Genomic DNA, 1,024,416 nt, shown 5'->3' with positions numbered 1-1,024,416 from the left:
GCACTTTATCCACTGAGCCAAACCAGCCAGGGTCCCATTTGCTCTTAGTAAGGTTGGCTGGACCTGAGGAAGGGTGGCTCTAGGAAAATAAATCTAGTGTGTTTTTCTTTTCCTTCTTCAATGAGTACATTATGCATCTGCTATGTGCCAGGTGCTTCTTAGGAGAAAGAGATATATATATAATAATAAAAGCGTAATATGCTAAGTAGAATGGACAGCTGAACGACCTTCCGGACATCATTACAGACGTCCTTCTGGATGAAGCCATTGCGGCGGGGGCTGAGGCAGAGGTGGTTAGGGGCGATAAGGCAGGCAGGCGAGCAGTTAGGGGCAATCAGGCAGACAGGCAGAATGGTTAGGGGGAAATCAGGCAGGCCAGCAGTTAGGGGAGATCAGGCAGGCACGCAAGCCGTTAGGAGCCAGTGGTACCAGATTGCGAGAGGGTGCAGGCTGGGCAGAGGGACCCCCCCCCCCTCCTGTGCAAGAATTTCATGCACCAGGCCTCTAGTCTTCAATAAAGAGCAAAGCCAGACAGGGGCTCTGCTTCCCTGGAGGGTAGGACTGAGGGTAGGCCTGAGATGACCCAGAAAATCAGACACAGGCTCTGCTCCCCTCTAGGGTAGAACTGTGGTTTGCAATTGTATAATCATTTAACTTAATGATTATACAATTGCAAACCGCAGAAATGCTCTGAAGGAAATGAATGCCTCTAGGAGAGTGTACAACAAAGGAGCCTGATCTAACTTGGGAGCTGAGGAAAGACTTTCTACCAGAATAGGTGCCAAAACTGAGATCTGAGGGCTGAATGAAGAGTATGGCTACAGAGCTAACAGAGTGCGCGAAACACCAGGGGCTGGAGGAGCCTATGTTATACCCTAGTGGCAACTTCTCTCTCAGCATCTGGCAAGTTTGACACAAACACAGATTTACAGTTGACTCCACCTGTTCCTATTTGTGATATCAGGGTACCTCAATTAATGAAAGAAAATTTAAAATGTGGGTTCATGAGGTCACCTACTTTCCTGAGGACACAAATGATTACTTTTTTATTGTATTTTAGCTGATACATACCTAGAGGTTGAATAAACATTTTGCAGTAAAATTAAGTCAAATTTTACCAAGTTGTAGCTTTCTGTGGTATGATATTGAGGATCATGTTATGTAACTCACAATAAGGAAAATACATAATTTAAAGCAAGTTTTCTTTGTTTTGTGTTTTGTTTTGATTTTGAGAGAGATTTATTGTTCCACTTATTTATGTATTCATTGGTTGATTCTTGTATGTGCCCTGACCAATGATTAAACCCACAACCTTGACATATTGGAACAGCACTCTAATCAACTGAACTAACCAGCCAGGGCTAACGAAATTTTGTTTTAGCTTTTCCTATAAATGGCTTGATGGCTCACCATTCACTTGAAATAATCCTACAAAATCATGCAAATCAAGAGGTTGATGTCTTCGTGTTCACTTTAAGGACTCTTGTGAAACTGCCCAGGCCATCAAGGGTATGCATATTCAAAAAGCCACCAAATATCTGAAGGATGTCCCTTTGCAGAGCAATGTGTGCCATTTGGTCATTACAATGGTGGAGTTGGTAGGTGTGCCCAGGCAAAAACTTGGGGCTGGACACAGGGTCAGAGGCCCAAAAAGAGAGCTGAATTTTTACTGCACATGCTTAAAAGTGCAGAGAGTAATGCTGAATTTAAGGGCTTAGATGTAGATTCTCTGGTCATTGAGCACATCTTGGTGAACAAAACCCCCAAGAAATGGTGCAGAATTTACAAAGCTAATGGGCTGATTAACCCCCACATAAGCTCTCCCTGCCACATGGAGGTGATCCTATTGAAAAAGAGCAGATGGTTCCTAAACCAGAAGAGGAGGCGGCACAGAAGAAAAAGATACCCCAGAAGAAATTGAAGAAACAAAAACTAATGGCATGGGAATAAATTCAGCATAAAATAAATGCAAATGAAAGTTTAAAAAATTATTTTAAATGAACTCTCTGTAGAGAATAATTATATGAAATTTGCATAAACTGCAAGAACCAAGATAGATGTTTTTGTATCTGTGTCTGTAATTATTAGTTAAACATGACACCTTAAAACGTATCTACTAAATAGAATTAAATGTTTATTCTAGACATAAATATTTTGCTTGGGTTTTACAAATTCTAGCAATATATTATTAACTGTAAAATAAAAAGTGAAGAAAACATAGATCAAATTTTGTAATTGTTCTTTAGAAACATTTTTTCATGCACAAAAACTTATTTCATGTAAAGGCTGGTACACAGAAGCATTTTTAACACTTGTTCAAAGTTTCAGTATCACATCAGGCCATATTTTTAAATTCATAGGATTTGAGGGGAAACCTTTTTTTTTAAAATATATTTTATTGGTTTTTTACAGAGAGGAAGGGAGAGAGATAGAGAGTTAGAAACATCAATGAGAGAGAAACATCGACCAGCTGCCTCCTGCACATCTCCTACTGGGGATGTGTCCGCAACCCAGGTACATGCCCTTGACCGGAATCGAACCCAGGACCCTTCAGTCCGCAGGTCGACGCTCTATCCACTGAGCCAAACCAGTTTCGGCGAGGGGAAACCTTTTAAAAAGTCATTCATAACCACCATCTAGCTATTTTTTATTTATTTGAAAATATATTTTTATTGGTTTCAGAGAGGAAGAGAGAGATAGAAACATCAGTGATGAGGGAGAATTATTAATTGACTGCCTGCCTCCTGCAGGCACAAAACGGGATGAGCCCACAATCTGGGCATGTGCCCTGACTGGGAATTGAACCGTAACCTCCTGGTTACGCTCAACCACTGAAGCATGCAAGCCACCATCCAGCTTTAAAACACTACCATTACTCAAAAAAGTTCCCTCTTAAATTTATGTTTTCCTTTTGAAACAACCATAGCCTGAAAAGAAAATTATATGTAAATGACTACTATAAAATGTTTGTTGTTGATTAGGCAAGCCCATCAATCTCAAAAATCCAATTTCAAAAATAAATGACATCCAATCTACACTCCCTCCTCTGCCCCCAGGCAACCACTGATCTACTTTTTGTTCCTTTATAGAAGTTTTTGTCCTAGTTAAATTCAATTAAGCCAGAGAAAAATATGGAAGAAATTGCATATACTGTAGTTTAACATGTCCATGGCACATAATAAGAGCTCAATAAATGGAGTCTCTGGCACATACCATGTATATTGCCTTCTGAATGTATTGTAGTTAGTTTTTAATATTTCTTTCCTTCTTGGACCAGTGTGCAAAATAATATATCTTCAAGACTTATAAAGAAGAGAAATACGATCCAATTCTATCCTTTCAGTTGCTTTGTTTAAATCTTCTTGAATGTTTTCATTGTCAATGAGAGCCTTCTGTAATTGTCATCTCATCTATTGTCTCTTTCTGGAGGTATAAATACCACCACTTTATAAAGCAGGAAAGCCCTGAAGTTATCTCTCTTCAAGTTTGCATGAGCCCATTTGGGTTTAATATTACAACAACAAACAAAAGTAGTTTCATTTCATCATGTAAAGGTCCTTATTTCTCTTTTCTTTTTTAAAAAATTATCTTTATTGTTGAAAGTATTAAAGATGTCCCTCTTTTTTTCCGCATTGACCCCTTCTAGCCCACACCCACCCTATGTCTTTCCCTTTCTTTCTTTCTTTCTTTCTTTCTTTCTTTCTTTCTTTCTTTCTTTCTCTCTCTCTCTCTCTCTCTCTCTCTCTCTCTCTCTCTCTCTTTCTCCCTCCCTCCCTCCCTCCCTCCCTCTCTTTCTTTCTTTCTTTCTTTCTTTCTTTTTTTCTTATTTTGTTTATTTCTCTTTTCTTTTTTTAAAATTAAATCTTTATTGTTCAGATTACATTTGTTCCTCTTCCCCCCCCCAACTCCCCTCCTCCCAGTTCCCGCCCCACCCTCCGCCCTCACTCCCCACCCACTGTCCTCATCCATAGGTGCACGATTTTTGTCCAGTCTCTTCCCGCATCTCCCACTCCCCTTTCCCCCCCCAAGAACAGTCAGTCCATTTCCTTTATATGTCCCTGATTCATTATAATCACCAGTTCATTCTGTACATCAGATTATTTATTCACTTGATTCTTAGATTCACTTGTTGATAGATGCATGTTTGTTGTTCATAATTTGTATCTTTACCTTTTTCTTCTTCTTCCTCTTCTTAAAGGATACCTTTCAGCAGTTCTTATAATACTGGTTTAGTGGTGATGAACTCCCCCAGCTTTTCCTTACCTGTGAAGCTCTTTATCTGACCTTCAATTCTGAATGATAGCTTTGCTGGATAAAGTAATCTTGGTTGTAGGTTCTTGGTATTCATCACTTTGAATATTTCTTGCCATTCCCTTCTGGCCTGCAAAGTTTCTGTTGAGAAATCAGCTGACAGTCGTATGGGTATTCCCTTGTAGGTAATTGAATCTCTTTCTCTTGCTGCTTTTAAGATTCTCTCTTTGTCTTTTGCTCTTGGCATTTTAATGATGATGTGTCTTGGTGTGGTCCTCTTTGGATTCCTTTTGTTTGGGGTTCTCTGTGCTTCTTGGACCTGTAAGTCCATTTCTTTCACCAGGTGGGGGAAGTTTTCTGCCATTATTTCTTCAAATAGGTTTTCAATATCTTGCTGTCTCTCATCTTCTGGTACCCCTATAATTCTGATGTTGGTGCGTTTGAAACTGTCCCAGAGGCTCCTTACACTATCTTCGTATTTTCGGATTCTTTTTTCATTTTGCTTTTCTGGTTGGGTGTTTTTTGCTTCTTCACATTTCAAATCTTTGACTTGATTCTTGCGCTCCTCTGGTCTGCTGTTGGGTGTCTGTATAATATTCCTTATTTCAGTCAGTGTATGCTTAATTTCTAGTTGGTTCTTTATCACAACATCAAGGGTCTCATTAGATTTCTTGAGGCTCTCATCAAGTTTATCGGCAGTTTCTAGCAAATTATTGAAAGCCCTCAAAAGTGCGTTTTTTAGCTCTATATCCTCCATTTCTGTCATGTTTTTTTGTCTCCGAATTTTTTATGCTTTCTTGGTGCACCCCCTTGTGGTCTTTGTGCACAGTCTTGTTGTAGTTAAGCCTTAATTGTTGTTGGCAATACTAGGGGTGAATTGACTTCCAGGCTAACTGGCTATGAGAGTCAGCTGTGTCTGCAGTGGGAGAACCTCTGTGCTGAATCTCTAGGCTGGTGATAATCTAGCCTTTGCCTGAGGCTATCTGGCAAATGCTTCTGTGCAGGGCTTGGGTGGGGCAGGTCTCAGGGGATCTACAGGGCGGGCGGGGCGAGCAGTTATGGCTGCTCTCAGTTCTGTCCCCAGCGGCTCTGCAACTGCTGCAAACCTTGGAGAGAAAGCTGCCTTCCCGCTTCTCCCGTTTGAGTCTGGGTCCCTAGAGACTCGCCTGGATCTGGAGCTCAGAGTCTGAAACTCCCTCCCGATTGAAACCAACAACCGCGCCCCCCTCCGCCGGCCCACTCCACATGCACTCCGCACCTTAGTATTTCACCTCCGCAATGCGCCTCCTCTGAGTCTCGGTATAGATTTCTCTTTACTTCTAGTTGTAGAATCTCTCCTCAGCCAGCATTCCTGTGGTTCTGGGTGATGTCTGTTCTGTCTTTTAGTTGTATTTTGAATTGGTTGTTCGAGGCGGCAAACTCCAGCGTTAACCTATGCCACCATCTTGGTTCCTCTCTCTATTTCTCTTTTCTTGGTAATTTTTTTCCGAGTGTAAGAATTTGAAGTTCAGTATTTTTGAGATTGGATTTTTAGAGTGATCGCATTTCCAATTCAAAAGAAAACATTTTATCTAGTCATTTACACATAATTACTTTTTTCTGGGTTATGGATATTTCAAAAGAAACAAATGTGAATATTAGAATTTGTTATCTAATTATGGTATAGTACAAATTTTGAAAAGATGAGCTAGTATGGAACATTCACAATTAACACATGTTCAGGAATTTACTCTGCATCTTTTATAGACTTAGCATATTCCAAAACTATGAGACTATGAACTTGAGGACCCTATTATTGTCTGAAATGAATTAGCTATGGAAACAGGAAAACCATAACTTTAATCTGAAATGTTCTTTATTTTATAGATTTAAAAGCATTGGGGAGTCATAAAAATTTATCCAGGATACTAATTTACTATTTCATTGTAAAGCAATCCAAATAATTTAAATATGAATCACAATTAACAATGAAAAATATTCAGGTAAACTGAGCAAATTTTGTGCTCAAAACCAAAGGAACTTCTTTCTGTCAATGGAGGGAAGTATGCAAGAGAGGAGAGAGTGAGCAGGTGAGGAATCTGATGATAACATTTGAGTCCTAGAGTCCATCCACGTTTAAGCCATCTTGATTTCTAATATTCTCAGATATTGAGCCAACACATTTTCTAAGCTAACTTGGTTAGATTCCTGTTGCATGCACAAGCTGTCCTGATATAAGTATCTTCTAGTTTCTTTTTTAAAAATTATTATGAAATTTTCAAGCACACAAAAGAACATACCTAATGGACACAATAAATGAGCATCAGGGCACTCACATAAGCAGAACATCACAAAGACCATTGGAGTCCCCTGTGTGCTTTTTCCTGGGTTCATCTCTCACCCAGCCCCAAGAAGACCCACTATTTTGATTATCTATTTAATCATTTTTTGCTTTTCATTATAACTTTGTGCATGTGTGTGTGTGTGTGTGTGTGTGTGTGTAGCTAAATTGTGTTCCCCCAAAACTCATTGGTTGAAGTACTAATGCCCGACCCCCCACACCCCCAGTACCTCAGAATATGATTGTATTTGGAGATAGGGTCTTTAAAGAGATAATTAAGTTAAAATGAGGTCATTAGGGTGGGCCTTAACTTCAATATTACTGGTGTCCTTATATAAGAGGAAATTTGGACACACACATGCACACAGGTAAGGACATGTAAAGATATAGGGAGAAGGCAGCCATCCACAAGGAGAAGGGCCTCAAAAGAACCCATTTCTGCCCTGACAGGTTTAGCTCAGTGGATAGAGCATCAGCCTGTGGACTCAAGGGTCCCAGGTTCAAATCCAGTCAAGGGCATGTACCTTGGTTGCGGGCACATCCCCAGTAGGAGGTCTACAGGAGGCAACTGATTGATGTTTCTCTCTCATTGATGTTTCTAACTATCTTCCTTCCTCTCTGTAAAAAATCAATAAAATATATAATATATTTTTTAAAAATAACCCATTTCTTCTCATACATTGATCTTGGACTTCTAGCCTCCAGAATTATAAGAAAATACATTCCTGCTGTTTAATCCACCCAATCTATGGTACTTTGTTATGGCAGTCCTAGCAAATTAATATAGTATCCTTCACAGTATGTTGTTTAATTTTATTTGTTCTTGAACTTTGAATAAATAGGTTCATACTCCAAGTAGTCTGTGACTTGTTTTTTCACACAATGTCCTGTTTCTAAGATCCACCCATATCGATGTTCACTCTTTTATTGCTGTATAGAACATAATTCTTTGAACATGCCACTTTTAAAAAATCCATTTACCTATTAATGAACAATTAGAGTGTTTACATGATTTTTTGTTTGTTAGTTTTTGTTTCTTCTCTCAGAAACAGTGCTGCTATACAGAATTTTATACTGGTTTCTTTCTGCTCATGCAAACTCAACTTTGCCAGATAGAGCCAAAGTGTTTTTTTAAATTGTTTCCAGTTATACTCCCACCAAGTGTTTTTAAAATTGTTTCCAGTACACCAGCGTTCCTGCTGTTCCAAATCCTCTTCAACATTTGGTATTTCAGATGTGTTAATTTTTGCCAATCTGGAAAATAGGTAATGGTATCTGATTGGTTTTAGTTGGCATTTTTTCTAATTATTAAGGAAATGTTTCATCTTTTTTCTATTTTATTAATTACTTGTATATCCTCTTCCGTGAAATGTCATTTATATTTTGCTCTTTTACATATTAGACGAGCATTCTCCTCTTATTTGCTACTCTTTATATTGAGTTGTCTTTTTCTTATTGACATATTCTTATATATATTCCCAATACTAATCCTTTGTGACTTACATGAATTGCACAAATATGTTCTCAGTTTGTTACCTGTCTTTTCACTTTCTTTATGGTGTATTTGTTAACAAAAATTTTTAACCTTAATATAGTAAAATATGTAAATATTTTTCTTCATTATTAACACATATTGTCTCTTACTTAAGAAAATTTTCCCTACCCCAGAACATTCCCAAGTTGTGTGTGTGTGTTTTTAAATTTAAAGACAATTTTTAGAGCAGTTTTAAGTTTACAGCAAAATTGAGAGGGAAGTATAGAGATTTCCCACATATACCCTGCCCCCACATATGCAAAGCCTCCCCCACCATCATCATACCCTACCAGAGTGATGCATTTGTTATAACTGATGAATTTACATTGACATGTCATTAATACCCAAAGTCCATAGTTTACATTAGGTTTCACTCTTCGTGTTGTACATTCTATGGGTTTAGTCAAATATATAATGACATATAGCCATCATTATAATATCATAGAGTATTTTCATTGCCCTAAAAATCCTCTGTGCTCCACCTATTAATCTCCCCCTGCCCTTCAAGTTGTGTGTCTTTTAAAATCTTTGAACCACTTGTTAAAGTACTTCACAGTTTTTGACTCTGAAAATGGTATCTTTATAGTTGCTTTTGTTTCTGTAAATAGTATCTTTAAAAAATATATTGAATATTTATTATTCATGGGTTTCTTAATCTTATGTTATATTTCATAACTTTATTAATTCAGTAATCTGTAGATTTTTTTTAAAATATTTTTTTATTGATTTTATAGAGAGAGAGGAAGGGAGAGGGAGAGAGAAAGAGAAACATTGATGTGAGAGTGAAACATCCATTGGCTGCCTCCTGCATGTCCCCTGGGATTGAGCTGCAACCTGGGCATGTGCCCTGACTGGGAATTGAACTGGTTGCACAGGAAGATGCCCAACCAACTGAGCCACACAAGCCAGGGCTATAGATTTATTATTATTATTATTATTATTATTATTTTGCTTTTCTATGTAAACAATTATATCATTTTCAAATAAACAACTTATTTTTTTCCTTTCCAATCTCAGTAACTTTTATTTCTTTTTCATTTCATTTCACTCTTACTCTTCTGGTTAGAATTTCTGTATAATGCTAAATATGATTGATGCTGGTGGTAGACTTAAGATTTTGCCATTACAAAAAAATATTTGTGCTGGGTTGGTATGGTTTAATGGTTGAGCATCAATTTATGAACTACTAGGAGGTCATGGTTTGATTCCTGATCAGAACACATGCCCAGGTTACAGGCTCCATCCCCCACAGTGTGGGGTGGGCAGGAGGCAGTCGATCAATGATTCTCTCTCATCATGGATGTTTCTTTCTCTCTCTCCCTCATTCTTCCTCTCTGAAATCAATAAAAATATATATTTAAAAAAAAAAAAAAGCAAAACCAACTCATTTAACTCATCAACTTCTCCTCTAAACCTTTAAAAAAGAAAAAAAGCCCTAGCCAGTTTGGTTCAGTGGATAGTGTATAGGCCCACAGACTAAAGGGTCCTGGGTTCAATTCTGGTCAAGGGCATGTACCTCAGTTCTCTCGTACATCGAAGTTTCTCTCACTCTGTCTCTCCCCCTCACTTCCACTCTCTCTAAAAATCAATAGGGAAAAAATCCTTGGGTGAAGATTAAAAAAAACACACACAAAACTAAAGACAACATCTTTAAAAGATATATATTTGCTGTAGATATTTTGTAGTTATCTTTTTACAGGTTAAGGAAAACTGAGACTTATGAGAATTTTTGTTGTGTGTGTATTAAATCTTATCAAATACTTTTTCTGAACCTATTGAATTGATCGTATGATTGTTTTCTCCTTTAATCTATAAATGTCATTGAGTACACTAAAATTTTTTTCTACTATTAGGCCAATCTTACATTTTTTGTATAAACCCAACCTGGTTATGATGACAGTGTATAATTTAGTTTACCATATTGTCAGGATTCTTGTATTGATGTTTATGAATGTAATTCGCATGGAAGTTTCTCTTCTTGTATATTCCTTATTTTGTTTTGATACCAGGGTTATATTAAGTTTAAATTATGATGTGGAAATTTTTCTTTGTTTTTTTTTATTCTCTGGGGGGATTTATGTAAAATTGACATTATTTGCTCACTGAACATTTTAATGCAGTGGTTCTCAACCTTCCTAATGCCACAACCCTTTAATACAGTTCCTCATGTTGTGGTGACCCCCAACCATAAAATTATTTTTGTTGCTACTTCATAACTGTAATTTTGCTACTGTTATGAATCATAATGTAAATATCTGATATGCAGGATGTATTTTCATTGTTCGCGACCCACAGGTTGAGAACCGCTGTTTTAATGTATGTATCTTTATCTTGCCTATAACCTTCAGAGTAGTAAAGTGTAGAAAGAGATATATGAGGAATGACATTTGCAAAGTTGAAGAATAAATCAAGGTGGAAATAATTAGTGTTAACAACTCAGTCTTCCTACAGTATTCACAACATGCAACTCCCAAGAGAGAAAAGAGAAACCAATTACCAATTATGAGACTCTTCTCTAAGCCTAATGCCTCCTTGATGAGCATTCTGTAGACAGGAATGACAGAAAAGAAAAGCTTTGAACTTCCGTTGAAAGAAAGAAAATCCTTATTTACAGAAGACAAATTGCAGCTGATTGCTACCTTTCTCCAGACATCCATCCAGCTCCTCTCCTTTGCCATCAGGTAGTACATACTGGAGTGCACTGCTGTTTCTTAAAACCATGTGTTGCCATAGACACTGGCCCAATTCTCAAATCCCCTTCATTTCACACATTTCCGTCACAAAAGGAGTACTGATTGAGTTCAAACTCAATCCAAAAAAATGCATGCATAAAGAGAAACAAAATTAGAATCTGGCTGAGATTCTTCCTTTTCCAAACCCTCACCTCCAGACTCTTTTCTTAGTTAATGGAAGGAGCAGCTTGCTTAATGGCAAAAAAATACACCTCACTACTCCTTCTAAACTCACTCAATAATCCTTCAAGTAAAACTAAGATGAAAAAGTAAAGGCCACACGAAAATTCCGTTTTGTCACAAACTTCTTACTTAATTTGACAAGAGAAAAATTCTGAGATGTCCTAAGTTAAATTATGGTGACAGAGACACGGATATTTAACCAGTTAATAGCTGTGGGGCAACTAACAGTAGACCACTCACCTTTCTGAATGAATGTTACAGCTTTGAATGAACTTCTGTAGCCACCACAAACGCCTCTGCATCCTGCATATGCGTGAACTTTCAGGACTGTTGCCTATAACCAGCAAACGTAGTAAATATTTCTCACTTACAGACTGGGTGTCTATCATAGGATATCCCTGCCCTCACTTTTTCCCACCTTCCTCATCAGTAGCCAATGTAAAGTCTTTTAAAACAACTTACATCTTTCTTCCCCGAAACATAATGTGTAAAAGCTCCTGTCAGCTTGGGAAAGTGGGCCACGGATATGGTTGTCTTTTTTACCTAGCACTACTGCTGGCGGTACAGACTACATGCCTCCAGAACCTGGTCTTTTTTGGGTAGAATGTGGATCAATAAACCCTTTCTTTAAGAAAAGCTTTCGGTCATGGAAGTTTTTCGTTTAAACTATCACATTACCTGCCATTTGTTATACTGGATATCATTATTAATAGTTTCACCTTATATTAATGTTGCATTTCATAGATTAGAACCACTGTTCTTATGTGTTATTTCTAAGTTATTTCTATCTAGTGATAAAGACAAGATAGGTATCACTCCTACTTTACAAATTGGGAATCAGGCTCAGAAAAGTCATGCATTTCCCAATGGGAATAAGTCTCTCTGTCTTCTAATATTCATTTAGTTAAATCTACTTTAAAAGACTATTAAAATTATCCAGAACTTGATTAGGATTTATTACTTCATTGATAACTAGGCCTTGCCTAGCAAAAAATTAGATTCTTAGAAAATAAAAGCATCTTTATGCTATTTTAAATAATTCTTTTTTTTTCCTTTTGGCTACAGAAGCAAAATAAGAAAAATATCTTGAAACTGCCTGTCTTTGCCAATGGTAAGGTTGATTCTATTTTAATATTGTGCTGTTATTTGAAACTTTTGTAATCTGTTGGGTCAGTTTCGGTACTGCCTGTTATGGACTGAATTGTATTCCTTCCAAGTCACATGTTGAAGCCCTAATGCCCCCCCCACCCCACCCCACCACCACCACCACCTTGGAATGCGACTATATTTGGAAGCAGGGACTTTGAAGAGGTGAGTAGTTAAAATGAGGCTGTCAGGGTGGACCCTAACACAGTGTGACTGGTGTCCTTATAAGGAAAGGAAACTTGGACACACAGAGGGACACCAGGGATGTGTGCACACAGGAAAGAGACCATATGCAGACACAATGAGGATATGCTATCTGCAAGCCAAGGAGAGAGGCATCAAGGGAAACCAAACCTGCTGACACCTTGAGCTCGAACTTCTAGCCTCCAGAACTGTGAGAAATTGAATTTCTGTTGTGGTAGCCCTCGCAAAGTATTACATTGGCCTAAAAACATGGGATCTGAGGAGGAGGAAGGATCCATCATCAATGAGAAGTATCCTTGGGCTCCTTTAGTTACTCAAGTCACAACTTGGAATTTTCAAAAAGGAGTCTCCCATAAACTAAATAAATAGAGATTAGCATTTAACTATAAATACCCGAAGGATCATTTCATAAATAGCATCCTCTATTTTGGAAAAATAGCTCCAAATGAACTGCTCATTATCAAACACTTGACTGAACCTCATTATGCAGAAGCCTTTGCAAGTTAACAATGAGTTATGAACAGCTCTATCTTCTTTTTCTGGGCCTTTCTCCAAAAAGAATTATTTAATTTGGAATTAATTTTTGTATCCAATTAAATGTTTAATACAGAGGGCTTTTTTTGAAACTGCACATTCACAAGAAAAAAATATATTTAAGATTTTATCTTTTTATTTTATTTTATTTATTTATTTATTTTTTTAAATATATTTTATTGATTTTTTACAGAGAGGAAGGGAGAGGGATAGAGTGTTAGAAACATCGATGAGAGAGGAACATTGATCAGCTGCCTCCTGCACACTCCCTACTGGGGATGTGCCCGCAACCAAGGTTCATGCCCTTGATTGGAATCGAACCTGAGACCCTTCAGTCCGCAGGCCGACGCTCTATCCACTGAGCCAAACCAGTCAGGGCGAGCCTTTGGCTTCTGTGATATAACTTGCTTCCAGTTTTCCTTCTACATCTTTTTTTTTTTTTAATGTATTTTTATTGATTTCTTAGAGGAAGGGAGAGAGAGAGAGAGAGATAAAAGCATCAATGATGAGAGAGAATCATTGATGGGCTGCCTCCTGCATGCCCCGGACACCCCTTGGGGATTGAACCCCCAACCTGGGCCTGGGCCTGTGCCAGTGGGCCCACAGTGGGTCTAACCATGCCCTCTTTTAACTCCAGACTATCAGATAAGTTTCAATAACTCTGAACTCAAAAGGTTAGGGGCCTTAGTGCCAGGATTTTTGGGTTGCAAGCAACAAGACAACTGATTCTGGCCAATCTAAGCAAAACACAAAATAAAACAAGCTAGGACTTAGTGGAAAGGTATCAAGTAGGCCTGAATTGTAAAACCAATATATGGAAGTTTGTTTCCACAGTTATAGCACCCTTCAAAGCTGCAGATTTCCCCCCAGATCAAAGCAGTAGAATATGCCAGGAAGGAAATCACCTAAGCTCAGTAATGCCCAGAGAAATGGCTATGCACATGATGTATTAGAGAAAGCACTAGAGCAATCTGAATTTATTTATTTATTTAGTTTAAAAAATATGTTCATTGATTTCAGAAAGGAAGGGAGAGGGAGAAAGAGATAGAAACATCAATGATGAAAGAGAATCATTGATCAGTTGCCTCCTGCATGCTTCCTACTGGGGATCAAACCCACAACCCAAGCATGTGCCCTGACCACGGAATTGAACTGTGACCTCCTGGTTCATAGGTCAACGCTCAACCACTGAACCACACCAGCCGCAAAGGTAAAATGGAAATGGTAAGTATAGAAAGTAGATTATAATTCACCAGTCTCCTGATCAGTTTTCTGCTTATTCACTTATTTATTCCTTAATTATTTATCAAGCGTCTACTCTGTGCCAGGTATGGAGCTGGGTGCTAGGTGCTGGGGATAGGGACAATCCCTGCCCATGTGGAATCAGCACAGCCTAGTGTTAGCTTAACTTAGAAGAAAATATATAGCTTGACTGGTCAAATATTTCAAATATCCAAGTCAAAAAACTTTGCCAACGTCCACAGGAGAGTCCAAAAGAATTCTTATTTCACATTTGGGAATTAATATACAGTATTTATTTCTCTTTTTCCTACCTTTTACTCACATGCCCATTTCCCCTAATTTCATTTCTTTCTCTTTAAAATAAGATGGAGAAATTAGGGAGTCTTCAAACATTTGGATATGGGTCTGTTATTCTCAAGTTATAGTGAGTAATTCTTTCAAGGAATTACTACATTGGCATTCTCCATGGAAAAAGGCAGCTTGAAAGACCATATTTGTGCTCATGGTTTTGTGGGTTTTTTCCCCTTGATATATGTCAGCTGTTAAATGCCCATGTGGTTCAAAAAGAAGTATCAGGAAGCTTCTGAAGCTCTTTGCAGCAGCATCTACAAGCAAAATCAGCAGTTTGTAGGCCTCCTTCTCCCTTCCCTGTGCCCCCTGCTCCTCTTGACTGCCCACAGGTGAAGCTGCTGCCAGGGAGCACAACCAGGAGGGCAGAGTTGCCCCTTCCATGGTCTCATTTGCATCCCCAGCACTGAGCACTGGCTGGCAGAGTTGGCACTCAGTAAGTATTTGCTACGTGAATGAATAAACAAAAAAGGTTCTTAGAAAAAAGGAGAGGAATTTAATCCCCCTGCCTTTCTGATCAGATTATTTTTACAGCTCCTTTGATGGGTTGACTCAGAATTGCATTTGAAATGCTAAAGATCCCAACGCCCAATAAAAAGCAGACAAGGACTTTGGGTGTCCAGAGACCTCAGTTTTCTGAGAAGTAGCACCAGGTGCTTCTAGGATTACATTGAAAGCCTATTTGGCCAGTGCTCTGATTTAATTACAAATTCTTCTTGATTATGGGCTACCTCTTGATTTACATAAGACAATTTGAATTTCAGACATGTATACTTAGCAGTTATTTTTTTGGATAATTTTTGGTACTTCAGACATTTTACTAATTAAGAGAGGTTTCTGCATATAATAAGCTTAAAGGAGGTTTTCCTATATCGGTGATAGCAAGGGAATTTCATCTCTTGCCAATTTTAATTGACTGATTTGCCTGAAGTGTCAGATTGAGGATTGAGCCCAGCCCTGAACCCTGTAGGGAAGGCTACTGTTAGGGACAGAGATAGAATATTGAGGACCAGCTATAATTATAAGAAATATTAATCATGCTCTGTTAACCATGTTTTGCTCTGAATAAAGAAAGCACATTCTTTATTAAAGAAAGCAACCTGGCTGGGAGTTGCACGTGGGACCTGGGTGAAACCTGGGAGTTCACCTGGAAATGAGGCCCATCCTCTACATCCAGGAGCTGCCTATTATCATGGGAAGATTAACAACCTTGTTGCAGGAAGCAGAAGCACCAGCTCTTTGAAAAAACCCAGTCCTTTGCATACCCCTAGGTCAGTGGTTCTCAACCTGTGGGTCGCGACCCCTTTGGGGGTCAAATGACCCTTTCACAGGGGTCGCCTAAGACCATCAGAAAACACATATATAATTATCTATTGTTTACAGTAGCAAAATTACAGTTATGAAGTAGCAACTAAAATAATTTTATGGTTGGGGGTCACCACAACATGAGGAACTGTATTAAAGGTTTGAGGCATTAGGAAGGTTGAGAACCACTGCCCTAGGTCTTTGCAAACCCCCAGCCCGCATTACCTGTAAACTGCCTATTTTGCATACCCATTCTTATCCCTTTTGCCTATTTCCCCATGTAATCTTCTTCCTTCTACCCAATATAAACAGTTGGTTCATAGCAGAGGGCAGAGCAGATTTTTGTGGATGACCTGCAGCTCTCCCATAATGCTGGCAGTATTGGAATAAATGCTCATATATGATTCAACCCTCTCTGCTTAATTAGCTGAAGTAGTGCCGGCAGCCTGGACCCATTGGTTGTCTGGTCACATTGATCACAGAAATCAGGTTGGTGGGAAGTGACAAACCTTATACACTTGGAGGTTCAGAAAACAACTGTTTATTCTGCACTGGTGCTGGCTCCAGAGGCTGAGCACCATGTCCAGGTTCTGACCTTCTTTTATACATGACTAGAGGCCCAGTGCACGGATTTGTGCACCGGTGGGGTCCCTTGGCCTGGCCCGTGCCCTCTCACAATCCAGGACCCCTTGGGGGATGTTGGAGAGCTGGTTTTGGCCCGATGTCCACAGGCCAGGCCAAGGGACCCCACCGGTGCACAAATCTGTACACCAGGCCTCTAGTATGCATATAAGATCTTTGGTTAATATCTTTCCACTCTCCTTCCTCCCCTCTTCCCTCTGAGATTCATCAGCCTCTTCCATGTTTCTATGCCTGTCCATTGAGCGTCTGTCCCCTGGTGAACATTACACATCATAGCTACCGGCCGGTCGGCCAGTCTGCTAGTCACTTAGGCTTTTATATATATAGATTAGATAAGCTTCTGGGTATTTAGGAATCTTTCCAAACATGTGGCAGCCAGGGTGTTTGGCTGATGCAAGAAGCAGGTGAGATTACAGAATCCAAGGGCGTGGTTATGGTGGAGCAAGTAAGGGGAGGGTTATCTGCTCTCGGCTTGCCTTCTCAACACTACCATGTTTGTTTATCAATGTCTTCCTCATCTGACAGAGGCAGGGGGCAGCACATGTTCCATATAATTTCCATTTTTGTTCTTTGGATGAAAAGGGGACACATGCTAACCTGACAAGCTCAAGAGAGGCCTGCATGGTGGTCTTGCAAACTCAAGAGACCTAACATAACCACAAAGGATGGTCTGAAATTAAACCGTTTAATTAAAAAGCAGTTTATAGTGGGTAGTCATGTCCTAGGCCAGTGATGGCGAATCTTTTGAGCTCGGCATGCCAGCATTTTGAAAAACCCTAACTTAACTCTGGTGCCGTGTCACATATAGAAATTTTTTGATATTTGCACCATAGTAAAACAAAGACTTATATTTTTGATATTTTATTTTATATATTTAAATGCCATTTAACAAAGAAAAATCAACCAAAAAAATGAGTTCGCGTGTCACCTCTGACGCGCATGTCATAGGTTTGCCATTACTGTCCTGGGCCAGTACCTTCCCTGACAAAGATCAACTTTGATCTTTACTGAGCCTATTGTCTTTTTGCATCTAAGATAAGTACCTGTGGAATGTCAGGGTAACTGGTAACTTCCCTTTTTCTGGACCCCTCAGAGCACAATAATTGGCGCCACAAATTCCCTCATTGTTATTGTTATTTTGTTAATTGTTGACTGTCAACTAACCTGTACCCACCTATGTAAAAGAAGCAGATGTCTATCATTTTACTTTTTTTCCTTTTTCTTTAGTATTTATCATTTTACTTTTTATCCAATCCCAGAGGCTCCCCCCCCCCCCCCCCATCCTGCCCGCTTTGCTTTCTCCCACCTCCCTCATCTATCACCAATGGATTTCATGAAACTCACTTCCCTCTCCACCTTTAGTGGTAATTTATAAAACTAGGTGAAAAGCCACCATTTTCTGGAGCATTACCCCAATACCTTGAGATTCTGCTTCCCAGCAATTGTCCACAAATTGGCTCAAACAAACTCACAAAAATTCTTTACAGCTTTGAATGTTTTCATATGTTAACAGTTCTATAAGCTATAATGCAAGACCAGAAGTACCTCTTCTGTGACTAGAGATTAAATGCAACCAAGGTCTGCAAACCAGAGGAATGATTATAAATACATCAACGTTGTTTCATTTTGAAAGGGAGTCATTTGTAATCTTGATGGCAAATGACCTGAAATGAAATTATAGAAGGAGTTCAGTTCCTTGCTGGAGAGATGAAGACCTAAATGAATTCAGAGTTGTGAAGTCCAAGAAGTCACTGATGAGTCTGTTGAACCAAAAAAAAAAAAAAGGTTATAAACTTGGTGGGGATAAAAAAAAAGCCCAGGAAGTGGTGCCCACAGTTTAGACATCAGCTGTATGTCCTTGGCAGTGCAGCCTCTTTCTCTGGACTGTGTCCTCATCACTAAGATATGGATAATGATAATACTTGTTCTGCAGGTGATAAGTATATATTTAAAAAGGGCCTGTCACAGAGAACAAGTCAAACAATAGACTTTTCCTTTGACCACAGAAGTGTAAATTGCTGGGTTTCTTTGAAAACAGTTCTTAAAACTAGTTTAACATGTTTGTTTCAGACATGCCTCTGGGGACGTTTCTATTCTAAAAGATCAGTGAGTGTGTCAGCTACTGATTGCTTTCGAATATTTGAATAAAGCAACACAACTCCCATGCAATGGCTGGCACGCATTTCATCTGGCAACCGGATGTATCCTGGGTTAAGATAAGTTACCCAATAATCTGAATCTACTTGTTGTTATCCTGTAGACATGCTACAAGCTGCCCATTGATGCCCGCACTGGCCAGGTAAATCAACTTTACCACCTCTAGCTGCCATAGGAGTAGAGAACACAGAGCAGAAGAAATTATTCAGAATAGATGAATAACTCAGAATAGACGTATGACTCTGGATTCAGGGAAAGACGGTGTTCTCAGAACTCTTTCACACGACTCCTACCATTTTGGCTGCTCTTAGAAACAGATCTCTTTAAGTGAAGTTGCTTTTTTAATCCAATTTAGGCTTAGACTTATCCCCGGAGAAGTCTTAGCTAGGAGAACCATGCAAACATTGTTTATTGAGTTGAACTGTTTTTTCTAGCTTCCTTTTGAATTTCAAAGATGAAAATCCAGGTAGAAAATGATCACTATCAAAATGGTATATCTACAAAGAGATTTCATCTGTATTTATTCGCCTGCAGAAAAGCAGTCTAACTACCTGCCTCTGACTCACAGGGAGAGAGAGAGTGGACAGCAGGTGAAACTTTTATCATTTGTCCAGAGTTTTAAAATATAAAAAAATTCCAGCTGGGCCCCAAAGGTCAAAGCTGCTTTAAAAAAATCCATTTGGGTACAGGAAGATCTAAAAGACAGAATAGGCCTGTTGTGTTTTGAGTTATTTAGACAACTTAAAAAAGATTTATTATGGAGGAAGTAAAAAGAAAACACACACACACACACACACACACACACACACGGCTGATTGATGAGAAATGATGTACATGTTCACATGTTCATCCGGGAAAAGAAAGTTACCTACAAATGTGAGATTTAAAAATTTCAAGAATCGTGTGATAGCCTTAGCAGGCTTGGGAGGCAGTAGAGTTCAGTGGTTGCAAAGTTGGACTCTCTAGGTTAACAGACCTGGGTGCCAATCCTAGCAACCTCCCAGCCTCGCAGAAGGTAGTTCACTCTCTGTCTCAGGTTCACCATCTGCAAATCTGTGACTGGAGATGAAAGGGTGAGGACTACGCCCTCCATCTTGCCCTGTGTCCTCCATTTTTGAGCAGCCATGTGCTCAGCGGGGCTTCTTCCCGGAAGCCCAAGCCTCTGCTAGCCACACCCAGGATTTCTTTAAACTAACCAATGACAGTCAAGGGAAGTGCGAGCCATGGAGCTGATCACATCCTGTGTAAGGAGACACCGACTTGCCCCTGGCCAATCGGCAGGGCCCACAGTCCTCTCTCCTTCCCTTACTATAAAACCTCTCTCCCGAGCTCTCTCGCTCTCTCTGCCACTTGGCTTACCGTTGCATCGGTGAATGTGGTCGGGGAGCCGAACTAGTTCGAATAAAAGACTCTCTGCTTTTGCATTGGACTCGGCTGGGCATAACAGGAGACACTGTTGCTGTGAGAATTGACACACTAATTGTAAAGTGCTAGATATGGGGCTTGGTACAAAAAAGAGGGGTCAGTTATCTTAGCTTTGGTTATTTTTAAAATTCAGAGGCTGGTGCCATTGACAGGAAACCCAGAGCATCAACACTTCCAAGGTGGTTCCTGCATTGGAGGTGGGGGAGGGTGTCATCCTCCTATTGAAAAATACCTTTTTTTTTTGCCCTAGCCAGTTTGGCTAAAGAGCCCTCAGCCTGCAGACTGAAGGGTCCCGGGTTTGGTTCCGGTCAGGGGCACATGCCTGGGTTTCGGGCTCAATCCCCAGTGCGGGGCACACGGGAGGCAGCCAATCAGTGATTTCTTCTCATCGTTGATGTTTCTGTCTTTCTCTCCTTCTCCCTTCCTCTCTGAAATAAATAAAAATATATTTAAAAAAAAAGAAAAGTTCCTTTTTATCACAGGAACTTCAAGGTAATGTTTTAGGAATACAGGTTTTGTTTTATTATTCTTACACTGTATAAGTTACATATGGCCTTATATGTATCTTTTATAACTTTTCAAAAGTAGCTCCTTTCTTCATGTACTAGACTTTAATACATTAATTACTTTAATAGTGATACATATACTCAGACACCCATGGTTCATATTTATTTTTTATAAATGAAATTAATGACAAAGTCAAATAATACTTTATCTGATCTGTTTGATAGTGAAGCCTTTTTATTTTTCTTGATAGCCAGAAGAGACTAATATTTGTCTCTTGTTTTTGTCATATCTGTCTTTCTGTGTTCAAATTTAACTGGGTAAATTTTAACTATCCATATCAGTCTAACCTAAAAGACAATGATCAGATTGGGAGAAAGCATTTCCTCAAGTACTTATGTTGCAAAGGGTTATGTCATCAAGAGGCACCAAAGACCTCTGGAGCAATGAATTAACATCCTTGGTGTATGGTGATAGCTGCAAAACTTTATAAATTGGGTAAAAAACCTTGAATTAGCTCAGCCGGTGTGGCTCAGTGGTTGAGCGTCGACCTATGAACCAGAAGGTCACGGTTAGATTCCGGGTCAGGGCACATGCCCGGGTTTCTGGCTCTATCTCCAGTAGGGGGCATGCAGAAGGCAGACGATCAATGATTTTCTCTCATCATTGATGTTTCTAACTCTCTCTCCCTCTTCCTTCCTCTCTGAAATCAATAAAAAAATATATTTTAAAAAAATCCTTGAACTATACACTTACAATGGATGAATTTTTATGATGTAAAATACATCTCCATAAAACTGTAAAAAACAAACAAACCCTGATATATAAAGAGCCATCAAACAATTGGGGGGCGGAAACCCCAACAACTCACTAGCAAAATGTGAAAGTGATATAAGCAGAAAGTTCACAGAAAAACGTGTGTGGATGGCCAGTAACAAAAAAGTAAGTTCCGTTTCTTTTTTTTTTTTTTTTTTTTTAAATATATTTTATTGATTTTTTACAGAGAGGAAGGGAGAGAGAGATAGAGAGTTAGAAACATCGATGAGAGAGAAACATCGATCAGCTGCCTCCTGCACATCTCCTACTGGGGATGTGCCCGCAACCCAGGTACATGCCCTTGACCGGAATCGAACCTGGGACCTTTCAGTCCGCAGGCCGACGCTCTATCCACTGAGCCAAACCGGTTTCGGCAAGTAAGCTCCGTTTCACCAGCAATTAGAAAATTGCACTTTAAAGTACCAACAAGAGCATTTTTTCATCTGTCATTTGGAAAATATTTTATATTTTAATTCAAATTGTATGAATTATTTGAACAGGTAGTACTTTTAAAGGGTCCAAAGATAAAAATGAAAAAGGCTCTAAAAATATACAGGGAAAGGTCCCTCTCTACCTGTCTTTTTCAGATCTCTAGTTTCCTCCCCCCAGTGCAGCCAATGTTATCAGTATCTGCTGTAATTTTCCAGAGACTTTCAATGCACACACAGGAAACGTGTATAGTTACCACCACCACTTTAGCACAGATGGCCACGCACTGCATAACTTCTCTGCATATAGTGGTGTTCTCTTCCGCCTTCCAAAGCTCCCCTATGAGTCCCGAAGGGGCCTACTCATTATTAATATTTTTTAAATATATTTTTTATTGATTTCAGAGAGGAAGGGAGGTGTAGAAACATCAATGATGAGAGAATCATCGATCAGCTGCCTCCTGCACACCTCCTATTGAGGATGTGCCCGCAACCAAGGTACATGCCCTTGACCGGAATCGAACCTGGGACCTTTCAGTCTGCAGGCCGACACTCTGTCCACTGAGCCAAACCAGCTAGGGCTCATATTTTCTATAGCTGACATACTACAGTTTATTTTAATACTTCCTTATCCGTGGAAATATTTTTCATTGTGCAGACATACCACAGTCTATTTTAATGTTTCCTTATCAGTGGAAATATTTTGTCAGGATTTTTCCATTAACACTGCACTGTACATACATCACTTAACATATGTGTGAGTACATCTGTGTAGTAGATTCCTAGATGTAGTTTTGATAAATACAGCAAAACTTCTAAAGGTTGATTGCTTATAGGGTCAGTGAGGGTTCAGGGAAATGGGTAGCTCATACACTGTTTTGGGGAGCACTCTTGCTATATATCAAAATTTTAAAAATGCATATCTTTGACTCAGAAATTGTGTTTCTAAGAATCTCCCCTACAGAAATCCTTACAAATGAACTTAAAATGATATGTTCCAGCATTGTTTTAAATGAGAAAACATTTAAAATGTTTGGTTGTTGTACTGTTGGACAGTTTTTTTTTGTTTTTTTTTTTTTCAATAATAATTTTTATTTCTTAAAGTATTACAAAGAGTATTACATATGTCTCCTTTTTCCCCCCCATGACATTCCCCCGGCCCCTACCCCCCGCCCGCCCCCCGTGTCTTGTGTCCATTGGTTAATCTTATATGCATGCATATAAGTCCTTCAGTTGGTCTCTTAATCCCCCCCCAACCCTCCCCAGGCTCCCCATTGTAGTTTAACATTCTGTTCAATGTTGCTCTGCTTCTGTATCTACCCCTGTTCATCAGTCCATACTGGTCCCCTTTATTTGTCCCAACCTCACTGGAGTAGTCTCAACCTCACCAGGGCCGTCTGAGCCTCACCAGGGCCGTTTCAACCTCACCTGGGTCGTCCCTACCTCACAGGGGCCGTTTCAACCTGACTGGGGTTGTCGCTACCACGCCGGGGCTGTTTCAACCTGACCGGTGTTGTCCCTACCACACCGGGGCCGTTTCGACCTGACTGGGGTCGTCCCTACCTCACGGGGGCCGTTTCAACCTGACCGGGGTTGTCCCTACCACGCCGGGGCCGTTTCGACCTGACTGGGGTCGCTGTTGGACAGTTTTTATAATGAGCACATAGTCACATATCTTCTGTAATAATAATTTTTTAAAATATTTTATTGGTTTTTTACAGAGAGGAAGGGAGAGGGATAGAGAGTTAGAAACATCGATTAGAGAGAAACATGAATCAGCTGCCTCCTGCACACTCCCCACTGGGGATGTGTCCGCAACCAAGGTACATGCCCTTGACCGGAATTGAACCTGGGACCCTTCAGTCCACAGGACGACGCTCTATCCACTAAGCCAAACCGGTTAGGGCTGTAATAATAATTTTTAAAAAGACAGCCTTAATTTGTGTGGCTCAGTTGGTGGGGCATTGTCCCTTGCACCAAAGGGTTGTGGGTTTGATTCCCAGTTGGGGTGTGTACTGTTACATCAGTGTTTCTCTCTCTCTCTTTCCCTCTCCTTTTAAAATCAATGACGATATATCCTTGGGTGAGGATTTAAAAAAATGACATTTGTAAGTACCAATAAAAATGCTAATAAAAGGTATCAACTACAAGACTTTTTCTTTCTTTCCTACATTTTTTTATTAATCATGAAAAATTTCAAGTATACATAAGCACAGAAAGTAATATAACAGACACCCAAAAACCCACCATTCAAAGTTAACAGATGTTAACATTTTGCCAAATTTGCTTCAGATTTTGCTTTTGAAAAGAAACAAAATGTTACTGCTATAGTTATAGCTCTGTGCTGTACACCCTCGGGTGGAAATTTTCTTAACGCTATGTATCATTTACAATCCTTTAGAATATAAATAAGGTGCCCTTTGATGACTTAAGAGACAAAAGGTTAAAACGTTAAAAAGTTAAGCTTAGGCCCAGCTGCCATGGCTCAGTGGTTGAGCATAGACCTATGAGCCAGAAGGTCATGGTTAGATTCCCTGGGCAGGGCACATGCCAGGGTTGCTGGCTCAATCCCCAATGGGAGGCATGCAGGAGGCAGCCTATCAATGATTCTCTCTCATCATTGATGTTTCTCTCTTTCTCTCTCCCTCTCCCTTCCTCTCTGAAATCAATAAAATATATATATATACCAGTATATAGATAGATATAGATATAGATATAGATATAGACATATGCAGATGGAAATATTGGTACTTAAAAGATCCAGTTCTATGGTTTCTCTTTGAAATCATCTCTTTGAAACAACAAAACTGGATGTTGCCAGTGTTTAAATTTCTTCTCCATAGGTCATAGTGAAGAGCACAAGTTTAGAATTCAGACCATGATTTAGTTTCAATTTGCTGCATACTAGCAGTTTGACTTTGGTAAAAATTAAAAATTTCCCTCAGCCTCAGTTTGTTTATCTGTAAACTGGAGGAAATAATATCACCTTCCTTACAGGGCTGTGATGAGAGAATGTTTATATGGCTCTTAGCACAGTCCCTGGCACATGTCAACTGCACAGTAAATGTTAGCTACTCACTCATTATTTTTCCTCTCCAAAAGTACCCAAGCACCACTGTACTTCAGGCAGAGGTTTGGGGGGAAGGGGGAAAAAATGGCCCTGTCCCTGTGGAGCTTACAGTCTGGCTTTTATTATTTTGAGTGAGGTAGACAGTGTGGAAAGGACGTTTGATTAAGTGGAGGTAAAAGCCATGTTGGAAAAATTACTGACCAAAAAATTCAAATAAGAGACTTGAAAAATTAACAGATGTTATTCTATGGTTATTTTCAATGCTTGGAAATGTCTGGTATGGATGCAGAGTCTTAATCTTCTGGAAAGCCTCCCATATCAAATATCATTTTTGTTATTGTGACAACTGAATGCAGTTGGTGGGTTTGGCAGTGACACCTGAGGGAACCTGTGCACAGCACCACAGAGCCAGGGCCAGGGACGTACACCACCCCATGCCCTGCCCTGTGTACTTTCTACCCCACTCTGCTCACGTTACAGCCTGGCCTAGGAGACCTTCAATGAGGCTGTGTCTGTATTTCATTTTCTGTTTTGACTTAGAAACCAACTTACAAAAACATGATGATGAGGTAATTCTCTCCCCCTGTCCCCGCCCCCCCTCATGTCAGTTTTACTTCAGAGTGATAGATGGAGATTTCCAAAACATTTGTATTTCTTGCTCATAAATATTGGAGGCATTTTATGACTGATCTGAGTAGCATGAAGCCCTTTGCTTCCTGGCCTCTAACACATACATCTTTGTACATGTTTCCCCAAATTGATTATAAAGGAAAGTATGGAGTGAAAGAATTAATGACACATCACTTACTCTCTGGAGTAAAGTAATTCTGTGGAGCAGAGAAGCAGCTCCCTGGCCTTCTCTGCCTTCTCTGAGCTGTACTCTACTGTGTGATGAAGGTGACTTCTGGTGACATGACAACTGTAAGGCCCAGGGCTTCCTGACTCAGCGTTTAGGAAAGATTAACTGGAAAATTCCACTACTAGAAATTTATCTTTAAAATTCTTTAAGATAATTAAAAAGTAATAAGTACAATTATTACCAATAACTGTATTAATGATTATGTTAATTATTAATATTGGCATTAAAATATAACTTATAATTAATTACAAATTGTTCATAATGCTCTTAATAGTGATAGGGATGCAACACAATCCAGCTAGAAAGATGTTCATTGCAGTGCTGTCTATAATAAAAAGTGGAAACCCCCTAAGTACACAACAACACAAGATTCAGAAAGGAAATAGTGGTAAATCCATAAAGTGTAATAATCTGCAGCTGTTAAAAAATTAAAGACATGGAAAGAGGTTCAAGGCATGTAAGACAGCACACTGCAAAGCAGTAGGCATAGTACAATGCCATTTTAATAAAAAAAATTTCTCCATGTTAGGTGGATAGGCATAAGAAATGACTGGAAGGATATGTAGAGTGGGTCCCTGTGGGTTGTGTGATAATGTGTAATTTGGATTTCTTTCCTTTTTTGTTCTTGTTGTTAATCCTCACCTGAGAATATTTTTCCATTGATTTTGAGAGAGAGTAGAAGGGAGGGGGAAAGACAGAGAGAAGCATCGATGTGAGAGACACATCAATTGATTGCCTCCCACATATGCCCCGGATCGAGCCTGCAACTGAGGTATGTGCCCCCTGAATCGAATCCAGAACCCTTCAGTCCACGGGCTGATGCTCTATCCACTTAGCCCCACTGGCTATGGCTGGATTTCTTTCCTTTTAAATTCTGTATACTCTACAAATAACTAGTGGAAGTCATTGTTGATAACTATTATGGACTGAACTGTGGCCCAACATATGTTGAAATTCTAAGTCTCAGTATACCTCAGAATGAGATAGGGATCTTTAAAGATAGTTAAGTTAAAATGAAGTTGTTAGGGTTAAGCTTTTATCCCATATGGCTAGTGTCCTTGTAAAAAGAGGAAACTTGCCTGGCCAATGTGGCTCAGTGGTTGAGTGTCAACCAATGAACCAGGTGGTCACGGTTCGGTTCTCAGTCATGTCACATGCCTGAGTTGTGGGCTCAATACCCAATAGGGGGACTGCAGGAGGCAGTCGGTCAATGATTCTCTCTCATCATTGATATTTCTATCTCTCTCTCCCTCTCCCTTCTCTCTGAAATCAATGAAAATATATTTTTAAAATTTTTAAATGAGATAAAAAGACAAAACTTGGACACAGACATGTACAGAGGGAAGACCATGTGATGACAGAGGGAGTAGACGGCCATGTACAAGCCAAGGAGAAAGGCCTTAGAAGAAAATGACACTGCTGATACCCTGATCTTGGACTTAGAGCTTCCAGGACTGTGAGAAAATAAATTTATGTTGTTTAAGCCACCTGACCTGTGCTGTTTTGTTATAACAGCCCTAACAAAGTGACCAGTGACCTAGTACCCAACCCCCAACAATCTTGCCCCTCTTACTCCTCTCTAATAGAACCCCAATTTGGTGTAGGTGTCCACCTTCCTCTGTGAGAAATGGCCCTATTCATGCCCATGCAAACAGAGATAGGTCCATTCCAGGTACGCCAGTTATTGCACATGTGACTCAGTTCTGGCCAATCAGAAGTGAAAATCCTGGAGGCTTTTCAAGATTTCCTAGATGGTGAGACACACCCTAAGGCAGTGGTTCGCAACCTTCCTAATGCCGTGACCCTTTAATACAGTTCCTCATGTTGTGGTGACCCCCAACCATAAAACTATTTTCGTTGCTACTTCCTAACTGTTATTTTGCTACTGTGAACAATATGTAATTATATATGTGTTTTCCGATGGTCTTAGGCGACCCCTGTGAAAGGGTCGTTTGACCCCCAAAGGGGTCGCGACCCACAGGTTGAGAACCGCTGCCCTAAGGCACAATTCCCTGTTTGGTTTATATTTTGATGGATATTGTTATATCTGCAATGATAACTGGAACTGTGGCAACCATCTTGGGATTGTGAGAGAAGCCCGAGGTGCAACCCTGCCTTGCTAAAGATAGACAAGCAGAAAAACAGAAAGAATATGGATCCTTAATAATGCCTTTTAACTCCCAAAGAAATCATCCTGGAGTCAAGCACCTCTACACTTGTTTAATAAGAACACAGTTTATTTTTAAGCCAGTTGAAGTTTGGTTTTATCTTACTTGCAGCCAAACGCATCCTAATCAGAACAATTGAAACCTAGAACAAAATATATTAGAGCAAAATAGGTTCTATAAACCTTTGGATGCCTTTAGGCCCGTACCTACAGCATCAACTCCTACATCTAACAGACTGATCCAACATAAAATAGCTTTTGTTTGGCTACAGCCCAAGGCCCGAGTGAAGGACTCATTTTGTTTAGAATATTGACACCCATAGAGTAGACATTTAAATGCCTCCTCTTTCACGTTCCCATGTCACTGAATAGAGTGAGCACACATGGCCAAGGACTGTGTTGCATAGCAACCTCAAAAGATTAACTGGAACAGCAGCCATATCCCAGCCAGCTAAAATTTAGAGTCCATAAAATGCACAGCCCAGGACTCTGGTCTGGTGGGAAGCTGGGGGGACTATGAAGCATAAGGAATTAAGTCCTGCCTGCAAAATGATTTTGTTCATGGTAAGTTAAGACAGAGACTGAAAACTCCAAGATAAATAAAGGCCATATATGGGAAGTAGGAAGGCTAGGCCATATATGAGTACAGGGTTTGCTTTCAGTGTAGGAGGTGGGGAAGAAACCAGAAAGTCAAGATTGTTTCCTGGTCCCACATATTTACAAACCACTTGCTATGTTGAGTCCTTTACTACATTCAGGTCCCTTTTGCTAATTTCATCCTGTGTAGATGGGGTAGTCATTGCTAATGACCTCATCTACTATTGTTCCCCAGTCTCTCTGTGCACTTTCTCTGATTTGTTTTTCTTCATAACGCGTATCCCTACACTGACATGAATCTCTCAGAGGAGTCTCTCTCTCTCTCTCTCTCTCTCTCTCTCTCTCTCTCAGCAGCACTGTGCAAGTCAACCAATAATGTGGACTCTAGGAGTCTTTGGACGTTAACTGAAAAGTTTTTCACTCTCTTGCTGGGAATAGATTTTAAAAAGTTACTTTTTACATAGGCATAAAGATAGACATATATCCTAAAGTGTTCATTACAGCACTGCAGTGTAGGAAAACTAGAAAACAACAGAAATGTCCCTTGATAAGTGAGTCATAACCTAATTTATAATACATCTATATTATGGAATTCTATGTATCAGTTACTGTGTAATTAATATTAATAATAGCGGTTAAGAGCTATTGAATGATCTACATTTTATCATTTATTTACCCTAAAAACCCTCTGAGGTGTGAGATTTTATTATTCCTACTTCACAGATAAGTGAACTGAGATAAATAGTCGTTAAGTGACTTGGCCCAGGTCAGACAATGAGGAAGGGGCAGAATTAGAATTCATAACCTAACTGTTGCTAGCACACAGACGTTCAGCCACTCTTCCATACTGTCTGCCAGGACTTAGGATTAAAAAGACTCTTAAGAATTTTATTAGCTGAAAATAAAAGCAAAATGGGTCTAGAATGAATCTGTTCACAAACAAAGTTGTTGGTAAGTATTTGTGATTTGTATATTAGCAGTGCTTACTTCTGAGGAGGGGGGAGTGGAGAAGGTAGTGTAAACGTTCATATTTACTCTATATTCTTAAAAAGGTTGGATTTTTTCATAACAATAATATATGTATTATCCAAGTGATTAAAAGACAAGTTGTGCAACAACTAAAGCTACCACTAGAGGGCTCAACAGCTGCTTACCACGCTCTCCCCCTAGAGTTGGTGCCGAGAGAGCTGTCCAGGTGCTGAAGTGTGTAGGGTAAGTAGCTCACTGGAGGGAAACATACTGGAGGGAACCTAGAAAACCGCTTGGAGCTTCCCCTGCCAAGCCTTGTAGATGAGAATCATTTGAAGTCCAGGACTGGGCTGAATTCTTTCATCCTCTCTGTTATTCCAGAACGAATCAGCTCTAGAATGTCAGGGAAAAGTAGGCAAGTGGTAGTATTTCATTATGCTTCTCACCCAAGAAAAGAGGTAACATTTTGCCATTAGGAATCTTTTTATTTTAATATATTTTATTGGTTTTTTATAGAGAGGAAGGGAGAGGGATAGAGAGTTAGAAACATCAATGAGAGAGAAACATCGATCAGCTGCCTCCTGCACGCTCCCCACTGGGGATGTGCCCGCAACTAAGGTACATGCCCTTGACCGGAATTGAACCTGGGACCCTTCGGTCCGCAGGCTGACGCTCTATCCACTGAGCCAAATCGGTCATGGTGGCATTAGGAATCTTGATGATATTGGCAACTTGGAAACTTGGGGTAGAAGCTCCAGCTAACAATAGAGAGGGAATTTCTGCCTTATTTTCAAATAATTGGGAGAGAATATGGCCTAGGAAAAGAAAATACTTTTTTTAAAAAAAGATTTTATTGCCTTGAATTAACTTAAAGAACCCAAACCTTAAACTCCTTTGTAACATAGTCTGTAAATAATGCCCAGGATCCTCACTTTACTATTTTATAAGAGATTGTAAGTGCAAATGTGGAAATAAGAACTTTGTAAAAATGAAACTGTCTACAGTGTTCAAAGTTGGTTAAGGATTAAAGAAATAAGTATGGATGCGTACCGTTACTGAGAGTTCAAATGGTCACAACCCTTTAGAGGACAATTTGGCAGAATCTATCAAAGTATCAATGACTTTCTTTTTGGTTCAATAATTCCACTTTAGGAATTTGACTTAGAGAGATACTAATAAATATATATATATATTGACCTTTGAAATTGTCTTTATTTCTGAACATTCCTTTACAGCCATCCACCCCAGGATTGACTCCCACACATGCAGCTGGAGGCCAAATACCTCTCCCCGTCCCCAAGCAAGTCAGATTCACGTTTCTGATTGTAGGACACTTTGCCTTTGAGGTCCCATGAACTCCCCAATTTTTGCCCCTGCAATCCTGTACCTGGGCTGGGTCCCTCCCTTTCCCCATTCACACTGAGCATGAACCTGAAACGTGGGTGCCCCCTGCATAATGCACCCCGGTCCGAGGTTTCAGCTTCCAAAGGCCCAGAAAGAAGCCTTTTCTGGGTGCACCCAGTGATCAGGGTCACTACAGGGGCACAGCACGGGCTCCATGTCATGAAAATGCCAGCTCATAATACTTCCTATGTCTAAGATGCTTGGTGACAAGACGGATGGTTCTGGGCTGTCCTAACTCCTTCAGTACTCCCGTGAGCTTAGCCCGGATCAGGGCAAGTCTCTCCTGGTTGACAGTCCCTTGGGTCCTGGGACACTCCAGGGGGACGGGGTACAGCTCGACCTCTAAACGGTGCAGCCCGGCTGTGTGGCACAGCAGCTTCTCCACGGTGGACACGGGGAAGTTGTTCACACAGATGGAGAACACCCTGAGCTGGTGGCAGCGGCTCAGGACAGGCAGGATGGCCTCGACTTGGGAGTCCGCCATCCCACAGTTATCCAGACCCAGGTCCTGGAGGGTGGGTGCCACTGCCTCCAGCAGAGCTCGGAGGGCCTCACTGAAATCCGCAAGGCTGAGGCCATATAGATATAGGATCTTCAGCTGCCTGATGTTCGGGCACTGGAACAGGTGTGTCAGGTCTGAATGCGTCAGTTGCTGGCAATATGTTAAGCAGAGTTGGTCCAAGGGAGTCTGCAGGCACCTGAGCATCTCATCCAGGCGGCCTCGGAGGAAGGAGGGAGAATGTATGTGGAGCTCCCGGAGGTGCTGCAGCCCGAGCATCTGAGAGACGACTCGGGAAAAGGACCGCTGCTCCTCCTGCTCCTGCCTTTCCCCCTCCTGCTCCTCTTCCTCCTCGCACTCCTCTCTCTCCTGCTCCTGCTCTTCCCTCTCCAACTCCTCTTCCTCCCTCAACTCCTGCTCCTCTTCCTGTTGTTCTTCTTCCTCCCCCTCCTTCTCCTGCTCTTCATCCCCTTCCTCCTCATCTTCCTCAGCCAACTCTCCCAGGAGGAGTTTCTGCAGGTTACTCATCTGACCCAGGTAGAGAGCAAATGTCCCTAGGATGGTCAGGTCCCAGGTGCAGTTCACATTCACCTCCTGGATGCAGTCCAGCTGCACCCTATCTAGGACCCTCCTGACCCTCTGGAAGGGCACCCCAGAAATCCTCAGTGCCTTGCAGCACAGGTGTAGCAACCCTTCCCTCTGCTGGGCCCATTGGATGATGTGCATGGAAAATTTATCCTGGTCCCTTTCATTGAAGTTAAGGTCTAGGAACACCTCCAAGGGAGCCAGGGGATGCTCCATGTTGGGGCTGGAGCTGTGCACAGTCACTGGTCCTGTCGGTGAGCAATTCTTGGTGCTGACTCCAAGCCACATATCCCAGAAGTTGGCACCCGTGTTCCTTAAATCCAGCACCCGCAGTTTGCACCTCCTGGGCCGAACCTCCTGGGCAAGCAGAACATCAAGCGCATCAAACACGGCTTTTAAGCCCACGGCCCTGGTTGAGGCATGATCAGGGGACGCTGCATCAGGACCCCCAGAGAGAGGACAGTGAAGGGCCAGGCTTGGGCCCATACCTTCAGTAGCTGGGGGGCGGCGTCGACCACGGTAGGCCATTACGAACAGGTATGGGAAGAGCTCAGCGGGCAGGTACTCCAGAGCTGCGATGGCCGAGGCCTGGTCCCTCAGCAGGCGCTTTGCTGCCAGCTCCAGGAGTGTGTGTGGCGTCCGGATCCTCATCTTCAAGGTGCTCAGAAAGGAATCCTGCAGAAACGTCTGCTGTGACTGGGTTGGCTGGGGCTCAGATCTCAGACCTGGTGGAGAACCATGGCACTGACTGCAGAGCTGGAGCACTCTGAACCTCTCCCCTGGGGCCTGAGGTTTTTATACACCTTCTCAAATGCTAACATCCAATCAGAGTCCCTGATCTAAACCTCATAATCTTAATGGGCTTTATGTGTTTCTCCCTATTAACTGATTGACCCAGATATCCGTTTAGGAAAGAGAAAGTTAGGGCGGGGGCAAGGTTGAAGACTGGTTCATTGATTCCTTCCAAAGGCACTCACTGAGGTGGACGGATGGCCCATAGTTATCCTACTTGGTGTGAGAGAGTGAAGGGTGTAATGTGTTCCTGACATTAGAAAGGAAAAAAATACACCACCTGAGAGCATGGTTGCTGGGATCTTTGGCCACATTAGAGTAATCCAAGTTATCCACAGCTAAAACAGGCGGGAAGACAATGGTGGCATCCCCAAGAAAAAAGAAATGTGTCCATGCATCTAGTTGTCACTTAGGTTTTATGTCAGGTGACACAGCAGACCATGAGCTCCTTCAGGGAACAAGCGGTGGTTGTTTGAGGATGTGGGGGGCCCCTCAGACACCAAGGCTTCTCTGAGGAGGGTCAGGACAGAATCACCATGAGAAGCAGGCTCAGGGCTGGGCAGTGTGGGGCTGAGCCATCCTAATGGAACCCTGTGAATGACCAAGGGCCATGTAACAGATGGGTGTTTTTCCTTGGAGGAAGAGAGATGGAAAGACTCTTCTCTGGGTGAATTTAGGATTTAAAAGGAGACAAGCCAAAACCGGTTTGGCTCAGTGGATAGAGCATCGGCCTGCGGACTGAAAGGTCCCAGGTTCGATTCCAGTCAAGGGCATGTACCTTGGTTGTGGGCACATCCCCAGTGGGAGATGTGCAGGAGGCAGCTGATCTATGTTTCTAACTCTCTATCTCTCTCCCTTCCTCTCTGTAAAAAGTCAATAAAATATATTTTTAAAAAAATAAAAAAAAATAAAAGGAGACAAGCTGGAGGGCAGATAGTGCCATCCTAGAGGGCAAAGGGAGGAATTCCATTTTCTGTCCCTCCCAGGAGGAAAAGGGTGGGTCTCCTCTGGGAAAGATGAGATTAGCTCAGCAACTGGGTGGAGAAGATTAAATCTAAGAATGTAGCCGAAACCGGTTTGGCTCAGTGGATAGAGCGTCGGCCTGCAGACTGAAAGGTCCCAGGTTCGATTCCGGTCAAGGCCATGTGCCTGGGTTGTGGGCACATTCCCAGTGGGAGATGTGCAGGAGGCAGCTGATCGATGTTTCTCTCTCATTGATGTTTCTAACTCTCTATCTCTCTCCCTTCCTCTCTGTAAAAAATCAATAAAATATATTTAAAAAAAAAGAATGTGATTAGAGGGAAAGAGGCCAGGCCTGGGAGTTAGACATTTTCAAGCCCGAGAGGCACTGAAGGCAGATGCATGGGCTATTTTGGGATCTTGGAGCCCGGGAGAGAAATAAACATGGGCCCATCACAGGTAACCCTGTCACATCACGGCAGCTGCCATGAGGTGCCGTTTATCTGAGGGTCGGGGTTCTTCCACAGAGAACCCTTCCCAGGTAGCAAGTGCCTTCCCTCACTACATAGTGTCTCCATGGCCTCTTTTCTGCCCTCATGGCACCCCTTCACTTCACCACACCCGCAATGATCGCCCTTATGACCATCGGCCCTCAGGTCGCCTCTTCAGTAAGCCTGTCCCCCCAATATCACTCTGTTCTGTATTTGTCTGACAGCCTGTTGTCTGCTGGACCAGAGGATCTTTGAAGCCAGGGAGCAATCACGGCTCCTTAGATCTCCCAAAGACACCCCTGAGCACCCAGTGTGTGTGTGCCAGGCTCTGACTCTGGGGAACTCTGAGTCACGTAGAGAAGACAACGCCACTGAACAGACTCTGGAGTGGTGAGTGGAGGCCCCTGGTGAGTGCTGAAGTCTAGAGCCAGTGGTGTCCTGGAAAGGGACAGCACAAGCCCAGGCTGCCTCCACGAGGAATCATGGAATTTGTCTACAGTACAAATTCACCACAACCACACACATGTGGGCCCATGAGCCAAATGCACTGTAGACCCAGATGTGCCCAGTGACCCCTGAGCTGGGCTTCTGCTGGAGTTTCCTGCTGTGACCGGGTTGGCCGGGGCTCAGATCTCAGACCTGGTGGAGAACCACGGCACTGACTGCACAGCTGGAGGACTCTCAGTATGTGATATATTTTATTTCAATCATGCAGACATTATGTACCACTGCTCGTTGAGGTGAAAAACTGGAACCAACCTAAATATTATTGGCAGTAGGTGGGTTAAGTTGTAGTTCAACAATTAATATGCAGACAGTTAGAAGGTTGATTTATATGAATAGGCAAGGAAAGAAATCCGTACCATTTTGTTGGATTAAAAAGCACAGGGTAAAGAAATTTACATATGTTTGGGTAGAAGAACCTAGGAGGCCATACACTGAAATATTAATGGGAGGCTTTATTTAGAGACTGGGATGTAATGGGAAAGGTGAGGGGCCTTCCTCTTGCTGTTTGATACACATTTGTATTATTATTCATACATGCAATGATCATGTGCCACTCTATGCCTTTAAAAAGATAAAAAGGAATTGTGTAAACTGAAAAATGGAGCTAAGATGTATTACTATTCCCTGCGTCTGCATCCTTTAAAAATTTTTATTCTTTTCTGTTATATAATTAATGGCACTAGGAAATTTGATTTTCTTTAAGTTTTTCCCTTTTGGTCCCCAGCAAAGGACATTATGATAAGCCCTTGTAACAAGTGAGATGGATATTACCCTAGACATTTCTCACTAAGAATCAAATCACAAAAGTTCCTTGGCAACTCAATAGATCAGCTCGTATGTTCATTCTCACTAAGGCTTCTTGGCTGTGAGGTCTCAGGTGGTGCTCTGCGGAATCCACCGATCTGAGAAATCATGGATTGGGTCTGTGCTAATTTATGAGTCATTTAAAAATTTCCTTATGCCAAGTTCAATTAATGTTGATTAAAGTCTTGACTTTATGGGGGGAGTGAAGTTTTGGGAAGTGAGAAAAAATCCTGAGCCAGACATACAATGGATCCTTTGTAGAGTCTAAATTAAACGGTGAATATTGCAACAGATTATTTAAAAAATGACCCAAGATTTATCAATGTTTGCAGACACTAAAACTGCAGGGTAATTCCTCTGATGTGTCAGTATATGTGTGTGTGAGCAGGTGAATCCCAAAGCTGCAATCCCATAACAGGTCACACCCCCTTTTACATGTGGGGAATTAGAAGTTTTCTAATAAGATGTTAATATGCTTAAACTGTCTTTCTGTGCAGTCCGTTCAGAATCACATTTGCAACATTGACATTTTTAAAAAGTTAAAATAGAGCAAAAACCTGGGCCTTCACATCCAGGGACTGGTAGTCCAACTTTTAACATTTCTTTATCTTTACATTTTGTATGTTCAGTAAATAGAGCATATTGTTATGCAAACCTCTTTGGCTGCTTCAAATTGCTATTTAAACTGAAATGTAACAAATCATAGGACTAGAAAATGTTAATGAGCCAAGCAGCATTCTATTCTGGAATGCCAGTGGGGAGAGGAGAATCAGGATTCTGTTATTTATCTCTTCCAATCAGTAAAATTCTGTTGGGCCTATCTCAAAACAAGAAAAAATGAAAGAAAAAAAATATATATACATACATTATATATATATATATATATATATATATATATATATATATACACATATATATATTTCTTTGTCCACTGGAGAGGTGAATCTGCAGTGGTTTTTGTGCCTTCTGGATGAGACTATTTCCCCTTTCCCAGATGTGCTTTCAGAACAAAATGATAATGATAATAGTTCTCTTTTATTGGAGCACATACTGTGTGCCAAGTAGTTTTATCTCATTTAATCCTCACTACAATCTCAGATAAATTTTATTTAAGAGATAGAATCTTTCTCCCTGTTGAAGATGTGAAAACTGAGGATTAATTTATCCAAAACTAGCCAGAACCGGTTTGGCTCAGTGGATAGAGCGTCAGCCTGCGGACTCAAGGGTCCTGGGTTCGATTCCTGTCAAGGGCATGTACCTTGGTTGCGGGCACATCCCCAGTGGGGGGTGTGCAGGAGGCAGCTGATCAATGTTTCTCTCTCATTGATGTTTCTGGCTCTCTATCCCTCTCCCTTCCTCTCTGTGAAAAATCAATAAAATATATTTTTAAAAATTAAAAAAAAATTTATCCAAAATTATACACCTGGTAACTAGCTTATTTAAGCAATTCAGATTTATTGAATGTCCAGAATCTATATCTTCCTTTCAGTCACTTTAGAATAAAAAAGGCTTACATAAGTTTTTCCTAGTTGATACTGTGTGTTGGGAGATAAGTTACATATTGATGAGGCATTGTGCGAACAAAGGAGCATTAAGAACAGACTTAAATCTGATACAAAGACAGAACAAGGCAGTGTGAACTACCAAAGAGGCAGGCTAGGTAGGTTGAAGGCCAAGGAACTTTAGAGGGAAGTGTCTTAGTCCGCTCAGGTTGGTATAATAAAATTCAGAAGATTGGGTAGCTTAAACAGCACATTTTTTTTCTCTCACACACACTTTCTTCATTATGTCTCTTCCTTGGCTGGGCTGAATTCTCATATTGACTTAATGTATTCTATTTCAACCAACAGACATAAAAATGGTTCTAAATATGCATGTTCACATAATCACACTTTTCTGCACACAGAATCTCTTTCAAGTCTAAGTTTTCATCTATGTCACTTGATTGAAGAATTTTAATCTACATTAATACATTTTGTTTCTTGATTATTATCTTCCATTAGCGTGATACAAGAGGGACAAAGGAAGTGATCTAGAATCAGGGTTTGAGGCTTTGCGGGAGCAGAGGTACAGGGAAATGACCTACTCAATGAGTAATGCTTATTGCGACACTGCTATATGTTGGGCACAATCTAGAGACTGGAGCACAGAAGACAAGTGACACCATATTGGTCTTCAAGAAGTCTACTATCAATGGAGAGGGAACAGATGAGAACAGAGTAATTCCTACGTGATATGCTATTATATGGCAGATACAATAGATAGAGGTGGCCTGGCAAGGGCAGTGGAGTATAGGCTTGAGACATGACATGTCTCTGCCATTTTCTAGCTTTGTGACCTTGAACAGGAGAGCAAGTTTATCCCACTTCCTATCTGAAATATGGGAATGATCACACCTATTATGCACGGTTATGGTATTGATACTGCAGTGTCTGATGCATGGCAGGTGCTCAGTAAGTTGCAATTATTTTTATGTTCGTTACAATGATAGCATTTGTGATGATAGGAGTAGCAGTGAATTCTGACCAAGGTTGGGCGCGGGGGAAGCTTGCTAAGGGAGGTAGTTCTAGAGTTAGTTCTGCACCTGCAAACCATCTGTCAGGAATGTCAGGGAGGAAGCTCTGCACTAAGAAAGTGTTTAATGAGTCGACCTCAAAAAGCCCGTTCACGTGTAAATTTTTATGAATGTTAGCTCAGAGAATTCTCCAGCTGGCAAGGACCTTTCGAGAAGAGTGCTTGATAAACACTCTAGACAATGTCGAATGGACTGACGAAGCTAAATTGGTCCTCAATGTGCAGGAATAAGGCACTCCTTCCCCCTTTTTATACAGATAGTATAGTATATGAGCTTCTACCACTTTCTAGGATTTCTATAACCCAGAAGATCTACGGTTTTGTTTTCTTAGATTAGTATATTTATACCTTCTGTAGAGGGGCATCCATTTTCAATTGTATTTGATTTTAAACGTCTTGAAACATTGAAATAAAAGATATATGATAGGTGTGTGGCCGGTGGGGCCCAATGGTTGAGCGTCGAACTGTGCACATTCCTGGGTTGTGGGCTTAATCCCCAGTTGGGGGCTTACAGGAGGCAGCCAATCAATGAGTCTCTCTCATCCTTAATCAGCTGCCTTCTTCTCCCTTCCTCTCTGGAATCAATAAGTAAATATATATTTAAAAAAAGATATATGATAGATGCTTAACAATCTAATATAGGCTTAGCAAACACTAAAAAATAATCTGCACTAATAACAATAACCCCCTTTCCCAAAACATTTCTTATTTTAGTAACTATAAAAAGTGAAAATGTAATACTATGCCTTCTGGATGTCAAATATCAGATTTTTCCCTTTTTTAAGCAAAAAAAAAAAAAAAATCAGACGTTTCCAAACAGGTTGAGTCTCCCAAAGGCAAGCCCTCCAGCCATGCAGGGAATTGCTCAGTGATTCTCGGGCATCTGGACTCCTGGGAACAAATATGGCCCTCATACAATCTTCCATTTCCTACTCAATTCTAATCCCTACAGAGGCAGGCCTGTTGGAATGTTTTTCTTTGGCCTTGAATTTCTCGAGGTAATGTGCATTAAAGTGAAAAGTCGATATCTGTAGTTCAAGGGCAAAAGAGACCATAAGGTACCGAGAAAATTAGAGTTCTGCAACCCAAGAAGGCTGCTGTGTTGTGCTGGCATATCAGGCCACAGCAGTGGAGTAAGCCAATTCTTGAGGCGAAAGCCACAGGGAGGGAATTAAAGCATCACCAAAGCTCTTACTCAGCACACGCTGTTATTCATGCAGAAGCCAGGATACCAGTAAGACTCAGCGTGCTGACTTTGCATCCGCCTACAATTCATATTATGAATAGAGAAATCCTTGAAATGGCTAACTCCTGAGGGATGAAACACCCAGATTAGTTTGGGTGAGCACACTCCGATATGATTTTTGCTGTGGGCATGGAAAGGTGACTTACCCAACCAAGGACACAGCTGGGATTGAGGTAAATACTTTCATTTGCAAATTGTACACTAGCTGTGGAGCCCTCCAGAGCACTGGGGCTGGAGGCAAGTGCCTTCTGGCTGTACCTTCAAGCCAAGGGTTGACCTTCTCTCTCTCCCCCTCAGTTTACTTACCTGTAAAATGGGGGAGTAACTTGAGGGGATGGGGAATGTTTGCTTTGTAGGTGATGTGGGGGATTAAATGACAAAATGTATAATGATGTGCTTAGAAGCCCTAATGCTTCCTGAGTACTCAATAAATGTCCGTAGTAATGATGATAGTACCTCCTGGTATCTTGTTTCCATTGGAAACAGTAAGCATTACCAGTTGCTCTTAAGCAACTAGACATTGCCCCTCGGATCTAAACTTCTAAAAAGAAAGCTAAATATATAGAGAAAATTTAAAAACTTACTTAGGAAGCAGAACAGGAAATTCTCATTAGAATTCTGTAAAAAGTAATCAATATTACTCTGGGATTTTAAAATCAGGATGTAACTTAGGATTTTTTTGCTAATTGTGGATACATTGAAATGTTTTGTGACAGTCACCATGCTAAGGACTTTCCTGAAATATTTCAATTAACTTTCAAAAGAACCATGTGATCCTGGCTGGGTGGCTCGGTGGGTTGGAGTGTCGTGCCATATACCAAAAGTTGTGGGTTCAACTTCCAGTCAGAGCACATACCTAGGTTTTGGGTTTGATCCCCAGAGAGGGCGTGTCTGGAAGGCAACTGATCGATGCTTCTCTGTCATATACACTTTTTTCCTCTCTCTCTCCCTTTCTTTCTCAAATCAATAAAAACATATCCTTGGGTGCGGATTAAAAAACAACAACATGTGAAATATATTATCCCTATTTCACAGATTAAGAAACAGCCTTTGAGGACTGATAGTTAATACACTAGTTATCTATTGCTGTATAAGAAATTATTCCAAAACTTTGTGTCTTAAAACAATAAACATTTTGTTGAGGCAGGCCTTTGGTGCAAAAGTAAAAAAAAACACACAACCAAAATAAATAATATTTTAAAAATCAAAGACCATGATGAACAAAATACCAAAATTTTAAATAAACACCGAATCAGTATTACAGGTTTTCCCTTTGCCTCAGGTTCCTATTTGGCTCTCCATGGCATTACTAGTGCTCCTGTCTTGTTTGTCTCCGAATCTTTCACTAACTCTTAATCCCAAACTCGTCTGTTTATCTCCATCCCCAAAACCACTATACTAGTGCAAGCTATCTTCTTTCACTTGTGCTGTTGACATAGTCTCCCTTCCCCATCCTCCCACGTCCTACCCTAACCCCCAATATCCTCCCCCTGTACTCTGGGTTTCCCAGGAAGCTGACTCTGAGACGGTGATTTGCATGGAAGTTTGTTGGTGTGTGCTTGGGATCCATAGAGAGGGGGAGTGAGGAAAGCAGGATTGGGCATATGGAGAAGTTAAACTGATGCAGGCACTACCTTTGTTGATCCCACTGAAAGTTCTGGAGTTATCCTGAATCGCTGTGGCAAGGAACTAGGCCTGCTTCTCTTCCACACACACGTAGACTTAAAAAAAATTATTATTATTATTTATTTTTTTCAATTAGAGTTGACATCCAATATTATATTTGTTTCAGGTGCACAGCATAGTGGTAGACATTTATATAATTTATGAGGTGATCTCCCCATATGTCTAGTACCCACCTGGCACCATACACAGTTATTGCAATATTATTGACTGTAATCCCTAAGCTGTACTTTATATCCCCATGACTATTTGTAGCTACCAATTTGGGCTTCTTCCCCCCTTCACCTTTTTTATCCACTGTGACTACTTGTAACTACCAATTTGTGCTTCTTCATCCCTTCATATTTTTTTATCCAGCCCCCCAAACCCTCTCCATTTGGCATGAAGACTTGTCATTGAATGCCAACTGCCCTCAGGGAGGCCTAAGACCTTAGGCTAAGCAGCTCTCTTCAGCCAAAGTGAATCAATTCTCAGAGAGGGATTGGCTGAGTGGCCAGTCACCGCTGCCAGCAGAAGCCAGGGGATTCAGCCCTTCAGTCTTGAAGGCGGGCAGTATCTGGATGGCTTGTCACAGCATCTATGACATGCTCTGTCTACCCCCTCCTCCGGGGCCCTCCCTTCAGCTCTTGGAAAAGCTGAATTGCCCACCCTGAGCCAGGATTCTATCATTCTTGGCCTGGAATTCTCTCCCTACTCTGCCTGTTGCCTTCCCAACTCCTACTCATTTTTCAGCCTAGATAACCTTCCTCCCAGAGCACTTGCATGATTCCCTATTGCTTTTGCTTCATATCAAAGCATCACAAAACTCAGTGGCTTAAAACAACAAGCGCTGATCATTTATCAGAATTATGTGGGTTAGCGGAATGGTTCTTCTGGTCTTGCCTGGGCTCACTCATGCGGCAGCAGTCAGGTGGCAGGTTGACCTGGGGCTGGGCTCAGCTGGGATGGTGGGTCTTTTGCTCTCCACATGGTTTTCATCCCAGCCTTTTCACAATAAGGTGGTTTCAGGGTTCCAAGAGGGTGAGAATGGAAGTCGAAGGTGTCTTGATGCCTACACTGTTGAACAAGCATAATACCACTTCTGCCACATTCTACTGGTCAAAGCCAGTCACAAGGGCAGCTCAGATTCAAAGGGCAAGAAAATAAATTCTGCCTCTTGTTGGGAAGTGCTATGTGACTCTGTGGCCATATTTAATCAGACCAACCTAAACTAAGTACCCATGCTAATCTCTCCCATCATGCCCTGCTTTTTCTTTGTAGTTCTCATTATGATTATCTTCATTTGTGTTTTTTTTATTTTTTTATCCACTATATTGTGAGCTCTGAAAGCGTGGATACCCTGCCAGTGTTTCTTCACTTATCCTACCCCAGTGCCTCACAAGTTGGTGCTCAATAAATATTGGTTGAATAGATGGATGCAAGTTCTGTTTCAGATATGGATATCTAATATTCTATGACTAATATGGATTTTGATAGCCCAGAGTTATTACCAAAACAGCCTGAACATCAGTAAAAATGGGTCTAATTCTATATATCTCAAAGTAGTGGTTTTCAAGGTATTGTTCCTGAATCAGCAGCATAAGCAACACCTAGAAACTAGTTAAAAATGCAAATTCTTAGGTCCCACCTAAGACCTACTGGATCAGAAACTTTGGGGGCTTGGCTGAGAAATCTGTCTTATCAAACTCTCCAAGGGATCCTAATGAACATGAAAGTTTGAGAACCATTGTTCCAAAGTATATTCCTTGGAACACTAGCTTCATGGGATTTAAATGAGTGTTAAAGGACAAAAGGATTCCATAGACCAATATCTGGGACACATCTAGTTAAATACAGATGAGTTTCTATACTGCTGGACCTTATTTGCTCAGAACCTTTAAATTGCTAATTTGCATTGGGAATCTCTGAGAGAGGTTTATGGTACCCACTTCCTCTTCTGTAGCATCTCCTGGGACTAGCGTTCCATGGAATGCACTTTAACTCTTGGGGAGGCGCTGCTCTAAATTAGAAGCAGAGCAGTGTTATGTTATTTCCAAACTAAATCAGAGTTTTCTGTTATTATAACCAACTTGCAGACAAGGAAATCAAGGCTCAGAGAGGGCAAGAGCTTGCCCAAGGTCATATAGATAATGGGTGTGAAAATAGAATCTTAAACTCATATAAGATACATGGGTACAAAACATTGATTTTCTGGGATGTAGGCATGCAGAATTTTTCCGTCTGGCTTCTTGAAGAGTATCAGTAAGTTCTTGGGGTTCAGGACACTTTCAATGGCACCGAGCCCCTCAGGGAGCCAGTCAGCTGGAGCTGCTGCTGTTTCTTCCCACATAGTGAGTGTACTCAGACACTTGGGCTGCCGCCACTGCCGATATTCCTCACCTTAAACAAGAAAGGCCAGCCCCCATCTATAATTGGATGCCAGTCGGTGGATGTTCCAATATCACTTTCGTCTCCTGCATGGCCCTCACCTGGTGCATCTGCATTGCTGGTTTCACAACAGGAGAAGAGCTAATAAATCACATCTTTCCACCTGCTATTGGTGCTGTTCTGCCTTTTTGTTTTCCAAGCAGAAGCAATTACTGTATAATGACTCCAAAACCCTGCCCACCAAACAAAGTCACAAATATAAGCTTCCAGAAAAAACACCAACAAAACACCTATCAATGAGAAATGGTTATTAGCAAAGAAGAAAATATAAAGTTATGATCTGAAGTCTGAATATTTTGCTTATTACAGTTATATCTCTCTTTTTTACTATTAACTATTTCACTACATTGCTATGATGTTACAGCAGCAGTCTTTCATTTTGTGCCCACAATTTAACAAAAGCTGTGTAAATGCTTTATATATTATACTCATTGAGTTCTCACAACTGCACGGTGAGGTGGTATTATTATCTCCATTTTACTGGTGAGGAAACTGAAGCTTAGCAAGTTTCTCCTGCATCAAAGCCAGCCAGCCTGTTTCACCACTCCACCATGCTATACATAGCAATGGCAAGAGTAGAAATGGTTTCAATGTCCCTTAAACACTTGTCTGGTTTTTCTTTTTGGCATGCAAAATCTTAAGTTGATGGACTATTACGATCCAGACCACTGAATTACTTTTAAGAAATACCTTTCCTTCCCCCAATCCATTAATTTCAGGGGGCAGCACGGTGTTTTGGTGAGCAGTAATGGCCTTGGTGTGAGAAATGCCCAGGTTTGGGGAGAGTTACTTTGTGGGATATGGTGTCTCATCTTGCAAATTAGGAATACTACCTCCCACCTCCCAGGATTGTGGTGAGTGCTGAGTGAGGAAATAATGTACGTAAAGCTCTTGTCCCAGTGCCTCACACAGCAAGTGTTCAATGAGTGGTGGCCAGTTCTATTACAGTTAAGTGAGTCCTCCAAGTTTAGCTCAAGGGTTCTCCCATGTTTAATCGTCCCCATCCTGGATTCCGTAGCTGCATCTTCATTTATTATTCCTACTTTCAAAGACTGTTTAAGACGGAAGCCCTCAATCAATCTCTATACAAGCAGGTTGGTTATGAATTTATTGGAGAGGTCAGAGGTCATAATTCTAGTCCCAGCCATGTAGAACTAGGCAATTCCCATGCCTCAGTCTCTTTATTTGTCAATGGGGATAAAATCAGCACTCTGTTCCTCAAATAGTTGTCAGGAGGATGATAAATCCAACAAATGAAAAGCTAAAATGTGCTACCAGCAGTCATTAGTGTCAACTTCTAGTGGGTTGTAAATGACACAAAGACTCTGTTCTATCGCAGGGAATCGTCTCAGTCCATAATGAAACCCAGGGACAGCATAAAGCCTTATTTGTTTATCTTTGGATCTTCCTCTGTGGCGGCCACTGTGAGAGGGTCAGTTATCCTGCCTTCTGTTTCCTCTAATGAACGCCCTGTGGTACAATTACTTACGTAAGGTCACAGGTCAAAAGGCACATCTTGAAGGCGCAGGTGAACCAGAAACCTCATTGTGTCCTCTGGTTGACTTCTGACATGGAAGTGCTTCAGTCCCTTGAGGTGAAGGTGCTGGCAAGGGTGACTTTTATTTATGCATTTTCTCAACTCCATAGATCGAGACAAAGAAGAACCATGGAGATACTGCAAATATCAACACATTGCAATTATTGTTGATAACCTGGGAAAGGTTTCCAGTGCCTAAGAGCAGAGGTTCGTTTGTCTTTTTATGCTTTAATGGGAAGAAATGTGTTCTTTAATCTTCATCCCCACTGGAGACTAGACCTGCTCCCCATCCCCTGCCTTAAGTGTTTTGCAGTGTTTGCTGTGACAGACCGCCAGCTGCGGATTGACAAAGTGGATTGAATGGCCAGAACTACTTGAGCACTGCTTTTGACAATTAAAATGGGAACACCTAAGCATAGCCCACTTTGAGGAGGTTGGTACAAGTGTATATCCTGTGGCAGCACCCTCTGCAGGGGCAGTTGCTTATTGAAGGCTGGGATAGACAGACATTCTGGAGCTGTCTCAAACGCGTAGGATGGGGAGAGTCTCAGTCGTCCTGTGGTTGGTCAGGAGCTTGGACTTGGGAGGCAGATGACTCAGAGTCTGACCTTACTGGCCCTGTGAGTTTGGGCAAGTCATCTCACCTCTCTGAGCTTCCTTTTCTCTTATAGTGTGGCTGGGACGGTAGCTATTTCAGAGGACTGTTCTGAAGGTTAAATGAAATTAAGCCTGCAAAGCACTTGGACTAGTGTCTGATAGGCAGTGAGCACTCAGTGGATATCAGTTATTGCTACTGACGCATGTAAATTGCTCAACATGAGTATGTATATTAATGGTGGTTCTGTTCCCATTATTATTGTGATTTGGAACTTGAGTCAGCCCTACTTGTGCCCCCTGGTCTCACAGACCCTTACCCAGTGGGAGTGGCTCCATCACTTCTGGCTCAGAGGCTACCTCTGCACAAAACTCAGATATGACTTCCTAGGGCAGAGGGTGGAGACCATTCCCAGTATTTGAAACAGACTCCAAACTGTCCTCACCCATCTCAGTCTTTTCCCAAGACTAGTGTAACCCTCTTTCTCACCTTCTCAACAACCATGCATCAACTGCCTCCAAACCAGCATGCAAATCAGGAAGTCCCTCAGGTAAAGTTCATTCTTCCTCCTTCTGAAGCATGTAATTGATTGGCTACGAGAGCTTAGTCACACATAGCAGGTGTCCTCTCTAGATCTTGGTAAGTGTTTGGATCAAAAATGAATGATGGGCTCTCAATGCTGGCTACACATTAGATTTGTCTGGTGGAGGGCTTTTAGAACACACGAACACTGTTGGTGATTAAATCTGTTAGTGGGGTGGTCTTGGATATATATGTAGCTAACACTTTTGAGTATTTACTTTGTGCCAGGCACTGTGCTGAGAACTTTCTCTGAATTATCTCATGGAATTCTCATCACAACCACAAGAGGTGTTATCCCTGTCTACTGAGTGATTAAATAAGCTGCCCAGGCTCACCTGGCTGAGTTAGAGGTAGACCTCATGGAACTTGGGGGTCTCTTGGTCTCCAAAGCCACAATCTCCTAAATACCTAGCTATTTGTTCCCAAAATCTGTTTCAAGAATGACTCAATAGTCCTAGCCGAATTGGCTCAGTGGATAGAGCATCAGCCTGCGGACTGAAGGGCCCCAGGCTCAATTCCAGTCAAGGGCACATGCCCAGGCGGGCTTGATCCCCAGTAGGGGACATGCAGAAGGCAGCCAATCAATGACTCTCATCATTGATGTTTCTATCTCTCTCCCTTCTCCCTTCCTCTCTGAAATCAGTAAAGATATATTTAAAAAATATATATATATATATATTAAAAGAATGACTTAATATTTGAGCTTCTCTAATATTCTCACACACATGTTGGAAAGAGCCTCCAGGGCCATGGGTATTAATGGGTGCCTGATTTCAACTGTAAGGTTAGAGGAGGAGGTGGTGTTGAGGCGATACCCACCATTTTTACACCTCCACCCACACTTCATCTGCAATCATTGCAAGGTGAGGCAAGTGTTAGTCATGTTCCTGGAGATCCAGGACACACTGGGCATTTATTCTAATCAGAAGCAATTAAAGAATTACCCCTTATGGTGTATTTCCATGCTCAAAGAAGAAGGGTTTTGGGCTTTTCATCTCTTGTCCTATATTAAAAATTATCTATGGGTTTAGTCCATAATTAGTTTTACTATATTTAAGTGTGTTGATTTTTAATGGCTTTGAGTATTAACGAGGGTTATAAAAATAACCCAGGATCGTATAAACCCATTGTCATATGTTGATGTGACAAGACACAATTATATTTACACACACTTACACATGCTTGCTCACAACTTACACACAGAATGAAGAAACTTAGAAGTTTGTTATATTTTAAAGTAGTGCAGTAAGCCTCATTTTGGTTTCAGAATTAGTAAATATTAATTTACTCATACATCCATTCATTCTGGTTTGGATAAGTAGAATTAGAAACAGATATGCTTTGGTCTAACCCTTTGAACCATTCAAAAATAAAAGGGACTGCTTTGTGGTACAAGTGAGCCCTCTCTCACAGAGAGGATCTAAGCAAAGGCTTATCTGGCTCTGGGAAGGGGAAGCTACCTCAGAATTTTCTTCTATTCAATGTTGTGCTAAAACCTAATGTTGCAGGTGCATTGAGAGGGTGAACATCACTAGAACCCTCACTTTCAAGTGCGTCTGTGAGGGAGGCAAACCTACTTTTATCTTAGTTTCTTTCAATTTCTTTTTGGATCTAGCCAGTTATACATCCAACTAGTGCTAATTGTTATAATTATCACTTTGTTTCCTGAAACCAATAACCAATTAATTTAATCGAATATAGATGATAGAACATCACATGGCTTTTTTGTTACATGGATTAAAGATATTCTTCTGATTTTCATAAGGAAAGTTTCTTAATAGCAAATTAGCTACTCTTAGAGTTTCCACTCTTGAGCTGAAAATCATATAATAAAAGATTTATTTCTCAATTTTTCAACATATATTTATTATATCATGAGAATGGGGTCAACATAACAGAAATAGTCCTATTCCTGATGGAACTGGGGCGTACAGGTGAGTGGAAAGCATTGAGACCATGAATCAAACAGTTATTCCATTGTAGTTATGATAATGTTAGTGTAGATAGGTAGATATTAATAAAGGAAGTGAGCAAAGGGAGTCAGACATTAAGAAGCCTAACCTACTAGGAAGCTACAGCTTCACACACTTCCCGGGGGATTGCAACATTGCCCTGCCAAGGGGATTAAGACTCCTCCCTCTCCCATGTAGAAAGAAAGGGCCAGCTTTTCAATCTCCCCAGAGAACTGCCAGCCTCGCCTGGGTTATTGGGGAAAGGAGGAGGGGAAATTCCTCTGTTGGGTGTATGCCCAGTAGAAGCTAATATGGCAAGAGGGAGGTGTTTCTACTATGAGGCATGTGTAATGGAAACTAAGATGGCGACCATAGGAGCTCCGCCATCTAGCCTGAGAAAAGGATCAGATTGGGTAAGGGATAGAAAACCCTGGAAGATCTAAGAGATAGATTGGTTAGGGGAAGGACCCATCAGAAGCTCGTGTAAGATTGAGAAGTTAACTGGTTAGTTTGAAAGGATGTCTGATCCTTCCCAAGCCCAAGATAATATAATCAGCCCAACAAAGGGTCTCTCTCTCTCTCTCTTCCTCTCTCTCTCTCTCTCTCTCTCTTGACCCCCCCCCCCCTCCGCCCCCATGCCCTTGCCCCATTCATTGGCATGTTCTCTCTCCATAGCAGCCATGTGGCCCTAGCAGCTGCCTGGTGCCTGTGGCTCCAAGGGCAGGCCTGGGCACAGCACCTGCTGGAGTGCAGCTGAGAACAGAGATTAAGGTAGCCTGATGGGGACAAAGACTGGACTGGACTAAGCTTTCATATGGACTGAACCAATGGCAGGAAATTTCTGGATCTTGACCTTTGTTCTTGGCCTGAAGAAGACAAGCTTGGACTTCTTCCACAGTGGGACAAAGCTGAATCTAGGACAGTCCTTTGATTTTGCTTCTGCAATTAATCTTACCACTATACCTTAAATGGGTTCCCAGAATGCTTTCCTTGCAACTCCATGAAAGAACCTCATTTCCACTGGCAACATCAAGAGCCACGAAAGAGAAGTGCAGGAGGAAATGAGATTTGCTAGTACAGACACCTAACAGAGGGCTTGAGAGAGCTTCTGCAGGAAATGCCACACCGAGCTGAGGCTGAAGTTAAATAGAAATTAACCCGGTAGAGTGGTGGGAGAGGAGGGTGTTATGCAGCAGAAATGGCAAGGAGCTCATTTCTTGGAAAGTTGCAATAGTTCCCCCTGTGGATTTTCTATTAACATTAGTCTGAATTCCTGAGGCCTCAAAGGCCCTCGAATTCCATTTCACCAATTATTTGCCTTAAGGATCTAGGAAATTACCCTTTCTCTACCTGTTTGTACTTTACAGAACATGATCCAGGGCAAGCCCAAGTGCTGTGGATATTGTAGTCAAAGATATGACCCTCTTCCCTCTTCATCCCGAAACACCTGCTAGAAAAAAATCCATATTGAACAGCATATGTTCAATATGTCCTGAGAAGGGCATAGGCCACTCTAAGCAACATCTGACATGCATCATGCTCCAATAAACTTTATTTTTGAACAAGGTCACAGAAGAATGAATTTTGATCTTTACTCACAGTATAACTTTGCTCTTAAAGAGAAATCCAACATTTAAAAATTCATGCATCCCTTTCTGATTTTAGAACTGTTTTGCTTTTAAATGTGTCTTGGCACCCAGCTTTTTATGTGTTCTGAAACTTTACAAAGAACAGTTTTTGCAAGTCACAATGGTAGCTGGGAAACTTGGGAAGTGGAAACAGTATACAGCCCTGACAACTGAATTTACTGTATATTATGAAGAAGATGATATTAGCTGGCCTCCATTTATTAACCCTTTGTATGCCGTAAGCATCTATAGACGCAAGCGAGATAAAAGCGTCTTTGGACGCATGGCAGTAAACTGGTCAAGCATTTACTATGGGCCCAGGACAGTCACGGGAAATTTTCATGCAATTTCTCATTGAATTCTCTCAAGTTATCTATGAGGCAAGTACTACTAATCACCCCCATTATTTTTTCTAATGAGTAAATAGGTGTAGAAGGGATACCAGAGGGGAGTGTACCTCATTTCCCCCCACTGCTAGTGGGAGTGGGGTTCTTGGGGGAACCACTGGAATAAGTATTCTGGAGGCCCCCAGAGGAGGATGAGACATGGTAGAAAGCTTCATTTTCATAGAATTGCACCCCTGGGTTTCCAAAGTCCCATTTCCCTTAGTCGAGTCATAGTTGAAGTGGAGCTGGGGCTTTTATAGAGCCAGTGCCCAGAGTTTCCACTTCACGTTGGAGCAGAGTCCAATCCGGCAGCAGGTCAGTTGCAGTCCATTAATCCATTGCGTGTGGGGTCCACATGGCTGTGGGCCACATGGGAGAATGCAAGGAAGCAGGAGCAAAGGGGCCCTAAAACCAGGAGTTCAGCACAATAGGCCAAGAGAGCCAACTCCTTTGCGTAGACGATTATATATTCCCAAATGTTCACACCCTTGTGGTGGCCGCACCCCTTCTGGGCAATGAACTCTGTTCCCAGGTGGGACTGACAAGCACCTTCCCAACTTTATGGGGCATGCATCTATCTTCCCTTTGTTGGGTCCCTCCCCCAGTGTTTTGCAGGGAATGTGCCTATACTGTCTGGCCTCCCTTTTTTTCCTTTCCCATTAATAACTAGCTGATTATAACCGTAACAGAAGGGTTAAGTAAATTGCCCAAGACCATATAGCTCATAAATGGAGGAACTGGGACTTGACTCCATTATTGTGTGACCACAAAGCCCAAGTGCAATTCTTTATTATGGTTGCCTCATGTCTTGGAAACTGCATGGTAGAAGCACTGGGTATCAGATCTATAGACAGATTCAAACTCAGTAATTGTACTTAACGGTTCCAGCCGTAACAACCAACACAAATGTAACCTCCTCTCATTGTCACTCACAATCTCCCTCTAACAAATAAAGATTTAAAGACCCTTTGAATGAATGAATCACGTCAAGATTACTACTACTAGATCTGGTGAAGAAATGGATACATAGTCATAGTCCTTAGTCATCTAGCAGAGGTGATAATGTATGCCCCAGATTACTCTCCCTCAGGCAGGTATGATGAGTACTGCCTTCGGGGTTGGGGAATAAATGCTACTTAAACATCATCAGCCTTGGCCTCTCATTTACATAACAATTATCACCACTCCTGTGTGGCTGCAGCTCTTCAATCTGAATATAATTTCCTCTGTTTCTCTCTTTTCAAACCTCCTTGTGTTCCTTGCTCTAGAAAAAGGTCATAAACATTCATGCATACAATGGGCTATTATTTAGTCATGGAAAAGGAAGAGGGAGATGTGCACTGATATGGAAATTGCCCACAATACACACAACGTTAGCTGAATAAAATCAAATAGCAGAAAAGTATGTCTATTAGGGTTTTCTGGGCTGCAAGTGGCAGACAACCATGGGGAATAACTTCACTGAAAAGCCAAGCTTACTATGGGTTTAGCATCAGAATCTTCAGCAATGGAGTTAAGGACCTGAATGTTCTCAGGGCCAAGATTCTCTGCCTCTTATCTCTGCTTTTCAGTGTTTGCAACTTTTCTATGAGAGTGAGTCATGGAAGCCACCATCTCTGTTATTACATTTTCAGAGCTCCTGGAATAGAAAACAGAGCTCCAGTTGAAAATTTTAGGAAAGGATTCTGATTGGCCTGGCTGTGGTCATGTGTAGCCTTTGGGGTAACCGATGTGGCCAAGGAGAGAAGGCAAGGTGACAACTTCTGAAGCCTGAAGGGCAGGTCTAAAGCCAGAAGGAGGAGATAAGGTACTAGTATATTATAGACAGCCACCATAATTGGGCCTTGTTTTTGTTAAAATATACATTCAAAATATCCAAGGGAATATAACATACCAGGCTGCTGAAAGTGATTGGTTGTCTCTGAGGGAAGATTTTCACTTTTTCTTGGATGCTTGAATTTTATTTTACAACCCACTCCTCTTGTTTTTGTAAGCTAAACCTTTTTTAAAAAAGATTTTTATTAAAAGGTTAAGTAGAAAAAGGTCCTAAACTAGTAAGCTCTTTGTTTGTTCTACTGATAATGTGTCTCATTAATCAAACCCAGGAACAATCATTCTAAAGCTGTGGCCAATTTGGTACATATTTTTTATCATTTAAAATAACTTGTTTTCTTTCATTATTCTCCTCCAAGCAAGTTAATTTCTTTTCATTTAATTGTGTAGTTAAGTCTGTGGTTTTGGAAAAAGAACCTCTGTTTCTCAGACCTGATTCAAAGCTTGTTTCAAGAAATGGATGAATTTTTGGCAACATAAGGTATGAAGCTTTGCACTGTCTCTCAGAATTGCTTAGTGGTGGAACTTCACCTGAGCCACTTTTGTAGGCGGTAGGATATATACCTAAGCTTGGGAAGAAAACCAGCACCCTCTCCTGCTTTCCCACGTCCCATTCTATCTTTATCTAGCATTGGCTCCTGTCCCCAGACAGGCTGATTAATGGGCCCATCACTTATATCTTCCCAGTACTACCACAGATTTCATCCTTCAAATTACATTAACGATTCTCCTATTATTAAAAAATGGCTCATATTTATGGAGTACTCAGGGAGCATTGAGACATTTATCTCAGTGATTTTTCACAGATGTAGCCTAAAGCTGGTATTTTGTGGATCTTGGCTCCTTGGTTAAGTTGGGTAAATAAGTCCATTTTGGTCCCAGGAAACATTTCCAGGTGGCTTATTACCCTTTTTCTCAAAACAGGAACCCACCCTTTGGGCAGGGTGGCTTATTACCCCTTTTCTCAAAACAGGAACCCACTCTTTGTCTCCTGCCCAGAGAGATTGCAGGCTGTACAGATAATAGATGAATGCAGGCATTCTCAGCAGCTTCCAGTGCATCAAAAGTATATGAAGTTTTTGATTGGAACCTCAGGGCATACAGTCCCTATTGATTGAAGCTCCAGCTCTTTTTCATCTTGTTCCTTTGTTCCTCAGAAGTGCCAATAAAACTTTATTTACAAAACAAGCAGCCAGCTATGGGCTGTGTGGGTTGCTGATTTGTTTTCCAAAACTTTCATATTAAGATATGATTTACCTTGATTACTGAGATTTTGGTTCCTCCTTAAATTTGCATTGAAGGCTAGTTTAACCTTAGTCCTGGCTATTTTGCATGGAGTTTCATTAGATTCATTGTAAATTCCTGACAATGTTACATGGAAATGTCACTCTTTTCCTTAACATAATCAGCATTTTGGGCACAGAAGCCACCATTCCTTGTGTGATCTAAGGACTTTACCTGCATAGTTTTAGTTTATCCTTATCGCAGCCACATTAAGAAGAAATTGTGAACTACCCTTATTTTCTAGGTAAAGAACTGTCTGAAGATACACAGCTATTAAGTGCCAAACTTTTGCCACTGGAGGGAAACTGAAAAAAAGGTTGGTTTTGCTATGCTAATGATATTTCAAACATCTTTCATGTTTCAGCACCCTCTTCCCAATTTTATTTTTCTTTCACGTAATGAATCCCATTATTAGCTCACTTAAAAGTTTTGCTAGATGCGTCAAGAGATTTTGTACTTTAAAATAATAATTTAAAGAATTATTTTATAAAGTGAGCTTTTGAAATATCAATTGTCAACATAGTAATAAAGCATAATTTCCTTTTAAATGAATCATACATTTAATTTGTGTGATTTTATTTAGGTTATTATTTGGGTAGATTAAAAAAATTTCAATAAAAAAATAAAATATAAAATATGGGAAAAAAAAAGTTTTGCTAGGTCCTTTCAGCATCTGCCTGGATGGAAATGCAAATGGATTCAAGGTAAGAACTTTTCAGAGGTTTCTAGAATAGCTTAACTCTCTATAATGCCCTTAGCTTTTTAGAAGGAAAACATGGTGATATTAGAATGTAACTGCTTTAGTAGCCAGAAGCACAAGTCTAAAAGAGCCAGGATCTGGGTGAGGCCTATTCAAGCCTGCAGTTTTGAAGGTTTTTAAAACCTGCATCTGTAGTTTTTCCTCTCCATGAGGGCTTCCAAGGGGCTTTTTCCATCTGGAAGTTGTTCTTGAAAAATTGGCCTGGTAAAAAGTCCCTTTAATTTTACAGCTTTTAGCATAATTTAAAATATGCTAATGAACTACCTTTAAATAGCCACAACAGGGAATTAGAAGGAAGAGGAGGCCTTAGGGATGGGCAGTATCTCATGGAAAATACCACATAGACACAGCTCAGGCTCAGGGCTGAACATGGCCATCTGCCACATCTTTCCAGGAGCAGAGTAAGGAATCCCCAATGACTGCAACAATATCTACTCATGAAATTGATGTAATTTTAGGTTGTATGAACATTTAATCAACATTTTAGCAAGCCCATGAAAGACTTGTGTGCCTTGAGATTACAGATTTACAGAAAACTGTAAGTGGGGAATTGATAAATGTTTAGTTGTAAATATCTGCAAAACAGAATATTAAGTTTTTTCATATTTACAAACATTTCATTCCATTTGAAAACAATTGGTTGAATTTTCTTCTCACAAAAATTATTATTACTTGTTAATCCTTACCTGAGGATATTTTTTCCATTGATTTATAGAGAGAGTGGAAAGGAGGGGGAGAGACAGAGAGAGAGGCACACACATCAATTGGTTGTCTCCCATAGGCCCTGACTGATGTGCCTAGAATTGAACCTGCTTAATAATTATGGACAAATCATAGCCAAAAGTGAATAAAATGAATTAGTTAAATAATGAAAAGTGATGTTAAAAAACGTTCAGAAATTTCCATAGAAAAAGAGGTATTCCGATGATGCTGGATTTTGAAACGCTTGCTGTGATGCTTAATGCTACAAAGGTCTTAAAACATCCCTGGCAAACAGAATTCATTTAGTTAAGCCAATAGGTTGGCTTCATAAGTGTCAGGTGATTATTTCTTGGGGCGGGGGTGTTTGTGGGTAGTTATTGGGGCCTTTTTACTTTTATAGCAGACTATTGATGTTTCTCTTGAACTAAAATCTAGCCTGAGACATGTACAAATGACTTAATGCCTAAGAAGAACAGATAATTGTGAGTTGTTTAGAGATTTTGTTCCTCATCTAACTGTATTTTTTTCCATGGCCAATGACTGTTTTGGGTTACTAAGACATTGGGTTCTAATTGCCAAATGTGATGACTCCCATACACTGTCTTCATCATATATCTCTCATCTGACTTCAAAGCACAATGAGATAGTCACCTTCTAGATATCTCTGTCATGAGGTTCCTGGCACCTTCAAATGTATAACGACCCAACTGAACCCATAAGTTGTTCATAAATTTTCCATAAACCTGTGCCTCCCCCCTGTATTTCCAGTATTAGTTAATGCCACATTATCCATCCAGTCACCCAAATCAGACTCCTAGGAGCAGTCTTGGCTCCTCCCTCATGTCCCACATCCAATCACTCACCAAGTCCAGTTAATTTTGCTTTGTTGATTTTGGAGTCAGACTGACTGATGTTGGAGGAGGTGATTGAGAGGACAGTGACTGCCAGTTACCTAGGAGCTAGACCTGGGAACTGGGGGATCCTCACTCCCTTGCCTGTCCTTGGAATGTATGTTCTGCCATGGGCATTTTCTTGGGAGAATCAGGCCTCTATGTAAACGTTTTAGATTCTGGTGGGCTAGTGCGGAGATCTACAAGGCTTTTGGCCACCCAAGACAAGCCTTGTATGTAAGTTCCCTTGCTTAGTAAGTCTGCCACCTACCAATCTGCAGGGGCCTGCCTCTCTCTTCAGTCCCTCCCTGTAAGGGGGCCAGGGTTTGAACCCTGGGTTTGAATCTCAGTCCTGCAACTTTCTAGCTGTGTGGTCTTGTTGAATTATTTTACTTCCCTGTGCATCATTGTCTTTATTGGTAAAATAGAAATAATAATAGTATCTTAAAGGGTGATTGTGAGGAATAAGTGAGGTAATAAATACAAAATGCTTAGAACAGGGCCTACCACATAGTATGGGCTATATAAATATTTTTCTTTGCAAGTGCTGAATTAAGAATGAATGCAAAATATCCATAATGAAAAAAAAAACATGAAAAAAGAAAAAAAAGAGACAAATAGTTGCTGCTGTCTATTTTATGACCTTGCAACATTGTACAACAAAAATAGTTGTTTTCAACCAGCGCTCAGTTACAGGGCCACTTGGCTATCATGTCAACCCACTGGGCAGGTTTATAAGGTTTAACATGGCTGTCTACTCTCCTCTCTGCAGACCAGCTTGCTTGGCAAATATGAGTCCTAGAGCTCATTTCTTGATGACTTTAGCATCATGGTTTTGGGTGCCATAGTTCTGATTTAGGTCACCACAGTCTACAACAGTGATGGTGAACCTATGACACGTGTGTCAGAGGTGACACGTGAACGCATTTTTTTGGTTGATTTTTTTTTGTTAAATGGCATTTAAATATATAAAATAAATATCAAAAATATAAGTGTTTGTTTTACTATAGTTGAAAATATCAAAAAATTTCTATATGTGACACGGCACCAGAGTTAAGTTAGGGTTTTTCAAAATGCTGGCACGCCGAGCTCAAAAGGTTCGCCATCACTGGTCTACAAGCTCACCCAGGATCCACTGGCTGACTTATTCTTATGGCCCAGTCTCAAATACTGTGGACTCACCCAGGGGCAGCTGTCCACCAGATATCCAATCTCTTCTAGCTGCTTGCTGGTCTGGGCCAAACACAGGATAACGCAGGAAAGTTGGATGTGGTAGGCAAACTTTAAGACATTTCCTTGGGAAGCATTTTCTGAACCTCAGGGAAAAGGTTGGCTGTCCTTCCTGTGTGCTCCTACAGTTCCAGAGCTTTGTCCCTTTATAAGAGGTATTGTAATGCCTGTTTTTCTTGTCTCTCTCTCTTACTGTTCTGGGCAGACCTTGAGGGCAAAGGCTCTGAACCTATAGGACAACACAGAGTAGATGCTCAGTAAGTATTTGTTGAGTGAATGAATGAATAAATATGTGAGAAAAAATATCTGCCATAAAAGTGTGTGCTTCCTCTGACTTGCTGGAGAAGGGATTGCCATGATAGAGGAAGATGTAAAAAACAAAGTAAAACAAACGAACAAAAAAACACGAACAAAAAACCTGAAGCCATATAACAGGTTTAATAAAACATGGCATGTTTTATAATCTTTTGTTCTCAAAGGTGAGAACCTGCAGTGGCTACTTGCAAGCATTTTGAGACACACACACACACAAAGTTAGAGAATGTTGGCTCTGGAAGAGATCTTAAGATCCTTTAGTTCAGCTTTATAATTTTCAGATGAGAAAACTAAGTCCTAGAGAGGGTAAAGATGACTTACATCACTAAAATTTCTAATCCTTGTTCTACTACATAAAGTTGTTTTCTATTTAAAGTGATTATTCTTAATTTTTTCAAGAACCCAATGTGAAAGAAATCTGTTGAGAACCATAGATCTTCCCTCTGGGAGGAAATGTACATAGGCAAGAAATTGTCACCGGGAAGTACAAGGATTCTTGTTTAGAATCCATGGATCAAAGGTTAAGAGAATGGGTGGCCAAGACATAGATTTAAATACATTTTCAGCTGGGTATGTTACCTGACTTTTCTGAAAGATAGTAAACATGGAGTTTCTGTGAATGTAGTTGAGAAAATGTAAGTGCTACACAGAGGAAGGTACTCAATAAACACGGTCACATTTCAAAAGATAAGGGATTTTAGGACTTGTCAAAGAACTCTTGGACCAGGCTTCAGTATATAACAAGCCTTTTCAGCCCAGGCTGTCTAGGATGTACATGGGATACTAAACACAGCAAGTGTAGCCTGGGTTTCTCCGGGGAGCATCCGGGTCAACAAAATGCGTGCCTATTTGTTGGTGACTGAGAGAAAGAAGAGGGTGAGCGCAGAGATCTCTGGGACCATGAATCTGTGAAAACCCTTAAATACCAGGAAGGCTTAAGGAACAGGGCATTTGGGCTGGAATAGAAAGGCATCCTCCTCTTTCAGCACCCACTTCCTTCATTTAATATGTGAATTTCCATCAGGGCACGAAAAAGGAGTCATCCCTAGTCACTGTGCTGATTCCTTGCTTCTGCTCACCCAGACATCCCAAGGCTAAATTTGCTCCATTTGTCTGAGTTTCCCAGCAGGAGATATTCCTATCTGGCCACTGACATTGCTGGAAGCAGACGCATCAGGAACGGAAGGAAATGACTGCTCTAGGCCTGCGAATGGACTCTCAGTGAGAGACAAATCTGGAGACACCTATGACATTTCGACCCCCTGGCTAATATAAAACGGTAGCCGCTGGGGCTCCAGACTTGTTGGGTGGGAACCACGTGTCCAACTGCTCCTGCGCCTCACCGTGTGTGTGTGTGTGTGTGTGTGTGTGTGTGTGTGTGTATGAATGAACTCAGACACTACCTTTCTTCCTTAAATGGGAAGACACACACATTGCAGGGCATAGAGGAGACGCTCAATGAATGATGGTAACGATGATGATGATATGTTTTTTCTTGCTCCCTTCCTTCATCTTCTATTCTCTCCTTTCCTTGGGGGTACAAGCAAGTAAAAAAGTCTTATGAAATCCCTTCACCCATCCCAAAGAAGATGAAGCTAAGGGGAGGGTGCGGGGGTATGGAAACCTCGACCCCCAACTCCAAAGCTTACATTGAAAGATAGTTGCAGCCTCTCCACCAAGTGCCATCCCTGCCCCTGTCGCCGAGGCCACCTGACTAGTCCAGGAGTGGCTGGCAGCCTTTGGAAGCGGTGTCAGGGGCAGAAGACGGGGACCAGCTGCTTCCAGACAGCGGCCTCCAGGGAGAAGGCGCTTCCCCGACCCCCGCCGCGCGCACCACGCCCGGGCCGAGCTCCCCGCGGCCCCCCGCGGAGGCGCCGCGTCCCCGCCCGTCCCCCCTCGCCCCCCCCGCCCCTCCCGCGCCCCGGGAATGCTGGGAATGTGAGTCAGGGCCGCGGCGGGAGAGAGCGCCGCGCGCCGGCGGTGGCCCCGCGGAGCGCAGTTCAGCGCCGCGCGAGCGCGCGTGTCGGGACTGCGGTGGGTGCCGCCCCCTCGGCCGCCAGCCCCGCCCGGCCCCGCGCGGGCCCCGGCCCTCGGAGCGCACCCTCCCCGCCGCCTCCCTCCCTCCAGCCGGCTCCTCCTCCTCCTCCACCTCCCGCTCCTGCTCGCTCGCACTCTAGCGCCGGCTCCGGCTCCTCCCGGCCGCCCGGGGCCGAGGCGACGTGAGGTTGTACAAATCCATGTGGGGCGGCCCCGGGCGAGCATCCGAAAGGTGAGACGTCGACGCCCGGCCGGGCCGCTGGGCGCCGGCTCCCTCCGGGCGCCCGTGCCCGGGCATCTCTCGTGCCGGGCGCCCCTCACTCGTGGGGAGCTGCAATGCGTTATCGGGGGGAGCCGAGGGGTGCACCGCCCGCCGCGGCCGGGGCTCTCCGGGGCGGGGGAGAGGATGGGGCGGCCTACAGGCGGGCTTGCCTTCCCGGAGGAGCCCCCGGGCTGGAACAAGTGCACGGCTTCCCCGGCGCGCTCGTCCCGGCGGCCGGGCACCTCCCGCAGTCCCTCCCGGCGGCCGCCCTCCCTTCCATCGCCTTTCTCTCTCCAGCTCCCACTCTTCCCCCCTCTGGCTTCCAGGGGTGGGGTGTTCGCGGGCCAGGGTCTCGGGAAACCTCCAGCAGAACAAAGTAGGGAAAGGTGCAGCTCCAGCCCCGGGGGGTGGGGTCCCAGGCTGCCTCCCTGGACTCCGAGGGGAGCGTGTTTAAAAAAAAAAAAAATCCGTGTCATGGAAAACGAGCTGGATTAATTGGGGAAGGGGAGGGAGTGGTGGTGTATGAAAACGAATACAATGTGACATTAACCCGAACGACATTCCTTCCCTCCCCGTCACCTTCTCGGGATTATAACAGAAAAGGGGTACTCAGAGGGTTGTGCCTATTTTTTCTTCTTCTTTAAATTACTGTCCAAGCCTTGGAAAGATCATTTTAGGACAGTGAAGATTACGGGTGCGTTGGTGCGCTCGTAAACTCTCGGGTTGGCCCTGTCTTATTTATTTTGTACTTAAGGGTCTCTGTTCTCCTCCCCAGAGAGGGAGAGTCCGCTCTGGGTGAGCGGATCGATTTTAGGCGGCTACCTGCCTCTGCGAGATGAAAGACCATTTACTCCCGGAGCGGTGAATTGTCAGCGCCCCGCGTGACTGACAGCCACACCTGCCATTTATGTGGGCAGAACAGGGACCGTGGAACCCCAAGAGCCAATCAATGCTCGGGAGAGGAGGGCCGTTCCCACTTGTCATGGCTAGTTTCCTGGTTGGCTTTTTAAAATCAGTGGTTTTACTTAACCATTGGTTTCCACCAGGTATGGGGTGCCAGCTGTGACAGGCAGACAAGCGGGAAGAAAACTCTTCCAAATGGGCTTAGAAGCAAGTATATTTGACTTGTGTTTGTTTCTTACATCCCTTTTATAAGTTGTAGTAGTTGGGGATGCTCAGGCCATTGATTTAAAAAGGAAAAGGAAATGGGTCTGTGTAAAGAATGAAATGGGGGTGGGGGAATGGTGTTGGGGGTTAGGCTTTTCCTCCTTTATAAGAGACACCGTATACCGTTGAGCTGCCTTGGAAAGGGTGTGGCACTTTGTCGCCGATGGTCTCTTGTCCTTGTAAAGTCGCATTGTCTCTCAGCCTACAGCATTGGGCTCTTGGCGCTGATGGGTGAATTTATGAGATATTTTTGAAGCAGACAAGCATGCTTTATTAGGATTACCACGAATAGAAGGGATTCTTTTAGTTTTTGACAGTGTGCCTCAACTTCTGGAAGTGAGGGCTGGCTTCTTCACTTCCAGTTTGGATGTCAGTTTGGAGGTGGCCGTGGGGTCAAGCCAGATCCTTTCTGGAGAGTAGAAGAGTTTGCCTTTGAGGTGAGTTTGCTTCTGAAGTGAGCCATCTTGTCCGTCTGCTTCTGTGCTTTAACAAAAGCCTTGCACAGTTTGGAGGGGTGGTGTGTGGATAAGGATGGAAACGCGGCTTTCACTAGCAAGACTTTCATGGGTGGATGGATTGTGGGTGGAAGGACCAAATCCTCCTTAATTTTCTGTTAGTGAAAAGCTTATTTTTCAACATTTGTCTGCCTGAATTCAGTAGAAAAATTACTGGTTGATCCAGAGAGCTGTCACCTCATAGAAGCTGTACCTGGATGTGAACACTGACCTGTGCATTCAGCATTTCATGAGATTATGAGCCAGAGTTCACTGCTTAGGACAGTCTTCATGTAGGAGCCGGGTTGGTCAAGGTAGTGTTATTACTATTATCATTATTATTGATATTTCATGTGCTAGCACTTTGCTGAGTACTTTATATGCATTATTTTTTTAAAATCTGGCAGAACCTCTATGAGGTAGCTACTATTATTATCCCCAAATTATAGACAGAAGAGACTAAAATAATTAAGTATCTTGATACAGCTAAGTGTGAAAGTGAGAATTTGAGCCCAGGTTTCTTTGACCCAGAGTCGATGACCTTGGTGATGGCCTTGAATTCAAATTTTGGTAGTGTGATCTGCATGTGTCCAGTCTGAAGTGTAAGCTGTCTCAGCATACATATGGCCTATTCTGTTAAGAGCCCACTGCGATGTCGATGGCTTTGTATTGTCCTCTTTGCCTTGCCACTTTGAAGGCTGTTGCTTCCAATAAATAGGCAAATTTAGTAACTTTGTGATTTATATACTTCTAGTATGTCAGCTTTGGCCCAATGGAAATTTGGTTCCCAAGTTAATAATGACTTAAAACAGTGATGGCGAACCTTTTGAGCTCGGCGTGTCTGCATTTTGAAAAACCCTAACTTAACTCTGGTGCCGTGTCACATATAGAAGTTTTTTGATATTTGCAACCATAGTAAAACAGAGACGTATATTTTTGATATTTATTTTATATATTTAAATGCCATTTAACAAAGAAAAATCAACCAAAACAATGAGTTCGCGTGTCACCTCTGACACATGTGTCATAGGTTCGCCATCACTGACTTAAAAGAAGGTGAAACAAAACAAAATCCACTCTTCCTTTTTACTTGATACCTTAAATTTCCAATTGGAATTTAAAAAAATATATTTCTTATTGTTGATAGTATTACAGATATCTCCCATTTCCTCTTTCTCCTCCACCATTGGAATTTTTAATAGGTCTTGGTCGAATACATGCTCTTAACATCATTCAGCTGGCTCTTTTTTCACTAAGGGATTGGAATTTTATTTTATTTTTCACTTACAAAGAGACTGGTTTTCATTAGTGATTGAATATAATTTTATTTAAAATTATTTTATTAAAATAATATGGCCATCTTGTTTTACTATGTTGGAAAAGTCACAAAACTTAAGCCTTATCAATGTCTTCCTACTGGTGAAAATCAGTGGTTATGGTTTGCCAAAACAGGTATCTTGAAAAATGTATTTCGATGAATGCTGTTGGGGTCCACAAATTCACCTCAACAGATAGTCTTTGACTTTGATGGGGCTGACTTTGTACAATCTACTAGGGCATCCTTTCACCCCTTTTATCAGCTAAGAAGTTAACATTTTGGCTGTCTATAGGAGAGACCTACTTGGCTAACCAACAGTTTAGCTTTAGCAATGTTTATATTACTCCTTGATACTTTATTGTGATTTTCCTTATTTTTGAAAGCTAGTAGAACAAATGGAATGCAAAAAAGCACTGATATTAATGATAATGTAGTCTCATAAATTTAAATCAGTTGATCCAAAGATAGAAATCACTGCGTGTACCAAAAAGAGATTCTTCAGCCTGTTCTTTCTTATGTGAAGAAAAAAATGAATGAATATGTAAGAAGTGCTAAAATATATCAAATGGTAAAGTATATATTAGTCAACTTTGGGGGCAGAACAAAACTCCCTGACTTACAGCAACAGGTCTATTTATTCTCACACTCGTGTGTCTTTAGGTTGAGTATGATTTGGCTGACCGAGGCTGGATTCCTTGGGGTGGCTCTGCTGTAGGCTGTGGGCTGGTTCCCGTCTGCTCCACTGGTGTTCTAGGCTGAAGGGATAGCAGCTACTTGGGGCATGCTCTTCTTAGTGCAGATCACTGGATTCAAGTGGCAAGCCAAATTGCCAAGCAAATGTCATTTCCATTAGCAACCTTTTTGGTTATAGCAAGTCACATGGGGAAGCCCCAATATCCATAGGTAAAAGTGGATTCTGCCCATAGTAGAGAAGGAATATTTGATGAACTATAATCTGAACTCCCACAAAAAGCATGGTGTTATTAGAGAATTTTATAATTTTTTCTTCTCATTCTTGGGGAGTACAGTTTTTATCTCCTCAGTCCTCTAGCTTTATGACATATGAACCTAATGTTTAACTTTTGCATTTCAGAAACATACCATGTTTGATTCTAGAGGACTGACTGTAAAAACAGGTATAAGTATGTATAAGAATTTCTTAAATTATCCCAAGAAGTTTTTATCTGATGTGGGTCCTGGCACCATGGGACCTCTTATTGGGAGTGTCAGGAAAGACTTCGTGGATGAAATGGCATTTTCCTGGACCTTGAAGCAAGGATAGTGTTGGATATACAGTTAGAGGGGTGGATATAAATAGACATGGAAGGAGGATATCTGGATATACTAAGTTATTCCGTTTGGCTAGGGGTAAGGTAGGTGAATAATAACAACAACAATAATAATGATAGCAGCAATTATAGTTGAACTTTTTTATAAAATATTTCTTTATTGATTTCAGAGAGGAAGGGAGAGGGAGAGAGATACAGAAACATCAATGATGAGAGAGAATCATTGATTGGCTACCTCCTGTATGTCCCTACCAGGATTGAGCCTGCAACCTGGGCATGTGCCCTGACCGGGAATTGAACTGAGACCTCCTGGTTCATAGGTTGATGCCCAACCACTGAGTCACGCTGGTCAAGCTATAGTTTAACTTTTATTGAACAGTTAACTATGTGTGAGGTTACTGTGCTTAACACTTTACATAAAATATCAAATTTAACATCGCTGATTGGCTATTCAACATTTATTCTGTTCTAACTAAAAGAACCCCAGCTTTGTTTGAGATGGGAATATGTCTACCTCCCTTTCCTAGACTGCCTTAGGGCCTGGAGTGGCTCAGATCTTATAGTAATGCAAGTGGGTGTTGTTGGATTGGGGCTTTCCTGAAAGCTTAGTGAGGACACACTTGGCTGGTATATGCCCCAACAGCTTTTGGCCCCTTTCTGCTTATTGCTATTGGGAACATAGGTGCAATGCCTGGAGGGGCAGCAGCCGACTACAACAATAAGATGAAACCATATATTAAGAATGAGAAAACTGGAACCGTGAAGGATCTTGGTCTCGATGACATTGTTGAGCCATAGCACCAGCCTAAACTGCCTTCTCCTGTACTTACTGCATAAAACAAATTCCTTACTTATAAACTACCAGTTGTTATTTGTAGTCAAACACAATCCTTACTGATACATACCTTCTCAAGAGCCTCTCAAAGTAGATGTTCTCAAACTTATTTTACCAGTGAGAACGTAAAAACTCAGATTAAGGAGCTATCACAAGATCTAGTATTCATTGCTATGTCTTTTTCCTTTTTAATCCTCACCCAAGAACAAGAGAGAGAGAGAGAGAGAGAGAGAGAGAGAGAGAGAGAAGAGAGAATCATCCTGCTTTTGGCTAGACAGGATAAATACCACAATGGAGATGATGTTCCCAAAATAGGCTGGGTTAAGACTGAGGAGACACCTGGATTCCAGGTTGAAAAGTTTGAGTGTTATTTCATGGGCTAGCAAGTATAAGGTAATTTGAAAATTATGGAGACTGGAGGTTGGGAGACCATTGAACTTAAGTACGTGGTACCCAATGCTTTAGTGTGAATGAAGGTGGAGGAAAAGCTGGGTATAAAGCAAAGCTGGGACTATAAGGAAATGGAATTGAGTGAACACATATCATAGTTGGCTGTTAACCTGTAATCTGAGAACAAAAATGAAAGACTCCTGAAGATTAGTATTAACTTTTACTAATGGCTTCACATTTGCCAGGAAGTAGGGAATGGGTAATACAGGGAATTGCTAATAGGATGTGAATCGTTATTTAGTGCAGTAGGGTGGGGACTATTTATCATCCACACCATGTATTGAACCCTTGATAAACCCCTATGACATGATTTTGGTCTAGGTCTGACTCCTTTGTGCCAGTTCAAGGTAGCTGAGATGAAAGGTAAAGCCAGAGGGTGGTGCAATGGAACAACACATTGTGTCAGTGGACTTATTTCTACATCTGCTAAACATTGTGGAGCTTTCTTGGGGGTGAGATGGGGTCACTTTAACTTCCTGTTTTTCCCCCCCTGTTCTCTCTACTTTTTTAATCTGTAAAATAAAGGATTTGGTTTACATTTGTGGTTTTTCAAATGTTTTTCAGCTGTAGACACTTTTTTGTTCCCTAAATGAAAGCTTATCCGGACCCTCAGTATATTTATAGAAAAAAGCAGAGTTGCTCTGGAAATTCAGGGTACAGGTTTATGTTGTCTGAGGTATCTTTATGTTGAGGCCACTGTTCTAAAATGATCCGACACAGCCTCCCAGGTCCAGGATTATGTGAACCTTAGAGCTGTCCAGATGTTTTATTAGAACATTCTCTGGGACAAATCCCTTTATTATTCCACAGCTTTTTGTGTTTTAGTATCATCGGTGGTAGAGACTGTTGATGTTCCCGCAGCCGCTTTTCCTCTCTTTCCAGGCATATGTTGGAAGTGACTTGTGTCACTTCTAGGCTAGAACACTTAATTTTCAGAGTGAGACCACCCAGCACTCCTTTCTACTGCATGATGGTCGAGGAAGCACCTGTTGAAATAGAGTCTCCATCTGCCTGGGTCTCTGAGTCACTAAATGAGCAAAGCTTTCAGTCAACTGACATTGGACTTATAACGTGACCGAGAAATAATCCCTCGTTGTTTGAATTCATCAACATTCTATGATTTTTTATGTAGCACTTTTCTTTAGGTTATCTTTACTGATAGATAATCTTTTAGCATATCTGCTAAACTGTATTTAACTTACTTTTGAAGTGTCTTTGGATCAACCTGAAGCCAAGCCAATTTGTCCTTACTCTGTGCTTAGAAAAGAAGAAGGCAGGCATCTACAATAGCTGTCCATGCAGGTTTTTGTACTGATAGAGTCTCCGAATTGGAATAGTTGTGCTTGATAACATTAGTTTTTCATGTTGTAGAAGTCTGAAGATACATGATGGAGTGCATCTTGCTTTTCTTTTTATTTATTTGCTTGATTTTAGAGAGAGTGAGGAAGGGAGAAGGAGGGAGGGAGGAAAAGAGAGAGAGAGAGAGAGAGAGAGAGAGAGAGATATTTGTTGTTTACTTATTATGTATTCATTGCTTCTTGAATGTACCCTGACTGGGGATTGAACCCACAACCTTGGCATATCGGGATGACATCCTAACCAGCTGAGCTACCTAACCAGGGCACATCTTGCTTTTCTTTTTAAGAAAAGTCTTTAATGCCCTGTCGCCTTTTTAGGTAATAGAACCTCAGTGGCTTGGGGAAGAGTAATGATGAATAGATACCATAATAATGGCTACTATTGATTTAATACTTACTTATTGATCTGTGAAATATTTATTGAGCATCTGAGAGGCACTGAGATATAGAAGTGAATTACAGATAGTTCCTCTTTTGTAGCTTATACTCTAGTTGGGGATCCTGGATAGGTTTGCTCTGTATTCTGTGAAGGATACCATTTATTGAGTATACTATATGCTAGGTGCTTTATGCCCCTTATTTCATACTTTCCATAGAGGTAGGTGTATTATTCAAATTTTATAGATGAGGAAACTAAAGCTCAAAGAATTTGATAGGCTGTATGAAGACAAGAGCTTTTGCCTTTTGCTGAATCCCCAGTGTCTAGAAGAGTGTTTGACACATAATAGCTGCTTAATAAATATTTGTTGAATGAATGAACAGAACAATGTGCTCAAAGTTAATGCTATGGCAGAGCCAGGATTGGAGTCCTAACTGACTCTCAAGTCTGCTAAATTATTGTTGGACATAGTAGGCGCAGTGTGTGACCCTATGATTACAACAGAAGCAACAGCTGAGCCCTACCAGTGTCAATGACAAACCCACCAAGAAGATCCAGGCTGTCTCTCTTTCACAACTAGGGCCTACTCCTCTGTGTGATTTACACTCAAAGCCACTACCTCACTGACTTAATTGCTGATATAATTGGTTAACCTTTTCTTGGGAAAGTTCAAGTTCTACCCTAGTGGATTTTCTTATCCCTGTTTTCCAGGGCTGTGCCTCAAATTCTGCTTTTAACCTTTGGACATTTCTTCTCCACTTGCATCTTGCAGATTTGTTGCTTTGAAGTTCCAAGTTCCAGGAAATCTCTAGTTGCTGGCACCTACTGGGCACTTAACAAAATTAAAAGAGAGCAAGAGAGGGAGAGAGAGAGAGAAAGAGACAGCAATTTCAGGAAGGAGCTAAGTGATGACTTTTTCCTAGAAGTCAACAGTGAGATTGCTGTTCCAGCGGGTGAGGAGTATGGATTGGGTCAGAGGGCATCTCTGGGATATGCCTGTAGCAGGAAGGCCAGTGGCAGTGTTTATAGATGCCTTATACCAGAAACTTGACTTTGTCATGGTTGGTTCTTCACATTTTACATTTTGCTCACTTAATTATCTTGTATCGTGTGGTATGTTTGGGGTTGTCTGATAGTGTTCCTTCTTTTTTTCCTGCCTTACAGCTTTCTACCCCTAAAGGCAGTTGTCATTCTGTGATTTGAGTATGAATGAATTGCAGGCAGCAAAGTGCACTCCCCATAAATGTATTAAAAGCAAACTATTAATTCAAGGCAACTTCCTAGTGGCTTAGAAGACAACTTGAATGGGAATTGAATAATGTGACTGTTTTTTTCGGAATACTCTCAGATCCTTATGCAAACTGTGAGAGACTTTCCACTAGAACAGTATGGCTAATTATAGCAAACAAGAGCAGGGGTTTATATAAGAAATTGAATCTAGTCATGCACTGTAGTTACTAGTTGTAAGGTAGTGGATTTTTCTAAAACAAGGTGGGTGTGGTAGGGGTGGGAAGTTCATCTTCTGTGGGCTGAAAGGTGATTGAAGGTGGGTTTGGGGTCTGGGAACTGCTTGGGGGTTGGGGAATTCTGCTCTGAAAGTAGAAGGTTGAATGGCTTTGGAAGATGTGAAGTTGGGCTGGTATCATGATCCTTGGTTATTTTCTCGGTGACACAAGATGGCTTTCTTGAGCCTTGTTTAAGGCAGATTAGTCACACTGCCTTCCTGCCAGCCAGCTTCAAGCTAATATCCCCTGGAGGAGCAAGACTGTGGTTCAAAGGGCAGGATGCTAGGGGAGCAGTGTTCCTGACTCCTTTTTACATTGGGCTCTTGATGTGTTTTCTTTCTGGTGATGTGTGTTTTTTCTTGCATTTAAAGTAAAATTTCCTCCTACCCCTTCTTTGTTTCTCACTTTGGTTCATTAACTATCTTATTCCTGAAACGTCTTCACGGGAAGAAGTAGAAGGGAGGGTAGTGAATGAGATGAGCTTGGCCATTCTTACGAGCTTGTTGAAAATAGGTTCTGTATGACACTGGGTACAAAGACAAGTGAGTTTCAGTGACTGCTGTTCATCAGGCTTGTGAGCATGGAGCAGTTAGCCAGGATACACAAGGGAAAATTTCCCCTTTTTTGTTAAGTCTGAGAAAGAACTGTCTTTTCATACACAGACTTTGAATACATTGGTAGGGGCCACCTTGAATTCAGCAACATGAATAGTTGCTTAGAATAACTTCAGAGCAGATTCTTTTGGATATAGAGATATGAGCACTGATCTGTGAGTCAAGAGACCGAAGTTCCATTTCTGGCTTTGCCACTAGCTTTCTCCTTATTTGGGGGATCTTTGTTCCTTGATATGTTTCAAAATCATCTGGCCCTTTCCCAGATATAAAATTATATACATATATATATATATATATTTAAATTTATATATATGTTGATTTTTAGAGAGGAAGGGAGAGGGAGAGAGAGATAGAAACATCAATGACGAGAAAGAATCACTGGTTGGCTGCCTTCTGCATGCCCCCCATTGGGGACCAAGCCCCAAACCCGGGCATGTGGCCCTGACTGGAATCGAACTATGACCTCCTGGTTCATATGTTGATGCTCAACCACTGAGCCATGCTGTCTGGGCTAAAATGATATATTTTTACAACAGTTTTTCTCATGCAAAGGATCAACTAAGTATCATTTTATTAGCTATTTTATCCTGGAAAATAAGAATGTCTGGTGTGCTTTCATCATGGATTTTACTGACAAAGAGTTAAGCCATTATATCATATATTTTACAGTATGTATGTGTGATTGCTTCATGCCAGCCCTCTGCAACTATAAACAGAACAGGTGAATCTGGAAGGTTCGGGATTGTAGCCAGACAAATCAGAAGGCTGCTGTAATGGGAGCTCTTGTAGGGGAGCACCCAGGTTATCATGGAAAACTTAGGAGATTAATGCGTAAAGGATGAAAGAAAGCTTCTTAAAGAAGGTGAGGTGGAACACTAAGTGGAGTTAGCTGGGGTGAGCTTGGTTTTGATGGTGCAGATAACACAAGGAGTGCTCTAGGTCCAAAGGTGAGCAAGAGAATAGGAGATTTGGGGTTTGGGAAGGAGAAAGGAGACTAATGGAACTGGAGATTAGCTTGAGGGATGGTGAGAGAAGCCAGAGAGAGTGACAAGCATGAAGATCCTGTGATCCATTAAGGAGATGATGTTCAAGCTTAACCATCGAGGGATTTCATGGCAATGACTACCTGCTTTTGGTATTTGTAGGAGCATGGGGTTTGAGACTGGGGCAAGAGAGTGGCAGGATGACCTGGAAAACAATAGAAAGATTATGAATATGGCCTTGGGAATCCTAGCAGTGCCCATTCTAATTTCATTGACCAAACACAATTTATTTAGCTTTAATAACTTTAAAAGACCATTTTCCAAGTGAAGATGCCCCTGATAAAAGATCTGTAGCAGAACTCCACACTGGTTGTTGGTTTTGAGAATCTCTGAATGTCATCTGAGGCCCAGTTTTTTTTCCTGAATTTTGAGTAGAGCACAGAGAGTGTGGATGTTGTTTGTGGTTAATGGATGTAATTAAACTGACTTTGTTAGACTAATAGAATTGGAAATACTTGGAGTAATTCATAGTGTATACCTTCTGAAAGTGGTGTGAGAAAGTTCATGAATGGAAATGGTTTAATAATTCCCTGAAATGTGCAAGATTGGGAGTTATGTACTGGAACTGTATTCAATACCCCATGCATATTAGCTGCCTCTGACTCTACTTTTGTATGACTTATACCACTTTTCTGATGTTAGTTCGTACATGGTTACATTGCCTTTCATATGTTAATCTTGACTTCTGTGCTTTAGCTTGTGAGCCAATGTTTTGAGCTACTATGTCATAGTCTTACTTGCTAACATGTAGTTTTGTTTCATTAGCGTCACCATTTTTGTATATCAGAGTTTGTGTAATCATTTGAATATTTCTTGAATCTTGTGATTATTTTATAAAAAGTAAGTGGAAAAGGGGAAAATGCAGGCAGTGATATTGGGAGTAGTATGAGCCTCATATATGTAATGTAAATGTAATTGAGGCAAAGATGGAAACCATTAGACATGCCCAATATGGGCATGCTTTAGGCTTCAGATGGCCATCTGTAAATAGTTGTGAGGGATAAGAACAGAGTTAAATGCTATGGAGGTAAGCAATGTTGGATAAAAGCTTTGGGGATTATGATAAAGGGCAATATATAATCTAGGATTTTGTCATTCATTTGTTTTGGGGAACAGAGCTTTCCTTTTTAACGAGTAAGTGTAGTCAACTTTAAAAAACCACATATTTAGAAAGGTCTTTTCTATAAAAGTAAGGAATAGAATTTAGATTTCTCACTAGTCTTACTTAGGAGAGTCTACCAGAATCAGTAACCTATTCCTTTGGTTTGCTAATTGGCATAGGTGATCATTGTGCTAACAAAATTCTCTCTGTATTTTGGCAAACAAGTAAAGAGAAACCAAAGCACATAAAATGGTCCTTTACAAAGGATACACCTGAATGGATTTTTATGATTCCATGGTTTCATTTGGTGTTCTGTGGAACAGGAAAAGAATGAATGCATCTTAGTCCTCATCATAAGCCTTGGTGATGCTACGATGGTAGATTCAGAACCAAAGAGAAAGAAGGATAAGAATTAAGTGTTGCATACAATTAATTCCGCAGGTCAGGAGGATATGGTGGTGGTCTGTTTGCCTTGGAGGATCTTGTTGATATAGGGGAGCTGTCTAATGTCCTTTATGGGCTCAACCCACTTCTAAGGCAAGGATTGAGTTGGATGCAAAATTCCAATTCTGTCTTTTAAAAAAAAAAATATTTTATTGATTTTTTTACAGAGAGGAAGGGAGAGGAATAGAGATTTAGAAACATCGATGAGAGAGAAACATCGATCAGCTGCCTCCTGCACACCCCCTACTGGGGATGTGCCCACAACCAAGGTACATGCCGTTGACTGGGATCGAACCTGGGACCCTTCATTCTGCAGGCCGACGCTCTATCCACTGAGCCAAACCTGTTAGGGCTCCAGTTCCTTTTGATCCCCGTTGTGGTTAGATGGTGAATGTTAAATCATAGGAGATATTAATCATGTAGAAGATGGTAAACAATAGCCCTTGAAGTGGAGAGACATAGTTTAGCTTTTATCAAAAAGGCAGATAACTATTGGACCAGAAATTCAAGAAACTCAGTAAGTGACTACGGTGTTTCAGGTATTGTGCTAAGCACATCAAGAATTATCTCATTTAATCTTAACAATAACTCCATGATCCAGATATTATTTCTCAAGATGAGGAAATTAACATTTAGAGAAGTTAAGAAACTTGCCTGTGTCTTGGTTTAGTTTTCCCAGAAGCAGGCCCTGAGATAGGAGTTCTAGTGCAAGTAATTACATGGGATTTACAGGGAACAATAGTAGGTGAACAGCATGTGAGACAGAGAGGAGAAGGCAGCCAGTGGATGGGACATTATTCAGTAAATTATTGCAGTCATGACTAGAGGTGAATTTCACAAGGAAACTCTGGATGTAGCATAAAACACCTGCCTTAGGATGACCTCACATGAAGGATGAAGAAGCAGCTCCTGTCAGTTGTTTTCTAAAAAATTTATTTATTTTTTATTACGGTAAGATTTATGTAACATCATATTTACCAGTTTAATTATTTTATTTAATTATTGTATTTATTTATTTATTTATTTACTTACTTACTTGCTTTCAGTGAAAAGAAGGGGGAGGGAGAGAGAGAGAGACAGAAACATAAATGATGAGAGAGAATCATTGATCGGCTACCTCCTGCATGTTCCCTACTGGGGATTGAGCCTGCAACCTGGGCATCTGCCCTGACTGGGAATTGAACCCTAAATTCCTGGTTCATGGGTTGATGCTCAACCACTGAGCCATACAGACCAGGCCCAGTTTAACTGTTTTAAGTGTACAGTTCTGTGGTAATAAGTACATTCCCAATGTGGTGCAACCATTACCACTCTACATCTCCAAAATTTTTGCATCACCCCAAACTGAAGCTCTGTACCCTTTAAACAATGACTCCCCAATCCCTCCTGCCCCCAGCCCTTGGCAACCACTATTTTACTTTCTCTCTTTATGAATTTGCTATATTTTAGGTACCTCATAGAAGTGGAATCATACAGTATCTGTTCTTTTATGTCTGGTTTAATTCACTTAGCATAATATTTTCAAGGTTCATCCATGATGTAGCATGAATTAGAATTTCATTTTTTTGTTTGTTTTTTTGTTAACCCTCACCCAGGGATATTTTTTCTATATATATCGAGAAAGAGAGAGAGAGAGAGAGAGAGAGAGAGAGAGAGGAAGGGAGGGAGGGAAGGGAGAGATAGAGATAGAGATAGAGATAGAGATAGAGGTAGAGATAGAGATAGGGGTGAGAGAGAGTTCATTGTGAGAGAGACACTTTGGTTGGTTCCCTCCTGTACTTGCCCCAACTGGGGCCAGGGATCGAACCTGCAACTCAGGTATGTGCCCTTGACTGGGAATCAAACCCAAAATCCTTTGGTGGGTTAGGCTGACACTCTACCACTGAGCAACATCAGCCAGGGCGAATTTCATTTCTTTTTAAGGATGAATAATATTCCATTGTATTTCTTTACCACATTTTGTTTATCCAATAATCTGCCGCTTAACATTTGGTTTGTTTCTACCTTTTGACTGTTGTCAACAATGCTTCTGTGAACATTGGTATATAATTATATCTGTCAGTTGTTCTTTATCCCATGGCACCATGGCGCTTTTTTTTTTTTGTCAGCCAGTTTGTGCTTTATTGATGCTCAGGTCTTGACCGCGTACTTCTGCGGGGGGGTATAGCCATTCCTTCTGCTGCTGCTTCTTGGTCTTCAGGTTTTCTTCATGCTTGTTGAGCCGGTGGCGCATGGCGCGTGTTTTCTTGGGCCGCAGATCCAGGGGCTTGTACTTCTTGCCCTTGTAGAATTTCCTGAGGTTCTCTTTCTGAGTCTGGTTAATGAAGGTAAGAACACGGGCGATAGACTTGCGAACAACTCGGATCTTAGAAAGCTTGGAAGCTGTGCCGCTTGTCACTTTGGCTACAGGCAGCTGGGACAGCTCCACCTTCAAGTCGTCCCAGCTGTTTGAGCAGCTCCCCCTTCTTGCCTCGAAAGTCCCGAGCCTTAATTTTGGCCATGGCTGAACAACCCGCTGCCGCCTGCTCAGAGAGAGAGAGGTATTCCCTGGCACTTTCATCTTGCCTCCTGCAAGAGCAGAGTAGTTTTTCAAGATTCAAAAGAAGTCCTCAGCAGCGATGCTGATATCTGCAGTGCGAAATCCTTTGGGGGAACTTTACTAGTAAAATGTTTAAGTCAGAGGGACATTAGTAGGGCACTTAACAGCATCTGCGCACAAGGGCCTTCCCCAAGTAAATGGAGAAATTGGTATTTGAGTCTTGGACTCAAAGCCCATGCTTTCCACTGCTCTACACTGAGCTGCCTTTAATTACAGGTGTTATAGCAGCCGGATGCCAGCATGAATGGGACATGGTTATTGCCTTCAGGGACCTCTCAGGGTTGGATCTGCTCAAGGGGAGACAGTGGCATCACTTGGTGCAATCTGGAATTCATGGAGCCATTATAAGACGGCACCACAGGTGTATGGGTCCCCTTTTCTCCTAACAATCTGTGGTGAGGCATGCTTGGGCCAGGCACCACTGGACTCTTTATGGGGCTGTGCTCCAGGACAGGCACTCACCCATGCACTGATGGTTGAGGCATGAGTTCCAGCCTGCACGCATTGTTGCTTCCTGGCCTTCACTTGAGCTGTTTGCACGACTATGTTATCAGCAGGATTTATCCTCCTTTGAGCCTTTCCAACGATTGCCTTCATCTTGATGTCCAAGCATGAGGAACAGCAGTTTGTTAGGAAAGAAATCAGGGACTAGGAATGATAAAGAAAATGTACATTTGGAGACAGTCAAAATGGTTGGTTATGTGTTTTTTTTTGTTTGAAAAGATATCATTTACAAGTGATTTGCATTTACCTAGAGACCTAACATGAGGTATTTTGTCCCTGAAAGGATGACATAGATTGGTATTCTGGCAAAGGAGGAAAGAAATGTGATAAATCAGTGAGAAACTGCTGCCCTATATTATTACCTAAATGCTGAATATTTCGTTTTAGTGCCACATCCATGCGAGCTGGGTGTATTAGTCAGATATTGCTAGGTTAGGCTGAGGTATCCTTCAAATCTCAATGGCTATCTATCTCATGGCTGTGTAAGGTTCTTCTCTATTTTGTCTTGATTCTGGGACTCAGGCAGGAAGAGGAGTCCCTTTCTTGGATGGGCCATTCTCATGGTAGAGAAGAAAAAATCCCCACAGTGGTTTACTCATAAGATAGCTCTTATCATGTCTGTTTGGATATGGCATGCCACTTCAGTCCATGTTACATTTGACAGAACATGGCCAAGCCTGATGCCAGTGGGGCAGGAAGGGTTCTCCTCCTGTGGGAGGGAGACTGTAGGGAATGAGACAACGAGAGAGGACAGTGAATATATTGAATAAATGATGCCATTTATTGCACTGGCGAAAGTTTTACTCTCATGTGCAAAGTGCTTAGCAAACTTTTAAACCAGGTAACCTTTTCAGACCCAGTGCAACATGTTTAATTTTGTTATTCTTTTACTCATAAGGAAAAACATATTGTACTTAAGAGTCTAGTTGCCTTCCTGGGATCCATGTAAAATCAACCACATAGCTAGTATTAGTTTTCTTGAAAGACAGTATCAATCAATTGTACTGTCTTTCAAGAACTGATCGAGATTGAAGGGAACATTAGGGCTCAGAATGGAATGGCTTTTCATAGTCATGTGAAATTAGTGACAATATTAACAGGTGTTTGTAGTTAATATTGATGGTGATGAGGGTTGCTGTACTGAGTTATTTATTTATTTTATTTTATTTTATTTTTTTTTATTAGTTTATTTTTTATTTTTTTATTTTTATTTTTTCGCTTAAAGTATTACAAAGGGTATTACATAAGTGTCCGTTTTCTGAGTTATTTATTTACTAAGCCTTAAGCACAGTGCTAAACTCTTAGGCTTTCTCTGATTTAATCACAACTCACCTTATTTTTGTGCAGTACCCATTGTTATTCCCGAGACCATTGTTACTAACTGAGGTACTTACCAGACCGGGAGAGGTTTGTTAACTTTCTCAGATGATAAATGTGAGATTCAGGACTCAAACCCAGTGTATGTTTAATCACTTAACCAGGGTTTCTCCAAGTTGGATGAGGCCCCTTTTAAAGAAGATAATTTCTTGTAGAACCCCAGGGTTGACTTAAGTTATTGCTATTTTAATGAGTACTTTTAATTATTAAACATAAAGTTAGTGAGGTTCTTTATTTTTTTAAACTCCTACAGTTTGTTTGTTTGTTTTTGGTTAACCCTCTGAGGATATTCTTTCCATTGATTTTTTTTTAGAGAGAGTGAAGGGAGTGAGGGGGAGAGAGAAAGATAGATAGATAGATAGTGATGTGAGAGACACATCGATTGGTTGCCTCCTGCAAGTGGCCAGGGATTGAACTGATGTATGTGCCCTTGATTGGGGGAATTGAACCTGTGAGTCTTTGGTTTTTGGGCCCACATTCTAACCACTGGGCCATGTGGGCCAGGGCTCCTACCGCTTAAAAAATTTATTTATTGATTCTAAGAGGAAGAGAGAGAGAGAGAAACATATACTTGCTGCTCTATTCATTTATGCATTCATTGGTTGATTCTTGTATGTGCCCTGACCAGGGATCGAACATGCAACCTTGGCACATCAGGATTATGCTCCAACCAACTGAACTACCCGGCCAGGCACTCCTACACCTACACAAAACCTAAATCAATTTAGAAATTAAGTACACTTAATGCTACTAATTCAAATTAATAACATTAATTTAGCCACATTAACTAAATTGCTACTTGTAAGTGGAATATGATGCCAACTATTCTAGGCGGGTTCTTTGGCAGTCAACTGGTCTATCCTGCTGTGTGCTGGGTGATGACTCAATTCTCTCATCATATTTACCATATTCAACTTCTGTGAAACTTTTACTAGTATTCATGCTGAGGAGCTTGATAGTTTTACCTTTCATTTGGTGAGAACACATTATTTAGACTCCCAAGTTCATTTTTCTCCCTTTCTCATTGACCCATAGTGATTCTTTAGGGTATGGTTTATTGTCCAAATTCAGTGGGCCTGGCTGTGGTGATGATCTTGAATATCCTTACATTATTTTTTCTCAGATTATTGAAATAAAAACAACCTTAAGTTCTCATGATATTTGTAAATTCTCTAGTCTACATGACTATGTGTCTCCTGTTTTTTTCAGTTCTTGCCCAGGTTGAAAAACAATTTTCTCTCTCTAGTACTCCTCTTTCTTTCATAGGCCTCTCTCCATCTGAGACCACACCCTGCACTCCCAGAAAAGCTCTAATCTATTTCCAGTGATCACATACCCGGCAGCCTTGCACAGTGGCTAGAGTTGCTCATGTAAACCTGAATAAGGGGGTTATGGCTCCCTTTAGAAATGGAGGGATTTGGGTCTCTGGAAGGTTGGAAACCATATTACTGATTCATTCTCTAGAAATATTTGTTGAGTAGATTTGAATAATGTCCCATAATTTCTCTTCTAATACATTCTTGTCGTACTTAAACTTACTCTTATCAGTACACTGATTAAAAGACTTAACTCAGTTACTTGATGACTTAATGCAGTTATTAACTCTCATTCCCTGTGATTTCAGTTTTTAGTGGGGTTTCTGAGTACTATTCCGCACCCCGAACATGGCCCTTGGTAAAGGCTAATATGATTCTTCCATGGTGATCAGTCATTTTTAAGAGACCCCAGAAGTAGGATATAACATTTATTTATTTTTTATCATCTTTCCAGAATATATAGCTAAATGCTTGTCTCTGAAATTTGCACATTTAAGCCATTTCCCATTCCTTGATATTGATTGTGGTCTTTTTTTCCCCTTTGGAATTGCTTATAATCTTTGCTAAAAATTTCCCTTGAGTATATGATTATGAATATATATATATTATATTCTGAATATATTATGAATATATATGTATATATATATATACACACATATATATATATTCTTTTTTAGTAAAAGGTTATTTAAATGTAATCCTTACATGTTGATTTTAAATGTAGAAAAATTATGTAATTGGGTTTTTAGGAACAAGAGGTTGTTATTGTCCTACCTTTCTATCATTTTCTCTGAAACATCTGTTAGTTGACAGATTGAGGATTATTTGTGTAAGACCCAATAATTCTTGAATTTTTTTTGTAAGTACACTATAACTAAAAGCTTTGCCAACTGACATTTTACATTTGCAGATTAAAGGAAATTCACAGAAATTCACAAATAAAAAAACCTTATTTATTTGTTCAGTGAATCAAGTTTAATTTGTTATACTTAGGAAACTTTATGAGATAATGAGTAATATTGTAATCAGCATTTTATATCAATCATAATATTTTATAATTTGATTTAGCATCTCAAATTATTTTTTATTCTTACTGTTTATTGTTTGAGGTTTTGCTATATGTATTTTTAACTTGTGTTTAGCTATGTATTAGATAGTGGTCTGTCCCTTTAACAGATATTTTTAGGTGTTTTAGAATTTAAATTTAATCCTTTAGAATAAATTGTTAGAGTTTGAAATAAAGTAATGAAAGTAGCTAATGGAAAGTGCAGTTAACTAATACTTGGATATACAGAGTCCTTACCTTGTAGTATGGAATATATAGTCAGCCTCTTTACTCAAGCACCTTACTATAAAATATGTAATCATGCTAGATCTGCACATGGAAAACAGTAATTATAAAACGAGTTTGGAGGATCTAAAGGAGAGAGTAGTGATGTGTGGATGAGTGTGTTTCAGTTGCAGACAGCTTCTTGGAGAATGATGGGAAAGCATTTAAAAAATCCCTGTTGTATCAAGCTGGACATTTTTTATTTTGTTTCCCTGATTCATATCATTGTAGCATTTAAAGAAGAAATGGCTTATTATTGGGACTTTCAATATCTATCGATGCATAATGTTGTAATCTGCAGATGATGTGAAGATGTCCATTTTTCCTTTCCATTTAAAAAATGGTTGATGTCTTGAGCATTTTGAATAATAGGCTAACTTTGACTCAGGAGTATCAGACAAGGCAAATTAGTGGACTGAGAGAATTGGAAGACAATTTTGAGATTCAAAGTCACTGTGCCCTATTCTGGTAGTGTTGGAATGATCAAAGTTAGCTTTTATTGAACATTAGCTGTGTACTGGGCATTGTGCTAATTACTTTTCTTCTATCATTTTATTTAATCTTTCCCAAATCACTGTGAAAAGTATTGCTAGTATCTCCATTTTACAGATGAAAAAAATGGGGATTGGAGAAGTGAAGTAATTTGCTCAAGGCAACAAGTCAAAAAAGTAGAGATATGACTTTAACCAGATCTGATTTTGAGCTCCCCTCTTTCATTTTATAAAAATGTATGTCTCTGGCTACCATTACAAAATTGTTGCATTAATTGCCATGGGAGTGATTTCAGTGATAGGATGAAAGTGTCATAATATTAAGTATGTTTTTTCAAATATTCAAAATCTCTTATGTACCTCCGATGTACCCTTAGATCTGGGCAGGGGGAGCCCCTGCCAGGGCCTCAGACTTTAGAGGCTGAGTCTAGAAGGCCTCATTTGACTGCATGGGGCAGTGGTCGGCAAACTGCGGCTCGCGAGCCACATGCGGCTCTTTGGCCCCTTGAGTGTGGCTCTTCCACAAAATACCGACTTCTGCGCATGGGCCACGAAGTTTCAATCGCACTGTATGTGCGCGCCCGCACGTGGTATTTTGTGGAAGAGCCACACTCAAGGGGCCAAAGAGCCGCATATGTCTCGCGAGCCGTAGTTTGCCAACCACTGGCATGGGGCCAAGTGGAGGTGCCCACCTGAAACCTGTGCCTGGCATTCCAGGGTCCACTCTGGGTACCCACAGGCCTGGGACTTCCCTGCCTAAATGACCCTGAGTTGTCTTCCAGGGTCTGCTTGGGCTTCTTTACCAGGTCTGTTCTCCGGAGGACAATCCATGCTACAGTGGGCATACCCATAAGCCTAGAATGGCTGAGGGGTACCTATTTGTGAAAGTATGGATCAGATGCCAGCAAACTACTGCCTGGGGGCTGAATCCATGCCTGTTTTTTAAAATAAAGTTTTATTGTAACCCAGCCACATTTGTTTGGTTACAAATTGTATGGCTGCGTTTGTGCTGAAATGGCAGAGTTGAGTAGTTGTGACAGAGACCGAATGGCCCACAAAGCCTAAAATATTTACTGTCTGGTCTTTTATAGAAAAAGTTTGCTGGCCCCTGCTGCAGATGGAGCTAGCCTGGTGTGCAGGCTGCAGAAACCACATGTTGAGCCAGGGGTGGGGAGAGAAAGATGTTGGCTGGGGCAGGCCTGCCTCTTACTACCATGTTTTGTCCAGAACTATAAAGAGCCCAAGAATTCTAAGTTCAAAATTCAAACCTCAACATCCACATCTTTGTATTTTTCAAGGTGGAAGGATAGAATGTATTTTGTTTACCAGTTTGTTAGTTTGATTATAACTTTAAAATGTACAGACATGTGGTATCTGTGCCTCCATTTGTATTCTTGCCTGGGCCTCATAAATGTTAGAATTAATGTTAAGCCCTGACTATGCAGTGTATGAGTTAAAGGAGGAGGGAAAAGAGATCTCAACAAATGAGCACACAAATTAATATGGAGTTATAAAGTGTGCTAGAGCTTTTGGGTCATATATGGATTTCTATTAAAAAACAACAACCAGTTTTATTTGTCTAAATTAAACCAAATATGCTGGAACCTGCCTTCCCTCTTAGCTGGAAGTCCAGGTCTTTTCACTAGGGCTTCTTCTCACCTCTCTCCACCTCTCCCTGTCTCCTCCCTTGACCCTCTACCCTGAGATTATGCTGCTCCTAAGTAAGGAGGATCAACCAGTCCGCCACATGATTGCATTTTTCTGCCACAAGGTGTCACTGTTGAGGCTGGTCTTCCTCAGACTGAAAGATGCTAGTGCCCTTCATAGTCACTATTGTACGGTCTCTCAGTGGCCAGGCTCAGCCACAGGTGTGCCAAGCGTGGTGTAGCAGATACCATCAATGCCCCATTCACATCTCTGTATGGAAACACGAGAGCTTTATCTTGGCCTCCTGCAGCCCAGGCTGGAGGTGCCAGGGAGCGGCCCTCTGCCAGTGATGAATGGAGGTATAACTATGAGGCAGGTTTTAACACTATCTCTCAGAGCTCCTCCAGCAGGACTGAGTCCAGTTGAACACAATAGAAACCTTCTTAAAAGATATCCTAGATGGACTTTTTTTACTTCCTTGTCTTAGTGCCAAATTCTCCTCTTAGTACTTCCTGGGATTACCTTCAAAATGGACCACCTTCACCTAAACCAGTGATGGCGAACCTTTTGAGCTCGGTGTGTCAGCATTTTGAAAAACCCTAACTTAACTCTGTTGCCGTGTCACATATAGAAATTTTTTGATATTTGCAACGATAGTAAAACAAAGACTTATATTTTTGATATTTATTTTATATATTTAAATGCCATTTAACAAAGAAAAAACAACCAAAAAAATGAGTTCGCGTGTCACCTCTGACACGCGTGTCACCTCTGACACGCGTGTCATAGGTTCGCCATCACTGACCTAAACACTCATCTAGCGTCTGCTTGTGGGGAACCCTGCTAGGACACATGGTCCTCCTTATGAGTTACAGCCCGTGCACACGTTGTGCCTATTGCACAGCATGGTGGGCCTCTATTAGCTTCCTGCCTCACTCACATGCTCTGTACATACAAGCTTCTCTGAGGCACCTAGGATACTTGTCTTGAGTCCCAGTCACCAGCCTGGACTTCCTCTTATTTTGAAGTATTTACTTTGTTTCTGGAAACTTTAGTCTTATTAGCAACCATATTCATCTCCTCCCACAGATCTCACCGTGAACCCTGGGCATCGTGACTGGGTGTCAGTGTTCCCTCCCTGAAGGCTCCAGAATCCTTTGTGCATATCAATTCCTCTCCTTCATGGCTTTCCATTTTTCAAACCAAAGATCTGAGGAAAGGCAGCCTTGATCAGGTTACAATAGATTTTCTTACACCTTCACCAGAGGACGCAGGCTACCTGGTCACCCCTTTGTCGTCTAAATCAGAGAACCACTCTGAAGACCCTTGTAGGGCAGATGAAGTCAGATTCTCTTATTAAAAAAAATACATTCATGCCATGAAAAAAGGCATTATGCTTTGAAAGAACATAGCTGAGATGTGATAGACCTTGGAGGTGTACTGTTGATGCTGTGATCTAAACCAGCGGTCGGCAGCCGGTGGTCCGTTTAGATTCTAAAGGATGACTGGAATCAGCCCTGCAGAGAGAAGGCTTTGGGACAGGAAGTGACTGGATGCATCTGAGCAACAGAAAGAAAACCTGGGCTGAGTCAGTGAAGGAGAGAGTGGCAGGAGAGGGGCTGGAACTGTTGGCCAGATCTTGTAGGGCCTCTGGCCATGGGAAGGAGTTTGATCTTTGTCCATAGAGCACTGGGAAGTACTAGACAGTTTTAAGTGGGTAAGGGGAGATATTTTGTGATCAGAATTGTTACCTTACAATAGTTTTGTTGATGTGTGAGGAATAGAGGAGGATGATTAGAGGAGTGACCATGCTTTAGGAGGGTAAGGGATAGCTTAAGGAAGTCATGCCAGTGCAATTGGGTAGTGATAAGTAGAAGCAGAAAACAAGGGAACAGGTTGAGAAGTTTGGAGGTAGAATTGGTAGGATTTGGTAATGGACTTGAAGTGGGTGGTGAGGAGAATGAATTCTTATCTAAGTTCTTTTATAAGGGTAGAAGTAGTAAAATTAAATGCCTAAAGGAGCAAGTATGAGAAAGTGAGACTGAATGTAAGGTAACAGGAGAGGAGGGGACTGGAGGGTTCATGTTCTCTCTTGAAGGGGCAACTGCCGGTTGGCTCTCACCAGTCTTTGCCAGGTAGGGAAGTAGGCCTGACATTGTCAGGTTTTCAGGAGCTAGAATCTGGATTTTAATGTGAGATGTCCGTATCTATGTTGGCAACTACAGTGGGGCCTTGACTTACGAGTTTAATTCGTTCTGAGACTGAGCTCGTTAAGGAGCTCATTAAGGAGCTCCTTAACTCAAATTACTCTATCAACTCAATGCAAAAAATCAGCCGAGAGACAGCTGGTATCTCAAAAAACTCGTTAGTCGGGACACTTGTAAGTCAAGGCCCCACTGTATATCAAAATTCTAAAGAGCACTGGGCTAGTCCGATACAACACATCTGGTGGCAGCATCTGGCTTCTACTCAGCCAGTTCTTACTTGAGATCTGTTCAGCACCATGTCTTCTCTGGGAATGGTTTTAGAATTAACTGGAGTCTGTTACACAAAACTTTTAAAAAAAGTTAAGGATGCCAGTAAGGAAAAAAAAAAGAGAGAATATTTTAAGTTGATCTAAATCTTGGGAGATACTGATGATCTCAGCTCACATGGCCTGTCAGCAGGGCTCAGGTGATGGACTGAGACTGAGATATGTGGAAATAAACTTAACCTAATTTAGAGCACATAGCAGGAAATGTTTTTGTCTTAAAATAGACTATTCCAGACCATGATAGTCTGAGGTGCCTGAGGTAGAGAGGAATCAAGTCTCTCTCTACCTTCTTTCCCTCTGAGCTTACAGTTTGAGTTCTTAAGCCATTTAAGAGAGTGAGTGGATGCGTGTATGTTTTATTTATGAATCCATATTCAATTAGAGGAAGTATTCTTATAGGTTCATAAAACCGTCTTTGATTTTATTTTGTTTTGTCGCTTTAAATGGAACTTATTCTTGGACTTGGAATTTTATTCATGAGGTGCTTTTAAAGGGAAAGGTGTTGCGCAAATTAATTTCTTTGAGGTCATTCTCAGCAGCACATTTCTGTTTCTGTGTACAGGTTGGTCTTACTAATGACTTATCCTTCTTAGGACTGTACATCACAAATACATAAGAAAGCAGGTGTTTTTAAGAGTTTACAAGAATGCCCAATGATTGAGCTTATCTTGGCTTCATAATAATATTTAAAACAGTATGATCTTAACTGCTACCTAATGTCCTGCAATGTGTTTATAGGTGGGAAAAGCTCAGAAATGGTTTTCTTGAAGTCAGTAATAGGAAATAGAAGGCATTATTGCATTATTGATTGCTGAATAAAGTTGATCTTTTTGCTGTGTCTCAGGGATTCATTTTACAGAACTAAAAAAAAAATGTCAGGATAGACGAGAATTAGAAGACGACAACCAAAAAAGCCTGGGTGTCAAAACAAGTGCCTAAAACTATAGCAGGCAACTAAACACAGCTGGGGCAGGGGGAGGGGCTGTGGGTTACTCAGTAGAACAAGTAGGAATCATGAGATTTGGGACACGACAGCCATGGGGACTCACCTTTGGCTTACCATGACAACTGGCCTTTTAATTTTTCATCTTTTTATTGATTTCAGAGAGGATTGGAGAGGGAGAGAGACATAGAAACATCAATGATGAGAGAGAATCATTGATTGGCTGCCTCCTGCATGACCCCCACTGGAGATCAAGCCTACAACCTGGACATGTGCCCTGACTGGGAATCGAATTGCGACCTCTTGGTTCATAGGTCGACGCTCAACCACTGAGCCACGCCAATGGGACATCAACTGGCCTTTACCCCATCTGTGAAAACCACATCAACTCTTTGTGCTTTACAGGTGAAATTGTTCTGGTAAACAATCCCCCACTCTTTGTAAATTTGGTAGAAGAGACTACCTCTAATAAGTAAAGTGTTGGGCCTAGGTTGCTAATTATAATTTACTGTTAAGAAGCACATGTATAGTGGTGAAGAAGTTATTCTGTTACCATTTTAATGTTCTCATGAGTTAATTCTTATTTGATTTGCTAAATTCTGTGGAATTGTCCATAATACCTCTTGTCTGGTGGGATGTTGGAGTAAGCAACATCAACCTGTTTCCTCATCTCTTAGACACACAGATTGCCGATGACTCACTTGTGTTCCTTTTGACGTTCTGGCTTCCATATGGGGTGTTTGAAAAATAAATACAAAATTATATTTATTTCTTGTCCTAGTAAGGCTAAATTCCAACCAGTCATCATTTTGGTCTTCTCTATTTCTCTGTTAGAGCTCAATTCTGATTCTTTTTTGTCAATTTTTTGTCAATTTTATGTCCCTGTCTTTAAAGCAATGCCCAGTTCCTGTAATTACCTTCCCTTCAAACCATGTAAGATTTGTGATGAAGAAAACTCTGATAAAGTCTGTCCTCATGGTTAAACTTCCCATAGGCAGGACCTGTGTCTGTCTCAGCCACTTTATCCTCAGCATTCAATACTGGGAATTAAGCTAATGCTTAAAAAATGTTAATTAAATAAATAAGTTCGAATGGTTAGGGAAAAGTTTTCAGGTATTTGAAGGGAAAAGAGTTCTTTTCTCAAATAAATTTGGAAAAAGCTACATTGTATACTCAATTTTGGAATAGTCACAGTACACATTAGTGCCTTGAAGTCTTGGTGTACAAACAAATCCCCATTAGCCTTGTTTACCTGAACATTGGCCACACTATTGCAGAAGCACTGGCCCAAAGCAGAGCTGGTTAGCACAGTATTGGTATTCCTGATTAAGGTGTATTTACTGAACATACAGAGCTGTGGTCATGATTTGGGTAATTTAGGGATTTTTAGTAGCCTCAAAAGAAGCTGGTGGCTTCCAAGATATATTGAGAGTAAAGAGTAAAGGCAGTGAAGGAAAAATAGCCAACAGTAAGGGTGTAAGTGTAAATTATTTCAACATTTCTTGGGGGAATTTTGATAGTGGGTATTAAGAACCTTTAAATTTCTATCTTATAATTCTACCCCTAGACCTTTATCCTAGGGAAGTAATAAGAGATGTATATAGAGTTTTATCAATCAGAATATTAATTATGATATTTCCATTAAAAATAACCTGTGTTCAATAATAGGTGATTGGTCAAAAAATGATTAGATAACCTTTCAATGAAACATTAAGTGACTATTTCAGTTCTTTGCTGTGTAACAACAACAACAAAAAACCCTTATCATTGGCTATTTTTGAACAAGGGAAAGAAGAACAAACAAAGCCCAAAGTTACTAAAGGCAGAAAATAACAAAGTTCAGAGCAGAAATACATGAAATAGAGAATAAAAAGACAATAGAAAAATCTTTATATACTGCTAGAGGCCCAGTGCACAAAATCATGCACGGGTGGGGTCCCTTGGCCTGGCCAGCAATCCAGGTGATCAGGGCTGTGGGAGGTTGGCAGGCCTGGGGGAGGGATTGTGGGAGGTTGGCCAGCCTCAGGAGGTTGGCTGTGGGAGTGCACTGATCACCAGGGAGCAGCTCCTGTGTTGAGCATCTGCCCCCTGGTGGTCAGTGCACATCATAACAACTGGTTGACCATTTGGTTGATCAGTCGTTTGGTCGCTTACCTTTTATATATATAGATAGAAAATTTAGAACATGCAAGTAAACAAAAGGAAAAAATGAAAGCCACTTGGATTCCCACCACTGTTAACATTTTAATGTGTGTTGTTTCAATCTTCTGTTAGTGTGTGTGCATGTGTCTTACAAAAGTTTGAGTAAACCATAGAAATGTTTTGTAGTCTGTTCTTTGCCCCCCCCCCCCATTATGGCATGAACATCTTTTCATCTCATTAAATATTCATGTAATGATCACATTATTTCACCGTTTGTCTCACATCATTTATGTAAACTGAATTCCAATGGTTAGAACTATTGATTTATTCTTAAAAAAAACCAAAACAGGTTATTTCTGCAAAAATCTTAGATATAAAATGATTTTTGTTTATTATCAAGTAAAACATAATTAAGCTCTGAGCAATATAAACATTTGAAACTAAGTTCTTTAGTTAGAGACAGGCATATAATTCTTTGTAGGGAATTTTTAGGGAAAGCAGAAGCAATTATGGAAAATATTTCTTCATATGATACGTAGGACTTTTTCGGGTACAAGTCACAGATACCCCAACTAGAACTGAATGTAGAAATTTTATGGGTGAATATATCAGTTACCTGTTTAACCAGTAATGTTGCAAAACAGCCGACCACAAAACATCAGTGACATACTAAGAAGCATTTGTTTAGTCCATGAGTGTATGGAGTTGAGTGGCTATTAGCTGGACTTGCTCCTGCATCTGTAGTCAGTTGCTGGTTGGCTAGGCACCTCTGCTGATCTTAGCTGGGCTTGCTCAGATGTCTTGGGGCTGGCTATTGTCTAGGACACACTGTCCTGCTTTATGTTTTTATTTTCTATCAGGCTAGACTGGGCATGTTCTAATTCCTATGGCAGAAGAAAACGAGCAAGAGAGTAAATATACAAGTGCTATTTCAGGCCTCCACTTCTTCACATTTGTTATCTACTTATTGACCAAAGCAAGTCATGCAACAGAACCCAGGGTCAGATTGTGAGGGCACTGCCAAGGGGACAGATACAGGAATTGGGGCCATTAATGCAGTCAGTCTGCCTGGCATATGTAACTAAAATGGCTAGGGATGGATATAGTTTCAATGACTGATATCAAGTGATGTCACCTGGCCTGAGTTCACACTATTAAAAGTTTGGCTCTGACTTTTTTTGCCTTAGCTTCAGTCTCAGGGAAGCCCTTTTTACATGGTAGTACTCAGAAGTTCCATCTTCAAAGCAAGTAATTCCAGCTGAAAAAGAGCTTATTTTTCCTAATTGTTTCATCTAAAATGATGGTATGGAGTCTTTTGGACCAATGTGGGCCACATGTCCATCTTAAACCAGTGGCCATGTTTGGGTGATGGACTATGATGAGTGGCCAGGCCTGGTTCATATTCTCACTCCAACCCTATTCAGGGTGGAGTAGAGGGAATCAGCCTTATATAACTTAATGACTGTGTGAGTAGAGGGTTGGGGACAATTTCTCTAAGGAAAATAGAGACAGTGTTACCAGAAAGTGGGGGTGGAGGAGGAATAAATGATAAGCAGGTAAAAATAAAAGGTGCCCTGTATAATACAATTAATGTATTTATTGACACTACCAACAAAAATTATTGCTAGGCACCAAACTAGGTGGTTTATAAACATCATCTTTTTCTTAGGATACTATGAGTTAGATGAAATTACCCATATTTTATTGATTGGAGAAAGGAAACTCATAACAGTTAAATAATTTGCCTAAGGTCACTCAGCTAGTCAGTTGTTGGAGAGTTGAACCTCACTTTGGCCCTTTCCAGAATCTGTGCTCTTACTATTCTATAGCTGAAGAAAAGTATACCAAACACACCCTGAGAGAAAGAGCAGGAGGCCGTGATGCTTCCTGTTAAGGCCATCTGGATGCCAGCACTGACTGGACAATCACAGTTTGTAGCCCTGGCTGCGTAAAATCTGTACCAAAGTACTTTAGTTATGGTGACACGGAGCTTCTACTACTTTTCTCTAGGGGTTATGGAACCAAGGACTCTAACATGGTGCACTGTTCTGTGCCATTTCTGTACAGGTGTGGAATGGTTAATATGAATATTTAGATGAGCAGAAATGCAAAAGAAGTCCCCAAACCCCCAAAGGCCAGTCTGAAAGATGTACGTGAACCGGGAAAGAGACAGGGCTGTCATCTCTGATGATAGCACTAAGATCTGGCGATATGTAGGGAGCCACCTATATTAGTTGAGCAACCTCTTTTTCCAAGATGGCCGATAGGTTCTAAATCATATATCGATGCCAGTTGATTGATGGTAAACCATCTAGAGTGCTGTATTGAGAACAGTTCTGAACCTAATGGAAAAGAGGACTGTGATGGATTAGTGATGTCTGTAGTGGGTATAAGAGTGGAGGTAACAACATGATTGACTATTATTTGACATCTTAGGAAGCAACAGCTTCTCAGAGTCACTGTCAAGCCATTTGTGTAGAGGGGTCATGTCCCCAGGACAGGGGATTTTATAACTCAGGTCTCTGTGATGAAATATCCTATGGTCAATTTTCTGGAGGTCCTAACTGTCACTTAACACAACCCAAAATGCAGAGCTTCATTTTCCTAAGGAAAAATTAGTGTTTTTTTGTGCTGAGAAATTTTGACCTTGCTTGGGAGCAGGATGGGGAGAATTTACAAAATGTTTAGATGTAGTAAGTAAGATTTTGGGGTCCCTTTTCTTTTTAAATGAACATGGGTCTATCTATCTGTTTATCTACCTACCTACCTACCTACCTACCTACCTATTGTTCATCTATCATTAGCACCATTGATATCTATCTATTTTAATAGAGTTTATTTTTTAGAGTGGTTTAAGGTTCACAGCAAAATAGAACAGAGTTCCCATTGAGCTCTTGCCTCGACATATACACAGTCTCCCGGTTGTCAATCCTGCACCAGAGTGGTACATTTATTACAAACAGTGAACCTACATTAATACATCATAATCATCCAAAGCCCATATTTTACATTAGGGCTCACTCTTGGTGTTGTACATTCTATAGGTTTAGACAAATGTATAAAGAAATGTATCCACCATGATGGTATCAAACAGGGTAGTTTCACTGCCTTAGAAATCCTCTGTGTTCCACCTATTCATCCCTCTCCCAGCAACCACTGATCCTAACCCATAGCAACTACTGATTCTTTCACTGTCTCCATATTTTTTCCTTTTCTAGTATGTCTTTTGGTGGAATCATACATTATGTAGCCTTTTCATATTGCCTTCTTTCACTTAGTAATATACATTTAAATTTCCTCCATGTCTTTTCATGATTTGATAGCTCATTTCTCTTTAGCATTGAATAATATTCCATTATCTGAATGTATCACAGTTTATTTATGTATTCACCTACTGGAAGACATCTTGGTTGTCTGTATATTTAAAAACATAATGAAATTATAATGACATTTCTAAAGAAGTTTGTTTTTGATGATCCTTTTTCTCATTTTTCAGATCTCTGATTGGAGTAATTTTCTGGTACAGACTATGAGCGGAATGCAGTGAAAAATCTGGCCAACAGTGAACATTTTGGCTTTATCCTCAACTTAGTATAGCATTTCTTCTCTTTAGTCGCACCTCATAATAGAAGAAAAATGTATGGAAGTGCAAGAACAATCACCAATCTGGAAGGGAGCCCTTCCAGATCTCCTCGTTTGCCAAGGTCTCCTCGTTTGGGCCACCGAAGAACAAGTAGTGGGGGAGGTGGAGGAGCGGGCAAGACTCTGTCCATGGAGAATATCCAGTCCCTTAATGCAGCCTATGCTACGTCTGGACCCATGTATCTGAGTGATCATGAAGGGGTGGCTTCGACAACTTACCCAAAGGGCACCATGACTCTGGGAAGGGCCACAAATAGAGCTGTATATGGAGGTCGCGTCACAGCCATGGGGAGTAGTCCCAATATTGCTTCTGCTGGACTTTCCCACACAGATGTCCTTTCTTACACAGATCAACATATAGGTCTGACCAGCTCATCCCATCATCACCACCACCAGGTCCCCTCCATGTTGAGGCAGGTAAGGGACAGCACAATGTTAGACCTTCAAGCCCAGCTCAAGGAACTGCAGAGAGAGAATGAACTCCTTCGGAAAGAGCTAGACATCAAGGACAGCAAGTTGGGGTCTTCCATGAACAGTATCAAGACCTTCTGGAGTCCCGAGCTCAAGAAGGAGAGAGTTTTGAGGAAAGAAGAAGCAGCCCGGATGTCTGTCCTCAAGGAGCAGATGAGGGTTTCCCATGAAGAAAATCAGGTAGGTTATGGCTCATCTCAGTGTTTTGCTTTGCAGAAGAAAGTTCGGCATTATCAAACGAGCTCCGACTTAATATGTGTTTGACTTGGAGACTACAAGAGGGCATAGGAAATATGAGATTCAGCTTGTGACCTCCTTATTTTCCAATGACCTTTTCACACTGTTGTGGAAGAGGGAGGATCAGTTTTCATTGTCTAACTTTGAGACTTGGTTAATTTTGTTTTCTTTTTCAGCAGTTACAACAGCAACTCAGATGTACTTCCTTTGAATAGAAGAGGAAAGTGTTAATTTTTGCAAGAGTAGACATTTAAAAAATATTTGTATTGATTTCAGAGAGGAAGGGAGAAGGAGAGAGAGTTAGAAACATCAATGATGAGAGAGAATCATTGATTGGCTGCCTTCTGCATGCTCCCCACTGGGTATTGAACCCGCTACCTGGGCATGTGTCCTGACGCTCAACCACTGAACCACTCTGGCAGGGCAAGAGTAGACACTTTAATAGCAACATTTAGAGGACCACATCTGACCAGTGAATTTATTTTTTTTTGAAGTATCAGCACTAGAATGAGTGGAGTTTGTTTTCTAAATATCGAACTGAACAAAATTAGATAAGTGGTGTTGGGTAGAATGGGCTTGATATGTTAGAGAAACACAACACATTTTTGCCCCATCCATTCAATATTAACCACATACTATGTGCAAGCCACCTTCAGACTTCTCTTTGATCCCTCTTCCATGTCATAGCAAGATTAGTTTTCCCAGCATCTACCTGCACTTATGCCATTCCCCTGCTTTAAAGCCCTCCATAATTATTCATTCCCTCCAGAATGAAGTCTACTTCTGTGGCTGAGCCCTCCATTGGAAAGCCTGACTAGCCTTTCCAGGATTATCTCATACCACCTCCCTCCACATCTCCTAGGCTACCAGAACCACCACGTGGTAATACCTGTACATATTCAGGGTTTCCCACCTCCATAACTTTGCTCTTTCCATTATCTTATACTGGAGGACGTCACAACACCTCCTCTCCCTACCTCTTCCCTTTTAATTCAAGCCAGTCTTGATTTTCATATCCTACCTGTTCTGTGAGGCTCATTTATATGATGCTATTTTCATAAGGGTTTTGGAATCAGACTCACCTTTTCTTAGTAGTGAGATAAGTGCTAAGAGATGTGGAATAGGTGATGCTATGCCATTTGGCTAAAAAAGTTTCCAGATATTTGAGATAATTTAAATTTGGCTAAACTCGTGATTCTCCGATGAGTGATCTTTATGTTGGCTTAAGGTAGTGCTCTGCCTTTCTTAGGGTCATTGTGGACCCTCCTGTCTGTTTCCCTGGCTTCCAGCCTGTGGAGTCCAAGTACCCATAGAAGCATTTCTAATCTGTCGGAGAATCTGCTGTTCGTTCTGAGTGTGGAAAGCAATCATCTTATCCCTTTGGTTATCTGACAGTCTGCTAGTTTTCAGATGTGCAAATGTGATTTTCAGTTGGAACAGAAAGCCTGTCCTTTACTCCTAATTCAAATTAATGCTCTTCACTGTTATTTATATTTTTTTCTGACTTTGCTAGTTCATGCAAATCCTGTGAACCTGTTCCAGCTGTGAGTGTTTCCCAGTCCGATGCTGGTTTATTTCCTTATTTAGTTGTTTTGGGAAATGGTTACAGAAGTTTAGGAATAATGCATGTAGTGGCAAAATTGAAAGCTGATATCTAAACTTCTATTTTATGCTTTAATCATTAAATGTTTGTGAGCATAGATTTCCCACCTACACACGTATATTTATTTATCAATTGCATGATGTGCTACTATGTTAATATATTGTCTTCTATGACATTCACAAAAATTAAGTATGGAAAAGGCAAAGTAAAATAAATAGTATATTGAGGTAAATTTTAATGACACAAAGAAACATTTGACTCCTAGTAAAAACATTTAAAAAATATATTTTATTGATTTCAGAGAGGGAGGGAGAGATAAAGACATCACTGATGAGAGAGAACCATTGATTGGCTGCCTCCTGCACACCCCGTACTAGGGATCGAGCCCACAGCCCAGGCATGTGCCTGACCAGGAATTGAACCATGACCTCCTGGTTCATAGGTCAACACTAAACCACTGAACCACACCAGCCGGGCAGTAAAAAACACATAAACCCCTTGTTCATTTCATGATGGTTAGTTCAGTTTAAACTAGGTGATGTTCATAATTCTGTTTAACTATCCCACGTTACCCTAAGCTGGAAACAAGTGAAGGGTTGAGGCTGTTCCCATTACCCCTTCCTTGTTCTGGAACCTATATGATCAGAGGCTACCTTGGGTGCTGTGGGTGAGATAGGACTGTGTAACATAGACCCAGTGAAAGCCCCAGTATTAATCTGTATATTAAATATAAGTATAATATAATAATTATTTTTTAGGTTAAATATAAAAGGAGGAAGAAACATGGAGAGTTTGAAAAGTCAATTTACTTGCAATATGAGGTAGTATTACAAAGTAAAGAATATTAAGATTGCCAAAAAGCAAGTTACTTAAAAAAACATTGATGTGCCCCTCCTTCCCCTCTTGGGAAGTCTGTCAGGATCCCTTTTAGGGGTATATGAGTACCTATTGGTCACGATAGGGTAGATCCTGATGCAATAACAATCAAGCTTCAAATCTCAGTGGCTTAACACATCAGAGATTTATTTTGTATTCACCTGAAGTATGAAGCAGGTCAAGTAGCTCTCCTCCAGGCAGTGACTCCAGATCCAGGCTTTCTGCATCTTGGTACACGGTTACAGGAGAGCGAGAGCGCCTGGAAATGGCATATTGGCTTCTCAATTCCTTGGATTGGAAGAGACACAATTGCAAGGGGCTGGGAGGTGTTGTCCTCTCCTCTTTCCAGGAAGGAGAGTTAGATATGAAGGAGCACTAGAAATTTCTACCAGTGGGATTTTTATGTTTGTCAAAAAGTAGAGCTAGATGAAATAAAGTTTGGGGAACAATGCAGACTGCTGCTGCTGCTGCTGTTTCTATTATTACTGCTGCTGCTACCAGCAGACATCTGTTGGGGGCCATTATGTGTTAGGCATTGTGCTTAGAGCTTTGTGTACCTTATTTTATTTAGTATTTGCATCAGTCATCTGAGGTAGGTGCTAGACTTTGTCTCATTTTACAGATGAAAAATAAATGTAGAGAGAATAAGCAGTTTGCCCAAGTTCATACAGCTGATAATTGGCAGAGCTGCAATTTTAAGCTTTGGTTTATTTCGCGTCAACGTCTAAATCGTAACTTTATGTTCACTACCTTCCTATAGAATCACTGGCCAGTAAGTAGAATCTTGCTATAATAGGAAAATCATACTTCATATAGATTAGATGTAAAAAAATGACTACAGACTGTCCCTGACTTATGATGTTTCAACTCATGTTTTTTGACTGTATGATGGTGCAAAAGCAATATGTATTCAGTAGAAGGTGTACTTAGAATTTTGATCTTTTCTTGGGCTACCAGTATGTGGGATCATGCTCTGCTGTGATGCTGGGCAGTGGCGGTGAGCTACAGCTCACAGTCAGCCCTGCAGTCGTAACTGATACTCTACTGTGCGCTCCTGTGTTTGGTGCTTTTGCTCAGCTGTAGGCTATTGTAAGTGTTCTGAGCATGTTTAAGGTAGGCTGTGCTAAGCTATGATGTTCGGTAGGTTAGGTATATGAGATGCATGTTCAGATTGTGATATTTTCAACTTATGACGGGTTTATCAGGATGTAACCCTAGTGTAAGTTGAGGAGCACCTGTAGTTTTGATAGAATGATTAAGAATGTGATTTAGTTTACTTAGTACTTTCATTCTTAATTAGGACTTTGTTTTTCCTAGAAATGGTTTTTGTTCTGCTTAGAATTTCTACCATTTACTATCACTTACTATAATTTCCCTTTAGAGGAAAAGACATGGATACAGTTTCTGCGTGGGAGAAAAGAATGTAAAAGAGAAGGGGACATGTGATTATGTTTGTTTTTTTTAAATCTGTAACAATCAAACAGTTCTACCAGAGGGTATTTGGATAATTGGAACTTTAGTAACTGAAATTCAGATGACCTAAGACAATGTGAATTGCACTATGTGAATAGAAATGGGAGGCAGGTCCATTACTGAGTGAAGGTGAGAAAGCTAGAATGCTCATGTTTATGGTATTAATAGTTCTGTGAATTTAATACTCATTAGCATAGACCTTTTATCTTTATGCACAGTGTTGTTGAGGGTTCCCACTCATCAGTTCTTTCGCAGTAGATTTTGAAGTCGTGGTGGTTCTTTCCAAGGGAGCTGAACCCAACTCCAGATCTAAGGGAGGATGTTGCATGCCCTTCCTGTGTTACAAGAAACACTGGACTGTTTGAAACCTTGGAGCCAGTGGTAGGTGGCTGTGACAAAATTTCTCCTGTGCCAAGGGATGATGCTACTCAGGTTTCTGGATGGATATTATGCCCCAGAGCCCCTCCACCCCTAGGCTTTCTCCAAGGCCCTACTTCTCAGTCACACAGAGCTGCACGAGTAGAAATGCATTTGTGACTACTAAGAGTTACAGTACTGGCATTTGGAATCTGGCTTGTTTGTATGAACCAGATTGCATGGATGCAGAGTTATCCCTATGCTTTCTGCTTCATGATGTTCTTTCCTGAATGGAAGAAGCATGGGGTGGTATATTATGACAGCTAATTCTTTGGAATGGAATGAACACACAGTCCATGCTCTCAGTATCACACCAGTAGGTTGATTTGGAGAGCAGTGAGGAGAAAAAATTTAGAATGGCTGTTTGGCTGCCGCTTGAAACAGCCCCTTAATATTTTAATGGCCTGTGTGGGGTTGGGGGTGGAAGAATGCAACTACATGGGTGTAAAGGGACCCAATTTTCTTTAAAAGGTTATATGGTTGTTTTTTTCTTGACAGCTCCATTCTATTTACCTGTTTGATGGAGATCAGAGAGAGAAAACATGGTAGAGAATAAATTTACAGAAAGTTGTAGGGACTTATATCTTACAGCTTGGCGCATATAACTTACTGACTTTTCAGATTCTTGGATATTTTATGCAATTATTAGTTTTGTATTTTTAATGGATTATTTTTTTCCAAATTAGGTGTACCTAAAACAATATTTAAACATTTCCCTAAGTTGTGCATGGCTAGCCAAGGATCTGCATGAATATAAATAGCACCACACACTGGGAGATTGTACTAGATTTAATATTTATCCGTCTCATGTGTGCAGAAGTGGGACAAGGTCATTGGGAAACGTAACCTAAGAAGTGTAAGTAAGCCCGTCTGGGGAATGCTACGGCTTTTAAGCAATGGTTATGTGATAATTTCTATTTCTGGCTTAACACAATAGGAAATAATCTACTCTAAATCAATATTAATATGGGGTTTTGAGCTACTTGCAATATATGACTTGATTCTCATTCTGAGTGTGTAACTTAAAAAGGTCAAGCTAGATCACATTTCTGTATTTCCTTTATTATTAGTTTCTCTCTTATTTGTATAATTGCAGGGTCATTTCAATAGGGGTCATTCAATTCTGTTTTAAAATACTTATTTCATTGTGAGTGTCCAGATATGAAGAGTTGTACCAATTGGAAGTGGGTGGTAGAATCCATTCTCTCTCCTGTTGAGAAGGTGGTGAGGCAGCTGTCTTGTGAAGGGCCAGTTGACAGTTAAATGCCACTGCAAGTCACCTTGAGCACTGAACGTTTGTGAAACCAAGGGCTCTGCCCTTGAGTGTCAGGTCCGCTCAGGTTTGTAGGTAGGACTTAAACAAATTCACTGCTCAAACAGACCTATCTTATCCCTGTGCCTTCTTCCAGGCTCCATTCCTTCCACTACTCTGTCTGAGATCCATGCATCCCTCAAAGCCAGTATTTCCAAAGTGTGTCTGGGGAAATAGCATTTTCCAAAGAGGATTCTCTGGTCAAATAAACCTGAGATGTAATAGGCCAGATAGTCCTGTCCTAAGGACTATGCTAAGGACAAAATCATAATGCGTATATTACGGGTTAAATTGTATCTCCCCAGAAAGATATGTTGGATTCTTAATCTCCATTAACTCAGAATGTGACTTTATTTAGAGATGGGGTCTTTACAGAGGTAACCAAGTAAAAGTGAGGTCATTAGGGTGGGCCCTAATTCAGGGGAATTTAGACACAGACATAGACATGCACAGAGGGAAGAGTATACAGAGACAGGTTGAAGACAGTCATCTGCACACCAAGAGAGGGGCCTGGAACAGAGCCTTCCCTCATAGTCCTCAGAAGGAATCAACCCTGCTGACTTCTTGATCTCTAACTTCTAGCCTCTAGAACTGAGACAATAAATTTCTGTTGTTTAAGCCACCCAGTTTGTGGCACTTTATTATGGCAAAACTAATACAACATATCAGCATGTGAAATGCTCTGACTCTTGCAGTTAAAAATGTTTATTAAATTTTTTTAAGCCAGTAATTTCCCAAACTTACTTGACTATGAAATGTTATCTTAAGCAGTAATGCTGTGTAACTTGCCATCCCAAAACTAATTGGCTAAAAAAGACAAGCATTTATCTCTCCCTCACATATTTGCCAGTTGGCTGCAACTTAGCTGGGTAGGTCTGGACTCAGGGCACCAGGCTCTAGTCTGTAAGTTGGTTTCGGTTATGACAATGTCTTCTCACAGCAGCAGCTACTTAAGGTTTCATATTCTCATGGTGGATCGAAGACATCAGGTGTCCAACCAAACCCCACAAACATATTTAAAGCCTTTGTTTGCATCATATCCACTAACATTCTGTTGCCTAAAGCATGTTACATGACCAAGGCCAAAGTTAGTGAGGTCAGCGAAATCTACTCCCTGCCAAAGCAGAGAGGGGGTGAAATAATCAAGTGTGTGGCAAATAAAACTCAAATAAAACCATTTTGGGAAATGGAGATTCTGGGAAAGCTTTTGTTTTCTTGATAAAAGGAATGTCACCGGCAATGCTTCCTTCTCCTTCTTCCTTTCTTGAGTGCCGATGTGATGTTTGCAGCTGTGTCATCTGTATAGTAACCATGGAAGACCGAGATGAGCACAGATACATGTGCCCTGCTATCTCTGAGCAGTGCACCAGCACCTGGAGTGCCTGCCACCAGACTTCTAGTCACGTGAGAAAATAAACCCCTAATTGTTTAAGTCACTGTTGGTTGGATATTCTGTTACTTGCAGCTCAATACCTTCCTAACTGATAAAACATAGAAAACCATTAATTGACAAGTGTTACTAATAATAGTTACTGGTCATAAAACAGGTGCATTTCAGGAGGTGAAATGAGATCTTAAAGGACTTTACACATCAGAATGAAGAAATCTACTTACTAATTATATTAAGCAATATTCCAAAGTAGTGACACAAATGCTAACCAAAGCCCGAATAAGAAAAAAGGAATTTATTAGTTTCTGTAATTAAATTGCCGGAAGGCTTAGGTGTGGAGCTTGGGGTTGACTAAAACCAGGGCCTCAAACTGTAGCAGGATTATGGGTCTCCCCATTGCTTCATCTCTAGTTCTCGGTGTCTGCCTCTATGTGCAAGCCTCATTTTCTCCTTCATGTGGTGGACTGTCTTGGCTGCCAGTACCACAATGGAAGGGTTAAGGGATCCCTATGTCTTCACTTCCTGCTTGGATAATTTATGGAAGGATTTGGTCCTGCCTGTGTTATATCCTGCCTCCAGACTTGGTGAGTGCATGTGGTAGGGATGGGGACAGGTGTGTGAAGAGGGATTACTGTGACTGGTGACCCTTATTAGAACAGCAGGCCTTGGGAGAGGAGCAGTTTTCAAAGTTACTGAGATGAGGGGTGAAGGGATACTCTGGGACAAACACAGATGTCCGCTGCACTGGCTTGAGCTGTGCTTGGTCACTGTCTTTCTCCAAACAGTTTAAGGGCTTGTAAGCCCTATCAAGAGACCTGAGAAGTTAAGAAGTCAATCGTATGTCATATCTGTGTATATGTTTTCATTTAAACTCTGGTGTGAAATGTGTGTGTCTTATGTGTATTTTTCCCAATGTTACATAGGCACATGGATTTGGAACTGGATAATATGAACTAATTTAGCACCATAACATAACTTGGAATGTTGAATCTTAGAAGGAGCAAAAAAAGTGTCCATCTTCCTCATCTTGACATAGTCTTCTTCAGCTTTTCAGAGAATTGTAGCTTTTGTCTACCTTTCCAGAAAGGTGGAAAAACTTTGGTCCAGATTTAGGCAGTGATCTACTTAGACTAAAACCACAATTGTAATGCCTTTCATGGGGAGGTAAAAACTTCCTTTGGTTCTGAAGATAGATGAGATGGCACTGAGCCAACAGTTGATTTCTTTGTTTGCCAGAGTGTAGGAGAATGATTTGAAGTGAACTATACGTCTTTGTCACAGATGTCAGCTGGTTTTTGCTTCAGTAATCTCTTGCAGTCAGCCCTAGGATCAGCCATGTGCATTGTATTAGTAGCCTTAGAGATTTTTATTCCCAGGTTTTCTTACGAAAGACTTGGCTAATGGGAGGAAAATAAACATTCTTGTACGTTGGACCTTGGGAGAGCTAAATGACTTCCATGTTCCATTTTCTCTCTGGATCACTTTATTTTGGCTATGGAAGAGCAACAGCTCACAACCAAAGAAAACATTGTGGAATATTTCAGTGAGGTTTTAGACTCACTTGTGCCAAAGACACTTATTGAAACAGAGCTCCAGGAGGGGAAGGCAGAGGGAGTGGTCACCCCCAAAGCATTCACTGCCTGATACAATTCCCTACAGACAACATCCTCAGAGGATTTTAAGAAGCAAGTCTATGTTGACAGGAGAAAGAGTAACAGAGTGATTTTATCGCCAGAGCAGATGGGGTGGGTTCTGAACCTGGCCTCTTCTGGCCAGAGTGCAATTTCGGTTTCTATAATTAGTTGCAGGTGGAGCTCTTGTGTTGTTGTTTTGGAGTCCACTGACATCTGTGTGCAAATTCCCACCATCCCCAGTTGGCATTTGGACTCAATAAGTGGTTTGGCTTTGCAGGAATATAGAAAATTGTAAATCTATTTTACACACACACACACACACACACACACACACACAGACACACACACACAGCTGCTGCAAAGGTCAGGTTCGGAAAGCTGTGGAAAGCATTTTAAGAAGTTTGGGAAGTAGGCTTTAGGCAGAATGTGGGCATGCAGCCAAGAGCTGGGGCAGCCTGACAAACAGAATTCTGGCACGTGCCATTCCCCCCCCCCCCCCCCCCCCCCCCCGCCCCGTTTCTTTGAGAAGCCAGCATTTGATTGTATCTTGGAAGCGATATGCAGCCATTTTGTTTTTTAGCAGGAATATTCTGTAGAGAAGTAAAGACTGAGCAGCTACTTTATATCTTACAAACCCATAGTTGCGCTTGTACAGTCTAGTTTGACTGCAGGTATATTGGTCAAATTAACTTAGTGATTCTCAATTAGTGGGACAATTTTGCCTATCAAGAAACATTTGGCAATGTCTGGACACATTTTTGTTTTTTTGAAACTGGGTGGGATATGCTACTGGCATCTCCTGGGTGGAAACCAGGGATGCTGCAAACATCCTACAATGAATAATAGGACAGAGTGTCAGTAGGTACAAGGCTGAGGAGTTTTGAGTTAATAGGATGATTACTGTATCTTCATTTTTCTTGATAGTTTGCCTGTACTCAATTCTTTCACTTTGTAAAGTGATAATCAAAATGTATGTATGGTGGGTTGAGGGGCTGGGATTTCAAAAGATGGGAGAGGGGTTGGGAGGGATGGGTGAAAAAGGTGAAGGAATTAAGAAGTACAAATTGGTAGTTACAGAATAGTCACAGGGATATAAAATACAGCATAGGGAATACAGTCAATATTATTGTAATAACTATGTATGGTCAGATGGGTACTAGATTTGTCAGGGTGATCACTACATAAGTTATATAAATGTCCAATCACTGGATTATACACCTAAAACTAATATAACATTGGATGCCAACTGTAATTGAAAAATAAAAAAATTATTAAAAATGTATACATTTATTAAAAAATAATGACATAAAAGATAAAACCTATTTCATGATTTTAAGGAAAGGAATTAATTGTGAATGACTTTAAAAAAAACCCAAAACCTTGACTTGGACTATCACACATGAATCTTCATACACCTTGAATTCTTTTAGAAGTAGACATTTGGTAAATAGAGATCAGTCTTACAAGGAAATGAACAACCCTTTAAGGAAATGAAAACTGTTTATGAACCTATTATTTCTTTATACTGTCATTTATTTTTTATGGTGTGTTTTTTTGGTCCATGCTTGACATTGATCTTGAAAGGGGAGGAGAATAAACATTTTATTTTTTATTTATTGAATTTGTTGGGGTGACATTGGTTAATAAAATTATTTAGGTTTTAGGTGTACAGTTTTATAAGACATCATCTGTATATTGTATTATGTGTTCAACACCTCAAGTGTCCTTCCATCACCATTTGTCTCCCTAACTCCCTTTCCTTCTGGTAATCACCATACTGTTGTCTGTGTCTATGAAGTTTTTTTTCTCTTTTCTTTTTCTTAAAGAGAATAAGCATTTTTGAGCCCCTACTATGTGCCTGGAATTTACTAGTTGCTTTCTGTGTGTGAGAGCACAACAGCCTTGCAAGACACGTGCCATCACTGTTTATCGATGAGAAACAAGTCAGAGATTAAGTGGCCTGCCTGAGGTCTCACCGTTAGGTATAGTTGGATTTGAATCTAGGTATGCTTAGCCCCAAAATTGTGTTCTTTTCACTGTTTTGAAGGGAACACACAGATTTACTTGAAAACCAGAGAGTTTGGTGCTGAAATGGAAGGCCTGGTATAGAGTGGAAGTCACAGTGCTGCCCTACAATATCTTCAGGAGAGGCACGCAGAAAGGGTGGGAAGCAAGAATGAGGAAGGAAGCACATTGCTGGGCGCAGCAGAGGAGAGCGGGGCAAGCAGGAAGGAGCAAATGCATTCTTGTCAAGCAAATGAGCAGAGGAGAATGCCAAATGAACACTCCTATCTTGGAAACCTGTCCAGAAGGACAGGAGAAGCAACTTCATGACTGACTGGAAAATTAAAACCACAGCAGAGAAATGAGAGAGATTATTGCTCAGGATGCTTCATTAAAGATCCAGCAGATTCTTTAGGTAGTCATGACTTTGATAAATTCACTGGATTCACAGAGCAGAGCTTTAAGGATGGGGAAGCTCTTTATTATGGATTATTGGACTTTATTGAAGATGATCTCATTAATTCAGTTAGAATTCTTTCTGACTTTGCCTACAACCACAGGAACTTCAGGGCACATAAATTGCCTCCTGGCCTAAGAGTCCCTCAACTGGCACCTCTCAGCTTCCTCTTCAGGTGGCTTCTGACCTCACTGGGTGGTCACACCCATTCAGGATTTGTCTTTTGGGTTGTTCCAAATCTTGTGTCTCAAAGTCAGATCTTCCCGTCTTGGGTGCCAGCATTCCTGATATCCTTCTCTCCCATCAACTTCCCTATGAAACCTCTTTGTCCTCTTTGAGAATCCAACTCATTCATTTACTAATCCATTCAATTACTTTTTGTTTGAGAGAGAATATAGTAACTGCAAGTAGTAAAAACCCATTCAAGCATGTTGAAGGAAAAGAAGGGATTTACTAGGAACATATAAGACTTCCTCTCAGACCTTAAGGGTAGGTAGGGTAGGTGTTTTAGGGGGTTAGAATAAAATCATTTGGAAAATAATAATTATGACAAAATCAGTCTCTCACTCTGTTTTCTCTCTTGCTATGTGTTTTATGTGGCTTGTGAAAAAGTGGCCACTCAAGGAAAGCATGTGTCTTTTCTATTCAAGTGCTCATTGGAGTCTGCCTAGAGTTGCTCTCTTTCAGTTTCAAATTCAGAGAACCAAGAATCTGATTGGCCAGCTTGAATCCCAGGTCTGTTCTAGGTCCAGTTAGCTGTGGCCAAGAGAGTCATGGGATCCATTTCCCACCCCTCCAACCCCCACAGCAGAGCTATGGAAAGAGACTCTGAAAAAGAGGCATGATGGGTAGAATCTCTAGCAATAGAGCTTGTGGGTAGGTGGGTAGGAGGAAAGGGCAGCAATTGCTAGGAAACATGTTTGTGTAACACATAATTGGGAGCTTGCCTTATTTCAGTTATTAGGAAGACCAAGATCAATCAAAGAAAGTTAGCTACTCTCACCTGTCTATACCTAGGTATTTCAACAGCAACTTCAGGAGCCTTCGGGAATGTCTTGATTTTCACACCCACCTTGTCAACCCCTACCACTGATTGTGCCCAATGGAGAAATTCTGGAAGTGGTATTCACTAACACCAGGATTAATTCATGCTGTCTTATCTTAGTGGCTCTCTTATATGTCAGATTGCATCCTCCATAGACGTCTTAAAATCTCCACTTTTTATAAACTCCCTTAGACTTGGTTCTCCATGATGGATGATATTATGATGCTAGTTAGGATTTGCTACTTTTAGAACTAGGCATGTTTCTGAAATATTCATATAAAATTTATAGAAGATCCCAAGGAATACTGAAACCAGTAGAAATAACTAAATATACGAGTTACAAAGTTGAACAATGCACATAATGACCAATTAGAAATTGCTCAAATTTTTAAATGCAGCAAGTAATAAATGAAATGTGGTTTATCAGATTTTAAAAATTTCACCCTGTGGTTTTTAATTTTGGGGATCATGTGCTCTTTGAGCATATGAAAACTTTGTCATTTTCCCTAAAAAAGTGTGCATAACTGAATTGTAACTTCACTTCCTTACCCGTGCTCTGAATCCCAAGGGCATCTAAGAATATTTAGGTGTTGCATTAATATTGCATGTGTATTAGGCATAAGTAGTTCCTAGTACTTAATGAAATGAATGAGCTTTTGGTAATGTGAGACATGTCTTCAGCTCACTACTATTCAATTTATGCTGAGAAGTAGGGGACATGTGCCAGGATTTTGGGGATAGTTAAAAGGTGTGTACATCAGTACGGTGAAAACTTATAGATAGACTGCACCACATTCACTAAATGTATTCAAGTAGAAATTACTAGAGGTGGTAGATTCTAGTTCACCCGCCGGAATAGGTTACCTTAAAAGAGTTTGCATAGTGTTGGGTGTCATAGTAAGGTACATGTTTAAATATTTTCATTAGGGATTTCTAGTTCATCATGTTTGTCTTGGGGCCCTTAAATTCCCAATTCACCTCTGTTAATTCTATTTTACTTCTTTGTAATTGCAAATAAAATCGAACACTGTAAATTAAATTATGCTGTAGGCATTTGTGATAGAGCAAGGAACAAAAGATTTTGGGTTACATGGGTACCTGCTGTGTTCCTATTTATATGCTAAGGGCTGAAGAAGACTTTGAAGAGTTGTCCCCTTACTGTCTAGTGAAAATCATTAGAGACCCATTTCTTTTATCTACTAGTATATAGAATGTGAATAAGGAACACAGCAGTGATAGACCTAGTTTTTGATGGACAATTGACTCTACCTTGGAACTTTACGTGAGCATGAAGTTTGAGCTTGCCAAATTTACTTACCTTTCTGAGAGTAGCCCTTGATGTGAGCTTTCTTTTCTGTAGAAACCTAGCCAGGGTCCAGGAGAGTGGATACAGCATCATCCCAGGACCAGCCAGGGTAGGGCTTCTGGAAGGGATTGAGGAAGGCTGGGGCTCCTGACTTTCTCAGGCAAGCATATGAGACTGTCCCATTGAGCACACCCATGTCACTAAAGTATGTTTCCTTGATAAGAATAAAAATGATCAGTATAGCCCAGTGGTCAGCAAACTCTAGTCAACAGAGCCAAATATCAACAGTACAACGATTGAAATTTCTTTTGAGAGCCAAATTTTTTAAACTTAAACTATATAGGTAGGTACATTGTTATTAACTTAATTACGGTACTCCTAAGCTGGCATTTGCTAAAAAACGTCCTCAATCTGATTGAGGTATGTTCGCTGAGGTCGACCCCTTCCAACTCTCCCATCCACACTCGTCTTGTATACTTGTTTTGTCTGTCTCCTTTCCGAAAACCGACTTCTGCGCAGGGGCCATGAAGTTTCAATCGCACTGTACATGCACGCCCGCATGTGGTATTTTGTGGAAGAGCCACACTCAAGGGGCCAAAGAGCCGCATGTGGCTCGCGAGCCGTGGTTTGCCGACCACTGGTATAGCCCATAAAAAACTTCCTACATGTACTCTAAGTGAAATAATGATGACCCTGTGAAGTAGATACTGTTAATTATATCACTATTTTATATGTGAGCAAGGCAATGCTAGAGGGGAAGTCACTTGTCCAAGGTTACACAAGGTTACAGTTAGCAAGTGGCAGAGCTGGGGTTGAGCCCATGCAGAGATAGTCCTCAAAGTCAGGGTTAACTCTAGTAGAGAGAGAGAGGAGAAGGAGAAATTGGCCCATGAAGATCATTTTTGTTGAGAGAGAGAGAGAGAGAGAGAGAGAGAGAGAGAGAGAGAGGAGGTCATCTTCAAACTGTCATTGCTGGATACACAAGTATTTTTGTGATATGCCATGGAGGTACCATATCACAATCTTGAGAACAGTTTCTCCTTATTGTCTTGTTCTCTCTCCTTTACAGCGTCCTTGGAATTAGAATATTCTGCTCTTGAAACCAAATTTAGATGAACTTCTTGGGGGTGGCTAGGAGAGTTTTCTCCACTGAAGTATAGACCCCCTTAGCTGAATCCAAGCCAGTTCATGTTGATTTGCAGATGGCTGCTCTGGAAAACTTGGGGCCATAGCTAGGAAAAGGGGAAGACTCACATTACATTTTCTGGTAGGCTGCATTAAAATATTTTCTGTGGCATAAGGTGGAAACTGTAAATTTTTGTATCTCTATAGGGAGTAATAGAGGAAAAAAGTGATGGTGACTTTCCAGTAAATATTATTATCTGATCCCTCAGGAAAGACAAACTTTCCAGTTGCCCAAAGAAGATCACATGGCCTCCAGTTCTAGTTAGACTGATCCATCCAGCCAAAATCCTGAGGACTCAGAAGAAGTGATTTATTGATTAATTGATTTGTGTAGACTTGGGCCTCTTTTGCTCATCTGTGCCTACTGAATTCATCTGCTGCATCAGCTCTGTCTAGCTAAAACTCTTATAAATGACACTTTAGTAGTTTATATCAAAAGAATGGTCTCCCAAATCAAGTTCTCTAACTCAAATACCTCCACTGGCCTTTAGATGTATCTCCCAATTTCCAATGGAGACATCACTGGTGCTCCCCAAGGGGTTCAAACAAGGTAATGACTGAATGGCTGAAATGGATTAAGTCAACAAACATTGAACCTGTGTGTGCTGAGGGTATGGTAATAGACAAAAATTACTGCCTTTGTGGAGCTTCCATTTTAGTGTGGGGAAACGAAAGAAGTCAAAGGATTTGAGCTTGGACCACTGGGGAGACTCAGGAAGGGAGAGAGATCAGGAGTCTGGTTCTTTGATCATGTTTTGTTGCAAAGCCTCACTGATCCAGGTGGTGAAGCAAAGTCGGGTTTGGTGGAATGGGCTTTCTCATGGCCTCTGCCAGGGCATTATTATGGACTGGAGAGGGTGGATATTAGGCTGCAGTGGGTTGGAAGTGGTAATGTTGAGTTTTATACTCTTCCTGCAAGGAGCTTAGCTTGAAAGAGTGGCAACTGGAGGGGGATGTGGAGTTTGAGGAAATATCCTTTCACTAATGTGTGACATACTTGACCACATTTTTAACTTGTAGGGAATGGGCTGGTAGAGAGAGGGGCTATTGGTGGAAAAAAGTCACAGAGAAAGAAGATAAGGTCAGCCTTGGGGATGGGGTAAGGTTTCTCTTCCTCAGATCCAGGGAGGAGGTAGTTAGAAAAGGTCCAGATAGAGACCTTACTAGCTGTGTAGTGAAAGAAGTACCTTTTAACCTAAGGAGACTGGTTTATAAAAAAGAGAAAGCCACAGACTAGGAATTAACGTAGGCTTGAATTCGATGCCAAACAGGATGTGATTTTGGCCAAATTACCTCTTTCCCCTGGACCTCAGTTTTTCCTGCCGCATCGCTGAATAAAATGGTCTCAAAGGTGTATGTTGGCTGAAACATGCCACACTTCTAAGCTACTTGAATTTTTTTAGGAAATACAGAGTGCCCTGATGGTGCAACCTGTCAGTGTTATGCGACTCGCGAGTGCGATTTGATGGGGGCATGGGGCTACGATGGGGCAGGTGTGGTTGCAGCAGGCCAAGGTCAACATGTTGGCAGTTCAGTTTGATGTGTTGGTGGTTTCATTCACGTGTTGCTGATGGGGTGCGTTGCTTGCTGTGGGATGACACAGTTAGCCTGTTATTCTGTTTGGTTGAGACAGGAGCCACCAGCATATCCCAGGAGAAATTTTACAAGTAAAGGCTAATTTTACTTTTGCTGTTGATGGCATTTCTCAGCTGTACTAATTAGCATCCTGATAGAAATACTGTAGAAATATACTCCATGCTCCCAAGAGTACAGAGGGGAAAAGAGATTCTTAAGTAATCCAAGAAGGGCTTTTACCTGTGGATCACAGAGCTACAGCGCTTCCTTAGTCATGGCTTTCTTATGACTAAGATGCTCTGGCTTAAATAGGAATTCTGTGCTTGCTTTACGTTTTTTTTTCAGACTATTCTATTCCCTGTTTGATGTCAATTGCAGATAAAAATTATTTTAGAAAGGAAGATGATAGTTATGCATTGAATGTTGTGTCAGTTTTTTAAGGTATTTTGTAAGTTTGGGAATTATGTCTTGCTTTCTCCCTTAGTTCCTTAATATCTGGCTATTCTTCCATCCATCCATCTATCCATCTATCCACTTATTAAAAATTATATCCCTGAATAATAGCAGTTGTTGGTAAATAACTGAAATGAAACACACAAGTATGTATAAAGCCAAGGCCTCTTGGCCTTTATGAGGCCAGGAGGACTAGAGCTAATTCTCATTCTGCCACAGGTTGGCTGTGTGACCTTGGGAATGAGTTAGCATGTGAAAACCTGGATTTCTGAATTTTCGTAAACACCAGCCAGATGGTAGCCCTGAACCCAGTGAGCTGGAGCTAAGCAGCTGTTGCTTGCCTTAAGACCTCCTGTTGGATATTTTGTGGGATGTTGTCTCTCTGGGGTGCTCTACTTCACCCCTTGGTTGACAATGTTCATTCTTAGTTTGAAGATTAAAAAAAAGGTGAACAATTTCAAATTCCAGATGTTAGAAAAATATGTGCATCTCGTGGCCCCAAAGTCTTGGGTGAGAATCCTGACTCTACCTGTGGGAGGGGGCTGTGGTGTCACCTTAATCATTCTCTTGACCTCAAGGAATTTATGAGCCACTTACACAGGATTGGAAATGGAAAAGGACCTCCTTTTGGATATTTGGGGAAAGGGAAATGCATAAGGCATATTGGTTAATTCTTGAAAGTCAAAAACAATTGACATGATTATGGATGATGCTGGAAGTATGGTACTGGCCTGGAGTAAAAGAGATCATGTTTCACGGATAAATGGAACAAAAGGGATGAGAGAACTTTTTAAAATTCACCTTAGATTAAGGTGCCGGGCATCTGATGCTAAGAAGGCAGATGCTGAGGTCCTTTTAGGGCATTTGGAGGAGAAGAGATCCTTTGTTTGATTTTTCTAATGACTTGGATTTCTACAGCCGCTCATGGTTCTTGAACTTCTTGGGAAAAGTACTGGCAAACAGAGAAATTATGTTTATGATGAAATCAGCATCCCAGACCCCCATTTCCTAAGGCCACTGTTAATTTCAATAGTATTTAGCTTCATCCCAGCAGCTGGCTTGGATTTTACATTGGGAGAGATATGACAAGGGGAGGGGTGTGTATGCATGTGTGTGTAGATCCAGTGCTATAATTAGAGCAGGATAACCATTGCAACAGATTGATGGTTATTTGGTTTGCGGAGAAATGGCTTTCATTTCCCTGAGTGTTTCATTTTCTTGGTATTCTTCAAGTCTGCATTATCACTCAGATGATTAATAGGGAGTTCAATACATCAGAGGACACTTTATGATGAGTATTATTCTTTGAGATAACATAGCTTATTGCACGCATTTACCATCAGAAAACAATATGAATTTGTTAGGAATTTGGGTGGGGTTCTGGTGTTTGAAAGCTAGTGCTCTTTCTTCCTCTCTTCAGTGTCTGACCAAGGCGGGTGTACACCTGATGTCCAGCAGTCAAAGGGAGACAGAATATGACTTTATTAATCTTTGAGGATGAGCTCAGTCTCCCTCCATGCAGGGAGTTTTGATTAGGGACAAACTTGCTATTCCCTCCCCACCAGATCCCAAGATGACCATCCTGCTGCATGCTGACCCCATGTAGCCACCATGCTCCGGGGGACAGCAGAGTTAGCAAGAGGCTCTGGTGTGCTTACCATGTGGATACCCAGAGTGAAAGGGTAAAGAGAGTGGGCAGGGCCCACTCCTGTAAGGCAGGGAAAGGCCCTGCCTGCCTTACTGGTCCCAGGGCTGGGAAGTTGGGAGGATGGCAGAGCTGCTTGAGACGAGCAGTGTTTCCAAGAATGGTCATCTTGGAAGAGTAAGAAAAAGATGGGAGGCTCAGGGCCAGCTTGCCCAACTGTTGGGGCTGGCTGAGAGAGGATGGGGGACATTGTGTTCCTTTTGCGTTCTAGAGACTGTGTCCACTAGCATGACACCTTCCAGTCAATGTCCTGATCACTGGCCAATCAGATTAGGCCCTTCTTTTTTGAGGTAGGGCCAATAAAGACTGTCAGAGGAGGTGCACATCTAGGGTACTGGGTTATATCTTGATATCCAACCCCCTCATAAGAAATTGTGGGATAAGATTTGTCACCAATTTCCAAACATAAAGATAAATGCTGCTAATGTGTCTATCAGTTTTTCCCCTTAGGCACTGTGATATTCCCGATTTTATAATTAACCCTTTATCAATAGCTAGATAGATGTTGGAATAAAATAATAGTAAAGCTAACATTTATTGAGCGGCTATATATTAAGCTTACATATTGATTCGTTTACTCCTCAAAATAACACTGTAAGGTAGGTGTCATTTCTGTTCCCATTTTACAGATGAGAAAATGGATGTTTACAGCTGGCAAATTGTGGAATCAGGATACCTACCTTGGTGGTCAAGTTCAAAAATGCATGTACAATTCTGTCTCTCAAAGAGGTGGGGAAGAGATACTGAACAAGGGGCTGGCCTAGGGTTGGGAGCCCAGCATGTAGTTTAGAGTCTGGCTTGGCTGTGCCACCCACCTGTTGTGTGACTGACAGCACATTGATAAATTCCTCACTTTGAGCCTTAGTTTCCTGATCTGTAAAGTGGGGATGTGATTTCTGTTCAAGGTTTTTGGGCCCACTGTGTGACCCACTGCCTTAGTTTCCTGAGGCTGCATCAAAAGTAACATTAACTTGGTAGCTTAAAAGAACAGAAATTTATTCTCTCATGTAGTGGAAGCTAGAAGTCTGCAATCAAAGTGTCTGCAGGGTTGGGTCCTTCTAAAGCAGCAGTCCTCAACCTGTGGGTCACGATCCCTTTGGGGGTCGAACGACCCTTTCACAGGGGTCGCTTAAGATCATCAGAAAACACATATATAATTACGTATTGTTTTTGTGATTAATCACTATGCTTTAATTATGTTCAATTTGTAGCAATGAAAATACATCCTGCATATCAGATATTTATATTAAGATTCATAACAGAAGCAAAATTACAGTTATGAAGTAGCAACAAAAATAATTTTATGGTTGGGGGTCACCACAACATGAGGAACTGCATTAAAGGGTCGCGGCATTAGGAAGGTTGAGAACCACTGTTCTAGAGGCTGTGAGGGAGAATACATTCCATGCCGTTCTGCTGGCTTCTGGTGGCTGGCTGCCAGCAACCCTTAGCATTCCTTGGCTTGCAGATGCATCACTCCAATATCTGCCTCTGTTTCATATCACAGTCTCCCTCTGCCTCTCTCCTATGGGGAAACTTGTCATCTCGAGATCTTTATTTACATTTGCAAAGACTCTTTTTCCAGATAAGGTCACATTTACAGATTCAGGGAGTTTGGATTTAGACATATCTTTTTTGAGGCCACTATTCAACCCACTACACTCACCCTCGAGCTTTTTTAATGCTGCAATATGAAAATGAACACAGACATTGGAAAAGAAAAGATTAAAGCTAGGTAGTAGGCAGTTTGGCATAATGGCTAAAAACATAGAATCTGGAGCCAGAGCCCTGGTTTCAAGCATTGGCTCTGCTACTATCAGCCCTGTGACCTTGAAAAAGTCACTGAGTGTCTCTGGGCCTCAGTCTTCTACTCTGTAAAATGGAGCTGATAATAATAACATTACAGGATGATTAAATGAATGACTGTGTAAAGTGCTTAGAATAATGTTAGTGTTAGCTGCTATTATTGTTGCTGTTGTAACTTCACTTAGAAGTTAAGTTCATGCATATGATCTTGATAGAGAAATTAATTCTATGAAGGATGCATTTAAAATATGGCAAGAAACAGCCCACAAATATGCTATTTTTCCACCATATTTTAAATTAGCGTGTCTAAATGTGTCTGAAATGTGAGGATTATACTTTGCAGCATGTTAAAACAATTTTTGGCTTAATCTTTTCAGACATTAAATAAACTGAAAACCGAGTGAGGCTGTGCTCATGTTGGAAGAGGCGGGTGAGCAGATGGGAGGTGGCTGGGGGAGCATTTTGATGTGCTCATGGAGGAGGCGTTAATATTTCAACATCTTTCTCATTATTTACAGATAATTTTTATGAGAGATTTTTAGAGATGCTCAGTTTTCCCTTTTAAAGAACCAGCTCTTAGTTTCATCGATCTTTTCTATTGCTTTTCTATTTCAATCATTTCTTTTCTGATCTTTATCATTTCCTTTCTTCTACTTTGTGTTTTTTTTTTCTTCTAGTTCCTTTGGGTATAAATTTAGGTTGTTTATTTAGGATTTTTCCAGCTTCTTAATTAGGTCTGTATAGCTACAACCTTTCCTCTTAAAACTGCTTTTGCTGCATCTTATAATTTTTATAAGATTGTGTTTTCATTTTCATTTGTGTTAAAGTAGTTTTTGATTTCCTTTTTGATTTTTTCTTTGATCAATTGATTATTTAGAAGCATGTTGTCTAATCTTCACGTATTTGTGGTTTTGTCCAGGTTTTTTTTTTCTGTAGTTGATTTCTAGTTTATGCCATTGTGGTCAGAAAATATGCTTGATATGATTTCAGTGTTCTTGATTTATTTAGGCTTGTTTTTTGACCTAATATGTGATCTACCCTGAAAAATGTTCCATGTGCATTTGAGAAAAATGCGTAATCTGCAGTTTTGAGGTGAAATGTTCTAAAGATGTCAAACTGCTCTAATGTGGCATTTAAGGCCATTATTTCTTCCTTAATTTTCTGTCTGGATGATCTATCCATTGAGGTAAATGGAGTATTAAAGTGCACAACTATTATAATATCACTGTTAATTTCTGCTTTTATGTCCATTTATATTTGCTTTATATATTTGGGTACTCCTCTATGTTGGGTGCATAGTTAGTTACAGCTGAAATACCCGCTTTTTACATCGACTTCTTTAAAATTATGTAATGTCCTCCTTTGTGTCTTTTTATATTTTTTGTTTTACAGTCTATTTTGTCTGATAGGAGTTTTGCTATGCCAGCTTTCTTTTTGTTTCTGCTTGCATAGACTATCTTTTTTTATCCCTTTGCTTTTAGTCTGTGTGTCTTTTGACCTAAAGTAAGTCTCTTGTAAGCCATAGATATATATGGGTCATGTTTTTATTTTTATTTTTTTTGTCCATTCTACCACCCTTTGTCTTTTGATTGGAGCTTTTAGGCCACTAACATTTTTTTAGACAATTAAATTTATTGGGGTGACATTGGTCAACATGAGCATTTAGGTTTCAGTTGTGGGTTTCTATGTTGCAAGATCTGTGTCTCAAATCTCCCTCTGCCTCTCTCCTATGGGGACACTTGTTATCTTGAGATCTTTATTTACATCTGCAAAAACTCTTTTTCCAGATAAGGTCACATTTACAGGTTCAGGGTTGCATCATGTGCCCACCACCCAAAGTAAAATCTTCTCCTGTCTAGCCCATTTACATTTGAAATAATTTTTGATAGTATGTGCTTATTACTATTACTATTTTGTTAATTGTTTTTTGGTGGTGGTTGTTCTCTATTCCTTACTTCTCTTGACCTTTTTTCTTTTGATTTGTTGGTTTTCATTGAATTTCTTTCTATTCATTTTTTGTGTGTATTTTTTTTAATTGACTTTAGAGAGAGAGAGAATGGGAGAGGGAAAGAGAGAGAGAGAAACATCAGTGTGAGAGAGAAACATTGGTCAGTATGCACCTTGACCGGGGATCAAACCTGCAACCTGGATATGTGCCCTGACTGGGAATCACACCCGTGACCCTTTGATGTGTTGGATGACGCTCCTACCAGCTGAGCCACACAGGCCAGGGCTTGTGTATTTTTAAAAAATATATATATTTTGTTGGTTTTTACAGAGAGGAAGGGAGAGGAATAGAGAGTTAGGAACATCAATGAGAGAGAAACATTCATCAGCTGCCTCTTGCACAACCCTTGACCGGAATCAAACCCGGGGCCCTTTAGTCCACAGGCTGATGCTCTATCCACAGAGCCAAATCAGTTAGGACAGGGCTTGTGTATTTTTTATGTGTTTTTGTTTTATGGTTACCATGAGATTCATATCTATCTGTCTATTATCTATCTATCTATCTATCTATCTATCATCTATAATAGTCTACTTTAAGTTGATAGGCATTTCAGTTCAATCACATTCTAAAGTACTAAATCTTATTCCCTCCTCCAGTCTTTGTTTTTGATGTTATGTTTTATATCTTTTTGTTTTGTGTATCCTCTGATTATTTATAGTAGTTATAATTAACTTTGATACTATTGTTTTTTAAACTTCATATTAGCTTTTTAAGTGGTTGATTCACTATGATTACTGCATATTTATCTTTACCAGTGAGATTATTTTTCTTTCTTGTATTTTATTATTTCTGGTTATGACCTTTTTGTCATAAAGAAGACCTTTTAACACTTCTTGTAAGCTGGTTCAGTGGTTGTGGATTACTTTAGTTTTTGCTTATCTGGGAAGTTCTTTCTCCTCCTATTCTGAATGATAAGTTTGTCAGATATAGTATTCTAGGTTGTAGATTCCTTTCTTTCAGTACTTTAAGTATTTTCTGCTACTCCCTCTGGCCTCCAAAGTTTCTTCTAAGAAACCAGCTGATATCCTATGGGGTTTCCCTTGTATGTGACTTGTTTCATTCTTGCTGAATTTAAGGTTGCCTCTTTATCCTTAACTTTTGCCATTTTAATTACAATATGTCTTGATGCGAGTCTTTTGGGTTTATCTTGTTTGGGATTCTGTGTGCTTCCTGGACCAGGATGTCTGTTTCCTTCCCCAGATTAGGAAAGTTTTCAGCCAGTATTTCTAAAAATATTCTTTTCACCCCTTTCTCTCTTTCTTTGCCTTCTGAAATTTTTATAATCTGTTCTCCTGTATTAACTAATACAGTCAAACCTCGTTTCTTGAATGTCTCCCCTCTCAAACAAGTTGGTTCTCAACTAAGTTGTTTACAGAAAAATTGTCTTGGTTGTCAAACTTCGGTTTTCGACCTGACTGCCCTTTCATCCTGATACCTCAGTATGACAAAAGGCATCTCTCAGGCAACAAAGGAGAGAATGCTTTTGTTGTTGGTGAAATGGACGATTAGTATAATTTTAAAACATAAAGAGGCCATCAAGAGTGCTAATGTTGCTACGGGTGTCAAAGTACTCAGAAACAGTGATCACAGGCAATTGAAGAGATAGAAAAACAGTTGTTGATTTGGATAAATGCAAGGAAGGTAGTGGTGACAGCATTTTGGAGGCAGTGATACGTGAAAATGCTACATGCTGACCTGAAAGATAACCCTAGAATGAGTGCTGAAAGTGATTTGTTTAAGGCTAAAAGGGTGTGGTTCAATAAGTTTAAGAAAGGAATTGTTTATTTATAGACTAAACAGTATATTAAACATGTACCTTATAGAGAAAAGGTTAAAACAGGGAATCATTATTAGGTCTGGAATGGATTAATTCAATTTACATTACTTCTAATGGGAAAAATGATTTGGTTTTTTAACAAATCACTTTTTGAACAGCCTTTTGGAATGAATTAAGTTCAAGAACCGAGGTTCCACTGTGTGCTGTTGATTCCATGTAATGTATTATTCATTCACTTATTGTATTGTTCATCTTTGATTGGTTGTTAATTACATTTGCATCTCTTTGTTGAAGTGCTCTCTGAGTTCCCATATTCTACTCTGAAGTTTGTTGAGTATCTTTATGACTCTTTCTTTGAATTCTTTGTCAGGCGAATTACTTAGGGTTTTTCTGTTGCGTTTTTTCTTGTTCTTTATTGGGGCATATTCTTCTGTCTGCCCATTCTGTTGATCTTCTGTCTTTGTTCCTATGAGTTGGATGGGACAGTTAACTCTCTCAGTCTTGAAAAAGTGGTCTCTGTGTAGACTGTGTGTTGAATAGTTTTGGCTGGCTGGTTGTAGTTGGGGCAGGTGCGTGCAGTGCCTGGTATGTTGCCTGGCTTGAAGGAGTGGGTTCCAGGTGAGGCATTCTGGTGTATGCATACTTCCTTGCCTTTCTAACCCAGGGGGGACTGCCTGGTGTATACAGGGCTGCTTGATGTGTTCTTGGCATGCCCTGTTGCTTTAACTGTCTGTTGTCAGAGGAGGTTCTGGGCAGGGCTGCTTTGCATCTCAATGTCCCACCAGCTCCACCCCCTCTCTGGGTGGCACAGTCTTGCATGCCTGTACACCTGCTCTCTACTGGTTCTGCACCCTCTTTGGCAGTGCAGCTTCTCACTTGCTCAACTGGACCCCAATCACTCAGTAGGGTAGCCCTGTGTGTGTGCGCCCTGTTGCTTTAATTGTCCGCCATCAGAGTGGGATCTTGGGGGTGGGGGTGGGGCGGCTGCTCTATGAGCCTGCATCTTTACATCCTGCCAACTTGACCCTTTCTCCAGGTGGGGCAGTGTTGTGTGCGTACTCAGTAGCACTTTGCTAGTTCTGTGCCCTCTCCTTACAGGACAGCACTATGTGCGCACAGCAGCACACCACTCACTCCACACGGGCAGCCCTCTGTGTAGGTACCATGGCATTTTGCTAGCTCCACACTCTCTTCAGGCCGGGCAGCTCCACGTGAATACACAGTAGCACTTTACTATCTCCACACTTTGTCTGCACTGAGTAGCTCTGTAGGCGGGGACCACAGTGTTTTGCTGGCTTCACACTGTCCAGCCAGGGAAGCCCCACATGTGTGGGCAGCCCAGTGGGTTCCGGAAGCAGCAATCTGCCTTACCCGCTGAATCATTCTCTGGGTGGCAGGGTCTCTTATATGCATGCTATGGAGCCCTTCTGTTTCTGTTGGATCTAGCTCCCGGCAGCGTGGCTGGAGACATGCTATAGTGCCCTGCAGGTTGGCCAGAGAACCTGGATGGAGCTTCCACCTGCTATCCACATGCAAGGGAAATATGAACAGTGGTGCTTACCAGTTCCTTCTGTCCTGGGTTGTTCCCTCAGCTTCTGGAAAGCTCTTGTGGTTCTCTAACCTTCTTTATGAGGTCTCTCTCTCTCTCTCTCTCTCATTTGTTGTGCAGAGCTGTTTAATTAGTGTACAGTTGTTTTCTCAGGAGCAATTGCTCTAAATATAGATATACATTAGATGTGTTCTTGGGAGGAAGTGAGCTTAGCATTCACCTACTCCTCCATCTTAGACCCGCCCCCAGAATTGGGATTTTAAAAACTCCCCGTGGCCCTGGACAGTGTGGCTTAGTTGCTTGGGCACTCTTGCACTAAAAGGATTATTGGTCAGGGCACATGCCCAGGTGGCAGACTTGATTCCCAGTGGTGGTGGTGTGGGGAGGGGGTGTGTGTGGGAGGCAGCCATCAATGTTTTGCTCTTGCTTTGATGTTTTACTCTTGCATTGATGTTTCTCTCTCTCTCTCTCTCTAGAAATCAATAAATTTTTTTAAAGCTCCCCATGTGACTCTAATTTGTAGCCAGGGTGGGAACTACTGCTCTCATCTTGTAAGAAATGTCCACTTTTGAACCCCCATCTAGAACTAGTGAATCAGAACCTGCATTCTAACAAAATCCCCAGTTGACGAGTATGCACAGATGCAGAATGAAGTGTGACAAACTCTGGTTTTTGCATTGATTCACCCAACGTTGGACAAAAATATAGATTTCTGAGTCTTGGAAATTCTATTTAGATATATAGATTCAGAAGGTCCAGCATGGGGCCCAGAAATTACCATTCTTAAGAAATATCCTGTGTAATTCTGAAACAGTTTATTCAAGACCAGATTTAATAACACATTCTCAACAATGTCTGCATGGAATGTGAGAAAGATATGGACGTGGACTTGGACTGAAAATGATTTTGGCCTGATGAAGTCTAGGGCCTCTCCTGAGAATCCATCTGCAGAATTCGAATACTTTTTGATCTTCTAAGCTTTAACTAAAACTTGGGAAAAGGGCAGTGTTCACACTAGGAATACTAATAGTCTATTAAATTTTAGGGTTGGTGAGTGATTGGGGGTAGCAAGATTAGTGGTCTGTGTTCCTCTGGAATAGGTTTTATTGGCTCCTGAGAACAATTGTTTTATGTGGCTCATAATAATAAAAAGACACTTATCCCATCTGTCTCAATTTTCCAGATGGCCTTCAGGAAAATTTCCGAGCAGAAATCACATTTATTCAGTTCAAGAACCCACCGGGAAGATGATATAGTCTTGGAAAAAGCCAAATTCTCATTGACTTTGAACTTAGTGTTTGTCTAACTATTGTCTTTCCAGGTTTTAAAAATTTTTGTTAATTTTTTCTTTGCATGATTCCTTTGGATCTCTGTGACTTCTAATCTGTCCCCATGTCTGTGTAACTAACAATGTTAAGCAGTAATTTGATAATGACTTTTTTTTTGAAAACAATGCATACTCTTTAAAAATGCATTTAATGTGGATTTAGTTTGATTTTTCTCCTCCCCCTTTCCTATAAGTACAATAATATTGTTCTACTCGGGGAAAGTTTTGAGTGTGTTTTATGTGCATCACGCTCTCCAAGGCACTGCGGGGTATGAGCAAGACTGGCTACAACATTTTGGTGGCTCAGTACAAAATGAAAATGCAGGACCCTTGTTCAGAAATTATTGATGATAGACATTAAGCCAATCATGGTGCTCTGCTTAGCCTGGGGCTCTATGAAGCTACACAGCTCACAACTGTGAAGGCAGCCTGGGTGTGAGATACTGGGATGGCCAGTGAGGAGTCACAGTTTCATGGAGAGGGTGAAATTAACTCTCCCTTGGCCCCTTTTTGCATCTCCTCTCTGGTCTGGCTCCACCCATTGGGAGAGGAGATAGAGTGTTTAGAAGCCCACATTATTTTGGTGAGATGGGCATAGTCACCCACATATAACAAGCAAAACCACATACTGCTTTTGGAGGTTTAAATGGGTACCTGTTTCCTGGGATGAAATTGGTAATATGCATCAAGACTTAAAAATATTCTTTTCTCTGATGCAGTAATTCCTCTTCTAGGAATTATGTGCACACGAAGTAAAAAGATGTTCATCATAGTTATTCTATTTAGAGTGTTGACAAAACATGGAAACTAACCTAAATGTCCAATAGTGGAGGATATCCCTATTATCTTAATATGATGAAATACCATCCAGACATTTAAACACAGAATAAATAATCATTGATATTTTGCTTTAGTCAACCTTCAGTCCATAGGCCGTTGCTCTATTCACTGAGCCAAACCAGCTAGGACATTTCTTTAGTCAACCTTGATAATAGTCAGGCTTAGGTAATTTGTGGACCTTGACTTTGCTCAGGGCCACTGCCCCAGTCTGGGCCCATCCATTTCTTTCACATTTTTCACCAAGGCAAAGATTGGGGAAAACCTAAAGAGCCAATTTAAAGGATTAGCTAAATGAATTATGGCACATTTCTGCTATGGAATATACTGCATCCATTTGCATAATAAGGTGGGCTTTGATATGTGGAAGAATGTTGATGAGAGAAATATTGATTAGGTTACAGTACAGTAATTTAGGTTGAAAAATATTTGTGCATGTGAGTATGTATTTATATTGCAGGGATGGGTGAATATTGGAACTGATGTTGAGGGATTTGAGTTCAAGTCAACTATTCCTCGGCTGTCTCATTTGATGTTAATTCAGAGCCTCAGTTTCTTCATTGGAGCAATTTAATCACTTCACAAGATGCCTAGACTGAACTGATGCTTTGCTTGCAAAAAAACACTCTGTGTTTTATACCTCCTGGTTGAATGGACCTAATGAAAAATTATTTGGCCTTTTGTGATATACACATTTTAGCGGAGCTAGAGAAGTTCACAGGTTGTTTCCACAGGTTTGTTTATATTGGACAACCTTGGGACTTTCCTGCTTCCCTCTTTTCAGGTAAGTGAAAGGCGAGGGGAAGAAAGTAAACGAAAAGAGGATTCAAGGGAAGGGCAGCTGATAAACATTGCTTCACAGTATGGTTTTTGAGGTATTATTAGCAAAATCATCCATTAGGGTTTTTTTAAAAATATAATTTGTTGGTGGAAAATAGTAATTGGCTTTTAGGAGAGAGGTCTTAATGTTGCTGGATTGTAGGAAAATTAAATGTTTTAAATAACTGTAGCATGTAGTGTTTTTCTTCATTTTAATTCATAACAGGGAAGTAAAATCCTTGCTTCTGAAAAAAAATCGAGACAAAGTGTTTTACCTAAATTACTATAATGTTCGTAAATAGGATCTGAAGCAATGGGGTTTGTTTACATTATTTTTTTCTGATAGACTATTACCATACTTCAGATATTTATAACTATGCTATTGGCTTTAGTTTGTTTTTTGGCATGTACTAGAAATTTAAAAAATTGTGGAGAATTTCAAACATGCAGAAGCGTAAACAGAAAATAGTGTAATTCCTCCCTGTGTTCCCATCATCTTTCCCAATCCATCAACCTGTGGCCACTCCTATGCCATCCACACCCCACCCACCTCCTCCTCTATTATTTTTTAAAAATATATATTTTATTGATTTTTTTACAGAGTGGAAGGGAGAGGGACAGAGAGTCAGAAACATCAATGAGAGAGAAACATCGATCAGCTGCCTCCTGCACGCCCCGCACTGGGAATGTGCCCGAAACCAAGGTACATGCCCCTGACTGGAACCGAACCTGGGACCTTTCAGTCCGCAGGTCGACGCTCTATCCACTGAGCCATAGAGCCAAACCGGTTACGGCTCCTCCTCTATTATTTTGATGCAGAGCCAAGACAGCCTATCAGTTCATCTGTAAATATTTTAGTCTCTATCTCTAAAAGGTAAGGACCTTTAAGAAGTTCTAAGTGTAATAATATTATCTCATGCATTGAAAAATTAGCTATACTTTAAAAATATTATCAGCTATTCAGGCAGTGTTCAAATTTCCCATTGTCTCATAAGTGCAATAGTTTTTGTTTTTGTTTTATAACAATTTTTTTGAATCAGGATTTAAATAAGAACCACACATTGTGATTGGCTGGCGTTTTTAAAATTTCATCGATTTTTTTCCTCCCCATTTGCTATTTAGTTATTGAAGAGACCAGATAATTTGTCCTGTAGAACTTCCCGCAGCCTGGATTTCGTTGAATATGTTCCTGCGGAGTTTAAAATGTTGTTTTGTTCTTTGTGTTTCCTGGAAATTAGTAGCTGAATCCAGGAGAAAGGATTATAATCAGGCTCTTTTATTTATTTTTTGGCCTCGTGTGCTAAATTTTGGAAAATTAAGGCTTAAGGCAGTTCTCTTTTAGGGGAATAATGTATATTACTTAGAATGAAAAACGTGCTTAGGACTTGTTATAAAAAGTAAGTGTATCTATAAAATCTTGTCATGTGAAAAATTGTGCAGAGCTCTTTATTTGTAATCACAAAGAAAGGATATGAGAAGGTCCTAATTCGTTAGGTTTTAGTTTTTTAAGCCATACATACAGAATGTGATGAAATATACTTACTGGCGTAACTGTGGTTTCCAGCTTGGTTCCTCTCCTGAGATTATCACTATGGTGAAGTGACTGAATTTCAAAGGAATTCTGACTGCTTTATCATATCTAGATTGCATCCTTGTGTTCCTCTCTGCATGCCTAATAAACCAGAACTCTGGCAAGGTTTGCCTTCTTCCAGGCCCTGGGAGTTGGCTTTGATTTAAGCTCATTTTCTATTGAAGAGGAGCTCATGGGCTCTAATGGTTTTTGGATTGTAGCATTTATTATAACCACTGTGGAGTGGTTGGTTGGTCACCCACGTATCTAAGACATTGAAAAATGCAATTAATTTAAGCATATGGCCCAGTTAAGCATGATGTCTGAGCCCTTATAAAAGGTAATCGTTGTTGGCAAGTATTTTCTTTGTCTGTGGATTGCTGGTGTACTTTGTTGGTGAGACCTCATTTATTAACTGCGTGGCCACTTGACGTGGCCGTGATGTACGTGGGAAACACTGTGGGATAGAAAGTCAAGGCATTTAAATTCTAAACCTAGCTCTGCTGAAGAGAGCTGCAAAAATTAGCAAATAAAAACACAGGATGCTGAGTTAAATTTGAATTTCAGATAAACAAGGGATAATTCTTTATTAGAAATATGTCCCAAATATTACGTGTGACATGCTTATAATAAAAAATTATTTGTTTACCTGAAATTCAAATTTTCTTGTATGTCCTGTAGTTTATCTGGCAACCCTACTCTACGGGAGCTAATTTTGTGATTTTTGGTTAGTTACTTCACCTCTTTCAGTGTCAATCCTCATCTGTAAAATGAGGGAATTGGAGTAGGATCTCTAAAACCTCTCATATTCCTTTTATAATAATTTGTCCAAAAATACTCTCAGGTAAGTGTACAAATGCAGATACATAGGGGTATTCTTTATTGCTTTTTTTTTTTTTTTTGACTTGCAAAAGATTGGAAGAAACCTGTGGTAGAGATGGTGTTATTTCCAACACTTGGTTTCTTCCCATATTCTGTAGTAAAAGAATTCTTAATTTATGGTGGGCACATGGCTGCCTGGAGTAAAGACTACATTTCCAGCCTTCTTTGTGACAAAGTATGACCGTGTCACTAAGTTGTAAGTGTAGGTAGCTTGTCCAGCTTCTGGGAAGTCCACTTAGAGGGAGGGGCATGCCTTTCTCTTCTTTCCCCCTCTTTGTTGGCTGGAATATGGACATTGTAGTTAGGGTGTGAGCAGCCGTCTTGGACCATGAAGGGACCTTGGAATGAGGATGTGCCTGGTGGAATAATAAGAGGGTAGGGACAAGGGTGTCTGCTATTATAGGGTACAGAACAGCCCTGTACTATCTACTTCCACACTTTTGTAAAGAAAGGCACTGTTATCTGAGCACAACGAGATCTTATCCTAAATAATACAGTAACTAAATATGTCAGGGAGAGACCGGCCAACATAGTTAGGGGATAGCCATAAAATGCAATATTGGGAAGCCTTCAGTATGATAAAGAAGACATTATTAATTCCATCTCTATGTATCAGTATGAAATATTTGCATAATTTTATAAGTGAAAAAAGCAAGCTACAGAACAGAGTGTATGTTACTATTTGTGTAAAGAAAGGGGCTGTAGGATTACATGCATGTATATAGACTGTCTCTGAAAGAATAGACAAGACCCTGGTAACAGCCATTGTCAAGCACTGAGGAACTGAGAATCCAGACTGGGAGGAAGACATTTTAATCTTTTCTTTCTGTTGTATTTTAAAGCCAAAGCCAATAAAAAACTTAAAATAAATACTATGTTTATAAAGTTCTGACATGCTTGCTGAAGCTCTCTAGAACACTGTGTACAAGCATTGTTTTTTGTGCCGTGGAGGACCTAAAGATAAGGTGAATTGAGTCCTTTGTCTTCTAGGAACTTGTGCTCCAACAGGAGCCTAAAGAATTGATTGATTGCCAGTCAGCACTTTAAGGTAGAAAGTGGCTAAGTTTGAAAGTAGAGAAAGAAGAAAGGAAGGGCTGTGGGAGATAAGAAAAGCGGAGGGGAGTGACTTTTCACAATGGAAGGTAGAAAGTTGTCCCTGTTCCTAGAATTGGAGACAGTTGTAATTGCTGCGACCCCCTTCTCCATTCTCCAGTGGGCCAAACAAAGGAAAGGGAGACATTAAAAAACCTTTCATTTTTTTTTTTTTTTGCTTGCAGAAGCAATACAATTCAAACTTGAATTTCGAAAAATTCAAACTTGAAAGAAATATCTAACATAAAAAATGGAAATCCCATCACTCTACTAGTATGTTAACTATCATTAAATACAGAGTATATTCCTTTATATTTTTCCTATGCATATATTAACAATATATTTTTAAAGTTGATTTTACAGAGAGGTAGAGAGCGAGAGAGCGAGAGAGCGAGAAAGAGAGAGAGGCATGGATCTGTTGTTCCACTTATTTGTGCATTCATTGGTTGATTGTTGATTTGTATGTGCCCTGATGGGGGCGGCGAACCCAAAACCTTGGTGTATTGGAATGATCCTCTAACCAAGTGAGCTAACTGGCCAGGCAAACCACCTCATTTTTAAAAACAATTATCAAATATTTTATTGAGTGGACAGACTATAACTGGTTTGTTTTTAGTTTTTCAGTATTATAAATAATTGCCCAACACAGAGCAAGTGTTCCTGAAGAATGAACTACTAGGAGGGTATATGTAGGTAAAATGATATAAATATGTAAAATTTTAATAGCTATTGCCAAGTTGCCCACCATAAATGCTTGTGCACATTTCCACTCCCATCAACAGTGAGTATGAATTCCTCTTTAACCACACATTTTCCAATTCTGAGCTTTTTATCAGTAGTATAAGCAAAAAATATGAAGTCTCATTTCAGTTTGCATTTCTTGAGTTCTTTGTCAGCATCTTAGTGTAGCACACTCTGGAGTTCCTCTTTGGTAGCTGTTTGTTCATGTGAAAGGAGATCTCAGCCCACTGGTGAAAAGTATTCTTTCCCAAACGTCTCATTCAAAATACAGCAGTTTCCATTTGAATACTTTCTTAAACCACAAAAAAACTCCAGTTTCCCTTTTAATAATTGAAGACCAAATCCAAAGACAACTTGACGAACTTAAAGTTTGAAATAAAGTACGTTAAGACCTCAGTATTTTGCTTTTTATATCTTAGAGTCAGAAAATTTTAAAATAACAGCTTTAATGAGATATAATTCACCTATTTAAAATATACAATTCCATAATTTCTAGTATATTCAGAGAGTTGAGCAACCATTACCACAATCACCTTTAGAACATTTTACTACCTGAAAAAAGAAACTCCAGTTGATGGCTCACTAAACTTTGTACTGTGATACTTTTGCAGCCTTCACAGAGGTGTATGGCAGTGTAGCTGATGGTTTGCTGATCCTGGCTTTCAGTCAACTGGCCCATGTTTGATTTGGGAAAATAATTAAAGGAGAAAGTTTTTTTGGTTAGAAAGTTTTTTTTTCAATTCATTCGTTCATTTATTCCATGAATATATTAAAATCCCACTATATGCCAGAAACTGTCTTAACTATTAGAGATATACAGGTGAAAAAGACAGACTTAATCCTTGGTTTCAAGAGTTAATAGTCTAGCACAGTGATGGCGAACCTATGACATGCATGTCAGAGGTGACACGCGAACTCATTTTTTTGGTTGATTTTTCTTTGTTAAAAGGCATTTAAATATATAAAATAAATATCAAAAATATAAATCTTTGTTTTACTATGGTTGCAAATATCAAAAAAATTTCTATATGTGACACGGCACCAGAGTTAAGTTAGGGTTTTTCAAAATGCCGACACGCCGAGCTCAAAAGGTTCGCCATCACTGGTCTAGCATGATATAACCTAACTAGATAGTTATACAAACAATGGATTGTGATAAGTGTCATGGAAAGAGCACATCATGGGGCGTCATAACCGAGGCTTCACCCATGAACAGAAAGGCTTCCTTGATGGATTGACATTTTAGCTGTATTATGAAGGATGACTAGGGGAGGGTGGAAGTACAGAACATTCCAGGCAAAGGGAATGGCAGGTGTGAAGACCTTCAAGGCGGAAGTGGCAAGTAGAAGCAACTGGGAAAGAATTGTGGACAAGAATGAGCTGAAGAGAGACTAGTTTCAGATGAGATTATGGAGGTGGGTGGTTCCTATGTCAGGCAAGACTTCCTGGGCTGTGGCACCTTGTCTGGACTTTTTGCCTGCCACAGCGAGTGGCCAGTGAGGAGAATGGAAAAGGCTAGATAGCTGGGATTGTTCACTGAGATGCTTTGATCATAACCACCACCATCTTTATGGGAAGACATTTCCTACTGTACCTTGTCTAAAAGTCCTTAGTGCAAGTGATACTTTAAGATAAATACCCAAGGATTTTTTCCCCCTCTCTTTACTGGTTTGGAAAGCTAGTTAAGTTCCCCCATTCTGATGGTTTGTCCTGAAAGAGGACTTTATGCTGTGGTGAATCCTAGTACAATGGTCAAAGAAGAGAGGTAGAAAGAAGTTGATGAGTGTCAGTACCTTTGGGTGAAATGCATCTGAGTAAGGGAGTCGATGTGAATCCTTTTCATCTCCCCAGAGAAACAAGAATTTTTGAGTCACTGTGCACATGCCCACTACTTTATTTTCAAATTGTCCTATTATAACCCTCATGAAGATAGATACTTTTGTTGGTAGCAGATATCACGATGAAATAATTATTCCATGAAGTTACCTTGGTTCAGGATGGAGAGCCAAAGATGTGAGATATTTCCATAACCAGGGTCCAAAAATATTGTAAAAGAAATAAAACTGTTGTGGTGGCATTAAATGTTATACGGCATACATACATGCATACATAACTTTGCTTGGATAAACCCACTTGCGTCTTGACAATTTTATATTTGAAATATTTTTAAAAATTCAAAGACTAGTTTGTTTCTTTGAAGTGCCTCTTCACCTTTATCTAGCAGAGGATAGTATCTTTGTTATTTTTCTCACTACAGGATTATAATATGTTTACTTGAATACATTGCACAGCATGTCATCTACTATACTGTGCATTGTACACAGTAGGCAACTGGTAAGTATTTTATTTGACTTAAAATTCAATAGTATCCACGGAATGGAAAAATTATCTTTCATCAGATAATAGTTTGGGATAGTATGATGCCCAGGGGACAGAGAAGGTTATTTTTAGAAATTTCCTAAAGCCCATAGGCCTATTTTAATTTGGCAAATAAAAAAATAGTATCTGATTGCAGGCACATTTTTCTCCCCCCTCTGGAGAGATGTTCTACACAAATCTCATTAGTAACCCATTTCTGTACGTGGTTGTCTTGTCAGTACACTCGCCCTTGTATGAAACCTTAATTTCTGCCTCTATAGTTGAAGTTCATTTCCTTTATTCCTTTCCTAAGTGATAACGGAAAATATAGGGTCATCGTTCAGCTGTCATAATTTACCTACTTACTTGAATTGATAATACTCACCTTAAACAGTAGACATGGCATGGTATTTAGAATCAGTGCTGCAGTCTTCTCCCTGTTCTCCACTTCCCATTCCTTTACTCTTTCTCTTTCTCAGTCTCCTGATTCCTAAAATGGGAATGATGATACCACTAGTTGGTATGAGAGTTTTCTCATGGTCAATGATTGGCGAACTCTAAAGTTCTAGATAGAAGTTAATCACTGACATTATTTTGTTCTTATCTCTTCACTGGTGAGGGGGGTGTAGTCAGTGGTGCACATTGAAAACTGTGACCAGGAAACATAGGTGGAGTGATACTGTGACCTCCTCAGACCAGAGGCCAGTCGGCAACTCTCCTGTTCCTTCTGGCAATCTTCAGTGGAGAATAATTTGCAATGCTGGAATCTGGGAATCCAAATTAGCTTTTATTTTTGGAATGTCTCCTATGTATGAGATTGAAAGGTGTTGTGGTCTGAATGCTTCACTTAGCTTCTCATTTTAACCCTTCACCATCCTTTCAGACGAGTGCAAGAGCCGTCATCCTGTTTAACTGATGATGACAGTAAAGCTCAGGCTGACATAGCGTGACTCACATTTAGAAACGGAAGCAGGTGCTCTAAGTTCAGTGGTTTTCCTTCAGAGCATTCTGTTCACAGCTCTATTAGCCTATCAGAGTCCAACCTTAAATGGGCGGTCTCTCTCCTCTTACCTGGGAGGAATCCTTATGAATAGTGCTTCCTGTTAATCCAGGATGTGACCTAGACCCAAAGCAGTAGATTACATCCAATGGCAGAAATCAATAATCAATCATGAGACTTCCCCACTAAACTAGTGTTGGCTTTACAATCCTTCCGAACCCAAAGCACCAGGCAACCAGCCACAACCATTTGCTGTCCTGTGTTGCTTTTCACTGTTAATGTAGTTTATAACATTCTCATTACTCAATCACTTAGGGGTAGGGGGAAATGACCTGGAGTTAGTTTAGTTTGAAAAGCAAGCTACGAGAAGAAAGTCATGAAATTCTATTTTTGTTGTAGGGATAAGTACATCGTTAGAAACCCATTGTTGAGTTAGTTGTCATTATTTTCCTTGAAACTCAGCGGGAGGATTTCCAAGAATTTGAGTGATAGATCTTTTGTGGAAGGTAAAATACACTTGATGGAAAAGCTAATTAGTAAATAGTTACTAATCAGGGCATTTTTATCCTGTTTGAGAGAGGTTTTTGAGAAAAGGATTATTTTTTTTTTAATTGTAAGACTACTTTATTCCATTTCTGAGTTCAACATGGTCATTTATTTTCTTGACTGTCATTGGTTTGAATGCAAAAAGGCATTATTAACTGAGATGATTTTTCATTGTTAAAATTTCAGCCCTATTTTAGGCTTCCTTTCAGAGTCAGCTGTACATTTAACCAGTAAAATTTAGCAACCTTTGTGAAGCTGGATTTTTAGAGCTGTTGTTATTTGTTCACTTCCTGTTCTTGGCCTCCTTATGGATGGGTCTCACCCTCTTAGGTCAGGGTGTGACAGATTCCTGTACGTTTCTTGAATGCTCTGAATAACCTCTATGGGTTCTCAGTGTGGGCTTCCTGATTTCTGGGATTTCCTTCCAAGCAACAGAATCATAGGGTAGACGGAGTGAGATAATGGGACCAGACAATGACATGATGATTTATTGCCTCTGCTGACGCTAGCCGATGTCAGCTGGAGAAGCAACAGGTCAGCTTTCTTGAGAACACAGGCTCCACCTAATGTCTGGTCTTCCTTGCTTGGCACAACCCCTGAGGTGGCACTAACAAGACCATGTGTGGACCACACCTGCCATTGTAGGTGGGATGTTTTCATTTCATGTGGAGGTGGCTTTTCTCATTCTCATGCCATTGTCATGGAGTGGGGTGACCCTGTCAGGGAACTGAATCTTATGTAGGTAGCTCTGGAGATAATAGCACTACTCAGTCAACTTCCTTCTGTGTGTCTTACTCTTGTGGTTAAACAATACAGCTCATTCCACGGTGAGACCTGCTTTTTCTTTACATTTTTCTCTCTTTCTCCTTGAATTATGACTCTCACCTCCAGGTCTGGCTGACTAGCAGGATTTCTCCTGCATTTATTAACTTAACTCCTTGGTGTATTTTCCTCCTCCCATGCAATACTTTCCCCCTGTGATCAATACTTTCCACCTAACAGCTGTTACTTAACTGGCATATATTTTTTGCTTTTCCCATTTAGTTAGAGTGTCATCAGTCTAGAGCAGGGGTGGGCAAACTTTTTGACTCGAGGGCCACAATGGGTTCTTAAACTGGACCGGAGGGCCGGAACAAAAGCATGGATGGAGTGTTTGTGTGAACTAATATAAATTCAAAGTAAACATCATTACATAAAAGGGTACGGTCTTTTTTTTTTTTTAGTTTTATTCATTTCAAACGGGCTGGATCCGGCCCGCGAGCCATAGTTTGCCCACGGCTGGTCTAGAAAGTGGGCTAGTACTTGTTCCTCTTTTAAAAACCCCCACATTATATAATATGTGCACTATAATTTTTGTACCCTTTGTTTTCTAATACTATGAATGTTTTACTGTTCCATGATTTTCATAAATTTCTCTTCCTCCTTAGACTCTGGAAATGTAATTAGTGCTGATTTTAAAGGCTTATACATTTATTTCTTGTGTTTTTATTCAGTTTCTAAATTTTTTTGGGGGGTTCCACCTATTAGCAAGGTATTGGGTGAGGTGCTGTTGGGATTAAAAAATGAATGAATGGACAGGGGAGATGAAATATGTACATAATAGCCATACAGAGTGGGAAGTGATACAGACCAAAAGTACAATGAGGGTGGAACACTGTGAGCATGTACACTAAGGAAAGGAATCATGTAAGGCCTTCTGGAGGAGGTAACATTAAAATAGCCACAGGAAGGCTAGACTTTAAGCTCCATAAGGCCAGGATCTGTGGATTCTCTTGGATACCATTGTATGCTCAGGGCTGAGAATAGTCATAGCCCACAGTTTGTGCTCCATAAATACTTATTATGAAAATGATTAGTTGGGATTTGGATATGTAAATATGACACTAGAAAAGTGTAAAGGAAAGGAGTGATCACATGGAGGAATAGAATGGAAAATGAAAACAGGAATCATCTGTGAGAATCATATCTGTCTACAAATGGATAAGAAAATATTCATCTGTTAATTCCAGCTTTTCCTACACACCAAATTATTCTTGCCACAGGCAGAGAGCCTTTGTTGAAAATGAGAGCTAGAGATAGGAGTGTGGGACTTGCTCTGTTTCCTTATCCAATCCCACCTTTTTAGCGTTGATATCTGGATCATACATTTCTTAGGAGGACACTTTTGGAAAAGAAAGAGGTGATATAAGGGCAATAATATTCTTCCTTGAAATGGAATTTGATTAGCCTCTCCTCTGTTCAGGCGATGAAAATAGCCATACTAGAGAGGTTATAAAATCTCCTTGTCATTCTCCATGGCCTGGACGCAATGGTGTTGTCATGGCGAACGAACATTATCCCGAACCTGCCTGACCTAATCCCAGGTTTCACAGACGCAAAATTGCAGGCTCTGAAGAGTCAAATAAACAAGTGAGGAACAGCAGGGAGGCCCATTTTATTGGCGTGTTCATTTTAAAGGATTTTGAAAATCACTTTGCATTGCACAGGTTAAAGAGAAACCAAGAACACCTATGGTGTGATGAGAATCTTTGAGGCTTAGGCAAAATTCGATGAAGGTCAAACTGTTGAATTTTATAAAAGATTGTGTGTGTGTGTATGTGTGTGTGTGTATGGGGCTCTATAGTAATAATAGCAAATTGTTAAATACGTTCAAAGAAAATGTAAAGGATTTTAATTCATGGCATTTTTGCATTTTCAAGTTGATTTGCTATTCCTTAATGTCTGCATTCTATTTATAATTTAGCTAAAATTTGAACATAATTTCAATATAAGTATTAAATTCTTATAGATTAGCAACATTCCTACAAATGCCATTTCACTAAAACACATTTTTGGCACATTTTTAATCTACACTAATAAAAGACAAACACGCAAATTGACTGTACCTTAGCTATGCCTTAAGCCACGCCCACCAGCCAATCAGAGCGACTATATGCAAATTAACCCAACCAAGATGACGGCCAGCAGCCACGGAGCTGGAGCAAGCAGGAGGCTTGGTTGCTCCAATGATGGAGGAAGCCAGCTTCCTGCCTGCAGCGGCTGGCTCTGCTGGGGTCCAACCCCAGCAGGTCCAGGGGTCCCCAAAGGTGTGGACGGAGTCGTCGAAGAAGGAAAGGCATGGGGTCAGCGTTCAGTTCATCAGCATAGCGAGGTTCTCCCTCCAGGATCTCCAGCGAAGTTCTGGTTAGGAACTCCAACCAAGTTCTGGTCAGGATCTCCAACCAAGTTCTGATGCCATGTTCTCTCGCTAGGTTCTCCAGGTTCTCCAGCCAGGTTCAGTCACCAGGTTCTTTAGCCAGTTCTATCCAGGTTCTTTTGCCATGTTCTGTCTAGGTTCTCCAGTGAAGTTCTGTAGCCAGGTTCTGTCCAGGATATTTTGCCATGTTCTCTGGCTAGGTTCTGGTTAGGATCTCACAAGGATCTGATGTTTATTGTCTTGTTACATCCATATTTATACCAGCCGATTTTAATCCTGTCAATTTCTATTACAAAGGTTAGGGCGTTTCTTATCTCCATTCCAGGGAGTAAAGATTATGTAGCTTAACTACCTGCCTGGCACTAATTAAGGGGTTGTATCCCCTCCCTAACCTCAGGGAATGATTTCCACCTGGGGAAACAACCTTTCTCGGAGAGGTGACTTTGGTTAAAACACATAGCGCCAAGAAGGGGAGCAAACATATTAAGAACAGTATGCCATATACGCCAGGTCCCTTGAAACAGCAAGGATGGACCGGCTCCCGGCATGACTCTAAGCTCCACTTAAAGCAACAAAGTTTCAATTATAGAAGATAAATAAACCCCAGACACTTGCATTTAGCCGGCCGTAGCTGCTGGGGTCCAATCCCAGCGGGTCCAGGGGTCCCCAAAGGTGTGGACGGAGTCGGCGAAGAAGGAATGACACGAAGACAGCCTTCAGTTGATCAGCAGCCTAGTCAGGACCTCTAGCCAGGATCTCCAGCCAAAGTTCTGGTCGGAGTTCTGGCTAGGAACTGATCAGGATCTGATGTTTATTGTCTTGTTACATTCGTATTTATACCAGCCGATTTTAATCCTGTCAATTTCTATTACAAAGGGTAGGGCGTTTCTTATCTCCATTCCAGGGAGTAAAGATTATGTAGCTTAACTACCCGCCTGGTACTTAATTAAGGTGTTGTATCCCCTCCCTAACCTCAGGGAAAGATCCCCACCTGGGGAAACAACCTTTCTCGGAGAGGTGACCTTGGTTAAAACACATGGCGCTAAAGAGAGCAAACATATTAAGAACAATATGCTATATATGCCAGGTCCCTTGAAACATATGCTGTGCAGATGTTTCTTTCCTGCAGCGACTGTGTCAAGCAGCAAGGATGGACCGGCTCCCGGCACGTAGCCACGGAGCTGGAGCCTTGGGTTGACCCTGGCGATGGAGGAAGCCAAGCCCTGGTCGGCTCTGAGCTCCACTCCAGGCTACAAAGTTTCAATTATGGAAGGTAAATAAATCCCAGAAAAAAAAAAAAAAAAGGAGAGGCTGGGAGCTTCTGTCGCTGGAGAGTCTTGGCCAGCCTGAAAATGGCCCTCAGCCCCTCACCCAGACTGGCCAGGCACCCCAGTGGGGACCCCCCACCCTAAAGGGGGTGTGGCCAGTCTGAAAACAGCCATCAGCCCCTCACCCAGGCTAGGCAAACCTTTCTGGGGTGGGTGTCCCCACTGGGGGGGCTTTACCAGCCTGCAAACAGCCATCAGCCCCTCACCCAGGCTGGCCAGGCACCCCAGTGGGGACCCCCACCCTGAAGGGGTGTGACCAGCTGCAAAAAGCCATAAGCCCCTCACCCAGGCTGGCCAGGCACCACAGTGTCACCCCAGTGGGGACCCCCACCCTGAAGGGCAAACTAACCGGCCCCCACCCATGCACCAGGCCTCTATCCTATATAATAAAAGGGTAATATGCAAACTGACCCTAACAGCAGAATGACTGGGAATGACTGGTCACTATGACACACACTGACCACCAGGGGGAAGACGCTCAATGAAGGTGCTGCCTCCTGGTGGTCAGTGCACTTCCACAGGGGGAGCTCTGCTCAGCCACAAGCAAGGCTGACGGCTGCCAGTACAGCGGCGATGGTGGGAGCCTCTCCGGCCTCCTCAGCAGCACTAAGGATGTCAGACCGCAGCTTAGGCCTGCTCCCCGCTGGCAAGTGGACATTCTCCCAGGGCTCCCGGGCTGCCAGAGGGATGTCTGATTGCCAGCTTAGGCCCAATCACCTGGGGAGCGGGCCTAAGCCAGCAGGTGGTCATCCCCTGAGGGGTCCCAGACTGCGAGAGGGCACAGGCCGGGCTGAGGGACCGCCCCCCCCCCCCCCCCCCCCCCCGCCCCGAGTGCACAAATTTTTGTGCACCGGGCCTCTAGTAGTATATATTTGTACATTTTTAACATGGCTCACTTCTGGTTGTTTGTAGTTAAGCCTTATCTCCTTGGCTTAACTATAAGTCCTAATTGTTAACTTCTAGACTGAGCCACTGTCTGATCCAGTTCTAGCCCCTAAATGTGCCTACAATAATGGCTGGCCCATCATAATTCTTCAAAAATTATGGGATGAAATGAAAGCAAAACATGCCATTTCTTTTGTTGCTACATTTATAAATCAAGGTAGGAAAGTCGTGGTAGATGCTATTTCTACCCAACGACTGTTACTCACTTTCTTTCTTAGTAACAGAAACTGATTTTGTTTGGATCAGCTGTAAATCCAGTCCCAGAAGATGAAACATGATTGATATAAACTGGTCAAGGTAATCCCATTTTCTTTTATAGATTTTTAATTTCCCAGCAACCCTTGTAGTTAGGGGTGATCATGTACCATGTAACCCATGGACCACTAAGTCATGAGAGGAAATGGCTAGAGGTAGGCTTCTGGGAAAGTCGATGCCTCTCCCTCCCCCATTTCCTTGTACTTTGACCACGGAAATGATGCCTGGAGCTGAAGTGGCCATTCTGTTATGTGATACAAATACGAAGAATGAAGGAAGAGTCAAAGAATCTGGTCTTGGATGGCATCATTAAGTGGCACAACTGATGTCAGCAACCACCTAACTCCAGACTTCTTATTTTGTAAGGAAAACCTAAGACCTGTTGGTTGTGACCCTGCATTTGGATTGCCGTTGCTGTTGAATTGAAGTGGAGATGGTCAATAAGCACAATGAGATGATAGGAAGAGATTCCCTTTTTTTTCCTCTTTAAAGAAATAAAATTCCTCTTGAACAACGTCGGAATAAAAGCTTGTTTTAAGTGCGAGAGTCACGGAATTTTCCTTGGCAGAGTCAAATCAAATAATGTAAAACTTCCAGTGCTTGAGAAGTGTTTCCTTATTAATCAATTGTGTGAAGCTTTTCTGATTTTCTGTCTTTTTTTAGCCTGGGGGAATGAGGCTGAGCAACAGAAAGAAATTGACACACATGGAAGTGTTTTTCTTCTGCTACTTTCCCAGTTTTTAGGTAGTCTCAGAGGGATTGTAGGTGTAAATTGCCCTAGTTTGATAGTCAATTATAATTTAAAATAATTTTGAATTGTTTAACAGACAGATTATAAGTAATTTTCACATACTGAAATGGAACAAAATAATTAGCTTCTGTTTCCCATGTGTGTAATATTTCAAGAATAAATTTACAACTTGTAGCAGTTTAAACTTTAGCTCCATTTGTGAAGTTTACATTTTTAGTCACATCTCACTGGATATCAAAAGTGATGGGCTGGTGGATTAATTTCCTTATAAAAACATACTTATATTTTTTAACTGCAGTTGGTTAATTGTTTATATTAAGAACACGAAGACACACTCTCCATATGCATGTATTCAGGCTTTAACCATTTATTTGTTCATTCATACTACACTGATTTTCTGAAAGGTAATTAACCTTGAAAACTTGGGTACAAATAGAGCCAAAAGAGCAGAAGACTAACGGGAAAGCTAAAGAGGGTTTGGTAGGTGGAGAACTCCTCACCAATGAGCTGTGTAGCTGAGGTTTTGTTTCTCTTCCTCTCTGGGATCAGAAGAGACGGGGACAGCTTGCAAATCTGTGTGCGAATCTGAGATGAGAGGGAAACTCATATTGACCATCAGTAAAAATATGCTTTAGAATCAGACAAACCTGGATTCCAGTCCTAGCTCTCGCACTTATTAGTGGTGGGACTTCAGGTCAGCTGCCCAAGCAGACCCCCAGTTTTCTCATCAGTAAAGTGAGGGCTATAATGTTGCTTCCGTGTGGGGCTGCTGTGAAGAATACATGAGATAATGCATGTGATGCACTTAGTACAGGAGTTCCTCAATTATGGAGAAGTTTGTCTTCCCAGGGAGACATATGGCAATGTCTAAAGACATTTTTGATCGACACACCTGGTTTGTTACTGTCAGAGAGTGGGTAGAGGCCAGGGATGCTGCCACATATCCTATGATGCGCAGAACAACCCCTACAACCGTTATTTGGCCCCAAATGTTAACAGTACTGGGGGTGAGAAACCCTGACTTAGTTCAATGCCTGACCGGGAGCAAAGGCTACACAAATGTAAGTTCTTGTCATCGTTGTTGTTGTTGTCGTGGTCATCGTCATCGTCATCATCATCAATTGTTCACACAACAATGTTCAATTGGTTGCCAGTTCTTTTTTCCCCCTTGAGCATGTGTCTTGCTCTCTTCCCTTCCTTACCTTGTAGGTGAATTTATCTCTGTACCACAAACCTGCGTTTTTGTCCCAGCCTTTTTAAATACTTCCCCGAATCTTTTCTGATATGCACATTCACATCAGACTAAGATTTCTTAACCATTTATCTCCTGTCCTTACTTTACTCCCATTGTTGAGTAAGTGCAGTGGGTAAGAATATATGTTTTAGAATCAGCCTGCTTGGGTTGAAATCTAAGCACCACAATCTGCTGGACATGTGTAGTAGGCAGATTAATTTCTGTGTCTCAGTTTTCTTTTCTGTAAAATGGGGATTATGTTGTATTTTCTTTTTAAAAAAATATATTTTTTACAGAGAGGAAGGGAGAGGGATAGAGAGGTAGAAATATCGATGAGAGAGAAACATCAATCAGCTGCCTCCTGCACACCTCCTACTGGGGATGTGCCCGCACCCAAGGTACATGCCCTTGACCAGAATCGAACCTGGAACCTTTCAGCCCGCAGGCCGTCGCTCTAGTCACTGAGCCAAACCGGTTAGGGCTATGTTGTATTTTCTTATAGGGTTGTTATGAGCATTACATGAAATGAGCTATTGAAAGCTGTTGATTCGATGCCTAGCACACGGAAGGTGCTCAGTATACTAGTATATTATTGCATGAGTAGATAGAAGCTGCACCAGGTTGTTTTGCTTTTTCATCTCTATGTGGTTGGAATTTAGTTTAAAGACTTGAGAGGTGAGCTATCTTGATCAGTTATAAGGAGCACAAAAAGGTCTCTACTGAGTAATCAGGTAGTTTGAGTAATACTGTATCTCTCCAATACAATACAGTAGCCAGGAGCCACATGTGGCTGTTGAGCATTTGAAATGTGGGCTGTCCGAATTGAGATGTGTTTTAAAGTATGATGTACACACGGAATTTAAAAGACTGAGTACAAAAAAAATTGTAAAGTATCTCAGAAGTTTTTAATATTTATTGGGTTACATGAAATGTATTATCAAAATTAATTTTACTTGTTTGATTTTACATTTTTTAAACGTGGCTACTAGAAAATGTAAAAATTACAGAGATAGCTTGGATTTTCTTTCCATTGGGCTGTGCAGGGCTAACCTAAGAGGCAAGGCTTCTCTAATGGAAGTGTTCTTCCAGAATCAGAGCTCCTTGTTGCAGTGGACATGCCCATCGCTGTTACTGGCACACTCTTGGCATAGCCGTGACTAGGCAGGCATGGCAGCCTGTTTTTGAGCCCAATTCGTCTGGCTTACTTGGTGAAGTTCTAAACTGGGGACATGTGGATGATATTGAGCTCTTTGGAAGTTGGAATCATATGGAAGAAATGTGTTCCGTCAGTACAAATCTAGAGTACATTTGGAGAATAGTTTCAGGTGTCTGCCTTTCCCCCCTGAAATAGAAGGTAGTGACCTTTTGGGAGAATTGCCGTTTTCTGCTGCTTTTGTGATCTATCCAGTATCCAGTGATTCATGATAAACATGTGAGGTTTACACACACACACACACACACACACACACACACACACACAATCTCTTTCTACTTAATTGACTACATTTGGGGGTAATCTCGTTTTGTAGGTTGGATGCTCCAATGCATTTTAAAGACTGGTTGGAGTCAATGTGTACTGCACAATCCAAAGATGCTCGTGTGGTTGTTTTTAATACAATATGTTCTCCCATTTGATATCTTTTTTGGGGCCCAAGGTGTGAAGTTGTTTATTCTATTTAAAGATGAAAGAATATGGTAGCTGTTTGCATAATATTGTTCTGCAGGTGTTGATCTCTTAATTTACATTTGAAAGTTTCTACATGGCACTTAAGAATTTAGTTTTCAGGTTAAAAATTGACAAGTGAGGTGATAACCTATTATAAATAAGTATCTGAATATGGAAAGTTATGGCAGCAATATCAAGATTATCAAATTATAAACATAAACTTCATAGAGTCCAAAAAGTTTGTCTTAAGATAGTCTCTGGTATTTCTTTCTGCATTAAAGACATTCTGGAAAAATACAGACACATTAATCAAACAACAAAAGGATTATACTTTTCCATTTAGTGGTCATCATTGTTTATGTTTTGATGCATTCCTTTCTGCTCTTTTTTCTGTGCATATTTCCTGTCACAGAAGTGGGATCATGTTTTGCTCATTTGGCGACTGAGACCAATACTGTCATACCACTCTAATAGGAGAAACTAGATAGTAATTAGTTCATTTGCAGTTCAGCATCTTAAAAGATTTGATGATGGAGGGGGTGGGGAACAGGGTGCTGTGGAGCACTGAAGAACCCTTATAACCATATGTGCATCTTACCCCTGAACAAGTAAACCTATAGGAAGCCAGTTGATCTACTGCCTCCTGAATTAAATTTTAACAGCAGCCTCCTGTTTATGGTGACTTCTTTATTTACTACACCTTTGTGCCATTTTGGTTCTACTAGAATCCCCCTACTCTGCCCCACTCTTACATCTAGCCCAGGGTAAAAGAGGGACTTTCTTCTTTCACATCATTTCTTTTCTGGGAGCCAGTGAGATTCTCTATCAAATAGTAGGATCCCGCTCAGTCTCACCCATTGGGAGGGATGGTTTCCATTTGTAATATGGCTGTTACCCTATCAGAGCTTCAGGACTTTGGCAGTGAATACCATATAATCTGCTTCTTTTGTGGGAAATAAGAGAAGTTTGAAAAGTTGTGGGTATTTTCTGAGCATATTGGTTTGGTTTATCTATTAGTTTATCTATTGCTACATAACAGATTTTCCCCAAACTTAGTGGCTTTAAAGAATATTTATTTTCTCATAGTTTCTGTGGGTCAGGAATATGGGAGCAGCTTAGCTGATTCCTCTGGCTTAGGGTCTCTAATAAGTTGCAATCAATGTGCCAGCTGGGGCTGCAGTGTCATCTGAAGACTTGACTGGGGGAGGATCTGTTTCCAAGCTCACCCATGAGTTATTGGCAGGATCCTGTTCCTTGCAGGCTTGGGACTGAGGGCCTTAGTTCCTCATGGACTGTTGTTGGAGGCTGTCCTCAGTTCCTTGCCACTTGGGCTTCTCCATAGTTCAGTTCATACATGGCAGCTGGCTTCCCTCAGAGTGAATGTGTAAGAGAGAGCAAAAAAGAGAGGGTGCTAACAAGGCAGAAGTTACCATCTTTAATAGTCTAATTTCAGAATTGACATCCCATCCCTTTTACTGTATTTTATTCAATAGAAGCAAGTTGCTAGGTCCAGCCCACACTCAAGGTAGAGAGGTGAGAGACCTGGGTTGGGGAGAGGATTACACAAGGGCATGCATATTAGGAGGTGGGGATCATTGGGAACCATTTTAAAGGCTGCCTATTACAGCTTCCTCCGTGGTTCTCTCCCAACTGGTATTCCCATAGGATTCAGTATTTCCTCATTGTTATTAGTGGATTGCCTTCGTATAATAGCCTGTAAAACCAAGGAGGGCAGGAACCATGTCTGTCTTGTCCACAGCTGTGTCCCAAGGCTTAAATCTGTGACATAAAGTAATGTTCAGTGCATATTTGTTGCAAAGTTCTTCCTACTGGGTTTCTTGGACCCCACTCTGTTTGCCTGACTCCAACCAAGGACCCTTGACCTTAGACCTAATTCTTGCCTCTTTTCACCCCATTAGACTCCATATTTTGGGAGCCTCTTTGGCACCAGAGTTCACTTCCTCTTGCCTCCATTCTCTCTTTTCTGCCCCTTGCCCACACTTAGCTCTGCCTCCAGGGTACTGGCCTCCTAATTCCAAGAAGAGTGTTTGAAGTCTCTTTCCCAGAGGGAAAAATTTGGGTGAGAGATGACTACGTAACTTCCTTGTTATGGGCAGATATGACCTGGTAACCTTGGGAGCATCCTGGGTGCTCCGCAAGTACAAGGAAGAACATACAGGGGTGCCTGGTTTCATCCATTCCAGAAAAGGTAAAACATGAAGGTACCCTTCCCGAACACTGAATGGATGCTCAGTTAGATTTGGGGAGACACCAGTTTTTCACACTCAGTGGTAAATATTTCCCTCCTGCCTCCTGCCCCACAGAAGCCTTTTAGGATGGCATGTAATAGGGGTACTAATAACAGGGGCTGTGGACTTAGACTGCTTAGCTCTACCATATTGCAGTTTCATGACTTAACCTCTCTCGGTTTCTTCGTCTGTAAAATGGAGGTAATGATGGAACCCACTTTTAAGGTTACGGAGAGGAATAAATGAAGTGGCATACCCAAAGCCCTTCACACATGGCCTGGCATACAGTAAGCACTTAATAAGAATTAGCTGTATGTATTGCTTGAAAACAGATACTGGATGACCTCTCTTCATGGAGGTGGGAATGCAAGGTGTGAACTTGACAGAGGAAGTGATTATAAAAAAACAAACTGGGCAACTCTGCTTTAGATCAGGTGTTAGCACACTAGGACCTGAGGGCCAGGTCAGTTCCACTCCTGTTTTTGGATAACCCATGAGCAAGAATGCATTTTCATTTTTAAATGGTTGAAAAAATCCAAATAATAATATTTCAGAGCACACAAAAAACAAATGTTCATGTTCATAAATAAAGTTTATAAAATAAATTAAAAAAATAAAATTTAGAAATACAGTTATTTATTTACAAATAAAATTAAGTTTATATAATAACTTTCGTCTTTTTCGTGCTACAGGGATAGAATTGGGTAGTTGGGACAGAGACTATCTGGTCAGCGAAGACTACAATATGTACTATCTAGCCCTTTAAATGAGTTTGCTGACCCTTACTTTTTAGACCAGTGATTTTCAACCGGTGTGCCACAAGAATTTTTAAAACATGCATTACCTGACTACTTAGTCAGGGGCACTGACCTCTTTTCTCTTAGGTTGTCAAATAAAAAAAATGGCAATAGCCAGCACAACAATAGCAGTCTGGTATGCTTGAATTGAAGTTATACCTACTTTTTTTTGTTAGATGGGCAAAAAATAGAACATATTTTTTGGTGTGCCACAGAGTTTTAGTAATTAGTTTATTTGTGCCATGAAATGAAAAAAGATGAAATCGCTACTTTATACCAAGATGCGGCTGTCTATTTCCAGCGTAAAGTGGGGGAGGGGCGGGGATGATGAGAGAGGGAAGCAAAAAGCTCTTCAGCCAGTCCTCTGCTTTCCTGATATGGTGAGGCCCCACATTATTTACATCCTATATTTAAATTTAGAAAGTAACATATCCGGAGGTTGAATAGTCTAAATGACTTTCAAATTCCCTTATCTTTTCTTTTTTTAGTTTATAGAAATTAACTCTGCATAAAAAGAGCAAGTTACTGAATTTACTCTTTTTGAAATAACACCAATATTATTGTGATGTATAGATTGGTTAATAGCCTGGCTTTCATTTAACTTTATGGGATCATTGTGATTAAATATATTAGTTAAATTTCCATTAAAATTAAGCTGAAAATGCTGATGAAATGCTGGCCTGATGCATAAAATAGACTTAAAATCCATGAAATTACCTCAGTGGTTATCATCTCAAATAATTTGGAAGACAATTACTGGCACAAAGTCAATTTTAAAACCACAATAAAATGAACCACTAAAAGGAATTTATATTCCATATTTGTCAAAAGTGCTATGCAAGTTACTAATTAGAATTGTCATAATATTAATAGCTGACTTGATATAAATTAGAATTTCATTTTTAGTTGATGAGTAACACTGATTTCTCCCTTGTATACATTTGTTTTTCTTCATATTAATCTATCACACCAGAGTTGCTAACATGTGGTCAGTTGCTAACATGTGGGATGTAGATTTGAGGCTAATAGCTCAGGGTATGAAGTCTAACAGATTATAGCTAGGCTCTAGCTGCTGTTCTGCTCTGTGACCTTGCTCCAGTTTTCTTAGCCTAAGTGTTCTTATCTACACAAAGTGTTCATTAATAGAACCTGTATCACCAAGCTGTTGTGAGGATTGAGAAAAAACACATGTGAAATGCTTGGTAATAGTGCCTGGAATATAGTGAGAGCTATATTGACTGTTAAATATATTGTTATGACATAATTAGCAATCTTATTTAATGTTGATAATGTGAATCAATGTAATTTAGATGTCCTGCCGTCAGTGGGGATGTGAGAATATTATGGGCCCCATCTGTTTGGAGTCAGGCTACAGCTTGTCGCTTACACAGTTCTCAGAATTTGAAAGCATGGAATACCCCCTAACCACAGAACTCTTCAGCTCATTTCCTTGGTGTTACTCCTCTTACCCATCAAAAGCATCAAATTCATATTCTTCTCATTTGGTGTATCTTGCCAAAGCCCCATAGGCTCATACAAATTCCTCCCCAGGGCAAAGGCTGGCACACAGCACGGGAGACCCAACGGTCAGATGGCATGGAACCTCCTTAGTGCCTTTCCAGTTTTCTCAAGCCATAGCATGTATGGGAAATGGTAATGTTTCCACGCCAGTCTAGAGTGAGCAGATGAAGTTGCCCATGGCTAGAGATGCCTGGCTCTGGAGGTGGTGTGGGAACCAATGACTTCTCAGCACACTGGTGACCCATTTTTGGCTGTGCCATGGCATATGGTTAAACAGCTCCATCTCTGAGCAGAGTCTGGGTGCAGTGGTAGAATATCAGGCTATCAAAAGAAGCAAAGTTTACCTGCCTGGGAAGGGCATCTTTGTAGGTGGTAGCAATTGCACCTGAGCCCTTGGTGGGTAGGGTGGAGGTGAGAATGTGCTCTGTTATTGAAGATTAACCCTCCATATATGCCTGCTGAGATTTCTAGTGCCTTGCACATGGCCTTGCTATTTGTGTGTGTGTGTGTATGTAGTTATATGTAGTACGGAAATAAATAAAGATCATCTAAATGAGAACAAGCTGATGCTATTTATTCAGAGCTTGCTTTATATAACAAGGAAGGCAGCCACCATCACTTGCATTTGAGAGAGACTCTTAGAGGTAGTGGGAAAGCTCTACAGTGAAAAAAGGGGAGCCTCCAGTTATATATGGTTTGTTTGGGGGATGTTGTCATGGGGAAGCTATAGGCAGGCTAACTAGAAGCAAGGCATCTGATGTGATTGGTTTTGGGGAGAATATTTGGCCTCTTCTGGTTGATCCTGAGTTAGAAGCAGGGACAAAGAATAGGGAAGCTTACAGTAATTGACCAAATCCTGACTGTTGAAGGCTAGCTGCAACAAAGTTTGGTCATAGTTCTATTGGCCATGTACGTTTGCATAATCAGTCTTTCAGTCCTCTCTTTTCATCATTATTTTGCTTGTGAGTGGTTGACCAATTCAGGAAAGGCCAGAAATCCAGACATTCACCTGTATCCCCTTGTCTCCATAGTCAAGTGTATTGCAAGATCTTCTTGACTTTTTTGTTGTATTATCATGACAGTCATTTGTCCACTATACCAAAAATGAGAACAATTAATAGTTTCTATAAGTTGTGTCAGAAGCAGGGACACCAACTGTTCAACCCAAGCCAAGAGAACAAATTCTACAAGCCATGAGGATTAACTGTAGAAAGCCAAGTAACTGTTTCTTTAAGGCAATGTTTAGCTTCTTCTACCTTTCTGTTTCATTGATCTAAACACAGCAAGCAGTATTAGCAATGTCACAGACACTACCATGACTAGCCAACCAGAAATAGAGCAATGCAATGATCCATCACTGTTTTTGCTAATGAATTGAGACTGAATTCATCTAGGGCAGAATTATTTTTAATAACTTTTGCCAGAGTTAGTTATTAATTTCTTGCAGATGTTTCTCTTTGTAACATTGGGAACATTGCTCTGACTATTTGCATAAACAGTGAGTCAATCATTTCCCCAGGTAGAGTGCCTGAATAATCAAGGGTGGCCTCATTTTGGAGCTCATGCCCAAGCTTGGTGAATTATAGAATTAAGAGTGTCTGTGCACGGGCAGGTCTTGGGATGTTATCCCTAAAATGCATGAGATACTAGTTTGAGGCAAATACAATCAGGCATTTCAGCCACAAAATGAGTTGTATCCAGTATGTGCTCATGCAGATATAGGACGAAAGGAGTTGTTTATAACATGAGATCAGAACCAAAGCCTCACATTAGCTCAGTTGAATATTTGAATCTTTAAGAGTCTCTTTCAGGTGGTAAACATTTTGACCATTATTCTAGGAAATTTGTTGAATTCAAATTTGAAATTACCTAGGATGTGAACAACAGATTGTAGCAATTAGATCTTTTTTTCTGGGAGAGAGGGTCACTAGCGAAGTCACAGATTAATTTATTTAAGGTCATTTGGCCACATAGATGTGAGTGGAAGTGCCATTGACTGTAATTCCCTATAGTCTCATTTGGTAAGAACGGAATAGCCCGCAGGACTGTGGTATTCTGCTTCTCTAATTGTGAAAGGTGAGCCCAGGAACAAACTCTTTGGAGTTTCACCGCTTTATTTATTGTTAAGAGTACTTGGTAATGTCTCTTACAACAAGGTTCAAGAAGATTTTCTCTGCTGTTTCTTCCAGTTGACAAATATCCACAAGATCATGAAGAAGCTGTTTGGGAAGATGTAGGAAGGGGGCCTTAACTTGTTGGTGATAGGGCTGGGCATAGTACATGAGTCCTTTGCAATAGTATGCCATGTCTATGTGAGCAGGACCGAATCTAGTATTTGAAATGAAATCCCAAAACATATGGACTTTTCAATTACTCATTCATGGGAGAATAACTAATGTGTCCCCAAGGGAGTGGACCACATGGTCCTTAGGGTTAGTAGTAGTAGCTTTGGCCAAGATTACAGAACTGCTGTTAGACCTGCACCTTCTTTAACTGCTGAATGTTGTTGAAAGTTATTTTTCAGCTTATCCTGAGAATCTTTTATAGTTTCATCATTTCTCAGCATGATAGAATTATGGTCCAACCTATTTTTAAAAATGTTTTTAAAATTGATTTTAGAAAGAGAGGGAGAGGGAGAAACATCAATGATGAAAGAGAATCATCGATTGGCTGCCTCCTGCACACCCCCTACTGGGGATTGAGTCCACAACCTGGGCATGTGCTCTAGCCAGGAATTGAACCATGACCTCCTGGTTCAGGGGTAGACGCTCAACCATTGAACCATACTGGCTGATCAGTCCAATCTATTTTTTTAATATATTTTATTGATTTTTCACAGAGAGGAAGGGAGAGGGATAGAGAGTTAGAAACATCGATGAGAGAGAAACATCGATCAGCTGCCTCCTGCACACCCCCTACTGGGGATGTGCCCGCAACCAAGGTACATGCCCTTAGCCGGAATCGAACCCGGGACCTTTCAGTCCACAGACCGACACTCTATCCACTGAGCCAAACCAGTTAGGGCAGTCCAATCTATTTTTATTGGAAATGTTTTTGGTATGACTTTAAGAAAAATTTTACCCTACGTTTCAGGATTCCAAGAAACATGTGTACAAGTTGATAAAAGTCTAAAACCTGGTCATATGCACTCAAAAGAATTGTAAACTGATCTACGAATAGTTTCTGGTCTTTTATAGACTTAGGAAAACTGTTTTGTATAGTTCTTCATTTAGCTCAGGCCCAAGGTTTAAATTCTATACTTGCCTGAATACTAGAGTCATGGCATGCAGGATGGATCTTTAGATACAACTGGCATCTTAGGGTCCTAAGAGAGTCATTGGGAAATGAATAAGGGAAGAGGAATTGACAAAAGTGCAGAAGGAGAGAGAATAGAAGGATAAGGGGAAAGAGGGAGAGCTGAATGTAGAGAGACAACTGGAGGATAAAGGGGGTGAGGATTTACTAGGGCAATGAGTCTAGTTTGTTGTTGCTTAAGATTGTTAAACTGTTTATCAGCTTTGATCACAGAATCTTTTAGTGAAACAAGTTTTGAATCAGAATTTTGTTTGGAAATTTTGCCCCCAAAGTGCTGTCCATTGCGCCTGAGAAATCTCTACCCCCTTTACCCTCCTCCCCCCATAATACTTTATCTCTCAAACAATTTTAGGTCAAACTATCTCTAGAGCAGTGGTTCTCAACCCTCCTAATGCCGCGACCCTTTAATACAGTTCCTCATGTTGTGGTGACCCTCAACCATAAAATTATTTTTGTTGCTACTTCATAACTGTAATTTTGCTGCTGTTATGAATCGTAATGTAAATATCTGATATGCAGGATGTATTTTCATTGTTACAAATTGAACATAATTAAAGCATAGTGATTAATCACAAAAACAATCTGTAATTATATATGTGTTTTCCGATGGTCTTACGCAACTCCTGCGAAAGGGTCGTTCGACCCCCAAAGGGGTCGCGACCCACAGGTTGAAAACCACTGCTCTAGAGGAATGTAGCCCTGGTGGAGTTAGTAGAAATAGGTACAATTAGGATTTTATGAGAGTACGTATATGCAGCAGTTTTTTTCCTGGAGGAGGAGAGGAATTAGACTTCCGATGACCCCACAAGAACTGGTGAAAGTGACACTTGTGCTTGGACCCTCAACCTGACAGTTGGCTGCTTTCAAACATGGACCTGACAATCTTTGCCCTCCTTGCAGGAAGAACAGAGAGAATGCTCCTTCTGTATTAAAACCAAACTCTCAGGTCAAAAAATAGAAGTGGAAGGAGAACCTTATCCAGTTTAATTGGTGACCCACAGAAAATCCTGTCCAAATGGACAGTGGTCGTGTGAGAACCACAAAATCACTAATCTGTGCAACTAGCTCAAGCAACAGGCTCATAGGGCCTATTGCCCGTGTTCTACCCTGGGATTCTTTTTATGGCAACGCTTTTGGGTAGCACAACCCAAAAACAGAAGGACAAGAGCAGAGAGGGATGAAAAGGAAGTCCGAATTCCTCTAAACAAATGGGAACCAATAGAAAAACATGGGTACTACCAACCAGAGGATAAACATCCATGGAACCCAATGCAGAGAATGGTGGTCCGACCCCATGCTGACACAGACTTGACGAGCCATGAGCACCAGGCACAAGGGGCCTCCTTGGGCAAGACACCTGGGATCAGTAAACATTTTCTGCAAGGGGCCAGATAATAAATATTTTAGGCATTGCAGGCCAGACAGTCTTTGTTGCAACTGCTTGAAAGCAGACACAGATACCATGTAAATATATAGAAGTGGCTGTGTTTCAACAAAACCTTATTTATGGGCACTGGAATTTGAATTTTATATAATTTTCACATGTCAGGAAATATCATTCTTCTCATTTTTTCCAAGCATTTAAAAATGTAAAAACTCTTTTTTAGCTTGTGGCCATACAAAAACGTGTGATGGGTTGGATTGGCTCTGGAGCCATAGTTTGCCAATCCCTGCTCTAGTAGGGACAGATAACACATACTTACATGAGTATAATAGAACAATAGCAGCAATAAAAATAGTAGCAGCTGATGGTTGACTAAACATTTAGGTCAAAGTATTGGATTCAGATATTGTTATAAGCACTTCCTGTAAATTGTCTCAATTAGTTTCTTGATAACATGAAGTAGGTACCATTGTTATGCCCATTGCTCAGATGAGGAAACAGAGGCTCTGAGAAGAGCTCCGTGAGTAGTGGAATCCTGGCTGTCTTCTCCAGAGTTCCTGGCTGCATTAAGTTCTTTTAGCCACCAAGACACAGCATCATAAGCACTTGAAGTAGCCAGGGGCTCACTCTGTGAAGAAGAATGCAGATAGCACCAGGCGTCTGCCCTGGCATTTCAGCACCTTGTGCCCTGATCCCAACAGAAGGTCATGGCTTATATCTTATTTTTATCTTGCTTAAACTTTTAGCAGTTTAAAAATGACAATTATATGTACTCTTCTGGATACAAAGGCAATACAACACAAGCTGATTATGAAAAATTGGGGAAATGTAGAAAAGCTGAGAAAATAGAATCTTCTGCATCTTACCATCCAGAATTAATCCCTGTTAGTGTTTAGGAGTATATCCTACCTGTCTCTCTCTCACACTAGTATTTTATGTACTTTTAAGTTGAGATATAATTTACATACAATATGATTCACCCATTTAAAGTGTATAATTCAGTGGTTTTTGGTATATTACATTATTTTAAAAAATAACGATAAATATATATAATATAAAATTTGCCATTTTAACCACTTTTAAATGTACCATTCAATGGTGATAATTATATTCACAATGTCATGTAGCATCCATGTTGTAGCGTGTATCAGATGGACATATTGCTTTGTGGCCAACTTTTTAATTTAACAGCATATTGTGAAAATGTTCTCAGTTGGCCAGGGTCTAGATCTAGACAGTGGTGGTGGGCCAAGTTTTATAAACCACATCAAGGAGTTTGGATTCGTTCTGTAGGCAATGAAGGAATAGCAAAAAATTTTTCTTTCCTGTTTTATGTGGAAGAATGACATGAAATTTCTGTTTTAGAAAGAGCACCCTAACACAGTTATGACAGAGGCCGAGGAAAGGGTAATTTTGGGAGCTCTAGTCCTCAAACTTGAGTAAACATTAAAGTTTCCCTTGATGTTTATAAAAAATGCCTTTTCCGTGGCCTCACCTCAGGGGTCCTCCCTCACTGGTCTTGGGGAAGGCCAACGCATCTGCAGTCTAAAGTTGTGTCCTGATTGATTCTTATGCAGATAGCTCCTGGACTTCATTTTGAGAAATACTGGACTAAAGGTTGGAAGATTAATTTGATTTTTAAAATTGCATTGATAGATAAAATGCTTTTTCTGTTTAAAGTGAAGCACAAGTCACTCTCTAGTTGTACTTAAAAAACAACAACAACAAAGAAAATGGACACCCTGGGACATATTTTGGCAGGAAGAAGCACATGATGTTGTGTAACAGCCTAAAGACTGCTCCTCTCACTGCATAAGTTCCCTTTCCCCCTAATTCAGTCCTGTACACCTTGCTTGTACCAACTTGGGTCTCCAGCTACCTTGGATAAGAAGCCTGCTATACCTTCCCTCCTATGTCCCATGGTGTCTGGGGCCAGAGCCAGCAGTCATGAGTACTTGATTAATTGATTTGAAAGCAGGGGCTTAAATCCTAAGGCTGAAGTATCGTCTGCTTATTTTTTTTTTTAATGCTGTGGATGGCTTCTTCAAATTGAAATTCAGCAAATCTATTTTTGTTTTTAAATTATGGCCATTTTTATTCATCAGGAGTTTATTCCTGAGGTTTGATTACACATTTAATCTTTCTTATGCTAGTCTTTTCTATTCCGCTCTATTGTTAGTCTGTTCTTTAATGTCTTGCCATCCATAGATTCAATTCTTTATTTGCCTCTGTCTCATAAAAGGCTTATGAAGAAATGATGTTCATTAGACTGCCACATAGATTGACTACTGCTTGTTTCTGCATGTGACTGTCCTCAAAACGAATTGTAGTCATCCTGTTTACCTCTCTCAAAGGAGGCCTGGCTATGAGGCGACAACATCGTCTATTAGACATTTGCTGGGCAGATTTTCAAGAAACCTAGAAAGCTCGAAAACTTCCAGAGAGGCTATGCTATGAGTAAGGGGAGCTCTCTCCCAGCTGTTGGACAGAGCTTCCAGAGCAGGGTTCCTCTGCTCCAATGGGACAAGCATTCTCGTGGGCTGAGGATGGCATCTGTCAGAAAGCGCCCACTCTCACCCCCTTGCAGATGTGAATAACTAATTGTCCCTTCTGAATAGACTCATATGTAATTGTTCCTGCATTTTCATAGAGAAACAAAAGGGGAGGGTGGGGGTCAGGGGGAGAGATCAACCAAAGGACTTATATGCATGTATATAGGCCTAACCAATGGACACAGAAAATAGGGGGGTGAGGGCATGAGTGAGGGGGATGGGGGGTAAGTGGGGATAAGGACACATATGTAGTAACTTAATCAATAAAGAAATTTTAAAAAAAGTAATCTAAGGCACACGAGATGCTCACAATACAGGGAGCAGGTTCAGAGTGGACTCAAAGAGACTCTCCACCCATCACTGAAATCACTAATTCAGAGTGCTCCAAGGTGTGACTGGCTTAACGCTGGTCTCTCTTTCATTCCTCAAGAGGGTATTGAGCCCATCTGTAGGGGTGGTGGCTGCTTTTCTTGAGATATTGGGTTCTGGACCCTGGGAAAAGCAGCATCTTGGAATGGAAGGTTTGAGAAGCCCTGGTTTCTCTCCTCGCTACTTCTCTCTCTGTCTCTCCCCACTTCTCCCTCAACGTGCTGTATGAGGCGGGAGTATCTTTCTTATTTTGGTCTTTATTTTCCAAATCTATGAAACAGGAAGTTGGACTAGATAGTCTCCAAGGAACTTAGCATCCCTAACACTCAAAATTCCTCCATGATTTCCTGGCAGCTTGGTCTATGGACCTTTCTTCCTGTTTGGGTCGATCAGTGAGTGTCCTTCCTTTCATCTGGCATGACATAAAGTGTCTAGTCTTTATCTTGTCTTATTGGGAATGCTCCTGAATCCTCCACACAGAGGATTGGCTGGGCTTTAAAGTTCTGCCTGCATCCATAGACATCTATCACCTTCCTCCTGCAGAAGTGGTGTGTGTAACTGAAACAGCTTTTTCGGGAGAACCTTTAATTCCTGAGTGTGAGTCATGCGTTGCAGCCAGCATCTCAGGAGCAGTACTGAGGATAACAAGGAAGTTGTGCTGTCATTTCAGGTCTCTGTGTTTCCTGGGTTGTACCCTGCACCCACGCTCCTCATCTAAATATGCTTTTCTCTTAAGGGAAAATGCAGAAAACCGACCCTGTGCGTGTGATCCCCCGTCCCTATAGCAACATATACCATCTCTACTACTTGGGTTGGTTAAACTCCACTCTGATGGTACTGGTTCACTTTTTCTCCTTTTTTAATTGAATTTTTTGTGTGACATTGGTTAATAAAATTGTATAAGTTTTAGGTGTACCATTCTATAATATATCATCTCTATATTGTACTGTGTGTTCGCCACCCCAAGTCAAGTCTCCTCCCATCACCATTTATCCCCCCTTTACCCTCTTCTACTTTCCCCATCCTCCCCCTTTCCCTCTGGTAATCACCATACTGTTGTCTGAGTCTATGATATGAGGTTTTTTTTTCCCCCTTCTTAATCCTTTCACCCTTTTCAGCCTAGTTCACTTTTTAAAAAAATTATCTTTATTGTTGAAATTATTACAGATGTCCTTTTCCCACTGGGCCCTTAGAGCCCCCACCTACCCCCATCCCCATCCCCACCCAGGCCATCACCACACTATTGTCTGTATTCATGGGTTATGCATACATGCATATAAATTCTTTGGTTAATCTCTACACACCCACCCACCGACCTCCAGCGTCCCTCTGAGATTTGACAGTCTGTTCCGTAATTCTATGCCTCTGGATTTATTTTGTTCATCAGTTTACTTTGTTGTTTAGATTCCACATATGAGTGATATCATGTGATATTTGCCAGGGAAACAAAGGAGAAAATAAACAAATGGGACTACATCAAAATAAAAAGCTTCTGCACAGCAAAAGAAACCATCAGCAAGATGAAAAGGGAGCCCACTTTATGGGAGAACATATTTACTTGCCTAGTTCACTTCTTGATGTTCTTGTGAGTATGCCATGGTCCGATGGTCTCATCTCCAAGCCAGACTTAGTGTGTTTGTTTTTATAATTGGGTTGCTTTCAATTTCTTATTCCTCTCAATTAAGTTCCTCTTAAAACAGAATCTTACCTTCAACATTCTGAGTTCTGCTGGTTTCTGTTGGAAACCTTGTGCTAATCTACACCACTTTTTCACTTTAGAAACTTTCTTTCCTTATTTCTTACTGTTCTAAATAAAATATGCTATTGGCTTGTTCTGTTTTCAGTGATGTGTCTTAAATATCAAGGATCCAATACGTCCCTTATTTCTCTTGTGGGCTGTTTTTGCCTGGTAGGACCTCCTTTGAGATGGCATCATCTTTTCTTCCAGGTGTTTAATGTCAGCCTTGGATATCCATGCAGCCCAGGACACCTCCATGCCATAAATTTGCCTTCAGTTCACCAGCTCACCCCGTTGTCCTTCTTCATCTTCTTTACTTTGTCCTGGTGCAGCAGCTGCCTTGCTGGTCTTTTCCTGCCTGCTTTTTGTCAGCAGAATCCACTCCACACTTTATAGCATGGCTCATAAGACTTTTCACGGCCAGCCTCTAGTCTTCTTCTTTAGCCTCTTTCCATTTCTTTCACAGCTCAGTCATCTACCTCTCATCTGACTACCTCCACATGCAAGGATCTTTGCTATCTCTGCTTACATTTGCATGATTATCCCAAGCCTTCATGCCTGTTTCCCTCTTTTCTGGCTGTCATCCCCTTATTCATCCTTTAATACCCAACTCTCACATTATACTTCACTCTGGATTGAGTTCCTTCCACCTAGGAGGTCCCATTACACGTTATTTTTAGCCCTGGTGAGCATGTATTTTACCTTGTACCATCATTCCTTGTTTCTGTCTTTCCTTCCCATTAAACTACATGCACCTTGAGGGCAAGAGCTCACCTACATTTTTTTTTTTTTTTTATGCAGGGCCCCATGCCTGTCACAGAACTTGGAGAAGTGTCAGGGGCTATTAGGAAGAGTTTTTGTTACCAGAGAGGGTGGGGTTCAAATGCTGACACACCACTTACCAGCTGTGTGGCCCTGAGCAAGTCACTTTATCTTTAAAAGCCTTGATTACCTGATCTATGAGATGGGAATACGAGTATGTACAGTGGAACCTGAACAACATGGCTTTGCACTGTGCCGGTCCACTTACACGTGGATTTTTTTCAATAAATATGCAGTTGGCACTCCATATCCCTGAGTTTCTCATCTGTGGATTCAAGCAACAGATATGTGTTTGGGGATTCATGATGTGGATGGCTGACTGTAGGCATTTTCTATGCCATTTTAGGCATTTTATGAGGGATTTGAGCATCTGTCGATTTTGATATCTGCAGGGGGTCCTTAAATCAATCCCTCTCGAATACTGGGGGACAAATGTAGTTAAGTTTTTGGGGAGTCAGAAGTTATACACAGGCCATAGACAGTTGGCTCAATTGATTAGAGTGTTGTCCCAATACAAGAAGATTGTGGGTTCGATCCTATTCAGGGCACTTACAAGGAACAACCAACGAATGCATAAATAAGTGGAACAACAAACTGATCTCTCTCTCTCTCTCTCTCTCTCTCTCTCTCCAATTATAAAATGTTATACACAGATTTTTGACTGCACAGGGGTCCATGCTCCTGACCCCCGCATTGTTCAGGGGCACCTGTGCTTTGCACGTTGGTTATAAGGATTAGAGACAACAGCACAGAGGTTTAGAGAGTGTCTGTGCAGGCAGCTCACAGTGCTTATTGTGTGAATGACCAAATGGTGCTGCTCTGTGATTATTTTCTCTGATATCCTTATTCTCCTAGGTTTTTCATTTTTCTTTTAAATTTTTTTTTTCTGATCTCAATTCTGAGTGGTGTATTCTTGGCATGGGTAAGCAGGTTCATTTGTGGGAGGGTGACAAGAACTGGAGAAAGAAAAAAAGGAAATTGAGAAAGTGTCTTCATTTGGACAGCGACGATCCAATTTTAACTTGACTGTTGTTCTGTGATAGACTCCCCAGTCTGGTTAGATTCACGAGGCATGATGATAATATGGTGGGTTTTTTAGCAAACATGCCTGAATTTGTACATATATACATCTTTGTAAATCCATGCACATGTGCACACATGTTGAAGTATGTTTCTTGTCAAGGTGTCACTTTAGATCATCCACCCATCCCAGTAATTTTATTGCTCAGCATTCTCTTTCAGGTCTTCTTGCAGACCTGCATTTTCTTTAGAATCTCCTCAATGATAGTAATGAACCAGCATTAATAAAACACTAATAATCGTAACATGCAGGTATTGAATCCTTACAAGGAGTCCGGCAGCATATTAATTGCTTTACATTTAATGTGGACTTATATGGATTTAATATGCATTTACATGGATTTTCTCATTTCACCATCATAACAAGCTCATGGGGCAGGCACTATCATTCCATGTTATAGATGAGGATAACAAGTCTCAGAAAGGCTAAGGATTTGCCAACATCTGCAGTCACTAAGTGTCAGAGTTGAGATGTGAACCCAGGAGCCTGGCTTTAGTTCTCACGGCTTAAGCCACCAGCCCAAGTGGCCGTCTACTGCACATTTTTGGATGTAGTTCCCTTTTGTAAAGCGAATTATGTTTGGCCAAGTGGGTGATAATTGTATTGTTACTTGCACTGAGTGTGCTTTTGCCCTATTAACTCGTTTTTACACTTCATTGTAGACCTAAAAAAAATCTAGATAATGCCAATTTAAATGTATCACAGTGCCTCTTTTACCGTATGCTAATAACTATTTGGAAGTTTAATATAACATGCATGGGAAGTGAAAACAACAGGAACGATGGCAGTTATTCTATTTCATGTGGCTTGAAAATAAAATCCTCACCTAAGAGGAAAGAGCGGAGAGTGGGACTAGAGCTGGGTTATTCGCTTTAGAAATATTGTTTCATTTAATGAAGAACCAGTGCCACAGTCTTTTTGTTCTTATGTTCTGGATGAGGAACTTGAGGACTAGTGAGGTTCAAGGTCACTCCAGCAGTAAACTAGTTTTCTGGATCTAAAACTCAGATCTGCACCACCGGATGACATGTCAGCCCATGGGGAGAACAAGGATGTATTACTTTGTAATCAGGACTCGTTTTCCCCTTTTGTCTGCTCAGCCAGCATGGGGCTTGTCTTTAATCCATTATTTGCAGAATTAGGGCAGAAGAAGTCTTACGGAGGAGGAAGTGTTATATGCTGGCGTAGCTGATGGCAGGCGGTTGTCTCAGAATGGAAACAGGCACACCTGGAGTAGGGACTGTAAACGAAAGGGGCTCTGGGAAGTGATTTCCTTGGTGGTTGCAATATTTATTCATAATTGACAAAATCACATTCTGGGACAGGATCTATTTGATCCTTTAGATCATTCATTACAGTTTAACAATGGAATATGAAATCAGACTTTTTGAAATGACCCTTGATCTTTAGTTAGCAGAAATGTTTTCTGCCTGGTCAAAGTGGTGAGGCGGCCGGAGGCCAGAGGCTGCCGTGGGCCTGTGCGTATTTCCTGTGGACACACACGGTAGCAGATCAGCCAAGCGGCCAGGACTCCATCCTGGGTGCTCACACCGAACAGGCATCGGTTCCAGTTTCAGTGGGCCTGGACATATACTGGCTGTGCAGATGGGAAATGCAGCTCTGGAGTCAGGCTGTTTGGGTTGGAATTTCAGCCCACTCCTAACCGGTGAGGTAACCTGGTGAAGTTCCTTCACTTCTCGAAGCACATCCGCTCAAATAGGAATAGTAATGGCCTCTGCTCTGTGGGAGGGGACTTGTGAGGTCTTTGGGAAACACAGACAGAGTCTGGCTTCAACAAGCCCATAGTACAGGCTAAGTGGGTAAATCTGGAGCTGTGCTCACTGGGATGGGGCAGCATTGCCAAAGGCCTAGCAGGCTGTTGACTTTATTTACTTATTTATTTTTTATTTACTTAATTGGGATGATATTGGTGAACAAAACCATACAGGTTTCAAGTGTGCAACTCAACAAACATCATCCGCACACTGCATCATGCGCTCACTGTCCCAAGTAAAGTCTCTCTCTGTCCCTCTTTATCCCCCCTTTGCCCTCTTCAACCTCCCCCAACCCTCTTTTCCCTCTGGCTATCACCACACTATTATCTGTACCTATGTATCTTCAGAGAGTACACACAGATGGCCAATAGACATAGGAAAAGATGCTCAACATCACTAATCACCAGAGAATTCACCTCATCCTGTCAGAATGGCTATCACTCATTGACTTACATAGGGGAATGTTTCATACAGGCACATGGGCCATCCTGTTTTCATACTGTTGGTGAGTTAAGAATGTTTTTTTCTTATTTTTGTAAATATGTTTTTATTGATTTTTTTAGAGGAAGAGGAAGGGAAAGGGAGAGAGAGAGAGAGAGAGAGAGAGAGAGAGAAACATCCATGAGAAAGAAACATCAACATGGATTGGCTGCCTCCTGCACGCCCCCCTGCTGGGGATCGAGCCTGCAACCCGGGCATGTGCTCTGATGAGGAATTTAACTGAACAGGCGACCTCTTGGTATATGTCAGTGCTCAACCACTGTATCACACTGCCTGGAGTTTAAAAAAAAATTCTTTTTCATTGATTTCAGAGAGGAAGGGAGAGGAAGAAAGAGATAGAAACATCAATGATGGGAGAGAATCATTGATTGGCTGCCTCCTGCACACCCCACACTGGGGATGGAGCCCGAAACACGGGCATGTGCCCTGATCAGGAATTGAACTAGTGACCTCCTGGTTCATAGGTCAACACTCAACCACTGAGCCATGCGGGCTGGGCAGCCGGGCAGTTTTTTCCTTTTTAAATGTATAGTTTGAGGCTGTTGTCACACTGCAATTGAAGACAGAGTTGAGAGGTTGCGACAGAGAACATGTGGCTTGCAAAGCCTAAAATGTTTATATGTGGCCATTTACGGAAAAGTTTCCTGAGCCCTGATTTAGTGCCCAAGACAGACATGGGCTTGAGCTCCAGCTCTACCGTTTACTAGCCGTGTGATCTGGGGCAAGTGGCTTTTCCTCTCTCAGTCTATTTGAGGGTTAAATATGTTATTTTTAAAAGACAACCTCCAGCCTGGCCCATGTGGCTGAGTAGTTGAGTATTGACCTATGAACCAGGAGGTCATGGTTCGATTTCTGGTCAGAGCACCTGCCCGGGTTACAGGCTCTATCCCCAGTGTGGGGTGTGCAGGAGACACCTCATCAATGGTTCTCTCTCATCATGGATGTTTCTACTTCTCTCTCCCTTTCCCTTCCTCTCTCTGAAATCAATAAATACACACACACACACACACATATATATATAATTTTTTTTTTTTTTTAAAAGGACAATCTCCAGACAATCCCAAATGTGACTATTAGTGATTTGGAGGTTCCCGACTGCTTTGAATCTCTGGTGCTCCCATTAAAAATACTCTGTTACTGATTGTACAAAGCAGCCATTGTCTTTTCACAACCAGTTTGGATTTGATTCTTTGAGAGGTGGGAAACAGCGGGAGCTGATGGCCTTGGTTTCCAGCCCAGCTGACTGTGCTGGGCTGCCTGGCTGTCTGATTCACTGGGCTTCTGAACAGCCTCACTAATTGGGTGTAATCAAGATGCTCCTGAGGAACTTCAGAAACTGAATGGTCCTGTCCAGTCTGATTCATCGGCTCCCCTTGGGTAGCACAGTGCTGGAGCCGACAGAGCCATGGAGGTGCTCAGCAGTGTGCGCGTGGTTCCAAAGGTTTTAGGTTATTTTGGATTCAATGGACTTGTTTTTTGTTTATCTGAGAGGGAATTAGGAACCAGGCTGTACCCTGAGACTGGGTCACAGGTGCATGGGAATTCACAGCAGACATTTCCGTAGTTCAGGGGTGGGCAAACTTTTTGACTTGAGGGCCACAATGGGTTCTTAAACTGGACTGGAGGGCGGGAACAAAAGCATGGATGGAGTGTTTGTGTGAACTAATATAAATTCAAAGTAAACATCATTACATAAAAGGGTAGGGTCTTTTTTTTTTTTTTTTTTTTTAGTTTTATTCATTTCAAACGGGCTGGATCCGGCCCGAGGGCCGTAGTTTGCCCACGGCTGCCCTAGTTGGTAGAAAATTTGTTGGGATAGTCATTTGACTCATTGTCTGGCAGGTTTAGATTTGTTTATGTTGAAAAATGGAATAATAGTTCCTTCTTCTTCCTAGAACTATAAGGTGTCTACTTGTGCTAACAAATGATGAGCTCTTTTATCATTCAGCAACTACATATGACATGCTTTAGAACAATGTTTTCTTCCTTCTCTTCCTTCACAATGATTTGTGATTAAAAAAAAAAAAGGATAATTCTTGGAACTTAGTCTATTTGCATGTCCTTGGCTTTCTTAAGGGGTGAGTAGTTGCATAAGAAAATAAACACCTTCCAGTCATTGCCATTTGATGGTACTTAAGGGCCTATTTGTCTCAACCTTGCATATTGTTTCATTTATCTGTTTTCTAAGCCAAGGATTTGTTTGCTAATTCTACTCTACAGGTGCCAGAGGCTGCTCAGGGCAGGGCTATATTAAGTCCTGAAGTAAATTAGCCTTCAGTAAATTCAATGTAGAAGCTCTTAATTTGGAGGAACATATTCATCACTGAATAAATAACTCTTGTAGAAATAAGGCCTACTGTATGCTTGAAATAAATTTTTAAGAACTCGTATAATTTAAGAAAATGAAGACAAAATATTCAATTAAAAAATGGGCAATGGATCTAAATAGACACTTCTCCAAAGTGGACATACAGATGGCAAAGAGACATATGAAAACATGCTCAAAGTTACTAATCATCAGAGAGATGCAAATTAAAATGACAATGAACTATCATCTTGCACCTATCAGAATGGCTACCATCAACAAATTAACAAATTACAAGTGCTGGGGAGAATGTGGAGAAAAGGGAACCCTAGTACATTCCAAAACACTAATCAGAAAGAATGCATGCACCCCTATGTTCATAGCAGCATTATTTACAGTTGCTAAGATATGGAAACAGCCCAAGTGTCCATCTGTAGATGAGTGAATAAAAAAGATGTGATGCATTTACACAATGGAATACTATGCTGCTGTAAAAAAGAAGAATCTCTTACCCTTTGAGACAGCAGGAAGGGACCTGGAGAGTATTATGCTAAGCGAAATAAGCCAGTCAGAGAAAGACGAGTATCACATGATCTCACTCATATGTGGAATCTAATGAACAAAATAAACTGTTGAATGAAATAGATCCAGAGGCATAGAAACATGGAACAGACTGACGAATCTCAGAAGGAAGGTGGATATGGGTGGGATTGGTGGAGAGAGATTACCCAAAGAACTTGTATGCATATATGCATAACTCAAGGACACAGACCACAGTGTGAGGGCCTGGGGGGTAGGGATTTGGTGGAGGGGGTCAATGTGGAAAGAAAGGGGACAGCAGTAATACTTTCAGTAATAAAGATAAACTTTAAAAAACACGTATCTCTTGGACACTCACCATGTTTGGAATTCAGGCGTAGGTTGGGAAAGGTGGGGTGATCCGAAGAACTCAGGAAGTCCTTGCTCTGATGTCAGGCAAGTTTATTACAGAGAGTTAGGACAACTATATATAAAATAATTAGAGAATTTTATATTGATATACATGTGTGTTTCTCAAGATCGACACTGTTGACACGTTGGTCAGGGCAATTCCTTGTTGTTGGGCTGCTCTGTGCACTGGAAGAGGTTTAGCAGCATCCTCAGCCTTTACCTACCAGGTGCCAGTAGCACCCTTTTCCTAGTCATGACAATCAAGAATGTCTCCAGGCATTGCCAATGTCCCCTGGATTGCAAAATCACCTCTTGTTGAGAACCACCGATGTAGATTATAATCTAAGTACCAAAAGAACGTGTCAGGAGCCACTGGTGCCCAACGGAGGAGCCATGTGGGGAGGGCTGTGAGGCTCTGCAAATGGTTGCCAGTCCTCACTGTTTGTGGAGGGAATAAGTGTTTGCACATTTACGTACTGTGTGTGTGTGGGGGGGGGGAGGGGGGACTACAAATGTATGTAAAACTGTTACTGAACTCAAAGTAGCTTTTCGCTATTTTTTTGCATTTTCTCATTCAGAAGATCCTACAAATGCAAGTGATGATGTTTAAGTGCCTGAACTGGCTTTGAGTGTGGGCACTGGAGTCAGACTGCCTAGTACCCACCACTTAATTAGTTATCTGACTTTGGGTCAGATAGCCTCTCTATGTCTCAATTATTTCCATCTGTAAAATAAGAATAATATTGCACTTAACTTAGCATCATTGTGAGGATTCAATGAAATACTGCATATATAGTTCCCAGTATGGTGAGTGAGATAGAGTAAGCATTTAATAGACAGTATTACTATTTCTTTAGGAGGTTATGCAGTTTTTTGATCCTCAGATTGTAGAAACCATTAGTTTAGATTTTAAGTGCTATGAGACCAGAATGAGGGAGAGGGATGGGAGAGCCTCCTTGGGAAGGTTTCATGAAAGAGATCGAATTGAGGGAGCTAGATTGGTTGTGGCTCTATATTTGCATACCACTCAGTATCTAGTTTCTTAGGCTACGGGGCCAAAGGAGGTAAGAAAGCAGGTCCAAGGGTTTTCAACTTTTGGAGACCAAATGAACATGAGTGTGGTGGGTAGACCATAAGGCAGTGATAGCGAACCTTTTGAGCTCGGCATGTCAGCATTTTGAAAAACCCCAACTTAACTCTGATGCCGTGTCACATATGGAAATTTTTTGATATTTGCAACCATAGTAGAACAAAGACTTATATTTTTGATATTTATTTTATATATTTAAATGCCATTTAACAAAGAAAAATCAACCAAAAAAATGAGTTCGTGTGTCACCTCTGACACACGTGTCATAGGTTCACCATCACTGCTGTAAGGTATACTCCAGGATTCCCACTTCCTGGATTCATGCCTTTGTGTGGTCCTCTGTCCTTGAATCTGTGACTTGCTTCTAACTAAAAAGACAGCGGAAGAGATGGTGTGTATGTAATTGCTTGTCCATGATTAGGTTGCAAAGAGATGCTTATTCTTGGTAGCTTCAAGGAAGAACGCTGCAATTTTGTTAGATACCCACGGAAAGGGCTATGTGGCAAGGAGCCTAGGGTAGACTCCAATCAACAGCCAGTAGGTAATTGGACTCCAATCACTCTGGCAGTCTGCAATGAAGTGAATGATGCCAATAATCACAGGAGCTAAGAAATGGGAGCAGTGGAGTCTTCTCCAGCTGAGCTTCAGATGAGAACCCAGCCCTGGCTAACCCGTTGAGCACAGCCTTGCAGAAGAACGAGCTTAGTCATACTTGGGCTCCTGACCCACAGAGACTATGAGATAAATGTGTGTTGTTTGAAGCTGCTGAATTTGTGCTAATATTGTTTTGTAGCAATTGACAACTAATACAGTGAGTGTGATATAGAGACACATGACTAGGAGGTTTCACAAGACAAAGGCACTTTCAACTCAGCATGTCCGAGTATGAACTTGCTACTGTCCCCCAATCTTATCCTGTGTCTTTATCTTAGGGAATGTTTCTGGTATCCCAACTCCATCACAACCAAACCACAAAATTTGAGGCCATCATTGACTCCTTTTTTCTTCTTCATAATCCCTATCCATATTGGTCCCAAATTCCTATTGATTTTTTCATTCTCCCATCTTTACCTTAGTTTAGGTTTCAATAGTTCTATCCTGAACAAATGCAATAGTCTCTTGACTTACCACCTTCTTACCTCCAGTCTAAAGTTCTTTCTAATCCGTTGTCTAATCTCTTGATTTTTCTTTTTAATGTCAATCTAGGTATATAATCCTCCTGATAATGAAGCATTGAATGGCTTTCCATTCCCTTCAGGATAACATATAGCATGCAAAACCCTATCTCTGATAACCTCTCCAAACTTCCTTCCACTTCTTTCCTTTGTCATTTCTGAAACTTTCCTCCCCCAGGCTGAGTTCCTAGAATCACTGGGATATACCCCATTATGGGTAGTATTAATTGACTTACTGTCCAAAATTTTCTAGCAGATTGTGAGTTTCTTAAGGGCAGGGACTATGTCTAGTTCCCTAAAGTATCTCCAGCTCCTCTTGATGAGCCAGGCTCATAGTAGGGTAATGTTTGTTGCATGCATACATGCACACACACATGTATGCATGCATGAATGAATACATGTGCTGGAGCTACATCTGTGCACGCGTTCTCCAGGCACTCTGCCACCTCCTTTAACAAACCTCACCAAAATAGTTCTTCTGACTTTCTGGGTGTGAACCTCCTTCCTCTTCACATTTGTCACTTCAAGCGTGATTCTGCAGAATTTGGAAGAGAACTTGTAATGAGCTGCCTAGTTTTCTGGGTTCTTAGCTTTCTCTCTTTCTCTCTCAATCGTTTTCTTTCTTTCTCTCTCAATATCTCTCTCTCTCTCTCTTCCTCCCACCCTCCCTCCCTCTCTGCGTCATTGTTTTCAAGGGTATGGTTTTATAAGTAAATTTTTTTTACAAAGAGAGCTGTTTTCTTTGCTGATGTCATTGCAAGTTATGTTATCTCACATATCAAAGAGAAAGGAATAATATGAGGTGTCTTATTTTGCATCCCTTTGTAGTTCTGCTTTATTTTCCTTCCCAGAATTCTGCCAGTTGTTTGACAAGGGCAGTCATTTGGCCTGTTACAATAACCCCTAGTTTTACCTTTTACTGGGAAAGTTTTTTTCTCTCTTTTAGAATGAGTGATTTAAAGAATTGCTCTGTTTCTTCAGCTGTTAAGTGGGGATATCAATACCTACATTATAGGATTGCCCTATGGAAAGAATCAGGCAGAGAGAGCACAGACTGTGTACCAGACACTGTGCGAGAGAGGTATGGTCCTTGCCCTCAGAAGACCTGGATACAGAGTACAGAGAGTCAGGGGCATGGTGGTACTTTCCATCATTGAATAGTATCATGTTTTTTCTTTTTTCCCTTTGCCTCTCCCACTTCTCCTCCCAGGGCAGGCTCTGGAAGTAGGCAAACCTGAAATTCAATTCTGGCTATGCCCTTTCCTAGCCAGGTGACCTTGGGTTTGAACTCTCTAAGCCTCTGTAGCTTCATTTGTAAAATGGACATAATAATACCCACCTTACAGGGTTGTTGAGAGCATTGAATAAGAGAAATCAGGTGAAGCACTTGGCATTGAACCTGGCTGCCTAAGTTCACCATACATATCAGATGCTACTTTAACAGCTTTGAGAATCAGGATATTTTTGCCCCTTTGGGCTCTTTCAGATTGGTTCCTTTCCTATTGAGGCCTGTTTCTATCCTACCCATCTTTATTTGGCTTCAGTCTCTTCCCACCTTTCAACAAGTAGCACTCTCTTTCAGGCCCACTTTGAGCAATGGGCCCATACATTGCCCTTCATTTCTTTAACACATCTCCTTCTCTACACCATATGGTGTCTCCACCATGGGCTCTGGCATTTCACAATATATAGTATGTCCTTTTCTTATCCAAGTGCCTTTGATTTTTCTCCACGCTGAAATTTCCCAGGTCTGATTTGTCAACTTTGAAATTAAAAGTAAGAGTCAATGGACTAAAGATACAGTAGGTCCCCAAGGAGTCTTTAGGGCATGGCCTTTGTGCCAACTGTGTAAACTCTGCAGAGGCCTTTATGACTCCTTGCTGGCTCCTGGAGAGTGAGGTTGTGGGTTTCAGGAAGGCCAGTTCTTGCTGTAGTTGACAATAAGCACTTGTGGAGGTGAAGCAAAACAAGTTGGCTGTGGGAAATTGTAATTCTGTCCTTCTGTAGTAATAACACACAGGGGCATTTTGTAATAAGAAAGAAGAAATTAACCCCTTTTTTCCATACCTACCCCTGACCCTAGCAGTACTGACATTGCTTTGTCCCCCGGGCTGGTGTATTGCACTTTGTGCTAATAGACATTCTATGCAGCAAGCATCATGCTATGGAGTTTGCTCTGAGGCTGATAAAGTGTGGCTGGGAAATGTAGCTTAGCTTTTAAAAGGGCATGAATTTTAAGTTCACATCTGGTAATTATAGAGCTAGTGTTTGTCTTTCTCTTACAGATTGGGTAATTAATTGTATATGGGGGGTTTGGCAGGTAAGTGGGTGTGTGCCCTCATGTGTACCCAAATGGTCTACTTATTCATATGATGCCATCTCCATTTTGGAGCCTTAGGTGTTGGTGAGATGAGCAGAGGGTAATTTACCACCAGATCAAGCTCTAATTTCATTGTCACCATTTTGGTGTGTATATACCAGGCCTACTCTATTTGTGTCATTTAGAACTCTAGAACAAACTGTTCTGTAAATATTACTTTAAAAATAATGCAGCACCACCACCTTCTGCTAAATTAAACTAAAGGCTTTGCTTTAGAGAGCTATTTTCTTCTGTTAATATTTTAAAAGCTGAATCCCGGATTTTCTAAAGGCTTAAATCAAGTAGTATCTTGTGTTACTCAACTCTTTCTTACTTTTGCCTTTTTTTTTTTTTTTTTTTTTTTTTTTTGCTTTTGGTGGTATTTCGAAAAGTGGCAGGAAAAAATATCCTGTTTTTGGTTTGCTGATATAATTCAGAGCCCTGTAGATAACTATTGAAACATAGTTGTTTTTTTTTTTTAAACACACTTTTATTTTGAAATTTTACTTATTGATTGATTTTAGAGAGAGAGGAAAGGAGAAAGAAACATCGATTTGTTGTTCCACTTGTTTATACATTCACTGGTTGATTCTTGTATGTGCCCTGACTGGAGATTGAACCTGCAACCTTGGTATATCAGGACGATGCTCTAAACAACTAAGTTACCCATCCAGGGTAAAAAAATAAATAGTGTTAATCATCAAATATTGGTCAAGAAAATGTAATAGATTGAATGGATTTAGGGCTGCTAAAGGGCAGTAGTGGCAAACAAGGCATACAGGCAGTATGGGGCATATTTCATTTAACTTGCACAGGATATTAAAGAATATTAAGCCCGCTGAAACCGGTTTGGCTCAGTGGATAGAGCGTCGGCCTGTGGACTGAAGGGTCCCAGGTTCGATTCTGGTCAAGGGCATGTACCTGGGTTGCGGGCACATCCCCAGTGGGAGATGAGCAGGAGGCAGCTGATCGATGTTTCTAACTCTCTATCTCTCTCCCTTCCTCTCTGTAAAAAATCAATAAAATATATTTAAAAAAAAGAATATTAAGCCAATGTATAAAACCTGGAGACTTTGCATAAAAATATTGCTTTCTTTTTTTTTTTTGGCCTCCCTTGAAAAGCTGAAGCTCTGACATCTGGACAGGGCACACACTTTGCAGTCCCCACAACTCCCTATTTCTCTCTAAAGGTGAGGGTAGTTGCTATGCTGCCCGTTGAGTCTGATGATATTGGAGTCCCAGAGTCTCATGCCTGGCCGGCTTCTCTCCTGTGCTTCCCCCTTCAGTGTGGGGTGAGTGTTTCACTTTATAATCCTTGGCAGGAGGAAGGGTGCCCAAGTGCCCTGGATTCTAGACTCGGCTCTGCTACCCTCTGAGGCTCATCCTCGTTGGTAGACTGATCCTTGGGATTTTGTGATGGAGAATTAGGAGAAAAGAAGTTGAGGAGGAAGACTAAAGAGACCGGAGGAGAATCGAAGGGTAGAAGGAATTTCTGGGGAAGAGAAGTTTCTTGAAGAGTCAAGCCTGGGAGCACCTGGAGTATTTGAGAGCAGCAGTTGGATTTTAAATAAAACACAGAATTTTGTGTCCACTTCATAGTGCTCAAGAAACACAAATGAGGATGTGAGTTATTGTGAAATTGCTGGACTGTGTTTGAATCAGTCTGGGTTGAATCAGGAGACAGAAGCTACACCAATTATTTTAACAGAGATAATTTAATATTAAAAATTATCAACTTGGCCCTGCCATGGGTTTGGTTCCTGGTCAAGGGCACAATAGTATCTGGGTTGCAGGTTGGATCCCTGGCCCTGACTAGGGCTCGTGTGAGAGGCAACCACTTTATGTGTCTCTTTCACATTGAAGTTTCTCTCTCTCTCCCCCTCCCTCCCTCTCTTCCATTCTCTCTAAAAAGCAATGGAAAAAATATCCTTGGGTAAGGATTAACAACAACAAAAAAATCAACTTGATAATGAAGAACTGAAAAGGCATTAAAAAAACACACTAATGTATCATGGAAGTAGCAACTACAGGAAGCATTTCACACCTAGTATTGGGCTTATTAAAATTTAGAAGCTTGGAAGAGTGCGGCTGAACTCACATTTCCAAGATGATGGCTGGTGCTGAGGCCTGTGAGCTCAACCCAGAACTCTGAGAGGTGGTACCACCTGGCTGCTGTCCTGGTTAGTCTTGGAGTCTCTGAGCTCAGGTGAGGGGAAGGAAGCTGGGACCTGGACTTGAGGAGGAGACAGGCTGGGACTGTGGTCTCTGAGGGGACATAAAGGGGCTGGTCCCAAAAAGACTGTATATTGGATTCAGCAGCTGCAACAGGAAAGAAATGCCGCTATGGGAAGAAGCATGGCTGGGCTACGGCCACAGGAGCAGGAAGCCAATAGGAAGGAAAAGTTCCCACCTCCCTTCTTGTGATCTCTAGGTTTCCAGCGTGTACAACACTAGTTTCCAATGTGATCTTTTTATAATATACCCCAAAGTTACTGTATTGTATGAGTGGATTTTGTCCTTTAGTGAAGAGGTTGACAAACTACAACCTGTGTGCCATATATGCTTGTCTGTTTTTATGAATTAAGTTTTATTGTAATATAGCCATGCCCATTTGTTTACCAGAAAATATGTGCAGACTTCTTCTATAAGGTACATTTCAGTTTTTCTTCAGTTTTGATATTAAAACAGAAGACTAGGACACAGAAGTTTAGAAAAATTAACTCTCACACTATGAAAACCAAACACACAAGACAGATCTTTATTTGAAAAAAATAAAGGCATTGTCTGAATGTGAGTGCATACCAGGAACCTTGGCTTTCTGGGAGAATGGGCAACTATGGGAAATTGTTTTGACTTGCTGATAAAACCAGAATAATGCCATGTTTCTTGAACAGATGATAGCTGTTTTTAACAGAATCTTTCCAAATAGGGCATTCCACTAGAGCAGCAATTTTCAACCGGTGTGCCATAAGGATTTTTAAAACATGTAATACCTGACTATTTAGTGAGGGGGAACTGACCTCTTTTCCCTTAGATTGTCAAGTAAAAAAATGACAACAGCCAACACAACAATAGCATCCAGTGTGAATGAATCAAAGTTATACCTATTTTATTTGGTCAGATCGCAGAATTTTAGGAATTAGTTTATGTGTGCCATGAGATAACCACTGTACTAGGTTGAAAACCACTGTACTAGAGGCATCTGCAGTAGAGCAGGAGAATGTTGAGTTTGGAGTCAGACTCCGGCTGGCCTGGTCCCACCACATCCATTCCTTAGTTGTGTTTTGCTCAATAAGCCACTGCTACTTTTATGGGTGATGTTTGGCTGAATGCTTGCTCTTCCGGATACACTGTAAGCTCCATGAGGCGTGGGCTGTGCTTGCTTTTTTTTTTTTTTTTTTTACTGTTAACGTCATTAAGGGCTGGCATAAAGTAGATGTTCAATACAAGTTGTTGACTAGATGATTGAACAGAATACATTAAGGCAAACCTGTATTCAAACTTCATTGTTTTGGGAGAATGTAAACTGGATCCTCGTAGTGTGACTTGGTGCTGTAAGTGGCCTTGTTGAGGATGAGCGTGCACATTGGAAAGTGGTACCTTAGTGTTTCATTGACATATCCCATAATGATTCCATTGACACATCAAGCAAAGATTGGTTGTACTCTCCTGTTTTTTTATTTCGTGTAACAGGCACTGTGCTTAGAATTGGGAATACACGGACCTGTCATGACAATACCTAACAGAAAAGTAGAAGATTAAGTGTAATGACCTTTGGCACCTAGCAGGCTCTCAGTCATTGTTGAGTGAATGACCCATCTCACCAGGGCATCATGGAATGAACTGATGTGCCATTACTGGAAATGCTCCAGTTCTGATTTATTTAAAAAAAGTTAAATTTATTGGGGTAACATTGGCCAGTAACATCATGTAAGTTTCAGGTGTATCACTTTATAGAACAACAATGAGTGTCCACCACCCAAAGTCTAGTCTCCTTCCGTTCATGTATTAGACCACCTTCACCCTCTTCATTTTCCTCCCACCCTCCTTCTCCCTGGTAACCACCATAGTGTTGTGTCTATGAGTTTGTTTGTTGCTTTTTTGTTTTATTTTTGCTTCGGGTCAGTGGTGTGATGGGGTGGCTTAATAAAAGGAAAAAAAAAACCTACTGAGGGGATAACTTAAATCCATTTTCATAGTAAATGCATTGTATTTGGTGTCAGGATCTATCTTTTATTAAAGGATAGTATTTTCTTCTTGTCACTTCCTGAGGTTTTGGTGTGAACGGGTGAGGTAGGGAGTGGAGTGGGGAACAGCTCCTGGCTCTCCATTCTGAGCTATGGTGCAGGCATTTATTGGAGGCAGACACTTGGTTACAGTGATTGTGAGCTTTGTACTCAACACATCATACAAAGGCCTGTTGCTGTCAGGCTCTCTCAGTGTGCTAATGGGGAGGGTGGAAAAGAGGAGGAGGGAGAGAGAAAGGAGAGGGGGAGAGACAGGGGGCGGGGGAAGGGGAGGATGAGGCAAGGGAAGGGCTCTTGTCTGTACAGTAGAACCTCGATTGTGCTCTAGTGCTTAAGTGGACAGCTTAATCCAGGTCAGCAATTTTGAACCTTTTTTACCTCATGGCACACATAAACTACTAAAAATTCTGCGGCACACCAAAAAATATATTTTTTGCCAATCTGACAAAAAAAAATGGTGTAATTTTGATTCATTCACACTGGAAGGCTGTTGTGTTGGCTGTTGTCATTTTTTTATTTGACAATCTAAGGGAAAAGAGGTCAGTGCCCCTGACTAAATAGTCAGGTATCGCATGTTGTTAAAATTCTTGCAGCATGCTGGTTGAAAATCGCTGACCTAGGTTATTAGACATTCTGAGAGGCCTTGGGTCCTTTCCTTATGTTTGTTTTCTTTGCTTTTTCTTTTTTCCGCTTTATCCTGGAGATATGAGCAATGAAATCATATTTATTTTACAAATGTAAAAGGATATTTTGTTTTAGGTGATATTTGAAATATCCATCTGCCTGTCTCTGCCTGTTTATTCTGATAAGTCCTAGTAACACAAGTGTAGCTGGGTTAGGAGCCAGAGATCAGACAGTGTATTCTCTGGGGGAAAAAGAATGTTAAATTTCTACAGATAAGGGTATTGAAATAAGTAATCCTTTCTTTGTTGTTATTAAATTCTTCAGTGTGGCATTATATTGTGGCTTTGGAATGCAAACAACAGAATTTGCAAAGCTAACGAGGACAAGACTTGTGGAGGAAGGAAATTTATAATTAAAAAACCCAACTTTACAATAAGGAGCAATAATTTAATTTAGACAACTTGTCTTGTGGCCTAATGTTTGCTGTTTATTTACTCAGTGAGCATTTCTGCTGCACTTCCTGGACACCAGCCACTTTTGGTCTTTGATGAGCTTAACGTCTTTTGGGGGAGAAAGTCAACTTACCTAAAAAGTAAAATTCTATCATTTGACAATTATTTATCTGGTGCTTATTATGTTTCGGGCACTGGGGACACAGTGATGAGCTGGGTGAAGTCCCTGCCCCTGCCCTCATGGAATTTACAGCCTAGTGGGGAAACGTTGGCTGTGGAGTTTCTAAGTAACAGTCTGGTGTGTGTGTGTGTGTGTGTGTGTGTGTGTGTGTGTGAGAGAGAGAGAGAGAGAGAGAGAGAGAGAGAGAGAGAGAGAAGAGAGAGAGAGAGGGGGAGAGAGAGAAGGGGGTGGGGGAGAGGTCTCTAAAGGCTGCACCAAGGGAAGATCAGGCAAAGACAGGCTGAAGGGCTTGAACTTCGTCAGTGTAAACACCCCCTTTCTTAGAGAATTCATTTGTCCTTGCTGAGCTAAAAGAGAATACTCATGAGAGAACATTTCTCAGATTCTACGTGAGTTCTCTCTATTCCACGCTGTTCAGTTTTGCATTCCATTTTATCCTCTCTCTTCAGTTGAGGACTGTTCTAATGAAGGTGGGGTTTAGAATCCATGGGTGTGTCATTGCTCCCTTCTTGGCAGTACCTGGTGCATTCCTTGCAGGTGCGGAGCATGGGCTCCCCTCCCTCCCAGGGGGTAGGTCCCCTGCTTCATCTTCATCTCTGTGTCCGTGATGGTGTTTGTCCCAGCCTGGTGGCGTGTGTGTTGAACGGTACAGAAGGGCACACTCATGGATTTGCCATGGGTCCTTTGGAAGTTTGCAGTTATGAAATACATTTTAAAATGGAAACTGACACATGCTTAGCACAGTAGCTGGCATAGGGAAAGTGTCTAGTGCAGCGATTTCCAACCGGCGTGCCCCAAGGATTTTTAAAACATGCAATACCTGACCATTTAGTCAGGGGCACTGACCTCTTTTCCCTTAGATTGTCAAATTGAAAAATGACAACAGCCAGCACAACAATAGCCATCCGGTGTGAATGAATCAAAATTGTACCTATTTTTTTCCAGATCATCAAAAAGTATATTTATTGGTGTGCTGCAGAATTTTAGTAATTAGTTTCTGTGTGCCATGAGAGGAAAAAGTTTGAAACTCAATTGTCTAGTGAATGGTAGTGAAAAGCAGCATCACTAGGGATATTTTTTATTATGGATTCCAATGCTGAAACTCTATGCCATTCCTGTTTAAAGTCTTAACACTTCATACATTGCTTAGTGAATGAAGAGAAATGATACTGGCTTTTGTGATTACAGCATTTCATTGCATGAATTTGTTCTCACTTCTGTGATGTCAGTAAGCAGTATTTTTGGTTTAAAGGTCAGGGTAAGAAAGGGCTTCTGAAGCATTTTTCAAAAGGTCTGGGACATTTGAGGCACAGTATCTGCCAGGCTGCCCGAGCTTAGGCTGCCTGGAGGAGAGATGCGTTTTGAGAAGCTGGAGTTCTGTTACTCCTCACGTGGAGGAGAAGCTGGGCGGCAGGGTGGGCGCGGCAGATCTGCAGGATGCAGTGACAAGGGAGCAGCTCCAAGAGCATCGGTAATGCAACCACATCCTGGCTTCCCTTTGCCTCCCTGCCTCCCAGCCAGCCTGGGGGAGTGTCTGCCCTGCTGGGCAGCAGGGGCTACAGGAGGCACCTTTACTAGCCTCCCCGGATGTCTTGTCCCTGAGATCACAAACCTCTTGCACATGGTCTAGGGATGTGTGATGCCTTGCTTAGGAAACAGAAACAAGTGAACAGGAAGTTCGCCTTCTATTTTCAGAAATCACAACTATATAGAAGCCAAGGGGTTGCAATTAAGGGTGTTTCCTTAGTGGAGCAATGACCTGGAGGCTGAACAAATGATTCAGGATTGCTAATAGGATTAGGGAACCTTCTCAGGCATGCCCAGTGGGATGATGCTTGGTTATAGGTAACTTGGTGGTCTGAGAATGAGATTCATCTACCTTGTTCTTTATATATATATATATTTAAATCCCCACTCAAGGATATATTTTTTGGGGGGGGTCGGGGGAATGAGGGAGAGAGAGAGAGAAAAAAAAAGAGAAAGAGAGACATCGATGTGAGAGAGACACATCTATTGGTTGCCTCCCTCCTGTGTCCCAACCATGGCCAGGGATCAGACCTGCAACCGAGGTACGTGCCCTTGACCAGGAATGAAATGCACAACCCTCCGGTCTGCAGGCTGACACTCTAACCACCGAGAAACACCAGCCAGGACTACCTTGTTCTTTTCTTTTAGCTTTTTTTCCTAAGAGGCTGATGAGCTCATGCCACAAGCCCTCACAGATGGTCACTCTTATGTGTGGTGGGTGTTGAAAATGGGAACAGATAAACTTTTCTTCCTAACAGGTAGCTCTCTCTTCTCATGCTAACAGGAAGCTGGGCCCTTTGAGATTCATTCATCTATCACAACCTCTGCTTTTTCAAAATGGAAGCATTGGCTCCCAGGGGCTCGGGCCGGCACATTCTGTTTTTAATTGGCAGAAATATCCCCTAACCCAACCGTGATACATTGTGCCTGTTCCCAGAATGACTTTCATTATCGGTTCCCAGAGAGCCATGCCAGCCTAGACCAGTTCACCTTAGAACAGCCTTTGTAAGATGTGAGAGGCTGGGGGCAGGGGGATGAGGGGTGGAAAGGGCGGAGGGGGGGGGCGGGGCGCGGGGAGGTAGGAAGGAGAAGGTCTCCAATAATAGATCTTTTCCTTTTAAAATAACCATGACCTATTATATTAAGTATTAATTGCAGATTTGTTTCAGTTTTTAAATAACATTCAGTTCTTTAAAGATTTATTTGGCCTCATCTAAGCTCAATTAAATAAAATTTAAAACAAGGAAAGAGCAACTAACTTCTGGGTGTGATTCAGTGTGTTAAATTAGTTTCGGGATTTTTACCCCCCAGAAATGGGACATTTATTTTGAGGTCTTATATACTATTTTTTTTTCCCTGTTGAAGACTTTGCACAGAAGTAGAACAGTTCTATCTTGAGAGGAGGTATGTCTACATTAAAGTTTTCTTGTTGGCGGCAGTAAGTTTTACCTTTTGCATCATCTAGAGATAGGAGAAGCTAATATAAATAAATCTGGCTCATGGTTGAGGCTAAGCTATAAAGGAAGCTGTCTGTTGAGTATTTGGAATGCCTGCTTTAGGATTTAAAAAATATCCCTTGGTTGTCTTCTGGACATGAATTTGGTGCCACCTTGTGGGCAGTTGTCAGACTATTATGCATGCCATTAAGAGGAAACTTTCCCCAAGGCGATTAAAATGCTCAAAACATATCCTTGGTAAATTAGTTAGATTAAATAAACCCCCAAACCTCAATAATTCTCCCACTAGGTTTGTGTAGCCTTATCTTAGAGGCAATATGGCTACCTAATTTCAGGAAATACTTCATTCTTCCTAAGGGATTTTGATACCCTGCTGAGGTACCAGTGCTTTATTACCTGCGGAAAAATTTTTCTGGGTATCGGTGTTATTTTATTAAGTTTTGTGTTTTCAACATATGTTAGCATGTTTTAATTTCTTTCATTTTGAGCTAAACATTAGGTGTCTATCAATATATATCTTCTTAGTGATAATATTTAATGTCCTTAGTAGAGAAAACATAGTAAAGTCAAAACAGATTGCCCCAAATAGAATATTGGACATTTACAGGTATGAGAAAGCCTTGTTAATGTATTTGAAATAAAACTTAGATATTTACCAAGTGGTAGGATTAATATACTTTTGATTAACAAGAGAATGCATAACATGGGTTCTGTAATGCTATTTTACAAAAGGATGCTACTTTTTACCAAAATCCTTCAGCAGATTCAAAGGTATTGGGGATATGATTCTGGACCCACTTCATCATTCTCACGACAGCCCTCTGAGGCATGCAGGACTGACATTGTTGATCCTCATTTTGCCCACAGAGAAGATAGCCACAAAGACCTGGGTGGCTTGCCCTAGCTCAGTGGTTGGCAAATTGCGGCTCACGAGCCACATGCGGCTCTGTGGCCCCTTGAATGTGGCTCTTCCACAAAATACCACGTGCGGGCGCGCATGTACAGTGCGATTGAAACTTCGTGGCCCATGCGCAGAAGTGGGTATTTTGTGGAAGAGCCACATTCAAGGGGCCACAGAGCCGCATGTGGCTCACGAGCCAAAGTTTGCCGACCACTGCCCTAGCTCACAAGGCCTGGCAGTGGCAGGGCAGGATTAGAACCTGTCTCCAGGTCAGCTGGTCTGCTGCTTGTGGCATAAGCTGTCCTCATTGTTTACATTCTGAAGAGTGCCAAATGCAAGAAATAAACTTGTAGGCTGATTCAAGTTTTGGAGATTCAGGCTGTTGGAGTTAGAGGAGAGGAGAGAGAGAATGCATTTCTTCTGTTAGACAATGGCCTTAGGACACGTCTCCTTGATCTTTCTAAAAGGGAAATTGGACCCTGTTTTCCCCTGGTTAAAGCTTTTAAAAGGCGGATCCCTTTGCCTACCTGACAAAGTCCAGACTCTGTTCATTGACTCTCGGCTCCTTTATGACCCACCTTCCTGGCTTCTCCTGACAACCACACCTCCCTCCAGCGTCCCACACATTCCTTCTCTTGCTCCCCTCCTTTGTTCTAGCTGCCCCACCATCCCCACTCATTTCGTAGACCACTCTTTCGCCTCACTTTCCCCCCGATGAATCCAAAGCATTCCATAGGGCTCAGCCCAAGCTTACTTCCTCCAAAATCTTTCCCTCAACCTCCCCTCTCCTCCTCTAGTCTGGTTAAGATGTGCCACCTCCATAGACTCTCATAATGCTGTTTGACAATCTGTTGAAATGTTTATTTTCCGAATTAAACTGTGATATCCTTAAGAGAAAGTTCTGCATATTATTTACCTTTGTGTTATTAGAATTGAGCACAAAATCTGACCCATATTATCTCACCACAGAAGGTAAGGACAGAATTGAGGTCAGGCTGCTGAAATCAGGGCATCATTGGTGGGACCCGGGCACTCAAGGTTTCCAAACCTTCTCTCTGCCTCAGCTGGCCGCTGTTCCTCTTGGCACGGGGCACCATTCTCAGTTCCTTATCTCACCTCTCTGCAACTTTCAGTCCTATTTCCCTCTCTGGCTGCCTTCTTTTGTCCACGTGCAGATGTGGCTCACTCCACATGGTTGGCAGCCTCAGGGGAAAGGGCTCCTCAGGAGAATGGATTTTAGGAAGGACTTTGGCCCTGCTTGTGTCATATACCCATCCCTGGAACAGTCACTATGGCCTGGCACTTTGTACATGTTGAGTCAATAGTCCCTGTAGCATTTCTCACTGTGTTCTTTATTTCTTGCAGGTGCCAATTACAAGCCTCTTCATTCACTGCCCTTCATTTCATGTGTCAGAAGTGGCACAAGACAAGGGCCGACCCTGGGAATATCCCTTGAGACTGGGATAGACAGTTCTATCAGGACAGTCCTAGGTGGTGGGTCTACCTCCTCACCTCTCCTGCACCCTCCCTGCCTGTCAGCCCCCTTAGGATTTTAGTTTGCGCAGAGAGGGGGTTCAGAAAGCTCCTAGTTGCAGAGATCACATTCCCCAAACCCCTGACCCTCTTTGAAAAGAGGCACACATTAGCTGGAGCAGGTAGAATGATTAGTTCTCCAACTATTGAAGATTATTGCATACATACAGGAAGTATACAAAACCAGCGTGTACAGCTGAACAAATCTATATAGCATACATGTGACCATCATCCAGGTCAAGAATCAGAAGCCTAGAAGCCCCTGCATTCTTTATCCCACTCACAACCCCACTCTTCCCTGCACAGCCAATCACTCCCCTGGCTTCATGGTAATCTCTTTGCTTATTTTTTTTAAAAAATATATTTTATTGATTTTTTACAGAGAGGAAGGGAGAGGGATAGAGAGTTAGAAACATCGATGAGAGAGAAACATCGATCAGCTGCCTCCTGCACATCCCCTACCGGGGATGTGCCCACAACCCAGGTACATGCCCTTGACCGGAATCGAACCCGGGACCTTTCAGTCAACAGGCCGATGCTCTATCCACTGAGCCAAACCGGTTTCGGCGGTAATCTCTTTGCTTTACTCTTGTACCACCTGAGTATGCATCCTTAAACACCAGAGTTAATTTTCCCATTTTCTGGACTTTATGCAAATGGAATAATCTAGTATATTCTTTTGTGTCTGGTTTCTTTCATTCAGCATTGGGTTTGAGAGTTATCCCTTTTGTTGATTGTAGCCATGGTTTCTTCGTTTTTGGCACCATGTGTTACTCTTTTATATAAATACTAGAGGCCTGGTGCATGAAATTCGTGCGGGGAGGGGGGGGGCGTCCCTCAGCCCAGCCTGCAACCTCTCCAATCCAGGACCCCTCGGGGGATGTCAGACTGCCAGTTTAGGCCTGATCCCACACCGGCAGTCAGTGGCTCCTAACCGCTCACCTGCCTGATTGCCCCTAACCCCTCTGCCTGCCAGCCTGATTGCCCCCCAACTGCCAGCCTGATCACCCTCAACTGCACCCCCCTGCCGGCCTGATCACCCCCAAATGTCCCCCCTGCCAGCCTGATTGGGGTTGGGGGACTGATTGGGGGCAGGGCTGGCCATGGGGAGGGGCTGTGGTTGGTGGGCCAGCTAGCCACACCCCCAAATGGGGTGGGGGGTGCCAATCAGGGGCCAGCAGCTTGTGGGAGGAGCCATGGGTGGTTGGCCGGCCAGCCCTGCCCCTGATCTGGGCTAAGGCTGGGCAGGGGGAGGGGCTACAGGAGATTGGCTGGCAGGTCCTTACCCCTATTGGGGTGAGCGGATCAGGGGCGGGGCCAGCCTGGGGAGGGGCTGCAGGAGGTTGGCTGCCCAGCCCTGCTCCCTATTGGGGTGGGGGGTGCGATCAGGGGCAGGCAGCCGCAGGGAGGGGCTGTGGGCCTATTGTGATGGGGCAGGCTGATCATGTGGGGCTGGTGAGGGGGGGTGGGGAGGAGGGGGGGAGGGGGTGCAGGAGGTTGACTGCCCAGCCCTGCCCCCTATTAGGTTGGGGGGTGCGATCAGGGGCAGGCAGCGGTAGGGAGGGGCTGTGGGCCTATTGTGATGGGGCAGGCTGATTGAGGTGGGGCTGGTGGGGGGTGGGGGGGAAGGGAGGGGGTGTTTGGCCGGCCAGCCCACTTTTTTTTTTTTTTTTTTTTTTGGCAACTTCTCGAACTTTTACTTGTGGTGCCTATGCTATGTCTCAAAAATACCTTCTCCCCTGCCCAGGACAGTGTTGGGGAGGGGGCAGCAAAAAATAGAAGATGTCCCTCCCTATTGCACATGGGCCCTATATACAGGCCCACCTGGCCCAGGACGGTGGGATGCTTGGCACATTCTCGGATCCCTGCTCAGGGCCTGAAGGGGTGACTGGTGGCAGCACACGTGAAAGGGGACCTCTGGGTGGCCACTCTGGTCCTGGCTACTGGTCCTGGCACTCCCTGGTCCTCGGTTCCTTCCTGGTCCTACCTACAGCCCCGGTCCCCCTACCTGGCTCAGCCTCCCGTCTCCATCCTGGCCTCAGATGGCCCCCTTGGCTCCTGGGGGCTCTGTCCTCCCCTCCCAGCCTGGAGGTCCCAAGGGAAGGTTATGGCTTCTCAGAGCTCCCCAGCAGCCCCGTCACTCATGTTCACATAGGGGAAGGGGTGGGTGTGGCAGAAGCAGTTGTATAAATGCCGGTGTAGGGGCAAGTCCTCTGGGGTCACTTGGACAGTTTGCTGATGAAGACGCGGATCAGGGCTGTGTTCTCCTCCCTGAGGCGCTTGTTGTCAGCCCGGAGGTTGGACAGGCCCTCAGCTCCTCTCCCAGCCTTGCACTCCAGGGCCCTGCGCTCAAATCTCGCCAGCTCCAGGAGGGCCAGCCTCTGTAAAACGCTCCTGCCTCCGCGTGGCGTGCTCTAGCTCCACCTTGAGCTGCGCCAGCTGCAGCGTGGTCTGGGTCAGGGCCTCATGAAGTCTCTCCTTCTCAACGCGCAGCTTTGCATAGAGCTTCCTGAAGCCTCCCCAGGGCTCTTCCGATTCAGGCTGGGGGTCTGGGTTTAGGTCTTGCTGCCTCTGGAGGGGAAGGGCTGGATTCTGGGCTGATGTCAGCTGGCTTAGCTTCCTCCCCCTGTCCTCTCCTTGCCAACTCTGCGGTGCTCCCTGGAGGCCTGTGGTCCCTGTCCCTGCCCATCAGGTGCCTCTACTCTCTGGGCAAGGCCATCAGAATTCTCAACCCCACGGACTGGGGGCTGCCAGGAAGGGTCCAGGCTCTGTGTGGCCTGCTCTTGATCGGGATGGGAGAGTCCGATCAGGGGCAGGCCAGCAGCAGGGAGGGGCTGCGAGCCCCAACCCTGATCAGCCAGTTTGCTGGCTACAGTGGGCTTCATCGGGACCGGCCCAATCAGGGCCATCTTCTGAGGGCTTGTGTCTCCACTGGCTCCGGCCTCAGCAGCCCAGCGCCACGGTCGCGGGGCTGGGGCCAGATCCCCCTGCGGGGTTGTTCTCTCCAGCTCTGGGCTGTGCCTGTGTGTTGTTCTCTCAGGCTGGGGGGGCCGAGCCTGGCCCCTCCTCCTGAGCTGGTCGTGACCATTATGGCATCCTGACCTAATCTGCATATTACTTCTCTCTCTCTCTCTCTCTCTCTCTCTTCTCTCTCTCTCTATATATATACTAGAGGCCCAGTGCACAAAAATCTGTGCACTGGGGGGGGGGGGGGGGGGGAGGGTGGGTCCCTCAGCCCGGCCTGTGCCCTCTCACAGTCTGGGACCCCTCGGGAGATAATGACCTGCTGGCTTAGGCCTGCTCCTGGGTGGCAGAGGGCAGGCCCAATCCCTAGGTGCAGCCCCTGGTCGGGCTCAGAGCAGGGCTGATTGGGGAGTTGGGGCGCCGCCCCCTGTCATGCACAGAGCAGAGCGGATTGGGAGGTTTCGATGCCACCCTCAGACACTCAGGGTAGGGCTGATTGGGGAGTTGGGCACCACCCCCTATCACACTCAAGGCAGGGTCGATGGGGAGGTTGCGGTGCCACCCCCTGTGACGCACAGAGCAGGGCCCATCAAGGGGTTGGGGAGCTCCCCCCTGTGATGCACAGAGCAGGGCCCATCAGGGGGTTGAGGAGCTCCCCCCTGTCACTCACAGAGTAGGACCGATAGGGGAGTTAGGGCACCGCCCCTGTCACACACACAGCAGGGCCGATGGGGAGGTTATGGCTCTACCCCGGTCACACACAAAGCAGGGCCCGTGGGGGGGGTGGGGTTGGGGCGCCACACCCTGTCACACACAGAGCCGCAGGGCAATCAGGGGGTTTGGGCTCTGCCCCCTGTCACGCTGATCCGGTGCCAGGAGGCCTCGTGGCTCTGCTGATCCCGGTGCTGGGAGGCATATTACCCTTTTACTATATAGGATAGAGGCCTGGGGACCGGCTGGTTTGCCCTGAAGGGTGTTCTGGATCAGGGTGGGGGTCCCCACTGGGGTGCCTGGCCAGTCTGGGTGAGGGGCTGAAGGCTGCTTTCAGGCTGGCGGTTGTTGACTGAAGCTCCCAACCACTCCTTTTTTTCTTTTTCTTTTCTTTTTTTTAATTCTGGGCCAGCTTTAGCTCTGGCTCTAGCTCTGAGGCTTCCGCTGCTATAATCCAAACAATGTATAACTCTAGCTCTGAGATCCCAGCTGGCTGAACACTTTTTTCTGGGGTTTTGTTTAGCTTCTATATTTGCAACATAGTTTCTTAGAGTTGTAGCTCAGAGGCCGGCAAGTCAGGCGGGGAACGTTGCAGTCTGCAGTCACTGAAGCAAGCAAGCCTCATGTTCGCTTCCAGCTGCCTGGCTGCCGGCCGCCATCTTGGCTGACAGTTAATTTGCATAAGGATATGCTGATTAGCCAATGGGAAGGGTAGTGGTCGTACCCTAATTACCATGTTTCTCTTTTATTAGTGTAGATATATATATATATATATATATATATATATATACACACACACACACACACACACACACACACACCATCATTTCATCATTTAGTTTTCCATTCTACTGTTGATAGACATTTGGGTTGTTTCTAGCTTTGGGCTATTATGAGTGATACTCCTGTGAGCTCTCTCATTCTTGTCTCTTGGTGTACCTGGGTGCACTTCAGCTGGGTGTACACTTAGGAGTGGAAGTACCTGGGCATGGGGTAGGTGTGTCTTCACTATTAGTCCATATGCCAGTTTCCCAAAACAGGTGACCAATATACCAGCAGTGTTTTCTTTCTCTGCCTCTTCTAATCCCCACTTTTGGTAGCATTGCAGGAACAAAAGATGTATAATAATCACAATGGTTACTTACTGAGTGCTTACTCTGTCTGAGAACCTGTGCGACGTGCTTTATAAGTAGTATATCAAATCTTGCTCGAAACAACTGTGGAGACAGGTTCAATTGCTTTCCAGATGCGGACCCTGAGGATAGAGAGAGGTTAGGTAACTTACTCAGGGTCACATAACCAGCGTGTGCTAGAGCCAGGACCTAAACCTGGGTCTGAGCTCCTTGACTCCCAAACCTGTGCTCTTACCTCTTTGTGGAGAGGCTGGGTTTACCTGGTCGGCAGAGCGAGGGAACTGTGGTTTGGCACAGTGAGCAGGTGCCTTCCTGCTGCCGATGTGGGTCAGGCCAGTTGGCAGCCATTCGTTTAAAGAAAGATTCTTTTTTCCTGAAGGAAAGAAACCTGGAAAAAATGGGTTATCTGGGAGCTTGAAGCATCTCTTTAGTCGTTTTGGTTCATGCCCCGTTAAGGTCAGGCTTAGCTGGTCCTTGTGCTGAGCCTTTGCCTCAAGCATTCATCCATTCAAAGTGTCCCTGACTATGCCTGGACTATAGTATCTCCCGTGCCCCCATTAAAATTCTGAGGTTATAGAATATCCTTCTGTTTTTCTAATAGGAAATCAAAGTAATGAATGATCACTGGGTCAGTGTTTGGCTTTCCTATTTAAGCTTTTTTATTAGTGACACAGCTGAAATCTTAAACATATAGAGTAATGATGTCAGATCAACCTTTTCCATGGCCTCAGCACTGTTTACATTGATCTTTTCTTCCTCTTCAGCCACCCACCACAGAAGCTTTCTTAATGGCTAGCTGGCACTTCTACATTCACTACCCCCCCCCCCCCCCCCCCCCCCCCCGCCCATCAGTCGCCCTTATTACAGCCAATGGGATCTTTAAAAAAGGCCTTTTTAAAATGTCTGCATATACCAGTGGTTCTCAACCTTGGCTGCACATTAGAATCACCTGGGAATCTTTTTAAAATCCTGATTTCTGGGCCTCATCCTTTGGAAATTCTGTTTCTTTATTACTAATATTGTGGCCTCACCCCACAAAAAGAAACAGAATTTCTGGAGGATGAGGCCCAGAAGTCAGGATTTTAAAAAGGTTCCCAGGTGATTCTAATGTGCAGCCAAGGTTGAGAACCACTGGCATATACATCTTCTCACCAAGGCCCTGTGTGATTGCCCCCAGCTGCCCTTCCCTGGCCTCATGCTACTGTCCCCTTATCTCTGTGTTCCAATGGCAATAATCAATAAACACTTTTCCGTGTACAAGGCGCTATTCTAATAAACCCATTTTATTCAAAGTACTAAAGGCCTGGTGCACAAAAATTTATGCACCCCGGGGGGGTCCCTCAGCCCAGCCTGTGCCCTCTTGCAGTTGTGGGACCCCTTGGGGGATGTCCACCTGCTGGCATAGGCCCGCTCCCCGGGGGATTGGGCCTAAGATGGCAATCAGACATCCCTCTGGCAGCCCGGCAGCCCTCCGGGGATGTCCACTTGCCAGCGGGGAGCAGGCCTAAGCTGCGATCTGACATCCTTAGTGCTGCTGAGGAGGCAGGAGAGGCTCCCACCACCACCGCTGTACTGGCAGCCATCAGCCTGTCTTGTGGCTGAGCAGAGCTCCTCCCATGTGAGAGCGCCCTGACCACCAGAGGGCAGCTCCTGCATTGAGCATCTGCCCCCTGATGGTCAGTGTGTGTCCTAGTGACCAGTCATTTCCAGTCGTTCTGCTGTTAGGGTCAATTTGCATATTACCCTTTTATTATATAGGATTATTCCTATTTTAAATAGGAAGCAAAGAGAGGTCAAGTAACTTGCTCAGGGCCACACAGCTAGTAAATGCCAGGCAGAGCTGAGATTCAAGCCCAGCTTCCCTGGCTCCCAGAGTCCAGGCTTTTCCCACCTGCACTAGGAGGACTTCTCAGACTTCTCTGCGTACCTTTAACACACCCTACTCCTCTCCCCAGGGATTTTGCACTTGGTGTTCCTTCTGTCTGGGATGCTCTTCTCTCACCTTTTTTGTGTTCAATTAGCATTTCTTCCCCCTCAGAGCCAGCTTCAATGTACTTGCTTGAACTACCTACCAGCTGAAATAGATACTTCTGTTACTTAAAAAAAAAAAGTTCTTGTGGATTGTTTTGCTTTTCCTTGTAGACTGTAAGCTGTATGGGGGCAGGCCCGCCCACCCTATTTATTTCCTGGTCTTCCATGCTTGGCACACAGCTGCATACCTCATGTGTTTGCTATTTTGGTGAATGAATGAATGGAAGCATGGCTCACAGTGGAGTACACATGCAGAGCTTTTTTTCCTATTCCCAGATATAGCTTTCAAGTAAGCCCTAACTTAAATGAATTCAGCTTCTAATTATTGTTTAAATGGCTTTTTTGGTTGGCTGCCCAATTGATCTGGATTTTTAATATGTAATTTTAGTTCTCAATCTGTTTTCTGTGAGCCATTGCCTTCTAATTTACAAAGCTCCATTAGCGTAGGCCAGTGATGGCGAACCTTTTGAGCTCGGCGTGTCAGCATTTTGAAAAACCCTAACTTAACTCTGGTGCCGTGTCACATATAGAAATTTTTTTGATATTTGCAACCATAGTAAAACAAAGATTTATATTTTTGATATTTATTTTATATATTTAAATATCATTTAACAAAGAAAAAACAACCAAAAAAATGAGTTTGCGTGTCACCTCTGACACGCGTGTCATAGGTTCGCCATCACTGGTTAGGCAGTGGCTCTCAACCTTGGCTGCACATTAGAATCACCTGGGAATCTTTTTTTAAAATCCTGATTTCTGGGCCTCATCCTCCGGAAATTCTGTTTCTTTTTATGGGGTGGGGCCACAATATTAGTAACAAAGAAACAGAATTTCCGGAGGATGAGGCCCAGAAATCAGGATTTAAAAAAGATTCCCAGGTGATTCTAATGTGCAGCCAAGGTTGAGAACCACTGGCTTAAGGTGTCTTGCCCATGGTATTGCATTTCATCTTATGGTTTATGGGACATCAATAATGCTTGGGCATCCTAGCTGGTTTGGCTCAGTGGATAGAGCGTTGGCCTGCAGACTGAAGGGTCCCGGGTTTGATTCCGGTCAAGGGCACATGCCCCCTAATCAATGATTCTCTCTCATCATTGATGTTTCTAACTCTCTCTCCCTCTCCCTTCCTCTCTGAAATCAGTAAAATATTTATATTTTAAAAAATAATGCTTAGGCAAAAATTTTTTTGTCTATATACAGTGTATGCCGGAGTGGCCGCCTATCAGAATATTCCCCCACTTTTCTTAATTACAACTTTCTCATTTGATTAAAAAACAACACGTTGTTAGTCAGGTATCTGTGAAATCATGGAAAAATTGTGTCTGACATCTCTGTGTCCCATAGGAGCCCTTTATATGCTAACTTGAGAGCAGGTGGGATCCTGTGATGAAATGACCTTTGAGTTGGTTCTTTAATTGTGAGCATGTTAAATAGTCTTTTTACATTGTCTATTTGAACAGAGAATCTACCACCTTTTAGAAGCCACCCTTCAAAAAATATATACATTTTTATATTCCAATCCTTAAACTTTACCTTACTTTCAATTTTTTTTTTTTTATGAGAGATTTTTGGGGTCAACTTTATTATCAGTATCAATCAGCTTTTCAACTTTTCAAATGTTGTCAGGTATACTAATAAGTAAGTTCATCAGACATGGTCTTTCCCTAGACTCTCAGTAACAAAATAGGTTTTTAAATGTTGTATTTCTTAAGGATTCTAACTTACTATCACATGTTTAGAGACATAAAGAAGTCAGGAGTTTTAGTTACAAATATAGACACCCAAACCAAATCAGCCTAAGATCGTGGTCGGCGAACTGCGGCTCTCGAGCCACATGTGGCTCTTTGGCCCCTTGAGTGTGGCTCTTCCTAAGCCTTAGGAGTACCCTAATTAAGTTAATAACAATGTACCTATATAGTTTAAGTTTAAAAAATTTGGCTCTCAAAAGAAATTTCAATCGTTGTACTGTTGATATTTGGCTCTATTGACTAATGAGTTTGCTGACCACTGGCCTAGGATAAATGGGAATTTATTGTTCTACTATAGCTGGGACGAATAGAATGAAAGCTAAATGGCAGGATGGGGTCACCAGGGCTAAAACTGTGGTCTCATGGCTTCAGGACTTTCTCTGTGCCTTCATTGGTCTGTGCTGCTCCTGGCCTGTGGTATCATTCTCCAGCCCTTGCCTTGTCTCTCTTCATTCATGCCCTTCTTCCCTCTGCCTGTTGGCTTTCTTTAGTCACCCTGCAGACACGGCCTCCTCCGTGTGGCTGGAGAAGATAGTCCCCAGATGCTCGATGCCTCTTCTCACACCTGGCTTCTGTGGTGCACTGGGAGGATGTTTGTACTTCTCTTCTCCGATATCATCGGATTGATTTTTAGGGAAGGACTTTGACCCTGCTTGGCCCATATCCCGGCCCCCTGAATAGTCTCTGTCTAGCCAGGAATCAGGGAGGGGGAAGGGGTTGTAAATGACCAATAGCCCCAGCTGAGCCAGGAGGAGGGAACATGAGTTAGCCAAAGGGGAACAGTTGCTAGAAGAAGGGGAACAAGAACATTTGAGGGAATAATGAAACATGGCTCCCATACCCCACTGGATGGTTGCACTTGAGATTAAATAAGCATGTATTGAGAGATTCCTATGTCAGGCACTATACTATACTACACCCTAGGTATTCAAAGCAAATAACAAGATTACAAAGCAAGTTAAATGGGCATAAATTACAGTGGGAGGGAATGGGTTAAATGTAAGGAAAAGCCTCCTGAAGGTGACTGGAGTTATATTTTGGAGTGCGTTTAATCTTTAGAATTTTCTGTTTTGTTGTGTTTTGATGAATTGGCACTTCCCTGGGATGATTTGAATATTATAGATATTGCAAATCAATTTCCTAAAAGGTGAATATAGATTTTAAAATTCTATTTATTGAAAAAATTTCTTTTCTTCTGATGAAAAAAATATATATTCATTTGGAAGAGATAAAGTATAAAGAAGAAAACAAAAAATAATTCTAATAGCCAGAGGTAGCCTCTTGGTTAGTTAGCATTTTGGAGTATATCTTTATAGCCTTTATATGCATATATGTAAAGGTAAAATAATTTATATAATTATTATATTTAGACAGATTGGTTTAATACTGTTTATATAGTTTTGAATCTGGCTTTTTATTTAGCGTTTTATCATGGACATTTTCCCTTGCAAAGAAATACACGTTAGAGGTAGAATTTTTATATTCTCTGCTTCATAGTCGACCATTCCTCCAGCATCACACATTAAGTTGTTTGCTAAACTTTATTAACATGGGAAATGCAAAGAATGAACTGTCTGCCTTTTGGATGGTTTCCTTGGGCTCCATTCCTAGGAGATCAAAGGGAAGACACACATTTAAGCCTCTAGATCCAGATGGCCGCTCTGCCCTTTGAGAGGTCATTTCGGTTTACATTTTTACCAGCAATAGAGGAGAAAGAGCATAAGAATTTAACGAACCATCTCTGACAATTTGCTCAGGTGTCCAGTGAACTGATTTTTTCTTATCTATGAGGGGCTACTATGTGTGAACCTGTTATGGGTTGGCTCAACGAGATAGACCACCGACTCAGAATTTAAATTTGAAAGCCGTTTATTAAGCTGGCCAGCTGACCACAGCCCGTACCTTCCCCCTCTGGGAAGCCTCGCGGCATGTGGCAAAGAGCAAGTGTGCATTATGATTTTTATAACAAAACAGTGTTACCTTAGAAGCTCACAGAAAGTTCATAAGCACAAAGTGGGGGTAAACAGAGTCACACCTGGCTGGTCTAAGACAATCTAGCAATTTTTCTTCCATGGTTCCTAACCCTGCAACTCCCCTCCATTCATCAGTCCCTCCTCCCAGCACATACACAATCCTCATATCCTGGCAACACAATCCTTCTCCATACGTCAGTCCCCCCTCCCAGCACATTCTGTAACATTCTGTAACCCTTCCATGGCGCAGTCCCTCACCCTAGCACATTCCCTACTGGTCTTATGCCCGAATCAAATCTTTGATTCAGCGCCCTCCTCTACGTTATGAAATTGAGGAGGCATTTGGCAATGTAGGGGTCAAGCCGCCGGGGAAGAGTCTGGCATTTGATGGTGAAGAATTGGCCAGGGTCTCGGCCACTGACATAGAGTTTTAGTTCCTATGTCTTTCTCCTTCCCATTGGTCAGTTCACCAGGCAAGAGGCATGAGGAGGACGGGGTTACAATTTCCAGTGCCTCTTTCCTGCGACTTTGATGGCAGTTGGAGTGCTCAGCACCACCTGGTAGGGTCCATCGCATCTAGGTTCCAGGCTGCCAGGGTCGTGACGTTTCACCCAGACGAGGTCACCCGGAGAGAAGGCAGGCTGCGTTGGACTGGTTCTCAGTGCGTCCTCCTCCGGTAGGGCTCTCACCACCCGTTGTGCTGACGTGGCGCTGCTCTGCAAAGCCTGTAAGGACTTAAGCAAACTTTGGGTAGACGGCTGGGCAATTTCTTCCTCCCTTAGGCAGGGAAGAAGAGGTGGCGGCCTACCAAACATAATTTCAAAAGGGGTGAGTCCTTTTATATACAGGGTGCACCTAGCTCTGAGGAGGGCAAAAGGAAGGAGACTTACCCAGTTTTTGCCAGTCTCTAATTTTAACTTAGTTAATGTTTTCTTTAAGATCCAATTTATTCTCTCTATCTGTATGCAATTTAACTCTTAGGGACTTAACTATGGATTGTAACATTGGCGATAAACGCCAGGCCATCGTCGGACCCCATGTATAGTGGCAGGCTAAACCAGGGGACAATTTTAGTGAGGAGTTTTCTAATTATTACCTGTGCTGTCTCTGCCTTGGTTGGGTATGCCTCAGGCCAGCCAGAGAAGGTATCAATGAAAACCAGCAAGTATTTACACCCTCCTTGTCCTCCTGGTATCTCGGTGAAGTTCACTTCCCAGTGTTCTCCGGGGTTCTGACCTCGGATTCGCTGTCCCAGCGCGGCCACAACAGGGGCCCTTGGTTCACCTGGGCACACACTTGGCATCTTCTAGCCAACTCTTGAGATATTTTCTGGAGGGATGTAAAATTATCTTCCCAGTAGTTCTGATAGCTTCATTCCCCTCAGGTGGGTGCTCTGGTGGGTCTGGAAAGCGATGGTCTGCCCCAGGGCTTCTGGCATTATAGGCCTCCCATCTGGCAGAATTAGCCATCCAGCCTCTCCTTCCCGGGCCCTTAGTTTCTCAGCTAGCCTCTGCTCCTCTGGCAGATGAGTAGGCTTCTCTGGGAGCCTTTGTGCTGGCAGGGCTATGAGAACTTCTAGGGGCCCTACTGGTCTTTTAGTCAATTCCTTGGCCCCTATATGGCTGCCAGGTGGTTAAGTATCTCAGGAGCTTTTTTCTTTCCTCCTGAGGTCAGGAGACTTCTTTAAGGTGGCTTTCGTGTCCTCCTGTAAGGGCAGTGCGAGGAGATATATCCCTGTAGTCCCTGGGTAGGACTGGCAGGGCCAGTGCCGGGGCGCTTACCAGGGCTTCTTAGATCTTTCCTGGCTCCTCCTCATGTGCCCCCCGCTACCGGGTACCTTCCTCTATGAAGCTGCTCCGGTAGTCCGTGTAGAGAGTCTCATCCGGATCCTGCAGGGCTGGTCCACAAGGTCCTCACGGAGGGAAGTGAGGGTAGTCAGTGTCTCCTCGCAGTCAGGCAAAGGGGCCTCTGCCTTCTTGTCAGGGAGGAGTGTGGCAGGGCTCAAGGCAGCTGTTTTCAGGAAGCTGAAATGTTTATTCTTTTTCTCTTTCTCTACCAGAGGGCCTGAGTGAGTGCTATGAGTTCCACAAGGAAGTCCACCTTTTGGCCCCCCACTGTCAGGGTCATTCTGGGCTCCTGGGGGCCAGCCAAGCCCCCCGACAACCCCAATCCACCTCCTCCACCAGCATGGGAGGGAGTCGGTTCCCCCGCACGTTCAGGGCACTCCCTTTTCCAATGTCCTTCCTTTCTGCAAAATGCACATTGATTTTTCCCAAGCCTAGGTTGGACTCCTTTTCTTCCGCGAGGCTTTTCTTTGCCCTTGTTGTCTCTCCGGCCCCTTGGGCCTTTTTCCTCGTTTAGGGCCAGGAGGACCTTGGCCATCTGGGTGTTTAAACCTGCTGTTGGGTCCTCCTGATTGTCAAAAACCTTCTGGGCCACCTCAACCAACTTAGAGATTGATTTCCCCTCAAAGCCTTTTAACTTTTGTCATTTTTTCCTAATATTTGGGGCCGACTGGGAAACAAATGCAACATTGACAGCCCTTCGACTTTCCAGGGCATCAGGGTTAGGCCCCTGGACTGTCTCTGTCACCTTAGAGAGGTTTGTGGGTCTCCAAGCAGCAGCTCGGATGCCCCCTAATAGAGTCTGGCAATACCGATCGAGAGCCTCCTTTCCCCTGTCACTATAGGGGTTCCAGTTTGGTTGCCTGGAGGGAAACACAGCCTTCAATCTGTCTTTTATTTATTCTTTCAGAATGGACTAAAGGAGCTTTATTTCCCTACAGGGTCTTATATGTCACAGGACCTCACAGGGTCTGTAATTCCTGTAACAGAGGGCTAGTATTCACCACTTTATTAACCCCCCTGTTCTAGACAGGCCTTCCCCAGTTTCCTACAGTTGAGGTTTTGTGCCACCCCTGACATGGGCATGGTCACACAGGTCTGTAAGACAGTATACAGGTTGCTAACTGTCAACTGTCTCTCAATAGAGACCAAAATTTAATGGGTATTCTTCTTTGCCCACCTGGGCAACTGCCCTCTCGGCAGCTAGACACCTTTTACTTTTTGGGTTCATTCCACATAGCCTTTTTCCAGGACAGTTTACACATAGGCCAGTTTTTTCTAGCCACAAATACAGCTTGTCCAATTTTCTTAAAATGTATTCTGGCACAGGAGAAAGTTGTTTTGCTGTACATAGGTAGCTTAATCCCTATACAACTGGGCTTGGACCTCTGCCTAGCAAATTGCAGTCTATAAGTTCAATGTGCAGCCTCCGGTCCTCCTAACCCAACGATTTTTCGGCCAGTCTCTGAGTCAGACTTCTCCTCTCTTGGAGAATTTCAAAGTCCCGATGGCTCCCAGGTCTAGGGAGAGTGCCCTTCTCTGTTTATTAGTTACAGGGCCCTGCTTTCCTTGTCTTCCCACCAGTCCCCTTTATGGCAGAACAGTGACCAGGCCTCTTTGAAGGGAATGTACTGGAAGGGGATATCAGCCCCTCCTCTTCCAGCAGCAACAGGTACTAAACCCTTTCAGTACATTTGCAAGCAGGGAACTTTTACTAACTCTATCTGCAGCTTTCATAGATCTCAGGCTTGCTGCTCTATTCCTGGGGCTGTAGGAAGGCTAGTACCAGTCACTGGCTTACGGCTTAACTGCTGTAGCCTGCAAGCCAAAAGCCCAAGTACTTTCTCGCTGCTACTGCTGCTGCTTCTTCTTTTTTTTCTTTTTTTAGGGCCACTGCAGGCAGCTCAGGCATCCAGCCTCCCTTCTTTGTTCATTCACTCCCCAATCTGGTCTGGAGCTGGGAATAGCGCCTCGGTCTGCCTTGCTTCCCCAGAGGGCTGCCTGTCTAGCCCCAGATCTAGAGGGCCGGCCTGCCGTAGGAACTGCAGGACTGGCAGATGTCGCAAGGTCCTGGAGGTTCTCCCCCTCTCTCCCTGAAGGACCGGGGGAGCTTTTCCCTTCTGGGGCCCGGCCAAAAGAATTGTCTGTCTCTGTCCCAATTTTTCCTCGGGAGGCAAGCCCTCATTTACCGGGGTTTCTTGGACAATATGTCAACCTAAACTTGAATATAAGGAATTTGATTAGGATGCCCCGGGCGGCCGTGTATGACGTAATGGACCCGGTAGGCAGTGGTCAGATCAAAAGACCCTGCATCCGGCCACCCTTCCTGGAAAGTGGGCCACTCCCATTCACAGAATCGCTGTAAATCAAAAGCATTAATATTATAACCTTTAAATTTACCCTAGAACTTCAGTTTAATACAGTAAATTACAACCTAGGTAAGAGCAGCTGATAGACAGAAATCTTTATTAACTAAGTGGGCTGATTCTCCTTAACAGTGAACAAAAGACTCTGAGAAAAATAATTCTCGCAGCTGCCAAGAGACTTTGCAGACTGCCAAGGGGCCAGCCCAAACGTTCAGCCAAGCGTATCAACAGAAAGCAGGATAAATCAAAGTAGCTCTTACTTTACACAGACCAGTAATGATTTACACTTTCTTAATAGACCAGCCCAGGCTGGAGCTGTATCCAGTCTCTCTTCTCTGTAGTAATTTGGCCAGTCCCACACAAACAAACTTTGCCCCGACCCCATGATTATCGGTGGCGAGAGACAGACAAGGGAAGGGGTGACCTGTTTTCACAGATCCTCACGCAGGTGCCCGCCTGGCCGCGTCCCTTGGGAGCTTAGATTCGTCGTAGCTAAGGTGCACCCGTATAAACCCCGGGCCTGGTCACCTCCACATGGGGGTGAGTCACCGTTATGCCATATGACGAATCGCGGAACCGCAGGTTGGGGCCCACTCGGACTCCGTAACCGAAGTCGTGGAGCCACATAAAGGAGAGGAGAGGGCAGGCCCCCTCCCTCCACATTCACACACTTTCACCAGACATTCACTCAGAGTTTAAACAATCCACCCAATTCCTAACAATTTCCTGATTCCTGAGGGAGCTCTATAGCTTCCAGGGAGGTGATCAAGCTCCCCTTCCACTCACCCGGAGTGGGCCTGACTGATAGGGGGTCGACAAAGATGACTGACCCTATCCCATTTGACAAAGACAAAGACAACAAATAACAAAGACAAAATAAATCAGCCAAATGCAACCTAAGGTTGCCCGGAACCTGCAGCTTGCTCCTTGGAGTCCTGAAAATTTTCGAAACACATTGCAGCAGGGTATACACAGAAGCAGACAACTTCTTGACAACAAATACCAAGACAAACAAATACCAGACAGACAAACCCAGTGCAGCCTACAGCCGCACGAACCAGGGACCCCGGCCACCGTCGTGGCCGCGGGTCAGGACCAGGAGTACCGCTGCGTCCAGCCCTCCGTATAGGTCCTTCCGTGGGACGTCCCAATTCCTGTTTAACGACCGGTCCTTACCTCTCTCGAGAGTCCAGGTGGCTTGGTTTCCGAATTGAAAGTTTTGGGTGGACTGGAGGCCTCCTTGGTAATCGTTCTCCACAGGTGTGGGGTATCTCGCTGAGTGCCCGGCGACAACTGGGGGAGAGCCTCCTGCCTTGAATAGGGGGTCCCTCTCCTCCCTTCCGGGGGAGAGCCTCCTGCCCTAAACAAGGGGTCCCTCTCACCCCTGCTGGGGGAGAGCCCTCTGCCTTAAATAGGGGGTCCCTCTCACCCCTGCTGGGGGAGAGCCCTCTGCCTTAAATAGGGGGTCCCTCTCACCCCTGCCGGGGGAGAGCCTCCAGCCCTAAGTAAGGGGTCCCTCTCCTCCCTGCCGGGTATCTCGCTGCGGGCCTCCAAATGTTATGGGTTGGCTCAACGAGATAGACCACCGACTCAGAATTTAAATTTGAAAGCCGTTTATTAAGCTGGCCAGCTGACCACAGCCCGTACCTTCCCCCTCTGGGAAGCCTCGCGGCATGTGGCAAAGAGCAAGTGTGCATTATGATTTTTATAACAAAACAGTGTTACCTTAGAAGCTCACAGAAAGTTCATAAGCACAAAGTGGGGGTAAACAGAGTCACACCTGGCTGGTCTAAGACAATCTAGCAATTTTTCTTCCATGGTTCCTAACCCTGCAACTCCCCTCCATTCATCAGTCCCTCCTCCCAGCACATACACAATCCTCATATCCTGGCAACACAATCCTTCTCCATACGTCAGTCCCCCCTCCCAGCACATTCTGTAACATTCTGTAACCCTTCCATGGCGCAGTCCCTCACCCTAGCACAAACCAAGTGGGACCACGTGTTGGATACTGGAAAAGGATCTGGAAGCATGGACTAAAAATTTTAACTTTTCAGTGAGAAATGAATATATAGCTTTCTCCAAAGGATTCATTTCTTGGGTCAAAAGTACCATATTCTTATGATTAAGGCCAAGTAAATGGAAAATGCAATGTCCATATTGTTGTTTTTTTTCTCCTCATTTCTTTTCCTTCTCTCTCTCTCTCTCTCTCTCTCTCTCTCCCTCTCTCTCAAAATAAAAGAGGCTCTCTAGCCGAAACCGGTTTGGCTCAGTGGATGGAGCGTCAGCCTGCGGACTGAAGGGTCCCGGGTTCGATTCCGGTCAAGGGCATGTACCTGGGTTGCGGGCACATCCCCAGTGGGAGATGTGCAGGAGGCAGCTGATCGATGTTTCTCTCTCATCGATGTTTCTAGCTCTCTATCTCTCTCCCTTCTTCTCTGTAAAAAATCAATAAAATATATTTAAAAAAAAAGAGGCTCTCTAATTATCCTCTTGGTTATGATTCCTAGGAGGGCAATTATACTTTTAAAAGGTGTCTTAGTCCGTTCAGGCTGCTATAACAGAATACCATAGACTGATTATTTACACTTGGAGTGCGGGTGAATTTCCCGCCAAAATATAAGATGGCTCTGTCTTTTGGTTTTGTTCCATCCACCAAAAGGGTGGATTACAAACAAATATTTGGTAATACGCAGTTACAATCGGCCCGAGTTTACACGTTTCCCGCACTCCACCGCAAATCTATATGAACCGAGTTAAAGACGGCTCCCGCGGAGTACGCGCAATTCACGCGAGCCGACTTAACTCGTTTCCCGCACTCCAAGTGTTTATAAACAATAGAAATTTATTTCTCACAGTTATTGAGGCTAGAAGTCCGAGATCTGGGTGTCAACTTGGTCACATTCCAGTGCCTGCTGTCTTCCAGGTTGCTGATGGCCATTCTCCTATTGTAGCCTCACAGGGCAAAGAGAGCAAGAGAGCTCTCTGGGGTCTCTTTTATCAGGGCACTAATCCCATTAATGAGTGGCCCACCCTCATGGCCTAATCACCTCCCAACGCCCTAATTACCTCCTCTGAAGTGAGAAAATATACTTGAAAGTACTTGGAAAACTAGAAAGGACTGTATTTAGCATCTAATCAAAATTTGTCTGAAGTTATTTCTTAGTAACCAGTCCATTAGTGAGACTGTGCCTCTGGGCTGTGCTTATCAACTTTGTTTTATCTTCTCCCTTAGGAGAGATAGGAAGGCTAGAGGGAGCAGGAGTTGGGTATTTCCCTTTCCTCAGTTAGTTAGGTTTCCTTTGAGGGAAGACCTGTTAAGAACAGAAAGCTCTGGGAGTGTTGCTAAATGACTACTTTCCCTAGCCCCCTGAGGGAAGAACCAAGGAATTTTCCCTCATCTTCACTGTAGGAACCTGGTAGGGCTCCTGGAGGTAAAATTCATGATTGTCTTGGAGCTTGCCAACCCTGGGTTCCCCTGGGGTTTTTATGATGTTGTTTCATAAAAAATTAAGGAATAAAATAGCATATTTTTCTTGCTCTGTTCCTATCAGCTTATAGATTGGACATAGGAAGAGGGTTAGCAAGCATTTAAGGAATCTGTTTAGAATAATAATAATAGATGGCAGCATAAGAATAACTGTCTTGTGGTTACAACCAGATGTGTGTAACACGTGTGTGTGGTTTGAAGGAAAAGGGGAGTAGATGAAAAGAACAAGTCACCCAACTCTGGTTCCTTTGTGGTAAGCCAGCTCGTAAAATGGATGATATTTTGTAAAACAAACAATTGTGAACTGTGTCCACTTCAGAATATGGTGGATCTTCAAAATCTATCAGAAACTAGAAAGTCATAGAAGTCATTGGCTTATTTTACTATCAGACAGTTATTTAAGCAGACATTGCCTTGGAAGGCCCTTTGAACTGTTTTTAAAAAGTACCACTGCTGAATGATTTTAATTGTTGAACCTTTTCTATAACTGAATTTTTTTTCCTAATTTATGTAAGGTTAAAGAGTAAAAGATGAAGTTAGGTTGAAGAGTAAAAGAAAAGTTAAGAAATTCTTAACCTTGCCCCCCAAACAGAATTTGTACTTTAGTTTGTTTACAGCAAAATATTTTAAATGTCAGAAGTCTACTTCCCATGTTGTAATTTGCAAAAAGATTTTACTCTTAATTATTTTCAGGATCCACAAGTGTCCTTTATTGGAAAATAAAAGAAGGTGACCACAGGTTGTGAGGCACAGTGGGAAGAAATAGGAAACTACCTAAGTTTCTGTGTCCATGAGCTTGTCCATTGTTCTGCTCTTCCACCACTTTTACTTGAATTACTTTTAAGATGTGGCTGCATCCTTCCAGAAGGTAGCTCTTAAGAGAAGATGCTTCTATACTTTTCCAAACACCAAAGCTAGACTTCCTTCTCTCTCTTTTCACAAAGTCTATAGTTCTTTTCTGAATTCAGTGTCAGGTGGTGATGAAGAGTTCAGCTTCTGAGATCAGAGTCACTGGATTCCAGTCTAACTGTTGCTCTTTATGTGACCGTAGGGATGTGTGACCTTGGGTGAGTACTTGACCTGTCTCTACCTCAGTTACATTGTCTATGAAACAGAAATAATAATATTGCCTCCCTCTTTGAGTTGTTGGCAGGACGAAATGAGGGAAACCATGCCCGGAACTCACTGTAAGGAGTTTGTAAATGTTAGTTGATACTATTATTATGTTACTATCTGTCTTTGACACTTCTCTCTTCTGCTCTTTTCTCACTTCCCTGCCTTTGCATAAATTATTCTGAAAATTCCCATTTGCACGTTCTTTTCTAATATGGGTGTAATTTCATTTAACACACACACACACACACACACACACACACACACACTCATACACACACATTTATTTACTGAGTACCTATTCTGTGGAAGGTACTCTGGTAGATACTGAGGATGAGAGTTCATGGAATTTGCTCTAGTGAGAAAAACATGGGAGATAATGAGTCAGTTGTGAAAGTAAAGAAAGATCAAGGTGCTGTGGAGTTGTACAGCCTGGGCACAAACCCAGCCTGTGAGGTCATGGAAGTTTCTGCAACAAGGGAACATTCAGCTGAGACTGGAAGCATGAATAGAGCTTTCAAGGATGAACCAAATTCCATCTTTTCCTTGGAGCTCTTCCTGGTCACATTTATTCTTTTACACCCTTGATTTAAATTGCTGGAGCACTTTATTTCTGCCTCAAATATAGCATGTGCAAATGCCTATTTATTTTATAAATATGTGGGTATGCCACTGAGTTGCAAACACCTTGAAGAGGAAGACTAGATCTTACTGATCTTTTAATGGTCATAGCTTCCTGCATACTATAACCCTGTTCAAGTCGGCCTTCAGTTACTTTCTGAAATAAACCACATTGTGCTTTGAGGAGGGTAGATCCTGCAAAGGAATTCTTCCTCATGCCTGGCTCATTTGGGCCTGAGGTTCCTCTTTGCCTTGCTATAACTCAGTTATCATATGCAAACTGGAAGGATTGAATTAGGGTCTTTCTGGTTAGGGTTTCTGTGATTCCCTTGAGAGAATCTGGTGGGAGGTAAGTGGTGCATGGACGGCAGCATGAATGGGTGCTTATAGGAGTGATATGTAAATATGGGTCCATTATCTTTCAGTGGTCTTCTAAGGGGATGTTTTTGACTAGATCAAGTTGAAACTGTTCAGCAGGTGGAGTTAGGCAGCAGCACCCACTTTGTAAGCTCATATGCCTCCTAGGCATCATGGAACATTTCTGAGAAAGAATTTGATCTCTTACGATAGGTAGAATCTAGACATGTGTAGCCCAAGTTTGATGGACTGAGGATTCTCAAAGAAAGCCAGATTTCAGAGATAATGATTCATTCATTCATCTCATTTCATTTCCTCTCTGGCAGCATGGCATTTAGGTTCAGATCCAGAGATGCGACCCTTGAGGAAAAAAAATTATTGCGACTGAGGAGAGCTCAGAGACCAAAGGAGCAGAGGTCTGGTGCCTAACTATGGCTTCATGGAGTCTCTAGCCTGCTGTTTTCTGAGAATGAGAGGGCCGTGGTATAAAGAAAGAGGAATGAGTCACTAGAGGCCCATCAGTTGTGCTGTGGGAACCTCCTTTTGAACAACTTGGCCATGTGGGGCCTCAGGAGCTCTCCTTTTGGACAGAAAGGGCCAAGAGCTGCAGAAGTTGGTGACCTTGAGAAGGTCACAGTGGTAGAGAGAAAATCTGAAATCTGGATCTATTCCCACTCTCACTCCTGGGTGTTCAGGATGAGCATATAATTGAAGGTAGTTCTGGAGAACAGTTCCAGAGAAGGAGCTATTGGACAAGAATGCCATTTCTTGCCCTGTGTTTTGTTTTAGTGTGACCAGTTTATCGCAATATGGTTGATTGGGTTGACACTGTTAGCTACCTCAAGAAAAAATAGTTAGGGGTTCACTGGAACAGAAATTAAAGCATTATCGGGATCTAAGTCTGCTGCTCTCTTGGGCACTTCTATGGCTTTCCTGCTCTGTTCTGCCCACTTCACCTCTATCTTCCAAAGCCTTCTCTTTGCTTCCTTAGAACTGAGGCTTCCCTGGGGCTTTGGTTCGCCAAGTCCCCATACCTTCCTGAGGAATTCTTGGTAACTCTGCTTCCTCTAGTGCAGTGGTTCTCAACCTTCTGGCCCTTTAAATACAGTTCCTCATGTTGTGACCCAACCATAAAATTATTTTCGTTGCTACTTCATAACTGTAATGTTGCTACTGTTATGAATCATCATGTGACTATCTGATATGCAGGATGGTCTTAGGCGACCGCGTGAAAGGGTCGTTTGACCTCCAAAGGGGTCGCGACCCACAGGTTGAGAACCACTGCTTTAGTGAATGGCTTATGCTCTCAGTTTCCAATTATAATTTTCTCAGGAAGGTATCTGATGGCCCCATCAAACTGAGTGAGAACATCCTTGGTCCATTTCACTACTGGAATGGGGAGAGCCAGGAGCAGGGCCGTGTGACGTGGAGCTTGGGTGTGGATAGACAGAATTGCTTGGAATAGGCCATGACCAGAGCAACTCACAATGGACACCTCTAGTTCATAATCATTCATTTCACTTCACTTCACTTCATTTCATTTCATTTCATTTCATTTCATTTCATTTCATTATTTCATTTCATTTCATTTCATTTCCTCTCTGGCAGCATAGCATTTGGGTTTAAGAGCTTGACTCAAATCTTGGCTGTGACCTTGAGCAAGTGACTTCCTCTCTTTGAGCGTTACTTTTCTCATCTGTAAAAAGGTGATGCTAATCGTACTTACTTCATAACGTTGTTTAGAAGAAGATGTGAGAAAATGCATATAAAGAGTTTAGCATAGGGCTCAGTGCAGAGTAAGCACTTTGTAAATGTTAGTTATTTCTATATGCAGTCTATAAGTCATTAATACATAGGGCATGTAGTCTAAGAAGGAAATAACTTTCATAGGCCACTCAGAGCACTAGTGGTGATACATTTACAATGTATAGAAGATATCTTATAATTAGTAAGTTAATTCATTGAACAAATATTTATTGTCCATCTGCTAGGTGTGGCATTATGGTCAGCACTGAGTGTATAGTTTTAAGCAATTAGTCAAGTCCCTGCCTTCATGGAGCTCACATTATAGTTAGAAGGTAGACACACACTATAGATAGATAGATAGATAGATAGATAGATAGATAGATAGATAGACAGACAGACAAGGTCTGGTGATGCTGTGTGCTAGGAGGGAAAAAAGCAGGTCAAGGGACTAGAGAATGCCAGGGTGTATGTGGGGGGCTTAATTTAGTTGGAGTAGACCAGGATGGCCTCCGTAAGGAATTCAATTTGAGAAGAGAAGTAAACCAAATAGCATCTGGTGGAAGAGCATTTCAGGCAGAGGGAAGAGCAAAGGCAACAGCCCTGAGGCAGGTATACGCTTGGTATGCCAAGAAACAGTAAGGAGGCTGGGGTCACTGGAGCCTTAATGAGTGAAGGTGAGAAGAGTGGATAATGAAGTCTTAGAGGTAGCCAGGGGCTGGGGGTGATTTAACATTTTAAAAAATGTATATTTTTATTGATTTCAGAGAGAGGAAGGGAGAGGGAGAGAGAGATAGAAACATCAATGATGAGAGAGAATTATTAATTAACTGCCTCCTGCATACCCCACACCCGGCATGTGCCCTGACCAGGACTGGAACTGTGACCTCCTGGTTCATAGCTCAATGCTCAACCACTGAGTCATGCCTTCTGGGCTGATTTTAAATTTTAACCTTCCTACGGGTTCAATTATATTTTGTGCCTTTGGCGCATCTGGGCTTTTCAGATCCGCATGAACTCCTAACTTTTTAGTGACCAAGGGCAGCGAGCAGATGCCCATTTTGAAGCAGATGGACTTGGTGAGATACATGGGAGCTCATTAGAGTTTTAAACTATTTGTGGACTCTTGGCTTTTGAAGCTGCTTAGGATTTCTCCGTACTGGGATAGGGAGAGTCATTGGCGGGGGGGAGGGGGGCGTCCTGATAAATTTAAAGCAAGTTCCCTCTGTCATCACTATCACAGAGCTTCTTCCTTAGTCATCCTTTAATCCTGTCTCTGTGCCTGACCTCTTTCTCCAGGATTGAAATAGCCCAGCATGCTGTATCCAGTGTGGTTATTGTTTGGGGACAGGAACTGTGCTGAGTGACTCACCACAAGTAAGAGGTGAACTACTTAGCTAAACCTCACCTCCACTGCTGCTGAGGATAGCAGGCCCACAGAATATGCTGACAGAGGTGCCTGGAAACAAGAGGGAAAAGTAGGTATTTCTATCAGCAGAATCTTGGGAGTGCTTCAAAATGGGTGTGACACTTGAGCTCTGATATTTCAGGGTTCTTTGATTCAAAACATGTGTTTCCAAAATGGTTTTAACTTCCTGCAAGTGAAGGAGACTGTGGCTCTTGCTGCAGTGGGACGGGCTGCCCTTAGGTATCGGTTTATGCTGATGGGTAGCAGGGATGGGCCATTTACTGGACATTTATGGCTCGCTTTTTTGTATATACAACATTGCTTTAGACATCTTGAGTATAAATTCTCTACTGTTGGGTAGTAAACCAGCTCAAAACTTGGAGACTAAAAACAACTATTTTATTTGTTCATAGTTCTGAGGGTGATTAGTTTTGCCTGGGCTTGGCTGGGATCAGCTGGGTGGTTCTGTTGCTGATCTCTTTAAGGGTCAGTCATTCATCAGGCTGCTGTCATCTGGTGAATGCAGTGATTCTGTTGGGTTAAGATGGCCTTTTTTTTTTTTTTTTTTTTTTGTCTTGGTGGTTGGTGTTGACTTTTGGCTAGGTCTCTCTTCTCATGATCTCTTATCCTCAAGTAGGGTAGCCTGAACTTTTAACATCAAGAGAGCTAAAGTGGGAGCTCCAAGTTTGAGTTCCTCTCTTCTTTTGTGATTCTTTCCCTGGCCTCAGGCAGTTTCTTCACACACATATGATGATTAATAGCTCAAGGGGGACCTTGCGCACCTCTCTTCCCTGTGAACTCTAGTTGACTTGATATTTCCAGATTTCTCTAAAATCAGAGAGACCAAAAGTCTTTTCTTGAGATGAGATGGTCCTCATTGTGCTGCAGTCTGGACACTGTCTCCAGGCACTAGGCTGAGCCAGTTATAGTGCTCACCTCATTGGATTCCCATCTCAGGGATTACTGTTCTTGAAACCATTGTTTCATATATGCTGCCCAGTTTTTGAGTTGTTTCAGGCAAGAAAGTTATTCCATCTCTGTAACTCCATCTTGGCTGGGGATAGTATTCTCAAGAGAATATACATGGAAGATGTAAGGCATCTTGAGCCCTAGGCTTGGAATTCACATACATCACCTCTGAATTTTATTAGTTAAAACAAGGCCAAGGGCAGCCCAGACTCAAGGGGTGGAGAAGTAGAGTGGACTTCTTGATGGGAGGAGTGATAAAGTTACATTGCAAAGGGGCATGAGAATAGGGATGGGAGGAATAATTGAAGTACTGTTTTCAAACACTGCCCCACTGTGTGTGGACAGATAGGGTTACTTATAAGGTGAGAGCTATCATTTGCTAGTCTGCTGCTATCAACCAAGTCCTTTACACATAGCTCATCTAATCCTAATAACATTGTGAAGTGTTGTGAACTTTGTAACATTAGTCACATATGGAACAAGTGTAACATTGCAAAGATCATTTTCCAGATGAGGAAACCGCCACTCCTTAAAAGATAAGTGATTTGCCTAAGGTTTTACCTGGTATTGTACGACTTCCATGCCTGTGCTTTGAATCCACTCTTACACTTGCAACTTTTCTGTGTCCTTAAGTGTTAGGTGTAGTTCTTACAAACATTAAAAACAATGCAAGCAGATGATTTCTGTCCTTTTAGGTGGTAAGTTTATTCCATTTACATTTATTATAATTACTGATGTGTTTGGATGCATTTCTATTGTTTTATTTTGCGCTTCCAATTTACCCTGCCTTTTAGAGGTCTGTTTCCTCTTTTGTTTGCATTTTTTTATTTATTTATTTTTTTAATTGCTTAAAGCATTACAAAGGGTATTACATATGTGTCCTTTTTCCCCCCCCCACCCTTGACAAGCCCCTGCCCTCCCTTACCCCCCAGTGTCTTATGTCCATTAGTTATGGTTATATGGATGCATACAAGTCCTTCGGTTGAACTCTTGCTCCCCTCCCTCCTGTCCCCCAACCCTCCCTGGCCTTACCACTGAAGTCCAACAATCGGTTTGAGGCAGCTCTGCCACTGTATTTATTATTGTTCAAAAGTTTGTAATGGTCTTAATTATCCATGAAAGAATGAGATCATGTGGTATTTTTCCTTCATTGACTGGCTTGTTTCACTTAGCATAATGCTCTCCAGTTCCATCCATGCTGTTGCAAATGGTAAGAGTTCCTTCTTTTTAACAGCAGCATAGTATTCCATCGTGTGGATGTACCACAGTTTTCTAATCCATTCATCTACTGATGGGCACTTAGGCTGTTTCCAGATCTTAGCTATGGTGAATTGTGCTGCTATGAACATCTGGGTGCATATATCCTTTCTGATTGGTGTTTCTGGTTTCTTGGGATATATTCCTAGAAGTGGGATCACAGGGTCAAATGGGAGTTCCATTTCCAATTTTTTGAGGAACCTCCATACTGCCTTCCATAGTGGCTGCACCAGTCTGCATTCCCACCAGCAGTGCACAAGTGTTCCTTTTTCTCCACATCCTCTCCAGCACTTGTCGTTTGTTGATTTGTTGATGATGGCCATTCTGACAGGTGTGAGATGGTCCCTCATTGTTGTTTTGATTTGCATCTCTCGGATGATTAGTGACTTTGAGCATGTTTTCATATGTCTCTTGGCTTTCTGAATGTCCTCTTTTGAAAGGTGTCTATTTAGATCCTTTGCCCATTTTTTGATTGGATTGTTTATCTTCTTTTTGTTAAGTTGTATGAGTTCCCTATAAATTTTGGAGATTAAGCCCTTATCAGATATGACGTTGGCAAATATGTTTTCCCACGAGGTGGGTTTTCTTGTTGTTTTGTTGATGGTTTCTTTTGCTGTGCAGAAGCTTTTTATTTTGATGTAGTCCCATTTGTTCATTTTCTCTTTAGTTTCAACTGCCCTAGGAGCTGTATCAGTGAAGAAATTGTTTTGGCATATGTCTGAGATTTTGTTGCCTTTGTATTCTTCTAGAATTTTTATGGTTTCCTGTCGTACATTTAAGTCCTTTATCCATTTTGAGTTTATTCTTGTGTATGGTGTAAGTTGGTGGTCTAGTTTCATTTTCTTGCATATGTCTGTCCAATTTTCCCAACACCATTTATTGAAGAGACTATCTTGACTCCATTGTATGTTCATGCCTCCTTTGTCAAAAATTAATTGAGCATATTGGTTCGGGCTAATTTCTGGACTCTCTATTCTATTCCACTGATCTATATGTCTGTTCTTGTGCCAGTACCAGGCAGTTTTGAGAACAGTGGCTTTGTAATACAGCTTGATATCTGGCATTGAGATCCCACCTACTTTGTTCTTTCTCAGGATCGTTGCAGCTATTCGGGGTCTTTTTTTATTCCAGATGAATTTTTGGAGAGTTCGTTCTAGATCTTTGAAGAAGGCCATTGGTATTTTAATGGGAAGTGCGTTGAATGTATAGATTGCTTTGGGTAGTATGGACATTTTAATGATGTTGATTCTACCAATCCAAGAACATGGTATGTTCTTCCATCTGTTTATGTCTTCCTCTATCTCTTTTTTCAATGTCCTGTAGTTTTCTGAGTAGAGGTCTTTAACCTCTTTAGTTAAGTTTATTCCTAGGTATCTTAATTTTTTTGGTGCGATGATAAATGGGATTGTTTTTCTGATCTCCCTTTCTGAAAGTTCACTATTGGTGTATAGAAATGCCTCAGATTTCTTGGGGTTAATTTTGTATCCTGCTACATTGCCAAATTCATGTATTAAGTCTAGTAGCTTTTTGATGGAGTCTCTAGGGTTTTGTATGTATAATATCATGTCATCTGCAAATAAGGACAGTTTTACTTCCTCTTTTCCAATTTGGATGCCTTTTATTTCTTCTTCTTGCCTAATTGCAATGGCTAATACTTCCAGTACTATGTTGAACAGGAGTGGTGAGAGTGGGCATCCCTGTCTTGTTCCTGTTCTTAGGGGAAATGGTGTTAGTTTTTGTCCATTGAGTATGATGTTGGCTGTGGGCCTGTCATATATGGCTTTTATTATGTTGAGGTATGATCCTTCTATTCCCACCTTTCTGAGAGTTTTTATCAAAAATGGGTGTTGGATTTTGTCGAATGCTTTTTCTGCATCAATTGATATGACCATGTGGTTTTTTTCTTTCAATTTGTTTATGTGATGTATCACATTTATTGATTTACGGATGTTGTACCATCCTTGCATCTCTGGGATAAATCCTACTTGGTAATGGTGTATGATCCTTCTGATGTACTGCTGGATCCGATTTGCTAAGATTTTGTTGAGGATTTTGGCATCTATGTTCATGAGGGATATTGGCCTGTAATTCTCTTTCATTGTGATGTCTTTACCTGGTTTTGGTATTAGGGTGATGCTGGCTTCATAGAATGAGCTTGGAAGCGTTCCTTCCTCTTGAATTTTTTGTAGTAGTCTGAGGAGGGTAGGTTTTAGTTCTTCCTTGAATGTTTGGTAGAACTCCCCTGTGAAGCCGTCTGTCCCTGGGCTTTTGTTTGCTGGAAGCTTTCTGATGACTGCTTCAATTTCTTCCATAGTTATTGGCCTATTGAGGTTTTTAGATTCTTCCTGATTGAGTTTTGGAATGTTGTATTTTTCTAGGAATTTGTCCATTTCCTCCAGGTTGTCTAGTTTGTTGGAGTAGAGTTGCCCGTAGTATTGTTTAACAATCATTTGTATTTCTGTGGGGTCTGTTGTTATTTCGCCTCTATCATTTCTGATTTGGTTTATTTGGGACCTCTCTCTTTGCTTCTTGGTGAGCCTGGCGAGGGGTTTGTCAATCTTGTTTATCCTTTCAAAGAACCAGCTCTTGGTTTCATTGATTTTCTGTATTGTTTTTTTGGTCTCTATTTCATTGATTTCTGCTCTAATCTTTATTATCTCCTTCCTTCTGCTCACTCTGGGATTTTCTTGTTGCTCTCTTTCTAATTCTTTGAGTTGTAGAGTTAGATGATTGACTACCATTTTTTCTTGTTTTTTGAGATAGGCCTGTAGAGCTATAAACTTTCCTCTCAGGACTGCTTTCATTGTGTCCCAGAGGTTTTGGATTGTTGTGTTTTCATTGTCATTAGTGTCCAGGATGTTTTTAATTTCTTCTTTGATGTCATCGGTAACCCACTCAATATTTAATAACATGCTATTCAGCTTCCAAGTGTTTGAGTATTTTGGGTTGTTTTTATTGTAGTTTATTTCTAACATTATGCCATCGTGGTCTGCGAAGAAGCTTTTTATGATTTCAATCTTCTTGAATTTGTGGAGACTTTGCTTGTGACCCAATATGTGGTCTATTTTTGAATATGTCCCATGAGCACCTGAGAGGAATGTATATTCCGCAGCTGTGGGGTGAAGTGTTCTGAAGATGTCAATTAAGTCCATCTGATCTAGTGAGTCATTTAGGATTGCTGTTTCTTTGCTGAGTTTTTGTCTAGCGGATTTATCCAGTGATGTCAGTGGTGTATTAAAGTCCCCTACTATGATTGTATTGTTGTCGATCTCTCCCCTGATATCTTCCAGAAGTTTTCTTATGTATGTGGGTGCTCCTGCATTGGGTGCATATATGTTTACTAGGGTTATATCTTCTTGTTGTATTGATCCCTTTAGTATTATGAAGTGGCCTTCCTTATCTCTGGTTATGGCCTTCACTTTGAGATGTATTTTGTCAGATATAAGTATTGCTACCCCAGCTTTCTTTTCCTTTCCATTTGCGTGAAAGATATTTTTCCATCCCTTCACTTTCAGTCTGTGTGAGTCCCTTCTAATGAGGTGGGTCTCTTGTAGACAGCAGATGTATGGGTCATGTTTTTTTATCCATTCAGCCACTCGATGTCTTTTGGTTGGAGCATTTAGTCCATTTACATTTAAAGTTATTATTGAAAGGTACTTGTTTGTAGCCATTTCTTTTTGTGTGTGTGTGTGTGGCTGTTTTCTTTCTGAGCTTGATATTTCTTCTTTTTACACCAGTCCCTTTAGCATTTCTTGCATGGCTGGCTTGGTGGTGATAAACTCCCTTAGCCCTTTTTTGTCTGTGAAGCTTCTTATTTCCCCTTCAATTTTGAATGATAGCCTTGCTGGATAGAGTATTCTTGGATTCAGTCCTTTGCTTTGCATCACTTTGTAGATTTCCGTCCATTCTTTTCTGGCCTGATGTGTTTCTGTTGAGAAATCATTTGATAATCTAATGGGAGCTCCCTTGTATGTTACTTTCCGTCTCTCTCTTGCAGCCTGTAAGATTCTCTCTTTATCCTGAACATTTTTTTTTTTAATATATTTTATTGATTTTTTACAGAGAGGAAGGGAGAGAGATAGAGAGTTAGAAACATTGATGAGAGAGAAACATCGATCAGCTGCCTCACACACATCTCCTACTGGGGATGTGCCCGCAACCAAGGTACATGCCCTTCACCGGAATCGAACCTGGGACCTTTCAGTCCGCAGGCCGACGCTCTATCCACTGAGCCAAACCGGTTTTGGCTATCCTGAACATTTGCCATGGTAATTATGATGTGTCTTGGTGTGGGTCTTTTCAGGTTCACCTTGTTTGGGACTCTCTGGGCTTGTGTGACTTTTTTCTTCCCCACCTCAGGGAAGTTTTCTGATATTATTTCTTCGAATAGGTTTTCTAGTCCATGTTCATCTTTCTGTTGTTCTGGCACCCCTATTATTCGTATGTTGTTTCGTTTCATGTTGTCCCAAAGCTCCCTTAGGCTCTCCTCCTGTCTTTTAATTTTTTTCTCCATTTGCCGTACAGTTTGAGTGTGTTTTGCTTCCTTGTCTTCTAATTCACTAATTCGGTCCTCCGCTTCTCCCAGTCTACTGTTGATACTTTCAATGGAGTTTTTTATTGAAGCTATGTCGCTCTTCATTTCTTCTTGGGACTTACTTAAGTTGTTGATTTTTTCATCTGTTTCTTCTAGCTTCTTGCATAAGTAGTTGAGTTTTTCATCTGTTTCTTCTTGCTTCTTGAACATCTGGTGCATGTACTCTAGGAACCTTATTCTGAATTCTTTTTCCGTCATGTTGCATATCTCTGTCTCACTTAGCTGCTTTTCTGGCGAGTCCTCCTTTTCTTTCCTTTGGGGGTTTCTTTGCCTACCCATGTTTGATCTCGCTGACATATGTAGATGTTGAGATGTTCAGTGGCTGCTCCCTGGGTGGCAGGGGCTCCTTGGGTGTGTGGTTGCTGCTCAGACGGTTGCGGTAGCAGCTGCTTTCCAGTTGGCAGCAGCTCATCTGGTGGGTGTTGTTCACAGCTGTGTTGGCTCTTCTGGCTGGTGGGGGGAGGCTTCATGTACAGCTGCTGTTCCACAGACAGAGGGTGTGCTGATCAGGAGGCTGTGGTGATCAGGAGGCTGCGGTGATCAGGGGGCTGCTGTTGCTTGGATCTGCTGCGTTGATTTAAAGGCACAAAATACAACAGAGCAAGGCACAACGTACCAGGCACCTGGAGTAGAGGGTGTGAGAGCCTTCACACACACTTACATCCTCATGACCCATCAGTTCTGCTGCTTTTCACCCATTCACTTCTGCATGTTGGATTACAACTGATTAATCACCAACTCGGGACCAGCGCTCCAGCTCCTCCGACGGCTCTGGAGAAAGCCCGCCGCACGCGCACGCACACTCGCGTTCTCCTTTTGTTTGCATTTTAAAAAATTCTCTTTTCCTACATATTTGAAAATTATATTTCTACTCTCATCCTATTATCTTTAAAATGTAACATGTACACTAGAATTAAAGTCTATAGTTAACCTTTTTATATTCTGTTTCCTCAAAAATAAAATTCCATGAAGAATTTGGAACATTTTAACACCAACCATTTGCCCCTTATCTTACCTGTTTTTCTTTTTACATCTCCCTGGGGATATGGTAGTATTGTATTTTCCTATATTCTTTGAAATTATGCACGGCCATGTGACTGGCTTTCATCAGTGAAGTATGAGAAACAGAAAGCTTAAAGAGCCAGTGTGCAGTTCACCATGTGACCTGTAGCAATTGTTGAAGAAGGTTTTGAGATGAGGTTGTTGAGCGGCTATAGACTCCCAGCTAACCCCTGAAGGATATTTACCATGAGGGAGAAATAAACATTTATTGTTTGAAGCCTCAGAGATTTCGGGATTATTGCCATAGCATAAGGTGATTTCCTGACAGATAATCTCTTGACCCCCCCAAATTATCTATCATCGTTAATATTATTTTATACTCGTGTCAAGTCTTCCTTCTAGGTTTTTCTGTTTTCTTGAAGAACATATTCCAGAAGTTCCTTAATGTTAGTGATGTGCTGTTAAATATATAACAGCTGGTCCCCTGAGGGCAAAAAAACTCCCCTGATTTTTAGTGTTTGCTCATTTCTACAGTATAAAAACTCCCACCATGGCCGACTTCAAGTTACTAACATGTTGTCAATTGATTCTCAAAATTTCTTGAAATTTGGCTCTTATCCAGCCAGTACTATTTCAAGTGGTAAACTCTGTTTTTGTCTGAAGACATCTCTATTTCATCCCCATTACTGGCAGTTTAACTGGGAGTAAAATTCTAAGGTTGAGAGCTACTTTCGCAACTTTTTTTTTTTTTACCACTTTTAAACTATTGTTGCTCTCTTGAGAAGTCTATGGTCATCTTACATTATTCTTTTGCTCTTTCTCCTTGGTTGCTTCTAAAATCTTTTCTTTGTGTTGAGCATTCTGTAGTTTTACTTTGCTATGTTTGGGTGTGAATTTAATTTTACTTACCCTCTTGGAAAGATTTTGCTCCTCTCAATATTTAATGATAATAGAATTTTTTTTTTAATTCAATTTTTCTTAGAAGAGTGTTTGACCTCTGGGATTCTATGTGGTGTGGGTTAAGAGACTCCTCCTCCAGAACATTTGTGTATTTGTTTTTGTCAAGTATCACCTTGGGATCATTTTTTTTTTTATTTTTTTTATTTTTTTATTTTTTTTATTTTTTATTTTTCGCTTACAGTATTACAAAGGGTATTACATAAGTGTCCTTTTTTCCCCCCCGCCCTTGACAAACCCCTACCCTCCCTTACCCCCCAGTGTCTTATGTCCATTAGTTATGCTTATATGCATGCATACAAGTCCTTCGGTTGAACTCTTACTCCCCTCCCTCCTGCCCCCCAACTCTCTCTGGCCTTCCCACTGCAGTTTGACAATCAGTTTGAGGCAGCTCTGCCTCTGTATCTATTATTGTTCAAAAGTTTGTAATGGTCTTTATTATCCATGAATGAGTGAGATCATGTGGTATTTTTCCTTCATTGACTGGCTTGTTTCACTTAGCATAATGCTCTCCAGTTCCATCCATGATGTTGCAAATGGTAGGAGTTCCTTCTTTTTAACAGCAGCATAGTATTCCATCGTGTAGATGTACCACAGTTTTCTAATCCATTCATCTACTGATGGGCACTTAGGCTGTTTCCAGATCTTAGCTATGGTGAATTGTGCTGCTATGAACATCTGGTTACATATATCCTTTCATTTTTATATTTAATTTTATTCTCTATTTGGGTGTTCCAAGACTTTCAGGGACTGTAAAATGAACCCCAAATTCACATGAAGGTAAATCCTTGGAGAAATTAGTTTCATCTTGCCCAGATCTCAGAGTTCAGGCTATTGCCTCGACCTTCATGGCGGGTTCAGGATAACTTGCAGGAGGGCTGACGACACAATGAATACACTATACAAGAAATATGAATTTTGAAGGCATTGGGGGGGCCGGGTGGAAACCTCTTTTGTGAAGAGGCACCAAGAGACTGGGTCCCATCTGCTTTTTATTCACTTTGAGTACACATTTGCTCTTTAGCAATGCATGCAGGCAGATCAAAGGTAACGTTTGGTAAACAATGTAAGGATTATTAGGTCAGGAAATCGCAATCACAGCAGGAGCAAACTTGGGCTGATACTCAGCCCTGCTGGAATCCAGGTCCATTGGCCTTCCAGGGTCTCTTTTGCCCTTTCATGCAAATGCTTGTCATGCTTGGGCCTCGGCAGGCCATCATCTTCCTGTGCTGGTGCTCACCATCTCACTGATCCAGTTTTATGGAAGACTCTCAGCCTCTCCCCCTCCCCTGCCTTCCAGATTACCTTCCCCCGCCCCTGCCTGACTCCTTGACAGCCAAATCCTCAGCAAGTCTCACCAATCTGATTTTCAGTTTCCCTCTTTGCTTTGGCCCTTGAAGACCTCTCCTACATTCTTGTATGCTCATCTATGCATACAAAGTGATATTTTTGTATTTTCTCTAGCTTTTCCAGGTGTTTATAGCTATCTGTTCTGCCATATTGCTAAAAACAGAAGTGCAGGGTACACTCTAGGCCCCCACTATCCTTTTTCCCTTGGATTTTTTTTTTTAAATATATTTTATTGATTTTTTACAGAGAGGAAGGGAGAGAGATAGAGAGTTAGAAACATCGATGAGAGAGAAACATCGATCAGCTGCCTCCTGCACATCTCCCACTGGGGATGTGCCCGCAACCCAGGTACATGCCCTTGACCGGAATCGAACCCGGGACCCCTCAGTCCGCAGGCCGACGCTCTATCCACTGAGCCAAACCGGTTTCGGCTTCCCTTGGATTTTTTCGGTAGCTTCCTCCCTGCCTCTAATCTCCCATCCTTTCAGGCTATCTTCCAGTTCTAAAATACTCCCCTCTTCCCCAAACTTCTATTTATTTATTTATTTATTTATTTATTTATGATTAAGAGAAAGAGAGAGAGAGAAACATTGATTTATTGTTCCACTTGCTTGATTCTGGTATGTGCCCTGACCAGGGACTGAACCTGCAACTGCAGCCTTGGCATATCAGGATAACACTCTAACCAACTGAGCTACCTGGCCAGGACTATACATGTACCCTTTTTAATAGTAAAAAACATTCTTGTATACCCTTAAGAATGTTTGTGACAACTGTGGTGAAATAAAATCTTATTCTCTAAAAATACCTCTCAAATATCTTACTTCCTTCAGATCTTTGCTTAAATATCATGACAATGAAGAAGCATGAGACTACCTGTCCACCCTATCTAAAATTAGCACCCTTTTACCATGTTCATGTTTTATTTATTTATGTACTAGTAATACCGTTTCATTATATGCTATACTTTTATTTGCTTATTGATTGTCTCCCCTTATGAGACTTTAAGTCCCACAAAATCAAATTCTCTGTCTCTTTTGCTCATTATTATAGCCTCAATCCTGGTATTGTGCCTGGCTCATAATAGATGTTCAATAGATACTTTTGGTATAAATGAATAAAAAAAAGAAAAGTTATGTCTTACTTTTCAGGTAATTTTATTTTTTACCATTAAAATGAAAATGAAGAAATTTTAACTTTTTATAAAACTCACAGACCTTTGAGAATGCATTGGTAAGCCCAGCAACATGCAGTACGCAACACTTCATTTATACTACTTTCTGCTTTATGAAGTTTGAACCTTTTCTATGGCATTTGGGCCCTTCACTGGTGAGCATTGCCTATCACCTTTGTAGCTGCCTCCTGCCATTCTTGATGCTCATATATGCCTACCAAGCTCTCTAATCTTTTCCTATCCAACATGCCTTGATTTCTTTACACTTCTACATCTTTGCTTATACCTGTCACCTTACCTAGAACACCTTCCCTTTTTGCTCCTGGGAAATTCTCCTTTGTTCCACGCTCCACTCAGAGATCACATCCTTTGTGGATTCCTTATGCTCACACCGGGCTGATGCTGCCTCCTCTGCACGGCCTCAGCACTGTGTATACGCTCCCTTTGCTCACAGTCCTTTCCATGGTGGTTACTGGTCTCCACGTTTATCACTTTCTCTTGACTAAGAGCTTCTCAAGGCCAAGGAAAATGTGTCCTGCTTTCTCTGTCCTTGGATCCCCAATGCCTTAGCATAGTGCTTAGCACACTGAATGAATGCTCAGTAAAGTGATTTGAATGAACGTCGCCTGGGGGTGATTGTGGCAGAAATGAACGATGAGCTTATACTCTAACTCTCTGAGTGGACTCAAATGAAGGAAGAATTCTTTGTAGCATAACAGTTGTGAGATAGAGGGCTTGGTGGAAGAGTTTGTCATATCCTTACAAAAAACTTCTTTCCAGAAAAAAAAGCTTTCTATCTGATGAAAAGTAAGTGTTATCTTGCTTAGAGTTCATTGAATAAGTTGTTAAATAATATTTAAAGATATTTTCCAGCATAATGGTGTTTTTCACTATTAATGCTAATTATAACATTAAGAGAAGTTGCTTATTCAATTCATAGACTGTACTAAGCTATATATAAAAATATATACATATATAAATTTACATATGTACATATATTTAAATTTGCTCATCACTACAACTGTATCATCCTCATTTTACAATAGAAGAAATTGCAGGCAAATAACTTTGCAGAGTTGAAACAGTATAGACATAAATAATAGTAGAAACAGTTCTTGCTTGAGGCCGGAACTCAGGCTCTTAACCTTTCTTCCACACTGGATTTCAACTAAATTTAAGTTACTCCTATAATAATAGAGTTTTCTTTGCCCCTTTAAAAGGTGATTTCAAAGCTTATTTAGAGAAATAAGTGAGGAGTCTTTTTGCAGACACTGCAAACTATGAACTCATTCTGTGTTTTTTTCCACCTTAAAAAACCATAAAGCCTACAATTCTTTCCACTCTTATTTCCTTTGCATTTTTAAACTAAAGAAATGAAACATTCAGAGATACAGCAAAATGTTAACTTGCAAGCCCTTATCTCCATTGGTTTCATAAACTTTTCCTAGTCCACAGGCAAGGATGCAAATAATGATGAGAGGGATAGTCATGCATTTTAAATAGTGTACAGATGAATGGATTCAAGCTGCCATTGGCCTCCCTGTAACTTGCTGAGGGCTCTGGTATGTTGAAATTTATGTAACCCAGGACTAATAGTTCATCTTATTTAGAAAAATGGCAGTAGGACCTGGAGTTCGTAAGGTATTACATTAGAGCTTGCTTCAATTTAAATTCTTCTTCCATTCAATAATGCTTTTGTTCCGGGCCCCGCAGTGTCTGCACCGTTAGATACTTTCTTTATATCCCTGTTGGACTTGATAGGTTAGCTCTGTTCCAGACTCAAATTGGAAAGCCATTTTTTCTTCTTTCCCAACTTTAAAAGTCTCCAATGAATTATTAAACAAAATAAATATTCAGGGATGAGAAAAGCACTTTGCAAGGCCTTGTTTAAACATATTTTTTGCTGTCCTTCTGGAGAAAATTCTATTCTCTTTCACTGGTTTAAGATTTGAAAAAGAATCTTAAAGCATCTGAAATATATGTTTATGCTCATAAATGCATACTTGGGTTTCTGAGTCTTTGCTAAGGAAAACTTTTGTTATTGATAATACACACAAAAATATCCAGATAAAATAAAAATAATCTCAAATTGATATTATTCAAGAGTAGCATCGAGAGATCTTATTTCTCAGTGATATAACATATTCTTTCCGTGATACTATCTTTATTTTTTTTTGCTTTGGCTTACCCAATGATAGCATGGGTATTCTGTGACTTACCATTATCTTTTTCATGTTCGTAAGTGACCCCTTCATTCTTGACATTTATCCAACATATTTTTTTGGGGGCAAATATCCTGTAAACCCTTTTCAATGTCTTTAAGCTCTCAGGTGGAAAAATGCTAAATCTTTCAAAAGTCCCTAAAGGTGTTCTTTTTAAAAAAAAATTTTTTTTGTTGATTTCAGAGAGGACAGAAGAGGAAGAGAGAGAGAAATATCAATGACGAGAGAGAATCATTGATCGGCTGCCTCCTGCACACCCCCTACTGGGGATCGAGCCTGCAACCTGGGCATGTGCCCTTGACTGTAATCGAACCTGGGACCCTTCATTCTGCAGGCCGACGCTTTATCCACTGAGCCAAACCGGCTAGGGCTAAAGATGCTCTTTAAGAAGTGCTTTCTGAGAGGGGAGTTACCTCATGCTGGTTGGAATTAAGCATGGGCTCCAGCTCCTGAAGGCTTGCAGCCATGGGCACACTGGGTGTGGTTGCAGCAGCTGCACCGTTGGAGGTACTCGGTGGAAGGGATGTGTCTGGGCCCAAGATGTTTGACTCCAGTGCAGAATCTGGCTCGTGGCAGCTGTTGCACATGCTTTGATGCTAATGATGTGGTAACAGGATTCTCCTGCAGTCCCGTGACAAATCAGACTGGTGCATGGGGCTGGGAGGGAAAGAGCAGTGACTTGGGCTTTATAACTAGCCATGTGCCATCTCCACTGTGACTTCAGGTGAAGAGTGGTCCCCTCTTTGGGCCCCTTATTAAAAAGAAGCAAAGGTGATTACCCTTCTGATCTTTTTCTTCACTTATGTTTAGTGATTTTATTGTTAAATACTTGCTGACTCTTTAGAATGAATATACCAGCTTGTAGCAAAACCCAGGCCATTCTTTCAAAGTATTTTATTTGCTATGGAAAAGCTAGCATCAGAAGTGGCCAAGCCAAAAAGTTCTTCTGGGTTAAAGGTTTTATTTGTACATGACACAGTCCAACGTAATCTTACGTTCCCCCACTCTACTTTCATCTCTTTCCATTGCATTTTGGGAAGGTTTGTCTAGTAATAACAGCAGCTTTTTAAAATGATAGGTTAATGTTGGCTGGAATGGTGCTTGCTTAGTATCTGATGTGTGCTTCCTGTTTAACCTGATCACAGTTTTGTGAGATGCATATATTATTAGCAGCTTCAAAAAGAGCTAGGAACTCTAGAGAATAGAAATACCTGTTAGTGTCAACACAGCCTACCCAAGCCTGGGGTCCCTGAAGCTGGCAAGTGATCAGGTTGACCCCATAGCTAGTGAGTCATCCAGTTGGCGCTCGGCACAAGGCTGTTTAGCATCGAAGACAGGGTTCTAATTGGACGTATTATTCTCAGTCAGATCTGTAGAACTCTCATTATTAATGATCTGACATTAATTTGAAATTTTCCAAGTTCTCTTAACTAATCATGTCTGTTACTGGTCAGAAGCTTGAACTGGCATGGTTATGTCTCTACCATCAAGATCACCCGAGTCTTGTATATATTGCCCTGTAGGAATTCCTTGCCCTGAATAAACATAACCGTAGCAATATTATATCATTCACACTTTGATTCAAAACCAAACCATCTTTAACTATAGCAGTAATGGTAGTAGATTCTTCTTGGGGTCTCAGTCCACCTTTAAACAAATCTTCCCTTTGTAGTATCTCCAGATGTGCAGGGTCAGCTGATGGATTCACGGTGGACGCCTGGCCCACGCCAGGACAATTCCAGATTCTGTCCTGGTTACTTCCAGCTCAAGACCAGGTCATAAGCTTCTGGCAGCCATTCTTGCTGTGTCCAGCTTCCTTCTTTTCCTGGGTTTTGTTTTCTGCTTTGATTCAGGGAGAGACTGATGTTTTCCCATACATTGCCTCCTTTAGCTTAAGTTAGGCTCAGTTGGTTTTTGTTGCTTGCAACTCAAAGAATCTTAACTAATCTAGCAGTGATGAGTTTATGGCAGGCGCCTCAGTCCATTTAGGATGCTATCACAATATACCATCCCCTCGTGCTGTGGTTATGTTTATTCAGGGTGATGGTGTATTGTTAGCATCCTAAATGGACTGAGATACTTGCCATAAGCTTTCTCCCCTTCCCACCTGCCATAAACTAAAAAGTAATTAATTCATTTTTTAGAGATTGAGTGGATGAGGGAGAGAGATGTTTCATCTCAGATTCTTATTGCTCCAAACTGGAAATACCCAGGACAGAATCTGGAATTGTCCTGGCGTGGGCCAGGCATCCACTGGGAATTCATCAGCTTACCCTGTCCATCTAGACACTTCAAAGGGAAGAAGATTTGTTTTTATTGATTTCAGAGAGGAAAGGAGAGGGAGAGAGAGATAGAAACATCAATGATGAGAGAGAATCATTGATTGGTTGCCGGGGACCAAGCCTGTGACCAGGCATGTGCCCTTGACTGGAATCAAGCCTGGGACCCTTCAATCCGCAGGCCGACGCTCTATCCACTGAGCCAAAACAGCTAGGGCAGAGCCCTCAAGAAGAATCTACTACCATTGCTGTTATAAAGATTGTTTTGAATCAAAAATTGTTTTGTAAAAGAAGTTTTATCTCAGACTATCCTTATGGTTTTCTTATAAACAAACAAAACAAAATTATTTTTCACAGTTTTGGAGTCTGGGAAATCCCAAATCAAGGTGCTGGCAGATTCGGTGTCTGCTAAAGGTCGACTTCCTGGTGAGAGGGGTATTTTCTCACTGTGTCTTCACATGGAGGAAGGGGCAAGGGAGTTCTCTGGGGCCCCTTTTATTAGGGCACCAATCTCTTTCATGACCTAATCACCCCTTAAAAGCCCAGCCTACAACTACCATCACATTGGGGGTTAAGTTTCAACATATGAATTTGGGGGAGATATAAATATTCAGTCTATAGCAGTATGCATTCAAAAATTATTCTTGGAAAAATATTTGAATGAAAAGGGGAAATAGAAAGGAAGGCATTCATAATGCTCCTACCTCCCATCATTTTTAATACCTTTATTGAGATATAACTCATGTATAATAAAATTTACCGTTAACAAAGTACTATTCAGCAATTTTTAGTATATTCAGAGAGTTGTACAACCATTTAAAATATTTCTATCACTTCCTCCCAAAGCCCCATCTGCTTTAACACTCATTTACCATTCCCCAGACCCCCAACAATTATCATTTTAGTGTATTGTTTTTCTAGTTTATTTGTATTCCTTTCCTTTCCTATGGTATGTTGGACATATTTTTGTTGGTGGGGTATGCTATATTTCTCCCTTCTTCTCCTTCTTCTTCCTCTTCTTCCTCTTCTTCTTCTTCTTCTTCTTCTTCTTCTTCTTCTTCTTCTTCTTCTTCTTCTTCTTCTTCTTCTTCTTTTTCTTCTTCTCCTCCTCCTCCTCCTCCTCCTCCTCCTCCTCCTCCTCCTCCTCCTCCTCCTTCTTCTTCTTCTTCTTCTTCTTCTTCTTCTTCTTCTTCTTTTCTCTCTCTCTCTCTCTCTCTCTCTCTCTCTCTCTCTCTCTCTTCACACACACACACAGACACACACATACACACACACACATTAAAGACCATAACCATTGTTTGGATATAGTAATAGGTATCTATTCTTCACACCAGAGAAATAAATAATGGTATAGGCCTTTGATTCTAGTTTATTAATAAAATGGAAAACCGGAGAGTTTGAGTGATTAGGTATCTTAGGAACCAATATGGTCATGTTTTCACTATACATTATTCAAGTTATAATTTATAAGAGAAGTTTCATCTCAGACTATTTCATGGTTTTCTCAGTCACTTAAATTCCATTGGGAACACAGACATACTTACAGAAATGGTATCTGAAAGTAGGAATGAATAAAACAGTTGAACATAAACCCTAGTACTGACATTTCAGACGACTTTTTAGAGTTTCCCTCAGACTGCCTTTTTTTTTTTTTCTATTGATTGATTTTTTTTAGAGAGAGTGTGGAGGGGAGGAGAGAGAGAGAGACATTGATTTGTTGTTCCACTTATTTATGCATTCATTGGTTGATTCTTGTATGTGCCCTGACCAGGGATCGAACCCATAACCTTGGTATATTGGAATGACGCTTTAATCATTTTACCTGGCTAGGGTTCCCTCAAACTATTCTTTAAATAATGATAACATTCAATAACAGAATGCAAATTTAGGTATTAGGTATCCCTTAAAAATAAACAGCATATATGTTAACATATAATTTACAATAATATATTTTATATGTAATAAAATTTATTTATTTATATTTAACCTGTTAAGATTTCATTTTTGACTTGGAGAGGAAATATCATACATGTCTGTCAGATAGCGCACAGCTCAGTAATGGTTGAACGAGTGAACAAATGACCCTCTGACTAGTTTATCTAACAGTGTCTTGTATTGAGGGGTACTACTCATAGTTTACCCAGATTTTCTTAACCACATAAACCAACTTTCAGTGTGCTCGTTAGGACTATACTTTACTATAGTACTATTTTCATTCCCCACCTTTCAATTACCAAATAATCATTTCTTAAAGTGGTAGTAAGTCTGAAGCTTTTAAAAAAGTTTTTTAAAATTATATTGACATACAATATTATCTTAGTTTCAGGTGTACAATATAGTGATTCGACATATATGTATCTTATGAAGTGACTACCACAATAAGTCTGTTAACCATTTGTCATTGTAAACAGTTATTATGGTCTTATTAACTATATTCCCTATGCCCGAGTAATTCCAGAGTAATTATTGCGGTGTAATTCCCTATATTACACCCCCTGACTTATTTCATAACTGGAAATTTGTACTTCTTAATCCACTTTCCTTTTTATGCCCATCCCCCTACTCTCCTCCCATCTGGCAACCATCACTTTGTTCTTTGTGTATATCAGTTTGTTTCTGTTTCGTTTTGTTTGTTCCTTTGTTATTGTTTTTTTTAGTATATTTTTTAGATTCCATGTAAGTTTAATCATATGGTATTTGTCTTTCTCTGTCCAACTTATTTCACTTAACATAATACTGTCTCTAGGTCAACTCATGTCACAAATGGCAAGATTTCATTCATTCCTTTTTTATGGTCAAGTAATAGTCCAGTATCTTATTTACTACAGTACTATACTTTATAATATCTTCTTTATCCATTCATCTATTGATGGACATCTAGGTTGCTTCCATATGTTGGCTATTGTAAACAATGCTGCAATGAACATAGGGGTACACTAATCTTTTTGAATTAGTGTTGTTTGTATTCAAGTAAATATCAGAAGTGGAATTGTTTGGTTGTATTGTAGTTCTCTTTTTAATTTTTTAAGGCATTTTTATACTGTTTTCCATAGTGGCTACAGTAGTTTACAATCCCACCAACAGTGCACAAGGGTTCCTTTTCATCCTTGCCAATACTTGTTATTGGTTGGCTTTTTGATAACAGCCATTCTGACTGGTGTGAGCTGGTATCTCAGTGTAATTTTGATTTCCATTTCCCTGATGATCAGTGATGCTGGGCATCTTTTCATTTGTATGTTGGCCATCTGTTTGTCTTCTTTGGAGAAATGTCTATTTAGGTCCTCTGCCCATTTTTTAAATTGGATTGTTTGGTGTGTTTTTTTTATGTTGAGTTGTATGAATATATTTGTAGATTAACTCCATATTAGTTATATAATTTACGAATATTTTCTGCCATTTAGTAGGTTGCCTTTTTGTTTTGTTGATGGTTTTCTTTACTGTGCAAAAGCATTTTTGTTTGATGTAGTCCCAGTTGTTTATTTTTGCTCTTGTTGCCTTTGCCTGAGGAGACATATCCCCCCATAATATTGCTAAGACTAATGTCAAAGAGTTTACTGCCTATGCTTGCTTCTAGGAATTTTATGGTTTCAGATCTTACATTTAAGCGTTTTATTCATTTTGTTTACTTTTGTATATGGTGTAAGAAAGTGGTCTAGTTTCATTTTTTTTTGCTTGTATCTGTCCAGTTTTCCCAACACTATTTATTGAAGAGACCATCTTTTCTCCATTGTATATTCTTTCCTCCTTTCTTGTAGATTAATTGACCATATAACTGTGTTTTTATTTCTGGGCTCTCTATTCTGTTCCATTGACTTATGGGTCTGTTTTGATTTCTATAGCTTTGTAGTATAGTTTGAAATCAGGGAGCATGATACCTCCAACTTTGTTCTTTTTTCTCAAGATTGCTTTAGCTATTCAGATGGTTCAATATAAATTTTAGGATTATTTGTTGTAGTTATGTGAAACATTCCATTGGTACCTTGATAAGGATTGCACTGAATCTGTAGTGAAACTTTTTTTGAAATCTAGAGAAGTGCTTCTTAAACCTTCGTGTGCCTACCTGGTGGGCCATCTTGTTAAAATGCAGGTTGTGATTCTGCAGGTCTGAGGTGGACCTGAATTCTACCTTTCTTATAAGATCCCAGGTGATACTGATGCTGCTGGCCCAATGACCACGCTCTGAGTAGAATGGAGGTTATTCCTCCTTCCCAGGGGAGGAGTGATCCATCAAGCAGAGAGAGGCAGGAGAGTACTTAGGGAAAAAACTTGTTATGAAAACTTTGAATGGCAAGGCTTAGAGTTTGGTTAAGGAAACCATGTAGATAGAACAAGGGAAAATTTGCAGTTCAATGCCTGCCATCTAGTTATTCGAAGTGATACTAGTTTAGGTAAAACCTCTTACCTGTATTAAAAATACTTAGATTAGTCCTAACCGGTTTGGCTCAGTGGGTAGAGTGTCGGTCTGCGGACTGAAGGGTCCCAGGTTCGATTCCAGTCAAGGGCATGTTCCTTGGTTGTGGGCATATCCCCAGTAAGGGGTATGCAGGAGGCAGCTGATCGATGTTTCTCTCTTGTCGATGTTTCTAACTCTCTATCCCTCTCCCTTCCTCTCTGTAAAAAATCAATAAAATATGTTAATAAAAAAATACTTAGGTTAGCCGTAGCTGGTTTGTATCAGTGGATAGAGTGTCATTGGACTGTGGACTAAAGGGTCCCAGGTTCGATTCCAGTCAAGGGCACATACCTGGGTTCCAGGCTAGATCCCCAGTTGAGGGCATGCCGGAGGCAGCCAACCAATTATTCTCTCTCATCATTGATATTTCTCTCTCTCTCTTTCCCTCTCCCTTTCCTCTCTGAAATCAATAAAAATATATTAAAAAAAGAAAAAAATACTTAGATTAGCTCAGTGGTTGAAGGTCGACCTGTGAACCAGGAGGTCAACGTTCAATTCTGTCAGGGCACATGCCCAGGTTGCGGGCTCTATCCCAGGTAGGGGGTGTGCAGGAGGCAGCCGATCAATGATTCTCATATTGATGTTTCTATTTCTCTTTCCTGCTCTCTTCCTTTCTGTAATCAATAAAATATATTTAAAAAATACTTAGATTATTAGCAGCTTTGTGTAATGAACATGTTGGAGAGGGAAGAGGAAGTGATAGGGAAGGAAACTGCAGTAAAGATTTTAAAATCCCATGCCGAAACCGGTTTGGCTCAGTGGATAGAGCGTCGGCCTGCGGACTGAAAGGTCCCGGGTTCGATTCCGGTCAAGGGCATGTACCTGGGTTGCGGGCACATCCCCGGTGGGGGATGTGCAGGAGGCAGCTGATCGATGTCTCTCTCGTCGATGTTTCTAACTCTCTATCTCTCTTCCTTCCTCTCTGTAAAAAATCAATAAAATATATTTAAAAAAAAAAAAGATTTTAAAATCCCATTTAAAGATTTGTTAAGCAACTCAAATAAAGGAACTTGTTTTCTAGCAACTGCTTGTGATTATTAATAATGTAAAAGTTCCAACTTTAACCATAATTTCTATGGTTACATGTTTTGGGTTGCTTCTCTGAACATACTTAAAAATATCAATACTTCTGAATTTTTTTTTTAACCTGAACCTGGTTGAGCAGAGTCAATGGCAGGTGATGCTACTATCCTTTAGTTGTTTATGTATTACTGACTAATAGTAGGGAAAGAACCCTGATCTTCAAAACAGAAATGTTTGGTATTCCAGCAGCCCCTTGTAGAGTTATTTACAGACCAGTTAATGGGAAATCAATTTTATTTGTCTTTGAGTTTGTCTTAAAACAACTGTTTCTTGTTTTCCCTTATTTAAAAAATGCCAAAGTGCTTAGCATTTAGTTTCCCACCATTACACTTATTTGATGATCAAAAATTTATGTTAATTTGGTTTTTATGCTTAAACGGGAGAAAAAAAATCTAATTGCAGGCCTCTGGCCACCACCTCTGTCTCAATAGTGGTGATTATGGTGGACATTTATTGAGCACTTGTATGTGCCAGGACGCTGGGTTTTGTGCTTTATGGGAACTTGTTCACTTACTTAAGCATCTCATGTGGTCTTTGTGTGAACCCTGTAAATTAGTTATGATTATTATCTCCTGTTTAAGGATGAATATTTTGACGCTCGGAGTACTTAAGTAGTTTGTCCAAGGTGACGCAGACTGTCACAGGTAGATGTAGGACTCAAAACCCAGCTCTACACCACTGTTCTTGGAATCCCTGAGAAGTTTAGTGATTTCCCCCAGATCACATAATTGGTTAGTAGCAAAGTTGGACTTAGAAGGTAAATCTTTAACTCTCAGCTCAGCACCACATTCTGATACTGTGCCACCTAATGGTATTGGTCTGTAATGAAAACCAGAACTCCTTGCTTATGAAAGCAGCTGCCAAGAGGGCTTTCCCATGGATGCTGTTCCCAGTGTTATGAATCTTGGCACAGTGTCACATGTTATCAACCTAAGTGGGTTCCACAGTTATCTCTGACAGCATGTCTGCCCGAGGAACTCAGGGTCCCCGCATTTTGGTGCTTTTAAGAATCACCCAGTGTCCTTATTCTATCCTGAAGGAGAACGCCCAGGACCATATGTCCAAATATTAATTTTTTATACTTTTCTCAGTAGAGCAACTCTTCCACAGCACACGGAGCCATATGTTTTCCGCCAACGTCTGCTGTTCGTCTTTTCACACACATGAAGGTTTGGAGCCACGAGGAGTTCTGTGCATCCTGCCTACAGGATTACGGAAAAAGGGATCAGAGAACCTGCCCTTAAAATTTGATTAGAGACAAACTGGGAAATGACAAATAGGAAAATAAAGTCACAGAAGAAGTAGAGCAGGCCAAGTTGTCTGCAGAGAGATTCCGTTTTCTTTGAAAGAGTTATGTTAAGCCCTTGCTTGAGAAGCCGTATGGATTTATTAAAAAAAAGTTCAAGACTTTTGGGTATAAGCCAATTCATATTTTTATATAGCTCAGAGTCGGTTTTCATAGCAATGAAACCGTAAACTGCTTTATAGTACAAAACTTTATCATTTCTTTGTTTTTTCCTCATAGTGTGGAAAAGAGCTTAAGGTCACAGATATTTTTTTCCCCAAATCTGCCAGGAACTCATATTTTCCATATTTGGGGATAAGACACAGTAGATTCTAAACATCTGGCTAGTCCCTATTTAAATAATTGTGTGTTCCATGTACATCATATGAATATATATATATATATTCATTCTATTTACCTTTCTGTGCTATAGATATTCTGAAATCTGGATTAGATTCTGACTCCAGTAGCAATTGTAGGTCACCCTACTAAACACTGGCCAAGGCAAAGGATATTCCCCCTCCTCTTTCAGATAAACTCAAGTGTGGCTTAGTTTCTTTTATTTTCATGGTTCTCCTTTTCTTGAGCTTTTAAGAGTTGTGCAAAATGAAGTTCTTAGAATTGGCTGGAGGAAACCTCAATTTTAGACACTGGCCCGTATCAGCTAATGATGTGATTGCAGTCCAATCCCTTAAGCCTGCCCTATTTATCCCCTTGTGGAGTGGACGTAGTGCTGGCAGCTTTGGAGCAGTGTTGTCAGCCAAGTGACCTGGTGGATGTGAGGCATTTTTAGTTTTGGAGGACAGAACGGGGCAGAGTAATCTGAGGTCAAGGACACACTCCCCCTCCCCACCATTTCCTCACCCCCAACCTAACAGCAAAGCAAAGAGGAACGGAAACCCATTCTCCCTCACATTGTTCCCCTGTGCCAACTGACTGGCAAGACAATTTCCCCTTTGGTCCTTTCATCTTCCTGCCCATATTGTACTCTCTATTGAATACCCACTATGTGCTAGATTTGGGGGTATAATCCAATTTTGGCCCAGAACCTGAGAAGCTCACTTTCTCTTTCTTTCTCCTGGAGATTACTTTTTTTTGTAAGCACAACAATGCTTTGAAAGATATATTTGCTTCTATCTGCCTGTTGCATACTGGGAGGGCCTACCAGAAAATGTAGCCTACCATAATACCAGAAAGAGAAGTCATTGTAACCTCCTTTACTGTCTGAGACTTGGAATCAGTTGGACAGACTAATCTTTCCAGCTCCCATTTTGTTTACCTGTGTTTAAAGGGCAGACCAATGATTTTAAACCATTTTTCTTCTGTGGACTGGAGATGAGGCTAGTCTGTACTCTCCAGGGCAGAGTTCAAAGCATGTGATTAAGTGTGGAGGGCAAAGGTTAAAAAGAGCTGGTTAAAGGCTGGGTATCCTGATAAATGTGACACATTCTCTTTGTTCTTCTAGTGGACTGACTGGAAGGAGCAGCCTCTATGCCCATTGTCACACCTGCTTTGCTTCCCTCTGTGATGTCCTCAGTGGCAGGCCATGGAGAAAGGGGTTTACTTTCTGAGCTTTGATTCTTCGAGAGTCACTGGAGATGATCCCAGAATCGGGGTGGGGAGTAAAAAGCTTTCTGAATACTCATCCAACCACTGCCTCACTTTTGTACTTGAGGAGAATTTTTTGCCACCTGTCTCACCTGTGCCACAAGTGCTGACTTGACAGCAGTTTGACCTGGGACACAGGTACGAGGTCGGATCATGTGCCGATGTCCTTCCTGATGTAGGTGGACATTGGAAGGGCTTCTGTTTTTAGTTGTGCAGTGGAATAGAAGCCATAGAAGGAGTGGTCGAGGCTTTGGGAAGTTGAGACTGTGGTGATGACTGGGAGATTCCAAGAGATGGCCCTAGAATCCAGTCTTGCAGGTTGCTGGTTTGTAGGTAGGTACCTGATGTAGGTAACAAGCTGAAATGAATGCTCTTGATTATTGATCCAGTGGGGTTTGGGTGCCTGCCGTAAGAGAAATGTGCTTTCACAGTTGAGAAGGGGAGTGATTCAGCCCAAAGGAACTGAATAATCTGGGAAGGGGGAATTGAAAACGGTGTATCATTTTTCTTAATTTTTGACTCTCAGAAAAGGTCTTCGGCTTTGCAAGAGATTTCCCTTTATTGTTTATGATCTTTAGAGGTAGTTTTTATTGAGTTTGTGTTCTAATAGCTAGTTCTAATTAGCTAACAGTCTAATTCCAAGGACTTAGAAAGGAGGTCTCAATAAATTGTCCCTGTCCTTGTTGTGTCCCATGCTACTTAACTATTGGACAGGACCCAGTGATGTATAAGCGAAACAATTTAGGTTATTGCTCGTTCTGTCTCTAACATGACTGCCATTTCCTAAGTCATTAAAGTAGAGAGCCACCCCCTTTTTGTCTACTCTCAGGGTTTTTGTAATACACACCAGGATGGAGCCCAGGACCCCAGAAGCGGAGATGTTGGCTTTGGCAGTATTTGTGTGTTTTTGCACCTGACATTTAACCTGTGTGATCTGATTTTCTCATTTGTGAAATGATGTCAACATGTGAATCTTTAAGGTCTTTTTGAGCTTTAAGAGTTCTGATTCTGTGTCCTCAGCACATCAGGTGGGTTATGTCTTTCAGAATGTGGGTTTCTGTTGCTGTTGTCACAGCAGCATATTCTACCCTATCCTGACTGATACAGTATAAGTGATTACTCTGTACTTCCTAGAGCTTTATATGTACTATATTAGCTAATTCAATTCTCACAACAACTCTTTGTGGTAGGAATTATCACGGATATACACTTCATTTATACATTTCCACTGAAATTCCTAGAGCACAGGGGTCAAGTACTCACTTTCTCATCCATGTGCCACAGTGCCTCACAGGGTACTGATGGGGAATAAACAACTGGTACGTATTTCATGATGGCCTTTATGAATTATTTTTAAAAAATATAATACACCACTTCCCTGCCCAGGTGGCTCAGTTGATTGGAGTGTCACCCCATACACCAAAAGGTTGTGGGTTTGATTCCTGATCAGGGCACAAGACTGGGTAGGAGGTTCAATCTCCGATTGGGGTGCATACAGGAGGCAACTGATTGATGTTTCTCTTTCTCTCTTTCTCCCCTCCTCTCTCCCTAAAAATCAATAAACATATCCTTGTGTGAGGCATATATAAAGTATAAAATTAAGTAGTTTTTTAGTATATTCACAAAGTTATATAACCATCAGTACAATAAAGTTTAGAACATCATCACCCCAAAAAGGAAACCCTATACACTTTAGTAGTAACTCCTTATCTCCTCCCTATCCAGGCCCTGGCAACCACTAATTCATTTTCTGTCTCTATATATTTGCCTATTCTGAACATTTACTATCAATGGAATCATGCAATAACTGGTTTCTTTCACTTAGCACATTTTCATCTATGTTATAACATGTATCATTATTTCATTCTTCCAAGGGGTTCTCTTCTCACATTGGCAATGATTTTGTTTCTCTGGTGTTCTCCCTGTAATTTCGGTTAAAAGGGTGACCTGGAATTAGGTGTGGGTGCTTCTGGAGTATTGTGCTTTTCTCCATGGTAATACACCCAAGACGCACTGTATCAGGGAGATTTAGGAAAAGAAAAGGTGGAATAAACCTCACTTTAAAAAAATCACATTTATCAAGCATCAGTGCTATAGATTGTGTGTAGCTTATGGGTCTTTGCTGTAAGAAGAAATTGTTTTTCTTTTTCTTTTTTTTCTCTGTGAAGGTACTTTATGTTGATTAAGTTCTTTCTGTTAAATATCCTTTGCTTGCACTGGACTTTTCTTTGTGTTGATTTCTTGCTTCATTTTTTTTTTTTTTCATTTCCCATGCTGTTCAGTTGCTGGATGCCAGAAGAACCAAGGTTTGTCCACTCTTTGCAGCTCGCTTGTTTTACTCTGCACAGCCTCACCTCCCCATGTGTTTGAGTGTCTGTCTCCGTCTGCCTTTGTTCCCTTTGCTTGCAGATGCAGTAATCCTGTTCACTAAACCTGTTCACAGCTTTATTTGTAAAAATAAAGTCCTTGTTTGTGTCTACTTGTAGTGGATGCTATTATTTTCATTTTTAAGTGGACATGCATTTATCATGGAAAATAATGGATAGTAGAATAAAGAACCCCTTAGGAAACAAGGAATACTGAGTCTGGAGCACTGTGGGCATAAAGAAGGTGTGTTGTGAGTTTCCCTCTAACCCTTCCCACTTCCTAAATTAAAACCGTAGACTGCAATTTCCCTCGTGACTGACACTGATCTACTGTTTCTGTGTATGTGTGCATTTCTTTTCTCCTAAGACATTGAGAAAGCCTCATTGAATTAACTCCCCCTCTCCATGTGCTGTCCCATGCTTCTGAAGTCACCCCGGAGGACTTCACGCTGGCCCCATGGACCTCATGATTAACATTCCATCTTCATGGTGCGGGACCAGCACAGAGCCCTTGGCGTGGCCATTGACTTTTCTCCTTCTGTCTCCTCTCCTGCCCCGTCTTTCCATCACAGCACCTGCAGTTGACAATCCAGGCCCTTCAGGATGAGCTGCGAACCCAGAGAGACCTCAACCACCTCCTGCAGCAAGAGAGCGGCAACCGCGGCGCCGAGCACTTCACCATCGAGCTGACGGAGGAGAACTTCCGGCGGCTGCAAGCGGAGCATGACCGGCAGGCTAAGGAGCTGTTCCTATTGAGGAAGACCTTGGAGGAAATGGAGCTGAGGATCGAAACGCAGAAACAGACCCTCAATGCCCGAGACGAGTCCATTAAAAAGCTGCTGGAGATGTTACAAAGTAAAGGTTTGCCGTCCAAAAGTCTGGAGGAAGACAATGAAAGGACGCGGCGGGTGGCGGAGGCCGAGTCTCAGGTCAGCCACTTGGAGGTGATTTTAGACCAGAAAGAGAAGGAAAACATACATCTGAGAGAGGTAAGAACATCATCCCCTTTATTGTCCCAAAGTCATATTTTAGGAGTTAAGGTTTGTTATCAAGTTGTTTTCACAGGTTGGAAGACATCTACGGCCTTAAAATTCCCTTGGTCACCTGTTTTATAACCTTCCTGTCTGCTTATCACCTTCAAGCTGGAATTTTGCATTAGTTTGTTTTCTCTGCTCACCACACATATGTTCCATTATTATTTAATACGAATTCAGGGTCCAGGCGTGTGTAGCACGTGTCAGCTCTAAGGTGGTTTACGGCTGCTTTCCCACAGATGGTCGTTGTTTCGGGGCCTTTGCACAGTACTGTTTAAGTTTTAGATGTTTACCAAAAATCATCGCTCTAGAGGAGCAAAATGAATAGGTGATTAGCAAAACAATAAACCTAACTATTTTTTTTTATAGCTGAACTGAGGGCAGAATTTTCAGAAAGCATATGGATAGTTCTGGAAAGCATGGTACAACGTGCGGAGCACTTTTGAACGTTTAGATTGAAGATAATCTTTGTTGTTTGTCCTTGCATTCATCCAGGACTGAGTGTTCCATGTTTTCTATGTGTTTTGCACTTAGTGGGTTAAATCCTTCAAAGTCTTTCAGAAGCAGCCTCTCCTGCCGGTCACCACCATTGAATGTGGGGATGCTCATGTATCTGAGAATATGTGGCTGGGTGGAGCTTAGATACAAGGCGGGTGACAGCCAAGGCTTGACATTTTTACAGCAGTTCTTTGCCACTATGATGGGTTTGCATTGCGAAAGGACCATGTAAGCAACTTGCTGTGGGAGACACAGACCTCACAGAAAATAGTAGCCAGTAAAATGGCATGAAGTAAATTTTCAAATTATGCTACAGCAACAGATAAAAATTCCAAAAGATATTTGCTTCTAGGCCAAACTAGATTTCCTGGCATTCTATACCTGCTCAGATGGGCAGCCCTTCCCATGAGTCACTCGTTTCATTGTTCAGAAAAAATGGCTTTCATGTTGGGACTTACTAATACAGAAGCTCCCAGGGGTTTTCTCTGATATAGATTGTATTTGTGTAGACCATTTGAACAGAATTTTGTGTTCTCAGACTTAATGTCCTCAGTGTTCATTCTCTCTTGTTTTGTTTTTATGAGACCTTAGCAATATGCTTAGGAAACCACATGGCTTGGGTTCACATTGAGATGCTTAAAAAGGTTTTTTGTTGGAACTGGTCTTCCTGTTCATATTCCAAGAAGGTTGGTTGTGGTGAGCAGACTTCTAAGATGGCCCCAGTGATCCCGAATGCCCTTGTGTAATACCCTCCCCTTGAGTATAAATTGAACCCAGTGACTTGTTTCTAAACAGCGGAGAATGCCAAAGGTAATGGGATGCCAATGACACTTCCATGATTAAGTTACATAAGACTGTTACTTCCATCTTGTTAACAGACTCTATTGCCTTCTATCATGTGGGAGATGTCCTTGTGGTAAGGAACCAGGGGCAGCCTTCAGCCAATACCCAGTGAGGAACTGAGACTCTCACTACAAAGTCACAAAGAACTGAAAACTGCCAACAACCACTTAGTGAGCTTGGAAGTGGATCCTTCCCCAGTTGAGCCTTCAGATGAGATGGGAGGCTGTGGGCTGACACCTGGACTAGAGCTTTGTGAGAAACTGTGAAGCAGAGTACCCAGCTAAGCTGTGCCTGGTTTCCTGATCCACAGAAACTGCGAGATAATAAATATGTGTTGTTTTAAGCTGCTGAATTTTGGGGGTAATAGTTATATAGCAATAGGTAGCTGATACAGTGGATTAGAAGCTCGTCTCTTCCTGCCTTACTCCATAGACTTTCCATATAGTTTACAAAAGAGAAGCAAGAATCATTGGCATGTTATCACTTGCATATAGAGTGACTGTGGATTTTGAATTTTGGGTGTGTCATCTCAAAATTCTGGTTGGTAGATTGCTGTACTTGAAAAACACAGATGCTTTGCTTTCGGTGCCAAGGGGTCATGGTGCATGTACAGCAAGCCTGTGGTGCCAGAGAAACCCCCATCTGCAGCATTGACCTTCACTGTATGTTGGAATCTTGGGGTCAGGATAAGAGTCACTCTTATTCTGTTATCAGATTCTGCTCATTGGTGGCACTTAATAGATGGTCCCTTGATTCTCTTGTGTGGTTGCTTCCATTTAAATAAATCTAAGCTAAACTTAGTTTGTGTTTTATGAGGTTAGTTGGTCCTCACAATGGTCATATATGGATATAGATCATGTTTAGAGCCTTAAACACCAGTCTGAGAGTTCACAGAAAATGTAGCCCAACACATCCAACTAGTTTCCTTGAGTATCAGACCAGGCAGTGGGTAGTCCTTATTTTGACTCATAAAAAAGGGAGAATGTGGAAAACATATATCTCTATAAAAATTTCATTTTAGAGGCAGCTGATCAAATGATTCTCTCTCATCATCGATGTTTCTTTCTCTCACTCTCCCTTTCTCTCTAAAATCAATAAAAAAATTAAATTTTTAAAAATTTTAAACTTCAACTCAACAAACAAAACTTGGAGGCCTGAAAAGACTCTTCCCCAGAGAAGACTTGTACTTTCTTGTAAGAGCCCTATGTTTTATTTTCTGGAATTTTGTGAGCCTGCTTTTAAACCATTGATAACTGAAATTGGTCATGGTGGGAGTATTTACACCATGGAAATTGGTAAAATGCTACCTGTACTCTCCCCACCTGCCCCATTCCTGCAAGCCCATTTACCAACACATCTCTAAATAAATGCCATTAAATGTTTGTCCATGATACAGCAAGAAGAGGCAAGTTAAATAGTGTCAGAATTTCGAATGCATTAACCACATGATTCATCAAAAGTTTCAAAACTGTCTAGATTGATGCTCATGTGTCAGGCATTATAAAGAATGATTTATGTGATTCACATGTAATTCTCACAGCCACCTCATTCATTCATTCATTCATCCATCCATCCATCCATCCATCCATCCAGTGAATACGTATTTGAGGATGTGTTTTGGGATAGAGCAATGATAAATGATAACGTTTGACTACATGTTGCTTGTATTCTATTGGGGTCAACTAGTGTACAAATACCTATTTAACAGTTAAACAGAGAAGTATCATGAGGAAAAGAAGAGGATGAAGAACTAGTGACTCGGGTGGGGCCAACTTCATATTGGTGGTCAGGGAAGGCCTCTTGGAGGGAGTCTCATTGTGAACTGAGATCTGAGTGACAAAAAGGAACTTGCTGTGGGAGACACAGACCTCACAAAAAATAGTAGGCAGTAAAATGGCATGAAGTAAATAAGGCTCTCAGCAGACAGCTGCATTCATATTGGAAGACCCACACCTAAGAGCTAGCTGCTATTGTTTTGACCATTTTTACCTGGGGAAACTGAGGGACAAGTGATGTTAAGAAGCTTGCCCATAACTAACAAGTGGTTATGCTGGTATTCGAATCAGGCTGACATCAGAGTCTTAGCTACTGGACCATTTCATTATACCTATTTTCTAGAAAAATCTTTCTCTAAGAGAAAACAGACTGCAGGGCCAAATAAACTTGGGAAAATGCTGGATTCATAGAGTTTACTGCAAATATGCATCAGTCATTTCCAAGGAGGGGACTATGGAAGGCAGAACTTCTCACACTTATCTTATTTGACTTGCTTTTCTCTGTTGCACTGGTGTTCTTTGTGAAACACCTTGGAAAAGTGCTATGCTAGAAAATAAAAATTGTGCTCTTAATTTGTGACCTGCAAAATATGTAATAATATACAAAGAGTTGTTTCCCATGGCCAAATAACAGTGATTTTCTCCATTAGTTGTTCCAGAAGGTAGTTTATTGTAAGCTGTTTCTATATCTCTACTGAGTTTTAGAGTGTTCTTCTGTTAGGGAGTTTCTTTATTTTTGGTTGAAAAATGTGGCTGACTGCTTTTGATATTAAACCAGTAAGAGTAACTCAGCTGAATAAAGAAGTTGCCTGACCTCAGTTAATTTAAATGAATCTAAAATAGGATTTAAAATATACTTGCAGTTTTAAGTTCAGTGTGTTCCTGATTTCTTTTTCACTTTGCACAGTTCGACTCTGTTGGGGCTAGATGGCGTAATGCTCGGGAATAGAGATCTAGTGGTTTTATGATTCATTTTTAGGCAAAGGTGTTGGACCTCGTATAAACCCCATCTCCTGGAGTACTGGCCTCGTGCAGCCTATTGTTTCAGGAGATTTCGAGTTGGCAGGAGTTGCATACGGGAGAGTCAGATTGCTTTAGTGTCTTGTGTTTCGGTGGTCTGGAAAAGGCTGAGGGTGAAACCACTTCTGTGCCTGGCAGGAAACAACAACAGAAAGATTATGATCTCAACTTATTTGGAAGACCAAGATGATTGCCCAAGAACTACAACGGATGTGCTAATGTGAGCTGAAGTGTTGGCTGAAATGCAGCATTACTCACTGGTGTTGTCTGATGCTTTTGCATCCAGGTTGATTTGATCAGACATTGTTTGATGTAGTAATAGTTTACCTTGTTCTCTAGCTTTTTCTGTGGAGAACATATTGTTCCATGTAAAGGTTTTAGTAATCAAGGACCCAAAATACTACTGATCTCATTAAAGAAAAAGTGGGTTTATGTACCAGGATCCTCCTATCTCCACTCTCCTTAATGTATTCTTGGCTGGTCCTCAGAGGAGAATCAGGAGTCTTTGGATGCATTGCCCTGTAAGATGTTTGAAAGGGAGGGATATATGCTCTGCTGCCATGCATAGGAGATGCCTGTGGATCTCCTATGTTCATCCCCTCCAGCGAGGGCAGAAGACCTGTCAAGTCATCAGTGGTCACAATTGCTATTAACCCGGCCCAAGGTGTGTTGGACAGCACTGGGCACATGTTGAACGTCCATGTGTAGGATGCTTGTTCGGGGACTCAGGTGGGCAATAGAGAAACAGCTCACACTTAGTGCAGCTTATTCTGTGCCAGGGTACTGTACTAAGTACATATTGCCATTGTCATTCTCACATGCAAATAAGGAAACTGAGGCACAAAGAGGTACGTAATTGTTCCCAGTTATACACAGCAAGTGCTGGAACCAAGACCAGAACCTGGGAAGTCTATCTCCAGAGAATACACTCGACACACTGCACGCTACCGCTTCTCAGGGTGGTGTGCCCAGTGGACCTCGAGTGGCACTTCAGTGCTCTGCAGCTTAGAGTAGGAGAGCTGAAGACAGCTGGACCTCAAAGGCAGGAAGGATTTCAGCGCACATGGGTGATGGGGAAGTGTGATTGGAAAAGCGATGGCTGAGCCAAGCTTGTGTGGGGGCAGGGGGTGTGATGGGTTTGGGGCACAGTGAGTTTGGAGCAGCTGAAATTCCACCTGTCAGGAGAAAAAGGAGATAAAGGTGAGCAGGTAGTTTGGGGTCAGGTCACTGAGGGCTCTGACCCTGGGGCCCAGGGGGTTGGCCTTTATTAGGTAGGCTCTGGCAGCCTGTGAAGGAATTTCCCCTGGACAATGGCATGATCAGAAAAGAGTGTCAGTGCTAATTGCTAGTGGATTGGCTAGGAAGGGACTAAACTGCAGTGATGGCGAACCTATGACACTCATTTTTTTGTTGTTGATTTTTCTTTGTTAAATGGCATTTAAACATATTAAATAAATATCAAAAATATAAGTCTTTGTTTTACTATGGTTGCAAATATCAATAAATTTCTATATGTGACACGGCACCAGAGTTAAGGTTTTTCAAAATGCTCACACACTGAGCTCAAAAGGTTCGCCATCACTGGACTAAAGGCATAGAGAGAGTTTAGAAGGATACTGTGGTTGTTCAGGTGACCAAGACTCTGAATCTGGGTGGTGGCCACAGAAGTTGAGGGGAAAGGTCAAGTCCAGGACCTTGACAGCTCAGGACCTGAGTGCTGGGAGCTGCAAGGAGCAGACTGTTGTGGGCCCAGATGTTGGCTGATGGCAGAGCAGTGGGCAGGTGAGTCACCAGCAGGAGGTGCTGGGATTGAGGAGCGTCTTTGGATGTGCTGAGCTGGATGAAATACTGGTGGAGCTGTCCAGCCAGGCCGAGAGTATGGCTGAGGAAATGATTATAAAGTTCTGCACAAGTGCATACGGTGTTTCTGGTGTTTCTGACTATAGGTCACTTGTTTGTTGTTTACACACACACCACCAATTTGTGACCACCAAGCTCCCATCTCGTGTGACCCTTCTAAAGGCTGCCTTGTCACTTACGAGTATTCCTTCTGTTATTTAGGAGGAGACTGAGGAGTGGCATACGAGAATCTCCTTCATGCCTCTTTCTGAGTAACATTTAATTTTGAATATGATATGTCTTTTGAGATTACATTGAATTTTCATTGACTGATGCCAATGTGGTACAGATTCCCTTTGTTCTCACCGAGTTCCACTTTCTCCAAGCGCTCTGTGCAGGGTGGATGCCAATGAAGCATCTCAACAGAAACGTGCTCTCTAGACCTCGATGAACCACAGGTCCAAAAGCAGGATTTCACAGCCTTTCCTCTCGCATTCCTGAAGACATAAGGAATGCTTTCATTTGTGTTTAGCATCATTTGCCTTATCTTTAAATTTTAATGCATTCTTTAAAGTTTGAACACTTTGCTAATTTGAAATGGTTCGGGTTTTACCCTTTATTGACTTTAATGAGTGCAGTTGGTTGCCTTTTACAGCTCACAGAGGCTGGTGGAATCCCAGGGAGCCATTAGGCACAAAGCCTTTTGGAACCTGCTGAGAAAGAGAAAGCGGAGGGCAGAGGCAGGTGGGGAGACTGGCGGGGGTTATGCTGGGAGAGACTGATTACTGTCCTCATTGCCCTGTCCCGCTGCTCTGCCTGGAGGGTGCGACTTCTCTTTGAAAAATATTCTTTTGTTAACCTGACCTAATTTATTACCATCATCTTTGGTAAAAAGTGCACCACAAATGAAACCTCAGTGGAGAAAAGTCCCGCAGCAGCAGTACTGTGGGTTCTTCAGTGTTTCACAAGCTGCAGCCACAGCCACTGAGATGGGCTCAGTTATGTCAGGACCTGGTGGGAACATTAATTAATACTTGACGTATGGAGGGGGCTTTATATGTTACAGGACACATTCCATTTTCATGATTTCCTCTGACGCTGCCTCTAACCTGTGAGGGGAATTAAGCAGTGATGACATGTAACACTGATTGGCACTCAGAAACATCACTGATGATCAGTTTCCTGGGAGTGCCATTAAATCTTCCAGTTCTCCGTGGTGGGAGGTGGTTTCCTGCCTTTCAGATGAGGAGGCTGAGGCCCAGAAGGGTGATGTGTCTGATCCAGGTTCTCAGAGTGGGTAGTCTGAGCTCAAATTTGGGTCTGCTGGTTCCAGGCACTTGTTCCTAACCGCTCCTTGATACTGCCAGGGGTTTCTATATTTTATTTTTAGCAGGAGAAAAAACAAGCACATTGAATAGACATACTAGTATATGTATGGGGATTTCCCACACCTGAGAAAGTCAGAGGTCCTACATGCAGGTGAGGTTCAGAGGTATGCAAGGCACTCGGCTAGGGATGAGGTAAGGTGCCTGCGTCCCTCAAAGGGTCATTGCAGGATGATAAGAGCAGATGTTTAATAAATAGAAGTTTGCCCTGTCATTTTGGTGAGTCAAAAAGAGGTACCTGATAATCTCCCATTACAGGCCAAGCCCCTAATTCAGGTTCTTCTGGGTAGTCAAGGAATGAGCAAGTTTCTCTTGAGCCTAAAACTAAAATCGCCTTTAGCTCAAGATAATCTGCAGATACTTGATACGGAGTAGACCAGAGACCAGAATTATGGTCTTCTGACTTCTTGCTCAGGGTTATTTTCTCTCTAAGTATGAAAAGGCTCCATTTTTTCCTTTTTCTTTTTTTCTTGTCGCATCTCTTCAGGGCCTGTAACTGGCAGTGAAAAGGTCATACAGTGCCATTGGGGCTAAGTCTTCTCAGCCCACCTGTGGCTGGTGAAAATGCACGTAGCAGTACTGCATGTTCGCGCCCCCCCGCCCCCGCCCCCCACATAAATTCCTAGGGAGTAAATGAATCTTTGTGAGCAGAGAATAAGGAAAAGTGAGTGGTGCTTAGAGTTGTGCCTTTTGCATTTCATCAGTTCAAAGTCAGCCTTTTCCATTTTTTCCCTTCATCTTTACCTCATTGCCTAAGAGAAGTGCTTTGCCTCCCCAAACTGAGTTTCCTTCTTATCTAGTTTTTAAAAAATATGTTTTTATTGATTTCTGAGAGGAAGGGAGAGGGAGAGATAGAAACATCAATGATGAGAGAGACTCACTGATTGGCTGCATGCCCTCTCACTAGGGATTGAGCCTGCACCCCAGGCATGTGCCCTGACCAGGAATCGAACCATGACTTCCTGGTTCATAGGTTGACGCTCAACCACTGAGCCACGCCAGTTGGGCCTTTTAGTTTAGTTTTTGATGCGTATTTTCAGTTTCTGTGTTGTGAGACATTAAAATTGTATTTAAAACCTACTGCCAGGAGCCTCATTTCATTTCTCTTCCAACTGGCTAAAATTTGCTAAAGCAAACTCTACTTTTCTATCCACCATGGCTTGGATGTGAAAGAAGAATTTTATTTGTGTTTTCAGTTTGGGATATAGGTTAAAGGATATCTTCATTGTTTTGAGTAGTATTAAATAGGGCAATGTAAATGGCTGCTGGGTGATTCCTTGGTGTGGCTTATGGTTACAGCAGTTGGATATAAAGTTGTTGGATATAAAGCAGTTGGATATATGAACTCTTTTAAAAAATATATTTCTTTATTGATTTCAGAGAGGAAGGAAGAGGAAAAGAGAAATAGAAACATCAATGATGAGAGAGAATCATTGATCGGCTGCCTCCTGCACGCCCCCTACTGGGGATTGAGCCCACAACTCAGGCATGTGCGCTTGGCTGGAATTGTTCCTGGGACCCTTCAGTCCCCAGACCGACGCTCATCCACTGAGCCAAACTGGCTAGGGCTGAACCCTTCTTTTTTAAGGAAAAACATAATTATACTATATGAGTAGTTTGTAGAAAAAGTAAAAAGAAAAATGAATGATACTTTAGAGTGAACATTATAGAGATTTCCTATTCATTTAGATCAGTGATTTTCAACCTTTTTCCTCTCATGGCACACATAAACTAATAATTACTAAAATTCTGCAGCACACCAAAAAATATATAGATTTATTCACACCAGATGGCTATTGTTGTGTTGTGGTTGTCATTTTTTACTTGCTAATCTAAGGGAAAAGATCTCAGTGCTCCTGACTAAATAGCCAGGTATTGCATGTTTTAAAAATTCTTGTGGCACACCGGTTGAAAATCACTGCTTTAGATGAAGACTTGGCAAAATGAGACCCTCTGGGCCAAATATGGCTCACCATGGTTTTTTAAATTTTATTTATGTACTTACATATTTTTTTATGGCCTGTGTTTTAAATGGTTACACTTGAAATGGTTTCGTAAGACCTAATATAATGTCCTCTATTTTGCCTCGTGTCCCTCAAAGATTTACTTCATTGGCCCTTTAAGATTGAGTGGCAACTCCTGATTTAGTTGATAAGTAAGTGTTTTTTTTAAAAAATATGTTTTTATTGATTTCAGAAAGAGGGAAAGGGAAAGGGATATAGAGATAGAAACAATGATGAGAGAAAAATATTGATCGGCTAACTCCTGCATCCCCTCAGGGGGGATTGAGCCCACAACCCAGGCATGTGTCCCAGCTGGAAATTGAACCAGTGGCCTCTTAGTTTATGGGTCAGTGCTCAACCAGTGAGCCACCCTGGCCGGGCAAGTAAGTGGTTTTTTGAATCAAGATGTTTGGTTAGAAGCTTATGTGCAATTAGTTATACTTAGAGTATCAAGTCTTGCTACTTCTGTGTGTAGCTTTTGAGTTAGTTTTTTTTTTAATGAAGAGGCAATATTTTTTCTGTCATTTCTACCCATTTTTCTTTAATAGTATTAGACCCATGATTTCATCTCCAGAGCCATAGCACATTGAGTAGTGCCCCTTATCACAGAAGTCTGCAGCACTTTCAGGAGTGGTAGGTTATTGGGGAAAAACCCACATGGATTAAAAAGGGACTGTATGTGTGAAGCCTTTACAAACTTGTAATGTAGCAGAGGAACGGAGATTGCATTAACACTCCAAAAGATTTAGGAATCCTGACAAATAAAATAGACTTCCAACTCCTCCAACTCCTTTTTAAAAAATTTTTAATGCCCATGTTTGTTGGTACTTTCCAGGCCTGCACAATTAGTGTTTAAAAAATTGGTGGCTGCTTTGGAGGAAATGACCTGAAAAAGGAACTTGTGTACCGTATATACAAATCCTGTGAAGAAGTCTTTACGGATAGTAATTGTGGGTGTGCCATAGAATCGCTAGGCTTCCCTATGGAAAGCGTTCTAATCAAGTAAAGCCAGGGCCTGACTACTAAGAAAGTCCTCTCACCACCCACCACCCCCTTTTAACCCCCCAAGTGGTCAGATCTCGTCTGGTGCCATGCACCTGGGTTGCCAGCTGTGTGAGTGTTGTTAGTATTGGGGGAAGACCCAGCATGCCACTGGGATTTTGCTTCCTTGGTTGTGCCCCAGAGTTTCTCAATCTGACACTGCCTACATTTGGGTCAGGATACTTCCGTGTTTTGGGGGCTGTCCTGTGCCTTGTAGGATGTTGAGCAGCATTAGGGGCCTCTACTCACTAGAAGCAAGTCGCACCTTTTTCCTTCTCCCGCTTGTGACAACCAAACATGTCTCTAGACCAGCCGTGGGCAAACTACAGCCTGCGGGCCGGATCCGGCCCACTTGAAATGAATAAAACTAAAAAAAAAAAAAAAAAAAGACCGTACCCTTTTATGTAATGATGTTTACTTTGAATTTATATTAGTTCACACAAACACTCCATCCATGCTTTTGTTCCGGCCCTCCGGTCCAGTTTAAGAACCCATTGTGGCCCTCGAGTCAAAAAGTTTGCCCACCCCTGATCTAGACATTGCATAATATCCCCTGGGGGACAAAGTCGCCAGGCTGTGAGCTGCTGGTGTCGAGCGATTGGCACATCTTTCTGTGACTGTGGCAAAGGCAGCGATTCCCAGCCCCACTTGCTGGAAGCTCTGTTTTACTGAGGAAGGGCGCCCGGAGCCTGATACTTCTTGACCCAAAGACTGACTACAGGAGATTGAACCAGGAGACAGATGTGCTGAGGAGAGGTGGGGCTTTGAGCCTAAAAAGAAAACAGAAGTAGGAGCCTGGCTGATGTGGCTCAGTGCTTGAGGGTAGACCTATGAACCAGGAGGTCAGGGTTGTATAACGGGTCAAGGCACAGGTCTGGTGTGGGCTTGATCCCCAGTAGGGGGTGTGCAGGAGGCAGCTGATCAATGATTCTCATCATTGATGTTTCACTCTCCCTCTCCCTCTCCCTCTCCCTCTCCCTTATTCTCTGAAATCAATAATCTCTCTCTCTCTCTCTCTCTCTCTCTCTCTCTCTCTCTATATATATATATATATAAAACAGAAGTGGGGAGAATGTGTGTGTGTGTCTGTATGTGTGTGTACAGGAGAAAGTGAGGGAGAGACAGAGAGATGAGGTGGGATTGATAGAGATTGAGAGAGAAGCTGCCTTTACCCCTCCCTTACTCATTCCCTCTTAGAAAATTTAAGTCTAGGAATGAGGAAAGCCCTGGAAAAGAAATCTAAGGGAGGGGTTAGGGCAGTGATGACAAACCTATGTCACCTCTGACATGTGAACTCATATTTTTGGTTGATTTTTCTTTGTTAAATGGCATTTAAATATATTAAATAAATATCAAAAATATAAGTCTTTGTTTTACTATGGTTGCAAATATCAAAACATTTCTATATGTGACACGGCACCAGAGTTAAGTTAGGGTTTTTCAAAATGCTGACACGCCGAGCTCAAAAGGTTCGCCATCACAGGGGGTAGTATTTTGATCTGAGATACCACTTGTCAAGGTTGAGATTTTGTGAAAATAAAAGACTTGATTCTCAGGAGTATTTATGGAGGTCATAATTATGGATCCAAGAAGACACATAAACTTCACTTTTTGACTACTGGACTCTCGCTATTAATCGGCAGTTTTTTAAAACATATTTTATTGATTTTTACAGAGAGGAAGGGAGAGGGATAGAGAGTTAGAAACATCGATCAGCTGCCTCCTGCACACTCCCCACTGGGGATGTGCCCGTAACCAAGGTACATGCCCTTGACCGGAATCGAACCTGGGACCCTTGAGTCCACAGGCCAACGCTCTATCCACTGAGCCAAACTGGTTAGGGCTTAATCGTCAGTTTTATTTTACAATAAATGTTGTCCCTGCTTTTCCAAAATGGCCTTTGAGTCTCCCTTTCTGTTTTTTAAATAAACATTTCTCTACGTGGACTGCTACACTATGCCCCACCCCCAACCTTCAGAATAATTTTGGAGTGTGGTGGTTTTATCATGTGGAAATGTAGTACAGATGTTCAGAATTACCTTTGCTTTCTCCCCTTTAAAACATCATGACCACACATGCTTTGCTTTAAGTACTATTAACTATTTTTATTATTACTATTAAAAAATCTTGCCTCAGGCAGAGTCCCACTAACTCTCAAGTAAAGGCAAATATTTGTGTGTATAAATAGCAGCAAGTATTTATGCATATCACACTGAAAAATCTGAACTCACATTTGGCTTTTTATGCAACCGAAACCTTTGTTTTTTGACCCACTTAACCAAGTCCTCTAGTTTTAGCCTCTTTTCCTGACTCTTAAACTTTAAGTTTAGGCTATAGGATTCTGTTCACTATTCTTTCCCTTACCCCAAATGTTCTCTAGACTCGAGTTTTTCTCTTTATCCTGCATATATTTTCCAACTCAGCCTGATCACCTACTGAAATTTGATGGCAGGATATGAACTGCCAGCATGAATTGGTGCATGTTTTTAAAAGGTATTAATAGAGGAAAGTGCTCTTCTCTCAGAGAGTCCACAGATGTGTGGCCGAGTTTGCATTCTTCTAGTGCCACACACTGGGGCCCATGGTCCTATATTCAGGAAGTCTTATCAACACTCAGCATACCCCCCACTCAGAACCCTATTGATGGAGATTAGCTACCACTGTAACCTTCATTTCTGAGGGGTTTATTAGTGCTACTCTCTTCTTATATTTCTTGGCCAGACTTAAACATTCTTCTAAATAGTTGCTAACTCCCTCCGCCCCCCGCCCCAATCTCTTTCAACTTAATCAGTTGATCCTGGAATCAAGAGCTCCCTAGCCACCGGTGCGCATGTTTCCGTGTGCTGTAAACAATCCTGGCTCAGACCAACAAGCTTCTTTAAAGCATTGCCTTTTCCATCCACATCCAAATAGGAATGCATTGCAAGGTGGTTTTCTTTTAAAGGGCAGGGGAGGTCTTTGTTATCCTGGCAGAGTTCGGATAAGAAGGAAGAGGCAAAACCTGATTGCACCTTAGCCAGTAGAAATAACACTTCATGTAGATATTCCACTGGACCTTCATGATAGCCAGTGGTGTTCCTGCCAGAGGTCTCTGTTGTACTGCCTTTATGATGCATGTCAGGTTTTAGACTATTTTAAGGGCTCAATTTTTGCTTTAAAAGGCAGACTAACACGCTGTGTGATATTGGATCCTTGTTCCACACTGGAAACTTGATACACCTTACAAACCTGCCAGGTGCTAACCTCAGTAGGTATCCTTAGGTTGCCGTGTGAGCAAATGTTACAGGTATAGGGGTTGTGGGAGTTTAGTGGGGACTTGAGGATGCTTATGCTGCATGGAGACTTCTGACACGTGATGACACAGGATTCTCCGGAGGACATGCAATCTTTTGGAAGAACTCATTATCTTTCTCCCCCTTCTCTGGGCTGAGGTTATCTTTGCATGCTTTGCTCTGTTGCTTTCCAGACGCAAATGTGCTGCTTGCATAGAGGACTCAAGGAGAATGGTCCAAAATGACCACATTTCCTGAAATCACAGCAGCCTCCCAAGCAATCTGTGTGGCCAGGATTGTCTGAGGGTTATCACAGGAATAGAGGAAGGTTCATGGATTCTCGTCTTGGGAGGTCCTGGCAGGGTGCTGTCTTTAGCATAAATCATCATCGTCCTCACCACTGCTGTTGAAATGGCAGGCGCTGGTGTAGGTACAGAACTTAGTGCTGTCCTCAGATACTCCTACGAGCAACCCTGTGAGGTGTAGGTGCTGACATTGACCCATTACTAAATCAGAGTGGCTCAGTAACTTGCCTAAGACCACACAGGGCACTTGCCCTCAGAAATGAGAACCCTTGTATCATCTACTGATCTGTAGAAAGTCGAAATAACTTCTAGCCGCTTTTCCCCCACCCAGTCCCTCTCCTCTCTGATTTGTTTTCTTTGAATCTTTTCTTTTCTATTTAGGTTTCTCATCTGGTTTATATTATACTTTATTTAAAATCTTTTTCTTTCTCCTAATATGTTCTTTTTTTCTTTTTTATTTCGAACCTCAATTATTTTCTTCCCCTGATGTTTTCATCTGCATTGTTTAAGGGGTTAATTGTTTTTGTTGTTATATTCCAAGAGCAGTTCTGAGGTTTTGCAAGAGACCTAAGAATGCTAGTGAAATTTATAGGAGACTTCTGGCCTAATATAATTTTGATCAGCAGTTTTCTTTGCTTCCTACAAAACCTTTTCATTCACCTGCATGAGCTTATTCTTTGTTCTCAAATGAAATGACCTATGCAAAGCACTTTGCACAGGGCCTGGCTCAACAAATATCATTGATGTTTCTTTGAAGAAAGTTGAGGAAGGGATAAACAATAGTTACCTTCACATCAGTTGGTCTCCTTGTAAAGCAAGTCCACGTTCCTTTTACAAACCACTGATCTCTTCAGAATCAAACCTCACCTGGCGGCATTGTACAGATCACTTGTTGGGGCACAGATATTTGTACTGAGTTATGCAAACTCAAGAGTGACCTTCTCTTCACCATCCCAGTTTCACTCTAATTTCTTCAGAATGTTATTAAATATTTTCATCTCCCTTTGTTATAGATGAAAAAAGTGGGTCACAGGGAAGTAGATTACCCTGCCCAAAGCCTTCTAGGGAGTCACAGTGACCTCAGGGCCTGTGCTCCTAACCATCAGGCTATATTACCTCCTTTGTGTATGGGAGAGGGCTGAGGTGGGGTCTAGTGCAGCATCTGGGGTCATGAGGGCTTTTCATGGGGCAGTTACAACCTATACTCGGTCTACAACCATCTCCTATGCTGGTCTCCTTAGTTCTGTACCTATCAATTAGTTTTGGAGTCTAGGAGACCATTTGTGAGGTGGAATTGAGTGATGACAGTGGGAACAGACTGGGAAAGGAATAGAAGAGGATGCCTTGGAATAGGAACCACATTACATGGCAGCTAAGCATGTAAAGGGTGAGGAGGAGGACGCTTTCAGAAAGAAGCTGGAGTGTTCAGCTTGGAGGAGGGGGATGGGGCCATTGATAATGCCTATGATAGTTATGGAGGAGGCAGGACTTGTGGAGGAAAAGATGAATTTAACATTTGAAAATACAGGTTTGTATTTCAGGGCAGAAAACTGGGCTAGAGGTGGAGGTTTGGGAACTGTTTGTAAAGGTAAGGTTTAGAGCTCCCCAAAGGGAGGAGGCCCAAAGCTAGAGCTGGGGTTTATCTGTGTTTAGGACAAAGAATGGGCAAGGGAAGCAGTTAAAAAAAACTGACAAGGAAATATCCAGAGAGGAGGGAGACCCCAGAGAGCTGAGTGTTCAAGGGCATGAAAGTTCATTCATTCATTCATTCATTCACTCAGTCATTTTATGGAGAGCCTTCAAACCTAACCTGCGTTTTGAGGGGGACATTGAGATGACAGAGACCCTGTTTTGGGGGCTCCATTAAGGTGGGGCCTTTGGGCTGGGAGGAGGAGAAGTCCATTGTTAGATAAGATAGGAAAGACAGAAAGATGTGTATAGCCTGGGGGTCTGGTACATTAGCACATATGATGTTTTTTCTTAGACCCTCCTAAAAGCCATCCAATTCTAACCAAACCTTAATTTGCTACCCAAATTATATTCAAATGTGTTCTTCCTAAAGCCTGTGCTATAATCAAACAAGATGACATTTGAAGATTCTCTTAATGCTGTAATGCATGGTTATTTCAGTGAAAAACATTAAAATTGAACTAGTGTTTTTGGTATTATGAACATTAAAGATTCAAATAAATGGCTGGTTTCTTTACTGAGTTGTAGGAACTGAGTGGATGCTGGGTATGAGCCCTGCAATTTCCCAGCATGATGTTGATGGTGGGCAGCAGTGGCCAATGCTGAATAATAAAAGATGGTTTCATGTGATCCTTATCAACCGGGTAAATGTCTGAGCTGCCAGAACAGGAAATTATAAAATTTGTATCTAAAAATAATCTTATCCTTTGCCTTTTCCATTGCGACCTTCTGGGTGAAGAAACAAAGACCGTCTAGGAACGCAGGCAGTGTGTGAAACCCTTCTTTGTGATCAGCTGATTTGATTTTCTCAGAATAAAGGCAAAATATAGGTGAGGAAATGAAACTTTATCATGCTCTAGCCATCAGTTGCATGACATCAAATTTTCTATTGGGCTTTTAGGAGAAGAGAGCTACTTTTGACCCCAGTGCAAGTTTGCAAAATTGCAGCAGCTTTGGAAGAAGTTTAAAGGAACTTGGGACCTCCAACATGGGGTTTCTTTACTGCATCACTGTTGACATTCTGGGCAGGATACATGTTTGGTCGGGTTGGGAGCCTGCCCTGGGAGTTGTAGGATGTTTAGCAACATCACTGACCTCCACCTACAACATCCAGTAGCTTCACCACCAGTAGTGTGGCAATCAAAAATGTCTCCACACATTGCCAGATGTCCCCAGGGGGCAAAACTGTCCCTATTTGAGAACCACTGGTCAAAAGCTTTACTGCTCAGAGTGTGGGCCAACAACCAGCAGGTCTTCTGTATCTTCGGGGGCTTGTTAGAAGTGCAGCACCTCAGGCTCCACCCCGGCCTCCGGAACCAGAATCTGCACTGTATCAAGACCTGCAGGAAACCTGTGGGCACATGAAGGCTAGAGAAGTGCTCACCTAAAGCTCTGCCCAGGGCCGTGTGCTGCAGCTGAAGGGCAAGAGCTTGGAAGCCAAACAGGGCTTCCCACTGATAGCTGTGTGACCTCGGCAAGTTGTTCAACCTCTCTGAGGCTCATTCTCCTTCTCTATAAAATGGGACCAAGAAAACCTTCTGTGATGTGAGATTAAAAAGGGGGAATTCCAGCTGAAGCAGCAAAAAGGACACCTGGCCCCGATTAGACTCTCCAGTGGGCTGGGTTGCTTTCCTCTCGTTGGAAAGCTGTTTTACTTGGCCCCGCTGCACTCACAGTTACTTGTAGTGATGATATAAGAGGTCGAGGAAAAACAATGTGTCTGAGTCAGGGCTCTGCAGTACAGAGGGCCATAAAAAATCTGCTTGTTTACGAATTTTTATTTTTGAATTATCTACTTTCTTCGAGCTGTGGCTCCTGTGGTCTGGCCTTCCCATTGCTTGGGAAACTGGGATCCTGTTTCTGGAAAACCCATTATCCTGGGCCTTGTGAACTGTTAATGGCCTCATTTAGAGGCCAGATTCTAAAGGTGGGGAGGGTGAAATTGATGGCAGCTAAATGTAAAAGTATTTAAGGAAGACGTCCACGCTGGTAAACTTTATTCCTGTGCTATGGCAAGTGGATATTGAAATAGGGCAATTATTTGATGACTATTGATAACATTTTCGAGTATGCAAGATAAGGATACATATTTTTGCCTTGGAATAAACCGATTTTTCCAGGATTCCAAAATTCCCCCCTTTTCTCTTTCTCCCACTATGACATTGCCTTCATATAAAATACATATTTTTAAATTTCTCATTCTGACATATCAAGAATAGCTGTTCTCATGGCTTTGGGCCAGTAATCTAACCTGACATAGACAATTCTCTCTCTCTCTCTCTCTTTGCAAAATTCATTTAAAAAATAGTGTCTAAAATAGGTCCATGCAATCACACACTCATACAAGCAATATATGAACCTGACTTTTGGAGACAATATTTAGGCAAATCACAGGTAGTTTACCCGAGGTGTTGTGATGTGATGGCTTGAAGATGAAGGGACATTGTCCAGACCAATGTTCAGGTGTAGGCTGGGCACTGCAAACCTCTGGGGCACCTTGTGTATCGTGGACATCATGGGTTTGTATATATGTTATGACAGTTTGTTAGAATTTGGCAGCACAGTCCCTTGTTCTAACAAAATCACTATATAGCAAGTTTTCTGGCAGATGGAGGTAAAGTGACTTGAAGAAGGGACTTCCTTTTCTAATTTGCACAAGGACACCATGTCGGCTAGTTGTAGCCCCACCATCTTTCTTTTCTTTGGGAGCTTCTACGCTAGTATGCAAAACAGTACTGATCATTATCCTTGAAGTCAGAATGTGGCTGAGAGCCATAGAAAAGTACAATTTGTTTAATTTCCATTTGATGAATATGAAAAAAATCCTGCATAAAAGGGGTGTCTGTGAATATCACTTTCATCTTGAAACTATTGCTGATGGTTGTGTGTATGTTGCCATCTTTCCCAAGCGAAGGAGAAATAATTTAAGAAGTTGAAGAGGTTTACCAACAGTAAGTCCAGCAGGCGCTAGTTAGGGTATGCTGGAGAAACCCATTGGCTTAGATTGGTTGAAGATCAGCTGATGTGAAGGAAGGCGAGTAACACAGTGGTTGTGCTGGGGAGATGGGGACAATGATACCCATTTCATACATGAGACTACATCTCGTGTACATTCTTCTTTAGGACTTTGCTTCCTGGATTGGAGGGCTCTTCACATAACTGCATTGTTGGTCATGTGACACACAACTTTGTCATATGTCATACCCTGGGTTGACACATTTTACACATGTTATAGTTATTCCACTTTACCTCCATTCCATTCTAGAGATAGTCTGCAGTTTCCATGGACTTGCACCTGAAGAGTCACTGAGGGGGGGAATGGCTGTTTCAACTCAGCCTGTTTACACGTGGCAGCATTGGTGACACAGATGACAGGTGCTCTTCTAGGTGGCAGAGCAGGAGGGACAGAAGGCAGTTACTGACAGGACCAGGCCTGGAAATCTGCTTTATCTTCCCAGTGGTAAAATTTTGGGGTTGTTTTTCTTGGATTTGGATGTGCCCAAATTGGTCATTTTCACTGGTTTGCAAAGAAGGATCTCACCTATATATATATTTTTCTGTGTGGTGATGTCATTTTTATGCTGTTCAGTGCTAGGGTTCTCAACTACAAGCCTGAAGTTATAAGATGCGGGGAAAAAATTTGTTTTTAATAGGAGTTAAAGTTATGAAATTTTCAAATAATGTGTTAAAATGGAATTATGTGATTATAATATAATGATGATCGAAATAATAGGTTCAAAATTAGATAGCTTATGTAATAGAAAGCTTAGTTTGGATCCATGATCTCACTTATTTCTCATATAATTTCCCGAGGAAGGTTCTGTTATCTTTATCTTATAGATGTAGAAACTGAGGCTCAGAGAGGTGAATTTTATACTTCTGGGAAGTGGAAGGAATGGGATTTGAACACAAGTCTGACTAACAGATTTCCACTTAAGACAAGGGTTTATGCATAACCACATCTCTGGGCACTGTCCACAGAGATATGTGAAATGTCACTGTTTTGTGTAGGATGATCGACTGTCCCAGTTGCCTGGCAGTAAGGAGTTCCAGGACATAGGACTTTCAGTTTAAAAACTGGAAAAGTGCTGGGCAAATCGGAAGGAGTTGGCCACCCAACTGCTGCATGCTGTGCTAGGGATAAGGTGAGGAAGGATAAGGTAGGAACCACTGGCTGGATTGCTTCATTCTCCTTACTATTGTTGTGTGTATTCCGGAGAGTTTGGATGAGTTTGTGGTTTTTCCAGTAAACTTTTTCAGGATATAAAGAAAAGGTGTGAGGAAAGTACAGGGCGGGTCTTCTAGGCAGCTCATCAGGCAGGATCCTCTGGGTCTTTCTAGAAGCAGGTGAAGTTACCAATAAGTGCATAAATAGCCCGCCATGATGGTCGGAACATACTTATTTGGCCACGTTGGTTGCATTTCAGCCAGATGTCTCAGGCCTGTTTTTCTCTAAGTTGATGGATTTTAGTAATTCGGTGCTGGTGGGGAAGCGGGTAGGAAGTTCCTACTCTCACATGACCCCACCCTGAATATGGACTGTTTCCCTCCATTATAGGAGTTGAGAAATTAAAATTTAATATTGAAGGGCCATCCACACTATTGCGCTAGAGAAAACAGCAATACATATGCTTATTTTAAAATGGAAATTTGCTACTTGGACGTGTCTAATCCCTGGAGGAAATTCTTTAGTTTTGATTATCTCATGTTGGAAGAACTGCCTGTGGGCCTGGCAGTTGTACAAGGGGAACTTTATTTGATTACTTTTTTGTAATAATGAGAATGATTTGTCTTTAAAAATAAAAAGCATTCTTTTTAAGGTGCTCTTGTGTACTCTTTGGAAACGTAGAGATTTATTTTTTCAAATCAATTGCCTATCTGGTCACACGTTTTTGTTTTTTTTCTGGGGGGGCGGGTGGTCTATGTTTTCCTTCTCAAACAGTTTGGGTGTGGGGAGGAGATCTCTGTGCCTCTTCAGGACATCTGCTGTTTGTTGTTGTAGCTGACTTTGGAATGCTATCCTTGGAACGGCTTCCAACGTGGACTGTCCATTCAGTGCCTCGTCAGCTGAGGGTGTGGGAGAAAGGAGCTTTCCTCAGAAGACAACTCCCCAAGTACCAGAGCCTTGCTCTTTACATGTCAACACGTGCAAAAATGATTAACCACTTTGAGGAAAATCTTTATAAATTACAGCCTTTTGAATACTTCCTGGCTTTCTTACTCAGAGTGTGTTCTGAGCAGATTGGAATTGTTTCTTCATAGCTCAGGTCCAAGATTAGAAGTGTCTGTTTTTCTTTCCAGTGACCGGGTGGGTGCCTTTGGATGGTCTTGGGAAAATAAGCTTAGTTGCCTCTCTCCTTAGTAGTCTCAGATTTCTCCTCTAATGCCCACCTTTGGTGTTTTTTTTGTGTGTGTGTGTTTGGCTCCCCCTCTCCCCCCATAATGCTAGAGCTCACCTATCACTGTTGACATATTGGTGTCTCTAGTATTTCTCTCACATTTCAGCATTTTACTGCTAATTCACCATAGATTGGGCATCAGATTGCCAAACTTGTCAGGATTGTGTAAAGTACTGAGGGTCTGAGCAGACTCATCTTTGAATAAATTGAATGTGTCTTAATGTGTAGAACTTGGGTCATCTACATGTATGTTGAGATGCCTCCTTTGGTGAAGTCGGGCTTGTGAAGGACTAGAGATCAGGACCAGGAGGGATCTCCTGCCTCAGAATGTTGCCTTCGCTTCTTCTTAAGTCGAGATGGTGCTGGGAACTCTCCATTCTTTCCAGATACCCTTTCTTACATCTGAACATGTAACATAATTTTATTTAATCTGATTGGATCTTGTATTTTTATAATGTTAGCCAAAGGACTAGTATTTATTATATTTCCTTTCTTTTCCCCCTAATGATAGATTCTAAAATTTTAAAAATCTTTTATTATTTACCCTCCTGACCATGTCTTTAACCTCAACCAAGCCGTGTGCAACTAGAAAATAGGAATGTCATCACATTAAGTAACCATATTTGGAGAAGCCACATAGCAGGTTAAAATTCCTATTCCTTGATAGAGGAGGATGTCAGCTGAGCATAGTGTGGAAAGGTCTGGGAGAAGGCAGGGGAAGAATAAGAACTTTGAAAGCAATATGTTTCCCTCAGCCTGTTTTATTAGACCGTGACTGTAAAGCTGTATCAAACCCCCAGCCAGTCTGTTCTGGTCTCTGAAGGTTTGACTGAAATTTGGAAGTAATTAGACTTGCTTTGGATTAAGTGGGAAAGGCAAGTCATGTACACCAGTTAGGGTTAATATAATATGACCAGTTTCTTAATTGGGTGTTACAAACTGAAAATTCTATATTATCCTGGCCTACTGAAAATTTCTCATACTTTTACTTTCTATGAGTGTGTAGGGGGCTGGAACAAATATATATATTAGAAACATTTTATATTGCATTTGTGAGTCAATTAAAAGCTGATTGAATAGACTAAAATAAAAATCACTTTGAATCTTGTAAATTATATAATCTGAGAGTGAAAGGCTCTTTATATTCTTTCGGGCTCTTCTACCTAAATGGGCATAAAATGAACGGAAATGGGCTAGTATTGTTGTATTTCTCTTCTTGCTACTGTGCGCTTCTTCTGAAAATGCCTTCCTTGATCCGTCTCCATGTGGGTGGTAAGAGGATAGTTCTGTTTTAGAAGACTCAGCTTGTGCCATGAGACAGCTAAGGTGATAACTTCTGTAGCAAAATGGGAGACCAAAGAAGGGTCAATCTTTGGAATGTTAATTTGTTACAGGGAATTAGATTTTATTCCCAAGAGGAGGTCTTCCTTAAGTGAGGGTATTCATATTGGGGTCAAATTGGTACCAAAATTTGTGTAAATAATGAGAGACAAGTTAGTAAGTTTAGATTGAATGTTCATCTTGCAAATGAAATTAAATGGTATGAAATAAGTTTTCAAATCTTACATTTGACAAAACGTAGGTAAGAAGTAGAACTATGTGCTACTCTTTAAAAAGAATAAAGAATGAAACTCAGATATCAGTTTTCACTTGGCCGAAATGTTTCCAGTAAGTTGACAGCTAGCATGCCACTCAGTGTTTGGCCTTCGCACTACCATTTTTTAAAAAGTGTCATTTGCCAGAAATATCCTTGAGAGCGTCTTCAGGTTTCCCAGTAGCTTCTTTAAACTGTTGTTATTCAGACAATTTTCTTTTGAGTTTTCTATCCTGCCATCATCCTTGTTAATCCTCCCAATTCACTTGTTGATGGCTCTGAGATTCAGTGATTCCCCACCATTGGAGAGGTATTTTATGAGATACAGTAGACCTTGGTGAGCAGAGAAGACTTTATCCTAGAGCTTTAGGAAGCCACTAAAGGGTTTTGTGAAAAAGTGAGACATACCCAAAAAGGCGTTCTGCAGTTGGCCTGAAGTTGAACAAGAAAGTGACAGTAAGAAAGCTGTCCCTAAGGAAGAATGATCTGGAGTGTGCTGTGGGATGGACTGGACAGGGGTGAAAGGAGGTGAAGAGGTCAGAGGGGGAGAGGCAGAGCACATTGGTTAATGTGCAGGCTCTGGGGTCTGATGGCCGGAGCCAAAAGCTGGGGCTGCCGTCTTCGCTTGGCAGAGCTTGGCCCCCACGCTGGCCCGGCTCACCCAGCTCCAGGGCGACCACAGAGGGCTGCCTGGGGTTGCAGCCAGGCCTCTGGGAGCCACTGTAAGTTGTCATTCTGGGGTGGGACACGGAGGTGAAGTTCTCCTGTTTTTTGTTTCACGTGGTGCAGAAATTAAGGGCCCTTGGCGACATCTCATTCAATCTCCTTTTACCTTATTTGGTAAGCTTCTCACTAAACTTTTATGGAAGGTCTGTTATTCTCATCTGCTTCCCATAAGAAAGTGTTTGGCAGTGGCAGAGAGTCCTAGGACTTACGGGAGAGGAGCAGTTTCCTGAGGGTCCCCCACAGCATTCACATAGAGCTGTTTTCCCCAGTCACAGACCAAACAGACGGATGAACCAGATTTGCCTTCTCTCTGGAGAAGACTGGGAGGCATGGTTGGACGGGGAGATGAGGACTGGAGCAGAGCAGTGCCTATGGAAGTAAGACTCTGCTTGCGAGAAACCCCAGCTAGCACAATGGGAAGAGGAGTCTGTCCTGGAAGGGCGGCTGTGGAATCAGGATGCCGCTGGCCTCCGGGAAGGCTGGAGATGGGGACCCCAGGGCTGCCAGAATGTTCCAGCCCCTCTGAGTACAGGCTTGACCTGTGGGGCACCTCAGTTCACGTGATGCAATCAGCCAACCCAAAGCTCTTGAATTTACCTTTCATAGGTCCATCTGGAGTCTGGGGGAGGGCCTAGCTTAGGTCAGTTTTCATCCTTGCTCCAGCCAGGCCTGGCTTGCAGGGAATGACCACATGGAACAAATATTCCTTCTGGGCCCTCTGTTCCATGACCCCATAGGGAAGGGACTCTGCCTGATTGTTGATCGAATGGTTTATCATGCCATGTCATGTCATGTCATATCATGTCATATAGCATAAATGCATAATGTAAATCTATAAATAGAATATACTAAGCAGTATCTAGGACATTATATAAAAAATTACTCTAAAACCCAATTCCCTCCCCCTATAGGTGTTGCATCTTAGCTACTCTGATATAATGCTTATTATAATGAAACTCGTTGGGCTCTGCTCTGTGTTTCATAGTATCAGCTATTTACATATGAGAGAGGAAGGGAAAAACCTAATTTTATATGATACTTATGGAATGCAGTTTTTTTTTTTTTTTTAGAAGAAGGGGGAATCAATCAATAAAATTGCAGTGAACATGCATCTACCAAGAATTAAAATTCACAGTGTGTGTAAGATTATATTTGACATAATCATGATTTATAGAATAAAATATAGTTTAAGGTCCTAAACAGCCACCTGGAAAATGAATGAGGTGCAATTTTCACAACATTGATAAATATTGTGGGTAAAATGAAAATAAATCAAAGTTCAGGATGTACTACATAGAGTTTCTGGTGCTTTCTGTGATATTCAGCTTCTCTATCTTGAGGATCATGTGAATCAAGAGACAATAAAAAGATATGTCACTAGTTAATTGAGGGCCAGCAAACGATAGTCCCCAGGCCAAGTCTAGCTGGTTACTTGTTTAGTTAGATAAAGTTTTATTGGGGGACTGGCACAAACATTCGTTTGCATATTGTATCTGGCTGCTTTCATGTTATAACAGCAGAGTTGAGCAGTTGCAACAGAGACCACATGGCCTGCAAAGCTGAAAGTGCATGTTACCTGTCTCTTTATGGAAAAAAATGTGCCGACCCCTGGTCTGGTAGATCATCTGAGGCAGTGCTGAGGGATTCTATGAGGCAGGCCATGGGGTGAGACCCAGCAGGGCGAGCTGAGGCACCTGAGCCCCTAGTCCTGTATCATGCAGAGCATTTTGGCTGCCTTATTTGCTCTGCTGGGCTTCTGGATATGACTTGAAAGAAGGAAGAAAGGATTGTGCTCTTTGAGAAGTACTGTCAAAGCTGCTGATCTGATGCAGAGGGTCTCGCTGCGACGTCTCATTATGCATCTTCATTGTGAGCCGAAGTGGTGGTTACCTTGACAGGATGTCTCCAACTTAAAGAAAAATCCTCAGTGTGAATTTGAAAGCTGAGATGGACCTCTGCGATTACTGACTTGCTGGAGATTGCTTTTAGGTCTCTGGCAGCCCATTTTCTCTCTTTGTAGGCAAAGATGCTAAATTTCTTTCCGTGGTGCAATCAAATTAAAAAAAAGAAGATATGACTAGAGTTGCTGAAGGGGAGAAGTTCATATTCACAAGATAATGGCTGAAAATCTGCCAAATTGCTCTAATTTTTAAAAATCAATACATTAATTTGGCCTTGAACTGATGCCATGGGCAATGGCCTCTTACTTACCTAATTTCCTCAAGTGTTTTGATTTTTGTAACTTGAGTGAAAATCTAAATGTGAGTTGCAAGAGTAACCCAGGGTGGGAAGTAAAGCCTTGGGATTGGGGAGATAAGGGTGAGGCTGTTCAGGTTAAGTCACCTAAACTGCAGGTGGTTGCCAAGCTTGCTATGCTTGATGAAGACTTTGAACCGTGATGCATTAAGGTATTTAATATGCCAAAAGCATTGCAAGGTCTTATTAATTTTTGTGGGCAGAAACTTGGGACTCATGTTTGCAAATGAATTTTCAGGGTGTAAGATCAGGGAGGATGGGTTTTATTATTGGAACAAGCACACTTTATACATATAAATGCTGTGACTAGAAGGTCACTGCGAAGGGAAAACCTAGAAGGGGTGGGTAGCACTTGCTTCATTCTAGAGGTTTTACTTATATTTTCTCATTTAATCCTCATAGTGTCCCTGTGAGATGGATAATTATTATCCCTATTATACAGAGAAGGAAACTGGTTAATGAAGCACTTCAAAAGGTCATAACCATTAAGTACTTAAGTATATTGACCCATTTTTTTCCAAAGGGGATGTGGTTGGAGTTGCAAAGCAAGTGGGTACCTGGAAGAGACCCTCTGCACCCTGCCCCCTTTCACATGAGGGAAGAGAGAATTAGATATGGTCTTCTCAGCTCCAGAAATCTCCCAAGATAATTCAGGAGGAATCTAGAGCAGTGGGGGAACTGAGCTTGCACCCGGGGAGACGAGAAGATGCACATTCACCTGACCTCGTGAGTGAAGTGGTGGTAGCTGAGGACAGCCATAGAGGACCTAAGCTCCCGTGTGGTATGGGAACAGCAGCAGAGAGGTCCTGAGTCCTCAAGGGGAGCTGTGGCAGATGCTGAGAGGGTTGAAAGATTGGGGAGACCTGGATGGGCAGCAGAAAGACTTGGTGGATCTTGTTGGAGCCCATGGTGGGGCTATTGTCATCAGTAGTTGATGCCAGAAGTCAACATGCAAACCAGGTGGCACCAGCTACTCTGACATGACACCACCTGTAGATGGCAGGCACGCCCCAGAGTTGCTTTCCCAGTGTCAGGAAGTCAGGGGTAGATGAGAAATGGGGAAAGAAAAGAATCTGAAAAGACTAATGGTCTTTTAAATAACTAGTGATGACTGAGTTACTTTTAATTGCAAGGTTAAGTCACCTGTACCTTTAATCTCCAGTAGGGGTTGGAATTAGGAATTCGTAGGCTACATTGATATTCATTTATAGAGACAGAGCATTATACAGGGTGGGCAAAAGTAGGTTTACAGTTGTGAGTACACAAAACACAGTTTATTCTTATATTATTATTTATTAATTATTGTATTATTTTTCATATGAACAACTGTAAACCTACTTTTCCCTACCTGGTATATTTGGACATCAAATATAAGATTATATTGTTCACATTGTCTATTCTTTTTTAGATGGCAAATTTTATGTTTGGTATATTTTACCACAATAAGACAAACCAACTATAGACATAGTGTGATTTCAACAATGAAAATAATAGATATAGAAGGAGATAAGAATGATTATTATTATATGATAAGATGGATGATAGACTCTTTTCTATTGCTTTTCTATATTTTACCAGTTTTCCATAATAAGCACATGATAGTTTAATTTATACAGGATATTTTTGGGGGGATTTCATGGAAATATTTTTATTTTTTTTATTGATTAAGGTATTACATATGTTGTCTATTGACAATTGCTTTGACTATTTTTAAAAAAAAATATATTTTATTGATTTTTTTACAGAGAGGAAGGGAGAGAGACAGAGAGTCAGAAACATCGATGAGAGAGAAACATCGATCAGCTGCCTCCTGCACACCCCCCACTGGGGATGTGCCCGCAACCCAGGTACATGCCCTTGCCGGAATCGAACCCGGGACCCTTCAGTCTGCAGGCCGATGCTCTATCCACTGAGCCAAACCGGTTTCGGCTGCTTTGACTATTTTTAACCAGAGGCAGCTAAATTAATTGTGCTTGCAATTTTTTCATGTTAGTGACTAAGGTACACTTTTTGAATATTTAACAGGTGTTGGGAATCATGTATATTATTTCACTTAATTTGATATATATAATTATTTAATATTTTTATATGTATTTTATTGATTTCAGAGAGGAAGAGAAAGGGAGAAAGATAGAAACAACGACGATGAGAGAGAATCATTGATTGGCTGCCTCCTGCACGCCCTCTACTGGGGATGGAGCCCACAACCTGGGCATGTGCCCTGATGGGGAATCGAACCGTGAACCCCTGGTTCATAGGTCAATGCTCAACAACTGAGCCACACCAGCTGGGCAATTATTTAATAGTTTAAGGCTGGTACCATTATTAATCCACACGTCACAGTTGAGGAAACTGAGGCTCAGGGAAATTGGCTTACCTGGTAAATGAATGAGGCTGGAGTTATGGACTTAATATCCATTTTGGGTTCTCAGGACCTGGCATGGAGCCTGACACATAATAACAGCACAGTAAATACTGGAATGAATCAATGACTGCTCAGTTGTGTGGCAGCATGAGCTGACTACTTGGTATGTTGGGAACCCTGTTCTGAGCAAGGTAAGGAAAGAAAAATAACCCAGGGCTGAGCCTCCTCTCAGTGGATTAGCTGTCTCTAGTGTGCTGTGCATCGAACTCAGAGCCAAGCCTTTGAAAACAATTGTGGTTCCTGTCAGAAAATCCTCAGAAAGCAAAAGAGTTTTAGAAGTAAAAAAGTGTTGTGTGGTTTAGGGACTCCTGAGGAAAGTTAACTTTTGGGCTGAGTATAGTGGGAGTTGGGGGCGTGTGGGAGGGACCAGTAAGTCTTTCAGATCAGTTCTTGCCTCTTAGAGTCACTTTACAACACCCCGTCATGTTGCTGGAATCCAGGAGCAGCCTAAGAGATAGCCTTCCAGGGCAGATGTAAAGAAATCACAGCCAGCTCTCTGGTACAAAGCAGTGCCAATTTCAAACTTGGACACCAGCCTTCTCCTAACCCACCCAGTCTCACTGACAATACTTTTGTCTCACTGATAATACTTTCCACTCTGTACTTGGGTCTCTGTTAATCTGATTAAAACACCAATCCTATATGTACGTGTTAAATCTCTTATTATCGCTTTGAGACTTGGGGTCCTAATTAAGAACCTCCCCCTTTTCTTTTCTTTTTTTAAAAAAAAAATATTTTTACTGATTTCAGAGAGAAAGGGAGAGGTAAGAGGAAGAGAGATAGATGAAACATCGATGATGAGAGAGAATCATCAATTGGCTGCCTCTTGCACGCCCTACACTGGAGATCAAGCCCGAAACCCAGGCATGTGCCCTGACCGGGAATCGAATTGTGACCTCCTGGTTCATAGGTTGATGCTCAACCTCTGAGCCACGCTGGTCGGGCTTCCTCCCTTTCTTTTCCTATCAGAAGTACAAGTCCTTTGGAAACTTATGGCTTTAGAGTTTTGGGAATCTTTACAATTTGCATCTCGAATATGAGAGCCGGTTCTTCACATTCAAGTCTAAATGTGTGTGCAGACAGTTGAGCCTTTCAGTGGCTGTGCATTCTGACCTGGTCCACACAAGAGGGGTCTGCACACCTACGGTCACTCTCAAGACTCCCTTTTAGAACTGAGGGATAAGAAATCAGAGATTTGATGTAAATTGGGACAACCGCGGTAGGAAAAAAACTTGTCACTATAAATGAGTCTTAACCTTTGATTCTTATAATACTTCTTCTGGAATCTCGCCTTTGGAGATAATTCTTACAATAGAAAGAGTTTTGTGCCCAAAGAAACTGAGAACAATTTCCCCCCATTTTAAAATAAGGGAAAACTTAAGTTGTTTTTTTTTAAAAAAATAAGAGAACATTCTTTTAAATAGGAGAAAACTTAAAAAATATCCAAATATAGAAAGTAGCAGTGACAGAATATTATATAACCATCAAAATGATTTTAAAAGTAACAAGGTAACTTTATTACTTGCATTTATTTCTTTATTCTTCATTGAAGTTACCATTATCCTATTTTTCAGTCTTAAGAGAAGGGAGTGGGCTATGGAGCCAGCTCAGGAGATGCAGAGGACAGGTAACAGGACACTTTGGCTCTGGCCGTCCATCCCTAGCGGATGGGGAGCCTGAGGCCACTTAGCCGTCACCACCTGAACTCAGTTCCCCGAAAGGAACTGTGTCGCTGGTGCATCATAGGTTCCTCGGGATGTGCATAAACACAGCACAATGAAAGTGTATTTTAGTTTTTCAGGATAATTTGTAGCAATACCTTTGGAAGCTGCTTTTGTAATTCCATTGTTATTATCCTGTGTATTGTCCTATGTAGTTGAGGTAGGTAGGGGAGGTACATAAGACCCGCCTTTCTTCAAGCTTATCATTTTAGCCCATCCTTCTTTGATTTTTTATTTGCATAATCACTATTAGGTATTGTGGTTGTCCCTTCGGCTTACACTCAAATGGGACATGTATGGGAGTCACCAGAAATAACTTTCACACACGTAAGTAGTGTTTCTGCGAAAATTTAAGTTTAAAGTTAGCACAGTTTATAGAGGTGAACTATCACCCATGTTGATATGTACATTAAGATCAATTTGTAGCCAGATTTAAAAAATAATAACCATCGGAACTTGAAAGAGGAGTATTATTTTTAGTTTTAAGTCTATTTAATCTAAGTGCAATAGGATGTTCTTCTAGTTTACAGGCACAATAGAATTTTAATGCCAGAGAAGAGGGACAAAGGACAGTGTCCTCAGGTCACCTCCACTCGCCCTCAGTTACAAAGACAGACCTGCAATGGGCTTGAGGGGCTTCGGGCAGTCCTGGGAACCAGGGAAAGTTACTTACACTGCTGGAGACCTCCTGGGTAAGTGTGGAGGGAGGAGCTGGAGTAGATCCGCATTGCCTAAAAAATTGATTTGAGAAGCTCCAGTGGTCTGTGAGGTGTTCAGAGGCATCCACACGTAAAGAGTTGGCGCTGATCAAATACATGTGAGAAATGCCGCACCCCCCTTTGGAGATTCCCAACGTGTGTGAGCATATTCTAGGTCGTGAGACGTTCTGTAGCAAAGACCTATTTTCCACAGTGTTTCACCCAGCATGTCTTCAGTGTATTTGATGACAGAATACTGTTAGCAAGGAACGTATTTTTGGGAAACACTGAACTAAGTTTTTTCCAAATCCAAGATCCTGGGGTTTTAAACATACCATCCAAATGTTGCTTAGCACCATTACAGCCACCCGATTTTCCCCACTAGATGGCACCCTTGAATGAGATTTACTTTTCATTTTTGATTGGTTTCTCTTCGGACATTTTTGGAGCTTGCGTTTCCCATGCACTGGGAGAGTGCAGATCAGTCATTAAATGGATTCTAAGGCCATTCTAGTAATGTCTTACAAGCCATTTAAAAATAAAACAGTTGTGTCGACTATAGGCATAAATATCAGCCAAGATTGAAATAGCATATTAATTTTTTTCTCACAAGAGCTAACTTTTTAAAAAAACACACTACCAATATTTGAACAATACCAGTATATCTTCTTTTAAAAAAATGTTTTTACATGAAGCTTTAGCCAGACAAAATTTAATTAGACATTTGGGTTGTTCTATTGATCAACCTGAAACGTGGAGCTGTGAGACTTTGAGACTCTGGTGGTCCTTGGAGACCCTCTTTACTTTCTGTGATGGGTGAGCAGTGTCCTCAGCCATCCGTGTGTGGATGATTTTGTCAGGGGACTGAACTACTGTTACATTCAGGTGGCGTGCACCTTCAGAAGGTCTCGCTTTCCAGCAGGCTGTGTAAAGTGGTCTCTTAAAGTCTCCTTCATGTTCCAGTAAACTTTTGATTGGCCCTTTATTAAAAATAATTTGCTATTACGCACTCAGATTTTGCTGTTCTGTAGGCTAGTCCGTCTGTCCTTCACTGGGTCTCACTGTTGTGAGCTTAAGCACTTTAGCACCCCCTCACCTCCTGCCTGGAGTTCATGGAATTTCACACGTTGGTTTAAGTGTGCCCAGGAGTTTTGGAAAATAAAGGCAACTGTACTTAGGAATAGTCATACTTCGAGCTTGTTCAACTGAAGGATGTTTACCTATTAGAAATGTGTGCCTTTTTAATGATGGAAAGGGAGCTTTTAAAAATATAACGAGAAGGCTTCCTGAACAGCTTCCTGAATTACCTGAAATATGTGTGTATGCGTGTCGGTCTGTCTGTGTGTGTGTGAGGGGGTTGGGGGTGGGGAGGAGGGAGGATAAGAAGCCAAACTCTGCGACTAGTGTCTCATCTTGCTCTTTCAATGCTAGTTTTTGAAGGTAAAGATCTTTGTAAGGCCTCTTAAATCTTATTCCAGTAAAGATGCTTTATGAACCTCAAATAGCGCCCTACGGGCATTAAAATTCTCAGACTTCCTACAGGTAGGTTGTCTGAGTTGTGATTTTCTTAGCATGACTATCAGATCTGCTGCTATCTGTTGTTTTAATTGTTGTGTGTGTGTGTTTTCTTTTAGCTTTTTCTTCCATAATGTTCAGCATGGCATGGGGCCTAGTTTTTAGTTCACCGTGGGGTGCTGGGTTTTTAGCATAGTAGAGTGTAAAACAATTGGTGTTAGAATATCTGTTTGAGAATTTTGATGTAAATTTTGTGAGTGTGGTTTAATGATGGAAATGTCAGGTAAGACAGATAATCATTATCATGGTTAATATGTATTAAGCACTTATTTTTCCAAGCATTTTACATGTATTAGCTCATTTAATCTCCACAGCTGCCTGTTGGGATAGATGCTATTTTTTTCTTTTTCTTTCAAACCATATGCAAAAGTTTATTTAGAAAGTCACAGACGTAGAAGAAGTGAGCTGCAGAAGAAATGGCTTCAGGAAACAAGTTTCAGAGGGAAAGGGAGGGCCCTTGAAGCTTAGGAGAAAGAGCAAGGTAAAGGGGACACACCTACAGGGAAGAAGAGGGGGATAGGAAAGGCGTGGGCGTGCTCCCAAGAGGAAGAGCTCCATAGATGCTATTTCTATGGCATTTTCAGATGAACACACTTAGTGTTAGAAGGATTAATGTTAAGTAATGTCACACAGAGGCCCAGCAAAGACCACAGATCCAGTCTTTCATGACTTATGTTTTATCACCACATGAATGATAGGAAATATTCCATCCTAAATGTTTTGTGGAGCATGCATATGAATCTGTGTAACATTGAGTCAGGCTACGCCAAGAGGCCATAAGGTAGCAAGAAATCTCCTGATAGTGAGAACTCAACTGCCAATTTTGCTCTCAGCTCTAGACACCAAGATTTCTTGGCCCAATGGCTTCATATTCAAATCTGTTTGGCCGTATTTCTCAAAACACTGAGTTACTATACTTTGCATTAACAGTGGTTGGCTTTGTCTTTTATGCAGAAAGCCCCTCCAGGCCTCTGTAATGTGCTAAAAAAGATCTTGTCTAAAACTCATGAAAATAAATAACATAAAACTGTTCTGAATAAATTTGAGTTAAGTGAAAGGAACCCTTTTCTGTGTGTGCATATTGCACACATACAGTTGTGTGCGCCTGTGAACACATGTTCTGTCGTTGGGCCCAGGACCAACATCCTCCATAGTGGGGGACATCTCAGAATTTCCATTATAAATTATTATTGGGGTTTATAACTAATACTGTAAAAAACTCAGCTCCGCCTGGAATTGACTTTATTGTGTTCTAAAGATTAGTTATTGCAAGGAACCATGTAGATGAAAACATATTTTTGCCTTAGCATTTGGGGCTGGTGCACATGTTTGCGTAATTGTTGAAAAGGGTAGGAGGGCTGTCGGAAATAGTTCAGGGACCTCAAAGATTTAAGTGGCAAAGAATAACACATCAGTTGGATTTTGGATGCCTGATGGGCAAATGCAGTTTGTTCTTTAGATTGCATGTCAATTATAAACAGGAAGTCCACATAGTTTATCATTGAATTTTGTGACTCCCTTTTTAAAAAGAAGTTAATTGGTAAAATGAAAAATTATTAGACAGAGGCACATAGGTTTATTTTTACTATTAAGACCAATATGCAACTGAAAAGTCATCTCTTCTGAAAAGCCTGTAGCATTTGACCCAGCGATCCCACTTCTGGGACTATGTCCTAAGTATCCTGAAACACCATCAGAAAGGAAATATGTACCCCTATGTTCATAGCAGTGTTATTTACAATAGCTAAGATCTGGAAACATCCCAAGTGCCCATCAGTAGATGAGTGGATAAAAAAGGTGTGGTACATTTACACCATGGAATACTATGCAACAGTAAAAAAGACCTCTTACCCTTTGGGAGGGACCTCGAGATTATTATGCTAAGCGAAATAAGCCAGTTAGAGAAAGACAAATATCATATGATCTTGCTTATATGTGAAATCTAGTGAACAAAATAAACTGACAGACAGAATAGATCCAGAGACATGGAAGCGTGCAACAGACTGATGATTCTCAGAGGGAAGGCAGGGGCGGGGTGGGGAGTGGGGAGAAGGGGGGGAAGGGAAGAGATTAATAAAAAAACTTACATGCATATATGCATAACCCATGGACACTGACAATAATGCAGTAAAGACCTGGGAGAGGGGGTCAAAGGGTAAAAAAAGGGGACACCTGTAATACTTTCAACAATAAACATAAATTAAAAAAATAAAATATAGTGAGTACTTTTAGTCAGCATGCTAAGCATTACATGGCTTTCCTCATTTACTCCACTGAACATCTTCATTTTACAGATGAAGAAGCCAAAGATCAGAGAGAAGTAAACCTACCTCAGGTTACAGAGTAGGAGCTGGTAGAAGAGCTGATCGATTCTGGGCTGCAAGAGCCTACTGTCTGCAGTGGATGTGTGCAGAGTTCCTGATACCTAGTTTGCATTGACATTCCTTTGGTCCAGTTGTGCTCAGCTCTGGGTCTCATTAGAACAATTTGAGGAGCTTTGAATCTAATGAACAAGATAAACTGATGAACAAAATAGATCCAGAGACATAGAAGTATGGAACAGACTGTCCAATCTCAGAGGGAAGGTGGGGTTGGGAGGGAAGAGATCAACCAAAGGACTTGTGTGCATATATGCATAATCCATGGACACAGACAATAGGGTGATGGAGGCCTGGGGTGGGGGTGGGGGGCAGGGGCAGGCTATAAGGGGTCAATGGGAGAAAAAAGGGAACATATGTAATACTTTCAACAATAAAGATTAAAAAAAAAGATTTAAAGGACAAAAAAAAAAAATGCAAACAGCAAGTCCCTCCCCAGATCAATAACCTGGAAATGAGGCCCAAGTTATTCTCCTAGGCAGAGAAACTGGCTGAGAACCCCTTTTCCTCAACCCCCTTCCCCACATTACTTCTGATTAGCTTTAATAGTTGTAAGGTCAATTATTTCTGAAGTAAAAGCTTAATTAATTAATAATCCACTCATTTAAAATTTGTGCCAGTTTGTATGGGCTGGGCCAAAGTTTACCTTTGCAAAGGATTTGCTAAGCAAATTAATATATTACACAGGAGCATAAGGGAAATGTTTATCCTACTAAAGAGCACAAATAGCTTTCAGCCTTCATAGAAAGCTGTATTCATTTAAACAAACTGATAGGTGAATTTGTTTGGAGGTCATTCTCACATCCATTAAATAAGCTCATTAAGTACTGTTAATCCACAACATTTTATTAGCCTGCTTGATTTCACGCTTTTAAAAATTGTTTCTAAGAAAAATATTCTATAACTAGGGGCCCAGTGCACAAATTTGTGCACCTTGAAAGGAACTGTGGGCTGTGAGGCTGCAGTAGGCACAGGGGCAGGTCTCGGCCCATCCTCCGCACCTTTGCCCGGCCCTTCCCACTGTGACCCTCCCTCCCCCGTCCCTGTCTGCTGGCAGCCCCGCTCCCGTTGCCACCGCTCACACACACTGAAGGCACGGAGCTATTGGGACCTGTGCCAGCAGTGGCTGCTGCCCTGATCACCCCTCAGGAGCGGGGGAGGTGGAGAAGCCCTCAGGGGTGATCAGGGCCGACAGCCGCTGCTTGCATCTGCTGATGGCGCTGAGCAATCTGGACTGGCACCGGGCACTGGCTGTGGGTGCAAGTGGGCCTAGCACTGGGTGCAAACAGCAGCTCCAGTGCCAGCAGTGGGTGCGAGCAGGGTTGGCACCGGCAGCAGGTACGAGCGCCCGGTGGGACCGTGGTGCACGGGAGCAAAGAATTTTCAGTAATCACCAGAGGCTCGCCCTGATGGCAGCAACCGGCACCCCACCTTGGTCTGGTGCCCCCACTCACCTGCTCTTCCATCCCACCACAGCTGACTCCTGCCATGTTCTGCACACGACCTGTGGTGGCCAGTGCACGTCACAGCGACCGGTTGTTCTGGTTGTTCCGCCATTCAGTCTGTTTGCATGTTCGCCTTTTATTATATAGGATTCTAAGTTTTGATGCAGTCAACTTGGGTTCTCCTTACCTTTAGTTGAGGTTCTTGCCGTTGTGATGTGCTGTGAGTCTTCCTAAGTCATTTTATGGGTGCTTTGGCCCCATGAGATTTCAAATATCTTAAAAGCAAGGATCTGGTCTCTTACTTATTTTAGTATCCATGTCCAGTTTTGGTGCTCTGTGCCTTGTAGGTGCTCTATGAATGGCTGCTTTTGACCAGGCAGTGCCCGCTTGGGCAAAACAAAACTTCAGTTGAGGAAAATGCAGATGGCATTCAGCCTGCGGCATTAGGAGGCTGGGCATACTCATATGTGTTGTTTAGGACCATGGGTTGGCTCATGCCTGAGCGACACCCGTTGTTAAACAGTTGAATTTTATTCCTTGGAAGATGTAAGAATTTTACTCATTGGAAGATGTAAGAGCTCTTGCTGTGCAAATGATATGTCCTTAATGTGTGTTGGGTCACAAAATAGAGAAGAAAGAGAGAGACTGTACCTGGTCTACTGCTGCCAGTTTTGTGCCTTTAAGAAAGGCAAACTGGTGAAGTAGTTAAGAGCCAAGATTCTGACATCAGTGGGCTTGGATTCAATAAATGGTTCTGTCTGGCCTTAGATAAGACACTTATCTTCTCAGAGTAATTCTTCATCTTTAAAAGGAGGTATTGTGAGGATTAAATGAGTTAACTTGTAAACATGATTGGGATAGTGGATGGCCAATTGTAAACCTCAATATAGGTTACCTTTTACTATTGCTATAAAATGGAACTAATGAGTTTAGATCAGTGATTATTAACAGGGGATGATTTTACCTCCAGAGGACATTTGGCAGTGACGGGAGACAATTTTGGTTGTCACAGTGTGGTGTGACAACCAAACTTACCCACTGGCGATTAGCGGGTAAGAGGCCAAGAGGGATGCTGCTAAACGTTACACAAAGCACAGGACAGCCCGCAGAACAAATAACTATTTGGTCTCCAATGTCAGTGTGTCAAGGTTGAGAAGCCCTAGGTTAGCCTAATAAGCATATGTAAGTGAAGATAAATTAGCCAAGAAATATTTTGTTTATTTTATTGAATGTTTAAATATTAAATTGCTCTAGTATATCGGGGGAAGACAAGTCATGAGGATAAGTATTTTACCTGGGAATTGACTTACTGTGATGATTGGGGAAGAAGTGTCACTCTGGGAGAGGCAAAGGAAGCTGGCTTTTAGGAAACAGTCCAGCTACAGTGATGGCGAACCTTTTGAGCTTGGCGTGTCAGCATTTTGAAAAACCCTAACTTAACTCTGGTGCCGTGTCACATATAGAAATTTTTTGATATTTGCAACCATAGTAAAACAAAGACTTATATTTTTGATATTTATTTAATATATTTAAATGCCATTTAACAAAGAAAAATCAACCAAAAAAATGAGTTCGAGTGTCACCTCTGACACGTGTGTCATAGGTTCGCCATCACTGAGCTAGGACATAAGAGTTGGTGGGACATGCCTGAGAAAGCCATGGGGCTGCTGTTTGGGGATTAAGTTGCTAAAAGCATGTTCTCACCACTTCTGAAGCTACTTTATAAAGAAGCATTTAGGTAGTGGAGGGACTTTTGTTGCTTTTAAAAATAAAACTAAAGGTGTGTGTTCATCAACACAAAAAATAGAGGTCTGGAAAACTGTTAGAGTGTGTATTAAGTTAAAGTTATTTGGAAATAACCTCCAATCCACAGCTAGTGAGCGGTACATCGGCTGCTATGCTAACGTACACTGGGTCCCTTCTGTATTGCTCAATATGAGCAAGCTTGAGCACTGGAGAAGGCGTAGTGGTACTTTTCATAGTGAGTTGAATTCAGGTTTTGCCCTGTACTTTGCTATAAAAACAACTGGTTTTGAAGACTAGTGTTAAAGTGATCTCCAGTGCCCTCAAATGTGAGCAGAACTCACAAGATATTAAATATACATGCATTTAATTTATTATATAGATATTTAAAACGTGACAATATTCTTTAGCATAGAATCCAACCTCCTTGTCCTGGCATCCCAGGCACTTCACAATTAGATCCCAGCCTGTGTGTTGAGCCTTGTCTCCCACCATATTCCTCACCCACACTGTGTTCTCCTTAGACTAGAGTGATGGCAATATGCAGTCAGCTTTAGAGGAAGTTTTTCTGTCTTTAGTAAGAGCTTGTCTCGCTCCCAGATATATCGCCTGGCACAGAATAGGTACATGTCATGATTGTATAATAGTAGCTCTCCTCATTGAGCACGTACACATGTACCAGGCACGATGCCTCCCCATCTTTGTGCCTTTATTCCTTCCTCACACAGGAAGGTTTTTCTTCTTCTCCTTTAAATATGTTTTTGCTGATTTTAGAGAGAGAGGAAAGGAGAGGGATAGAGACATAGAAATACCAATGAGAGAGAAACATCAACTGGCTGCCTCCTTCACGCCCCCCATTGGGGACCAAGCCCACAACTTGGGCATGTGCCCTGACTGGACTAGATCTGGTGACCACTTAGTTCATAGGTCATGGCTCAACCATGGAGCCATACCGGCTGGGTTATTCTTCTCTTTTTAAAAATCTACCTTAAAACCTCCTTCATGAGATCTCTTTTTCCTTCTTCAACCCCCAATCCTCTCAAAATGAATCCTTTCCTCCTCAGGAACCCAAAGGTCTGTGTTCTTTGGTTTGCCTTTTATTAGAGCTGGTCACAGCAGTACCCTTGCTGCTGTCTTGTACAAAGCTCAAGATAAGGAGCCATGACTGTACATCCTTCCAGCTGCCCCGGGGCCTTTGCACACAGCAAGTACCTAAAAGTCCTGATTGAATGACTTAGTAGATCTTCCCCTTGTCTTCAACTTGAGGTTCTGTTAACTATCATGCTATTTACTTTGAAATGAGTCTAAGGAGATTAAGTCTAAGTGAGGGTGGGTGCTGTGTCTAATTCTATTTAGCAGCTCTTTATCTAGAGTAGCACAAAGGGCATGCCTAACTGGCAAATAATTGGTGCCTTGACTGCTGTTAGGAGGCTAATGCTTCTTTGTATGTATTGTTTGTTGTGTGAAAGACAATCGATGACCCTCAAAGCATCTATTCAGTGAGTGATGTAAAAATAAATGTCTGAACATATGAATTCAATATTGATGTCAGCATTTAACTCATTAAAATCTGTTGTTTTTTTAAAGCATCTATTCAATGAACCTAATCAGGAAGATAGATGGAGTTAGTCTCTGCATTAGTCAGACAGCAAGTGTGGCACTGATTTATATACTAAATCTTAATAGTACAAAAAGGTAAAATTGAGGGCAAAGCGATTCCTCTAGAAATGGAAGTAGCCTGGATAAAGATAAGTGGGAAAAGGTATGTGTGTCACAAGGCCTTTCAGGTTAACTTAGAGGTGTGGTGCCCTTAGATTACTAAAATCTACCACTGAGCATACATTATCTGCTCTTTGCTTGATGCCATATACTGCTGGGAGAGTAAGACCAGTTTCTATATGGCCGCTGCCCTTTAGGGCTTTATGCTCTAGTGCAGGGATTGGGGAACCTTTTTTCTGCGAGGGCCATTGGATATTTATAACATCATTTGCTTAATATAAATTTATGTCGCTATGAAAAAAAGCATGATAGAAGCTTTCGGGCCTTTTCATCTCTTGCAGTTATTCAATTCTGCCATTGTAGCATGATAGAAGCAGCCATAGACAATACATAAAGCATGACTCTGTTCAAATAAAACTATCTTTACAAAACTGGCAGCAGGGTTTAATGTGTGTCATAGTTTGTTGACCTCTGCTCTAGAGTGTGGCTGAGTGTGTATGAATGTGGTATGTGTATAAAACCAGTGTTGGAGTGTGTGCTTTTCACTGCAACATTATAGAAACGCTAATGGGGAGAGAAAGCCGGGCCAGAGTCACAGGGGAGGGAGCTTGATGAAGGAGAACCATCTGTCTCTGTGATCACAGAGTTTATTCATAAAACTTTGTAGAAGTTTTATTCATCCCACTTTTCTACCAAGAAAGTTGTTTGTAAAGTCATTCACTCATTTATTCTACAAGTATTTGCTAAGTGGTCATTATACACAAATGTTCATTCTAGCTTTTTCAAGTATCATAATTAGACATGTTTTTCATATTTTAATGACTTGACTTTGCACATTTAGCATTTCTGAAATTGGGATGTGTCTCACACTTGATGGTATAATTATTTCACGATTTTTCTTTCTCTTCGGATATAAATTAAGATGTGCCTTACAATCAATGGTGGCTTAGAGTCTGTTTTAGTACCGCCTTACATATTTTCTAGAACAGTGCCATTTACTTTAGATATTTCAGTTTTTACATGTATATTTGCTAGACAGAAAGATTTTGAGAACATTTTAAATAAAGATTCAAGTGCTTTAAAAAAAACAACCCCAAAAAACCCAACTAGCACTGTAAGTCCTGACAGAGATTAGTTACTTTACATGTCTCAGTTAATGTTCTGTTAAATAAACTTCTCATGTCAAGCATGGCTTTTTCTGTGCTCTTTGATACTTTTGGCTTGTTTCACAGATTTTCTTCATAAAGATAAATTATGGACAAAAATGCCATTTTGTGGCCCAGTGAGGAACCTGGCCATAGCCCTCTGTGTCTATTACCTATAATTTTCCCTTTGTTAGAAGCACAGAATTTGAGAACAGGTGTTGGAATATTTGTGTTTTCCCCCAGTTTATCTCATTTTCATTTCATTGCTCTCAGATTTTCTAAAACTATGAAGTTCTTTATGCAGGACTGGCCTAATTAGGAGAGCTTGGGAAGGTTTGTAGAAGGTTTAATGTTCCCTCTCTTTCCTGTCTATATAAATCAATTAAAATGGGCTATGAAGAAACTCACACTCAAGTCGTGTGCAACCCCAGCTTTCATTGCTATGTGCTTGTTTTCTGCATTCAGGGAGGAGGTTCCGCTGAACTGTAGTTATGATTTACAGTAGCCAGAGATACATTTCAACCGGTCCCGTGATATATAGGAATCCGACATAATATAGAAACATTATTTATGCTTCTGATCAGAAGGGGAACGCTGTTTCTTACACTGTGCTTATGGTTTAGGCATTGTGAATAGTAAGCACATCTGTCTTTGTGATTAGTATAAAGAATCAGAAAAATGAAGAATTCAGATTAGTATTTCACAACTGACATCTCTAGATATTTTTAAGTTAATGCTTCTAAGTAAGAAGAGTAAATACTCCTCACTGTGTGTAATACTGGGCTCCTTTTGGCATGACTTTGTTCATTTGTTCTCTTTAAAGTTATGGTTTGAATGCTGAGTCTTGAAATAATCTCAACATAGTCTTTTCCTCTTGTGTATTTTAGAGAAGGTCTTCCGTGTAAGAACGTGGTTAAATATTAATTGCCGATTGATCATTAGAGAGCGATAAACTGTGATTCTTATACCACATGGAGAATTTTACAATGTGGTATTTGTGGTATTTTGTGTGTATGTATCCCCAAGCATTTCAAACCATAGTTTTACTTAATGGCATTCTTTTTATAGGGCATGCAACCCGAGATGTAGGAAAGGGCAAGCCAGAAGTTGCAATTCATTCAAAGATTTCTTCTTGGAATAACACTGGAAAAATAAATCTTATTTTATTTTTTCCCCCTGACATCTTAAATTGTAATTTTTCCCTCGCTTTACCTTAAGGTATTTAAGTGAAAAGTGTGACATTTTAGACAAGGAACCTGAGGCAGGATGCCCCTACCATTTCGGGGCCAGTGCAAGCGCTAATGGAGACCCACAGACCAAGTATCTAAATGAGCTAGAGGGCTGCGTGAGCCAGTTCTGCCTGCCTTCTCTCCTGGGGTTGCAGCTAGCGTCTGGAGGCTGCAGGAGCCTCACTCTCTCTAGTGCCAGCCCTGTGGTCTCCTGGTTCTGCTGGAGCAGGGCAGGGTGAGAGCTGGCCCAGGCCCCAGACCTCTGAGCCCCCAATCCAAAATGGGAATGACCTGCCCAGCTCCCTAGAGAGGTGGGTTTGGCAGACTCTCCACTTATAGGCCATCCTTGTTTGACCCGGGCCTTCCAGAGGGTTCTAAGTGCCTCTAGGTCCACATCCTCTGAGCTGGGGGGAGGGAGGAAGGGAGCAGAGTTATGGGGGAGTCTGATATACCTAGACACCCCTTTAGTCCTTGGTGAGGGCAGAGGCTGTGTTCATCTTCTCCATGAGCTCAGCACCCTCTGCCCTGAGGGCAGTTCAGCTAAGGACTCCCCCCCACATTGGCTCAGGTGATTACCAAATAAAAACAAAACTACCTTAAAGACTGAAAGTAAAAAAAATTTCATTTTGAGGTTTGTCATGTGTGTGGCCCAGGGCAAGGGCCCCTCGGGTCTAGGTCTGAGAGGTTGAGGGGCTTGGACATTATGCAACTATTTGTGCAGGCATGGTGATATCTTCTTCAGAAACTATAAACTTGTGCCATCTGCATTGTAATTTACAAACATACTTGCTTCTGATAATATGCAAGAAGAGGAAGGAAATGAAAAGGCAGAACTCATTTAAGTAAGGTATTATTCACATTATCGTTTTCCCATCTTAAGTTTCTTTCTTTCTTTCCCATCTTAAGTTCCTTAAGTGTAAGGAACCCTTAAAACTCACATGCACGTCGTGACTTTGAAAGAAAGAAAAGCTATCAAAACATTCTCCTGTGAGAAATTTTCCATTTCTTAGGGAATTCAGGTGTGTGAATCACTTCCTTCTGTCCCATCATAGGAAAAAAGAAAGCAACATGACTTTCTAGTTCAGCCGAGGAGGCCGGATTGGCATTTTCCAGGAAAGACTGCTTATCATGGAGCAAAGCTCTCTTCTTAAATGGATTTCTGCATAGGTCTTACAGCAACAGTTTGCAGATGTGGACAGCATTCCCAGGAAAAGATTTTTACAGTGACTGACATCCCCAAAACCTTCCCAGAAAAAGGAAAATGTGTCCTTTCTTAATTTCACTATGCGTTTTCCCTGATCAAAAGGCCGATTTATCTGGGGTGGCACCTGAAAAATAAATTTTTTAACAAGGTTGCTTCACAGTAAAGATGAAAGTACAAGCAACTAGTAGACAGGCCAACTGGAAGGGCTCGAGCGTGGAGGATTTTATATTTTTTCTTGCAATAAACACATGTGGAGTCCAGGAAGGGTGATGCTGTTATCCGGCGGCGTGTTGGAGATCCTCACTGAGGCTGGAAAAGTACCAGGCAGTGAAGTGGAAGATGCTGCTTTAGGTGCCGGCAGGTATTTTGTGGGTGCGGGAGTCTGATGATGGGAATAAAACCTTCGATCTTGTTGGTCTGAAGCATCTGTGAGAGGAAAGTGGGCAGAAGGGCTTAGGCCGGGAAGTTGGGTTTGTGTTTGCCTCTGATACTGCCCCTGGATTTCCTTTGAGAGGTCAGCGGAAGATCTGCCCCGAGAGCTGGTTCCCCTCCCTGGAGGCTGCATATGTCCACTCGCCTTGATGTTTTTCCCAACATGTGTATTGGTTGTTATTCTAACACCTATAACATGTCTATTTTTGCACTGATTGTAGGAATTACACTCATGTACATGTCTTGCTTTACCCCTGAGCTGTGAGCTTTTTAGGCCATTTGTTTTTCTCTCTATTTCCAACAGAACCAGTGAAGGTTCAGAAGGAGTTGTCTTCGAGTTGCCTGGAGTTAGTTGTCATTTGGTTGCATGGACCAGGAAAAGCAAAGTCTCCTCAGTGGAAAGATCAGAACAGCTTCCGTATTTTTACAACTGAGGGTCCAAAATGCATCAAATAATAAATAGGCCCAGCACCTGAGAAACTGTGAGCAAAAACTTGGCTTTTAGCAGCATGGGATCCAAAACAACTCCCCAATCACGTCATTTTCACAGAGGAGGCAAATTCTTAAAAAAAACAACAAAATTTGAGAAAGCCTTCTTCTACAGAGAAGTCACTGTCCTTTAGAAGGAAAACTATTGAGTGGAATCCACTCCCGAAGAGCATGTGCTGTTCCCAGGGAAACGGTCTGCTCAGCAGATGGCCTTCACATTTGGGGCCTTGATAGTCTCAGGCTTGGAAACTATCATCCTGAATTGGAGAGGAAGAAAAGTATGTGCCCTTCAAGTGGAGATGGTTTTTCAAGTGAAACTTGAAAAAGAAAAGTGAGCAGTGTTCTCTGAAGATCTGAATTTATACGCAGCCCTCTGCTGCGTGGATTTGTGCTAAACAGGGATGTTTTTTAGTGAGGAGATAGGAAGTGAGCTTAGATGATCAGGAAAGATTTCTATAAGCATAAATCCCACTTCAGATTCCCTTATACAGTGTTCTCTCTGCCTGGACCACTTTTCCTTCAGCTGCCTTCAACCAACGAACATTGGCATGTCCTTCCTAGCCCAGATCCACGGAGGGCCTTCCTTGAATTTCCAGATCCAGTTTGGTTCTCCTCTTTAAACAACCACATACCATCCTGTAGCGGGGATTGTAAACTGGTATGCCTATAGGAGCCACGTGTGTGATGTGGAGAATGAAATGGGCTGTTGATAGTAAAACCTTCTGTGATGGTGGACGTGGTCTCTATTGCCTGGTCCATTAAGAGCACTTAGTGTGGCTAGTGCAACTAAGGACCTGCACTTTTCATTAATTAAAACTTAAATAGTCACATGTGCCTAGTGGGTACTCTTTTCGATAGCACAGGTCTGTGGGACAAACAGCAGCATAAACGTGATGACAGGTGGTTGAACTGTGGCTCAGTGTCAGGGAGACAGAGGCAGTGAAGAGGACTGTGGAACCAGAAACCATTTGTGCTAGCCGAAAGGCAAAGCTGCTAGTCATTTTTAAAAAAAGAGCAGCAGAAATTCCTTTATTTATAGTGACATTTTCTTATTTAAAAAAATAACAGCAACTGTTTAAACTGCTTGGTCAGACTTGACCCATATGCAGTCCACTTTGTGACTTATATTTTGACTTAGCATGGTTAAGTATCACTGTTACAATTCTTGGTGTAATTGTTTGTTTAATTCTGTCCTCCTCTCCCCCCTAAGGATGTGGCTATTCTAATCCCTGAAACCTGTGATTATGTTAAATTACATGGCAAAAAAATCTTGCAGGTGTAATTAAATTAAGGAACTTGAGATGGGGCGATTACCCTAGATCAGTGGTTCTCAACCTTCCTAATGCCGCGACCCTTTCATACAGTTCCTCATGTTGTGGTGACCCCCAACCATAAAATTATTTTCATTGCTACTTCATAACTGTAATTTTGCTACTGTTATGAATCGTAATGTAAATATCTGATATGCAGGATATATTTTCATTGTTACATATTGAACATAATTAAAGCATAGTGATTAATCACAAGAACAATATGTAATTATATATGTGTTTTCCGATGGTCTTAGGCGACCCCTGTGAAAGGGTCGTTTGACCCCCCAAAGGGGTCGAGACCCACAGGTTGGCGACCCACAGGTTGAGAACCACTGCCCTAGATGATCTGGGTGATCCCAATGTAATCACAGGGGTTCTCATGAGTGAAAGGGGGAGGCAGGAGAGTCATAGAGCAGATATGGCGATGGAAGGAGATGTCAGAGTAATGCGATTGCTGGCTTTGGCAGTGAATGTGCCCGCAAGCCAAGGAATTCGGGCAGCCTGTAGAAGCAGGAAAAATCAAAGGAAAGGATTTTGATTTTCCCAGGAGCCTCCAGAATATGGTCCTGCTGACACCTTGCTTATAATCTGAGTGATCCATTTTGGACTTTTTTGCCTCTAGAAGTATAAGGTAGGAGAGTTGTGTAATTTTAAGCCATTAAGTTAGTGGTCATTTGTAACAGCAGCAGTGGGAAATTACTACCCTGATGAATGAAATGAATTCTTTTTACAAATGGTCACTTTATTTTCTACACCAAAAAATTGTAACATGTGATCTAAGTGAATTAAATTATTTAGTAATGTTAACCGAGCACCTACTATGTGGAGGACACTGTTCTAGACACCGAGTATTCAATGATGAATAAACCCCATCAAAATCCCTGTCCTCGGAGAGCTGTGTTCCATGGCAGACATTAAACAAGCATTTAGTCACACATGTGATGTTAGAAATCGAAGTGCATATGCATAGTCCAAAGAGGTGCTCAAGGAGGGCTTTCCTGTGGAAGTGATTTTTGGATTGAGTTACAAATGCTGAGTGGGAATTAGTGGAGAAAGAGAGGTGATGGGAGAGCATTCCCAGTAGCAGGAACAGCATGTTTGAGGGCCTAGGGCAGAAGTCTCTGGTGTCCTCGAGGAACTAAAGAATTCTGATATGCGTAGAAGGAAAGGTGCACGAAAGAGCCAGTGTAGGACTTTGGTGCCAACACAGTGGAAACCAAGGAGAGGTTTTAAGCTGCAAAGTAATCAGGGACTGTAGTAATGTAATAAGTATAATTTTTCTATGATGTGGAGAAAGGACTGAGGTGAGGTGAGAATAAATAAGAAGTAGAGTGAATATACATCATCCATACTGGGGAATTTCTGCGAATGAAAGAGGGTGGTAATACTTACTGGGACAACATTAACTGGGACTCTCCTAAGCAAACTGGACACTAGGAGGTTATTGTATTTCTAAGGTGAGCATGAATAGTAGTAGCCTGAACCACATGGTGGCCATGAAGAAGGCTCTTTGAGAATTTCATTAGAGGCACGGATGACTTCCCCCCACTTTGGCTTTATACACACACACACACACATACACACACACACGTAGCCCTGTGCACGAATCCATGCACTAGTAGGTTGCTGCCACCTTCATGTAGCTCCCCCCCACCCCCCCATAGCTTGCTGCCCTGCCCCCTCCCGTAGTTCTCTGCAGCCCGCTTGTACCTCGCTGGCCCACTGTCCTACTGATTCGTGATCTAGTCGTGACGCGCTTGGTCATTACGCTTCAGGGCGCAACGGCTAATTAGCATATTTCTCTCTCTCTCTCTCTCTCTCTCTCTATATATATATATATATATATAAAAGCCTAAGCGACTGGCCGACCATTTGACCATCTGACCGGTAGCTATGACATGCACTGACCACCAGGGGGCAAATGATCAATAGGAGCAGAAACCACAGGCATGGAAACATGGAAAAGACTGGTGAATCTTAGAGGGAAGGGGGGAGGGAGGAGGGTGGGAAGAGATTAACCAAAGATCTTATATGCATACTTGAGGCCTGGTGCATTAGTTTGTGCACTGGTGGCGTCTCTCGGCCTGGCCTATGCCCTCTCGCAATCTGGGACCCCTTGGGGAATGTCAGAGAGCCATTTTCAGCCCACTGCCCTCAGTCCAGGCTGAGGGACCCTACTAGTGCATGAATCCATGCACCTGGCCTCTAGTATCAGAATAAAGCCTGTAGATAAATGATTTCAAATAGGTCCAGTTACTTTGTACATTGGCCTCTGCAAAAAGGCTTGACGATTTCCACCACACCTCTCTCCTTTGTCCTGCTGCCATAGGACCCACCATCTTACCTCTGAAGAGATATCAGGTACAAGCAGGTGTCATAAGTGGCAACAAAGGTCATGTCATGGAACTCAACACCCTGTTTTGTCTGGGTTTGAGCTGTGATTTCTTCAGCCTCTGCTTATGTATTCATGGTCATTTCCATTGATATTAGAGAGCATTGAGGACAGTTTGCTGGTTTTTAGAAGTGATTTCCAATAGAGGGTGCTGGATTAGAATCTCTTGTAGGGCCTCAGCTGGGATCATCCCCCCACTTCTGCCTAGTGCCTAATTATGGGGAAAGAGTGAGAATATGTGCAGTGAAACATGTGATCTCTCTCACTTCCTTTCCTACCATTTTGTGTGGACCTCAAGAAAATTTTCGGACTTGGCACCTGGTATTGCTGTTACTATGTCTATGCCTAAATTTTGCATTCTCACAGGGATACTCTTGTTCCTGTACAGGGTGCACCTTTATTCATTTACTGCCTGTTAACTGTGATGCAAGACCAAACTCTGATGGGCTGTCTTTGGGGTTCTCACATGGTCCTGCTTTAATAGCCTTACTCTTCCCTATACTTCCAAGGGCGTTTTCCACTTTCATCACATTTTACAGCTTTCCCCATGTGCCCTGAGCTGGGTCTATTTTTGGAACTTGGTATTTGCTGTGCTTCTACCTGGGATTCCCTTCCATTCTCACAGGTCGTCTCAATACGGATTTCCCCAGTATGATGGTCTGTTTCCCTCTGTGTTCAGTATATTTGTTTTTCTGTTATGACACTCATCAGCTCATGCTTCATTGAATTAGGAATGCAAATTTTGTTGAGTAAGTATCATAACTGAGTTTTTATTTGCATTTTTAAATGTAGAGCAATTTTAACGGAAATTTTCTCCCTTTCCTTATTTGTCCTCAATTATGGTATAGTTTTTTTTTTTTTAAAGACGTACTAAGATTTATTTATTTTTAAATTTTTTTCCACAGTTTAGCTAGGCCCTCTTACTTTTTTTTAATTACGTAGGTTTTGCTGTGTAGTTTTTAGTATATTTCATATGGCCTTTGGTTATGTCAAAGTTTGACAGTGTTGCCATGAAGTAATTGTTGAATTTATTTTTGAGTGTCTTTACTTCATATCCTCAGGGCTTCTCATAAGCTTTCCTTTTAGGGAAGGCTTTCAAAAGTGTGTGGTTTGGTGTCCACGAATTCCTGGAAGTTCTGCATGGCTGGAAAATGATTCATACGGTAACTATCTAGGGCTGGATTTGCAAATCCTATGGTAAAATCTTGCAGGCATCACGGGCCATCAATCATGACCCTGCTGGAAGTAAATAAAAGAGATTAGTGTCCCCTCCAATCTTCTCCTCTGTGGCTTGGACATAGTGGGCGTTTTTTGAGCAATGGTTATCAAAGCGTGGTTCTCGGCCAAGCAGCCTCAGCATCGCATGAGACCTTGTTCGAAATCCGAAGTTTCAGGGCCCATCCCAGACCTACTGAATCACAAACGCTGAGGTTGGCCCAGCAACATACCTTTGAACAAGTCCTCCAGGTGATTTTGTTTCACAGTAAAGCTTGGTAGCCACTGTGTCAGAAGACGGGGGCGGGGGGGGGGGGGGGATATACTATTTACAATTGCCCCGCCTCCTGCATACACGTGATATGTAAGATCTGGAATAAACCTTGGTTTTCTTTTAGCTCCTTTTCTGAGCTTTCTCTAAGAAGGTCATCATCCTGGGATTGTATTAATTTATTGGTTGTTAATCTGAAAATGACAACCTCAATGCTGTTTTCTATTAGGAAGGCAGCTGGTAGAGCAGCGGTTCTCAACCTGTGGGTCGCGACCCCTTTGGCGGTCGAACGACCCTTTCACAGGGGTCGCCTAAGACCATCCTGCATATCAGATAATTACATTACGATTCATAACAGTAGCAAAATTACAGTTATGAAGCAGCAACGAAAATAATTTTATGGTTGGGTCACAACACGAGGAACTGTATTTAAAGGGCCAGAAGGTTGAGAACCACTGTGGTAGAGGCTCAGGTGTTTGAACACATGGTTATACATGGTTGCGTGTGACATTAATTCGTTTTCTCACGCCTCCAACCCTGACTGGAAGAGGACGGTTTGGAGGAAGATTCATTCTCCTTCTGTCGTGGACAACATTGCAGCAGCAGCATTGCAGCTGGCCGAAGGTTTTGGGCCTTGACACTGTTTAGGGCTTCAGTACACTAGAAGAAGAACCCTGCTGTGCTGAGAAGCAGGCAGAGGCTCCGGGAGAGACGACACTGATTTATGGTCCTCTAGCTGATTAGTGGCTGAGCTGGGACACACCCACGGCCCTTTGCAAAGTCTCTGCCCTTAACCACCACTGCATACTGCTCACCAGTGTCACTGGGCCATGAGACAGCACCAAGTGATTGCTGTTCACTGGGGCTCGCTGCAGTCAGGGGATCCATGCCCCCAAAGCCCTTACACTTGTGCCTCCTCTTCCTCTTCAAAGTATAAACTTCCAGTAAAAAAAAAAAAAAGAATGCCTTCCAGAAAAACCTTTGAAAAACTACTAAAGATAGCAAAGGGAGCTGGCGATATTATTTATGGTTCTCAGGAAATTTGGAGTAAAAAGAAACAAAACAAGATACAGTAAAATAGTGAGTATATTTATATTTATTTATATGTATGCCACCAAACCTTTAAAGATTGCTATAGGGTTGCCAGCTTTTAATTTTTCCAAATTAGAAAATTAAAAAACCCCCACAGCTATCATCAACTAACTACCTTCATCATTTTCAATCTCAGACTTTTTCTCTTCTCAACATTCAGTCTCTGGGTGATCTCATCCATTTTATGGCCTCAGATACCATCTGTTTATTGATGATTCTTAAATTTATATCTTTGGCCTCAACCTCACCTTTGAATTTTAGAATCATCTGTTCAATCGCTATTCCACCTCTCTGTTTTTATGTCTAATAGCCATTGCAAATGAAATGAATCCAACAATCCAACTAGATTCTTACTCTCCCCTCCCCCCATTCCCTTGGCCTTTTTTTTTTTTTTTTTTTTTTTTTTTTTTTTTAAGTGTTTCCTATCTGATGCTCACGGCAAAAATCTTACTGTTATCTTTTGGCCTCTTTTTCTCTCCCATCTCACATCCAATTCATGAGCAAATCCTGTTGGTTCTATTTTCAGCATATACCTGGAATTCAACCCCTTCTTACCACCTCAGCTGTCACTTTAGGCCTAGCCTAAAGCACCATGATCATCTCTCATCTGAATCATTCAATAACCTCCCTATTGCTCTCCATGGTTCTTGCCTCCTATAGCCTGTTTCCCAAATGATCCTTTTAAAAAATGTTTTATTGGTTTCAGAGAGAGGAAGGGAGAGGGAGAGAGAGAGTTAGCAACATCAATGACGAGAGATAATCATTGATTGGCTGCCTTCTGCATGCCCCCTACTGGGGATGGAGCCCACAACCTGAGCATGTGCCCTGACCTTGAATCGAACTGTGACTTCCTGGTTCATGGGTTGATGCTTAACTACTGAGCCACACTGGCTGGGTTCCAGAATGATCCTTTTAAAAGTTGAGGCCATGTCTCTCGTCTGGTCAAAATTCTCCTGTGGCTCCCATCTCTTTTGGAATAAAAGCCAGCGTCCTTCACCGGTAAGAAATAATGTGGATATCATATCATCATCTGATAGAGTGTGATGACGAGGCATTTCACCTCTGTGGTATTCCTCCCAAAACCCATAACCCTAGGCTAAACATGAGGAAAACCTCAGAGAATCCATACTGATGGTCCGTCTACAAAATACCTGGTCAGTACTCTTTAAAACTGCAGGGGCGTGACAAATAAGTAAGGACTGGGAAACTGTCCCATAGCAGAAGAGACTAAGACGACGCACGTGTCTTAATTCATTGGTATCCTGGATTGGGTCCTGGAACAGAAAAAGACATTAGTGGGAAAACTGGTCAAAGCTAAATAAAGTCTGGAGTTTAATGAATACTCTTGCACTGATGTTATTTTCTTAGTTTTGATAAGTGCACCACAGTTGTGTAAGATGTTGAATAATTGGGGAAACGGGCTGAGAGATCTACTCTCTGAGCCATCTCTATAACTTTTAAAAATCTAAAACTATTCAAAAACACAATCTTATCTTAAAAAAGCGTAAGTTTTTAGAGTGGCCTACCAGGCACTACGTGGTCGGGTTCTGATAAATGCTCTAACCTTTTCTTCTACAATTCACTTGCTTCAGCCACACTGAGCTCTCTCTGGGACATGCCACCTTTGTTTTTGTGTCTGGGCCTTTGTGCTTGCTATGCCTTATGCCTGGAGTGCTCTTTCTTCATTGCACGGCTATCTCCTTCACCTCACCTCCTTCAAATATTTGCTCCAATGTACACTAAGGGAGAAAGTTTCATTAGTCCTTTCCCTTCCCCTTCCCCTCTGTTACCCTACCCTGCTTTATTATTATTATTATTATTATTATTAATTATTTGTATATGTGTGTGTTTATTGTCTTTCTCCCTCCGCTACAAAGTAAGCTCCATGAAGCAGGAAAATGTTTTGTTTACTCCATAGCCACAGAATAATGCCTGGCATAGAGAGAGAACTTATAATACACATTTGTTGAATGAATGAATAAGTTTAATAAAAATTTAGAGTGAACATCCGATTTCAGAAGGAGCAGTAGTGCTTTAAATGGAATTGGTTTAGCTTTATGAAAAATTCATTAAATTGAACATTTTGGTTTGTTTGCTGTGGACTAATGAAAACTTGATGGCGGATTGGCACTAGTCTGCTGATGGGTTTTAGAGCCATTGTGCTGGGTCATTCTTCCTTCAAAGGGAAGTGGTATTTTAGTTCTTTTAAATTCATGCAACCCAGTACATTAGCCACTAGTCACATGTGGCCGTTTATATTGAAATTAATTAAAGTGAAATAAAAATAAAAACAAAACAGTTCCTCTATTGGACAGGCCATATTTCTTGGGCCTGATAGCCACGTGTGGCTGGTAATTACCATAGTGGACAATGCAGCCAGAAACATTCCCATCGTCACAAAATGTGGTATTAGCAGCACAGCTTTAGATGACAAATCTGTTTTAATGCCTTCAGGTAATAAAACTAAAATGATAATAGTAGCAACTATAATTTATTGGCTTTTGCTATGTGGCAGACATTGTGCTGTCTGCTTTCTAAGTGTTCTCTCAATCTTCAGATCCCTGAGGGAGGCACTATTTTTATTTTTTAGACTAGAGGCCCAGCGCACGAAATCATGCGCGAGTAGGGTCCCTAGGCCTAGCCTGTGATCAGGGCCATGTCCTATGCCCCGTGACGCCCTGCAATGCCCCACTCTGCGATGCTTGCTACCGCCCTGGGCCGCCCTGTGATAGTGGCTTCTGCCGCCCTGCGACACTCCATGAAGCTCCACGCCCCGGGACACTCCACAATGCTCTGTGAAGTTCCCCACCCTGCCACTGCTCCGCAAAGCTCCATGATGCTCACTGCTGCCGCGATGCTTGCCGCTGCCACCCCGCCACTGCTCTGCGAAGCACCCCGGCCCTGCGACTGCTCTGCGAAGCTCCCCCACCCTGCGACTGCTCTGCGAAGCTCCCCTGCCCCGCAACGCTCCGCGAAGCTCGCTGCTGCCCCATCATGCTCCCTGCCACTCACCACTGGACGCTCACTTCTGCTCACAGCCTGGGGCCACTCAACAGTCCCGAGTCCCGTTCTGCCGTCACCCCCTCTCATGATGACCAGTCGTTTGTTCGTCCTGGTCATCATGTGCCGGAAGCCGGTCCATCCTTGCTGCTTGACACAGTCGTTGCAGGAAAGAAACATCTACACAGCATATGATTCAATGGACCTGGCATATATAGCATACTGTTTTTAATATGTTTGCTCCCTTTAGCGCCATGTGTTTTAACCAAGGTCACCTCTCCGAGAAAGGTTGTTTCCCCAGGTGGGGATCTTTCCCTGAGGTTAGGGAGGGGATACAACCCCTTAATTAAGTGCCAGGCGGGTAGTTAAGCTACATGGTCTTTACTCCCTGGAATGGAGATGAGAAACACCTTAACCCTTGTAATAGAAATTGACAGGATTAAAATTGGCTGGTATAAGTACGGATGTAATAAGACAATAAACGTCAGATCCTCATCAGTTCCTAACCAGAACTCCGACCAGAACTTTGGCTGGAGATCCTGGCTATAGGTCCTGACTAGGCTGCTGATCAACTGAAGGCTGTCTTCGTGTCATTCCTTCTTTGCCGACTCTGTCCACACCTTTGGGGACCCCTGGACCTGCTGGGATTGGATCCCAGCAATCATGGACACTGGCTTTTTATATATATAGATATGGGATTTGAAGGTCAAGGAGAGTAAGTTTCCCAAGGCCACAGGTGGTAATTCAGGTTTCAAACTCAAGACTGCTGCCAACGTGAGGCCTGTGCACATTGCATTTCAGAGAAGCAGCATGCACAACCATGAGGGATTACTCCATCTCAGTGTGTCTTTGGACACATCTCTCATTGTCAGGTGGCAGCACTGCCAAGATATGTTTGTTTCTTTCCCTTCATTCCAATTTCGTCAATAAACTCCAGTTTTCCTCTGCAGGGTAAATTTTCTCCCTAAAAGCTTCCTCCCCATTCGGGTTTTGCAAGTGTCTGTCCCATGTGCTTTCTGGTTCCCCAGTGTAGGTATTGGTCACAGCCCCACTCACTCCTGATGGGCAGGGGCTCTCCTCGTGATGTGTAATAGCGATGGCAGTCACTTCTTGGCCTGGCCATTCCACTTTCAGTTTTTTGTTTGGGTTGCTGGGTGAGCACGTTATCCCTGCTTGTGCCCCACTGGCATTGTGACTGTTGCACAGGGTGAAGTCACAAACATCGATACAGCCAATGATTGCACGTTGCTCTTCTGGAGACCAATGGAGTATGGGAGGATGTTTTCTGAAATGTTTAAAAGGAAGGCAATTCTAGATTGTTAGGAGAAAACCCTCTGAGTGAGACCCTTGTTTGGTTTGGGAGACTATCCCAGAACTAGTCTTTTTAATTTCATGTATCTAATCTAAGTCAGAGAAGATTTTTGTTTCTTATTATTTTGTTGTTGTTAATCCTCACCAGAGGATATTTTCCTATTGATTTTTAGAGAGAATGGAAGGGGTGGGAGGGGGAGAGAGAGATGTGAGAGAGACACATTGATTGGTTGCAGGTGTTCCAACAGGGCTGAGGATCAAGCCCTTGACCGGAATCAAACCAGGGACCCTTTAGTTTTTGGGCCTACATTCTATCCATTGAGCCAAATCAGCTAGGGCCTTATTTAGGGTTGTTTTACTTTACAGTTAAGAAATATATCTTGATCTTATGTTTTATAAAATTTTATTTTAGTGTAAATTGTGTAATGTTTATTTTGTGTGACTAAAGGGCATTTTTAGAGGCAACTGAAGAGATGATTTATTTAGAATGATTTTCTTTTCTTACTTAAACATTCTATGAGGGAAATGGTCTGATAGGCAGTAACTAGACCATGTGCCTGCTACTGAAGTCACTGTTGACAATTTGAATAATATTTTCCTTGAAGAGAACAGCTAATGTTAGTGATTGATTGCTAAAATTCAGCCTGTCAGGCCTGACCTGTTTCTATGTGGCTAAAAAAGATGGAGAAATATGTTTAGTGCAGATAAATGTGTCATAACTGTAACCCTTACATAATCAACCTCTTTAATTTCCAATGCATTGACAGTCATGTCACGGACTCTCACGGAATTCTGATTGGAATGTTCATGTACAAGGCAGCCAGTTGGGAATGCTGCACCAAGTGCACAGCTGGTTGGGGGAATGCTACAAGGCTGGTGGTTTTGAGCTAGGTCTTGGGTAACGGGTTGGTTTTTTACTGGAAGGGATGAGTCGGTGGGTGAAGGACTCAGGAAATCTGTTCAATGATTGAAGTGTGAGGGACAGGTCTTGAAAGTTAGGGCAGGAACAGCTTTGAACACTGAGTGAAATAAACTTTTTGTAATACTGAAGGAGCCACTCAAGGTATTAGAGCACCATGCTTTAGAGAACCTAATTTGAATTCAGATTAGGAGCTGAGGTATGTATATAGTATGATGCTTAAAGGCGCAAGCCCTGGAATCAGACTGTCCTGCTTTGAATTCCAAGTAACTTAAATATGCTTAAGCCTCAGTTTCTACATTTATAAAAAGGGGGGTAATAATAGTTCCTACCTCTTAGGGTTGTTGTTAGTATTAAAAGAAGATAAACAAAGCACATGTCATGCTGCTTTGCCCTTAGTAAGCACCTGACACATGTTGTTATCTTAATTTTGTTATGATCACTTGGCTGTAATAAAAGCTATTATAATAATCTATATGAGAAGTAGCACATGTCCTGGAGATGCAGGGAGAAATGGCAGATAACATTTGAATGCCATTGGTACTATTTTAATTTTATGACACAATCTTTAGTTTGCCTTTTTTTCCTACTTTACAATGAAATGTTTAAAAACCACAAATATTAATACTTTTTAGTTCTATAATGAAGATTTTTTTGACATACATAACTATGACATAAGTAATTTATAGTGAGAATAGACAGAAAATACCTCAACATAATAAATGGGTTTTTATGATAAATGGATGCTGGGTTTTGTCAAATAAATTTTTTTGCATTTATTTATATGGCCATATGGTTTTTATCCTTCATTTTGTTTATGTGGTGTATCACATTAATTAATTTGTGGAAATTGAACTAACCTTGTATCCCAGGAATGAATTGCACTTGATCATGGTATATAATCTCTTTAAAGTATTACTGAATTTGGTTTGTTAAGATTTTGCTGAGGATTTTTGCATCTATGTTCAATAGGGTTTTTGGCCTATAATTTTCTTTTCTTTCTTTTTTAAAATTTTTTTATAATGATGTTGTCTGCTTTTAGAATCAAAGTAATACAGGTCTTGTAAAATGAGCTTGGGAGTTTTCCCTCCTCTTGAATTTTTTGGAATGCTTTGAGAAGGATAGGTGTTAATTATTCTTTGAATGTTTGGTAAAATTCGCCTGTGATGACAATCAAGTCCTTATTCAGCCTTAAAAAGTAAGGAAGATATGACAACCTTCTATATCAATAGACCTTGAAGACATTATGCTAAATGAAATTAGCCAATCACTAAAGGACAAATACCATATGATTCTGCTTATATGAGGTACCTAGAATAGTCCAATTTACACAGATGAACAAGAATGGTAGCTGCCATGGGTTAGGGGTGTAAGAGTATGGTGTGTTATTGTTTAATGAGTATGGAATTTCAATTTGGGAAAATAAAAAAAATTCCGGAGATGGATGGTGGTGATGGTTGCACAACATTGTGAATGTACTTAATGCCACTGAACCATACACTTAAAAATGCTTAAGATGGTAAACTTTATGCTATGCATGTTTTGCTGCAAGTAAAAATACAAAGACAAAACCCCGCAAACAATGGAAGAAATGTTTACACTACACTCATATAATTCCCACTCAAATATAGAAATAGGACACTTCTTGTCCCCAACAGACCCCTCATGCCCCACCCTATTAGTTATGCTCCCTTAAGGTGACCATGATTCTGTCAATCCTTGAAATTCATATAAATGGATTTACATTGTATATACTCTTATGTTTGTCTTTTTCTCTCATGTATATGAAATTCTTCCATGTTGCTATGCATATTAGCAGTTGTGTTTTATTGTGTAACTAGAGGCCCAGTGCACAAAATTCGTGCATGGTGGGGTGTGTGTCCCTCAGGCTAGCCTTCACCATCTCCAATCTGGGACCCCCTTGGGGGATGTCCGACTGCCGGTTTAGGCCCGATCCCTGTAAGATTGGGCCTAAATCTGCAGTCGGACATCCCTCTCACAATTCGGGACTGCTGGCTGCCAACCACTCGCCTGCCTGCCTGCCTGATTGCCCCTAACCGCTTCTGCCTGCCAGCCTGATCACCCCCTAACCACTCCTTTGCCAGCCTAATAGCCCCCAACTGCCCTCCCATTGCCTGGCCGGTCGCTCCCAACTGTCCTGCCCTTGTAGGCCTGGTCCCCCCAACTGCCCTACCCTGCCAGCCCAGTTTCCCCCAATTGCCCTCCCCTGCTGGCCCGATCGCCCCCAACTGCCCTCCCCTGCTGGCCCGGTTGCCCCAACTGCCTTCTCCTGCTGGCCTGGTTGCCCCCAACTGCCTTCCCCTGCCAGCTTGGTCACCCCTAACTGCCCTCCCCTGCAGGCCTGGTTGCCCCCAACTGCCTTCCCCTGCCAGCCTGGTCACCCCTAACTGCCCTCCCCTGCAGGCCTGGTCACCTCCAACTGCCCTCCCCTGCTGACCTGGTCGCCCCCAACTGCCCTCCCCTGCCAGCCTGGTTGACCCTAACTGCCCTCCCCTGCTAGCCTGATTGCCCACAACTGCCCTCCCCTGCTGGCCATCTTGTGCCCACATGGGGGCGGACATTTTGTGTGAGGGTGTGATGGTCAATTTGCATATTACCCCTATTATATAGGATATTGCACTGCTTGAGTATACTTGTCTATCTTCATCTGCTGTTCATGACATTTAGGTTGTTTTCAGTGTCTGTTGATTGTAAGCAAAGCTTCTGTGAACAGAAGCTTTTGGTGGACATCTTCACTCATTTCACTTGGGTGGATTCCTGGATCACAGGGTAGTTTAGTAGATATCGCCAAATAGTGTTCCAAAGTGGTTGTACTAATTTACCCTTACACTCAATTATAAGAGTGTTCCAATTGAGCTGCCTCCTCACCAACTCTTGGTGTTGTCGGGGCCTCAGGAAATAGTAAAAAAGCACAAAAAAGCAATTGCATGAGGCATCATTCTCATTTTTCATAAAGCTATTGCATGGGGAGGCAGGTTTGCTTGATCTGAGGAGGGCCGGTTCTGGCCAGAGCCCTGCGGGTTGAGCCCTGCAAGTTGGGAATGACTAGCTGTCTGCCTGGTTATTGATGGGGTGGAAGTATCAGTAGGATGACACCCCATTTTTCTTCAGATCATAGAGCTTCATTTCCCTTGATGTTTACTGTTTGCTGATGTAGTGTCCAGCCGGTGGCCACCAGGGACACACTTGTTGTACCTGTTGTACTTGCTGCAGTGAGAGTGAACATGCCCCATGGTGAAACTTGAGGAGTCACAGAGAGAGGGCGTTGGAGCACAATCTCTTATGGGATTTGGACTTGGGATAGCTGATTCAGGGAAGAGGGTTTTGCTCTAGACTGGAGCCATGGAAAGTGGCTGTAATTAATTCTGTGATCGAATAGCTAAATATCTTACCTATAGGGAGGGTAGACTAGAGCAAAGATAAAGTCGTCATTGGTAAGGAAGCAGCAGTCACTGGTATTAGCCAAGGGAAAGGGTTGCTTGGTATTTTGTTGGTGGCACAGGGATTTTATGGTTGTCTCTGCTTAGGTGGAATTATGAGGCGGCCTTGTTTTGTCTCACTTTATCATGGTCTCAGTGTAACCTTGTCTGAAGTTGGTGTTCTGTGAGGTCATTTATGTCAAACGTGGTCTAGCTATGAGTGCCAGGCCAGCTCCCGGATGTCAGGAAATACCGCCCCCTCCATTATTAGCATGCTGACAGTTTCAGCTTCCTCTTGGAGCAGAGAGAGGAGGTGTGAAGACAGGGGGACCAAATCTTATGATAGAAATTTTCAAAAGAAATTTTTTGAAGAGAGAGATTTTCTAAAGAACCCAGGTAGAGGAGGAAGGATGATGAGAGGTTGGGAGAATGTGAAAGATGATGGTGTTCATGAGAAAGGGTTTGCCTGAGGAGAGTAACATTGTTAACAGGATAAACAATGGCCAGGCAGGGAAAATAAAAGGGCGGTGGGTAGAGAGGGGAGGCAGGTCCTATCCCACCAGAGAGGAGGTGATGACAGGAAATACATGCTGAGTGAGAGTTCATTCCTTGGGTGACCTGTGGGCCATTGCCTGGTGGCCATGTATAGCCCTTAGCATGTGCCTGGCTCCTGGTGGGCGCACAGAGCCTCTTATTTTTGTTCGTATCTCTGGGTCTCCCAGGGGGTAGAAGAGAATGACAAGTGAGGGTGTTCCACACTGTTCATTTGTAGAACAGGTGTGTGAATGTGGAGTAGAAAAGGGCTTGTAGCCTTGGGTATACTTGCATATTAAAACCTGTGTGTGGTTGTGTGGATGTGTGTATTTTGAGAGAGCCTGGACCCACCTGGTCCATCTTCACATGGTGTCTCTGCCCAGCAACCACACACTAATTTCAAAGTAGCTCAAAGGTCTGTGTTAAGTTTCTCAAATACCATGAAGCAGGATAAATATACTATGACAGTACTTCCTTATAATAACCAACAGGTACACTCCTCACCTGCTTTGTGTTTCTCTCACCTTGCCATCCCCATTCCACTGCCATCAAAAACCCTTCAACCCCACCCGAGCCATACCTCTAAGAATTTCTGATACTTTTCATCTTTCTTGTTTCCTCTTTATTCTGGATTTGGACATTTGAGTGCTTTTTTTTCTTTTGGTTATAAATAGTGCTGCCTTAGATATCCTTTTACATAAATGCTAAGATCCTTGTATAAATAAATTCATTGGGTGAATTCCAAGCAGTAGGATTGGTGGGCCGGTCAATTAACATTTTGCCACATGACCGTATAAATGACAGTGCTGTTCAGACACTCTTCGATGACATCTGAGAGGGCTTGCTTCTCCACACTCTGGCCAGCCTTGGCTATGCTAAGCCTGAGCCTGTTTGCTGATCTGAATCCAAAAATAAGCTTATGCTTATGTGCAACTCTGTATGTACATATGTACATATTACTTAGTAAATCTAATTGACATAGTGGACATACAACAACTTTAAATCTGCGTATCACTTTCTTGTTCTTCATGTTCTAAGTGGCTACAGATATCTCTTTACATATTGATGTAACCTTATCTAAAAGTATAACAAGAGAGACATGGGTGTAATAACATGCATTTTTGGCAGCTTTTCACCATCAGAGATGATGTATTGTAGAATATTTTAAGAATTGTATTTGGTGGAGAGAAAATTGCAAATACATTTTCACATAGAAATGGTCACTCGGGGAGTAAGGACCCTTTGGTAAAGTGTCCACCCTCTGGCTGACCACCAGTGCTGGGACATGATTAGTTACTACGGAGAGGTGCCAACGCAAAGCTTCAGCAGCTCAGGTGCAGGTGCCAAGAAGCAGTGAATTGAAAAAGGGGGAGAGTTACAGAAATTGCAGGGCTAAAATGTCCCCAGAAATATGGTTATCCTGCCAAGTCAGCTACTGGTTGTCATTTCTCAGCTATTTTTCTTTGGTACCCTTGAGTTTGTTGTTCCCTCTATTAATTTGTCCCCTCTCTATTTGACAAACGTGGTTGCCATTTCCTTGTGTATGTTGCCTTCAATTTGTATGCCGTCTTGGTTTTGGGGAAAATGTTTTTCCAGCTAAGAGACATGATTCATTTGGTGTGTGGAATGGGGACAGTGGTTAACAGGGCCCACCGTAGTGCTGACAGCCTCGCACTCCCAGCAAAGGAATCTCCTCAAATGGGACCATTCATATTGACCTATTTGGGTGCTCTATTTCTGGTCTCCAAAATGCTCATTTTAGGCACACAGATTCCTTTGAAAAATTCATTGAAGAATGAAGAGGTGAGGACAGTCCAGATTCCACAGAGCCCTGTTTGTTGACAGCCATGGATGGCTGCCCTGTGTTTGGGAGGGAGCTGGTTAAATTCCCTTTCCTGAGCTTGGTCTGTGGTGGTGCAGTGTGTCTTCATTCCTGGCATGGCAGAAGGCACCCAGCTGGGAGATGGCTGCTTATTGGGAGGACTTGAGAGAGAGAGAGAGAGAGAGGAAAAATACGGTGGTCTCAATCAGAAGCCAACTTGTTCTGGGAACTGGTTGTTCCCAAGACGGAGGAAAGGTTTGGGCATTGCCCGAAGCTCGGTCAGACTTGAATGAGTCTGTATAGGGGTCTTTTGTGTGTTTTTTCCATCTTGACATGTCATGACCAGGAGGCTTTTGTATGGTTACTTGAACCATAGAAATAATGTGACTGTGATGTATTTTGCATCTAGCAATAGCAGCTTTTAATTAATTAACTAACTAATTAATTAATTAATCCATTCAGCCATTCATTTATTTAATATTTGTTGAGTCTTTACTATGGGTGAGGTGTAGAGAACTCATTGCTGAAGATCAGTGTGGTGTCTGTCTTCTAACCTTCTGTTCTAGGGGAGCAAAAAACTAGATAAGTAGTTAAAAGTGTTGTGATGGTTCAGAAAGCAGAGGATGGCATATGGGGAGAGTCATAAAAAAAGCACCTGCCCTAGCCAGTTTGGCTCAGTGGGTAGAGCATCAGCCTGCGGACTGAAGGGTCCCAGGTTCGATTCCAGTCAAAGGCACATACAATGGTTGCAGGCTCCTCCCCAGCCCAGGGAGCATGCAGGAGGCAACCAACCCAAGTGTTTCTCTCACATCAGTGTTTCTCTCTGTCTTTCCCTATCTCTTCCACTCTCCCTAAATATGAATAGAAAAATATCCTCAGGTGAAGAAACAAACAAACAAAAAACACACACAAAAAACACACACCTAACATTATTTTAAACAGTCAGGCAAGGCCTTCCCAAGCAAGTGATGTTGTAGCTGATAACAGGGAGGATCTGCAGTTGGCCAGTGGATGGTAGAGGGATCAGGTAGTGCTGCTGGTGGTGGTATATTTGTGCCCATCGTGTTCCATGCAGAGTGGCATCATCTGCAAAAAGTCAGGAAAAGAGAAAAAAGTGGTATGGTTGATGCTAAAAGAACTCAGGTCCCTGGGTTCAAATGTACATTGTGGACATTTCTCACAAATATGAAAACAGAGAATATAATCTATGACCATAACCTGCTATGCCTTTTCAATAGACCAGGATACCTTTTGTATTATCTGCCATTCTCAGCACTTAATTTTTATTCAGCACCCTCAATATCTTTTACCGTCTGGAATCCCATGATGGATTGTTAGTAACATTGTCTTTGATTACTAAAAACATTTTAATGCTCTTGACAGTAAATGACAGTAAAATGGCACCCCTCCTTATACCAGTGAGTGAATTATCTAAGCTTCTTCCATGATTCGTTTTAACTTCTTATGTCAGAAGATGCCAGAGTTTCTCATTGTACCGTTTTATAGATTGTTTTAGGGATTTTGAAATGCTCCTTAGATTTTGTGTAAAAATGGCAGATACTTCCATGGAGGTAGGTAGCATGCCTTTGGGCAAGACCTATATGCTTCTTGGGGTTTGTTTATTTTGTTTGTTGTTGTTGTTGTTAATCCTCACCTGAGGATATTTTTTTCCATTGATTTTTAGAGAGGGAGGGAAGGAGGAAGGGAGAGAGAGAGAGAGAGAGAGAGAGAGAGAGAAGAGAGAGAGAAGAGAGACACTTTGGTTGCCTCCCATGTACGCCTCTACTGGGACTGGGGAATGAACCTGCAATCCAGGCACGTGCCTTTGACTTCGAATTGAACCCGAGATTCTTTGGTCCGAGGGCCAATGCTGTACTACTGAGCAACACCAGCCAGGGCTATTGCCCTTATTTTTTTTTCTTTTGTAGGAGGTTGCGAAGCAGCTGAGCAGATCTCTATGTAAAACACTCACTGTCCTCCAGAGTTGTCTTTTCCATGAGCTGATAATTTTTTTGTTGGGCTCTGAAATGACATCCCTTGACTTCTATAACCAAAGCCAGTAGAATAACATTGCTTAAATTCACTTTCCAGTTTTGCAGGAGTGGGTGGCTTCTGTGTTATTGAAATGTACTTGCTAATGATTAGTCAGCACCTAATGTCATTCTGACAAAAGTTAGAGAACAAAAGAGAATCTTAGTTACAGCTGCCAAATCATCAAATTAAATTATGGAATTTGAAATTCCTTTCTTCACTGTGTGTCTCTAACATATTTGTTTATGTGTACGACTTTAACAGGTTGCTTCATCTAACATAGTATTAGAGTATTACATATACTTAATTCATAAATACATGTAGATATTAAGAGTGCATACTCAATTTTTATTGATAAGAGTCCTGATAGAAAACGTTTATAGCATGTTGTTATAGTAGACATTCATTTTTGTTTTTCCTTGCTCTTAGCATCATAGTATTCTTTCTATATTAACTTGGAGTGCGGGAAACGAGTTAAGTCGGCTCACGTGAATTGCGCGTACTCCGCGGGAGCCGTCTTTAACTCGGTTCATATAGATTTGCGGTGGAGTGCGGGAAACGTGTAAACTCGGGCCGATTGTAACTGCGTATTACCAAATATTTGTTTGTAATCCACCCTTTTGGTGGATGGAACAAAACCAAAAGACAGAGCCATCTTATATTTTGGCGGGAAATTCACCCGCACTCCAAGTGTCAAGTGGAGGGAATTATTTACCTTAGGAGTCTTAGTAGGAAGCAGAACTTGACTCCCTCAAAGAAATGGAAAATATCAGATGCTTACTTTCCAAGTTCCCATGCAACCATCCCTCCAGCAGGTGATCTTGACTTGGCCAATCAGATGCAGTAGTTCTGGAATTTGAGGAGGCACTGGCGACACGATCTATGGCAGTGGTGCAACCTAAAGCATCCAGGCTCTAGGGCCAATTACAGTGGACAGTGTGCTGTGGTCAGTGCAATGGTGATGGTTGGGACATTCATGTCAGGTTCAGTGTTGTTGGTGCTTTGGGTTGTGATCTTAGTTGTGAGGCATCCCAGCTTGGTTTTCCATCCGTCACAGTGATCCTAACATTTTGATACATGTCCACCTCAGTCAGTCAATATCTGGCTTGCAACCCAAATCTCACTTCTCTACATTGTAGACAGTGTCTCCAAACCCATTTGTCCATGCAACCTGTTTTTCATAGCACATTTCATGGAATTCCTATGTTGGAAAATGCAGAATGGCATGATGTAGCGAGACCTGGGGAGAGTGCTAATTGTGGAAATGACCATGATTAGAAAGTCCCCATGTGTGTCTGCAGCTAGTCTTCTCTGCAGAGAGTTGCATAATCCCAACCAAGGTATTGCAGGAAGTGAGTAAGCAATCACTAGCACCTGCACATTGAGGCCAGGCTCAGTGTTGTTCCTTGTGCCATTTCCTGCTTCTATTTGTTATCCTATCTAATAAAAGAGAAACATGGTAATTAGCGTATGACCGCTACCCTTCCCATTGGCTAATCAGGGTGATATGCAAATTAACTGCCAGCCAAGATGGCGGCTGGCAGCCAGGCAGCTGGAAGTGAACATGAGGCTTGCTTGCTTCAGTGAAGGAGGACTCCAACGTTCCCAGCCTGCCTTGCCGGCCTCTGAGCTGGCAGTTTGAAACATTGTAACAAATATAGAAGCTAAACAAAACCCCAGAAACCAGCTTTCAGCCGGCCGGGATCTCAGAGCTGGAGATGATACAGTGTTTCAATTATAGAACCGAAACAAACCAGATACCTGCTTTCAGCAGCAGAGGCCTTGGCCCAGAATAAAAAAAGAAAAGATAAAAAAGGAGCGGTTGGGAGCTTCAGTCACCCACCAGCCTGAAAACAGCCCTCAGCCCCTCACCCAGACTGTCCAGGCACCCCAGTGGGGACCTCCACCCTGATCCAGGACACCCTTCAGGGCAAACCAGCCAGCCCCTAACCATGCACCAGGCCTCTATCCTATATAGTAAAAGGGTAATATGCCTCCCAGCACCGGGATCAGCGGAGCTGCAAGGCCTCCCGGCACCAGGATCAGCATGACAGAGGGCAATGCCCAAACCCCCTGATCGCCCTGCGGCTCTGTGTGTGACAGGGGGCGGGGCCACAATCTCCCTATCCGCCCTGCTCTGTTCGTGACAGGGGAAGGCGCCCCAACCCCCTGATCAGCCCTGCTCTGTGCCTGATAGGGGGGAGCTCCCCAACCCCCTGATCGCCCTGCGGCTCTGTGTGTGAAAGGGTGCGGCACCCCAACCCCCTCTCCCCCAACGGACCCTGCTCTGTGTGTGACAGGGTAGAGCCATAACCTCCCCATCGGCCCTGCCCTGAGTGTGAGAGTGGCGGCACCCCAACCCCCTGATTGGCCCTGCTCTGTGGGTGATAGAGGGCGGCGCCCCAACCCCCTGATCCGCCCTGCTCTGTGTGTGACAGGTGGCGGTGCCCCAACTCCCCTATCGGCCCTACTCTGTGCGTGACAGGGGCGAGCTCCCCAACCCCCTGATGGGCCCTGTTCTGTGCGTGACAGGGGGGAGCTCCCCAACCCCCCTGATGGGCCCTGCTCTGTGCGTGACAGGGGGAGCTCCCCAACCCCCTGATCGACCCTGCTCTGTGTGTGACAGGGTACGGAGCCCCAACCCCCCTGATGGGCCCTGCTCTGTGCGTGACAGGGGGCAGTGCCCCAACCCCCTGATTGGCCCTGCTCTGTGCGTGACAGGGAGTGGCGCCGCAATCTTCCCATCGACCCTGCCTTGAGTGTGACAGGGGGTGGTGCTCCAACCCCCCAATCGGCCCTACCCTGAGCATGACTGAGGGTAGCATCGAAACCTCCCAATCCACCCTGCTCTGTGCATGACAGGGGGCGGTGCCCCAACTCCCCAATCGGCCCTGCTCTGAGCCGGACCAGGGGCTGCACCTAGGGATTGGGCCTGCCCTCTGCCACCCAGGAGCAGGCCTAAGCCAGCAGGTCGTTATCTCCCAAGGGGTCCCAGACTGCGAGAGGGCACAGGCCGGGCTGAGGGACACCCCCCCTACACAAATTTTTGTGCACCGGGCCTCTAGTATTAATAATAAATAATCATAATAGTCAACCAATTTTTTATGCTTTTACCATGTCAGGCACTTTCTATTTTAATCCTCATAACAGCTCTGTGTGGGCAATGTTATCCTTATTTTTCAGTTGCCAAAATAGAGGCACAAAATGGTAAAATAAATTGCCCAAGACTACCAGCATTAAAGCTGTGATTTGAACCTGGAGCCCACACTCTTTGACCACTAAGCTATTTAAGTGTTTCAAATCAGGGAGCACAAACTCTTTTAACTCCTTGTTCTCAAGGCATCATGGTCTTTCTGGCTGGTTCTCTAAGTCCAACACTATTTCTTGCTGCAATTGAGCTTTGCTGCCCTTTGGTTCCAGCCTAAGGTCACTTCTGTAAAGAGACCGTTTCTGACCTTTCATGTTCATAGCACCTATTTTTCTATCAAAGCACTCTTCATGGTTTGGAATGGTACATTTACTTATGTGGCTATCTGGTGTACGTGTGAAGCTTTGGGAACCTCAGGGTCCATGTGTGTTTTGTTCACCACTGTACACCAAGTCCCCACACAGTGCCTGACCCATAGAAATGCCCTAAATATCAGTAAATAAATAAATGGGTCCATGTACTAGAGGTTAGGCCAGTGTTCCTCAACCTTTTTTATTATTGCCCCACCTAAGAAGAAAAATTTAAGTTCACCCTAATGGGAGAAATTAAATGGTAGGCAAGAAGATTTTATTGGGTAGGTTGGGCTTTGAAGGACCACAAACCTTTGTAGTATCTAAGGTTTTCTCATCATATCAGAACCATTTTCCCCCCTTGGTGGTGATACCGTCCCTGTTGAGAATGCAAAGTTTGAACTGTTGGCTTTTTAGTTCCAACTTCTGTAAAATAGAGCTAGGAACGTTTAATTCATAGGGTTGCTGTGAGATGAAAGCATCGTTATGTAGTCCTTGTATTGTAGATACTTATGTGGGTCTGAGGTATCCTCTATTAAATGTTAATTTAATATCAGGGATGACTTCATTTGGTCAAATAATTTTCATGTTGATGTTAACAGTCTTTATAACATGCAAATCTGAACAATGAGCTATAAATGAAATATCATTTTCTGAGAAGGCACAGAGGATTATCCAAGATTCCTTTTTTAATGGAGACCTCTTGCTCTGACAGTTTACTTAGCTTAATTCAGTTTTGAATCTTCAGTTGTGGAATTTCCCAAGGAATGCCTGATAGTGTAACTTAAGCTCAAGGTAAAAGCCCACACCCACAGAGTGGATGCATCTCTATAGATTCCCTGGACAGTAATTAAATTATGTAAAAATCACTTAGCCTTATTATATATGCATTCTCCAGGCTTAAAAATCCTCATAACAGCTCTGTGACTTTGAGTCACAAATATTAAAATGTACTATTTTTGGCATATTTCCTTCTTTTCAATTAGATAAGTTCAACAAATTATTTTTCCTGTGGATAATAACTTTTATTAAAGGAAACACCACAATTGCATATCTCCATGGCAACTGACTAGAATCCCTTACCAAGTTCTCTTCTTAGGTGTCTGATTTATCAGCCTGCAGGCAGTTCCCTCGCACAAAAGAAAGCTATTGTCAGTTAGTTAGGAGGAAGACATAAGATCAGGAACTTACTCTTTAATTTACTACAGTATGTGTTTACATTTGTCCCGCTGATAATATTGGGAAAATGTCTGCTGATTGTAAAAGTACTCTTAAAGTGAGTGCTTGGGATTTATTTGTGTTTAAAGTATATGTTTTTAATGCTGTAGTATGTTGTCCAGAGTGAAGTAAAAAGGGAACCATATTCCCTTCAACTCAGTGCTGCTCTGTCTGAAGGGGCCTAAATGCCATTCTTTTATTAAAATGTCAGTTGTATTTTTCATCTTCAGCTTTCTTGAGAATTCTCTGACATCTGGAACTGGTGGGTGTGTGTAGGATAAAAAGGAGGAGGACAATACATGGGATTATTGACACCCATCAGTTACAGTGGACCTGGGCCCTTAGACAAACCCTCCTTTTATCTCTACCTGTGAGAGGATTTTGGGCCTCCGGCACCAGAAGACCCAACGGTCTTCCTTCTGAGACCCTTTGAAAGTTTATTTGTTCACATTTTTAACGAATATTTACTGAGTGCTGCTTATTTACTGCACACTCTGCAAGGAATTGGACATAGAGCAGTGGATTGGCAGGTATTCTACGCCTTCAGGGGGTTGACCATCTAAAAGACACCTCAAAGGAAATTTCCAGAATGAGGAGCGAAACCAAGGAGAAGTGCACTATCTATGAGGGGACCACACCTAGTCTGGGAAGTGAAGCCAGGCATCTTAGAGACATGAATAGAGCCCAGAAGCAGGCCAGGCGGAAGGAAGTGCACTAGGAGGGACGCCCAGCAGGGGTGAAGATTGGAGGCTGGGAAAAGTGTGAGTGATGGTCTCCAGCAGGAGCCAAACTCAGTTGAGCTCTGAGGCTAGGGAGAGGGGGAGAGCTATGGTGTGAAAGGCGGCTGGGCAGAAAGGCAGCAGGCCGCCAATGCTACCTTAAGGTGCTTGAATTTGACCCACTGGGCAGTGGGGAGCCTTTGAAGGGTTTCATCAGAGGAACAGAGTAGTCAGTTTTGACCCCATGGCTACTCCAAGGAAAGTGGATGGAGGGTGAGAGTGGACTTGGGGGCTCAACTCCATCACCATGTTCCCATTTCTGAGCCTGAACTCCTAAATGGCCACCCTACAATTTTCTAGCCTGCCTATTCTGACCCTGGGCTCCCCTGGCAACTTCAGTTTTGCAGAGGGGCCCATTGTTGTTTTTCACATCCAAGTTCTTTTTTTTAATCTAATGAATGTGCCCATTAACTGTAGAGCAGCCCCTCACTCCATATCAGTAGCCTGGCTATACTTTCTTATACCTCATACTTTCTCTCCTGCTATAGAACTTAAAATCTCCTACTGTTTGGTATGGGCATCTCTTGTTTCTAATGAGGCAGTAGCTGTCCTTTGTCTCTGAGTCAACTTCTGCAAAGTTATCAGCTCTGGCCACAGTCTAGGGACAAGAAAGATTTCAAGTATGAAGAACAGCACAAATATCCCCCTTCCTCAGGTGTTGGTTGCTCTTCCTTGTTAACTGCTCTGAGCACTGGGGATTTATAGCATCTTAGCACAGTTTGTTGTTACATCTAAAAAAAATATATAGAAAAGCATTGCTTTAAAACTACAATTTAAGACAAGTATGGATAAAATGAGGAGGTGTCCTGAATTCCCGACCTGTTGACTGAAACAGAGCTTGGTAGAATTAACTTTATTTAAATTGTGGGCAAAAAATCTCGTTTTAAAATATTGATTCAGAATCTCTCTATGAATTTTGGAATTGCTGTCTTTTCAGACAGAAAGAAGGAACTTAGTATTCCTGCCAACATTTGTGGCAGTCCCTCTGACATCTTTATGATTTGATAGAATGAATCATGGAAATTCTACGCTGCTCAGTCATGTCCCAGAAGAGAGTGATTGGAAAGTCTGCCTGAAGATGTGTCAGTTTATTCCCACATGGTCTGGATCTGATAAACCCTTATGCATTTGGGGGATGAAATTACCACAATTGACTTTGCTGTGTTGTCTACTAGTTTGCATGCCTGCAAAATGGAAGCAGTTTACACTTAGTAAAAACGCCATCTATGAGACAGTAAAATACAATTATGTGTGCAAGCCCTTTAGTTCTTCATCTCCATGCCATCTGGCAGAGGCTCACAGTGATTGAGGATCTGAGTGTTCTGGAAACGCCAAACTAGAAGCCTAGCCACCCAGGGTTTTCCCTGCCTTGAAATAAATGCTTATTGTGTCAAGGAGCCCTTTAGGCTTTCAAGATATCATGGTGTGGACAAGACAGATATGTTTCCAATCTCAGGGTGCCTGGGTTGGGGTGGATGCTTTTATTTGCTGTTTACCAAGTAACTGAACCCCATAAAAATAATTTCCAAAAGCATTTTTTTCCTTTGAGAAAATTTACCTTCTCCCAACCCTATGTTCCAATTTCTAAATGTAAATGAAAGGTAGATGTAATCTTTACCATCCTTTTAAGCCCATGAGATGGAATACTCTAATGCCATCTATAATAATAAAAGCGAATTAGACCAGATGTCCTTCCAGACGTACTTCCAGATAACCTTCTGGATGAAGCCAGGGCTGCGAGGGAAGCCCGGGTCCCAGGTGCCAGAGGCAAACTGGTGCTGGCAGCCAGGGGAAGGAAAGCCTACTGTTGCATGAATTTCGTGCATCGGGCCTCTAGTTATATATAATGTTTTTGAAGGTAGTTAGTGGGAGATACCTCAGGACATAATGCTAAGTGAAAAAGACAGAATATAATATTAGTATATAATTCAGTTTTATTTTATGAATAACTATAGAAATATGAACAGATTATGAATAGTTTGAAAAATAAATACATAGATAAGAGGCAGGTAGAAGTATAGGAAAATGTTCATAGTTATGTGTGGTAGAGACATAGTAATTTCTTTTTTTTCTAAACTACTCTATATTTTTTCTATTTTAAAAAATAACATGTTAATTTTATAATCAGGGAAAGAATCCCTAGTCTTGAGTTCCCATGAAATAGACATTTTATTGTCATAGAGATGCCAGCACCAAACATCTCGAGGCTTTCTTGCAACCATAGAACAGCAGTTGATGATAATTCTACCTGCTATTTCTCATCTTATAAATGCTTTCTTTCCCTCCTTCATTTTGCTTATATCCATCAAGTTTTTTTGATTGTTTAATTGAATTATTATTGGTATATGAGAGAAATTATTATATTTAAGGTATAGACGGACTTATCTAGCAGCCTAGGAGGACACTTAGATATGTTGAAAGTGGTGAAGTTAAATAAAGACATGCATGATATGAAAATCCATTTGGGGAGTCTTTGGAGGAAAAGAATACTACCCATGAATGAGAGGAAACGGACTGCTAGAGGGTTCAGGCATACCACTCAGTGATAAGCTGGGACCTCAAGAGGAGTTCTGAGTCTAGTGTGTGTGTGTGTGTGTGTGTGTGTGTACGCGCGCACGCATGTGGGCATATGTGAAAGTACACATATACATGTGTGTGTTACAAGGTCTACACACACACACACGGGGGGGCAAAAGTAGGTTTACAGTTGGGAGTAGGTGAAACAGTTTGTTCTTGTACTATTATTTATTAATTATTGTATTATTTTCCATACAAAGAACTGTAAACCCACTTTGAGCCACCCTGTACGTGCTATAAGTTTTTTTGGTAATTTTTAAAAAATGAGTGTAGATGCTGTTATAATGGATATGAAATTCATTCATTCATTAGCATCGTCATCGGTGTATCCTAAAAGTATAGTGACCATCCTGAGGTTCTTCTTAACATTGCTAATGATGATAACACATCTAATATTTCTTGGGTGTTTAGTATCTATCAGACTCTATGCTAAGCTCTTCATTGTATGTCAGTTTATGAAATGTTTTGTCTTAGGAAAGGTCTCTTCATCCTTGGAAAGCTGGGGACTTCTAGTTGAGAACATCTGGTATAAATTCTAAGAACCAAAAGCTTTGGAGGCAGTAGAGTGTATCATGGTTAAAATCCTGAACCTCGGTGTCAGAGACTTGGGTTCCAACACTGATCTCTTTCCTTCTTTATGACTCTGAGAAAATTATTTAGTGTTTCTTGTTCTTGTGCCCCATTTATAAAACAGAAATTACGGTTACAAGAAAAAATATGGTTACAAGGCAAATTCCGTAACAGTGTGTGACAAGTCGAGAGCTCAGCAATGATCCCTGTTCCCGAATGAGCTTGTAGTCACAGGTTAAGTCAAAAGAACAGCAGTGAGTGGCAGTTGCTGTAAGAAGCCCCACGTGTGATTTTGCAGAATTGAATCACCTGGCTGGGAAAAAAAGGAGATAAAATTTGTTTTAAGATTTAAAAATTTTCAAGACAAAATTTGACAAGAAAGGAGATACAATTTAAGAAATAAACTAAATAGAGTTCGGCAAAGAAGTTGGGTTGCCACCATGTATATTACCAGCTAGAGATTCTCCATACCCCTGAGATTTGCTGCCCCGTGCTCTCTTTTGGGAACACAAGTGGATTTGTTTTCTTAATTGGGTGTGTCCTCTGTCTTAGTCTTGCTCCTGGCATCTGATGCATCTGGCCTGTGACCTAATGGCAGTTTTGGTGGCCATGCCCTCAGCTGGCAAGGCTGTTGTTCTTTTAATGCCTTTAAATAGTTTGTTTGAACCACAGCCCTTGGATACAAAGAATCAACATTATAAAAGATAATGGGTCTTGATGATGTGGGCTATTAGGCAGTTAGCTGGTCTTGATGATGTGGGCTATTAGGCAGTTAGGGTCTTGGCACCGGACAAGAGTTTGGACAGACGTTCATCAGATCCTAGAGTATTTGGGGTCCTGTCAGAATGCAATGTACTCCAGTGACTCAAATTATAAGAAGATACTTGCCTTTTCTAAGAGAACACTCTGGAGTTGGGGACAATTTGGAGATGGGCTTCATGGGGAAACTTTCTGTAGCAATCCTATGTATTATCACACACAATTATGAATAAAATAAAATATTTGGTGTCTGAGGCTGGGAAAATCATCTGAGGGCAGACAAAACCTGGTTACTATATTCCCTGCTAATTCCTTTGATGAAGGAGATGTTGATGCGTGGGTGGCAGATACTAAGGATTGGGTTTGAGTGGTTTTGTTTTGTTTTGTTTTTATTCAAAGAAATGGCGATTCTACATGGGACAAGCAGTTATGTTAAGAAAGGGCAGAGTTTTATGGGGTGTTAAAAGGGTTTATGTGAAAATACTTTTGAAGAAACAGAATTCAATCTGAATCCAACTTTGTGGCTTCATAATGAGACACACACACACTCCATTCTTCAAAAAAAAAACTTTCATGCTGAGCATCAGTGACTCTGTTGGGGTCACTGCTATGTCTTTATTAATGTGACAGGAAGATTTTTCAATGCTTTTTAAATATGCATCTAATTAAATGTATATATCACATTAAAATTTTCAGGGAAACTAATTTGAAATATTTGTGCATGTGTCTCTTTTTATTTTATTTATTGGTGAGAGAGAGAGAGAAAGAGAGAGAGAGAGAGAGAGAAAGAGAAGGACTGACTCATGGATTCATTGTTCTACTTGTTTATGCATTCATTGGTTGCTTCTTGTATGTGCTGTGACCTGGGATTGAACCCCAACCTTCGGACCATTGGGACGATGCTCTAACCAGCTGAGTTACCCAGCTAGGGCTTGTGTATGTCTCTTAATAAAAGTGAGAACTTAAATAGAGATAGCAGAGTAAAAGTAAAATAAAATCATGCATCCAGTCCACAAATATGTTTTTGAGTGCCTACTCTATGCCTGGCTCATGTTGGGAGATAGGGTACAGTGGTGTGAGCAAGGCAGCACCCCCCAACCCTCACCCCATCCTCATGGAACTTAGAGCTATTTGATTAATACATTCAATGTTGTATTGTGTTTCCCCAAGGCAATAAAAATACCTCCCACTGGATAATCTACATACAATTATTGTTTGGGTTAGTCTATGAGCTTATTATGGTATAACATTTACTTAGCACTTCCAGATCTCATTGTAAATAAGTATTATAATTCCTGTTTCCAAGGTTTCAGTTTATCTTTTGTGTTTGTGGTTTTAATATACCTCTTTTTGGGAGAATAGTGAACAAATAATGGGATGACTCAGGGGGTGCTCAATCCCTGATCTGTCATAAGCACAATATAGGTAGGGGAACTCGCCTTTTCATCGGATCTGGAACATGTGCAGTTGACATTTTGTTGAGTTATTAAAAAGGCTTGATGCAGATTTTAAAGAAAGTACTGTAAAATTATATATAATTAGACAGAATACCATAGCTTGGTCATTGGGTTTTGCTCAAGTAAGGAATAATTCTCCCTTTTGTCCTAATTAGGATGGGTAGGACTTAATTGTACTCCTTTTCAGCCAAAGGTCAGGAACTACAAAAGTGACCAGGAAAATCTGTCTTCCTCCAGCTTCCACAGCTCTTAGAGTTACTTTAGCGTAAGAGGCTGTCAGGCCTCTGTTCTTCTCTCAGGAACTCTGATAAGCGGGTAACGGGCAGAAATGTTTTCCTTCAAAGGTTGAGGTTTCAGCTAAACAAAGAAACTTCTACAGTGTCTTCCAGTAAATATGAGCCCAGGTGCAATACCATTTTGTCTTTTGCTCAAGAGCTGGCTTAACTTGAAGACCCAAGATTCTTTGGACCTAGGACATGTGATTTCAATGTCAGGGTTGTGGAATGCAGTTTATTTTTCTAAAGCAGTTAATATCATAGGCTTTGTTGTTTCTTTATTATTTTTTAAATATATTTTTATTGATTTCAGAGAGGAAGGGAGAGGGAGAGAGATAGAAACATCAGTGATGAGAGAGAATCGTTGACTGGCTGCCTCCTGCATGCCCCTTACTGGGATTGAGCCCATAACCCGGCATGTGCCCTTGACCAGAATCGAACCTGGGACCTTTCAGTCTGCAGGCCGATACTCTATCCACTGAGCCAAACCGGCTAGGGCTTGGCTGTCTCTTAAGAGCTTGAGTTTTGGGACTCAGAAGTCTGCATTATGGTTACCAACTGTCTTTTGCTCTAGATCACAGTGAAATTTCAAATGAATTCCTCAATTAGGACATTTCAGGAGGGTTTATACAGACACAAAATCATAATCAGATTTTGCAATTTTAATTTTCCTTTACCTCTTTATAAGCGTATTTAATGTGTTTTGGATAATTAAGAGAAATAAAGATGAATAAAATTTAGGTTTACAATTTTCCCAAGAAGAGCAAACTGACCCAAAATGATTGCATCTCATGTTTTGAAAGTAAAAAAAAGAATATGAGTGTTTTCAGATAAATCAAATGATAAGCTTCCAGGTAACAAACGTCCATGAGAGAAGCCTGTACATGTTAGAGACGGGCCACTGAAGGAGTGATCATTCTCTGCTTGGTACATGGTAGGTAGTTTGCTGGATTTAATTCTGGAGGGACCCAGCAAAGATTTCAAAAGGAGAATTGAGCTGGATGTAAGGGAGAAGGCAGTGAAAATGACTGAGGCAAGAAGGGAAAACTAGAGCGTTAGGCAAGGAGGAATGAGGCAGCCAGATGAATGGTGGGTGCTCTGACAGGCCTAGCGTCCTGTCTGTGGGCTGCTGAACACAGTGAGGTGACATGAGTAATGCATTTAGCACAGTGCCTGGTACACAGTAAGTGCCCATTACACGGTACCTTGAAAATAAAAGCTGCTTCCAGGGGTGTGCTGGTAAATGGGAAGACAAGAGCAGTTCTCCCGAATCGGTATAAGCTGGTTCTGGCACATCCCCGACTGCTTCCCGTTTGTGCTGCTCGAGGTCTTCGCAGTCCCTCTGAGATATCTGCAGGATGTTCTAGTCACCATCGCCAAAGCAGCAGGAAGTTAGCTTAGTCAATAAAACATAAATGGTGTTAGTGTGCGGTACGTTATTGGAAGTGATTGCTTGGCTCTGGGACATGAATTTTGCTTGGGAGAATTTCTAGACTCACATCTTTGGCCAAGAGCTACTCGGAGTCATAGGCATGAGGGTAAGCATGCTTTCGGCTGGGTGAGGGTGGCACTGGTGGTAGCAGCTGACTAATGCGAGTTACTTGTTTGAGCTGGGAGGAAAGTTAGAGCTGGGAGGAAAGATATTTTTGTTAGCAAAATGATAGTATTTTTTAGGGCCCCCCCTCCCCATATGAGAGTTTGAGTAGGCAAAATGTGTGGGAAAGAATTTCAGAGAGCAGTCCACAGTTCTGTGTAATGGAGAACCTGCTTTTGGTGGGGATCTTGTGCGGGAAGAAAAATAAGATGAGGAAGCCCTGTTTCTAGCTGCTCACCTGAAGTGCTGGCCTTGGTGCTGAGTGACGCACACTGATTATGTTCTTCATCTCTCACAGTCACCTTGAGAGATAGACACTCAAATCTACTCAGCTGCTCAAGCTGGAAACAGGAATCATCCGTAATTGTTCCTCTCACCCACCACATCCTATTTATAATCAGGTTCTGATGATTATACCTACAGTTATATTTCAGAAACATTTGACTCCTCTCCATGTCCCTAATTAATTCTCTGGTCTAGACCACCATCATCCTTGACTTCTTATCTTGTGGCCCTGAGTTTCTCCTTCATCCATTCTCTACATGGCAGCCAGAGTGATGCTGTTCAAAGTACATGTCATATCATGTAATCTCCTGCTAGAACACCTTCAATGGCTCTCATGTTTAGAGTGGAATCCAAACTTCTTCCCATGATCTAACCTTATTTACCATTCTTCTTGCTTTCTAAGCTCCAGAACACTGCTCTGTCAGTTTTTCAAACATCCAATATTTTCCTTTGCCTTTGACTAAAATCTAGTTTCCTCTGCTTCCCCTCCCCATTGGGTTCCCTTGACCTCTTCCTTGAGGTCTACATTTAAATGCCACTTACTAAGAGATGACTTTACTGAGTAGAATCTAAGTTGGACCTCCCCCTTCCCTGATATTCTCTGTTTCAGCACCCTAATTTCTCCATAGTATTCCCTATTTCATTTTATATTTGCTTCCTTGTTTTCAGTTGCCTCATCCACTAGATCACGGGTGGGTAACCATGTCTCTATTGTTTACCACGGTTTCTTCAGTCTCAGGCACAGTGCTTGTCACGTAGTAGATGCTCAATAAATACCTATTGATGAATAAAGAAACTGAATCATAGTCCAAAGTCACTTGGGTTTTATGCTGTTGCCTCTTCTATCTAGTGAGCATGTAAGTTCATTCCCATTCCCTCTCCCACCTTCCACCTTCTGTTGTACAGTGAGCTGATAGCACTGAGATTATGAGGTTGGCCTTCATAGTTCTAGATCTAGTCCCAGGGTGACCCCCTGATTTTAGCCAACATTCATTTGCTGATAATCCTAAAATCTGGGTCTCCACAGCACTCTTACTTTACCTCTAGTCTATATAACGAATGCAAACTGCGCATCTTTTGACTGAGTGCCAGGTGCCTCAACCATAGTGTGTACAAAATTTAATTAATCAAATTTCCTGTTTTCCTTTCTGTGTTTCTCATCTCAGCAAATAGCATTTTCATCTACTCAGTTGCTCAAGTCAGAAACCTGTGCATCCTCCTTGGAGGATTTTCCTTATTTCCAGGTCAGTCACCAAAACCTATGAGTTTGATCCTTTGTGTACCCTCTGACTCAGGGCTCTTCTTTCTCTACCTGCCATCTCTGCCTTAGCTCAGGCTACTGTCTTCTTTGACCTGTGACTGCAGCAGCCTCCTCACCCGGCTCCCTGCTTCCAGTGAGGTCAGATCCCGTATGTCCCAAGCTATCTCTATAGAATGTACATCTGATCATGTCATAACCTTCTTGAATCCTTACATAGCCTCCCCATGACTATCGAGAGGAAGTTCAACTCCCTTAGCACATTATGAATGCCAGGGAAGAACATTGTATGAACTTACAGACAAGTTGTAGGGGACTTGTAGTCTGAGGACATGAAGAGCAAGACCTGATGCATCGCTTGCTCAAGGTCACTGGGAAAGCAGAACCTGGGCTTCCTCTGGGTTCAGTGCTTGCTGCTGTGTATTCACAGAGGGCAACACTCCCTGTTTCTTGTCATGTTTCTTTTTATTTATCTCTTCTCTGGTCTCTTTTTTAGTGATATTTTAAAATTTTTATGCACACACTTGTGTGTTGTGTGTACATGTTTATTTCTATTAGTTTCTACAGTGTGTGATTGTAATTAGATGTGTTCCAAAGGCAGCCTGGCCTCTAGGTATTGATCAGTGTTTCTACATACATGTTTCAGACCCCTAGTACCTGAAGTCAGGACTCAAGCATGTCCTCACTGTAGTCTTGTGAACCCAAGCACCAAGAATTTTCTGAAAAATTTGCAAGTGTCTAGTTAGTCCTTTTGCTCACTGTTCCTGGCACCACCATTGTCAATAACAGCAACAAACACTTGCTGAGCCAATGGTGAATTGCAAAACATTAGTGGATTGTGAAAATCAGCTGATTGGGTCATGACCAACATGTTTTAAATGAAAAACATTAGGCTATAATGGAGTGGAATAGAAATAGCAGAGTTTCTCATATTTATTTAGTAAGTAGAGGAATTTATTTCCATTACATCAATTTTTATGGGCTGCTGTTGCCACCAGTACCCCACTCCCCTATTCTTCATGGGTTCACAACTCGATTGCATTTCCAAGCTGCTTTTTCATTTTGGCCATATGACTAAGTTCTGGCCAATGGAATGTGAGCAAAAGTGAATACTCTACTTCCAGGCATGGCCTCTAAAAACCTTGACTGGACTTGTCACTTACATTGTTTGCTGTAATCCGAGATCTATTTTAAAGTGTATTTAAGAAAATGTCCATCAGAAAGTTTAGATGCGTTTGTATTATTACACTTAATTCTCTTAACCCTGCAAAGCAAGTACTATTTCCATTCCAATTCCATAGATACTAAATTGAGACACAGAGAGGTTAAGTTACTTGCTCAAGATCACAGAGCTAGAAATTAGTGGAGCCAGGATCTGATTCCAGGATGTTGGTCTGCAGAGCCCAGGCTCTCTCTCCATGGTGACAGTCTCTCATGATGATGCCTGTCTCAGGCACAGGTATAGCCAATACCTGGGGCTTTGCTCACCCTGAGGTGGTTGCGACTCAGTTTTCAGTTATCTCTTTTTATTGTTTTGAATCTGTTTTTTAAACATGGTCTCTGCAGACACTGAAAATACTGTTGTGAAACATGACTCAGAGTCTTCCAAGTGTCATGTTGAGGATTAGCAGTGTTATTCCAGGGATTCTAGTGGGAGTCTGGCCGCCCCAAATCCCACCACTGTTTTGGAAAGGACAAAGGGGGGGTATGGTCCCATTTATAGGAGAGGAGGGTAATTTCTGACATATGGCTCATGATTTACTATCTTGAAGAAACTTTTATCTGTGGCTCAGCAGCTAGGCCTTGTCAAGCCAAAGATGATGAAAGTGTTTATGAGGAATGGACTTGCCAGTTCAATTATTATTTCAAGGGAATGGCCAACAGGAGAATTATGCCATTATAGTTTTTAGAAGCTAAACTCTGATCGTGTCTTTATGGACAACTTGATTGCTTTTAGAGCAGTTTGTTCGATTTCCCTTATATCTTCTCAATAACTCATCTCAATAAGTTTTGATCTTTGATATGTTAAAAAAGAAAGAAAGAAAGGAAGAAAGGAAGAAAGGAAGAAAGAGAGAAAGAGAGAAAGAAAGAAAGAAAGAAAGAAAGAAAGAAAGAAAGAAAGAAAGAAAGAAAAGGAAGGAAGAAAAGGAAGGAAGAAAAGGAAGGAAGGAAGAGGGTCCTCTGTTCTGTCACTCAGCAGTGAGTGTAGAGGGGAACTGCCTGACTATGGATGCAGTTGCCTGGACTCCATTGAAGATGGGCTGTATTTTTAATATACTTAAAATTTACCTTTTCTGAGACCCAAAAGACATGGTGGGTATTGCCTTGTATGTTTTCTCAAGATCTCTGTGAGGAGGAAGTGGGGCAGTTTTCTCACTTGTCTAACAAGATTATGGTGTGAAACTTCCATTGTGTGGCCCAGCCGATGAGCCATACCCATCTCTGACACCCGCCCCCATTGTCTGCCCACACCCACCGAAGTCACCATTTCCCTAGTGCAGTGGCTTGTCAAAGGGGGCAGGACAGTAGATGTGGCCCTCTCCAGGCACAGGTGGTAACTGGATTGTCTGTGGAGGATTTAGAAACAAGCTGCATAAAAATGGGCACGCTTTTATTCAAAATGCTCTGGCTTTTCTAAACAATACCAGTAATAAAATTCTCCCCATGGGCTGGATCACTCTTACTGCTCCCCCTGGCCCTTCACCCACTGTTGCCCTGCTGATCAAGCCCAAATCAAGGACCAGATTGTTATGATTTCATGTTAAGTGCATACAGCAGATTTCCCCACAGCATGTATAGTATGGTCCCGCATATACACACCCATATTTGCACCCTCCAACCCCCTGCATATACACGTGTGCACACAGTCATGGAGAAAAGGGCTGGAAAGCATGTTATGCCAGACTGTTGATAGCAGTTATGTCTGATAGAGGGATTACAGGTAAATTTCACATTTTTACAAGCACTGTTTCAAAAACAAACACATAAAAAAACATGACCACCATTTTCAGTGGTGGCTCCTATGACCAACATTTTTTATAAAACATATGTCTCCTCCACCCAAAGCTGCATACCAACTTCTGTCTCTGTAGCCATACCTTGCAGTGGGACATGTGGGTGCCCATGTCAGGTGTCAGTTCAAGGCCAGCCTCCTCTGCTCCAAGGCTGGGTGGCCTCAGTGAGCTCCTTAATCTCCAGATTCCCATTTTAAAATGGGAACCATGGTTACCTCATGAGGATTAGACATGCAGCATAGCAATGCCCTTCAGCAGTTGGGTGGGGCCTGGCCTAGTGGAGGGGTTCAGTAAACAGCAGCTGTTGTCAGTGTGGCCCCCCCTCCCCTTGCTCACGGCCTCCTCTGCAGCCCCTGTTTGGTCAGTGTTGGAACAGCTCCCCATGGTCTGCCTGCGCTGAGCTCCCCAGCCTTCAGGTTGCTGCCTGACTCATCTTCACTGAGCGTATTTCTGGTTTTGTGGTTCCTGAAGCACATAAACTAAGCTCAAGCGACTCAGTCCAGCACTTAAAGCTCCTGAGAATTGGCCGCCCCTTTACCTGCACTGCACCCCGACATTTATCTCTGTCCTGGGGTAAATCCCGTTACTCGTTCACTGTGCTGATCTGAAAAAAATGGATCAAATAACGTTGCATTCCCCTGGGGCTTTTGTTGAGGTCAGGAAAAGTGGTGTCTATGACAGTGCTATAAAGTGTAAAGTGCAGTCCACACCTGTGTTGCTGTTAGTATGCTGTGTATTAGATTCCTAGGGCTATTGTAACACATTATCACAGACTTGGGAGCTTAAAAGAACAGAAGTTTATTCTCTCCCAGTTCTGGGGGTCAGAAGTCTGAAATAAAGGCATGAGCAGGACTGCACTCCCTCCGGGGACCTCAAGGGCGACTTTGTTTTTTGCTTCTTTCAGCTTCTGGTGGCTCCAGGCATTCTTGGCTTCGGTGGCACTCCCTCCTGTCTCTGCCAGCATCTCCATGTCACCTTCTCTGTGTGTCTGTCTTCCCCTCTCCTGACTGTCTCTCCTTCTGCCTTTCTCTTACAAGAACACTTTACATTGTATTTAAGATACAGCTGAATTATCCAGGATGATGTCACCTCAACATCCTTAATTCAATTACATCTGCAAGAACCCTTCCCTTTTCTTTTATATATTTTCTTTTATATATTTTATTGATTTCAGAGAGGAAAGAAGAGGGATAGAGAGATGGAAACATCAGTGATTAGAGAGAATCATTGATCAGCTGTCTCTTGCACACCCCTACTGGGGATTGAGCCCGAAACCTGGGCATATGCCCTTGATTGGAATCAAACCCCGGGACCCTTCAGTCTGAAGGCTGACGCTCTATCCACTGAACCAAACCGGCTAGGGCCCCTTTTCCACATAAGGTAACCCTTGCAGTTTCTGATGAGATATACCTTTTTTGGGGGGATGAGCACCATTTAACCTACAACATGTTATGTATTTTGAAAATTATTCTTTCATTCTTCAAACAAATATTTTGAGTGCCTACTGTTTTGGGGGGTATTTGCTATGTGCTAGAATTACCAAGACATCAATCCCCAAGACAGATACTTCCCTTGTTGTAGGGACCTTATGGGCCTGGTAGACACTAGGCAATGAATACTTTGACCAGAACTGATGGCTACCTTGTTGGGTGATCTTCTCAAGCTAATTAAGTTCCCCAAATCTCAGTTTATTGGTTTACATAATTGGCATCAAGGTCATAGCTCTAATTCACAAGAAAATTATGAAGATCATATAAGACCATAGGTGAGGAATTGACTTTGCTCATGCTGTCCTTCTGAGGCCCAGAGTCCGGGTTTTGACTCCTAGATTCACATTCTGACTGCACCCTCACAAGGTTTTGAGAGCTTGGGCAAGTGACTTACCCTCTCTGAGTGTCAGTTTCCTAAGCTACAAGATGGGGATAATAATAGTACCTCATGGGCTCTTGTTGCATTTAACTTGAGCTCATGCATGAGCAGTTTAACGAAAAGACAAGTCTGTGTAAATTTTTATGATTAATTCATGTTCCCTTTAGGCAATTTAGAAAGTGTAGATTCCTAAAAAAGAAACATGAAAATCACTCATGATCTTGCTTGTAACTAATCTCTGGTAGCATTTTGACATATATTCTTTCAGTCATGTTTTTTCCATATAGTGTATAATTTTTTTTATTAAAACTGTTTTGTAAACACCTCTTTTAATTGTGAAAACTTCCATACATTAGTAAATTTTCTACCCCAAAATCATTAATATAAACTGTGAATTCATCATGTACCAGTTTTGTAAATGAAGCAAACAATTATACACAGAGAAGAATCAAAATGGGGAAGTTTTATAAGCAGAGACAGTTCAACGGATGCCCCTTCCCTTAGGGACCCTTCTGTTGGGAGGTGGCTGCTGGCCTTGGCTGTACTACTTAGTGGGGAGACCTTAGAGAAAGGTTTAGGGTCTGCCTGTATCACAGTCTCTAGAGCTTTCTTACTGCCCACTGGGCCATTGCTGAAGCCAATGAGTCACCTCTTCAGGCTCAGCTTCATCCCAAGTAAGACCCCATGGCCCCTTTCATTGAAGGGAATGCACCTGATTCAGGTAACACAGTATCAAGTCCACCTTGAAGTGATTTCCACTCCTGGCTCGCCCTAAGCCTGAACCCCATGTAACAGAAAGGCATGGTCTCTTGCATCCAGAGAGGCCTTAGTTCAAATCGTCTCAGCTGCTCACTAGCTCCTTGACTTGTGCAAAAGTTCATGAATTCTCTGATCCTCAGTTTTCTCAGTTGTTAGATGGGGATAACAGTGTGCCCTCAAGCATTAGTATAAGGGATAACATTGCCTTAAGTCTCCTGGAACAACATTGAGTAGACATAAATGGATAGAAGATAAGTGAGATTATGTGTAGCATCTCACATAATTTGTTAGTTTGTTTGTTTATTTAGGCATATTATTTCATGCTTACCATGTGCCAGGCCCTGTTCCAAATATTAACTCATTTAAAAATATATTTTTATTGATTTCAGAGAGGAAGGGAGAGGGAGAGAGAGATAGAAACATCAATGATGAGAGAGAATCATTGATCGGCTGCCTTTTGCATGGCCTTCCCCCCTCTCTCCCACCCCCAACCCCCTTATTGGGGATCGAGCCTGCAACCCAGTCATGTGCCTTGACTGGGAATCAAACCATGACCTCCTGGTTCTTAGTTCAACACTGCTGATTCATAGGTCAATACTCAACCACTGAACCACGTTGGTTGGGCAATATTAACCTCATTTTAAACACAGAAGGAGTTTAAGGAAGTCAACCAGGCTTAGTGAGTGGGGGTGAGTGTCAATAGTGGGCAGGCACTGTGGAATATGTTAGGGATTGAATGCCACATCCTGCCTCCCCCTCCCAGGGCCCCCATGGAAAATGTACACATAGTTATGCATTCATAATATTGGAAAGAGCTAGGTAATAATGACTAAGCACACAGGCTAGAGATTAAATCTGAACTGTATTATCTTAGGCCAGTTAGTTCCTCAGTTTCCTTGTCTGAAATGGAGAGAATTGGGAAGATTGAAGGACACAGAAAGTCTATACTTTAGCATAGTACCTGGTGCATGGAAACTACTCTAAAATGTTGGCTATTGTTATCAGCATTCTAATGGAAATAAAGGCAAAGAGTAGGAGGACAAGGGAGGGGTGTGTGTGTGTGTGTGTGTGTAGCCCCCTGCAGCAGATGGGATTTGATTTGACTTGGGCCTTTGAGAGACTGCAGTGAATGAAAGGAGGCAGTAGAACGGATGGCCTGGGGACTGTGTTGGGCAAGTGTGGATGGATGAGCATGACTGAAATGGAGGAGGGGCATTTGGGGAAGTTAGTGTTGGGGAAAGATTGGAGGGTGATATGAAGCTTCTTCTTAGGAAATGGTTTCTGCCTTTGGTTTGAGACCATTATGTGAACTTATTTCATCTGTCTATCTATTCATCCATCCATCCATCCATTTCACCTCACTGGGCCTTAATCCCCTCATCTGTAAAATGAGGATTGTGTGAGAGGGCCCACGAAGAGGACCTAAACTGGCTCAGGCATAGAGAGGCAGTTGGCAGTGGATGCTAGGTGCTCTTGTTTCAGCCGTGTGCTGGAGGGTGTGCCCTGTGCTGCACGGCTAGATAGCAACTCAGAGCTGTCCTCAGGTCTAGTACCTGGCTTCAGATTCCCCTGCTCTTGCTCCTGGACTGGGACCTGGGGTTTAGGTTCCTTGTGATAAGTGGAGATAAGATTGGTGCTTGCCTCCCAAGTTTAGGGTGAGAATTAGATGAAATATTTCATGTCAAGTACTTAGCACAATGTTTAAGACATGGCCAGACTTCCACGAATGGTCAGGTGAGTGTTATTATTAAATTCTGTGTAATGAAAAAAAAGCAGACCAGATGGAGGAGAGTTAGAGGGAGCATATTTCTGAGTCAAGGAGAGAACTTTCCCAACTCACAGCATTGCTTTGTAGAGGTGTGACCCTCCAGATCTGAAGTTGTTCAAGCTTCAGCTCAGTGCCCCACGTCAGCGATATGAAAGACTTTCTGCTGTGAGTGAGGCACTGCACCAGCTCATTCCCATGAGCTGCTCTCCACTTCTGTGAGCCCTCACTGTTTTACACTCTGAGGTTTCACTGCAGATGGTAAAGAGAGCAAAAGAAAGACCGTGCCCTTTTCTGTAAAAATGTCACCACATTGCCACAGAGTGTTTGTTCCCTCATGGTCAAAAGTGTGGTGTGTCTTCAGCCAGGGAGTCATCTGTGTGGGCGCCACCCTCTGCTCCTGTGATGTGCAGCCATCTGGGCTGTGGGGGTGTGCAGGGAACAGACTGATTCATATGCCACCCCCTGCTGGCATCTCCAAAGTGGGCCCTCTGGCTGGAGCTGTGACGTTGCTGGGCCCTTTCTTTCCCACACCTTCTCCAAGGCTTTGAGAGAGAAAGGGTCGTGAGGAAAAGGGTGTAAAGATCCAGAAACATGGAATGATGGTTGGGTGGCCCTGAGGGCAACTGGACAGAAAACCAGTGACTTTCTTCAACGTGGTTTTAGAATCTGGAACTAGAAGTATGACCCCCATGATGATGGTTCTCAAATGGTTTTCTGAGGACCCTGGGATTCCCATGAGGTACCTCAGGGGTGTCTGCAGTGGCCTGAGTGAAGGCGTCTCAAAGCCTTTCTTCCCCTTCCCTCCCTTAGCAGATCCACTTTTTCCCACTTCTTTGTTCCCTGTCCCTGGAACACTCTCCCCACAGTGTCCGCATGGCCAGTGTCTGCTCATTGTTCAGGCCTTGGCTGAATGTCAGACTCTCTGGGAGGCCTTCCCCAAATGCTAGATTAAAGTTAAGGGGCTAAGTGAAATAAGTCAGAGAAAGACAAACACCGTATGATTTCACTTATATGTGGGATCTAGAGAAACAAACAAATGAACAAATAAAACAAAACAGAAACAGACTCACAGATATAGAGAAAAACTGAGGGTTGCCAGAGAGGAGGGGATGATGAAAATTTCTTCCCTATGTAAAGGGGAATAAGAAGTACAAATCCCCAATGATAAAAAAAGAAGTTGCAGGGTTGTAATGTGCAGATAGGGAAAATAGTCAATATTTTTGTAATAACCTTGTATGGTGACAGATGGTTACTAGACTTATTGTGGTGGTCACATTTTAAGGAATATAAATGTCAAATCACTAAAAAAATAAAGTGAAGGGGATGATAACAGGAAAAAATAAAGTACCTTAATTGATATTGCAGTTCAGAACTAGACAATTAGAAATTTAACCACATGTCAGTAGGCTGGCCTTATCCTTCCCCCATTATCTCCGTCTCAGTATTCAGCATCCACAGCATTTATCATCTGTATACGTTTGTAATTTTTAATTTCTTTCTTTACATATTTCTGATGCCCTTCCTACCAGACAGGGACCAATCTGTTTTATTTCCTGCCTATCTAAAGGAGCTATCACACTGTCTGCAGCATAGATGATCAATTAGTTTTATCAAGTAAGTGTGTGTGTGTGTGTGTGTGTGTGTGTGTGTGTGTGAGAGAGAGAGAGAGAGAGAGAGAAAGAGAGAGAGAGAGAGAGAGATGTAGGCTTTTGTTTGGGAACAAAACAAACGTATACTGCTAAAATAAAAGTTTTAAACTCACTTATCTAGAATAAGAAAAATGGAATCCAACCTGTACCACTCCATGACTGTTTAGACCAAACCAGGAGTTCTGTGCACAACCTCTGAACCATGAGCTCCAGCAGATGCAAATTTTGCCTGGCTCAGGCCCCCTGTCACCCCATCACTGGGCAGGTAAGCCCATCTTCCAGTAGCTGTGGGTGCTGTTGCCAATGACTCACACTTGTGATCTTTACTGGAGGCGTGCCTTTGGGTAGCTGGAGATGCCAAACTTCCCCCTCCCCCTCAGAAGTGCCAGGGCCCCCCCCAGGTGGTGCCTGACTGGAGCAGGGGCACAGAAGTCAGGCTCCCTTGACTCAGTGGGACAGACTCCACAGCACAGCTTACTTCCTAGAGCTTTCTGCAGGCTCGGGCTCAGGTTCAGTCTCCTATACAACAACACCCTTGCTTAACTTCTCTGCATTAAAGCCCTGTCTCAGACTCTGCTTCTCAGGAATCTGACCTAAGTCATAGAGGTGGACTAAAGTGGCCTGGATGCCACTGAGGTAGCTGGCACCGTGCCATATAAGACCGTGGCCAGAGCTGGACTCGAATAAGAAAGATTTTGGACCAGGAAGTTGTCACCAGAGGAGAGAAACCTGATTTGTTCTTTTGTCCTTGAATGAGTAGAACAAAGGTCAGTGTATAGAAACGTCAGGGCATGTATTTGCTTCAGTGTAGAAAGCTGTCTAACAGCATAGTCCAAAGGTTAGTGAAAGATTAACCAACCTATGAAAGTTTTCTATGACTACCGTAACCAATGACCACACGTTTAGCAGCTTAGAACAACACATTTATTAGCTCACAGGCCAGAAGTCCTGGTATAGCACTGCTAATTGTTTCCTTTGCTTTGAGTCTCCTGAGGCCAGAATCAAGGTGCTGTTAGGGCTGTGTTCCTTTCGAGAGACTTGAGATCAATCTGCTTCCAAGCTCACCTAGGTTATTGGTTGAATCCAGTTCCTTGAATTTGTAGGACTGAGATCCCCATTACCTCTAACCCCTAGCGGCCTCCTCTGGACCTTGCCCATGACCCCTACATCTCAGAACCAGTAGTGGCACAGCAGTTCTTTTCATGCTTAGGATCTCTCTGACTCCCCATCTGCCGCATCTCCCTGCTGCCTCCAGTCAGAGAAAGTTCTGAGCTTTTAGAGAGCTGATGGGAATAGAGAAATGGAAGATTGAATCAAAGGAGAAATAAGGAAATGACTATATAACAAAAGAGACCAATAGGGATATCGGTGTCAATTTCAAATATCCAATCAAAGCCAAGTGCTGAAAATGGGCAGTGGAGTATGGTGGCTGGGAGCAGAGACCTTGGAACCAGACTGCTTGGGATAATTCTCAGCAGTGCAATGCAGTGGACTGGGCAAGTCACTAACTTCTCTATGCCTCTGTTTCTGTGAGTGAAAAATGGTGATGATATTAATACGTGCCTAAGCTGGTTAATGTGAGGATTAAATATTTTAATATTTATAAAGTGCTTAGAAGAGTGCTAAGTACAACATAGCAGTGTATAACTAACTATTAGCTATTATCATCCTTCAGAACAGACTCCTTTCATTCAAAAGTGATAAACTTTTAGGCCTATAAATACAATGTTATTTGTACTGTGCCATTCAATTAATCAGTACTTATTGAGTTCTTATGCTTGGCAGGTACTATATTGGTTACTGGGAATATAACAGACATACAGAGTCCCTATGCTCATGAAGTTTGCCATTCACTGATAAACATGGACTTGAGTCATTAATTTTATAAATAATTGAAAAATTACCATCATAGTCAATGACATGAAGGAGTGTACACAATGCTATGAGTGTATATGAGTGTGTGGCATGTAGATTAGTCTGGAGGGTCAGCTAATAGCCTTTTTGTGACATATTTGTAATCTATTGCTTCATAACCTGTTACCACAAATACTTAGTGGCTTAAAATAACTTATTATCTTATAGATTCTGTGGGTCAGGAAAGAAGGAGTCATTTACCTGGATGGCTTTGGCCCAGAGTCCCTCATGAGGTGCAGTCACACTGCTGGGCAGAGCTGCAAGCACCTGGAGGCTTGGCTGGGTCTGGTAGATCCACTTCCATGATGGCTCATTCACTTTGCTGTTCCTAGGAGGCCCCAGTTTCATGCCATTAGGCCTCTTAATATGGCAGCGTGAGTGTCCTCATGATGGGCAGCTGGCTTCCCCTAGAGCATGTAATCCAAGAATGTGATCAAGAAGGAAGCCATAATGTCTTTTATGACCAAGTCTCAGACGTCACACATTTCACTTCAACCATATTCTATTTATTAGAAGTAAGTTACTAAGTGCAGGCCACGGTAAAGGAGAAGCTATTTAGGCTTCACCTTATAATGGGAATGTCAGAGGATCTGTGGACATAGCTCAACTACTGCATTAGGAACTGGTGTTTTTTTTCCCATGACTAGGATGAGTATTGAAGGTAGTCTAGACCAGGCTTGATAACTGTTTGTCTAAAAGGCCATATGCGAGGCCATATGGTCTCTGTCAAAGTATTCAACTCTGCCATGGTAGCATGGAAGCAACCATAGACAATAAGTAAGTGAATGGGCAAGCAGTATTTCAATAAAAGTTTATTTACTGAAACAGATGGTAGGCTGGATCTGGCCCATGAGCTATGGTTTGCTGACCTCTATAGACAAAAGAGAATAAAAGGGTAGAGGATTATTCCAAACAGAAGAAACAGATACTTCTAGAAAAGATTAGAATTCTTGTGAATTTAAGAGTATAAAGATACCTAAAACAGGGTTTTCCCATGTCTAGGAGTTTTATTGTAACATGGTTTGTAATGGAAAAAAGAAGAGTAGGAAGCACTTATTTACATAGACAAATTCTAAAATCATAAATATTTTTGAGGTCAAAACCAAAATGCAAAAGCTTAGTGCAATATGGATAGCTGACAGTTATGTAAATGAAAAAACAATGCACTCTATTGTTAGAGTTATACCACTTACAAGGACATACATATGTAAAAAGCACAAAACACGCAGGAGAAAGACACCAACGTTAAGAGGATAGTCTCTGAAAGAATGGCAGTGAAAAAAGTTGTTGAACTTCAACACTTTCTGTTAAGTTTATGTGTGTGTTTTTTTTTAAATTAAATTGTGGTAAAACACACATTCAACATAAAATTTGCCATCTTAACCATTTTTAAGTGTGCAGTTCAATAATCTTAAGTATATTCACATTGCTTTGCAACCAATCTCTAGAACTTTTTCCATCTAGCAAATAACAACTTGCTATTTCTCCCCTAAACATCAGTCCCTGGCAATGACCATTCTACTTTCTGTTTCTATGAGTTTGATGACTCAATATACCTCAGTTAAGTAAGATTATACAGGTACACTATGTGATTTGTGACTGCTTTATATCACTAAGCATAATGCCCTCAAGGTGCATTCATATTGTAGCAGATGGTAGAATGTCCTTCCTTTTTAAGGCTAATATTCTATTGCATTTATATACCACATTTTGTTTATCCGTCCATCTGTCCATAGACATTTCACTTGCTGCCATCTTATGGCTATTGTGTTAACACTATGAATATGGGTGTACAAATCTTAAAGAATTTTGATAAAAGAAATGATCAGTTAAATCTGTGGAAATATAGCAGCATGAGTTTCTTCTCTTCTTCCATTTTCCCACAGCACATTCTAGTCAAACGTTCACTCATACTATCTACCAAAATTGCTAGTCAAGGCTACTAATGAGGTTACTAATAACCCGCATGTTGCCAAGTCCTGTGGTTAATCCTTCGGCCTCATTCTATTAACCTCTCTGCAGCAATTGCTTAGGTGGTCACTCGTGTATCCTAGACTCATTATCTTCACTCTTGAGTTCCATGATGCTACAGTCCTGGTCCTCCTCATACCTCACTGGCGATTCCTTCTCAGCTTCCTTTGCTGCTTCCTCCTCACTTCTCCTACCCCTAATGTTGGATTGCCCCTGAGCTCAGTCCTCTGACTTCTCTCTATGCTCAGTCCCTAGTTGATCTTATCTAGGCTCTCTGCTTTAAGTGCTATCTATTCACTCAGATTTGCAATTGTAGCGCTTCTCCCTTCAAATGAAGATTCATGTATTCAACCTCCTACTCAACACCTCCACTTCGATGCTTAATAGCATCACAAACTTCACACATGCAAAACCAAACTCTTGGTTTCCATAACTCCCACTTCTCCTCCCCAGTCTTCCCTGTCTTTGTATTCCACCTCCATTCTTCCTGTTTGGAATAGACTCCTGGAAGTCTAGAAGTCTTTACTTTTCTCTTTCTGTAGTCTGCAGGCAATCTGTCAGGAAGTCAGGTCAGCCTCACCTTCAACAGGTATCCAAACTCTAACTCCTCTCATAGCCTCCACTGTCATCCTGGTCCAACATTCTATCATTGGGGTTATTCCAATAGCTTCTTCCTAGTCCCCATAGTTCTGCCCTTACCACCTTCCCAATTCTTCCTCCAGCCAACACCAGACCACATTGCAATTCAGCAGCTGGAATAACCATTTAAGAAAGTGTATCATATCATGGTATTTTTGGCTTCATTTTGTTTTGTTTTGCTCACAGCCTTCTAATGGCTTCCCAGTTTTCTCAGGGTGAAACCAGTATTCTTACAATGGACTCCAAGTGTAGGACCCCTCTTTCCATTATTCCCCACCCCTGAACTTCTCTGACTTATTTTCCCATCCCTTATGCAGCTCTAGCCAGACACTTAAGCATTTGCTGTTCCTTCTGCCTGGAATATCTGCACAACTGTTTCCCTCATTTCCTTGGCTCAAATGTCACTTTCCTATGAAGCTTTCCCCAATCACCCTATTTAAAAATTGCAATTTATTCCAACCTCCCAACATGTTCTGTTCCACCTTTCTGACTTATTTTCCTTTATAACACTATGACAAACTGGTTTGGTCTCCTTTTTATTTTTATTTTTATTTTTTAAAAATATATTTTATTGGTTTTTCACAGAGAGGAAGGGAGAGGGATAGAGTTAGAAACATCGATGAGAGAGAAACATCGATCAGCTGCCTCCTGCACACTCCCTACTGGGGATGTGCCCGCAATCAAGGTACATGCCCTTGACCAGAATCAAACCTGGGACCCTTCAGTCCACAGGCCGACGCTCTATCCACTGAGCCAAACCAGTCAGGGCTGGTCTTCTTTTTAAAATTATTGTGCCTTTCTTCCATTGGAATTTGAAATGAAACCCCATGAAGGCTGGGATATTTGTCTATTTGGTTCACAGCTGTATCTCCTATACCCCCTGCATTAAATTATTATTTGAATATGTGAATCCACCATATCTTAAAATTGATGTGAATTAATGTTTGGGATTATAGTATTACATTCTCGTTGGTTTCTCCAGTTGGTTTTGTTCCTTAATGGTGGCAGTTTTAAAATATGTCTTCACATTGTTTGGTACTCTTCCCTGGAATTTGTGCAGGCTCATGACTGCTTTAACCAGCAGAGCATTGTGGAAGTGATGCTATGGGACTTCTGAGGTTAGGTCATAAAAGGCCATGCAGTCTCTGGCTTATTTGCTGGAACATTAACTTTTGGAATCTGTACACTCAAAGAGATTGGATTATCCTGAGACAGCCATGCCATGAGAAAGCCCAGGCCACAGGGAGAGCCATATTTGGATTGACAATTCCAGCAAATTCAAGCCTTCAAGACATTTTCCATCCAAGGCACCAGGCAAATGAGTGAAGAAACCATCTTGGAAATGGACCCACCCGCCCTCGCTCTTCCAGCCTCCTGACATCATGCTGTAGAGATAAGCTTTTCCTACCTTGTCCTTTGTGAATTCCTGATGCAGAATTCATGAGCATAGTAAAGTGGAGGTGGTTTGACACCACTAAGTTTAGGGTGGTTTGTTACACAGTGGCAGATTACCAGAAAAGTAATTTGGAAAGGCCAGAGTTAAGTTTTGATTACTATTATTTTTTTTGGTCTATTGAAGAAATGTATGGGTGGGCAAAGTAGATTTGTAGTTATGATTACACAAGTGTATTCTTGTGTTATTATTTATTGTTTTATCTATTACAACTATAAATCTACTATTTGTCCTCCTCTGTATGGTGCATGAAACATTATTCTGCCAGGCTCATCTTAGGAGCTAGTGTCCATCCACATGAACTCATTAGACTCCAGATGCTCATTAATGCCAAGAAATGTCATCCTGATGAACCACTGGAGATTTCATGCTCAGAATTCTGGGTTCTTGGTATATTTCCATGCTGATCACCTGGAGGAGCTGGCATTTTTAGACCAGTTAAGGCCAAACTAGTCATGAAATTATAGGAAAACTAGAGGCCCAGTGCATGAAATTCGTGCACGGGTAGGGTCTCTAGGCCTGGCCGGCGATCAGGGCTGATCTTTGGGGTGACTGGCGGGGCAACTGGGGGTCCCCCCTGCGGGCACCCGCCTTGGCTGGCCTGGCGCCACCCATTCACCGCCCCCTCCCCCCTCCTCCCTACCTCCCCCTTGCTGCTGCTTCTGGTCTGGGCCTGCAGGCTGGGGGCAGCTCCTGCATTGAGCATCTGCCCCCTGGTGGTCAGTGCGCATCATAGCGACCAGTCGGTCCGCCCATTGTTCCGGCCTTCGGTAGATTTGCATATTAGGCTTTTATTATATAGGATATATAAGCTGGGGATCAGTGTTACAGTGAGATATTAAATTTTGTGATGCTGCCAATTTACTTCTTTTAATTTTGCTCTGTTTTTAAAACTGAGAATGGATGTGACTAAAAATACCAGGCAAAAATCAGCATTTCAGAGGCAGCTGCCTATTCAGTCTGGATGTTCTCAGATCTGGAAGGGTGATTAGCAACCCACTCATAAAGCTCCTTATCCTACAGATCAGAGAGGGCTGTGTGTGCCCAAGGTCTCAGTCTGGAACTGTGACTCCTGATTCCCAATCCTCTATTCAGTGCTTTTTCCTCTCAATAAGTGGTTTTTAGCCTGCAGTCTGGTTTAATGACAGAACTTCTCAAGTGCTGGACCAGGCCCTGTGGACCAACTGAAAGTGTATACACCGTGTTGTCTGTGTGTGCTTTGTGCCCATCACTGCAGCGAATCTACACCTCCCATCTGATTCTTACAGAGATCCGTGACTCAGAAAACCATAATTACCACCACTCTTGATGATTTCATACTGTCACTTAAAAACTACCACAATCATTGAAATCTTGGACACCCCCCCATACCTATACCAGATGCCCTGGTGAAACTCTTTAGTTGTTTAAGTTCAGTGCATAGTGGGCCCATCTTTCAGATGGTTAGGGATAGTTGGAGCACCAACTATCTTACTGTCTCTTTAGAAAAATTTGGCCAGTACTCACACATTACAATCAGTTGGTGATTCAAAAGCAACACACAATGGAGGGCTAATTAGGCATTATGTCTCCTTGTAGCTATTGCAGTAGTTAAGGGAGAGAGAGCTGGGATCTCCACAGATACATTCTGTATACGCAGAGGCTAACTGATTAGGAGTTTATTTTTCATGTACACCACCATCCAATGTGGGTGCTCGGCACCCTTTTCAGATGGCATTTCAGGAACCCAGGCTCCTTTATCTTGGGGTCCTGCCAGGTTCTTGGGTCTTGAAGTCCTTTACTTTTAGCCAGCAGACAGGGAAATGGGTGAGTTGAAGATAGGCTAGGACAAGCATGTCAAACTTGTGGCTGCGGGCTACAGGCCTCGTTTAAACAAACCTGCGAGCTGCCAGTTTGACATGCTTGTGCTAGGAGATATTTATGGAAGTTGAGTTTCTCATTTCTACCCACATTCCACTGGCCAGAAGTAAGTCACAGAACTCATCTCCAAACAAGGATGGTGGTGATGAGGTTTCCTACCAACCACTTTACACCAACGATTTTCAACCAGTGTGCCATAAGAATATTTAAGACATACAATACCTGACTATTTAGTCAGGGGGCACTGAACTCTTTTCCCTTAGATTTATCAAATGAAAAAATGACAACAGCCAACACAACAATAGTCTTCCAGTGTAAATGAATCAAAATTATACCTATATAATTTTGTACCGCAGCATTTTGGTAGGTAGTTTATGTGTGGCATGAGATGGAAAAGGTTGAACATTGCTCCTCTACATTAATGAAGGAGAGCAGCTTCATTAGTGGACAACTGGTCCTCGTGGCTCCAGTCAGAGTGAGCATTTTAAGGTTTCCAAATCTCAGAGATGAATGTTTAGGGCTAATGCCTGAGGTGGGACTTTCAGATAGTCCATGAAGTCTGCGTGTAGATTACAATCGTCACTTACCTGACATCTTCGGAATTAAGGTGATCCTCAGAAACCATGAAGTCAGGACTGATCAAAGTAGTGTAGTTAAGAAAGGGAAACAATAATTCATCAGCAATTGGAGATGTTATTTTCTTTGTTATGGAGTGACACAGAGGGTAAGGGCCCAATCTGGATTCTGAGCTGGTTTATATTACAGCAGAACTTGTGTAATTATAGTGAAGAGAACTCTGTTTCCATTTTTGTAAAACTATTTCTACAAGTTTAGCTTTGTTAGTGCATATTTTCCCTTAAAAATGTTTTTATGCTTGGCAGAAATTATAACAGCACATGCTTTTACCTTATGGGTTTTATTTGTTGTGGTGCTTTGTTGCTTCTTGGTTATTTTTATTTGTTTTATGAAAGCTTAACCTCTCTTTTAAAATTATCTTACGATTTTTATTTTGAAACTAGGATTGGCTATGATATGAAATTGTCCTGATTTTCATTTTCATCTTTCTTTGTTAAAATGCTTTTGATGCCACATGGTATTGTTACCATTGTAATTAGGTAATTATTAATCATAGGAAATGGGCAAAAGGGAGGCCCAGGCATACCATCTGGGCAGCTTTACCAGGAAGCTGCAACTTCACACTCTTGAGGGAAACACTGGTCTATTCCCCGAAAATCACTGGGGGAAAGGTGTCCAACAAAGGGGAGATGAGTGCATTCACTCTAAGGTTGGGGAGATGTAGGGATGGTGCCTGTTAATTGAAGCTGGAACAGAGATAATCGGCCAAGGGGGTGGGGCCACTGCAAGCCCAAGGAAATTTGGGAATGCGTAATCCCCCAGATGAAGGAGTTTTCTCTTTTGGTGTTCTTGTTCGTCTGGCTTTGCTCCTGTCTGTGTTCCCTTCATGGCCATGTGGTCCTGCAAACTTCACATGCAACGGGCTGATGGACTGCAGTGGGAACCACAAGCTAAGCTAGCTTGATGCTGGATTGGACCATGCAAACAAGAAACAGCAACTCTGGACAACAGCTTTAATCCCAGCTCTGCTGAAGGCAAAACAGGACCTTTTCCTTGGTGGGATGGAGGGGAAATGGGACCTTGGAAACGCAGGGATATAATTTAATGCAAATAAATGCCACTCATTCTCCCACGTGAATTTCAGAAAATTCCTTTTCTCATGACACTGCAAGAAGTCCACCTCTGCTGTCAACTGGTGCAGACATGGAGAGCTCCCCACCCATAACAGTATCAGAATCGGTGACCTGTGAAATATATTTCTTCTCCCACTGACAATGGAACAATTCTGACAAGTGACTTAACTTTCCATTTTCTCATCAATGAGATTTTATTGGTCCAGTGATCTCTCCAGTTATCTTGAAATTAATGTTTAGGGCTAAGTAGATTTTTATGGACCATGTGATTTACTCAGCGGTGTGCTGGAAACTGGATTGTGCTAGCCTATGATGACTGAATAGTGGAAACTTGTTTTAACAACCTATATTACAAATTAAATATCCCAAATCACAATTAAAGAACTTGTATTAAGAACTCACATTTTCCTAATTTTTGTTATATTTTACTATTTTCTATGCTCTTGAGGTTCTTCTATCCATCGTGTCCATACAGTGGAAATACTATACAGTGGGGTGTTATTGCACCCCTCTTCCCAATTCTGCACTCAGTGACACCACTTAGGTAGCTTGAAGTTGGCCTGGTGGGTGCTGTTTGTTAAAGGTTTACCAGCAGCCCACAGGACTCACAACACAGATCATACTCCTCAACGGTAGTATTGAGGCTTGAAGGAGACAAGTAGAACCAGGGACACTGTAGATGCACAATGAAGGACAGCAGCTTTTCGGGTCATTCCTTCAGAAAATCTCTGCCATCACCATGGAGCCTACAAATGGTCAGTGATGTCAGATCATGGCAGTCCAGGGACTTCCAAAGGACACAGAATCTTCACTCCATCATAAAGTGGATTCAGTGATACTTGACTCCCTCCCTTTTAGGGATATGTTAGAGGGAAAAAATGTCCTAACTGATGTCTGACCATTTTGAATCATTAAGAAGTACAAATTCTATTCCAATTCTTCTTAAATTAGAGGTTGAGAAACAGTTCTGCACAGGTTTGCTGGTTTGTGCTAGTGATGACTTTGAGAAGAAAATATGCTCCCTTCCTTGCCCCCATGGCTACTTCCGAGCTGCAGCTGTGGTTCCTCAGTGCTGGGCCCTGGACATGTGCACGATGGTGCATGACCAGGTTTTCTTGGGCTGCTGGCAAATAAGAACAAGGAAATAGGATGTTATCTTATCATGGGAAGGACTGTCTTTTATTGTGGGATTCTGTTCTTCTGACAATTTTTATGTCAATATATTCTTCCTTTATGAAGTGACAATGATAATAGATGGTAGTGGTGCAGGTAGATTTAATTTTAATGTCCGTACTTGGAAAAAGCTGGAAATTATGTTGATTTTCTTTCTTCAATGTCCAAGTTTTGTGTGTGTTGTTGTTGCTGTTTCTTTCTTTTTTCTTTCTTTTTTTAATGTTTGTGGATCAATGGAATATAAAAGCCTAAAACTATTCCATGTTGACTTTAAATGAGTTTTCTGGAAGCAAATAATACTTTTGGAATTAGTCCATATGTGACTTACAAGTCAAATGATTCTTTTAAAAACTATATTTTATTGATTTTTTTACAGAGAGGAAAGGAAAGGGATAGAGAGTTAGAAACATCGATGAGAGAGAAACATTGATCAGCTGCCTCCTGCACACCCCCTACTGGGGATGTGCCCGCAACCAAGGTACATGCCCTTGACCGGAATCGAACCTGGGACCCTTCAATCTGCATGCCGACGCTCTATTCACTGAGCCAAACCAGTTAGGGCAAGTCAAATGATTCTTAATGGAATTACTTCATAGGTAACTTGTATCAGCAGCATAGACATGTGCGAGCACTTTTGTTTACTCCTGTCATTGGCTACTCTCATAAAACTGTTAATAATTATTACTAAGAAAATCAAAGCATGAACAAAACAACCTTGTTCATTTCTTCTCCTCTGCCAAGACAATCTTTTAGTCTTAATAGAACTGTTCTTTTGAGAAGAGGCATGGAAAAAGCAAGCCTTCAAGCTTAAAATTGCAATTATATTGTTTGCTTTTATCTAAAGAAATAGCCATCATATTCCAGAAGTTCTTGAGTCTACATCTGGCTTTAACCATTTGCCTCCCCACTAACACTGTTGATATTAATGCCAATTTTAATTTCTTGGCATCACACGCGCATAAACATATCACACACACACACACACACACACACACACACACACGTGATTTTGAACAAGGACTGAAACTGTAAATTAGGAAGGAAGAGATTCACAGGATTTCATCAGATCAATTCACTCCAAAAAGTGACATAGTTGTCCTGAAAAGGTTTTAAATTGCTCATTTCAAACTTACCTCAGTAGCTAAATGCCATGCGTGCAACAGATTTGCAACCACGTTAGTCATTTTCTTTCCTCCGTTTTTCTTGCTGTGTTTGTATTGGGAGCACAGAGCAATGTAATTTAGTAAATTATGATTTGATGGCTGGGCAACAGCCCCAGTGTTGAACAGTATTTGGACTATAATTACTTGCTGGCTTTGTCACAGTTGACATTAATTATTGATGGAAGTTTCAGAAATAGCGCATGTGCCAGGAGCCTTTCACCGGAACTCCGGCTCCAAGCAGGAGGGATGCTAAGGAGGGTGGGGGGATTGGCACCTGTGGCTTGTTTATGTCTGTGCATAGCAAACCTGCACCCGGTGGGCTGTGTGGCACCTGTGTAAAGGCCATGGTGTAACAGGAGGATGAACCGTCAGGCTTATTTCTATCGTGTTCCTCCCCAGGAATTGCACCGGAGAAGCCAACTTCAGCCGGAGCCAGCCAAGACGAAGGCTCTCCAGACTGTCATTGAGATGAAGGTAGGAGCTGTTCACATTTGTCAGAAGAAGCGGTGGCTCTGGAGTTTGTTCTAACTTGATGGGTGCCTAGCAAACATGTGAAATGAATGTTGTGTTTTTCTCTAGGCTCCCTGATAAGTGCTTTTATTCTGGGTCTTTTGCCTTCCTGGGTACATTTAATTCCTCGGCCCTTTAAGATTCCTTTTCTGAGCAAAAGAAGAAAGGGCTCAAGTATCCCTTGGCTGAGAGGAGCAGAAAGGAGCTGGTTCCTTTCCAGAGCATTGCTGATGCTTTTCCCCGTAAGGGATGTTTTGTGTGTGCTTTAAAAGTAAATTTCTAACCCTGGAAAAAAATATTTTCCCCTCCCACTCACATTGCAATGAAAAGACACCTTGACAAACTAAGATTTGGCTTTATATACAACGGAGTCATTAAATAATTTAAATGATGCTGTTAGTAAAATTTGCTTATCAAAGAATAATACTTTTTTTTTTTTTTTTGCTTATCAAAGAAAATACTCCAGTATTTTCTCCTAACCAAGCTTGGAGGTAATACTTTTTAAAATCCTCTCCAGGTATCCTCTTTAGCGGTGGAAGCATAGAAATATGCTATTTAAAAGGATCAAAGATACTCCTGGATGGATTCAGGGCATTTAAAGAATAATGATGTAAATGATGGTGGCCAAATCACGATTTATGATTAAGAAATAGATCTAGATGAAAACCAATTGCTTTGTCAGTATCTAGAAACTTGAAGTCTTGTTACTTCCAGTTTTTGCCAGAGGAAAACATAGTATTTATCTTAAGAATAAGTAATTCTTGATTTAAATTGCTCCATGACAACATCCCAACAACAATGTCTGCAATTTAGTAATTTTACACTTGAGTTTAACACTCAAGGGTTTGCTGTCACCATCAGCCTGCAAGAGAATCATGAAGTTTGCTAATAGGATAATGATTTCTCTGTCTTTCTTATAGCACATGATTTTGAATTGTCTGCCAAAAATTCCCATGTCCTAGGGAAAAATAAATTAACATGAACCATTGAGTTCTTGGCATGTACAATTTTGTTTTGTTTTTTTTTCCTCCAGTCAATGACAGTGTCTTTATCCAAGTAGATTTTTGCGGAAATAATGTAGAACATTTGCTTTTAAACTATACGTCTCCCGAAGGTTACATGAGTCAAGGTACTCATAATGCATTTGCAGCAAATTGGTTTGAAAAATATAATCAAAGGGACCAGCTGCCAGTAAGATTAAAAATAATTGCTAATTTTGGCTTATCAATTCATTTTGAATTTATGTAATTTTAACTTATTTTGAAATGAAACTTATTCTACAACTGAGGGAGATTGGTTCATAACTGAGATTTCATCCTCACTTCACATTAGAACCAAACTTGAAACTTTGATAAGGAAAAAAAAATAAAGGAAGAAAGAAAAAAAAAGAAAGAAAAGACAAATAATTAATTTTAAAGATTTTTAAAAATATATATTTTATTGATTTTTTTACAGAGAGGAAGGAAGAGAGATAGAGAGTTAGAAACATCGATGAGAAACATAGATCAGCTGCCTCCTGCACACCTCCTACTGGGGATGTGCCCGCAACCTAGGTTCATGCCTTTGACTGGAATTGAACCTGGGACCTTTCAGTCCACAGGCCGACACTCTATCCACTAAACCAAACTGGTTAGGGCTTAAAGATTTTATTTTACTGCAAAAAGTCATTCAGTCCCTTTTCTACCCACCTCCACACCTATATCCGCACAATTAGTAATGGGAAAGAGGGTACATAAAAAATCTATTTCTAAAGTATTGTGTGTTTTTTTAAAATAAAAGAACAAATCTGTCCCAAAACTATTTGGAGAAGCCAGGAATGACATCTCTTACAGTGCTGTGGGCATTTTCCTAGTAGAGGTCACTACAGAGACAATTAGTACTTATTTGTGACTTTAATAAATAGGAAATCTGTTTGATTCTAGCTTACTGTTTTTAACATCATATGTTTTGTTAGAAAACAAAAAAATAATAAATAAAAACACTTGTTTAGGCTATCTATGTGGGTAGGCATAAAAACATGATTTTTTAAGAGCAAATTTATATCCATATATTATCAGTAAATTGAGTCTGGAGTTTTTCTCTGATGATGCCAATGCTCCTGATTTGTAGAACACATTTTAAGGACAATGATGGTCAATGTATTTGTCAAGGGAATCGGGCCTGGAGTGTTTCTGTTGTCTTTTGGATGCCTGCTTATTTACAAAGTATAGCCTTCTGTTTTGTCAGTGGAGAAGTCTGAGTCCCATTAGCATTTACTCAACATGCATAAATTGAATTATGGAGGCAGCTGGTAGAGGGTCATTTCCTCAGCCATGTGTGTAGCTTGTGATAGAGGCTGTGATCTCATCTGATTTTTTTTTATTACATCCCTTTTAAATTGGAGGGAATATTGGAAACCAATACTTTATAAACTATAGGGTTGACTATCAAATAGATCTGACCCTTAATCCTGGTGGGTGGAATTTGAGACCCTATTGTGTTTTAACTTAAACACCTTTGGGTAAACATGGGTGTCATATATAGCGCCTTGGCAAAATCTGGAGTTACAGGGAGCTTTCCAAGAGTACGTTGATCAGTAGTTTCAGGGAGGTGGCGTGAAGTAAGGGCTTAGAAGTTATTCCTACTTATCCCTTGCTACTTAGTGAATCTGAGGGAGACTTTCTGACTTCTCATCTTCACCACCCTTATACTTTGCGCCAACTCTAGAAAGGTATTTACTGTGAAAATCTGTGAAGTCAAGCACTTTGGAACCACAATCTCATACGTGTAGTGACTCTCTCTGTGCCCCTCGCACTTGTAGAGTTGTGAAGGTCTCTCTCGGTGGGGCACACCATGGGGAGGGCCATCGGTAGCCATCACATCTATTACCGGCCAGCTGAGCCTACGGAGGGTCGCCTGAATGAAAATGAAGGGAAGCAGAATGAATTGAAGTTATTTGTGATTTATCTTCTTGCAGGGAGCTCCAAGTTTTAATTTTGGTCCCGATTTGGTCTGGCAGGTATGTTCCTGGTTTGCACTGTTAGAACACTGTGTGTGTTTCTCCGAAAAATTATTTTCCTGTGGATGTTGCAGTGCTTTTCTCTTTCTTGCTTTTGTGTCTAAATTTTTTTTTTTACTAAGATCCTCTTTTCTGCTCTTATGGAGAACTGTCAATAAAAAGGGCAGCTAAAAGGCTTTTTACCTTCTTTTTTCTTTTGTTAATGCTAAGTCTTTTGAAATAATTGTTTTTAATCTATTTTTATTGTAATTTTGACATAGAATAAACATGATGTCCAAAAATTTCACTTTCTTGGGTTCATCCCTAAAACTGTATCCAGTGTTATTCTTCCTTCCTTTTTTTTAAAAAAAGGGAAATGAATTACAGTAATGACAGTACTTGTCAGATAATCTCAAAATTTTTTTCTTTGTTACTCAGAACTTTTAGATGAATGAAAATCTAATTCAAAATGGCTTAAGCCAAAAGGAAATTTATTGGCCCATATCAATGGAAAAAAACCCCACAACACAAAACAGCAGAAGTATTGCTTCCAGCACAGCTTGATCCAGGGGCTCAAGAGATATTGACAGATCTCATTTTCTCTCATTCCATCTCTTGTTTTGGCTTCCTTCATGTGAGCTCTATTTTCAGACAACCTCTTCGCCTGTCTGAACAAGGTGACTGCAGCAGCTCCAACAGTCACAGAGGGAAGGAACAGGAAGAAAGCTGTGTTTAAAAAAATTGCAGAAAACCCAATCAACCCCAGAATAATAATTACTGAGATAGGGCATAGAATCATAGAACCTCACTCACACTTAGCAACGCAGGCTGAAAAGAAAATGCATGGAGTTCCCTAGGTTCTCCTTTGCTTGTGAATTAAATGGCACTCATTCATCAAGTAAAACAAGTTTTATCCTAGCACTGACAACAGCAGAATTTATCAAATGGGACATATACTAGTGATGTCATGGTTTTAGTGAAAGTTGCAGAAAATACACTTGATCTGGTGAACTTGTTCTTAAAGTGGATTAAGAGGCTGGAGGCATATTGTCTCCATGTGACAAGGTCTCTGTGGCAATTGAAGTGAGGATTGTGGGTGTTTAGCTTTCCAGTCACATGACCAACCAGGGCACATGTGTGTCATACATGGTTCTTCTTTAGCAAAATTGTCCCCTCCATGCTCTCTATGGGAACTGCGCTGTAAGCAATTCAAGACTGAGTTTGACTGAATTGTCCTAGTTTTGCTGTTGATAAAAAAGTGTGACTTGCAGTCAGATGCTAAACTCCAGTGGTAAGGTTGATTTTTGTTATCAAAACTAAAAATCAAGCCTTGTCTTGGTGCTCAGGCATGGAGCCTACTCTTCCCCATGTGGTTGAGCTGACCTGCAGTTGGATTAAGTTTCCCCTAAAAGACATCTTAGTGCTTCATCAAATTCAGCCATTTCAGTTCTGCCAGGCACAGAAGGTGCTGGAGCATGGAGAAGGCAAGAGCTACCACTTGCCAACCTCCCCCAAGGTCACACAAGCTAGGAAGGGAGAGATTTCAAATCCAAACCTAGGCCATTGAATGCATCCCAGTTTCCAGTGTGAACTTAATTCCAGTCTTAGGATCTAATCAGGAAAACTATCTAACGGCTGAAGTATTTTTATTTATTTTTTGTTTGTTTAGGTGTATATTTCATCTGTCTTTTGAACTTGTTACTTGTTTGAGTCTAAACAAAACTCAGAATAATTTCTTCTCCCAGGATGATGTGTTCATATAACATTTGTGTCAAGCCTAGTTTTTCTAGTCAAGCCATTACATGGCCTTTAGGATTGAAATTTTGCCTGGCTCCTTTTGTGGCTATTAAGAAAAGTAACAACAATAACAACCACCAGTGACAGCCTGCAGCTCGAACACCACTGGCCACACAGGCGCAGGGTACCTGACATATAAAAACTCGTGCATAGGCATAATTAGCCCCATTTCCCAGATGAGAAAGCCATGGTTGAATGGAGATAAGCAACCTTCCCAAGGTTCTATAGCTAGTCGGTTGGCAGTTGAAATTTGAACACAGGTTTCTCCTCCAAAGTTCTCACACTCTCTAATCCTCCAGTCTGCTTTTAATGAAAATGGCCCATACATTCAACCATGTTTTTCCTTTTTTTATAATTCTTTATTGTTGAAAGTATTACATATGCTCTCCTTTTTCCACCCATTGACCCCCTCAAGTCTGCCCTCTCCCCCCTCTCCTCCCTTACACCAGGCCTTTAGCACCCTGTTGTCTGTGTCCATGGATTATGCATAATGCATACAAGGTTTATGGTTGATTATCTTCCACCCACCCACCCACCCTCCCTGCCTTCCCTCTGAGATTTTGCATTCTGTTCTATGCTTCCGTGTCTCTGGATCCACTCCCATCATCAGTTTATTTTGTTACTTAGATTCCACATATACGTGTGATCATGTGGTACTTGTCTTTCTCTGACTGACTTATTTCACTTAGCATGATACTCTCCAGGTCCCTCCATGCTGTCTCAAAGGGTAAGATATTCTTTTTTACTGCTGCATAGTATTCCATGGTATAAATATACCACACCTTTTTTTATCCACTCATCTACTGATGGCTATTTGGGCTGTTTCCAGATCTTAGCTATTGTAGATTGTGCTGCTATGAACATAGGGGTGTATATATTCTTTCTGATTGGTGCTTTGGTTTCTTAGGGTATATTCCTAGAAGTGGGATCACTGGGTCAAATGACAGTTCTGTATTTAATTTTTTGAGGAAACTCAATACTGTTTTTCATAATGGTTGCACCAGTCTGCATTCCCACCAGCAGTGTACTAGGGTTCTCTTTACTCCACATCCTCGCCAGCTCTTGTCATTTTTTGATTTGTTGATGGTAGCCATTCTGATAGGTGTGAGGTGATATCTCATTGTCATTTTAATCTGCATCTCTCTGATGATCATTGACTTCGAGGGTTTTTTCATATGTCTCTTGGCCATCTGTATGTTCTCTTTGGAGAAGTGTCTATTTAGGTCCTTTACCCATTCAACTATTTTTTCTTTTGACACTTACTTTGAAAATTATGAACTGAGGTTTGCATCAATGAACAGGTTGAGGCAGCTCATGAGAATTGGAGAGGTCTATTTGGTATTTTTGGAAAGGTCCAGTGTTGTATTTTGTGCCATAAGTCAAGATTCACCCTTTTTATACATGTGTTATCAGCTTTCCAAATAGGCTCTAAATATGTGCCCTACAGCCAATACGTGCCCTGTTTTCCCCGCCTGACTTTCAAGTCTTGCCCTGAAATCTTTATAATAGTGTGGAGCATAATTCATTCAAACTTGGAAAGCCTTGTGTTTTTGGTGTGCACTATCCATTTACAGTACCAAAAATTATCCTTTAGCTTATTTTTCTTTGTCGTTGAGAAATTTCTTCATCTTCTCATCTTTCAACTTAAAAAAACTTTTTCTTATTTAACTATTTTTTTTAAATAAGGGGGAAATGTGGGTTTGAAGTGATAGCCAGAAAAAGCAAAATGTCAAGTTTAATGGTAGCTCTGTATGATATATAGTTGTCATTTAGAGGCAAGGAAGATTTTTTAAAAATGAGACTTATTTTCTTCTTTGCCCAAATGCTCCTTATGATGTGTTTGATTCTAAATGAGTTGCCAGTTGATTATTTCTGCAATAAACAGGTTTAGTTGGTATGAATTCAACTCCTGAGGTTGAGTCACAAACAGGAGTGTTTATCGAGTATCTATTTTGTGCCCAGCACCATGGGGAGCCTTTGACAAAAATTGAGTGATCAGTCTTTAAGGTGCTTCTGGAAGGAAATGCATAAACCAGTGTCCAAATAGAGACCTAAAAATGGCAAAATGGGATGCAGGGGCTAGAGGATGTCAAATGAGAGAGGGACAGGGCCTACTTCTTGGAGGAGGTAGTACCTGAAGGCCTTGAAAGATTGACATGATCTTGATTAAGTGGAGAGAGATAGTTTATTAATAGTGGGAAGTAGATGAGCAAAGGCAAAGGGGCTGAAAAGTATGAAGAGTGTCTTGGGAAGAGCAAGTCATTCAATTTGGTTGACAGAAGACTTTTTCAGTTTTAAAACAGCAGAAGATTAAATTAAACCATAAGAGAGTTAGAGAAAAGAAATAATAAAGATATTCAATTGTCTATTGATGGGCACTTAGGTTGCTTCCATATCTTGGCTATCCTATATAATAAAAGGCTAATATGCAAATCAACCAAACTGCGGAATGACTGATTGGTCATTGACCACCAGGGGGCAGATGCTCAATGCAGGAGCTGCCCCCTGGTGATCAGTGTGCTCCCAAGGGGGAGCGCTGCTCAGCCAGAGCTGGGCTCATGGCTGGCGAGTGCAGCAGCGGTGGCGGGAGCTTCTCCCACCTCCACAGCAGTCAGACATCCCCCGAGAGCTCCCGGACTGCAAGAAGGCACAGGCCCAGCTGAGGGACCCCCCGAGTGCATGATTTTCATGAACTGGGCTTCTAGTTGTAAATAATGCTGCAATGAACATAGAGTTACATGTATCTTTTTGAATTAGTGTCTTGGATTTCTTCAGATAAATACCCAGAAGTGAAATTCCTGAGTGATAGGGTTGTTCTATTTTTAATTTTGTAAGGAAGCTCCATACTGTTTTCCACAGTGGCTGCACCAATTTACATTCCCACCAACAGTGCACGAGGGTGCCCTTTTCTCCACATCCTCACCAACACTTGCTGTTTGTTGATTTATTGATGGTAGCCATTCTGACAGGTGTGAGTTGATATCTCATTGTGGTTTTTTAAATATTTTATTGAGTTTTTACAGAGAGGAAGGGAGAGAGATAGAGAGAAACATCGATAAGAGAGAAACATCGATCAGCCGCCTCCTGCACATCTCCCACTGGGAATGTGCCCACAACCAAGGTACATGCCCTTGACCGGAATCGAACCCGGGACCCTTCAGTCCGCAGGCCGACGCTCTATCCCAGGGGTTCTCAAACTATGGCCCACGGGCCACATGAAAATACAAATATTGTATTTGTTCCCGTTTTGTTTTTTTACTTCAAAATAAGATATGTGCAGTGTGCATAGGAATTTGTTCATAGTTTTTTTTAAAACTATAGTCCGGCCCTCCAACGGTCTGAGGGACAGTGAACTGGCCCCCTGTTTAAAAAGTTTGAGGACCCCTGCTCTATCCACTGAGCCAAACCAGTTTCGGCTCATTGTGGTTTTCATTTGCATTTCTCTGATGATTAGTGATGTTGAGCATCTTTTCATATGCCTGCTGGCTATCTGTAAGTCTTCTTTGGAGAAGTCTATTCAGGTCTGCCCATTTTAAAATTGGATTGTTTTTTTAATAATATGTTATATGAGTTCTTTATAAATTTTGGATATTAGCCCCTTATTTGATGTATCTTTGGTAAATATTTTCTTTCTTCCAGTAGGTTGTCTTTTTGTTTTGTTGATGAGGTACATATATACTATGGAATATTACCTGAACTCAAAAAAGAATGAAATCTTACCATTTGCAACAGTATGGCTAGACCTAGGGTTATTGTACGTGAAGTAATTCGGGCAGAAAAAGACAAATATCATATGAAGTTACTTATGTGTGTAATCTAAAGAACAAAATAAATGAACAGACAACAGAAACAGACTCATAGATACAAAAAACCAACTCAGGGTTGCCAGAGGGGAGAGAGAGGCTTCAGGGGCCTGAGTGAAAAAGGTGAAGGGATTAAGAAGAACCAATCGACAGTTACAAAATAGTCCTGAGGAGGTAAGTACAGCATAGGGAATATAGGCAATGCTAATGTAATACCTATGTGTGGTGCCAGGTGGGTAATGACTTATTGGGGGATAACTTCATGAATTGTATAGATGTCCAACCACTATGCTGCACACCTGAAACTATTATAAAATAATATTGAATGTCAACTGTAATTACAATATTCAAAACAAGAAGTAAAGATAAAAGGTGAAATTCATGAAATAAAAACCAAACATATACTAGAGGAGAACCCCTAAACCAAATGCTGCTTCTTTTAAGAGATTAAAAATGCGAATTCTTGTTATAATTGAAAAAACAGAGATGGCACAAGTAACCATTGTCAGGATTGAAAGGGGGGGCATTGCTATCAATCTTATTGACATTAAAAATAGGAAAGGATTTTATTGACAACATTATGATCATAGAGTTAAAATTTTAGAAAAATTATTTTTAAAACAACTTGTTAAAATTGCATGTGAAGAAATAGAATATCTGAGTAGTTACATTTATTAAAAATGATCCTAGAATTAAAAATCTTACCAACAACAAAACGCTTCATAATTCAGAAAGAAAATCAAACAAAATAATGCAGGCCCAGATGACTTTTTTAGTGAATTTTGCTAAACATCTGAAGAAAAAAAATGACATCAATCATGCAGAAACTATTCTAGAGAATTTAAAAAGGGGAGCATTTCCCATCTTATTTATGAGGCCAATACAACCTTGATATTAATATCCAACAAAGCCATTTCAAGAAAGGAGATGTATAAGCAATCTCTTTAAAACCTGATATAAAATATCCTGGTGAACTGAATCCAATGACAATTAAATCACATGACTAAATTGTGCTTATTTCAGGAATACAAGGACTACCTTTTGTATATCAATTAACGTTATTTACCAAATATCAAATGTTGTTTAATGGGATAAAGGAGCAAAATTAATATAATCTCATATTTGAGCTCCTACCAGACATTAAAAAAAAAAATCTCAATAAAGGCAGAGAAAGCATTTGGTAAGTGAAACATCCATCCATGCCCAAAAAAAAAAAAAAAAAAAAAAAAATCCAAAACACAAAAACAACCCCAAAAGTTTTAGCAAACAGATCAGAAGGGGATTTTCCTAATCTAATAAGAGGTAGCTACAAGAAAGCTACAGAAAACATATTTAACTATTAAATGTTGAAAGCTTTCCTTATGACATAAGATCAAGACAAGAATGACTATTGCTCTCACTTCTATTGAACAATAGTCTGGATATCCATGGTATAAGAATTAGAAAGGAAGAAATAAAACCACCTTTATTTACAGGCACCATAATTTGTGTGTAAGAAGTCTCAATGAATCCATGTATAAACTATTAGATTAATAAATGAACTTAGCCAGGTAGATTGTCAGTATTTTAAAATGAATCATATTTCTACATATCAGTAACAATTACAAAATGAAATTTAGAAAACAGTATTATTTCTGATGGTATTAAAAAAGACCTAAAATATCTAGGAGCAAATCTAACAATGGTTGTTCAAGATCTCATTTAAAAAGAAGATACACAACATAATTATATACAGACTAACCAAAATCTTGAAACAAATGAAATAGCTATTAACAGTTGAGTGGATAAATAATGGATATTCATGCAGTGAGATGCTATATGGCAATGAGAAGGACCAAGCATGTAATAACATAATTGAATGCCCTCAAAACAGTGTTGAAAGAAACCAGATAAGAACATATACAACATGATTCTGTTTACATGTGTTTCAAAAGTAGGCAGAAGTAATCCGTGGTTAGATGTGTGGGTAGTGGTTATTCTGGAGGAAGAAGGCACATGTGGAGGTTGAGGGGGCATGAAAGAAGCTTCTTGGTACAAGTGACATTCTGTTCCATGATCTGGTCTTCATGTGCCCAGGTGTAGTCACTTTGTCATAACTCATCATGCTGGGAATCTGTGACATGGCTGCCTTCTTATATGTAATACTAGAGGCCTGGTGCACGAAATTTGTGCATGGGTAGAGTCCCTAGGCCGGGCCGGCGGTCAGGGCCAATCGGGGCCTTCCGGCTACTGGCTGGGGCCTCCCTTCCTCAGCTGCTGGCTGCCAGCTGGTGCCTTCCTTCGCTCCACGCAGCCCCCTGGCGGTCAGCACATGTCCTAGCTAGTGATCAGTCTCCGGGTTGAACTCCTGCAGGGACAATTTGCATATTAGGCATATATATATATATATATATATATATATATATATGTATGTATGTATATATATGTATATGTGTATATATATACACACTTTAATTTAAAACTTCACTTAAAAATAAAGGAACAATGAAAGGCAAATAATCCTATTAAAATTGGGCAAATAATCTGAATAGACATGTCTCCAAAAAAGACATACAAATGGCCTGTAAGAACAGGAAAAGATGTCCAACAAGATTTATAATTAGGGAAATGCAAATCAAAACCACAGTTAGATACAAGTTATCCTCTACTAGGATGGCTAAAGTAAGAAATACAACAAATGTTGGGGAAGATGTGGAAAACCTCATATTGATGGTGGGAATGTGAAATGGTTCAGTCCATTTTGGAAAACTATCTGGCCATTCCTCAAAATGTTAAACATAGAGGTACCATGTGACGCAGCAGTTCTACTCTTAGGTGTACACCTTAACTGCATTGTAAACAAAAACCTATACACAAATGCTCCATTATAGCCACAAAGCCAAAACAACTCAAATGTCCATTATCTTGAATGAAAAATAAAAATATGTTATATCCATACAGTGGATTACTCAACAATAAAAAGAAATGAGGTACCTATCCTTGCTACAGCATGGATAGACCTTAAAAACATTATGTTAAGCGAAAAAAGCCAGTTGCAAAAGGCCACATGTTATACGTTTCCATTTGTATGAAATGTCTAATATTGTCATATCCATGGAGATAGAAAGTAGATTAGTGGTTTCTAGAAACTAGGGAGAGGGGAGGAAAAATAATGACTGGATACAGGGGTTTTGAGTGATGAAAATATTCTGGAACTAGACAGTGGTGATGGTTGCACAGGCCACTGAATGATATACTTTAAAAGGGTGAATTTTATGGTATGCGTATTATATATCAATAAAGTTGTAAAAATAAAGATATTACAAAGGAAAAGATCAATAACTTTGATTACTTACAAAGTAAAACATAAAAATAGAGCTATGAAATAACCAACTAAGAGATGTATATCTAAAGTTTATAGTAGTTAGAGACTTATTATTCTTGATATATAAAGAAGATATATTTATATAGGAATGATTAGGGATTATTATTCAGGAACAACAACAATAAGTTGATTAGAAGAAAAACCATTTTTCAAAAAGCTTTAAGACGCACAATTTCTTCTATTCTTGTTTTCTTTTGCTGAACTGAGAAGGCTCCAGAAGGGAGAAGGTTAGGTTATTCGTGAAAATTAGAATTGGTTTACTGCTTCTCTGAGCACCAGCCTTCCTATCTGTGAAATGGGACCATGATGCAGTGCCAGCTTGCACAGGGCTGTGGTGGGGATTAAAGTGGAGTTAGACATGGGAAAACCCTGGCACATAGTAGATGCGCAAGGAATCCTTTTCTTCTCCATCCCTTCCCTTTCAGCCTGGAAATTGAGTTTTCCCTGTAAAAAAGAGGTGGTACATTTGAGCAAGGACCACCAGAGAGAAGGAATTTCACAAACTTACTTCAGGCAGCCTTAGCTCTGAATACACACACAGTTTGCTTGTGGAAAGACTTTAAAAGCATCTTTGAAAGGGGAAAGCAGTGGAAAAAAATATAGCAGCCCCCAGTGGGCCCAGGGACTAAGCTTTCTGGCTGTTGGGCTTTTGGCAAGTCACTTGTCCCCGCTGGCTCTCACTGTTCTCATTTGGCATATGAAGGATTGGACTTGGTGTCCTACTTTCACATTTTTTCCAAGTCTGGAGGCTCGGTGACTGGCTATTTGGATTCTCAAAGGACCTGCCTGGGGTGTCTGAATTGACATCACATTCTTGCAAACTTGAAATCTTTGCTTTGTTTGCTCCATCTTGGCCAGCCTTGCTCCGGCCTGCAGCCCCTGCCCTCCCCTTGCTGGTGCTCAGGTTCCCAGCCTATTGTTTATTTAGGGATTGCAATTTCCTCATTGGCATGCGCCCTCGCCAGCAGGGTTTAGAAGTCTACCACAGGCCTCATGTGAACTTCCCCTTTCAAGGCTCAGTAATGACAGTGTGCCGGCCGTCACATGCCTCATCCCTAAGGCATGGTCCAGTTTCCACATCCATCAGGCCGCACTGGTGACTTGGGGTGGCCTGAATTCCTCTGCCGCCTGTTGCTTTTTTCCATGAGACAAACTGGTGGAACATAGAAGGACTTGTGGTATGTTTTAGAAATCCGAAGAATGAAGCCCCAAACCAGGGCTGTTGGGGGCTTTGGGGCAGTGGGTTCAAAGGAGTGGGAAGAGCAAGTTCAGATTGCTGGACGGCCAGGAAGGAGAGCTTCCTCACCCAGCCTTTTCCTAAAGAGCATTGGAAGAGAAAGAGTGGTCAGGTGACCATCTTTTTAGGACTCCCTAAAATAGCAAAGTAGTCTTCCCCGGAACCTCTGGGAAGTCAAACCCTCACTGTATCCCGATGAAGGTGGACGGTGATGTCCATCCGGCCTGAGGGAGGGTGGGCTGTGAACACTGAGGGCTGCTGTCACCTGGAAGCAGTTTCTGAAACTTCTTCCTCCCTTTCCTCTCGCCCCAGGCTCTGCACTATTTTCTTTGCACCTTTCTCTGTGACCTTTAAGGGTAAAGGTGCTGGGTGGAAGAAAGGACCCAAACACCCCAGCTTGTAGGTGCGCACCTTCTCGGGAGCCAGGCTCTCTGAGGTTGGCCTGGGGACAGATGGCAAAGTCCCAGTGTGTGGCCTCCTCTCTCCTGTTCAAGGCAAGGCTTTGTGGAGGGAACCATTCCAGATTATTAAAGGTGTTAAAAAAGGGTTAAAGAAGACAACTTAGGTGATACCAACACCTTTTATTTAATGTTTCACAAAGCAGACAGTCTCCCATTTAGACAACTGCAAAATGGGACCAAAGGCAGGAAGCTTTTATAGGATAAAGAACAAGGAAGAAAAATTGAAAATACCTTATTGGCTGGGGCCACATAGTCACCGTGTTTGGGGTGAGAAGGAACAAGGAGATGAGTGGCACCTTGGGATGGTAACTGGCTACTCTGCCTGGTTCTGGGCCAGTGCAGCATTCACAGGGGCTGGATGGGAGTTTCGGTTTGCTGGTGTGTCACCCTGGGCAGGAGCAGCTCCATCTTGGGCCTAGAAAGTTATTTCAGCAAAGGGAAAACCTTGGGCAACTTATTTCCCTTCTGTAGATGTCCTGATCCTAAAATGGGTAAAATTAGTACTTAATTCATAGGGTTCGAGGGAAGCTTAATGAGATTTTTCTAGCCTAGTGCTTGCATAAGTTATCAATACCCATTAGCTGTTGTTTTAACTGCATTTTTAAGACCAGAATGAAGAAACATTGTTTGCTTCTGTCCCATGCTATTCCTTTTTACATATTCAGATAGTGCATATATGTTTATATATTTAACTCCAACAGCAGGGAAAACATGTATAAAAAGTAAATTTGTGTGTGTGTGTGTGTGTGTGTGTGTGTGTGTGTGTGTTTCCCAACCTGAGGAACTTACAGACAAATACAGATTTTTGTGTCACCCTCTCCTCTCCTGCAATGGAATATTTTGGAGTGGGACCAAATCATCGCTAGCTTTTACTCCCTAGATGACTCTGACCCACCTGGTCCACAGCCGGGCACTGGCATTAGCGTGGCTCACAGGCACCTGGAGAGGGAAATGAGTGTGGGTTAGTCAGTGCTCCCTTCCATGCTCTGGGATGTAGAAAGCTTGCAGTGTTTGTTGAAGCAGCTTTCTGTGAAGAGCTGCTAGTCAGCTGAGAGGCACAGGTGCAGCTATCTGGCTTGTTAAACTATTCAAGTACTTCTCTGGTTACCCCAGAGCACCTCCTCACCAGAGTCCTTACCCTGGGACTCCCCCAACCCAGCAACTAAAGAGTTAAATCCCGGCTCCAGCAGGCCCTTCCCAGACCTGGTTCCAGGGCTCCAGGTGGTGTCTGTTCCCTGGGTTCCTGCCCTGTGCTGTACTGATTGTTGAAAGACTCAGCAATCTCCTCCCACTCTGTGGTATTTAACACACTGGGGTTCAGTTTCCAATAACAATAACAAAACTCCATTGAAACAGCCCTCATGTCACCAATGATACCCTAATTTTTTTCTTAGCCTTTAATCTCTCCAAACTTTTACTTTGACTTCTCTGCCTTCTTGAAATGTCACTCTCTTATTTTCTGTGACTTTTACATGATTTCCATTATTTTTTACCCCTCTGCTGAAGACTGGTTACCATTCAGCCTCGCCTTCTTTTCATTTCTAACTCCTCTGCAACACAAAGTGATCTATATTTTTTAATCAGCCTTGCCTTCTTCCCCCTCCTTGCTATATACTCTAATCTTGTTCTCTTATTCTTTCAATTTATATTTATTAAATAATATGTGCTGGACATCATGCTACATGCCCTTGAATGTGTGTGTATTGTTACTTCTGGCTGGAAAGAACTCATCTTCTCTATTATAACCTTACTAGAGGCCTGATGCACGAAATTCGTGCAAGAGTAGGCCTTCTTTCCCCCGGCTACTGGCACTGGCTTCCCTCTGGCACCCAGGACCCGGGCTTCCCTCTGGCTGCCAGCAGGCACCCAGGACCCAGCTTCATCGGGAAGGTTGTCTGGAAGGACATCCAGTCTAATTAGCATATTACGCTTTTATTATTATAGGTTCTTATCCATCTCCAAACCCCACAACAAGCTTCTGTACTTTCTCTAGATTTCTTGACTCAGCTATGGCGGTCTTAACCCATTTTTGACATCTCTATCTGTAGCCTTACAGAATATTATATCTAATTATATTTTGGTGTTATCTTTCACACTATCACTTGCATGTTATAATCTTTGGTTTAAAATGGCCAAAACACTGCTATTGTGTTTTGGTATTCTGGGAAGTGGATGATTCAGATGTAGCTGTATCTAGGTATTCAAATGATGTTATAAGGGCCCAATAATTCAGGCAGATTCTTATTCATGAATGAAAGAAGCTTACAACCAGCCACAGGCCTGTGTTTTCCTTATCATTTGTAATCTCAGCAAAGGAGAAGTATAACCTCAGAAAAGGAGAGGCCCTGGGATTCATGTCAGTCTCTTATTGGCCCGGTGGCATCATGGGTGCATTCCTGGATCAGTCACCATGTCCCGAGGGTCCACGGAACTTGCCACAGGGCATAGTCATACATCAGAACCCCATGAAAACCACAGGGAATTGGGGGAATGTGGTCCCCCAAAGGAAAAGCAGCTGAGCAGACTGACAAAGAAGTAATAGATATATTTTAACACAGGAAATAGGAAGGAAGGTAATCCTTATAGAGTACCTACTGTGTGTTCACTAAGATTCTGGAAGGTTTAAGTGGCACTCACTAAGTTCTCATAAGGTTTAAATGGCACTCACTAAGGTTAGCAAGGTTAGGGACATGCTCGCGGTGTTACACAGGGGGGACTAAGACGAGTCGCTGTGGTATTCTACATGTGTACCCCACAGAACTGGCCAATGGGCTTATGATAACAATGGTGGCCCTTCACTCTCCAGGAGGAGGCTCCGCAGTAGGCACTTTTCATGCGTTATATTTCACTTGTCACTTTATTAACGTGCCCTTGAGCGTGGTCCTCGTTCTGAGAGGCACAGTCTTTTTCCCTAAGATGTAAATGCCTGAACCAGGATTTGCATCCAGGTTTGTGACTCTCCAAGGGTCTGCTGGATTGTCACCTCGAGCTCTTTTTGTTAGACTTGAGTCCATTGGCAACAACAAGAAATGTGCTCACGGAGACCAAAACCTCAGAGGTCACATAGTGTCCAGCAAGAACCACTAGAGACACATCTCCTGACCGTGGGTCATTAGTAATGTGCATAGAAACAGCCCGACAGGAAGGACATTCCCGGGGCATGGGCTTCCTGAGAATGAGTCAGCAGTAGGAAAATGAGACCATGAAAAGAAACACCAAAGCACCCGAATGGCTTTTAATTTGAAATAGTCTATCCTGAAGCTGCGCGCGTGTGTATGTTTTGCTATGAGGAATTAGATGCCATCTGAACAATCAAACACAAAAGCACCACAACAAAAAAACGGCATGTCCCCTGTCATCTTCTAATGTAGGTCATCATCTCTTTACAGTTTAATAAGGCCCAAGAAGACACGTTTTTTTATTTTTCTGTTTTTTTCTCTTAACATGGCTTATGCCCAAGACGACTTTTTTTCCCCTGCAGTGCTTCCCTTGGCCTCACATAACCGCGGTGAATCCCACACAGTAAATCCTTCCAAAGGAAGGGCATTACTCAGAGAGCCTAAGACCAAGGGCTGTTCAGTTATGTTTGCAGCTCCAAGTAGATGATTTCTAAAGCTTAAGCCTTCAAGAACCTCTGTGGTATCCAGTAATAATAGTCTAGAATTTTATTCTAAATAAAGTGTAATATAATTATGTAGGGACGTTTCCTGAACATTAGATCACGTCTTCTTCTTTAAACCAAATTGGCCCTAAGTCTGTTGATCGACGTCCGTAGACCGATATGTGATCACAGTGAGCTCCATTGCTTTGTAAAAACTGCCTGTGTTTTCTTTCTTGGCCTGATATTAAAGTGAAACCAGTAATTCTTACTGTATTTGGAAGGAAAGTACAATGTGACACTCAGCAATAACGTAATTGTTACTTTTTGTGACTAAATGATGTTGCTTTTTGGATGTTCCCCCTACTCACCATTTCAGTGTTCACAGTTCCTTGTGAAGAGTTGAAATCCGTTTCTTGCTGTTTAAGGGGAACGTAATGGTTGACACACATGAAAAGGCCAGTAAAGACATCCTGACCGGCAAAGATGCTCCAGAAAGTTTGCTCCCAGGACTTCTGTACCCTCATGCCAAGGTGGATAGCTCTTGAGATTAGGTTCAGACTTTTCTAAATATACTTGGGCAGTAAAGTGGCCCTGGTCTCTTCTGCTTTGGTCAGTCTTGTCCCTTGGATGTGCTGGAACCCTGCAGTCATTTAGAATGCCACGCTCACCCTCAGACCTTGTGAAAATGCAGATTTATTTTCAGTAGTTCTTTGTGGAGGCCTGATACTCTGCATTTCTAAAAACCTCTCAGCTGGTGTCAATGGCGCTGGTCTGTGGACCACACTTTGAGTAACAGGGATCTAGACTGTATTCCGTGTTAGAGAGAGAAGGATGCCATGAATCTTGTCGAGATCTCACACACCTGGCAAAGTGATGGGTACCCAGTAGATTCTCAATCTGTATTTGTTGAAAGAGAGAACTCCCTGTGCTTAAGTTTACTATCGACTATAGCAGACATGTCCTAGAAAAATACAGAGATGATTTTTGACAGAAAGATAAAGCAGAGAGTAACTTACTTCAGCCTTCCCGCCTGACTTCCATGCTCATTGCTCTAGTTCCTGTGCTCATGGGCTGGTGCTAATATTCATGGCTGGCTAAAGAATCCGCAAGTTGGGCCCACTGGGTAGTTTATTACTAGGGGTTCAATTCCAGTAGTTTACTTATTAGTTTTCCATCAAATACCTAGTTTTTAGTTTTGGAATGATAGATGTCAAATCATCTTGGGTGTGAATCTTTAAGTAGGAGTTAAGGTCTGCAATTATATATCAAATTTTTACAAGTATATTTTATGACTATGTGGGAAGAAATTATTTGAAAGAGACACTCCATTCAGATATTTTTTTTCTAACTAGTGGGGAGTGAGGCAAACACATTTTTTTTCTCCTTAATCTTTGTTTCCCACAGTTTTACAGTCTTTAGCCATGAAATAGTGTACAAGCAAAACAACTTCATGGTTGTCCTATTGCAAGACTACGAAGAATGCCACCTGAGACAGGAAGGGAAGTGCTGCGTTCCAGGAGCAGAGCAGTCTGTTCTCTCACTGCTGGGGCTCAGCATAGGCACTCAGTGAACCACCTTTGAGTGACAGATGCTGACAAGGTGATTTGCATATTTAAAACCCCAATTATTTTAAATTGGGTGTAATCATGGCACGTTTTCCCTTGAGGAATCCAAATTATTGTTTTGATTCTTCACTTTCTTATATAACCATGAGCTTAATGTGATCATTAAAGTCCTAATTTCTTCACCAAGAATTGACTCCTATAGGAGTAACAATTGGGAAAAAGGAATAATTGGCAGTAGTAGTTCCAGAACCAGCAGTACTTCCAGAGCTAATGTGCATTGGGAATGCCCAACAGGCATTTCCACGGCAGTTGACCCTGGGAGCCCCTTTTCACAGAGCGTTTGGATCCCGTGGTCGGAAAGCTGTTCTGTGTTTTATTTCACTTTCCCCATTTCTAAGGAAGGCCCACAATTCTCTGCCTCGAGAGCTTGCTTATTTGTGAAACATAATCTAGATGAGTATTTGAAAATCACTACATAATATATAATTTAAAAATATCAGTTACAAATAATATTTGAAGATGTTCAGATGAAGAAATCTCTGGTAATTGGGAGTAAAATGTTGCTCTATCTTTTAAATGTTACTTTTCAGGATGTTATAGCCTATGTCTTTATTTAATTTTCTCTCTCTATTCTACATCAGTGAGGGGGTTATTGAACACTGAAAGCCTGGTGCACAAATTCATGCATGGGTGGGTGGAGTCCAGCTGTAGGGAGGGGCTGAGGGCGGTTGGCCGGCTGGCCCCACCCGTTGGTTGAACTCCTGGTTGAACTGCCCATCGAACTCCCTGTGTAGGGGACAATTGCATATTAGCCTTTTATTACATAGGATGTGCGTTTGGTATCTATTCTGAAAGATAGGATCCATCCATTTGCCACATTGAGCCATCAGGACTTGTGAAGTAGTTTCAACCTTTCATAGCCCTACTCAAATATAAATATGTTTCTAGTCATTTATCTAGTTTTAGAAATTTTTAAAAAAGAAAAACATTCTTCTCCGTGAGTTTCTCAAAGTGAGTCACTTGAGACACTGACATTTCACGTGCTTTTGTTTTTTGTCTTCCTCTGGTTCAGAATTTTGACCATCTTCTTGGGCACAGTCAATACACTATCTAATGTATCTATGTATGTTGTACCTGTTCTCTCTAGATCTTGATAATATTTTTCTACCTCCTTTTCTATATGCTCATGATTTCAGGTGTGAGTTCTGCTGCCCTTGAAATTGACTTCTTATGTAAGAACATAAATATTTATCAGGACAGAAAAAAAATAGACCCTTATTCAAGTAACTTCCTCAGTACCCACCCCCCTCCCTCTCCTCTTCCTTCTGTTTTGGGACACCTAAGTTTAAAGGGAAAAAGAAGTTCGTAGGAAAAAGGAAAGTTGTTGGTTAATTTTAAAAAATTAGTAAAAGTTAATGTGATTCACCATTTGATGAAATTTTAGTTCAGATGTTTATAGGCCAAGAGGGTTTTCTGTGTTAAGATATTTTCTATCTTAACTCAGCTGATCTTTCTTTAGCAGTATGCAGTTTTTTAAAGTCCAGTGGAAGCTCCTTCTAACCCATTTAGAAATAGGCAGTTCTGGTCATTACTAACTAAAGCATCAAGTATTGACTGGAAAGCTGAAGGGGTCTTCTTTGCTTGTCTACGTGATTGAAACCTGAACTTCTACCAAGCGCTATCCAAAAAGTAAGGTATAAGATGTGAGGACTACAAAGTGTATCATAGTACACATACACACAAACACACACTCCACATTTATACACGTATATATGTACATACATACATACATATGAAAATGGTCGGTCACTTTAGACTTGGGTCTGAATTTCTAGGAGATTTTATATAGGAAAAGCAGAAATGCTGGCCCTGCCTTTCACACTTAACTTACAGTAACTCATAAACATTCTACTTAGATATTTGTACATCTCATCAATAGTCAACTTACATCTCAATAAAGGGAAGAAATCTATATCATATTGATATATATCATTTCTGTGTTTTAAAGTAAAAATAAAATAAGGCTTTCAAGATGTTAATGGCTATATCTGGGGGATGTGATTATGGACAGTTGTAATTATCAATAGCTTTTAAGTTTTCTATAATGACATGTCTCAATTTTATAGTCAAAACATTGAGGTAAAATGACTCGTTTATTTAAGAACATTCTTGTAAACTTTTAGAGATTCTTTTTTAATAGCCTTTTTCTTATTGCTGCTCTTTTTATATGTGGAGTTCTCATGTCTCAGAGCTCCAAGTGAGTCACGAAGGATGACTCCCTACCTCTGTCAGCTTGGGCTGGCATAACAAAATGACCACAGACTGGTGGCTTAAAAACATAATGTTTTAAAAATAATTTTTTATTTTTCAATTGCAGTTGATGTACATATATTATACTAGAGGCCCAATGCACGAAATTCGTGCAAGAGTAGGCCTTCCTTCCCCTGGCTGCTGGCACCAGCTTCCCTCTGGCATGTGGGACCCGGGCTTCCCTCTGGCCCTGGCTTCATCTGGAAGAATGACCGGAATGACATCCAGTCTAATTAGCATATTACCTTTTTTTTAATTATAGATTAGTTTCAGGTATACAACCCAGTGATTAGATATTTATATAACTTACAAAGTGACAACTCTGATAAATCTAGCTTCCATCTGACACCATACATAGTTATTACACTATTATTGATTATATGATTAATCTTGATTGTAGGTCCTTGCTTTTCATCACTTGAATATCTTGTGCCAATTCCTTCTGGCCTAAGAAGTTTCTGTTGAGAAATCAACTGACAGTCTTGTGGGAGATCCCTTGCACGCAACCAACTGCTCTTCTCTTGCTGCTTTTATGATTTTCTCTTTGTCTTTAACCTTTGCCATTTATTTTATTTATTTATTTATTTTTGTTAATCCTCACCTGCCATAGGAGAATACTTTCTTTTAAAAAAAAACAACTTTTCTACTGTGTCTTCTCCTGAGGGCATTAATCCCATCATAAGGGCCCCATTCTAATGACCCCATCTAACTTTGACTACCTTCCAAAGGCTTCATTTCCAAATACCATCATATTACTAGTTAGGGCTTTAACATATGAATTTTGGAGGCACACAAATGTTCAGTCCACAAGACTCCGTTCACTCAAACTGGAAGTACACTAGACTTCCAGAAATTGCATCTAAAATAAAAAAGCCTGGCAGGCTATATGTAAAAACATTAATGATGTTAGAGGGGATTTTCTCCATTTTCAATGAGTTTAAAGTGTATTATTTTTGTAACTGGAAAAAAAATCAGTAAATATGGTTTAAAGGAAATGGAATACTGTGGACTGTACCATCCTTAATAGTCTTGCAAATTTCAGAATCTCTTTATTTTTTCTTCTTGGATTTTTTAATTGTTTTTTAGAATTAATAAAAGTGTTTCTCCAGCATTTCGAGCACTTGGATCTTGGCACATAGACAGTGGAGCTCAATAAGTCTCTCTTGCAGATCCTTGTTTTTCTTTTAACTATGATGACAATGTTAACAACAATAATTATTATATTTCTACAGGAGACATGTTTCGGGCATATAATATATGGAAATAAAATAGAAAATAGTCACAAAGTCAGGATGGACATATTTGTTGCTGAGTCCTTTTAATGAATTAGTTATGAATTGAATAGTTTATTCATTGCCTTTATTTTGGAACTCTTAATTTTTTACATTCTAAAAGAATTGTTACAAAATGAGTTGGTGATTTGTTTTTAATTGATACTCAGTTATAAATGTATATAAGCTCCTGGAATCTGTACAATTAAATGGCAGGTAGATGGTGATTGTGGGAAAACTTAAAGTGAAATTTTCCACATGTTTCATTTACAAGATTGACTTGAGTCTAATAATGAAGTTTGAGGGATGATTTTTTCCCCCACATAAGAGCTTTCTTTTCTCTACTTTCTAATGCTTCATTTCTTATTATGCTCTACGTTGTGTACAGAGTTTGTCATTTCCTTTAAAAAATTCTCTATGTTTATTTTTCTCAATCCCACATTCTCGGTTTGTTTGTTTTTGTATTTTTACTGTAAATCAATTGGTTAGAAATACCCTTCAAAGTAGTAATGTTTTTGCGATGTTAGGAGCTGACAGCTTGCCAAATAAATCATGACGTTGTGATATATTATTTCCAGTTACTATAAAATTTTTAATATTTAGTGTATCAGTCATACTAAGTCAAGTTTCAGTTATTTAATTTCACTTATGTCTGCATTTTAGATGAGAATCCTTTTTCCCATTAGTAGATTTTAATTTCCTTTTCTCTCACAGTCAAATTCCAAGCATGCCTTATAAAACCAGCCACAGAATATACTCACGAACACACCATTTTTATGTTTACAAGTAGACTTAAGGATATACAGTGGTAAACTATATCTTGAATTAAAAATGTGTCCACTTTAAATGATATTTTCACTTTTATTACTATTGCTTTGGTAATTTGATTCCCAGATATTAGGCAAACGTATCTAGGTAGCCCTGTATTCTATTGAGACATGATCTTTATTAGGAGCTTAACAAATCTCATAAACGTTCCTTAGAAGTGAAAAAAAATGTTCTGAATTCATGGCTATGTCTACATCATGGTTAATGTATTACTACCAAAATTCCCATCTGAAATTCTGTTTTGATAACACTGAAAAACAATTCTTTCCTTCTCTTTTCTTTTTTTTTTTAAATTTCACAAACAGGACACAAAAATTGCTTCATTGGAGCGAAACATAAGGGATCTTGAGGATGAGATCCAGATGTTAAAAGCCAATGGTGTGCTGAACACTGAGGACCGTGAAGAAGAGATCAAACAAATAGAGGTTTACAAAAGTCACTCCAAGTTCATGAAAACCAAGGTATGGTCCAGAGTTACAAACTTTTATACTCTTAGTGTGACTTACATTCTTTTCCCAAATACATAACCTGCTTTATATGATATCATGAAATATATGGACAAGAAAGAGGAATGCAAAAATTTTAATTCAGATGCATAGATTCCAAAAAGAAATCCGGGAAAACCTTCGGTAGAATTTCTACCTACAAAGGGGTTCAGGATTTTCTAATGAGTTCCTTTGTTGTTGCTCTGTCTTGGGAATTAAAATTACCTTGTAATAGTCCTCTTACTTCCAAATTTTCTGAGTTTTCATAAGTTTTGAAAACTATTTTAAAAAGTTTCTCTCATTGCCACATTTTGAGTCCATCCCTAGAAGATGATTCTCAAAAGGCAATCTTAGAAGTTAATTTAACTGATTTGAATGATGTGAGGACATTTTAGTTTTAGTATAGTGTTTAAGACAAAAGTTGACTTTGAGTCCCAATGCTGCTATTTGTACAAATTATTCAGCTTCTCTAAGCCCCAGTTTCCTCATCCGTGAAATAGGGATAAGAAAAAGAAAAATGCCTCTATCATTTGTTTTTTTGATGATCCCAAGAGATTATGCATTTAAAGCCCTTAGTCCTTGGTCTGATCCCTACAAATGTCAGGCATTGTTGTTGACAGTGGTTATTATTATTGTTGTTACCTGTTGCTATGGAATATTTATGTATTATTTTAGTAACATGTTTCATTAAGTTATTTCATATTACTAGTTTTGAAGAATTTGTCTTACATTTTTCAAAATTGAACTGGGCTACAAATGGACCATGCACCTGAATATCTATTATTTTTACATACATAATAATTGAATATATGAATAGTCCAATAGGTCTAATAAGACTTTGAAGTGCTTTTATCTATTGCTGTCTTAAAATCATCTTGTTTCTGACAATAATAACCGCACCAATAAAAAATTATTAGTAAATAATCCTGTTCTTGATCTAGATTTTACTCTTTTTATTGCCTTATAAAATGTAGCAGATTTAAGAATAATGCATATTGATGTGAGAAAGCAGTGGGAGTAGGGAGAGAAAGTATTTAAATGATAATTGATTTTTTATTAGTTGTGAAATAAATGCATGCTCATTGCAGATCATTTGCAAATTATAGAGAGGAAATAATAATATCTAGCATCTGCTTCACCCCATACGTATATGTGTGTACATATGTGTGCTTTTTCGAAGAGAAAAAACAAAAACTGTACTGCCAACTTTCCATCTGTAAGTTGACATTGAGATTATGAATAAAAATTTGGATCAAGGATTGGAGATATGAGAAGGAGAATGTCCAGTGGGTTTGAATCTAACCCAGGGGTGGGCAAACTTTTTGACTCGAGGGCCACAATGGGTTCTTAAACTGGACCGGAGGGCCGGAACAAAAGCATGGATGGAGTGTTTGTGTGAACTAATATAAATTCAAAGTAAACATCATTACATAAAAGGGTATGGTCTTTTTTTTTTTAGTTTTATTCATTTCAAATGGGCCGGATCCGGCCCGAGGGCCATAGTTTGCCCACGGCTGATCTAACCCCTTCCTTTCAGGGACCACCACAAAATGCAGAATAGGTTTTCCTGCTCAGCCCTGCCTTCTGGTTTCATTTTTGCAGTCCTTCCCTCTCAGAGCATTCATTAAGCTGAGGTGCAGCAAGCACAGTTGTAGCGTGGCCTGCAGATGATGACCAAATTTCTCTGGGAATGAAGACCAGAGGCACAGATCTGAGGTTTGGGGGAAACTATTGTTTCAGCTTAAACCTTTCCTCCCTTCCCTGTCATTGCATGGTGAGAGATAGTGCAAGCCTCTTCTTAACGGAAACTGCCATGAAATTTGTAAACTTCACTCACACCATGGACTCCTGTCCAGGTAAAATAAAGCATTTACATGGTCTTCAGCAAATAAGTCATGACTGTTACTGGCCTGCACTTGTCTGAGAGACTTACTTTGAAGGGTTGGTTCCCAGTGTGGTCAGGCCAGAAGAATGATTGCGGGGAGTTATGGAGTAGGGTGGGAAGAGTGCAGGCTGAGGGCAAAGGCAGACTGGGAAGGCTCTAGCCTGCCCTTGCTAGCGGCAGGGCTTTGCGGAGTGACTTATGTCACCCAGCCACACTTTCCTCTTCTATAAGAGGGGGGCAACACCACCCACTGTAGAGGTTGTCCGAAAGGATGAAATGAAATAAGATAGTGTAAGTTCTTGTCTCAAAAAAAAAAAAGCTGTTGACTTTTAATCCACTGCCTGGTATTTCTCCAGCAAAATAGTTTATTGGGGAACAACAAAGAATTGCAATTCGGGACATGTGGTCTAATGGTAAATCACACACACACATAGAGAAACAAAAGAGAGTTTTGTGGACTTGGGAGGGGCTGTTGTAAACGAAGAGTCCACTGGAGAAACTGCAAGTTCGAAGTACAGTGACTTTTCAGTGCTGAGCTATGGCAACCTCCCATTGGCTGAGCTGTTCCAGGGCCAGGAGGAGTCTTTCCTTCCTCCTGCTCAAACTTCATACCATTACTTCAATTACTTGTTTTTCTTACTTCTACTTTGATTCCTTACTTAAGCCTAGGAATGGCCTAGCAGTTCTGTTAAGACATAGCTATTGCTAAACATTTAGTCCTGGGTGCTTGTGTCTTATGCTTTTGGGATCCCTTAGGTTGTGTGTACTGATTCCAGTGGCTAAACCATTTATCATGGAATTTGTGAAATTGGATAGGCATGGGCTGATAGCCTCTAAAATTGGATCACTAGCATATTATATGGTTCATTGTTGCCTATTTGAATAATTCTTTACAAAGTTTACTTGACTATATTGCTTGTCAAATCATCACAGATATGTGAGGAGTTAATTTTTGCAATAGTTGGTTACACACATTGATCGAACAATTCAGCATCACCATTGGGGGTCTCTTGAACTCTTTAATTTTGCAGAGTTGTATGGATGGATAAAGCTGTCATTGGTGGAATCTGAATATTGCAGTCCCCATCTTGTTAAGCATTGTTTTTAGCACATGGCACTGAGCTAGCCACTGAGGCCCACTAAAAATAGTGCATATTCAAAATATTTTCCGTCCATTCATATTGACCACTTAGTAAAGAAATATACTCAAAACACTACCCTGGATGCTCTAGCTGCTTTGGCTCAGTGGATAGAGCATCAGCCTGCGACTGAAGGGTCCCAGGTTCAATTCTGGTCAAGGGCACATGCCCGGGTTGCGGGCTCGATCCCCAGTAGGGGGTGTGCAAGAGTCAGCCAATCAGTGATTTTCTCTCATCATTGATGTTTCTATCTCTTTCTCCCTCTTCCTTCCTCTCGGAAATAAATAAAAATATAAAACTAACAAACAAACAAAACAACACTACCCTGAAGATTTGATGGGAGGGGAATTCACTTTTGGCTAGAGCAATGCAGGTTGTTAAGGTTTAGAGGTGGTAGTATTTTTTTTGTCTAAATAAAACAGCAATGAAGAACGCAGACTTAAATCAATGTTAGAGAAAACCTAGAAGGATAAGTGAAAATATCATCCCACCCCCAATTCACACAGATAGGGAAGTAGGAAGAACTCAAATCTATGTGAAATGACAGATTTTCCAAAACAGGAAAGAAATATTAAATTATAAATCCTAGAGGCTCTGAAACTCACGTGGGAAATAGAGAAGTAATTGTTAAAGTTACTGGGTTTACTGAGGCAGTGATAGAAATGGAAATCACAAAAGGACGTTGGATCCCAACTAACAAAAAATGATAGATTTGAGGCTAGGAGTGTTGACTTTACAACTTTTGTTTTAATGTTTTATAAAGACTCAAAGAGTCATGGTAGAACATTTCAGACATCTTTATGGGATGCTGCATAAGGAGGGGACTCACACTCTTTGGAAACCAAACTTAAAATTGCAGTTAAATATTGTGCCTTCTTATTGCTGCTTGTAATGAATATGTGGAAAGCTTTAAAGATGGTCCAGAAAGTTTCTCCCTAACCAGGGACTTTTGGAGAGGCAACTAGAATAACCACTGTGTGCAAGACTAGATTAGAGGTGCTGATTGCCCTGAGTATTCCTTTTCTTTTTTTAATTAAATATATTTCTTTATTGTTTTCAGAGAGGAAGGAAGAAGGAGAGAGAGATAGAAACATCAATGATGAGACAGAATCATTGATCGGCTGCCTCCTGCACGCCCCCTACTGGGGATCGAGCCTGCAACCCAGGCATGTGCCCTTGGCTGGAATCGAACCTGGGACCCTTCAGTCCGCAGGATGATACTCTATCCACTGAGCCAAGCCAGCTAGGACCTGAGTATTTCTTTACCAGATGTCAAAGCATGTTTTATCATGCTTGCTTCTAAGTTTACTATTTTTTATTTTTTTGTTAATCCTCACCAGGGGATATTTTTTTCCATTGATTTTTGTTTGTTGTTTAAGAGGGAGTGAAAGGGAGGGAGAGAGGGCAGACAGAGAAAGAGGGAGAGGAAGAGAGAGAGAGATATGTGTGTGTGTGAGAGAGAGAGAGAGAGAGAGAGAGAGATATGTGAGAGAGACACATCAATTGGTTGCCTCCTGCACTTGCCCCAACCAGGGCTGGGGATCAAATCTGCAACCAGGCACGTGCCCTTGACCAGCATAGAATCTACAACTCTTCAGTGAGTGGGCGGAGGCTCTAACTATTGAGCAACAACAGCCAGGGCAGGAGTTTTCTATTTTTTAAATAACAATGATGAGATAAATTCAACCTAATTATGAAAAAACATCCCCTAATATTGTTCACATATCCATGTTCTCATTTGCTGATATTTTTGAAATACTATTTAACTGGAAATTGTTTTTATGATTCCCTGTTGATAAAATTGACTCAGCATTTGATTCTTTTTCATTAACAGAGCAGGATCTCAAATCCGTCTCCATTTCAATCTGTAATGATTTGCTCCAAATAGATAATAAAGGCAGCTACCAATAATTGTTATATACAAACTCATTTTTAGATATAGAAGTATATTGAAGATACTTTTTCAGTGAAATTTGACATAGAAACAATGTTCCAATGTTGTGTATGAAAAGGAATTTCTTCTTGCACTAATTATTAATATGAGTCAAGCATGTAAGCTGGAGGGAAAGGAAGTATTTTAATAGCCACGTGAAAGCGCGCGCACCTCTTTTTTGATGTTGAACAGATCCTGGGACTGGTAGGGACCCTTGAAAGCTCGGTGATTAAATTAAGCAGCACTGAAGACCTAAATTGCTTTTGTTAATGTGATGTCATAGAAAAACTATGATCGTAACGTTTCTGGAAAGCTGGAAGGTGAATTGCAAAAACGTAAAAGCAGATCTCAGAAACTCATCTGTGAAAGGCAGAGGGCTGCTGGCCATAGTCTTGGGTGGAGATTGTGACGTCTTGCAAGCCCTTCGGCACTTGCACATGATCCCTGAGTACCGAGGCTCTGGGAGACCTGCTGGCTGCACCACTCTCCCTGTTGGAAACTTCAATTTCTACACCTTCTCCACCCCCAGCCCCGACTCCCCCCTGTCCCAACAGGCCTCCCTAGAGAGCTTAGAGCAGTGGTTCTCAACCTTGGCTGCACATTAGAATCACCTGGGAATCTTTTTAAAATCCTGATTTCTGGATTTCTCAGAGGATGAGGCCCAGAAATCAGGATTTAAAAAAGAGGATTTTAAAAAAGATTCCCAGGTGATTCTAATGTGCAGCCAAGGTTGAGAACCACTGGCTTAGAGGGATCAGACTGTGAGAGCAGAACTAAGAGGCTGTGAAAAGCATGAATTACTTTCAGGAGCACTGTTAAGCCTTTGACAGTGGAATGTAACATACATAAATGTTTTCCTGGCAGGGGAAGAGTGATGGCATCCCTTGTTCTGTACAAGGCTTTGTTCCTCATCTAACACATTTCTCGCCCACCGATCCCAGTGCTTCTATGTTAGCTGCTCCCTCTGCTTTCAGAGTTCACCCAAGACGCCAGTCTGTTGTGTTCGACCCCCCCTTTATTTGGAATTTGTAACCCATTTTCTTACTAATCTCTGACGGATTACAATCCTCATAACCCAAACTGCATGATAACACGCATATCACTTGCTACACACGAGGGCCATATCTGCAGTGACAAAGACGCTGTTTTCCTCCGCAGAGTCCTTTTTCCAGGGTGTTGGTTGTGTCACAGACATAACCGGTGGAAGAACTTTCAGACGAGATGAAGTGTGCCTGATGTCCACATGGACTTCATGCAAAGCGTGGATGTAATTCCGATTGGCTTTTCTTGCCATCACCCAGACAGCCTTCCCCCGCCTCAGTTCTCATGTATGTTCAATTGCATCACTTTCCATTTTTATTGAGTTTATGGCTATAAAAGAAGCCAAAGGCATATTTTTATGGAAGAATATGTTTTTTTTTACCCCATAACTATATTCCCTCTAGAAAGTCTTTTTCTGTTATTGTCTGCATATAATATTTATTTAAAATTCATCTCATGTCAGTGATAGTCTGAAAGCTATTTAAAGCAACTGCGTATTTAATATTTATAGACTGAAAGAGTTTCATCATTATCAGTCTGTTTTTATTGAATAAAGTAGGTGTATGTAGAACCTCCCATCTTCTTTCTTTCTATTACCAAAATACCATTTTGTCGATCAAGTTAATTTCATTCAAATTTCTCTCTCAATACCCCACTCTCACAGTGGATTTCTACTCCGGTATTTGTAGCAGTTAGCACAGATTGGATTTTTCACTAGAAGCATCATCTTTGCATAGGCATGTAGAGTTGAAAGTTTTGTTTTTAGCATTATTTCCAGATAAATAAGTTTCGTATGTGGAATTAACTAGATTCTGTGCTGTCAGGTTAACTGCCTGTGATTTGTAGCCAAATCCCCTGAGAAGACTGCTGATCACAACAGATGTTTTTTCTTTTGTAATTTTAGGTAATCCTAATCTTGATTTCTCCTCTACTTACACTCCATTGTGTGTGTGTGTGTGCGTGAGAGAGAGAGAGAGAGAGAGAGAGAGAGAGAGAGGGAATTTCTTACTCTATTCCAGATAAAAATAATCGACTCACATGATTAGATTATGACAATAATAATGTAGTTCATGGATTGTACATACCTGAGCCGTGCCACCACCTGCTTACACATGCAGAGTATGTTGATAATGAATCACGATTCTCTCCCAGTGAACGTTCAGGCAAAACCAGAACCATTCTCAAGACTACCTTTCAGCCGGCCACTACCAAACCTTTTGATATGGCAACAAAGATGCAACCTATTTGCCCCCTGATCAGTCTGACTTCTCCTGAGGATGGAATCTCCTTCCATATAAATCCTTCTAGTAAATTGTGCAACCTGAGCACTTCTGAAGATGTTTTCACTTCTTTTTTTAAGCATCTCACTCTGGTTCATGCTCAGCAGTTATTGTCAGTAGCTTGGCCCTTGTTTATGCCAGTTTCAGTTGCTGAAAACAACAAAAATTGCTGGATGAAATGCATTTTAGAACGTATTTCCCTCGAAGAGGTCCACAGGGAAAAAGGGGGGCATCTGTAATACTTTCAACAATAAAGATAAATTTAAAACAAACAGAAAATAAAATAAAAATGTACATGTGAACTGTCAAGTTAGAAAGAATCTCAAGGGCCCAAACTTAAGCCAAAGCAGGGAGCTGGAGTGATCAATCGAGCACTGGTTAAATCTTCTTGTTAGTCTTTGCTAGGCAAGTGAACTTGAGCTTTGATTTTCACAGTCACAGGGACATTTAAGAAAAGAGACAGAAGCCTGAGCCTGCTCAAGATGAAGAGTCAAATAGGGATTCTGCTGCCACACCACATAAGGCTGGGATCCCGGAAAGCATCACCCTTCGGTGTGAGGATTAACTACAAATAACCTCCCAATTCTACTCTCCTCTCACTCAGACTGGAGACTACAGGGAAAAGTATATATTTTAAAACTTTGAGCCAAGTGGAAGACAAAAAAAAGATCTCTGAGAATCTATACCCACAGCTGGATCTTGCACGGATGTGCAGTGTGAGGTGATCCGGAATCTTCAAGTAGAGGATGTGGTTTAAAGGGGTCCTTGGTTGGTAGGGCCTCAGGTATTGGCAGAGGCAACTGCTCTGGAAGGCTTCATGCTAAATTAGCCTGCAAAGTATTTCTGTAGATAAAGTTACAAAAAAATGAAGGCACAATATTATTTTTTTAATTAGAAAATCTGCAAGAAAGCAAGCCACCATGAATCAGTAGAAAAAACAGACAGCAGATCCAGGTGGCAAGAACTTTAGGACTTGGATTTTTAAGACAAATGCTATGACATAAATGTGATTAATATGTTTAAATAAATAAAAGAAGGTATTTGAATACAAATAAAAGTTGAGAGAATATAAAAATATCAAGAAAATTTAGCCCAACCAGTGTTGCTCAGTGGTTGAGCCTCGACCTTTGAACCAGGAGGTCATGGTGTGATTCCCAGTCAGGGCACATGCCTGAGTTGTGGGCTCAAACCCCAGTGGGGGGTAATCAGGAGGCAGCTAATCAATGATTCTTTCATTGATGTTTCTGTCTCTCTACCTCTCCCCTCCCCTCTGAAATCAATAAAATATATATTTAAAAAATAAATTAAAATACCAAGCAAATTTAAAGAGAACTTCTAGAAATGGGAAAATAAAAATGCAAATTTCAAAGCTCAATGAATAAATATAAAGTCATCACAGAGGAGGGTCACAGAAGAAGAGAGACTTAACAAACTAGAAAATAGAGCAGAATAAATTAAGTAAAAAGATGCAATACATGAAAGATAAGTTAAGATACATAGAAAAAGAAGGTCAATTATAACTATAATCAGAGTTCAAGAAAGAACGATGTAGTAGATCACTATTCATATTTGAAGAAATAAAAGCTGATACTTTTCCAAAACTGATGACAGGTACCAGTCCACAATCAGGAGGCTCAAAGTACCCCAAAAGGAGAAATAGGAAGAAACCTATCCATTTGTATCAAATAAAGCCATAAAAGGCAAAGAAAAAGTCATAAAAGCAGTTAGAATACTTGTCCAAAAGAGATATACCAGTATGAATGGCTAATAAGTATGTGAAAATATGCTTAGTGTCATTAGTTATTAGAGAAATGCAAGTCAAAACCATAATGAGATACCACTTTATACCCTTCATAATGGCTGTAATTAAAAAGACAGACAATAACAAATTCTGGTAAGAGTATGAAAAAGTTAGAGCCTACATATATTGCTGGTGGTAATGGGAAATGCTACAGTCACTTAGGCAAATGATTTAGAATTTCTTCAAAATGCTAAACATACAGTTGCCACATGTCCTCACAATTCTACACCTAAATATATACCCAAGAGAAATGAAAACTTGTCCACACAGGGTTGTGCATGAATATTTGTAGTGGCATTATTCATAATAGCCAAAATATAGAAACAGCATGAGTGCCCATCAACTGGTGAATTGATAGAATGTGCTATATTCATATTCGGGAATATTATTCAGCAATAAAAAGGATGAATCTTGAAATATTGTGCTACATGAAAGAAGCCAGTCACAAAGTACATATATTGTGTGATTCCATTTATACAAAATACCCAGAATAGGCCAATCTATAGAGACAGAAAGTAGATTACTAGTATTTTTTGCCTACAGCTGGGGGTAGAGGGTGGGGAATGGAGAGGGACAGCTAATGGTTTTAGGCTTTAATTTTGAGATGATGAAAGGTTTTATTTTGAGAGGATTCACGTGTACAACCATGATGATGATGGGAAATACTAAAAACCATCAATAGTACACGTTAGTTAGGTGAATTTTATGGTATATAAATTATATTTCAATAAAACTATAAAAACTGCAGCTAATGACAGATTCCATAACCTTTAAAGGAAGGGATTTGTAGACATTAAGACAAAGAAACCATTTCTAGATCTAAAAATTGGTAGAACTATAAGGAAGAACTTATGATTTCATCATTAAATAGGTGTTTTAACTCACCTTTAAGTGATTAACAGATGAGGCAGATTCAAAGATCGAAATATGGAAGACTGAAACTACTCATCCATCTCCCTTCCTTCCTCTCTCTCAAATCAGTAAACACATCCTTGGGTGAAGATTAAAAAAACAAAACAAAACACTTATCAAAGTTGTAATAAAATGGAACTTTCTGAAACCTAAGAGGGCCTATAAAAAGCTAAAACAAACATGAACATTCATGGTGAAACATTGAAATTCTTCCCTTTACGATCATGAACAAGAGAAAGGAATTATCATTTCCACCAGCTTCTCTGTCTTTCTTTGCCCACTGTGTGTTTGGTATGGCTTCCTCGGAGCACAGCGGTTGGAGGATAGCTGACTTCTAGCATGGTGGCTGGCTGCCAGCAGGAGGAGGCTGAAGCTGCCATTCCTTCTGCAGGCAGAAATGTAGAACGCTGGTGACATAAGATTGGCAAAGCTGTGGAGTGATGAACACGCCGTGCCTGTGACTATGAATATTAATGTAACTGCTTTGGAAAACATTTGTTTGTCTAGTGAAGTGGAAGATGTGTATACTATGTGGTCTAGCAATTTAACTTTTAGATTATTTTTACTATGTGTACCAGGTGATATGTAGAAGAATGTTCAGAATAGCACTTTTTTAAAAAAAAATACTTTTATTGATTTCAGAGATGAAGGGAGAGGGAGAGAGAGATAGAAACATCAATGATGAGAGAGAATCATTGATCGGCTGCCTCCTGCAGTTCCCCCACTGGGGTTTGAGCTTGGAACCTGGGCATGTGCCCAGACCTAGAATGAAACCGTGACCTCTTGGTTCATAGATCGACACTGAGCCTCATTGGCCAGGTCAGAATAGCACTTTAATAGGAAAAAAACCAACAACACCTGGAAACAAACCCAGATGTCTATCAGCAGCAGAATGGACAAATAAACTGCGGTGAAGTTTTACAATGGAATACTGTTCTTCAAAGAAAACAAACAAATTGCTTGTACAATAACACAATTTAATCTCCAGGACATAAGATTGAGTAGAAAAAAAGCCTAATGCTTAAAAAATATCCCACAAAACATACACTGCAAACAAAGTTAAAAACCTAAATAGTATTCAAAACTAAATGGTATATATCATTTACAGATGGAAAAAATACATGGTGAACCTAAAAGACAAGCAAGAAAATGATCAGCATAAAATTTAGAGTGGGAATTATTTCTGAAGGGGAAAGAACGAGATAGAAATGTGCTGGAGCACAGATAATTCTAACTATCTTTTTTGGTGAATTGAATGATGGATATTACTTGTGTTATTTTCCCTTATACTTTATATATATTTTATTTCTTTTGTATTTTCTCAGTATTTAATATAAGCAAAAGAAACACCCCCAATACTTATTTTTTTGGGACAGGGGGTGAGAATTCTCTTTTGTCAAATAATGCCCTTGAATGATCATTTCCACTGTGGAATAGTAGAGAAGGTCCAAGTTATGTCTTAGGTTAAGTTTTATGTCTTAGGTTTTTTTTCTTACCTTTATTAGCTCCCTGTTTATCCCTCTGAGGATCTTGGTGAATTGTCTTTGGTTTCATAGATGAATAGTAGGTTTGGCCTGGAAGCCTTCTTTCCACTGTGAACCTTTGTTCTCAGTGGGGTGGAAGGTGGACGGACGTCTGCTGACCTTACCTTTCTGGCTTTCTACACTCTCCGCCACATTTGCAGAGCCACCCCAGAACCCAAGTCTGTGTGACTCCCAGGAGCATCTTTTTCATCAAACGTATAGCCTGCATTGTTAGAATAATAATCACTGACTGTGAAAAAGAAAAAGAAACAAGTCATTTAAAGAACACACACACACACGGACTGTAAGAGAAATCAGTAGTTTTCAAATAGAGAGTAGTATTTGTGGCTTCTAATTTCTTGCAATTTTGTTGTTTTACAGATTGATCAGCTAAAGCAGGAACTTTCAAAGAAGGAATCAGAACTTCTTGCCTTACAAACAAAGCTTGAAACCCTTAGCAATCAAAATTCAGATTGCAAGCAACACATTGAAGTGCTTAAAGAGTCGCTTACTGCCAAAGAACAGCGGGCTGCCATTCTTCAAACCGAGGTAAGGCACTGTCTCAGAATTCTGGGCAGCAGATGCTGAGTTGATAGAAAATGTTCTACCTGAACAGCTTTCTTTAGAAGATTCCTTATCCAAACCCTTGGGGCAAGAGGTGTTTTGGATTTCGGATATTTGGGTGGATTTTGGAAAGGGAAGACCTACTGCATGTATTATAGATTGTGTAACATTCCCAGTGAGGTTGCTGGGAGTGTTGTACAAACACATGGATATTTCTGCAGAAAAAAAGTCCTCACCCTAAAGTGGATAAAAAGAGACTATATAAGTAACCCTCTGCCAGTTTGCATCAGGTTGTGTCAGTAAAGGGAGTTTGCTTCACACTTGGATTTTTTTTCTTTCATTTTTTCAGCTTTGCAGATTTGGGAACCACAGATAAATGATTGGATCTGGAATGGTTTTATTTTTATCAAAAATCATTTTAAAAAGTCTGAATGTCATTTACCTTCCTTTGTTGTGTATTTATATAGGTCCCCCTCCTGGCACCTATGATTCCAAAGGTTTCTTACTTCCCAAAGAGTATCCTTAATTTTCAGTATTCTTTCACCCATTGAAGAAAGCTGGTATTACACAAATTGCTTAAAGGAACACTTGGTTTGTTATTTCTTATTTACACTTGGAAAACAAACAAACATGTTACTATCCTATTTCCTTGCTTCTCCCCATTGGATTATATTTTGGGGATGGCGAAGGAATGCAGGACACAAGCTACTTATTGTGCAAATAAAACAGTTGGCAGAAAATAAATTATCCGTGTGGGCAGCAGCGAAGGATGCGGTGAATGCCTGATATCCGTGTAGAGGCAGCGTATGATGTGATCACTTTGGGAGAAGGCAGCCTAACTGAGATGTGTGTTCCCTCTTGTGCTCTTGAACCATGTCTTCGAATTTTTACATTTTTGGGCCTGTGGGGAGATTTGGTCTTTCCTTAGGAGGTCGTGGGGCCATTCAGTAGGTCTGTGCCCTCAGTGGAGGTGCAGGCCAGTGTTCAGAGGAGACAGGAAACAGGTTCCACATTGGATAAGTCTTGGCGTGGATCCGACTTAGTCCCTATGCACTTCACATTGGCTAAATTGCTGTTATTTGATTGATTCCAACCAAACACTTATTTTCGCTTGAATGATGTAGATATTCCATACGTAAGAAACATAATTTTCAGTTGGATGTGGCTTCATTCTGAATGTGGAAGCATGGATATCTTCTTTTTTTAAGGAAAAATTTTAAACTATGCCATAAATTGGCCTGAATCTGCTTTGAAGAGGAGCAGTGAGAAGCATCTACCACTGTGCTATCAAATACTGGAGCCACTAGCCCAGTGGTCGGCAAACTGCGGCTCGCGAGCCACATGCAGCTCTTTGGCCCCTTGAGTGTGGCCACGACGTTTCAATCGCACTGGACGTGCGCGCCTGCACGTGGTATTTTGTGGAAGAGCCACACTCAAGGGGCCGCAGTTTGCCGACCACTGCACTAGCCACCCATGTCTTAAAATTTAAATGAGTAAAAGTTAGTAACATTTAAAATGCAGTTCCTGGGTAAAGGGGGCCAAATACATGGTGACAGAAGATGATTTGACTTTGGGTGGTGGCTACAAAATGCTATATATACAGATCATGTATCATAGAAACCTATATATTCTTGAAACCTATATGATCCTATTAAATAAATATCACCCCAATAAATTTAATAAAAAGTAAAGAAAATTAAATTCTGTAAAATTTAAAATGTAGTTCCTTAGTCACACTAGCCACATTTCAAGTATTTAATGGTCAACTCTGGCTAATGACTGCTGTATTGGCTAGCACAGTGCTAGAACATTTCTAGTATCTAGAATAGGAGTTGAAAACTATGGCTTGTGGACAAATCCCACCCTCAGCCTATTTTTGGAAGTAATGTTTTGCTAGGACACAGCCATACTCATTTACTAGTATCTATGTGTTGTGTTTGGCTATAACTGCAGAATTGAGTAGCTGCAGAGATTGTATAGGCCGCGAAGCTAAAAATATTTACTCTTTGGCCCTTTACAGAAGAAATTTGCCAATTCTCGGCATTGTGATTTTGTGGGAAAAGGGCCGAGTGGGGATTGGGATGCCTGAGTTGACCTCTCTCTAGCAGTCTTACTCTGAACAGGGCCAGATAGTTTGCTGACCCTTGTTCTGGAACACAAGGTTTCCTTCACACTCGTTATTCACAAATCAACTGATTGTACCCACAGTTGTGTGAGGTTGGCAATAATGCCAGCATCTATACTAGTATCTATAAAAGCCTAAGTGACGGTTACAACAGGTCGACCGGTCTCTATGACGTGTACTGACCACCAGGAGGCAGATGCTCAACGCATGAGCTGCCCCCTGGTGGTCAGTGTGCTCCCACAGCCAAATTCCCACGGCCAGGCCAGCCAACCTCCCATGGTCCCTCCCCCGCAGCCAGCTGGCCCTGATCGGCCCTGATCGTGGCTGGGTGAGATGTCCCCTACTGGCCCTGATCACCGGCCAGGCCGAGGGACTTCCCCCCACCCCCCACTCGTGCATGACTTCGTGCACCGGGCCTCTAGTTACTAATAAAGGTAGTGTGATTGTGTTGCCGTGTGTTGGGTAGGAGGAGAATTGAGAAGCAAGGCAGTCCCTTGAGGAATTGCCCAAATAGGCAGTCTGCTTCTTGATGGTTTCTCTCCAAGAGGAAGGAATGAGAAAAGTCAGCCCTGAAAGGCTACTTCCTTTCTCTTACTCCTTTGCACTGAGGAGAGCTGTATCCCCAGCCCATATCCCTTTTCTTATCCTCTCCTCAGTGTTTCCCTCTTGAGTGAATGTAGTCAAATTAGACCTATGTATATTTCATGAAAAAGACAGTGGTGACATTATGTGGATAGCTTCCATCCCACGTTCAATAATTAAAATGACCCAATAAAAAAGATAGTTCTTTGAAGTAGAAAAATTATTCTCCATGTGCAGGGAAAGTGAGGTGATTTTCTCGTCTTCTGCTTTGAAGTTTGGAGTGTGTGATTAATGATTTTATCAGCTGGAGACATCAGAGGAATTTTCTTTTTGCCCTTTTTTTTCTTTTAAGATCTCTGTAAATAAAAATGGAGACAGTTACCCAGTGATGTCCATCTCTTAGGGGAAGCAGTTTCAGTTAAAATTTGCTCTATTGGTTGGATCATAGGCAAAGGATTTTTGGCAACAGGGTGAAATATATTAAAGTGATTTTCCCACCTCTAAAGAGTCTCCCTACCTTAGTCGATGAGTATTCAGTAGATACGTTATGATTCATTATGCCCATATGACAGATCAGGGCTCGTCCTTGCAGAAGGTTACGTGTGATAGCTCCTTCCAGTTTGATTCCTGAGTTACTCCTTAAAAGCTTTTGCCAAAACAGAAGAGGGCTCTTTCTAGAATTAGAAGACATTTGCTGGTTTCTCTGGAAAAATCTATGCTATCAACTGGTTTTAGCTACTCTTTTAGAATATGGTGTACATGACAGATGTCACTGGTTTAACAGTTCATCTCTGCCAGGAAGATCCTTACTATGAGAATTTTTGTTTGGGAGGTGGCAGGATGAAGAGTGGGACAAGGGTGGGAGGCAAGCTGTCTGGGTTTGAGGCTGTGTGGCTTGGCTCTTGGGTTGGTTGTTTTAACTTGCATAAATGCCCAGATGCTCTTTGACATGTGAGCAATAAATCAATGGAATAATAATTATGCACACAGAGGGATACACCACATAGCTCTTAACATAACATTTTACTTTTTAAAATAGCTTCAAAGGACCCTAAAGCCAAGTTTCTTATTTTGCTACTTTCCTGGATGCTTTTTATGTACCAACTTATCCCCATCCTCCAACACATTAATTACATGGCAATAGAGATAATAAACTAGTTTTCTTTAGCACCTCGGTTTTTCTGGATTTCAACACATAATTACTTGCCTGGTGGTGTGGCTCAGTGGTTGAGTGTTGACCCATGAACCAAGAGCTCACTGGTGTGATTCCTGGCCAGGGCACAACCTGGGTTGCTGGCTTGATCCCCAATAGGGGGATTGCAGGAGGCAGCCCATCTATGATGTTTCTCTCTCATCAGTGTTTCTGTCTCTCGATCTCTCTCCTTTCCCCTGTCTCTCAAATCATAAAAAAATATTTTTAAAAATAATTACCAACATATCCAGAAATTTAGAAGAGAGGCCTAGATATTATTCTATGGTCTGAAGTGAAATGTTGTGTGAAGAACACAGCATTTAGAAGTGGGAGGTGTGTGGACATACTTCATCCTTCCCATTGGATAACTGCGACGTGGATAAGACTTGAACTTCTCTGAGCTTACATGACTTGATCTATAAAATGTTAGTCTTTGTGTCAGCCTGGTGCATCTGTGTGAAAAGTGCTTTAACTCTGGTAAGAGGTTTTAGCTATAAATTGTGTTGATTATCATCATTGCTGCTATTATTTTTATGGTATCTCACGGGTGTTTGGGGAATGCTCCCGCTCACTTCTCTTTCATCATCCATTCTGTGTGTTCTGCCTTTGTGGGTCTCCTTTGAGATTTTGGTGTCCACAGATACAGAACTCAGATTTTTACATTTCAATGAAGTCACTTTTTAATGAAGTTACTATAAAAGTGCCATCTATTTGTTCTAGACCCAAATTAAGAGGTTTCTTTGGGCTTTCCAGCAACTACATGTTTCCCCAGCCCAGCATGTTTTGTAACAACCAGATGTGACAACTCCTTTGCATCTTTTCTGGAAGATGTGTTATATGACAGTGGTGCGATGCTTGCTTTTATACTCACTGCTATTTCAAATAGGTCAGGGAAGAGATCTACTTGAGAGCCTGTTAATGGAGACAGAATATAAGGGTTTTGTGTTCTTGAAGACAAGGTACAACACATGCAGGTTAGGTTAGTGGCAGCTCCATAACAAGGGTCCATAGCATTTTTGTTTTTGTTTTTTAAATGAAATATATATATATAGAAATCTATCATGCAATTTATAGGCTTATTCCCTAGAAACATTCACCTCAGCACATACACACTCATATTCACATGCAATAATGAATGTAATTTCAGGCAGTTGATAGATGCCCTGAAGCACTTCTGAGAATTTCACATGAAAAATTCCTGCCCTATAGATTTCATGCAACACATAGTTTCTGAATGACTACTGTGTACGAACTATGGTTTCAGCCCTCATCCACCCAACATTCTATTGGGTATATGAATGTGTCATAGATAACTGAATTATAGTACCATAAATGCTCAGGAATTCCTGGTTATTAATAATTTCACACAATATCTTAATTATATGTTACCTTCCTTGTTTTGTTTAAAAGTGGATAAGCAAAAGAAGGAGAGGGAATACAAAGAAATAAATGTTCAGCTCCTTTGAAAACTAAAGTATGCAAGCTGTATGAAATATCCATTCATATCGCTCATACTGGAAGGTTCACATTGCTAAGAGGGTTACTCTGATACTCTTTCTGTGTTTTGATTAAAGCCAATTTATTTTGAGTCCACACTCAAGCAACTTGGCTCTCTTTGAGAGAGGGGATGCTGTTTATGGGGTTACAGACACTCTGCTGGCTTGATTATTTCAGAAGTTACCTCATCTACTCAGAAATGCTTCAGTAGGCTGTACTTCAGAAAGACCCTTCTATCATTGTCTAAATGAGGGAGGTTTTACTTGATAATATTTTATTGAGCATTGGATAAGGTTGGACCCATAATCTCAGGAGCTATTGGTCTTAGACTTTTAAATTTAATTGTATTGCCCAAATGTCTACCAAGTGTCTTGTGGCTGCCATTCTGAGTTCCGGTAACTATGGCTAAGTGTGTCCCATGCAATACTTTATTTTACCCTTGACTTTCAACTTGTGAAGTTGGTATTGTTGACCCATTTATTTTTAAGATGAGAAAATAGAGGTTCAGAGAGGATGTGTAACTTGCTCAACGTTACACAATGATAAGTGACAGGGCCTCAGCTCTCAATTCCTGAACTCATAACCCTATATCTAGGCCTTCCATGAGTCCCTTTGTGTCAAGGGACTGACATACATTATCACATTTAGTGTTCATGGCAAAGTTTATTGTAAGTTTTATAATTATGTCTTAATAGGTGACTTCATTGGGATTGCAAGAATGCTTAGTAAACTGGCTATGAAGAGAGAGAAGAATGAATAACTCGGGGGTTTAACTCCTCATAGTAGCATATGGCTGTAATAACAATAACACTGTGGCCATAATATTGAAGGATATTGGCCAAACTCGAGATGGTAACGCTTTTCATGAAGTCTAGAATCCTAGTACATTAAGAAGAATTCATTGTGTAACATTTAATTTTTATTTCTTTAAAGATGTTATGATTATGTACATTTACTTATATTCACACATACATGCACACTTTGTAAAAAAAAGTAAAAGGATGGAAAACAGTATCTTTCTGTGTTTTCTGTTTATGTTGGAGACTCAGGTGATCTTTAAATTGTCTATGATACAGATATTATACATTTGTAATGAAAAAAATTATTAAGTGCCTTTTTAACAGAAGTGGTGATGGCCATTTCTTCAGAGAGGTTGTGCAGGTGCTAGCAGAGGAGGAGGTGACAGCGATGTTTGGTCTCTGAGTCACGCATGATTCAGTGTCATAACACAACCAGAGAGCAGACTTGAGCTGTCAGTTTTCAAGCTGGATCATAAAAGCCAAGCTTTTTTTTGGAAAATATATTTTATTGATTTTTTTAGAGAAAGGAAGGGAGAGGGATAGAGAGCTAGAAACATCGATGAGAGAGAAACATCGATCAGCTGCCTCCTGCACAACCCCCTAACTGGGGATATGCCCGCAACCAAAGTACATGCCCTTGACTGGAATCGAACCTGGGACCCTTCAGTCCGCAGGCTGATGCTCTATCCACTGAGCCAAACCGGTTAGGGCAAAAGCCAAGCTTTTGACAATGAAAATGTTGTTGTTTCATGGAGAAGACAGATTTCCTGAGTCCTTGTTTCTTGGTTTGCTCATCTTGAGATGAGCCCTCCTTCTCACTTTATGGTGAGGCCAGACTCCTGGGCATAAAGGTTACCGTGCCAAGGAGTCTGAATGCTTTGTGGCCCCGTGGGACTGTGGGGCCGGCTACATTCACACAGGGCTTTGCAAACTATTCCAGATACTAAGGAACACCTCTCTTCTGAATTCACATGTTTTGAGCAAGAGGGTTTTTTAATGAACAAAACCAATATTTGCCACATACGTAGGGTGGATTTCCCCGGAGTGCTCCTTTCCTTTCTCTGTCATTTCAGTTTCCCTTTTTACCTCCTGCCGTGGTTGCCTAGCAAGCAGAAAAGCCCTTTTTAATCCCTTCAGCCCAGCCTTCAAAGAATATTATGTCAAACGTGCTTTCTGAGATAGACTTTTGTTTAATGCTCTTCATAATCACGGCATTTAACAGTGAGGTGCTTTTTAAGAGTGTCGGTAGCATCCGACACAACCGACTTTGAAGACGGTCAAATCACCAGTTACCGCATCATCAGGGTGTGCTGTCTCCCTTTCAAGACTTGCAAGGAATGCCTTTAAAATTAATACATTAAGGGACTTGCTGGGAAAAAAAAATAGACCAAACAACATCCTGTTGTCACTTGTATTTTTCCATTCTAATCCCGTCGCTGGCTTCACATTTAAAAATGTTTTTATTTGACCAGGAAAGGCATCATTTGCAATTTTTATTGATAACCCTCTTAGCTGCAAGAAAAAGACATAAACCTGCAAGCTGTAACTATCACGGTGGCCACAATTGGGAGGTCTGCAAAATGGTTTATTACCAGTAGAAAAAAAAGCCTTGGGAACCACAGTCGTTATAGGGGTCACCACCTCTGCTACGTGCATTCCCCTTTTTCCCTTTTTCATTTTGAGGGTATGTACGGTGGCAGTGCCAAACTACACACTTTCCCCTCCCCTAACGTCTGTGGGCTTTGTTTTGATTCTCTCTTTATTAATGATGTGAAAACTTTGGGGTCACATAAAAATGAGCCAGGGTCAGGCGTTGTGGGCCCCAGCATGCTAAAAATGTCCTTATATCCAGCTAGCGAAGACATTGTTTAAAGGGGCCACATTCTCCTTCCTGAAATTTTTAGCTGTTTTGCAGATTTTAGATATCTGGGTGAACTTTGTACGGCAGCCTCATGCTCTGGCTTTCTTAAGGTAAAACCTGAAAGACTTCTGGTGGAGGAATTCAGCTGTGTTGTGCTTGCTGGCTGCGGGTCCATGCGATGCTTTGTCTATTAAAGGATGAGGCAGGTAGCTACGGACATGAGCCTGTTCCACAGGCCAAGCATCTAGTCCTTTTGTTGTTGTTATTGTTGTTCAGGCTTTCAGAGAATGCCTTATTTAACACCTTGTTATATAAAATTGCTTTTGACTTCATAAACACAGGTGTTCAGTTTGAGTCTTAATGAACTGTGAAATAGGTAGACGTCTAAAAGGAAATCCTATAAATTGTGAACATGGCTGTCAGCACACTAAATGGATTAGGAAAATTCATTGTCTGCCCTGTAACTGAACACCAATGTGATGCGTGGACAAGAATTAGTCCTGAAAAGTCAATAAAATGCGGGGGAAAAGTTGAGCCTAGGAGATGCTGATTGTGTGGGTCCCCTTCACCCCCCTCACCACCACAAATGAAGACTGGTGCAGAGGCCTCGGAGATCAGAATGGCTATTCAGAAGACAGCCAAGAAGAAATACATATGAGCAGACAACACAGAATTTATAGAGTAAAACCACAAACACCTTATTTTCCATTGTACTAAAATAATGATATTTTACAGTACTCATTTTGTATGTAATTTTGCTTTCAATTTTATATTGTTACTGTAGCTCAAATCTCATTATAAGTGTTCCAACAAAAATCCCTTTTTAATCAAAAACTTTCCAATCCTTAGCCTATTGTCAATTTATTTTGAGCAACTTATTTTTCTAGTGAAACAGAAGAATTTGGCCCTTCTTTTTGAGCTCCATGGGATGTTATTTGACCTGTGTGGCTAAACATGTAATGAAGACAACGGAATCTTTTTAAATCCCGTCATATCTGCACCCATGTGTTGGTGTGTAGAGATGGATCCAGAGTCCTTTATATTTTTTGGTGGAAAATAAATAGGCCATTGGTATTTTTATTTGGTTTTACTTCTGTTTGAAAAAGGCATTTTCTGTACTGTATTCAGCTATTACTGGAAGTGACAGTATCCAATTAGCAAATGGTCCGTGAGAAACTACATGTCCACTGGTTAGTGTTGCTCACTGGTGAATGGTTTGCAGGAAAAGCAAGGATGTATATCTGTCATATCTGTGGGAAGCTGAATTTCCACTTTAAAAAGGAGATGACAGAATTTAGAAGGAGGGAATTCCAACAAAACTCTCCTTGACCCCTGAGCTCACATTCTTTCTTTTTTGGGGGGTGAGGCTATGAATTTTATGGAAAACAGGATTTATTAAGTACTTCCATTCATTTTTTTTCCTTCTGGGGGGCACCATTTGGAAATAGCCAGTTTACACTGTGATTATGTTCTCCTGACACTGGACCCACATTTGTAACACTTGCCCCCGCTCGTCTGGAAAAAGGCTCACATTCGCTGTGGTTGGGTTTCTTTATGTGCTTGTTTACATACCAAACCAAAGTCTGAAGAGTGAAGTTAAATTGCAGGGCTTCTGCAAGAATCCTCTACCCATTTCCAGTGGACTTTATTCTTTTTAAAATTAAACACAGATATTTATTCCATACAGACATATAGTTTCCTTCTCTTGTTTTATTAGGGGAAAAGAGAGGGAGAATACAACTTGAGGTCATAAGTTGTGTGGATGAAGATCATTTTAACCCTACAAGTTTGTTTTCATTGCAAGCGTGTCTATATTGAAGTATGGGGAATTTTTCTTGCATTTTTTAAAATTATTTTTATTTTATTATTTCATTTTCAAATGTAGGTGATTTCTTAAATTCTTATGATTATAACAGAATGATGTTTGGCCTCTGCAATACTACTTGGAAGTTGCTAATTTGAAACTGGGCAGATTGCAAGTTGTGCCATTAAGATCTGGCGAACCCCCTCTGGCTGCTCTTTTGGATGCTGTAAAGGCAGAGCAAAATGCTTGTCTAGAAGTGCTAGGGACTGCCAGAGTGCTAGACCTCAGGATTTGTCAACTCTTCAACCTCAATCACACCCAAGGTCAAAAAGAACATTTGCAGAAAGATGTACATGAATTTTACAGATGTAATTTGTAAACATGTGATCATATTTGCACTGTGTGTGTGTGTGTGTGTGTGTGTGTGTGTGTGTGAAGAATGAAAGAAACAGAGCACTAAGATATGGAAATTAGGTATGCAGCATTATTTTGGTAACCTTGTTTGTTACTATATACCAGTGATGGCGAACCTTTTGAGCTCGACGTGTCAGCATTTTGAAAAACCCTAACTTAACTCTGGTGCCGTGTCACATATAGAAATTTTTTGATATTTGCAACCATAGTAAAACAAAGACTTATATTTTTGATATTTTATATATTTAAATGCCATTTAACAAAGAAAAATCAACCAAAAAAATGAGTTCGCGTGTCACCTCTGACACGCGTGTCATAGGTTCGCCATCACTGCTATATACTGTGTGTTAGGCATGGTTCTAGGGGCCAGGAATATAGAGGTAAACAAGAGATAAACATTGCCAACATTCTCATCCATAATATGATTATTGAAAAATGTTTAAGGATTCTTTGTAGTTCTTTTTGTCCTTGAGTATCCACTGGGATTGATTCATGAAGGATTCAATCTAGTGGACTGTTGGTTGCTTGACAGAGCAACCCCACAAAGACCTTGGGTATATAACCATGCCTCTGAGCGAGGGTATGTAAGTACCTAACCAAAGGACAACTTATTTTAATGCTTGGCGCTCTTTTCATTTATAAATCCTTAAAGTTTCAAGCACAACTTTCTTCGATAAACTGTCTCTGATATTATGGGTGATTATGGCCTCACTGGGGTTTTCTGTATTGTACTACACCTGAGTATTTATTTTAACCCTTTATTAACCTAGTATTTATATCGAAGGAAAACATCATCACAATATAAGCTTCATAAAGAAAATGACATTTTGGCATTTTCACTGGGGTATATGATCTCTGAGAGCAGTGCCTAGCATAATATAGGAACTCCAAAAATATCTATTGGATCTATTGTTGCTCTCCTGTATCACTAGAGGTGTAGTGAGAGAATTAGATGAGATATTGCATCATGGTAGCAATAGAAATATCCGGTCTTAGGCGATACTTTAATACTAGTATTTGGAGAAAACATGGATTAACTCCTTTATAACTTAGGTCTGGGGAAAACTTTTCTACTATGAATCAACATCTGGTACCAATAATGTATAAGATTGATAAATTTGTTGTCATAAAATAAAGCATTTTTGCATGGCAAAAATTATAGGCAGAGTAAAAGACAGATAACTTGGGTGATATATTTATAAGTTATGCTGCAAATAAAGGGTTCTTGCCCCAATATATAGTTGTTAAACAAAGGGCCAACAACCCTATGGAATAATATGCCTGATATATAGGTAGCATACAGAAAAATAAATGCAAAGGTGCTTAATTTATAATACTCAACCTAACACATGATAAGAGAAGTGCATATTAAAACTATACTGAAAAATAATTTTCACTTATTAGATTGTCAAAAATCCAAATATTTGAAATGTATTCTATTTATTGGTAAGACTGTGGAGAAAACTAGCCCTCTAATAACAATGCTGGTAGGAATGCAAAATGGTGTATCCCCTTTCAGAAGAGAATTTGGCAACATCTGGCAAGTTACACATGTTTACCTTTGACTCAGCAATCCCCATTCTAGAAATAGATCCCAAAGATACAGCAAAAACACAGAATATCCAAGACTGTTCATTGCAACCCTATCTGTAATAGTAAAAGACTGGAAACATCCAAGATGGTTACCAGGAAGGGTCTGATTGAACAAATCACTGTGATCCACAAAATGGATTAATATGTAGTGGTGTGAAAGATGAAGAATATCTCTATATACCGATATGGTGTGACTTCCAGAATATATTCTTAAGTGAAAAAAAGTAGGAGGTGGTGGAAGTGTATAGGATATGCAACCTAAGAGATTTGCATGTGTGTGTGTGTGTGTGTGCGTGTATTATATATATATATATAAATATATACATATTTGTTTATATTTTTAAAAAAATTGATGGACAAAGATGTTACTTGTTTTGCAGTAAAATGAGTAGACATGGAGAGAACCTAGGCGTTGAATATTTTGTTTTGTAGATTTGACTTTGGAACCACATAAATGTTTTGCATAATTATAAAGTAAAATTAAATCCAAAAAGGCAATTGCTAAAAAGTTAAAGGGAAAATTAACCTATCTGTATATCTGAGTGGTGGTATAACCACACAGAGAGGTTCTATTCCAAGTGACTTTAAAACTCATTACTTTGAGTGTACAATTCTATTGTGATATAATCCAGAACAAAAAAAAATCTGCAAAGAATCTGAAAATATTTTCAGTATTTATATTATTGGTTATAGTGTGAGCATTATTATTCTAAGGCATAATAGAAGAGTGTGTGTGAAGAGTGGGATAAAACAAATGAGTGTTTCTGTTGTTGTCAGTAAGAGCTTGGATTTTCAGAGCTTGGGAGAAAGGAAATACAGATGTATGATTGCTGAAGTTAAGTAAAATTACTGTAGTCTTAGGAACAAATAAAAAATTTGCCCACTGGACAAAGAATTTGAGTATCAACAACACATAAAATATGCTTATAATTAATATACAACCTTTTTTGTAGATACTAGGGAATCAACACATTATTTGTAGACTGATAAATAAGGGAAAGAAATGAGTAATCATTGTAACTCTTTTACATAAATTGTATCCCAGGGTAGTCAAAGAGTTGACAAAGAGAAGATTCTCTTTATAGAAGTATTGCAGCTAACAAATGAAGAAAGAATACTAGACTCTCACCATTTTGTAACTCTGGGGATAGAGCTATATCAGTGGGGATAGAGCTATATCAGTGGCTATTACATGCCTCCTGATAGATGCACACTCTGTTGCCGGAAAACCAAACCAGAATCTTAACAGAAATACAGAAGATAAAGAGAAAATTGGCAAACAACTCCAAAGGTTGCAGCGAGCAAGCTCCCTACCATGGGATACTCTTACAGTACAGATGACCCCATTTTTTTTCTTCTTTTTAAACAACAAAAGTTTTCAAGGAAAAAGAGAGAGAGATAGAGAGGGAAACTGAAGATTAAAACTTAAGAGACATATTAACCAATCACAATGCATGAATCTTATTTGGATCCTGATCCAAATAAGCAAATAGTAAAATTGTGAGCCAGCTGGGGAAATTTGAAGGTTGGACTGATGACAGTAAGGAATCGTTGGTAAATTTTTCTAAGGTGTGATGGATTTTTTTCTTTAGTACAGAGTCCTTATCTTTTAAAGATGCATACTAAAATATTTACAGATGAAATTATGTAATATCTTGGATTTGATTTAAAATAATTAGGGAGCTAGCTGGAGGGAGTGTGATTGGGGTCCTAGAAAAGGCACGAGTAGCCAGGGTGGATAATTGTTGAAGAAGGGGAATGAGTACATGAAGATGTATTATATTATTTTCTGTACTTTTATATGTGTTTGATATTTACACAAGAAAGCATTAAACACAAAATAAAAATAAAACGACTCAGTGGCTTGCATGGATTCTTTGAAATTCTTTATCAGTGACATGGATGTGCCACAAGATGTCTCCCACCTACCTTTGGAATTTATGTCTTCATTTTTACAGATGCTGTTGTTGCCAAATTATTTGAATCTTGATGGCGACCCTGAAGATGATTTCAGGCCTTTCATCGAGCCAGCTAACTTACACTTTTCAGAAGGCAAAAGTGCTTTTTTAAGTTTCTGTAGCCTTTGTTTTTATGGAGGGGGTGGGCGCAATTTGGATATAAATGACCTAGGAGAAAGCATTGGGAAATCCGATAGGGAAACTGAATCAGTTGGGCTTTTTATGTTGAAGCTTTTGGAAATCTTTTTTCAATCTAGTCAGTCACTGTAAGGCTTTGCAGCTGGCTGATGTCAGGGACCTGCTGATGATTCATTCCATTTAGGCAGGGTCAGTTCACAGCAACTTCCCTGGAAATGGCTTGGGCTGCCAGGCGCAGACATTGGCCACATGATTTTGGCTTGACATCATTTCTTTTACCCACATTGGTTGGTATCAGTCATCGGAGTATCTAATTTCCATTTTACTCTCCGTCTAGAGATTCAGAAAAACCTTATTTTGCCTGCTTGGATTCTTCTATTAATCTTACTATCGGTGTTTTCTGATTAGTAAAACGTAAGTTTGACTCAAGGAATCCTAAATATTTACCTGACATATTTTAGAAAGAGAAAAGTATATAAAAGATGAAATACAGGTAGTAAAATCTTGTTAATTTTATTACTTCTCCATGCTAATTTTTTTGAGGCCTCTTAAATGCTATAAAAGGTGAAGCATATTCGATGTGGACTTGTTAGAATGTGTCAGTGTGTACTTTGTAAATTGAGTTCATTTAAATCCAAGGCTAGAAGAACTAAGCCAGGTTTCTCTAGAAAGTGAATTTCAAAGCAATGCCACATATTGGATGAAATACAATAGAACTAAGATCATTATCAAAATGTCTTAATGTACTGTAGAGTGTATTTGCAAACATAAAAAAGAAAGGTATGCCCATTAAATTATGTGAGATTTGAGGGAGAATTAAGACATGGCCGATTTGAAAATAATTTTGTTCAGGTGTAGAACTTGAATAGATACATTTTTGGCAAGCTTATTTCCAATTATTTCTTTGAATATGTATTTTTGTTCATTTCTCCACATATCTTTAAGTCCTGGTAGACATTTATTTGTGTTCATAATCCCAGGATGACGTGGCCTCCATCACGTTTTCTGCTCTCTCTCAGCATAGTCGTTAACATTGAGTTTCCAGAATTGTTCTCTAACTTGGCTGTACGTTTCTTGAGGCAGAGCCATCTTGTCTTCTATTTTTCCTGCTTCTGCATTGTCTAGTGTTGCTCAGTTTACTCTCTTTAGCTGTTGTAGGTGTGGGTTTAGGTCAGGGGTGGAGAACCTTTTTCCTGCCAAGGGCCATTTGGACATTTATAACATCATTCAGGTGCCATACAAAATTATCAGCTTAATAATGAGCCTGCTATATTTGGTCCAACATTTAATTAACTCACCACTAATGCCTTGGCAGGGCCAGACCTAATGATTTTGTGGGCCTTATACAGCATGCAGGCTGGATGTTCCCCACTCCTGGTTTATATCAAAGAATCTTTCTTCTTTGTTATTGGGGTGACATTGGTTAGTAAAATAATGTAAGATTCAGGTGTATAATTCTATAACACTTCATCTATCTACTGTGGTGTGTGCTCACCACCCCAAGTCAGGTCTCCTTCCATCATCATTTATCTTCTGGGAATGTTTCAGAGCCCAGGAAGGAGCCCCATTGACTGACCACTATGGGAAAGTGAATGTAGTTCTGCACTTATTTTCATTTCATAATACTTTGCTATGATGCCAGTCTTTTAGAGATAAATTATTACACAAAACCTTATTCTGGCCATTGCATTATCTACAGGATGAAATTTGTAATTCAACTTAGGAGCATTTCTAAAGCTCACAGTTCTTATGTATCTCTTTTGGCAAACTAATACTTTATTACTGAGTAGAGGCTCAGTGCACCGGTGGGGTCCCTTGGCCTGGCCTGTACCCTCTCGCAATTCGGGACCCCTTGGGGGACGTCAGAGAGCCGGTTTTGGCCCGATCCCCATAGGCCAGGCCGAGGGTCCCCACCTGTGCACGAATCCGTGCACCAGGCCTCTAGTATGCATATAAGATCTTTGGTTAATCTCTTCCTTCCCTTCCCTCTCCCCCCTTCTTTCTGAGATTCATCAGTCTGTTCCATGTTTCCATGCCTGTGGTTTCCACTCCTGCATTGAGTGTCTGCCCCCTGGTGATCAGTGAGTGTTGTAGCTACCGGCTGGTCCACTTAGTCACTTAGGCTTTTATATATATAGATGGTTATCATAAATGAAGTGTTGTTTTCCCCCTCTTAGGTACTTGCAAGTGAAAAAATTAGTGGAATGAAGTTACTAATGGCATTAATGCAATTTGACACATTTTGCCAACAGGAAGTCTTATATATCACTAGCTGACACAGTGGTGTCGTATCATGTTTATTAAACATTTACCACATGCCAAGCCCATTTGTGATGTCAAATTATCCTCATTTGAGTCCTATGAGGTCGGTAATACCTGATTTTGATGGGCTTTCTTATTTTACAAAACTTGTATATGTGCAAAGTGGCATAGTTAAAATAGACTTTTATTTATTTTTAAATTTTAAAGTAATGCAAGAATATATTTGTATTGTCGATTTTTATAAAATTCTTAGAATAATTTTTTTTTAAATGTAGAACAAATTTCTCTTTTATCTTCCTGAACACACTGAAGTTATGTCCCCTCTCCAGGGGTAACCACCCTTGCCATTTGGGGGTGTGTCCTTTCATATCATTTTCTGTGTGTTTATATACTTTACACATAGTATTAAGTGGGCATTTTCCAAACATAAATGAGATCTTATTGGGTATGAAAAACAATAACTTCCTTTTTTCAATTACGGTTTCTTAGAGATTCTTCTATGTTGGTCCACACAGAACTGCATCACTGTCCACAGCTGCTGCTCACTCCACTCACCTGCTTTCAGTCAATCATTCTTCTGTAGATGAACAGTTAAGTTGTTTCCAATGTTTCTATTACAAACTTGGGTTTTTGTTTGTTTGTTAATCCTCACCCAAGGATATTTTCCCATTGGCTTTTTAGAGAGAGTAGAAGGGAGGGAGGGAGGGGGAGAGACAGAGAGAAACATCGATGTGAGAGACACATGGTTTGGTTGCTTCCCTCATGCACCCCGACCAGGGCCTGGAATCGAGCCTGCAACCCAGATACATGCCCTTGACTGGAATCAAATCCGGGACCCTTCAGTCTGCAGGCCAACGCTCCATTGAGTCAGTGATTCCCAAAGTGGGCGCTATTGCCCCCTGGTGGGCGCTGCAGAGATCCAGGGGGGTGGTGATGGCCACAGGTGCATTTGTTTTAACTTTTTTTGTATTACTTTTCTATTCTGAGTTCAAGAAATAGTTTCATAATTTCAAACTTCAATGTTTCTAATTTACACCTTTCTTTACTATATTTTACAAAAAAGGTAGAAACATTAATACATATATCTTTCTGTTTAATTGCTATTAAAATTTAAAAAAAATTAATTTCCAGGGGGCGCTGAGTAATATTTTTTCTGGAAAGGGGGCGGTAGGCCAAATAAGTTTGGGAACCACTGCATTGAGTTAACCAGCTAGGGCTATTACAGACTGGTCTTAAAGATCTGGGCTGTGTTACTGTGTGGCCTTCACCTATTTGGGTAAAACTAAAGTAGTCTTGGTTAAGTCCTGTGTCATTTGGCTGCTGTGGAGTGTGTCAGCCCTGGGGCTGGCTGAGCTGCAGGTGAGCCCGTGCGGCTGTGTGGGTTGCAGGCCAGGCACACGTGGCAGTAATTTTCCCCCGTTTCTGTTGCTGCAGGGAGGAATGAGAACTGCAGGGGAGGGTGAGCCTCGAGCGTTGTGGTCTCCCCTAGAAAAACTTGAAGTAAACTACCCTGTTTACATTAACACCTAGTAAAAGAAAATCTGAATGTTCCTAAAATAATCTTCTAAAGAGACAGCTTTAATGAGAATTTCTGAGTGAAATTTAAGAGTTTTAATTAAACATGCAGAGGATAAACAGTATCTTCAAAGTTCAGCCTTAAGAAGCAATAACTATTTTTTGAGAAGGAAAAGTATATAAATACACTGACTGCCTGAGCTTGTGATCTTTGCAAGTTGGAGCATTTGTGTTTTTGAAAATTATTTGCCCAGCTGGTGTGGGTCAGTGGTTGAGCATCGACCTATGAACCAGGAGGTCATGGTTCGATTCCCAGTGGGGGCACATGCCTGAATTGAGGGCTTGATCCCAGTGTGGGGTGTGCAAGAAGCAGCTGATCATTGTACTTTCTCATCATTGATGTTTCTCTCTCTCTCTCTCTCTCTCTCTCCCCCTTCCTCTCTGAAATCAATAAAAGTATATTTTTAAAAATGAATTAAAAAACCCCAAAGTTACTTAGGTCATAAGGGCATAATTTGTATGCTTTCTATAGGTGGGTTCACGGGAGGCATGGGTATCTCTGAAATAATACCCTTGGCTTTAGGGAAAGCCATTTGTACTTGCTGAAAATCAGCAGTGTTATAATTGTCCTTAACATGTCATAACTGTATGGTTCACTAATACTCTCAAGAGTAGGACAGGAAGACTGGATGTAAATGGTTAACCTTTCTGTTCCAGGAAGATGGAAGGCTGGGAAAGCAGCGTGTGTGGGCTACACTCTTTAAAAACCTTGTTTTAGTAAATTGTGATTAGCAATCCTGCAAAATAGATGGTGCTAACCTATTTTACAGATGAGAAAACTGAGGTCTCAAGAAGTAAAGTAAATATCTGAAAGATGTAGCTAACAAGTGGTAGTGCAGGATTTCAACCCCAGTCTGGCCTGTCCTCGCTGCTCCTTCAGCTATGTTTGTTTGTTTGTTTTGTTGTCATAATAGTATGGTAGGAGCCTCCTCAATGAAAAACTTGAAATTACATGACCTATGCATGGGGCTGTGGAAGGGAACAATTTAATGCATGGAAAATTCTAGCCTCATTTTTGTTTGTTTTCCTTTTTGAATTTATTAGAACTTTTACTACCAGGAACTAAAACAACCTTCCTTCCTTATGGTAGATAAAGTATCATGATTTATATTATTAAACTAGAGGCTTGGTGTACGAAATTTGTGCATGGGTAGGGTCTGTAGTCTTGGCTGGTGATCAGGGCCAATCGGGGCCTTCCGGCTGTTGGCCGTGGCCTTCCTTCATTCCGCGCCGCCCCTTGGTAATCAGCGCATGTCATAGCAAGCGATGGGTCTCCCAGTCGAACTCCTCTGGGGACAATTTGCATATATTAGGCTTTTATATATATAGATTCACTGGCCAACTGTGCTCTTAAACAGACTTTAACAATTCTGAAGGTTAATTCTTAAGGTTATCAGAGGTCTGGGCAAGCACAATGGTGGATTTTCACCTAAGCAGTCTGCTGACCCCTGCTCTTCAGTACAGCTCCCAGATGTGGAGGATTTGGATGAAATAGTTGCTAAGAGTTTTGCACATGGAAAACTCCTCAAGTCTGCAGAACTCCTTCCAGCATATGATACTAAGGTCATTCTCCCAGGAGCCACTGTGAATGTTCCCTCCATCACTGCCACGTGCTCCAGGACTGCTTCCTCTTCCTGCCCCGATTCTTTACATACATAGTTACAAAATTACGACCAAGGTGAAAACATTTTCACCCCCCCCAATATTTCTATTTTGGGTTCTAATTTCAACGCTGCAATTTCTGTCCTTCCTTCCTCTTTCCCTCCCTCCTACCATCTCTATTCCTTCCTTCTTTCCTTTTGATGTCCTTTCCAGAAGAAACTAAATAATCAAGTTCTCCTCTCTTTCCACTCAGCTTGTAGCTTGCTTCCCCCAAATTGCCTCCACTGAACCTCAATGTAACCTGTGGTTCACATATGAATGTGACAAGGTCCAGGCAGATTTCTTAACTCAGAGAAGTCGGCTGAGTGGAGACGGTTGTAATTGGAGAACAGACACTCAATCTAAGGCTGATTCTTGCCCTCAGGAACTAGGGGTCCAGTGTGGCCAGATATTCTGACTTTAAGAGAAGCAAGAAATCTAGACCTTTTTTTTGAGGGGGGTGGGGTGGGGAGAAACCTCTATTTTTCTAATGCTGGAAACTAATTAAACATTATTTTGCAATAGTGTGCAGCCAAACAAAAGATATTCAAAAGACATCTGTTAGATATCACTTGGAATCTCTTTGTAAACTAAAGAAAAAAATTGAGCTTTCTTATTGTGAAGGTAATTGCTCAGCTCCCTCCATACTTTCCTACCTTTCAGCTAAAGCAGTCTTCTCTTGTACTTTTCTTTCCCACAGATATTATCCCTAGATCCCTAGGAGGCAGTGGGGTATTCTGCTTAAAATCAAGGCTTGAGTATCAGCCAAATCTGTGTTAAATAATAGCTCCATTGCATAATAATTCTGTTACCTTGGATGGGTCATTGCAGCTGTGTGAGTCACCAATAAAAGGGACTACTAATGATCTGTCTTTAAATGCTTTATGACACAACAAATATTTATTGAGTGCCAACTATGTAGCAGGCACTGGGTTAAGTATTGGGAATGCCACAGTTAATAAAAGCAGACATGGCTTTAGCATTTCTGGAGTTCATTATCCAGTAGAAGAGAAAGTTATTAATCAAATAAACTCATAATATAATTACAATGAAAAAAGTAGGTTAGGTCTAACCGGTTTGGCTCAGTGGATAGAGCAGATCGTTGGCCTGCGGACTGAAAGGTCCCAGGTTCGATTCCGGTCAAGGGCATGTGCCTTGATTGCGGACACATCCCCAGTAGGGAGTGTGCAGGAGGCAGCTGATTGATATTTCTCTCATCGATGTTTCTAACTCTCTATCCCTCTCCCTTCCTTTCTGTAAAAAATCAATAAAATATATTTTTTAAAAAAAGTAGGTTAGGTGCTCTGCCCAAACCAAAAAAGCTTCTAGGCTTGGTTTCCTGAAGGAAGAGATACAAGATCTGAGATCTGAAAGATGAGTGTGAGTAAACCCCATGAGAAAAAGATGGAATAGCATTTCTGGCCAAAAGGTCCAGTGTATGCTTTCTTTCCAAGGTAGTGAAAGCACACTGATATTACGCACCCTGACTAAATCACAATCTGAATCCAGGGCAATTTTACATGGTCCCATTCTGATAAATACTGCCTTCTCATAGAGAAACATAGACGTGCTATTTCTGCTCTGTAGCTCTCTATCAGGATTCCTTTGTCAAGTGCAGTAGTCATTATATCAGACTAGAGGCCCAATGCACAACATTCGTGCTCTAGGGGTGGGAGGGAGGTCCCTCAGCCTGGCCTGCACCCTTTTGCAGTCCGGAAGCCCTCGGGAGATGTCCAACAGACATCCTTAGCGCTGCCGCAGAAGTGGGCCATTGCACTCGCCAGCTGTCAGCCAGGCTTGTGGCTGAGTGGTGCTCCCCCTGTGGAAACGCACTACCAGGGGGCAGCTCCTCCATGGAGCCTTTGCCCCCTGGTGGTCAGTGCACGTCATAGTGACTGGTCGTTCCACCTTTAGTTTGATTGATTTGCATATTACCCTTTTATTATATAGATCAGTGGTTCTCAACCTTCCTAATGCTGCAACCCTTTAATACAGTTCCTCATGTTGTGGTGACCCCCAACCATAAAATTATTTTCGTTGCTACTTCATAACTGTAATTTTGCTACTGTTATGAATCGTAATGTAAATATCTGATATGCAGGATGTATTTTCATTGTTACAAATTTAAATAATTAAAGCATAGTGATTAATCACAAAAACAATATGTAATTATATATGTGTTTTCTGATGGTCTTAGGCGACCCCTGTGAAAGGGTCATTCGACCCCCAAAGGGGTCGCGACTCATAGGTTGAGAACCGCTGGTATAGATGGTGTAGTCTAGGTCAGCAGTCGTCAACTGGTGGTTCACGGTGGTTCGCGGATCACTGGTGGTCTGTGAGGTCTGAAAGGCTGGTGACCGCTGGTCTAGGTTATGCTGAGGTAACAACCTCAATATTTTAATGGTTTAAAGTAGAGGTCAACAACTATGACCCATAGGCCAGATCATGCTACTGCCTGCTTTTGTAAGTAAATTTTTATTGGAGTACAGCCATGCCAATTCATTTACATAGCGTCTAGGGCTGCTTTCCTACTACAATGGCAGAATTGATTAGTTGTGACAGAGACTATACAGCCCGCAAAGCCAAAACTATTTACTTCCTGGCTCTTTACCAAAAACTTTGCAATCCCTTCTTAACAGTATGGTAGGAGCCTCCTCAATGAAAAACTCGAAGTTACATGACCTTTGCATGGGGCTATGGAAGGGAACACTTTAATGCATGGAAAAGACCTAGCTTGGTACCTGCATATAATATGCTGCTGCTATTTATTGTTATTCCTAATGTTATCTTCTTTCTTTTTGTTATCTCCTTAGACACCCCTGTTCTAATTGTTAAGCCTTCTATGTCTTATGTCAGTATTATTACTGCCATTACTAACAATAATACTTCACATGTATTACTTACCTGTGGTGTTTTAGACACTATGCTGGGAGCTTTATGTTTCATCTCTTTGAACCCTTACAACAGTCCTCTGAAGGAGAGGTATCCCTGTTTTATGGGCCCTGCTCATATTAGTAACAGACACTACCACTCCATTGGCTGCGCATTTACTCTGTGCCCAAGCATTGTGCTCACATCAGTAATAGGTCCTTATAAAACAACTAGAGGCCCGGTGCACGACATTCATGCACTGGGGGGTGTGGTGGGTCCCTCAGCCCGACCTACATCCTCTCTGATCTGGGAGCCCTTAGAGGATCTCTCTCCAATGCGGGAGTTTCTGTCTGTCTTTGCAATCATATGAGCGAATTGTCTGAGACCCCAACTCAGTTAGGTTTGTTGCTCACAGAATAATAGAGGCATTTTTTTTTTTCTTTGCTTCATTGGTGGAGATTTCCTGGAAGTTTTAGGATATCTTCCCTTTAATTTTCCTAGACACTCTGATTTTACTTATGTCTCTCACCTTTGCTTTCCCTCCATTCCCCACTACAACAGTAACTTGCTCCAGGTTCACTTTGCTCTAGTGTCTAGGAGATCTGTCTGCCACCAAAACTACTATTCCCAGAATTCCTGGTGCTCCCCACGATCTTGGTTTTCCCTTCCTGCTGTCTCCATGCCACGGCCTCCCACTCTGCCAAGTCCTCCAAGCCGCCAGCTCTCCCTCTCTGCTCTCTGTCTGGTGGCTTGGGGAGCCAATTTCCCCAAGCTGCTCCACTCTCCGCCAGCTCTCTGCTCTGTGCCTGTGTATGCAAATTAACCTGCCAGCTTTGCTGGGTTAATTTGCATACTCACGCCTCATTGGCTGGTGAGCGTAATGAAGGGATGGTCAATTTACATGTTTCTCTTTTATTATATAGGATTTTACTTTCTAGACAAAAAAGCTGAGGCCTAGAGGTGAATAACTTGCTCTCGGCCACATACTCTGAAGTGGTAGAGTTGAGATTCTAACTCCTGCCTGCCTAACACCAAAGCCCTTGCACATACTGTCCATCACTATGCCACACCATGTCCCATGGGTAATCCAGGTAGAGTGGGTAAAGTGACTGCTTCAGTCACCACTGTGACCAGGGTAGCCCATTTCTTTTTCCTGGCACAGCATCTCGGTTGCATTTTTTCTGCTCAGAGCAATCTTGACTTTTCCTTCCCATTGCCTAAAATCTGCTCACTTCTAAACTCCTGTATCTCAGAGAAGCTGGTTCTTGTTGCCATAGTGACCTCCCCCAGCCTGTGTTGAACATTTTCATTGCTCACTGGGTGCTGAAATGACAATACCTTGTAGCTTGGTCACTAAATGAAACACATTTGGTCACTAAAAAACACACTAAACTAGTGTGTTTTTTTCCTGTGTATTTAGTGAGCTGCAACTCTGATTTCTTGTCTTCCTCCTTATTTTGAATATCTTACTGAGCACTTTATATGTGGCAGGCCTTATGCCACACACATGATACCACTTTCACAGCACCCTTTTGAAGGGATCGTCTTATCATCCTGATTTACAGATGCAGAAACTGAGTCTGGCCAAGGTCACTGGGCTAGGGAGGGTGACGTGGATGTGCAGTGCAGGAGCGTACATCAGGGCCACGCTCTTCACTGGTTTACCTCGTGATTGCTGAGGACATCCATTGAGGGCAAAGTTGTTCATTGGGCCAATTGTCATTGTCTTAGCAGCTACTTATATGGAATGGAAACCAAATGGGTCCATTCTAAGGATTATGTCAAATTCACATTGACCTGGAGAATCCAGGCAATGGCCCATTACCAAAGGAGTGGCAAAGCACAATGGATGGACAATTGCAACTTATAATTTTCAAACATAACCAGAATTATTAATTCCGTTTACCAGACATTGAGCACCCACTATCCACTGTGAGTGCGCACTGAGCTGAGCATAGGGAGGACAAATGCCGAGGCAGTCGTACCCTCCTCGGCAGTGTGTTGTCCAGGAAGAGGCTACCCCCCTATTAAGAACAAATGATTTGTGTGTGAGGGACCCAGGTTCTAATCCAGGCTCTATCACTGGACAAATGTTGTGATCTTTGGAAATTTGCCTAATTTTTCACAACCTTAGTTTTCTCAATTGCAAAACAGGGATGATAGGAATACCTGCCTCCAATGTTAGCATCAGAATTCCATGATAGGATGCAGGTAAAACACTTAGCACAGTGGCCGTCACAGACAGAACATTATGAAGTCTCAACTATTAATAGAGCTTGTATGCTGAATCCTGTCAAGTATTACAGTTTAATTTTCAAAATGGATATTAACATCCCCATCTAAGGGATGGAGAAGTGAGTATTTGGAGTTGCTTCATAACTCAACCAGGGTTTTATACCAAGAGAGGCAGAAAAGCATTTACTGATTTTTCATGGATGCCTCTTGGGGATCACTTCCCTGAAAAACCAAATGGCTTTGGTCTATTTTTCCTGCCCAGGTAGCTAATATCTCTGCTGATGGGTTTTTTAAGATACTGCTCATGTTTTGTTGTTAGGTCATGTGTTTGGACATCTTAGAATTTTGCAGTCAGGAGGAATGGGTGTTGACCTGGTAGTGGAAATAGTAGATTTAGGCTCTCTCCTTCCCTCCCTGCCCCAAATATCAAACATGCATTATCTTCATCATGGTGAAGTACTTTGTAACCATTCCTACTGGTTTTCTCATAATGTAAGAAGTTAGCTAAATGCCTGAACTCTGCTTTCCAGTTTATCCCTGAACTTACATATTTTAAATTGTGACTTTAAAACTCCAGGATCATCTTTTAATAATGACAGCCAGCCAGAACTAAATTGTTTAACATGATACTCCCCTTAGTGATTAAAGAGAAACCGATAGCCTCTCTAACAGCAGTTTTGTACCTGTGTGTGTGAGTGTGTGTGTTTCTCTCATTCAAGGCTTATTACTCTCTACTAATATGCTATTGACCAGGATTACTTAATTAAACATGACTTACAAGTTTGCCTTATGCTTTAACCTAGTGACAGAAATTGCTTACCACGATTTCTTGGCTGTATGCTGCTTTCGGAATGGCAAGAAAGCAGAGTCAGGGAAATACATTCACTCTGTTAAATCTTTATTTATTTTCTAAGGAGTGAGAGAGCATTTTTATCCAAGTGATGAGAACCTCCTGGAATTGATTGACTTAAATTAGCTTGATTGCTTTTTATCAATCGCAGCTGCACTGTTTAGCATAAAAATGCAAAACATCTAAAAAGCATTTGCCTCGCAGCATACTAGAAAGATGTTTTTAGTTAGTTTTAAGATGTTTCAAATTTTTATTCTGCACAGATTCTCTGAGAATGTATCCAGAACATATCTGGTTACAGAGAATTAGTACAGATATTGTAAACTTTGAGAAAATGAATTAAAGAAAATATGCTGTTTTATGAATTACATATTTAGAATTTGGGCTTTTTAGCTTTCAAACGTCTCTCGTTAAGTTAAACAGTTCAGCAATATTTGTTGCAGTGGCCGAGCCAAGCAAACCGCTGCTAAACATTAAAAAACAGTTGTTGGAACTTTTCACATAATGAGCCATTTGGCCTTTCTCGTGGAGCCGGGACATGGTTCAGTGGAATCTGGCTGTTGTAAAGTTAGGTAAAACCGGCTTTGTCTTGAAATCCTATGAATGAATTTCAGACCATCATCTTTGTTTTCTCCCGGGCTTAGATGGTTTAATGATGACTGTGAACAACGAACGAAATGTCTTCTTGTGCGGGTGCTGCTGAGAGTGTTTGCTCCGTAAGGCACGCCGCTTCTCTTTCTGAACAAGCCGCCTTTTTTCTGATTTCCCCTTATTTGGCAGATTTTGCCTTTTGCTTCTTTCGGACATCATTAACACCAAAATCAGAAGGCACATTCTAGGAGTTGATGAGCGAGACGGGGAGAGAAAGAGACTGAGCTGGTTGCTTGTCTTCTTGTTTTTGTCAAAACCACCTACTGGTCTTGGTTGATAGAAAGCGAATCTCCAGCCTACACCAGAACTGAAGTGCAGGGCTCCAGTTCCTAGAACTAACCCTAACCCTAACCCTCACCGACTTTCAGGGGCAAGTTCCTTCAGCATAAGCTCTGGGTTGCAATTCATGCCTGAAAACATAGTTTCCCTTTAAACATATATTTTTCAAGGGAAATACTAGCATTTCTTTGTTGGACATTTTGGAAGTCTGCAATGTTAGAATGGCACAGTCCTACCTTGACTCCGCAGATTTTTCTCCTACTGTAAAGGGTGTGGAGGGTTATACTCCCGGGTCTGTAATGAGGATGTAAAGGTCTCATGCCCTCAACTGGAGAGCGAATTGGAGTCCTTGAGCCATAGTCAGGCTGTGGGCTTCCCTCCCAGGCCTGGGAAAGCATCTGGTGGGGAGTGATCTGTTCAATAATCAAAGAGGCAGGGGTATGCCACAGGAACGGGTGGACATCCTAATAAGAGCAGATATGTGTCCTGGACTCCAGAGGAGACCTTGGCAGATATGAGATTAATGAGTTCAAAGGCTTTCCATGGTTTTTCATTCTGGATAAGTCTCTGATTATCCACTTAGATTTGTAGAATCTAATAAGCCTGCAAGTGATGTCAATCATTCTACACGCTAACCTGTTTCAGTGCTGCCTACAGGCCACGTTTCAAAAATCCTCATTTCTCCCACTTTTAATGTATTATTAATGTGCTCTGCTGACATTATTAATGCTTAAGTCAATCACAATCTTAACATTTTGACAGAATTTTCAAAATTGTTTCCATGTTCCCCTCTCATCTTTGTTATGCTGTGTTCACATTATTTTTGACATGATTACTTTTCTAATATACCTACAATTTAGGGCTTTGCGATTTTTAACTTAACATAATGTCATTAAAAGTGTGCTCATATGATTATAAGCTTCCTTATTTTTATTCTTGATCACACTGGGTGGTGTGATTTCCCTAGCCACATTCTTACTTTTGGTTGTTGCAGTTGTTTCTACAATTTTTCACTATTGTAGATAAATTTCAGTGTAAATGGATTTGAACAGTTGGATTGCCGGATCAAAGAATATAACCATATTTCTAAATTGCTTTTTAAAACTTACGTACCAAATATAATGCCTTAGCAAAGACTGATAGGAAATTCCCCACAATCGTGCTAGCACTGGCTCTGTTAAAATGTTTAGCATAACATTATTGTGCTTTGTTACTACTTTAATTATTTTACAGGATCATATATATTTTCATGCTGTGTTTACTGTGTGTATTTTCTCCATGGCGGATTCTTTCTTACTTAGTATAATTGTACATTAGAGAGTTGATGTAAATATTTACCCCATTTTATTGTTTGCCTTTTGAATTTTGGTTTTGTAGGTTTTCATTAAGTTTTTGGCTATAAATGTAGTTGGATCTGTCAACCATTTCTGTCTTCACTTTTTTGGTTCTTGCAAAGATCAGAGAAGTACTCTGTTCTAGTTTCAGCTTGTTGTCTTATACCTTGGCATTTGAGCAGTTTTAAATACAGGGTGGGGCAAAAGTAGGTTTACAGTTGTTCGTATGGAAAATAATGCAATAATTAATAAGTAATAATATAAGAATAAACGCTATGTTTCACATACTCACAACTATAAACCACTTTTACTCATCCTGTATGCTTGTAGTTTATTTTTTCTTTTTGAAAACATGGTACATGTCCAAGACCATAATAATTCAAACATTGAAGTTTAAGTGTCCTGTGTCCATAGTTCATTTTTGTCAATTAGCAAGATGCCTAAGAACTCATTCCACCCAAAAGAGATAGCTGACCTATGCCTTCACTACTACATCATATTCCATTAGGTGCATGGAGTAGAATTATGTAGCCAGTTAGACTTTATTTGAAAAACCTTGCTCTCTAGCATCCAACCAGAGTCTACTTTTATCATATGTTGCAAAGTATAAATCTAAGTTAAAATTTTCCATTTGACTAATTTATCCTGATGCAATTGAATTGTTTTTCTTCCTATAGTTTGAATTACTCTTCGTCTATTTCCTATAAATAACTGGCTCTATGATGGGGCTCTCTCTTTTTTCAGTCAAAATAATAAAATATTCGTGCTGTATCTAGCACCAGGCTTCCTTACTCTGTGTTCTAGATAGGAAGGTAGACTGCTCCCCTCAATACAAAATTTCCTTTTCCAGCAGCCATCCTCCTACCACTCTCCCCAACTCATCCCCCCCGCCCCCCCGACTCTACTCAAGTGACTCCAGTCCACACCACCCTCCCTCCGCCAAAATCTAGGGTGAGTGTCTAGGAATAAAGATCCTGTGTGCCAGTCCTTTAAAAAAGTGGCTTTGCCTCCGGGTAGTTCATCTCTCTGGCTACTAGACAACGCTGTTGGTTGCTGCCTGGGCAGCTGTCCTGGCTGAGGTTCCCTGCCTGGGGTCCTGGTCTCAATCTTCTCCCGGGGAACCCTCCTCATTCTTGGCCTGTGGCTCCTGAAAGCTCCTTAAGCGCCTCTTGTGTCCCCACCCTATCTTGAGGTGGTTTCTGTCCTTCCTTGTTTAAAAGTCCTCTTCAGCCACTCTTCAGCTGGCATTTCAGGGTGAATATTCCCCAGTTTAGTTCAGTTGCCCTTAGACTCTGGGAGGGAGTAGGAGAAAACCCACTGTCATCTGCCCCTCTACTTCCCTTTCAGAATATATTAGTTAGTTAATTAATTTATTTATTTTAGATTAATCAATTCTCCCTAAGTTAATTTGCAGATCAAGTGCACCCCGTGGATAATTATTTTTAGAAATGAATAAAAGAAAAACGGTTCTAGAAATAAACTGAGGAAGCATATTATGTATTTATGGCTTGGAAGAATTAACATAATTAAAATTTTCATACTATCCAAAGCAATCTGTAGGTTCAATGCAATCCCTGTTAAAATACCATTGGCATATTTTACACATCTAGAACAAATATTCCAAAAATTTATATGGAACCAAAAAAGATCTCAAAAAGCTGCAGCAATCTTGAGAAAGAAGAACAAAGTTGGAGGGAATCACAATATCGGATATCAAACTATACTACAAAGTTCTTATAACCAAACAACCTGGTACTGGCACAAGAACAGGCATATAGATCAATGGTACAGAACAGAGAACCCAGAAATTGTCTCACACCGATATGGTCAATTAATATTTTTTTTCGTCAATTAATATTTGACAAAGGAGAAAAGGGTATACAATGGAGTGAAGTCAGTCTCTTCAATAAATGGTGCTGGGAAAATTGGACAGGACTAGGAGAAAAAATGAAACTAGACCACCAACTTATACCATATAAAAGAACAAACTTAAAATGGATTAGAGGCTTAAATGTAAATCATAAAACCATAAAAATCTGAGAATACATAGGCAATAAAATCTTAGATATTGACTTTCAGTCATTTTACGACCCTTAAGTTTATTCCTATATGCTTTATCTTTGTGATGTTCTTATGAAATTTATGTTTATATGAAGTATATATACTTATACACATATGTGTGTGTATTCTTGTTCACTTACTCTTTTATTGTAAGAATTATGAAAACTTCTTAGCCATTTCAGTTTTCATATTATGTTAAGATAAATAATGTTTTTACTCTTTTGTTGTCTATTACTTGAAAAACTTTTTTGTGGGTTCTTCTGTAGTAGTCAGACTTTAAAGTAATATTAAATCATTTCTGTTTCCATTTTGTGTAGGAATGTCTAAGGAGTTTCTCCAATAAGGGCACTATGGTTCTTTGCTATGGAGATCGTTTTCTTAATGTTGAGAGAGCTTCTATTTCCCTTTTAAAATGTTATTGGAATAAAAGTTGCATTTTATTACATTATATTTTAAATCAAGTCAAGTGCTTATTGGCTTTTCTACTTTGCGTTTTTTATGGTGTTCCCATTAACAAAAATTTATTTATGGACATATCCCAGGTGAGAGCCTATTTACTATAGTGTTATTTTTAAAGCATATTAATTTTCATATGCTAGTTTTATTTAGGACTTCTCTATCTATACTAATAAGGAAGATTTTATACACATATAGCTAGATTGGTTTTAAGATCAGAATTATATTTCTTGGTAGCATAAATTAATATTTTCCCCTCTGTTCTTGAGTAGTTTATTTAATATGGAAATTATTTGTTCTTTGAAAGTTTGACAAAATTTACTAGTTGCCATTTTAGAAGGAATAAGTTTCTATCATTTTATATTTTTTTCTTTTTGGGTGGGATCATGTCTTATGTTTCTCACTTATTTTGTTAGAATGAGAAGTTTGAACAGTTACTTTTTCAGTAATTATTTAATTTTCCCCAATAAATTATATTTTTATTTACGTAAAGTGACATCAGGTTGATATGATCTCTCTTCACACCTCCCCCACCCCATTACCTCATGATTCCACCTCCTGACCCCTTGTCCCCCTGGCTCACTCCACTCCAACCACTCCACTCCCTGCTTTTGTGCCAGTATGCCAGGTGTGTGTCCTCCCTTGTTTTTTTGTACCAGTTCTCTCTACCAGGAACACTTATCCCCTGGCTTGCCACGTTGCCAACTCTTTTCACCTCCTTCACCTTTTCATGAGGCCAAGGTCTTTGTTCGTTCCTCTTCCCTCCTACTATTAGACAGGAAGCTGTTTTATTCACTGTTATTCCTAGGGTACAGGAAACATTAGAACACAGTAGGTACCTTATGAATATCTATAATAATAAAAGCATAATATGCTAATTAGACTGGACAGCTGAATGACCTTCCGGATGTCATTCCAGACGTCATTCCAGACGAAGCTGCAGCGGCGGGGGCCAAGGCAGAGGTGGTTAGAGGTGATCAGGCAGGCAGGTGAGCAGTTAGGGAAAATCAGGCAGGCAGACAGAGTGGTTAGGGGTAATCAGACAGGCAGGTGAGCAGTTAGGGGTGATCAGACGGGCAGGAGAGCAGTTAGGGGAGATCAGGCAGGCAGGCAGGCCAGAGGTTAGGGGTGATAAGGCAGGCAGGCAGGCAGGCAGAGTGGTCAGGGGTTATCATGCAGGCAGACAGAGGTGGTTAGGGGTGATCAGGCAGGCAGACAGAGGTGGTTAGGGGTGATCAGGCAGCTAGGAGAGCAGTTAGGGGCGATCAGGCAGGCAGGCCAGCAGTTAGAAGCCAGCGGTCCCCTATTGCGAGAGGGATGTCTGACTGCCAGTTTTAACCCTAAACTGGCAGGCAGACATCCCCTGAGGGGTCCTGAATTATGAGAGGGTGCAGGCCGGGCTGAGGGGGACCCCCTACCCTTCTCCCCCGCCCCTCCCCCTCTCCCCGTGCACAAATTTCATGCACTGGGCCTCTAGTTTTTAAATAAACAAATGAAGTTCTGTGGGAATGTTTTAAGATATAGTGCATATGGTATTTTAGCTTAAGTTCAAAATCCTAGACAGATCCTAAAATATAACTGAAAAAAATCTGGGATCTCATGTGATTTAGCCCTGTCACATTCAAAGGCACATAGCCCAATCACTAAAGAAATTAAAAAGTAGTTCCATTCTGTTGCGCTTCCTAAAATATCACCAGCTAAATTTATTACAATCTTAGTGAGGGAGCACACTACCTTGACAAAGCTTTCACAGTTTCTCAGAAGGGGAAATTAGAAGTGGAGTATTTATAGGTCTTGAGGTTTGGCTGAAGTGGCTTAAAATGGGCCTTTCAGACAGAACTAGTTGGAATTGGCCAAAGTTTGTGATATAAAAATTTAGGTTTGGTGGACATAGCAAATGAGGGCATTGAAGAGAGTCATGATAAATAACTGTTTTGATAAGTGAATGGTTTGACCAGATGAATAGATTATTGTCACCAGTAAAATAATCAATGAGAATTTTCTGAAGCTAATAGTAAATTTATTTATTCGTTTACAGCCTTGTGTTTTCTGGGCAAAGATTTCCTGGGACAAAGAAGTAAGATGTTGACATGGGAGTCAACAGTCGTATTGAAGTCATAGTGACAAAGATGGTCTCAATTCTCAATTCTTTACTTGTGACTCAATAAAGGAGATCTGGTTCATTCATTCCTTGGTTTATTTATTCATTCATCTGAAAAATATTTATTGGTTTCCTACAGGGAGTGGACACCAGGCTAGTCTTGCACAAGAGCTTTCTATCAACCATCCTTTCCTTTTAGCTCAGGTTCCTTATTTAACAGTCGGTTACTCTGTATCTTCTCACCCCTTAAATCCCTTCAAGCTCTTTTTGATCCCAAGGTCTGGCAGCTTTTTGGACTGTCTCCCCCTTTCACCTCCTGTCCCCCACCCAACCCTGTCAATTCAAGTCTGCAGGTGCCTCAAACCCTTTGCAGGTTCCCTACAGAGCACTATCTCCTGCCTACAGATTTGAGGTCTTTTGTACCTCAAATTCTCTTTCACTGATCTCTATTTCTTCAGTCTCAGTTTTAATGCCTCCTCCTTCAGGCAGTTCTCCCTAATTCATCCTAGACTAATGTAGGTGCTCCCACAACATTCTCCACTTTCACTATTATAACAGGTAGCCAGGCTTTATGGGGATTGCTTATATAATCGCCTGTCTTTCCTGCTGGGTTATCAGCTCAGTGAAAAGGACAGGCTATGTCATTCACCACTATTTCCTCTGAACTCAGAATAAAACCTGGCATTTGGTCAATTATGAAAACAAAGAAAATAAGTAAAATAATATTCTGAAAATAGTGTTAAAGTATCAATTTGGTGAAAAATGCATATGTTTTTAGACAAGTTTTCAAAGTCCTCACCATGATTCCCCCTTTCCAAAATACCAGCTTATCAGTATGAATGGGCTCATTGGAAGAAATTCAACTTAATTTTCCCCTTCAAACCTTTAATTTTAGAATATCAAAATGTCAATAGAAGGGACACAAAATTGCATATTTTTCCTGTCTTATTGTAAATTCAAAGTAAATCTTTTCTTAGGAAAACATAAAACTGTTAAGAAGTTTTCTCTGGGGGGTTCTTTTAAATGAAATGATCTTAACCTACTCTTTATTCTCTAACTGTCTTATGTTTAGGAGAAGTTTTTCAAGCTGGAAACACACAAAGTGAACCCAATCCACAGACTTAGTTTTCTGTGTTCACCCAATATTTTTATTTGGCTTTAATTTTTTTCTTAAATAAAAAAAATGTTATGAGAAATTAACAAATCACAACGTGTCATATAATAACGTAGTTTCCTAATTTCTCTTGAGTAGGTGAAGCTCCGTAGCCTTGCCATGGTGTCCTCTGGCAAGCCTGGGTGGGCGAGGCCTTGGCTGGCTGCTGCCTGGGGTGATGTGCGTGCCCCCAGGTTGCCCAGTCCCCACCCTGCCAGAGTTACTCCTTATTGTCACTGGCCTGACCTCCTTGGCACTTCATTTGTGACTCCAGTGTTTAGTCTGCTTTGTAAGTGAAGTTAAGGGAGGGAAAGGTTAGTCAGGGAACATCTGAATAAAATATGAGTGTAAGAACATCCAGGTGATAGAGATCCAGTAACAATTGTTATTGAAAGTGCCCTGTTTTACTGGATTTAAAATTTAATCCTGAAAAAAAAAGCTCAATCAAAATCCAATGTTATGCTCCCAACACCCACACAGGTTGCAGAGGATGAGGGGAAGCTGTGATGCTTCTTGGACCTTCCTCGGATCAGCTGGTCTGAGCATGCTCCTTGGAGGCGGAGCAATCCAATTTCCTTTCGCTGGGAGGAGTGTTTCCAACCCTGGACATCTTCTTCTCTAAGGAATGACTTCCTCCCGTACATTATTGCGACACTAAAACTGTGCTGGCTTCTCTGGGTCTGATTTGGGAGGCACAGAGCTAGTGGTTGGATCTGCTTGTCTGTTACTTATGTCCTCCAGCCCCCCGAGTGTCCAGGCTCTTCTGATGGGCAGAGGAGGCTCGGTTCTGCCTTTTAGTGGATGTGGGCTCACGGGCTAAGTTCTTCGTTTTCCTGCTGCTCACTTTCCTTCTCTGAAAACTGGAGGAAATACTCCTCTATCTCATCATCATAAGGCTGCCATGTAGCACTGAATGCTTTGACTAAATAGCAGGAGGTTTTGTTAGTATTAATTGCACCGTTGTTTTTAAAGAGAGACAACAATGAAGTCCCTCAAAAAACAGTGAAGGAATGTATGTGAATAATGTGAACTCCTTGAGGGAAAACAGCCTTTCTTTTTACAATTATAACTTTGTTGTGATTGTTCACCTTGGAAGTGCTCTTCCAGTCCTTGGTGTCAGCAGCTCTGTGGAGTCTGTTTTCCTAATGTGTGAAGAGGATTATGGAAGTGCGGGCTGGAGGCCCACACGTCCATATCTCAGAGAGCAGGTCCTGCCCACTCATGCCCATTCACATCAGAGGGTGGCTGCTTTTCAGAGCAGGCCTCGTCCTATCCAATGAAATGGATCTTTACTTTCACAGTCTTACAGAGGCTGGAGAGGGCAGAATTTCTTTTCTCTTTGCCTGGAAAATAACTTTGCATTTAGAACTGTACCAAGAAGAGAAAAACAGAGGAAGAATGTGTGTGTGTGTTTGTGTGTGTGTGTGTGTGCGTGTGTGTGCGTGTTTTCTCCTTAATTTGATTTACCCTGAAATTTCTGTGTTGAGGACAATTGTCAGAAGTAAGAGAATGAGTTTTTAGGCTCCTTCCCTCGTGATTCCATCTTCCTTGTAATTTTTATAGCATGTGTAGTCATGAAATAACCAAGAGTTCATTTTTATAGCCTTTACAGTACTGAGGACAACCATAAATATATTAAACTTAATGTTAATAAAATAACTAGTGATGAACTAGACAGGAATGGCAGGGGAGTATGCCCTTAGCCCTGATCTTCTGAGGGACGATATTTCATTAAATGCTTTTGTTTCTGCCAAGTTCATGGGGCTTCTTATGAGTATGGCAAAATATAGCATTTGAAAAAGGTGAATTTTTTTAGGTACCATAATTTGCTCCTTTGAAAAAACCGGTGATTTTTGGCCGTTGTGCCGCAAGAATTTTTAAAACATTCAATACCTAACTAGTCAGGTGCACTGACCAGTTTTTCCTTAAATTGTCAAATTAAAACACAACAGCCAACACAACAATAGCTGTCTGGGGTGAATGAATCAAAATCATACCTATTTTTTTTGTCAGGTTGGTAAAAATATATTTTTTGTTGTGCCGCAGAATTTCAGTAAATAGCTTAGGTGTGCCATGAGATGAAAATGGTTGAGAATTGCTGGCCTAAAAAATACTTCCAATTGTTAGCAATCAAAACAAAAATCTCCATCCATTTTGTGTATGCAAAGTGTAGTTTGTCAAGTATACGATTAAATCATACTGCACAGTGTGTGGCCAGCTAAGCTTCTGAGAGCAAGGACACTGTTGGCAAAAGAAATTTCCAAATATGTAAGACTTTATTTAAGCCAAACTGATGGCAATTTCCAGGTAGCAAAATATCAACGGATTTAATAAAATGCTCCAGAGAATGGCAGTTTTGCAGTTTATTTTATACATTACAATCAAAGGAGGAGGCATAAGGAGGGTTACATGAAATTCATTGGTGGTAGATCAGGGAGGCAGGAGAAAGCAAAGAGGGAACGTTTTGGAATTGGATAAAGAGTAAAATGGAGAGACACACACTTCTTTCACATTGGTGGGTACAGGATAGTTAACAATGAACATTTACAGCACCTAGAGATGGTATGTGGGGAGACAAAACAATGAGGGGTTTCCAGGTCTTGTGCTGGTGGGAGATTGTGCCCTGGGGGTATGGGTAAAGGTGATTACTCTGGCATTCCAAAGGTATGTTGTCTTAGATGCAAGAAATACACTAGACAGGCTCAGTTACGGATAAAGATTGACCTTTGCCAAGGATGATAGTGGCCTAGGGCATGAGTACCTGCCATGACTCACTTTTAGTTAAGTTTTAATTTCAGACCATCCTTTGTCATTACTTTAGGTCTCTGTGTTTGTAAGGCTACTATGCAGGCCTACCCTGAGCTTGTCAGGTTTAGTCTGTGGCTCCTTTTCATCACTCCCCCCTTTCCAACATAAATCAATCCAGAAGGATGCATTGATGACCAACGTTTGGTTGGATAATGTGGTCCTATGGTGCTAGGAAGGCTCATTACTAGGAGGCCTTAGTGTTAATGTTTGTCTTGCTGAGTTATGGACCATTGGGAATGGGGCAAGGCCATAACCTTTGATGGAAGCCAAGGTTAAATTTTAAGAAAAACACTCTGGGTAATTTCTAACCAAAAGCTATCATGATCCAAGTTTTGCTGTCTGTCTCACGTTTTGTAGTTTGCATCTAGCATAACATTTACTTATAGTTTGAGAGGACACCATGTACCTCTTTAGTTTTTTAAAAATTTATGTCTTTTATTAATGCTACTATTTTTTTACTTTTTATTTTTATATTGTTTTTATTATGATGATGAAAAACATACAACATACAATTTCCATCATTTTTTCCATTATAATTCACATTCAATATTATTCTGTATTAGTTTCAGGTGCACAACATAATGGTTAGACAATCATATACTTTACAGAGTGGTCCCCCTAATATTTCAAGTATCCCTTCTAGCCTTCATATAGCTATTACAATATTATTATTTTTCCTCCATTGACCTCTCTCTGGCCACTCCCACCCCCCAGCAAATGCCCTCACCCCCTAGTGATGGTGTCCATTGGTAAGGCTTATATGCATACAAGTCCTTTGCTTTACTCTTTCGTTTTCACAGTCTGACCATGAGATGCCTTCCTATTTACTATGGACCATCTACTTTCCATTGGAAGCACTCAAGTGCCATTCATTATTAATCTGATTCCTGCTAGTTGTGCAATTGAGAACTGTAGCCTTAGGGTTTATTTGGGGACAAGGCTGTTAGAACATAATGCTGTAAATTACAATTACCAACTAAAACTTCCAAGGCCAGGAACACAGTAAGAGTCTCATAAGCCCATTTCCTGTGCTTCAGTAGTAATTCTAGAGGCCATATTTTCATAGCCACGTCAGCTTCCATCTGAATTAATACAATCAGTAGTCCTTGTTAGGTTAGGGAGTAAGCACAGTCCCATAATTGGGTTCTAGCATTTATACATAAAATTCCTTCTTCAATATTCTTTTTCTATTAACCTCTTATAACTTCCCCAGTTCTTCTTAGTTTGTCTCTTTTTACTCATTCAGAATTAACCAACTTATTAGGACAAACTACTTACTTTTAATTTCTTTTAAAAACACACACATCCCTAGAAAAAGAAATAAATAAACTAAACAAAAATAAATTTAAAATAAACCAACACACACACACCCTTTTTCTTTGCAATAATATTCCTTCTAAATTTCAATGGAAGACCCATAAAGAGAGTATTATTAATAATACAAAACTTATATACGCTCAGCAATTGTTAACAGTCGGGTTATATACACAAGGTTTGAGAAAAGTCAAAGATCAAGTATAACATTATTATGACTAATATTATCAGAAGACAGATAGAAACAATCAAACAAATGTGTGTGTGTGTGTGTGTGTGTGTGTGTGTTTAGTTCAATAACAATTTGTAGGTATACAGACCTTGTCCATTGGGATAGCTGTCTATTTCTGATGTCGGCAGCTTCTCATCCGCAAGAAGTCTTTGCTTGCTGAAGGCAGAGGTGAATGTCAGAGAGATAAGGGCAGATGTCCATTCACAGTGGGAATCTGATAAGGTTCTTCCAACAGTGTTGGAGAGAGTCTTTAATTTATGTCTTCTCCAGTTGACAAAATCTCCTGGTTGTAAGTTGATGTCTTTGAAATCTTCCTCTCCCATGAACACACTGTGAAATGAATCAGCTAATTTATCAATCTATTTAAGCTGGTCAATAAGTCCTTGATAATAATACAGAATATCTCCTTTTAGTAAGGTTGGTTCATGTGCATATCCAGATGCATAGGGTGACCAGTGATTATTTAATGTGGAAAAAGCTATGTGTTTATTAAAATAAGTAGATTTCAGGTTGAGGAGCACCATAGGGAGAACCTTGGACCAAAGGAGATTGAAAGCTTCTGAGAATTTACCTAGTTGGGTTTTAATTGTACCATTTGTACCTTTCATCAATCCACGGAGGACTGGGGTGATAGGCACAATTAAAATGCTATAAAACATTACAAATGGATTGCGTTATTTGCCCAGTGAAGTGAGTCCCTAAGTCAACATAACTCAGAGAGAATCCCCCAATTGGAAATTAATTTCTTCCAATAATAATTTACCTGCCATTAAGGCAGTTGCTCTCCTACAAGGGAATGCTGCAACCCATACAATTCATAACTAACACATATTTGTATTTTTGAGATGGTGATACCTCAAATGGATGTAAAGGAAGTGTGAAATGTCTTTGGGACCTGTGGAGTGATTTTCCAGGGTAATATTTTGGACAGATAGAACATCTGCTATACACTTTATGAGCTACAGCAGGAGAAGGTTTCCAGTAATATTGTTTACTCCATGAAATCATCCTTTTAGGACCCCTAATATGCTAGCTCATGTGCATATTCACATATAGGTAATTAAGCCCCTATAGGTAAGATTGGTTTCTGATTGGGTCCAAATCATATCTAATTGTCAAAGGTCCCCCTTTTTGTTGCCATATTCACTTTCCTTCTTCTGTAGCTGTCTGTTGGAACTGTAAAAGAGAGTATTTTATGAAATCAATAGCAAGCAAGGATCATTCTCGGGACTGGGTAATTTGGCTGTTTAATGCTGCCTGTATAGCTGCTGCATCAGCTATACAATTTCCTTTTGCTTTCATGGCGGCGGCTTTAGAATGTCCTGGAATTTTGATAATTGCCAATTGTTTTAATTTTTGTATGACATCTAATCATTCTGCAACCTATTTTTCATTCTTTATGGGCTGCCCTGAAAGTCAAGAAGCCTCACTGCTTCTACAACATTCTAAAGTTGTGAGTTATACCAAGTGCATACCTACTATTAATGCAAATATCGCCTATTTGATTTTTGGCCAGTTGACAAGCCTGAGTTAGAAAAATTAATTCAGCTTGTTGGGCAGATCTTATTCAGGTGAATACGAATCATCACTTATGTCCACCATGGAAGTTATTGCATATCCAGCTCAGTAACATCTCTGTTCATCTTGCAAAGATCCATCTGTAAACTAAATGAAGCCAGCATTATCAATAGGAGTTTTCTATAAACCATTCCTAGAAACAAGAACATTGTCAGTAAAGCAAAATGCAATCATGGATGTATTTATTCTACAAAGAAGGTAGCAAAGCTTAGAGGGTTCCTGGGTCTGATTGGTTACTCTACCAGTCAGCCCCAGGAACCCTCTAAGCTATTTTTTGTTTGTTTGTTTTTAGAAGAGGAAAGGATATTATTTCTCTTAGTCTTTTATGGATAATTAGCAACCCCTCTTTAAATAGTAAATAACCAAGGTATTTTAGCTGGGGTAAACAGATTCGAGGCTCATCTTTTGATACCCTATGTCTGTTGTTATAGGTTAATTGTGTCCTCTTAGGAGTCTAATATGTTCTAGAGCATAAAAGTAAAGTAAACATATTGGATTGGAGTGAAATCTCTCGAAAATTTAACACCATTGAAATACGCTTTTAGTATCTATGAGAAATAGATGGGACTCTCCGTATATCTTTGGGGCATTACTGTCCAGGTAAACTTGTGATCTTCCTAGGGGAAAGCAAAGCATTATTCCTGTCATTTTTTTTTACAGGAATGCTGAAAAAAGGCGCTACATAAATCTATCACTGAAAAACATTGACAGTCCACAGGAATAGCTGATAATCAGTTATGTGGATTTGGAACCATGTCTGGGGATAACTAACTATATTATTTATAGCTCCAAGATTCTGTAGAAATCTCCATTGTTTGCCTTTGGGTTTCTTTACTGGAAGGATAGGAGAGTTACAGGGACTTGAACATGGAGTGAAAACCCCCTTTATAGGGTAATCTTGTATAAAGGGCTTAATTCCAGTACACGCATAAAGGATGTTGGTGATTGGAAAAAAAGAGAAGTTGCATTGGAACATCTTATAACAAATGTCCAGTCTGTCTTAAGATCAATTTCCTCTTGTGGAGGTTCCTTTAAAATTGCTATTTTCCCGATCGGTTCAGTATCTGACTTATTTAGTTCTAAATAAATGTCACCCTTCTGGAAAAGGGATGTGTGGACATCATTGGTTTCAAGAAGATCTCACGCTGTCAGGTGAATTGGGGCAGATTTGATTAGCAAAATTATATATTGCCCTGTACCATTCCCTAGTTGGAAGAAATCAGGTGTTGACCTAAAAACAGACATTGGCCTTGGCCAGTTTGGCTCAGTTGGTAAGAGCACAATTCTGTGCACCAAAGAGTCATGGTTTTGATTCCTGATCAGGGAATATACCTAGGTTGCAGGTTTGATCCCTGGTTGGGGAGTGTATGGGAAGCAACCAATTGATCCCTCTCTCCCCCTCCCTTCCTCTCTCTCTAAAAATCAATAAAAACATATCCTTAGGTGAAGATCAAAACAACAACAAATTGACCAGACATTGGTTGATTAGATATCCCTACCATTTGTGCAGAAGCTTTACTCCAAGGGAAAAGTCAGCTTAGTTTGGTATGTTTAAGAACAGATAAAGCATTCCTAGTATCTACAAGGACCTTAGATGGTAATTTCAGTTTATCCTAAAGTATTAATAAGGAGAAGGGCAAATGCCCTCTCATAGTCCTTAGAGCATCCCTATGCTTGTTACTGATCCTTTCTCTTTCTAAATCCCATTTTAGTTTTCTGTAGCCCTTCTTAAGGTGACCTGGCTTTCCACAATAAAATTAAACGCTTCCACAGCAATTTCCCCAGACAACCCTATTCAGTAATTCTGTTGTTTTGCTCCCAGCAACCTGTATTTATATTATTTGGAATAGGTTAGAATAGCCAGGATCGCATGTTCTAATGGTTAAATTAAATTCATTTGTGAACCCAGCAGGGTCCTGGAAAAAGTTGGAGAAATCTTTAGGTAGATTCCTTAATTTTGTTCTAATCCAAGAAATGTTTATAATTGCTGGTTCCCTTCTGCTTGAGACCACCTTTTCTCCAGAGGAAGCTATCCGAATTTCAGAATATTTTTCTACTCTATCTTGGTCTGACTTTGCATTTTGCCTGTCCCCTAGGTCAGTAGGGGGCTGCGGTGTAGAAGAGAGGGAAGGGGGAGGAGGAAAGGAGAGTAAGTCTGGGCAATTAAGTAAAGGACACAGCAGGGCAGTTGGAGAAGAGGGAAGTGGGTGTTGGCATTGAGCAGCTTCAGAAGCCTTCCTCAGGAGGGAAGGAACACCGTCCTGGGGCTCCACTTCTAAATCTACAGAAGATATTGGGACAACGTGGTTAATATGACAGTTTCTAAAAGACTCCAATTCTGCGTGGATATAAAGGAGTCTGGCAATATTTGCCCTCCCAACAGCCTTACTCATCTTGTCGTTTGTGAAAACTTGCTTGTCTTTGAAATGCAATAGAGTGCCATACTCCGAAGAATCCCCAGTAGAGCTTGCTTGGTGCATTTGGTTTCTCCATCATCAGAGAGTTGTAGTCTCTAGACATATTTCCCTGCTCTGGCTCAGACAGTACTTCCTTTTTGATGACTTCTCTCATTTCTGGTTTTTTCTTGTGTTTCAGCTAGATAGGCTGCTGTCAGCACATTCCTCCCTTCTCTGTAAAGTGGGTAATTGTTAAAGGTGGGGCTATGATTTTTAGTTATTTTCTATCCAAGACACCCAGTTTGCAAGACTTAATGCAATGCAACGTGCGGTCTGTGTCTCCTCTTAGATCGAACTGAAAATGCTTATTATTTAAATGGGTAAATGCCTAGTGACCAAGTTTGCTTAAAGGATATCATGCTACTCAGAAACAACAGTCCCTTCATTTGTGGGTGGCTTGATGGGTTCCAGTGTTGTAGAATAAGAACTAACCAAATCTATATAATAAAAGTGTAATATGCAAATTGACTGAGTGGCAGAACAACCGGTCGCTATGACACACACTGACCACTAGGGGCAGATGCTCAATGCAGTAGCTGACCCTGGTGGTCAGTATGCTCCTACAGGGGGAGCACTGCTCAGCCAGAAGCATGGATCATGGCTGCTGTGCACAGCGTCGGTGGTGGGAGCCTCTCCTGCCTCTGTTGCAGACGGGTGGTAAGCAGCGAGGGGTCCCGGACTGCAAGAGCCCCGGACTGCAAGAGGGATGTCTGACGGCTGGCTTAGGCCTGATCCCTGGGGGAATCGAGGGGTCCCGGGCTGCGAGAGGGCACAAGCTGGGCTGACGCACCTCCCCCCCACCCCCCACAGTGCATGAATCTCCTGCACTGAGCCTCTAGTAGAATAATAAAGTTGGAACTGAATCAGTGAATTCAGCCCCCTTATTTTCACATGTGAAAACGGTGGGAACTCCCAGTCACTAATTGTTACTCTTCAAGCAGTTCGCTTGTGATTTCTTTCATAAAGTTGTAGGACTCTAAACGAAGAAACCACTGCCGCAAGAATAACACAATAGAATATTGTTGAATAATTACGCAGTAAATTGATTTACTTATGCACAGGGAACTTGCAAGATGAAACAGATTTTCCCTACCAAAATTTTCTATGGCATAATAGTGCCGTGATCACAGTAAATATTTTTAGGAGCAATGACGGTGAACCAGAAAGGGATGGCTATTCATTTTTCTATAAGGAAAAAAAAAAAGAGCCAAAGAATGTATGTAGCATGACTTTAATATTTTAAACTTCATAGCAGTTCTTGCTTCTGCCTTAATTGGTTTTCACTCCTAGAGCTTATTTTATTTTCAGCTCCATGTTTATTCCTTAGTAACAAAATGCTTCCAAGTTGGAAGAGTCTGTAACAAGTCCCAACAGAGAAACAATTGCTTGCTTTGGCCAAGGTAAATTTGCACAGGGTTTAGTGTTACCACCCATTTCAGAATCATTTATGCTCTTCCTCAAAGCCGGTGATGTGAAGCCTCAACTTGGCTTAAAACTAAAGAGTGTTCCTAAATTTAACACAAACCCTGGTGGGGTGTGTTGCAATGGAACTTTAGTGGTAAACTTTTCTTTCCTTCAGCTATTTGTGTGTGTAAAAGATGTTTCTGAATATCTTAGGATAGGAAGAGTGTTTTTATTATTTTAAAAATCAGATCTGCAAAAATCATTTCAGTAGTAAATACTTGGCCAAACTTGAAACCTCACATTGTAAGACTATATGAAGGGAGTGGTATATACCCTGTAGGAAGAATTTTGCAGGGTTTTCTTGTTGATAACTTTTTGTTCAGGGAATTTTAGACATAGATGGAGGACAGAGCTGATATGTGTGGTCATATATTACATATGGTAGACTCCATGGGGACACCAACTCCCTGTGGAATTGAAAATAAGCGTGTAACTTTGGCTCCTCAAAATCTTAACTTAGGAGCCTACTGTTAACCAGAAGCCTTACCAATAACAAACAGTTGATTGACACATATTTTGTATGTTACCTGCATTATGTGATGTATTATTAACATAAAGGAGGCTAGAGAGAAGAAAATGTTATTAAGGAGCATTTCACGATGGTGGTGGAGTAGGTGGATCTTTCTTGCACCTCCTTCCCAAACCAAATTGGCAACAAAACAAAATTGGGGAACATTCACCCTGAATTACCAACTGAAGACTAGCTGAAGAAGAGACTTATAAACAAAGAAGGGCAGAAACCACCTCAGGGCTGGTAGGAAGGGTGGGATGGCCAGAGGGCCTGGCCCGCTCCCACAGGGGCAGGCAAGGCTGTGGAGGGAGGGATATCTCAGCTGCAGGGGGGCAGGGTGGTCTCTCCTGAGAGGAGTAAGGCCTGGACCGCAGGCTGGGCTTCCCAGTCCAGAGCGTCAGAGCCTGGATCAATGGCCCACAGAGCATCTGGAGGTGAAAGGGGGTTGGGCTTTTATCCACCAGGGAGAGAGGAACCTGCTGGAGAAAAAGCCACTTTTGTTTTTAAAGGGCCAGACACAGGATTTTTGTTCATAGCCACTCACCCTGGGCTTCAGCAGAGGGAGGGTAGTGCAGACTGGAGTTGCCAAATCTGTGTTGTTCAAGGGTCAACTGTATATGTAATATATGGCAGCAACAATATATGATTTAATTTGTTAGTATATATTATATATTATTATTTATATCCTATATAATAAAGAGGTAATATGCAAATTGACCATCACTCCAACACAAAAGATGGTCGCCCCCATGTGGACACAAGATGGCCTGCAAGGGAGGGCAGTTCTGCAGGGGAGGGCAGTTGGGAGCCACCAGGCCTGCAGGGGAGGACAGATAGGGGTGAGCAGGCTGTCAGGGGAGGGCAGTTAGGGGCAATCGGGTTGCCAGGGGAGCAGTTAGGCGTCGATCAGGCTGGCAGGGGAGTGGTTAGGGGGTGATAAGGCTGGCAGGCAGAAGCAGGTAGGGGTAATCAGGCAGGCAGTCAGGCAAGCGGTTGGGAAACAGCAGTCCTGGATTGTGAGAGGGATGTCAGACTGCCTGGTAAGCTTGGGCCTAAACGGGCAGTCAGACATCCTTCAAGGGGTTCCAGATTGGAGAGGGTGCAGGCTTGGCTGGGGGGCACCCCCCACCACCATGCATGAATTTCGTGCACCGGGCCTCTAGTCTTATCTATAATAATGAAAGCATAATATGCTAATTAGACTGGATGTCCTTCCAGACGACCTTCCAGATGAAGCCAGGGCTGCAAGGGAAGCCCGAGTCTTGGATGCCTGCCGATAGCCCGAGGGAAGCCCGGGTCCCAGGTGCCAGAGGGAAGCCGGTGCCGGCAGCCGGGGGAAGGAAGGCCTACTCTTTTTTAAAAATATATTTTATTGATTTTTTACAGAGAGGAAGGGAGAGGGATAGAGAGTTAGAAACATCGATGAGAAAGAAACATCGATCAGCTGCCTCCTGCACACCCCCTACTAGGGATGTGCCCGCAACCAAGGTACATGCCCTTGACTGGAATCGAACCCAGGACCCTTCAGTCTGCAGGCCGATGCTCTATTCACTGAGCCAAACCAGTTAGGCCAGGAAGGCCTACTCTTGCACGAAATTCATGCATCGGGCCTCTAGTATTATTATAATATGCTATAATAATATAACATAGAAATAATATAATATAGAAATAATAATGTAATATATATTATATACAATGTATTATATATAAGTACAATGTATTATATATAATTTAATATATGATTATATAGCATATATCTACACTAATAAAAGAGAAACATGCAAATTGGTGTCACTCTGCTACACCCACCAGCCAATCAGAGCGACTACGCAAATTAACTCAACAAAGATGGCGGTTAATTTGCATACACAGGTGCGGAGCAAAGACTGAAGGCTCTGGCAGGAGTGAAGACTGAAGACTGAAGACTAAAGACTGAAGAGGCTTGGCTTCTCCGTTGCGGCCAGACCAAAGGCCTGGGTCCTGGGTGCCGGAGGAAAATCGGTGCCAGCAGCCAGGGGAAGAAAGGCCTATTGTGTGAATCTTTGTGCAACGGGCTTCTAGTAATTTAATATTTAATATATATTTGTAAACATAATATTGCATAGATTATATATAACATAAACATACATAATAAACATTATATATATAATAACTATAAATAATAACTACCAATATATCCGAAAGGGTAAGATACCGCTTTTAATTTAGTGACTTTACCTTTTTTGTTGTGTCATCCCATGTTCCTCTTCACTCTTGTGTTTGTCATCCATGCTTTTCTCCTTCTGAGCTTGATATTCCGAGCGGGCCCTTTGGATTTTGACAGACATGTCCTCAAGTCTAGGCTTTGCCGCATATAAGCTGTGTAGCTCTGGGTTTTGTAGAATGGAAAGAAATAACTTGTCCAAAGTTATTGGGCTGATGGGCCCCATGAAACTGCTCCATAGGTGTTAGCTTATGTTTTCGTTGTTGTCAGTGTGACTAGGTTTTTATGGTAGCTGGTAGAATATTAACATATAGTATACCAATGACTACATTTACTCATATATGTCTCATACAATATATAATTTATCATGGTAATCATAAGTTATATCACTATTTACTATTGAAGAGCAGCCACTGTTTATTGATTCATTCTACTTTTTTTCTTAATACATTTCTATAAAGTACCTTGCAAGTCTTGATTCAGTTAATCCTGTGGCATTGGTACTATTAGTCTCTTCATTTCATTGAGGGGGGAACTGAAGTTTTTGAGAGATTGTATCTTTCTCTATATCATGCTCAGTAAATGATGGAACACGTGAGGAGTCTAGCTAAGAGCCCCTACTTGTAGCTATTATTCTTTCCTGCCTTCTAACAATGTATTGATATATTAGATGAAAAGTCATAGCAGCTATAACTCTTCTAGGACGAATAGTCTCCTCCACCTGCAGCATGTTTGCCCTGTGGAGGGTCCTTTGGAGATGCAGCTAATCAGTTCATTTTCTGGGAGCTCTGGGTCTGACTGAATTTATCTTACTCTTAGCTCCCTGTAGTAGTTGGTGTGATACCTTGTTAGCTTACAAGGGAATTAACTAGCCTGGTAATTTAATTCTTGTTTTTATCACTTATCAAGTGAGCATGTAGTAGATATCTAGTAAACTCTTATTTACCTATTTTTTTCATAATTATTCTAAGCACACTCAGGCAAACATTCTTTTTGTATTCCTACTTAGAAACATATTGTAGATACTGTAACATTTGCAAACATTAGAAACATATTATAGATACTGAAACATTTGCCATAATTTCCTGCAATTTGCCTTTGTCTTTTTTCATGAAGATTATTTTAATTTATATTTAATTTTGTCTATCTTTTCCTTTATGCTATCCAAGCATTTTCTCTTGCTTAGGTAGGACTTCTGTGTTTCAAAAGTAAGACATACTTCATAATTTCTTTTATAGTTTTTATGGTTTAATTTTTTCATATCTAACTCTTTATTAGGAATTTATTTTTGTCATAAGGAATTAAGTAAGGTTACCTTTATTATTATCTACACTAATAAAAGAGAAACATGGTAATTAGCGTACGACCGCTACCCTTCCCATTGGCTAATCATCATATCCTTATGCAAATTAACTGCCAGCCAAGATGGCGGCCGGCAGCCATGCCCTAAGCGAACAGGGAGGCTTGCTTGCTCCAGTGATGGCAGACTCCAACATTCCCCGCCGCTGCCGGCCTCTCAGCTGCAACTCTAAGAAACTATGTTGCAAATATAGAAGCTAAACAAAACCCCAGAAACCAGCTTTAGTTAGCCGGGCTTCAGCCAGCCGGACCGCAACATTGTATCAAATACAGAAGGAAAAACAAAGGCCAGAAACCAGCTTTCAGCAGCCTAGGCCTCAGAGTTAAAGCTGGCCCAGAATAAAAAAAAAGAAAGAAAGAAAAAAAAGGAGTGGTTGGGAGCTTCAGTCACCCACCAGCCGGAAAACGGCCCTCAGCCCCTCACCCAGACTGGCCAGGCACCCCAGTGGGGACCCCCACCCTGATCCAGGACACCCTTCAGGGCAAATCAGCCAGACCCCACCTGTGCACCAGGCCTCTATTCTATATAGTAAAAGGGTAATATGCCTCCCGGCACGGGGATCAGCAGAGCTGCGAGGCCTCCCTGCACCGGGATCAGCGTGACAGGGGGCAGCGCCCAAACCCCCTGCTCAGCCCTGCTTTGTGCCTGATAGGGGGTAACTCCTCAACCCCCTGATCACCCTGCAGCTCTGTGTGTGACAGGGTGCAGCGCCCCAACCCCCTGATTGGCCCTGCTCTGAGTGTGACAGGGGGCGGGGCCACAACCTCCCTATCCACCCTGCTCTGTTCGTGACAAGGGAAGGCGCCCCAACCCCCTGATCAGCCCTGCTCTGTGCCTGATATGGGGGAGCTCCCCAACCCCCTGATCGCCCTGTGACTCTGTGTGTGACAGGGTGCAGCGCCCTAACCCCCTGATCGGCCCTGCTCTGTGTGTGACAGGGTGCGGCGCCCCAACCCCCTGATCGGCCCTGCTCTGTGGGTGATAGAGGGCGGCACCCCAACCCCCCCCAGGGGCCCTGCTCTGTGTGTGACAGGCTGCAGCGCCCCAACCCCCCACCCCACCATGGGCCCTGCTCTGTGTGTGACGGGGTAGAGACATAACCTTCCCATCGGTCCTGCCCTGAGTGTGACAGTGGTGGCGCCCCAACCCCCTGATGGGCCCTGCTCTGTGTGTGACAGGGGGCGGTGCCCCAACTCCCCTATCGGCCCTACTCTGTAAGTGACAGGGGGGAGCTCCTCAACCCCCTGATCGGCCCTGCTCTGTGTGTGACAGGGTACGGAGCCCCAACCCCCCTGATGGGCCCTGCTCTGTGCGTGACAGGGGGTGGCGCCGCAACTTCCCTATGGACCCTGCCTTGAGTGTGATAGAGGGCGGTGCCCCAACCCCCCAGTCGGCCCTACCCTGAGCGTGACTAGGGATGGCATCGCAACCTCCCGATCCGCCCTGCTCTGTGCATGATGGGGCGGCGCCCCAACTCCCCAGTCGGCCCTGCTCTGAGCCTGACCAGGGGCTGCACTTAGGGATTGGGCCTGCCCTCTGCCACCCGGGAGCAGGCCTAAGCCAGCAGGTCGTTGTCTCCCGAGGGGTCCCAGACTGCAAGAGGGCACAGGATGGGCTGAGGGACCCACCCCCCCCAGTGCACAAATTTTTGTGCACTGGGCCTCTAGTTTTCTAAATAATACCAGAAAGGGTAAGATACCATTACCATAGTCAGTTTTGAGCCATTATTAATTGAATAATCTGTATTTTCTCTACTGAATCTAAATGCCACTCTTATCCTATACTGAATTTCCTTAAGTATGTGAATCTATTTTGGACTTTGTCTGCTTTTTTTTTTTTTTTTTTTTTTTACTGCATCCATACCAAAATGTTTTAATTAACAAAGCTTTAAAATATGTTTTAGTATCTGGATCACTCACCTCCTGACATCATATAAGTTTGGGGTAGGTGATTACTAAAAAGGTCATTGAACAAAATGTTGTTAATTTATAGAGGAGATAGCCGAGTCCTTAAGAAGCAAGTGACTTCCCGGAAGGTCTCAACCCCAGGTGCCCACAGAGCCAAAAGTGAGTGAACTGGGATGTAAGCTGGTGGGATAGATCTTCAACTAGAAGATCGGGCTTTAGCACAATCTACCTGTAAGCTCTCAGAGCTTTAAGGTTTTTACTTGTAAACAATACCTACCTCACAGGTGGCCCTGAGGATTACATAAGACACACTGCACACCATGTAACACACAGATAGCCACGGAGGACAGCTTGACTGAATGTAGTTTACTTTGAGTCAAGGTCTTCTGAATCTAATCCTGTGGTGTGTCTGCATTTCACCATCCTCAAACATTTCATATCTATGCTGGGCCTTAAACATCTGATGACTAACAGGTACTTGAGAACAATCTTTCATAACAACCTTTGAAGGTTATTATTATGTGTTTAAAAATATGGGGTCTGTGGTTAAATCAAGTTAAGTAAGATCTTTGCTTTAGTTTTACTTAATGTGTACCATAAATCAGGAGAGCAAGCTGCATTTCCCAAGTCGGCTTGATCGAGGAACACACTGTCACTCTGCATTTCATTTCTGCATAACACTCAGGAGAATTTTTAAAGGACAAATACTGTTTATTTTAGGGCAGTATGTCTCACACTTGGGAAGAAATTTCTTTTAGAAGAAAAAATAAGAAGAAGAACATTGCAGACAGGTAGGATTGCTTTATGTAATAATTATTACTTGTGTTACTTAATTAGGTATGAAGATAAGACGAGGCATGCTTATAGGCCTTACAGAACTATGAAACCAAATAAAAATTACACACTCAATGAAAATATAATGTCAAAGCCTATAAAATTTAAATTAACGGTATTAACTTTATATGGAAAAGGGCTGTGTTTGCTGGACGTAAATTTACACTTGATATGAATATGGTGCCAACCGCTCAGCACAGGTGCCAGCGCAGGAGGTCTGCATAGTGGTGCGCTGTGTGATGACCTCGTTCCTCACTGATGCGGTTTTCATGGTGATGTCACACCCTTGTTTCATGGTCATCATGATGTCCCAGTATATGGGAGGGCATATAATATTTGGAGAGAAATAAGAAGTCCTTCTGTGCTTTTTCCATTTCACCCCAAAAGAATTTTACGTGCAAACACAAAGGCAGATATTGAAGTCTCTTAGCAGTCTTTGGTTCTAAGGAGTTACTTACATCATCCAGAATAAGTTCTTTTTAATTCTGAGGTTATCATCCAAAAGAAAAACAGAAAAACAACATAAAGGAATCCATGTAGCAAACTCAAGGATCTTTGAACACTGCTCCCCATCCTCCAGGAGTACCGGCCCTGATTTGAGAGATATGACTAAAATATGGGTTTAATTCTCTTTGAAAATAAAATGACTACAGTCCCTAACATGTTAGTCATTTACACATATGTCAAGCATACCTGGATGGAGGTTACTTATTTGGACTTATTGGAAAGCACTGACCTTGAGATCACAAAATTATTACTTAATCTTGGTGCTAAATTATCAGTGATTTCAGTTCTTTGGCTTTCAGTGATAGTTCAGAAAGTTCATGGAATATCTAAGCAGGACCAATATTTTAAAATTTTATTGAAAAATGAGTGTTCATGTTCAGATTTAATGTGCTTACTTGAAGTGAAAGTGCAATATGAATGATACACAGTGTTTTCTTAAACTTGTTTTTTTGTAATAGTAAATGTCTTGAAGATGGGCTTTTCAAATGTTAGGAGGCACTAAGATTGATAGCTTTGCAAATTGGTTTTAAGTATTTTGAATTTATAACTATCATCATGTTGCAAAATAACATTGACTTTGGAATGGCTTACTTCCTTTTGTAGTAATTCAAAAATATTATGACAGCTATAGTTTTATAGTAAGCATAAAAACCAGTGAGGTAAGTTCAATGAGGTAAGGTTAGTGTTGGAAGTTTTATTAACAAAAACTTTAAGTATTAACACATGAGTTACAATTCCCATGTGTTTTCAGAAATTTGCTGGAACAGAACTGAACATTAAATTTTGAACTTTGGACTAGTCACTTAAAACCACCTAATTTTAGTGTAAGAAGTAGCCAAAAACTTAAGTATGAAAACAGGCTTTATAAAGTTGGCTGGATTATTAACCCACATATGATATGAATTCTTCCCTGTAGGTGATACAAAGCACTCATAACCCAGCATTGTTTGCCTCAAGTAGGTGGCATGTGGGACATGGGTATAATTTTTTGACAGGCAGGTAAGACAAAATGAATCTTTACAACCTGAAAATCTCAACTGTGTTATTAACATGCTGGTGATTGTAACTTAACTTTCATAAGCACAGCATGAGGCTATACAATACTAAATATGCCTGAATTTTACTTTTTGAATTGAAATTGTGTAAGAGAACAGATTTATAATTTAACAGAAAGGTATATTGTAAATTATGGAGCACTCTATAATACAGGCATTATTGTTTCTGTTTGTGCTATCTAAATTTTATATTTTAAAAATGTAAGTTAGGACTTTTCTCTGGTCAAATGTATAAGCTTATGGTTGCTAGGTGAAAGCCAGCCCCAGAAGTGGGATCCTGCAATCCTTTTTTTTCCCAGTCAGTATCCCTCTCCTGACTGCATTGATCCCAAGGAGGGTAAACACCGCCAGGAAGAGCTTAAGGCAGTGGTTCTCAACCTGTGGGTCGCGACCCCATTGGGGGTCAAACGACCCTTTCACAGGGGTCGCCTAAGACCATCGGAAAACACATATATAATTACATATTGTTTTTGTGATTAATCACTATGCTTTAATTATGTTCAATTTGTAACAATGAAATTGGGGGGTCACCACAACATGAGGAACTGTATTACAGGGTCGTGGCATTAGGAAGGTTGAGAACCACTGGCTTAAGGAAATGATTGAAATGACCAAATCTCTTGTTTCTCTGGACTATGAGGGAAGAGACCTTGTAAACTAAAGATTGAAAATCAGGGACCCTTTTATATTCAACTACCATAGATTTCAAACTTGATCTCAGGCAGCTGCATCTAAGTGGGAATCAGTCTGTAAAACGCAGAGAAGTTGTCCTAATTCATCTGCTGGAGGAATATTGATATAATTACAGGACTGCTCATTCACATGTAGGTGAGACTCTAGTCTAAGTTCTGTTGTCTCGGGAGATTCCATCATGTAGTCGTTTGCCCTTTGGATGTTTTCTAGCATCTCAACCTATATGTACCTAATACTGAACTCTTGATTTCCTACCACCAAGTCTGATTCTCCCAGTCTTTACTAGCACAGGCAATAATTCCACTACCTATGGAGTTGCTTCAGGCAGTAACCCAGGAGTTATCTTTGATTCCTTCCTTCCTTTTATCCCTGTACATATAAACTTTCCCACCTGTCACCAGCATCTTGATTGTATCTCAAAATGTGTCTCAAACATAACCACATTCTCTCTGCAGCACCTGCATCCTAGTTGTGGCTGCCAGGGCCTCTACTCTGGTTGGCTGCAGTAGCTCCCTACCTGTCCCAGCCTTCATTGCTGCCCACTAGTGTCTGTTCATAGAATAGCACCAAATTCTCTGGTCCTTGGCCAATAAGAAGACTTGGTCCTTATTATTTCCTTGCTATTTGGTTCACTGAGGTGTTCTATACTCATTTCTATATTTCTTGCCATAGACCTAAAATTTAGTGTTTGGCATGGGTCCTCATTGCTATTGGTCACTTTTTTCTAAGGCTTTTTATTAGGCAAAGCTAGAAAACATTTTTTAAAAGAAAAAAACATCATGTGTTCATACTTATTAGTATTAAAAAGCTTTTTTTAGACCCAAATTTATCAGAATCCAAAATTATGTTGAACACAGTGGAGCAGGTATAAAGCAAACTTATTTAAAGCTCAATAAAGTCATTCATTGTTCCAAGATCACACAGACAAGAGTAGCCCTTGGTTAAATAAACCATTTTGTTGAATACCAGGATAGATCTTAGCCTATAGATATTCATTAAACCATGAATTTTATTATTTCATATGCACACAAACATGCATATATACATTTTCACTAATAAGCACAGACATCCACAAATTAGCCTTTTTTCAGTGCAGTTTTTTACAAAAGTTTTTAGATTTTATATTTGTATTACTTTCATCGTATCCTAAAAACCGTGTTTACTAATGATATTGACATAATAAAAACTTGCTGTGCCCCACTCCCAATTTTACAAATGTGTGTTCAGTAAGTCATAGACTCGACAGTCCTGCTAAAAGGCTGTATCTCTAACTAGAACAATGCCTGACACAAAATCTAGTCTTTATATTCTTTAAATGAATAAGTTAATAATTCTAGTTGACAAGAGTACTTACAGAGAAGAGAACTCTGAAATAAAAATAACTGCAAATGTCAAAGAAGAGAAGGCCATAACCCAAGCATAAGATAAGAGTCGGACACATCCTCATCTAATAGCATTATTTTATGATATAGTGACTGAAGGACATTTTTTTTTCTGAAAAGCAACTTTTGCTATAATTTGAGATTAGGTGAAAGAACTTTTAAAAAGCAATGATTATTCTGAACTCTTCTTTTCAACAAGACTCCAAAGAGATCATGTTAGCTGAGTCACCAAGCCCATTAGCTCATTGACACTTATTTGATTTTCTTTGGTCGAGGTCAGTGGCCTCTGATGGTTGGAGAAGGGAAGGCTATGGGACTCCTGCCCATGATCTTGCCTCCAGGTTTCCATTAGAGTTGTTCAGCTGTGCTCCTTGAAGCTCTCTGTCCTTCTGAGGCCACAGAAGGTTCACATTAGGCCAGTGTGATGGTATTTCCTATGGCAGGTCTCAGACAATCTTGTTTGCTATTGGGTCAGAGGAGATAGAAATCGAAGGATTGAAACTTTTGGGCTTACTAGCCATGGACCTGCACTGTCCCGTAGGGTAACCATGAGCTGCATGAGGCCACTGAGCATCTGAACTATGGCTGGTTCTAATTGAGATATGCTGAAAGTGTAACATACATGCTGCATTTTGAAGACAATACAAAATAAAATGCCAGTAATTTTTTCATACTCATTACATGTTAAGTAATAACATTTTGGAGATAGTAGTTTAGATTAAATACACATTAATTTTACCCCATTTTAACTTTTCTAATGTGGCTATTACAAAGTTTAAAATTATGGACGTGGCTTGCATCATATTCCATTGGATACACTGCCTGAAATCTCGTTCCTGGAAGAGTCAAGTGCCTGTGCAGCCTTTCCAAGCAATCCACACATCTCAAACACCACTCACTACAGCAAGGAAAAATCACTCCTCACACCAATTATGCTAATTGACCAAATTTCAGGTGCTCATCAATATAAAGAATATTGAGGCACTTTTGGTAGCTGACTCTGGCATGTCAGCTTTTAATTAAAGTCTTTCAAAGGCTAATTAACTACCGTGGAGGATTTATTCCCTGTTGAGAAATACACCCACCCACCCAGACACCCCTCCACACAGACACCCATATCATACAGGGTATGCTGAAATAATTTAAAGTAAATGACAGACAATATAACACCCTGGTACATGTTAGAGCACAAAACCTTATTTGCTGGTTCTCCACTTTTCCTGAGGGCTGTTGATTAGCAGCCTTTATTGCATTCCTACAGTATATAAATCACTGGCTTAGAGACTGTGGAAAGTGGAATAATAAAATATAATAACAATAGCAAAAATTTATTGAGTGTGTCTGGGTGCCAGGCACTGTGTTAAGTGCATTACATGTTATTCAATTTAATCCCCAAAATAACTTGATGAAGGAGGTACTGTTATTATCCTCATTTTGCTCATAACACCTTAGTTTTGTTCTCAGCATTTGGAAGGCCTGTGGGTAAGTCCCTGGTCATTTCCCTGAGTTGCTTGAACACATATATTAGTAATGCAGAGACTTTTGCAAAACAGAGTTGTCCCCTTGAGCTACTTATCTATACAAACTGAAGTTTAAGCCCTTGGGCCTAAGGGGACTCTTCCTCTTCAATCTCTCTCTTTTCTCCCTAAGGCAGCGGTTCTCAACCTGTGGGTCGCAACCCCTTTGGTGGTCGAACAACCCTTTCACAGGTCGCCTTAGACCATCCTGCATATCAGATATTTACATTACGATTCATAACAGTAGCAACATTACAGTTATGAAGTAGCAACGAAAATAATTTTATGGTTGGGTCACAACATGAGGAACTGTATTTAAAGGGCTAAAGGGTTGAGAACCACTGCCTAAGGTCTTCAACTTTAACCTCTGAGTCCATTCCCCAGGGTTCTGCTACCTCTTCCTTTTAGCGCTGCCCTTGGCTCTCTGTCCTTTCCCTTCTTTTTGGATTTGGGGGGAAAATAGAGGAGAAAGTAGATGTTGCGATTGTACACGTAGAAGGAGTAGAGGGAGGTACAGCAGCCCTATTTCTTTCAGGTTTATTATAATTTGAAAGAGAAACAAATCTTTCTACTTGTAAGGTGCCCACCTCTTAACAAAAACAGGGGAAATTATAAGAATAGTAATTTTTTAGTAGTTCAGTGCATCATATTGTAAGTACAACCCAGGTTGGGTGTTGGGGATTGGTGGGTGGAAGGTAGAGGATGCTCCTCCTCCTGTGGTCTCTTGAGGATCCAGATTTATGGAGGTTCTGCTGTCTTGTAGCTCCACCATCCTGAACATGTAGCCTCCACGGTCTCTGAGGACGGGGCAGAGTGGGGAGGGGGAAGCATGGAGAAGCGAGGTATGCCGCTTCTGTTTCTATTTCATGAATAAGACAAATGGCCCCATCTTCCTGCAAGGGAGACCGTCCCTGTGTTCAGGAAGGAAAGGAAAATTGGGTGTGAGTGAGAAGTAGTGGTTACTCCCACAGCAAGTTTTACATTTTAGGGTATTTTTAAGTGTTTGTGTCTTTGGAGGCTGTGTCCACTATGCATCCTTCCAACTTCGAAGCTGACTCCCATTTGAATGATTGCAAGTTGAATCAAATTCAAATACACCCTTAACCCAAGTCTACTATTAGGAAAAACAAACACACTCAACTTTGAATGTGAAAGAAAACTGTATCGGGAGCTTTTGTGAGTGTTCCAGCTTCATTTTCTTTGAAAGTTGCTCTTTGCGATACCATGTTTATTCAATTCCCGAAGCGTTGTCAAGTAAGTGGTATTTAATCCGTGAAAAATTTCAAGTGGCCCCCTTTTCTCTCTCAAGTGTTTCTTCTTTTTTTTTTTCCCAAGTGTTGCTGTAGTCATTGGAATGAACCGTTTGATTTAAAAAAAATTATTTATGGCACATCGAGTAGCACTTAGTGTTTTGTCACAACATTAAAGCCGTTTCTGAAGGCCCGTGTAAAATATGGCAGCAAGGTCGGGAGCCTGATGTACAGAACTTCTCCAAACATACCTCACCATTGGAGCTGGTTATAATTCCTGGGTGCTGACATGAAGATTAATAATGTTTAACTCCGATTTTGGCAATTTTTGCCAATTTCGTTGCCATGGTCCTTTTCTTTCAAGTTATTACCTGGAACTGAAGTGATAACAAATGTTTCGTGTTTTATACTGCCAGATAAAAGGTTAAATTTTCATATGTTATATGGTCTTAAGCGCGCACGCGTGAGCGCACACACTCACACACACACACAAATACACACATAATTGGATCAGAAGGAAATGAGTAATTCTCCTAAAATGAAAAGATTGTCCTACTTTTAACATTAGGTGACTAGTTCCCATGCAGTTGAGTCAGATGTAAAAATTGGAAACTGAACCTATGGGTCTTTATGCACTGACTATATCATACAGTTGTAATTTTTTTTTCTTTCTGGGAAATAATAGTGCTTTTTGCTTTGCCAAATTTTATTATTGAGTCAACTGCCAAAGTTTAAGAGAGAGAGTCAAGGGCCCTTAAAATTATTTGGTGTTGAGTGAAGAGGCAAAGAAAAGTATTTCATATTCTCTAACATTTTAACTTTTATGTCTCTACCTGATGTTGGACTATAATCTAAACTTCAAGGCCTTTCTGATTCTTTTTGACCAATGTACACTGTTGAGTGAAGTCCAAATATTAGTGAGGGCGACTTTAATCCTACTCATTGATACCCAGTTTGAAACTACATATTCCAATTTTTAATAGACTCTATTCTTTCTTGCCTGATCTTCCCTGTATTTAAACTTCTGTGCATCAGAAGGCCCGTGCGCCTGCTTGCGGTTTTGCACCATCTGGAAGTTAAAATTTGACTTTAGAAATGATGTCATACTTGCTTACTGCAAACGGGACTAATGCTGGTTGAGAATTGGATGCAGTTCAGGTCAAAGTTTTGTCTTAAGAGAAAAAAAAGGCCCTTAAGCTTTGTTTCTTGATTGTAGGAGACTGTGCAAAGCTGTAAAGATAGAGTGAAGGTGATTGAAGGGCACGATTCAAATTCCTTTGAAGCTAAGTACATGTTTTCGGGCACATGGAAAATAAACTCCTAAGCAGAAGACCTGAGCTGGCACAGAGTCCTCCTGCCATGTAGAATTTGGGTGTTATGAGTAGTGTGTTGATCACGACCATTCCTGCTCTGTTTTATTCTTGGAGGAAAATTCTTACAGCCAGGGTTGTTTATTTTTATCTCTTCTGGGCTCAGGAAGATGCAGCTGGGCACTGATAGGCCATGCATGGTGAGAAGGCGCTACACATGCTAAGTGTCTTCTCCATCAGTACAGAGTCTCTTTTCTAAGCCCTCGTCAGCACCACTCACTACCTCCCATATTGTAATTGATTTATATCACAGTTTGGGATATTGGGTATTTCCTTTAGTCCTGATAGAGACCACCCATCTTTGATAGCTGGAATGCAGGGCTAATGGGACCACAGTTTCTTCTCAGATTCACACCGAGTCCTGGTCAGCCTGTGTTCAAGTCTCCACAACTGAGCGTAAGCCCTTACATATAACCACTGCCCTAATCTGCTCAGCCTGCCCTGCCAATGTACAAGGAACCCACAAATGCCATTCTTTATGTATAAAAAATATTTCTTTTCTACCTGATACGATGAAAATCCAAAGACAAGTATTGATTTTATTCCAGATTGGTAGGTGAAGATAACTTTAAACGAAGATAGGTCACTTGAGAATCTCCATGTTTAAACTTCAGTGCAACTGGAATCAATTTTCGTGGAAGATCCCCAGACACAAGCATCCCCTCCACCTTCCTGGCCCCTAGATCTCTATGGTAATTATGTGGGAAGAGCAGATGTTTGAAGAGTCTGCAGTTCTTACCTCTGCAGTCACCGATACCCATCCTCTCCACACTGCAGTCAGGGTCTCCACTGGACTTCAAGCTCTTGTTGTCACCCTTTCCCTTGCTGGGACCTCGCAGCTTCATCCTCCTCTCAGGGTCAGAAACTGGGAAAACTCTACTCACTCACCTCCTCAGCACTTTTGACCTTTAGGAAGGTCACAGTTGGGCACCCCTTTCTTGGAAAGGTGTAAGAAATGGAGATTCTACCCCAATAATTGTTTTCTTTCTCATATCATCACCTTTTTCATGATGTTTTGTACCTAAGCTTGATTCCTGTCTTAAAAATCCTAAAATGTCAGGCACTGTGTTCCAACCTTTTGGTTTTATGAATGAAGAAACTGAGGCTAAAAGGCTGGGTGGGGGGAATGAGTTGTTTGTTCCCATCCTCACAGCCAGATAGAGGCAGAACCAGCCTGACACCTCATGCTCTCTTTTCATTGTTCCAAGTTAGGCCTTTGACTCTGTCCTCATAGTATTTACATTGCTGTTTATCGTGGCTCATTATGGCATTCCTGCATCCTTTTTTTTTTTTTTTTTTTTTTTTAGCTTTTGTCTTTTTTCCCCTTTTCATCAACTTTTTCTTGCTCTTAGTATAGTGAGCACACTTTGCTGAGAGATGCAGCAGCTCCACTTATCCCTGTCTCATCTCTTCTTCCCCAAGACAAACTTTTAATTCGTTTTGCCTGGTTATTTTGATAATATAACTAACAGGCTTCAGCACTATTTCCTGATTGTCGATGTAGTTACTGCCTATCAAATTCCAGGTATGAGTGAGGATTAAAATCTTCCTTCACTCCAATTTTTTTTTTTACATGTGGTCTTCGGAAAAAAATAAAGCATACATTTCTTCATTTTATTACTGACATTTGAAAAGCAGGGGTTGTAATAATCTAATTTTTGAGGTAAAGTAGAAATAGGCATTTTTGGGATGCTTTGTCTCTTTTTATCCTTATCCTTTGGAAAGTAGTCTTTCATAAAGCTGACAAGTGGGTGTCATTTCCACATTTTCTCCCTCTAGCAGCATTTACTTCCTTTTGGCAAAATGTCTTTTTTTAAAAGTATATTTTTATTTATTTCAGAGAGAGGAAGGGAGGGGAAGAGAGAGAGAGAGAGAGACATCGATGATGAGAGAGAATCATTGATCGACTGCCTCCTGCAAGCCCCATTCTGGGGATCCAGCCTGCAAACTGGGCATGTTCCCTGAGCGGGAATCGAACCATGACCTCCTGGTTCATAGGTCAACGCTCAACCACTGAGCCATGCTGGCAGGGCTGTATTCTTCTAATTTAGGAGTGTTTTTCTCCCTGTCAGTGTTCCTTCCAGGTGTTGGGCATGGCTCACTGTGTTCTCCAGGTTCCTGGCAGATGCTGCTGCGTTGAGCACTATACCCTCCCTGGCCATCACGGAGACACACTACTCTTTCATAACATCTTCTTTCATAAAAAAGCCTACATTAAAAAATGTATCACTGTTCAGATACACAGGCAACGGGACTTTAAGGTAGACACAGACTGATAGACGCTTGGCATCGAGATGCTCACGAGCAGTGGTGTGATCACACTGTGCTCAGAAGGCCTGCTGCGCCCCACCCCCTCCCGGGGCTTGACTGATGCCTCCTGATGACTCTGGCCTGAAACCACTACCTTCTTTCTTCTTCCTGGTTTCAGGTAGATGCGCTGAGATTACGCCTGGAAGAGAAAGAATCTTTTCTCAATAAAAAAACAAAACAGCTGCAAGATCTCACGGAAGAGAAGGGGACGCTGGCCGGGGAGATCCGTGACATGAAGGATATGTTAGAAGTGAAGGAAAGGAAAATCAATGTTCTTCAGAAAAAGGTGAGTAGCTGGCAGCGCCCTTCAGGCTGGGGATGGGTAGCATCCATGCTCTGTCGCGGCAGAGACATTTCTGAGCATGCTGAAAAGCAGGGAGTATTCTTCGAGAAATCTAGATTGGGCGCTGCACACTTGTAACTGACTAGTATTGCACTCACCCGTAGTTGTATCGTGTCATTTTTAGCCAGGCCGGTTGAGTTTTCTATTTGATTACCTGAAAACTAAATAGTGATGATATTTTTTTTTCATTTGCCAGCTTAACCATAGAGAGAATTGTACAAATTTAGATGCAAGTCTAATAAAAAGTTCAAAAAATTAGTCTTTCCTTTTTCCTTATGGAGAGTTGAGCAAAGTATTTTGTTGGTTTTAAAGATATTTTAGATGCGTTTTGTACATACAAAAACTTTAGTAGATTTTATCCTGCACACCCATACAGATTTTAGGAGGGGGTCAATGTTCACATCGGTTACTTAATTAGAGACCATAGGGAGTGTATAGTGAGCCCCAACTACAGTGACCTAACACGGAAGATGCATGACCTGAGTCGGGCCCTTCTTTCCTTCCTTCTTTCAGCAGCTCATTTTCTCCTTTGTGGGGGATCCAGATTTTGTGACAACGTCTGATTTTCTTTTGGAGAATCCCATTTGCTACTGTATACAGTTTTTTGGGGGGGACCATAGGAAAAGGGTAGGTAAGAAGAGAAAAACACCTGCTCTTATAAGAAAATGTAGTGTAAAGCAGGCAGCCAGCATGGGAACTGGGCAGGAACCAGTGGTGGGCACAAAGCCGGCTGGTAAGGACACTGCCATAGATAGGCCTGTGCCTGGTGACCTGTGCTGCAGCATCAGGTAAATGGAGTCTAACTGGCCTCTTCTTTGGTGTCATTTGCCACATCATCTCGCACCTTGTATATATCAACAGCATCCTAGCTGTTGTTCCTGCTTCTACCCTTTCCTTTCCTACAGCCTATTCTTTTTTTGTTTGTTAATCATCACCCGAGGATATTTTTTCCCATTGATTTTTAGAGAAAATGGAAGGAAGGGGGAGAGGCACACAGAGAGACACATCGATGTGAGAGAGACACATCGATTGGTTGCCTCCTGCACGCACCTTGGCCCTGGATGAGCCTGCAGCTGAGGAACTTGTCCTTGCCCTTGACTGGAATTGAACCCAGGATGCTACAGTCCTAGGGCTGATGCTCTATCCACTGAGCCAAACCGTCTTAGTGCGGGGCCCTGTGCAACTGCACAAGTCACAAGCCCATGAAGCTGTCCCCATCCGCACTCTCAGGATATTGGTGATCAGATAGATCATATTATTAATTCATTTCTGGCAAGATCTTTAAAGACAAGGCCCTAGCCATTGGATACCCCCTTTGAAGTTCCTGCTAATTGATACAGATAATTAGGAGACAGCTGGGAAGGGACCACCAAGACCTCTGAATCAAAGAGGCTGTCCAGGGCAGGCGGGACTAACAGAGAAACAGTTACGTGGAAGTTCTTGGAACATGTGCTGAGGATTGGAAAGAAGTCTTGTCATTTAAATACCAAGCAGAGAATGAGGACAAAACTGACCTTTATTGCACTGACTTTTGTTGAATGCTGTGTGCTGGATACACATGCACTGTTCACTTACTCTTTCATTTTTTTTTATTTTTTTTCATTTTTTTTTCTTCACTTACTCTTGACTGGGACTCTGTGAAGCAAGTAGAAGTTAATAATCCAAGAAACTGAGGGAAATTGAGGCTTATGGTAGGGTAACCCAAGGTCATACAATCTAGATACAAGATTTTTGTCTCTGGAAAAATATGATAAAATGGTTATTACAAATTAAGGGAATAAGCCTCATTTCCTCTAGTTTTCTGATGATGTGTGGGAATGAATTTAGGAAGAATATCACAAGTGTTTGTTTTACCAGGAGGTGAGACTAAGCACTCTCATTCTTGAGAAATAGAAAAAAATCTCAGTAAACATTTGGGAAAGGCACTTTTCATGCCTAAGGGACACATGTCCACTTTTGCTGATGTGTGTATATTTTGTAAAATTTTAAACTTTTCTCCAAAGACAGACTCAAAGGTTTGGCAACTAGTTTGAAAGCCCTAAAACAAAAGCCCTTGGTTATACCATGGCTCCTTGGGCAACATGATCACAAGTCCACTTAAACCATGTAGATAATGAATTTGGAAATATTTCATGTATAATTGAAGAGGTTGTTCTGCTTCAAGTCTTTTTCACTTAGTGTTTCCCAGTACATTTGGGAAGGAACTAATACCACTGGCAACACAGTGAGTGGGTGGGAGTTCTATTATACCTGCGCTGAGGAAGAGAGACAATTCCTACAGTGATGAACACAGTTCAGGACCCAACTCAGATTATGGAAATAATACAGAAGATAATGGGCCATTGAAACATTGTCTTTGGGACTGAATACTCCTTAGTGTTTTGCCTAAATTCAAGCATAATTAGCTGGGTTAGGGCAGGCCTGGATTGGAACAGCATACGCTTTGGGTTAGGGTGGGTTGGCATAGAAGAATAACAAATGCATGTCAATGTCAGAGTTGGCGTATTACTTAATATTTCTTCCTCATAGACTCTTTGGCAGCGAGCACTGTGTTTTGATGCCAGTAGAACTGAGTATGCTCCTTTCATAGCCATGTTTAACCTGGCGAGGCTAGACTTGCACCTCGTATCTGTCAGCTTTGCCTTCAGAGCTCTGGGTCTCGGAAGTCTTGTGTGCTCCATAAGCCACTTTGATGGGTCACACGTTTAAGCAGCAGGCACGGACCTGATACTCTAACGGTTTTGCTACTTGAAGAAGGAAGTGAAGTTGAATAAGCACTGGCCGTATTCCCCGCACATGGCAGAATTTCTCTGATCAAGCTTTTGCAGGAAAATAGAAGTCATCAAGAATGGGTTTTTGCTCCTTCCACCATAGTTTTGGTTCTACTACATAATCCAAGATGTGGAATTCTTTTTATGAGGGAATAGAAACATGCATGGATGAACATTGTTCAGTGGAATATCCCCCTGTGGCTGAGATAGTGAAGTCAGGGTAGCAGCACCATTTTCCTGCTGCATTCTGCTCCGATACCTGAATTCAAACTGTAGTTGATGAAGTGCTACCTGACTGTGGAGTCATTTTTGTAGGAAATGTCATAAAACCTTGATGACATTGTACATTTGGAAAGTGTATAGTACCCAAGTTTTAGGACATGGTAGTATTATTTGAACCAGATAAAATTTACACAGCCCATAGATTCTTGCAGCATAAATCTACTGCCCAAGATCTTTTTTTAAAAAAGCCATTTAACTGGACAAAAAAAAACAACCTATCTCCATTTTCATTCTAGGTTGCGGTTCCACAGCACTGTGAATTTATAGAGCAGAGGCACTTTGTTTATTAGGGGTAGAAAAACAGATGGTGATTTCTCTGGAAGCCAAGTTCACTTGCTTGTCTACTGGGCTTCACGGATTGCCCCGGGGGTTAAAAAGGGCAAAGAGAGGTGCATGGGGTTGGCTCCTGGGAGTGATGTCCTGGACCTGCCCACCTCAGGAGCTTTACCCATTTGGAAGCGTGGTGGTAAAAGTGCTGAATGGTTAAGTTCAGAGGCAAGGATGCTGCAGGAGTATGGTTATTAGAACACTGGGTTTCTTCATGAAGTTTATTTAAAAAAGTAGTATCTGAGAAGATAACTACAGAGCGTAGAGATTTCCACATTAGTGTGAAATTGATGTAAGGCATGGAGGACCTTTTTTTTTTTTTTTTCCCAAATCAAGCTCTTTCTCGGTGTTTAAACATCCACTGGAACTTTTGTATTTATTATTGGCAAACCTAATTTTTTGAACAGGTGCAAAATCAAATTCATTGTGCATTTGCTGAGTGTCAGTCAGTCACTTCTCTGGGCCCTGGGGGTTCAAAGAGAAATAACTCAAGAAACTGACAGTCTGGTTGTGGTGATAAGCACGCATAATCCTAACTATAAGTGTGGAGGAAAGCAATGTGGCATGCAAATAGCTTGATGGGTGCCAACAGCAGACACTAATTCTGGCTACCTTAAGCAAAAGGGCCTTTTTGCAAGAACATTCAGAACCCCAGTTTCTGGCTCATAGAACCAGATTAAAGCGATGATCAAAAACCAGGACAGCTCTCTGAGACCAAGAAAAGGCAGACAATGCCATGATCTTACAACCAGGGGTGTCTGGTCGGTGTCTTCTCTGTTGACAGCTGCTTTCTTCCCCTCTTCACTCTGCCCTTACGTCCTGCTGTTGGTCAAGATTGGAAGTCCTGACACAGAGTTCAAAATTTCACACATATGAAACCAGTCCCTTTCTAGAAGGAATCTGGGCAATGCGGTTCCAAGCTTCCCATCTGAGCTTTCCATTTGGTTCTTGTGTCACTTACTCAGGGAAGTCTTTGCTGACACTGCAGGCTGAGAGAGGCTTTACACTCTTCGAAAACTACTTCCTGGCTCACTTGGAAATTATGCATCCCTCTAGCTAATGTTGGCTTTCCTCCCAGGCTAAGTTCCTTGAGTGCCCCAACTGTGATCATCAAGATACCTCCAGCTCCTTGCGAAATTCTTGGCAGGTGATGATCTTCAATCAATTTGCATTGAGTGAATAAATTATATCAGCAAATTCTGAATGAATGAGAACTTGGAACAAGGGAAATCACTTGGAGATCCACTCTTGGCCCAAGAATATTATTAGCTATGAGAAGAGCCATTTGCCCCAGTGAAATGTCAAATCAAACTCATTGTTCCCAGGACAGTATGTTCTATGTAGGCTGCAGGAGGGAACCATCCAATGAATAATAAAACACAGATGAGGGAATGGCTATTGCTCTACCCACATCTATACCTCCAGCCTCGGTTCCATTACACTGGAAAGGTAAAAAGGGATGAAACCTTGAGTAAGGGAGCTTAGTCATTCTTCCCTCATTTTCCCTTTTAACAAAAGAAAATGTAGCATTTATTGAGAATACTGTTGTGTTCTGCAAAGAGAATGTTTTCTTATCCAGTTCTCACTTCTAAGAGTGACACAATGAAATTGCTGATTATCCATGGTCATTTCCAATTTTGAACATGCAAAGGATAATTTTTATAGCAAGAGGATTATCTATCGTTGATTGAGACTTTACTATTTATCAGACACTGTGCTCAGGGCTTAGCAGCCTTAGGTTATGAGTCCTTATAACAAACCTAATGGCATGTAGGTACTATCATAATTCCTATTTTTATAATTGGAGGCTGTGGTTTAGAGAGTAACTTGCCCATAGTCACATGATAGGGATGACTCTTTGTAACCACCACACTATTCTGCTATTTTTCTACTTTATGATCTTGCCTCTCTCACACAAGTGAGGTCATTAACTTTTAGGGATTAACTAAACTATAATTTGAGCAACATACCTAACATTGATATAAAGGCTGTTTATTTTTAATACCAAGCAAGCAGAGATACCTTTACTATATAATGTGATAAAAAAAATAGGAAAGCAATTAAATTAGTAAAATACAACATCAGTTCTGAATTTTAAAAAGCATATGCTAAGCCATAGTTAGAAAAAGTAAAGATCATTGTAACCTTCAGTTTCTGTTTATTTTTCCCCCATGAGATTCTGCCTGTAATATTCTAAGCCATTAGATGGTTTTGCTGCCTTATTTTCAGAGGATTGCATCATTTTTGTTGTCATAGTTGTTTCGGTTTGTTTTGATTATTGGCGTAAAGGACTGAGACCTCAACAGATGATGTGGGAAATCTACATAGCTTTCCTGGACTGGTCACAGATGAACACATGATTCAGGGGACTCCGCACCTTGTCTAGGAAGCCGCTGCACTTTGCAGTGAGCTGTCACCTGATGTCTGACCTTGGTGTAGGCCAACTCCCTCTGCACCTGCAGACAGGAACTGGGGTGGCATCTATGGGTCAGAGTGCAACCAGGGCGGCCGTGGTTTCCCAACCAGGGGACACTTTACAACCCACGACCTTCTCCCCAGGGACATTTGACAATGTCTGGAGATAGTCTGAGTTGTCACAACTGAGAATTGCTACAGCATCTGGTGGCTAGGCTAGACTCAGCGATGCTGCTATCAGCCTACAATGTGCAAGAGACCCCTCCCTGCCAAGCAAGTAATTATCCAGACCAAAACCTTGTCTGCAGGCGTCCTTACTTCCCGTGTATGGACTGCCCTACTTAGGTTGGCTCTTCCTGCTCCCAGCCTCTAGATAGTATTTTAAAAAATAAGAAAAAATAAGTTCTTAAAATAATTTTACAGCTGATATGATTAACAATTTTAGCTACACATTTTCTCTAGCACTATTAGAGGCAGTTTACAGAGGTGAGCACATTGTGTGTGCGTGTGTATGTGTGTGTGTGTGTGTGTGTGTGTGTGAGAGAGAGAGAGAGAGAGAGAGAGAGAGAGAGAGATTTTTGAACTATTTCTATTTCATAATTTTCACATATAATAATCCATAAAGGGTATATACATAACACATTTGAATTATTAGAATTATTAAAACTGATCACACTAATCATATCAACTAATTTAGAGGGGGTGTGCTGGTCAGTTTTTGGGCTGAAAATGTGATTCCTATATTTACATTTAATATTTATTTATTTATTTTTCAAATGAAGATTTTTATTTTTTTTTAATCCTCACCTGAGGAATTTTCCATTGATTTAGAGAGAGTGGAAGAGAGAGGGAAAGACAGAGAAACATTGATGTGAGGGAGACACATCGATTGGTTGCCTCCTGCATGTGGCCCAGGCTGGGGAGGAGCCTGCTATTGAGGTATGTTCCCTTGAGTGGAATCAAACCTGGGACCCTTCAGTCCACAGGCTGACTCTCTATCCACTGAACCAAATGGGCTAGGACTAATATTTACTTTTATGTATTTTATCTAGTCACTTGTGATATGGTAACATTTGTTCAATGTAGACTGAATGCAATTACTTAAATATCTATAATAATAAAAATGTAATATGCAAATCGACCAAATGGCTGAACAGCGGAATGACTATTCAGACAACCATCCAGGACCATTCTATGACAACCACTGGTGCCAGGCCAGCCAAGGCGGGTGCGATGCGAGTGGTCAGGGGCCCAGCCATCGCCCCATGATCTCCCTGCAGAGGGAGGCCCAGGCCACCGGCCAGTGGGATTATCGATAAATTGGGGGGCTCCATGATCGCCTCAAAGAGCCCAAAGAGGGAGGCCCAGGCCACTGACCAGTGGGCAGTGGTGGGTGGGCAGGGCCTCCCTCTGTGGAGGCAATCTATAGCAGAGCCCCAGCTGGGTGGGCATGGCCTACCTCTTTGGGGCAATTGATGCGGGCTCCTGGATTGTGAAAGGGCACAGGCCGGGCTGAGGGACCCCTCCCCCCTCCCCTTTCCCCTCCCCATCACCCCTCCCCTACCCCCTCCGCCCCTCCCTCCCCAGTGCATGAATTTCATGCATCAGGCCTCTGGTTTGCAAATAAAAAAGTATTGTATAGGTTAGTGTTTGTGATTTTCCAGTTTTCTTTTGAATATTGCCTCTTCAGTCTAGAAAATATAAGAAAAAGCTAACTTGCTATATTATTTAACAAATTGTCTGTACATATTCTAGGTAGAAGTAGGTTATCAGTCTAAGCAGATGGGTCTTTGTTGTGGCATCATTTAATACCTTCTTTCTTTATCATGGCAGGAAGTTGATGCAAAGGTTCTAGTGCCAATTGAATTCCACAGGACAAGCAATCACCAAGCCTGGAATAATCTTGGCTGGAATTATTAGCCTTGGGGGAAAAAAAACCCAACAGCTTGGTGGTTTTATCAGTTGATCCTATTGGTCAGAAGTCCATTTTGCCCTGGTGAAGTGATATTTTGAAGGTCACTTTGTGTCTCTTGAGTAGAAGTTGTGGCTTCCTTGGTAAACATAAGCTTCTTTATGAAGCATTGAATTTACCATCCTCCTTCGTGTATATTTCTTTTTTTTCCTGAAGTATTTGAAGTTGCCCTTCTTTTAGAGATGACATTGATGAAATGAAATTTTATTATCCAAAGAATCAAAGCTAAAAATGTCCCCTTCTGATAGAGCAATGAATGAGGTTTAGGCACTGCCCTTCATTCAGCATCTTCAGGCACTGTCCTCAGCGGCCTCTTCCAACCCCTTGGCTCTACTGAATGCAACCCAATACTATTTGACTTTAAAAGACATGTTAAAATGGGAATGCTGATGAAGCATGGGCAATCCTGAAGACAGAAAGGTGTGAGAACAGTGTATCTGGAAGAGACTTGATGGACCCTCTGAGTCCAACCTTTTCATTTTCCACTCAGGACACAGGGGTCCTGACAGATGAAGTGACTTGTTTAGAGTCACAAAGATCATTAGAGACAGACATGGGCTCTGATTACATTTTCCTTTTTCTTCTCTTCATGCCCTTCTGGCCTCTGAGGCCTTGAGCACCACTGCCCTATTCTGGTCAGATACTTTCCTTCCTTCCTCCCATCCAGTGAACCAACAATACATATTAAGCATCTGTAATGATCTGGTTGCTCTTTGGGCACTAGGGGATACATAAGCTATTGAAGAGGGTATAGTTTCTGCCCTCTGGGAGCTCATACTCATGGAAAATATCCACTAAACAGGCAATTACAGGGCAGTGTGTGGTGTGTGCTATGCCAGCCAGGTCCATGGTGCACATAGGAGGGGCATCTCACCCATTATGGAAAGTGGGATGGTGAAGGAGGGCTTCTGCAATCGTTGAAGACTAAACCAAGATCTCAGGAACTCGGAGTGTTGCCCAGTCAAAGCAGTGAGAGTAGCATTTGCAAAGAGGCAGTGCAGTGCATTTGGCGGATATAGAAGTAATTTCTTATGGATGGACCACACTTTCCTGCCCCATTTAGGAAATAAATTTCGCAGTTAGAAGTTTTTGGGTTCTTTATGTCTTCTAGCGGTCAAATGTATTTTATAATTAAGGTTTGAGAGTCATTTTGTTGTCCATATTATAAATATCCTCTTCCACTCCCTTGTGACTTGCAAGTGGCAGTGGTGACTATCTGAGTTATTTCAGAATGCAGGTCAGGGCTGTGCCATTCCGACAACTGGTTCTTATGCAGCAACAGAGCTAGTTCTGAGCTGGGAGAAAAAAATCTCTTTTAAGCATTTGCTTCTGGGTGAAGACCTTGGATTCTGTACTCACTTTCAGCATGATGGATTTTTAAAAAGCTTTGTTTATAATTACCTGCAAGTCCCTTGGAGATTTAGAATAAAAATGGCCAGAGTGCACTGACTGTGGCTGCTACCCTAATGGGTACAGGCATCTTGACACACCTGTCCATCCCAGCTGCCAGTAGATGCTGTTTTGTGTGATGGGATTAGAGGTGGTTGAGCCTTTACCTATTTCAGTCTGGAGATGATTCCATTTTTCTTCCCACATGCTTCCCAGGCCATTTGATTTAAATCACCCTTATTTATCTGGGAGGGAAAAATGTCTGTCTTTTTCACTTATCCTGTACTTGGCAATGAACTCTATTTTGCTGTGAAGAGTTTACACATATCTATATTAGCATTTATCATGTTGTATTGCTGGAGAAGTCCATAATTCAAAACTTTAATCATATGTGTCTAAGTTTCCCATAAGAATAAGTGTCAATTAGGGGTAATGTGTTATTGGGGCTTATAACCCACAGTTATTGTGGCTAAGGGGCACCTTCGTGCTGTTCTGGTATTGCAGTCTCATTGCCATTTTCCCCCTTTATACTTACCTGATTATACTGTCCGCCTTGCAAAGTCAAAGATGTAATTGCTTTAAACAGACTACTTCCACAGAAGCCAAACTCTAAATGAATGGTACAGAGTATACGGTGCCTCCATCATGGCATTTTAGCACATTTACCTCCTTTTCAGGTTGCTGATTTTTGAGAACCAGCAATAGCATCAACTTGTAATCAGCCCTTGGATAACATAATTGTAGTTTATAAAAGCAATTTACAATGTTAACAAAAATGCTGTGGTAGGTAGATTTCTAAGATGGCCCCAAGATTTCCCACCTCCCTGGTATACATTCCCTGAACAATGCCCAGGACCTTGACTATAGTGTACTTAACACCCATGACTAGATGGTGCCCTGTGGCACCGCTGACTTTAAGAAAGGGAGAGCATCTCTGTTGGTTTGACCTAGTCACAGGATCTCTTTAAATCTGGACCCTAAGGTCAGAAACAGGGGAGACAGAGGATGAAATTTGAGGGGGTTTGCTGCATGAGGACGTCTCCACCGATGACTTGAAAATGGAGAGGGCCACATGGCCAGGAATTCGGGAAGCCCAGGGGGCCGGAAGTGGCTCCCACTGCAAGCCATCAAAGGCAGCAAGGACCTCAGCCCTAAAACCACCAGAGGCTGATTTTGCCAATAGCAAGAATAACTTAGAAGCAGATATTTCTTTAGAGCCTCCAGACAAGCACTCATTCTGACACATTTCATCCCTGAGATACCTGAACAGAGACCCAGCCACCTGTGCTGGACTCTGACCTACAAAACCGTGAGCTGATATGTGGACGCTGTTTTAAGACATTAAATTGTTGGTGGTATTTTGTACAGAGCAAGAGCAAACTTATACAAATGCACATTAAAGCGACTGTTCAATAGTAACATACTTTTCAGATTTTAACATATAACAACCTTCATGGAAAGTGAGCAATTTTTTTTATGTACTCAAAATATTTGATAGAGTTGAACAAGGTATACTTTTTTTGAAGGGAAGGGGGTGTATTTATTTACTGTTTGCCTCAGACATTCCTCCTGGTATAATGGGAAGTAAGTCACTTTTTCCCACAGGTGAGTTCTTTGCAAGTTTCTGTTGTATCCTGTAGCTTTCTTGTGAATAAAGGAATAAAGTCTGAATGAAGCAAAGCTAGGCAAACAGGATACGCTCCAATGAATAGCACCGATTGACTTGGCGTGGAGATATTGCTTTCTTTAATTTTGAAATATGAAGTTAAATTCTGTAGGTCACGTATGATACTTGGACTTATGAAACCGCCAATGAAGGGTAGCATACGTATACCAAGGCTCTCTCCAAATTATGAATGCTTGTGAACTTGTGAACAGCTAGAGGCAGAGATGAAGGTGCTGAGAAGGGTGGGGAGAGGAGGGAGGTGGGAATGGATGTGCAGATCCTTTGCTGCTGTTCCCTGTAAACAACTAGAGCCTGCCCGGGAGCCTTCTTTAAGAGGGACAGACGGGAGGTATAATGTGCCGGGTAGCTGGGTGGAAGAGAGAAGCGGGCTGTCGACCAAAGATGCTATGTCTACCCGTTCTTCATAAAGGAACTCATCCTAAGGAACAACTAGGGTTGTAGTCATAGATTGTTGTCTTGTTCACAGCATGGTTCTTTAATTTTTTTGGTCTGATCAGTGGAAGTATTATAAAGTAGAGGAGTGACCAAATAAATGATGGTATATTCCTCCAGGGAAATTCAGCCAATAGATATGATGTTATAGCATAATATTTAGTGATAGAAAGACATTCATATTATTCCATGAACTGAAATAAACTCCTTATGATATGTACGTACAGAAAAGGGTCAGAGGATGCATTTGCTCACACTCTCACCAACATAGTCTGACCCTGTTTTTGTTTCAAAAGCATATGCAAGCACACATACAGGGTGTTTCAAAAATGTATATACACTTTGAATGATTATGAAGTCAGTATTTATTAACACATACAGTTCATTTTCAACATTTTAAAGAATCTACAGAAGTGAATAATTTTTTTTTGTCAATGCCTGTTTTCTCAAACAGATGACCGTTCTGGTCCAGGCACAGCTGATAACATGAACCAAACATCAAGAATCATTTCGTTCGGTATTTGTGTGCCCTCAATTCGTCAACTGTTAATAGTTTTGTACCGTAAACTTTATCTTCTATGTATCCCCATTAAAAGAAAGTCTAGTCATACTTTAGGATAAATTTTCTTTGTTCTAAGCTTAATCTGGCTTCGCTCATTATTTCAAATCAGTTAAAGTTGAAAAGGAGTGAAAATTAAGTGAGTTGTCAGCTGTTAAAGTGTGGGTACATTCTTTGGAATACCCTATATGCATGCCTCAGTATAATTTGTTTGTTAGGGGCAGGGACTGATAGGCGTGGCTTTGAATCTCAAATTATGAATCTCAAATTGCTTTTACCCTTAGGCAAGTTCCTTACATTTTTTTCTGCCTCATTTTCCCTATCTTTAGGATGAGGATAAGCTCACATCTCACTTTCAGTCTCAATTCTTCTCAACATAGTAATTGTTTAAGAAGTATTTGTTGAGTGAACAAAGTGTCTATCAGCATTGGTGCTTAACAAATTATATTAAAAATCAGTTTTGATTTGCTAGACCCGTTGAACTTGGAAAGAAAATGGAATTACTTCGTAAAGATAATTTTAAATTGATTTTTAAATTTACATACAGTAAAATTCAGTCTTTGTGTTGCACAGTTCTGTGGATTTTGACAAAAGCATAGACTTGTGTAAGTAGCTCCATAACCATGACACCGGACAGTCCCAGCACTTCATGCAGCCTCCTGTGCAGTCAGTCCCTCATTCCAGCCCCCACTCCTGGCAATCACCTATTTGTTTCCCATCCCTACAGTTGTGTCTTTTCCAGAATGTCATAGAAATGGAATTATACAATATCGAGTCTTCGCATCTGGCTTCTTTCACTTAGCATAATGCATTTGAATTCCATCCATGTTGCAGTCTTTATCAATAGTTCATTCTAAAGATAATACTTTAAAGATAACTCCTAGCATCTGAAATGTTCCGGGTCATAACCACGTAGTTCTTTCATCCCTGAAATTGTTCTGAAGCCAGTGGTTACAGTGTAGAGTTAGTGCTGAAGAAGGCTTGAGAAACAGCCTCCTCTCACTCAGCCTGTTGAGAAGCGGAGGGGTCTCAGAGCCAGAAAGCAAATGCCTTCCCCCAGGTGAGCAGAAGTCGGAGTTGAGGCCAGGATCCACAGCCTTAATGCTACACTAGCAAAGTTCTATAGGAAGTCAGAGAGGGTAAAGCGTTCTGGCAATGGACTAGTGGGAAAGTCCTGAAGAGCAGGGAGAGGCGCGTGTGTGTGTGTGTGTGTGTGTGTGTGTGTGTATGTGTCTGTGTAATGTGTTGAAATGATGACATTAAATTATTTTAAATAGGTAACAAACCAGCACTTTTGTCTGTGTTTAGAATAGGCAGATAGTACTTTCTATCATTATTTTGCAATAGGGGTGAGTTTGTATAAATCCACCTCTATTTTCTAGCATTCATAGTAAGCACTGGTTTGGAGAGTGGCCAGCAGGTATCATAGATGTTGCTTTTGCCCCTGGAGCAGGTATATGGTAACTGGCCAAGCCTTTTAGACCTGTAAGATTGGTCCAGTGTACACCAGGTTCCCCACAGCAAAGCTCGTGGCAGGCCTGGAGTGCACAGAGGTGTGTAGTCTTGCTCTGGAGCTTGAATTAGACGGTGTTCTTTTTTTTAAAAGAAGCAAGTTTTCTTTTTTAAATTTATTTTTATTTTAAAATATATATATATTTTTTTATTTCAGAAAGGAAGGGAGAGGGAGGGAGAGGGATAGATGAAACATCAATGATGAGAGAGAATCATTGCTCGGCTGCCTCCTGCACGCCCCCCACTGGGGATGGAGCCTGCAACCCAGGCATTTGCCCTGACTGGGAATTGAACCATGACCTCCTGGTTCATAGGTCGATGCTCAACCTCTGAGCCACACTGGCGGGGCTAGACAGTGTTCTCTGATTGTTTATTATTCTATTTTTATTTTATTTCCAAATGCATAAGTACTTTATTTTAAAATAATTAGTTTATATGTGAGTACCATATTTTATCTTCTTTTTTAAAAAAGAAATAATAAAATAGCTTTTTCTTTTTTTTAAATATATTTTATTGCTTTTTATAGAGAGGAAGGGAGAGGGATAGAGAGTTAGAAACATTGACCAGCTGCCTCCTGCACATCCCCCCAACCAAGGTACATGCCCTTGACCGGAATCGAACCTGGGACCTTTCAGTCTGCAGGCCGACGCTCTATCCATGAGCCAAACCAGTTAGGGCTAGCTTTTTCTTTCTTAAAACTCAAATTAGGATTTTAAAAATGGAACCAAAGATCTTGTATGGATATATGAATAACCCATGGACACAGACAGTAGAGTGATGAAGGCCTGGTGATGGGGGTGGGCTATAAGAGTTCAATTGGGGGTGGGAATGAACTATGTAATACTTTCAACAATAAAGTTTCTTTTTTAAATGAAATCTCTTATATTGGAATAGTTACCCATTTTTATTACATAATGCAGTGACCAAAATAAATATTTAACCTTAAGGACAGACTTATGGTTTATAATATGAAAAATATTCCTATAAGTGACATGAGGCATTTATTCACTAATTTAAGTTGGTCACAGTAATGCATGTTTACCTCATGTCCGTATCAGCTCGTCTTCCTCTGCCTTATTTCAAACTTCCCTTTTAAAATAATTTTATGCCAGTTGACTGAATGTCTTGGATACAGACCCAGTTAAGTATCCAAGGTAACTTATATATTTACTCTGCTTATACAATAACTAACTTAAATCTCTGGTAAAAATGGCAGTTTTTTGTAAGGAAATATATGTTACTTGTCATGATCAAATTTAAACCCTCAGGAAGAGTTCGTATGGACCTCATGAAGAACTCTAATGGTGTCTTTGGTTTGGTATTTCATTTCCCTCTACAGTTTAAACATTTGTGGTACACTTCTGTGTGGTTTATATATTTTTTTCACATCAGCGTCACATGACCTTTACTTAAAATTTTTAAGCTACTTTTTTTTTCTTTGAATAATTCATCCCTTAAAGTCCCCTTCCTGCTTTTGTGGAGTCTCTACAATCAAGGACCTGGACACTAAGCAGAGACTGTGATAAGTGTTATGGTAGTTGACAAACTAGTTCGGTTAGATAAGTCTCCCAATTGGAGTGTCAGCGCGGATTAGTCTAGCCCATGGAGAGAAGAAGAAGCTAGAAAGTAATGTCCAAAATGCTTACAAAAGCAATGAGCTGTGACAAGGGAAAGGGCCCGAGACACCAACCCTGTGTTGAATTGAAGGAAAAATCAAGAACGTCAATTTTAGCTATTGAATTGCCTTACAGTGCACGGGAGGCGCTAATTTGCTCAGACATCTTTTGGCAAACGTGCATGTAGACTCTGCTCGGTCCTGTTGTTATTTATGTGCACCGATGCCTGCAGCCAGAGAGCTATCTTTCTGGACTTGCCTCTTTCTAACTGAGATCTCAGGCTTGAGGAATATAGGAGATGTCAGTAGCAACAACCAACTTGAATTCCTCAAGATAAAGACCATGGCTGGGAAGAACTGAGCAGGCAAGTGAAGGTTACGGACTCCACATTAATAATAAATTTACGAGAGCACAGAACAAATCATGCCAGGCCATCTTTATTGTTTTCTAGGTGGACGTGCAAGATTAAAGAAAGGAATTCAATAGCTGTAATATCTGGAATTGAGTAAATCATCTAATTCAGTGTCTCCACAAATCTTTGGGGGCCGTGGGGGGTGGGGCGGGGGACGGGGAGAACCTCAATGAGAATTGGCTCTGAGCACTGTCATGTGGATTCAATTTGGCTCTTGTAATAAATTACAATGGAACCAGGTCCATTGGGACGATGTTGGGATCAATAGAAGGTCAGGCTGTAACATCCCCAGCAGTGGTCTGGAAGAATGGATAGCACACTTTATTAAGCTTGGCAGGCCAGGAGGTTTTGGTCCTGTTGTGGTCCCCACCACTGTCATTAGCCTTTATGAAGCACCTGTTGGGTATGGGCCACTCTGGGGGATGCTGGAAGAAAGAGATAGAATGTGTACAATTGCGCAAATGGTCAACCTGTTTAAAAATGATGATAATAGGTACAATTTACTGAATAGTTTCAAGGCTGCCAGGCGTAATGCTAAGCCTTTTTTCACAGATTCTTTCTTTTAATCCTATTGACCCCCACCTGAGTTTTTTCTCTCCATTTTTTAGATGAGAAAAGTGAGGCATAGGGAATCACTGTGCATAATGCAGCTGGTAAGTAGCAGCAATAGGTTGTGAACTGAGGTCCTCTGATTTTTAAAACATATATATATATTTTATTGATTTTTTACAGAGAGGAAGGGAGAGGGATAGAGAGTTAGAAACATCGATCAGCTGCCTCCTGCACACTCCCTACTGGGTATGTGCCCGCAACCAAGGTACATGCCCTTGACCGGAATCGAACCTGGGACCCTTGAGTCCACAGGCCAACGCTCTATCCACTGAGCCAAACCGGTTAGGGCAGTCGTCTGATTTTTAAAAATATATATATTTATTGATCTCAGAGAGGAAGGGAGAGGGAGAGAGAGATAGAAACATCAGTGATGAGAGAGAATCAACGATCAGCTGCCTCCTGCACGCCCCTACTGGCCCCTACGAGCCAGCAACCCAGGCATGTGCTCTGACCAGGAATCGAACCGTGACCTCCTGGTCCATAGGTCAGTGCTCAACGACTGAGCCATGCCGGCCAGGCGGTAGTCTGATTTTTACTCTTAATCTCTATGCACATAATATCTCTTTATGCTCATGGAGAAAGAGTTTGTTCATTTGTTTGTTCATTCATTCACTTGTTCATTCATTCAGCAAACATCCTTGAATGTACAAACATACTAAGATGTTCCTGGGATAGCAGAGGAAACAGAGCCATTAAAGATAATTTTAAAAAAATGGTAAAATCATGACTCTGATACACATATAAAATGAACATGTGTTAAAGATTTTCGTTAACTCATTAATTCATGAAGGAAACAGGCAGATGTTAGAAATGGATAGAGAACCCATAGAACAGAAACATTTATACATCAGAAATATTGAAATGGATGTGCAAATGGCAGCAAAACTGATTTTTCTCCAAGAGCAGAGGGAAGTCAGTATAACCTACTGCACAGATAGAATTTGAATGTTTGTAGACAAGAATTATTTTCATTGCTATGAATTATCTTTAACTTACCTAGTTGTAAAATATCTCAAAGACAATGAAAGATTAGACTGAGATAACCTGAAAGAGTCTGATATAAATAGTAGTTTTCTATTGAAACACAGTTTTTTTTTTTCTACAGGACTACAGAGAGAATTGAGATGTGACACTATAGGATGTGATTTGGGGTAAAAGAGTTAAATGCAGAGAATAAGTCCAGCGCTCCCAGTTTGTTCAGCGAGGGCTTCTAGGCAAAGGGGAGCCTGAGGGCATCTCATTTTTCAGGTGGGGAATCTGAGGGAGGCCTTCAGAGCTGAAGGAAGTTACCCAAAGTCACTGACCTCCTTAGCCAAAGAAGTCTTGTAATTTTCTGCCTTACTATAGATATATGAAGTATAGGATTGTGTATATGTGTGTGTGTGTGTGTGTGTGAAGCCCAAGTGCACAGACCAGCCTGCACCATGTAGTAGGAGCTGAATAAATATGTGTGGAATATTGACTTGATCCTCATGACACCCTCAATGACAGTTAGGTAGTCCTGTATTTATCCCATATGAACAAAAGGAAACCAGGTTCTTGGAAGTTACTTTGGTGCTGCATTTTAGACACAGCTTAGGCTGAAGAACCACACAGCTAAGTCAGAACCAGAATCAGCTGGGGTCTTGCCATAGGTTTTGCAATTGAGAAGAATCCAGCAGTTCTGAAGATCCCACAGGTGCAAAGCCAAGCCGAGAAGCTGTGATGCAATGTGGGGCATGATACTAACAAATTAAAATAAAATAAGAAAAACAGTCAAAAAGTGTTATGATGGGGAATTATTGCTTAGTAGGTACAGAATTTTAGTTTTGCAAGATGAAAGGAGTACTAGGTATGGATGGTGGTGATAATCACACAACAATGTGAATGAACTTAATGCTACTGAACTGTTCACTTAAAATGGTTAAGTTGGTGAGTGTTATGTTTTATCACAATTAAAATGAAAATAGAAAAGTTTATAATTAAGAAATAAGTGTTAAGATTTATTAGCCATTGTTCAGTGTGTGTGTGTGTGTGTGTGTGTGTGTGTGTGTGTGTGAAGGAAGGAGGGGAAGATGAGAAATGAAAACATTTTTAATGGGAAGTATTAAAGCACCTGGGGTTAAATTTTGGCTTCTTGCTTTTCTGACTCTGTGGCTTAGATCAGTTCTTAAGCCTCTCTCAGCCTCATTTTCCCCATTCTCAGCAATAAACATATAGTACCAACCTCATCGAGAAGTTGTGACAATGCGTGAGAGAATGAGTGACAAGGGCCCAGCACAATGCTTGGCTCTCTATTAAGAGATTTTAACCACATGATCAGGGTAGACACTTTTATTCTTGCCAAACTCTTACTATATTTTTTGATTCTTTGCGTAAGGCAGTTGAGTGCAGGAGTGAGAGCTCTAAAGACTAACGCCAGAAAGTGCTTTCCACGTGACCCTTTATTTTCTACTCAGATGACATTGAGTAACTACCAGTTATGGCCAACACTGATTGCTCAGCTCCTGAAGGTTGAGGCCTTTTTCATGTGAGTTCTTCCTATGTCTGGGCAGTGCTTGTAGAGCCTCAGTCTCTGACAAGTCCTAGACAAGAAGCACATCTATCCCAGGTTGGTTCCAAGGACATGACCAGTCAGTGTGGTTGATTTGCATCTTTACTATATGAGGTGGCTGACATTGGGGCCACTGAATGGTAACGCTCCCTCTCTTATTTGGGGCTTTGAGAGGTAGGTTTCTCCTCTTTCCAAAGAGAAACATCACAAAGTCATAGCAAGTGTGTGAACATTGACATTGAGAAAGCTGTAAAGACTCAATGACATTTCATGTTTTCCTCCCCTTTCATTTTAAGGACTGGTGTGAATTATCAGAATTCAGGAATGGAAAAGACCAAACCTAGTGTTCTCTAAGGACAGGTTTTTCAAAAGTATTTGTCTCCAGATGAAGAAAGACTTGTCACATGGCAAATGGTTAAGGTTTGAGCCTGGCAAGGCAGGGTATCTGAGGGTTTTCTGGGCATTGCTTAATGAGCACTCATTATTCCTTATCAGAGGTGAATTTTCTGGGAAGGTAATGGTGCTCAAGTTTATGGCCCCCCCTTGTGCAGGTCTCTTCCAAAGCCCTGGCAATGTGGTCTTGTATTTATATATTTTTGTAAATTTTGCAAAATTAAGATATTTCTCTATTTTTTTAAAGAACGTCTCCTACCCACTCATCCCCAATTCAGACTCGCAATTTAGAATCTGGATCCACCACTGTTGTTATTGTTGAAACGTGGTCAGACAGCACTAATCACAGCATGGCAACTCAACATAGAGGGCAGTGCAGGTAGGAGGAGGAGAGATTCCGATTGGGCTGGGCCCAGAGGTGGAGGTGGGATGAATTCGCTGAAGACAAGAGAGTCTCTGCAGCCCACTTGTGCTAGTGAGGGGGCCTCTGGGCCTCCGGGCCTCCAGAGAGTGGCCGATTTGGAAGCCAGCCTCCTTTGCCGCTGCAGTCTGTTTGTCTCGCCTCTTACACAGGACAGTCTAGTAGAAAAAGTACTTGAACTCTTTGGGGCAGACTTGATGACTAATGTCTTTTAAGTCAAATTTCTTCTGAACAATAGATGCTAAGATTGTATATCAGAACCAGACATAAATATATTTGGCCATGGATTATAATAAAATTTACTGGTGCTAAAGATAATCAAATCATTTCACTTTCCATGAATTTTGTTGTCTGAAAAAAAATGATATCATCCCTTGGAAGGGAGGAAAATGACTTGCTTCATTTGCTATTCTTCTGGGAGAGAAAATCCCTGAAACTTGAAGGCATCGGATGCCTATCTTTCCTCCCCAAGTCTGCCCTCCCCTCAGGGAGCACTGCCATCACATAGCCTGCACCCGTGCGCAGGTTGTTCCCGGGGCCTGCCCAGGCTTTATAGCAGGAAGGCTGTATCACATTCCCTCTGCTGGCTGGTGGAAAGAGGCAAACTGTTGAGCAGATGTTGATTAAAGGGGCCCAGGTCTCAGTGTTCGGCATTTCAGTTCAAGTTTAGTGGGGCTTTGATAGCTTATACACAGAGGGCCTGTGTCTAGCCTGACGTCACCAAGGCTGCAACCCAACACTAGTGTTGTCTTTCGGAGCCCCTGTGTTCGAATATTGGATTACATTGCACTGCCATGAAGGCTGTGACCTTCTGAAGACCAACATTTGGCCTATGTCAGATCTTAATTGCTTTTTGATATCAAAGTACATATACTGAGCATGAAGGCAATTTTGAATGACTTAATCAAAATGGAAGCATTTTAAAAACAAGTTTTTGATTATGTTACTGCACCAGTTTTTCCAACTTGTTCGAGTCTTGACAAAACCACTTGATTTTAACCATTGTTTTAAAAGATGTGCCCTGGCCAGTGTGGCTCAGTTGTTTGGGCATCATCCCATGCACCGAAGGGTTGCTGGTTCGATTCCCGGTCAGGGCACATCTTGGGTTGCTAGCTCAATCCTGGTAGGGGGTGTGCAGAAGGCACCTGATCCGTGTTTTGCTCTTACATTGATGTTTCTTTCTCTCTCTCCCTCTTCGTTCTCCTCTCTCTAAAAAAAAAGTCAATAAACTATTTTTAAAAATAAAAACTATAAATAAATAAGTAAACAAACAAACAAATAAATAAATAAAAGAGGTGACCTGTGTTTTTATCAAAAGATGGCATCTTGAGTGACCTACTACCTGTGTGGACTCAATTTATTTTACCCCTTGAACCCTCAGTTTCCTTATCAATAAAATAAGAACACAGAATCTCTTTGCCATAGGATTGTTGTGAGACTGAATTGGGGTGGTGTCTGTTCAAAGTACCCAGCAGAGCACATGGACATAATAAACACTGAGTACATAATAGCTGATCATATTTCTACCTACTATCATTTATGCAAATGGCCTTTGTCCATTTATATTCAGTAATATTGTACACCCATCATGTTCGGTGTCTGCACTTCACTCATACGTTATCTCACAATAACATTGGCTTCAGTGGTATGCAGTGGAGTTTCTCCAGAGTTTTATTTGGAAACCCTTGAACTTGCTGTCCTCTGCTCAGTGAAGTTTGCTCTTCCCTGTTCTAGTTCAGAGCAGATGCACCCCTTGGGGCCATGTGTGGGCACAGTCCTGCTCTTTCTCTGTAATCACCACCTGACATCCCCTAAAGAAACTGCCCTGTCGATAGCCCTCGGTCCGGACGCAGGTATTGTACACAGTTTTATTAAAAGGATGCTTTATATTGTTCTCATTTGTTTCCCCAAGAGTATGGCCATAACCCGAAAACCAAGTGCATATAATGACTGCCATGCAATTGAACGTGTGAGCAAAGTTTAACTTTGCAGGAACTGGGAGAGATGGAAGAGTTCACAGATGGTTCAAAGGTGCACTTTTGAGTAAATGGTCTCAGCCTATGGGAGAGGAGACCCTGAGCTTAAATGGCCCGGCCCGTCTGCCTCTTCGTTATCTCCCAGTGCCACTTGAAAGAGGTTACCAGTTTTATTGCCTGGAATTAAGAGGGGGTAAATGTAAACCACTCATGATCTCTGAAGTGTTGGTTTTAAGGGGTTAGACTGGTTAATGTTTTACCAAAAAAGTCAACTACTTCTTAATGATGCGACATTAGATCGGGATGGGGCTTGGCCATTTTCATAGGACACAGGCTGTGCCATTTGATTCTCTCCCTCACCCTGTGGGGTCATCAGGGCAGCTGTAGTGATTCCAATGTTTGCAGAGGAGATGCTGAGGTCCAGAAGTGGTTAAATGGTTTTACTGAGATCCTGAGATAGGAAAGCAATGGGAGTCATATTTTCTGACTCCCAGCAAATAATAACAACAGTAATTATAATGGCAAGTCCGTACGAAAGATCAGGACAGTGTTTTATGTGACAGTTTCTAAGCTGAGTTCCTGATGTGTGTCGCTAAGGTGCCAGCTGAGCTCACCTGTCCTTTGAGATGAGTAAATACAGCTGGTTTGTCCTATTTCACATCCAATCCGATGCCCACCCCTCCCCAGGGGTCCTCGCCATCCCTCAGAGCCTGTTCTCAGGATGCCCTTCAGTTGTGACTTTCCACCTCTGTTGCTCTGTTGAACTTTTCTACACCTCCTTCCTGCAGGGGGTCTGGTTGTTGTACTTACCCAGTCATGAACACAGCCCCAGACCCTCATGTCCGCTCTTCCCACTCACAAGGCATGCGGGGTGAGGAGCCGTTCCTGAAATGTTGACGGGGAGAGCAGGTCACACTGGGGCAGAAGTGAGGACGGGGAGGCTCGGGATACCCGACTCCTCCCCAGGCTTGTGCTGCCTCGTCGTGGAGTTGCTCCTGGCTCACCCATGTCTGCTCATTCCAGCACCTTGCCTAGTTGCTCGGCCCTGTCTCTTGCCTGCTTCTCTCCCTGGTCCACCTGTCTACCTTCCTTCACACCTCCGCCCTACACCTCCTGAGTAAGTGGACTTTATTTAGGTCTCTGTATGCTCTCCTGGCCCCCTGCAGGCCACCCCTGCAGCCTTCATCCTTCCCACATGAAAAGGACTGTGTAATAGTTCACATTTCCCGAAGCAAGGGTGATTTTTATCCCCAAATGAAATTGAGGTGCCAGCTTTTAAAGTCCCATTCCCCCCAGCTTTCTACAGAGGCATTAACTCCTGTAGCCACCACAAGTGCCCCAGAGGGTAGGTATCATTATATTTAGATCTCATTTTACAGCTGAGGAAGAGGAGGAGGCTCAGGAGATTAGTTAGCCTGCCTAAGGTCACACAGAGATCTAATGTCTTCATCTCCCCCGCACCAGAGATCATCAGAGAGCTTCTTAAAGGGCCAGATGGTCTCCACTGCACTCCCTCAGTTCTGCCATTTGTACACAAATGGATATGGCTGGGTTTCAGTGAATTTTGTTTACAAAAACAGGTGGTTGGCTAGTTTGCCAACCTTGCACTTCACTGCGCAGCCTTTCCCCATAATGTTGGCTCTCTATTTAATGTCTCTAATTTAAAGCCTGAGGTGGAGTGAGAACGTAATCCACGTGGCCACATCATCTCAAGCTCCTCTTTTTCTTGCTGAGAGCAATCTGTGGCTTTGCACAGAGCAAACAAGTGTGTAATGATCGTTAAACTATCCATAGGGCAGGATGGTGCTGCCTCCGAACTTGGCTGGAGCCCTGCTGAGATTTTACAGTCTGGGCCCAGGGCACATTGCTGGGATTGTGTGACTGTTATTTACACTTTCTTTTAAGCAAAATGGGCAGTGCATGCATTGCCGACATTTCTCAAAGTCTCCTTTCCTCTCTGGGGCTATAAGGGACCTAAGAGAGCATAGTTTATGCTCCATTTATTGTGTCTAAAGAACAGCAGGAGTCCCTGCTTCCTACATCTTGGGACACTAACTCTAACAAATAAATGTGACCAGGTTAAATTTGTGTTTTGTTTTGTTTTGAAATGGCTACCCAGTGTGCTGTGTTGATGGAAGTTGTCCTATTTTGCCTGAGTCAACTTTCCCATGAAAACATTTCTCCTGCTTGTGCAATGGTCTCATCCTGATCACCACTTCTCAAGATTAAGGTTGAAAACAAAGATATTTTCTCTCTACAAGGATTATTTAAAGAAACACTGACAATGTCTTTCAGTTTCTCTCTTTTGACAATTTAGTAACTTACATATGGCCACAGGTTGGGTGTCTCTCCCTCTTTCTCTCTCTCTCTCAAAAAAATAAAAAAGAAAGACTTGAAAAGAAAAGAAAAGAAAAAGGAAAAAATCTGTGAAGATAGTTCACCATTATTTGGCAAGTTTCAGTTTAGAATTAAGTTTTACAGCTGGCTTATCATGTAAGTCTCTGAAAATAGGGGTTTATAATGGAAATGTTGAAACCACCTTAAGCTGTTGGTAAATGTTTTTATTCTAGTACTTATCTGAGTTCCAAGAGGCCTTGGAAAAGATTCCTAGGTCTCTTATTGTATCTATGAATCATGAATTGCATTCATTCTAGAACAAGGAGAACAAAGTTCTCATGAAGCTTATAGCCTCTCATTCTGAACTCTAAGTAGGTCCTGGCTGGTGTGTCTTGTCTTCACTACTTCAGCTGCAGGCATCAGGGAAATGGGTGGGGAAGGGACTTACTTCTTGTTGCAAAAGCTGTATAGAAGTTTTTCACTTGCTTCCCCCAATAACGACTAATTTAGAAGAACCATTAAGATTTTCCAGAGCATCTTCTAAAGATCTAATAATTTTAATGAGCAATTTGTTGAAATCCATTTAACACATGTATTGAGGACCTACCCTGTGCTCGAGTCTGGAATAGCAGGGGGTGAGAGAGAAGGAGTCCCTGCTCTCAGTGGCAAATGACAGTCAAAACAAAAGGCAAGCCTCAATTGTGATTATGGAGTTAATGACCTGACTAATTGAAAGGAGTGTCATGAAGAGGTATAGGTGCTGAGAGCATAGAGGGCAGAAGTTGGTTGGAGCAGAGGGATGCATTAAAAAATGCATTCATTGAAAATATGGATACAGTGAATAGATCAGAGGCTGCCAAGGGGTGGGTGTGGGAAGAAGGATGAATAGGCAGAGCTCAGAGGATATTTAGGGCAGGGAACTGTATGACACTGTAATGATAGATATCACACATTTGTCCAAAATCATACAATGTACAACACCAAGAGTGAGCTGTAGTGTACAGTATGGACTTTGGGTGATTATGCTGATCAATGTAGGTTCAATTGTAACAAATGTCCCAGTCTGGTGAGTGGTATTGATAATGGAGGAGGCTATGCCTGTGTGGGGGCAGATAGCATATGGGAAATCTCTGTACCTCCTCTCAATTTTGCTGTGAACCTAAAACTTCTCTAAAAGCGTTTAAAATTAACAATAAAAATCAGTAAAAATTGCACAGAGTCATGTGACCACCACAGCAATCAGGATATACCACAGTTTGATCATCTTGCAAAATGCCCTGGCGCCTCTTTGCAGTGGGCCTTACCTCTGGCAACCATTGGTTTGTTGCTCTGTCCTATCTTTGCCCTTTGCTGAATATTATATCAGTGGACTCATGCATATGTAGACTTTGGGTCTGGCTTCTCTCACTTGACATAATGCATTTGCACTTCATCCACGCGGTTGTGGGTATCAGTGGTCTGGTCCTTTTCATTGCCCAGTAGGATTCCTTGCATGGATGAACTGCTGTTGCTTGTGCATTCACCTGGTGAAGTTGTCCAGTCACTGCCAAATGCACCCTTTACAGTAATCCTGCCTGCATGGCTGTGGGGGCTCCCTGCCCTTCCTCCTTTCACTCTGCCCGCCCATATTCACCTACAGCAGCCAGCGCCATCTTCACCAAACACAAGTCATGTCATGCCATCCCCTGCTTCAAACCTTAAAGGTGCCTGAGCACCCCCACAACACCCTTTAACATCCGGGTCTCATCTGGAGGCCCTAGGCTACTTCTCTATGGTCCAGCCACTGCCCCTATCACTCTCTCCAGCCATTCGGAACTTCTTCAGACCCCAGAACAAACATTTGCTCCTTTTTGCCTCTGATCCTTTGCACTGTTCTTCCCTCAGACTGAGACATCCTCCTCTCCTGCCACATCATTTCCCACCTTGCTGACTCCTACTTGTCCCTTGGTTCTCAGCTTAGTTGTCACTTTTTCCAGTAGCTCTCTCTTGACCCTACAGAATGAGGTAGGTACTTTCCTTAGGTGCCACCATAGCCCTATGCTTATTGACACTATCACACCAGATTGTAATCCCCTGTTTATTTCTGGGCTTTCTCCCCTGGAGACAGGAGCTATGTTGTTCACTGCTATGTCGCAGTACCTAATACAGGGGTGGGGAACCTTTTTGCTGCCAACGGCCATTTGGATATTTATCAGATTATTTGAGGGCCATACAAAATTATCAACCTATAGATTAGCCTGCTGCCCTAACCGGTTTGGCTCAGTGGATAGAGCGTCGGCCTGCGGACCAAAGGGTCCCAGGTTTGATTCTGGTCAAGGGCATGTACCTTGGTTGCGGGCACATACCCAGTAGGGAGTGTGCAGGAGGCAGCTGATGGATGTTTCTCTCTCATCAACGTTTCTAACTCTTTATCCCTCTCCCTTCCTCTATGTGAAAAAAATCAATAAAATATATTTTAAAAAACTAGCCTGCTATGTTTGGTCAAGCATTTAATTAGTTCACCCTAATGCCTTGGCAGGGCCAGACCAAATGATTTCATGGGACCTAATGGGTGCCCAGTGCTCCACTAGTATCTGTTGACTAAATGGCTGTGACTAGGGAAACTACTATCATGCCAATTACAGAAATTAGAGCCTGGGACCCTTAAAAGAGTGGCTTCACATTGCTCCTGGGAGATTCCTGCTTCTCTCGGGCCTGTATGTGCTGTCATCCAGGACACAGCTCTGGAGTGTTGGGAGTCTCGCCGGGTTTCTGCACCACAAAATATCTTGGTGCTGCAGGTTCTTTCCTCCCTCTTACAACCTTAATTGAAGTAGAGCCCCTCAAAATAGAATCCTGGCTTCTTTGAGGTTCACGAATGTATCCCTGCATCCCACCTAGGAGGTCTGAGACTGAGCACCACTCACTCTGCTTGATCCCAGAGGCTTGCCGGTCTAACCCCGAGCTCACCTCTGCATGCTCTGCATTTCAGTGGGAGGTTCCCTTTGGGTTTCCAGGCATCAGAATGTGCTCCTCTTTTGTCTCTGGGGTGGCTGTTTTGATAAGCTGTGGGTGAATTGACTTAGGTTAGGAGGCCTGTGGTAGGGAACGAATCTCTGTAAATCATTTAACTAGCCAGCCCTCATGTAGCAGAGACTCAACAATTATCTGTTAAATTAATGAGGGAATAAGTAAATAACAAAAGAATGGGTGGCTGCCTCTGCTTTTGCAGAGATATCAATCACATTTCTTTGGAGTTTGAAAGTTTTGTTACCAGGCGGATGCCGTCTGCCAGCCATGTTTGTGAAGCCTTCTTGATGTTCTGAACCCCCGCCCCCTCCCCCCCGCCATCTCCTTTGTACCCCAGGGCCTTTGCACTGTCATGCTCCTCCGGAGGTTCTTCATAGCATCCATGTCTCTGTTCAGATGTCACCTCCTCCCAGAAGTCTTCTTGAGCGCCCCATCTGACATGACTCTGTTCCAACTCCATCACTCTATATTCCCTGATCTGGTTTATTCTTTTCATAGTCTTTGTACTTATCACTGTCTGAAGTTAGTGCTTTCTGAACATTTGTTGACTTGTTTACTAACTCTGCCCCCTAATATACATAAGCTCTATGGGGGCAGGGAGCTTGTCTGGCTTCTCTAGGTCTGCAAAGATACCTGACATTCAAATATCAGCTCAATATTGGGAAAAAAGATGCCTTGATATTCTTACTAAGAACAGTTTACTGTGCACTATTTTGTAACTTTTTAAAAATAATATATTTTAATGATTTTTTACAGAGAGGAAGGGAGAGGGATTGAGAGTTCGATCAGCTGCCTCCTGCACACCCCCTACTGGGGATGTGCCCACATCCAAGGTACATGCCCTTGACCGGAATCGAACCTGGGACCCTTGAGTCTGCAGGCCAATGCTCTGTCCACCGAGCCAAACTGGTTAGGGCTGTCTTGTAACTTTTGATCTTTCTGAGCCTATCTGTGGGAGGGGCAAAGGGACATGTTAGCAGTATGTAGTCATATCAGTCCAGAATAAATGCTTACAGAAGAGCTGTTCTTGGTCCTTCTGTGTTCCATCCATATTAAAAAATTAAAAATAAAAATTGAAGTTGTGGCTAGGTGACTCTTTTTTTGTTGTTTTTAAAGAAAGCATAGTGCTTGCAATCGGATAGACCTGAGTTCAAGTCCTACTTTTTCATTTAGTTGATATTAGGGGGCCAGAGTTCATTGTCAAAGGATAGAAGTTGTTGATGGCCACCTTGAAATATCGATCATGAGATTCAGAAATTACAGATGGGAAGCTGCCTGGGACAAGAAAAGAACAAAACACATTCTAGATCTTAATAGGAAACAAAAGTGCATAAACAAAAGCAGACTGCTTCTTTAAATATCCGATTTCAGAACGAGACAAGCCTCGCGGGAAAGCTTAAGGAATTTAATTGAGGGAAAAAGTGGGTTTCCGTTTTCTTCAATGTCGAGCTAGCAGATGAGATTGAATTTTTGACACTTTGCAGAAGACAGACTCCTTTCCATTAACCGAATGAACCCGGAGACTGTGCCGTTATTTTATTTTGTAAATGCTGCATGTGCTGTAATCAGACCTCTCAAAGGCAGATGGGTACTGCTGGAAGGAATGAAGGATGCTAAACTGTGAAAGGGAGAAAAGGAAAGGCCCCTTTAACCATTTCAGCTCCTCTGTCCAGCCTCAGGGTTTAAATCATAGGCCTGCAGGCTTGCTGTTCATTATCTCTTTCTGCTTCTTTTCTTCCAATCCATATGAAATTCCATGAAGTTCTTTTCCCAGGAACTGGAGAGGCAGAGAATATACAAAATCTGTTTCATTTATGTTACAGCTCTATCCACCAGGCTTTGTTCTGTTTATGGGTGTTCGTTTTACCCTCAGCCTCTTTGTTATATCTCAGACCTCCTGTGGTTTTGGCAGTGGATATAGGATTTGTCATAAGTAACTGGTGACTTCCCACTTACAGAGCTATTCAGGGAGGTTGGATTTTCTTGGGCCAGTCCCTGTTTTCTCATAGAAGACTGGTGGCCCAGTGCATGGATTCGTGCACATTGAAAGGAAATTAATTAGAAGAAATATTTTAATATCACTATTCGCCCTTTCTCTATAATAGAAGTGTCAGCAATGAAAGAAAATTAGTAAAATGTATATGAAAATAATATATAAATTGATTAATAAATAAACAAGAACAACATGATATAACAATAACAAAGAAATGATATAAAAACAACAAAAACATGATATAAAAACAACATTGATACAATGACTGATCAATTGATTAAACTTATTCTAATATCTCCCTGTATATCACATTAAGAGTAAAAACACTTTCAGAGTGCTTGACTAATTTCCCTTGTGATGAAGGATTTACAACTTTAATGTCACATGCTCTTTGAACTCAAGAGAAAGCAACATATAACTGACCATGTCCGAAAACGGGTTCTGGTAGGAATATTCCTACTCTGTCTAGGGTCTGTCCTTGTGATTTATTAATAGTCATTGCAAATGCTGGCATTACAGGAAACTGTCTTCGAATTAATTTAAATGGGAGGCCAGTGTCAGAGGGGACAAATATTGAGCATGCTTGAGTCAACATTAATTTTAAGTTGCCAGTGTGCGTCATATGTGCGGTCCGGCCGGCCGTATGGGCGGTCACTTAGCCTTTTATATATATAGATGCTCAGTTCCAGTGTTTTGTTTTTAACTGATTCATGGATTGTTCTATCACAATCACCTGTAGCACTTGTTAAATATGCAGATTACCAAACCTCCCCCAGGGCCAGCCAACACCTCTGGTCCTGGGGCCCAGGGACCTGCATTATTAGGCACCTAGATCAGGGGTCCTCAAACTACGGCCCGAGGGCCACATGCGGCCCGCCGAAAACATTTATCCGGCCTGCCGGGTGTTTTTGCCTCAGCTGCCTGTTGCTTAGCAGCCAACTAGTTTTTTTTTTAAACTATAGTCCGGCCCTCCAACTGTCTGAGAGACAGTGAACTGGCCCCCTGTTTAAAAAGTTTGAGGACCCCTGACCTAGATAATTCTTATATGTAGTCAAGTTAGAAGATATACTATTTTGGATAATTTTAGTATTTTTATAAGGGAGTATATTGCAGATGTGTGATTCATCACAACACAGTGAGTGATAGAAACAGTCCATCCCTGTGGGCTCCTGCCTGCATTAGTTGTGTAAGTCATTTGGATGCTGGAGTCTCTCAAAGGTTGCTGAAGGACATTCTTGTGGGCTTTCTGTCTACTCACCCCTTTGTCCCAATGAAGAACATAACTCATTGTGTCACAAAAAATCCTGAGAAGAGAGAGACTCGGCCTTAGCCTCGTACAATCTCTTCATATCCAGAGATCCTTTCATGCGTAGTTTCCAAAATATTTGAGAAAAACGTTACGTATGCTCAGAATGACTGTATAACATTTGTGAAGCTCTGACAGCACACCACGGCTTTAGTTAGAATGGCACTGAAGATGAGATGTCCCTAAGGAAAGCCATCGGAAGTGAAAGGAGTTGGGGCACAGGTTAGAGTTAGACCTATCTTTGAGGTCCTGTCAGGGCCATTCTGGACTGGACTAAGGCAGGTATAGGCTGGGGCAAGACTTATAAGTATACATAAAGCACATTGTTTGAAGAATCAAATGTAAAAGTTAAGAGAAAAAACTATTAAGTTACAGAATGATCCTCCAACAGGTTATGCTCACGTACCTCAATGAAGCCATCTTATTCTTCATTTACACTTCTTGTTGTTTCCAAGATGAAAATAAAAAGTGAATTTGCAAATATTGCCTTTAATTCAGAGCCTTCTTTTAGATATAGCCTGATGGTGGTAGAATATACTTTCAATCTCCATTTCACAGTTTTTATTCCAACGGGAACAGAATTTAATTTTTATTGTTATTTACACATTATATTGACAGTGAAATTCATGCCTTCTGAGCTTCGGTAATAATGTGCCTTTTTCTAATCTACCACAAAGGCATTCTGTAGCCACCAGAACGGTTGCTTTGGTGGTTTCTGTTCCCAGCACATGTTACCATGTTTTTGCAATGGAACATTTGCTGTAGGGGACAGAACATTTAGCATGAAGGATACTAACCAGTAACAAAATAAATTGTCTGCAAATTATGAAGTAGGGTGCTTTGACATAACGTTTCTATTTTTCAGTCTAGTAGTTCATCTCCCTGGCCTTCCTCTGGGTTTGTATTTGATTTGAGGAGAAAGAGCCAGGATTTGTTTATTTAGGAAGTAGATGCAAGAGTCTAAAAATGAACCAGGTCCTAATTCTCCCCCCAGTGGCTCTTATAACAACACGGTGGGGGACCTATTTGAAATGCTATCTCTTCTTAGGAGGAAATTTTCTGCAATGTGAGTATTTTATCCTATTAAGTATTTCTTAAATTAAATTAAAGAGCACCGAATACTTTAAGTTGGAAAATAGTTTCTTTTTTTTTTTTAACATCATGGTGGAAAATAGTTTCTTGAATACTAGTTAGTGTGCTGTCATTTTAAAAAATGCATACATATTTTTACTCTCAAATTCAGTTTCTTTTACTATTTCACTTTTGAACGCAAGAGAAATAAATTTTTAATTTTTATTCCCTCCATGGGTTTTAAATGTTTAGTTCATAAGATTAATAATCTCTTGGAAAAGCAAGAAAGCATAAGCCAAAATTATAATTCAAAACAAGGACAATAAATAATTTTTTTAAAATGAAAAGCCTCTGCGAACCTCACGAAGACAGTCAAAATTGTGAAAAGACATCAACTGGAAGTAATTTAAATGACACAGTTTTATGGCTGTCTTAGAATGACCCTGAGAAAATATTTCTCCAAATGAATTCTCTATTAAAGAATTCTTTTAGGCAGGGTCTTGAGGAATAAATGCTCTTGAAGTGAATTGTTTTCTTTGATGCTGCTATTTTCTTGCAAATTCCAAAGGACAGAATCTTTGGTTTTAAGTTAAGATAATGAAAGTAATTTTCCTTTGAGAACTAGGTTTTTGGCGGAATTGTAAAGCCTGTCTGCAGGTGAGATTTAATTTAATCCTTTGAGTACGTATGAAGCATTCTTGAGACAGTGGCCAAAAAACTGACATGATTAGCACTTTGTTTATTGACAGTGTGTGGACAAGAAAAGGCTTTTATCCTGAAGAGCTTAATGATTTTTTTTTAGTGATCTTTATGGCAATTTTTTTAATTACTAAAATATACATTATTTAAATGGTCAAAGATTAGTCGATATTCTTAAAATTTCAAGTTAGCTGCAGTTGAAATGCAGCTTAGGAATTAAATAGCAACAAAACAAGTATGAAAGGCAGGTAGTAGCTTGCTAACTCAATTTCAAGTTTAGAATAGAATTAGGGAGTGGAAAATAAATGTGTAAATATTAAAAGAAAATACATAAACAAAAGTCTGCAGAAGATCTGTTGTATCTGAGCTTCAGAATCATCTAGATACGGTTTTCATGAAATTTTAAAAATCTTATAAGATTTTTCTGTTTGTCTTATTATTTTTTTTTAATTCTTCTTTTCTGTAGTGTTTTGTGTGTTCCAATAAGCAAACTAATTTTTCTGGTGTCAGATACTATTTGAATAAGTAAAGATGTCTATAATAATGAAAGGTGTATGCATGCTTGAATTTTTCATTGAATTTATTGGGGTGACATTGGTTATATATAAAATTAAATAGGTGTCAGGTGTACAATCCTATAATATATCATCTGTATGTTGTATTGTCTGTTCACCATCCCAAGTCAATTCTCCTTCCATCACCATTTATCTCCCCTCTATCCTCTCCTACCTCCCTCCCACCCCCCTTTTCCTCTTATAATCACCATACTGTTGTCTGTATGTTTTTGCTTAATCCCTTAACCTTTTTCACCCAGCCCTCCAATCCCTGTATTGTTGAAACTTGATACAAAAATATATATCTGAAATATGAAAGCTATGACTTTCAGATAAAATCAGTGTCATAAAAATTATTTAATTATTTACTGTTCAATGTGTGCACAAATGTATGTTTGTTGCATATAGTGATTTCCTTGTGCATGCATTGCTATTTTTTGGTTATTTTGGGGAGTTCAAATATGGCAATTGGCATGTTTTGCATTTATATATTTGATGAGTTTTTTAGTTTTTTTAAAGCGAAAAATAAAAGTAAAATCATCTTTCTGACTATCAAGATAGCCAGCAGAAATGAGTTTGTCTGACACTAAAAGTTTTCCCGATTAGGAGGATCCAGACCTCTTACCCCGCCCCCCCATCCTGTCTGTATGCTTATCCGTGGTTAGCAAGCCATGAAGATCTTGTCTACAACAACCGCTTGTTAATATTTTTACATCATGAGAATTCTAGAAGCTCCCTTGGACCTTGCCTGTCATTTTATCATTGAACATTTTCAGGATGTTCTATTTTATAACAATTTGGGGATGTTTTAAATTTGCTGCCTATTCATTTTATGTCTAAAGGAAAAATTACACAAAATTCCATACTATTTGGGAACATGCTGTCTTGGTTAGGGCTTGGATTATATTTTAAAATTAGTTTTAAAAGAAAGGAAATCATATAAATGTTCTGGAATTCAGATAAGCACCAAGCTTGGGAAGCAGGCACTTTTAGTTTAGAGTGCTTATCCACTGGGGTCAGACTGCCGACGATAAAAGAGCATTCTAGACTTTTAAGTGTTGATTATGCACTTTGGGGAGCTGTTTCCTTTCCTGCTCTACCTCCCCTCACTCCCCCCCCCCCCCCCCCGGCCCCATTCATTTGAATTTGGACTTTGGTAGAATTTGCAGAGTGCAGTGTCTCCAATATTCCACAGGGTGTCATGATGTGGTTGTTTGTTCTCTGAAGGACAGTCTGGTGGAATGTCATTTGAGCCAAGGCTCATGCAGTATTTCAAAGGGTCCTTTCATTTTGGTTATAGTCAAGGGATATTTAGTGAGGGCCTACTATGTGCCAGCCAGGAGATCTTAGTGGTGTCATGCCAGTCCTGTCTTTATTTTGTGTTCGGTATTTTGGTGGAGAACATATCTACCAACAGTTTGCTTGAGTTTGTTTGCCATGTAGCTTCATGCTACTTTGGAATGAATCTCAAATGAAGGAGCTAGGCTTGGAAACTGCTCAGCCACCCAGCTCCACTCTGGTTCTCCTCCTCCATCCTCTGGTGGGAACAGAGCCCCAGGTGTGCTAGTGCCGGAGGGGCTCCTGGGTAGCTGAGGGGAGGCCCAAGTGCAGGGCTCTGGAGTCAGACAGTCTGACTCCGAATCCTCCCTTCACCACTAGTTTTTCTGGGTCACTTGAAAAAAAAGCTATTTGCATCTTTTCATTTTAAATCAGGATGGGATTTCAAAAACAAATTAAACAATTTCTAAAAAGCATTGAGAATCTTCCAATCACAGGAGAAGATAGAGTAGCCTCCACTTGTCCTTGCTCCTTCTCTCTAAATACAATTTAATTCAGATTCTCTAGAACTAATTCAATAGACAATCATAAAAGACCCTGAAGGGTGGGAAGGAAGAAGGAGGACTCACAAGGGGTCCTCAGGAAGAGATGAGCACCTTGGCAAGTTTCCTGGATTTTCTTCTCCTCTCCCACATACTCAAGATGGGGGCTGGAGAGCCCTGAACCCTGAGCTGCCCGCAGAAATAGGGGGCAAAGGGAAAGAGGGAGGGCAGAGGAAGGGAAGGTAAAAGGGAGTGAGGGAAAGAAGGGAATGCTTGCTCTCCAGGCCAAAGGACTGGGAAAGGAAAAGCCTGCCAGGACTTCACAGTGGCCAACTCTGCTCATGACAGCTTTGCTAGCCAACCCATCCCCCTTCTCCCATCTCCCAGCAGCAGTGGGCCCAAGCTGCCCACAGCAGCTTCCTTAGCAGTACCAGGACAGGCCCAGCTCTCCACAGCCCCAAGTCCCTGGAGCAGCAGCCATTCTGCACCTAGCAGGAGTGTCAGCAAACCAGGGAGGTCAGCCAGAACTCACATACTGAACTGCAGCAGGGCGGCTGACTGCTGAAATAGATATAGATGTAAATAGGAAAACAAAACAAGCCTTCTGACATAGATCCCAAATGTCCACCATATAATTGAAAACACTTGTCATAGCAAGAACCAGAAAAATCACAATATAAATGAGAAAAGACAACTAATGCCAACACCAAGATGAATCAGATATTAGTTTTGTGACAAAAAAATGTATAGCGATTATTATAAAATTGATTGAACAAGTAATTACAAATTCCCTTGAAAAAAATGGAAATCCGCACTGGAAGGATTCCATAGGGTGGAAATGACAGAAGATAGAATCAGTGGACTAAGGACAGATCAATGGAACTTACTTAAGCTGAGCAACAGAGGGAACGTGGACTGGAAAATAAATGAACAGAGCTCAAGGACCTGTGGGACAATAGCAAAATACCTAACATATCGCCAGAGTTCCAGAAGGAGAGGAGAAAGAATAAAGGACTGAAAAGTATTTGAAGAAGTAATAGCTGTAAACTTCCAAAATTGGCAAGCAATATAAACCTACAGATTCAAAAAAGAGGAGTGAATCCCAGCTAGGATAAACCCAAAGAAATCTATGCCAAGACACATCATAATCAAACCTCTAAAAACAAAAAACTGAAATGAAAATCTGAAAGCAGCTAGAGAGAAACTACTCAATATTTATAGGAGAATGAATACCAATTCAAATAGCAGTGGATTTTTCATCTGAAATCATTGAGGCCAGAACGATTTGGCATATTTTTCAAATGCAGAAAGGAAAAAATTGTCAGCCACAACTCTCTAGCTGGTGAAAGTATCCCTCAGGAGTTAAGAGGAAATAAAGACATTTTCAGGCAAAGGGAAACCATGAGTATTTGTCACAAGGACATCTGTCCTTAAAGGAGGACTAAAAAAAGTTCTCTAAGCAGAAAGGAAATTCTAACAAGAAGAAGAATTAGAACTCCAGAAAGGAAAAAAGAACAGTGGAATGGAAAAAATACAGGTAAATATATTGTATCCTTATTCTTGTAAGTTTTTTAAATCATAGTTGATGGTTGAAGCAAAAATCCTAACAGCTTGTTTTGTGGTGCTCAATGTATGTAGAGGAAATAATGGACAATTGTATGGAAAAGGGGGGAAGGTATGAAGGTCTTAAAGGAAGTTCAATTTCAATACTCCATTTGGATTGCTAAGCTATTTATATCAGTAGGTTGTGAAATGTTGCATATGTAAACTCCATTGCACACAGCAATTGCTAAAAAAAGTAAAACTCAGTAAATAAATGAAGAGGAAATCCTAAAAATATTTCAAGTAACCCTCAGGAATATAAGAGAAATGGAGGAATGAACAACAGAGGAAATAAATAGAAAAAAATAATAAAATAGCAGACTTAAGCCCTGACACATCAATGGTCAAACTATAACAATTAAAATACATACATTGTCAGAGTGGATTTTTTAAAGCACATGACACAGCTATATGAGGTCTATAAGAAGTTCGCTTCAAACACACTGACATAGGTTGAAAGTAAAAAGAATAAAAAGATATATCATGTTTACATTAATTTAAAAAAGGAGGAATGGCTAAGTTAATATTAGATAAGGTAGACTTCATAGCAAAGAAAATTACTATAGACAAGGGGTGACATTATGACATAATAAAAGAAGCAATCCACCAGGATGACATAGCAATCCTAAATGTATATGGAGCAAACAAAATAGCTTCAAAACATATGAGATAAAAATTGATATAACTGAAAGGAGAGATAGACAAAAAATTATAGTTTGGGACTTCACCACCCTAAAATCACTAATTGATAAACTAATTACAGAAAATTAGCAAAGATACAGAAGGACTGAACTCTTACCAACTAACAAGAGCTAATTGACATTTATAGAACACTCCACCCAACAATTGCAGACTACATTTTTTCCAAGTGCACATGTAACATTTACCAAGATAGATCATACTCTGGGTTGTAAAACAAACCTCAGCATATTTAGAAGAATGAATTCCTAGAATATGTTCTATGACCATGATGGAATCAAACTAGAAAACAATAATGGAAAGAGATAAGAATCTAGAAATAATTCATGGTTCAAAGAAACTAAATACATAATAATCCATGTTTTGAATATGAAGTTTCACAGGAAAAATATACATGTAACTGAGTGGAAATGAAAATACAATACCAAATATTGGGGATGCAGCTATAGCAGCGTTGGCAGGAAAGTTTATAGCATCAAATGCTTGTATTAGAAAAGAGGAAAGATCACAAATGAATAATCAAAGTTCTTACCTCAATAAACAAAATAAAAGGAAGAAGTAGAAAATGAGTCCAAAGCAAGTAAATAATAAAAATAGAGCATAAATAAATAAAATTAAAAACATAAACAATAGAGAAACTCAATAAGATTAAAAGCTGCTGTTTTGGAGAAAAAAATCAGCAAAATTGATAAACCACTAGCAACATTGACAAAGATAAAAGAAAATATAAATCCCCACTATCAGAAATTAAATAGGAGATATTATGATTCTGTAGTCATTGACAAGTAGGAGTATATTAGAGATAACTTTATACTCATACATTTGACAGTTTAGTAGAAATGGACTAATTTCTCAGAAATCCAGAAATCACACTATCAAAACTCAAACAAGATGAAGTAAAGAACCTGAATAGTTTTATACCCATTAAATGAGTTGAGTGTTTAATTTAAAGGTTCATGATTAAGAAACTTCTAGGCCTAGTTAGCTTCACTGGAAATCATTGCCAAACAGAATTAACACTAATTTTACTCAGTCTTAAACTGAAAAGGGAAGAGGGAATATTTTCCAGCTAATTTTTGAGGCCAGGATTACATCTATACTAAAAATAGAAAAAGACAATACAAACAACAACCCACAAACCCCCACAATCTAAAAGTATTCACCACTATCTCTCATGAACTGAGATGCAAAAATTCTCAACAAAATATTAGAAATCAAAAGCAAACATTTATTAAAATAATAATAATATATACTATGATCAAGTGAGATTTATCCCAGGTATGCAAGGCTGGTTCAACATTCAAAGGTCAGTCATTATAATCCAACATATGAACAGGTTAAAGAAAAATATATGGTCATATTAATTAACATAGAAAAAGCATTTTGCAAAATTCAGCACCTATTCATGATAAAAACTCTTATCAAGTTAGGAATAGAGGGAGACCACATCAACTTGATAAAGAATATCTGCAGAAAAACTTATACCTAATATCTATCTCTCATCATTAAGACTAAATATGTTTTCCCTAAGTTTAGGACAAAGTCAAGGATATCGACTGTCATCACTTTTATGCAATATGCACTCCAAAGTTTTCTCCTTTTTTGCAGATGACATGATTGTCTACATAGAAAATCTCAAGGTATAATTGAAAAAGAAAAACAGAAAAACCCTTCTACAATGAATAAATGAGTTCAATAAATTCTGAGGATATAAGATCACTCACAAAAATTAATTCTATTTCTACAATGAATATGTAGAGGCTAAAATTAAAATATAATACCATTCATTATAATGCCAAAGTACCAAAGCATGTACAGCATCTTTATTCTGAGATTTACAAAATGTTAATGAAAGAAGTCAGAAAAGACTTAAGCAAATTGAAATGTACTGTATTCATGGTTTGAAAGACTCAACATAGTAAAGGTGTCAATTTTCAAAAAATTGACTAGGTTTAATGAAGTTTCAATCAAAATTTTGACAAAGGTTTTTATGGACATAGACAAGCTTATTACAAATTTTTTTGGGGGGAAAAGCACAAGCCCAAGTTCAACTAAAACAGTCTTTAAAAAAAGAGAGAATAAGGCGGTATGTATCACTAAACTCGTATTAACCTTTACTATATATCTAACATAAACAAGACAGTATGGTATTGTTAGAGAGATAGAGGCATGGATCAATAGAAAAAAGAGAATTCAGGAGCACACCCATTCAAAATATGCCTAATTGATTATTTTACAAAAAAAAATTCAATGGAGGTAGGATAGCCTTTTTAATAAATGGTAGAACCATGTGGACATCCATAGGCAACAAAAATGAATATTTGCCTAAACTTCACACCTAATGAAAATGAACTCAAAGTAGATCATGGACTTAAGTGTAAAACAGAAAACTATACACTTACTAGAAAAAATATAGGATAAAATCTTCAGAATCTAGGGCTTGATAACGATTTCATAGAATTAACATTAGAAGCGTGATCCACAAAGCAAAGGATGATAAACTGGACTTTCTGTGCTGTGAAAGATCCTGTTAAAAGGATAAAAGACAAGCTACAGTCTGGGAAATAATTGTAAGTCTTATATCTGACAAGGAATTGGTATCTGGAATATATAAAGATCTGTCAAAAGTCAGCAGTAAAAATATCCAATGAACATACACAAAAGATAGGAGTAAATTTACTGAAGAAGATCTACAGATGGCAACTAAGCATATGAAAAGATGCTCACATTCACTAGTCATTAGAGAAATGCAAAGAAAACTACAGTGATATGCAGAATTACTAACATAAAAACACCAGTGACAACACCAGAAGGTGATGAGAATGTAGGGAGACCAGCACATTCACACGTAGCAGGTGGGAATGTAAAATGGTGTGGCCACTCTGGAGAAGTTTGGCAGTTTCGTATACAACTAAAATTGCTTAGTTCCCACATGACCTGGCAGTGGCTCTCTGGTATTATCCCAGAGAAATGAAAACTTACATTCATAGAAAACACTTCTACGTGAATGTTCATAGGAGCTGATTTGTAATAGCACCAACTTGAAACAACAGTATACTTTAACAGGTGAATTGTTCAACAAGCTGGTATATCCATATCATGGAATATTACTTAGCAATGAAGAGGACCAAACTATTCGTAAATATAACAACTTGGATGAATCTCCAGAGAATCATGCTGAGTGAAAAAAAAAAGCCGTCCCACGGGTCATATACTGTATGACTACACAGCATTTATGTAACATCTGTGGGATAGCAACATTATAGAAATGGAGAACAGAGTCATAGTTGCCAGGGGTTAGGGATGGGGCAGAGGCAGGAGATGAGTGGATGCAGTTAAAAAAGGGCAGCACAGGGCATCTGTGTGGTGATGGGATTGTTCTGTCCCTTGACTTTGCTGGTTCTACACCTGAGATACAACGGTGTAGAACCAAATGCAGACCCGGAGAGATGGATGTGGTGATGGCTACACAACATGAAGGTATTTAATATTCCTGAACTGTATGTTAAAAATGGTTAAAATGGTGAATTTTGTTATGTGTCTTTTACCACAATTTTTTAAAAAAGGGAATAGGAATGTATTTCAGAAGTATTGAGAGATTAGTAGGCCTATATATTTGTGCTTACCAAGCAACCTATTTTTTTTTTTAAAAATTTCCAATCTATCATGTAACAATATGTGGTCCTACTGTGTTGTGATCACTGTGTGGTTCTGGCCACATGTGACACATGAGTTCAAAAACATCTCAACTGGTCTATATACTGCTCAGAGTGAGAAGTCCATCCCCCATGATCTTGAATATTGGAGTGATATTCAGACACTCTCTGTGTCTGTAGTAGTTTTCTTATCACAGTCTGGTAACAAAGGGTCGCATGAACCACATTTGGCCAAATGTCTGAATCAAAGCTTAGATGTATAGCCCTGTGAGAGCTTCATTGAGATATAGTTCAGAATACCATATTTTTCTGTGTATAAAATGCTATTTTTTCTAAAATCATTAGACTGAAAATCGAGGGGCGTCTTATACATGGAAGTCAGCCAAGGAGGGAGCCTCATGGGTGTGTAGCTGCCCATACCTTGTCAAACAGGCTTCCTCCAGTCATGAGCCTTATTGTTAGTGACATCAGCTAATGCCGTAATTGGAGGTAGAGGTGGAGAGTGCGCAGATGCAACAGGGACTGGAGCATTCTGAGCCCATAAAGATGTCAAAAATTAAAAGATAAATACTGGTAAGCGATTGTCTTACTCTGCAAAATTCAAACTGAATGTAATCAGCTATGCAAAAGAACATGGAAATAGAGCGACAGAGAGACAATTTGGACCTCCTCCCACTGAGTGTGTGATCAGACAGTGGAGAAAACAGGAAGAACAACCCCCTAAGATGCCAAAGAATAAGAAGGCCTTAAGAGGAAAACCAGCAAAATGTTTAAAATATTGATTTCTTAATTTTGAGTTGGAAAAGTGAGGGTTGTCTTATACATGGAAAAATACGGTAATTTCTCCAGGGTGGTGTAGTTTGCTGGTTCTGGAGCTAACACCAGGGCGCTCCCCTGCTGTTGTGGATATGGGTCTTTTTTGGCTATCTATACTCTCATTTTCCCCTGAGCTTATGAAGGGGCTCTCATGCTGGACTTGAAAATGGCAACACGTGGCTTCTCAGATTCCTTTGTAGGTGGGCTCTGGGCCTTACCTTCATTCTATTCCTTAGGTGTATCTGCCCCAGAATCGCTGGGAGGTTGGGGGTGTGAGGGATGCTCTGCTGCAGCAATTGCAAGGTCTGGGCCAGGGGCTGCATGACTGCAAGGCTCCTGGTGGTGTCCAGCAGGCAGTGACAGCTGGGTTTGTGCTCAGTGTCTGTTATTCGGCAGCTGAGGCAACAGTGCGTACATTAGCATTTGCATCAAAACTTTGGGTATCTTTCTGGGCTTTTTTCCCTCACCCTGGCTTCCCAGCCTCCTGTTCACTACGTTCAAGGCAGATGTAGGAAAGTATAAAGAAGAACAGTGATTTCATTAGTCACACCATTACCAGAAAATAGCATTTTAGTGAGTTTCTTTTATATAGGTATTTTTTTTTCTATGTAAAAACTTTTTTTTTTTTTTAACAAACATGTTATTTTACATTCTGCTTCCCCCCTCCCCCTATGCATTCTACTATTTCCATTTAGTGGCATTTGTACGCAAAGGTGATTTTAAATATTTGCATGTCTTAAATGTACCAACAATCTGTAATTGTTAGTAACTTGGACAATTTAATTTTAAGTAGGCATTTGTTATTTATATAATTATTTATTATTTACTTTTGCATATAATGTTATTTTTATATACAAATATCAACTAAAGATAACCCATAATCTCACCAGTCAGATAATCTCAGTTGGTTGGCATTAAAAATTAATAAAACCCACATGGTTAGAAAATTCAAGCCGAAAACCACAGAGGTGCAAAACAATGAGAAACAGAAGCTTCCTTCTACCTCTGCACACTAGATCCTTTTCCCCAAAGTTAAGCACTATAATATTTCTTGTGTTTTTTCCCCCAGAAAATGTTTTAATTCCTGTAGCTACATAACTGTGTGTACTTAAAGATTTATTATTATTTTTTTTACACAGAGACGGTATTTTCCACACTGTTCTGCACCGTGTGCTTCTCTATTAAGATCATTCTTGGAGTCTTTGTGCATCATTGCTTATAGTGGTGCGTCCTTAGCTCTACAAATTCCGCATCTGTTACTCAGTATGGCCTGTGATAACATCGGCTCTTCTGTGGGTTCTTAAGTGTGAGATGAATAGATATGTCAGTTGTATGTCCCAGGTCTCACCAGCCCACATTTCTTCAACTCTTACCTCCCACCTGCATACTGGTAGGACCTCTAACCCTCAACCTCCTTTGTTTTTCTGGTAACTTAGGGGAGACCCCAGGGTTCCCACAGAGGCTCACAGCCAGACTCCATTAGCCTGTATTTCCAGTGCTCAAAGCCCCTTGCAATCTGTGCCTACCACTGCCCCAGGGCTAATGTCCTGAGAAAAGGTCCTCTCCCCCCTGTCCAGGCACTGTCTTCCAGGTTGGACAAGGTGTGTCTAATCGGTTTGCTCAGAACCACCATGGGTTTGCACATGCATATTTACACAAATGTATCTGTGTGTGTGGCGGGGGGGGGGGGGGGCGGCGGGGGGGTGTACTCCAAACAATGACATGCACTGTGTGAAGAGTCAGGCCTCTCGGTTGCTGGCTTCTTCTACATAACAACCATCAGTTTGACATGTAACCGTCCATATTCTTGCTCACTCAGACATTTGCTTATGATGTATAACTTTGAGCACTTGTCTGGAATGGAGGAAGCCTCTGTTTTGACTGCAGATGATTATGCCTTTTTCCTGTTTTCCATGGAGGGATATTGAATTCTCACAGTGGTGGCTGGGTAGGAACACATTGCATTCTGATGAAGGAGAAGCTTAATTATTTGATCTATAACCTGAGTTTTCTGAATATGTGTCTCAAGGCAGAAAACATGTCTGACTAAAGATACATTGGCAAATGTAAAAAAAAAAAAAAAAAGAAGAAGAAAAGTAGGAAAGAAGGGAGAAAGGAAGGTAAGAAGGAGGGAAGGGAGAATGGAAGGAGACAAAGTCCATCTCTGCTCACCCACTACCCTTATAACCATTGGAAAAGTTCGCCAAGTCTCACCCTGCAGGTTGAGGGTCAGCAACATCACTGTCTTTGTTCTCAGCACCATTTTGACGCTGCTACTGCTGCCGTCTCTGCTGTCACCCTCTCCGCCTCCTTATTGCTGCTACGACGGTCATTATGTGTAGTGCCATTCCAGATTCATGCTAAATGGATCAAGTAATCCAAAAATTTGTTTGAGTCACACATTGTGAAACATGCCTTTGGAATGATTTCCCGAGAAAGCCTGGGTGCAGAATACAAATATTTTGAATGGACTTATCTTACAGTTGTACTGCTATTTTTCCTTGTCATTTTAAAACCCTTAATACGAATAAATTGTTTGTACAGTGCAGCTTTTTTTTAATCCTTAGATAAGAAATACGTGGTTTGAAAGCAGAGAATAAAAACATGAATGATAATGTTCCCAATGCCCGCTGCAAGGTCCTGGCTGCCGCTCCCGGGCAGGCGTTATAGTCGGCTATTCGGCGTGTTTATTTCAGGCTGCAGATAGTGGATGAAAGTGCCTGGTAGGTTGCCAGCACATGACTTAGTTGCCAAATGGAGTGTTTAGTACTTGTTACATTTGATTTATATCACAAGTTCTTCCCATTAACAGTCTACTGGTGATAACCTACTTGGCTTTTCATGTGGTTTCTTTGAAACAGCCACTTGACAACATTTGGCATATCACAAGGTTTAATACTGAATACAGGAGTGAGTGAATGACTACATGGGTTCTGCTATACACTGATACGCTGCTTGGTGCAGACTGGGTACCCTTTCTGTTCACTGAGTGAATAAATCCTGTATGTGTGTTTCTCTGATTCTTTGCACCATGGTGAGGTCTCTGGATGGGAGACTTAAAGGGCTGGTGGAGGAGGTAGAAACAGATAGAAATAATAGTGCTTACATGTCTGGAGGGCTTGCATTTGTATGGAGGCTGGTATTCTGCTCATCGGTATCACGCTTTAAATGCAAGCTTGAATTATGCAGGAGAAGGTAGGCCTCATCCTAACAGCATTCATTCTAAGTCAGAGTGTAACCTCCTAATGCGGTCAATTTCCGTGATCTCAAATCTATTTTTTTTTTAAACAAGTTCACTTCAGGATTCTTGGCCCTGGATGTGTAATAACACGTGCATTAAATATGGTGATCTTTATTTTCAGATTGAAAACTTGCAAGAACAACTTAGGGATAAAGACAAGCAACTGACCAATCTGAAGGACAGAGTGAAGTCCTTGCAGACAGATTCCAGTAACACCGACACTGCCCTGGCAACACTCGAGGAGGCCTTGTCAGAGAAGGTGAGCTTGGACTAGACAGTGGGTATCAGGATTCAGGGAAATGTGATTGGGAGGAGATGTTGCAAATGCATTTAAATGTACCCTCTTTTCTCCACGCACTCACACTGCCCCCAGGCCCTGCTGGGCTGCCCACTCCCATGCTAGCCCTCGTCAGTAAACTTGGCTCACTGAAGCCAAGGGTGTCTTTTGGAAATGCAAACCTGAGCACCTCACCTTTGGCCCTGCTTGTCCTTGTTCTTGGATGGTAAAAAGTAAAACCCTTCACCTGGTCCATAGGGTCCATCCCTCCATCTGATCTGGCTCTTAACTGTCTGTCTTACTCCTTTTTCTTCCTCTCCCTTTCCCTTTCTCCCTATTATTATCCCCCACTTCCTTCGCTCTTTTCTCTCTTCTTTCTTTCCGCCCTTTCCAGCCTCACCCCCTATCTCTCCTCCCTTTTTTCCTGTGTGTTAGCTATACTGGCCTTCTCAATTTTCAAGTGTACCATGCTCCCTCCTGCCTCAGACCCTTTGCACAGGCCGTCACTGATCCTAGCATGTTCTTTACTCTCTGCAGACTTGATTCCTTTTCTTCTGAAAGCTCAGTTTCCTGAGGAGCTATATCACATAGTAGTTAAGAATGTGGACATTGGAGTCAGACTGCCTGGCTTCAAATCCTAGGTGCGCCATTTATACTTTGGACAAGTTACTTCACCTTTCACTTTCTCAGTTTCTTTCTCCTTTCTTGTTTAGAACGATAGGGATAATACATTACAGCTGTTGTTACTGTTTTACTACTTACTTTCTCAGGGAAGCCTCCTTGGTAAAATCCTTCACTGTGTTCTCATGAATAGCGTGAACTTCCCAGAGCTCATGCCACAATCTTAATTGTGCTTTTATCTATGTCTGTGTGATTAATCGGTCTTCTCTGCTAGTCTCCAAGCCCAAGAAGTGCACCCATATTTGGGTGTTATTTATGTGTGGCTAGCTCGCCTTCCGCCTGCCTAGTATAATAATATGTGCACGGGGGAGTGCTCAGCGGAGTTGGATTGAGTGAGACCCCGCCAGATGACAGGCATTGCTGTGGGCAATGGAGTTGCTGCAGAGAATATGGGTGAAAATCCTGGCTGTCCTGGAGGTTAGATTCTAATGAGGGTGAAGGAGAGACAGACAATAAATTAATAAGTAAATATATGGGATTGCAGAGGTCAAGTAACTCTCTCTCCCAGGTCCTCAAATTTCCCATTTGTGGGATGGGGAAATTCGATTAAATGGCCCCAGGTTCTGTAAACCAGTGTATCTTAAAGAAGTCTTCTTTGACTTCTACTTCAGAATTACCAGGAGATGCATGTTGAAAATCTAAGTTATTAGGCACCACCTATGCCGACTGAATCGGAACCTTGAGTAGGGCCTGGAAGTCTGCACTTTAGCCAGCACCCAGGTCATCTTTATGTTCACTAGTCTGAGAGCCACTGATCTATGTTAGAAATACAGGGGCTAAAAAACGTAGTCAGATTCTATGGCTAGATAGCTTTCCTGTTCCTTATTAAAATGATAAGATTATAACTTTAGGTTAAGTTATAAGATAGAAGATTTTATTTGAAGACTTTTAAGAAGAGTAAATATAATGGTTTTTCAGGGAAAGATATTCTTCTATTTCTAGCTTTGAGATTGTATTGCCAAAGCTCTCTGTAGTAGTTTTGTTTGTAAAATCTGAATGAGGGAATGCTGGTTCAAAACTATTAGTGATTATGTCTCCCTTTTGCAGTTTTTGAGCGATAGGATGTCAGCCTACTTGTTTTCTTTCTCCAAATTTACAGAAGTAAACATATACCATATAATTTTCCATGTCATGAATTCTTGGCAGGATTTTATCATTTTTTTTCCCCCGGCCCTATTAAGATTTGATTTATTCTAGTTTAAATCCCAAAGAATTCCCAAATCTGAAACTACTCCCTTCCTTAAGCACTTCCTTTGAGGCCGAGGGGATGACTGGGAAGGAAGCTGAGGTCTGTGGGAGTCTGGCCCCTCAGACTGCCTCCACTACCTGATAATAGCACCGAGAGGGGCTACCTTCTTCTGTGTCTGCTAGTACTGTATTTTCAAAATGCACGTCTAAATGAGCTGATCACTAAGTTCCGGTCCCTTTGGGGAACTGCCTGGACCGTAATTGTTCCGTTTGCTGGGCCTCAGTCTCAGGCACATGAAAGCTGAATTGCACCATAGATGAGGAGTTGAGAGCTCAGATGTCTCAGAGGGCCTGGCAGGGAACAAAAATGAGGGAAGTGGGTTTGGTGTGATACAGTAGGGACTGTTGGTAACTGTGGTGAGCTGGAGAGTCCTTGACCTGTCTCATAGCATTCACGTTCAGATTTTTAAAAATTACAATGCTCAAGCCAAACCAAATAGCTCTGTGGGCTAGCTTTGACCTGTGAGCTGTTAGCTTGCAAACCCTATTTGCATTGACTCTTTTGCCTTTCACAGTAATGAAGAATAAAAGCAAACAGAGAGATTTATTTGAAGGGAATTTTCAAATGGTGCCACAACCACAATGCTAGCATATTTGAAAAGCACAGACAAAAACACTGAATAGGAAATGGTAAGGTCCTCTATCATGGGGCAAAGAATAGATTTAAGTATTTATCCCAATGGGTGTCAAACTTCGGTGTGCATCCAAATAATCTTATCAATTAGGAGCTTCTTTAAAAAAATAGTTTCCAGGGTTCCATTTCCTGGCGATTCTGATTTAATTGCTCTGCTGTGGGGCCGGGAACTGGTGATTTTTAACAAGCACACACAGTGATTCTGATGCACGTGGTCAGTAACCACACTTTGAGAAACACTAAATCTATGTTCTTCCATTGTAAGATGGGCAGAGGGCTCAGTGAGGGAAAATGACTTGACCCAGAAATTAAAAATTTGGTGCATGTGCAGCATCATTGGCCATTTCTGAGCCCTGGGCACACATCAATTAATCAACCGTGGCACAAGCTAACTCCTGAGCCAGCACTCCAGGAAGTCCCTTAGATTCTCAGCTGGCCCATGGTTGGGACTTTGTTGCCTACCCCATGTTAGGATCCTAAGGCCACTCAGCTCACAGGTGATGAAATAGGACTTTTGACATCAAAAGCACAAATATCAGAATGGTTGAGATTAAGTCCTATTTCATCACTTGTGAGCTGAGTGGCCTTAGGATCCTAACATGTCCTTAATGGCCTTTCCCTCATGAGTTCTAATTTTATCCACACAGAATTGAATTGATCCTCTGGAACGCGACACAGTGCAAAAAATAAAAGGATTAATTAAAAATTATAGAGTCATAAGAACATTGAATTATTCTCTGTCTTTTGGCCATTGAATAGAACCCGGTAGGCATAATTCACCATTCCACTTGGATTAGTACATCCCAGGGAGTGTGTGATTCCTTTTCATTTCTAGGAACTTACTCAAACATTCGGAGCGTGAAAAAAATAATGCCACTTAGCAAGTTAAGATTGAGTATGACTTAGTCCGAGGATTGACACACAGAAGCTCAGCAGACAGAACCCCTGGTGTTTGTAAAGTGGTCTCCCAAGCCTTGCTGTGGCCACATGGTAGATAAGCAGCGGAGAAAAGCAGATAGCAGGGCCGGAGGCCACTGCAGTTCAGTTCCACCCAGTGATAAAGCACAAATAGATTAGACCGTGCAGAGCCAGAGGAGTGCACCAGGAACACTTGCCAATGCAAATAAGACTAAAACAAGAACACATTGTTGGAATTTCTACAAGTTAGCTGTTAATCAAGTAGATCGTGGCATATTAGGGCTTTTTAACACATGTTTTTGACATCTGGCCCTGTGCGGCTGACAGTTAAATTAGTTTTGTGATTGACGGAGAAATATTTTGGAGTATTGAATCATCAATAACACTTAAAAACGTTATACTGCTTGCTGATTTTTTTTGTCATCAATGCCCAGTCAATAGTACAAGTGCTTAGAGCAAATCAACCTGCTCTCCAAATGACTCGGACACCTTCCGGATGTTAACATACATACTTCGTTTTATTTCCCTTCCTTTGAAGACAAGATGATCCCTCATTTGAGTCCTTATTTCTTCCATCGGGCTTTTTAATTGCCTGGTGTAAGCCAGACAGTTTGCCCAGCCCTTTGGATGTGAGCACTGCCCTTTGAGAAGCTGGCCCGGGAGGACGGGCATGCTGGAAGCCACGTGAAGGGTGCTGAGTGGGAAAAAATGCCACATGACCAGGCCAGAGTGATTCTTGGGAAGGTTTCCAAATAGTGAGGTGACACCGTCAGGTTGGGGCTTTAAAAAATGTCACTCCCACAGCCATGCGGTGGACGTGATGAGATGGAGAGGGCCTGGTGGCCAGGTGACCTGCTCGAAGGCATTTGCATTAATTGTAGGCAAAAGGCAGCAAGGGCTCTGTTGCTGAAATTGTTAAAAGCCCTTGAGAGACTCCCCATACACAGGACATTTCCTTCTTTGGAGACACATAATCATCCACTTCCCAGTGTCACAGACAGAGTAAAGTAGGACTGTCACTGGAATCAAGAAGAAACAAATATAGGCTATTAATGACTCATTTGTTCTATTTCCACCCCCACTATTGTAATAATATACTGCATTTTAGAGTATTTTTAAGCAATTGTAAAACAATAATGGTAGTTTTTTTTCCCCCCTTGAAAGCATTAGATACATAAATTATTATCATTGAGGTAGAACAGTTGCTTCCCTGGGGGATCTTAAATCACAGACGCAGTGTTCCAACTAACTTCCCTCTGCATTAAACACTAGTCTACATTGTCTTATGCATCAGGAATTGTCTTGTATTATGTACTTACAAGAATATAAAAGATAATATCAGGATATTTAAGTGTCATTGCCACACCAATATTTGTTTAAATATTTTATTGATTTCAGAGAGGAAGGGAGAGGTAGAGAGAGTTAGAAACATCAATGATGTAAGAGAATCATTGATCGGCTGCCTCCTGCATGCCCTCTACTAGGGATTGAGCCCACAACCCTGGCATGTGCCCTTGACCAGAATGGAACCTGGGACCCTTCAGTCTGCAGGCCGATGCTCTATCCACTGAGCCAAACCAGCCAGGGCCACACCAATATTTTTTAATGATGCTTTCAAAAAGGAAGTTCAGATATGTGTTGGGTAATTTGAAACAAATTTTAGAAATCTAACTCAAACTTTTCTCAAGTGGAACTTTCCTTTAAAAAAAGTTTCTTATTTTGATATCAGTAAAGTTGCTCAGTTTGGGAGACATCTATCAGAGTAGTATTTTTTAAAAATATGTTTTATTGATTTTAGAGAGAGAGAGGAAGGGAGAAGGAGAGAGGGAAACATCTATTGGCTACTTCCTGCATGCCCCCTACCGGCAATTAAGCCTGCAATCTGGGCATGTAACCTGACCGGGAATCAAACCAGCGACCTCTTGTTGCATAGGATGATGCTCAACCAACTGATCCACACCTGTTGGACCAGCATGGTATTTTTATTTCAGTATGAAAGTCATGGGCAGACAGGTCCTCAGATCTCCTTGGATGGCTCCATGCGTATGTTGTTGTCAGTGTGTTTTCATGGGCTTAGCTAAGACTAAGAGATCTCTGGATGTCAGCCTGGGCCTTCTGTTTGTGAGCTGAGCCACCTTGGATGAGTCAGTTGACCTTTCTGTGCCTGGGTTCCCTCATTTCTGCACCGTTCCTAGTAGCCGTGATTGAGACCTCGCTGTTGTGCTGAGGACTAGGTAAGCAGGCAGGTTATAGTACCTAACACATACTAAGCTCTCAGTAAAGGAAAGCTGCGATGTGAACTTTACTCAAATTTAAGCAATGTTTTGGAGTCTCTACTGATTGCCAATAAACCACTGAAAAAATCTGAAAGTAAATGAACATCTCTAAACACATTGGGAAATCACTTACACATTCAGCTAATTCTTAATTTTGTTTCAAGTTTTCACTTGAGTCCATCCTAAGTCCTGCCCCACTTCAATCCACTTTCTGGTCAGAGAAGCGTCTTCAGAAACCAAGGAAAGTTCTCTGCCATCAGATGGGAAGACCAGCAGAGAGGGTTGGGCCGGCAAGGCTTTCGCTGGTCTGGAGTCTTGGTGCCTGAGCTTCTCTCTGCTGGAATTGCTCTTGACATTTTCCAAGCACCACCATGAGCCAAAACAGCCTCAGAGCTTGAACATTAATATCCCGTGTGACTCTATGATGCTAACTTTCATCAACAAGCCAAAAGCTGTATTGATTGTCTGTTATGCCTCTCTTCACACACCCAGCTTTTAATCTTGTGTATTGATTCTTGTAGAGAATTTCTTACATTTATTGCCTCATTTCTTTTGGTAGCATGTCTTGCCATATATACTGATGGGTTTTCACTTCTTTTTTTTTTTTTTTTACAATTGCCTCCCAGGAAAGAATTATTGAGCGCTTGAAAGAACAGCGGGAAAGAGATGATCGGGAAAGACTAGAAGAGATAGAATCTTTCCGAAAAGAGAACAAAGACCTGAAAGACAAAGTCAATGCTTTGCAAGCTGAACTGACTGAGAAAGAGGTGAGTCTGGAGAAACAAATGAACCATGTTGATAGTCCTCATAAACTCCTATTCATGGCAGCCTCAAGAGACTAAAGACTAAGTTTGAGGGCCTCTGTGAAGGCTTGGGAACATAGTTACCCTTCTTTGTAAAGCTGTCAAAGGAAAATATATACTGTAACTCTCTTCATCGGTGATGCTCAATGCAGACCTTCTCTACTAGCTGCATGTGGTGTTGTAGTTCCTTGAAATTCTTCTTGATGTCTTGGCCTAGATGTCATTGTCCCATGATATTTTTGTTTGAGAGAACAACAAAAACATCTATACTAATAAAAGGTTAATATGCTAATTAGACCGGGAGACCTTCTGGGAGACCGGCCAGGGAGGGTAGTTGTGACTCTAGGATGCATCAGGCCAGCTGGGGAGGGGTGTTGGGTGCCATGAGGCTGGCAGGGGAGGGCAGTTGGGGGCCATGAGGCCAGCAAGGGAGGGCAGTTGGGGGCAAGAAGGCTGGTGAGGGGGGCAGTTAGGGGTGAGCAGGCCAGCAGGAAGAGTGGTTAGGGGTGATCGGGCAGACAGGCAGGTGACCTGTTAGGAGCAGCGGTCCTGGATTGTGAGAGGGATGTCCGACTGTCCGACTGTCGGACATCCCCCGAGGGGTCTCAGATCGGAGAGGATGCAGGCCGGGCTGAGAGACAACCACCACCCCCGCTGCCACGTGCACGAATTTCGTCCACTGGGCCTCTTCAATAATAATAATAACAGCTCCACTTTATTGAAGGCCTTTTGTGTGCTTACCTTGGGTTGGGTGATTTACATTCATCTATGCTTCTCAAATGGATCACTCAATACCCAGGTTAAAAGATATGGTACTAGGCTGGACACAAAGGTATAGGTTAAATGTGGCTGCTCTTCTGGGACATCATTTTCAAATTGTGGTAAATAATTTAAAATATTATTTTTATGTTGGAGCAAACATGGAAACAGAAAACAGATCTCACCTGCATTTTTACAGTAAAACAATATACTTTAAAGAAATTTCTTGTTGGGGGTTATGGAGAGAATGCTTTGGGCTATAACCCAATACTCTTCAGTTTACTTACGGGTCCTTGGGGGAGAGGTTTGAGAAGCAGCAATGCACATTATTCAATCTACAAAACTCAGAGACATGCGCCACTGTTCATGGTCCCTTCACCCTCTCCTGCAGGGCTGTTCCAGATCTTTCTCTCTGCTGGGCGTCCTCACTGCAGAGTTGCCCATTTCCCAGCTGCAAACTGTTACCTCAACCAATGGGTTCTGATAATTCTGTATGAATCAAAGGACAGTCTAAATTTGGAATCCAAGAAGGGAAGAATGGATGAGGAATAGGAGTTTGGAAGAAACTCAGAAGCAAAATTTATGCACCCTAAAATTTAAAGTGAAAATTTAAGTTTTTTAGAGAGGAGATTACAGTTTTGATATGAAAATAAACAATGTAAATCCTCTTTCAACTCTATTTCCTGATGATCCAACCTGGGGAACTATAACTACTATAGTTGATATGTGACAGAAGCATAGAGCTTTGCAGCATTCTTTGCCAATGGCAAGTGTTCTTTATGGGTTTGCAAGTTGAAATACACACACACACACACACACACACAGACGCACACACACACAGACACTCACACACTCACACACCCCTATTTGGAACGAGATCTTGATGACATGGCGGAGCATAAGTTTTAACTGAAAATAATTTTGTAAACAGTGCCTACTCTGCATGAATTTCAGACAGGCATTTCAGCAAACATTTATTGTTCCTGTATAATAATGTGCCTGCCCTCGGGCTGGGAGAGCCAGTCAAACTTGCACCAGAGAAACAGAACTGTATTAAGAAATTTAACCATATTAAGAAATTTATTGCAGGGAATTGGCTTACATACTTAAGGGGCTGGCTCATTTTAAAACGAAGAGACAAATCCAAAATGCATCAGGAAGGGCAGACTGGAGACCCTCAGAGGCTAGGTGACGCTGCAGTCCACAGGTGCAATTCCTTCTATCTCAGGGAAGCCTCAGTTCTGCTCTTCAGACCTTTCAACGGAGAGGATCAGGCCCACCCAGATGATGGAGAATAATATCCTTTACTTAGAGTCAGCTGACTGTAGATGTTAGTCACATCTACAAAATCTCTTCACAGCAACAACCCAGATTAGTGTCTGATTGAAGAACTGGGGACGGCAGCCTAGCCAAGTTGACACGCAAAGCTGTTACACCCAGCAGTTTAAAAGTTATCTGGAAAAAAACATGTAATTGTTGTCAGCAGGGAGCTTATAATTGAGATGGGGTGGTAACAGTCTTCACCAGGGCAGGATGTGTGGAGTATAAGGTCCTTTATTATTTCTGGTGGAGTGATCTGATAAAGAGTATTGCTATTGGAGTTGGAGACCTGAATCTCCCTTTCATAGCCTGGTGACATTGGAAAAGACACGTAGCTCATGTGAGCTTCAGTTTCCTGACCTGAAGAATAAGAATGGTTAACCTGCCCCTCAGATGGTTACGAGGAGCTGGGCTGCTGGCTGGGTGATGTTGGCAGTATTTTCATCAACAAGGTGATGCCAGTGCCCGGGAAGCAGCCCAGTATTAAAGTATCAACATCGTTTACTGAGAGAGCATTGAGTGCTTAGTGTCTCCCTCTGTGTTGCAAAGGGGTGTATAGGAAATGCACACTGATTTGGGTGAAACGTGAACATTTTAGTCACCTAGTTAGATGTTGCTAATGATTTCCTATTTAGTGATGGACATTGCCCTCCCAGCCAGCGATGTTATGTTCTGTGATATATGTAGGCAACTACTTCTTTCTTTAGTTTTTTAGAATTTAGACTGTACAGGGAAGCCCTTGGTTTCTGGGTGTGAATGATGAATGGAACAATTTAGGTGACCCCGTGTCCGAGTTGGAGAGATTCATTCTGTCTGCTGAATCTGGATTTACAGAGGACTGGAACAGAAAGTCTACTCTACATTTTAATATAACTTTATCTTCGATGACACAGAAGATGTTTGAAAATCCATTGGCCATTTGTCTGTTAAAGAAATGGAATTTTATCACAACTAAATAGGGTGTTTCTTTTATACGTGATTTTCCCTGAGAGGGAGGGTGGGAAAGCACTAAAGCTCGTATTTTCTTTCCTATTTGTCTTAGAGTCTGCACGACCTGACAGCAATAAATGTAAATGGAGGTTCAGGGTGTCTGTTTTGCCATGACATGTAAAGACCACCTCGGGACTTAGATCATTAGCAGGACTTGGAGACATGAAACATGCCTTTACTGACCACACCATTCGGTCACATTTGATTCTGTTGCAATTAGATCCTGCTCGGTTCTGTAAGCTGGCCAACTTTAATTTCCTGGCCAGAGCAGACTATTGTTACGTTAGTAAGACTATATTTACTCTCTCTGCCTACGCACACGTTATTGCTATGTATAGAATCAATGTATTCAAATAGAAGGCACCGCTGGTAGAAATGGCAGTGTTTTCCTTCCTTACTGGTGTTCTTTTTCTTTCAGTCTAGTTTAATTGACCTCAAGGAGCACGCATCTTCACTAGCCTCAGCAGGGCTGAAAAGGGACTCGAAATTAAAATCTCTAGAAATAGCCATCGAACAAAAGAAAGAAGAATGTAGCAAACTGGAAGCACAGTTAAAAAAGGTAAGTGAGGCCAAAGGAAAAAAAAAAACATGTTCATTTTGTAATGAATTTATAAAATGGGAAAGGAAAAGAAACAAACCCCTTATCTTTCACTGTCTGCTGATAACTTTATTCCTAAGAAGTCTGCATCAAATCTGTCTGTGAACCTGAAAAATTATCTTAGGTTTCCTGTCTGAAAAAAAAATTTTTTTTTGGAAAACTACATGAAAATAGTAGTGGAAGTAAAAACAAAATATAAAAGCCAGCCATTACTCTCTGGGCAAATCTCAACTACGAAAAGAGTTAAATGGAAATATTTGCAACCAACCAAAGAATCCAGGGCCCGATTATACGTTGATAAAGTTTTCCTACTTTTAGAAATAGGTTAGTTTTTCTATTGGAACTTTGCAAAGTTTACCTGAAAACATTAGATTTCAAGACAGTCACCAAAAGAGTCCAAGTCCCTGGAATATCTGTGGGACGACTCTTTCTGTTTGACCTAAACTGGCCCTACTTTCTGAGGAAGCTTGTTTTATGTGAAGGCTTTGGGAAAGAATGCAGGGTCTTTATATCGCAGTGTTAACATGTTTTCCTGGGCTGGACATTTCTGTGCAGCACATTCCCAGTCATGCATCGTGCCTTTGACTCTTTCCCTGTGTTGTTTGGTGCGTCTGCATTCATTGTTCACCTAAAACTCATAACATTATGAGTTTAAGCATTTTGTTTCCCTTTGACAACGTATAGACTTATTCAAAGGAGATGAAAAGAATCTAAAAAAAATGAAACAAAGCATATAAAAATTTGACTATGTATAATTCACAGCACATCGGATGGAGATTTATTTGCTGAAGTTATGAAACTGTGATATGGATGATAGGGATGTGAAAGCATTATATATATATCTGTGGAGAAATTATTCTGGATACCTTAAAATTTAATAGACTATTTTATATGATGCAATATGTAACTGACATGTGATTGATTATACTATGTTCACTTTACCATGGAATTTTAGGAAATTTTTCATGAGAAATTTCTCACTAATAAAGTCTCCTTACCAATACAGAAAAGCTAAATATACAGATCAAATCCCCTTGTAACAAAACAGCAAGAAAATCTCTATATTGCAAAATCTGTTTCCCAATCTACTCAACATCTCACTTTTTCCCCCAAGCAATTTCCAGTTAAGCAGAAATCTTGAACAATAAATAGAAGAATTTAAACTGCCCATTTGAGGGTGTTTAAATGGAGATTGACTTGGCTATTCATGCAATGGGCGTAAATATACATTCTTGACACATATATACATGTGTTCTGCAATATGTTATACATGCACATGCATACCAAGAAATGTACTTTTTGTTTACCGAAAAGTTTTGTAAAGTCCATAAAGCAGGCTCTAAGATAACTCTGTGAAACAGGGGATGTCATTGGCTCTCTTTGATGGTCCTTCGTGTTATCTCATCTTCATCAACTCTAAGGAGCCATTTTGGAGATGAGGGCATTCTATACATTATTTCTGCATATTATTTCTCTAGACACCCCCCCTTTTCATGTAAGTCATCTATGAGATTTAAAACCCTCTAGTAATGAATTAAAAGGGAGAGGTCCACATATTGATGCTTAAGATTTCCATGTATATATGACTTGACTAGTTTAATAAATCAGCATCTATGCAATTCAATTCTGTTTCCTTCAACATAGCTATGGTTCGACCGAGAAATCATTTCAAGCATGTGGTTTCCTTTAACACACAGGAAGACGCCATATACTGAAATTCACAAATCAAGTTCTGTAAACATTTTAGCATTATTCCTGACAATATTTTAATATTCTGCCACATCACTAGAATTAAAGTAACAAATATGGTTGTCTTGCTCTAAAGGACTTACTTAATTTATGAAAATATAACTTATTTCTAAGTATATAAATAATCAGCTTATAGTATCTCCTAAATGCATAGTATAGTGAGATTAAATAAGTTAATTATAATTTAAATATTTTCATACCTAACCTGCAGATGCTATTTTGTTATTTTTGGCTCTCTAGCATCAACTGAACTCAAAAGTTTAAAATACTTTTTCTAGTAGTCTTTAATTTCTGCTAATAAATAGTTCTGTAAAAACCTCAAGTACCCATCACCTTAAAAAGAATTGAGATCTACATGAAATATTTGAAAATATAAGCCAACAGTATGTGAATATACATATAAACACATCATTTACTCATGGAAAAATAAGCAGCTATAAAAGCTTAAGGAGTGTCTGGGCCTCACTTTAAATAAAAGGGTATGTGACTTGTGAATAAAATATAAAGGGTTACTAAATGAAAGCTGAAAACATAATAGTTTTATTATGTCATAAATAAACCGTGAATTCCCAATGGAATTTTGCTCACAATTTGTGAGTGTCCAGGTATTTTTGCCATAAAATCTACACAATGTAGATGTGTTTAGCTGAACAGAAACCTTGTCTGCCAGTGACAATGGAGTTCAAATGGTGATTTAAATTTGTCTCTTTTTTTGTCTTATAAACAATTCTTGAAATTAGTAAAGTGAGTGATTATATAAAAGTTTGTGGGAAACATTCCACATACATAGTTGCTTTTAACCCTTTACTATACTGTGTTAATTAAATACTTTGTGATGAAAAGTGGTTACAGAAAGAAAAAGAACTATTTCTTACACATTCCATCCCAGGTCTTAAACACAATGCAATCAAATGTTCTCATGTGAGGAAATCTCTACTGATAGGCTGATAAAATGGTACTAACCAAATAATGCAGAACTACTAGTTATGTGTGTGTTTTATAAATTAGTGCATTCATTAATCTTAAATAGATACCTAGGGGTGGAGAAGAACTGGTCAGGGATACATGGATTGATTTGTCTTTCAAAAGAGTACTTGGTGCTCGATATGTGGAAGCATATTTACCTTAGATGACTAGAAATCAATTGAGAAGCAATAGCAATGTGAAATGTTATGATTTGAGCTCTTTGTTAATTTCTGAGGAGGGTGTTTTTTTTAACCATGGTAAAGTTATTTACTTCATTAAAGTTGAAGAAATAAAAAAATTCAGGCTCTTCAAAGTCACATGTCTTAGTGTAAAGCAAAGTGAAAATTTCCTACAGTATTTTACCTTCTGCACCTTGCTGTTGGGCCCCAAGTTAATGATGCAGGTATTTGAGAACTAGAACTTGAGAGTACTATTTAAAATAATGTTTTGTACACTTAAGTCCACAAACATTGAACTCTCTACACAACATAGACAGGAGAGCAGTGCAGATTTTTAAACACTTGGATCATAGTAGGATATTCACTGAAAACGATATTTTTTATTAATTACAAACTAACAGTAAGAAATTGGTAATGAACAATGGACAATGCTGTTTTTGGTTCCCTCTATTCTTCCTGCTGACTGAAATTTTTACTTCTCCCCTTTACTCTTAATCCTGTAATGTCTTGCTTACTGATATTTTGCTATTGCTAACCTGCTGTTTGCTGATCTATGTTTTTCTAAAGTTAGACTGAATAGAAAATTCAGGCTTGTGTTAATATAAAAGAAGAGCTATAAATTCAATGATAAGATTTAATTAATCTTTTATTATTACCATCTTTGAAGTTCAGGTAATAAATTGCAAACTTGGCCAAAAGTACTTCTCCTGATTCATTGCTAGAGGCCAGCACTTCATGTATCATCAAAAGTGGACAGCTTTCTTTATTTCATGGGTTATTTAACTTGAGAAAGGGAAAGTAACACAAACCTTAAATTTCTTATTCCAGCTATTCTTTTCTAGGAGCCAAAGTCAACATTTCTATTTCCCCAGAGCCTCTCACTTTCACTGTGGAATGTTTAGAAACTGAAATTTCTTCTTTTTTAACGACCAGTTTGTCTGTGCAAATGCACTGGATTTGTTGAGCTAATGCTGTTTTTCTGGATCTTTCCTTCTTTCCCTTGTCTGTGCTTCAATGCCTCCCCAACTTTGCAATGTAGCAAGCTGAGCAGTTGTTCAATCAGATGTACAACCCAGTAAGTCATTTCTGAAAGTTCCTGCTGTAACATATCAAAGCATGAGGATCCATTGATCACATGTCACAGTGTGCCATACTGGGGAGGTTTGGAAAATATTTATGAGTCTCTTCCCATTTCCGTTTTGTCAGAAGAAATGACCTGTGCGCAGTCCATTGCCATTTCTTTTGAATGTGAAATTTAAAAACTAAGAATTCAGGGAAATGTTGCCAGCTTTGATATTACCTTCTTCAAGCCAAGGCTATAGAAAAGCAGAGGTCCGCTGCAGATCTAGGCTCAAGGAATTCTTTCTTAGATCCTTCAATGCATACTCGTGTAGCAAACAAGTCAATGTGTGCTACATTCAAACGATAGACGTTAAAATAGGTTTAGATCTAAAAATAGGGCTATGCTCTTTGAGATCGGTAAATGCTTAACATTATTGTGGGTTTTATAAGAGTTAAAAACGTGTCATTTGGCTGAGGACAAACTGAAACATAGCCTCCTAATAACAACAGATCGTAACAGTTCTGATTATAGCTTAATGGTTCAAAAACAGGTGACTAGTAAAAATATGTGTAAGCTGGTCAAGATACATTCACTGATTTATTTTATCCTAATGACAGGGATGCATTTATGGGAAGCAGTTTGTTTCTTTAACATAGTTTAAAGAAGGGCTTTTCTTGCTTTGTCAACTCAAGTTGCTTACTGGGAGACATATTACCTGAAGGTGACCAGACTCTGTCATTTGGCAGATGTGGTCTGTGCCATCATGCATTCCATTACCTCCTATTTATAAATGCCCATCACAAGGAAAAGGAGTGGGATGGATGAAGGAAACACCTCAGCCCACCACTTTTTGTTAAGCCGCTGCTCCAGAAACCAAGGCATGACACACAGGATGCTGGGTGTCTTTCATTAGATTCAGGCTCCACCCTCCACTCTTTTATTTTTGCAAACTGAATTCCTCATGCCCTGTTGGGGGTTCTTTATTAACCTCTTTCTCCAAATATGATTTTTAGTGGAGCAGCAAAAAACATCCAAATTTCCTGTCCCTTAACATTTGAATGGAAGTTTTAATGTGTAGGCTCAAGACAGGGTGGAGGTGAGGAAAGACAAATAAGACTGGAATATCTTCAAGCCTGAAAACTGACCCGGGGGAAAAATGAGTGTTTTCTTTAGATCATTTAAAAAAGATATAAAGGAATCCCACTGAAATTGTGTCATTCTGGCTAGTGAAGGACAGTAAGGAAACCTAAGTATGTCACATTTTGGGGTTGTGCTGGATGCATGGGGAGCCCATGTGTCTCTGTAGGAGCCCAGATTTAACAGGAGCAGGGCAGGCGTTCACCATCCCTGGTGGGGTGGGTTGGCCCAAAGAAATAGTTCTCTGGACTTTTAGACCATTTCCAGAAATGTTGATGATGTGGCACTTACTGGACTTTGCCTTTCTTTCACCCCAGTGATGGGTCCCCAGGACGCAAAAGTGAACTTTTAAGTCCTTTAGGTGATTAATTCTAAAGTCATCAACTGACTTTTCTTCCCCCGAGTTAATTAAGCTAACCCATTGTTTTGGCATCCTGGGAATATAGCCAAACTCTCATTATTTTAACTCCCTGTGTGCACATATTCTCAGGGTCCAATTCTTTTTTGGACTGATAGGGATGCTGCAGCATGATGAATTTCCTACCCTTAATAGTCTTTTAAAAAATGACTGTTTTTCTGGTTATAAAAATAATATATGGTCACAGTGGAGAATTTGCAAAAGTATGGAAGGACATAGGAGAAAAATAAAAATAACAAGACATCTCACTACACACAGATAATCACTAGGAACATTTGGTTTGGTCCCAACCCAGACATCTTTTTGATGTTATTGTTCTCTTCTCTCCTCTTTCCCTTTCACCTTTTCTCCTTTTTTCTTTCCTCTTTCCTCCTTCCATCCCTTCCTTTTTCCTTCTTCCCCTCTTTCTTTTCTTTCTCCTTCCCTATATCCTTTCATTTTAAAAAATCTAATACTCTATTTCTTTTCACAAAATTGTCTCAAAGTGTTTATTGAGTTTTATACCCTAATTTTTATTAACGTATCAGAATTTTCTCTTATTATTCACTATTCTTCCAAAACACTACTTTAATGCTTATTCCACTCTATTTTCTCATTTGCCAAATGTTGGTCATTTCTTTCCTTTTCTCGGTGTGTGTGTGTGTGTGTGTGTGTTTGCCAGTATAAACAATGTTCTGCAGAACATCTTTCAATGTTAATTTTCCAACATTTCTGGTTTTTTTCCCATAGAGTAAATTCCTGGCCAGTGATTTTAAAAAACTCCTAATAGTTCCTGCTATTTGCATTTTAGAAAAGTTCTACCAAGAAACATTTCTTCCCGCACCGAATCAGGCAGCCTTTTCTGCCACACCTGACCAACACTAAGAACCATCATTTTACATAACTCTGACAAATGCATATGTGCATTTTTTCATTTTTACTTTCCTTTTAAAAATCACTAGTGTGGTTGAGATTTTTAACACATTATTTGTACTTTTTTTTTCTGTGAAGTGTTCCTTTAGATCATTTAAGCATTTGTTTTTTAGTTTGCTGTTTTGTTTATTAGTTTGTATGAGTTATCTTATGCTTTGAATAGAACCTTTGTTAAATTTGTGGCAAAATTTTATTTAACTTAATTTTTTTTTCATAGAGAACTATTTTTAGGTTTTTGACCTGTGTTTCCCTTTTAGATTTCCTTATTGCCTTTATACTTAGAAGTCATTGCTGATTTTAAGAATAGATTCTCAGTTATATTTAAAAAATTTTAATGTTAATTTTTACATCAATTTAACCCCTTTACTTACCTTTATTTTATTTTGATGCATGGTGAGTGATGAGGTTTCAATTTTTTTATTTTTCTCAATGGATCAACCAATTATCTCAGTGCCCTTAAACAAACAAAAAAATCTTTCTTTATCTTCTGACCTTGACACTATTTTATTGTATAATTAGTTTTCATATGGACAAATATCTTATATTCTGAACTCCTGTTCATTTTATCACTGTCCATTGCTTGTTGGGTCAGAATTTTAGTTGTTGTGTCATTATAATATTTTTAAACATCTAGTGAAACAAATTCCACCCTATTGCTTTCTGGTTTTCATTTTGTCTTGTTTTGTTTTAATGCTCTTAGCTTTTAATTTTCAATTGTTCCAAGCAAATGTTAGGATCACCTTTCAGTTAAAAAGCCCACGTGTTGGTGATTTTAATTTGAATACTGATCAACCTATAAAGTAATTTTAGAATGTTTGATATCTTTCCGATATTATCTCTCTCCATTCATGAACTCAGTACAACTTTTATTTATTTCAGTGATCTTTTATAGTAAAGTTTTGATATTTTTCTATTACAGGCCTGTGGTATTGCTTTTAAAGTATAGTCTTAAGCATTTCCATATATATAATGTTTAGGTTACTGCTGTGAATGCTATAGTTCTCCTTTATTTTCTAACCAGCTATTGGTACCTATGGAATTAATTTTATTCTTGTGTGTTTCTTTTGAATATGGCCACCTACAAATTTGATGAATTATAACTTAGTTGTTTTTGTTAAATAAGATAATTTTACAGTCAGTCCTATGTCCATCAGTCTAAACTAAATCAGAGTAAATAAGCTTTTTGAAGTCCTCCTGGGGGTAATGTTTCCTTAGAGTAGCAATAAACCTACTTTTAAAAACCTTTGTACTAAGTGATACTCTAATGCCATTTCTTAGGAATCTAAAACTTTGCCTTTGTATCTTTATTATTTCTTATAATAATAACCTTTCTGTAGCTTAACTACCAGTCTCTACTCCCAAAGTAGTTTTGTCTTGTTATTATGAACACTGTAGGTTATCTTCAGTTGAGTTATTTTCTTCCCTTAGTTCTTAATTCTAGACAGATAATGTGTGTGTGTGTGTGTGTGTGTGTGTGTGTGTGTTTACCAGTCTGGAATACCTTCTTTACAGTAGTCCTAGAGGCTGTTGTGCCAAGTGATGGTATCCTGAGTTCTCTTGTAAACGTTTAACAAATCTTTAGGCCTCTCAGTCCTAAGTTTAATGCTTTGTGTAATACCCTCACTGCTACCAGGCAAGTGACTGATCTGGAGGCGCTGGGGCAACCTTGCTACTGGCCAGGGCTCATCTGAGACGCCTCTGAGGTTCCCACACGCATGTGAGTCCCTGCCCGATCACTAGCCATTGAAATGCTCTCTCTTCTTTAAATGCATCTTTTGCAGGGCTCACATTTTACAGAAAGCTTTAAAAGAAAAAGATCAAGCATTTTGCCTGTCCAGGGGGTGGGTTGGGGAGAATCTTGTTAATGTTCAGTGAAGTCTTTCTGATTTATTTGTCATTATAGGACTGTGTAATCCCAGGAACAGGCTGGGCTGAATTATATATACCTTCACAGTCTTTGTCTAGGTACAGTAGTTTCTTTTTATGATTTTTAGTCTATTCTTGAAATTTAGTTTGTTCACTCATAGACTGGCAAATCACAACTACTTAAGAGATAATTCAAGATGGATAATTCAGGACATACTCATAGCATGTACACACACACACACACACACACACACACACACACATACACACACCCCTCACACTTGATCCAGGCTTTCAATATCTGAAGAACTCAAGTAATATTTGAATTGACACTTAAGATTTGAAGTTACATGTTTTGTTTTAGAATATCTAGGTAATTACCTCAGTTCTCTATATTGCTATTTTTAAGTGATTTCTTAGTTAGAAGGTATTACCTTAATAATTATTTTTGTTTGTTTGTGTGAAAGGTGTAAAAAGTATTAAGCATACAGTTGAGTCTTTTTATTTTGTGTATGTGACATCAGAAACATTATTTTGAGCATGTGTTTATGTTTATTTATAAATATCCTATTTGTCCCATCTATAACAAGAAATGTCTTTTAGGAATAGTTATAACTTGCAAATTGTGAACATTCTAGATGTATTTAGCTGGATTTGTGAAATAATACTTTTCCATAGAAGTAAATAGTGTAAGACTCATTATTATTAGTTTCCAAATGTATTATTTAGTCTCAGCTATTAATTCATTAGACTTAAAATTTAAAATTTATAATATGTTAGAGTTGTATAATAACCCTTAAAACTTTATTTAAAAAAGTAATATTTTGTTCATAACTCGGAGTTAAGTGAACATTATAATATCTTTTAGAAGAGTGAAATAAAATATGTTTAAAGTAGTTTGTGCGCCCTGCTCCACTGTTAGGATATGAACAGCATGTTAAAGTGCTGTTACCAGACACTAAACCCCTGTAGGTCCCACAGTTGAGAATCATATTTTCACAGCGCATACATTTAGCAAATTATTGCTACAACCCATAAACCGCAGGGAAGACACACGAGTTACTGTTCTGCTTGCACTTTATGGTCAGGACTAATCATTTGTTTGAGAGAAAGGATTTTTTATGAAAATTGTTGGGGCTCATTTCAAAGAGAGAATGTTATATAATATTATAATTGAATATTCCCTGCCTGGTTTCACAGCAGGTTTCTGGACCAAAGTTAATACTTCCCTTTCCAGGCACTTGGAATGTTGAACTACCACTTTATTGAAAATAATCAATGGCCAAACGATACATGAGGAGTGTCAGTAAACTTGTAATTTGTCATATTGATACTATCAATCCCTGGTTTGGCTTCAGCCACTTTTTGCTCTTAACTTTGATTTAGATATAGCATTTATCTGAAAGTTTGCCTTATTCCCTGAAATACTTCTAAATTCTTTCGTGAAAAGAACCGCTGGGTATTGTTATGTACCACCTGTTTTAAGCCATGACTAGATTTCTCTCCTGTGCTTGATTCGAGCTTTCAGATTCGGCTCACGCCCACATGCCAAGGCTTGCCCTCATCAGTAAGACTGCAGCCTGTATCTTGGTTATTCCCGTTTATGGGGAAATTTCCTCCCTTGTGGAAATTCAAGAAACATAATCGGGGGACCCTCTGAGCTTACTGGTCTAATATGTCATATGGACATTTCTGAAGTGTTCTTTCCTGAATTTTCTCTGTTCGTATACAATCCTTAAGAAGTTGCTCTAGAAGTTACCAGAAATATTCTGAGGCATAACTGGGTACCTGGATTTGCTCTTAAACTGAGCTGTGTCTTCAGCAAAATAAAATCTCTACTGTTAGAAAAGAATGCTCATTGGCAGTCCTTTGGTTTTAATGACTGCTGAGTAGCTTTGAAAGTGATATGTGCTTGGCTATATTTATGATAAATAAGTCCTGAGATCATTAAAGAAAAAGCCACACCAATCTGCATTTTCAAGAGCTAGATTCCTGACTAATGCTATGCCTCCGGAGAATGGAATGGGCAATAGCTTCCTGGCCTTTTTGGGGAGCTAATTTCAAACCAACAGATTCAGTGGGGAAAATAAATACTGTACATTTTCATTCTAAACCTTGAATTGGTCAGAATGCCATGGTAGGGATTGTTCAGGTAATACTTTATTCAAATATATCTATTATTTCCCCCCGTCAGTGTCTAAAGTACTTTAGGCCCAAATCTGTTATCTACTTTAGATCCCCCCCAGGGGCTTCCAGTCCAGATTAGACAACCCATGCCACAATGTGAAGAGGCAAGAGTATTACCTAAATGCAAATAACTGCTTTCTTCACTCCCTTTTTGATGAAGGCTCTGGTCTTACACCTTTGAAGAAAGCATTGGCTTTCTAAGCTCAAGTTCTCCTGTATTTATTTAGTATAGTATCACCCCCGTGTCTGTAGGCCACAACCTGACACACTCATGCTATCCTGGTTAATAATTCCAGCCCATCCTCTAAGAAGCTGTGATTCGGGCTGAATAGAGCTGATTATCTGAAGTATTTCTATAAATCCCATTGAGACTTTTGGCTCCAATGCTCAGGTTGGGTTGGGGACTCACCAGGCTTCAGTCATATGGACCCCTCTCTTCCCTTTTGTGTTTGCATGGACCCTGGTGGTGACCCAGGAGCAGCTGTTCCTCTCCCATCCCTATGGGACTCTTTCTTACAGCTTTCTACTGACTTGAAGTTTTAAATGCTACCAGTTTGCACCTTTATTTAATAACCCTTTCAAAAATTCTGGTGCCAACATTGAAGGTGGTTTGACATAAATTATTTTGCCCAGAAATCAGTAGATATTGCTAGAGATGGATAGATGTATTTAACTCAAAGATATTTTTGAGGTTATCTATTCCTTTTAAAAGGGAGAATCATCAGCACCCACAGGTATTATCTCACAGACACCCAGCCAGCTGTAAACTTGGCGTAGGTTTCATTTTAATAACATGATCTAACTTTAGTACCACACAAGGTCAATACTGGTCTAGATTTATGCATGTTTTCCCCTTGGTTTTCTATACCTCTAAACATCCCATGAGTCCTCTAACCATACCCACTTTTGGGGTTGAAAAGACTACCAGCCTATCTAATTTCACACCCATGTTGAAAGCTAGCCTTGGATCATTTTCTTCTCTTTAAGGAACTAAAATTAGGAATGTGTTCATAAACCTGTTACCAGCAGCTTCCTCTGTGAACCTAGCAGCAAAGCTTCTCTAAGGCATATGTAATAGCTTGTCAATGAAAATTAAATAAACCTATTAACTTAGCTGTGTAACAAGTCCCACTGATGGGATACATAGCATAAAATAATCATCATAATAAAAACAAATGAATAATGCCTTTCACATGTTTATCATTTTGTAGTTTTCACTGTCCTAAGAGAGGCTAATTTATTTACCTACAGTCATAAGATACAGGGCAAGATTTAGAATCTAGATCTTACAACTAGTAATCCTATACCCACTTATTAAAAATTGTGATAATAATAATCTTAAGAATAAAAACAACCAAAATAAACCACAGTGGCTGACTTCTAGCTCTTTGTGTATGTTTAAATCTGAGTCATGAAAGGAATTTTAACTTGTCAGAAGTAAGCCATCAAAACATATTTATTCATTTTTTTGAGTGTTTCTAGCTGCTCATTACTCAGTTTATTATTTTGTAAAGATTTAAGTTATTATTTGGGTAGTTTGATAAAAATGTCATGAAAAGGTTTTTAGCTGCTGAACAATAATGGTAAGATACTATAGAAGTAGAAGAGAATTAACATGAAATTTTGTTAGCAATTTAAAAACTGTATTATAAATATTTTTTGTTACAAGACTAATGAGTTGATTCTTAATATCACAAATAGAAGTAGTTATATGGAGTATTTTATCTTATCTACTCTACTTTTAAAAGGGGAGATTAACAAATGAAATTATTCATTACTGTAATTTAAAATAGAATTATTAGATGAACAAACTCCTGAAGATAAATTTGCTAGTATTCCTTTTCAGATTATTTTAATTATATTGAAGTATTTACTAATCTATTAAAATGAAACCTAGTATACAAACTAAATAAATGAAAAATAAATGTTTTCTAAGGAATATTGGTAAAAGGGGGTAAGCTAGTCCATGATAGTATGTTGAATTGTTATATTTTTCCAAGATCTTTTGTATAGTCAAGTTTTTTTCTTGAATAAGGAAATCTTAAGGAGATTCAAAGCAAATTATTCACTTTCTATCCTCATGCTTAAATAATATGTTACATGCAAAATCTTATTCTAAAAATGATTATTTTGTCATAAATAAGAAATTCATTTTATGTATACTAATTTTTGAATTTTTCTCTACTAAATCATTGCAAAGACTGTCAACCTTTTAACAGTAGTATTAGTATTAATTTTTCTAACCATGCATGATTCATTTGACCCCACAGTAGCTGTAGCTTGCTTGCCTTGTTTTTTCCCTGAAACTAAAAAAAAAAAAAAAAAAAAAGGTGTATAAAAACACAATGAGCACTTGCTCTCCATAGCAAGACAGCAGAACAACTTCGTCCTAATAAATTGTTAACATTTTATTTCACACATGGATGTTGGAGATACATACATAGATGACTTTCTATGTTGACTGTGCACTGTTGTTAAACAACTTGTTTTTTCCCTGCCTGCTCTTTGAAGAAGCCAATTAAGAATGATGGGAAACAAGGGGTAGGCAAAACATCGCAGTGCAGTGTTATTTCCATCTGTCTGGGAATATTTCAGCCAAAAGTTTATTTTGGGGAAAAAAAAGCCATAACACAGTCTCACACACACAAAACCACAAATACTTTGGCTGCAAATTATTCTGCAGTGTTGTTGCTGTGTTGTTGCCGTGTCTGTTCTCGTGTGTAAAGCTGCCACCCACCCATGCATGTGTTTGCGATTCTCGTCTGTGTGCTTGTTCATGAACTAGCTCCTCCTCCTCCTGGTTCAGGTTAAGTTTAATCAATAGAGCAAGAATTTATGGGTATGGCTGTTAGCTGGAAAGCCCTTCCTCACGTCCAAGTCTTCCGTTCAAACTGCATCTTCTGCTGTTACTTCTCATGGGATGAAGTGCTTAGTGATCAGGAAGCCAGTCTCTTCTATGCTATCTGGCTTTGCATATGCCCTTGATGGTTTAATATTGTTTTATCTCGGTTTCTCTGTATTGGAAAGGAAACTGTTGGTATGAGTCACTTTCTAGAATATGAGATAATAGTTTTAGTTCTGCTTGACAAATGACCAGGTAGCATCGCAGTCTCTACCCCCACCTCCCCTGAGATGTTTGGTGGGCAAAAAAGCAAAAAGTAGCTATGTTTAATGGAATAAAATATCAACAATCAAAAAAACTCTCCATTGAAACTGTAATATAATTTAAAATCAGCGTTGTTCTAAGATAGCTGACGTGTGCGATTTTCCCGTTTTGCCTTTCAACTGACAGTATACCCATAATTCTTGGTGATTATTATTTTGTTCTCCATAGTTAATTTCTGGGCCATTGGTGACTTCACTATCTCTTGTTCTAAATTGTTGTCTTAACTCCATTCTTTAAAAATATAATATTGAAGGCTCATAATATTGAAGATGACTCCAGGATGAACCCCGAGTTTGCAGACCGAATAAAACAGCTTGATAAAGAGGCATCTTACTATCGCGATGAGTGTGGCAAGGCCCAAGCTGAAGTCGACAGGTTGCTGGAGATCCTCAAGGAGGTGGAGAATGAAAAGAATGACAAGGACAAGAAGATCGCGGAACTTGAGAGGTAAATGTTGCAGTCATGTTGTGAATTTCCCACAGCGAGAGAGCATCTATTGCTTAGTTACCATCTCAGGGCACCGTGGCTTTAGAATGCACATTCATATTTCAAGTCAGAAACAAGTTACGTCTGATGAATATGGCCTGTGTGTAGCACCAACATTATTTAGGATGATGTTGGGTTTCTCTGGGCTACTCAGAAGGCATTTGGCTTATCTTTTGGTGACTTATGTACTTCTGAAGTGTTTAAGAAAATAGTGGCCTGGCATTGATGCCAGCAAAGTGTGTAAGAAATTAAGGCTTTGACTACCTGAAACCTCAGTTGTTGTTTTTTCTCCATCAAAGACAAACATTTGTGGTTTAGGTTTGTCTCAAGCAAAGAACATGGAAGATTATACGGTAGTTGGGAATTCATTCAAGATTGGAGAAAGGAAAGGAGTTCCAGTGTTTCTTGGCACACAATGTTAAGTTCATCTTGGGGTTTATCTTTTAAGAGGACCTTATGACATTTGGTAAATAAATACGTTTGAAGAGGGTCTAAGGCAGACCTACTTGATAGCAAATTCTGTCTAAAAACAAAGAAGGTTATATCAGGGTTCCAGAGTATTTAGATTTTTAGATAAATCATGTCCATATTGTATGTATGTATAGCAAGGACTGTAAAAATAAGCTTTCCATCAGTGCTTTTTCCTGTATTTCATATAAGGAAAGAATTTCTGAATAATTTTACGTAACTCCATAACCTTTCAGGATTCCTTATTGGTTCAGTAATAAGGAAGAATTTGTCTTTCCTAGATTCAGTGCATATGGAAGAGATCAGCCAATTTTGAATAAATCCGTGAGTGTTTGCCAGCTCTGACCAAGACACCCGTGCGGGCCCAACAGACTTCAGGATATATGCAGAATAACTCTCTATGGGGTGTGGAAAGGTCACAGGCTTTAGCAACAGAAAGACCTGGGTTCAGATTTTGCCTCAGCTTCATGCCAGCTGTGTGACCTTGGATCTTGTTAGAAGTGTGTCTCTAATAACCTATTGAAATGTATCTCCCGAGACAGTTTGGCTCAGTGGATAGAGCACCAGCCTGCGAACCAATGGGTCCCGGGTTTAATTCTGGTTAAGGGCATGTACCTTAGTTGCAGGCTCTTCCCGGGCTCGTGCTGGAGGCAACCAATTGATGTGTTTCTCTCACATGGATGTTTCTCTCTGTCTTTCCCTCTCTCTTCTACTCTCCCCCAAAAAATCAATAGAAAAATGTTCTCGGATGAGGATAAACAAAAATAAATAAATAAACAAACAAACAAACTAATAAATAAATAAATAGAAGTGTCATCCTTTGTAGGTTCCAATTCCCAGTGTAAGATAGGATGGTTATATCATTATGAAAAGCTGAATGTTCAATAAATTCTCAGTATTACCTGGCTTGGTATTAAATGGACAGATTAGTTCTCAATAAAATTTTGACTTTTTCAAATATAGTATTAAATATATTCGAACTCCAAATCAACTAATAACCATTTAAAAATCTTAGCATTAGTCTGGTAATAATCTGATTTTGATTGAATGAGACCAATTGTAGCAATTAAACCAAAACTTTATTTTCCTGAGTTAAGTGTACAAATTAAAAATTTTTTAAAGGACTTTATTTTAATTTTAAAATTTGGAAATGTTCTGCCAGTTTACTGGTTCTTAAGAACACTGTTAATTCTAGATAAGTCTACATGGCTATTTTGGAACTACATTTTAGGACCAACCCAAGGCCCTGGCAGATTGAACAGACTCTGGATTGGCCCGGTGGTCAGAGGGACATCATTGTAATGTAGGTCTCCGGACCCCTCGTCCACCGCTCTGGGAAGCAGAGCTCCATTGGGAAGATGCCTTAGATAGTTATACTGATGATATTAATTTATAATAGTAATTGGAATCTCAATAATAGGTTACACTAATCGTGTATAAGACGCTCTTCTAAGCATTTGACCTGCAATACTGCATACCACTACATCTTACCCACAATGCATCCCCATTTTCTAGATGAGAAAACTATGACTTTATACAAATTAATTAATTTCCTCAAGATGGCAGAGTTTATAAGAATCAAAGGCTAGATTTGAACCCAGGTCTGACACATGAGTGACTTACTGTGTGTAGCACCAAATAGTCACTCAGTCAGCAGAGAGGCACCGCAGCTGGGACACGGGAGGTCTGCCTCATCTTTATTAGCTTTCATGAGGGAAACTGATGTGCCCCACATTTAGAAAGCATTTTTCTGCCCCAAACCAGCTCTCCAGAACTGTAATTGAAAATCAGGATCAGCTACTATAAATATTTGCATAAAAAAGCATCATCGTGTGGTGGACAAACAGGTCTTAGCTGGACGCTCTGGCCATTAAATCATCAAGAGTCTTCATATTTTTATTTCCTCAATATGGAATGCATTAAGACAACAGTGATTTTACAGGCATTTATCTTTATGTACTTTCTGCACATTTTCTTTATCTCTGCCTTTGCCTCTCCTTAAAGCTGATGCCTCCCAGGCACTGTAATTCATAAAACGTGTGCTGGGACTTGACTCCGTCCCAGCTCTCTGCCTGCCTGTGTCTTGGGTCCAGCAGCAGAGCACAGTCTGGGAAATGTCTGAGCCCCAGCCTCAGCCCAGGCCCCTGAGGAGTTTGGGGGTGGAGATCAAGAGGGGAAACATCTTGGGAAAAGGAGAGCACAGCCTTGGCCTGTCTCTCTGGAGCCTTATCTGCTGCTGTAAGGGCTACATGTAAATTCCAGCTACGCATCTTCCTCGTCTTGTCAGGCAGCCCTGTTCACATTGGGCAGTATCTCCATTTGCTGGCTTGGGCTGCCAAATTCATACCTCATAATGTTGGGAACTAAGGATTTCTTAGCAATGTGACATATATCTCCATTTTGGAGTCACGGAGGAGTGTTTGCAATTAAGTTTGTGATTTTGAAAACCAAGAAATTGAACTTGAAATAAATTTGTGGTCTCTGGTCTGTAATGTGACCTACCAGAGTGAAAAGGCCTCCTTTTCAAGGCAGCTAGTTTCTAAAATATCCCAGAACTTCAGTCGTGTGCAGCAAGAGGCATGGGGTTAGGAATAGCTCAACGACTCTGACACTGGCCTGCTTCTCGCTCCAAGGGCAATTCCTGCTTGCTTTCTGTTTCGTTAATCTTCCCACTTTTTATTTTCTCTATAATGTATATGTTCCAAATAACACATGCCCGGCACTTACATGGATGCCTCTACCTCTTAAATTCCACGTGAGTGATGTTTTCCATCAGCCACTAAAGATTTTGCCTTTCAAAGTGCATATTGCTCCAGTGTGGTCCCCATGTGCAGTTCTGCCATAAGCCGGGCTCTTGCTCCCGATGGTTCTAGCAGGGAGCTGCTGCCTGGGACCTCAAGCTGCTCTGGGGAAGTTTGGCGCAGGGTGGTTGGGAGGCCTTGAGCAAGTCCCTGAGGATTGAGGTCCTTATTCAATCACCAATGCTAGATACCATGTAGGCCAGTGGTTCCCAAACTTATTTGGCCTACCGCCCCCTTTCCAGAAAAAATATTACTCAGCCCCTGGAAATTAATTTTTAAAAAATTTTAATAGCAGTTACTCATCGCCCCCAAATGCACCTGTGGCCATCACCGCCCCCCCACCCCATCGCTGCAGCGCCCACCGGGGGGTGGTAGCGCCCACTTTGGGAATCACTGATGTAGGCTATACAATGGAGTAGCTAATTGAACATTAGAGACAGTGAAATAGATAGCCTTTCTGTATTGGTGCCCATCATGGTCTTGCAGTTTTAGTTTCGAAATTAATCGTTTGGTGCCTTGGGGAAAAAGAGAGGTGAACAGAGTCTGCCAAACAAGCAGCTGACCCATGGGAAGGAATCAGGCAGGTGCCCTTTCATGTAATTATCGTAAATATGTTAGGGGCTTTGCTGGTATTTGTCTCAAGGACAGGGATTGCCCCAGTCAAGCCATCACTCACATCCCTCCCTACTGTGGAGAGGAGGCTGGCTCCCTCGGTTCCGCTCCTAAGATAGAGCATCAGAACAGAAGCCCAGGCGGCACTCCATTATCTGGGTCGGGACCAATGCCACCTGGTGTTTGGACATTGAGGCATCATTTTAGGTGCCCACAAGTGCCTTATCTAGGGTTGGGAAGCTATGATTTTTTTCTCCCGAATTTGTTTAATAATGTGCTGACATACTTTCTTTGATTCCTTTCAGAACTCTTTTCACAAAATGTAAACTTAAGCTTTATTTGTTTATTTTTAACTATGATAGTGTGTTTAGAAATCTCCTGGTATGTGGAAGAAACGATACCCGTTCTATTTGTTTTGGTATAAACTCATCTTCCTAAGTAATTTCCATTTATATTTGTTGTTATATTTCCAGAACTTTCTTTAAAATAAGTGGCAGGTGGTTTTACACCATCCCTAGCAGCCTTTGGGGGAAGGTCATGGATAGCATGGATCCTTTGAGAATTTGATGGAAAGTAGGAACCCTTAGAAAAATCAACTAAATCTTAAATGTTGGCTTGCTATTTCAGTTTAGCATTCCCTACAGATTGACCATGAATCTCAGCCTGATACACCTCTGATCCAGAAGAATTTGAAACAGCAGCTGGGGCCAGCATCCCCAACATCCCCACACTGACCATGGCCTGACCCATCTCTTACGTTTGAGGAGTTGTGCGTTTATAATTACAGAGCGCTCTGCAGGGGGATTTCAGTTACAGGACTTACCAGATCGATGCTTTCACCATGTCCTTAATCTTGAATTTTTCTCCTTCACGTTTATCATGACAGTCAATGCTGTTTTCACGGGAGATGTTCTTGTTTAAGCTTTCGCCTGAGGATTTGTTTTGTTTTTTCTTCCTGTGCAAATGCTTAAAGCTACTTCTTAGTAGTAGAGAATGGTGGGATCCCACTGAATAGAGAGCTGGTAAATCCACTTTGCTTTTTGCCGATGGTATTTTACAGGTTAACAAAATGAACACCCACTGTGTGCTCCTGAGGTAGTCTGAAGAGGGTCATGCTATTTTTTCCTTTTAAAGTTTGCTTGACATTCGAGATTTTATTGTTCTGACTGATTAGAAGGACACGTTAAATATTTTTGTACAAGTAAGCGATCAAGCGTGTGGATATATATTGTCAGTGATGAAGTACGATTCTCGTTTTCACAACTGAACAAAAGTACTTTCAGCTTTGGAAGGGACTCTGTCCTTTCTTGGGAGGCTGATGGGCCCCTCACCAGAAGCCTTCCTCGTGGCGCCTTTGATCATCGTGAGGTGCAGTGCTCTGTGAGCATCTCAAATGGAAACCTTTGAACAGAAAGCCAAATTGCTCGGCTCCTTTTTTATTTTTAGGAAGGAAAAATATCTCATAGGATATAACCATCCGACTTACTGGTTCAAATAAAATCTTTCTGACATCAGTGCTTAATGCCCACTCTAATACCTCAGTAATTTCCATTTCATTTTATTAAATAATGAGAATTGTATATGCATACAGATAGTAACTTTTAAAAATATTCCTCCAGAAAAGAGCAAACTCTGCCACTGGTTGCCAGAGCACACCTCTGGCTCACATCAGTGCCTGTGGTGGCTGTGGGTGTGAGAGCAGGTACCTGTGTCCTAGGTATAATATTTAGTATAACAGCTTATGGTGTGTGCCCACAGCTTTTTTTTTGGAGGGGGGGGGTTCAATATATTGATAAAAGTTGCTTTATTGTCCTTCACTTGGTTATAAAACCTGCTAATATAACATCTGTTGGCTGTATGTTTAAAACTAATGCATTTCCTTCCTTTTATTCTCTTTTGCTATCCCTTTTTCTTTCTGCTTATCCTCCAAATTGCTGCTTTCACCCTTGCTCCAATCAGCTTGACTTTCAGGTTAGTACTTTCAGTTTTTCTTCTAACCGCCTTTCCCTCCTAAGCTCAATTTACTGCTTGCACTTGTTTAACAAACACATTTCTGAGATGGTTTTGCTCAGGCCACCACATTTTTTTTTTTCATCCCATGCCCAGGGAAGGTTTATTTTACGAGAAGGCTATATAAGTGGGAAAAGGCGAAGAAGAAGATGGAAATAAATCACTGTTGGATTATTTGATACATTCTGTTCCTGGATTATAAAATCAATAAGAGGAATCCTCAGGAAAAATCCCTAGTGCAAAATTGACTGCATGGTGATAAAACATGGAGCAGTGGAAAAAAACAAACGCAGGATGCTAAATTTAACCTCGGAGAATAGAACAAAAGATGTGCCCGTGACACAGCAACTTAAAAGCCAGATTTAATAGTGCAAACCATTGAGACTTTTCGCTTAATAAATCACTGTGTTTTGAAAGATTTATAATACTTTTTTTAAAGTCACTTTTTGAAAATTATCAGTATGTTCGTAACATATTGTACACACATGTTATTTCCTGTCATTGTTTTGGTTTTTAAATTTTTAGCTTTCTTTGGGCCCAAATGTAAAACGAGATTCAGTGTGGACTGGGTGTACCCTAATATTAAAATGCAAAATGGGCGTTTGGTTCCTCTAAGAAAGAGGGCCCAGGTCAATAATTGGTTCACCTTTAAATGAGGCAAGACTTCTCTTTTTGATACTATGTAGAATTATTAGCGATTTCTTTATTATTGAATCGATGAGTTTACTAAAAGATGCTCATGGTATGATTTGTGCTACCTAGACTTCACTTTAAAAAAAAAAGGAGTCACATTAAGTTGATAGCCGATGTAGTTGCTCTTTTGAAAGGCAAGCTATATTATTTTCTTCTCCATTCTTCCCTAAATGCACCTCTTTATATCCTGTCCACTGCTCATCACCAAAGCCACCAGATCAATGCATTTACACCAGCAGCAAACGATTTCAGAACGAGGCCTCCTGCCCACGTACCAGTCTTGTCCTGTTGCCTGCTCCCAACCCCTGTGCCCTGTGCCCTGTAATCCTTGCAAATGAACCCCCTCCTCTGCTATTCCCACATGCCACATGGGGTGAGCCCCAGAAACTGCCTTGAACAAAGTCACACTGAAGGAACCCGGGTCTCCATAGTCCCCCACACGGAGATCTAAACAGAGACTAAAAGCACAGTCCTGCAGAGCGGTTCTCACCAGAAACCCAATGACTGTTGGGTCCCTTTCTGTGCCTCTCTGTGCAGAAACAGACATCACACTGTGGTGGGGAAGGAGGGGCTTGGCCATGTGCTATCCAAACCTTGCCTCCAAGTTTTGGATCCGCTCCTGTAACGAAGCTCTACGCTTTCCTCCTTGCCTGTCTTTTTTGTTTTCTTTCTCCTTTGCCTTCCCTTCACTACCCTAGTCTGCACCTGTTGATATTGAGGCCCTGGAGACCGGGGACCCCTTTCGCTGTAACAGATTAGGCTCCCTGCCTGGGCCTGGAGATGTGTCCATAGGCGTTCTGCTGTGGTTGTTTTCTTTTTTTCCTCCAGCAACTGTACTTCACGGTGTTTAGCTCTTTCCTATTTCGTGGGGAATGAACTCTGACTCTCAGAAGACAGGATGCAGGGTTAGAGCCCGAGTGGTTTGTAGGTTACGGGGATTCTCCGGACCAGGGGCCAGGTGTGCCGAGTGGGTTTGGTGAAGGGTTCAGCCAATCCCCTTTGGGGGACTGTATGTAGTGGGAGAATCAAGATTCAGATAATTTCGGTATCATTTAACCTCCTGACCCAAATGCACATGCTGGAGAAAAGGTACAACCCTTGTAAACAGCCTCTCGTTTTATTTTTAGTGGAGGGAGAACCTGGCCAGCCCCACTCTCCTGGAAACCAAACAGTCTGTGGAGTCTTGGAAGCATTTTTGAGCTTTGACAAGTTTCCAGGGTTAGTTATGCTTTCCTTCCAACCACTTCCAGGTTTACCAGTTAAAGTAAAACGAAGTGTAACAAGGGGTGAATACAGCATCGCTAGCCCATGTGCTTTCTCTACATGGCTCACAACTGAGATCCATCCATATATTTGTGTGTGCATACATACAGAGATGTGTGTGTGTGTGTGTATGTATGTGTGTATACATTCATCTTATATTTAAAAACTGAAGTCTGATCTCTCTTGCCATAGAAGTTTGTAGTCTGCCTGGTACCTCCCTCTTGCCCAATCTGAAGTTTGAAAACTTCACTACCTCCCGGATCTTTTCTGTGTGCAGTGGGCTCCATGGGAAAGTCTCCCCTCCAACCACTTTCGGAAATGGCCTCATTTCCTTTTCAAATTCTATGTAGATGCTCACGCTTCGATTCGGGTGGACAGCTATTAAGTATCGGGCGTGGTAAAATGCAAATGTCATATTCTCACCCTGCGTAGGTTCTCGCTGTGGAAACTGCACCGCGGTCCAGCCACCCCTTCCGCACAGCGAGGGGGAAACCCGAGAGGCTGAACGGCTCCTGCCTGTGCTCGGGGGAGGGTGTGTGTGACATGTGCTCATTTCTAGGAACTCCTTGTGAGATTAGTGTGCGGCTTATGACAATGAAGTTATCTAGATAAATGTATGCAGCACTTGACAAAAAAAAAGGAAAAGAAGAAGAAAAAGTATCCTTTGGGAATCCATTCAAAATCCTGTCAGAGAATCAAGCAAGTAAAACCAGAAGGCTCAGGCCTCTCCAGGGCTCTCTCGGCCTGCAGTGTGCTCTGGGTGCTGGGCCAGCTGCTTCCTGTTTGTGCCTCAGTATCCCCTCTCGGAGAGGACGGGGCTGTCCCTGGAGCCGGTCTTATGGGATCCGCAGTGCATGTGTCTGATGGGCCTGGCGCATCCCCCCGGCGAGCAGGCTCCGGCTGACGGCTGGCACCTGGCAGCAGGCATGAGCTCATTGTTACAGAGTCACTTCAAACACTTCTACCAAAATAAACTCTTTGTGATGCTTCCCCAAAGCTGAGCCCTGCGCTCTCAATCCCTCATTCTTCCAGCAAAAGATGAAGTCACTCCTCCCGGACCTCAGAGGCCTGCTGCCCAAGGAAGTAATGAAAACCATCTTGCCCAGGGATTTGCTCTTCCCAGGGTCTTTTTTTGGCCCCATTCCCTCCACGAGTTTGGAGTGAGCACCTACTGTGTGCTAGGCTGAGCCCTACCTGCTGGCCTGGCATTTCCAAAAACTAGCTGCTGGAAAGTTGATGGAGCTGGTGAAGAAATGCTGCATGTTGCATCCTGTTTTGTGTTCACGATGCACACTGATGCGGCTGCTGATAGAAAGAGCAGCAGTGGCAGCAGCAGTCATTACAATGAGCATGAGCTAAGGGCCAGCACTGAACTCATCACTTCTTATGTAGCGTTTGCTTCTCATGACAACTGCATGAGGAGGGGATGTCATTTCTTCCATATTAGAGAAGAGGAAATGAATTCATAAAAACTAAATATTTTGCTCAAGTTAGTACAGTGTGTAAGTGAAGGTGTTGGGGATCCCCCCTAAAGCCATCCTTCCTGATTTAGGGATTGAATATTTTGCCACTTCAGCCCCAGTTGCATAGTAAAGTCTCTGATAAGGCCTGTGCCGTGTGCTCAAGTCTGCATTTCCCAAGTATGTGTTCATAGACTCCATCCCATGAGGCACTTTGTGGAGATACTGTGAGATTCATGCCTGTCCCCAACCCACCTCCCAGCCTGAGTTGGTCTCTCTTTGTTGCTGCTGTTGATAATTCTCCCCTGAGGATATTTTTTTCCCTGTGTTTTTTTTTTTTTTTTTTTTTTAGAGAGAGTGGAAGAGAGGAAGAAGAGACAGAGAGAAATACCAATGTGAAAGAGACACATCGATTAGGTTGCCTCCCACACATGCCCCCAAAATGCCCTGACTGGGGTGGGGATGAGCCTGCAACCAAGGTAGAGGTACGTGCCCTTGACTGGTATTGAACCCCCAACCTTTCAGTCTCTGGGCTGATGTTCAAACCACTGAGCAAAATTGGCAAGGGCCAGAGCTGGTCTCTTGTACCCAGATCCTGCCCCTCCAGGGCCAGCTCAGGTGTCACTCCAACACCAAGCCTTCTCTGAACCATCCCCCGCCGCCCCCCCGCAGAAGCAATCTCTCCCTTCCTTGGTACTCTCAGCGTGCTCTCTGACCCCTTTTCCTGCTGTCATACCCTCTCTCAAATTGAGATGGTTAATTAATGTATCTTCTCCCTAGTAGACACTGCCTCCTTGAATTTGGATGGGTCTCTAGCTTGATGCATGTGTGCCACCCACTGGAATGGCCAGTCATAGTCCTGAATGTTGTTGAAAAAAACTGTTGAAGAAAGGTCCCTGCATGACCTCCTCTCACTCCTGCCACCTTGATTGGGTCCCCACTGAGCTTTGTTGGTGGGTTCTTTCTGGAGGCCGAGCTCACTCCCCTGGACATCTTTTTTTTTTTTTTTTTTGCTCCAGAGGGGAAGCCTTAAGAAAAGATATGATTGGTTTTCCATCGAGCTGGATGCTTAAAAATTCAAGAAAAACAAATCCCAAGTAAAAGGAGAGGGAAAATCCTGCTGAAGTTACCCATTTCTCCCACTCTCTTCCGTCTTTCCTTCCTTCCTCCCTCCTTCCTGCTTCCCTCCTTACTTCTCTCCCTCTCTCCTGTGCTCCCTCCTTCCTTCCTTTCCTCTCCCTCCCTCCCTCCCTTCCCCTCCTTTCCCGATTCTGCACTGAAATCCTTCTCCATGGCGGGGTCTGTGCTGGGCTTTGGGAATATCGCAGTAAAAAGACATGGCCTCTCCCCTCACTGAATTCAAAGACCAACACTTCCTATAAGGAAGGATTTGGCCACTAAGAAAAATAGTTTTTCCCATTTATACTAATAACTGGAAAAACGGGGTTTCAGGTGTTTTTGAAAACTCCTTTTTCCTGTTGGGATTGAGGGGTTATCCACAGGTCAGACAATCATTTCCCTCTTTAAAGCTGCCTTATACTAACGCTGACATTTCTGGTGAAGTGTCAGAAAATTTTATGCCCAAGCAGAACTGGTAGAAAGCCAGAAATCAGTTGATTTTGCTTTGGGTGCAAATATTTTATTGGGGATGGAAAAAAGTTGTTTTCCCTGATTTACAGCTCCTGCAAACATAAAGTGGGTTCTATATTTAGACATGGTTTTGAACCTTTGAGGTGTAGCCAGGGCTTGGTTCTTGCACCTTTCTGACCTGGCCTTGGTGGGACTTGCCATGGCTGACATTTCGCTGAGGCAGCTCCAGTTTGTAGAACTAGGGCTCTGTGCCCTGTATGATTTCGGCTGTTTAGTCTTCGCTGGACTTGCTGCTCTGAGGCTCTATCCACACCTCTAGGACAGCGGTCGCCAACCTTTCAGACCTCACGGACCACCAGTGGTCCACGGACCACAAGTTGGCGACCGCTGCTCTAGGACGGCGAGGAAGATGAAGGAACACAATTGTAGCTGAAATGCTTTGTGATGCAGTATGTTTCTGAAGTTCATCAGAGATGAGAAAGGCCATTCTCAATTTGCAAATCTGTTAAAACAATGACAACAGTAAGAACAACAGCGTCTCAATTAAGAGATAGTGGCAGGTTGGCTTAATAAAGACCTGGCTCCTGACTAAGAGATGCCACGTTGGTGGAATTAACCATTTTGTGGTTTTCCAACCCCCCTCCCACCCCGCTTCCTCCCGTACTCCTGGCTTTTTGTTGGGACTACCATGTGGATGAATATCAGCAAATAGTAAATCTCTCAAGATATGTTAGCCCTTTCTGTAAATGTTGAGAAGGGGAAGGAATTTAAAAAAAATAGTTTCTCAGTATTATTATAAATCACTTTCTAGAAAAATAATATCTTATTTCCTTTATATGGCTTTTCTTATGAAATGTGAATTCTATCACTTCATTAACCACAATACCAGCTCACGTTGTAGGGAAACCTATCCAACTGGTGGCTGGGACTTGCTTCAGCGTTGGGTGAAGGTGTGTGGAATTTTCACACTGAGTAAGCCTACATTTTGGGTGCCTATTTAAAAACGAGTGGGTACTGTGTATGTTTCTCTAAAGAAAATACTGCGTTGTTAATATATCTAATAAAGGCTTTGGAGATTTTCTTTGTAAGGAATTCTGATGATTTTAATATTTGCCACTCTTTCTTAATTTTTGCCAAACTCAATGAATACTCTATGGGTGAAAAATAGAATAGAATACAAAGGGAGAAAATGACTGCTTTTGCTTGGGGTGCAACTAATTTATTGGGGATGAAAAATGTTGTTTTTCCTAATGTAGCTTCTGCAAAAATAAAAGGGGTTGTGCAGAATTATTTTTGTAGAAAAGCATTAATTCTAGAACTATAGAGTAAATCAGGGAATGAGAACAAATTTCCCCTTGAAGAACCACTATTGCTGCTATTTGAGTCCAGCGGCAGTGAGCCTCATGTTTGACCTGCAGCTTGCCCACTGACCTTCTCTTGCAGTTCGTTTTCTAACTGGTAACATATTAACATAAGCATATTCTTATTGGCATTTCTGAATATATCTGAGTGTGCAATAACTTATGCTTTACTGTAACACTTAACAATGGAAATTGAAAGGCTTGTGATTCTCAGTGTGCTGAATAAATACACTGGTTTTTTTTCCCTTCTTTTGTGAGATCCCACATGAAACTGTGAAGACACAACAGTGAACATAAGCAACTCTTAAGATATTTTCATGTGACGCGAGGGCAGGACTTCACACAGGGAATTGTTTTTCGCAAAATTTTACTTCAGTTCCTGGAAAGTATCTTTAGAAAGTTTTGAGAACGTGACCATCACCTTTCTCAGAGGGGAACGTGAAATAATGGAGTAGCCCCTCCGTGGGTCAGCTAGAATATTCCCATGGCCGGACAGATCTTGATGTGATGTGTGAGTTGAAGTGTAAGAGAGTGGTTTTAAATTTAACTTCGCGGCCCTCTGTTATTTAATCATATGTCAGTTTGATGGTTCCAAGGACAGCAGGATATGTTGCTCACAGATAATTGCCGTGGAGAGAATGAGTTGGGTATAATAATGAATAGCTGGGAATCTTCTGATAACCTGCGATGAGTGGGCCCTGGTGAGAAACACTCTCCGGGCAATTGGCACATAGGTGTCCTATCACTTTGGTGAGTGTGGGTGCTCTTCTGCCACCTCGACATGCAAAGCAGGGGCTTTTTAGGGATTCCTGAGCAGATAAAGAAGCACTGCTCTTGGATGGTGCATGTGTCATCTATCCTAGACCTGTTATTGCTTTATATTAGTATTACACTTGTAGTCCAGGTTATGCAAATAGCTATCCATCATGAGAACATTACGTATAGAAAATGAAATAAACTCCATCCTAAGAAACAGTACATCATAGCTGCGTCCTGTTGGACACACACCCACATGTGTCCATACAAGCCTGTCCCTGTATTTGTAAGTTGGAGACAATTGTGTTATACCTCATTCCTCATGAGCTTGTGACCAGGATACACATTGAGTGTGGAGCATGGTCTGGCACATCATAGATGTTCATTAAGTGGTGATGGTTGTGGTTGTCATGGTGATGGTTGTGATGAAGATTTTCATGCCAAGAGTAGCAGGTGAGAGAGTAGGGAGTTCATGCACAAGAGAAGCGGGAGATGATCCTGTCAAGGCCGCCTCCTTTGCTTTCCTAGTTGTGGAAAATGCAGTGGCTAGAATAAAGCAATTGAGTTTTTCCCCTTAAGCCATGGAGAGATTTTGAGGGAAGGTTAGAAACAATATGATCCTTTGAATTTTTTTTTTTCTTGAAGAATATGAATAAGTGAACCTAGAAAATTCATTAGTCTTGAACAGCCAGGACTCAGCCCCAATGTAGCCACGTATAAAAGGAGCTGATATTGAGCTTAGAGGATAGGCCAAGTACCCAGGTGTGTTCCTTCACCCATTTATTTCCTTCATGCATTAACTTATTTACTTTCACCAAATAGTAATTGTGTGTCTACTCTGCAGTAGACACCATGAGGTAACTAGAACTATCTTCCGATGCAGCTTCTAGAGAAATGGAAGCAAACAATAGGACTTATAGCACCATATTTATGCAGGTGGTGTAATCTTTCGATACCCATACGTGAAAGCTCTTCATTCTTTTTACCTCTGCATCCTGTTCTATTTGCCAGTATCCCTTGAAGGACTTCTATGTTGTTTCAAGTCTTTTCCTCTCACATAGACTTCTCTTAATACATTTCTAATTTTGCTAGTTGCCTCCTACAGAGACTAAACCATTTGCAGTCCCTTCAGCCATATGTAAGAGTGTCTTTTTTCTTATTAACTCTGTCAATGCAGTATGGATTTCAAACTTTTTTTTATCTTTGTTGATATGGGAGGGGAACAATGGCCTATAAGTGTGGTTTTCATTTGCTTTTATCTTATTACAAGTGAAGATGGGCATCTTTAAGTACGTGTGTAAGTTATCAGAGTTTTTGTTGGTATTTTTTTATTTATTTGTAGAGGCTCTTTATATATTTACTTTCACCCATTTGTCTTTGGTTTTAGTTTGAAATACTCCCCCTGCCAGTTTGTCTTCTTTTTGTTACACTGAATTTTTAAAAATTAATCTTTATTGTTGAGATTATTACAGATGTCCATATCTCCTCCGCCCCTCATAGCTCCCCTCCACCCGTTTCCCACCACACTCCAGGCCCTCACCACCCTATTGTCTGTGTCCATAGGTAATGCATACATGCATATAAGATTCTTATCTAATCTCTTCCTGCACCCCCCCCACACCCCCTTCCCTCTAAGAGTTGTCAGTCTGTTTCATTTCCATGCGCCTGATCCTATTCCATTCACCAGTTTATTCTGTTCATCAGATTTTTTATTCATTTGATTTTTAGATTCAATTGTTGATAGATATGTATTTGTTGTCACTTCATTGTTCCTATTTTTTAACTTTACCTTTTTCTTTTTCTTTCTCTTCTTAAAGAATACCCTTCAGCATTTCATATAATACTAGTTTGGTGCTGATGAACTCCTTTAGCTTTTTCTTGTCTGTGAAGCTCTTTATCTGACCTTCAATTCTAAATGATAGCTTTGCTGGATATAGCAATCTTAGTTGTAGGTTCTTGCTATTCATCACTTTGAATATTTATTGCCACTCCCTTCTGGCCTGCATAGCTTCTGTTGAGAAATCATCTGACAGTCGTATGGGCACTCCCTTATAGGTAACTAACTATTTTTCTCTTGCTGCTTTTAAGATTCTCTCTTTGTCTTTTGCCTTTGGCATTTTAATTATGATGTGTCTTGGTGTGGTCCTCTTTGGATTCCTCTTGTTTGGGGTTCTCTGTGCTTTCTGAACTTGTAAGTCTATTTCTTTCACCAGGTTGGGGAAGTTTTCTGTCATTATTTCTTCAAATAGGTTTTCAGTGTCTTGCTCTCTCTCTTCTTCTGGCACCGCCATAATTCAGCTGTTGGTACACTTGAAGTTGTCCCAGAGGCTCCTTACACTATCTTCATATTTTTGGATTCTTTTTTCTTTTTGCTCTTCTTGTTGGGTGTTTTTTGCTTCTTTGTATTTCAAATTATTGATTTGATTCTCGGGATCCTCTAGTCTACTATTGAATCCCTATATCTTATTCTTTACTTCAGTCAGTGTATGTTTAATTTCTGACTGGTCCTTTTCCATCTTTTTGACATTCTCACTAAGATCCTTGAAAGTCTCACTAAGTTCCTCAGAGGTTTCTAAAAGATTCTTGAGGAACCTTATAACTGTGGGTTTGAACTCTATATCCAGTAGTTTGCTTTCTTTCATTTGTGACATGTTTCTTTGTCTCTGCATTTTGGCTTCTTCCCTGTGTTTTTTTCTATGTATTGGGTAGCTGCTAAGTCTCCTTGAGTTGGTAGAGTGACCTTGTATAGTAAGTTTCCTATAGGGCCCAGTGGCTCAGCCTCCCCAGTCACCTGAGGTGGACACTCTTGGTGCACCCCTTTGTGGGCTGTGTGCACAGTGTTATTGTAGTTGAGCCTTGGTTGCTGTTGGTGTCACTGGGAGTAATTGACCTCCAGGCCATTTGGCTAGGGGATCAGCTGTGACTATAGTGGGAGAACTGCTGTGCAGGAGACACCCTTATGGAGCAGGACTTGCTTCAGTGGGGCTTTGGTGCTCACTGAGTCTGCCCCTTGAGTATGTCGCTTATGGATGTGAAGAGTTGTAATCTGTTATAGTCTTGGAAGTGCCCAGACAAGTCCCAGCTGTGAAGCAAGACGGATTGGTTGCTGGTGCCAGGTCTTGGGCCTTTTATTGATAGGTATGGGGCTTCCTGACCCAGCTGCAGCTTGTTTGACAGAGTTTTAGCCTGAGAAAGGACAGACCATTCATATGAAAAAAACCGCTGTGCATAGCTTGGGCGGGGTTTTAAATTGGGTAGGGTGGGTTCTCAGGGAATCACCAAGGCGGAGCAAACAGAAATGGCTGCCAGTCAGCCCTGCACCAGGGAGGTCCCAGCCGGGAGCAATGACCGCTGCAAGCACCTTGGTCTGGAAGAAAGCTGCCCCTGAGTTCCTGTCCGGATGCCAGACAGTCCAGTTTCTCACCATATGTGTCTGGGTCCCCCAGAGCCTTGCCTGGCACTGGAACTCAGAGGAAGTGGGAGATAATAAATTCAGTTCGTGATGCTGGCCTCCGTAGTTTTTACTGCCTGTAGGGATTTATTTCCCCAGCTCTGGAACCCTGGGCTGGGGGTCTGGTGTGGGGCTGGGACTCCTTGCTCCTCCAGGCGGCCTCCGCAGAGGCGATCTCACTCCTGATGAAAAAAGTGGCACACCCGGGTACTAGACCAGTCCTTTCCGTGCCTCCGCACCTCCTACCAGTCTCAATGTGTTTCTTCTTTATCTCTCTAGTTATAGTACTTCCACTCAGCCAGCTTTCCGGTGGTTCTGGATGATGGTTGTTCTGTATTTTAGTTGTAATTTTGATGTGGTTGTGGGAGGCAGCGAGTACAGGCGTTTAACCTATGCTGCCATCTTGGTTCTTCCTACACAGAAATTTTTAAAAATTATTTTTATCTAGTCAATCATATTCAGTCTTTTCTTTTAGGTCTTCTGAATTTTGTGTCATAGTTAGAAACCTCTTCTATACTACAAGAGTATAAGAATAATTGTCCAGGGATCTTTTTTTTGGTATTTTTATGGTTTGATTTTCTGCATTTAGTCTTTGAACCATCTGGAATTTATCTGTAAGGTATGAAGTATGGATATAACTTTATTTTTTTCTAGGTCAAGCGAAGTTTAAATGTCACTTCATTCATGTGCCTTTCACTGGAGCTGGCCCAGCCCAGATTAGGTTTGTCTGCTATAAATTCATGTAACTTCTCATTAGAACATGAAGCACCATTCTTGTTTAACATCTGTCTTTCGGTCTCGAGTGGGACTTCTACCTAGAAAGGACCTGTCCTATCCACCCAGTGCCTATGAAGAGTAGACACTTAATATTTATAGAATGAATTAGTGACGTGAGTTCTAAAGAACTGAAGTTATGAGGCGGTAGACATCATGAGTGAGCAGAAGCTATGGAAAAGGCATGCAGAGGGGAATATGAGCCACTGAGGCTCACACGAGGGGGAAGTCAACAGCATGGACGTGGTGGAAGATCAGCCAGCTCTGCTGTACCGGGCATAGAACAACCGTGTGGCAGGCGTCCATTGTTCTCCTGGGTAGCATTCCCGTTCTGAGGCCCAGTAGGAATATCATTTTTGTTTCTTCTTGGGAAGCCTAATTTCTCAGCTTCCCCGGGGTTCAGTGAAACCCACCTACACAATTGGGATTCCTGCCTCACTTGTGCAGGCTGTAGGAAGAGGTATGGGACACAGGGCCGGAGTCCAGACCAGAGAGGCTTGGTCCAGGCTGTGTGTTGGCTGCTCTGGGGTAGCTGGGTGTCCCTGTCTAGTAGGCAGATTGGAATGGAAGTCTGGAACCAGACAAAGAGGAATTGCCCATGGCAGAGTGTGACAAACACTCTATGAATGTCATGGGCATTCAGAGGAGGGAGTGGTTGGGGAAGTTTCCGTGAATATGATGGTATTGCCACTGGAGCAGGAAAAAAAGGAAAATATTTTATCAGATGTAGAACCAGGTGTGAGCATGGGCAAAGGTAACAAAGATGGGGAGGTATAGGGCATACTTGGAAGAGAGGGTGGGATTCCGTAGCTCAGCTCTGGAGCAGGGGGATGATGGACAGTAAGGTGGGCCAGAACATGGAAGGTCTCAGGTGCTTAGCTAAAGGTTTGGAATTTGTTGAGCCTGGGAAGAGCACAGTGGGGAGTATCGTCTAGAAGGGTTAACTATATAGCGTCACTGTGCCAGAGGGGTTGGCAGTAGCACAGGCTAGAAGGAACAGTGGTGCCGAGATAAGGTGGTGGCACTAGAGGAGAAGAGGAGGGAACAAGTTTAAGAGACGCGAGGATAATTAATAAGCCTACAGACAAAACACAAATTTCAACAGCCTGTGTATTTATCCTTTAGTTTCCAGAACTAAACTTGTTTTAACAAGAGCCAGCAAGACAGAAACACACACAGAAAGAAACACAACCTAGCTACTTTAATGGCAGGGAGAAAACAGAGGTGTGGAGGCTGATCCTTGGCTCAAGTGCTCTGTAGTTCTTACTATTGCCGTCACTGCACCAGAAATAAGACAAGCCTGAGCTGAGTACTGATATGGTGCTAGGCACGGTGCTACTCATTCTTCAAGGTTCATCTCACATTTTCTTTATGTAACTCCAAGTAGTTGCTATGAGTAGTCCCATTTGTGAGTTGAGGACAACAAGGCCCAGAGAAGTTAAGCAGCTCGCCCACTACCACACAGCTATTAATGAATGGAGCCAGGCAGGATTCAAAACGCGCTGTTCTGACTCCACAACCCAGAGTCAACCGCTGCATCCTGTTCCGCAGTGAGGATTTCTGTATTAGGATAAATTGATTTGGCCCAAGAACTCCTGGTACCACAGGGACCCCTCTTTAATGTGCTTCTTTTGGGGTGGGAAGCTATTTCTGTAATACAAAGGGTTCCACGTGTTGATGAAAACCTCTTATAATGGAAGTTGAGAAGCTGTTTGTGTTGGCAGGGCCAGCAGCCGTTTTGGAGCTGCTGGTCTGAGTCTGCGCCCTCTCTTGTGGGGCTGCGGAGTTTCTCTTTTCGAAGAGAGTTTGAGTGGGCCTGGAGTGGGCCTCTGTGGAGGCCGCCGCGGCTTTGTAGACTGGAGACAGTCATCAGCTCTGGATGGGCTTCAAGAAACCTCGACGGCAGAGATGGGGGAAGACCCCAGGCCATCCATCCTCCTGCCTGCCTGACACAGCTCCCTGTGGGGAATTCTGGGGAAGAAGCCAAGAAAAAAAGATGTATTTCCAGGAGGGGTTTCTACTTCTTCCAGGAATCATTCTTGAGACTGCTCTTCATGGCCCCACACAGCGGGATCAGAGAAGTCCAGCAGCATAAAAGTTGAAAAGAAAGAAGGTCTTTGTTGTGATATATGATGATTTTCCTTCTGGAAAAAAAAAAATCAGCCCAAACAAAACAACTGTCTGATAGAGGGATGGTCTTCTCTGAGCATAATATCCACATCTTTCTTGATCTTGTCTGAGACGAATGGGAGGGTTGGCAGCAATAACAAAGGCTAAGGATTCAAACCCGTGGACCAGTGCCCTGTCCAGGCAGCAATCAGATTGTGGAATCATTTCTTCCTCATCATGATGTTAGATCAAAGGGCAGGTGTCATGCCATCCAAATTCGGGGTCTTCCTCCTACAGAGCTGCTTTAAAAAAAACAACAGCAACACACCAAAACTTTAAAGCTTTAAACTTGTAAGCCTTAGTGAGTGCGTCTGTATGCCCGATAGAACGGCTCAGTGTGCATCTCCCAGTTCTAGCTGCTGAACAGCGTGGGGTTTCTGTTCTGTTTGTCAGTTTTTTGGTTTACCTTCTTATCTCCCATTGATATTTTACTTTTCTCCGGTCCTCTAAAGTTAAGATGTTTTGGGTAGAGTGGGTAACATAGCTTTCTTTAACTTTTTCACATTTTAAGTGTTATTTGCAGGGTGTGTTGTTATTGTTTTTTATCATACCATCAACTAAGTTTTATAAAGTTTAAAAGCACACAAGACCTTTCAAATGACACTTAATTTTGGGGAAAAGTAATTCTAAATGCCTTTCTTTGGAAACTTTGCTGCTATTCATTAAGCACTTTCCATGGGCCAGGTTCTGTGCAGAACAATGATGGGCAATGTTTTTTCTAATCCTCACAACAGCCCTGTTCGGAGAACAGTGTGAGTAAAAACAAATGGGCAGATGAGTAAACTGTGGCTTAGGGAGGTTATTGGTAACCTTCTCAAAATCACTCTGAACTTGAACCCAGATAATCACAAGGGCCATGTGGATTCATGCACAGGTGATGCTTTCTTGTCTGCCATAATAAAAACAATTATTATTTGTTTATTCTGAAGGCAAGGGGGACCTGATTGTGTTCTAGAAGATGTTTACCTTGTATTTCCAGTACAGCCCGAACTGGGATCACCACCTTTTCCTTGGCTCATCATTTGGTGTTGGTTTAGGAACTGGCCCACATCCACCTGGGTGTCTAGGATAGAAACCTCCAAGAGGCCCTTGACTCATCCCTCCCTGTGTCTAACTCACCGGATTTTATTTGTACCACTGTCTTGGTCTTTCCCATTCCAGTGCTATTGTCCTCATTGGCCATTTGGTCTATTGCAGTAGCCTCCACAGAGTCACAGTTTGCCTCATCCTCTACTCCAGAAAATTCACTGAGGCAACACCCTGTGCCTCAGGCCCTGTTGCCTTCTCCTCAGACATTGGACAGAATAGCAAACTCTGTGCCTGTTCTATAAAGTTCTTCACACTCTGGCCCCAGGTGTTTTTCAAGTCTTTATAAAAAATATATTTATTGATTATTAAAGAGAGAGGAAGGGAGAGAGAGAGAGAGAGATAAACATAAATGTGAGAGCAGTACATCAATCCGCTGCCTCCTGCACACTCCCTACTGGGAATTGAGCTTGCAACCCGAGCATGTGCCCTGATTGGGAATCGAACTAGCAACCCTTTGGTTCACTAGATGACACCCAACCAACTGAGCCACACCAGCCAGGGCTCAAGTCGTATCTTAAAACCCTATATACACACAAAGCTCCTATACCTCCTCATTTTCCACCCTGTGTTTGCATCACTGAATTTTTTCCCCTTCCCTATATTTGCTAGATATTTCCATCTCTCTGCCTTTAAGCAAACTCTTCCCATTGATCAAATGCCCCTTTCCTCCTCTTTTTGTGCAAGCTCCCACTCATCCTTGAAGTTTCAATTCACATGTCACTCTCTGATTCTTCTCAAAGGACAGCAGTTCCACCTTGTGTTCTGACAGTACGTAGAATGTTGTAATAAATATTTTGTGATTTTTTTTCAGCTAAGTGTTTCTCCCTTCCTCTCAACTTTGAACTTTCTAATGTTAAAGATAATTTTCTCTTCATCTTTGAGTCTTCAGTTCCTGCTGCACGGTTAGTGCTTCGTATATGTTGGATGAGTAGATGATGAAAGGATAGAAGGACAGATAGATGAGCAACATACAAACCAGATAAGATATTTCAGTGTCTAGACAAAGAAAACAAAGGCATGAGCCAAGAAGGCAGCAAGAAGAATAGAAAGGAGGTAACTGGGTTGGTAGATATTTTAAATTACATTTAAATGGTGGATCTTGGTGATCCCTTGCATGTGCAGAAGTGTTAGGAAGAAGGCAGACCTACTCCTGACTCTGCATTCAGGATAACTTTGGTAGAGAAGAAGGTGCAAAGAGGTAGGGTGGTCTTTGGCTCTGGAGAGGGGACAGTTGGGAATTTAGTTTTGAAGATATAGAGCTCTCTGAGGGATATCCAGGCAGAGTTGTTCATAGACATTTGAAAATGTAGAAACTTAGAGTCTAGCTCCTCCAGAGTGTGGGAGTTCAGGTTGCTGCTGGCACTCCCTCCTTCAGCCCCACATCTCTCACCAGCCCCTTTATCCAAACCCCAGTCTATAAGTCCCTGGCATGGAAAGATGTCCAAGACATGTTATAAAATGTCTAGCAATTTCCATTGTGTTTTTAAAGGGGGGACATTGTGTCTAATTGTGCATGATGCATAAAAAATGTCTGAAAAGATTCACAAAATCCCGTAACAGGGAAAGTGGTTATTGGAGGAGGGGGAGGGGGATAAATATATCTTTTCTTTTTATAAATTTTTTGTACTATTTAATTTTTTTATTACTAGCATGTGTAATTTTTATTAAGATATAATTTAAATACCATAAAATTCACCCTTATAATTAAATGGTTGTTGGTATATTCACAAAGTCATGCAACGATCACCACTATCTAATTACAGAATTAAATTTTATCACCCCAGAAAGACACCCCACACCCATTAGCAGTCACAGTCATTCCTCTAGTCATTTCTCTCTCTCAAACCTTAATCTACTTTCTGTCCCTATGGATTTGCATAATTGGGACATTTCACATAAATGAGTTCATATATCGTGGTCTTTGTGAGTGGCTTAGCATCATGTATTTGAGGATCATTCACACGGTAGCTTGTATCTGTACTTCATTCCTTTCTATGATGAATAATATTCATTATAGGGTGTGCCACATTTTGTTTATCAATTCACTAGTTGATCAGCTTTGGGGCTATTTATACTTTATAGCTATTATAAATAATGCTGATATGAAAATTCATATGCAAGTTGTTGTTTAAACATATGTGTGTGTTTTTCTTGAGTATACACCTAGGAGTGGAATTGCTGTATCATATGGTAACTCTACGTTTAACTTTTTGAGGAATGGCCAAATTGTTGTCCACTGTGACTGTGTTGTGTTACATTCTCATCAGCACCATATATCTGTGCCAATTTCTGTACATTCTCACCAAAACACTTGTTATTGTTTTCTTTTTTGATGGTAGCCATCCCAGTAGTATGAAGTGGTATGCCATCAGGGTTTATATTTGCATTTCCTTAATGACTGGTGATGTTGAACATCTTTTCAGGTTATTGGCCATGCATATATCTTCTTCAGAGAAATTTCTATTTTGATCCTTTTGCTACTTTTTAATTGTGTTTTGTTCCTTTATGGTTGAGCTGTAAGAGTTATTTATATATTCTGGATACTAGACACTTATTAGATACTAGAGGCCGGGTGCATTCATGCACCTATGGGGCCCCGCCCCCCAATATTTATGTATTTTTGTATATGTGTGTATGTATGTCTATTTTCTTCTTTTTAATCCTCACCTGAGGACATTTTTCATTGGTGTTGAGAGTAGAAGGGAAGGCGAGAGACAGAGAGAGAAACGTGGATGTGAGAAAGACACCTCAATTGGTTGCCTCCTGCACATGTTCGGACCGAATCTGGCGAAACAGCGCTGCTGAGAGGGCCGACTGCTGGCGGCCGCTGGGGCTCAGGCTCAGTTGAGCGTATGGTGATTTTCTGTTTCGGCTTCCACTTGTGGTCGAGGTCCCCCTTGTAGGAGCTGCTGATGTAGCGACCACTTTCTGTCTTGATCTTCTTGTCCTCCTGTCCTGACTGTCCCACAAACCCCTTCTTCTTCCGGTCCCACTTGGGCTGCTGCCGGCCTCTGGTCAGGATCTGGGCCTCGTCCCCCATCCGTTCCAGGACAGCCCAGCCACCTGCTGCTCAAAGGTGCCCCTGTCCCCACCAACGCTCAGGCCCCGTTCACTGTCCAAGTCCTTGGGCCGATCGGGGGCATAGAAATCCTGGTCCAGCGGCTGGGCCTCCTCCTTCCGCCTCTTAGCTCCCCGCTCAGGTCCTGGCTGCTGCCGTTTCCGGTCCAGGGCCCCTGGGAAGACGTCCTCCACGCTCTCTCCTATCGCCGCCTCCTCCTCCTCTTTCCCAGGCTGCTCCACCTGCCATGCTGGGCAGCTCCGGGCTGGGCCAGCCAGGCCCTCCTGCCGCTCCTGCCGCCCTGCTGGAAGCTGGCGATGGCCTTGCAGGCCTTCTGCCGCTTGGCCCGCATCACCTGGCTGCTCAGGTCCCGGCTGGAGGCGTTGATCTCAAAGATGGTCGCCCGCGAGCGGTACTGCTTGATGCTGTCCACCAGCCTCAGCCGCTACAGCTCCTCCTCCTTGAAGCTCGAGCTGAAGAGGGGGTGCAGGCCCAGCCCCGGAAGGTCCAGCTCCCTGGCCCGTTTGGTGGACTCTGGTGAGGGCGCACGTACTGCTGCTGGGCGTTGTCGGCTACGCGGCCCAGGCCCTGCAGCTCCAGCGACGCCTCAGGGGTGTTCCACAGGCCGCAGTCCTTGTTGTCCTCCACGCTCTGTGGCACCCGGCCCAACATGCTGTCCACGCTGACCCCACCTGACGGCTCCTCGTGGGGGCGGGCGAAAGTGAGGGCACGGCCCAGAAACAGGTGCAGCTCCAGCAGGTAGGGGACCTCATCTGGGGCCACCAAGGAGTAGGCTGTGCCACATCGGCCAGCCCGGGCCACGTGACCCAAACGGTGCAGGAAGAGCTGGTCCTTGGTCAGGAAGCTGAAGATGTTGTCCAGTAGCAGGATGTCCAGGCCCCCCGCCCCCAGGTCAGTCACGATGAGGGTGGAGCACTTGTTTTGGTTGAACTTGGTCAGGTTGATGTTGCGGGCGTCTGGTCCAGGGCGATGTAGATGTGGTCGCAGCTCACTCGCTGGAGCTGCCTCGGCCCCTCGGGCGACCAAGCCACGGGTGGGCGGGGTGGGGGGTTGGGAGGAGGCAGATGCTCAACGCCTGAGCCCGGGGTGGGGGTAAGGCGATCAGGGACAGGGCCAGAGTGACTGGTCTGGTTATTCTGCTGTTCGTTTGATTTGCATATTAGCATTTTATTTTATAGGAAGATATCATTTTTATATTCTCTTTTGTGCTAATAATTTTAGTATTTGCTGTGTTCTGTTTAAAAAATGCAGTCCAATACATAATAGTTAATATTTTTTGACAAGTTGAAAGGATGATATCTTTAAAAAATTATGTTCTTAGGGAAAGTAAGTGTATGTATACGATTATATTTATAATTAAATATGTTGCTTACAATGAAGTGACCAGTTGGAAGTTTTACACTGGCACTGCTTTTCTGAGGGTGCCCTGAACTAGGGTTAAGAACAGTTTACCAAATATTAAGAACTTTTTCAAAATGTAATCTTGACCCCAAACATACTCCTACAAACATAAATGTGGTTGCTGATATTAAGTAGATAGATGCTTACTGTGTTTTAGCGATATCTTAGCTACCTTTGAAATGGGCTTTACCTTGAACATTTGCTTAGCGTTTGTCTATTGATATGACTGAACTTCCAAATTTGAGCTACTTCCAACCAAATAAATTGCCCATGTACATGCTCAGGTATGGCCTTATTTTACAGTGCCATAAAATGAAATTTATGCAGCTGCTCCAGCGAGCGATGATTGCCATTGTTTCTTCAGTTGTTAGCCAAGCTAATCCATATTCTCTGCAGTTCTGTCATCCTGTGTCCTATAAAACTAGGTCTAACAATCAAATCTACAAGAGGGTTGAAAGCACCACAGCCTTCTGTGCAGCTTGAGAGAAAGAAGTGACCCACCCAATCTCTACAGCCTTGGGTTCCCAGAAGCAAGATTTAGCACACACCCCTGAGGAGGGTTGGCGAAGGGGCCACTGGAGAGGTTGGACTTGCTGAGGATGGTCTGGCTGGTGCTCAGGGAGTTATCACTGCATGGCCCTGTGTGCTGTACATGCCCAGTTCTCACTGAAGAGACACTTAGCTGTGATTGGAGATGTCACACGAGCCTCTCCCTTTAAAAATATATAGAGTTCTAATTCCCGACCGGTGAGTGGCTTTCCCGTCTTCCAGCTTTCCTGGCTCCCCAGCATGCCTCCTTTGGGTTCTCCAGCACACGGTCTCTCTTTCCAAAGGTCTCCATTAAAGCCTGGGACCTTCTCAAATTCTCGACAGCCAGTAATTCATAAAGGAAAGATGAATTAATTCCATTTCAGTATAGCTGAAGGGCAAGAGAGTTGTTTGGAAGTGATGGCTGCAGGCTGTTAAGACAGCTACTTAGCTTTCAGGGCTGGCAGGGGAAGGATGAAAAGTAATGAGTTAACCTGCTAAGAATTTGGCCATTTTAATCATTCGAGTCTGGGTATACTTTGTCTCCATTTATACTGAGTGGGGAAACAGTTATCTTGATAAGCAGGGATTTATCTCACCCCACCTCTCAGTGGCTGCCTGGATTCAGAGTAGAATAGACTCCTTTATGTAGCAAGGGGAATGGGCATGCTTTGTATGAGTAAGGAAAAGAAAAAAAAAAAAAAAGCCATTGGTATTTTTTCAAAGTTCTTATCAGCAAAGAGCATTACCGAGAAATCCAATAGGGTAGTGATGACATTCAATTTTATTTGTACCAGGAATGCACAGATGGCTGGAGTTAGCAGCTATTCATTTTTAGCACATATCTCTCATTAATGTTAGTGGGAATTACCCAGACCTATCAAAGGGGAGAGGAGAGGAGAGCCTGTAGTATCACATAAACGTGCATCATTTTTGTGCAAAGGTCACATACTTTGAATAATTCCTTTCTGTAATTGTAACTTCCCGTAGTTAGTTTATTCTTCTTGCTGAATTTGTATGTTGTCATGGTTATTTTTAATGGCCTGCAGAAAACCATTTCAGCAAACTGCCCTGGTCTGAGGCTTATAATTAGTCATTGCAGCTTGTGGGATCGTTTGTGAATAGCTCAATCGAGATGTGTTTTTACATAAAAGTTCCCCTTGATTAATTGCCCAGGAAATGTTTCCAGTTCATAGAAATTTGTAAATCTGTATCATAAAATATTCCATTCCCAACAATTCAGTCAGTGAGAAAGGTCTGATTTTTTTAACCATAATGTGTTCAGGTGTTGCCAGGATTTTTCCTTTAAACAGTTTTCACCAAACAACACTACAGAAATGCCAAAAACTAGGGAAGCTATGGCTCCTTAGTATTTCACGTCTACATTTAGGATGTAAGCAAATAGCCTAGTTTTCTAGAAGATCCAAATTAAACACAATTTTTTTTTAGAAAAAGGAAAAGATCAAATGGAAAGAAAATTAATTAAAATACATCCCACATAGGACTTGAGTTCACTATGTCACAAAAATTTACTATTAATTTGACAGATTATTTTTAATAGAATGTAGCTTTTATCTGGTTTGGGCTTTGGCTATGTTAAATTTATAGGGTTTTAAGTTTCTTCAGTTGGGAAATGGGAAAATCTTTCTTGTTTTTGATCTCTTCCTTGGATGAAGAAGAATTCTGAGTTTACAAGGTGTAACAAGAAAGAATTTAAAATTTATGCCAGCAAATGGGTTTGTTATAGTAAGAATCATTAAATCGGGTGAAAAATATGAGATTGAGACACTGTTAGCAGAGCAAAACAGGCACTTATTGCAAATGAATTCTTTTTTTTTTTTTTGCTTTATCTTGAGTCTTAAATATTTTTTTTTGCTTTATCTTGAGTCTTAAATATTTTCCATATTCCTAATTAATATTAATGGTGTTTTCCTCATAGATGTAAAAAAAATAATATGACCTATTACCTACTGGTATCAAAAATCAGTCTATACAATGTGACTTTAAGTTTATTTTTCATTTCTGAATTATATATCATTATTCTGCGGGAATTTTGTAAAACTTCAGTGATTCCTCAAACGTCAGCTATTCACTGGGTAAATGGGTTCCTTGGATGCTGTATGAGGAATTTAGAGCAGGCTTCCTCCTGTCTGTCCATCTGTCTTCACAGCGTCTCAGATGATTTTAGTGTCCCAGGGTGTCTGTTTTATACAATGGATAGAGCCTTTGCCTAAAGGAGAGATGCCTTCACAGGCACCTCTCAGGTGTGTCTGTGTAAGAGGGAGGGAGGTACAGAGGGAGGGAAGGAGAAACAGAGACAGAGAGGGAGAGAGAGAGAGAGAGAGAGGTGAATATATATGTGTGTATTTATGTTTGTATGTGTGTGTGTGAAATAAAGATAAGAAGGATGTGTGTGTGTGTGAACTAAATATATGTTTGTGTGTGTGTGTGTGTGTGTGTGTGTGTGTCTCCTGATGTAGGAATATTCTACAGAGCTCTCTGTAGTGGGAATGAGAGATGATAATTGGAACTGCTGATGGGGAGTGGTGGTGACATAGTTTTGGGAAAACAATCTTGCAGCCAGGTAATGGTGGGTTGTTTTAGTGGAAGGATTATTCTGGTTAGCTCTGATAGGAAATTAGCCAGTGTGGTAAATCAAAAAATAGCAATGGGAGGTTAGGAACATGACATGAGATTTGGAGTCTCACAGATTGGAATGAACCCAGCTCTTCCTCCTTCTAACTGGAAGAGCCTGTTACTGCTCTTCCTCACTTTTCAGGTCTATAATGGGGATCATAAAATGGTCCCAAGGATTTAACATGTACGTTGCCTAGTCCAGAGAGAGGTTGATAAAATGCTTCCTCCTGTAGCACGCATGCTTATGAACCTGAGTCCTGGTGGCCACTCTGTCGATTTTAGATGGGACAGCATTCCTAAAAGTTGGGCCACTCTGCACCTGGGAGCTCCAGAAGCATTGCCACCCAGGTAGAAGCTAGAAAGAACAGGAAAAACTGTGGATGGGCAGGGGTTTCCTGACTCCTTCCAGTGAACAGCCCATCAGGACTCCAGTGTGGAGGACTGTGTCCCTTGAGGAAATATCCTGGGTCAGGAAGAGGGAAGTGTGAAAGGGATGGTTGGAGTTCCCGGGGTCAGGGATCCGCAGGCAGGCTCTGGGGGATGCCTGAGAGATCACTGCATTTTTTAGAATTTTCCTGATACGGACAAAGGTCTAGGCTGGCTCTTGGCATTCTCTGATCGCTTTGGTTTGAGTAACCATTGTCAAGTAGAAGACTGTTCTAGAGGAGCAGTTGGGAGAACAGGAATGCATGGGTCCCAGAAAGGACAGATGGAATAAGAGCTGCCCAAATATATCTTATGGCTGGGAAGTGTCTGGGACTTGTCATAACTTACCTAGCAGAGCTGAATTCTCCAGAAAATCAGGAGGACAAAGAAATGCCACACACTTATGTCTTTATTGCTTTATTTTTATCTTTATTGTAAAAGTATTATGGATGTCCTCTTCCCCCCACTCCCCTACCACCTCCTCCCCACTCCCACCCCTTTCCCAGGCCTTCAAGGCACTGTTGTCTGTGTCCATGGGTTATGCATATATGCGTATGCATTCTTTAAGGCAACTTAGATCAGTCCCCAGACTTGAGGCTGAACAACCAACCAGTCAGGGCAGAGGCAGACCTGGGACCCAGACACAGAGCCCAGAAGCATGGAATCAACTTAATCACCGGGTCTCACTGCCTCCTGAGACCTGAGCTTTAAACCATGGAGCTGCGATAAGCCAGGACTCCAGATTGGTGCCATCTTCACCGTGTGTGGTGAGTCCTTGTCCGAGGGGTTGAGGGCATGGGAGTCTTCTTTCCAGCAGCTTTGTCCAGCACAGTGTCCTGGAACAGGTGTCCCTGAGTAAAGGGAGGTGTCTGTCCCCCACAGAAAGCCAGCCTGGGTGCATGGAGGAAAGAAGCCACTGTTGTTATTATTCTTTTCCTTACTATTTAAAAGTACTGTGTGGTGGTATCCATAGATCCCTTAGTATATGCCAGGCACTCTTCAAGCATTATCTCATTTATTTCTCCTTTGAATAAAGATTGTTTTACTGTTCAAGTCTGGTTTTAAATATAAGAGAACTGTTACAAGAAAATGAATTCACCTGTCCCCGGTTCTTCAGTGAAGAAATGGTTGAGCTGAGATTTGAACCCATGCAATCAGGCTCAAAGTCCCAGCTCTTAAGTTCACCCTGTCTCTAGTGTGAAGTTACTAGAGCTGATCCAGGGCCACCTGGGTCAGCCTGGATGGCCCATTGGTATTGCTTTTGAAAAGCAAAGGAAAGGCGTTCCGTTTCCTCCTTATTTTTAAATGCTGTCTCTGTCATTTTTAGCCCTGGCTTAAGTGGTGCCAGGGAATCTCTGTTGTCATTAATTACACGTGTTTAGTACGTAGGATCTGTTTAGGTGATACAGATGAACATTTATGAATTTTATCAGCTATGCCTTTTTGTACTAGAACATCCAGATCTTGAAGAGCAAACATTAGATTTCACTAATTGTTGCTTAGAAAGAATCTAAGACTGAAAGGTGTATTAAGGAAAAATATAAAGAAAAAATATTAGGTAGCACAGGTAGTTAGGGTATGGCAAAAATCATTGCGATGATACACTAATGACCAACATTTGGGAAAACCTGATTAAAACTACTATTCCTCAGATTTTACACCTTAGAGCAATAATTCAGTAGCATGATCCTGGGGGAAAAAGGGTTTGGATCAAAAAAGTCCAATAAACACATTCTACCATGTTCCACATTGGAGAGTCACAGTGCACTTTACAATAGTAAAGGCTCTGAAAACTCCTGCAGTGTTCACATTTATTTTTCCTGTGCTCTCAAAACTTACTTGAGCCTAACCCTTCTTTTTGTTTTATTTTGTTTTGGTAACAGTTATTAACATCCCTCAGAGTCAGCTCCGCCAGAGCGCTGTTTGTAAACCACCGAGTTAAGAAAACCATCATCCAGTGAAACGGGAACAGGTGGCGGCAGTGCTGTGTTTGGGGGGTGGTTCCTGGTGCTGAGGCAGTCATGTGGGGAGTGGTTTGCTCTGTCTCCTCGTGTAATTGGGGGAAGTGGTTTATGCACTTTTTGCCGATAATTCTGCAATTTTGTTTTCCTCCATTGATTTTCATTTTATCCACCACCCACCTCCGATTCTGTTTTACTCATTGACATTAGAAGAGGTCTGAGTTATGAGAAGAAGAGTGGAAGGGACAGGCATTTAGCTTTGCACTGTGTTGCCATGGGGATAAGTACTTGGGGAAGTGCAAGGATGCATAAATTTCCATAACCCCTCGCTGGCCATAAGTTAGCCCTTCCAGATGCCTTAGTTGCTTTGGTGAAAATGGTTTGGAAGAAGTTTAGAAAATGGAAAAGTGAAGTCTGGTAGATAGATACTGAAGTAAATAGTCCCCAAGAAATGTTCGAAATTGAAAGTAAAAAGATTGCGAAATATTTTGAAAGATTAACACAAACAGAATAAAATAAAGGTTTAAAAAGTTTCAAAACCAGTTAATTTATAATTTGGATATTGGTTAAAATCCATGTCTATGCTGTTTAATATGGTAACCACTAGCCACACGTAGCTAAATTAATTAAGACGAAACAATATTGGAAACTGTGGTCCAGAGTGGCACTAGCTTCATGTCCCATGTTCAGTAGCCACATGTGGCCAGTGGCTGCTGCAGTGGACAGCAGAGAAGTGGACATTTCCATGGCAGCAAGTTCTATGGGGAGCACATTGATAGAATTCCAGCATAGTCCTGGTTTCACACCCTTCCCAATCCCCTCCACATGAATTCAGGCAGGGCCTGTGACTTGTACAGAATAGGCAAAGGATAGGAAGCCACTCCCATGGTTCCTCTGCATTCTACAAGATGTCTTCTTAGCAGACTGCAGAGAGAGGGCTCCTGCCACCCTGGGAGAATCAGGCTGCCATGTTGTTAATGGCCCATGGAAAGGGCCATGTAGCCAGGCCTCCTGAGGGACTTGGGGTGGCCTCCACTCCCACCAACACCCAGTGAACAAGGCAGCCTCATTCATAAGGCTGCAGGGAAAGGAATCCTTCTCCCTAACCACCCGGGTGAGCCCGGAAGTTCATTCTTCCCCAGTTAAGCCTGCAGATGAGAAATGCAGTCTGCAAACATCTTGATTTCTGCCCGATAATACTGGGAGCAGAGGGACCAGCCAGTTGTGCCTGGACTTGGGACTCACACAAAGTGTGAGATAATAAATGAGTATTGCTTTAGGCTGCTAAATCTGTGCTAATTTGTTATGCAGCAGTGGAAAACAGACTCAGTGTTGGTCTCTCTTTGGGATGCTCCAATGAGCCATACCTCTGATGGGCCAGACCCTGAATGAGTGTGGCTTGTGTACTGAGGCTAGTGCTTTGCCTCCGTCTTAGAGAAGAAAGATTGTAACTCTCACAAAGGCCGTGTCTAGGCCTAGCTAGAATGCTCCATTTCTTTTTGAGGCAAAGATCTCATAATAATGTATAATAATGTTTTATTATTTTTATATAGCATTATAGATAACACCATAACGATGGTTCAAACTCTGGATCCACTATTTATTAACTGTATGATGTTGGGCAAATTGCTTAACCTCCCTAAGCCTCTTAATCTGTAAAATGGGGATAAAAATATTCTCCGGGTAATGATATTTTGTTTAACTGAGATTATATTTTTACAGTGCTCAATACAGTGCTGACACATAATATGACATCCAGAAAAGAGGTTGTTTTTTATTACTTAGCAATATTTTAACATTGATTTCTGGTAGAAAATAATGTAAACACTGACACATTTCTTCTGGACTCTAATTTGGAAAATCAGCATGTAAGATTTTTATCTTGTTACTAGAGGCCTGATGCATGAAATTTGTGCAAGGGGCTCGGCCCTCATAGCACAGCTTTGTCTGGAAGGTCATCCGGAAGTACATCTGGAAGGTTGTTCGGCTGTTCGGTTAAATTAGCATATTAGCTCTTTATTATATAGGATGCCTTTGCTTTACTTTGTGTCTGGGCTGCTACAGCCGAATTCCAGATTGGATGCAATAAAAACAGGTCTTGCATATACCAAGTGCCCCTGTGCTCACAGGTTGCTGTGATTGTATATTGTCTGGGCAAATCGCCCCCAACCTCTGGCCAGACTGTGGAATGTTGGTTTCCTCCAACATTAGCCCCCCAGGGGTCAATTTCACAGTTTCCATCTGTTTTTATATTACCCCAAACTGTAAATACAACTGACACCCTACCAAATTGGCCCTAATGTGCCCTTGTCCAACAGCGGAGTCGTAGGCTTTTAGAATGATACAATGCTCTATGGAATTGTGGCAGTTCGACAAATGTTTTGTTTTTAAAGTGCTTGGATTCCCTCTTTATTATTTGAAAAGAAGTAAATGATGTGCAAGGAGAAGATATGAGGTGGGAGCAGGGCAGGAGTTTGAATCTTCTGTCTTGGCTCCGTCTTGGATTTTCCCGTGGTCCCAGGAGTCCCATCCTAAGTTCCCTGTTATCTGTTACTGTCCTTTGTTGATCTCTTACTTCCCCTTTTTTGTTGAGCTTCTACTTTTATCTTCACTCATTGTATCACCTTCAAACTTTCATCTCTGATTAACCCTGTCTGTAGGGAAAGAAGAGAACCAAATTCATTATGATGCATTCAAGTGTCAGGATCTGAAACACACTACACGTGTCTATTTGTGTGGCAGATTCATCCAGAAAACCTAACGATCTGTTCAAAAAGTGGTCACACTGAGGTTAACAGGTTCAGAGAACAAAATTAACAGGGAATTGCACAGCCTCCTTGGCTTTGTGTCCTGCTTCGTATCTAGGTCTTCATTTGGGGGAGTGTTGCCGCCCCGTGAGGTTGGAAGCTGCTAAGCTGCCGTCTTCCATTCCAGACGCTGCAGGTGGAAAGCTAATGTTCTCGGGTGATTTCCTCACGGGTATCCAGTTCATTAGTAGTCAGGGCACCCTGTGAAGTTTGGGGTGATGGACCTGAATGTGGTTGGGCTACAGAACAGAGACTGTATCTGCGGATTTCTGTTTCTACTCTAGAACTTTCTGGGTTGCGTGGGAGAAGAGAAAGTGGGACAGTGGTGTGAAGGAACTCTGCAACCTTCTGCGCAGGTGGTTGGCACAGCACAGAGCTGAAGGGATGGGTGGCTTTTGGAGCCAGACTGAATGAGAATCCTGCCTCTGCCACTCACTCTCTCTGTGAGTTTGGAGAGAGGGGTGAGGGCTGTGGAGAGGGAAATGAAGGGGGCACAGCCAACGAGAACAGCACAGAGCTGGTGAGCACCAGGTACTGAAAGAAGACTGGATTCTGGAGTCTGGGGGGAAGGGTGAGAATGGTGTGGGGTGAGGCTGGTGAGGCCCACAGGTGTGTGATTTTGTTCTTTGGGAAATGGGAAACCATTGGAGGTTCATATGCCAACAGTATGTGATTTGAGTGGATTTGAAAGGCTCACGCTTGCTGCTGGCTGGAAAATGAATTTAAAGGGGACCAAGAGTGGATGCAAGGAGACCAATGAAGAGAGAAGAGCATCATGGTTCAGGCAGGAAGCGATGCTGACTTGAGCTGTGGCAGCAGGGGTGACGCCCATTCTCAGTTTCCCTAGGCAGGGCATCGAGGCCCCATGGGCTATGTGGAGCCGTGATGTAATGAAGTAGAGGAGACCTGCTGGGCAGTGAAGATACAGGGGCACCCTGCTTTGGATTCTCCTGGTGGGGAGCTAACTGTGAGCATATGGACGAGAAGCCTGGATTTGTAGTCCAGTCTGTGCTGGGAGGATGTAGGACATCACAACCTGTGTATTGTTCCACAATGAGAACACTGATCATTCCAGAGCTTCCATTATCAGATGCATGTGAGCAGCCATTCTGTCTGGGTCACCACACCTACATGGAGGCCACCTGATAAGAAATTCATGTGGTAAATAGTACATCAGGGCCAGGCCTGTCAGTTGGTTACGGCTGCTTACCAGGAGGAGGACATTGTTATTAGATGCCCATGGACTGACCACTGCGTCCCGAGGAGGCTGCAGACAGGCTTGCCTTTCCCCTGCGAGTTTCCTGTGGATGCATGCCCCTCCCACCAGGTGCATCTGGAGGGCACCAGGGTCAGGAAGGGCCAGGCTCTCTCTGCTCCCTGGCCCTGGGTCTCCCCTAACAGGCCCCAGCATCTGCTCTCTTTGCTTGGGCTTCCGTCACTGGGTTCCGTTCATGTCTGGGATGGCACTGCATTGGTATTTGGGGGGAGGAGGTTCTTCAGGGCCAGAATGAGGGAGGACATTTGAAGGAAGTCAGCCCTTCAGAAGCTTCCCCGGAGTGAAATACCTATAAGAAAAACAAGCCTGTCTCTTGTTAATTGTGCTGACCTTCTGCTGTGTAACCTGCTCCCTAGGTTTTCCTGGCTTGGGTGAGAGGTCACCTGGCAGGTACGGGGGGGGAATAGAAGTGCACTGGAGTGTTTGGGGCAGTGGGAGTAGGCTGACATGTAGAAGGCACTCACTGTGTGTGGTTACAGTTTTCAGAGCCTTAGGTTTATTAAATCATTTAATCTCTCTCTCTCTCTCTCTCTCTCTCTCTCTCACACACACACACACACACACACACACACACACACCAGTGAGATAACTTGCCCGGAGTCCCACACTTTGTAAGGGATGCTTCTGGGAGGACAGTGTGGCCAGTCTAGCAACAATGTCCTGCCTTGGCCTCAGATGACTTAATCATTTCTCAGGCCCAGTGAGGGACTGGCTGGTGGGATCATCTCCCCAAGGAGCCTTTTGTCAGTGGAGCCTGAGACTACCATGTGGAAGGCTGAGTCTGTCTTTGCCTCGGGGAAGCTCATTTCTCAGGTTTCATATTTGAACACTCCGTCCCCTCTAACACCTTCTTTCTTTAGCTTTGTTATCAGGTTCTGGGATGTCCCGCGGGCCTGGTAAATGATAAATGGTGTCTTTTTGAGGTGTGTCGTCATTGTGTGCTTCAACTGAAGGTAGCCCTGTCTCTGGGTTCTTGGGGAGCCTCAAACACCATGGGGGAGGTAGGAATACAGGAGATGGGAGATGGGAGGGCACACCTCCAGGGAGTGAGAGGGACAAGGGCCACAGGTAAGCAGCAGAGGAGGAACCACTGAGGAGGAATGCCGACATGGGAAGCATGGGGAGATAAGTGGGCACCTGCTCAAGGGTGTTGATAAGGCCTTAGGCAGTTATCAAAGCTGGTGGCCAAGCAAGCGGGCTTCTCTAGGGATGCTGTGACAAATTCAGAGACCAAGAGATCTGCTTCCTTCTGGAGCTAAGCCCTAAGACCTTGGCCCTACCGGTGACTCTTTGCGGGGAGGAGGGCTGGATTCAGGTAGCCACAACAGGCCAGATACTTCCTCTTCCAGGAAGGAATATCATGCTCCTGACATTTAGCACATTTGCGTGTGCTGTAAAAATACCTCTGGGCTATTTATAATAGGTTTCTGAAATTTATAGCTACACTGAAGTACTGAATGGAATTTACAAGCTTTACAAAAATGGGATCATCTCAGTGGTTAAAGTAAAAGCTTTCATTATTGGAAATTCTGCTTACAGTACTCATTGTCAGCTTCCATTGTGTGTGTGTGGCCCATCTGCTTGTGTAGTTGCCTCGGGATCGCAGCTCATTTAACCAGGCTCGTCATGACCTTCCGGCAATGCTTCCATTAAGATAACCTTCCAGGAATGTAACTCATCTTATTATTAAGAAAAGTACAAGTGGAAGTGAAATGTCTGACAAAAAGCGCTTAATAACCCATTCTGAAGTTCATTGTCGGAGGCCTTTAAATACCTGCTGTTCCGGTGTGGGAAGCGAGACCCTATGTGTTCCCAACATTGCACAAGACACGATTACATTCCTGCCTCCAGCTAACGTGAAACAGAGGGCACAGGCTGGCGTCTGTTCTAGGCATTTGACCTGCTCTAACTTGTCAGCTCTTCATAGTAAACCCCATGGGCTATTCTTATTCCCATTTTATATGTGAAGCTGAGGAACAGAGGCTAAGAGACCTGCCCGTGGTCACACAGCTAGAAAGGGCTGGCTTCTGATGGGAGCCTTGTAGCTCGGCTCCACGGTTTATGCTCCTAGCTCCTGCAGCAGCTGCCCCTAGAAAACTCCTGCAGCCCAGAAATTGTCTTCCAAGGGGTGGTTCCACGTAACACTGCCAGTTAAACCTCCATCCAGTTATGTGTCCATGAGAGAAGAAAACGTACGTCCACACACAAAACTGGTACAAGAATGTTCATGGCCATCTTACTAATCTTAAAAAAATTGGAAACGGCTCAAATATCCATTGAAAAAGGGAACAGCTAATGAAACTGTCGTGTATTTATGTACTGGGCTGCTGCTCAGCAGTAAGATGGAACTTATACACAACAATACGAATGCATCTCGAAAACCTTAAGCTGAGTGCGAGAAGTCAGACCGAAAAGAACTCGTGCTTCTGGTTCCATGTGTACACAGTGCAGGAGCAGTCAAAGATTCATGTGAATAAAGGTTAGAACCGTGATCACTTCTGGGGAGGTGGAGGGGCACCAGGCTGGGTGATGGCAGTGCTCTGCATTTTGATTGGTCAAAATCATTGACTTGTACACTTAATATCTGTGCATTTTCTTATATGTATTTTATACACCCCCTCTCCCCCCCCCCCCCACACACACACATGAAAGTTCCCCTTCTTCCCCAAACCCATTCCCTTACTCAAAGGGAACCATTGTTTACAGACTGGTGAGGGGTGTCTAGGAGTTTCCATGTCCAGGCATGTTTGTATATATCCATCAAACAGGCTTTCATGTTTTATGATAAACAAGATCAGCTATAGGTATTATTCTGCTGCCTGTTTTCTTTTTCAGTTAACACTATGTCTTGAAGGCTTTTCCATTTCCACATCTCAGTTTTGCCTTCATTCCTCAGCTAGCTCAGGGTTCCATGGTGCGCATGTACTCGATCTCAGCCAGGTTCCTTGTGGGTGATGAGGCAGTTTTCAAATTTTCACTTTTGTAGCGCTATAATGAAAATTTTTGTACATATATATTTGGACAAGCATTTTTGTAGGCTACTGTCCTAGAAGTGGGTTTGCTTGGGCAAAGTGTCTGTGCACTTTGGTGCGTCCTGCCAAATTGGTTTCCAAAAATGCCTTTGTCAATTACACTCCTGCTGACCACAGATGAGAGCTCTGCATTCTGGCGTCCTCTCTAACAATGGATATTATCCATCATTTCAAGTTTTCGAGAGCAGATGGGTAAAAAATGGCATCTGATTTCTGCTGAGATTTTAAAGAAAGAGAAGGTTTGGTTTTCTCTTTTCTATACAAATAAACATACATTTTTGGAGAAACATATGTATCTCCCAGCCCATATCCCAGCCATGTGATTCTAGAGGCCTGACCAGCAAGTTAGAGAACACGTTCTGATTTTACTTTGATGGATTATTCAAGTGAAACTAGCAGGAGTCTGTCCTCTCTGACATTATTTTTTTTAAAAAATTTTATCTGTTGATTTTATAGAGAGGGAGGAAGCGGGGGGGAGAAAGAGAGAGAGAGGTAGATTCATTTTATCATTCCACTTATTTATGTATTTATTGGTTAATTCTTGTATGTTCCCTGATCAGGGATCAAACCTGCAACTTTGGCATATCAGGTTGATGCTCCATCCAACTTAATTACCCAACCAGAACCGACATTCATTCTTAATATAGTAGCCATTGTTGATCTAGATACCTGCTGGAATTTTTTTTTATTTAATCCAAATTCCTTAATGATGGCTGAATTTGAAAAGTGACATGACTTGCCTGGCTGATGTGGCTCAGTGGTTGAGTGTCATGCCATGCACCAAGAGGTCACCAGTTCGATTCCTGCTCAGGACACATGCCCAAGTTTTGGGAAATCCCCACTAGGGGCATGCACGAGTCAGCCAGTGGATGTTTCTCTCTCATCATTGTTTCTGTCTCTCCCTCTTCCTTCCTCTCTCTCTAAAATCAATAAAAACATTAAAAACAAGAAAAGTGACATGACTTGCTTAATGAGACTGGTCAATTTAAGGCAGACATTAAAAACTGGCCATACCACTGTACTCTCAAACTACACCCCCATGATTGCTTTTTAAAAAAACTTGCATTTTCGATATATTTTAATGCTGTTTTCCTGGAGAGAGAGAAAAAATAACTCCAAAATGACTTTTCCCCCAGACATGGAGCGGGTCAGTCTCTGGTGGTCTTGGAACCTGAGTTGCCTGGGGGGAGGGGGGGTGGGAGTTGGGGAAGCTGGTATCAGAGACACTTTCTTCTCAGGCAGTACTGTCAGAGGGCTGGTGGTTTGCACTCCCACAGAGTTTTAGAGACCATAGAGAGCCATGCGGAGTGCGGCATGACTTATGCGGTGTGTGTTTACTTCTGCAGGTGGGGAAAGTGTGGGGACTGATAGGCCACTTACACATCTTACTCTTGGAAATGCTGAAGTTACTATTAGCAAGAATCACTGTGGTGATTCCTTCATCAAGTGTCTAGTGAGCTTGTGTGGGGGTATTTTCTCTTCTCCAAGGGATATAACATTTTTAAATGTTATGACTTTTTCTACCTGCCTCCTATTCTCCCTTCCCACCCCACAGCTTGCCTTAGCTTCCCTGAGGAGCATCTGAGAGGGGAACTGTCCAGTGGATGAGGTGCTCATCTCTTCCCATCCCACTCCACTCCTTCCCTCCTTCCTACCTCTTGCAGAGCAGTTCTTCTTTCTCTTTTTGGCTTTCAAGTAAGCTTTTCTTAGAAGAAAGGGTTCTCGCCGAAACCGGTTTGGCTCAGTGGATGGAGCGTCGGCCTGCGGACTGAGGGGTCCCAGGTTCGATTCCGGTCAGGGGCGTGTGCCTGGGTTGCGGGCACATCCCCAGTGGGGAGTGTGCAGGAGGCAGCTGGTCGATGTTTCTCTCTCATCGATGTTTCTAACTCTCTATCTCTCTCCTTTCCTCTCTGTGGAAAATTAATAAAATATATTAAAAAAAAAAAAAAAAAAAAAAAAAAAAAAAAAAGAAGAAAGGGTTCTATTGCTAGAAAAATATACGAAAACCCTAGTCATCCTACAAAGAAGTTATGGACACTTTACATGTATCTCTTGATATTCACATGTACAAAGACAAGATGATCATCCTCATCACCTTATTCTGCATAGATCTTATTGGCCCAAATCCTAAGTTGTGCCATTTAAAACCCTACTTTTCTTTTCCAATTGCTAGCGTCTTCAATAAGGTGGTATTTGAAGGAATAGTTGGAGACGACTGAAGATATGCCTCCATCACAGTGTCTGAACTTCAGTTTCTATTGTTCTTAGCTACCCATTCTACTTTCTTTTCAGTGTTCATAGCAGTTTTACTTTAATAGCTAGAAACCTGGAAAACCCCCAAATATTGATCAACATATGAATGGTTAAACAACTGTAGAATAACCATGTATGGAATACTACTCAGCAAGAAAAATGGACTAACTACTGATACTGACAACTGCATTGTTAATCAGTAATAATCAAAACATCATTCTGAGTGAAATAAGGCAGACACAAATTGGTCCATACTGTGTGGTTCCATTCATCTATAGGAATAGATTAGTGGTTGCCAAGCCTGGGTGGTGGCAGGGGGTTAATTGTGAAAGGGCACAGGGAAACTCATGGGGTGATGCAAAGGCTCCATATCTTGATTATGGTGGTAATTACATGGGTATCATACATCTGTCAGAGCTCATTGAACTGTGCATCTAAAATTGTATATTTTCCTGTATTAAATTATATAGCACGAGTTGATTGCTGCTCATTCTTAATTCTGGAACGTTTTAAGGGGTGCATGGATTTGGAATGTTTTCTTCTTTTTGGATTGAAAAACCCCTACAGTATCCCAGAAAGCAAGGTCTTCTTGGGAACTTTGTGGGAGTTCCTTAAGTGATGTTTGCAAAATGATGCTTGCAATTATAATCTGTTTTATTTATCACTGTTACTTGGGGGGGAAACGTTTAGCAGTTAGTTCTATTTAAGGGTATACTTCAAAGTAATAAAAAAAGTATTTCTTTAACAACATGTCTTCTAATTAAACAATCTCACTAGTAATACTGACCTCTCCCTCACGTCCTATTACTGTGCACTGGCCTTGTCTTCCAAGGAACTAGGAATTGTACTTGGCCTGGGTTAGTATGTGCTTTGGAACGACTATACCTCTGTTCATTTAGGAAGCAAGTGGTCATTCTTAACATCTCTGTAGTAACCAAACGATACTCTCTTAAAAGTAGATTAGCATGTAGACTTTGCTGGTAGCATCATATGTGTACATTACTCTATCTGGTTAAAACAGGGAAATATGAGACCAAAATAATCCAATCCAAATAATGATGAAGGGGATGGTTATTCTATCTTACCTTCTATACTTATATCCTCTTAATAAGTATCACAAGGAATATTTAAATCACTGAGTCCGTTGGTTCTATAAATATTCTGAACCAACTGAGCCAAATATTTAGTTGGTTCAGAATATTTTTATTAGCAGGGTCCCTAATAGAAGATTTTTAAGCTCAATAAATAATTCTCTTGAATTTCTTTTTCTTGGAGTAGGAGGAAGTAGACATGTCTATAATTTAATGAGCACTAGAAATAAGAGTTTCTTGTTGAGAATGCTTCCATTTGATTATTGTTTCATTTGGGCCTGTTTGTTGTTTATCATCTAGTTCTCATCTCACCCATACTTCCATAAGAAGTGGTTCTCAATACACTTGTTTGGGACTCGGGGCTCATTAACAGTGGCCCATTAGCAAGGCAGGGCAGAGTGGGCGAAGGGATTAAAAGTTCCCCCGATGGTTCTGCTCCATGGCCCTCCAACTTTGGAATCGCTGCTCCTGAGCCCTCTGGACGGCCCTCCTGCCTCCTCACATGTTGGATTAGATTTATAACAGCTGCCGTGGACATGGTTGCCTAAACCTGTGGAATGTTTTGCTAAACGCTGCTGGTGAAATAGGCCACATTATGCCTGTAACTGCCCCCTCCCCTGCTTTGTTTTAACCCGTCCTTTATCCTTAGTCTTTTACTCTCACTTGATCACTTTATGATTTTGCACTTTGACACCCTATAGATTCATTGAGAACTTTTTGGTCCAAGCACTGGCTTATTTAGCACGATGATTAGCCAAAGTGTTATTCTGTTTGAGCTAAGTGATGACAATGTATTTGATTGGAGCCTTGTAATTGTTATTTTAAAATCAAAGTAATGGATTATGATCTCAGAATAGAACCTGATCCAAAAGAATAATAATAATTAGAACAGCAAGCACTTAATTAGGAGAAAATAAATGTTCCATCACAGACCTTAGGGCCCAGCATACCATGAGTCCTGCCTACCTTTGCAGTTCCATCGCCTACCCCACCCCACCCCATTACTTACTCCCTGCAGTCTTCCAGTTCTTAAAAGTAGCCAGGTCCTTTCCTGCCTTGGGAATTATACTTGCTGTTCTCTCTACCTGGGGGCTCCTTCCCAGGTGTTTTCTTGGCTGGTTCTTCTGAGTCTCACTCACAGTCTTGTTTCCTTAGGGAGGTTTCCTGGACACAGTGACTAAAGCCATCTGCTCTACCCCCTGCCTTTCCACACATGCAAGGCACATCATCTCTCACAACATGCTCTGTGTTTCCTTCAACATTAGGAAACCTAAGTTGTGTCTCCTTGGTATTTGTCTGTCTCCTCTACTGGACTCTAAGCTCCATGAGGAGGTGGAGACTATCCCTGTTTTATTCACCACTGCAGCCCCAGTGCCCTCCTGGTCCCTGGCATGAAGTAGGTGCTCCATACCTACGTGTGGTTGAATGAATAGAATATTCTGAAGTCCCAACTCTCCCTGAACCCACATCAATACGGGTCTGTACTTAGCGCTTCCATTATGATCGCGTACGACCTTGAGGGGTTGAATTAACCCAGCTGTGCTGACTTTCCTCAGGCATATGAAGGATCAGAATAAGAAGGTGGCCAACCTCAAGCACAACCAGCAGCTGGAAAAGAAGAAGAATGCCCAGCTCCTGGAGGAAGTGCGCAGGCGGGAAGATAGCATGGCTGACCCCTCCCAGCACCTGCAGGTGAGCCCAGGCTTTTCCTCTTCTTGCCTGAATAGTGGGAGGTCCACTTGCTCTGACACGTAGCCACTACTGTGGGAAAATGTGCGCAGAAGCGGTGGGCGTGCCTCTGCCCTGAATCCAGCACTAACCACGTACCCCCAGGGGACCCGGAGGTCTCCGTAGTGAGGAACATCATTTCAAAATGGTGTCGAAGAAAAGCCGATTATGGGGGAGCCCACTGATGCCTCACAGGTTCTCTTGGTTCTTGTACTTTACCTTAAATGCGAAGGGCTGCGTTTATATAGTTGGCAAGAAGCTTAAAACGTAGAAATGTCTTCCTTTTACAATTATGGAAGTTGCTTTGGTTTTAGGAGAAGGGAAATGTGTGCCTATTATCACAGAAGGTATTTGGGAAAAGATGCAGGAAGTTGATCTCAGAGAGTTTATAAAACTGGGTTTGTTTTGCCTAAAACTCTGAGGCCCCGAGACAGGTCATTATTCTGTCTTCTCAGTGGAATATAGTTATCTCTGAATGGATGGCTCTCAGAAACCAATGGACCCACTGAAGACACCCATTTTTCCTCATTAACCATTCCTATTTTTGGCAAAGGGGCTCTCTCCATGTGCTCAATAAAACATTCAAGCTAGCCCAGGGCATTTGCTTTGAAGTTCCTTTATTTATTTGTGGGCCTTTAAACAGAGCAGTTCAAGTTCAAGTTGGCCGGAGTTCATTTTAAATTTTGCTTATTAATTAATGTCTCTCTCCAGTTATATATTAGGTTTCCTCCTTGGAGATAGAAGAAGTTAGATAATTTCAATATGTACATAAAATTGTTCTTTTTAATTGAACCAAAGAGAAATAAATTATTCTGGAGTAAGAAATGCAAGAACATGCCCTGCACTGAGACTGGCATGAGGGGATGACTTAGTATTAGTTTCTTTTCTGTCTGTGTCCGGGAGGTGCCTGAAGATTGCCAGTCAAGCCTCCTTGCACTGATGCCTGGTTTGGATAGCACAGTATTAGAATCAGCTTCTTTGTTCAGCCCTGGGACCACCTTAATTTGCATGGACTGGTCACTTGTTTAAATCCACAGCTTCCTCAACGTTCTTGGCAAATTACATCCCAGGGTTTTGTAATTCTTTACCCTATGAGTTATGAGATGTCAGATTGGAGCCTACAGACTGAGAATATACTAGTAGTTAACTTAAATTTGTAGAACATTTTATTGCCTTGCCAGGCACACAGTCTCATTTATTCTTCACAAAAATGGTGATTTTACACATGGTAAAACTAGTCTCAGAAAGGTAATGAAATGACATCTAGCATGGAGTGGAGATGAACCTGACTCCAGGTCTTCTACCTTCAAGAAACTAATGTAGAGAAGTATTAACAGGATTAGGTACCATTTATTAAATTTTTCCATATACTGGGTTCTGTGCTATTTACTTTATAAAAGCTGTTTAATTCTTATGTCAACTGGGTTCGTCAGGGCTCCTAGTTGCAGACTGTGGCATCAGGAATCCGACTTTATCCTACTCACAGGTGGCCATTGTTTTTCGTTGCCTTGATTCTCAGGAAGGCGGTCCACAGTGATGCTAATGATGGCCACCAGCAGCCAACAGAGAGTCTGTGAGTGCTGTCACCCCAGGGGAAGAAGAAAAGTCTTTTCTTAGTAGTTCTAGACAAAGTTCAAAGGCTGATAACACACATGAATTAGCCAAGACAGGATCAGGTCATGTGATGACCTCATCTTGAGGACAGGGGGTAGCCTTCCCCAAAGCCCATGGGCTGAGAGTGGGGACAGGTGATTTCCCACAAGAAAGAGAGTTCTGTTACCAAAAGGGGTGCTGGGCAGCCAAAGCCACCTTTGTTTTTTTTTCATATCAATGTCATATGGGGAGATTGTGGATATGGTGAGGGTTCTGGAGAATTAAGAGAGGAGGCAAGAAAACTTTGGAGAGAAGTAGGACTGAGATGGAATGAGTTCAACATGGGAGGGAGAGAGCAGTAGGGAAGGCCCTCCAGGCAGGTACACAGGTTGCACAGAGCAAGATACAGTCAGGGCACAAAACATAACAGGCCAGTTGATCCTTGTGGCAGTGAGATAAGTGTTGTTGCTATATTTCTTTATCTAACTGTGGAGCTAGGATGTCCAGGATTCATTCCAAGTTTCAAAATGTACTAGCTGAATGTCCTTGGGCAGGTTACATAACTTCCCTAAGACCAGTTTATCTGTAAAATGGGGATAATAATTGCTCTACTCCAGAGTTGTGAGGATTAAAGTGTCAATGCAGCCCTGGCCCATGTGGCTCAGTTGGTTGGAGCATCATCTATACACTAAAAGGTTGTGGGGTCCATTTCCCATCAGGGCACATACCTAGGTTGCGGGTTCGATTCCTGGTCAGGGCCCATATGGAAAGCAACCAATCTATATACTCACTCAGATGATGTTTCTCTCTCACTCTCTCTGTGTTCTCCTTTCCCTAAAATCAATAAGCATATCCTCAGGTGAGGATTAAAAAATAATAATAAATAAAAATAAAGTGTCAATGCATATAAAAATTTAGGATTGTACTTGATACAAGCTATACTCAAAATAAGTGTTAATGATAGAGTGTTTTTTGTTTTCTTTTCTTTTTTCTTTTTCTATTTTTAATTGTTATTATAATAACAAAGAAAAGATAAAAGAAACATTTTAAAAGTATCTATGCTGCACATGGGAATTATGCAGTTCTGCTGTGATATGCATTGAGCATCAAAGTTTCTGTTTTTTCTATAAATAGTCATTTTTTCTTTTCTAAGGACACATCCAGTTATGGAAATTAATGTCTTGTTTTGACCCATGAACTTTTGTATAGCAATATTTTCATAAGGGGCCTTAGTAACTACCTCATAGACTTATTCATAAAAGATAGCCTGGTCTGGAATTGCTTAGTTGCATTCCTGACCACCCCAAATAACGGACAGCATTTGAAATGCAATAAAAAGTAATCACGATTAATTTTGATGAAAATGTCTCTGGTTAAGGTTAATAGAGAGTAAAACTCCCACTTTCCTGGATAGTTAAGCAGATGTACTCAGATGCAGCAATTACTGCCTTCTGAAGGCAGAACTTTCCTTTCTTGGGGGCACTTCGTTTTTTTATACTGCTGTTGTTTTAAGTGCTTCCTGTTTATAAGTTAGCCTGTTAAGCCCTTTAGGTTTCAGTCACCTGGCATCTGGTTTACTTGGTTAGTTGATTGGTTGGTTGATTAGCTGATGGTTGTGTGATTGGCACTTACAAAATTTGTTTTTTTCTACACCAGTATTTTGTAATGGTTGGATACTCTGACTTCATGATTCAGCCAAATAGATATTACATCCAGAAAAATCTAAGGCCGAGCATTGCCGGATACAATAATGGCTTTTGGATCGTGTCCCAAAGGAAGATTGAAGAGATTCAACCAGTTGGTCTGAGAATTGGACCCACAAAAAGGACATAGTAAAGGGGCAAGGCAGCCATGTGGTCTGTCGAAAGAGACATGCATGATTTGGAGAAATGGTTCTTCTTTATAAGGAAAGCAAGAACATAAACCTAATGAAAAATTGCTGCTGCCTTGGCCTGTGTGTAGGGATGTAATAGAGAGTGGCGGGCACTGTGAGTCCATGCCTCATCAGAAGGCATGGGGCCACCGAGTTTTGGCTGACTGCTGCCATGAAGGTGGCCCTAGAGTCAAGGGGCCTTCTGGTTGCCATAACGTGTGAATCTTTACATGAAATCTGTGGATTTTAGAAAGTTGGTTCAATGGCTTTAAACACTCCGTGGGTCCAGTGAAGCACACGTGCAGGTGAACGGGCCCCTGGCGTGTAGCATCTCTTGCACAGCCTGGCACTCTGTTCCTACTGTAAATAAAGAGCTGGCCCAACACGACCCACCGAAGAGAGATGGCAGTTTAGTGCGTTTGTCCTGAGTCCTTTCTTTTGTCTGAAGTACCTTAGTTTGAGACTATGTAATTACTTGAGTAAGGCAGGGAATCTCTCTGACCCTCACCTTTTTAATCTGTAAGTGGGGATTACAATTAGTACCCTCCTGGATGGTTCAAATAAGATGAAGTTTATGAAAGAGCCTAGCACAGATCTGACCCACATGGGGTTCAGTTATTAGGGTTTCCTCCCAGGGAGACAGCTAATGAGCTTCTAACCATAGAAGACAGTGCCCATTGGAAGTATCGCCTGACAAATCCTTTGTTAACGATTTTATACTGATGAGTAATACAGATCTTGAGCACACGCCAGTGAATGAAAGTTTCCAATAAAGCACTAAAAAACATTTTGGGCAATAAGGAGGGAAAATTAAAGTATTTTTCAAGTTTATGCTGAATTATGTGTGAAAAGTCGATGTGAAAGACTGTGATTTTCTTGTATAATATCGTAGACCTGTTCCCCAGGACACAGATGATGGAGCATGATATTTACGCCTGTCCTCGGGGCTTTGGGCTTCCGTGTGTCCCCTTAGAGTCCACATGGAGATTTTTCAACAAGGTGTCTTCCCGGAGATTCACACTAAATCGTCTCTACCAGGATGGGATGCATATTTCCCCCTCCAACCTCTAGCTATTTCTTGCTGAGTAAATATGCCAATGTGAAATCCCAGTGGACATCTTTGTAGATTTTGGCTGCATTTTTCCCTGTGCAGCTTATCAAGTTAATGAACTAACATTCTAAGAAGTGCACAAGCCAATATTTTATGCTCCTTTTCTGTTGTATGTCTGCAGAATTCTCTTCAATTTATTGCCTGAAAACTAAAGTCTGTTCTTGTGTGCTTCCGTTTCCAAATTATAGGTTCCCAGGGAACTGTAAAGTTTCTTCTCTGCTAGTGGTTAAGCCCAAGTGTGATCAGTTTAAAAAGCAAATGAATGTTCCCATTTATTCTTGTCCTTTTAGTAGAGTTCTAAAAAAAGCAAAAAAGCTCAGAAGACAATTTTATTTTCCAATTTGTGCAACTCTGGACATCCGTACCTTTTTTCCAAGGGAACTTTTTTGACTCTGCTCCTCCAATTAGATTTGGAATCAGCTAACAGAGGAAGTGTAACAAGCAACAGAAACCTTACACATACCTAGCTTTCAGCAAAACGTTATGGAGTTTCCAAGCTTTGCCAGGTTGTTTTTTGCAGAGGGACACTGATGTTTTAAGAAGCAATTTTTAAGCCTTCATATCGATATTTTCATTTCTCCATGTCAATGAGTTAATTTCTCTTTCAATTCCCCAAGCTTAAAATGGTTACTCTAGTGGTGATCTATGTCCGCCTGTTACGGTGCACTTCTGCCTACTGCCATTAGAAGAAACCTGACTAGCAGAGCTAGGAGATTCATCACTGTCAAAACACGTTTATTTAGTTCTGAGTTTTCATGGCTGTTTGGTAGGCATGGTGTAGAGTGATTTAGGGAGGCTCCATTTCTGCCATCTTGTTCAACATATGGAAAGGTGAGAGAAGTCGTCTTAACACCAGCTTTAAAGAAAAATCCACATTTGTTTACATTTTCATTTTTATTTAGTCTGATCTTTTTAGCACAGTGAGGTGTTTCCTTTGTCCTGTGATTTTCTGCCTTGATGGGTAGAGATTGGGATGTTCCATTAAGCTGTGGATAAAGACTGTGGTGGTATTGAAATGTGGACTGAGAGGCATCCCATGTTTCCAGGCTATTCATAGTTTAAGATGACAAAAAGTACTCAGGTATTCGCCAGTCTGCCGAGGACACCAAACATTGGCCAGTAGGACTGAAGATTAATACAGAAGGGTTTCTATTCTTGGGGATTTACTTTGACATTTATTTTAATTTTGCACCCTCATTCCCCATGAGCCCAGAATGACTTTTGTTGTAGCAGATCTCTGTAGGCAGCCTCAGAAAATCTTACTTGACAGTCAGTTTCCAGTAGCCTTGGGTTGAAGTCCCTATTCTTTGTAGGAAATCAAGGACTGTCAGAGAGACCAGGCATTCTGTGCACTGTATTTGGGAACTAACCATTCCTTAGAAATGTTCCAAGCAGACAAGTAAAATTGAGTAAATAAAACTGTTTTATGTGGAGTTTTTCTCCTTTCTTCCCAATTACTTGTTTTCCCCAATATGCAGTAACTTGCATATTTCTTCGAGAAACGTCTTCTGCTTTTTCCTCAGGATTTGTGACTAATCCTTCACTTCATACAGCCCCTCTGTACAAACACAATATATTTCTATGGAAAAGAGAGGTTTACCTTTAATCAAGTGTTGCCTAATCGACCTCCTAAATTATCCCCTAGAGATGGAGTGGAGTTCATTATTCTTTTCTGAAGGGTTTTCGGGTTTCACTCCATTAGTGGCTCTTCAGCCGTCCTCAGCAAAGTGCATGTTTGTTTGTCAAAGGCTGAAGATCCTGCAGAATGAAATGCAACATATTTATCAAATGAAATCACTGTTATTATGGGAGCAGAGTTGTAAATGCTCTGGGATGACAAAGCCGGAGGGGCTGGGGGCTGGAAAAGAAGTCCTGGGTAGAATGATATGTAATCTCTTATTCATTTTGAGAGAGGTGACTAGGAGATGAGACTATTTTTTAATTTTTATCCCATTTTGTGCCCTTTGGCCCCTGAAATGTCAGTTGATGGGGAAAGGCAGCATGCATGCTCCTGTGATCTCCAGGGAGAATCAGCAGACAGAGGGGTGCTACAGGACAGAGTGGGCATTAGCTCTATGGAGCGGGGATGGAGGGCTTGCCTTGTAGCATCTGCTTTTCTTCAGTTTACCTTTAACTCTGACCTCTGGGCTTATTTTGAAGGAGGTTTGGGCTATAAACTGGAGACATCATTTTTATATGTTTACTAGAGGCCCAGTGCACAGATTCGTGCACCGGTGTGTGTGTGGCGGGGGGGTCCCTCGGCCTGGCCTGCACCCTCTTGCAATCTGGGACCCCTCAGGGGATGTCAGATTGCTGGTTTCAGCCCTATCCCCATAGGCCAGGCTGAAGGACCCCACCGGTGCACAAATCCATGCACTGGGCCTCTAGTATGCGTATAAGATCTTTGGTTAATCTCTTCCTGCCCTCCCCGCTTCCCTCTGAGATTCATCAGTCTCTTCCATGTTTCCATGCCTGTGCATTGAGTGTCTGCCCCCTGGTGGTCAGTGCGCATCATAGCTACTGGTCGAATGGTTGCTTAGGGTTTTATATATATAGATTAAAATCACTGCTAGTGATCAGTTTGGTCAGTAGTAATAATAACAATGCACCTCAGCTGAGCCCTGTGAACTTCACAGAGGGCTTTCAGGGGCTGAGCTTCATGCGGGATCCTCCCATTGACCTTGAGGATAGGATGGGTCAAGTTTGTATATCTTCATTTATAGGTGAGGAAACTGAGCCTCAGGCAGTTGTTCAGTGACTCATCTGTAATCATGGGTCTCATAAAAGGCAAAGCTTTGAGGAGGAACCAAGGCCTCAGAGTTGTTCTTATGAAGGTCAGACGAAGGCTCAGTCAGCTTTTGGACACTGAAGAAAATGCTTTCCCAGGCAAACGTTTCTGAACCAGTCATGCTTTAAAAGCCACCGAGCAAAGAGGCGTCGGAGGTGTGTGCTTGGAGCATCTAAATGTTCTTGTATTCTACTTGAATCCATAGCATGCACAGTATAATCTTCAAAGTAGAAATGGTGAAGGCATTACTGAAGAACCCATGGAAGGCAATCGGGCTGAAAGGAGAAAAAAATGTTGACAGCACACCTTATAATTTTTTCAAAGGTCGAATTTACATAATAACTCACACAGGAGACTCAGGAATCCCTAGGGGGCAATTGTGTTCAACATGCATCAAAAGAGCGAGTCCGCTTAAATCAGCTCTCTCTGGCCAGGGCAATTACTGCAGGTTTGCTCTGAGATACAGCTACTGGAGGTTCATCAGGGGCCACCTGCAAATCACAGTACATGTCACCCTGACATCATAGATGCTGGTGTTTCAGCACATTGCTGCGCAAGGCAGAGAACTGCGCATGGTTAATTTTTTAAAATGTTAACTCAGACGTATGGCTTGTCCAGAGCATGGCTAAGCTGTATATTCAGCACTCCAGACTAGGGAAACGACAATCAATGACATAGGCAATGATTTAGATAAAAATCTTGTGAAAGGTAAATTCAACTATGAAATCTGTTTCTAGTCACTTAATAGCCTCTTCTGAAATACACACTTGGGAAGTTGGTAATTTGAATTTATGATACTTTTAATTTCTTCTCTGCTATTACACTTTCCCTTTGCATTTTATTTCTTTATGGTGCCTGGAAAAACTCTGCAAGGCTAAGCAATCATAAGTTTTTCTTATTAGAAAAGACCTTAGACTTTATTTAATACAAGCTCCTTGTTTTGCTGATGAGGAAAGTAGGGCTCTGCAAAGACAGATAACCTACCCAACACCCCAGAGGGAGTTGTTGGCAGAGGGGAGACCAGATCCCAGGCCTTTCATATCCTTGCCCAGTGCTATTTGTGCAGCCCACTGGTTCCATAAAATGTGTCTGCCTTCAGGCGGATTTGAACCTTGAACCTTCAAGCCCAAAGGTTGAGCCTCTGCTCCTTAATGCTGGATGTTAGATTGACCCTTTAAGATAATCTAAAATTATGCCTTCACAATAAGCTAAGCTTTATGCACATTTTATAAACATGGTATTCTGTTATCTAGTATGTCTCTTCTCTGTCTTTAAAATTAGAGTAACTAAAGTGGGTCAAGTGAGTGGTGGAAAAAATTGCTGTGAGAACAAACTATGGAGCTTAGGACTCTTTAGATAATACATAAAAATTGGTTTAAGTTGTTTATATCTTTGCCTCTTTTTCTCATCCATAACGGGATATCATCTATAAAGAGACTCAGGAAATCTCTTGTCATGGAAAACAAGTGGATTGCTTAGACAATTCAACAATAAGAATAATAGCTGCTACTTTTTATTGGGCAATGAACTAAGCCAGGGGGGTCAGTCTTTGGTTGAGTTCCCTGGGAAATGGAGAGTCAGAGATGAACATGCAGGAGGTTCCTGGGAGTGCTCTTAGGAAGGGAGAGAAGCAGGGATGGGCCTGGAGAACTTGAGCTGTAATGTTCCAACAAAGGCCTCAGCAGGTCCCATCCGTTGGTCTGCAGTTGGGGTGACCATTTGAAAGGAGTTGACCCCAAAGAGATAATAGGGCTGCACCTCTGTAACCCCCCATCAGCAAGTCAGTGGATTCGGTCAACTCCTGGGGAAGGCATAACCATGGGCAGGGCACCTCTCAAGGCAGGCACATTCCTGGCATCTGGGAATGAGCGTCTCAGTTTTAAAGAGGATCTGGGCAGGGCACCACTGCGTCTACAGCGAACACCCAATGTGTCTCACTGTCCCCTCTGACACCCACGGCAAACACACACAGGCCTCTTGCCCAACCCCCTTCAACTTTCTTTTTAATACAAGCAGCTATTACAAACCCAGTCCTTGTTGGCCAAGTTCCTCTGTACACACATTGACTTGTTTATTCTTCCCAACAAGCTCATGAGGTTGCTACTGTCTATGAAACCAGTTTGTGAGTGAGAAGATTGAGACCTGGTGATGTTTAACAGGAAGAAGACCTGGCATTCTTTCCAGGTCTCAGTCACGAGTGTGGCACTCCCCCTCTCCTGTGCACAACTGCTTCTTTATATGCTTCAGATCGTCCACAGTAACTATAGTGACAGTGAAGGTGATGGTCAGGCTACTTCAAAAACCAATAGAACGATTAGGTGGTGGAAACTTGGCTGAAGAGGCTTTGCATGGGTTTTATGGGGTAGTGGCTAAGCTCCTTTATGTAATGGGATATAACAGAATGATTTTAAAAGGCTTGTAAGGCCTTCCAGCACATAGTCTCACTGGTGGTTTTTGAGGACTCTTTGGTATCTGCTGGAACTTACAGTCAGTAAGTCAAGATTCTTTACCCTCCAACATCTCAAGGTCTTCTCTTCCAACAAAAGTGTCCTTACCGGGCAGCTGATTTGCAGCAGCTTCTGTAAGTTTTCTGGAACGTATTTTCCTGGGCTGCTGCTTCCTCTGGGATGAAGACCTTTCAAAAGAGGTTATGATGAGTTGTGTCTGCTATTGGAGCCAGAGCGGAAGCTTCCCGAAGACCTTCCAAACTTCAGCTCTGCAGTGGAGCTGCACGCATCTGAGTGGGTGAGGGGTGAGGGTACGGAGGGAGTTGGGGATCTAGGTTAATTCTGGGCTTGATCTGGGCTCAGTCACTGATGAGCTGTGTGACTTTGAGTGATTTTCTTTTTCTCTTTGAGCCTGTTTTCTTCCATACAAAATGGTGGGCTTGTGTGGGGTAAGGCCTCTTTCAACTCTCAATCCTTGGGGTCCTGGGACTCACTGAAGGATGCACACATGTGATGATTTAAAAAAGCATCTGAGAGGGCAGCTCATGGGCCAGTGGGGATGTTGCAGCCCGTGCAGAGCATTCATGTTAGCGGCGGGAGGCCCTCCAGCCAGAGGTTCGGAAACTGGGAGAAGCTGGTCTCCTTAAGACCAGTCTGTAATACACTGTCTGGCTTAACTATAATATATTCTAGGAACTCTTTCTGTTCTCCACTTAAAGTGCAAAGCCTGCCATTTTGAGGAGACTCTTGTACTATGTACTAAAGCATTGTACTTTCTCTCTTTAGAGTAGTCAGTTATAATAATACACCCACCAATTGTTATTTTTTTGGTAAAAGATAAAGGTTAGACCAGTGATAGTCTGAACATAAGATATACAATGCAGGAACTCCTCAGAATTGAACCACCTGGGTTCCAGACTGATTTCTCAAGGGCAGGAGCTATGTGGTTTTCAAATGTCATTGTTGGTGATGTAGACAGTTGTTTTAATAAGCCACTATGTCAATAGGGGGTATTTCCCACCCCCCACCCCCCACCCCCGGACTCTGGGGGTAGGTCATAGTGAGCTGTGGGAAAATAGAACAGAGACTAATTTGACAAAAACCCAGTTGATATGATCTAGGTTCACATTTCCCAAAGCATGTTTATCAAAGTGAAGTCCTGTAAAATACTATTAGAAAAAAGGGTTCCATTTGTCAAATGCCTTTGGGAAACAGTACAGACTCTGTCCTTCTCTTAAAGAATCACCATGCGCATTAGCATATTAAAGACACGGAGAAGTCTTGCAGTCAAGAGAAGGGTTCAATAGCTATGCAAAATTCCTCTAAATCATTTGATAAAACAAATCCTTTTTTTTTTCTTTCTGGAATATCTATTAACATTGCAAAGAATTAGCATTTTATGGAATTTGGGTTAATGCTGATCTAAGCAAGTCACAGTGCTGGTAACTGAGCTATGCAATCAGCTCTTTGATTACAACTTAAGGTCCGACACACTCTGCAGTGATACTTTTGATTTAGCATATATCTTGGTCGCTGAGTCAGAATTCACCTGGGCATCTCGCAATGGTTTTGCGCTTGCCACTTGATTCAAAAAACAGTTCTCTCAGAACGATGGCCAAGAAAATTCTACCTCTGATAGCCTTTTTAAAAACTGCACCTCATTAAAAACGTTCATGCGAAGCAAACTTGAAAAATGTTTGTGACAGCCGTAGTGGTATTCCCATCTGTCACCCTTGACTCTGGGGTCTGCATTGACTTCTGATTATAAGCTCACATTATGCTGTGCCCCCAATCCAAATCGGATGATGAATGTTTTGGAGGAAGATGTGGAAATGATTCCAGGCTTAAAACACAAACTTGACTTTTTTAAGGTATCCATTGTGAATTCTCACTGGGGTGCAGTGTGGACCCCTTCCTGCTGAGCAGCTCATTGGCAGTGTGGAATATAGCGCGTGAGGTTCCTGTGTTGCTGTCAAAACCAATTATACGGCTTGAAAATGAAGTACAGAGCGTCCCTGTGTCATTACCAGCAGGCTTGTTTTTATTTTGGTTGTACTTTTTTGGCTGTGAAAGGATCTTTATGAGAAATTAGAAAACCGCACATTTGAAAATGTTCACAGTGAAACAATAAAACCTTGAATGTATGTCTCCTGGATGCCCGAGTCTGATCATAAAAGGGCCTATAATTTCTGAATGAACTGCACCTCTCTTAACCTGGCTCAATGGTGGCTTTACTCTTCTACTCATCTTACAAGGCTGTTTTCCCATTACTCTAAATGGGCGGTTAAGGCCGCACCAGACGGCAGCTTGTTCACATGGATAAAGTTCCACTCCCAGGAATTACCACATGCACGTAGAGCCCACCATTTGAGGCCAGGTTAGACTTGTATTTATAGGGACTAGGAAATCTGGGAGATAATGTTATAGGTGCTGGGGGAGCCCCCTTCAGTTCTAACAGATTCTGTAATGTTTTCAATGCTTATGGTTTGTTTCCCCCCCATGTAAACATAAAGTCACATCTCTGTACTTTAAATGCTTATGAAATAAAAGTGTTGTTCAGGTAGTCATTCATTCTGCAGCCATGTGTGTAGGGCTCTGTACTGACCTCTTGGGTTTCTGAGACGGGAGTCTTGTTTCCCCTTCACCCTGCCTGATGGACAGACAAAACCATGAGACATAAGCATCATATAAGACATCCTGGGAGACAGGGGAACACGGCCCAAAGAAAACCGTTTTGGTAGGGGGCAGCAGGCATGCAGAAGATGGCCATGTGGATCAGGGCAGCCTGAGTTTCCCCCGGGGCAGCTCCCTAGCTTTGTTGGGGTTTCCTGTAACGTTTCCAGTCCGAGTGTTGGGCCCGGATCTGGTTCTGATGAACCCTTTCTTCCATCATGTATGAGTCAGGAAGTATCACTGTATATCCCCAAATATAAGCTACCCTGATTATAAAGCCACCAACTACTTCTCAAAGAGAAATTTCAAGTGTCAATATATAAGCTTACTAAGGATATAGATAAAATAGTCAAGATATCTACTTAAAATGTTGGTGTTTTGTCCATTTAGTTACATCTACAATCACATTACTCTTTGGCCATTCTTGTATTTAATGGTCTAATCCAGGGGTGGGCAAACTTTTTGACTCGAGGGCCACAATGGGTTCTTAAACTGGACCGGAGGGCCGGAACAAAAGCATGGATGGAGTGTTTGTGTGAACTAATATAAATTCAAAGTAAACATCATTACATAAAAGGGTACGGTCTTTTTTTTTTTTTTTTTTTAGTTTTATTCATTTCAAACGGGCCGGATCCGGCCCGCGGGCCATAGTTTGCCCACGGCTGGTCTAATCTCACTCAAACTCTCCACAGGCATCCTCTACCTGGAGCCAGTGCCCCACCCCACCCAGAGGGGCTTTTCCACCATTGGATGCAGTCTTCCCATCTAGCCATCTACACCTCTGAGGGGTTTCACCCAGTATTTTGGGAATCTATGTGTGAGCCACCCACTGGAGGCCACTGACATCCATTCACACAATATGAAAAGGGCTTGCTTTAGAATCTTTTTGGTAGTGGTAAATATTTTTTCTCTCTTTTTCATCCATAGTTGTAACTGCTTTTTGTAAGGTGTGTTTTTACCACCCTGGTTAAGATCATGGGCTCCTGGTGACCCCTGATATTGGCATTTGCTAGCTGTGTGATGTGCACCAGGTTGTTAAGTTCCTGAATCCCAGGTGATGCTAGTACCCACCTCCCAGTGCTGTGGTCACTCAGAAAACAGGATGCAGCACGGAGTACGTGTTGGCTGGAGCTGATGGGGGTGTTGATGATGTCATGTTGTCAACATTCATATCTGTGAGGGTTTCTCCGAGACCTTCCCATAGGCTGTAGTGCCCTGTGTGACTGGCCCTGGCTTTCTTTGAGATCCCCTCTCCTCCTGCTGCCCCGTCACCAACTGCTCCAGCACACCAGCCTCCCAGCCTGTCCTGCCTTGGGTCCTGCAACTTACTCTTCCCTTGACTAGAACATTCTTTCTTCAAATATGTGTATGAATTACTCCCTCACTTTGTGCTCCAATGTTATCTCCTCAGAGAAGCTTTCTTTGAGTGCACTAATGAATTATTCTTGTCATTCTTCATGTCGCGACCTTATTTATCTTTCTTTATCCTGCATATCCAGCCTAAAAATAATAATGCACAGTTATCTGTGTACTTGTTTCCCAGCTGTTGTTCCCATGAGCGCATGGGACTTCGTCCATCTCCCTCACTATAATATGTCCTGAGCAGGGTTGGCCTGTGGTAGGCATTCAATAAATATTTTTTACTAACTGAGTAATGAATTATTATAAGTAAGCAGAATGGAGAATGAGCTTTCCTAGCATTTCTGTGGGTTGGGAGCAGCAGCCTGGCAGAGCGTGGATAAGGACCTGGAGGGAAGAGTTCTCACGCTGGTCAGCAGGGCAGCTGGGCCTGGGAGAGAGCAGCGGGGTATGTTCTGACTGGCACTCCATGGCCACCTCCTTGGCAGCGAGGACCGGTGTCTTACTCAACTCTGTCATCTCAGCGCCCATAGGTAATAAGATAATTTATGAATTGTTGACACATATGGAATAAATGAGTGGCTGACCATACATAGAGGAAGTGCCATTTAGATTTTTGTCATTGGGTTTGTTTGAACAGGGTTTTCCTGTAAGAGACCTTCTTGTTCTCCCTTGAAGATGTCCATCTTGCCGAAGCCGGTTTGGCTCAGTGGATGGAGCGTCGGCCTGCGGACTGAGGGGTCCCAGGTTCGATTCCGGTCGGGGGCATGTGCCTGGGTTGCGGGCACATCCCCAGTAGGGGATGTGCGGGAGGCAGCTGATCGATGTTTCTCTCTCATCGATGTTTCTAACTCTCTATCTCTCTCCCTTTCTCTCTGTAAAAAATCAATAAAATATATAAAAAAAAAAAAAAAAAAAAAAAAAAAAAAAAAAGATGTCCATCTTTAGAGGTCTGCCCTAGTTGTTGTCCTTTCTCCTTTAAGCTGCAGGGGGCATTGTTCTCAATGGAAGGTGCTTGGAGTGGCTGTCAGGAGAGCAGGGAGGGGCCACAGAATGAGGGGCCAAGGGAGACTCCATCTTGCCCTCAGAGTGACCGCCTGTGTGGCAGGCACCCCATGTGCACACATCTAGGAAACACGGTCTGCAGCTGGAAACATCTGGAGAGAGGTGGCGAAATGAGCGCCAGACCCTCAGAGCAGGCTTTCTTCATAATTCAGTTCTCCAACAAAGCCATACTTTCACGAGTGGTCGGGGCTTTGACCTGATAACTGTTGTATGAACATAACAGAGAAAATTTTCATTAGCAAAGAGCCTGATTGTTTAATTGGCAGATGGGTCATTGGGTCATTGACAATGTGCAGTGGGCACCTGCTGCATGCTGGGCACCAGGTAGGGAGCACCAAGTCTGTGTGAGCACATGGATGTGTCGCTGCCAACATCTCAAACAGTCTCACTTTGGACACTGATATTTCCCAAGGAATGTTTCCCTTCTTACCCATCGCCCAGTGGAATGGGTGCACATTCCCCAGCATGGCAGCTGTTACTAAAGCTTTCTGGCCCTTCTGTGGCCCTTGCTCCTTTGTAATCATAGCACGTTCTTTCCTAAAGCCAGAGTTTCCTATTTAGATCAGCAGCCTTCTTCCCCAGACTTGGTTCTAGAACACATGTGACTAACGTGATGCTGCTGGCGTGATCCTGTGTCACAGACATGTGCCAAGCTCTGGAGATGGTTCCAAAGGCCGGCTTCCCAAAATGCCTTGGAGAAAAGCCTGCCTCATGGTGATTGCTTAGAATAGGATGATGTGCATGGTAATGGGAAAGTTATGGCATATTTTGTAAATTTGTCTTTTCTCTTTCAGACCACACTATTTCATTTTGAATTGAAGCAAGCCAGTCTCTATGCATCATCTAAATAATACACTGATTGGCTTTCTAACTTTTCAAATGACTGCTTCTATACCAGGAAAGACTCAGAGTCACAACCACACAAAAACTCTGTGTTGCCAAAATAGTGTTACCTTGTGGATGATATTGACTCCTTGTAGGCCTAAATTATCCAGAGAATTCCCTGAGTTTTTCATAATTTTCTTTCTTTATCTAGATTTGATTTTGTTTCTTTCCCATTTCCCATTTCCTAGGGGAGGCTGCCTATCAATGGCTGTCACTTTTAAATCTTTAAATAAATAAATAAATATACTATATAATAAAGGGACAATATGCAAATTGACCATCCCTCCAACACACAAGATGCCCGCCACAAGATGGCCAGCAGGGGAGGGCAGTTGTGGGTGCTCAGGCAAGCAGGGGAGGGCAGTTAGGGGTGACCAGGCCAGCAGGGGAGGTCAGTTAGGGGCAATCGGGCCGGCAGGGGAGCAGTTAGGCATTGATCAGGCTGGCAGGGGAGTGGTTTGGGGGTGATCAGGTTGGCAGGCAGGTGAGCGGTTGGCAGTCAGCAATCCTGGATTGTGAGAGGGATGTCTGACTGCCTGTTTAGGCCTAATACCACTGGGATTGGGCCTAAATGGGCTGTCAGACATCCCTTGAGGGGTCCCAGATTAGAGAGGGTGCTGGCTGGGCTGAGGGACACACACACACACACACACACACCCCCCGCCCCATGCACGAATTTCGTGTACTAGGCCTCGCGCACGTGTGTGTGTATGTGTATTTAGAGAGAGAGGAAAGGAGTGGGAAGAGAGTGAGAAACATCAATTGGCTGCCTCCTGCACATGCCCTACTGGGAAGCAAACCCACATTCCAGTCATGTGCCTTAACCAGGAATCCAGCCAGGGACCTTTTGGTTCATGGGACAATGCTCAACCGGTGAGCCACACTGGCCAGGGCTCACTTTCAATTCTTTAATCTAGAGTTGCATAGGCCTGGAACCCATTCCCTTCTTCCAGTTTACACTGTGTGACATTGAGATTTCGTAATCTTGCTTTGCCTCAGCTTCTTCAGTTTTAAAATGGGGATAAGAATACTGTCTACCTCCTAGGTTTGTATCAATCAATGATACCTCAATGTAAGGTCATTACACAGTTTTTTGCACATGGGATATGTTCAGGAAATGATGGGCACAATTACTTTGCCGTCATCACTGATACTGTAGTTATCATTGACCAAATAATCAGTCATTTTCTGACATGATTGTTGAGGCTGTTGTCAATTTTAGTTTTTTTCTCTCAATTTTAGGTTAAACTCTCAATTTAGGGGGTTATACTACTTTAAAGATTTGCATGCCTGTTCTGGTACTTTAACATTGACTGGGAGGAAAACCTAAGATTTATGTCTTCATATACTTTTTCCCAGCATCATAAATTTTTAAAGCTTTTCTTAATGTTTGGCAGCAAGCCATACCCTCATTGTTTGAACATACATGCACATATGGTATATATGGGTGTATGTACATGCATATGTGGTATCTATGGATGTACATACATGCATATACTCACATATGTATATCCAGTCCCAAGTTGTCTTTTTCTTACCTTGAAACATCATAGTTTACTTAATTCTGCTTGCTGGCCTTCGATGACTATATTTTCTGCCTCTAAATTAAATACCCAAAGAATTTGGCGCATAGGCACCAAAGTGGTAGCCTTGAAAAAGCCACTGCCTTCACACAGACAGATACTTGACACAGAAAGCCCTTTCTTCTTTGTGCTCACTTGGTGCCTGGCTTCACCTGGTCTGGCCAAGTGACGTATGAGTAGGTTGAGCTAAATATGGTCCCGCGTACCCACGCGCAGGAGGTAGGCAGGGGGTTCCCGTAAAGTGAGAGACTGGACACCGTCTCCAGGCTGGAGGCCACAGGAGCAAGGAGACTGGGAGGAAATGGCAGGGCTCCTGTGGCCAGCGGTTTGCCTCCAGTTGGTTTGGGCCACAGAGCACCCTCCAAAAGGCTACTTAGTTAATTTGATTGATGCTACAGGGTGTGGGAGGGAGGCAGGACCCCTGAGGAGTATTTATAATTCGGGGCACACAGAGGCTGTAGAGGCAGCCACAAAACCAAGCTAAACATACACTTTAGCTCTGATACAAATTTTAGAAACATTCTATACTTCCCTATTGGACTGAAAGCATGAGGCTATTACTATTCCTTCTTCCAATGTCTGAAGGATTTCATTTGCCATCTTTATTGTTGCTGAAAGTTTGTAATTAAGACTTGACCTAACCAACCCATATACTGTATAGCTGTTTTGCTGAGAAATTAAGATTGTTTCCCTTGGCTTTATCTTTGCATAGAGGGCAGGTTCTCTCCCTTCCCAGCCCGAAGATTGGTGATTATGATTGGGCACCGTTATTTTCTTTATTATTAATAGTAATTAAACAAGAACGTGTTTTTTGTTTGTTTGTTTGTTGTTGTTTTGCCTATGTGTTAACTGCTTGCTCTTTCATGGTTCTTTGTCAAAAGGTATGTGTGTGCATGGGGAAGAAGTCTAGGATGGCTCAGTCATCAGAATCTTACTTTCAGAAGATTCCACCGCAGCTGTGAGCAGGAAATGAGGAACTGGGCAGTTGCTTTTCTGAGCGCTGAGAGTGTGGGGACTATTCTTTAATGGGCACCAGGATGGGGGAGAAGGCTAATTGTGCAGTGAGGTGTGTGTAACATGTAAGATAAAACCAGAAGGAGGAGTAGGATCCAGCCACAAAGAGTTGTAAAGAGAGCAGAGTGTGCAAAGATCCAGGGTGAGGATAGGATTGGCTTATCAGAGGAATAGCAATACACACCATGTAGAATTATCAAGAAGAATAACATCTATATCCTTTGGTTGTTGCAAAGATTAAACTTGGTCAAGTCCATTAAATTCTTAGCTATAGGCACAGGGCAACAAGAGATGTCATAGTAATATCATCGTTGCTTTCATCTACTTTAAAGTTCTTCTCTGAACTCAGTCATTCTTACGAGTACTTTAACAGACATGAATGGACAGGGATATTATATTTTTAGTGACTACTCAGGCCTTTTATCCCCCAGGCTGTCCATCATCCAAAGTTTTCTGAGGTCCAGCTTTCCTTACTCGTACTCTCCTTCAAGCAGATCTGCTTTGATTCATGGAAACAAGCAAGTGGAAGTTGGATATGAAATATTTATTGCAGTGATGAGAACTTGCAGAAACATGGGAAGAGACTTGTATATTCTCTCTATTTACAGAAATCCAGTTGATTGTTATTCCTGAATTAAGTTGTAGAGTCAAAGAGGATGAGAGCTTAAAAAACCAAAATTTTTTATTAAATATAATATAAATACAGAAAGCAGCTAAAACACATATACCGTCAATGAATTTATAACATCTTTGAATCCACCACCCATGAAAGGACCTAGAACTTTCTAGTGATCCCAATAGCCCTCGGAGAGATCCTGCTCAAACCAACTCATCTCCCTCCAAAAATAACTGCTCACCTGACCTCTGTGGTGATCTACTGCACTTTGCTTTGTCCATTTTCTTACCCAATTGCGTATACCTACAAATTATGTATTAGCTTTGTCTACTTTTATGTTTGTCTATTTGAAAGCAAGCTTTAAACCGTTCACATTGAAATGAAATGAAAGTGGCCATGTAGAGAAGAGCGGAAGTCAACAGAAAAGTAATATGCAAAACTTGAACTCAGCCTGGGTTGGTGGCCAGAGGTAGATTCTGGAAGAAATTGAGGAGGGAGGGAAGGGGCCAAGGAGGGGTGTGGCTGGCTCAAGGGCCCTTCCCAGGAGAGCCCCTGTGCACCAGAAGGAAGTCCTGCCTTGGAGACTCAGACTGCACAGCAGGGGGCAGCTCTGAGCAGGCCCTTTTAGAGAGAGCTATTTGTTTATGTGAATCTGGAGTTCCTTCTTTGAAGAAGCCATAAGCATTTCTCCAGGGCCCAAGGCTCAGGAGGGAAATTAACAATAGGTGGACAGAAATACAGCCCTTCTTCAGTATCTAGTATCCTGGGGGATTGGTTTCAGGGCCCTCCAGGAAACCAAAATTCCTGGATGCTCATGTCCCTTATATAAAACTAGAGGCGCAGTGCATGAAATTTGTACACGAGGGGGGTGGGTCCCTCAGCCTGGCCTACGCCCTCTCTCAATTCAGGACTGCTGGCCGGCCTGCCTGCCTGCCTCATCGCCCCTAACCACTCACCTGCCTGCCTGATTGCCCCTAACCACTCGGCTGCCTGCCTGATCACCCCTAACTGCCTCAGCCTTGGCCCCCGCTGCTGCAGCTTCGTCCAGAAGGACATCCGGAATGATGTCCAGAAGGTCGTTCGGCTGTCCAGTCTAATTAGCATATTACTTTTATTATAGATGTCAGAGCATCTGCATATAACCTACACACATCCTGATATATACTTTAAGGCATCTCTAGATTACTTGTAATATCCAATACAAGGTAAAAGCTATGTAAATAGTTGTTATACTGTATTGTCTAGGAAAAAATGACAAGAAAAAACCTGCATCCGTTCAGTAAAGATGCAGCTAGTGTAGGCTTAACTACTTAGTACATGTCAGCAAAACGTGACATTTTTTATTTTTTAATATTTTGATGTGTGGTTTGTTGAATCCATGGAGGTGGATCCACAGATATGGAGAGAAAGTTAGGAGTGAGAGCCTCCCTCTGCTGGCTCCCCAGGTTGCCTCTCCAGGAACAAAAGGAATGGTGGAACTCCCTGGGGTGGGTCATTCTCTCTGATCTTAAAGAGAAAGGAATTGGGTGAAACAAGGCTTAATTCTAAGAAGTTACTTTGAGATTGTGCTTATCTTTTTAACTTCCCTGTTATATGCCATTTAAAAAACCACATTCAATCTCTATAGATAATATTAACATGAAACCTGAGACAAATCTAAATGGAGTTTTTGTTTCCTTTTAGAAGAGCCTGGAAGCTCTGGAGAACAGCTTAGGAACCTGGCTCTGCAGGGCCTGGTGGGAGAGGAACCAGTAATTGGGATGAGATGGGTCCTCAAACAGTCTGACAGCTAAGAAGGAGGGACAGGAACCTAACTCAGAACTGAGGGATCCTCTCTGCCCTGGGTGTACTGGGAGATCTGGATTTCAATTCTGACATTGTTAGGAACTACATACAAAAAGTTTATACACCTGAAACTATTATGTTGTATATCAACTAGGGGCCCAGTGCACGAATTTGTACACCTTGAAAGGAACTGTGGGCCACGAGGCTGCGGTGGGCACCGGGGCAGGTTTCAGCCTATCCTCCATGCCCCCACCTGGCCCCTCCCACCACGGCCCCCAGTCCCCTATCTGCCAGCAGCCTCGCTCCCACCGCCTCCTGATGGCACTGGCCCCACTCACACCTGCTGATGGTGCGGAGTGATTGGGCCGGCACCAGTAACGGGTGCAAGCGGCGGCAGCTGCTTCCCAGATCATCCCTCAGGAGCAGGGGCAGGTGGAAAAGCCCTCAGGGGTGATCAGGACTGGCAGCTGCCGCTCACACCCACTGATGGGACCAAATGATCAGGACTGGCACCGGACGCCAGCAGCAGGTGCGAGTGGCAGCATCGGCTGTGGGTGCAAGTGGCGGCTCCGGTGCCTGCAGCGGGTGGGAGCGTGTCGTCGCTGTCAGTGGGTGTGAGAGGCAGCTGCCGGCCCCAGTCGCCCCTCAGGAGCAGGGGGAGGTGGAGAAGCCCTGAGGGCAATTGGGGCTCACACCCGCTGATGACGCCAAGTGATCAGGACCAGCGCCGGGTGCCATCAGCGGGTGCAAGTGGTGGCTCCAGTGCCGGCTGCAGGTGCGAGTGGGGCTGTCGCTGACAGTGGGGCCTAGTGGCGGCTCCCGTGCCAGCAGCGGGTGAGAGCGCTGGATGGGACCGTGGTGCACAAGAGTAAAGAATTTTCAGTAACTACCAGAGGCTCGCCCCAGTGACAGAGACTGGTGCCCCACTTGGTCTGGCGTCCCCGCTCACCTGCTCCACCATCCCACCATGGCCCATGCCCGCCATGTTCCACACTCTGCTGCCTGCTGCTGACACCTGCCATGGTCTGCTCATGCCCCCTGGTGGTCAGTGTACGTAATAGTGGCCAGTTGTTTGGTTGTTCCACCGTTTGGTCTATTTCAGTGGTCAGCAAACTGAGGCTCAGCAAACTGCAGCTCACGAGCCACGTGTGGCTCTTTGGCCCCTTGAGTGTGTCTCTTCCACAAAATACCGACTTCTGTGCATGGGCCACAAAGTTTCAATCGCACTGTATGTGCGCTCCCGCACATGGTATTTTGTGGAAGAGCCACACTCAAGGGGCCAAAGAGCCGCATGTGGCTTGCGAGCCGCGGTTTGCCGACCACGGGTCTATTTGCATATTATGGTTTTATATAGAGAGATTATATATATATATATATATATATATATATATATATATATATATACACACACACACACACACACAATGAGTGGCCAGATTATTATGACTGGCCAGATTATTATGACCACCCCATCAGTACTTAATTGACACTTCCAAAAATATTGAATATTGAAAACTTCCTAAGCAAATACTCTCAAAGTTTTATTATTATTATTATTATTTGCATAACTAATTCACTTCATTGTACTGATGGGGTGGTCATAATAATCTGGCCAGTCATAACAATCTGGCCACTCAGTATATATATGGATTGGGAACTTCCCTAGAGGCAGTTCATGACTAGAGAGTACTTGCTGAGCTTCTCTGGAGGGCCAGGCACTGCCCTAAGCATTGGGTCTACAGAAATCAACAAGATGACAAGACCCCCCACCCTCACAGCTGCCTTCCACACGTGAAGACTGACTTTCAACAGGGAGTTAATGATAAGCTTGCTGAGTGCTATGGAGGGGAAGGTGTGGGAGGGCTTGTCACAGCCTAGCTGGAGGGTCTGCCTTGGAAGGACCATGGAGGTCTCCTTCAACCTGCTGTCAAGGGCACACGGGCATGTTTCATAACATAAAATTGGAAGATAGGAGTCTGTGAAACTGACTTGATAAATTACATGAGATCCAGTGTGCCCTTCAGTGTGTAGGGCTCTTTCTCTTGTACTTTTTATAAAATGTTCCATTAGGTCGGCAGTTGGGATGTAGAAGCCAGGATCCTGGATCTTGGTTTGAATTGAGACACAGCTTTGTGGACCTGAATTCTCCTCAGGGAACAGGTTTTGAAAGCCCCTAACACTATCATTTAAGACAACTTGAAGGTATTTAAAAAGTTATAGGATTAATAATAATTTATAAACCTTAACAGCAAATGGATGCCCACCCACTCTAATCTTTTTTTCTGGGTAAGTAACTTGAAATATATACTTACTGAAATTTCCTCCATTGTTTAAAAATGTTCTAATGAAATACTGCAGGACAGACAGTGTTCATCTGAGGTACGGGTGGTTGTAAAGCACCCAGACATACATGCGATACACACTTTGTAGCTTTGTGTATTTTGCAGGCAGGACATTGAAACGTCATAGAAATATTACAGTACCTTGTAGAGTGAAACCTGGTGTAATGGTCGCATCAGATAGCTGTTCATCTCGGCTGGCCTTTAGTTTATACGTGTGTGATTATGATTTTCAGTACTTGTTACAGGGTTATTTCCAAACTTGGTTTTGTCTTTGCATCTTTCCATCTATGGAACTTTTTCCAGATTGCCTGTTTTCTTGGAGAGTGACTCTCTCTGTAGTTGTAAAGATTATATTGGAGTATGGTGTGGTTTGGCCTCACAGGGATATAGCCTGGCCATATGCCCAGCTGTCCAGGCCAGAAATCTGAGAGTCACCCGTAGTTCCTTTTTGTCCCTTGCATCCCACTACCCCACATCTAATGGCTCAACAGGTCTCGCTGACTTTAGCCTGTAAATATTTCTTGAATCAACACCTTCCTCTCCATCCCTTCTGTCACCTGCCTTTGTTCTGATCTTTTCTTGCTTGGATTAGGCCCTGGCTTCTTGCTGGCCCCTCTGCTTCCAGCCTGATTCTGTTCTGATTGACTCTACATTTCCTCATCACTGCCCTACTTAATACCTTCAACACCTCTGTCATCATGCAGGATAAACTCTGGTCATTCTTGGGACATTTGAGACCCTCTGTTGTTCTGCTCTGGCCTAACCCTCAGCCTCATTTTGCACCTGAACCTGCCTCCAGCTTTAGAGGCTGGTAACACTGAACAGAACTATTCCCTACATACACTTCCTGTCCCTGGGCCTTGGTTCTTCACTTCATGTTTAGAATGCTCCCACTCTCACTTATCTTCCCCAGATAACTCCCGCTTATTCTCTGTCCCTCAGCATATATGCCCACTTCTCTAAGAAGCTCTAGGTTGTTCCTGCAGACCAGCTTAGGTGTTTACTTTGATTCTTTTATAATTCCTGTTTCTCCATACCAAGCGCCTTTGTCTCTTTCAGTCCCTTCAGTTCCATCTTGCATTGAAGACCGAGCATCAAATCCTTGTGGGGATGAGGGAGTTTTCTTCCCTTCATTAGCTGTTATCTTTCAGTCTGAAGGCAGATCACCTGGAATAGATTTCCTTGCTTATCCTTGAGTGGAATCAGCATTCCCACTCTCAATACAAGAAACAGACAGGCTTGCCCAGAGTCAGTGAGTCAGAGCGGACAGCCGGGGGCTGAGCCAGGCTGGCTATGCCCTGCTCCATACTTACCTTGGTATATCTAATTGTTGTTGAGCAGAATTTATTGGATGACATAACCTTGGGTTAGCTTTGAACAGGCTTTGCACCTGTTTCTTGAGTGATCTAAGGAAATCACTTCCTGTACAACTCTTATCCAAATAGCGCAGCCCATAACCAGACTGGCTCCTAGCAACATTGAGCTCACACGCAGGATCCAAGAGCACATCCATCCAGATGGACTTCATGTTGGGTAGATTGGAATACCAGATCCCAGTGCACCCAGCTCTTGTGGGCGGATGGAAATTCAGGAGTGACTCCCCTACCCCACTGATCCCCCCCTCAGCTTTAGTCCTCAACTCTACATGCATCACCCCCTCGCAAAGACATCAGTCCTCCTGGATCCTCTCTCTTTGCCCTTCTCCACCTCCTGCTTGGTGCTCTGCCTGCTGTGCCAGTTGCCCTTCATTCAGCAATATTGGGGGCAAAGTGTAGGTAGAAATAGCTTTTAAATTCTGAAGGAGGTAAAAGAAAAGGCGAAAGAGGCCTTCAGAGAGATCTGGACTAAAGATAGAACATCTAGAACACTGGTTGGCAAACTGTGGCCTACAGGCCAAGTCCCATGTGCCACCTGTTTTTGTAAATAGTTTTATTTGGACACAACCACACCCATTCATCTATGTATCGTCTATAGTTGCTTTCATAGAGCAGCATTGAGTGCAACAGAGGCTGACGGCATGGCCAACAAAAATCTAAAATATTTACTCTCCAGTGTTTTACAGAAACAATTTGTCACCCTGCTCTGGAAGACAATGAGGACTTTCATAATGAGAGATTTCACTAGATGGGCATGTCTCCTTTTTATTAGTATGCTATGAAAACCTCTCTCTCTGGTCCCCCGAGTTGTATTACCCAAGGTGTTTTTCTTGTACCCTGGCCCTGTACCTGTCAGAATCCAAGACAGTGAAAAAGCTTGGACAGAGATGGACAAAACACACCTGTCTCCTTACATCTATAATCTGGTGTATTCAGCTTAATTGTAATTGTTTTTTAATGTGTAAGATTTGAGTTTGTGTAAAAGTAACTAGATTGCCACTTAGACCACTATGGCAAATAGATTTCCTTTTGACAGACAGCTCTGATTAATTGATGTCTGCCTGGACCCTATGTTGGGAAGGATTATGAAGTCCCAGGAGCCTCAGCACAAAGCGGAGCTGTGGATGATTCTCCGTCTGTCAGGGCCTATGCATTAGAGAAAGGGGATCCATGTCTCAAGCTAGTGCTTTCTTCCTAAAGTAGGAGGAAGTTTAAAGACATGAACAACTGTTCTGCCTACTGCAGCCTGGCCTCTGGTCAGATGGTCACTAAAAGGAGAGTGTGTGTAACCAGGGAGCATAATATTTATACACTAAATGGTGTGGAGCTACAGAGTGGCAGGCTACTGATTAATAATGAAAACCATTATTCCTGTGAGTCAACTTTTTTATTGTGGTGAAATACACATAACATAAAATGTGCTGTTTTAACCGTTTCTAAGTGTCCACTTCAGTGGCATTAAGTACATTCACATTGAAGTGCAGCCGTCACCACCGTCCACCTCCGGAACTTTTTCATCACCTGAACTGAAACTCAGCACCTCCTCCCCTTAATTCCTGCCAACCACCGTTCTGTGTTCTGTCCCCATGATTTTGAGTACTCTGAGTCCCTCGTATGAGGCGACTCATACAATATTTGTCTTTTTGTGTCTGACTTATTTCACTTAGGGTAATGTCTTCAGGGTTCATCCATGTTGTAGTACGTGTCAGAATTTCCTTCCTTTTTAAAGATGAATAATATTCCTTTACATGTCTATACCACATTTTATGTATCCATTTAGTGGTTGATGAACATGTGGGTTGTTTCTACCTTTTGACTATTGTGAATAATACTGTTATGTACACTCTTTGAGTCTGCTTTCAATTCTTTTGAACATACACCCAGAAGAGGAATGTCTGGATCCAATGGTAATTCTATGATCATTGATTTAAGGAATCGATACACTTTTCCACAGTGGCTTTGCCACTGTACATTCCCAGCAGCAGTGCGTAAAGGGATCCAGATCTCCACATTGTTATAAACACGTTTGACAACAGCCATCCCAGTCAGCCTGTGGGAAGTAGCATTTGATTGTGGTTTTGATGTGCATTTTCCTAATGACTAGAGATGTTGACCATCTTTCTATGCACCTACTGTATATCTTCTCTGGAGAAATGTCTATTCAGATTAAATCAACTCTTCTAATTAATTCACACTGCTGGTTTCTTTAAGGAGAATAAAACAGAGTCACTTTCAGCCAGGAATTCCCGTTTGGGGCCCGAAAGTTCTCTAAGTCAACCTATAGAAGCTGCCTTTGATGATAATTACAAGCCAGGAAATCTGATGGGAAAGGAATTCTATGTAAAGTGGGGATGTTTTGAAGCCCCTGTAGAAGTGAAGACAGAGAAAGAATGGGGTGGGGTGAGAAGTGCTTGATTTCTCCACTTGTGTCTTCTCCTTCCCCAAGTGAGAGAAAGGGGAGGAGAGACAGAGAGATCCACCGTGTGTTGCTTCCTCTTGACTTCTGTTTAAAATAGGTCCCTTTCAAAGCTCCAAACCCTCAAAACCCACAAGTGACATTTTTAGGACATTTTTTTTCTGAGTGTAGAGGCCTTTGATTACTTCACCATAATTACTATGTTTATGGTGTTTTTCCCTCTGTTGGCTATATTTTAGTGAAGCAAAGTTTGAGTTGGTTTTGTTAGAAACATCACTCTGGGAGCATTGAATTTACTTTGACTGCAGTAATAGAAATAATTTAAATTAAGCTTTAATCTCCTTAAAGTCATTCATTTGAACTATATAGATCAGAAACATTCTGGGACAGTGGACAAAAGATTCTAGTCCTCTTATTTTAAAGAATAAATGATGGCAGGAGGTATGTTTGGAAGGCTTCTGGTTAAAGTTCTCTGTATGAGCTACTGTGTAGGATGAGACAGTACTTCTGGATTGATACTACACAAAGCTTAGAATTTCTCAAGGACATAGAGAGAGATGCATGTCTGATCTTTTTTTTTTTTTTTTAACAAACATTTGCTTAAATGAGGGAAAATATTAAGCATATTAGCAATAGGGATTGTTTGAAAGAAGTGATTAACAGTGAATTTGTTTTTTAGATGTACCACCATAGACTTTTTGATGTTTGCTATTGCACCTAATTTCTACCAAACCTGATTTTACAGTTATAAGGGGTTAGTTTCTCCTTATATGGATTGCATACATGTTTAATCTCCTATTATTAAACTAAAGCTAGAAGAAAAGTGACGTGCTAGTTCTTTTTCATTTTTGTGGTTAAAGATAAGATTATTTACATTTTTTAGCTTTGGTTTTGGTGATGTTAGATGCCTTTGCATTGTATTCATTTGGTCTTAATATCTCTCTTTTTTTAAAACCATGTTTCGTTTTGGTCATTTCATTTGTGATGGCAGTGAATTTTGGCCTGCCATGTTGAGAATTCCCAATTGAGAAACAGTCCCCAAACTTTGCTTTGTTTGACTCTGTAGGACTAATATATGTGGGAATATAGCCTTTAGGGAAATAAATACAGTTTTCAGTGAGAATCAGGAGGCATTTCTAAGAGCTAAATTGGACCTTGCTCCTTCTCTCCAAATACCAATACCATCTTAAGGATGATAGTGTTTATAAGAGTTGACTTTGGGTGGTATATTATAGAATTGTACACTTGAAACCTATGTAATTTTGTTAACCAATGTCACCCCAATAAATTCAATAATTTTTTAAAAGAGTAAAATAAAATTAGATGTACAAAAATTATTTTTAAATTTTAAAGAGTTTAAAGAGTCATCACTATTTTGGATGCAGTTTTATTTATATATTTTTTTATTTATAAGAGACAGCAAAATTTCAAATTTATGTTGGTGGGCACTGAAGATTCACACTGATTCAACTGAAGCCTATAATCCCATGAGCTGAAGCGAATATGAACCATAGAGTTAATTATTTATTGCCCAGTCACACAAACATACCCACAGTTGGTTTTGACTTTAGTATGCAAGTGGTGAATTGTGCGAGCAGTTTAGGGTGTGCTCAGAGGTTTCTGCATTCCCAGCAGAACCTGGTGGTTTAAGTTCAGCCTCTGCCACCAGATAGGCTGCTGGGTTTGCAGCCTGACTAATCACTTTCCAGCTGTGTGAACTCAGCAAGTAACTCAGCTCCCTGAACCTCTGTTCTTCATTGGTCTGAGGGGGTCATGGCTGTGCCTACCTCACAGAACTCTTAGGAAGACTAAATGACCTAATATGCAAAACGGGAACTTGAAAAGGGGACTGGCAAATACAGAGCACTCAATAAGCCAGTGTGTTATTGTCATTATTACTAACCTCTCTTCCTGTCCAGTTTTACAGAAGCGTGAGCTCTTTTATTTGGAATGTAATTTTACATATAAAACTTGGAAATTATATTAGAAGCAGATAGAGAGGCACTACAGGTTTAAAGTAGAACTGATGTTGGTGTCTGCCTTTATCAAAATAGAATTATGCTAACTATATATGGACTAAATCCTACATAATATGATGTGTGAAATGTGGTGGCTGTTACCTCTAGGGGAGAGATGGTGTCCTCCTTAGTGTGGCCCAGCCAGATGCCAGTTGAATTTTTGGACAATTAGTAAACTCCCTTCTCACTGTGGGTGTGTTCCAACTATGTCTCCTCATGTAAACAATTGCTGACTGTTGATTAAATATTTATTACTTTATTTCCCTCTAAAACCAATTATGAAATGTTTCAAACATACTAGAAAATACAGAGAATATTATAATTAAAACCTACCTGTCCACCCTAAACAAATTTTACTTTAATAAGTAAATAAATAAATAAAATTTGCCATGAAACGATTATACTCCATCTTGATCCAGTGGCCTCCATTTCCCCCAAAGGAAATCCTATCCTGAAATTAATGTGTATCTTTTCCTGCTTATTTTTATACTTGTTTGACATGTTGTATATATTCTCAACCAATATGGACATTTAAAACTAGATATTTATGAATTCATAAGTAATATGTACTGCTTGTTTGTACATTCTTAAATGCACAGTACATGGTTTCATAGTTTTCTCATGACTCTTTAGGCCAGTTGCTCCTTGGCCTCTTCTCTGTTTCTTGAAAATCCAGCCATCCTTCTGCTTCAGGGCACTTTGCACTTGTAGTTCTCTTTGCCTCCAGGCTTTATTTAAAAGACTCTGCCCAAGGCAGGGGTGGGCAACCCCTGGCATGCGTGCCAAACATTGCACGCCAGTAACTTTTGCTGGCACGCAAAACCCTCTCTTATAATCTTCCATTTACAATTTTTTTCTTAATATCGACTTTTTTATTTTTCAGATAAATTCAGTGTAGGTGCATCTTAGATAAATAAATAATTTTACTTAACAAGTTATCTTAAAGACCATAGACATTGATTGACGAGAGAGGGGAAGAGCAATTTCTATGCCTCTGCCTTAACTCTCCCTGCCTTCTTAGATCCGACCAGTGTTTTGGTTTCATCCACATATGCTTGTGAATCCTTGTTCTCAGTGATGAATTTTGTTAAGTCTCGTAATAGGAGTAGCCTGACGGATGAAAGTAGTAGCTCGTGCATATCTCTGAAGGTCACGAAATATAAACCTGATGTAAAATCTCTGTCATCAGTGATGCAGCAGCACAAGTCCCACTGATAATATCAAATGGAGTCATAAAGTTTTCTGTCGGACTATCAGTGTACATGTATACATTAAAAAATAAATGTATTTTTCATCATCATATACTGTGTTTTTGTCGCTCGAATGAATTTTATTATTTCTTCAAGGTTCTTCACATATCAAGTAGGTGTAACGTGTTCTCAAAAAATTAGGGTTGGCACGCAGAAGAATTTTGAGTCAGAGATTTTGCTGGTTTTGGCACGCACTCACAAAAGAGGTTGCCCACCCCTGGCCTAAGACCTTCTGGGCTACCCCATCTCAAATTGCAAATCCCCCCAATCCTTTATCCCTTTCCCTTCTTCATTATTCTCCTTAGGACTTTTAACCATTTAGTAATTTTTACCTCCTACTACTTTTCACCATCGAGGCGACTGAACACTTGACTTATTTTCTTTCTCCCTGCATTGGAATGCAAGTTCACTGAGGGCAGGGTTTTTAGTTTGTTTTTCTTTTTGTGGTCTGTTTTCATGACTCCTTTATCCCAGATACCTACTAGTGTTCTATAAATATTTGATGGCTGAATATGTATCACTGGGATATTCACTTTCTTTTCTTAAGAGTATGTATTTTAAGTTTAATGTTGAAACTTGTAGCTTTTTTTGTTTGTTTATTTGTTTTATTAATCCTCATCCTAGGAGGATATTTTTTCCAGTGATTTTTAGAGGGAGTAGGGGAGAGAGAGAGAGAGAGAAAGAGAGAGAGAGAGAGAGAAAGAGAGAGATCTATGTGAAAGATACACATTGATTGGTTGCCTCCTGCATATGCCCCAACTGGGGCTAGGAATTGAACCTGTGACCTGAACCCATGACCTTTCTGTGCATGGGGCGGGCGACACTTTAACCACTTAGCAACACAGGCGAGGGCTCTGTAGCTTTATTTTATTTTCATGCTGTGTAGTGTTCCATTGGCTACCTAAATCATCTATTAAAGATCCATTTTAATTGTAATGGTTGACATATTAGTTTTGTTTGTGGTGTTTTTCTTTGTATAAATAGTACTGTAGTGGCCATTTTTGAGACGTTCTCTTTGGGCTAACGTCTGAGTTTTTCTGTAGTCTATACTCAGAGTCAAATTCCTCTATCAGTTATCTATGGTTGTGTCACATCCCCCCCTCTCCCCCTAAACTTCCTGGCCTAAGTGGTGATTTACACAGTGCTGTGTGTGGGCGGTGTGCTGCTGCTAGTTTGCCTCATCTGGCTGCAATCAGATGATGGTGGCAATGGCGGATGCAGTCAGATGACGGTGGCAATGGCGGAATAGTCAGTGTGGCCTCACTCACATGTCTGACCACTGGGACTGTCTGTAGTCTAGGCTACCTCAGATCTTTTCCATATGGCTTCTCATTCTCCTATAGGGTACACATGCTACCTCACAGCATGACGTTATTGAGGCATCATTTCAAACACAAGCTGCAAGGCCTTTTAAGTACTAGGCTCTGGACTGCCATGGCATCACCTCCTCCATATTCTATTGGTCAAAGCAAGTCACAAGGCCGGCCCAGATTTAAGGGATAAGAGAAGGTGCACAATATTGTGGCCAGGTTTTCTAATCTACCATATCTTCAACTTTATTAGCTGTTGCCAAACTTCTCTCTAAAAACTAGTTTTACCAGTTCATTCTCCAGTTGGTACCGACTACTTGCTAAGACATAATATCTTTGGAGCAACTGTGTGTGTGACAAAAAGGTGCCCCTGGGTCCCTCCTAAATCCCTGCTCAGTGTCACTGTACATTTAACAAAACCTGATTCCTCTTCCTCCTCCACACAAATAGAGTACATTTCCCAGATTTTGTTGTAGTTAGGGGTGGCCATATTACTCAGTTTTGGTCAATGGAAGTGATTTCTGCCATTTTTGATTTGGCGTATAAATTACTTTGGTAATCTAGTACCAAAGTGTAGTTTACTGAACCCTCTTGTCCCTGTCTACTGGCCAAATACAGAAGATTCACTGGAACTCTGAGGCTCAGACTCCAGAATGATGGCACCATTAGACAGAAAGAATGGAAATGGCTGCTCAGAGTGAACATCACTGCCCCCCACCCCACCCCCCGTACACAATCATGCTGTTGATTGGAATTTATTTTAGCTAGAAATAAACTTCTCATAAGCCACTAAGATTTCAGAGTTAGAGCAGCTGACATTTTCTTAAAGCAATGTAAACCCGGAGGAGCTTTATTTGTAGATGTTAGGTCTAGATGAGACTTAATCATCCAGTTTAATCACAAAAGATATTATTGGTATCTTCATGCTATTAAAAATGTATGTACATGATAATTTTATTGAGCTATAACTTATATACCATCCAAAAGTATAGCTTCCATGGTTTTTTTTAGTATATTTATTTAGTTGTAAAACCATCACTGCAGTGAATTTTAGAACATTTTCATCACCCCCAAAGGAAAGTCTGTACCCGTTAGGCAGTTACTCCCCGTTTCTGCCTGCCCTCTCCTCTCTGTTGCTTCAATTCTTAGCCCTTGGTAACCACTACTCTGCTTTCTATCTCTACGGATTTGCCTGTTCTGCACATTTCATATAAATGGAATCATATATGTGCTCTTTTGTGTCTCACTTTTATTTAGGATAATGTTTTCAAGCCTCCTTCATATTATAGCACATCATAGTACTTCGTTCATTTTTATGAATGGATAATATTCCATTGTATGGATATTTGGATATGCCACATTTTATCTGTCTGTTTATTAGGTGATGACCTTTGGATTGTTTCCACTTGTTGGCTATCATGAGGAATATTATGAACATTAGTTGTACACTTTTTTTTTTTTATCCATAAGCTATTTGCTATCTTTCAAAAATTCTGATAGAAACTTCATAAGGATACACTACCAATATAAAAAGCAAACTATTTTAAAACACTGGCATCATGGAAAACAACAACAACAGGGTATCTTCATGATGGAACTTTTGTAACTAGTAAATTAATATAATCCCTTCACTCTGTAGATCATGAACCTGATCTTCATGTGTCTGATCTGAAGTGTATCTTATTTTTACAATAATTGAGTAATTAGGATACAATGCAAGCCATACCTAATAGCTTTGCACTATGATTGAATGCAGAACCCCAGTACTTTGGATTAATTAAGATTTTTATGTAATTACTTAAAAACATTATTGAGTTCCTTCTCTGTACTAGATATTGTTTAGGGCACTAGGGATGTGACTATGAACAAAGGAGACAAGGTTGAGCCCTCAGTAACAAGAAATATATTTAAAAAATGAATAAGATAATTGGAGATTGTAATATGTGCTAAGAAGGGAATCAGTAGGCCATAGTGTTTACTGTGTGGCTTGGAGAGGTAGGAGGGCTAAATTTGAAGCTGAATGATGAGCAGGAGCCAACTTTGCAAGGCACTGTGATGAATGGACTCCAGGTGTCAGGAGCAAGTGCAGGGTCGCTGAGGTAGGAACAAGCTCAGTGTGTGTGTGTGGAACAGAGAAAATACCAGTAAGCATGAGTCTGATAGAGTGAGGGTGAGCGGGAGGGGTAGTAGGCACATATAACTTTTGCTGAGGCTGTGCTATCTCACATACAATCATTAATGTAAGAAGTACTTTTACTTACTTGCTTGCATAGAGTCTAGAATTTGAGTAATTTCCTATCAACTGGACTCTCAGAGACAATTTTTGCTCCATGTTCTGGAATCACATTCTGGATTCCTTGTGGTGTGAAAAATGACCTGTTACAAGTATCAGTCTAAAAATCTGTCAGCAAGGCAATAAACATTTGGAAACCCTAGAGTAAATCTTTCTAAAAACCTGGATTTTTCTGTAAATTGAGCCCAAAGTCAACTGGCATGCTAAGCATTTTATGGGAATAAATTGGGTGCTTTGTGAATTACTCATTCTTCAGGTCACTGGGACCGAAATACTCACCACTCTGTTGCCACAGTGAGTTGAATGGGTTGGCAGTGGTTGAAGGATTTAGCCCTCTTTTCAGAATCACCTGGCTTGACCTCAAGGTGAAGTTCATGCTCTGGGTCAGCAGAGGCTGTGTGTGGGTTGGGTTGTTCTTCTACAAATACTATGAATATGTACATCCTATTTGGAAGACATAAACTATAAACTACTAGGAAAAATTTTAGTGTTATTTTATTTTTGTCTTACAATCTAAAAACATCATGATTTAAAAAAAAAAGTCAAATAATATTTGAAGTAATCTGTAGCTTCTAACTTTTTAGGAACTTGCTTATCTAGCAACACAGCAGTGAATAAAGTGAGCCCCAAGCCTCTTGATAGGCCCAGTAGATAAAAATCAGTTCTTCCCAATAACTTCATTAGAGCCTATTGTCTTTCTATATACACATATTTCTAATGAGGGTGGTTATCTTGCTTCTAACCCCTCAGCCAATCAGGAAACAGGAAAGACATTACTTGTAGATAGGTGGATTGACTACTATTTGTGATAACAGGAAAAAGCTAGAGTGTTTTATTGGTTTCAGGGTGAGGGAAGGGAATTGGGAAGTCCTAACTCAACCCAGTGAGGATACTTTTGAATCTCTGACTTGAAGAGAGCTATTCCCAGAAAAGAGCGGAAGCCATTATTTTGTTTTTGAAAGCCCAGAACGGCCTTTTATTAATAGAGTGATGACTACAACTGTTGAAAGGACGGGGCACTCAAGCTTGCTGATCACTGCATTCTCCACCTGTAGATGACCAGGGGTGGGAAGGGAGCATGACGGGCATGAAGGGGAGTGAGAGGGTGCATGTAATGGACAGTGGCATCAAGTTAAGAGAGTCCTGTGTCCCCATCTTCTTTCCAGGCAAAACCTGTCCCATAGATTAGAATTCTCTGTTGGAAAAAGTTACCTTCTGGTTGTCCCTTTTCTTTTCCTTTTATTTTTCTATAACCACCTGTAATTTTTTCATTGACATATGCAATTTTAAGCAAAATGTAAGTTAGAGAAAATATCCCCAGAAAATACAAAGAAACAAAATGAAGAATATAAGATATGCCCTTCACTCTGGATTTGTATAATCTTTCAGGAGGCCTGTTTGTTGGTGTGTATTCTGTTCTTTAAAGATATGCGTGCCCTTTGACCTAGCAACTGCCTTTCCAGGAACTTACCTTAAGTAATAACTGGATCAAAAGAAAGAAGATGTACAGAAATTATTTTTGTACAGTTATTTATAAAATTTGAAAACTTAGAAGTAAGGACTGTTGGGAGAGGGCTACTATAGATTACACTATGGCCATTAAAGAATGAATGAGATCAATATTTATTGACAGAGAAAACATCCCTGGAGCTTAAGTTAAAAGGAAGGCCACAAAGCCATATGTGTATTGAGCTTGATTTGTTAGAGCACTGGGCATAGATGGAAAGAAGTCTGGAAGGCTATAAAATGGCCACCAGTGGTTCCCTGGATCCTGGCCTGTGTTTTTGTTTCTCAAGATTGTTTTGGCTATTTAGTATCTGTTATGATTCCACATAAATTTTAGGATTATTTGTTCTAGTTATGTGAAAAATGCCATTGGTATTTTGATAAGAATTGCATTGAATCTGTAGATTGCTTTGCATAGTATAGACATTTTAATGATATTAATTCTTCCTATTGATGAGCACAGTATAGCCTTTCATTTATTTCTATCTTCAATTTCTTTTTTCAGTGTCATTTATGAAAACACGGAATGACCCTAGAGGATATTATGCTAAGTGAAATAAGTGAGATAGAAAAAGAGAAATACCATATTATTTTACTTATTTGTAGAATCTAAAAACAAAATAAATTAACAAATAAAACAGAAACAAATTCATATATACAGAGAACAATTTGAGAGTTGCCAGATGGGAGGGGGGTTAGAAGGATGGGTAAAAAAGGTGAAGGTATTAAGAAGTATAAATTAGCAGTTATAATTATAGTCATGGGAATATAGAGTACAGCATAAGAATATAGTCAATAATATTTTAATAACTATGTATTGTGTTACATGGGTACTAGACTTATTGGGGTGGTCAGGTCATAAGTTATAGAAATATGTAATCACTGCATTGTACAGCTGAAACTAATATAGTATTGTATGGCAACTGTCACTGAAAAATTTTACAAATATAACTTAAAAGATACAAAAGTGAAAAACAATAAGTAAATAAATATACACTCACACTTGCATGCATATTACTCTTTTAATTAACATAATATTAAAGTTATATTAATGATTAATTAAAAGGTAATTATTAATACCTATTAATAGGTAATAAAAAACTTAAGGCATTTGATCATTCTTCAGCATAAATGATTTTTCTCTTTTTCCCCTTGCTTAATTCCTACTAAATTATTTTAAATTTTAAATCATCAAATGACTAAAATTAGTTACTTTTACCAAATGACTAATACAATGTTTTTTTATAAAAATACATTGATTTCATATCTATGTTGGTCTTCATGGTCATCATTATTCTTTTTACTAGCTGGGCTATTATCAGACAACTGCAGGATTGAAATATTGAGCTTATCTCTCAATTGCTTATCTCTCTCCTCCTCAGTGGGTACTATCTCTTTCCTGACACTCCACACACTATGCCAGCCCTGGTCTAGTTTAAGCTAGTTTATGCCAGTTCTTCAAAAAGGATATCTGATCAGTCCCTAGCAGCACCAATGAGGGAATTTATATTATCTTCCAGATTAACGGTTCCCTCCAGTACATCACTCCAACATATGGGGGTCCATTTGGACTCTGTTGCTTTCTTTGGACATCTCTGTGTCTCTCCTTGTCCTTGCTGGTAGAAGGGCCATTCTCTCTCCTGCCTGTGGCCCATATGGAGCACCCACAATCAAATTGCTCCTTTGACTTTTCAAGTTTGAGGGAAACAAGGGAGCCCATTCAGCTAGAATTACCTGAAAATTGGTTCATATCTACATGAATGTGGCATTATGACTTATGGCATTTTCTACTTGCAGTCCCTAGTGGTGATTTTATTTTGTGGAGGTGTTAGCAAAGAAATTCACCTCGTTGAAGAAAAGGAATTTTAGTGTCTTAAACTTTTCCCTCCACATATGGGAACCTGAAATATCATTCATGTTCTGTGAAATTGAAGAAATTGGATATTGGGGAATGAAATTGGTGGTCCTCCAAGCAATATGGGATCTAAAAGTGTTAAATCCTTTCATAAATAAACCTTGATTCAGACTGGAATGTCTTGGCTTGATCTGAAAGGTGATATTATAGGAGACATATAGCCGCTGACTGCCTTAAAGATAATTATCTGCACATTCCAGTCTTCGTCTGCCATCAGCAGGGCCTGCCTTGTGATGAAGTCAATGCTCTTTTCCTTACATACGAGAATATTACATTTAAATGGACCTCAGACCCCAGGATATTTATGAATCACATTCAACCAGTGAACTATAAATACAAAAGAAATCTCTTAATAGTGGCAAATGTTATTTTTCCAGCCTTCTAGATTTTCATGCTTACATGTCTTAGCAACTTGGGGTTATTTCTAATTGGACCATGTCCTACTATCTTTGAGTTGTGAGATCAGTATTTGTGATTTGTGTTTAAAAATCTTTTTAAGCCTGGCTGGTGTCACTTAGTGGTTGAGGGTCGACCTAGGAACCAAGAGGTCACCGGTTCGATTCCTGATCAAGGTACATGCCCCAGTTTCTGGCTCAGTCCTCAGTGGGGGGCGTGCAGGAGGCAGCCAATTGATGATGTTTACCTCTCATTGATGTTTCTATCTCTCTATCCCTCTCCTTCTCTTTCTAAAAATCAATAAAGGGAATTTTTTTTTTAAATTTAGCTTTAAAAAATTATAATTATTTTTATACCTGTTGTGTATTAGACTTACCTGCATCACCGAGATATGTGCATGTGAGCTTTTGGATAAAGTTGTGAAATGAATTCTGTTCATGTGGTTAATTTCCTCAGGATAGAAAGAGTGAGAGAACGAGTGAGAGGGAATTAAGAGCAAGTTCCTTGCTGGACTGTGAATGCCATGAGTGTGGGCACTGACTGAATTCCGCATACCTGGCATAGTGCTACAGTACATTTTGTTGAATTTATGAATGAATTTATAGAGAGCTGTGAATGCTAACTACCCCACCTTTGATCCTTACAATAGATGCTAGGAAGTATGCTAGTGGTCATCAGAGACTGGAGCCTTACAGCCTGGGTTCAAATCCCAGCTCTGCCACTTACTAGTTGTATGACTGTGGGCAAATTACTTAACCTCTCTGTGCCTCAGTTTCCCCATCTATAAAATGGGAATGATAACTCAAAAGAGTGTTGTAAGAAATAAATGGGATTATAAACAATTATTCACACACAAATCAATGTCTGGCACAGAGTAAATGCCATATAATTGTTAATTCGTATTAATATTTATTATTTAATTAGTATGTATTGATATTAGAGCTTAGTAAAACCTTACAATATCACCTTGTCTCTCATTTCAAGTGGGAATAGAAACAAATATTTTATGTGTCCACATATAGGTATATACATTGTTTTTTTAATTTTATATTTAACTTGTAGACTAGCTACTGATTCAACATAAAAATTGAGAATTTAAAGAGAAAAAAATTAGAATACATAGTGCATATGTGCATAAGAGAGAGGTTTTCCATAATCAGATGGATGAAATTTCTCAAACATATGAAGTCTTCTCAATATAAATATTATTCATACAAATAATTATAATTGGCTAAATTAATTCCACAACATTTGGGTGCAAAAACAGAATCTTTTATATTTTCTAAGTCAAATCAAATGTTAGATCACACACCCCCTCCACATCAGCCATGCTTGGCAGAAAACCAAATCTCAGACATTGTGGGGGGCGGGGGGTCTTTCTCTCTCTCGCAGGGTTCTTACAAGAACCCAAGGCGTATTCACCCAGAGTGCTTGAGGTAAGACCTCTGGCCTTTGGTCCAGGTGGCTACCTCTGGGATGCTTGGCTGTTAACACAGAGTTGCCAATACACTTCTAAGCCCTGGCCCTCAGCACTGGGTCCCTGGCTCCTTGTCTTCTCACTCTCTGGGGGGCTACTGGCAGTGGGATGTAGGCCCCTGCCATCCGTGACATCCACCACCCCTTCAGCCACCAGGTACATCCAAATCTCATAAGTCCAGCCATTCCCCACATATCCAAACTCAATCTGACAATTTGATTCCTCAGACCAAAATTCCAGGTTTTTGGGATCAAAGTCCATTTACTTCTCTTCCCTGTCAAGAAGAGAACAAAACTCCCCAGGACTCAAATCTTGGGCCACCCTCCAGAGCAGGAGAGGGAGCCCTAGTCCTTAGCCTTTCTCGCATCCATGGCCAAAGAATGTTCCCACTTGGGTTGTCCTGCCATGTAATTTTGGCAGCACTGTGAAAGCAACACAGACCAAAACACAGATGTGACAGCCAGGAGGGAGGGCGGCTTGACGGAGTAGCTGGGGTCGAGGTGCTGGATCAGAGCGGTAACCTGGCCTGGCTGCATCCTGCAGTTTCTCGCTATTTGACTTCGGGCCTGTTTAGCCGTTCTGTGCCTGGTGTGGACGGGTAGGACCTGCCTCATTCCATGAAAGAATCCTGCCCAGTAAACACTTGGAGTGCGGGTGAATTTCCCGCCAAAATATAAGATGGCTCTGTCTTTTGGTTTTGTTCCATCCACCAAAAGGGTGGATTACAAACAAATATTTGGTAATACGCAGTTACAATCGGCCCGAGTTTACACGTTTCCCGCACTCCACCGCAAATCTATATGAACCGAGTTAAAGATGGCTCCCGCGGAGTACGCGCAATTCACGCGAGCCGACTTAACTCGTTTCCCGCAATCCAAGTGTAAATAGACCGGAGTCCGGCCCAAGGCAGACATTCAGAGAAGGTGGTTGTTATCATTTGAGCTGCTGCTTCCTTGAGGGATCTAGTCTTCTCTGAAGGCCTCCAGTTCCCTCTGCCTCACACAGTCAGCTTGTCCTCGGTGGCTGGTCAGGGTGGCCCTTGGACAGACTTTGGCTCCTTTCCTTCCTGACCCTCCTGATGGTGAGCTAGAGTCACATCCCCCGCAGACTAGAGCCCAGCAGCTGCATGTGGGGTCCCCAGTGAGGAAATGTCTGTGGCACCCCGAGTGGTGCAGAAAGGGCTGGTAGGGAGCTTAGAGCTCATCTAATTCAGTTCACTTCACAGGAGGGAAACTGAGACCCAGGGAGGGAGAGAGTGGCTTGGTAGGCTTGTGTTCCTCTGGCATTTCAAAGCCTTCCTGGTCCTGTCAGCATTCCTAGACCTACCTGTCCCCCCAGCCTGAGCCTCGCCCTGAAAGCCGTCTCCAAAGGTTTATTGTCTCTCGGCCTTCTGCTCCTCACCCTCTCCCTTTCAGTCCCTGAGCAATCATCTTCTTTCCCACCATGTCCTGGCCTTTCCTGCCCCCACCACCTTGGCCCATCCAGTTTCTTTGCTAGAATGTTCTCCCCACCATCCCTGCTTGACAAAATCCTACCTGCCCTTTAAAATAGGAGGTCAAAACTGGTAGCCAGTGATCCAAACGTGGCCCACAAATATATTTGGTGAATTCAGGTAGGTTTTTCTTTTTAATGGAGGCATCATTTAAAAATAAATCAGACTTCACAGGAAAAGTTCAGATGGTTTTTTTTCTTTTGATAAGAGGATCTGGCCATGTGGAACCTGCACGTTGCCTGGTAGAAATAGTGGGAAGTAAGGAGCACTTTCCCTGCCTGGCCAGTCTCACTCCTTGATGACCTCTTCGTCCTGCCAGTGTTTGCAACCCCTATTTGAAGACATTGTTTCAGTGCAATCCCTCTGAGAAGCGTGGTCCCCCTGTCTGTGAGGATCATCTCCTCCTTGTTTATGCCTCTAACACTCGGCTTCTGCCTCTTCTGTAGCAGAGAAGGAATTCTGTTCTGCTTCTTGTTGGTTTTAGTGAATAATACTTATCACCTATCAAGTGCTTACTAAGGGCAGGGCACAGGGCTGAGTGTTTCATAGACAGTTTAATCTCCAGGCCTCACTACGACCCTGTGTGAAGTGCATTATTATCTCCAGTCAACAAATCAGAAGCCCAGAGAGTGTAAGTGGCTACCTCAAGGTCACACAGCTGGTAAGTAGCAGAGAAGGAATTCGAGCCACCAGCTACCTAGCCTCAGAGCCTGTGTTTCCTCCCATTTTATTCTTTCCCCTCACATGGAAAGCTATGAGATGGGCAGGCATGCCTCTCACTTTCTTACATTCAATGCTTCCAGGACACACACTATATCAGAGGCACAGGACTCTGGTCCATGTTCTGCAGTTGAACAATTCAGTGATGTTGCAATTGTTGGTGACAGTGCCCTGAGCACCCACGACATGCCTGGTTTGTGCTGCACATTTGCCTGCAGGTTGCAACCTCACGCAACCCCCACAGCTGCCCCATGTGGCAGGGCATGTAGTCTCCGTGTGCAGTGGAGGGATCGGAGGCTCAGTGAGTTAGGTACCTTGGCCAAAGACACACAGCAGCAAGCAGCCAGGGTTTGAACCTGGATCCCCTGGACTGCGCCCTACCCACTACCAGCTCTCTCATGTTTCAAACCCCTGTTCTCATATTAAAGCCCATTAATACACCAGCAGGCAAAGCCCCCCTGTTTGTTTCTCCGCAGCTGTACAGGGAATAGGACAGGTACTTCAGCCAGTAGTTCTTATGCAAACACCTTCTGAGTGGCCGCTTTGTGCAGGTATTGGTCCAGGCCAGGGTGCCAAGATTGCAAGGCAAGGTCCATGTCCTCAGAAACCTTACCATCAAGGTGGGGATGGGGCGGCAAGGTCTCTATCAATGTAGGGTCCTTTCTGGGCCATCTCTGTGGAGAGGGCAGGAGTCTCCCGTGGATGGTCTGGCTGCAGCAGGTTCAGACCCAGCCTGATCCCCCTGTTGCAGGAGCAGAAAAGAGCCAGCGTATCCTGGGCATACATTGGTGTCCTTTCCCCAAACGCAGATGTATTTGTGAATTTATGGTCTTTTCTGGGCTGAATGATCATAGTTCCTTTGCTTGCAAAGATAACTCCCCTATGAGACAGTGCTCGCTCTTCCTTTCCACAGAGAGGCAGGTCTATGATGCTTGAGCTTGAATGGCATGTGAACCAGTAATCCTCAGACTTGAACTTGCATCCAAGTGCATCTGAAGGGTTGTTAAACCAGAGCTCACTGGGCCGGACCCCCCCCCCCCCCGCCCCCGCTCCCCTGAGTTTCTGATCCAATAAGCAGAGGCCTGGGGGCAGGAGAGAGGATGCTGAGAACATGCATTCCAGCAAATTCTGAAGGTGCTGCTGGTGGTTGGGGGACCCTCTTTGAGAACCACTGGTGTGAGCATGGGGTGTTATTGTTTTGGCTGATTCTAGTTATGAGTTAGGTGAGTATTTACTAAGTGTCAGCCATGTGCCAGGCCCCGGCTGGGCATTACAGATAACTGGGTGGGTGCATTAGACATGGAGCAAAGAGCCTAGAGAGGGAAATGAGAAGAGAATACAAAGAAATTGTTTGGTAATTTAAAACTGTGGTACATGCTACGAAGGAAACGCACTTGGAGCCGAGATGAGGCATACCAGCGACGGGTGGCAGGCAGGCAGGCATCTGCTTTAAGAGGTTTCGAGGGACCTTTTGGAGGTGGCAGCATTTATGCTGAGGCCTGACAGGTGAGAAGATGCTTGTTGCTTAAAGGGCTGGGAGGGGGCTGAGAACACGGCAAGGTAAAGGAGGAAGATCCTATGAGGCCCAGGGAAGGACCAGAGAGGCATGGGATGTAGTCGAGGAGGCAGACAGGGGCTGGGTAATACCGGGCTCCTGTTGGCTGTGGAAAGGAGTTGGGCTTTTATGTGCAAGGCAATAGGAACCATACTGCCTCTTTTAAAACTATTTTGATTTTGTATTTTGTAAGTCAGTGCTTATAGGTGTGGAAATACCTTAGTCGGCTCAATTGTAGGGTTTTGCCTCCTTCCACCCGTAGTACAAAAAACAGGCAATACAAATTCACCCCCAGTTATCATTGAGAGTAGGAGCATTTGAGGGGGCCCTGGAGGGAGAGGGCAGAAAGGATGCTGTGTACACACACACACCAAATGCAGCTTCAAGTGCTGAGTAACAAGGCTGGTGATCCGCCTCCTCATTTTCACAGTAGGTCACTGGAGCTGCTTTTGTTAGAGACGTGCACCTGGGTAGAGATGCTCCCTACATGCTCACCTTTGCCTTTGAATAGGCCAGCACGTTGCCAACGTTAGATATGGAGCATGTTCCCTGTGTCTGTCCTCCCCCCACCCCCACCCCAATTCTCTCTCTTCCCTGCAGGGTGGGGCTGTGTGCGCTCAGTTTATCTGAAGGCACATTCAATCTTAGCAGAATGACTGCAAACCCAGACTGAGTCACACATCGAACAGAAACTTGTACTATTAGAAACTTGTACTAAAGGGCAACCATTCCCTGCCACTGCCTCCACTCGGCTCCTTTCTCCTCGGCGCTTTCTTTCTCTCTGACTCTGAGCAGAGGACACCCAGGTCCACTGTCCCTGTCCACACCTAGGTGATCACAGTGTCACGTTCACGTGGTCACCTCGTTCAACACTGTGTCCCCTCGATGTTCTTTTTCTCCCCTGCAGGGTGGGGCGAGTTATACTCTTTAGAATCATTCCGATGAGAATATGTCCGTGATGGTTTCTACAGCGTTGGGAATTCCTGTCTGTTTTCGGTCACATCTGCTAGAGTTGTACAAGGAAGATCTCTGGACATTAACTTTGTCACAAAAAGGGGTAGAATGAGGTTGGCAAGGGAAGAAACAATTTTATTGTAATAAAGGCAGGATTGTTCAGAGCGGAGAGGAGAGCTTTCTTACTGTTTGGTATGCAGATGAAGTTGGGTTTGGAAGTCACACCAGTGAATATTGTGTTCCTTCAGCACCGCGGCTGTGCTTTTGCTTAGAGGGCATCTTTGTTTCGCTGAGCTTGTGCAGGAAAATCAGCGACGGGTTCGGCATTGCTTCCTTTAACCTGCAGGTACTCCAGCCATTAAAATATGTTTTGAGTATCTACTTTGGAACCGTAAAGAAATGATTTTGGACAAGGGCAACCATTCCATGCCACTGCCTCCACTCGGCTCCTTTCTCCTCAGCGCTTACTTGCATCGGCACCTAATTTGTTACCGTCTATTAGAACATTTCCCTGTCGCCTCTGAAACCGTCTCAAAGGCAAGGCTTTTAGAACCTGGATTTTTTAAACACAAAACAGGATTATGAATTAATCTCAGGCAGGGAAGTCCCGGGGCCGGGGGTGGTTGGAGGGAAGGAGGGAGAAGGTAACCTGACAAGTAAGACTCCACGCCTGGCAAGCCCCTGTCGGGGTCGCCCTCTGTTCCTGCCGGTGACCCAGTGGACGAAAGAGTGGATGTGTGTGTGAGTCTAGGCATGACTTCTCCAAAGATCAACATTTGTACACACTGGAGTCACCTTTTATACATAGTGCTACTGACATTAACCAGAGGAGTGGGCCTGACAGCCCCGGCCTTGAAGCCAGCGCGAGAGTGGCCGGGCTATGTGCGCTCGGTTTATCTGAAGGGATTCAGCACATTACACAGCCTAATTGTTTTCCGTCCAAAAGGAACTATTGCCCAGATAGAGGCGCCTCTAAGGTTACTGAGTGGGACCCATCAGAATGGGGTATTCATCTCCATATAAGTATGGTGGTTAGTTATTTTAAACATCAAGCCTGCCTCTCCTGTTGACGTTTGGCTCCCATGATTTCCTGATAGCCGGTTATAACAGTATTAATTCTTGAAGAAAAGAGTGGAGAAATAATGAGAAATATTTTTAAACAAAGCGATTTAAAGATTTGAGAAGTCATAAAGGGAGAAAAAATCCCAACTGAGGAAATCAGATCTTTAAGTGAATATTTGGCGTTAAAGCCAGGAATCTAATGTTTTCACTGATGTTTGTCTTGAGACTATTTGAATATGAGGGTTATGTTTGATTCAGGGTTCTGCTTAATCACTTTATTTGGGACTAGACTGCCATCTCATATTGGTAATGAAATATATAGCTGAAAAGAGCTACTAGGATAAAAAGTAATTTACTCACCTTAGCTGGTGTTGCTAAGTGGTTAGAGCGTTGGTCCCTGTATTGAAGGGCCTCGGGTTCAATTCCTGGTCAAGGGCACAGTCCTGGGTTGTTGGTTGATCCCCTGCTCTGGTTGGGGCACGTGCCAGAGGCAACCAGTCAGTGTGTCTCTCACATATATATGTTTCTCTCTCTCCCCCCTCCCTCCCTTCAACTCTCTATAAAAATCAATGGAAAAAACATCCTCAGATGGGGATTAAGCACAGCAACAAAAAAGTCACTTACTTTCAAAAGGGTTCGGAGGCATAAATTGGAGAAAATGTCCCTGGGGGAAAACATGGACATGCACTTCCAAATCATGATACACGTATTTGGGGAAGCCTGGGGTTTAATGTGTGAGAGTATAATTTATGCCATCCGACAGAGTACCTTTCATCACAATGGAGGGGTTTTGAAGAACAAAGTGTCACACATTAAGATAAGAGTAGCTTTTGTCTCTGCTCAGATGAACAGTCAGTGCTCCCATGAGTCAGGGTAATCAGGGGAAAAAACAAAAGTTGCTGCTCTTAAGTATGCAAATTATGCTCCGCAGGATTTGTGCCTTAGCTGTTTTTATAGGAGTGACTGGATTTGACCCTTGCCATCTGCCCACTCTGTTCCTGGTGTGTATGTGTGTGTGTGTGTGGTGGCGGGGAGGGACAATCTCAGGTGCAGAGGCAGGTGAGAAGCAGAGTAACTGGTCCTGGGAACCCAGTGCCATAACCCCGTTCTCATCAGCTCAGCGGGCTGTTCCCTGGAGCAGGAGGAGGATGCTGAGCAGCACACGGATGCCTTAGATGGGAAGAGAGGCAGAACTGGAATTGAGCAGACTACTGCTGTGACTGGGCCATACTTATTCCTTGGGAGGCTGGAAGGAAATCAGGGAGTCACCCTCTATTCAGCCGGAAGGTGCATCCAGGTTCTGTCCGTCCGCCTTGCCTCTGAGGTCTCATACTCGTCGCCAGTTGCTTTGTGTTTAGGGAGGACTGGGTGGAAGTCTTTGTTCTGAGTCTTCTCTGTATGAAGTGATTTTCCCAAGGTTCACCAATTAAGCATTGTTTTTTCCGTGTTGCAGTCCTTCTGCCAGGAGGGAGCCAGGTCACTGTGGGGGGTGCTGTGCCCTGGGGAGGCATTTTGGGAGGATTTCCTTCTGCAGAAGCCACAGGGTCAACAAAAAGCCCCTATAAAGTGTTTTAAATACAGGGGACATTGAAGAAGAAGAGCTCATTCTGGCACTTGGTGCCTGGTTTTTGCTTTTTGCCCACTGAGGCGCTAACCACGCCAGCAGTCTGAGGGGTGTATTTAGTTTGAGGATAATGAAGCTTTACTATGATTTTGTACTTATCTGGATTATCATTCTAAGGAAACCAGTACCTGCTGGTGGCCTTTAAGGGTTAGTGATGATACACTAGTATCTGTCATTGAACATGGTGCTTAAAAATGTCTCATTGTTTGTGTGTGCAATAGTTTGTTTTTTAAAAAAGAGGACCACAATTATGGCATTTTTATCACTTTACTTTTTTATCACTAATTAGGATATCACAGACTGATTTAATAGCCATTGATTTGAATGCTGACGATATTACGTGGGTATGTAGGTGTCCTGGGGAATGGAAGGCATGTACGGCCTGAACATTCTCCGCTGAAATCCTCCTACCTGTGACGTTTTGGGGAGGATTCTTCCCGCAGAGGATGTGAATGGCCTCATTGACCGTATGTGAGCATCTGCCTTCTTCTCCCCCAGCATTTGCCCTGTCTTTTCTTTTCCCTGCAGAAGTATATGCCTAATATATGTGTATGTACTTTTTGTGAATTAAAACGTTTATTTTTAGATCATTGTAGCTTTATGTGCAGTTTTAAGAAAAGAGAGAGATCTTAACCCAGTTTCTCCCAGTGGTAACATCTTGGAAAACTACAGTAAGTATCACAACCAGGATGTTGACGTCAATAAGGTCAAGCTACAGAACATTTCATCACCCCAGGGATCCCTCATGTTACCTTTTTTTTTCCAACTGCACCCAACCCCTCCCCCATGCCCATCCCTTACCCCTGGCAACCATTAATCTGTCCTTTATTTCTACAATTTTGTCATTTCAAGAACATTATATACTAGTAAATGGAATCCTATAGGATGCAACCTTTATGGGTTGGCTTTTTTCCAGTTAGCATAACTCACTGATGATCCCTCCAAATTGTGTGTATCAATACTTCCTTCCTTTTGATTGCTGAGTAGTGTTCCATGGTATGGATGTACCGCAGTTTAACTTTCCACCAGTTAAAGGACATCAGGTTGTTCCCACTGTTTTTCTTTTACTAATAAAGATGTTATGAACATTCATGTACAGGTTTTTGCATGAACATAAGTTTTTACTTCTCTGAGATGAATGATAAGAAGTGTGCAGTGCTGTTTTATATGGCAGTTGTATGCTGAGTTTTACAAGAAACTCCCAAGTTGTTTTCCAGAGCAGTTGGACCAGCAATGTAAGAGGGACCCAGTTTTTCTGAATCTTCACCAGCATTCATTATTGTCACTACTTTAAAAAAATGTTTTTATTGATTTTTTTAGAGAGAGAGGAAGGGAGAGGGAAAGAGAGAGAGAGAAACATCAATGTGAGGGAAAGACATCAATTGATTGCCTTTCATATGGCACCCTGACTGGGGATTTAACCTGCAACCTGGGCATGTGCCCTGACCAGGAATTGAACTGGCAACCCTTCGGTGCATGGGACATCGCTCAACCAACTAAGCCACATTGGCCAGGACATTTGTTACTACTTTTATTTTAGCCACTCAGATAAGTATGTTTTTAATTTTGGTTTTCCCATGGTAATTGTTAATATATAGAAATGCAATTGATATTTGTTATGTTGCTCTTGTACCTTGCAACTTTGCTGAATACATTTACTATTCCTGGGCTTTTCTGTGTAAATTCTTTAGTGTTCTCTACATAGATAATTATGTCATCTGCAAAGAAGAGCAGTTTTATGATTTCCTTTCCAATTTTTATGCTTTTTGTTTATTCTTCTTGCCTTATTGTAGTGACTAGAACTCTAAGCACTGCTGAGTAAGAGGGTGAGAGCAGGTCTCCTTTCCTTGCTCCTGATCTTAGAGGAGAAGCTTTCAGTCTTTCACCACTGGTATCTGTAGATTTTTTTTGCAATTGCTCTTTATCAAGTTAAGAAAGTTCCCTGATATTTGGCATATACATTCTGAAACACAATTTTATATCTTTAAAGCAAAAGGGAACTAAACAGCGGAGAGTATTTTGTCATGTTCATTTTGTTTTATGTGAGCTCCAGGTGAGAATGCAGTCTGCCAATATCTTGATTTCAATCTTGTGAGATCCTAGTCATATTGTGCTTCCTGCCTAGTCTTTCGACCTTCAGAACCATGAGCTGCCAAGTTTGTGGTAATGTGTTACATAGTAATAGAAAATAATAGAAAATAGAAAAGTCAACTAAGATAGCTTGGAACATTGCTGGAATCAAAGCACATAGTGAATTTTCTACTCCAGTGACTCAAATGGGACTCAAGGTTCATTCACTAAATATGTTCATTCATGCATTTGTGGGTGCTGGCTATATGTTAGATATTGTACTCAGGAGTGGGGACACTAGAAGAATGAGCCAATGTCTTTCCTTGCTGTTGAGGGAATCATGCTCCAGAGTTTCTCACCAGATTCTCTCAGTGAAGCCCCCTCTAACAATTGTTTCATTATATTTGAACCCAACAATCAGACTCACAGTTCTTGGGTAAATACCTTACCTTTCCAAGCTTGACTTATCCATCAATTAAATGCCCTGTTTCTTTGGGAATATGTGAGGGTCAAATGGGATCTAGGAAACCATATTAATGAAATCAGAGGTAATGATTATCGTTCCCCAGTATAGCTCCTTCTCTTCTTTTCTCCCTCTGGGCACCCCTCCCACTATTATCTATGGACCAGCTACTGTGTGTTTGAGATGCCGGGCTCAGTGTGAAGACACAAAGATGTATTAGACTACATATATTCCAGCCCCAAGATGGCACCAGGGAGGCCACTCACTACTACTTAAGAAGAGAACTGTGATACAAGGATCCTGAAGGACTCAGGAAAGGGATTGGAACCAGGCTTGATTTGGGCTGATTAAAATTTGTCACCATCAACAGGTATCTTCTGCTTAGTCAAAGAGGCCTCCTTCTGTCATGCTTCAGAACGGATCTTTCCACTGCAAAAACTTAGGTCTATTTGACAACTCCACCCTGATTTGTTGAATGGGAATGAATAGACCTTACTAATAGAGGTGGCCCAGTGCAGAGACAAATGGTTTTGATTTTCTAGGGCCTGACAACTTATTTTGTGTGCTGCAGAAACAAAATGATAACAACAATAAAATCAGGAAATGCTGAACAGGCACAAAACAAAACAAAACAAAACAAACAACAAACCACAAGTAAACAACCATGCTAAACTCCCCAAACCCATAGGAATGTTAGTAGGGAGCAAGGTGAAATGAGCCACATTCAAGCACGTGGTGGGCAGGGTGGAGGTGGCAGGAGTGACTGTTGACAGCTCTGGAGTCACTAACACTCCAGCACTCCCTGGTGAACCCAGATTATAATCAGCATAAATCTAAGTGACTGTCAGGGGCAAAGCAGCCATGCCTGAAAGTGTAGCCTGAATTGAGGTCATTTTGGCTGAGGGTAGCTGCCCCATAACTGCCACCAGGGGGCCCCGTCCTGCTCTCAGTTCTGCTTTATTACCATTGGCCTTGGGAAGCTATGGTCCACCAGCAACTAATTTTTTTCATGGGAGGTGAAGTACTTTCTATGCAGATGTTCCTTAGTTGCAATTTTTTAAAAATTTACTTTTTTTTAAACATTGATAATTCATGTTTGCAGCAATAAGTACCAAGAAGAATATAATAGATTACCTGAAATCTGTAAGCCTAGAAACAAACCTGCCATAAATATTTTGGCGCATTTCCTTCTCGTCTTTCTTTCTATGAATATGCATTTAAAAGCTCACACATAGTTGCATTGTATTGTATTTACTATCTACTTATCTGCTTTTCTCATTGCGGATTTCCTGAACATCTTTCCTTTACATTAAATCTTTCTACTTAGTGTTTAATGTCTGACCAACATAATAACTGGATGTCTGTGATTTAGTATCCAATTTCCTTGAAACATTTACACACGCGTGCGCGTACACACACACACACACACACACACACATATGTACATATACACATACCCAATTTTATCCTGATTTTTATAAGAAATAAATATAAATTATAATGAACATGTTTATTATATCCTAAGAATAAATTCCTCTGGGTACATCCCTTATTATGTTAATATAATTAATTCCTAAAGTGGAATTACATAGTCAAATAGTAATTCATGAATTTATTCAGTATAATTAATAAATTATACTGAATTTCATGTTTATCTCATATGTTCAAAAAAACGTATAATTTCTACAAAGAGTGAAATGATTTCTAAACATCACCATTGGACAATGAAGTGGTAAAACTTTGATGTTCTGGCTCTTTCTAATACAGTAATTACTAGACACGTGGCTATTTACATTTAAATTCTAGTTCATTAAAATTAAAATTGAATTAAATTGAAGATTCCATTCCTCATTTGCATAGTCACATCTCCAGTGTTCTGCAGCCATGGGTAGTTAGTGGCATGGGTATTGACAGGCCCGACGAGAATCCCCCCATCATTGCAGGAAGTTCTGTGGGACAACACGGCTCTCATATCTTCATGGGTTCCTGCACGACTGTGTCTGGAATTTAGCTAACACTAAAATATGAACACACATTTTGCATGTGATTAATTTGGTTTGTTATAAATAGATTTTGTAGTAAAAATTTCACCATTCCATTGAAGATGAAAAATATTGTGTCATTCTGAAAATGTAAGAAAATGTAACCCTCTGTCCTGCTTGCTTACCCTCTAACAGGCTGAAAACGAAACACCAGTGTTTGAACTAACATCACTGTTGGTAATGATTGCAGGTTCCTGTGCGCTTACCATGTGCCCAGCTCATACATAACTATTGTAACTGTTGTCACTTCACAAGGATGTTAGGAGGTACAGTTATTTACCACGTTTTACAGGAAGAAACCGATGTACATAGAGCACAAGTATCTTTCCCAGGATCACAGAGCCAGCACGCTGGTTCCTGCTTGGACTTAAGCCCTCTGGCTTCAGAGTCCACATCCTTAACCAACCACTCCCTCAACTGCTTTTCAAGAATGTTCGAGACTCTGTTAGAGAAAAGACCAGCTCTTTGCTGTGCTGCAGACTGTGCACCCATAAACAGAGTACCTCCCAGCCGCTCATGAAGTACCTACGCCAAAGGGACACAGAAGCACGCCCCGCACAGCCCTTTCCCCAGGGAGGTGCCACAGCGCCGCCCTGAATGAGTGCCCCAGGCTTCCTGCAGACACCTTTCCTCTGCGGCTCAACACTGTCCATCCAACCACATCTGTGACATCAGATGCACGTATTTTGCACATCTCTCCTCCACCCGTTTTTTATTATGGTGTGAAGTTTCCTTCATGAGCCTGGGGAGAGAAGGGGGGAAGGGGGAATTGAAAATATAGTCAGAATCTACGAGCTTGAGCTCGAACACTTGATGCGGTATTTGTTTGCAGCTGAAGGATCAGAGGTGACACAGCTAAGCAAAGCTCCTGGATGCGTAAGCTTCAGTGAGAACACAAAGCCCAAACACAGTCTTGAGGGTGGCAGTCAGGTCCTGACAGAAAGCAGCCTGGGGATTTTCACTTTCAACCTTTTCCAAAAGGTGTCACTCTAAGGCAGCCATGGGGAGGTGGGGAGGAGGCGGAGATAGATGTCAGATAAGAGTAATTGGAAAAATAAGATTAGTGGTCCCTGTTTTAACAGATCCTCTGCCCACAGCCGATGTCTGAGAAGTTGTTGCTGTCGAGGAGGGAGGGTCTTGGCGTTTACCTTCACCTTCTGATCTCGGGGTGACCTTCTCAGTGTCCAGAGCCGAAATGAACCAAATCCCAGCTGTTCCCACAGGACCAATTCCCATTCCAGTTTTGCTGTGACCCGGGACGCGGGGATCTCATTGGCTCTGTGCAAACTGACTGCCATCCTCTTGAATGGAGCAAAGACAAAGCCAGGAGGGATGGTGGTGGTGAGGCCCGGAGAGCCCATCTATTTTTAAAATTAAGCTTTAAAAGCTGTGTAAAGAGCCCAAATTATTAAGACAAAATAGATACTAACTCAATACTGACGTATAATTCAAGAAAAATAAATTTGTTTTATCAAAATATTTGAAGATCAGCTCTTGCCAAGCACGCCTCCGAAAAGCACTGGCCATTGCCACGTGTCGGGAAGAGACACACAGAACCCAGAGCGTGGCTCTTGGCAGATAACCGAGAGAGAAGCTGGTTTTCAAATATTTAGTTAAACAACACAAATGTATGTGTAAGTTTAAGTCGACACATGTTAATGATTTCAGGTCTTAAACAGGTTTTTTATTTTATTGTTTTAAGGCTCCGCTGCTCACTTTAAAAGTCCCGACAGTTTCTGCAGAGCTGGCTATAAGCACAAGGCTCCTTAAAAATTCACTTGATGGCTTCATTATTCTGAGAGGGTACAGAGCTATGCATTATTCAAACACAACGGGGTAGTCCTGGTAACTTAGCCATTTTATAAGAGACTTTTTATGATTTGCCACATAGAATGACTAATCAAAGCAGAAATGACATATAGTTATTTAAAGGTTTGCTTTTTTTTTTCTTTTTAGTTGGTGAAATTAGACACCTCGCTTGAAGAAACCTTTAATTATTATGTTCTATAACCAATATATTTTAAAATGTAACCCCAGCTTTATAGATGTAGGATTAGAATACTAGTCTTGCCATATCTGGGGATCTTTTAGGAAATTATTATTATTATGAAATTATTTTAAATGGAATATCTTACATATATAGAAGACTTCTGAGGTTGCTGTGAATTCTGTTTTCATCGAGGTTGGTGTTTTAGGAATTAAACAGCCATTCTAAAAAAAAAAAAAATTTCCCCACTCAGGAAATACTGTCTGTTGAATTACCCAGAGATGTGCCTCTAAAAGAAGCAAATGCTGTGTCAAATGGACACAAATGGGTTGCTTTCCTGCTGGGTTCCTCCAAAGCGTCTGTTGGCTCATAATCATTGGGATTCTCCAGCAGCAGGTCCCTGTGAACCGATCCCCCGCCCCCATGGGGGTCCCCAGCAGGTGTGTCTCACCCGCCCTCCACCTCCCTTCAGCAGGCCACTCCGCGTGCCTCCTTCAGGGGGGCTAGCCATGGGCCTAGGGCAGGGTTGGCTCCTGTTTTACTCGTGCTCATCACTCAGTACTTTAATGAATTTTTAAACCACAGCTGTGATTAAATTGTTGTTTGATTTAAGCTTGCCTGCCAAACCAGGCAGCTTCTGAGGACAGGTCTGTCACTGTGCGGGCGGAGTGCCTGGCACACAGGGTACGCCCTCCGAGGCAGGGGTGAGGGGAGGAAGGAGTGCTCATCTCCTGGGCCCTGTGGAGACGCTGTGGAAAGTAGAGCAGGATGAAGAGCTACTTGCTTCTACTCCAGCTTAACCTGGAACTTTGTTATTGTGCCAACCTGCAACTTGCAGGTTCCTGCGGGTCCTTGGCAGCTGCTGGGGCGGCAATGGGCGTAAGTCCTGAGGAGCTGAGTCACTGGGCCTCCTTATCACCATAGAAAAGAGAAGGTACTTGAGGCAAACAGAGAGGATGGCAAGGGGACCACTGATTTATAGGGTAGGAAAGTCTCAAGTTCGAGCTTACACTTCATCCATCATTGCATTAAGTGGGTCAAAGGAGGGTGTTTCAGAGTCACGATTTTGCATTCCGCTTCCTGCCCTTCCACGGGTATTACTGAGTGTGGACACTGGTGCTGTGGAGGTACTTACGGGTCTTCCAGAGAAGATACAGACATGGTCCGTGCCCACCAGGGGATTGCAATCTAGTTGTAGCAATTAAGCACACACATGGAATAGTTGAGCAGAAGTGGGAAGTGGATTTGATTAGATGGTTGAAAGTCAGGTGCAGACAGGAAGAACTGAAGGCACTCAGGTTGGGTAGAGGTCGCCTGGTTATCAACCATTCTAGGGACGATGGTCACTGTCATGCACTGGGCACTTCCGGGGTGTCCTGCAGAGAGGGCTGGGTACTTTATGTATATTATCTCCCTGTAGGCTTTTACCAATCCCGTATATGGCTCTGTTCCCTCCCCACTTTAGAGAGGTCAGTAATATCCAGGGTTCCCAGACTTGGCTGCACTTTGCAGTAACATCAGAATCATCAGTATCTTTAGTAAAATACGGGTGCCTAACTCCCACTCTCATGAATTTTTATTTCATTGGTAGAGGTGTGACCATAGCATGAGGATTTTGCAAAGCTTTCCAATGGATTCTAATGTGCAACAACATTTGGGAAGCACTGGCTTAGGGTTGGCTTAAGGCCACAGAGATTCTCTTGGTGGAGCCAGTACTTGACCCAGGTCTGTCTACTTTCAGAACTCTCACCTCTTCTAATCACCGCACCCAGCGAAACGGGCTGGGCTCCATGACAGAGCCTTCACCGATGCGGTTAGCACAGGGGTGTGTTTGCATGTGTTTGTGGTTGGTTTAGGGTAGGTGACAGCAAGCACAAAATCCTGAATTCAGTCGTAAGCAAACATAACCTGGGGTGAATACTTACCAGACACTGTATTAATAAAAGCTGACACCAGGTACTAGCCACCAAGTATAAGGCATTGTTCTCAGGGGGTCACACATGTCAACCCACTGAATCTTCCCCAAATCCCTTTGAACTAAGTTCTGCTCTTGCACTTTACAAGCCCCACTGAGGGTGACCCTGCTACTAAGTAGTGCAATAATCCCTGAGTTTTGTCTGTGACCACTGTGCTAGGCTGCCTCTTCTTTTAAAAAGGTATTGTTTTCATATTTTCCAGGCTTGGCACTAAGGGCTTTGCATACATGGCTTCTGCTTCATTTAACTCTTGCATTTACTAGTACTTGTTATGTGAAGTGCTGTTGTTTTAGACGAGGAAACTGAGACAATTGATAAATGTGAAAGCAATGTCTTTGGTTTCAGGATCAGGGTAGTGCTGGCTTGTGGAATGAGTTGGGAAACTTTCCCTCCTCTTCAAGTTTTTGGAATAGTTTCAGAGGAATAGGTATTAATTCTTCATGTGTGTTTGGTAGAATTCACCTGTGAAGCCATCTGGTCCTAATTTTTTGCGGGGGGGGAGGAGGGAGTTTTTTGATTACTGATTCAATTTTGTTACTAGTAATTGGTCTGTTCAGATTTTCAGTTTCTTCCTGATTAAGTCTTGGAAGATTATATGTTTCTAGAAATCTGTCTATTTCTTATTCTAGGTTTTCCAGTTTGTTGGCATATACCTAGTCATAGTATTCTCTTATAATTCTTTGTATTTTTTGTGTGTTTTCAGTTCTCATCTCTCCTCTTCATTTCTTGTTGGATTTATTTGGGCCCACTCTTTACTTTTTCTTGATGAGTCTGGCTATAGTTTTACCCATTTTATCTTTATGAAGAACCAGATTTTAGTTTAATTTCTATTTTATACATACTTTTATTCTCTATTTTATTTATTTCTGCTCTAATCTTTATTATTTTCTTCCACTCATGTTGGGCTTTATTTGTTCTTCTTATTCCTTTAGATGTAAAGTTAGACTGTTTATTTGAGATTTTCTTGATTGTTGAGGTAGGCCTGTATTACTATGAATTAGAACTACTTTTGCTGTGTCCCATAGATTTTTGTATCATTATATTTTCATCTTTTTCAAGAAATTTTATTTTTTCTTTCCTGCTTGATTCCTTCATTAACCATTGATTGTTTGGTAGCTTGTTATTTAGCTTCCCCATGTTTGTATTTGTTAGGAGTTTTTGGTAATCGATTTCTAGTTTCATACCATTGTGACTGGAGAAGATGCTTAATTTGATTTCAGTCCTCAAATTTATTGAGATTTGTTTTGTGGCCTACTGTGGTCTATCCTGAAGAATGTGCACTTGAAAAAGTAGTGTGTATTCTGCTGTTTGGGGGTGGAATGTTCTGTAAATATCTATTAAGGCCTTTGGATTGAATGTCATTCATTTAAGACCATTGTTACCTTGTTAATTTTCTAGCTGGAAGATCTGTCCATTGATCTAAGTGGAGTGTTGAAGCTGTCCAATATTATTGTAGTACCTCTGATCTCTCACTTATATCTGTTAATATTTATTTCTTTATTTAGGTGCTCCTATATGCAGTGCATATATGTTGACATCTGTATCCTCTTGTTGGATTGATCCTTTTTTCATTATGTAATGCCCTTCTTTGTCTCTGTTGTTTCAGTCTTTTTTAATGTCTATTTTGTCTGATATATGTATAGCTACCCCGTATTTCTTTTCATTTCAATTTTTATGAAATGTGTTTTTCCAGTCTTTACTTTCAGTCTGAGTATGTCTTTCCATCTGAAGTGAGTCTCTTATTGGCAGCATATGCTTATGTCTTTTTTTTTTTTTTTAATCCAGCCACCATATAGCTATTGGTTGGAATATTTAGTTCATTTGTATTTAAAGTGTTCATTGATAGGTATGTAGTTATTGCACTTTTATTAATTGTTTTGTAGTTCCGTTCTGTTCTTTTCATTTTCTCTCTTCTCTTGTAGACTGATGACTTTATTTAATAATTTGAGTTCCTTTCCCTTTATTTTTTGTGTATCTATTATAGGCTTTTGGTTTGTGGTTACCATGAGATTCATATATAACAAGATATATTTATGGCATTCTATTTTAAGTTGATGGTCACTTGAGATCAAAGACATTCTAAAAGTACTACATTTTTCACCCCTCCCCCACTTTTACGTGTTTTGGCATTATATTTCACATTGTGTGTGTGTGTGTGTGTGTGTGTGTGTGTGTATCCTTTAATGTATTATTGTAGTCACACATGATCTTATTACTTTTCTCTTTTAAGTTTAATAGTAGCTTCATACTTAGTTAATCTACTACTTTCACTAAATGTTTGCCTTTATCAGTAAGATTTTTTCTTATATTTTTTAGCCTTTTTTCCCACTTAAAGAAGTCCCCTTAACATTCCACATAGTGTGAGTTTAGTGGTGATGGACCCCTTTAGCTTTTGCTTGTCTCAGAAACTATTTTCCTTCAATTCTGAAAGATAGCCTTTCTGGGAAGAATATTCTTGGTTTTAGGTTTTTTCTTTCATTACTTTGAATATATTGTACCATTCCTTCTGTTCTGAAAAGTTTCTGCTGAAAAATTAGCTGATAGTCTTTATGGGTATCCTCTTTGTTTAACAAACTGATTTTCTCTTGATGCTTTTAAGATTCTCTCTTTATCTTTAACTATTGGCATTTTTAAAATTTTTATTTATTTATTTTAGAGAGAGGGGGAGGGTGAGAGAGACATCAATTTGTTGTTCCATTTATATATGCATTCAATGGTTGCTTCTTCTGTGTGTGTCCTGACCAGAGATTGAACCTGCAACCTTGGAGTATCAGGACAGTGCTCTAACCAATGCAGCTACCCAGCCAGGGACACTTGGTATTTTAATAATGATGTGTATTGGTGTGGGCCTTTCTGGGTTTAACACCTGGGGGACTTGCAGCGCTTCCTGGACTTGGATGTCTGTTTACTTCACCAGGTTAGAGAAGGTTTCAAACATATTTCTTCAAATAGGTTCTCCGACCTTTTTTCTTCTCTCTTCTCTTTCTGGGACTATGATGCAAATGTTGGTATGCTTGATGTTGTTTCACAGGTTCCTTAAACTTACTATCATTTCTTTCTTTCTTTTTCTTTTTTTTTCATTTTAAATCCTCATCTGAGGATATTTTTCCATTGCTTTTTAGGGAGATTGGAAGAGAGAGGGAAAGACAGAGAAACATTGATGTGGAGAAACACATCAATTGGTTGCCTACTGTAGGAGCCCTAGCCAGGACCCAGGAGGGGTAGGAGCCTGCAACCAAAGCACGTGCCCTTGACTGGAATCGAACCCAGGACCCTTTGGTCCCAGGTTGATGCTCTATCCACTGAGCCAAATCAGCCAGGGCCTCATTATTTCCTCTTCCTCCTCCTCCTCCTCCTCCCCCTCCTCCTCCACCACCACCTCCACTACTACTACTTCTTCTTCTTCTTCTTCTTCTTCTTCTTCTTCTTCTTCTTCTTCTTCTTCTTCTTCTTTTTCTTCTTCTTTGTTGTCGTCTTCTTTTCTTTTCTCTTCGTCTTCTTTTCTTTTCTTTCCTTTCCTTTTCTTTTTTCGTTGTTCCCATTCTGTGATTTCCACTACCTGTTTGTCAGGTTGTTGATTTGGCCTTCTGTATTATCTAATCTTTTGTTGATTTCCTCTAATATATTTTTCATTTTAGTTATTGTAGTCATCAGTTCTGGTTGGTTCTTTTTTTATATTTTCTGTCCCTTTCTTGATGTTCTTGCTAAATTCATCTGCCCTTCTTCTGAGTTTGTTGAGTATCTTTGTCACCAGTGTTTTGAATTTGTTATCTGGTAGATTACATTTAGGTTTGTAATCTTGTCTCTTTCATTTAGGTTTTTTTTCTGGAATTTTGTTCTGTTCTTTTGTTAGGAACATATTCTTATGTCTCCCACTTCAGTCGTTTCTCTGAGTTTTAATCTATGAAATCGGTGAAAATAGCAGCCTCTCTTGGACTTGAAGGATGGCCTTGTGTAGGAGCGTACCCTTTCTAGAGTGAGTGTGCCAGGTGTCTGGCCAGATGGCTGGATCTGTAGCTGGTATGGGCATGGGCCATGGTAATTCCTGAGACAAGCTGTGCGAGGGCCTGAAACTGTAGCTAGAACAGGTGAGCCCCAAGGGTTTCCAGGGATGAGCCATAACAGGGCCTGTCTTGGCAGGTGAGGTGGAAGCTGTAGTTGGGGCAGGCTGTGGAGAGTCCTGGAGGTCAGAGGCACTGGCCAGGAGCTGATGATGAAGCTAGCATGGGCTAGGGGAGGGAACAGGAGCTATGGCTGGAGCCCAAGGGCAAGTGGTGTAGCCAGTGTGGGCCTGGGACCTGGAGCCTAGAGCCTGGGGTGCACTAGGGACTAGGGTGGCCTTGGCCAGCTGGCTAGAGCTCCTGATTGACCTCCTGCCTGTGCACTCAAGGTGGTGGGGGAACACAGCAAATGTGCTGCCTGGAGCCTCCAACCCCAGAGAGAGTTCCCGCCTCCCCACCCCAAATTGGCAGATGCTCTAGAGCAGCGGTTCTCAACCTGTGGGTCGCGACCCCTTTGGGAGTCGAATGACCCTTTCACAGGGGTCGCCGAAGACCATCGGAAAACACATATATAATTACATATTGTTTTTGTGATTAATCACTATGCTTTAATTATGTTCAATTTGTAACAATGAAAATAACATCCTGCATATCAGATATTTACATTACGATTCATAACAGTAGCAAAATTACAGTTATGAAGTAGCAACGAAAATAATTTTATGGTTGGGGGTCACCACAACATGAGGAACTGTATTAAAGGGTCGCGGCATTAGGAAGGTCGAGAACCACTGCTCTAGAGTTAAGCAGTTGATTGATTTCTTTCCCATTTAGTCTAGAATGATGCTCTTTAAATGACTGCTTTTGTGCTGTACCCTAGGGCCAGTGTGTCTGCAGGAGGCTCCTCAGTGCTGCACCCCTATTGCAGGTTGACTTGTGGGTGTGGGTTCCCACAGCTCTCCTGCCTGTTTATATGTGGTCTCTCTGTCATTTCTCGTGCAGACACTGTTCAGCCAGCCCCCTGTTCTTCTTCAGGTGGAATTGCTCTGTCTGCAGGTCCATTCAATGTATTTGTGGGAGGAGGTGAGTTCAGCGTCTTCCTGAGCCACTGTTTGGACGCCTCCTGATCGCTTTACACAGCTATTAAATGTATCAACACAGAAGGGAAGGAAGAAAAATAAAATCTCTGCTTCAGCCTCACCAAGTATTGCTTTATAGAAGGGCTTCTAGTCATATGTATGGCATTCTCTGAACTTGTGTGAGAAACTAAACAATTTTGTGGTTGTGTTTTAATTTTTGTATATTTGTAAAGTTAAAGAATAATGCTTGTTATTCTCCAATTAAGCAGGTGTGGTTCTGAGACTTTAATAGGGTAACCTTTATATTCGTTGTTTTTTAAACTGTATTGGGTTTTGCTATGAGTTCCATTACATTACATGGTCATCAAGTTTCCTCTTTTTATCAGGGCAAAATGGAGAGTTTGATGATCTTAAAAGCCTGTAATTTACCTTGGATGTGAGCTATAAGGCTTATTCTGAATAAATTCCATGTAAAGCTGAAGAAATTATGTAGAAAGTCTTTATGAATTGGAACTTAACATGTCACTGACACATTCTGAAGTGTGTTCCTTTGCCTTTAGTGATGGATGGTCCCATTCTGCCAAGTTTAGCTGAAAGGGGTGGCTTAGAAACCCAAGCATCAGATCTGGAATCTAGAAACTTCCTGGAACATCCATAGTTTTAAATCAGGGTGGCTGTAGCCTGCATCTGTGCAAGGGATGGCATGCCACCAGCTTCTCCACGGAAGTCCCCGGGCCAGAGCTATACACACCAGCCCTGTTTCCTGTGCATCGGCGTTTAAAAGCCCCTAGTGGTTTGGGAGAATGAGGCCTTACTTTGGGGCTTCTTGGTCCAGTTTTGGTGGGACCTGGCTGGAAACCCTGGCTGTTAGATAGTCTGGCTTATTTCTATGGTGTATTAGCACCCTATAAAAGTTACATGTCATTTATTTCAAATATAGAGCCCTCTTAGACTTCAGGGGCCAACCAAACTTGAACCTTTTGTGGCTGGAATTCTGTTTACCTTTGGCCAAATCTTGCTTCCTGACTGTGAGCCTGGGAGCTGAGGTGAGGCCCCTTGGACATCAGGTCAGTTTTGCCAAACAAGGCTTTGATAGGTTCAAACATGAATGCATCTGAAATATGGAGATTAACTTGCTGTCAGAATCCTCTGGGGCCTACACACAGAAGTATATTATGCCAGGCACAGTGCATTTTGAATGTTGCCTTCCACCCACTGGGAGGCAATATCTCAGATTTTTGCCAGACACCATTGAAATTGGGTCATGTCACTCACCTTCCACTTCCAATAAATTTATCAACGGGTTTCTATGAAGGTTGTTTGACACTCCAGTTGAATGAGGATCTTGGGGAAATTTGGACATTTTGGTGTTTGAAGCATTTGTGTTTAACCAGGGACAAAGTAAACAAGGTGCAGTGTCCCGTTCAAGGATGGCTCTGATTCCTTTGTGTCTATTTCTGAACACAGACTGGCAAGCAAGGCCTTGTGCTTGAATGAAGGAGCAGTAACAGCCCGTTGCATGTGCCTTTCAGATAGAGGAGCTGATGAACGCCCTGGAGAAGACCAGACAGGAGCTGGATGCCACCAAGGCACGCCTGGCCTCCACACAGCAGTCCCTGGCTGAAAAGGAAGCGCACTTGGCCAACCTCCGAATAGAGAGGAGGAAACAGCTGGAGGAGATCCTGGAGATGAAGTGAGTACCCATTTTTGTTTCCTGGTCTCTTTTTTCTGATCTCTCTTTAGGGATGGGGAAGGGAAGGCTGGAGGAGATGAAGAAAGAGCTTGAAGAAAGAATAATTTAGCTAACACCTGACTAGTCATTTCCAGGACTATGCTTCTTATTTTTTTTTTTTTAATTATAGCTTCCCATGATCCATTTTGCACATTTTTCACATCTGTGATTCAGAACAAAGCATTGAGCATTAGATTTTGTATTTCTGTTTCATGGATGGCTTTCTTAGGTCTGTCACAAAGGTCTGAACTGGCCCAGAGGCCGAGGCTCGTTAAGCACAATAGTAATTTGAGCAGGGCACCGAGTTAAGTGGAAACTTCTCTGAGGAGGTATTTCCTAATTGTGACTATAACTTTGCTAATTATATTCTTTTCACTTGTGTACAATGCCTGGCTTGTGTTGGCTTTCATAGAGTCTCAAGGTTGGCACCTCTTTGTTTAGAAAGCAGGCCTCTGATTTGCTGAGCTGATAAAAACAGGCTTGGAAATCCTGCCGCACCCCCACCCCTTCTGGGGAAGGTTAGGTAAGGGGGGAGACTGGATCCAATCTCTTTTCTTTGATTTAATCAGTCAAGTACGGCTGCATGCTGGGTAGTGGTCATCCCTGTGGGCCTATAGCACATCCATCTCCACCTAGGTCTTATTTTGCCCTCACAATGAAATAATATCATTATGGAAGAACGTAGCCGAGAAAATTACTCAAAGATATTAGAAATAATCAATTGCTATGGATCTGTTTCTAAAGAAGCAGATAAGAAGCAACATGTCTCTATATAAGTTTTAAAATGAAATAATCACCAAGAAATAATTTCAACCCACCTTCCTTCCACAATCAGGGGAAATGTACACAACCATGACATCTTAAGCCTGTAACATAGACTTTGAAATTGGTGGCTAGGTATGGAAGAATGACCTTCTCCTGACCCCACAAGACTTACACATGGTTAACATTAGACCCGAGAGCTTAGATCATGGAAAATGTGGAGTGAAACATTTTGAAAGATTTAATAATGAGGACAAAATTTTTATTTCTCATCAACTACCTCAGTTTCTCTAAGACCAAAGAATAAGTAGTTTTTTCTCACCTATAAACTCAAATGTTTCCTAATAAAAGATGATATAATGAAAACAGATATTTTTATCCTCAGTTTAGAGGTGGGGGAACTGAAACTCAGAAAGCTTTCAAGTAATTTGCTTAAGTCCATCTGGCCAGGATTAAAACCAAAACCTTCTACCTCAAGCTTTCTTTCTATGACCCCATTTTCTCAAGAAGTCATGTGAGCACCACCAAGCCCAGAACTTCTGTGTTTGAGTCAGTGTGGTGATCATCCTGCCTAGAACTGTGCCTGGCATGTGGTAGGTGCTCAGTGCTTGTTTGTTGAATAAGTGAGTAGGTTGAATGCGGAGACTGGATTTTATGTAACTAAGAAGCATAGTATTTCAAGCACCTCGATCAATAATCCGTTCACTACCAGCACATTGATTTCATCAGCCTTTATTCTTTTTCATTCATCTGTTCACTCCTGCCTCCTAGTGTGCAGCCTAGTTTCTCTAATTGCTTCCAAGTTAACTCTCTATCTCCTGGAGTGATTTATTATGCTATTTTATGGAAATTTCCATTCCTTCCTTTTCATAAAAAGAGCATATTCTTTCAACATTTTGAGAGAACAAATAATGGTGAAGCATGCTGATTTGGGAGTCATCAGACCTAGAAATCCTATTGCTTCTACCTGGTGGCTGGTGACTTAAGGGAGGTGACCTGACCGTCACTAATCCTCCAGTTCCCTCCTGTAACCACTTCCCTGGGGTGGTTCTGAGCAGAGGTCCTCAGAGGAGGGCTTGGCACATGGAACAGAATATATGAGTGTAAATGGTGCTACCAGCCAATGAAAATATATCATGCATTTAGTATACTTTGTGAAGAGTATCATTTATCTAAAATTTGGATTTATTTTTCTAAAACATATAAACCTTTTCCATGTGTATGTTTTCCCACTTAATTTCATGATTTCAGATAGCACCTAACTAAGACCTCTTTTGGTGAATTGCCACATTATTTCTGAAGTGCTTAATCTGCTACCACTACAAAATAAATACAAAATTCCTCTGTTAATTCCTTTGGTAAAAGTAACAAAGCCCTGCTTCACTAAGCCCAATATGAACCCCATTGACTATTTAACCGGCCCAGAACCCCACTTATGACTCCGTTCTGGGACTGTGGGGACAAAGGTACAGGGCAATTGTATTGACTGAGAACAGCAACTAGATTCATCAACCTCCTGGGCTGTTCGAGTCCTCCAACTGGTTTGATTGTTCTTGATTATTAAGCTGAGTTGCCATATTGGTTACTTGACATTAACCCAGTCAACCTAAGTATGTGGGAACAGTCAGATGTGTATATCATTGGCAGAATTACTCTCACTCTGTGCCAGGCAATGTTGATTTTCTTTCAACTGGCAGGCAACATGCAGGCAACTTTCGGCCAAGTCCACCCAGTTTCCAATCCCTGGTGGGAAGGGAGAGGCTGTGTGGTGTTAGAGGAAAGAGCTGGAGCCCTAAGCCAAGAGTCGGGAGATAAAATCTCATCCCTCACCCCTAACAGGAGATTACTGTCTGGTTGCTTCTGTTTTCCCTTCAGCAACATGAAGGTGATAATAGTGTCTACTCTATAGAATTGTTGTAGGGATTTTTTTTAAAAAGTACTAAACTGAAATTAATATAAGCCAGCATATGTGAAAATGCTTTGAGATGTAAAAGGGGCTTTTGGAATGAAAGGTGGTGTCTGTTAAATGCATTGCAAAATCAAATGGAACCAAGTTTTAGAATTGGAAAGCAGCTGGTCCAGCATCCCAGTCTGCATAAGCCAGACTCCCATCCATTTAATTACAGATAGGAATTCCCAGGTCTTGGGAAACAGCATTCACAATGGAAGTCATGGGGTCATAATGTGATGGTCATGCCCGTGACTCTTGCAGGTAGCTCATTCATTCTCATGTGGAACTAGAATGGCTTTTCATGTAGTCTTTCTACTTGTCTTGGTTTTTGTTCTAGAGCTCCACAGACTTTATCTGAACCTCACCCAGAGGATAGAAAGCAGTTTAGATATTTGTTTGAGTAACAGTGTTTATTTTAGAAAAGAAAAAGAAATATGAAGAAGCAAAAGTAAATGTCACACTGGTGACATTTTGGTAAATATCTTTACAGATACTCTTTACTTTTTAACAAAAGTAGATCGTATTTTTATAGTTTGTATATCCTGCTTCTTTTGTTTACTGGATGGGGAATACTCTCCCTGTCACAAGCATAGAATTCCATTTGTAATTACTCAATATATTGTCATATAGGTTCGCTCCTTTATTGGTATCTTGGTGCCAATGTTTTGGTAATATAAAGAATGTTTTGATAAGCATTCTGCTCTTTAATTTCATTTATTTTAAAATAATTACAGCTTGATATGCAGTTACAAGAAACAGTAGAAAGAGGTCTCTTGTACATTCCCAACATTTCCCTCAATGGTAACCTCTTGCATAATTATAGCGCAATGTCACAGCAGGAAATTGATATTGGTTCAGTCATCAACTTTAATTCAGATTTATTCAGTTTTGCATGCACTCATTTATGTGTGAGTGGGTGTGAAATTGAGACATATCAATTTCAACTCATGTATAGATGTGTGTAACCACCATCATAGTCAAGACACAATATTGTTCCATCATTATAAAGACCCCTCATGCCACCTTTTGATAGCTACACCCACAACCAACTGTTTCCTCTTATTTTTATTTTTTGTTAATTCTCACCCAAGGGTATTTTCCCTCCATTGATTTTAAGTGAGAGTGAGAGGGTGAGTGTGAGAGAGAGTGGGGGGGAGAGAGAGAGAGACATCAATGTGAGAGAGACACATCTATTGGTTGTCTCTCCACACACCCTGGTCAGGACTCAGGGAATCAAATCTGCAACCCAGGTATGTGTCCTTGACTGGGAATCGAACCTGTGACTCTTCAGTGTGTAGGCCAGTGCTCTAACCACCAAGCAAACTGGCCAGGGCCCCGCTGTTTCATTTTTACCCAGAGTTTTGTGTTATATCATTTTGGGACAAGTGCCAGATAGTGTATGTTTTCCCTGTCATTCTTCTTTGGCAGGGCAGGGAATTATCCTCTTCTTAGTTTAAATTTAGACTGAATTTAAAGTTAGGAAATATTACTTCATTCCTCTAATTTAAAGATTTCTCATGAGTTAGTTTTATTTTATTTGCAGTGGAATTCCCTTTTAATATTGGATATCTAGAACTTGTTATGTGGTAAGGATCGAATAAGTGTTTGAGGAATAAAAGGACAAATTAGTTCAAAAACTCATAAATATTCATTGAGCTCTTACCATGTGGTAGGTACTACGGTTCTAAGTGAACAAAGAGACAAATCCATGACCTTATCCGGTTTACATTTTAGTAAAATGACTGAAGGAAATGAACAGACAAATACCTGAAAGAAATTAATAGATGAATAAAGTAGATTCTTGTATAACCAAAGAAGTTTGGAATCCCACTTAGCAAGCTATTTCCAAAGGTAAGGAGCCTCATGGTTATTTGGGGTAGAGAGGGACATGGAAAATGCAATGTGCCCTCCTATGGCCTGAGAACCCTTTTGGGAACTGATGACGAGGGGGGGTCTTTGCCTGTGTTTCAAGTAGGCTTCTTCCCCCAACACCTCTTTCTTCAGTTTGGTCTTTAGTGGTTGGCATTCTAATTGCTGGTCATTATTCTCACACTGGAAGGTACTAACAGTTTCCAGCCATAGAAGAACATAATATTGGCTTTCCCTTGTGTATAAGATTATTCTTCTACTTCAAAAATATCTAAAACCTACATAATATTCACTTTCCCTTGGGTATAAGGTTATTATTTTACTTGAAAAATATCTAAAACCTACATAATATTCACTTTCCCTTGAGTATAAGATTATTCTTTTACTTCAAAAATATCTAAAACCTCTTGCTAAAACATTTCCTAGTGGTTCAGCTTTGTTACATTTGCTCCTATTTAAAGGGGATTTTATTAAAATAATATTAAGAACATCATTCTCCGTGTTTGGTTTTATTAATGCTGGTTAATAAGCTTACATTCCAGTAACCAAAGCTCGATTACTTAATTTCTGGCAGGTGAATTTGATATCTGTGGCTAAAAGGAGCTGAAGGCCATGAGATATAGTACGTACAATCTGTGTGCATTTGCTTGGACCGTTTAAACTTGCACAGTAATTTAATAGGCAGACAGGCAAGCTAACTGATATGTTCCATTTAGTAATAAATACTGAGTGAATAAGGGTTTTGAGAGATGGTTAATAGTTACATAATTCAAAGTGTGTATTTTAGATTTTTTGGTGGTTTCTTGTGTTTATGTTATAGAAAGGTTTTAAGGGGACCTCTACATTTTTAACTTATCTGATGATGTTGTGAGATTCATCTTAATATACTGGATATTGTTGCATTTTAGACATCTTCTCCAGATAGCCTCAAAAGCCTTTGTATACATTGAGCTATTTTAAGAAGTTTACAGTGAGGTAAGGCATGATCCTGTTGGCCGCTTTGATCTAGGATCCTTTTTGAGAGACCCACTCATTAGGTAAGTACCCTTCAAAGGAGACGCAGGGTGCAGAAAATAATATAATCAATTTATTCTTTACTTCATGCCAACATGAGAAAAGACAAATCACATTTCTTCAGGGAGGAATCCTAAGTGCCTGGCAATTTACACAGGATAAATGGAGCCTGGGAGAGGAGTTTTGAAGGCAATCATTACTTAAAATTGATAAACTTAGTTGCTAGAAGGATATACCAACTTACAGAGATGTTATGGGGACTGAATGAAATTACTCATTTATGAGAAAGTTATTTTTAAATAGTAAAACTAATATATATATATATATATATATATATATATATATATATATATTACATGTTAATATATGTTAGGTAAACCCAAAACAGTTAGCATACACTGATTCTGTCTTCAGATTCCAATTGGTCTTATGCTTTCAGCAATTTTTTTTTGGCTACAATATAATTTTTTCTCTAACCAATGGTTTATTTAGAAGAATTTCAATGTGTCCAATTTTTAAACATATTAAGTACTATGGCAATGTGTCCTAGAATGGCACAGTCTGTCTGTCACTATGTACCACCTGCTCAGTTCTAAAAGTGAACCGAGTCAGCTAGGACCCTGATAAGCTTGTTGCAGCTTTCTCAGTTGCCTGCAATGATGGAGGACAGGTGGCACAGAGAAAGGGCATAAAGGTCATGAAGAACTGCTCATTCCACATCGGCTGTGTGAGCTGCAGGCAGTCACATACGTGCACATGAGTTGCTTACTACTCGTGATTTTTGTTTCTCTCTTGGAACCCTGAAACTGGTGGTTTAGAGCCACAGTCAAGCCAGCAGAAAGGCGGAAGGAGAAAGGAACCTCTCTGTCCTTTAGGTGGCACATACCATCCATGGACATCTGAATCACTGAACAGTTCATTCATTACATAGCTTTTGAGCATCCATGACCTGTAAGGACTGTTCTATGCCTTCGGCACTGACGTAAGCACTGTTCTGAGTGAACAGAAAGGACAAAAATCCCTTTATTCCTGGAGGTTACATTCTAAGTAGGTGCAAGAACCAGGGTGGGGGAAGGGGCTCACTGGCCATCATTTAAGTCACCAAGTCACACTTATCTGCAAGACTAGCAGGGGAATGCAGCCTTTAGCTGGGTGACTCTATGTCCAGTTAACATTCAGGGGACCCAGTACCAATGGAAGAGAAAGGGAGAAAGGGTGTTGGGAACAAGTAGCACTCTTGGCTGAAATAAAGTATGAAAAGATACGTGCCGGCTGTTATGATATCTCACTAAGTATTTAAAAGCAACTTTGCAAACTACAACTTTAGAGATAGCATTTCTAACAGACATTTGCTCATATGCATGTGTGTTCAGTATACATTGAGTTCATTTATGGGTACCAGGGTTGGTACACTGTGGGCAAGTCATGTGGTGAGTGAACAGGTTGAGTGATAACTGAACATCTTGCCACACTTGGGATAGCTAATGGGTGACGGATTCTAGTTCTAGAGAAGGCAAAGAGGCAGATGCTTCCATCAACTGTTAAAGGGCTGACATGTAAGAAAAGAAATGGACTTGATCTATGCTGGTTTGGAAGACTGCACTAGAGGTGGGATCTAGAATTTGGAGGGGAAGACCTCCTTCGATGCTTTGTGGAACTCGGCAGCCTTTTGAGGCAGCTCTTGAAGTTTTGTCAGCAAATCCTGTGGGGAGAAAATCACCCGTTCTGGGTACCATAGAGGTAATTCCCATATCTGGGAGGAGGCGGCAGTGTGGTCTTTGCATTTCCTTCCAGTGTGGAATTCTATTCCTAACTCCATTAAATAAATGACCTGAAACATGGAAATCATTAGGAGATGTTGGAATCTTCTTTTTCTTTCTCTTGAGGAACGCTATATGAAATCAGGAACTTTTCCCAGAAGCCAAAAATGACTGCTTGGTTCAGTACACTGCCTTCTCTAATGAGACCATAATAAAATTTATCTCTTTTTTTTTTGTACATTGCATTTATTTTTCACAAAACTCTTTAGATATAAAGAGTTTGTATGAGCCAAGCAGAGATGTGTTTCACAAAATGATAGGGAGTCAGTGGTTATATATCATGTCAGGTAGAATCAGGGGCCCTTCACTCTCCCTACCTTAAGGAATGGACTATCTCTGATGAAAATGCCTGCAGAGAATTAAGCTAGCCCAGGCATATATACCCTTCAGTGCATGGAGACTTTGGGAGATGGAGTTAATATTACCATTAATTAATGTTAATATTAATAACACTTGCTAAATGCTTATGACATGTCAGGCAGAGGGTAAGTACTTCACCAGCATATTTCCACCACTCCTGAGAGATGGCTAGTATTGTTACCCCCACTGTGTAAATGCAGAAACTGTGGCCCAGACAACTGAAACTCAAATACACATCTGTTTGACATGATCGTCCATGATCTTAACCATTGAGTACACTGTCGCTTGAAATTCTAAGTCTGGGAATGGCAGAGCCAGTTTTGATTAAAGAGCTGAAGGCAGCCCTAACCGGTTTAGCTCAGCGAATAGAGCGTTGGCCTGTGGACTCAAGGGTCCCAGGTTCAATTCCGGTCAAGGGCATGTACCTTGGTTGCGGGCACATCCCCAGTAGGGAGTGTGCAGGAGGCAGCTGATCGATGTTTCTCTCTCATCGATGTTTCTAACTCTCTATCCTGCTCCCTTCCTCTCTGTAAAAAATTAATAATATATATATATATTTTTTAAAAAGAGTTGAAGGCAGTGAGCCCATAGGTGGTTCTTCCAACTTGCCTGGGAGATCAGGACAACAGGCTGGCGTGGGGGCAGAGGGAGGGGGCAGGAAAGACTTAGCTGGAGGCAGCCTTTGAAGTCAACTTTCTTATCTTAAAACAAAATAAGGGCCACACTGTCTTCTGGCCAAAAGCATGCGCTGTATGTATAGTTTTAATAGTGAAAAATGTCAGTCAAAAGGGCCCTTGGCCTGGTGCTTTTTAATGGAAATACAAACATTTTCTGAGCTCGAGCAGGATAATCTTTCAGCTTAAATAATCATAATCAGTAGTTAAATAATCTAAATGCCTGTGAATCATAAAGCTTAAATAATTCCAAGTGCCATACTTCATGTTATCTCCGCTCTCACAGCAGCTCCATGGGGTAGGGAAGGTCAACCACTAAAAAAGAGAAAGAGAAATGCATGGCCTTCCAGCCTCCTCACACATAGGAAGGCAAAGGGGGCAGTTATGGTCCTTTCTTCTAATCCAAGAGCAACATCCTCTTGAGGAATTTCGTAAAGTACTTGCTCTTATGCTGTGGGGGTGCTGTCAGGTTTAGCCCCAGGAGGCAAGGAATGGGGCAGCTACATCACACAAAGAGAAACCAAGGAGCAGACAGCATAGCCAGGGTCATCCATCAAGTCCTGAAACAGGAATTCTCTGGTGCAGTGAGCAGGGCTCTCGGGACTGGAGTTCATAGCCTGAGTCTGGCAGCTGTGGCTGAGTGAGCCGCAGCCAGCCTGACCTGGAATTTCTAATTGTGAACAGGGCCCTGGACTCATATGACCGTGTTAATAGTCTATGATTCTCTAAAGTTGTGGTTCTTACTCCAGAAAGGTGGGGGGGGGGGGGGGGGGTAGGGGGGAGACAAATGGCAAAGTCTAGAGACATTGTGGTTGTTATACTGGAGAGGAGATGCCACTGGTATCTAGGGATAGAGGCCAGAGGTGCTGCTAAACATCCTACAATGCACAGGACAGCCTCCCCAACAACAAAGAATTATTCAACCTCAAATGCCAATGGTGGCAGGGTGAAAAAAACCCATCATAAGTAGCCTCCCTTTTTAAAGACATGTGTTTATTTAATTAGGGAAAAGAGAAAAGCTTTGTTGGGTCTCATCTCTAATGTAACCTGACTTATTTTCAGAGAGAACTCACACAGGATGTGTTTTTCACATTCAGCATTGTGATCCCAGAGGGCCTGGTGGCCTGGGACTTGCCTTTTGTGTAGATGATTTTGACCTCTTCACTCTGGCTTGCTTTCTGGGGACTATAGACCAGCTCCCCCCAGGTAGCTCCCCAGTGGAATTGGCACTGGTCTCAGATCCCAATTCCCAGGAGCCTGTACTCCCTTTAAGATACCAATCCTGGCTAAGATTCAGAAGACCTGATCCATTAATACCTACAGCTTAGCAGATCAGCAGCCCTCTCCAGCTGCAATATTCCATTACTCATTAACCCGCTCTCTCCAGTCCTCAGTTTGCCCAAATGTCAATGAAGGGAATGAAATTGGGATAGTCCTCAACAGACCAGTCCTCTAGTCAGCCCTATAAATTTTACTCTCTCTCTCTCTCCACCTTTGTCCCTCCCTTCCATTTATTCCTTCCCTCACCACATCCCTTTGGGGAGCTTGGTCTTTACTTAGGGAATCGCTTCCTGCCATGGTTGGTAAGAGCAGAAAGGATAGAAGAAAAACAAAGACATTGCAGAGGTGGGAGAATATATGCCAGAGCAGGGGCCAGGGGCATCAGAGGGAAGCAGACTGTTGCCCAGATGCCAGCTGCCTGCCAGACCTGTGAAGGGCGGGACTTGGGGCAAATCCCTGCGTGAGGGGCATTGGTCTCTGTCTCCCCGTAATATCTCCTAAGCTTGGGTAAAATCCAGTGCAGATATAATCAGGGGACACCTCCACCCTGAGAATGGAGAGGGTAAACATCAAGATCTGCATCCTTGCCGAAACCGGTTTGGCTCAGTGGATAGAGCGTCGGCCTGCGGACTGAAGGGTCCCAGGTTCGATTCCGGTCAAGGGCATGTACGTGGGTTGCGGGCACATCCCCAGTGGGAGATGTGCAGGAGGCAGCTGATCGATGTTTCTCTCTCATCGATGTTTCTAACTCTCTATCTCTCTCCCTTCCTCTCTGTAAAAAATCAATAAAATATATTTAAAAAAAAAAAAGATCTGCATCCTCATTGGAAGGGGACATCATAAAACCTCCATGACAGTTAGACTTACAGGATTTAGGATGAGGCATAGCGTAGGGGTGGGGAAGGCTCTGAGTGTTCTTGCTTCCTGGGAAGAATTAATAAAAGTTTGTGGAAGGAGTGAATGAATGCTGATGAAAACAATACTCTTTCTCTTTCTAGCTGCCTCGTCCCCCTCCCCCTCCCTCTCTTCCACCCAATCTCCTCTTTCTTCTTCCTCCTCGCTTCCTCTTGCCCTTTACTTTGCCTGACCTTCCTCTCCACTCTTCTTCCTCTCCTCCACCTTTCCGGTGGAGTTCAATGTATTTCCTCAACATAATGGTTGTTTTGCTAGATTCTAATTTTGAGAATTGGGCAGGAGGCAGACCAAGCACTTGAGGAGGAGTGTGTGTGTGCACGTGTGCGCATACTCACTCACATGTTTGGGGGCAGAGAAGGGGCGGCTCTGGCAAGCTTGCCTGGAGAATGAGGTGTTGAAGGGGAGACCAGACCCTTCAGTTCCCAGGAGCAAAGCGATCGAGAACTATCATCCTAAGCCAAGCCGCCAGTCAAGTATGGCCAAGTCTTTTGTTTCCCAGTGATGGAATTTGGGAACCAAGGAATTGTGATCATTGAAATGCAGCGTTTGACTTGATCTTTGGGTTAAGCCAATATCCCTGGGATCTTAATCTGAACCCGCAGGAGGCCGTGGCCAACTTTGAGACTCTGTTATTCCTCACCCCCGGCGCTCTGCTTACTTGAAGAGATTTGCAGAGCTCACTGCGGCTAGTGCCAGCGTGCAGTGAGGATGAAAGTGAAACTGCTGTCTTTCTCTTGGGTTTTGAACGTGGTGTTGGTGTGTGCACTTCATCAGCCTGAGCTTGGGGCTTCTTTCTCCTTCTGGCTCTATCTCTGGAAGTTTTCTTGGAAAAGTCTCCCTATAATGCATTTCTAAGACTCCTGTCAGCTAAGGTTTTATTCTAAGGCAGGATGGGGTTGGGTAGGCCCCGCAGTTATTCTCGGCTCCCTCCTGCCCCTGCCATTCTCTGGGGGGGGAAAGCTGCCCCCATGTGCTGCATTCCTGGGGCTTCCTTGCTGGCTGACACTGGTGGGTCCAGGGCCCATAGGAGGCACTGTTGGAGGTGGGAGGCTTGGATGTGAAAACGGTTAGGGAATTTCCTTCCCGTTCCTTTCTTGCTTTGGGGAAATAGGAACTTGTCTCTATGACCATAGCTCCTCTAGGCAAGGCCCCACCCATGGCGCCCACTGGCACTGACATTAACTCATGTTTCCTTTTGCCCCTTTGGCCTGAAATACGCTAGCAAATGCCCTCTGTTGCCACTTTCTAGGTGCCTCCACCTGTCTGATTTGTTTCATGAGCCCTGGTCACCTCTGCTTGTGTAGTCCCTTCACTGACGTCTCTTCTGTGCTGGACCCTGCTTCCTGCCAGCCCCAGACGGGAACAGCCAGAAGGCCATGGTGCCAAGGCCACGCGCCTGAAAGTTAATAGGATTATTTGAGCAAGTGTTGTTAGAAAGTGTTTACATTTCCCATATTAAGTAAATTTGGAAAAATAAGCAGATTGCTTGATGCTAAAATCAAAACACTAAAACAAAACTGCCATTCTGTGGTTTTCTGAAAACAGTTGGCTTCCAAATGACCCTTCAGCATGAATGACTGCTGTGGCGCAGACCCAGAATGTTGTGCAGCTGATGTTTCTAGAGTCAGCCTCAGCCCTAGGGTTAGGATGAGTGGAGACAGCCCCCTGCTCCCACCACATACAAGGAAAAATAATCCCTCCCTATCTACAGGCGTGGAGGAGTTGGTTTGACTGAGTCAAGAAGAGGTTCATGAGATGGAAGGAAAGAGCATTTTCAGGGCCCCTGGCTATAGTACACGTCAGCTCCTCCAGGCTGTGGGGCTCCCTTTCAGCCAAGCTCAGAGCACTTGGGGTTTCCATGAGGTAGAGGCGCTACAGCTTTCAGCAGCAACTGCTCTAATGCAGCACCCTCGACTGAGGTGCAAGCTAAGCACTCCTCATTGAGTCAGTCGTTTGGGCAGTCACTGACTCATTCACTCATAAAACAAATCATTCTGGGCAGTCAAAGCTCTTTATTGACAGAATGAGTGAACAATCTGATGTCTGATCAAAGGATTAGAAATCTGAATGCAGAATTACATCTGGGATAGGTGTGCACAAAAGGAAAGACTTGAACAGCAATGAGAACACCCGGAAGGTAGTAGAAGGGCTCCCTGGGAATGTGGTTATGAGCCATGATGTGTTGGGTGAGTGGAAGTTCATTAGGTGAAGAGGGGTCTGGTGGGGGGCCATATTTCAAGAGAAGGGGACTGCCTGTGCAAAGGTCCTGTGGCAGGAGGGAGTGGCATGCCTTCCATTAGCTCACAGGAGGCCCGTGTAGCTGGAGCACAGAGACCAAAGGGATTGGTTGAGGCTGGAGGGGTGGCCAGACCATCCAGGACTTGGGGGCCATGCTCAGTTTTTTGATATTTATTCTAAGCAGAACAGGAACCCATTGAAATGGAGTGACGTGTTGGACTTATGATTTGAAAATAAATAATAAAAACCAATTACAGTATACATATCCTGTGTGAGAAACTTTTAAAGTGCTTTGTAAATATCGACTTACTGAATCTTCACAATCTAAGTATTGTTATTAATCCCATTTTACAGTTGAGGAAACAGGGGTAAGAAAAGGTTAAGTAACTAGCCCAAGGTCACATAGCAAAGGTGAAATTTGAGCCTCTGGATTGTCATATAGTCATAGGCCTGACCACTGTCCCACACTGCGGGATGTGGGCATACTGGTTAGGAAGCTGCTGCAGAGTTCCAGGCAAAGTTTGTCCTGGGATTTTCACAGTGGAGATGGAAAGGAAGATTTCAGGAGACCTGTAGGAAGCTGAATTTACAGGGATAGATTGGCCATGGGATCTTCTTGCCAGCTCTGTGTTTTGCTCTCCTGAGCACTTTCATTCCTCCATGCGTGGAGCCTGCGAGGAAATTGTGGCAACCATTTGCTCTAGCCTGGGGGTTCTCAACAGCAGCCCTACTAACACTGAGATGGACAATTATTTGTTGTGGGGACTATCCTGTGCTTAGTAGCATCCCTAGTCTTTACCTACTAGATGCCAGTAGCAATTCCCTCCTCCAGCTGTAACCATCAAAAATGTCTCCAGATATTGCCAGAAATACCTGAGAAGGCAAAATCAGCCCTGATTGTAAAGAGCTGGTCCAGACCTAGCCTGTGTATGCTTATAATTTCTCATCTTGGCCCAGCAGCCCAGCTCCTTCCTGGGATCCTATGGGTCTTGAATCAGTGTGTAGGTGGCACTAGTAGAACTTGCACACTGACTCATGCCTAGCACATAGGCCTTCTCTAGTCTGGAGGCAGATGACCTCAGACCAGAAAGCTTAGAAAGAAGTCTCTTCTGCATACAACAATGTCATCCATATAGCAGTCTTTAGTGGGGTACCATAGACACTTGGCCATCATGTAGACCCATTTTATTTGGCTGGTAGACATAGACACCTAATTTCTATACAACTGATTTCAACATGAACTTTCTGAAATCTGTTCTTATATTTGAGCATTTCTTGCACCTCATGTTTCTGGAGCAACTATTTCTTATATAGTCCCAAAGTTTTTCCATGTGGACTTTTATTTGGTTAGAAGGCCTTTCAATGAAAAATATATTAAGGTTAGATAAGCTTCACACTTGGAAAGGTGAATTTATCAAATGCCCATATTAAGAAGAGAAGAGAATTTTAAAGAATTTTGGTCAATTGAAAATTCTCTTCTAGGGCATTTTTTAAATAAAATACCTTGAGAAGCCTGCCCTGGGATCCATGCAGATATCTGGGGAGAAATGCACAAGCAAGTGCAATGTGACTATAAGTCTGGTATTGATGAGTGGTGGTTTCTTTTCCTTCAAAAGCCTGGGTGCCTCCATGGGACAGAGCGGAGGATTCCTATGAGGATCATCTCTTTCCTAATTGCTGCCCCAATGGGCTTGGATAAATTACAGTTAAATGTTGTTCTTTTTTTATGTCAATTATATACAAAAGTGAAGTGAACCCCTGTATACCCTTCACCCAACTTTAGTAATTAGCCAACTTATTGCCAACCCTGTTTCCTTCCTATCCCACACTTCCCTATTCCTATCCCTAGGTTATTTTGAAGTAAATCCCAGTCATTATATCATTTATCCATAAATATTTCAATATAAACATTTTTTTCCAGATAAACACTTTGACAACAAATTGCAAATCCTTTAAAGTGGAGGAAAATTCTAATGAAGGTCTTTCCCCATAAAGTTGAAACTCCCTGGGAGAGGCTTAGATTTTTAATTTTTTTTAAAAAATCTTGTTATAAAACAGAAATGGAGCATTCAGCAGTATTATACAAAGAAATCAGAAGGATTAACACCACTAGACACATTCCTTCATTGATATGCAGCTCTATTCTCTGTTGCTTACACTTAAGTGTCAATGTTCCTAGGACTGACATAATTACATCTTGGGTAGAGTTTTCATTATCTCTTAGGGATCCTTGACATTCTACACAAAACTGGAAGGGAAAGCCTTTTCTTAATGGGTCTCTTTTCTACTTCTTGACTGAACAGTAATTCTTTAGGATTTTGAAGAAATAAAGCACACAACCACTTTCAACGTGTGACCATGAACGGTGACCCTGTCACATCTTCTACTCCTAAGAGTTTGGAAGCTTGACTAATGGTAGCTTTTCTGCACAGAATGAAGCTGAGATTAAGCTCTCTTTGTAATGAGATTAGACTCCTGAATCTCTGTGAAGCTGGAACATAGCCACTCAGTTGTTTGCACTATTTTTGTTAATGATCATATCTGCTGTCCCCAGCAACTCCCATTTCATTTGGAAAATAAAATTAATTTATGCAGGGTTACTATAGAGCCATGGTTGGCAAACTGCAGCTCGCGAGCCACGTGCGGGGCTCTTTGGCCCCTTGAGTGTGGTTCTTTCTAAGCTTTAGGAGTACCCTGATTAAGTTAATAACAATGTACCTACCTATATAGTTTAAGTTTAAAAAATTTGGCTCTCAAAAGAAAGTTCAGTTGTTGTACTGTTGATATTTGGCTCTGTTGACTAATAAGTTTGCTGACCACTGCTCTAGACCATTTGCCCATTAATTAATTCAACCATTGTTTAATTGAGCAATAATTGGGGTTCTCCCATTGCACTAGATGCTGATATAGTCATGGCTCAGACATAGTCCCTGCTTTCCCATAGCTCACTGTAGTTTTGATTGTTCATTGTACATACAACCTTGGTGATTTGGGGGAGCAGTGGGATGGTTTCCATATCCAAATATCCTCTGTGCCCTTCTCTCCTAAAGCTAGGTAACCATGGGATTTAGTTGGGCTGAGCCAGATTACTGCCTTGAGCTTGGCTTTCAAATCTAGTTGTTCTAGAGGAGAATGACTCAAGAAGCTGTAGTAGCTGGGCCAGGAACGTGGGCAGCATTCTCGCTCTAACTGCAGTAGAAGATGGGGAGAGAAGGTACCTCAGAAGGGTAGGGAAATATGAAAGCTAGAGTTCCACACCAAAACGGACTTTATGTCTGTTATATTTCAGTTGACAGTTGCCCTTGAGCCAAGCAAGATTGAGTGTCACCTTGGAAACTTAGTTTTTCATATCATCTAGCCTGTCCTTTCATTTGGTGCTACTCCCTAACTCCTTGACAGCATTTCTGGGAAGGGGTCCTTTAACCTCTGTCTGGCACTGAGGGTGATGAGAAGTGTGTTAGCACAAGGATCAAGCACCTGGGCTTTGAGGGGTCAGATGACTTGGGTTTGAATCTCAGCCCTACCACTTATTCTACTTGCATCGTGACCTTGGCCAGGTGTGTAAATGACATACCCTTCCCTATGGGGATCCTCTGAGAATTAAATGAGTTAATACATATAAAACACTTAGCCCAGATCTGCTACTTAGTAAGTCTTAGTAAATGTACTCATCAGCATTCTGGGGAAGCTCATTCTCTTTTCAGAGAACCCTCTCTTAAAATATTTGCCTTTTGTTATACTATAACTAGGGTCCCAGTGCACGAATGTGTGCACCTTGAAAGGAACTGTGGGCCACTAGGCTGTGGTGGGCACAGGGGTGGGTCTTGGCCCATCCTCCACACCCCTGCCTGGCCCCTCCCACCATGGCCCCTGGTCCCCTGTCTGCTGGCAGCCATGCTCCTGCTGCCACCACTCCCATGTGCTGACAGCACTAGTCCTGCTCACACCCACTGATGGTGTGGAGCTATTGGGGCTGGTGCCAACAGTGGGTGCGAGTGGCTTCAGTGCTGGCAGCAGGTGCAAGAGGTGACTGCTAGCTCCGATCACCTCTTAGGAGCAGGGGGAGGTAGAGAAGCCCTGAGGGGCAATGAGGGCCATCACCAGCAGTGGGTGCGAGAGGTGGCTGCTGGTCCCGATCGCCTCTCAGGAGCAAGGGAAGGTGGAGAAGCGCTGAGGGACAATCAGGGCCGGCAGCCACCGCTCGCACACGCTGACAGAGTCGAGCTATCAGGGCTGCTGCCGGGCACCTGCAGCAGGTGAGAGCGCTGGGCAGGACCTTGGCACACAGGAGCAAAGAATTTTCAGTAACCACCAGAGGCTAGCCCCAATGATAGTGACCAGCGTCCTGCCTTGATCTGGCACCCCTGCTCATCTGCTCCACCATCCCTGCGCGGCCGATGCCTGCCATGTTCCACACATGCCCCCTGGTGGTCAGTGCATGTCATAGCAATTGGTTGTTCAGTTGTTTGGTTGTTCTGCTGTTCAGTCTATTTGCATATTAGCCTTTTATTATATAGGATACTTCTCTTTATCATTTCACCCTCTCATTCTTCAGTTCTTTTACATTTTGCTGTTTGAGGCCCCTTAAGCATTTAGTCCTTCTTATGACCTTTCAGTATTTAAGACTGTTCTCCTGTCCTGTCTTCTCCCCATACCATCCACACACAAAGCTTTCTCATCTTAATTTGAAAGTACCCTCTTGTTTCTTTTCTTCTTGTGACATGTTCAGAGGACTCTCCCTATGTTAACCCATCTCCTTTGGATATGTGTGCATCTTTTGCTGCACAAATAGTCACTGGGCATTTTGATGAGCAGGACACTGTGACGTGGTTCCTGCTTAATAGAGCTCAGGCACTAATGAGGAAGATGGGGTAAGAACTCTGATAAGGGAGGTCTTGGGGTATTAGGGCATCTGTTCCAGAGGGGAAGGAAGCATGGGGGTTGAGGGATGCTTCCAAGAGGAAGGGACAGCGCATGTGAGACCTAAGGGATGAGAGAAGCGGGCCAAGTATAAAAGGGAGAAAGGAGGAGTGTTCATATGGGACTCAATCAAGTATAGTATTCAAATGGCCAATAAAGTAATTCAATGATTGAACAAATTGAGTCCTGCTGAAAGGCCAAAACCAGCTCTGGAAGATTCTGCTAAAAGTGGCCATTTATTTGGGGCAAGAGTTCAAAAATGCCACCCCCATAATTATGCAGTAGTAGCTAATCAACCACAACGTACTTGACTCCTAACCTTGTCTTTGCCCTGAAACAAATAATTTTCTTCCAAGTAGGGATAGGACCCCCATTTTACTCCATTGTCATACTCTTCTTGACACGTGGCCATTGAAAGTTGGCTACTAACCCAAGTCCTTTCCCCAAGCTGCCATTAGATGCTATCTCCAAAATGTCTAGTAACACTGTTTACGTTCCTATTGGTCAACTGTAACTGGATATGAAATTTTCAGCATTACCTGTCCTTCATGATGGTATTAGAAATAATGTATATGTTTATAATAAGAAAGGACTAAAATAATAAGGTACACAATGAAAGAGGCTCCCAGAAGTGGGCTGGAATTATTCAGGGAGATACTGAGCTTGGAAAACATTTAAAACTCCAGCTTGGAACTTAGCTTTTTAATGCAACTGAAAGTACACACACGAAAATCTGTGGCGGCAAACTTGAACCACTTTCCATTGCATAACCTAATGTTTTATTATTTTAATTTTTGAAATAATACAACAATTTTACCAAAAGAATATAAAACCTTAGGAAAAAAGTGTTGACTCCTGCCAAGGCTTACCTCAGCCAAAACGGGCCTCTGCCCCTTAGCATCCCTGAAAACATGCTTTCTTTGAGTTTTATTAACTGAGGAAATAATCATGATGAAAACGATGGAACGGGATGGTGTTTTTATTGAGCAGCAGCCAGTGGAAGAGCAGGAGAGCCTTGGCCTCTGATGTTGAAGTCCGCAGAACAGGGGCCCTCCAAAATCACTCGGGAAAGAGCTGATTTCTGTTGCCAGGGATTGCTTGCCTGCCCTTTTTATAAGCTGACTGAATTATGCCCTTGTCTCCTGAAAGTCTCTTAGCATCATTCTCTTGAGGCCACAGTGGTACCCAAAGCAAAACTGATCAAATACTGGCTCCAGGCTTCTTAAATCCAGCCAACAAACTGATTACAGGAATCCAGCAGATGTCCTTAGAAGCAGGTTATATTCTGCGCAGTTGCCCCACCTGAGGAGCAGAGCCTGCCTGGTGGAGAGGCAGGGCTTACCTGTGCACTGTGTTTGTGCACACGCTTCCTGATGACCCCAGAGGTATAGAGGTTACTTCATGTAGAGATTAAGGGACCAGTAAATTCATCTTTAATATGTAGAAATGTATGTTTAATACATACTGACACATGAACAGTAAGGCAGGAGAGAAGAGGAAGAGCTATGTATCATCATGGCAGGGCCAAATGAATATAGAAAATTATCTGCATTGGGTGCTCAGAATTTCTGAGTGCTAGATATTTTCATAGTATTTAGACTGGATGATAATTGATTCATTGTGTTATTGTTATTGTTATTCAAAATAAGAGTAGTGAGTCATATTTGTATAGGAAAGAAGAGAGAATTTACCTAAGAAAAAGACGACATTTTGAGTTCTTTTCGTTTTAATCTCTTTTCCCATACATACTACATTTTACATAGTCATGATTGCACTGTTTCTGTTTTTTCTCTTGATATTTTTCATTTACATGGAGTAATGCTTCTTGTTCCCCAGTTACTATATAACAAATGCTTTTAGTTGAATATGGATAGAATAGTGCCTGTACAGTCACAGAAGGGAATCCTTATTCTTTAGGTTTGGAACTCATAGAGTTTGCTCACATTAAACCCTAAAATGTATTGAGTACCTACCATATACCAGGCCCTATCCTAGGCACAGTGTGTAGGCAGTGGTGGGGAGTGGTTTCCAAGATGACCAAGACCTGTAGAGGATGCCTTCAGTGAGCTTACACTTTAGTTAGGAGGAGAAATGGAAAAGAAATTAGAAGTAAATAAGGGAGGAAGGAAAGGAAGGAATATTAGGAAGAAAGGCAGGAGGAGAGTTGAACAGGGGGAAGGGAGGAAGGAAGGAAGAGAGGATGCAAGGAAGGAAGGGAGGAAGGAAGGAAAGAAGGAAGAAAGGGGAAGGAAAGAAGTAAGGAGGAAAGAAGGGTGGGAAGAAGGGAGGAACTGAGGGAGGGATAGAGGAGAGGAGGGAAGAAGAAATTACATAAAAACCTAAGAAACCATAAACACCTACTGAATTTTCAATATTTAAAATATAGAAATCATTCAAGACAATGAAAGATATCACAGAAAAACATAAAGTCAAATTTTGAGAAATTTTGCCAATATTAACAACGTCTTGATGAGGAACAGTCTTTTTAGCTTTCCTAGTTTCTCCTCGTATAAAATTCTCAGGACAAGACTACTAGGTCTCTCTCTAAAATGCTCATGAGATAGCATACTTTGAGTATTGTTGCCATTGAAGAAGAAACTATTGGTAACGTGTATATGAGTCACACAGAAATGTGTGTATTACTTAGTTCTGAAAACTCTAAGCTATGTAAAGGGCTATCTCACACTATATACAAAAATTAAATAAAAATGTATCATAGGCCAAAATGTGAGAGTTTAAACTATGATACCCTGACAATATAACATAAGTATACATATTTATGATGTTGGGTTGGACAAAGCCTTTATATAAAACCAAAAGCACAAGCAATTAAAGAAAAAAGTTGGACTTCATCAAAATTAAAAACTTTCATGCTTCAGGGTTTACCATCAAGAAAAGACAATCCACAAAATGGGAGAGAATATTTTCAGTCATATCTGGTAAGGGAATTGTATCCAGAATATATAAAGTAATCTTATAGGCCAATAATAAAATTTAAAAAACCCATTTATAAAAGGACAAATGATTTGAAGAGACATCTCTCCAAAGAAGATGTACAAATGGCCAGTAAGTGCATGAAAAGATGTTTGGCATCAGTAGGGAAATATAAATCAAAACCACAATGAGATACCACTTTACACCCACTAGGATGGCTATACTCAGAAAGACAGACATAACAAGGCAAGTATGTGGAGAAATTGGAACCCTCACACATTGCTGATGGGAATATAATATGATACAGCCACTTTGGCAAACAGTTTGGTAGTTCTTCAAAATGTGAAACACAGAGTTCGCATATGATATAGCAATTTTACTCCTAGGTACATACCCAAAAGAAATGAAAACATATATCTACCTAAAAATTTATACATGAATGTTCACAGATACATTATGATTAATAACCCAAAGTGGGAACAACTCAAATGGATGAATTGATGATGAATGGATACCTATAACAAGACCTCTTCATACATGGAATGTTATTTGACATTAAAAAGAAATGAAGTACCGATAGATAGTACAACATGGAAAATCCCAAAAATATCATGCTAAGTAAAAGAAGCCAGTCATAAAAGACCACATATTATAAGATCCAGTTCATATGCAAATAGACAAATATGAAGAGACAGAAAATAGATTAATCTTTGCCTAGGGCTAGGGGGAGAAGGAGGGGAAGGATGACTGGTAATGGTATAGGACTCTGCAGGGGCAATTAACATTTTCTGAAATTCAATTGGGGTGATGATTTTAAAACTGAACATACAAAACCCCATTTAATTGTACTCTTTAAATGGGCAAATTGTATGGTATGGTAATTTTATCTCTATAAAGCTATTAAAGGGGGTCTGCATAGTGCTGGGTAATTTACAGAAATATACACGTTATAGTCTATGTTCATATTTATTTACAACCTGTTTGAAAGCAGAATATATAAAACTGATTAGAAATATCAGTTTTATCCTCAAAAATCATTTTTTATCCTCAAAATCATTTTTTATCTCAGCATCCAGGGAATGTACTAGCCAGTGAATGCACTTGAAATGAAACCTATGCATTTGAATTAAACTGATTGATATTTATTTTGAGTCCTTCGATAGGTGCCTGAGTGCTAGGAGCTGAGTGCTTGGGTCATTATGTTACAACCTAGACATGTACAAAGGACTTTCACGGTGGCTCCTCAGAAGTGAGATAGCCCTTCATTTGGTCTGTGAGAACTTTGAAAGGTGATATTTAAACTAAGTCTTAATGATTGCATAGGAGTTCTATGGATGAAGGAATGAAAATGTCGTAGTAAGAACTTATTAAATAGGAAGTATGGTAGGACATATGGTGATGATGGTGATACTGGTGTTGGTAGTGATCACGGTAACGGTGATGACATCAGTGATGATGATAATGGTGGTGATGGTGATGACCCAATGATGAAGGTCATGGTAAAGACAGGGGTCATGGTAAATGCTGCAAGCATACAGTGGCCTGGAGCACCTGTCATTGCCAGTGTCTTGCTTTCTGATCAAATATATATCTTTCAGCCAGGCTTGTAGAAACAGTGTATTGGCCTATAAAAGAGAAGCTAACCACTTTAGCAGTTATTGAATTGCTGTTCTTAGACCGGAACTGTAGTGGTCCATACTCTTGCAGTCAGCAACCAGTCATATCAGTGATTTTTTTGCGGGGAGGCTGACTGTGGGCCTAAGTTCTGGATCTTGCCGTTGTGCCTCTCATAAAAACTTTAAATTAAAATATTAGATTTAACCACACGAAATTGCCATTTTCGTAGGTCAAAAATAGTTGGCTACCAGCAGTTTTATCTAGATTAAGCTATAAGATACCTGATGCTGATTTATAAGCCCACCCCTTCACCAAGTGTGTGGGATGGGTAGAAGGGATCAAAAAACATACATGTTATTCTGCTGTTGACAGCCTTTGTGCCATTGACTCTCTGTGAGTGTGTGTGTATGTGCAGGATTGGTATGGACCAGTGCCATGCAGTACAGTAGCTATGAACTTTATGTGGTTACTGAGCATTTGAAATGGGGCTGGTCCAAACTAAGATGAACTGTGAGTATAAAACACATGCTTGATTTAAAAAACGTAGTATGAAAAAAATAATATAAATTACATTAGTATGAAAAAAATATATAAAAATGTAGTATAAAATAATTTTATTTTAACTATATATTAAAATATTTTGGATATATTGGGCTAAATAAAAATATTAATTTCACTTGCTACTTTCAACATTTTTAATGTGGCTATTAGAAAATTTAGATGTGTTATACTTTTGTTTGACAACGTTGCAACAACAGGGTTTTAAAGTCCTTTTCAGTGTCCTTTTTGGCAAATTCAAAAGGAAGACGATTCAAAGTGGCTTTTAGAAATTGCCCTTGAATATTCTGAATCCAAATCTGCTTCACTTTCCTCAAAAAAAAGGAAGGAAACCCAATCTGGCTTCCAAAATCTACATTTTTAAAATTGCATTATGGACATACATTCGCTCTCTAATATATAAAATAAATTCCAGCAGCCCCTAGTTTTTCCATGTACTTATAGTATTTTTGTTGCTCTTACTTTTTGTTCTCTGTGTTCTTCTTGTCATCACTTTATCAAAATATTGAGGCCCTGGCATCAAGCAAGTAGAGATATTCAAGATCCATAAATGCCTCACTTACTCAGTACTGAGTTTATCTGAAGCACTTGGGGATTGGCTAAGTGCATAAGCATTTGGATTTCTTCGAAATTGAGACCATGCCATGCAGCGCGGGATTAGTGGGGAGAAAAGTGTCAGTCTCCTGGCGCTGACAATTTGAACTGTCAGGGTCAAGGCCCTGTGGTCTCCTTTTGCTCCCCTAATCCCAACTAAGAAGGTAATTTAAGTAGAATCCTGGGGTTCTAAATTAAGGAGGCTCTAATGGGAAAATGGGAAGTGGAGGGTTTAAAGGACACCCATTAATGTGCTCACTTCAAGATGTACTCTTGTCAGTGCTTCTTAGGAAGGCACATGCGCGCCAGTAATGTCTTTTCTTTTTGGAACACAACCAAGGGCAAGTATGGAGATTTTTAAACATAATATTTTGGAACCCAAGGGAAGCCAAAATATCACAGACAGTGATAAAACCACGATTTAGTAATTGTGCTGTGTGATCCTGCAGCATGTGGTGAGGCTGTGGCGGGGAAGTGTGACGGGTTTGGGCAGCAGACATTGTGCGTCTCAAGTTGCCATCCAGTCCTTCCTTAAATAGGCCCAGGCAGGCCTGCAGGGCGCCCAGAAATGCTCTCTTCCCTGTAGCCATCTCTTCTGGGCGACAGAGAGGTCAGGGGAGGTATCAGCTAGGGATACACTTGCCTGTCCTAACTGGAAACCCCCACATTGAATAGTATGTTTTGTTACATAACAATAAGTCTGGAGGTGGACAGTCCTAGTGTGTAGGGTATTTTACTCTTGCCACCCTATTTTATCCTTTGTCATGGCCAGCTTTTGTCTTTATTTTGCAAAATTGCTGCTGCAGTTTTCAGTAATCACCTCTGTGTTCTAGCAGAAGGAAGGGGATGCACCAAACAACTTTACTTGAGGGGAGGGGCATCTTTTTTTTTTTTTTAATTGATGAGAGAGGGAGAGAGAAACATTGATTTGTTGTTCCACTTATTTATGTATTCATTGATTGGTTCTTGTATGTGCCCTAACCCTTGTATGTGCCCTAAGCTGGGGATTAAACCCACAACTTTGATGATACTCTAACCAACTGAGCTACCCAGCCAGGCCTGGGACATCGTATTTTAATGGGAAGGGACAGCTTCTTCCAAGGACTTTTGCCTGCTCATTGCCTGATATGGGTTGCACGACATCTCCCACACATGTGCCAGGGACTCTGAGTGGGTGAAGAAGCAGCTAGAATGTGGAGCCAACAGAGCTTGCTCCTCTGACGAAGGAAAATATCGTCGATGTAAATAGCTCCTAGTTCAGTTCTAGGCACACAGTGTATCATACAAAAATGGATCTTAGAACAATGTTACCTTTGTAGTTAAAAGCCAGAGCAGGCAACACTACAACTATGTCCTCTAGAAGTGGCCGTGGTTCCACTCTAAAGGAGAGTGTCCAGCAGCTCCTGCAGGCACAGTCGGCCTGTAGGACACAGCACAGGCTCAGTGCCTTCCATCTTACTCCCGATGAGGGAACAGTTCTTCCCAGGTTGCAGAGATGGAAACTGAGGCTGAGAGCAGCTAAGCAAACTGGCCTAAAGCACACAGCTAATGTGGAGCAGGCCCAGGATGCTCACCCTTGCCTTCTGCCTGTGCCGTTATGATCTCCCAGCCCTCCTGTGAGTCGAAAGCTCTCTCCGTGGATAGTGGACTTGCCCAGTCATTTGCTAACCCAGTTCTCAGCTTAGAACTAAAGACCTTAGAATGAATTTTAAAAGGCCAAAAAAGTTAGGATAACTTTGGAGTAGGTGAAGTAGGTCTCCATGCCATGGACTGTAATAAAGGCCTAAAGGATGCTAGGTTCTGGAATCTCTCAATCCTAGCATATACAGGCTGGGGTCGAAGGAGGTTGACAGTTGTGAGTATGTGAAACAGTTTGTTCTTGTATTATTGTTTCTTAATTATTGTATTATTTTCCTTATGAACAACTGCAAACTGCCTTTTGCCCCACCCTGTGTTTCCCAGGTCTGTGTGTTGGGGGACTCGTCATGATTGCACATGGCAATGGTTTGTTTTGGGTTGTCTAGGGGCATCTCAGGAACAGTCAGGTCACTGGTGCTGGGTGCTGTTCCGAGTGAGAAGGAGCTCTGTACTTGTCTGGGAGTGCAACACCCCCCCTCCCCGCCCCCGCCCCAGCCCTGCCAGAGTGGCTGCCTCGAGGTCCAGTAGCGTGGAAGGAGAGGTGGATGGGAATTGCCTCCAAGGAGAGGAGGTTCCCCAAGAATGATGGATCTGCCTTTGATGTCTAGCAGCTTCCAAACAGCACAGAAATGATACAGATACATGCCAAAAGGGGGGAAAACAACTTTTGATCTAGTTAGAACTAATTAAATTTTCAATGTGCATGAAAGAAACTTGAATGCCGGCCAGTTGTTTGCTATGGATGGATTTTGTCAAAGAGCATAGTTGAAAATAATGTAACTAAAGCAAAACCCGGCCTGGCTTTCTACTCGGGGGCAATTAATTTTTTGATTTTTGCTTCTAAAATGTTAGGGATTTCCCCTTTTGCAGGCTGAAATTACCTGCAGCCTTTTTTTTTTTGCCATTATACAGTGATATTAAGAGTGATGTTTTTCTTTAATGCTTTCTCAGAAGACTCTCTCTCCAAACCTTCCTTGTTGTCATATCTTGTTTAGTCTAATGCATGTTTTTTGTTAGTGTGTGGATGGAAAAAGGTAATCTAATTAACAGTAGAAGGTAAGAAGCCCTGCAGGATTTTGGCAACAGAGAAAAACGTGGGCTCTGGTATTTGATCAGCAACAACTACCTAAGGCTCACACTCTTTCCTCGTTAGCAGGAGTTTCTAAGCAGGCATCAACGGAATAGGAAGTGCGGGTTTGACAGGACAACAGTCAGGTCTAAGAGTGGCTTTCAAAATCTCGGCTGCCTTTATTCAGAGCGACTGGCTTGGTAAATGTTTAGAGGCCCTAATTGTGCTTGGGGGTGATTAAAACATTGTGGATTTATGCTGTTCCACTAAGGAGAATGGCCTATTCCACATACCAAGAAAGAGGGGGAAAAACTAAAAGGGAGGGAAGAAAAGAAAGGGGGGGCGTTGCATTGGGGGGTGGGGAGAGCACACCACCCCAGTTTAGAGAGAGGCGGCCTCTTGGTAGAGCATATGAATCCACTTACATGTAAATTGCTTGTCGCTATGAATTAAGGGAAGGCTATGAAAGAACTGCTTTGCCGTGTTTACTATAGGATTTTTGACAGACTCTTTCCTCTTTCAAGTAAATTTGGCTTAAGTCCATAGTCAGTCCAGTTTTAAGTAAACTCCTCTTTTGTTACATTAACAAGGTTATAACATCACTGGGGCAGATTTCCAGCTGCAGGAACCGAGCCTAAGTATGGGGCTGAGGGTATAATTAAAACCTTCGGGTGGGAGAATTAAATTCTCAAGTAAAATTGGATAAAAGGCTAATTGTCCATAGCAACATAATACATGCTTTAAATATCTGTGAAATGAAGATGAATAGTAGGAGGCTTGGAAAGAAAACCTTTTCTACTCCGTGAATCAAGATCTGATTTTTTAAGCTCTCCTATAAAGGGCAATCCCCTCCCCCACCCCCAAACTCACCCCCTCCCCCAAATCAATGTTGAAGGCACAGTGCCATTCCCTGTGGCCCCCTGGTGACTTTTCTTCACTATGTGCTGGAGAGACATAGCATCTTTTGCAGAATTTCTTTTACACAACGGGGAGCATGTATAGCTGATCAGCAAGAGTGGATCCTAGATGTTCTGGTTCCCTAGGTTCAAACAAAGGTGTTGAGTACTTGATCCGTGTTTGCTACACCTTCCTTTAAGGGAGGGGTGGCCACGGGGTATGGGCCGGCGGGAGGGGAGCCTAGGGGAAGGGCACACATACCTTTGGTGACCTTCTCAGAGATGACATCCAGCTAAGCAAGATGATACATTACCACAACCCTAAAAAAACAAAATGGCTTGTAATGGCAGCTTGTCCTGAGCAAATGCATCGGGAAGGCCCATTTGTTATTCATTAGGAGCAGCCCGGCTGGGCTGGCGTGGTAGGGAGCCTGGAGACTTAAGGTCATTCTACACCCCTGCCCCAGTGGCGGGGACAGCGGCGAAGACAGCTTCAGCAGCCCCCGCACTTCCAGACTCCACCGCACTGCTGTGTGCTGCCCTGCAGGAGTGGAGGTGTTCTAAAGAGTCTAGAGTTACGCCGAGGGTGGGATGAGAGGAAGAAAAAGAAGAGGGGAAAAATGGAGAAAAGGAATGATTTCATGGGCAAAGTGATTCCAAGGAGCTAAGTACAGTGAACACTAGCTGAGAAGTCCCACAAACTCCCTCCAGCAGCCCAACAAGTATACCCCCAAAGAAAGAGGGGCAGTCAGGAGAGGGTGTGTGTGAGGAGCCCAAGAGTGTTGGAGAGTGGTCAGTGGTCAGTGTTTGAGGGCTTGCTGAGACAAGTGCATGGCTGTGCCCCACTCAAAGAGTTGCTTGGTGCAACGGGGCAGGCACTGAGGGTACGTGGAGCTGCAAGAGGAGCAGGCCAGTCTCTTGAGGAGTGGAGCTGGGCTGGGCAGAGGGAAGCAAGGGCACTGGGGAGGCCGGCTGCTTGGACCTCAGCAAGTGGGCAGATTGAGAATGTAGGGCCTGCATGCCAGGAAAACAGGATCCAGCTCCGTCTCTAAAGCCCAGAGAGGTGGCCTAAATTCTACCTGCCCGGTCAGCTCTACGGTGTTATTGGTTTCAAGGAGAACATGCAGGAATTGCATTTTCGGTATTTGTACTAGTAGCCTAGTTGTATTGCAGAGTATTTTTGTCTTGCTGCTTAGCATGGAGACGTGTGTTTTGAATCAAAAAATTCCTTCTCACCTTGGCATCAGAATACTTTCAGATCAGACACACCTACCTCTGGAGCTGTGTTGCCTGTCAGCAGAGCCCCAACTCCTACCTGCAGTTTCATGTGAGCATCGGATGCCTCTAGGGCATGCATCAGAACCTCCTTTCAGCATTTTTTTTAAGCTTCACCCAAGGATATTTTTCCCTTGCTTTTCCAGAGAGAGTGAAAGAGAGGGAAAGACAGAGAGAAACATCGAGGTGAGAGAAACACATTGATTGGTTGCCTCCTACATGCACCCCAACCAGGGCCCGGGCCGGGCCAGGGAGGAGCCTGCAACGGAGGGACTGGAATCAAACCTGGGACCCTTTGGTCCACAGGACAACGCTCTAGCCACTGAGCCAAACTGGTGAGGGCTCTTTTCAATATTTTTGCCTAAATAGTTTCTTAGATCACACATTTGCCTGGTGGCAGCTTCCTATCAGTAGTGGTTTTAAGTATGTTTAAGTATGTTGAATAAAGGCTTACGTCCTAGAGTGTATAAATCTTTTTCTCTTGCCAGCATTATAAATTTAAAGTCCTTCTTACAAATACCAAAGACATGTGATATATAAACCAGGTTGTAGCCAGAAAAAGAATGACATTATGAGAAAATAAAGCTGAGAACGCTGTGTTTAATAGGAACCAAATCTGATTATTTCAAACCAATAAATTTTAGCCATCTTTGCATTTCTTTGTCTTTAAGTGGAGTACGTTTCCTTTTTAAAGCAGAGGTTTAGTTATCCTGTGTGTGTATCCATACATACATATATTACAAGTGAAAGTGAAAAAAAGCCCTGCTCTTTCTGTGAATTATTAAGGTTTGATATCAAGATATGGAAAAATACCTCTGTTTTGAAGTTTTGTACTATTCACGGCACAGAAGTTGGGATTTTTAGATCGGGATTTTGTTGGATAGCTGTTCATTCTGTAGAATACCTGGATGGGGGAGGTCCTAGTCATTTCTCACTCTCCCCAGGAGTCAAAAACTATTTGAAAAACAAATGTTTCATGATGAGGGAAGGAGGACTTTGCTCACAAAAGGCTAATCTTGCCAGACACCTCTTTCTCCCTACCTGGGCCTCCCCACTCCCCACTGTCTGTGGACACAGAGGCTGAGTAGCCTGTGTAACACAATCATTGCCATTGTCATCTTCTGCCTTTTATTGAACAGGAGAGAACCAACCAATGATATAAGTACACTCCCCAGTCACCTTTTCTTTTATAAATTGCCTTTTCTTTTTCTTGCTTTGTCTTCTGTATTAATGAACTAATTATAGCATTAAAAGAGGAATGGAAGTTTTCTATTAAAGGCAATGAAAATGTTTTTTAATAGATGGTGGTGATAGTTACATAATCCTATCTAATAATAGACAAAACATGGTAATTGCTATGCCTCCCAATGGCTAATCAGCACAATATGCAAATTAACTGCCAACAAAGATGGCAGCTAATTTGCATACTGCAAGCAGGGCGGGACAGCGCAGCCACCAGCACAAGCCGCCATCCCGGGCTGCAGGCCGGCCCCAGAATCCGCCCAGAAGCCAGTGATCGGGGGGAGATGGGGGTCCCCTGCCCAGGCCTGATACCTCTGGCGGAGGCGTCAGGTCTGGGCAAGGGGCCGATTCGGCAATCAGAGGGTGATGGAGGTCGATGCCTCTGGCCGAGGCATCAGGCCTGGGCGGGGAGCGGAGCCGGCAATCGGAGGGGTCTGGGGTCCCCTGCCCAGGCCTGACGCCTGGGCCAGAGGCATCAGGCCTGGGCAGGGGGCGGAGCTGGCAATCGGAGGGGTCTGGGGGTCCCCTGCCCAGGCCTGATGCCTCTGGCCCAGGCGTCAGGCCTGGGCAAGGGGCTGATCTGGCGATGGGAGGGAGATGGGGGTCCCCTGCCCAGGCCTGAAGCCTGGGCCAGAGGCGTCAGGCCTGGGGCGGGGGAGGGGGGTGGGGGAGAGAGGGGAGGGGGGCCAAGCTGGTGATTGGTGTGAACTACAGAGAAAACACCTTTTCTGACCGCTCATTGGTTAAGCTCCCTTTATGCCACTGGTAATATTCTTAGTAACTTGGGTAATAAGAATCCAAATAGGTGATCTAGGGTTTTTCACCACACTCCTGGCGAAAAAAACGAAGGTCCGCTGTTGGAGGGCTAAGAAATGTCATATCCTGCCCTAGCCGGTTTGTCTCAGTGGATAATGCCTTGGCCTGCCGATGGCAGGGTCTGAGTTCAATTCTGACCAAGGGCATGTACCTAGGTTGCAGGCTCCTCCCTGGCCGGGGCCCAGGTCAGGGCTCATGCAGGAGGCAACCAATCAAAGTGTTCCTCTCACTTTGATGTTTCTCTCTGTCTTTCCCTTTCTCTTCCACATTCTCTAAAAATCAATGGAAACATATCCTCAGGTGAGGATAAAAAAAAATAATAAATTATTTTTATATGAAAGACACATCTTGAAAATGCCTAAAGAAAGTTGTCATTTTTCATGGTGAAGGGACTGGAGTCCGTGTTGATGAAAAAACCTTGGTAGACCCAAAACAAATAAAATTAACACAGAATATTTTCAACTGGTACATACTCTGGCCAGTAATGGAACCTGCAACCTTCGGTGTACAGGGAGACACTCCAACCAACTGAGCCACCTGGCCAGGGCCCCATGCGTATTAAGCAGTCATTCTCTCTTTCCTCTTTTCCCAGCCCAAGGCAACCGCTCGTCTACTTTCTGTCTCGGAGGATTTACCGACTTTGGGTCTCTCATAAACAAAATCTGTTTGTGAACTTTTGTCTTTTGCTTCTATCATGCGGCATAGTGTTTTTAAGATGCCTGCATTTTACAACATGTATCCCCGCCTGCATTTCTTTTTATTGCCAAATAATATTCTATTGTGTTGATAGACCACATTTTATTTATTCATTCATCAGTTGAAGGACATTCTGGCTGTTTCCATTATTTGACTGCTGTGAGTAATGCTACTATGAATATATGTGTACATGTTTTTATGTGGATATCGATTTACATTTCTCTAGGGTATAGCTTCTCCTGCCCGCCCCCCCCCCCCCCCAAGTAATCAACACCACTATATATCGTGGTTGCACTCACCACCACCGTGTGTGTGTGTGTGTGTGTGTGTGTAATGAATTAGTGGATGAAGAATGAATGATGGGCCACAGAGTTCTCTCTGAGCCCCAGAGTATCTCCTTTGGTCTTTCTTTTAAGCCATCCTTTGGGTGGAATATGACAGGGAGCTGTCCGTCACTGTCCCAGGAGCATGGATAGACCCAAACAGCCTCCTGCATGCCAGCAGAGTCCAAAGAAACCAAACTGGGATCTCTTAACCAACCCTAGGCCCAAGGTTAGTTTTGGTGCCGGTAGCTAATATCAGGAGACTCCATTCTGCCTGTGACAGACATCCTCTTGGATCTGTAAGAAAAGCAAAGATAAAGTTCTTTTTTAGTCATGCCAGGAAGAACATGATCTTCATCTTCCTCAGAGGCAGGATGCTCATCTCCTCTTTGACGCACATGCTGGAGACGAAAGAACAGGACCTGGGGGGTAATGGCCAAGTTTAATACGATTCACCAGTTGCATTTAAGGAGCCAGAGATATCCCTTTACACAAAGCCAAAGCAACGTTTAAATGACTGCAGAACCTTTGGACACTTTAATAAGGAAGTGTCAGTCCCAAGGGAAGGGAAACGAAGCGTTCTATCATTTGCCTTCACCTCCCCAGTGAATCCTGGTTGGTATTATTTTGGCTTTTAGGAATTCTGCTGTCTTCACTTTTGTTCTAATTAGTTATATGGTTCCTTTAAAAATACTCTTCATGGATTCTACAGGACTTTGATTCTGTTTGATTCACATTTTCTTTATAGTTAATCTGCCTTTAGCATTTGGAGGAAATAGTTCCACTTTTAAAAAACTTCCACAGGATGTGATATGTACAGTTTAAATGATAAATCTTCTCCCCTAAAGAAATGTCACAGCACGAAAGCAGACATGGTTATCACACTGTTTATTATTTGACTTGGCCAAAGGCCTAGGTTTGGGTTCTAGTTTTAATATTTGAGGATGTACTTTTCTTGAAGGTTTGCATATAAATACTGTCTGTTTGCTGAATAAGAGATCGGCAGAGTAAGTTGCAATTATACTTAACTGAATTAGTTTCTGTATGTTTGGTAGTTATTTCTCCCAACAGTGAATTACTTTCTCGGCTTATGTGTGATAGGTGAGTACATTTCCATCCACGATGGTCTTGTGAGAAGGACAACAGATTCTGGTTTTATTGGGGGTCGTTTACGTCTCCAAGATGCCTTTCAGTCATGGTAGACGGATCATCTGCTCTTGCAATTTGGTGGAAATGGGGCAGTCATCTTCCTCCGGGGTATTTCCTTGGCTCAATTCTTACTCTTTTTTTTAAGTGGAAATAAAAATTATTAAGAGAGAATCTTAAAGAAATTCAAGGTTCTGGCCTCTCATGGATAATGTGGCTCATGCTTTGGGCACTTGAAGAAAACAGTAAGACCCACATCAAACAACGAAGAGAAGGCCCCATTGTCAGCTGAGCTTCGGAGAGGGGCCCTCTGTTAGAACAAGGGTGGACGAGCCAGCCCACCCCCCCACCAGCCTCCCCCTGCAGTTTACAGTACGCCAGCCCATAGGAATGTGAATCCCACTTTGGAGCCCATTGCGAATGTGTTTCTGAGTTGTTTAACGTGTTTCTCACAAACAGGACATGACATGTATGGTTTAAATGAAAATAATGGCCTTGCCGCTCAGTGCCAGACCGTCTTTTGTCAAGAGCATCCTGGCAATTGGAAGGGCTCTGGGCCGACGTGGCCCACAGGCCGGGTCCTTGGGGGATCTGGACTTGCTATGTTTCACACAGAGAAGACTCTTAAATCAGGGGGCCTCCCCAAGGGCCTGCGCCCTGGTGTGTGTGTGAGTGCCGCTCTGCAGAGCACCTCAGCCCTCTCGATGCTGCTGCTGCTGCTGCTGCTGCTGCTGCTGCTGCCGCCGCCGCCCACGAACGCCTGGCCAGGAATTAAGAGGGAGATTTTCTTAGTCTTTGGATTCCTCAGCTATGGAGTTTATTTTCAAAACAAAGCAAACCAAAATAAATAAATAAAACAGCAACAGAAAACCCTGGGTCCTTTGTAGGAGAGTTTAAAAGCATATGAAGGCACTTTAGCTTTATGGAATTAGGCATTGCTTGCAATGACAAAAAAAATAAACATTTTAAAAAATTGTGGTACGATATATCCGTAGCATAAAAGGTATCACTGTAAGCATTTTAAGTGTGCAGCCTGTGGCATCAAGTACATTCCTATTGTCGTGTACTCGTCACCACCACCCATCTTCAGAAATCTTTCATCTTCCCCAGCTGAAACTCTGTAGTCATTAAACACTATTCCCCATTTCCTCCTCCCCAGCCCCTGGCAAACAGCATTCTGCTCTCTGTCTCTGAATTTGCATACTTAGGTACCTCATGTGAGTGGAACTCTGCAGTATTTGCCCTTTTGTGATGAGCTTATTTCACTTAGCATAGTGTCTTCAAGAGAGAGTTTGTTTAATGTCAGCAGATTAAAGTATCATCAAGCCAATTTGTACTGCCCGAGCACTTTCTTTATGTATCTGTTAATGTGCAGCTGGTTGAGTCATCGAACTTTTGTGTCTCATGAACAGCACGGGTGTATGCTGTATCCGTAGATCAGTTGTCCTCAATCAGGGACTGCTGGGCACCCCAGGGAGCATTTGACAATAACCGGAGACATTATTTTTGGTTCTTCCAACTGAGGCAGGGGGTGGGAGGAGGAAGGAGGAATTGGCACTGGCATCTATAATGCACAAGCAGTCATGCTCTGCCCGCCCTACAATGCCCAGGGAAGCCCCTACAAAGAGGAATTATCAGGCCCAAATGTCAAAAGTGCCATGTTTGAGAAATCTTGTCAAGGTTAATGAATTTGCCAGTCACTTACGGGAAAAAAAAATCTGGAGAAAAATGCAGGACATATTTTATTGAGTAGTTTTGAAATGAATTTCTATGCTGTCATCCATTTATTCTCATTTAGTGAGACAGTAAACACTGGGGCTTCAACACAAGCAAATGCAGAGTGAGATCCTGTTTTTGTGGAGCGACTTGGGTCATGAAAGTGGGAGGGTTCAAAAGCATCCATCGGCCATTCTCTTCGCTAATTCTGCTATCGGTCCTTGTAGAACTTTTTACATTTCTGTGCAGGCCATCTGGTAACAACACTGGGTGGCTGCACGGAGGTCATGAGGGATAGAGCTGGAGCTGGGAGACCTTGTTCTCGTCCCTGTTCTGTCACTAAGTAGCTGTGTGACATTTAACAGTTCTGATGATCTCCCTGGGCCATCTTTCCCTCATCTGTAAAATGAAGGGATTGAATTACTATGAAAAATCCATGTGTTGGGCATTAGTAAAATAGAAAATTCTTAGCAAGTGACTTTTTCTTATGCTGTAATTATTTTAAAGCACATTCTGCTCCATCACTTATTTGTAAATGAGGACTAAACATTGCTTTTGTAATAAAAGAGCAGGTTAAGCCTGAAGATGATTGCCAGTAAAGGCACTGTGTTCTCTGCAAGGGGCCTGAGACCCTGGCTGTTTTTGCTGTTATGTCCTCTTTTAATAGGACAGACTTCGACGGCCAACACTGGTGTGATACCTGTGTGATCCAATGGAGTCATTTTTTAAAATGCAGTTTGGTTGTGGTCCATTTCAATGAAAGCAGATGGCTAACCTAGAGTTTTAGAAAGTTAGGTTGGCAGGAAAGGCTATATTATCATAAAAGCTATTTTAAAGCCTCTAAACAAGAGAGATAAGGAACAAGTATCTAAAAACTAAAGCTCTGGAATCCAATTATTAATATGCCTTGAATAATAATAGTGTGAACCAAACTAAATAGAACTCAGATGAACCTCGAGTTTCTGGGTTGCACAGAACCCAGGAAAACTTTGTTATTTCCTTGGAATGTGTTATGTGTCTTTTTACAGTATATTTCCTCTAATCGTGTGTGTGTGTGTGTGTGTGTGTGTGTGCATTTGCCATTTAAACATTCATGTCTTCATATCTGCCAATCGTTTCTTCATGGTTTCTGGCTTTTAGCTCATGCCTAAAAAGAGCTTCTGTTACCTCCAAAAGAGCAGATAGGTGTCCGAATCAGTGGGTCTGGCACTTGCTTAATTGCTTTGCCATTTACCCTACAGACTGCACAAGCCTTCTGCTAAGTGTCCTAGTGGCAGGACAGGTGATGATGTCTTTATGAGCTCTGACTGTCTTGGAAGTGGAAGCCTTCCATCTCTCTGAAATCTCTTCTCCTACAAAACACATCATATAAACATAACCCCAAATCAAAATCAATGCTGAGATAGGTAGGTAGGTAGGTAGGTGGATGGATAGATAGAACTTAAATCTGTACAAAAATCAATTCCATTCAGAGGCTGCCCTTTTCCCCTGAGACATTCCCTCAGCCCTTTCTATTCACAATGGTGGTTGGTATTAGCTGACATTTCTGTGCCAAATTTATGTATGTTTCAGAGGCAGCCTGAACTTCATAGGCTGCTTGCTCTATTTGCACAACTTCTAGTGCAGGTGGCTGCTGTATTGAAAAATTAAGTTGGACACCTAGAGGTTGAGTTACCCTCACTCCTTTACACACAACAAGCTTCTTGAACCCAGTGATCGGGACATCATAAGCCTAATACACTCGAGTTTTCTATGTATAATCTAGATTTTAAATATTCTGAAGTGATCTTCTTTTGATGTCCAGTGTAAAAGATAGATTCTAAATAATTGTAATGGTGAGGTGGAAGAGTGAAAATTGCTATGAGTAAGTAAAACTATTGATATTGAAGTTATGTTTTGTTAGCATCAAACCAAGTATTGTTAGCAGATATTTCTACAAGGTGATCCTTTCTGCTTCTCAATTTTTGTCTATTCTCTATAGTGTGTTTTTTTGTCCTTTGATGTAATATCCACTTTTATAGATATGTCCAGAGTATTCTTTAGTGTTATTGTTTTAGATGGAGAGTAGCAACAACCTTTTCACTTTCCTTTGCTTTTGGTATTATAACAAATCTGATATTTTGGATTCATGTATTCCTTTAAAAATTGTTTTAAAATTGATACACAGCATGCATGCGTGAAAGTGCACAAATCAAATTATTTCAGCTGGGTAAATTTTCACAAGTGAACACACATGTAACCAGCACCCAGCTGACAACACAGAACACCTGTGCCCTCTAGAAGAGTTCATACCCTCCCAGTCATTGTTTCTCCCCAGGATATCTCTTCTGATTTCTACCACTGTAGACTATGCTTGGTTATGAAATGTATGCTTTTGGAATCATAATGTATGCTTCTTCCAGAATTCTTTTGAATAGCATTTCATTTGTGAGATTCACTCATATGGTTGTGTGCACTTGTAGCCAATTCATTGTCATTCCAGTTGAGGAGACCCTTGCTCGAGTATACCATGTTTGTTTGCTTTTTAAATGCATCCTATTTTTCATGGATGTTTGGGCTGTTTTCATTTTGGAACTACCATGAATAGGGCTGCTGTGACATTCTACTAGTGGTGTTTGAGTGGGCATTTGTGCACATTTCTGTTGCTTATGTACTCAGGAGTAGAAATTCTGGGAGGAGACATATACAGAATGCATACGGTCAGCTTTTCAAAAGTGGTGGTAGAGAGTGTGTGTACTGCATTTTGCATGAAAATGGACTGTGCTGCTGTATATTTTTATATTTCTGGAGGAATATATCAGTATTTAATATTTGAAAGGAATTGAAAAATGTTCATTTACTTTGGCCTGGTTTCCATTATTTGCTTTTATCTGAGCACTCACAAGTTATTCTATAGGTAATATGGTCTGAAGTAAATTGGGTATAAATGCACAATCCTTGCCCCATTCCAATTTACCAAGCCCAGAGGAAAACATTTGTTACCCTATATTTTTACAATACTTCATTGTGATATTATGGAGGCTTCAAGTTTTCAGGAAGGGAAATTGGGAGGAGAGAACTAATATGATCCAGTGTGATTTTAAGGTAACAACTAGAGTCTTTGCAAAGGAAGGAGCCAACAGGTATGACATAAAGCATTGGGCCACACATTTTTGCAGTGGGATTAAGGGAACAGAAGAATTGTGCTTTTCAGCATCAAGAGTCCTCCCCCAAATAATCCACACTGAACGTGTGTACTATTCCAAGCCTTCAGAAAGAAGCTGCAAGGGAAAATTGAGCTGACTTTATGACTTGACTACACTTTTTAGATTTTTTATTTATGACCACAAATCACACTTTTGATCTCTTCTTGAACTGGTGGTTGGAGGATGTGGGTCCAGGAGAGTTTGTTGCAGTAAAATTAAATCCTCCTTTCCATCAAAATAATTTGATATCATTATAATAATTATCAGTCTTGTATGACCTGGTGTATTAATTAGGAGTCAGGTTAGGCTGCTATACCAAACGGATCCTCAAATCCAGTCAGTGATATAAGAGAGGTTTACTTATTCCTGACATCAACCTGTCTAGGTCACCTAGGATTGTCTTGGTGGAATGACAGTGAAAGGGACCCAGGCCCCTTTGATTGTATTGCTCTGCCATCCTCAACACATGACAGTTTCCAGCTCCTGGTTTAGGATGGCTTCTCTAGCTCCCTCTCTCCAGTCTGTGCTCTAACCACCAGAGGAGGAATAAGTGACAGAGGAACAACATATTCCTTTTCTTTTTAAGGGCACAGTCTGGATGCTGTGTACATCACTACCACACTCATCCCTTGGCCAAAACTTAGTCCCATGCCACAGTCCATGATAGGGAAGCTGGAAATTGTAGTCCTTAGCTGAGGGCTATAGACCAGCTAAAATCCCATAGCTATAGAAGAGGGTAATTTACCTGGCTGGTTTTGCTCAGTGGATAGAGCATCGGCCTGTGGACTGAAGGGTCCCGGGTTCCATTCTCGTCAAAGGCACATGCCTGGGTTGCGGGTTCGATCCCTAGTGGGGGGCATGCAGGAGGCACCCGATCCATGATTCTTTCTCATCATTGATGTTTCTATCTCTCTCTTCCCTATCCCTTCCTCTCTGAAATCAATAAAAGTATATGTTTGTTTTTCTAAAGAGGGTAATGGGTAGTAGAAAACTACTATCAGTCCTATTTGGTTTTGGAGCCTCATAACTATGTCATATATTTTTATTCATGAGCTCTGATCTCTCCTTCTGTCTCTCACTACTTGTCTTTCTTACATGTTTTTCTTTCTGCATGGAGCTCATCTCTTTAAGCTCCTAAACTCACTCCTGTTCTCTGGAAGTTCCCCGTTAACCAGGGAAAAGGCCAGCAAACCCTGTGATCCTACCTGTCCTTTCCCAGATCTTAACCTGAGAAAATAGAAAATTATCTTTGTATTACTCGGTTCACATGTTAATTTCTCTCAGGTAATTGGGGTAGTTGTAGAATTCTGAGTCCAAATGCCCTTGGTAAAGTTGAGCTAAAAAAAATGTTGATCCCAATACCTAGCAACCTATATTTAACCAAAGCACTTGTAAGTATGTGTTAGACAGGGAAATAATAGTTATCAGTCTACAGTGAATTATAAAGGAAAATAATTAGTTAACCTTGAGATAACAGGGGTGCTGGACAGCTGAACAGTAGGGGCCTTCCACTCTTCAAGAGGACTGGGCGCTTGGAATGCATTGTCTTCAGAGACCAGGAGACCTGAGCATTCATGGTGTGTCCTTGGAACAGGACAGCCACATTCCTTTGTAAGCTTGTCTCGGCTCATCTGCAGCCCTTCAACACCTCTCAGTCACTTGTGGTTGTCTTAGAGGGTGTAATGTTCTGGCAGGCAGATTTTCAGCATCTCTTTCAGAGAGTCCGAAGTCATCGAGCTCTGGAGTTAGCCCATTGGAGTTTGTCTGCCAGTTTTACCATGATTTGTTTGTTGTGTGGCTTTCAGCAAGTTTCTTAACCTTCATCTGAGCTTTAATTTCTTCCATTTTATAACACGAGAAAATGTTGCTAGTAAGCTTTCATTCATGCGAGAGTTGTTGGCTATATGCACACTGAGGGAGGGTGAGTATGGGCCCCATCTATGCTGACTACGGAGGCCAGAAAGCACGCTTTTCATAGCACAAGTTTCATAGTCATTCTAGGGTGACTAGTATGTCTTTGTCAGGATGTTTCCAACAAAGGATGTGGTATCATGAACAATGAATAGCTTGGGCTCTAAAGTCAGACAGATCTAGGAAGGATCCCCAGCTCTGTGTGGCCTTCTCTGGATCGGTTTCCTCATAGTATTATCACTAAGATGACTGACTCTGGAACAAATCCCAGCAGTACCCCTTTTTAATCACGTGACCTCGGGCAAATATATTCTTTCTGTATCTCAGACTCCCTTTAATAGTATGTGCCTTAGGGTTTCTAAAAGAATTAGGTGATATAACCTGTAAAAAGTATTTAATGTAGCACCTGGAACATAGTAAGTGCCCAGTAAAATATAGCTGCAGTATTGTTTTGGTTGCTGCCAGGTTTTTTATATTTAAGATTTTATTAGTTGAAATTTTAACAGCTTTATTCAGGTATGATTGACTTACAATAAACTGCATGTATTTCAGTGTGTAAAACTTGATTGATTTTGACATTTACTTCCCCAAACTTCCTAATGCTTCTTTGTAATCCATCCGTCCTTCTTCTCCACTATCCCTCCATCCCACTGCCCTGATCTGCTTTATGTTACTATAAATTAGTTTGTAATTTCTAGCATTTTATATAAATAGAATTATGTGGTGCATATGTATTCTTTTGTGACTTGTTTATTTTCACTTGTCCAGAGTACACCAATCAACAGGCCATGCCTTCTTATTGCTGACTAGTATGCCGGTAATCTTGGCATATTATTCATTCATTTACTTATTTTTGGACATTTGACTTGTTTCCAATTTGGGGGGCGGATTATAAACAAAGTTACTATGGTCATTCCTGTATGTGTCTTTCTATGCAGAAGTATTTCTTTTTCTCTTGGGTAAATACCTAAGAGTGAAAGGGCTGGGTCATATGGTGGGATATGTTTGACTTTTTAAGAAATTGCTGACTCTTTTCAGAACTGGTTATACCACTTTACTTTGCAAGCATCAGTATATGAGAACTTTAGTTCTTCTAAATTTCATGAACTCTTGGTATGGTCAGTCTCCTTAATTTAGCCATTTTAATCGGTATGTAGTGGTATCTAATTGCGGTTTTAATTTCTTTCCCTAATGACCGATGGGGTTGAGCTTCTTTCCATGTGCTTATTTGCCACCTCTGTAGATTCTTTGGTGAAGTGTTTTTAAAGATTTTTTTTTTCCCGTTTTGTATTGTGTTGTTTGTTTATTTTTAAGTTTTGGGAGTTATTTATATATTCTGTATTTGACTGCTTTACTACATGTATGATTTGCAAATATTGTCTTTTGGTGTGGCTTTGTCTTTTTATTCTCTTAACCGTCTTTTGAAGAGCAGATATTCTTAATTTTTAGAAGTCTAATTATAAATTTTTTCTTTTATTTTCAATATGGCTAAGAAATTATTGCCTAATTTAAGGACACAACGATTTTTCTCATAAGTTTTATCCTAGATATTTTATAGTTTTAGGTTCAACAGTTGGGTCTCATATCTATTTTGGGTTTATATTGTATATGGTGTGAAGTATGGATAAAAAATTAGTTTTTGTGGGGTTTTTTTGCATATATATATCAGATTTTTCCAGAACTATTTTTTTAATTCTCACCCAATGATATTTTTTCATTGATTTTTAAAGAGAGAGTGGAAGGGAAGGGGAGAGACATGCAGAGAGAAACATCGATGTGAAAGAGACACATTGATTAGTTGCCTCCCACACACGCAACGGAGATATGGGATACTTGCCTTTAACCGGAATTGAACTGGACACTCTTCAGTCCTTGGGCCCACTCTCTATCCACTGAGCCAAACTGGCTACGGCCAGAAATATATTTTGAAAAATGTATCCTTTCTCCACCAAATTGCCTTTGTACTTGTTGAATATCAATTGATCATAAATGTGTAGATTTGTTTGGAACTCTGTACTCTCTTCTTTTTCATTGATCTGTTTATCTATGTCGATGCCAGTACCATACTATCTCAATTACTATAACTTTTTATGACGTGTTGAGATCAGATAGTGTAAGTCTTCCACCTTTTTTCTTCTTTTTCAAAGTGGTTTGCCTATTCTTGGTCCTTTGCATTACCTTATGAGTTTTAAAACCAAATTGTTAATTTCTATAAATATATCTGAATTTTGGTTTGGATTGGGTTGAATCTATAGATCAATTTGGGGAGAATTGACATCTTCATAATATTGAGCCTTTTAATCCAAAACACAGTTTACCACTCAATTTATTTAGATCTTTAATTTCTTTGAGCAACATTTTATAGTTTTCAGTGTAAGGTCTTATATGTTTCTTTGATAGATAGATCCCTCTTTTACCTTTATTATTCTGTTACAATTTTTTAAAAAAGTTTTTGAGTGTACATTGCACGTAGAAATACACTTTATTTTTGTATGTTTTATGTATTGATCTTGTCTCTGTATACTTGCTAAACTCAATTTCTAGTACCTTTCTTTTTAACATTTTCTAGGATTTTTATGGAAATGATCATGTAGTCTGTGAAAATGATAATTTCACTTTTTCCTTTAAATTTAGATGTTTTAAACTCCCCCCCCCCCCCACACACACACCCCCCTTCTTGTACTGACTGAAACCTACATCACAGTGTTAAAATGGTCCATGTAGACAGCTCTGGTCTGTTCATGATTTGGACACTTCCTGTTTCTGCTGAAGTGATCACATTATTTTTCTCTCAGGACATGTAAGAACTTGTGCCACTGTCTTCTGTTCTCCATGATTTCTGATGAGAGATACACAGTCAGTCCACTCATTCTTCTCTTCCACACACCATGCCATTTTCTCTAGCTCTTTTCAAGAATTAAAAAGAAAATCTTTGGTTTTTAGTTGTTTGGTTTTGATGTAGCTGTTTGTGGTTTTTCTTTGAGTTAATCCTGTTTGAAGTTTGCTGTGCTTCTTGACATTTATATATTTTACCAAATTTCAGAAGTTTCTGCCATTAAAAAAAAACAAAGTTTATTTTTTTTTTCAGCATTAGACTCTTCCTCTATTTCTTGGACTCTCCTAGCACAAACTTAACACATTTTTATATTGTTCCTGAGGCAGTGTTTATATTTCCTTACATTTTTTTCTCCCTTTTCTCTGGATTGAATGAGTTCTATTGATTTATCTTCAAGGTTATTTTATTCTGCCATTGGGCATTCAATGCTTTTTAATTACTTTTATTTTTATAGTTTGTATAGCTGCTGAGAATTTATATTTTTCTACTCACATTCAAGTGTTTTAACCTTTATCTTAAGGAGAATAGTTATAATAGTTGCTTTAAAGTTTTATCTGATAATCTCTATCATGTTGGTGTTGGCATCTATCAGTTATTTTGTTATTTGCAAATTGGTTGCACTTTCCTGTTTTTCTGTATGTCAAGTATCCTGAACACTCTAAATTCTATGTAATTCAGACTTTGGGTCCTGCTAAAATCCTCTGGAGAATATTGTGTTTTTTTGCTTAGCAGGCAGTCAGTCTAATTAGGTTCTCACTGCAAGTTCTGTTTTAGCTTCTGTGAATGGGGCTTCCAATGCCAGTTCCATTGTCAAAGCCTTTAGATCTACATGACACATGCATAGCTGAGCGACAGGCCTGGTAGCGTTCCTGATTCATACACAGAATTGTGGGGTTTTCTTCTTCGGCTCTCTCCTCTCCAGGATTTCCTCCACATTCTGCAGTGTGCAGGGCCCTCTTCCTCAGTGTCCTGGTGAGAAAAGTGGTGTTTCTCTTGGTGTCTTAGGTGCCCACTGCCCCAGCCTTTGCAGCACAGCTCTACAATTCGGACCCCCCCCCCCCCCCACACACACACACACACACACCTTGTGGCAAAGCTGGAGAGAACAAAAGAGGGGAAACAGGAATTTCCCCTGCCCTCCTTTGAGCTCAGCTGCCTCTCTTTCCCCAATTCTATAGAAAAAGACAAGATTTCTCTTGGAGTTAGAGTTGCGTAGGCTGCTATTGACACATCACTTCCAGGAAGTTGCTTTTATGTTTTGTCCAGAGTGTTTGGTTGTAATCAGTGAGAGAAGGTGGCTGTAGTGGGCTGCTCCATCCTGGCTAGCCATGGAAGTTTCTGGGCATGATTGAAAGGGTTAAATGTTGCCTGCCATTATGCAGCTTTCTGCCGTGTTCTTTAAAAGTTAAGTTCAGAATTTATTCTTTCATGCCTCTTAGTGTTTAAGTGATTTTTCTAAATAGTCACAGTTGGTAGCACAGCTGTAATCCAAACTGAGTGTTTAAAATGGCTGACAGCTTTCCAGCTGGTTTCAATCGCGTCCACCACTGTGATGGATGCACCGAACACAGGCCACGCTGTGTGGCTCCCACCACTGCTTCTGCGTGGAACAGGTTTGCAAATGTCACACGTGACGATTTCTCATGAGGGGCTCTGCATTGATCACAGATTCGGGAACTTTCTGCAGCTGAGTTTTTATTCTTGGTCCTATCATTGGCTGCCAGTGATGCCTGGCATTTCCCACAGTCTCAAGTCCAGGTTTGGTCAGTATGGGGGTGAAGAAATATAGAATTCACAGAGACCCATTTACCAGGAGAGGGGTAGGATTGGATTTTCAGAGAGGGTGTCTGCTCATTTTATGGAAATAGACATATTAAAAAAATGACTAGAGTTCTATTATGCCCAAGATTTTCCCATGATAGATTGACTGATTAAATTTGTGTAGAGATTATTCAGTGCCTATCTTAACCCACGTGTGCATTGGCATTTATGAATAATCAGACATAGCCCTGGTAGAAGCACCGAGGGGTTAATTATGGCCATGTGACTTTATCATTTCTTTCTTTTTTTAACACACTGAGGGAATAAATAAATATATTGGCATAAGTCCAGGAATGCTCCCTACCCAAGAGGGAATTGTTGCAGAGGAATCCAGAACAATTAGACCGTGTTACTTCCTTTGGTTAAGGCAGCCATCTGGGGGTCACAGCTAATGTAAAGGAGGGCATTGTCAGTAACAAGGAAAGTGAGGCTGTTGTTAAAATGAAACAGGCTGTGCTTTTCTCGGTGACCTCTCACTACAGCCGGGTCTTCCATGATAGCCATTGGCGCCAAGGAGAATGGGGCAGAGGAGTTGGAGTCCTTCCCAGTCCAGAACATTCCTTACCAGTCCTTCTATTTGAAAGCTATGTTAAATCTTTCCAGAATGATCGAAGTAGTTAGAGATAAAATAGGAAGATATACATTACTAATTGACAAATACAATTAGTAAAAACTCTCTACACAATGAACATAGGAGAGAGACAGCTGAAATGGAAATCAGGAATCTTGTACTTAATAACTTGACACGGTTAAGGCACCCTGTGGGCCTCAGGTCAGCCTTTTGTATAATGGGGGGAGGGTGTTTATTAATAGAGCAAACAGCACATGAAAATTATTAAATAGCCCTGGCCGCTGTGGCTCAGTTGGTTGGGTGTCGTCCCATGCACCAGGAGGTTTCAGGCTCGATCCCCAGTAAGGGGCGTGCAGGAGGGAGCAGATCGATGTTGCGCTCTCACATTGATGTTTCTCACTCTCCTTTCTCCTTCCTCTCTTTCTCTCTAAAAAAATCAATGAACTATTCTTTAAAAAAAGAAAAGAAAATTATTAAACAATGGTAGTGGTCAGGCTTTTTGTTGTGTGCACGCCACGGGTTAGCTCATTTAATCTCAGAGCAACTCTAATATAAATACTATTGATATTTTCTTTTTCCAGGTGAGGGAACTGAGGCTCAGAGAAGGTTTATCTAACTTGCCAAAGTTAAATAGTTAGTCTTCCAATTAATGCATTCTAACTCTAGACTCTTGAAAATTATAACTACTCAGTAGTAGAGGCCAACTGGAGCCATGTTCTGGTTGTTTGGCAGTCACTTCCTGGAGCACTGTGTCTGTAGTCCTTTCGAGGCTCACACTGGCTAAGGCTGCTAGAATAGTGCCTGATGGATTACCCGGGCCTGCCCTGGCACAGGAGGGCAAAGTGAAGGCACATCTTGCCATCCACACCAGGTAGTTACTGAAGGCCATTTCTACAAAAACACTACACGCTGTAGTTAATGACACTAACTTTAGCAAATATAGCAGTTTTCCAGTTTACATCATTTTGCATTAACTTTAGGACTCTGTAATATCACCACAGACAAAAATACTAGTTTTGTAGAGGAGAGCTCTTCTCTTTAAATATCTTTTGAGAGATGGCCTATATTATCACAGGACTGAAAAAAAACATTATACATACCTATGGTCCTAATATAAAAACAGTTAGAAGTAACTATGTTAGTCAAAAAAAAAATCAGCATGATATAATCTTAAATAATAATTATTAGAGATTTTTGAGATGGATGTTGTGTTCTGAAGAACAGTGATATTATAAGTAGTTACACAGATACACAAACACTTGGTGGCAAATCAAGTCTGGGAAATTTTACAGAGTATATCCGACTCTTGGGTATTTAAAGGTTCAGAATATACTCATTAGATAAAGAAATGTGATAAATTTTTATGTTCTATTTCCCAATAACTTTGAACATGGAACCATTTTATTTGTTAACAACTGTTAAAATCCTAAAGAACTAATGTGGGAAATGCCCCATCCTAAGACTCACATGTATAAAATGGAGTAAGAATATTTCAGGGTGACGCACTTCTTCTCTGACTCAACATGAAATTGACATTGAAAGCTAAGCAAACCTGCTCACAGCCTGAAATGAGGATGTCAGGAACAACTGTTTGGGTGAAGTTCCTTACCCACGTAAATGTAATTTCAATGGAAAGTTACTAAGGTGAGTCATAATAGTAAACTAATGGTTGTTCCAGCTGTAGCCTCCATCCAGTGGTAAATCATCGTATAGTAGTGTTGATTAAAGGGAAGAAAGAATTATTTATTTTATCTAGAACAGAGAAGAAATAGAATGAACATGTCCAATAATCCCATGGAGAAAATCTAAAGCCTTATCTCAATATCTAACCACATTTAGGCAAAACAGCTTTGCTATAACCCATTCAGTGTTCATTTAAAATTAGAAAGAGGCCTACCGGGTAAGGTGATGCTTCCTAAATTCTGGTGTCCATCTGAGTGACATATAGGCTTACTAAAATGCAGGGCTCCAGATGCACTGAGATTTTTATTAGCAGGTGTGAATTGAGGCCCAGGATACCATACTGTTATAACATGTTGAGAAACACTGAAGTAAAGCTTGTGATAATGCTGGAAATGATAAAAGTATTGTGGGCGCCCTCAGAACCCTCAACATAACTAATCATTCCACCCTGGCTGATTTTTGTCAAAATGTCAAAAAAAAATTTCATTGGCCTTTATAATAATTAGAACCAACTAATACTTTAACACATAGATTGAACATGTAAATCCTCATACATATAGAACTTTCTTGCTTGCTTATACAGGAGTATTTCTTTCCTCTCACATAAAGTCTAAGTAGGGTCCAAGTTAACAGGGTCTTACTCCCACACAATCATGATGGGACCCAGGAAAATGGAGGCTTGGCCATCTTCAGCTTATGGCTTCTAACATCACTGGGATGTTGACGACCAGCTGGTGGGAGGTGAGAGAGCCTGGAGAATCACAAATAGTGTTACGGGCTGAATTGTGTCACCCCCTCCACCCAATTCATACGTTGAAGCTCTAACCAGAAGACCTCAGAATATGGCCCCATTTGGGGATAGTGCCTTTAAAGAGGTTATTAAATTAAAGTGAAGTCCTTACTTTGGGCCCTGACCTAGTACTGGTACTGGGGCATTTTTAAGAAGAAATTTGAATGGACAGAGAGACATTAGAGATATGTGTGCACAGAGAAAACACCAGGTAAAGACACAGGATACTGTCCAACCTATGAGGGAAGGCAGGGGGTAAGGAGGTAAGAGATCAACCAAAGGACTTGTATGCATGAATATGAGCATAACCAATGGACACAGACAGGGGCGGGGAGGGCATGTGCTAGGGATTGGGGGGTGCCAGGGAGAGGTCAATGGGGTAGGGGGAGACTTATGTAATACATCCTATATAATAAAAGGCTAATATGCAAATCGACAGAAAGGTGGAACGACTGGTCGGTATGACACACACTGACCATGAAGGGGCAGATGCTCAATGCAGGAGCTGCCCCCGGTGGTCACTGCACCAGAAGCCGGGCTCATGGCTGGCGAGTGCAGCGACGATGGCGGGAACCTCTAAGGATGTCCGACTGACAGCTTAGGCCTTCTCCCCGTCAGTCGGATGTCCCCTGAGGGCTCCCGGACTGCAAGAGGGTGCAGGCAGGGCTGAGCCCCCTCCCCCCCCAACCCCCCTGCATGAATTGCATGCACTGGGCCTCTAGTTAAACAATAAAGAATTTAAAAAAAAAAAAAAGAATGTGCTGAGGGAGAGGTCTTTGAAGAAATCAAACCTGCCAACATCTTGATCTTGGAGTTCTAGACTCCAAAACTGAAAGCAAATAAATATCTGTTGTTTAAGCTCCCCAGGCTGTGGTATTTTGTTATGGTGTTTTGTTCTGGCAGCCCTAGGAAACTAATAATTTTACATGATTTTCACTCACACTTCATTAACTAGAAGTTAGTTACATGGCTCCCTAAGTGCAATGGGGTCTGGGAAATGCAACCTGGCTACATCCAGAGAGAAGATAAACTGAGTTTACCAGTAGTAAATAGTGTCTGCCATGCCTTTTGCCTCATCTTTTGCATTTGGACTACATACACATCTGTGGGTCTCAAGAAAGCTTATTAACTTTAGTAGGCCATATGATCAGCTCCCTTCGCTAGCCTTAATAAAGCCCCTCCTTTGGTGGAAGGTGAGTGGATGGGTGCCAGCAAAGACATGAGGAGAATTACCTGAAGATTCTGGCTTGTGTGCCCTCAACCTGTCATACCTGAAGCATTCAATACATGGTTGTTAGAAATGAGAAAAGGCAAAAAGAAAAGAGCAAGACAGGTGGAACTGAGAAGGCCAAAAGTAGTAACCATTTACACAGTCCAAAGCCCAAAATGGAAGGATTGTTTTAGTAGCAAGTCCATTAGTTGCAACATTGTGAAGTAAGGGAGTTTTTCCAAATTTTAATTTAAGGTGAACATACATGAAATAAGAACACAAATCCTAAGTGTACAGCTTGAGGAGTTTTACACGAACTCAACTTACCCATGAAATAGCATCAAGATCATGAACTACAAGATTATCACTGTAGCAACCTCTTACACTCTCCCAGTCACTACCCTCCCGAGGGTAACCCCTATCCAGACTTTTAACCCCACAGTTTAGTTTCACCTATTGAGCTTTACATAAATGGGATCATGCAGTATGTACTGCTTTGTGTCTATTTCTTTGACTCAACATATGTTTATGACATTCATTCATGTTGTGTGTATACAGTTTAATAGTTTATTCTTATTGTTGTACAGTATTTCATGGCATGCTATATTATGATTAACTTATTTATTCTCTTATTGATGGACATTTAGGCTGTTTCCAGATTGAGGCAATAACAAATAGTGTTGCTATTTGTAATGTTTCCTTTGTGAGCATAGATGTATATTTCTCTTGGGAATAGGATGGTTTGGTCATAGATATATTTATTTTCAGCTTTAGCAGATATTGCAAAAACAAGTTTTCAAAGTGGTTGTACCAAAAGAGTTTATTTTTTTAATTCCATGTCCTGCGTATTAGTGATGGGTTTTGTCCATGCAGTGGATAAACAGCCGTCTCCAGTCCCCTTCATCTCTATTGGACCCCGCTGGGCTTCAGACAAACAGCTGAAACCAGTCATTTGCTGGGAGGGGCAGGGGTGAAGGGGAGAAGGAATATGTACTATGGCCCACACTGGGTAAAATACCCACCCTGAAGTGGGAAGGAGTAGAATCCATGCTTGATATATTCATAAGGACAACAGGGCATAATAAGGAGGCCATTTGCCAAAATGTGAAGGGCACTGGGCCAACAAAGACAAGAGCTGTCCACTGTGCTTCCTCTGGGAGAATATTGGCATTTTCAAAGAGCATCACATGTAGTCCACTTGAATGCTGAGAAATGAAGGCTCTGGGGCAGGTGAACTCTCCAGGGTCACTTCAAATCACTCAGATGGGTGATGGCCCATGACCAGCTTTCTTACGAGGCCAGCTCTATTACAGTGGGCATAAAATGTCTCATTAGAATGGACCCAGTTTGGGTCTGCTAACTCAGCACAAAGAGGCCAAGTGAGCCCTTTGTGTCTTTTAAAATGGAAATGAAAGAACTATACAGTACCTGACCTCATCGGTTTGGCCAGGAGGATACTGGCAAAGACATGTCTGACTGGTGAGTGAAGGGAGGGGTTTGCCCTGGAGATGCGGGGCAGCATGACTGTTAACAATTCCTGCGAGTCAAGAACAGTCTGGCTGGTGACAGAGTCTGTGATGATGAGGAGAAAAACAATCAAACAGGTTCACTAAGAGGGTCTCTCAGCCCCTATTGCCATGCACGTCATAGTAAGACAGGGTAGTTTATTTTATTTTTTTAAATATTTATTGTTGAAAGTATTACCAATGTCCCCTTTTTTATCCCATTGACCCCTTATAGCCCGCCCCAGGCCTTCACCATCCCGTTGTCTGTGTCCATGGGTTGTGCACATATGCATACGAGTTCTTTGGTTGCTCTCCCCCACCCACCCAAGGATGATTTAACTAAAGGGATGTAATAGGTCTTTCCCTAGTGGAGTGATTTGAAGATTAACTTGTAACAGCATAGATTTCAGGAACAGGCCCTAGATGTTAGTTGTTTTTAAAGTCTTTGTGGAATAAGTGAGGATCTTAAAGGAAATTATTTTGGATGACTATCACCACGCCAAGTTCAAAATCTCCTGAGTGGCTGCACTGTACCAAGTTCAAACCTCAGGGCAATTCAGAAATGACAGCTAAAATGTGCTCTTGCCTGGCTTTATAGTAAGCCAGTAGGATAAATGTCCAGCTATGTAATAGAACCAGTAAAGCCAAATGGAAGTTTACAGTGGAAATGTCCTTAACACCCTCTCAGAAAAAAGAAAATATGTTTGAAGCTTTAAATTAGGCCCTAAAAACATCAAAGGAGAGATCATTTTTAAGCCTCGTGCACGCTGGCGGCAAAGTGAACGTATCTGCATGCATGTATTCTCTCTCTGTCCTGCTCCCAGCTGTGTGACTGGGCTAGGTGCTAGACTTCTGTAAGCCCCAGACAATCGTATTGATTAAAAGGATTTATATGAAATAGTCTCCATCCTATATAATAAAACCCTAATATGCAAATCAACCGAACGGCAGAACAACCAGTCGCTATGACACCCACTGACCACCAGGGGGCAGACGGCTCAATGCAGGAGCTGCCCCCTGGTGGTCAGTGTGCTCCCACAAAGGGAGTGCCACTCAGCCAGAAGCCAGGGTGGCGACTGCAGCAGCGCTAAGGACCCCTTGGGGGATGTCCAACTGCTAGCTTAGGCCCACTCCCCTAAGCTGGCAGTTGGACTGCCAGAGGGTGCAGGCCGGGCTGAGGGACTGCCCCCCAGTGCACGAATCCCGTGCACCAGGCCTCTAGTTGTCATATAGTTTCCTTAAGGAGCTTTGCACAGTGCAGGACACATGGAGGCTCCCAATATATAGGGTGTCCCCAAAATGTATACTAAATTTGAATAATTATGAATTCCAGTGTTCCTTTTTATTCAGATTTAACCCATTGGAATTTATAATTATTCAAAGTGTGTATACATTTTTGGGGACACCCTGTATATCAGCTGTTAGGAGGTTTGTAGATTCATAGCTGTTCATACTTTTGTTGTGAGCGTTGAATGACGGTTCCAGAGGAAGAATTTAGCACGCTCTCGCTATGACCACTAGCCTCCTCAGGCAGCAGTGATAGGTCTCTTCCAATTCTGGAGCTCTGTCGGGTTTTGGTCATCCTTTAGGAATGACCAAACTTCCTGATTCTATCTTCTCATTTGAAAGTTTTCTCATCTTTAATGTCAAGATAGGGAACACCACTGCTGATCCTCAGTTTTAGTCTAAGGCATTCATGCTAACAATAGGTTAATGTGCAATTATGCTCTTAAAACAGGCTTCAATAAAGATGACAGAATGTAGTTGGTTGATCAACAAGGGAAAGGGTCCATGGAATTAGGCTCAGCAGCACGTGGCCCCTTCCCATCCAGAGATGCTTTAAGCTCATTGCTGTGCTTTGGGTCGACAGCCCAGAACTCTAATGCTAAGTAGCACTGACCCCTTCCTCAGCTGCACAGGCCAGGGAGCCTGGGTCCATGTTGGTGCTCAGATCTCAATGTGGGGAGTAATTGTTGGCAGTCCCATGGACACCTGCTCTTGCAGTTAAACAAGAAATACGCATCTGGAGGTACGGCAGGGTTTCTCTTCAACATTCCTCACTATAACCACACTGGTTGGTTAATGTGACTTCTCTCCCTCCCTCACGAAGGGATTTGTTTTCAGAAGACAAATTAATTTAGAAGGATTCCTTTTCCCCTTTTCTTCTTTCTCTCTAGCTCTTGCCCCCTTCTTTCTCTCACTTCATTCCTCCCTCCCTCCTTTGCTCATTCTTTTTCCTTCCTTCTTTCTTACTCTCTCCCAGTTGTTCTTCCCCACATTAAACAAGCAGCCAAGGAAACTTCTAGATTATAAAACACTTACCTGACATATGTGCCAAGAAGTCTGTTGCCCTCCCTCTTACTAGTATGTTGGTGCCTCACAGAGTGGCCGGACCACAGCACTCACTAATGCTCCTTGAATTGTTAAACGAATGAATAAGTGAATGATCTTGTGTCCTGCAGAGCAAATCCTTAACTACCTGATTTTATCTTCTCCTTTGAAAGTTTTCTCATCTTTAATGGCAAGTTAGCTAATGTCCTAGAGCCAGCCTGCTGGGCTTTGAGATCTGGTTCTAGTCCTTATTAGCCTTGTGACCTTGGGCCTGTTCCTTTATTTCCTAGTGCCTCAATTTATCTTCTTTAAAATGGGTATAATAATTAAAGTGGTCTGTGAAGAACATTACTTAAAGACACTTACACTTACATGTATACGCAAACACATCTCACACAGTAAGCACTCAGTGTTATTATTTAAAATTTTGAATATTATAACTTTACTAGAGGCCCAATGCATGAAAATTGTGCAAGAGTAGGCCTTCGCAGCCCCAGCTGCCTCCGCCCTCACAGCCCCCCCACCCCCCTCCCACTGGTCATTCTGGAAGGTCGTTCCGGAAGGTCATTCCACCGTCTGGTCTAATTAGCATATTAGCTCTTTATTATATAGGATATGAACTCACTTGAGATGATTTATATGAAAGTGCTCTAAGCATAAAGTTTATTGCAAAGTTAATAGAGACTTATTTTTTTCTCCGAGTTACTTTTCTTGTTCTATAAAAGGTTAATTCTGTAGTCCTGGTCCACTCCTCTCTCTTAGAGCTAGTTTTTAAAAACTGTAGAATGTCACCAGCCCAGAGCTGTGACTTCCATATGCCACAGAGAGCCTACTGTGGTCCTGCTCCTCGATGCTGTCTTGTGGCTCCCTGCTCTCTTATGAACATGAAGAACTGAAGAACTCCTAACCTGCCCTCCAGGCAGCACTCGACTTCTCTGCCCCAGGTGCACACCCAACGCTTGTTCCTCGGTGCCCAGCACGCCGCCTCATGAAGCTAGATACCCAGCCAGCAACCAGCCATGGAGCGTTCTGCTCAACCTGGTCAGGAACCGTTGCCACCTCATGGGCACAATTATCCACTTGCCCCCTCAAAGTGAGGGGGAAATTGCTAATTACACCTGCAAGAGCCTAATTGGGAACTCAGTCCATTGCATGCAGCAGAAATGCATCTGCAAATAATTAACTGCAGACACCCGAATTGTGCCCACAAGAAAGGAAATGAAGCCAGGCTGAGGCTCCAGCCCTTCTGAAAAGTCTCGTGTTTCCCAGGTTTGCCGTTGGACCCTTTCGGCCTCCAGAGGGGTAGGGCAGGATCTCTGTGCGAGTGCGGGGTCTGGTGCAGCGTTTTAGAGCGGCGCGTGTCTGCACAGTCCTAATGTGATGACATTAGATGCTGCCCCACAAGCGGGACAACAGAAACGGGCTCCAGAGCCTCTCCTTCCTCTCCTCTCTGTGTGCGGTGGGGAATTTCCACTCACCACATGTCCTTCTATTATATCTCTACGATATCTGCCAAAATAAATATTGTAGTCCCTTTATTTGGAGTTGGTATTGCACAGGTCCTTCTCAGATTAAACAGTCAGAGGTCAGGAAAGTTGAGATGAACCGTAGTTTTAAACCCGTTGTACTGCGCGGAGTTATTTACATAGAGGTTTTTCCTATGGAGACTTGATTAAAAGCCGAGGATATTTGCTCAGCAGAGAGGGGGAAAACCATCATTATCTGATTTTACATGGAATTCAGTGGCTGCATCTGGTTAAGACATACTTGGCACTGGCATGTCACAAGTGGAGGTTTTGCCATGTCAAGGGGATCTTTCACTCAAAGCAGTGACCCATATTGGACTGAAAAAACACATGAGTTTTTAATCGAGAACAATCGTTTAGCAAACCACTTCCCGGGACTATCGAAGGAAAAGTATGTGCCCATGGCAGTTCTGGCACCAAAAGATGTTTATTTGAATGCATTTACTTCAAACCACAGCCCCAAGTGCCCAGCAGAGGAGGACCGTTGAAAGTTAATGCAGAAAAGTGAATTTCCAGGGGGCGACCCACATCAGCCCGCACCAATGGCAGCCTTGAAGTACATTCTGGTCTCTGCGAAGATGAGCCCCTTCCTCAATGCCCGCGTGGACACAGGGACACTTAAGGATTTGCAGAGACAAGTTATGCACGTTAACTTTGAAAGCTTTACATTAGAAAATAGAAACCTATTATTCCTTTTCTAAATCCATTAGTAGCTTCTTTGCTGAATTTTTGCCAGTGAATCTGTTTAATGAGTTTGAGGCACTTTAATAAGAAGAAGCTATATACACAACAGAATACTACTCAGCCATAAGAAAGGACGGGATACTAGTAGTGCCATTTGCAACAATATGGATGGGCCTTGAGAACATTATGCTAAGTGACATAAGTCAGTCAGAAAGCTAAGAACCATATGTGGGATATAAACCTGAGACTCATGAACACAAACAGCAGTGTGATGGTTGCCAGAGGGAAGGGGGTCCGAATATACAGTAACAGGAGATTTGACTTCGGGTGGTGGGCACGTAGTGCAATATACAGATCTGGTGACATAGAAACACACACCTGAAATCTATATGTTCATGTTGACCAATGTCACCCCAATCAATTTAATAAATAAAAATAATACGAAGAAGCATTTCTAATAATTTTTGAATACCAGGTGCTGTGCTGTTTTAACCGCCTTGTCATACTCCACATGCACAGCAGCCCTCTGAGGTGGGTAACTGTGACATTGTCATCTTGCAGATGAGGAGAACGAGGCTAGATAGATGATTAGGTCATCTGCCAGTACCTGCAGGAGCCAGGCAGCGTTAAGACCTGGATCTATCTGAGCCAAGGATCAGCGACTGTGTGCCTGTCTTTTTCTTTGAAAGAAGAACATTTGTACCGTTGTACCGTGTGTTTTATAGAAATCTTATCTGTGTCACAACACTTCACAATTGGTCAATATTTAATCAGGAAAAAGACTGATGCTGACAGCATTCATCTAGGCTTGGACGTTGATAGCACTGGTTTTGAATTCTGGCCTTTAGGGTTTGTTTGCTCTTTCCAGGTCCTGCTCCCCACTGGTGGGATGAAAGGCACCTCATGGTGCTTTCCTTCAGGGCGGGGCCAGGTTGATTCCTCTGGTAGGCACCAGCCAAGAGTGTATTTCACGAATGTCACTAGAATGGATGGAAACATTCGGGATATGGTGTCCTTCCAGAGCAGCTCTGCAAGGCCTTGGTAGCTTTGCCAAAAGAAAAAATGAATTCCACTCAACAGTCCCATCATGATTTTAAACCTTACTCATGATCCCCCAGACATGTGATGCCCCATGAGAGAGGCGGTGACAAACAATCAATGGCTGGTGCCAAAGGTCAGCAAGGAGAGGCCAGGTCTGGGGCTTTGTGCAGTCAGAAAGCTGGAGGGCAGTTCTTGTGACTTCGCTGGCATTGCTGAGTCCTCAGCGTCTGGAGGTTCGCTACTGAAACAAAGAACTGGACAACAATAAGGTGATAACGATGATGATGAGACTAATACAACTGAAGGCTTGTTATGTTGCAAGCAGAGTGCAGAGCTTCTTACGTGCATGATTTCATTTGATCCTCACAACAGCCTCCTGAGCAGATACTATACATGGGCCCACTTGACAGATAGGGAACTGGGATTGCTTTGCTCCACACGCCACTTGGCTAGTAATCGGTGGAAACAAGTAGGTGAGCTCAAAAGGTGTTAAGCCCAAGGTCTTAACCTCTGCACAATAGTGCCTCAACCAAGGTTCGGGAATAGTTGACTTTTTTCTAAATATATGAGATTGGATTCACAGTTATTCTTATAGTGACATGTTTCCCAAGGACTGCCATTTCTTGGGTGAGCTCCAGAAGTGACCAGGTGTGGATGCTGCGGCTCAGGCAGGGCTGGTGTGATGCAGAGAACCTCTCACCTCACAGGTACCTCACTTGGTACCTGATCTGTACATGTTCTAGTGTGAACACTAGAATCTGGGAAATGTTTGAAGCAGGGATCGGAGTAGCAGGGCAGACTGGGTTCAAATCTTAGTTCTTTGTGACCTTAGTTAGGCAAGTGATTTAATCTCTTGGAGACTTTACTTTCCTCGTCTGTAAGATGGATTTAATAGTAATAGTGGAAGATGGTTATGAGTATTACCTAAAGAATGCCTCGCCCAAGGTCTAGAAAATAGAAAACAACAAGCATGTATTGGGCATAGGTGGGAACTGGGTGGAAACGCCTTGTGTCCTACAAAACTTAACTTTGAGAAGTAGGACTTGAAGCATTCGGTGCTAAGTGGTGTATGAGACTTTAGCCCCGGTATTAATATTCTGAGCCATCTGCCATTTCTGAGAAGCAGGGTCTCATCCAGGACCTTCCCTGCACTGCCACACACACTAGACACCAGAACATGTTTTCAGGTCCCTTTCGTGGTAACTTAACAGGCCTCTCCCCTAGACCTGCTCTGCTTGCTCCTGGAATACTGTTTTCAGATGCAATATACTCTGTAGAACAATTCAGGTTATTCTTGCTGTAAAAGGCTCCTTGTTTTGCAATCTCGGCCTTATCTGAAGAAAGGTGAGATTCAAATTGTCTTGAAACAATGGAATTGTGTGGGAGTGAGATTTTATCTGAGAGACATGATCACGCCCCTGCTAAGGAACCAGTTCCTCTGTGGGTCTCCCACATCCTCAGAATGTCCCCACGTACTCAGTCCTGTCCTTTGGATTTATTGTCATCATCATTGGTGAACAAGAATACTGCTTTTTATTTATAACTAGAGGCCCGGTGCACGACATTCATGCACTTGGCGGGGGGTGGGGGGGTGGGGGGGTAGGGGGTGGGAGGGGGTTGCGGGGGAGTCCCTCAGCTCGCAGTTCGGGGCTCTCGCAGTCTGGGACCCCTCACTCCTTACCACCGGACTGCAGCAGAGGCCAGAGAGGCTCCTACCACCACCACTGCACTCGCCAGCTGTGAGCTCGGCTTCTGGCTGAGTGGTGTTCCCCCTGTGGGAGCACACTGACCGCTAGGGGCAGCTCCTGCATTAAGCGTCTGCCCCCTGGTGGTCAGTGCATGTCATAGTGACTGGTCGTTCTGCTGTTCGTTCGATTTGCATATTAGGGTTTTATTATATAGGATGTGACTTTCACTGGAGAAGCCCCACATGGTTAGATGCACACAGTGGCGTGGACAGAGGCCAGGCAGACAGGCTGGATGGGGCTCACACCTGTTCGCACAAAGCTGTGGCACTGGAAGAGGCACACCTGCAGAAGGACTTGGGTCAGACACATCTTGCCAGCAGATGTACAAGGGGGCAGGGATGGAGATGAGGCAGTAGGGAGACTGGGAAAGCCTCTCCCATCAGCACAATCCTAACTTCCTCCATTTGAGCTGTACTGTTGAGAAGGTGAAATATTCCTCATTCCCTGTAAGTCATGTCGTAAGTGCATAGCCAACCCAAGGAGTAAGATTTCAGTCTCTGCTGCTTTCCAAGGGGTTAATTGATCAGATGGCTTTCCTTTCCCAGGGGAGAGGCTGTAATGGAGAAGAAACTATAGAAAGGGCTGGAGAGGGGATGCCCCTGGGTGCAGGCCAGGTGGGAGCAGGTGGGTCAGTGCCCTGGCTTTCTCCCCTCGGAGAGGACAGCAGAGGCACTTTCTGTAGGTCTCCCAGAGGTTCAGTGGGATTGAGCCTCCATCCCGCGCAGTAGTAACCTGCTCAGGGGATGCGTTTTCTTTTCTTATTGGCTCACTTCCTCATTCTTGTACCAGTGTCTGGGGATCACCTGCCCAGGTAAAAGCTTTGAGTCAAACTCTGCCTCAGGGCCTGCTGGAGGAAGTTCCTGTGTTAGTTTTCTGTTGTTACCATAATAATATCCCCAAATGTGGCAGCTTCCCACATCTCTCCTTTACTCTCTCGGTTTCTATAGTTCAGAATTCTGGAATGCCACAGCTGGATTCTCTGTTCGGGGTCTGGCCAGGCTAAGATCAAGGTACGGGTGGGGTTGCAGTTTGTGAGTTTGATGGGAAGGAGAAGGCCAGGATAGATGTTCTCATGCGGGACATGGAGAAATGAGAGTAGAGCTTAATATTCACCCAGCTTTCACGTAGGCTCCTAAGTAAGTGGCTGTCATTTGCAGCCCACCTGTATCTTACACGTGCCATCTGCTACTTAACTACTTTGATAGAACGATGGACCACATCAGCAGGTTTTTCCATTTTCTTAGTTAGTTCATGCCCAACCTACAGATTTGAAAGACTTTCTTTTCTGAAGCCTGGCCACTGTAGGTTTAAGTTGAAAGGGAAGAGGTAGGGAATCTGATTCATGCTTCAGAAAGGAAAAATAAAGTAAAATGCAACATATAGCAAAAACTTCAGAATTGGTGGCAGGAAATCTTTGGTAGATACCGTATTTCTGGCGATTTGCAAGCTGGAATTGTCATGGTTTTCTCACCTGCAAGATGAGCATTCTATTGCCAGTTTTGTGTACTTTGTGGGGTTGTCAAGAGAATCAAAAGGAGAAAATGAAGTGATCTTGAGGATTTGATGATGCATGTCTAACAACCAATGAGCATTTTTCTAACTTGCATCTCCCGAGTTTTAGGATACTTGATAATCAAGTTCTGGGAAAAGACATTTGGTTGGGATGCCAGGGATACAATTTTATTTTTGTTTATATTCTGATTCATCTACAAGTTGCTCATGCTCCTGCATTTGCAAAGATGTCCTAAGTACGCTTTTATCTTCCTCTCCAACATCCATATCTTATCCCATCCCCGGAATCTTTTCTTCTCGGTCTCGTAGATCCTGTCGCCGCCTCTCGCATGCTTTGAAGTGGGTTTTGTAGCTTTCACAGTAGCCAAGGGGGTTACATGAGAAGAAGTGGAAAAGCGTGCGCTGCCCAAGGCTAGGAGAGCCGTTGACTAAACGAGCAAATGTGGCTTTGATGGAGGGTCTCACATTTAATAGGGGAAATAATTTTGAAGGAATGATAAGAATTTGGCATTTATAATAAGGCCAGCTCTTTGAAGGTGTTGTAGCAAGTTTTTATTTTCTCTTATGTAACTATTTACACATGCTGAATATTTCTGCCTCCCATAAGTTTTAGTTTCTCATTTGTTAAGAAAAAATGTCTGGTGCAGAGCAAAAGGTTAGTTAGCATCCAAAGCTGGCCAGCTAGTCAGACTGTCCCAGGCTCCCCAGTGCCCTTTCAGCTCAGTGCAAGGAAGTGTCAAAGAAGCTTCCTGTCTGCTGAAATTCTATAAGGGGCTGCGACAGGAGGGGCATGGATAGTGGGACAGAACCAGGGGATGAGGGAGGCAACCTGAGCTATGTTCCTGGTTCTGCAACCACCCACGCCAGGCTGTCCAATAGAATGGTCTGGAGCCGCTAGCTCTGGGTGACTACTGAGCACTTACAATGTGGCTAGTGGAACTGTGAAGATGTTGGCATAATGGACAATAGGGTCAACATAGGATTCTAGCACCTTAATGGGCACATGTGATGGAATACATATAGCAGACTACTGTGATGAGAAGCCACAGATTAGATACATTATATAGCAACATGGAGAGATTTTAATTACATCCCGCTGAATGAAAAAAATGTAAGATCCATATTGAGATCTATTGAATAATTTCATTTTTCTAAATTAATTAGTACATATCCATGTAATGACATTACTCATAGGAACAAGTATAAGCAAAAGAGTATGGTTCAAACACATTGGGGGGGGGGTTGGCTATGGAGCAGAGTTGGGGGTCCTCAGAGCCAAGGTCAGGCAGTGGGAACTGGGTTACTGGGGTTTCTAAACACTTCTGGTGCCAGAAGAAACAGAGTGGAGTCTTAAGGTTTCGTCTGCAGACAAGTGTCTGGGTTTTCTAAGATAGGACCTTAATGTTAATGGCCTGAGAATGGAAGTGCTGCCTATGATAGGAAATCATCAAAGTGGCCAGTCTTGGCTCTGGCCATCAGGAATGGAAGTCTGTTCTGAGGACATAGTCAGAAAATACAGGGGCACACGTGCAAGCTGTTAAAGTAAGGGAGAGCTGGGGATTAGCTATGAGGGCACAGGAACTAAGAACATCTTAGCATGGTCCTCAGGCCCTGTGTGTTCTGCCCCAGCCCACCTCCCTAACCTTGTCTCCACTTACTGCCCTCCTTGCTCAGTAGACGACAGCCGCAGTGGCCCCATTTCAGTCCTTTGACTGTCCCACCCTCTTTCCTAGGGTTTGTATATGTTGTTTCCTATGCAAGGAATTCTCCCATAACTCCTTTCTAAGTAGGTATTCCCTAGGGTTTTTTTGACTGTCCTGCTGATCTCCATCACATTTCCCACCACTGATAACTGGGTGCCTTGTTGATTATCTGTTTCATCAGATATTAGCAGTAGTTGTGTCTCGTTTATTACCTAAGGAACCCTCAGGATCTGGAATCCACAGTGTCTGGCACATCACAGACACTCAATAAGTATTTGTTTAATGGGTTTGTTTATATTAGTTATTGATTATTAATTATTTTGAGTATCAGATTAATGGATTAGTTGAGGTTATTTTTCAACCTTAGAATATTCTCTCCTAACAAATGTGCTTTGGGGATTCCTCCTCCTATTATGCTTTTAACTCATTGATCTGGCAAGTGTTTATTGAAGCTTATTACATGAGGGAAGCACTTTGCTAGTAGCTGAAGGTCTTGAGGTGAGCAACAGTGACATGACCCCTGCCTCTGCAGAACAGGCAACTGTGAACATGAGGGGAAGTGTTACGCATGGGGTGAGGGAAGAATCCTGTAGGAGCTGAGGAATGGGGCACGTGCATGACCCAGGCCTTGGGGATGCACACAGGGAAGGGTTCCTGGAGGAAGGGGGGTGGCATCTGAGCTGACTTCGGAAGATGAAGTGTCGGTAGGTAGACAACGTGGAAAGAACTAGACCAGTGTCTCACACAGTGAAAACAGCATAGGCAAAGGCTGAGGTTTTGACAAAACTCCATGTGTGTGAGGTTCAGGGGACATAAGCCAATTCTAGAAGCAAAGAACAATAGAAGAAGAGCAGAAAACATGGATTTGGGCCCCATTTTCCTCTCTTAACTTACTGTGGATGAAGCATTTTACCTCCCTCATTTCCAGTTTTGTATCATATAAAATTAGAGGGAGGTGGAAAATAATGTCTCTCATTTCTTTCTCAGAAGATATTGTGAATATCACTGTAGGGGTTCAACATATAAGCTCTGTGAAAGGAGAGATTGTGTTCCTTAATGTCAAGATTGTGTCTGGGCCCTGGCCAGGTGGTTCAGTTGGTTGGAGCATCGTCCTGTACACCAAAAGGTTGTGGGTTTAAAGCCCGGTCAAGGCACATACCTAGGTTCATGATGTCTCTTTCTCCCTTCCTCTCTCTCTAACATTATATATATATATATATATATATATATATATATATATATATATATGTTGTATATGGGATTCCTTAAGAAGAGACATGAAGAGACATGGTTGATATGGCAAATTCCCTCTGAAGAGTGCAAGTATTATTAAGTTGATCTAACATCTGTGTGATGATTTTGGTAGCCACTAGCCACATGTGGTTGTTTAAATTAAAATTAAAGAAAATTAGAAATCAGTTCTGGAGTTGTCCTTGTCACATTTCAAATGTTCAGTAGCCACATGAGGTTAGTGGCTACTGCAGAAGTAGAAATTTCTATATCACAGAGTTCTGTTGAAGAGCTGTGACCAACGTTCATTCGAATGCAGGAATCGTGGGCTTCCGAAGATTTAAAATATTGATATTTTTTGGTGTGGCCATTCTTATAGGAATTTAACCCATGGAAACAATTGGACAAATACGTAGGGATCTGGGTAGTCAATGTCCATATTTATTAAAGAATCATTTATGAAGATGAGAGAGGGAAAAGAGACATTCCATTTGTCTCAGAAGATATTGTAAAGATCACTTGAAGGGTTGAACATATAAGCTCTTTGAAAGGAAAGATTGTGTGGGGGTTAATTGAATAAATAATGGTTTGTTGTACATATACATATGTTTATACATACTCATAATGGAATACCACTTAGCCATTAAAAGGGGTAATACAGATGTGCATTTATTTTCATTGAAATGCATTCTGCACATATCACTGAGTGAAAAAAAAAAGTCAGGTTAGTATGTGTAGTGTATACATTCATTTTAGGATGCATATGTCTGCATGTTGTGTTTGCCTAGGAGAGGGGAGGGGAAAAGAGTGCATAAGAGAAACAAATATTTGGAGAGTTATTTACAAAGGTCCAAAAATTGTTTACTTTTAGTTGATGAGATCATAGTTTGTTGTTTTTCTTTTTCCTTTTTTTTTATTGTAGGATATGAACTGTGTGTGTAATCCAACAAGAAAGAAAAAGGAGCAGAAATGTTTGCACATGTCAGAATATGAAAATGCACACATGAACAGACTATTAAGACAGATTTTTTAAAAGTACAGTTGTTGCCTGATGATTTGCAAACATGCAAGGGAGTTACACGGCTTTTGTGAGGAGATGGATTGCCTCCTTAAAATCTTGTCATCATGGATTATTCAGTGTGAAAAACATCCCTGCACTAGAAGCCTTCCTGGTCCCCTTGGCACTGGGCTGGGAAGCCAGCAGAAGTGTTCTCCACCTGAGATGCCCGTGGTGGTAACATATTTGGTGTATCTGAAATTGTGTTGAAAAGGTTTGTAGGCACATTTCCCCTGCAGTTTTGAGGATCAAAAATTTGGCCAGCAGTTGTTCCAGCTAATATCGTACCACAGAACCCCTGTGATTTGAGGCATGGATGCCAACCTATTTGGAGGAAAGCTAAGTGTGGACTTTTATATGTTGGTTATGTCGAGAGACAAATGGTCCTGGGGTGAGCTCCCATGTATTTGATTATGACCCCAGAACTTCACAGTCAGCCATATTTTTTTGAATACCAGGCTTAGGTTTCTGAATATTATACACAGTTGCACTATGTACTGTAAAATATATGGCTTAAATGTAAATAAACAGCATGGCTCTCATGTTCTAACATTTTCATGTCCTAATTCTGTCTTTTTAAAAAATATATATTTTTATTGATTTCGGAGAGGAAAGGAGGAGAGATAGATAGAAACATCAATGATGAGAGAGAATCATTGATGGGCTGCCTCTTACATGCCCACACTGGGGAATTGAGCCTGCAACCCGGGCATGTGCCATGACCGCGAATCAAACCGTGACCTCCTGGTTCATGGGTTGATGCTCAACCACTGAGCCACGCTGGCTGGGCCTAGTTCTGTCTTTTGAGAGGCATGTTGGCTTATTGAATTTAGGAGCCTGACTTGAGTGTGTGTGCCAGCCTGAGGAAGACAGGGAATGCTCCCAAGATGTGCAACTCCATGAGTGGCAACCTGGTCCAGGGCCCTGCCGTGGGAGCTGTGTTGGAATGTTCATCTTTCTAAATTCAGGGTGTGGAGTGAGATGCTTTGGAAAAAAGAGAAGAACCTATGCAAAGATACGGGGAAACTGAGAACAGAAAGGTGAATCTTGCTTAGGCCTCCCCTTTAGCATCTCAATTCAGTTATAATTAACAGTCCCCTCCCCCATCTTATTTCCAAAAGCCAAAGGATTCAGTAGATAAGGGCTGTATTGAGGGACACAGCTGCCATTATTTGACAGGAAAGTGTAAATATCTTACTCATTCCATTTTTTTTTCTCTAGAAAACTGAATAAATTCCAGAAATCAGTCAAAGTTCTGGAAATTTCATTACCTCCAAGTTTCATAAAACTTTGTGATTTGATTATAAAAATTGATTTAAAAATCGAAGCGCACATTTACCTCTGGATCTTTTCAATAGGGAAAACAGACAGTAGCATTGTGTTTTCCTCCCCAATTTCAAACAAACAAATATCAACATCCATTGTTTTTCTACCCCAAGCCACACAAGTACATTATTTCTCACTTAGTTTTGTGACCTTGAAAGGTCAGCCTCTCTGGACCTCAGATTTCCCACCAGTGAGATGGGAAAATCAGACTGAACTGGATACTTTTAAAGTTACTTCCAGCTTAGACATGGATTCGGGCCCCATTTTCCTCTCTTAACTTACTGTGGGTGAAGCATTTTACCTCCATTATTTCCAGTTTTGTATCATATCAAATTAGGGGAAGTGGGGGGAAAATAATGTCTCTCCTTTTTTGCTCAGAAGATACTGTGAAGACTACTTTGAGGGATTGAACATATGAGCTCTGTGAAAGGAGAGATTGTGTTCTTTAATGTCAAGATTGTGTCTGGGCCCTGGCCAGGGAAGTTCGGTTCCTTGCCATCACTCATGAACCCAGGCTCTTTCCATCTTACTGCTCCTGCATCCCCTCCCACAGGGGTCAGCAAACGACGACCTGAAGGCCAGATTTTGCCTGCTGCTTGTTTTGATAAATAAAGTTTTATTGGAACACAGCCATGCCCACCTATTGCATATTTTGGCAACTTTTGTGCTATAACAGAAGAGCTGAGTATTTGTGGCAGAGGTCACAACCCACAAAGCTGACCGTGTTTGCTGTCTGACTCTTCACAGAACATCTGTATGGCTGCAGTTGGGTCTGGGCTGCATCCCTCTTGTCTCAGATAGATGTTCCTTCTTGGAGCTCCTTTAGCCCTAACACATCTCTGCAGTGGCATCTCTATATCTTGATGATTATGGCTCATTTCTATGCCTGATTTTCATGCCTAACTCCATGAGGATGGGGATTGCATTAATCTTTCCCACTGCAGTGTCTTGGGACCTAGCATAGCGCCTGGCACGTAGCGGACCCATTAGACATGCTTGCTGAATGAAACAGCATGGATGGAACTGGAGAGCATTATGCTAAGTGAAATAAGCCAGTCAATGAAAGAAAAATACCACATGATCTCACTCATTTATGGATAATTAAGACCATTATAAACTGATGAGCAAAAATAGATACAGTGGCAGAGCAACATCGAACAGACTGTCAAACTACAGCAGGAAGGCTGGGGAGGGTCGGGGGGTGGGGGTGGGGGGTAAGAGATCAACCGAAGGACTTGTATGCATGCATACGAGCATAACCAATGGACACAAGACACTGGGGGGCCATGGGAGGCTAGGGGAGGGTCAAGGGGAGAAGAAAAAAAAAAGGAGACATATGTAATACTCTTTGTAATACTTTAAGCAATAAAACAATAAAAAAAGAAAGAGTAACTGTTGTGAGGTCAGGACTCCTGTCTTTTCCCATTTAACTGATGAGCACAGTGATGCTCAGTGAGGGTGAGCCATTTGCCTCTTGGCTGCTAGGTCACCTTGTGTCATTTGGCTCCTTGGGGCAGAGCCCAGGTCTGTTTGCCTTCAATGCTCATGCTCTTTGCTCTAAGCCAAGCTTTCTGACCCTTGCTGCTGTTGGCATTTTGGACCTGATAATTTTTTGTTGGGGGTTGGGGTGGGGGTCTGTTCTGTACATTGCAAGGTATTGATAGCCTCCCTGGCTTCTACCCACTAGATGTCGGTGGCATCCACCTAGTTGTAACAAATGTCTGTTGACATTGTCAAATGTCCCCTAGCATAGTGTCTGGCACCCAGGGGACCCTTTAGTCATGTTACTCCTCATTTAGGCCAGATGAAAACCACTGGTCTGAGTTTAGTCGCCTCTCAGTTTGGCCTAGTGCTCCAGGAACCCGAGATTCCCTGCTTCAGCTTGGTGGCGACTTTGGGATTACTCTTTCCTTGGGGTAGTGACTCTCTTCTTAGCCCAGGTCACATGCCCCCTATTTCCTGAAGTCTTCCTTGATGCAGCTTTCAGGTAGCCAGTCTTTCCTTCTGTATATGCTCTTACAGTATGCTGCTGTTATCACTTTCATGGTGCTTCATGGTAAACCTTCACTGCCTTTCTCCTCATCGTAGACTGTGAGTTACTTAGGAGCAGTGATGCATCTTTCCCAGTTACCACTTGTAGGTGATTCAGGGTGGCCCTCAGTCAGTATTTGTTGATTGCATAGCAGCCATCTGAACCACACAGTGGCTGAAGACTAGGAGGAAAGTAGCAAGGAGGAACTGTGGGTAGAGCCTCCTGCTGGTATGATCCCATCAGGACCATTATTAGTTTGAGGGTTTGCTAAATTTTGTCTTAGAGCTGCTATCTCTAGACGAATCTTCTTTCTTTTTTTTTTTTAATTGTGAAGAACCAATAATTTCAGGATACCCCTAGTTAAAGTATGCCATTATCCCTGTGAAATGCACTGCCAAGTCATATCCTTACTGTACAACCCCAGCCCTCTGCCTGCTGAGGGCCTCCTCTGTCGTTCTACTAGCCCTGAGTCATACAACGGTGCTCATGTGGTGTTGGTTTCAAATGACAGAGGGCTCAGTTCCAAGCTGTGTGACCTCAGGCAAGTTATTGAGCCTCCATTCAGTTACTCAGCCAGTACTTACTGCACATCTACTACACCATGCACTACTGTGAATAGAGCAGTAAATGAAACAGCCCAAAATTTGAATCCATCATGGAATGGAGCATCTAATGTGGGGGAAAGGACAACGATAATAAACAAATTAAATACTTTAAACACATAGTAGATGACATGGAAATAAAAATTGCCACTGAGAATTTAAATATATAGACTTGGTATCTGTTGTGAAGATTAAATGAGCTCATGTATGTCACCTGTCTAGAATATAATTGACATGTAGGTGCTTAATTAAGATTTGTAGGGTCCTTCTTTCCTGATTTGTTTCACTTGTCAAGTGAGAATAAAACAATTGCTCCTGTGTGAATGTGGGAGGCTAAGTAATCCTAAATCACATTGTGTGGCACTGGGGCTTTTAACGTTCGTAAAGCTCTATCATCCACTTAATTTTCAACAAGTTATCACCCTACAAGGGGAAGACGTCCTGGAGGAAGCAGCAGGAACCGGTGTTTTCAGACACCAGGTCCACGCAGAACGGGGGTGCCTGCCCTCAATAGAACAGACCCTGACGGAGGCAGTGGGAAGCGTGATGGTAGCAACTTCATTTTGCCAGTTTTGCTGTTGATTTTTAAGGTGCACTCCTGCTGCAGAAAGTGACTGGACTCCGTTGGTCACCAGATGGCAGAGTGGCAGAGGAACTAAGCACACTGGCTTGGAGTCCGCCACGTCTCCTGGTTGGAGTATCTCTGTCACTTCTCAGCTGTGGATTGTGGGGAAGGTGATCTCGCTGAGCCTAATTGTTCTCCAGGGATGCTGAGAGGATTGAGAGAGACAAAACAGATAAACCAGGCGGACTAACTGTGTTCACCTGGCAAACCCAGTAGACTCCTCATCATTCTCTCTGTCTCTTGGGTTGGGTGACTGTTCATTGGCCAAAGTGTTCTTTTTAAAGGCTGATTGACAGCATCACCCCCCATTGTCTTGGTAGTGGAGTTGTTCTCTTAAGCAGAGTACCAGGAGGGCCTAAAGGGACATGGCACATTCAATGGATGCAGAGAGCTTTAATCTAGGAATAGAACCAACTGTAAATAGCTACCCAAAGGGCAACCTGGGTACAAAGGGAATAACTGCATATTTGTGGCTGCTTCACTAGATACCACTAGACACCACAAGGCAGTGACAGATTATTGTGTTGAAACTTATTTATAACTGTTTCAATGTTTTAATTTTGTTTGAGCATACTACCTTTCTAATATTTGAAAATATGCTACACACAAAACTATATAGGAACCATTGCAGAATACAAAAATTAAACAGTTTGCTCTTGTCTTAAAGTCAATTGATGCTGATTAGTCAGAGTGCTGATGAGTTCTAGGAGCATTTAATAATGTCTGCCATGGTGGTGGAAATGAAGACTATGGCAAGTTCAAGTTTTGCTTTCCCTAGATTTACTTATGTCTTTTAAAAGTTGCTAGAAAGAAAGGGACTAAATCATTATAGTGTCTCCTTCAATCAGCCCCATCATGCTGATGGCCCAACATCTGTTCTCAAAATGAACCAATATTCCATGACTGTGTTTACAGTATGACACACCACCACAGTTCACAGTTGTTAACTGTATAGGTAAATATTTATAAGTTGAGATCTGTGCAGTTTCATTATGAATTTAAAACTATTGGCAGTTAAACTGATATAAATCAACAGGGGACCAGATACAAAATATCATTTGCATTGTGCTTAAAAAAAAAAAAGATGCCCTTGCAAAAAACATTACCAGGATCTCATAGTAAATATCCATCTGTTGAAAATACTTTTAATTTTTTTGATTTGAAGATTGTTGTTGAAACTGGAGTTTCCCTTATTTATTATTATGTTTTGGAAGTTAGCATAAAGTTTTCTTGGCATTCTTCATTAACTTTCTTCCCAGTAAACTCTTGTAATGTGGAACATGTATTTTAGTCTTCATGTTTCAGTGGAAGATGGGAAGATTGTGGGGAAAATCGCTTACTTTATATTTTCAATGTCATTAGAAAATGTTTTACAAGAACAATTATTTAATTTTACTAAAATTACAATAAAAAGGCAGTAAATTGAACTTAGAATAGTAGGCAGTTAATTATCAACATTTCATGCTTAGAGAGAAGAATATACTGGAAATTGTAGACTATTGTGCAGTCAGTTGCTGATCTTTCTTTGAAGCCAGGCATGACCTGATCAGATTTGTTTAGTATCGCCAGCTTTCTCATGTTTTCCCATGGCTTCAGAACAATGGAGTTCAGAGATCAAGAATACCTACATTCCACATGAGCAAACTTTTCGTCCTTTGAAATCATAATGATGAATAGTCAACAGCCAGCCACACTGTATATCCAGGAAGAGAAACCAGACACTGAAGCTATTATGAGCTCTCACAGGGTGTGATGCAGGAGATGTTTGTGGAAATAAACTATCTGTGGCTTCCTGAGACTGTGACAATGGGGAGGTTACTCTTCATATAAAGTGCCTAACTTTTTGTTAATTCATCAGAAAAAAATTCACTTCGACTCAGTGATTTTCTCAACAAATACTTCACTTTTTCTAAGTATATAAAAATTTCTAAAAGTTTTGTTTATAGGCTAGGTATTTAAATATAGAAGTATATAATTCTTTTGTTGTTGTTAATCCTCTCATGAGGATATTTTTTCCATCACTTTTCAGCCAGAATGGAAGGGAGGGAGGGGAAGAGAGAGAGAGACAGACAGACACACAGAGACAGACAGACAGACAGGCATAGATGTGGAGAGATACATTGATAAGCTGCCTACTGCTCTCATCCTGACTGAGGGTAGGGAACAAACCCGCAACCCAGGTACATGCCCTTGACTGAGAATCAAACCCACAACGCTTCATCTACCAGCAGACTTTCTAACCACTGACCATACTGGCCAGGACAATAATTCTTAACAAACTTCTATAGGTCACCATGAAAATCTAATATCTTATTCTTATTTGAAATGAGGCATTCTCTACTTTTAAAAATTCACTCAGCTGTAATACTTTCTCTGTATTATGTATTAATTGTATCAAAACCAAAATGATTTGATAAAAGATAATTTAAACAACACTTATTTTATAAAAGGATTCATTCCAAAGGTGTGGACTTGGTGTAGAGGACCCACTAGGGTTTATACGGAACTCAGGGCTACAGTAGCAGAGATCTCACCACGTCTAGGCCCAGATGGACAAGGGAAGGAGAGGTTCCCAGAGTCTGGAAGAAGTGAGCATCAGGTAAAGCTGTTTTGAGAGGGATAATAACCTTCTGTCAAGAGGCACAGCCAATCTGAAGTGAACTCACAGGGTGGGGAACAAAGGGATAAATGCACTTTTTACATCCATCTCTTGCAATTAGCTTAATTCTGCTGGGAAGTCTGAGGGCACAGAGCACATTGATGTAGGGAAGAAAGCAAGAGGAGATGAGTGGAGATGGATGTAGAGGGACAAATGGAGAAAATCTATCATGGCTTACTACATTGGCCTCGTAGCAGCTCCTCTCACCCTTCCTTCCAGTGTAAAGTTGATGTCCCCAAAACAGGAGAGGTGTGAAGTCACCACATCTCCTGTATCATTTTTAGGCAATGTCAGTTTAGTCATATTCCTATCTAAAGCTTGAGCTACCACCAGTCTTGTAAGATAGGAGAGGGTGAAAGTTTAAAAGTAAACAACTTAGTAAAATGAGCCCCCGTCTCTGTAGCTGGCCATGGTTTTCTTCCATCACCTCTTCTATGATCCTCTTATTTCTGCTGGCACTTCAGCTAGATAGGCTTCTTCATCGATAGGGTGATCCACACCTTAATTCCTACAAGATCTAAGTCTTTTATGACCTTGACTTTATTGGTTGTTAATGTTTTACACTTTCATTGAACCCAGTGAATCTTTGGGTTACACTTACCTGCTTTCTTATACTGTTTGCATAGTAGTAATGGTGACCCCCTTCCCTGACTGTTGGCTCAGTGGAATGAGATGATAGGTAAGGGATGATCTTAGCTTTTAATTCATCACACCATGATAATGTCCTTTGGTGGAAGCAAACATTCTCCTAGTGAGTTATTAGAAGTTTTAATGAAACACTCCCACCTTCTCCTAGATTCCTGATCTATGTATTCTTACTATGAGGAAGATGGCATTACATATTGGCCTGTGATTTAAGACATATACTGCATTTTTATAGAACAGTATCCCAAGCTCTTTGGGTGTTTTCCCTCAGCTAGAACAGCATTTTGAGCTATTGCGCCCATTGATATATGCCCTTTGCTGTGAAATATGTCCCATGGTTAGAGGTGATACTGTAAATTATCATATGATATGTAAGGCATTTTGTATGTCCAGGAGTTGTTAGAAGAGAAGAATAATCCATAAATAGGAAGTTTCTATTATTTTTATATCAACACACTGACCTCTTCAAATTCAGAGAAGTCCAATGTCATCAATCTGTCCCTGGGTAGCAAATACTTAGGTCTTAGAATTGGCCTTTGCCGAGTACCACAGATTTGGTACTCGGCTGTGATAATAGTTGGATCACCCTTGGTGAGAAGAAGACTGTATGTATGACTGAGCTGTGCATGGCCAATTAATTCCCTCTTCTAGACAATATAAAGATAATAAAACATCTTAAATCTGTTCATTATCCTCCTACATACATATTCTTGTCCAGTACTTTAATTATTCTCTTTTTGATCAACAAATTATACATTATTTTAGGCAATTCTAAACAAAGCTGCATTTACAATTATTTTTAAAAGTAATTTGTTTACTACTTCTTTTTATAACACAAACTTTCCTTTTTAGCTTATAATTTTTAATGCTCTTACAAGTTCTTTAGTGTAGATCTATTGGTGATAAACTTGTTAAAATTTTGTTTCTCTGAAAATCTCTTTATTTCACCTTCATTCTTTTTTGTTTGTTTGTTTAGCGTCTTTTTTGTTTATTTGTTTTTAATTTTTAAAAAATCTTTATTGTTAAGAGTATTAAAGATGTCCTGTTCCCCCACCACCCCTCTCCACCCTATTCCCACCCTGCCACAGGCCTTCATCACCCTGTTGTCTATGTCCATATGTAATGCATATATGCATATAATATCTTTGGTTAATCTCTTCCTGCCCCCTCTCCCCTCTTCGCTCTGAGATCCGTCAGTCTATTCCATGCCTCTGGTTCTATTTTATTCATAAGTTTCTTTTGTTTATTAGATTATTTGTGCATTTAATTTTTAGATTCAATTGTTGATAGATATGTATTTATTGCCATTTTATTGTTCATATTTCTCCTTCTCCTCCTCCTCCTCCTCCTCCTCCTCCTTCTCCTCCTCCTCCTTCTCCTCTTCTTGAACAATACTCTTCAACATTTCATGTAATACTGGTTTGGTCATGATTAACTCCTTAGCTTTTTCTTGCCTGTGAAACTCTTTATCTAACCTTCAATTCTAAATGATAGCTTTGTTGGGTAGAGTAATCTTGGTTGTAGGTCCTTGCTATTCATCACTTTGAATATTTCTTGCCACTCCTTTCTGACCTGCAACGTTTCTGTTGAGAAATCAGCTGACAGTCATATGGGTGTGCCCTTGTAGATAACTAACTACTTTTCTCTTGCTGCTTTTAATATTCTCTCTTTGTCTTTAGCCCTTGGCATTTTAATTATGTTGTGTCTGGTGTGGGCCTCTTTGGGTTCCTCTTGTTTGGGACTCTCTGGGCTTCCTGGACTTGTAAGTCTATTTCTTTCACCAGGCAAGAGAAGTTTTCTGTCATTATTTCTTCAAATAGGTTTTTAATATATTGCTCTTTCTCTTCTCTTTCTGGAACCTCCATAATGCTAATGTTAATATGCTTAAAGTTGTCCCAGAGGTTCCTTACACTATCTTCATATTTTAGGATTCTTTTTTATTTTTGCTTGGGTGGGGCTGCAAGTTGGATGGGATAGGGTCTCAGGGAATCATCAGGGCTGAGCGAACAGTGTGAACCACTCTAATGGAAATTCAGATATGGCTACCAGTCAGCTCTGCATCGGGGGAGGTCCCAGCACAAGAACAGTGATCCTCGTGAACACCCCTGTCTGAGAGAAAGCTGCCCCTGAGTTCTTGCCCAAATGACAGACAGTTCAGTTCTCTGTATGTCCCTGGTTCCCTCAGTGCCCACCGCCCAGCGCTGGAGCTCAGAGGGAGCAGGACTGTGTAAGTTTGTGTGGCAGCCCTTTAAGAGGGACTGCCTAGGACTCCAGGAGCCTCCATGTCACTCAGCCACAATCCCTGCTGCTTTATATCACCCACAGTTACAGGGACTTCTCTTCCCAGCTCTGGAACTCTGGGCTGGGGGGCTGGTGTGGGGCTGGGACCTTTGCTTCTCACGTGCCACCTCTGCAGCTGTGATATCCCTCCTGAGTGAAAAAACATCACACATGGGTGTCTGACCAGCCTGCTCCATGCCTCCGCCCCTCCTACCAGTCTCAATATGCTTTCTTTTTCACTTCTCTAGCTGTAGGACTTCCATTCAGCCAGATTTCAGACAGTTCTGAATGATAGTTGTTCTGTATTTTAGTTTTAATTTTGATGTGGTTGTGGGAGCTACGAGTACCAGTGTTTACCTATGCCTCTATCTTGGTCATTGCTATTACAGTCTTCATATCTTCATTCTTGTATCATCCAATTTTAGGTTGATAGTTATTTTCTATCAGCAACATATTATTCCACTAACTTCTGGCTTTCATAGTTGCTGTGGAAAAGTCTGCTGTCTGGCTAATTGTAAGCTTTCCTCTGTGATTATTTTAAAGTTTTTTTTTTAGAAAAAAGCCCCCCCGCCCATTAGAAGATGGTTTATCTTTTTTTAAATGTAATAATTACATTTAACCAAGCCAGTCTTGCTCATTGGTTGAGGGTTGACCCATGAACCAGGAGGTCGCAGTTTGATTCCTGGTCGGGACATATGCCCTAGTTGCAGGCATGATCCCTAGTAGAGGGTGTGCAGGAGGCAACCGATCAATAATTCTCTCTCATCATTGATATTTCTATCCCTATCTCCCTCTCCCTTCCTTTCTTTGAAGTCAATAAAAACATTTAAAATAATAATAATAATTACATTTATTCCAATTTTGTTAAGAACGCAGATGTCCTGAAATTCAGGGGAGACTTCAGTTTGAGTTGCTGTATTTTATGTGGAATCAAATAAAAAAGAAATTTTGGGGCCTGATTTATAGAGAAATGTACTTCAATTCTCTACCTCTCCCTCTGTTCCCCCTCCCCCAAAATTTTAAGCTGCAATTAAGCATTGCTGCTGCTGATCATATTAATTTTGTTTTAAGAAAATAGATTTTCATTGTAGGTTAGTTTTAGGTTCACAGCAAAATTGAGTGGATGGTAGAGAATTCCTATATACCCCCTGCCCTCACTCATGCAGTCTCCCCTGCTGTCAACATCCCCCACCAGAGTGGTAGAGTTGTTACAGCTGATGAATCTGCATTGACACATTATTATCATCCATAGTCCATAGTTTACATTAGGGTTTATTTTTGGTGTTGTATATCCTTTGGATTTGGAAAAATTGATCATGACATGTATCCACCATTATAGTATCATACAGAATAGTTTTGCTGATTTAAAAATTCTCTGTGCTCATCATTTTTATTCCTATTTTCCCCAACCTCTGGCAACCACTGATCTTTTTACTGTCTTCATAATTTTGCCTTTTCCAGAATGTCATATAGTTGGAATCATACAGTATTAACTTACATTTTATGGAGGGTTGCTCAGTTTCAGAGTTGTCAAACGTTTTCTTAAAGGGCCAGATAGTAAATATTTTAGATTTTCTGGTGTGTTCCAGCTACTCAGCTCTGCTGTTGTAGTGTGAAAGTAGCCATAGACAGTACACAAATGAATGTGGCTGTGTTTCAATAAAACTTTTACTGCAGAAATAGGCAGTCGTTTCCTGATACCTGATCTCTTCTAAACTCTGAATCACTTTTTTTTCCCTTTTGCATGTTGAATCTACTTTGATATTCAATAACCTCTTTTTGGAGGTTATCCCTTTTTACATAGTCCACTGAAAAAAAGACACAGTGGGGGGAAAAAAAGACACAGTGGACCACTTCCTTTCTCAAAAAAAAAAAAAAAAAAAAAATAGCCAGGCTTTGCCCTCTTAGGGCCTTTGCACATTCTGTTCCTCTTCCTGGAATGCCCTTCCACATGTTCTGTGTCTGATTCTTCCACTATAGCCTTCAGATCATAACCTAAATACTTCCCACTTCAGATGCTTTTCTTGATTTCCCTCTAGAAAGGCATTTCCGCGCGCGCACACACACACACACACACACACACGCCTCTTCTCATTGTTTTTTGCCAGAGTTCTGTCATTTCATCTTGATCACTTATCAAAATTTCTATTTCTCACTTGTTTACTTTGTATCTCACTCCTCAATTAGACTGAAAGTTCTATGAGGGAGGGATCCATGTATATTCTGACTGTGTACCGAGTGCCTAACATAGTTCCTGGCAAATAATAGGTATTCTGAATATTTAACTAATGAATGCAGCAACCCTTTGAGGCAGGATTGGTACTATTATTAGTATTCACCCTTTACAGATGAGGAGTCTTAGGTTCCACAGAATTAAGTAACTTACCTAAAGTTGTATAGCTAGTAAGTAGCAAACCCCAGATTGAATCTGAGGTGGGTCTGTGTGATCCCAGGCCCTATGCTGATCTCCAGTCCCTCCGTGGCCTCTTGGTTTCTTGGTTATGTGCAGAGTTGAAGAACAAAGCCACCAGCTATTCTTGGAGACTTGTCAAGGGAGTGGGAGGTGGGGGGTGGAGAGGTGGGCTTGCAGAAGCCCGGTGTTAGCATCAAGTGAACTGACTCCAGTTAAATAGGAAAAGGATCAGTTACTTAATTGCAAACAATCCCACTGTTAAGGTACAGCTTTATGATTCAGGGGTCAAAACAGTTTTTTGCCAGCAGGATTCCTGTGTTCTTACGGTGGTGAAGGGGAAAGTCAGTAGGAAGGCTGCATTCTCAATGGAGATCCAGGGCAAAGTAAAGTGCCCCCGCTTATCCAGGAGGTCTGGCAACCATTAAAGAGAAATGACTTCCTAAATTCTTACTGACAGGAGGACTGAATGCACTGTGCCATCCGGGAGGCAGAGCCCCCGTGCTCAGGGAAATGAATACGGTTTAAAAACTCATGGGATCTTTCCGGTTTGTCCCAAGCTTGGGAATTCAATGTGGAGCTTTTTTAAAACAACACTTTGAAAGAAAGTTAATGTACTTTTCTTAGGTTTTTGGAAAGCAGTGTTTTGCCTATTAGTGGAAAATCCATATGACTAAAATATGTTTAACTGTATTCTGGATAATAGAACAGGCTCAGGGCAGGAAAATAGACCATTTGAAGCAAATCAACCATTAATTTTATGTGTATTACTTAAGAAAAAAAGAAAACATTGAAGCAAAGGGAAAATGACATGATGGTCCATTTCAAACATTTGGTAAACGTAACATAAATGAATTCTCCGCAGTGATTCTGTAAGTTCAGCCAAACCATCAGCGCCAACTTTAAGGTCTTCATGAAGGACTGTGAGCGTAACTATGTTTTGCAGAATTATGGGGTTAATTTTCTGAAAAACATCGACTATAAATATATATTATTTTGTCTAAAAGAAATAATCCATAAACAGAATAAAATTTGTCTGGGTGTAATAACATTGACTCACACTTAACGTGTATAAAAGTGGTTATTCCCAAAGAAAAAGACAAGATATACATGCTCACATACTTGTGTATGAAAACTATTTGTTCCAGGAGAAAGCATAGCTTGACCTTTCTAGATCTTTTACTTTTATGCAGTAAACAGAATCCATTGTCTTCCATAAAGGAATTGAAGTACAATAAAGGCCATGTTTGCAAGCAAACACACACACACACACACACACACACACACACCATGATTAATAAAAATACAAATTGAAAATAAAGCCTTGAAAACCTGGTGGAAGTAACTCTGCTAACCACAGAGTCCACTTTAATTACTATGATTGATCATCAAATTTGGCCCTGAACTCCCTGGCAGCCAGGGCAAAAAGGGAAACAGGGTAAATTGTACCATTTTTGTTATTAGAGAGGAGGAAACAGACTAGTTCCTGGAGATAGAGATTTTCCTGGCACCAGATATTAAAAGGAGTTTCTTGTGTGTGATTTTCTATAGGAATATTGAACCACATAATGGATAATGCCCTCACCAGCCCTTTCCAGCAAATGCAGATGTGGTTTGCACAGAGCTGTCTCCTGTAAGAACCCCCAATAAAAGCTGGTGCCATAACACTGAGTGCAGCTTAGAGAAGGCACATATTGTGAGAGTACTGGATTTTTTTTCACATTGTGAAAGGTACATGATTTTGCTTTCAATACATATTTTAAAGGTCCAAAGAAAAATTCAAATTTGTGTGCCTGCGTTGCAGAGATCTGGCACTGTTTCTATATCTAGGCATTTCCAAGGGAAAATGCGTATATCGCACATGAAAAAAGCTTCACTCACCACCACCTTCTAAATGTTTGGAAAGTTCTGAGCTAGCACTCACATTTTTCTATTGGTCTGCCTCTCTCTTTATTCATTAGCGAGGTAGTAAGCTTTTCGGTAATTTGGCTAAGTGTAGACAGATGTGCTGAATTACATGCTTATTCGTAGGAGGGATAATGTTATCCCTTTAAACAGAGTCAGTGTGAATTACTTCTGCTTCATCTAGGTTTTACTACTTGTTTTTAATATTAATTTCTATATTTTTGTTATTGTATTTCTATAGCCAACATATCAAACTAACATGACTTGTGTAATGATCCAAATACACCTTTTTGTCTTCTACCACCCCTTTAAACGTGTAAACTGTGGGTGCACCTTCTCGTGGCACTGAATAAAAACAGCAGGCCCGGTATCTCTTCTGCTCTGTGGATGCCCACGGGAACGGAGCACAGGGAGGGGCGATGGAGTGTGCGGAGGGAGGTTGGTTGGCTTTTGTAGGTAAAACCAGTCCTGCAGACACTGTCTGTCGCAGACATTCTGTCATTGGGATGTTCACCTGGATCTTTGATCAGGAAACAACCACAACATACACAAAAGAAGATATTAACAATTGGTTGAACCCATTAGCTTAGAAAGACTAAACTAGTAGTTCTCACCTTTGTTGTTGTTGTTCTTGACATTCTTTTAAATTCCATTATTACAAATATTTGCAGAGTTCCCTGAAGGAATGGAATTGCATCCACAGTTAACTCAGCATCAATCCTGCTGTCCGGACAGACCCAGGTCCTGCCCAAGGCTCAGGCTTGTAGCATCTCCAGGCAGCCTCTCCCATTATCAGGAAGCACATGAACTTTCTGCTGGTGATGACTTGACATTTGTCTTCCCTCTCTTATTTCTTAGTTGCCAAAAAATGACACTGCAGTCTCCACTGTATCCCACAACCCATTCAGCTTTCGAGTCTCTGGGAGATATGGTGCTTATTAGCGGCACAGAGCCTCACTTGCGGCCCTTGGGCAGCTGCCAAGGTCTTGGTTTTGTCTCATCAGCTTTGAGAGAGTCATGTGCACTCATGTTAGCTCATCCTACAATTTGGGAAATGATAAATATAAGATATTGCCTCGACCCCAATATGCATGAAGATGTTGACTTTTATTTAGGTCTTTGTTACTCTTGGTATTGGGTATTGTATATTCACATGTGCACTTCATTGCTGCATCCAGGAGACGACAAATGGAAAGCAAAAGGAACTTCCTTCAAGGACTGTTTATTGGATGCCTGCTGTGTCCTGAGCACAGGGTGAGCAGGGGAGTAGGGTGAAGGAGGTTGGCCAGCTCTCTTCATTTTATTTGCACAATAGCCTGAAGAAGATAGAGACATTTGCCAACAATAAAGTGGCCTGTTAATACGATAGTGGGGAGCCTAGTAACAGCACCTTTTTAAATGTCTGACTTCAAGGGTTAAATAACACACTCTCCACCCTCTGCCTTCTTGCCTCCTCCCCATATTGGAAAAGATGGGTTTCCATCTTTTGATTGTTTAGAGTTTTGCTGAGTTAGCAAAGGCAGTGCAATTTACCCAGTCTTAACCTCAAAGACTGCAAGGGAAAGCCGGTGAAATATTGCACAAGCCCAGCCTTGAGTTAGCCATGAATTATGCATTGTGTATTTAGACTATTCTACTGTTAGAGTCTGTTTATCTGTTGACTTCCACCAAGATTTAGGGTTTCGTTGTACTTAATAACTTGCTTTATTTTGTTTGACATCTATTTTATGTCCTCCATGTGCATGGATACATAAGATACACAGTCGTGGGTGAGGGTCTGGAGAGAAAGCCCAGCCCTGGGAGCACTGACTTGGAGAACATTGGGGTAAAATTTTTCACATACTTTTCACTCTTATAGAGTGCTAATCAATATGATGATGGAGCAGAGTTTTCCGTTTTCCTCCTGCCTCCAGAACACAGTTATTAAATGAAGGGAAGGAAAATGAGTTTATGCTTCTCTTCTAAATTTTGGCTCTTTTTAAAAAGTTGACCTTTAGCCCTAGCTGGTTTGGCTCAGTGGATAGAGCGTCAGCCTGCGGACTGAAGGGTCCCAGGTTCAATTCCGGTCAAAAGCACATGTCTGGGTTGCGGGCTTGATCCCTAGTAGGGGATATGCAGGAGGCATCCAATCAATGATGCTCTCTCATAATTGATGTTTCTATCTCTCTCTCCCTCTACCTTCCTCTCTGAAATCAATAAAAATATATTTTAAAAAATAAAAATTATCAGTTGACCTTTAAATTAAAAAGATGTCAAAGGACGTTTAATTAATTTCATATTAATGTTCTGTATTGTACACAACTAAGAATTTCATTGTTTTAGACCAGATTCTATTTTTTTCACTCATATTCTTTTACTTAGTCCTATATTTTATTTAGTCCTGTATGTGGTTTGGTGGGTTAATATAAGTTTTGGCAAGTCTCTAAAAATAAAAGCAGTATTTATGCTTTTATTATTTTTTAAATTGCAGAAAATCAAGAAGATACTTGATTTTCTGAAGATCTCATTATGAAGATGACATTTGATTTGAGCCTGAGCTGAGAAATTCTCAGCATGTATGTGTTTGTGTTTTGGAATTTTGAATCTATTGAAAGAAAAATGAAGTGAAAAGGGGGGAGGGAAAGGATGTACAAATAGCGCATTATTAAAACTGGCCACTTGGATATAAAATAGCAAAGAGAATAGTCACTAACATTGTAACAACTATGTGTGGTGTAAATGGGTACTATACATTTCAGGGTGATCACTTCATAAGTTCTATAAATGTCTATTCACTATGCTGTACACCTGAAACTAACATACTATTGTATGTAAACAGTGATTCAAGAAAACATGCTGAGATGGTTCATATTATATGGTTCATTACAAGTCTGCTGTCATATATATAGATAGATTAGACATATTCTTTTATGCCTATTTATGTTTAGCAATTATTCCTAGATTTTTAAAAAATATATTTTATTGAATTTTTTTTTTTTTACAGAGAGGAAGGGAGAGGGATAGAGAGTTAGAAACATCGATGAGAGAGAAACATCAATCAGCTGCCTCCTGCACACCCCCTTCTGGGAATGTGCCCGCAACCAAGTACATGCCCTTAACCGGAGTCGAACCTGGGACCCTTCAGACCGCAGGCCAATGCTCTATCCACCGAGCCAAACCGATCAGGGCTATACCTAGACTTTTTAAAGCCTATTTTACTCCATTTTAATCCTTTTATTTTGGAATTTAAATGATCTTTTTCAAAAAAGTGATGTGAGCCTCTACTCTCCAAGTGAAATTAACTGTTTACCCAGCCCCTATTTTCATCAACTTTCTCTTCCCACCACAATTGTTGATGGTGCTAGGATGATATCTTTTTCTCCCAATTTAGTCACCAAGAATTAGCTGAACACCTAAAAGAAGAACTTTTTACACTGTGTCATTCCCCCACTTTTACACAGCTCTCTTCGAGACTTAAAAAGACCCCTCCTTGGACAGAAGAGAAGCTAAGGCTCAGGAGTCTCAACGTCCACGCCCTGCCCAAGGCCACTAATCTGAAGTGGACTCATCCATTTTTTTTTTTCATTGAACCCGTCTTTTGACTCCAGAGCTGGTGGCTTTTGGTAGTCTCCATGTTGCCTTTAAATAGAAAACCAACAATGAGATAAGTGTTCACTGAGTGTCACATCCCTTTTATTCCATAAACATTGGTTTACTATGTTCCAGGCATGTGTTTGGCACTGGTGATGCCCATTGATAAATGGGAGACTTCAGTCCCTCATTTTACTGAGCTGTCAGGCTATTTGGGCAATAGGCCCATTGGGTTTCCCCAGAATCAGGCTTTTGGACAGGATTTGAGTATAAGTAGCTTATCTGGAGGGGAAGACACCTGGAGCATTCACCTCCATCTTCATACACCATTAGCTGAGGATGCACCCAGAAGCCCCTGCCTGGATGTGCAGGCCAGGCCAAGAAGAAGCCCGCAGGTGGAGTTGCAGGTGTCCACAATGGGACTGACAGTTGGCACATTCTGTGAGTGCTGAGGGTTGAGGGTGCAGCACTGGCCAGGGCAGCTTCAGCGGGGAGCCAGGCAGCAGTCCGTGATTAGTGTGCTGTGGAAGGGACATGGGCAGTGAGAGGGCGTCAGGAAAGCCTTTCATGAGAAACTGGGAGTGCCCTGAGACCCATGTAGCAGAATTAGCCTGGCGAAGGCTGGCGGTGGGGTGGGGGGAAGAGTTCTAGTGGAGGGAGCAATAAGAAGTTCATATGGTTGAAGTGTGATGAGAGGTGAGCAAGGCAGGGTAGGCAGAGGTGAGATCCCAAGAGCACTGAAAGCTAATGGAGAATTTGGACTTTATCCTGTGGTCACTAGAGACTCATGGGAGGGTTTTAAATGGAGGCATTTCATGATTAAGTTTGTGCTTGGGGACCATCCTTCAGGCTTCGGTTCAGAGAATGGTGGGAAGGGGTCACAGTTGGAGACTGGAAGCTCAGTTAAGATTATGTTGCAATAGTCCAGGCTTGTGAGGTTAAGTCATTGCCTCAAATCTGGCTAATAGAACAGCCTCCCTTCAGGCGGACACATCCAGTGTTGGCTGCCAAATCAAATCACATGGATGCCAAGGTCTCCTGGCCTTGTCAAGGGTTGTGGACGATGGCTCTGGAACTTCTCTAGCCTTTCAGCATCACCAGCAGGATCATTACCCTTAATGTTTGATCATTTGATTAAGTGGGGAGGGTTTTATTTCCTTTTTCAAAAATGTGGCTAGCTTTTTAAACTCTTCCCAGTTTATTATCCCCAGATTACAACAGGCCTGTGCCTTTTCTTCCAGTGTTCCTTGGGAGTTCTTCTCAGACTAATTGTTTGGAAAAACAATAGCACGTTTACCTGATATAACCCCACAAAATGCCTTCATCATTCTTCTTGCACATGTTATTTTCTTTCATTTATACTGAACGGGTTTTCTCTAAACTAGATTGTGTATTGGGTTTCTTGCCTGTGTCTTTAATCTCTTTATGCATCAGTGTTGTCTTTTTAGCTTGGAAACTGCTAAGGGGTCTGGGGTTTTATCTGTATACGTCTCATGAATTAGTAGCCAGTACACATAGGTGTTGCTTAAATGAGTCTGGTGCTGTGGACACTTCGCTTTCAGCTTCTCTGGGCATGGGCCCCTGAGGACTTAGAAGGAACACAGCATCCATGGCCCCAAGATGCTGTAAACAAAGTGTCTCTTCTAGGATGTTCCAGGCAGTTCTTCTGCTTTCCTGATTCTGGTTCCAGGATCACCACAGAGGGCTGTGAGTTAGGACAAAGTTGGACATCTAGTAGTAACCACAACTATTAAACCTTAAGCTGGTGGTATTATTTATGCAACGGTGTACTCCAGAGCAATGACAGTGAGCTTCTGTGGCATATCTCCACAACAAAGATGCATCTCACCTACCTGTTGGTGAAGGAAGCTAGGCATGAAGGAAGAAAGAACATGTCATTCCATAAAGTCCAAATGAGCAAACTATGGTGCTAGATCTCACAACTGTGGTAACCCCTGTTGGGGAGGGACTGAGAGTGCACAAGAAGGCTTTGGGTGTTGGCTGGTTCTCTTTCTGAAGATAGACAGTATTACATACGTATGATCATTTTGTGAGATACGTAGACATGTGCATTTATGATATGTGAAGTTTTCTGTGTGCATGTTATTCTCCAATAAATACATTTATTTGCAAACAAAGCAAAAATTAAAATGGAAACTTTAGACCTGAGAAGTGAACAGAGCTACTAGTAACTGTAGGCCATCCATTCCAGCCTGTATATGTTTACATCTGGGAAACCAAGGCCCAGGGAAGAGATGGGGTATGTTCAAGGTCTCCAGATAACCACCCAGCTCCAGAATTGATATGTCAGCCAAAGGGACCCTCTCCTAGCCCATTGCTCCTGTGTATCCAGATGACTGGATCCAGGCTCCATGTATCCCAATGAGAGTTGGGAACAAGCTTGAATTCTTAAGGAACATAACTTCTAAGACAAAAATCCACAGGACAAGAGGATCAAGATGCTTTTGTATTGCTTTTGTTGTTGTTTTGAATTGCCTCCTGTCTTCCCATTTAGCTAATGATCCTGCTGGGGAAAAACAAAACTTTCATGGGCACCTACCCAGCACATGGCCAGGATTCAAGATGCCCTTTGAAGAGTGGCTTCTGCCTGGTGTTTAAGGGACTCTGAGATTGTTAGGGGAGATTCTGGACCATATTTTAAGGCAGACACATGGCTCTTTATCCCTAGAGCTGGCCCAACTCCTGCCATATTCTCCTTGGCTTGCAGATGAGAGAAGGCAGGTAGTGAGACTCAGCATAAGCAGTATTTGAGGTGAATGGGTTTCACTGGTTTAAGAAGCCTAATGTAGAAGGATCGGGAAGCACTGGACTATTTTGTGTGGTTCACATAATGAAAGGATTGCAAGAATGGATGTGCTCTTGCTTCTTAGTCAATAATACTTGGGACTGGGGGCTGAGTGTACATCAAAAATCTCTCAAGGCTGGGGAGATGTGATCCAGACATGGATTTCTTTTCATAGACATTAACATGTCCAAGAATTAGGAAGCCTCTGTGTTTCAGGAACTAGCATGAGACTTCTTTGGGATTGAGCTGTGGGCTCTTGAATATTTGACCCCGAGACTCTTTTGAGCCTGCAGGGGTGGTATTGTCAGATGTGGAGTAGATTTTCTCCAGTGAGTTCTTATGATTAATGGAAATCTGTTTTGGGTCTTTGTAGACTTACTGGGGAGATTGATGCTTCTTATTGCCCTTGTTTCTATTTTCCATTTAAAATAAAATATTAATAACAAAAAAGATCTTATATGAGGTAAAATGCATGAAAAGTTAATGGTGAAATATTTTGTCTCATAAGAAATAATTAAGATGCCAAAGCAAGCCCTCTATCTGATGGCTGAGCATGGCTAACAACAATAAAAATTGAAGTCATTTTTTGACAATTGGGAACTGGGCTTTATCTAACATATTTTTCATAATAACTACTAGGTATTAATAGACACTATTCATATCCCCATTTTTTCACAGATGAGGAAATTGATGCTCAAGGACACTAAGTACCTTGCCTAAGGTCATAAGATAGTGATTAGGAGAGCTTATATTAAAACCATTGGTTTACTATGTTCCAGGCATGTGTTCGGCACTGGTGATGCCCATTGATAATTCATGTTGCATCCATATGTACTCCAGCACAGGGACTCAAAGCATGATACTTTGTCCTGGCAGTGGCATTGCTAAGGACTGGAGCTGAATAGACATTTCCTTTAGGATATGGGCCAGGGGCATTTTTCATTATTCATAATCTTAAGGGAGATGTTACCATTGTCCTTGGGTATGGCTCATTCAACTCACCCTCCATTCCAGCCACAGCCAAAACCTGGCATCAGTATTTCCCAGGACTCTGACTTCACTACATACATTCAGAAGTGCAATGCAGGAATTGTTCACGAACTCAGACTTTGCAGACACAATTCGGTTCACGTGATGTTTACTTTTCCAAGACTCAGTTTATTCATCTATAAACTGTTATTACTTAGCCAATATAACTCACATGTTGGGAAGGCTAAATGAGACATTTATGCAAAATACTTGAAATAGTGTCTGGCTCATGGTAAGCATCACAAAATTATGGATATACTGGAGGCCCAGTGCAAAAATTCATGCACAGGGTGGGGTCCCTGGGCATGGCTGGTGATCGGGGCCTATCATGCTGATTGGGGCCAGGAGGAGGGACTGTGAGAGATTGGCTGGCCACGGGAGGTTGGCTGTGGGAGCTCACCAACCACCAAGCAGCTGCTCCTATGTTGAGCGTCTGCCCTCTGGTGGTCAGTGTGTCGTCATAGTGACCCGTCATAATGGTCACTTAGGATATATATATATATATATATTCAGCAACAGCACAGAAGAGCCTCATGCACACATCCACATTCGCAGTCACATACATGGAATTAACTGTGAGGCCTGATTCTAGTATGAAAAGGCAGAGACTAGACTCTCTTGTCCCTCTGGAATGAACTCAATGGGCATTCATGGGCCTTGGCACCCAGAGGGCACTTGAATAATTACCATGGCATTAAATTCAGTGTGTAGAATGCTCTGTAATCCCTTCCAAAATATAAGGTAAACCAGACACAGGCTCTCTCTAAAGGTCCCCCTACCCCTCCACCCTACTACTATTCATACACATTCCACAGAAGGACAGGACTTGGCTCCTTTTCGATCAGATTTGCAAAAGAAAAGATAATTGTTCCACTGTATGTTGGCATATCGCAAGCCGTGTGTGACATACCATGGAGAGTTTAACTCAAATGATGAAGGAATTTTAAAAAAATTCCCACATTTAAAACAGATGTACAGGCAGGATCCATAAGTGGTAGTCAGTTCATGAATTAAGAAAATAAGTGAAAGGATAAATGCACATTTCAAGATCTAAGTCTTTGTTCAATATTTTAAACACATGGCTGATTTCAAAGTCGCTGTAACCACTGAGTTGGAACGCAACCCACTCAGAAGTAGCTGGCACCTTGGAGGAAAGGATTAGAATTCTTTGTGTCCTTGATACGTTAAAGACATGATCAGAAACAATCAGACTGAACTCAGTGGGGCAGGAGCAAACAAGCTGTGAGCAGAAGGTGGTGCAGAGCTGGCTTTGGGGAGACCCAGTCAAGGATCCAACCCCAAGTAGAGACATTGCTGAAAGTCAGGAGCATTTCCAGGCAGCATCGATGGGAAGATGTGGACTGCACAGGGCTCAGGAGGCATATCTCACTGCCTGCCTTTACATTGAAACAAGGCACAGTACCCTTCAATGCCATGTGAGGTCTGCAGTTGAGGTTGAGGAATGCAGGGCATTGGGGACTTGGGATGGGGCGGGGGGGGGGGGGGGGAAGAAAAACAGTTGATGTAAAGATAGGGAAAGCCACCATTACCCATGGAGACAGGAAGAAGACACCAGTTCAAAATTACAGCAAAGGGACAGATGTTAGCTACAAAAAGAAACTGAGAAAAAGTGGTGATGGGAACCTTAAAACTTTACAAGTTTAATAGCATCCCCTTTTTAGCATAATTTGAAGTGAGATTGGTGAGAAGTCAAAGGATGGTGGTGGGTAATTTATGCAGTCCCTCTCTGTCTCTAAACACTCAAAGGCTACGCAGAAATATTAAGAATATCTTCTGATTGGGACTATTTTAAGGTTCTCCATGTGTACCCTGAATGATCCCACCTCCAGGTAGTTCTTCCAATCATTCTATTTAGGCCAAATGCTCTTTTTTTTCTATTCCTGCATAACAACCCTACTGTCCCTTCAAGGTCTAGCTCAAATGACATCTCCAAGAAGTCTTTCCTGAAGCTGGAAGTGACCTTTCCCCTTTCTGCACCCCTCCCAGCATTGTACTGACTCCATCCCCTGTGATGCTTTCTGGCACAGAAGTTTTATCCTGTCCAGAGTTCCTTCTAATCCAGAGTTACCCACATGTATTAAATTCTAAGTAACAGATAATGAAAGTCCGTATGAGCAACTCTTTCCTTTGTTGGCACTTGTGGAAACTCTAGCTTTAGGCAGCAACTCCCCCAGACACATGCAAAGAACTAACTCCTGATAAATACTGAGAGACAAAGGGATCTTTTCCAGTTGGCTTCCTGTGGATGATGATTGAAGCATAATTTGAAAATCAGGGAAGATTTTCACCCACCTTACTGTGATTTATGTATACTTACTTTGAGTAGAATCCACAAAATCTAAAAAAAAAAAAAAAAATGTGGGAGGAAAAGGGAATAGTAGGATGGTAAAATGTAAAAAGGGTGAAGAAAACTCTCCAAATCATGCTCCCATGTTTGGAGAGGGATTTGAAACAGTGAACAGACCATGGGAGGCTTTTTCCCTCTGGACGTAATTGATGAGTTCCTACAAAGTGTTTCAGAGTCTCCCAGAGTCCTGTTGTTGATCTGACTGGTTTGGGCCCTATGACCTCACCAGGCAGCCTTCTTTACACAGTTCCATAAATTGGTAATCGAAATGGAGAATCTTGACAAGCTCTATAGAAACTCCCTTGAAACTCTGTTTTTCAGCAAAGATGGGAATGTTGAACTTCTGTGAAATATCCATAAATTTTAAATCTCCTGTAAAACGAATCACAGTTTCCTCTCAGCCTTCATTCCGTTCTTCTGTGAATATAAAGGGAAAATCACAAGGACGGGAGAGACAAGTCAGAGTTCTCTAAAACAGAACGTACGCAGACATCCAGAAGACAAAGGACTCTGCCTCTTACGGAAACTTTGAGAAATTACTCCCAAAAGACCATGTTCCATGTGTGTCTGTTCACAGTAAATTTTATCTACTATAACCAGTACTTTTCTCCTCCAGAATGAAAACATACTAGGTTAAGATAAAATCTTAATAACATGAAATTAATTTTTTAAAAAATCTTTACATTTAAGGATATGAAATGTGATAACCTATAGCAGTCGGGTTGATAGCACTGCCAAGGTAGCCAAAGCCTGTTGAATCTTTGACAGCTGCCCCTAATTTCCTGATTATTATCCTATGTTCTATCGGTTACCTGTGGCTTTATTGATGGGACCCTGCCTTGGGAATGGGTGTTTGGTGATCTTCATGTTGTCACCTGTAGGAGCAAGCTATGATCATTGTCATCCAAGGTAGATGACGGTTTTTACTATATTCTCAAGGATGGGCGCTCTCCAACCTTGGAAACCCTACGTGATGGGCATACTGACAACATGCCATCAATCTACCTCTGAATTCACCTTGCAGACCATAATAACATTTTTAAGTGGAGTCAGCAGAAATATTTTTCTTTAGGCTTACATTCCAGGGCAAAGAGCAAAATATTTCAAAAGGTAGAAGTTACATTTGTCATTACTTGCAATTGAACCAGTTCAGCATCAGTAAATGTAATCTGATAGGTGGACTGTCAGGTTAAGAAAAGTGACATTTGGCCCGGCCGGCGTGGCTCAGTGGCTGAGCATCACACTTCACTTGGTTGAGGTCACAGTTCAATTCCCTGTCAGGGCACATGTCCAGGTTGTGGGCTCGGTCCCCAGGACAGGGTGTGCAGGAAGCAACCGATCAATGATTCTCTCTCATCATTGGTGTTTCTATTTCTCTCTCCCTCTCCCTTCCACTCTGAAATCAATAATAATAATAATAATAATAAAATTAAACAGTTAAAAGATAAAAAGAAAAATTAGTTTATAAAATAGTTTTAAAATAATAATTATTTCAGGCACCATGCTAAGGTACCTATTGGTACTAGAAATATTTACTCCTTTTTACCCCTGGGGAAACTGAGGCCCCGGTTGGTTACCCAACCAGGGAGTGGCCAAGCTGGCATTGGAACCCAGGCAGCGCCCGCATTCCTTGCTATTGAGCACATGTGTTTCTTCCATGTGAAGTGCAGGCGTTGGTAAAAACATAAATCCTTCATTCCAGGCTTTGGTGAGTACTCACTGCATCCCTGCAGGTGCTGCTGGTTGAGAATTATTTGTTGATGAAAAGGCACACTAGGGCTCTTTCCGTGGGACACTGTAGGGTGCCCTGCAGGAAAGTGCCGCATTCTGGGGTCTCTGGTGTGGTGGCCACACTAGCTGTTTCTGGCTTTGGAGTGTGAGACGTCAATCCCTGTTCGGCCATTTACTATCTGTTGGGCCTCACTTTACTCTTTAGTAAAATGGGAGTGAAACAGCCTCACCTCATAGAGCTGGAGTACATCGGTGCCCATTAAATGAGAAAAGGTGAAGAAAGCAGTAAATCTGGTGCTCAGTGAATGGCAGTATTTATTGTTGTTGATATTGTTGTCATAACGGTATAAATATGGGATATTTTACCTGTCTTGGCAACAAAAATGCTGTCAAGCTAACATACACAATGTTAGTCTGCTCATTGTGTCTATTGGGTACCCACTGTACATAAAACAGCACAAGAATAGCTGTGGGAAGATTAGAAGCCTAAGAAAGAGCCTGTGGGAAGGCAGAATTCAGGAGGAAAATGGAACTTTGCTTGTTTTTGCCATCAAACTCCTGGTACACAGTAAGTGCTTAAGAAGTTGTTGCCTCGATAACTGGATTGTAAGACCTGGAGGTAACAAGTGTGCCTTACAGATTCCTTCAGCATTTTGCAATCAAAGGAGCAGATGGAGTACTAAGCATTCAGTAGGCACAGAGTAAATATTCACTGTGATGGTAAAACTATTTATTTGCCAAATACTCATTTGGGGCATCTTACTTGCAGTGACAAAAACTGATGGGGTGGTGGTGATGATCATTCCAAATGTCAGTGGATGTTTCAAGTAGAAAGGTGACGTAATCTGATTTGCATCTGGAAATGATGGCTCTGGCTGCTGGGAGTGGGTGGGGGAGGGCCTGGTAGAGGGAGGGTCGGAGCAGGAGAGCCTCTATGCCATCTTCCCAGGAGATGTACCCTTTGCTTATCAGTAAGGCAATACTCCTTTGCTTCATGTTCCCTGATGTTTTTGGTTTGCTGGGTTTGCTTTTATTTTTCTACTGCTGTGTTTCCAGGAATTAGATGAGTTCCTGGAACATAGTAGGGACTAGGTATTTGTTGAATAAATGGATGTAAGTGGGTTATTCAGTAAGGAACTTATTGGGGTTGTGACCTGTGACATGGTGGCGATCTTCTCTATGGAAATGGAGAGAAAAGTACTGATTCAGGGTGAGTAAATGGATGAACCTGGAGGGTCAGAAGGGAGAGAGGGGAGGAGTATCTGGCCTGATTAAATAGCCAGATGACGGTGCCTTTAGCTGAAATGCAAAAGGATGCAGCGGGAAGGGGTGAGGATGTAGGAGTTGAGGATAAACAGACAAATTAATGGGACTGAGCAACCCAAGGTACCCAGGAAGATGCTGGCATTACCCTTAGGAAAGGCTCCTATGGTCTTTGATAGCAGCAAGAGTGTCTGCCTGACACAGGCAGACTTCTCTCGGCAGGCTGCCTCCCCTGGAGAGGTGGGAAGAAAAGGAATTGCAGCTGAGGTGTGAGGAAGCCTCACAGTTATGAAAGGATGTCTCAGGTACACAGTGCAACCAATATGGGATGCCCCTACCTGATAGACCCAGTAAATCTGTGTGGGAGCCTGAGCAGCGAGGAGCAGTGAGATGGCCCCTCGGGTCCCTTCTCCTCGCAGTGAACCGTTCCCATTCTAAGGGCAGTAACTGAATGAAGGAAGGTACCCACAGGCTGCATTACCAATATGGTCTTTTACCCCTTCTATGCCTCTTCCTTCTATTATTATTGTTATTATTATTATTATTATTTTAATATATAAGGGCTATTTCTCTCCTCAGACTTTTCCAAAGAAGATAAGGGAGCCAGGAGCTGAGGCATGACAGAGGATTTTTTAAAAATTCAGTGAATTCATTATATAAACTTGAAAATTGGCAGACAAGAAATGGCCCTTTCCCCAGACCTCCGTTAGAATCATATGAAGTCCGGGAATGTTTTCTCAGTACTTACCCAGGAGAGAAGGGCTGGTGGTGAGGACCTTGGTTTTGGGGATAGAGGGTCTCACTCCCTTCCCAGTGCTTCTCCGGCTTTCAGTCTCACATGAAGGACTCTGGAAGAGTTCCCAAGGGCAGGTCTGAACTCGAAACACGGGGATGAATATGGGGTGTCCTCCCCAAAATGTCACGGCTTCCGACATCCCTTCCTGGGCTGTGCTGCGGCTGCCTAGGCATTATTTTGAATGTTGACAAAGTACTCAGCTTAGCAAAGGCGAACTTCCTTGTCTGAAGTCTAATACGAAGTCTTGGTCAAGAGCCCAAAACAACAGCCATGACAGAGTGTCCAAATGTGTCTGGGTGACATACCACAAGCCAGCGCCCTGTGCTTCACCAGCGGTTTCCTTTATTGCTATCCCGCACTTATGAAGGTTTATTAAATAGTGATGTGGAAAGATCTCGACTCTTATGAGCTCTTCTTGGCATATCATTTACTGACCCACAACCTAGGACTACTGAACAGGATACTCCCAGTCCCATGGGGGGAGATATTTGCCATAGAGCGTATGGTCAGGAGCATGGGAGGTTTGGCTGGCTAGGACACCTACTAGCTTTGTGACCTTGGGAAAAAGGTGCAAGGGTAAAATTAGTCTAGTCCCCACTAGGAGTGAATTCTGCATAGAAAATGAAATAATGCATGTAAATCACTCATTTCCATAAAATTACTGGCACATATTACATGTTCGGTAAATAGTAGTTGTTATGACTTAAATGTTGTATGTTATTTGTATTTACTTATTGTGTGGGTTTAATTCTAAGATGCAAATTTTTTTCCCCATTTTGATATTTTTCAAAGTGGAACTCATAATTGATTTTTTGTTTATTTATTGGTGGTTTACATACCTATTGACTATACTGAATGGAAACTACTCCCAGTGTCTTTTTCAACTGGCAGTTCCAAGTTATAGGAGAGCTTAGTGAATTTCTTTAGCCTCTCACCTTCCTGAATTATTTTTATTAGTTCCAGTTGTCTTTTAGTTGACTGGCACTTTCTGAATAGATAATCATACGAACTGTAAATAATCACAATTGGACTTCTCTTTCACAATATGTGTGTTTTAATGTCCTTTTTAAATCTTATTGCTTAGTTAGAATATCTGGAACAATTAATACTAAGTACTAGTGACTATAGTGGATACCCTTGTCTTGTACCTGGTTTTCATGTGACTGTTGCCAGTAATTTACCATCATTATGTTTACTATTCAGATGAGATCATTCTTGTTAAGAGCTATACTGTTATTCTTAGTTTCCTATGATTTTATATTAGGAATTGTTTCATTTTTATCACATGTCTCTTAAGCATTTTTTTCTGAATAAGTGGTTCTCAAAAGATATGTAAGAATTTCCAAAGAGCACTTTAAAAAGGTAAAAAGACCAGGACTTGCTCCAAATATACTGCAGGAAAATTTGCCATGGTTAGAAACCAGACCTAGAATTCTTTTTTTTTTTTTTTTTCCAGACCTAGGATTCTGAGGTATACCCTGACTAAGAGGCATCAATCTGGATGATTCTGTGTGTATTTGTCTCTCCTGACTTATTAATATGATGAGTTACCTTATAGAACTCTTAAGATTAAGCTATCCTTACTTTCTTTGAATTTACTCCATGTGGCCATTTTTATATTATTCTTTTAGTGTGCTGCTGGGTTTTCTTTGTAAGTATTGTGAATTATGGTTGTTATGTCATAGTCGCAAATGGAATTGGCCTACATTTTCTTCTGTTATGTATCTAAGCTAAGGTGCTTTGAAAATTAAATTGTGAATCAATCTATATTTCCAGAATTCTTTAAGCAGTCAAAAAATTGATATTCTTGAAAGTATAAAAATGCTCGCCTGTTAAGTGACTCAAAACTAGGGCCATTATTGGTGATAATTATTTGACAACATTTTCCATTTATTTTGTGATTTTTTAAAGGGTGTTAGTCCATTTAGATTAGCTTCCTTTTTCCCAATAAATTTTATTATTTTTATTTTACCAGAGTGTTATCAATTTTATTCACACATATCTCCATTGTTCTTATTACAACCTCTTCTTTATCTCTTATATTCTCTTATCTTTTGGTCATTCTATAATAATTTATTTGATGTCTCCCCTCCCTCCCATTTTTTTCTTGATTAATCTTCCCAAGAAGGATGACTTTTGTTATTTTCATTTTTTTTTTGTGTTCCTAATTATTGGTGTGTAAATATCTTTTCATCAATGAGTCATTTGCTTGTCTCTCTTCAGTGATTTGTCTATTCATATCCTTTGTCCATATTTCTGCTGGGCTATTTATTGGACCTTCTCCTTAGTCGTATTGTGAATACAGATTCTTTATCTGAAATGTGCTTACCTAATCGTCACTTATCTGACACCTTTGCTTGTGTGAGGTCTTTCACTGTTACTAGTATTTGTTTTGGTTTCTTATTGTGGTTGTTCATTTTTTTGCTCCATAGAACTTTTATAATTATATGAATTTCAGTCTTTTTTTTTTATAGTGTCTGGATTTCATGTCTTTTCAAAAGTGCTCCCAAGGCCAAGATTTTGAAAATAAAATTGGGAAATAAAATAACTTGGCATTATGTCTGGCTAGGTACATGAAACACAGTTGACACTCAACAAATGTTCCTCCTCAGCCTTCTCCTCCTCCTCCTCTGCCCTCCTCCTTGCTCATCTGCATGGAGAGTGAAAGTGCCAAAAGTAGAGTTTTAGCAACTGCCAGACTGGCCAAAACATATTTCCCAAGGACCTGATTTCCTCCTCAGTTACCACTAGTGGCAACGTTGAAGAAACACCTACACTGCCTAGTCCTGTGTGCAGGTTCATACATACTCGCTTCATGTCCTCGGTTAGTTATGCATAAGCATATGCGCATGTACACATGGGTGTAATGTACTAAGATCGCTTTTTAAAAATTATAAAATACTTGTCTCCATGGGTATTTGGATGTATTTATTCCATTGAAAAAGGATCACATTGACCATCAGTGAGCACTAACATTCTTACCTAATGGGATGGAAACCGTCATCAAAGAAATGTCCTATGTCCTCAAAGTTTTGTTTCTTTCAAACAACATAAGTAAAGAAACCCTACAAAGCTGAATTTTGAAAAATTGCCTCAAATAGGAAATAGTCAATTATGTCGCATTTCACCATGGTAAACAGTGCACTCAATGGGCACAGTATTCTGAAATTCACATGTGGACGAGAACCACACAGTGTAAGAAGTAAAATTTATATACAGGATTAAGGGTAAAAGTGTACATTACAGCATGTTTGCCTGATAGTGTATAATTGCTGAGCATTATTTGTCGGTTAGGGGGATTGGCTAAGCCTGGTGTATAAAAATTCATGCCAGTAGGAAATTTACTATAAATCAACATCTAGATTACTCCATCACATTACGTCTTCAAGTTGTAAATTCTCTTGCACAGAGTTGGCTTTCTGGGTAATGAGCAACATTTCCAGCGGAGCTGGAAGCCTATCATAAATAAATTCAGATTACACACAAAGCCTGGCTTCCTCCTCCTCCTGCTGCTCCGGGAGGGAGTCTGCGCTTGATGCTGTTGCTGGCCTTCCATCCAGAGGCGGAGGGTGTGTCCTGGGGTGTAGGCTAAGGACACCCCCATTCAGCCCCATCAGTAGCACACCACAGGAAGTTTCCTTTTCACCGTGATGCAGCGGCAGCTGTTTCCTGCGCTGGCTGGGTGCCTTCTGCCTCCTCGTTGCCATTGGTGATGCCTGGGCCTTCAGATGCCACCCCAGAGCCCTATGCCCCTGGCACTGGACCACTGGCGCCAGATGGGAACCATACTCGGCCACGTGCTTCTGCCTGGCAAGGCCATTTGTTTTGGGAGAGAAATCACTGTTTTTTTGAATGAGAGCGGGAAAGAGAGAAGAAGACACTTAGGCCTGTAAACAAGAGGTCAATCTTTGCAAGAGATTCCAGGAAAGATGTGACTGAGTAGGTACCAATGTCCACAGCGTTTCTCCAAGACCCAGCAGCCAAATGGAATACATAAGAAAAGCTACTATTAACACTAATACTGAAACTAATACTGATGGGGATTCTAACCATAGTGGGACGTCTGAGGTCACTAGCCCCAGCTCATGTTTCCTAGAATGCACACCCCGGTCTAGCTGGCTCACAGCAGGCCCCTTAACTGGCCCCCCTTCTGTCCCTCAGGAAGTACAGCAGAGACTCATGTCATTTCTTTGTGTAGGACTTTCCCCTCTGCTCCTCGGGTTTCAAGAATCCCAAGTTGATGGTCCTAGTGAGGTCCTGGACCATCTCCTTTTGGATCCTGTTATATCCTCTCAGTCGCATCCCTGGTCCATCGTGGAGAAGGTGTCTGCCTTCTCTTCCACTTAGGCCTATTCCCCCTCCGTCACATTTGGTGCCTGAGGACTTCAGTCCTCGGTATGTGCCTGTTCCTTAGTCCTCTTCATGACACCCTCTCCTTCAATTTCCACCCTCTCCTCTCTCACAGGCACAGGCAGGCCTGCTTCTGACATAGTCCGAACCTAAGACAGGAGGACAAATGGAGACCCAGTTTGACTCATGTGTCCTTCTTTGTAACTTCAGTTTACTTGGTCAGCTACTAAAATTTCCACAATAAAAAACTTTCTTAAGAGCCAGAAAAGAAAAAAAGTGTGTGTGCAGGGGAGAGGGGGGAGGTGTCGATGTTATAATATATGCAGGTCCTCAGAAAGGGGACTCTCTTGCCCAGTCTCTGGGTAGAACAAGGCTTAGTCCCTCTCTGTCCACTGGTGAGACTGGGCTGCGGCACCAACACCGAGCTGCCTTCCTAATCCTCTTCCCCTCTGGTTCACAGACTCGACCTGTGTCCTGTCCTTTAAAACTGAATGGCAGATGGATTATCTGAATCCAACTGACAGGCTTTTCCTCCGGGATGCCCCTACCTCACACAGAACAAAGCAAATTATCTGCAAACTGGCATAGATTGTCAGAAAAATGTTGGTTTGGGCTTGTAAGTAATATTCTGCTACTGTGACTGTCAGAAGGTCAAGAAGGGAAAGTATTTTTCTGATCAGATGTTTCTAGTCAAGTGTTGGGAGGGCATTCTCATTATATTTTCTCTGTCTCATCTCTCCACTTATTTCTCTCTCTCCCTCTCTCAGCTTTATTAGAGGAAGGAAGGGAGAGAGGGAGAGAGGGAGGAAGGGAGGAAATAACAGAGGGAGGAGGAGAAGAAGGAGGGCATCGTAAATGTATGTTCCCTGAAGTTTGGTAGGTTGAAAGCTGTGGAAGGAGGTTAAAGACAGGAGAAATGTGAGGACTTTTGACAAGACCGACTCCCGCTTCAGCTATGTAAAGGGTGGTGATGTTCGTAAAATGCCCGCTGAACTGAAACATTTTCTCTGGTTAGAGCAGGGAGTTAGAATTAGTGTTGGTGTTAAGCAGTGACCTATAACAATTTAAAATGTAATGAGGCGAGAACCAAATTGGGCTTGTGTTTTATGTCTCTAAAACGTATAAAACATGCCATTCTCTTAACCAGGCTAAAATAAATATTAGTAATTAGTTAATATTAATGGCTTGATATTTTGATGAGGGTCTTTCTTTTTAAATGGAAAACAAAGCAAATTGACTGGAAAAACATATCAGGTTCCTCTTGGCTGAGCCAGACCGTGCTGTTTACCTGTGGCAGCTCCCAGGCTGACGGCAGAGGGTGGGGGAGATGAGTGCCTCCCAAGGCCTGGCCTGGCAAAGCCAAGCCTGCAGAGTGAGGACCAATGTCACCACCTGGGAACCAAGCCTGTGAGAGACCACGGGGGCACCCACGGAGCCGGACTGGGAGAACCAAACCCAGGGGCAGGAGAGCCGAGAACAGGGGGTACCGCAGCGTCATGACATTGACAAAGGACCATGGCGTCGGGGAGTCCCTGAGCGCTTTGTTGTCCTGCTCCAGGCCACAGCTCTGGAATTTCCCATCCCCGGGGTCTAAATGCACACTTGGCCCTGAGCTTGGGTTGCGGAATTCATATGAACTTGCTAGAGGAACCGATGTTGACATAAGCCTCCCTGCACGAGCTTTCTTCCCAACCCATCTAGGTGGTTCTTGGGTTACTGGGAGCTTTGTGGTTATGTCCCATTGTGTCCTCTTCCCATGTTTCACCCAGCCTGGTCTGAGACCTAGTGTGTCATATTAAAAGTGTGTTAAAAGAGGGTGCTCCATGCCTCAAAAGGCTGTGGGGTTAATTACTGCTTTAGCTGAAGCAGGGCAGCCAGAAGGATGTTTTGCAAAAAGATTATGATTATGGGGCTTCTGGTTAGAGTCCTTTGGGCATCAGGCAGGGGTAGCAGCCCAAATTTGGGGGAGAGGAGAATAAAATGACAAGAATCTCAAATTGGATAAGTATATATACAGAGGCCGCCTTCTTCCCCTCTGTAATCTCTGTTCGTTGCAGTATATCCCAAATGTCTAGTGAACCGAAAAATACCCTTAGAGCTTTCCCACTGCACTTTCAAGGAGCCCAGGATACTATTAACCAAAATTGCCTCTCCCCGAAACACCTGTCAGCAGTTTGATTTTTTTTTTTTTTACTGAAGCAGAAACACCAAGTCACTCATTGTAGTGACTGTTGACTGGTGCCAGCTTTGTGCCAAGCATTCTTTTAAGGTTCTGGGAGTATAGCAAACAAAACCCAGCATCTCTGCTCTCATGTTCTAGAGGGGGAGAGAAACAATCAACAAGACGAGTAAGAAAAATACTAGATTGACTCCTATGACGTTGCCATTTGTATAGGCAATTTCAAAAATTGGCAGTTTCATAGTGTTGAACTTATATGGGATTTTGATGGTGTTAAGTGCTAAGGAGAAAAAAAGTAAAGTACTAAAGGGAATAGGAAATGTTGAGGATAGGAGTTTTTAGTTAAGGAAAGCCTTCACAGAGAAGGTAAGATTTGAGCAAAGGTTGCAGAGGGTAAGAGGCCAGCCAAATGCATATCTGGGGAAAAGAACATTCCAGGCAGAATGAACAGTATATGCAAAGGCCCTGAGGTGGGACCATCAAGGAGGCCGAGGATGTGGGTGAAGGATGAGTAGAAGCATCAGGATGCCTTCGGCTTGACTCTGAGTAAAAGGGGAGCCCTTTGTGAAGAGTTTTACTTGCTCAATGTAATATTTCAGGAGGATCATTGGCTACTGGGTTGAGCAAAGGCTGCAAGGGCAAGGGCAGAAGTAGGGGGACCAATTAGAAGGCCATCACAATAATCTGGGAAGAGATAATGGTGAGCTACACCAGGTGGCGGCAGCAGGTGGGGTGTGGTAGCCCACTTCTGGATTTGTCTAGAAGGTAGAGCCAGCAGAACTGCTGAAAGATCTGAAGTTGGGTGCGAAAGGGGATGTTAAAGTAGACACTAAAGTTTGGGGGTTGGGCAGTGGGAAGAATGGGGTTGCTCAGAATGAAAATGAGGATGACCTAGCAGGATCTGGTTCAGGCCAGGGGACTTTCCATCTGGGCAGATTTTACAATTCCAGTGTGCTGGGCTCAGTTCTGATGAGTGACAATTCGTAGGTGAGAGAAACAAAGGGAAATAGCCTTTTTGATAATAAAAATAAATGATAATTCTAAGAATAGCTTTGACCCCATAGAGTGCTAGTACATGCAACCTGCCTCTGCCTACTGCCTACCTCCCTAAACCACCTCCCTCTCACTTGTAAGCTCCAGCCCCACTGGCTTACTTTTTCTAAGGTCATTCTTGCCTCACAGTTTTATTCTTATTATTTCCCCTGCTGGGTGTGCTCTTCCCTCTGATCTGCTCATGGATACCCCATTTCTCCATCTGGGTATCCATAAGTCAGCCTCTTCCCACTACTCACTCATTCATTCATTCGCTCACTCATTCATTTACTCATTCATTCAACAAGTTAAAGAACACCAATCCTGTGATAGTCACTGTGCTTGGTGCTGGGGACACAGTAGCGAACACGAAGGACTAGGTTCTACAGCTCCTATCAGCCGTGTTTCGATTTGTAAATTAGCCTTTTTTGCTATCCTTCTACATTTGGTACATAGTGGGCACTCAAATATTTGTTGAATGAATAGTGAGTGTGTTCACAGGCTGAATGCCACAGGGACGACATTTCACTTTCATGTCTATAGCTGGCATCGCTATCACTCAAAGCAATCATTTCTTGCTCAGCTTGAAAACCCTCTTCGACCTAGTATTCCTGGTGGCCATCACTCATGGATCAGAGCAGGACTATTTGCCATCCCTGGTTTAAGCTGAGTCTTCATGATCCAGGCTTGTCTGATTAGGCAGGCTCCTTAGAGGTCTAACCCATGAAGGGCCGCCTTGTCTCCTGGGAGTTCAGAGCATCCTAAAGAAAGCTAGACTGAGAGTGGAGGCATAACTGAGTGGAGCTGGGCACCTGTCACACAGGGATTTTTCTGCTTTACTTCCCTTGCACTTGCCTGAAGTCAAGGACAGCCAGCAAACATGGAATGGACTGCCTCTGGGGCCTTCGACAGCCCCTGGAACCAGTCGCTCTGGAGCTGGCAGATCTGTTAGCAATGGAAGAAGGTGCTAGTGAATTGGAAGCTAGCACCCCTGGCAAAACACCAAAGCCCTCTGAACAGTTTACATTTTGTAAACACTGCATGCTAATTGATTATGCTGCTGGAACTCCAAAGTTTACATTTTATTTATATGACTATTTAATTAGCACTTCCCCACTTATTAATGCCCCCTCCACCCCATTAACTCATAACCCATGAAGGCAGCAGGACCCTTGCCTAGTTTTGCTCACCACTTTATCTCTGGTGTCCAGCACAGGTCCTGGCACACAGTAGGTACCCAATAAGTATTTGCTGCCTGAATGAATGAGGGACTAAACCCCAAGCTTATCTGACCTATGGAACATAGGTAACGGAAAGAACATGGTAGGAGGAGGAGGTGAACTGGGCTACAATGTCGGGGAGCAGGCAGGTGACCATACTCAGGTCTCCTGTTTTAGGAAGAGGAGGTGGGAAGGCAGAGGAGGAATACAACGTGCTTTTTGGCAGCCCTTTCTCCCCATATGTTGGGCTTTCAGAGAAGGTAAGTTCTGGCTTATAGATGAGTTCTGCACATAACCAGCTCCCAGCATGCCTGGGGTCTCCGAGAAGATCATCGACCCTTCCCAGCCTGTGCCAGACATGAGAGGTGGGGCCAGAGAGTGAGCACTGCCCCCTAAAAACCCTCTTTGAGGGTTCTCAGCCCTTGTACCAAGTCTTGCTCATCCTTTGCCTCCTCACTATTTCTGGGGTGAGCGTCAGCCTGCTCCCCTCCACATCCACTTGAAATGCCAACACTGCCTGACCACCTTGGGTCATGTCCAAGGCTAAACAGGGAGAGCTCTCATACTGTTGTTGATTCAATTAAAGTCATCCACCCAAACACTACATCCATTCCTCTTGTGTTTTGTTTGGGTCTCTGTTCCCCTTCCTTGAGGAGAGAGCCAGGAGGCATGTGCTAACATTAAGTGGAGCAGATGCCACTTCTCTAAGCCCATAGCTTTGCTGTTGCCATCCCTCGGTGACAGTGGTCATCTCGGTGACCAGCTGGGGTTCAGCGCTGATGTGAATGGACTGGACCTTGAAGTCAGCCTCTCCGTCTGGCAGCTTAGGCAGCAGGTTCCCACAATTCCCTTCGTGACCAGGACGCAGAACGTGGGCACTCCCTGTGTGGGGTCTGAGCCCCTGAGCAAATTCGTCCTCCAGTTTGGAGTCATTCAAAGACCATATCCAACTCTACTCCCTCTCACACTCATTCAATGAAATTTTTTTTCCTGAGATTAATGAAAAATAAAACTGAGACAGTGGGGTCACTAAATCAATTATTTAGCAAAATACACTAAAACCAAACTCAATATTAGCTGTACTGATGCCGGCAAGGTTTCCTGAGGCTTTGGGTCTAGACCAGCCGTGGGCAAACTACGGCCCGCGGGCCGGATCCGGCCCGTTTGAAATGAATAAAACTAAAAAAAAAAAAAGACCGTACCCTTTTATGTAATGATGTTTACTTTGAATTTATATTAGTTCACACAAACACTCCATCCATGCTTTTGTTCCGGCCCTCCGGTCCAGTTTAAGAACCCATTGTGGCCCTTGAGTCAAAAAGTTTGCCCACCCCTGGTCTAGACTGCTGCCCCTATTGAAAGCTGCGTGTGCAGTGTTTTGCACTGATGCACTGTCTGCATGATGTCATAGCGCAGTGACACCTGCTCCCTAAACCTTGGGGAAAAGCCTCAAGTAACAGCCTGCTTGCCGATGGGTGTCCCCTCTGGTGAGGATGCCTCTGCCAGTTTAGATTGTCTAAAAATGTCCATTTTGAGTCATTAGGGCAGAAAGCCATAACAATAGCTGCACATACTATGTCACGGAGGAGAGAACAATAGCTCTCTTAGACCCTGGGCAAGATTGATTGCTGCGTTTACCTCTAGATTAAATGTGAATCTGGGACCTTTGGGATAGGCCTTTGCAGAACCTACCCCAGCTGGGACAGGCACCAACGGCCGGAGATGGATGGGCAACTTAATCTGCCAAGAAAAGTAGATTTCAGATCATTCTTGTGTCTTGGGAGGCAAATAAAAGCCTTTATTTTTTTCTCCTAGCAGGTAATGTGGGTAATTCCATGTGTTTTGCATAATTTGATGTATGAGGATACTGCAGTCACATATGTGCCCTGATCTGAATTCTCTATCTTAGGAATTTCAGCTTCATTCAATCAAAAAAAAAAAGCAGCAGCAAGAAATAGATCATGTGGACTTGTAGGGAGACTTGACTAAGACTTACTTTTATGACCATTGGAAGAACCAGTAGTCTGTTGACAACTTCCAAGAAGCTATTTTGAGTTGGATTAAAACCCGTCTCCTAGAAATTGTTCTAATAGGTAACTCTTGGAATTGACAGTTTGGCCCAGAGTTGAAGGGCTCTAGAATTTGGCAGCCGTGTTCTAACCCTATGTGTTGCCAAAAGGGAGAAACGCCCCACCAAAAACGGGCCCGTCTGGCTTGTGTTCCGTTGTTCAGAGTCACATTCAACTACATTTAGTGGAGAAGACTCCCTTCGCATAAGAGACTGGGAAAGGAGGCCCCACACCTCTATTCTTAGGCCCCCGGTTTTTATTGGGTGTTAGTGGTCTTAGATGAATCCTCTGGAGATTATTCACATGAATAAGTACAAGTGTGGATTCATTCAGTGATTGCCAACACGTCTTAGGGTTGCCTAAGACACTATCAGGAAACCTGATTAGTTTAGAATCAATTATTCAGACTTTCAGGTGATATGAGTTTGCTTTTGATCTGTCTAGGAAAGTTTGACGAGCAAAATAACAGCATGACTAGAGCCGTAAGGCATCTATTCATTCGTGTAGTTATTCAGCCAATACTTACTGTGGGGTTAGCTGACAGGGGTGGGCAAACTTTTTGACTCAAGGGCCACATGGGTTCTTAAACTGGACCGGAGGGCTGGAATAAAAGCATGGATGGAGTGTTTGTGTGAACTAATATAAATTCAAAGTAAACATCATTACATAAAACGGTACGATCTTTTTTTTTTTTTTTTTTTTTTTTTAGTTTTATTCATTTCAAACGGGCCGGATCCGGCCCACGGCTGGGTTAGCATCAGCTAGGCTCTGGGCAAGGTCTTGGAGACCGTGAGTGCAGGCCCTGTGTACACAGTCAGGGGAGAAGGATCCATGAACAAGTAGACACAACTCAAGGTCATAGGAGATGTGGCATAGGGTAGTTCTCTCCCCAGGAGTGGTGCAGGCAGAACGGAGGGAGTGGCTTTGGAAGTGAAAATTGCCTAAGAAGAAAAAGAAATTGCTTGTAAATAGGGCCAGTAATTACAACAGTGTTTCATAATCTATTATGAGGCTATCGCAGAGACATAATTTCAGTTAAAATAGTTGGTCTTCAGAGAGACCAACTTTCTCTAAATTTGGGGAACATTGTGGGGCTCAAATGTAAGATTTGAAAAACTTTATTCTGAACTAAACGGATAAGGGAATGGGGAAAGTGTTTCTGAGAATGTTAACATGGAGAACTTGTTTTGGTGACTCTAAAGGATCGAATGGGGCAGGTTTCATGTATAAGTCAGTGAATTCACAAAAATAATTTTCAAAAAATTGTATAATGAGAAACCCAATATTTAAAAAGGGGAGGGGCTTAAACTATCGGTAATATTATTCTTTATTTTATTGGATGCTGTTCTATAGGAAAACGTCCTTATTTTTTAGAAGCACACACTGATATGTTTAGGGGAGAAATGTCTTGCTGTACAAGTTACTTTAAAATATTTCAGGAATAAAAGACGGGAAAATATGGCATATCTGTGAAGTCTTGGTGAGGAGCTTGTGGGTGTCTAGTATACTTTTCTCCAATCCTTTTCTGTATGTTTGAAATTGTCCATAATTTACAGTCAGAAAATCTATATTATTTACTGACTGCCTTTTATGTGCCAGACAGTTCCACTGGGTACTGGATATCCATCATGTCTAAATTTCACAACAACCCTGCAAGGACAATAAAACCATCCTCCTTTAAACATGGCAGAACTGAAGCCCAGGGTCACCCAGTTGGTAGGAGGCAGAGTCTGACTCTGAATCTGGTTTGTTTAATGCCAGACACACAATATATCTTCATTGTGAGTGCGGTCCCCTGCCGAGAGCAGGAATTCTCTCCACAGTCTCTGTCAAGATGTCCATTCTTCCCTTTCTGGGAGAATTCAATGGGTGGGCAGCATTCCCTCAATGGTAAACCTCTCTTTCTTAAGTTGGGCCACATTAATTCTGTAAAATTAATACCTACCTACTAATTAGTTTGCACTCTGTAGTGTCTCATTAACATCCCTAGGAGACCGTTAAATCTTCCTCTGATCCCCTACCTCACGCCCTAGATACACTGACTTCTTGTTGTTCCTTTTACTTCCCAAGCTGTCTCTATGCTTTTAGCACTTGTGCTTTCCCATCATCCTGCAGACTGTCTCCCACCCTGTCTTCTGACCAAATCCTGGTCATTCCTGAAATTCCCTGATATTGCCATTTCCTCAGCAGTCCCCTCCCTGATGCCCTGTTTAATTATGTATTTTTACCTCTGTCTTCCTAGATAGATTGTAACCTACCTGTGGTCAGGTTCCAGCTGGCTGCCTTAGTATTTGTTCAGTAGAAAATTATTATGTTGAACTGAATTGTCCTCCGGTTCTGCCACTTCAGGCTACATGAAATAATTCAGGTCCGTTGGAATCTATATGGAATAAACTGAGTCTCTCCCCCACACAATACCCCTTTGAATATTCAGCCACTCTTTCCTGCTTTCCTTTATTGTAGCCTTTTTCTTTTCTGTTTTATTTGTTGTTATTGGTAATCCTCACCCAAGGATATCTTTTCCATTGATATTTAGAGAGAGTGGAAGGAAGGGGGCAGAGAGGGAGGTAGGGGGAAAGAGAAACTTCAGTGTGAGAGAGACACATTGATTGGTTGCCTCCCGCATGCACTGGAGCTGGGACTGGGCATTGAACTTGCAATCCAGGTACATGCCACTGGCTGGGATTCGAACCTGCGACCCTCTCTCACCACTTAGCATACTGTCCAGGGCTGTAGCCTTTTCTTCTTTTACTAAACATCCCAGTTGGATTATATTTTTTGCCACATTTAGGTTAATGACCTGAGTAGATGCCATCTGTCTGCATAAGCCAAACTGCCTGCTTAGGTTTGAGCCAACTAAGGTCCCCTAGTTTATTCTACCAATGTTGGCCCCTCGGATGGATTGCTTGACCCAACTAGCTTATAATACTAATGACCTTTAATACTACTTAAAAAGAAAAAAAAAAAAAGATTCTCATGATCTGGGTTAGAGAGCCTTAAAGTCAGGAAAAGATCTCATTCATGTGTGTATCTATTATACTTGATAGGATTTGGGGACACGTATGTATGTCAGAGATTGGTTTTCAATCATTACATTCTTAGGTGCATTGCAATGTTAGAAATGTTTTCCTGGACACAGTAGCGAATGGAAAAACCTAGGAACTGTATCTAGACAGCGGCAAAGGCATATACTGCTTTTACGAATGAAAAATAAAAGGTTCCATTTATCATGTTTAGGGTAGTCCATCCTTTTTTAACATTTGATAATTTCACTAAGTATAGGCTCAATTTTGAGCTGTTCCCTGGGTTGGAAGACTATTTCCCATGAGCCAACTCCTACCATCATCCCATCTGTTTTTGTAAATAAAGTTTTATTAGAACACAGCCACACCTATTTGTATTTGTCTTCTCAGGGCTGCTTTCACACCACAACAGCAGAACCAAGAAGTCGTAGCGGAGAACCCATGGCCTGGAAACCAGGTTGCCAGACAAAATAAGGAGCCTCCATTATTAAAGAATCAGATAAACAATGTTTGCATTTTTAGTATAAGCATGTCTCAAATATGGCAGGGGACATGCTTATTTTAACAAAAAAGTTATTTACTATTTATCTGAAATTAAAATTTCACTGGGCTCTTGTACTTTTATTTGCAGAATCTGACACTCCTTGTAAAATCTAAAATATTTACTGAACTTTACAGAATAAGTTGGCTGACACCCAGCTATAGTACTAAATAATAATAGCAAAGGCATAGCAGGAATAAGAACAATAACAGTAGTATTAGCAGCGAAGCCTCTCTTATTTGCGTTATCAGTGTCAGTGCATTATCTGTTTGATCCTCACAGCATCTTCCTTAAGGTTGGCAGAGCCTCTGGATCACACAGTGAGCATGTGGGATGCTTACTCTGCATCACCTGTCTCCTCATTTGGCATGTCTGGGTGCACCCTGGGCCCACCTACTGTCTTTCAGGGGGCGGGTTTGTGACTCACCATCATTCTTTCCCCATTCTTTAGCCTCTGTTATTCCAGAGACAAGTCAAGGCACCCCCAAACCACTATCCTTTGCTGTATTGCATTCCCCCGTTAACTGATGCCATTTGCTTATTATATGTGTCAAATAATAGTGGTGTTATTTCTGGATTACTTTATGTGATAGTTGTGTTTACATGGCACATTCTCATGCAGACACACTGTGTGAAGCCAGATTTGATGGGAACGAGCATTTAGTAGGTATTTTCTCGGGGCAGTCTTCCCAACCTTATCTGCTACTGCAGTGGTCGGCAAACTGCGGCCCCTTGAGTGTGGCTCTTCCGCAAAATACCACGTGTGGGCGCGCACATACAGTGCGATTGAAACTTCGTGGCCACACTCAAGGGGCCAAAGAGCCGCATGTGGCTCGCGAGCCGCAGTTTGCTGACCACTGTGCTACTGTGATCCAGTCCTCTAACTGTGAAGAGATGTATTAAGCGATGTGATGAAGTGTGCATCACAGCTCACTCACTTTTCTTCCCAACAGATATGTGGAAATACTTTCATAATGTATTGAATAGCAACTAAGTTTTGCTACTCATTCGTCAAGTGTTTCTGAGCTAAGTAAAGAAGAAAGTATTTCTGCAGCTGTGTGCAGAATTATCAAAGAGCTGAGCCATGTGACTATTATGAAAAACACTGGGTTGGGGTCTGCAAAGTGCCCCCAATCAATTTTTTACAACCTGAGATATTTGCTTACATTACAGACAGTAGACTGTTACCTTTAAGGAAGAAGGCGATTGGAAGATAAAAGGGCTTCAGAATGTGTTGCTGAAGAGTCTGGTCTGCTCCCTGACTTGGGGCGGCGGGAGGCCCATTCATTTACCTGTGCTATCACAGGCTCTCTGATGTCCATGTGTTACCCTGTGGGTGCTGTGAGAGTGCCTTTATCAGCGATTAGAAAAGGATGACCCTGAAGCCCACGGTCTGTTTTCATGTGATAACCTTGACACTAGACTACCGTTTGGTAGGCGCTGATGGTCAGGGAAGGGTGCTGACATCGTCAGGAAAGAAGCTAAGCCCCGCAATGAAGTTTGTGCTACGAACAGTCACAGTGCTGGAATTTACTTTTAAAGAGCCTTCCACCAAAATGCTAAAACTTCAAAGGTGAACTCGGTCCAGTAGAGCCCAATTTCCTTACTTTTGTGTGTGTGTGTGTGTGTGTGTGTGTGTGTGTGTATGAAAATATTCTTTATGTAAGTTTATGTGCACTGCTCTCCAAAGCCAACTGTAAAACTTGAAAGTGTCAGTCACTCAGATAATTGGAAACATAGATTTAAGGAATGTGGGCTGTAAAATGAATGATTGGATTCATTTAAAAGACTAGACTTACTAAAGGTAAAGTCTGCTGTTTTCCAAGAACCCCTTCTTCCTTCATGATTATGTTGCAAGCGAAGAAAACACAGTCTTCGTCATACATTTAGTGAATTTGAATGTTACAGTTTTTTGTTGTGTAGTCTTTTGTCCTTGAGTATTGAGAATAGATACTACCATGTTTATTATACTTATTTTGACCTTAATCTTCTGTTTTTTAATGAAAGGGACTAAAATGTCCCAGCTGGTCGGACTCCCAGGGACGGGGAGGAGGTGGAGGGAATGTCCGAGGACAGAGTGGGACGTCAGGGATGTAGAGGAACTGGGGAAGTATTCATCCTATATTCATAAAGATTATAGAAAGCTGTTTCTTAAAAATTGTAATGTGATTGTAATTTTCAAAATGAGAAGGAGAAATGGCACAACCGTGTACCAACTGGGAACCTGTTCCTGTTAGACTACTGTTCATAATTTATGCTTTGCTGGATTGGTATAAAAAGAGGAATTCCACTGATAGGTAACTGGGGGAGCCTGAAATGTCGTAAAACAGAGTTGCTTTTGAGGTTCGGCTTAATTGTTAGGGAGTAAAATCGTATTCCAAATTGAAATTCCACTGCAAAGAGCTAAAAATATCAAGAATTAGTCAGAGTCTATAATCTAAAAAGAAAAATATAAAACCACCTTATCTGGTGGAATTCGGTGGTTAGCCCTCACCTTGGCAAGCCAAGTGTTTTGGGTTTCCAAAATGGACTCTCTTTTAATATACATAAACCTTATTTGTTGGTAGCAACCCTGCTGAAGAATATATTTCATCCATTCACCTTCATTGACATAAACCCACTGTAACCTTTTTGGAAAATGTTACATAGTTTGAGCTTTTTGCAAGGGAGTTGGTTTGCCTTTCAATGTATAAGACGAAGAGTAGAAAGATCCAATATCCACAATTTCTTAGATTCAGTGGCTGAATTTCTTTTGGCAAAAGACATGGCCCACCTTGTGAGTGCCAGCCCACAGTGTGCTGCTGGCAATGTCCTGGGTGACAAGGGACTCTAACTCAGAAAGTTGTAAAATGGGGGCAGGGATCTTAAAGTCCAAGGATTCCTGAAGGTCCTATCGCCACTGGAGGGCTCTGTCACAAGATGAATTCAAGAAGAATGGTTCTGGGGATGATGGATCTCTAGGGAAAGCTTGAGAGAGAAGACAGGTTTCCGCGATTTTCCTGGGTGTGAGCGGCGTGGCTGTGGTGTGCGTAGTTTGGAAGTGGGGATTCCAAGCCACAGGACTGGGCTCCACCCATGTCAGAGCCCTGGACCGTCTCGGCCGTAGATTCCAATCCTTTCGGTTTTCAGAAGTGCATTAGTTAGTATGATGTAGTTTTTTGCATGGAAGGTTTGAAGATGACACAATATTTGGAGCTCTGTCCCTTCTTCATGAATTTAGAAAAGTCCGTGTTAGTTTGGGGGACAATAGCGATTACTAGAGTCACCTGGCACAGTTCAGGGACTTGCTGGGAAATGTTGGATAGCCAAGAGATTGGAAAAGAGTTAATATTTTAGCCACAATGATAGTGTTCGAATGTTATACTCTCCAAATGATAAACAAGGTCCCTATTTTTATTTGAATACAGAAAATAAAAACGACATAAAATTGATATATATAGATTTACCTTGATTTAATAGAATTGTCTTTTACAAAAGAGAAATGTTATCTGAACTTAGAATAAAATTGACTTTTAAAGATATTAAACTGACTGGAAACACTTAGTTTATATTAACTGAGAGGAGTGGTTACATTTCTTAAATTGTAAGCTATTTCATAAGAAGTTCTTGCTTATGTAAGTGGCAATCGCCTAAAACTATTAGAATGTTCAAAATGAACACTAGAGTTTATAATTCCTCCTCCTCCTGTTACTGAATATGCACCGTGTGCCAGGCACTGTGTTAAGGCCCTTACTTACAGTATTCATTGATTTCCCACTGCAACCCTGTGAGATCCTTATTATTAGACCAATTTCACAGATAAAGAAAGGCACTTTATTATTAGGTTGAATCCTTTGATATCGTCACTTATGTGGGATGAACATACCCAGACACTAGACACTTTTTTTGTAGATTCACCTATTATAATTTTATTATACTGATCTTATACCCATAATTGTAATTAGCAGAAGAATTCGGATTTATCACTGCTCGAATCACACTGCTGGTATGAACCGCCTCGCCTCAAAGCCTGGGACAGAGAGGTCGGTCAGCAAGGCAGGTCCTCTGCTACCTCTGGGGTTCTTTAAGAATCTGATTTGCTTTATGCTCAGTAACATCACAGTGCTCTTTTGTAGGATAAGTTTTCTAGAACAACTCGCGTATGATGGAGTTGCTAATGAGAGCTAGTAAAGTGTCGCAAAATAAGGAGAAGCCGCCCTCTGCGGGAAATGGCCATACTTCAGCATGCTCTCCACTCGTATCCCTCGAGGTCCTTTCCCGATGGCCAAGATGCACTTTAGTTTCAAGGGGCATCGTTTTCAGTGAAGAGTGGAGCACTTCACCCAGAGTACTAAATTCGGTGCGCTCACAGGTAAACAAAGTGGGTTTGAAGCTAGCGTTTGAAAAGGTAGAAGCATATTTTAACATAGATTTGGGTGTGCACTTTTTTCCTTCCTTCTTTGCATTTTATTATTTTTTATAAATCATAGTTAAAATAGGTCCACTTGCTTTGAGGGGTTCGGAACCCAGGGAGGAGCAGGGTGCAGTGTGGGGCTCGGTGAGAAAGATTCAAAGAGGCAAGGGCTAGACCCTTTCTAAAATGAGTGATCGCCCAGGATTTTAATGGCTTGGAAACAAACAGTTGCTGGTGCCACTTTGCTTTCAAGCTGATCTGATTTTTCGTGGCCTGGGCCAGTGTTTGGAAATAATTCATCAGAAGGAGATGTCAGGATGAACAACAGACACATTAGAGTCAAACAGCCTTTGACATGTCGTACTCCTGGTGCTTTGAGACTTTTAATTTTGAAATTTTAGAAAGATAAGCTAACCGGAAAAACAGTGATCCCCAGCCTCCAAAATCCTTACTGTCAAGTCCAATTTCCCATTCCTCGTGTCCTATTGGGTGTGTATGGGAAGCTCCGTTGCACCTTTTAAAGTGAGACTAGCCCTGAATATTTGGATGTCAAACAGTATAAACTGAATTCTCCAATATTACAGTCACCTAAGATTATGTTCGCATCAAAAAGCCTCTCGGTGCCCGAGTTTTAATAATTATCAGTGCCTGCTATTATATTAGGTGCAAAAAAATACTTGAAGATGATAAAAATATGTTTAAAAGTCTGAGCATAATGAAATTATGTCAAGGTGGCTTTTTAGCTTAGTGATTGTGTTTCAATTTGTAAATGTTATAACTGTTTTATAAAAAAACTTTTTTTCTCTCTCTAGCAAGCTGCAAACTTTTAAAGACATTAAGCCTGCCAAATTATAGCCACTTATTTCTGCCTGACGTAGTTTTCAGCTTAGAACCACAGAGGGACTGCCAGGCCTGTTCCTTTTCATTACCTGTTCAGTGTCTGGCCCAGAGTTTAGATTTTCAAAAATGGAAAAAAGCTGTTTGCAAAATCACAAGGCTCTTGAGCTCTTAGTTTCTTCTTAGTATCAACGTTTATTTATTTAGGTTTGGGCTGGGTTTCAAAAGATTGAAATTGGAAACAGAGAAGGTGACTCTGAACACCATTTATCTGTATGTAAGCGAACGTTCGATGTACGTTTAATTTAAAAAATTGCTGTTTCCTACAAGAGGGAGCTATTTTTCACATTGTTACAACATTTTTAGAGGTCACTAGGTGGTCATGTCACCAGCGGGGAGTTTTTGTTTGGCAGGCGGCATTGGCGGTTCGTTACAAATGCCTCCCATGATTCAGTGTTCAAAGGGGGCTTCTTTGCAAGTAACAAATACTTACAACCTGAGAACTGAAGTCTAAAAAGTAGTGACAGGGGAAAATGTTTGGAAATGTAAAACAGCATCTTTAGTGGCCAAATTGGGGTGTTTGGGGAGTTGAAGATTACATGTCTACTTTATACTGGAGTTTAGCATTTACAGAAGCAATAATATCTTAACTACCGCAGTTGGCCGTCACCTCGCTTCTAGTTAGCGAGTGCTCTTAATTTGTGACTTGCTGGTTGCCACGATTTGGAATAGCAGTTCAGGTTCCTGACAATAATCTTTATTAACCTCCTCCCCTGCATTTGCCATCCTGGTGGTTACTCAACCTGTGCCTCTCGGTCATTCCTCATGGTGAACGCTGGTAATTTAAGCAAGATGAAGTGGGCGGCTAAAAGCACCAATTACCGGGGCTTCTTCCAGGCGCTTCCATATTTACAGACAACCTAGTATTTCAAACTTGGGTTAAGCGAATTATAAGCCGTCTTTATGTGGAAATAAATAAATGAAGTGCAGATTGATCTTTGAGGAAATAGTTAAGTTGGGGGGAAAAAGAGAGATGAATAGCCAATTATTAGCTGAGGATTTTATTTGTAATTAGTTTTTTAAAGTAAAAGTGGAGAGTTTGTCTTCATATCAAAACATTTGCTGTATCTCCTTCATCCTCCCTTTTTAAAAGGAAGGAATGACTTAAAGAATGCAGCTGTCACTTAAGAATACAAGTTATTTTGCTATATTATTACAATTTGTGGGTTATAGATACTTTATATATGTTTTAACCTAGAAGTTAAATTCATTCGATTTGAGCAAAGAATTGTCCTGGCTTATGTTGAGTTGTTTAGGATAGAAACTTCTAAGAATTTCAGACTTCTTTAACAGGACAAAGAAAGACATTTAGCACCTGTGTCTATTTGAGATTCAAAGAGAAACTACAAATAAATTGATGGGACGTTCGTTTATTTGACCATAGAAGTTTGTTAATGTTTTTCCTGTTATAATTTTGTGGAGTTTAAAAAAATGCTTTACATAAAAATGGGGAACTGTCATAGCCATGACTTTTTAAAAAACTATTTATTTTTATTGATTTCATAGAGAAAGGGAGAGGGAGAGAGAGATAGAAACATCAGTGATGAGAGAGAATTATTATTCGGCTGCCTCTCCCACACCCCACCTTGGGGATTGAGCCCACAACCTGGGCATGTGCCCTACCTGTCTTGGAATCAAACCTTGACCTCCTGGTTCATAGGTTGATGCTCATCCACTGAGCCACACCGGCCTAGCAATAGCCACAACTTTCATTTTTCCCTTCAAGGGAATCGAATTCATGTTCTTCATGACACTTTGCTACTTCTTTAATCCTTTGCAGAAAGCTTTTTGGCTCTGAAGGTCCATTGAAATATTGGATTTGGATATTCAAAAGAGTTGCTAAGTGATTAAAAAAAAAAAAAAGAAAGCCAAATCTAGAGTGGAAATGCTGTCTGGAATGCACTGTCAGTTTTATAATGCAGTTCCTCTTGCACTTAGCAGAAAAATGCATTTCCACTTTCCAATTTACATTTGCTTAAGTGTGTGGAAGTGGACTTGTGAGACCCTGGTAAACACTAGGAACATATTGAGTCTTTCGATACAAATACAGAAAAGCGAGACTATCATTACTCAACATTCCTTTTTGTTAAAAAAATAAATAAATAAAAAGCTCTCTCTTCTTGTCTCTAGCAGCTGGGAATACTCATATTACTCCCTTGGCAATTGGTGATTTGAACATATTTATCTTGTAGCTGATAATAATAGTAAATTAATGAAGCAAATGAATACATAATAGTAATAATAACTACAGCTTGCATTTACCATATTAACTGCTGTGTCCAACTAAATGTGTTAAATGGTTTACCTATTTTATCTCATATAATTCTCCATGAGAGTGAGGGTTATTATTCTCATTTTATGGGTGAAGAAACTGAGATTCACAGAGTCGATTGACTTCTCAAAATCACACAGCCGATAGTGCTGCAGAACTAGGGTTTACATCCAGGCCTGCGGAATCACATTCACTCACTCAACAAATCTTCAGTGGATATTCTCGTTTTATGGAAATTCTCATTATGGGAATTAATAATTTTTTAAATTCATCTTTATTGCTGAAAGTATCACAGATGTCCTCTCTTTCCCCCATTGACACCCTCCACCCTGCACCCGCGCCACTCCTCCCCCAGGCCTTCACCCCACAAAATGAATAATTTTTAAAGTCTGTTTAGAAACAGTGATTGTCTTTCCTGCCAATGGATTATGGTCACTTCTCTCAAGGAATCATTGGAAGAGGAAAGCTGGCTTGTGTTTCCTTCTGATAGTCATTTTCCCTTCACGAACTTACGACTGTCCCAGCTGAAACTCCCATCAGCCACTTGGCCTGATGATTTGACAGCGGCTCGGCTAGTTTGGCTTAATTGATAGTGGGATCATATCACATTTTGTTTGAGATGAATCCAATTGCATTGTGGCAGCCCTGGCTTCAGGGCCCACTGGCCATTTGAGTAGGGATATTGCTGACGGTAATGCTCACCCTGGCGTGAGATTGCAGTTTACCAGATGCTTTTCTGGGGGCCAGCTCATTTGAAGCTCTCGGTGACTTTAGGGGTAGATAACTTAATTTCCATTTCACAGGCCCCACAGCTAAGATGTGTAAAGTGACTTGTCCAAGGCACACATCTACAATCAGGTGACAACCTTTCTATTAGGCCTCTGCTTCCAGTTTTCCATGTCTGCCTCCCAGTAGGGCTAGTGAGAGAGGTAGGTGGAAAGTTCAGACTTTCTGTCCTTTCTCACTGGGGTTGTGGCATCATGGCCCATTCAGGAACACTGATGGGATATGCACTTCCCACTGAGTCCTGAAATGCTGCTGTCACTCACATGGGGGATTCTGGCACTGTGTGCTATGAGCCACTCTCATCCCCCTGGATTTGTAGTAGCTTTTGTGTTTGGGTACAGTCGCCCAGCCCAGCATCCCAGGTCATGAAAGGAGAGCTATCCCGGGCCGTGCTCGCTGACATCAGCCTTGAGACGGAGGGGTGATCCTCTTATTGGAATCCAGCTGAGGGTTCAAAGTGGTTGAGTTGCTTGTATTTTTCTGTATCACAACTCAGAACAACAGCCACCCATTGTCTATTTTATTTTGAGGACTTATTACAGACTGCCTGGGTTCAGATTTACTCCATTCTGCCTCTATTTCCTTACCTGTCAAGTGGGGAAATAATAGTACCAGCCTCATTCGATGTTTGTGCAGACTGAATGAGTTTATATTCATAAAGGAGTTAGAACAGTATAGCGTATAGTATAGTGTTATGTTACTGTAGTGCTATAGACTAGTGTTTGGCATAGAAAAAGTGCTGGTGAGTGTTAGCTATATATTCCCTAATGTGGGATCTATGGCATGTCCTCTGGGGTGTATAACAGTCTTGGAAAGACTGTCCAATGTTGAAATAGGCCAATGGTGTGCTGATAAACCAGGTCAATGAAAAGGAAAAACTCTGATCCGTGGTGTTTGCCAATTTCTATAGTATAAATTCTTCTACCATGGCCAAGGTACAGACTGCCCTGGAGTTGGAAAGAGATGCATATAATTGACTTTCACTAGCCAGTAAAAACCAATTCCAGCACACCACTGAAACAGACCCTTCAGGCTATAGATCATTAGCGTAATTGCCAGCTAGGATAGCCTTCAAATCCTAGGTATCGCCCCCCTGCCCCTTTTTTTTAATGTGACTTCATTATTTAGGGTGGGTTCCCAGTGACAGGGACCCCAGGCCATAACTGAATAACCTGTATTGGGTCAATCTGTTTCTTTCCAAGAAGGTCAAACATCATTCTTTTTACATTAGGCCTGAAGGTTGTAGCAGAGTTATTACATAAATGGTATGTCTTCCCATGAAAGATTTGGGATTTCCTGCTATGAGTGTCCTGGAGCGACTTTCTTACTGACCTTCCTAAAGTTCACTTGTTAGCTCTTTTTTTCCTTTGATCTATCCAAGTATCCTACTAATACTTCCTCTCTTTGCTAAGTTAGCCAGAATCCGTTTCTGTCATTTGGAATTCAAAGAAACCTAACCAAAACACGCGTTTAGTCTCACCACTTATTGTTTGTTAGAATTCTTTCTCTGGGAATTGCTCAGCATGGTCTTCTGTTGTCTGCGCCAGGAGCTTCAGAGATGGGAACGAGGCAGCCCGCTCTATTGTGTGACAGCTGTGACTTGACTCGAGTCCTTCCTGTTTTTGAACTGGCATTTGCCTTATAACTACCTGTGACTTCCATCCTTAGGTCCTAGTTCAAATCTTAGGCTCCCCCTGGAGCAAGTCTCATCTATATTCATAGCAGATAGCTAATGGAATAACTACCATATTCCCAAGTCTTCCCAGACACTGATTATTCCCACATTCATGGGTTCTATCCATATAAACATGGCATCACATCCCAACAACAGGGACCGTGAAAGGAGAGGCAGAGTATGTCATATTTCACACTGGATCCTCTGGTCACCTGTAGGTGTGGTTGACCAACTCAGCTTTTCTTTTCCTTCTTTGGGCACTGAAGGCCCCAGAAAGACCTAACAGGGCCTGTTTGTGAAATTAAAGATGACTCTCCACTTAGATCCCAAGGACAGAGGCTATCTCATACAGATACCAAAGGAATGGTCACTTCGCAGGAAGAACTGGGTGCAGCATGATGCTGATAGGGCAGCCTGCCTGGGAGCCTCAGCAATAGGGAAACATCGAGCACTTTCCAAAAGACAAGTAAGTCCCCACCCACGCTCAGTAAAGAAGGACCAAAGCGAATGCCCCAGGCGTTCCTCACACACACCCTAAGTATAATAATATTTGGCAACCAAATGAGTGCTTTCTAGACTTTGGATATAATGGGCCAATAATATGAAAAAATATTTTTGAAAACAACATAAAGCTTGACAACCTAATTAAGCGATTAAGTTACATAAGGCTATTCAATTGCTGTTACCTAGAAAGGGTGTTGGCAATCTTATTCCTACAATATTTATCTACTAGAGGCCCGTTGCATGAATTTGTGCACGGGTGGGATCTGGCTGGCCGGCCCTACCCCTGATCAAGGTGGGGGGACAATGCAGGGCAGGGCTGGCCAGGGGAGGGGCCACAGGTAGTTGGCTGGCCAGCCCTGCCCCCTGGTTAAACTCCAGGTCAAACTCCAGGTCAAGGGGATAATTTGCATATTAGCCTTTTATTATATAGGACTAGAGGCCCGATGCACAAAATTCATGCAAGAGTAGGCCTTCCTTCCCCCAGCTGCTGGCACCAGCTTCCCTCTGGCACCCGGGACCCGGGCTTCCCTTGCAGCCCCGGCTTCGTCCGGAAGGTCATCTGGAAGGACGTCAGGTCTAATTAGCATATTATGCTTTTATTATTATAGATGTTTTCATGTATGTGAATGAATGTGTAAATGAGTATATATGTGTGCAAGTACATGTGTATGCGTGTAGGAAGACCTCAGCACAAGCTAGTACCAGTCCTTGGGTTGGCACTTAGGAATTACTTAATTTGGCCACACTGTCTCTTAACTAATCCATGGAAGTTATGCAGCTGGAAATGGGGATGTAAATAAGGAAGACAGAAATAATTTTAAATGACTGAATCTTCTTAGCTTTTCCTCAGACACTTATCCTCACCGGGAAGTCTCTCTTGTCCTTCCAGAACCCTGCCAGTCGAGCCCTCCCTCACACCCAGACCAAACTGATGTCGCTTCCTTCCTCCAACCAAGCATGTTTGTGAACTGACCAGTTCACACAGATTTGGATCCAAATTCCTGTCACACCGTTTTAAAAGCAATGTGACTGTTCAATCTGCTTAAATCTCACAGCTTCAGTTCACTCAACTCCACAATAGGAGTAATAACAGCTGTCTCCTGGGGGGATAATTTGAGAGGACTAAATGAAACAATGTGCTCCACTCAGGCCTCACATATGCCTATAACAAACAAAGTGATAACTATTAATAATTGTTTATCCTCCATTCTAACAATGGAGTCATTAATCAACAATTGTTTATCTTTTGTTTTGTGATTAAACTTTTCCTTTGCATTTGCTTTCATTACCAGAAAAGTTTGTCATCCCTCATAGCACCTAGCACAGTATTTTGTCCAGAGTAAAGTCTCTTCAGACATGGGGGGGATATTAAGACATTGGTTGACATTCGACTGCTCTTTTAGGCTGCCACCATGAGTGTGTTGTTGTCCTCAAGAACACTTTTTTATTGAGCCTCTCATCAATGAGACTTGGAAAAAACCCCTTTAGGAGTTCTGCAGCCCCATTCTGCTTTGACTTCTGCCTTAGGTCCTGTGATTTGAAGTTCAAATCTAAAGAAAGGGGCTCCATTGCTGCTCAGTGGGACTGGGCAGCCTCAAGGCTGTCCTGGGAGATCGATGATCTGATCTCAAAGCAATCAGTCAACAGGTCAGTATCTTGGGGAGTGGTAATCAGTGTCAGGTTGAAGTCTGGTCACCAGGAAGCATCTCACTAAGTGGTTTTCCAGGTCTGGGAGCCTCTGTTATCGTTCTGGGCTGCTAGGACCCCCTCTTTCCCCTGTGATCTGTGTAGCAGGCTCTCTCCTGGGTTAATTGTCTCGGGTGATTAGTATTGGGTACATGGGGGATAATAGTTGATATTGTGGAGAGGAAATTACCTCAACCTTTTAAATCTTTGCCCGTAGAAGTGATAAATAATTAAAATTATCCATGGGCATATATTATAAACAAACAAAGAAACCAGTAAAGTTGCTATTATTATAGAAGGTTGAACTGTATGAAATCACTGATATTCGATTGCTTCTGATCCACACAAAAAGTGCACTTATCATTCAGCCTCTAATAGCTATGAATGAGGTCTCGTGTTTCTATGTATTTTTTGGTGTTTGAGCTTCTGGATTGCAGCTGGCTTGCACTAGACATTCAGAGGAAGAGGATGGGATGGGAGGGAGCTTTTGCATCGGTTAGCCCAGGATCTGATACATATCAGTGGAAATGCTATGTGGATTCTTAGGCCAAGACTTTGGATCGGTAAACGGGATTCATGAGTATCTTCTTCACATGCTACTGCTGGCGATCTGATATGTGTTCCTGATGGAAATAGAAGGGTATTTCTTTCTTTCTCTTTTTTTATTTTTATTTTGTGTGTGTGTGTTTGGGCAGAGGGGGAGAAGGGGGACGACATCAGTGTAGGATCAGTCAACTCATGACCTTGGAGAGTCTCTGGAGTCTACTGTGTTACAAGCTCCGAAGAAGCAGGGGTGGTGCCTGTCTGGTTTGTGATTTTGTCCCTGGGACCTGGCATACAGTGGGTGCTTAGTAAATGTGTGTTGAAGGCATTGAAGATCTGGGCTCTGCACATCTGGTTGATTTACTTGTAAGGCCAGTAAACAGCCACCCAAAGGAACACGCTCAGTTCAGTTGGTTCAGGTTGGACTTTCTAATTTCACTCCAGAAATGTTCTGGCGATTGCTCCTCCCAGAGTGGAAATTTCGCTTCCATGAGCCACAAGGCCACCCATACTGTAAATCTGAGACTGCTTTCTATACCATTGTGTCTCGGGCTGGTTCCCCCACGATTCTTTCCAGATGTGGAGTGCGTTCAGGTAGTTTACCAGACTCTTTTATTCTGCATCCGCCGTCTGGTTTCACGTTCCCTCACCCTCTGAGAAGGAACACGCTGGTAGTATCCCATGTATTGTCTCATGAATCCAGAAATTTCAGGTAACTACAGATATAACTTGTTATTTCTGGATTCACTAGCTGATTTTCATATATATATATATATATATATATATATATATATATATATGATTTTTTAATCAGTTGCTTAGCAATGCAGTATGTCAAGTATATAGTTCTATACTTCTGTAACTAGGGACCTGAAATTAATTTAGGGCCATTAAATCTGCTCTGGCACCTTCTGTTGATGTGGGGGTTATGGTACATTTGGGAAGCCTTGCTGAGAAGATGCCCACGTGCAGTTGACGTTCAACAAGCGGTGCTGAGTGCGCATTAGACAGGCTCAGTGTGTTTTCCTGGGGGCATTTTAGCAATTTCTTTCTAACATGGATCTGTGACAAATTTGGTCTTACTTCGTGTCCTCAGAAGGTTGATGTATGTATTTCTGAACTCTGTCATTTGGACTTTAAGGTACTTCCAGGAAAACGTTCCCTCGTAATTTTCAGGCAATAAAGCCCCTTTGAATTTATAATCTGTTTTATTCTGAATATTCTCTTAGCAAGTCTATGGCAAGTACAGAGATGCAGAGACTTGCTCATTTGGAAACAGCTGTGTGTCCATTAAAAAAAAAAAATAGGCACCTAAAACATGCCTATTACCTCTTACCCGATTTCTTAGCAGGCCCAACCCTGTACCAAATGATTATTTAGTAATTTGATAAATGATCATTTGAATCAAGGCTTTCATCAGGAATGAAAAATGTGAGCAGAAAGGCGATTGGAATGTGAAATGCCCTAGCTCCCTCTGCCTTGTGGAGCCCTCCTGTGGCTAAAGTTCATTTGTTTAATAAGCACCCTCTGTGGTAACTTTTTAGAATATAGATTATGGAGGTGTAACTACTTTGGGAAAAAGAGCAAAGGGCGGTATTTATTGCAATGGCCACGAGATGGCAGACCTAAAGGCTAGACTTCTCAAAGTCGCTAAGACATTGATGTGAGGAATTGCATGGCCGAGGATGCTCCAAAAGCCATCAGTGTCCCAAAGGAAGACTCCTGTTGGTTTCCCGGAATTGTGGTTCAGTTCTGTGGCAGGCACAGCCAGGAAGAACAGCGTCAGGTCGATGGGAATCTGGTTAGTGGTATCCTGCCTTCCTGCCCCTCCTAGAAGCCTGCTCTGCCTGGCCACTACCATCCCCACGGAGCCTGCAGACACGCCACTCTGCTGCCTTCCCCGGAGCAGGAGCACACAGCCTTTTTTCTCCCCAGGAATAGGAACTCTCTCAGAGGAGCCGCTTCCAACCAACTCAATGTTTTGTATTTCTCTCAGCAGAGATCTGCTTCACAGAACCCTAATTTGATTTTCTTCAAATGTTGCATTAACGAAATTCTGGAATGTGCCCCCTTCTGCTCGTATCCCTCTTCCAGCAATGACATGACAATCTGCTGTGTTTTTCATTATAATTTAGCCGATGGCAATATTCTATTTCATGTAAACATAAACAAAGGGAGGTTTGATTTAGCACAAAAATTTCAAATTAAGAGGGGGAATTTTTACTTCAAGGTACAGGAGGGCAATTTGCTGTTCTGTGCAGAGACTTACAAGCAAATCTTAGTTGCCTCAATATATACTAGAGAGAACATTGAAATATACTCTCTTTTGGAAACTTAAACACACATGCATACGTGCACATCCATCTCACCAATAAAAAAAAAAATAATTGATCAGATGGCTTGGGGGCTAAACCTTGAAGTCAGTGACCTACTTTCTGACAGTTGTTCATTTCCAATGAAAAATGTAATGTGATGCGGCACGTCTCCTGATACTAACTGATTATCCATGGCCAGTCGGTTTAGTGAGGGAAATGCTGGGCAAAGCTCCGGCTCACAGTGAAGCCCAGATGTATTTGGTTTCTTATTATCAATCATCAATAACCCTCCCAGGCAGTCTGGCTGGGTGTATTTTACATAGACAGCTACCTTGGCAGAGTTCACTGGTCAACAGGGAAGCCTTCTTATCATTGAGCAGGAATTACCACGAATGAATGCGCATTACCACATCACACACCACAGCCAGGTTTGCTGGTGGATCACGGAGCCCCTTCATTTCACTTGCCCTCCCTGCCTTCCAAATTCACCAACTTTTTAAAACGTTTTTTATAATGGAAGAATTTTTTTTTGAAGTTGTTTGACTTTGGTTAGATTTTGCACCTGACCTTGACTTTTAAAAGGTCACCTGTTAGAACATGTTTCCATTCCCCATACTGCATGAAATCACGTCTTGCCCACTTCTGTGAGTGCCCTTTCCTAGCAGTTTGGATGGAATGATGTTGAACAGGCATTGACCAAGTTGGACCTAGCTGGTAGGGGATGCTTTTATGACGGACAGATTCTTCTTCACACACAAACTCTGTTTTCTTCTTTAAGTTTGTTTGCAGAACAGACATCAGCTCTTGAAAGTCAAATGTGCAGCTTAACAGAAACCAATTTCAGAGGCTTCTCTGAGAGTCTGTCTTTAAATTAAGAGACCCACTGGTACATTTACATTTACAGAGGGGAGTCCAGTAGAAAATAATACAAAACTTTTGAATCTTTACATCTGGTGGTGCCCATATGATGAAATAATAATTGCTAACCTTTGCATAGTTATGTCAGGCAACTGAACAAAATCTTTGCATGCATTATCACATTTAAATCTCATAAGAGAGAGTTCCTGTTATACTTCTTAGTCCATTTAAGAGCAAATTTGTGTTGCAGAGACATTAAGTAACTTGCTCAGGGTCGTAGAAACAAAAGGTATTGTGAAGATTCAAGCCCAGGTATATTCAACTCCAATGCTGAGACACTAAACCAGGACCTTTTTCTATTAAGGAAGGATTTGAATTGTATATATACTAAAGGCCCGATGCATGAAATTCGTGCAAGAGTAGGCCTTCCTTCCCCCCAGCTGCTGGCACTGGCTTCCCTCTGTCACCCAGGACCTAGGCTTCCCTCACAGCCCTGGCTTCATCTGGAAGGTCATTTGGAAGGACACCCAGTCTAATTAGCATATTATGCTTTTATTATTATAAATATATATTTTTTAATATATTTCTTTATTGATTTCAGAGAGGAAGGGAGAGGGAGAGAGAGATAGAAACATCAATGATGAGAGAGAATCATCGATCGGCTGCCTCCTACATGCCCCCTACTGGGGATCAAGCCCGCAACCTGGACATGTACCCTTGGTTAGATTTGAACCCAGGACCCTTCAGTCTGCAGGCTGATGCTCTAATCACTAAGCAAAACTGGCTAGGACTTGAATGATATTTTATTTGTATAGTTAAGTTAAGCAGAAATCATAATAGGTTAACATAATCAAAAGAAGTATTTTATCTTCCTCTATTTTTAAAATTAAGTTTTTTGGTGATCAGGCACACAGTAACAGTACTACCTCGCACATGTCCTCTGCCAGGACCTGGGCAGTGGTCCTTTCACCTCTCATTGCCTTTCCATCAATTCACCAAAGGGATGGGAATGGAGAGAGCACTTCAGGATGGGGCAGTAGCTCTTCCTAGCACTTGCCCTCCCCCGGCCTGGGTCCTTTCCCTGTGGGCCTCATTCTCACCATCACCCCTTTGTAGCAGAATGCCAAGTGGTGCTAGCATTTGCATCTTAGTGCCCTGAAGTACCCTGGCCTTTTCGAGCTTCTGGGTCCAGTTGCACTTAGAGGAACCCTAGGGTGGGCTAGCTGCCTCCCAGAGTCATGCTGGGGCTAGTGCATGGAGCAAAGAGCTTCCAGAAGACTCTGTGGCCCCCGTGTGAGGAAATTCCAGTCATGTGCTATTAGGTTTCAAAGACAAAATTCTGCGTAATTGGAGTAAACTATTTCTTGAGGTCAGTTTTAGGTGGGCGACAGAGAGCAAACCGCATTAAGAAGTCTGGGCTGCCAAAGCCTGGCCTGTACAAGTCTGCTCTGTTCTTTGTCCTTGATTGTCCCACTACATCTCCCCCTGCGGGCCCCACCTTAGGTGAGTGACTTAGTTTTCTGCACGGCCCCCTCTGCGCGCACAATGCATCGTTTTACTGGTGGGGCATGTTGATATGAATTGATATCAAAAGCCTGTTCGTTCTCAAGACGCCATTTGAAAATACAGCTTTGAAAATGTAGGCAAATGAGCATCTTTCTCCAGGGTTGATCGCAGCGAACCTTCACCTACCCTCACCCCAGGGGTGAGACAGAGGCTGTTTTGAACAGGATCTTTCGTCACTGGCTGTCTTAAGTCACCTCCTACTGAACTTATGGTTGAAGATTCAGGGTCACAAGGGAAAGAAAACAGTAATTAACTGGCAAAGTTGATTGAGCGGAATTTTTTTTTCCCACAGTATGATTAGAACATGACTGTGGGCTGAGCACCATACATAATGTAGGTTCTCCCTCGTATGTCATTATCCAAACATTTCTTAATGGAGTGCATTTTTTTAAGCATCTGCTTTTGTAATTGAATGTGTTCCTAAAGATGGGTCAGCTAACTAAAACAAAATCCCACCAGAAAAAAACAAAATGTGCTAATGCCTCTCCCCCCAACCAATTTATAACTTCCTAATTAGCCTGCCTCATTTACAACTTGGAAAATTAATTTTAGATGCCCTCCCCCCCCAACCCAAGTCATCATTAATAGAAAGACAGCAACAGGGAGTGAAATAGAAATGTTTATAAAGCTCCCTTTTAAATTGACTATGATAAGTGAAGTAGCGATGTATTACCATCCGGATTCTGGAGTTCTCTCTGAGAAGGTTAGCCACAGCCAACACTCAAAAGAAGGCATTTATCTTAGTGGGAGCCACCTTTCAGCCCTCTTTTGTTTTATTCCATAGAGGATTTTTTTTCCAGGGTGGCTGAAACCATTTTTTTGGTGTTTTATTAGCTATATCTTGACTACCTCCTACAAACTGAATGACAGTTTAGGGTTATTAAATGTGTCCGTGCACATATTTTCATCCATTGTTAGCCCTGACTAAATGCACACAAGGGCACAGAATTGCCCCATTTCACTCCATTGTTGCCCATATTTGTTAAAGAAATTATTCCCCTTGACATTTGTTTAGGCTGCACTTTGATAAAATGCTGTCCATGGTCCGCTTTCTTAGCTTGGCATTCAGCAGGCTATTATAGATTTATTTCTCTTTGCATTATCTTATCTTCCTTCCTAGCATATTTGGGCTCCTTTTTTTATATTTTAAGCTGCATTTTAGGGCTAGACAGATCACCTTAGTAGATGTACACGGGAACATTGCAGTTTCTAAAGATAAGGTTGCAAGCCTTTGGCGTATACTAAACCCCACTAACTCTAAAGATGAGTATGTATGTTCTCTCTGCATTGTCTGTGAATAAGCAAAGAGGCCAGGTTAAGTGCTGAAAGCGATTTTAGGCTCATGGACACTTTCTTCAGGTGGATGGGACAGTCACAATTTCTGAAGTGATGTACACATATGGAGAAGGTGATTGGATCTGGAAGGTGATTCACCTGCTGGGGAAAAGAATAAGGATTTTTCTTTGTGTTTCCAATTTATATCCAAGTGTCCTGTCCCTGGTATTCTTTTGATGCTGCACCTCTTTTGTTTTCCCAATATGGGAAAGGCTGGATCAAAATTCCCTGTTGGAAAAAGAAAAAGCAGGAACATTCGATTTAAGTTTCTTAATTTTTTCCAGTGTTTGCCATTTTCTCAAAATGGACCTCTGTGTTTTTTTTCAGTAAAGTCTTCATCATTAGGTGCTCTAAGTATGTATCAGCAAAGTGGCTTATGGGAATTGTAAAGGTGTAGAATCTGATGCAGAATCTTATGTTCAGAAATCCTCACCTAAAAAAACAAAAAACAAAAAAAAACACAAAAAACAAAACACCCTGACTTTTAAAGCAGAGGTAATGAAAGTCCTAACTGCAGAATTAGCTCTCAGTGATCTAAATTATTAGTTAAAATGTATCATCTTGATAAAGAATTATTTAAAATTCATTTTATAAAGCTTATTGCTTAAAAAAAATTAATGTATTGACTCTGCCAACTCTAGAATTAAGAGTTTGCTCTACCTGGCATTCCTGTAGAAATAGGTCATTACCTATTAAGGTCAGGCATAGCCTTAAAAGCGTCATAAATTCTTTCTAAGTGTGAAATGATCATCTTTGTCTAGTTTTATATACTTTTACTACCTTCTGGCAATTACTCTTTGATTTAATTAGACTAAAATTGTTGAAAGTAGAATTCAATCAAAGTATTTTAGGGTAAATTTTCATTAATAACGGTCAATATTTAAATGAGGATTTCAAAATAGATATAACTCTTCTTACACTAATTTTATACAGAGTTCTATCATTATAAATAGATTTGTTACTTATAAATAGGTTTGTTAGTCAAAAGCAGACAAAATAAAACAAAACAAAAAGGACACTGAGGAAAAGATTATGAAGAACAAAATTGATTATTGTATATTTATACTAATATTGATGAGTGTTTTTAAATGTACTTTTACAAAAATGATTTAAATGTAACTAGATTTGGGGCTGTATTTAGTGATAACATCTGTAAAGAGTTAGGAACTGATATGTTTTTATATGATTAACAAGAAAAATGATATTAGAAATTAATGTATTGGAACTTTTGATAGTATTATAACAGGGGAAATATATGTTAAATTCTGAAAATATTAAATTATAGAATTATAGGGGAAAAGGCGTTTAGAAGGCTCATTTTTTAGGTTAATGATGACTTTTAACTGTTATTAAAATTATATAATTCTGAATTTTGACCTGAAAGAGAAAGATGGGTTAAAAGGGGCCATAGGACTGGGAATACAAAAGTGGACATAGGGAGCCTACCGAGGAGATTATTGTGGCTGCCCTAGTGGGAATGATGTAGACTGTTCTAGACGTGTATGAGAGTATGTGTGCAGGCACTCACCTGTGCATACAGAGCCAGAGGGCAGAGAGAACATAAATACTTTGATTTAAAAATGAGCAAATTTCACGTCTGCCACGTATTTGGAGCCTGTTCCTGTAGTTTATTTGGTGACTGAAAAGCTTCATTTACATTTTTTTAGACTTTACTCTTAGGATACTTTGTGGAAGGGAAGAATAATGCAAAAAGGTACATGCAGAAAAAAATTTAAAAGTAGCCTATTCATTTTACCACTATGAGATAACGACTGTTAGCGTTTTCTTCCTGTTTTTGTTTTTCCTAGGAATAGAATTTTATGTTTTGGGATCTTATTCTATAGACATCTGCATGTCAAGAACTGTGAAGGATCTGAGGTTTTCCCTATGGTACGCTTAACAAGTCAGCCTGGTTCAGTGTCATGGATGCAGGCAGCAAACCAGAGACTTTTAGGTCAGAGACAAAGGACTTTATTGCTCAAGGTGCAGACAGCAACATCAGCACATTTATGTCAATTCTCCTTTCCCCAAGTTCCATGAAGGCAAGGCAGAGGGGACAGATGAATAGCTACACCTGCAGTGGGTTGCATTAAAGGAGGGCAACCCTGAACTTAGGGTGCCCAAATCTTTTATAATGGGCAGTAACATGCTTGCCCTTTGCTCTGGAAAGAGACACTATTATACAGGGCTGTAAGCATAGCTATTCTTTGATCCTAAAAGAGACACTACCTCGATCTTCCAAGGCTATTTATTATACAAACATCCTTGAAAAAAATGTGAGAAAAGAAGATAGTGCCTATGCTCATAAAGAGTGTGCAAAAATATGAGACTCATGGAGAATTGTCTCTCAACAAACATGTTTTCACATATTATTATTTTCCATCAGCATTTTACATGGCTGCATGTAGCTGTAAAGAGTGAGTCATAGGGATGTAGCATAATTTGCCATCAACTCCCAATTTTCTTAATGATTCTTAAGGTTTTTTCCATTGAAAATTTTCACTTGGGCATTTTAATTTGGGGCAGAGTGTGGTAAAATATTGCAATCACCTGGGGTGTGTTGTAGCTGAGTTGGTGTAGAGATTTGAAGTCCATGCAGACTCTTCAGCTTGGCCTATGTAAAAATATGCATTGGCCATCAACAACAAGCATGTCTGTTGTCTTAGGATGTTACCCAGAAAGAGACGGGCTCTATAAAGCTAGATATTAATGCTGCTATTCGTAGTCCAGCCTGCACTGGTTTTCTTCTGGAAAGTGGAGATATCTCCTGACATTTCTGCTGCTCACACATCTGACTGAGCCTCAGTCGGCAGCTTCTACTGCCTGGCATTAGCAGGGCCCAGAAAAGTCCATACAAATCCCTGCAGTGAACAGGGGAGGGGGGGACCTGAGATCTAAATAATGACTACATTGTCCAATCATCTGGGGAGGGTCTGGTCTGGTGGTGGGGATTAAAGAAAGGCAAAACAGGTTTTAGTCCTGGGACTTGTGTGCAAAAAAGTACCCAATATTGAGGCTTTCCTGGGACTGTGGGGTCTTCTCAGTTATCTAAACAATGATTGAAGTGACACAATGGCTGGGACAAGACTTCCCTCAGTGGAAAGGAGGACTAAATAAAACACACCAGGCGAGCCATTTCCTAGTTAATAATGGTTCCAGGAAATTCCAGATTAAAATCTGCAATAGATGTTGCAATAAAATTGGACTGTTAAAATTTGAGGAGTCTATGTTCATAGCAGCACAATTCACCATAGCTAAGATCTGGAAACAGCCTAAGTGCCCATCAGTAGATGAATGGATTAGAAAACTGTGGTACATCTACACGATGGAATACTATGCTGCTGTAAAAAAGAAGGAACTCTTACCATTTGCAACAGCATGGATGGAACTGGAGAGCATTATGCTAAGTGAAACAAGCCAGTCAATGAAGGAAAAATACCACATGATCTCACCCATTCATGGATAATAAAGACCATTACAAACTTTTGAACAATAATAGATACAGAGGCAGAGCTGCCTCAAACTGATTGTCAAACTGCAGTGGGAAGGCCAGGGAGGGTTGGGGGACAGGAGGGAGGGGAGTAAGAGATCAACCGAAGGACTTGTATGCATCCTTATAAGCATAACTAATGGACATAAGACACTGGGGGGTAAGGGAGGCCAGGGGTTTGTCAAGGGCGGGGGGCGGGGGTTGGGGGGGGAAGGACACTTATGTAATACCCTTTGTAATACTTTTAGCGAAAAATTAAAAAAAAAATTTGAGGAGTCAACTTTAACACTTTTCTGAGTAAGCAGTGACCAGAGAGTAGTCAGGAGTCAACTCATTGTCATTATTTTTACATGAGAAGAGTTGTACATGGTGTTGTCAACATTTGTGAGAAGTATAAAGTGAACTTCTCTATTGCTTGAGCAAACGTTTTAGTCACCTGCTATTTGCTCAGTGCTTGGCCAGAAGCTGGAGAACTAGTAATGCCCAAGACCAAGGAGCTTCCACTTTCATGGAGTGTCAAGTAGAGAAAAATCAATATCTAAAATCCTTTCTAATAGTGAAGAGTTGTGTGAAATGAAACAAAAAATGCCGGGGTAATGTAGCCGGCCAGCGGCTTGGGCACACGGTGCCAGGTGAAGAGGCACTGCCAAGGAGAGCAGCTGGAGATGGCTTGTCTGAAGTGGATACCTTAGAGCTGAAACCTGAAGGATAGGGAGCTGCAAGGTGAGGCCATTCCAGCCAGAGGCAATAGCAAGACAAAGCTTATGAGGTGAGAACAAGTGTAACATTTTCAAGGACTAGAAAAGAGTTCAGGAACAAAATGTGCTGGAGCCTAATGATTGAGGAGGGAGAAATGGAAAAAGATGACCTCACAGAGGTAGTTAGGGCCAGTTGGTGTAACGAGTTGCAGGCATCAGTAAAGGCTCTGGATTTGAAATCTAATGAGTGATGCAATGGATTTTTCATGCAACAGGGTGGTGGAATCCGGACTTCGAATGTTTTTAAAGGTTACTTGGCCTCTGTCTGTACCAGGGAGACTAGTGAATGAGCAATGTGGATAGGTGCTGGTGGTTGGGAAACATTTCCTAGCAACAAATTAGTTTAGATAAGGAATGTATTTTGGAGTGAAACCTACTGAAGTTGTTGATTGACTCTGGATAGAGAAGGAAGGAAAGGAATCAAGGACAACTTTAGGTTTGGGGCTTTGGGCTACTTGGTGGATGGTGCTGTGATTATTGAGATATGGAATACTGAGGAAGAAATGATTTTTGGTGGAATGGCAAGCAAGCCTCACTAATTGCATTGAAAATGGGAAGGGAACCCTAGTAAGTACTATCTCTGCCTGGCTTCAAAAGGAAAGCTTACAGGGAAAAAAAGTTATACTTGATATTGAAGTTGCTGCCCAATTTTGTCCGGTTGTCTTAGAACATTACCTGGTTAATGGATGGATGGATGGATGGATGGATGGATGGATAGATATACAGGTAGATGGAGATATGGATGGAAGGAAGGATGGACAGGCATATGGATGAATAACTTAATGGATAGATGGGTAGATGGATGAAGGTGTTTTAAAAGCAAATGTTCATATGGACTCCCTCCATTTCTTATATGCAGCTATATCTGTGAAGCCATTGAAAGCCACTTCTCTTAGAGGACAAAGTGTGTGGGTCTCAGGGATTCTGACCCACATAACTTTGTCTATTCTGAGAGTCAAGGAGGTAGTTTGTCTTAAGCATTATTCATAATTCCTTCACATTGAGATAATACTCCGTGGCTCATTTCAGTTATAAATGCCAAATGGTGTTTTTCCCCACTTTATGCAAATCATCACAATAATCTTTATTTTACCAGACAGGAAGCTCTGCTTGCGGCAATCAGTGAGAAAGATGCAAACATCGCCCTGCTGGAACTGTCTGCCTCCAAAAAGAAGAAGACGCAGGAAGAAGTGATGGCCCTCAAGCGGGAGAAAGACAGACTGGTGCACCAGCTAAAGCAGCAGGTGGGGCCTCCTGCCCGTCAGGTGTGTTTTGCTGGGTTTGGGCCGTTGGGTGCTTTCTGTGGGTTTAGCAGCTCTTCATTTTCCCATGTCCATCCTGCAGGCTCAAGCAGCTGAAAGCAGGTAGGAGTGAAATGACCTGAGTTGTCACTGGAGCACCATTTTACTGCTTTTCTGTGTGGGCTGCATGTGCCTGGGCTTGTGTGGTTTGCAACCAGCGCTGTTTTCCGTTCTTTTGTGTTAGCATCATCTCCCCAGAAATAGCTCTCAGCTCTCTTCCTTCCAGTGGACTTTGTGTGACTTCTGACTAAATCCTAGGAACTACTAATTAAATTCTGGGCACATTCTCTCCTGTTGGACCCGTTATCTTCTGTCTTGCTCACTCTCTGGGCCTATAAATAACTTCCCTCATCCAGTTCTTTAGATTTCTTTCTCACCAGACTTCCAGCTTTGGCTCTTTAACTGTTTCCTCCTGGACCTTTCGGCCGAGGGACATCCCCCAGCCCCTGGCACCGCCAGGCTATGCTTAGAGCCCTCCCGGACCATTATTTAGTCTAATATTTTTTTATCACCTGTTTACCTCATTATCCTGATTTTCCTCCTCACTCGGCCACTGTACTTCTTCTGAGGGAAAAGGAAGGAGGGATAAAGTCCTAATTTGTGCAAAAAAAAAGTTATTTGCTTTCTGAAGGGTCTTCTGGAAGTGGCTTCAATGGAAATAATTGTACCTGAAGCATATTGCAAAGTCATCCCTGAAATCTTCAGGCATTATTTCTCCTCTCTATATAACTCAGGAGCTTTTGGAAGCAGCGGTTCAAATGTTCACTCAGATCCTAGCTTCATTATGAAACCTAGCAAATATTATGGCTCAATGCTCCGTGGTCTCACAAGGTGGCTGCCACATCTTACCTCAGGCCCCATGTGGCTCTGAAATTCTCTGAATGCCACATGGTAACACGTGGAGTGTGTCCACTTTGATTCCAGCCCCCAGGACTGGCCCGCTGCCTGCTAGGCTGATCTGGGCTGAGCACAAGGTGCAAGGTGAGTGGAAGGGAAGCCCAAAGGCATACGTCCCTTCTCCTCACAATTGGGCCAAGCCTTCCTCCTCAGGAAGGAAAAGGCATCCTTTGGCCCTGAACCAGAGGCCATTTCTCACGGGGCTGCCTTGCTGAAAGAGAGGGACCACCACCGTGCCTGGGCACCTTCTCCTGCAGAGGGAGGGTCCCAGGCACTGCCAGTCATGGGGGTCATTCCACAGAGCGGCATGCCTTGCTAGTGCTGGCCCTGGGGCTCGGGGGCCGCTTCCATCTGACCTCTTGTTTGGGGCTGTGCATCTTCTACACTGGGGTTCTCACCCACTTGGCCACAGAAAGTCAAGATGAGTCTCCTTCTTTAATTTCTCCTAGTTCCTTCCCTGTGCGCCCTGCACCCTCCCCTCCTGCACCTAACCATTGTAGCTTTCTCCCACAGGTTTATAGACCTAGGAAACAGCCCCTGAGCTCGAATATACCATGCACTTGTGATGCTTGCTACAGCCCAGATATTACGGCCAAGTACCACGGGTCCAGCTACGATGCACACATGATCCAAAGGTCTCAGGTCAGTCAGTGGCTAAGGAGACACTTGCCCCCGCCATGGAGGGTGGGGGTGCGTGAGAGCTACATCCTATCTTGACCTTCACCTCTTCTGGTGATTTCCAGTACTTGGTAGCCATAAAGCCTGGAACCATAAATGATAGCATTATGTGTTAATTTGTAATGTAATTTCATTGATTACACATTTGTTCAGGGTTCCAGACTTGGTGAGCCCCCCTACGGGACCAGCTCCTCTGAAATGGTCCTGCATCACTGCAGAGCCAAGGCTGCCAGAGGCCTCCTGTCGGGCATAGTGGATGAGGTTTTTCTTTCTGTCTCTTAGATACTTTGCCCCTCATATATCCCTATGCTTTTCCCAATAAGGATTTTTTTAAGGATCCTTTTTTTCTTGCTCAGTATCATGGAAATGCATGATTCTGAGTGCAGGGTTCCAGGAAGGGTTGAGTGTAGGCCTTCAGTGTGCTCCTGGGAAACCACACAAAGCCTTCATTCTTCACAACAGGCTTGGTTTGGGGTGTTGTGGGGCACATTTGGGAAACCCCAGCCATACAGAATTAGGCTCCTGCCTGGGCTGAGGCAGGTCTGAAAGGCTGTTGTGGGAAAAGAGGCAGCAAAGGAGGAGGATGGCTCCTCGGTGATGTAGGTTTGAAACTCCCTCACACCCTCCCTGCCACAGACAAGGAAGAGCACATCAGTGTATGTATTCTTGTAAATGGAAATGATTCTAAGAATAATGATCCATTTGCGTACGAAGCACCCTCTTTTTATTGAGTGTTTACTCTATGCCACTTAAGAATGTTCTCTGGCCATTCACCAAGAGTGGGCTCTGCCCAGAGCTCTAAGACTTAGGCACCAGTAATTACTAATACTTTTGGCTCTCGCCATGCACCAGGTATGGATCTGAGAGCTTTACGTACATACACTCATGAACTCCCAACACAACTGAAGGACTGATGCTCTTACAGAGAAGGGACCAGAGGTCCAGAGAGGCCAGGTGCCTTGCTCAGGCTTTACAGCTGGGCACACTGTGATGCTTGAAGAGACCCTTTGCCACACAACCATAAGTGGATCTTGCAGGTGCTATCTGGAGTGAATCTTGCTTCTAGCTCTTGTTACCTGAGCCATCATGGCAAGATACTAAACCTCCTGAAATTCAGTCTTCTCATCTGTAAACTGCGCTAATAATCTAAGGCAATGGATTGTTGTGAGATGTAATGAATATAGAAGTGCTTTGTGTATGACTAGCACATAATAGGTGCTACTTATATGTGAGGTGTTCTTGCTATTACTACTGTTAGTAGTACTTGATTTTATCACTACCGACCCTCAGAGACAGGTTGGTTTTGACCTCATTATCACTGCTTTTTGCATGCCTGGGAGTCACCACTCATTGAGCACAGTTAGGAGAACATACTGTGGAACTGTGGGAGAAAGAGCATACAGGTGTCCTCCCAACCCTCAAATCCAGGCACTTGGGGAGCAGTGTGCAGGCAGGTCAGGAATTCTAGACCTCAGCTTCCGGCCTGCACTGAACAAGCTTATTATTAAATTTACTTGGTTTGTGTATCCAGCCCACATAGACATCAATAAGAGAGGGCATCAGAGGAGCCTATTTCCAATGCATCAGCCTGTGCCTCCCAAGCTGCCCGGGGACACGAGGATGAGCAGAGGTGGGTAGCTTGGCCAGACCAAGTGCCACATTGGACTTCAACTCAGCAGCTCTTCATTACGGGTGTTTTCTGTGTTAAAATGCTAGGCATTTTTGGAATACCTCAGTGACAAAATAGATAAAGTCCCCGTTCTCATGGAGTTTCCTTTTTAATGGGGGGTGGGGGGCAGAAAAGCAATAGATCATGAACATAATTAACAAGTAAATTACATGATAGAAAAAGAGGAGTATAGACCAGTATAAGGGAGAACAGGCATTCCAGAATAGGACCGATGGGCTGGTGACACTGTAAAATAGGGTAGATAGGATGAGCCTCCTTGGGAAGGAGACATTTGAGCAAAGACTTGAAGAGGGTGAGAGAGTGAGCCCTGTGGCTATCTAGGGCAGTGATCGGCAAACTGGCTCGCAAGCCGCATGCGGCTGTTTGGCCCCTTGAGTGTGGCCACGAAGTTTTAATCGCACTGTACGTGCGCGCCCGAACGTGGTATTTTGTGGAAGAGCCACACTCAAGGGGCGCAGTTTGCCGACCACTGATCTAGGGGAAGAGTGTTCTGGCAGAGAGAACAGCCAGTGCAAAATCTCCTAAGCGTGGTATATTTTGGAGCAGATAATCTCTGTAGTTAGGAAGCAGAATTCAACAGCCATGCAGCCTTAGAACAAGGGGGTCTCTTTTGGGTACCACTCAGAGTGCCCTGTTTAAGGCTGCCCAACTGAGCCTACTCTCCAAATCCCCCAGCTCTGGCCTCCAAGGAATCCCAGAGCTTACCTTGCATTTTAAAAAGCATTGCCACACCCCGGCTGGTGTGGGTCAGTTGGTTGGAACGTCCTCCTGTACACCAAAATGTCACGGTTTGATTCCTGGTCAGGGCACATACCCAGGTTGTGGGTTTGATCCCAGGTTGGAGTGCGTGCAGAAGGCAGCCAATCAATGTTTCTTACATCGATGTATCATGTTCCTCTCTCTCTCTTTCCCCTTCCTATATCTCTAAAAATCAATAAAAAAGGCATATCCTCAGGTGAAGATTAAAACAATAATAATAATAATAAGCACTGACACTTTCTTTGGAGCCACAAAGGGCTAAAGCCAGAGTTTCTTGTCACACTGATGAGATTTTCAAATAGAGTAGAAAGAGGCTCTAGGACAAAACACTCTCCCGGACTTTCTGGCAGTCTCAACACCACTCCGCTGGATTCCACAATCCTGCACGCCATGTGCTGGAGGGGGCAGGCAGGCAGACAGTACTGGCCACCACCAAGCCCTGGCCTGCTCAGGGTGTGGCTGTGCCTTGGAGAAATGCAACCAGCCTCCAGGACAAGCCAGAGGCTCTCAGACCTCACTCCACAGAAGCGTGATCTTATCTAAAGATAAATGTTATGATACTCATCACCCTGTAGCCCTCACGTCTGAAAAACCTTCCCTGGCTTGCCTCACTGTTGGGATAAAGACAAATTCAGACCCATGTGCTCTCTGCTTGGCACATGTGATTCCCTCTGCCTGGCACACATTGCCTTTGTTTTCTCACCTAGTCAATGCCCCCTCATCCTCTCCATCTCAGCTCAACATCACTTTTTCAGGGAAGCCTTCTGGGATTTTCTCCATTGGGTCAAACCCCCAGTGGGCCACTCCTATAGCATATGTACATCACTTAATTACACTGTAATAGAAACAATTTTGCATTTGTTTTTGTGAGTACTTAAGTAGTAATTATCCACCCTGCTAGTTTATGAGCTTTATGGGGACTCATGATTTTTTCTGCTGACCACTTATCCGCAGCATATAGTGGGCATTCAGCAATTATTTGTGAAATGTATAAATGAATGAATGAATGGATTTCTGGGGCAGCTTATTTTTTTAAAAAAAGAGACATCATTGAGCTAGTATGACTTTTAACAAGAGTTAACTGCATAATTCTTCTTATCCCAGTATTCTAGGCATACACCATCACCAACCTATAGGAGTCGTAGGAGAGATGAGACCTGTTTGCCAAATGATGACCACAAAATGGTGCGTGTCCTTTCTTGCCATGTCGCAAGGCACTTTACAGAAACGCCTTTTTTCATATGAATTATTTGCAATCATGACCATTTTCAACCTTTTCTCTTAATTTCTTCATCATATTCTAGTTCAAATCCTCTCCAATTTGGGGGGTTCTTCTTGACTAAACTATCAGTGAGTTTCCGGATGTGGCAGAGATTACTTATTATGAAGGGAGCCCTTCCATCTTATCCCTGAAAACTGAGCATCTCATAAATCAGTTTGCCTAGAAATACCTGCACTCAGTTAAGCATCTGTCAGGAGAGCCAGAGAAGGTGAAATGAAATGAGTTCAGAAATTCCAACTATGCCTAACAACAAAAGAATCTTTATGATACTCTTCACATGTTGACGCCAATGTTGGTTGTAGGCTGAGCACAGTAGAAAGGTAAGAGAGCAACACAGGTTACCTTTCAGCTATGTGTTGCATAAAAAAAGATAAAGCATTAATCATAGTTTCTTGTAGACAGATAATACTATCTGTTGAATTCTTACCAATCTCATTTCTTCACAAGCACACACCTCTGATGCTTTTATTCCACCTTTTTCTAAAAAAAAAAAAAAAAAAAAATCTGGCTTCCAGATTTTTGCAGTTTTTGGAGAGGGTCTCAATTGAACATGAGTGAAGTTTTTTGTTTGTTTGTGTTCTTGCTCTAGGGAGAGTAGTTCTAAAAATATTATTAAAAATTACCATCTTTCCTTCTTTTGTGTCTTGGATCCAATCCCTCCAGCTCTTCCTCCACCCTTGAAGAAAGGACTGACATCAAAATAATTAATTCTGAAATCATTGCATTTTCCTGCTGCTAAAGGGTTTTTGAAGAAAGCTTAAAACTAAATCTTACCCCCTAAGCCTTATTCCCAAATGCTCCCCTGTGTGTGGAAGGAGTGATACGCACATCCTTGATGAAAATGCCTTTTTAAAATGAGGGCCAGACACTGTTGTTTAGTTCAAATTAGAACCAGCTTATTTCTCAGAACTGGTTAGAATACTTTTGTGATCAGAGATAAATTATACTTGCTTTGCTTTTTCCTTTCCTGCCAGTTCTGGGCATTGCGTTTGGCTACCAGGAAACATGCTGGTCAGTTGGTAGCCGGAAAGTGTTAAGACCAGGAGACTAGGCCACTGGTTCTCTGTGTTTTTCACCAGAGTTTGCAGAGGAAAAAAAATAATCCTATGTTCAGGTCAACATAGTGAAATCTATTTGGGTAGAGTCACTTCTGCACCCCCCCCCCACCCCCAATGTTGTCCTGAGGTCATAGGACTGGCTCCAAGAATTATCCAGACAGGTGTGGCCTAGAAAAGAAGAAGGCAGCACTGACCCTGAAAGTGCTCATGAGAGCTGGTGGTTAAGGGTGGGATCCTAGTCAAAACTGGATCTTGGCAGAGATAGAACCATCCTGTCAGGGGAGGTGGGAAGCTCCCCAGTGGGATGGTTGGTCAGGCATTTCTTTCCCCCTCTACTGGAGGCCACACTACGTTGTGCTTCCTATTGACAGGCCCATTGCATTGTATGCAGATGACTTTGAATTTTGCTGATAGGGGGTGAGCACAATTAAACAGCAGTGGAGGAACTTCATGCAGTAGGATTCCCATAGCCTCGTGTTGTCCTTGGAGGAGCTCCAGTAAAGCTTGATTTGATCCCAGCATTGTAATGCATCGCAGACTTGCCCAGATCGAATTGCTGAAATGCAAATGCATTGGTTTTCACTGCAGACTCACTTTGGGTTAAGCTTTTCATGTCCCACTGGTAAAATCTAGCCACATCTCTATTTATCATTGCCTTCAATGCCAAGGATATTTACAGTATGTTGTAGAGAATCCCCTTTGCAAACAGAAATACTTAGATCTCTCCTGGGCAGGCCAGGGGCAGGGCTTTCTCATGGAGGTAAAGGTGCTCTGTGCTGCTGAAAACAGTGTCCTCTGAGTGTCTGAGTCATTGGTCAGGACACTTGTCTGCTCTCTTAGCTTGGAGACACTCCTTACTCCAGGCTGCTCCTGCCTCAACCCTGCCGCTCAGGGAATCCATTCAGTTGGCCAGTTGCTCCATAAAACAATGCTCAAAGATCTCAGAGGCAGAGTGCTTTCTCTGCAATTCCATGTTTCTTAAATCCCTTTAGGAGTGCTTCTTCCCAAAACATCAGGCTGACCCTGATGGACTGCTTTCTGAGTCTATCCATCGAATGAAGCCATGTTTTAAAACCTACCGTTGTTCTCTTCCCTAAGCATTTATGGAGAACCTTTGGTGGGACTGTGTTGGGCACTCTTGGCTATAGAAGGAGGCATTGGCTTTGCTCTTGAGCCTTGGGTTTTTATCATTTCTCCTCCCAGTAAGAGACAGTTCACAAAACAGAAGACTGCTATTTGGGGATTGCAGAAATGTTACCGACTTTCAGAAATCTTTGCGTTGCAGGGGTCAGGGAATGCTTCATACAGAAGTAAGTATTCTTAGGAATTTTGTGATTGCCAATCCATAGCCTATCTTTTGTGGAACTGTGATACTTCCTCCTAAATTTTCAAGAACCCTAGTGTAAATAGTGCTAGTTTTAGAAGAACTTACTCTTTGCTTTTCAAGCATACCGTTTTAAGTGAAAATTTTGAAAAGACCGACTTTACCATTGTGCTGTCCTGCTTTTAGAACTACAAAAAAAGGAGAGGTGGGTCTGACTTTTAAGCTACAGAGCGACTTGCCAACTTCGCTTCGGTGATTTGAGGCGCCCCCACAGCATCCAGCAGTTGGCAGAGCACATCGGAATAGCAGGCTTAGCTGAAGGTGACCAAAACAGAGAAGGGCGTACAAGTGCCAAGAAGATCTCTCACGCGCTGTCTCTCTCTCTCTCTCTTTTTTTTATTCAAATTTCACATCTGTGCTCTATTTTTAAACATTTATTCTTTAAGTGATAACGCATGTTTTACCCAGCCTCTTATTGGATTAGACATGTTTGAAATCCCCTCCACTTTAACCTATTCATGACTGCCTCCGAGAACATGCAGATCCACCTCTAAAGCAGAGAGTGTCTGTGGGGAAGGCTCCCAAGGTGTCCACCACCAGAGCCATCTCACTTTGGAAAGAGAGGGACCCCACTGTTGCACGGGGTAGATTTGGGGGAACTTCGATAGGCATAGCTTCATGAGGACAGGTGTGGGTGTAACATGTCCAGTGTTCTTGCTCCTCGTGATAGTTTTGCTACTTATATTTCAGAGTGGGAGGAATTAACAATTTTTTAACTCTTACTGCAAACCTGACCACAGGTAGGGATTTGAAATGTCTCAATCCTCGCAGCTCTGAAAACTAGATGTAATTAATCCCATTTCAGAGATGAGGAAGCTGAGGTCCAGAAATTGGGTAAAGATACCACAGCCAGTGAGGGGGACTCACTCCAAAGCTCTCCCATGCTCTTCTCAGCAGATGCCCCCACGTTGGGGCAATACCTTGTTCAGGTCAGTGCCCCCAAGAAATGGGGCTGAAAGGTAGCATAAGAAGAAGGCTTTATTCTGTGATCCTGAGCACCACTCCCAGCCCCTCCCCAGGGCCCGAGGCTCCTGCCATGACCTGAGGTCACATGTGCAGGCTGGGGAGAGAGAGTTATCTCTTCCTGCATCGCCAGGCATTCCAGCTGCCATGGGGAGAAGGGCTGGGAGCTGATCAGCGTGCTGCATTTCCTGTTTTCCAGCATGAAATGTTGGCACTTGCTTCTTGGAACCTTTGTATTTCATTCTCAAGATATCTGCTTGAAAGTCATTTTTCCCTTTAGTTTTCCATCTTCTTCATCATTGAACATATAAAGACAGGTTTCTCCTGGTCCCTTTCTCTTTCTCCCTCCTTTCCTTCCTCTCATCATATAATTAAAAGTCCTTCCAGGCTGTCTTCACCTTATCATTTCAAATGAATTGAAAAAAGATCCGACTTCCTGCCCTTGTGTCTTCCTAATGCTGAATTTCAAAATGAAAGAAAAGTCCTTTTCCCCCTCCCTCTTCACTTCATCCTGGCCCTTGAATAGCTGTGTTCAAATCAGAGTGATTTTGTTGTTGATCAGCAGAGTAGCAAACCCAGTTCGCCCTTCCCACCTTCACAATTCTCTCTCTCTCTCTCTCTCTCTCTCTCTCTCTCCAAGTAATAATTTAACAGGAAAAGGATTTTTCATTAGAGGAGGATAGTTCTCAAACACAGAATTTAACATTGCCAGTAGTTTATCTTTCTTTCCTTCCTTTCTTTTCTTTCTTTTCTTTCTTTCCTTTCCTTTCCTTTCCTTTCCTTTTCTTTTCTTTTCTTTTCTTTTCTTTTCTTTTCTTTTCTCTTCTCTTCTCTTCTCTTCTCTTCTCTTCTCTTCTCTTCTCTTCTTTTCTTTTGTTAATCCTCACCCAAGGATATTTTTCCATTGATTTTTAGGGAGAGTGGGAGAGAGAGAAAGACAGAGAAAAACATCAATATGAGAGAGACACATCAATTGGCTGTCTCTACACACACCCTGACCAGGGCCAGGGAGGAGCCTGCAACCAACATATGTGCCCTTGACCGAAATCGAACCCAGGACCCTTTGGTCCACAGGCCGATGCTCTATCCACTGAGCCAAGCCAGCAAGGGCAAGTTTATCTTTCTTTACTCTTACTCAGCTCCATATTTTTGGGGGGAAGATGCCACTTTTTTTTTTCATCTCTGTGACATGCTAACAGCAGAGTTAAAAGTTCCAGAATCTCCCATGTTTACTCTTGTTTTATTTTTTTTAATTCAACCCATAATAATGAACTATATTTAAAAATAAGAAGGACTTAATTTTAACCACCCTTATTATGTAAATGACACTTTTTCATAATTGAAAGCATATAAATAAATGCTTTATTATAAAAATAATATATATTCATTAAAGATTCTTAGGAAAATGTAAATAAAACACTAAAATCCCCCATATTCTTGCCACTCAGAAATAACTGTCATTAAGATTTATAGTTTCCTACATTCCATTGTCTATATACATATTTGCACAAAGACATGACATACTGCATAATAAAGATTTTTTAGTCTTATAAACATTTAACTTGGTATGCATATTCCCACGTCCTTAAAAATCTTCAAAAATATATATCTTGGTTGTATGACTTCCATCATTGTCATAATTAATTTTATCATTCTTCTCTTTGTTGTGATTTCAATTCATCCCTAGTTTTTCACTTTTATAATCACATTTGATAAACATCTCAGTACATAAATATTTTTTTTCTTAAGATTAATGCCCCAGAGTTTAAATATTGGAGTTATGGACATTTTGAGGATTTTAGAGAACTAAGAAATAGCTCTCTCCTACAAAGTACTTGACATTTGTAAGTTTTTACATAAATGCCGCCTATTTGTGTTAAGTTCGTCTAAGCTATAGTCTGATAACATGCCACTCAGATTTGGGGCAGAGTATTACTACAGGGAATGTAAATGGTCAGCAAGCTGAGAGAGCAGAAGGCAGAGGGGGATTTTTACAACTTCTTAGGGGAGTAGGCATGGGGAAAAAATGAGCAGTCCATTCTGCAACACATACACTGTGTGGACACTGGGGACATAGCAATGACCATATCCCTGTCCAAAGGGAGCATGTGTTCTATGAGGGACAAGTGAGAAACAATGACATCAAATACCTGGTGTGATGGATGGCAATCAGTTGTGTGAGGGGGGATTTAAATGATCCGTGAGGTGTCTTGGAAGTGATTTTGAATAGGGTGTTTCTGGAACTCCCCCTGAGAGAGGGACATGTGAGCAAAGACTTGCAGGGGTTGAGCCTCGTGGAGCACTGTGTGGGAAGGGAATCCTGTGAGGACAAACTGTAGCCAGGAGAGTTGTAATCTGTTCTCCTCAGGTCCCAGTCCCAAGTGCAGTTGCTGAGTTGACAAGGTGGGGGAGCCAGAACCCCACAACACCAATGTTTAGATGCGATTATTAAAACAATAAAATAAACACACAAGGACCAAAACCCCACTCTCTTATCTCTGCCCTGATAGGCTGTTGGGAAATGCCTGTTTGGACACAGCTAGCAAATCTATATTCGGGTGATCTTTGACACAGTCTGGGACCGGAATTGTGCAAAGAGGTTACAAGTTCAGACTGGAAAGAGAGGCTGTCATTTCAGAAAACAATGAAAATCGACTGAACAAAAATGGCAACTCAGAAGGTTTCAGTCCAGGGTGGTTCTTATGCCGAGAAACCTCTGATTCACTGATCATCTCGAGGCTGGTTTATTTCCTCTCTCTCTTACGGTCCAGCACTCCTAAAATTACCAACCCAGCTCAGAAGCCAGCCAGACACCCTACTGCTTTGGGCTGTATGGGGTGTGCCAAAGCCCTTTTGGGTGTCAGGGTAGGAAGCAGGTGTGTGGGTCACAGGGCCAGGCAGAGTCTCTCTTGTCAGTCTTCTTTGGTTTGGGGCCCAATGCTCTCTGCGCTGTCTGACACAAGCAGCCATGTAGAAAGTAGGATATTAAATGTTTAAATAAAGCAAGGCAGCCCACCTCACCAGGGAAGCCCTGGCAGGCAGTAGAAGGTGTGGGGTCTGAGAATGGATCTGGGGATCAGAGTTCCAGCTCGACTCTGACCCCAATACACTAAGAAACCTTGGGCACCTCGTTTTGCTTCTCTCTCACAGACTCAGTTTCCCCATTTGTAACATGAAGGAAGTGGACTAAGAGAACTCTAAGCTCCTGTAGTTTTCATAGTCACAGACTATTCCAGCACATTCACAAGTAGTATGTTGAGTACTTGATCTACACCAAGGACTTGGAGGATGCTCAAGCAAATGGCAGTATTGGCTCTCATGGAGCCTGCCATTAAGTAGGAGGGTGCGTTGTTCAATAGGACATTAGCACGGCTATCATTTCTTGAAGAAATGATATTCTAAGCACAATTTTATAGTTTGGTTGTTTTATTACAATCCTCACAAACCAGGTCACAGAGCTGGTGAGTGGTCGAGAAAGATGCTCAGTGCATCTGCCGGTAGGCGTCACACTCTGAGCCCCTTGGTTTTCCCATTGCAATGAAGTTGCCATCTTTCCCACCAGGGAGTATCTGAGAATTCTAGATTTTAAAGGCAGCAGGGAAGAAGGAAGGCTCTGAAGTTTGCTCAAGTAATGAATCCTGACTGACCTCCACTTATTAGTATGTGATGGTGGCAGGTCAATGTGCCTTCCTGTAAAATGGGTATGCTGTTTTCTATCTGACTCACAGAAAAGCATCATCATGAAGGATCTACCCGGAGGGCTGCACAATTGTGCAGAAGGTTGACCTCAGTGCTGAGGTGCAAGGACAGGGCCATCTTATTGTTCCCCACAGGGTAGCACTGTGCTTTGAGGAGTGATGGTCCCAAACTGTCTCTGGTGACAATCCATTGACACAAACCTGCTCCACAGGACTTGTTCCCCAGACCAAAGAAGAAAGAACTTGAGTGGCAATGTTCATAAACAGGCCCCCCTCTGCTGCTTCTCTGGGAGCCAGACCCTGATTTATCCTTGGAGAAAAATAAATAGTGAAGAAGGTACAAACATTGCCTTGAAAGAACCCAGTTCAGAGTGGGTTCAGAAAGCTTCCTTCCAGGAAAGGAGCGTCCAGACCTCCCAGCCCCAGTCTTGCTTGTCCAGACTCCTGGGGGGTCTGCTGGGGCCAGGGTCTTCTGAGGCTTCCCAGATGAGGCCGGGCTTCCAGGGAGAGCTGCGTTCCTGAGCCTTCCCGTGATGCAATCCTCGGTGAGGCAGGGAAACGAAAAGCTGATATTTTGGAGGGGAAGAGCCATCTCCAGGGGACTATTTTTTATGAACCAAAGACACTTAAGTGTTGCTGATTTATCTTAATAGCAGATACTCTGAGCAAGAGTCCCAGTTGCCTCTTTGTGCTTTTGGCAAGGATGGATGAGAAATGGGGTGGAGGAGACCCAATCAGAGCTGGCTAGCCCAAAGTTCAGGAGTCTTAATCTTCCTCGCTCCAAATATGTAATGTAGACTTGTTTCCAAAGCTTTTCAAGTTGCAGGTGGACACCCAGCTTTGGCAAGAGGCAGAGTGGCTTCCAGAACAGTTATCCTGAGCGGGAGGGGAGAAACGCCTGCATCTCCCTTGGGTGGTTAGTTCTTTATGCTCAGCCACCACATTCTGGTTGCGAGGGTGCTGTTTCTGTGTCAAGAAACCTTTTGTCACGTGAAGAGCCCTCCTGCTTGTCACACACATGATTGGGACTCTACAAAGACACCTCTCCTCCTAGGTCCGGGCTGGAATGAGACCACACTGAACCCAGCGCCTTAGAAGATGGAATATAAATTATGTCCAGGCTATGTTCCGTGTTGTGACATTTGTTAATCCTTATTAGATATGGATAAATTCGCATGGCTTAATTTGGCACGTTGACTACTTCTTCAGATTGTCTTTGGGGACTGGAACGGAAATGCACAACTTTGCTGTAATTTTTCTTTTATTTCTTGAGAATGGGACATCGTTTTTTATTGTTAGCTGGTGGAAACTTTGGTGAATTGTGGCCAACTGTGGCTCACCCCCACAGGAAGAAAACATGGCTTTAGCTGAGAACATATTCTTTGAAACAAACCAGAATATTTGATTTTTGAAATATCTTCCCACTTAAAAAAAAAAGAACAAAAAAAAAAAGGCTGTCCAACAAATATTAATGTTCTGAGCAAGACCAAGAGAATTGAGGAAGTCGAAAGCTAGAATTTCTCTCTGAGGAAAATTTTAGAGTGATGTGTGATGCTTTAGTTTAATAATAACTCCACTGAGCATGAAAGAGTCAGCGAGGATGCAGGTACAGCCCCAAGCATTCACTGAGCATCCTTCTCAATCTTGGTCCTCCTTCCTCCAAGCGGAAGGAGCTAGGTGTTGGCTAGAAGTCAGGCATTCCACATTCCTTTCCTGGGTCACCCACATACACATGACCTTGGGCACATCCTGTCCTTTTACTTCCATTTCTGGAGTTTGGTCCAAAAATCTGCTTGACTATAGGTTTGTTCTCTCTCTCTCTCTCTCTCTCTCTCTCTCTCTCTCTCTCTCTCTCTCTCTCTGCCAAACAGTTTTACATTGAAAATCATTGTCACATCTTTTCAATTGCTTGGGTTGAAACTATTGTCCCGTTCTCCATTCTTTTTTCCGCCTCCCACACAGTTTGGTTGTCAGTGGTGCATGCTCAGTAGTCACCTTTAGGGGACTCAAATCTTGTCAAGTGTGACAAGCCTGATCAGGTGAGGGGTTATTAATCAGTTGTGTTATAGCCACAAAATTATTTAAGTGAGATTCTAGTTCTGGTCATAATTGCAGGTTTGCGTTAACAGGTCTGTTTTGCAGTTTTATGAGCAGGAATCCTCTGGGGCAGATCCACCATTACTTCTCTGTGAGGTTCGGGCAGGCGATTTTTCATCACCGGGGTGGTTTTCAGAAGAGTGCTCATATAGAAAAGCCCGGTTCTCTCCTCTTAGCCACACCCAATGCTCAGCTTCTGCCGAGAGCAAGGCCCAAAATCATCCCCACGTCTCCTTATGAAATGCTGTTGAAAAACGTTAGTCCCTGTGCACTGCACACAAAGGCCAAATTACTTCTGGAATGTTCCGTGGAACTCTGGGAATCCAGATAGGGTTCAAGGAAGCAGCACAGCATCTGCTCAGTCCGTTGATTGATTTGTAGGAGATTGTTCTCCTTACCTTGAACCAGCTGAAGTTACTTGGGTGTCACTTCTAGTGTTCGTTTGTTGATTCATTCGTTTGTTTGTTTATTATATTTTGTTTTCTGTTTGCAGTCTCAGAGACTGCAAAGGAAAGTTCTGGGAATGCAGGGGTCTTCCTCCAGGTAAAGCAATATCCTCCTGGTGGATTGCGGGGTATGAGGGTGTTTTTCAGACCTTTCACAGTGCTGAAATCACAAAGAAAGAGCTTCTGGAACAAACCAACCAAAAACCGCACACTCATTCGGGGGCAGAGCCTGCCTATCTCATGCTGGTTTCCATACCCACCTTACCAAGATCTTTACAGGCATGAAAGGTTCCCAGTGCTGAGGAGGAAGAGAGAAAACATGAAAAGGAGGTAAAGGGGACCTTTTCTGATCAGAAAGGGCTACTGAGAGGGGAGGGCGAGAAACAGGGACCTTTTCTCAGCTTCAGTGATCCCCGGCACGGAACTCCCAAAGGCTTAGTGCTATGCCCTATCCATTCATAGAGGAAGAAGGAAGGTCACAAATGAAAGTGGAAAATAAAAGGAAAGAATAGTGAAAAGGATAGAGATTATTATTTGAACTTCCAGTTCTCTCTAGTGTTTCTGGCTATCTCATGGCAAAATTCTCAAAAGCAATTTACATGTATCTTAATTTTCAAAAGAGTTATATCAACTGCAGCTAAACTTGGCTGTGCTTTGAATGGCCTGGTGTGCTTCTTCCCCACTTTCATTAAATACCAACTCCAGGGCCAGCCTTTCCACCTGCATGGTCAGCATCTCAGGGGAGAGACATAGAAGTCAATGGATCTGATTGATAGCCAGAATTCTGGAGGCATTGATCTAATGAAGGAAGTGATCAACCTCCAGAGGTGGAAATCATTGTGTCACCAAACGCCTCCCCTCTCTCTCTCTCTAGACAGCCTTGCAATTCAGAAATGTCAACTGGAAATAAATAGCAAGAATTGGGGTGTCTTTGGGCTGCAATTGTGACAAGAAAAGGTGGTCACAGGACCATGTAGCAGGGTGAGGGCTGGAGTAGAGATAAACCTGTCAGCACAGAGCACACAATGATAATGGGTAAGAGAGACAGTTGGTCAACAGACCCTATTGAGCACAAAGAGGGTCCGAACCCTGGTCCAGGCATTCCAGGGCTATAAAAAGGAATCAGAAGCTACAGACTGTGCTCAGGTACCTGCAGATGCCCTGTGCACAAAACCAGAGAGGTTGAATAATATTTTGCTGGTCGTTACACAGCTATTAAGTGGCTTAACTTTGACCGTTTGACCCAGGCCCTCTGATCCCACTTCTAGTTTTCCTCACTCTCCTGGACACTTTCAGTTATGGAATTTATCTTAATGGGATCCATTTTGAACCCAGCTGTGATGGATAGGGCCTGCTTTAGTAGGGAGGGATCCTTTCTGGCTAGGATAGAGATGAATCTGTGTGCACATTGGGTTACAGACAGGCCATATTTGGGGAGACTTTTTATGAAGGAGGCTGGAAGGAGGTAGATTGTTCAGAAGGAAAGGTAGAGGTTGGCCTTGCCTGGCGACTGAACTGTTTCTCTCTGATGCACAAGACCATGGGGAGCCACTGTGTATTCAAGGGGAGTATGATATGAAAACTGTCAACAGGAAGCAGGTTAGAACCAGCATGTTTTATGAATGATAAAATGGCTTCTGAGATTTGGTGGCTAGGTCATTTCTGCGCGTGGAGCTTGCCCTGGGTTGGCTGAGTCGTGGGCACCTCTTGGGGCTTGTTCTTGTTTTCTGAATATTTAAGAGTAGTTGGTCAGGGATGATCTGGGCCTTTCATTAATGCACCTCCACCCCAGCCATACCGAGGATGAAATAACAGCTTCCTTCAATTATACAGTCTGTGCGACACGGGGACCTGCAGTCTCTTTCCTTTGTAGCTCGATTTTCAAATAGTGCCCTGAAAGCTTCAGGAACTGAGAAGTCCTTTGGGCCATTAATGTCAAAATCCCAGAACTAAAGGCCCTATTTATTTGCTACCAGTTTCCAACTTATGTCTATTCCTAAATAATCATTATGGTGCATTATTCTTTTAATGGGTTATTGCAGAGAGAGAGAGAGAGAGAGAGAGAGAGAGAGAGAAACTACTACCTGATTTTGGGTGCTATTTTCTATTTTCTTATTTTGTGGAGTAGGCCTGAAATGTCCCCAGGCACATGCTCTTTCTGAGCCATAATTATGCTTTTAACCTACTCCTTTATGTCTGGGTCCTTAATGTCCAAACTCCTATATAATTACCAAGTTCAGTGTGTGGGAATGAGACAAATATTTTTTGCATGACTTTAGCCTATACATTACTGCAAACACTGTATTATTACAAGATATTTCCTGAACTTGAAGCTGTACTATTAACTCTCTCAACTTGAAAAGACCCAGCAAAGAGATACTCCCAATCTTTGGCCCATGATGCAAAACTCAGATGGACAGTGACTTGATCCAGCTGAGGGCCCTGGGGCTCCTGGGGGAGGACTTGAATTTGGCACCAGTGTATTGGTCCTGAGCCTGACAGGGACTTGGGAACCTCTCCGTTTCCATCCAGCTGTGGTGCACAGCCACAGCCAGGGCTCTCACTGCCCTGTGAGGTACTCGCATTCCTCAGTATTTGAAAAGGCCCAGGTTTGTTAACTGCCTCTTCTGGAGGAAGAAGTTACTGTGTGAGCTCGCTAGGCTAGAGGGAGATTGTTGATGCTGATTGTTCAGAGTAACAAGGACTTTAGAGGATCAAGCTGGAGGGAGGAGAGCTGTGGCCTTAAAGCAGGGTTCGTTTAATCCTGGGCTGCTGCAGGTCAACAGGAAAGACCAAGGGAGTCCAAGCACACCAAGGCCAGTCTCAGGAGTCTCTGCCCTGAACTGAAAGGATTTCAACACCATTTCCTTCTAATTTCAGAAATAATCTGTACTAGTAGCTCAGCATTTTTGTATATGGAGCCAAGAACATTTTTATTATTTTGTTATTATTTTCTTTTATTGACTATTCAAGAAATGTGGAAAGGAATAAAGGAGAATATAAATTCCATGAAATCCAAGCACCCAGCAATAACCATCAACATTTTGTGTTTATCTTTCTGGGCCTTCCTCACATATTCACGTACGCATGTATACATTTATGTATGTACTAGTATAGAGATATTTATATATATATGTTTATGTAGATATTTATATTATTTTGTAGGAACATGTTGTTTTACTATCATCTACTACTTCCAGGAATTCATCTACATATGTGATACTTTTTCCTTTTAATAAATATAAATATCCATCACTCTTTTTTTTAAGATTTTTTTTTCAGGAGAGAGGAAGGGAGAGGGAGAGGGAGAGAGAGAAAAATATCAATGTTAGAGTGAAACATCAATCTGCTGCCTCCTACACACCCCCTACTGGAGATCATGCTCGCAGCCTGGGCATGTGCCCTGACTGGGAATCAAACTGGCAACCTTCTTGGTCGATGCCCAACCAACTGAGCCACCCAGCCAGGGCAGAATATCTATCACTCTCAAATGGCTTCTGAGGATTCTATTTATATGAATAATGGATATTCAGTAACTTGTTAAATAAAATCCAGATGTATGGACATTTTATTTACTTCTCATTATTGCTACTGGGATCGGCATCCCAGTGAATGTCTTTTTATCTTTTTCATCCCTGTGTACCGGTCCAGCTTTCTTTTCAGGAGGAGGTTGCTGGACCCCAGGGCGTGCATAGTTTGAGTTTTAGTACATAGTGCCAAATTGTCCTTGAGAAAACGTATTCCAGTTCACCATCCTGCCAACAGGATGAAAGCATCTGAAGAATAGGGAAATTAACTTTCCGTTTTCGTAGCTTTTCTGAATTTTACCTGCCTCCGGAACTTTGCCTCTAAATGTCTAAGCAACAAGTGCATTCATGAAGCTGCAATAAAATCAGCAATTGCCGAGATCCTTTATTTGTTCACTAAAATTAAGTAATGCTGAGCTCACTTTGTCTTTTCATAAGGTTAATGTAGGGCAGAGCAGGGGATGGCCGGCAGAGGCACAGGCACCAGGGCTTCAGCTAGGCATCTGACACAACAATTCACACACACACACACCTATTTTTTATTCATTTTATTTTACCAAATAGAGAGATTTGGACTGAATGGTGGTTCAGCAAGATGGGTTTGTAGTGGATTGAACACCTCCATCCTAGCAGGTTGACTAGGGAATCCTGTCCCCTCTTGGGGAGGTTGCCAGAGGCACTGTGCTCTGTCCTTCAAGAATGAGCACAGACCCGATTACAGTTGAACCACACAGATGTTAGTGGTGCCGACCCGAGGGCAGTAGAAAATTTGTGTAGAACCTTTAGCTCCCCTAAAAACTTAGCCACATCTGTCCCTCAGTATCCACAGGGTATTGGTTCCAGGACCCCCAAAATAACAAGACGTGAGGATGCTGAAGTCCCTTGTATAAAATGGTGTAGAATGATGCATTCAGCTGACCCTCTGTATCCTGGTAAACAGAAAACACTCTTTTTGATTCTCAGTTGGTTTGAATTCATGGATACCAAACCCAGAGATATGGAGGGATGCCTGTATATTTACGGGGGAAATCGGCATATAAGTGAACCCATGCAGTTCAAACCCGTGTTGTTCAAAGGTCAACTGTATATGCAGCCTTAGAAAGTGTGATGCTTCAAAGCTGAGGTTATAAAACAATGGGAGACATCATTAGAACTGAGAAATACCTCAGCAGAATGGAACTATAAACCCAAATTTAGTTAGGATAAGTCTAAAGTAAATATGCAGTAAGAAAAAGAATGAAGCTTATACTTAAAATTAAAATTCTGGTGTGTTTGTGTGTGTGTGTGTGTGTGTGTGTGTGTGTGTGTGATTGTGTGTGTGAATGGCTGGGAAACTAGCCACCAGGTTATGTTTAATTAATTGAATATCTAACAAGGAGTCATTGAGGCACAGCAGATGCTAAGAAATCAATGCAGGGTGGAGTATATTAATTATTGTAAAGTTGTGTTTAGTGCAGGGAAGGATACATGTAAAGATTTGCATTCAGACCGTGTTTAGGGAATTATTCTCTAAGAGAAGCCCTGACACATTGCGATGACCCCATATGTGATGGGGCCCAGAGCGGGGACTAGGAGAAGTGGAGAATGACCAGCCAAGAGGTTACAATGGCAGGCTAGATAAGCTCAAGATCATGGGCATAGCTGTACCTAAATGTCTCAAAACCTGGGCACCTCCACAAGGCAGCATTAGGACAGGTAGACTGAGACTGCAGCCAAAGCTCAAAATATGTCAGTCAGGGCCGTTTAATGCATGTCTCATAAGCGGTTACATTTTCCTTCTCCTGTGATAAGGCGTCCACCAGGACAGCTGCACAGGAAGTCCTGTTTAGGTAAGAAGGCTGGACGAGGTTCTTTCCACCAACACACGCATGTTGGGTGGCATTTACAGGCTCAATACTTTCCCATGAAAGACCCAGGCTTTGAAAAACAACGGAAATCTTTTGCAGAGAAGTAAAGCATAATTTTACTTCTCCTGCTAATGGTTCACCTATAACCACCACCTGCTAGGGCTGTGGCACCAAAGGAAAGGGCTGGCTCTGTTGCATCGCAGCACACCAACGAGCTCCTGCTTCTCTCTTTCTCTCTCCCGCGGCAGTGACATTTCACATGTTAATGTGTTCCATTGATCGAGGACTCTTCAAATCTATCCAGTCTGTGCACAGTTTCCTGTTTCCACTTAGCCTGCTTTTACTTGCTCTCTTCCCACTTTTACTCAGGTTCTTCTCTTCCCCAAAGCAGCTCACTGCTCTCTCTATCTATACAATTATTCTCACGCACAGTAAGAAAAAACCTCCCACGCCTTCCCCCTCCCAGATGGACTAAAGGACATTAAAGGAGATTCACAGATAGTGAAATGGAAATGGCCAATAAATGACTGAAAAGATGCTCAGTCTCAAATTATAATTGGGGAAATGTGAATGGGTTGCAGTATTCCATGTATCGGATTTTTGAAGATTAAAGAATTTGAATAGACTCCGTGTTGGCACAGTATAAGGGAAGAGGTGCAGACTGGAAGTTGGCCAACATTTTTGAAGGGAAATTTGGTGATATCTTTCAAAGTTTAAAATATGTATACTCTATCCAGGGAACTCTCCCAAATCTCTTTATTTAGCACATTATAGAAACAGCTATTATATGTTTAAGCATCCATCCTTGATGAAAACAAGTTCAGGAGGACAGTCAAAGCTTTCCTTTGGGAAAGTGTTCTCTGAAGCATTGTTGGAATAATGAAAAATTGGAAATGACCTAAGTGTCCATCATTCATTCACTCATTCATTCATTCAGTAGACATTAACTATGTGCCAGACAATGTTTTAGGTGCTTGGGATACATCTTTGAACAAAATAAACAAAGAGGCCCTGGCCAGTTAGTTCAGCTGGTTAGAGCATCACCCCGATATGCCAAGGTTGTGGGTTCAATCCCCAGTGAGGGCACATCAGCCAATGAATGCATAAATAAGTGGAACAACAAATCAATAAAAAAAAAAAATTTCTTTCTCTCTTCCTCTCTCTCTCTAAAATCAATTAAAAAAATAAACAAAGTTTCCTGCCTACTATTTTAGTACATCAGACTTATAAATAATGAGAATATATGCGTAGACTGGAATAATATGCATCCATTAAAAATGAGGTAGTCAAACAGGATCTTGATATGGAAAGATGTCTGAGACATATTAGACATTTCATTTTTAAAGGTTTTGTGTGTGTGTGTGTGTGTGTGTGTGTGTGTGCTTGCACTATGCATAAAATTTTCCAGAAAGACTGGGAGAAAATCTTAACAATGAGAGTGGCTATTGGGATGGAAGGAAAGAGAATAACTTTTTTATTAAATAAAGTATTTTGTACTATTTAATATTTCATAGATAGGATGTATGCTTTTTAGAATGAAAAACTTATTGGTGTTATAGATAGAAGAAGAAACATAAAGTTAAATCAGTACTTCTGGTAGAGAACCAAGGCTCCTATCTGAAAGAAAATGGAAAATTCCGTAACTTATCTGTAGGCATTGAGACCAAAATGATTAGGTGTTTGATGCTGTTCAGACTGCAAGATGGAAATGAATACCACAGTGCTTTGGAATGCAATGTGAAAGACATGAGGTGGGCTTGGTGTTCCTGGTCGTGGGCAGGTGGACTTGTCTTCGCATGCCAATCAAATGGGAAGACAGCCAGGGGCAGGGGAGGGCCGGACCTGACTCATAGGCAGGTATCTGGGCCTTTCTCTTGGGTTTGTGACCAACCTTCAGCCCCTTGGAGCCTCAGGCTCTCCTGTGAAATAGGGAGCTTGGATTCATTGTTTTAAGGTGTGGCCTAGAACCAACAGGGTGTGCATCTGGGTCATTCTAGCCAATCCTCATTTGTAGGAGAGAGACTTGAGAGAGTCCCTGAAATCCTCAGGAGTCTTTGAGAAAATCACCTCAACATCTCCTAGTGCTCTGAAGAAACATATTTCATATCTGTTTTTGTGCAGATTCAAATGTAAATACATGTGGATGTTTTGTACTTAACACTGTTTCAACTGCAGGGTCATAGAAAATGAGGCTTTTTGGATTTTACCTTAAGCAGGTAACCAAGAGAAATTGATTTGCAATGTGTATCCATTGATGAATTTAATCTGGTATGTTGGGAAGGGGTGAAAAAGCAGTGTGATTCAACACACTGGGCATTTCCAGATGGAATTCGAATGTAATTTCATCCTTTCTGACACTTGGATTTCTGTCAGCTCCCCACGCCCAAGAGTCCCACTTTGCCTCTTCTTGGGGTGAGTTTTCACAGGAGAAGTGGTGGTAAATGATATATCTGTCTTGTTTGTGTGTCTCCGGAGGGTTCATGGAGTTCTTCTATCCAGAGTGGAATATGTGGGCAGACTTTCCTTCCCTGTAGAACTGAACTGGTTCTGGGTTATCCCATTTAAAGCCAGTAAAGGCATAGAAATCCAAACACAGGGAGGGCAGCACGGCCAGCAGCCCAAGGAGAAGGTAGACAGACGCCTGGGGGAATGTTTCATAGATTTGGTATTTGGGACACTCCACTGCCATTTCTCTCTTCCCATTTGTTTTTCAACTGATTGGAAAACGACTAATGAGGGTGTTTACATTTTCTCCAATTGTTTCACCCAAGTGTGAAAGCAGCTGGGAGAGGGGTTTGTTCTCTGTCCAGGGCCCTCGCTGTCTCTCCTGTCTGCCTCTCACTCCCCCAGCTGCCAGGCCCCCTCCTTCCTGCCAAACCTCCGCTCATGGTCTCACCGCCCCTCTCCCTGGGGTTCTCTCAGTGCGCTGCAGGGCCAGCAGCCCCACCACATGTTTTGCATTGCTCACACCCTCCTGTCTCTCCCGCTTTTGTTGTCATTTGTTTGTTTTGAGGGAGGTGAGGTGCCGAGGAGGTCTTGGATTTGTGCCCTTCCACTCAGCTTCAGAACTGGGAGCAGGCCCAGGTTTCACTGGCCCCATTTCCGTGCTGAGGTCGCAGCCCCAGAGGGAGAACCTCCTCCCGGCCTCGGACAGTTCCAGCTCAGGCCCATTCATTCTCCCTGGGCTGCTCTGAATGTCTGGTCTCTGCTGTTTGCAAGGCCATTCCCAGTTGCTTAGCTCTTTCCTTCTGATGAGTGTCTCAAGCTTCCGTCATTTTGAGAACCACCATCATGATGCTTTCCATGCCCTATGACATACTTTCTATGCATGCTCAGATGTGCTCGTTCTAATTTATTCAAATACATTGCACAGTCAATCCATAGCTATTAAAAGTGGGCTTACTCCCTGTGAATCAGTCCAGGTATATGGACACTTCTCTTCCTAGCCATGACTCTCTGTGTCCCTTCCTGAGGTGCTGCTGGGCTGCCAACTGCTTTAAGTTCTCCGTTGAGTAGGCATCCACACTGTCAGTGTCCAGCAGCCCATTCTGTTAGGCCATACCCTGCGGTGTTTTGTTTTGTTTTGTTTTGTTTTAATTCATTGTCTGAGGAGATGATTTGGTGATACCAGCTCTGGCTAGGCCAGTGTAGTAAACATTTGTTGAAGGTACCAATGGAATGAATGAAGAACTTTCCTTCCCTTGTCAGCCCAGTTTTAGAGCTGAATTCCAATGCTTACAAACAGCCTTCTCTTTTTCCTTCTTACCTCCTCTCTTAAAAAAAATGTTTTTATTGATTTCAGAAAGGAAGGGAGACAGAGAGAGAGAGAAAAACATCAATAATGAGAATCATTGATTGGCTACCTCATGCATGCCCCACACTGGGGATTGGGCCTACTACCTGGCCATGTGCCTTGATTGGGAATCGAACCATGACCTCTTGATTCACAGGTCTATGCTTAACCACTGATCCATGCCGGCTGAACTCTTACCTCCTCTCTTTCCTTTTTTCTTCTTTTTCCTCCCTCCCTAAGCCCCTCCTTTCCTATCTTCTGACCTCCCCCCGTTTCCTTTCTTTTTTTCCCCCTTTTAGTTAAAAAATTGGGATTTGATTTTGAAGCTCCATTTCTAAAGAAGCTCCTCATAAACCATGCTCAGAACGCACCATCGGTTGTTGAGAGAGTCTGGGACATTTTCAGAGACCAGCTATTGACTCTCTGAGTTGAAACAGTTTAGACTCCACATAAAATATGTGTTGTTTACTCAGGCTCTTCATGCTCTGCATACTGTTACAGTCCTTGAAGAGCTTGTCAGTGACAAGTAAGATAAATGAATGAAGAGGACTTTACAAGTGTTTAAAAGCTAAGTATAGCATGTGCTGCCCACTACTTAATTAAACAGACCTGTGCTTAGCTGAGTAACTTTGGGGTGGAAACTTCTGGGGCCTTCCCTTCCCCCAGACCCCACCATCATGAGGTGTGCGGGATGTTAGAAAGTCCTTGTTTGTCTGATTGCTGATGTGTTCGAAACTGTCTCGTTGGTTGGAGCATTCAAAATTAATGTGGATGGCAGTAATGACGATTGAGTTTGTATTAGGAGAGGTCACCAACTTCGACTCCCTTGGGATCTGATCAAGATTTATAATGTGTCTGAGTTCCATCCTTTTCACATGGCATTTTAAAATCAAAGTGAGCTGATTCTCTTCTCAGCTCCAATTGGGGTCACTGTCCAGAGCGCCGGGGCCCATTTCCAGATCAATCTTAATTTTTTTTTATGAGGGGTTAGTCTTTATGGATCTGAGCAGCAGGGTACAGTAGTTAATTAGGAAGCTTTAGAATGATAGTCCCAAATCTGCCAGGAGTGTGATCTTTGGCAAGTTTCTTAGTCTTTCCAAGCCTCAGTGTCTTCATCTCTACAGTGGGGATAATAACAGCCTCTGTGTAGGGCTGATATTCAGGGCAGATATTTTTGAGTCACTCTTGGTTCTTAGGAGTTTCTGCCTCTGTCATAGCAGCTATTAAAGATTCTGACGATAGCCCTCTCCAGCCTACATCACAGGGTTGGTGGGACTGACTCCCCGAGATGACAGGATGAAGGGCTAGGCAAGCATTGGTTGTTATCGTTGATGTTTGCAGGTTGCTCCCTCTCACAGTGCCAGTCTTCATTCTGCCACTATTCGAGATCCTAATCTCCACACTAATCAGCAGAGTACATAGACTTCTCTCTATTAATAACCCCCCCCCCCCCCCCCCCCCCCCAGTTTGCGCTGGCTGATCGCACAAGAGACGTGGTGATGCCCCTGGTGACAGGTGTTGTCCATCACCCCTTGTGGAATTCCTCAGGTTTCTAAAGTGGCAGCAGGAAGTTGTTTACCAGAAAAATTTCTTTCCCCTGATTTTATCAGAAAAAGGAAGAAAGAAAGAAAGAAAGAAAGAAAGAAAGAAAGAAAGAAAGAAAGAAAGAAAAAGAGAGAGAGAGAGAGAGAGAGAAAGAAAGAGAGAGAGAGAGAGAGAGAGAGAGAGAGAGAGAGAGAGAGAGAAAGGAAGGAAGGAAGGAAGGAAGGAAGGAAGGAAGGAAAGAAAGAAAGAAAGAAAGAAAGAAAGAAAGAAAGAAAGAAAGGAGAAAGGGAAGGAAGGAAGGAAGGAAGGAAGGAAGGAAGGAAGGAAGGAAGGAAGGAAGGAAGGAAACCTCCACAAAATTTGAAGTCAGGAATAAGAACAGCAGACCAGTATCTATCCATATGGAGTTTGGTTCATGCTAAAGACACTCTACCCTACCTCTCCCATTTACCTCTGTTCCAGGGACAGAGGCTCATGGAAAAGTGGTTCATTCTGAGTCTCAGAGTGAATATTTGGCAGAAAAAGAATTAGGGCCAGGCCTGTGTCACTTCCCTAAGGAGAGATCGGTATCCGGAGGTGATGGGAAATCTCAAGAGCTGAGCATGGAAAGGCCTGGTAGTCACAGGAACGTTAGTTCAATACAAAAGTTAGGCACAAGCTTGTCCATCATTCAACAAGGGTTTGAGCTGGGATTCCCACAAAAACAAATCCAGAGACAACAATTTGGACCAGGTGGTTTATTTGGGTAGTGGTCCTAAGAAGCATGGTGAAAAAATGGAGAAGTGAGACAGGGAAGGGAAAAGGTTAAAAAAAGGAACACTGTGGGCAGGTTTCTGTTATCACCAATAGGCCTGCACCCTGCTGAGGACCTACTGGGACATTCCAGATCACACTGTAGCGCTTTCCCAGTAGGAGCGAGGATGCTTGTTATTTATTCCTTACCTCCCTCCCTCACAGATCAAGGGTTGTTCTGAGGACGTGAGCTCCCCAACACTTCTGGTCTGCCCTGTTCCCTGGCCAAGCCTGCACCTGTGGCTAGAGGAAGACCTCAGGCAGAGGGAGATTCAGGGTGCTGAGATGGGAAGACAGCAGCACATCTGAGAGTCTCTGTTCAAGCTGCAGGTGGCCTCCAGGGTAGAACAAGGGGCTGTGGAGAGGCACTGACATTCTCTGTAACAATTAAAATAAAATAAGGCTACATAAAGAGTAGGTACAAAAATAGCAGCTGAACCCTCCTTGGTGACCTACTAATTTTCTGTCTATAAATAAGGACTAAGGGAGGTGCCTTCAACAAAGCTGGGAGGCAGAGTTTCATCAATGTTCTGTTTGGTTGTAGGACTGATCGGCTGACTGAGTTGGGAGAGGTCAGATTAATTTTTGAAATGGGGCTGATGCAAAAGCAGTGGATTGTGTAGATATCTGTGAAAGCATAAATGTCAAGAGACTGGTGCATTTTTCCCAGAAATGTCATAGTTTGACAAGTGTGAGCATATGAGTATATGGCTATGGCTGTCCTAAAATCCTTCCAAAATGACCCAAGTTTATAAGTGCTTTTGAGAAATAAGAAAGTGAATTATCTCAAATATGTTTTCTGCTCTTTCCACATCCAATAAAGCAATGAAGAAAGCAGTGTAGGTACACACACACACACACACACACACACACACACCATATTGACCTGGGTTTCCTTTCAAGGCAATTAGAAAGTGAGTTTACCATGACATCTCCCCGGCCCACTTTTTCTTATACCCATATCCACGCCAACTTTCAAATCTTAGCTCACGGGGCACCTGACCCATGGAGACTTATTGGATTCCCCTGTCCTCAGTGAGGAGGGGATTCCTCCTGCCTCTAGACATTCATGTAAACTAGGGGTGAGGAACCCTTTTACTGCTAAGGGCCATTTGGATATTTACAACATCATTTGCTTACTATAATTCACTTAATATAAATTTATGTTGCTATCAAAAAAGCTCCTACATTTATTGAATTTCGAGTCCCGCCTACTGTTGCCTTGGCAGGGCCAGACCAAATGCTTTTGTGGGCCTTATACGGCCCGTGGGCCAGACATCCCCCACCCCTGATGCAAACCAGTCCCTTCCCTCTTGATTTCCTTCCCATATTGTGTTGTAGTCAGTGCTCTGATAATTCATATCACACTGTAGGACTGTGCAGTCAGAAACCTGGATTTAAGTCCTATCCTTTAACTTACTAGCTGAGCAATCATGGGTTTGGTTTCCTCATAAGAATGGCTACCTCAAAGGCAAGGATTTGACGAAAGCATACTGGTCAAGCCCTTAGCCTGGCACAAATTGCACTTGTCTTTGTGGTTTCGGAAGTTCAGTGAGTGTTGAATGAATTTCTGCGCAGTGTCCTCAGTAGAATCTTTTCAATTAGTGATTCTTACTCTCATATAGTCCCCAATGCGGCATATTCTCCTGATAGCTGCTTTATCCTCCCACTTCATCCTCCAAGAGTGACCCAAGCATTGGAACCCAGGCCCACTCTGTTATGATTCATTGCCCTGTGGGCCTGGTGATGTTCAGGAAATCCCTCCCTTCCTCATTGTCGCTTGTTATCTGGTTTCTCCATCTTTTACTCAGAGATAAGAACTGTTGACCTTGCTCTGAATTAGCAAAAATAAAATCAGTAGAATAGTTCTGGACTATTTTGGATATTTCTGGAAAGAGGGAGAAAAGAAAATCTGATAGAATAAAGTGTAATTGCTATTGTATGATATTATCTCCATATCCCATAGCAACAGATCTCATATTTTTTTCTTATTTAAAACCACATTCATGAAGGTTTTATTGTTAACTTGATCCAGATGACTGATCAAAGCATAGTTTGTTATTGCCACCTTGCTAAAATATTTTAAAGGCAGTTTTAATATTACACTTTTATAGCTACATATTGCCATTAAGCTATTGAGTCTATTACTAGTCAATCAAGGATTTTCATTTTGTTTCAAGGGCTCCTTGGATAAACTCTTCAGAAATGTCAAGAGAAATGGAATATATGGCACCTTTTCACAGATGGTGTTCATCAGCATTTTCGTTAATGGAGAAAGTTTCAGTTTTCCATGGTTGACTTTGATGCTAACAAAAGTGTTCCTGCGGCCCCTGCTCTTTCAAAAGCTAGGGTATAGTAAGGAAATGAACCCCATAACACCTCCAAACCCTTCATTATTAATGAGGCAAGAAACTGGGGACATCATGGAGTATCTCACTGGATCCATTTTACTAAAGAATGGAATATTTCTTGAAAAAGAACATTTATATTGCTCTCCCCATGTCTAAGAACAACAACAACCAAAAACAAATATACAACAGGGAAAGTTAAACTATTACATGGGGGGTTACATAGTCAACTGGCCCATCATAGACCCTAATTGTGTATTTTTTCTTTCATTTGTTCCAAAGTAGTCTATGCCCTTTCCATTCATTCCTTCATCCATTCCTACATATATTCAACACACACTTATTACTACTAATACACCGGACTCTGGGTTAGGTGTTGAGTATGAGAGTAATTCGGCGTAGTGTTTGCCTCGAGAAATTTTCAACCTAGTGGTGGAGGAAGCCAAGAAAGCACATGATTATTTACCATTCATTGAGGTAAGTGCTGTGAGGAGTGAGAGGTTGAAGGAGGGCACAGGATTCTGGGAGGGCAGTGGATGAGCACTCACTCCCTTTCGAGGCAGGCTTGGGGAAGGCATTGCTGGAAGTGATGGTGTCGAAGCTAAGAGCAGAAGAACTGAAGGATATAATTCAGGTGAAGGTAGGGGATGACAACATGACGGAACAGAGACCACATGTCCCAGGGCCTGGGAGAGGGGATGAGTGGTGAGGCTGGGAAGTGAACGGCAGTCACCCCCCAAGAGCCTTGTAAGCTGCGGAGGAGCTGGGCTCTTTTCCTGAGGCCGTGGGAGCCTGTGAGGAGCTTGAAGCCAGGGAGTCAGTGGGTCTGAGGTCACTCTGGCTCCAGATTGTGCTCGATGGAAAGCAAGAGTACAGCAGGAGAGCTGTTAGGATCCTATTGCCCTGGAGAAATAAGGTGGTGCCTGGAAGAAAAGGGAAGTAGAAAATGAAATCTGATTAGATTGGTCTCAGCAGCCATGACATAATATCGTAAAACCAATAAAACACAGTTAGCCAAAAGCAAACGTGTCAGGTCAGCCATTTGGTAGACACTGGAAAGGAAATAAAAACGGGCTTCAGTGGATTGCTAAGTGAGTCCATGAGTTCCCAAGTGCAGAGCAGGGGGAAGCTACCCTCTCCAACTTTATATTAGTTTTCCTGGGAATGCAATTGTGACTGCCCAGATTTACTGTTTAAAGCTTTGTGGTAGGCACCTCGTGTTAGCTGATGGCTACAGGGATATGAACCATTATGCATGGACTCACCCAGTAAACGTGTCTGAAGTTATTTGAATGAATAATATCCTTGGTCCAAAGCTTGCTACAATTTTCTTCAGTGTCCCCTCTCCCCCCCCATCAGCCTTTAGGGAGTCTTATTCATGGCTTCCTATCCTTCCTGACCATTCTTGGTGTGTTAGGAAACAAGTACAGTTGGATAGTATGAAGAAGGGAGTGTAGATTTAAAAAATTAAAGGAACTTCATTTCTAATCTGACAATTAAGCAAGCAGGATTGGTCAAACTTTGTTACAGAAGAAAAACTAGCAACCAGCCTGTAAGAAATCGCTCACAGTTTAGGGGATATGTTACAAGGAAGATAAATAAAAGTAGTCTAGAGTATCAGGCCAAACTCTCATTTTTCATCTCCGTTTCACACTCTTCTCTTTCAGCCCAGACTAATCAAAAGAAGCCTCTTCCGCTCACAATTGCTCTGTGTACATTTCCCCCAGATCTGGTATTCACATGAACAATGTGGTTTATTTATATTTCAGCACCAAATTGGAAAGATGACATCATTCATTTACAGTCTTTATCCCATGACATGCCTACTCTCCAACACCTCATTTCAGCAGACACATTTAGGGCTGCATATAGCATCTTGTTTAGCTTGTACATTCTTTTATGGGATACAGTTCAAAGGTAGGGAACTTTAGGCTTGTCACTGGTAAGAAAATAATCTCATAAAATCACAGGAGCTTCCCCAAAGGATAAGAACATTATGATATTTACAATAGCCATTATTATTTGTTCATTTAGGCTCCATCGTTCATTCTTGGGCAGGTCCCTTCCTTATTGGCCAGAGCAGGTCTTATAGCTCCCTTTAGGCCCCAGAATTCCATTGGAAGACACAATTCCAGATTTATTAGTTCACAAGTTCAAAAGTAACAGGCTCCTGACAATATTGGAATTTTAGGTGTGAACGCTGAATTTCAGCATCTCCTGTACCAGGGTTGGCCAAATAAGGGAGATCTGGGAGAGCTCAGGACTTAGTTGGCAACTGACCTTCTACTAGTATTTCTCACAAGACGTGCCTTGTCCATTGGGTCTTCTGATACTGTAGGTGGGTGAGTGAAGGACAGACATGCTATCAGCTGCCAAAGGTTGCCTGGGATTTCCAATTTAATTGTTAGGTGGATCTTTCCCTCTAATTTTATTAATTTCATCCATATAATGCATTTTTTTACATCTACTCTGGGGCCATTCAAATATTCTACACATTTAAAAAAACTGGAATGCGTGAATCATGAGACATTCTTTGGCAGGTAGAACTGGGATGTGAGGTGTTTCCAAGACTTAACAGAATCGAAACATTTATGGGAAGCGGTTTCTACCTGTTCAGCTGTTTGCCATTTTTGCTAACAGCAGGGCAAGGGGAAAAGCCTAACGATTCAGAATTGGAGGGCCCAGAAAACCTCCAAGCCCTATGTCAAGAAAGAGGCTCTGGGGGCTGAAATCGATGCCTTGATTTTCTAGCTGCAGAGGAAGAGAGTAATAATATGTCCCAGGAAAGTTTTGAGGGTAAGTTAGATTGTGGGTGGAAAAAACTACAAGAATACACTGTGTGAGGTCCAGAATTATTATCAGAGCATTATTTATATCACATAATAAAATTCCCACTAGTTGGCAGTTCTGCCAACCTCTGACGTCCAGCTCTCTTAAAGTGCTGATGGCTGGTCGTCATCTCAAGCTACCAGTGAGATTGTTAGGTGATTCATGAGAGAGCCTCCCCCTCAGTGACCTCCTCTGGCTGAAACAAGGGTGCAGCTTGCCTCTAGAGTGGCAGCATCCCTCAGAGTCATGCTCCCTTCTTCCCTTCAGCCAGGCATTACAGCAACGGCATAGGATATCTACACTGTGTAGATCCTGGGCTGGATTCTGGGGAGAGGCAGACGAGAGAAACAGCCTCGAGTCTACCAACAGATGAATAGATAAGTCTGTGGGTACAGAGTGGTGATAAGTAGGAGGCACACATCACCTGGCCTCAAGGTTGGGTTCAGGAAAAGGCTATGAGTTAGCCAGACACACAAGTTAGAGGTGAGGGAAGATGTCTGTGGGAGGTGTCTCAGGCAAAGGAAACACGGATCAAGAAGGAGAAGTGGTGCCCTGGCCAGTGTGGCTCAGTTGCTTGGGCGTCATCATATGCACCTAATGGTTGCTGGTTCGATTCCCAGTCAGGGCACATGCCGGGGTGATGGGCTCCATCCCCAGTGGAAACAGGCAGGAGGCAGCTGGTGGTTGTTTCTCTCTTTCTCTCCCTCTCCCTTCCTCTCTCTCTGTAAAGAGCAATAAAAAAAATATTTTTTTAAAAAAAGAAGTGCCTTACAGAAAACAACAACAACAATAATAATAACAGCATTTGCCTTTTTCGCAAGTCCCTATTGTGCCAAGTTCATCATAGAGAGGGCGGCACTCTCCCTCCCATTTTAGGGTTGAGGAAATTGAGTCTTAGAAATAGTTAACTCAAATAAACCAACAGAGAAGTGCAGCAGGACTTGAATCCAGTTAGTCTTATCTCTAAACCCATCTTTGTAAGCTTTCTGGGTTGGATATTTTTATCTGCCTTTTAGGCATTTTTCTAGATTCTGTGACCCTGTTAGGTCAATTCATCGCTGGTATGTTATTGCCCTGCATAGTGAAACAAGACAATAAAACAATTCTATGGCCCTGGAGGTTTCACTGTGACACCTGTGGCTTGCCTCCTGTGCCAATCATAGTGGGGAGTAAATTACAGTGGTCAGTTCTTCTCCATCAACTGTGGTCCTTTTGCCCAATTTCCCCCCGCCTCCACAGAGTGCTCTTTTTCGGCAGAAGTCATCGTAGCAACAAACCATCTCCATTAGTATTTTTGCGTTTGGCAGCTCTTGAGTGGATTTCCTGCCTTGTCTCTCAAGACCATTGTTTGTCTGTGGCTCCGTGTCTCCACCCGGTCCTCTCCCATCTTTTCATGCAGGGCTTCCTTGTCTTGCTTGCTCTAGAGCGTAGGATGTGATTGTTGGCAGTCTGTGGTGGCAAGCTTACTCTGGGTCTCTGTGATCCCTTGACAACATAAAACAAAGCACCTTTGGACGAGTTCATCCTTTCCCCCTTTAAACCATGTGGGAAAGTACAGTTACATCTACAAATGCAGATCCAAGGACCAGGCAGCATCAAGGGTGTGGCAAAGCCTCTTTCACCAAAGCGTTTTTGCATTCCTTTTTAAGTCTCAATGTGCCTACAAATGAAAACTTGTGGATTAGGAGCAAAGGGAGCCCTCTAGGTGCTATAATGATGCCCCGGGTGTCTTTGGCTGGGCTTCTCGCTGCTGACAGAGTCTTCCCCGGCTTTTGCTCTGCACAGACCCAGAACAGGATGAAGCTGATGGCGGACAACTACGACGAGGATCACCACTACCACCACCACCACCACCACCACCACCACCGGTCTCCTGGGAGGTCGCAGCATTCTAATCACAGGCCCTCTCCCGACCAGGTCAGTTCCCTTGCACTTACCTCCAGGACCCCTTCTCCCCTTTGGATATTTTAAGATAAAATAAATCATCCTCGAGAAATAATAAACAGCATAAAGTGATACGTTCTTTGAACTGAAACTAATAGCTTTGGTATTTATTTCCATCACTCAAGGAATCTAAATGTTTTCCTTTCTCCTTCCTCCTCAAGGTTTTGTCTGTTCTTGTTTATGTTATGCGTTTTCTTGCCTGCCCTCCTTTCTTCTTTCATAGACAAGCAGCCTGTTGCCAGCTTCGTATCTACTGGTGGGTTACTTCGGAATGTCTTTTTCAGTTTTAAGAGAAAGCACTTTGTTCCCATGAGCTCGGCAACCAGAGAGGCCTTGAGTTTGCTGAGCAGTTTCCTAGAAAATTCCTTAGTGATGCCAAGTAGCAGTGGGGTGAAATGACATGAAGAGAAATCTGTGTTGCTTGCACTTCAACCAGTGACGTCACGGGGTCTGATTTCTTTGACTTGGACCCCGTCTTCTCCCTTGACTCAGTAAAGCAAGTGAAAAGATGGATTGACAAATACAAGAGTCTCCTGTGATTTTTAAACTATTTTACATTCACCCACCAAATGCAAAAACCATTTACAGCATTTAGTATTAAAACTCTTGAAGGTGAGTTTCATGGAAATGATTAAATTTGATGCAGGATGATAGAGTCAATATTAGCAGTATTTCTGCCTTGATTGTATTAGGACCTTTCCTTTATGATCCTGGTAATAACTTAAATGGTAATTTCAAGAGGGATGGAGGCAGAGGTAATGGGATAGAAGCATCTCAACAAGTGTGAATGCCTTTGTTATGTATTTTTGAATATGTGAGGGATGGACTTGTTGGAATGACCTGTGCGAAGAGGGTTTTAATTGTTTGTTGGAGGAAAGGATGCTTAATATGCTCCCAAAGCTTTGTGGGGGTTTTTCAGATGGCTCTGTTTTATTCTCACCTCATACCACTCGCATCCCAAAAGAGAAGTTAAGATTACAAGTGTCCAAGATATTTTACCAGGAGCACAACTCCAGGGGGAGCCATTTGTATAGTTTACAACATATAAAGGGCTCCCTAGGGCTTGTAGTGAGGTAGCTCCAACAGGGAGGTCCCCTAACCCCAATCCAAGGTTGGCCCCACCCTTGTACTGGGAACCATTTGCCCTCAGACACCTCAAGGTTTTGTCTGTTCTTGTTTATGTTATGCATGTTCTTTCCTCCCCTCCTTTCTTCTTCCGTAGATACACAGCCTATTGCTGGCTCAGTGTCTGCTGGTGGGTTACTTCGGAATGTCTTTTTCAGAACACCTGCAGAAGGTGTTCACACACAGGCCTTGTCAGTTTCTGAGGCCAAGTACAGAAAGGCGCCAGTGCATGTCATTAGCTAGAGATGGTTCTCAATTTGGAGATCAGCAAAGTGGAAAGGGATATTATTTTTCTGTCATTATCTTGTATGACTGTGGTTTTAGTTTGCTTTGGTTTTATTTATTCATTTCCCATCCCTCACAACCACCACCACCCTCACTTGCCCCAGTATAACTGGCATCCTGCTAACCACATCTCTTCATTCTCATTCCTGGTCTCTACACTTTGCTCCTCAACCTTCCCCTATGAAGGGTGAGTGTGAGGTTTTATTGGTGCGAAAAGGCCACGTGGGCTCCCCCACCGACCCCCACTCCACCCCCCGCCCAGAGAGACAGGAATAGAAAGCACCATAGGGGCATAAAGAAGAATTTAGAGCCAAACTGGGGGAGTTGATTGCACAAGGACCTGGTGGGATAGCAAACAGGCTTGTTTCATCATGGAGACATGTATGTTAACATGTCCTGCTACCAGCAGGGTACCAGATCAAATTTATCTGCCTTAAGAATGCTTTTTCTTACAAAAGTTATCTCTTGCTACTTTTCCAGAGGTCTTTAATCAGAAACTAGAGTACTTGTCTGCTTGGTTGACCCTTTTATGTTTGTCCATTGAGACGAGCGGTTGTCATAGGGCAGAATCATGGCTCGGGGGTGGGGGCCCTTTCCAGAAGAGCGAGCATTCTTTGAGGAGTGTGGCTAAGGTATGTCATCAGGACCTCGGACACACCTTTCTCATTGCTACTGTTAGGAAGATGAGTCAGCAAAGCAGTAGGCTCCTTTGTTGCACATTTTCAGTTAGAAGAGGAGAGCTAAGCAAGGACCTGGTATGAGGAGGCTCACCCCAGTGACAATGATGCCCTTTTTGACGAGCTGTCTGAGGTCTAGGGAAATGACGCTCTCTCTATACTGAAGATTTGAGAATCATAATCATCAAAAACTCTTATATCAATATATGCATTGTTATAAATCCAAGTCCCAGAGAGTAACAGCCTTAAAAGGCTGGGAAGCCTGTCCCAATTGATTGTGAACTCTACACATAATTGTGTAAGCATATATGCTAATATGCATGAAGTGGAGTTACTTCTCCAGAGAATGTGACAGACTTCTATCAGTGTGAGACAACACTGGAGTCTAAATAATGGATGATATGAATGAGATTTGAACCAAATGTCCATAATGGACCCATGTTCACTGAACTGACTTAACAGGAAGGTATCGCTTCCAGGATTCCCAATTCCCTTCCCATCAATCTTGTAGCCCCGACTTTCCTATGCCCCGAAGGTTGACCATCACTGTCTTCGGGAAGAGGGCCTGCAAGTGTTGACATTGTCTTCTGAGATTTATTAAGGGATCAGAACATGAAAATGAAGAAATATAAAAAGTCAGTTACTTTGCTACTTTTCCAGAGAAATTCATTTTTCCTTAGGAAATTCAATTTAAGTATTGCCAGGCTTGCAAAATTAGATTCTTTTTCCATTTCTTCCCAGTCCCTCTCTCCTTCACTATGGTTTTGCTTTCTCCTCGGGAGAAACTGAATCCAAGGGTTGTAAGTCTAGACTAGCATTTCCCAAAGTAACTTTGGAACATTAGTCCCATGAGGAAAGTCTTGAAACAGAGATTCAGTGGGCAGAGAATTTCGGGAAAGTGCTGCATATTATAACTCAATCTTGGAGAATCTTGGTGCAATTAGCAGATCAAAGGATCGAAAAAGTCATATAAGAAAGAAAGTTCTCCAATTTTATTTAATCCAGCATTTCCCAGATTTATTTGATCATAGAATCTTTGTTTTTTCTTTCCTAGTAACATCTGTGCTCTGAGAAATACTGTTCTCAGAGTATCAGGTGAAGAAGGAGACTATCCAGTTTAAAACATGGCTGATCTAGTTTCCAGCAGTATTTTTCATCTTAAGGTGAAAGCAATTTCCCCTATGCTTGGCATAGCAGAAAATGAGAGTGCCCCTTTCATTTATTTCCTGGGATGCCTTTTTCAAACCTATAACACCTGAGAATGCGTTATCCCACCCAAAGCCCAATAGGTCTGAACTAAGGAAGCCATTCTAAGGATGAGGGCCCAGGAAAGCAAGGATAATAATAAACACACAGGCCCTCAGGGATTTGAAATGAGTGTGATGAGGGGAAGGAGGGTTTGGAGGACATGTAAGAGGAATCAGGGGGCTGTGGCAGTCCAGCGGCCGAGGAAGGAGCAGTTAGCCATCAGTGTGCCCTGTGACCCCCAGGATGGCCATAGTCATTGAATATGTCCAAGTGGAACATTCACAATCCCAGTAATGCCTCAGGGAATCCTTCCAACCAGGAAGTGAGCACAAGGGCAGACAGCAAATATTTCCTGTGACAAGCTGCTGGGGAGCTTTGAGAAACAGTAAGGACCAAAGGGTACCTGGAACAGGCTGGGGACACATTAGTGATTTTATTTTTAGTGAAGGTGCCAAGACTGATTTTAGAAAAGCTAAGTGGAAACTCAGCTTCTCAGTGCCCTGTGTACCTGTTGCCATCAGTATCACCTGTTATTTTCTGTAGTATCTTTCCTTGCCTTATCTATGGTGCCAAGTCCTTTTTCCAGGCATCATATGATTTTCATTGTTCCAAAAAAAAAGTCATATTTTATTAATTTCCTTCCAGTGGCTCCCAGGTATGAGCTAACCTGTAGATTAAAAAAAAACATACCCTCAGAGTGAACCCACACTCCAGCCAAACGCACAATGCCGGGTCTCCTTCAGCCGCCCCTTGGGTCCAGGACTTGCATTTCTGTGCTTGGGTTTTGGGTTGGAGATTGCGCCTTTAAGGTCCAGGATCTCAGTGTCACTTCCACTGGCTAAAGCATCTGCCACTCTGAATCTAATGTGTAGAGCCCCAAATGGCAAAGAACCTAAACATTTGGGGCTGGGAACCCCACAGCGTGTGGTCACTTACAAGCCCAGAACTCACCTCTCCTTTCTCCTTCCTATGAATGAAATGCTCCCTGAGGGGAGTTGGGAAGCGCAAGACATGTTCACTACCGGGAGATTTTTGGACCCCATTTGAAAGTGACGTTTCACATTTACTTCTAGAAATCCTACTTCTAAGGAAGAGCTAACATCAGGGAGCATGAAGGCATAGTATTTTTTTAAATTGATAATTGATGTTATTCATACTCCTTTTTTCGTATGGCAAAGCACATTCACACCTGTCCGGCATGTAGTCTCACATGAATGCCTGTTAGTACATTGTTTCCTCAGCACCTCTGGGAACTAGGAAGGGCAGAGGGAAGTATCTCCAGGGTAAAGAAAAGGATTTCCAGATAAAAAACCAAACCAAACCCTGGAGCTCAGAGAGGTTGTCTGTTATCCAGGGTCACACCCTGAAAATCAACAGGCCCAAAATGAGGACCTGAGTGCCTGGGCTCCATACACTGGTGCAGCCTCTCTGGATGTTAGTCTGTATGCATTTGTGCAACCAAATGTATTAATATGGTTGCATGGCTGTAATAGCAAGTTTTCCTCTAGTGCAAATGTGCTTTCCTCTTTCCCACTAAATTATAGTAAATGTTAATCCTGTTTCTTTTTTCCATTTGCCTCAGCTTTTATTTTATTTCCATTTGTTTGTTTTGTGACTTTATTCCTCTCACTTTTCCCCCATTTCACCTGTCCCCCTTTATTCTTCTCTATCCCTATTGTCCTTGTGCCAGAAACAGTGTGGCTTCCCGCACCTCCCCCTGGTTACCTTGGTTTTGAGACCCTCTCCCCTTTTCCCACAGGCAAAAGAGCCATAAGGTAAAGTCAACTCAGAAAATAAACGCAGGGTTCTTACCCTCTCTCCCTGCCACCCTTGTCCACACTGCACACACCTGAGTCCGGGTACCTGCTCTCAGGTAGAATCGGTCAGTGTCCTGCAGAGAATTCCCAGACAAGGGGAATGCCCAGCCATCCCCGCAGTCAGGGCCTCTGTGAGGTGGTAGCTGGAGTCTGCTGACAATATTTCAAGCCACATGTATTTTTTGGCCCCAGACTGTGAGGTAAACCACTTCCCTGCTTTTCTCCTCCTCCCAGGGGCCTGCATTTTATATTTGGTCAACGAGGAGTTGGTGGAATCTCATGGTCCACCAGGAAAACGAAGGGGTCACAGCAGCTCCTCCCCGGACCCCATTACATCTCAGTAAGCCAACTCCAGGCCCTGGTTCCACACCCACCCTAGGCCCCTCCTCCTGAAGTGCTGGGCTGGGCTTGTGATGGATGCCCTGCTCTCTGGGCACCACAGATTAGCCGAAGTGCAGCCCTTTGAATTCTAACAAACAGACCAGGGGTTTCACTTGCTTCATGGCCCCCAGAAGATGGATTCTGTATATAGAGTTGTTATGCCTAGCTTTTGCTTCAGGAAGAAAAAAATTTATTTTATGTTTTGAGGTTAAATGAATGTGGGATAAATGTATACACAGTGTCCTGAGTGTGTATATGTATGTATCGCTATATGTCAGATGAACTGAGGACTTTTCCACATATGGAAGAATTTCTCAAGATCATGTTTAACTAGAAATTTCTCTCCCTAACTTCCCCGGAGTGCATGTTTGAATATACATTATATATACATATATATGTGTGTGTATGTGTAAATACATTTTCACATTTCCTGCATATAAGAAAACTTACCACGTATCAGAGCTTACTAGAGTATCATTACAGAACAACTGGGGGAAAAAAACACACCCAGAAAATGTTAGCTTCCCATGCCAGTCACCTAATAAGAAAAATGACATGTGTTAGGCTTTTAATATCCATGTCCCATTCAAGCCAGGATGGCTGAAGCTTGCCTGATTCAGAGACAACAGGGACAACAGAGCTTGTTTTCGTTTGGGGGTTTTGTTTGTTTGCTTTTGCATCGCAAATCTAACTTCCTGAACCACTCCTTGGAAGAAGCCTTGGGTTTTGGCTTCATGTGCAGATGCCAAATTAAAAAAACCCTGAAGAGACCTCTTGTTGGGCTGATGCTTACAGATGGGAGAAGGGTTCAGAGATGTCACCTGTTCCCATTCTGGGCCAGTCCTGCCAACTAGAACCCAAGATATCCTGGGTACATTTTGAAATAAATATTGTGAGCCACTTGCCTGTTTCTTTCCTTTAAAAAAATCAATTAATTTTTTAAAAATTTTTTTATTGATTTCAGAGAAGAAGGGGGAGGGAGAGAAAGATAGAAACATCAATGATGAGAGAGAATCATTGATTGGCTGCCTCTTGCACGTCCCCTATTGGGGATCCAGCCCGAAACCTGGGCGTGAATTGAACCCAGGACCCTTCTGTCTATGGGCTGACACTCTATCCACTGAGCCATTCCGGCTAGGGCTAATTAATTTTTAAAAATCTAATTATACTTGACATTTAACATTGAATTGTTTTTAGTTTTACAACATAATGATTTGATATGTGTATGTATTGTGAAATGATCACCAGAATAAGTTTAGTTAACACCCGTCACCACACATTGTTATAAGTTGTTTTTTTCCTGTGTTACTTGCCCCTTTTCTGAGACTTTTTTTTATCATAGAGTTGATTGAAAGATGCTGCATTTTCAACTCAACACACTTTTTTTTAAGTACTTGACATAGAAAGATAACTCGGATGTTACTTTTTCCTTCATCCCTGGAAGACTACTAAAAATCCCCAAAGCTACTCAAACATGAGCCAGAAGGCATATGTGATTTCTGAGCATCGGGGAAGCGGTGGCAGGCATTTGCTTGCCTGTGTGTAAGAGCAGGAACTCTGGAGGGGCCCTGCCCTGGCTCTCTGTGAGGCCGCAGGTAGAGAAGGAAATGAGGACAAATGCCTGAGCTGCGGTGGGAGGTATTTAACTGCTCCTTCCTCTAGAGCAGTTACATGCTCATCCAACCATTACAAGCCACGGAAGAGCATGCAGGCGGGCGGGGGCGACACGGCCTTTGGGAGGCTGGCTCTGCAGATGAGCAGGTCATTGCCAAATCTCTTAGATCCGGGTGTGATGTTAATGCCTCACCTGTAAGCACAGGCGGTCACGAGTCGATAAACCTGCCAGGTAGGGCCATCACGGATGGGAAAGAGGCAGAGCTGCTTAATGCATCAGGATCCTCCTGTTAATAAAGGATTTTTCCTTACAGGAGATTTGAGCCTAATTGACAATTCCAGTCTTACTCTATTTGGGGTAAAGGTTTCTCCCCCTTTTTACTGATTCCTCTTAGTTTTGAACCTTGTTTGCAGTATTAGGGTCTCATTAAGAGATTTGTGGCAGTATCTTTTGAGTCAGCAGGAGTGTTCAGACACAGCCTGCACTCCCCAGCTTGTAGATGTAGCTCATCTTGGCAACATTGGCAGCTTGATTCCTTTTCAACTCGATGCTCTAATCCGCTCACATTTGTCTACGAGGCAGCGCCGTAGCTCCCCCATTGAAAGGAGGTGGCCAACCCTGAAACATCTCAAAGCAGGGAAATCCATTTTCTATCGCTAAACACCGTTGCCTCTCTTCTTTTCTGGAACTGATGTAATAAGGATCATGTTTGACTCACACACTCCAGGCCCTCGCCACACTCCGAAGAAAAAGAAACAGCCGAGGAAGGGGAATTGGAAACATTCTCAAATGTACCCTGCACACACTCAGATTCGGAGAGCTGCCTCCTTGCAGAACAAGAGCTTTCAAAAAAAATTGCTCCAGCTTCTGCAGAATGGTCTGAATAAACTCTAGCTTCCCACAGCCCAATGATGCTCAAATGTCTAAGGATGGTTTTCTACATTACCGGGTTCTTTTCGCACACACCCTTTTGCCCTTGACTGCAGTGCAAACTCAAATAGCTTGTTATGATAGTAACAAATTATCAGATGCGACCAACAGGGGTGGTGTGTCCAGTTATATTTATATATGCTTGTAACGTCCACAAAGTGCTTTAAGTTATATTTTCCAATTTAATTCACCTGGTAGCCTCATGATGTGCCAGGGTCAGGATATGATCCCATGTTCTTTCTTAAGGCAGCCACGGTCAAGGAGCCTGAGGATTTGGTTGCCCACTAGCCAGGAAATGGCAGAACCAGACTCATGGTGAAAACATAATGTTAGTGTTTAACAAAGCCGAGCGTTAATGACTGATGGACGAGGGAGTGAGAGCAAAGCCTGTGTCCACCGCTACCCCTTTTTATGGCTGTCTGGCAATGGCTCGGCGTGGAGCAGATGTTGACTTTGAGCTCCGAAACGGTATTGTTGGCCAACAGAGAGCCTTCCGGCCTTTCCACCTCAGCTGGGTCTCTGGTATCTTTTAGCTGAGGGAGCTGGTGCCATGCACCAAACCCTGGTTTGTCAGAATCGCTTTGCTTGAAGGAAATAGAAAACTCACTTCTTTAGTCGCCCCACAATGATGGTCCAAAAATTGAGGAAGCACCTAAAGGTGCCTCACATGTAGACATGGAGGAGAAAGCCCTCACCCTCTCGAATGTTCTCATTGGCACCAAGGACTCAGAAGGCTGCCCTGCTCAGGGTGCCCGTATGGGTGAGCTGGCTGAGAAGAACGAACCCAGGCTGCACGGGCTTTCCGGCTCTGCCTCCACCTGAGAAGCATCCCGTGTGCCTATACAATATGATGTCTCCGTCTAGTTCCCCCTCAGCCAGAGGTGTTCAGCTTTCACAACTGGGATTAGAAGAATAAACCAGGGATGTGGCTGTACAGTGGCTTGTGCGGAGGAACAAGGAAGCACGGTCTTGGGAAGCCCAAGGAGCTCTGGGGTCCAGGCAGCGCTCCCTCAGAGGAGTGGAGTCAGACAGCAAGCAAGAATCGAGCCTGAACCTTTCGTCATTTGGAAATGTTTACTAAATTCCCAGCTCTGAGACATGGAGAGGCAGTGTGAAGGGACTGCAGGTGCTGCCTTTTCCCTTAGGGACCTTGACGTTTGCTTGGGTGCTGATGACATGCCCATTTAAGGAACATGTGCTTTTTCTTCCAAGAGCCAGAGGGACCACCCTAAATTCTACCATCCAACGCCAACAGGAACCTTCAACAGCTTGGAGAGAGACCTGCAGAGTACAAAGTACTTGAGAGCTGAGCCCAGAGAACCCACAAATGCCTGAGGTCAAAATGAGCTCTTCTTTCTGGATCGTCACAGCTCCCCTATAAGAGAGGGTAAACCTTTGTGGTCAGACAGATTGGCATTTGACCCTGGCGCCACAGCTCCAGGTGTCTGGTGGCGAGCCACCAGAACTCTCTGCCTGAGCCTTTCCACGTCTGCAGGGAGAGCCTGCCCTGGGGCTGTGGTGAGACAGGGAAGCAGCACAGAAAGCTCTCACAGTGCCTCTAACCTGGAGCAGGTGCTGATACCTGCCTGCTCATTTCTAGTCAAAGTCAGAGATAAGCTAACAGTTATATTTAAACAGAGCACTCATCAGGTATTTAAACCTGGACAGGATTTTCCTATTATTTGGGGAGACTTTGTCTGCAAATGGGCCCCAGAGGCTGTAATGAATACAAATCCTAAGAGTTCATGACCATTCCTGATCTCATCACCTGTACAAAGGCACCCATCCAAGGACTAAGCATTCTAGGAGGCAGGAGAGGTGAAAGACATAAATGGGAGGTCTTCACAGGGAAGGTTTGGACTTGACCCTGGGGGAAAACTTACTAGTGCCCTGAAGAGTATCAGGGCCCCTGTTTTCCTTTTCACATGCACCTGTCTTCCCCAGCTCTAGCCACACCTTCAGTTGGATATACCAGGAGGGGTTGGTCCCACCCAGGTGCAGGGCACATCATAAATCCCACACCATGGTCCTGCTTTCATGACTCCTGCAGCTGAAGTCTGCAGAGTCCTGGGTTTTTAAATTTTCAGGAAGTGTCAGAGAAGCCCTGGATTGAACTAGGGGCAGGGGTGGGCCTGGGGACTGTCCCTGTTATAATCAGGACACTGTCCTTGCATCTCTTCCCATCTCCTCCTGACAGAAATAGCGGCTGACTCTCAGAGAGGCAGTGGCTGATTTGAAGGTGACACTTCCATAATTTCACTCTCATTTCCAGATAGAACGGGTGTGACAGTAAGGTCCCCATCAGGAACCTCATCATCTGATTTCAAGAAAAAAGGTTGGCTATCAAGTCAAAGAGAATTGCCAGGTTTTGGGTTTTTGGAAGGTTGTTGTGGTGTTGTGTTTTTTGTTTTGTTTTGTTTTGTTTTAAATATCCGGTGATAGCTGGGCCTTGCCTGCTGGATGCACCTAAAGCTTCAAAATAGATACCAATTAAAGGTTTACACCAGGCCATTTATCATGCCAGATTATAGAGTTCCTTCCCGAGCTTTTTGTCTGGGGCTAATAAATGTCCCCCACCCCCTTAACAGTGAGTCTCCTGTCCTGATGGCGATGACTCAGTCCTTTGCCCTTAGATCTTGTCATCAGCATGGCCCAGTGAGTGGCCCATCTCGTGAGGAATTTTGTTTTATCTCAGAATTTAGAGAATCCCTTTAGGGCCCAGCCTTGGGGAGTGCAGGATTGCCATCAAGGCCTCATATCAGTCCTGGAGCCAGAGATGCATCCGGAGGTTATTTGATAGTTAAGCTTCCTCTCTCTTCAAAATTTGCTGTTGTGTGGTCACTGCGCTCTGGGGTTCAGCCCACCTTGGATGTTTCCATCCCAGAGGCGCTTGGATGACTGATGGACTAGAGGCTCTCTTTCCATCCGGAAACTTTGGCAGCTCCTGGCATAGCCATCACTCAGGAAGGACACACAAGGGAGCGGACACAGGCAGCATCTGGAACAACCAGAGCCAGGAGAGGAGACAGACTCTCCCAGGCCTGGGAGACACACTTTCAAACTCCAAGTACCGCTAGACAACTTGGCATAAAGTTAGTGATCAAGTGATCCCTATCTGCTTCTTATTTTTGGTCCCTGAATTTACATTTCTCTATTGTAAGGTTGCTGAGTAAATTAATAGTTTATCCCGAGATGCAGGCAGCGCAGGAGTCTAACAGCTGCGAGCGTTTGGAACTCCTTGGTGCTTCCTCTCTGATTAGCTCCTGCGTTTTCTTTTTTATTCCCCAAGCAGACACTCGCTCTGACCCAGATGACTCGGTGATTAGGGTCAATTCATGTCGAAGCTTTGAAGATTAGAGAGAGCAGGAATGGCCACCACTTCCCTTTGTATTTCCTTTAAAAAAATTTTAAACCTTAGAAACTAAAAACTTGAGGAAAAAAAAGCATAATATTACAAGTTCAGTAAAGGAATTTATCCACATTTCTGCCATGTTAAATGTTAGCAGCGTTTATATTGGACTGTCATATTTCTTTACTTTATTCACCAGCATACAAGACGTCGATCTCAACATCTGGTTTTTAATAACCCTCGACATCTGGGAGCTCCTTTTTATCCCTACGGTGGACGAGGCACAGTAGTGATATTGGCAGTGTATATTTTCAAGCTACAACTCCTGTCTCATTCAATCATAATTAATTACCACTTTTTAATGTATTTAATTTGCTAAAAGTGATTTGCATTCGACCACATTTCACTGTTAAGAAAATAGCGGTCGATTTTGGTGACAGTGGCTTTCCTCTTTTCTTCCTTGCTTCTTTTTTAAAAATTTGAAACCCTGTGGGGATGGATTTGAAACAAACTGAATGTATACATGCTCTTGGATTTTAAATGCAAAATGAAATAAACTGCTCTGCAAGGAGAGTGATTTTAGACTCTTTGAGAAGCAGTCAGGAGAGGCTGCAGGCTGCCTTAGAGGGAAAGCGTTTTTTCTGACTTTGGCAAATCGTAGCATCTCTCTGGGCCTGGAATTTCCCTACAGCAGTAACTCCTGGGCTCAGGAACATTGTGATGAAAGCCTCCATCCAGAGAACTACACTTCCACACATCCCCACAAGTTCTGCTTTGAAGTTCAAGGGGTTGCTAGACCCCTGGCAACCCATTTGTAGGTGCTGTAGAGTTTCCTTCTTTATTAGCATAAAAAAGGGAGACCAACTTTGCTTTTCTACAGGAACTGAAAGGACATTTAATGGATGTAAAAACACACTTTTCTCAAGTAATGTAGAAAAAAGGGTTTTTGGTTTTTGTTTGTTGTTTTTTTTGTCAAGAGTAGTTACTAGACTGCACAGTGACAAACAAGGTCAATTTTACATGAGAAGACTCAGCTAAAAATGATCAATTGTACCTTTTTTTTTCTTACTAGAACATTCCTATCTAAACTGTCCAGTGCAAATCCATACCAAATTATGCAGTTCTGACTGCGTGCAAATCTCCTAATGGAGTCATATCAGGTGGGGATTCTTAACCCTTTATGGTCCATAGACCATTTTGGCAGTCTGGTGAACTCTCTGAACCTCTTCTCCAAGTAATATTTTTAAATGCATAAAATAAAATATGAAGAAATAGAAAGGAAATAAATTATATGCAAACTCAGTTCAAGACCACAGATTTAAATCTTTGAATAGATGCAAAATACTTTTGCCTATTGGCAAGATTAAATTGAACTGTATGAAATTGCTGTTTTTCTAGATAAAAAATGGCCAAATATTGGCATTTTCAGATGATTCAACCTAATATTGCAACAACCTAAGCAGTAAGGTTCCAAATAGTGAGAAAATATTCCAAGTTATTTTTTTTTCTAGTCCTGCTTTTTAAAACCAAGAAGCACGCCCTGGCAAAACCTAGTTTCATCAGGGACCTGTTAAAAGACACAGCTCCCCAAAGTGCATGTGCGACAGGAACTGAACCGCTGGGCTGTCTACACTCTTGATCCTTGCAGGGAACAGTGAGCACTTTTGTGCAAAATAGACCTTGTGATGCTGGTCTTACTTTGAATACACTTCTGTCTTCAAAGATTAAACTTCCCTGCCTATCTGCCACTTCACCAAGTGGGGAACGTGGCCAGAGCCATTCTGGAAATGTTTTCAACAAGAATTCAGACCAAATAAGTTTCTGTTTATCCACAGTTGAATACAATTTTAAGTTAAACAAATTTCCTTGCTGCAAGCATTGTACCGAATTGAAAGTTTATTCTTCTCTTTGAAACTTATTTGGTTGCAAATGGATAATCATTCCGTGGCATGCACATCCTCTTTCATGCTGAGAGCAAAACAGAACCTGAGGAGTGGAGTCCACAGCAGGTCTGAGCCAGTGTGAACTGTCGCATGCTACCAAAGTTGTTCCACCCAAGTAGATCTTTTTAATAAAAAATTATTCTTCAGCCTTTATTGATACTTTATGCTTAAGAGAAATTAAGGGTATTTATTTGATGACTGTAATTACTTCTCTGCTTACTTAACAGGTTTAATCTACTCATTAGGCATATGCAATTCCGATGGCATGCTTTCCCAAAAAAATAATCATCTGCTAATGTAGACTAATTTTAATCTTCTAATCCAATCTTGACACAGAGTCAGAGCTGGGTGGGCGGAATGTTTTTGTGTTGGGGTTGCCATAGACATAAAATGCAGTTATGTATTTGACAAGTCGGTGATGTGGAACTGAAGTTACTATGGATTTCTTTTTTTTCTGGTGCTTTAAGATGAAAAAGCAAAGTGAAGATCGGTGTGCCTTTCCAGGGCATCACGGTGTAACTAACCTTCTCTTCTTTCATTCCGTGCTCCCCCCCTCTCCGTGCACCTCCCCCGGGCCGGCCGCAGGATGACGAGGAGGGCATATGGGCATAGCCGGGCCTGTAAACCAAAGTTCCAGTTTTGTTTTGAGGGGTGAGAAACCATCTTTTATATCGTTTTTCTTTAAAAGATTGCATTCTGGTGTTGTATTGTGTGCGTGATCAATCGTGCTTGCTGATGTCTGTGACCGTGCCCTGTGTTTGCTTCTGTGTTCTGTGACCATCCCTGAGAGCCCTCTCCTTCCTACCCACCCCCACCCCCTGCCACCCTGAAACCACGTGATTGCTCTGCCTTGTTGGGGCTGGGTCAAGCACGATTCCAATGTTTCTGTGTTATTTAAGATCTAAACTCTGCCCTTGCTAGAATTTATACACACTTTTTAAAAGCATGGCTGTGGGCTCAGAAATTGTCACAATTCTCCAGCACTGTTTGCTTTTGCCAGATCTGCCAGTGTGGTGTGACGCTCACATCTCTCTGGCTGTGTCAAATGTTTGACAAGGAATAAGGAAAACAAAACTACATATATTTTTATGGAGCTGAAATTGTCATCTCTAAGAAGCCCATTTGATGGATTGTGCTACCTCTTCTCTGGCAGTTCTGAAGATAACACAAGGATCAAGGCATAGTAATGGTGGATGGGTAACTGTACCTCTCTGAATGAATTAGAATAGAAATATTAATGTTGACAGGTCTCGTTAGTGCCATATCTGTTGCTCTTTTTTACAATTGCGCTTCTACGGAGCTTTGCACTATAAATTTCATGCATTGCATTTTTTAGGATGTTTATTCTTTTAAAGGTTGGCTTTTAGCTATGAAGAACCCGCCCTCTATTTCTGTCCTATATGCATTATAATGGAATGGTGGTGCACGTATTGCCACAGTTATAACCGGGACATTGAACTCTAGTGACATTTGCTGCTGGGACTCACATCTCTCTAGGACACAGCAGGCTGCTTAACACCAAGCCACAGCTCCCTGGAGTTGCATATGCCTATGGTGACATGGAATATGGTAGGCATGTGGTAGACGGTGTGCCGTGGTGATTTTTTTATGGTCCAAGAGTACTGAATGTGTAGTTCGTTTTCCTGGACAAACACGAACTGTCACAGGGCTGGAGCACCACCAGGTCTGTGACTCGAGAGGCATTTCTCTGGGATAACTTAACAGGCGTCCCTTCCTTAAGTCTTGCCTCCTATTTCATGGCAGTGGGGCTTAGGGTGAATTTTAAAACAGTCGCTGCTGTGTTTTGCCCGTGGCTGACAGTTTACTTCACTGTGTTTCATCGCTTGGTTTGAAGCTGTCTTAGGTCCCACCCATGAGTCAGGTCACCTTTCTGGTCCTGCAGGAAAGACACGGGGGTTAATTTTCAGATACAATAGCCTTCTGGGAAGTACAGATGTAACACCTTCTGGATCTTTTTGCCGCCAATAGAACCTTCTTCCTGGTGACAGCAGAGCATCTCCTTGCTTCTCCTTTTCCTGGGTAAAGGGGAGAATGGTACCAGAATTGTGTCTTTTCCATGCAAAGTGGCTCCAAAGGGAAGCTTGTCAGTGTGAGTACTTGGGGAAACCAGAGAAATCCTCCCTGTGTCTAGGGGAAACTTTAAGAAAAATATCACAATTACTCACCTAGAAAAGCTAAAAAAAGAATAAATCGGCCTGGCTGGCATGGCTCAGAGGTTGAACGTCCACTTATGAACCAGTAGGTTATGGTTCCATTCCCCGTCAGGGCACATGCCTGGGTTGTGGGCTGGATCCCCAATGGGGGGCGTGCAGGAGGCAGCCGATCGATGATTCTCTCTCATCATTGATCTTTCTATCTGTCTCCCTCTCTTTTCCTCTCTGAAATCAATTAAAAAAATATTTAAAAAATAAAGAATAAATTGACCTAAAACAATATTAAATGAGAAGGAAAGGTTCTGTAATATTACAAAGCAAAGGTGTCAAACCTGCCTACCACATGCACAGATGGGGTAGGCAGAGGAAGTCTCGATGAGTTTGGGGGGTTGGCGTGAGAAGTGTGGGTCCTACTTGGAGCATTTCTATGATGCTGCTGCTTCTGCATCATAGAGGTTAGGGCAGGAGGCTGCATTTCTGTCTTTCCTGAATCGTAAAGATTTTTATTGCCCTTTCATAAGATTCATGGCATCCACCCTGCCATCCCTGAGATGGGAACTGTGCTGTCATCCTCAGGGGGAACTCGTGCCAACGCCCATAGAAGACCTAGCTCTGCTCATGAATTTCCCCAAATGCCCTGAACCCCAGAAAACAAATGTCTTCTGAAAATTAGTCAATATGTAATCCCCCTTTAACATGTTGTAATAAACTTTATAGGCTTCTGAGGAAAACTACTTATCTTTCTTTATGGCTCCCTTAAACAAGTTTACTCAGATAACTTCAGGCTTTTAAAACCGTATCTTAGGGACTGAAATAATGAGATGCTGGGGAACCTTCTATTTTGAACAGCCGTTGCGCGTTCTGAGTCACATTACAATCTGTGGGGCCCGAGGAGACGTTAAATTTACAACTGAGGATGGATAATAGTGGCACATTAAAAATTAACTGTTTTGAATATTGTGATTTATGGCCCTTATAAAAGAAACATTACAAGACGCTACTTTGCTAAAGCATCAGCAATATCCTTATAATAGTATCTGAAGTATCTGGTGTTTTGGTGCTAAAATGAATCATAATTTAGGAAAAGTCGCTCCAAAAATGACAGCAAATCAGAATTAGTGTAGCCACCCTGCCAGCCCCTCCCTTTTTTGCCACTTCTGGCCGAGACTGATTTATTTCTCTCACTGTGATCATTCAGGGGTGCTGTTTTCCGAGGGGAAAGTTTGTTTTTCTAAGAGTTCTGACAGCCCCTAGAGCTGGCCTCCCTCCCCGACCCCAAACTCACGCCCCACCCGGGCGTTATCTGCGTGTGACCTGTGTAGTCCACAGAGCCCCACTCGCTGCTGTGAAATTGTCACTGTTGTGAAATTCTTAATAATGTTTGATCAAGGGGGCCGACAATCTCATTTGGCACTGGGCACTCTAAATTACATAGTTGGTGCTGCGAAGATCCACCATATACTCTGCCTTCAAGTTCTCTCTATTCCCCTCCCTGATGGCTCATCCCTACTCCTCTTTTCTGGAGGCTGGAATTGACCTTTGGCCTGCCTTACTGTCATGATCTTCCTACAGAGAGCCCATGGGATCACATTTCCAGCATGTGGTTGCCCTCGTGGGCCTCCCCGAGACGCATATTCAAACACTGTCCTCCGCCCCCCACTTCTGATCATGAAAATGTGCTCCCGGAGCCCTCACTGCCTTTTCTATCTTGCTTTGCAAAATACGGGAAAGCAGATACTTAATTCCCCATGATTTTAATTCGGGAAAATCCACTTGATGTGGCAATTATTTGGGTCAGCAAATAACTCTTCATTTCCATTGAATGGAGGTACTTTCCTTGCGCCTCGCCCCCCCCTCCCCCCGCCCCCGGCTCCCCGCCCCCAAGAGCGCCTTGGTTATGAACATTTAATGAGGTGGGGCAGTGAGGGACCAAATCAAGTCACCTTGTGAGAACTATTGCCACGTCGGCCTTGACATTTGAATGTTCCTGTGTTCACTGTGAACTCTTGTAATTGGGTGGACATAGACCACAAGTTCATTTTTATTTCTTAAATCACTAGAAAGGAAAACTTCATTTTAGATTGAAAACACATGCAAATTTTTCGGTCCTCATTCCTCAAAATACAGATGTGGGCATTAACAAGTATTGTCATGGGGCTGTGATGCCAGTAGATACATCCTGTTCAAAATGAAAAATGGTAGCTCCGCGCCCCAGCACGTGGCCCATGGTACCGAGGGCGAGTGTGTGCCACAGAGCGCTTGGCCCCGAAGGGGTTTTGTACACACGAGAGCAGCACTAGAGGCTGGGAACTCCCTGTGTGCCTCCCTGCGGGGAGAATTGGGAAGAGGTGTGTGTTATTGTGGCCTGAAAGTTGATGCTTTCTTGCTTTCCCTGAAGAGACAGGGTCTCTAGACACTGGGCCTGCACTTGCCCCGGGGCAAGAGGAATCCTGTGGTTGTGAAGGAAGTCACGGAAGGAGCCCAGGGCTCTTCGTCTTCTCCACCAACGTCCTGGCTTGTCTGCAGAAGGGAGGCTTTCCTTTACCCCTCCTGCTTTTAATTCAGCCTAGACCTCCTATGACTAAGCATCTCCTCCTCCTGCCATTGGCTACTGAGACTTTTCTTTCATCCGTTTACTCATTCATTCAATCATTTTTACTTCCTTGTCCACCCTTGCATCAAGTGGTTAAATTCTTGTTTAGATAGTGAGAAAACAATGATGAAGAAGATGTGCTTGCTACTCTGTGAAGCTTGCAATCTGGTTGAGGAAAACAGATCACATAGAATTAAAAATATGAACGGAATCGTTATTTTTATCATTGCTTTCATGGAAAACAGAAAGATATTGAGATTAACAAAAGGAACCTACTTCTAAAAAGGTTGTTCATAGAGCATCTCTCCAAGGAAATGCGTGTTATGTTGGCCTTGAAAGAAGGAGAGCCAGGAGGTATCTCTGCCAGGAGGTGGACCACCCAGGAGGTGGTTCCAGGCAGATGTGCAAAGGGCTGGAGGTGGAAAGAGCTTTATGGCCTGAAAGAGCTTGAAGACTACTGCAAAAGAATAAGGCAGTAGATGAAGAGGAAGGAGCGGGAAGGGGTCAGATCGTGTAGACCCACGGAGAGAGTTTGGGTTTTAGCCTAAGAAAAAGAAAAGGAAATCATTGACTTTTAAGCAGGGACATGCCATGATTTGATTTATGTTGTAGAAACCCTGGCTGCTTTGTAGAAGATGAATGGTCATGGCAGGAAGAGCAGAAGTAGGAGCTGCTCCATCGTTTGTGAAAGAACTGACGGTGCTGTCCCAGGTATCTGTGGGGGAGATGCAGACAAATGGATAAGCTGGAGAGGAGACTAGGCAGGGAAGCCAGGAGCACTTGGGTGGGGAGGTAAGAGAAAGGACTACATGGAGAATGCCTCCAGATTTCGACCATGGGTGTCAAAGCCGGAGCAGGCCATCACTGGAGGGTGGGGCCTAGGGAGGAATCCAGAGTCCAGTTTTCCTTCTGTGTCCAGTTGGACTGGCCAAAGGAAAGGCAGACTTTGACTTGTCCTGTTCTCCATTTGCCTGTTTGCCCAACGGGGGTGGGGGGAGGGGGGAGGGGGAGGGAGGGTGTCTCTGGCCTCTCACTGCAGTGAATACAGGCTGTTGAGTTTACAGCAAAGATGAAGCCTATCATCAAGAGTGTGCAGCTCTTCTGACTCTCAAAGGAAAGGAGAGAGCTTGAGTATCAAAGATTGCAAAGGAAAATCAGCAGTCATGGGTTGTGGAGATGTATGGGGCATAGTGACCTATAAAAATCCATGTTCCTGAACTTGTAGGAGGTTGTAAAGGACCGAGAGAGAAGGAAGGTGCCTCTGGCTCTTGCACCCCCTGAACTACCTTGGAATCAAGAATTCTGTCAATTAAGTGGCGGCCTCATGAGATTTTGGCTGCTTATAATGAATGGCTACCCATCTTGAAATTCTGAATGTACAGTGGACCCTTGAGTAATGGAAGGATGAGGGTAGCTGACTCCCCACACAGTCAAAAATCTACGTACAAGTTTTGACACTCCCAAGACTTTACAGTTGTCCTTTGGTGTCCATGGGGATTGGCCCTGGAACCCTGTGGATACCCACATCCGAGAATGCTCAAGTTCCCTATATAAGATGGTGCAGAACAATGCATACAGGCGGCCCTCTGCCTCCACAAAGTCCCGGCTGGGGTTCACATAAGTGGGCCTGTACAGTTCAAACTTGTGCTGTTCAAACATCAACTGCTAATTTTCTCTAAGAGAGGCTTTCAGCAGCCTGTTCTAAAGAGTTCCAATGAGAAGGAACTAGAAGTAGCCATGAGCTGTTTCAGAAGCACCAGTGGCAGAATTCATTGCTGGGGTACGTGCTTTTGCTCTGTTGCCTTCCCCTGTTGCCACTGGTGCCTCTTTTTTGGCATCTCTGCTCCTCTGGAAGGTATCTGTATATTTGCATCTTAATATGTGTGTGTGGTGAGGGGGGTGGGGGAATGATGTAAGAGAAATTCAGAAGGAAGAAAAATAAAAAGGGGAAATTTATTCCTATGACCATAATTACATAAGCCAGCTATGCAATTTCTAACAGGTTTAAAGTATATGTACCATGTCATGGCTGGTGTCCTCAGTGGTTAGAGCATCAGCCCACACACTTGTGGGTTCAATTCCCAGTCAAGGGAATGTACCTGGGCTGCAGGTTCAATCCCCAATGCAACCAATTGATGTGACTCTCTCATCTCTCTCTCTCTCTCTCTCTCTCTCTCTCTCTCTCTCTCTTTCTCTCTCTCTCTCTCTCTCTTTCTCCCTCACCCTCCCTCTGTTCCACTCTCTCTAAAAGTCATTGGAAACAATGTCCTTGGGTGAAGATGAAAGATAGATAGATAGATAGATAGATGATTGATAGATAGATAGATAGATAGATAGCATGTGTACCCTAAAAACACACCCTCTTCAAGTCACCTTTAATTTTATTGCTTCTGAGAATAGCAAAGGCAGCTTTTGATACCTGGAGACTTCAGATTAGTGTATTTCTAGCAGAGGGTTTCTTTTGGCAAAAAAAAAAATAAAAAGATCTAGTGAAAAGCCAATGAAATTTTAATAAACAGTGTGAGCTAGTGAATTGGAAGAGAGAAAAGAGTAATATTAATAATGGCTCAGTCCACCTCTTTCTGCTCTCAAGTATAATGGACTCGGGTGCTGGGTAGAAGCTTTTAAGTTGAATTAAGAACAGCAAATAAGTTCTCGTGGATTTTTTCTGGAGCTTCGAAGAGTTACCTGGCAAAGCACTGCATGTTGGCTTGGATGGGACCACACTCTCAGGACCTGAAAGCTGGCCGGGAACTCATAACAAACAGGGGTGATAAATGAACTCGGACCAGAGGTGGGAGGAGTCCAGCGAGGGCTGTTGCATTGCATTGCTTCCTCCCTGTGCCAGGGCTGGCGCCCAGGGAGCAGCCCAGCCTCTCCCACTCCTTTGTCACTTGCTCTACACTGTGGTGCTGGTCTGGTCCTGTTTAACCTCTTTATTAATGATCTGTAAAGGGGAGAAAAGGACATGTGAAGGAACATCGCAGATGACACTAATTTGGGAGGTGTTGCAAACACTAGCGAGGTCAGAGAAATCACACAAATGGCCCGAAGAAGGTTAGGAACATGGAGGGAAAATAACAAATCTGGAGCAGTCCAGACACTCACATCTGGTGAGAATTAATCAGATATCAGTGGGTGGGAGGGGTATGGAAAACTGAATGCTAAAAGAAAAATAATAAGCCAAGTAGACTTCGGGACATCAGCCATGGGTGAGAGCAGGGAGAAGACAGCACCGATGGGAGGTGACACTGTCTGGATGTTAGCAGGTGCCGGGACATGCGTCACCCATTGTGACAATCCCGCCCGTAACCTGTGTCCTGCACCTGGGACATCACAAGGTTATGCACCCTCTTTTCCAGAGGATCACGCAGTTACCAGAAAGATGGGAGGGTTTTTAAAGAACTCAACCACTAAGTGATGTCAGGACACCATTCAGTGTCAGGTGTTGATTCACAACTCCTCTTACCCAGCCTTCAAACATATGGCAGCAAGGCCTTTTCAGGGAGAGCATGAGCGATTCCTCCTGGGACATGTAAATGTGGGTTGGCAAAGGCTCAGTTCTCCTCCTAGACCAGTGGACCAAGAGTAGACATTCCTCAGAGGCCGGCTTTGGGAAGCCATCCATGGATGAGTGATGTTAACAAGCTGTGCCAGAACTTTCTTGGTGCTACAGAGAGAGGAAGTCCAGCTCTGTCTCTTTCCAACCATCTCCATCACCCCAACAAAATGGAAAACCAGACAGCAACACCCAAAGTAAGAGTGCGTATTTATGGCCGCCACCAACTGGAATGGCGGTATTCCTCTCTGCCATTGAGGCATCAGTTGGCTGGAGGCCATTGGTCATGCCCAGATGCATCTTAACTCTATCCTCAGGGCTTTCCCATCTATGTCTTCCCAGAGTAAAGTGACCTCTGCAGGGAGCCTGCTGGCCCACTTGGCTCAGATGATCCCATGAAATCGGTTCTACAACCTCATTTTGCCTGGGGTGGCCAAAAGGCCCCGTTCCTAGGAATGTGCCTATCAGAGATTTGGGGACATTCCCTCTAGCTATGTTTTCCAGAAAATATAATGCAAATGCTGGGATTAGCAGCACACAACAGAAAACATCTGTCCTGCCAGGTCCTGGTCTAGCTGCCCAGCTCTCCCATGCAAGTCCTGCACTGGGTCACCCTGGCCTTGCAGTGCACAGGGCTGTTTCCATGGTGACAGGATCTCTGGGATGCTTCTGTGCATAAAGAACAGCCCTGCCCATGGTTTCTTCCAGAGCCTGAGGGCCAGCTGGGCTCTTTGTGACCCCACTGTGTGTCCTCATGAGTCAGGCTCCTCCAGTAATGACTGTGGTCAGGGCTTGGGCAGCTGAGGATCCGGTCCTTCTCCAAGCAGCTCTTTCGTGCCTGGGTCACTGTGCACACCCAGGGCTTGATAACAGAACTGCTGGAATGACACAGAAGGACGCTTGCCATCATCTCTTTGAGGGAAGATCATTTCTCAGTGAAACCTGTTAACCCAGAATGAAAAGGCAAAAGCCCACATGTGGCTAAAGACCCTCTGTGCACATTGTACCTTCCTCCTTCAGAGGAAACCATCGGACAAGGTCTGAAACAAATATCACAAAGACCACTTCCACCGGGAAACCTAAATGTTACAGCTACCGCTTCATTTTCCCCACTTATTACTTTTCTAGAAAACTTAGAAAGTTTGATGAGGAATCAAGAAAAAACATTTCTCATAATTCTCGTTCAGAGAAAGTGCCATTTTAAAGCCCGTGTTCCTATACGGAGATGGCCGTGCCTATATATACTTGCTGGCCCAGACTCCGACTGTGCATGGTTTCTGGTGCTGAGTGGGTGGTGAGCACCAGGCTCTGGAGTCGCGCAGACCCAGTTCCCACCCAATTCCCATACTGGTTCCACCACTGTTTCTTTTTTTTAAATTAATCCTCACCGGAGGATATTTTTTTCCCATTGATTTTTAGAGAGAGTAGAAGGGAGGGATAGGAGAGAGAGAGAGAGAGAGAGAGAGAAAGAAAGAGAGAGAGAGAGGAGCATCAATGTGAGGGAGACACATTAATTGGCTGCAACCCAGGTATGTGCCCTTGACCAGGAATTGAACCTGCAACCCTTGGGTGTGCTGGCCGCTGCTCTAACCAATTAGACACACCGGCCAGGGCTGCTTCCACCACTCTTATGTGCTGGCCTAAGCTCAAGGCTGTTATTGTTATTATTTACTCAGTGTCCCATGATTGTCTTTCCATGTTGACATACTGACATCTGTGTGTAATTTTGATGTCTGCTCTGCCCTGGCCAGGCTGGGGCGGGCACAGAACAGCCCTCGGGGAGGGTGGGAGGGGCGAACGTTGCCCCAAGGCGACTGCTCTTGGCAGCATGTGAGGCTGCTTGTTTCCCACTCAGGTGTCGGCAAGGGAGCCGGATGCCTGTGGCTGCCCTGAGTCAGCCGGTGGGATTAGCAGCCCTGCTGATCCCAGCATCATTCTTCTTTCAGTGCCCTTTGACCTCTGATGTCACTGCATTATTTGAGAAGAGTCTCTGTAAAATCCCTGTACAACAACAAAAACCCTCCGTGATTGAAAAGAGGTGTCCCGTGGCCATGGGGTTGGGTCCTGGCTAGGGTCTGCAGGTAGAGCGTTTTGGGGTGCACGTATGGTTTATTCATGTGTTTGTACTTGTATCCTGGCGCCGGGCACTGGCTTGGGGATAGGATGAAATCACATGAGAGGAAACCCTTCTCGCCCTCTTTGTCTGCAGGCAGGTGACACACTAGGGAATGAAAGCACCTCTGTTTTTTCCCGAGAGAGAAATGACTCAATGACTGGCCCAGCCAACAGCATCTCCACCAGCAGCTCCCGAACTCAGCTGAGCCTGCAGGCCTTTCATTGGGATCGGTGGCAGGAAAGAGCTGTCCTTCCCTCTGAGGGAATGTGGAGGACAGCAAGGGAGAACGAGGAAGTGTTCAGAGCCCAGAGCACGCCTGTCCCTCCTTACACGGCAGGCAAGGACTCTGCGAAACCCGATATAGCAGATAAGGCGGTGGCTGTGGGTGAGGGTGCAAGCCCAGGCGCGCCGGAGGAATTTTCTCCACGTTATTATTTTTGAAAATTACGAATGCATGAACGTGTTTGCCGAGGCCAGACTGTTAAGCCGTTTCCACGCTTCGTGGGTGAGCACGAGCACCTGGTTGGAGGCTCGGACTCCCACTCCTGGAGGCCCTGGGGAGCTTTATATAACTGGGTACCTCTCCTTGGTGGGCCTCTCAGCTTGGGCAGGGACTGGGCACAGGGAAGGGTGAGCTCTCTCCATCTCCCCCTCAGCTGGTCACTGCCATTCCACAGACACTGAGGGCAGGGACAGCTGAGAGGAAGCCCTCAGCCGGTAGCTCTGTGCCCAGTCCACCGTCATTGGGAATGTCCTCAAAGTGTTGGGGGCTGACACTGCTGCTTCTCCCACTTCTGTGTCACTCACAGCTCCCTCAGCAGTTCAGAGAAAATACCCTCATCCATCCCTGATTTTCATCTGATCCCCCCTCCGCTCTATGAGGGGGGCAGGCAGGTAGCTCATGCCTTTTTATAATGTAAAAGAGTGAGGTTGCACCCTAGCCAGTGTCACTCAGTCGGTTGGAGCATTGTCCCATACACTGAAAGGTGGCAGGTTCAATTCCCAGTCAGGGCACATACCCAGGTTGTGGGTTCGATCCCTGAGGCTCGTGCAGGAGGCAAATAAATCAATGTCTCTCTCTCTCTCTCTCTCTCTCTCTCTCTCTCTCTCTCCCTTCCTCTCTCTAAAATCAATGAAAAACATAACCTTGGTGAGGATTATTATTTTTTTAAAGTGAGGTTCCAACTGTTGAGACTTTTCCAGAAATATAGAGATAGGATATGGGAGGTAGGACATGAACTTAAACATCTGACTCTTGGTCAACTGCTCCTTCCCCCGTAGTAGTAACTCCCTTAAGATGCTCCTTAGAGAGCTGACGGTATTGGATGAGACACTAGTTTTTAAAAATTATAATGAAAGCGTTCTGTGTTCAAATCAGTTTGAAAACATCTGGATAAAGCAGAATGAAATAGGTTTCTTCATTGCAGGCCTTCGCAGAGCCTGTGATAGGCCAGTGTCCTCAGGCATAGATGGGCTGGGCAAACGATGGCCCACTTGTTCACCCCCAGCGGCTTTTGTACCACCTGCAAGCTAAAATTCTCTTTTAAACTGTTGGGAAAACAATCAAAAGAATATTTTGTGAAATATTATATGAAATTCAAATTTCTTTGTCTATCAATGCGATTCATATTGCAGCACGGCCATGTCCACTAGTTTCTTTGCTGCCTTTTGCTGCTTCTGGCCTGCAATGGCAGCTGTGTGGCCATGACCAGGCAGCATGGGGCATGCTCACAGCTTTGCACCGAGCTCAGCACAGTACAGCCGGCAGCAGGGCAGTGAGGCCTGACAGCATGCTGAGCGCCATGTATGTCACCCATCTGTGTGGACAGACGTTTTCAAAGGTGAAATACATAAGATGCCACTCCAGACCAATCGGAACGCATGAACATTTGCAATAGAGTTGATGACAGATTCGTCTTTTCCAAAAACCATAAAGACAGCCAAGTAGGGCCCCATTTGTCTCCTCTCCATCTCAGGCTGTTTCACTTCTCCCCTTCTCCTCACCTTCTTTCACCTCATCTTCCTCTTGTCCTTTCCTTTCTCGTGAGTAAAATGTCCATCTTGCACATGGGAGTTCATGCAATGAGGGTGGGAGCTCTGCCTCCCAGATCTGTCCCTTAGTAGCTGTGTGACTTCGGGCACATTATTTAGTCTCTCTGAGCCTCAGAGTCCTCATCTGCAAAGTGGGGGTTCTTGTGAAGATCAAATAGGATAATGCCTTAAAATGCTAGCCCAGGGCTGGTACAGAGTAAGCACTCAATAAATACTGGCCCTTGTTGTCTTATTTTCTTCCCACTATCCCCTCCTTTGATACCTTCTTCACTAACCACCTCTGACAGTCTTGCAGCATCTGGATTTCTGGAATTATTTATCAAGTATCTACTTCTCATTATAAAGATCTAAACGTTTGGTCAGTGACTATCTCCTGAACTGGTGGTGGTGGGGGGGGGGGGGTTCACCAGTCTGACCACTGTCACTACTTTACGTGGATTCACATCCTCAAAGAAACAAATGGAATCAGTCTCTTGGGGTTCTCAGGCTTTGGACCAAAAGCCCCCGTCGCAGAATGGTTTGGACCTAACTTTCCTAGGAGCCAGCAAACAGTCTAGTCAACAAAAAATCTACGCCCACAAATTCAAAAGCCCTCAATATACAGTCCCAGTAAACCAGTATGGTGAATAGCCAATTGGAACCAGGTACCCGAAGAAGCTTAAAACTTCTCAGCTGTTACCAGACCATCACCATGATGTGAAGTCAGGGGGAACTCCCACAGAGGCCATAAAGCAAGTGACATTACAAAGAAATGCTAACGCTGCCTTTTTTCTTAGATATGTGTACAATTTTATCTTGTCTGATCCGGAACAGATAAAGGAAATATTAGAAACAGCTTGTTGAGAAAGGCAAAGTTGCATCTTTTTTTCTACGGAAAAGCGTGTACACGCTTGTAGGCCCTGGCGTATTCTTAGAGAGGCCTGCAGAGCTGTGCAGGCGGCGCTGTTCCAGGGGATTACGAGGCCTTTGTGTTTCACGTTTCATGGTTGCCGGCAGCTGGCATCTTTCAGAAAGCCCGTGAAAAGTGGGCAGAGCTCCTTTGCAAACTTTTGAGTAGAGAGTTAAGGAAACTTTGTGTGTGACGCTTAATCTTGTTGGGAAATTTTAGGGTGAAAAAATGTAATTACATCTGAAATGCCAACAACCAAGGCCAAAGGAATGTCTCCTCTTTGGAAAGTCCTTTGTTGATGAGATTAAAAGCTAAGCTCTCGTGCTCCTGCCTACAAATTATTCCGATTATTTGAAAAGAAATGAAAGAAGACACTGGGAGGGAAAAGCGCCACATACCTCATTATGTAGCACTTAACTAATGCTCACCCGTTTAGCAATTCGTTCAACAAATATTTCTCGAATACCTACTATGTATAATTCCACAGCAGCTGGACAGAAACAGGCCCTGCTCTCCTGAATCATTTTACCCAAGTCAGATATATTCTTAATTACCCATCAATATGAGGCTCTAAGATAGTGGTTCTCAACCTTCCTAATGCCGCGACCCTTTAATACAGTTCCTCATGTTGTGGTGACCCCCAATTTCATTGCTACAAATTGAACATAATTAAAGCATAGTGATTAAAAAACAATGTGTAATTATATATTTGTTTTCCGGTGGTCTTAGGCGACCCCTGTGAAAGGGTCATTCGACTGCCAAAGGGGTCGCGACCCACAGGTTGAGAACCGCTGCTCTAAGAAGAGTCCAAGGACTCCGCACTTTAGCCCAGGGCAACTGGATTTTGCATGACCCACCTTGCCATTGATTCTGGATAGCAGCAGGTTAGCATGGGCAGTTCAGTGGCTGACATAGGGCTGTATGATGCGGCCTGAACACCAGGGTCAGGAGCCAAGAGGGGTAACACACAAAGGAACTAAAAGAAGATAGGAAAGTGACACCAGGACATTTAAATGTGGGGTTGCAGTCAGTTAACAGATGCCAATGGAGCCTTATGAGCCTTGTGGCCATGGAATCCGAGTCAAGACAAGGAGCAGAGATGGAGAGCGGCCATTACTGAACGTCTTCTCCTTCTTCATGTAACTCCGGTTAGCCTTGTTCTACCCAACATGCAGGTCTCAGGTGTCCCATTTCACAGAGAAGAGGCTAAGTCATGCCCCAAGCTCACAGGGAGGTGGAGGGCCCAGGCTGGAGCCCACGTCTGTCCTTCACTACCACGCCATGCTCTTGTTTCAGTATGATGTGGCCACCATCAGCTGCCATGTGGCAAGGGGCTCTTCAGACCCAGCTCCTGAAACCACACGCTGCAGTCTCTCCCCAAGTGGGTTAAGTTCCAAGAATTCATAAGTCAGCTGACTCAGGGTTGAGAAATCAAAGAGTGGTTATATATCTGATTAATTATGGACTGTACATACTGTATAATACATATTGTCCATGTTAAACCATGTGTTAGGTGTCCAGGCTGAACCACAAGGCCTGTCATGTTGCTAAAGTTTCGATGCTCATGGGGAGGTCTGGGGAATCCATTAGAAGATAATAGCTATAATGTAATAAGGAGAACAGTAATATAGAATGAAAACCTAACAAGGCATTGATTGATCTTGGGTTCTGATGCTTCAGGAGAAGTGGTTTTCTTTAAAAAAGAACAAGGAAAGGAAGTGCCCATCTCATGGGGCTGTTTGGAGGATTAATTCCATCAAAGCATGCAGTGTCTGGCCTGCTGTAAGCGCTGTGTAAATGCCAGCGGCATAGGTAAATGGAGACCCTGGAAAAGATTCCAAAAGGAGTTTCTTAAATACTTTTAAAAAGATTTTAGAGAGGGGTGGCCTAATTATTTCTTCTGCATCATTTTACTTTGAAACAAAAGCGTTTCCTTGTGCATTGCACCTTGCCTTTTGTGCGTGTGCTGAGTGCCTAAGTCAGCCATTCATGAATCCGAGAATGCTGACCTCAGCTAACATTGCAACTGGGACAACTGAGCAGCAGCTCCTGGAGGCCGTGGCCAGGTGCCTAGCTCCCAGCTTTGGAAATAATGAGGGTGACTGTCCTGAGGGCTGACACTGTGTCAGGCACGGTGTGGGGACTATTAGTCTCGTTTTGGAGATAAGAATTCGTTACCTGGAGAGTTTAAGAAAATTGCCACAGGTTGTGGAATAGTGAGACATGGAGCTGGAATTCACACGTGGGCAGTTTGCCTCTGCTGGGCACACTCCGGGCCAGGATTTCTCAACCTCAACATTATTGAGTTTGGGGCTGGACACATCTGTGCTGTGCAAACGTGCATTGCAGGATGTTTGCAGCACCCCTGGCCTCTGCCTTCTAGAGGCCAGTCACGTCCCTGCACCCCAGGTGTAACCACCAGAAATGCCTCCAGCGATTGTGAAGGTCCCCTGAGGGACAGGATTGCCCCTGGTTGAGAACCGCTGTTCCACACCCAGATGCGCTCTCAGTGTGTGGCCCTGGAAAATTCCTGGAACTGACTTAGGACATTATCCGAGTTTGACCCACAGGCTGAAACAATTTCATAGACTTTGCCGCATGAACCCATTTTCTGCACCACTTGGGGGAAGCACCCTTTCTCGTAGAGGCGGGGAGGAAATGAATGTCTGAAAGGCTTGTGCGTGCATTTGTGGGGCAGGTAGAGATTCAGAAAGGTGATGGCTGCAGGGTGACATAGAGAGGGATGCTGATCTGGGAAGGGACACACACCTACCACTGAGAACCCAGAAAATCTGAGTTTGCTGGGCCTCTGCTAGAGTTCACAGACCTTGTTCAACCCTCTATTCCACTGCTGGGCTGTGTGACCTCAGGCCAGTCCTTTGACCTCATTGCCTCTGCTTCCTCCGCTACAAAACCTCGTGGTTGTGTGATGAGTTACTAAAAGCGCCTGACAGATTTACAGAAAGGGCTCAGTAGATGCTAATCAGTTGTCCTGGCCACTCCACCGGAGGCTGTGATGTTTGTGGTTAAGAAGACAGGATCTGGACTCAGACTGCCCAGGTGTCAATCCAGTTGGCCACCTGCTAGCTGTGTCATCTCCATTGAGTGATTCAGCCTCCGTGAGCCTCAGCTTTCTCATTTCTCATTCCTACCTCCCAGATTGAATGGGAGGGGGCCATGAAACGGGGCACACAAAGTGTGGAGTCGTCCCACCTTAAGCTTTGTATTAGTGTGTTGGGGCTGCTGCAGCAAGGTTATCACCCACGGAGTGGCTTAAACACGGAAATTATTGTCCCACAGGTCCGGAGGCTACACGTCAAGGGGTCCGCAGGGTTGGTCCCTGCTGAGGGCTGCGACAGAGAATCCCGTCCGTGCCCCTCCCCAGCTCCTATTGGTTGGCTAGAAGCCGTGGCATTTCTCGGCTTGTGGAGCCAAGACTCCAGTCTCTGCCTTTGTCTTCACATGGGGTCCTCCCCGAGTGGGTGTGTCTGTGTCCAGATTTCTCCTTTTTATAAGGATGCCATTCATGGTGGATTAGGGTCTTCATCTTAACGAATTGCATCTGAATGACCCTCTTTTTGCATTCTGAGGTGCTGGGGGTTAGGACTTCAACATGAAATTTGAGGAGGCACAACTGCACTTATAACAGGATTCTGTGCATCTTTTTAAGGTTCCTTCCAGCTCTGAAGTCTCCCGAGGGGTTATTGAGGTCTGAGTGGCTTGGGCTGACCAAATACATGAACCTCTATGAGCAGGGGAAAGAGCACTGTTTTAGGAGTCAGAGAATGTGCCACTCAAAGGAAGTGCCTTGGTTTTATTTTACTTTTACAGTGTCTCTACTTGGTTGGATCTTGTCTACGATGACCGCCCCCTACACCTTCACCCCCATCTGAGCTAATTGTTGTGCAGATTGAAGAGGGTTGTGGTTGTAAAGACATGGAAACTCTCCAGGTTCTGCCTAGGTGCATTATTATTATCCTTATTATTCATAAGGAATAAAGGGAAATGCTGATTCCCACATGGGGATTCGGGCTGGTAATGGGGCCTCGCCTCTCCCCATCAAACGCAGAGCTGCTGCTGTGTTTCCCAAAGCTCCCTGTGTTGTGAGATCTGAGCAGACTTGATCTTTCAGGTGTAACTTAAATATTGTTTCCATTTTGAAGGCTGTCATGTGGTGTGTCTTCCATACTCCCCTCCCCCAGGCCCTGGGCTGCAGTATGTAGGCCGTAAGGGAACACTAGGAAGAAAGAGAGAGCCTGAAATGGATCCTGGGCTCTGGGCCTGTGTGGAGACAAAGCAGGATGTAAGTAAAACCATTACTTCTCCCTCCTGATCAAAGGCGGGATGGTAACCCCGCCCCTCCTCCTCACCACCCAGCAAGCAATTAACACAGCCTGGCCTCGCCTCCCAGGACCTGCTCTGGCTGATCAGTGGTGCCAAGTGGGAGGTCATGTGTGCCCAGGTGGGAGGATGCCCCCGTCTGCACATAGAATACATTATGAAACTCAGCGATGAAGGAGACACACAAGCCAACGTGGTTGTTGACGGATTACGCTTTTCATCTGCATTGGGTGGAGATGTGAGCTCAGAATGTGCCTCAAAGTAAAAGGTTAACATCGCAGGAATCCAGGAGAGTAGGGCCTCTTGAATTTTACAACCACCCGGAATCCTATGAAAGGCAGATCTGAGTCCTCAGGTCTGGGTGGAGCAGGAGAGTCTGCATTTTCTGACAAGCTCCCAGGTAGGCTTGCCAGACTGAAAGAGGGAGAGGAAAAAGCTGGCTTGCCCAGTTAACTTTGAATTTCCTCTGTTTTATCTGGCAACCCTCCTCCCAGGCGAGGTTAATGCTGCTGGTGTGTGGACCGCACTTTGAGTGGCAAGAGTGTACATCATCAAAACATAAAAATTGGATGAAAACACAAGGCTGAGTGAGTGGATGCACATCTGGTACAATTTAAAAACACGCTCATGGTTCACAGGATAGTCACACTACAACATGTTTCTCGGTTATTGGCAGAAACAGACCAATAGTGGCTAAGAATGAACATGCAGCTCTGGAAACGGGGTTCCCTGCATTCCCGGGCCCCGAGTTCGTGTTTGCTTCATGTATTTATTTGCTTAGTCACTTATTTACTGTTGGTAAATCCAAAGTGCACGTTGTGGCTTTCAGGGTAAAAGGGCCTGAGAGAGCTAAAGACAATGCAAAGTTGTATGCTGACCTGGGGATGGCTTATTTCGCCGCGTTCTGCCTCCCTTCCCAGCCTGCCCTTTGAAACGGAGGGGCCACCATCACTCCTCTTGCAGCTCAGGCCCTGACAGGTGATCTGCAGAGGAGGTGGGGGCCGGGGCTGAGGTTTACTCTGACATTTGACATGCAAACCCGAGGCTCTCTGTTCCTTTGAAGCTCAGAGAACTGGTTCCGGCTTCTTTGAGGCCACTGAGCCACCTGAGCAGCCACTGGCCCTGAGAGGCAGCTTAGCAATCATGGATTCCAGCCCCTGAATTCCACTGGTGGAGGGGCAGAGCTGTGGGGAACTTCCCCTCCTCTGAGCCCCTTTCCCCTTCTCTGGCTGCTCGGGGCTGCACTCTATAAGAGCTTTATCCCAGGGGGCTGCATGTGGTTGGAGTCAGGTTTTGAGGATGTTTTTCAGGGGCTTCTTTGTTTTGTTCTATTTTAAAGTAGAGCAGGATTATCTATAGTCCAAATCCTCCTTGCCTGTATTCTGTAACAGAAACCACTTCCCTTCTGTCCATCCATTCTGGAGACTGGGTTGAATCTAGTATCCATCTCTACCACAACTTTAGTATGCTTGCTTTAATTCATCAAAGACAGACACCATACTTTCCCAAATTAAATAGTGTGCCAGTAGTTTTATCCTACAAGTATAATATGCCAGGTCTGTGGAACACCACAGTCATTCAGAAACTAGAGGACAAATAGCCCTCTCTTGTCTAGCCTGTGTTATGCTTAGCTCTGCTACGGCTGTGAGTACGCATGGCATTGTCAGCTGAGATGTTCACAGGTTGTTCACTGTAGCACATTGGTGGGCTTCAATTTATGACACGCTTTCAAATAAGATCATTTCTCAGTGGTATGTCCCATGTATAGTTTAGTCTACAGTTAACTCATGATTCAGTTCTCACTGTAAGACAATGAAGTAAACAGGGTAAAACCCAATGTCCCTTTCCCTCTGCTCCCCAGCTGCACACTTCTCCCCAGAACAGTATAGATGTGCCCTTCGTGTGCACTTACAAATACACGCACATTTATAAGTCTCCTTTGTAGCGCACATGGGATCGTGCTACACTGATGCTTCCTGTGCTTTGCATTTTTCACTTAACAGTGTACCTTGGTAACATTCCATTTTAGTATATATGAGTCTACCTCATTCTTTTCTAATAGCTAGAGGAGTAGTCCATGGCATTCCCCTGCCAAGGTTCATTTAACTACCCACAGTTGGTGGGTATTTATATTATTTGCCATTTTTTGCTACGACAAATAAGACCGCAGTAAACAACCTTGTGTACATGTCTTTGGGCAGATGTGCCAGTATTGATGTAGATTAGAGACTCAGAATTTTAATTTTCTGCATCAGATGGATTTGATAAACTGATGAGAATAGGATTCGTTGCCAACTGGCAAATGTATTCCAACCTGCATCTCGAGTTTCTGGGCCCGCGCTGTCCTGTTGGAATAACTCAGGATTGCCTTCCATGTTTGCACTCTGCTGGCTGAGACTTCGAAAGCTGGAGCTGAGCCTTGTAGGTAGAAACCTCAGGGTTACAGTATTTAAATGCCTTGAAATGGTATGGACTTCACTGAGCAGAAAGCAGAAAAGAGAAGAATCAGGGGAGTTTCCCTGGTAAATGGCTTACCACCTCCGTAGTGAACAGAAGATGAGTCTGTTAGGAAAGGAGGTGGTCATTGTTTTCGAAAGTAACTTTTTCATCCCTGCGAAGGCAAATCTACAAAATAGTCAGAACTAAGAACCTAGTGAGTGTGCTGTGTTGACATGAATTTTGCTGCAGGTTTTAAAGTGTAACTAACAGGGTGTGGTGGGCAGAGTTTTAAAGATGTCTCCCCAAGACTTCCATCCCCAGGGAGTCAAACCTAATCTCTACGTGGGGTGAATTAAGGTTACTAATGAGCGTATCCGGGATTATGCAAGCAGACCCAGTGTAATGAAATGGGCCCTTGGGGTGGAGGAGGGAAGCAGAAGAGTCAGAGACCTGTGGAGGAAGAGGAAAGGGGGATGGGAGGGGAGGCGGAAGGAGAGGTCAGAGGGACACTATGTGTAAGCAGAGGCTTTCGAAGATGGAGGAAGGGTCCACGAGCCAGAGAATGCAAGGGACCTCCTGACGCTGAGGTTGACTCCCAGCCAACAGTCCACAGGGAACTTCCTACAGCTACAAGGAACTGAATGCTGCCAAGGACTCGAATGAGCTTGGAGGCAGATTCATCCCCAGAAGGTCCAGGAAAGACTGCCACCTGCCAACACATTGATTTTGGTCTTGGGAGACCCAGGGCAGAGAGATCAGAAAATTACTAAGTATGGGGTGAGTTTTCATGGCAACAATAGAAAACCAACCTCTATGAACGGACATCTATGCGTTGAATAGCAGAAATGTGCCCGTAGGGCAGGCTGGTGCATTGCTCACTTCCTAGCATCTGAAGTAAGGTGGGGACCAATGTTATAATATGAACAAGAGCTCACACTTTCTTAATGCCTACAACGTGAGTGGTGCTGTGCTCGGTGCTATAGGTGCATTCACTACCTTATTCTTTACAATAGCCCTACAAAGATGGGTACTTTTATCATCATCTACATTTTATAGATGAGAGACCAAGCCTAAGAGAGCTTAGGACCATAGGCAGGGGTCACATGGCTTATACATGGCAAGGCTGGGACTCAAACCCACACCTATGGGGCATACACCCAAGTCTATGCACAACACTATGTCACAGTGCACCACTGTGACACCCTTCCCTCCCCCCCATAAAATATGAGGCTAAATCACTGATATTTAAACTCCAGCTAAACATTCACATCCAGGAATTCCTTTTGTCAGATAAAGGCCCCCTGACCTTGTTCCAGTGCCCTTGGAATCCTATCCTATCGGATGCTGAGCAAGGAGGAAAAAAATCAAAGTTGGGCGGCCAAGGAAACAAGAGACTCCTCTCCCCTGCCCCCAGTTCTTCAAGCCAAAGCACAGTGCACACTCTTACATTTCTCTTCAAATCCTTGGAGGTCCCACTTGCTCTAGATTGTATCAGAGATTGCGCTCTCTTCCCTGCACCAGGCACTCAATTCCAGAGGTGTAAGTTGTGCTGGAGGCATTTTTATACCTTGGACATAAACATAAGGAGCCAAAAGGAGTATCAAGTGGAGCAAGTGTGGTGCATAACTGACAGTTTATCTGGGAAGGGCAATGTGCGGATTTGGTCTCAGTTGTCTGTACAGAAAGTGTGACCTCAAACCCAGCCAATGCAAAGTCTGAGCATGCAACAAACTCCTTCTTGCATTTATTCACTCACCTATCCAAACAATAAACAGATATGAACTGAGCTTCTCATGGGCCAGCGTTTGCATTGGAAGCTGAAGATACATTGATGAATAAGATGAGTTGCATGAATCTTCCAGGCTAGAGGAAGAAGAGTGGATAAGCAAGCAATTGCAGGCTGGTATGAGAAATGCTGTGGTGGAGAAGGTACTGGATGCCGTGAAAACATGTGGGAGAAATGCCAACCGCAGATTCAGAAACCAGAGGCAATGGCCCCTAAACTGGGGCCTAAAGGAAAAGTAAGAGTTAGCCAGATAAATATGAGACTGTCCCAGATGGAGGAATGTCATAATGGAGGTCTGATCTGGAAACGCATATGTCCATAAATTGATCTGGAGTATAGAAGGCAAAGCAGCAGAATGACAAAGGATTAGGCTGAAGATAACAGTAGGGACTAAGGTTAGAAAGGCTTTCTACCATTTCAAGGGGACTCAACTTTATTGTATGTAAACTTGGAAAGCAATGGGGAGTGGGGGGAGCTGATCAGAAACATGACCAGATGCGGGTGCTTTAGACAGATCTCGCTGGTGGAAGAGTTAGAAAGGGGTGAGGGAAACCACGGGGAGGCTAGAGAATGTGGTATGTGTAAAGCAGAGTGAGATTAGGGATGGAGAAAGGCAGCGAGATTCCATGGATATCTGGGAAAGAGTCAAAGGGATTTGGTGGCAGGGTGGAGGGAAAAGGGAGTCTAGGATGACAGCCAGGCCTGCCTTGGCTGAATCATCATCCAAATATCATTCTGGCTGACAGGCCGAGCTGTGGTCTGCAGAGGTGAGAGAGGATTAAGTCTGTCGTGTGTGGGGGCCCGAGAAGGGGGGGATCAGCCAGGAAGCACATCTTCCTCAGCTGCCCTCAGCTGCCTGGGGCCGAGCGCCGTGTGGATGGTGTCGGGACTTCTGAGCAGATGATGCCTCCTGATTGTTTGGAATATGATGACAGAAGAATAAAAGCTTTCAAGAAAACAAAGTCCCAATCCCTTAACAAAACAGGAAATGACATGCAGTTTCAAAGGTTCTCTTTCTGTCCGGGGCCCTTGTTTTCAGCCGAGAAGAATGCCTTTCCTTTTGAAGGTGCCGTGCAGGTTGCTCTGTGGGCCCCGGGAGGGGTCAGTGCAGCTATAATCTGCCCACCTCATGTGCCCCAAGGCTCTGTGATGTCTTAACAGGGGTCTTGACTCTTGGTATTGACATTTCACGTCAGGACTGCCAGTCAGCTGGGAGTTGGCTCTGGGAAGAGCCGGCGAGCCTAGGGCTTAGTAGCATGTGCTTGGTTAAACACCTGTGGCTGCTATGACCACATGACTGAGACCTGACACAGGCTGATGCGTCAGGACCACTCAGATCCACTTGCACAGTGATGGGCCTGCAGCCCATTTCTTATTACTATGGTTCTGCAGCAAGGAAGGGAGCTTTTCATGAGCAAGTATATGAAATGCACTCAGTGCCTAGCAATGGTATCCAGCTACCATCTACTGCTTGGTTCTGCACATAATCTGCCTTACTCTTTTCTGATATTAGCAGCCAGATTTCCTTTGGTGAATTCCGTTCAGTTCTGGACAGTTTACCTTTTTGCCCAGCACTGTGTCAGATAAGGACACATGACTCAAGCCAGCCAATCAGAATCCTCTACCTCACCCCCAGACTTGATCACTCAGAGAGAGTTATCCCTTGGGCCACTATGATTGGTCCAGGGATGGAAACATGACCAGTTAGACCAATGAGTGTCAGTTCTGAGACTGGGTTAGGACTGTTTGGAGAAAGAAATGCTTGTTCTGTGGAGCCATAAGCTGGCATAGTGATGTTTGGGGTGCCCTGAGCTACAGCACGAGGCGAGGCCTGCCTGAGAAGGATGTAAAAAAAGGAGAGGAAAGAAGAGAGAGAGAGAGAGAGAGAGAGAGAGAGAGAGAGAGAGAGATACATACCCTTGGGGATCCTTGTTTGATTTCCTGAATCAATCTTGCCTAAAGCCAGACTAGTCCTGAATAATTCAGTTACAAGAACTAATAAATGTCTTTTTTAGTAAGCCGGTTTGAGTCCTGGTGAATAGAAATTGTGTCCATTATTGAGTCCTGGTTCAAGTCAATTTAGCAATTATTTGAGATCTATGATGGGAGCTATACCTCGGAGCTGCAGGGGACACACAAGGCATGATATAATCACAGCCATGATTATTGTTCCATTCATTGGGCATTTCCCATTGTCAGACACTCCTCAGGGCTTTACGCTCATTACTTTATTTGATCCTTTGAGCAGACCTTTGAATTACTTGCACTTTTCAGAGGAGGAAACCTAGACCCAGAAAGATTAAGAAATATATCCAATATAACAATAAGAAGAAAAAATAGCTAGTCACTGAAGAGGTAGGCTATGGGTGTGGTCTACTAAGGCTCCAAAGCCTGTGCTCTCGATTTCTTTGTGAATATCCCATTTTTACATGAGAGCAACTAATTTGAATTCTTTTAAAGACTCAGCAGGGCAGACAACCAGCCTGTGTAACGGAAATGGTCTTGGCGCTTTCTTTACCATCTCGGCCTTAAAGCTGTGCAGGATTTGGGGGGCTGAGTCTGGGCCTCCCTAGGAGCAGGTCCCACAACAAGGATGCAGTACAAGCATTTATTTGGGATGGGACCCCAGAAAACATCAGTAGGTCTTGGGACAGAGGAGTGGGACAGGGAAGGCCAATAAAGGGGTGTTCTCAAGTCATCACTGGGTGACTGGTGACTGGAGCTTACTCCTGCAGGGGGCACCCAGTGTCAGACACGTGCCACAGAGTCACCTGCTCGAGGGTGAGGGACTGGGTATGTGTGCACACCCTCCTGTCAGTCACTGGCTGAGGGCTGCTCCACAAGCCTGTGCACGGTGGGCCTGGGGGCCAGAGAAGCCCTCAGGCAGCGACAGGCCATGGTCAGCAGTTGGAGGGGGCGGGACACCCAGAGTGGCAGTGTGAGAGGGGCAGAAGGAAGCAGCCAGTGCCGGCCACTGCACTGGCAAGAGTGCAAGGGACCCTTCAAATGTCCCGTCTACCCCCGCAAATAGGGGTGGGTGGCGAAGACTGTCCCATCAGAATAGGTTCCAACACATGGCTCTGGTCTCCTGCTTGTGCCAAAGCAGGAGTTGAGGCTGGAAAGAGATGTGAGCTCCTGTCAGGAATGCCTGCTCACCGCGCTCGCCTCTCGAGGATCTGCCTGTCAATTACAGAAAGATCTACGAGATTCCGTTCTCCCCCATTATCTTCCACCGGGGTCTCCAGTGGCAACTCTGCAACCGTTTTCTGCAGAGTGGTTCAAATTGTTTTATATCTCCTTAGCTGCCAAGTACAATGTCATAAGCAATAAATAAATAAATTGTTGGCCTATATGGAAAGCATATTTTGTCCAGATGCGTCCTTGAAACTTCAGCCCTGGAACATGGAAGTCAGATTGAAAACCACATTCTCAAAGTTTTGGGGGACGGAGGCTCACATGGAAACATCGTTTGATTGGCAGGTGCTGCCACCCAGCACCCGACGTGTGTCCTGCAGCAAAGCCAGGCAGTGCGCCTCTGAAAAGCCAGGCGTGTGAGTTTTTCATTTCAGTGTGGCTGCTCACTGGACCGGCCAGGGGCAAAGGCAGAATCAAGCTTGAAGGGTTGCTCAGCACACGTGCTGAGATCTGTGTGTTCCTCCTGATCTCCTCCTGACCAGCTGGGTTGTAGCAAACCTTCGTCATCAAGACAGCTAAGGCCAGCGCCCTTGTCTGGGGCATGAACAGTTCCCAGCGACATTGTCCTTTGCTGCATGCAGAGCGTGAGGCCACAAGGGGAGGTAGCCAGGAAGAGGAGGGAGACCTGGATGACTGAAAATCTCACACATAGATGCTCTGTGTGTTTCTGCTGCTTAGCCAGTCCCGAGGCCTGAGACAGAGGGGGCATTCCGAGAGAGAGCTGCAGCTAGTGGGTGGGTGACCCAGGAAAGCAGATATGGCTTCAATGGCAGAGTCACCAAAAAGGCTCACAATGGTATAGGCTGCCAGTGTCAGCTGGCTGGAAGTGTGTGTAAATGTAATCTTTATTGCTTTTTTAAAGTAAAAGTATCCTATATAATAAAAGGCTAATATGTAAAATCGACTGAACGGTGGAACGACCAATCGCTATGACGTGCACTGACCACCAGGGGGCAGACGTTCAACGCAAGAGCTGCTTTCTGGTGGTCAGTGCTCTCCCACAGGGGGAGCGCTGCTCAGCCAGAAGCTGGGTTCAGGGGTGGCAAGCACAGCAGCTGTGGTGGCAGCCTCTCCCACCTCCGCGGCAGCACTAAGGATGTCCGACTGCCGGCTTAAGCCATCAGTTGGACATCCCCCCTAGCACTCCTGGACTGTGAGAGGGCGCAGGCTGGACTGAGGGACCCCCCAAGTGCATGAATTTTTGTGCACTGGGCCTCTAGTATGCTCATAAAAAGACAGGCTAGAGATTCATGAAGTGAAAATGAAAGGTCCCTCTTCAATGCCCCCCAATCCAGCCCTTCTTTGTCCTTCCAGAGATTCTTCCAGACTTATCCGCACACACACAAACACAACATATTTTTACAAGAAGTGAGCTTATTGCCCCAGCTCAATTGGTTGGAGTGTCACCCCATACACAAAAGACTGCAGGTTTGACTCCTGGTCAGTGCACATAACTATGCTGGGTGCGTACGGGAGGCAACAGATGGATGTTTCTCTCTCACATCAATGTCTCTCTCTCTCTCTCTCTCTCTCTCTCTCTCCCTTTCTCTCTCTCTCCCCCTTCCTCTCTCTCTAAAGTCAATAAAGCATCCTTGGGGAAGGAAGGAAGGAAGGGAGGGAGGGAGGGAGGGAGGGAGGGAAGGAAGGAAGGAAGGAAGGAACTTGTACTATGTAAATTACCCCCTTTTATACTTCACGGATTTGGGACATCTTTCCACACCAGTATAACCCTTGTTGCTGCTTGTGGTGCTCTTTTGATAGATTACAGTAATTTGTTACACTTTTCCAGGGGACTTCCCAGAGTGCTTCCAAACTTGCCAGCCCGTGGTAAGCAATCGAAAATGCTGCCAGCTGATGGCTCATATTATTATTTCCAGCAGGAGTAGTGTTTTATTATTTTACCTCTTGAATTCAATAGAATTAAAGTGAAGAATGGAAGAAGTCAGAAAAATGATTACAGAAATAGTGATTTTAGATATATATATATATATATATATATAATTTTTGGATATATGTATGTATGGAGATATATATATATATATGTGTGTGTGTGTATATATATATATATTTATATGAAACATGTGTATGTGTAAAGTGTAATAAAATTCAAGATAGATAATTGTTTAAGTAAAACTAGATGTCACTTCTATACCTGAGTTACTTGTCTTGAATGAATTCCTTCACTCACCAGCCAAGATTTAATGTTAGGCTTGTATGCATTCCTTGACTGGCAGCCCAGCTCAGTAGCTAAGTGTGAGGCTCCTGCAAGATATTACAGATGATTAGGAATATAGGCTGTGGGCTCAGATACCAACTTCGATGCTTGCAGACTTAGTCAGTGTGCTTACCTCTCTCTGTGTCTCAGTTCCCACATTTCTCAGAGCAAATGATGACATGTATGTCCTAGTGTCATTGATGGGACCAAAGGAGAGAGGATGTAGGGGCCCTTTGCCTGGCACTAAGTACTTGCTCAGCAAACAGGGGTTGTCAGTAGTAGGAAGAGGAGCGTGCTCACCAGACAGCTGACAGCTGTCAGGTGTGTACACTGTATGCGATACATGAGATCCACATAAATACCCCCCTTTACGCATACTCATTGTCTTCCCCCAGCTAGGTAGTGGAGAAGGAATCATGGAAAATAAAATGAGAGTAAAATTATTTTTAAAGTCAATAGTCAACTAAAACGATTCCAAAATGCCTCAGAGGTTGTCGCAAACCATCATCTGTTCTAGACCAGAAACAGAACCCGATTTCCAGTTGTAGATGATAAATAAACACAGTACACTGCCCTTTACGAGGAGGGGCTATTTTTTTAACCCACGCAGATGTGTCCTATTTACATTGAAGCTGTCATACAAATTAGCCGAGGCCCGCAGACTCTGAAAGAAGGCAGGCTCCGCGCCCCGAAACGTTCACAGGAGTGGGAAATGGCGCGCCCACTGCTCAGAGCTGTGGTCGCACAGGCCTAGTAGGTATTGATTGGGGAAAACCGAAGAGCTTTTCCAGGCCAGCAAGCGCGTTGGCTGACCACGCAGGCTTTGAAGCTAACCTGCAAGGCTGGGTACAATGAAATGCAGTGGGGTTGGGAGCCGCTGTGATTTTGACCTTGTTTTTTTGCAATCTGTGAAAAGTCTGAAATCTTTAACAGATACGAAAATCACTTTCCTTGGTCCTTGGCAGATTGAGTCTGAATTAAAACGCCACTTAGAGCACAAAGGGTGATCCCCTGTTTCTCTTAGTGTAAGATTTTCTTGGCCAAATACTTGCTGGGCTACACGTCTCATTCAGAGGCCTTATCCCACCTTGTGGACGGGCTGTCAGAGGGAGAATACGGAGGGCTGGGCCTCGATGTCAAACAAGTGAGGGCCAGAGGGTAGTCAGGTTCCATGTGTTACAATCCATTCCACATGATAAAGAGATAAGGAAGGTTCAGAGAGGTGAGATGGGGCTCAAGGTCCCTCAGCGAGGCCTGAGTCTAGAATCCAGGACTCAAGGCTTCTGCTTAATGCTCCTTCCACTGATCATGTGACTTCCAGATCTTTCTTGTGGGGGACACACATGTAAACACTTTAAAGGTAACCTCCCATGACTGATCTTTGGAGAGGCAGCAGAGCCCTGGTTGTGTGAATAGGGAGAGGCATTTGGGTTCTAGAAGAGCAATCCATTAATTTTCTATGGACTGGACCTGCAGGGCCAGCCTCTAGTGACAGCCGGGGACTTAGAGAATGGCACACACAGGTCCCTGCCCTCCAAGCGGTGAGGGCAGTGTCACATTCAGTGTCCCCTGAGAGACCCAGAGGAAGGATTTGGGACTAGAAAGAGGGTGGCTTTTCAGTTCTACCGGGATAATTCAAAGAGATTAATTTGACCTGGGTCTTGAAGGGGTAAGCAGGGTTGTACTTGACACTGCATTCATTCATTCATTCATTCATTCCCTTGAAATTTACTTCTTGCCTGTCTTTGTGGCGGCTAAACAAACAGTAAAAATAGAGCTATAAACATACTCTGCCCTCGGGGACTTTACATTCTCTTGGGAGGGGTCAGAAATTAAACAGGTAAATAAATGAATAGGTAAGATGATTTTTAGATAGCGATACATGCAAAGAGGCAAATGAGGTGATGTGGTGGACAAGCCCAAGGGTGAGGATGCGGCCTCAGATAGAACGGTCTGCTGTGGGATGTGGCCCTGGGCTGAGAAGGAGCAGCACACAAAGAAGGCCCGGGAGCTGGAGGAAGGCGGCGGGAGAAGTTGTGCAGGTGGGCAGCAGCCCGTTTGCAGGGGGCCGGTTGTCTAGGGTCAGTAGATTGAATGTCCTTCTTAAAGAACTAGGGAGCCTTGGGAGGTGGTTGAGCAGGAGAGTGCCGTGCGGCAAGAGTGAGGAGGCAGAGAAGCATAAGCGTCACCAAGTGGGGAGGGGAGTGCCGAGGTGGATGGACTCCCAGAATGCCAGGCAGTCCACCTGGGCTCTGCCAGGCTTTTAGGAACGTAGACAGGCAGAAGGAAAAGAGAACGCGATCCTTTGTTTTACAATAAGGAAACTGAGGCTCAGAGAGTCAACACGTGTGGCCAGCTTGGGCAGTGGGAGGGCTGGGCCGGGACTCAGGAGGTGGGACTCCGAATCCTGAATGTCTGCCCTGCCCACCTCCTCTGTCTCCTAACCCACAAGCATATCTTCCCAGGACTTGCATTTAAAATCTGTTCCCCATCAGGCATCTCGGAGAGGGCTTTTATGATTTGTTTTTAGTAGTGTGTTAAAAGGCAGTCACCTTGAATGACTTCTGCTTGACAGAAGTGTCAGTATTGTCACCACCTACTCCGAGGAGCCGCAGCACAGGCCCGCGGTGCCCTGGCTGCATGAAGAACGGGGGAAGGCAAAGAGCTGCTCACCAGAACTGGGATTTAGGTTTAGGGGTGCCCTGACTCCGATCCTGAGAAAGTTCTTTCTTCACTCTGGACCTGCAGTCTTTTAGGTATAAAACGAGAGGATTGGGACATAGGCCTTAATAAAAAGTTACTTTGAATCATTTTGAACCAAACAGATTGTTTGTTGCAGGACTTCTCAGAGCCTTTACTGTGCTGATGAGCACTGCCAGGCTCAAGAGGGAAATAGTCTGATGCACATGGCCCTGGAATGCTTCTGAGGGGGGACACCTCCCAAACCCGTGCTCCCCAGGACACTCTCAGGGAACTGGTCTCGGAGAGAAGCCTGAGGTTCTGAGACACTGAGATCAAAGGGAGCCTCCCTTCATGTCTCTGATCCACTTTACTCATCAGTGGCTCAGAGTGGCAGGTTGTTCGGTGTCTTGGTCGTGTGCCCCCTCCCCTCCCCACTTTCACCCCCCCCTGCTGCTCCGGTCCAGTGACCCACAAAGACTGCCTCCCGAAGGAGCCTGAGGACAGACACGGCTTCTGGGTGTCGGAGCCACTGGGAGCCCTTTGTGTGCGCCAGCCTCTTCCTGGTGCCTGGGCCGCAGCAGCCAGTTCTCACGAGCGGGACCGTGATGCCCTCTTTTGGTAGACAAACTCCAGCCCCAGTGGTCTCTCCTTCTCCCTGGGAACTTCCCCTGGACACTTTTTCAAGGTGACCTAGGGGGCAAGAGCCAGTGTGATGCGTCCCTGAGGCCTTCTACATGACCGTTCCCATCATGCTAATGTCTGCTACTTATTGAGCACTTACTGTGAGCCAGGCGGTGTATAAAGAGATTTGCCTGCACTAACTCATAGTGCCCTCAGCAGCCCTATGAGGTGTGGACTCTGTATCATTCCTCCTATGCAGACGAGGACGCTGACGCTTGGTCAGGCTCAGTAACTTTCCAAAAGTCTCCAGCCGGTTCATGGGGAGCCGGAAGTCCCACTCGAGTCTGTCCCCCAAGCCTGTGCATTTGATCATTGTACTGCACTGGCTCTGTAGATATTTAAGTGAATGAATGAACAAATGAATGAAGGAACAAATGAACACCCCTCTCTTACCCCCAGCTTCTAGAAGCATGCTTGGCCCTGGGCCACCACCTTCTCAGGGCCTCATTATCTCTCTCTGTCTTGCCACCCACCCCCCATCAGGGTGCAGGGGGCACTGTGTAATTATGGGGCACGGCAGCTACCTGCCAGCAGCCGCCGGAACTTCCTGCCGGGAGCCCACATCCATCCACCCCTCGCACACCGCAGGGCGAGGAGGCTCAGCTGGATCTGAGTCAGCCGGGCTCCCAGCCTGTTGAGTTTTATGTGCCACTGCTGGGATTCTCACCAAGCGGAGGGCAGCTGTTCGGGGATTGAAACATGAAGAAAGATGGGCTGAGATCAGATAAGCATCTCTTCCCCAGCAGACGTACCTCCCAATTTGCAGGCCTTTGTTATATTACTAGCAGTAAAGGAATGTTGAAATGGAGCTCTAGCCTTGATCTGAATTATAATCTCTGAAGCTATATTTAAGTCTACCTAAAGATATTTCAATTTGCTATCTTTCTTTTTTTCCCCTCTCCTTGGCTCAGAGCGCACTTGTATCCCTGCAGAACACAGAAAGCCAGGACGTATTTCTTAATGTTTTACATTACAGCTGTAAGTCCTTCTTATCCTTTGATAATCATATTTTAACTTTTAGTCAACGTACTTGTGGGTGTGCCTGTGTCTGTGTTGTATATAAGTTCACATTTATACGAACAGCATTAGCTCCTTTTATCTTTTTTTTCCTCCCAAAGCCATACTTGTAAGACTACATTCAGCAGCGGATTAATCCCCAAATAACTTAGTTCAGCTTTCGCAGCTGCTGCCAAACAGCCTCTCTCCGGGGCGGGTGTAGACTGTGTGGTGGTTATAATTAACAAGACTTTGGGGGGCAGGGAGTATAGCATGGGGGATGAGAACTGGGCAGGGAGGTCACCAACTGCTGGTGAACAGTGCCAGCAGAAGGATCCTCGGAGACTGTTGTTGGAGGAGGACAACTTGGGGGGCCCGGGAGGGGGTTCCTTCAGCAATGGACCAGTGCTGAGCAGAAGACAGAGGAAGCAGATGAGCTGGGGCAGCCTCTGTGTGTGTGTGTGTGTGTGTGTGTTTATGTGTGTGTCTGCCTACATGTAGGTGAATGTGTAGGTGTCTGTATGTGTCTTGGATGGGAGGGAGCCTATCTTTCAAGTGTACGTTTTAGCGTTAGACTGTGTTTGAAATATCATTTGTCACTTGTTACCTCTGTGACTTTGGTCACAGTACTTACAATTGGCCTCACAGTGCCTCGGTTTCCCATTCTGAAAATGGAGAATAATTCGTTACTCAGCAGATATTGGTTGGGTGCCTACTCTCTACCAGGCACTGTTCTAGGCACCAGGGATGCAGCAAGAAACAAACAAAAAAGTACCTGCCCTTCTGAAACTTCTGTTCCCCTGGGGGGAAACGAAGCTCACAGGGAGGGTTATTATAAGGATTAAAAGAGACTGTGCATAGAAAATGCTTAGCCCTCTATCTGGCACGGAAGATTTTGGTAAAAAGAACAAATGTTCTTATTTTTTAGGTTATTTTTACAAAACAATAACACACTCCCCACCCTCCACCCCACAAAAAACAAGTCTTGAGTCTAAATTCCATCACTTTATTTTAAAAATTGATTTTCTTTAGGAAGTAACACGAGAGTATGTGGGGAAAAGATGATCTGTGTATGTTTTGCCAGGTCAGTCAAAACAGTCCATCTTTGCCCCAGACATCTCGAAGGATAAAGATGCTTCTTGAATGGACTTTAGCCAAGGCAGGTCAGCGCCCAGGTGACAGCTCAGACACGACAAACTGGAACAACGCAGAAAGGAATGCGTGAAGGGGTTGGATTAAGAATCGCGGGGCAATTACCTTCTGCAAACTGATATGCAGGAGAGAGACACAGGCCCACCTTGTTACCCAGAAGCACAATAAGCGAAACTTCACTCTTACAGAAGTGCAGGATAGGCACTCTCCTACGTAAAAACGAGTTGTTATTAACATAAGGGCGGGTTGTGAAGTTGGTTTGGAATGTGGGCCTCATTTCCCACTAAACTGGGGTGCATGGACTGATCCTCACGTGTACTAGCACACACTGTATTCTTCCCCCTGCCTAGCCTCTATGGCAGCGATGGGAATGCACTGAGGGGGCCATTGCCCTGTACCGACCCAGTGCCAGTCTGTACCAATTTTGTAGGGGTTTCCCTTATCCAAAAATTCACTATCAGTGGCTGGTGGTTCAAAGATTGCAGAAAAGCCAAAGTTGTCATAACATGAAAACATTCAGGAATTAATTGACCACCTATCAAGTTAGTCTCACTTAGACACCTTCCCTACTTCGTGCTGGGCCTCCCACTGTGTTGAGAGTCCATTCTTTGTGAATCTGTCTTTTCTGAATGATCCAGCATCCAGAAATACAGTGAAAATATACATTACTTACAAAATGAAGTAGCAAATTTTTCAAATTTTGATCTGTACACCTGACTCCCAATCCATTTATCAAGTTGATGTTGGAAATCCAGTTTGTGTCACATGCAAATTCATTAACAAATGAAGGTAACTTGTTATCCATTAAAAAGAGATGGGGCTTCAAAGTGAATGATTGGATGTTAGAGGCTTATGACAGATCCTTGGGAAAGTGGAACAAGGTTCCATAGTTTTGTTAATGTCATGCTCTTTCTTAATGACTGTGCTGATGAAAGTGAAGGATGTCATATCATGCACTCAGACAACCAGGTTAAGACAAAATAGGCCAAGTAAATCAACACTTACTTTCTAAAAACTAGTGAGTTGCTGAAATTGTAACCCATGTTTTATTAAAAAATCACACACACACACATTATATATATATATATATATATATATATATATATATATATATATGCATTTCCAAAAATTTTAGTCTCATTTTTAAAGATAAAGTCCCAAATTTTAGTCTCATTTTTAAAGATAAAGTCCCAAATCTCTTCTCCGCTATTTACTATGATATTTTGGTCCTTGGCAAAGGGGTGCACTTCTCCAGGTCCCAGTTTTCCTCCAATAAGGAGTAACTAGTGTATTTGCATTGGGAAGGGTCTTGCTCCAGATGATCACTGTTCATGCACTCTGGATTAGGAGCAGTGGGCAACATGGGAACCAAGTATCCATCAGTGTAACTACCTCCCTGTCTACACTGGTGATGTGTAATCTTTTCAAGGTCCTGGACCCCTTGGATGGGGAACATGATAACTAGGAAGCCTCTCTCTAAAAAATGCACAAAAGAAATTTTAAGGGGTTCATCTATCCTTAAGGTGTCTATCCATGGATCATAGATATCAAATCATAGATATAAACCACCTTTGATCTGTACCCCTGACTCCCAATCATATGTTATTTATTTCACACACACACACACACACACACACACACACTCCTACTAAGAGCCAGAGTAGTTTATATCTTGTTTTCTTTGTTGTTGTTGTTGCTGATTGTGATCCTATGGGGTATGTGGTATTGTCCTAATTTTTAAAAAATATATTTTTATTGATTTCAGAGAGGAAAGGAGAGGGGGGTAGAAACATCAATGATTAGAGAGAATCATTAATCAGCTCCTTCCTGCATGCGAGACCATAACCCAGGCATGTGCCCTTGAGTGGAACTGAACCTGGTACCCTTCAGTCTGCAGGCCTATGCTCTATCCCCTGAGCCAAACCAGCTAGGGCTTGTCCTAATTTTAACATATGGAAAAACTGAGCATTGAGAAATTTAGGAAACGCACTCAAGGTCATAGTAAGTGCCTACTCTTGCATTTCAAATACTGGGGGTTCCCAAGGTGTAACCCTCACTTTTTCTATAACATTAATTCAACTCTATATGTTCACATACTATGCTAACTTTTTTTCTTAATAAGTAACTTTTACAAAGTCTTTCCTTATTGCACAAGAAATGCATATTTGTGGTAAAACAATTACACATTTAACTCTTCACTTTTGAAGTGCTCCCCATTCTTCATTTTTTTCATTTTAGACTGAAGAGAGAGGAGGTGTTATTATTCTTTTCATTTTATAGACGCTAAAATGGAGGTGCTGTGACTTAAATGACCTGCCAAGATCAACCGACCTGTTGGCAGCTCATGGATGCTCTAACGCAGGTTGCCTGGCCTGGGCCTTGAGCCTGTGCATGGGGCCATGCTGCCCTCTCACACCCCACCCTACTTTTGACATCGCTTTGACCCCCTTCATCCTGTCCACAAAGGCTCCTTTATCATTGTATGTCCACAGTCACTTTTTTGCTTACCCTAGCATCCCAGAGTCTGGAGGGCATTAGCGAGTTTGGCTTTCATTATTGTTTCCACATATCTTGAAACCCAGAGACCTAATATTTATAGTAAAAACTGCTTTGCATTCATAATTCAGAGTCCCATTTTATTTAAAATTTAACACTCACTTTTCTCTAAATATTTTATTTTCAATATTAGATGGTGACTGAAATCTGATTTTACTATGAATGGCAGTCACAAATTTCTAGAAAGATCAGCCTGTCCTGTAATAAGGTGAAAATTAATGAGTAAATTATTATAGCTGACCCTATGCCAAGTACTCTACTAAGTATCTTCTGTGTACTAACTTGTGTGATCTTCCCAATAAACATAAGAGGTAGGAATTATTGTTATCTTCGTTTTGCAGATGAAGATACCACAGCACAGAGAGGCTGAGTCCCTTGCTCAAGATTGTAGCACCAATAAGGAATATGTGTGCAAATCCCTCCCAGTTTGGTAAAATTCAGCTTGATGATATAGTTGCAAGTGCCTTGAAAAGAGAACCACATCCTAGAACAGGCTTTACAGACCCTCTTCTATCTAACATTGCATTTGCTAGAATTTTGAATCCACAAGATGATTGATGCTCATAATGGTTACCTCAAGGCAGAATAAGATTTTGAAAAATCGTCTCAGTCATCGAGGAAATGTCAGTACCAAGGAAGTAGTCAAGGATGTGTTCTTAAAAGTATTTAAAAAGTCTCATTCTCAGTCTGATCGCTAATCCTATTATTTGCCTTGAAAAAACTTTGTCTGATAATATCCCTTCAAACAAAACACCTTGATCCTATCGGAAAATAGTTTACTGTATCAGTATACATATAATTTTGATCTCGGTGTTGACCTAAAAATATTTAGGGAGAAATTTAAAAATTTAACTTTACAGGAAGGTAATCCATTTTTAAAAGGGGGGTTCACTTTGGCGAAAATTATTATTAAATAAAAATAAAGGGTTGAGATGCTTAATCTGTGACTAAAAGACACCCATTGATGGGAGGAGGGAAAAGCACAAAAACTTTGTCAGTCAGACCTGCCTTACATCCATGACAATACCAACCTTCTTGTTTACCGTGTGCACTTGCTGACTGACCATAACAGTGTGAGCAGCACGTGTGTGCAGAGCCCCACCCATGAGCCCGATGGACCAACACTGCAGGAAAATTTCTCTGAAATTTTCAAGAGTACATTTCTGTGCCATATTTTCTCATGAAAATAGAAACCCAGGTAAGTCACATGGCAACAAAAATTTCATTATTTCCTTTGTAAACACATAGAGGCATACATACTCCTGTATGTATGTGACTTTCAGGGTAAAAATATCTTTTTTTCCAGTCAAGGAAAATATTGAGCCTCATCTATTTCTGAACCGCTGAGTCTTAAGAGTCAAACACCTCTAAATTCATATGCGATGTGTAACAAGCAAACCCCCCTCTCCCTTCCTTTCTTCACCGGACCCCCAACAGGCTCTCTGACACACGGGGATGGCGTAGGAATGGTACAATGTAGTTACAAAAAGAGCGCAGAACAGGATAGAAAACAAAATAAATCAGTTAAACTTTGGTCTGCAGAAGGTCTGAGGTGCAGAGATGGAACTTAGCAGGCTCCTCCCAGGAGAAAGTGCTCACCAATGAAAACCAACAGGTTCCACATGTTTTCCTCTTTTTCTGATAGTGTAAGAAGGAATCTCTGAATCTCCCACAAACCCTAGTTCTACATATTCCTCATTGGTTATTCTTCCAGTGAATGGTGAGTGCCTGCTATGGGCCAGTGGGTTTCAGTGCAGCAGAAAATGGCTAATCACCTACACTGCTTCTTCTTCCTGGGGATAAGGGAAGACACCATTTCTCCAATGTGCAACTCAGTTCTGGCCAATAGAATTTGGGTGGAAGTAAGGGGCACGACTTCTATTCTTCACCATAAAATATCCCTCATGATCCTTTTATGCTCTCAGAAGACATATAAGACTACTTGAATCAGACTGAGAAATGTAATGGGATAGCAAGATGGGTAGGAAAGATGACTAGATGGGGAGTGTGGAGCTTATAAGGGCACCACAGTAGTTAAAGGTAGAAATGTCTGCTCTTCTTTTAACACCTTTTCCTGACAAGCTAAGTAGTGGAAGGGAAAGGGGACAGGACTGAGAGGGACGGTTTCTGTGATGCCAAGACAGTGACCTATCCAGGCTGTCTGCATCCAAGAGGAATAGACGTAGTCAGGACTCTGGCAGCAACCCAAACTAGTTTTTAAAGGGAAGGGAAGAATATATTGGCTCTTATGTCTGAAGAGTCAAGGTATAATGGTATCAGGTATCACTGGATCCAGAGGATTAGGACTCTTGTCTCTCACCACCTTTTGGCTTTGCTTTCCTCTAAACATATTTTATTCTTTAGCAGAATTCTACCAAAAGGTTCCCATAAGATAGAAAAATAGCTGCTGACATCCCTACATATTTATATGACTAGGGGCCTGGTGCACGATTTCGTGCACCTTGAAAGGAACTGTGGGCTGCGAGGCTGTGGTGGCACAGGGGTGGGTCTCGGCCCATCCTCTGTGCCCCTGCCCGGCCCCTTCCACCATGGTCCCTGGCCCTCTGTCTGGCAGCAGCCCGCTCCCCCAGCTCCCATGTGCTGATGGCACCGGCTCCACTCGCACCCCCTGATGGCATGGAGCAATTGAGGCTGGCGCCAGCAGTGAGTGCCAGCAGGGCTGGCACCATCAGCAGGTGCGAGCAGCAGCTGCTGCCCCGATCGCCCCTCAGGAGCAGGGGGAAGTGGAGAAGCCCTGAGGGGCGATAGGGGCTGGCAGCAGGCACCAGCAGCAGGTGCAAGCTGCGGCTCTGGCACTGGCCGCGGGTGCAAGCGGGGCTGGAGCCACAGCAGGTGCAATTGCCGGGCAGGACTGCAGCACACGGGAGCAAAGAATTTTCAGTAACCACCAGAGGCTCGCTCTCATGACAGCGACCAGCGCCCGGCCTTGGTCTGGCGCCTCTGCTCCTGTGCTCCACCATGCCACCACAGCCAATGCCCGCCATGTTCTGTGCACGCACCCTGGTGGTCAGCACATGTCATTTCGACTGGTTGTTTATTCCGTCATTCGGTCTATTTGTATATTAGGGTTTTATATATATAGATATTAGAGATACCCCAGAAGCATGGGAGCTTGCTCCCTAATAGTTCCAGCAGAAGTCCCCTGATGAAACTCATTGCACCAACTTTTGCCATGGTCTCATCCATGAGCCAATCACCATGGAGCTAAGAAGTATGATATCTTATTATTTAAGCCTGTTCCATGGGCATGCTCACCAGGGTCTGACAATGGGCAAAGTATGATTCTCTGAAGGATCAAAGTCAAGATACTGCTACAAAAATAAACTGCACTGAAGGATGAGCAGGCAGAAGGGTGTCTCCTGCAGAGATTTGTTAAAAGCCTCCAGAAAGCTGAGCTGCACAGGACTGGGTCTGGAGAGGGGAAAACCAGGATGTATGTCTCCTGTTTCTCATGTGTTCTTCTCTCCCCCGTCACCCAACTTCCTCCACTTTCATTATACTCTTGCCATAGCCTGCATGTCCCCACTGCCTTTTCAAGGACTGACTCAGTCAGTTGGAATCCCTCTTTCTCAGTTCCTAGGGGAGCAAAGCTCATTGGCCAGTCTCAGAATGAGGCCGCAAGCTATAGGTCTCTGGCCAGACTTATAGACATATTTGCCTAAAGTAGGAGACCTCACTGGGTACAGTCAACTCTAGCAAGTTAGGGCAGATCAAGCTGTTTGGGAGGTTTCTTATTCTAGGGCTGTGAGTAAGGGAGGATCTCTAGAAAGGTATGTCAGAGAAGGCAATAATATGTGTCAAGAACACACAGAAACTTGGACAGGATCAGGCTGCAAAGCCATTTCTGGAATGGGAGTCTTGGTGAAAAATCTGGAATCTCATTCCTTGAGAAAGGTGGATGGACAAGGACTGGCTATGAAGGAAGCAAGCGAAAGGCTATGTTAGTCACGAAGGATGCGGACAGAGAATCGAGGGTGGGACTTGGCTGCTCCAACACAGCCATGAGGGAAAACGCAGCCAGGGGATTTACCTGTGAGTCCTGGTATCTTTAAAATATATATATATATTAGAGGCCCAATGCATGAAGATTCGTAAAAGAATGGACCTTCCTTCCCCTGGCTGCTGGCACCGCCTTTGCTCTGGCTGGAGCTGCCTTTCTGCCTTCCCACGCTGCCCAGAGGCCCAGAGTGGCTGGGGCAGTGTGGTACGCCTACATCATTGCCATGGCACTGAGGCAAGCTTCCTGCCCCACCGCTGGACACCTGGATATGCAAATTAACCCACCATCTTTGTTGCATACACACTCCTGATTGGCTGTTGGGCGTCGCAAATGTATGGTCAATTTGCATCTTTCTCTTTTATTAGTGTAGATATCCTATATAATAAAACCCTAATATGCAAATCGACTGAACAACCGGTTGCTATGACATGCACTGACCACCGGGGGCAGACGCTCAATGCAGGCGCTATCCCCTGTGGTCAGTGCACTCCCACATAAGGAGTGCCGCTCAACCAGAAGCCAGGCTCACAGTTGGCGAGCCTCTCCCGCCTCCAAGGCAGTGCTAACGAGCAGCCAGCCCGGCTTCTGACTGAGTGACGCTTCCACAGGGAAGTGGGCCTAAGCCAGCAATCAGATATCTCCTGAGGGGTCCTGGACTGCAAGAGGGTGCAGGCCGTGCTGAGGGACACACACACCACCACCACCACCACCCCCAGTGCAGTGCATGATATATATATATATATATATATATATATATATATATATATATATATACAGAGAGAGAGAGAGAGAGAGAATCATCAATGATGAAAGAGAATCATTGATCGGCTGTCTCCTGCACACCCCACACTGGGATCAAGCCAGCATCCTGGCATGTGCCCTCACTGGGAATTGAACCATGACCTCCTGGTTCATAGGTCGATGCTCAGCCACTGAGCCAGATAGGCTGGACGAATCCTGGCATCTTTTACCACCAGGCTTTCCTGGGGAAGCCCTCCCAAAGCTGCTTCCTCCTGGTTTGGCATAGCTGTCCCTGGGGTTCCACCCTCTGTGGGTGGGCCTGGTCACCAGTGATGGGCCACTTCTCCCAGCCTGGCCCCACGGGTGAAAACACCTCTCCCTGCCCTTGATAAACTCATGAGCAACCCAGGGGGTTAAGTAAATATTTTATTCAAAACAAAGATTAAACACACACACAGCCCACACAGGAACAAAAGTACCATAAATGTATGCAAGTTGATTGGCTTGGGTTTGGTTGGGTTGAAAGCAAAGGAGCATATTCTTGACTATATGTTGAAATTAGCGTATGTGCTGCACACAGATAACCTTTCTCGGCTGCTGCTGATTTAAGTCGACAGAGCTTTCAGGCCCAGCCGGCTGTCAGGTCTCTCCCAGTCATTCATTCATTCGTTCATTAGTCTAACGAGCGTTTGTGTGCTTGTGATAAACCAGACATTGTGTCCCTGCATCTTCTTCCTCTTTGGCCCCAGCTTGTGCTTTCCCTCCCTTCTGTGGGCACCCAGCTTCCTGGCTCTCTCTCCTGGGAATAATTCATCATCTTTCCTGGCCACGGAGATTCCTCCGGTGAAACTCTGCACCTGGGACCCAATGTTCGTCCCCACATCCTTGAGATTGTTCTCCTCTCTGTCCATTTGGGCTGAGGGGATGCTAACACTACCTCCAAAGATGAAGGGAGTGTTCCTGTCCTGGCACCTAGACCTAGTCTCCCAGATCTGGGTGACATGTGTCCGTGCTGTCTGAGCATCGGATTCTAGACACAGACAGCCAAAGCCCTCCTTTGGCCTCACCTGCATGTTCCAGCTTTTTTGTTGAGAACGACGTCCAGCTCTAAGCTCATTTGCAGAGTCAGATAAGCTCCCTGAACCTGGACCCAATGAAGAGCTCACCTGGCTGCGAAGGCCTTTCTCCAGGCCTCGGGTAGTGTGCAGGGGGGTGTAATAGGTAGTGCTTTCACCAGGGACATTCACCATAGTGTCTTTGAAACTAACCCCTATGCTTCCCTGTCTCCAGCCAGGTAAGAGGTGGGCCTTTCTGTGAAGGCTGCAGCTGCACTGTTAATATACTTTCATGTTGTTTGGTGAGTAAAAATGAAAAAAAAATGAAAGTTTTCCTGACTTCCTTTTAGTTTTCAAAACAAAGTGGTAGTGATTAGCCAGCCCTATCCACCTTTAAGGAAGTCAATTTAAAAGCTGGTAACCAGCCAGAAATCATAAAATATTTGAATGCAGTGTATTTATTAATTAATATATTTACTGGGGGGGATGGGCGAGGACTCTGGTGCCCGTTCTTATGGAGCCCTTTGGCAAAAAGACAGCAAAGGCTAACGTGATTCTTTGGGGAATCTCTCTGAAGTAGTAAGTCATTCATGGCCAAGCTTTTAATTGAAGGTAATAATAATTCCAATAATATTATTAAGAACCACCATTAGCACGGGAAGGACTGAACTCACTGACGTCATGTCAGAGCTATGCCCAGTGATGACTGCCTTGCAGAGCCCCTGCGGGGAGAACTTTCATAATCCATTGAGAAGTTATGAGCTCCTTGTGTTTGCACCAGGAAAGAAATCAGCATTAACCGTTTGGGAAGCCATGTAAAAATGGAGAAAAGGCTACTTGTACTTTTAACAACTTAATTAATAGCTGCAAATGGAGTTAATTCTCACAAAAACCCCATGGAGGAGGTTAGGATGTATGTTGACAATGGAAAATTATCCTGATTTTATAGGTGAAGGCAATTCTCAGACACTAGAAACAAACATGGTTGGGGAGAAAGGGAAAAGATGACTTTTTGTTGTGGAAGGAACAGGGCCCTGGGCCAAGGGGCTCACTGTCTGGGTTGGGACAAGGGCAATCATTGTGTGGGGGGAACTGAATGGAGTAAGAGGAATCTGGGTTAAGAGCCTGGGTTCAGTTATTGCTTCTGCCATTTGTTAGCTTTCTGACCTTGAGCTAGAAGGGTTAACCTTTCAGAACCTTAGTTTTATCATCAATAAATTGGGAAAAATAACTTGTGGCGTTGGAGGTTTTGTTGAAATAATATGTCAAATTCTTAGCCCAGTGCCTGGCCATGAGATCCCTCCCATGAAATTCTAATAGTAGCAACTACTATCTAATGTCCTCATTATTATTCTGTCTTAACTAATTCTGCAAATGTGTGATGAACAATGTGCCAGGAACTGTGCTGGTATGCAGATCAGTTTCTTTCCAATGTATAGTCTAGCGCAGCGGTTCTCAACCTGTGGGCCGCGACCCCTTTGGCGGTCGAACGACCCTTTCACAGGGGTCGCCTAAGACCATCCTACATATCAGATATTTACATTACAATTCATAACAGTAGCAACATTACAGTTATGAAGTAGCAACGAAAATAATTTTATGGTTGGGTCACAACATGAGGAACTGTATTTAAAGGGCCAGAAGGTTGAGAACCACTGGTCTAGTGGGAGAAATGCCAAAAAGCAAGTGAAGATATCACTAAGTAAAATGCTCGCAAATCAGACTGACTTTGAAAGCCTAACTCCAGTGAGAACTCAATGGGTTAGAGCTGCCACCGTACCCATGAGCAGAGAGTGTTTTTTCATAACTTGGGCTTTTGAGTCGGTCAGTCCTGTTTGGGTGCCAGTCCCTATGCCCAGCCTGTGCCTTTGGGCAATTCGTCCATGCTTTCTGAGCACCTCGTTCTCCCTCTGTACCCGGGGGTAGGAGGGCAGGCGGTGGGAGACTCTCAGCAGTGACTGGAACACCGTAGGCACTCAGCACGTAGAAATGTTACCTCAACAAGGCTCTAGCCCTTCCTTTAGCATCTGGTCTCTGTGGCCCATCCTTTCCATTTCTTTGCCTGGATGTGGACAAGAAAGTTCCCATCTCCAGCTCTGAGGATTTGGGACAAAAAAGGGTCATCATTAGTTTGAGTAGGAAAAGAAGGGGTGCATTCCAGTAGGGCCTCACCACAGGCCTGGTCCCAAGGAGGAATTGGGTGGAACAGGTTGGTGTACAGAATGGAGAGTCCCCAGATGTCTGGAAGGAACCCTGCATACCTGTGGTAACTGAAGGGTTCTGGCCATGGGGAGGGAGAGTGTGACAGGACCAGCAAATGGTTGGAGTGAAGCTGGGAGGGACTGACTTCTCACTGCCTCCTGCTTCCCTTTGAATGACTTGATCTAACACTGGACTTGTAAGTCATGACTGAGCCTTTATTTTGAAAGTTAGTCTGGTTTGTCATTAGCAGGCTAGGCCTTTAGAACACGGGTCTGCAAACTATGGCATGCAGGCCAAATCCAGTCCCCTGCCTGCCTCTGCAAATCAAGTTTCATTGGCACACAGCCACGCCCATTTGTTTATTGTCTGGGGCTGGTTTCATGCTACGTCCCAGAGTTGGGTAATGGTGACAGAGACCATATGGCCCCCAAAGCCTTAAAAATTTATTCTCTGGCCCTTTGCAGGAAAAGTTTGCCAACCTCTGATCTAGAACATTATAGTTTTGGTTGGAAAAGATTCATTCATTGATCCATTCATTGAACAAATAAGTATTCATCTCAGGTGCTCTATACATTGTGGTAGGCCCACAAAATGTTGCAGGTGCTGTGCCCAATCCCTGTAACAGCTATGTGAGTCGATGATGTCATCATCCCATTTGGGGGATGATGGGAAGTGAGGGCTGGGGGAGGCTGAGTGACTTTCCCAAGGTCGTGCTGCCACAAGTGGCAGAACCAGGATCAGAATCACATTGGTTCTTATCCTCCCCCGTTAGTATGGATTGCTATGAGAAGGGAAGAAAGATAAACATGCTGAAAACAATTTATTTTACAAATCGCTGATGGCAACTCTTGTTATTTAACGTGATGCAGGAACGGAGTCGCTACTGACTTGGCAGAGCCTCTGTTGAGATGGGTCTTCCTTGTGCGCTGTCCTGAACTCACACACTAATTGCTTTAAACGGTATCAAAAAATCATCTGAAAATGTTTTCCCTTGTAATGACATGATTTCACCACTAATGTTGATAAACATGAAAATGACATAAAGCATTTCCTGTTCCAACCTGAAAGAGATCTTGGAGGATTTGTCTAAATATTAGCATACCTTTAAAATAATCAGCCGGTGATTATCTGGATAAGAGGTCAGAGAAAGGATGTTTAAAAAAAAAGAAAGAAAGAAAGAAAGAGTAAAGTGAGGCAAGTTTTCCTTTTCAAAACTCTCCACACTGTGGTGGGAGAGAGAAGAGCTGCCATCCTGCAGGTTAATAATGAATCCTTATTAGAGAGCAAAAGTGACATTTGTTTTTGACATTCTAGTTTTTGCCAGCATCCCCATCCGGGAAATGCAAACCCGAGTTTCTAACTGGAAATAAGAGAAGAGCACCTTAGCTGAATGGACCATGCTTCCCACTCGTGACAATTTATGGAGATGGTTTAATCGCACAGTCCAAGTAGAGGTTCTACTGACAAGTTCTCATGTGAACTGATTAGGCTTCCCCTGTAGACATTTTTATCTGACTGATTCATTCCTCTGGAAGAATGCTGGCTTTTACTTTTTTTTTTTTTTAGAAGAGATTCCAAATGGCTTGTCAAGATTACATCTTGCATGTGAAGCTCAGCCAGGATTAGGTTACAGCCAGGACTGACAATATTTAATAGGTAGAATTCAGACAGGATTGTAGAAATGGAGCAAGCTGGTCCCAATAAATAGAATGGATGTATGGTGTACATACATCCCAACTAGCTTCAAGGCAGTCTGTGGACTGGATACCCTGGGAGAAGGCATGGATACATAAAATGGAATATTTAAAGAAAATAAATTACCTCAACTTCTGCCTGTTACTTATGGCAGGAGCAGATTCTTATAAACCGTCTGCGTGTCTGGAGCAGTCATGACCTGAATTCCTAGCCACCCGTTCAGATCCCCTGTAAAAACCACATACCTGGGAGAGGAGGGAGCAGGCCCTTTGTGCTCAGCTGGCAGAGATCTCTGTTGCATTTGATAAATGCCAACAAGCTCACCACACCTGAAGGGGTGCCTGGTCCGAGAACACAAATGAAGCCTCTAATGGGCCAGATGGGAGGCGGGCAGAGCACATGGCCTTTCCCATCTGAGACCTTTGCCCCCAGGTGTGGTATATTTCATGGTGAGGCCATTAGTCACCAAGGAAAGGGGACTCGAGAGATGTATATCCGAATTATCTTTATTTTTTAAATATATTTTTATTGACTTCAGAGAGGGAGGAATGAGGGAGAGGGAGAGGGAGAGGGAGAGAGAAACATCAATGATGAGAGAGAATCATTGATTGACTGCCTCCTGCACGCCCCACACTGGAGATCGAGCCCGCAACTCAGGCATGTGCCCTTGACTAGAATCGAACCCGGGAACATACAGTCCGCAGGCCGACACACTATTCACTGAGCCAAGCCAGCCAGGACTGAATTATCTTCATTTTAATTAAAAATGCTCAAGGAAAAAATCATTTAAGGGTTAGTTTTGCTTTTGCATGAAGGGTCAAAGGAGAAATGAATGATTAATTCTTTGTGGAGTCAGTAGAATGTAAGCTCCAAAAGGGGAGAAACCTCACCCATTTTTTCACTGCTGCAGTCCCAGATTCTAGACCAGTGCTTGGCATGCAATAGGCACTCAATAAATATTTGTTGAATGAGTGACAGGCCACTGAGTGCCCACGTGTGTATCTGCTCCATCAGCGCATGTTAAGTTAAACACCTATCATATGCGAGGCACTGAAGGAGCAGCCCCGAAGGAGCTCACAGCCCAGCAGAGGGAGACACCTATGCCAGCCCATGGTTTCTGCATTATCAGAACCTGTGGGCGAGGGAATGGAGCTATTTTATAAAATCTGAAATGTGCCCGTCTGTCCGCTGGAATGATAAATAAATAATATAGTACAGTCGACTATTTTTCAAATATATGTAGATTTGGTATGGCTGATAAATATTATTTTATATTTTATTTTAAAAGGTTAATGTGTTCCTGATCCTTTCTATCACTGTGTATTTTCTAAAGATACTGTCACAAGAGAGTCAAGGGACTGCGCACTATATAAAGGGCAGGCAGACTTGTGTGGTGGAAGGAGTGACCTGGCCGCGCTGCACTCCCAGCAGGACCAGCTGCTTAACCATGGGCAGGGCAGGCAAGGCCCACCCGGGAAGGTCTCATGATTCTCTTTACCATCAAGCCTGTGCACATGCTCTTTCCCTTGCCTGCGCCATTCCATGTAGAACCATCTGTCCCTCCACCTCCTTGGCCCAGTTCATTCCAACCCGTGCCCCCCCTCGCCTTCCCCCAGGGAAACTTTCCCTGGGCCCAGCCTGGGCTGGTCCCCTTCCTCTGTGCTCGCCTGTCCTTCCTACTCCTCATATCCTGTGTCATGTTACCACAGTTTGTGGAATTTAGTTAATTAACCTTCATGAAAGCAGGAAGTTGGTTTTGCTTGTCTGCATAGCCCCAGTGCCTGGCACAGTCCTGGCATGTCAGAGTGCTGGGCAGATGGATAGATAGAGAAGGAAAGGAAGATCTCTGTATATATTTTTTAAATTTTATTTTTTTAGAGAGAGGAAGGGAGAGAGAGAGAGAGAGGAACATCAGTGATGAGAGAGAATCATTGATCGGCTGCCTCCTGCACGCCCCCCACTAGGGACTGAGTCCTCAATCCGGGCATGTGCCCTGACCGGGAATTGAACTGTGACCTCCTGGTACATAGATCAACACTCAACCAGTGAGCCACACCGGCGGGCTATTTCAAAACGTGGACAGCAACACCTAACTCATGGGCTTGTCACAGGCTAAGTGAGATAACGTGAAATGTCTGGCTTATGCTAAAATGTAAAGACTGTTATTTTTATCATTCCTATAATTGTGATTATGATGATGAAGAATTAGTGTGTAAGAAAGAATTCAGAAGGTGACTGAGCCTTCCAAGGCGAGAAATGCCACCAGCATTATCCGGGCAGTTTCTGCTTTCCCTGGCACCACATCGAGGCTCAGACCAACCCAGCTATAGTGTATGGGAGACCACACTGGCACAAGCTGGTGGTGTGCCAGGCTGAGGTGGTGCACGTCCAGTCGCCGGGGGCCTGGTGTTGCTGAACCTGTCGCTCCTCTACCTCGCAGGTCTCACATGACCATGTTGATGACCACACTCTTTTAAAAGCATAAGGAACTAATCTCTTGAAACTTACAGGCCGTGAGTTTCCAATCATGTGGGAATCGTGGTGAAAAGACCGTTCATATTTTCAGGGGACAGGAAGTGAGACTCTTTCCACTGTTGTGGGGGGAGGGGCACGTGGTGGCCAAGTGCATAGACTCTGGGGCCAGGCTCCTTGCTCCCCTGGGAATCCCAACTCGGCCACTTTCTATCTATGTGACTTTGCCACGTCATTTATCCTCTTTGCTCTTTGTTTTTCTTGTCTGTAAAATGAGAGATAATAGTACCTGACTCAGAGAGTTGTTCTGAAGATTGAGGGTGTTTATATTTCCAGAGTGTGAAGATAATGCCTGGTAAATAGCAAGTGCTGATAGAGAAATGAATGGATGAATGGATGGATAAAATAGGGAAGCTTTTAGTTAAGACTGATGGGAACTCCTGGTAGGAATTGCTTGTATTTCTTGAGCATTTTACTTTACCAAGTTCTACATTTCCCAGCAGCCTAACAAGGAAGGTAGGAAGGTGCTATTATTTTGCCCTCTTAAAGAACAAGAGTCAGAGAGGACAAAATACTGGTTTGTCCAAGAGAACATGATGTATTAATAGCAGAGAAGGATTCTAATGTAAGTCTTTCTGATTCCAGAGTCCTGAGATCTTTGCTCCTGAACTAACACAAGACCCTCTAGGAAAGGTCACGTGAAGGAATAATTCGTCCACAAACCCTAATGCCTAGTGTTCTTAAAGCCCAGTGGTGCAGATTATGCTGGATTCCTATCTGTTCTTTTACTTATTGATTGATTAGTTGATCCACTCATTCATCCATCCCTTCATTCATTCATTCAGCAAATATTATGGAATACCTTCTCTGCAGCAGGCGTTTATTGAGGGCTTCTCTAGTCAGGCACTGTACGGGATCGGTTCCTTTTCTTAAAGACCATAAAAGAAGGAGTTGCCCATCGTTGCACTTTTCAATGCCTAGCAGAAAGTAGGCAATAAGGATTCTCGTATTGGATGTATAGATGGTCATATGATCAATAGACTTTCAGGATGCTATAATAGAAAGGCCACAACTAGGAATTTGGATACTTCTGTTCTTGTCCTGGTTTTCCTGTTAATCTGGGGACCTTTCATAAGTCATTTAATTTCTTAGAAACTCAGCTAGCTAACCAACTTCCTTTCTTCTGTTCCTTTCTTCCACAGAATGGTATTGAGGGTCTTGGCTGTAGGTGGTGGTAATTAGAAGTAAGAATCTATTGTTCTAAATTATCCCCAAGAGACCTACCAGCTCTAAATTGTATAATGTAATGATAGTTTAGATGAGCTACATCTTCTGAGTAGACTTAAAGTTCTAGGTTGACTGCAATCACCTCAGGCTACCAAAGGTCCTATAGTACAGGGTGAGGGTGGGAGACCATTAACACAGCCAAATCAGTTGTCTTTGGGTCACCCCTTGGGCTTTCACTGAAACCAAACTTAAGAGAAAGGAGAGATGGGAATTTGGGACAATAATCCTTGCTTCCTTATCTCCATCTCACCCTGTCTCCCAGAGCCTGACAGCCTTCCAGCAGTGGATTAAGAGTGAACAGGACCAGATTCCAGGGGAAAAAAAATGACTTGAGCCTCACATGCTTCTCTTCTCCAACCAGTTAATTCTCTGGTCCAATTTGACCAAGATGGGAAGCCATTGTCCTGGGGATCCATTGGTAGTTCTCACCACTTGCCAGCTCTGCAAGTTGGTATGTAAATGGGCACACAGCACACGTTTGCTTTCTGGCTTAGATGTCCAGCCTTCCTCTGCTGGTGTGCAGAGAGAGAGCCAGCTGTTTGGCAGTCCCTCTAGCTCATCCGCCCAGTGGGAGTTCACTCAGCGAGTAACTTAGCAGAGTATCAGGCGTGAGCAAGAGCTAGTGCAGGCTCCAGGATCAAGCTTCCTTGGTTGCAATCCCAGTTCCTCCACTCACTAACTATGAGATCTTGGGCAAAGGACTTAACATCTCAAAGCTTCAGCTTCCACATGTGTTCCATCGGGGATGATAAGAAGAACTCGGACCACTCAACGTTGTTGCGCAAATTAAGTGAGATAATCTACATGGAACAGCACGCACAGGGCTGACGCACAGTAGACACACAGTAAACAGAAGCGCTTTTTAATGTTGTTTTTGTTGTTCTTTGTGGAATTCTCTTAGGAGCCAATTGTGTGGATTCAACTGTGATAAAAATCCCCTCATGGCTGTCCAGCCGCCTGTCAGTTGATAGTTGGTGGCCCCAAGCCGCCCATTGGGTCAGAGTATTCTGGAAGGAGCATTCCAACCACTCTTCCTACCGCCCACATTTTCTCAAACCTTCTTTTTGCTGCCAAGAGCTCCTGACTCAAAAACAGGAAGAAACCAAGTGCGAGTGTAGTTGAGCATGCACTGTAAAGATGGTCCATTTAGTTGGCAGAGCGAGAGTTTGGGAGAGGGTGTTTGAAAGACTAGCTTGTAACTTTCGGTGCCAACCCAGAGGCGTGAGGCAATATTTTTCCTTTTCTCCTGGAAGATCCACAGCCTCTTTCTAGGGCAATCTCTTGGGTTTCATGGAATTGGCTGTTACATTTGGAAACCAACTTGTGCATCTGAGCATTTGGGGAAAAGCTGTTGACAACCCTTGCTCTCTTTCCGCCTGTCTCCCTTTTTCTAATATTTAGGAGCCTTGACCAAAACAAAGAGCCCATTGTGTCCCCGGTACAAGCACCAGAACTAAATTAAACATTCATTGAGTCTTAATTAATTGTATTAAGGTTGGGCAATTCCTATTGCTTGAGAGAGAGAAAAAAACATACCAAATACTTAATTTACTCGCGATGTGGTGTGTGTCCCTTAGTATTGAACTAAACCACCACAAGACAATCACTCACTTAACAGAAACTGGGGCCTCGGCCCAGGAACTAATTAGCCCCTCTTTCTCTATATATAGCTATCTTCACCACCAGGACCATCTGGAAGTTGTTACCTTCCAAATTCTTTCCATCTCTCTCTCTCTCTCTCTCTCTCTCTCTCTCGCTTTCTCTCTCTCTCTTTTTTTTTCCCAAACCAATCATTACTGCCACGATTCTTTCTTGCTTTCTTATTTTTATGTTACGTGACTTCCCACTGTTAGATTCTCCAATTTTATCTAGATCACAGCCCAGCTGGCCTGGAGACTTACTCTTTGTTTAATTTTCAAGTGGCACACCTATTTTTATGTACTTTTCCCAGTGGCAGAGGGGAAAAAAAACGTTTGTGCAAAACCCAGAGGCGGAAGCAGGGATGATTGCCAAGGGGCTCCGAGCCTCCCCGAGTTGACAGTGAGCCCACCAGGGAGGCCCCTGGGTTCTGTGAAGCCCCAATACTAGTGTCTTTGGTGATCAGAGACACATGGGAAGTTCTTGGAAGAACTTGGTTTCTTGCCCAACTAATTGAGTGAAAAGCACCAATGGTGATCTGCCCTTTCTTTGAGGAAAACTTGCCCGGATCAAGGTCTACTCTACTTGGAGTCACTAAGGAAGAATAAAAACTGTCTTAGCTCACAATGTATGTTAGGAGAGTGGCCTTAAATATTTCATGAGCCCTGATTAATTCACAGCCCTTACTTTGACTCTTGAGAGACCCTCTGGTCTGGCCCCTGTATCTCCCTCTTGTCGACATTTCCTGGTTCACTGCATTCCTGGAACCCTGGCTCTCTTTCTGTCCCCCAACATCCCAACTTTATTTTCACCCCAGGACCTCTGAGCCTGCTGTCTCCTGGGCCTGGAACCCATTCCCCTCTCCCTGTGTAAGACGAATGCCTTCTCTTCATGTAGGTGTCAACTAGGCTGTGACTGTTGGAAGCCTTCCTATCTGACCACACCATCTGAAGTCGCCCCCCCCCCCCCCCTCCAGGCCCTGCCTATCACATTCCTCGGTTTTGTCCTCTTGATAGCACTTGTCACCATGTGAATTATGTTATTTATTTGCGAACATGTCTGCCTGTCTTCAGTAGAATATCCATTCATGAGAAGTACCTTTATCTAAACGGGCTACCATTGTGAGCCCAGCCCCTGGCCTACTGCCTGGAACTGTAATTGGTTGTTTAATGAGATAAATTATCATGGAACAGCTAATACCTGAGTCTGTAGCTTTCTGGGTATAATTACATAACGTGAGTTTTTAGGATTCTTTGGCCATTTAGAGTACGATCCAAAGTAGCAAGAGGCAAGGAGTATTCTAAGTAGCCTTGAGTGACTGTACTAAAATCACCAGGGAAACTTCCAATGGTAGACTAACTTTACTTGAAGGACTCTCCAGGCCACCGTAAGTTCCGCGTGTTTCAGGTTCATTCCCTTTATCTCTGGCATTTTACAGTCCCTTTGGAGTAAGCCTCTCCCATTCCTCCCAACCCCAGGCATCAAAGCAGCAACAGACTAAGCCTTCCAGAGTTCACCGCTCAGGGGCTCTAGTCGTCTCTGGGAGCTGCGGCCTCGCCGTCACCCCCTGCCCTGGCATCCCTTCTGATACCGAGCTTCACAATACATATTGCATGTTGGCTCAGGCTCTAGTGAGGCCTGGGGGACGGGAAGTGTAATGAATTCTTGCTTTATGGAGGGGGTTCTCGTCTTCAGGCCTGGAGACCGACTCCCTCCAGGCAGGAGATTTCTTTTTGTCCCTTTACAGTAGTTCATCTGCTTCTTTTTCCTGTTGCTTCTATCCCACGTCTTCGTCCCAAATGGCAGAAATCCCCAGAGAGCTAAGTTCCTGGTTCTCAACTCCATTTATATTAAAAATTCCCCAAATAAAAAGGCCCGTGGTGTCCAGATTTCAGCAGGGCTGGCAGGACCCTCTCTACAAAGGATCATGTGTCGGAGCCTTAAGTCCCAAGGAGGAATCCAGTTACATGGGAGCTCAGGTCCACAACCTGCTCGTCAAGCATTTTCATTTTCCTTTAGTGTCACATTGGATTCAGCTCATTCATTTTTCGGAAGAAGAAAATATTCTTAACAATCAGGTTTCAGGCTTGGCTTTCATCTGGGAGGCCTTTAGCTTTTCATCTTCTCTCTTCAATCACCTTTTCATGGACCTTTCCTACCAAGCCTTTGGGACTCAAATCCAAGGAAGAAGGAATTCGGGCCTTGAAAGAACGCTGCCCAAGTCTGTTTCTTGACGAATGACTGGTCTTCTTAAAAACAGAGTAAACAAAGTGAAAGGAAGGACATTTTTTGTAAAAGTCAAAGGCATAAATAAATAAAATTGAAAACAACAATAATAAATAACAAGACATGATCCACCAAAAAAGCTGAAAAAGAAGCTGATTTTTGAAAAGATCCAATGTGGTAACCACATGTAACTATTTAAATTTAAATGAATTCAAATTAAATTTTAAGTTGAGTTCCTCAGTCTTATTGGTCATATGGGAAGGGTTCACATTGAGCTGATGGCTAGTGGACAGGGCAGGTCCATCCATTGTACAAAGCAGGTAATGGGAGGTTTCCATTGTGGCAGCAAGTTCCGTTGGGTGTGTCTTCCATAGTCTAACCTTCATCTAAGTTTAATAAACCAGAGAAAGTAGAGAAGGTACAAAATGTTTTGTTAGGAAGAAAATTAGGGACAACTACAGATATAACATGGACATTTTTATTATAAGAGGGGTTATGAATAACTATGCCAATACATTTTATTTTTTTAATATATTTTTATTGATTTTAGAGAGAGGAAAGGAGAGAGAAAGAGATAGAAACATCAATGAGAGAGAAACATCAATTGGCTGCCTCCTTCATGCCTCTTACCGGGGATCGAGCCTGGAACCCAGGCATGTGCCCTGACCAGGAATTGAACCAGTGACCTCTTGGCTCATGGGTCAATGCTCAACCACTGAGCCAACCAGCCAGGCGTACCAATACATTTTTAAAAACAGATAAAATAAGCAGTTTTCTGACAAGATAAACATTTCCCAAACTGACACAAAGCAAAATAGAAAGCAAGCTTGAGTACAGTAGTAACCAAAGAACTGAATCAATAGCTAAAGTCTGACCCCACCATCTTCCTCACCACCAAAAACAATGGCACCAAGTCCAGATGATTTTTCAGTTAATTCCTACCAAACCTCCAAGGAACAGCTCATTTCTTAATGAAAAATGGCAGTGGCCACAAAGTCTTGGATTGAGGATTTTAGTCCTTCCTCTGTCTCTTTCATGACCTGTGTCCCAAGGCAAGACACTTTCCCTCCTGGTGTCTTGACTGTGAGGCAGTTAAACTAAAAGGTTTTCAAGGGCCTGGGAGGCTCCTTGGCCCCAGTTGTCTTCCCTCTACTCTTGTCTACACATTTGAAGTATTTAAAATATTGAAGTGACAATACTGGATCACCCATATGGCCAGTCTGATTTCCTGGGCTGAAGATGATTGTTAAATAGAGCCAGAGAAAAGAGAAATACCTTAAGAAATAGTTGACCCATCATTATTATGGAGCTGAAGCCCAATTTTGATTTGTTCCTGCCTCATTCAGGGAGGATTTCTCCACGGAAAAGAATTTACTGCTGGGCCTGAGAAACAACACTGTCCAGTGGGTAAAGGTTGTGCTTTTCTGGATTTTACGTTAATAGCAATAGCTAATATTCCAGAATGATTCTCACATGTCATGCGAAATCTAAATGCTTCATGAGCATTAGTCTGGAGACCTGTATGATGTCCTGTGAGGTAGGTAAATATTGGCTCCATTTTAAAGACTATTAACTGAAACTCAGAGATGTTACTTGCCCAAGGGCATGTGGGTCTTACACGATGAATAGAACCTCAGGTCCAAGAGACCCTACAACCTGTGCTCTTATGCACAGGCAACACTTTATAAGTATTTGTGGAACTTTCGTGGTAGCTAAAGGATTTCTCATTGGGTTTTATGCCTTTGGGGAGCAGTAGCAATTCTTCTGTTCCATGCATCTGAGGGGTTCCTTTTCCAATGGCACCTTATCCAACGGACCTTGAGAAGCCATTTATTTCCTTCCGCAATCAAAGCAATCGCTGGCTTGGGCTATTCATTAAGGAAGCAGGGCTGGCTTGTAAAAGCTCATTTATGTCATAGTATTAGTTGCATGTATAAACGATGGAAAAAATAATTGCTCAGGCATGCCATAGTTCAGGAGAGCCTGTGGACTGGAGGGGCCCTTCCTTGGGGGGATATGCTTTAGTAGAAAAAGGGACATTACCCTATCGTTTCTCTCCTGCTGGTTCCTTGAAGGGTCATAAGTCCTTCCATTGGTGACCACCAGAGCTGATGATCAGCACTAATCAGCAGCAGGTCGTTTTGCTTGTTCTTCTTTGATTTTGTGGCTTTTCTCAAAACTTTGTTTTCAAATACCTCACAGCTTACCAGAGAAGCGAAGGCTGGCACACGCAGGGCCATCAGGGACACTTCAGCGAGGGTCAAAAGGGCACGCTGATGAAGAATTTAATTTCCCCGTGTTACCCGCTTCCTTAGCGTCTCATTCCAGACTGATTAAGTCAAACACAACCCACCTCTACAATTTGCATTGTGCAAGGTGGACTTCGGGAAACTTAGGTGGATGAGAAACATTTTTAGGAACTAAAACAAAAGAACATTCAGTTTAGATTCTTCAGAACACACCTACCTAAGATAATAGGGCGCTTCTTTAAACGTTTTCTGAACCCACCACGAACCTCCCGCAGAAATGCAGACAAGCCTTTCAGTCCCTGGAGTTAACACAGAGGCTTAGAGGGATAATGGGCCCTGGATTTAGCTTCGGTTTAAGTCTTTGTGTTGCTGACAGGGCTTAAAACGGGCAGGTAATCACTGGTACAATGTGTCATCCCTTTTCCTCCCTCTTCTTATGAAACAAAGTGCAAAGTACTTACCTTTTTTAATCTTAAGCTATTTCTTTTAAATGAAGCAAAGTTATCGCCATGTTCCTTTGGTCTGATATATTTTGGAAAGATGTGGTTTCCATGTCAAGATGGAGGTGAGTGTGAGTTTGGTGTGTGTTGAAGGAGCTACAATAAACGAGTCTTCATTCAGATGGACACCTGTTTGTCTCTGAGGCATTAAATGGCTCATGTTAAACGTTAATGAGGTCTCCAGGAAGTGACCAGGCCTGGGTCTCAGGCAGTGGCTTAGAAGAACGTCTGTTTTCTTCTTGTTTTTTTCTTTCTTCTTTATACCAACACCGAAGAAATGGTTACCATGTTTTGACCACTTGGGGATGAGCCAGGAGTCATTCATGTCAAGTAAACACTTGCATGCATTGTGCAAAGGAGGAAGCTGAACTCACACTGAGTTGGTGCCCTGAGCTCAGGCCTGTGAGCAGCAGTGTTGGGCCTCAGACCCCTCCCATGGAACCCCAGATCCTGTGCATTTATACCTCAGGGCCAGATGTCTGGTCACTGGCCATGGCCAGTGGTTCTTCTCCCTGCCTCAACTTTCTGTCTGTCCTCTCAGCACTGGTCTGGTGCGGGCCACAGCGCCTCACCCCTCCCGTGGTCTCTCGGTGGTTTCCCTGGGTCAGAACTCCCCCAGCTCATCTAACCTGCATGCCTGGCCAGGTTCACCTGAAACGCCACCTTCTCTGCGTCCCTCCAGCTCCTCCTATTTTCAACCCCATGAGGCTCAATAACTCTGCCCTGTCCTCTTATTCCTCCCGAAGGTCCCCTGGGCAGTTTTTATGAATTTTCCACTATTCTCAGATAATGAGGTATTTTTTCCTCTTCTAAAAATATATACTGTTTATTTCTTTTTCCATGTCTTCATGCCTATTGTTTGCCATTATCTGAAATGCCCTATTTTCTGTCTAAACCATCTATTGGATCCAGCCTCTTCTAAATGTTGTAAATGTCATTATCTCTCTCTCCTGACCTCCGGGGGCTCTTAGAGTCCCAACTTAATTTACCCCAGAATTTCCTTTTCTTGATCACAATGGTTTCCTTTATGGTGGTTTTGTTTCCACCTAGAGACTATAAGTTCCTTACGACGAAGTAATGCTCTTTATTTCTTTTGTTCTCTCTGTACTTAACAGAGGTCTAGAAATTAATCATTATAGCTAATATTTATTGAGCATTTAAAATACACCAAGCACTGTCTACATGTATGAACTCTTATACTCTTCACAATAATCTTCTGAGGCGACAACTACTATTAATTACATGTCCAGACGGAGAAACTGAGGAATTGAAAGATCGGGTGACTTTCCCAAATGCTGAAACTGAAATGCCAATCAACAGTAGAGCCAGTGCCGCCACACTGCACTGTGCTGCCTGGCACTATCCTGTGGGTCAGATACAGGGAAGTGCCCTTCTGGGCAGAGAGAACAAATGAGTCAGCGTGAATTCTTTAGCTGAGATTTTGATGCAGCTAATGAAGCTCACGGTTCCCAGACTTCCTCTAGAAATGGGTTCTCGGCTCCTCCCCTGTCACTCAGCACCTGGAGAATTATGTGTTAAGTCAGAATATTCTATTTTAGAAAAGCGTTACAAATTTCATCAGCACTATCCAAGTCCCACTTGGAACAAGTTGGATCTTTGCATGGGGGGTGTGACTCAAGCCCTCACTCCTCCCTTCTCCAGTAATACGAGCCTCTTCTATTGGGCATTAGGCACTTTAATCCATTTTGGAACAAGGTAGATAATATGCAGAAACCAGCAAAGTCAAGTATTTTAAATTTTTAACAGCAGCAAAAACTGCTACTCTTGAAAATGAGCTACAATTGGATCGTTTTGAGAAACTTGTGACTGCCTGGGTCCACACCGTCACTTTCTGACCCTGGGTCCCTGCAGTACATGTAAGCAGCTAATTTCAGGACATTGCTGATAGCTTGCACTTTCCCAACCGCAGACTTTCAAATGCTGTTGCCGGAGCATACTTGTCACACGGGTACCCTCCTGTTGCCGAGTAGATGTTGTGCTCTTTGGATGTTTTTGGCCAAATCCAACCAAATTATCATCATCAGAAAAAAATCCAATTAATAAAAGCCCTTTAAATCTTAAGACTCAAGGTGTGTCGCTGTGCACCTCAAAATCACACTGCGTGCTGAGGTCCCTCCTCCTCCTCCTCCTCCTCCTCCTCCTCCTCCTTCCCCTCCTCCTCCTCCTCCTCCTCCTCCTCCTCCTTCCCCTCCTCCTCCTCCTCCTCAACCTCCTCCACATATCTGACTCATCCGAGGACAGAACCTTGTCTGGAGTCAGTTAGTATGTGTTTGCCGGGTAGAGTTTCAGATATTTTACCTGGCTTCTGTAAATAGTAATCAAAAGCAAAGTGTCCTCTACCAAGGGAGGTGTGACTGGAGGTTCGAAGAGTGATGTTGGTCAAGTTAGACTGGAGGATTTTACGGTGCTGGCTGTTACTGGAGGTGTGGGGCAAACATATTTGGGTGGGAAAGAGAAGAGTTCCTCCTCAACTGTATCAGTTGGTTTTGTGAAAAGGGTGCCATTATGCCAGGTCTCCTTTGAACAGGAAAGGTAATAGCTTGTGGAGCATGAATGCAAAGCCCTACCAGATCTAGCCCTGGCTCTCCTTTCCAGCCTCAGCTTACCCTGGCCCGTCCGGTATGCGAGGCCCCAGAACACCCGCCTGCTTGCTTTCGTACCCGTCCCGTGCTGTGCTTTGCTCTCCTTGCTGGCAATGCTCTTCTCCTCCAATGGACCCAGATGTTTCCTGCATTTATCTTAAAATATATATATATATATATATATATATATATATATATATATATATATTGATTTCAGAGAGGAAGGGAGAGAGGGAGGGAGAGAGAGAGAAACATCAACGATGAGAGAGAATAATTGATTGGCTGCCCCCTATGCACCCCCTACTGGGGATGGAGCCCGCAACCTGGGCATGTGACCTGACTGGGAATCGAATCATGACCTCCTGGTTCATATGTCAACGCTCATCCATTGAGCCGCACCGGCCGGGCTCATGCATTTTCTAAGTTTCAGGCTAGGAATCCTTTTTCCCAAGGAACCTTCCCTGACCACCTCCCTCCCATGCACATGCCACTTCTCAGTGCTTTCAGAATTGGCCTTAAAGAACTTTCTCTTGCCTGTGAACACTTGTGTTTTAGTTATTCATGTGCCTCTGTGGCTACAGCTAGCCTGGAATTCCTGGATCTCTGCATCCCCACCTAGCACAGTGCCTGGGATGTAGTGGGGGTCCAGGGGCCTTGTTGAAAGAAGAAACAGCCTGAGGAAGATGGTGGTAAATAAGTAATATTCCTCCAGGGAAAAGAAGCTGCAGCCTGTCTATTTGAAATCCCCAAATGCATTCCATTCTTTCTTTGCTGTCAACCTACTCTGCCTGTCACGAGGAAGCGGTCCGCCCCAGGTGAAAGTAAAGCCCACTTGTCCTTAGGGATGTAATATGTATGTGCGAAAGCCTGGTGCTTCCCGGCTGGGTGTGGCGAGCCCATCCCTGGGGAATTTTATCACAGAGTGTCTCCGGCAGTATCTCCCCACCCAGGTGTCTGGGGGAGAAAAGGTGATCAAAGAAACCAACTGTAGGGGGAATCTTAGAGTCCGACAGTGTTTTTTTATGGATAAGGAAGGGCTTTGAGCTTCCAGGGATACCTAGACTGGAAATGGGCACGGTTGACCGTAATATGGGGCAAATGCTTCAAGCGCCTCGTGACCATTTCCGTGCAGCCATCTTTCATATCCCTAGGAGATAAAGTCACCCTGGGGTCATAAACCACCGTCAGGGTATTGGGCAAGACCCATAGGTAGTTGTTCGGAGCCAGTAAAAGCATCTTAATTGACCTAAATGACAACAGTTATGTTACAAATATTAGAATTTACGACCTGAGAAGGCATAATCACATCTTCCATCAGTTAAGTTTGCATAGGAGAAGCTTGGGGATTTAGGATAGGGCTGCAAGTTGGGGGAAATCTGATTAGCCTTAACTTTATGACAAGCACAGAGCTAAGTGAATCCCAGTGCTTTCAAGTTCCTGATCCCTGGGAGTTAAAGGCAGTGGTGTTTCAGAGCCGGTAAAAGCCACCTCGTCCCCCCGCACAGCTGTCATTTTATTGGCCTTGTAAAGTCTCCTGTTCACCGTGACAAATCCAAGACCATATACCTGTGAGGAGGAGATGTTTTAGATTACGGGATGCGCAGGAAGCAGACGGTGGGGTTAGAGGGTGAAAGCTGAAGGCTGGGGTATTTGTTTATACCGAGCCCTCTCTGGAATGTGCAGAGTCATTGGGAAAAGCAAGTAAAACGCTGCTCCAAAGAGCCGGCCAGGGTCTGATGAGATGCCTCGGCCTCTGGGCCTTTGAGGAGGGAGCTGATGCATTGGATAATTCCACGTACTTGAAAATTAAACTTGGGTTTTTAAAACGTGATATATTCCGTGAAGGTTTTTACTGAGGGAGGGCATTAGTACCAAGCAGTACTACTACATCCAAGCAACAATTATAACAAAGCCAACCCACAAAAGGGTGTGCGTTTTGAAAGAGACACATTAGAGCGATACATCTGATATCATTGATCAACCAGGTGATTGCCCAGGGCTCAGGAATCCATGGTGTGGAGTCATCTTCCGGGTAAAAGGCAAACAGCCAGCTTAATCCCAATTTGCAGAGCTTCAAAGGTGAACAGTCATTTTGCAGGGCAATGAAGAGCTCAGGTTATCTATTTAATGACAAAGTCTGTGAAGTCAGTGAAATTTCTTTAATGAATTTGAGAACAATCCTTCAAAGAAACCTCCAATTGAAGCCCATAGAGAGGCCAGTGTCTTTGAACTGGAGAGATGAATTTACCCTGGATTAACCTGACCTTTCGTACCCTGTTTATCAGGGACGGAGTTCTGAATTTTGAGAGAAGCACTATCGTGCTTTGGCAGTCGGACCTATCACTGATGTATTACAGCACATAGCGAGGCTGTTAGCTTCCCATAGCTCCATTCATTGGTAAGGACTCCCCAAAAAAGAGCCTGTTATACACGTGAAATTTTTACATATATGTCCATGTTCTAATATTTGCACATGAGTCCATGTTCTAACACTTTTACACATGAAATGCTTGCACATGTGTCCATGTTCTAATATGAATCCCGTGTTCTGACAGTTTCGAATGGGTCCCGAGGTGCGCATTCAATTTGTTATTTCTCAGTGGGCACAAAACAAAACTTCAGTTTGGGTTTTATTTTTATCGTACTTTCCACAGTACTTCCATACCCTTAAACCTTGCATCTCGCCAATCCAGAATCCCGTGCCTTACACTGTGAGAAAAATAGAAAATCTGGAATTGATTATGAAATTATGAAGCAGGGAGATGCAGAAATGCACGGGGATCAGTGTACAGACGCATAAGCCCCGATACACACTAAGCCTGTGCGAAGGACACATTCTGCCTTCTGGGGTCATTTTGGGTTTGAACCCCTGCTTTTACATCTCAACATAATGCAATCTAGCATTTGCTTTGTGTAGTGCTTGGGGAGCTTTTGGTGTTAACAGAATTCCTTTCTAAAGAAATTCCTTTGGATTCCTTCAGAATTTGTCCAGTTTCCAGGTTCCAATAGGAAAAACATGGACGAGATTTTAATAGAAAAATAGTGCTTCAGATTTTTCATTTGGCAAGCACCCTACTCTAGGGCTGCTCTTGTTTTATTAAGTGGAACAGGCCGGCTTAATAGAGGAGCTCTCAGCATTTGTGTCCTGATTTGAGGGAAGAGAGAAGCCTGGGCCACCTGGGAAATGCACCCTTTGGAATTTTGAGCCCACTTATAGTTTTACCATTCATTCTCAACTCATCGGACAATACGCTTCAACAACAATTGTATGTGCCAATAAATCAAGATCAAATCTTTTAATGTTTTTTGAGACAGGAAAGCTGGGTCTTTCTTTCCATAAGTTATTTCAGTTGTGATTCTCTTCCAGTTGATCAAGAGAGTGGTGATGGTGGTGGTAGTGGTGGTGGTGGTGGTGGTGGTGATGATGATGGTGATGGTGGTAGTAGTGGTGGTGGTGGTGATGATGAGATAGTTTATCTTTTAGCTTTAGTACTCTCATTGATTTTAAAGGAAATACATTTTTATTACTAAAAATTTCAAATACCACAATGTCTTTGCAGAATTCCACCATCTAGAAATACTGAGATTTGATAGGCTTAAGTGTCTTCCTAGTCTTTTACCTATATCTAGGCTCTTTTAAAAAGTGATACCATATTATAAATGCCTTTAAAACTTGCTTTTTGAACTTAACATTGTATGTTGGACGCTTTTCCACACTAATTGATATATACCCATAGTATCATTTTTGTAACTACAGAGCATAGCAGTGTTGTGTTACTTAACCAGTCCTTAATGATGAGCATTTAGTTCTTTTAAAATGTTTCCTGTTCGAATGCTGTGGCTGCTGGGGCTTTACCTGTATGCACTTATCCTATAATTTCTTTAGAATAAATTCCCACAAAGGAAGTTGCACATTTCTACTGATAAATATTCTGAAGTAGCCCCAGAGCGGTTATGCCCACTCACCCCACGTTTATGTCTTGAATGGCACCATCTTGCTGTGCTACCCCCAAGTCTTTTGGTTTTGTTTTACTTTGCTTTTCCAGTTTAACTCCAATCGGTACAGAGTTCTCAGAACTGTTCTTCTGGGTGGTAGGGTGCAAAGCAACAAAAGCAACTAGAATGCTGACCCTAGAAGGCAGTTCAGGGAGGGAAAGATGGAAAATGTCCCTCAGAAGTGAACTCGATGCTCATCACGGTCAATGATCACATTCCACTCCTCACCACCGGGACCCACATGGCTTCTCTCTGCTTGGTACAGCCCCCTGACCTGGATTTTAGAGGTTTCTGGATGACTTGCTTTTCCCAGTTTCCTTGTGAGAACAGTGTTCTTTATTGTCGGTGAAGATTTGTAGGCCGTGGTCAATAAACAGGAAATGGCGGGTGCTAGAAACGGGCAAGCGGCCCCGCTCTCCCCGCTCCAGACCTCACAAACACGTGGAACAGGGTTCGGTTATTGGGTTGGCTTTTGCTGGCCATACGTTTTGAATCTGGGGCTTTTGGGCCATTGAGGGGTCTGAGGTTCGGGGCCCTTTTATCCTTTTATTGGCGAATTCACTGAAGTGTAGGCAGACAGAAAATGTTCAAGTGGCAGGCAGATAAACTTGTTAAATCCCTGGGAGTCTTTCCTTCCTTGCTCTGGGAGTTTATCATCTTGGTGGAGTTAAAAGGCAATTAGGCCTGCAGGTCTTTGCCGGCTTGTTTATTGGCGTTTTACACATGGGTGTTGAAGACACAGGGCTGTATTAAACATTCCAATCCCGCTGGCTGGAGGGGAACGAGACCTCAGCCCAACCCTGAGTCTCCTTGAGAGGGAGTCTTGCCAAAAAGCTGGAGGAAAATCGTTTAAATATAGTACCTGTGCCCCACGATGCTCATTGTTGGTGGAAAATTGCAGTCGGCCAGCTCCATGCTGTGTTACATTTCCTGGGAAATGGTTTTATGGAAGGGCTTTTGATGAAAAAGTTCATTCCTTTTGTAATTGTTCGCTGCCCCCACGGTGTTAGTTAAGGTAGAGGCACACTGGAAATGTTTCTTGCCTCAAATCTCCTGGGCAATTCCATTCATGAGAAGGGCAGCCTGTCCGTTTGAAATTGGCTGGGGGACAGATTTCCACTAAGCCCTGGCCCTTCTGGTTGCTAGTGTCCCCAGGCAGGCTAGTCCTGGGCAGAGCTGGGAAGGAGGTGGGTCTTGCGTTTCTGCAACAAGGTCTTGCTTTTCTCACCCCCCCACCCCCCATTCTTGGAGGCAGAGCTCTTTCACACTCGAGTGTTAGTGAAGTCATGTACCCCTCATCCCCACCCACCAGGAAATTTGTATTTCTTCTCAGAGACACCTTGGGACTGCTGAGAAGGCCGAGGGCTCAGTGTGCTGCAGTGGTTCCAAACACCAGTGGTTCCAAAGCCCGGCTCAGGGTTCAAGCGATGGCTCAATGGTTAACTTTGTGGCTAATTGAAGGGGTTTTTCATCAGTAAAATAGGAACAATAGTCCTTGCCATGCTAGTTTGTTGAGAGCATCAATGAAATAGCATGGAAAGTGCTCAGCACAGTGCCTATCACATAAGAACATCATAAATCGTAGCTGCTATTACTGTTATTGTGATTAAATATGCTTTTTTATCTAACACTCATATGTATTGCAATAGAGAGAGAGATTTGTGTATATGTGTACACACACACACACACTTAGTTGACAACTATATTTTTTGACTAAACTTGTCATACCTTAAGTTATTTTTTATTTCACCAACCTAGGGTGCTGCTGAAATATAAAAGCTTATCTGGGTCAATGAGAAAATCCTTGCTCAAGTCCAGAATGCCCGAAGCGGGAGTCTCTCCGTTTCCACAGCTGCCTGTTGGGCTCCGCAGTCCATGCAGCCTTCCTAAGGGGCTGCTGCTTCCCGGGTCTTTGTTTCCCTGAGAGTGAGGCACCCGCCTTAATTGTCTCAACTAAAGAAAACACAATAGATAACTGCAGCTTTTATTCCCAATCTGACCTCCAGGTTCTGAAACTAATTTGCCATAGTGTCTGTGCGAGGACTTCCTCTAGCCCAGGAATGTGGTTCTGATTAAGGACATCCTATAAGACCCAGGAGGGTCGCCGGGGGAGGAAACCGGTCCCAGCCGCCAGTGAATTTCCATCCTCCAGTCAGATATATGATATTGAAGACCAGGAGGTATGGGGAGTTTATCATGAGGGAGACTGGGAAAGAGAATTAAAGCAAATGGCTGACAAATTGGCTGTCTTTTATGCAAAGTTGACAGGCTAGTGGGGCTCCTACCTGAAAGAGGATATGCAGAGCCCTCCGGCCAAATGGCTGGGCAGGCAGCAGGCTTTTTGAAGTCGGCCTGCATGTCACTCCTTGTAACAAGGCCTCTGCTGAACCGCCTCCTCCGAACAAGTGAAGACTTAATTTTTACCTAAATTATCTTAGTTTCCACAACTGTGATCATTCATTCCTCTCCGTAGGGCATGCGACGTTAGGGTACGCTGCCTGTGCTATGGACAAACAGGGTGCGTGTGAGTTTTTCTCCCAGCACTCTTAGGGATTGAGTCATAAGTGCTAAACCTTGCTTTATTCCATGGAGGCTAGACCTGTCCCTGGAGCCCCTCAGGCACCAGCTCACCGCTGAGGGAGCCAGGAGGGGGCTGAGGGCACTAGAGGACCTCATTTGCTCTCCCTGGATTCACCAGAGCTTTTGCGGGGGGGGGGGGGGGGGGGGGGGGGGGGGGGGGGGGGGGATGACCATGGTGTGCAGTGGGTAATGGAGTTTGGAGAGTTTGGAGAGCTTGGAGTTTCCTTACCAAATATCTAAGAATCTACTAATAGTTGTAACTCTAATATGATTTTCTTGTTAATCTCCGTCAAACCGTGAAATCTGATATGTTAGCCATGACTAAGCCATGAAATTTGTCAACTTTGTCTGTGACTTAACAAGCTCTGTTTAAAGAAGAAAAGTCTTAGCACAGAGTGCTGGGCATTACTTCCCAGCGTGCTTTTCCCAGCGTGTCACTACTATCTTATGACAACAAATAATAACAGCCTGTACACATTTCTTTTGCTGTTTCAAGGACCAAGGGTGGATAAGATAAAAAGACCAAACTTCAATAATATATTTTCCTTTGAGGTGATAAATATGCACATGGTAGATCTGCTTAAAGTGGTAGATTATTTGTTTTTGAGAGAAAATAAATGAATAAAACCTTGTCTTTTTAAAGGCATAGTTGCATAAATAATCTCTTCAACATAGTAGAGTGGCTGTGAGTGTAGACGTTAGGACTTGAAATCCCTTTTTGTCGTTGGCTCGCTGGGTGAGTTGTATAAGTCACTTAACTTTTCCCCCTCAGTTTTCTCTTCTGAAAAATGGGCATAATATTCCTGGGACCTACTTTGTAAGTGCTCCAAGGCACAAAAAAAGGTACTATTTCTAAAGCACAGAGCTGGGCATCCATGTCCTTTATCCATTTGGAGTACTATTGTAGTTGGTGCGTTATGATATAATGATATAAGAGATCATTGGGTATCTTTATTACCCAATAGGATATTAACTAAATTATGTTCATGGCATTGGAGAAAAACTGTTATTTTGCCAAAGGAAAACTGGGCAGTGTTTGAGTTTTCCACATGAAGGAAGGGGAGAGCAGCACAAAGGAGGAAAGACACGGTGCAGAACTGCAAAGAGGTAAGGACCAGGCTGTCCTTCATGCTGTCTCTGCTAAATAAATGCCTTTCCCCTTGGCTCCAAGAAAAAGAATCCCCTCTGTCTCCTGACCTCTGTTCTGTGGAGTCTGCAGTCAGATAATCTGATGACTTAGAACCCTGATGACTTTGGGGACCAGTGGGTTTGAAACTGATTTTGATACAAAACCTCACGCAGTGCTCCGGGATCTGAAAGGGCCCTTCTCAGATTCCTGCCAGTTAGATCCGCGTGAGCGACGTAACCTGTGAAAACAGACTTGGTTGATCTGTTCATTTTACAGACGATGAACATTATCTGTTCATTTTACGGATGATGAACCTCGAGCCGTGGTGTTCCATGAGTTGCTACAGTTCTCACCCCTGATGTGTGAGTGTCCTTGCCTTACCCAGTTCCTGTCCCATCGCCCTGACTCTCCCTTCCCACTCCGATGGAAGGGAAGAAAAACAAGGCATAAGATTCGGGATGGCTTTAATCAACTTGCCCAGGCCCTTGTGGAGTTCTTAGACCCTTCCAATGTCACAGAATTTTTGACACCCCCCTCCCCCAAAAAAATAAATTATATGCAAAATGTTGAGAATGTGCATACATGCATTTTACTATGGAGAAAATTCTTAACTTTTTATCCTTTTTTCTCAAAGGGGTTTGTGAGCCTTCAAAGGGTTAAAAATGATTTCCTTATAATTTGTGCCCCTAAAGTTTTGATTGTGAGCTGCAAGGTTAACAAGTACATCCACTTTCTTAACCTTTCAAGGCAAATGCAGCACATAACCTAATGAGGGCCCAGAATTCTTCAGGTTGTTTCTGCAGCTTTAGTTCTCAACCTCAACTCTAACTGGAACTAGGTTCTAACCATCTTTGAACCCAAAAAGCTTAAAGTTGATACAATAATGAATGTCTACTTATAGTGCTCCAAAAAAGTGCATTTATTTTTAGATACAAATATTGATTTACTTGCTTAATTTTGCTTTGGTCTTTGATTAGGGTTGCCATATTTCACAAATAAAAATACAGCACACCTCGTTGGATTTGAATTTCAGACCAAGAACCAGTAATTTTTTAGTACAGCTCTTGAGAAGGGGAAATGGATCAGCCCTTTCAACCGTGGAACTTTTATTGCAAAAATTAAGGGATATTTATTCTAAACAAGCACAGGACCAGAGGTGATAGACCTGTTCTAAAATTGGTTTGTGGTGATGGTTGCACAATTCTATCAATTTACTCAAGATTGGACTTTACCCAGAAAAATGGGTGAACTTACTTATGTGTTAATTATGGTTAAGAAAATTGTTTTTAAAAAATTAAGGAATAGCTTTATAACAACAATTGCTTACTTTCTTATTCTGAGTTGCAGACTAATTTGAGGATATAATAAACACCATAAATCCACTCCTCGGAATAAAGCATGAAAGTGCCTAGATCAAATTATGCATAAACTTTCTAGATCTCCTGAAGCTCATCTCTAGATGCCACCTCCTAGGGCACCCGGATTCCAGCACTGTGACAATCCTCTGCTGGACCTTGGGAGGAAGGCCCACCCCTGCTACAGCAAGGAGTTGCTGCTCTTGGTGATCTTGGTCAGTCACCAATTATGAGGGTGACCTGTGGTGACACCTGCTACCCTAACGAGACTGACTGCCTCTCTTACATTTCATGCTGAGAAGGACATGGGGAAGGCAGCACTTGCCTTAAGCTATATCCAGAGCTTTGGGTTATTTTGTTTGTTTGTTTTTTAGGAAATAATGGCACATGTCTGCTCAAGCAGACCCATGTTCCTGTCTTGACTAATGTCTTTGGTACAAACAAAATATTTGATCTAGGCACTTTCATGCTTTATTCTGAGGAGTGGATTTATGGTGTTTATCATGTCCTCAAATTAGTCTGCAACTCAGAATAAAAAAGTAAGTGGGTAGTTAGTAGACTCAGTCAGGAGGCACTTCCATCAAAACCCACTGAACCCATCCTGTGGCTTTAGTGCCAGCTGGACTGGAAGGGGGCTACTCTTCTCTTATCGCGAAGTGAATAACCAGTAGAGTGGGGTGGGCCGTGGATGCTTAGCCATAGGAAGATGCCCTGAGAAACTCATTATCTATGTATCAAGAGTTGAGGACTAGCTCCTCCAGGTTTACTTACTAAATTCTACAAAGAACAGCTCATTATTCAGCTTGTAAGAGTCCCTGTTGAGCTCTACAGAGCTTCCAGACGAATACTTCTATTTTTCTGTTATTGTTTGTTTTAAACATTACCTCTTCACCAAAACAAAAATTAATAAGCCTGAAATAACAATGGGAAGAGGGCCAAGTCTCCTCAGAGACTCCTTTGTTCTTATTCTTTCTTCATTTGAGACATAGTCACACCCTAGCAGCCAGATTGTACTGGTTGCAGGAGAGAAGTGAGAGTGGTTGGAGCATGCAGGGCCAGAGGATGAGGCAGCCAGAACAGGGTGCCGGCTGGCTGGAGGGGGAGCTGCCTGGGAACTGAGGAAGCTGTGCTGGCCTAACTCTGATCATTTTAACGTCCCTAATTCACATCTCCAACCCCAGGGCGTTGGAACTTCTGGTGAGGGAAATTGCTAGAACCCAAACATTTTCCAGGGAAGCCCCAGCAAAGACCAGTCTTCACACACAAACCTACCTGATTCTTCGGACAGACTTGGTCAGAAATCAGTACTGGGGGGTGTGCAGAAGTACAGTGTGCCTTGGAGCAGAGCCTCATCAGAGTCCCCTGTGGAGTTCCTGGGTGCTGCTTGGGAGAGGATATAATTAGCTCATTGGAGAGGACAAACCAATTCAAAGGCCTTCCTGAAGGCTAGCCAATGCATATGCTAATTAAGTGAATTGGATCTTAACTTCTTAAAGGAAGGAGCCCTGCAGAGAAAGTAAATGCCTTTTCTTGAAGAAATTGTCTATAAATCCTTCAATTTTGCTTATTTTAAGTGTCTTTACCCACATTCGTCCAAATAAGTGAGGCTTTACCATTTTGGGCCTTTTCTCTGCGGAGTGAGTTTTAGGTCTTTGCTGGAGGGATCGTTTCTGTTTGACTCCAGCCTCTTCCACTTTTTTGGCTGAACCTGAATCCAGGAAACCCAGCCACAGTCTTAAGGTTTCATTGTCTTATTGGTACAGTTCCACCCCGCCCCACCCTGGTCCTTAAGGGGTCACTATGTCTTACGTGGCTTCAGAGACCCCATGGAAGGCAGTGCTGCCATAGTGGAAGCTCCTGTTCCTTCAGCGCTCCTCCGTGGGTACCCCACATGCTCTTGTAAAGTTCTAGTGAGGGTGTGGTTCCTTCGCTCCTCACACTTTAAGTAGAAGGCACGACAGCACTACACGGGCTTATATTTTCAAAGATGCTGTGAGGCAAATCCAATACAGACCTCAAACGTTCTATTAAAGCAGTGTGTCTCAACCAGAGGTGATCTGGGCCAAACTCCTAGACATTTGGCCAATGTGAAAGACATTTCTGGTTGTCCCAACTCGGGGAGGGGGGTGCTGCTGGCCTCTGGTGTGTAGGGGCCAGAGGACTGTACTGCACATCCTATAAGGCAGTTCCAAGGACCAACTCCAGTAGAACCAAGGTTGCAAATTCTGCGTTAGAGGAATTCTTTTCTTCTTTTTCCTCAAGGCCTGGGAATAAAGAAAGAAAGTGCTCCATTTTGATGAGTACGCACGCCCTGGTGTCTTACATCCCATATGGACCCAGGAATTGGAGAGGAGAAGAGTACCATGGAGCAGGGCAAAGTGCAAGGTCGAGGCAGGCCTTCGTCGCACCAACAGCTGTCTCAGCTCCAAGGAGAGACAACTTTGACCAAAGAGAGGACCCAAACATTACAAGGATGTTTAGTTTGTGATAAAAATCATTTTGCAGATTAAAGTGCTTCCTCTTGCCCATAAAATGGTATGTTCTTTAAATAACTCAGAAATAAGAGGCATGTGACTATGTGGTGAGCAGGAGGCAGGACCCAGAGGCTGGTCAATTAATTCCATCCCTGTAATGGAGCTATAGGTGGTGGTGCTCTATATGCCTAAATGCTGCTTGCTGCTGTCCACTCGAAGGGATTCAGGTAGCTTCCCGGAACCAGTTTCTCCCTGCGTCTCTTTGCTCCATTCTCCCTCACTCTCTGGCTGCTCAACCAGCCGACCTCACCTCCTCTCACATCCAAGCCCCGTGAGGAGGAGGGAGACTCTTTCCCAGGATTCTCAGCAAAGTCACAGTGTCTCTCATTGGCATTGATTGGGTCAGATGCTCATCCCTGACCAATGGCCAAGGGGATGCTAGGAGCTGACTGGCTGAGGCTGGGGTGACACCCCTGAGTCTCTTGTGACCCATGTGTGCTGGAAGTGGGGCAGATGTGTTGCCTTAAAGAAAAATTGGGGCCCTAGCAGGTTTGGTTCAGTGGATAGAGTGTCAGCCTGCGGGCTGATGGGTCTCGGGTTCGATTCTAGCCAAGGGCACATGCTTGGGTTGCAGGCTCCATCCCAAGTAGGGGACGTGCAGGAGGCAGCCAATCAATGATTCTCTCTCATCATTGATGTTTCTATCTCTCTCTCCCTCTCCCTTCCTCTCTAAATAAAGAAATATATTTTTTAAAAAAGAAAAAGAAGAAAAATTGGGGTGAGATCATCAAAATAGGAAGAATGGATGCCCAGGACAATAAACACATACCCCACAGACACCCCACACACATACCCCTCCCCCCCAACACACACACTCCTTGCTGTTAAGTTTTGGATTCTGCAGTGGAAGACTCAAGCCCTTGCCCTGACTTTGTCCTTAGTGCCTGGCTTTGCCACTAACGGTTGCATAGTTTGCGATAACCCCACAACTCTCTCCCTGCCTGCTTTTTTATAACTTGCGTCATGGAAGTAGTAATGCTATTAGGGTGGTTCTGAAAATCAAGTGCACACGAGTAGTTGTTTTAGATGCGAATGAATTCAGTTCAGCTTCTAGAATCCAGAAGAATCTAGACCAGCTACAACCCACCCAGCTGGTCCATGGCTGTCACTTCGGAAGCCGGTGTCTAAATTTATCCCAATCCTCATTGTTGCAGGTCAGTGAGGGAAATCTTCTGAGGTCAACGAGTGAGGTAATTGGCTTGCTGTGGATCTTGAAAAAATCTCTGTTAAATGACATAATTGGTTTTAATTATATAATTACGGCACTTAAAGTGTGGGGGTGAAAGGTTACTATTATATTTAGAAGTGGGATCCCCAAATGAAGCCAGGGTGTTTGAGCCAGTCTTTCTTCGAGTTTCTCTTCTTATTTTTTCAGAGGGAAGTCAGAGTAGGCTGGCCTTGGCCCTGGCCATTTTGGGATGATTATCCGACATGAGGTAGTGCTGGGACTGCTCACAGCATCACAGGGACCTTTGTAAAGAGACGGGAAAGGGCTTCCGTAAAGACCCCATTGTGATCTGAAGTTAATGAGCAGTGGGAACTCAACTGTCAGCAATTGAATCTGATTGGGCAGGGTAATTATATGATTGCCTCTGGTGTTTGCACATGCACGGGGATATTTTTATTGGAAAAAACCTAATTGCTTACTTACTTAGTGGAGGGAAAACCTAAACAAATTTGTGTTGTCATCGGTTAAAAAAGACACCCTTTCTTTGTCTGAAAAATAGCTGTGTGCTCCGCTTTTTAGAAGTGAGGGTTTTGTTTCTCTCCGTGTTTGCAGGACTTGAATGATATGAAAATGTAAAGGGAAGATACTTTGGACTGCATTTTGGTAAAATGACTGCGTACTTATCACCATGTCTTAAACCATCCCCTTCCATGGTCTCTTTCATGCAAAGGCAGCTAGAACCCCGGGCAACACTCAAGCTACTGGGACTTGCACAGGTTTTTGTTTATTTTGCTGTGTCCTCCTGCATGGAGGCCCCTGGCAAGATTGGCTTCATCAGCTTTCTGGGTTTCCTTCTTGCTCCCCCTGCAATTTCCTTGGAGGAAAGGGAAGGGCAAAGTGAGAGCCGAAGGGAAGAAGCCGAAGTGCAGTCCAGGGTCTTGTTCCAACTGCCCGGAATGAGGATGGCAGGTCACTCACCCGCCATGCTGGTGTGCAGAAAGCAGATGGCTGGGTCCATTGTGTAGTGCTCAACTCGGCATTGTGGTTGCTTTTCTATGTTCTTAGAGAACAAACTATTTTCCAAGTTCTTTCCTTTCCTGAGATCCCAACCTGAAGAAGTCGAAACATGACTGGATTGTGGGGATTGGAGGAGCAGCCTGTGATGAGAGCTGCAGACCCCAGACCTGGTGCTCTGGTTGGGTGGAGGGTTAAAGGCTGGAGAATGGCTGAGAACAAAGGGCTTTCAGTCCCTCACACCTGCCATGCTTTCTCATCTCAGATTCTTGCATGTTCTCAGACTCTTGGACACACCCCAGACTTGTCTGGCTAACTGAATGGGTCCTCTGGGTTCCGTGTTAAATGTCACTTCTTCCAGGAAGCCTTCCATGATCACTGACCAGCAGTCTGGGTTGGCTGCCCTTGCTTTATGCTCCCTCTAAGTTCCTTTGTCCTTTAATTGCTTGTCTCCTTGTTCAAAACGGCCCATGAGCTCTATTAATTGCTTGTCTCCTTGTTCAAAACGGCCCATGAGCTCTATTAATTGCTTGTCTCCTTGTTCAAAACGGCCCATGAGCTCTATGAGGACCAGGCTTGTGTTTCTATCTGTCACTCCTATATCCCCGGAGCCTGGCACAGTGATTGATGAGTGTGTTTGGAATGACTGAATTAGGAGAGGCATGGTCGCTGGGTGTCGTAGGGCATCGTGGTGTGTGCTGCGTGGGCTTCCCTACCCTTGCTGTTAATACTGCTCTCTTGTTGCTTATAATTTTCATTGCCCCAGATGATCCAGCTCTGTTGGAGGCACGGAGGCACAGTCAAATCTCATGCTGTACATTGATCACCTGTCCAACCTTTGCCTAGAGTGGGAGCCCCCAGTTCCTTCAAGAGATCCACCTTTACCTGTCTTAAAGAAGAAGAGGAGGGAGCCAGCGGGAGGAGCCGTGGCAGTGTAACGCCAGAGCAGGTCCAGTGTTTACTTGTACCCTTTTGGAGGTGGGTAACCGCAAATGCCGTGGGGAGCGGGCTTTCCGAGCGAATCTGCCTCTGACCTTGCATTCGGGGGCTCGCACGCACTTCAGTTTTTCCTGGCGTGTAGGGATCGCTATTTTTGTATTTAATTCGTAGACTGTTCCATAATTCCCACCAGCATAGAACAAGAACCCAGGTTCCTCATCCACATGAGGCAAATTGTCACATGGGCCTTGTGCTGTTTGTGTCTTACTTTGTGGACAGAGAGTACGGTTCACTCATTGGTTCCTGCTTCATGACTATTCTAGTTGTTATTTGCTCTTTAACATCTATGGTTTTCAATGGTCTTTCTTGCTTTGATGTTTTGAATCCCTCCCTCCTGGGTCAACTTCCTAGACCATGAGATCCTGAATAACTCCTGAATAGATGAGATTTCGTTTAGGACCACACATCGGTGTTTAATTATAGCCCTCCACAATCTCTGGTATATCTGACCAGCTTTTTCCCTAAGCAGAATATGAACCTATGACCATGTAGGCCTCAGGCAAGAGGGCTTCCTAAGGAACCCGCAAACCCCCGGCCATCCCTAAGTTTGGACTGCCCGTTGTCGGTAGGGCTGCAGTCCAGTCCTCATTTCTGGGTGGATGGGCATTTGCATGTGGCAACCACAGCCTCACTGTGGCGGGCACGGGGAGCTCTCAGAGTCCGGCTGCTTCTTGCAGCGTGGTCTCTCCTGGGTCTAAAGCATTTTTTTCCTCTGCTGGTTCTGAGTCTCTGTTTACTTTATATCCACCAGTTGCATCTCTGCTTTGTCATCATACACATCTAAACTGGAACCTTTGAGGGTTCCTTCAAGAAGGAGAGTTTGAACAGCCTCTTCTTTTTTTTTTATGTCTTTTATTTATTTATTTATGTTTATTTTTCCATTACAGTTTGCTTTCGATATTATTTTGCATTGGTTTCAGGTGTACAGAAGAGTGGTTAGACCATCATAGTGTTTACAGTGCTCCCCTGATATGCCCAGTACCCGCCTGCACCACCCACAGTTGTTGCAATGTTACAGGACACCTCTTCTTAGAGCGCGTGTGCTCACCAACGCTGTGCACTTTGACCCCGGCAGGATGGGCCATGGTGGGCTTGGCCATGAATTCCAGGCAAAGCACATTTTGTTTTCGGTTTGGAACAGCACCAGGGATGCCTCCCCACCTCACCTCCTTTCTGGACTGAGGCAGGCGATTACTGCCTACAGAAGTTACCATCCAAACAAAAAAATCTTTGCGTGGCATCTGATTTATAATTATACGTGGTGCTGCAGTGTCTGAAGCGTCTCATCCTGTGTAGTCACCATCTATTTCCTCTCGGAGTTCCTCTGCATGCAGCGTAGTCCCCTTGTCACCTGGCGAAGGACTCATTTTAGAAAAGAAAAAGGGAAATTAGAATCAATAATTGCCATCGTAGGTCGAACTCAAACCACTGATAGTTTCTATTGTTTTGCTGGAGAAAACACTCTCATGTCCCTTCATTGACTGATTTACTTATTCAGCAAACAGATTTGTCTGTTGTTTTTTTTAACTTATGGAGTTTTCTTTCTTTTTAAATTTATCTTTATTGTTGAAAGTATTACAGATGTCCCCTTTGCTTTTGCTTTTTTTCTTTCCCATTGACCCCCCTCCTCCCTGCACCCACCTCTTCCAGGCCTTGCCACACTTTTGTCTGTGTCCATGGGCTATGCATACATGCTTACAAGTTCCCCGGTTAATATCTCCCTCCCCCTCTTCGCCTTCCCCACCCCCAACCTGCTCCCACCTTCTCTCTGAAATTCATCAGTCTGTTCATGGTTCTGTGTCTCTGGATAAGTGCCCTGCCTGGAACAGGAAGGGCTTCCGAGCATCACCAGGGACCTTGTTAGAAATGCAGATTCTTGGGCCCCACCCAGACCTTCTGAATCAGAAACTCTGCAGGTGGGGGGGTCCAGCAGCTGGGTTTGAAAGAGCTTCCTGGGGATGCTGCTGCTGCACACAACAGTGTGAGAGCTGGTGGCGTGAAACCTGTGTGAGTGTGTGAGGTGAGGGCAGCAAGGAGTGCACTCTCCCCATCGTCGAGGGGCTTGTGGTCCAGTCAGGGCACACGGCATCATCCATCAGTTAGGCAGAGTGACCTTCACGAAATGACCCACCCACAGTCATACACTCAGCTCCTAAGTCCCTCTAGGCAGTTCCCTTTGTACGGGAATGAATGTAAATGTGTGGTTTAAGGCCTGGCATGCTCCATCCCCTGCCTGCCTGCCCAGCCTCAGCTGGTGCATTCCCTCCCTGCCCTGGCACTCTGCCACTCACACTGGCCTTCTTTCCGCTCCCCAAACACCCCCACTGACCGTGGGGTCAGCAGGAATCTGTGTTGAGGAAGATGAAAAACAAGAGAGAGAATTGCAAAGGTTAAGTAACAGGCTTGGTCACCGATGTATTTTTTCCTATGACACACTATTTCTAAACCAATGTCCCAATTGGCTAATATATTACTAGATTGATGCTTTTATATATTGGGATCATATGTCAATGTGATAATGAATATTAGTGGCCGAATCTTATAGTGTAGCCATCTGAGAGGACTTACGGGTCATGAAGGAACTATTAAATGTAGTTTAGTTGAGTCTTAGCATAATGTTGTTGTATTGATTTCCCTCTTTGAGAGTTGGTCCCGCAGGCACAGTGCTCAGCCACACACTGTAGCCGAGTCAAGCGGCTGGAGGCACGAGGTGCTGAGGGTGAACTCCCCTGTGTGGCACCAGCACATCCCCGGAGCGGATGCGTGGTTCCTGGGATCTTCACTTACTTTTAGGGGATACAGTAACCGTGTCCGCTGGCTTTGGCTCTGTAGAAACTTCCTGATGCATGGCAGTTTTGATCTTTGGGATAGTAAACGTGCCATGTGATTTGGGAACAAAGCAGCTATTTGGATCTGTATTAAGTGTGGAAAAAAAATGGTCCCTCGGGATTCTCTTTACAGTATGAAGGAAACACACATTTTAAATAGGATGTTAAAGAAAAATCAATTTGAAATAGAGGCAAAGGGTGTCTTAAGGATTTAGGACGAGTAGAGCCAAGAACAGGGACCATGGTTTGGGTTTGGGTTTGGGTTTGGGTCTGGTTTTGGTGTTGACTGCCCACAGCTCTTTCACAGTCCCCGGCAGTATTTTCTGATGTCGCATATGCAGTTCCGGGTTTTACTGGCTGTTTAGGGGGCCTCTCACTTGAGATGGTCAGCAGAGGAGGGAAGGCCGGTGTGGAGGAGCCATCCTGGAGGGAGGCCGGTGAGAAGTGCTGGCTCCCGACAACCTCAGCTTCCCCTGCCTCGTCCAGTTCCTCCAGGAAACCAGGGAGGTCTCCTCAGCACGGGAGCCCCCTGACTTGCCAGGAAGCCCTCAGTTAGTCTGCCCTGGGTGGCTGTGAACAAGACAGGCATGCCCTGTCCCTGCCCCCCAGGAGCCCACAGCCCGCAGGCCAGGACTTCAGCAAACAACTACAAAGTGCATTTTCACACTTGGAAGGGTAAGGGAGCTGGGACAGGAGAGAGGAGGGCAGGCTCTCTCTGTGGACTCAGGTTGAGAACTGGAGGATGTGTCTAGGTTGGTGGCATGGGGTGGGGGGTAAGGGAGAGTCCTCAGGGAGCTGGCACCACCTCCCTTACTAGCTGGACTCTGTCCCTAGACGCTGCCACAGCAGAAAGTCTGCAGTGAAAACACCCAGTCTCCCTGCAGGATAACCTGCAGGGGCTGCGATTTCCTCATGTCCACTAACAGCAGGTGCACTGTGCCCGAGTGTGACATCAGCACGTTCACCGTGCCTGAGTGTGACATCAGTGTGTTCACCATGCCTGAGTGTGACATCAGCACATGCACTGTGCCCGAGTGTGACATCAGTGTGTTCACCGTGCCCGAGTGTGACATCAGCGTGTTCACCGTGCCCGAGTGTGACATCAGTGTGTTCACCGTGCCCGAGTGTGACATCAGCGTGTTCACCGTGCCCGAGTGTGACATCAGCACCTGGGCATGTATTTCTCTTCCTTTTGTTGGTTCCCCTCTGAGATCCCTCCTTTTGGGGAAGCCTCTGCTGGTCACCTTCCTGAGAACATAGCTTACTGGGGGTGGGGGGGAGGCATGTATTATTCCCGGAAGACTCTTACATGGCTTTTTGGTGAGGCATTTGAGCATCTTCAGAGAATCTTGCTGAGTGTGGCCAGCAGCTCCTAGAAGGAAGGAACTGCCTCTGCCCATTGCCTTCTTGACCTGGAGTCGTCACTACACATGTCGCATCTGTCCCAGCCAGAGCGCAGTTTGAGGGCAGGCTCTCTGTCTGTTCTTGGTGCCCAGCACGCTGACTTGGCACAAACCTGGCTCTCAGCAATAGTTGACAAATGAAAGAAGGGATTCTGCAAATCCAAATGCCCTTGTAGTGCAGAGGCTTGGTTTCAGGAATGTGAAATAGAACCAATGCCTGATTCATCTATTTATCATCTGCCTGTGTAGAGGCAGCTCTGGAGGACCCACTGCTTAACCGTGAACCGAAACACCATGCCGGGTGCATGGTAAGTTCACAGTCCATCGCGGTTAGCAGAGAGAAGGCGCAAAACCGGCTCTGGTGTCTGGGTCCCTTCATGTTCTAGTCCCACCGAACATGCAGGAGCCCCAGTGTTCCACCTCTCCTGTCATTCAGAAGCAACAGTCCAGGGTACCAGGCTCTGAGTGTGTCTGCTTCTCTTCAGACACATAGGGGGAAACTGGGGGCATGTGCTCTGCCATGAGGAGTGCCCAAGGACGGCTCACTGGCCATCTGCACAGAGCCTGGGTGAACAGAACTGACAGGGAGCAATTCAATTTCAGGGTGTTCTGACTGGATTTTTAAAAACTTAACAAATTAAGGATGAAAGTAATTTGAAGCATCTAGGTTTCTATCTGCTGTTTCTGAGAAGACAGAGGGTTTCTTTGATGAAAGCGAATGGAGCATTTCTGCAGACCTGAAAAATCTGAGCCTGTGATGCAAAACAGAACCTACAAGTCAATTGTGGCCCGGGTGCCAGTATGGCTGGCCCACACAGGGTCCTCGAAACCTGCAAATAGCACATTAAATCTAGCTTTCTGGATTGGGGGAGGGGGGAGGGATTAGGTGACCCAACTACACAAGGCCATATTCCCAGAGAGTCCACGCAATCCCCTTCGTAAACTGCTCACTAATGTCTGCATTGCTTACACCCTTCATGCCCCTCATTCCTATACCTCCCTGGCCACTGTCAGCACAGTGAGCAGCCCTGACTGGGACCTGCAGAGGAGGGCCAGGTGGTGGGCTGGCTGTGGTCAGCAGCAGCGTGATGATGTCTCAGTTTGCCTCGCCAGTCACCTGTCCAGATGCCACATGCCAAGGCCTGTAGGGTCAATGTCAGTGGGTCCCCACCCAACCCGAGCTTCTCATGAGAACCAAGTGGGCACCCACCCAGGCCCCACCTCAGGGATTCTGACGCAGTTGCTCTGGGCTGTGCACTTTGGAAAGCCTTCAGTGTGGTCTGTGCCCAGCTCCCCTGCGCTCTGGACAAGTGTTCTGCTCCCATCGGCACTCTTCTTGGCCCAGATCCTCTTCCTGAATTGGTCTTGAACATCACAAACTACGGTCATAAGCCACGGATTCAGAGAACACACATGTCAAAGTGGCTTTTAAAAATAAAAGGGGTAAAGTGCAAAAACCAAAAGTATTTTGGTTTGAAATACCAACTATACCAACAAAAAATGGGACTTGGGTGGGGAAGATGGTAGGCACAAATGCTTGCCTTGTCTCAGACACAGGCGTGGGAGGCACTGCTACGTCTGCTGGTTCCCGGGGCAGTCCGGTTGGTGCTTCCTGCAGGCAGCCTGCTATTTTCTCGCTAGATGCTTGTGAACTGTGTTTTTCTTTATGTAGACAAGTCAATACTTGTGCCAGACTAGATCTAGTATTTGCCTCCTTTACATGTTCCTGGTGTTCACTAAGCCCTTTTAACCTGCTACATATGTTTTCCATCTACATGAATTTATTGCTTCTTTTCATAGTTTCAGCCTCTTCTTCTGGTGCATCTGTTATCCTCAGGTTCTTCACTATCTAATGCCCATATCCATCATCCTGCCCTTCATACATTACATCTCTATATTCCGGGATAACGCGCAAGTGGGTGCGTTATTTCACGATGTATTTTTTATGTCGGTGACTGAGCTCTTAGCTGCTGCTGCTGCCCATCGTGAGGCCATTATTACATGTTTAGCAGGTGGTGGGTGGTAGACGTCCCCTTCCATTGTCCATCCTCTGCCTCAGTGCCCGCTGTGAGCTTTCCGACTGATAGGGAAACTGAGGCTGGGGGGAGTGACTTGCCAAAGGTCACATGATTGGCTTCTGGTGAGGGTGGGAATCAAACACTGGTCTACAATCCAGGGCCCTTTTTATCCTCAAAGCTCCACTTACAAGATCAACTCTGAGGTACAAAGTAATTGCATAGACAAAAATCATTACTATCATCACCTAATAAAAATATCGCACCTATTGAGTGTGAATATTCCAACTGAGCACTGTTTGCCCCATATTCACCATCCCTCCCCCTTCTCCAGCATAGCTTGCCAAACAGCTTCCCTTAGAGCAAGGTAGCATGTGGAGAGAGTGAAACACGGTGATTTTCAGTTGGGGGCAGTTCTGCCCACCCCTCAGGTCAGGTGTGAGGAGGGTGCTACTGATATCTAAAAGGCAGAGGCGCCCTAACCGGTTTGGCTCAGTGGATAGAACATCAGCCTGCGGACTCAAGGGTCCCAGGTTCGATTCTGGTCAAGGGCATGTACCTTGGTTGCGGGCACATCCCCAGTAGGGAGTGTGCAGGAGGCAGCTGATCGGTGTTTCTCACTCATCGGTGTTTCTAACTCTATATCCCTCTCCCTTCCTCTCTGTAAAAAATCAATAAAATATATTTTAAAAAAATAAAAAATAAATAAAGGGCAGAGGCCACGGACCATGCTAAACAGCTCAATGCCCCCACCCCCCCCACCCACACAATGCTGCATAAATATACGTGTGACAATTTCTGATTATGTGTATAGAGTATTGAGATTTCTAAATTAATAATTCATTTTAAAACATTACTGAATTCCTAGTAGCTTTTCATCATCAGGTGTTTTTCTGATTCAAATGACAAGAGAAATACTATTACTTGGGGAGAGGGGTGTACGAAATTGTTTGATCTTGAAAAGAAGCCCCCATCGAAAATGTGCTGCTCCTGTCATTCACGATACATGTGAAGTTTGGTTGTGCCTTTGTCAAGTAGCTCCCAATCCAAAGGAAAAAAACCCCAAATGCCTGATGGCTCTCACCAGTGACTACAGTGTCAAGGCAGATCTGGCGAGCAGATGTTTGTGGTGGAAACTTTCCACTCTAGAATAGTTCCTTCTGAGGCAGGAGGGGGGTTAGGTCAGAGAAGAATGTGCCAGACAATATGCCCCTTTTGCTAATCAGTGCTGTCATCTTGGCTGCCCCTCCAGCAGCCTCGTCTTCCTGAGATCTTCAGTAAAAAGGCCATTCAACAAATACATCTGGCATCGGCCAGGATTGTTCTAGCTCAGCTCTAACAAGGAATGGATTTAATCAGATTCAAAGGAACTTTAAGACTCATTCCATAACAGTGTTACATCTCCGGAAGAGCTCCGGAAGGCAGATGATCGAAAACCAGTTTCTTGAGCAAAACTTGCAAACGATGAATGCAAAGTAATTGAGTTGGCTGTGCACAAGTCTGAAATCTTAGAGATATTTATCAGGCGCATCGGGACACATACTATATCCAGTGCTTCATTGGATTAATCTAATTAGTCTTCATGGCAAGCTATGAAGTCAGAACTGATCTTATGACTATTCCATAGAGATAGCATCTAAGGCTTAGGCTCACTAGGCAACTTGTCCAAAGTCACACAGTTATTCCTTCTGCTTTAACCATTGGGCTGATAATACAGTCACACTGCTGGTTTTGAGTCAACAAGCTACTATTTTAAGCTCTATCCCTTGTTTTTTTCATTGGAAAATGCATTTCTTATAGACATGCAGTTATTACAAGAAATGCTTATTTGAGTCCATTTTAATAAATTTGGCAAAGGCTAGTATGTATATAACAGTAACAGAAACACTGAGTTTGATGAGAAATGTGTTTCCAAGTTGTCTTCTCTCCTCATTTGCGGTCTCCACGGATGATAGGATGTGACACAGCGGTCACTTGCAGGGAATCAGAGTGATCCTCCAGGCAAGACTCAGGCGCTTTCATTAACAAGATGTGGCTTTTCGCTGATCACGTGGCTTCTCGGGGTTTCAGACTTCTGGCACACAGCAGGTCATAGTTTATGTAACAACCATTTCTTTGGCATCTGTTAGATGTGCAGATATAATAATAATCCTCAAGTAATGTGATCTGTTGTAGAAGAGACATCTGTACCTCTATGAGGGGCTCTGAGCACTGCAGGCTGCCTAGTCAGGGAGATCCCAGCAAATGCTTATTGAGTGCCTACTATGTGTCAGCAGGCTCTATTCCAGAAGGGAGAGATTGCAGCTGGCGGGGGGGGGGGGGGGGGGCGGTTGCTGGAGTGATAGTAAAACAGTAAACAAACAAATAAGGTGATTTCAGAGACCAGCTAATTGCATGAAGAAAATGCAGTAGAGCAGTATAATAATGAGTAGGGATAGGAGGAGTTATTCTACTTAAGATAATCAGAGAAGGCTTCTCTGAGGAAGTGACACACACACACACACACACACACATACACACACAAAAGCCCTGGGAACTGAGGACAACTTTCTAGGCAAGGGAAATAATTTTATCTGTTAATATTGCTATAGCAACACCTTTAGGGTTAATATGTGTGATTATGCTTTTTTCTGTCCTTTAACTTTTCAGCATTTTTCTTCCATTTCATAAATAACATAAAGCTTTTTAAAAATCTTGTGTCTCTGCCTCTTGATGAGTGAATTTAAGCTGTTTATGTTTATTTATTTATTTTTTTAAATCTTTATTGTTCAGATTACATTTGTTCCTCTTTTTTTCCCCCCCATAACTCCCCTCCTCCCAGTTCCCGCCCCACCCTCCGCCCTCACTCCCCACCCACTGTCCTCATCCATAGGTGCACGATTTTTGTCCAGTCTCTTCCCGCATCTCCCACTCCCCTTTCCCCCCCAAGAATAGTCAGTCCATTCCCTTTCTATGTCCCTGATTCATTATAATCACCAGTTCATTCTGTACATCAGATTATTTATTCACTTGATTCTTAGATTCACTTGTTGATAGATGCATGTTTGTTGTTCATAATTTGTATCTTTACCTTTTTCTTCTTCTTCCTCTTCTTAAAGGATACCTTTCAGCATTTCGTATAATACTGGTTTAGTGGTGATGAACTCCTTTAGCTTTTCCTTATCTGTGAAGCTCTTTATCTGACCATCAATTCTGAATGATAGCTTTGCTGGATAAAGTAATCTTGGTTGTAGGTTCTTGGTATTCATCACTTTGAATATTTCTTGCCATTCCCTTCTGGCCTGCAAAGTTTCTGTTGAGAAATCAGCTGACAGTCGTATGGGTATTCCCCTGTAGGTAACTGAGTCTCTTTCTCTTGCTGCTTTTAAGATTCTCTCTTTGTCTTTTGCTCGTTGCATTTTAATTATGATGTGTCTTGGTGTGGTCCTCTTTGGATTCCTTTTGTTTGGGGTTCTCTGCGTTTCTTGGACCTGTAAGTCCATTTCTTTCACCAGGTGGGGGAAGTTTTCTGTCATTATTTCTTCAAATAGATTTTCAATATCTTGCTGTCTCTCATCTTCTGGTACCCCTATAATTCTGATGTTGGTGCGTTTGAAACTGTCCCAGAGGCTCCTTACACTATCTTCGTATTTTCGGATTCTTTTTTCATTTTGCTTTTCCGGTTGGGTGTTTTTTGCTTCTTCGCATTTCAAGTCTTTGACTTGATTCTTGCGCTCCTCTAGTCTGCTGTTGGGTGTCTGTATAATATTCTTTATTTCAGTCAGTGTATGCTTAATTTCTAGTTGGTTCTTTATCACAACATTGAGGGTCTCATTAGATTTCTTGAGGCTCTCATCAAGTTTATCGGCAGTTTCTAGCAAATTATTGAAAGCCCTCAAAAGTGCGTTTTTTAGCTCTATATCCTCCATTTCTGTCATATTTTTTTGTCTCCGCATTTTTTATGCTTTCTTGGTCCACCCCCTTGTGGTCTTTGTGCGCAGTCTTGTTGTAGTTAAGCCTTAATTGTTGTCGGCAATACTAGGGGTGAATTGACCTCCAGGCTAACTGGCTATGAGAGTCAGCTGTGTCTGCAGTGGGAGAGCTTCTGTGCTGAATCTCTAGGGTGGTGCTAATCTAGCCTTTGCCTGAGGCTATCCGGCAAATGCCTCTGTGCAGGGCTTGGGCGGGTCGGGTCCCAGGGGATCTACAGGGCGGGCGGAGCCAGCAGTTATGGCTGCTCTCAGTTCCGTCCCCAGCGGCTCTGCAACCGCTGCAAACCTCGGCGAGAAAGCTGCCTTCCCACTTCTCCCGTTTGAGTCTGGGTCCCTAGAGACTCGCCCGGATCTGGAGCTCCGAGTCTGAAACTCCCTCCTGATTGAAAACAACAACCGCGCCGTCCGCCACCGGCCCACTCCACATGCACTCTGCACCTTAGTATTTCACCTCCGCACTGCACCTCCTCTGAGTCTCGGTATGGATTTCTCTTTCCTTCTAGTTGTAGAATCTCTCCTCAGCCAGCCTTCCTGTGGTTCTGGGTGATGTCCATTCCGTCTTTTAGTTGTATTTTTGAAGTGGTTGTTCGAGGCAGCAAACTCCGGTGTTAACCTATGCTGCCGTCTTGGTTCTCTCTGTTTATGTTTATTATAATTAATCCATCTGGACTTAACTTTGTCTTTTTATTTTGTGTGTTCTATTATCATTTTTCTTTTTCTTTTCTCTCCTGCCCTGTTTGAATTGACTGTGCTTTCTCTATTTCTTTTTATTTTCTATTCTACTGATTTGGAAGTTACATATTCTATTTGTCTTCCCTTTATAGTGTGGATATTATCTAATGCAGATTTTGAAAAACACTCACAGGCCCTTAATGCACCCTCTTCAGTTGGTTTAATGGCTTTCTCTAGTGTCCTGACTCCCAGTGGTTTTCTCTTTAATGGGGAAGGGTGTAAATGCAAGTGTAGAATATGGTCAGTGTGAAGATTATATCTTGCAGTATGGATTTCCAACTTGCCTTTGCCAAGACTTGTGCCCTGTTACTTGAGGGTTCTGGGCATTGACAAACTGTAAAATTCTCATGGGTTATGGGTAACAGTGTGGCTTCTAAGCAAGCAGTCTCTTGGTTTCTTCTGTTGCCCCTCCTCCTTGTCTGCATTTCAGCTCTTGTAAGTGATGATAAATGTTAAATGGCTCCTGTAAAACTGTTGAATTGTCAGTTTTTAAACTGCATAAAACACTGACATTTTCATTAGATCCTGGCCCCGAGGAGTGTCCAGCTTTCATCATAATGGATTTGTTTACTTCTGCAGAGAGTCTTAATGTGCTGCCTATGAGAGAGATCTTACTGTCACCTGCTCTTAAATGAGAAAGTCTTTGTTCAGCCAAAGATTTTTGGAAAAGGATTTGAAGAGTGTTTTTGCTGCACCTCCCCCCCCCCCCCCATAGCTTCCCCCTGCCATTTCCCAAAAGGGTAAGGGATGAGAAGAGAGTCTTTGAAGAACTTCGGGATTGGACAGGAAGAATTTCAATGTAAAAATATCCTGCAGAGTCCATTAAGAGACAATGTTAGAAATTGCTATTAAACCACTATTTAGTTTCAGTGTATCCTGTTAAAGATAAGCAAGTTATATCTATGTCTTTGTGACCTCAATCTTTTTGGTCTACATTTAAACAGATATCTTGATTTTGGATTAATACACTCTCTTGTGTATATTAGCAGAGAAAGCATTTTAAATGGCTGGGTCCTTCTAAGTAAAAGTAAGAAAAGAAAAGACTTTTATCTTCTGATCATTGCACTATATTTTCAACATTTTTTCAGAAGAGGCCAAATTCTTCATGAACAAATGTAGAGTCTTCTCCATTTAACAAGCTGGAAACTGTGTGTGCTGAAAGGGCCGGGAATGTTAACTTTCCTGGAATCAACAAGTTTGCAATTTATGGCAAGATTTCTTGCTTATTTTTAAAGGAACTTCCTTTTCTGTATTAGCTCCTTGAATATGTCATTGGCAGGTTTATCTACTTTTGTATTTCAAGAGAGGCAGCCTAACATGGGAGGCAAAGTCCCTGAGTCCGGCAGATCAACATTTGAATTCTCCTTCTAGGACATACTAGCTGTGTAATAGTGGATGAGTTAATGAACCTTTCTGAGCTCTGTTTTTCTTTTCCTTAAAATTAAAATAATAAATCAACTTTTCAGAGTTGATATGAACATCAAGTAAAATAATATATGCGAAGTGTTTAACACAAAACCTGGTACATAGTAGGGGACCATTTAATGACATTTGGTGATAAAGATGATAAAGATGATGATGCAAGTGGTGATGGTACAGACAATGGTAATAGAGATGATGATGGTGATGGTGATGAGGATGTTGATGATGGTAGTGATAATGGTGATGAAGATGTTGGTGGTGGTAGTCAAATAACTGGATGTTAGGAGTCCTTTGAAAAAGACTAAGAGAAGTTTATTAAATAACTTGAGAAAAGACAGAATTATCTGTTATTACCTGACCAATAGTTCCCCAACTGCTACTTGGATACTTTCAGTCATTAGGAGATCCTTTTTGAATAAAAATCCATTGTAGACAGAAAACCACAAAAGCCTACTTCACTCATACAACTTTCTTTTCAGGCCTGTACCTGTTTTTGAAAAGACTAAGAAGTGTTACTTTGAGTCATTTGATCCTTTTGACATCCATTTCCTTCCTAAAGCTTGCTGATTCCTTGGCATCTATGACATTAGATGTCCTGGGGTTCTTCTGTTTCTTTGAACATTTCTCTGCCATCTTTGCCAACTTCTCTTTCTTTAGTCATTTGGATACATGAGTGTGGAACTTAGAGAAGGCAGTGCAGAGAGGGCCAACAGGGAGGTTGGGGCAGAAGCTGATTGTAGTGTCACAGAAGCAAAGACAGGCAAAGTTCCAGGTAGAGCGGGAAGGTCAGTAATTTTGAATATCAGAGAAATGGTTAGGATGAGGAAGGTTGAGCAAGACCAATACTTTTGTCTATGAAGGTTCAGTTTTGGCATCGGGACACAAAATCACTGGGATGGTGAAAGAAGAAGGATGGGAGAGTACCTGGGAGGTGAGGGCATGGAGGCTACAGACATGGAAGAGAGAGAGGAGGTCACAGGATGGAAATGCTTTTTTTTTTTTTTTAGATAAGAGAGAATAAAGTGTATGTTTAGACCAAGAGGAAGGAGCCAAGGGAAGCTGAGTATGAAAATACAAAAGCAAGTAGATATTAGTCCTGGAAGGAATGGGAAAAGGAGGAAGAGAAGTTGACCCATAAAAGCATCCACTACATCCCCAGTGAACAGATGGGTGAGGAAAAGTGTAATCTGTGAGGCTCATGTTGAATGACCTTGATCTTCTGTTAAAAGAAGGTGAGCCTTGGCCTGTATAGCTCCCCTACACTTAAATGTCAAGGATTTTATCCCTATGATCTTCTGTGTACCATAAGTACCCTATAATCCCACAGATGGCCCTATACTGCTCCCACTTCACCCATGGGCCCCTCCCTTTCCTTCTCCTCATACCCAGCCCAGCTTTCAGATGGTTATCACATAGAAATAAATCACTGGATGATTTGCACCAAAGTGAGGAAGATTGCAAAGGTGTAATGTCTCATCCCACCCAGGCATTAGTGTGACAGGTAGTTGAGTGGAAGAAGCACAGGATCAAGAGTCAAGGGCATGGAGTGTAGCTCCAGGTCTATCTAGTTGGTTACCCTATTATTGTGCCCTTTATAGCACAGGGTGTCATGTCTTTCTTGCTTGCCATTCCATCATTAGCCTGTTATCTACTACATGGTATATAGTAGGTACTGATGGAATTTATTTGAATGGGTTAATAGAGAGATAAAGATCTTCAAATATCCCACTATTCTGTGCAAGTATGAGGGACTGTTACTCTGACGTGCATTTTCGCAGGCACAATATCATTCCAAGGAATGACTTTCTAATAGTAGAATGTCAGCTACCACTGGTGGTCCAGTGAAAGGAGATACTTTTAGCAGGGCTTTACAGAATTGCTTAGATTTAGCCATCTAATGTCTACATCTATTGGTTTGGCTTACAGATAAATTAGCTCCTACTTCTTCAGTAATCTGATCCAAGGTGATTTAGTCATTTCTTATTCTTAATGTTAAAAATATATAGTGATCTGTCATTATAGACAGAGCTATGGTCCGGGCAAGGCAAAAAGAGATGAAAATGGGTTCTAAATAAAGAAGCAGCGTTTCCTTCTCATCCACTTTTTCTACATTCTCCGCCCTCCCTGCTAAATAAGATCTGTCTCTACCTTTCCCCAGGACCCCACCAGCATGGAGAAATCGATTGTCAGCCAAATCCCCAAAGAATAAAAGAAAAATATCTCTTCAGAAGGAGAGGGCAGAGGGGAGAGATGGAAGCATCAATAAAGGCTAAAGGGATTGGCCTAGAGTGTGCAGAATCCTAGAGGGTGTTTATTTTCAAAACAAAAGCTTACCGATCAGGTACTTTTCAACAGATGAGAAAAAGGGAACAAGCAACGCTTGTGCCTGGGCTTGGGGACATGCCCACAGTGGCCCGGCTACTGAGTCAGCAGGAGTGGCTTTTGTTCTCCTGGGTCTGGCGGCAGCTTCTAAGGACACAGGATTCACCAGTGAGCCAGTCATATGCTCTAGGAAGGCTGCGTCTGGCCCGGCCACCCTTCCAGTTTTGCTGGGTCACTTAGAATCCCAGCTTCCTGCCCTGCCCACACTCTGGAACCGCCCAGGGAAGCCTCACCAGACGTGCATTGGCAGTCAGCCTGGCATGATTTGAGGAGATGTTCCTCACAAGGCCTGCTTTTGGCTGGCATCTTTTTGGGCACTGCTCTTTCCCACAAATATTTTTTACAAAAAGCCTTTGAGACAGGAAAGCCATCTTTTCTTTAGAACCTATGTGTCAGAGTAGTAGACAGACATAACTTGATTTAAAATCCTCTTCTGCCACTTCTGTGCTTTGTGACCTTAAGCAACTGGGTTACCTTTTCTGAGCCTCAGTTTCCTTCTTGGTAAAACGGGACAAATTGGACCTGTGCCATCGGTGTGGTAAGGATGGGGATAATGAAGATGAGGTGTTTGACAGATGGTCTGGCAAAGAGAAGGTCAGTGTTGTCAGTGAACCTGGCTGGAGAGACCCCCAGAAGCCAGCCAAGACGTGAGCTTTTTATCCTTGTTGGGGATGTTTGGTTTGGGCCTCAGTCAGCTGCTTCTTCGATCAGAACCACACACACGCTGATGTTTTGAGTGATGATTCTCTTTGTAAATAGCTCCTAGTCTGCGTGAGTAACCACATCACGCAGGCCCTGCCTGGGCCCCAAGTCTCTGTGTCTGTGTTGGAAAACAAAGGGTGTAAACTCGATGTTGATTCATTTTAACCACCTCTGGGTGCCACTCCAGCCCCGATGTCTGGAGACTCTCCGCTAGGCCTTCTACATCCGAGACCTCCCTCCTGATCACAGAGGGTCATGTGTGGTAGAACACAATCCTAAGGAAGAGAAGAGACAAAACACAAGAGTGAAATGAAAATACTGCTCTATAAAGAGCACATGTTTTTAAAAAATTGTTTGCAAAATGCTAAAAACACAAGTGAAAATCAACCACAATTCTACCCCCTCTAGTTATGCATAGAGATAGAAAACAGGAAGCCGGTTTTCTGCACCCCCTCCTTTTGGCATTTTGGTGTCTGTCCTTTCCACTCTCCCCCTCAGTTTGAAACACATTTCCCTATTTACATGTATACAGACCTGGATACATACTTTTTACAGGACTGGGGTCCACAATTTGCATTTTGGGGTCATTGCCGTTCACTGATACTACATGGAGTTCGTCCTTTCAGGTCAGTATATGTAAATCTCCCTCCTGTGTTTAACCAGCATCCTGTTTCATCGTGTGGGAAAGCCACATTTATTCAGTCACACCCTTTTGATGGGCAGTAGGTTCTTTCCAGTCTTTTTGTTGGTACCAAGGAGGCTGCAGCAAATGGACGTTTATGTTTTGCTGTGTATTATGGTGGTTTTACTTCTGTGGAATCAACTCCGAGAAGTATGGCTTCTGAGTCAGAGGGTATATTCTCTTTAAATTCCAATTGAGACTTTCACGTTGGTTTCTACGTTTGAAATCACCTTATGCACCCACTGATAGGATGGGGAGCACCCATTTCCCCATAACATTGACAGCTTTGGGCATCATCAGTGTTAATTTTTTCCCCAGTCTATTGAATGGAAAGTTGTCTCACTGTTTCTATTTTATTTCTCTTACTTAGATTTTACTTCTTTTCATGTGTTCATTGGCCATTTTTGTCCTAAAAATTGCCCATTTGTATCCTTTTGAGTGAAATTGTCTTTAATATATATATATAATATATATAATATATATATCATCTTTATAATTGATCAAAAAATGAATAAAGTGGTTTTTTGATAAATGCGTTGAGAATGCAAGACCTCCCATGGCTGCTGGGAGGAGAGGGTTTCGTAGAGTGGAAGTGGGTGAGTGAAAGGCAGTAATGACTCCTCCAGTGTGCTGTGTAGTTCACAGGCATTTTTTCTCACATGTATTATTGCCCCCATATGCTCCTCAGTGCAGTCCTGGGAGGTAGGCTGAGCTCCGGATGACCTCTTAGCTGTCAGACCTTCACCTTGCCCCTGACTGATGAGGCTTGCCTCTTGGGCCTGACCTGAGAATTCCGAATCCTCTGCTTGCCTGTCTCCTGCTGGGACTATTGCCTGACAACCTTTCATTGCCCTGCGCACATCACCCCTCCCAAATCCCACATGAGCTCTGCACACTTCTTAGAGTCCTGGAAACCCTTTACAACCTCCTTTAGGAATTTGGTACCATCTGAAAGACTCCTCATGAGGCCTGTGGGTGATGGTAGTTTTTATTCTGGTGAATAAAAATTAGTTACTGTTTATTGTGCACTTACCATGTGCAAGGCCAATGCTATGGTTGGTCAAGTCCATTGCACAACTCCGGGGGTACCACTCACTGCATAGTCATGGGAGATGTGCAGAATTATTTCTGCCTGGTGGCTGAAAAATGTCTTGAAGAAGGTTGCCTTTTAAAAAAATTATAAAGAATCTCCAGAATAGTGGGCAGCAAGGTTAACGATGTGCCAAGCACCATGCTATGGGCTCTAAACACATTCGTTTTTTAATCATTCCAATAAGCCACTGAAGCTGATGACATTACACCCCCTGCCCCCTCTAAAACTGAAGAAACGGCCTCAGAGAGGTTAAATTACTTACTCAAGACACACAGCTAATAAGTGAACTCAGGTCCAACTGTTCCCAAAGTCTGTGCTCAACGCTTGGCCTGCCCTTCCTCTGTATTAGGATCCTGTTACCTCCAGAGTCCTCTGCGATACCCCAAGCCATGGTTATGGTACCAGCACTGGGTTCCGTCCGCCACTCTCTTCCTACAACACTCTAGCAGGGCGGTGTGGCCAGTGGGTGAACTTGAAACTATCTAAGGGACCCTGATGACCCAATGGTGCCTTTCTGTGAATAACCCTGAAGCATGCGGGCCCAGCTGCTGCCCCACAGCCATCTCATCCGGAGGTCAGCACCTCTGAGTCTCACCTGGGAAGGAGGAGCCCCCTTTCTTGATGTGCACTCTTCCTCAGTCAGGGTTTCCTGCTCTCTGTCCCAAGACCCATTTTCTCGGACCACACTCAGAATATGGGTAACAGTAACGCAGAGGTGCCAAGAGTAAGAGCCAACATTTCCCATCTTCTGGTGATGGTGCTGATGGATGGGGACTGGACCTGGTGAAAGGGCTTTTCTGGAATTGATTCATCAGGAGGAGGGATTTCCCTCTCACTCTCTGCTTTCACTTCTGAAGTTCATGTGTCTTTTTAACATTCCGCCGGCTTACTGGGGCCTAAGTGGAAAGTCGTCTTTAGGATCCATTTGTTCTGACTCAATTGCCAGGGCTTTATGATGTTGTTCCCGCTCTTGGAAAAGTGCTCCAAATGGTTTGCATGACTGATGCGCTCCAAGGCGCCCTGATTAATGGTGGGGAGGCCCTGGCTGGAGGACCATTCCTGGAAGGAGGGGCTGGGGTCTGTGAATACCATCACAGTCAGGCTCCAGAAACGAGGATGTCTCCCCTTAACACTGTTCAGCGTGGAGCTTCGTGCTGGTTCCTTGAGGAAACCATTGAGGAAACAACCTCAATGCTTGTGCCAGGCTCACGTGGGGAGTAAGGAGCCAGAGCTCTGGGTTCGGCTAGGAATGCAGACCACGTTTTCAGTCCTGTGGGTAATTTATTCTCTCTGTGGCTTCCAATCATGTGTCTGGTCAGTGAAAAGGGGCGTTTTTGCAGTTCTGAAGGCAACAGTATTTACTTTTTAACAGTTCTGAAGCCAGACAGCTGGTTGCTATTACCAACCAGCACTCCTTGTCATGCTGACCCTGTGTGAGTGGCTCCCTGTGATTCCTGGCTGTGGAATGGGGTTGATAAGACCTGTTTTATAAGGTCATTGCTAGGATTACATGGGATAATCCATGGGATAACATGTGTGAAGAACTTAGCCCAGGGCCTGGCACATGGAAACCGCTGAGCAGTATTCTCACCAGCGCAGCAGACAAGGCACTGTGACCACAGGGGACGCGGATGACCCGGCTGTGCTATGGATTTGACAGCCACTTTGGAGCACGACTGAGCAAAATCTAGTCACGCGGAAAGTAGACATTTGCTATGACATAGCAATTCTGCTTTTAGATAGATACCCTAGGGAATTGTTTGAATCTGTGTACAAGGGGACATGTGCTATTAGTGTCACTGAAGCTTTAGCAAGCATTTGGATGGTATTCAAAATGTTCATCCAAATGTTCATCAGTAGGAGTTCTGGTATATCTACGCAGTGCGAGACATCACAGCATGAAAATGCACTGGGACCAATTGCATTCACATGGATAAATAGCAAAAACATCATGTTGAACGAATGAAGCAAGTTTAAGAGTGGTAAATATAGTATGATAACATTTCTTTAAAATTTCAAAACTTGAAGATTTATTCTACATATATTAATGGAAACAGAGAACAACAGAATTAAGTGTATAGCATTCAATAAGATGTATAACAAACACAGGAATAATACTCTCAACTTTCCTTAGTGTTTACTTTGGGATTAGGGGAGGTAGGAGACGGAAATCAAGGATGTGGGGGGCTTAAATTATATTTGTATGTTTTGTTCCTGGAAAAATGATTTAAAGGGAATATGGCAAAATGCTAAGATTTATTTACTCCACTGGATGGTGGGGATATATGTGTTTTAAATACTTTCTTTTCAGTTTTATTCTTCATGTTTAAAATATTTCACGGTAAACATTGTAGTAAACAAAATCAAGTTGTCTGTGGCAGAGAAGAAATGATACAGTGACAACACTCCTCCCCAGGAGTTTGTCTCTCTTTTTCCTGCAGCAAAAGGTCGGGGGGCGGGGGGGGGGGGGGGGCGCTAAGGAACTTCATTTTTTGTCACAAGCATGTGAAGCATTAGGATATTTAAAAATAGTTAACAACCATGCCTGTGTTTCTGTCTGTAAACGCAGAATGGGGGGATATATTTGGTAATAGTTGCATTTCCAATGCAGTAATATACAGTTACACTTTAATTATAAAATCTTCCCCAGAGTAGCGTGGTATCTATGAATAGCATTTCTCTGAGCATCGTGGCTGGGATCCTCCTTCCTGCTGGCCTGGGATGGCTGGGAATTAGCACTGAAAAGGCAGGGAGGGATGCACAGTCCAAGAGGCACTCCACACATCTTCCCAGGACTTCTCTGGGGCATGTAACACCAGGTCCTCTGCTTGCATCTACGGAGAGCTCGTGGCACCTGCCTTTCCCTCCTACCATCCCACGGGTCCCCCTTTAGGAATATGGTCCCCTCAGCCAATTCTCTCCCTTTGGGGAAATATCAATGCCCCCTCCACTTGGTTTCCTCTTCTTTCTTCCTCTACCCCCCCATAATCACTGCTTCTTCTCTGGCTCAGGGTCATCTCAGGTGCACCAGTGCCAGCATGTCAGGCCCACAGCGGGGGGCCTGTGCCTGACTGGGGACACAGCCCAGGGGCTCCCCGCTTCCCCTCAGGGAAGCCTTGCTCTCAAAGCTGCTCCCTCAGAGCTTCCTTTGCGCCTTGCCTCCCACCACTACAGGCTGAGGGGAAAGGATTTTCTTGTCTTGTTTTCAGTCTGGTTTTTTGATTTTCGTTCTGCGGTTCTGCTCTGCCTCGCTTTGTTTATCGGCATCAAAGCCCAAGCCAGCTGTGTTTGTTTGCGGATCTTTCATTTCCATGAAACCTGGGGATTTTTCTAGGTCACTCTGTGTTCTGAATAATCAAGAAGGTGGTTCACATGGCCACAGAGGAAGGACTGGGGTCAGAGAAACCTCAAACCCACAGAGGCCCCTCGGTAGCCCTGCCCTGGTCCTGGATGACTGGGAAGAACAATTAAACATACTGACACGACTTTGGGGTTTTGTTGTCTTCCAGGGTGAAGTCCCCCAAAGAGCTCTCTAACAAGGGCATTTGGGTAGAAATCTTGCTGGTTATTTTCAGCAACACCATATGGCAAAGATCGCATTGTAAAGTCTAGAACCCCAGCATTTGCATGGGTAAGGGGCATGCTGGGAGTTTTCTTCATATCTTAATAACTGGACCCTTAGTTGGATTATTAAGGGCCTGTGGAGCTGCTAGCTGGAGGAGTACTGGGCTGAATGGAGCCCCAGGGGCCTAGCCATGGACCAAGCCACTGGATGCCCTAGGACAGTTACTGGTGCAAAACCCTGAGCCCTGACAGAGGAGAAACAGAAAACCGAAAAGGCCCCTTTTAGAAATTTTCTAAGGCTGTTCCCCACCTGCTAAGTGCTGCCCAGCAGACAGCACAGACCACTGTGGAGCCATACTGGGTACCACTTATCTCAGAACAAGCCAGGGAATCTGGGCTGAACAAACACACCACTTGAATTTTACAGTAAACGGGGGAGCTCCACCAGATTGCAGGACCACAGCAGCGCAGGCAGCTCGAAAGTGCCCAGTGTCTGCCTGCCCCTCCCCCCGCCCCCACCAAGTAGACTGACATACATCAGGCTCCCGACACAGCACAGAAGGCCGTATTTGGATTTGTAACTCCCCGAGCGTTCGCCGGCAAGTCTGGTTCTCCTAGTCCAGTGGTCGGCAAACTCATTAGTCAGCAGAGCCAGATATCAACAGTACAACGATTGAAATTTTTTTTGAGAGCCAAACTTAAACTATATAGGTAGGTACATTGTTATTAATTTAATTAGGGTACTCCTAAGGCTTAGGAGGAGCCACATTCAAGGGGCCAAAGAGCCGCATGTGGCTCGCGAGCCGCAGTTTGCCGACCACTGTCCTAGTCTATTGACTTGGCGATAAAATCAAAGGTCTGCTCAGCTTGAAATAAGCCACTTGTTTGGACACCTCCCTCTTCGGATGGGAATGCCCGAGTGCCCTGTGGGTGATTCCAATTTGCAGGTGGCGTCCCCTGTCAGTCTCCCCAGTTCAATGAGCGATTGCTGCTCTCTGTCTTATGTTGTCCTCGAACATGTCCTCCTAACCCCCACTCTGGCGGCTCTTGATAAAGGCAGCCTTCGCCGTGAGATGTGGACTGTGGCTGCTTCTTGGCAGTCAAGAGCAAGGTCGTAGCTGGATCATTTAAGTGACCTGTGGGCGAGAGAGTGGAGAGTCTCCCAAGTCTGCTCTGTGTTCAGGGTCTCCGCATGGAGTGGAGTCAATGGGAAGGTAGGAGAGGTGTGGTTTCCAAACCTCCTCTCAAGGCCGGCAATTGCCTTTCCTCTGAGTCTCAGCTACACAGAGCCAGGAACGGAGCCCAGAACACCTGGCATGAGTAGCTGACAGCAATAGCAGCTGTCCTTAGTGCACATTGATGTAACGCAGGCATGGCTTGAGGGCTTCGTGCCTGTTAAAACTCACTGAGTCCTCATCAAAGCTCCAGGAAGTGGATGCTGCTATTGATCCCATTTTGCAGATGGCCAAGCTGAGTCTGCAAGAAGTTAAACACCTTGTCCCAGGGGCGCACAACTAGGAAGATGCAGGCCCAGGCTTCAAACCCGGGTCATCTGCCTCCAGCGTGAGCTACACTGTGGAGTCTCTGAGGCTCCCATGATTGCCAGCAATAATAATACTGGCTGTCCACTGAGCACTTTCCCAAGGCCAGGCGCGAGTAAAGAAACACTTTCCTCGAATTATCTCCTTTAATCCTCGCAGTCCTCTCCGACGTGGATACAGTGCTTATTACTCTTTTACACATAAAAAAATGAAGGCTTGGGGAAGCGGAGTGACTTACTCAGAATTGCTTAACTAATATGTGGAAGAGCCAAGATTCTGGCCCAGGCAGTCTTGGGAACTTGGACTCCCAACCCCTGGGCCTGTGTTGGGATAGGAGGCTAGAGAGAAGGGATGTAGTGGACTAGTGGACCTGCTGCCAAGGACTACTACTAGGCCCTCTGTTGCCCTTTGAGGGCCACAGGGGAGAGGCAGCTCAACAAGTCCTTGCAAAGGTAGAAGAGTCAGGACTTTCCCATCATACACCTGGCTAGTTCTGTCACCTGTGCTGAGCAGGTTCCCACCATCGCATATTGTCTGATACCAGTCTAGGACCAGGCATAGTAGCTGACAGAATTGCACTCACTGAATTGTTAGGGAAGCTGATATCAGGTGGTGCATCCTTGCCTTTTTTCCAGAGCGAATGAATGAATGAACGAAGGACACACGCATGCTTCTGCATTGGAAACTAGCCAATAGCTATGAGATACTTAATTTCACATATGAATTCTCTAGATTCATTTTCACTAATGCAACAAGACTAAAGGTCAGCATTTGGTGGGTAAGAATATGGCATTTTACTTTGACTCTAAAGGCTCTGGGTAATTCTGAGTAAAAGAACATCTGTCTCATTATGTTCTGGTCTATATAACATAACAGCAACCATGAAAATAACACAATAGCTAGTTGGTACTTACTGTGTTCTGTCTCTGGGCTGGATAGTTAATAGTTTTGCAATTAGCCTTTATTAGTCCTATTTATCAGATGAGGAAACTGAAGCCCACAAAAGTGAAGGCTCCTGTGTAATGCCACTCAGCTAACAAGTGTTAGTCCTCGTTCAAACTCAGCTTTGCCTCTGAAGCCTCATATACTTCTTAACCACCATGCACTACACTGAGTTGGTCGAGTGCAAGGAAACTGAGGCTCAGAGATGCTAGATAGCTTGCCAAGTCCCCTCAGCTGGTTTGTCATAAAATCTAACCTTGCACTCAGACTACCTATGCTATCCTGTCTGCTTTAGCAAACACTCTCAAGGTCAGGCCCAGCATTTACTCCTTCAGGCATGGGAAGGCTCAATATGCAGCCCTTCAGGACTATCATGTGGAGTTATGAAAACTGATATGATACAAAGACAGTCAGTAGTTGGGGCTTGCTCAAGAGCTCACTTGAAATCAGAATCAGCCAACTGCCTGTTCTCTCTGCCTAGAATTCTCTTCTGCCAGATAACCACTCATCCCATTCAAGCCTGTCTTCAAATACCACCTACTCAGGGAGGCCTCATCTAACTACCCTCCTTAGAAATAAATCCCACCCCCTCCCCTGGTTTATGTGACACATCATCATCTAACATACTCTTGTATTTCACTATTGATTTTATTTGGAAGTCCCATGCAGGCTAGCCTAGAACAATACATAGCACATATTAGGGGTGTTTGATCTACATTTAATGAATGAATGAACCAGTAATGTTCCTGGGTGCGTTTGAGGAAGACAAGCATCCCAGTGATCAGAGTATGTATGTAGTCGATCTAGAGGCTCACCTTCCAGCACTGCTCAGGCCCAGGGAAATGAGGACGGCACACTTGCCATGCTCTCGGTTCTGCTCCAGCCAGCGCCCTTATGAAAGCCATTGGCACCTTGGATTTGGAAAAATGAGTTCAAGGCTCCCCTGGGAATAGGTAACAATCTGAGGGCCCCGGGTCCAGGCAGTGACTTCCAAAGGAAATGAACTTGTCCTTTTTAGAGTCTCCTTCCTCTGTCTTTTCTTCCAGATTTCCTGACATTGAAAAGCCTTTGCTACTTTTGTTGTGGCTGAAATAGTTTCTTGCCCTCAGGTTTTCAGCTTAGTGATGTCTTTATTCTTTAGCCTCTGGCAGCACCCGCCTCTCAGAAGCGGAACCGGTACAATTCCAGCTTCCCTCCGCGAAAAGATGACCCTGGGGTTGCTCTGAAGTGCCCCTTACATTCACTTCTTGTTTTTTGGTCTTTTTGCCTCATGTACAATATCACCTTTTGAGTTCTCTTCCTGGGTCCCTCAGGCTGTGGGCTCTATTGTTTAAAACGTGAGCTCTGCGGTGGAGATATTAAATTAAGCATTGCAGCTTAGCGTGGAATGTGTAGGTACTTGAAGCAGGACTTAAAGGAAGTTCTGGTTTCCTAGAAATGTAACAGTATATTGCCTGGGAAGAGAGAGCAATTCAGGAAGGAGCCTCCTTTTCCAGCACGAGTCTGCTGAGTCCACCGCTCTTCGACGCAGAGGAGGTTAAATCATGAGCCGAGAGCAGAGCCTGTGAAAGGCTGAGGATGTGTTCTGTTTGGGAGACCCTGTAAACGGACTTGTTTTGCTGGGTGGAGGAATGAATCATCTCAGCCGCGCACACCAGCTGTAGCCTGTGGAAGTAAACCGAGGGCTTTCCCACAGCATGCGCTGTATATTTCATTGTTAGAGCTTTGCATTTTGACAGGTAGTTCTTATCCTTCTGGAAAGAGAGGTCTGAAGCCAGCAGCTGGAGGAAGACCTGGCAGGCCCTGCTGTCTAAATTGAGAGCAAGCATGTGCAGCGAAACCTCATTATAACATGACCTGTTATTACGTGGATTTTGATATCCCATGGGGCAAATACGTCTCCCAGCATAGCACAGCCCCATACAGCAGATGCCTGTTGTAACTTGTCTCACCCAGAACACAACCTTGTCCTAGAATCCCGTGTTGTGAAGGGGTTTGTGCCATTTTTTAAGAAATTGACAAACACACCAAACACAGATCATGAGTTATGTATACCGTGTAAGGGAGTGGTTAAAGCTGTGTGTGGTGCATGGCAAGTGCTCACTGAGGTCTTCCCTCTTGTGGGACTTACATTGGAGAAGGAGAATGTGGTAGATTGACTGTGAAAATGTCCCCATTTCTTCCGGATCCATATATCCACACCCTCTACAATGTGGTTTGCAGCTTCTCTGGTAAAAAGGTGGAATTCTCTTTTGCCTCCTCTTGAATCTGGACTAGTCTAGAGAGTTTCTTTGGCCATCAAAATGCAGTGGGAATGCCAGTATGCCAGTTCTGAGCTAAAGCCTTGTGAACTCCTGTGCATCCTCCCCCACTTTCTCTCTCTCCTCTAGCCACATGGAAACAAGCCCACACTAGGCTACTGGTAGAATAGAGGCTATGTACAGCAGAGCTGAGCTGTCTCAGCCAAGACACCTAGACCAGGTCACAGCCAGCCAACCTCCAACCCTGTGAGAGTGCCCAGGCAAGATCAGCAGAGCCAACTGACTAACCCCTATAGACATATGAGGAACCCACTAAAAAACAGATGGATCATCCAGTTGACCTGTAAACTCATGAAAATAATACATTATTGCTATTTTAAGCCACTGACTTGGGGGGGGGGGTATTTTGTTACTCAGCAATAGCTAACTAATACAGGGAGACTGGCATATATCAGTTAACAAATTCAGGGAGAATAAGTAGTTCAGATAGGAACAACTGCCTTGAAGGAATTAAAACAGGGTCATGTGATAAAGAGAGACTTGCACAGGTTATTGCATAGAAGAAGCTGAGTGAAGGCCTTTCTGAGAAGGAAACAGGGAAGGCAAGACCTGAGCAATTAGAGGATGCCGACTCTGGGAACAATTGAGGCAGGGGTTTTCCTGGAACAAAGAAGGCCCCAGACAGGGTTTGGGGAATAATGATCTAAGAAGGGAATGATAGGAGAAGAGGTCTGGGAGAGGGGCAGGGGCAGATCTGTGGAGCCTGCAGACTGCAGTGAGGACTTTAATACAGGGGAGTGACTCTATTTTTTTCCCCACTCTCTGGCTGTTGTGTGGTGGCAAGAGGGGCTGCAGAAAACCAGTTTTTAACCACAGCAGAAGTCAGATGAGAGATGCTGGCGACTAGGAGGATGACCTACTTGGGCAGAGCCCCTGCATCCCTGCCACAGCATTCAGCTCACACTCCCTTGTTAGAGCCTGCTGGTTGCCCACCTGTGCTCTCATCAGGTGATGGCGAGCTCCCTGAGGGAAGACCATAGCTCCTTTGTCTCCCCATCTCCCTTGCCTCACACCCAGCAAGGCCTTCATAAATGCCTGCCTTGGGAAAGCTCTTCTCAGAATTTTTGATCCCTAACTCCCGCTATGATGTCCTATCCAATCTCTCCCCTTTCCTTTCACCCAGTGGCTTACGAGGGGGTGCTCTTCCTCTTACACAGGACTGTGGAGGCCCCACAAAGCTCCCGGACATGGTCTTTGTTATTACAAAGCATCTTTTAAAGGCCGGTGGCCACCGCCCAGTGGGTTCCTCTCCAAGGCCAGGAGTGCCGTGTGAGCCTGGGCTCTGCAGGAGGTTCAGCCTGACTCGTCAGGGGATGATGAGGAAGTCTTGAGGGGTTTGGCTCCTCTTTCTCCTGCTATAAAATCCCTACAACTTATGCTTCCCACCAACCCACCTCGAAGCCCCTTGACCATGGGATCCGGTGTCTATGGAGCACCCTGAGCGATGGAGGCAACCCCTGGGAGCAGATGCTCTAGTTGGGGCCCTGCCCTGATGGGCTAGCGTCCTCCAATGCCTTGGGAATCATAAACGAAGGGACTTTATGAAGATATAACCTCATTATTTTTACCCTGTCTCTCCCTGCTCTTTTATTAGTAGAATTATTTGGGGCTGGCTTTCTCCTTTCAACTGACATACATCATTTTCTTTGAATCAGCTTGACTTTTTTTTTTTTTCTTTTTTTCCTGGGGAGGGTGGGTGGAATTTAGAATTAAAAAGTAGCAATGCAGCGGGAAGGCAGACTTGTCTTAAATTTCACAGCAGTTCATGAACTTCAGGAAATCTGAACACACAGCATGCAATTAAGAGCAGGAGGGGATTTTTTTTAATCATTTGTGAAAGAGAAGGTGGCCGGTGGAGAGGGGCTGCTCTGGGCCTCTGGGGCCTGGAGGGCGGCTCTGGGGAGGGCAGACAGCGCCGGTTGGCAAGCCAGAAGCCTGAGCTCACCTTTTGATCTTTTATCACCCACCTGTCTAGGACCAAGTGTGGCAAGTCCCTCCTCTGAAGAGAGACCGAAGCCTTGGTCCTAGACTCCAAACTGGGCTCAGGAGAGGCCAGGGGGTCCTGAGGGGGTGGCATCTCCCCGCCCCCGCCCCTGCCCCCGCCAGTAGATTCTGGCCTGAGCCTCTCATGATGCTGTGTTGCTAACATGTGTTGCCACGTGGGAGCTGCAATTTTCCGACCAGGTTCGTAGGACAGGAGCTGAGGGATAAGAGCCGGGAAGAGGCCAGCAGCAGAGAGCGGAGGCTGTAGAGAGACTGGCAGGGCTCTCAGCCAGTGGGAGGACCTCAAGGTGGTAGGCTTTCTTCAAAGCCGGTTCTCTACCTCCCACCTTGGCTCAGAGTTGGAAAGGCAAGCCCGGCTCCTGCTCCTGCTCCTGCTTCTGCGCTGGACACTGCGAGAAGCCCCAGGGTGGCGACACACAGCATGCTCAGGGTCTCCGCTTGGAGCCCAGCACACCTGGGTTCTGGGCCTGCTGTATCATTGCCCTTGGGCATGTCCCTTTCCCCCTCATCTGTAAAATTATATATATATATATATATATATATCTATCTCCCTGGAAGGGTTTTAAGCCTACGAATTTTGACAGACAAATGAGTGTATCCCCTCCATTTTAAAATGCCCCATTCCATTTATTAACAGCAATTTGACGATGAGGGAAAATGCTGCAGCAAGGGCACTCATTCAGGACATTAAATATGGTAATAGGTATAAATAGCCAGTAGTTCCTGGTTCATGGCAGGGACTCCATAAATGTCTGTATTTTAGAGTAGGGCTCTGTAGAGGTGAAGGGTATGGGCCTTGAGACTCCCCGAGACCTTGGCTTAAATTCTGCCTGTTATCAACTAGCCGTGTGACCTTAAGCAGACCACTCAGGAGCCTTTCTGAGTCTCTGCTTGCTCTTCTGTCAAATGGACACGGTATAAGTACCGGTGTGCACGTTTACAGTCAGGATTAAATGCAATCCGATATGTCGAATGCACAGTCCAGGGCTGAGCTCAGTTCCAGCACAGATTGGCTGCTCTTGCTATTCTGATTGTCCTCTAAAGCTTGACTTGATCAATGAAGGGCCATGGGGGAAGAATTTAGTCTGGATATGTCCTGATGGCGACCATGCTCCTTCTCCTTGCCTTGCCCTCGGCCCCTAATGGGGCTATAGAAGCTCTTGAGCCAACGCATGGTGGGGGGTAGAGGTGGGTGGAGGCCTCTGGGGCCAGGACCCATGTGTGGCATCCTGGTTGGTGAGCATCAGAATAATGGTGACGTCGCATGTACTTAGTGCATGCACATCCTCTCCAAAGAATTCTTATAGCAGCCCTGCTGGATGGTTTTCTTTCCATCATCCCCTTTTGCAGACGTGGTAACTGTGAGGTTGCATGATTTTCAGCGGCCACATAGGCTAGTCAGAGTGAGGCAGCAGAGATTTGGACCCAGCACAGGACCCCAGTTAGTCCACTGTACTTTGCCCACCAGAACACTGGGCTGCCCAGACCACGAAAGGGATAGGGAAATAGACCCCCTGTGAGGCAGTAGTTCACAAGAGGGACCCCAAAGTTGCCACTCCTTTCATGTCTGGTTTCTCTATGATGGACAGTGGGTGATTATGTGGCAGTGGAGATCAGTGAAGGTCTTGAAACTGGCCCCAGGGAAACAGAGGTCCCATTGTGACCTGTGTCTGGGAGGGACTGGCGATAGTTAATCTGAGCTCTGACTCTCTGAGGAGAAGTTATGGGACTTTGAAGCTTGAAGGGACAGCCATGGCAATCAACTCAAATCTCCACAGTTGTGGCACCAGAGCCACCACCATTTGAGCTCTCCTATGTGGGTCCCCTGCAAACATCTTGAATCCCCCAATGGCTCTTACGAGACTCTAGCTCTCATGGCACACTTGCCGAATACAGAGCCAGTGGAATCTCAGAGAGGCCCAGTGATCCACCCCAGGCCACAGGAATCTTACTTGGTACCCATCAGGGGCATCTTTCTCCTCTCAGACATTATCTAGTGGTGGAGGGCTCATCACCAGAGGACTGATCTATTCTCTGCATCCTTTTATTTAGATTCATGGATTGGCCAGATTACTTGGGAGATAAATGTTTATTTTATTGCAATGTTCCCTCAAGGGACTTTGGCAAAGGAAGATCCTATCAAAAATTTGATGAGGGATTTGAGAGACAAACAGTAACTACCAAATGGTGTAGATGAAACAGGAGAAATCTGGGATCCAAGTGGGTCTAAGTTCAAACTCAAGCCCTTTGGCCATATAGTTATGAAGCCTGGGATAAGTCACTTCACCTCAGTTTCCTCATTGGTAATATGGCAATAACCACACCTACACTTCAGAACTTGATTTATGGGGATTAAAAATATCACATGTAAAGTGCTGGGCCCTTGTAAGAACTCAACAAAAGTAGCTGCTAAGAATGGTAATAATGATGATCATTACTACTACCAACCCTAGCAGGACAATATTTAATCACTTCACAAAATGCAGTGACAAACAAATATATCCCCTCAATTCTAAATGCCCCTCCCATTTATTAACAGCTCTTTGGTAATAAGAAGAAACCCTACATCAAGTGCACTCATCAAATGTAAACTAGTCTCATTTCAGAAAAGTTTAAAGCTAGGATAACAATGCACTTTAGGACTATGGAAATGCCTGGCTGCAGTTCACTCCAAAGGAATTTGTAGACAGAATGGATTTTACTTAGGCTGATGGCCTACGGCAGGCTTCGCCAGTGCCTGAGGTGTGTGCCTACAGGGTGACAATAAGGCAGGGACATGTGGGCTCCGGGAGGGCCAGGCAGCTGACTCTGGCAAGCAGATGACCAAGGGACAGACAGACGGGACAGACAGACATTGGCTGAGCAAATGGAGGAAGAAATAATAGTAATTGTGAGGGACTGCAATGGGGGGTAGCCCAATGGATCACCCAGCGTGGCTGCCAGTCCTCCCTTTTACAGCCTGCCTCCAACTAGCCGTGACATTAGCTCTTGGCGCTGCCTTCCAGCTCACTGCCAGATGGCTGCTGTGGACCCCCCCATGCTGACTGCTCTCGCATTTATTGCTCTTCACATCCTCATTCTTGATGTAGGAGGCCTGCAGAGAATAGAGTCCGCATGAAGTGCAGTCATAAAGATCATATTGATGGCTAACATTTATGAAGTGCTTACTGTGTGTTGCCCAGCTCCATGCAAAATGCCTCAGGCAATGCTCAGCCTGGCTGGCGTGGCTCAGTGGTTGAACATCGACCTATGAACCAGGAGGTCACGGTTCGATTCCTGGTCAGGGCACATGGCCGGGGTTGTGGGCTCGATCCCCAGTGTAGGGTGTGCAAGAGGCAGCCGATCAATGGTTCTCTCTCATCATTGATGTTTCTATCTCTCTCCCTTTCCCTTCCTCTCTGAAATCAATAAAAATATATTTTTAAAAATTCTCAGATGACTCTATGGAACAGTGACTATTGTCAGTGCCCATTTTCTGTAACTGAGGCACAGAAAAAGCTAAATATTCCCTGCTAAGTACTGGATGTAAGATTCAATCTGTCCAACATCACAGCCCATTTCTTACCTACACCTCTATGTGCCATAACCTGTAATTCCATAACATTCCAGAAATACTTTGAGTTAGGAATACTGGTGAGGAAGGAGGTGGTATAGGTAGAAAATACTTAAAAAGGGATTGGGGTTCTGGGGTCACATCTTCTTGGGGACTATATTGTTCCTGTTTATGTGTCTCAGGAAAGTTATGCAACTTGCTCAAAGTCACACAGACTGCACAGGGCTTCAAACACCTCTCAGCTAGGAAAATCTGCAGTGCATGGACATGCCACTTGTTGAGTCAAAATAATAGAGCATAAAAAGCCCCTTAGTGGGGAACAGTAGAGAGAGGGAAACTGAGGCCCTGAGAAGTCACCCACTTTTAACATTTAACAGAATTTGGCTGTCTGAAGGGCGTCTCATGGGGTACTGGACAGACTTTAAAGCTAGATGTCTCCAGCTTAAACCTGGCCCCCTCACTGTGTGACCTTGGACAAGCCCCTTGACCCCAGTTAAACTCCACCTTCCCACCTGGAAATGGGAGTCGTGAGACCCCTTTGCAGGGTTATTGTGAGGTTTGGTTGTCACCCATACACAGTGCTCAGACTGGTGCCTGGCATGCAGCCACTGCTCCATTAACATTACCTATTATTTTGAAGAAGATTCCAAATACCCCCAGGGGTCCAAAATGGTCTCTGGTGTTACTGCAGCATGGAATTGCTTCAGTCCTTTCTTCCTGATGCCACACAGCATTTATGGGAGAGGATTAGCAAGGAAAGGTAATTGCTGGGAATTGTGTCCCCTCAACAACCACATTCTCACTTCAGATCCCCATGCCTCTTGCTGTAGGGAGTGGTTTTCTAGCTGGAGGCCGGTGGCCCAGGTACACAGAAGTGGGTGACAACGCCTGTCTGGCCCCAGGCTGCTTTCTGGCTGTTCCTGAAGTGCTGCCAGGATGGAACCGTAAAAGGCAAGGCTCCCTGGCTGAGGTCCTGGTTCTCCTTGCAGGCTGGAACGTCTCACAGTGACGGGCAGCCAGAGACAGCCCTTCAAGGTCCCCACAGCGGCTCCCTTCAGCAACACCCTCAGGCTTGCCTCCTTGGGCCACACAAGCCCTGCAGATGGCCGGAAGACCAGTACTCCCTGCGTTGGGAGGGACCGGCTGAATTTTGGCCGAGTTGGGTGGCCTGGTGTTGACATTATCTTCTGAGGAAGTCCGAGGAAACAATAGACAGGAATTTTAGTGGACTTTAAAGTTTGGAGGAAGGATCAGAAGAGTCATCTACTTATTTATTTAGTCAGTCCCCCTGAAAGTATTTAATTGAGCACCTACTATGTGTCAGGCACTATGCTAGTGTTTTAAAATGCAAGCTTTATTATTATTGAGCTCTGGTGAGGCCAATAGATCAGGAGGCAGCTGTCATTAAGAAAATAATTGGCAACTCACAGTTCCCAAGAAGAGGAGGCATGCCATGTCCTGCGGGCCACAGAGGGAAGCCCCAGGGTCAGTCAGGAGGCCAAAGGAGCGGTGGTAGATGTGGGGGAGGGAGAGCAAGAGGTTTTATTGTGGTTTCTACAGGAAAGGGAAGGAAGGGTAAACTGGCTTGGGATTGGCTAGTTTGAATAATTGGGGCAGGCTCTGGGAGGGTAGAGGCTGTCTAGAGTTGTCTGGCCCTGCGGTGATTAGGCTTGGAATATAAGAACCCTATGAATGCCCCATAAAGGGGGTCTTTGGAGGTATGGACTTTGGTTAGTTGGTTGCATGTGAAAGGAACACAAGTCATTTTCTATCTCTAGATATTGGCTAACCCTGGGATGAGCAGTCTCCCTAGGGTCATAAGGCACCAGTGTCAAAACATCAGAATAAAAGGACATGTTTAATGCAGCTCAGCTCTGGGGGGGGGATGAGGAGGTACATGGTGCAAAAACAGACCTGATCCCTGTCCTCCTGGAATTTTCCATCAGTGAGGAACAAGACATCAGGTTACTGATCATGATAAAATGCAGTGAGCGATGAAAGAGGGTAAGAGCAGGCTTCTGTGGGGTTTTTCACAAGCAATTCTCATGATGGTCCGGAAGCGCCTCCGTCCAGACAGTGGGTGTGCAGACGGGAGCATCGCTTCTCTTTAGTGGTGTTGGTCGAGCTGACTAACCTGATTGAGAATGGGGTGTGTCAGGAGAAGGAAAGAATGGCTTGTGTGAGCAGAAAGGCCGGAAGTGAGGGGAGGGCAGAGAAGAAAAAGGACGCTCCAGGACTTCAGAGTTCTCCTTGAACTTCCTTATCGCATCCCAGCCCTGATGGCTTATCAGACCAGAGGCCATCTGTTCTTCCCCAGGTGGGTAGCGATGCATTCGAGGATATGGTCAGAGCTCTTTGAACTCCTGGGAGAGATGTCCTGCGGAGTCAGCCGCCTCTTCCAGTTCCTGCGTCATGTGGCTGCTGCGGCCCCACCTGGCCCTCTGTCCACATGCCCCTTCCAATCCCAGGCCCTTTGGAACCAGCCTGGGAATCATTATCTTGTCAAGTTACATTGTCACATCAGCAACCGGGAAACGATAACCCCAGAGAGAAGACCTGGAACTTGCTTTTCCTCTAGCTGAGGTTCACCTTCTCCCTCCCCATGTCCAGTACAGCGTTCTCCTTCTCCTGCGATGGGGTCAGGACCAAACGCACCAGATAGGAGCCATTTTGGAGCAGGAAATGGAAAGGGGGGTGACTCGGGGCACCATTGACCTTTGGGAGGAGAGGAGAGTCAAGGAATGCAAGAGGCAGTGCCATCTTGGAAGGCCCCAAGGAGAAACATATCGGTTGTGTTTCTTTCTATCCCGAAACTTCAGGCGCCTCATAATGATAATCAAGCCCAATTAATTACTTGTCATGTCATTTTAAAAACAAGATGAACGGTGAAATGTTTTTTAGATTTTTTACTTAATTGAAATTCGTGTTTATACGACTTGCCAAAGTTCTGAAAACGTGGGTGACAGGCTGAACATGTCAACGTTAAGAAGAGTTTCAGGCCCATCAGATGCAAAAACATTGAAAACCATTCGTCTAATTTAATTGTCAAGTTGTGCCAAAAACGCTAACGTGATATCTTTGAAGAGTAATTGGTACAAAGAATATCCTCAAAGAGAAATATTTCCACACGTCTGGCTCTTATCTCGCCCTCGTTAAAATTTTTTCTCTCCCCGTTGGCAGCGCGAGCGTGTGCTCCCTCCCTGCCCCTTCCACACCGGGACCCGGCTTGTTCCGCAGACTTTTCAGCCACTGAACTTTAACAGGTTATTGGAATGAGTGCAGATTCCTTCTTCAGATTTGGCCCCGTAATCATGGAGGGAGTTTGAATCTTTTGTTGCGGCCAAATGTGGTCTTCTTGTATGTTTGTTTAATCAGATAGGTTGGAAAGTTGCTGCCTGCCCGGTTCCTTGGAGACAAGGGTACCTGCTCACTGAAGTGAGATGAATTCTGGGGTTTCAGAGGCATTTCCTTGAAGTGGGTCCAGAGGCAACTTTTAGCCCCTCTCCCTCAATCACATTACCCAGAAGTTCCTGGAATGGTCCCAAGGAGAGATGAATGAAAGGTGAGGAAAATGGAGAACCCAGGCCTTTTTCATCACTCTGCAGAGAAGGGGATAAGAAACAGAAGTGGTCCCTGGGGGAGGGGGTGATGAGAGCCACCCACCGCGTCCCTGGGACACTGGCTTTCCGTCCTGTTTGCTTGGGCCACAGGTGACCTGGCAGTGTGCCATCATCTTCCTGCACACCCACTGTATGTGCCATGGCCCGGGACAACAGATCCACTCCCACCATAGGCCAGCCCTTCCTTGGCTTCACCTCTACTTCTGCCACATCACTCACCATCTACTCACTCGTTCACTGTCACCTCTGAAAGCATTTCACCTCCTGAAGGCAAGGATCCTTGTCTTCTTCACTATGTAACGCACACATAGTTGATACTCAGTAGAAATTTGTGAAATGGTGAATGGAGATTTAAGCGTTCACAAAGTTATTGACATAATAACATCTCTATCTAAAGGAAAAGTAGGGGAAATGGGTGTTTCTGCTGGTCAAATAGTCTGGTTAGCCATGGCAGGTTCCATGCATTTAAAAAATAATTGTAATAGATATATATATATATAATATATATATAATTTTATATTTTATAATTTATATATATATAATTATATATATATATATATATATATATATATAATTTTAAGGCACAGAATGCCAAAAGGCTGGATCTTCCTCGATCCCTTTAAGATCCTGGTGTCAGCCAAGTGGAAATCAGCCAGCACTATGCTCTGGCTCGTGGGCAGGGTGCCATGTGCCCGAGCTACTGGACAAAACTTAATAACGTGAGCTTTTCCAGACCTGCCCTTCAGGCAGCCTCCCGAAAGGGTCTGGCTTTGCCAGCTGAGTCACCAGGCTCACCTCTGGGGAGGCCGGCCCTGCTGAATCCAGCCCTTGGCTTCTGTGATGCAAAATCTGGGGAATGATGTGTATGTGTGTGTCCAGGGGAAGAGTTGGGGCTAGAGAGGGGTATCCTTGGAGAAAAAAGGAGAGTTGTGTGTTGGAGGAGCTTTGGGGGATGAGGCAGGAGGAACTGGGAAGTCTGTAGGGAGTGGGGGAAGTAAATGCAGAGGGAGGGGATTTTACTGTGCCCTTCTGGACTGGGGTGGTCATTCGGGTCCTTCCCCAACTCACTCTGGGCACGAGGCAGGATTCCACCTCCCTTCTTCCTAAAGTCAGCCTTGAGCTTGTGTCTTGCTCTGAGTAATAAAATGTGTGTCACTTCTGGGCAGAAGCTTTTAGGGCCTCTTGTGAGTCATCTTGCTCCTTTCCTTCTGCCTTCCTGACTGTGGGAGCATGTGCCAGAATGGGGCCCAAGTCAGCACCCCAGGCAGGACCCCATGAGGGCCCGCAGTGGACACATAGCATGAAGGAAGAATAAACTCTGCTGCGTAAAGCCACTGACATTTTAATTTGTTTGTTATCGCAGCACAGCACGGTGTGTCCTGGCTTATACGTGACCAGTGCCCTTCCTAGTAGCAAAGACAATCCAATAAAAAATAATAATTTTTAAAGAGAGTCTTTCAGTTAATTCATTTATTCAACAAATGTTGTTTTGAGCACCTACTGTATGCCGGGCACTGGAGGTACAGCAGCCAACAAAACAAAAATTCGTGAGCTTATATCTCAGTTCAGGATCCAGGCCATTTGAAGAGGATAAATATGTGAGATGTCTGTTGATGATAAGTGCTTCTGCTTCATATCATTGGGAAGTAGAATGGAGCCACAAAGCAGGAGCTATGAAACGTGCAGGACAGTTGCAACTGTAGGTAGGGATTCTTAGGAAGGCCTCAGTGAGAATGTCAGATTGGAGTGAAGACCTGAAGAAGGTGAGGGAATGAGCCTGGCTGCTGGGGACAGTACATGCAAAGGCCCTGAGGTAGGTATGTGTCTACCATGTGTTCATGACTTTCAATATGAGTATGGGGAGCATTGGGTGAGCAGCAGGAGGGTGAGTCAGAGAGGGAAGAAAGCCGGACTGTGTAAGACCTCATAGGCCACAGCAAGGACTCCTGCTTTTGCTGTGAGTGAGAAGGCAAGTCATTGGAAGGTTTGGGGCAGAGTTTGTCATGATCTGACTTCATTTTGATGGAAATTCTCTGGCTGACTTTAGAAGAGACAGGATGGAGGCAGGGGCAGGAAGGTTAGTTAAAAAAATTCACAAAAGAAATGTTGAGGATTTGGACCAAGGTGGTGACAGTGGAGGCAAAGGTTGGATTTTCGATGTGCTTTGAATAGAGAAATGACAGTATCTGCTGAAAGATTTGATGTGGAGTGAGAAAGACATAAGTCAGTGAGGGTTCCAAAGTTTTGGCCTGAGCCGCTAGAAAAATGGAGTTGCCACCACTGATTACAGGGAAGATTACAGGAGGGGATGGTTGATGATGATCAGGAGCTAGGTGTGGGACACGTTCATTTTGACATGCCGCCTAACCATTGGTTGCTGGGTGATTCTTCTCTCAAGTTCTTGACACTCTGAGCTTAGACCACATGTGTTCCAGCTTTATAAGCTTTGCTTAGTTGAACCAGGACAATGGCTTGAGTAGAACTGGCCCAAACTGTGGGCCTCTCTTGTCCACATGAGAGTCATCACAATTTAGAAGGCAGCCTTCTGGGAGATACCAAGAGAACATGAGATTTCCCTCTCAAGAAGAGCTCACCGTTATGAAATGTACTTGGCTAGTGGGGCCCATAGACTTGTAATGAGCTGAATATAGATTGGACTGGGCTATAAAATAAAATAATAACTATTTTAATATACAGCATCTCCCTGCCAAGGCAGCTGAAGAGAAGGCTATGAGCAATAAAATTAGTCCAGAGAAAGAAATGAAAAACCACTGAAAACAGCCACCTTCTAAAAGGAAACAGATTAGAAGGGCCCAAAGAGGGAAGCCATCACCAGGAGTGAAACTCACCAGATAGCGATAAAACAGTTGTGAGAGAAGAGGCCGGAAGGAAATTTTCCAGGCTGCTGTCTGTTGATCCACTAATCACCGGAGTGACCTCATCTGTCCCCCTGGCTTCATCTTCCATCCATGGGTGATGACTCGAAAGCCCAGAGCAGGCCTCCAGACCCCCCCTGGGAAATCTCCATCTCAGGGTCTTCTCACCCTCGTTCCAGATCTAGTCCTCCTGAAAAACCTTGGAGTCATTATTATCTCTTCCTTCTCTCTCACCTCCTGCACCCAGTAGGCCAGGCCTCCCACTGTCCATTTCTTACCATCTCACCATTTACCACCAGTCCATGGTCTCCCAGCTGGACCACAGCAGCCTCCCAGCTGGTCATCCTCTTTCTACCCTCTCTCTATATAGTTCATAAAGACCAGATTTTTAAGAGAAAATCAGATTAAAATCCTTCAATGGATCTTGCTTCCTTTGGATAAAATCCAAACACTTTTCAGGGCTTCCCAGTCCTACATAATGGGGGACTTGCCCACTTCTTCAACTGCACCAATGACAACCTTTCCCTTTGCTTAACTAGTCTTTTGTCTGTTCATCACACACATTAAACTCTTTCTGGCCTCAGGGCCTTTGCACACGCCCAGCCCACTGCCTAGAGTGCCCCCTGCCCACACTGTCACTGATTATTCTCCATCATATAACCACAGCCAGTTGTCTTCATGGCAGTTACAACCATAGGAAAAGATCTTGTTTATGTGTGTGTATATATATATATATATATATATATATATAGTATTATACATTACATACTATATGTCATATATCATATATCATTGATTTTTAAAGAGAGAGGAAGGGAGAGAGAGAGAAACATCAACGTGAGAACAAAACATCGATTGGCTGCCTCCTGCATGCCCCCTATACGAGCCCACAACCTGGACACGTGCCCTGACCAGGAACTGAACCAGCAACCTTTCAATGCACAGGATAATGCCCAACCAGCTGAGCCACATGGGCTAGGCTATGTGCTTATATATTCTCCGATTTCCGCACTCATATGCAAGTACTATGAAAAGAAGGACTTCTTTCATTTCTTTCTGGATTTCTAGCACCTAGAATGTGGTCTAATATATATACATACATATTTTTATGTGAATGGATTATTAACATAATAATAGCAAGCCTTAATTGAATAATTACTACTTTGCATGATACACCCATGGCATCTGTCTACTTTGTTCACTGCACATACCACAGTGCCTGGCGCATAATAGGTGCTCAAAACTTTTTTTTTTTACAATGAGTGCATGAGTGAATTTAATTCTTCATGTTACCCATTTTGCAGATGAGAAATCTCACAGTTGGTAAGTGATGAAGCCAGGATTGCAACCTGCACAGTCAGAACAGAGCAGATGCTCTTGACACACAGTAGGACGTTTGTTTCATGGAGCAAACATCAAACCTATTTAAATCCAGAGCCAGAAAACTCAGCACCAGGACATTGCCCCAGACGCAGAGGCCTCTGCCTCCCCACGGGGTGCGATAATTTCATTTGAGTCATAAGGAAGAAAAAATTTGGAATTTGAAAGGAGTGTATTTTGGGATTTGAAACTCGACAGCACGTCTTTGCCTGGCCCTGATTTCAGTCGCTGTTGAACGTGCCCGTGAAGGCTGAGCATTTACATCCAGCTCAGTGCAGCCCGCGGTTCAGAACCTGAAATCCAATGATTATTTCTGAAAGGATTTTATTTTAAAAGCCTTTGAGTGACAAATGATTTAGCAAGTTTTCAACACTGTGCTTCATGTGGTTTCAGTTGCCAGAGGGTGACTTACGGCCAAGCTTGGGCGCTCTAACCCAGTGAGCTTACACGGCCTAAGCAGTCACATCTTTTTTATTATGTTTAATCTACTGGGGCACTTTTTCTTGTCTGAGTGGTTTATTGTCGTCCTGGTGGCAGCATCTCAGCGGGCTGGGAAGGAACCCCAGCTGGGGAGAGCAGAGGAGAGTACATTCCCTGACCCCTGCAGAACAGAGAGCACCGCCAGGGCAGAAAGGGTTAATCCGCGCACAATGCCTGTGGCCCACACCCCTTCCCTGTCTTCCCATGGAGTCCTCAGCTTGGAGGTGGGTTAAAGCTCTTTGGAACAGAGCTATCTGGTTATTATTATGAAATACCCATTTTATTCAATATCCACTTGTCTTTTAATGTTTATCCTGAATCTTTTACATGCACCATTTATTCATTCCTTAAACAACTATGTTAGTTAGAATTAGGTTTGGCTTAGAATGACAGAAATTCTAAAACAATCGTGAAATTTATTTTTTTCTCATATAAAGTAAGTCTGGTAAGAGGCAATGTATGTCCAGGTAAGGGGTGTCATGATGTCATCAGGGACCCTGGTTTCTTTAACTTGCTGCTCTTTCATCCTAACAAACTGGCCCGCAGCCCACCGCCTGTTTTTGTAAATAAAGTGTTATTGGAACGCAGCCATACTCATTTATTTACGTATTGTCTATGCCTGCATTCTCACTACAACAGAGTTGAGTAGCTGCCACGAAGAACATATGGCCCACAAAGCCCAAACTACTTACTATCTGACCCCTAAAGGAAAACATTTGCTGATCCCTGTCCCAGGACAGGTTTTGCCTTCGGATGCAAATTGGCCACTCAAGCCCAGCCTTCAGGGCTATATTCTGGGCAACTGGGATGAAGAAGGATGAAAGAAAGGACCCTCCTTCTCCCTCTATGGACACGTCCTAGGCATTGCATATAAATAACCCTTCTGCTTATATTTTGTCAATCAGAATGTAGACAAGTGGTCACACACAGCTGCAAGGGAGGCTGGGAAATACAGCCATTATCCTAGTCGCCACGTGTCTATCTAAGAGTCAGAGGGCCTATGACTAAGGAGAATGTCTAACACTTAGTAGGTGGACAACCAGCAGTGATTCTGTCACCAGAATCCTGCACGTGGATATTGTTATTCCCACATGACAGTTGGGGAAGCTGAAACTCAAGCACTGAAGCAATTTATAAGACATACCCCAGTTTCACAAATGGTTAAAATGTGTACAAATATAGGCCACATACAACTGGGAGATTAGAAGCTATGAAGGAAGCATCTTTCTTGAATATTTCCCCACTGTACTAAAACACTCTACTCCATATCCCCCAAGCTTTCCTTCTTTCCCTAGACTTCACTCACCTTCTTCAGGAGCAGAATGGTGCCTTCCTGGTCCCAAAGAGCCACAGGTCTCTCCACCTTCAAAACACCAAGAAGAAAGCCACCTCTTGGCTCCACTGGGAGGTCCATTAGGGGGAGGCCTGTGTCATCTTCATCTTAGGATCACCCAGCACCTCACACAGGCCTTGGAACAGAATAGATGCTTAGCAAACCATTACCAAACGGAGCACAATTAGACTGTGAGTTCCTTTGAAGTAAGACCCGTGTCATCCTTCTCCTGTATCCAACTTTTTATGGTCTTGATCATGCTGCAAATATTGTGGGTAACTGTATCAGTCAAAATTAGTTCAGTTCCAAGTGGCAGGAGCCCAGCTCAAACTGGCTGGAGCTGAAAAGAATCTTTATTGGCTAACGTTCCTGAGAAGTCCAGGCAAGGGTGATTCTGTGTGCCTGCACAGCTGGATCTCAGGTTCTTTCTCTTTCCTCCCTCCCCCCCATTATCTGATATATATCCCACCCCTGTTGCATTTATCTCTCCTCTTTGTTTCTCTCAGCATCTTGGCCTCATTCCCTTCCTTCTTCTACAGAAGGCTGGGGGAAAGGTAGCAATTTCCTCAAATCTTATGGTCCTTTCTGCTCTGGATTCTGGAGTAAAAGAGCTCTCTCTCTCTCTCTTCTCTCTCTCTCTCTCTCTCTCTCTCTCTCTCTCTCTCTCTCATCTTAGGGTCTTTTGGAAGACTCAGCTGGGGCACTTGCCATGCTTGAACCCATCACCATGACTTGGGGTTGAATACTTTGACTAGCCAGGTCCCAGTCAATAATCCGTCCTGGGGCTGGGTAAGCCCCTCCAGGTACATGATGAGGTAGAGGGGATCCGGATACATATGCAAGAGCAATCTATTGTACTCTTTTTGTTCTTTTTACAGATAAGATCCTTGAAGTAAAAAATATAGACTCTAAGGGTGGAACTCAGCAGTCCGTTAACAAAATTCTTTCTGAGGAGCAGAATTCAGATGGCCATTTAGGGGGAAACAGTCCACCCTACTTGTTGCTAAGAAGTCGTTATGATTTCTTTTTCAAACATCCATGAAGGTTTTAGAACAGCGGTGGGCAAACTAAGGCCCGCGGGCCGGATCCGGCCTGTTTGAAATGAATAAAACTAAAAAAAAAAAAAAACACTGTACCCTTTTATGTAATGATGTTTACTTTGAATTTATATTAGTTCACACAAACACTCCATCCATGCTTTTGTTCCGGCCTCCGGTCCAGTTTAAGAACCCATTGTGGCCCTCGAGTCAAAAAGTTTGCCCACCCCTGTTTTAGAAGCTCAGCCCTCCAAACAAGCCTCATCTTCTTAACATGTGTGCATTCTCTCTGGTATCCGGGATGGAGATTCAGGCCGTTTCCTTGTACATCGGTTACTGTTTATTTGGGATTCATATGTTTCTTTGACCTTCCGTGCAAGGTTGATGGATGTATTTTTAAGCATCTTTAAATGAATTACAATATATGCCAAACTTATATTTTTGTAATATTTCTGCCAAACTGGACTACAGTATATGGCTTATTTCCACATTCCTTTGGAATGTGCATGTTCATAAAATTTTACGCCTGTCAGTTGGTAATTTGCCAACATTCATTTGCTATCACATCACAATCGTTTTTTTAAAAAAACACAACAAAAAATTTTAAATGCAGGTATTAGCATGGACAGAAATGTCTTTCAATAGCATGTCATTTGGGATGTCTTGGCTGGGAAAGATGAGCTCGGTAAATGAAGGTGCAGCTGGGAAGAAATGGGACAAAAGGGATGGAGAGCAACCGGGCTAGTGAGCTGGGTATTCGTCAGTCTTACATAAACTCTCACCACCAGCCTGGGCGGTTGCTTTCTCCACAGGCAGGGTGTGCAGCACACTTACACTTCTCTCATATGACATCCGCAGACTCAATTAAGCTATATATACGTACTCTGTTCGTTGCGACTCTTGGTTTCAAGAGACAAATAGCCAACTCAAATTGGCTTAATTTAAAAGGAAGTTGGGGGGAGGGAGCATTTTTCAGCTTAAATAACCATAAGGTCCAGGGGCTGATTGACTGCAGATATAGTTGGGTCCAGAAGCACATATGATGTCATCAAGATACTGCTTCTCTCCATCTCTTGGCTCTGCCCTGCTCTCCTCTGGGTTGGATGCCTTCTTAGGCTGGCTTTCACGCTGAGGTGGCAAGATGGGCTCCTGTCAGCACCAGGCTGACATCCAACAACTCCATGAAGGAATGGCTACTTTCCTAACCGTTCCAGGGGAAGTCCAGGGCAAACTCTCATTGGGGTGGTTTGGGACCTGTGCCATCTATTGCTGAAAAATATGCCATAGCCAAGAGGATGCTGCATTTTGATTGACCATGTCTGGTCACGTGCTTCCTCTTAGATTGGGCATAGACTGGGAATGGAGGATGGGTGGTTTCCTCCCCCTAAATTTGGGGTGCTGTTATTAGAAGAAGGTGTAGGATACTGTGCAGGAAAAAAGAAGAGTGGTCCACTAGGCCTACCTTTTGGAAAGGTGCACTGGCCACACCACACCCCCTCAACATTAGGAGCCAGGAATTTCAGGATGAGGATTCTAGAAGAACCCTCACAAATCATGAAGACTGGTGAGATTCAGGAATGGTTTTAGCTTTTATTTTTCAAATTAAATACTCTGCCAAATGCCTTTGGTTGAGTTGAAGCTGAAGGACCCAGCCCCGGTTTGCTGAATCTTCCTTCTTATCGCTCTCTACCCACATAAACACAACCAATCTCTGAGGGTCTTCCATGAACTCCCAAGACCTATATATGATCATCCCTGCGTTCATATAAAACCATAATGGACACATGGAAAAATGAAAAATCAGGGGTGTAAAGGAATTTGCCCAAGAACAAAAGCTTGTCGCCTTCCAAGGTAACAGAGCTGCTTCTAAATAACAAGATGTCTGATTTCTAACCCAACATTTTTCTCCTCTCTCTCTTTCTCTCTAAGAAAAGAAGCAATAGTTTGCTGTACTTTCTACTGGGAATATGCTTATATCGTTTAACCTGTCTGCCTGAACTGATGAAGTCATATTTACTTTAGCCATTGATACGTTGATGAGCCAATCTTTCAAGTTTGCATCCTAAGCTACAGGGAAGAGTCTGGAACACCCTCTGTCCTTTGGCTCCCCGTGTCTTGCTTGGGGAAAAGGTTCAGTGTCTCAGAAAGGGGATGTTAGGGCTTAAGGGGCCAGCAGTCTGCCATGACAGTGGCCTAGGCACCCTGCCACAGCAGTGGGTTTCTGATCAGTCGTTTCCCTTTTGATCATATTTCTAACATCTGTTGGTCTAAGACTGGACCATATGATAGCTTTTTCTCTGAAATTTCTCCAGTTATCTCTTGTTGCATAACAAACTACCCCAAAACTTAGTGACTTAAATAACCATTTTCTTATATCTCACAATTCTGTCGCTTAGAAATCCCATTAGGGCACAGCTGGACAGTTTGGCTCCGTGTGGTGTGGACTGAGGTCACACGGAAGGATATTCAGCAGGTGGCTGGGCTGGAAGAAGTCCAAGAAGGCTTCAGTGCATGCTTGTGCCTCAGCAGGGGCCGCTGAAGACTGACTGGTCTCACAGGGCCCTGCGTCTCCATGTCCTGGCAGAGCCCTCCCTGTGGCTCTCCATCTGAGTAGTCTGATTCCTTGCATGGCCGCTTAGGGCACCAGGAAACCAAGGCAGAGGCCGCTGGTCCTGTGGAGGCGGGACCATACTCGGTTGGTCAAAGCAGTCACAGGCCAGAGCAGACTCAGGAGGGCAAATGGCCTCCTCTTCTCAGGGCCACCTTTAATGCACAAGGTGCTCTGCTAGGGGCCTTGTCCTCAGTTGCAGTTTATAGAAATCTGTGCATTTTTAAAGGATTTCTGAACTGCGGCTTTGGGTTGACTTGGTTGAAGTGGTGTCCCTTGTCCAGTGAAGGAGCTCCCAGAAGGGTAAATAAGGTGAATTTCTGCATCAGAGGCCCCTGAATCGGAGCTGCTCAGACTTCGCTGGCATGTGCTTCCCAGGGGGATCGTGTGAAAATGCAGACTTTGACACAGCAGGTCTGTAGTGAGGCCTGACATTCTGCATATCTGACTCTCTCCCAGGTGAGCCTTGAGAACATGTGGGTTCAAGGCCCACAAGTAGAGAACAAGGCCCTAGCCCAGTGGTTCTCAACCTTGTCTGCACATGAGAATCACCTGGGAATCTTTTTAAAATCCTGATTTCTGGGCCCCATCCTCCGGAAATTCTGTTTCTTTGTTATGGGGTGAGGCCACAACATTAGTAACAAAGAAACAGAATTTCCGGAGGATGAGGCCCAGAAATCAGAATTTTAAAAAGATTCCCAGGTGATTCTCATGTGCAGACAAGGTTGAGAACCACTGCCCTAGAGTGATGGTTTTCAGCTCCATTTAGCAGCTGACCCCATTTTACAAAAGGAATCGCAAGTTGAGACTCTGTGTCCAGAAGATGAAAACAGAGGTGCACTGCGTGAAGGGACTGGCACTCAGGGACCTGGGATTGGGCTAATTGCCACCCTCCACAGGCTCCCAAGAGAACCTCAGAGAAGGACTTAGGGATCCCAGAACTAAAAACAAAAAATGCAAACTTAGGAGGAAGCTAGGGAGGGAGCCACCCAGAAGTAGTGGCCTCCCTATAGAAAGAGACCGTCAGCCCCAGTGACAGTAAGGGCACTGATGTTCCCATAGCCATTTTCTTGGGCCTCCAGCAACCTTTCGTGGGCAGTGCTGTCATCATTCCGATGTCACTGAGCAGGAGCCTGAGGCTGCAGGAAGACTGGGCACTAGCCAGAACCAGCGTGGACTCTGCAGGAGTGTAGCTTGGGGGCACCTGGCTTTGCCCTGATGAGGGGGGAAAGCAGTGCCCACTGCATAGGGTTGGTGTGATGGCCTGTGCAGGGCATGCAGTGCAGAGCAGGGCTTCAGAATAAGTGGGAGTTATGTGTATTGTGATTCCGTTCAGGTGGTGAGAGTGTCAAGCATCAAGCATCCCTCTGCCTCCAGGTATGCAAAGCTAGGCTAGGTAGCCCTGGGCAGGGACAGCTGTTGAAAGATCTCAAATGACAGGATCTCTTTAAGTTCCCTCCACCCAGGAGTTCTCAACTTCTGAGCAATCCTGCTCCCCAGGGGGGCTATTGGCAGCTCATGGCTGGAGGCCAGGGAGTTGCTAAAAAATGCACAGGGCAGCCCCACAACAACATGGGGCCCAATGTCAGGAGTACTGACCTTGTGTTTGAGATCCAGCCTGACATTCTACGATGCTTCTTGACGGGGAACTCCATCTCTGTCACACTTTATACTAAGATAGAGGTTGGCAAACTGTGAGCCGGATACAGTCTGTTTTTGTAAATAAAGTTTTATTGGAACACACCCATACCCATTCATTTACCTGTGGCGGCTTTGGAGGTTCAATGAATTTGTCACCACCATGCTGACCGCCTGCCAGAGAAGAGCTGGGCTGAGGGGGGCATCGCTCCTGGTACTTCATGACTCCAGGGGCTGCCTCACCTCTGGGCTAACGTTTCTTCAGCAGCCCAGCCGAGATAAGGCTCCTTGCCCCCACCTTGCTCCAGAGGCTGGGGATGGATGAGATCATGTCTGAGCAGCCCCGGTGAGCTCCTGCGAGATAGGATGGCCATCCATACCCCATGGGGTAAGTGCCTTGCTCCCCCAGAAACTGATGATTCAGCATGAAATATGGCCTTGCCCGGGACGGAGCTAAAACAGGCCGAAGTCTGGGGTCAGGCCCTTGCTGGAAGGCAAGGATTAAAAAGAAATTAATCTCTCTTGTTCTCTCTTTGTTCGCCATCTCCAGTGGAGAGAGGCCAAAGGCAAGGAGGACGTTGATGGATGGACCGAGGGTGTTGTCCTCAGAGGCCTCTCTGGGTGGAGTTTGGAGGAATCCAGGCTGCACCCTGAAGACCTCGCCCACCAGGGCTCAGGCCCATCCATCAGGGGCCTCATTTCATCAGCCAGGTCTCTCGGGACACACGTGTTGTCTGACGTGGCTAATTTAAATTTCTAGCATTGATTTCCAACAACTTCATTGCTAAACAGGTGGCGATTGAGACCTAAAATAAGCTACTGAGGGAGGACCCCTGAGAGGTGGGAGTTCAGGTTGGTAAGATACGAGGGGGCTGGATTTTACGGGCACCCGGAGCTGTGGCGTCAGTCCCAGGGTGGTGTGTGGGCGTCGGGTGTATGCATGCATTTCCCCCTGCGCCCCCAGTAAGCCACTGTGAGAGGAGATCGTGGCTCAGAACTACACTCCAGGGAAATCAGAACCTGAGTTGGAGAAAGGTTTCTTTCAGGGAAGGAAGGAAGATGTAGAAAAACTTGCAGAGGCAGAACAATCCGGGAAGGAAAACATTTCTGAGGTTCAGACCTAGTGGGATGCGTGGAGTGAGCACAGCTGGGCTGGCTCAGACACCGGGGACGAGGGGGAAGCGGGTCGGGGAGCCCGGCTGCAGGGAAACCAAGCCAGACGGAGCTGCGTGCCGCGGGCGATCCAGAGGTGAGGCTCCAGCCTCCGCGTCTTCTGCCTCCATCGGCCAGTGCTCCCCGCGCATCTGCCTCCCCAGACCTTGCTGCGGGACTAAAGCAAGGGGTTCTGCAGGGGAAAGGCTCACGTCCCCACTGCTAGCCATGCCCACTTTGGGTCATTTCCATCTGAGCCGCCCCTTTGGAGGACCACAGAGCAAGGATGGATCAAAAGTTTGGCATGTAAACCACTGTTTACCCCTCTATCTCTAACACGTTCCATACTTCAGAGATTTTTGGCCCATTGCATGGTATGAGGCGCATATTAAAAACACACCCCAAACATGTAAACTCTCAGACAATAGCACTGCAGAGCAAAGCATAATATTATTTAAAATCTGGGCCAAAGGTCGCAAACACAGAAACTTCTCTGGAATGGTGAGGGACGCTAGCAGAGGAATGATAGTCACTTGATGAGCATCAGACGGACTTCTGCTGACTTCGGAGTGTTGCATCTGTTTGGCTGGCCATGTTCACTCCCAGCCTTGCATCCAGGGTGAAGGAGGAAATGAATTGCTGAGGGGGAATTCAGTGGCTGGAGCATCTTCTGGAACCTGTTTTCCTCATCTTTTGTAACCACAGATGTTTGCAACTTTAAGACATCATTCCTGAGTTACTTGGAGGGACTTCTTGAGATCAGGGGCTCTGCAAATGATAAGACTATTTGGGGTCAAACTGTTTTCCACTTGAATTCTTTCACTCGCGCCTGCAGTATTTATTCAGTGCCTACTATGTGCCCAGCAGTGCACTAAGTGTTAAAGGTATACCAGTGGGCAGAACCAGACACTACCCCTGCCTCGTGGGGCCTTCAGTCAGTTGGCAGAGACAGATGTCAATCAAAGGATTACATGAATACATTAAATTACATCTGGGAAGAGGCAGAGAGGCCGAAGGATGCGGTGCTCTGAGGTCATATGATGATGGTTCATGTTTAGTGGCTTTATGTGCTAGCACTGTTGCCATTATAGAGCCTCTCCATTATTATGCCAATATTACAGATGAGGGAAAAGAGGCCCAGAAAGGTCACATGCATAGTAAACACTGGAGCTGGATTCAAATCGAGACATTTTAACTCTGAAATCCTGGTCATTAACCCATACAGTAGGAGGAGTTGAACCCTGGAGGTACGGGGGGCTTTAGTGAAGAAGTAGCAATTGAGTCATGATCTGAAGGATAAGTTGGAGCCAGGCAGAGGGAACAGCTTGTGCAAAGGCCCTGTGGCTGGAGGCCATAGCGAATGCAGAAAGCAAAGAGGATGGTGGAGTGAAGCAGTTGGCAGTGGCCAGACCATGCAGGGCATTGACTGGGTGCTCCTCCCCTCAGGCTTCTCCCAAATGGCTTTCCCGCCCACCTTGCCTGGCTTTAAGCTGGAAGCAGCCTCTGGGGCATGCAGCCTGAGCTGTTTCACTCTCAGAGATAGCAGAACTCAAGTGGCGACTACTCGATGCATAGAGTGTTCCCTCCAGCGGCGGCCAGAATAAGCAATAGCTCGGTTCCTTTGCAGGCTGCAGTCTGTTGTAGAAATCTTTGCCCTCAGCAGCCCAGGATGGCAGAACTTCCACTGGAATTGCTGCAGGATGGAGACAGAGACATGAGAGGTACCCTGAGAGGGGGGCAGGCCCTGGCTGTGCCCACAAAATTCCCCTTGTTTGCCCACTGTTTTCCCTGCTGCTTGCCTGTCAGTGTGGACACCTGGCATTCCAGAACATGTCTCCCTCAGCTCTGCTCACACTTTCCCCTCCAGAGGTGCCACCTGTCACTTCCCACCCCAAATCCTGCATGTCAAATCCCACCTTTCTTCACGGTGGTGCTCCAGTGCCGTCTCCATGCAGCCGCCTCAGGCCCTTCGCCAGAGGAAAGTTCTCGCTCCCCGTGTGTGCACAGAACTTTTGTCCCCCTCTCGCAGCATTCACCTGTTTTCTTGTCTTTCTGTCGCTCGCGCTCATGTCTCATCTCCCCTAAAAGACTGTAAACTCTGGGTCTGTGTGTTTCTATCCTGGAGTCAGTGTACCTAGCACAGTGCCAGGCACTGAGTAGGCTTTTCACTAACTGCTGGATGTTGCTGATGGGCTTTGCCTCTTTCCATCGCATAGTCAGCTCTTTTTAACTTTCTCTGTTGTGAGTGAAAGAAAAAAAACAGCTCAGAAATCCCATCTGCAAATGAGAGAATGTATTTGCTTGGGGAACTGGATGATTAAGAGCCACCTTCAGGCATGGTGAGATGCAGGGGCTCAATTCATACGCTGAGGCCTGACTTCTCTGTAAATATCTGATCTGCAGGATGGTCTTAGGCGACCCCTGTGAAAGGGTCGTTTGACCGCCAAAGGGTTGCGACCCACAGGTTGAGAACCGCTGTCATAGGGTCTGAATGAGTCTCTGTGGGCCAGGTGTGTGGTACCAAGATTGGCTGAGCTGAGTCACATGCTCTGCGGATGGAGCTGGGGTTAGAGCCTGTGGACGGAGGCCAGGAGATGAGAATCTGGGCTACCTTCCTGGAGGTAAGGTCACTGGGTGCCATGGGGTGAACACCCACGCCTCTTTATCAGCCTAGAGGGCAGCAAGGTGCCCCCGTGTTGGACTCACTGCTGACATTGTGAGCGTGGGAATATCCAGAGTGAGAGAAAGGACGATTCAGCCCTAGATTTCAGGTCCTAACCCTCCTCTCAAAGACCTGCAAAGGAAACCCCGCAGTCTTTAAGGCTGGGTGAAGGGTTAGGACAGCCGTGGGCAAACTACGGCCCACGGGCCGGATCCGGCCCGTTTGAAATGAATAAAACTAAAAAAAAAAAAAAAGACCGTACCCTTTTATGTAATGATGTTTACTTTGAATTTATATTAGTTCACACAAACACTCCATCCATGCTTTTGTTCCTGCCCTTGGTCTAGTTTAAGAACCCATTGTGGCCCTCGAGTCAAAAAGTTTGCCCACCCCTGGGTTAGGAGATGCTGTGGAGCGAGTCCTTCGGGCTCGTCCTTGCTCTGTCTGATGTGAAATGTGTGTCTCCAAGGGAGGCCTGGCACCCTCCGATCAAGGAGGCAGAGGTGCTTCCTGCTCTGGGGACCCCCGCAGCCCCTTGGCATCAATGTGACGGTTTCCGGGTGCTGTGACCTGCAGAGTAAGATTGATGGGGAGGCTTTCGAGGTTCCAGGGCTCTTGGACTCAGTGATGTGGGAATTACTGAAAGGCTGCTCCCTCCTGCTGAAACCTTCCTCTCGACCCTTGTTCTCCTTGGGGGGGCGGGGGGGGAGGGCGGGGGCTTTCAGCCACTCTAAGGCATCTACGGACAAGGTGCAGAGGGAGCCTGGAGGCACTGGAGGCACCGCATGCTCCGTCTGCTCACTGCTGTGCGAGGGCTTCCTCCCCATGATCACACTGATCCTTGAAGAACCTGAGCCTGGGAGGCGTGGACGGCGTGGCCCAGGGTCAGCCAGGTGGTCAGAAGTTGATCGGGTTCTGGAACCTCCACTCACAGCCATTTGGCTGGGAAGCCTGACCCTCCCCTCAAAATGTTAGCACCTCTGGTACCCATTTCTCTTTCCGGAAGGCGCTCTGGCTTTTGCCTGAGACACGTCTGAGCGCCTGGCGGTGGAGAGGGGACGTGGCTTCCTCGCTCGGGTCCTGCCCGGCTCCGCTCTGCGCGCAGGCCTGTTCCTTCCTTAATTTAAAGCTCAGATGTGCTCAAGCTGGAGCTGATAGGGTTTCTGCGCCGGTGGAGACAATGAAAACGCATTGCTGGCATGGTTTGAATTAAAGGAGAATTTCCCGTTTTTCATAAACATTTACAGTAGTTGTGGATGCAGAGTTGAAAGGTTTAGGGTTTTGGTGTTTAATTAGAAACAAATGCCCTTTACGGTCCTGTTAGCAAGGGCGGCGGGTCTCAGATTATTAGGATTATTCCTATTATTTGTGCCTGCGTTGTGATTGTTTTCCGTGGCGCCTGGTACGGACTTCCCCAAGGTGGCTGGTGTGGTGGCGGGAGTGGGGCCCGCAGAGTCGCTGGTGAGGTTCCTGTCTGGGAGCCAGAGCTCTGGGTCTGCTTGGGGCCCTCGCCTCGCAGGCTCCCTTCCTTCCTTTCCAGGGCCCTGGGTGCTAAAGGCAGAGTAGCTAGCTGCCTCCTTCCTCGAGCCCCACCCCCCACCCCCCAGAGAGATGTGTGCCAGCCCTGAGAACCCAGGCTGTCCAAGAGGAGGCTGGCCATGCCCCTGGGTGCAGCCCTAAGTCTTGGTTGAAAACAAGGGCAGCCTGCAGCATGAAGCACATGTGTGGAAACCCAGCTTCCTGGGAAGCAGGGAGGGTGTGGGGGTGGGGAGATCACAACCATGCAGCTTGCAAGTGCCTTTATTTTGCACTGATGGCGATTCCAAGGCTGCCCAGGCAGGAGTGGGAAAAGAAAGAGCCAATCCCAGTAGCCTGAGACGCTTCCTACCCAGGAGAGGGTGTCATCCATTCGGTGTCTCCTGAACACAGGCCTGTGTCTGCTGCCACAGCCCTAAGAGGCCCGCTCTCATCCCATCGGGCCCTCTCTGAACCTCTGTCTTCAAAACCATAATACAAGGATGGGAAATGCCTGAAAGTCCTTTCTACTGGGGAGGTTATGGTGACCTCCCCTGCAGCAGTGTTGTTGAATGTTTGGTGATAAAGAGGCCATCTAAGTTATCTCATAAGCAATGTAAGAGGTCAAAGAAGTTTATAGCCAGAGTGTCCTTAGAAGCACTTCAATAGACCAGTCCCATTTTACAGATGGAATGACTGAGGAGGAAAAGGGAGGCGCTCACCCACAGGATCACGGGTGAGGAGTAGACAGCTGGCTCAGCAAGGTCCAGGAAGCGGCATTCTCTCTCAGTGTACAGACTCCGGCATACTTCGTGTTATCGCCTCTCGGATGGATTGAAGCACTTCTGGGAAGACATTCAGTCTTCCCTGTCAGAGACTAGGCTGATTATATGGTTTCCTCCACAAAACTGTGATAACAACCCTCTTCCATGATTTCATATTTAGAAAATCTAAAAATGTGGAGAGCGGTTACAGCGTTTGGACAGGTTCAAGCCTCATACTACTGAGAGGGCACGGTCTGCTCGTGGCAAAGCCACGTGCAAGTCCCAGCTTGGAGGGCAAAGCCCTTCCAGCACAATTATAGCCAAAGGCAAGGTTGTAAGCTTGACGTTATGATCCGAACCTGTGGTCCCAGGTGGCGGAGTGATGTAGGCTGCAGGAGGTGCAGCAAGTGCTGCCAAAACAAAGCTTGATAGAGTTCTCAGGTGCATGTAACTAAGTAGATTGGCAACTGGCGAGAATATTGTAAACATCTTGACCACGCCCTGGCTTTGCCTCCTGGGATCCAACTATAAAATAAAGACTCGGCTTGCAGGCTGTGTCACTGTCTCTCCATCCAAGGACAGCTATATTCTCTTGTCTGTTTTCTTTAATCCTTCACCGTCCGCCTCCCCCCCTTCCCGCCCCCCCCCCCACCCCCGCCACTCAGGTTCACCACTGGCCGTGCTGGACGCGGTTCATGAAAATGCTAATAACTTTAAAGCAGAAACTAAAAGTCATCCATATTCCTACCTCCTAAAAAGACACTCCCATGACTATGAGTATATTTTGGTCTCCTGTCCTCTTTTTTTAAAAACTTAGAAGATTAGACTTTAAATGATGGCCTGGCTGTGAGGTTTGTGCAGCACTATCCTTTTCTAGCTGTGACCTGAAGCCAGTTACTTAATCCCGAAAAGCCTCCATGTCCTCATCATGTTCTCCTGAGGATTACTAGTAAACAGAATTATTAATGTGGGGCGTTCAGCACCGCGTTTGGTGCATTTTAATAACTTGCCATTGTTATCATCATAAGAAAAACAGAAAAAAATCTGGAAGCCCCACAATCATAACAACACAGAATTATTAAGTTACAAAAGTCAAAACAAATGACACTAAAGAAGAGGAATGATTGCAAATTATTCAGCCACTCAATACAAGAATTCATTCAGTTGGTCGCTTTTTAACCTTAGTTTCTAAATCTATTTGACAATTAAAAAATAATTTTTAAGGAAGAGATTCTTAGAAAGCAACAACAACAAAAAAAGCCAATGTATCTCCTGCCTAGAGGAAAACTCCCTTCAAGTGTTTCTATAGAGACAGATATATGGCTGTGGATTTGGCATTATGGGACATATGTGCCCATGAGGCACTGCCAGAGGTCCCTTTCTTTGCTCTTTCTCTTTTTCAAATTCACGGGTGGGGTAGGTTCCACCAGGCTATTTTAATAGAACAAAGTCATATAATGAACTTTTTCACATAAAATGCATTTTTCCATGATTCAGTCACTGTACCTTGTTTACAAAGCTCATAAAAACGGTAGATTAAATGGGTCCCTTTCTCTAGTGTGCAAACGTCCAGACTCCTCAAAGCCAGAAGAGGAGAATGAGGGGGAGGAAGAGGGAGGAGAAAGCAATAAATGGACGGGGGAGCAGGACGGTGCAACGTGAACAGGAAAACAATGCATGGCTGTGGAAAATCGGAGAGGGATTTTCCGGAGCGGGAGGGGCAAGCCTTGCGACCTGCCCCCCAAGCCCACCCCTGGACAAGGTCAACTTATATGCAGACTTGCTAAGACCATGGAAATCATGCCACACAACAGACTCCGCTTTCAGACTGTGGAGACTGGGCCCTGGGCACCAGGATGCCTTTCCTCCGTGCTTGGAGAGGCCCAGTTCCTCTAAGACAGGAGCTGGCTCTTTGAGGTGCAGAGAACATGGGCATGCATTGGAGCTGGGTAGGCTTGAGGGCAAGAGTAAATTGGGGGATACAGATATAGGCCCAGGGGGTATGTTTCAAAACACTTCCCCAACAGGAAAAAAGAAGACGAAGGAGAAGGAAAAGTAGGAGACGAGGGAGAAGAGAAAGGAGGAGCATGGTATGGGAAGCAAATATAGCCACTTCTTGGTAACTGTGGATAGGGATGGGCATATGGCAATTGTAATGCTTAATTTCATGTGTCAACGTGACTGGACCATGGTGCCCAGGTATTTTCCAACATTATTCTGGATGTTTCTGTGAAGGTGGGGATTTTTGTTGTTGCTATTTTCTTTGTTTTTTGGGGAGGAGTGAGATGAACATTTAAATAAGTGGACTCTGAATAAAGCAGATTGTCCTTAATAACAAGGGTGGGCCTCATCCAATCAGTTGAAGGCCATAATGAAACACAGACTGACCTCCCTTGAGCAAGAAGGAATTCTGCCTGAGTCTCCAGCCTACTGGCCTCTGCCATCAGATTTTAAACTCGCCAAGCCTCCATCATCATGTGAGAAAATTCCTTCAAATATGTCTTTCTATCCATCTCTCTACCTATCTATATTCATCTCTAGACACACACACACACACACACACACACACACACACACACCTTGTTGGCTCAGTTCCTCTGGAGAACCTTGGCTATACAGAGGTTCACTATCTTATTTTGTTGAGTAGTGTGCCCTTGGACATTTGGAAATCAGGCAGACCTGTGGCCAAATCCTGTCCTCATCCCACCAGAGGTGTTACTTTGGGTAAATGACTGACCTTTCAGACTCTCAGGCTCCCCACCTGCAACAAGGGACCATTCATAGTACCTATTTCATGGAGTTTGGAGAGAATTACATGAGGCGATGGGTATAATCTAATTCACATAGTTATTTATGCACTGATCCAACAAATATTTACTGTACACCATCCCTAGTATTGTAGTTATGACACTGAATACAAAAAGATGAGACGCCCTACCCTCGAAAAACTTAGATTTCCCTGGAAGAGATGGAACTAAATGGGATCATCACACTCCCAAACATATAAGCACAAACTGGAATAAGGAGTTTGATGTAAAGACCATGATTCTACGAGAGTTCAGAGCAAAGAAATATGACCAGGAGCGGGGTCTTCAGGGAGGGCACCCTGGAGGCAGTGATGCTTGAGCTTCGGGGGAACAGGTGGTGCAAAGCCCTGAAGACAGAGGGAAGGAGGCAAGAAGGCCTGGGGAGGGGGAGGGCGCATGAGGCCAGTGAGATCACAGAGGCCAGAGGCACACAGGGACTGGGCCGGGCCAGGCTGGAAGTCCTGTTGAAAAGTATGTGAGTTTAACATCTGATGGCAGAGGCTGGTAGGCTGGAGACTCAGGCAGAATTCCTTCTTGCTCCGGGGAGGTCAGTCTGTGTTCGATGAAGGCCTTCAACTGATTGGATGAGGCCCACCCTTGTTATTGAGGACAGTCACCCTTATCTCTGAGCCTCAGTTTCCCCATCTGGAATGTAAGAGTACCTGACCTAAGGGCCTTGCAGGGAAGCTGTTAAGTGACAGTAAAATGCCATGGAAAGGGTTTTCTACTAACATTGTGTCTGTGTGTGTGTGTGTGTGTGTGTGTGTGCATGTAGTCTCTACCAAGCTTCTTCAGCTGTCTTGCTGCTCGCCGAGGTCAGGGCCCTGAGCACTGAGCCGGTATTTAGAAAGGTGCATGATCTGTAAGCAGCTGGCCCCCCAGAAAGCATGGCCAGCAGGCAGCAGCCCACAGGACCTCCATCTCATGCCACTTACTTCCCCTGGACCTCGGCCCAGTCACCTTTATCTCTGAGCCTCAGTTTCCCCATCTGGAATGTAAGAGTACCTGACCTAAGGGCCTTGCAGGGCAGCTGTTTGGTGATATCAGAGCTCATGAATGTGGAATGACTTTGAAACATTACAAAAGCGCTGGGGGAAAAAAAGGTAAGGCGGTGTTTGCTGCGCATCTGGCTCCCACATTGTCTCAGGCATTCTGCTGTGGGAGTGCAGCCTCCGAGACGGCTGCTGAGCTGCAGGGGTAGGCCTGGGTCCCCCGCGGTAAGGAGAAGAACTTTAGATCATGAGGATAACCGGGGCGTGACACTCTACCCTGCGCTGAGTCCTTTTGCAAAAGGGACCCCATTTGATCGGCAGGCCACACTGGAGGCAGGCCAGACATCATTCCCATTTCCCAGACAAAGAGATCCAACCCCGGGGCGGTAGTGGGGAACCCAGGCCCCAGCTCCTGTCTTGCGCAGCCAAATTGAGATCTCTGTTTTACAACAGTAAGTGTGGATCATAGAGTTTTAAACCCAGGACTATGTTAGAGATCAACAAATGGATTTTTTTTTTTTTGCCTTCAGGCACTGTGTCTTAAACATGTGATCTTATTGCCAAGATTTAAGAATTTGGTGGTTCATATTAAAAAAAAAAAAAAAAGAGGTTTTTAGTTTCTCTTGAGAAATGGACAGTCTGGCCCTGAGGATCTCCATTTCTGAGAAGCGGCATTGGCTGGGCCAGGGCAGCGGCTGCCCTGCAGGAGGTGAGGCGCTCTCCCAGCTTCCCACTGTCCTTTCCATGTCCCTGAGGGGACTGTTGCCGCCTGGTGCCCAAGTAAACACGTACATGTGTGACCCTGATCTCAACCAATTTCCTCACTTAGCAACAGGGACACTGATTCCAGAGGCCACGTGACCCGTCAAAGGACACACAGCTTTCGGATGCGAGGCTTGGCACACAGAGAGTTGGGGTGCCTTCACTCCCAGCTCAGCCCCATGCCACCTCCTTTCTGGCACACTAGCAAGGCTCCCTCATGGCCATTTCTTTTCTGTTCTTGGCTTTCCTGCCCAGAAGAGAAGGCGCAAATGTGGCAGATGGAGGGACGGGCCAATCAGGAGTAAGTGTGTAGACAGAGTTAAGGGAGAAAAGTCCAGGTCACTTATGCAAAGAACCCGAGTCAATCAACAATATTTAACCCCTTTATCTCCTGAAACGATTAACAAAGCTATCACTTGGTAGAGTACCACCAAATGACTTATTAGCACAGGGTAACCGGAAGGAGGACAATGGGTGTGTCTCCCGGAGGCAGTACTGTGCTGTGCAGGGCCCTCCCCACGCTTGCAGAGGATCAGACCGTCCATCCGTGGGTGCTCACATCAGCCGGTTGCCGGAGTGCCTGGGCGGTCAGGCATGTGCATCTAAATCCTGGGTTTTGTATTCAGACGGAGCCTCCTGCTGTCTGTGAAATTGGCCACGAGCTGCTTCCCTGGCCCCACTGCAGACCCATCAGGCCCTCCTCAGGCATCCCCATCCTGGCCGAGGCCTCACAGCCTGAGGTCCCCAGCCTCGTCTCACCCCGTCCTCCAGAACGGAAAGCTCTGGGCGGGGACCCAGGACTGGCTTCTTTTCCAGCTGCGCCCCAACTAACCCAACACTGGGTGTGCCCCGAGGTCTCTAGGCCTCACGTGCTTGCAGAGGGGCTTAGAGGGGACCTCCTTCCATAGCAGAAACCCTTTGGTCTGACCATTCCTTTGGCTTGACAAGGACCCACGCTCCATGCCCGGTGTCTGCAGCATCCGGCCTCCAGGCCTGCTCCCGGTGGAGACTGCGCTGCCTGGTTTTTCTCCTTCCTCGGTCTCGGGAAGTTCCTGGGGACTGAGCGAGGCTCTCCTGCCGCAGAGGGGTTGGTGTGCTGCCCGCAGAGGGAGCGTTCATCTTCATTATTTCCAAAGAGGAGCTGCTGGGGCAACAATGAGACATTTTATGAGAAAGAAGACCTTAAACTGGTTTTCATTAAACGGGGCTTGATGGAGGCGAACCGGAAACATCCATTGGAGCAATGGCAGCCTTTCAAAGCCCCCCTGCAGAAACGATAAGCTATAAAAACAAATGACCCGGCAACAGAACAAAAAACAAGGCTCCAGGAACATTTGCCGGCAGCAAACACAGCCGCTGGGCCCTGCCCTGCCTCTCGGACACTGAACCGTTGGGGCCAGGCAGACGTGGAACATAGCAAAGCCGGGGTGCTCCTCCACCCCAGGACAGTCAGTGGTGGGGGACTGGACAGAAGCAGGGCCGGGTGAGTGGGGAAAGGGTCCCGGGTGGCAGCAGAATGACCGAGATCGGAACAGCTAGCGTTGCCTTGGTGCCAGGCACCGAGAGCCCTCTGCCTGTGTCCCGCCATCTCCTGACGCTCCGACAGACATGCACTATCGTTGCCTTTTGCAGTAGAAGGAACAGAGGCTCAGAGATGTCGAGAAGGCCCCATTATTGAATGGAAAACCCAGGACTCAAACTCTCATGCCATCGGGAGTGCCGCAACCACCTGTGAGCCCGCCTCCTATGAGGAAATAAGTGTGGACTGAAACTGGCTCTTAGGCCTCAGGAGAGAGAGTCTCAGAAAGAATCGAGCCCAAAGTCCTCATTTCGCATGCAAGTTGGGGTGACAGAGCTGGGGGTGGGGACACTGCTCTCGGGTTTCAGAGACCTGGGCACATACACGCTTGCCTCTCTCGCCCCTCACGGGCTGTCTGTGCTCAGCTGGTTCCGAGCCCCCACCAAGCCTCAGTTTCCTCATCTGGGAAATGGGAGGAGCCACAACACGTGGCTTGATTAGTGTCATCGTGAGGGCTAAGTAAGATTCAATCTAAAATGTTCATTGAGAAACGTCTGCGCCAGATGTAACAGTGAACAAATACCCTAACATCCTCACGGGGCCTGGAATCTCGTGGAGGAGACAGGCAATAAATATGAGAAATAAAAAAATGATGTCCGAATGTCAGAGGACAGTGTAAGCAAGGGAGAAAAATGCAGCCCAGAAGGGGTGGGGGTGGGGGTGAGGAACAGCCTCACTAGTGTGATCAGGAGGGTCTCGGTGACATGTTACGTAGAGCAGAGATGGGCAGAGGTGAGGGAAGGGTGCTCTGGCAGAGGAGCCAGCCTGGTCTGGAAGGAGCAGCCCTGAGACCAGAAAGCGCCCTGCTCAGCACCTGGCCCCTGAGGACCTGCTGCCTTTGTCATTCTTGTTTTCATTACATTAATTAACAAGGGAGCCCCCCCCCCCACCATCTGAAGCTTCTCTTAGTCCAACTTCCCTAGGGAGGCGGTGTTGCTGCGTGGCTCCAGCCCACTGGGTCCCCACTTCCTGCTCTACCTTTCTGTTCTCCATCCCCTTCTGCAGTAATTATGAGGGCTGCTGTGTGTGCTCGGAGACCCTAAGGAAGGCCCTGGAGATGGGGTGAGGAGACTCGGGGCCCCCTAAATGGGGTTCTCTAGCTCCCCTGCCCCATGGATTCCTCCGGGAACAGGGGGGCTCCCAGCTCCCCAGCCCTGCTCTGAACCAGAACCCAGAACCCAGGGCTATGCTTCTTATAAGAACGACAGGAGGTCCCCGCCTAGTGGGTCCTACCTCGGCACCATGGGCAGGAGTCCATCTGGCATCCGCTGTTCTCCAAGGGACGCCTCCTCTTCATCCCATTCTCTGTACTGTTTCTGCTCCCCGTGACACACAGAAACTCTTTCCTGGAGGCAGCGATTTGCTGATGCTGAGTGTTCCTTGGGGAAGAAAGTTGCCAGTGGGAGAAAGTTGTCCTTGGCACTCCCACCTACAGGATGTCCTGCTCCTCCGATGCTCAGGCCTGATGCTCTCTGTGACCCGTCCGCCTGACCCCCGTCACGCAGCCCGAGCCTTCACTGCTTTGCAGAAATGCAGCAGGACATCCGTGCCCACAGCATGTCCCCTGGCTCCCTGCTTCTCACCACACCCTCCTTGTCCCTCCCCAGCAGTCACAGAATAGGATCTGGAGCTTGGAGTGTGCACAGGGAGGGTGCGAGACTGGAGGACAGGAGCCCCGTGAGGACGCTCTGTGGGAGCCTAGGACAGAGACGTGGCAGCGGTGACAGTGAGGATGAGAAGCAGGCACCACTTCCCGGAGACATTCTGAAGATGAAAGCAGCCGGGCTTGGTGACTGGTTCGGGGAGAGAGGAGAAGTCCTTTGGAGGAAGCCCTTCTATAGCCATAAAAGTGAAGCCAGCAATACAGACGAAGGCGCAGTACAACGGACCAGAAAAGCAGGAGCTATGCCATACTATGTGGCTCAGATAGAACAATGACAACCACAAAAGTATATACCTGCCGTAAAGACTAACTTGGATGTCCAATCTAACGTCAGGAATTAATTGCAGCCTTGGGCAAGGTAGTTAAACTTGCTGAGATATATCTCGTCATTTGCTTGATGGAGATAACAATGGGTCCTATCTCTTAGGGTGGTTTGAGGATGGATGGGGGCATAGCCACAGCACTAAGGTGCTTTGTACATTGTTGTGTTGAGTGATGGTCATTATTGCATTGGTTTCCCCCCCCCCCCCCCCCCCCCCCGCCGTAACCCCTACCCCACTCTCCTTGCCCCAGTAAGGATCTCAGAAGTGGTTCTTTGACTTTAAAATGATGTCTTTAACAAATTCAAGGAATATCAAGCTAGGAGCCAGCATTTGGCAAACATTTTGGAATTCAGATGTACCCGAATGCCTCTGATAGTGAGAGGAAAACAACCCCTAGGGGACAGTTCATAGAGGGGTTGGTAGGGGGTGGGGGAAGACAGGGACCTGGTAGGTGGGGAAGGACTGACCTCTTCACAGCCAGAAGCAAAGGGTGGATGTAGAATTGGGCAGGGAGAGGGGAACAAATGGCACATCCGTCACTGATAAAAGGCTGTCGTTGAGGCCCAATAAACCTAGTAGCTGGTCACCAGGCCAGATGTGTGAGTGGGAAGGTGGCCTCTTTCCCATCTGCTGAGCACTAGCCCAGCCCAAGCCAGAAAGCCTTGGAGCTCAGGAGGGGGTCTGGATCTAATGGGGAGGCTGAAACCTGGGGCTTGGAGAACCGAAAGTCCCAGACGGATCTGGTGGTAACCAAAGGCCCACATGACTTGCTAAAGAAACCTCTTCCCTGCCTGCAGTTCCTGCTGTGTAGACAGTCTTGTGTAGACCCCACCGCCCAGCCTTGCCCAACCATTGCTGACTGGATGAGGGTTGGCCACCTTATCACTGGGATAGTGACCTGCAAACTGGCTTTCCAGGAACTGATGAAGTGGGCCAGTCAGGTTCTTGTCCTTGGGAATATGAAGTGAGGAGAGAGAGTGGATTCGCAGTGAGAAGTAAGGCTGCAAGGTTGGCGAGGCAAGAGAGGCCAGGGCAGCCATGACATGCAAGCTGAAGTGATGAGGCTGCAGAACAAGTGAGGGACCAGAACTGGGTCAGCAGGGACACTCAGATGGCACAGAGACACCGCAGTAGAGAAGAGTTTCATGCTTCCCAGTTCCTGACGCTTCTCCAGGCCCTCGACCAGCAGCATCCTTCCCCACACTCCTCAGTCCCCGTGCTTCTCCAGGCACTCCAAGGAAGCAATGTCCTTCCCGAAACTCCTGTTTTTCTCGATTTAGCTGAAGAGCCTCCTTGACTCTTCCAACCAAAACTGATCTCAGGCTGCATCACCTACAGGCCCCACCATCCTGGTCTTCTCCAAGGGAAGGGAAGCTGGAGGGAGGCCAGCCTCCAGCCCGCCGAGGCAGGGCGGCCTTGTTTATACCGCACTGGAGCGGAGTTGGGGAGCACAGCAGTGACCTGGCCACTCACTCATCTTTATGAGAACGTCCCCCACATGGGAGCCTTCCCTTTTCATCAGGATGTTTTTCTTGATGTCCAGCCGAAGCATTCCCATCTTTTATTTCTTCCTATTAGTCTAAGCTCTGGCCCTCGATGTTTCTGGCTGATATGAACCCTGTCTCCCTGCAGCTCTCCCTCGGAGTTCAGATTTTTGACTGCTTACGCGTGGACAGCCCTTTGCTGTTTCTCTCCTCCCAAACAACTCCTCAACAGCCTCTGTTGTTTGCTCAGCCTCGCTCCCCCATTCCTCCCGGAGACGGAGGTCTGATGGAGTTCAGGGACAGATGGAAGGACAGATTAGACACAGCAGGCGCAGGAAGTCAGCAAGGCAGGCCCGGAGAGGGGACCCTCTCCAGCTTGCAAAGTATAACTGGGGAGATAGACGCTTTGAGCAGATATGGGACCTAGGAGACCACCCCGTGGCCAAAGCCCAGGAGGGACCCCTCTAGAGGGTTTTTCCTAAGGGACAGAAGCCGAGAGTGACTGTATATGATTGAGTAGGAAGACCAGCTGCCTTTCTGGATGGAAATAGGATGCAAAAGGGAGATAAATACTGGCCACAGTGGAATCCATTAGAAGACTTGGAGAAGTCTTTGAACATTCCTTTTGGTGTCAGGCAAGAGATATCGGGTCTGCTGTTAGGCAAGGTGTAGGTTCCCTTGAAGTTGACAACAATTTGGATGAAAAAGGTGGCCCACAGCAGCTATCGGTGAGAAGGGGCAAGTGAGAAGATGATTTGGGTGCACCATCTTTTTTTTTTCCCCCTGTTCTTGGCTATGTCACTTCTAGAGTAAGTCCCTGGGGAAGTGGAGTTTGGTGGCATGTCATGGAGTCACTGAGTGTCATGTTTTCAAGGAGAGAGAGAGAGAGAGAGAGAGAGGGAGAGAGGAGATGAATTTGGTCCTGATAGTACCTATAGTTAGGAGTCAGAAAACATTTGCTACAGATGCCATTACTCTTCTCTCTCATGGTTGGTGCCACCGATACCTCCAGCTCTCTTTTCACTGAGCCGTGGTGAATAGAGTTCCCTAGGCAGCCAGGGCCAGCTCATCTCTAGATGAGCACTCTTAGATGAGACATATCTGCCATCTTCGGCAATGTCCTCTCTTTGATGCAATCTTCCACAGCCTTCGATTTAGCGGTAAAGGGGCAAAGAGAGTGGCGACCCCTGTTTAGCTGTACTGAAAAGAACCAGAATTGACGTCTCCTGCAGGCTGTAGGGGAGAAAAGCTGGCTTCATCATATACAGGCTCTGTGATCTTGGATAAATTAAGTTTTCTGACTCTCAATTTCCCCAACTATATATAAGATGGGCTCTAAGATATTGACTTATGCAGGATTGCTGTGAGGAATAAAGTTGGTATTTGTCATTGCTTTTCACCATGCCTGCAAAATGGTAGGTGCTCAGCAAAGGGTAGCTTGGCACACAAATTGAGGAAACCCTTAAAAGTCTTTCAAGACTACCCTCTCGACTACGTGTGTTTGGGACTGAGTTAATGCAAACAGCATTGACTTGGTGCATGAGCACCCTGACCTGTCTATTTTCAATGTTTGTGAAATGAATCAGGGCAAACACATTCCTGCTTGGATTATTATCTGGGATCTAATGAGAGTCTTTGTCTGGTTTTTGAGACAACCCATTCTGTGTAGACACTTAGCGGCACAATTCTTGCATTCTGTCAGTGGTATGTGCTGAGAAATGTCTAATTCTCATGTTGGAGAAGGCAACATAAAGATGTGAACGCTCCTCTTGATGAATCGTTAAACTGTCTTGTGAATGTTTCTTACCAGAGATAATAGATGCACAAGCCAGATAAGCACCAAGGATGGGAATGACCATCCCTGCCTTTTATTTACAATGCAAAGGCATGACTTACCCTTTAGATTCCCTACCAAGGGGCTCTTATCAGCAGGGATGCAGGGTCCAAATCCCAGCAAGCACCTGGCGTGACTCTCATCACAGCTGTGGTTTCGCTGGGACCTGAGGGGGAGCAGGAGTCTTTTTGGCTGGCGTAAAGTCTGTAAAAGTAAGTTGTTTGTCATCCTAATTTTTTAAAGCATGGAATTTGAAGCTCTGGCCAAAAAAATTAGCAACCTTGTACATTGCATGGAGCTTGCATAACAGATGGTGGTCTGGGAGGTTGATATTTTTCAAGAGTTGATGACTTCACCGCTTGGTGTCCTAAATGAAGTTGTTTTCTCTCAGATAGCACTTCAGGAATGGGGGCTTGTGATCAGGAGGGAGACCTGAGCCGAACCCAAACGCGGGCCCTAACTTATCTGAGTTTCTGAAATTCCCTCCCGAGGAAAACGTTAGATATTTCATTATGTATATATTTATTGGCTTCTGCATATCTGCACCTCTTGCTTTCTTCGTAGGGAGTGGGAGCCAGACTCTAAGAAGAGAAGCTGTTATCTGAAGGTCTCCCAGCCCCTGGGGAGCAAGGAGCAGCCAGCCCCTCCCAGGATGGGCCTAGGTGCCTCCCAGAAACAGCAGGGGCTTTGCATAAGCATTTGGTCTGTGGGGTGCTGGTCTGAACTGACCTTGCTCTTTAAAGGAACAAAGAGGATTCTTTCCCAGAGAAGAGGATTTTGACTTTAAAAGCAGCTATTCATTGGCACAGCCTTTGTGTGACTGTGGCTTTGAGTGTCACTCCCAGGAGAATAGGATAAAGAATGTTAAAGCTGGGAGGCACCTTCCAGATACTGGGCCTCACCTCCCTCTTCTTATAGACGGGAAATCTAAGCCCTCAGATAAGAAGGCACGTCCTGCGCTCAAACGGCACGTCTGAGGCCATGCTTTCCTTAACTCATATATTTTCGTCTCCCGAGTGGCTACCTCTTACCCCAAGTCCCCAGCCTCCTCAGCGTTCATATTTTGTAGCAAGGATAAGCCTGAAATGGCACCAACCTACTCCTAGCTCTGTCTGGAGTATTCCTACCACAGGGAGCTAGCATCAGCCAGAGCAGAAGAGAAAAGTGTGCAGTGGGTCACATGAGTGCTCACGGGGCCCCTTCTTTGATGAGTGGCACCCTGTCTCCCAGGTGCACATCACCCCAAGTGCATCCCGCCTTCTCACTTATAAAGTGCAATCTTTTAAAGGTGCAGCAGAAAGGCACACTGACTTATCCTGATCATGGACTTGAAGTCCATCCAGCCTGTGTCTTTTTTAAAAATATATTTTATTGATTTTTTACAGAGAGGAAGGGAGAAGGATAGAGTTAGAAACATCAATGAGAGAGAAACATCAATCAGCTGCCTCCTGCACACCCTCTACTTGGGATGTGCCCGCAACTAAGGTACATGCCCTTGACTGGAATCAAACCTGGGACCCTTTAGTCTGCAGGCTGATGCTCTATCCACTGAGCCAAACCAGTTACGGCAGCCAGCCTGTGTCTCGATGCTATAGTCTCACCCCTGGGGTAGGGCATCAGTGAGAGCTAATCCACAGAGCACTGGCTAGGAAGGCAGCCACCCACCATCTCTTCCTCCGAGATCCCTAAGATGCCCTTGGGACCTGAGCAAATCCTTTCCTCTTTCTGGGACTCAGTATCTTTATTTATAAGGTCTGGGGCTCCATCAGCGTTTCCGAGAGTGTATTCTGAGAAATACAGGTCCCACAGAATCATAAAAATGTTATTTCACACACACACATGTCCCAAGGATGTATTAAATCAGTATTATTTATTAAAAATAAGTATTTTTAAGTATCTTTAATTTATCTCAATAAATATCACTTAAGTATTCTTTTTAGAAAATCACATCAATTTGGCCAATTCTGAATGAAATAAAATATGTTGTTTTATTGCAGGACTTATCAGAGCCTTAAATATGGAAATGTGCCTTGGAAAATCTCCAAGTGTAGATGAAATACACACTATCTCTCAAATGTATTTGGCCGCAAGACGGGTTAAGTCAGGTGCCCTGCCTCAATCTGACAGGCATGGGATAGCACATCTCGCCCACCCTGCGGGGTTCTAGCATTGTACTTCTTTTTTTCACTCTCCCTCGATATGCCTAGTAGCTCTGTTTTCTAAAATAATAGATGGACCCACTTCCAGGTTTTTCTCTCTCATTATCAGTGTGATTCTGTTTGCGTTTTCTCAGCTTATGTTTTTTCAGATGCAGAAAATTATGTAATTAGCTGTGAGGTCTCAGGCCATAATTTGGGAAACATTTCCCACTTAAATTAAAGGCTTTGCCTGCCCACCCAATCCGTAATTGTGTGGATCTTTCAAAACTCTCCGCTGGCTTCATTTAATTGTTAAACATTAATTTAGTGGGGAAATCTTCAAAGAAGAGGTAGAGGGATAGAGGAAGCGTGGCTGGTAGGACAAAATATTAATAGGTGGTTAAAAGCAAAACAGTAATTCTTCCCGTCTAAGCTTGCAGCCTTTGGTCGGTGGAAAAGAAACCATTGGTTATTCCAGGATTAGATCGGTTTCATTGACTGAAAATGACCCACAAGCAGCCAGAGGGGGGTTTATTTTGCCTTTGTTTTTTTGCCTGAGGAGACAGAAAGAAAAACGGGGTTTTGTTTTTTAAATCTGAAAGTGCCCTTTTCTGTGAAGGTTTCCAAAAGTGTTTGTTAACTCTGCTTGACCAGAATAAAAACTTGAAAGAGAAAAATCCCATGTTGCCAGCAGAGTTGCTCATATCGCAGTTTAGTTCCACAAACTCCAGTCCAGTCCCCGGTGCAAGGCAGGACTCCGCACCCTTTCGGGCATCGGAGTTGAGGCTGGAGATGTGTGGGGTTGCCGTGGTGATTGCTGTCAACAAAGGTTACCCCTGGTGCAACCTCTTTGGCCCCGTGACCCACACACGGAGTTGGAATAATAGACTGTGTAAGTGGCTTCTGCTCTGCAAATAGAGACAGGGCTGGAAATCAATTATTAATGAGCTGGGTGACATTGACATTCGTCCACATTTAATAAGCACAGCCCGGCAACCGGAGGAGAGTTGGGTTTTGCCCTGCAGTCCCACGGGTTGGTAGGGGATTCAGAAAAAAAGAAAGAGCTAGGGACAGACACCCAAAGAGAAAGAGATGATGGTCTGTCTGTAGTCACTAAACAAATTTTAATTAGTATTTAGATTTCTCTGCTTGGCATTCCTTTTGATACCAGTTTTTATACCAAATGAACTCCAAGGATTTGACAGGCTGGTCATAGGCGGCATCTCCTCCCTACTGCCTCCCACACACCTACCAGAGAGACCAACTCAAGCTGTCGGGGCTCCTCCACAACTTAAGGGGAGGGGGGGAGACATGCAGTGTTCTGCTAGACCAGTGGTCGGCAAAGTCATTAGTCAACAGAGCCAAATATCAACAGTACTTCTTCAAAATAGACTCGCCCAGGCCGAAAACCGACTTCTGCGCATTGGCCACGAGGTTTCAATAGCGCTGTACATGCGCCCGCACGTGGTATTTTGTGGAAGAGCCACGCTCAAGGGGCCAAAAAGCCGCATGTGGCTCGCGAGCGGCAGTTTGCCGGCCACGGTTAATCGGCAGAGTGGCATTTGTGGTTCAAAAGCCCATTGGTTTGTTTTTTGGGCTCCTTTGCAGAAAAGTAAAATGCTAGTGAAACATAACAACATAACAAGATGGTGAAGTCTGTCCCCACTGCTGTTCTCGTTCAGAAGAAGCAGGACTTTGGTTTCTACGGCTTTCTGCGGGAATCGCTCTGCTTTGTCTTTCTAATTCCCTCCCAGGGCACATCTCTTGAGCTCTTGAGCTCTGAAATAGTGCCCAGCTGCATCCGTATTGAACTGGAGGCTCCCCCAACTGCAGGCGCAGCCTGTGTGAGAGGAAGGGCCCTTGTTCTATTTCAAATATGCCTCTGCTCCAAAATGACTGTTTCTAGAACCACTTCACAGATTGGTAAGCCAGAACCTGAAGGAATGAGCCAACTAGGAAGTTTGCTCAACTGACCTTTGGATGACAAATGCAGCCGAACCCGAACCTCCCTTCGGCCCAGACTTCGTGAGGTCTCAGGGCTGGCATTTCAGCCTCTGGTGTCATTCCTGAGGGGAACTGCCCTCCACCTCTATGCTCCACACCTGCCCCAGCCTCTCCGGCTATCCTTTCAGCGCACTTGTCATTCTAGACGTTGATTGCTCGTGGCACCAGCATGGCAGCGAGGGGAGGTTCCTCGGGGACATGTGGCTGCCGGCGCACGGGTCTGCAGCGACTCACCCGTGGGGAGCCCGTCCCACCTCCCAGCATGCTGACAAAGGAGGCCGAGGTGCTCCCAGAGACTGGAGTCAATTAAAGGCTAGGGCTTGGGAAAAGCCATCCTAGCATCTCCCTTTTTAATCTGGACCCTTTCTTTACCTTTTGATATTCTAGACGCTTTTCTTTTGCCCTCTGTCAGCGCAGAATTTTTGAAGGTGACTGATGTCTCAGGTCAATAATTACATGTGGCAAAAGTTCTTAAGCTACAGGTTTAGATGCCTCTAATTTCAAGGCAAAAGCTTGAGGTTTCACAGTCCCTTCCGGTAGGGCTGAGGCACTGGGCAGAAGGGGCGGGAGCCAGCAGCAGCTGCCAGAGCAGTGGAGGGCCTGCCTCGCTGCCAGTGGGGTCTCCTGACATCTGAGTCTGGAGAGTAGGGGGCTCCCCCCTCCAGCCATTGCCCACACCCTTGTGGCCCCTTCACAGGAGGCAGGAGGCTCAGGTTCATTACTGCTAGTAGAAAATTCTTTCACTTTCTATATTTCACAATATGTCAATTTATGACTTCAGCTCCTTAGGCAAAGACTGATAAATTTGGATTCTGTAAGACCTTACCCCAAACCCTACAACAAGGCAGCTTAGTCAATCAACAAGTATTTAGTGGGCATATCTGTGCATTGGATTGGGCACAGTACCAGGATGCAGTGATGGGCTGTGCAGACCGGGGCCCTGTCCCCAGGAGCTCTCAGTGGGGCTGGGAAGACCAGGCAGATACATGTGGGAAGTGCCAGGAAGGGGTAGGTAGGGATGGGGGCCTTGGGAGTAGGGGTGAGGGTCACCTGACTCAGACCAGGAACTCAGGAGGAGGAGTCACTGTCTAACCTGAGACCTGGAGGGTGAGTTGTAGTCTGTCAGGTGCTAAGGAAAGAAGAGGCTAGAGCAGAGTGGAGGCAGCTGGGACGTGAAGGAAGTGGGTGAATTGGCCTCAGGCCTTTCTCCCGAGAACAGTGGGGAGCCACTGCAGGCTCTTACACAAGAGAGGGCTTCATGGCTTTCATGTTTTAGTAAGTTCACTCCGGCCACACTGGGGACAATGGATTGGAATTGGGGGCTTTAAGCTATTGTTTTCTTTTAATAACACGGGATGGAGAGGCTGTGGGATGGGGGAGACGGTCCCAACCCTTTCCCAGGTCATGGGGCCTGGAGAGGGTATGGGCAGCCCCATTCATGTGCCAACACGATGAAGCTACATTCTCGAAGCGCTGGGGTGAGTTACAGCCACACGTCCCCCAAGCTGATTCAGAGGCTGGACGGCAGTCGCTGTGTTCCTTGGGGACACGCACATTTTCACCCTTATGTCTTCCACTGACCATGATGTCCAACTGTTTTCTCTCCAAAGCCTTGGGGGCCACACTATTCTGTTTGGGTCCTGGTTCTCTGAGGACTGGGAACCTCACATCATAACCTAAGGTTGTAGCCTGACTCCAAGAACAAGAGTGAGCATTTGAATGAGACTGAAATAATACTTGCTACTGTCTGTTGAGCCGTTACTTTGCACCAGGTTCTGTACTAAGTTCTCTAGTACAAGTTTTCAGCAAACCCTCCCACCCACCCTCTGCATCCTCTCTATTTACAGAGGAGGAAGGAACAAGGCACCTGGGAAGTGGCAGAGCTGGCGTTCAAACCAACGCCACCGCTTGTAGAGGCTACATTCTTTTTAAAACAAGTATTTTTTTTTTTTATTTTGAGAGAGAGAGAAAGGGAGAGGAAGAGAGAGAGAGAAACATCGATGTGAGATTACAGCATCAATCGGCTGCCTCCTGTACACCCCCTACTAGGCATATGCCCTGATCAGGAATTGAACCAGCAAACCTTTGGTGTATGGAGGATGCCCAACCAACTGAGCCATGCCAGCCAAGGCAAGGCCGTATTCTTGACCAGCTCACTGCACCACCACTCACCCACTGGGTGACCTACCCCTCTCAGGGTTTCACTTTCTGTGCATTATCAAAATCATACGGAACTTTTTGTTAGTAGGAAATTGTAAAAAGGAACCTCAAAACATAGAAGAGAGAAAATTCAGAGCTGTCCTGGAGGGAGTGTGGGCACATGAGCATCCGGGGTGAGCAGGGCTGGGTCCTGAGACACACCTCCTCCCAGGAGGGTCACACACTTTGTTGTATTGTGAGCTGCTCCGAACACCAGGCAAAGGGTAGAAACTGCCTCTGGGTCTCCTCTCTACTCCCCTCACCCTCAACTTCTGGCCTTACCCCTTATCTTCTACTCTTTGGTTCCTTTGCCTCCTCTTGATAACATACATACAGAGAGTAGGATTGGAATTGGGATGGGAATATGGTCACCCACCAAAAAGGGTGGTGGTGAGGGTTAAATATCAAAATACACAGTGTGTGCTCGGCCTGATGTCTGGCCCAGGGCACTGAACCATTGGTGGTTCCTAATATGACTCCCATGAAAATTGCCATTATCAGTAAGGACATAGAGGGGAGATGGAGGACATTTGAGGAGTCCTGAGCCTGATTAGAATCTCCGGTCCCGTGTGTCCCCTCTGCCCGCCCCTCACCTTGGCTTGCAGAATCCCTGGAGGCACTGCTTGAACGTGGCCTCAGCCTCCATGCCTAGGAGGCCTGGCCACTCTGGTCTGTGGCTCCCCTGCCAGACTTCATATCTTTTGCTGACCAAGAAAGTGCCCCCGTCAGGTGAGAAGTATACTTTGGGAAAACGGGCCTTCCTCCCAACCTTGACCAGGCCCGCCAGTCCTATCAGCTGGGAAGAAGGATGGCAGGTGTGTGTGTGCGGCGTCTTTCCTGCTCCATGCTGAGCCCTGTGAGAGCAGGGCCCCCGTAACCTCAGCACCTGGCGCCTGTGGGGGGTTAGTAACATGTTCTGGAATGAATGCAAAGGTGAACTGGAGCACCGTCAGGAGAGGCAGGCACCCACGCCACCCCGGTGTCCTTGAGGAGGGAGTGCAGCTTGGGAGGGACCCACAGTCAGGCCGAGTTCGGTCCTGGCTCCATCACTCAACACCTGTGGGGCCCTGTGTCTGGACCTGTCAGGCCCTTGGTCTGATATCTCAGAGTAGGATGAGAAGAGCACATCCTTAAAGGAACTCGGGGAGAACTGATGAGTTTACAGAAACTACGCTTGGCGTTTGGTTTGTGCTCAGTACAAGCACCACCATCGTTAGCACACACTTAAGAGAGTAGACAGAGGGGTTTGTTTGCTTGTCTGTTTGAGGGCAGGGATGGGTCTTACTGTCTTCTATCCTCAGTACTAGCTCCTGTCTAGGACACAATAGGACACCGGATTGCAGGTGATGTTTGTAATGATAAAGGGGAAGTAATGATATTGTGTTGGTCCTTGAGTCAGAGAGAGTGACCCGTACAGCTGGAGGGGCCCGGATCAACACATTAGAAAGTTGAGCAATTTAACCCAGGTCACCCTATGTGTTCATGTTGAAGCTGGGACAGGGACACAGGTCCAGGAACGACTAGACCAGCCGTGGGCAAACTACAGCCCGCGGGCCGGATCCGGCCCGTTTGAAATGAACTAAAAAAAAAAAAAAAAAGACCGTACCCTTTTATGTAATGATGTTTACTTTGAATTTATATTAGTTCACACAAACACTCCATCCATGCTTTTGTTCCGGCCCTCCGGTCCAGTTTAAGTGGCAGCTCCGGGAAGTCACAGTTACTTTGAAATGGCCCTGACTGTCTTTAAACCCCCATAGAGATCAAGAACTGCCATGGAGGGGTGCTGGGGCCCGAGCAGTGCTCTGGCATGGCCCAGGAGCCTCGGGCTGAAGCAGCCTTGGATACGGGACTTCAGCCCGCAGAGGCTGCAGCCTGGAGGACAGTGCCCTGGGTTTTATTTGCCAACCTTTTTACAAGCGTGTTTAATGACTGTGAAATTTCCAAGCCTCTCATTCAACAAGGGAGCAGAGCCCCTCGGGTTTGCTTTGTGCCTTAAAACTCTTCCAATACGCTGTCGCTGGAGAAAGAGAGAAGAGCGGCATTGTGTCCTGTCGTCACTGGTGGCTCCGGGAAAGCCGGGCTTTCTAGGAAAGCAGTTTCTATCCCTGAGCGGGAAGTGGGGGCCTGGCTGAGCTTTCCCGTCAGCAGGTTGAAATCAGGGGGAGAATTACCTCCTTTCCTGACGAGATCATGAACGTGGGTGATTTGTGTGTGTGGTTATACGCCAAGCCCCCCTTTATCATCTTTTTAAAGGGAACCGAGAATCTTTGGGGACCTCTCCGTGCTCTGACATTCTGCTCGCGGGAAGTCGAGAGTCATTACGATGAAAAATGGCAGCAGCGACACAAATGCACATGAGGGGCAGGCAGTGGGCTGAGCAAACACATTCATGTTCAAGGGGCAAGGGAGGGGTGGCTTGTCATGTGGAGGGATTGGCTTCCTTTCCCTAGAAGCTACTCCCAGTGACTGCTTTACAAGATGGGAAACATTGTGCTTGCTTTGGCAGGGGTTCCTGCTTGCAACTCGAGGGTTGCATCAATTAATTCCAAATTGTGTTGGTAAGCGATGGGAGTCTTGCCTTCTGGAGAATTAGTGCTCCTTAAAGATACCCTGGCTAGCACGTCCCGCCCAAGGAGTAGCAGGCCAGGGTCCCCAGGGTGGATTATTCACTTATAATCAGGTCTTTCCTCCTGGTTCCCTCCATGGCTCCCCTCCCCTCTATCGAGGCAAAAATCTCGTCAGAGGAACGCAAGGGCAAAGAGACTTGGAAAAAATCGAGAAGGGATCGACTCAGAAGTGCAACATAATGAGGTTCCCTGAGCAGACTTCAAAGGTCACTTGGGCTCTGGAGCCCCATGTGATGACCTCGCAATCAAACTATTCCTTCGTAGTCCTGTTAGAATCCAAACTCTGTTCACGTGGGAGCTGGAAAGGTGTTCTGGCGGGAGCAGAGCCCACCCCACCTGCAACCGCTGCCTGCAGTAATCGGGCATCATCACTCCTTTAACACTTGGATTTGATTTTCTAGGGAAGATAAGCCAGCATGGGTGCTCCCTTCTATCCATCCTTTCCATCTCATTCCCCCGCTCTTGAGGCCTCAGCCTGAAGCAGGGAGACAGGGTGGCTTTTGATGCCAATAGTCTTGGGGTCTTGTAAGGAGAAGTTGATAGGTCTGAGTACAGGAAGATGAACGGAGGGAGAGAGGAGACTGTTATTATTGCAGATATTTCAGGAAATGGTTGTGCTCTTCTCCACTCCCAGAGCACCAAGGGCTGATCAAGATGGAGAGGACACATGTCAGAGGCTTTGGCCACACACAGGGACCAGTCGATGACAGCTATGGCCAAATCCAGCCTGCCACCTATTTTTGTTTTATTGGATCACAGCCACACCCATTCATTTACTTACTGTCTATGGCTGCCTTCACGCCACAATTGCAGAAGTAAACAGTTGTGACAGAGACCATAAGACCCACAAAGCCTAAAGTATATGCTCTCTGACCCTTTACTAACTTGCCAACCCCTGGTCCACACGATGGTTTTCACTAACGTGTAAATCCTTATGCCCCAGGGTATGTTATCCTTGGTTTGGGATCAAATAAGATGGCGGAGGCAGCTCGGTTCTTAAATTGCAGGAGAACCACTCCCACCCTCATTCGCTGAGTCATTCATTCAAGGAGTGTTTGCCCTGAGATATTATTATCAATGTCATCAACTCCATAGTCCTTCCCCTGAGAACTCCCAGGCTATAGGCCACGACTACTAGGGAGAAGAGGACACTTCTGGCAAATCAGTGAGAAATGGAGAAATGATGAAAGCAAGACAAGTCTTTTGTTCTCATCTGGTCCAGTGACCTCATTTTACAGATGAGGAAATCGAGGCTCAGTGTAGGGGAGAGTCCTGATCCAATGTGACATGATGAGTTCACGGCAAGGTTGGCACTAGAATTCTACTCTCCCGGGCCAGGGGACTGAGATGTCAATAGACAGCTGCATTACTTCTGCTGAGTCCTCTAAACCAGTGGTTGCCAACCTTTCGGACCTCACAGGACACCAGTGGTCTGGGGACCACCAGTTGGCGACCGCTGCTCCAAAGGTTTCCTTCAACTGGGTCAATCGTGACCAGTAGCCTTGGAAGCGATCTGGAGAGTGACGGTTGACTGTTGCTCTCTCTGGAGATAAGTCCCTGGTTGCTTCTTAAGTGAGGCTGATTGCGGTGATTATTCACATAAATTGCACCTGTCACTCCTCTGCACAATGCCAGACCAGGGGTAATGTGAGCTCCTTGTAAAAGGAATCCATTTTTTTTCCCAGGGAGATTATAAATTAGATATGAATGTAGGCTTAGGATCCTGGCAGACATTCTCCCAGGGAATTCTTAACTCGAATGTATTTGCAGAGTAACCTTTGCAAAGGTTAGGCTACTCTTGGAACAGAGACACAAACTTTGAAGTATAAAAACTCTCTAAGACTTTCTGTGCATGCCCCCCCCCTACCCCCCTCGCCGCCCCGGGTTACTGTTTAAGGAATCTAACATGAACTGCGTTCCAAAGGGCCATCCAGGGCTCACTGGAGAACTGATCCATGTTCCGGCAGTGCTCAAGGATGTCTTGGATGGAGAATGTGAGTTACCTAGAGTTTTCTCCAACTTTGAAAAATTAAATGTTTGCAGTGTGATCTAGCAGATAGGGAGAAAAAGCCAACAAATGCACAGGTAGAGTTGAAAGGTGGACATGCACGGATAGTAAACTAGACAAGATCATGGTGGCTCTGGCCGGGGAACTTCCCTCTCCCAATCTCTGCATGCAGAAACAAAGTCACGTCCGTGCCAGAAATCAGCTCTGGCTTTGCCTTTACTATGATGCTCTTCCTAGCGGTGCAGCCTTGGACTTTGCCCCTCTGAGATTCACTTCATCTTTTTCGTTAAGGCAGTGGTTTTTCAACTAGGAACAATCCCCCTGTCCCATCCCCGGGGACAGGGACAGGGACAGGTCTGGAGGCAATCTTGATCATCAAACTAGGGTGCTACTGGTGTCCATGTGGGTAGAGACCAGAGATGCTGCTAAACCTCCTACAATTCACAGCACACTCCCTCATGACAAAGAATTATCAAACAAAGAAGTATTGGCCCCAGAATTAGAGAAGTTCTGACACTGAGAAATCTTGACTTACAGAGAGGAACTAGACCTTGTTCCTCATTGTATGTGTACCACACAGTACCATATTCAGCACATAATGAACATGTAAGAAATATCTGCTCAACAAATTTATAAAAATATGTGAATATATGTATGATTGACTTGTAAGAGTGCTAAAATAATTTCCCAAATCAAGTAGTTGTGCAAAGTTCCTGGCATAGTGCCCAGCACATAGTAGGTATTCAGTAAATGGTAGCTCATGATGATGCGATAACGATTACCTGAATTTGCTTCATCCTTGTTTTAAATAAGAAGTCACTTGTTTTCATCCTTTGCCAAGATAATAGGCAGTCTGTGCAGGCACAAAGCCCAGTGGGGCTTTTACAAATATTGGTTTACAAAGAATCTTTTTTATCTTGTGTTTTCCAGATAGGTAAGCCAAGGGCCACTTGGTTGTGCCTTCATTTCCGCTCGCTCCCTCTGGCAGACTTTCCCAAGGCTGGGTTTTGTTTCTCTAAAATTATTGTTTCATTGCTTTCTGTTCCGAGGAAACCTGTTGGTTAATATTAATGCATTCTTATCTTGGGCCATTTCCTTCCGATTCTCTTTTCCAACCTGCCATCATATTTTGCTTCATCCTTTGTAATATCAGCGCTACTGGTAGAGCAGAGCCCTTACATGTACGGATCACGGCTGAGCCTCAGAGCAAGCCTGTGCGCTCATCCGTGGACAGATGGGGAAACTGAGGCTCCAGAAATTCAATAACTGCTAGTCAGTAACTTCTGGTTCCTCTTTATTACCTTCTCCTGGGGTTTGAGAACTACATGAGATTTAAGGACAGAGGTCAGAGAAGGGTGCTGACTTGCACAAACCCACACAGGAAGGGGTGCCAGGATCTCCGGGTGCTTCCATCTTAACTTCTCCAGCCCTCGTGTCCCTGCCTATTCCTGAAGGTCATTTTGAAATTGTGTCTCACTCACTCACTCAGGAAAGAGTCCTGAGCGCCTCTGTGCTCTGTCTTGATGTGATGGGAAAACTGTGTTTGCGTCTTGTTCTGCCACATCACTAGGGAGCATTTGCCTGAGTTCATTGCCGGGAACTTCAGATTCTTTTATAGGAAGTGGAGGTGACAAGCCTTGACCTATGTCATAGAGTTGTCACTACAGCCAGCGGTGGTCAGGGCCATAGAGGGAGTTCGCAAACAGTTCTTAGAAGGATTTCTCCCCCGTCTCTTCTCCCTCCCCCCCTCTCCCCCCCACACACACCTTTGAGTCTAGAACTGGCAAATATTAGCACTTCTGTTATATTGGCACATGATTCCATGAAGAAACATAATGATAATTGTAATGGCTAGTATCTATGGACCCCTGATTTCTGTCAGGCACTCCACTAAGCACGTATGTGTATGATCTTGTTTAATCCTCCCAGTACCTCTATATTTTTAACATCTCCAACAGGTGAGGCAGTTGAGGCCCAGAAACATACAGTCCCTTGTTCAGGGTTGCACAGCTACCCATGAGCCAGACCAGGATTGAACTGAATTCGGTTGGATTAAACAGCCCATGGTCCTCATTCATTTACTTGTTCATGTATTGAGCCCCTCCTAGTGCCAGGCACTGTGCTGGGCACTGAGTGACCCTACAGGTGCCTTCGGAACCCCCACCCCCCTCAGGCAGAACCAGGGTGGCAGGAGGCGTGGGGCCACGTGTGCTTCTGCTGGCCTTCAGTCCCATCAGCTGTGTCAGCTGGTGTCCCTGGGAAGCGGATGACATTAGCGCTTCCAGCTGGGAACAGCGGGTCAGCACGAGGGCTGGCCGGGAGGCTCAGCTGAGCTGCATGAGGAAGTCCAGCCCACCAGCAGCACAAGCGGAGGGATTGTCTGCAGGGCCCCCCGAAGCCCACGGTCCTGGGGCCAGTTCCCACACTTCCTGAGCCGCTGCCTGCCAGAACCTACTTACTGCTTGGGAATTGCGTCCCTCCTGGCTCATCTTCAGGGGTCCCCTCAGGACAAGGTCACCCCATGGCTTGAAGACCACACAGATTGAAATTTCTGGAAAACAAAAACAACCTGTTGGGGCTTCCATAATGCAAACACAACTGTTGCCTGTGGACAAATATTGACTTTGGGGGCTAACTCTCACGCTTGGCCACCCTTGGGAGAGGCCCGTGTCAGGCTACGGAGCAGTGGTTGCTCAACCAGGTTGGTCCCAGGGAGCCAGCGTCAAGTGGCGATGCTCCTTGGATCTCAGATGACCCCGCTGTGTCAGTGAACAGGCGGCTTGTGTTGGTGCCCTGGGGAGAGGGTTGGGAGTGCTGACACAGCAGTCCACTCTGCCTCCTGTATTAGTTTGCTGGGGCTACTGTAACAAAGTGCCATGGACTGGGTGGCTTAAAACATCAGCGATGCATTCTCCCACCGTCCTGGAGTCCAGACGTCCAGAATCAAGGCATCAGCAGGGCCATACTCTCTTCCAAGGCTCTAGGAGGGACCCTCCCTTGCCTCTTCCTAGCTCCTAGATTGTCGGTAGTCCCTGGTGTTCCTTGACTTGTAGATGTACCACTCGAATCTCTGCCTTCATTGTCACGTGGCATTCTCCCTGCATCCAAGTTTCCGTCTTCTTACATGGACATGGGTCATTAGATTAAGGCCCACCCTAATCCAGTATAAGTGCATCTTAATTTGATTATATCTGTAAAAACTGTTGCAAATAAGGTCACAGTCACAGGGACTAGGGGTTAGGGTTTGAATATATCTTTTTAGGGGATACATTTCAACCTACACCCCACCCACGGTTGTCTGTCCCGTAAGGCAAGGTTATGCACCGCCCCACAGCCTCATCAGCTGCCTCCATCCAGCCTCCATGTTGCCCCAATCACGTGTGGCCCGATCACTCCCCTTTGGTGCTATCCCACTGCCTCAGGGAAGCCTCCGGTCTCCTCCATGTAGCCACAAAGTCCTGTGAGGCCGGGCCTCGCTTCCTGTTGCCCTGTGGCTACCACTTCCCCGTTCACATTCTGCACTCAGCTGTCCTTCTCTCTGAGGAGGCCTCGCTCCGGTTCTGAAGGTTTCAGGCCTTTACATCAGGGGCTCCTCTAGCCAGAAAGCTCCTCCCTCCCCTCTTCCTCTGCTAACTCTTCCTTACTCCTCACTTCTCAACCTGGAAGGCAGCTCCTAGGAGTCCTTGCTGAGCCTCACTGACACGTGAGCAGGTGCCCAGGCTCCCTGTTCCGCCTCCCTGCCCACCCGTGGTCCTCACACATCACTGTGTGGCAGTTGTCTCTTTTCTCCTCCATGGCCCTGACTTGGCTGCGGCACTTTAAGATCACCTACTCCTCTCACAGCCCCAGCTCATGGCCAGCAAAAATAAGTGCTTTTTGAATTGAATAATTGATTGGATAAAAGAAAGTAAAGCAGCAAGCAAAAGGGATAACAGGAGCTTAGCTGCCTTCCTAATTTTGTGAATATTAAAGATTTTTCTGCCAATGACCACCTGCCACCAAACCCAACCGGGAACCAGAGCTCAGGGAAGTGTGCGCCAGAGGGACTGTTGCTATGCAGGGGTTTGGTCAGGGCTGGGATAAACCAGGAGGGCAGCCTGAGGCCGTCTTGCTTCGCTGTCGCTGTCCGGAGCGCCCAGCCTTGGGCCGTGCGGAAGGGGACTGGAGACCTGTGGCCTCCTGTGGCGTTTTCAGCCCCCGCTGCCTTCTCCATCAAGGCGGACGACGGCAATGGGAGGAGTGGGTAAACTGAGCTAACTTCTTCTGCTTTGGCACATGTGTGGTGTAGCTCTTTTGCATGATTGAATTTTGGCCCACTGAAGAAAAAAAACGGTAATCCCCCCCCCCTTTTTTTTTCATTGTGTTTTGCCAAAACAAGCTGTGAAAGAATGTAAAATATATCATTTTGTTGGCACCGCTCACAAGTGAGTCAGTGAGCTCGCTCGCATTTACAACTAAAATTGGATTCTAACCTCCCCAAAATTTATGACAACTGCTCCTTCTTGTGGCTTAAATGTTGACATATAATTAATTTAGGATTTCTTCCGGAGGCTTCCTGTCCAGGTTTGTACCTGCCACAGAAATATCCTTGAAAGTTTATCTAACAGCTGGAGCCGTGAAAAACCCGGACTGGGGCTTTGTAAAGCGGGTGGGCTGTGCCAACAGGAAGGGCCCAGAGAGAAAGGGGAGGCTGCCAAGGTGGCCGGCTGCCGGATGTGCTGCGGGTCGGATGCATGGAACTTGCAGTTTGGGGGAAGGTGTGGGTTCTTCTGCCTCTTTTCCTTCCGGGCCCCTGAGATGTGCTCTCTCAAGAAGCTAGGCTGGTGCTTTCTGCACTCTGGATCAAGCCGGTCCTGATGCCCGGCTCTGTCTGGGCTACTGTAGAGAAGGAGTAATAAGAACTATGGCAGCGGTTCTCAACCTCTGGGTCCCGCCCCCTTTGGCGGTCGAATGACCCTTTCACAGGGGTCGCCTAAGACCATCCTGCACATCAGATATTTACGATTCATAACAGTAGCAACATTATAGTTATGAAGTAGCAACGAAAATAATTTTATGGTTGGGTCACAACATGAGGAACTGTGTTTAAAGGGCCAGAAGGTTGAGAACCACTGAACTATGGTAATTGAACACCTATTGCATGTCCCTGTGCTTGTGCTGCTCTGCTTTGCAGGCACAGCTCGCTGTATTTTATCTTCTCCACCTCCTGGACAGGTTAGCATATTATCCTCTCCTTGTAGATGAAATGAGGCTCAGAGAGGTTAAATGATTTACCTGAGCTCACCCACCTGGGAGTGGGGAAGTGATGGGTGTTCACATGTGCAGAGCTCCTGTCAGGCCCTTTCGCATGGCAACCCTCACAGGTGGGCAGCGTCATCCCTTCCATCCATCCTTGGGTGATAGTCTGAGGGCCCAGGAATGGAGTCGCCTGAGCTGTGCTGCGCCAGCACGGCCAAGGGTGAACCTGAGTGGGAGTGGCTGAAAGGCTTAGAAAAGACAGACAAGAGAATGAAAGCTGGGTCTCGGTGGGTCGCTGCTTCTCTGAGAGACAGCGACAGTGCCCACCAGCCATGTCTTTGTTTTATAGCAGATGCCACAAGGCAAAGTAAGGGCGTGGTCAAGATGTTTACAGCATTCTCATGGGTTTCAATCCTATTCAATTACACGCACCTGAACTCTATCAAGCCCACATCACTCAGACACGTGGGGCCACGTGCTCAGACCATAGGTTTAAGCTTACAACTACAGTGGTTGGCTATAATTGTGCTGGGAGGGCCCTGCCCTCCAAGCTGGGACTTGCACGTGGCAATGAGGGGACTGTGCCCTCTCATCAGTCCAAGGCTTGAACCTGTCCAAAACACTGTAGCTGCTCCCCACACTGAGCAAGTGCAGAAAGTTAGGTGGTGCCTGAACTTGGACTGCCACCCAACTGGGCTACAGGCTGGAGCTGGCTCCCTGCCATGGTGAGATGTAGTGAGACCTGGGTCTGAGTCCCAGCTGCCCCCTCACATGCCAGCCAGCCTTCCCCAGCCTAGGAGTGAGGTGCCCTTGACCTCTCTTTGCTGATTTCTGATAGCCTTGCTCCCAGAGGGTCTGGGCAGCACTGGCCGCTGATCCAGGGAAAGAGAAGCTACTGCCAATCCATGGGAGTTCTTCCAGAAACCCCACCCCACCCCAGTGAGAGCCCTGGTTTGGGAGAGTCTGCAGCCCAAGGCCATGGCCAGGAAGCTCCCTGGCTTAAGGTAAGGAATGGTCCCATTCTCACACTGGTCACCTCTTACCTATGTGAACTTGGGACAGTCCTTTCTCATTCCAACACTTCTTTAAATGGAACTGAACTACCTCTGACCTGGTTTAGCTTCTGCTAGTTTAGATGTGTCTTTGGGCAGGTTACTTAACTACTCTTGGCCTTGTGTGTGTGTTGGGGGGTGGGGGAGGGGGGTTAACTCTAACAGGAGGAAAATAATAGTGCCCAGCTCACGGGGCGATTGTGGAGATGAAATGTGTTAATATGTGCTGTGGAGAGCGGCTACAGCGTTTGGACAGGTTCAAGCCTCAGACTAATGAGAGGGCACGATCCTCTCCTGGCAAAGCCACGTGCAAGTCCCAGCACAATTATAGCCAAAGGCTACAGTTGTAAGCTTGACCTTATGGTCCGAACCTGTGGCCCCAGGAGGCTGAGTGATGTGGGCTTGATAGAGTTCAGGTGCATGTAATTGAGTAGATTTGAAACCCGTGAGAACATTGTAAACATCTTGACCACACCCTTACTTTGCCTCGTGGAATCTGGCTATAAAATAAAGACTCGGCTTGCAGGCTGTGGCACTGTCTCAAATCAGAGGGCAGCGTCCCACCTAGCTCCAGCTTTATTCTCTTGTCTGTCTTCTTTAATCCTTCACCACCACCCCTCAGGTTCACCCATGGCCATGTTGGCATGGCACAATGTGCACATCAGTGGTTTTCAACAGGGAGTGTGGAATGGGTTGCCTTCCCACAAGGCATTTGGCAATACCTGGAAACATTTTTGATTGTCATGACCTCTGAGCAGGGAGGGGGTGCTACTGGCATATTGTGGGTAGAGGCCAGGGATGCTGCTAAGCCTCCTACAAAGGTCCAACGTATCAATAGTTCGAACTCACTGCTGTAAAGCATTTAGGACTATTCCTGGCATGTAGTAGGCATTCAATTAACGTTTGTTATTATCAATGGATTCAACTCTCCCCTTAATCCACTTAAATATTTACCAGTATTGAGCACCTACTCTGTGGCAGGTATATAAGAAATACTGTAGTGAGCAAGAAATGCACAGCCTGTCCCCATGAGGGCAGCTGAGGCTGCAACCAGACATCAATCGAATACTAACCCAAATGCATGATGCAAACTTGTTTGAAAGCAGGGGCATGCAGGGGAAGGTGGGAGGGATTGCTAAGGGAGTGTTTGGCAAGGGGATCTGACCAGGAATAATAGTCAGGGAAGGCCCCTCTGAAGAGTGGCAAGTAAGTTGACCTCCAAGGATAAGCAGAAGGCAGCCAGGGAAAGGGTGATGGGGAAAGTACTCCAGGAAGAGGAGCTGCACGTCTCAAAAGCCCTGAAGGTGGACCCAGCTATGTGCCTCCTCCCGAGGGAACACTCCATCTTCATAGATTGGTGCTGCCAATCAAGAATTTCATGTGCTTTTGCAGGGGGTTGCAATATCAGAAAGGGCTGGGTCCTGAGGAAGTCCTCTGCCACAGAGCTGAAACCCTGGTGCATCCTGGGTCACGTGGTGACTGCTAGAGAAATAGGCAGTCCTCCTGCATTGGGCTTTGGAAGTGGCTCCAAGGGTGCCTCAGGAACCTACTGATATCATGCCTCGGGTGGCCCCTTTGTCATGCCCTAGCTCCTTGATCTCTGACCCAGTTCTTCCCCAAGGCATTTTCTAGTCCTCAATCCTGGAGGCCAGGTCTGCCATAGAAGAGTTAAGCTAGCCCCCTGCCAGGACCTCGGGATTTAACAGGGAAACTTCCAGTCAGTTATGAATTATAAAAATGTGTTTTCCCTTCTTTAATCTTCAAAGTGACCAGTGACAAAAGAAGCACAGGCATTTCCTCTGAGGGCGCCTCCACACCTGAGTTGGAAACATTGGTGATAGCTAAGACCGTCCTAACAGATGGGAGAGTGTGTCCACCTGACGGCCCATGGTTATTCCCCAAGTTACACGTGGAGCCCATCATTCCCCATGAAGATTACTGAGTTCGCTTATCTCCCTAAGCAGGAGCTGGAGATAGGAACGGGGGCCCTGTGCTTCCTGCAGACCTACAAGTACAGACTTCAGCATGGAATTTAAATGTAAACTCAGTCCAGAGGGCAAGCCTGCTTTTTAGCACTGTGCAAGTGTGACTGCCCTTAGATTCCCTTAGAAATAACCTCTGCTTTTCTCTGAGTCCCCATTCTTTGGAGGGGAGATCATTGTGTCCCATTAAGGTGATCCATCAATGGGCTTCTTGAGAAAACTCCATGCATATTTGCAGAGATTGGTTGCAATTTGAGAGGCATCTTGTTCTGTGTGTGTTTCTTAAAACCTAACTACGTAAAACACAGACTAGGTGCTTCATTGGGATCTACCATTATGAGACAGACACTTGGATTTGAGGACTATGTGTTTGTTGCCTGCTCCCACCCACACATCTATCTCAAGAGCAGTGGTACCGCAGGCACTCCAAGAATCTTGTTCTGTATCATTCTGGCCAATTATGCTGCTGAGCAAGCAACTCTACCCAACAAGAAGAGATTATAATGATGTCCTGTATGGAAACCGAAATGGCAGCTACAATGCCAATGGCCTGGCCCACCTGGCCCAGGAAGGTGTCCTTTTGTGTAGACTGCAGTACAAATTCCTTTTTTACAAAACAGCTTTAGGTTAACTAGAACTCTCCTAGATGAGAAGCCAAGTAGATTTCATGTCAAGGTTTTTCCCAGGCCTCTCCGAGTTACCTATGACAAGATGAGGGCAGGAATGTAAGATTCCACTTGCAGGGATGGAGGAGTGGGGGTAACTCAGCCGCAGTCCTCCTGGTCATTACTGGGGGAGGCTCTGATTTTGAGCAAGTCAAGCCTTGGAGTTACACTCTGCTGGTAAAGGCAGACCCTCCCTCAGTAATCTCTTTAGCATCCCACTCCTTCAAAGACAACTTGGACCCCAAAGGCCTCCTGCAGCCAGAAGACATGTGAATATCCCATCAGCTGGATAGAAGCAATAGATTGGAATCCTCCAGATAGTTCACTCAATCTCAGAATGATGCATGATCAATCACTGCATTCCTCCTAAATGAAATTAAGATGTTAAGATATATTGCTTGGGGCTTCTGGATGGGATTTCTGCCGTTGAATTTTCAACAGAAAATGTATTGCCTTGGAATCACTGGGAAAAGGAGACCTTCTGGATCTAAGTTAAAGCGAAACATTTGACAGTGGAGAAGAATGCTTCAGACATGTTAATTTTTTTCATATTTAAAAGTGATTAATCATCCCAAAGACCGTGAAGCTAGAAGGCCACAGTGCAGACTCTTGGAGGGGAAGGAGGATGCATGTGCCTTGATGCTCTAAAGTGGAGGCTTTTGAAGGAGGCTGGAGGTGAGCTCATGGTGAAAGACACAAAGCACAGGCTAAAAATCCATTTGAAAGGAGAGAGTCTGGACAAAACTCTAGGAATGCGTAGAAATCCTCAGACTTACTTTTCAATTAGCACTGGGCAAAAGAAGAGCAGGAGGAGGAGGAAGGGGAGGAGGAGGAGGAGGAGGAGGAGGAGGAGGAGGAGGAGGAGGAGAGATTCTCTTCCAGTAGGCATTGTACACCATCAGAGATGTTACTGCCTTGGGAATTCTTTCCAACCCTCCTGTCAGAGCAGGTCAGGGCCCTAATGTGTTGCTAGAAGCTGGAAATTTGAAATCTCAGTGCGTTGGGATCAGAGCCTGGTCCCACCACATACTAGCTGTGTGACTTTGAGTGTGTATCTTGAACTCTCTGTGCCTGTTTCTGGAGCGACATAATGGGTTAATAATAGCGACCTGTTCAGAGTGTAAGGACTGGATGCCATAAAACAAAAGAGTCAGTGGATGTTGACAGGTCGTTCTCTCCTTGGTACTTAGCACAATTCTAACCAATTAATCACATGTGCAGATTAATTATTTGTTGAATGTAATGTCCTACATCAGGGTAGGGAACGTCCAGCCTATGGACATAGAAGGCCCACGAAATCATTTGGCCTGGCCCTGCAAAGACATTAGGGACGAGTTCATTAAATGTTTGACCAACGATAGCAGGCTAATTCTTAAGTTGATAATTTTGTATGGCCTGGGAGTGATGTTATCAATATCCAAATGGCCCTCGGCAGAAAAAAGGTGCCCCACCCCTGTCCTCCATGCTCACTAGATGTGTATTCCATGAAGTCAGAGCTAGTGACTGTCTCATTCAACCACAGTCCCTAGGACAGTGGTTCTCAACCTTCCTAATGCCGTGACCCTTTAATATAGTTCCTCATGTTGTGGTGACCCCCAACCATAAAATTATTTTCGTTGCTACTTCATAACTGTAATTTTGCTACTGTTATGAATCATAATGTAAATATCTGATATGCAGGATGTATTAAGGCGACCCCGTGAAAGGGTCATTCGACCCCCAAAGGGGTCTCGACCCACAGGTTGAGAACCGATGCCCTAGGACTTAGCGTGGTTCCTGGTAGATGCTTTAAACATCCTGGGAGGGAGAGAGGAAGAGAGGGAAGAAAGAAAGAAAGAAAGATTGATTCTTATACTTTTAAAAAACATAGTTTGAAGACAATATAAAACTAAACTGAATTTGCCTTTGTGTCCCTTTAAGAACCCATTTCACATCCAGTTCTACAGCGCAAAACGAGGTAGCTTTTTTCCTACTCCCTTGTTTTCAGGTGTGTGTGCATTGGGGCTCATAGGACTCCGAGGCCCTGACTCTCTCTAAAGAGCCTGACTTCCCTCAGCTGGAGGCCGGTTTGTGTTTGTGCATTTTCCTTTTCCCTTTCCACCTACCCAGGGAGTCTCCTCCTCCCCCAAGAAGGCCAGTTCCTTTTGTTGCAGGAAACTCTGATTTGGTGGTTGCTTAGAAAACACAAAAAAAGTTTGAAGCATGTTGAAATTAAAACACAGTTAATCAAATGCAAAACTCCATGCAGCCCCGATCTGCCAGAAATAAATAGTTTAAAAAATGATTTTCAGATTGCTGACAATGATGACTGTGTTTATGGCAGTGAGGTTGCCTGCCTTCCCCGGCCATCATTGCCGGCGTGCACCCAGCATTTAGAAATTAAACAAAAACACATTGAACTTGCTGCATTAGCTGTTGCCACATCGGAACGCTAATGGGTTTAGTGACCACAACCGACCCAGGCCAGAGTGTGTCAACAGCCAAAGGACCGACCTCGCTGGCTGTTTGTACTTTGCCCAAGTTGTTACAACTCTAATTCTTTGCAGCTTAATTTTCCTGCTGTTTTGGCCTATCACCCCCCCCCCCCCCCCCCACAACCCCGCCATGTCTTAAAGAGCATAGCAGCCAGCCCAGCCTCCTTACAGCAAGGCCATGGCCCTGAAGAGAGGTCCGCAGAGGCCGGCGCCTCAGCCTCTTGGTCTGATGACAGGTAGACCAGGGCTCCAGAAGGTACACTTGAGTGTCCTCCCCCTCTGCCTGCCGCCTTCCTCAGCCAGTCACTGTTAACATTCGTTCTGGAAACGGCCCAAGGCGAAGCCGAGGGAAAGAGCCCCTTGACTTACCGCTCGTCTGGAAAAGTGGTCTTCCTGCCTCCCTTCCGGACAAGAAAGCAGCCGCCTGGCGTTTGCACCTTGCCCGCGGTTTCTCTGCATGCCTCGCAGGCCGCCAGCCCTGCCTGAGAAACCAGGCCAACTGCCTCCATTTCTAGGCAGCCCAGCCCAGCCCCGGGCTGCAGGACCTTGGTGGGGAAGAGGTTAAATTGCTCACCCGCCTGGCTGTGTGCTTTCCTGCCCACACTTGCTCCTGGCCTAAGGCAGTGCCTGTTGTTTGGGGAGGGGGGAAAGGGAGGTCTCGCCTGGACCCAGGTGGCCGACAGGCAAACCATGTTATTAAGAAGCAGGGATCGCAAAACCTTGATCTTCAAAAGAGACCCCTAATTAGTCCCTGGCCCAAGAGTAAATGGCATTCCACCCCAGTGAGGCGGGAAGGGCGCCTTCGAATCCTGGGGACTAATTGCCATTATTGGCTCTAGGAAGATCCTGTTGTAAACACTTGTCCTCCCAGTCACTTCTGGTCGGCAAACTGGAGATATCAGGTTGTGCCTTCTGTCTCGAATTCTCCAAAACACCTCGCCGGCTCCTTTTCCCAGGAGGGGCATCTCATGCTTGCCCAGGAAGCTTTCTGAGCACCCGGCCGCAGAGACGCCCTTGTCTGGCGCGCTCATCCTCATAGTGAACGGTTTCCAGTGAAGGGAACTGAAATGGGCTTCACGTTATTCTCATTGGAATGTGAAAATGCTGTCTGGAAAATCAACTTTAATTTCAAGGCGGACAGGTTTGTCATGAAGCTAATGGGGCTTATGCTTCCAACCCCTCGGGTACACGGACTTTTCCCAAGACCAGGGCAAGGCCCTAACCATGGGTTCAAGGGGCCGTATACTTTCGAACTGTTTGAAGCAGCCAACTATTTCTGTACCCCTTTTCTAAAAGAGAGCCACCCCTCTTTTAGCAGAACACCAGGGCATGCTCTGCAATGCGCAGCAAACTCCTCCAGGCCACGTGCAGGGTGGGAGGTGTTGTCTAAGTTTGACTAGAGAAGGTCTCTATCCTTGAACTAGAGAATGTTTTCAAGAGCGTGGAATCCAGAGACCCTGGATCCATCCCCTTCCAGGGCAGCCTGGATAATACACACCTCAGATGGCAGAAGAGGCCAGCCTCCGAGAGGCTTGGGGGCTGTGGGGATTTGGGCGGGAGGCTCCCAAACCACAGGGATTCTATTATCTGGACATTCTCAGGGCAAGAAGTATGTCTGAATGGGGCAGGAGGGGTAAGGAGAAAGCTGAGAGTCATTTCTGAATAGTCTTATGAAGTGTGAGTTTCCTGTTCACCTTGAGGATCCGCTTTTAGCGAGCAGTTAGGGGCCTTGTGGTGACGTCAAATAGCCCCCTTTCTCCCAAACCTGACCTCAGAATCCTTGGGTCAGGAGCTGAGGAGTCACCATGACTCAGCAATAATTCCTTTGTGTGGACTCAGGGTGGGCCAGGAAGCTGGACGTTCCATACACCAGGCTTAGGATATTTGCTCATAGGATTCCATTGTCTCCGTGATGAAAGCAGATGGTTTTCCCTCTGCAGGTAACCTAATAACCTGACACAACAGATGAGGGCGCGGAGGGGTGGGCCTGCCGGCCCGCCCGAGTGGGGTTCTCCCAGATGACTCCGGCATTTTCCCCTCTCTGGGGTGCGGGTGTTCTGTTTGTTGAATCAGCCCTGTCTCCCATGTCATTCGCTGCACCCCCAAAGATTCCCAAAGCATTATTTTAACCTATACGTTTCACTGATTTGAGATGTTAGAAATTGTATGCCAAACTTTTGGTTATTTTAACTAGTTCAGAAAAGAAAGACTAACATCGGTTTTGACAACAAACAAAACCAGTTTTTGTTCTATCAGTTATGTTTAAAAGATTCCAATTTCAAACTAAACACAATGTGTGGTTATTCTGTCAGCGATTTATATAGCCACGAGGGCGCCACAGTTACACACTGCATACATCATTGTATTTTTAAAATGTACTTAATGAACATTTTTTTTTCTTTTCTAGTAACTACTTCATTGCCTTAAATGAATGCATTCCAATAGAATTTGTAACAAATGACCACTTTGTGTTTGCATTAATGCCAAACACGTTTAACAAATTTTTAACAAGGAACCCTGGCAAAATGCCAAACTCCTGGAGGGACACTGAAGGAATGCTATAAATTTAAACTAGATTTTACCTTTTCACTTAGCTCAGCAAGTGTCTTAGGTGTCTTGCTATCTCAGGATTGTGGCATTTCTATTTTATGTCAGATACGTTGTACATTTTTATTGTTTTTATTGCTTAGGTTGTACCTATTTCCACAGGACATTTAAATCTCTGCAGCCGTGTCTGAAATAATATGGTGGCGGCTTAGAAATTGAGCTTTATGTCTGCAAATTATTTGTATCTTGTGCAGGTTGGTAGAGGCATATATGCAAATACACCTTATTAAAATATAATTATATTTAAAACAGCCCAGTCAACCAATTAAATACAAAAAATAAAAATAAAATAGATTAGAACAATGGTTCTCAACTGGGTGTGATTTTGTCCCACAGGGGATATTTGGCTATATTTGGAGACAGTTTTTAGTGTCATGATTGGGCAAGGGGTGATGCTACTGGCATCTAATGAACAGAGGCCAAGGATGCTGCTAAACATCCCATAATGCACCAGCATTCACAACAAAAAACTGTCCAGCCCCAAGTGTCCACAGGACCAAAATTGAGAAATCTGAGAGTAGAATGACAAAGACCTTTGGCTTGTGGGCAGTCTCTCAGGCTAAAGAAGGTGTTATTTTAAGAAAAAATTACAACTAAAAGGACATTTCATCTCAACCAATGTTTTCAAAGTTACATGGAATACCTTCCGCTGATGTTGGGTGGCAGACTTCTGATTTTCACTCTGCTGCCTCTGCCCTTGAAAAGAAAAGAGCTCGGTCCATAGTGGCCGAGCCTAACCTGTCTCCTGAGGTGCTGCCAGGGTGGCTGGTGGCCCAAGTTATGGGCAAGCCCAGCTGACGCGTGCCAGGTGCAGCCCGCTGGTGAAGGTCACCGCTGGGCAGGGGCACCATCTCCGAGGCAGGGCCCAGGGCAGGCAGGGCACTGCACACCCACAGGGGATAGTTTTAGGTCGCAAGCACTTTCATTTCAGTAGCTATGCAATTATTAGAATGTCTAGTCGGCAAGTGCTGGCACCATTATGGTATTAAAGTAAATCTTTCTTAAAAAGGAAACTTCAGTTTTTGGAAAAGATATTTTAAAGAAAAATATTAATTAAATGTGGCAGGTGTTATGGAGAGCTTACAAAAGACCAAGGCTTTTTAAAAATGTACTTTTGTGAAAAGAACACGAAAGACCAAGGCTTCGAGAATCCTCGTGGTAGAGAGAATGGGCTCTGGATGGAGGAGATGTGGGTTCAGTCAGATGCCAGGAAGGTGGGAATTTGACCCAAAGCAGTTCCCTTAAGCTTCAGTTGCCGTATCTGCTCCAGACTTGCTACAAGGTTGGTGTCATACAGCTGGTTTGAAATAATTCACGCAAAAAGCACAGAGCGCTGTGGCAGACAGCATGCACTAAACGTTAGCCACGAATAACTCTGACCACAGTGATGTCAAAAATAAATCGCAAGGACACTCAGCAGTGTGTGCCCACCTGATTTCCTTCATTTAAAATACTGTGGTGGCCCTGGCCTGCTAGCTTAGGTGGTTAGAGTGTCATCCAAATACTCCAAGGTTGTGGGTTCCATCCCCCGTCAGGGCACATGAAAGAGTCACCCAAGGATTGCATAAATAAGACGAAAAACAAATCGATGTCTCTCTCTCTTTCTCTCTCTCTCTCTCTCTCTCTCTCTCTCTCTCTCTTCCTCTCTCTCACATCAATAGATAAAAATTTTAAAGTCTATAAATTAATAAATAAAATACTGTGGGTAGTTGCACCAGCAGACAGAATCCAAAGATGAAGTCTGGAGTCCCTCAGTTGCCCTCCCTCAAGCTCTCATCCCAAACAGCAGTTTGCAATTCAGAGCCCAGGCTTGCTGGGCTGCCCCGCCCCCAAAGCATTGGGCTCTGAAGTGTTACATTTTATTGCCCCGTGGAGCTGTAGGAGGCCACTCGCAAGGTAAAATGCTGCTCTCCACTCATATTTTTGAATTATGGCTTCAAGGTGGTTGCTCCTATCAAGAAAATTAAATGATTTAACATAATTTGTTGCCACTTTGATCACAACAATAATAAATAAATCTTCATGAGGAAAATGGGAAACCCATTCCGGCCCGTTTTAAAAGATGTTAAGTAATAACACAGATGTAGTTATAGATTTTTTTTTTTTTTTAGGCAGAAACGACTCTATTGGGTTTTCCTGTGAGTGGAGTCACTTAGTGGAGTTGCTCTGCACAATGCCCGCTGCCCCAGCACGAGAGCGTGCCTCTTCAGACCCCTGCTAATTAGCCTATCCGGGGCTCGCTTTTATGTGGGCACCATGTGCAGGGTCGGGGCGTCCAGGCCGCGGTGAATGGGTGTCTGTTTTTGTACCTGGGGCACAGTGCACACATTTGGAAAGCACATGGAGCGTAATGGACATTAACCCAGATGTCAAAAATAGCCCGCGTTTTACTACTGTTATTAAACAGTTTCCCCTTTAACCCCTCCGTGTTTACCAAAGACCCCTTTCTCCCGGCCTGTTTCTGCAAATCACTACTGAATGGCCAGGAGAAGAAAGCCATAATCGGGCAGGTGTCTTTATTCCAAAGAAAAACAGTCTGAAGGCATATTTGTGAGAACCCACACATTTATAGCCTGCTCTCCTGGGTGCGCTGGTCCGGGGGCGGAATCTCACTGCTGTGCTCAGCTCACCCCCACACGCACCCCCACACCCACATGCAACCCTACACCCACATGCACCCTCTCCCCCACACGCACCCCACCCCCACACATACCCCCACCCAGAACACCAACTGCAGGGCTCCCTTCCGAAGAACTAAGTCAAGCTTTTTTACAATGGAAATAGCTTTCTATTTTCCTATGACACCAGTTACACATTCTTAGGTTTAAAATAGCCAAACAGTGCAACAACAACAATAACTATGTAAAGAAGAACATTTAAAAAACACCACCCAGAGACCATTATTAACAATACCCTGCTACCTACACTTGCAAGTGTTTATGTGTGTGTTGATGCAAAAGCAAGATTAAATTATACAAGTAGAATTGTAATCTGCTCTTTTCACTGAAATAAAGGTGGCTATCTCTCCATATAATGAAATAGATATCTACCTCATAATTGTCATGTAGTCGCTGAGTAAATCCTAAGCATCCCTATCACAGCTCTCTCTTCATTTCCTTCAAGTCGCAAATTTTTGAAATCCTCGTGCTTTTATTTATCTGTGCATCTATTTGTTGTCTATCTTCCTCCCGAAAATACAGGCTCCACGGGGGCAGAGATTTCGTCTGTCTTTTTACCATTATATCCCTGGCACCACGCGCATTGTCAGATACAGTGAAGAGCTATGTTAGCTTTTTACTGCTGCATAACAAAATCACCACAAAATCAGTGGCTTAAAAGAACGCGCATGGATTATCTGACAGTCCTGTTGGTCAGAAGACCAGCCAGGCTCCCCTGGGTTGTCTCCGTCGTCTCATAAGGTGAAAGTCAAGGTGTTGGCCAGGTGGACTTGAACCTGGAGGCGCCAGGAAAGCACCTGCCTCCACGCCCATTCAGGTTGTTGGCAGAACTCAGTTCCTTGTGGTGGTGGGACTGAGGTCCTGTTTTCTCCCTGGCTGTGGGCTGGGGGCTGCCCTCAGCTCCTGCAGTACACGCTCCAGTCCTTGCCTCGTGGCTCCCTCCATCTCAGCACAGCAGGTTCCTCCAGGAAAGTCTCTGACTTTGCCTTCTGCTACCAACGAGAGAAATGTCTCTGCTATTACATGGCTCCTGTGATTAAACAGTTTCCCCTTTAACCCCTCCGTGTTTACCAAAGACCCTTCCTCCCAGCATGTTTCTGCAAATCACTACTGAATGGCCAGGAGAAGAAAGCCATAATCAGGCAGGTCACCTCTCTTTTGATTAGACAAGTGATTAGTAGCCTTAATTACGTTTGTCAGGTGGCATGATCCTGGTATGGGACGTTAACAGTCCGGATGCCAGGGAAAGAGCAGAAAGTCTTTGGCCAGGGGGTGATGTGAGGATTCTGCCCACTCTAGGTGCTCTCTGATACGTGGGGAAGGAAGAGGGAATCAGCTTGTTCCAGTCCATGAACTGTTCGAGGCACAGGGGACCCTAACTGAGCGAGGCTGGTCTGCCCTGGCCCTTGTCGAGCCCAGACCAGTGTTGTCAATAGAAATATAATGCAAGTCACGTCTGAGCCACAGAACGACAGCCACATAAACAAGAGTAATAAGGGGTACAATTAATTATAATAATATATTTACTTTCATCCAGTACATCCAAAATGCCATTTTAACACAAAATTGACACAAAAAATGACATTCAGACTAAAGCTAAAATTTAATTTGTTGATTTATATTCATTCAAAATCAGTATGAAAAACTAATTTCCTATTGAATCTTCAAAACCCTGTGTGATCTTACACTTACAGCACATTTCAATGTGGACTAGCCATGTGCCAAGGGCGGAGTCGCTGCATGTGGCCAGTGGCTGTCATGTTTGGTCAATAAAAACCTGGACAAGTCACCAGAAGGGGACAGTGCAGTATGTGCGAGACTTCCCGAGCGGCATCCTACACTCACGAGGTCAGGAAAGGCCTTCAGGGAAGACGCGACATCTAAACTGAGATGGACGCAAAAGTAGGAGTGGGTCGGGTCAAGGGTTGGCGTCAATGCATGTCAGACAGAAAGGAAAGATTGTGAGGTGGGAGAAAGGGAAGCGTTAGGCCTGCAGATGCAGGTTCAGCAGAGGTGGGACATGGAGGTGGCGCTGGAGAGGGAGGGGCCAGGTGGCCCTGGCCTGCATGGTCCAAGTCCACTCTCCATCCTCCATCCCGAAGCAACGGGATTGGAAATGAGGGCGGTAAACCTGGGATGAGGATGAAGTTGATGCCATTCTGGAAACATTACCGCTGGCTGCACTGAGGAGAATGCAGAGTTGGGTGCTGCAGAAGAGGATGCGTGGGGACAGGTTGGGCCTGTGTGGCCCTCCAGGTGAGGGAGGTCCGGCCAGAGCTTGCCTCACAATGGGTGGCTGCCCAGCTCACCTCCTTTTAACATTTTTTTTAAAGCATATGCATGTTTGTCCCTCAACCAGGGATCATCTGCATGTCCAGCTGCTGGCGACATCACTGGAGCTTTTTCTCTCAAATCCATTCAGGCCTCCTGGCGAACGGGTTGTCTGATTGAAGGAGGGGCAGCGCTGTTGGAGACTCCTCTTTCCCGCAGCACAAGCCGCACCCCCAAACACTGCACCGCGGTTGCAAGGCACTGTGTCTTGCCTTGTGACCTGTTACCCAGCTGGACATCTTTCTCTCAACTGAATAAATGATTGTTCTTTGCTACTTTATCTTGGAAAAACATCAAGGACATCGGACATTCACTGTAATTATTTGTCACTCGTTTCCCCGTCGGTTAAATACGACCGGTGCATTTTCGTACTACTTCGGGTTTCCCTTTACCTTTTAATCACCTGTCCTTTTAATGTATTGGTCAGCCTTTTAAAAGGATGATTAAGAAATGCTTAATGCACAAAAGAATTAGAGCTATGCACAGCTCATGGAGCAGAAAGCGTGCTCTGACTTACAATGTTCATACGGAGTTTGCAGAGACTTTATGTGCCAGAATGAGTAATATGATCTGCTCTAGGAACTCCCTAGCTTTCTGGCTCTGCAAAAGTCATTTTTTTTTTTTTTTTTTGCTCTGATTCAAGTTTCTTAACCAGAAGGGTTACACCAAACTCCTCAGAGTCTGAATGAGCAGAGTTCATCCAAGCCACATACTTCATTAGCACCGTTTAATGCTGGCTTGGGCTAGTGGCCTACCTGGGCGGACACGGTCATCTTTGGCGAGCTCATTAGTCAGTGTGGCCTGAGAAGCGCCGCGCATCCACCACCAAATCAGACAGCTCAGGCCGCGTATAAAGAATGGCTCACACGTGTGTGAGTGTGTGCGCCTGTTTGATCTTTCCCCGCCCCGCCATATTCCCCAGATAGCTGCACTATTGCCATATGCCCGGAAACTCCCGAAGTATTCAAAGGCCATATGTGAATGATAATGAGGCAGGCACACAAAGCTGAGCATCAGCGGGGAAGAAAGCCATCATCTGAAGAGTCCGTGTGGGATGGTCCTCTCCTCTCCCCCCTGCGCTGCTTCTTCCCCAGCTGCAGTGTATCCCACACTCAGGGCTTCTCCTGGGGACAGTGAGAAAAGTTAAGGTTCTCTGGATCCCTCTCCCAGGGCATGAGCGGTGCCAATGCATGGTGGCGGGTGGTATTAGGGCTGGGTTTAAGCTTACACACAGGCCTTGAGATGTGGGGATGAAAGCCAACTGTGCCACATTCTGCTCTATTTAAGGAGATGTCAATATGCTTTTTAAGAAATATTTTTTTTTATTGATTTCAGAAAGTAAGGGAAAGGGAGAGACAAAGTCATTGATTGGCTGCCTCCTGCACACCTCACACTGGGGATCGATTCCACAACCCGGGCACGTACCCTGAGTGGGGATCAAACCGTGACCTCCTGGTTCATAGGTCAACACTCAACCACTGAGCCACGCCGGCCAGGCTCAGTATTCTTTTCTAAAATATGTTTTTATTGTGGTAAAATATACATAAAATTTACCATTTTAACCAATTGAAAGTAAGCAACTCAGTAGCATTAAGTACACATGCCGAGTTGTACAACCAACGCTACCATCCCTCTCCAGCACTTCCTTATGACCCCAAACAGAAAACCTGTACCCACTCAGCTACAGCCCCTCATGCCCCTCCCCTGGAGCCCCTGGGGCCCTCTCATCTATTTTCTGCGTCTGTGACTTTGTCTCTTCCAGATAGTTCATGTAAGTAGACTCATACAGTGTCTGTCCTTTGGTGCTGGCTTATTTCACTTAGCATGTCTTCAGGGTTCATCCATGTTGTAGCATGTGCCAGAGCTTCTTTTCCTCTTAGGGCTGAACGATATTGCATATTACCACTTTCTGTGTAGCCATTCATCTGTTGACGGGCACTGGAAGTTGTATCCGCCTTCTGTGAAGAATGCTGCTGTGAACATTGGTGTATCGGTTCCGGGTCTATCCCTCGATGCGGAATCTCTGAGTCCCGTGTTCTTCTAAATGGTTGCACATGGTTTATAAGTGAATATTACATTTTCTGGGGTCTTGACCATCTTTAACTCTATAATCTCTATAAAGTCTCATTAAAAAAATAACCAAAAAACCATACTCATTGTAGACAAGTGTAGAGAGAGAAAAATTGGCACATAATTTGATCACATTGAAATAATCACTGGAACGTTTCCTTTCCGTTTCTCTTTGCACATCAGGAGATATCTGAGACCTCCATGTGACATATATTGAAAGGGGCTCCTTCTCAGATGTGTTTGCAGGACATCATTTAACTTTCTGTTCACTTTATCCTTCCTATATGCTTCCTCCTCATTGCTAACCCCTCTCCTCACCAATCGCAACCAACCCCAGCCCTAGAGAGTGGAGGAGGGTGGGTGCAGGGATGGAGGGGGGGGAGCCCCAGGCAGGATGGTCTCCAATATCACCGCCAGCCCCTGGGATGTTAAGTGATGTGCTTTCTCGTTGCAGCTATCAGAAGGGCTGACGAAAGGGAAATCGCAGCTCCACAGCAATATTCTGATAATCCATTGCCGTGCGGCTCACGTCCCCGTCCATCACCACGTGGAATGCTCATCAGGACTGAAAAGGAGTCTCCCTTCCATTACTGAGCACGGTTCCGTTCTACCTGATCTGCCCTTCACCATCTCATGTCGTTCCATGTGTTGGAAAGGAAGAATGTGGCAGAGGAGGAAAAGGGTAGATCCTCCATTTTTTTTTTTTTTTTTTTTTTTTTTGGTCAGGATTTGGGCATTAAAAATGTGACCATCTCTTCTGAATATCAATATTTGATAACATTTTATTTGTTACATCAACATCATTGGATAAATTTCACCTCTGTGGGATTTTAACTGTGGATGCAGCTTCTGTTGGACAACAAGCTTCATCTCCAGCTTTTCTGCCTGTTCAGTCTGAGAGGTCGTTCCGGGTGCATTAGATTATCAAAAAGGATGAGTTCTGTGAGTGAGTGGTGTTGGCAGTGTTTGTATATCAAGATGCATGGAGTGTTTGACAAAGAAACCAAAACACCAAAAACTGGCGAGCCTTTACCCTCCTCTATTTCTTTAATCCGCTGTTCGAAGAACCACATTTTGATGGTGTAACCAGTAGTTACCTCTGGGCCAGGTTGGAAATGAAAATCAATTTTTTAAACCACTAATACTTGCCAAGAAATCGCCTTATGAGAATGTGGTGTGTGTCTCTGACAATGCATGGCACATCTGAATTGGTCATTCATGATCTTATCTGCCCTGTCTCTGTGCTGGCGAGTGGCAAAAGCCTGAGGCGCCTGCACATTCCTATGCTGTGTTCCCCGCATCCCGTGGCCGGGGTGTGGCCGAGCCTCAGGCTCTTACTATTCCCGTACAGAAGGGTCTCCATGAAGAAGCTGGGACTCATTCACATTTCAAGATCCAAATGCTGTGCAAACAGTGTAAGCTTAGATCTTCTGTAAATGAAGGGTCATTTCTCAATTTTTCAAAAAAATAAAAGTCTCCAACATGGATTCCAAAGCATTTTCAGCATCAAACATGAGAACATTGATGAATGAGAAATAATCACAAAAGCTGTGTATCTGTATATAGCTCTACACATCATGTTTGTGGGTACAGTCATTATTTAAAGCACATGCCAGGGAAAGAGACCAAATTTTGAGGTCTTTTACATACAGTGACATGGTACTAAGGAGAATTAAGCTCCTACTGTTTCCTCTGAAGATAAAAAAAAAAAATAATTAAAGTGTTATAACTTCATGAAACTCATGACCAAGTCTGGCAAACATGTGCAGCTCTTGTATTGATCCTTTTTTTTTTTTTTTTTTTTTTTTTTTGTCAATGGAAGAAACCCTTCCACGTGTATGCAAGTGGAAGATTAAAATCTGCATTTTTAAAGGACAAACAGTGAATTTAAGCATGAGTGGCCTTAATAAATATAGTTGTCTTTCTTTGCTGCTGTGAAAAGGATTCTAAACAGATGTTCCTGAATCTTGCATTGAATTTAGTCGTTATTATTACTTTTTCAAATGTTGGTGCAACTAACTGGACCTCTCCCGTGAGCCATAGAGATATTTCAAAGACAGGCACCCTGTTTGTCGGGAAAGATGGAACTGGGTTGCACTGTTCATTCTCGGTGCATTAGGAGTCATATATTCAAGCAGGTTTCTTGCTTCTGGCTTCGTCCTTGTAAGTATAGTGAGCTCTGTAAAGCTTCCGTGTTGCATAAACCATCCAAATACATTCATGTTTAAAAAGTCTGTCCTTTATCAAAGGGATGTAGGTCATGATTGGAAAAGTGAGCAGAGTTCTTCGAAAGTGTATTTAGCACGTCACCTGCTCACACAATGTTGCACCGAGAGCCCAGGCCACAAACGTGTCCCCACGAACAGTGTGGATGTCCTCACCCAGGAGGTCCTCACTGTCTCCTACAGCCAAGTCCCGACCTGAACTCTGCGACTGAAAACTTGAAGAAGGAAGCAGGAAACCCACGACGGAAAATGGGGTCCTTGAAACAGAAAAGGCAACCAAACACGTAGCGTTAGCGCTAAGTATGTGCCAATTTTGTCACCACTATTGTTTGGGGGATCATTTTTTGCCCCACTTTTGTTAATTAAAAATATTAGTGATCCTACATTGATGGGGGCATATCATTTAGTCCCTGAACATTTTAATTTTTCTAACATAGCATCCTTTCCCATTTCTTGTAATATTCCTGATGTTTGGGGGGTTACAAAAAAATTTCCCTTTTCACATATTAAAAATAGTCTCTGGGTTTACAACAAACACTGTGATGTTGGGAAGCTCTTTCCTTTGCACGAACTTTAGCGGGTCCCCCTCTAATCCTAATGACGTTGGGAAAAAGAGAAGTTGAGGCTACCATTTGGGAGAAGTTGGTCTTCTTGCTTTGCGCAAAAGCATACTTGTCCTTTATGCCCGATTTGATTTCCATGTACAATCTCAATTTTGTATTTAATGATTTTTGTGTATCCAGTATGCACGTGAACAGCGTGTCAACTTTCATTTGGAAGTGGGTTTCAATTTACTTTTTAAACAGTGTTTATGACGAGACCTCCAAAGTGTTGACATAAGTTCTATCTGAGAAGTTTTTGTGTCGAGTGGCGTTTGAATGCTGCCAGGGGTCAGTGTATCTGCTTCCCAGAGACCCTCGTTCGATAGTGCTTCTTGTAATATTTCCTCAAGTGAGTGGCATGTGGGTTGTGATATTGACCATGTGATTATGGACTTCGATATGAAATAAATAAATAAATAAAACTAAGGAACCCTCAGAAACTCCCAGTGGGCATGTATTAGCCAGTCATTGTAACCTCGTGTCTAGTAGAAGTACAACGTACAAGGTCTGTACAGTTCATAAATTTGTTACCATGTGTATGAGAAGTACTTTGTGCTGATCGCCTTATTTATATTCATCAAATAAACTTTGTTTCTTTCTGAAGTGAGCTCATTCCATCTCTAATAAATGCTCCAGTTGTGGTGGTTTCTCATTTTCTTGGGTCCCCATTTGAAGAACCTACGGACTTGAAGAAAAATTTTAAAAAAGGAAAAGAGGAGTTATGAACAGCCAAGGCATGAATTTCCCTTTCATGCATAGCCGGATCTAGAGGTTCTTATTAAAAAATGGAGTCATTGGCGGTATCTCCTGTCTTCCTTCCCTCCCTCTTCCCTTTTTGCCTGTCTCTCTCTCAATGCTTCCCTTTTCACCTCTCTCCCTCTGTCCCTCTTTCTCCATTCCTCCTTTTCTCCCTGTGTCCGCTGCACTTCCCATGGCCTTGACGCCACTCTCTGCTAGGTTCTCTTCACTTGGTGGCAAAGTTGACTCCCAATAGCTTTGGATTTTAGAGGAGATCCCTTCTCTCCCCAAAATCCCTATCAGCCCCCTAAAGAGACTCTCACTGGCTCATTTGGATCATGCATCCAATTACCTTATTAAGGGAGTTGGGAGAGTGAGGCCTAGTGATTGACAGGCCTAATGGGTGTGGGAGGGGCAGTTTCCAAAGGGGGAAAATGGGCTGTCTTCTAGAACAGAAGGACAAGAATGCTGGGCAGGCAGAAGCAATAGTTAGCCCTGCCATTACTTGTATTCTCACACAAAATCATGCAGAAAAATACCGAAAATCGTCCACAAAAGGGCTCACCAGCCTTCACAGCCCACCTGTGGATCACAATGGAGAGCCAGCTGCTGATTTCTTTAAAGGCTGGAATTATGTGGCAGGAAATGAATTACCAATTTTTACCTTCATTGAAATCAAAGAGTAATCGATTATCAGAGCTAGAATGTATGTTAGCCTCATTTTACAGGTGGGGCAACTGAGGTCTAGTCAGAAGTGACTGATCCACACATACACGGTAAATTCATTGCCATCCAAGACCTGTCCCCAGAGCTCCTGAAGCAGGAATCTGTGTCCCTGGGGATGCCCTGTGGCGGAGAGGATGGGACAGAATTCTCACCGGTTGGCCCTTGACAACACAGGGACAATATCCTTTGGTTTCTGTGCTTTATAGACTCAAAGCCACCGGGTGTGAGATCTCAGGCACATTTTGGAGTGACCCGCAAAGCTGTTGGCCCATTTCATTGTACTGCCTCTTTGTAGAAAGGCTTTGGTTAGACAAGAATTTCTTACCTCGTAGAACTTTCTTGAAGCGGCCACTTGCTCTCAGGCCTGATTCTGTAAACCCAGCTGGCCAGATGGGGCCTCTGCCGCCCTGTCCACAACCAGTCCTCCTGGTAAGAAAGGTTCTGGCCCACACTGCTGGGCTCTACTACCCAGCAGCCCGGCAGCCTGGGCCTTTCACTCATTTTGGATCAGCATCCAATCACCTTATTAAGGGAGTTGGGAGGGTGAGGCCTAGTGATTGACAGGCCTCATGGATGTGGGAGGGGCAGTTTCCAAAGAGGGGAAGTGGGCTGTCTTCTAGGACAGAAGGACAAGGATGCTGGGCGGGCAGAAGCAATAGCTAGTCCCGCCACACAGATTGGATTTGGGTGCACCCGAGGTTCTGACCTGGCAAATCGACCTTGACTGCTCCTAGTATCTATGAACTGCTGTTGCAAAAGACTGGAGAGACATTCTAATTCTTGGAATTGCTAATCCATATGAATAATCCTACTGCGAATAAGTACATATGGACAAACATGACTGAAAGTGAGCATTTGCTAGGAGCCAGGCCACGGCACTGAGGACTAATGTGCATCAGCTCGTTTATTCCCGACAACAGTCCCAGGAGGTGGGCACTGCCACGCCCCACTTTTGACAGTGAGGGGAGTGGGGACCACAGAGATGACCAGCAACAGCGGGTGTTTATAGAGGACGTCCATGGTACACGTTGTGGTAAGTGCTGTGCTTACATGAACTCATTTACCCTCAAAGTAACCCCAGGAGGTAGGAACTACTATTATTCTCACAGACAAGGAAGAGGGGGTCCAGGGAGCTTACATGTCTCACCAAGTCCCCCTAGATTAGCGGTTCTCAACCTGTGGGTCACGACCCCTTTGGGGGTCGAACGACCCTTTCACAGGGGTCGCCTAAGACCATCGGAAAACACATATATAATTACATATTGTTTTTGTGATTAATCACTATGCTTTAATTATGTTCAGTTTGTAACAATGAAAATATATCCTGCATATCAGATATTTACATTATGATTCATAACAGTAGCAAAATTACAGTTATGAAGTAGCAACAAAAATAATTTTATGGTTGGGGGTCACCACAACATGAGGAACTGTATTAAAGGGTCGCGTCATTAGGAAGGTTGAGAACCACTGGCCTAGATGGTCCGTGGTGGAGTCAGGTTTTGGACCTAGAGCTCAGCAAGCTCCTCTGCTTCGGGGATGCATCGGGCCCCAGTTGAGATGGGAGGGGACGTATGGGGCTGGGGTTCAGGTCCCACTGGCACCCACCCAGCAGGGCTACCCTGGAGTAGGTTTGGTCTCTAACACACCTATAGAGCTCACAGGGGCTAAAGGAATTGGTTGCTTCAGCAATACCACAGCTGACCCATATTATGGGAGAATGGCCAGGGATCCCAAAGAAATGAAGCCAGCTGCGAAAGAGAGTCCCGACAAAGCTGTACGTGGATTTAAACTTGCTATCCATGCGTCCCTCTGGTTTCTTCTGAGCCGTGGGCAGTAGCACCTCTGACCTCCTAGCATCCTTGGGTTTGCAGGGTGGAGCAGCTGGGACAAGAGACTGGACAGGTGTCCCCAGGTGGGAGAGGGCTTGAGTGCCCTGCTGAGGGGTGTGGGCGGAATGCTGTTGGACACAGGTTCCCATTGTCAGTCATTAGAATACCACCTTCCTGTTTTTTTAATATGTCTGAAGACAGTATGTCGTTGCAGGTAAATAATTTTAAGAAAAAAAACAGGCTCCCATTTTTATTTTAATAAGTTTACTTTATGTAAAGAAATACCACTATCAGAAAGGAGAAAGTAGGATCATTTTCAGTGCACAGAGAGCACCAAATAGGAGAACAATAAAACAATGAGGACAAAGTTCGGAGCCTGAAGCTTTCTCTTTGCTCCAAGAGAGGCTGGCAATGGTTAGAGGAGTGTTTCCAGGGCTAAACGGGGACTCCCTCGTTTTTACTGAATCAGGACTCAGAAGTGCTCGCTGAAGGAACATTTAACCACAGGGTTCAGGGTTGTTTAAGACTCTGTACGTGAACTGCCTAAAATCATTGCAAGGACCCACTGGGGTCTCTGAATTTTAGGAAAGCCTCCTGCAGCAATAGAAATCCAGTGATGGACTTTTAAATAAACTTCATTTTTTAAAATAGACTTTACTTTTAGAACAGTCTTAGATTTTCAAAAAATTGATCAGGTGGTTCAGCGAGTTCTCAGATAAGCTCCCCCTGCCCAACGTACCGTCTCCTCTGTTATTAGACCTTTCATGAGTAAGGGCTCACCAATGAAAGCACCACTGACACATGGTCATTAACGAAGTCCACACTTCACTCTGGTTCCCTTAGTCTTGCCTAACAGATTCCCTTAGTCCTCCCAGGATCTCCCCCAGGGACCACAGTCCACCTAGATGCCAGGCCTCCTGAGGCTCCTCTTGGCTGTAAGTTTCTACACCACCCTTGATGTGAAGATCTTGATGCTTTTGAGGAGCACGGGTCTGCTTTCTCAGAGGTTGCCCATCCTCTGGGATTTGTCTGATCTTTTTCTCCTGATTAGACTGGGGTTTGGTTTACGGGAGGAGGACCACAGCGGTAAAGCCCCCTTCTCACCACATCATCTCAGGCGCACGCATCTCAGCGTGACTCCCGGCCTTGCTCACCTGGCTGAGGCATGCTGTCAGGATTCTCCACTGCAGTTACTCTTCGCCCCCCCTCCCTGTGATGGGTTTCTAACGTGCAGAGATGAATGAATAAATCTCTGTCCTAGGGAGAATGTTCTGCGGAGAGAGTAGATGATACACTGGCTAGAGAGAAAACAATCCCAAAAGCCTTTGGACAAAAACTGTTTGAGCTCTGTCGTTGTTTGGATGAGTTTCCCCTACCCCTTGACAATATCTTTGCCTCCCTTAGCCTTGCCTTCCCGGGCTAGGCTACGTGAGCATCTATGGCAGGAATGGTCAATGTGGGTGGTATAGACCCTTTCCCAAGTACAAGGCAAAGCCAACATTTCTATGGTTTAAAAACAGACGTTGTCTGTGTCAACACAGTGACTTCACTTAGGGAGAACTCAGGAGAGCAACTTTGCATAAATTCAAGACACAACCTCCACGTCTACATAGCTGCCTCTCACTGGATAAGGGCGCTATGGCTCCTTGAACTGGGGAGGAGAAATGTGAGGATTTAAATAAATGTATCTTTCAGGATTTTTTATTTTGTAAGTAAAGATTTTAAAAAAACTAACACAAGATACTTTGAGCAAAAATAAATATATACATGCATGGCTTCATGCAATAAATAGTTCAGAGGTACTGGGTTTCGGGTGTGGCTTGTTCCAGAAACTGAAATGACTTCTTGCTCTTTTTCTCTTGGTTTTGCACCCTTCATGGCAATGCATTCCCGAGCCCCCTCGAGGCTGCATGGGAAACCCCAGGACCTATGTTTCTCTGCCAAGGGGCGGAGTCCTGTGCTCTTCCCTGCTGGGAATGGAGCCCTCCTCAATCTTGGGATCAAGAAGGGGAAGGTGGAACCCGGAATAAGAGAGAAAATGAATTCTGAGGAGGGAAACGTTGAATGCACACAGCAGTATGACATACTCAGTGCAAACAACCTTAGGGACTGGTTTACTTTTCTTTTGAAAGGACTTTTGGCCCAGAGAGGCGCACCACAGTGTGCATTCAGTATCATATTGCCAATCAAGGCACCTCAGCTGAAATCTCGATTGTATAACGATATGCACTCGCACACCTGCAAGCACCCTCTGTTTCTAAATCTAACCAATGGGAATTATGTCTCCTAACTACCCGACATGGGCTAGGAGAGGATAAAATGAGAAAATGTTTAGGAAAATCTTTTAACTATAAAAGTCCCTTCATAGCTCTAACAAGGTCCTAGAGCAGCGGTTCTCAACCTGTGGGTCCCGACCCCTTTGGTGGTCAAACAACCCTTTCACAGGGGTCGCCTAAGACCATCCTGCATATCAGATATTTACATTACGATTCATAACAGTAGCAACATTACAGTTATGAAGTAGCAACGAAAATAATTTTATGGTTGGGTCACAACATGAGGAACTATATTTAAAGGGCCAGAAGGTTGAGAACCACTGTCCTAGAGTGACTTGTTTCATTTTTTACAACCTGTGTTCAGAGAAGGAACTCTTCCTCCTAAGTAGCTCAGGTATAGGGTATGATGTGAATGTATCAAACAACAGATTTGAGAATACGGTTGCCACATGCCACAACATGATGGATCTCCCACGAAGTTAGGTGAAAGGAAGTGGATACAAGAGAACATACTATATAATTCTATTCATACAAGGCTCAGAAGTAGGCCAAGTTCATCTATGGGGTTAGAAGTGAGGACAATGGCTAACCTTCTGGATGTTAATACCTGGGAAAGGCACAAAGATTTCCTGGAATGCTGGTACTATTGTGATTCTTGTCCTGGGAAGTTGGTGACATGGCTTTGTTCAGTTTTGGAAAATTCATCAAGTGATATTTTCAAGATTTGTTTACTTTTCTCTCTGTATGTTATATCTCCTTTAAAAAGGTTATCCTGAGATTTTTTTTTTTAATCCTCACCTGAGGCTATTTTTCCATTGATTTTTAGACAGAGTGGAAGAGAGGGAAAGACAGAGAGAAACATCGATGTGAGAGAAACACACGGATTGGTTGCCTCCTGCACACGCCCTGTCCCTGAGCAGGGCTTGGGCCAGAGGAGCCTGCAACCGAGGTATGTGCCCTTGACTAGAATTGAACCCGGGACCCTTTGATCCACAGGCCGATGCTCTATCTACTGAGCCAAACCGGCGTCCTAAGATTTTTTTTAATGCTATTAAGAATTAATCAAGTTTCAAATTAAAGAGACTGGAAAACAAGAGCTAGTGGGATGAACTTGGGCTTCAGATATTTCTGGCCAGCACTAGGCCTCAGAATTTTTTGGCAGGACAGAGAGGTAAGTGTGGAGTCTGGGAGCCGGGGGAAGTGTTAGATATACTTGCCATTTCTCCATTGTCCTCCTTATTCTCTGGAAGGCTACCCCTGGCCAGCTTCACCCGGTGTGTTCCTGCCTGACTCTTGAACATACCTGAGTTCAAAGCCTCTGGAATTGTTAAAATCCTGACTCCACCACGTCCCAGACCAGCGACCCTGGGCTGGTTAGTTGGCCTCTCTGTGTTTGTTTCCTCATCCCAAAATTATAAAACATTCCCAGGAGATTGTTAAAAACAAACAACAACAACAAAAAACAAGGATCAAGTGGCTACTTAATGTAATGCCAGCCACATAATGTATTCTAAACAAATGGGAATGATAAGTAGTGGTAACATTATCATAAACAGTAAAAACGTTCAATGAAATAAAACTGACGTTCCCTTGCTGACTCCCAGCCTCTCTCACCAGAACTGCTGCCGAGTTGCTGCTTGTTCGGAGGCCATTTGCCACGTCAGGGTTTTCCTCGACCACGTTTAATAACCAGTTTCCAGATCTGGATATTGGGGGCTGTAAATTTCCCTGGTGACTGTTGCCAATGACAGGGAAGGAAAGACTTGTGTAATTACCACTTGTACTTCCACAAAACACATGCACTCAAGAGCAAGGGTTTTGGACAATAAAGCACCGGCTTCTGAAAATGCAGGAAAGACCTGCTTGACTTGTATGATAAGAAATGTGCGCCTGGTGAGAAAAACAGAAAAAGGACTGGTACCGGCGTGGCAGAGCGCCATCGGAAGACTTTGCACTGGACAGGACCATTTCCCCTTTCCTCCCAAATGCCGCACACATCTGGAAGAGGAATTAAAACGTTATAATCAGCCAGGGGTTGGTTGGGAATCGGTGCCTTTGCCTGTGGCCAAAATCCGTGGCCTTAGTCTTTAGTGTTCCTTGGGTAAGGCAGTTGCCTTTCGTAGTTTATGTTACAGCATGGTTGTTTGCAAATGATGCCATGCTACTCACCAGCCTTCAAACAGGGCAGCTTAATGGGCTCCATGGAAATATCCCAAGGCAGCAACAAGCTAGGACTTTTGGAAATAGGAAGACACCGTAACTTCGTTTGGAAATTCTCAAGATAGTCCTTTGCAAGATGTTGGGCTTGGACCCCACACTCTGATTGAAGATGCTTTGGTTTCTGAGCATCATGGTTTCAGTTTATGAGAAAGGAAGTGGAAGTGCGTTACAGAGAAGGAACTGTGTTGCCTTTGGATTCCCCCCAAAGTGCTGATTTTTGGGGAAAGAAGAAAATGGATAAGCTTTAATCCCCGCCCCCTCCCGCCCCCGCAGCAGTGTCTGTGTATTAGCAACAAAACATCCCTGGCGCAGGCTTGAGTTGAGTTTGTTTCTGGAAGGAGCTGTCCACCTCAGCACAGGACCAAGGAGGCTGAGAAAAGGTTGAGCAGGTTAAGCTGTGTGAGGGGACATAACTGGAATTTCTTAGAATGATCTGTTCCAAATCTCCTGGACCTGCAGAAACTGGCAAGTCATGGCAGAAGAATTTGCCCACGAGTCTGACTTAACTAGTTGAAGAAACCAGGATTCAACAAGTCCAAAAGTGAGGACTGTGAATTCTTAAGGAACAAGCTCAGAGCATGGCACCTGGCATTTCTGAAAGGGTAGATGCCCTCCTACCGAGTTCACGAAATGGGACTTATTTTCCTTCCAACATTTATATCTCATGTTGCCCCAAACCAGTCAAAATGGATAACAGAGTAGTTCACTTTAAATAACCAAAGACTCAGGTGGGCAGAAAGAAATACAATTTTGCTCCAGGTGTTTGGAGGGGCAGAGCCTTTTCCAAAGTTGGAGAAGAGGAATCAGTAGTGGCATTTTGTCCAGGACACCGCGTTTCTGTGCACCTGACCTAGGAATTGTTAGCGCAGAGCATGGGTTCCTCCGGGCTCACCAGGGAGTCTTCTTTTCCCCAACTTAGGCTCATACAATTCACCTGGTGTCCAAAGCATACAGCTCGAAAGAGTAAAGGGTATTTGAAGAGTGATGGGAAGCTCAAAGGTGAGAAGTTGGATTCCAGATTTTGTGCAGTTCAGAGATAGTTTATGGTCATCTTTCCTTCGTCTCAACATCAGAGTAAATGACAAGATGCCCCTAAACCTTCTTATGTGCCACAGATTGTCTCTGAAGGAAAGAAAGCAGAAGCAGGAGTTCTTTGTAGAACAATTCACCCTTTCTCCTCCCAGACTGTGCTCATCGGTATGATTAAATGTAGCAGAGCTAGGTAAAATGGATACCACATTTGGAGCAAAGAGCTGTATTTTCCTTCAGACAATATTTTGGAAAAATCTGATGTCAGTTTGAACATTGGTATTAAAACACTCCATACAAATTCAGTCCAATGCAGCTGCAGAAATCTCACTGAAAAGCCAGTCCTTTTGCAAGGAGAGCACCTACCCGGATCGTAGCACGTGGTGGTAACTAGCCAATCAGTCTGTGCATTTGAGTCGAATTTCACAAGATAATTGTTTCGTTTCCAGGTCTGTCTTTAGCTCACCATTTGACCTTGGACTAATTGCTTAATCTCTCTTGGCTTCAGGTCTTCTATCTTGAAAGTGGCAATAATAATAACTTCCAACTACCTATCTCATCCGGGTATTGAGTGGATTAATGGGGTCATGTTTGTAAGGTCCTAGAAAATTCTCAAGAGGAAAAGTTCTACCACTTTTGCAATTCTGGCCGGGAATGTTGTAGAACCGAAGGAAAGACGGGCTGTACTTCATGGGGTCGTTATTAGAGATGGATGCTCTTTGCTGCCTTGTAACCAAGGAATGGAAACCTTTGAAAGCAGACCTTTCCATGACTGGGAGGTCGCAGGCTCTCCTTTGCTGGTGCAATCATCTGGAACTTCTGCGGCAACCCATCCTCCTCCTCTCAGCAGCCCAGGGAGCCCTGACAAAGGCTGCATGATCTCATGGCCACAGAGAAGGAAACATCACCGGGAATGTTCTGCTCCAGTCATACAGATTGACTTTTGGGGTAAAATAAACTCGTGTTGAGTTCTGTCTCTGCCAATCCCTGGCTGGGTGACCCTGAGCACACCTCTCCACCGTCCTGTGCTTCAGGGCCTCGGGAGCATGGCCTTCAGGTGAAATGTTTAGCATGTGTCCCGCACAGAGTCGGTTCTCGGGAAACATTACCTGTGTTAACAGTAATTCACGTATTCTCTAGTACCATGAGGAGTTACAGTGGGTACTAGCCCTTAATCAACCCACTCAGACCTTGTGCCTCCCTGGAACCTGGCTCTCTACAGCTGTCCATTAAGAGTGCCCTCATTTTTCCAACACTTGAGATTTCGGGAGATGGCCAATCCAAAGGAAACAGCTCAGTGTCAGGGATTTATGCAAATTCTCGTGGCATAGTTTTCTGTCCTTAGTGATCTGGCCCAGTGTCCTGACTTCCCAGTGGCTCTGAAGAGCTGACCTTCGCTCAGAAGGAAGGACATGCCCAGCCTGGTGCTGAGCACTGCAAATGCATTTTCTCATTTAGTGGCCGCAACAGCCCAGTGAGGCGGGGACTGTTAGGAACCCCTGTGCAGGGCGGTCAGGGAGCCAGGGTTTGGGGCGGTTAAGTTATCCAGGGCCATGTAGTTGTTAAACAGAGAAGCCAGATCTCAATCCTCGCTCTGACGTCAGAGTCCTGCTCTAACCCAGTGCTGCCCAACATAATGCGAGCCACGTATGTCATTTTACATTTGCTAGGCACCATGCAGTGGTTCTCAACCTTCTGGCCCTTTAAATACAGTTCCTCATGTTGTGGTGACCCCCAACCATAAAATTATTTTCATTGCTACTTCATAACTGTAATGTTGCTACTGTTATGAATCGTAATGTAAATATCTGATATGCAGGATGGTCTTAGGCGACCCTTGTGAACAGGTCGTTCGACCGACAAAGGGGTCTCGACTCACAGATTGAGAACCGCTGTATCTAAAGAGTAAAAAGAAGCAGGAGAAATTAATTTCAAGAACATATATTTTTCGTCCAATATATCAAAAATATTATGATTTCAACAAAATCAATATAGACATTATTAATGAGATACTTTAGGATCCTTCTCTCTTTTTTTGTCCTAAGGCTTTGACATTCTGTTTATAGTTTGCATTTCTGGCTACATTTCGAGTGCTCGACAGCCATGTGCGGCTCACACCCCCGGTACTGGACAGCGATGCTCTAACCACTGCACCAGCCCGCCGACTCTTTGAAGATTGTGTCACGCAGGTTTACCCCTGTATTTACTGAAGAAGAAATGAGCAGATTTTCCACTTTTAATGAAGGTAATAAAATGGGAGTTTTAGAAGCACAGCAGGGGTTTTGCATGTTAATTTTTACATTCTCAATTTACCAAACAATTAATTTAACCTTAAAGGATAGCCATTTCCTGAAATGTCCTGCTGTTTTAGCTTTTCCTTTGTTATATAAGTGTGTATATTTATACAAGTTGATGCGAATACATAGCCATGGAATGGATGACTAAGTGAATGAACATATTCACCACCAGGGAAGAGGGAGATCTCTCAGGCAAGGAAGATGTGTTAGCGTCATCAGGACAAGAACTTCATCTAAGCGTTGCCCCCATCTGGAGCCTTTCCTGTAGCACAGTGCCAGGCACATGAGCTTGCAAGAAGTATTTTTTGTGGAATAATTCATGAACCCACATTGAAAATCTAGTTATGTAATATTATTTTCCTAATGGGCATAGTGAATCTAAGGTCTTTTTTTTTTTTTCTCTCCCCGTGAATATTTGGATTTTAAGATCCAAAGTCAACCCTAATGGATTTAATTTATTTAAATTATTTAATTGTGTTTCCAAATGAAACAGCATTGAGAGACCACAGCATTCAAGAGTCTACTTTTAAAAGGTAGTTGCTGACTTTCCCACTGATAGTCTCCAATATGTGGAAGCCAAGTGTCCCATAGATGTAGGAGCAGGTCAGGGGCTGTATCATCCATCACCCAGCTTCGGAGTGTTTTGTCTCCAAGAGAAACCCCTCACACACTCTCTTCCTGGCTTGGACCTCACCGGCATATCCTCAGGGTGCTCCCCAAATCCCTGCTTGATTTGCCAATGGAATCTTCTCCCACTCCACAGCATTCATACTGGAGTGTTCACTCCCCATGGTTTCTTCCTGGCCTGACTAGATGCTCTGTCTCACATTAACTGAGGATGATCTCAGATCACATCTCCTTTCATCTCTGGGGGCTGGTCCAAACCCAGCAGGGAACAGGTTATCTGCCATTTAACCCAATGCCCAACTTTGCCTCTTTTACTTAAATATTAATTTTTCTATAACAAGCAAATGCCATATATTATCAAAACTCCTTGAATTGTAAGTGATAAAACCCAATGCAGACTGATTTCATGGAAGACTGGCAACGATGGTTAATATGGGCCTCATCCAAGGGCTCCAACAAAGTCAGAAGGCCAATGTATCATTTCCCCTCCATTGTGGGGGCTCTGCTTATTTTTGTTGCCTTCACTTTTAACATTGCTTATACAGTGTGGTCCTTCCCAATCCCTCACCCAGAAACTCTACATGTACAGCCAACCAGGTTAGTGTCCTCAAAGGAAAATTGGTTCCTCTATCCTACTATAGCCAAAACAAAAAACTGATCTGTGTCACATGACTCTTCTCTGATTGGACAAGCCTGAGTCACATGCTCTTACCTTGACTCATGGGATGAAGCCAGCCCTGCTAAATCACTTGGCCTGTTAGGCGAGTATAGGTGAAACCTCAAAGAATAATTAGGTGCTCCTACCAAAGGAAGGAGAAAACAATGCTGGACATGCAACAGCTCTAAGCATTCAGATGAGGTACCCTGTCTCCAGAGCTGACAGTCCTGTATCTTCTTTCTTTAATAACAGGCCTGCTTTTCCTCTACTGCTGTGACTCACACACACTCATTGTGTAGCTTTAATAAGCACCATGCTGCACATCATTATTGCACATGCCTGGGTGTCCTGCTTCATTGTGAGCCCTTGAGAGCAGGAGCCATGGCTCATTCTGCATCTCCATGTCTACATAATTCCCGACACATAGTAGGTAATTGAGGAAAGTTTAACATAAAAAAGAAAGAAACAGATGAACCACCTGTGACTCAAACTCCTGTCTTGTGGGGACACCATTCAAACACATGTTCACCGTTTTATGGCCCAAGTGAAAACTCTCCATCACAAACAGTGATGTTTGGAAGCAAACTGAAGAACGTACCATTATGAGACTGCACAGCTAGGTTCAAAACAAAAAATAAGTAAAAAGATGCCATGTGACCACTGCATCAGGCCTATGGCAATATGCAAATGATTCTTCTGAGGCAACCCTTTGCCCTTGCTGAACACTCGTGGGACTTCTAAGGTGGCTAGCCAGCACAAGGAGAAATCTCTAATGTTGAGCTTCATTCTGAAGCCCTTTAAGCCCTGTTCTAAACCCACTGAACTAAGAGGCCACAGGCCCAGTGACCTTGAGCCAGCAGCAGTAACATCCAAGATGGTGGACAAAAACATTTCGGGGGCTTCCATCTCACCCATTCATGTGGGACTTTCTTGTGAAGCCTGTTCAGGTCTAGCACCCAGTAAGTGCTCAATAATTACCTGTTGACTAAAATGGAAAAGCCAACGTGATCTGGTATATACAATACTAATTTGAGAAATGAATGGGTGTACCATAATGCTTACTTAATGAGTGGTTGATGATCCATAATATATGATCCATGGATATTTGTTGAATGAGCAAACAATGAAATGAATGAATGAATGAATGAATGAGTAGCCTATCAGTTAACTTTACAGGTATTACTTTTCGTGTGCTTTTCTTCCATGTGTGTTAAACTGCTCTTTATTTCCTTTAGCTATAACTCAGTCCCAATAAACAGACTCTTCAAAATTTATGATTTGTTTCTGTTTTCTGTTGTTGAATTTTGAAATAGATGCTGTTATCATATGGATTGAATCCCATTTTAAATAGCAAAGAGATATGTTCAAACATCCTTGAATTGAGCACGCAGAACGAGGAAGGGATGTCGCTTATGTACTGACTAATCTCTGTTATGACATATCTGCATGACTGAGAGGATCATGCTCCTGGGTTGAGAAGGAGAGGGCTGTCCACAAATGACACGTGAGTGGAGCCATCGTGTTCCTGTATATACTCAGTAGATATATGTACCGGCTGGAATAGGTAAATTTAATCCTTTGCCATCATTCATTTCACTTTCCTGAATTCTGTGGTATTTCCAAGGAATGACTGCTTTTCTTCTGGGTTAAGTAGAAATCTTTGCTTAAGTCAAAACCACTTACTTTAAATACATTCAGTGACATTGGGATCTTTTGCCCTGGGAGTGTTTCTCATGTTTTTCAAAGTCAATGAATTGTCACTGGACCTTAATGGACATTTACAGAACAGTGAATCAAGGATTTAACTGGCTGGAGAGGGAAAAAAGCCTTTATCCAAAATTCACTGATCTATTGAGACAGGTTTGGGAAATCATAACAGTGTCATTTTACTGAGCATTGATGATTATAGCAGCAAAGTATACAACATTAAAAAAGAATTGGGATTTAATTCTGCTATTTATAATTATTTGTGGTCCCTTTTAAGTAGGCTGAGGCTATTTGCATAGAAGAGTGATATCATATTAGAGTCACTCCAGTTAGAATTCAATACGACGTGAAATTGTTATGATGTCAGAACATTCTTGAAAAGTTTAAAAATGTCATCAGCTTCCTAGATGTCTTGTGCATGGTTTGGTGTCAGGAAGACCAAGTAATTGACTAGATAGCTAAACTCTGGCCTTTTTATTTGGCTAATTGGCTATTATGCAACTCTCTTCGTTAAAATGTTCCTCACTTACTGGTTTGATATTAAAAATCTGGTGTCTCGTAGCTGAAATTGACCAGAGGGCTGTTCACTTCTTATTCAGTTTTGAGATGTCACTTTTTCTCTTCGGGCAAGTCCATTGTGTGCTCATTCAAATGTGTTCTCCGGGTCGGCTTTCCAGGTCATCAAGGAGGGCTGCTCTTACTTCCTATTTGAAAGGGGTAGATTAGATCTATTTTAGAATCTAGTTAGAACCCAATATGAGCTTTACCCAGCTGCTTTCTAATGACATCTTATTCTTCTGCCAGCTGGTTTCAACGTATAAGTCCAAAATTTGGGGAAAATATTACAGTTTTCTAGATTCTCCTGCTAGAAAAATGGAACTTAACGAAAGATTTTTAAAGCCTGCTCTTCCATACCCAAAGGAGATGGCTGTGTAATGGGTTGCTTGGGAACCAAAGTAATTACTGAGAATACCTGATGCAGCTTTCTAAATCCTAGTACACAGATTTAGGCACACGATATTGAAAATTGTGAACAATCAATAAAATAGGACAAAATAAAAATTCCAGCATTTTCTTCTATCCCTCAGATAAGAAAGCTTCTTTCCTATAATTAAAGGGACATGTGTTCCCCCCAAATGGTAAATCAATGTTCTAAATCTAGCATCTAGATGCCTGGTGGCCCACATAAAACATGGAACAGGCAAGACTGACCATTTTATAAGAAAAGGCCAGTGAAGGGAAAACAACTTTTTAGAAAAAACCAACATGACAAGAGGGGAGAGTAATGGGATACTGTCTTTCTTCAGAGGAAAACTATTTCTCTTATCAGCCTCTGTCCACTTAAGGTAAGCCTTGTGTGGGAGAGGCGGGGGGAAATGTGGACACATTCTGGGAGCCAGGGAAACACCTTTTTAAAAAGTTTTGTCTTTATTTATAGGTAAATAAAGTATGGTGGTTAAGGTATTTAGAGTCAGAGTGCCAAAGTTCAAACCCTTGTTTAGCCATTATCTGGCTATGGGCATGATCATTCATTCATTCATTCATTTATTCTGAGCATTTTCTCTGTGCCAGTCATTGGAGGTTATAGCTTTGAACAAGAAAGGTGAAACCCCTGCCCTGGAGCTTATGTTTTAGGAGAGGAAAAAGAAAATAAACAAATCTATAATAATAAAAGCATAATATGATAATTAGATCCGACAGCCGAGTGACCTTCCAGATGTCCTTCCAGTCAACCTTCTGGATGGAGCTGGGGCTGCAAGGGAAGCCCGGGTCCCAGGTGCCTGCCAGTGGCCAGAAGGAAGCCCAGGATCAGGGTGCCAGAAGGAAGCCAGTGCTGGTGGCAGGGGGAATAAAGGCCTACTCTTACACGAATTTCGTGCATTGGGCCTCTAGTAAATAAATACACATGCATGCAAATAAGATAATTTTAGATTGGGATGAAAGAAGAGAATCAAACAGAGTCATTGGCAGGGAGAGTGGGGGCTGCATTAAGTTGATATGTACGCTGAGGTGCTGACCTGATGGAGTGAGGACGCCCAGATCAGAAGAACAGCTTTGCAGGCAGAGGGAGCCTCAGGGGCAGAGGATGCGTTCTGAGGAGCCTTGCAGGCAGGTTGGCTTGTTTGGGGTTTATCTGGTACACTGAGGAGTCCTTGAAGGACGTTAAGCAGAGGAATGATGTGATCTGAGCTGCACGGGGGAGAGAGACCCCTGACCTCATCAGGGCTAATACTGGAGCACCAGACCAAGCCCTTTTCAGAGAGCAGGGAATGCAAAGGACACTGCCCATACAAGGTCAGAATCCAGGTGGGTGGCTCAGTATGGATGCTGCTGTTCCTGACGGTGGTGCTGGAATGGGGGCAGGGAAGTCATAGCTTCATGGTAAGGCAGTTAGTGAAGTCAGGACAAATCTTTGACAGCCCCACGGAACTGGACTTGAATCAGGCCTTCCTGGTGGGGCCGATCTGGTGGGCGTCGTGCTTGGTGCTTCCTGGAGTAAATCGGAGCTTTCAAGAAAGACTTTTTCCTCTTAACATCAGTCTTGTGTAGGAGAGGCCAAGAGGAAAGTGTGGGCGCATTTGGGAGCCAGGGAAACACCTTTTACAAAATAGTTTTGTCTTCATTCATCTGTATATATAAAAGCCTAAGAGACTGTTCGACTGGTAGCTATGATGCGTACTGACCACCAGGGGGCAGTGCTCAATGTGCAGGCATGGAAACATGGAACAGACTGATGAATCTCAGAGGGAAGCAGGGAGAGGGGAGGGCAGGAAGAGATTAACCAAAGATCTTATATGCATACTAGAGGCCTGGTCATGAATTCTTGCACCTGGCCGGTTTTGGCCCGATCCCTGCAGGCCAGGCCAAGGGACCCCACTCATGCACGAATCTGTGCACTGGGCATCTAGTAAGTAGGTAAAGGTAACAGTAGGAGCCTCTGTTACTTAGAGTCAGAGTACCAGGGTTCTAACTCTTGGGTTTGAGCACAGAAACCTTGGGTTTATAGAAACTGCGATCTCTTTGAACCTTTCCTTTTCAAAGGATTTACCCTATGAAGGAGCAGGCATGAAACACAGCAATGACATCAATGACATGAAGAGTTCACACAGTGGCTGGCCTCCAGCATATAGTGAGAACTCAGTAAATGTTCCCAGCCATTCTTATTCTGAAGTAATACTCATTATTATCTCGGCACTGATTGGCCTCATCCTTACCGGATTCTTTCATGCAGACATGGCAGATAATCTTATAACTGCCTCCCACATTTCCCTCCATTTTCCTGGGGCCCCTGCCTCCTCCCTCCTCAGCAACTCCTTTCTCTCAGGATTTCACCCAGGACCCAAGGACAAACAATGCCTAGTGTTGAAATAATCACAGCAGCTGCTACCATGAGCAGAGGCTGGACCAGGGCCTTCTGAACGTTACCTCAATTGTTAGACCCCTAAATACTCCACCTCACAGATGGGGAAATCAAGGCTTAGATGGGGACGTGACCCTGCTAGGGTCACTCAGTCAGTATGAGGCTGAGCTGGGGTTCAGACTCAGTTCTGTTTGACTTTGAAATTACTTAAAACTAAAAAAAAAAATCCCAGTATCCATGCAGCCCCCCCCCCCCCCCAAAAAAAAGCACTTGACTATAAAAATAGAGAGGGCTCTGAGTTAGGAGGTTGCCGTGATTAGGCCCAGTGCCAGGAGAGTTTGAGATTTTCAAGGAGCCTCCTTGAGTCAGTGTCCAAAAATGTCCCGTAACCGCAAGAGAGCCGCCTCTGTACCTCCCAGGCCAGTGGCCGGTGAGAACACAATGTGACCATATTACTTTGACTGTGGCCATGCGGTGGTGAGGAAGCCCCGACCCCCTTCCGGCCTCTTTGTCCCATTTAGTGCTCCATCTGGGGGCCCCTCCCAGGCAGCCCGGCTGGTCTTGACTCTGAGGTGAAGGAGTAAACATTTTGGGACTCTTTATTAGTTTATTTCAGAAGATGGAGCCTGTTTGTCCCTGGGGCCCATCCCTCTTTTATGGCCTCCAGCCCTTCTTGACAAATTCTAGTGACTGGAGAGAAAACCCGCTTTCTACAGCGGATCATTAAAACGCCGCCATAAAACCCAGGGCCGTAAAATATTATTTGCCTGGCATCAAAGGGGGGGTAGATTTTCCCAGAATGTCAACCCCGGCTCTGCTTTCTCCCACTGGGAACGGCGGCACAGGGATGAGATGGTTCATAAATTCCTTATCTTGCACTCTGTTTTGTGAAATAACCCTGTTGGGAGAGCAGCCAAAAAATATTGATTTATTTGTTCCACAGACTCAAAAGCATTTTTAATGAGGGGAGCATGGCGATGCCTTGCCAGTGTGTCTGCAGATGACTCAATCTGCGGACATACACCCAAATATACATGAGGTGCGTATGGGGAAAGGTGGTGATCCAGGAGCTGGAGATCTGTGGGAGAGAACCTTTGGAGATGGAGGTGGAGATGGAGAGGAATGGATTCCCCTCCTTCGCACTGTTCGCTGCCCAGCCAAATCAGTTGAGGCCCATCTTGGAAGGAGCTTTGCAACTGAGCCTGGCTTTCTAGAGAAGCACCCCCTGACTGAAGGGTCAAAGTGGGTTTCCTGTTGGTTCTCCTGGACATTTTTCTCTGGAAATAACCTTTTCATCCAGGCATGCATTCATTTGGTCATTCATCAATATTATTGAGCAACTACTGAGTGCCAGGCATGGGGGCTACAGCCATGAAAACACGGCCACAGAACTTATTCCATCCTCACGGTGCCAGCTCAGCACACCCATTATTCATATCATCAGATAAAATTCACAATCCTCCACCTGAAGGCCTCAGGGCTGGTCAATAGGTTTGTCAGAAATTTTGGAATTTTTTTGGAAAGATAAAATAGGGCATATGATTACTTCGTTTGCAAATAGCCCCCGTGAGGTCTGGGGAAGGACCCAGGAATCCAACACTGCTCACATTTCTTCTGTGAACAGTATGAACATTCACGCCAACTCAGATAAATTAAGACTATAAATGGCCTTGTCATGTGAGGTCTAGTTTTGCCACCAAAGGAGCGGCAAAAACTTCTGCTGTCAGAGCTGCTTTCTGTAGAAGAGCAGGTATTAGTGCCCGCTGAGTGCCGACCCACCCTGAGTGCCTCATGATCATCACCGTTCATTCTCCCCACATCCCTGATTTTCAGGGTCTTCCTTTGCATTTTCACTGCATCCCTACCAGGTAGGTCATTGCATTTCTGTTTTTCTCTGTTGTGTGACAGGTCATTAGCTTTCTCTGTTTTTGTTTGTTGTTTTGTTGTTGTTGTATGTGTTTAAGAGGATTCTGAGGCACCTGGAGGCTGAACGGCTTGTCCAAGCTTTCCCAGCTAGGAAGTAAGGGAGAGGGGAATGGGACTACAGATGCAGGAAATAAAACTGTTGGGGTTGTGTCTATACAAACAAGCAAAGGCAATTGGAAAGAAACAGAAAAGTATCCAGATAATTCAGAATATAGCAGTTAATAAAGGTCTGCGGTTTGGTAGCCAGTGTTTCTGGGCTGATTGCATGAATGGAGCAAATTCTTACATTAAGGGCCCTTTCCTTCTTGGGAATAGGATTATCTGAGCGTACTGCCTCCAGGCACTCAGGTACCAGTGGCTTTGCACCCTCTGGGAGCTGTGTTCTTAACCAATTCATTTCCTGCCACCTCTCAGTGCCTCCGTCCATGAACTGGGTCCAAGGAGTGGATTCTAAGAGCATCCTCTGGGGTGCCAGCCAGGAGATCCCCAGGTGGCAGTAGCTGGGCAAAACAGAGTAGGGAGAGGGACTGGGGGAGGATGGATTTGCCAGGCACAGACCTCTCTTGGTTAGACCCTCGTCTCCCATGGGCAGATCTCAGGATAGACTGGAAAACTGGAAAATGCCCACCTGAAGGTTAAGCGGTGAAGGCCTAGAGAGAATGAGGGGAAAGTGGACTCAGGAGGTAGAGAGATGTCCCCAGGGTATCTTTGATAACCTTGGGTCCCCTCTTCCCTGGAGAAAGAAAGCCAGCCCCTGGGAGCAAGGGCAGCTCTTGCAGTTCGTGGAAAGCCCACACTTGACATATTGATGTGCCCGGCAAGGGAGGCCAGGGCTGCCCTGGGCCAGGGCTGTGGAGGGGTCCAGTCAGCGGAGACAAGTAAGGAGCAGGAAGGGCCTGCCAGGGGTGTTGCGGGGTCACCAGAATCTCTCCCTGCACAGACTGGGGTGATCAGACAGGGGTGGGACTAGGGCAGAAAAGTACAAAAACAAAACAGCCACCACCCCAAGTACCCTTGGCTATGGATTTTGCCCCTAGGTCAAGTGCATGCCACATGGATGACCGAAATTGAGGTGTGTGTGTGTGTGTGTGTGTGTGTGTGTATGCGTGTGTGTGTGTGTGTGTGACTTCCACCAGGAATGTCTGGAGAATGGGGAGGATTGAGAACAAGAAGTGCGCTCCAGTGTGAGGCATTGTTTGGAGGCCTGAAGGTGGGGGTCACTCATCCACCAACCCTGCCCCGCCTGAGCCCAGGTGCCTGGAAGGATTCACAAGTCCCAGTGCCGGGGACCCAGTTTTGCTGAACTTTGCAGGCTCCTTTCTCACCTTAGGGCACTCACCGAGCTCCACCTGGCAAGACCAGGCATCACATCGGGACGCGCCAGCGTCCTAGTCAGATGCTCAATCTCGCTCCCAAGCACCCGAATCTACTGCACTGGGGGAGCTGCAGGATGCGCGTGCCTACCCGATTTTCCAGCCCCCACCCCAGTCTCAGGGACCCCACCCTCAAGGGCAAGAATGCAGAGGAAATCCTCCAAGAGGCTCAGCGCCGGGGCAGCAGCCCGCGTAGAAGCGGCCTGGGACAGGCAGCCCAAGAGTCCAGCCCGGGAAGTCGGGGCTCAGCCTCCTGCAGGTCCTTGCTTTTGGAAGGAGCGAAGAGAGCGGCTGCAGGCAGGCAGACAGCGGCTGCGGAGCGGACCTCTCTCTTCCAGCAGATGCCTGGGGGATGGGGAGCCCGGGGAAGGGGGCTCGAGCAGGGATTGTATCCCGCCCCCTGCACCCCAGCCCGTGGTACGGCTTTAAAATCCTGCGGAGTTTGTCATAGGCCGGCCTCACCACGCATGCGCATACGCAAAGTTGAGTTTTTTCTCCCCCCCTTTCCCTCTCTCTTTTCAGCAGCCTTTGGTTCTGCAACTTAAAAAAAAAAAATTTTTTTTTTTCTTCTTCTCCGAGAACACCAGGGGAAAGGAGTCCGGAGAGGGAGGGAGAGAGTGCGGCAGTTGGCCAGGAGGGCCGGGGGTGGGTGGGGGGGACGCGGTCGCGGCGGTCGGTCAGCCTGTCTGCGGGGCTCCGGATCGCGGGGAAGGCTGCTGCGCGCCCCACGACGCCGCCTCCGCCGGCCAGAGTCCGGTTCCGCGCGGCCGCCGCCGAGCGAGCTCCTCCCGCCGCCGCCGCCGGGCCCTCGACCGCCCGCCCGCCCGCTCTCCCGCCCCTCGGGCCCGGGCGCCAAACGAGGAGGTGGGCAGCCCCGCCGGCCATGGACCTCCGGAGCTGAACAGCCGCCGCGGAGCCCCTCGCCCCTCCCCAGCCCCACGCCCTCGGTGCCCTCGCTTCGCGTCGCCCTTCGCCCTGGAAAGGCGGGGGAACGAGGGGGATTAACCCGAAGAGAGAAAGAAGGGGGTGGGGAGGGGAGAGCCCGTGTCTCCCCTGGGGCGATCGCCCCCCGAAACCACCGCACGGCAGAACGTCCGGGGACGACTACCCAGTTGGCGCTCCCTTTTTGCCAAACCCTAAAATGAAAGGACAAAAGTTGGCGCTGACTCTTACAGCTCGGATGGCGACTTGTGCGTTTTCAGCGGCATCTCCCGGAGAAAAAACCGTGCGCGCCTGATTGTTCTGGGGCCCCAAAGCTGCAGTGTGTGTGTGTGTGTGTGTGTGTGTGTGTGTGTGTGTGTGTGTGTTTGAGTGTGTGTCTGTGTGTACACAGACGTCCGCACACTCGCGGCCCCAGGATCAGCGCCTGGAAGCAGACTTTTCGGCCACAGACTTGGAGAGGAGGAGCTGGAGATCAGGAGGGCGTGAGCCGCCAGGAGTTTGCAGAATCCGTGGTGTGAATGAACTGGGGGCACCTGGGCGCACGGATCACCCCCCCTTTCGCCTCAGGCCATAGTTGAGTAGTGGGGCATTTTTTTTCACCCTCTTGTGAAGAATTTTTTTTATTATTTGTTGTAAAGTCTTTTGCACAATCACGCCCACATTTGGGGTTGGAAAGCCCTAATTACCGCCGTCGCTGATGGACGTTGGAGAGGGAGCGCCTCGCCGCGGAACAGTCGCCTGCGCGCCCTCGCCGGACCCGCGGCTCCCTTGTTGCGCCCCGGCCCGGCTCAGTCTCCGCTGCGGGTCGCGGCGCTTCCGCGCCCCCTCGGATCCCGGGCGCATCCCAGCGCTGCTCAGGCTCGGGCCCCCAGACCCGGGCTCCAGGAACCGCTTCGGCTCCGATTCCCTGCGCCTGCGGGACGCGCCCAGTGGGAGCCCGCAGCTCTGCGTCGGATCGTCCCCCCAGGCTTAACCGGCCGCTCCGCTTGGATTCCTCTGCTGCCCTTGCTCTGGTGGCGACTTCCTCTTCGGGCCCCCTCCCCCTCGCCATGAAGGTAGGTGTTCTTTGCTCCTCCGACGCTCGCCACTTTTTTTTTTTACCTTTACTTTTTTTTCTTATGGAAGTTAACTGAATCCCCCTCCTCCCAACCCCCACTATCCCTTCCTATTCCTCCATTTCTCCTTTCGCCTCGAGAGAATGGAACTCCCGCGGGGCTGGCAGGGACCCCTACCCTTCGCCCCCTACCCCCTGCGCACTACCTCTGTCTCCCTGAGACCTCTTCTTGTCTCACCAAACGTTCTGTAAGCCTTTTCGACTTTGGAGAAAGGGTTACTAAGAGCCAAGGCAGAAAAACAGTGCGGTTCACAGACGACTTGACTTCCCTTTGGCCCTGAGAAACTCGAGTGTACTTACTATGTATATTTCAGTAACAGGATAATGATTCAATTCAACAAATATTTACCAAGTGCCCACTGCGCGGGCACCGAGGAGGTGTGTGGCCAGGGCTTGGAAAGGGGAAGTGGCCTCCTTGGTTGGGAGACTAGGCAGCTGGACTAGGGGCCAGCTGCTCCAGAGACGCGCACCCCTCGCCCTCTGTAGCCAGAGAGCTGGCCAGGTTGCAGGCTCGTCCTGGCCAGGGAACCCTAGTGCCGCAGGCCCTGTACCTTTAAGAGTGCCTGGCGGGGGGCCAGTGCGCACCCCGGCTTGGGGAGCAGGGTCGCGTTATTAGCATTATTAGTCGCCACTGGGTGAGCTGGGCACTTTGCGGCGGTGCTGGGGGCGGGGAGTCCTGGCGGTGGTGGCTCTAATCCCGTCCGCAGGGAAATCGCGCCCAGGCCCCCTGCGCGGAATCCGCCTTGTCCTTTGGAAACATTTGGGCCTCTAAGTTGGGAGAGCAGGCGGGGGGCAGTTTGTGAACTCTTGTTTGTTTTAATTGTCAGTTGTATGTTAAAGCCGAGTCACACACTCCGAGGGTCACCGAGAGTTCACTTTTAGGAAAAGTTAACATTTCTTCCTGCAATATAACTTGCTATTTTTTCAAATAACTTTTCCTCTCTCTGTCCCCCAAGCTTCTATCTTTCCATTTTTGGTGATCTCTCCCATTTTCAGTTTTCCAGAAAATAAGGTTGAAATTGGAATGAGGATGTTTCCTAAAAGCAAGCAAATTCTCCCTCCCGAAAAAAAGGTTTTAAAAACCCGCAAACCGGGAGACCCCCGCGGCCTGGTTTTACTTTCTAAACCTAGTCCGGCATGGGGCCCCTTCTCCTCTCCTCTTTCTTTAAATGGACAACTCGCTGTTTGGAAGTCGCTTGTAGCCAGCGGTGCGATCACACCTCCTCAGCCCCTTGCCCTGCCGCCAACGCTCTCTGTGGCTCAGCCAGATGCGGAGATTTAGTTTCTAGCAGCCTCTGCCAGGGGAGTTCCGAGAGGGTAATGCTGAGAGCGCGCAGACGATGGAGAGGCAGCGGAATTGTGTGTCCGAGTGTGTGGGTTTGTGTCCTGCGTGTGTGGGAGAAGTAAAAGGTCAGTTGTTCTTGGGTTTACTAGCCTTAGTCCCGCACCGCCCCACAAAGGAGAACCCTCCCTCCCCTCCGGAAGGCCGACCCAAGACTCTCTGGCCATTTCCCTCCCCTCATTGGAGCGCTCCAGTGCACAAGGGGTTAGCACCGTGCGCCGGGAGCTCAGCTTTTCCCGCAGTCTTTTCTTCCCTGCCGTGCGGTGCCGGCTGCCCCCTGTTGGCTGCCTTGAGGTAGGACACCTCAGATTCAGTTCGGTGGGGCCAGTGGGTTCGCCTCTAGCTCCCACCTCTGGCTGCGCACATTCTATCCCACTCTCTCGGGGGAGGGCCGCTCAGAGGCCCCCAGAGGACCCGCTGCGCTGCGCTGCGCCGCCACCGCAATGCGGAAGAGGCCAAAGGCACGACCCAGCAAACGGGGCTCGGGCGAGTGGAGCAAGAGCTGGTACCTCTTCTCCAGGGCGTTGGAACAAGAGCCTTGCCCTCTAGGAGGCCTCGGGGGTCTGGTCTTGGCGCTCTCACCAATTTCCTCTGTAATCGAGGACAAGTGTTGCTTTCTCTGGTCCTCAGTTTCTTGTCAATTAAAAAGTGCAGTTGAAACCGCCTCTGAAGGGAGGTTGGTGGGGGTTGAACTGATGCTTAATTTTCTTTCTCCTTCCACCGGACTCTGCTCCTCCTCTGGATAAAGTTGAGAGCCTGTGCTGAGAGTTAGACATTTCATGTGAGAAGGTAGGAGTGGTGTGTGTGTGTGTGTGTGTGTGTGTGTGTGTGTGTGTGTGAGGGAGGGGGTTGAGGTCTGGAGAGCCTTGTCCCAGGGGTGGACGACTGAAGGCAGGGAACAGAAAGAACTAGACTTGGCTACTATACCTCCCTTAGAGACCCCTTGCTACTGTACCTGCTGTTGGTTTTGAGTCAGGGTGATCACAGGCTGCTCACGTTCCTTGCAATGATTTGGGCTCTGAAAGCTCCCTACACCCTCTCTCCCACCGCCCCCCCACCCCATCCCGCCACAGCGCTGTGGATATGTCCCGGCAACACTGGGCGGCCGCAGCCCCCCCCCCCCAGGCTAGAGGCATGGGGGAGCGCTGGCTCCTTGTTTGCTCCCCCAAAGCGGACCTCCTATCAGCCTTGACCGGCTCATCCTCCCCTTCCCTCCCCTCCCACTTCTCTTGGCGTTCCTGAAGCAGGACAGCCCAACACAACAATCGAGTTTTTCTCCCGAAGTTTTCTCCATCTTTCTCCTTGCTTCGGGGAGAGATCACAGCGGGGAAAACACGTTTTATTTCACACCAAGAACTGTGATTCTTGGAGTTTCCTACCCCTTTCGACACCGTGAGTCCAGGTCAAACTCACTTCCTCCAAGTTGGTCTCCCTCATCATTTCCACTTCCAGAGACTTTTTTGGGAGGGGGGGGCGGTGAGGGGGAGACCGGGACGCAAAGAGCCTGGTGGAAGGGGATGCCCAAACTGAGTGAGGCAGCGCCAGTGGCCCAGGGTCTGGGGTATTCGCCCTGCCTTTGTGGAACTTTCTTTTTAGGGGCTGCGGGCGGAGGACTCTCGGAGGTTTGTGAGTGCGTCGCAGTGCTTTCCGAGGCACGCGAACCTTTTCCAAACAGCTTGCTGGTTTCCTCTCTCTTACGCCCTATCACTCCACGCCCGAAACACAGTTGAAAAGAAGGGTTAGGAACACCTTTAATCTAATGCGAAAGCTTTGGAGGAGAGACAGAATAAGCAGCCGCTACAATTCGCTGCTCTGGGCTGGAAACAAGGGCGCGCTGCGGTTCTCACCCCCAACCTCCCCCCTCCCCTGCGCTAGACACTCTCAAATGCACCCTCCTTCCCACCCCACACAGGGAACAGGTTCCGAGGTCCTCACAAAGTCGGCTTTCCCGGGCCCTGAACGCTTTTGAAAACCTTTAGTCCCTTCTTGGTAAACTTAGCTTCTGCCTAAAAGTTTTGATTCGCCCTCGCTCGGTGTACCAGTCTCCGGAGAGGTCTCCTTTCGTACTGTCTTTTCGGATCAGATCTCTTCGTAAACAAGGCAGGGGTGTTTACCCAACAGAGTCCATGTATTTCTTAGTGAGTTCGCTGTAGGTTCGTTCCTTACATGTTTCAAACTCGTGGGGCCTTTTCTGGGCTGCTCGGGGTTTGGATGGGGAAGAGGGCCAAGGTGTTTCCGGGCAAGCGCGCGGGGTTAAGTGGCGACGCGACTCGCCCGGCTCTCCTGCGGATCCCCTTGGGGACACCTTTGGCTGACCCCCAGCCTGGAGCTGGGGAGACCCGGCTGGCGGAGGCCCAGTGACCCACTACCAGTTGGCCCCAGCTCTGGGACTAGGTGGACTTTTCTCGGGGTCGTCGGCCGAGAGTGGGTTCGGTTTGTGTGGCTTCCCCTCTAACAAAGAGATCTCCTGTAATCCGCCGAATCTGTTATCAATTTCTCCGCCGCCCGCGCCCCGCCCCGCGCGCCCCGCCCGTCGGGAAGCTCGGAAGGTGCGCGTGGCCAGCAGCGACCAGCGCCGCCGTCTGGGAAGCACATCGGAGCCGGTGTATCGGTGCACGCGTGTGAGTGTGTGCGAGTGCGTGAGTGTGATCGTGCAGGAGTGTACGCGCGCGCGGCCTCGGCCGCCTATGGGGAGAGTCGGCTTTGCAGCAGGGGCCGCGCGCGAAGGCAGACCTCGCAGCCCACCCCCCCTCCCCTGGAGGAAACTTGACACTTCGGGCGGCGGGCGGGGGTGGGGAGGGAGCCGAAGGCTTCTCTCCACGGCTGGGGAAACCCCAGGTTTCTATTCTCTGGGATGCGCCCCCAGCTCCAAGGCGTTTGGAGGACTAGTGTGCCGCGGGCGCTGGAGCCCTGGTTAGCGGGCACCGGGGACACATAAGCATTTCCTCTCGAAGAAGCCCCGAGGTGTCCCGGCCGGAGGGGCGGCTGGCCAGGAAAAGCCGTGGCAAGCTTCTGAGCCCCTTCGTGTTTCCTAAGCTGCCTAGGTCCCCTCAGTCCCTTCTGTCGCCTGGAAGAGGCTCACCCGTCCTTTCCTGAGGAAGGGGGTCCCTGGGGAGCTGCGGGAGGCGCAGCGCGTCCGGGTTAAACTGATCAGAGATGTAAAAGGGGATTTTGGAAACCTGCTCCTCCCTCCCGCAGCCGCCACCGCTTTGCTCCGCTGCCGCCTGCAGGTGGAGAAGTCACCCGTGGGGAGGAAGGGCAGCGGGAGCTTCCAAGGCTGCCACTGCCCCGACATTCTTGACGACTGGAACCTTCGCCGCCAGGCCCTCTGCGCCCTGGAACCCGGGGTCTCCGCCGCGGCGCCCGAGCCTGCGCATCTCTGGCCCCGTCGGGGGGCTCGCTGGAACCAGCTCCGGCCTCAATCTGCACCCTCACCGTTCAGAACTGACCCAACCGAGTCTTAATTGGGCTGGAGGGGGGCGTGGGGGGCGGTGGCGGTGTTCCAAGGCCAGGCTCAAGGTGCCGCGATGGCGAAGTGGCGGACAACTCCGACCAGGACCGAAGGAAACTGGAGTCCCCCTTGGCTTCCTTTCCCCCGGCTCCTAGGCAGCTGCCAGGAGTGGGGACGGGAGGGTCGGGAGGGAGAGTGAAAAAGAATTTGGAGGAGGATGGTGGGGAGAGCAGGGCAGGGGTCCCGTCCGAGGACGATGGGACCCAGATCCCTCCTTTCCTCCGGGGTGCCATCCTTTCGCCAGAGTACGCGGAGTCCCAGGGAGCGCCCTGTTTTCTGGATTCCTTGGTTGGGAGAGCAGATCTCTCTTCCTCTCTCCATTGATTCCTGCGCCCCCCAGCTCCTTTCTCCAGCTCCAATCTGGCTGAGGAGCGTCCTAAGGAAAACCAGGCTGCCCTCCCCCCTCTGGAAGTGGCTTCGCCCAAAGCGGCCCGTAAACTGATTATGAAACATACGATGTTAATTCAGAGCCGCATTTCCCAGCTGGGCACTTTCTCGCGCGCCGCTCCCCCGGGCCTCGCCCCCCACCCCCTGCCCTTCCCTCCCGCGTCCTGCCCCCACCCCCACCCCCGCGCCGGCCACCCCGCCTCCTCCGCAGCCGCCGGCGGGCGCGCTCCACTCTCCTCCGCGCTCCTCTCGCCCTTGGAATGAATTCCGGCTCCACTTGTCGCTCGGCCCAGGTCGGGGAGAGGACGAGGGTGGCGGCGGGGGTCCCAAGTGAATTCCCACCGAGGGACCTAGCACTGTGCGAACTAGAGGGGAGCGAGGGGGTGCGGGACACGAGCGAGCAGGAAGGAGGCAGCGCCTGGCACCCGGGCTTTGACTCCACAGCCTTGAGACATGTTTGTAATCGCTGGCGTGCCCCGCGCGCAGGATCCCAGAGAAATCAGATTTCCTGGTGAGGTTGCGTGGGTGGATTAATTTGGAAAAAAGAAACTGCCTATATCTTCTCATCAAACAACTCACGGAGGAGAAGCGCAGTCCATCGACAGTAGACCTAAGAGACCCGGATGCTTCCGTTGTTTAAACTTGTGAGCTGGGAAATTATCTGAGAGGCAATAAACATCTGCTCCTTTCTTCCCTCTCCAGAAGTCCACTGGAATATTAAGCCCAGGAGTTGCTTTGGGGACGGCTGGAAGTGCCATGTCTTCCAAGTTCTTCCTAATGGCTTTGGCCATATTTTTCTCCTTCGCCCAGGTTGTAATAGAAGCCAATTCTTGGTGGTAAGTTCATTCTATGTGCATATATATATATATTTTTTAAAAAGATACATTTGTAGGATGCTGCGATATTTAAAGCTAAATCACCAGTTTGGGTGCATTTATCTAATACACATATAATACATTTTTTTTATTTGCATGTATTTTTAAATAAGAACTTTCTTTTCAGTTGCTAATATTGGTAAGCTTATCTTGAGCTCCCTAGGGAATCAGAGCTTATAAAGCTAGGCCTTTTTCTATGAGGCCCTTGTTCAGATGTGTGCTCCTAGCACATCATATCATAAAAGGGAACCAAAAGTCACTTCTCTAATCACCGAAAGCCTATCTATAAATTTTACGTTTTGCCACCTCTAGGTAGTAAAAGTGAGTTCCAACTTTTATTTTTTCTGTCACTTGAGGTTATTAACCTTCAGGGTCTACTGTAGGGAGAGTTCTAGGAAGACAGCTGAACTTCAAGTCGAGAAGTATTTTGGCTCAAAATTCGGTCAAGAAAAGGTGAACTTGAAGTAGTCCAATGGCCCTGACTGAGAGGGTTTCTTTCTGGCAGGGCCCTGGAAGATAGGCTGCAGTATATCCAGAGGATTATTTTTGACGGCGTTCTGGATATTTTTCCCTGTGAATGAGCAGTGTTTTTCTGACTGTCAAACATGACTGCTGTTCACTGGATACCCTGTCTTGGGTCCTTCACAATCATATATAAGGAGCCCTTTTAAGCTGTCCAGAGACTGGTGAAGTTTCTCCCGTCTACATACTTGTCCCACTGTTCTTCCATCAGTCAAAAGGAGCTGCTCTCTGCCACCCGTGTCTAATTGTGTCTACTTTCCTCGGCATTCATACATTTTTTCAAGGCAGATCGGTCCAATTTGTGGGGCAGAGTGAGTCACTTTCTCTAAAGTCAGAGATTTGTCCCGAAACCGCTGTGTACCTCTTTTCTGAGTGGGTTTCGGAAATACTGGTTCAGGTATATGGCAGGGGTAGGGCCAAGGAAGGGAGTTAAAAGCTCTGAGGGGCCAGATGGCGGGATGGGGACTACACAATACCTCCGTTTTCTGAGTGGAGCTGAAACAGAGAAGTTTTATGAAGCCCTTCTCATACTTTGTCATGAGGACAAGCAGGAGAGAAAAGCATCTGTGTGCTTAGAACTATGTCTTGCTGACATGCTTTCTGGGGGCCCACCTCGAGAGTTCACGTAAATCTTAAAGGCACATCTCCCCCCCACCCCTTTCCAGGTCGCTAGGTATGAATAACCCTGTTCAGATGTCAGAAGTATATATCATAGGAGCACAGCCTCTCTGCAGCCAGCTGGCAGGACTCTCTCAAGGACAGAAGAAACTCTGCCACTTGTACCAGGACCACATGCAGTACATTGGTGAAGGCGCGAAGACGGGCATCAAAGAATGCCAGTATCAGTTCCGGCATCGGCGATGGAACTGCAGCACTGTGGACAACACCTCCGTGTTTGGCAGGGTTATGCAGATAGGTAGGAGACCACTTAACATATTTTTAAGTATATATATATATATAAACGTTTATCCTAGAAAAAGTTCTTAGTGTTTACTGACCAGCCTGATCCCCAGGGAATCTTCCCGCAGAATAGTGGCTTGGGGATTTGTGTCCTTATTGCTACCTGTGTTAATTCCTGTTCCCACACTCCTCTTTTACCTTCTGGACTTACTTCACCCAATCAGAAGGGGTACATCTAAGACGCCATTATTTTTTCTGAACGTGTAATTTTTTTAAAGAAACATTTTGGTTACAATAGAAGCAGCACACTTATTTTGGTTTCTCAAAAGTAGAGGAGGAAAGCTGAGTCAGTGATACTCTTTTAAGCTCCAAAACTCTTTTAACTGTTAACGGTTTTCTAACGTAAGCCACAATTCACATGGCCCAAGCAGCAAACTAAATATTGTCGTCTTTCAGAATGCTGGGTGTGTTGGAAATGAATCAGGTTCTAATTTTCCTAATATAGATAGTCCCTGAGGCTATGGAGATCTATATGTTAAAAGCTTTCTTTTTAGTTCCTGAAAGAATTTTAATGAGAAATGGTCCAATTTACATTTGCGATTTTGGCAATTGATATAAAAGCACATCCTTCATTCAGACCTCAACCTAGCAACTTAAAAGAAAAGGTTTAATTGTACCACTCACAATCCAATTCTTTCTTTTAAATATGTTGTTGAACTTGTTGTTCTATTCAGGAAGGAGATGGCATTAAAACTGGACAAAAGGCAAAGAATTTGACACATCAGCTTACCTCTGGTTTGGTTTAATAGCACAGAGCACTCTCTGACAGACTAGGTCCTGTGTGCGTTTTCTAGTGTGACTATTTTAGGTCTCTTTTCTTTTATGCAAAACAAGCCCTTATAATTAATATGACTGCAGTCACTCCTAAAATAAGAAGCAATTTATCAAAGCAATTAACTGTTTATACTGACCGAAGATAAAAAGTTGGCTTAATATCCATCACGGATGGATAAAATGCTTTTTTTAAAAAAAAAAAAAAAACCCTGAAAAGTGCATTCATTGAGAACAAAAAAGAGTTGTCAGTGGATGTTTGAGCCAAGCGGCTTCATAAACTAAAATAATACAGGTCTGGAAGCCAGTCCTCTAACTGAATGGGAAAGTGGTCTGAAGCCCCAGCCTGCAAAGTTTCTTAGGGCTTTGTCCTTCCTGTTAATGATTAAAATGTGCTAATGTATATGCTGGATCAGGAGCCCGGAGTTCAGCCTCAGGAACACAGTAGTTTTCCCTGAATATAGGCTGCCTTATGTAGGTAACAGGGGGTGTGGTGGAGATTCAACTCTCCCTGCATTTTGATATTGGGAGTGAACTAAACACTTCTATGTAAAGTTCTTTCCGAATGGCATGTTGTCAGCCTTCCCCCCTGACCTTTGCTTACAGAGTGCCCTAAACTGCCTTCCTCTCAAACTGTGGGGCCACTTTTTCACAAGAATATGAGTTAGCAAAAAATCACACACCTCTGATGGTAACCAGAAAGGAAAACAGCAGTTGGAACTGTTTTTCTGTGTAGTCACTGGAACACAGCTTTGATTTAAGATCCTCTTCTTGTCTTTATATGTAGCCTGCTTTGGGCCAAAATGTTCAGAATAAGCTATCATTTGCTAAGTGGATTTGAGTTCTGCTGGAGATTTATTTAAAATGTGGTCCAAGATTCAAAGAGCCTGCTTCCTCGGGGAACAAGCAGAACCCTTGTACAAAGGCCTATATTTAATTGTCCCTTGCAAGTACGCTCTCTGGTCCTCAGCTGTGTGGTACTGTCTGTCTGGGTCCATGGGAAGTGGGTGGGACAGCCTCTGAGATAGGATCTCCAAGTCAGCTGCTGTTCTGGGAAGATGCCTTGTCTCCCTTGCCAATAGTTTCCCAGGTGCCTGGGGTCTCAGGGCAGAAAGCTGCTGCTGGGTGGCTTGTGTTACAGCACCAACAGGGCTCGCTCTCTCTCTCTCTCTCTCTCTCTCTCTCTCTCTTTCTCTCTCTCTCAAATTTAAAATATATTTGGAGAGAAGAAAAACCAGAATAGCTTTTGATGGAAGAGGAACATGGACCCAACCCCATCAGTGGGAAAGTGACTTAGTTTTCACTTTTCCATTTAAGGGTACCTTGGGAGGGAAAGTGCAGAGCACCTTTAAGAATGAAAGGTGTGTGTGTGTGTGTGTGTGTGTGTGTGTGTGTGTGTGTTTGCCTGCTCCAAAGCACTTGGGACATCAGGGACATGGAGAGCAATTCTTGTTCGTGAGAATCTGACCCTGCGATGGGGCCAGTGTCTGAGAAACTCAGGGCTGCCACTTCCAGCCCCCTCCTCAGCTCATTTTTCTAGGGTACCAATGGCCTCGGAGGCACTGTACACAATCGCCTGGTGAAGGGCCCACTCTTCATTTGGGAAACTTGCTCATTTTTCATCATGCTACCCTTTCTCCCAGCCTTTGTCTCCGTCTCTTCTTTGTTTCCATGCTGTGAAAAGATATGTCAGGAAGGCACCATTTTTAAGGAGTGTGAGGATGGGAGAGGGTGTAGGTTCACAGGGAGGGAAAGCCAGGAGAGGCAGCAGTATTCCATCCAGGAAGACTGTAGCTGCAGGCTATTAGCCAAAGAGCCCCTTTCAAACCCACGTTTCTCCTGCAGTGACCACTTAGCTCAGAGACTTCTACCAGGTTCGTATTCTGGGGCAAAAAAGGAAATGCTCAAGATAGACTTGTGAAACAAGCAGCATGATTGTGTTTGGTATAAAAGACCTTTTATGCTTTGTATACTCACAAGACAGGGTCTGACTTTCCCTATCTCTGAAGGATTGTTTATCTCCTCTTCCTCTAGCTACCTCTTTATTCCACAAGCCTCCCATCCAGGGCCACAGCATTTTCTGTATTATGTGTTCATCCTTAAATAACTCCCTAGAATCTGTCTTCCCTCCTCATTTCTCTCCACTCCCTCCCATGTTCTCTGCCTCACTAATTCCAGCAAGATAGATGTCACACCCCACAGGAACTTTCTGGATCCTCCTGCCAACCACCAGCACACGCCTCAAGTTATTCATTTTTAAAATGTGGGAGGGAAGGTCTGTGGTAAATGGGAACCATCGCCATTCCTGGAGGGAGTGGGGGTGGGGTCAGCAAGGGCCGTGGATGGAGTTGGAGCAGATGTCCAAGGAAAAGGATGGGTTCTTGAATGGGCACGGGCATCCCCCTGCAGAAGGCTGGGGCTGAGTTGTATCGCCACCCCCCTCTGCTCCCCACAAAACACTGTTAGCAAGCACTTGCAGTGCGGGAGAAACTGATTCCTGTACAGGGATTTTAGTGTAGGAAGGGGCTCCCCCCCAGGTTTCTAGTTCAATACTCTGATTTTATAGTTGAGGAAAGTGAGACCCCCTCATCTGACCCCCAGACCCAGCTTCAGCTGGCCTGGTGTTAACCCTTTCTCCCTCATAGTACAGATTTTTATCAAGTGGCTCCTGTTATGCATAGAAATGTCTTCACGTACAAGTGGAGATGAAGGCAGTCTGTGATGACCTCCGTTTTTCTCCTGACACACAGGGCCCCTGTTTTACAGGGGGAAAGTCTTTGCAAGCTTTAGGGGAGGGGAAACCTGTTTCTGCCCTCGGGTTCGTATATTCTTTACAAGTCTTGGGGAGGAAGAAGCTTATTTTTGTCTTTTCCCTTGAGATTGTGCTTTTGCCTTCTTGCTGTCATTCTAACACTGAGGCATGGGCTGTCAGGGAGTTGCAGAAGTGGCACTGAAGCCCAGTAGGCTGTTTTCACAGTAGACACTCACCTAGAATGAGAAGTATCAGTCCAGTCAGCTTGGCATTGAAAAAGAAGCGGCTCATTTATAACTTGTCTAGGGATCGATCGGTTTAGAAAACGTCCATTGGGAAAGTCTAGAACAGTGATGGCGAACCTACGACACGCGTGTCAGAGGTGACACGCGAACTCATTTTTTGGGTTGATTTTTCTTTGTTAAATGGCATTTAAATATATACAATAAATATCAACAATATAAGTCTTTGTTTTACTATGGTTGCAAATATCAAAAAACTTCTATATGTGACACGGCACCAGAGTTAAGTTAGGGTTTTTCTAAATGCTGACATGCCGAGCTCAAAAGGTTCGCCATCACTGGTCTAGAACCTCATCCTGAGACACACTTAGTACTGCATGAGGGCTAGGCAACAAGCAGCAGCAGGAGGGGAAGTGAGCTAGAACCAGCGTGGCCACAGTGTGGCTGCTGCAGTGGCTGCCATGCACTGGGGCCTCACACTTTCCGAGGCTCCAAGCCTGGCAACTGCTAGGCGCCTGCCATGTGAAAATAATACAAACATTAACATGTATGTAAGGAAGTCTACCCACATTCTGAGTTTCCCCTCAATGACTTCTTTCTTGTGCATTTTTGGAAATAAGAAGTTTCCAATATTTTAAAAAAGAGTTGGAGAGAAAATCGGGCCAGCACTGTCTAGAATCCTGCCTTTGGCTCTGAAAGGCAAGAGCGCAGGTATCGGGGATGTGCCACGCCTTTGTTATTTGTTGCTGCTGCGTTATTTGTTATTTGTTATTATTTGGGGGAAATCACGGGGTGGGGGGAGGGGAGCGCAGCGCTTGAGAGTACGTTCGGGATGGGGCCCTCCGTGGTCCCCATCCAGGGGCAGCACGTGTGGGAGCATCTCCACCGCATCCCAGCCCACATCCTCCCGGGCCAGGGGCTGCGGTGAGTCGGGGTTCCCCCGCGCAGCGCCCGGTGACCCGCGTCCTCGCCCGCAGGCAGCCGCGAGACGGCCTTCACGTACGCGGTGAGCGCCGCGGGGGTGGTCAACGCCATGAGCCGCGCGTGCCGCGAGGGCGAGCTGTCCACCTGCGGCTGCAGCCGCGCCGCGCGCCCCAAGGACCTGCCCAGGGACTGGCTGTGGGGCGGCTGCGGCGACAACATCGACTACGGCTACCGCTTCGCCAAGGAGTTCGTGGACGCGCGCGAGCGGGAGCGCATCCACGCCAAAGGCTCCTACGAGAGCGCGCGCATCCTCATGAACCTGCACAACAACGAGGCCGGCCGCAGGGTGAGTGCCCCATGCGGTGCATGCTGCTTCCCTTTGTCTCCCCCACAACCAAGCCGGGCCTCTTCCGGCCTCTCTACCCCTCCCTCTGCCTCTCTCTATGGATTCCTGTCTCTTTGTCTCTCTGCATCTCTGTCTCCCTCTTTCTGTCTCCAACCCCCTTTCTATCTTTTCTGCTCTCCTTCCCTCTCTCCCTGTTTGTCTTTTTTTCTCTCTTCCCTTCCTCCTGTTCTCTCCCACTCCCCCACCCCCACCCCAAGACCTCAGGCCTCTCTGGAGAGGGGCATACACCCCAGAAAGGCCTCCTGGGGGTCAGTGTACCCTCCAGCCAAGGTGCTTCTGCAGGAGCCTGACAAAGAGCTTTCTCTGCCCCTTTAATTAGTCCCCAGTGCGATTGGCCAGCCCAGCTTGGAAGTTAAAAAGTTAGCAACGTTTGCCCTCCTCCCTGGAACAGGTCTATGGCTGGGCTGAACTCTGGGAGAGTGAGTCCTTTATCCAGTATGTGCCCAGCTGAGAAACCCTCACCCCAGTCTCCAGGACTTACCTTTCTTTCTCCTCCCTGTGCCATTAGAGAGCAAGCTTGATGGACTGAAGGCTTTTCTTAAAAAAAAAAAAAAGAAAAAAAAGAAAGAAAAAAAGAAAAGAGAGAGAGCTTTTATAGGAAAACTACAGCATTTTTCTAGTCTGACCATCAGGCCAATTGTGGGTGCCTCTGGAGGGATGAGAGAGCCACTCAGAAGTGCCCAGAGGGGACCAAATCTGCAGGCCCTCCTGAGTGTCCCCATTCTGCTCCCTCCTTCCACAATAGTTAAAAGGACCCCTTTTCCCTGCGGGGAAGCACATGGCACTTTATGGCTGCTCTAAAATGAAGGGGTGAAAACTTCTCTTTGGCAGCACTGAAAACCAGGGTCATTATTTTTTCACAGAGCCCCTGGGAAAGGTAGGTGCCAGGGACTTTCTGGTCAGAGATTTCACCCTTCTGTATTTGGGGGTGAGGAGAAGGGAAGATAATCACAAAGTCAAATATCCAGAACTGGAAGGAGCCTTAGGGCCCTCTGGCTGCACACCCCCATTTTAAAGATTGGGAAACTGAGGCCTAGAGAAACACTTCATGGCTGTGGAAGAGAATTAATGGAGTGAGATATAAACCAGGTGCTTTGTGCTTTTTTTAAAAAAATTAAACTCATGCATCACAGCTTAGGAATGAAGGGATATATCTTTTGGAAACAGCGAAATCTAAAATCCAGTTCTGTCTGTATCTTTCTGTTTCTGAGCCTCGGTTTCCACATTTCCACATCTGTTAAATGGCCATGGCATTAACTTGAAGTTATCTTGAGCACTAACAGGGATCATATAGTAGGTTGAACCATGTGAAATACCAGTATGTGACTATTTCTTACCTACAAAATAACAACTTCCTATGGTTCCATCGAAGGTCTTCCTTAGTGTTGGCCAATAGTAAAGTGCTTGATAAATGATAATTACTAAACATTAGGAAATAGAAGATATAGACCATTGCAGCTATCCTACCTTCTCAGATTTGATGCCAAACATTTGGTGGTGTTGGGGAAGGACTGAACTCTGCAGATTTTTGCCTGTGCTGCCCTGAGGGGTCAGATAATTGCTCCAGAGGGAGTGTGGCCTCTCCTGCCTCAGGTCGTCTACCATAGGGTGTCTGAACTCTCTCTCCCCAGGATGGCCCACCCAAGGCTGTGCAATGGGCATGTCAACCCTGCGGTCTCTGGGAGCCCAGAGACCTTGCTCTTGTGCGCATCAGAGACGCACACCTTTACTCTCTGCTGCAGTGGCCCAGCGCCTCAGACAGGACATGCCCTTGGGACAGAGATGTGGCTGCTGCTCTGGGCCCAATCTGCCCATATTCGGTGCTTTCATCCGTTCTGGAAGATTTCCTACACTTCTCTCATGTAGAAAAGTCAGCAGGGGCTTAGCAACCAAGGAGAACAGGTCAAGGGATTTCCAAGTGAAGGGAGGGAATTTTGCAGAATTGGAAAAGTACCTTTAATATTATAATTTCATTTAACATCTGCTTTTTTTTAATATTGAAGGATTCTCCCCATAAGTTTTCTAATTCGAGCAGTGAGCTGAGCGTATATCCTGGCGGATGAGGTTACATAGAAGACAGTTTTTCTCCAGGCTGGTGGGGGTGGGGCAGGGAAGTTGGACACTGTGCCAGGAAATCCCATTAGCTATCTCCTCGGGACATAGCTTTTTATTTTCCTCAGGGGGGAGTGAAGGTTAAATATGTTTGCAAAACCCTTCCTCAGACTAGCTGTGCCTGAAACTCTTTATGCCAAGGGAACAGACTTTGGCCCCCTTTTTAAGAAAGCCCCTGCAGAACCCCTGGAGGAAGGTCGTGGCTATGCTGGGTGGAAGCAGCCTTCTAACTCACTCCAGCCTCCAGGTTCCTGCCAACAGCACTTGGACTCTGGAGGGTAACCGACCCAGGCACTGTGGGCTGTCAGGGCTGTAAATAGGCAGCCGCCACCTCCCAGACTCTAGGCACAGTGCTCTGAGGCCAGACCCGAGGCTCAGGTGATTGGGAAGGGCACAGATGCCATGCCCTTGTCACCCTGGAGAAAGACCAGAGTTACTGATTCCATCCTGCACGCTAAGTACTTTCAGAGCATCCTCTAATTTATCTTGACGACAGTGCTGTGAGGCTGCTGCTGCCACAGTCCCCTACACAGACACCCGTAGCTTGAATTCAAAGGCAGAGTCAGGAGAGAATCCAGGTCTGCCTGGGTCCAGGTCTGTGCTCTCAGCCTAGGCAGTGGAGAGAGGGGTAGGGATGGTTCAGGAAGCAGGCGGGAGAAGATCTGAGATCCAGGCCCAATTCTCCCACACTCTAGCTGTGTGACCTGTGCAGGCCACTTTCCTTCTCTGTGCCACTGTGTCACCATCTAAACCAGCCTATGTGATAACATTGCTGGGAGGATTAAATGAAAGAAAAGAATGTAAAGGCTCTTGATACAGTGCGTGGAACACAGCAATAATAGTAGTAGTGAGTAGAGATCTGAGCCCTGATCCTACCTGGGCTGGACCCCTCCCAGTCTTATCAGTTGGGTACCCATAGGCAAGTCCCTGAGCATGAGCTTGGAGCCCAACTGCCAGGGTTCAAATCCTGGTACCCCTAGTTCCCATTAGTTGGGTAGGTAGCCCACCTCTCTGGGCCTCATTTTCCTTCTCTGTGAATGGGAATGAAAACAGCACTTCCCTCATAGGCTGGTTGTGGGGATTAATCCAGGTGGTGCAGGCAAAAAACTGCTCACCATCTCTGGGGAGAGCGTCCAGGCTGCATTGGTTGCTGCCAATGTTGTTTCCCTACAAAACAGAGAGGCAACTGGAACAAATTTTTCCTGTTCCTATTAAAGAGCTGTGGTTGTTTATTATGATGATGTGTAATAATGAGGGGCTAAGAACATATTTATTTTGGTGACTGTTTAAAGCAGGGTGGGGAACGTCCGGCCCAGGGGCCATATAAGGCCCACGAAATCATTTGGTCTGGCCCTGCGAGGGTTGAGTTAATTAAATGCCTGACCAAATATAGCAGGCTAATCTTTAAGTTGATAATTTCGTATGGCCTGCGAGTGATGTTATAAATAGCCAAATGGCCCATAGCAGAAAAAAGGTCCCCCACCCCAGTTTTAAAGAAAGCAATAAAGACTTCAGGTAGTGGACAATGAGGAGGAAGTAGCCCAGCCCCTAGTGTAGTGGGGAGCGTGGCTCCATGGGGAGCTTTGTTAACATAGCCCTGCCTGCGCCTGGGCACCTCCATGCGTTTGTACACTGACTGTCCCATGTCCCCACAGACAGTGTACAACCTGGCCGATGTGGCCTGCAAGTGCCACGGGGTGTCCGGCTCCTGCAGCCTCAAGACGTGCTGGCTGCAGCTGGCCGACTTCCGCAAGGTGGGCGACGCCCTGAAGGAGAAGTATGACAGCGCGGCGGCCATGCGGCTCAACGGCCGGGGCAAGCTGGTGCAGGTGAACAGCCGCTTCAACTCGCCCACCACGCAGGACCTGGTCTACATCGACCCCAGCCCCGACTACTGCGTGCGCAACGAGAGCACGGGCTCGCTGGGCACGCAGGGCCGCCTGTGCAACAAGACGTCCGAGGGCATGGACGGCTGCGAGCTCATGTGCTGCGGCCGCGGCTATGACCAGTTCAAGACCGTGCAGACCGAGCGCTGCCACTGCAAGTTCCACTGGTGCTGCTACGTCAAGTGCAAGAAGTGCACAGAGATCGTGGACCAGTTCGTGTGCAAATAGTGGGCGCCCGCCGCTCGCCTGTCACCCAGCCCCGTTCCCAGGACCCACTTATTTATAGAAAGTACAGTGATTCTTGTTTTTGTTTTTTTAAAAATATTGTTTTATTTTCCCCCGAGAATTGCAACCGGAACCATTTTTTTTTCTGTTCCCATCTAAGAACTCTGTGGTTTATTATTAATATTATAATTATTATTTGGCAATAATGGAGGGTGGGAACCAAGAAAATATTTATTTTGTGGATCTTTGAAAAGGTAAGACTTCTTTTGACGGTGTAGGATGAGGGGGGAAATAACACATACCCTGACTTAGTTGTGTGCACATCTAGAGGGTAAAGGAAATATGTCTTCTTTTTGTCAACTGTGGGGTTGTATAGGACAGGTAGCATCCAGCTGGAAGGGGTTGGTCCAAGTCTACACTCCATTTAGCCTCAATGACCAAGATGAATTGTAAATGCTCTGGTGAAAGGTCTTGAGAAACAAATGAAACAAAAAAAAATGAGGCCCCCCCTCCCCTTTCTCCAGGGGCTACCAGCCTGAAACATTTTCAAAATGGTAATTTAAAATGTAAGAGCGAGAATCTCATTTCCCGCAAAGAAAAAAAAAAGTATATCATGTATCTCATGCTTCTCAAACATTCCATGCGCAGATGGTCCCATTCTAACAGCTACTGAAACTTGGGGAGCAGGGAGGAAAGCCTCAGAAAGGAAAAAAAAACAAAACCTTAAAAACTCCTATATTAAGACTGATTTGAAGCTGTTACAGGAATTAGGTTATCAGATTGGGAAAGCATCCCCGAATGACTCTGGGTTGTAGACTTTTTGTTTGGAGAGGGGTGGGGGCGGTTGGCTTGAATCTAAAGGAAAATATACTGTAATTTTCTTAGGGATACTTGGTTAATAAATGATAATAATCAAAATAATAAATGGATTCCATTCACAGACCTTCCGCCCAAACGCCAAGGTAATTGAATGCAGGTCAGTGCTGCACCAGAGCAGAAAACCTGATGGCAGGGAAGGAGTGGAACCCGCCCTCTCCCTTGACCCCAGCCCTGGCTGAGTCCTTGTCCTCTGCGGAGGTGAGGCCGCCCCATTTCCCAAGGCAGCTCCACCGGGTCCCCTTGGATTGCAGGACAGGAAATGAACCATTAGGAGCTCCACTTGGAAAACAGTTGCTACTTAGGGATTTTTCCCCCCTAAAACTTGGATTCCGAGGAGCCGTAGTTTATGTTTTAATGACATTACTTGGCTGATGGAGTCCACAGAGGTGTTGCAGCATGTCACTGTTACAATCCTGTGTTTAGACGCTGCACTTGAGCTTTTCCTATGACACTGCAGGTGAACCCTACAACTGTTCCTACTGGACCGGAGCAGTTGCATGTATGGGGGTGGGGGGGGGATGTGGTTTAATGGTGCCTGATATCTCAAAGTCTTTTGTACATAACACACACACACACACACACACACACACACACACACACACACATATATATACATATATATGTATATATAAAAATATAAATATTATTATATCTCAGTGCAGCCAGTGATTTAGAATTACACTTTCCTCTGGGGTTATTTCTTGGTCTAGAACATTGTTGTCCTTCATTATGATTCATTGGGATTTTAAGAAGGGGTTTTCGAGTTGAGCATGGGCTGTGGCCCTGATGTGATGCTACCTTGAGCATCAAGAAACAGCCTGGTGTCTGAGGAATCTGGAAGGCCTTCCTCCCTGATATGCATGTTGGTTTGAAGATTTCTTTTCTCTACTCGCCCCCCCTCCCCGCCCCTTTTCTCCAACCTCCATTTCTGTACACTTTCCTAAGAGGGCATTACTAGTTCATCATAGTCTTGGAAATGAAGAGAGATTTAAAACTAGGAAGCGTAGTCATCATTTCTCTCTCCTTAGTTCATTTTGCAGAGTGGAAACCGGTGCCTGGTAGATTTAGTAGTCCCTGTTTGAGTCCCTAAGGAAAATCTAGCTCATGACATATACAACTAATTTTTAAAACAGGACACCTCTTTCCACAAAGTGCCATCCACCATGTTCTTATCTCAGACTTGCATGATTTGAGAAGTTTGGAAAGATACACATCTCCTACAGCCGTCATGGGCTTGGTGGCCTTCGCATCACCTCAGCCATGCGTGGCTCTTAATTTATTGCACAAGGATATTCACTTCCCCTCAGTTGCAGTGAATTGCAAGCAAAAGATCTTGAAATTAAAAAGCACTAATTAGTTTAAAATGTCACTTTTTTGGTTTTTATTATACAAAAACCATGAAGTTTTTATTTGCTAAACCAGATTTTGTTCCTTCTTAGTGATTCATGTTTATGAAGAGAGTTGAGTTTAACAATCCTAGTTTTTAAAAGAAACTATTTAATGTAAAATATTCTACTTGTCATTCAGATACTATGTATATCTTCTATGGCCTTTATTCTGTACTTTTAATGTACATATTTCTGTCTTGCGTGATTTGTATATTTCACTGGTTTAAAAAACAAACATCAAAAGGCTTATGCCAAATGGAAGATAGAATATAAAATAAAATGTTACTTGTATATTGGTAAGTGGCTTCAATTGTCGTTCAGATAATTCATGTGGAGATTTTTTGAGAAACCATGAGGGAGAGTTTAGGGTGACTACATGTTAGCATAACAGAAGAGCGGAGAATTTTTTTTTCTTTTACCCAAAACCAAACTATTTGGAAGCTTCAAAATATTTCTATATGTAACAGAACAAAAGGGGAATTCTCTTTTCCTATATATGTTCCTCAAAAAATCAAGCAGATGGCGCAAAGCTGGGTATAGGATTGCTCGCATTCTTTTAGCGTTATGCATGTAACTTAATTGTTTTAGAGCGCGTCGCTGTTGTAGCATCTCAGAGAACTGAAAGGCACATGCTTTTACCCAGGACCAGGGTTTTAGCCCCCAGAAGTGTATCTGTGTTTACCACTGCAAGGATTGCACCTCGCTATTTGGAGTTACTGTGGACTGGAGTGTCTCTGTTCCCCTTTGAGAGTCATTTCGTGAAAAGCAAGCCTCAGTCTGCAGAGAATGAAAACTCATGGGAAACTAAAGGCTCGTTGTGTGAAGTGCAATTAATACGGGTTCTCGTGCTTTCCGAAAGGGCACGCCGAAGTCTGGCCAGCGCTGCCCAGATTGATATGTTAGCCCTTTGCTTTTTTTTTTTCCTTGCTTTTTTTCTGGATAACCTTGTAACATATTGAAACCTTTTAAGGATGCCAAGAATGCATTATTCCACAAAAAAACAGTAGACCAACATATAGAGTGTTTAAAATAGCATTTCTGGGCAAATTCAAACGCTTGTGGTTCTAGGACTCACATCTGTTTCAGTTTTTCCTCAGTTGTATATTGACCAGTGTTCTTTATTGCAAAAACATATACTTGATTTAGGAGTGTCAGCATATTTTTTTTTCCTTCGCATCCTGGAACGCATTCAAGATCTTCCCAATACAGGAAAATTAACAAAAAAAAATTTGTGTATAGACAGCAGCAAGCAGAGCCATGTTCAAAACAGTAATTATGGACTCACGTAAGAGGAAGACTGCTTTAAGTTTTGGTTCAGTTTATCTGTTCTGTTCGCTGCTGACCTCCTTGACGGAATATATTTTAGTAGCCTACCCAAACCCTTGGCTCAGATGATTTTGCCAATACCAAGTTTCAATTTGTTTTTGCAAACCATTTTGCAAGCCACTGGAATGATCCAATATGACACTCTCACAGGATAACTGTTCCAAATGAGAGACTGGTACTGGCCGACTCCAAGAGATCGTTAGCAAAAACAGCCCCCAAAGGCTGAGTGGTTCCAATAGAAGTAGAGAGCGACATAGAGAAGGTCCTTGGAACTTGGAGCACGTCTGTAATGCCAATACGCACCAAGGCATAGGTCTAAAATACTGCTTGATCACTGTAAATGGTACTTTTAAAATATTTATTTTTTTAGAAAGTTTTTTTTAGTCTCCCCTCTCTCTATGGGATGGTGAAAAACAGATGCCGTCTTTTGGAAGTAAGATGATGAAATGAGTTTTTAAAACAGGAAACAGCAATGCAGGAATTACAACTTAGTAAAGGGATCTTCTAATTTACCTGTTCATACAAACTTTACCCTTAAGTCTGGTAATTGGATGATATTTTATTTCAGTGAAACCTCGTCTTGTTAGCCAACTTTAAAAAAAAATGGATATGGAATGATTAAAGCTTGGGTATGATATTTTAAGACAAAAATGTATCAATTTGAATCAAGAAGATTTAACTCAAATGCTGTCTCAGTATTTCAAAGGCAAAAAAGGAGCGAGGAAAATTGCATCTGAGACCAGTTTTATATGCAGTGTACAATTTGCTGGGCTAGAAATGAGATAAAGATTATTTATTTTTGTTCATATCTTGTACTTTTCTATTAAAATCATTTTATGAAATCGGCGCAGTCATGTGTGTGTTTAGCAGAGACGGTGTTCATGGCCGTCGGAATTGGATGCGTGTGGGCACGGAGCACAATTATGGTTTAGGGCATCCAGAAGAGAACAGTCACCTCCCAGGCATGTAGTTGATAATTATGGTCAAATCTCCAGGATTTATTTTGTATTTTAATGCTCATTTTCCTGTTGGCTATTGCTAATCTTTCCATTTCTTATGTGTTCTGCTGCTGCTAACATAGAAGAGTTGTGTTAGGAGATTATTCAGTGTAGACATTTAGCACAGTGACATGGGATTATGATGACATTCGAGGGCAAGAGAAGAAAATGATGTGAGGAGAGAAAAGAAGGTTCTAGATAAACGGACAGAATCACCTGGAATATTCTGCTGCTGGTTTCTTACTTGTTGCAGTGGTTGCCAGCCAGGTGTTTAGATGAGAGGAGCTGCTCAGCCTCAGAACCATTGGCCCTCTGGGCTGGGTAATTCTTTGTTGTGGAGTTTGTCCTGTGTGACTTTTAGCAGCATCTCTAGTCTCTACCCACTAGATGCCAGTAGTACCCCCCAATTCGTGACAACCAGAAATGTCTCCAGGCATTGCAGAATGTGCCCCAGGGAGCAGAATCACCCCCAGTTGAGAGCCGCAGCTTTAGATGGAGGGACTGAGGTCTGTGCACTCGGGGAATGCAGGCTAACCCCAGTGCTGGACTGTTACTTGCCTAGGTTGGCTGATAAGCCAGGGGAGTCCCTTGCCAGTTTCCCTGTGTAGAATACGGAGATGTAGCATCTTCCACAGGGCAGATTGGCTTAGCAATCAATAACATAGGCTCTGGCGCCAGACTGCCTGGGGTCAAATCCTGCTACTGCCATTTGCTGTGTCACCTTGGGAAAACTGTGTAGCCTCTCTGAGCATTTGTCTTTAAAACGGGAGAGACTGTCGCACCTACCTCCTGGGTTGTTGTAAAGATAAAATGAGTTAACGTGTTTTGAATGCTCAGAGGAGATTCTGGTGCACGGTAAGAGCTCACTAAATGTTAGCTAGGAAGGCTAGAATCAGTCTGAAGACCAAGCCCAGGAAATGTGGGCCAGTGTTGTTTAACATACCCAGCCGTGGTTAGCTCAATGCTAGGAAGGCCCCCCGAGTGTTCCGGGAGGTTGCAAACTTGTGGCCTGTCTACATCACATTTCCAGATGTATTTTGTTTGACTGGCAAAGTATTAAAAATACTCAAATTAGCTGCCAGCATTGAAAAGATCAGTATTTTCACTTTCAAATGTGGATTCCTGGTTTGAAAACTGGGAAGAGCCGGCCACCTGAATGCGTCGCATCCTGGGTCCCCTGTAGCAACAATCAGCTGGTCGAAGCAGCATTGACCCTTTGAGACAGGGCTGAGCATGTCCGATCAGTGAGCCATTCATGACACGGAGCTGACCCCTGCGGGCTCATGCACTTGCGATGGCTGTTAAAGATGTTTTTCAACCTCACCATTGCTGACATTTGGGGTTCGATAAGTCGTTGTTTTGAAGGGCTGTCAAGTGCATTATGGAAAGTTTAGCAATAGCCCAGGCTTCTATCCACTAGATGCCAATAGCATCCTCCTCCCATCTGTGACAACAACATTGCTGAATGTCCCCTGGGGGGCAGAATCACCCTGGTTCAAGCCCTTGTTCTAAACTGAAGGGTCTGTATTCATAAGCTAGCCTATGAGGTTAAAACAAAGAAATAAAATAAACAAAAATTAGTCTCTTGCTGTAAAGAAACGTCTGGCACATCATAGGAACTTGATAAATATTTAATGAGTGAATAAAAACATCCATTTCCCTCAGCCCCACCACCATTCTCGAATCTGACATAACCTGAAAGGGGCTCTGAAGCCTAACAATAATAGCAATTTAAGAGGGGAAATTAGTGTTAAAAATAAATATAATAAATCCTTGGCCAAATGTTCCCAGTGAGGCTGTTCCCACATAGCCAAGTGAAGATGCGCTCCGTTCTGTCATTTTCGTTATTGAGCTGCAATTTGTAACGAGCATCCCATCACCCACAGACCCAGGAGATGCTCAGAAAGAGTTTCACTGCCTACAAGTTTGGGAAACAATGAAGGGTGGATCACGGCTCTGCTGAGAGATGTATGCTGTGCATTAGCACATTGGCAGTGCTGAAATCAAAGATCTGCAGGAAAGAAGGCTGCTGCTTAACTCACGGTTCTTTGGGATGTTTTGACTCCTGTTCATTTAACACCTGTTATTATCCTCCGGGCAAATCCGGGAGCCCTGGCATGGAGCGCCCCTCTCTCTGGCAGGTGTGTGGGGATGTGTTCTATTGAGGTCAAGAGCTGTCTGGCTTGCCTTCTTATGGCTGCAGAGGGGATGGGGTGCTCCTTGGTGACTTGTCCAGTCTCGAAAGCTGGCATTGCTCCTCTCGCTAATGAGGGGCTGGCCCTAAGTGGCAGTTAATCCACTTTGCAGCCTGGGTGATTGGGATGGGAAAGGAGGTGCTCATGGAGGCACCCATGGAGTCCTGAGATATAAAACCACTACAGAGGCCCAGCCGGTGTGGCTCAGTGGATTGAGCATCGTCCCATACACCAAAAGGTCACTGGTTCTATTCCTAGTCAGGGCATATACTGGGGTTGCAGGAGGCAGCCCATGGATGTTTCTCTCTCCCTCTCCCTTCCTCTCTCTCTAAAATTAATACAAATATATTTTTAAGAAGATAAAGATGCCACAGAGGTGAGAACGAGAAAGAGAGGGAGGAAAACCAGAAAAAGGTTGAAAGAGGAAAAGAGGAAGGTATGAAAAGCAGAGATGATCAACACCTTCAGACAAATCTCATTTCTACTAGTTAAAAAGAAAGTGGGATGGGAAGGTAATATTTGATACGCATTTATCATGCATCTAGTACTTGCTAAGAGTTTTATCTTTTACCCACTTAAGTAAGCTTCCCAAGAATCTCCTGAGGTAATTGCGTTATCTTCATATTATAGAGGAAGAAATGGAAGTTTGGAGAGCATAAGCCTGACCCAAGAGCCCATTTGTTCACCCCAAATTCAGGATCTCCCTTTATTATTGTGCGTTCATACTCAAAGATGGCTACCTAACCAAAGACTGCATTTCCCAGGCTCCCTTGCATCCAGGTATGGCCCTATGAGTAGTTTCTATCAATGAAAGGTGACCGGAAGTCATGTCGGTTTTGGAGCTCCGGTGAGTTCTCAGTTGCATCTTTCCCATCCACCAGTTGGGAGCAGAGGACTCTGAAGTATTAGGGGTTGATGCAACCATAATATGGGAGAAATGTGAGTCCTTCACCCACCACGTGGAGGAAAGCCGTGAGTTAACCAGAAACTCCTTCCTTTAACTAACTTATGAACTTCTATTGGGTCAAGCCACTGGCATTTTGGAGTTTGATGCAGCACTTAGTTATTTCACCCAGCGCACTGCTTCTCCTGGCACTTCAGTCCACTTGCCATGCTCCCATAGTGAGGCCCAGGGCCATCACTGAGTTTCCACACACAAGTGTGTGTGTGTTGGGGGGGCGGTCCCCTCCTCAGAGGATGAACAGATTGGAAGGTCCCTTGTAAGTCTCTTCCTTCTCTGAGCCTCTGATTTTCTTTCTGTTGTTGTTGCTTTTTCTTCCAGGCCATTCATCCAACTCATTTACTGATTTCCCATTTAAAGAGTAGGGAGGGTATTTAATGAACACCTGCTGTGTTCTGGGCACTGATTTAAGTGTTGGAGTTACAGAGGTGAGCAAAGCAAACTGGGTCCTTGCCCTTCTGGAGTAACCAGCAGTCACGATGGCAGAGCATCAGGGAAGGATGGGGTGCCATGGTAGCCCTGGAGAGGAGAGCCATACCCACACTTGGGGAATCAAGGATGCTCCCCAGAGAAAGCGATGTTTTAGCTGAGCTTTTAAAGACAAGTAGAGGTTATCTAGGTTAAGTGTGTGTGTGTGTGGCGGGGCGGGGGGGGGGGGGGGGGTGCGGGGGGTGAAAGAGGGCACAGCTTGTGCAAAGGCCAAGAGGTAGGAGAGGATGTAGTCCATCCCCAGGAACAATGAGTCCAGAGGTCTGTTGGAATGTGAAGGTGAAGTGGAAAGTGGGGGATGAGGTGGGGTGCATTGCAGTCCAGGCTGCAGTCAAGAAGGTCCTAGTCACCCCCCTTAGAGGAATGGGGAGCCATGGGAAATTGTTCAGCAGGGGTGGGGCATGTTCAGGACCCACCTAAATGACCTTGTAGACACAATTGTGTCTTCAATCTCTTAGTTCCTAAACCCTGAAGGCATCCATGATCTTGGGGGCATTTGGGTGTTGCTTTGCCTTGGCTCAAACCCCTCAATCCTGGGCTTCCTGCCTAATTCAAGACAGCTTAAGGTCCCTGTTACTGAGACAATTCTAGCCAGATGCCCACCTCTGCTCTACCAGTGTGATTTCTTCTAAATTCTACCTCATACTCTTGTCCCAGGGCTTCCCTCCCTGTACACACTGCCTCACCCAGTGAAGGGCTCACCTCATGTCACTTGCCCCTGAGGCCCTAACCAGAGCTGCCAATGGTGAACCTTGAGGCCAGACCCACTTCTCCATGACTCACAGGCTTCATCTCAATTTATTCTTCATAACAAAGTTATCAACAAGAATGTGAGCATTATTTCCAGATGAGGAAACCGAGGCTGGGAGAAATTAGGTCACTTTATCAGTTGTCTATTGTTGAGTAACAAAAGCTAAGTGGCTTAAAACGATAACTTTTGTAATTGCTTATAATCCCTTGGGTCAACAGTTTGGGCTGAGTTAGGTGGGGAGGTAGGGGGTGTGTTCTTCGTATGCTATTACTTGGTACCTGGCAGATAGGTTAGGGCAGGGGTGGGCAAACTTTTTGACTCGAGGGTCACAATGGGTTCTTAAACTGGACCGGAGGGCTGGAACAAAAGCATGGATGGAGTGTTTGTGTGAACTAATATAAATTCAAAGTAAACATCATTACATAAAAGGGTATGGTCTTTTTTTTTTTTTTTTTTTTTTTAGTTTTATTCATTTCAAATGGGCCAGATCCGGCCCGCGGGCCGTAGTTTGCCCACGGCTGGGTTAGAGGCTGGATGATCCTACGTGGCTTCACTCATAAGCCAATGGTTGATTCTGGCTATTGGTTGGGCCTTTCTCTTGATGAGTTCTCACCTTTCAGGACACCATAATCCATGAAGGTGTGATTGGAAGCTTCAAGGCCTCTTGAGGCCTGAAGTCAGAATTTTTACCATATCACTTCCACTGCATTCTACTGGTCAAAGCAAGCCCAAGGATGGCCCAGATGCAAAGAGGTGGAAAGGTGACTCCACCTCTCGATGAGCAGACTGAAGTCACATTGCAAAGGGGGTCAGTAAAGGATGGGGAAGTAGTGCAGCATCTTTGCCAACAGCCTCTCCCATGGGAAAGATTCCACAGGACTGAGTGACACTCCGCCTCTCCTCTCTCCCGTGACAGCAGCTGCAGGAGGAAACCCTTCTCCCACTCCACAAAACCCACCGTCAACATGGTGCAGAGGGTCGGACAAAGAATGTGAAGTCAAGAAAACCTGGCTCCAAGCTTTGTTTGTATTAGCTTTGTGTCTTTTGGCCAGTTGCTTACCTACCTCTCTGCCCTCATTCAGTATTCTCCTGTGTATCATGGGGATCTGATAACGTTATAGGTTGATGGTGAGGGCTGCTAACTATGTAAGCAAGGGCCTGGCACCGAGTAGGCACTCAAGCAGCTGTAGACGATGGTGGTGGTGGCAATTGCTGGCCTGGGAGAAACCAGTCACATTTCCATCACCAGCTTTCAATGACTCATGAGCCTCCCTGTTCAGCAAATTGCAGGACACTCCCTTGGGTGCACTGGGAGGGGGCTCCTAAAGGTTCTTGATCAGGTTCAGGCTGAGAAGCAGAGGGTGGGGAGTCGGAAGATGGGCTCAGCCTCAGTTCAGACATGCCAAGTCCTCCCTTGCCTTGGGAAACTCTGAGGAACGCTTTCCCACGTCTGAGGAGAGACCCATGACACCAGCAAGGTGGGGACTCACCTCCTCTCTAGGGAGTAAGCTTCTGAGGCTGGGAAGAGCAGCCCGGGCTCCTGAATTCTAGGCACACCCACCACCCCATATTGCTCCCTGTGGGTAGCAAGCTGTGCCTTTTGGGCAAGCCACCGAGCTTCCTTTGGGACTCAGTATCCTCATCTCTAAAGTGGAAATAATAAGACCTGTGCAACTAGAAACACAGATTTATTAACAAGTGCTCCCATTTACCGAGCACTTGCATGTGCTGGGGTATTTTTAATTACAATATTTTGTTTCATCCCATGTCATCCAACATAAAGAAGGGTTACTCTTTCCGTTTTATGGAAGAAAGAGAAGCCCCAGAAGATCAATATCTTTCCCCAAACTCAGAGCTGGTAAGAAGCAAAGCCAGGTGTCTGACTAGAGAGCCCTTGTTTTCATCCACTAGGTGATCATGTCCCCGGGTTGCGGGGAAGAGAAGCATGGAAGACTGGAAACGGTAGAAACCTAATATTCCATTTCTGACCCACAGTCACTTGTCCTAGTTTTCAAGCTGAGACCACCTCAAAGCTCCTCCTCTAAGTGCTGAAACTTGTGCATCGGAGAGCCCCAGTGGGTGTCAGACCAGGCTTGCCTCTGCGCGTGGACCAGGGCTGGGAGAATCCCGGATCTGAATTTTTGACTAGCCCAACAGGACTTTCTCTGTCTGGATTCGGGCTCTACTTTGGCCACCACTTTGTTGTGTGACTTCAGGGCAATCCCTTCTCTTCTCTGAGCCTCCTTCCTGGACACGTGCTGAATGGTTTGGGCAGGGTCACATTAATGAGTTTGACTTCCTGTCCAGCAATATTGTGTCCCAAGAAATTGATGCTGTATTGAGGTGGAGAATAGGACCTCGAGCCCTGATATTTGGCAATAAAAGGAATGCCAAAAAAGCCTGGCCTATACTGCTTTGGGCCAGGAATAGGGCGATGTAGGGAAAACTCTCTGCTGTGTCCTATACACAGCCACATACCCAACATTTCCTATCCAGGTTCCCCATCCAGCATGGGGTGGGGGGTGGGGAACAAAAAGAGTATGAGCTTTGGAATCAGAAACACCAGCACAATCTTGGGCAAATTCCTTGACCCTTCTGAGCTTCTATTTCCTCATCTATCAAAGGAGTGAACCCTGTCCACTGTGCAGGGGTTTGGTGTGGATTACACAGGAAAGTGTGCAGTGTAAGAACATGGCAACCACTCAAGAAATGGAAGCTATTATATTATTATCCTAATCCACAAACCTACATGTCTGCGGGACCCCTTCTGCTCTGGAGAGAGGGGCCTGATACATTATATAGGGGCAGGTAAGTCATTAGTTAATCCACTAGGGAGTTCAGCTCATTCTCTTGAGTATGTTTCCTGGAGGAATGGACTGAAAGGGGCCAATTATGACAGGCCCCCTGGCCCCCACAGTCTAAGGAGGGATTTCTGGCATCTCGGAGGTAGATTTCCTTTCCCAGGGCCCCTCCGACTCTCATGATTCAGGCTGTGCATGGGGGCTGCCAGCTCTTACTCTTTCCTCCCACATTTCCCAAATGCGCCTGAGTGCCAGGCCTTTGGTGCGGTGGAGTAATGAGTAAGATCCTCTCCTGCCTTGAGGAGCTCCATGGAGGTTGGCGACGTGGTGCAGTAAAGGGCAAACCAGGAGAAGACAACCGTGAGTGAGTTCCCGGGGAGCCTCCACGCGCTGGCAGAGAACCCGCACCCCAAGCATGTTCCCAGCGCGCACTTGAAACCACTTGAATTTGGGTCTCGAAAACCAAGAAACCAGTTCTAAGTGTTTTCACCTCTCCCGCTGCTTCCTCCTAAATTTCATTAAGGCTGACAATTTGTATATCCACTTACAGGGTAATGTGATTTAAATGGCTGACCGTAACTGTTAGCAATGGAGTTTCCTGGGGCAGCGAGCGGAGGAGGCGGCTGGGGACACTTCCCAGGGCCGCGTGGGGCCCGCGCACACCGGTGCGGGTTTGGAGGAGCTTGTGGGACCTGGTGTCCCCCCACCAGGAGCCCGGAGGGACAGCCTCTTGGCCCGCTTCCCTCTTCACCCCGCGATCACTTTTGTTCTTGGAGGCTGAGATAGCTGCAGTTGTAGGCCTGCAATAAAACACACTCGACCACAAGGCCGTGTTGAGCCAGGACGGCGGGAGGAGAAAGCCAAGGCCGTTGGCCGGCGTCTCCATGCATGGTTAGGCGGAATTGATAGTGTGTGTCCCGCTTCGTGGCTTTCCTTTTTGTTTTGGTTTTGTAACTAAAACAGAGCCGAGGTCTCAGCGATGGGATGTTCAGTTTTGTGTTTTTTTAAAAAAATTTATTTTATCTCCTATCAATGTTTTACACTGTGTGTGTGTGTGTGTGTGTGTGTGTGTGTGTATGCGGGGGGGTATGGGGTATGTGCAGCAAGCAGTTCCATGGTGGGTTGAATATGGGTTTGAATCCTGGCCGTGTCTCCCTCGGTGACCTCAGGCATGTCATTTTTCCCATCTGTAGAACTGAGCTGGCGTTCTTGCCTTGCATAACGAATTATGAGAAGTATCTAGAACGGCACTGTCGAATCCAGGAGCCATTAGCCACAACTGACTATTGGAATTTGAGTTCATTAGGATAAAATGAACGATTCCGTTCCTCAGTTGCACTAGCCATGTTTCAGTCGCCACATCTCTGAAATGACAGGAGCTATAGCACTTTCCCACATGGAGGGCAGTTCTCCCGGAAGCTCTGGCCGAGCACCCCGCCTGCTCAGTGGCCTCCACGCCCTGGAATAGCACAGCACCTGTGGTCAGCAGGGGGTTGAAGGAAATCAGAAAAATATCTTACCTGGAGCACGTTCCCCAGAGTTTAGAATCTGAAACTCGCAGATCAGCTGTCTTTTTCTGGAGACCCCTTTTCTTGTATGTAATGTCCAAACCTGGGAAAAACGGTCCACAGAGAGGCAGGTACAACACAAGAACAGCCAAGATTACCAAATGCAAATGGACAGCTGCAATGCGGCAGGCGCTCCGTGTGCCCGCGGTCTGGACCGCATTAGTCAAGGTTCTTTTTAACTGCAGTCACAGAGTCTAGCTACAGCTGCAGTAAACCAGACACAAACTTGTTGGAAGATGTTGAGATGTCTCCTGGAATCCAAGGACGCCTCCAGCCATCGGGGTGGCTCTGGGGATCTCAGGGCAGAAATTCATGAATTCGCCCTGTGATGAGCTTTCCATGTGTGACAGAGCTGTAGAATCCACTGGGATAGTCGTAAAGCACAGCTTCCAGGGCCCTCCCTTGGATTTTCAGGTTCACTGTGCTTGGAGCGAGTCCTGGGAATCTGTATTTTTCTAGGCTCCTCAGGTGAGAAGGAAGCAGCCATCTGGAAACCTGTGTTCCCAACCTGTGCTCTCAGCTCTCCTGGCCTGTATTCCTCGTCATCTTGTTATCAGAATGAATGCCGTGATCCAGAGGGAGAGGCTCGGCTCACCCACCTGCTGTCCATTGTACAATCAGCACAATTGGCTCAAGCCTGACTCCTGGGGTCCGGATTCCTAGAGTCTCCATATGATCCAGCAATATCACTTCTGGGTCTATAGAGCCGAAGAATTGAAATCAGAATCAGGACGAGATCTCTGTTCTTCCGTGCTCCTTGCAGCATTGTTTACAAGAGTCACGATATGGGAGCAACCTAGAATGTTCCTGAACAGATGAGTGAATAAAATAAATGTGGGATGTACATGCAAGGGAATATTATTCAGCCTTAAATTATAAAGAAGACCCCATCAGATGTGACAACATGGAGGACACTGAGGGACGTTAGGCTGAGTGAAATTAACCCTGAGGAATCCATAATAGTCAAACTCATAGAAGCAGAGAGTAGAATGGTGGTTGTCAGGAGACTGGAGGAAGGGGGAGACAGGGAATTGCTGTTCAATGGGTAGAAAGCTTCAGTCATGGGAGATTAAGAAATTCTGGAGATCTGAGGTACAACATTGCACCTATAGCTAACAATATACTGGATTGTACAATTAAAATTTGATAAGTGGGTCAATTTCATGTTAAGTGTTCTTGCCACAATTTAAAAGAGAGAGAGGGAGGGAGGAAGAGAGAAAGAGAGAGAGAGAAGAGAATTCTGATGAATTCCATTCAAGATTGATGGTCAAATAAGAGGAGCACATTTCCTCCTCCTAGTATATATGCTCTTATTTGACTAGTATATTAGTTGTTTGAAACCCCAAAATAGACTTTGTAATTATTTTATATAGCCAATATTAATTTAGATTTTCGAACATATTTGCCAGCATCTTATCTCTTAGACCTTCTGTGATTTCAATGCATTTTCCCCAGTGCCTGGAAGTGTAGCTTTTAAATAGAAGTTCCTTTAGTGAGTTGGTGAGAATTGTCTCAGTTTTTATTTTATTTTATTCCATTCACACACTCTCTTCAGAGAGTTCAGACACATCTCCTGTGAGGGTACAGTGCCATTTTCATTGCTTTCTTTTGTGACATGTAGGGGGTGGAGGGGCCATTTGTCATACAGTCATAGATACTTGATACAAAAGAGCTATGCTTTCTTTTCTGTTGGGGGAAACCATTTGAAAGTATTTCTCTAGCTATTTAGCGTCCTGTTAATTTTGCAACTTTTCAGTGAAAAAAATGGATAGTTAATCCTGGGAACCTGTGACTTTTAAGGGGTGCTTGTTGATATCCAAGGGTCTTGATCTCCTTTTTGCCCTCAGACTAAGTGTTCCATTTCATAATGGAAGTGAATGGGTAAAACTATTCATGTGTGTGTGTGTGTGTGCAAATGGAAAAAAAGCCTGAACAGCAGTACACCAAAGTATTCACAGTAATTCTAAGTGGCAGAGTCAGAAGCAGCTCCTGAGTCACACTGGGGCCTCTGGGGGGTGGGGGTGGGGGGGTTCCCTGTGTACCTGGGACCGTGCTCAGCACCTAGTAAGTATGAGAAAGTGTTGAATACATGAATGAGGAAAGAATTTCAGTAAGACTCCCATGGTGAGGCTTGGTGAAGAGGGAGAATTGGAAGATGCTTGTTTGACACAGAGCATCTGTGCTCCTCTAGGTTTCTCACCTGGGCTGGCCAAGCAGGGGCCACTGAGTTGGGGCGCGTGAGGAACTGTTCTACACAGTCGTTTGGAAGTCAGTCTCCTTGGCCAGCATCAAGGGAAATGAAGCCGTGGTGAGCCTGGGGAGATCTTTCTGCTTGAGGCAGGTGGCAGAGGCTCCCAGAGAGGTGATGCATGCCTAGCCAATGGGTGAGTTTGCTGCTTGGATTTGAGGGTGCTGCTCCCTTTCTATGAATGTGTTTAAGGTGCAAAGTAAATGGATGACATCTTACTCATCTCCTCACTTGATCTCTTCTTGCAAATGGGACATTTTATTACATAGTGTTCTGAAAAATGATTTGCACCTCAAAGTCTATTGGGCGTGGCATTAATATGGCTACAGCTTTTTTTGGTTGGGATTTATCTCTTTCAATCCTTTTATTGAACTGCTCTGAGTCCTTAGGCTTCAAGTGTTGTTTTAAACATTCAGAGTTGGATTTTTTTAGTTTGAAAAGTTTAGTTCATTATGTTGATTATGATCATTGATATATTTTGAGCTTTGTATTTGTCCTGCTCTTTATTTCTTCTGTTTCTCTCCCTTTCTTGTTCTTTTTGGATGATTTTTTTTTTCTCATTCCATTTTCCTTCCATTTTTTTTGAAGCTACATTTCTGTGTAATTTTTAAAAAGTGGATACCCTAGATTACCTAAACATTTATGCTTATAAAATCTAATCAGTATCTTGATACTCTTCTCAAACAATGTGAGGTTCTTAGATCATAATTCCATTTCCTCCTCCTAGTATATATGCTCTTATTTGACTAGTATATTAGTTGTTTGAAACCCCAAAATAGACTTTGTAATTATTTTATATAGCCAATATTAGTTTAGATTTTCGAAAATATTTGCCAGCATCTTATCTCTTAGACCTTCTGTGATTTCAATGCATTTTCCCCAGTGCCTGGAAGTGTAGCTTTTAAATAGAAGTTCCTTTAGTGAGTTGGTGAGAATTGTCTCAGTTTTTATTTTATTAAAAATATCTTATTTGACCATCAATCTTGAATGGAAGTTTTTCTGGACACAAAATGGACAATTATTCATACACTCCTTTAAGAGCTTTCAAATTATGTTGAAGATTTTGGCTTCATACCAAAATGCTACATTTCTATTTGTAATTCATAGTAGAGAAGTTGAAGAAGGAGAGGAGGGAGGAGAGGCAGGCAGACAGACAGGCTTGATTGCCAAAAGAAAAGTCCTGCTCACACTAGGCAGGAATACACCTAAGCACCCTGTCTGAGGCATTCACTTTATGGAAAGAGGAGAAAATGTTCTTCTTGAACAGTTTTTCAAAACAGTTGGTGAAACGTATTAAAGTCAGTGCCAACGATCTGCTCCATTCTTCACTGAGCTCCCCTCGCTCCCTCCCCGAATAGCCCCCACCAACGGCCTCTTCCCCACGCTGGCATCGGTGCTTTCCATCTTCTGAATGTAACTTCAAAGTACACGACTGAACTCAAATTTGTGCCACCAAATCAGCCCAGAGAAATTGAATTTTTATTTTCTACAGCCAGGATTTTGTATATTTTGCTGTATTGTAAATAATCCTGTCCATGTCCTATAGCACCGGGAGGTTTTACAAACCATTTACAACTCTAAAATGTGGAAATTTTGTTTTGTTTTTAGTTCTCTGTGAATGGAATTCCTCGTTAACACATATTCACCCTTTGTTGGACATTTATTTATTTATTTAATTGTCACCTGAGGACATGTTTATTGTTTTGAGAGAGAGAGGAAGAGAGAGAGAGAGAGAGAGAGAGAGAGAGAGACATCAGTTGCCTCCCATATGTACCCTGACTGGGAATCGAACCTGCATCAAACCTGCATCCTTCTGGGGTATTGGATGACGCTCCAATCAACTGAATCAACTGAGCCAGGGCTTTTTTTTACATTTTTTTTTACATTGACATTTTGAGGGATATAACCCATGCAAATGTGTTAGGTTATTTATATTTTCAGTAGAAGATAATGTAGGTTACTGCTAAATGACATTTTCCCTCCTATGGGAAAAAGTTTGCTGAAGAATTTAGTAAAATAAGCAGATGGTGTGGGGCTATTTTATTCTATATAAGAGAGCTGACCTTCAGACTAAGCCACCTCTATTTCCAAGTCTCGAGCAAAAAGACTTGGGTTGGAGACCTGGCTGCACAGCTACTGCGTGAGTGACCCAGGTCACTTACAAACCCTCTCTGAGGCTCAGTCTGCATGTCTACAGAACTTGGACTAATGCTCCTTGTGGGATTTAAGATGGCATATGGTATCGTATGTTAAGAACAAGTTACTTGGAACCACACAAATACTGGCATTTGCCTCCCCTTTTGCTTGCTGATTCCATAAAGCTGGGCTGTTCAAGCCTCTGCGTTATTTGCTAGCCACAAGTTAGGATCACAAACTTAATCAGATTGCATTTCTCGAAAACAAATGTCTAATTCCAGCTGATGTCAAATTCAGTAGAACATGTCTCCTACTTGTTTTTGCCAGAGCTACATCATCTAAACCTGTGCTGATTGTTCCTCACTAGTATTTAAAGTAACGTATAAAGAAGTAGCATAATATATTATCAAATGATTAAAAAGAGATAATACCCAATGCTGGTAAGTATGGGGTGAGACAGGTATTCCCATACATATGCCAGTCAGTGTGGCTCCTGAGTCATAAGAGGGCTCAAGTAGTCAAGCTCAGTAATCCTGCCTCTAGGAATCCATCCTAAGGAAATCCTCAGGGCCAGGTAGGTGAATAAAAGTGTATGTCGCAGCATGTTCATCGCAGCAGTATTTATGGTAGCGTGCTATTAGAAATGACCTAAATTTCAACAATGGAGACGTTATTAAATACATTATGATACAACCAGATGATGAAATATTATTCCATCCTTACAACGTGGCTTACAAAACAATTTCAAGGACAGGGGGAAGAGTTCTGATGGGATATTGAAGGGGAGGGGCGGGCCATGGAAGAGTACTGTAGCTTGAACTCAGCTACGGGGAGAAGCTGAAAGAAGGGCTCGCTCTTCACAGGCCCGGACAAGATGCAAACAACAGGGGCTTCCTTCTGCATCCCAGGAAAGCTTTTTGGGGTTCTTAAGAGCAGACCTGTGGACTCACTGAGTGGATGGAAAGGAAGTCTGGGAAGGTGGGAGGGGCTTCCACGGGAGGTGGAGCCTAAATTCTTGGAGGAAGGGCAGGCTGGGAGATCACAAGCAGCAAGGAGCTCCTGAGGAGAAGCCCTGGGAGCAGGGAGCATCCAGTCCCTGTCACTTCCTAACAGGTAAGCAGCTCGGGGTGAGAGCCTGGGCTCAGTGGGCCCACACCTGTGGGGCATGAACACAGGTGGGGTGGGTGTGGCCGGGCAGCAACCAGCTCCAGTAGAAGGGCAAGTCTGGGCCCATGTCCCCTGCACCCTGGGAGCCAGGAGCTCATTAAAGAGGAGGGGAAGGAGCAATTATGTGCAGACTTCTGAAGGTAATGACCGCGAGGAGGGGTGACGCAGGAGGGCGTGCGTCCTCTACCCGGGGCCCCATGGCTGTGCCAGGAAGGCAGAGGGATGAAAGGAGGCTGGAGATGGCCTCCAGGGTCACTAGCTAAGTGATGGGGCCAGTGAATCAAGCAGGGCGGCCTGAGAGGCTGGGAGGGTGGCTGAGGGTTGGTACGACCTGTAATGGGAGCCCTGGGGAGCTCTGGAGCTAGGAAGGGGCAGGCTTCAAAGGGGAGGGAGGTGCGGCTGGTGACTGAGAAGTGGGCTGCAGGGGGAGGAAGAAGCACCAGGGGGGCTGTGCCCAGGCCTGGACTTTGGGGGTGAAGGTACTTTCTCGCCGGGGCCGGGCTGTCAGATAGAAACGTAATGCTAATCACCTGTGTAAGTCAAAATCGTCCAATAGCCCATTCAAAACAGCGAAAAGAAAGAGGTGAAATGAATTTTCATAATTTAGTTCACCTGATATATCCAAACTATTTATCATCGCAACGGGAGATCCATATGAACATCGTTACTGAGATGACTCATATTTTTTTGTGTGCTAAATCTTTGAGACCCAGAGGGTATTTCACACAGGACTTCTAGATTTGGATGAGCCACTCTCTGATAGTTGCGGCTGGTGGTGGCTGCTGTATGGACCAGCGCGGGTCTAGATCCAGAAAAAGTCTGTGCGAAGGTGGTAGCAGCAGCGCGCTTTCCCCAGGTTTCCGTTTTGACTGTCCTGCAGGGTTCGAGGGCTGTGCGTCCTCTGGCCCAGAGCCATGGCAGGGCAGCCCCTGGGGCCTCCCTTCTCTCTGCTCTGCTGAGCCTGTGGGCTGGGCTGGCCTCCGCGCCCGGAATTAAACATTAAACCTGGGTTTCTCAGGGATAGTCTGAGCGAAGGAACTTATTTTGAGAAAATTAACTTCTCTCTGTTCTGCAGTACTCCTGTCTTCTGGGGAGTGGGTGGGCTGAGGAAGTGGGTTACCTGCTCGCGTCCCGGAACTCATGGGGATAGTGCTGGCAATTTAATTTGGAAACTAGAATTGAATTGGCTACAGCTGAGGTGGAGGAGGCGCATGTGAAACAGGAGCTGGTCGGCACAGGTAACCAGGCCCCCCGTGGGAATTCCCTCTGCTCCCAGGCTCCTCCTGGCTGTGGTAGCTCCTGGATGCAGGAGAAAGGAATCAGCTGCTAGACCAGCGGTTCTCAACCTGTGGGTCGCGACCCCTTTGGCGGTCGAACGACCCTTTCACAGGGGTCGCCTAAGACCATCCTGCATATCAGATATTTACATTATGATTCATAACAGTAGCAACATTACAGTTATGAAGTAGCAACGAAAATAATTTTATGGTTGGGTCACAACACGAGGAACTGTATTTAAAGGGCCAGAAGGTTGAGAACCACTGTGCTAGACAGTTCCTTTCAGTTCTTGGGGTATGAATGTGGGGTGGGGGTTAAACAAACTTGGGTGCTGGATAATTCTGGGTTTGAGTTTCAGCTTTATGACCATGGGAGGGTTAGGCTGCCTTCCCACCCCTCAGTTTCCTGATCTGTGAAGTGGGAACAGAAATACATGATTTGATGGTTTATTCAAAGGCAAAAAGAGTGATTGTGTGTAAAGCTCTCTACCTGGGCCCTGAGGGCTCAATAGATGGGAAATAATGTGTGGGTTACGATTACTGTCATTACCATTATCATTCATGGAAGGGCCTGGGTTGAGTTTGTGGTTTGGGTCAGGAAAGCCAATGGGAGGATGATGGGGGAGGGCTGTCTCCTTACAAAGCCAGTCTGAAAGGGGTTTCTGAGGGTTGAAGGTGGAGCCAGAGGCCTGCAGACAGGTAGGGCGAGAGTGGGAGAGGCGAGGGGAGGCCCGGGAGCTGTCCTGGGCTGGCAGCAGCAGCAATCGGCCTTAACCATGAACTCTGTTGGGGAGTCATGCTCTTCCCCACAGGTTTCCAGCCCCACCTCCCATGTCCAGTGTTACCCAAACATTTCCAAACCAGTCTGACCCCTTTCTAATGTGTTCCAGATGCATTTGCAAGAAACTGGAAAAATGCGGAGCCAAATGGGAAGTCGCACATTTATAGCACCGTGTTGGGCCTGCAGGCTTTGCCAGGGGGCACCCTGTTCCAGGGGAGGGGTTGCCTCTACTCCTTCTCCTCCCTTTCTTTCCTCAAGAGGAGTGTGCAGCAGCCCCTGCCCATGTGTGGCATTTAGAGCTGCCCTGGATGAGATGGGGCTTGTTGCGGGCACATGCGTTGACCCTCAGACCCTTTGGGAAGTCTTTGGTTCACTCATTTTCTGAATATTTATTGAGTATCTGCTATGATTTGTATTTTTTTAAATTGAGACGTGATTGACACACATTATTTTAGTTTCAGGTGTACTGTATTTTCTTAATGATTAGTGGTTTATAAAAGTATTTTTGATCTCGTGGACTCCCTGAAAGGGTCTTGGGGACATCCCAGGGGTTCAGGGATCACACTTTGGGAATCACTGCTTTAAAGGAAAAGCACATGGGGCTATGAGAGCTTAAAACAGGGCAACACAACCCAGTCTTGGGGACAGGTGTCTAGAAAGAAAGAACATTAGAGAGTGTTGAAGGTGTGGGCAGAGCATGTCCAAAGGCCCAGTGGTGTGAGAGTGCTGATATCCTAGAGGAGCTGAAAGGAGACCCTGTGAGTCCCCTGCCCTAGGTTCACCGGGGCAGCTGCACGCCACACGCCCCTGACATTCCTGCCACTAAGAACTTGTTGAGATGCTGTTGCATGCCAAGTGAAGACACCAGCTCTTTCCTCTTGGCGCCGACAGTCTGCCAGGGCACAGCACATGCCACCCCCATGCAGCATGATAGGCAGAAGTGGGGGGCTTGGGTTTCATATGTGTTCATATAAGGGGCACACAAGCCAGATTTGGAAAGGGAGGTTTCAGGTTAGTATTGAATGATGAGCAGGGGTCATCTGGGCACAGGAGAAGGTGTATGTACCAGGCTGAAGGCCAGGAGGCTTGCAGGTCTGGAAGCAAGAGGCCTCATGGCTTAGGTGGGATGGGAAGAGTGCACTTGGGCAGTTGGGAGGCTGGGAAGGGCATTGGCTGTCCAGTGCAGTGGTGGATCACACCAGTTGACTCTGAGCTCTAACCCATTGTGGTTTATTGTTAAGATCAAAGGATGGGCCCTACCAGTGTGGCTCAGTGGTTGAACGTTGACTTATGGACCAGGAGGTCACAGTTTAATTCCTGGTCAGGGCACATGCCAGGTTGGGGGCTCGATCCCCAGTGGGGGGCGTAAAGAAAGCAGCCATTAGATAATTTTCTCTCATCATTGATGTTTCTATCTCTCTCTCTCCCTCTCCCTTCCTCTATCTTGTGGGCAGATCACTTCATCATTTTGAATCACTGTAAGAGGCTGCGCTGCCTAGAGTTTAAAGAACACAGATTCTGGAGCCTGTCTGCTTGGGCTCAGATCTCAGCTCTGCTACAAACAAGCTGTGCGATCTTGGACCAGTTACTCAACCTCTCTGTGACTTAGTTTCCTCATCCCTATAATAGGAATAATCCTTGGACCTACCATGTAGGGATTCAATGAGTTGTATGTGCAGTTATAGGGCTTAACTATAAGGCTTGACACATGCCTCATTCACAAGAGGGATGCTGATCCCACCCTCTGCACTTCAGCTGAGGCCGTGGGAAGCATAGCACCTTAGCACTGGCAGCAGGCCTAGCGGTTCATCTGGCTTAAAGTCCCATGTGACTCAGGAGATGTCCACTGACCCATCTGTACCCAGGTCACCCCTACTCTGTGCATCCTGGACAAGGAGCTTTTGGGCTGTGCCCACACATGCTCCGTGATGGGGAAATTAGAGTTGAGAGAACAGTTACCCAAATGGATTATCCTTCACTCTTAGTAAGGGAACCAGAAGGGAAAAATAAAGTCAGAAAAGTGCACCTCTGTGGTCTGTACCCCTTTCGTCCACTTTAGGAAAATGTGGTGTACTTGTGCCCTCCTGCCGTTCTCCACGGGTTAGTTCTCTGAAGCACACAGATGAGCACAGGGAGTGAGCTAGAGGGGCAACCATAACATCACCCAGCTCAGAAGGAGGGAGGAGCCACTAGAAAGAAGACACTTGACACAAGATGTGGCAGGCAAGCTCAGTTGCTCTAAATGATGCTGGTCCTGCAGCCTCGGAGCACGCACGCAGAGGCCACTCATGGGGAAGAGGACAGACCCTCGTAACGCTGCCTGCTGCTGGGCTTCGGAGGGCCAGACTGGGCACAGCCCTTCCAAGGCAGTGAAACTTGCTTCTGCAGAGTCTGCAAAGGTAGGGCCGCCCCCAGATGTTGGTCACACCACAAAGCCCACCCTACTCGCCCTTTCCCCAGTGGGTTCCCCTGAGGATGGATTGCAGCAATGGGGATCCAGGCCTCTTCCCGCTGGCCTCTGGGCTATTGGGACCTTGCCCGGCCGGGATGCGTTCAGTGCTGTCAGCCCTGGAATGACTGCTTCCCGCCTCGTCGCACAGCATGACCCTCTGACACATGGCCTCTTTCCCTGCGCAGCCCACAGCTGTTTCCAGGGACTCCTCGCTGTGTGGTAGAAGGCGTGCCAGTGGTGCCCGCGGGTGCTGGCTCTCCTACAGCACTGAGGCCAGGTGCAGACAGGAGCAGAGCTTGGCAAGGAAGAGTTCAGGTGTCTGGGGCTGGACCGCACCGGTGGAATCCTGGCTTCACCAGCTCACAGCCGGGCAGTCTGGGCGAGGGACCGACTACAGTTCGCTTGCCTGAAAAGTGGGAGAATAGCACTGACCCAGCAGGAGGCTAAGAAGGATCACAGCACTTGGAATCGTCCCTGGCACATAGGAGGTGCTCCATCAATAGGAGGGTTGCTGTTTCCAGGCATGGTGCTCACCCCTTTGTGTGTGTGTGGCCTCACTCGCCCTCACGGCAGCCACTGACATTATGGAGCCTGTGGTATTTCCGTGGCAGTGCACGTTTGCACGAAACCTTACATTTTGTCAAGACAGTCACTGGACGGTTTCACTTGTCCTTGAAATGTCTTCACTTCGGGCCATGGGGTGGGGGTGGAGATTGAGTGCCTGGAGTCTGCACTTGGCCTTCAGCACCAGGGGGCTGGTAACCACTTCTGTCGAACTGACTTGGGGAGGTCCTCGAAGCCTGGAAGAACTCAGAGGGGATCTCTGGGGTACAAATCGAGTAATTTTATGCTTGCATACTTACAAGATGGGGCTTGCCAAGGCGGTGGGAGCCGGTGCCAGTGTTGCCTGAGAGGTGACCTTGCTGATGGTTTGCAGTGACCCCAATGAGTCGAAATGCCTGCAGAAATGCACAGAGCCTTCTTGTCTACCTACCCGCCCTGGCAGTTCCAAGCCGAGCTCTCCCCCTGAGAGCAGGAGGTAGATTTTCACAGGCCAGATTTACTTCGAGTCGAGCAGGCCACATTTTTCATGAGCTTGGATAATGAGGTGTGGCGACCTCTTGTAATAAAAACGCGTCTTCCCCCCAGGAAGCCTGCTTCATGCCCAGGGACGGTAGGCAGTGACTGACATGTGTGACTTCAGGAGATAACAAGACCAGAAAGATGCTCATAAATGCTTGTCAGATGGCCAAATGGATGTGCACAGAGCATTCTTCTGGGGCGGGGGGGTGGGGGGGGGGCGGGGAGAAGGAGGGGATGCTTGGAGCATCTGGCTGCCGGTGGCCCTTGAAGCCCCATGGCCTGTGGACAGGGAATGGCCAATTCCTGAGTAGGATCTTCAGGGTGAGTCTGTAAACATAAAACCTCAGGGGTGGGCTGGTCAGGTTTTCTGTCTCTATTCCCAACATTTCCCTTGAATTACAGACCCTTAGATCCAGTCCCCATTTGACATCTTTCCTTGGGCATCTTACAGACAAGGTCTCTTTGCCTCCCCCTACTCCACAAATAGTCACTCCCAGTCCCTGCCCCCTTCACTCCATCCCCCACCCTCCCAGCTTAGTGTTGGTGCCATCAACTGCCTAGTTTGAGCTGCACATCCCATCCAGGCCCCACCCTTGACTCTTTCCTTTCCCCACATCCAATCCAGCACTAAGTTTTGTGGGCTTCACATTCAAAATACAGGGGGTGGGCAAAAGCAGGTTAATAATAATAATGATAATAATAAAATACAGTAATACATAAATAATACAAGAATAAACTCTGTTTCATGCACTCACTATTATAAACACACTTTTGCCCACCCCTGTATATCTTGACTCTTTCCAGTATCTGCTTTTCCATGTAACCGCTCTGGTCTGAGCTGCCTTCATTTCTCTCAGAGCCTCTGGAGCAGTCAGCTACCCTCTGCTTCTAGTCTTTCTCCTGTGATTGGAGTGATCAGGTCTTGCCTGACTTTCGTTTCATCTCATCCCCTGAGCCTCCTCACCTCTCATTCCCACTTGTCCCAGCACATGCTGGTTTTGACTCTTTCTGCCTCAGTGTCTCTTTATTTACTACTTCTACTGCCTGGACTTCCCTCCCCCTCCCCCCGTGGCCCTTCACAAGCTAATGCTTTTCCTCCTTGGGGTCTCAGTTCAAATCACGTCTCCCCAGCGATGCCTTCCCTGATGGCCTGGAACCAGTGCCTCCCTGCCTCTCACCCCAATGATGTCCTCCCGAGTGTCTCCCTCAGTCTGTAATCATCTTATTTTCCTGTTTAGTCTGCCCTCTAAACAGCACACTTTCTCAGGAAAGGGCCCGATAGAAAGTATTTTAAGCTTTGTGGCCATACAGCCTCTGTCACAGTGATTCAACCCCAGTTAGACAAGATGCAAATGAGTGGATGTGGCTGTGCTCCAGGGCTTTATTTGTGGACACAGAAATTTAAAATCCATATAATTGTTACGTGTAATCAAATATTCTCCTTTTGATTTAAAGATATATTTGAGGATGTGAAAACCATTTTTAGCTCTTGGACCTTGCAGGAATATGCAGTGGGGTCCATTTGGCCTGCAGGCAGCAAGCTGACCAACCCCGTTCTAGAATGTGAGCCCCATGAGGCCCGGGGTCTGTCTGTCTTGTCTATCACAGTATCCTGATTGTCTAACAGTTCTTGTCATGTAGAAAATGCTTATTAAACATTTGAGGAATAGAAGAAGGCAGGGGAGACTATATCTGGAGCAAACTGGACCATCATTTTTTGAAAATAAGAAATAAACAAAGGAAGGACAGTCTTAGAGATGGGCATCTGAAGACCTGGCAACAGGAAGCTCAGGACATTAAGTCCATCTTTCTGCCTCCAACCAGGGCAGCAATTGAGCACCCATGGTTCGTGTTTTCTAGGCCCAGGGAAGCTTCCAAGTCGAAGAAGTTGGCAACTTGACGAGGCTGTCAGAACTCTAACCCATGGCAAGGTCATGGACATTTGTCCTGGCACAGAGAGTTGCCATCTGAGTAAATTAAAATTTATGTATTTTTATGAGAAAAGTTATTTTTGATCTTTAAAAACAAGAATCAACTGTTCAGTTTCACCTAACATTTGTATCATTTATGTCCCATTTAGTGTTCACTTTTCTTGACCACCGGATCAGGATAAATCTTTCTCTGATTTTCTTCTAATAGCATTTGTCCCCCCTGCTATCGCTTTGAGACCAAATACATGTTAAAAACATAATACTCTCAGAGGGAAAATATTTGGCTCTCTCCTCGATAATTTCTGATGGAACCTGTTTATTGCCTTGTGGTCATTCCATTGGCGGTCATTTGATGCTTTGGATTGCCGATTGAGGCCCCATTTGGGCTGTATCTCCGGACACCAGTAGAAACATTTGGCAAGTTTAAAGAAAACTCGGGCAACTGGTTGAATTTGGAGAAAAATACAACTGGATTCTATCTCATATCAAAATCCTGGATGAGTTAAAGGTTTAAACAAGGAGAGAAGACAGATAAACATTTAAAACACATAATTTTGGGGATGTGAATGTCTCTAGACATGTTACTGAAGACAGAAGCGAATATAAAGACAATTACATTTGAGTTAAATAATATTCAGTGCAGCCAAGATCTCTTAAAGAAAATAATGAGAAACCACAACCTTACAGAATTGCTTGGTGACAAAGGGGTTAATTTATTTTTAAATTTTTATTTATATTTTTTGTGTGAGACTATTTAAATTGTACTCTTTTATTACATTTCAATTATACAATACAGTGTTATTTACTATAGCAACCAAGTTATATGTTAAATCCTCAGACCTTACTTATTTTTTACCTGAAATTTTGTCCCCTTTAGTAATTGCCCTTAATTTTCCCCAAACCCCAGGCCATGGTAACCACTTTTCTACCCTCTGTTTCTATGAAATTGACGTGTGTTTTTTAAGATTCCTCATATAAGTGATACCGTGCAATATTTGTCTTTGTCTGGCTTATTTCCCTTAGCATATAACCTGCCCTCCAGGTTAACACATGTTGTTGCAAATGGCAGGGTTTCTTTCCTTTTTTTAAGGCTGAATAATATCTATAGCTATACACACATATACATAGGTACTATATTTTCTTCATCCATTCATTCATTGATGAACACTTACATTGTTTCTATACTTTAGCTATTATGAATAATGCTGTAATGAACACTGGAGTATAGGTATCTCTTCAAGATAATGGTTTCATTTCCTTTGGGTATGTACCCAGAAGTGGGATTGCTGGATCATATGGTAATTCTATTTTAATTCCTAGATCTGTTTCAATTCCTCCATACTGTTTTCCACATTGGTTGTACCAGTTTACATTCCCACCAACAATAATACAGGGTTCCCTGTTCTCCACATCCTAGGCAGCATTTGTATCTCTTATCTTTTGATAACATCCATTCCAATGGGTTCGGGGTGATATCTCATTTTGGTTTTGATTTGTACTTCCCTGAGGATTAGTTATGTTAAGCAGGGTTTATTTCTTTAACATTTAAAATTATTTAATCATGGAGGGAAAAACCCAACTGAAAAGTGTGTAGAGTATATAAAAGGATGTAAATAGAAAAATGAGTAAAGGACATAGTAGATAACTCTCAAAATAAGTTCATAGCTGACAAACATTGAAAAAAATGTTTAATCTAGCTAGTAATTTATTTTTTAATTTTTTTGTTTAAAGTATTACAAATAGTAGTACATATGTATCCTTTTTTTCCCCATTGACCTTCCCCCGGCCTCCCCTACCCCCCGGCACATGCCCTCCGCCCCCCCCCCCCCCCCCCAGTGTCTTGTGTCCATTGGTTATGCTTATATGCACGCATATAAGTCCTTCGGTTGATCTCTTTTAAAAAAACCTCATAAAATAACCCTGAGATACTGTGTTCTGTCTGTCAAATTGGCAAAGGTACAAATGAATGATGGTGTGTGGTTGATTGTTGGTGAGGCAACTTGGCCATGTGCATCCAAAATCCCAAACTCAACAGTGCTACTTCTAGAAATTGAGATTCACACAGTATTTGGAAAGTTTCCTTGATTTTTATCACTGTAAGGACGGGAATCTTGTATGACTTAGTCACCATTTGTGTGCTCCGAATGAATATGAAGAAATATATGCCAAGGATATTAGAGTAGCAAAATATAGGAGATATTCTCCATGTTCACCCCTGGTGTGTTCCTTAAATATGTCAATAGTCGAGGTTGCCAAATGACCAGCAATTTCATGAATTACCTACCGGTTGTTTGACTAAGTTGACATTGATTCAATCAAAATGATGCCTTAAGGAAGCAGCATATGCAGTGTTTCTATTCCATCAAGTATTCACGTCATGTACATTGTTGTTGCTTCTGTGTTGAGTTGGAGCCCAAGCATATGCAACACTTTCTGTGTTAAACAGTTAAACGTATTTATGGTCACCATTTGCTGGATTTTTCTGGTCCTAATAGATCAAATGTGAATGTACCTTTCCTCCAGCCTCCTCTGGTGTCAGGATTTTGTAGGAAATCCCATCTTCTACTTTAGCAGGCACCGTATACACATGTAAGTGGGACTTCAGTCCTGGAGTTAATGCCAGTATCTAAAACCTTGGAGAATAGCCTTCTCGCTTGAGGCAATCTAATTAAACTTCTCCTGTCAACTTGAAGTGGCCCCCAATGGACAGATCAAACCTATTTTTAGGTTGCAAGTGTTATAGGAAGGACTATTTAATTAGAATTGGGGGATGTTTAAAATAGCTTTCTCTCTTAACATCGGTGCCTGCTGGCTTGTTTTCCCTGGTGTCATTAATCACCAGTGAGCAGATGTCAGAATTCACAGTGAGCTACAGCTCCCGTCGATTTCTGCCTTCTGCAGGTAGTTTGTCCTATAACTCAAAATGCCAAGTGTCTCCAGGATTTGGCACTTTCCTGCAAGCAAATGGCACGGAGAGCTATAGACAATTGCAGTTAGAACATTTCTTCAAAATAAGAGCCCCACACAGGGTATTTCTCTCCCGCAGCTTTGCGGTTCTTGGAGTGGGAAGATGGTCCGGTTCATATTGAGGGGAGAGAGAATGTCCTCTGGTCATGGGACCAAAAAGGGCTTGATACTGCCTTAGGGCCTACATGAATAACGGGGAAGAGATATAAAAACTCAAGCTCCATTAGATCTACTTTTTTTTTTTTTAAATTGATGTTCCAAGGGTGTCTGGAGCATCAATAATCCTGTTCAGAGAGAAGCCTCTGACCCACCTTGAGGAGGAAGTACTTGCCAAGGAGACATCACCTTTCAGCCGAGACCTCTGCCTTCTGGTGGTGTCTAGGCATTTATGCCGGAGTTTTTGTGGTGGGGTTGGGGGTGATAGTTAAGGCTTGAGAATACTCACAAAGCTCTGAATGACCACTGGGGGTCAGTCTTCTGCATGGGAGGTGTGATGGCCCCAGCATCCCTCCTCCCCCAGTATCTTCTCAGCAAATAAACTGGTAATTCAGATTCTACTACAAGAGACATATCTTTTCAGTGTAAGATTTCTGGTGGGCTAATACTTAAATATCATTAAATATTTACAATTCATTGTGACTGAAGGTTATGAAAGCACATTTGGTTGAAATGGCCTGTTGCCTATTTTGCTGGATTTTGTGTTAGGAGCTTTGTATATAGGGCGACCACAGAACTTAACCTCCAAGCTAGGATGCTTTTGAGAGTGAAAGGAGGTGCCAATTTGATGGGATGCCAGGGCAATAGGAAAACACTGGGAGTGGATTGTATCAACAGGGTTTCATGTCTCCCCATGTATGGGTCTATCTTGTTAGGTTTGTAGCAATGATAAGCTAAGTATCCTCCCCATCGGATAGATGAAGACACTTAGGCTAAAAGAAGTCAAAAAACATTCCCAAGGTCCCTTGCTTCGAAGTCTATGCTTTGATATCCCTTCAAGGCAGAAAGTCAGTGGGCTCCTAAAGTCAACAGGGAAAGGATGTCACTGAGGAAAGAGTAGGAGAGGCCTTGAATGGGGGTAGAACAAGGAATAACCCAATGCTTCTTTGTTAATGTAATGATTTTGTCAGGAACAACTCTGGCCTAGAAGGTATCTGGGCTAAGGCTCATGGCTGAAAAAGTCCACTGACCCACTGCTTCAAATGCGCCCCATCACCAGCTGTCAGATCACATCTTTGGGTACAATGTGTCCCACCCTTTGGCAGTGTGTGGTCTGCCAGGAGGCCAGAGCTCTGGTTTATTTTGCATTCTTTGACCTCCATGAAGTTGCCTTTCTGTCTCACAGGTCAAGAGTTAGTCTCTGACATAGCTCACATTGTACTTTAGGGTTTCTTTCCTGTTGTTAGGTTTTGAAATTTTCTCTGGGCTTTGCTTCATAGGCAAGGAAAAGGGAAGGACTTGCTTCCTGTCCTAGAAAGGCTTTTGTCACAGACCGCCAAGGAGGGCTGGAGGCACCATGCATCATTTCAGGGCCTGGGACTCTAGAGGAGGAGCAAGAGTCCTCAGCACACATCTCAGACATTAGGATAGATATCCCCTGAGGGGGAACACACTTCCTTCCATGATGGGTAGGTAGTCACCTTGCTACTAGGACTCCATCCCAAGTCTGCCCTACCAACATAGCCATTTTCATCGTGTGGAATTCATTTCCAAGTAGTAAGGCCGACCCTTTAAACTCCCATTTTTTCATCTATTCACGTGTCATTAGCCTTCATGCATTGGCCTCCTCCCTGTGAAGTGGTCATTAGAGCTGAGCCTGAACTCTTACCAGGGGATTGTGGGACATCCCAAGGAGACATAATCAACCCTGCCCCTTATCACTGAGGGTGAGGACTCAGGAGCTCCTACCTGGACTAGTCAGATGACAGCTCCCAGGGCAGCTTTTGAGAAAGTCCAGAGCCCTCACAGACACTGTGTTTTCTCTGGGGCTGCCCTTCTCATGGTCACCTGTAGGCCTGAGCTATTTCTTCATTTGAATTTAAAGTGTATTATCTTACTGTCCTACATTTTCTTATTACCCCATTCTGTTCTAGGTCAGACCAGATGTAGAGCTCACCCATTTCTTTGATTTTTACCTAAAAGCAGAACAAAACCCAATTCTAGGTTCTGGAAAAATGGCAGAGAATGAATCTTAAAAATCTCTCCACATTCCTACATACAAAAAAGACTATGTACAAAAAACTGGGCAGCAAAGTCTGAAGCAAGTAGTCAAAACTTAACAAACAAGCAAGCATTTTAACCCCCTGCTCCAAGAGAGGTATTTCTACAAACTCCCAAATGGAAGGAGTAAGGATAAGCCCCACCTGGTATGAGCATCCATGCAGCAGAGAGGAGAGGGTAGCAACAGGGCATCTGATGGGCTTGAGAACAGAATAATCTGAAAACACCCAACAGGTGTGCACTGGGCCACATGCTTGGCCAGTCCAGGTACAGTATTTGAAACTCGGGGTAGGACTTTCTCTCACTGATTGCAGGTGATCGTGAGGGCCTTCAGTAAGGTTAAAAGGGGCAGGAGCCCCTGTGAACTCTAAAGTGATCCGCTGGAAACCTTCAATGGCCCTCCATTGTTCAGAGTGTTAATTCTAGACTCTTAATTTTTCAGCTTGACATTGAAACCTTTCCTAGTTTCACCGTAGCATACCTTTCTAGTATAATTTCCAACCACATCTTTCCATTGGCCCCGTGTGCCAACTACACTGTTCTCAATGATGCCATTTGCATTCCTCAACTTCTTGTTTCTCTCATTTCATCCAGCCATCGTGAGATGGCTTGGGTCCCTTCTGGACAACATCACTGAACACAGGCTGAGGGCATTGATGACTCTCAGTCAACTTTTGGCACACGTTTTTATAAATATGAATTCCTTTTGGAAGAGAATACTGTGTCTGCCAGATGAAGTTCACTTCATTCCACAAAGAACAGCGGGACCCCTACCCCTGTAGTTCTTGCTTCAACCCATGACTTTGTATTAATTTAAAACAATTAATAGTATTTTTACTCAGAAATCCATTCGATGTTTGGGAAAATGCTAAAAGGCATTTGCTTGATTTCTGAAATGATGACAGAGCATTTTCTTTTGCCCAGAGAGTGCCAGCCAAGTTCAAGCTCCACACAAGGGTGCTATGTCAACATCTATGGGGATGCTAAGGCTCAGGTGCTCACCGGGGCTGAAGATTCCTCATGGATGTGAATGTCCATACAGGAGGCTCTCTTCAAGGATCATCCTGGTGACTCGGGCTATGCCCTGTCCTATATCCTCTTGAATGTGAACAAGACACCCCCTTTCCAGAGAGGGCACGGGTGCCATGTTTTCATTTCCTTCTACCGAATGTGAGTGTGTTGATGTCGGGGTGGGAGGAAGATTTTGATATGCAGAATCCCACCACGTCCTCAGTCAGAAACAGATGTACCATATGATTTTGAGTGTGGCACCCAGGATTTGGGCCTCGTTCAAGCACACAGCTCATAAAAGCCCAGACAATAAAAAGTGAAGATGCAAAAGATAAAAGGCTTGCTTTCACATGCCACGAAATATTGTTGAAAATTATTCTTAACCATAGTGTTATGGCCTTTACATTTCCATTTTTATGCATGGAAAAAAGGACTGTGCAGTGTACTAACTAAGCCTCAGGAAATGAACATCTTCCAGCCATTAAAAGCAGGTTCTGCTAGTCCAGCAACAGCATCTGAATCACTCTCTTGGCCATACTGGGCTTGCCATCAGATGTTGTGATGCATTCGTTTCCTTGTGCTCAGAGCCCCTGCTAATGCTTTAATTCTTGTGCGTAAATTCTGTGGCGGAAAGCGGAACTCCATCGGGAATTTCTGACAAAAAGACATTCAAGATTTTAATAACTTCAGAGAGATTTGCTGTAACCAATTTAAGACAGCAACAATCGTGGACACCCCTCAAATATAACTGTGGTTAGGATTGGACCTCTAAACATTTAGCTAATACTATTTGCCAGGTATCATTTAAGTTAGTAGCAAAATAATAATGATAAAAATAAGAGCTTACATATGTATTACACATTTTTAAAGGAGTAGGCCCTGTGGTTTTTAAGTCTTCCAACTGTCCTGGGTAGGTACTGATGGGCAGCTCCATTGTATAGGTGAAGATAACTTAGAGGTGAAAATTACTTGCCCAAGGTCAAGCAGTGCCTGAATTTTATTCAAGTCTGTCTGGCTCAAAAGCCCAATTTCTAATCATTTTCGAGGTACTGTATTTTGCCCAGTTAACGTTTTATGGAATGCAAAATAAAGTTTCTAAAACGAGAAACTGTATTTAAAATGTAAAACAGTCCCCCTTTTGATCCTAAAGTTGGGGGACCACACTGCTCCCTGTATGAGGCAGTATAGGCACAATAAGTAGTTGAATCTGCCCGGGTTTTAGTTTTCTCATTTGCAAAATGGAGAATGAAGGTAAACACCTCTCAAGAGCACCTTTTCCTTCTAATAGTCATTTGTCTATTCAGTAAATGTTCATTTGAATTTCTACTAGAAGGGAAGTACAGAGTGATCTAATCATAATAATGGATAATGAGCTGTAATCCCTGAGTGTACAGAGTCACAGGCTTATGGAAGAGTCCAATGGAGTCTGTGCTGTAAAAGGTATGTGTGTCATTGCATGCATGCATGTGTGTGTATGTGTGTGTATGTATGTGTATATATATGTATAGTCATACATATACACACCTACACACGGCTGTGGTGACAGAGCAGAGGCAGGGACTTAGAAGTTGGGTGGCTTCATACAAGAGCGACAGTAAGAGTGACATTAAAAGTGACTGTAAGCTGCGCGAGGAGAGAGGTGGAGGCCATTCTCAATCCCCATGCATCCCGGGCCCAGAGGGGAGTACATAAATGAGAGCACGCATGAAAATGAGATGTGCTCTGGGTTGTAAAGGCTCAATGGGGATTCCCCAGGTGGAAAAGAGGGGATAGGACATTTATTCCGGTAGCAGAGACAGCATGTACAGAAGTAGGGCAAACACACAATTGCATGTAGGGTTGCAGATGACATGGAAGCTTGGGCCCTAAAGGAGGGTGCATGTGGACTAGTGGCTGGGGACAAGGTTACAAAAGGTAGATTTTGGCCAGGTCCATGGTGGGTCCAAAGCCAGGGGCTTGAGTAATGTGCGACTCCGCAGAGGTTTTTTTTCCCCTTATTTTTTAGCAGGGGGTTGATGTGGGGAGAATCTGGGTACTACTTGTTCAACAGAGCTCTGGATGCCTTACTTATTCACAGCAATTAGACCCCAAATCATTTGATATGGCTACGCAACAAATAAAACGGCAGCAAGGGGACTCCACTAGGAAACAATATTGCAAACGGGCCTACATTTTAAGGAAACACACCCTAAATGAGAGAAGAATGAACACAAACTTCAATGCCAATTATTGCACATGAAAAGAGGGTTAAATAATGCCTGCACCTCAGCCATAGAAAAGGAGGAAATCTTGCCACGTGGGCAAACATGGATGGGCCCTGGGGGCATTTTGCTAAGGGAAACAAGTCAGACAGAGAAAGACAAATACTGAATGATATCACTTACATGTGGAATCTCAAAAACAAACAAACGAATGAACAAACAAACCAAAAACCCAAACTCATAGAAAAAGAGATCAGATGTGGTTAACAGAGGTGGGGGGGGGGGGGGGGGTGCGGGGGGGAAACTGGATGAAGGTGGTCAAAAGGTACAAACTTCCAGTTATAACTGGAAGGCATACAACTGGGGGTGTCATGTACCACACGATGACTATGGTTAACCCTGCTCTGTGGTATATTTAAAAGAAGCGAAGAGAGTAGGTCCTAAAAGTACTCCCCATTAGGGAAAAGGTATTTTTGTGTGTCAGTGTGAGATGATGGAAGGTAACTAAACTATTGTGGTGATAATTTGCAATGCATGTGGGTCAAGTCTTTATACTGAATGCCTTAAACGCATGCAGTGCTGTACATCAATTATATCTCAACAAAGCTGAAAGGAAAAAATTAACGCCTACACCGATTACTGCCTTGAGGATTAAATGAGCCAACTTAATCCATTGCCTGTTCCTGCCCCTGCATGTCCCGGTGCCCAGCGGCAAACAGCTGCCACTGTTATTGCCACCGTGAATGTAAGCGAGGTAAACCGAGGCGGAAAATTTTCAGCAGAGGTTCTCAACCTGTTTCCAGTCTGCGCACTGATGGCCGTGTGCATGGCACATCCACTCCGGGGCAATCCCAGCCTCAGTGTTTAATTTCTGTACCTTATTTTCTGTTAGGGAACATATCGGAGAGTGATATAGACACAACCTTCAAACCACTCTCAATGATAAGTAAAAATGAAATGATAGTAAACGTGAATAATCATTACCTGCGAATTCCTGGCAGCAGCCTGGCCTCTGTGGGGACCCAGCAGGATGCCCTATGGCATGCCTCTGTGGGTTTAATCAGGGTGCTGTGAGAACCACCTCCCTCTCTCTCTCTCTCTCCCTCTCTCTCTCTCTGCTTTCTGGATGGCGAGCTTCCCTTGGGCAAAGGCTGTGCCAGATCCTTCTCTTCTTGGCATGCAGCTCATTGTCTGGTGCATAAATAGTAATTGATAAATATTTGCTGAACGAACGACTGTACTCCCCCAGCCTGAGGGAGTGAGAGAGCGAGGGATTTCTCTCCGCCCGCCTCCCCTTCCCCCAAGTAAATCAGGAAGCCCTCCAGAATTAGTAGGGAGAGGAATTGGACAGAATGTCATGGTTTGAAGGGTAAACAGCAGCTTCCTGTCAGCGGGTTGCCTCTCCTTCTGGCTTTATCAGCCCCCAAAGAATGAAAGAAATGGGCTTTGTTACCCGAGTGGACCATTCCCAATGGCACAGTTCCCGCTCTAAAGCTAGAAGGGGGTTCGTGTCTTTTCAAGTTCGTGTCTAAACTATCTCTTGCCTTTCAATTCCCTGAGTCTGATTTCCTTGTTGCAAAATCTCCTGGAGTAAAGAGTTGAGACAACAAGGTCTAAATAAGGTAAGTAGATAAATGCATAGAATGTTAGTTGGTGATGGATATGAGACAAAAATAAAGCAGGGAGTCGGGTGGGAGTCTTGAGGGGGAGTGCAATTTTGTGTGAAAGGTCAGAGAAGGATTCATTAATAAGGTGAACTTTGAGCAAAGATATGAAGAGGTGAGGGAGTGAGCCAGGGGCTATCTAATGTAGTGTCCCAGGTAGAGGGAACAGCAAGTGCGAGGGCCTTGAGGTGGGAGCATGTTTAGCCCGGCTGAAGATCACCAATGAGATCCCTGTGGCTGGGTCAGGGTGAAGTGGGCAAGACCAATAGGAGGTGACCGCAGGGAGGTGATGGGTTGTTAGGTCATGAAGGGGCTGGTGGGCCACCGCAAGGATATCAGCTTTTGCTGTGTATGAGATGGGAGGGGTTTGAGCAGAGGCATGCTAAAGTCTGACTTGGAGTTTGACAGAAATTGAAGAAGGACAAAGGTTAAGACTGGAGAGCCAGGAGGCCACCAGGTGAGGGGTCATGGTGACTTCCAGGATGATGAGAAGCAGTTGGGTTCTAGATGCACTTTGAAGGTAGAGCTGACAGCTTAGCTGGTAGCTCAGGTGTGCGGCAGGAGAGGGAGCCCCTTAGAATGGAGCTCCTCTCCTCTCAAGGTTAGACTTGTTGTATGTGAAGGGGGTAGTGATGTCATGGTGGGTATTGATAGATGCACACTGGTTTTAATAAATCCTGTAACCAATGGACTTGACTCCATTTTCCTTGTGAAACTATTTCAAAGTTTAGTACTATTTGTAGCTTTCATTGACTGTGCGGCCTTCTATCAGCAAGCCACAGATGGTCAGCTGGAAAGGAACTTTGAGGTCAAATAAGCCAGTGTGTCCCACAGTGTGAGGGAGGGCCCTGGTGCTTGGCCAAGAGATTTCAGGTGATATATAGTAATGGATGTTATTACGTTTTGAGAAAGCAATTTCTTTTTCAATCCTATTTTCATTATATACCAAGAAGCAATCTCAGCTTGGTGGTAAGTCTTAACTGCTTCTTGAACCCTTCCTTACTTACCCTTTTAACCAAGAGTGATCAGGCCCCAAGATGTAGCAGGCAGCAGGATCTTGCTGGAATTTAATAGCATGATTTTGAATTCATGAAGTGTATTTATTATTTCTAAAAGCATATTTATTTGTGGACTGACATTTTTTTTTAATGTTCTGGACTCATATTAATGTAGTATACCAAAGGACTCTAACATTTGATTCAAAATTTCTAAAAGTTAAGATGATTGCAGATATCCTCTGGTGTGTTTGACTTAAAAACCATGTATATTGATGTATACATTCATACAGAAGAGGGCACATATGTATATAGCTTGATGGTCTTCACAAAGTAAACATACCTGTGGAACCACTGCTCAGATTCAGACAGAGCCCCCATCTCTGTAGCAGTCTCCTCCCCAACCCTCGGCAAAGGAGACCGCTATCTTGACTTCGAATACCTTAGACATGCTTTGCCAGATTTGAAATTTATGTAACTGAAATTATTCAGTATAAACTCTTTTGTGTTTCGCTTCTTTCGGGCCACATTATATTTCAGTTTCATCTGTGTTGTTTATGTAAAACGAATTCTTTCTTCTTCATTGCTGTATATCACTCCATACAATTCTATAATATTCCATTATTCTAGTAATACATCACAATTGATTTTCCCATTTTATGGTGGATTGACTCTATTTTCAGTTTTTGGTTAGTAGCTATAGGTGGCTCCAACCCTTCTTTTGTACATCTCTGCATTTCTATTAGGCACACAGTTTCCAGTTATTTTTGCTGGTGTGTAGTTGTATCTCATTGTGGTTTGGGTTTACATTTCTCTGGTGATTAATGGAATGGAGTACCTTTTCCCCTTGTTATTAGTTATTTGACTATTCTTTTTTTGAAGTACCAAGCTAAGGCTTTTGCCCATTTTTCTAATGGGGTGACAATCTTTTTTTCTTTCTTAAATTCTGGGCATTCCATTCTGTCCCGTTGGTCTTCTATCTAACCTTGAGCCAATACTGCATTATCTTAATGAACAATAATGTTGAACATCTTTTTATGCACATTATTAGCCACTTGTATATCTTCTTTGAAGAAATGTCTGTTCAAATCATTTGCCCATTTTAAAATTAGGTGTTTTTTTTTTTATATTGTTTAGTTGTAAGAGTCCTTTATATATTCTGGATACTAGATTCTTAACAGATATATGATTTAGAATATCTTCTTCATTCTGTAGGTTGTCATTTTACTTTCTTGATAATGTCCTTTGTTGCACAAACTTTTTTATTTTTTATTTTTGATCAAGTCCAACAAATCTGTTTTCTTTGTTACTCCTTCTTTTGTTGTCATATTTAAGAAATTTGCCTAATATGTGGCCATTAAGGTTTACACCCATATTTCCTTATACGAGTTTTATAGTTTTAGCTCTTACATTTAGATCTTTGACCCATTTTAAGTTAATTTTTGTGTATTGTGTGAAGTATGAGTCCAAATGTGTTCTTTTGCATGTGGATATTCAGTTGTCCAACATGATTAATTGAAAGACTATTCTTTCCTCCACTGAATTGTCTTGACACCCTTGTTGAAAATTACTTGATCATAGAGTATGGGTTTATGTCTGGACTTGCAGTTCCATTGGTTCATATGTCTGTCTTTATGGTAGAACTACACTGTTTTTTAATTGGCACAGCTTTGTTTTAAGTTTTAGAATTAGAAAGTGTAAGTTCTTCAACTTCGTTCTTCTTTTTAATATTGTTTTGACTAGTTGGTATCTCTTGCATTTTTATATGAATTTTAGGATCAGCTTGTCCATTTTTGCAAAAGAGGCAGTTGGAATTTTGATAAGGCTTGCATTGAATCTATAGATCAATTTGGAGAGTATTGTAATCTTAACAATATGAACATAGATGTCTTTCCATTTGTTTAGATCTTTAATTTCTTTTAAAAATGTTTTGTTAGGGTTCAGTGGACACGTTTCCTACTCCTTGGTTAAATTTATTTCTAAGCATTTAATTATTTTTTGTTATTGTAAGTGGAATTGTTTTCTTATGTCAGACTTCTAACCTACAGAACTATAAGATCATAACTTTATGTTGTTTTAAGCCACTAAGTTTATGGCAATTTGTTACAACAGCAGGAGAAATACCCTTTGCATAATTTAATTCTTTGATATTTATTTAGGTATGTTTTTATGGCCAACAAAGGGCCAATTTTAGTAAATGTTCCATGTATAGTTGAAAAAAAAATTCTATAGTTGTTGGGTCAAGTATGCGCGCGCGTGTATGTGTGTGTGTATGCGTGCACATAAATCATATTTGTTAGTTATGTTGTTCATATCTTCTATATCCTTATTGAGTTTTTGTCTGCCTGTTATATCAGTTATTAAGGGATTTGTCAAACTGATTGTAAATTTGACTACTATAATTTTTATTTCTGTTGATGTTTGCTTTATATTGTTGAGGCTTGGTTACTAGGTGTATACATTTAGAATTGTTGCCTCTTCCAGAAAAATTAATCCTTTCATTTTATTAAACTACTAGAGGCCCAGTGCATGAAATTCGTGCACAGGTAGGGACCCTAGACCTGGCCAGCGATCAGGGCTGATCAGGGTCTTTTGGCTGCCCGCAGGGGCCTTCCTTCATTCTGCGCCACCCCCTGGTGGTCAGTGCATGTCATAGTGAATGATCAAACTGCCAGTCTCCCTGTTGAACTCCTGAGGGGGCACTTTGCATCTTAGCCTTTTATATATATAGATCCTCTCTAACTAGTGACACTTCCTTCCCTAAAGTCTACTTGGTGTGTTATTAGTTTAGCTGCATGTGTTTTCTTTTGGTCAGTGTTTGGTCACTGTTATATCTTTTTCCATCTTTTCATTTGCAACTTTTTCTGTACCTTTATGTTTACATTGTCTGCTGTAAGCAGCATATAGTTTTTAATAATCCAGTTGGACATTTTGTCTTTGAATTACAGTATCTAGAAATTAAACCTGCTATCTTACAATTTATTCTATTTTCACAAATTTTCTATTTTAATTTTCCTCTTTTGTGTCTTCTTTTCAATTAATGAATTTATTATTCTTTCCCCCCTCTTATTAGCTTGCTAGATAACATTCTTTCTTGTTCTTCCTTTAATGGTTATGTTAGAAATTAAAACATATATCCTTAATTTATTACAATATTAGGTAACTTGGTCCTCTTTCTACTTCCTGGACAACATAAGGCTCTCAGAATACCTTACTTTTATCTAGGTCTCTCCACATTCTTTATTTTGAATTGAGATATAATTGACACATGACATTATATCAGTTTCAGATGTACAACATAATGATTTGATATTTGTATATATTATGAAATGATTACCACAATAAGTCTAGTTAACAGCTGTCACCATAATAGTTACAAATTATTTTTTCTTGTGAAGAGAACTTTTAAGATCTATTCTCTTAGCAACTTCAAAACAACAGATTAACTACTTTCACTATGTTGTACGTTATATCCCCAAAACTTATGTATTTTCTAATTGGAAGTTTGTACCTGTTGACCCACTTCACCCATTTTTGCTCATCCCTACCCTAGCCTTTGGCAAGCACCAATCTGTTCTTTTTATCTATGAGCTTAGCTTTTTTTTTTAAATTTAAGATTCCACATATAAGTGAGATCACTTGATATTTGATCTAGCTTATTTCACTTAGCATAATATATGCCCCCAACATCAATTAATGTTGTTGCAAATGGCAAGATTTCCTTCATTTGTATGGTTGAACACTATTCTATTGTGAATATATATATATATATATATATATATATATATATATATATATACACATATATATAGTGCCATGCTTTCTTTATCCATTCACCCAGCATTGGACATTTAGATTGTTTTTATATGTTGGCTATTTCCCTCCATATTCTGCATCATCATGGCACCTATTTTAGTTCTACATGTACTCTATGTAGCACAAGAAATCATCATTATTATTTGAGCACTCAGTATTTATTTGGCTTTACCTACATATTTAGACTTCCCATTGTCTTCTTTATTTTCTGTGCTTCCATTTGACTTCATTTTGTTCTGCTCTGAAGAGTTTTCTGTAGTATTTCCTTTAGTGCATTTCTGCTGAATATGAATTCTCTCAGGCTTTGTTTGGAAACGTTTTAATTCCATGTACACTTTGAAGACTATTTTCACTGTGCATAGAGTTCCAAGTTGACAATTATTTGCTTTCAACACATTAAAGATGTCATTTCATTGTTCCTTGGCTTCCTTCATTCTTGTTTAAAAATCAGCTTTCATGATTACTGTTGCTCTTTTGAAGGTAATGTTTCTTTTCTTTGGCTGATTTCAAGATTTTTTGTTTTTGTATTTAAGTAGTTTTTACTACAGTATGCCTAGTTGTGGTTTTCTTTCTTCTGTTTGGAAATGTAAAGATTTAAACACCTTTAACTTGATGTCTTTGATAAGTTTTGGGGAAAAATTTAGCTAATATATCTTACCAAGTATCACATCTACTCAATTCTCTCTTGTTTCTACTTCAGGGTCTCCAAATACATACCTGTTAGAACTCTTCACCAAGTCCCACATGTCTCTTACGTTTCTTTGTGCAATAACTATAGTTTTGCTTTTCATGTTTAATCTGTATATTTCCTGGTGACCTAGTTCAGTTTACAGATCCTCTTTTCTGCATTGTCTATTCTACCATAAATCCCAACTGTTGTGTTCTTATTTTTGGTTATTATATATTTCAATTCTAGAGATGCATTGTTCATTTGGTAAAGATTATAGTTCTTGATCTTACAATTTACTTTCTTGAACTTATTAATCATAGACATTTTGAAGTCTGTATCTAATAACTCCAATAGCTGATTCACATATGGGTCTGACTGTTTTCTTGGGTTTGGGTTATTTGGTTATATTCCTGGCATGCCTTGTAATTTTTGGTAAATGCTGGAAATAATGTCTAACAAATTGTAGAGTCAGTGTGAAACTCTGGATTATGTTATCTTCTTTCAGCAAAACTTACCTTTTTTCTTTTTCTTTTCTTTTCTTTCTTTCTTTTTTTTTTTTTTTTTTTTTGCTTCTGTCAGGTGTTTCAAGTACTGGCAGATCATCTTGTTTCACCTGGGCTTGAGCTGGCCTGAAGTTAGGTTTTAGTCTTTGTGAAGGTTAAGCTATTTCTGCTTCACTCTTCTAATGTGTAGTCTTTTCATGGTCCCAAGGAGAGTTGGAAATGTTTGCCAGGGTCCCTCCATTTGGTGGACCCCAACTTCAATTGTTATGAGACTGACTGTTGACTTTTGAGCCTCGGAGTCTTGTGAAGTTTTACAAATCAGCAAATGCCTGTAGGAAAACAGTGCTTTAAGTACTGGACTTATTTCAGGGTGTTTTCTTTCTCTTTGCTCTTGTCTTCAGGTCCTAGCTGCCTTTGTATCTCCCCAGTGTCTTCAAACAGAAGTTCTTTGTCTTTATACTCTATATACTGTATCCAGATCTTAAAGTTGTTCTTGGCAAGGGGGTTGTTCTGAAGTAATCTAGTCTATTAGGACTAAAAGCAGAAGTCCATTGTCCTTATTTTTGTCATTGCCTTCTATTTTAAGACCAGTGATTCTAGCTTTCCATTCATATTAGTGAAATAATTGCCTTTCTAAGTAAATGTATTTACAGATGCTCCTCGACTTACGATGAGGTTAGTCCCAATAAACACATCATAAGTTGAAATACCATAAGTCAAAAATGCATTTCGTGGACCTAATGTACCAAACATCAGAGCTTGGCCTGGCTGGTTTCTACTGAATGTGTGTCGCTTTTACACCATTGTAAAGTCGAAAAATCCGAAGCCAAACTAGCATAAGTCTTTATTATGAGAAATGTAGAAATTGTAGCAAGATGCAGCAAATAGTATCATAAATACGTATTTTCCTCTTCAATGAGTAATCATTCAAATAAAGAAGAGTTGACTTAAATGAAAGTAGTAAGTAAATAGCAGCACAGATGGTGCTTGGGACGA

The 1,024,416-nt window shown here is 43.0% G+C and overlaps 3 protein-coding genes, 1 non-coding gene and 2 pseudogenes across 11 annotated transcripts; 3 read left to right on the top strand and 3 right to left on the bottom strand.

The window, feature by feature from the left end:
- Window positions 1–30,994: 30,994 nt before the first annotated feature.
- Window positions 30,995–32,572, bottom strand: LOC138992660 (PRAME family member 8-like). Its single transcript, XM_070391506.1, has 2 exons — window positions 31,755–32,572; window positions 30,995–31,439 (listed from the first exon to the last, which is right to left on the bottom strand). The coding sequence occupies exons 1-2, from the start codon at window positions 32,570–32,572 to the stop codon at window positions 30,995–30,997; spliced, it is 1,263 nt and encodes a 420-aa protein (XP_070247607.1).
- Window positions 32,573–59,286: 26,714 nt separating this feature from the next.
- Window positions 59,287–941,807, top strand: ERC2 (ELKS/RAB6-interacting/CAST family member 2). 5 transcript variants are annotated; one of them, XM_070390790.1, is made up of 21 exons: window positions 59,287–59,368; window positions 89,775–90,571; window positions 223,653–223,676; window positions 224,309–224,725; window positions 323,569–323,643; window positions 347,199–347,354; window positions 359,274–359,441; window positions 419,759–419,926; window positions 464,217–464,354; window positions 470,756–470,896; window positions 474,420–474,560; window positions 478,533–478,568; window positions 487,277–487,294; window positions 488,496–488,689; window positions 494,569–494,580; window positions 531,273–531,408; window positions 593,093–593,253; window positions 722,596–722,743; window positions 756,219–756,350; window positions 770,333–770,398; window positions 938,832–941,807. In XM_070390790.1, the coding sequence occupies exons 2-20, from the start codon at window positions 89,915–89,917 to the stop codon at window positions 770,357–770,359; spliced, it is 2,949 nt and encodes a 982-aa protein (XP_070246891.1). In that variant the 5' UTR covers window positions 59,287–59,368; window positions 89,775–89,914; the 3' UTR covers window positions 770,360–770,398; window positions 938,832–941,807. The 5 variants fall into 5 exon arrangements, with proteins under 5 accessions (XP_070246891.1, XP_070246892.1, XP_070246893.1 ...); XM_070390789.1 differs by lacking the exon at window positions 59,287–59,368 and adding an exon at window positions 60,913–61,002 and having other exon boundaries at window positions 722,596–722,764; XM_070390791.1 differs by lacking the exons at window positions 223,653–223,676; window positions 487,277–487,294.
- On the bottom strand, window positions 73,527–73,897 carry LOC138992659 (large ribosomal subunit protein uL29-like; annotated as a pseudogene).
- On the top strand, window positions 263,895–263,969 carry LOC138992813 (small nucleolar RNA SNORD72). Its single transcript, XR_011468150.1, has one exon. It is a non-coding gene; the product is annotated as a small nucleolar RNA SNORD72 (small nucleolar RNA).
- Window positions 511,906–513,470, bottom strand: LOC138992559 (ATP-dependent RNA helicase DDX54 pseudogene; annotated as a pseudogene).
- Window positions 941,808–963,013: 21,206 nt separating the features above from the next.
- Window positions 963,014–985,370, top strand: WNT5A (Wnt family member 5A). Of its 4 annotated transcripts, none has more exons than XM_070390786.1 (5): window positions 963,014–963,971; window positions 969,973–970,106; window positions 971,333–971,583; window positions 976,370–976,662; window positions 980,490–985,370. In XM_070390786.1, the coding sequence occupies exons 1-5, from the start codon at window positions 963,966–963,968 to the stop codon at window positions 980,946–980,948; spliced, it is 1,143 nt and encodes a 380-aa protein (XP_070246887.1). In that variant the 5' UTR covers window positions 963,014–963,965; the 3' UTR covers window positions 980,949–985,370. The 4 variants fall into 4 exon arrangements, with proteins under 4 accessions (XP_070246887.1, XP_070246888.1, XP_070246889.1 ...); XM_070390787.1 differs by lacking the exon at window positions 963,014–963,971 and adding an exon at window positions 965,583–965,666; XM_070390788.1 differs by lacking the exon at window positions 963,014–963,971 and adding an exon at window positions 967,968–967,993.
- The last annotated feature ends 39,046 nt before the right edge of the window (window positions 985,371–1,024,416 follow it).

The sequence above is a fragment of the Myotis yumanensis genome, unplaced genomic scaffold (genome assembly GCF_028538775.1).
Source record: "Myotis yumanensis isolate MYYU_CA2020_CCGP unplaced genomic scaffold, mMyoYum1.0.hap1 SCAF_14, whole genome shotgun sequence".
NCBI lineage: Eukaryota > Metazoa > Chordata > Mammalia > Chiroptera > Vespertilionidae > Myotis > Myotis yumanensis.
The sequence above is the reverse complement of the archived record's forward strand: the minus strand, read 5'-3'. Positions and strand labels throughout refer to the sequence as shown.

What these genes read in the sequence shown, in the direction of transcription:
- WNT5A (XM_070390785.1), top strand. Translation starts at nt 969,531, where the DNA reads ATGAATTCCGGCTCCACTTGTCGCTCGGCCCAG. An exon ending in ATAGAAGCCAATTCTTGGTG is followed by an intron (nt 970,107 to 971,332) that starts GTAAGTTCATTC and finishes ACCCCTTTCCAG; the next exon opens with GTCGCTAGGTATGAATAACC. An exon ending in ACAACGAGGCCGGCCGCAGG is followed by an intron (nt 976,663 to 980,489) that starts GTGAGTGCCCCA and finishes ATGTCCCCACAG; the next exon opens with ACAGTGTACAACCTGGCCGA.
- LOC138992660 (XM_070391506.1), bottom strand. Translation starts at nt 32,572, where the DNA reads ATGAGGATCCGGACGCCACACACACTCCTGGAGCTGGCAGCAAAGCGC. An exon ending in GAAGAACAACAGGAAGAGGA is followed by an intron (nt 31,440 to 31,754) that starts GCAGGAGTTGAG and finishes CCCGAACATCAG; the next exon opens with GCAGCTGAAGATCCTATATC.
- ERC2 (XM_070390789.1), top strand. Translation starts at nt 89,915, where the DNA reads ATGTATGGAAGTGCAAGAACAATCACCAATCTGGAAGGGAGCCCTTCC. An exon ending in TGGATGCCAGAAGAACCAAG is followed by an intron (nt 223,677 to 224,308) that starts GTTTGTCCACTC and finishes TTTCCATCACAG; the next exon opens with CACCTGCAGTTGACAATCCA. An exon ending in TCAATGTTCTTCAGAAAAAG is followed by an intron (nt 419,927 to 464,216) that starts GTGAGTAGCTGG and finishes CTTTATTTTCAG; the next exon opens with ATTGAAAACTTGCAAGAACA.